At 43.9% G+C, this 1,136,128-nt stretch overlaps 9 protein-coding genes, 3 long non-coding RNA genes, 1 other non-coding gene and 1 pseudogene across 67 annotated transcripts; 7 read left to right on the top strand and 7 right to left on the bottom strand.

The window, feature by feature from the left end:
* Positions 24,616-139,837, top strand: FAM13B (family with sequence similarity 13 member B). 32 transcript variants are annotated; one of them, XM_021084804.1, is made up of 26 exons: positions 24,633-24,748; positions 36,967-37,088; positions 57,425-57,591; positions 59,186-59,377; positions 59,808-60,020; positions 66,744-66,921; positions 67,227-67,368; positions 72,363-72,458; positions 75,158-75,315; positions 89,607-89,648; positions 91,133-91,288; positions 93,537-93,669; positions 115,826-115,890; positions 118,585-118,633; positions 119,335-119,482; positions 122,148-122,213; positions 123,635-123,845; positions 124,480-124,609; positions 125,733-125,814; positions 127,599-127,828; positions 130,308-130,391; positions 130,600-130,695; positions 133,946-134,029; positions 134,124-134,287; positions 135,101-135,202; positions 137,471-139,837. In XM_021084804.1, exons 4-26 carry the CDS (start codon positions 59,221-59,223, stop codon positions 137,592-137,594), a joined length of 2,910 nt encoding a protein of 969 aa, XP_020940463.1. In that variant the 5' UTR covers positions 24,633-24,748; positions 36,967-37,088; positions 57,425-57,591; positions 59,186-59,220; the 3' UTR covers positions 137,595-139,837. The 32 variants fall into 32 exon arrangements, with proteins under 32 accessions (XP_020940462.1, XP_020940477.1, XP_020940485.1 ...); XM_021084803.1 differs by lacking the exon at positions 36,967-37,088 and having other exon boundaries at positions 24,616-24,748; XM_021084802.1 differs by lacking the exons at positions 24,633-24,748; positions 36,967-37,088 and adding an exon at positions 43,661-43,799.
* Positions 141,816-177,773, bottom strand: PKD2L2 (polycystin 2 like 2, transient receptor potential cation channel). Its single transcript, XM_021084834.1, has 14 exons — positions 177,663-177,773; positions 176,916-177,017; positions 173,991-174,124; positions 171,688-171,944; positions 168,568-168,789; positions 165,694-165,922; positions 163,646-163,816; positions 163,188-163,369; positions 150,027-150,147; positions 148,922-149,023; positions 147,714-147,778; positions 147,085-147,139; positions 142,433-142,545; positions 141,816-142,000 (listed from the first exon to the last, which is right to left on the bottom strand). The coding sequence occupies exons 1-14, from the start codon at positions 177,691-177,693 to the stop codon at positions 141,904-141,906; spliced, it is 1,881 nt and encodes a 626-aa protein (XP_020940493.1). The 5' UTR covers positions 177,694-177,773; the 3' UTR covers positions 141,816-141,903.
* Positions 153,422-153,916, bottom strand: LOC100520183 (S-phase kinase-associated protein 1). Its single transcript, XM_013995150.2, is given in 4 exon segments — positions 153,422-153,468; positions 153,471-153,752; positions 153,755-153,856; positions 153,859-153,916. Coding segments are annotated over 4 exon segments (459 nt in total). The 5' UTR covers positions 153,902-153,916; the 3' UTR covers positions 153,422-153,436.
* Positions 177,828-183,760, top strand: LOC110259498. Its single transcript, XR_002341931.1, has 2 exons — positions 177,828-178,054; positions 183,583-183,760. It is a non-coding gene; the product is annotated as an uncharacterized LOC110259498 (long non-coding RNA).
* On the bottom strand, positions 179,230-199,080 carry MYOT (myotilin). Of its 6 annotated transcripts, none has more exons than XM_005661661.3 (10): positions 198,840-199,080; positions 195,374-195,940; positions 189,799-189,973; positions 188,715-188,819; positions 186,048-186,094; positions 185,030-185,162; positions 183,622-183,829; positions 180,742-180,907; positions 180,235-180,368; positions 179,230-179,855 (listed from the first exon to the last, which is right to left on the bottom strand). In XM_005661661.3, exons 2-10 carry the CDS (start codon positions 195,727-195,729, stop codon positions 179,683-179,685), a joined length of 1,497 nt encoding a protein of 498 aa, XP_005661718.1. In that variant the 5' UTR covers positions 195,730-195,940; positions 198,840-199,080; the 3' UTR covers positions 179,230-179,682.
* Positions 204,052-237,915, bottom strand: LOC106509573 (palladin-like). Of its 2 annotated transcripts, XM_021084800.1 has the most exons (9): positions 237,273-237,915; positions 221,982-222,289; positions 211,103-211,176; positions 210,588-210,705; positions 209,836-209,901; positions 208,160-208,301; positions 205,853-205,876; positions 204,692-204,811; positions 204,052-204,595 (listed from the first exon to the last, which is right to left on the bottom strand). In XM_021084800.1, exons 3-9 carry the CDS (start codon positions 211,108-211,110, stop codon positions 204,348-204,350), a joined length of 726 nt encoding a protein of 241 aa, XP_020940459.1. In that variant the 5' UTR covers positions 211,111-211,176; positions 221,982-222,289; positions 237,273-237,915; the 3' UTR covers positions 204,052-204,347. The 2 variants fall into 2 exon arrangements, with proteins under 2 accessions (XP_020940459.1, XP_020940460.1); XM_021084801.1 differs by lacking the exon at positions 221,982-222,289.
* On the top strand, positions 208,246-465,457 carry KLHL3 (kelch like family member 3). Of its 16 annotated transcripts, none has more exons than XM_013995148.2 (15): positions 208,246-208,377; positions 361,411-361,530; positions 379,378-379,484; positions 391,867-391,988; positions 399,539-399,701; positions 410,881-410,990; positions 427,328-427,444; positions 431,131-431,280; positions 443,057-443,174; positions 443,567-443,764; positions 445,230-445,331; positions 449,691-449,819; positions 453,025-453,165; positions 455,727-455,870; positions 461,007-465,457. In XM_013995148.2, the coding sequence occupies exons 2-15, from the start codon at positions 361,493-361,495 to the stop codon at positions 461,033-461,035; spliced, it is 1,668 nt and encodes a 555-aa protein (XP_013850602.1). In that variant the 5' UTR covers positions 208,246-208,377; positions 361,411-361,492; the 3' UTR covers positions 461,036-465,457. The 16 variants fall into 16 exon arrangements, with proteins under 16 accessions (XP_013850602.1, XP_020940453.1, XP_020940454.1 ...); XM_013995146.2 differs by lacking the exon at positions 208,246-208,377 and adding an exon at positions 314,068-314,744; XM_003123968.5 differs by lacking the exon at positions 208,246-208,377 and adding an exon at positions 346,675-347,149.
* On the bottom strand, positions 238,791-239,765 carry LOC110259497 (annotated as a pseudogene).
* LOC100517462 (neuropeptide Y receptor type 6-like) lies at positions 274,468-279,917 on the bottom strand. The gene is given in 2 exon segments (XM_021084799.1): positions 274,468-275,424; positions 275,426-279,917. Coding segments are annotated over 2 exon segments (1,113 nt in total). The 5' UTR covers positions 275,971-279,917; the 3' UTR covers positions 274,468-274,856.
* On the top strand, positions 315,309-318,460 carry HNRNPA0 (heterogeneous nuclear ribonucleoprotein A0). The gene has a single exon (XM_003123970.5). It carries the CDS (start codon positions 315,981-315,983, stop codon positions 316,887-316,889), a length of 909 nt encoding a protein of 302 aa, XP_003124018.1. The 5' UTR covers positions 315,309-315,980; the 3' UTR covers positions 316,890-318,460.
* On the top strand, positions 438,124-438,207 carry MIR874 (microRNA 874). The gene has a single exon (NR_128443.1). It is a non-coding gene; the product is annotated as a microRNA 874 (primary transcript).
* Positions 574,724-1,080,148, top strand: SPOCK1 (SPARC/osteonectin, cwcv and kazal like domains proteoglycan 1). 2 transcript variants are annotated; one of them, XM_005661679.2, is made up of 12 exons: positions 574,924-575,121; positions 575,734-575,919; positions 798,876-798,884; positions 805,351-805,396; positions 919,611-919,725; positions 942,412-942,538; positions 989,926-990,040; positions 1,057,175-1,057,291; positions 1,061,865-1,062,086; positions 1,066,809-1,066,871; positions 1,076,065-1,076,202; positions 1,076,648-1,080,148. In XM_005661679.2, the coding sequence occupies exons 2-12, from the start codon at positions 575,734-575,736 to the stop codon at positions 1,076,836-1,076,838; spliced, it is 1,329 nt and encodes a 442-aa protein (XP_005661736.1). In that variant the 5' UTR covers positions 574,924-575,121; the 3' UTR covers positions 1,076,839-1,080,148. The 2 variants fall into 2 exon arrangements, with proteins under 2 accessions (XP_003354335.2, XP_005661736.1); XM_003354287.4 differs by lacking the exon at positions 798,876-798,884 and having other exon boundaries at positions 574,724-575,121.
* On the top strand, positions 633,539-644,849 carry LOC110259496. Its single transcript, XR_002341930.1, has 2 exons — positions 633,539-641,703; positions 644,397-644,849. It is a non-coding gene; the product is annotated as an uncharacterized LOC110259496 (long non-coding RNA).
* On the bottom strand, positions 1,066,242-1,107,395 carry LOC110259495. Of its 2 annotated transcripts, XR_002341929.1 has the most exons (5): positions 1,106,940-1,107,395; positions 1,105,037-1,105,188; positions 1,068,911-1,069,018; positions 1,067,953-1,068,120; positions 1,066,242-1,066,616 (listed from the first exon to the last, which is right to left on the bottom strand). It is a non-coding gene; the product is annotated as an uncharacterized LOC110259495 (long non-coding RNA). The 2 variants fall into 2 exon arrangements; XR_002341928.1 differs by lacking the exon at positions 1,066,242-1,066,616 and having other exon boundaries at positions 1,066,882-1,068,120; positions 1,106,940-1,107,391.

Genomic DNA, 1,136,128 nt, shown 5'->3' with positions numbered 1-1,136,128 from the left:
AATTCCGATTTGACCCCTAGCTTGGGAACCCCCATATGCCATGGGTGTGCCCCTAAAAAGCAAAAAAAAAAAAACCCCAAAACAAAAAAACCTCCTAGCCTAGGAACTTTCATATGCCATGGGCGAGGCCCTAAAAAAAAAAAAAAAAAAAAAAAAAGCAACAGTGGAGATAGAGTGGGCCTATGATCAGAGAGAACAGTAGTAGCTCTGAACCAGTGGTGTGCTGGTAGATACTCAACAACCAGCTTCAGTGGGACAGGAGCCATGACTGGTAGTTTTTGTTGATTTGTATCGTGTGAATGCTACCACCATGGCCATACAGTATTTTTATCATAGATATAATAGATGTAGCATCAATGGTATAGGTAATAGTAAAACCTAGTAAAATAATTAAGAAGTGATCAATTTTGAGTACTGTGTGTGTGTGTGTGTGTGTGTATTTTTAGGGCTGAACCCACGGCATTTGAAGGTTCCCAGGCTAGGGGTCGAATTGGAGCTGTAGCTACCGGCCTACACCACTGCCACAGCAATGCCAGATCCAAGCTGGGTCTGCGGCCCACATGTACATAGCTCACGGCAATGCCAGGACCTTAACTCACTGAGCAAGACCAGGGATTGAACCTACATCCTCATGGATGCTAGTCAGATTTGTTTCCACTGAGCCATGACAGGAACTCCCTGAATACTTATTTTTAATATAATTTATTTAATCCTAAATTTATTTTATCTATCTATCTATCTATCTATCTTATCTATCTATCTATCTATCTATCTATCTATCTATCTATCTATCTATCTATCTATCTATCTATCTATATTACTATTGCATCTGCTGCATATGTTGAAGACCCTGGGCTAGGGGTCCAATTGAAGCTGAGGCTGCAGGCTTATGCCACAGCCATGGCAACACTGGATCCAAGCCGGATGTACAAGCTACTCTGCAGCTTGTGGCAAGGCCGGCTTTTTATCTTTTTTTTTTTTTTTTATTTTTTCTTTGCCTTTTCTAGGGCCGCTCCCGTGGCATATGGAGGTTTCCATGCTAGGGGTCTAATTGGAGCTGTAGCTGCTGGCCTATGCCGGAACCACAGCAACACAGGATCCGAGCCGCATCTGCAACCAACACCACAGCTCACAGCAATGCTGGATCCTTAGCCCACTGAATAAGGCCAGGGACTGAACCCACAACTTCATGGTTCCTAGTCGGATTCGTTAACCACTGCGTCATGATGGGAACTCAAAGGCCGGCTTTTTAACCCACCGAGCATGGCCAGGGATCAAACCTGCATCCTCATAGAGACTATATTGTTGTTTTTTTTTTTTTTTTTTTTGTCTTTTTGTCTTTTCTAGGGCCACACCCGCGGCATATGCAGTTTCCCAGGCTAGGGGTCCAATCGGAGCTGTAGCTGCCAACCACAGCCACAGCAACTCAGGATCCAAGCCTCAGCTGTGACCTACACCACAGCTCATGGCAACACCAGATCCTTAACCCACTGAACAAGGCCAGGGATCGAACCTGCAACCTCATGGTTCTTAGTCGGATTTGTTAACCACTGAGCCACAATGGGAACTCCATAATTTAATTTTAATGGCCGATGTGTTTAACGACCAGTTTGCAAAATTCCTGAAAATTTAACAGTCAGTTCTCCATGACTGGACAAACTGCCTCCCAGTACACCACTGGAGCTCTGTGTCCTCCCTCTAGAGCACTGGGAGATAAAGTGCAAAAGTTTTCTCTGTAGAATTTAACACAAATAATTGTTTGTTCCAGTTATATGCAAGGATTTAACATTTGCAGAGCCAAGATCTTGCTGCCTGCCCTCAGGGAGATTAGTATCAAGTAAAAAGGAGATAAGGTTTGTATCTAACAATAATGTAGGGCATAAAGTAGTAAGTGGAATGCAATGAACAAATGCATTGTACTTCACTAGAATGATATTCATGGAGCTAGAAAGGAGTAGCACTAGGTAATCCTGAAGGCCCCTTCCACCTCATGTTCTTGGAAAGCTTAGGGAAGCTCCGGGTACAGTAATCAATGGGGAGTAAGCCAGAGTCCCCCACCCCCCACCCCGTGCCCAGCTTCAGGAATTCCAGAGGCCACTTATAAAGCCATAGAATGTCTGAGCTAGAGAGTTCCACTTTTGCAAGGATATAACTAAGGCCCAGAGAGAGAGGACTTACTCAGGGTTACAGAGCCTTCATCCTGTCACCCTGGTTTGCCCAGGGCTGAGGGACTTTCAGTGCTTAAACCAGGACCAGGGGGAGTTTCTGTTGTGGCGCAGCGGAAATGAATCCGACCAGGAACCATGAGGTTGCAGGTTCGATCCCTGGCCTTGCTCAGTGGGTTACAGACCTGGCGTTGCTGTGGCTGTGGCATAGGCCAGCAGCTGTAGCTCCAATTAGACCCCTAGCCTAGGAACCTCCATATGCCACGGGTGTGGCCCTTAAAAGCAAAAACATAAAATAAAATAAAATAGACCAGGTCCACCAGGTTTGGTCACCCTTTGGCCATGATGGTATGCATCCTAAGCTAATGCTTCTTTCCAAATATGCACTCTCACTAACCTCTCCAAATCCTTGGTTCCCCTACATTTCTTTTCCAGACTCCTTTTTCAGGGCTCTGATATTAGAGGGGCTGTTTAGACAGTGGAGCAAGTTTAGAGATGCAGGAGTTGAGTGAGAAGGTGAAGGTGGCTGGAAAATGCCAGAATAGAGAAAGAGATAGGATTTCTGACTTTTAACACTCCTCTGCTAATTAGATAAGAGGGTGGAGATGGGTGTGTGTGGAGAGAACGAGCCCCCATGCATATTCTTCTGAGCCCTGACAGTGAGCAGAGCTCGGGGATTTTCAGTCTGTGGTCTCCACCCCTCCTCCTGGGAAGCTTGCCTCCTGCCCCCACCCCCACCCCCACCCCACCAGTGATCTTGACTCCAAGTCCAAATGCCACAGCTGCTTGAGCTCCTGACCCTCCCACTGGCCCCCTAATTTAGCCTCAATGACTTGCAAAGTTCCCCAACAATATGCCTAGGGAAGGAAGAAGAGAATCCTTCAATTTTCCCTTTTAGATCCAGGGTTTCAAGTATGGAGAAGAAAATAGGCATTCCTCTGTGGAAAATGGGAGCAGCTGGCTGAACACATGGGCCTGTGAGGGTTGGGGTACATTAGAGGAAATAAATCTGCAAGCCCTAACTTGATCTGTTTCATGATTGAAGATGTATTTCCTTATCATTTAGGCTTTGTCAGTCCTAGCCACACAGAGGATCCCTCCAAGGATAGCAGCACATTTCTGCCATCCAACTGAGCTCCCCAGAAAGCAGAAGTCACATCGTCATTAGCCTAGAAAGGTTCGGAGCTTCGGGGGCTCATCCAAGGAGAGATTTCAGTTGGCTAAAAGCCCTTTACGACATTTTTTATTCTCTTACTGTTCAAAACTCCCATCTCTGGACATTGGATAGGACATAGAAGTTCCTAATTAATGTTTTCAGATTGATTGTTGGGCAAGAAAGTATGGAGATAAGTGTGAATTTGTTTTTAGAGAAATATGCATCCATTTCTCCATTTATTCTAAAAGTATTTACCTATTCAGTTCAGGCTAGTATTCAACACTTATGGGTCTAAGACGAGTTATCCTCAGTTGTTTTTATCTTGGAGGAACTCAGAGAGAAGTATAAACAACTGATAATAGAGTAAGATAAAGTACTTTGGAAGGATGGGAGCGGTAGTGAGGACAACCAAGTGGCACAGATGAGGACTTCTGATAGAGACCTGCCATCTGGTGGCAGGGAGTGGTACAACATGCTCTTTGCTGTGATGTGGGATTCAGTACCGCAATGTGAGCTTTTATTGAACACCTGCCTAACGAGTAGCTAGCCCAGTGGTTTGCACTGTGGTTGTGTATACATTAAAGCTTCGGAGATGATGTTGGTCCTTGTATGCTTGTGTATATAAAGCATAATTTAAAAAGCTATCAACTGAACAACAAATATTCGATGCACAGGCATGAAGACACTAAAAAATGTAATTAATGCTCGTTACCAAAAAAGTAAGCAAAATGAAAGTACATAATGTAAAAAATGAGGGTCTCTCCCATTCAACTCCTTGTGAGTAACCATTATCAACAGTTTAGTGTGTATTCTTTTCTCTACATATGCAAATGTTTATATATACATATATAATTTTTAAAATATAACTGTGCTATTATTCCTCATTTTGGTGTTTAAACTTGTATAATCATGGACCCTTTCCTGTGATACTACATATCAATCTACCTTATTTTCTCTTAATTTTTAAGTAAAAAATCAGGCATGCTCATATGAGTTAATAATTCTGTAAGTCTTAAGAAAAACAATCCTCTTCAACTATATCCCTGTTGTCCTCTCAAGAAGCAACAACTTTCAATTCTTTTATCTGATGCTATTATCTCCATATTTGTAAAAAAAATATATTTTATTTATTGATTTTTCAATTTTAGGTATTACTTGCTAAATGGCGACCTTGAGTGATAAGTATTGGCCTCTCTTTTCTCATCGCACTCATCAAATGCAAATTCAATTTTCTCATCTTTCCATCTCCCAATATAATTAAATTGAAATTTTGCTTAGGTCAGTATTCTGTGTTTACATTACTATCATGTATACTATTTAGAGGAGAGTTGTGCAATAAACCAGGCTTAACTTTTCTTTCCCTAAAAGTCTTTTGTTTTTCCTGGAATTAATAATTATCTTGTCATTGTCGTTTGCTTATTAGTCTTCTATGTAGTTATCAGCACTTGAGCCCTAAACTCTGCTCTTATCTAAAATACTTCTCATTTAGCTCTCAGACTTGCACCAATCTGGCCTAGTTACTTCTCTATGTACTGCCTAGCTGTCATCTTAGTGTCTTCTTTTACCATCAGGATGAGGGCTCATTTCGCTTCTCCACTTTGCTGCACATCCTGTTTCTTAAATCTTATATCTTTCTACATCTGTTTACTCCCTCGTATTGGTAGATAACATTTCAGTAGCTTCCTGAGACAGGGTGTATAAAAAGAAAATTTTTTTGAGACCTCATATATCTGAAAATTTTTATTCTATTCTCACATGATTGATATTTTTAAAAAAATTTAATTAATATTTGGGTAGGGTATAGAATTGGAAATTGGAAATGACTTTCCTCTAGAATGTTAAGGTAATTCTTCCAATGTCTTCTGGTTTCCAGTGTTGCTGTTGAGAAATCTTATGCTGTCTTGAATGCTAGTCTTTTTTTTCCATTATCTGTTCTTCCCTCCCACTCTCCTTAGAAACTTCTGAATTTATACTGGAATTTCACAATGATGTGGCTTTGGTGTGGGATGTTTTCATTTCTGGTGTTTAGTAGTCATAGACTCTTTCAATCTGTAAACTTTCTTGTATTATATTTTTGATAATTTCTTTATCTTTGTTTCCTTTTTCTGTAGTTATTTTCATGTGTTTGTTGGGGGGTTGGGAGGGGTTATTGAGCCTTCAAGAATAATCCTCTCCCTTTATCTCTTCTGTTTTCTTGTTGAGATTTCCTCAACTTTGTCTTCCAATTTTTGAATTAAATTATTTTTATTTCTGCATCAAATGTTTAATACCTAAGCATTTCCCCTTATTCTTTGGATATTTATTTTTAAAACCTATGCTCAGTTCTTTCTTCATGATTGCAATATCTTCTTTGTGTGTGTGTGCTTTTTAGGGCCACAGTCGTGGCATATGGAGGTTCCCAGGCTAGGGGTTGAATTGGAGCTACAGCTGCTGGCCTACACCACAGCCACAGCAATGCCAGATCCAAGCCACATCTGTGACCTACACCACAGCTCATGGCAATGTGGGATCCTTAACCCACTGAGTGAGGCCAGGGATCAAACCCGCAACCTCAAGGTTCCTAGTCAGATTTGTTTCTGCTGAGCCATGATGGGAACTCCTCTTTTTTTTTTTTTTTTTAATTTAATGGCCATACCCATGGCATATGGATGGTTCTCAGGCCAGGGATTGAATCCAAGCTTCAGCTGCAACCTATGTCATAGCTATGGCAACATGGTGTCCTATAACCCACTATGCCAGTCCCAGGATCAAACCTGCACCTCTGCAGCAACCTGAGCCACTGCAGTTGGATTCTTAACCCACTGTGCCATGGTAGGAACTCCATGATTGCCATATCTTCTCCTAACTCTTGGATACTACTTTTTAAAAGTTTTCTTTTGTTTCCTGCTTTATTTCTTTTTCAAGTTCTTTTTTTCCCCCTGTAATATTAGAGCCTGCTCTCAAAAGTCTGATGGTGTTAGGGTATTTATTTATTTATTTATTTTTATTTTTATTTTTTTGTCTTTTTGCCATTTCTTGGGCCGCTCCCACGGCATATGGAGGTTCCCAGGCTAGGGGTCGAATCAGAGCTGTAGCTGCTGGCCTATGCCACAGCCAGAGCAATGCGGGATCTGAGCCATGTCTGCAACCTACACCACAGCTCATGGCAATGCCAGATCCTTAACCCACTGAGCAAGGCCAGGGATCAAATCTGCAACCTCATGGTTCCTAGTCAGATTCATTAACCACTGAGCCATGATGGGAACTCCTAGGCTATCCATTTATACTTAACAGTAAGGGAATAAAAAGTGGTAGAAAGCTATTTGTACCTGGATGGGTCTTGTTGAATGGTATACTTAATAGTGATAAGGTAGGCTCCTACCTAGTTCATTGGGGAAACCTAAGCATCAGTATCTTTAAGTCTTTTCTCCAGGGCTTGTCAGTGTTTCTGGAGAGAAGTCTTCAAATCTCTCAGGATTCTGGCAATCACATGGGGAAAAGACTGTGAACTCTCAATATTCAGACTTAGTTAATGGCTTTCTCTTGTGTCTGGTCTCTCTGAACCTAGAATCTGCTTGATTCAGCTGCTGGAGAGAAAATCTCCAGTCTTCTGCCAAGTGGGCAAGGGAATATGGTGTGCTAGTCTGCTTCCTAATCAGACATTAAACCTCCCTACCCCCATGCCTTTGGAGAAACTAGGTACATTCATCCTAGGTCTTTTTAGCATTCTGTGGCAGAAGCTTCTTGGCTTCCCCTATGCAGCACCTGGCTTTTGGTTTTTCAATATTTTTTTCCCCCTCTTTTCTTAAGACTTTTAAATTCAGTTGCTTTCCACTTTTCCAAATTTAGTTTTTTATCTACTTTGGCTCCTCTTTTATTCTCTTTGACTTTGGAATTTTGTGTTTTTTTAAAAAAATCCCTTTACTATTTCATGGGGAAGGGGCAATAAAATGCACGTATTCAGTCTGCGATGTTTAACTAGAAAACACGTATTTGTTTTTTTTTGTTTTGCTTTTTAGGCCCATATATATGGCATATGGAAGTTCCTAGGCTAGGGGTCCAATTGGAGCTGCAGCTGCTATCCTATGCCACATCCAGAGCCATAGCCAGGCAGGGTCCGAGCTGAGTCTGTGGCCTACACCATAGCTCACAGTGATGAGGGATCAAATCTGCATCCTCATGGTTACTAGTCAGGTTTGTTACTGATGAGCCACATTGGGAACTCCCATATGTTATTTTTAAAAATAAAACTTAAATTGGTGAAGTGAAATGCCACGGGGATGGTCGGAATAAGACCAATTTCTGCCGCTGCCTAGCAGGGACCATCTTCCAGCAGGTGACTTCATCTCTCCCTGCCCAACCCAGGAAATAGAACCAAGGAAAAATCAGGACAGGTAATGAAAGAAACATTCTTAAGTACCTGGAACTACTAAAAAATGGAGGAGTAGATTTACTGTGTTAGTATTAACATTACAGTGAACAGTGCTTGTATTTTAATGTTTACGCACTTCTCTTTTTCTTTCACTCTGACCACTGCAGTGACACGGCTTAAATGACCAGTGATCTCCATGTTGCCAAATCCAGGGTTGACATAGATCATCCACGCTCCAGCTTGTAACTTTTGCTTCTTTCCGCTCCCAAGACTCCAGAAATGATTGGCTTTCCTCCCACCTCAGGTCCCTCTGTCTCCGTCTGTTGGTTCCTCTTCATCTCTCTAACCTGTTAGTATTGGAGAGCCGTGAAGCTCCTTCCTCAGATTATCTTCTACCTTTTATCTTTATTTACTCTCCTATGGTGACTATCCCAAACTTGTATCTTTAGTCAGACCTCACCTCCAGACTTCTATATCCAACTGCCCACTGACAACCTCCAGTAAGTCTAACTGGCTGGCTAGTAGGCATTTCAAGTGTGACATGTCCAAACAGAGCTTCCCATTCTTTCCCTCCTCACTCTCAATCTGATCCTGTAACCAGTCTTCCCATCTCGAAACCTGGCAACTCTACCCTTCAGTTGTTAAGGGCAATTATAGACTCCTCTTTCCTACACATCTACTCTGATGGCAAATCTTACCAACACTAACACAGTAGATATTTTACATATTAAATTTGCTTATTCTCTGTCTCCTGCAACAGAATATAAACTCCACAAACACAGAGAATTTTGTTTATTTAATCAATGTTTTATCTCCAGGGCCTAGAATAGTACCAGGTGCTATTGATAGTCAGTAAATATTTGCTGATATTCGGTAAATATTTGTTGAATTTTTTTGTTTGTTTGTTTTTTGGCTTTTTGCCTTTTCTAGGGCCGCTCCCATGGCACATGGAGGTTCCCAGGCTAGGGGTCTAATCGGAGCTGTAGCCACTGGCCTACGCCAGAGCCACAGCAACTCGGGATCCGAGCTGCGTCTGCCACTCACACCACAGCTCACGGCAACGCCGGATCCTTAACCCACTGAGCAAGGCCAGGGATTGAACCCTCAACGTCATGGTTCCTAGTCAGATTCGTTAACCACTGAGCCACGATGGGAACTCCTGTTGAATGAATTTTAAAAGATACACATTCTTACAAATTTTTAAAAGTCAAGTGAGGTAGAACTTACATACAGTAAGCTTTATCTTTCTAAGTATATGGTTTGGAGTTTTGACAAATATCTACAGTCACGTAGTAACCACCTTGACCAGCATACAGAATATTTTCATTATCTCAAGATCTTTTGTGCTCTTTTGTAATTAACCTTTCCTATCACAGCCCCTGGCAACCACCAGTCTGATGTGTGTGTGTGTGTGTGTGTGTGTAATTTTTGAAAAAGACAATTTTCTGAGAGCAGTTTCAGGTTTAAAACAAAACTGAGAGATTTTTCATATACCACTGTCCCCGCACATGTATAACCCCCACCATTATCAACATTACTCACCAGAATGGTACATTTTTACCTACATTGACCCATAATCACTCAAAGTCCATAGATTACCTTAGGGTTCACTTTTGATATTGAACATTGTCTGGGTTTGGACAAATGTATAATGACATGTAGCCACCATCATGAGATCATACAGAATAATTTCGCTGCCTGAAAAATCCTCTGTGCTCCACCTCTTCATCCCTTCCTCCTCCGTGACCCTCCCACCCAACCCTGGCAACCACGAATATTTTCACTGTCTCCATAGTTTTGTCTTTTCCAGAATGTCATATAGTTGGAATCATACGGTATGTAGTCTTTGCAGATTGGTTTCTTTCACTTAGTAAGAGTCTTCCATGTCTTTTTATGGCTTGATAGCTCATTTTTCATTTCTTTCTTTCTTTTTCTTTTCTTTTTTTTTCTTCTAGGGCAGTTCCCGTGGCACATGGAAATTCCCAGGCTAGGGGCGGGATTGGAGCTGCAACTGCCGGCCTACACCACAGCCACAGCAACAGGGGATCCAAGCCTTGTCTGTGACCTACACCACAACTCATGGCAACACCAAATCCTTAACCCACTGAGCAAGGCAAGGGATAGAACCCGCATCCTCATGGATCCTAGTTGGGTTCATTACCACTGAGCCACGAGGGAACTCCAATATCTCATTTCTTTTTAGCACTGAATAATATTCCATTGTGTGAATGTACCACAATTCATTTATCCATTACCTGCTGAGGAACATCTCTGTTGTTTCCAAGTTTTGGCAATTAAGAACGAAGCTCATCAATTATAAGCATCTTTGTCCTGATTTTTGTGAGGATCTAAGTCTTCAGTTTGTAAGAAATAGCCAAACTGTCTTCCAAAATGGAAGGAATGCAGTTTGCATTTCCTTCAGCAACGAATGTGACAGTTCCTGTTTCTCCGCATCTTAACAGTATTTGGTGTTGTCGGTGTTTTGGATTTTGGCCTTTTTAACAGGTGTGTAGTGGTACTGCACTCTTGTTTTAACTTGTAATTCCCTATTGACATACTGATGTGGTACATATTTTCATGTGCTTATTTTCTATCTGTATATCTTCTTTGATGAAGTATCTGTTAAGGTCTTTGGCCTATTTTTTAATTCAGTTTTTGTTTTCTCATTATTAAGAGTTCTTTGTATATATTGGATAACTGTCCTTTATCAAATTTGTCTTTTGCAAATATTTCTACCAATCTGTGGCTTGTCTTCTCATTCCCCTGATATTATGGTTTTTTTAAACCGCAGTTAATAATAATAATAATAATAATGGGATTATTCATTCCATGAATTTTTTTTTCATTCCATGAAATTTTGAGAGAAGTCACCAGTAAAACTCTTTGAACCTGATACCCTTTTTAATTTTGTTTTATTTATTTATTTTTGTCTTTCTGTCTTTTTTTCTAGGGCTACATCCATGGCATGTGGAGGTTCCCAGGCTAGGGGGTCAAGTTGGAGCTGTAGCCACAGGCCTACGCCAGAGCCACAGCAACGCCAGATCCAAGCCTTATCTTCGACCTACACCACAGCTCATGGCAATGCCAGATCCTTAACCCACTGAGCAAGGCCAGGGATCGAACCTGCAACCTCATGGTTCCTAGTCAGATTCATTAATCACTGAGCCACAACGGGAACTCCTGATACCCTTCTTAAAATAGAGCTTTAAAGAGTTCCCATTGTGGCTCAGTGGTTAACAAACCCAACTAGTATCTAGGAGGACACAGGTTCGATCCCTGGTCTTGCTCAGTGGGTTACGGATCTGGTGTTGCTATGAGCTCTATTGTAGGTCACAGTTGTGGCTTGGATCCTGCATTGCTGTGGCTGTGGTGTAGGCCGGCAGCTACATCTCCAATTCAACTCCTAGCGTAGGAATCTCCATACGCCATGGGTACGGCCCTAAAAAGACAAAAGACAAAAAAAAATATAAAATAAAATACATAAAATAGAGCTTTGAGACGTTCCCTAGTGGCCTAGTGGTTAAGGATCTGGCATTGTCACTCCTGTGGCTTATTGTTACTTCTGTGGCTGAGGTTTGATTCCCTGGCCCAGGAACTTCCGCATGTCACGGGTATGGCCAAAAAAACAAAACAGAGCTTGTAGCTTTTTCTACAGTAATTGATCTTTTAAAGGTTTTCTACTTCTACTTTTTGGCTATGCCTACAGCATACAAAAGCTGCTGGGCCAAGAATCAGTCCTGCACCTCAGCAGCGATAACATCAGATCTTTAACTATTAGGCTATCAGGGAACTCCCTACTTCTTCAATTTTGGTAATTTACTTATTTCTTTCTTTTTTTTTTTTTTTTTGTCTTTTGTTGTTGTTGTTGTTGCTATTTCTTGGGCCGCTCCTGCGGCATATGGAGGTTCCCAGGCTAGGGGTCTCATCGGAGCTGTAGCCGCTGGCCTACGCCAGAGCCACAGCAACGCGGGATCCGAGCCGCGTCTGCAACCTACACCACAGCTCACGGCAACGCCGGATCGTTAACCCACTGAGCAAGGGCAGGGACCGAACCCGCAACCTCATGGTTCCTAGTCGGATTCGTTAACCACTGCGCCATGACGGGAACTCCTACTTATTTCTTAAGAATAATTGATTATACCAAGAATAAAATCAAAATACAAATGAAAGGGGTTCCCACTGTGGTACAGCAGGTTATGAATCCAACCTTGTTTCTGAGGAGGTATGGGTTCAATCCCCTGCCTAGTGCAAAGGGTTAAGGATCCAGCATTTCTGTGGCTGTGGCATAGGCCACAGCTGTGGCTTGGATTTAATACCTGGCCTGGGAACTTCCATATGCCACAGGAGCAGCCAAAAAAGAAAAAGAAAAAAATGAAAATTGGAAGAAAAGATTTACAATTCATATTACAGAGAAAGATTAATCTAGCTAATATAGAATAAGCTTAGAAACTGAGAAAAGATCACAACTCAATGGAAAAATTGACCAAAAACATGGATAGATGGCTCATAGGCCCATAAATAAAAAACTACAGTGAGATACCTTTTTTTTTTGTCTTTTTACCTTTTCCTGAGCCGCTCCCGCAGCATATGGAGGTTCCCAGACTAGGGGTCGAATCGGAGCTGTAGCCACCAGCCCGCGCCAGAGCCGCAGCAACTCGGAATCTGAGCTGCGTTTGCGACCTACACCACAGCTCAAGGCAACGCCGGATCCTTAACCCACTGAGCAAGGCCAGGGACCAAACCCGCAACCTCATGGTTCCTAGTCGGATTCATTCGCCACTGCGCCACGACGGGAACTCCATTTTTTTTTTTTTTTTTAGTTATTATATATATTTTTTGAGATACCATTTTTTACCAGACTAGCAAAAATCCAAAAGTTTGATTACATGTTATGTTAGCATAGCTATGGAGCAATAGTAAGATTCACTCCCATGCTGAAGAATATGCAAAATGCCATAACCCCTGAGAAAGAGAATGTGATGATACTGATGAAAGTTATGGATGCATTTACCCTTTGATCCAGAATTCCACTTCTGGGAACCTATCAACACACACAACTTCACAAGTATGAAATGCCATGTATATGAGATAATTCATTGGAGCACCGTTTATGATAGCAAACATATAAACAACCCAGTAACAGGAAATGGGTAAAATAAACAGTCCCTACAATGGTGTTATACTCTGTAGCCCTAGAAACGTAACCAGTAATACTTCCTCTCTTTGTACTGTTTTGGAGAGATCACCAATATATACTGCTATGTGAAGAATGTGTCCCTTTTGTATTAATATAGGGAGTAAGAGTACATATTAATTTTTTCATATCATCATAAAGAAACACAGGAATAATATATAGGAAACTAATAAAACTGGTTTCCTATGGTGTTCCCATTGTGGCTTAGTGGGTTAAGAACCTGACATAGTGTCCGTGAAGATATGGGTTTGATCCCTGGCCTTGCTCAGTGGGTTAAGAATCCAGCGTTGCCGAAAGTGGTGCTCTTTCTACACCTCTGTATTCATCTGTAAAATGGGAACGGTGTTAATGGTACCTCCCTTATAGAGCTGTCATGAGGATAAAGTGATAAAGTATAAAGTGTTCAGACCTCTGCTCGGCTTAAAGTAAGCGCTACATAAGTGTCCCAGGGCAACCTCAGGTCCTTCAGCACAAGGATTTTTGTTTTGTTCACTTATATATCCCTCAGACTGTGTGCTCTGTATGTGCCTAGAACTGTGCCTAGCTTATAACAGGCATTCAATAAATATTTGTTAAATGTCTTGTTAGTAGGTGCTCAATATGAGGTTATTCATGAGATTTTAAATCTCATGGGATTAATCTACCTTAAACTTTTAATTTTTACAAAAGAAAATCGAGGCCCGGATCTACCCAATGTCACATGGTCTTTTCTAGCAATAAAATTACAAACCAAATCTTTGCCATAAGAGAAGCACACTGGACAGAACCTCTGTTTCCTCACTTTGTTTTATATTTTTTACCAGGTGCTCCTGTCCCAGTATTTATCAAAACCTCTTATGTAGAGAAAGTTAGCTTTCATTGGAATGGATGCCATGGTATCTGAAGGCAAAGTGTCCACTGCAGGTGGCAGAATCAGTTCTCTCCCACGGAAAACAAGTGGCTTGCACTGCGAGAATAAGGTAACTATGTTCCTGCTGTGTTCTTGGCTCTTGCCTGCTGTTCTTTCCTGCTCAGAAAGCCTAGGACTCAGTGTGTGTAGTCCAGACTCCCACAGTCACTCTAGAATTGAACACTGCACTGGTTTTGCACTAAGGCAAACCTGATTTCAAATACCATTTCTGCTGCTTACCACCTGCTGTACTACCTGTTACCACCTTTAACCTTGTTGTGCAAGTTATTTCACTACGACAGTCTGAGTTTGCATTTATAAAATGGTTATGCCACCATATTCACATATTCCATTCACAGTGGCGATAAATGTTCAAGAGAATATGGGGACTACGGGAGTTCCCATCGCAGCTCAGCGGAAACGAATCCGTAAGGACTAGTATCCATAAGGACCTGGGTTCGATCCCTGGCCCTACTCAGTGGGTTAAGGATCCAGTGTTGCCGTGAGCTGTGGTGTAGTTTGCAGACGTGGCTCAGATCTGACTTTGCTGTGGCTGTGGCGTAGGCTGGTGGCTGCAGCTCCGATTAGACCCCTAGCCTCCATATGCTGAGAATGCAGCCCTAAAAAGAAAATAATTTTAATTATTTATATATATATATAGTGTGTGTGTGTGTGTGTGTGTGTGTGTGTGTGTGTGTGTGGCCTACTGATTGTTCAACATGATAAATGCAAACAAGACCATCAGCCAAGCACATTGTAGTTGCACACTAGGTTTTCTGGGAAGAAACTCTGAGATGAAAGGCAGCAGGCAGGACATTTATGAGAATGCTCTTGGTGCTAACACCTGCAGAAGGAAGGGGAAGGAAACAGGATTGGGAAGAGGAGTAAGTTGGGCTATGGTGCAGGCCCAGTGGAGACCTCGGCTGACCTCTCATGGCAAATTGTAGAGCTGGGGTGGGTCTTCAGAATTGCTGCAGGTGAGATGAGGAAAGTGGGCCTTCACCCCCTCACCTGAACATGTTGTCAGTTATTTGATACAGGCCGGTCCTGGAAGTTTTCTTTTTCTTTTTTTTTTTTGTATTTTTGCCATTTCTAGGGCCGCTCCTGCAGCATATGGAGGTTCCCAGGCTAGGGGTCGAGCTGAAGCTGGAGATGCTGGTCTATAGGATCCAAGCCATGTCTGCGACCTACACCATAGCTCATGGCAACGCTGGATCCTTAATCCACTGAGTAAGGCCGGGGATCGAACCTGCAACGTCATGGCTCCTAGTCGGATTTGTTAACCACGGAGCCACGACGGGAACTCCCTGGAAGTTTTCTTGAGCCAAGACATTCTCTAAAGAGGGACGACAGCTGAGGGTCATGGCAGCATTCCCAGAAGCTGGGGGAGTGACTCCTACATTCCTGAAGGGGAATCTGGATTGAGTCGCACAGCACCCATCACTCCCAAACTCCAGAACCAGGCGTAAGAAAAAATCCTTGAAAGCTTCCTGATGGGAAACACAGGGCAGCCACGAAGGGACAGGAATAAGAATACATCACGAAGAGCACAAGCACATCAGAAAAGGCAATGGAGAAATGCCTTCAAACATCCCATAGAAATCAATTTCTAACCTAGAATTCAATTCTGAGCCAAACTGTCTGTCAAATTTGAGGTACAATAAAGGCATTTCAGATAGTCAGACATTTGATTTTTCCCATGCAGTATTCCTTAAGAAGGATTTGAATACGGGATTCAGGAAGTAAAGGATCTGCCAAGAAGACGTGAAAGGCAGTCTGAGTAGAAATGCTAAGCTGCGGCCTAGAGCCAACAGGGGGGCCTGGGCTCTGGAGAGAAGCTGTTAATGTGTCTAAACCTCATTTTACTATGGCTGTGTCGACAACTGGTACATTTGTGAAGAAAAATGAATAAATGATTTTTGTAAAATCAAGATAGAGGTCACCTCTAAAAACGGAGAGTGATGGAGTTCCTGTTGTAACTCAGCAGTTTACCCTCACAGTGTCCGTGAGGATTCAGGTTGCATCCTCTGCCTTATCCGTGGGTTCAGGATGTGGCATTGCCGCAAGCTGCAGCATTGCTCCCAGTGTGGCTCAGATCCAGCACTGCTGTAGCTGTGGCGTTAGGCAGGCAGCTGCAGCTCTGATTCGACCCCTATCTAGCCAGGAACTTCCATATGCCACAGGTGTGGCCCTAAAAATAAACTAAATAAATAAGGAGAATAAGGGCTGTGACTAGGGGGAGGAGCCTTTGAGGTGCTGGCGGTGTTTGTGTGTTTTTTTTTTTTTTTTTTTCAGCTGCACCCATGGCATATGGAAATTCCTGGGCCAGGGATCAAATCCAAGCCTCAGCTGCAAACTACGCCACAGCTGCAGCAACGCTGGGTCTTTAACCCACTACAACAGGAACGCCAATGTTTTTTTTGATCTGAGTGATGGTTACATGGGTATTTGCTTTATAATTACTAGCATTACTGCAGACACATATACATATTACTTTATATAAATGCTTTATGTCATTTTCTATGTATATATTTTTAAATAAGTCACTTAAAATTTCTATTAAAAAATAATAAGCATAAAGCCCTCAGCGCAGTGCCTGCCCTGGACATACAGCACTGTCCAATAAGTGTTATGAATATTCTCATCCTCATCATTATCCTGACCTTGCCATCCATTCCTGAAGAAGTATTTTCAGTTTTTGGTTTCTACAAGAGAGAGATGTGAGATGTCTTCCAGAGGAGCATTTAAAAGGGGGGAGGATTAGTACTTGGCAGGAAACCAGTTTATGTTTGCAATGACAAAAAAAATTAAATCCAGAGCTTCCTGTTCTGAAAACATACCACTATCAGAGAGAAAATTAAGATATTTTCTCTTTTCCCTGCTTCTATAGCTGTCAAGCGGGCAGTAGGATGGAAAGTTACCTTCTGCCTTCCCGACAGCAGCTCTGATCCTTTGCTTCCGAGCAAACATGAATCCCAACGTGGAAACTTCTTATGGGGCAGATAATTCTTGGGACACTTTTCCCTTCCTCTTAACACTCATCTAACAGGGAATCAGGCTGATGGAATGGATAGAGCCCTAGCTGGGGAATCGGGGGGCTTGGGCTACTACTTTGCCTTGAAGCAATGTGCGTCTTGGTCAAATCGCTCCCTTTCTTAGGAATGGGTTTTGTCATCTGTAAAACCAGAGTTCGAGAACAAGCTCACCCTTCCAGCTCTTGTAGTGATTCTATCCTGCAAAGGTAGGGAGAGAAATAGCATAGCTAACAGGAGGAGCATGTGGGTGTTGAGTCAGACCTAGGTTTATATAACAGAGCTACCACCTACTAGTTTTATATGTGCTCTAAATTATTTAGTTGTCCTCAGCCTCAACCCCCAGGAGTAGTAACTGCCTTGTAGTAGTAACTGCAGTTCAGAAATGTTGTGAAGATGAGGTGAAATGTTCTATGTCCATGGATCCCAAACTGTGTGCTGAGGTACACTAAGGCTCTGCAGTGAACTCACAGGGGGACCACTATTGGATATTTCAAATTTTTGAGGGAAATACAGTGACATATGTTGGGTATCAGAGATAATTAAGAGTATCAACATTAGATTGTGCTACAGTCTGTGATGCTTTATGTTTTGTCTTCACAAAGCTGGGTTTTCAGTATGATTAAAAGCAGGTTTCCTGTGAAAATCAATTTGGAACATGAAATGAGGGTAGTAGTATCCACTTCGATTAAGAAGTTGAACAGTGTAGGAGTTCCTGCCGTGGCGCAGTGGAAATGAATCCAACTAGGAACCATGAGGTTGTGGGCTCGATCACTGACCTCGCTCAGTGGGTTAAGGATCTGGCGTTGCCATGACCTGTGGTATAGGTCACAGACGAGGCTTGGATCACACGTTGCTATGGCTGTGGCGGAGGCAGCGGCTTGCTCTGATTGGACCCTAGCCTGGCAACTTCCATATGCTGCAGATGCAGCCCTGAAAAGACAAAAAAGACCAAAAAAAAAAAAAAAAAAGTTGAACAGTGTATAATAGGGGCACACATCTCATTAGTAAGTAATTGTGGTTATTTAAGAATAAAATAAAGATATTTCTTTCAAGTTATGTGTATCATTTTTTTCCAAATAGCTATTAAATTGTTAGTATAGAAATTCTTATTTTGATTGAATTATTTAATAAATGGCATCTCTTTTGGCCTAAGGGATTGGTGGAAAACTTACTAAGATATGGTGAGCCCTGAGAAAAAAGTCTGGGGACCTCTGATACATAGAAAAGTATTTGGCATACAATAAATGATAAAAATTATTAAGGACCTATGCATAAGGGAATACTGAGCTTACAGTTATCTCTATATATAGAGATATAACTCTGTATAATTATAAGATATAATTATCTCTTATAGTTTATTTCTGGTAGTGGTGGGAGCCAAAGTTGAATCAAGAGGAGTTTGACACATACTTATAATAACAACACATAGGAAAGGTATGAATAAAGGTCAGCTGAGTGAGTGAAGATGTCAAAGATAAAAGGTTTTCCAATGCACCTGGGGGACTTGAATACTCCCCCAGGTACTTTGTAACATGAATACTCATTTTTTCAGGGTCCTTTTGGGTCCTCCCCTTGGCCTATAACCTACATAATTTATGCTCAAGGATATGCTCAAGTCAAAATCCATTCTCTCCAGAGGATTTTTGTCTTTAGTCCTTTTAAAAACCTGTTTAAACCATTTTAAAAAATAGCTGCAAAAACAAAAAAAAAAAAACCCAAAAAATCAAAAAAACAAAACAAAAACAAAACACACACACACAAAAAAGGAGTTCCCGTCGTGGCGCAGTGGTTCACGAATCCGACTAGGAACCACAAGGTTGCGGGTTCAGTCCCTGGCCTTGCTCAGTGGGTTAAGGATCTGGCGTTGCCGTGAGCTGTGGTGTAGGTTGCAGACGTGGCTCAGATCCCGTGTTGCTGTGGCTCTGGTGTACGCCGGTGGCTACAGCTCCAATTAGACCCCTAGCCTGGGAACCTCCATATGCCGCGGGAGCAGCCCAAGAAATGGCAAAAAGACAAAGAATAAATAAATAAATAAATAAATAAAAATTAAAAATAATAAATAGCTGCTTTATTTATTTATATTTATTTATTTACTTTTTAGGGCTGCACCCGAGGCATATGGAGGTTCCCAGGCTAGGGGTCTAATCAGAGCTGTTGCTGCTGGCCTATGCCAGAGCAGCCACAGCAATGTCAGATCCAAGCCGCATCTGTGACCTACACCACAGCTCAGGGCAACGCTAACATTATCCCTAACCCACTGAGGGAGGCCAGGGATCAAACCCACAACCTCATGTTTCCTAGTTGGATTCCTTTCCACTGTGCTACAATGGGAACTCCCCCCAATAGCTGTTTTAAAACCCTGAGGAAAAAAATAACACACCACAACAAATCTGCCCCCTATATTCTGTTAATTTTAAGTTTAAATCATTTAGAATGGGAGTTCCTGTTGTGGCTCCGTGGATTAAGGATCTGACTAGTATCGATGAAGATGTGGGTTCCATCCCTGGCCTTGCTCAGTGCATTAAAGACCCAGCATTGTCGCAAGTTGTGGCATAGGTTACAGATGCAGCTTAGAGCCTGCATCTCTGTGTCTGTGGTGTAGCTGCAGCTCCAATTCGACCCCAGCCTGGGAATTTCCATATGCTGCAGTTTCAGCCCTAAAAAGAAAACAAAAATTTAGAATAAAAGAGGCTATTATGTTCCCAAATAGCCTCTGCCTATAATATGGGAACAGAAATCCCTTCTCAAATATTCATTTTTTGACATTTGATTGTTGTTGGTTTTTTGGTTTTTTTTTTTTTTTTTTTTTGTCTTTTTAGGGCTGCACCCGTGGCATATGGAAGTTCCCAGGTAAGGGACTGAATAGGAGCTGCAGCTGCCAGTCTATACCACAGCCATGGCAATTCTGGATCCGAGCCTCATCTGCTACCTACACCACAGTTCATAGCAAGGACAGATCCTTAAGCCACTGAGAGAGGCCAGGGATCAAACCTGCGTCCTCATGGATACTAGTTAGATTCGTTTACCGCTGAGCCACAACGGGAATTTATCATTATATGAAATTAGACTTGTTTTCATGCCTTTTTGGCAAATCAGCTCTTAGATGATAACTAACTTCATAGAAACAAGTTTGTCTCAGGAGATCTGCCTTCCTTTCCCTTTATTTACTTATTTATTAGAATATAGTTGATTTACAGTGTTGTGTCAATTTCTGCTATGTGCCTTCTTTTCCCCTTAATCATCAAGTGCAATCTTGTTCTTAAGCACATGTAAAACGAACTTTTGTTCTTGGTTCTATCAAATATGGGTTTTATTTTGTTTTTGATTTTTTTTGTCTTTTTAGAGCCATGCCTGCAACATATAGAAATTCCCAGCCAGGGGTCGAATAGGAGCTGTAGCTGCTGGCCTACACCACAGCCATATCGACATCAGATCCTTAACCCACTGAGCAGGGCCAGGGATCGACCCCAAGTCCTCATGGATACTATGAGGTTTGTTACCACTGAGCCACAATGGGAACTCCTAAATATGGGGTTTTGATAACAGGAAGACAGGTTTACTGAGAGCTTTATTTGTTAAAGGATTTAAGTCACACACTGTAACTTTTGCTGCTGATATTTATTTGCTTTTTTAAAAAACAGGATATCTTTTGGCAGTTTTCACTAAAAATGGAGGCTGTAGCTATGCAGATAACCTTAAAAAGTAAGTTGCAAAACACGTCAGTTTCTTGCCAGTCTGCTCCAAGGTGTTTTGATTTTTATTCTTTTTGGTCTTTGTCCCTGTGACAGTTTCACTGCAGGTTTAGAACAGCATTGATAATTTCCTCTCTTTGCCTCCTCCTCTCTGACTTTCCCTTATCAATCTGTTGCAGATAGCTCCCCTCCCCCCCCCCACCTTTTTTGGTCCCAGAGGCACTGACTGATAATTTGAGAAGATCTAAATCTTCTCAAAACCATTGTATAACTATGTATGCTTATGAAAAATGTTAGAGAAAGAAAGGTCTGTTGTTCCCCATCCACCCCTTTCTTAATTTAAAAATAAGAAGCAATAGAGGGAGTTTCCACTGTGGCGCCAGGGGAAGGGCAGCAGCTCTGGAGTGCTGCAAAGCAGATTCGATCCCCATCCAGCACAGGGGGATAAGGATCTGGCATTGCTGCAGCTCCAGCCTAGGTCGCAGCTGCGGTTCTGATCTGATTCCTGGACTGGGAACTCCTCAGACCATGGGGCAGCCCTAAAAGGAAAAAAAAAAAAGAAGAAGCAATAGGGGAGAAAAGGGTCCCCTGTGAGATGTGTGTTCCTGACAAGGGTTAATTTACTTCTGTGGAAGCTTTGCCAGCAGTAATTTCAGCCAATGGGGGCTTACTCTGATGAGGTAATGCTTTCAACCCACATTTCATTGGTTGCTCTTACTTGGTGTTCTCCCAGAGGCTGAGAAGTGAGGTGGGCTCATTTTAGGAATAATGGGAGCTTTTTTCCATTCAGTCAGCTCCACTAAATCCTTCTGTAGTATGGCTGGTGCAAGGAGTTGCTGAAAACGGCAGTGCTTACAGAAATGCTTAGAGCCACTGGGGAAAATCTCAGGTTCCCTTTCTAAAGCAATTAGATATCCTGCAACTTGAGCCAGCTCTTCCACCTGGAGCTGCAGGGGTGTTTCTAGTCTGGCCTTTTACCCACAGCCCTTTGTCAGTGACTAGATTCTCAGCAATGAGAACATGAGTGAGATGAGGCTGATGCTAGATTATGAGGAGCTGAGAGAAAAGCCAGCCAGTCCTTGGACACATATATCCCATAAAGCCTGTCATGCCCTGACTGCACCAACTGTGGGGCCCAGCAGTGTTTCATTTAATGTTCTTTGGCCTGGGAGCAATAGTGCTATCTCTGAGTCAGGCTGACTGCCTCTGTAGCTCCCCCACAAAACTGAAAGGTGAGATTAGGGGGAACTGGAGCTTCTTTCCAGCCATCTCACTCTGTCCATTGCCTTTTATTCTATCTAGCTCCTTCTGGGAAACTGTGTTGTCTGCATTATAGTAGCTGGTACAGATCTTCTGACAAGGGTTCCCTTCATGGCTGAGTGGCAAACAAATCTGACTAGCATCCATGAGGATGCTGGTTCAATGCCTGGCCTTGCTCAGTGGGTTAAGGATCCGGCGTTGCTGTGAGCTGTGTGTAAGTTGCAGATGTGGCTCTGATCCTGCATTGCTGTGGCATAAGCTAGCCACTACAGCTCCAATTGGACCCCTAGCCTGGGAACCACCATATACTTCCTGGAAAGGAGGGAAGAAGCATCTGATTCCAGGCTGTGTGCAAATAGGGAAACTGAAACTGGAGGATGACATAATTGTGGGTGCAGTAGGGATAATAGGTGAGTGCTGGTGTTCGATAGCTGTGCTAGTCTTTGGGCAAAACGCATGCTCCTTTTCATACACTTAAGAATTAGATAACAAAGAAGCAGGAAGGTATGGCTGAACTTCCTGAAGTTTTTCAGGGCTAAGGGGTTAAGAAGGGGACATTTGTACACATGTATAGCACCCTACAACCACGTGGGGGAAAAATTAGTGGGGAGAACTTCCAAAAGAGAAATGAATCAGAACATATTCTGTGGACTCTGAGAACTGAGGGTGACAGCATTCCAAAGGTAAATGCATTACATGGGGAGCTCTGTGGAGCAGGTGACCAATCTGATTTGAAACATAATTTAGATGTAAGCATTAGTCCTTTGCCCTTCATAGTTGAGCTTCATGGAATGAAGTTCTGGGAAGCAAAGGTAATGAAATTTTATCCCACTTCGTTATGTAATCCTGGGAAAGTGGTTCTTTTTCTATGACCCAGTTTAACAGTCTTGAAATAGGAGTATCATCCTGAATTCAGAAGATTTTGTAAGTGAAAGGGTCACTCTAAGTGTTTAAAAGCGTGGAGATGATATTTAAGATTCTTATAATATTATCTGACACATCCTGAAACTAACTCCACCCAGGTCCTTATGCACAGGATAAAGGTCTTCTTCCCTTCTCGTGCGCCCCTCCTACTCCCCGCAACTATCCAGTCTGTTAGAAGTCTGGCCCTCCCTAGATTAATTACAGAAAACAAAGACCAGGAAGAAAAGGAAGTATAAAAAGTAGGAGGCAAACAACATAAATGTCCATCGACAGAAGAGTGGATCCAGAAGATGTGGTACATATACACAATAGACTATTACTCAGCCATTAAAAGGAATGAAATACCGGCATTTTTAGCAACATGGATGGACTCAGAAATTATCATACTAATTGAAGTCAGCCATGCAACGAGACACCAACATCAAATGCTTTCACTGACATATGCGGAGTTTGAAAAAAGGACAGACTGAACTTCTTTGCAGAACAGTTGCCGACTCACAGACATTGAAAAACTTACGGTCTCCAGAGGAGACTGGGGGGGGATTGCTTGGGTTATGGGATGGAAATCCTGTGAAACTGTATTAGTGATGATCATTACATAACTACAGATGTGATAAATTCCTTTGAGTAATAAAAAGAAAAAAAAAAAAAACTAGGAGGCGTCCAGGTTGAATTTGCAATGATAATGTATTTACAGGATGAATCAGTTAATACAAGCTAAAGTGCTTTGTAATATTCAGTATGTTAACATGATAACGAAAGGAATCACAGCTCTTCCTTGTTAAACTCTCAGTGCCCAGTCCAGGTTTTCTTGGCCACGCCTCTGGCATGGGGAAGTTCTTGGGCCTGGGATCACCTTGAAGAGACACAGCAATGACAACACCAAATCAGACCAGGGATTGAGGCTGGGCCTCAAAAGCACTAGTCATCAGGGAAGTCCCTTTTTCAAAACTTTTATTATTATTGTAAATTTTTAGTGATACAAAAGTATAAAGAATAGTTTATAGAAGAAAAAAGGAAAAAAAAGAATAGTTTAATGCATCTCCATGTACCCAGTTTCAAATTATCATCTCATTATATAGACATTTAATTGATGTTTTTTGAAGGAAGGGATTTTAGAAATATATTAGACTTAATTTACCCCATCCTCCTTTTCTTTAGAAGATTATGTAGCAATATGAACAATATTATCAGAAAATCGTATTTTCTATAGTAGTTCTCATTAGGTTAATCACATTTCAGAAAAAGTAAGTGAAAGTCTTAGGGACACTTTTCATTTTAGGTTACTTGATCAAAAGGGTTATAAAGTAAGCATCCTGAATTTTGTAAAGAGCAGAACCTCAAACTATCTGGTACATTTGCTTGTGATTAATAGTTCATCTAGCCTCAGAGTTTTTTGTTTTTTGTTTTCTTGTTTTTTTTGCTTTTTAGGGCCACACTGTGTGGCATATCGAAGATCCCAAGCTAGGGGTTAAATCAGAGCTGTAGCCACCCGCTTATACCATAGCCACAGCAACACTGGATCCTTAATCCACTGAGTGAGGCCAGGGATTGAACCTGCGTACTTATGGATACTAGTTGGGTTCGTTACCCCTGAGCCATGATGGGAACTCCAATCCATCTAGCCTCAGAGTTTTAAAAAAACATTTTGGAAAAGGAGTTCCTCAGTGGGTTAAAGACCCAACATTGTCACTGGGTCACTGCTGTGGTTTGGGTTCAATCCCTGGCCTGGGTATTTCCACATGCTGTGGATGCAGCCAAAAAAAGAAAGAAGTTTTTAATATGGAAGGTGAAAACCATACCAGTCCCTAGGGCTGACTTGTAGGGCTGTCAGCTCTCTGCTTTGACTCTGATGTGGAATGGAATGAGGCCAAGGTCTCCAAGTTTCTTGGTGTTTCTATTTTATTTATCTTCGACCCTTGTCCTGTGGGTTCTTTATCTTTAAGGACACAGATAACAGGCAGCTGAGTCTGTTTGCCGGAACAGCCTTTTGGCCATTTTCAACTTAGTTTTCTGGGAAGATCAGAAAAAAAGTCCACCCGTGATCCGACTGAGTGGGCATCCTAGACTCTGAGTGTCTGGGTGAGTTGCTTCCCTCTGGGGTTTCTATGTTTCAGTAAAGTGAGGCTTTTTGGTATAGTGATACAGTGGGGAAAGTGCAACCTTTAGAGTAAAAGAGACCAGTAAAAAAGACTAATGTTTGAATTTCCTCTCCATGTTTTTCATATTTCTCATCTGTAAAATGGGTTGTTTCAAGAAAAAAATTATATTTTAAAGTACCTAGTGCCGTGGGTGGCACATAGGCAAGTGCTCAATATATAGTAATTGCTATTATGATCAAAATGAGGAAGTTGCAAGCAGAAAAATAGGCAACGGAAATGGATAGGTAATTCACTCAGTAAGAAATGTAACTGGCCAGGAAGCATGTACTCAATCTCACTTGTACCACTGTTTTCACTCATCAAATTGACAAAAATAAAAATATACATAATACCCATTGTTGGTGAAAGTTTAAGCAAATAGCCTTTTCCTATACTGTTCATAAAGCCTCTTCTGAGGTAGTTTTGGTAGTATCTATCAAACTTTAAATGCATTATTCTTTAAATCAGCAGTTTTGTTTCTAGGTGTCTGTTATGCACAAATATTCATGTGTATACAAACATTCATTGCACTACTGTTTTTAATAGAGAAAACTGCAAACAGCTTAAATTTACTAATATGGACACATTTTCTAAGGAACATTATGTATCAATATTATGTGTAAAAATATACTACAGAACATTATAGTATGATCCTATTTATGTTAAGAAAAATAATAGTATGAATGTGTGCATTTTATAAATGTATAAGGAGAGCTAAGAGGATATACTTCATAAGGTTTACTTTTACGGAGCAGAGTAAGCGTAAGGGGATAAAAAGAAAATTTTATTTTTCCAAATTTTTTGAATTTTCCCAATGACTATATATTATTTCTGTATTTGAAAAAACAGTTTTGAAGTTCCCGTCGTGGCGCAGGGGAAACGAATCCAACTAGGAACCATGAGGTTGCAGGTTCGATCCCTGGCCTCGCTCAGTGGGTTAAGGATCTGGTGTTGCCGTGAGCTGTGGTGTAGGTCACAGACATGGCTCAGATCTGGCATTGCTGTGGCTGTGGCGGAGCGCTGGTGGCTTGGCTCCAATTAGACTCCTAGCCTGGGAACCTCCATATGTCGTGGGTGTGGCCCTAAAATAGCCAACATAAATAAATAAATAAATAAATAAATAAATAAATAAATAAATAAATAAATGAATAAATAAATAAATGGTGGTGGTGGTGGTGGTGTGAATTAGACTATCCTTCAGCCTCTCTGTAAGTACTTGTTTAGATCCAACTGTGCACTTGGGTAGAATCAAGAACTTCTTAGGTCTGGAAGTGTGTGCAGAGCCTGTATTTATAGTTTGGGGCTTGGACTGGGGGACCAGTGGGCCCAAGTGACCCCTTCTGAAGACAGCAGGACCTCATGGGAATGAGGAGAGGTGTTTCAGGAATCCTACACAAGGTGCTCTGTTTAAAGGTCTTGGGCTTCTTTGGAAGTCAAGGCAACCTCAGAGCTGCAGCATCTTGGAATCCAAGACTCCTAGGCCGGCAAAGAACCTTTCAAGTTCATCTGTCTCTCTGCTTCCCTTACAGGTCAGCATATCAGATGTATCAGATATGCCAGATCCCTAATAATGAAATTTCTCTTCAGGGAGCTTTCTTGGATTACAGGGGCCCACCAACTTCTCTGTGGTTGTATATTTAGTTCCTATCCCTGTGTACAATAGAGAAAACAGATAAACCGCCTATTTAAGATTGGAATAGGGACTGAAAGAAGGGGAATTCTATTTTCCTGCTCATCAGTAACTTGCCTGAATTTTGAAAAGAGCTATAGCACTGGAGTTCCCTGGTGGCCTAGTGGATAAGGATCCAGTGTCACTGTTGTGGTTCAGGTTTGATCCCTGATCTAGGAAAAGCATCACTCTGATATCCTTTAGAACTCCCTGATTAGACTGTACACAGAGAAGGAATGGCATTGAAGTACTGGCAAAGTTCTGTGTAGAGTGTGATGATACTCCGTTTCATCGAATGGTTAAATATATTAACATTTAAAAAACTGTAAACATGGAGTTCCCATTGTGGCTCAAATGGAAACAAACCTGACTAGAATCCGTGAGGATGTGGGGTTCGATCCCTGGTTTTGCTCAGTGGGATGACGATCCAGTGTTGCTGTGAGCTGTGGTGTGGGTTGCAGACACTGCTTGGATCTGGCATTGCTGTGGCCATGGTGTAGACTGGCAGCTGTAGCTCCGATTCAACCCATATCCTGGGAACCTCCATGTGCTGCAGGTGTGACTGTTAGAAAAAAAAAAGCAATATTTATATTAAAAAGAGCATATAGTATGTGTGTGTGTGTATATATAATATATATAAAATACATGAATATAAAAACAATTTGAAGAATAATTATAAAAAATAGATCCCATGTACCCTCCACCCAGCTTGAGAAGTACAATATTGTAAATGTTATAAAACCTTAGAAGTCCCACCTTCCCGCTGCTGTGGTACAGATTGAGCACTGCACAAAGTCCTTGCCAAGGGGAGGGAGATTGCCTCCTGGAGGCCGGGGCCTTTTCCTCGGGTACAAATGCTCTGTCTGCTCCTAAGCTGTGGGCCCAGTGGGCTGTTGTTTTTTACTTTATCTGCCCAGAGAATCATCCTTTTTCTCACTTTCAAAGAGGCCACTTACAGGCCTGTGCAGTCCTGTTCCCGGGAGGAGTGGTCCCACCTATATCCTCCATACCCTCTAAGGAACAATTATATAGAATTTTGGATGAATTGTTCTCTTAGTTTTCTTTAGTATTTTACCATATTTGTATGTATTCCTAAATCATTTACCTCTCTTCTTTACCCCTAAAAATGCCATTTGTCATTGTATTAGTTTTTCAGTATTGCTCTAATAAATTGCCATAAAATCTGGCTTAAAACAATACAATTCACATGTGGAGGCAAAGGGTATATGGGAAGTCTCTGTATCTTCCATTCAAATTTGCTGTGAACCTAAAATTGCTCTGGAATATATACATATATGTATTTTTTTCTTCTTAGGGCTACACTTGTGGCATATGGAAATACCCATGCTAGGGGCTGAATTGGAGCCGCAGCTGCTGACCTGTGCTGCAGATTGTGCAACACTGATCCTTAACCCACTGAGCAAGGCCAGGGATCGATAGCACATCCTCGTGGCTACTAGTCAGGTTCTAAACCTGCTGAGTCACAACAGGTACTCTACATTTATTTATTTGTTTAATTCTCTTTTGAGGCTGCCCTGAGGCATATGGAGTTCCTGGGCCAGGAATCAGATCCAAGCCACAGTTGCAACCTACGCTGCAGCTGTGGCAATGCCAGGTCTTTAACCCACTGTCCTGGGTCAGGGATTGAACCTGTGTTCCAGTGTTCCAGAGACACTGCTGATCCTGTTGCATCACAGTGGGAACTCCAGTGTGTATGTTTTTAAAAGGCATTAACTATTAGCATAAGGGAAGCTAGGAACTCTGTTTAGTCTTTGCAGCTTTTTGGTAAATTTAAAATATATTGTGAAATTAGGAGTTCCCGTCGTGGCACAGTGGTTAACGAATCCGACTAGGAACCATGAGGTTGCGGGTTCGATCCCTGCCCTTGCTCAGTGGGTTAACGATCCGGCGTTGCCGTGAGCTGTGGTGTAGGTTGCAGACGCGGCTCGGATCCTGCGTTGCTGTGGCTCTGGTGTAGGCTGGTGGCTACAGCTCCAATTCAACCCCTAGCCTGGGAGCGGCCCAAGAAATAGCAACAACAACAACAACAACAAAAAAAAATAAAATAAAATAAAATAAACTTAAAAAAAAAATAAATAAAATAAAATATATTGTGAAATTAAAAGTTTTCTTAAAAACAAAAATACTCAAAAAACCCAACCACTCTCTTATAGTTCCGTAGGTCAGAAGTCTGACTTGGGTTTTGCAGGCTAAAATCAAGGGCTCTAGGGGAAAATCTAGGCCTTCTAGGGGAGAATTCTTTTCCTTGCATTCCTTAGCTTCTAGAAGCGGCCCACATTCCTTGGCTCACAGTCCCCTTCCCTCTTCAAAGGCACCAACCGCAGGTTGAGTCAGTCCCACATCTAATTGTTCCAACCTCTCGTTTGGGCCTTCCTCTTCCATTTGTAAAGACCTTGTGATTACACTGGGCCCACCCAGACAGTCCCCATTTCTGTGTCAGTTGATCAGCAACTTTAATTCCCCTTTGCCATATAACCTAACATAGTCCTAGGTTCGAGGGAGTAGAGTGTGGATACCCTTGAGACATTGTTATTCTGCCTCCTACAGCCATTGTTTTAATTTTTATTTTTTAAGGTATAAAAATTGTTTTGATTTACAACGTTGTGCCAATTTCTGCTGTATAGCAAATAACCCAGTCATACATATATATACATCCCCTTTCTTATATTATCTTCCATTCATGGTCTATCCCGGAGAGACTGGATCTATTTCCTTGTGCTATACAGCAGGACCTCATTGCTTATCCATTCTGAACGTAATAGTTTGCATTTACTTACCCCAAACTCCCAGTCCACCCCACTCCCTTCCTGTCTCCCCTTTGGCAACCACAAGTTGGTTCTCTCTGTCTGTGAGTCTGTTTCTGTTTTGTTAATAAGTTCATTTGTGCCGTAGTTTAGATTACACATATAATTGATATCATATGGTATTTGTCTTTCTCTTTTTGATTTTATTTCACTTAGTATGAGAATCTCTAATTGCATCCACAGTCATCTTTGTGTACTCCTTTGTCACATGTTTATTATTCTGCCCACCATCTAAAAAACTATTGTTCTTTTTTTTTTTTTTTCTCACAAGTAGCTCATTCCATGTTTGTCTGAGTTGTTTTCTGATCAAATGAAAAGAATACTCTTATTTTGACAAAGTGACAGTGTTTAGACACAAAGTGATATTAGGTATATACTTTGGACATTAAACTCTGGGCATTTATCAATACCTTCAAGTTAAACTTCAGGAGCAAGTAAGGTAATGTAGATACTACCAGTAAAGTTCCCTGTCGTTTCCAACTTTTTCTTTTTTTTCCCTTTCCAACTTTTAAAGTTACAAAATGAACATGTTTTTAGAAAAAGAGCAGAAACCATAAATGTACAGTGTAAAAAGAATTCTAAAGCAAAGTAAAATGAAAAAAAAAAAATTCTAAAGCAAATATCTATGTTCCCAGAACTCAATTTAAGAAACAGTAAGAGGGAGTTCCCGTCGTGGCGCAGTGGTTAACGAATCCGACTAGGAACCACGAGGTTGCGGGTTCGGTCCCTGCCCTTGCTCAGTGGGTTAACGATCCGGCGTTGCCGTGAGCTGTGGTGTAGGTTGCAGACGCGGCTCGGATCCCGAGTTGCTGTGGCTCTGGTGTAGGCCAGTGGCTACAGCTCCGATTCAACCCCTAGCCTGGGAACCTCCATATGCCGCGGGAGCGGCCCAAGAAATAGCAACAACAACAAAAGACAAAAAAAAAAAAAAAAAGAAAAAGAAACAGTAAGAAACAGGACTTTGACCATGCCCATTCCTCAAAGTTCCCCTTGTGGTCCTTGTCTACCTCGTACTTCTCCTCTCCTCTTAGAGATAAACCACTACCCTATTATGGTAATCAGTTGCTTGCCTTTTCTTTGTAGTTTTACCACCGAAATACGTAACTTCAAACAATGTAGTTGAATTTGCCTCCTTTTTTTGTTGTTTGTTTTGTTTGTTTTTGGTTGTGCCTACAGCATATAGAGGTTCCCGGGCCAGGGATTGAATCCCAGTGGCAGCAGCTGCAACCTCTGAGCGGCAGTGGGAACTACCAAGTTTTGTCTCACTTTAAACTACATAAAAGAGCCATACTATATGTTTTTTTTTTTGTATTTTTGCTTACCTTGCATATTATGCAGTTCAGCCATGTTGTTGTCTGTAGGTTTAAGTCTAGTTTACTCATTTTTCATTGCTGTATGTATTGCATTGTATGGTCCATTTTTCCATGGCTGGAATGTTGTGTTGTTTCCATTTTGGGGCTGTCACAATCAAAGTAGCTGTGAACATTTTTGCACCTATGTATAGGTGTATTCTGGCACCTATGTATACATAGTTATCCAGGGTATATACTCAGCAGTAGAAATGCTTAGTCAGAGTTTTTTGGTCCTCATTTAGCGGATAATGCAGAATTATTTTCCTACTATCAGTGAATGACAGATTCTATTGCTCCACATCCTTGCCAACACTTGGTATTGTCAAACATTAATTTCAGCTATTCTAGTGGGCATAATGTGGTGGATGTATAGTCGTATTTCATTTTTGCTTTCCCCTGGTTACTGATATGGTTGGATATTATTGATATATTTATTGGCCATTTGGATTTCCTTACATGTGCAGAATCAGTTAAAAAGGGTTTTTTGGTGCAGTGTTATATTGGATTGTCTGTATTTAAAATTTTTTAGGGAGACAGTTCCCGTTGTGGCTCAGTGGTTAACGAATCTGACTAGGAACCATGAGGTTGAAGGTTTTGATCCCCGGCCTTGCTCAGTGGATTAAGGATCCAGTGTTGCTGTCAGTGCGGCGTAGGTTGCAGATGGTGCTCGGATCCTACGTTGCTGTGCCTCTGGCATAGGCCAGCGGGTACAGCTCCTATTAGACTCCTAGCTTGGGAAACTCCATGTGCTGTGGGAGCGGCCCTAGAAAAGTCAAAAAGACAAAAAAAAAATTTTTTTTAGGGGGTCCCTGGTGGCTCAGTGGGCTAAGGATCTGTTGTTGTCACTGCCATGGCTTGAGTTTCTGCTGTGGTGTGGGTTTGATCCCAGGCCTGGGAACTTACGCTTTCCATGGGTGAAAAAAATGAAATAAATTAAATTTTTTTATTTGATTTGTAGTAGTTCTTTATGTAACATGGATAATACTCCTTTTTGGGTTGAAAGCTTTGTAACTAACTTTTCCAGTTTTTGGCTTGTGCTCTCACCCTTTTTATGGTGTCAAATATAATGTAGTGGAATTTTTTCTTTTCTCTATGGTGAGAGAGTTTGTTTTAAAAAGCATAAAGACAGAGTGCCTGCTGTGGCTCAGCAGTAACGAACCCAACTAGTATCCATGAGGACACAGGTTCAATCCTGGCCTTGCTCAGGGGGTTAAAGGATCCAGCATTGCTGTGAGCTGTGCTGTAGGTCACAGATGTAGCTTGCATCCCACATTGCTGTGGCTGCAGCACAGGCTGGCAGCTGCAGCACCAATTCAACCCCTAGCCTGGGAACTTCTATATTCCACTGGCGTGGTCTAAACTCCCCCCCACCCCAAAGTCATAGAGACATTTTCCTACAGTGATCTTTTTTCTTTTTATAGCTGCACCTGTGGCATATGGAAGTTCCCAGACTGGGCGTTGAATTGCAGCTGCACCTGGGGCCTATGCCACAATTGTGATAAATCTGATCAGCAATACCAGATCCAAACTGCATCTGTGACCTATGCTGTAGCTTATGGCAATGCCAGATCCATAACCTACTGATCAAGGACAGAGGTGAAAAGCATATCCTCACGGAGACAACGTTGGGTCCTTAACCCACTGAGCAACAAAGGAAACTCCTTATCTTTTTTTCTTTTTTTGTCTTTTTAGGACTGCACCTGTGGCATATGGAGGTTCCCAGGCAAGGGATCGAAATAGAGCTGTAGCTGCTGGCCCATGCCACAGCCACAGCAATGCCAGATCTGAGCCACGTCTGTGACCTACACCATAGCTCATGGCAATGTCAGATCCTTAACCCACTGAGTGAGGCCAGGGATTGAACCCGAGTCCTCATGGATACCAGTCAGATTCGTTTCCACTGAGCCACAACAGGAACTCCTATCTTTTTTTTTAGGCTTAAAATATTTTTATTGAGACATACTCATATAGGAAGATGCCCCAAAGATATACACAGCTCGATAATAATTTAGTACGAACACCATGTAACCACTACTCAAATGAAGAAATTGGGAGTTCCCACTGTGGCTCAGTGGATTAAAAACTGGATGTAGTGTCTTTGAGGATGTGGATTGGATCTCTGGCCTTGCTTAGTGGGTTAAGGATCCAGCATTGCCACAGACTGCAGTGTAGGCTGCAGATGTGGCTTGGATCCAGTGTTGCTGTGGCTGTGATGTAGGCTGGCAGCTGCAGGTCTGATTCAACCCCTAGCCCAGGAACTTCCATGTGCCTCAGGTGTGTTCCCCCCCCCCCAAAAAAAAAGACAAAAAGAGATAGAACATTGTTTATAACCGAGACAACTCATTTTTACTTCATCTTCTCAAAAGAACCACTACCATGACTTCATTTTTTTTTCTTTTTTTTTTTTTGGCCAAACATGTGGCGTGCAGAATTACCAGGCTGGGGATTGAATCTGCACCACAACTATAACCAGAACCATAGCAGTGACAACACTGGATCCTCAACCCACTGAGCTACTCCAGAACTCCTACCATGACTTTATGTTAATCACTTTTGGCCCTTTTTATTTTATTTTTTTAAATTTTTTCCCTTTTTGGCCTTTTTAAAAAATAGTCTTTTAACCTCAATATGAATCCCTAAACATGATAGTTTAGTTTTTTTTCTTTTTGGAAAAACACTGTTATATTTAGCTTTAATTTTTAAAAACGTAAGGAGTGAATTTTTATTTAAAAATTTTTTGAAGTATAAAGTACATATAGAAAAGCACATAAATCATAAGACAGTTAGATAAACTGCCCCTATGTGAATATACTCATGCAATCACCTCCTAAGTTAAGACATAGAATATTTCCTCATGACTCCTCTCCCAGTTACTGACTCCTTCCTTCGCCCAAAAGTTTTCCTTCCTCTACCACAATCATAAATTCTAAAACCATAGCTTAGTTTTCTTTGCTTTTAAATTTTATTTAAATGGAATCATTTGGTATGCGTTTGTGCCTGGCTTCTTTTAGTTAAATTATTTTTGTGGGGAGTTCCCATCATGGCTCAGTGGAAAGAATCTGACTAGCATCCATGAGGACACAGGTTCGATCCCTGGCCTGGCTCAGGGGGTAAAGGATCTGGCGTTGCCGTGAGCTGCGGTGTAGGTCGCAGATGTGGCTTGGATCCTGTGTTGCTATGGCTGTGGTGTGGGCCAGCAGCTACAGCTCCAACTTGAGCCCTTGCTTGGGAACCTCCATATGCCACAGGTACGGCCCTAAAAAATACAAAAATAAAATGAAATAAATTATTTTTGTGGGATTCTTCACATTGTTGCTTGTAGCTGTTGTTTGTTCATTTTCATTGTTGTATAGTATTATATGGTATACATATACCAGAATTTATTTAGCACTCGTTATTCTATCATTGACAGCTACTTATTTCCATTTTTTGCCATTATGAACTTTTTTTTTTCTTTTTAGGGCCGCACTAGCGGCGTATGGAGAGTACTAGGCTAGGGGTCCAATTGGAGCTACAGCTGCTGACCTACGCCACACCACAGCAACATCAAATCCGAGCCACATTTCAGATCTGCACTATAGCTCACGGCCACACCAGATCCTTAAGCCACTGAATGAGGCCAGGGATCAAACCTGTAACTAATGGTTCATAGTTGGATTCGTTTCCTCTGCGCCACGATGGGAACTCCATGAACATTTTTGTACCTGTCTTTCAGAGCCTGTGTGCACACATTTTATTGGGTATGAGTGACACTGATAACATCTAGAGTATCTGTATATTGAACTAGTCTGAATATATACATTTATCTGAGTTATATATATATAATATTATGTATTATAAAGGATGAAAATTAAGAGCCAAGTGAAGTTCAAAGGGTGAGGTCCAGGAGGGTCCTGATGAACCCGAATCCTCATGGATACTAGCCAGGTTCGTAACCCGCTGAACCACAAGAGAACTCCCACAAATATACTTGCTTTATGTGTGGTATTCAATAACTAGAATACCTGCAGTCATTGAAGGTAGTATTCTGAAGTTCATTATTTCCTTGTGTTTTCAGTGATATTTTAATATGAGGTCCAATTTCCATAGGAACCCTACCGGTAGGATTTTTAGAGAAGACCCACTTTTGCTTATACAAAGTGCCTGGGGCACCAAAGTGATCACCTTTATAGTTTTCAGCTCAGGGTTTTCTGGGTCACGTGGGTAGTGTGAAATTCTAGCCCCCTCACAGTATACATGCCAATTGTCTAGGAATTGTCAGAGGAAAGTTGTTTTTTCTTTTTCTACTCCCTCCACACGTAAGGTGGAGACTAACAGGGGACCCTTGCCTTTTCCTTCTGTAGGTCAGGTTTTTTCCTTTATCTCTGACTGAAAATGCAGCCCTTCAGTTTTGGGGCAATCTTAGTTTTGGGGAAGTTGCCAATATGATATATGGGCAAGATGACAGGAGCCCAGAGAATAGGAGTGTCTTATTCAACCTAGATGAGGTCACAGAGCCTGCCTAGGACAGTCAGGACACTTTAACTGAACTCAGGCTTATTAAATAATAAATGAGAGTCTGCTATGTGATGGGCATAATTACACTGTGTTCACTACAAGGCAAGAATCATGTTCAGTGGGTATACTGCTGTGTCTCTAGCACTCAGCATAGTACTTGACACATACTGGGTGCCCAATTAATATTTTTAAGTGTATCAGTGAGTAAGAAGTATCAGAGTATTCCAAATGGAGGAAAACAATACATATAAAGCAAATAAGAAGAAACAAATAACAAAACTTTATTAAAAAATAACAAAGTTGGTTGAACTAAGGGATGTTTCTTTTTCCAAGTGTTTTTACAATACTTGTTTTTGGTAAGATAATTATTTAGGATACAGCCAGTGCCACAGTCATAGGGATAAGACACATGCATAATAACTATAACATTTCTTCCCTGTGTAAACAGCTTAGTTTCTTACTATGAAAGTCTAAAATAAGGGTATGAGGCTTCATGCTTCAGAGCTTCTCTGCTGATGAGCTTGGGGATTGGGAAAATACTAAATGCTTCTGCAAAAATTTATACCCTTGTCTTTAGTGGAAAAAAGTAATCAGATGTAAATGTTTGGCAAAAATGTGGTTGTAGTTTGACTGCCATCTGCAAATACTGTACCTGTCAGTTTGCCACAGAAGATGTAGCCTCATGAAAGGAATTTGAGGAGCTTTGCTGGTTAAATGGTATGAGGGTCCCAAAGCATAAGGCCTGTAGGAGAGAGCTAGGGCCTGCAGAATGGGAAGACCTTCCTACCTGGATTTCTGGCTAAAGGGGCAGCAGAAGGCCCATGGTATGTGAAGAATCTTTTTTCTTTGCTTCATATGTATACAGAGAAAGAGAAGAGGAAAAAGATATTCTTTTTAAATTTTTTTTGGCTGCACCCATGGCATGTGAAAGTTCTCAGGCCCGGGGATGAACACTGTGCCACAGCAGTGACAACACCAGATTCTTAACCTGCTGTGCATAAGGGAACTTCTGAAATTTTTTATTTAATTTTTTTTCTTTTTATGGCCGCACCTGCGGCACATGGAAGTTCCCAGGCTGGGGATCGAATTGGAGCTGCAGCTGCCAGCCTACACCACAGCAATAGCAACACCAGATCCAAGCCACTTCTGTGACCTACACAGTAGTTTGTAGCAATGCCGGGTCCTTAACCCACTGAGTGAGGCCAGGGATCGAACCAGCATCCTCATGGACATTGTGTCAGGTTCCTAACCTGCTGAGCCACAACAGGAACTCCCAATTCCTCTTTTTTGTTGTTGTTTGTTTTTAAACAATAAAAGTTCTGATTGTGGGGGGAAAAATCTAGTTGACTACAGGAATTTAATCTGGAAACCAAAACAACTTAGTCTTACAGCTGATAATTTCATTAGCTTATATTATTGTCATACACTGAATTCTGACTTATCAGGCCAAAAATGTGGACTTGGCAAAGATGAGAGTTACTGTCAATTGTTCTAGCTCCCCAAGCTGGATAGCACCAGTGGCTGTGTGAATGAATATAGAAGCTGAAATCAACATCAAGTTAACTTTGGTTCTGTCTGAAAACATTCTATTCCTGAGATATGTAAGATGAAACTTTATCAGGGTGGAAATCATGGTTTTATATATGATATATCTCCTGACCCAGTATCTGGCTCATAATAGTTGCTCAAGAAATACATGTTGGATAAATAAATGCACACAGATTACTTTGGGCTGCTAAGATCAGAACAGTATGTGCTATTATTTTGGATGTTGCGTGGGATTTGTACACCCTGGAACAGTTTCTTCTCTTTGCAGCTAGTAATATTTTTTGTTTATGAAGAACAAGCATTCTTGCACACTGGCAAAATGGTCCTGGGGAAAGTGGCAGACAGATTTCCATTACATTCCTCAGAGGAGCCAGCAATACCACTCTAATGGTGAGTGCTTCTTTATCAGAAGATTTAAATTTTGGGGGGTTTTTAGTACTTTCTTTTTTCCCAGTACAGATGAGTACTTCAAGAAAAAAAAATTAATTAGCCAAGTTTAATTGAATTTTGATAGCATTGTACTTTTTTACTGCTCTGCAGGAATCAGGGTAGTTATAACTTCCTCATCCACATGTGCTGTAGTTTTTCCCACATACAAAACTGCATATATTTTCTCATCCTTATCTACATTTATGTCTAATTCTATAAGTGGGCACTGTAAATATGCTTCTATTAGGGAGGAGCTGTGCTTTTGTATTTATTATAATTCACAAGGTACAAAAGATATTAAAAATTGTATCAGGAGTTTCGGGTTCTTGGTGGTACTTGGTTTCATTTAAAAATAAATAGATAAGTAGTTAGTAACTTCTGCCAAGAAAAATTTCCACACAGGGCCTCATTACTAGCAATAAAAACCCAGATATGGTGGCAAAACATTTCTAGATACTTTTTAGACCTCTGAAGGCAGAGGAGAGTGGAGTGAAGAACTGTGGTATACAGCTTATAAAACTCTTTTATTCCTAGCATCTCATTTCAGTATGATTTTTCCTCTTTTATCAATGGGGACTCCAAGGTACACTTAGGTTAAGTACCTTGACCAGAGTCACATGACACATAAATGACAGGGCTGGAACTCAGATGCAGGTTTTCTTATTCCAAGTCCAGTATTCTTATTCCAAGTCAAACATTCATAAATTATTGCATGTTTGTTGAGTCTACTTTATTTTTTATGTAATAGACTGGTAGTAGTGGGAGGTGTGGTGAACAGATATGTCTTTTTGGCTCTCTCTCTCTCTCTTTTTAAAAAATTTTTTTTACTTTTTGCTTTTTAGGGCCACACCCACGGCATATGGAAGTTCCCACTAAAGGTTGAATAGGAGGTATAGCTGGTAGCCTACACCACAGCCACAGCAACGCCAAATCTGAGCCATGTCTGTGACCTATACATACCTCAGCTCACAACAACGCTGGATCATTAACCCACTGAGTGAGGCCAGGGATCGAACCTGCATCCTCATGGATACTAGTCGGATTCGTTTCCGTTGCACCACCATGAGAACTCCCCATTTGTACTCTCTTTGAATAATGAGGGTATCGGTTGTAAAGCTACAGCAGAGATACAGAGCTACTCCCTAACTCCAAGTCTCATTCCAGATACAATGGTGACCTTGCAGAGGCACACATGCTAAATTCCTTCCTAGTATCTAGGACATGGCCTGGGGTTGCAGCAAATATATGTTCCTTTTATAGTGTTTTGACCCCGACTCGACTTCTGAGAAGTGTAAAACCTCTGCTTAGACGAGCTGGGTAAAGTTTCCCTGGACTGTGAAAGTCATCTTGAAAAGAAGTAACTAAAAAATATCACCTCAAATAACAATTTTCCTGGCAGTCTTCACCTCTAGAAGTCTTAGAAATATGAGTCACTTCTCATCCTGGCCAAAAAAGCTATCTGAAATGCTGTTTTTGACATTATTTATATATTAAATTGTGGCCTCTACATCACCTGGTAAAGCATTTGTATGAAGAATGAAGAAAAAGTGGTGTAATTTTAAGATATCCTCTTAGTGACTGCCAAGTATAGAAATTCTGTTTGTTACAAAATGTTAAATCGGAAGTTATGTTATCAGCCAGATGATTCTTTGTTGTAGGGAGCGCTGTCCTGTGCATTGCAGGATGTTTAGCAGCATTCTTGACCTCTATTTACTGGGTAGCAAAAGTATCTCCCCAGTTCTGACAATCAAAAAATGTCTCCAGACATGTTCATCCCCAGGTCCCCGCGCCTCAGGATGAGGAAGACCTTGTCCCTGGACCTTGGAGGTGGGGGGTTCCCAGTTTTCTGGCTATTGATTTTTGCCCCTTTCCCCCCACCCCTCACCCGCTGGGGCCAAGCAGAAGCTTCCGTGCAAGAGGAGAAACTTTCAGTGAGCACCTCAAATTTGCCATCCTGGCTAGTGGAAGAGTTTGTGGTGGCAGAAGAGTGTGCTCCATGCTCTAATTTCCAGTCTAAAACCACCCCTGAGTGTGGTTCCCCAGGGTATGTGGAGAAAATCATGTGCAGCTCATCTAAGAGGATCGAGTTCAACAGCTGCTGCTCAGCTCTGATGGAACAACACTTATTCTGGAAATTTTGGAAATTCGAAGGGGCTGTTGTAGGTGTAGCCTTGGTCTTTGCTTGCCTTGTCATTGTGCGTCAGTGACAACTGGACAGAAAGGCTCTGGAAAAGGTCCGGCAGCAAACTGAGTCCATATCACTACCTTCTCCCCTTTTTATCAGGGTCTCAGAGACCCTATCCCAGAGAAAGAGAAATGGACTGACTTGTGCCCCTGGTTCTCTGGAACCTTGTGATGGCACCCCCTTTCACCCACCTTCCTCAGCTAAATCATTAAATGAGTAGAATAAAAAGAGTAAAAGAAAAAAAAAGTACCCCCCAGCTGAGAACACGGTTTTAACCAAGGCACAAAGATAACACAGAAAAAAAACAACCTCCTCCACCTTCTCCCAAAAAAACTCAGTAAAGTGAGTTCTGAAATCGACTCTCCCTAAAAATGAGAAAATTTAGACAAAATCACATAGATAACTCTAAATACTCACAACAAGTTATAAAAGGTCAATTGAGAACTATTGAGATAGTGGCTGGTTATGCTGTGATTCTACCACAGATGACTACTTGCCTCTTACCTCAAGCTGAATGAGAGGAACCTTCAGTAAAACTACTCAAAGTACTTGAGATGTGTTTCTTGCAGTTAAAGGGGGCACAGTAGACTTGTGTCTAACTCCTTCCTAAAGAATATAAAGGACAAGAGGCAGGCTGGTAGCTGTTCAGGCAGCAGAGCAGAGGAATGCTGAAGCTGCACTGTATTCCCAAGTTTGTTTGGACAGGATGTGAATGGGAACTCCGTGTTGACCAGGTATGACCACAGAGCTGCCACTAGTCTAATCAGCTGCATCAGAAAAAAAGCTCTCCCTAATCCTGGTGCTTCTATCTGTTGGAAAATAGTCACACTGATTTAGTTTGGTCAAAATACTTTACTGCCACCTGCTGGAAAGCTGTCAAAATAAATATATACAGGAGTTCCCTGGTGGTGCAGCAGGTTAAGGACTCAGCATTGTCGCTGCTGTGGGTGAGAGTTCCGTCCCTGGCCCTGCAACTTCCCCATGCCAATGGTGTGACCAAAATAATATATATATTATATATCATGAGGAGGAGGATGTGAATGGCACTCCCTAGGGTAGGGAGGGCACAACTTTGCATGACATGGGGATGGTCTCATTTAGAGATGGGTCAGTGTGAGAGCTACCTTACATCATACCTGACAGGGTCCTTACTGAGAGGAACAGATTTCAAAAGACAGAAAGTTGGAGGTGGGCTGCTAGATTCCTAAGGACTGAAAGAGAGAGTAAAGAACTGCCAGAATTGAATGCTTTTGCTCCGATAAAGGTTATGACGGGTGAGAAACTACCAAAGAATGAGGATGGTGGTGGTTTCTGAAATAATTGTAAAATCATCCACCGGAAGAAAAAGGGCAGCTTTAAACATCTGCCAGGCCTGGAGTGTGAAACCATCACATAGAAGCAAAAGTTAGAGGCTTGCCTGCTCCCCCTTTCTTTTCCTCTTGCTCCCTCCCTTTGGTTGGCAAGCTGGGGGAGACAAGAAAGAGGCCAGGCATGCTGCCTCCCCAGGACAAGCAGTGAGTCAGCTATCCCAAACCAGTGAGGAGGGGAAAGTTTCAGTCTTTGACTCAAAGACAACAGGACTTGCTATATTCCTAAGAGGCACACAGAACTCCTGGAACCTGTCTGAGTCAGGTATATGACAGATCTACTCCCATGGCACAGGTTTAAAGAGATGGTAAAATAAAAAAATAAAGGTTTTACCCCTGAATCTTGTATGTTGAACACACTGCTTATAGATTATAAAGTATGATCTGAAAAAGATATTTTTTAAAGACATGATCTTGAGTTTTACAGGGAAAAATGGTCTTTGAATCACTTCATTTGTTTAGAGCCTGTACTTTGGGAGCAGGGCACATAAATGCAAGGGAATTCCTATCATCCAGGAACTTACAGTCTTGGGTTTCAAACTCAGAGTAATGTAACTATGACAGACAGTTATGTCAACAAGAGCCTGTGTTGCATAGGCGGGGCAAGTTCAGGAGGGTTTTACTCTTAACGATTTCCTTTCTTATGATTTTTACTTGCTTATGATTAAGCTTTAGAAAGAATCATGTTGCCCCTGTTCTTCAAGCATGGAATCACAGGTAAAGCTTCCATTTAAGATGTTTAAAGAAGGATGCAAAAAAAAAAGAAAAAAAAAAGACAAAAAAAAGACAAAAAAAGGAGTTTCCGTCGTGGCGCAGTGGTTAACGAATCCGACTAGGAACCATGAGGTTGTGGGTTCGATCCCTGCCCTTGCTCAGTAGGTTAACGATCCGGCGTTGCCGTGAGCTGTGGTGTAGATTGCAGACTCGGCTCGGATCCTGCGCTGCTGTGGCTCTGGCGTAGGCCGGCAGCTACAGCTCTGATTCGACCCCTAGCCTGGGAACCTCCATATGCCGCAGAAGCGGCCCAAGAAATGGCAAAAAAAAAAAAAAAAAAAAAAAGAAGGATGCGAGGCTGAATGCATAGGCTGCATCTTAACTGGGCTGCTTTGAAACCAGAGTCTCTCTGGTCCTGTTTGGCAGATTCAGGATTATTCAGGCTCTGAGAAATTAATTTGGATAAAACAATTTTATAATTCAACCCAGTGAACAGAAGTGCATTTATTAACCATGATGTAAATTTATTGAGAAAGACTGTATTACTAGTATAACTAGTACCTGTCATATGCCTTGGACATACGACAGGTAGCTTTTTACTGGGTGTGTAGATTTACTTGAGACCCCTTGAGTGAGGGAAGACCACCTGATGAGTGTGGTATCAGAGCGTGGGTCTTTGTATGTTCTTAAAGGATGTTTAGAATTTAAGTTTACTAGGATATAAATTCATTAATGGCAGGGATCTTATTTGCTGATGTATCCCACAAGACTAGAACAGAGTAAGCATTCAGTAAGTACTTGTTGAGGGAGGGACTGAATCTGAACTAAGTTTTTTTTTTAACTGTTCTGATAACGGATGGGTATTGGTCCTGGTCATTAGAATCAGTAGCCCCTCTCCTAGAAAGCATGGGAGCCCCACAATACATTCTTATTCAGATTGTGCTGGTTCCAGACTCCTGTGGACCCCACCCTTCTTTTATGACAGCATCAACTGAGCATGTGATGCTTAGATTGCAGATGATTTGTTTTACTTTCTGATGGAATTTGGGAGCAATCCCGGCCTCTGTAACAAATTTACAAATCATCTCATAGGGTGACTTTCTTTTTCTTTTTTTTTGTAAATCTTGTCCCAAGTTCTGTGAGGGTTCTTGTCTTACATTTTCTGGGTTTCTGACTTTGGGCTCAGGTAGGGGACAACCTAATTGTGGTGGCTTATATTTTTTACAGACACCCAGAATTCTTTCTGCAGGTGTGGATCTGTCTACCCATCATCAAGGAATCTAAAGGCACAACCTCACATTTTACTCAATGGAAGATTTCAAAGCCCTTAGGAGACTAAGGCAAAAAAGAAATTGGGTGAATATTCATACCTTTGTGAATGTGTGGGAGCTACAAGGTCGGCCTAGGTGGCTTTTCAAATACAGACTCCCTAGGTTCAGAGACCTCCTCATTCTTCCTTTCAACTATCCCTCTGAAATTATGGTTTAGTATAGGAAGGTCCCTGAGAGCATATAGCCAGTTGATTTTCATATTCCCAGATGCTTTCGGTACCAGACGCATCTATGTTTTCTCGGGAATCTAGGTTGCGTCCTTAGGTGAAGAGTGGGGGCAGGCAGGGTCCCCGATCGAACCTCCATCGCTGAGAATGGAACCGTGAGTCAACGCTTTGGTCTGACCTGCCCAAAGGTTTTCATTTCTTAAGAATGTCTCCGCAGTCCCCATCTAGATAAGGGCACCTGGGTTTTTCTGGCCACCTGCAGCAGGCACATTCCCTCCCTAGGAGTGACCTCGGGTTGCCAGAGCTGCCCTTCAGGCCTCGCTCCTACGTCCCCTCCCCACTTTTCCTCTATTTTCTTTCCAATCTCCTCAGACTAAGGACCTCCAGACACTTCCCTCGGGCCCGCGCTTGGCGTCTCGCACCCTAACTCAGGGGTCTAAATTTGGGGTGGCAGAAACACAGCAGCATTAAACGCCACAGACTTGGGAGCTGCAGCAGGGGCAGTGGGAGACCCCATCCCTCGCGGAGCGCTCGCCCCGCCCCGCCCTCGGCCCGCCCCACCCCCTCCCTCTTACGTCACGTCCGGCTCGGCCCCCCGCCCGCCCTCCGCCCTCCGCTCTCCTCCCGCTCGCCGTTAGGGAGGCTCTGCGCCTCAGCCGCTGCCTCCGTCGCCGCTCACATCCCCTCTTCCGCGTCTCTGCCGCCGCCACCGCCGGGGGCATCCAGGGGTCGCTTACCGGGCTGGCCCCGCGCCACAACAGTCGCTTCAGCCTCTCGCCAGTGGCCGCCACAGGAAGAGGCTCGCCGGCTGCGGAACCACTTGGGGCCTCAGTTCTTGCCTTCTTGCGGTTGCCGCGGGTCCTGGAGAAGCGGCAGCGGCCGGGGAACGGGGCGTCGCGGTTCCAACGGTAAGTGAACGGGCGGGTACCCGTATCTGCGCATGCGCTGGTCCCCCTGTAGCCGCGGCCCTCCCCCCTCTGCCGCCCCCCAGCGCTGTGTCCCACCCGCGCTGGACTTGAGGGCTTTGCAGGTCAGGGTGCTGGGTGTCCTGGACATGGTCCTGCAGGGTGACATTCGGTAGACAGGGCCCCCTTTTTCCTTGAGCAAGAGATCTGCCAGGGGGTGTGGCAGTCTTCGATTTTTCTGCCGCTGCAGTGCGCGTGAGCGGGTGTGCCGTCTCACCTCCTTGCTCCTCCAAAGTGGAAGGCACAGCTACCCACGCTTGTTTGCTAGCCTCCCCTGCACGCGGTGCCTGCGCCGCCTCCCTACTCATTTCCTTCATGCTGGGCAGTGAAGTTGATGCAGAAAAAAAAAGTGCGGTTTAATCCGGGCTCAACTGCGCCCCTTTTTAAGATCACGTGAGACCAGTGGTTGCTGACTTCCTTAAATCGCTCAGAGAATATAGCCAAAATTGGGCTGTTGGTGCCCTGGAAACTAGTCTAGAATGCATTCTCCATAGGCCGGACTAGAGAGGATACAGCACTAAGTTGCAGATGGGGCTCCTGGTTTCCGAGATAAGAATAGAAAATTGAATCAGGTGGCACACTTGCCCACTGGGAAGTTGGTAAACTTCAATTAAAAATCAATTACCTAAACCAAAAAAGAAACGTTTTGGAGTTCTCTTGTGGCTCAGCGGGTTAAGGATCCAGCATTGTCACTGCTGTAGCAGCGGGTTGGCTCCCTGGCCCTGGAACTTCCACATACCCCGGGCGTGGCCGGAAAAAAAAATAAATTAAAAATCAAACTGACTTTTAGATGGAGTTCCTGTCGTGGCGCAGCGGAAACGAATCCGACTAGGAACCATGAGGTTGCGAGTTCGATCCCTGGCCTAGCTCAGTGGGTTAAGGACCCGGCGTTGCCTCGAGTTGTGGTGTGGGTCGCAGAGGATGCTCAGATTCCGTGTTGCTGTGGCTGCATCGTAGGCCGGCAGCTGTAGCTCCCATTTGACCCCTAGCCCGGAAACTTCCATATGCCACGGGTGCGGCCCTAAGAAACAAAAAATAAATAAAAAATATATCAAACTGACTTTTAAGAAAGCCATTTTGTTCGGCTTCCCATTATGCCTCTAATCAATGAAAAAAGTACCTAAGCCTGGGCACTTACCTTATTTTAAAGTTGATGGTAATTTAAAAAATGGCAACCGAAACCACAGTAATGCAGACTATGAATATTAGATAACTGAGATGGGCTTACTTTTAAAGGCAGACATTAAAGGATGGTTTTGAATTACTGACTTTGTGGGTTACTGTGAGGCTATGTTTTCAACTTTACTTTTTGTAACCTTTCATGCAGTACTTGTTGGTCTCTCTCAGGTACAGTGCATTTAACAAGCACATACTCCTTAATGGAATTGAATGAACTGGTTTTATCCTTTGGGAACCCCTTCTTTATTCATTTCTGCTGCTTTTAAAATTTGGGCAGTATTTTCAACGATTTAATTGTGTCACCGGTTAGGGATCTCTGGGATACAGATTAAGTCCTTGGAAAGGTGTAGAAAGGTGTCATAAAATTCTTCAGTCGGTGAAGTAAATGTTACATTGAGTGTATGTATTTTTAAAACTGCTTATATAATGTTTTATTTATTAACATGAGTGTATAGAATTCTTTTATTTTCTGTACCTTTTAAAACATTTATTCTAAAAATTAAGAGGCTATTTGAGGAGAAAATATAGGTTCACAAAAAATTTGGTTAGAAAGTACAGAGTCGCTGCATATCTCTTCCCCCCTGCACTGTTTTCCCTGTTATGTTTATCTTATATTAGTGTGAATGGTGTGTTTTTATTAGAATGCCATTGTTTTCAAACAGAAAAAACAATGCATTGTGCCTTCTCAGTTTTTTCCTACCAATAAAATGACAACTACTTTATGAACACTTAGGAATAACCTCAGTCTCTGCATGGCTCCCTTTTGTTATAAACTAACTTTAATGTTGAGGAATATAATGGTATAAATTGTAGCTATACTTTGAAAAGAATTGTAAATACACATAACATAAAATTTACCATTTTAATCATTTTTAAGTGTACAGTTCGGTGGCATTAAGTACATTCACAGTGTTATGCAACTATTGCCACTATCCATTTCCAGAACTTTTTTTTTCTTTTCTTTTTGCTATGTCTTTGGGCCACTCCCGAAGCGTATGGAGGTTCCCAGGCTAGGGGTTGAATCGGAGCTGTAGCCACCGGCCTATGCCAGAGCCACAGCAACACGGGATCCAAGCCGCCTCTGCAACCTACACCACAGCTCACGGCAACGCCAGATCCTTGACCCACTGAGCGAGGCCAGGGATCGAACCCTCGACCTCATGGTTCCTAGTCGGATTCGTTAACCACTGAGCCACGATGGGAACTCCCATTTCCAGAACTTTTTCATCATTCCAGACAAACTCTATAGATAGTCATTCACTATTCTCTCTTCCTTCTAGCCCCTGTTAATCTCTCTTCTTTCTGTCTCCATAATTTACCTATCCTGGGTACCCAAATAGGTAGACTCATTTCCTTTTGTGTTTGACAGTATTTCATTTAACATGTTTTCAAGGTAAATCCATATTGTAGTGTGTATCAGAATTTTCTTCCTTTTTAAGATTGAGTAATATATTCCGCTGTGTGTATATACAACATTATGTTTATCCACAAATCTGTTGGTGCACCTTTGGATTTTTTCCACCTTTTGGCTTTTGTGAATAATACTCATGTGAAAGTTGATGTGCTGGTATGAGTCCCTGCTTTTGATTCTTTCGGGTAGACACTTAAAAGTGAAGTTGCTGGATTATAAGATCATTCTGTGTTTAACTTTTTGAGAAACATCCAAACTGTTTCATGACTGTTTGAGAATTTTACATTACTATCAGCAATGTGCAAGGGTTCCAGTTTCTCTACATCGCTCCAAAAGTTGTTACTTCCTTTTTTTTTTTTTTGGTTTGCTTGATAATAGCCATCTTAATGGGGGTGAACAGGTATCTCATTGTGATTTTGATTTGCATGTCCCTAAGAGTGTTGTGGAACATCTTTTTCGTTTGTGTATCTTTGGAGATATTTCTCTTTAAGCCTTTTGCTCACTGGTTTTTGTTTCTTCTGTTACTTAAAAAAAAAAAAAAAGTTACTTTAAAAAGTTATTTAAAAACCTTAATGGCTTTTTTTTTTTTTTGGTCTTTTCGCCTTTTCAAGGGCTGCTGTCACAGCATATGGAAGTTCCCAGGCTAGGAGTCTAATTAGAGCTGTAGCTTCCGGCCTACGCCAGAGCCACAGCAACTCGGGATCCAAGCTGCTCTGTGACCTACACCACAGCTCACAGCAACGCCGGATCCTTAACCCACTGAGCAAGGCCAGGGATCTAACCCGCAACCTCATGGTTCCCAGTCAGATTCGTTAACCACTGAGCCACAATGGGAACTCCCTTAATGGTTCTTAAAAGGAACGAAATATGGAAGTTTAAAAAACAAAAATAGAAAATTTTTGTTTTACAAATGCAGAGACTTGATTTTATATCTGAAAAAAGTTTCTAATTATTTGACTAAATAATTACTAGTTACACTATATTCACATCTCGGGTATATATTAGTATCAAGAACTTATTTCCATCACCTCAGCATTACAAAGGTGCACACATTTAAGTGAGAACCCTGTCCCCACCAATGAGTGCAATTAATGCTCCTGAACTTTCCTTAGTTTATAAAGTGTCTTGTTAACATGGCTGGTAGAGGAGGGGATTACTGGACGGAGCAGGAAGTGTAGTATATGCACATGAATTTGAGCTCAATCAGTGTTCCCCATGGCCAGTATGTGAGGAGGTTCACTTTGGTGCCTTATGGAGGAGCCAGCTTTGGAAATGGAAATAAAGAAGGATTTTTGACATGGAATTTAATAAAGATAGGTTTAATGTATCAACTCCTAAGCACTGAATAGATATCGGTAGTAATGGTGTTAACAGTAACTCATCAGATTGATTTATTCATTTACTGAATATTTATTTTTCTCCTTCTAAATGTTGGAGATACATGAAGGAGCAAACCCAAGCAGTTATTTGGTGATAGTTGCATAACTGTAAATTACTAGACATCATCGAATTATACACTTGAAAAGAATGAATTTTATGATATGTAAATTATACCTTAATAAAGCTGCTTTTTTAAAAGAACAATACTTTCTTGGGAGAAAGAGACTTTTTTTTTCTTTTTTGGGGCTACAGCCACGGCATATGGAGATTCCCAGGCTAGGGGTTGAATCGGAGCTGTAGCCACCGGCCTACGCCAGAGCCACAGCAACGCAGGATCTGAGCCGCATCTGCAACCTACATCACAGCTCATGGCAACGCCGGATCGTTAACCCACTGAGCAAGGGCAGGGACCGAACCCGCAACCTCATGGTTCCTAGTCAGATTCGTTAACCACTGCGCCACAACGGGAACTCCGATGAGCTAATTTTTTTAAGACCTTACTCATTAGTAGGCTCCAGGTGAACATGTTTTCAGTGGAAAAACTTGAAGGGTAAAAGGTTACTAGAATAAATCAACACTTGTCAAAATTGAGATTATATGCATGCATATAATTGACTAGAATATTCTCTATTATGCATCAATGCTTTCTCAGATATTTTGTGTTACCTTCTAAACTGTAGAGCTTTTTATTTTTTTAAAAAGAGTCAGTCATGGTGTTGTTACTTAATGGGAAGAGCTAAATGAACAGAATCATTTTGACTTAATAGAAAACCATGCTAAAGTAGTACCAGTATGTGGGGGAAAGTAACCTCTTGGGAGTCAGCTTGCTGTAGCATATTACAGGCTTACCCTTTTATCGGGAGACAACATTTAAAGTGTCACCTTTTCTCACACTTTCATGAATAGTGCTTTCTTTTTTTAAACATTCCTCTACCGCTCTTACCTGTTTTTCATGCACTGATATGTGAACCTAGTAGAATTCTGATCTCACTACTGACAAGTATCTCAAAAAGTCATCCTTTGGGGAAGTTTCTTCAGTTATCTCAAAAAGTCATCCTTTGGGGAAGTTTCTTCATCTCTCTTGGAGACTAACTGGACAGGGACCTTCTGGTTTCCTTGGCTTTTTGAATCAGAATTGCGGCTGATTTCCAAGTAAATGTGGGAGTTTTAATGTTTTAATTGTAATGTTCTGGTTCCTTTAGACTTAAGCTGGGTTCATTAGAAAGATTTGCAGTTAGATCCAGCACAGTGTAGCATCACCATTTACAGATTTGAAGTTTAGCTGAGTGATTTGAGGCTCACAAGACATGTAAAAGAGGAAGAGTGCCTTCTTCTAGGTAGGAGAAATAACTTGTGAAGTGCTTATAGATATTCCATAAATGATAGTTGCTTTCCTTTTTTAAATTATAGTGGATTTAGGAGTTCCTGTCGTAGTGCAGTGGTTAATGAATCCAATTAGGAACCATGAGGTTGCGGGTTCGATCCCTGGCCTTGCTCAGTGGGTCAGGGATCCCGTGTTGCCGTGAGCTGTGGTGTAGGTTGCAGATTCGGCTCAGATGCCACGTTGCTGTGGCTCTGGCGTAGGCCGGTGGCTGTGCTTCCAATTAGACCCCTAGCCTGAGAATCTCCATATGCCATGGGAGTGGCCCCAGAAAAGGCAAAAAGACAAAAAAAAAAAAAATTAGTTGATTTATAATATTACTCATTTCAGATATACAGCATAGTAATTCAGTATTTTATAGATTTAAAGTTATTATGAAGGTTATTATAAAATGCTTTCTTTCCCTTTTTGATTTGACTTTCTTTGGTTATTGCTGGAAGTAAATAGGGCAGCCATTTTTGATGTTTTATTTAGTTTTTAATCACTTAAGGGGAAAGGGGATATCCCCTTCCTTTTAATCTTCTTAACTTTGAATAGCCAGTATTGTTTGTTTCTTATTTATACCTTTATTCAACATGTATTTTAAGCATTAAATTATGTTTTAGGGATTGTGTAAGGCCTTTAGTGAAACAAAGATGAAATGACATGGTCCCTGCTGACAAAGATCCTCTCTTTTGAGAGTTATATTTTTGGATTCCATGGGATGATTGCTAAAAAGGTATGAGGTACATTGGGAGTAAAAGACAAGGGCAACTATCTGCCGCAGGAAATCAGGGAAGTTTGACAAAGGAAGTTGGAGGTTTCACAAAGGACTAGGTGAAAAAAATGGGGTTGGTCATGGTGTTGAATTAAGGCTCAAAGCACAGAAAACAAAATATGCACAGCTTGGGAGGTATGGACTGTGAATTTCAACTAGGTAAGTATTGTTGCAGAGGACTGCAGAATTTACCGGTAGATTTTACTGGGATATAGTTTACCGCATATGTCAGAGGTTCTTTAAACTTTGAATGTATTATAGTCACCTGAAGAGCTTATTAAATATACAGAGACCCAAGCCAGGCTCTTGCAGATGCTAGATTGGGTTTGTGGCTGTATATTGAATTTCCATATATTAAACAAACCCTCTCCAACCCCAAATGAAGTTAAGGAACCTATGCTCTAGGTCACTGATCTCAAAAGTGAGTTGATGGCACTTTGAAGGTGCAGGGCCACCTGTTAAAATGTCTGTGGACAAACATAGAGAACAGACTTGTGCTTGCTAAGGGGGAGGAGGGAAGGAGTGGGATGGACAGGGAGTTTGGGGTTAGTAGATGCAAACTATTACATTTAGAATAGATAAGCAATGAGATGCTACTGTATAGCACAGGAAACTATATCCAGTCTCTTGAGACAGACGATGATGAATTATAAGAAAGTGGATGTATGCGTGTGTGTGTGTGTGTGTGTGTGTGTGTGTGTGTGTGTGTGTGTGTGTGTATGTGTATGACTGGGTTACTTGGCTGTTCAGCAGAAATTGGCCCAACATTGTAAATCAACTTTAATAAAAAAATTAAAAAATTTAAAAATGTGGAGTAGGAGCAGTAGTAGTTATGTTGTAGTAGTAAAATTTATGTTTCTACTTTTTAATGTTAAAATGTTATTTTTGTGTATGTTTATTATGTGCAGAATATACTAGTACATTGTTCACTATTCTACTTCAGAAATACATATACATGTATGATTGGTGTGCTCATTATCTTTTTCCTGATCAAAAGATTTGGGACCCAGGGCTCCAGGCTTTGGAAAACAATTGATGAATTTTGTGCAGGGGAATTCAGGTTAGAATTGAGGATATCAGGAGAATAGCTGAGGGGACTTAGTCGCAGGGGATTTTATCTCCCTTTGGCTTTACCACTTTTGGTTTGAAAGCTTGAAATCATGGAGGTTATAAAATAATTGGCTATGGCCATGAAAACCATTTGAGAGTTTCTCAAACTAAGCTAGGCTATTTACTAATAGATATCTCTTGGACCAGGTTTTGCCTGAATACTTTGAGAGAGGGATAAGTGAGCTGTCTCAAGGTGAAATGTTTTATGTTGAGTGGGTCACAATCTATAAAATACATGTGCTGTGTACTATGATTTGGTGATCATAGTTATATAAAATATACTTGATTTCATTGCTCATTGTAGTTTTGTGGAATCACCATGGAGAGAAGTATTGTTCCCTCAAGAAGTATGTTAAAGTGCACACAGATGAAAAAAATCCTCAGGCATAGGGGTAATGATTGTTAAATGCTTCATACTCTTTTTTGGAGGGTTGTTTTGTTTTTGTTTGTTTTACATTCTTTTTTAAAATAATATTTTCCATCATGGTCTGTCCTAGCAGATTGGATATAGTTCCCTGTGCTGTACAGTGGGACCTTATTGTCTATCCATTCTAAATGTAATCATTTGCCTCGGTTTAACCACAGACTCTCAGTCCATCCCATTCCCTTCCCATGTTTTGTTTTTTAAGGCCAAGAAGTTCTTAAACTTTTGAGGGAGTTTCCGTTGTGGCGCAGCAAAAACAAATCTGACTTGTAACTACGAGGTTGTGGGTTCGATCTCTGTTTTTTTGTTGGTTTTTTTTTTTTTGCTTCAGCAATTATTGAAGATTATTGAAGTAGCTAGCTCTTTTAAACTTTTCTAGTTGAATTGTATCTCTCCTTTGTAAAAAGCACTTTAGGCAAAAGTGACTTTATCCTTTCTCTTCATTTTGAAGGTAGAACATTTTATGTGAAACAGATTATTTTGGCAGTTGCCACACTTACCACAGGTTGTCTTATTTATAAAATGATGAAAGTTTATTAGTATATTGCAGATATATTCGTATCGTCATAGCGTTTTGTAAAATTATTTGCTTTGGAAAGATTTTCAGCTAGTGTTTAAAATTTATAATGTCTTGGGAGTTTGCTTTCTGGCTTTCAGTGGTGATGAACCTGACTAGTAACCCTAAGAGTCTGATCCCTGGCCTCACTCAGTGGGTTAAGGATCTGGCGTTCCCGTGAAATGTGGTATAGGTTGCAGATGTGGCTTGGAACTGGTGTTTCTGTGGCTGTGGTGTAAGCTGGCAGCTGTAGCTCTTATTTGACCTCTAGCCTGGGAACTTCCATAGGCCATATGTGTGGCCCTTAAAAGCAAAAAACAATAAAACAACAACAAAAAAACCCCAAATGTATAATGTCTTAAGCACTTAAATTTTTTTTTAAGTTATGCCATATAGAAATTATAGTAATTTCTGAATGTGCTAGATAGCATAGAAGTGCCAGATGAGATTGGTTCTTGAAATGTGATCAAAAGAGATCTTTTCTTTTTGTGGATGGAAAAGTATATTAGAAAAATGTCCTATTTTATAATAAAAATGGTTTACTAATTCCATAGTAAATAAAAATAATACTATGCCTTTATTCATGTGCTTTTTCTCTTTAATTTTTTCTGCTTTATTAAAGAAGTAATATTATATAGTTGCATTCACCAATTAATTTTTTTATTTTTATTTTTTTATTATTATTATTTTTTTGTCTTTTTGCTATTTCTTTGGGCCGCTCCCACAGCATATGGAGGTTCCGAGGCTAGGGGTCAAATCGGAGCTGTAGCCACTGGCCTACGCCAGAGCCACAGCAACAAGGGATCCAGGCCGCATCTGCGACCTACACCACAGCTCACGGCAACGCCAGATCGTTAACCCACTGAGCAAGGCCAGGGACCGAACCCGCAACCTCATGGTTCCTAGTCGGATTTGTTAACCACTGCGCCACAACGTGAACTCCACATTCACCAATTTAAATGTTAAGTGTATAAGTTTTGACAAGTGTATTAAGCCTTTAACCACCATTAGCACAATCATGACATAAAACATTTCTATCACTCCCAGAAATTCTCAGTGCTTTTTAAATTTTCTCATCAGTAAAATGGATATAATGAAAGTATGTACTTCCATTGGATTGTTGTAAGGATTAAATTAGTTAATATGTGTAAAGCCCTCAAGATAGTTCCTTGCATTAGTGATAGCTCAGTTAATGCTCTCTGCTCTTATCTATGGTATTGGTATTATACCCTTTAAAAATTCTCGCTATGTAGTTTTATTAAATACTTAAAAATTAAAGATTCTTTGCAATTGAGAAAGGTGTTTTTGTTACTGTCATATATATGTAACCATATGTGTATGAACGGAGTGCAAAAGTATTTTGAGCATTCGCAGACTTAGGTTGATAGCTAGTATATGAAGGTACACTCTCCTAAATGTACCCATTACCCAGCTTATTGATAATTGGTATTTAATTGCATTATTTTTTATCACTCTTGTCTCATGGTAGAGTATGCAATATCAAATTCAAAGTGATTTTTTTTTTAATTTAATTTTTTTGTTTTTTGTCTTTTTAGGGCCGCACCTGCAGCATATGGAAGTCTAGGGGTCTAATTGGAGCTGCAGCTGCTGGCCTCTGCCACAGCCACAGCAATGCAGGATCCAGGTCACTTCTGTGACCGACACCACGGCTCACGGCAACGTTGGATCCTTAACCCACTGAGTGAGGCCAGGGATCAAACCCGAATCCTCATGGATACTAGTTGGGTTCACTACCACTGAGCCATGATGGGAACTCCAGTGACTTCTTATTTGTTGTCAGTACCATCATGTTAGGCAACTGTCACTGGTATATAAAATGATATTGTTTTTGTTTATAGTAAAATTATGCTTTTAGGAGTTCCTGTTGTGGCTCATCGGCTTAAGAAACTGACTAGTATCCATGAGGATATGGGTTCCATCTCTGGCCTTGCTCAGTGGGTTAAGAATCCAGTGTTGCCGTGAGCTGTGATGTAGGTCGCAGATGCGGTTTGGATCCCACATCGCTGTGGCTGTGGTGTAGGGTGGCATCTGCGGCTCCAATTCAAGCCGTAGCCTGGGAACTTCCATATACCATAGGTTCTGCCCTTAAAAAGCAAAAAATAAATAAAATATAATTATGTTTTCAGAAACGATTACTTTGAAAGTTGGCTCATTGTTTTCTGTTTTGTCAAGTCTTTATTTATTTAATTTTTATTTTTAAATTTGATTTTATTTTTTGTCTTTGTCTTTTTAGGGTCGCACTCTCGTCATATGGAGGTTCCCAGGCTAGGGGTCTAATTGGAGCTTTCACTGCTGGCCTTCGCCAGAGCCATAGCAACTCCAGATCTGAGCTGTGTCTACGACCTACACCACAGCTCACAGAAACGCCAGATCCTTAACCCACTGAGCAAAGCCAGGGGTTGAACCTGCAACCTCATGGTTCCTAGTTGGATTTGTTTCTGCTGTGCCAAGACAAGAATTCTAAGTCTTTTATTTATTAACTGATTTTTTTTTTTTTTTTTTTTTTTGCATTTTTATCGATCCTTTCTGTTAAGATGTTTCATCAGATCTGTTTGGGACATTTTTCTGTGGTACCTGCTTCTCTTTTTCTTACCAATTTTTCTTTCCTTTGAAAACTGGATATTGTAGTTTAGATGTTGTGTTAGTTTTCTAGGACTTGCATGAGAAATTACTACAAATGGGATGACTCTAGAATAATAGAAAAATTTCTCTCACAGATTAGGAGGCCAGAAGTCTAAAATCAAGGTATGGGCAGGACCATGCTCCCTCTGACCCTTGTTAGCTAGGTGAACTGTGGGTAAATTGATGAGCCTCTATGCAATGTCTCATTAAAATAAATGTTAAAGTAATAGTACCATGTCAATGCATGTAAAATGCACAAAAGTGCCTGACATTTAATTACTCATTTAATGTTAGCTGCTGCTGCAGTTTTCTTTCTTTCTTTTTTTTTTTTTTTTTTTTTGTCTTTTTAGGGCTGCAGCCGAGGCATATGGAAGATCCCAGGCTCGGGGTCGAATCAGAGCTGTAGCTCCTGGCCTATGCCACAGCCACAGCAACACCAGGTCTGAGCTGCATATGCGACCTACACTGCAGCTCATGGCAATGCTGGATCCTTAACCCACTGAGCGAGGCCAGGGGTCAAACCCGTATCTTCATGAATACTAGTCGTGTTCTTAGCCTGCTGAGCCACAACAGGAACTCCTGCTGCTGCTGTTGCACCATCATGATGATGCCCCTTTTCAGGAGAAAGACTCATCACCGGAAAGATTTATCCCTTTGTTTTTCTAGTGGTAAGAATGAATTTGTACTGATGAATTAATGGATTCCTACCCAGAGTTGCCTTAGGAAAGATGTGCTTTTCAGATTGTCTAATTAGAGGTTGGGAGCAGTAGAGAACACAGGATGAAATAACTGGCTTTTGGCTTCACTAACAAGTACACTAAACCGGATTTCCTGTCGTGGCTCAGTGGAAACAAATCTGACTAGCATCCATGAGGAAGCAGGTTCGATCTCTGGCCTTGCTCAGTGGGTTAAGGATCTGGCGTTGCTGTGAACTGTGGTGTAGGTTGCAGAGGTGGCTCGGATCCTGCGTAGCTGTGGCTGTGGCATAGGCCAGTGGCTACAGCTCCAATTCAGCTCCTAGCCTGGGAACCTCCATATGCCATGGGTGTGGCCCTAAAAAAAAAAAAAGACAACCCTCCCCCCCACAAAAAAAAACAAGTACACCAAACCTAAAAAGCCATTTTAGTGATGTGTAGAACCTGCCTCTGTCATTCTCATTTCTAATGAGTCTTCATTTATTGTACATCAGGCAGATCCCCCATTGTCATTAGAGTATCAACATGACTTTTAACGTAAGTTCGTTAAACATCTTATCTCTGAAGTTAACCTCTCTAAAGGATCTTCTGTAACTTTGAAGTTGTTCTTCATATGTATAGACTATGTAGTTTAGCAGGCATTTCGAGATGTTTTGAAAGTAATCATCTACTAAATTTGTTGTGGGAAAGTGACTTTCCTTCCCCTTGTTTTTTTTTTTTTTTTTAGTTTTATTTTGGGTTTTTTTGTTTTTATTTTTCCTTCCCCTTGGTTGTTTTTGTTTTTTTTTTTTTTTTTTTTTTTTTTTTGTTGTTGTTGTTGCTATTTCTTGGGCCGCTCCCGCGGCATATGGAGGTTCCCAGGCTAGGGGTTGAATCGGAGCTGTAGCCACCGGCCTACACCAGAGCCACAGCAACTCGGGATCCGAGGCGCGTCTGCAACCCACACCACAGCTCACGGCAGCGCCGGATGGTTAACCCACTGAGCAAGGGCAGGGACCGAACCTGCAACCTCATGTTTCCTAGTCGGATTCGTTAACCACTGCGCCACGACGGGAACACCTCCCCTTGGTTTTTAATGTTCCTCCTTGGAGGTATATATTACTATTAAGACATTTTTTAAAGCCACACTGAATGAAAATACTCTTCTCCTTACTTCACCTCTCTTGAGTAGAGACTTGAAGTTTAATGAGCTTTTTAATGGATTTTTAATAGATTATTAGAGTTTACAGAAGATAAGACCAAATATTAAACACATTGCCAAACAGATTTTTTCCCTCTCTTCTGTTTCACTGCAACCTATTTTGCTGGTCTTTTAACATTATGCAAAGAAGTTGATTTTCTTTCCAACACACACATGTGTTTTCTAAGTGAAGTGTAACACGTGTATAGGTGTTATTTTGTATAAGGAAACCTACCTAGGCTTAGAGACGTGGAGGTTTTCCTGGGTTGCATCTGTAGAATGATGGAGTTGATATTTGAATATTTGCCTTTCTAGTTCTATTAACTGCTCTTTTCCAACATGTGCTATTGCCTCTCCAAAACAGAAAGCTCAGAAAACTGTGTTCTTGCTAACACAATATTTGTTGTATACAAAGAAAAGAGTAAAGTGTGTAAGTGTAGTTCCAGGCTTAAAGTCATTTTTTTCACTCTTGGATCTAAAAATACTTACATGTTTAGTTCAGAGTATATGCAGATGGAATGGGACTGGGTGGGATGTGTTTGGGTGAGCAAATGAAGGGTTTTTTGAGGAAAAATGGATTATTTGAATGGTGTAATGCCTGAAGAGGTGTGCAGTCAGAGATTGTCCTGTGTAATTCCTTTGTTTTTAGTAGAAAGATTCATATCCAGGTTAGCCATCATAATTTGAAACCTTGTATAGAATTTTGCTTCTAACTAGGTCACAGACAAGTTTTTTTTAGGCGAAAGAATGCTTTTTAGTAGAAGCACCTAAATGGACGTCACTGCTTATTCTAGTGTCTTCTCACAGTTGAAGATACAGTGGGAAATTAAAAGAATTGTTTTTTTCTTCTAGATTAACTGCTGAAGTACTGATCGAGTTCTGCGTTTCTTCAATGAGGAACTACAGGCTGATCTTCTGCCATAATCTCAAACAGCCATAAATGACAAAAGAATGCTTGCTCAGTGAGGGTAGCTGGTGCAGAAGCCATTTTTTAAACTTAGGTGTTTAAGTACTCGAAGGTAAGTTTTCACAGTAGTAACTGTCCCATACTTATACATCCACAGAGATTTTGGAATTTATCTCCTGTGGCTGCTATTGGATTGTTAACTTCAGTCTTTGTAGTTACTAGCTGGCATCAGATGTGTTAAGGAATGGATTTTGCTTGGCTGAAACTATTTAAATTTATGCATTTCCTGCCCTGAGTTAATTTTTGTTTCTTTAAGTTGGATGGATTTGTTTCCCAGTCACAGTGTCTCTTGACCCAGTGGGCACGTCTATTTTTTATATATATATATATATATGTGTGTGTGTGTGTGTGTGCGCGCGTGTGCGTGTATTATATTATACATAATATACCTTATTTGTGTAAACTTTAGAATATTGAGTTTTTTTTTTTTTTTTTTTTTTTTTGCTCTATTTCATTTCTTTAGTAGTGTGAAAGGAATCGTTTCCCCTGGGATGATGAAAAAAGTCCAGTTGGTGTCATTTTGTTTATTATCAACTTTTGAAAAAAGCTTTTCTTTAAAAATACTTCTTTCCCCAAAGAAAGTAATAATGATTATTTTAGTAGATAAATTTTTCTTGGGATAACTTATTCTTTGATGCTTCAGAAATTGGAAACATTGTTTTTTTTCTTTTTCTTTTTTTTGTCTTTTTGCCATTTCTTGGGCTGCTCCTGCGGCATATGGAGGTTCCCACGCTAGGGGTTGAATCGGAACCATAGCCTCTGGCCTACACCAGAACCACAGCAACTTGGGATCTGAGCTGGATCTGCAACCTACACCACAGCTCACAGCAACTCCGGATCCCTAACCCACTGAGCAAGGCCAGGGATCGAACCTGCAACTCATGGTTCGTAGTCGTATTCGTTAACCACTGAGCCATGACGGGAACTCCATAAACATTGTTTTTTTCTCATTGCTTCTTTATTGATCACACAAAGTTAAGACAAGTAGTTTATTTTTTTCTGAACTAGACCGACTGTAGGAATTTTTGTTTTGAATAATTATGAAATAGCAGGATTGATTAAAGAACATTTTCATTGAAAGTCGATGTCCAGAACTGAAAATTTTCCTTTGTTTATAAAAACATATTAAGCCTGCTTTGTTATATAGAAATAAGACCTGGTTAACCTTTTTCTTATCAGCCCGTCATTTTTTAAGAAATGATTCTCTCCTGTTTGGGTGATTATGAATTGAGTGGTTAGACGAGCTTCATATAGCAGAGTCCAGAAATGATCAGGTTGGCTTTTTACTTGTGTCATTAATAAGATTGGTCAGTAATGGTCCTATAGGAGCAAAAATTGCCTCTTAATTTATCTTTGGTACATGAATGTCCTCTGCTAAGTTTAATGATTAAGTTTGCCATTGCTTGATAAGTATACAAATGCTAAAGGGAACATTCAGAACTAACTTCACATGGTAGAGAAAATGCTTAGATGATTGTATTGAACTTTATTTGTAGAGCACACTGTGGGCCTGATTACTGGAACATGTTTAATAGATGAGAACACATTCAGGTGTAAAGCCTTTTCCTTTAATGTATATTTAGTCATATTGCCACATGTTAATCATTATAGTCTTTTTTTTTTTTTTTTTTCCTTTCATTTGGCAGAAAAGACAGCTTTGATTTCTGGCTGCAAAAAAGATATGAGGAAGAGCTCCTCCCCTTCCTTGAGTAACTGCAACTCCGTTCTTGCTAACAAAATATTTGGAATTCCACTTGATGAGCTGCAGCAGGGAGGACATCCAGACAATGAGGTTCCGTTCATAGTCCGCCACGTAGTGGACTATATTGAGGAACATGGTATATATTTCCTTACTTTGAGGGCTAGCCTTTGTTTTAATAAACACAATCCCTTTTTGACCTCAGATTTTTTTTTTTTTTTAAGTATTCAACATCCAAAGTATAGTGAGAAAAACAGTAGAAATTCTTTTCAACATTTTAGTGTGTCTTTTACTTAAAGTCATATACTTAGAAATACCCAGCTTAGAGCATATGTTGGTGGGAGGGATGAGAGTATTTTTAGTGGATACTAGAGGGTGGGATAAAATAGAGTATCCCTCAGGACATAGATAGTATATATCTCTAGATGTATAATTTGAGGGTGTTCAGCCCAATCAGGAGAGCCAAGAATGGCTTTCCAAAAGTATGAATATTTTAATTTGATTGGAGAACGAATATATATGGTAGTTGAAGCTGAAGTTTATTTAATTTTTGCCTTGAACTAATGTAGGAGGTCTGGAGCAACAAGGACTTTTTCAAGTCAATGGAAATGCTGAGACAGTGGAGTGGCTTCGGCAGAGATACGACAGTGGAGAAGAGGTGGATTTGGTTAAGGAAGCAGATATTCCCTCAGCTATTAGTCTTCTTAGATTTTTCCTTCAAGAACTTCCTGAACCTGTTATCCCTGGCAGTTTGCATATTCACTTGATACAGCTTTCTCAAGGTAACATAATTTGAATCTTACAAATCAGTCATATACCATTAAATTTCACAGTCTCTTACCTTTTAGAAATCTTGATGTAGAGGCAGTAATTATAGTAATTCTAAGATTGATTTCTTAACTTCCCATTCGGAGACATATGCTCTTTGCAGCTGTATTGTCTAATTCAGGGAATGGCAATGTCTTAGATTCCTCCAGTGCTGTTTACTTCTTATGGTTGGTCTTAGCATGAGGTATAGGGTGATGAGGAGGAGGAGGAAAGGCAGGAGACAAGAACAAGGAGTAGGAGGGGGAAAAAGGAAGGAAAAAAAAAAAATGCGTGTGGCAGAATGTCCCATAATAGCCACTGGTGTTGTTTAGTGGTGATGTTACTATGTTTATCCTTGGTTTGATAGAACATCCTAGCAAAAACCAGAAGACGGGAGTTCCTGCTGTGATGCAATGGGATCAGCAGCATCTCTTCAGCGCCAGGATGTAGGTTCCATCCCCAGCCCTGCACAGTGGGTTGCTGCAGCTGCTGTGTAGGTGGCAACTGCAGCTCGAATCTGATCTTTGGCCTGGGAACTCCGTATGTTGCGTGGCAGCCAAAAAAGAAAAAGAAACAACTGGAAGACAGCATTGATTCTAAGTCTAGAATATACCTGAAGCTTGTTTTTAGACACCTACCTGAAGGAAATAAAATATCAAATTAGACATCAGACTCCAAGCCAAATAAAGAAATTTGATTTGTCTTTTGGTGGTGACTAAAAGTAGGGCTTAGCTGGAATTGACAAGAAAAATAAAGGTGGATGCATTCGGAAAGAAAGATAAATGAACCAAGAAGTGAGGAAATGCTTCTGTTCTTTAAGCCAAATGGTCTTCATGTGTACATGTCACATGTTTTGTCGTATGAGGGAGTTAATGAAGTTGGCATATAGAATAGTTGACCCTTTATGCATACTTTTTCAGTAAATATGTACTGTATTACTATATGATCTCCAGTGGTTGAATCCACACATGCAGAACCAAGGATTTGGAGGGCCGACTGTAAAGTTATAACAAACTTCCAGCAACATGGAGGGTTAGTGCCCCAGCCCCTGCATTGTTCAAGGGACAACTGTATTATACATTTATTGACTTTTTCAGTGATTCGGTGATTTTTTTTCTGGCTTTTCTTTGTATTATGGAATCTCCTCAATTTTTTGAATTGTGGCTTCTACAGAAATTCAGTGATTTTAAGAAATTATAACTACCTCCTTAATCCCTATCACTATCATAGTTGGATATTTTATGTGTTTGTGTGTATCCTTAAGCAGTATATGGTCAGAGAAGGAGGATTTCTTTTCGAGAGTATTTATCCTTCTTTTTCTTAAATTGAACCATGAACCTAAATTAGTGGATGCCTCTTATTTATGTGCCAAGGGTAATGCAGAGATATTTTATGACCCTCTTACATATGTTTTCTTCTTGATAGCTAAATGATAGGGCTCACTTCAAACTTACTGTATTCAGGAATGGTTAGTCAGATTCAGTTTTGATTTTTTTTTTTTTTTTTTTCAATTGTGCCACCTGGATCAAAGAACAGGTTTTAAAGTGAAGTGTCATCAGTGTCACCTTTTTCCAAAGTATAACTTTTTTTCTCCCAGTAAATACTGATTTTTTTGTTGTTTTGAATTTCTGAATCCATTTCGAATTTCTTTTCTTAGAAATAGGAGTTTTTTCAGATGTTTAAATTGAATCACCTAATAAGCATTTTGCACCCATTAAATATATTACGAAACTGATGCATTAGAGTTTTTTGAGCCCTTTTTATGTCTCTCAAGCCATTCTTTTTGCTTTTATAGTGATAGGGTTCCATTTTCCCTGTATTACCTGAATTGTAAACAGGTCTTTTAAAGTCCTAAGAATCAGATAATCTTGATAATCTTTATCTTTGATTGAAAATTTATAAATGAATAAGTAGAATAAGATTTAAATAAAGTCATTGCCTCTCATTGATGATACCAATCAGAAACTTTTTTGTCATGGAATTGTCCTTTTGGTTGATTTAAAAGTATGATAGCAGGAGTTCCCGTCGTGGCGCAGTGGTTAACGAATCCGACTAGGAACCACGAGGTTGCGGGTTCGATCCCTGCCCTTGCTCAGTGGGTTAACGATCCGGCGTTGCCGTGAGCTGTGGTGTAGGTTGCAGACGCGGCTCGGATCCTGCGTTGCTGTGACTCTGGTGTAGGCCGGTGGCTACAGCTCCGATTCAACCCCTAGCCTGGGAACCTCCATATGCCGCGGGAGCGGCCCAAGAAATAGCAACAACAACAACAACAAAAAAGACAAAAAGACAAAAAAAAAAAAAAGTATGATAGCATTATGCACTGTGTTATTTAGGGAATTACAGTATACATCTTACTAATTAATTGTTATGTCAGCATTCACTTGTGAAGGAATTTAAGGCATGTAAAAATGCCTGTGGTCCATTTGCTATGAAAAATCCACCATTCTACAGTCTCCACTTAAGTAACCATTAGCATATGTATGTATGTGTGCACCACACACCCATCTGATACACCCATTTCTTTAATAGCTATGCAGATAGGTGTGGCAGTACTTGAGGTGATATTTACATTTCTGATATAAAAATCTATTTGTTCATCCTTTAGTTATTTTTTTGGGAAGGTGTCTAGGTCTCTGGACAAAATTTCCTCTCCATTTGTTGTAGGTAACTTAATACTTTAATTGACATTCACAAATACATCGAATTAGTGCTTTTAAGATCATGGAGGAAGCATTTCTGCAGTTGCATTTGAGTTAGTGTATTTTAAAAAGTGGTTTTGGAGTTCCCGTTGTGGCTCAGCGGTAATGAACCCAACGAGTATCCATGAGGGCACAGGTTCGATTCCTTGGCCCTGCACAGATCTGCTTTTGCACTGTGCTGTGGTGTAGGTTGCAGACGCAGCTGGGATCTGGCATGGGTCGGCAGCTGCAGCATTGATTCGACCCCTAGACTGGGAGCTTATGTCGTGGGTGCAGCCCTAAAAAAAATGAAAAAACATTAAAAAAAAAATGTGGTTTTCATTTTCTGTGATAGCAGGACGTTGCAGAGTTGCATTTCTGACATCGTGTGACCTTTTATTTAAACCAGGATTTCACAGCCTTGGCACAGTAGATATTTGGGGCTGGGTATTTCTTTAGTATAGGTGACTAAGAACACTTCCGACTCGAACCCAGCCAGAAGCCAGATTGGAACTTGAACCCACATGCCTGGACTTGAACCCAGCCTAAAACCAGATTGGGACTTTTTTTTTTAAGTGATGTTTAATTTTTCCATTGTAGTTGGTTTACCAGGTTGGGACTTTTTAATTGGAATCACTCACCTGGTGTTTGGACTTACTGAGGTTCAGGTTCTTTGTGTCTCAGCACAAAAGTAATTCAGGGAGAAACAAAGTGATAGGCGTGAAGTAGATTTAAGATAGGATGCTTGTGAGAGATACAAGCTGGCAGGCAAAGAAGCTCTGCCTTTAGGATTAGGTGGGCTACGTTTTTATAATCCAAGGAAAGTGGGGAGGGGGAAAAGACTGCCTTCTTTCTAGTTCTTTGAGTAGATGTCAGACTTATATCATTAGCTCTTCCTTTTACCAGGTAAGAGGGTATTTAATCCCATAAAGTCAAACTAGGACTGTCATGGCACTCATTCAAATGAGCAGAAGGGTGGTAACATATGCTAAAATATGTTGAATCATCTCAGGTTTCTGTGTAATGAGGGTCCCTACTTTAGAATGTCATCTTTTCCTTACATTCCTATCCCTGGTCCTAAGGATCATTATCTTGGGAACTCGAATGCAGGCCTCATTTTATCTTTGACTAAATGACCTGGGGCGTATCTCCTGTTTTTATTTATGGTTTTATGGTTAAGCAGCCCTCCTTTGTTCCGCTGATGTTCTGCTGGTTTGAGTGATGATTAACTTAGAGTGGTATCCCCAAAGACCCTAGGTTTCCCTCTCTATCTAGTGGGACTTCTACAACTCCCTGTCATAGGGGCTATCCTTGAGTTTTAGGATATTTAGTAGGATCTCTGACCTCTACCCACTAATACCTCTGGTACCCTCTTTCCCCAAGTTATGACAGCCATTCTTTGCATTGTCAAATGTTTTTATCAACCATTGGTTTAGCCCATGATAGTTTTGTCCAGTGTCTTATAAATTATGTTTTGGTAGGAAACACAGTTCCCAGTTTTGTGAATTTGTTGTAACATTTATGTTACAGTACTTAAAAGAATTGCTAGTCAGAGGAATTTCCTTTGATACATACATATTTTTTCCTGGTCATGATTTAACTAGAAAGTAGGCTTAAAAGGAAAAAAATTGAAACAGGTTTTACACACACACACACACACACACACACGCACACACACAGAAATGCTTTTTTGCCTTATTTGAAGACTTTAGAAGCAGCCTACCAGGTGTAAATATTTTTGAATACTACAAATGTTCACTAACAAAAGTAGAGCAGCATGAACAGTATTTCAAGTAAAAAACAGTATAGCCCACAGTCTTACCTAACTCCATTAAGTCAATTTTTTTTTTTTTTTTCCTTTTTAGGGCTGCACACACAGCATGCGGAGGTTCCCAGGCTAGGGGTCAAATCAGAGCTGTAGCTGGGAGCCTACACCACAGCCACAGCAACACATGGTGTGAACTGCCTCTGTGACCTACACCACAGCTCATGGGAACGCCAGATCCTTAACCCACTGAGTGAGGCCATGGATTGAACCCACAACTTCATGGTTACTGGTTGGATTCATTTCTGCTGTGCCGCAACAGGAACTCCTAAGTCAAATATTTTTGTAATCCAGCTTCTTTTTTCAGTTATTGTGTATTCAGCTTCTTTAATTTTTATTGAACATCTACTGTATACTAGGTGCTGTTCTAGATTCTGGGAATGTAGAAGTGATCAAAACTGTATAAAAATCAGTGCCATCACAGAGCTAAAATTCTGAGAGAGCATAAGGAGAATTAGAGGAGAAATAGATGATAAGCAGGATAAAAGCATGGGTATGTTAGATGATAAATGCTGCATGGCTAGAGAGGATGATATGTAGAGTTTGTCAGTGCTCATGTCATAGTGATAATGTTAAGTGCTTGCATATATTTTTTTGAGGTTGATGGTACGTGGATTTTTTCCTTAATAAAAAAAATAAAACAACAGTAAACCATTTAACTGAGCAATCGAAACTAGTTAGTCACTTAAACTCTTTTAGATTATTACTTTCCGCCGATTATAGTCAAAAGACATTAATCCATAATATTACCATTAATGTTGGTAATATTATGAAATATAGAAGAATTGTTATTGGTTGCATTTTAAACTTAAACTTAGAATTGTATTATTTTGCAGAAGTGGCCAATATCATGATCATAACCTCTTACCAAGAAATTTTTTTTAACCAAGAATTAATTTTTTAAATAATTTTAAGAACTTTATTTCCCTTAGAAAAACAAAGAATGAAATAAAATTGGGTTTTCTTTCTTTCTCTTTTTCATTTATTTTTGCTTTTTTAGGGCTGCACCTGTGGCATATGGAAGTTCCTGAGCTAGAGGTCTAATTAGAGCTGGAGCTGCAGGCCTACGCCACAGCCACAGTAATGTGGGATCTGAGCTATGTCTGCAACCTACACCACAGCTCACTGCAATGCCAAATCCCCAACTTTCTGAGCAGAGCCAGGGATCGAACCCACATCCTCATGGATACTAGTCAGATTTGTTTCCGCTGTGCCACAATGGGAACTCCATGGGTTGATTTTCATTTTGAAGGTATTTCTGAGAAATTACTTCTCTCAAGTGGGGTCCTCACCAATCAGAGACATTGTTACATGCCTAATTTCTGTTAATGAAAACTCACTGATAAAAACACAGGGCCTTACTCCTGGTAGCTGAAAATTTACTTGGTAAATAGAAACCAGTATCAGCTTAGAGGAGAAAAACAAATGAGAAGTGGAATTCCTTTTTGTTCTTTTAAGAATGTTGAAGAGGAAAGACCTTGTGTTCCTTCCTTGTTTTTCTACTCATTTTGATACTATGAGCTGGTTAAATTGCTTCTTGTCTTTGCTTACTGTGGTCGTGGTGGTGATTGGTACTGGGCAGTGCATTTTGACTTCTTTTTTTTTTTTTTCTCTTTTGTCTTTTTAGGGCCGCACCGGCGGATTATGGAGGTTCCCAGGCTAGCAGTCGAATAGGAACTGTAGGTGCTGGCCTGCGCCACAGCCACAGCAATGCGGGATCCGAGTCGAGTCTGTGATCTACACCACAGCTCACAGCTGGATCCTTAACCCACTGAGCAAGGCCAGGGATTGAACCCATATCCTCATGGATACTAGTCGGGTTTGTTAACCACTGAGCCACAATGGCAACTCTGCATTTTGACTTCTTGGAGTTGCACTAATTTGGAAACACAGGTACAGTCATGCAAAAGTCAGTATGATGAGAATTTAAAAAAATAGAGAATCGATGCCAGTGAGTAATAGATGAGGAAAACATCCTCCAACAGTTGAGGGATTGAGTTCCTTTTCCAGCTCTTCCACTTTATAAGTAAAATACAAAGCCCTAAGGCATTTGGCCTCTAATAGAGGAAGTGAGGAGGTTTTGAATTGTTATAGTAAAAGGGTGATGTGGGTGGAGTAATGTGAACCTGGCAGAATATCTGAGGTTTGCTTTTACTTCATTAAAAAAAAAAAAACCCTGTTATTATGTTTTATAGATTATAATAATGAAGATGAATTTGGAAGAAAGTTGAGGTTCCTCTTGCAACAGCTTCCACCTGTTAATTACAGTTTGTTAAAGTTTCTGTGTAGATTTTTAGCCAATGTAGCGTCACATCATGAAGAAATTTGGTCTGCAAACTCTTTGGCTGCTGTCTTTGGTCCAGATGTCTTCCAGTAAGTTTTTTAACAAATTTTTTTTGATTAAAAAATGTTTGAATTTGTGAAATAGAATCATTGTACTTTCTCCCAAGGATCATAGGTTGTCTGATGAACCATTATTTTTTATAGTAGATCTGATTAATCCTCCCAGCATTTCTGTGAACAGAGTACAAATTATGTAGGCTTTACAGATGGGAAAACTGAGGCACAGAATGATTGTATAAATTGCTCAGGTTCATAAAGTGATTCACTGGTCGTCTTTGAACTTTACCTGTGATTGATTTAAGAACTCTCAATTCAGCTTGGACTTTTATTCTTAGTATTTACACAGATGTGGAAGATCTGAAAGAACAAGAAATAGTGAGCAGGATAATGGCTGGACTTCTGGAAAATTACTATGAGTTTTTTGAGAATGAAGAGGAAGATTTTTCATCTAATGATTTGAGTTCCATTACTGAACAGGTGAGGATATTTTAAATATTGGAGGGAATGGGGTTTTTTTGTTTGTTTATTTGGTTTGTTTTGTTTTTCAGCCAAAAGAACCTGTGACATATGGAAGTTCCCAGGCCAGGGATTGAATCCAAGCTGCAGCTATGACCTCTGCCACAGATGCAGCAATATCAGATCTTTAACCTGCTCTGCCACAGCTGGAACTCCTGTTTTGTTTTTATGGCTGCACCCATTGCATATGGAAGTTCCCAGCCCAGGATCGAATCTGAGTCTCCACTGTGGATCATTAACCCACAGTGCTGGGCCAGGGATTGAACCCGCACCTCGGCAGTGAACCAAGCTGCTGCAGTCAGATTACTGCCACAGTGGGAACTCCAGGGACTCCTGTTATTGTTGTTGTTGTTGTTTTGTAAAGAATATGCTCTTGAGGACATGACCCAAACTTAGGTGCAATTTTAAATACTAAACTGGAAGCAGTTCTCTTGCTATATATAATCATAGGTGACATATCCATGTAGTATTTGAATGTGATTTTTTTCTGAACAATTTCTTATTGGATAATATGGAAAAGGAATTGAAACCAGAGTATATGGTAGAACTGTTGTGGCCTTTTATGTGTTTTTCTTCTGTTAACTTAAACATTATTTATTTTGTAAGAATAATGTATTTTTGTTTTTGCAAAGAAACTGCTAGCATAGAGGAATTAGGAAAGGGTGAGAATTAGAAGGTAGAGGGAAAGATTGAATATAAAGTTGACACAAACTTTTAAAAATGTATTTCATTATTAAAGTAGCAAGTCAGTGTAGCAGAGCAGTCTTTGTTATTAATGGGAAGCATCAGGAGAGTAATAATTTAGGTTGCAGATAATGTTTTAACTCTTGTGGCTCTTGAATATTAAACTCCATTTCTCAAGCAACTTCATATATTGTTATTACTGCTATGCTTTGATGGTTGAGACTGTACAAGGATCCTAGTCCATTTCTTTATGAAGTGAGAATATTGATTCTGAGTAATTGTAATTGACTGTAAAGCCACATTAATTCAGAGTTCTCAGGTTTAGAATTTGTGATTTAGGTCTATTCAGAGGTTTTTCTTTTGTGCTTAAGTGAAATGATGTGTCAAGCAAACTTTTATATTAAAATCTACAGTGTTATTTATATTTTGAACATGGGGTGAGGCTGATAGCTTTTTTAAATGACTAATAACTCACCTGGTTAAAAATATATAAGGTAAAATATACAGTAAACTATATATTCCTATTCTTAGTATACCCACCTCTCCCCCTTTTGTTTTTTTCTGTTTTTCCAGAGTTGCTTTATGCAAATGTAAGCACATATTTCCTTTCAGGTTTTTTTTTTCTTTTTTTTTTTGTCTTTTCACGGCCGCACATGCGGCATATAGAAGTTCCCAGGCTAGGGGTCTAATCGGAGCTACAGTTGCTGGCCTGTGCCACAGCCACAGCAATGTGGGAGCCGAGCCGAGTCTTTGACCTACACCACAGCTCATGGCAGTGCCGGATCCTTAACCCACTGGGCATGGCCAGGGATCGAACCCCCGCAACCTCATAGTTCCTAGCCGGATTTGTTTCTGCTGCGCCATGATGGGCGCTCCTAAGTTTTTTTTTTTTTTTTTTTTTTTTTTTGCCACACCCACGGCATATGGAGGTCCAGGCTAGGAGTTGAATCGGAGCTACAGCTGCAAGCCTACACCACAGCCATAGCAACACAGGATCCGAGCCACATCTGTGACCTATACCATAGCTCATGGCAACACTGGATCCTTAACCCCCTAAGGGAGGCCAGGGATCGAATGCCCAACCTCATGGTTCCTAGTCAGATTCGTTAACCACTGCGCCACGACAGAAACTCCCTCCTTTCAGTTTTTTAGATAGGAAAGTAGCATACCATTACACACTGTTGGGCACCTTGTTTTTTTAATCAGTTAACAATATATCTTGAAGATATATTTCTTAACTTTTTATTTTTAAATTTATTTATTTTTTGACCATGACATGCAGTGGTTTGATGTGAGATCTCAGTTCCCAGACCAGGGATCCAACTCAGACCACAGAAGTGAAAGCACTGAGACCTAACCAGTATACCATCAGGGAGCTCTCTTGGAGATCTTTTATTGGAATGTAGAGAACATGTTTATTTTTACATCTATGTAGTTTCCTCTTGTATGGATGTAACATATAATTTATTTGATTCGTGTACTCGTAACCACTTGAATAGATGTTAGTACATCCTGCTTTTCTAAGAGTAGTCCCATTTTATATCTGCTTTATGATATAGTTATTAGTAGCTCCCCTTTTCACTCTCAGATGTATCCAGGTTCAGATGATAAATTATATGGTTATACTACTTATTGGTGGATATTGTATTACTTCCCTTCATTTGTTCTTAAAGTGTAAAGCAACATCTCTTGGAAGATAGTTTATTATACAGATTTTCATTCATTCTTAAAGGTATTGACTCTTAATTATCTGAATTAGGAGTTTTATTTCCTGAGTAGCCCAGGTTTTTTTTTTTTTTTTTGTCTTTTTGCTATTTCTTGGGCCGCTCCTGCGGCATATGGAGATTCCCAGGCTAGGGGTCCAATCATAGCTGTAGCCACCAGCCTACACCAGAGCCACAGCAACGCGGGATCTGAGCCGCATCTGCAACCTACACCACAGCTCACGGCAACGCCAGATCCTTAACCCACTGAGCAAGGGCAGGGACCGAACCCGCAACCTTATGGTTCCTAGTCGGATTCGTTAACCACTGCGCCACGACAGGAACTCCCCAGGTTTTATTTAAAAGGATTTCTATACTGTTGTAAACTTCATAGATAAGTCTTCTTAATATTTGGTGGTTATACCCTCCTTAGTTTTTAATGTTTTATTCATGTAAGCATTTTTATCTTTGACTTTCCTTCCTTCTTTTTCTTCTTTCCTCTTTCCTTCCTTCTTTCTTTTTGAGTATCAGTAACTTTTAAGAAAACAGTAGCAGATGCCAAATCATAACTTAAAATGTATGAACTTAGGATGGAATCAAATATATATGAGGTGAATCGAGTAGATAGAATTCATAGCCTGAATCAGTAATCCATGGAACTTTTGGCATATATATGTTTGGGGTGTGTGTATATATACGTTGTTGCTATTTTGGTCTTTTTAGGGCCATACCTGTGACATATGGAAGTTCCCAGGCTGGGGGTCGAATCGGAGCTGTATCTGTCTGCCTGTGCTGCAGCTATAGCAATGCCAGATCTGAGCTGTGTCTGTGACCTACATCACAGCTTGTGGCAATGCTGGATCTAACCCACTGAGCGAGGGCAGGGATTGAGTCTGCATCTTCATGGATATTAGTTGGGTTTTTAACCCACAGAACCACAGTGGGAATTCTGTATTTTTTGAAAGTTTCCAGCTGTCAAATACAGTTCCTGACTTAAAAAACTTGGTTAAAATAACTGACATATTTGTTCACAATTATTTTTGGTTAAAAGAAAATGATAAGAATAGGACACGTAGGTAGATATGCCTTAAACTTTTAGGCTCCTTTTGCGGGGGGGCTACTTCATGGCATGTGGAAGTTCCTGGGCCAGGGATTGAACCCGTACCACAGTAACTGGAGCCACAGGTGTGACAATGCCAGATTCTTAATCCACTAGGCCACCAGAGAACTCCCTATACTATGTATTTTTTTAAGCACTGGGAAAACTGACTTAAAATATGTTGTGCTTGGAGTTCGTGTCGTGGTTCAGCGGTTAAATGAATCCGACTAGGACCCATGAGGTTGCGGGTTTGATCCCTGGCCTCGCTCAGTGATCAGGGTTAAGGATCTGGCGTTGCCATGAGCTGTGCTGTAGGTCGCAGATGCAGCTCGAATCCCACGTTGCTGTGGCTCTGGCGTAGGCCGGTGGCTACAGCTCCGATTAGACCCCTAGACTAGGAACCTCTGTATGCCGCAGACACAGCCCTAAAAAGACCAAAAAAAAAAAAAAAAAAGTTGTGTTTAACATTAAATAGAATTTAACATTAACAAACACTAGGAAAAAAATGTTGAATTCTGCAGATTTGCTTGTGAATAGAAGGTATTAGCATATTGAACAGAATATGCTTAATAAACAGAGTAGTGCAGTGAGTCCTGAGAGACAGTGATGTATATTAATTATCTTGGCTTGTATTACTAATAACCAGAATCTATTTTCTTATCTGTTTTTATAATATTTTTGAATTCTAACTGGGTTGTTAATAATTTCTGAAAGTCTTTTTAAAAAACAGATTTTATAATTTAATTTGACTTGTGAAGCTGAATTAATAAGGTATTGAATAAAAGTAAAATCTCCTCAAACTTAGCATAATTTGTTTGTATTTTAAAGTTGGCATAATTTAATGCTGCTCATTTGTTATGCATTTATTTAAAGAGGTGGGCAGACCTGGTCTGTCCTGGCAGTGCTTTGAGTTTTCTTCTGATTTGATACTTGAAAGAAACGAAGTTTATTTATCACTCTGTTCTTTTGGAGGTTTATCCCATTAATGCAAGTATTTGGCTATTAAAACCTTTTCAAGGTAGATTTGAAAGCAGATTTTTTGTTTGTTTTTCAGGGCCATATCTGTGGCATATGGAATTTCCCAGGCTAGGGACTGAATCGGAGCTACAGCTGCCAGCCTATGCTGCAACAACACCAGATCTGAGCCACCTCTGCGACCTACACCACAGCTCATGGCAACGCTGGATCCTTAACCCACTGAGCGAGGCCAGGGATCTAACACGCATCCACATGGATCCTGGTCAGCTTTGTTAACTGCTGAGCCACGACGGGAACTCCAAAAGCAGTTTTTTTTTGTTTTTTTTTAATAGTATGAGAGAGATGACTGGAGATGTTGAATAGGGTGTGTTTGAGAAATGACCCGGAGTCAGTGGACAGGTTCTTTGTATGGGATCCTTAAATGAATGCCAATCCAGTAGAGTGGTTTGAAGATGTAGGTGATAATTATGTTTCTTTATACGTTTGAGAAGGCAGGTAGCAGCGTTCTCCACAAACTGGAGTCTGGAGAGCAGGCATTTCACGAGGCTCTAGAGAAGGGAATTACAGCAGTCAAAGAACGAAGAGATGTAAGTATGGATGAGGGTTTTCCACAAGTGGAGTTGAGGCAGCTGCATATATAGGGCAGGTTCAGAATAACGTATAAATAGAATAGTTGATAAGCAGAAGATCAAATTGACAAGAAGAGGATCAAGAAGAATTTTTGAAGATAAGGGTGGGGGTCAAAGATCATTTTTGTTTAAGTTTATAATTTTTACTCTTATCCAAACTAATTTAGTCATTTCTTACTGTAAAAAGTTACACTGGAAGGCCTGGTAGGAGGGGGATGGGTTGGTGGGGAGAAAAACCCATCGGCAACAGACTGTGTTCATGTCATGTCTTAGTTGATGATTACTGATGAAAATACTAGAGAATGTCAACTAATTTACATAAAGCTTATTGAATCAAATATAATTTCAATATAATTGGGTGTAAAGCTTTTGTAGTTACTAAAAGCTATTGATTGTAGTCACAATGTGATTTTAAAATGTATGATATGACATATTAAGATAGCAGTACCTCTGTACCAAAAATCTGAATAAATACTCATCAAAGTTTAAATCTCTTTAGTTTTTTGGTTTTTTTTTAATATTCTACTCTTATTGAGAACAATGTTTTTCCTTGCTTGCATTACCAGGTAGATATTGCTTAAATATATTCTTTTTTTTTGTTTGTTTGTTTTTTGCCTTTTCTAGAGCCGATTCCTGCGGCATATGGAGGTTCCTAGGCTAGGGGTCTAATCGGAGCTGTAGCCACCCGTCTATGCCAGAGCCACAGCAATGCAGGATCTGAGCCATGTCTGTGGCCTACACCACAGCTCACGGCAATGCCAGATCCTTAACCCACTGAGCAAGGCCAGGGATCGAACCTAAGACCTAATGGCTCCTAGCTGAATACTTTAACCAGTGCGCCATGACTGGAACTCCGCTTAAATATTTTCTTGATTTTCATTAACTTATTAAATCTATAAATGGAGAAAGAAGATAATTTTCCATTTGATCCAGTGTTTTTTTTTTTTTTTTGACCTATTGTTTGAAATTTTCACCTTTGTTGTATATAAATCTTACCTTTCAGTAATAGCCACTTAGGCTAGTAATTTTCAGTCTTTTTCATCACTGTTATATATGATAGGAGAGATATGAGGGAAAACATTTATAATCACAACAAATTCAGTAGAATCTGCCGCATATACTTTTCTTTTTTAGGGCCACACCGCACCTATGGCATATGGAAGTTCCTGGGCTAGGGGTTGAATTGAGGCTACAGCTGTTGGCCTATGCCATAGCCACAGCAACATGAGGTCCAAGCTGCGTCTGTGACCTACACCACAGCTCACAGCAGTGCCAGTTCCTTAACCCACTGAGCAAGGCCAGGGATCAAACCCCGTCCTCATGGATACTAGTCGGGTTCTTAGCCCACTGAGCCACAATGGGAACTCCCTGCTACATATACTTTATATATATAAATGGTTCACAAATTGAGATCATTAACTGTTGTTAATATGAATTTATAGGAACTCATCTAATGACCTTGATATACCAGTAGTTGAGAATTCCTGCTTTAGGTATTTTACATAATCTCTTCATTTCTAATAAAAAGTGATGTTAAATGTAGAAGCTATGATAAATGTTATATAGAAATAAGATAATTCCAGTTATAATGATAGCTATTATTTATTACTTATTATATGTCTATACTCCTGAAGAGTTTGCATACATTATTTAATCCTTTCGACTAGCCTTGTGAGGTAAATAGTATAGCGTCTTCATTCTATACATCGGCCTGGAGAAGTTGAGGAAGTTGCCAGAAAAAGTTAATGGCACATGAGAGATATAAACATAGATCTTCCTGCCCCCAAAGCCTGGCTTTTAAGCACTTACTGTTTTATACTTGAAAGCAGGTAACATGTGCTTGTTGATTAGGAGTGTGGTAAAATATCACAGTGTAATTACCTTTCTTCTGGTTGAAGTTTTCACTTGTGAGAGTACTCTAGCAACTATAATTGCCTGTCCATCAGGAAAAGCATTGCTGTTACATGTAGCAGTAAATTTATTCTGGGTATTGCCAGCATATTTGGCTAGAATGGACAAAGGTATATTTTTACTGTTTAGTGTTTTTAATGACAAGCATTAATTTATAAAAAATGTCAAGACCGTTTATGACTAGTTTCTTTTTTGGCATAGCTTAGCAAATATTTCTCATTTGAAAATATTTTGTTCGGAATTCCCATCATAGCTCATTGGGTTCAGAACCCGACTAGGATCCATGAGGATGCAGGTTTGACCCCTGGCCTCGCTCAGTGGGTTAGGGATTTGGCATTGCTGTGAGCTGAGATGTAAGTCACAGATGTGGCTTGGATCTGGTGTTACTGTGGCTGTGGAGTAGGCTGGCAGCTGCAGCTCTCATTAGACCCCTAGCCTGGGAACTTTGATTCATTTCCACTGCACCACAATAGGAACTCCATGCAGGGCTTTTTTATAGTTTGCAGACTTAGTTCTATTCCTAGTGATATACTAATGTAGTCATTACTTCCTGCTTTAAAATGTAATTTTTGGGTTTCAGTTTTACTCTAATGTGGAAAGGTTGGCAGTTCCTTACTTTGTGAGAGAAATTGGTCCTAAGAAATGAAGTGAAAATGAGTTGTATTAAAATTTTTCTTAGAAAATGTTATAATGTCAGGTAACAGTTTCATTAAATTTTAATTCTTAGTTTTCTTCTACTTCTGTAGGTTAATGAACTTTCTGAGGAAGAAGAAGATGAAAAGCTAGAACATATAGAAGAACTTCCAGAAGAGGGTGCAGAAAAATCAGATGACATGCCAGAGGTGGTACAATTAAGGATGACTGAAGATATCCTGGAACCAAATAGTGTTACAGCATCAACAAGGTAGTATTTCAGTTAAAAGGACTTCAGTTTTTGAACATTTTGGTCTAAACGTAAATTCACTTAAGCACTGGAGTTCCTTTGGGTTGAGGATCTGATGTCGTCACTGCAGTGGCCTGGGTTGCTGCTGTGGCTCGGATTTGATCCCTGGACCAGGAACTTATACATTCTGTGGGCGTGGTCAAAAATAAATTCACGTAAGCACTAAATTACACAGATTATAATGGTGTATGAAAGGTTAGTTTGTGTATGAAAAAGAAAAACAGGAAACTTCTAAAGAAACAACCTTTTTAAGGAGTTTTTAGTTATTGGTATTTGTACCTTTCTTTAAAAACATAACCTCTTCCTGGGGTTCTTATTGTGGCTTAGCGGAAATGAGCCCGACTAGTATCCATGAGGATGCAGGTTTAATCCCTGGCCTCGATCAGTGGGCTAAGGATCCAGTGTTGTTGTGAGCTGTGGTGTAGGTCACAGACGTGGCTTGAATCTGGTGTTGCTGTGGCTGTGGCATAGACCAGCAGCCATAGCTCCAGTTCGACCCCTAGCCTGGGAACTTCCATATGCTGCAGGTGCAGCTATAAAAAGCAAAAAAAAAAAAAAAAAAAATTATGCTCTCCACTAAGGTAGCCACTAGCTGCATGTGGCTATTTAAATTTAAACAAAATTTAGCTACATTTCAGGTGCTCAGCAGCCGTATGTGATTAGTGGTTACCATAACCACTAATATAACATATATGTTGTAACATAACATGGTGCAGAGATAGACCAGTTGTACTGTCACAGAAATTAAATTTGTTTAGTATTTGTAGTTATTCAGTTACTACTAGCAAGGTTAAGTATTTTTCAAGTGTGTGCTATTAGTAGTTTCTTCTCTTTGATCATCTGTCTAGTTTTGTAGAGGATTCTCCTTCCCTCTAATACAGTCATTTTTATATGGATTCATTGGAGATTTGATGGTAATCAGGATTCCTCAATTGCCAGTTATAGAAACAGATCCTGGTTAATGGAAATAAAAAAGGTATTTTATTAGAAGAATGCTGGATAGGTCATAGAGTTGGAAGGAAAAGCAGAGAGAACATGGAAACTCTGGAGAATTTAGTAACAGGGTCATGGAAGAACCTCTTTAGGATGTGGTTATTGCAGTGAGATTCCAACTACTTCCTTCCATGCGTCATTCTGCTCAAGATCACACTCCTGTGGGGTAGCATGGGAGAGGCTGGCCTAAATTGGGTCATGTGTCCATTCCCCTGCCCAAGTAGAGCTGGTTGTTGTAATTTATGCCTATATCAAGAACGTTGGATAGAGGAGCCAGTTTGCCACAGAAAAATGGGACTGTTACCAAAAGAAAAGGGTAGACATATCAGGCAGCAAAAATAGGTGTGTTTGTTTCAGAGGTCTTCAGATTTAGTGTTGATATTTGTAAATTTCAGTTAATACCTTAGCATTGTATTTTAGCTTTTTATCCTCAGAAGGCACAGGGCCTAGCATATAGGGAGCTCTTAATAAACAAAATAATTTTAAGAAATTAGTAGATACTGTATTGCATGAAACTAGAGATTGAAATTTTCATAACGTAATGTTTTGTCTTTGAGTTTTTCTCTGAGGTATCTTGAAAACATTTACTAGAAGTATTAGGTAGTCTGCTTTGTATTTCTCTTCAGAAGTAGCAATGGGAAGAAACTTAGAAACTTAAGGGAAATAAACATTAAGTGATAGCTTAGCAGTTCTCAAATATTTTGGTCTCAAACATTATACTCTTAAAAATTTATAGAGGATTCCAGAGATCTTCGTTAATATTGATTTTATGTCTGTCAGCATTTACCGTATTATAAATTAAAATAGCATAAACTGCAGGGAATGTTCTTTGTTGAGTTGTGCTTTGGAAGATGCTTTGTGTTTGTAGATGAAGTAAAGCCATTTATGATCTAACAGTTTTTTTACTGATAAATTCTTCTCCTTTATCAGTTTTAAGTCATCCATTCTCAAACTTTTTGGTCTTATGACCACCTTACTAAATTTGAGGACCCTAAAGAACTTCTGTTACTGGGAGTTATAGCTATTGGTCTTTACTGGGAATTGAAATTGAGGAATTAATTTTTTAAAGTAATGATGAACTCAATACATGTTAATGTAAAAATTTTTAATGAAAAGTAACTGTTTTCTAAAATCTCCAAAAAGTTTCTAGTGAGAGATTTTTTAGTGGCATTGTGTTACATTTCTATAAATCTCTAATGTCTGGCTTAGTAGATAACAGCTCGATTCTCATATTTTCTTCTGCATATAATTTGTTGCCATATGTATTTTGGTTGAAGTATGTGAAGAAGTAGTTGGAAAAATGTGGAGAATTTTTATAGCCTTTTCAGATAATTGTGTATATTCTTTAAGAGTACACCGAAATTTGATAAGTGGTAGTTTCTTAAAAGCTATTTGTAGTGTGGACCCTTAAAGCATATCTCAGTTTTTCATACACTGGTCCATTGGTCTGTTTTGTACTTAGAAAGAATCTTTTAGCTATGCTTGATTTTGTAATATGGTATATTGGTCATTTGGAAAATACCGCCTCAACTGAATTATTCAGAGTTTCCAAATAGTGATGCATTTTTGTTACCTGATATCAAACGTATATGCTTTAATATCACCATTGATGGTATAAAAAATATCTTTAAGTATTGGGATGCTATTAAGCTTATGGTGGAGGATACAGATTTTCCAGAATTCTAATTTTTGCTTGAAAACCCAAATTTTATCAGCACTGTCAGTTGTGGTCATTTTTGAGAAAATGTCTGCTAACCAAAGTTTGTCAGTCTGTCTTTCAAGTAAAAATGAGTTTTCCATGATACAAGTTTAGCTCTCAACTCAAACAAGACAAGCATTATACTAAGCTATGCAGCAGAGTTGCTTTGTGTGTGCTTCCTATTTTGTTACACCAGATTGAAAAAGACGTGTACTCAAGAGCTGAGATAAAATTAATAGTATGTATTACTTCTTTTTTTGTTTTTGTTTTTTGTCTTTTCTAGGGCCGCACCCGAGGCACATGGAGGTTCCCAGGCTAGGGGTCGAATCAGAGCTGCAGCCGCCGGCCTACGCCAGAGCCACAGCAACTTGGGATCCTAGCCTCATCTGCGACCTACACCACAGCTCACAGCAACGCCAGATCCTTAACCCACTGAACAAGGCCAGGGGTCAAACTTGCAACCTCATGGTTCCCAGTTGGGTTCATTAACCACTGAGCCATGACGGGAACTCCATGTATTACTTCTTTGTCCAGAACTGGCTCCTTTAAAGAAAATCACAAGTGGGTAGTGATGAAGAATGCATTGCCCATGTACAGTTGGGTACTGTTTGCCTGGACTTGAGCTGAGACCCCAGGCATTTTTTTTCTACCATTGTTTTGCATCATCCTGCAAATATTATGAAAACAGTTTTGATCTTTTGGTTCACCGACCACCCTTCAAAAACTAGTGGTTTAAATATTTGTGTATGAGTTGTATTGATTGACCTATTTTTGCGCCTGTTATTTCTGTACATTGTTTGCCAATAGCCATATTTCTGTGAGATGTGAGATGAGGTCAGAGTAGAAAATGGTGGAATTTAGGGTCTGGGTAGCCACAGGTGCTCAAAAGCGTGAAGTTTGATTGCTTCTGAGGCTTGGTCTTATCCATGAAGTTCATGAACATCTCAAGCTTGTACCTTGTAGATGAAAAATTATTGCTTTATATTCACACGCTTATCTAGTTCCCATGGTGGCTCATTGGGTTAAGAATCCAACATAGTGTCCCTGAGAAAGTGGGTTTGATCATTGGCCTCACTCAGTGAGCTAAGAATCCGGTATTGCCACAAGCTGTAGCGTAGGTCGAAGATGTGGCTTGAATCAGTGTTGCTGTGGCTGTGGCGTAGGCTGGCAGCTGTAGCTCTGATTTGATCCCTAGCCTGGAAATTTCCATATGCTTTGGGTGCAGCAATGAAAAGAAGAAAAATGAAAAGAAATGTTGGATGGGAAAAAGAATTTATGCTTTGGGTCATAAGATAATTTTATTAAAGTAAAATATTTGTTGAAGTATCAGCATAATAATTATTGACTAGATATCTTCCTCCTTCCCATTGCCCTGAAAATCATGCATCTGATACCCTTAAAACTTGGGTTTTTTATAACCTATTGAGTAACTTTCTAATAGTGAGGAATCTTTCAGTTTACTCTTTTTTAAAAAAAAATTATTTTTATTTTCTTTTTCGGCCACACCCTTGGCATATGGAAGTTCCCAGGCCAGGGATAGAATTTGAGCTGAAGCCATAGCTACATCATTGCCAGATCCTTAACCCACTGCACTGGGCCAGGGGTCAAACTGGAGCCTCCACAGAGATAAACTGGATCATTAACCCGCTGTACCATAGCAAGAACTCTCATCTTCCAGTTTACTTGTCATAGGTGTAGCGTATTCCCAAATTGATGTGAAAAGTAAAGAAATGGATTTTGCTTTTGACTGGAAAAGGGATATGTGATTTTTGGTGTTGTTATATTTATGTGTGTGTGTATTAAAAAATATTTATGTATTTATGTGTTTTTTAAACCACTGTGTGTGTGTGTGTGTGTGTGTCTGTGTATGTATGTTTGTTTGTTTGTTTGTTTGTTTTGGCTGCTCTTGTGGCATGTGGAAGTTCTGGGCCAGGGATTGAACCTGTCCTGCAGCAGCAACCCAAGCCATGCAGTGACAGTGCTGAATCATTAATCTGTGCCACGAAAGGACTCTGAAACCAATTATTCATTTATTTTTGACTTTAAATATATATATATATATGTATATATATATGTTTAAACTTTTATTGTTGATTTACAATGCTGTGGTAATTTCTGCTCTACAACAAAGTGATTCACTTACGCATGAATTTTGGGTAGAGCTCCCTGTGCTTTAGAGCAGGTCCCTGTTGGCCAGTCATTCCATATACCACAGTGTGCATATGCCAGTCCCAAACCCCAAGTCTGTCCCTGCCCCCCTCTCCCACCTGTCCCCTTTGGTAACCATAAGTTTGAAACCACAGGGCTTTTTTTTTGTCTTTTTGTCTTTTAGAGTTGCACTGTGGCATATGGAGGTTCTCAGGCTAGGGGTCTAATCAGAGCTGCAGCTGCCGGCCTACACCATAGCCACAGCAATGCCAGATACAGGCCGCATCTGTAACCTACACCACAGCTCTCAGCAGCACTGGATCCTTAACCCACTGAGCAAGGCCAGGGATTGAACCCGCAACCTCATGGTTCCTAGTCAGATTCCCTTCTGCTGCACCACAACAGGAACTCTCCAGTTTTTGTTGTTGTTGTTGTTGTTGTTCTGTCTTTTTTCTTTTGAGGGGCTGCACCCAAGGCATATGGAGGTTCCTAGGCTAGGGGTCTAATCAGAGCTGTTGCCGCCAGCCTTCACCAGAGTCATAGCAACGCCAGAGCTGAGCTGCATCTGCAACCTATAGCACAGCTCACGGCAACATCAGATCCTTAACACCCTGAGTGAGGCCAGGGATTGAACCCACAACCTCATAGTTCCTAGTCGGATTTGTTTCTGCTGCGCCATTACGGGAACTCCTGATACTACAATTTTTTAAATGGCCATTTTGGTGGGACTCTGGCATGAATTATCCTAATTTTAGATTTGAAAAATTTACTATTAATGCTTTTCTGAAAATGGATAATGAGTAAATAGTAGTACTCTATTTACTATGCATCTGTTTTAGCAATGTTATATTTGTCATAGTTTATATTTTTAAATATGGTAGTGTGATTAATGCAAACAAACAGATTGGCTTTTCTGCTTTACACTGGGTTTAGGATAAACTATTTATGTAAGAGTTCCAGACAGATTCAAAATTTTTTGTCCCCCTTTTACTACCTCCTGCCAAGTTGTACAGTACTTGTGAAAAAGTTTATAGACTGTTGATTGGGTCCCTCTTTATGCTGGATTCTGCTTCCATTTAGACCACTGCTCGGATTGCTCATAAGTTTTCATAAGCCCATTACCATCTTTTATGGTATTCGAAGTTGCTTTACTGGATGTTTTTATTAGGAGATGCCACAGTGTTCAGAATGGCTTGCAGGGCTCTATTGCAAGTAAAGCGATTCTTACCAGATTTAAGTGAAGCAGGGCACCAGTACTTTTATTGAGGTGTTGTTTGTTGTAGTAAATATTTGCATTTGGAAAATTAAAATAGTGGTAGTTCCTTATGATAATTGTATTTGAATTACAGAAAGTTAGTAATTGAAATAAATGATTGCAAGATTGATTTTGTGTTCTCAAGATTGTGTGACTCTAGGCAGATTGAAAAATAGAGTTAACAGCAGAAGGGAGAAAAAAAAAAAGGTCAGGGAATGACTACAGTCTTTAATGTTAACACTTGATTGAAGCCTAAAACACATGTGATCCTCGTGACTTATTGTTTGTCCTTTTAGTCTGGTCTTCCTTGTCTGGTAGTTTAGTGAAAATAACTAGCATTTTTGGATCGTCTTTATGGCTTTAAATTTATCAGCGTTTATGTTTGTGTGTGTTTTTTTAAATTAGAACTCATATCCTTATGGTGCTTATGTTATTTTGCTTCTGCTGCAGGTGCATAACTATATTGATAAATCTTTTTTATAGCCATACTGTGTGTTAGCCCTGGTTTGTACATAAATGCTTTACTGTCTACAGAACTTGGCAAAAGTCTGAAAATAAAGAATAATCAAATTCTTTGAAATCTGAAAACTAAATCAGTCTTTTGTCCTTCAGAAATTCAGAGAACAGTTTTGTTTTTTGTTTTTTTGGGGTTTTTTTTTTTTGGCTTTTTGCCATTTCTTGGGCCGCTCTCGGGGCATATGGAGGGTCCCAGGCTAGGGGTTGAATCAGGGCTGTAGCCACCGGCCTACGCCAGAGCCACAGCAACGCAGGATCCGAGCTGTGTCTGCAACTTTACACCACAGCTCACGGCAACGCCGGATGGTTAACCCACTGAGCAAGGGCAGGGATCAAACCCGCAACCTCATGGTTCCTAGTTGGATTTGTTAACCACTGTGCCACGACGGGAACTCCCAGAGAACAGTTTTATAGTCAATTTTGTAGCCTCAGTCTGACTCAGTAAAGTACAAAATCTGTTAATTTGGTTTGCTTACTGTGGCTATTCGGGGTGGTAAAAAGGCCCTTCCTTATTCAAAGCAGCTGTTTATTTGATTGTCGTAGCCTATTCTTCAGGGCCAAAGAATCTTTACTTTTTTTTTTTTTTTTGTCTTTTTGCTATTTCTTGGGCCGCTCCCACAGCATATGGAGGTTCCCAGGCTAGGGGTCGAATCGGAGCTGTAGCCACCGGCCTACGCCAGAGCCACAGCAACACGGGATCCGAGCCGCGTCTGCAACCTACACCACAGCTCATGGCAATGCCAGATCTTTAACTCACTGAGTGAGGCTAGGGATGGAGTGGAACCCCGTCCTCATGGATACTACTCATGTTCATTACCGCTCAGTCTCCGCAGGAACTCCTATATATACATTTTAAATTTAATTCCTGTAGCATTTAAAAGGGGTAGGAAACAAACATCAGATCTTGCCTACCTATTAAATTTAAGACCATTAGAACTTTTGTTCTGTTTGGCTCCTTTAGATAACTGGAAACTATTGAAATTTAGTCTTTTGGTAGGCCAGATACAGATCTCAACCTGTGTTTCTTAAATTTATTAGTATAAAAATCATCACTGGTGCTTGTTAAAACTAGTAATAACTCTTGGGTCCTACCTCAGAGGTTTGGGGAGGGAGTCAGGAACCTACTTTCCTCAAGCTTTTTTTTTAACTGGGAAATAAATCGTACCTATGGAAATGGACTTAAATGTACAGGTTAGTAAAAAACACATATCCGAATATCCCACATCTAGAAATAAACACTGAAAGCATCCTGGTAGCTATCACAATCCTGATCTCCGCCCTCCTCACTGAAGGACTGTGCTGCGTTTTGTGGCAGTCACTTCCTTATATATTTTTGAGCTTTATGAAGATTAAATCTGTATTATGTGTTTTTGGTCCAGCTTCTTTCACTAAACATTGTATGCAAGATTTGTTCATGTTGTCCCATGTCACTATGGTTTGTTCTCGTGGGTTCATTAAACTGATGAGCCATGATGGGAACTCCATTGTCATTTTAATAAGGTCTGTCTTGTTTTCATATGTGTATTGGCCAGTTCGTTTTGTGAAATACCTTTTCAAGTCTGTTTACTATTTTTTTATTGGGTTATGTTTTTCTTCGTGAAAAAGGAGCCCTTTAAAAGTATATGTTGTGGAGTTCCCATAGTGGCACAGTGGAAATGAATCTGACTAGGAACATTGAGGTTGCGGGTTTGATCCCTGGCCTAACTCAGTGGGTCAGGGATCTGGCGTTGCCCTGAGCTGTGGTGTAAGTAGCAGATGCAGCCCGGATCTGGAGTTGCTGTGGCTGTGGCACAGGCCGGTGGCTACAACTCCGATTAGACCCCTAGCCAAGAACCTCCATATGCCACCAGTGCAGCTGTAAAAAGACAAAAAATAAAAAAATAAAAATATGTGTTGTAAATATATTTTCCCCTTTGTGTTATGCCTTTTCCTCCTCATATTATGTCTTCTAATAAATAATTCCTAACTTTGATCACATTTCCTTTTCTTTTCCCTTTTTGGCTAATGGTTTTTGTGTCCTCTTTAAGAAATCTTTTATGGAGTTCCCATCGTGGCACAGTAGAAACACATCCAACTAGGTTTGGTCCTTGGCCTCACTCAGTGGGTTAAGGATTTGGCATTGCTGTGAGCTGTTGTGGTGTAGGTCGCAGACGTGGCTCAAATCCTGCATTGCTGTGGCTGCGACTTAGGCCAGCAACTGTAGCTCCTATTCAGCCCCTAGCCTGGGAATTTCTATATGCCACAGGTGTGGCCCTAAGAAGCAAAAAATAAAAATAAAAATACAAAAAGAAATCTTTTCTTAAATACACACTCTTTCATTTCACCTTTGTTCTTTAGGCCTTTAATCTACCTGGAATTGATTTTTGCCTGTGGCATGAGATGGGGGGTGTCAGGTTTCCTTTTTCAGTATGGGTACCAAATCTTACAATACTCATTTTTGAAAAGAGTGTTCTTTCCTTGCTTTCCATAGTGACGCCTTTGTTCTAAATCAAGTGTATTTGCATGGGACTGTTTCTGTTCTGTATGTCTGTTTTTGTGCCAGTACTATATACTCTCTTACTTTGGTTTTATGGTATTTGAGGTCTGGCGTAGGGTCTGGATCTACAATAAAATAATAGTCACTTCCACATGCCATAGGCGTGACCAAAATAAATAAATAAATAAAGAGTCCTATGGGAATCAGACTAACCACACCTCAAAAAAAAAAAAAGAAAAGAAAAGAAAGAGGAGTTCCCATTGTGGTTCAGTGGTTAATGAACCCGACTAGTATCCATAAGGATACAGGTCCGATCCCTGGCCTCCCTCAGGGGGTTAAGGATCTGGCATTGCTGTGAGCTGGGGTGTAGGTCATAGACACGGCTCGGATCCCACATTGCTTTGGCTGTGGTGTAGGCGGGCAGCTGTGCCTCCGATTTGACCCCTAGCCTGGAAACCTCCATATGCCACAGATATGGCCCTAAAAAGACAAAAAAATAAAATAAATGGACCTAAATGTTCACACAAGAGTGGGGCTGAAAGACATGTGGAGGGGCCCAGCTGTCACCTGCAGGAGACAGGGCCTGCCAGCAGCACTTGGAGAAGCAGGTCCCCTTGCTTTCATCATCATGGCTCTCACAGCAACACTGAATCCTTAACCCACTGAGTGAGGCCAGGGATCGAACCTGCATCCTTATGGATACTAGTTGGGTTCATTAACCACTGAGCCATAATGGGAACTCCTCTTTGTTTCTTTCTTTCCTTTTTTTTTTTTTTTTTGAGGTGTGGTTAGTCTGATTCCCATAGGACTCTTTATTTTTATATTTATTTATTTTGGTCATGCCTATGACATGTGGAAGTTTCTGGGCCAGCAATTGAACCTGCACTGTAACAGTGGCCTGAGCCACTGCAGTGACAACTTCAGATCTCTAACCCACTGTGCCATAAGGTAACTCGCCATAAGTTAGTTTTCAATGTCTGTTGAGTCTGTTTCTGTTTTGTAAATAAGTTCCTTTGTGTTATTTTTTGATTCCACATACAAGTGGCATCACATCATATTTGTCTTTGTCTGACTTACCTCACTAAGTATGATAATCTCTGCATCCATCCATGTTGCTGCAAATGGCAATATTTCATCCTTTTTTATAGCTAAGTAATAGTCCGTTCCATATATATATACCACAGCTTCTTTATCCATTCATCTGTTGATGGATACTTAGGTTGCTTCCATGTCTTGGCTATAGTAAATAGTGCTGCTATGAATATTGGAGTGCATGTATCTTTTCAAATTAGAGTTTTTGTCTTTTCTGGATATATGCCCAGGAGTGGGATTGGTGGATCATATGGTAACTTTACTTTTATTTTTTTAGGTAATCTTCATACTTTTCTCCATAGTGGCTACACCAGTTTACATGCCCATCAGCAGTATTGGAGGGTTCCCTCTTCTCCACACCCTCCACACATTTATCATTTGTACACCTTTGATGATGGCCATTCTGACCTATGTGAAGCAATTCCCTTGTAGCTGTAATTTGCATTTCTCTAGTAATCAGTGATGATTAGCATCTTTTCATGTGCCTGTTGGCCATCTGTATATTTTCTTTTTTTTTTTTTTTTTTTTTTTTGTCTTTTTGCCTTTTCTAGGGCCGATTCCTGTGGCATATGGAGGTTCCCAGGCTAGGGGTCTAATCAGAGCTGTAGCCACTGGCCTACGCCAGAGCCACAGCAATGCAGGATCCGAGCTGTGTCTGCAACTTACACCACAGCTCATGGCAACGCCAGATCCTTAACCCACTGAGCAAGACCAGGGATTGAACCCGCAACCTCATGGTTCCCAGTCGGAATCGTTAACCACTGAGCCACGATGGGAACTCCATCTATATGTTTTCTATAAAATTATAGAATTTAGGTGGTAGATCTGTGGTTTATGTACAGTTTCAATTTTTCTGCAGTTTTGAAAATTTTTGTAATAAAATATTTGAAAAAATCATGCTTCAAAGAACACGTTATGGTATGGAGTTTTTGGCTTTTTAAAAAATTAGGGTAAAATTTGTTAGATTTGATAGATTTGCACATGTGGAATTTCTGAGTCAAAGACATTCATACTTTTAGGGTTCTTTAACACAGTGCCAAATTGATTTCTGCAAGAGTTTTATTAATTTACCTTCCTGCCAGCAACACATAGTTGTTTCATAGCCTTTGTCATTATAGTGTATTAACATCAGCAAAAATTTACATTAATTTTATATTAATCCTTTAAATTAGCATTTCTTGGTTATGTTGATTACTTTCCTTTTTCAAAAATTTTTGTTTTTTAATTTTTAAACACTTTTATTTTATTTTATTTTGCTTTTTAGGGCTGCACCTGCAGCATGTGTAAGTTTCCAGGCTTTGAATCAGAGCTATAGCTGCTGGCCTATCCCATAGCAACACCAGATCAGAGCTGCACCACAGCTCATGGCAATGCCAAATCCCTGACCCACTGAGCAAGGCCAGGGATTGAATCTGCATCCTCATGGATACTAGTCAGATTCATTTCTGCTGAACCACAGTGGGAACTCCGAAACATTTTTAATACAATTTTTTTTAAATGATTTTTATTTTTTTCCGTTATAGCTGGTTTACAGTGTTCTGTCACTTTCCTACTATACAGCAAGGTGACTCAGTCTCTCTCATACACACACACATATACACACACATTCTTTTTCTCACATTATCCTTTGTCATGTTCCATCATAAGTGATTAGATATAGTTCCCAGTGCTATACAGCGGGATCTCATTGTTTATCCATTCCAAAGGCAGTAGTTTGCCATTTTTAATACTACTTTTAAAAGTTACGATCCATTTACAGTGATTACAAAATACTGGCTATTATTTCCCACGTTGTACAGTACGCCCTGTATCCTGTCTTTTTTTTTTTTTTTTTTTTAGGGCCTCACTTGCAGCATATGGAGGTTCCCAGGCTAGAGGTATAATCTGAGCTACTGCTGCTGGCCTGTGCCACAGCCGCAGCAATGTCCGATCCGAGCCACATCTGCAACCTGCACCACAGCTCACAGCAACACTGGATCCTTAACCCACTGAGAGAGGCCAGGGATCGAATGCGCAGCCTCATGGTTCCTAGTCGGATTCGTTTCCACTGCACCATGGTGGGAACTCACAACCTCTTGGTTCCACTCTGCCCTGATGGGGACTTTTTGTAGCCTGTCTTATACACCCGGTAGTTTGTATTGTACCTTCCATGCCTCCACCTCCTCTAACTGATAACTACTAGTTTGCTCTCCATTTCTGTGAGACTTTTTTTTTTTGTCTTTTAGGGCCACACCAGCAACATGGAGGTTCCCAGGGAGGGGTCGAATTAGAGCTGTAGCTGCCGGCCTATGCTGCAGCCACAGCAATGCAGGATCTGAGCCGAGTCTGCGACCTACACCACAGCTCACGGCAACGCTGGATCCTTAACCTACTGAGTGAGGCCAGGGATCAAACCTGCTTCCTCATGGATGCTAGTCAGGTTTGTTAACCACTGAGCCACGATGGGAACTCCTTTTTTCATTTTTTGTTTTTGTTTTGTTTTTTGTTTTTTTGATTATATTCACTAGTTGGTTGTATTTTTTAGATTCATATATAAGTTGTATCCTAACAGTATATTTACCTGGTAGACCTTTTCCTCATGTTGTTTAGAGTTTGTGTTGGCACATTTTACAGAGTATCTTCATAAAACTAAGTTAATTTTACTATTTAAAAATGACTTTTTATTGAAGAATCACATGCATACAGAAAAGTTCACAAATCATAAGGTCATCCAAGTATCAGAAAATGAACTCAACTTCTCTAACCACTGCTGAGGTCCCTGTTCCTGTCCCTTCTTGAATATTACCAATCTCCCTGCCCCAGGAGTAGCCACTATATGACTTTAGTTATTGTAGATTAGATTTTTCTGTTACTGATTTTTGTTTTCTTCTGAAAAGCAGTTTTATTGAGATGTATTTTTTACATGGTAAAATGCACCCATTTTATAAATGATGAGCATATACACACTTAACAACCAGGGCAGTCAAGATAGAGACTGTTTCCATTACTTCACATGCTTCTTTACAGTAACACCCCCCCCACCCCCGCCTGCCCAGTTTCTGGCCCCAGGCAATTACTGATCTGCATTCTGTCACTATATGAGGAATTTTGCCTTTTGATAGAATTTTATATAAATGGAATCTCATTGAGTAGATACTTGTGTCCAGCTTCTTTTGCTTGTATCATTTTTCTGAGGTTCACGTTATTGTATATATCATTCGTTCATGAATTTTATTTTAAAAAGTGCCAAGTATATCCCATTAGGGCTCTTCCACACTTTGTTTATGCCTTCACCTGTTAAGGCTGATTTCTGGTTTTGGCTCTTAGGAATGAAGCTGCTGTGCTTGCGGAAGTCTTCCTGTGGACCTAAACTTTCATTTCTCTTCGGTCACTTGATAGGTTTTATAAGAAAACTGCCAAACTTTTCCAAAGGGGTTGGAACATTTTATATTTTCCACCAGTATTATGTGAATGTTCTAGTTGCTTCACATCCTGACCCACACTTTGATTTTAAACATTTTATAGTATCCATATCTCATTGTGGGTTTTAAATTGCACTTATGATAACACTGGTAAAACTGAGTCTGTTGTGTATATTTTTATAAGTTTCTATAGATGTTACAGTGCAGAATTGCTAAGGCAAGCCTGTTACCATCACAGTGAATGAAGTGACCTGAATTACAGTACCTGTTTTGCCTTTTCTTTTTGTATCTTGAGACTTATCCTCTGAGTAGTAATACATGCTATTACTTGCAGCAGGGAGTATAGGGCCAGCATGGAGGCCTCCATACTGTCCTAGATGGGTGTTTTTGTTGGGCCAGTAGTTAGTTTTTTCTTCCCTTCAGGCTTAGGCTAGGTCAGTTTCCTCCAAGTGAGCACCAGATAAAGCAGTACACGCTCTCCCTTCACCCTCCCCACAGAGTATGTTTATTTAAGTCTTGTTATGTGGAAAATAATTTCTTTAGAAAATTAGAATCATAAAACTCAGTACATGCTCTTCTGGTTGTTTCAAGGTAAATGTGGCAGTTTTCAGCACATTTTGTAGTCACTTAGTATTATAAAACTTTATAGCTAATTTCTCTTTTTGATTACAGTGCCCCTATATCTCCCATCAACATCTTACCAGCCTCTGAGGAGTAAGTAGTACACTTGTAGAAGAAAATTAAAATTTTTTTGAAAAAACTACTAAACTATAGAGATTAAAATCGTGTCTTTATTGTATTTAGAGGAAGGATTGCGCATAAGGCAGTGAAACTAGTTAGTGTTTTATGTACTCCATTAGTGAACTTTTTATAGATCTTTTTTTTTTTTTTTTTTTTTTTTTTTTTGTCTTTTTGCTATTTCTTGGGCTGCTCCCATGGCATATGGAGGTTCCCAGGCTAGGGGTTGAATCAGAGCTGTAGCCACCGGCCTACGCCAGAGCTACAGCAACACGGGATCTGAGCCGTGTCTGCAACCTACACCACAGCTCACGGCAACGCTGGATCCTTAAACCACTGAGCAAGGCCAGGGATCGAACCCGCAATGTCATGGATTCTAGTTGGATTCGCCAACCACTGCGCCACGACGGGAACTCCAGATGATCTTTTTGATCTGATGAAATTATTGAAAAATATCAATAGAGTTTTGTTTTTGTTTTTGTTTTTTTTTTTGGCTGCACCCACAGCATATAAGAGTTCCCCGGCCAGGGATCAGACCTGCACTACAGCAGTGGACTGAGGTACTACAGTAACAGTGCCAGGTCCTTAAGCCCATGTGTCACAAGGGAACTCTGTCAGTAGAGCTTTTTTTTTTTTGCTTTTTAGGGCTACACCTGCAGCATATGGAAGTTCCCAGGCTAGGGTTCAAATCGGAGCCATATCCACTGGCCTACGCCACAGCCATAGCAACCCTAGAGCTGAACCACGTCCATGACTTATGCTACACCTTGTGGCAATGCCAGATCCTTAACCCACTGAGCAAAGCTAGGGATTGACCCCACATCCTCATGGATACTAGTTGGGTTCTTAATCCCCAATCCGAAATAGGAGCTCCAGTATTTGAAAAGTCTGTTTGTTTGTTTGTTTGTTTATTTACTTTTTGGTCTTTTTAGGACTGTACCTAGGGCATATGGGGTTCCCAGGCTAGGGGTCCAATTGGAGCTGTAGCCACTGGCCCACACCACAGCCACAGCACTGTGGGATCTGAGCCACGTCTGTGACCTCTGCCGTAGCTCACAGCAATGCTGGATCGTTAACCCACTGAACGAGACCAGGGATCGAACCTGTGTCCTCATGGATGCTAGTGGGTTTAGTAACTGCTGAGCCATGACGGGAATTCCTGAAAAGTCTATTTAAATGACTTTAAGAGTGAGGAATGAATTATTGGGACAAGTGATCATTCCTGTCTCAGTAGTAGTAGTAACATGATTGATTTGTGTTTATTTTTGGGCAAATTTCATTTTAAAATTTAAACCAATATCATGTATTCATTTTATATATTTCTTTTTCCACTATAGCCTATTCAATTAAATACCATAATAATTTTTTTTAACTGTTTGTAGGTCTTAAAATTTATGTTTGTGTGGCCAAGTATCCATTTAGGGTGACTGCTTCTCACTAAAGTGTGTTCTGTTTTGTAGCATTTTAGAAAGAACGATTAGAGCAGCTGTGGAACAGCACCTTTTTGATCTGCAGAGCAGCATAGATCATGATCTTAAGAATTTACAACAGCAAAGTCTGGTGTGTAATAATGAAGCAGGAAGTGTTAATTGTGATGGGGAAGGATCTAATAACCAGTAAGAGACTTTTAAAACATTTTACTGTTAATTATTGAGTTATAAAATTGTTTTATCTTTAAAAAACTGTATTTTTATTAAATAATGGGGTCTCATCTTACTTGCAGATTTCTGAAAGTCAGTGTGAAAAGTGACTTTGTATATATTTCTTTTTTTTTTTTTTTTTTTTTTTTTTGGTCTTTTTTCTAGGGTCGCTCCCGAGGCATATGAGATTCTCAGGCTGGGGTCTAATCAGAGCTGTAGCCGCCAGTCTATGCCAGAGCCACAGCAATGAGGGATCCCAGCCGCATCTGCGACCTACACCACAGCTCACGGCAACGCTGGATCCTTAACCCACTGAGCAAGGCCAGAGATTGAACCTGAAACCTCATGTTCCTAGTCGGATTTATTAACCACTGAGCGATGACGGGAACTCCTGTATATACTTCTTAACATTGAAAATCTTGTAAGTCTTCCATTAAGGTAGTGAACGTTAAGTCCGGCTGGTTAAATCTGGTGTTTAGGTTTTTCTCCCTAAACACCAGATGGAGTAACAAGCTTACCTTTAGGGACTGTATTATATAAAAATAACTTTGTCTTTCTCTTTTTTTTTTTAGCCACACCCTCGGCATGTGGACGTTCCCAGGCCAGGGATCAAGCTGGCACCATAGTTGTGGCCTGTGCCGCAGCTGTGGCACTGCTGGATCCTTAACCCACTGTGCCATGAGAGAACTTCTGAAAAATAACATTTAAAAAAATAGACCTGTACTCCATTCTCCAGATGGCCACACCATGAGAGACATCAGTTATGTAGACAGGTACAGGGGCAGCAGACTGGCCTCCATCCAGTGCACCTAGTCATTGGGGAAAATGGTGTTTTACTTACTGTCCCCTCCCGACATGCAGTTGTTTTAGGTTAGCTGTTAATAGTTGAATTTGTATAAGTTAAAAGTTAGGTACTGTGTATTGTGTGATATTTGGCATTACTCTACTTTTCATCTGACTTGTTACCTTTAAATGACAAAAGCTTTATCTCCTTTTGTATTGTATTATCCCTGTGCTTTAGTATGTATATAGGTGCCTTTCTCTTGAGACCACAGTGCAGTGATTTCATAGTTTGTACTTATCATTTTTTGTTTTGGGGACAGATCCGCAGAGTAGCATAAGTCATGATCTTAAGAAAGATGTACCTGAATTTGGAGAATTGATAGGAAAGCAAAAAAAAAAAAAAAAAAGACGATTGGATAGAATTTTGTTGTTTTTTGGCCACGCCCATTATGAGTGGAAGTTCTGGAGCCAGGGATTGAACCTGCACCACAGCAGTGACAATGCCAAATCCTTAATCCATTGAGCCACCAGGGAACTCCAAGAATTAGATTTTTAAAAGGCAGAAAATGTCAAGTGTAATAGACTAGCTATCAGATATGAAATTAAACTGAAAAATTAATGGGTATAAAAACCATTACTTGGATATGTTTATAGAATACCATAGAGTACAACTACAGGTGTCCACATGGCTTGCATGGATGGCATCACCAGCCTGTGCAGCTCTGTGTGATGGCCCTGGCTTGTGTGCTTTGAAGGCACTATTAGAACTGATAGAGGTGGGTCTGTAGGGAGTATTTGGGTTAAATATGAAGGAAGGAAGTGGTATCTAAAAGATGGAAATAGTAGGAAAATGTTTCAAAGGTTATAATATAAGCAGATTCCTTAGAGTTTCCCCTCAGCTAGAGATGCTGAAAAATCTATGCCCATGCTCAGACAATATTATGGAAATAACTCATGTTCTCATTGGGAGTGGTATTGTCTTTGTAAACAAAATCCTGCTGTGTTTTGCGTATTCTGAATTACAAAAGATGAAGGTATCTGCAGAAGCAAGCTATTCCTGTTGTATTTGATAAGGTGTTGGACACCCTGGTGCCTAGTGTTAGGCACTTGTATTTTAATCAGCAGACAGTTCATTACTGATTTAGAGTGTGGGAAATCATTTGGCACATAAATGATTTTTAAAGCCATTTATTTGCTTTTGAAAATTTCCAAAGGGATAATAAACAAGGTAGGTTCCTCACAACATCTCATGGAGAGACAGAAACAAATTTTAATAAATAAACACTTAATAATCTAACTTGGCAAGATAAAATGTGAATCATGAAAGGATATGTTTTCTTCAATAAGGAAAAGTTTTAGATCATTACTGATATTTATTTATTTTTAAGGCATTACATATTCAACATGTGGCCTGATCTGACTTTTTAATCTTTGTTACTAGGATTGGTATTGCTGATGATATTATTAATGCCAGTGAAAGTGACAGAGACTGTTCAGAACCTGTGACTAGCACTAATTTAGACAATGAAGTTATGCAACAAGATTTTGTATTTGAGGATGAAGAAAATAACCAGGTAAGAAGTGTAAAGACCTTAAAAAAATCTGTTAGGTGTACTAGATGTACAGCTCTGATTGCTTGATGTGTTCCATTGATCCCAGAAGCCGTAGTTCACTATCTTTGCTGATATACATTTGTCTTTTTTTGTGTATCTTTTTAGGGCTGCACCCATGGCACATGGAAGTTCCCAGGCTAGGGGTCGAATTGGAGCTGCGGCTGCTTGGCCTACGCCACAGCAACGCCAGATCCATGCCATATCTGCTGCCTACACCACAGTCATGGCAACACTGGATCTTTAACCCACTGAGCAAGACCAGGGATCAAACCTGTGTCCTCAATGATCCTAGTTGGATTTGTTACTACTGAGCCACAGCAGGAACTCTAAAGACATTTTCTTAAAGCACGTTTTCATTCTAAGCCATAAGATAATGTATATATAAGAAGGGATTTAGAGATTTGTATTCTGGCTTTGCCTCTTCATAGCAGCATGACTTTAGCCAAGTTATCTGACTTCATTGAGTTGTTCTTTGTTTTGCTATGTCTAAGTGGGTGGTGATATCTATGTTAGAATTTTTATAAATATTTATTTTGGTTAATTATGTCTACTACCTTGATTGATTTTCTTCACCTGGCTTTCAGGATATCTCACTACTTTGGGTTTTCTTTTTCTTGAACTGGCTGCTGCATCCCTTTGATGATTGTTTTTCATGTTCTGCACCTCTGAAATTTAGTATGGCCCAGGGTACAGTTCTCAGGTCATGAATTTTCATTCACTCCCTTGGTAATCTCATTAAATGTAATGATTTTAAATATTGCTGTATGCTAAGGCTCCCAAATTTATGTCTCTAGTCCAGACCTCTCTCTTGAACTTTAGGTTCCTATACCTAGATGTTCTACTTAACATTTCCACTTGATTATCTTATAAACATCTTGTAAAATTTTCTTATTTTGGCCACACCTGCGCTATGTGGAAATTCTTGGGCTGGAGACTGAACCTGTGCCCCAGTTGTGACCTGTGCCACAGCTATGGCAGCGCCAGATCCTTAACCCACAGCGTCATATGGGACTTCCTCTTTTAAACATATTACAGACATTTTACAGACATCTTAACATAAGCCAGACTGTACTTGTAATCTCTTTGACCCATATGCCCTTCTGTTTTTCTTTAAAATCTCAGTAAACAGCAATTTCTGCTTCTGTGTGCATAGGCCAGAAGCCTTGTGTCATTTTTGATTTCCTTCTCGCTGCACATCTAGTCTGTTACACAGTCCTATTGGTTGTACCTTCAAAATTTATATAGAGTCTTGACCACTTTTTACTGTTTGCATTGGCACTGCACAGGTCCAAGCCAGCATCATTTCACCTAGATTAATATAGCCTCCTAACTGATCTTTTCCTACCTGTGGTCTTCTGAGCAGCAGCCAGAGTGATCTTTCAAAATGAAAATTATATAATGTCAGTTTTAGAAATTTTCAGTGCCCTCTAGGTATAAAAATATATCAATAAGCAGTATGGAAAAACAGACGGATAAAAAATTATGATTGAGATAATTCAGTCTTAAAGTACTGTCTGGGTTGTTGTTTGCATAGATATTCCCGTGGCTTGTTTCCTTTTCTGATCCTGCAGATCCTCCTCAATTGTACCTTCTCAGGCCAAATCTCCTTATTATTCAGTGTGTACCAGCAGGCCCTCCCACTGACCTACCCCCATCCAGCCTCTGAACTGTTGTCCTTCTTCACTGCCTGCCTCTCATTAATAGTTGTACATGGTCACACATGTCTGTTAAGTTGTTAGTTTATTGTTTGTTTCCCATCCTTAGACTGTAGACTTCATGAGGGCTGAGATTTTCATATGTTTCATTTATTGTTATATCCATATTATCTAGGACACATAGTATGTGTTCCTCAAGTATTTGTTCAAGGAAATGGGTGTATCAGTTACTTTAAGAAAATAGGAATTTTTTTAAGACTTCATTTTCAGAGGAGTTTTAGGTTTACAATAAAATTGAGAAGGAAGTGTAGAGAATTTGTACTCACATGTTCATAACCTCCCCCATTATCAATATCACTCCGCAGAATGGTACTTTTTTTTTTTCTTTTTTGTCTGCAGTGGTGGCACATGGAAGTTCCCCAAGCCAGGGACTGAATCTAAGCCATAGCTGTACCCTGTGCCACCGCTGCAGCAGTGCTGTGGCAACACTGTATCCTTAACCCACTGTCCAGGCCGAAAATTGAACTAGCACTGGCAAAGAGACAAGGTGGATCATAAACCCACTGCACCACAGCAGGAACTCTAGAATGGTACTTTTTTTTTTTTTAATGAAGAGTGAACCCATACTGACATACCATAATCACTCAAAGTCTGCTTCACCTTAGGGATCATTCTTGGTGTTGTATGTTTCCTAGATTTAGACAAATATATAATATCCTACAGAGTTGGTTTTTTGTGTGTGTGTGTGTTTTTAGGGCCATACCCTCGATATATTCAAGTTCCCAGGGTGGGGGTCTAATTGGAGCTGCAGCTGCCTGCCTGTGCCACAGCCACAGCAACTCGGTATCTGAGCCACATCTGTGACCTACACCATAGCTCACGGCAGCACCAGATCCTTAACCCACTGAGCAAGGCCAGGAAGCAAACCTCTGTCCTTCATGGATACGGGTCAGGTTCGTTTCCTTGGAGCCACAACAGGAATTCCCATACCGAGTTTTTTAATTGCCCTGAAAATCTTCGGTGCTCTGCCTATTCATTCCCCATCCCACCTCCCAGCAACTGCTGATCTCTGTTGTCTCCATAGGTTTGCCTTTTTCAGAATGTCATAGAGTTGGAATTCCATAGTACATAGCCTTTTCAGATTGGCTTCTTTCATGTGTAATGTGCATTTAAAGTTCCTCTTTTTGTGGCTTGATAGCTTTTTTCTTCACACTGAACAGTATTGTCTGGTACATCCAGACAATACTATTTCTCTTTTTATCCGTTGAGGGGCATCTTGGTTGCTTCAAAGTTTCAGCAGTTGTGGATAATGCTGATATAAACATCTATTTGCAGGTTTCTCTGTAGACATAAATTTTTTAACTACTTTGGATAAATACCAAGGGGTGCGATTGATGAATCATACACACAGTGTGAGTTTTGTAACAAATTGCCAAGTGTCTTCTGAAATGGCTGTACCATTTTGCATTCCCACCAGCAGTGTATTAGTGTTCCTAATGCTTTAGAACCTCACCAACATTTGGTGTTGTCAGTGTTCCAGATTTGAGCCATTTTGATAGATATGTAGTGGTGTCTCATTGTTTTAATTTGCATTCCCTGATGGCATGTGGTGTGGGGGCATTTTTTTTCACATGTTCTTTACCATCTTCTGTGCAAAGAAGTGTATCTTCTTAGATGAGATTATTTTAAGGTCATTGGCCCAGTTTTGGATTTTTTTTTTTTTTTTTTTTTTTTTAATCTTTAGGGCCTCACCTGCAGCATATGGAAGTTCCTGGGCTAGGAGTTCAATTGGGGCTGTAGCTGTCAGCCTATACCACAGCCACAGTAATAGCGGATCCAAGCCATGTCTACAACCTATGCTGCACCTTGTGGCAACACCAGATCCTTAACCCACTGAGGCCAGGAATTGAACCTGTATCCTCACAGACACTATATTGGGTCCTTAACTTCCTGAGCCACAACAGGAACTCCTTGGCCCAATTTTTAACTCCTTGGCCTGGGTTACTTCTTACTGAGTTTTAAGAGTTCTTTGTATATTTTATCTAACAGTCTTTTATCAGGTATGTCTGTCGTAGGTATTTCTTTGCAACCTGTGACTTGTCTTCTAATTCTTTTAATACTGAATTTTGTAGAGGAGAAATTTTTAATTTTAATGAAGTCCAGTTTATCATTATTTCTTTCCTAAATTGTGTTTTATGGTGGTGTATCTATAGAGGTGTCACCATACCCAAGATCATCTAAATTTTCTCTTATGTTATATTCTGAGAGTTTCATAGTTTTACATTTAGTCTGTGATCCATTTTGAATTAATTTTTGTAAAGGGTATAAGATCTCTATTTAGGTTCATTTTTTTGCATGTGGATGTCCATTTGTTCCAGTACCTTTTATTGAAGAGACTGTCTTTGCTCCATTGTGTTGCCTTTACTTTTTGGTCAAAGATCAGTTGGCTGTGTTTATGAGGGTCTGTTTCTGAGCTCTCTGTTCTTTTCCTTTGGTCTATTTTCTCTTCTTTCATCAGTACCACACTGTCTTGAAAAGTCTCAAAGTCAGGTAGCCAATTGACTGTCAGTCCTCCAACTTTATTCTTCTCCTTCAGTATTGTGTTGGCTTTTATACCTCCCCACATAAACTTCAGAAACAATTTGTTGATATCCATAAAGAACTTGCTGGGATTTTTATTGACATTGCATTGAATCTCTCCATTAAGTTGGGAAGAACAGACGTCTTAATAATATTGAGTCATCTATTTGTGAACATGAAATACTTCCCTATTTATTCTTTGATTTATTGCTTCAGAGTTCTCCTCATATAGACCTTATACCCAAATATTTCACTTTTTCAGGTGCTAATATAAATCGTTTTCTGTTATTAGTTTCAAAGTGTACTTGTTTATTATCGGTGTATAGGAAAGCAGTTGACTCTTGTTTATTTACTTTGTATTCTGCAGCTTTGCTATATTTGCTTTTTAGTTTCAAGGAGATTTTTTGTTACTTCTTTCAGATTTTCTGTATTACCTAGACAATCATGTCATAGGTGAACAAAGATTTATGTCTGCCTTCCTAATCTGCTTACGTTTTTTTCCCCTACTCTTGCCTTATTATGGTAACAAGGACTTGTAGTACAGTGTTGAAAAGGCATGGTGAGAGGGGACATCCTTGTTTTGTACCTAAACTTAGTGGGAAGGCTTCAGGTATGATGTTAGCTGTAGAGTTTTTGTATACGGTCTTTATCAATTTGAAAGAGTCCCCTCTGTTCTGGTTTACATAGAGTTTTTTTTTTTTTTTTTTTTTTTTTGTATTTTTTTATCTCTAGAATCTGCAATTTTTAGAGACATTGTTTTTATTTTTTTATTTTTATTTTTTATTTATTTATTTTTTTAACAGAGTTTTTATCATGAGTAGATACTAGATTTTGTATGCTTTTTCTGCATTTCTCAATAAGATCATGTTTTGTTTTGTTTGTTTGTTTGTTTTCATTCTGTTGATGATAGATTACATCCTTTGATTTTCAAATATTGAACCAACCTTGCATACCTGGGATAAATGCTACTTGGTTGTTATATATAATTCTTTTAATACTTTTTTGAGGGTTTGATTGGCTAATATTTTTTGAGGATTTTGCGTCTGTATTTATAAGAGATGTTGATCTGTCATTTTCTTTTCTTAGTTTTGGTAGAGGCATACCTCAGAGATATTGTAGGTTCAGTTTCAGACCACCACAATAAAGCGAGTATCACAATAAAGCAAGTCATGCAAATTTTTTGTTTCCCAGTGCATATAAAATTGATATTTATATTGTACTGTAGTCTGTTGGGTGTCCAGTAGCATTATGTCTAAAAACAATATACTTAATTAAAAATGTTTATTGCTAGAAAATGAAGTCTTCAGTGAGTTGCTGTAATATTTTTGCTGGTAGAGTATCTTGCCTCTTGACGGCTACAGACTGATTAGGGTGGTAGTTGCTGAAGATTGAGGTAGCTGTGGCAATTTCTTAAAATAACACAGCAGTGAAGTTTGCAACCTCAGTTGACTCTTCCTTTCTATAGCATGCAGTAAGGCAACAGAGGTCCTAAATGATACCATAGAACAGTTAGACTTAATTGATGTTTTCAGGATGTAACATCAAAAAAACCCAGAATACGTATTTTTTTCAAGTGCACATGGAACACCCTTTAGGACTAACCATGTATGAGGACACAAGACAAGCTTTTACAAATTTAAGAGGATAGAAATTATTTTAAGAATTTTTTCTGACCACAATGACATGAAACTAGAAATCAACCACAGAAAGAGAAATGAGAAAAAAAAATGATTACATGGAGGCTAAATAATATGCTAGTTAATAAACAGTGGGTATGAGGAAATCAAAGAAGAAATTAAAAAATACCTTGGGACAGGAGTTCCCGTCGTGGCGCAGTGGTTAACGAATCCGACTAGGAACCGTGAGGTTGTGGGTTCGGTCCCTGCGCTTGCTCAGTGGGTTAACGATCTGCAAGCTGTGGTGTAGGTTGCAGACGCGGCTCAGATCCTGCGTTGCTGTGGCTCTGGCGTAGGCCGGTGGCTGCAGCTCCGATTAGACCCCTAGCCTGGGAACCTCCATATGCCGTGGAAGCGGCCCAAAGAAATAGCAAAAAGACAAAAAAAAAAACCAAAAAACCTTGGGACAAACAACATTGAAAATACAGCAGGCATTGCTGTTCCCATGGCTCAGTGGAAATGAATCTGACCAGCATCCATGAGGACACAGGTTCAATCCCTGGTCTTACTCTGTGGGTTAAGGTTATGGTGTTGCTCTGAGCCATGGTGTAGGTTACAGACATGGCTTGGATCCTGTATTGCTGTGGCTATGGCATAGGCCAGCAGCTATAGCTCTGATTTGATCCCTAACCTGGGAACCTCCATATGCCACAGGTGTGGCCCTAAAAAGACAAAAAAAAAAAAAAAAAAAAAAAGTAAACCCCCCCCCCAAAGAAAAGAAAGAAAACACAACAATAACAGGCTGTGGGATGTAGCAAAAGCATTTCTTAGATGGAATTTCTTAGTGATACAGGCCTTCCTCAGAAAGTAAGAGAAATGTCAAATAAAAAACCTAACCTACCATCTAAAAGAATTAGAAAAAAGAAGAACAAACAAAATCTGAAGTCGGCAGAAGGAAGAAAATATCAATCAGGTAGGAAATAAAATAGAGATTACAGGGACTTCCCTTCTTGGTGCAGCAGAAACAAATTCAGCTAGTATCCATGAGGATGTGGGTTTGATCCCTAGCCCTGCTTAGTGGGTCGGGGATCTGGCATTGCCATGAGCTGTGGTGTAGGTAGCATACACGGACAGCTCAGATCCTGTGTTGCTGTGGCTCTGGTGTAGGCTGGCAGCTGTAGCCCCGATTAGACCCCTTGCCTGGGAACCTCGATATGCCTTGGGTGCAGCCCTAAAAAGCAAATAAATAAATAAATAAAAATAGAGATTACAAAAAGATGGGGAAAAAAGTCAACAAAACCAAGAGCTGGTTCTTTGAAAGGGTAAAGAAAATTGACATATCTATGGCTCACCACACCAAGAAGAGAGGACCCAAATAAAGAAGACAAGAAATGAAAGACAATAAATAATAACCAATACCCCAGAAATGCCAAAAAAAAAAAATACCATAGGAGAATACAACAATTATATACCAACAAACGGAACAACTTAGAAGAAATGGACATGTTTCTAGAAACATACAGCCCACCAAAACTGAATCAAGAAAGAAAGAAGTAATTTGAGCAGAATGATCATTAGACGTGAAATAGAATCTGTATTTAACTCTCTGCGGACAAAAGTCAAGGAGCAGATGGTTTCATTGGGGAAATCTACCAAACTTATACCAATTCTCAGATTCTTTCAAAAGATTGAAGAGGAGGGACCAACCCCAAACTCATTCTATGAAGCCACCATTATGCTGATACCAAAGCCAGACAAAGGCAATACCAAAAAAGAAAATTACAGGTCAATGTCTTTGATGAATATAATGTAAAAATTTTCAACGAGGTATTACCAAACTGAATCCAGCAACACATAGAAAAGATCATATATCACAGTCAAGTTGGATTCATTCCAGAGTCACAAAGATGGTTCAGTATACACAAATCCATTCATGTGATAAAGCACATCAGCAAAAGAAAGAATGAAGACCACATAATCATTTCAGTAGATGCAGAGAAAGCATTTGCTATAATTCAACATCCGTTTGTTTTAAAAACTTAACAGAGTGGGTTTAGCGGGAACATACTGCAACATAATAAAAGCTATTTATGATAAACCCACTTTTGAGCTGAAAGGTTTCTTGCTAAAATCTGGGACAAGACAGGAATACCCAGGGGTTGTGTTGTGGCTCAGCAGTAATGAATCTGACTAGTATCCATAAGGACGTTCTTTCAATCCCTGGCCTCACTCAGTGGGTTAAGGACCCGGTGTTGGTGTAAGCTGCAGTGTAGTTCACAGTTGCAGTTTGGATCTGGTGTTGCTGTGGTGTAGGCTGGCAGCTGCAACTCGGATTCAGCCCCTAACCTGAGAACTTCTATATGCTTTGGGTGTGGCCCTAAGGTGGGGTGGGAACAAGGATGCCCACTTTCACCATTTCTATTCAATGTAGTATTGGAAATCTTAGCTGCAGTAATAATAAGAAATAAAAAGTATCCACATTGGAAGAGAGGATGTAAAATTGCCACTATATGCAAGTGACATGATGTTATTTATAGAAAACCCAAAGAACTTCACACTAAAGCCACTAGAACCGAGGAATTCAGCATGGTAGCAGGATACAAGATTAACATATAGAAATCACTTGCATTTCTTTATACTAACAGAATTAACAGAAAAGTAAAGTTAAAAAAAATCCCTTTAAAAATCACATCAAAAAACTGAAATACTTAGGAATAAATCAGGCCAAGGAGGGGAAAGACTTATATGCTCAAAAGTATAAAACATTGATAAGGGAAATTGAAGATGAGTCAAAGGAATGGAAAGATATCCCATGCTTTTTCTCTGGAAGAATTAATATTGTTAAAATGGCCATACTGGAGTTCCCATCGTGGCTCAGTGGTTGACGAACCTGACTAGCATCCATGAGGATGCAGGTTCGATCCCTGGCTTTGCTCAGTAGGTTAAGGATCTGGTGTTGCTGTGAACTGTGGTGTAGGTCGCAGACGAGGCTCAGATTCCATGTTGCTGTGGCTGTGGTGTAGGCTGGTGGCTGTGGTGTAGGTCGGCAGCTGCAGCTTTGATTTGACCCCTAGCTTTGGCATCTCCATGTGCTGCTGGTGTGGCTGTAAAAGAGAGAAAGACCAAAAAAAAAAAAAAAAAAAAAAAAAAAAAGCCATACTGCCCAAAGCAATCTATAGGTTTAATGTGATACCTGTCAGATCACCCAGATTTTCCACAGAACTAGAACAAATAATCTTAAAATTTATGTGGAAGCCTAAAAGACCCAGAATTGCCAAAGCGCATTGAGGAAAAAGAACAAATCTGGGGGCATAACCCTCTTCACCTTCAGATAACAGTACAAAGCTGCAGTAATTAAAACAACGTGATATTGGCCCCAAACAAGACGTACAGATCAATGGGATAGAATAAAGAACCCAGAAATAAACCCAAACTCTTATGGTCTATTAATCTTTGACAAAGGAGACTCAAATACACAGTGGAGAAAAGACAGTCTCTTCAGCAAGTGGGATTTGGAAAGCTGGACGGCCACATATAAATTAATCCATACACAAAAATAAACTCAAAATGGCTTAAAGACCTAAATGTAAGACATGACACCATAAAATTCCTAAAAGAGAACATAGGCAAAACATTTTATGACATAAAGCAATATTTTCTTAGGTCAGTCTCCTAAGACAGTAGAAATAAAAGCAAAAATAAACAAATGGGACCCAGTCAGAGTTTAAGCTTTTTCAGGGGAAAGGACAACACAAGCAAAACAAAAAGATAACCTATGGCCTGGGAGAAAATATTTGCAAACGTTGCAACTAAAAAGGGTTTAATTTCCAAATTATACAAACAGCTTATACAACTCAGATACAACCCAATAAATAATGGGCTGAATAGACATTTCTCCAAAGAATACGTACAGATGTCCGAGAGGTACATGAAAATACGTTCAGTATGGCTAATTATTAGAGAAATGCAGATCAAAACTATAATGTACCACCTTACATCGGTCGGGATGGCTGTCATTTAAAAACTATTAGGAGTTCCCGTTGTGGCGCAGTGGTTAACGAATCCGACTAGGAACCATGAGGTTGCGGGTTCGGTCCCTGCCCTTGCTCAGTGGGTTGAAGATCCGGTGTTGCCGTGAGCTGTGGTGTAGGTTGCAGACGCGGCTCGGATCCTGCGTTGCTGTGGCTCTGGCGTAGGCTGGTGGCTACAGCTCCGATTCGACCCCTAGCCTGGGAACCTCCATATGCCGCAGGAGCGGCCCAAGAAATAGCAACAACAACAACAAAAGACCAAAAAAAAAAAAAAAAAAAAAATCTATTAACAGGAGTTCCCATTGTGGCTTAGTGGGTTAAGAACCCCGAACAGTATCCATAAGGATTTGGGTTCGATCCCTGACCTTGCTCTGTGGGTTAAGGATCTGGCCTTGCAGTGGCTATGGTGTAGGCCAGCAGCTGCAGCTCCAATTCAACACCTAGCCAGGGAACTTCCATATGCCTCAAGTGCAGCCCTAAAAAAAAAAAAAAAAAAATCTGCAAATAACAATGTTGGAGAAGGAATGGAGAAAGGGGTACTCTCCTACACTGTTGGTGGGAATGTAAATTGGTATAGCCACAATGGAAAACAGTATGGAAGTTCCTTAAAAAGCTAAAAATAGTTACCATGTGATCCAGGAATCTTATTCTTAGGCATATATCTGAAGAAAACTAATTTGAAAAGACACATGCAGCCAAGTGTTTGTAGCGCAGTATTTATAATAGCCAAGCCTTGGACACAACCTCAATGTCCATCAACAGACGATTTGATGAAGAAGTGGTTTAGGGATTTTCCTAGTGGCTCAGTGGGTTTAGGATCCAGCATTGTCATTGCTGTGGTGTGGGTTTGATCCCTGGCCTGGGAACTTACACATGCTGCATGGGTGACCAAAAAAAAAGAAAAAAGAAATAGAAGTGGTACATACACAAAATGGAATACTACTCAGCCATAAAAAGAATGAGATTATGCCATTTGCAGCAATATGGATGCAACTATGGATTATCATACTAAGTGAAATGTCAGAGAAAGACAAATAACGTATGATATGACATGTGGAATCTATAATATGGCACAAATGAACCTATCTGTGAAACAGAAACATATAAAGAACAAACTTGTGGTTGCCAAGGGGGCAGGAATGGAGTGGGAGGTTGAGGTTAGCAGGTGTAAGCTATAATACGTGGAGGTGATAACCAACAAGATCCTACTGTATAGAAAAGGGAACTATATTCAGTACCCTGTGATAAACCATCATGAAAAAGAACCTGAAAAAAGTATGTGTAAGTGAATCACTGTGCTGAACATCAGAAACTAATACAGCATCTAAGTCAGCTGTACTTAAAAAAAAAAGTTCCCTTATGGGCTAACAGTTAAAAATTCAGCATTGTCACTGCTGTGGCTTGGGTTTGATCACTGGCCTGGGAACTTTCTCATGCCATAGACATGGCAAAAAAAAAAAAAAAAAAAAAAAAAGTTGTGCATTTTCTCAGTAGAAGGAAATTGCAGAAGAATTTGAACATAGGGAGTGTATAACCACACCTGTATTTTAGGAAATAGGCTGTCAGAGTAGAACTATAGGAAACAGGCTGTAGGGAAGATTGGATATAAGGACAACAACCAACAGGCTTTGCGCACTAGAATTTGGTAAGACCTGATAAACAGTCTGAACTGGAAAGTGAAGGGAGGATAAAGAAAATTCCACAGGTAAAAACGATTTATCTGTAAACTTGGATAAGAAAGAGAGATGCTAAAAAAGTGGGAAAGAGGTCAGTTTTGCATCACTAGGATATCAGAGTGGATATGACTGCATAAATTTGGGTCTTGAGCTTTGCTTTGTCATTTTTGGTTGTGAGTAAATCGAATTGCCATTCCAAGAAGTGATTTAACAAGAGAAGAAAAGGAAATTGAGGTAAGCACAGGGTAGGGGGAGGAGGAATCGATCTTCTAGGTCTTTTGAGTTGAGACTATCCATGGCCGTAGAAGTTGGGATTGTCAAAAAGGGTGGGTTTTGGAGTTCCTTTTGTGGCGCAGCAGGTTAAGGATCTGGCTCTGTCTTTGATGCGACATAGGCTCTATCCCTAGCCTGGCACGGTGACTTAAGGATCCGTCATTGCCGCTCTGAAGTATAGGTCACAGCTGCAACTTGGATTTGATCCCTGGCCTGGACTGTCCACATTCCACAGCCATGGAAGTGGAAAACAAAATGAAACAAAAACAAAAGGAAGGGCCCCATGGTAAATATTTTAGGCTTTGTGGGCCTTATACTCTTGTCATAGCCACTTAACTGCCATGATAGCATGAAAGCAGCCATAGAAAATATATAAACAATATAGGATGGCCATGTTCCAGTAAAACTGAAATTTGAATTACCGATAATTGGTATGTCACAAAATCTTCTCATTTTTTTTCTTACCTCCAATCATTTAAAAGTGTGAAAACTTTCATTAGCTTACTGCCCATAAAAAACTGGCAGTAGATTGGATTTGACTGAAGTTGGGCAATCGCTGGGGTAGAGTATCGTAAGGAGATTAAGATTTAGCTATTAAAAAACAATTTTGAAGATTATTTCTAGGAGGATTTCCTGTCGTAGCTCAGTGGAAACAAGTCGTACTAGCATTCATGAGGTTGCAGGTTCGATGCCTGGCCTTGCTCAGTGGTTTAAGGATCCGCCATTGCCATGAGTGCTGCGGTGTAAGTCGCAGACGCAGCTCACATCTGGTGTTGGTGTGGCTGTGGTCTAGGCTAGTGGCTACAGCTCCAGTTCGACCCTTAGCCTGGAAACCTCCATATGCCACTGGTGCAGCCCTAAAAGAAAAAAAAAATTATTTCTGTGAAATTGACTTTTGAAGTACAGGGAAACCTGATTACATTTTTTTTTTTTTTTTTTTGTCTTTTCGAGGGCTGCACCTGTGGCATATGGAGGTTCCTAGACTAGGGGTTGAATTGGAGCTGTAGCCACCGGCCTATGCCACAGCCACAGCAACATGGGATTCCAGCCGCGTCTGCGACCTACACCACAGCTCACGGCAACGCCGGATCCTTAACCGACTGAGCGAGGCCAGGGATCGAACCCCAACCTCATGGTTCCTAGTCGGATTCGTTAACCACTGAGCCACGATGGGAACTCCTGAAACCTGATTACTTTTAACATTTCAGATAAACTAAAGAGTACTAGATGCTGCAGGTCATACCACAGTTCTCTAGTAATTGTTGATTAGCCAGTGTGAAATTAATCTTAAGGACTTCTAGTGACTAAATGCTTTATATGTTGATGAATGATTTTTGTTGTACATACTTTAAAATATAATTTTTATATACTTGTCTTTTGGAAAGGGATCGTTTCAGATCGTTAAAATTTAAAAGTTTTAAAAGGATATATAAAGTCATCCCTTTCATCACCATCTATCTGTATTAATTAAGTCTATAAAAAACTGTAAAGAAAACAGTCCTATTCTAAAAATCACTGTAGTGAATAGCCTTGTACATAAACTGTTTCACCTTGTGTAAACCGATCTTAGGATAAATTTATAGAAGTAGAATTTGGGGTCATAAGGTATATATACCTTTGTAATTTTATAATATATTGCCAGGTGGCCCTCCATTGAAACAGCTATTTCAGCTAATAGGCGCACCTATTTCACTATTCCCTCACCAGTGGTAGATTCTTTTTTTTTTTTTAACTACCTGGTAAATGAAACTTGTAAATTGTAGTTTTCATTAACATTTCTCTGGAAAGTTGAGAACCATTTCCATTTCCGATTATCTATATCCTTTGTGCGTTTTTCTTTTGGGTTGTTGGGTTTTTATTCTCTTTTTTGTATGTTGATGCTTTTTATTTCTTTTTTTTTTTTTTTTTTTTTTTTTTGTCTTTTTGTTGTTGTTGTTGTTGCTGTTTCTTGGGCTGCTCCTGCGGCATATGGAGGTTCCCAGGCTAGGGGTCGAATTGGAGCTGTAGCCACCGGCCTACGCCAGAGGCACAGCAACGCAGGATCCGAGCCGCGTCTGCAACCTACACCACAGCTCACGGCAACGCCGGATCATTAACCCACTGAGCAAGGGCAGGGACCGAACCCGCAACCTCATGGTTCCTAGTCGGATTCGTTAACCACTGCGCCACGACGGGAACTCCCGCTTTTTATTTCTTAAAAAAATAGTCTCTATTTTTGTAACCGGGTGCAGATATTTATTTCCAGCTTGTTACTTGTCTTTTGACCACTTAAGGTAATTTTTGACAATATTTAAATTTATTAGCTTTTTTCTTTTTTAGATTTTAAGTTTTATGTCATTATTAGAAAGGCCTGAGATTCTGAACTAATTTTCTTCTTCTCTTTAAATACCTCTGTGGTTTAATTTCCCACATTAATTATTTGGTCTGTTTGGAGTTTATCATTGCATAAGGTATGAAGAATGAATTTAACTTTTTTCCTAGATGTTTACCTAGTTTTCCCAGTATATGAATTTTCTGAATTACCTACCTTTTTCCACACTGATGTGAAATGCCACCTGTTTTATAAACTAAATGCTTGCATAAACTTGGGTGTGTTTCTCATTCATTCACCAGCAGTGATGAGAGTTCCTCTTGTTCCACATCCTTGCCAGTGTTTGGCGTCGTCATTCTTTGGAAATTTGGCTTTTCTAACAGGTGTCTAGTGTTATCTCATTGTTTTGATCTGCAGTTCCCTCATGACATACAATGTGGAGCATCTTTTCATATGCTCATTTGTCATCTATGTATCTTTGCTGAGTTCAGGTCTTGCATCCATTTCTTTGGGTTGTTTTCTGTTGAGTTTTAAAAGTTCTTTATGTATTTTAAGTCTTGTGTCAGATATAAAAGATCATATCTTTTGCAAATTAGTTTTTTTTTTTTTTTTGTCTTTTTGTTGTTGTTGTTGTTGTTGTTGCTATCTCTTGGGCCACTTCCGCGGCATATGGAGGTTCCCAGGCTAGGGGTTGAATCGGAGCTGTGGCCACCGGCCTACGCCACAGCCACAGCAACGCGGGATCCGAGCCGCGTCTGCAACCTACACCACAGCTCACGGCAACGCCGGATCGTCGTTAACCCACTGAGCAAGGGCAGGGACCGAACCCGCAACCTCATGGTTCGTAGTCGGATTCGTTAACCACTGCACCACGACGGGAACTCCGCAAATTAGTTTTTTTAATGTGCTAATGAATTCTGTAGAAAATATCTAGAATATTTGTATTGATATGATGAGATCTCTATGTTTTTAAAATAGATACAAGAAGCTTTGTAGTAATTTGCTCTGTTTTGAGGTTGGAAACTGCAGATCAGTAGCCTGATTAGAATTCACATCAGAATACCTGGTCTTATCAATGAATTTCCATAAAATCAATCCATTTCATGATTAGCAGGGCTTCACTGGTCATACCCTGACACATTTGCAATTATTTATGTCTTCTAAACACTGGGAAACTGTTGGAATGTTAAGCTTCCTTTCAGAAGTGGATGCTAGAAGTATTCCTGTAACTCTTTCAGACAACCAGGGAGAAGAGATGGTTGTCATTTTGACTTGTACTGGTATGAGACTCCATCCTTTTATTTTATTTATTTATGTATTTTTGTCTTTTGTCTTTTCGGGCCGCACCTGCTGCACACAGAGGTTCCCCAGGCTAGGGGTCCAATCGGAGCTAGAGCTGCCGGCCACAGCCACACAGCAACGCCAGATCCAAGCCACATCTGCGACCTACACCATAGCTCACAGCAACACTGGATCCTTAACCCACTGAGGAAGGCCAGTGATCAAACCCGCAACCTCATGGTTCCTAGTCGGATTTGTTTCCACTGCGCCACAATGGGAACTCCCATCCTTGTTTTTTTTCCCTCTTAATATCCATTACCACTTTAATTTTTTTTCTTGTGATGAGACTTTTAAGATCTACTCTTAGCAACTTTCAAATATACAGTATTATTAACTATAGTTACCATGACGTATATGATATCTCCACATCTTTATAACTCGAAAGTTTGTACCCTTTGATTACCTTCACCAAAATGGCAAACACCCCAACCTCCACTTCTGGCAAACAGCAGTGTGAGTTTTATTTTTATTTTTTAAAGATTCCATGTATAAGTGAGATCAAATAATATTTGTCTTTCTCTGTGTTATTTCACTTAGTATAATGCCTTTAGGGTCCATCCATGTTGGTTGTAAATGGCAGGATTTTATCATTTTTAAAGGTTGAATAATATTCCAGTGTGTGTGTGTGTGTGTGTGTGTGTGTGTGTATCCTATTCCATTGTGTGTGTATACACACACATGCATTTTCTTTATCCATTTATCTATCGATGGACACTGAGGAAGGCCAGTGATCATTTCCGTATCTTAGCTATCGTAAATAATGCTGCAGTAAACATAGGCGCACACTTACCTTTTCTTTAGATTTTATTTTTTTATACATTTTATTGGACTATAGGTGACTTAACAATGTTGTGTTAGTTTCAGGTGTACAGCAGTGTGAATCAGCCATACATATAAGTGTATATTCCATTGTTTTTCAGATCCTTGCCCCATGTGGGCTGTCACAGAATACTGCATAGATTTCCTTGAACTATATATATAGTCAGTCCTTGTTACCTATCAGTTTTGTGTACAGTAGTGTGTATATGCCAATCCCAGCCTCCCAATTCATCCTTCCCCCATTGTTTCCCCATTGGTAACCATAAGTTGGCCTCTTTCTGTTTTGTAAATAAGATCTTCTGAGTCATTTTAAAAATTAGATTCCACGTATTAGTGATGTCATATGGTATTTGTCTTTCTCTGACTTAACTTAGTATGAGTATGATCGTCTCTGGGTCCGTCCATGTTGCTGCAGATGGCATTATTTCATTCTCTTATGGCTGGATAGTAGTCCACTCTGTGTGTGTGTGTGTGGAACACATCTTCTTTATCCATTCCTCTGTTGATGGATATTTAGGTTGCTTCCATGTCTTAGCTATCACAACTAATGCTGCAGTGAACATTGGGTAGACCTATCTTTTTGAGTTAACAGTTTCTTTTTTTCTTTTCCATCTTTTTAGGGCCGCACCCACAGCATATGGAGGTTCCCAGACTAGGGGTCTAATCGGAGTGGTAGCCGCTGGCCTACGCCACAGCCTCAGTAATGCCAGATCTGAGCTGCGTCTATGACCTGTGCCACAGCTCAGGGCAACACTGGATTCTTAACCCCCAAAGCGAGGCCAAGGGTCAAACCTGTGTCCTCCTGAATTAGTCAGATTTGTTTCTGCTGAGCCACAGTGGGAACTCCCTTGAATTAGTATTTTCTTTTCCTTTACATAAATGCCCAGAAGCGGAATTTCTGATAATCGTGTAGTATTTCTATTTTTAATTTTTTAAGGCACCCCCATGCTGTTTTCCATAGTGGCTGCACCAATTTTCATTCCCAGAAACTGGTATTTCCCTCCCTGGTCACTAGGGTTCCCTTTTCTCCACGTCCTTAACCACTCTTGTTTTGTCTTTATCTCTTTGATGATAAGACATTCTGACAGGAATGAGGTGAGGTAATACCTCATTATGGTTTTGTTTTGCTTTTTCGTGATGCTTAGTGCTCAAACCTTTTCATGTACCGGTTAGTTATCTATACATCTTTTTTTGAAAAATTTCTATTTAAATCCTCTGCTTTATTTTTTATTTTATTTTATGTTATTTTTTTTTTGCTGCACCTGCAGCGTACGGAGTTCCAAGGCCAGGGATTGAACCTATGCCATAGCAGTGACAACGGTGGATCCTCAACCCTCTGAGCCACCATGGAATTCCTCTCTATTTTTTTATCAGATTGTTTTGCTGTTGCGTTTTATGTGTTCTTTATATATTTTGGTTCTTAACCCCTTTTCAGATACATGATTTGCAAATATTGTCTCCCATTCTCTAGGTTGCCTTTTCATTTTATTGATGGTTCCTCTGCTATGGTGACCTCATCAGTTTTGACCACATTAACTCAGTGGAAGAAATTGGTCTAGATTGAAGTATACATAATATTCTTTTATATAACCTTTAAAATTATGAATCACTATGTTGTATCCCTGAAACATAATATGTGTGTAACTTTTACCTTAATAAAAATATAATATAATCTGAATCTTTAGATTCTAAAGTTCTGTAGCTTTATTTCAGCCATCTGGTAGTTGAAATTGTTTTAGTAAGGGTCTTTTATTTTTTTATTTTTATTATTTTTTTGTCTTTTTGAGCCACACCCAAGGCATATGAAAGTTCCCAGGGGTCGAGTTGAAGCTGCAGCTGCCAGCTTATGCCACAACCACAGGATCGAGCTCATGGCAGCACCAGATCCTTAATCCAGTGATCGAGGCCAGGGATTGAACCCACGTCCTCATGGATACTAGTTGGGTTTGTTACCTCTGAGCCATGATGGGAACTCCCTAGTAAGGGTCTTCTAAAAAGTAAATCAAATGTGCAGAATGAAGTGGGGATATTTAACCTATTTAATGTAAGTAGTTAGCATACCTGAGTAAAACTAGGTGAGTGGAGATGGAAAGGTTCAGGCCTACGCCATGTGGAAGCACCTGTTGTGAATGGCTAAGGAGTGGGTGACAGCCACCAAGACACTGGCGTTGTGGTTGTGCTGCAGCTGCTGCTACCACTGTTACTGCCGTTGCCACCATCACCACCATCAGAGCTCGCTGGCTTACCTGACCCGAGAGCAGAGTGCCTTAGACCTCCTTTTTCAGAATCCTAATGTTGGTGGAGAAGGGAGGGGAGAAAGTATGGGCTCTGTGTCATTCGGTATTTTAGAATAAAAATTTTATAGGCTTTTCTCTACCTGTGTACAAAGGATTGAATGTTTTATCTTGAATGAATTTTGAGGAAGTAAAATTTCTTTAACTGATGAAGCATATTTTAGTTTCTAAAGAAAGCATTGTATGTTTCCCTGTCAAATTGAAGTCCAGCCATATTCTAGCCTGACTCTATTAACTTTCATTTTTCTTTGTCCTGGGGAATCATGTAGAGCACAATTCCACCCTGACTCTGAATTTCATCCACCTTAGCCACTGTTGGGTTGTCAGCTTTTACTAATGTCACGTCACTGCATCTTTCTTTTGTGTTGCTTTCAGTTGCCTTTTTGTTTACTACTTTTCAGTATTTGTTTAAGGATTATGTTGCCTAATATGGCTGAAGGGTTTGTGGTTATTAATTATATCAGTCTTCATATTTTGTTTCAATTATTTCATAGTAAAAAGTATTAACTAAAAAGAGTTGGTGATGTAGTAGTACGCTTTTCTTTTTTTAAGTTTATTTTCAAATGATTTTATTTTTTCCATTATAGCTGGTTTACAGTGATCTGTCAATTTTCTCCTGTACAGCAGGGTGACCCAGTCACACATACGTATATACATTATTTTTCTCACATTATCCTCCATCAAGCTCCATCATACGTGACTAGATATAGTTCCCAGTGCTATGTAGCAGGGTCTTTGCTTATCCATTCCAAAGGCAATAGTTTGCATCTGTTAACCCCAGATTCCCAGTCCACCCTACTCCTCTCACCCCCGCAACCACAGCTCTGTTCTCCAAGTCCATGAGTTTCTTTTCTGTGGAAAGGTTCATTTGTGCCGTATATTAGATTCCAGATGTAAGTGATAGCACATGGTATTTGTCTTTCTCTTTCTGACTGACTTCACTTAGTATGAGAGTCTCTAGTTTCATCCATGTGCTGCAAATGGCATTATTTTGTTCTTTTTTATGGTGGAGTAGTATTCCATTGTGTATATATACCACATCTTCTTAATCCATTCATCTGTCGATGGACATTTGGGGTGTTTCCATGTCTTGGCTATTGTGAATAGTGCTGCAGTGAACATGCAGGTGCATGTGCCTTTTTCAAGGAAAGTTTTGTCCGGATATATGCCCAAGAGTGGGATTGCTGGGTCATATGGTAGTTCTATGTATGGTTTTCTAAAGTACCTCCGTATGGTTTTCCATAGTGGTTGTACCAGTTTACATTCCCACCAGCAGTGTAGCAGGGTACCCTTTTCTCCACACCCTCTCCAGCATTTGTTATTTTGGGTTTATTAATGATGGCCATTCTGACTGGTGTGAGGTGGTACCTCATAGTAGTTTTGATTTGCATTTCTCTATAATCAGTGATGTTGAACATTTTTTCATGTGCTTGTTGGCCATCTGTATATCTTCTTTGGAGAAATGGCTATTCAGGTCTTTTGCCCATTTTTCCATTGGGTTGTTGGCTTTTTTGCTGTTGAGTTGTATAAGCTGTTGGTATACTTTAGAGATTAAGCCGTTGTCAGTTGCATATTTGAAACTGTTTTCTCCTATTCTGTAAGCTGGCTATTTTTTTTTTTTTTTTTTTTTCTTTTTGCTATTTCTTTGGGCCGCTCCCGCGGCATATGGAGGTTCCCAGGCTAGGGGTCAAATCGGAGCTGTAGCCACTGGCCTACGCCAGAGCCACAGCAACTCGGGATCCGAGCCACATCTGCAACCTACACCACAGCTCACGGCAACGCCGGATCATTAACCCACTGAGCAAGGGCAGGGACTGAACCCGCAACCTCATGGTTCCTAGTCGGATTCGTTAACCACTGCGCCACGACGGGAACTCCTATTTTTTTTTTTTTTAATGGTTTCCTTTGCTGTGCAAAAGCTTGTCAGTTTGATTAGGTCCCATTGGTTTATTTTTGCTTTTATTTCTGTTGCCTTGGGAGACTGACCTGAGAAAACATTTGTAAGGTTGATGTCAGAGAACGTTTTGCCTGTGTTTGAATTGTTTGATGGTGTCTTATCTTATGTTTAAGTCTTTAAGCCATTTGAGTTTATTTTTGTGCATGGTATGAGGGTGTGTAGTAGTATGCTTTTATAATAGTGCTTTATAGTTTTTCTTACAAGGTATTTCTTTTGATTCTCTTACAATAACTTTAAGATCGGCTAGTAAGTGACTTTTTTATTTTTTTCTTTCATGGGAAGGGAAGAGCTGGAACTTGAATTTGGTTCTTTGAGTAAAACATGAAGGCTCATTTTAAATATTGGGTCTGTGTAATGGTTATTTCATGGGCCCAGAAACCTTCATATTTAAGAATGTAAAGCTGTATTTGAAAGCATAAAGGTTGCTGAAGTCTAATTTCTAGATCAGTGGTTCTCACACTTTGGGTCTCCAGGACCTCTTTATATCTTAAAAATTATTGAGGATCCCCCAAAACTTTTGTTTACATAAGTAAACCATAGATAGATAACACTATTTAGTATATAGAAATTAAAACTGAACAATTAAATTTTTAATTAACTTAAACATAGTGATAAACCCAATGCAAATAAAGTTGCTTTTTTTCTTAATAAAAAGCAGCTATTTTTTAAAAAAGTTATTTTGAGGCATGGCATTGTTAGATATTTACAAATCTTACTATAGTGTCTGTCTTACTTAAAGGAAATCAGCTGGATTCTCATATCTGCTTCTGCTCTCTCTCTGTTGCTATAGGTTCTTTTGTTTCAAGTATATAAAGGCAGTTTAGCCTCATAGAGATACATAATTGGAAAAAAGAAGTATCTTAATAGCTTTTTTCAGATAATTAGAGACTACCTTTCATATTAAACAAAACTGCACAAGTGGTAGCTTCTTAGACTCTAAGAAGATTGAACCTTTTGTTGATTTCAGAGATGATCATCAGAAACATGAAAAAGTTTACGTGTTTGTAGCAATGCACAGGATGTTCATATTAGACTCTAGGTATTTATTTTAGGGAGGAATAGGCCTGCGATGATATCACTAAGCCTATTGGAAAATGGAGGCGCACTCTCATTATTTTGGAGGTTCAGAGTTGTTATTTCAGATATTTGTAAGAAAGGGATCTGGTGAACTACATGACTCCTCTGTTACCTGCTAGGAAGTTACCAACTTGTGTGCTTGTGGCTGAAGAGAAGTAGCAGACCATCATTTTTAGACAAGAGAATTCTGAGGAAGGAAAACAAATGTGATGGTAGTAGCAGTACCTATTGTCTAATAGGGTAGCAGAAATGCAGGGGCCTCGTTTTACACACATGCACACACATACACACACGATCAGGTTTTGAGGAAGATAAATGTTTTCTATAAAAAGAGATAGAGGCCCACACGTACAGACTGTTATATGTAGTGATTAAAGAGGGTCATTTGATTTACTTGTAATCGCATATCCTAATTGGGATCAGAAACGGCCGCTCACGTGTGAGTGATGAGAGCTCCATTAACACAGTGTTGTGTTCTTTTTGTCAGTCTGTAGGTGTACTGTTAGAGCCGTGCAGCGACCATGGGGATAGTGAAGATGGCTGTCTTGAGAGGTAAACATTTTTTTCTTGTTTGTGCTAATTATTCATTTTGAGAATTAGAGCTCTTCACAGATTCTGGGGTTTTTTAGATGAATCCATTATAATGTATATTTTAGGTGATCAATAAAAATCAAAGCATATTAAATGTCCATAAATATTCAGAATGGATGCAGAGGTTCAGGCAGACATTGGTTATAACTTGGAAAACAAAGAAGAAAGAACACAACCTTCTTGTAGATGCTTAAAAACTTTCCATTGATTTGTAGAACAATTTGGGAATTTATTGATATTTTGAATACGTCTTTCACTGAGTTGATTCATAGTCTTAGAACTGTGAATAACTGGCTGCAAGATTGTTAACACATTTGCATTAACAAATTGGAGTTCCTGTTGTGGCGCAGTGGTTAACGAATCCAACTAGGAACCATGAGGTTTCAGGTTCTATCCCTGGCCTTGCTCAGTGGGTTAAGGATCCGGTGTTGCCATGAGCTGTGGTGTAGATTGAAGACACGGCTTGGATCTGGTGTTGCCGTGGCTCTGGCGTAGGCCATCGGGTACAGCTCCAGTTAGACCCCTAGCCTGGGAACCTCCATATGCCACAGGTGCAGCCCTAAAAATCCAAAAACAAAACACCCAAACCAATTAAGTATGGCTGTTTTGTTCCCCTTCCAACTCCTCCTCCATGGGTCCCAGTGCACTGGTCTTCTTGTGCATTGGTGCTTATTTCCATCCTAGGCCAGGAATAATGGAGGGGAATCCCTGAGGCAATGACTATTTCATCCATTTTTAGTCTCCATAGATACTTGATAGAGTCCCTTTGAATAGAAGTTTTCTAGAGTGCTTTAAAGTAGGTTTTGGATGTTGTTACTCTTTTTACGATTCTTTAAGCCATTTCCAAGAAGTGTTACAATTTTCTTAGGAAAGATGATTTTATATTCTAAAAACACATCAGTCATGAAATTGCAGACTAGATTGTATATACTGAGAAATCCCAAACAGCGTTACTAATTTGGTGATAGCCGTTGGCAGTGGTAAACTTGGATTAATGCCATGGTCTATTTTAATTTCGGGTAGGAAACTTGTTCTCTGAGGTTAAGTAAATTCTTTGGAACCATGTCTCTGGAGTGTCCTCATACTTTGAAGGTCCTCAGATTTCCTGCTCAACAGCAGTTCCTTGTGCTTCCTTTCGGGAGGCAGGGATGATCCTCTTCCAGCCCAGAGAATATTGGAGCTGTGGGCTGAAGATGTCAGATGATCAGTATTCACAGGCATCCCCAGAAGGATGACCTCTGGATTTGGTAGACCAATAAGGATCCATTTAGTGAGGACTCAGTCTTTTTGGAGGAAGCAAATTTCCTCTTCAGCTTGTGTATAGGTTAGCAGACTTATTTTTAGATGCAGAGATTTTCTTGGTTAGGTGGATTACATTTTGCTTGTTTAACACATGTTTCTCAGATTTAGGTGATTACATCTTTTAGTCTGTTAGGATAGAATTTAACTCATCCCATCATTTTCACCCACTCCGAGCAAAGGAGGGCCTTTACTTGCCAGGGATGGTATTGTTTCTCCTGTTCAGCAAAAAATAAGCTAATTATGCATATGAGGAGATGACTTGCCATATTTAGATCAAGACTTGTCTTCTGAGTGCACACTCTTATGACAGAGTAAGAGCAGCACCTGTCTGCATCATTGTAAATTGCCACAGTGTCTTTGGGGAGGGGAACTTTGAACTGTTGTCAACAGTCAGCATCTTGATAACCGACTATGATACTAGATGCTCTGTTGATTGGTCAGATAGGTAGAGGTAACTTGTAACGCCTGTTCTAGGCAGGGGTTATTTTTTATGGGGGATAAAGAGATGAATTGGTATTTTATAAAATTTCCTTTTTACATGTTACCATTGTTTTGATGGAGAAACTTAGAAATAGTAACCTTGTTTTGATTCTAATAGAAGACCATCAGATTTGAAATTTAGGACATAGCTATACCTTTAAAAAATCTTTGAAAGGAAAAAACTGTCCTGGAGTAGGAAAGAATAAAGTCATTTGGTTAAAACTAATATTTATTTTATAAAATCTCTTCCAATTTACATTCACTTCTTTTGATTTCTCTTTATTATGGATTATGCTTTCCTTTTAAAATGTTTTTCTTTTTGTTTTTGTTTTTTTTTTTTTGCTATTTCTTGGGCCGCTCCCGCGGCATATGGAGGTTCCCAGGCTAGGGGTCAAATCGGAGCTGTAGTCTCCGGCCTACGCCAGAGCCACAGTAACGCGAGATCCGAGCCGCGTCTGCAACCTACACCACAGCTCATGGCAACGCCGGATCGTTAACCCACTGAGCAGGGCAGGGACCGAACCCGCAACCTCATGGTTCCTAGTCGGATTCGTTAACCACTGCGCCACGACGGGAACTCCTAAAATGTTTTTCTTTTTTGCAACTGGTTGTGTAAGGGGTTAGTAAATGTTACATCATTTTTCTAAACCTGAACTAAACCTGTTGCAAATCTGAACTGATTCTGTGGATCTTTTCAGTAGTGTGTGATTTTCAGATACAGGGCTCCAAAGAATGGACATATGTCCAGTTGTCATTTTCTTCCCTTATATTGTAAATGCTTACTGTATGAAGAAGAGGAGTCTAGGTAAGAAATATGCAATGAAAGTAACCAGTTTATTCTTAAAAGACTAATAACTTTACTTGATTTTTTAGGAAAGAATATTTCCCATTTGACAGTGATAAATTGTCACACTTGATTCTGGTAAGAATTATTTTTCTCTTATGGTTCTTAAAAATTTGCTTAGGTTTAATTTGCCAGTTATTGTATCTGGCTTTTAACTCTTGGGTTGAATAGGTTTAAAGGAGATTTAAATGTAGATATTCTTAGCAAGTGTTTTTTATAGTTAAGCAGCAACTTGATTTGGTTACAAGAAACTTGGTTATGAAAACCATTTCCTTATTTTGGGATTGAAACTTTGTCTTCTAGTATGGCATTTTAAAACTGCAATTTTAGGAGTTCCTGTGTGGGCTCAGCAGGTTAAGGATCTGGCACTGTTACTCTAGGGACTCATATTGTTGCTGTGATATGGGTTTGATCCCTGGCCTGGGAACTTTTTTACATGCCATGGACATGGCCAAAAAAACAAAAAAACCTGTGTATTCGAAGATAGCCTCCTCCACCTATGGCATGCAGGAGTTCCCAGGCAAGGAATGAGTATCCACGCCATAGCAGCAAACTGAGTCATGGCAGTGACTCCAGATCCTTAACCCACTAGGCCACCAGGGAACTCTGAAAAAATAGTGTGCAGGGTGGGAGTGGGACAGTTGACTGTATAGGCATAGTAAAGTCATGGAAATGACGCGAGGGTACATCCTGATTGTCTTTAAGCTGGGTGTGGAGAGCTTCTTGGTTGTGAAATGTATTTTTTTATTTTAAAATGTATTCTTTATTTTAAAATGCAGGATTCTAATAGCAAGATATGTGATTTGAATGCCAACACTGAATCAGAAGTGCCAGGAGGTCAAAGTGTTGGTGTTCAAGGGGAAGCATCATATGTCCAAATTCCACATTTAGATCTGAAGAATGTTTCTGATGGTGATAAATGGGAAGGTAATTTTACCCACACACATTATTTTCCTGATAACGTTATTTGTAACTGAAATTAAACAAAGCAGTCATGAGATTACTGCCCTTTTCTGAGCAACCTTATTCATTTTTATTTGATTTATATAAGAGTGAATGACTATTTCTACTTACATGCACTAATGAAATTATGGAGCAGCTATCTCGTTTGAACTAGAAGTTCTTATCTGATCCATTAGCTTTGAAGATAAATGTTAAAACTGATGAAGAAAATAAAATCAAAGATAGGCTTTTGTTAATCGTTAAACCAGGTGCTATTTCCCAGACTTTGAAAGTCCAGTGTGTTAGGCCTTGGGGAATCTCACCACCTTAAACAGAAGGCTTCCATATACATTTAAAGAAATATTATCGTCAAGGGTTATTTGTAAGCAAATATTGTACCATATCCCTCTGTCTCTCTGGTTATGGTTATGAAAGTATGGGAGCAGACTCCTAAGAAGTTTTACAAAGGAGAGAAATTTGAATTTGAATTAAAAAAGGCAAGCTACATGAGTATATGTATTTGTCAAAATTCAGCAGACATATACTTAAAACTTGTATTTCATTGTATATAAGTTTTTTTTTAATGAAAAGAAGCAAAACAATAAATAATGAACTATAGTGAATGTTTTGCATGCAGAATTGTTTATGGGGAAGTGTACAGATATCTACAATTTGTTTTGAAATCCATGAAAAAATGAGATAGTTCATGGAATGGAGAGGTTGTAAAGCAAGTACAGGAACATGTAAATGGTAGAATCTAGGTGATTGGTATATGGATGTCCACTGTAAAATTCTCTCAACTTTGCTATGTATTTGTAAATTTTTAAGTAAAGTGTTGTGAGTGGGGAGTGGAAGTAAGCAGCAGATGTGGGTCTGGGGGCCTCTGGATCATATACCTTCCTGTGTAAAGGCACAAGGAGATTACTCAGAAATCTTAAAGTTGCATATTTGTTCACTTGGATGAAGACCCCTTGGTTACCTCACATTTGCCAAATTAGTTGATGACATACAAGAGGAAGTGCATTGCCAGTACCAAGGACTCCTCTTGCCACCTCAGATCTGCTCACCTGATCACAGTTAAAAGCCTCACCTAAGTCATTGTGCTAATCTGTTGCTCTCTCTCTACCCCACCCCACCCTACCCCTTTTTGGTCTAGATGTTTGGCATACCCAGTAGCATATTGTGTGTCTTAACTTAGACTAAATCAGGAAGGTGTCTTCCATTTACTTTGTTCTGGGTTATTCAGTTATTCAGGATGTTTGGAATTTATGAAGATGCTCCCTAGAGTTAGGGGGTATGTTAGCATTCTGGTGGCAGTGAAGATCAATTGTCCCTTCTAGTTATTTGTCCTGGCATAGTCACTGAAAAGGAGTGGTGGTCAATAGAGCATCCTTTGAGCTGCAGTAGGAAAGTGGTCTCAGAAAGATGAAGCTGGGATTCTGACAGAGGACTTAACGCTGCTGCTGCTTGGAGGATGCAGATAAGTAACCCTTCACAGTCTTTGGTCTGAGGGTCCTGATCTTAGGTCTTAAGCATAGAAGACCAATTGTTTTCCATTATCTGAGGAGATAGGACATTTCATTCTCTGTCCAGCTTCAGCTTTCTGGAGGCTTCCCCGAAGAGAACCTGCTGCTGGGCTCTCTTTTGTTGCCTTGTCAGAATCCTCTCTATACAGCTTGTGGTAGGTAGGGAAAGGAGGTAGCTCTGGGCTCCTGTTCCCCAATTTTCAGTGCCTGAGATGCCCTGTTAGCTATCTGGTTCAACAGCTGTGACAAGTCCATGTTCACCTGTGGCTCCTGCAGGAATAGGGATCAGTGACTTTCTGAGAACAGTAGACAGCTGAGTGGACTTCTCAGCTGTGACCCCTGCATGTGTTTGGGAGATTGGGTGTTAGCGGACCATGTTGTTCTTCCCAACTTTGCCCACAATACAGAGATTGATTTTCTACTGCTGGGAGTTAGGGTATTCTAAATTGTAGTCTTCCTTAAGAGACCAGATTACGTTAGATCCTGTGTACCCTAGAATCAGAGATATACCCTGTTCGAAGTGACTCTTAATAGAGAAGTAGGGTGACCCTACATAGAGGCCCACCTCAGTTTTCCTAAGTGTGTGGGTTTTGGTTTTTTGTATTGTTCAGAGTATACTGAGCAGAATGCACTTGCCAAGCAGGCAGCACATGTCTGCCACCAGTATGCATCTGTAGCAGCCGTCCAGAAGTCTTGGTTATTTATAGAAGTGACCAGCGTCTTTACTTCACATTCTGTCCTGCTGACTCTTGAATGAAATACAGTAGAATCTTTTCAAAGAGCAAACTAATGGGAATAGTTTTCTATCAAATCATTTATACTGAAAAGCTTCAAAAGTGCCTGATTAAGTTTCCATTTCTTCAGTTTTATGTTTGAGTTTTAATAGAACAGCACTACTTTGATTTTTTTGCCTTGCTTGCTGAAATGGAAATGTATGTTTGTGTTTGTTTTTAAAGTTTGGTTAGTAGTAATTTCTTCGAATAAACTTTCTGAGCAGAATGCCTAACTGGTTTTAGGGAAATGTTTTTGGTATCTTTGGCTTTGTGTTAGTTATGTGTATGGTTTGTTCTGACTGTGCTGTGTGTTCACTTTAGTATTTTTTGCCATTTTTTCCATTTTATTAGCGTCATGCCCTATCACTTTTCCCCTCATTGATTTCAAAACAATGCATCTGCAGAGAGATGGGGAGGGTAAGTATGGTTCACCATAGTTTAGCTTTTTTGCCTTGTTATGGTTCACTTTGTTTGCCTTTTTATTAGCCCTTCTCCTGCTCTCCCCATATATTAGGAAAATTGTTCTGGGCTAAAAATGATACCCAGAAAATACTGTTTTTGTTAGTTCTCTCTTTTCTTAAAACAGGAAATTTCTTGTAAAATGTTCATTACCAGTTACTTATTTGCTGGGAAGCAGGTACAAGGGTTGCTTTGAAAATCACTTTATGCTGGGTTTATTGTGGGATTGCACACTTTTTACCCTATTTTTAGTTATCAGATTGATCTAGGCTTTAAAAACTAATTTATGTTCTCAGTACCCTGGAAAAAATGTAATGCTTTAAATTGCTAATGCGTAGAGTTAAAATACATTTCCAAAGTAGCAGTCCTTAGCTATTGTGAAGAAAAAGAAAAGACACTTAATTTTTGACACTGTCAAGCCATTTTTGCTTCCTGAAATATTTAACTCATTTTTGCTGTTGTTAAAAGCTTATAGCATCAAAATTTTACACTGTACTTTATAAAAGTTAATGTGTAGATGGAAATGTCCCATCTTCCCCCCACCCCTAATCTAGTGATGATTGAAGTTAATTTTGTATTTGGCGTATATTTGTGAATTGTGTGTTTATCTGTTTGTGTTCTGTATGTAATCAAACCTTATTTGTGCAAAAAACATCAAATAGCTCAACATGGCCTCGCTTCATTGGAGAACATGCAAGATAACTCCAATAAAATAAATATGCCTAAGAAGGAGAAGGAGTAACACTATTAAATTTTTGTTTTGGTAAAACTGTTGGGTGTTTAATTATTAAAATATATATCATACACAGGAATCTTGTAACAGAAAATAACCGCCAGGGTTTAATGTTAGAGGTCAGGTACTGTCAGATGAATAAGCTGGTTGTTTGAAAACGCTGGAATTCTTTTGGAGTCCATGAGCTCCGTTTGGTGAGTATTCTGAATAGCATGGGGAGTAGCTTCTACTTCTTAACTTAGCCACTTGACATTAAGGGATACTTTATTCACCTGGCAGCATTTGGCTCGGTCAGATTCCTAACTAAGGACTGTTAAGTGTTTACCGTTTCTAAATGAAGGCTTTGTCCTACTTGAAAAATAATGTTTAATATAATTTTAAAGAGCTTGACAGTGTGCCTTCTTGCATTGTGACTGGGTTCAGAAATGTAAGGTATAAATCCTTATGTGAAATTAGAACTCTGGGCTAAAAAATGAAGCTCAGACAATTTTAAACTATAGGAGGTTCTATGAAGACCTTAGTATCCCATAAATATTATATGAACTACTACATAAGATTTAAAGGACATATAGCTGCTATAGTGTGGCTTTTTTCCCCCATTTGGAACCAGAGACCCATGGTACTATTTGTTGTGTTTGTTTTGCAGAGCCGTTTCCTGCTTTTAAGTCTTGGCAGGAAGACTCTGAGTCTGGAGAAGCTCAGCTCTCTCCACAAGCTGGAAGAATGAATCACCACCCCCTGGAAGAGGACTGTCCTCCAGTGTTGTCACACCGTAGTTTAGATTTTGGGCAAAGCCAGCGTTTCCTACATGATCCAGAAATGTTGGATTCCTCATCTAAAGCACTTTCTTTTGCTAGGTATGTGATTTTTATGTTCTTATGAGAAGTGGATCCTATTAGATACTCAGCTCCTTTGAGAGATTTTAATTCTCCAGACCGACGGTTGACAGCTTTCTTCCCTATTTTATGAGGCATGCTATTGTAATTTTTTTTATGTTGGGTGCCCCTAAGTTCTGAGTTCCTTGAGGTGTTTGAGGTTTGCTCCTCAATAGACACTTCTTCATGGTGTATTTTTTCATTCATGACTGAAATACAGAACTCTGGAAGGGAAGTGGCAAATGGAGCTCACCAATCCCAAATGTTTTCTTGTCAAAACTTTGAATTAAATTGATTCTGAATGTTAAAATCTTTCCTTTGCAGTTTGAACACCAAAAGAGCTGTGAGCTGCTAGGTGTCTTTGTTTCTTTTCTGCCTTTGCCCAAACAACTTTTGAATGATTCCCAGTTGTTTTCATCACTGCTTTATGTTAGCTGATTCTATGGCCTTTACCACTATATTTTAAGTTTCTTTTTAATACTTGTCCTTTAGTGTTAGGGACTTAATTTCACTTTAAAGATAAACTTGTTGGTAATAAGATATCAAGGTAATAAGAAAGATGCTGTTGATAGCTTGAAAATGTAACTAACAGTATTTGCCTCTCATTTTAATTCAGGATTCGAAGATCATCCTTCAGTTCTAAAGATGATAAAAGAGAAGACAGAACACCCTATCAATTAGTCAAGAAACTTCAGAAAAAAATCAGACAATTTGAGGAACAGTTTGAAAGGGAAAGAAATAGCAAGGTAAGTTTGTAGCATTGCCCATTTTTGAGGTATGCAGATCTGTTGGAACTCAGAGGACATTCCTTGGAGAAGGCTAGTCCATCTCTTTCCTGGGAGAGAGAATAAATCGAAGCTGCCGAGAGAAATAGTGATTATGTAGATCCTTAGCCTTCTATTTCCAGACCAGTATTCTTTCCATTGCACAACTGCATCTTTATATCTCCATTGGCAAAACAGCTTGTAGAATTCTTAAAGAAATACTTTACATTGACAAACCACATTAACGCTGTTTCTGCTCCCTCAAAACCTGCAAGTACCCAGAGAAGTGGAGGTGGAGGTATGAGATATTTAATAATTAGGACACATAAAGTGGAAAAAGCCCTGTGCTTGGAGTCAAGAAGACCCATATTCAGATCTGGCTTCTGCCAGTTGCTAGACCCTCCTCGGAGAGCGCTTTACTTAATATCTTGCCCTGTCTGCTTAAAGTAAGATGAAATGAGGATTGAGTGAAATCTCTGCTGTGGGAACTGTGAAGTACTATTTGGGCATAAATTAAAATAACCATTGCTTGACCACAAAGGTTTAAATGATTGTTTCTTTTTTTAGAGTTTTATATGTTAATTTTATCAAAGTGTTAACACATCTCTTAATATTATATTATCTTTATGAATGAACAGTGTCAGTCTCTGAGCAAATTTATAGTCATGGAGTTGTTTTAGATGGGATTATCTGAGAAGCATTCTGAGACAGAGATATCAGTGTCTGTGATTTCTAAGGAAGCATTTAGGGAGAGGAGCAGCTGTAAGGAGTGAGGCCGGCAGGGTTGAGTAGAGGAGAAAGTTAGTCTATGATGCATTTGCATTTGAGGCCTCAGCCTGATTCTACAGCGTCTCAAGCTAGGTTGACCATTTAGGATTGACCTGAATTGAGACGAGGGGGCCAGACTTCTTAAAAATCTCACATCAACCAGTTATAGATGGGGGCTGCTCCAGGGAAGGGGATGTAACCATGGGCCAGGCGGCTCCTTTGGGCAAAGGCAGTTCCCAGAGGGACTTAGTGCAGTCTGCAGCTAAAATCTTGGAACCTAAGAGGGTAGGGATTGATGAATACCTAATCAGTAATTCTGTATTCTTAAATTTTTCAGCCCTCCTACAGTGATATTGCAGCCAATCCAAAGGTATTAAAATGGATGACAGAGCTTACCAAGCTGCGGAAGCAAATTAAAGGTATAAAATGTGCAATTTTTCTAAAAGTTCTCTTACTCTTCTTTGAATTATGGTCAGATTTGCAATACTGTATTATACTCTTCCAAATGTATTTCCTGTGTTTTTATTAGTAGTGGTCTTGAAGAGTACCCTATATTATATATTCATAGGTGATACTGTATTGTGAAACTCGTATGAAATACATTTCAGATATTAGGCAATTGTGGGTCTTGGTAGGTATATGAATTTTTGGTGGGTATTTTATCTAAGACTATCTAATCATAACCATTTATACTACAAAGACTAAATTGTAAGTTGTCTTGAATTAAAAACTAGGTCTTACATTACTGGGTGTCTGCCCAGTACAGCAGCTACTAAGTTACATTTACTTTGTGGGTTTTTAGTAAACATGCTTTTTGATAATTGTTAATACTTTAAAATTTTATTTTAATCTGTACCAAGTATGGTCTTATAATCTAGAGCATCACATTTTGGTTCATTCGAGTTTATTCAACAAAATTTTAGTGTCTTTAAGTACCACGTACTAGAAGACATCTGAGATTGTAGCAGTGAACAACACAGACAGGGTCTCTCTTGTCATTGGTTTTATATTCCTGTGGTTTAAATAAGTTTTCCTACTTCTTCTCCTACCCCTAATTTCCTCCTATAATTCTGTTAAAAATGTCCCCATTTAATGCCAGTTTCCAACCATCAGTGAAAATCATTACCTTGAAAGCATTACTAATGAATATCATTAAATTATTAGCCTTCTAATTTCCCAGTTTTTCCCCCACTCTTACTGTCCTACAGTGCATTACCTGCATAGCAGCCAGAAGTATTTTTTATAAGAACTATGTTACTATCTTTTTCGTAGCTCTTCGGTGAGCTTCCCTTTCCAAATCAAGTCCAAACATCTTACTGTGGCTTTCAAGGCCTTTTATACTCTGCCCTTTTCCCATTTTATCACTTTTCCGCTTTCATTTCTCAGTTTTCTATTCCTCAAGTATGTCATAGTTTAGGGACCTTGCCTTGGCTATTGCCTCAACTGGAAAGAAATGCTCTTCCTTTAAATCTTCTGTGTTAGTTTGGCTCCTTTTTATTCCATGTTCAACTAGTATGTCACCATCTCAGAAAGGCTTCCTTTGTCAATTCCATCCAAATTAGTTGCTTTCCTGAAAAGCACACTTCTTTAACACTGTGACATCATTCTATTTTATCTCCTTCCCCACCCCTTTCTTCTTGCTTTTTAGGGCTGCACCTGCGGCATATGGCAGTTCCCAGGCTCGAGGTTGAATGGGAGCTGCAGCTGCCAGCCTTCAGCACAGTCACAGCAATGCAGGATCCAAGCCACTTCTGTGACCGACACCACAGCTCACGGCAGCGCTGGATCCTTAACCCAGTGAGTGAGGCCAGGGATCAAACCTGCGTCCTCCAGGGTACTAGTTGGGTTTGTAACCCATTGAGCCACAACATGATCTCCCTATTTTATTGTCATTATAGCACTTAGCATTGGGTTGAAATTATTTTGTTTATGAAACTGATTACTTAGTTTGTATTTTTACTTCTTAAATATATGTTCCATATCAGGGACCATAGTTCTGTATACTCATCAGAGCATCTTAGTAGGATTTCTATGAATACTGGTTGAAAGAAAACCCATATAGTTCTTTGGCTTTGTATATAATTGAAATATTTCATGTGACCTTGAAATCCCTGAGCCTGCATGTTGTTGCATCTCTTTTGAACTAGTTGCATTTTACCTAAAATAAATATTACTGATCTATCCTCTTGGTTCTGAACTGTAGATGCAAAACACAAAAGCTCTGATGGAGAATTTGTACCTCAGACACGTCCACGTAGTAATACTCTTCCAAAAAGCTTTGGCTCTTCTCTAGACCATGAAGATGAAGAGAATGAAGATGAAGCCAGGGTTATTCAGAAGGAGAAGAAGCCTTCTAAGGAAGCAACACTTGAACTTATTTTGAAAAGACTGAAGGAAAAACGTGTCGAGAGGTGTCTTCCAGAAGATATCAAAGTAATCTTGAGCTATGTTTTTTTTTGCCCAGGCTAGCTTTTAGAATCCCTGAAATAAAATAATTATGATAGTGGCATAAAGATGTCTAGGTTATCTACTGGCCTGAGTCCACTCTCCAAGTTTGCAGATATAGAAGCATGTTTTTATCTGCACAGTAGAAGTGCCTGAGTCACAATAATAAAACTAAAGCAACTAGATTGTGATCTGTTCATTTATTTTGGAGGTAGTTAACAAGATGAGTGTGTTAAGAGTGTGAAACATACCTAAGTTTGTATCTTAATAGTTCTGTGTGTTGAGTTCTTAGCTTATGCCAGTTCTTAACTGGTTATATTTTGTACATTCTGCCACTGAATCCCTTCAATAGCCATATGATTGAGATTGTGTCCATTAAAGTCCTAAAACAGTGTGGTTATGAGGATTAATTGAATGAGGCCTTTGTTTGGTTTGGTTTAAGAAATATTACTCAGAAAAGCCTGTGCCTGTGGCGTCCTGGCCAAAGCACTTGGCAACCGAGATCATTTATCAGGTGAAATTTTCTGGGAGAGTCCAGAGGTGGATGATCTCAAGTGAGCTTTTGTCCAAGCAATGATGAATCCTGGTGTGCAGTCCTATCTTGACAACAGAGTACATCTCAGGATTTCAGTACTGGAGTTTTTCTCCCTTCAAAGAGAGCTGGATCAGAAACTTTAATCTCTCCTCTCCCCTATTTTTCTTGTTACTGGTTTTATGTTATACCAGCTTCCTCTCCTTCCTGCCCCCTTTCCATAATTGATTTTGATTGGATTAACTATATTCAGATTCATTCTCCATGCTTAAGGTTCAAGCTTGAGTTCATATCACAGTGTTTTACAGTCTATACCCAGCTGTCCCCTGCTGGACTTACATAATCTAAAAATGTTTGTTATAGGAAGATAGTATCCACTGAATTTTTTTTTTTTTACCCTGATTTTCTGTGTGTGTGTGTGTGTGTGTGGTAAGGGCTTTTAATAGAGATAGGGCATTATATCAGATGAAAACAGTGATGTGTACATTCAGCTTCTTAGTTATAATCTCTTCATGTTATAAGCTTCGGAATCAGATGTACAAATCCCAAATCCATCACTAATTGTTTATAGTTATGTTACCTTGGGAAAGTGACTTAATCTCTTTGAGTTTTAACATGCTCGTCTATGAAATGATTTGTTACGAGTATTAAATAACACACTAACTAGAATGACCAGCACAGAACTTGGCATATGATAAGCACATAACAGATACTGTTTTTACATGATTGTGCATATTTCCTCATGACTGTGTATTCTACATTATGACTTAAGACAGAACAAGGGCAGTAGTCACAATTTCAGTTTATCTCTGATTTTCATTCTGATGACAAAACAGGGTAGTTTTAACTGGTCTTGGGAATAAGTAGAGAGTTTATTTGGGTTAAAGTATATTATGTGAAACATTGATTTATTTGGGATGTTAAAAGGTCGTGCTGTAGGAGTTTCCCATTGTAGCTCATTGGTAACCAACCCAACTAGTATCCCTGAGGACACAGGTTGGCTCCCTGGCCTCGCTCTGTGAGCTGTGGTGTAGATCTCCGACATGGCTCAGATCCTGTTTTGCTGTGGCTGTGGCATAGGCCGGCAGCGGTAGCTCCAGTCTGACCCCTAGCCAGGTAACTTCCATATGCTGCAGGTGCGACCCTTAAAAGCAAAAACAAAAACAAAAGCTGTGGTGTAGAACAAAAGGGTTATGGCAAATTAGGGATTTCTGCCTACTACCATTAGCGTAGTGAAAGATGTGAGAGGAGTATCTTATTTTCAGTATATAGAAAGTGCCAGATAAAGGGAAACTGAGTAGAAGTTTAGAGTAGAAGTCGAGTCACAAATTGATGTTGTTGAGCTCTTTTTCAGGATCTTTCCACTGTACTTCTGCCAGGTTTTCTTAATAGTTTAGGAGAAGTACCAGGTTATAAGAACTGTACTCTGTATGCGTGTATTTTGTGTGCATATGCACACATAAAATGATAGTTATAATACTAATAAAAGATTATGTGCAAAATTAAAGTAATAGGCATGTATGTTGCTTATTGTATGCTGAGTAGGCACTGCTGAAATGCTTTTGGAGCGTATTAAGTCATTTAGTCCTCATTAGATCTTTGTCAGAAAGGTAAAGTATCCCTGTTTTAAAGATTAGGATGTTGAACAAAAAGAGGATAAGAAACTTACCCAAGGTCACTAATCTCTAGTATTCATAACTTATTAAGATAAAGTACAAATCAAACCACCAAAGGGGGTTGGTACCTAGTTACTTGAAGACCAGACTGAAAAATGTTGCCTGCAAATCCATAAGCAAAAGATGCATTCTTAACCTAAGCTAGAGTGATAATGGGCTGCCCTTTCAACCTAATTATTTACCTTGTGGGGGTGAAGAGAATGATGCTGCTAATGGGAGGGTTTTGTTTTGTTTTGTTGTGTTTGTTTTTTTATTCTAGAAAATGACAAAAGATCATTTGGTAGAAGAGAAAACTTCTCTCCAGAAAAGTCTTCTTTATTATGAAAGTCAACATGGAAGGCCGGTAATGTCTCTCTTGCTAAAAAGATTTGATTTTCTCTCTTAAAGAACATGAATCACTTTTGCGGCCCACATCTTAGAGCTGTTTCAAAGAGCATTGTTTCCTACATTTGGGAGATTGCCTACTTACTTAAAATAACTTTAAAAATTAGAGGGAAAGTCATATTGCTTCATGCTTTAGAAATTTTAGATGTCCATTTTTCTTGCTTCAGGTGACCAGGGAAGAAAGGCACATTGTTAAACCTCTCTATGATAGATACAGACTTGTAAAACAGATGCTGACAAGAGCTAGCATCACTCCTGTCCTTGTAAGTAAAACATGCGAGTATTTCTCTAGTTCATTTTACCAAGACCTACTCTTTAAAATAAGTTGTTATGGTGGTATATTGGAGAAATACACATCCAAGAGCTGTTTAAGTAAGGTGAGGCTACTGCTTTTAAAAGGATAGAAAATTAGGAGTTCTCTTGTGGCACAGTGGGTTAAGGATCCGGCATTGTCACTGAAGTGGCTTAGGTCACGGCTGTGGCTCAGGTTCAGTCCCTGGCATGGGAACTTCCCACATGCCACAAGTACAACAACAACAACAAAAGGAATAGAAGATTAGTAAGTGCCTACTACTATCTCCCAGGACTTTTATAAGCATTTCTGTCTGTATGATTTAAGTCCTCACAAGTTGTAGCCTCATTTCACAGATGATGAAACTGAGACTCAGGAGTGATGTGCCCAGGGTCACTTACTTGTAGAATTAAAAACTCATGTTTCAGACCCTTGCCTATTTCTTTCCATTTAAACTCATGCCTTTCAGAATACATCAGTTTTGTGATGGCCGTCATGATGATGATCCGTTAATTGCATGATTTTTTTCAAGTTCATCTTTTTAAAAAAAGTCTATTAAAATAATACTTAGGGAGTTCCTGTCATGGCTCAGCGGTAATGACCCCAACTAGTATCTGCAAGGATACAGGTTGATCCCTGGCCTCACTCAGTGGATTAAGGATCTGACGTTGCCGTGATGTGTGGTGTAGTTTACAGATGTGGCTTAGATCCCGCATTGCTATGGCTGTGGCCTAGGTTGGCTGCTACAGCTCTGATTCGACCCCTAGCCTAGGAACTTCCATATGCCATAGGTATATGCATTTTTTGAGAAAAATGAAAACTCTGATATTTAGCTACATGGTAAATGCTATCCCCAAATTAACTGTTAGGTACTGTAGCTCTAGATTGCTCTCAGGCTCATAGAAAAGAGCATGTAGCCCATTCTGCATCATCTCCTAGGAATTGATTCTCTGGAGCTTATGGTTTGCTTACGCTTACAGGCTGCTTTTATGTTGATGGTTTCTTGGATAGTGGTTCCCTTTAGACTTTGACTGTCTGACTACTCATTATTAGAAGGTTTACAATGGCCTTCTATGTGCTTTTTATTTAGCCCTTATATTAACATTAAATATAATCAATTTTCTTTGAACAATGAATCTTTTATTATAGATTATACTCCTTTCATACATAACAGTTTATTTAACACCGATTTGTATCTTCTGACTACAAGGTATTTTTGTATGTCACTGGCATTTTCATAATTTGGTATGGTTTAAGTAGTCTTTGAATTTCTTTTTTTCTTTTTTGGCCGCACCTGCGGCATATGGAAGTTCCTGGGCCGGGGATTGAATTTGAGCCTCACCTGTGACTTATGCCATAGCTGTGGCAATACCAGATCTTAACACACTGCACTGGGCGAGGGATCAAACCCACACTACTGCAGAGACAATGCCAGATCCTTAACTAACTGCACCACAGCAGGAACTCCATCTTTGAGTTTCTTTATGAAAATCAGTTTAGAATTTGGAATTCTAAAACCTTTGGAAGGCTTGTTTTTAAAAACAGTCTGTTGGAAGCATTTCTAGAACCTACAGAATTCTAAATATGACTATCATAAAGAGAATTTAGAGTCTAAAAGTTAATGGGAGTTCCCTTGTGGCACAGCAGGATAAGAATCCACTGTTGTCACTGCAGCGGCTCAAGTCACTAGGGTGGCACAGGTTCAGTCCCTAACCTGAGAACTTCTACATACATCGGATGCAGCCAAAAAAAATAAATAAAAGTTAAGCCAAGACAATAGGAAAGAATAGCTTTTTCCAACAAATGGTGCTAGCAGTTCCTCAAAAGCTTGAGCATACCATATGACCTAGCAGTTTTCCTCCTAGGTGTCATGAACATTGAAAACATATGTTCACACAAAGATTGGTACACAAATGTTCAGACAGCATTAGTCATAATATCCAGAGTATAAAAACAGTCCAGATGTCTAGCCAGCTGATGGATAAACAAAATGAGTTATATCTACACAGCGAAGTATTATTCAGCTATGCAAGGGGATGAGTATGGTACATGCTGCAGCATGGTTAAACCTTAAAAACATTTATGCTAACGGAAAAAAAGCCTGTCACCAAAGACTACATATTGTATGATTCCATTTATATGAAATAACTAGCATAGGCCAGCCCATGGAGACAGAACCTAGCTTGTTGTTTGCCATGGGCTGGAGAGAGAGGGCGCATGGATACAGTAATTGGCGGTGATGGTTGTACAACTTGGCGAATATGCTAAAAGCCACAAATTGAGCACTTTAAAAGAGTGAATTTTACGGTATATGAGTTATATCATAATGAAGCTCTTGTTTTTTAAAAAGGAGTATGAAGGGGTCTGTAGACCAATAAAGTTGAAAGTTATCGTTAAAAAGAAAAATACTCTCAATTATATGTAACACTTTTATCATTTAGAATTTTAAAAACATTTCTTGAATGAGCTCTTTTAGCATTACCTAGGCATAAATTATCATTTGTCAGTCTTAAGCATAAATAACAAGAAAACAAAAATAAATTTAGTAAGGAATTACTAAAAACTTTAAGCATATGGTTAGGGTTTTAAGAATAACTTTTAAGATCTGTTAAACTTTAAAATAGAGAAGTGAGTTTTTTTTTTTTTTCTTTTTATGGCTGCACATGTGGCATATGGAAGTTCCCAGGTAGGGGTATTGAATTGGAGCTGCAGCTGCAGGCCTGTGCCATAGCAATGCTAGATCCGAGGTGCATCTGTGATGTAATGCTGCAGTTTGAGGCAACACTGAATCCTTTTTTTTTTGTCTTTTTGCCATTTCTTGGGCCGCTCATGCAGCATATGGAGGTTCCCAGGCTAGGGGTCGAATTGGAGCTGTAGCCTCCGGCCTACGCCAGAGCCACAGCAACTCGGGGATCCGAGCCGAGTCTGCAACCTACACCATAGCTCATGGCAACACCGGATCCTTAACTCACTGAGCAAGGCCAGGGATCGAACCTGAAACCTTATCGTTTCTAGTCGGATTTGTTAATCACTGAGCCACGACGGGAGCTCCAACACTGAATCCTTAAGCCGCTGAGCCAGGCCAGATTGAACCTGCATCGTCACGGACACTATGCCGTGTTCTTAGCCCGCTGAGCCTCAGCAGAAACTCCATGAAGTGAATCTTCATTGAATACTTTAAATACTTAAAAAGTACCCCATTTGTACGTTTATTGTTACAGGGATCTCCATCCACCAAGCGAAGGGGTCAGATGTTACAGCCCATCATAGAAGGAGAAACTGCACATTTTTTTGAAGAAATCAAGGTACTCATTAAGAGAAATCATTCTCTGATCTCCCTCCTAAAGGAAAAGTTGGAAGTCATGGAATGATTGCTTCTTTGTTTGGATATCTTTTTAGGAAGAAGAAGAAGATGGTGTTAGCCTGTCGTCTGAGTTAACTGATATCTTGAAAACTGCTGTACAGGCACAGTCTTCATTGGAAAACCCAGAATCTGATGTTGAAGAAAATCAAGAAAAACTGGCTCTAGATCTCCGATTATCAAGTACTCGAGCAGCTTCTATGTATGTATGCTGTTTTGTGATTTTAGCCTATTTGCGTAGTAAAATTTATATGCAAAGAAATTTAATATTAAATAATTAACTTGGAGAGAATGAATGCAGTGCTCAAGAAATAAACCCATTTTAAAAAGTGTACTTTACAAATACATGTTCTTTATTGGACATGAGTGTGTTTTAAAAATTTTAAACAACTCTAAAATCTACATTTGCTGTGTAACAAAGTGGCAGAGCCTGCTGAGGATTATCCCATGGTCTGTCAGCTTCTTTACCTGATACGGCCTTTGACTGTAGTTTTTAGTCCTGGCTTCACTTTAAGAGCATGTGGGTAGTTGTTTTTGTTTTTGAAGTACTGCTGCAGGAGTTCCCGTTGTGGCACAGCAGAAACAAATCTAATAAGGAACAGTGAGGTGCAGGCTTGATCCCTGGCCTCGCTCAGTGGGTTAAGGATCCAGCATTGCCAAAAGCTGTGGTGTAGGTTGCAGATGCAGCTCGGATCCCCTCGTTGCTGTGGCTATGGCGTAGGCTGGCGGCTACAGCTCCGATTCGACCCCTAGCCTGGGAACCTCCATATGCCGTGAGTGTTGCCTTAAAAAGCAAAAATAAATAAATAAATAAATAAATAAATGAAATAAAGTACTGCTGCAGACTCCTTTTGGCACTATTCTGGTTTAGTTGATCTGAGGTAGAGCTGAGACACTAGTGTATTCTAAAAGCTCCCCAGCTTACTTTATTTTGCAGACAGGGTTAGAAACACTGTTAAGAACATAATGAATCAAAAATGCCCTTTCAACTGTTTTGTTCCCATTTCAATTTTAGGCCTGAATTACTGGAACAACTATGGAAAGCCAGAGCTGAAAAAAAGAAACTACGTAAAACATTACGGGAATTTGAAGAAGCATTTTATCAACAGAATGGCAGGTGAGTTGAGCAGCACAAAATTGAGTCCTCTTCTTAAACTCACAAGTATGCTCCTTTGTTGGTATAAAGGAATGTGTAAGAATAGAAATAAATTGTGCATATAAAGATGTTAGCTTTGAAAACAGAAGTAAAAATATTCCTTTATACTTTGCAGCTCTGCTGTATTAATGGAAAGAAAAAGAGCTGAAGCAAACGACATCTGATAAAATATTTCAGGGCTGTCCTAGAGAGGATTGGTTGAGGGGCAGTGATTTTATGTTCCTAGATTCGGTATCCTCACCCTCTTGGAAGTGTTCATGAAATGAGATCTCCTTCTAGAAATGGTCCAAACATGAGTAGTATCTTCAACTACTTTGGATTCTTACACTGAGACCATTGCTGCTTAGGCTGCATGTTTTGTCAGGCCAGCCCCCATTGCCAAGGTGTGTATCATCATGGCAGTCATGTGGCTCCTGTAATACAACATGGTGCTTTTGTGTACTTGGGTAACGCACAGTTCACCCAGTGGGGCTTTATTTATTTATTTAATTTATTTTTAGGGCCGCACCCACAGCATATGGAGGTTCCCAGGCTAGGGGTAGAATCAGAGCTGTAGCCGCCAGCCTACACCACAGCCACAGCAACTCGGGATCCGAGCTGCATCTGTGACCTACACCACAGCTCATGGCAACACCTGATCCTTAACCCACTGAATGAGGCCAGGGATCGAACCCTCATCCTCATGGATCCTAGTTGGGTTCGTTAACCACTAAGCCATGAAGGGAACTCCGTGGCTTTTTTAAAATTAAGAAGAATACATTCTAATTCAGATTCTGGCCAGAAATGAGGATTCATTTATCCTAGTCCTCAGAAAAGTTTTTCCATGTAACCAGATGCTCTGACTAAGCCAATAGCTCTACAGCGGTTCCTCCTCTTCAGTTTCGATTCACAGTTTCTGTTACCCTGTGGTTAATTTTGGTCCAAAAATGTTACATGGAAAATTCTAGAAATAATTCATAAAGTTTAAATTGCATACCATTCTGGGTAGCATGATGAAATCTCATGCTGGCCCACCTAGGAAATGAATCATCCTTTTGTCCACTGTATCCTGCCCCTTAGTCAGTTAGTATCTATCTTGTTTATTATATCAGCTGTCACAGTATTTCAGTCTTATGTTCAAGTAACCCTTATTTTTCGTAATAATGGCCCCAGGGTGCAAGAGTAGTGATGGTAGATATTCTGAAGTGAAGCTGTAGAGTTTTTCTTTTGAGTGAAAAGGGGAAAGTTCTTGACTCAGGCAAGGAAAAAAAAATCATACGCTGAGATTGCTAAGTCTATCCATGAACTTGTGAAGAAGGAAAAAGAAATTTGTACTGATTTTGCTGTCATACTTCAAACTGCAAAAGTTAGAGCCACAATGCTATTTAATATGGAAAAGCCATTAAATGTGTACAGTAAGATGTTTTGAGAGAGATCACAGTCACATAACTTTTATTACAGTGCATTGTTAAATCTATTTTATTGTTATTTATTGTTTATCTCTTAATTTATAAATAAAACTTTGGCATGGGTATGTATGTATAGGAAAAAACATAGTATGTATATAGGAGTTGATTTCAGGCATCCACTGGGGATCTTAGAAGGTATCCCCTACGAATAAGGGGGGATTACATATTTAAGAATCTTCTGTGTAGATTGGCATATATGACTTAAAAAATCACAAATGCAGGAATGCATTTTCTAAGTACCTTCTGATTCTTGTTTTTTTGGAAGAAAACTTTGCTTGTAATTAGGATAGTTTAATGCTTTACCTAGTTATTAAACTGAATTGCATTGGCTCATCAATATAAGAGAAAAATGACTTTTTTACTACTGATGTTTTACTTCAGTATCTTAATTCATTGAAGCCATAGTTAAGTCATGTGTAAAATAATAGCATCAGGAGTTCCCTGGTGGTCTAGTGGTTAAGACTCAGTACTTTCACCACTGTGGCCCAAGTTTGATCCCTGTTGTGGGAACTGAGGTCCCACATCAAGCTGCTGCATGCAGTGGCCAAAAAAAAAAATTGCATCAGTTAATCTGTGAATAGAGAAATCTATCAAAAATAGAAGTATTTTAGGACTCCACATCCCATTTCCATTGGGATGAGGGGAGTTCATCCAGTAATCTTTTTTTCTTGCAGAGCAGTTTTTTATTTGATCTTATATTCTGTCTCATATTAGGATGACTTCTGGGACTTTATTTTCCAGATGATCTCTAGATTATTACAGATTTTATTTTCTCTCCTAGGAATGCCCAGAAGGAGGATCGTGTTCCAGTACTTGAGGAGTACAGGGAGTACAAGAAAATTAAAGCCAAGCTTAGGCTTCTTGAAGTTCTTATCAGCAAACAAGATTCTTCAAAATCCATATAAAACATGCTCCTTGAAAACATCATAAAATCAGTTGTATTCCTTGAAGCTGTCATCATGTGTACGTGGCTAGTACTTTCATTCATTTTGTCAGGCACTCAGAGAATCTCATTCTGTCCTTGCTTGTGGTGCCACTAGAGAAGTGATGGGAGGGTGAGTAGGCCCTCTCTAGAGAGGGCCATGTTCCGTATTAACCGCAGACTGTCCTCTCTACCTTTAGCGTAATCCACTTTTCTTCATTGTTTTGTACTACAGATACATCGTGTTAGTAAAAGACTGATATTTTATCTTTTCAACTTCAAGAACTTTGGAGATAGAAGCTTTTTTTTTATTACCAACTTTATTGTTTTGTTTTTCATTACTCAAGAAAAGTGAGAGGAAAATCTTCACATTGAATTCTTCAGTTGCCTTTTTCTTACAGAATGACTGAAAATTTGAAAGAAAAGCCTATAAATGTGCACATATGCAACTATGTTCTCTGTGTTCCTAAAAAACCAAAATCAACTGAAATTTCAAGTCCTGCTGTGGAACATGTTTCTGTTTAATTCCCAAAGTGACACTTTCTCACAGGTAGTATGTTAGCAAAATTTTGCAATTCAGTAGTCACACAGCTCCTGGATGAAGATAACAGTGGGTAGACCAAAAAGTGACCTTGCTTATTAGTGTAGTGAAAACACACACCGCACATCACACAGAACTGAATCATATCACATGCTGCCTTTGGGACTTAAGTTACTGTTTGTTCCCTCAATTACAGTTTATCAGCTGGTGATGATATGATTTGCTTGGATTAGATCCTTTGTTTTTTTCCCCTACCCACCTCCAGATAATGTGAGAAAATAGCCATGTCAGTATGTAGGAACTCTGATGGTGCTCGGATTTGTGTGTTCAATCAAATGGGCTTAAATTGGCAAAAGAATCATTACGCCTGTTCTGTTCTTAACAAGGGCTATACCACTGCATTTTTACATGTACCTTCAGGGGGTTGCATCATTTTTTTCTTTTTTAATTAGCAGAATCCATAAAATATCCTCTAAAGGGACCACCTTTTGCTCAGTCACAGCTGTTGAAAGCAGCTGGCTGCAAGATGTATAGTGGTGTGCCCCTTGTCATATACTCTCAGCATATCTTTTTTTCTTTGGCTTTGCATGGCTTTTCTTCAGGATCTTTCCTGTTGTAGTCTAATTATTTTCATAGAATGGTGACTTTATTCGTGCTAATAACATAATAGTCATTAATAGCATGTTCCAGTCAGGCTTAATCTAAGTATTAATTTTCTTCCTGGGTGCTTTTTTGTACTGATGAGTGTCTCACTTTGTGCCCATGTTTTGCATGCAGTGACTCATGCATGGTTTTCTTAACTAGCTAATGTCCATAATTTGGTCCATACAAAAGTGGACTTTCAACAGCATTCTTTAATAATGTGAGGGAAGCATGAACCTCAGACTTCTGGCACTATTACATGAACTGGCTTGATGATAGCTCATGAAGTAGCTTGATAATAAGTAGCATATCTAATAGTTCACATTTCACCTGTGTGTGCAATGCCTTTTTTGGGGGAGAGGGAGTATTCATTGGTAATGAACATATAGTTGGGGAATAAAGCACTAAATCCAGCCCTTTTTGTGTGGTGTCCTTTTGATACAGCTAAGTTTTTCGTAATGTATACCTGAAAAAGTGAAGTAAAAAACACCAAAATATGTTATGACTTTGATTTAAATTCATTATGCAGTGTACATTTAGTTCATTTCTTTCAGTCTCCAGACAGGAGTATATCTAAACATCTAATTTAATGTGCACTGTATATTGTTTTATATGAATGTTTTATTTTATATACCACATGCAGAAATGTCCATATGCACTATTTAAATGTTTTAAATAATATATTCCTTCTTTATAATGCTAAATCTATATGAGTACCATATTTTTATAAGTCAGTGGCCTGACTGGTTTCATTTTAGAATTAACAGCTGCTTCATGATGTTGGTTATTCTCTATTAATGTTTGGCTGCAAATAGAATAGGTAGAAGTGGCATGGCAGCACCGTGTGACAGTATTGTGTGTCATAGTTCAGCAGTAAGTGGTAGAATCAGGCAGTTTGTGATAGTTTTACTTTGGTACAAGTAAAAACTGTATATCTATATACAAATAATATATAGATATATATGACCACCAGTATAACTGCATTGCTGTGTCTGGCACTTCATTGTATAGACTTTTGTAATAAAAGAACTTTAATGTTCTAAGTCATCGTAAATGGTTTTGTTTTTGTTTCCCACTAGATGTTAAAAAAGAAAAATAGAGACCTCAAGTGTTCCCTTGCCTTAATGTTCTCAGGCTTTGTTTGAATTACCCCAACGAGGGATCTTGTGGGGAGACGACAGGGTTACTAAATTATGGGATTGGCTACAGCTCTGGGGAGTGGTAAGACAGGGAAAGGCTGTGTTGTTGATTCTCTTTGAAAATCTATAAAGAAGATGGAGAGAGAGTAGTTAGCATTTCTCGTTGCAGTGAATTACCCTATTAAGAAAACTTCACATGCAGTCTCTCAGAGAAGAGCTTGGCTTGAGGAAGGTGAGTATATTTAATAATTACTTTATTTGAGTTTTACAGTTCAAGCACTGTTGAGCACCAGTGTGGAAGTCTGTGGTCAAATAATGTCACTTGAGCTGAGAACAAATGGCTCTTCTTGGGGGGCTTATGTAACCTAAAAAATTAGAAGAGTTTCCTTTGAATTTTCACAATGCCAGCCATCCACAACTTCCCAACCATTCAAATAGGGCTTTTGCAGCACCCTCATTTCCACTTTTCAAACTTGATTTCTTACAACCCTGATAACTTCTGCCTTGTTCTTTTATTTTATTTTTAAAGGATATTTTGCTTTTTTTTTTTTTTGGTCTTTTTGCTATTTCTTGGGCCGCCCCATGGCATATGGAGGTTCCCAGGCTAGGGGTCCAATCGGAGCTGTAGCTGCTGGCCTACACCAGAGCCACAGCAACTCGGGATCCGAGCCGTGTCTGCGGCCTACACCACAGCTCATGGCAACGCTGGATCTTTAACCCACTAGGCAAGGCCAGGGATCGAACCCGCAACCTCATGGTTCCTAGTCAGATTCGCTAACCACTGAGCCACGATGGGAGCTCCATATTTCGCTTTTTAAGTAGTTGAGGAAGCAGAGTTCCTGTTGTGGCTCAGCAGCTTAAAAATCCGATTAGTATCCATGGGATGTAGGTTCAGTCCCTCATAGGGTTAAGGATCTGGCTTTGCCGCAGTTGTGGTGTAGGCTGCCACTCCAGTTCAACCCCTAGTCTAAGGACTTCCATATGCTACAGGTGCACCCCTAAAAAGATAAAGAAATTAAGTAGTTGAAGAAGCAGTTTTGGGAAACTTTAGATATATTACTTTAGAAACTGTCTAGATGAATTTCCAGTTCGAAAATACTAGAAAATACTAGTGAAATTTCTAAAGGTGGCTGAGATATTTGTTTTCACTTTGCTTTTCTCTAGGAGACTTCAAATTGGGAAGAACGGAGGTGAGATTATTTTACTTGGAGTCTTATATAAGGGTTTTCTAGGATCCTAAGCATTTGTTAATTTATCTTTGGCCAAAGGAAATTAGAACTTGGTACAGATGAGAACACCCACTGTTCTTATACCTTGTGTAACATTGAGAAAATTGTCTTTACCAACTTACTGAGTTATTAATTAGAGACCTGCCCTAAGAACTAAGCAGTATTATTTTATACTTTCTGTTCACATTCCTAGAATTTAATAATCTAATTATGAAATTCTTTATGTGTACCAGTGTGTGTATACTGGGGAGACATGTTTTAATATGCATGGATTGCACATTTTGTCCCATTTCTGGAATTATTCGATGGTTATCATTGACCCTGATGTCAGTTCGATAATAGCCGATTTTGTGCTTTTAAAGTATACCTGAAATGGGACAAGTTTAGGAAATAATTCAGTACAGAAATAAACTGTTAGAAATGTTCTATGAGGAGTTCCCATGGTGGCTCACTGGGTTAAGAATCCGACTAGTATCCATGAGGATGCGGGTTCAATCCCGGGCCTTGCTCAGTGGGTTAAGGATCCGGCATTGCTGTAAGCTGCAGAGTAGGTCATAGATGTGGCTTAGGCTCGAATCTTGCGTTGCTGTGGTGTAGGCCAGCAGCTGTGGCTCCAATTCAGTCCCCTAGCTTGGGAACTTCCATATGCTACGGGTGCAGCCATAAAAAGCACAAAGAAAGGGAAAAGAAGAAAGAAATGCTCTATTATGATTGTATCAGAGAGTCTCACCTCCACTTGTCTCAATATTGTAGAGCTGAAACCTTTCTCATCACTCGGTTTAATTTTAAACTAACGTAGTGTAATTCTTTCTCCAGCTCCACAGCATATAAGAAGAGGCTAGAGGACAATTGAGAAGGAAGTAGAGAATGAGTCAGTAACATTTTTGTACATAAAGAGACATTAGGTTATTAATGCCTATTGTAAAATACTTTGAGTGGGAAGACAGTATTTTAAGCTCCCAAAACATGCCTAGTATGGCCACTTATGGATCTAACATTCTAAAGCTGTGTGGAGCACAGTATCTGCTAGGCATATCAAGTAGAAGTGGCAGGTCCTATTACTTAGAGATGTAAAGACAAAAGCACTTGGTTTTGCTCTTACCTTAACATTTAAACAAATGGAGTCTTGTGCTTTCGGTGTTATTTTAAAATTGGGTGAAAAATTGAAAAAAGTGACATCTTAATAAGATTCTGGGTTCAGGAAAATTATGGAATGTCCCCCATCCCCATATGATACCCCATAGTGCCCTGGTTAGGAAAAAATGCTTACTCTCGAAATTCTTGTTGAGTGACAGGCTGGTAATCATCTTGAATTTCTGTAGAATAATACTTTTTCTCAAGCCTCTCCTTCCATTTTTTCATCTTCTCTGCACTTTGAATCTCCTATAAAGTTAGAAGGAAAGTATAAGCTGCAACCTTTAAAATCTTTCTCTGTTTCATAGCACACAATCATCACAGGGTTGAGAATCTTTTTTTTTTTTTTCTTTTTCTTTTTTTTTCATAGCTCGCTTACAGCATATAGACGTTCCCAGGCTAGGGGTCTAACCAGAGCTGCAGCTGCAGGCTTACACCAAGGCCACAGCAATGCCAGACTCTAGCCACGTCTGCAACCTGTTCAGCAGTTTATGGCAATGCTGGATCCTTAACCCACTGAGCAATCTCAGGGATTGACCCTTCATCCTCATGGACACTATGTCCAGTTCTTAACCCGCTGAGCCATGGCAGGAACTCCAGGGTTGAGAATCTTAAACTGTACTCTCTAGGGCTGTGATTTTTGAGCCCCACGGGTTCAGTGGGTTAAGGATCTGGCTTTGCCATGAACTGCAGTCGCAGACGCAGCTCTGATCTCGAGTTGCTGCAGCTGTGGTGTAGGCTGGCAGCTGTTGCTTTGATTCAACCCCTAGCCTGGGAGCTTCCATAAGCTGCCCTAAAAAGAAAAATAAAGTTGATCCTAGTCTTATAAAGTGCCCTTCATCTAATTTACAGCTCTTTGTCTAGAATTCTACCTTGAATTAGATAAGCTGTGTCCCTTGATAACTTGTGCTTGCCTGCTGCACCTCTGCTCATCCTCTTTTTTTTTTTTTTTTTTTTTGGGTCTTTTTGCCATTTCTTGGGCTGCTCCCGCGGCATATGGAGGTTCCCAGGCTAGGGGTCCAATCGGAGCTGTTGCTGCCAGCCTACGCCACAGCCACAGCAACTCGGGATCCGAGCCGCATCTGCGACCTACACCACGGCTCACGGCAACGCCGGATCCTTAACCCACTGAGCAAGGCCAGGGATCGAACCCGCAACCTCATGGTTCCTAGTCGGATTCGTTAACCACTGTCCCATGATGGGAACTCCTGCTCATCCTTTTATACTTAACTTTTCTGAACCACTTTGTTTTAGGTGTATGTTTTGGGCTATAGCATAGAATTGGATGTTGCTCTGTGATTCTATCTGAAATTTTTTTTTAAAGTAAATTAAGCTTATTTGTCTTTACTGAAAGGTCAGATGTATCTGGTCACAGTTATATTGTTTTAAGGTATATTTTAAGTCTTTTACCATGTGGTGTATTTTCTGCTTTCTTTCTTGTTTTGATACTGCTTCCTTTAGGAATGTATATATTTTTGTTTTAGTGGTCTCTCTATTCATATGTCTTTTTATATATCCTGGGTTCTCCCTTTCTTGTTTCGGTTCCTTGAACAAGGAACCAAACATGAACAAAAAATTTAGCTTGTAATTTTTTCTTACTCATATCCTTCCCGTGTACCACCCAAGTAATCCTATTACCATTTTTTGTGTAATCTGAGAGATGGAGTGTATTGTAAGACCATTACACCATTATTTTATATATTACTTAGGGAAAAAATGATGCCAGTTAAAATACAGAAGATTGTCAAATATGACACTTTATTTCAGAGATGTTAAAATGTGAAAAAAATGTGTTTTAAAATTAATAAAACAATGTCTCTTATTATTTTGGACTATATACTCTTTTTTTTTTTTTTTGTCTTTTTAGGGCCGCACCCGCACCTGGAGGGTCCCAGGCTAGGAGTCCATTCGGAGCTGTAGCCACCGGCCTACACCACAGCCACAGCAACGCAGGATCTGAGCCAAGTCTGCGACCTATAGCACAGCTCACGGCAACGCCACATCCTTAACCCACTGAGCGAGGCCAGCGATCGAACCTGCGTCCTCATGGATGCTAGTCGGGTTCGTTAATCACTGAGCCACGACAGGAACTCCACTGTACTCTTAAATATGCTAGTTTCTTGTTTTTGGTTATTAACTTTAAATGATAATTCCTCAACTTTATAGGAATTACACATGAGATCGTCCATCTCTCTTCTTCCTTTTTCTAAAATTTCTCAGTCATCTCTTGTTGGTTGAAGATGATCCTCACAGAGAATCATCAGGAATATAGTCGTATTCCCTGCAGTCTTACATGTTCAAGACTGTTAGAGTCTTTATACTCGAAGCACATCTTTGTTGGATATAAAAATTGTTGGCTTACATTTTCTTTCCTTGCGTATATTGTAGGTGTTTTCTTGATTTACGGTGTTGAATATTGTCATACTAACTTAAGTTTCTTTTCCTAGGAAGTAAATCCAAATTTTACTTGGACAAGTCCCATTGTCATTCTAGGTAATTTTTCCCAGGCATTCAGTATATCTTTCAATTACATTGTCTTTTATTTCAGAAATAGTTTATTGAATTTTTTTTGTTTTAACTAATTAATTTATTTTTTGCCCTTTTTTTAAAATTTTTTTATTTTTTTAGGGCCACACCTGCAGCACATGGACGTTCCCAGGCTAGGGGTTGATTCAGAGCTGTAGCTGCTGGCCTGTGACACAGCCACAGCAACACGTGATTCGAGCTGCATCTTTGATCTTCACTGCAGCTCACAGCAACACCAGATCCTTAACCCGCTGAGCAGGGGCAGAACCTGTGTCCTCATGGATACTAGCTGGGTTCGTTACTACTAAGCCACAATGAAAACTCCCTTTTTTTTTTTTTTTTAAAAGAATCTCAAATTTACAGAAAAGTCACAAGAACAATACAGATATTTTCCCCCGAAGTATTTGAAGTTGTCCACATGAATGCCTTATTGTCCCTAAATACTTCCATGTGTATCTCCTGCATATAAGGATAGTCTCCTGTATAAGCACAGTATAATCATCAGAACCAAAAAATTAATATTGATGGATTATTACCATCTAAATCCTAGGTCTTCCATTGAAATTTACCAGTTGTCTTAAAGATGCTGTTTGTAGTAAAAGGATCCATTCCCTGATTGTGCATTGTATTATCTATGTTTTAATCTCCTTTGTTCTGGTGTAGTTCCTCAGCTTTACCTTGACTTTCATGACCTTAACACTTTTGAAGAATATGGACTCCAATTTTGTATTTGTGTTTTGTTGACTGTCTGTCAGTTTCTTTTTGTGTGGTGTTTTGTCTTGTTAGGCATCTTTGGCAGGAATTTTACAGAAGGGATCTTGTGTTCTCTTAGTGTCCTGTCAGGTAGATATGATTTCAACTTGTAAAGTGCTATCTTCCAGATTTCTCCTTATCCTTTTCTTTTTGTAATTACTTTGCATCTTGGGGAGAGTTATGGAAATGTCCTTTTCTTCCTCAGACTTTTATTCATGTATACGTTTAGGTCATTATGGGCTAATGGAATCCTACCTTATTCAATGGGTTTAAATAAATATTCATGGAGTTCCTGTGCGGTGCTGCACAAACGAATCTGACTAGCATCCATGAGGATGCAGGTTCGGGCCCTGGCCTCGCTCAGTGGATTAAGGATCTGGTGTTGCCGTGAGCTGTGGTGTAGGTTTCAGACATGGTCCGGATCCTGCGTTGCTGCGGCTGCGGCATAGGCCAGCAGCTGTGGCTCTGATTGGACCCCTAGCCTAGGAACCTCCATATGTCATGGGTGTGGCCCTACAAAAAAAAGCAAAATTAATTAATATTCATGACAGTGGGGGCCCCATTCAAGCCGACTTTTGTGTCCATTTTACACATCTCCTTCATTCTTTGAGCACCTGTACTTTCCACTCCTGGAATTAATTGTATATCCAAGGAGATCTGGTTCCTGTTTGGAGGAGACTAGTATTTGGACACTTGTGTTATTGCTACGAGGATGTCATTGCTGCTAGCCTTCTCAGTGGGCAGAGCTGGAAGATACATCCTCCCTCCCTCCCTCACACATGCACATGTCAACCTACACTTTTAATCCAGTAACACAAGGCTCACTTGAACCTTCAACCGTTCCATTTTTGCAGCTCCATTACCTGATAATGAGAAACCTCACTCCAATATATGTACTTGTTTGAAGGGTAAAACGTATGTTTAGTCCTTTGTTGAATGTATACGTTACAATTTTGAAATATAAAAAATCATTAAAATGATGTATCACAGTGATGATTACAAGGAAACTATTAAATAATCATCTCAATAGAGTATACTCACTAAACCCTGTGTGCTAAGCCCTCAGTGAGAGTAGAGCTGTAGGAACAGGGTATCTGGCTTAGAGCAGCAGTAAGAGAGAGGGAGCATCTGGAATCCAAACAACTTGTCCTAAGCTAGAAAGGATCTAGATTCTAGGAGAAATTTGGAGATGGCAACTACTGCTATGAAAAAGCAAATCATTCAGTTCTTTTATTGGCCACACATGTGGAAGTTCTTGGGCCAGGGATCCAACCTGAGCCGCAGCAGTGACAGTGACAAGTCCTTAACCATTAGGCCACCAGGGAACTCCTAAATCATTAAATTCTTAATCAGAACTTTTTTTTTTTCTTTTTTCATTTGCAGCCCTTCAGCTGCAAACCTATGCCACAGTCTTAGCAATGCTGGATCCTTAACCTATTGTACCACAGCAGGGACTCCTTAACCAGACATTTTTTGTAAGCATATTTCTAATAAAACTAAAAATCTTACAGTTTCATCAAAGCCTTCTCTTCTGGCTTGTTCAGCCAAATCTTCGCTTTTCTTACTGAGGATATAAAATAAAAATAAAAATCAGAGGCATGTAACAGTAAAAAGGTAAATGACAACCATATCTATATTAAGGATCTGAACTGCATTTTCTTTCTGATAACACTAATTATTCAGAAAATGTCATTAATAGGTTCTCTAGAGTATCATATCTCTAGCTATAAAAAAAGGTTTATATTATGTCCCATTGCCAAAAGTCTGTATTTAGGAAGCATTTTGACAAGGAAGTGATGCAATAAATGGAAGTATGTTCTTAAATATTTTGTGTAAAAATGTTTTCACTTTGATAGTTAAAAACATGCACTTAATGTAGACTAAAATCATTTACTGCCTTTTTAGAGGGACTTTCCTGTCCTGTCCTGCTTTCTGTTAAAGCTTTTTCTGAGCAACATGGCATGCCTTGTATTAATCTTAAGTTAGCTTTGGGTTTCATGATACTGGATGTTTGACAACATATTTAGGATCAGCACACTGAACGATGGTTGTTTCACAGTGAAAACCTTACTCTCATTTAAGTTTCTAATATAGAGTATTAAAATGGTTAGCTAAAAATTGAAGAAAAGTCATCTTACCTTTCCTTACTTTCATCCTTTTGAGCTTTCTTTAGTTTGAGTTTTTCGAGGGCATTGTTGTAACTCTGGGCATAATTTAAAATAGTTTAAAATTTCACCAAAAAAAACATTGTTAATTTTGGATGAAGGTAAAGGAATTAGGGAATGTGTGACTTTCGCTACTGCTACCCTAAAGAGATGTGGAGGCAAATGCTATGATGATGCTTCTTTCACCTTGTCACTACTTAGTTTCTTCTTGCTGATGAAAAAGCAAAAAGGCTTCTCTGGTGGGCCCCACACTTGAACTTGAGAAGAAAATCTTTGAAAAATACTATTAAGATTTATGGCATTGTATTGGGGAAATAAATAAATTTTAAAAAACAAACAAAATTATTGCATTAAAGATGTTAACACTTAAATGCTCATTACAACTCCTAGAGGCGGGTGCTGAGAGGACAGGGAGGACTCTCTCTGTAGAGAGTAGGATGTCAGCAAGAGTGGAGGGGAATGCTCCTGGGGGGTCAGGGAAGGCTAGTGATTACAGATAGGTGAGACTGGGAGACCTGAGTAAAGAATTGGACTTAATTCTACAAGCCCAGGGAGCAGAGGAGTGATATGATCAACACTGGGCTGGCCCAGGAAAGAGGCTGAGACAGTTAAGATGTTACTAAACAGAGGCTGGCTGACAAGTACTAAGGGCCTAGGTAGTATCATTACAAGTCAGTGTCCTTGAGTTCCACAAGTGTGAGCAAAAATCGTAGGTGAACTTTATACACAAGCAACAGGCCATATAAGGGATAAAGGAATAAAAAGTTCATGGCTTCCTGAGCCAGGGGAGACTGAGCAAAATAGTGTTGACGGAAAATGAGGCAGATAAGGAAGGCACATGGACCTCTGCTTCAAATTGTTTGCAGGAATTTATCAGCATCTAAATTGAAAACTTGGAGGTAAGAGAGTTTTATTATAATACCCACCAGTTCTTCTCATTTAGTAAATAGCTTAATAACACTTTGATATATTTTACTCTGAAATAATTTTGGCCACATTTTTAAAGCCAGAGAGCATTTCTCCTGGTAGTGAAATAATACAAATATGAGTAACACTGGACCAAAACAAAAAAGCCCAAACTCTCCGCAACCCCCCAAAACCTACAACCACTTGGGCTTTAAAGCGTTATTCAGACTGCAGGATTGGTCTCAGAATTTTGATTAGGAGAAGAATTGACTTACCTTTTTAATCATTTTACCAAGTTCAAAATCTGGCCTTCTGCCTATTGAGTAGTCAGCTTTTACTTCAGCATAGGTATCATTAATTATTGCCAAGAACATGTTCTGGGGAGAAATATTTAAGTGTTTTAATAAAAATTGAATAAAAATTTTACTTAAATATTAATGACTGACAAGTGCTGGGACTTGTAAAGTTAGATTTAAATTTTAAAAATAAGTCATGCTCAATAATAGAGATATGGCTATGTGGACTATATATAATAGAGTAGAGTAGGAAGTGTGTCATGTGTAGATAGGAGCAAGTGTGTTCATGGTAAATGAAAAAAGCAGAATATAAAATAGGGTACATGAACTAGTTACTCATATATATTAATATCACATCAGAAAAAAACTTCGTGTTCATAAGGGTGCTTTTTCTTTGAGCTATAAAGCTGTTAAAATGCCCAATTTTACTAGGGCTCTTACAACTACTAATGCCCAGATAAACAGAATTGTGGAGAAGGTGGTGTTACCCCCGGCCTGCCTCTCCATATTTCATTGGTCCAGATCTGTTCTTGTGAGGACTCTTGCCCACCACAAGGGGACAATTGCCATGCTTGGCCAAAAAAAACAAAAAAAAAACAAACAGTTTTCATGAAGGGCAGTAGCAGTGCCTTGAGTAGGAAGGCCAAGTAGATTTGTCCTGAGCACATGTGAGAGACCCATCCTGGGGACGCCTACAAATTACAAAGGTGTAAGCTTTCAGCAGCAAGGGCCAAAAGCCTGCAACATGGGCAGAACGTGAATGGCCTAATTCGTACAGACTCTGTGAAGTATCCCAGCTGGAGAGACCTGAGATGTTCAAGTTAGATGTGTAAAAGATTTACCACATTATTGGCTCACATTAAACACCCAGATGGACAGCATCCTCCATTGGACATCTTGAAAACAAACATTGAGACGCTGGGCTAGAGAACCTGAATTACTAGGAATCCATACCATTCTTAATAAATGTATAATGTTCTGACAGCTAAGCAGTGATACTATAATTTCTTCTAAATTAGTAATCATATTTTTTTTTGTTTTGAAAGATGCAAGCAAAAAAGGGAATATATATGGTCATTCTTACCAGCAGGACAAAGAACACGAAAAAGATGAAAGTGATGAAGTAAATGGGTCCCAAGATACGATTGGCTTGTTGAATACCAGCAAAATTAAAATCTCCAAGAATAATTCGAAACTGTGCAAATCTTTTAGGAGGATAAAGAAAAACAGTAGAAAATATTATATCCCTTCATGCATACATGACAACATGGGAGTTACCAGTGTTGTCTAGCTGCATATGGCATATATTCTCTTGCTATAGCGTTTTAGCATAGAATTCTGCAAAACCAAATGTAGGAAATTCCCCTGACGTGAGGTATTCAGTAGCTGAACAGGAAATGATGGGCTTCAATTTGTTTAACCAGTGTGAACCCAGTGTTCAGCTCTAAGATTTGAACCTTCAGATGCTTGCTTTCCAGCTGGTCTTCTTTTGTTTTGTTTTGTTTTTTAGATTTTCTAAATGCCCTTTATTTTTTTAATTACTCAGTGAATTTTATTACATTTATAGTTGTACAACAATCATCACAACCCAATTTTATAGCATTTCCTTACTAAACCCCCAGCCCATTCCCCACGCTCCAACCTGTCTCATTTGGAAACCATAAGTTTTTCAAAGTCTTTGAGTCAGTATCTGTTCTGCAATGAAGTTCATTGTGCCCTTTTTTTAGATTCCACATGAAAGTGATCGCATTTGATGTTGGTGTCTCATTGTATGGCTGACTTCTCTTAGCATGATAATTTCTAGGTCCATCCATATTGCTGCAAATGCTGCTATTTCCTTTTAAAGGGTGAGTAATATTCCATTGTGTATGTGTACCACATCTTCTTTATCTACTACTCTCTCGATGGACATATAGGTTGTTTCCATGTCTTGGCTATTGTATATAGTGCTGCAGTGAACATTGGAGTACATGTGTCTTTTCAAGTCATGGTTTTCTCTGGATAGATGTCCAGGAGTGGGATTGCTGGATCAAATGGTAGTTCTATTTTTAGTTTTCAGAGGAATCGCCCTACTGTTTTCCACAGGGGTTGCATCAATTTACATTCCCACCAAGAGTGTACTAGGGTTCCTTTTTCTCCACACCCTCTCAAGCATTTATTGTTTGTAGACTTTTTGATGATGGCCATTCTGACCAGTATAAGGTGGTACATCACAGTGGTTTTGATTTACATTTCTCTAATAATTAGTGATGTTAAACATCTTTTCATGTGTTTTTGGGCCATCTGTATGTCTTCTTTGGAGAATCATCTGTTCAGATCTTCTGCCCATTTTTTCATGGGTTTGTTTGTTTTTTTGGTATTGAGTGGTAGGAGGTGTTTATAAATGTTGGAGATGAATCCCTTGACAGTCGCTTCATTTGCAAATATGTTCTCCCATTCTGTGTGTTGCCTTTTCGTTTTGTTTAGGGTTTCCTCTGTTGTGCAGAAACTTTTAAGCTTAATTAAGTCACATTTGTTTATTTTTGTTTTTACTGTCATTACTCTAAGAGGTGGATCTGAGAAGACGTTGCTGTCATTTATGTCAGAGAGTGTTTGGCCTGTGTTTCCTCTAGGAGTTTTATAGTGTCCGGTCTTATATCTAGGTCTTGAATCCATTTTGAGTTTATTTTTGTGTATGGTGTTAGGGAGTGTTCTGATTTCATTCTTTTCCGTGTGGCTGTCTGGTTTTCCTAGCACCACTTACTGAACAGGCTGTCTTTTCTCCATTGTATCTTCTTGCCTCCTTTGTCAGAGATTAGTTGACTGTAGGTGCATGGGTTGAATTCTGGGCTTTCTATCTTGTTCCACTGATCTCTGTTTCTGTCTTTGTGCCAGTACCACGTGGTTTTGATGATGGTTGCTTTGTAGTATAGTCTGAAGTCCAGGAGCCTGATTCCTCCAGCTCCGTGTTTCTTTCTCAGGATGCCTGTGGCTATTCTGGGTCTTTTGTGCTTCCAAACAAACTTTAAAATATTTTGTTTGAGTTCTGTGACAAATGTCCTTGGTAATTTGATAGGGATTGCATTGAATCTGTAGTTTGCCTTGGATAGTATAGTCATTTTGATAATACTGATTCTTCCAACCCAACAGCATGGTATAGCTTTGCATCTGTTTGTGTCATCTTTGATTTCTTTCATCAGTGTCTTATCGTTTTCAGAGTACAGGTCTTCTGTCTCTTTAGGTAGGTTTATTCCCAAGTACCATATTCTTCTTGATGTGATGGTAAATGGGATTGTTTCCCTAATTTTTCTCTCTGATCTTTCATTGTTAGTATATAGAAATGCAGTCAATTTCTGTGTATTAATTTTGTATCTTATGACCTTGCCAAATTCATGGACGAGCTGTAATAGTTTTCTGGTAGCATCTTTAGGATTCTCTAGGTATAGTATCGTGTCATCTGCAAATAGTGATAGTTTTCCTTCTTCCTTTCCAATTTGGATTCTTATTTATTTATTTATTTTTTCTTCTCTGATTGCCATGGCTAGGACTTCCAAAACTATGTTGAAGAGTAGTGGATATCCTTGCCTTGTTCCTGGTCTCAGTGGGAATTCCTTCAGCTTTTCACCAATGAGAATGAAGTTTGCTGTGGGTTTGTCATATGGCCTTTATTATGTTGAGGTAGGTTCCCTCTATGCCCAATTTCGAAGGGTTTTTTTTTTTCTTCAGTTTGTTAATGTGGTGTGTCACACTGATTGATTTTTGGATATTGAAGAACCCTTGCATCCCTGGGATAAATCCCACTTGATGATGATGTACAGTCCTTTTAATGTATTGTTAGTTGAGGTTTGCTAGTATTTTGCTGAGGATTTTTGCATCTATGTTCATCAGTGAAATTGGCCTATAAATTAATTTTTTTATGGTATCTTTGTCTGGTTTTGGTATCAGGGTGATGGTGGCCTCATAGAATGAGTTTGGGGGTGTTTCTTTCTCTGCAATTTTTTGGAATAGTTTCAGAAGGCTAGGTGCTAGCTTTTTCCCCAATGTTGGATAGAATTCACTGTGAAGCCGTCTGGTCCTGGACTTTTGTTTGTTGGAAGTTGTTTTTGTTTTTTTTTTATGTTACCTACTTTTTATTAAAAGTATCTTTCATTCATGATGGTTGCTTTCTGGGTTATGTTACACATTTTAATGTTAAAGATTAAATTATTTTTTACATAAAGGTAAGTAGTGTGAATAGTTTACTCAACATGGGATCACTGATTATAGAAAGATGACATACCACATGGGTTACATGCCTTATTTAATCGAAAAAGCTAAAAAACTATCTCCCCCCAAACTACAAACAGTAGTAACGGAATTTCTAGCCACCATATTCAAAGCAGAGAGGACAATATTTCACAATTAATTTGCTGCTGCATTTGTTAACTGTTTTTCTAATATTAACAATTATAAACAGAGAAGTGCAATTAGTATTTGGAACAATCCTTATAGTGTTTCAGCATCAGGCACAAAATTTCACTTTTCCTCATACCACTGGTTCTCTTGGTTACCTGGGCTGCTGCTTCTTCAGTGAAATCATTTTTGATATTGAAGGTCTTGCGTATTTCCTCAGGAGTTTTCCCCTTGATCATGTTAGCAACAGTCTTGCATGTAACATCAAGCAAACCTTTGATGTCTAAGTAGTTTGCTGCTAGGACTAGCTGGAAAAGTGTTCCTTAGTCAACTTGCAGGAATTCTTAATCCCAAACAGGGGTGTCATCCGATCACTTTTCCTTGTTCTCATCATCCTCAGGAGGAGGATCCTTATGGTGGGTGCACCACTGAATGAGATTTTTAATACTGCTGCATTAACATTTGGTAAAGGGACTGGGTCATCATCTCCTTCATCATTTGTTCCCACATCTTCCAGTATGGCCTTGATATTCACAGCCTGGCAATTTCAACATCAACTTCAAATATCTCCCCATCAGAACTCTGCATGGTGTTAGGGCTCAAGCAGATGGCAGGCCAGAGCCTGAGAAGGGCGGTGTCCTCAAGCTTAAAAAGAGAAAGGTGAAGAACAAAGCGACTTCCTTGTTGGAAGTTTTTTAATCACAGTTTCATTACTTGTGATTTGTCATCTTTTCTCTTTCGTCTTGATTCAGTCTTGGAAGATTGTACTTTTTAAGAATTTGTCCATTTCTTCTAGGTTTTCTGTTTTATTGGCATATAGTTGCATAGTCTCTTGTGATCCTTTGTATTTCTGTGATGTCTATTGTAACTTCTCCTTTTTCTTTTCTAATTTTATTGATTTGAGTCCTTTCTCTTTTTTCTTGATAAATCTGGCTAAGGGTTTATCAATTTTGTTAATCTTTTCAAAGACCCAGCTTTTAGTTTCATCGATCTTTTCTATGGTTTTCTTTGTTTCTATTTCATTTATTTCTGCTCTGATCTTTATGATTTCTTTCCTTCTGCTAACTTTAGGTCTTGTCTCTTCTCTCTCTAGCTGCTTTAGATGTAATTAAGTTATTTATTTGAGCCTTTTCTTGTTTCCTGAGATAAGCTTGTATAGCCATAAACTTCCCTCTTAGAACTGCATTTGCTGCAGTTTTTGGAGTCTTGTCTTTTTGTTGTCCTTTGCTTCTAGATATTTTTAATTTCCTCTTTGATTTCTTCAGTGATCCATTAGTTGGTTAGTAGCATGTTGTTTAGTCTCCACGTGTTTGTGTTTTTTGCAGGTTTTTTTCTTGTTGTTTATTTCCAGTCATATAGCTTGTTGTCAGAAAAGATGCTTGATATGATTTCAATTTTCTTAAAGTTACCAAGGCTTGGTTTGTGACCCAGAATATGATCAATCCTAGAGAATGTTCTGTGTGCACTTGAGAAGATTGTGTATTCTGCTGCTTTTGGATGGAATGTCCTATAAATATCTATTATGTCCATCTAGTCTAATGCTTCATTTAGGGCCTGTTTTTCCTTGTTGATTTTTCTGTCTGGATGATCTGACCATTGCCGTAAGTGGGGTGTTAAATTCCCCCACTATTACTGTGTTACTGTCACCTCCTTTTAAGGCTGTTAGCAGTTGCCTTATATATTGAGGTGATGCTATGTTTGGTCATATATTTACAATTGTTGTATCTTCTTCTTGGATTGATCCTTTAATCATTAGGTAATGTCCTTCTTTGTCTCTTATAATATTCTTTATTTTAGGGTCTCTTTTGTCTGATATGAGTATTGCCACTCCAGCTTTCTTTTGATTCCTGTTTGCATGGAGTGTTTTCTTCCATCCTCTCACTTTCAATTTGTATGTGTCCCTAGAAGTGAAGTGGGTCTCTTGAAGACAGCATTTATATGGGTCTTGATTTTGTATTTATTCAGCCAGTTTCTGTCTTTTGGTTGGGGCATTTAGTCCATTAACACTTAAGTTAATTATTGACAATGCATGTTCATATTGCCATTTCGCTGTTTTGGATTTCTTTTTGTTGCTCTTTTTTCTTCCCCTCTTCTCTTATTCTCTCCTCTTGTGGTTTGATGACTATCTTTAGTATTGTATTTGAGTTGATTTTTCTTATTTGTATATGTATCAATTGTATATTTTTGGTTTGCAGTTGCCCTAAAGTTTTGATATAGGATCTATATATGCGAGATTGTTTTAAGTTGTTGGTCTCTTAACTGCAAGTGCATCTCCATTGTCCTGCATTTGTATCCTCCTCATGATTTCTGATTTTGGTAGCATATTTGTGTGTGGATATTTTCCTACCTTTACTGTATATATACCTTTACTGGTGAACCTTGTCATTTGTGGTATTTTTGTTTCTAGCTGTGGCATTTTCTTTTCTGCCTAGAGAAGTTGCTTTAGTATTTGTTGTAAGGCTGGTTCATTGGTACTGTATTCTCTTAGCTTTTACTTGTCTGTAAAGCTTTTGATTTCTCCTTCAAATCTGAATGAGAGCCTTGCTGGGTAAAGTAATTGTGGTTGGAGCTTTTTTCCTTTCATCACGTTAAGTATATCATGCCACTCCCTTCTGGCCTGCAGAGTTTCTGCTGAAAAATCTGCTGATAACCTTATCGGGGTTATTTGTTTCTTTTCCCTAGCTTCTTTCAATATTTTCTCTTTGTTTTTAATTTTGGTCAGTTTGCTTAATATGTATCTCAGAGTGTTCCTCCTTGAGTTTTATATGGTGCTTGTTGTGCTTCCTGGATTTGAGTCGTTGGTTCCTTTCCCATGTTAGGGAAGTTTTTGGCTATTATCTCTTTGAATATTTTTTCTGTCCCTTTCTCTCTCTTTTCTCTTTCTGGCACCCCTATAAAACGGATGTTGGTATGTTTAACGTTGTCCCAGACTTCTCTGAGTCTGTCTTCATTTCTTTTCATTGTTTTTTCTCTTTTCTGTTCTGCATCAGTGGTTTCCACTAGTCTGTCCTCAACCTTGTTTATTCGTTCTTCTGCCTCCTCTATTCTGCTGTTGGTTGCTTCCAATGAATTTTCTATTTCAGTTATTGTATTTTGTATCTCTGCTTGTTTAAATTTTATATCTTGTATTTCTTTGCTCACTGTTTGCTGTAAATTATCTTTAAAAAATTTTTTGGTCTTTTTTGTCTTTTTAGGGCTGCACCCACAGCATATGGAGGTTCCCAGGCTAGGGGTCTAATCAGAGCTACAGCAATGCCAGATCTGAGCTGCATCCGTGACCTACACCACAGCTCATGGCAATGCCAGATCCTTAACCTACTGAGTAAGGCCAGGGATCGAACCCCCAACCTCATGGTTCCTAGTCAGATTTGTTTCCGCTGCACCACGACAGGCACTCCTGTTTGCCATAAATTATCAATCTTTGCCTCCAGTTTACTTCCAGTGTCTTGTATCATCTTCAGCATCATTAATCTAGTTTTTTTCCTGGAGGCTGATAATCTCCAGATCACGTAGCTGTTTTTCTGGAGTTTTTTTCTTACTCCCTTGTCTGAGTTATAATTCTCTCCATTTTCATTTTCATAGGTTTTTGGTGTGGTCTCCTTTTTGCAGGAAATAGAGCTGTAGCCTTACTTCTGATGTCTGCCACCCTTGTGGCTGAATTTGGTAAGGGGGCTTGCTGTAGGCTTCTTTATGGGAGGGACTGGTGCCTCCCCATTGGTGGGTGGGGCTTTCTCTCTGGGTGATATTAGAGGCGGCTGTTTGCCTGGGGCAGGGTGTCTGTAGGCAGCCTGTTTACTGATGGGTGGGCTGGTTCCCACCTGAATTATTGTTTTGCCTGGGGCTTCTCAGCGCTGATGGGTGGGACCAGATTTCCCCAAAATGGCCACCTCTAGAGGAACACACATTGATGAATATTCCCAAGAGCTTTGCCTTCAATGTCCTTCCCCCACAATGAGCTACAGTCACTCTGTTTTCCCAGGAGATCCTTTATGAACTCAGTCAGTTCCAACCCATATTCCTGTGGAGTCTTTGCTTTGCTCTGGGACCCAGTGCACATGAAAGCCTGTGTGTGCCTTTCAAGAATGGGGTCTCCATTTCCCCCAGTTCCTGGAGCTCCTGTGCCCAAGCCCCACTGGCCATCAATGCCAAATGCTCTGAGGACTCTTTTCTCCCAATGCCAGATCTCCAGGTGTGGGGACCTGACATGGGGCTCAGAACTCTCATTCCTGTAGTTGAGTCTCTGTGATATAGTTACTTCCCAGTCTGTGGGCTGCCCACCTGGTGGGTATGGGGTTGCTTATATCATGTAATCACCCCTCCCGTGATGTGACCTCCTCTTTGTCTTCTGGAGTAGGATATTTTTTTGAAAGTTTTTGGTCCATTTGGTTGAAGGTTGCTCAGCATTTGGTTGTAATTTTGTTGTTTTCATGAGAGAAGGTGAGCTCCAGTCCTTCTAGTCAGCCATCTTAATCCCATCTCCTTTCCACCTCGTCTTGACAGTGGCCTCCTCATTCTTGTTAAAATACTTTGACCTTTTCCGATAAATTATTTTCAACTTGTGCATAGACCCAATTTCTAATGTTAATCATACACATAATTTGGCCTCTCTTCTACTAAAATAAGGATGCCAACATTTTGTCACTAAGTATCAAACTAATGCTGCTAAAATGGTCCTTAAACATGATCGTGAGGATTATTTAATTTTCTTCAGTAGTATAAAACTTCGCTTTGATGTGAAATAACATTGAAAATATTGTAAATCTTCATTTTATTAATTTTAAGGATAGGAAATTAAGACGGTAAGGCTTTGAATAAGTGTAGTAGTAGCAGAGGTAGCATTAGGATTTCTTTACTTGAAGTCTTATTTTCTCATTATTAATTTGCAGTGTCATTGCCAGACATACCAGGGTTTTATATACATATACATATGTGTGTGTTGTGTGTGTGTGTTTGTGTAAGTTATTTTAAGGGGAACTTGGTAAGAAACTTTTCATAGTATATAGACAGTTTGCATGATTGGTCAGTCGGTCACAGGAGAGAATGTTTCTTGTTCAGTGTTGCTTTTGCCAGTGACATGAAGGGAGCACAGGGCTGTTTACAATGAAGGAAGAAAATGTATTCAAAGAAATCACTATTTGGAGTCCTAATACTCAGAGCTGTCTGGAATTTCATCTCCAGTACTTGAAACCTGACTAAATCATACTTATAATATTTATCCAGTTTCTAATACTGGCTTATAATGCTCTTCTGCATAAGCTAGAAAGAGAAATGCTAAAATGGAAAGAGACCAAATTTTTTCAACAAATCAAAAATTTTTCCTCTTTGGCATAGGAGAATAAGAAGTTCTGTTTTAATATTTTTAAATATGTCACTTTTTATACTTTCCTGTTCTCTGAAGATATTTTCTCACTTGTGTTTTATTTCTCTAAATATAGTAAGTATTGATTATTTCCATATTTGAAGTATTTGAGACTGTTTCTGTTGTATTTGCTGGTTCTTGCTGGTATATAAGGAGGAAAAACTCATATTTCTTCATATTTCTTCTGGATCAGCAAAAATGCCTTCATGATGGAGGATTTGGGGGAGATGGTGGAGTAAGAAGCACTAGAAATCTGTCTCACCACCTAGACAACAGTGACATTGGCACACAATCTGTTTATGAATCTATTTTGGAACTCTGGAGTCTATTAAAGGCTTGCTACATCCAGAAAAGGATTGGACAATTTGGGTCAATTTGAACTTTTAGTTTGGCAGCAGCTCCTCATCTCCCATCCCCTAACCCATGGCAGGCAGCCCTGCATATATTCCTCGAGCAGCTTGTACATAGTTTGTATGGGACAGGCTGGGCAAGAAGGACCAAATATCAGGGGTCTATGTTCTGATTGCTGATTGCTGCTTCTGATCACAGATGCAGGAATCTCCTTGCATTTGTTGCAAACCCCTTTCCCTCTGGCTGAAGCAATGTCTTTAGTATTTAGAGGCCCAATGCCCTTCTCCCCCCTTCATTTTTCTCTTTTCCCTCTTTTGGGGGCCATATGTTAGGACATTCAAAAAAAACTGCATATATGGAAGAAATTGGAAAGTCACCATCCATGCATGCCCAGAGAAAGGCATGTGCTCAGAAAAGACCTGAGAAAAACCTTAAGTTTATACTGCAGGCTGATCCTTAGCATGGAGACAGTTAACAAAAATAAAAACGACAGCAAATCCAGGGGAAGAAAAAGAATCTAATTTATAAAAGAATTTAATTATCACATTGTTACACTCAAATGTCCAGTTTTCAACAAAAAAGACAAAACATACAAAAAAACAAGGAAGTATGGCCTATTCATAGTAAAGAAGTAAACCAACAAACTACCCTTGAGAAAGGGCAACTGGCACACCTACTAGACAAGGACTTTAAAACAACCATCTTAAAGATGCTCAAAGAACTAAAGGAAGATATGAAGAATGTCAAGAAAACTATGAACAAAATGTAAATATCAATAAAAAGATAGAAAACCTGCAAAGAAACCAAAAAGCAATTGCAGAGCTGAAAAGTACATTAACTAAAATGGAAATTCGTGAGAGAAATTCAAAGGTAGATTTGAACAGGCAGAAGAAAAAAACTTGAACCTGGGGAATTCCCTTTGTGACTCTGTGGTTAATGAACCTGACTAGGATCCATGAGGATGCAGGGTTGATCCCTGGGTTAAGGATCCATCACTGCCGTGAGCTGTGGTGTAGGTCACAGACATGGCTTGGATCTGGTGTTGCCGTGGCTGTGGTGTAGGCTGGTGGCTAAAGCTACAATTAGACACCTAGCCTGGAACTTCCATATGCCACAGGTGCAGCCCTAAAAAGACCACACACACACACACACACACATACACACACACACACACACACACACAAAGAACCTGAAGATATGACAAGCGAAATTATTGAATCTGAGGAGAGAAAAAAGAAAGTTTGAAGAAAAGTGAACAGAGCCTAAGGGACCTGTGGGCACCAGCATGTGGACCAACATACACATAAGCACATGAAAAGATGCTCAGTATTGCTAATGCAAATCAAAACCACAATGAGATATCACCTCATACCCATTAGGGTGGCTACTATCCCAAAAAAGGCCCTCCAACAAATTTTGACAAGGATGTGGAGAAACTAAAAGTCTAATGCACTGTTAGTGGGAATGTAAAATGGAATAGCTACGGTGGAAAACGGTAAGGCAGCTCCTTAGAAATTCAAATTAGAATTGCCATATGATCCAGGATTTCTACTTCTGGGTTGATACCCAAAAGAATTTAAAGCAGGGTCTCATATCTGTACACCCACATTCTCATTGCATTATTCATAATAGCAAAATATGGAAGCAACCCAACTGTCATTGACAGAATAATGGATAAACAAAATGAGGTATATACATACAATGGAATATTATTCAGTCTCAAAAAAGAAGGAAATTCTGACATATTCTACAACACTGGTGAATCTTGAAGACCTAAGTGGAATACATTAGTCATAAAAGGCCAAATACTGTATGATTCTACTAGGTACCTAGAGTAATCAAAATCGTAGAAACAAAAGGAGAATGGTGGTTGCCAGGGGCTGGAGTAAGGAGGGAAATGGAGAGTTCTTGTTTAATTATAGAGTTTCCAGTTTTACAAGGTAAAAAGCTTTCTGGAGATGAATGATGGTGAAGATTGAACATAGGAATCTACATCACTCTACACTTCAAAACAAGATGGCAAAATTTGTGTTACGTGTACTTAAATTTTAAAAGTCTTTTTTGACTTTACAAAAAGCTTTCAGGGCAAAAGTAGCTTTAGATGCTGGGTTTACTTCTCTGGGTTCTTGCTTCCTGATTTTGCCCACTCAATTTTTGTTAGCTCTTTAATGTTTCCTGTATTTCATCCAGCTTTTTGCTTTTATTTAGAGCCACATGTGCAGCATATGGAAGTTCCTGGGCTAGGGGTTGAATCAGAGCTACAGCTTGCGGCCTATGCCACAGCCATGGCAGCATGGGATCGGAGCTGCAGGTCTGCAACCTACGCCACAGCTTATGGCAACACAGGATCCCTGACTCACTGAGAGAGGCCATGAACCTGCATCCTCATGGATACTAGTTGGATTGACTTCTGCTACACCACAACAGGAACTCCCTATTTCATCCAGCTTTTTGAACAGTTGCAAATAGGTTGATCTGAATAACCTAGTATGGTATTATCAAAAGCAGAAGTCTCCTTATCAGTCCATTCCAGTTTTTTGTTTACTTTGTGCCTTATACTTTATTTCCTCTCATTATCCAAGGTAAGACATATTTCCAAGGTTCTGTAAATGACTACATTTATATTTAATGTCCAATACTACTTAGTTTTCTAATTAATATTTATATTAAGATCCTAGGAAAGGACCGAAAATTGGTGAAAGTGCAGACATTTCTCTCTCGGGACAAGGTAAATAGGCTTCTCAAATTATAGGTCATTTTAAGTTGGAGAGGACCTTGGAGAGTGATTCTTTTACAGATAAAGAAATTAAAGTCTGGAAAATTAAAAAGCTAGTGGCAGAACTGGAAAGTAGAATTATATCCTCTTGGTTCCTAGTCTACTCTTCTTTTCACTATTGATTTAGTAAAGGGTTGTTTCAGAAAAATTTTATTAAATTTCAAACAATTAGTATTTATTTACATGTGGATGATGAAAAGAGGGCAATGTGATAAATTTTTTTGACTGAAATTTATCCCAAATTGAGTAAAAGAGCCATGGACAAATGAATTTTGGGAATTCTTCTTGTTTGTAATAGCCTCACCCATGGCATATGGAAGTTCCCTGGCCATGGAAAACCGAGCTGCAGCTGTGACCTTTGCCAGAGCTGTGGCAACAAATTTGGTTTGGGGAATTTTTTTTTTTTTTTGCTTTTTAGGGTCACACCCATGGCATATGGAAGTTCTCAGGCTATGGGTCAAATCGGAGCTGCAACTGCCGATCTATACCACAGCCGCAGAAACAGCAAGGTGGGATCCAAGCCATGTCCATGACCTACACCACAACTCACGGCAACATTGGATACTTAACCCCCTGAGTGAAGCCAGGGATCGATCCCCACCCTCAGAGATACTAGTCGGGTTCCTTACCACTGAGCCACAATGGGAACTCCAAGTTTGGGGAATTCTTAACTAAAGGTAAGAAAGTTATTACAGTTTTTCTCAGAGCCGTATGTTACCGTGCACTGCAAATTTCCAAAAGAATGATGCAAAATTTCCCAATTTTACTTAAATATGAAGCTGTTTTTCCCCAATGTTGGTGTAGACTGCACAGAACACATTTGAGAACTGATATTTTAGCCTACCATAATGTTTTTATACAGACAGAACTTGCTTTACTCAAAAAGGGAAGTAAATTTACTAAAATTTTTCACTTTTAAAGACATCTGAATACTTTTCTAGGAATTCTAGCTAATTAGTTCTATAAGTTGATGGCTTTATGTGCATAAAATTATTTTTAAAACTCAGATTTGTCACATCAGCAAAGGACAGTTAGGTCAATATCAATAAAAGGATTCTAAAACTAGAGCTCTCTAAAAAATACACTTAATTTTTCTTTTGCCCAAAGAATACTACAGAGACATGTTTCTTTTATCATAGGTAAAATTTTCATATCTAGTGAAAAGAGAAAATTATTTTTCTAACTAACAATGGAAAGATGGATAACACCATCCATTTGGGTCTTTCAGTGCCTAACTGTACTTTGAGTGTGACACGTACTTAACCATCAGTGAAAATATCACATCATATTTTAACTTATTAAAGCATATGTTTATACTTATCATAGGCCTTTCCATAATTTTTTGTTAGAAACTGGAAAATATAATTACATTTATAATAAGAGCTTACATGGAATTTTGAAAAGTGGAAAAGTCATCAACCTGTGATCCAAAAACAAGAAATCCCAACTGGGCGTAAGCAAAGAATATTATAAAAAACATGATGGCAAATCCTACTATATCTTTCATACAGCGGGACAGAGTCGATGACAGCTGAGACATTGTCTTGTTAAAGCTTATGAATTTGAATATCTGAAAAAGAACAAAGTTAATTGAAATAGAAGAATATTAAAGATTACAATTGCTTAGCCTAAGTTAATTTCTGAGAAATCTGCTTCAATTTAAAAGAGGTGCTTAACAATAGCCAAGAGTGTTTGACGATTTGCCAGCAATCATTACAAAGTCAAATTGCTTTTAAAATTACTGTATATTTAAGGATATCTTTCTTTTCATAATTTATAGTTTAAGCTATTTTATTATATAATAAAATTTATATCTAACCTGTTATATTTGATAAAATATAAATACCTTTATCCATGCAAAGAAGATGGTTATGGCAATTATATTGTTGTAATAAATGTGCCAGTATGCAAGAAAATAGAAGTCTGAATATTTTTCAGTATTTTTTAACAGCTGTCCAAGCAAGAGAGAAATTTGTATATTACAGTACACGTTGAAGGCAATGGCCACAAAACACAACTAAATGGGAAAATAAGGAAGGTTAAATTAGAGATTATTCCTACCTCTAAATCTCCTATAGCCTATGAAGAAACACATGAAAAGGTTCATTAAAAGCTCAGTAAAAAGGGAGAGATAGACATTGGCTTCTACATAAATGAAAGCTTAATTTTTAAAAAGTTTAAGGCAGCATAGTTATCATAATAGTAAAAAAAAAAAAAAAAAGCAAAGACTTAAAAAAGTAAACTGTTGATTGCCTGGCTATCCTAACCCATTTGCCTTTTTGTGTCTTTGAGTCATAAAACACAACTATATAAAATGATTATATAGTTTTTTTTTTTTTAGGGCTGTACCCACGGCATATGGAGGGTCCCAGGCTAGGGGTCTATTGGAGCTATAGCTGCCAGCCTACGTCACAGCCACAGCAATGCCAGATCCAAGTCACCTTGGTGACCTGCACCACAGCTCACAGCAATGCCAGATTCTTAACCCACTGAGCAAGGCCAGGGATCAAACCCACAACCTCACAGTTTCTAGTTGGATTCATTTCCGCCGCACACGACAGAAACTCCCGATTATATAATTCTGACCAGGCTGTAAGAACTCCTGTTCCATATATAACTACATGATGCCTGAGAGTGTAATGTTTTTCACCATATAATGCTACCAGAATTTTTTTTTTTACAGTTCCAAAAAATTAAACTGTTTTAGAGCTCTTTAACAAATCTTTTTTAGAAGAGGATTTTAGAACCAGATTATCTTAGGTATCAGTTTTATAACTGTCATGAAAATTTTCCTTTGATTTCTCTTCCCTAAAATACTCAGTTAAACATTTAATGCTATGCCCTACGTTAACTATGATTGGATATATTATAGAGGTACACTTTCTGACTATGAGAGACTTACTCGGTTTTGATAAACAAATACATACTTACTGGATTGGCTGTAACTAAGGGCCAATAAAGAAATGACTGATCAGATTGTATAAACCAGAATGTTGTTCACTGTTCCTAAAACCAAGCTCTTATTATGTCCTACCATGCCCACACCTCTAGGTTTATTTTAGTATTTTCCAGTAATAAGAACTGGCAGTCTTTGCAGTTTCTTTCAGGGACTATCTCTGCAATCCTGGTGGCATCTTCTGTGTCCACAAGCTACCCTCTGGCTGCTCAAACCTTACCTCCTGTCTTGCCTTCAATATTCTGCCGAGGCTTGTCTTTTGCCTATTCTTTCAAAAATCAGTGCAAAGAGGACAGCGGGTCTGAGTGACATAGAAGAGTGCTTGCCCTAAAAGAATCATTACTTATGATGCAAGGAAAATACTTCTTTTTGAGTTGGGATAGGGAGACCTACTGTGCCCATTAAATCAAAATACCTTTGGAATCACCTATTCCTCCAGGTTTGTTAGTCCTTCCAAGAACAAAATCAGAAAAAAAAAAAAAAATCTGACTTCTCCCTTTTGGACACCATTAGTATGTACTATGACAGTTTATTTTATGATAGATTTTGTACAGCTTTTAAAATAAGCCCCAGATGAATAGATGATTCTCTTATTTATTTATTTATTTATTTAGTCTTTTGTCCTTCTAGGGCCGCACTCGCGGCATATGAAGGTTCCCAGGCTAGGGGTCTAATCAGAGCCATAGCCGCCAGCCTACACCAGCAACGTGGGATCTGAGCCTCGTCTGCGACCTAAACCGCAGCTCATGGCTCTCACAGCAACACCGGATCCTTAACCCACTGAGCACGGCCAGGGATCGAACCTGCAACCTCATGGTTCCTAGTTGGATTTGTTTCCACTGCGCCACGAAGGGAACTCTGATTCTCCTTTTCACACCTCCCTCATTAGTGGGTTCAGGTGTTAGTCCCTTCAACCATATACGTGAATATATACTTACCACCAAAAGTAGTAATTCTAGCCAATTCCAAATACTTTGGAAATAGGCAGATTTAAATTCTCTCATTTTTTGGATTTCCTGTGTTGTGAAGACAATAAGAAAAATACAAAATGTGATTTCACAGGAAGCAATAAAATAATCATAGTTGCTAACATATCTGAGGAGCTTCACAGAATAAAACTGCCATGAAGTAAGTATTCCTCCAGTTGCAGGGAACTCTGCCACCAATCTGTAAAATGAGATATGTGAAAGTAACTGCATTTCAAGGATTTATATTTTAGTTCCTAACTCAACTGAAATTTCTAATCAGTGATGTTTTATACTTTAATCAGTTATTTTGAACAAAATGTGTTTTCTCAGGGTTATGGGCTCAATTAAAAATTTCTAGTGGTCAACAACAACAAAAAAAGACAAAAAAAAAATTTCTAGTGGATGTACTTCTTTCTTAATGCCCCCACTTTTTTTTTTTTTTTTTTTTTGGTACTCTGAAAGTTCCAAGTGGTCAAAGACTAGTGTAAATGAGAAAGTAAGATGTGATTTTAGCTAGATATTCATTCTCTTCTGTGTTTTGATTGTTCATTCATAACTGGGATACTAGTTTATGCCCAAAAGAGAAGGAAATTGTATTCAAGAACATGCTACACTTTGAGTTCCTGCATCAGGACTCCCCCAGTATGTAATTCTTGAATATTTCAGAGGATGGAAATACACTCTCCCCCTTCAGCTTAACAGAGATACTTCTTGTTTCTGAATGTTAAGATAACATGTTACTAAAGCAGATGTTTTCTGTTTACTTTAGGCACTGGATGTTGGATACAAAGATCTATATGCAAATAGAAGTATAAAGGTTAATTCCAACACTAACTATAAAAAGATTTTGAGGTAGTTCACTGAAATTTTTAGTGTTCTCCTAGAACTGCAGATAATTAAGAATTGGCAATAATTTAAAGAACCATTATCTCAATCACAATGTCACGAAGTGATTATTCCTGCCTAAAGATATTAGCAAATCTTACATATACTGGGTTAAGGTGCTGCCAAAAAAACAAAAACAAGACCAAAACAACTAGTTAACAAATAGAAAATAGGACTTTTTTTTCCAACTTGCATATAGCAGGCATGCAATATTAGATTAAGTGAAGTGAAAGAAACAGTATTTTGATCTCAAGTGTAGGTGAGTAAACAAAAGGTGAAAAAGGGTGTACATTCATTTAGTTTACCATATAGGTGTACAAAAGGAAGATAAGTGGATAAGGTCTTAGTGTACAAACAACTGCTGATTAGATATACTACCAGCTAAGAGTTTCAAAATCTGCTAAAGTTTCTTTAAAAAAAGAACACTTTAAAAGGTAAAACAGAAGAGTTCCTTTGTGGCTCAGGGGGTTGTCAATGCTGTGGTTCGGGTTACTGCAGTGGCATGGGTTCAACTGTGGTTGGGGAACTTTCACATGCTACAGGAGTGGCCAAAAAAGAAAAAAAGTAACACTGAATATTATTATAAAACTTAGAAGCAGAAAATATGGATTTGATCTAGTATTACAAGGAGTTCTTCATATGACTTTAAGCCAGTTATACCAATGTTTCTATTTTTATTTATAATGTAGAAGTGATTTGCATTCTTTACTTTATCCCTACCAGGGCTATTGGGAAGCGTGATTAATGTTGGTAAGAACGTGATTCCCTGAAAGAAAAGAAAGGATAGAATGTCCACTGGCTGCTGAAGGTAATACATTTGTTTTCATTTTTACAAATTTTAAAGGCTGTGGTTACGTTTCGCCATCACTGTTGCACAAAGGCAGAATTCCCTAATCAGAGTAAACTCCAATTCCATATTCCATTCAGAGTGAAAATGTAAGACTCATGAGAGAAAAGTGGCTCACTGAGACTTAGTGGACCCTGTTGTTGCCCTGTCTAGCGGTCATTATCCCATTCCTCCTTTCTAATAGAATCCTAACTATATCAGGCATCCATCTATTCCCAGATCATCTAGAGGAAACCAACTCAATCCCCAGGCAGATTCAATCAGTCTATTTCCCTTGCCAGTGTTTGTCCCTTAACCCAGGCCTCAGCCACATACCATGGGCCAGATTAGGAAGATGACCTATGGTAATCAGATCTATGGAAAGAATTTTTTCTCTTTCATCGGTTCTCTCTCCTCCTTCTCAGGAGAGGATGTCTCATCCTTCTCTTGACTCTAACAGGTTAGCCCAGCCATGTCCTTCTCGCGCAATAGCAGAAGTACAAGAAAGTAAGTACATTTCAAGCTTCTGCTTGTATCATATCTGCTGACATACCACTGACCAAAGCAAGTCACGTGGTTGAGCCCAGTCATAAGATCTGGGGCAGGGCACCCTACCCTGGGTGACAGTGCACTGCAAGTTTACATGGCAAAGGTGTAAAGAGTTGGGGCCTTTTTTGCAAATCACCACAGGCTCTAATCATTTCTAGGGTGCTGGCTACTGCTATATATCGTTTGAAACAAACTGTTTATTTGTGAAACAAAAATTAATAACTTAATAAAGAAGCTCATTCTGAAAGGAAATCAACAGAATTGAATGATCTGATATAAAGGAAGAAATCATTAGGGCTAAATGTTAGAACTGTCCAGCTATAAAATAACAAGAAATAATACTATACATTCTTAAGTAATATAAAACTAACATATTATATGTAATTCTCCAGTTCTGGAATATATCTTGAAATGGTGAAATAATGAATATGACGTTGCTTTTTCTCCTCTCATTATTGGCAGAACTGCATTATATTTATTTTGGAGCTTATCATTTTCATCTCAATACAAACATACACAAACTGGAAACTCTAATGAGGGCTCTTTAAATTCAGTATACTAATAAGATGTTTTGAATCACTCACCTGATAATGCAAAACAGATTTACATTAGCATTGTATAATGAAAAATCAATAAAAATAACTCTAGTGCTTCTTGTGATCCAGCTGTTCAGTCGAAGGTTAATGAACTTGCTTCGGGTTTCAGATTTTGATTTTGATAAAGTGAAAATATATCCCCCATTTCGGTATATACCAACAAATCCCCAGTGCCAAGGGGAGCTCCTATTAGGAGTGGAATACTTCCATCTGTTAGATATAAAAAGAATAAAGAAGAGATGAGAAAGCCTGACTGAGAAGTATCTAAGAATTTAAGCTAAGCTTTGTTTTAAAAGTAGTAGTTTTTTTTTTAAAGCAGTACTAAGTTCATAAGTATTGTAATTTTGAAGCAAGACAATGACTTAAGGATTAAGCTAAAAGGATTAAGATTTAATATATTTCCATTTTTTAGTGCTTATTGTGGGCAACACACTGGACTATATGCTTTGAGAAAAAAATTTTAAATCCATCTCCTGCCTCAGGGAACTTGAAATCTAGAAAATAATGATGGATTTTTTTTCCCTAACATGTTGTCTCTGTTGTTTTATGAAATTTTGAGTCTTTGAGTAGGACAGGAATAGGAAGCGACTTTATTCAGAAATACCTGAGTATGGGAAAAAGGTGCTTCACAGTCTGCCTTCTAAAGTCCATATGCCATTTATAAATCCTGCATAAAAACTGTTACATTGTCTATATTATTATGTAAATACCTTATTTTAATAAAAGTACACAAAGTAAAATCTCTATAAACTAAATTTTATTTCCATTCTACTTTTAACTTAGTTATGGGATAACAAAGATAAAGTCTTGACCCTTCATTTCAGTCCCTATTCAGTCTCCAAAAATAGATCTGAACAGTTATCCAAAGATGCTCTGCTTAAACTTACTTTTCCATTACAAAACTATGCTTGTTTTCAGCATTAAAAAAAAAGTGATATCACTAAGAAAAAATACTCTTGTTTAATGAAAATGCTGTAGTTGTATTTTTGAGTGTTTTCACATGATTATTAAACTAAAACAAAAACATCTGTTAAAACAACCCTCTCCTACTTCCAATTTTTTAAACTTTTTTTATTTTTTTTTGATTTTTATTTACTTATTTATTTTTGGTTTTTAGGGTCGCACCAGCAGCATACAGAGGTTCCCAGGCTAGGGGTTGAATTGGAGCTGCAGCTGCCGGCCTATACCACAGCTAGGATTCGCTAGGATTAGAAGCCACAACAACACCAGATCCAAGCCTGGTCTGCAACCTACACCATAGCTCAGAGCAACACCAGATCCTTAACCCACTGAGCGAGGCCAGGGATCGAACCCACCCATCATGGTTCCTAGTCAGATTCATTTCCGCTGTGCCATGATGGGAACTCCTTAAACTATTTTCAATTAATGAATGTTACATTTTAGAAAGACAAACGCAAATCAATTCTTTTTTTTTTTTGTCTTTTTAGGGCCGCACCCACAGCATATGGAAGTTCCCAGGTTAGGGGTCAAATTGGAGCTGCAGCTGCTGGCCTACACAACAGCCAAAGCAACGTGGGATCTGAACCATGTCTGCAACCTACACCACAGCTCATGGCTCTCACAGCAACACCGGATCCTTAACCCACTGAGCGAGGCCAGGGATTGAACCCAAATCCTCATGGATACTAGCTGGATTTGTTACCACAGAGCCACGATGGGAACTCCCCACAAATTGATTCCTATTTTGGTTGCTAAGAAATGACACATATTGTAATTCCAAATGTATAATTTTTTTTTTTTTGGTCTTTTTAGGGATGTACCCTAAAAAGGAGGGTGGGTGGAGGTTCCCAGGCCAGGGGTCTAATCGGAGCTATAGTTGCTGGCCTACACCACAGCCACAGCAAAGCCAGATCCGAGCCGTGTCTGCAACCTTCACCACAGCTCACAGCAATGCCAGATCCTTGACCCACTGAGAGAGGCCAGGGATCGAACCCACCACCTCATAGTTCCTAGTTGGATTTGTTTCTGCTGTGCCACTATGGGAACTCCCCAAATCTATAATGTTAATTTTGGTATTTAAATTGTTTGTAGTTATCATGAAAATTTGGAATATTAGAATAGAATACCTAACAGATTAGTCTTGAGATCAAATTAAAATGTGTAGTTAAATAACTGACTTTTAGGCCTTTGTAAATATTTGCATTGCTTTGACAAATATCAAATTTTTAAAGACATGCTCTTTGTCTCTGTGATTTTCATTGGATCTTAAAAGCAATGATACCAGCAGTGATACCTTAAGGGGAGGTAGTGTCAGTGGCTTTGGGCTTTTACATTTTCCATATAAAGTATAGACATGAGTCTGTAGTAGCATTAGCCTCAACCACTTTGAGAATGTGGCCATAATATCTTTGGCAGGCATCATCAGATGCAGCGTCTGTGAAGCATAACTGCCCCCTTTAAATACTGGCAACAATAGAAGATATCACTGAAGTATGAGTGAGAAAGCAGCAGACACACTGAAGACACTCCCTATGGATCCTAAGAAGCATTTGGGATGTGTTTGAGAGCATCTTGCTAGAACCAGAAAAGCTGCCTGAGTATTGTTAAAGCAAAAATGGGCGCTTTTCCCTGTGTCCAATATAACTTGGCACTTCATACGCCACAGTCAGAAAACAAACAAACAAAAAAACCACTTTACATCCTTTGGTAAACAAACAAGAAACCAGGTTTAGTCTTCTTTTTCTAAACACTTTTTTTTTTTTTCTTTTTTAGGGCTGCGCTCACGGCCTATGTGAGTTCCCAGGCTAGGGGTTGGACCAGAGCTACAGCTGTCAGCCTACACCACAGCCACAGCAATGCAGTATCTGTGTAGCATCTGTGATCTACACCACAGCTCACAGCAATGCTGGATCCCTGACCCACTGAGCAAGGCCAGGGATTGAACCTGCATCCTCATGGATATTAGATTCATTTCTACTGTGCCACAATGGGAATTCCAACACTGTCTTCCTTTGATACCATTATTGAGTCCCCTCAGCTGTCAGCCCCCTGTGGATATTATTTGGAAAATAGATATATTTTTACAATTATTTGAAGATACAATGGTAAGCTGCTAGAAAAAGTTAAATGTAATTTTACACTACTTACTCAGAGTCAGATTTAAGGCCAAAATCAGACAGATCTTCATTTTTAGAAGTATATTTGTCATAACATTCATTCATCAAGGACTGAAAGGATGAATAGACCTTGCATGTGTTGTTTCGGACTTTCAGTTGACGGACTCTGGGGACTCCTAAAAGTATGTTCTCATAGTAGATGCGACTGGTGTTCTTTAAATCATACAAATCGTTGCTATTGTACCATGAGTCCCAGTACAGACCTTCCAGAAACGGTCCTTCCATAAACTTCATATAGAAAAGGTAGATGTTATTGGAAAAATATTTTCATGTCAACTTATAACAGAATCTACACTCATGCTGTTATCCATAAGAGGGTAAAAGTTAATGATGTTGAGGATGAGTATAAAATTATTAACCAAGTCACCATTAATGGTAATGATGATGTTGAAGATGGTTAACATTTACTGGGTACTTAATATGTACTGCTCTAAGCACAAGTATTAACTCACCCAGTTCCATAACCCTTCTCGGAGAGGTATACTGAAAACTCTCCCCAATACGTGAGCATCAGGACTGGGCATAGCCATAATTCATGAGTTCACCTCAAAATTATGTGTCCCCCTCTTTCCCCTCCAACTCTGGCAGTAGTGACTGCTTCTGGCTCTGTCCCATCTGCTCCTTCTAAGAGATCCCAAGCCCAGGGTTCACTTTTTCTTTCCTGCCTTTGCCTTATTTGCCACTGGCCATGTACATACCTCAAGATGGCACAATGAAAAAGAAGCAGGTGAGCTCTTCTTGTCTTAGGGAAGGTTTCCTATCATTCATTCCTATTTCCCCTGGCCTAAACCAGTTGTTCTAATCGTTTGCCTCACCTCACACTTCTCTCACTCTCAGGAAATGACACTGTCTCCTTGATAAGTTTCAAATTCCTACCATGGCATTCATGATTATACCTCTGTCCAACTGCCAGTTCAGGCTTTCCCACCTCATCTTCTATATGCCTGTAATGCCAAACCTAACTCCATATGATGAAGTACTTGGAGTACATATATTTATTCTTCCTAGAATGTCCTTCTGTTATTCATCCTTTACAAGTCAACTGAATTGTGATCACCTCTGGAAAGCTTTCCCTACCTCTTCCATGTATGTCCTAATGTTCGGGATTTGGGATACCTCAAACTGCTGTTCCCTTAACTGTTCTTTCCTCATAATGTGATCATTTTGTTAAGTGTAACAGAAAAAAATAAGTCTGTTAAAGCTAAAGGAGTGACACTCTTCTGCAGTTAAAAACACGAAAAGTTTGTGTATGTACTCTTTATTATAAAGTGTACATTCACACACAGTTCAGGGATATATACCAAAATCACATTTATTTCAATATATGGGTAATTTAAATAATTTTTTTCTATCTTGCTTTTTAGGGCCACACCTGCAGCTTATGGAAGTTCCCATGTTAGCGGATGAATCGAAGCTGTAGCTGCCAACCTATTGCATAGCCACAGCAATGTGGGATCTGAGCCACATCTGTGACCTATACCACAGCTCATGGCAAAGCTGGATCCTTATCCCACTGAGTGAGGCCAGGGATTGAACCCGCAGCCTATGGATTCTAGTTGGGTTCGTTAACTACTGAGCTACAAAGGGCATTTCCAAGGAATTTTTAATAGTAATTTTCACTATATACAATTTTATTTATTTTTATTTTTTATTATTTTTATTATTATTATTTTTTTTTAGCTTTTTAGGCCTGCACCCAAGGCATATGGAGGTTCCCAGGCTAGGGGTTGAATGGAACTACAGCTGCCAGCCTACACCACAGCAACAGCAATGCGGGATCCGAGCTGTGTCTGTGCCCTACACTACAGTTCATGGCAATGCCGGATCCTTAATCCACTGAGCAAGGCCAGGGATCGAACCCGCAACCTCATGGTTCCTGGTCGGATTCGTTAACCACTGCGCCATGACGGGAACTCCCAATTTTATTTATTTTTTTAAAGTAGTTTATTTTTCCGTCATGTCTGTGGCATGCAGAAGTTCCTGGGTCAGGGACTGAACCCGCACCACTTTAGCAATCCAAGCCACTGTTGGATCCTTAACCTGCTGCACCACAAGATACTTTTTTTAGCTGTATCATTTTTTTTAGTTGAAAGAACTCTATTACACGGAAATCACAGGTTCTCAAAAAACACGAGTTGATTGATTTTAATAGTTAAAGAAATGACATTTATTTTTACTCATTCCTTCAATATGTATCAAGTGCCTACTCTGTGTGCCAAGTGTTATTTATGCAATACCTAAAGTTAGTTCATCCACAGTCACATAATACCTTACCTTCCAAAAGTCAGTTATACTGCGAATAGACCTAAAGTTGGTTCTTTCTTCACCAGGCACAGATGTGTCCAAAAATAGAGATGCCATAACCTTGTTTAAGTAATACATATGTGGGTTTACCATTCCAAAAGTCACTAAGGAGAAAAATTTGTTTAAAAACTCACTGTTAAAAAAAAATAAAAACTCAGTGTTTATCAGGATTAAAAATGAAATTTGTTCCCAATTTTGTTTAGACAATTCAATTTTTTTTTTTTTTTTTTTTTTTTTTTTTTTTTTTTTTTTTTGCTTTTTAGGGCCGCACCTGCAGCATATGGAGGTTCCCAGGTGAGGGGTTGAAATCAGAGCTGTACCTGCCAGTCTACACCACAGCTACAGCAGCGCCAGATCCAAGCCGTGTCTGTGACCTGCACCACAGCTCATGGCAATGCCGTATCCTTAACTAACTGATCGAGGCCAGGGGTTGAATCTGCAACCTCATGGTTCCTAGTCAGATTCGTTTCTGCTGCGCCACAATGGGAACTCCAATTTTATTTTTTCTAATTATAAAACTAATAATAAAAAACTAAAATAGAATGATACAAAACAGGAAGAAATTTCCTGTAGTCCCACTGCTAGAGCATGGCATATATTCTTTAGATTTTTCTACATGCATACAAACTTATAAAGAAAACAACTATTTTTACCAAAATTAGATATTTATTGTTCTGCGAGTTGGATTTTTTCCCCCAATATTGGGAGTAGGCAACATAATATGGTGGGTAGTTAAAGGCTATGAACTTTAAAAATCAAACAGATAATGATTTGAGTCCCGCTGTAGGGATAATACCTCCTACTTCGTAGTTTTGTTATGAGAAGTGAGATAATTCATGTGGAACATTTAAAACTTTGTTTTGGCACATGATAAGACTAAAAAGAACACTGACCAGTATCCTTTCTCACTCTTTCAAATGGAATGGGTGGGTGGGTTTTAGAGCAGGGTAGAGACTAAATATGTCTTTATTTTTTTGCTAGAAGCCCTTTATTTTTAGAAATAAAACATCATTCCATAGCATACATGAGCCTATACTAATGTTCTGTTCTTTAATGTTGCATATTATTTCACTGTATATACCAAAATATTAACAAATTCTGTTGGAGATTTAATTGTACCTTATTATAAAAGTTGTTTTTAAAAATAATCCCTGAATAATGGGATGATGGCTGATTTTAAAAATATTTTTCCATTTTCAAGTGCTCTATAATAATCATTTAAAAACTAATCTATTTTTTTTTAATTTTAATTTTTTGTCATTTTGCCATTTCTTGGGCTGCTCCCGTGGTGTATGGAGGTTCCCAGGCTAGGGGTTGATTGGAGCTGTAGCCACCAGCCTACGCCAGAGCCACAGCAACTCGGGATCCAAGCCACGTTTGCAACCTACACTACAGCTCACGGCAATGCTGGATCCTTAGCCCACTGAGCAAGGCCAGGGTCCGAACCCACAACCTCATGTTTCCTAGTCGGATTCCGTTAACCTTATGCGCCCACTGACGAACTACCAAGCCAGACGTAACTAGCAAGGGTCCGAACCCACAACCTCATGTTTCCTAGTCGGATTCGTTAACCACTGCGCCACGACGGGAACTCCCCTAAAAACTAATCTATCTTAATTAATTAATGTATTTTTTTACTTTTCAGGGCCAAACCCATGGCATATGAAGTCCCCAGGCTAGGGGTTGCACTGGGGCTTCAGCTGCTGTCCTACGCCACAGCAACACGGGATCCGAGCTGCAATTTGCAACCCATACCACAGCTCTTGGCAAAGCCCAATCCTTAACCCACTGAGTAAGGCCAGGAATTGAACTGGCATCCTCATGGATACTAGTTGGGTTCATTATTGCTGAGCCACAATGGGAACTCCAGTCTATCTTAATTTATAACATTGGCTATAGCTATCATTTTAATCAAGATCTAATTCAAGCTCCCCCTTACGTATTATTGATTAATACTGATATGCAATTGGTTAATTGATACACAATGGCCAATAAGTATGCTATAGCAACATGAGATGTTTGGCCATTGAGTTTACATCTACCATATGCTGTCGGCTGTAAAGACAAAAGTATCTTTAATACTGATTAAGTCAATACTATTGACTCATAGATAGGAGGAATGCAAGTTGAGGTGTTTTCCTGATCCTCCCTAAAGATTTGCATGCCTTCTGTAACTCAGAACTAGGATATTTTACAATTAATTTTGCAACAGGCTAGGGAAAAGAACAAAGCAGACACCAAGGCTAACTTCTTTGGCCTCATTTGTAGCTTTTTTTTTTTTTTTTTTTTGGTCTTTTTAGGGCTGCACCTGCAGCACATGGGGGTTCCCAGGCTAGGGGTCGAATTGGAGCTACAGCTGCTGACCTACGCCACAGCCACAGCAACAGAGGATCTGAGCTGCGTCTGTGACCTACACCACAACTCACAGCAATGCCGGATCCTTAACCCACTGAGCAAGGCCTGGGATCAAACCTGAAACCTCATGGTTCCTAGTCGGATTTGTTTCCGCTGTGCCACAACGGGAACTCCCTGCAGTTTGACCTATGAAACTAAAGCTAAGCTAATGTATCTGTACTTCACTAAAAGAAATCAAGACTTGGCAATTCAAGGGAATAATTATATTCAAGATATAACTGCCAACAGAAAGAAATAATTAATTCAATCAGCGTTGACTAAGAAAGCTTTTTATTACATCTGTGACCTAAAGTCTTGCCCCTTAAGAAATGGAAATAGTGTCTATCAAAATGAATTTAACATAATGTCTAAAACGTGTCTCTATTTTTTGAGATGTTTCAGTATCTGAAAGCTTATAGTTTTATAAAATCCCTGTTTTATTTTTCATCTGCACATAAGTTTAGCTCAAACAGCATCTTCATCTATAATCTGTGTACTTACATATACATAAGTTTATTAAAAAAATTAAGTAGAGTAACAACTCCTGAAGTGTGGTTCTAATTTCTACGTCCTTTCTGTACTGCAGCTTAGGTTTCGGAGTTCCTGTGAGATATAAATAAAAAATATTCCTTACTTTATAATGTACGTAAATAACAGGGATGGAAAAACATAGGCACTTTTAGATGTTTACACTATGTGAAGAAAAGCTCCAATGGCTTCTGGTTGTTTGTTCTCACTTTTCTGAGGGAGGCATAATTACTAATACTTTCCCATAGTGATAGCGGCCAGTCATTTTATGACGCTATATAACACGATGTCTGCTCACCACTCTTGTTTTAAATTGAAAAAGCAAACACAACTCCCTCATTTGTCCCTGATCGGTTTCTCCACCCAACACTGCTTCTTGGGACGGGTGGCTCCTGCTGGAGGTGGAACAAAAGGACTCAGCCTGGGGTCCTGCCAAGGCCACGACTCCCTAGATCAACAAAGGTCTTCCAAGGCCAGGCTAGCGAAGGTCATGGCACAGCAAGGGGCGCGATGTCCCCTCAGCGACTCAGTTTTCCTGTCTGTGAAATGGGACCACAGTCCCTCTCCCCTTCTCAAGGGGAGGCTGGGACCGCTAACCGTTCTGGAGGTCCTATCTCTCGCATGAATACATATGAGGCTACATAGTTCCTTGGAATACCTGGAATATTTGTTAATACCGGATCCGCCCTGCCCCACCCGCTCCCCGGGAGTACCCCTCACCGCCTAGGTGCCACCGGGACGCCTCGGCCATGGCGAACTGGACAACAACGCCCGTTCCCCGTCCCAGGCCGGCCGCGTCTGCGCGGTCGTCTCGCGGCTCGCGCGCGCCCCTGGCCCACGCGCCTGCGCGAGCCCCGCAGCTCCGCGACGGACGCCAGCGGCGCCACACGAGGCGCGCGCGCGTGCGCGCCGAGGACCTTCTGGAGGGCTTCTCCTGAGGCCCTCCTGGGCGGTGCGGCGTTTGTCTGCCGCAGAGGAGCGGCGTCTAGGGCAAACATGGCTTTGGGCCTGGGGTCAGTCATAAAAATCGCAGGAACTATAATGGGCTACCCTTTCTTCACTGTCTTTAACATTTGTTGGCTTGTTAGTCTTCACACGCCCCTTCCTGAAAGGTAGGTGTTTTGTCCTCTTTTTAGACCTGAAGAAACGGAGGAGGATGAATTACTTACCAGAGTCCCCTTGGGGCAAGGTCTGCTAGACCCCATCCCGCTGCTGCAACTTGCAGAAACTGATTACTAATCCAGAGCTCTTGCTAGAAATAGCTTCCGCCCCTCTTTACACCCGGTATGGCTAAAGAGGACGTTAAGTTAGGCTTTTTTGTTTGTTTCTTTGTTTTAAAGTTCTTCTGCGGAGCTGATGTGAAAGGGTAGACTCACGTCTGACCCAGAAGCTTTGCAAAGTTGAGAAGGTTTATGAAACAGCTGTAGAAGTGGCCAAATTTAGCTGTAACTTAAGGCATCCACAAACCCGCCAGAATATCCGACGGGAGGGATCCTCATGTTGGTAAAAAGGAATTCAGTGAAAAGCCCCAGGGTAGCCAGCAAAGAGAACCGTCAAGCTGTTTTGAAAGTAAAAAAATAAAGCCACTTCTTATTAGTTCGCTCAAAGAGCTGTTGACCGATGTTGATAAATGCTGTTTTATGTCAGGTAAAAGGGAAAACTAGGCCACACAGCAGCGAGGGTCAGAGGCTACCAATGATAAAGGACTAGGAGAGGGCTAGCAAAAGCCAACAGCTAGTGGAAGAGAGAAGTGAGAAAAAGAAAGGGCTACTGGCCTAGCTTAAGAATAGTTGAGTACAAGGATTTGCCCTTTGCTGTACTTGGATCTCAGAGGCTGACAAAATGATGCTTTCTAAAGTAATAGGTTATCTGAACTAAAATGTAGGAGGAACCCCCCCATAGAGGTTTTCAAATTTACATTAAATAATTAAATAAGTAAGCAGATGATTCTGCAGACTATTCTTAATTGGTTGAGCTCAGTAGACTCAAGATCTTGAATTATGAACCTGTTTGGTTAAAAAAAAAAAAGTCACAATTTCAGGAGAGATTCCATCATGATTTAAGTTATTGTGGTTGTCTTTGAAGTGCAAACCATAAAAAGTCTAGTTCTGTTTCAGGAGAAACTGAACTGTAAATGAGCTTCACCAAGACAAGTTGTTCTAGAATATAATACTGTATTAAGCTCTTTTGGTGCTTGTTATTCACAGGTTTTGCTGAGTTTCAGTTAATATGTAAAAACCAGAAGTTTTATTTTAAAGATCTAGACGTTTGTGAAGAGGAGACAGTGTGTTTTAAATATTTGCAATTTTATTTTCTTTTGACATTAAGCTAAGGAACACTGAGATCATCTATATATACCATGTTAGTATTCCTATCAGAGAAAACGGGTAGAACAGTATTTAGAAAGCAGTGCCAGTAAATCTTATTAAGCATTAGATGTGTTTAAAACATTGATATTAATTTGTAACCTATAGTAGTTAAATGTGTATGACTTAAATGTTAAAATCCCATATTTTTAATATCTTCTACAGTTACAAACCCAATTTTCTGTAGGCTTCACAAACCAGAGGTAAACAAAATGTGCAAGAGTCAAAGGATAAATAATAATATAAATATATATTAGTTGTATTACCTAATAAAAGCCATAATCTGTTAATACAGCTATGGATTTATTTCAGAAATTTAATTGAATATATTACTAATAGTTTGATTGTTGTGTTTTCCGGCGTTGGTAAAATTATTAAAGTTCTTCACTTTCATAGAGTCCAGATTGAGCTGCCAGACGCTGAAACTCTCCTTCAGGGTTAAAAGCTTGTTTCACATCCAAACCTCGCCCGTTAAGTGCTAAATATTTGCTGAAAGTTGGTCGGACACGTAACTGCTTAGGAGCTGGAAGAGTTTGATTTGGACGGGCTGAAATAGATCAAATAAAAGAATTTAGAAAATTTGTTCTAAACAAATGGGTTGCATTAGGTAGTCATTATCAGACAAAAGAAAAAAAGTCAGGAGCTCCCCCTGTGGCCCAACAGATCAGCAGCCCTTTGGGAGTTCTGGGATGCAAGTTTGATCCCCTACGTGGCACAGTGGCTGCAGCTTAGTTCGAGGCTGTGGCTCAGATCTGATCCCTGGCCCAGGAGCTCCAAAAAAAAAAAAAAAAAAAAAGAAGGAAAAAGTAAAAACATATATGGGGAGAGTCCCTCAGATTTTATGCTATGCTGTGATTTACGTTTCTTGATAAATTTTTCTGTTCTTTATAACACTTGCCATAACACTTGATAGTAATGTGACATACCTGTAACATCTAATCTCGTGTTACATGTGATCACTCCAGCTTCATTAACTGCAGACACAGTATACCACCCAGCATCTTTCTTATTTACATCTTTTATTAGTAAAGTAACTCTTCCAGAGTTATCATGATATAAACTGGAAAGAAAAAATTAACAATTGAAAGTAATTAATTTTCTTTTGAAAATTTACTAGTGATATCTCTCACCCACAGTCACACTAATTAAAAAAAACAGGTTTTGCTGTTAGTAAAAAGGTAAATCCTAGCCTGCTTTATCCCTTAAACTTCTGATTAGTGGAATCTGGCTTAATGAGATTTATTATATTTCTATATATATATATTTTTAATTGAAGTATATATAGTTGATTTACAATATCGTGTTAGTTTCATCTATATGTTTTTAAAATTAGACAAATTGAGGTCACAAATGCATGCCATTTATAATGCATTTCAAAGTATGACTGGATTTACCAAGTAAACTATAGTTAAGTCTAGAAACACTTATCCTACCTTATTCGATCAGTGTTGAATTGTACCATTTCATTATTTCTTTTCCAGAAAAGTTTTGGTGGAGGTATAGCTGAGATCTGGCATTCTAGCTTCACTGAATCTCCCTCAAAAACTTTTTTACTCTGTGGTTTGTAGATGAACATTGGTGCTCTTCTATGTTCTTTTGCTACATATTAATGAAAAATTTACGTATTTGATTACAAAAAATATTAAGCCAAAGTATTACGAGATTTGTATGCTGATATAAAAGTTTTAAAAAGTACTAATGACAGTATTGGAAGCTTTCTGTTTTAGCTTTAGTTAAAATAATATGCAATACCATTATATATAGTATACTACTTACAGTACTAAAACAGTAATGTAATAATGCATTGAATTTATAATCATGTTTCATTTAAAGAATTGAAATCATGTTGTCATCATCTCAACTTTAGGGAGGCAGCATGAACGGTGGAAAGAGTACCAACAACTTGGGTTCAAATTTTGTTTCCCCAACAGCCATGCCACACTGGGAAAAATTTACTCAGTTCTCTGGGGCTAAAATGATATCCAAGTAGGAGTTCCCATCATGGCACAGCGGAAACGAATCCGACTGGGAACCATGAGGTTGTGGGTTCGATCCCTGGCCTTGCTCAGCAGGTTAAGGATCTGGCATTGCTGTGAACTGTGGTGTAGGTCACAGATGCGGCTTGGATCTGGTGTTGCTGTGGCTCTGGCGTAGGCCAGCAGCTACAGCTCTGATTAGACCCCTAGCCCGGGAACCTCCAAATGCTGTGGGTATGGCCCTAAAAAGACAAAAGAGGAAACAAACAAACAAAAATGATATCCAAGTAATAGTGACTGCTATGCCCACCATGGCACAAAAATTACTGTGAGGATCAATTATGGTAATGAAGAAGCACTTTGTAAACTATAAAATAATATACAAATGTCAGTAATGCTTTTCCTCAAATATCTGAGGGGAAAGAAGAACTGATAAGATAATATTATAACCCTAGCTTTTTTTTTGTCGTCGTTGTTTTTTAAGAGTTGCACCCACAGTGTACGGAAGTTCCCAGTCTAGGGGTCGAAGTGGAGCTACAGCTACTGGCCTATGCCACAGCCACAGCAGTGTCACATCTGAGCGGCATCTGCGACCTGCTCCACAGCTCACAGCAATGCCTGATCCTTAACCCACTGAGAGAGTCCAGGTATTGGACCTGCGTCCTCCTGGGTACTAGTCAGGTTCATTACCATTGAGCCATGACGGAAACTCCCAACCCTAGCTTTACTGAAGGAGAAATGAAGAAATTGAACAGATGCCTGCCAGAGTCTCTTCCAGTTCTAACATCGTAGTATTTCTGGAATTAATGGCACAGAAAAGATTTGCTCTAAGCTTAATCACTTCAGTTCTGTGTGTGTGTTTTAAATTCTAGGATCACTGTTTTTTCCCTTAGTGTGAGGCCCTTTTTAAAGTGTAGGATAATCTTAAAGATTTTTCATTGATCTGAGTAGAATACAAACCCAGGATTGTCCATCCTTTAACTTGACCAAGCTTTTATATAACAGTGAATTATATAGCAAAATATCTCTTATGTAGTATATCATGGCTTAAGTGTTTATAAATGTGATATATATATATATATATATATTTTTTTTTTATCTTTTTGCCATTTCTTGGGCCGCTACCGTGGCATATGGAGGTTCCCAGGCTAGGGGTTGAATCAGAGCTGTAGCCACTGGCCTACGCCAGAGCCACAGCAACGTGGGATCCGAGCCGCGTCTGCAACCTACACCACAGCTCACGGCAACGCCGGATCATCAACCCACTGAGCAAGGGCAGGGATCGAACCTGCAACCTCATGGTTCCTAGTCGGATTCGTTAACCACTGTGCCATGACAGGAACTCCTAAATGTGATATATTTAAAGCAGTTAAATCGTAATATTTTTAAAACAGGACGTAAGTTTTATTTGTCTTACTAAAGACAAATTTGAGACATGAGTTTTATCACACTTATTTTCTTTCCTTCCCCGCCCCCCACCACTCTTGGTAGGTGTAAGTTCCTGGGCCAGGGATTGAACCTGTGCTGCATTTGCAACCCGCACCACAGCTGTGGCTGTGGTGGATCCTTAATCTGCTGTGCCACAAGGGAACTTCCTATCATACTTGTTTTTTAAAGCGAGTAAGAATGTTTTTGTTGTCATAATTAGAGACTAATTTCCTAGTGGAAGGTACATAGGGAAGTCAGGAAAGTCAAGGAGTTCTCTTGTGGTGCAGCATTAAGGATCTTTCCTAGTGGAAAGTACATAGGGAAGTCAAGGGAGTCAAGGAGTTCTCTTGTGGTGCAGCGTGTTAAGGGTCTGGCATCATCACTGCAGTGGTGTGGGTTTGATCCCTGGCCTGGAAACTTCACATGCTGTGGACACAGCCAAAAGAAAAGTGCATGGTTTAAGGCCAAAAGTTGACGTTTACTCTTCAGTCTTAAACTCTATGTATGTGATTTGGTGAAAATGTGTGTCAGATTGATTATTTTAGGCTGTAGACCAGACAAATGATTAGACTAAAAAATTTTAAGACGCTTTAATCATGTCTACAAATACTCTACATCTAGAAATATATCTAGAATATACTACTTTCTTTGGTCTGTCTGAAATTGTGCCTTTATTTCTCTTCCAGAAAAGCTTTGGTGGTAGATCTGTCATTCCACTTTCACTGGGTTTACCTCAAGAACACCAAGCCCCGGCCACTGTGACTTTTACATAAAAATTGGTGTTCTACTGAGTTGTATGTGTAGACATTAATCCTAACTATAAAGCCCTTGGGAATTTCTTTATTAACACTTTCTTTTTTGACTGTACAGGATTTTCTGGAGTTCCCTAGGATCTCTTTGAAAGCTTACCCAGAACATCCAGCTGCACAGTAAAGGTGGCTTCTCCTGCTCTGTTCTTGGCAACACACGCATAAGCCCCTGCATCTGAAGCTCTGACCACTTCAAAGATGAGTGAGTGAAAACCCTTCTCAGACACTATCATTTTGTGAAGATCATCTGATTGAACTGGTCTTCCATTTAGATACCAAGACACATCAGGAGCTGGCAGTCCACTTACCTAGAAAGGAAAATATAAGACAGAATTTTAAGTTATAGATCACTGCAACCTACTTGTCCATTTATGGATTTTTTTTTTTGGTCGTCTTTTAGGGCCACACCCGAGGTCTATGGAGGTTCCCAGGCTAGGGGTTGAATTGGAGCTGTAGCTGCTGGCCTACACCACAGTCACAGCAGTGTGGGATCTGGGCCATGTCTGCGACCTATACCACAGCTCATGGCAATGCCAGATCCTTAACCCACTGAGCAAGGCTAGGGATGGAACCTGCGTCCTCATGGATACTAGTCAGATTCGTTTCCACTGAGCCACGAGGGGAACTCTTTCAATAATTGTTAACCAAATAGTAACAATTAAAATCCTTGGAATTAATATAGTGTTTTCAGACTATCTCAAACCATATCTAGCTCTTTCATATACAACTTCAGGCTCCTTAAGTTCTCTTTAATTACTATGTTAAGGACATTAATTAATGTTATATTGGTCTCCACAGGGAATATGGAAATCATAAGGCTTTTCTGGTTAATGGCAAGTGCAAATGAAGTCCCAGAGGCACATATATAAGAGACCTGCATATATAATTAATAACCTTTTCAAAACAGAGTGTTCTTGAGCTGTAGTTCTGGCATTTAAGTGCCATTCTGTTAAGTGTTTTTGTATAGGCCTTTACAATTAAATCTACACTGACTTTTCATTCATAAGGAATCTGGAAAAACATTTTATAAGAAAGTTCTCTGAAATGAAGACAATAAAAATGTAGACCTTTCTAATAAATTATTTTAGCCTGAAGAATTCTTCTAGGCTGAGAGTGAGCAGGGTGACTTGAATTTCTTAAAGAGGCATTCTACTTTAGAGATCCTATTGTTACGAAAGGTTCACTTATGTAGAGTATTTATTAGGTGGTTGGCAGTCTTTACTCATTTAATCCTCAAACAGCTTTTTGAGGTAGGGGCATTTGTTATTCCCATTTGACAGGTGAAACAAAAGCATAAAGATGTTAAGTGACTTGTCTGAGGTTACACAACTGGAAAGTGGCAGGGCCAGAATTCTAACCCAGGTAAAATTAGCTCTAGAATTTGTGTTCTTATCCACTGTACATACTACTCGTCAAGCTGTGTAGCAAGCTATAAAGAGAAGGACATTTTTCAAAACTTGGTATCCCATTGTTAATTTTTCTCCAGTATTTTTAAAATTTTCTCTTACTTTGAAGTCCATTCTGCAGAATCTTCCTTCTTCAACTGACATATTTTCTGGCACTTGAATGAAACGAGGCGGATAAAACTTCTCCTGGATTGCATCTTGATCATTCACATCTCCCCTTGAGGATGATCTACTTCTACAAAAATATTTTAATAATCACTATGCAGAAGAGTTGTTATTGCTCTTCCTTTCATGCAGAGAGAGTTTAGCCATCAGTTTGAAACCAGAGTCTATACTCTTTGACCTGTAGTGTAGTAACAATGGAGAGAGGCTGCGGAGTTATGTTTAGCTGTGGCATATTTGATGACTATTGGAAATAGGAGCAATTTAGAAACATCTGGTCCAAATTATACATCTTTGTTTCTTTTTTTCAGTGCCATGAATTGGTGAAGAAACCGGTCAGTTAAAATGCAGAGTACCCCATGGACAATTTTAGTCACATGCAAAGATTATATAATTAGAATTGGGTTTCCATTGCCATGAAAAAGTTGTTTAGCATGAAAATGTGGTCCTGGCTTATTTGACCAAATCATTTAAAAAAATTTCCTCTAAGATAGTTCTGATAATTAACAGATATAAATTTTGATCATCATCTTGGACATTAGAAAATTCACATTTTTTCTCTTGGTTTTAAAGCATTCCTTTTTTTTTTTTAAATAACCACTTTGTTTTATCGAAGTATAGTTAATTTACAGTGCTTTGTTAGCTTCAAGTGTACAACACAGTGATGCAGTTATACATATCTGTTATTTTTTAAATTCTTTTCCAATACAGGTTATTACAAGATACTGAGTAGAGTTCCCTGTGCTATATAGTAGGTCCTTGTTTATTGTAGACATAGTAGTGTGTATATATTTATCCTAACTCCTAATTTATTTTCCCTCCCTCATCCCATCTGGTCACGTTGTTTTTTATGAAACGTATACGGAAAGCTTGAGGGCTTTGTAGATATTACATTTTTAAGCCAAAAACATTTTAGATAGCAAAATACATATTTCTTCAAAATTAAAAAATTTTTTACCTTACTTGTGATGTAGGAACTTGCAGTCGTGCATGTTCTGAATTGTGCTGCTTGAAATTTAAGCAAAATGATAATGTTAACATGATGTTGTTAGCTTGAAATGAAACAGAAATAAGTCATTGAAAGGAACATTTCTCTGGTGGCTGTATTTGTACTGTCATGGATAGTTCTATGTATTTAGCTAATAAGCATTTAAAATATAGTGCACCTTCTTTTTTTTTTTTTTTTTTGTCTTTTGTCTTTTTTGTTGTTGTTGTTGTTGTTGCTATTTCTTGGGCCGCTCCCGAGGCGTATGGAGGTTCCCAGGCTAGGGGTTGAATTGGAGCTGTAGCCACCGGCCTACGCCAGAGCCACAGCAACGCGGGATCCGAGCCGCGTCTGCAACCTGCACCACAGCTCACGGCAACGCCGGATCTTCAACCCACTGAGCAAGGGCAGGGACCGAACCTGCAACCTCATGGTTCCTAGTCGGATTCGTTAACCACTGCGCCACAACGGGAACTCCGCACCTTCTAATACTCTAGCAAGAAATCCCTGGAAATAAGACTGTTCAACAGGTAGGATTTATGAAAATTGGCTAAACTTTGAATTGATGGTTGTTCATTTTTCACATGTCTATTTTATGGCAGAGGATGCTGAGTCCCCCTGGTATATTTGAAATGGGAGCACCTAGGACAGATTGTCCTTTGGTAAAACAGAAATAGTCATGAAGTCACTTGTGTTGGCAGTAGATACAGGGTTTTATGCCCACTGCTCAAAAGTGGCACCAACAGCAGTAAACACATGTTAGACTGGAAAATACTTTTCTTTTTAGCTCATGGCAGAAAATTCTGATGGACACTCTGCAAGCTCTGTATAGAGCTATAAAACAGCCTTTGAAAACAGATTAGTGAATTTTTTAGTAAAAAAGAATAATCCACTTAAGCTCATAATATCCAAATTAAGTTTTTGGCTTTTTCCTGTAGTGGTTTGAATATGTATATATTCATATTAATAGATGTGATATTTCACTTATATGTAGTTTGCTGACGTTTTATATTTTGCAGTGTACCAAAAAATTAAATTTTTCTTTTCTGATTTTGTAATATGTCTTGCTGCTATCTCTTTTTTTTTGGTGCTGTCATCTTCATTTAAAATTTTTAAAAGAATTGAATAATAAGTAGTTCCCATTGTGGCTCAGTGCTTAATGAATCTGACTAGGAGCCATGAGGTTGTGGGTTCGGTCCCTGGCCTTGCTCAGTGGGTTAAGAATCCGGCGTTGCCTTGAGCTGTGGTGTAGGTCACAGTTGAGGCTCGGATCCTGGGTGGCTGTGGCTGTGGCGTAAGCTGGTGGCTACAGCTCTGATTCGACCCCTAGCCTGGGATTCTCCACATACCGAAGGTGCGGCCCTAGAAAAGGCAGAAAGACAAAAAAAAAAAAAAAAAAGAAAAAAAAATGAGTGATAAAAGTTCAGTAGCCAAAAGAGTTTTAAGTTCTGTTTTCAGGTATTAGTTCCTTGCTGTGCTAGACCCTGCCCCAGTCCTTTTCAGTAGGTCTAGTCATATTTAACAGAAACAAAAACCTTATTCTCATCCTTGTATATTTTTATGAAGCCTAGAATTCTTGAATGTTCACTTTCATCCCTTTGGCTCCCAGTTTCTTGTGAACTCTTTAGGAAGGTATGAGAGGTAACTACAGAAGGAAGACTGAAGGAGCAATAGCGGTTCATTCTCCCTCTCCAGCTGTACATTTCTCTTTGAGATTAACTTGTCAAAATGATATTGGTTGGGAACAAGCCAATGAGATATTCACTTTATGTTCTCCATAAAGTTAATCCCTTCTTGGAAAGGTTGCTTTTTTAATCCTGGAGCCATTGCTCATAAGGTTCTTGTTGTTTGTTTTGTTTTGTTTTTAATAAGAAGCATTTTTAAATAATGAGAATATGACAAAGGGATTTGGATGTTTCATTAGTACACAGGTACATTTTAAAACATTGAAATGATAAACTGCTTATGAGAAAAAGGTTATAATTAACTTTGGTTTACAGTTTTAACTTCTGTGAAAGATTTACAACTCATAAATTCTCTGTCCATGAAGACATTATAGAGAGCCTTAGGTCTGACTGACCCCTAAATGTCCAGATGAAATGTGACACCATTAGCCTTCTGGTGTTTTGTTTTTGTTTTTGGCCACATCCTTGGCATGTAGAGGTGCCTGGGCCAGGAGTTGAACCTATGTCACTAGCAGTGACCACACGGATCCTTAACTTGCTGGGCTGCATGGAAAGTCCAGCCTTCTGTTGTTTTGACTTTGTAACATTTCATATGAGGACATTAAACCACGAGAAAAATGAACAGTTTTTATGTATATATTCAGCTTCTAGTGGTCTCTCCTTTTTATATCTTATGGAGTGAGGAAATGATTGACTTTTTTTTTTTTTTTTTTTTTGGCCACACCTACATCATGTGGATGGATGTTCCTAGGCCAGGCTTGAACCCACACCACAGCAGCAACTTGTCACTGCTGCAGTGACAGTGCTGGATCCTTAACCTGCTGTGCCACAAGGGAACTCCGGGAAGTGATTGACTTTTGCTTCAAATGTTATTTATAGGCATTTAAAAAAGCAGACATTTAAAAATCACACAAAAGAAAAGTGCTCCAGTTAGTTAAAGATTATTTTAATTTACCTGTGGTGAATCTTGTGCGGCACTGTCATTTTGAGCTTGAAACACAGCAGCTGCATTCTGTGGTCCTAGCAATCTGCGAGCCATCTTCTCCTCATATGTTAGCCGCTTTAAAGAAGTAAATCGTAAAGGAGATGGTAATGAGATTTAATGTAAGTTGTCCGTATAACATTACTTTAAAACCACAAGCAGGTGTATACGTCTTTGTACAGTTACAGAAGTATAGTATAGTTATGTCTGTTGAATGATAGACGTGTTTTAAAAAAGCATTTTCTGTTTGATCCCATGCATGCCTTAGGTGCAGCCCCCAAAAAAGCTTTTTTTTTTTTTTTTTTTTTTCATTCAGAGCATTTCCCTTTCATTCTAGTGCCACTTTCCTCATCTGTAGTATTCATTTCTGTTTTCTTTTTTCTCCTAGGAAAGGCCAGTATAATCACCTTTAGATAAGTCTCTCCCAAAAAAGGGTAATTCTTTGCCACCCTTCTTGTTTTGTATGTTCCCATTGGGTCTGTCTTTGACTGTAGTACTGTATGTCCTCAGATTCAGAAATAACTTCTATTAAGTGAACACTGAATAATTGATTTACTAATTTCTGGTTAAGAGCAGTACAACTAGTATGTTCAGTGTATTTGGATTAAAGGTTTGTAGTTGTACTGTTTCAAAGATCAGTGACTAATAAAGTGTGCATAGTAGGAATTATAACTATTTTCCATCAGTAACATACATCAACGTACATAAAGAAGTTAAGCTGATAGCATTTCCCGTTAGTTATTTGGTTATCAGACATATTATTATGGGAGGGTGATGCTTAAAATAAATTTTTTAATTCAATCATTCAGACTGATGTTGTTTTCATTTGCTTCATTCTTTTACTACTGAAATCCTAGAGCAGATTTCATTCCGAGAATAGGATCCAAATATTCTCTTTTATCTATTCCTAAGGTATAGATAATCCTATCCTTTTCTGATTATATGGTCATAGATCTGAAATAATTTTCTTTTTTTTTTTTTGCTGGAGTAATTTTCTTATTGAGATTAGGTTTTATAGTTTTATTGGCTTTTTATACAAAATAGACATTTTGCTCACTTGGTTTCCATTATGAAGAAGGCTGTCCTTGCATTTTAACTTTCTCTCCAAATCTTGAATCAGAGCTTCTTTTGATCCTTGTATTTCATGGTCAGGAGTCCTTGGTATGGGCTTAGCATTTAAACTTTGGGATGGCTTAGCATTTACAGGTTGGCCAACTGAGGGTTGCTGATAGCTTTAAAAAGAAAAAAAAAAAGGTTTTTAAAAAAGATCTTTAAAGTAAGACGTGGATACATAAAATAGATTTGGATGGAGTTTCTGTTGTGGCTCAGGGTAAATGAGCCCGACTAGGATCCTTGTGGATCCGGGTTCAATCCCTGGCCTCACTCAGTGGATTAAGGATCCGGCGTTGCCATGAGCTGTGGTATGGGTCATGGATGCGGCTGGGATCTGACGTTGCTGTGGTGGACAGCTGTAGCTCCTATTTGACCCCTAGCCTGGGAACCTCCATATGCCACAGGTGTGGCCTTAAAAAGCAAAAAACCAAAAAAAAAAAAAAAAAAAAAAAAAAAAAAAAAAAGATTTGGCACGATTCTGTTAGTCACCTTTAGGTAGGTTGAATTTACCACTTAGTACTGCTGGTGTTATTAAAATACCACCTGCCATAATAACAGGAAGAATTTTGTAAACATGGTTCCCAGCTTTTTTTTCATCTTGGCAGATGTAAATTAAGTGGCAGGAGGAGCAGTTTGGTTTAGACATGAGGAAGGTGTCTGTCCTGGAACATCTTCCCTAAAGAAGCGAGAGTAAATCTAGTTACTGGAGGCGTGAAAGCTCTCCCAGTCTTCCACTTGAATTTCCCAAGTTTGATTGTGGGTGGAGAGTAAGCAGTGGCGTGGTGGAGCTGACGCATATGGGCTTAAAAGAACTGATTTAAGTATTTAGTATCTTAAGAGATTTAGTATCTCTTCCCAGCGCCATGTGATCTCATGTTGAAAGTCTGAAATTCTTGGTGGTGGGAGGATCTATCTACATTAGGGAACTTGGTAAATACCACAACTCATGGCTTCTTCCTCCAGAGCTGACTGTTAAACATTTACCAGCCTGATCACTGGTATTTAGTGAATATTCTCTTGCTTTGAATGGAGTCTACAGTTTGCATATGTCATCTTTGGCTTTCCTATTAATTTCCAGTTCCTATTAATTTCCTTTTTTAGACAGTCCGAGCAATCACTATATTATAATTTCTACAGTAGTGACAGGTTCTTCAACATTGCTAAAGTGATTTTTTTACACTGTAAACCAGCGATGATGGAAAAAATAAAAATCATTTAAAAAATAAAGTGATTTTTTTTTAGAGAGAGAAAATGATGATTAGAGGAGGAAGGCGAAAAAAACATGAACTGAGAAAAAAAAGGGTTTGAAAAGAAAGCAAACTTGAATGGCAGTTAAAGAGTTTGGTTTAAATCCTTATTTCACATTCCGATCCTGAATTTTCTTCCGAGATGTCGATGTCCTTAGCCCTCCCTCCTGCCCGGGTTCTCCTGCTGACTCTGATAGAGGATAGGGTTGGTATTTGGTGACTCCTGCCTTTGTAGATCTGTTAATTAGCTTACAACCTTTCGCAGAGTTCATTAGATTTCACCTAGTTTCTTTCTTTAGGGCCCTGCAGGTGCCAGCTTCTGTCTATTTCATGTGGGAAAACTGGCCACTGCCCTGAATGACTATTTTGCCATTATCATACTAAACTTTTTCCACCTATCTAGGTAAGACAATGTTGGTCTGTTCTCTGACATGTTCCCGTTTAAAAATTCTCAAGGATCATTAAAGGAACTTGTAAGCTAAGTAGAAATATATTTCCTGTCAGTGGATCCAGAGTTTTAATTTTTGTTGGCTTTGGGAACTTGGTTAATAATCTCTAGATTATAAATATACCAAAGAAAAAAAGATGTTTTTTTTTAACTCACCATTGTGTAATTTATATCTACTAACACAAAGCTTGCAAAATAGTAAGTCAGTACTCTCAGTTGAATGAGTATTTCCCACTGTATTCGGGATGCTCTGAATTAAAAGTTAATTATATACATTTTCCCTCCTTGCATTTCACATCTTGAGGATTGTCTGTATCAGTCTTTAACTAAAGTCTTATTTGTTCAGTTAAGTAAATAACCAAACCAAGGATCTAAATAAATATTGACTTTTTTTTTGTTTCTTTTTGTTTTAAGATTGAATTTTGGCTTTACAGATTCTATCTCTCCCACTGTATGAAGTTAGAATAAATTGTTTTTGTTTGTTTGTTTTTTGAGCTAGCCTACTATCTTCTAAAAAGTCATGTATGTTTGGGGAGTTCCCACTGTGGCACAATGGAATTGGTGGTGTCTCTGTAGCCCCTGGACACAGGTTCAATCCCTGGCCTGGCCCAGTGGGTAAAAGGATCTGTGTTGCAGCAGTGTGGCCTAGCTTGCAACTGCGGCTCAGATCTGATCCTTGGTCTGGGAACTCCATATGCCTTGAGGTGGCCAAAAAAGGAAGGGAAAAAAAAGTCACATATGTTTGGTAGGGTGAATTAGCATTAAATCTTTCATCAGACTCTGATAATGTAATATATTGAGAAATCCTGAAGGACCATCAAAAACAAGCTTGAGAATCACTGATTTATATATGTAACCTCAGTCACTTTATTCACTAAATACTCCTGTTATTACCAGTTTAGATGATGTAAGTGTTAGGACTTAATATCGCTTCATAATTAGAAGCTAATGTATTTGCACAGTGCTTTATAGGGCTTTTTTCCTCCTATTATTCATCACCCAAATCCTTGCTTTTGTTACAAATCAGGAAACTGAATCACCGAGCAGATAAGGTAATGATGAATGTTACAGAGCATGCTTTCTGAAAGGAACAATTTAGAATTAAAGAGTTCCTTTAAATTTCTAGTCTGTGGTTTGATCAACTGAATAAAACATTTTCTTAAGGGCTTCCTACTGTTGAAAGTCTAAATAAAGCTTTCAAACTTCTCTAGGTCAGAATCCAAGGGATTATTTTAGAAGACAGGGCAAACTTAAGCCCATCATAACAATGAGGGACTCGTGTACAAATGTTCAAAGGGCCAGAGCTTTCCACCCTGTGCAGCTGGACACTGAATGGGTATCAAGTGGCTGTGGGAAGATTAAAAGAGTTATCTGTGGTTGCTGAAAATGGAACAGCTAAAGCTGGATCTTTGATCTCTGGTTTGGGGTCCTCCTATGCTTTATTTCTTATCCTCTCCATTTTTGCCTTTCTTCCTCTCTTAGTTCTGTGCACAGAGCCGGGTATAGGGTTGAGGCTCACTAATATTTATTTGATAGCTTTCACTTCTGGGCAGGAGTTTGGAACAGGATTAAAGATTTTACTAAGAGAAATATTGTTGTCAGAAAAGGTTATTTTTTTATTTTTATTTTTATTTTTTTGTCTTTTTAGATCCACACCCGTGGCATGTGGAGGTTCCCAGGCTAGGGGTCTAATTGGAGCTGTTGCTGCTGGCCTACGCCAGAGCCACAGCAATGCTAGACCCGAGCCATGTCTTCGACCTACACCACAGTTCACAGCAATGCTAGATCCTTAACCTGCTGAGCAAGGCCAGGGATCGAACCCCAGCCTCATGGCTCCTAGTCGGATTTGTTTCCACTGTGCCACGACGGGAACTCCAGAAAAGGTTATTTTATATTTAAACATTCTTATATAGGAAATTTGGAAATAATTGAAAGATAAATGGAAAAAGATTAAAATACTAAAGTTATCTGTATTACTAGGAAAAATCTACAATGTGTGATAATGGGATTTTGAAGTGGAGGAGAAAGAGAGGGCTTTTAATTCTTGAAGCCATCTTTTAAACACATTAGGCCAAACCAGTGAGGATGCCATTTTTATAGGACAAAAATTGTTGACTATCAACTGTTTCAAATGGTTCAACATAGTATCTATAGGATTCTTTATTTTTTAAAATTTTTATTTATTCTGTGGGATTCTAACAAATGTTCTTGGCTTTCCTGGTTTTTGTTTTTTAAAAATATTGAAAAGGGAGTTCCTGTTGTGGTTCATTGGAAATGAACCCGACTAGTATCCATGAGCATATGGGTTCGAATCCTGGCCTTGCTCGGTGGGTTAAGGACCAGCATTGTTGTGAACTGCGGTGTGGGTTTGCATACATGACTTGGATCCCATGTTGCTGTGGCTGTGGTATAGGCCAGTGGCTGCAGCTTCAGTTCGACTCCTAGCCTGGAAACTTCCATATGCCTCAAGTACAGCCCTAAAAAACAAATACAAAAACAAACAAACAAAGATTTGAAAAGGTTTCTTTGCAAATTGTATTGCTTATGGTCAGTTCAACTAGGTTTCTAGAGTCACCAACAATATGAATCTCTAGAAAAATTAGTCTAGAGAACACTGAGAGAAATTATGAATTTCAGCAAGTCTGTCCATAAGCCTACAATCAACAAAACATATTCCATCAGACAGTTTTTCATATACCTCTGACTTAATTCTCTGACGTTCTACCCAGCCAAGGAAAAGGAAAACTGATAGCCCAAAGTTTGCATAAGCACAAGGTATTTAGTTCATGTTTTAAAAAAAGCACAACCACGGTGTCATTCTTCATATCAGGTTCTGCTAGGACAGTTTTAGGGCTGTGGAAATAGTACATGCTTGCATAAGGATACAGGTATTTTTCCTTGTATTTAGATCAGTCCAACTAGTTTGAACAAAGTATGGTTGTAATTACCAAAGGAAACCTTAAGGCCATGAGCTTTTATCTCCTCAGGCCTATCTTAACATAGGGAAAATTCATACACTTCAAGTGTCTGCATCTCATATTTTCTTTTTAGCCAAGAGGATATTCAGGATCAGGGAGGAAAATGGATAGGAAGAAAAGACTAAGACTGAGAAGAAACTTAATAGCCTCTGCTTATGTGAGAGGAAATCCTATCTGAAGAAGAGCAGACAGGTGTTCGTCTCAGCTAAGCCCAGAACCAGAGCAATTAAATTTACAGCATGAGGATCTTAACTTAGAGCTGGGGGAATAGTTCACTGTTCTTGGTACGTTAGAAATCTTTTTTTTTTTTTTTTGAAGGTGGAAAAGAATAGGTAAGTAGTTATATAAGATGATACGTGATTGAGGTTCAACTCAACCTGGAGGATGGGTCAGATGACTTTTTTTTTTCCTCTTTTTTGTCTCTTTAGGGCTGCACCCATGGCATATGGAAGTTCCCAGCCTAGGGGTTGAATAGGCGCTGCAGCAACTGCCCTACACCATGGCCACACCAGGGTCCGAGCTGCCTCTGCAACCTACACCATAGCTCATGACAATGCTGGATCCTTAACCTACTGAGTGAGGCCAGGGATTGAACCTGAATCCTCATGGATACTAGTCAGTTTTGGTGCTACTGAGCCACAACAGGAACTTCCTTCCAGATGACTTCTTCTTGCCAGTACCCTGGTTCAAGGTGTTCCAAAAGAAATATGGAATGAGACCCTGAGGTCACATTGACTTTTTAGGTAGTGAAGAACGAAGTACATAACGCATTCCCGTTTCTCTCTCAGAAACGAGCTCACTCTATACACAGTTCTATCCCTATTTATATTTTATAATTTCACTTACTTGGAGTCCATGGTGGAAGGGATTTTACTGCTACTGTAATCAGGCTGTGATGGTAATATGGAGCTGAGGAAGCTGGCTGGGGACTGGTTATAAGTGGCTGTAACCCTTTGGCCTGGGTTGGAGGCAGCAGGCTGCTGGGGAGAAGCAGGAAAAGCAGAGGAGGACATAGTGATGTGAGAGCTCACTGTTGAGGAGGCAGAAAATCTTTGCTCTGTGCACTGGCGGGGCTGGATGATAATGGAAGACTGTTTGGTCTGGCTAGAGTAGCTGGAGGTTTCCGGTCCGGGCGGCTGCAGTCTGGAGCCACATGGGTTTTGGGATTGGATGAAATGTTTTGGACGTTCGTAGTTAAACATGTTTAGCTGGTTTACAGAAGTTGAAGGCAACTTATTATTGTAATGATTTGCTCCTGGAGGGGTGGGGTCCTGAATCTGGGGCTGCAAGCCTGGAATTACAGAAGGTCGCAGTGAATCAGAAGCGACCTTGGTCTGCCCCTCCTTGCTGAGATCCTGGGAATACTGTGCTCCTGGCTGTGATGGAGTGGCCTTCTCGTGAAGAGTACTGTTCCTTCAAAAGAAGAAAATGATTCAGTTACAATATTCGCGTCAAACCCAGCACTGTTTATTTAAGATCTTTAGGGTTTATGTAATTTTTTTTTCTTTTTTGGGGGGGGGGGCTTGTGTGCTTTCAAGGTCAAATCAAGGTGGAACTTTCCTGGCTTCTAGACTTCCCATTCCTTTATCTCTTGTTTTTGCACAGATGACTTTCCTCTTGAGAATAAGAGAAAAAGAATTCATTAGTGTTCGTTTGCCTCTGGATGATTCCTAAAGCATGCCTAGGGACTTCAAGGTGTGGGCACACAAAGTTTGGGTTTGCCAAGTGGTTGTTTCTGAAATGAAATCTGTGATGTTGCTCAGTGTGATAATTTTATGGTTTTATGTTTAGCTTTTGCCAGTGGCTACAGTTTCATTAACCACAGACAGCTAATGATTTAAAATTATTAGCAGTTAAATATGTAACATCTCAGCTTCCATTCAGTCTGGATTCTTCCCATTTCTCATCAAAACCACTAAGCAGCTCTTCTGATATACAGGTTATTCCACACCATGTGATCTGTGATGAATGACATGGTGAATCAAGGGCAGCAGCAATATACTTCTTTTTTAAAGGACATTACTCTCCATATTTGTTCTCTCATCCTTTTACAATTTCACAATATAGAGTGAACATCTATACTTCACCGTTGTCAAATTCAAGTGGATTTTCCTTTACCTTACAAATAACTGCCTCTTTTTTTTCCCTTGGATTCCCAGTTGACCATAGTACAAAACTAGATGATAATTGAGTAATTGTATTTGTGCCTCTCCGTGTGTTTATAGTATATGTGTTACTCACTGCTTTCCAGAGCCCTTTGTTATTTTTTTTGTTGTTTTAGATTGTATTATCTAGTTATTGGTCTTGATGTTCTCTTAATTAGTTTCACTTTAAGTTATTCCTACCTGTTTAATATGTATTTTAGACTAATTTTGAAATCGTTTTAGTTCCTATAGTATTTTTTCTTTTTAAAGTAGAATGTACATGTGGTACATATACACAGTGGAATATTACTCAGCCATTAAAATGAACGAAATGTCGGCATTTTTAGCAACATGGATGAACCTAGAAATTATCATGCTAAGTGAATCAGTCAGTCATATAATGAGACACCAACATCACATGAAAGGACACAATGAACTTCTTTGCAGAACAGATGCTGACTCACAGACTTTGAAAAACTTATGGTTTCCAAAGGAGACAGTTCAAGGTTGGGGGGATGTGCTGGGGTTGTGGGATGGAAATCCTACAATATTCGATTGTGATGATCATTTTACAACTATAAATGTAATAAATTCATTGAGTAATAAAAAAGAAGAAAGAAAGTAGGATGTACAGAAGGAAGTAAGGCAACTATGATGGTAGCCTATACTTTCAGAAGAAAAGGTGGGCGCCACTTCTCTTACTTGGCTCTGCATTGGCATTTCTAACTTCCTTCCTTCCTTCCTTGGATCACTCATTTGCCGCTAAAATCAACCTTAGAAATTATATTTGCCTCTGATTTCTTCTATTAGTATGGTAAATTTGAGCAGAAATGTATATATAGACTTAACACACAAAGACTAGCCCTATAAATTGTTGTAACATTGATTCTATCTTTATTCAAAATATCAGGTAATTTAGTTCAAAATACATTTAGTTTGTTTCATATAGTATAAACCAACACCGAGATAATGATAAATCAAACTTTTACCAAATTGTCCTCATTGAAGCAAAGTGTTAAAAATTTTTAATTTCCTATCTTGAAGGAAGTATCATTTTTAATGAAAAATTTCTAAACCAAACAACTTGATCCTAAGTTTGTACATGTAGTTTAAAGTTAGAAGTTTTAGAGAAGACCGCAAATGTAACTAAAGAGCGAAGAGAAAAGTTCTCTTGAAAAGGGCTCTTCAAAGGTCATCGTGTCTTAGTTTCGAGTTTATGAACACAAGCACATTCAGCGAGAATGCATTTTAGTAATTAACTGTATTATATTAGGCCTTTAAATTATTGGAGAAAAATATCCAGAAGGATACTGTAATTAGATATTTTTTAAAAAAAAGGCTATTCCAAGGCAAGTAGTTTTATAGTTATGGGTTTTATTTCATTGCAGAATTGAAACCCGTATTTGATTTAAAATTCCTTTTTGGGCAGGCACATCATTCAGATTAATTTCAAATAATAAGGAATAAACTGTTTAACAATAGCCAGTAGATATTTTCCAGAAAGTTCCCTATTTTTCTTTCAGTATATCTTTCGAATGTCAGCTATCTTATACATTTTGCTATCGGCCTTCATAGTTAACAATTACTTTTGTTTCTTAAAAATGTGTTCTTTCAAAAGTTTCCTTTTATTCATGTCTCAGCAATTGTTCATAAGTAATTCTGAAAGGCTCTTCATGTTTGTAATTACTGTTTAACAATTCAGTTCTATAATAGATTATATTATATGACAGTGTCATTTTATTCCAGATAATGTTAAATAAATTTCAAGAATTTTATGAATGAAGCACTATTGTCTTCTATTTAGAAAAATCTTAACCTTTTCCTCCTATCTATAATGTAGCACAGACTTGCACAAAAAGCTGAGGATAATTTGAAGCTGTGGAATATTACCACAATTACGGTTAGACCAAGTGTCCCTTTTCACAGAAAAATGATGATTTAAGAATAATGACATACTGCTGTCTTTCCTTCTGCCCTTTCTATAATGCCTTCCAATCTCAGTGGAATTAATAGGTCACATTTTTTTTTCAAATCTTTGTATAAAACCATTATGATCTTGGAGCTTTTGAACTTTTTTATCTGAAGATCACCTTTTACATGCTCTTCTGATTTGGACAAAACACAAAAACAAACCCCCAAACTGAAGGAGAAATAAAGAAGGGACTTACCCGAGTTCCAAGGAGTGCCAGCTGAGTATAACCTACTACTACAGGGAAGGAAGAGGCAGCCCCTTCCCTCACAGACTAATCTAGTGGCTCTGTGCTTAGTATTATAGCACTGCTGACTTTTATCAGCTGCCAAACAGTGACATCTGATGTGCTTGCCTGTCCATCTACCTATGCTGGCATGTCAAAGTAAGAGTCCACGATCTAAACAATATCTCAGATGTCTTCGTGATATTTAAGGAGTGGGATTATGAGCTTCTGCAGGCCTTTTTATTTTAGATGTGAATTTTGACTGTGAGCTTTAGCAGGCTCGTGTAGCAGGGGAAAGCAATGAATTGGGAAATGGAGAACAGTATAAAGAAAACTTGTTTTCTTTTTTGCGGTGGAGGCTTTGATCTTCTCTGTTGAAGAAAGGACTAAAAGGGGGATAGTATTCTAAGACTTATGTTCTAACTACTAAGACCTCTCCAGAAATAAGACCAGTGATGGATGGACTCCAAATTAATTGGTATTGGGTAGTTGTTCATCTGAAGGCCTTTTTTTTTCTCTTGACAAATGGGAGTGGGATTCGAGCAGTTTATTTCAAGAGAGGGAGTGTATCTGGGCAAAGGCAGGAGAGCAGGATGATGATGTCGTGTCACTGGGAGGGTGGGATAGTGGAAAAAATGCAGTTTGTTTTCTTTAGCAAGTTCTCTGAATCTGTATGTCATATGCCTCCTTGATCTTATACTTTTGTTCGAAAAGAGTTCTGAAGCATTTAAGAAACTACCAAATAGGCAGTCTCTTTATAGCTAAGGCTTTGTACTGTTAATTCTTTTTATTTCCCTTACTCCTAAGAACTACACAGTTTCCTTTCTTTTTTTTGCCAAGAAGACTATCTTAGAATTTAGGTTTCAGTTTTTGTGCAGGGAAGTAAATAATTACAGAGAACAAAACCTTCAAATCAACAAGAGGTGGTGCATAGGGGTAGGTGGCATGAAGATCAGGCTAATCAAGTGGAATTGTCCCTATTTAGTGGCCTCAGCTTTGGTATGGTCCTATTGTTTGAAGTGTATCTGTTTATTCCCCTTCCTCATGGGTATTCCAGTCTTGATGGGAATTACTATGTACCTTAGCGTTCAACAAATATATATTTGAGCACCTATGAGCCATTTAAAATTCTTCACAGCTGACCATGTAGGTGTACCTTCCTTTAGTGTTCAGAGAAAGTTTGATAACTGCCACCTGGGCACACAACCATTACTTAGTAGAAAAAGCAGTATTCTTGATGAGTAGGTGTTTGCCTACAAAGTCTTATTTCAGGAATCTCCCAAAATATTTCTCCACATCTGCTCACTGATATTTCAGATTCTATTAATAGGAACAAAACCTTTCAATCTAAATTAGAGAGACTTAAAGTGAAAATACAAGTGACAATAAAACTAACAAGAATAACTGACCCATATAGCATTTACCATAAGGCCCTATGCTGAGTACTTTAGATGTGGTATATATGGCTGATACTTGGCTCTTTCCAAGAACAGCGTTTGATTGAGATATACCCTACCAGCCATGTAGGCAAGATGCCCAAGACAAACTGAAGTCCTCAGTTTTGCCTAGGGAAGATTCTGAATGTTCTATAGTTGAGGGAGAATTTTAGTTTCACTTACTCTTTATAGTGAAGCTTTGCCTCTTCTTTTCCCTAGTCCTTGGTAAGATATAACGTCCATTACGGTGTGATGGCTTCATGGTACACCTAGGCTAAGGCTCTCACTATAAAAAGGGGCTCAAGGGATGGTTTAAGAAAGGTAAGTAAAATCTTTTGTGATACCATTCTCAGAAGTTGAGGGTCTGTATTCAATAATATACTATGAATCTGTTTTTCTATTTTTAAATGTTTGGATGGCTTTTTTGAGTAGTGTTTTGTTTCCTTACAAATATGGCTATTTGGATGGCATAGTTGCTTATTTGAGACAAATCACCCTACAACTGAAAGAATTATTAAGATGTCAGATGGGTGACCCATATTCCAGTTTCCCCCCAAGACAACTTTTTCTATTTCTTTCTTTATGTTATCAGTAAGGGCCTTGGTAAATCATTTTAATGCCTTACAAAATGTTGTTAACTTCCTGCTATCTCAGATGTTTACTACTGAGACATTTCCTGCTGTATATCCAGGGAATTCCTTCTGGTCTCATCATCAGTGGAAGGATGACTGTTTAACTTTCATTCATTCCTTCTTCATATACAGCCTTTATTGTTTTTTAAAATGTAAAGTTTATATGTGATTGTAAATATGGTGCTCTGAGCTGCTTTTGAAATCAGAGATCACATGTGTATGATGAAGATAATTTCTGCTGTGTCAGCTGGAGAATGAAAATGTCATATTGAGGGTGAAAGGACTAAAGAATGAAGATTTTTGCATTCATTCCAGGTTTCTTTTTCCTTTTTTTTTTTTGTCTTTTCTAGGGCCACACCTGTGGCATATGGAGGTTCCCAGACTAGGGGTCCAATCGGAGCTGTAGCCGCCGGACTACGCCACAGCCATAGCAACGCGGGATCCAAGCCGCGTCTGCGACCTACACCATAGCTCACAGCAATGCCGGCGCAAGGCCAGGGATTGAACCCACAACCTCATGGTTCCTAGTTGGATTCATTAATAATGAGCCACAACGGGAACTCCCATTTCAGGTTTCATTTCATCAGTCACTATGATTACTGAAGTTCTGCATAGACATATGGCAAAAGGGAATCCCACTGTAGTACTTGATTGTATCATGTTCTTCTCAAGCAGGAAATAATTATGGACATCCCACTGGACTTGGAGTCAAACAGTAAGAATGATAGCATTAATTTTGTTAATGTTCTACAACTTTCTAGACACATTAATCTTCATATTATCTATTTTGATACCTGAATATGAGTGCCCACTCTTCTACATAAGTGCTGTGTATCCTTAGAAAAGTTAAATTCTGAGCTTTAACTATTAACTGAAGAACAAAGACAGTATCGGTTTTACTAACTTAAATCAGGGTTGCTGAGAGACTCAGATGAAACAAAATCATGCAGTAGACTGTTATGTGGTATAATGTATCCCCTCAACTAGGTTAAGTTTTTTTTCTGAGGGAGGTACTCTTTATTACTTACTTATTTTGCCTTGGAATGTAGCTCATGGTAGATATTCAGTCAGAACTTAATAACTTTTACCCAATAATTTTCTCCACAAATGATTTTATTAATGAAAAAGGTGATAATCTCATCTGAAAGATATTATATTTTATTTATTTATTTATTTTTGTCTTTTTGCCTTTTCTAGGGCTGCTCCCACAGCACATGGAGGTTCCCAGGCTAGTGGTCTAATCAGAGCTTTAGCTGCCGGCCTATGCCAGAGTCACAGCAACGCAGGATTCAAGCCGCGTCTGCAACCTACACCACAGCTCATGGCAATGCTGGATCCTTAACCCACTGAGCGAGGCCAGGGATCGAACCCGCAACCTCATGGTTCCTAGTCAGATTTGTTAACCACTGCGCCATGACGGGAACTCCGAAAGATACTATATTTTAAATTCAAGGTTTTTTTAAGTCCTAAGGGATCACTGATAAACACAGGTACTCATGGAGAAAAATTTCGGATATGAGTATTGGCTGTTTTCATAAGGCAAGTCTAGCACAGAAACTGATAGACAAATAGAATGTGTTTAATAAATTGCAGTCTTATTTATTTTCCCACACACCCATTCTCTTTGATCCCATGAGGAGTCTTTATAGGGGTAGCTACTGCCCAGGCGGCTAGAGATGTCATAAACTAAAGGGATTTTGGGAGATCAACTGAGAAATCACAGTCATAGGTTGTTATTAGAGATACACTGATCCCAATAAAAACAATGCAGTGGGATAATTGCTGCTATTTACTGAATGCCTACTATGTCCTGTATACACATTGTTCTAGGTCTGTTAGTCTGCAAGTCCAAACTCTCTCCCTCTCTGGTCTCATTGCGAGAAACCCTTGGAAAAGTACCAATCTCGAGGTTTTGAATGAATGAGGAACGAGTGCTCAACAACATGAGCAAGTCATCTACAATTTTTGTCATTTTAGAATGAGAATGTCACACAGATGACCTCTGATTCTGTCCATTTCTATCATGATGTATTTCTCTCACTTAATCAACCCAAATAGTACTCAAGAAATCTATTCTTAGGAGAGATTCCGTTATCTTTTTATTTTGTAATTAACAGTCTACATTTAGTTATAGTAGGTAAGTAGTCAAGAATGCTGATTCAGTTTTATTAAGGTATTTGACCTAATAAATTTAACCTAAAGGTAACTTTGGTAAAATATTTAGTGAATTATGTTAGATTATTATTAAAAGGAAGAAATTTTTAATGACTTCTAGGTATCAATTTTTAGATTTAAAAAGATCAGTATTTTGGTTTGAGATTTATGTTTGGGGGCTGGGGGCTGGAGATGGTGGTGTATTGTGTTGTTTTAAGCACAGCCTGGAGAGACCCAGAAGTTAACACACTGAGGGAAGTAAGTCAGAGAAAGATAGATATATGATATATCACTCACGCGTGGAATCTAATAAAAAAATTGTACAGAAGAACTTATTTATAAAACAGAAACTTACCAAAACCAATTTTATGGTTACCAGAGGTGAAACTGTTGAGGGGAGGGAGGAATTGGGGGGGTGGAAATAACATGTACACACTGCTGTATAAAATAGATGATTAACAAGAACCTACTGTATAGCACAGAAAAATCTACTCCATAGTTTGTAATAACCTATATGGGAAAAAAGAATGGATATATTTATATGTATGACTCATTAACTTTGCTGTACACCTGAAACTAATACAACATTGTAAGTTAGCTATACTCCAATAAAATAAAAAAAAATCAGCTAATAGCATGATTAAAAAATAAACATAGCCTGGTTGGCAAATGCACTTACTGAGTTATCTTTCCATTTATACATTTGTCCTCTAAATGCAAGGACAGTTGTGCCTATATTCTAAGACTGTCAATGAAGAAACCTCTATCACAGAATATTTTATGTTAGTTTTTTTTTTAACAGCTGCAGCTGTGGCATATGGAAGTTCCTGGGCTAGGGGTAGAATCGGAGATGCAGCTTCTGGCCTACACCACAGCCATAGCAACTCCAGATCCAAGCCACATGTGCAACCTGCATTGCAGCTTGCAGCAACGCTAAATTCTTAACTCACTGAGCAAGGCCAGGGATCAAACCCACCTCCTCATGGATACTAGTTGGATTTGTTTCTTCTGCGCCAGAATGGGAACTCCCTGGATTATCTTTTTCAGTAAGTCTCTGTAGCAAACCCTTAAATGTGGATATAAGAACATCACTTACTGTTTCTGCCCTAGTGAAATGCATGATAGAGGGTAAAGGAGAAATGACAGAGTGAACCATCTCAGAATGCAGGCTCCCTGAGGACAGGAGCTTAGCCATGTGCTTTGTTCTGTATATAGAACCCAGAACATATTGAATGAGTGAATGTTAGGTCTGTCTGCCCTTACCATTGTGGTTGTAGTTCAGAGGAATTTTCATTGGTGGTACAGAAATCCTTCTTTGGAACCTGGACCTCATGTTCGGTGTGACTGCCTGTTTCAGGAATAGTTGGCATAAGGTTTATTGGGGTGTTGTCTGAATTTTTTTCCTTTATGTAGCTGTCACTGCTCCAGGGAAAGGAGGCCAGTTTTGGAGAAAATTTCCTCATGGGTGACTTTGGAGAACGCTCTGATTTCTCCAGATCTCTTCCTTCTGAAAAATATAATTAGTCACCAGTTGACATAGAAACAAAATTTTCCTCTTGGCTCAGAGATCAGTTTGAGCAGGGTGATTCAGAGGAATGATTACCTGGGGAAACAAAGAGTCGTGCTGTGGAGACTGCAGTCCCAGCCTCATTTTCTGCAATACATTTGAATTGCCCAGAATCTTCAGGAAATGCTTCTGTGATAATCAAGGTGCACACCTCCTCTGGAAAGGGTAGAAATTCAGCTTCGTCAGAGTATTTGGATGCCCACAATGAACAAACAAACAGTGTATCAGGGAGGGGAGGGACTGGAAATTAATGGAGTATTCTTGAGATTTAAAAAATCCCATCTGATTAGATTTTCGTCTTTTGAGTGGGCTCATGAAGATAAATCATAAAAATACAGCTAAAATAATCCCAGCATGGTTCCTATCACCTACTTCTTAGACACATCTCTTTTCTTTTCTTTTCTTTGGACCGAACGTGAAGCACATGGAATTTCCCAGGCAAGTGGTCAAATCAGAACTGCAACTGCTGGCCATAGCCACAGCAAAAGCCAGATCTGAGCCGAGTCTGTGACCTGCCGCACATCTCATAGCAATGCCGGGTCCTTAACCCACAGTGCGTGCCCAGGGATCAAACCCACATCCTCATGGATACTAGTCAGATTTGTTACCACTGAGCCACAACAGGAACTCCAACACATCTGTTTTCTTTACTACAACTGAGTTTCTTGAAAGCAGGAATTACGCTTTATCTCTTGACTTCTAGATTTCTGTAGCTTTAGTGCTTAGCACAAAGATCCTATAGAAAAATTTTCTGAACTGAACTAAAAAATATCATCACCGTGGTAGTTAGATCTAATATTAGTGCACCGATGGTTTCTGCTTAATGGGCATCACAGCTACATCTTGAACAGTTAACAGTTTGGATGTTTAATGTCAGGATACCTTACTGCCTTTGTGTGTTGCTCATGAGGCGTAAACAATATGCCAAATGGAAGATAGGAAGAATGCATGCTTTATGAGGGCAGGGACTTCTCAGTACAAGAACAGAATTTGGCCATAGCCTGTATCTAGTAGATACATGTTGATTGACTGAGTAAACGAACAAATTCATGGATAAATCCTAGTTATCTTGCTTTCTCTGTTGTGTCAATTCAAGAGTTGTCATAGCATAGCCTGAAAACTCCTCCTGAATGCAAGTCTTCTGATGCTAAATTGATTTAATTATTTATTATCAAGATGTTGAAAAATTGTGCTTACCAGGAATGGATGATAAACAAGCTTCTGAAAGATAAAAGAAGAGAGTAGAGAGGAGAATTTAAATTATGACAATTTAGTTGGGAGAAGGGGGCATGTGTATATGAGAAATAATTTGAAGCAAATGCAACATTGGCTAAAATCTTGAGTCACAGACTATAAATTCTGTAGAAACTCAGAAAAGGGAAAAGGTGCATACTGGAATGAACACTTGGCAGGGCACTAGAAAAAATGTATTTAATCCTGTTCTACTGTTAGATTGCTCTGTGATTTTGCGAAAATTAGTTTACTTCTCTGGGCCCTGGCTCGTCATCTCTAAGGTGATATAAGATCAGATATATCTCTTCTGTGAATGTGAACTGTTGCTCCAACACTAACCCTGAGGTGGCCTTTTTCTTCCAAGAAAATCTTTTTACTTAATGTATACATGTAAGGATAACTTGATCCCCTTGCTGTACAGTGGAAGAAAAAAAACAAAAAACAAAAAACAAAAACTTTCTAAAAAATAAAAATAAAAATAAAAAAAAATCTTTTTACTCTCTCTGATTAAAATAAAGTTGAGGAGTTCCCGTCGTGGCGCAGTGGTTAACGAATCCGACTAGGAACCATGAGGTTGCGGGTTTGGTCCCTGCCCTTGCTCAGTGGGTTAACGATCCGGCGTTGCCGTGGACTGTGGTGAAGGTTGCAGACGCGGCTCGGATCCTGCGTTGCTGTGGCTCTGGCGTAGGCCGGCAGCTAAAGCTCCAATTAGACCCCTAGCCTGGGAACCTCCATATGCCACGGGAGCGGCCCAAGAAAAGGCAAAAAGACAAAAAAACAAAAACAAAAACAAAACAAAACAAAAACATAAAGTTGACTATTACACATTATAAAAATACTGTAGTACTACTGTAGAAAATTACACAAAAGATAAATAATAGTTTTCTCTGTGTAGAGAGAATGTAATTTAAAATTTCTTCTATATGTTATAATATTTTTCCTAGATTTATTATGATAAGTTTGTATTTTAGTTTCAGAAAATGCAGTAAATATGTGTAGTTTTTTTTTTTTTTTCTTCGTGCCTATGGCATGTGGAAATTCCTGAGCTGGTAATTGAACCTGTGCCATAGCAGCAACTCAGGCTGCTGTAGTGACAACACAGGATCCTTAACCTGCTGGACCACAAGAGAACTCCAGCAAATTTTACTTTATTTACTTACTTATTTATTTATTTATTAATGGCTGCAACCACGGCATATGGAAGTTCCGGGCCAGGGATTGAATCTGAACTGCAGATGTGTCAGTGCGATCCTTTAACCCACTGTGCTGGGCTGAAGATTGAACCCATGCCTCCGCAGCAACCTGAGCCACTGCTGTTGGATTCTTAACCCACTATGCCACAATGGGAATGCCAATGTTATTTTTAAAAGAAATACCGTTTTGTATAATAGAGATGTTTCTTCCTAAATGTGATGTGCAGGTGTTCAATTTTGAATTAATATTTAAGTGAATATATTTTCTTCACTTAGTACAACAAGTATCTTGAGCTTGAACCTTGTCTGTAGCATTTACTAGCTTTGGGACCTTTGGCGATGTTTAGCATTTCTAATTTCAGTTTTCTTGCTAATAAAATGGGGATGATAACACAGACCTCAAAATATCGATGTGGGATTAAATGAGAAATTGTTTACAAACTCAGTGTTTAACATGAAGTAGATCATTATACTTGTTACCCTCACCTAAATTAATTATTTGGCAGAAAACTTTCACAGCATTTTAGGAGGTTATGCATCAGTTGTCATTTGTTTTACTCTATATTTTTTTAGGGCTGAACCCTTGGCATATGGAGGTTCCCAGGCTAGGGGTCGAATTGGAGCTGTAGCCACTGGCCTACACCACAGCCACAGCAACGCCGAATCCTTAACCCACTGAATCAGGCCAGGGATCGAACCTGCGTCCTAATGGATGCCAGTCAAATTCGTTCTGCTCAGCCACGATGGGAACTCCTGTTTTACTCTTTAAAAAATATATTTATTCTTGTATTTTTCTTATTTGTATTCAAAGAGCTCATTAGAAAGATAATTAAGATTAATCTATGAAAATATACTAGTTTTTTTTTTCACAGCTATTAAAGCTGTTATTTCATCAGAGCAAAACAGCAATTTTTTCTTTTTCAGTTGTTTATGTTGAGGAATCATTTGGATTGTGAAATAATTGTTTAACAGTAGAAATTTCTCACCGTGTAGCAACTCAGCTATTAAATGTTAAAACATGAATTAGATTTCAAGGTCAATCACAATGAAAAGTAAATTGGAAAGTTTATCACTGTACTTTTCCTCAGAATTCGGAAGTCATCTGAGTCTGCTATCTGCTCTTTCTCTCTGTACCAGTGAACTTGAACTGTGGCTGTGGCCTGGACTCGGCATTCAAACACGACAAACTGACCTCTGGTTGTAGAGATGTCTTGAAGATGCTAAAGAACAAACACATAAGTCACAGAATGGAAGAAATTGTTTCACCGTATACAGTGGTTTGGGATGCCAATTGCGGTAAGTGTGCATGCTTTTTCATCATAGTTTTTGACAACTGCCTGTACCATAATCAAAATAAGGAGCTTGCTGGGCATCTTTTGTGCTTTGTAGTGTGGTTTACAGTCAAGTGTAAGTTGTCTGTATCAGTTTCATGGAGTTGTGTTTGATGAGAAAGTTGTTAGTCACTTCTTCAAGAGCCATTTTTTTTCAAAACAGAAGACTAATTAGCTAAAAAATGTTTACTTTGTTGTATTATTTTATTGAGTACCTATGAAATCATATATTTAATCTTTATTATTGGTCTAGCTGCATGGGCAGGCAGTGTTGTAATTTGTTAAGGATCATGACTTAGAGGAATTTGGCCAAAATCACAACTCTGCCAGTAGCTCATCATAGGAATTTGGAAGACTCTTAACCTTTGTGGAACTATGTTCTTTATCTATGAAGTAGGACTAGCAAAAAACTTGCCTTATTTGTAATTTTGAGGCTCATTTCAGAGAAATAACTTGCAAACTTTCTTTAAAGAATGGAGAGTTATATCGATATATAAAAAGTATTTGTTAATGATAGCTAGTATAGTCTCATAATGCGCATAAGAATGAGCAGCATTTCTGGTACATTTACCCCTTAAATCCTAATCTTCCTCCTCTCCTGTTCCTAGTGACAGAGTGCTCTAGAATCTAGAATTACATTTCAGATTATAACTTTGCCCTCAGACCAGAGAGGTGGTGCTGAGGTTGACATAATGACCACCGGCCCAGCCCTTGAGCCTGATACTGCAGGAAATATAGGGAAGGAATGCAGCAGGAGAGGAGACTTGTGGAAATGATAGACACATGTGTCTGATAGCATCTGCTGAAAGTGAGCTTCCTGAATTGATAGTAGTGCCCCTGACTCTTACTGACGTTGTTTCCTCTTTCTCCCTGTCGTGCTTCTTATACCTCGGGCCAGCAGTGGCAGTGGTTCCAGTTCTCAGGTTTGGAAACTGGGGAACAGAAAGCCTAGAGAAGATATCACCCTTAGCTTGGTTTAACCTAGCTGATTGAATCCTGCCGCTTCCAGTGGGTGATAGAGGAGGCTTCTTAGTCCTAATCTCTGACTGTGACCCAAGCAGGAAATAGACACGGCTTTGCTCATTGACTTCTTCAGAAGGATATTTTATGGCCAGTTGAAAGAATCTGGTGAATCTTGAGGTTAGGCAGAGCATAGTCTGTTTGGAGAGGATAGTCTAAGCATTGCCTTCCAGAGCTGGAGAATTGCCACAGAGCAAAAGTCTGAAGAGCATAGGATAAACCTGAGTTGCTTTGTGACATTGAACAACAATTTCATGCTTTCTCGGACACAGTTTTCTCATATATAATAATTATAATCTCTGATGTCCTTTCTAGTTTCTTCTTTCCTTCTTCTTACCTCTTTGATAATCCCTACAGTTTATCTATAAAATCCAAACTCCATCATGCAGTGTGGGTAGGTTACCTTGGTAAACACAGGGGCTACAGCACAAGTGGACCCCGACAGGCTGCTGCTGCAAGGGCTCTGCATCTGGTTTAAGAAATAGAGGAGACACTGTTATCCATATTGTCAAGCCCTTGAAACCTAGATGCTTGGTGGCCAAGGACTAACTGGATCATTTTCAACTGTTACCAACCACACCCTAAGTTTCCTTTATGAAAAGGATGATGCTCCTAATTTAAATGTCCTTGTGGATGTCTGCTCCAGTGCCACACTTTTTTCTCTCTCCTCCAGTGTTCTATCAGCTGAGATAGTGAAATACAACACTGGGTGATTACATTTGAGAAATAAGTATTGGTGATTATTTAGAGACTCTGTATTAAAGGTTTAAAAAACTTCTAAGTTTTACTGATTAGGTTTTTCCTTCCTTCATATGGTTGTTCTTATTGTATCTTTAGGTTTTTTGAAAAAGCATCCCCCCTTTTTTAACTAAAAGGGAATTCATTCCTTGGATAGTTAGAATATTCTATTATGGAACTGAGCTCCTAGATACCAATTGTCCCTTTTGGTTTGGCACCCAGACAAATGGCCAACCCACAGAACTTCCATGGAGTTATTTCTGAGACCCACAGATTTCTTTCTTGTTCTTTCTGAGATCATGTAGCTGGAGGCTCTCCCTGTGTATACTTTTCAAGAAAGTTGCATTGATTCCTTCCTCTCTGGGACTGTGTCCCCATTAGTGGAACCCTTCAGAAATCTTTTAAAATTGAACTTACCCTGTGGGGGTCAATAAGCAATGGTTGAACTAAGGTAGAGTAACTTGATCTGATACTAGAGGTTTCATTAACTGGGGAACTGATGTTTAGAGAAACTCTAGTGGTTTTCTTCTTTATTCTGTGGAGGAAACAAAAAACCAAAGACTATTCAGTTAAAGAAAGATTAGAGGTGGCTTCGATAGAAATGCCTCACTGTATACAATTGAATGTATGACATTTTTTACCTTTAATTCTTATTTCTCTTGATTTGCATGATAATTTAAGTGCTTTTTCTTTCTGAGCAATTATTAGTGGAATGTGACTTGTAATAGTTTTGCTTTAAATTTCCTTTGTCTGAGTCCCATAGTCATTGGGTTATTATTAAACACTTAAATTGTGCAGAAGAAATAACTTATAAAGCACATAATCACTTCACAGTTTGTCTGGGAAACTGATGATTGATTGGTGTATTTTTTTAAAGTAGAACTCCTTCTATAGTCATATGTGACAAGTGCACATTCACATTTTGTACTTACTCTGACATTTCTGTCACATATTCCAAGCATAATCCCAGAGAGAGAAATGTTTTCTTACTTCCTTGGGTACCTACCTACAAGAAAGTAAAAAAAGAAATTCTGTTTAAATTTCATGGGGCTTTAATGAAATTTAGTGAAAATAATTGTATTTATACCAGCAAATTAATTATAGGACAGTCCAGAGCATCTGCATTCTTGACTAAGGATGGAACTACTTTAATAATCTCAGTGTTGTAGAGCTGTGACACTTGCATCTAGAAAAAATACTAAGTCATTTCCCAAAAACATTTCAGAGGACATATATTAGTGTCTGTGAATTTGGGTCAGAATAAGAATTCTGCTGAACATAATTAAACTTAAAAGCTTTTTCACAGCAAAGGAAACCATCAACAAAATGAAAAGACAACCTCCTGAATGGCAGAAAATACTTGGAAATGATATGACCGATAAGGGTTAATATCCAAAATACATAAACAGCTCATACAACTCAACATCAGAAAATAAACCCCCTGGAGTTCCCATTGTGGCTCAGCAGGAACAAATATGGCTAGCTAGTATCTATGAGGATGCAAGTTTGATCCCTGGCCTAACTCAGTGGGTTAAGGATCTGGGATTTCCATGAGCTGTGGTGTGGGTCACAGACATGGCTTAGATCCAGCATTGTTGTGGCTGTTGCATAGGCTGGCAGCTATAGCTCTAATTTGACCCCTGATTCGACCTCTAGCCTGGGAACTTCCATATTCCACAGGTGCAGCCCCGAAAAGACAAAAACAAACAAACAAGAAAACCCACAATAAGATATTGCCTCACGCCTGTCAGAATGGCTGTCATCAAAAAAGAACACAAATAACAAATTTTGGTGAGGCTGTGGAGAAAAGGGAACCCTCATACCCTGTTGGTGGGAATGTAAATTAGTGGAGCCACTAGGGAAAACAATATAGAGATTTCTCAAAAAACCAAAAATAGAACTAACATGTGACCCAGGAATTCTACTGCTGAATGTATATATAGAAAAAATGGGAGTTCCCATTGTGGCTAAGCAGTAGTGAACCCAGCTAGTATCCCTGTGGATGTGGGTTCGATCCCTGGCTTTTCTCAGTAAGTGGGTTAAGGATCTGGCATTGCCATGAGCTATGGTGTAGGTCACAGACACAGCTTGGATCCTGTGTTGCTGTGGCTATGGAGCAGGTCGGTAGCTATAGCTCCATTTCGACCCCTAGCATGGGGACTTCCATATACCGAAGAGTGGCCCTAAAAAGACAAAAAAAAAAAAAAAAAAAAAAAAGGAAAGAAAGGAAAAAAAAATCTCCTACTAATTCAAAAAGATATATGTGCCCCAGTGTTCATAGCAGCATTATTTATAGTTTCAAAGATATGGAAGCAACCTAAGTGTCCATTAGCAGATGAATGAATAAAGGAGATATGGTATAATCACATCAAAAAGAATAAAACACCTAAGAATAAACCTACATAAGGAGACAAAAGACCTGTACTCTGAAAACTAGAAGACACTGATGAAAAATCAAAGATGACACAAACAGATGGAAAGATATACCATACTCTTGGATTGGAAGAATCAATATTGTCAAAATGACTATACTACCCAAGGCAATCTACAGATTGAATGCAATCCCTATTAAATTATCAAGGACATTCTTCACAGAACTAGAAAAAATATTTTAAAATTTGTGTGGAAACACAGAAGACCCCAAATAGCCAAAGCAATATTGAAAAGAAAAAACAGGAGTGAAGGAATGAACTCCCCGACTTCAGACTATACTACAAAGCTGCAGTCATTAAAACAGTATGGTACAGGCACAAAAAATAGAAATAACAAATTGATGAAACAGGATAGAAAGCCCAGAAATAAACCCAGGCACCTATGGGTCAACTGATCTGTGACAAATGAGGCAAGAACATACAGTGGGGGAAACAGTCTCTTCAATAAAGGGTGCTTGGAAAACTGGACACGTACATGTAAAAGGATGAAATTAGAACATTCTCTAACACCAGACATAAAAATAAACTCAAATGGATTAAAGACCTATATGTAAGGCCAGTTGAAACTCCTAGAGAAAAACTTGGGCAGAATGCTCTTTGACATAAATCATAGCAACATCTTGTTTGATCCATCTCCTAGAATAATGATGATAAAGACAAAAATAAATCAGTGAGACCTAATTAAAACTCAGAAGCTTTTGCACAGCAAAGGAAACCATTAAAAAAACTAAAAGACAACCTACAGAATGGGAGAAAATAGGTGCAAATGATGCAGCTGACAAGGGTCTAATATCTAAAATATACAGACAACTCATACAACTCAGTAGCAAAAAAAAAAAAAAAAAAAAAAAAAACCAACCCAGCTGAAAAATGGGCAGAAAACCTAAATAGACATTTCTCCAAAGAAGACTTAAGGATGGCCAGCAGGCACATGAAAAATACTCAATATCACTAATTATTAGAGAATGCAAATTAAAACTACAGTGAGGTACCACCTCACACTGGTCAGAATGGCCATCATTAATAAGTCTACAAATAATAAATGCTGGAGAGGGTGTGGAGAAAAGGGAACCCTCTTGTACTGTTGGTGGGAATGTAAATTGGTACAACCACTAAGGAAAACAGTATCAAGGCCTTTGTAAAACTCAATATAGAACTACCATATGATCCAGCAGTCCCACCTGGGCATACATCTGGCCAAAACGTTCATTCAAAAAGATGCATGTGCTCACTGTTCACAATAGCGCAGATGTGGAAACAATCCAAATGTCATCTACAGATGAATGGATTGCAAAGGTATGGTACCTATATACAATGGAATACTACTCAGCCATAAAGAGGACAAAATAATGCCATTTTCAGCAACATGAATGCAACTAGAGATTCTTATAATAAGTAAATCAGAAAGAGAAAGACAAATACCATATGATATCACCTATATGTGGAATCTAAAATATGGCACAAATGATCCTATCTACAGAACAGAAACAGATCATGGACATGGAGAGCAGACTTGTGTTGCCAAGAGGGAGGGGCGGGAGTGGGACAGATGGAGAGATTGGGGTTGGTAGATACAAACTATTACATTTAGAATGGATATGCAATGGGGACCTACTATACAGCATAGGGAACTTTGTCCAATCTCTTAGGTTAGAACATGATGGAAGATAGTATGAAAAAAAGAATTTATGTATATATATGTGTGTGTGACTGGGTTACTTTGCTGTATAGCAGAAATTGAAGGAATGTTATAGATAAGCTATAATAATAATTTTTAAATAAAGATGTGTATATTCAGTGAAATACTACTCAGCCATGAAAAGGAATGGAATTTTGCCATCTGCAACAACATAGATGGACTTGGAGGGTATTATGCTAAGTGAAAAAAGTCAGAGGAAGATAAATACTGTGTGATAACACATATATGGAATCTAAAAACTCCAGAAAACTAGTGGATATAACAAAAAAGAAGCAGACTCATAGGACAAACTAGTGGTGACCAGTGAGGAGAGGGAAAAGGGGAGGGGCAATATAAGAATAGGGGATTAAGAGGTGCAAAAAATAAGCTACAAGGATATATTGTTCAACACAGGGAATATAGCCAATGTTTTACAATAACTATAAATGAAGTATAACCTTTAAAAATTATGAATCACTATATAGTACTTGTGACTTAAATAATGTTGTCCATCTCCTATAACTCAATTTTAAAAACAAGAAACCCTTTGAAACACATCACTGTATTTATTTGAAGAAAGGAGGATGTCAATGTTCGTATCATCTCTTGAGGTCTTAGTAGAGTTTTTGGAATCAGCAGTAATTGAGCTTCTCTGTTACTGGTTTAGTTTTTCCTCATAGATACTGTGGGTCTTAATATTGGTTATATTTCTATTAGCTATTTGGAACTCTAGCACTAAGTCATGAAAGCCAGTAATTCTATAGTTATCTCCTGAATCTTTAACCTGATATTCCCCCCCTTATCTATGCTAATTTATTTACTCAAACCAACATTTAATAACATGATCCCACAAAGGACTTTTATTTCTGGATAGATGAGGTAGATTGCCCAATGTAGACTAGCCTGAATAACAAAATATTGTACTTTTCCAGCAAGCCATTGGTTTATGAAAATAGAATGAAATTGTAAGTATTGCAAAAATCCAGGGTATGTAATCACTTTATACTACAGTGCTTTAATGAAAATACAGTAGTTTCCACTTAAAAATAAGTATTTGATAGCATCATTAGGACTTGATTTATCCAGTCGCCTTCTAATCTCAATATATAATCCTGTAATACTTGGTGTATTTTTCGTCTTTAAAAACCTCTTTATCACCTTGATAAAATTTTATTTGTAAACATTTCTTTTTGTCTTTTGTCTTTTAGGGCCGCACCTGTGGCATATGGACATTCCCAGGCTAGGGGTCAAATCAGAGATGCAGCTGCTAGCCTACGCCACAGCCACAGCAATGCGGGATCTAAGCCACGTCTGCGACCTACACCACAACTCACAGCGATGCCAGATCCTTAACCCACTGGGCAAGGCCATGGATCGAACCCATATCCTCATGGATACTAGTTGGGTTCGTTAACCACTGAGTCACAACGGGAACTCTGGTAAAATTTTAAACTTAATTTGCTTTAGACTAAAATTTTGGTGCTGTAAAAGATTTACTAGTACTCTTTCATGTTTCATTTCTTAAGCTGGATAATGGCTACTAAGTGTACATTTTATTATGATTTATATTTTACAGATATATTTACTCCTTCCTATGTATATAGTATTTTATAATAAATTTTTAAGATTAAAATATATCTTTCAACTGGAACTGCTTTTTTTTAATATAAAAGGGTTAGTTGGTTTCATTTTCAGAAGATAGAATTTTTCTTTGGTAGTTCAGAAGATAGCCTTAGTTCTCTGAGTGTGCAAGATCTAAAGGAATAACAAACATGTACAGATTACCTTTTTTGTCCAAGACTGGGCAAAAAAAGAGACTATTCCTACAGACTCTCTAAACAGAGTAGAATTAAACCTTGAAGTGTTAGCTGTATTTATTTGACTTGGATCATTTTTCTAATGAATGAAAACTTCACAGACACTCAAACTCTCGAATTGGTGAATACTTCCTGATGTGTCCTATGCCAAGACCTAGGAGCAATACAAAGGAGTTGTGGCGTGATGAAACTACATGAAAAGCTCAGTAGTACAAAAGATGCATTATAATAATAATATGGGTGCCATCTTCGTGATACCATAAGACATCAGAAACATCAATATCATAAGACATTAAATAGTTCCAGTGATATCTCAGCACAACACACAATCTTCCCCACGGCCTGTTGGAAATAAGTGCTACGACTTCAAAGGAGACAGTAGCTTGAATGGTATGGGTAAACCTTCAAGTGAACTTTGAAGAATGTTACAATTGGAAAAGATGAAGTGTGTATGGGTGTGAGTTGGGGATGGGAGTTAGGAGGCCAGTAGTGGTGGGAGATGGATAGAAAAGGAAGTACCATTCATGAAACACTAAATGGTGTGCCAACACTGTGCTTTTCCCTCTATCTCATGTGTGGGGAAAGCATTCCATAACCATTCAGTGGTGTGGAATGCTATAGGATCAGATTGCCTGGATTTGCCGTTTATTAGGTATGTTTCCCTCTAAGCCTCAATACCCAGTTTGTAAAATAGGCACAATAATAGTCTTGTTTCTAGGGTTGTTTCGAGGGTTAAATAAGATAGCTCACAAAAGCGTTTAATTTATATTTGTGCCCCATGTCAATCACTCAATAAATCTTAGGTCCTATTATTATCGTGATGGGTACTATTTTATGTAGATCCAGGTGAAGCTCCACCTTGCCTCAGAGGTTTCCAATCTAGCTGTCTTTTTTTTTTTTTTTTGCTATTTCTTGGGCCGCTCCTGCGGCATATGGAGGTTCCCAGGCTAGGGGCTGAATCGGAGCTGTAGCCACCAGCCTACGCCAGAGCCACAGCAACACAGGATCCGAGCCGCGTCTGCAACCTACACCACAGCTCACGGCAACGCCGGATCGTTAACCCACTGAGCAAGGGCAGGAACCCGCAACCTCATGGTTCCTAGTCGGATTCGTTAACCACTGCGCCACGACGGGAACTCCAATCTAGCTGTCTTTGATTTTTCTTGTGAACTTACACAATTTTGTTTTTATTTACTATCGTGTACTTTCATTTGGAAGCTCCTTAAGATCAGAGGTATTTTCATATGTCGCCCACCCCCAAAGTACCTAGTCTAGTGTTGAACATGTAGTTGGTGTGGAACTGATTGATTTACAGATTATTGCATAAGTAGGTATTATTAATAGTCATTTAAGGAGGTCTGTGTTGGTTTGTGCTACTTCCCTCAACGCTATCCCACAAAAAAAGCAGTTGATATAGAAAGATTTAACCTTGGAAGTAAGTCCTCATACCACGCCACCCATGTTAGGTGAAGTTAACCTGGCACAGAATTGCAGATCAAGAGAAAACATGGGAAATCTTATCTAACATCTTCAGAGAACAAAACTCTTAGGGTCATAGAGGTTATGTATTTGCCTAACGCTGTGCAGTCTGTTGGTAGAAGAATCAGGATTAGAATCCAAATTTCCTGTTTTCTAATGCAATCCACATAGGCCTCTGGGAAGTGGACTTTGTATTACCAGGTAAGTGTAAAATGGTAAATATTAGTCTGAGTAGTTAAGACTCTAGTGATTTTTTTTTTATAAGAATGGAGCATTTTTATGGTTCCAAATTCACTGGTAATGGTACCTTTTTTTTTTTTTATACTTTGTATATTAGCTCCTTGAGGGCAGAGACAGTCTCTTTTGTTTACTCTTATGCCTAGTGCCTAGAATAGTGCCAGGCACAAAAGAGATGCTCAGTAAGTATTTGTTGAATGAATAAATTTGCTTTGTTAGCAGTATTGCATTAAACATTAGTTGGGAATGCTTGTGACTTCTGGAGATTCTAACCTTGAAGTATCAGACCCTGGAAAGAAACCCAATCAACAGCTGGGAATCTTTGGCTGTGGCAGGAAGATAAAAATGAAATGCTTCCCCTCATGGAAAGAGAAGGATTAAGTGAAAGTGTGTATGAAACATTTGGAACTTGGAAGAAACATACCTTGTAAATAAATATAAGGTCAGCTGGTGCAAGAGGCTGGAATTTCCTCTAAGCCCCTTGGCACTTAGCAGAGAAGTTTTGGTGGTAGGTGAGATTTAGGTTTTTGCCTACCTTGGAATTGGCTATGCCCCCAGGCTAATGAGAAAAAAAAAGAAAATTCAAATCTTGGGAAGGTTATATCAACCCCCTAGCATTCCACATGCTTCCTGTTCTAAGCACATAGTCAAACTTAATGGGCAAGGCACCAGGCAGTCCATGCTATCATTTAATCATTGGAGTGAGGAAGCCAGGTAGGACTTCCCATCATTTGTCCTTGATCTTCCAGCCAGTGAGAGGGGACAGTGATAACTAATACAACCACAGAATGTCCTGAATCTTACTTTGGGGTAGGTCACTGGTTAGCATGAATTAAATAGTCTTTGTCTGAAGATGATATAGAAATGGGTAAAAACAGAGAGAGGCCAGATTGAAGAAATCTGAATTTTGTTTCTAGATCTGTCATTAATTAATTGGTTATATGACTTTGGGCAAAGGATCTATTGAGAAATGGGAAGATTTATTTGAGGTCTCATTGCTCTTCTTAAATATTTAAAAAATCTGATCATGCTTTAAAATCTCTGATTTTCGTAATTACCAAAGTAGATTAAACTCCATCAGAGGAGAAGAGAAAGAAAGATGAATGTCAGTACTAAAGCATAAACAGTCAGCACTTGGGATTGTGGCTTAGACTGCCACTCCGGAGTACAGAGATTTGAAAGATGAGCTGTGCTTTAGGAATTACTTAAACTGTTTAAAATGTAATTTATTTATGAAAATAAATATTTCAGAGCACATTCGGGTAAGTGATAAAAATGAGGTCCTCCTGTACAGCGCAGAGAACCATGCCCAATCTCTTGGGGTAGAACATGGTGGAAAGATGGTATGAGAAAAAGAATGTATATTTGTGTACGACTGGGTCACCATGCTATACAGCAGAAATTTGACACAACACTGTAAATCAACTATACGCTAATAAAAAAGATAAATAACAAAAAAAGGTTTTGACAACAAAAAAAACAAACATGAGAATCACTTCTTCTTCCAGAAAAGGAGTAATTTCTTTTCTTCTTCTTCTTCTTCTTTTGCTTTTTAGGGCCCCACCTGTGGCATATGGAAATTCCCAGGCTGGGGGTTGAATCAGAGCTGCAGCTGCCAGCCTATGCCACAGCAGTGCCAGATCCGGGCTGCATCTGCAACCTACACAACAGCTCATGGCAATGCCAGATTCGTAACCCACTGACCAAGGTCAGGGATCAAGCCTACATCCTCATGGATACTAGTTGGGTTTGCTAGTGCTGAGCCAGAGCAGGAACTCCCAGAAAAGAAATAATTTCTAAAAGAATGCTTACTCTTAAAAATTGAGTTCTCTTGCTAAAGCCACCGTAGTCTTTCCATTTGATTCTCATATGTTTTCCTCTAGGGTATAGAAAAAGATATTTTTCAAAAAGAAAAAGAACCCGGGGTTCCCGTCGTGGTGCAGTGGTTAACAAATCTGACTAGGAACCATGAGGTTGCAGGTTTGATCCCTGGCCTTGCTCAGTAGGTTAAGGATCCAGTGTTTCCGTGAGCTGTGGTGTAGGTTGTAGACACGGCTCGGATCCCGCATTGCTGTGGCTCTGTTGCAGGCCGGTGGCTACAGCTCTGATTAGACCCCTAGCCTGGGAATCTCCATATGCCATGGGAGCGGCCCTAGAAAAGGCAAAAAGAAAAAAACAAAAAACAAAAAACAAAAAAAACCCAAACAAAACCCCTTTTGCTTGACTTCTATGAAATAATACCACACACATTAGACAATCAAAATGAAAATGTAGATTTAGAGTGTGGGTGGATCTTGCATGTGACCTGTCCTGAAGTGTTCCCTCTTGATTTTGGGTAGCACTGGGGATGTCCTTGAGAGAAAAAATAGCTAGGGATTTTACTTTGGTGATGAGTTAACCCTGGTAGGCTTCATGGCTCACGTAAATGGTAACCTTTTCTGAGTGTAACCCTAGCTCTTTGTGAAGTGAACAGAATTAGACTCCACCAAACGAAGAGTCCAAGGCCTTGGCAGTCTTACCATGGAAAGATGACAAGATACATAGAGATCACAAACAATGATGAGGCCCTTATAACACTGCCTGAGTAGGATGTCTGCAGTTACACTAGCTTCATGGGTATAGTACAGGTTCAGTGGTCTGAGAAATAGAACCTTAGATAGATTTAAAAGTGAACAGCTAACAAATCTGATTGTAGTTGTATTAGGTGAAAATTGGGGAAAAAGAAGTGAGTAAGGCAGATTAGCAACATAGAATGATTCATGTGTTTCAGAATGCTACCTTATGAAATACTTAGTGAAAACTCAGTAAGCTAAGCTTGGTGTGTTTTTTTTTTAGTGTCACTTAAGTTATTTGATTGGATGGATAAGTTTATTGTGCTCTTTCAGTGTTTTGTTTGCTTGTTTTATGACTTAGTGTGTATTTTAAATTTTATTTACCTCCTATATGATAATAAATGCCATACTAAGTAATTCCCCCCCATACTGCAAAATTTAACATCCTTCCATTAAACATCACACACTTATCATTATGCCCGACACACACCCTAGACGATATAAATTTTCTATTGATATTCAGTGGTAGAGTCCATAAAGGTAATTAATATGAAGTATCCACAAAGCAATAGACATTGTGGAAGACATTTGTTTTTCATTTTATGTTATTCCTAACAGAACAAGAAGAGGGAGAAAAAATAGTTGAGGAAGGAGTACATGAGTTAAGTCAGAAAAGGAGCTGTGAGTTGTGTGAATGTGTGATGATTTCCACCACTTTTTGTACAAGTCCAGGGCTTCTCCACTCTGCGGCCCACTGGTGTCAGTCCCTGCACAAATGAGTCTGACATGTGAACATATTTAAGCTGTTTGAAGAGAAGATGGTATTTGACATAGACTGAGTATTGTTTTGAAAAGTTCTTAAGGACATTTTAGTATGTAAGAAATTCTAAAAATGCACCTTACCATTTCTTCCCAAGTTTGTCTAGACCATCTGCCAGCAACTGTGGTTTTTTATTTTTCCAGATCTCTTGATTGTCTACTATACTGGTTTCATATTTGGCTGTTTCTTTGTCTTTTGTTCTCTCTTGCTTTTTAGAAAAAGAAATCACTTTGTTTTCAGAGCAATTAAAGTGATGTTAGGGGTAAGCTGTTATTTTCTTTCTTTTTTTTTTTGTCTTTTTGCCATTTCTTTGGGCTGCTCCGGCGGCATATGGAGGTTCCCAGGCTAGAGGTCGAATCGGAGCTGTAGCTGCTGGCCTACACCAGAGCCACAGCAACTCGGGATCCGAGCCGCGTCTGCAACCTACATCACAGCTCACGGCAACGCCGGATCGTTAACCCACTGAGCAAGGGCAGGGATCGAACCTGCAACCTCATGGTTCCTAGTCAGATTCATTAACCACTCGCCACGACGGGAACTCCATTATTTTCTAGATGACTAGAAATTTTACTTGGTCACATTTAGTGCTTTGCCTCTTCCCAATGTGTTTTAAAATGTCTTGATTTTACACAGTGCCAAGGAGATTATCTTTATATGTTGGAGTAAAATACTAACGGTCCTGGTTTTCATGGTTTCTCTGGTAGCTAAATCATGTTTTGAAATAAAGCTATTTTAAAGGATAGCTCCTACACTCTAAGTAGCATACAGATTTCTATTTGGGTGTCTTCTGGCTTACCCCATACCACACTTCTTTTCCTGTTGTCAAAGTTCACATTGTTCATGGCCTTTATCAGACTGCTTCTCCATCCAAAGATGTGATGCCCGGTCATGAGTCAGGAATGTCGCTACTTCCTCCCCCTGATGCTCGGATTCTAGTGGGCTTGGAAACAACTGGGACGTATCTTGAAACTCTTACTCGCTGAGGTGCTCTTTTGGGACATATTATCTTTCTACCGTGACTTGATGTTTTAGGTCAGGAATTCAAGAAGCATTGGCTGGGCAGTTCATCTCTGATCCATGTGTTTTCAACTGGGCCAGCTGGGCCTAGAAAGTGCATTTATCCAAGATGGTTTATTACTCAAATGTCTGGTACCTTTATGCTACTTGTTTTCTCTCTCTCTCTCCCACTCCCCTACCCCCCCTGCCCCCCATGTCTCATCCTCCAAGTCCTTTCCACATGGCTTGGGGTTTTCACAGCATGGTGACCTCAGAGTAGTCGGATCTTTTACATGGAGGCTTAGGGCTCTAAGAGCAAGTATTCCAAGAATATCTCCCTCTTTTAATTAATTAATTAATTAATTTTTAAATTTGTGGTTACCCCCATGGCTTATGGAAGTTCCTGGGCCAGGGACTGAATCTGAGCTACAGATGCCACCTATGCCACAGCTGTGGCAATGCCGGATCCTTTAACCCACTCTGCTGGGCTGGAGATCAAACCTTTGCTGTGACCCGAGCTGCTGCAGTTGGATACTTAACCCACTGTGCCATGCAGGAACGCCCTCTCCCCGTTTTAAAGAAAAGCTTCCAACTGACAAGCTTTTGCATGGCAAAGGAAACCATAAAAAAAAAACAAGAAGACAACTTACAGAATGAGAGAAAATAGTTTCAAATGATGCAACTGACAAGGGCTTAATCTCTAAAGTATACCAACAGCTTATACAACTCAACAGCGAAAAAATCCAACAACCCAGTGGAAAAGTGGGCTAAAGACCCGAATAGACATTTATCCAAAGAAGATATACAGATGGCCAACAAGCACATGAAAAAATGCTCAACATCACTGATTATTAGAGAAATGCAAATCAAAACTACCATGAGGTACCACCTCACACCAGTCAGAATGGCCATCATTAATAAGTCCAAAATAACAAATGCTGGAGAGGGTGTGGAGAAAAGGGAACCCTCCTTCATTGTTGATGGGAATGTAAATTGGTACAACCACTATGGAAAACAGTATGGAGGTACTTTAGAAAACTATACATAGAACTACTATATGACCCAACAGTTCCACTCTTGGGCATATGTCTGGACAAAACTTCCCTTGAAAAAGACACATGTACCCACATGTTCATTGCAGCACTAGTCACAATAGCCAAGACATGGAAACAACCTAAATGTCCATCGACAGATGAGATGATTGGATTTGGAAGATGTGGTATATATACACAATGGAATACTACTCAACCATAAAAAGAACAAAGTAATGTCATTTGCAGCAACATGGATGGAACTAGAGACTCTCAGAAAGAGATAGATAGATTCTCAGAAAGAGATAGACAGATACCATATGATATCAGTTACATCTGGAATCTAATATACGGCACATATGAACCTTTCCACAGAAAAGAAAATCATGGACATGGAGAACAGACTTGTGGTTGCCAAGGGGGAAGGGGAGGGTGTGGGATGGACTGGGAATTTGGGGTTAATTGATGCAAACTATTGCCTTTGCAATGGATAAGCGATGAGATCCTGCTCTATAGCAATGGGAACTATATCTAGTCACTTATGATGGAGCATGATAATGTGAGAAAAAAGAATGTATACATGTGTGTGTGAATTGGTCACTTTACTGTATAGTAGAAAATTGACAGAACACTGTAAACCAGTATAATGGAAAAAATAAAGATCATTATAAAAAAGAAAAAAAAATTCCCCTACTTTGTTTTGTAGTGACTTCTTAGACCCTTAATCATGGTGGTACAGCAGCTAGTTTTTAAAAGACCCAGTTTGTAGAATTCTTCTATACAAAAATTTATACCTGAGGGCTCAAATACTATGATAAACAGATATTTGTTTTGTATTATCTGGCAAGCCACTTTTTACTTTGTTTTGTTAGGGAACTTTCAAATTTAGCTAAAGATTGGGTTTAAGATTTTTTTTTTTTCTTTGAGGATAAAATAGTGAAACTGATCCAGCCCTCAGGCAAAGGTGCAGGGGTGGCAGAGACCTAGACTCCAGGAGAGTAATCTCCAAGACTTCTGGTCTCATTCTCCAGCACCCACAGGGGCTGCTGATTAGGGATGTTAGGAGAAAAGTTGCCTAGAGGTGAGAGGCTTACCATCTTGGAAGCAGTCAGCAACTTTCAGTCCAACTTTTGGCAAATTGACAAAGTTTGTATTTTGCAAACTCTCCTCACTCCTTTTGTCTACCTCCCCCTTTATTGCACACACGTTATAGCATTTTCTTCCTTTAGTATAGTTTAGTTATAGTGTCGTAGTGTTACAGTGTTTTCTCCCTCCAGAGTTAGCACACCTTTGGAGTTCCCATCATGGCTTAGCGGAAACGAATCTGACTAGTATCCCTGAGGATCCAGTTTTCATCCCTGGCCTCACTTAGTGGGTTAAGGATCGGCATTTCTGTGGGCTGTGGTATAGGTCGAAGATGCGTCTCGGATCTGGTGTGGCTGTGGCTGTGGCGCAGGCCAGCAGCTGCAGCTCCGATTGGACCCTTAGCCTAGGAGCCTCTATATATGCCGTGGGTGCAGCCCTAAAAAGACAAAAAAAAAAAAAAAAAAAAAAAAAAAAAAAAAAGCACACCTTCAAGGCCACATCAGTACTGACTTATATTATACCAGTCTTCTGATAGACCGGTTCAGACAGACACAGTTTCCCCATGAAGACATTCCAGTCCCTATTTTTCTTTAAACAGGAAGAGCCATTACTTTAACCCAAATGACACCCTCTCCAGTGGTGACACTCTAAAGCAGACAAGCCAGTTGTCAAGTCATCTTGGAGGTGGGACAGATTAGGTTCCTTCGTATGTCTTTGATATCCTGCCAAATTCAGAAGAGACTGATATTTAACTTAAAACATTTATTTGCTTTGATAGTTAACCTAAAATAGAAAGAGGATGTTTGTCCTCTGTGATGCCACTGGCTTAAGTATGTAAGTTTTTATGCTATAAGATCATGTTCAATTTTTAAAAGAGGCTGTTCCATTTCTGTTTGCCCTACACACACACATGCAGCATTATTGCCAGGAGGAATGCTTTGTGCACAAGGACAGCTAAGACCCACATACTGTCGTTAGCTAGGAGTCAGATTACCACCACATGGACAGCAGCATGTGCTAGAGCTGCGTGTAACTAGAAGGGTCCTAGAGAGGAAAATCCGTAGCATTAAGCAGGCTTTGCAAATTAAAAAGCAAAAAATCCTTTATAGCAATCCTCCCTGAGCTTGATTGTTAGTGACTTAAAATGAGGTTAATTACCATCCCTGTGCTAACCACTTTATATGCTTTATCTCATTCATTCCCTACAAGAACCTTAAGATACAGAGATACCACTGTTCTCATTTTACAAATAAGGAAACACAAGCTTAGAGAGGTTATACAAATTGTCCAAAGTCATGTAGCTGGTTAGTGGTAAAGCCAGGAATAAAGTCTACCCAGTCCCTCTCTCAAGCAGAGAGCTTTTAACCTCTACTGTAAGAAATAATGCCTCCTTGACTTCTTGGGAAATAGGAGGAAAGGGGAGCTAGGTTTAATGAAAGGCCTAACCTTTGTCAAAATTAAGCTTGTTATACTAATATGGATGTATTTCTTTTTTTTTCTTTTCTTTTTTGTCTTTTTAGGGTTGCACCCACGGCATATGTAGGTTCCCAGGCTAGGAGTCGAATCAGAGCTGTAGCCGGTGGCCTACACCAGAGCCACAGCAACCCCAGATCCAAGCTGCATCTGCAGCCTACACCACAGCTCAAGGCAAAGCCGGATCCTTAACCCACTGAGCGAGGCCAGGGATCCAACCTGTGTCCTCATGGATGCTCTTCACATTTGTTTCCGTTGAGTAATGATGGGAACTCCGGATGTATTTCTTGATTCTCTTTTCTGTTCTTTGGAACTGTCTTTCTATCCCCCTTCTAAAACCACACTATTTTGCTTACTGTAGCTATATAGCTTTGGATTTAGGAGCGACCTTGTAAGGATATGCACACAGATGTCCATTATTAATCATCTCATATATAGCACTGTGGGTCAGGAACTTAATTCTAGCAGTGGTCTCTGTTCTTGCTTAAGTGTATGAGAAATTAGATGTGGTGTTGAGATCAGTCAAACTGGACAGTGTGTGAAAAGCTGTTCGCAGAGTGTGAGAGAGATGTATGGTAACAGTATTGATTCCCATTTGGGGATATGAAGTAGCTTTGGGTCAAAGCTCCAAAGAGGGATTAAATCAGAGGGAGTGGGAGAGTCAGAACTGCAAGTGTGTTTGGTAAATGAAAATGTTAAAGAGTCTCAAAGGGCAAATTCTGACTGATAGTCCCCCCACTACAGAATATAATGTCATAATATCCCACTTCAGTTCTCTTGAGAAAGTTACCAAAGAATATACATGGGAGGGGAAAAAGCTGATTGGGAAAGGTGGTCAGGATGTCCTTTTCCCCTAACTTCCTTCTTTTAGGACAGTTTAATTAGCTCAGAGTTGCCTTGGCAATGTTGAACTGTGTGAGAGACAGAGAAGCTGAGTACAGAGAAGGAGGGAAGTGTGACAGTGAAAAACTCATGGAGGCAAGGAGCAGTTGAAAGTGCCAGGAGATGGCAGGGTCATGATAGTAGACACACTTGAAGAGCAGGAGCTTTACAAGGAAGCTAGGGTTTAGAGAGAACTGAGAGAGGAAGTCAGGCCTTGCAGCTTTAGTCTTAATCTCAGGGATGTCCCTGGTCAAGATTGGTCTCTACAGCCGCTTTTGGGACAGTGCAAGTGACATGCCCTAGAATCAAAGAATCATTGACTGTTAGAGCCACAGATGACCTTGGAGTCCATTAGGTAAATCTGGACCTCAGTTTTAGTTTAAAGGGGGTAGGAGGACTATCTAGTTGATCTCAGTAGTTTTGATATTCATGCTGGGCTTTAACATCCCTTTCTTTTGCAGTTTCCTTTTCTGTTAAACATTCTGTCCTGGGAGTTCCCATTGTGGCAGAGTGGAAATGAATCCGACTAGTAACCATCAGGTTGTGGGTTCGATCCCTGGCCTTGCTTAGTGAGTTAAGGATACAGTGTTGCTATGAGCTGCTGGTAGGTCACAGACACACCTCAGATCCTGTATTACTTTGGCTGTGGTGTAGGCCAGCAGCTGTAGATTTGGCCCCTAGCCTAGGAACTTCCATATATTGCAGGTGCGGCCCTTAAAAAAAAAAAAAAAAGGAGTTCCCGTCATGGTGCAGTGGAATCAAATCCGAGTAGGAACCATGGGTTGCGGGTTCAACCCTGGCCTCGCTCAGTGGGTTGAGGATCTGGCGTTGCTGTGAGCTGTGGTGTAGGTTATGGGCGAGGCTCAGATCTGGTGTTGCTGTGGCTCTGGTGTAGGCCGGCAGCTGTAGCTCTGATTGGACTAGCTTGGGAATCTCCATATGCCATGGGTGTGGCCCTAAAAAAAAAAAAAAAAAATTCTGTCCATACAGAACCCTCTGTGTGTGTGTCCTCTGTTTGTATGGGTATACTGGCTGTATTGGATTGGGTTTGTCTGATAATAAAGGATGGTGATTCTAGTTACCTTTTTAGCTACAGAACTGAAACCAGACCAGTCAATTCATAGATGTTTAATGAGTGTCTGTTCAGTGTATTCCTTTGTTTCTGAGGGCTGAATAGCATATCTTAGCCATATAATTTGGATAACTGTTTGCTTTCTAGGTGTCTACATGTTCTTTAGGGAAATGAATAATGATGATAGAAGCCCGTCAGGTACCACAGAAAAGCACTTGATAGTTTTATAGTGATTCTCAAAATTTAAGGTGCATATACATCACCTGAAAATCTTGCTAAAAGGCAAATTCTGATGGAATAGGTCTGGATTGGGGCCTGAAATCCTGCTTTTCTCAAAAGCTTCCAGATAAAACCAATGGTGTCGGTCCACAGACTATTTTGACACATAGTATTGCAAAGAGTCTAAACATTGGTGAAAACGTGAGGCACACATAGGAAATTCAAGTAAATCAGTTTGACAGGAAACAGAAAGTTGGAAAGATTGGCTAGGGTTGGATTTCAAAGAGCCTTGAAGGCCAGGGTAAGGTTTTAAATTATTTAATGGATTAAGGAATCATTGCAGGTCTGTACTGGGTATAGAGTGACCTGTAGGATTTAAGGGAGATTTATCTGTCATCATGTATAGAACAGGTGGGTTGAAAGTTTCGTATTAGGTATCAAGTAGCAGAGATGCAACTCCTGGCCGTTAATGCCAGATAAGAAAAGTTGATGAAGGGAGGGAGGGGGAGACTGGCGATAAGAAGCTGCCTGCTTAAAGACTAGCCCTGGTTTGGGGGCTGGGGAGTTGTTTGGGTTACAGATCTCTTTAGTCTGCCCAAATTCCAAGAAATCCCTGCCAATCCTTTGTTTTTTAACATCATGGAGAGTCCATCCTATCTATAGGATCTTCCAGAAGTAAGAGAAGGGAATTAAAATCCCTGCCTCAGCCTATATATGTGAAAGGGTTTTCTCTGTAGTATGTCAAAATGCAGATAGTGTGAGTAGTTATTCCTATATCTAGCCTGAGGCTTGTTGATATCAGATTATATAGCAGCCCCAACAAAATATACTAACATTCTATTATCTAAATTTCTGTTAACACTTAATAAGAGTGTTTTCCCACATCAGAACATGCTTGCCTGCCATTTACTCAGTATTAACCTCCTTGGATTCTTAAACCTGAGGTCGCAGGTCCCTTTATATCATGGGCGATTTAATGTGCTTGGAGTCGTATCATACTTAATATTCTCCTGACATTAGGTTGTATGACATTAAACCTTTTCTCGTCATTGAAATGACACCAAGATATGAAGAAATATGTACTGGAGCGTCAAATCCATTTTCAAAGTAAAAGGAATATATGAAAACAATTCCCTCTCTGTTATCTGTCCTAGTAAGTGGATGGATTTCTCACCATTTCTACCAAACTGAGGAATTACCAATTTTCAGAGAAGTAGAATATAGTAAAATATAGTCAGCGCTAAAACTACTCTTAGTATAATTTAATTCTTTTGATTCATAAGATATTTTTAGGGACTTGATGTTCTATGCAATTAAATCTTCCAGAAAATTGAAACAAACCTATGAGTGCAAAAAGATTTTAAAAAGTAAAAGTAGTAGATGCTTAGGGCAAAAATGCTAAAAATTTAGAGTACAGAAGATATAAAGCAAAAAATAAAAGTTGACCCTTTCCTCCTAAATCAACTAGAGAAAGAACAAACAAAACCCCAAGTTAGTAGAAGGAAAGAAACCGTAAAGATCAGAGCAGAAATAAATTAAATGGAGAGTAAAAAAAAAACAGCAGAAAAAAAATCAATGAAAACAAAAGCTGGTTCTTTGAAAAGAAACGAAATTGATAAACCCTCATCCAGACTCATCAAGAGAAAAAGGGAGAGGGCCCAGATCAATAAAATCAGAAATGAAAAAAGAACTTATAACGGATACCGCAGAAATACAGAAGATTATAAGAGACTACTATAAGCAGCTATACACCAATAAAATGGATAACCTAGAAGAAAGGGACAAATTTTTACAAAGGTACAGAACCAGGAAGAAATAGAAAATATGAACAGACCAATTACCAGTATTGAAATTGAATCAGTAATTTAAAAACGCTCAACAAACAAAATCCAGGACCAAATAGCTTCACAGGTGAATTCTTCAAAATATTTGAAAAGAGTTAACACCCATCCGTTTGAAACTATTCCAGAAAATTGCAGAGGAAGTAACATTTCTGAACTCATTCTATGAGTCCACCATCACCCTGGTACCAAAACCAGAAAAGAATAAAAAAAGAAAATTAAATTACTGATGAACATAGATTTAGAAATCCTCAACAAATACTAGGAAACTGAATCCAGTAATACATTAAAAGGATCATATACCATGATCAAGTGGAATTTATCCCAGGGTTGCAAGGATTTTTAAAATCTGCAAATCAATCAGTGTGATAAACCACATTAACAAACTGAAGAATAAAAACTATATGATCATCTCAGTAGATGCAGAAAAAACTTTTGACAAAATTCAGCACCCATGTGTAATAAAAATTCTCCAGAGAGTGGGCGTAGAGGGAAACTACCTTAACATAATAAAGGCCATATCTGACAAAAACACAGCTAACATCATATCAAATGGTGAGAAGTTGAAAGTATGCCCTCTAAGATCAAGAACAAGGATGTCCACTCTCAATGTTATTCAACATAGTTTTGGAAGTCCTACTCACAGCATTTGTAGAATAAAAGGAAATAAAAGGAATCCAAACTGTAAATCAAGAAGTAAAACTGTTACTGTTTGCAGATTTTATGATACTATACATAGAAAATCCTAAAGGTGCCACCAGAAAACTGCTAGAGCTCATCAATGAATTCATTAAAGTTGCAGGATACAAAATTAATATATAGAAAACTGTTGCATTTCTATACCCTAACAATGAAATACAGAGAAATTAAGAAAACACTTCCATTTATTATCACATCGAAAAGAATAAATTACCTAGGAATAAACCTACATCAGTAGGCAAAAGACCTGTACACTGAAAACCGTAAGACACTGGTGAAATAAATTGAAGACCACACAAACAGATGGTAAGATATATGTGTTTTTGGATTAAAAGAATCAGTGTTTTTAAAATGACCATACTACCCAAGACAATCTACAGATCCATTGCAATCCCTATGAAATTACCAATGGCATTTCTCATAGAACTAAAACAAAAAAATTTTAAAACTTGCATGGAGTTCCCGACGTGGCACAGTGGTTAATGAATCTGACTAGGAACCATGAGGTTGCAGGTTTGATCCCTGACCTTGCTCAGTGGGTTAAGAATCTGGCGTTGCTGTGAGCTGTGCTGTAGGTCACAGATGTGGCTCGGATCCTGCATTGCTGTGGCTCTGGCATAGGCCAGCGGCTACAGCTCTGATTCGACCCCTAGCATGGGAACCTCCATATGCCACGGGAGTGGCCCTAGAAAAGGCAAAAAGACAAAAAAAATTTACATGGAAACACAAAAGATCCTGAATAAAGCAGTCCTGAAAAAGAAGAGTGGAGCTAGAAGAATAATACTTCCTGACCTCAGACCATACTGCAAAGCTACAGTCATCAAAACAATATGGTACTGGCACAGATGCAGACCCATAGATTAATGAAACAGGTTAGAAAGCCCAGCAATAAAACCATGCACGTATAGTAAATTAATTTACCACAAAGGAGGCAAGAATATATAATGGAGAAAAGATAGTCTCTTCAGTAAGTGGTGCTTGGAAAACCAGACAGGTGTATGTATTTTTTTGTGTGTGTGTGTCTTTTTGCCTTTTCTAGGGCTGCACCTGCAGCACATGGAGGTTCCCAGGCTAGGGGTTGAATCGGAGCTGTAGCCGCTGGCCTATGCCAGAGCCACAGCAACTCAGGATCTGAGCCACATCTGTGACCTGCACCACAGCTCACAGCAATGCCAGATCCTTAACCCCACTGAGCAAGGCCAGGGATTGAACCCGCAACATCATGGTTCCTAGTCAGATTCGTTAACCACTGTGCCACGATGGGAACTCCTGGACAGGTGTATGTAAAAGAATGAAATTAGAACATTCTCAAACACTGTACGAAAAAAATAAGCTCAAAAGGAGTCAAAGACCTAAATGTAAGACTGGATACTATAAAACTTCTAAAAGAAAACATAGGCAGAACACTCTTTGGCATAAATCACAGCAATATTTTTTTGACTCTGTCTTCTAGAGTAATGGAAACAAAAACAAAAATAAATGGGACCTAATCAAGCGTAAAAGCTTCTGCACAGCAAAGGAAACCATAAACAAAATGAAAAGACAACCTGTGGAATGGGGGCAAATATTTTCGAAGGGATTAATTTCCAAAATACACAAATACAATATCACAAAAACAAACAATCCAGTAAAAAAATGAGCAAAAGACCTAAATAGACATTTCTTCAAAGAAGACATATAGATGGCCAACACTGGCCATCTCTAGAAAGATGCTCAACACTGCTAATTATTAGAGAAATGCAAATCAAAACTCTGATGTTGTATCACCTCATACTGGTCAGAATGGCCATCATCAAAAAATCTAAAAATAATAAATGCTGGAGAGGGTGTGGAGAAAAAAGAACCATGCTGCACTATTGTTGAGAATAGAAGTTGGTGCAGCCATTATGGAAAACAGTATGACGATTCCTTAGAAGATTAAAAATAGAATTGCCATGTGATCCAGCCGTCCTACTCCTGGGCATGTATCTGAAGAAAACTCTTGAAAAGATATGTGCACCTCAGTGTTAACTTCAGCACTCTATACAATATCCAGGACGTGGAAGCATCCTAAATGTCCATCAACAGATAAATGGATGAAGAAGAGATGGTACCTATATATATACAATGGGTACCATAAAAAAGAATGAAATAATGCCATTTGCACCTTGGGTAGACCTAGTCATTATTATACTAAGTTAAGTCACACAGAGGAAGACAAATATCATATGGTGTCACTTAAAGGTGTAATCTAAAGTAATGATACAATTGAACTTATAGAAAACGAAGAATTATCAAAGGGAAAAGGAGGAGACAGCTAAGTTAGGCATTCAAGATTAACAGATATGTACTACTATACATAAAATAGATTAACAGGGATTTACTGTGTAGCACAGGGAACTATATTCAGTATTTTTAATAACCTATAATGGAAAAGAATCTGAAAATCAACATATATATAAAGTTGAATCACTTTACTCTATACCTGAAACACTGTAAGTCAACTATACTTCCTTTCCAGTCTCTCATTTCTTCTATTAACCTTTTTTTTTTTTTTTTTTTTTTTGTCTTTCGAGGGCTGCACCTGCAGCATATGGAGGTTCTCAGACTAGGGGTTGAATTGGAGCTGTAGCTGCTGGCCTACACTACATCCACAGCAGCTTGGGTTCCGAGCCTTGTCCGCAGCCTACACCACGGCTCCTGGCAACACTGGATCCTTAACCTGCTGAGCAGGGCTAGGGATCGAACCTTCGTCCTCATGGATACTAGTCAGATTTGTTTCTGCTGGGCCACGATGGGAACTCCCCTGTTAACAATTTTTAAATATCCTTTCTGATATATAAATATAGACACATATAGCTATGTATAATAATTCTATTTTATTTTTCATAAATGCAGTCATTCTATTGATAATATTCTAAACCTTCCGTTTTCACTTAATATATCTGGGTCATCATTTGATAACAGAACATAAGAATGTAATTATTTTCTAAATTCCTTCATATAATTTTATATGCTTTATTTATTTATTTTTGGCCTTGCCTGTGGCTTGTGGAAGTTCTCAGGCCAGAAATCAAACCCATGCCACAGTTGTTACCTGTGTTACAGCTGCAGCAATGCCAGATCCTTAACCCACTGTGCCACATAGGAACTTTGTATGGTTTATAATAGTTAATCAGTTCCCTGCTGAAGAATACCTGGGTTGTTAAAATCAGTACTGAGCCAACTTCTTTATAAATACAGTGTTGCATGCTTTTGTAAGTGTACCTCTAGTAGTGGAATTATAGGGGGAAAAAGCATATGCATTTTTTTTTGTCTTTTTAGGGCCACATCTGAAGCATATGGAGGTCCCGCAGCCAGGGATCCAATCAGAGTTGTAGCTGCCAGCCTACCACCAAAGCCACAGCAATGTGGGGTCTGAGCCATGTCTTCGACCTACACCACAGCTCATGCCAACACCGGATCTTAACCCACTGAGCAAGGCCAGGGATCGAATCTGAGTTCTCATGGATGCTAGTCAGATTTGCTTCCGCTGAGCCATGATGGGAACTCTTCATTTTGAAGTTTAATAATTACAGCCAAATTGCCCCTTTCTAAGATGGTGCATTCTCAATAGCTGAGAATGAATTCCTCGTAATCCTCATACTTTGGTCTCATTGTTTTGAAGACCTGCATTTCTTGAATCATGAGTGAGGTTGTACATCTTGTGTTTTTATGGCCACTTTTGCTTTCTGCTCTTATAAAACGTCTTTTGAGAAATATGATCTTCCACGCTGCACAGAGAACATCTGTAGTGTATTTTTACAGCTATACTTTTATGGTCAGACTCCATTCAAGGTGAATATTTAACAAATAACCTTTTAGAATCTTGAGATTATTTTTCTTTCTTTCTTTTTATACAGTATATTGTCATGCTGAATATCAAATATCAAGATGATGACATTTGGTCTTTCTGTTTGATTTAATGAACAGTTGTATCTTACCCAGACTTCATTCTAATTTGAGCCTCATGCAAGTTTGGAAAATTCCTGAAGTGGAAAGGTCCCCTCTGAAAAGGAGTGTGTGTGATAGTTGACTTCACTCCCTGCTCTGTGAAAACAGTACATGCCTTTCTCCCACTTTGGTGAGAAATAACCTTGGGAATAAATTTATACCCATGTACAGTTCTATGACTTTAGGGCTCATGTCCTTTTTTTTTTTCCCCAGTGTACACAGTTTCTTCTGTGCTGTGGCTTCTTAGGAATATCCAAGAAAAACAATGTAATGCTGGTATTTGGTTTGTCACTTGTGGCCCAGGGCATTAGTGGGGCATAGAGCAGAATTCTTGCTGAGGAATATGATCCTCATTTGATTCTAATTTTATCTTTGTGGAGCAGCTTTTAAATATGAGGACAGCTGGTGTTGGATAAATCTGTCCTCACAAGCTGTTTGAGATTGAAATAAAATTAAATATTTGGGGTTAAATCCATATGCAAAAATGTGGAAAGTGCTGTTTAATCTTTTGATGCTTCAGTTTCTGCATCTTGGTGAACAGGCACTCACTATTCATCGTGAACTCCTCCCAACAGTTCATTTTGAAGCTTAAGATAAGTAGAATGTGTGCCCAAGTTTATTCTAACATTTTATAAGAGGTAAAGCACAATTCTTGCTTTTCATCCCATCCTCCACCCTGCCATAAAAACGGTAGGCTATACACACCTGTTTTGTTAGCAACCCTTCTTGCTGTTTTTCTCCCTTGAGTAAAAGGTTGGTACCAATTCACTAGTGAGGCCCACATTGCTTGGGTTGGGGTAATAATCCTTTGTGGCCTCTGAAAGGTTGTAAATGATGGGATCCCAAACTTCTAGTACATTCTCCCCCAGGTGGCTAAATGTCTTGCTAATTGCTAAGGGATAAATAAGGGTGGTGAGCTCAGAGAACAGTCCTGTAGCTGGCTTTTCTTCAGCTGACTGCATTACTAAGGTAGAAATGCACTAAAAATAAATCAGGGCACAAATTCTCCTGCCAGGAGTTGAGTATTGAGATAACTTGTCTCCTTGGCTGGTTTTGACATCATCTATTCTAATGCGCACTGCAAATAGGAGCCAGAATGACAGGACTTGTGTCAGTAAAAGTCTGTAGCCCTTGACTGATATATTTATTGTTATTTCTTGTCTGACTCAGTTAATTAGTCCTTCCAACTCCTCCAGGAAAGAGCTAAATATGTTAAGTTGAGAACTCAAATTTAGGGCCAATCTCAGGGGAAATCACTTGATCTCTTCTGGTTTGAAATAAATCTTTGGTAGGTCTCTTCCATGTCAGTTGGGTTTCACTGTTTCTCCTAAGGGGTCAGAGTCCACCACGTTTGGAAAGTGGACATACTTCTCAGGTATTCAGTTCTAGGACTTAAGATTTCACAGTGATCCGAGTCATCTGACGTAAACGTTCGTATTGCTGAATTTCTGTTTATGTTGTCGCTTCATACGTCCTGAGCAGAGAGCCTTTGCCAGTCATAATTAATCTGTGGATCTCATTTGAACTCAAATAGACGAGAAGTTCTTATAGATCACCACCTTCTTTTTTTTATCCCCACCTTCTTTTAGTTTTATAGAAAGTCGCCTTTAACTGGAATAATACTGTCTCATACTGATTAAGTGCCCGATACTCACAAAATGTTTTCACACATCCGTGACCTTCAGAACAAGTCTTTAGGGAAGGCAGATGTTATTATTTCCTTCTTAACTTCTGGACTTAGAAAAGCCAACAGATTTAGATGTTGGCAACAATTGGTGTTAAGAGCCCTGGGAGCTCTGGAATTTTTTGGTCCACTCACCAGTGTCCTCCAGTCTGACCCAGGGCTTTCTCTCCAAGTCTGGAGGTTTTTTCTGTTTTTATCAAATAATTTAAAATGCATGTTCATTTTAGAAAACTTGGGAAATATGGCAGAGAAGTGAGAGAAAAAAAATCAACCACAGACCCAGTACACAAAAACAAATTCATTGGGTTTCCTTAGGTTTATGACTGAATCTGTGGGCTGGAAGGAGAGATGAAATAGATATTCAATAATACTTATTGTGTGTTTACCTGTTTCCCTGCATTTAGCATATTGTACATTATAGACATTTTAATCTTGCTGGCTCCATGGATCCTTTACTGGTAGGTATTGGCTCTAGACCTTCCAAGCTGAGCTTTAAAAGGTGAGCCAAAGGCCCCTGCTATCTCTCGTAGAGACCAGCTAGTCACTGTTCTCCTTTCATTACTCTCTTTTTTCCCTCCACACAACCTTCTTCCTTTTCTTCTGGCTACATCTGTACAACCTCTTTTCATCTTTCCCTGCTTGTTGTCATTTCCAGTCTTAAAGTCACCAGGAGCACTTTTGCAGCCTTTCTTCAAATTTTGCCCAGTGCAGAGTCAAGGTCCAGGTAACAGTGAAGAAAATGAAAGCTCTGTTCTTTCTCTAGTAGCTCATGCCCCCAACTTGGCACTCAGAAGGAACATCTGACTGAAAGGAGTGCTGGGACATGCAGAGACTTTAGCAGCTCCAGATGTTTGGAGCCAGGAAATGCTAACTTCCAGTATACCTTTGAATCCTCTCCTGCGTTTTTCTTAGTGCTTTAGTAATAGACATTAGCCAAGTGTTTACTGATGATCGTGTAAGTGAGGAGAGGTGGAAAGTCACTGTACTGACTTCCTGTAAATTAAAAGCATCAGGATTGTGTTCTCTGTCCTGAGCCCAAGGAATTAGAAATACTTGATTTTCCTCACCTGTAGCCTCACTATGATATGAGAAAACCCAGCCAACCAGCAGCCTTGGTTTTAAAGATACTCACAGCTTCCACGTTGTCTGCCTGCTTTTCTTCTCCTGTTTTCCCCAGGAAGAGCCCGTCGGGGCTGGGTTGTTTGAAGTAGCTCCCTGCTCTCTGACAAGGAGGGGCATAAATGGGAGTGACAGCTGTGAGCAAAGAGGCTAGGGTATCAACTGGAAGGGCTGGGGAAGGGTCTCTCTATTCCACTCTCTTTGGTGCAGCTCCAACTTTCAATTAACCACACTTGGGGAGTGCGCATCCTCGAAACAGAAGACTGAAAAATATGTGACCCTGCGTTAACCATTAATAGTTATACATTAAATCTAAATGGGAACTGGGGCAGAAGCCAGAGTCTCATGGTGAGCAAAGCATTTTTAGCTGGAATGTAAAGAATTTTGATATTGGCATTTCAAGGAAATTCAAGCTGCCCTTCCTCTCAATCCAGAAGATAGGAGATAGCTCACAGTTGCTTAGGTTAGGATTAAAATTTTACTGATTTTAGAAATGTATATTAATATCACATTGGCTTTGATGGAGGACCTTGGCAGGGTTGTAGATCTTTATGGAGAGGTGTGTGGAACAGCACATTTAAATAATTTTTAAATTTTTAAAAAATTAAATTATAGCTGGGAGTTCCTGTTGTGGCACAGCGGAAGCGAATCCAACTAGAGACCATGAGGTTGTGGGTTCGATCCCTGGCCTCACTCAGTGGGTTAAGGATCTGGCATTGCTGTGAGCTGTGGTGTAGGTCGCAGATGGGGCTCAGATCTGCCATTGCTGTGGCTGGTAGCAACAGCTCTGATTAGACCCCGAGCCTGGGAACCTCCGTGTGCCATGGGTGTGGCCCTCAAAAGACAAAAAGGCAAAAAAAAAAATTACAGTTGATTTAGTATTTGCATATTTCTGCTGTACAGCAGAGTGACTTTGTCATACATATATCTATATCTATATATTTTTTGGTCTTTCTGTCTTTTTAGGGCCGCACCCGTGGCATACGTGAGTTCCTAAGCTTAGAGGTCCAATCAGAACTGTAGCTGCTGGCCTATGCCAGAGCCACAGCAACACAGGATCTGAGCCATGTCTGCGACCTTCACCACAGCTCACGGAAACTCCGGATCCTTTAATCCACTGAGCCAGACCAGCGATTGAACCTGTGTCCTCATGGATGCTGGTCGGGTTTGGTAACTGCTGAGCCATGACGAGAACTCTTACATTTCTTTTAAATATTCTTTTCCATTATGGTCTGTCTTTGGAGATCGGATGTAGTTCCCTGTGCTATATAGTAGGACCTCATTGCTTATCCATTCTTTTTTTTTTTTTTTTTGTCTTTTTAGGGCCATACCTGTGGCATATGGAGGTTCCCAGCTAGGGCTCAAAGTGGAGCTACACCTGCCAGCCTATGCTATAGGCACAGCAACGCAGGATCTGAGCTGAGTTTGTGACCTACACCACAGCTCACGGCAGTGCTGGATCCTAAACCCACTAGGTGAGGCCAGGGATCGAACCTGCATCCTCATGGATGCTAGTCAGATTCATTTCCACTGAGCCACAATGGGAACTCCTGCTTATCCATTCTTAATGTAATAGTTTGCATCCACTAACCCCAAGCTCCTAGTCCATCCCACTCCCAAATCCCCTAGGCAACCATGTCCGTGGGTCTGTTTCTCTTTGGTACATAGGTTCATTCGTGCTGTGTTTTAGTTTCCACATATAAGTAATATCATATGGTATTTGTCTTTCTCTTTCTGAGTTAACTTCACCTAGAATGAGAATCTCAAATTGCTACAATGCAATTAGTATATTAAAGTAGCTGATATGATGAATTTTTGTGGGCCTTCCCAGGCACTGGAGTTTTTCTGTTAATTTGCTGCACTAAGTTATAAAAGATCTCATTAACATTTAGTTTTGATTTTGCAGAGGATTCTAAGAATGCACAATCTTTTCATTGTCTTGCAAGATTTTGATCTTACTCTTGTCTTTGTTCCTTGTTCCTTTCCTACAACTCTTTCATCTTCCAGGTCACACTTATTACCAACCAGGATCATTGGAACATCATCAGCATTGAAGAATCTGTTCTCTTAGATCTTGTAACTCATTAAATGTGGACTGTGTTGTGATGGAATAAACTAGTGCGAAGTCTTGTCCTTTTTTTAATGTATAAATCCCCCATTGCTTTAAATTTTGTTTCTGCAGTATCCAAGATTTCAAGCATGCGCTTTACTGCATCTACTTCAACTTGCTTTCTGTAAGAATCTTCTAATGTAAGATGTCTTTCTTGTGCTAGTTGTACAGTTAGAGGAGATTTTCCATTGCCTCCAAAGCCAAGAACAACTAGCTTGTACTTGTGCATGGTGCAGACTTGTAAAATCTAGTACCTCTTATGCTGTCACCAGGTCCCCACAGCCAGCGTCACCATGCAGTCCTTCTGGGTCACTGCTGCTGGTGCCATGGTGATCCTGCCACTACCACTGCCACCACTGCTCCCGGTACACATCTTCTTAATCCATTCCTCTATCGATGGTCATTTAGGTTGTTTCCATGTCTTGGCTATTGTGAATAGTCCTCCTGTGAACATAGGGGTGTACGTATCTTTTTGAATTATAGTATTACCAGGGTATATTCCCAGGAGGGGCATTGCTGGATCATACAGTAATTATGTTTTTAGTTTTCTGAGAAACCTTTCTACTGTTCTCCATAGTGACTGCACCAATTTACATTCCCACCAGCAGTGAGGCTGGGTTCCCTTTTCTTTACACCCTCTCCAGCATTTGTTATTTGTAGACTTTTTAAAAAAGTTTATTTAATTTTTATTACTCAATGAATTTATTACATTTGTACTTGTACAATGATCATCACAATCCGATTTTATAAGATTTACATCCCACAACCCAAGCACATACCCTCACCCCCCAAACTGTCTCCTTTGGAGACCATGAGTTTTTCAAAGTCTGTGAGTCAGTATCTTCTGCAAAGAAGTTCAGTCTGTCCTTTTTTCAGATTCCACATGTCAGTGAAAGCATTTCATGTTGGTATCTCATTGTATGGCTGACTTCTCTTAGCATGATAATTTCTAGGTCCATCCATGTTGCTAAAAATGCTGGTATTTCATTCCTTTTAATGGCTGAGTAGTATTCCACTGTGTATATGTACCACATCTTCTTGATCCACAAATGTCGATGGACATTTAGGTTGTTTCCATGTCTTGGCTATTGTACATAGGGCTGCAGTGAACACAGGAGTACATGTGTCTTTTCGAGTCATGGTTTTCTCTGGATGGATGCCCAGGCGTGGGATTGCTGGATCAAATGGTAGTTCTATTTTTCATTTTCTGAGGACTCTCCATCCTGTTTTCCACAGTGGTTGCACCAATTTACAATCCCACCAACAGTGTACTAGGGTTTCTTTTTCTCCACACCCTCTCAAGCATTTATTGTTTGTAGACTTTTTGATGATGGCCATTCTGACCAGTATAAGGTGGTACATCACAGTGGTTTTGATTTACATTTCTCTAATAATTAGTGATGTTAGACATTTTTTTTTCATGTATTTTTGGGCCATCTGTATGTCTTCTTTGGAGAATCGTCTGTTCAGATCTTCTGCCCATTTTTTCATGGGTTTGTTTGTTTTTTTGGTATTGAGTGGTAGGAGGTGTTTATAAATGTTGGAGATGAATCCCTTGACAGTCGCTTCATTTGCAAATATGTTCTCCCATTCTGTGTGTTGCCTTTTCATTTTGTTTAGGGTTTCCTCTGTTGTGCAGAAACTTTTAAGCTTCATTAAGTCACATTTGTTTATTTTTGTTTTTACTGTCATTACTCTAAGAGGTGGATCTGAGAAGACGTTGCTGTCATTTATGTCAGAGAGTGTTTGGCCTATGTTTTCCTCTAAGAGTTTTATAGTGTCCGGTCTTATATCTAGGTCTTGAATCCATTTTGAGTTTATTTTTGTGTATGGTATTAGGGAGTGTTCTGATTTCATTCTTTTCCGTGTGGCTGTCTGGTTTTCCTAGCACCACTTACTGAACAGGCTGTCTTTTCTCCATTGTATCTTCTTGCCTCCTTTGTCAGAGATTAGTTGACTGTAGGTGCATGAGTTGAATTCTGGGCTTTCTATCCTGTTCCACTGATCTCTGTTTCTGTCTTTGTGCCAGTACCATGTGGTTTTGATGATGGTTGCTTTGTAGTATGATCTGAAGTCCAGGAGCCTGATTCCTCCAGCTCCATGTTTCTTTCTCAGGATGCCTTTGGCTATTCTGGGTCTTTTGTGCTTCCAAAGAAACTTTAAAATATTTTGTTTGAGTTCTGTGACAAATGTCCTTGGTAATTTGATAGGGATTGCATTGAATCTGTAGTTTGCCTTGGATAGTATAGTCATTTTGATAATACTGATTCTTCCACCCCAATAGCATGGTATAGCTTTGCATCTGTTTGTGTCGTCTTTGATTTCTTTCATCAGTGTCTTATCGTTTTCAGAGTACAGGTCTTCTGTCTCTTTAGGTAGGTTTATTCCTAAGTACCATATTCTTTTTGATGTGATGGTAAATGGGATTGTTTCCCTAATTTTTCTCTCTGATCTTTCATTGTTAGTATATAGAAATGCAGTCAATTTCTGTGTATTAATTTTGTATCTTATGACCTTGCCAAATTCATGGATGAGCTGTAATAGTTTTCTGGTAGAGTCTTTAGGATTCTCTAGGTGTAGTATCGTGTCATCTGCAAAGAGTGATAGTTTTCCTTCTTCCTTTCCAATTTGGATTCCTTTTATCTCTTTTACTTCTCTGATTGCCATGTTGAAGAGTAGTGGCAAGAGTGGATATCCTTGCCTTGTTCCTGATCTCAGTGGGAATTCCTTCAGCTTTTCACCATTGAGAATGAAGTTTGCTGTGGGTTTGTCATATGGCCTTTATTATGTTGAGGTAGGTTCCCTCTATGCCCAATTTCTGAGGGTTTTTATCAGAAATGGGTGTTGGATTTTGTCAAAGTCTTTTTCTGCATCTATTGAGAGGATCATATGGTTTTTATTTTTCAGTTTGTTAATGTGGTGTATCACACTAATTGGTTTGTGTATATTGAAGAACCCTTGCATCCCTGGGATAATTCCCACTTGATCATGATGTACAATCCTTTTAATGTATTATTGGATGCAGTTTGCTGGTATTTTGTTGAGGATTTTTGCGTCAATGTTCATCAGTGAAATTGGCCTGTAGTTTTCTCTTTTTATGGTATCTTTGTCTGGTTTTGGTACCAGGGTGATGGTGGCCTCATAGAATGAGTTTGGGAGTATTCCTTCCTCTGTGATTTTTTGGAATGGTTTCAGAAGAATAGGTGTTAGCTCTTCTCTAAGGGTTTGGTAGAATTCGCCTGTGAAGCCATCTGGTCCTGGACTTTTGTTTGTTGGAAGTTTTTAAATCAGTTTCAGTTTCAGTTCTTGTGATGGGTCCATTCATCTTTTCTATTTCATCTCGGTTTAGTCTTGGAAGATTGTACTTTTCTAAGAATTTGTCCCTTTCTTCTAGGTTTTCGTTTTTATTGGCATATAGCTGCATATAGTAGTCTCTTATGATCCTTTGTATTTCTGTGATGTGCGGTGTTACTTCTCCTTTTTCATTTCTAATCTTATTGATTTGAGTCCTCTCTCTTTTTTTCTTGATAAGTGTGGCTAAGGGTTTATCCATTTTGTTGATCTTTTCATTTCATCGATCTTTTCTATGGTTTTCTTTGTTTCTATTTCATTGATTTCTGCTCTGATCTTTATGATTTCTTTCCTTCTACTAACTTTAGGTCTTGTCTGTTCTTCTCTCTCGAGTGCTTTTGATATAAAGTTAGCTTGTTTATTTGCGCTTTTTCTTGTTTCCTGAAGTGGTCTTGTATTGCCGTAAACTTTCCCCTTGGAATGGCTTTTGCTGCATCCTATAGGTTTGGGAGTGTTGTGTCTTTGTTTTCATTAGCACGTAGGTATTTTTAAATTTCCTCTTTGATTTCTTCAGTGATCCATTGGTTGTTTAGTAGCATGTTGTTTAGTCTCCCCGTGTTTGTGTTTTTTGCAGTTTTTTTCTTGTTGTTGATTTCCAGTTGTATAGCGTTGTGGTTGGAAAAGATGCTTGACGTGATTTCAGTTTTCTTAAAGTTACCGAGGTTGGATTTGTAGCCCAGGATGTGATCAATCTTAGAGAATGTTCCACGTGCACTTGAGAAGAATGTGTATTCTGTTGCTTTTGGATGGAATGTCCTATAAATATCTGTGAAGTCCATCTGGTTCAGTGCATCATTCAGGGCCTTTGTTTCCTTACTGATTTTCTGTGTGGTTGATCTGTCCATTGCTGTCAGTGGGGTGTTAAAGTCCCCCACTATAATTGTGTTGTTGTTGATTTGTCCTTTTAAGGTTGTTAGCAGTTGCCTTAGGTATTATGGTGAACCTGTGTTGGGTGCGTAGATATTTAAAATTGTTATATCTTCTTCTTGGATTGATCCTTTGATCATTATGTGACGACCTTCTTTGTCCCTTAAAATATTCTTCATTTTAAAGTCTATGTTGTCTGATATGAGTATTGCTGCTCCAGCTTTCTTTTGATTCCCATTTGCATGGACTATTTTCTTCTATCCTCTCACTTTCAATTTGTATGTGTCCCTAGAAGTAAGTGGGTCTCTTGAAGATAGCACATATGTGGGTGTTGTTTTTGTATCCATTCAGCCAGTCTGGGTGTTTTGGTTGGGGCGTTTAGTCCATTAACATTTAAGGTAATTATTGATATGTATGTTCTTATTGCTTATTGCCATTTTGTTAATTGTTTTGGATTTTTTTGTTGTTGCACTTTTTTCTTCCCTTCTTCTCTTGTTCTTTCCTCTTCTGGTTTGATGACTATCTTTAGCATTGTATTTGAGTTGATTTTTCTTTTTTTTTGTCTTTTTGCCATTTCTTGGGCCGCTCCCGTGGCATATGGGTGGTTCCCAGGGTAGGGGTCTAATTGGAGCTGTAGCCGCCAGCCTACGCCAGAGCCACAGCAATACGGGATCCGAGCTGCATCTGTGACCTACACCACAGCTTATGGCAATGCCGGATCATTAACCCACTGAGCAAGGACTGGGATTGAACCTGCAACCTCATGGTTCCTAGTTGGATTCGTTAACCACTGCGCCACGACGGGAACTCCCTGATTTTTCTTATTTGTTTGTCAATTATAGATTTTTGGTTTGCACTTGCCCTGAATCTTTGATATAGGAGTGTGTGTGTGTGTGTGTGTGTGTGTGTGTGTGTGTGTGTGTATGATTGTTTTAAGTTGTTGGTCTCTCTCTCTCTCTTTTTTTTTTTTTGTCTTTTTGCTATTTCTTTGGGCCGCTTCCGCGGCATATGGAGGTTCCCAGGCTAAGGATCTAATCGGAGCTGTAGCCGCTGGCCTACGCCAGAGCCACAGCAACACGGGATCCGAGCCACGTCTGCAGCCTACACCATAGCTCACGGCAATGCCGGATCATCAACCCACTGAGCAAGGGAAGGGACCGAACCCACAACCTCATGGTTCCTAGTCGGATTCGTTAACCACTGCACCACAACGGGAACTCCTGTTGGTCTCTTAATTGCAAGTGCATCTCCATTGTCCTGCATTTGTACCCTCCTCTTCTCATGATTCATGATTTTGGTGGCATAATTGTGTGTGGATAATTTTGTATCTTTACTGTATATATACCTTTACTGGCGAGCCTTGTCATTTGCAGTATTTTTGTTTCTGTTTGTGGCCTTTTCTTTTCTGTCTAGAGAAGTTCCTTTAGTATTTGTTGTAAAGCTGGGTTACTGTTGCTGAATTCTCTTAGCTTTTGCTTATCTGTAAAGCTTTTGATTTCTCCTTCAAATCTGAATGAGAGCCTTGCTGGTAAAGTAGTCTTGGTTGGAGCTTTTTTCCTTTCATCACATTAAGTATATCATGCCTCTCCCTTCTGGCCTGCAGAGTATCTGCTGAAAAATCTGCTGATAACCTTATTGGGGTTGCCTTGTATGTTATTTGTTTCTTTTCCCTAGCTGCTTTCAAGATTTTCTCTTTGTCTTTAATTTTGGTCAGTTTGATTAGAGGTGTCTTGGGGTATTCCTCCTTGGATTTATTTTATATGGTGCTTGTTGTGCTTCCTGGATTTGAGTGGGTGGTTCCTTTCCCATGTTAGGAAAGTTTTTGGCTATTATCTCTTCAAATATTTTTTCTGTTCCCTTCTCTCTGTCTTCTCCTTCTAGCACCCCTATAAAAAGGATGTTGGTGTGTTTAACGTTGTCCCAGAGTTCTCTGAGACTCTCTTCATTTGTTTTCAATCTTTTTTCTTTTTTACGTTCTGCATAAATTTTTTACGTTCTGCAGAAATCCATAATTTCCACTAATATGTCCTCCACCTCACTTATTTGTTCTTCTCCCTTCTGTATTCTGCTGTTGGCTGCTTCTAATGAATTTTTTATTTCAGTTATTATTATTTTTCATCTCTTCTTAAGTTTTATATCTTGTATCTCTTTGGTCATTGTTTCCTGTAAGTTATCCATCTTTGCCTCCAGTTTATTTCTAATGTCTTGCATTATCTTTAGCATCAACAGTCTAAAGTCTTTTTCCTGGAGGCTGAGAATCTCCTAATCACTTAGCTGTTTTTTTCTAGGGATTTTTCTTTCACCCTCATCTGAGTTATAGTTCTCTGTCTTTTCATTTTTATAGGGTTTTGGTGTGGTGACCTTTTTACAGATAATAGAGTTGTAGCCTCTCTTTACTTCTGGCGTCTGCCTACCTTGTGGCTGAAGTTGGTATGGGGGCTTACTGTAGGCTTCCTAATGGGAGGGACTGATGCCTGCCCACTCGTAGGTGGAGCTGATTCCTGTCCCTCCAGTGGATGGGCCTTTGTCTCTGGGTGAGATTAGAGGTGGCTGTGTGCCTGGGGGGTGTTTAGGCAGCCTGTTTACTGATGGGCAGGGCTGTGATCCTGCCTGGATTGTTGAATGCCCTGGGGCTTCTCAGTGCTGACTGATGGGTGGGGACCGATTTTCCCAAAATACCCACCTCCAGAGAAAGGCATGCTGCTGAATATTCCCAAGAGCTGTGCTTCCAATGTCCTAGCTTCACAAAAAGCCACATTCACCCCTGTTTTCCCAGGAGGTTCTCCAAGAACTGCAGTCAGGTTTGACCCACATTCCTATTGAGACTTTGCTTTGCCCTGGTACCCAGTGCATGTGAAAGTCTGTGTGTGCCTTTCAAGGATGGGGTCTCTGTTTCCCCAAGTCTGGTGGAGCTCCTGCACACAAGGCCCCCTGGCCTTCAATGCAGATGCTCTGGGGGCTCTTTCTCCCAGTGCCAGATCCCCACACATGAGAGTTTGATGTGGGGCTCAGAACTCTCACTCCTGTGGGTGAGTCTTGTGAACCAGTTAGTTTCCAGTCTGTGGGGCTTCCCACCCAGGAGATATGGGGTTGCTTATATCATGTAATCGCCCCTCCTACTTCTTGATGTGGCCTCCTCTTTGTCTTCTGGAGTAGGATATCTTTTTGGAAGTTTCCGGTCCATTTGGTTGAAGATTGCTAAGCATTTGGTTGTAAATTTTGTTGTTTTTAGGAGAGAAGTTGAGCTCCAGTCCTTCTGTTCTGCCATCTTAATCCTATCTCCTGAAGAGACTGTCTTTTTCCTATTTTATATTCTTGCCTCCTTTGTTAAGTATTAAATTGACCATAGGAGTATGGGTCTATTTCTATTCTGTGGAACAGCACATTTTTTCTTTGAAACATGAGACTTCAGTTTTGCATACTGTTGGTAGATATGCTTTTGATTGCACTGGATTGATCAATACACCTAAAATACAATATAAAGAATTTAGGTCCAGGAGTTCCCATTGTGGCTTAGCAGTAACAAACCCCACCAGCATCCGTGAGGACATGGGTTTAGTCCCTGGCCTTGTTCACTGGGTTAAGGATCAGGCATTGCCAGGATCTGTGGTGTAGGTCACAGATGCGGCTTGGATCCTGCATTGTTGTTGCTGTGGTGTAGGCCAGCAGCTGCAGCAGCTCCAATTCTACTCCTATCCTTGGAACTTCCATATACTGCAGGTGCAGCCCTAAGAACAACAACAAAAAAAACCAAAAAAACAAAAACAAAACCAACAACAACAACAAAAAGAAAAAAAAAAGAAAAAGAAGAAAGAAAATTTAGGTTCAATAAATAAGCTGAAAATTTCTGTGACAAGTTTAGACTTCCACTCTCTGTCATAAATTATATGATTAAGCAATAAACTTTGAGGACCTACTCTGTGCCCAGTTCTGAGCATCAGGAAGATGCTATGGTAGAACCAACAAAAGGAAGAAACATTGGAGTCGCACTACATTTACAGTAAACTAAGTATATCCTGATGCAGTCCTTAGTGGTCCTTAGTGTCCCTGAGTAAGTAATCCCTAAGTGAGTAATACAAGATTACTACATGACAGTGAACCAAGTGCAGTTGATCACAACTCCATATACATGGTATAAACACTTCAAAAGCCGTTCAACTTAGCCAGTATTATTTGAGCAGCTCATGTATGCCACCTTCTTTATTTTGTTTTGTTTCATAGCTCTGGACTACTTCCCTCTGTAGTTTCAGTCAGTTGTTTAAAAATTAAATGATGCTTATTGGTGGTAGCAGAAGCTGGGGGAATTCAGTATAATCCTATTTCCAGTAGTAGTGCAGAAAGGCAAATTGTTTTGGAATGACTCATTAGAAATATGGTCTCCTTCATCAAGGGATGGCATGTCCCATCATAAGAGAAGTAATTTATGTGATGTAATCACGAGTGCTGATGGCTTAAAGGGCTCTTTTAGCTGTAGGAATCTGTGACTCAGCATCTGGCCCCTGGAAGCTCGTTCTTAGGAGGCCGTCAAAGATCAAGGCAAGCTTCAGGTCATCCAAGCCAATGAAAACTTTTTTTAAGTAGACAAGGACCTCAAGTTCAAAGAAGAGAAGCCATTTACCAAAGTAGTGAGTAACCTTGAATGCCAGAAGGATGTCAGGAAAAATTGTGAAATTTGAAAAAAAATTACTGGATATCCTTTAGAATGCTAGGCATTGACTGTTTGTTATGTTCTTCCAAGTTATCTGATTCTGTAGTGATCTGTACTTTTTAATGTCTTTGAACTATTTTAAACTCTATAAAGTTGTAGAAAATTGATGGTAATGCAAATTATTCTTGTTTATAAAAAAGCAAACCAGTTTTGTTTTGTGGAGATACGGTTGCTCACCCCCTCCAAGAAGCTAATTTTGCATCTGTTAAATGAATTTCAGCATTTCTTGCTACCTCTTTAACCAGTTTTTAACATCTTCTGATTCTGTCTTCAGTTAATAAGTTAAAACCTCTGACATGTGTTCATTTTATATTTATTTATATGACAGTCATAGTTTTATCTTACAGAATTATCCTTTAACAGGAAGGAACTAGAATTTTAGTAAGAGTTCCCTGTCCCTTCTTCACTGTGAACAGATGTAAGCCTCATTTACATTAGTTTCTGAGATGGTTAAGCAATCACTTGTAATTTTTTTTTGGTTACGTATTTATGTTTATAGGCCAAGTGGATAATATCTTTTAAAAAAACTTGCTGAGGAGTTCCCATCGTGGCTCAGCAGTTAACGAATGTGAGTAGTATCCATGAGGATGCAGGTTCGATTCCTGGCTTTGCTCAGTGGGTTAAGGATCCAGCATTGCCGTGAGCTGTGGTGTTGGTCACAGATGCGGCTTGGATCTGGCCTTGCTGTGGCTGTGGTGTAAGGTGGCAGCTACAATTCTGATTTGACCCCTAGCCTCAGAACCTCCATAAGCTGCAGGTGTGGCCCTTAAAAAAAAAAAGACAAAAAATAAAAAACACCAAAATCCTCACTGAGATGAATTTCATGTATCATAAAACTAACTTTTTCATTTTTTATAATATTTGTTGTAAAACTAACCATTTTAAAGCAAACAATTCAGTAAGATTTTAGTACATTCTCAGTCTTCTACAACCACACCTCTGTCTAGTGCCAAAACATTTCTGTCACTCCAAATGGGACACCTTATCTATTAAACAGTTTCTCCCTGCTCTTGCTTCCTCATAACCCCCTAGTAGCCACAAATCTGCATTCTGTGTCTATGGATTTATCTATTCTGTTCTCTTTATATAACTGTAATCATGTAATATGTGACCTTTTGTATCTGGATTCTTTCACTTAGCATGATTATTTGGAAATCTATCCATGTTATAGAATATATTTGTAATTATTCTTTTTTTTTTTTTCCTTTTTAGGGCTGCACGCTTGGCATATGGAGATTCCCAGGCTAGGGGTCAGATCGGAGCTATAGCTGCCGGCCTACACCACAGCCACAGCAATGCAGGATCCAAGCCGCATCTGCAACCTACACCAAAGCTCACGGTAATGCCAGATCCTTGACCCACTGAGCAAGGCCAGAAATCAAACCCACAACCTCATGGTTCCTAGTCGGATTCATTTCTGCTGTGCCATCATGGGCCTCCCTGTAATTCATTCTTTTTTTATGGCTATTATTTCATTGGATTATATACCATAACTTCTCTCTCTCTCTTTTTTTTTTTTTTGTCTTTTAAGGGCTGCACCTGTGGCATATGGAAGTTCCCAGGCTAGGGGTTGAATTGGAGCTGTAGCTGCCTGCCTATACCACACCACAGCAACACAGGGTCCAAGCTGTGCCTGTGACGTCGTACACCATAGCTCATGGCAACACGGTATCCTTAACCCACTGAGCAAGGCCAGCGATGGAACCTGTGTCCTCATGGATATCAGCCAGGTTTGTTACTGCTGGGCCACAATGGAAACTCCTGAACTCCTGTCCATGTTTGTTGATGGACATTTGTGCTCTTTCTGCCTTTTGTAAATGGTGTTGCTGTGAACATGCGTGAACATCTACTTGTTTTCACTTCTTCTGGATTTGTGTCAGAGTAGAATTGCAACATCATATGGTGATTCTATATTTAACTTTTTGAAGATCCACCAAATTGTTTTCTGCAGAGACTGTACTATATTTCTACCAACAACGTACAAGTGTTCCAATTTCTTTTCATCCTCAACGACCCTTGTTGTTTTTCATTGAAAAAATTATTGCCACCCTACTGGGTGTGAAGTGGTACCTTGTGATTTTGATTGGCATTTCTCTCATGACTAAAGATGTTTGAGTATCTTTTCCTATTCTTGTTAATCATGTGGAGTTTTGAACAGTAATATCATAGTTGGATTATGCTAGGGAAGCTGGCTATTGAAAAGAAATTATTGATAACTCCCATTGTAATATAAGTAATTATCCCTTAGTTTATGTTTCCTTTTTTTTTTTGCTCTTTATGGCCACCCCTGTTGCGTATGGAAGTTCCCAGGCTAGGGATTGAATTAGAGCTGCAGCTGAGACCTATACCACAGTTCACTGCAATGTGGGATCTTTAACCTACTGAGTGAGGCTAGGGATCGAATCCCTCTCTTCCTGGATACTAGTTTGTAGCCCACTGAGCCACAGTGGGAACTCCTATGTTTCTTAATTGAAGATTTTGTATATTAATTTTATTAAATGATTCTAAAGAGAAAGTTATCTTTTTTGGACAAAACTAGAGAGGGTTTTCTCCACTTTCTGTGTGATGCTCCTTACAAGGTGTTTTCACAGGCCATGCCTGAACCTTCCGTGGTATCAAGCAAGTGCTCTTACAGAACTCAGGAAAATGTCACCATGGTGGTAATATCTGTCCTTGTGTACCACCTTACACCAGTCAGAATGGCCATCATTAATAAATCCACAAATAACAAGTGCTGGAGGGGCTGTGGAGAAAAGGGAACCCTCCTGCACTACTGGTGGGAATGTAAACTGGTACAGCCACTATGGAGAACAGTTTGGAGATACCTTAGAAATCTACACATAGAACTTCCATATGACCCTGCAATCCCACTCTTGGGCATCTATCCGGACAAAGCTCTACTTAAAAGAGACACGTGCACCCGCATGTTCATTGCAGCACTATTCACAATAGCCAGGACATGGAAACAATCCAAATGTCCATCGACAGATGATTGGATTCGGAAGAGGTGGTATATATACACAATGGAATACTACTCAGCCATAAAAAAGGATGACATAATGCCATTTGCAGCAACATGGATGGAACTAGAGAATCTCATCCTGAGTGAAATGAGCCAGAAAGACAAAGACAAATACCATATGATATCACTTATAACTGGAATCTAATATCCAGCACAAATGAACATCTCCTCAGAAAAGAAAATCATGGACTTGGAGAAGAGACTTGTGGTTGCCTGATGGGAGGGGGAGGGAGTGGGAGGGATCGGGAGCTTGGGTTTATCAGACACAACCTAGAATAGATTTACAAGGAGATCCTGCTGAATAGCATTGAGAAGTATGTCTAGATACTTATGTCGCAACAGAAGAAAGGGTGGGGGAAAAAACTGTAACTGCAATGTATACATGTAAGGATAACCTGACCCCCTTGCTGTACAGTGGGAAAATTAAAAAAAAAATATCTGTCCTTGTGAAACACTACTGTGCCAGACATTTTATGCATTAAAGTCTTGCTTGGAGCCATTTCTTTGTAAGATTTATTTCTTGGTTTGCTTTTTAAATGTGAATATGTAGTACATTTTTAATAATGATAACAAATACTAACATTTGAACATTTATTAGGTATCAGACTCTCTATTAGGTGTTTTATATAGATTTTATCCTTTAATCCTAGTAGAATATTAGCTCCAAAGGACAGATTCTTGTTTTTCTTTCCATTGTATCTCTAGCATCTAACAGAGTACCTGCCACAGAGCAGGTGTTCAACAAATGTCATTGAATGAATAACACTTTGAGGGAGTTTCTGTGATTATGTTATTTTGCCAATGGGTAAGCTGAGGCTAAGACATGTAAAGGAGTTTTCCTAAGATCATAGGGATGGGCAGTGGTGGAGTCTTAATTAGAATACAGGCAGCCCACTTCAGAGTCGATACCAAATTGCCTTTTAAGCCATAGTATTTTTTGTTGTTGTTGTTGTTTGTCTTTTTGCCTTTTGAGGGCCCGCACCTGCAGCATATGGAGGTTCCCAGGCTAGGGATCTAATCAGAGCTGTTGCTGTTGGCCCACGCCAGAGCGACAGCAGTGCCAGATCTGAGCACTGTCTGCGACCTACACCACAGCTCACGGCAATGCTGGATGCTTTAACGCACTGATCGAGGCCAGGGATGGAACCCGCAACCTCATGGTTCCTAGCTGGATTCATTTCTGCTGTGCCACGACAAGAACTCCAAGCCATAGTATTAAGAACAGCATTTTCACCTCTTCCTTTAACATTCTACAGGGTGACCAGGTAGTTTTGTCAAGCAAAGAGGAAGCAATAATTCATTTTGGTTCAAGAAAATACTTATTAATGGCCATCTGTGTGTCCATACATTTGTTGCATGTCACGTCGAGAACTAGGAGTTAAGAAAATGAGATTGTATTATGAATTTTGACGCTAGGTTGAACAAATCATATGCTCTTTCTAGACTTTGGATTCCTCATATAAGACGAAAAAGTTGGACTAGATCATGTGGGTATACTCCTTCAGTAAAATAGAGCTTTAAGAAATGGTACCAGTAAGGCCACAGTGAACCTGTTTGCTGAGGACAGGACTGATGGGGAATGTAATGGGTTTATACATCTTAATCTTTAATCTAGCAAAGTGAAAAAAAGAGGAAAGGGCAGGAATTCCCATTGTGGTGCAGTGGTTAATGAACCCGACTAGGAACCATGAGGTTGCGGGTTCCATCCCCGGCCTTGCTCAGTGGGTTAAAGATCCCGTGTTGCCGTGAGCTGTGGTGTAGGTCGCAGACACAGCTCGGATCCCGAGTTGCTGTGGCTCTGGCGTAGGCCGGCGGCTACAGCTCCGATTCAACCCCTAGCCTGGGAACCTCCATGTGCCACAGGAGCAGCCCAAGAAATGGCAAAAAGACAAAAAAAAAAAAAAAAAAAAAAAAAGAGGAAAGGGCAACAGGTGGTAAATATACAATGTCAGTGGTAGAGTGTGTCATCTAAACGAGAAAACAAAGCAACTGTCCAGGTAACAAGGAAGCCTTGGCTTACCCTTAACTTTAAAAAATGAGATTTGTTTTTATCCTGAGCCTTACATTTGAAAAGCATAATAGCCTAAGGTTATTTAGTATGTTTTTTCAATGTTTTTCTTTCCTTTGTGCCCTGTAACTTTGCTCAGAAGTAGTTTGGAGATGAGAGCTGGGAAAACCAAGGGCCTAGTCAAGCGTATGTAGTTGCTAATGATTCTCAACCTTGGCTTTTTTGTTTTTTACTTCAGATGTCTTGTTCTGAAATTTGAAGAAAATGTGATATTACTATTTTTAATGTGAATTTTTAAAAATTCACTTGACTAAAAAATATGTGACACATGAAACTTTTTTCTTTGATTTCTAGAAGAGGATATTGCCTATTAGAACAGATAGTAACAATACTAAAACTTCCAAACACTTTTTAAGGAAAAAGATCTTATAGACAAAACACCATTTTTTAAATTACTCAATGAATTTTATTACATTTATAGTTGTACAGTGATCATCACAACCTGATTTTATAGCATTTCCATCCCAAACCCCGAGCCCACCTGCCAACCTGTTTCATTTGGAAACTGTAAGTTTTTCAAAGTCTGTGAGTCAGTATCTGTTCTGCAATGAAATTCTTTGTGTCCTTTTTTTATATTCCATGTATAAGTGATAGCATTTGATGTTGGTGTCTCACTGTCTGATTGACTTCACTTAGCATGATAATTTCTAGGTCCATCCATGTTGCTGCAAATGCCGCTCTTTCCTTTTAAAGGCTGAGTAATACTCCATTGTGTATGTGTACCGCATCTTCCTTATCCACTCTTCTTTCAATGGACATTTGGAGTTAAAACACCATTTTTAAGGCTCACTTGTTTTATACTTTAAATTGGGTTGTATTACTTATTCTGCAAAGTTTAGCTCGTGAGTGCACTGAACGCTCATCAGATGCATGGTATTCACAAAGCCCTATGCTGGATGCCTAAGAAATCCTAAGATAACCCTTTCCCCTCAATCTTGACGTTATGAAACCTCTGCAGCTAACCACAGCATACAAAATAATGAGTGCTTAAAGCTAAATTGACGGTTTTATAGGAAGTCAGAAAGATACCCCTTTAAGCTACCATGGTTGAGAAAAGCTTCTTGGAAAGGGAGGTTCTGAAGCCGTCTTGAGGGATGTATATATTAAAGTGAGAGAGAGATAAGAGGTGGAGGGAATAGTATAAACTCAGGTTCAGGAGGAGGTATATTCAGGGTGTATTTGGTAGTTTATGGGAGTGGAGGAAATTTTGAAAAGGTGTATAGTGGGAAGTAGCGGGAAACAGGGAAATGAATTGAAAGTTGTGAATGAGTTTGTACACCCTGACAACAATTGTTAGAAAGATTCTTCCAACAGTGGATTCTTTGTGTGCCTATCAATGTTCCTTTTCCATTCCTGCCCCACACCAAATAAAAGAATAAACATTTAATCCTTTCATTCAGCAAATATTTATTGAGTACCTGTTCTATCCGAGGTGCTTCGCTAGGAATACACAGATAAACTAGACATAGTCCTCCCCTCAGGGAGCTCACAGTCTGCTGAAGAAAACCAACTCTTGTTTAGAAAAGGGATACGTACAAAGTGCTCATTATATTTGAAATGGGGCCACCTTGAAAAAGAATGATCTTGGCTGCTTTGGGCTAATCGCCTGAGCTCTGTTTTTAGCCCTTGGGAGCAACCTCAGGATGTGTGGCATACCAGAAGAACAGCTGCATACTATATTCTGAAAATGATGAAAGTGGCGCCTCTGTTTTTCCAGACCCAGAGCAATGACTCTTGCTGAGGAGAGCCAACCTCTTTCTCTCCTGGCTTGTGCTGTTGGGTACACTGATGCAAAGAATTTTAGAGCGGAGGTTTCAGATTTTCCTGCCTTTGTCCTAAATAAAGATATGGAGAAGGAAAGGAAAAGGAAATAATAAACTATACAATTTTTTCATTAAAAATGTATAGAATTCATCTATTGGTATTTTTTAGAAGCAGCAAGAGGTGGTAAGAGTAATGTTAGGTAATGTTTATTGAGTGCTTACTTTGTGCCAAGTGTTATGATGAGGGCTTTTAACATACAGTACCCACTTTAACTTACACAGTAGACCTAAAAACTGGCTACTGTTTTCATCACCTTTTACAGATAAGGAGACTGAGGCTTAAAAAGATTAAATAACTTTCCATGTCACATAGCTCATGAGTGGCTATAATGGAAAGTGTACTGGAATGAGTTTTGTATTTCATATTTTGTAGAGAAAGTTAAAAGCCCAGAGGAAAAAAAAAAAAAAAAAAAGCCCAGAGAGAAGTGATTGGTCTATATAAGTATAGAACAGAATGATGTCAGAGCCAGATTTAGAACTTGCATATCAATATTTTGACTCTTAAAAAAATTTGAGGAGTTCCCATCGTGGCTCAGGGGAAATGAATCTGACTAGCATCCATGAGGCCGCAGGTTTGATCCTTGGCCTTGCTCAGTGAGTTAAGGAATCCAGCGTTGCTGTGAGCTGTGGTGTAGGTCTCAGATGCAGCTCGGATCCTGTGTTGCTGTGGCCGTGGTGTAGGCCAGCAGCTATACCTCCAATTTGACCCCTAGCCTGGGAACCTCCATATGCCACGGGTACAGCCCTAAAAAGACCAGAAAAAAAAAAAGTTGAGATTTTTTTTGTAATAGAAGATTTGGACTTATATATTATCCAGCTTCTTCAGTTACCTAATTGTGACCAGTATTATTTCATCTATACTTCTACTCACCTGCCCTCTACCATATTTATTTGAAGCAAATACTAAACAGAATATTATTTTACCTGTAAATATACCAGAATATTTCTCTAAAGAGATGAGAGTCATTTAGGAGTTCCCCTTGTGGCTCGGTGGTTAATGAATCTGACTAGGAACCATGAGGTTGCGGGTTTAATCCCTGGCCTTGCTCAGTGGGTTAAGGATCCGGCGTTGCCGTGAGCTGTGGTGTAGGTTGCAGACGTGGCTCGGATCCCGTGTTGCTGTGTCTCTGGTGTAGGCTGGCGGCTGGCTACAGCTCCGATTCGACCCCTAGCCTGGGAACCTCCATATGCTGCGGGAGCAGCCCAAGAAATGGCAAAAAGACAAAAAAAAAGACAAAAAGGAAAAAAAAAGAGATGAGTCATTTAAAGAACATAATTATAATACTATTATCTAAATTTAAATAGCTTAGATGAACCAAATTAATAATAATTCCTTAATACCATCAACTCTCTAGTCTGAGTTCACATTTCCAATTGTCTCAAAAGTGTTAGAATTTTTTCTTACAGTTTACTTGAATCAGGATCTATACATTACAATAGATCGATATATCTTTTGATAAGTCTCTTTTAATCTATAGCTTTCCCTTCCCCTTTTAAATTTTCATGTAATTTAAATTGTTGAAAAGACTAGTTGTTTGTCTTGTAGAGTTTCTTTCAATTTTATTTTGTTGAGTGTATCCCTGTAGTTTAAGATGTTCTTCTGTCTTCTGTATTTCCTGTAAATTGGTAGTTGGATCTAGAGGCTTGATTACATTCAGGTTTGATATATACTTTTTTGCAAAACTGCTTTATAAATGACATTGTATCATTAGGAGGCAGACAATGTCTAGTTATATCTTTTTTTTTTGTGATGTTAGGAATAATTGATGCTTAATATCAGGATGCATTAATTTATTGGGAGTTTCAAGGCCTTCCATTTCCAACATTGTTGAGTATCAAAAAGAGAATTTACCCTCTCACCAGCCAGGTAAAGGAGACTATTCAGACACTGAACAACAAGCATACAGGAGTGTGATCTGTAAAGGAAGGGAAATGACATAATGTCTGGCATGCAGTGAAAAATTACTAGACATGAAAGGAAACAAGATAACAACATTGATTGCTATTTAATCTTGTTTTTACTATGCTTTAGGCACAAAGCTAGGTGCTTTGCATACATTATACCAGTTGACTCTTATAAAAACCTTTTAAAATGAGTGTTACTTAATTTCTACTTTATGCATCAGGAAATTGAGGCTTGGGAAAGTTCCAGCCTTGCTCAAGGTTGGCTGATGTGCCAGAGCTGGGATGAGAACCAAGATCTATTGGATTCCAAAGCCTGAACTCTTAATCCTTAAATTACTGAAGAAAATTTATGTTCAGAGCACAGTAGGGTAAGAACAGAGTAGTAGTTGGAAAGTCAGGGAAGGTTTGAAAAGGCCACACTGCAAAGGATTTTATGTGTCCTGTATCTGAAGTCATTCTTTATCCATTTTTTTCTCCAATCCCTTAATCCCTAAGCCAGAAGGAATCTTATTTTTCCCTCTTAACCCCTAAGTACTTAATATTTTTATCTCACATGCATTTATCATTATGTTCTTTCCTTATTTCCCTCTGTTCACTACTAGATAACAAAGTCTTTTTTTAAAATTTCTTTTCAATTAAAATATAGTTGACTTAGAATGTTGTGAAAATTTTGGCTGTACAGCAAAGTGACCCAGGCATACATACATTCTTTTTCTTGTGTTATCTTTTATCATGGTCTATTGTAAGAGACTGCATATAGTTCCCTGTGCTGTACAGTAGGACCTCATCGCTTATCCATTCTAGCTGTAATATTTTGCATCTACTAATCCCAAACCCCCAGTCCATCATACCCCCTCCCTCCCGCCCCTTGGCAACAACAAGTCTGTTCCCCATATCTGTGAGTCTGTTCCTGTTCAATATATAGGTTCATCTGTGCCACGTTATTAGATTCTACATATAAGTGATATTATATGATATTTGTCTTTCTCTTTCTGACCTACTTCCATTTATATGTGAGTCCCTAGTTGCACCTATATGGCTGCAAATGGCATTTTTCGTTCTTTTTTATGGCTGAGTAGTATTCCATTGTGTATATGAACCACATCTTCTTAATCATTTCATCTGTAGATGAACATTTAGGTTGTTTCCATATCTTGGCTACTGTGAACAGTGCTGTCATGAACATAGGAGTGCATGTATCTTTTTGAATTGTAGTTTTGTCCAAATATATGCCCAGGAGTAGGATTGCTGGATCATATGGTAGTTCTATATTTAGTTTTCTAAGGAACCTCCATACTTTTTTCCATAGCGATTGTACCAGTTTACATTCCCACCAACAGTGCTGGAGGGTTCCTTTTTTTCCACACCCTCTCCAGCATTTGTTATTTGTGGACTTATTAATGATGGCCGTTCTGACTGGTGTGACGTGGTACCTCATAGCAGTTTTGATGTGCATTTCTCTAATAATTAGTAATGTTGAGCATCTTTTATGTGCCTGCTTGCAGTCTGTATGTCTTCTTTGGAGAAATGTCTATTTAGGTCTTCTGCCCATTTTTTGATTAGATTGTTTGTTTTTGTTGTTGTTGAATTGTATGAGTTGTATATTTTGGAGATTAGTCCTTGTTGGTTGCATTCTTTGCAACTATTTTCTCCCATTCTGTAGGTTGTCTTTTTTTTTTTTTAAATGGTTTCTTTTGCTGTGTAAAAGCTTGTAAGTTTGTTAGGCCCATTTGTTTTTCTTTTGTTTTTATTTGTGTTGCCTTGGGAGACTGACCTAATAAAATGTATGTATGGTTTATGTCAGAGAATGTTTTGCCTATGTTCTCTTATAGTTTCATGGTTGTCATGTCTTATGTTTAAGTCTTTAAGCCATTTTGAGTTTATTTTTGTGCATGGTCGGAGAGGGTGTTTTCTAGTTTCATTGATTTACATGCAGCTGTCTGTTTCTGTAGCACCACTTGCTGAAGAGACTGTCTTTTCCCCGGTTTGTATTCTTGCCTCCTTTGTTGAAGATTAATTGACTGTAGGTGTGTGGATTTATTCTGGGCTCTCTATTCTGTTCCATTGATCCATATGTCTGTTTTTGTACCAGTATCACACTGTCTTGATTACTGTGGTTTTGTGATATTGTCTGAAGTCTGGGAGAATTATGGCTTCTGCTTTTTTTTTTTCTTTAGGATTGTTTTGGCAATTGTGGGTCTTTTATGGTTCCACATAAATTTTTGGATTGTTCGTTCTAGTTCTGTGAAAAATATCATGGGTAGTTTGATAGGGATCGCATTGAATTTGTAGATTGCTTTGGGTTGTATGGCCATTGTAACAATATTAATTCTTCCAACCCAGGAGCATGGGATATGTTTTCATTTCTTTGAATCCTCTGTAATTTCCTTGATCGACACAACTTAGAATAGATTTACAAGGAGATCCTGCTGAATAGCATTGAGAAGTATGTCTAAATACTCATGTTGCAACAGAAGAAAGGGTGGGGAAAAAACTGTAATTGTAATGTATACATGTAAGGATAACCTGACCCCCTTGCTGTACAGTGGGAAAATAAAAAAAAATATTAAAAAAAATTTTTTTTTGGCTTTTTAGGGCCATACCCATGGCATATGGAAGTTCCCAGACTAGGGGTCAAATCAGAGCTGTAGCTGCCGGCCTACACCACAGCCACAGCAGTGCGGCATCTGAGCCAAGTCTGCGACCTATACCACAGCTCACGGCAGCACTGGATCCCTAACCCACTGAGCGAGGTCAGGGATTGAACCCACATCCTCATGGATACTAGTTGGATTTGTTATTGCTGAGCCATGTCGGGAACTCCATCCTTGTGAACTTGGGATGAATCCCACTTGGCCATGGTGCATGATCGAAGTCTTAATCAAAGGGATTATTACAGCCTTACTCATTTGGTGAATGTACTCTGTTCACTTAGAGAATGAATGAATGAATAAATGAACCTGAAGGAATGCCTTTGGTGGTGGATTTAGGCACTGGGCTTTATAATTTTATGTCAAAGAAGTTATAGTTGCCTTGGAGTAATTGGAAACTCAGATTACTTTTAGGCCATTTCTGTATTCCTGTTGGTACATCATATAAACCCAGCATTGCCCCTCGGGTTCCAGTGAGAATAACAACATCATGAGAGAAGCCAACTGGGCTTCCCACCAAAACTTAGACAATTGTGACTGAGCCGCAAGTATTTGATTTCTAACCCAGGGACAGAGCAGTGCTCGCAGTAGTTCTTGCTGATTTCTCGATGTTATGGCTTCCTTGCCTGGGGTCCACTTGGTGTTCAGCATTTAGCTATGAGTGAGGCTTGAGCCCTAATGGGTAGACTGGGGTTGAGGAGCGGAGGGAGGGAGAGCAGCTCGAGAGGCTAGAGGTGTTGACCAAGAATGTGCAAATCAGGAAGGAAGGCAGGAATCCAGGCTTATTTGGATGTCTTTTTCTTTTTCTTTTTTTGTCTTTTTGCCTTTTCTAGGGCCGCTCCCATGGCATGTGGAGGTTCCCAAGCTAGGGGTCTAATCAGAACTGTAGCCGCCGGCCTAAGCCACAGCCACAGCCACAGCCACAGCCACATGGGATCCGAGCCATGTCTATGACCTACACCACAGCTCACGGCAACGCCGGATCCTTAACCCACTAATCAAGGCCAGGGATTGAACCCGCAACCTCATGGTTCCTAGTCAGATTCATTAACCACTGAGCCATGACGGGAACTCCTGGATGTCCATTTCTATAGACATGCAGCCTGATTGTAGGCTGTGGCTAGTGGTGTCTGCAGAAGCAAAAGAGCTTTCTCTTCCAAAGTCTCTTTCTCTGAAATTCCTAGATCTGCAGCATACCTAACCTGTTTCATCCCCACCCTTACATAGTAGTGAATGAAATGCCTCGTTTAGAGTCAGGAGATGTGTATTCAAGTCCTTCTGCGTATTTATTACTGTACCTGTAGATAAATCACATTGTCTGATGAATGGAGTTTTATCTTCTTCCTGCCACTCCACATAGTTGCTAGGAAAACGAAATGAGATCACAGGGTTGGAAGTCCTTTGTGAGTTATAAACCTCTCTGTAATTTTAAGGGAGGAGGAAGATGTGGTTTCTTGAGATTTTTGACTGGGGGTGCCCAGACAAAGCAAAGCCTTCTTTCTAAGCTTTTCATTGTGCCACAAGGTGGCAGCAGGAGCCTATCTTTGCTGCTGCTTTGCTCTTTCCTGCAAAGGTGAAGAGGAAGATTTATTCCTTTTACTGCCTGCTTTCCTCACTCCACCAAATCCTTCAAGTCCATATTAAATAATTTCTCAGAGGACTCACATTCTTAAATCAGAATCCAAGGGCACTTTCCCCACTGTTGAAGTTAAAACAGCCCATGGCAGACTTCGGTTAATGGTTCCAAATCTGTTCTGGGCTTTTGATTTCAGACAGCTGTTGCACCCCCCACCCCCCACCCCCCGGGATGGCTTGCTATAGACTCCAATTTCAGTTTAATTTTCGTCCTTGAATCAGAGCTCTATTGGACCTGGAAATCCATCTGATCCCTTTCTCATCTTGCAGAAGAGGAAATTGAGGCATGGAGAGCAAAATAAATTGTCCAAGATGAAACAATCAGTTCATTCAAGAGTTATGACTTCAATCTAGGTATCTTCTTGGGTTAAGTTTCTTTGCAAATGTGAGTGTTTTCCAGGTGTTTTGGGAGGCTTAAAGCAGCTTGTTTCTCCAAGTGGTGAGAATTTTGAGGACTTCCTGACGTAGAGGGAAATGGGAGATCCCTTTCTAGCACCTTTTGAAAAATCTTTTGAAGAAGAATTGCCAAAGTCACTTGTTCAGGAATCCCTAAGTGTCTGAAAGACGGATCTTAGAAATTCTCAGGTATACATGTTTGAAGAACTGTAACGCATAATGCCTTGGGAGAGATTATCATTTTAAAGGACACATTTCAGTATATGGTCTTTCCTGTTGGGCTTACCTTCCCAATATTCTTAGAGACATATATTAATATGAGACCATTCTCAGTATCCCATGGCTCATGGCAGAAGAAGGCAAGAATGAGGGAACCCAGCCTTAAACCTATGCAACCTATAAAGGGCATTCTCTGTACACGGAAAGTCCACATAAAGGTGGAAGAGTGGTAGAATAAAAGAATATTAGATTAAGAGTCTAACAGATATTGGTTCAAAACCTATTCCAGTTACTTATCTTTATAGGCAATTTTCACAAGTCTCAGTTTTCTTATCTATAAAGAAGATACAACAGTATATACCTTATTAGCTATGTAACCTTGGGCTAATTATTTAACTTCTGTGTACCTCAATTATATTGTCTGTAAAATGAGGATAATTGTAAAACGAAAAGCTCTACTTCATAGGTTTTATAATGACTAACATTATTACCTAGAACTATATATGACACATAATCAGCAGTTGGAAAGTATTAGCTGTTGTTGTTTTTTGGCTGTGCCTGTGGCATGTGGAAGTTTCTGGGCCAGGGACCAAACCTTCGCCACAGGAGTATCCTGAGCCACTGCACTGACAATGCTGGATACTTAACCCACTGAACCACCAGGGAACTCCTGTTGTTTTTTTTTAATGCTACTATCATGCATGGTTGTTGTGAGGATAAAATGATACAGTGTATGTAAAGGTTTTTAAAGGGAAAATATTTAGTTTTATTTATATGTAATTAATAACCACAGTAGTATAAATAGTATTCACCTAAATGAGCCTGCTTATTTATGATTTAGGTACAACATTCTTATTTTGTCATTTGTTTTATGTTTATTCTTACTGTGTTATTTGAGGATAATTCTTTTTTTTTTTTTTTTTTTTTTTTTTGTCTTTTTAGGGCTGTACCCGCAGCATGTGGAATTTCCTAAGCTAGGGGTCAAATTGGAGCTGTAGCTGTCAGCCTACGCCACAGCCACAGCAATACCAGATCTGAGCCATATCTGCTGCAACCTACACCGCAGTTCACCCTAACACCAGATCCTAAACCCAGTGGGTGAGGCCAGGGATCGAACCCATGTCCTTATGGCTACTAGCTGCGTTTATTACCACTGAGCCACAATGGGAACTCCTGAGGATAATTCTTGACTTTTTGAATTGTAGATTTGTCTTTTTTTGTAATCTGAAGGCAATAATAATCATTAACATTTATTGAGCCCTTACCATGTACTGGACCCCATCCTTTATGTATATTGTCTCAGAAGGATTCAGTAACTTATGTCCACATAGCTAGCAAGTGAGAGAACTGGGATTTGAACCCAGGCAGTCTGATTTCACAGTCAGCTTTCTTGACTTTTACTATTCTGCCTGCCTTAAAAAATGTTTAGTGTAGAATTATTCTATTTCTTAGCGGGAGAATTACTATACCCTAGAGCCAAAAGGTGTTCAAGAATTTGTCATGGGTTTACAATATGTATCAGGTATAATAATGTTCATAACCTTCGACCTAACAGATCTACTTTTAGAAATCTATCCTAAAGAAATAATCCAAAACACAGCCAAAGGTTTATGACAGTGTCATTTCATTGGTCATTTATCATATGGGAAACTTTAAAGCAACCCTAAATATCTAATTGGAGGATGATTAGTAAGATATTTTGTATCTACTTAATGAATTATTATTCAGCTCTTAGTAATTGTAAGCAGTAATGCTGTTTAGAACTTTGTGAGAAAACAGATACTGAATGTGAACTCATGAGAAGGTAAATGAATAATAATTTTTTTTTTCTTTTCTAGGACCGCACCCACGGCATATGGAGGTTCCCAGGCTGGGTCTAATCGGAGCTGCAGCTGCTGGCCTATGCCACAGCCACAGCCACAGCAACTCAGGATCTGAGCTGCGTCTGCGACCTACACCACAGCTCATGGCAACACTGGATCCTTAACCCACTGAGTAAGGCCAGGGATTAAACCCACAACCTTGTGGTTCCTAGTCGGATTCATTTCTGCTGTGCCACGATGGAAACTCCAATAATAAATATTTTCTTTTTCCATCTTATATACTAATTTTTAATTTCCTCATCCTGGAAAGATTAGTAAGACAAAGGGATTCTTAATTCTGTTATATATTAGGATTTGAGGAATTTAGGTGCTTTCTAAAGGTTGAATCTTCTTACCTGGTCAAAATTCTCTGGGTAATTTTTTCTGTACTTACCAAGTAGGTCTGGCCTCATGCTGGACACCCAGATAGAGTCAAGAGATGTAAAGGCCTGAATCTGCAGGTGAAGCGTCCACAATTTTGTGAGGGACATGCTGGCAGCCTGGAAGCAGAGTACTATGTGTAGAATTAGAGAAGGGGTGGCCAACAGGAATAAATGACTTTGTGTACAGAGCTGAGGGGGCCCAAGGACTGGAGGTGCGACATGAGTGAGGGCTGCTGAGAAAAGACTAAAGGGGAGGTGAGTCTTGGATGAGACCTTGAAGGAAATTACACATCAAAACTAGGTGCTTTTCAGACCACAAGAAGATCACCTTGGGCAAAGGCCCAGAGTGATCATATGTGGTGGACAGAATAAATGACTGCCTTAAATGGAGTGGAAGGGCCACCTTGAGAAGATCTAGGGGCTGAGCTTATTAGTTTTCCTTTTCAAAAATACAAGATCATTGAGGCATGCATAGTGGCTGATCATCTTGGTCTGGCTTTCCTACCCAGACTCAAGGATAGTGAATTTTATTTTTTGTTATCTTTTTCTTGACGATTTTTAGGAGTGTGATAGATTTGGGATAGATGCTGTGTCAATAAAGTACAAGTCAGGACAGAAATAAATAAATTAGAAACTATAATCGTGAAGAAGCTGTATGGAAATGTTTTTATAGATTAATAAGTGCTTTTATGAGCACTAAAGTGGGGGTCACCTGAAGCAAATATATATTCATGAGAAGAGTCAGAACTTAAGGACCAGCTGACATACTTATCCCCAGAATTTCAGAAAATGAAAATGGGAGTTCCCATCATGGCGTAGTGGAAACGAATCCAACTAGGAACCATGAGGTTGAGGGTTCAATCCCTGGCCTTGCTCAGTGGGTTAAGGATCCGGCGTTGCCATGAGCTGTGGTGTAGGTCACAGACGCGGCTTGGATCTGATGTTGCTGTGGCTGTGGTGTAGGCTGGCAGCTCCAGCTCCAGTTGAACCCCTAGTGTGGGAACCTCCTTATGCTGAGAGTGTGGCCCTAAAAAGTAAAAAATAAATAAATAAATAAATAAATAAATAAAAGAAAAATGGATGATAATGATAGAAAGATAAAGATTTTTAAAATTATTGAATAGTTGATTTACAATGTTGTAATTTCTGCTGTGCAACAAAGTGATTCAGTTATACATGTACACACATCCATTCTCTTTCAGATTCTTTTCTGATAATCATTTTTATTTAGAAATTGAAGAATGATAATCAGATATTGTAGAGCCCTCCAGGGTCCTTCATAAATGTTGTAGGCTGACCTTTCGAATCAAGATACTAATAACCCTGGGTCCACTGTGGTAGAGACTTCTGATGTCCACCCATATCTGGTTCTCTTCTCCTGGGTGCACTGGAAAATTATATTTCTTCCTCCCCTGCATTTAGGTGGGGACATATGAATAACTCTGGCTAATGGACCTTGAGAGGAATTAATTGGATGTCACTGAGCATTTAATTGCTGGTATCCTCGCCTTAGTAACTGAAAAGGCAGATAGTATAAGTACAAGATGGTGGAACCTTCATGTCTTAGGTCTTGAATGATTATGTGGAGCCAAAGTCGCCACCCAGTCTCTGGCCCTGACCTGAGAAATTTGGCATTATTTTTTTCCTGTGGCATATAGAAGCCTATTCTGACAAATAAATTGGTCCTGCGCATTTTTCTCCTTTTCTTCTCTCCTTTTTTGGGACTTAGAAGAAACTTGTATTCACTTCTAGGGAATGGGGTGAAAAAGTTATAGAGGCGTATTTCAGAGGGAGAGGTGGAGGAGGAGGAAGAAGGGATAAACCAGAGATCTTTACAGGCTGTTCGTCGTCTCTGTGGGTGTTATGCTGTCTGCACAGATTTCCCCAAGTCCATCTGTTGGCCTCTGGGCTGAGACCTTCCTCTGAGAAGGCTGGAGTGGTGGCTGAGCAGAAAACAGATCTGGAAGCTGATCTTTGATCTTTGAAGCTATGAATCCCTCATCAGCTGTAGAGGCTGAAGTTTCCAGTGACTCTGATCCCAGTGGTTCACAGAATTGCTGTGAAGGCTCACTATGGAGGAATAAACCAGCTCAGTGGCTTAAGTTTCTGTGTGAATTTGAGACTCCTCAATCCTTAATCACTAAAGTCAGCTCAGGTGGAGAATAATTATTGTTATAATACAGTTTACCCCCCAAATATTTCTCAAAAGGAGTCGGGGCCAGCCTGCTCAGTTTAGTTCTGCCACTGACTAGCTTTGTGGTAGGCAAGTCACTTTCCGTCTCTGAGTTTCCGTCCTCCTTGTGGTTCCAGCCCTGATGTTCGAAAGTTCTGAGATGAGAGAATATAGAAGAATGTTCCCAATTTAGAGGTTGAGGATTCTAGGGAGAGAGGGAGGAGAGGTAACTCTGATCCATGCTTTACCGTTTGGTTCCTCTTCCTGTCAGAGGCTGTCCTTGTTTCCTCCCCTCCTGCAGAGCATGGTGACAGTGCAATATGTTCATGAAATTGCTTTAAAGCTTCCTCCCTGGAGACTCTAGGTGTCTGGAGAACCCAGTTTCACATGTTTCTGCTTCTGTGCCTGACATAGTTCTTGACACAAAGTGGATACTTAGTAAATGTTTGCTGACTTGAATTGGAGTGAATGCTTTGCCTTAAGATAAATTTTTGGGAGTTCCCATCGTGGTGCAGTGGTTAACAAATCCAACTAGGAACCTTGAGGTTGCGGGTTCGATCCCTGCCCTTGCTCAGTGGGTTAAGGATCCAGCGTTGCCGTGAGCTGTGGTGTAGGTTGCAGATGCGGCTCGGATCCTGAGTTGCTGTGGCTCTGGGGTAGGCCAGCAGCTACAGCTCCAATTAGACCCCTAGCCTGGGAACCTCCATATGCCACGGGAGCGGCCCAAGAAATGGCAAAAAAAAAAAAAAAAAAAAAAGGTAAATTTTTGCTTCCTGTCTTGCTCTTTCTCTCTGTCTCTCCATCCTCCCCACCCACCCACCCAGCCTGCCTGTGCCTGAGCTTTTTCCTCACCTCTCTCTTCTTGCTTAATAAGCCTCACCTGCACTTTCTCCACACCTATCTTTTTTTCTCATCTCTATTTAAATAAACACTTATTTGTCTCAGTAAAAAAAAATAAAGTATTTATAGCTTTATTGAGGTATATTAACCTACAATAAATTGCACGTATTTAAAGTGTGCAATTTGTAAGTTTTGACTTGTAATTTGCCTGTAAAGACACTACCACAATCAAGATAATTAACATATTCATCAGCCTACCCCCCAAGTTTTTTCATGTCCCCATATAGTACCTTCTTTTTACCCTCTATCTTCAAATAACCACAGATTTGCTCTCTCTCTAGTCTAGCTTGCGTTCTCTAGAATTATATGTAAATGGCCTATGGTATGTATTCTTTTAGGGGAGAGAGTATAGCTTCTTTCACTTAGTCTAATCATTTTAAGATTTATCTTTTTGAAGCTTATGTCAGTTGTTAGTTCTTTACTACCAAGGAATACCCATTATATAAGTATACTATGTTTGCTCACTCACCTTATGGTGGACTTTGGATTGTTTTTGATTTTCGGCTGTTAAAGTAAAGCTACTATGAAATTCATGTATAAATCTTTGCATGGACATATGCTTTTATTTCTATTAGACTAACACCTAGAAGTGGAATGGCTGGATCGTATGGTAGTTGGCTGTTTAACTTGAGTAGTTATATCATTTCAGATCCCACCAACAGCTGCTGAAGGTTCAATTCCTTTACATCCTCGTCGAATCTTGCTATGTGTCAGTCTTTGTAATTTTAACCGTTCTAACAGATGTGTAGTAGTTGATATCATGTGGCTTTCACTTAAATTTCCCTAATGAATGAAGAGTGTAAGCATCTTTTTATGTGCTTATTCGCCATACATATATCTTTTTTTTTTTTGGCTGTGCCCATGACATGTGGAAGTTCTCAGGCTAGGGATCAAATCCAAGCCACAGCAGTGACAACACTAGATCCTTAATCTCTAGGCCACCAAGGAACTCCTTGATATATCTTTTTTGGTAAAATGTCTCTTCAGTTTTGGTTTTTTTTTACCCATTGAAAAAATCGTTTTTTTTTTTTTTTTTTTTTTGTTTTCTTCTTACTGAATTTTGAGAGTTCTTTATTTTATTTTGGATAGAAAGTCTTTTCTTTTTCTTTTCCTTTTTTTTTAGGGATGCACCTGAGGCATGTGGAAGCTCCCAGGCTAGGAGTCTAATCGGAGTTGCAGCTGTTGGCCTACACTCCAGCCACACCAACACCAGATCCGAGTCGTGTCTGTGACCTACCCCACAGCTCATGGCAACGCTGGATCCTTAACCCACTGAGCAAGGCTAGGGATTAAATCCACATCCTCATGGATGCTAGTCGGGTTACTGCTGAGCCACAACAGGAACTCCAGAAAGTCTCATATCAGATGTGGGCTTTGCAAATATTTTCTCCCAGTTTGGTTTGTCTTTTCATTTTCTTATCAGTGCCTTTCAACAGTAGGAATTTTAAGTTTTGCAAAATCTAGGTTATTGATTTGTTCCTTTATTATTTTTTATTTTTATTTTTTATTTTTTTGTTTTTCTGCCATTTCTTGGGCCGCTCCCATGGCATATGGAGGTTCCCAGGCTAGGGGTCAAATCGGAGCTGTAGCCTCCGGTCTACACCAGAGCCACAGCAACATCAGATCCAAGCCGAATCTGCAACCTACGCCACAGCTCACGGCCATGCCAGATCCTTAATCCACTGAGCAAGGCCAGGGATCAAACTCTCAACCTCATGGTTCCTAGTCGGATTCATTAACCACTGAGCTACGACGGGAACTCCTGATTTGTTTCTTTAAAGGAACATGTTTTTCCACATTATAGCTAAGAAATCTTTGTCTATCCCAAGTTCTTGATTTTTTTCCCCTAATTTTCTTTCTTTCCTTCTTCTTCTTCTTTTTTTTTTTTTTTTACTTTATCCAGCCAGGAAATCTGTCAACCCACGAGACCCGCATCATGGTCTGACTACAGAATACTGCAGGGAAGGGGGACACGGGTTGTTAGAGGAAGGGCTTGAGATTTTAAACATGTGATTTGGGAAGGTTTCACTGACGTGACATTTGAGAAAAGACTTGAAAGAAGTTAAGGAAGTAAGACATGCAGACAGCTGAGGAAGAGTGAAGGGAGAGAGGAGAACAAGGTACAAGGGCTCTGGAGTTCTTGTCGTGTGTGGTGCAGTGGAAACAAATACAACCAGGAACCATGAGGGTGTAGGTTCGATCCCTGGCCTCAATCAGTGGATTAAGGAGCCGGCGTTGCCATGAGCTGTGGTGTAGGTTGCAGATGTGGCTTGGATCTGGTGTGGCTGTGGCTGTGGCTGTGGCTGGCAGCTGTAGCTCCGATTAGACCCCTAGCCTGGAAACCTTTATATGCCGCAGTGCTCCCAGGCTAGGGGTCGAATTGGAACTGTAGCTGCCGGTCTACATCACAGCCACAGCAACACGGGATCTGAGCCGTGGGGTTCGTTAACCACTGAGCTACGATGGGAACCCCCTACCCTATGTTTTCTTCTATAAGTTCTATAACTTTATATTTTACATTTAGGAGTTCCCATGGCTGTGGCATAAGCTGGTGGCTACAGCTCTTATTCAGCCCCTAGCCTGGGAACCTCCATATGCCGCAGGTGCGGCCTTTAAAAAACTAACTAAATAAATTTTACATTTAGGCCTGTGATTGATTTGACTTTTTATATGGAATGAGATATGAATCACAGTTCTTTTTTTTTTACATGTAAATGTCCATTTGCTAAATCCTAATAATCCTTTGGGTCTTAGTTTTAAAATTGTTTCTTCCAAGAAGATTCTCTCATCTGCTTCCTGTCCTCATCCTCCCAAAGTTAGTTCCTTTTGCAAAATGCCATCATAGTAATGTTTTATTTCCTCTGTTATATCACTGGTCACAATTTACCTTTTTAAGAAAGTATTATGCTTTTCCTTGGCCAGTCCTGCCTTAAATACTCTCTGGGGGCAGTGTAGGGCTGGGACAGGAGGAATGAAAGATGTAGGTCAGGGTCTGTGAACGTTCGTGGTCTAGTTGAGAAGAACAGATTTTATCTACCTAAAATAGAGGGTCGTAGGAAACGGTCAGTTGGAAGATGGATGTGTTCCTGTCACTGGCACCACACATCCATTCTGTTCTCCTGAGGGCCATCCCAGCACTGACAAGGAGTTTTCTGGGGCACAGAAATGGGAGGGGGGCCTGCCTTGCCTGCCTTAGCCCACTGGGATAACTCATCTTCTTCTTTCTCCCATTTATTGCCTGAGCACATTTATTGCATAGATAACTTCCGGGAGGATTTTGGGAATTCTTGGGCTTATTAGTCTTGAAATAATCCCTATTAGCCCCATTTCTGGAATACTTCTTTTTTTCTTCCCCAGTGTATTCTCACTTATGGGTCTAAGGATAAATTGAGTCCTCTTTTGATAGCAGCTCTGCCTTCAGTTTCTCTTAACTTTCCCTTTGGCAGCTTTCAACCTAGCCAGAAGGAAAGCCTTCAAAACCAAGATATTGAATTACCTTTCTGGAATATTGTGAACTCTTTAAAGCCTTAGCTAGATTGTAAACTTAAAGCTATGTCTTATAATTTTTTTCTGTACCTAACACACTGCTAAAGACATAGTGGGGACTTAATATATTTTTCTTGATTTATTATTCTATAAAAAACAAACGTAAAGGAAGAGAGATTGACTTTTTACTGGGTTGTTCCTCCTCAGCACCAGTGGGGAACAGCTTCTTTAAATTGAAGTCTCATGCTTGTTGTCAAGTTATTTATACCATTTTCAGAATGTTATGTTTCCATTTTAGAAAACCATGCACCATACCATACATATTTAAACTACATTTGGGTTTTGTGGGGTTTTTTGTTTTGTTTTGTTTCGGTTTTTTTAAGGCCACACGCACAGCATATGGAGGTTCCCAGGCTAGGGGTTGAATCAGAGCTGCAGCTGCTGGCCTCCACCACAGCCACAGCCATACCAGATCTGAGCCGCATGTGTGACTTATACCACAGCTCATGACAATGCTAGATCCTTAACCCACTGAGTGAGGCCAGGGATACTAGTCAGATTCATTTCTGCTGAGCCACGATGGGAACTCCCATTTGGGTATTCTTTATGTTGGATCATTTATGTTGTTGATTCCCTGTTGGCAGTTGTCTGGAGGATCTTTAGAAATGGTCAGAGAGAAAACTTAGGGGACTCACTGCAGGATGTGTTTGCATTTTCTCCTCAGCTCTGGTTCATTAGGCAGACATGAACACCCCACTAATAGTCATGTTTCCTGGAAACTTTTAAAAGATAAAAGAAATTACTCTCAATACAAAATTATTTGAGGTCAGGAGTCCGAGGAGCAATATTTGGAGCACTGGCTAGAGGGAAATTTGTTTGCCCAGCTTTGTGGAAAACGTCTCCGATAGATTTCTGGTATGGAGAATACAGGTGCATCTGGGGGAGAGGCAAGTGAGAAAATGAGACCTGGTTTAATTCACCCAGTGGTTCAACAGTAGACCAATTGGTGTCCACCATCCACAAATACAGAAGAAGACAATAAAGTGGACTTTCCTGACATTTTTTCTTGTTTCCTTTCAGAAATTCGTTTTACCCCCACTGGGTCCCCACAACACTTCTTTTTTTAAATATTCTCATAATACCTTCCTGAGTAGCTGCTTGTAGACCCATCCCCTCCCGCCTGTCAGAATGTCAAGCCCCTTACGGGTAAGCACCTGCATTACAAACTACCGTCAATTCACAACTTTTTTGAGGTAAAAATAATCAGAAGAAAGGCTATTACTGATAGCTCTGTTGTCAGTGACTTTTGTTTCATTAAAACTCAAGAAAAGTTTAGAAGAAAAGACAGAACAGTTTTATAGGAGAAGGAAATAGTTCTTATCTGGAGCCAGAAAGAACACTATTACATTTAGTAAGAGATTGGAGATCTCTTGTGAGTGCTCAGGCTGGGGCGTATCAGGGATAGAGGAGCCCGTGTGTGCGCGTGTGCGTGTGTGTGTGTGCGTGTGCGTGCGTGCGTGTGTGTGTGTGTGTAGGTGAGGGGAGAGGGTGGTCTCAGATTTGATGAAAGCCCTTTCCTGCTTTCAGTGGCTTTGTCTGAATCTTTTTAGTGATGGAAACTACAATCAGTATAGCTTTACCAAGTAGGTAAAATATCATGTTGGATCTTAATTATAGGATTAACCACTGTCTGTCAGAGGAGATAGAAATGTTATCTAGGGAGAACTGGTTGTTTTCTGGGCTGAGGGGCTGCGGCTGTACCTTTAGGATTCTAAACTGACACCATTTAAAGTTGGCTCTTAGATAAGAACTTCTATTTGCAGCTAATACTGTGAGACTGTTGCATTTAGTTTCATTTGGGTATCCTTCAGTGCTTTTGCTGTTCGTTTTACCCAGAGTGGAATAACAGAGAGACTAGAAATCCTGAAGAGAAGGAAAAGATAGGCGGAGGAAAGGAGAGAGGAGGGAGAGACAGAGACAGAGAGGGGTGGGCAGGAGGGGGAGAAGATTTTTCAGGAGGGGAAAATATGGAGGCCAATGTGAGGGGAAAAAAAAACTATACACACAATAGAAAAAATCACAGGTGTTCAGAGAAGCATTACCTTTTATTCAAAAAGAAGAGAATGCAGTTCTATTTTTAACATGCAGATAAGCACCAGTTTAATAGTATGAGGGAGATATATCTGAGAAAACACTTAAGCCAGTCATGATTTGGTAAAAGTCATTGAGCTCAAGGCTGTTTGAACAGTAGCTTAGTATCCTTTTTGAAGACAATCTAGTTGATTCTCCTATATAAGTGACTGTGTAGGGATGAAGAATATTTTGAAAAGGTTTTAGTCACAAGATATGCAAGAGGTTTTAAAAAATCTGGAGCTAACTGTGAAAGTGTCATTGATGAAGTCTATCAGACCTAGGGATAGAGTCATAATAACCTCTACTTAATATACATAAAGAATTAGAGATAAAAAGTCATTTTGTAATGAAAGCTCTAACTACATTGTCCATTCATACGTTAGTGATCGATTTCTAGCGTAAGTGGAGTGCTAAAGAGTTTGCGGCCAGTTCCAGTGGCATTAATAGCAGTGTTAGTGAGGAAAATGTTCTGTTTGTTTTCATAAACTAGAGAATCTGATTCAGGCATAGAAATTAATTGTAATTACAATGACTTAGTTTAAATGTTAACTTAGAACCATTCCTTCCACTTCCAATCCAGACTCAGTTTGTTAGCTAATTAATAAATTATGATGGTCTTTCTGGCTCTGCTAATTAATTGAATTGTTCCATGGTTGAAAGTTAGAGTTTCCATATCTGAGAGTGGAATTATTTCAATGCTAGGGAGGTCTGGCATTGTTTTCAGTGGCCATGTCATTAGTAATAACTTTTGTGGATATTCCACTGAATAACAGTATCTGGGAACTTTCTTCCCCAGCCTTCAGTGTTCCTTGCCTCTCTTGCTTCCTCGCTGTCATTCTTTTTTTTTTCAGAACTCGATTTATTAAAACATTTTTTATTATAGTTGTTTACAATATTCCATCAATTTCTGTTATACAGAAGAGTGACCCAGTTATACGTATATGTACATTATTTTTCTCATATTATCTTCTATCATGTTCTGTCACAAGTGATTGGATATAGTTCTATGTGCTGTGTATAGCAGGACCTCATTGCTTATCCATTCTAAATATAATAGTTTGAATCTACTAAGCCAAATTCCCAGTCTATCCCACCCCTTCCCCTCCCGCTTGGCAACCACAAGTCTGCTCTCCATGTCTGTGAGTCTGTTTCTGTTTTGCGGATGGGTTCATTTCTGCCATATTTTAGATTCCACATGTGAGTGATATCATATGGTATTTATCTTTCTCTTTCTGATTTACTTCATGTGAGAATCTCTAGTTGAATCCATGCTGCTGAAGATGGCATTGTTTTGTCCTTTTTATGGCTAAGTAGCATTCCATTGGGTGTATGGACCACATCTTCTTAACCCATTCATCTGTCAGTGGACACTTAGGTTGTTTCCATGTCTTGGCTCTTGTGAATAGTGCTACAGTGAACATATATCATTTTGAATTGTAATTTTGTTGAGATCTATGCCCAGGAGTTGGATTGCTAGATCATATGGTAATTCTATGTTTCATTTTCTGAGGAACCTCCATACTGTTTTCCACATAGGGGTTGTACCAACAATGTTACATTCCCACCACCAGTGTAGAAGGATTACCTTTTCCCCACACCTTCTCCAGCATTTGATATTAGTAGGTTTTCTAATGATGACCATTTTGCTCACTGTCATTCTTTGCCACAAATGATGGCAGCTAGGTTGTGTGAGTAATTATTCTCCTAAGAGAAAAGGGTGGTGTGTGTGTGCGCGTGCGCTTTGGGTGGATATATGAGACAGGTAGGTTTGTCCTAAAGCAAAACTAGTTATTATCAAGTCATTCTTATTTTGGTTCTGGCTTCTTTTGCATCTTGCCCTATCCCCAGCCATTACCTCTCCATCTCCCATTCAAGAACGGCTTTAGCATTAAGTGCTAGCAACTGTTATATACTTGTTGATGTATAAGATAATCTTAATGATCCCTTGGATTCATCTGTGTGCATGCTGGAGATGGCAGTATTTTCATATCTTTCCTGAGGCTCAAAGCACCAGCAATAGTGAATAAGCAACACCAGGTCCTTCTGGAAATTTTTGTTGAAAAAGCCATAAAAGAGAGGGTTTATACATGTAGAAACCATAGCAACCAAATGGCAAACTACAAATACTAGGTCATGCTGGCAACTCATCAGGACCTCATGGTACCAGTCAAAGATGACATTGAAGATGTTCAAGGGCAGCCAGCAGGCCCCAAAGGTCACCACAATGGAAATCAACATTTTGTTGACCCTCTTGTTCTCCCTGAGCCGACTCCAACTTTCCCTCTTCTTGTCTACTTTCCCATTTCTCCTATGGAGGCAGATAACAATCTTCAGGTAGCAGATAAGGATGAAGCCCAGAGGAACCCAATACTGGAGCAAAAACAGGGAGGTGGTAAAGAGAAGCTGGTTCATTTTGGAGGCCCATTTCTCTACACAGGCTGCTTGGTGGTCATAGAGGTCAGTGGGAAGAGAGGTTTTGGAAGGGCTTCTCAGTGAGGTGGTAGGACAGGAAGAAAGGAATAGACAACAGAAGGGAAAATAGCCAAATCAGTGTGATACCCCAGTAGGCCTGAGCTGCACTGGGTTTCCAGCCCTGGGGGTTCACAATCAGCTGATATCTCTCAACAGCAATTAATACAAGTGAGAATATGGACACAGAGATGGAGACACTTTGCACATAAGAGGTGAGTTTGCACATGATTTCACCAAATATCCAGTGGTCCATCAGAGTGTAGATGATGGTAAAAGGGAGGCACATGATGCAGACCAAGATGTCAGAGAGGGAGAGGTTGGCGATCAGTATGTTGGTGACATTCTGAGCTTCTCTCTGCTTCTTAAAGATGATAATGAGGAGGGAGAGATTTCCAAAAAAGCCTATAATTAATACCAAACTGTAGGCTATGAGTAGTAGGAGCAAGGCTAGGGATGCAGGTCTACAGGACTCAAAGTAGATAAATGCGGAGCTGTTGCCCTTAACACTGGTTTTATTGGATGCTGGATGGTTTAGGATAAAGTCCATTATGTCAGGGTTGTAAGAAGAGCTTTTCTATGCTTACTCGTATTATTGATGGGTATTTTGGCCATAAGTTGTTAGAAGGAACTTTGTTCTGAGTCTTCCAATGAATAATCACTAGGGTTTAGTCTTCCTCTTTGTCTGCTTGATGGAAATGCTTGAATGACTTGAGTATACTCTTGAGATCCTAAAAAATTAAACAGAACCAGAAAATTAGTGCAAATTCTTAACACGCTGGATAATTCTATAGATGGAACTGTGTCTCTAAGAGGACAGAGAGAGCTATCAGGGGATTGTCTGTATCCTTGCCTTCCTTTAATCTCAGGGTGTTTTATTTGTCCCAACAGTGTAGTCTTTAGAGGTAATGAGGAAAGAAATGTGACAGCATTCTGTATAAGATAGCTCAAATGTATTTTCCATCCTTAAACTTTCTGTGTTTTTGTATATGTGTGCTGTGGAGACCAGAGTACTCTGTTTGGAATTGATTCCACTTGGAGTATTGCTGGTGTCCGTATGACTTTGACATAGGTTAATTGCCCTTCCTGCTTAGTTTTTAAGTCTGTAAAATGGGGTTAAACAATCCTGTTTATGTCTGAGTTGTGAGGATTACATAAGATCATGCAACTGAATTGTTCCTCATGCCCACCAATAGAACACATGTTTGTGTGTAGTATATGTGTGCTGAATAAATTTGTCAGTTCTCTTCCCCAGAACTAGCTTATAGTCCTAAGTCTGGGGGCTAGAATCACAGATCATGCCTCCGCGGGAAGAACATATGCCTTCTCATCTTTTTTCTTCCTTCCACTCTTTGGAGCTGAGGCCAGACTCAGCACAAGTAGTTTCTGGGTACATAGCTCAGATGCTAGAGATAAAGGCAAAGTAGCTAGTGCCTAGTGAGGTATTACCCAGAATTAACTTTAAAAGGCAATCTTTTAATTTCCTTTTCCTTTGGGTCTCTTCTTTTTCTGACTTTTAGAGAGGAAAGGTGGTCCCTGAACCTATGGCTCAGGGTGGTCATATTCAGTGGTGCTATTCATACCAGGGCACCCAGCAGGCATGGTGAACAATTGGTGGTTGTCCAAGTGGTGACAATTCTGGCCCAAAGACGACATGTTGAAAAAAATACCCTTATCTTGGTTTATTCTTTAGAAATTTGAGGAAAACAACATAAATGGCATTGATAAAGGAAGCTAAGCAATAGGAACAAAAGAAAACAAACTTTTGTTTGCCTTTTGAAATTACCCTGGTCTGCTCTCACATTCATTCTGAGTTCAAAGGCTTAGCAGATTTTTATTGGAAAGAAATCACCTTAAGAATACTCAGAGTTTCAACAATAGATACCACAGTGAGAAAGACATGGAAATACCACAGGTGAATAAGAGCTGTTGATACAAGGCAGTATATTTGATAAAGAAGTATCGAAGGAACTAATCTATGGCTCAGATGTGCTATGGTGATAAGTAGAAATAGCAAAATTTCTAAACAGTGGTATTCAAAATGCAGTTTAGGTCTTGGATGATTCAGGGGTTCCCTAGGACTAGAGTTCACAGATATTGGCTGAAAGGAAATGTCAAGACAGATTTAAGCCTTTTATGACATTCAGTGGACTGGAACTGTAAGTGAGAAATAGCTTGTATTGTTTACTGTAGACTTGCCACTAAAGAAGCTTCATTTGGAGGAGGAGGAAAGGGATGAAAAGGAAATAGGCAGTTGCTGTACATACAGATCGATGTGCTAGAAAGACCATGGTACTTCCTGTTAGGAGACATTCCTGCTGTTAACTAGCCTTTAGATCTTGGGCAAGTCATTCCCCTTCTCTGGGCCCCAGTTTCTTCATCTGTACAATGAAATAAAAAAAATGGCCTATTTCACACCTTGTTGAAAGAGTCAATGAAATGATATATTTTAAACATCCTATAAACTTTTAAACACTTTGCAAATTCAAGTGCTCATTATTGTTGCTATCTCATTGAATGTTGTAGTCATTTGTATGGAATTGATCTAACCCCCCTCCTCCAGAGAGGCATGAGTGCTTTCATATCTGCTATACTGTTTATTTTCCAACATCAAGTTTGCTGAAAAGACTGAGGGATTGTTATGTTTCCATTTCATACAAACTCAAGTTACAGAACCATTCAAGAGCTTAGCTAAAACCAGCCAAGTCCCAGCAAAGTCTTGTGCTTCCCAGCTCTTATGTCCACGAAAAAGAAACGCTTCCTACATATCCTGCAGAGTTTGGCCTGAGCAACTGTTTTTTCTTTTTACACATAGGGAATTTATACAGTTTTGCAGATTTCCTAGCAGATTGTTAATAAAATGGTAACAAACATAAGAAACACATGTGTTGCCCATTCTTGTTGATCTGGGTTGTCTGGGTGGAGTGAATGGTATCACCACACTGCCTCAGCAGGTCTGAACTTAGTAGAGACCCCTCTACTCTCCTCCATAATGATTAGTAACAAAGCACAGTTAGTCCCCCAGTGTATAAATTCCTATAAAGACTTGAAGCTCAGAAAGCCAAAAAGTCAGATGGGCCTCATCTGGGAGGACATCAAAGGGGAGTGCTGGAGTTACATTATCCAGTACTCTCCACACAGTTCAGAGAAGATAAATAAGAAAATCCCCGAATGGACTTCAGATGGCAATGTGGGATTTACACTTTACATAATTGGTAACTATTAAGTTAAAATATTTAAATGTTGCTTATCTGGAAGCAAAATAATGCTAAGCCTTGCTTGATTCATAAAAAAATTCTTGGGATACATTTCTGTTTTAGGAAAGGTCATCTTTGGCTTGTTTGATTGAAAATGACCCAAGCATATGAGATCTCAAATTACCAAGTCATATTTCACCCAAAATATGATTAGAATGTGGCAGAAATAAGTAATCAGTTTTTAAAATTTGATTGTGTCTAGATATGCTCACGAGCCACATGCCTTGAACTGGCTCTGTTTATGCCTTTTGATGCAAAACTGTAGCATTATGTTACACATTTTTGGATAGTTTTGTGTTTAAAAGTTTTAAGATAAGCAAAATAAGTGCATTACTCTGCCAGAGTCTCAATATGCATATTTATTTCTGTATCTGAATGTCTTTTTGTTAGTTTGTGTCTTTCTGTCTCTACTTGTACAACTCTTTTTTTGGTGGGGGGGGTGTCAGGGGTAGAGTTTGTATGTGTCTGTGCCTTGGTCTCTCTGTGTTTTCTCCTTATCTCATTGTCTTCCTCTTTTTCCTGCCTCTCTGCCTTATTCTTGTCTCTATTTCACCCTTTCCCTTAATTATCCATAACACAGAAAAACCAAAACTTATTTTAGATTATCTCTTATATTTCATTTGGTGCTATTGTGTTTTCACCTGGAGTAAAATCTATAGGTATTCCAGTATACCCCTCTCATTTGACAGAAGTTGTGGCTTTGCAGTAAATTACTGTCAGAATAGGCACTAGAGCCTTAGTTTCCTGGTTGGAGAGTTCCATGCTCTTTCTTTTTTTGTTGCCACCTCCTTTTTTATATTTCTCAAAGAAATTTCTCTATTTATTGTTCTTTATTTTAAAAGCAGGTGAGTAGAAGATTTTCTATTTCTTTTATGTTAAAAAATTTCTTTTTGTAACTTCACAGAATCTGTAGCCTTGGGTAAGGTGAAGTTTTGCACATACCCCACCCCAGTATTTATGTGAGTGTCCCCGAATAGGGCAGGATTACACGGCAAGAATTCTCTCTCCTTTTCCCAAAGCCTCTAGGAATACAGACTCTATGGCTGTGTTGATGCAAATAACATTTCACACTTGTTTGGGGCTTAATTATTTTAAAGTCCTATCCCATTTATTAATTCATTCAAAAATTTAAGTGCTATGAAAAGATCCTCAGCATTGTTAATTATTAGAGAAATGCAAATTGAAACTGCAATGAAGTATCACCTCACCCTAGTTGGAATAGCAGTCAAATAATAAATGCTGAGAGGGTGTGGAGAAAAGGGAACCCTCCTACTGTTGGTGGGAATGTAAATTGGTACAGCCACTGTGAAAAACAATATGGATATTCCTTAAAAAAACTTAAAAACAGAGCTGCCATATGATCCAGCAGTCCCTCTCCTGGGCATATACCCAGAAAAGACGGAAACTCTAATTTGAAAAGATGCATGTACCCCGGTGTTCATAGCAGCACTATGTACAATAGCCAAGAAATGGAAACAGCCCAAGTGCCCATCAGCAGACGATTGGTTTAAGAAAAAAAAAATGTATATATAGTTCAGCCATGTTAAAGAATAAAATATTGCCATTTGCAGCAAAATGGAAGGACCATAGGATATCATACTAAATGCAGTAAGTCAGAAAAAGACAAATATCATATGATATCACTTATACGTGGAATCTAAAAACTAATACAGATAAATCTATGTGTAAAACAGAAACAGACTCACAGACATAAAAAACAGATTTATGGTTACCAAAGGGGAAAGGAAGTAGGGAGGGATAAATTAGGCGTATGGGAATAACAAATATAAAATACTATACATAAGATAGTAAAGCAACCAGGATTTACTGTATAGCACAGGGCACTGTATTCAATATTTTATAAAGACTTGTGGTTGCCAAGGGGTAGGGGGAAGGGAGTGGGATGGACTGGGAGTTTGGAGTTAGCAGGTGCAAACTATCACATTTAGAATGTATAAACAATAAGGTTCTACTGTCTAGCACAGGAAACTATATCCACTCTCCTGGGATAGACCATGATGGAAAATAATATAAAGAAAAGAACGTATACATATGTATGACTTAGTCACTTTGCTGTACAGCAGAAATTGGCACAACATTGTAAATCAACTATTCTTTAATAAAGATTTTTAAAATATCATGTAATAACCTATATATAACGGAAAATAATCTGAAAAATATGTATGTATAACTGAATCACTCTGTACATCTAAAACTAACACAGTATTGTAAATCAACCATTCCTCAATTTAAAAAATTTTTAAAAAGAATTTAAGTGCTGACAAAGGTAGGCCGTCTTACTTCATCTCGACAGGAGTCCTGTACTGTAATTCTGATTTTACAGATGTGGCAACTAAGATCCAGCGAGTTGCTTATGGTTGCATAGTTTATAGCAGAGCCAAGAATAAGACGTATACTTTCTAAACCATACGCAATTAATATTTCTAGCTTATTTTGGTCATTTCTTAAAATCAGTCAAATTAATAATTTGTGTTCCATGAAAACAGGTAGAACTAGAATCTCTGTAAAGACATCTTAGAGCTTTCCCTTGGAACAAAGTACTGTATTAAGTAACCATAAGAGGCATCAAGAAACAAATGCCCACTCTTTCACAGCCTTATAAAAAGTATAATTGGCCTGGTTATTCTATGTTGTGCAGACTCTATCCTATTCAACTATTGACCCATTCCCCAAATCAGATTTTACATCTATCTGTTGCAGAAGTGTGTGCTGTCTTTTAAGATTTGGGGATAACATTTGATTCATCCATTCTTTTATTACATATTTGATTTTCTTTGCTAGAGATGGTTTATCTGTTTTTCTTTGAATGTGGCAATTGCTTGAGTCCATATAAAGAATCATTGGAAAATATGCACATTTTATTTTCTGGAGCCTGACAGTTACTTTTAAAGTCAAGCCAAATACAGATTGTCTGAATTGGCTTTAATTAATTTTCTTTGCAGGTTAATGACTGAACTTTTCATTATAGGGAATGTTGAGGTTTTTAATTCTTAAAATAGTAACACATTAAATATATCAAGAAAGGAGAGCCAAACTCTGCCAATGAATATGAGAATACCAGGTTTTTAACTTTATTCACATATAAAAAATAATTAAAACTCCATCGTGCCAATATTAGCACTTGTTGATTTCTTTTGATAATTTCTGTACACTGGGGCAAAGTTGTAAGTTGTTTTTTTGATCACATAAGCAAGAAGACATAAGGTATAATTACGCTTGAACATAGAACAGTTCTAATTTTTAATGATCTTCACACATTTAAGAATTGGATTATCTTAACATGAAAAAAATATTGCAAAATGCAATTAAAGATTATTCTTTCTAAACCAGCTATAATGGAAAAAATAAAAATCATTATATATAATAAAAGATTATTTTTTAGTATTTTAGAGATTTGTTACCCAGTTTCTTACCTGTTGGAAATTTCTAGCTCTGTTGCTATTCTTTTCATCTTCTCTATACATTTTCTTTCTTCATTTCCATGATGATTTTTTAAAGTTTATTTTTATGTAAAAAGATGACATGTCAGCCTCCTGTCCAAGTCATAACATCCTCCTTGCACTTCTTGGCTTATTTATCCACCAAAGAGTCTATAGCTTTCATATCAGTGCTGCTCCCAGAGGTGAAATCATTACACAGAGGATCAAGCTTTGGACTCCAGTAGGATCTGAGGGCCACTGAAAAGCCAGAAGGGAGGAGTCATTTAGCAGCAGTGATATTAAATGGAGCTGTTTACAAGATGTGTTCAAAATGTTACTTTAAAAGTCATCTTAGAGATGATAATAAGAGTAAATATTGAAAATCTATGGCATTTTCTGGCGTGTGTGTGTGTGTGTGTGTGTGTGTGCGTATTAGCTTTGCCAAAATCATACGTTTGATTTTAATATTCCTGGAAAATTATTCATAAACATTAGTGGTTATTCTTTTTTTTTTTTTTTGAGGATCAGCCCACTTCAGCATCCACTTTATTTTTTATTTTTTATTTTTTTTTATTATTTTCCCACTGTACAGCAAGGGGGTCAGGTCATCCTTAGATGTATACATTGCAGTTACAGTTTTTTCCCCCACCCTTTCTTCTGTTGCGACATGAGTATCTAGACATAGTTCTCAATGCTATTCAGCAGGATCTCCTTGTATATCTGTTCTAGGTTGTGTCTGATAAGCCCAAGCTCCCGATCCCTCCCACTCCCTCCCCCTCCCATCAGGCAACCACAAGTCTCTTCTCCAAGTCCATGATTTTCTTTTCTGAGGAGATGTTCATTTGTGCTGGATATTAGATTCCAGTTATACGTGATATCATATGGTATTTGTCTTTGTCTTTCTGGCTCATTTCACTCAGGATGAGATTCTCTAGTTCCATCCATGTTGCTGCAAATGGCATTATGTCATCCTTTTTTATGGCTGAGTAGTATTCCATTGTGTATATATACCACTCTTCCGAATCCAATCATCTGTCGATGGACATTTGGATTGTTTCCATGTCCTGGCTATTGTGAATAGGCCTGCAATGAACATGCGGGTGCATGTGTCTCTTTTAAGTAGAGCTTTGTCTGGATAGATGCCCAAGAGTGGGATTGCAGGGTCATATGGAAGTTCTATGTGTAGATTTCTAAGGTATCTCCAAACTGTTCTCCATAGTGGCTGTACCAGTTTACATTCCCACCAGCAGTGCAGGAGGGTTCCCTTTTCTCCACAGCCCCTCCAGCACTTGTTATTTGTGGATTTATTAATGATGGCCATTCTGACTGGTGTGAGGTGGTATCTCATGGTAGTTTTGATTTGCATTTCTCTTATAATCAGCGATGTTGAGCATTTTTTCATGTGTTTGTTGGCCATCTGTATATCTTCTTTGGAGAAATGTCTATTCAGGTCTTTTGCCCATTTTTCCATTGATTGATTGGCTTTTTTGCTGTTGAGTTGTATAAGTTGCTTGTATATTCTAGAGATTAAGCCCTTGTCCGTTGCATCATTTGAAACTATTTTCTCCCATTCTGTAAGTTGTCTTTTTGTTTTCTTTCTGGTTTCCTTTGCTGTGCAAAAGCTTTTCAGTTTGATGAGGTCCCATGGGTTTATTTTTGCTCTAATTTCTATTGCTTTGGGAGACTGACCTGAGAAAATATTCATGATGTTGATGTCAGAGAGTGTTTTGCCTATGTTTTCTTCTAGGAGTTTGATGGTGTCCTGTCGTATATTTAAGTCTTTCAGCCATTTGGAGTTTATTTTTGTGCATGGTGTGAGGGTGTGTTCTAGTTTCATTGCTTTGCATACAGCTGTCCAGGTTTCCCAGCAATGCTTGCTGAATAGACTTTCCTTTTCCCATTTGATGTTCCTGCCTCCCTTGTCAAAGATTAATTGACCATAGGTGTCAGGGTTTATTTCCGGATTCTCTATTCTGTTCCGTTGGTCTGTCTGTCTGTTTTGATACCAGTACCACACTGTTTTGATGACTGTGGCTTTGTAGTATTTCTTGAAATCTGGGAGAGTTATGCCTCCTGCTTGGTTTTTGTTTCTCAGGATTGCTTTGGCGATTCTGGGTCTTTTGTGGTTCCATATAAATGTTTGGATTGTTTGTTCTAGTTCTGTGAACAATGTCATGGGTAATTTGATAGGGATTGCATTGAATCTGTAGATTGCTTTGGGTAACATGGCCATTTTCACAATATTGATTTTTCCAACCCAGGAACATGGAATATCTTTCCATTTCTTTACATCTTCTTTGATTTCTTTGATTAAAGTTTTATAGTTCTCGGCATATAGGTCCTTTACCTCTTTGGTCAGGTGTATTCCGAGGTATTTGATTTTGTGAGGTACAATTTTAAAAGGTATCATTTTTTTGTATTCCTTTTCTAATGTTTCATTGCTGGTATACAGAAATGCAACTGACTTCTGAATGTTAATCTTATATCCTGCCACTTTGCTGAATTTATTAATCAGTTCAAGGAGTTTTGGGGTTGAGTCCTTAGGGTTTTCTAGGTATAGTATCATATCATCTGCATACAGTGACAGTTTGATCTCTTCTCTTCCTATATGGATGCCTTTGATTTCTTTTGTTTGTCTAATTGCTGTGGCTAAGACTTCCAAAACGATGTTGAAGAGCAGTGGTGAGAGTGGGCATCCCTGTCTTGTTCCAGATTTGAGTGAGAAGGCTTTCAGTTTTTCCCCATTGAGGATTATATTTGCTGTGGGTTTCTCATAAATGGCTTTGATTATATTCAGGAATGTTCCCTCTATACCCACTTTGGCGAGGGTCTTGATCATGAATGGATGTTGAACTTTGTCAAATGCTTTTTCTGCATCTATTGAGATGATCATATGATTTTTGACCTTTTTTTTGTTAATGTGGTGTATGATGCTGATTGATTTGCGTATGTTGAACCATCCTTGTGAACCTGGGATGAACCCAACCTGGTCATGGTGTATAATTTTTTTGATATGTTGTTGGATTCGGTTGGCTAAGATTTTGTTGAGAATTTTTGCATCTATATTCATCAATGATATTGGCGATAGTTTTCTTTTTTGGTGGTATCTCTGTCTGGTTTTGGAATGAGGGTGATGGTGGCCTCATAGAATGTCTTTGGGAGTATTCCTTCTTCTTCAACCTTTTGAAAGAGTTTAAGGAGGATGGGCACCAATTCCTCTTTATATGTTTGATAAAATTCACCTGTGAAGCCATCTGGTCCTGGACTTTTATTTGCAGGGAGTGATTTTATGACCTCTTCAATTTCATTTCTAGTGATGGGTCTGTTCAGTTGGTCTGTTTCTGCTTGATTCAGTTTTGGCAAGCTGTAAGATTCTAGAAAATTGTCCATTTCTTCCAGATTGTCAAACTTGTTGCCATACAGTTGTTCATAGTATTCTCTTATGGTTTTTTGAATTTCTGCTGTATCCGTTGTGATTTCTCCTTTTTCATTTATAATTTTGGTGATTTGGGTTCTTTTCTCCTCTTTTTAGTGAGTCTGGCCAGGGGTTTGTCAATTTTGTTCACCTTTTCAAAGAACCAGCTCTTGGTTTTATTAATTTTCTCTATTGTTTTTTGAGTCTCTATTTTATTGATTTCTTCTTTGATCTTTATAATTTCCTTCCTTCTGCTGACTTTAGGACTTTTTTGTTCTTCTTTTTCTAATTCGTTTAGGTGGAGGGTTAAGTTGTCAATTTGGGATCTTTCTTCTTTTTTGAGAAAGGCCTGGATTGCTATAAATTTCACTCTGAGCACTGCTTTCGCAGCATCCCATAGATTTTGAGAGGTTGTGTCTTCATTATCATTTGTTTCAAGGTAGTTTTTAATTTCCTTCTTGATTTCCTCATTGACCCATTGGTTTTTTAGTAGCATGTTGTTTAGTCTCCATGGAGTAGGTTTTTTCTCTTTGCTTTTCCCATGGTTGATTTCTAATTTCATGGCATTGTGGTCAGAGAAGATACTTGAGATAATTTCTACGCTCCTAAATTTATTGAGATTCGCTTTGTGTCCCAATATGTGGTCGATTCTTGAGAATGTTCCATGAGCATTTGAGAAGAATGTGTATTCTGCTTTTTTTGGATGTAGTGTCCTGAAGATATCAATTAAGTCTAACTTTCTATTGTTTCCTTTAGGATCTCTGCATTAGTGGTTATTCTTAGAGAATTTACTATCAGTTAAGAGATGGACTTTATTCCTGATTTTTCTATAATTTATGAGACTAATAAAAATGCTTTTAAAATTGGAATTAACCCCAAGTACCCCGGGAAAGTTGTATTATATAAGATGTTCATCACCTACTTTGAAACTGGCAGCAACTGAGCTGCTTAAATAAAAGTGAAGACTGAAAAGCTCTCTTGTGTATTTGAAAAATTATTGCAAGAGGGGACTCTTCCTTACCGTTACAAAAGACTGAAGAAGTGAGATTTTGATGAAATATAGGAAATATTTCCCTATAGAGGGAATATTCAAAGGCTTTGAGAAACAACACTGTGTAATATAGCAAGTGTGATTGAAGGTATTTCTTACATGGCCTAGTGAATAGACTAGCAAGATTTTGAAATATTTCCTCACTCAAGGATTCATTGGTAGCACCCCAAATTTTAAAACTAAGCCATGCCAATCAATTGTTTCCCCACCAAATACACCAAACTAACCAATAAAACTTAAAATTCCACAGCAGTCAACAACATTGAAATTCTGTATCTGTGGTTTTTTTTTTTTCTGTGATGGTAAATATATATTTTCTGAAAAAGACAGAACTAACATAACAATAAATAATATATACATTTTTCTGTATGATACACATTTTATATAAAAAAGTAGAACAATTTTCTAGTTGAACTGGGCTAAATATTAACTTATTCACATTTAAAAAATTTTTTATTGAAGTCTAGTTGACTTACAATGTTATGTTAATTTTAGGTGTATAGCAAAGTGAATTAGTTATATATATACACAGTTATCCATTCTTTTTCAGATTCTTTTTGCATGTAAGTTGTTACCGAATAATAAGTAGATTTCTCTGTGCTTTACAGTAGGTCCTTATATATGTTAATCCTCAACCTGAAATCGAACTTATGGTTACCAAAGGGGAAATGTGGCGGGAGGGCTAAATTAGGAGCTGTGTATGTGTGCTTTGTAGAACCTTACCAAGTCACTGGCCGGGTAGGGTAGGTGGCACGATGGTGGGAATGTGCTCTGCAGGGTGGAAGCCAATCTCCTCTCTGTAGAAACGTTACGAGCCAATGTGGTCCTAGTAGTTCAGGGCCCACACCTTGTCTTTGCCCAGTCATCTTGTTTTATTTTTTTTTTTTTCCTGTCGTCTTTTACTAGAATCCCTATTACTTTATTTACCTATTTGTACTTGGAAGTATAGAGAGTAGCAAGTTTTGGGGGGCTTATTGAATAACAAATATCCATTCTGTACGTAGAATAGTGGCATTAACTAGCAGTGGCTACAGGGTTAATGGATATTAAAGATCTTCTAGTCATCTATGATGTTGGTGAAGTTTTGAGAGGCAGCTTGAGTGGGATGGAGCTGGCTCTGAACCCAGATTATACCATGATGATACGTAACTGGGTCACTTTGAGCTTCTCTCTGAGCTTCTCCTCTTCTGTAAGGTGAATATTGCCATCTGTCTGGCAGGATTATTTTGATAGTTAATGGTGGAACATAGTAGATATTCAGTAAGTGCCAGTTACTGTTGTTTTTTAGAGTTTGACTTAGTAGAAGGATGTACCCAGGTTAAGAACAGAGTTGTTTTCCTGAATCCCTTCCCAAGGAGAGTCTAGAGTGAGCATGAGATGCTGAGAAATGGTGAAAAAAAATTGTTTTTTAATTTTTAAGGGGATGTTTTGTGTAATCTTGTGCTGTCCTTACTTCTTCTTGTCATCTTCTTCTTTCTCTTACATCTCTTCTTCCTCTTTTTCCTCCTCTTCCTCTTCTTTCTCCTTCACAGCTGCACCTGCAGCATATGGAAGTTCCCACGGAGCTGCAGCTGCCAGCCTACACCACAGCTGCAGCAATGCCAGATCCAAGCCATGTCTGCGACCTATACCACAGCTCATGGCAGTGCTGGAGACTTTAACCCACTGAGCGAGGCTAGGGATTGAACTCGCATCCTCATGGTTATTAGTCAGATTCTTAACCAGCCGAGCCACAACAGGAACTCCTGTGCTGTCTTTATTGATGTTAAAATTTAGCGAGCATCTGGGTTTTGTTTGCCTTAATTAAAATTCACTGTTTTAATTGCAGAAGTTAGTTTATAGACTAACAGCCTTGGACAGCAGGCAGTATAGTTGATAACAGTGTCTGAAGAAAGAACGAAGCCCCTAATTATTTTTCCCATCTCTGTAGAACCCTTGCAGCCTATTATTTTCCTCTCTCACTATAGTATATGCTTTATTTTTAATTATAAAACACATTTTATTGTTTTTAATATACTGTGCCTTGATGAATGTAAACTAAAACATTAGGTGATTCTCTGAGCCCATACTTTTACATATTAGGGAAAATCAAATTGAGGAGCATTTGAAAAGTATAAATAGTGTCTGAACTCAAATTCTGTCATCTGTGTTATAATTGATTGATTGTACCAAAGCTTGGTAAAGAAAGGCTTTCTGGTTTTTTCTCACCCTGCTGAAGTTGTCTTTACCTCTATCTCTGCACTATATCAGAGTGAATTTGGACCAAAATATAAATTAGGGTGTGTAATTTCTTTACCTAAAGCCTTTCATCAGTGTCTAATTGCTATTGTAAGAAAATCTGAATTCTTTACTGTTGCTTACAAAGTCTTATATGATGTAGTTCCTGTTTACCTCTTTGACTTTATATTTCTCTCCTTCCCCACAATATGTCAAGTCTTTAATGGGGGGCAGGGTATCGCCTTATCTCCTTCACTTTATAGGAGGAACTTTGTGAGCTGGTGGGTAGTTTAATTGTTGAATGGCAGCTAAATAATCCTTTTTTTTTTTTTGACAATGTCTACTTTTTTTTTTCTTTTTAGGGCCTCACCCATGGCAAATGGAAGTTCCCAGGCTGGGGCTCAAATCGGAGCTAAAGCTGCTGGCCTATGCACTGATGTAGCCACAGAGACACAAGATTTGAGCTTCATCTGTAACCTACACCACAGCTCATGGAAGTGCCGGATCCTTTAACCCACTGAGCAGGGCCAGGGTTTGAACCCGTATCCTCATGGATACTAGTTGGATTCATTACTGGTGAGCTACAATGGGAACTCCCAACAATGCCTACTTTTATACCTATCTTGTTATAGGATCTCATCTTCTCCTACCTCTCTTTGATGATAGCTGATCAGATTTGGAGAGGGGGGTAAAGGTAGGGGTGGGGTTTGGTAACATAAATCAGGACATATTCCAAAGATAATACTATTTTAGCAATAATCCATTTTATGGCTAGAGCATAATTTAACAGGTTTTCTATTGACGGTCCCCTCATCACAAACACCACATTATAAACAACAACCTTATTCATGGCTAAGTATCAGCTCACATTCATTTCCAGGAATTAGCCTAAGGAAGTAACAATCTGGGATACAGTGATGTTTGAACACGTTGGATATATCCACTTATCCAGACCTAGTCAGTGCCCTATGATGCTATGGCAGACAGATATATCAGAGCATAAAAACCTCCACAAGAACTTTTTATTAGAGTTTCGTTTGGAATTTTGGGGTCTGTCAATTCCAAATATTCGTTTTATTTCTGTCATCCTTGGTTTTTTTCAAAATGTAAGCCTCCCCCCCAACCCCCTGCAGGCAGTATGCCCCTGCTGCACCCTCTTGCCTATTTCATTCAGAGCTTCACCTGATGCATCTCAGAGAATATATTTATTCAATTGATTCTCATTCAAGGATTCCATATTTATGAATTAACCTACTCACTACAATTTATTTGTAATCCCCAAATTAGTACTCACTGTGCTTTCAAGGTCATTTGTAGATAGACATGTTCAGAGTGGTGAAGTTTGGATCATACAAGGAGCATGTTCCCAGTTGAGTTTGAATAAGGCAACTGTTTTCTCTTCTTGTTTTAGCTGTCATACTGTAAACAGATGAGAGCTCACCTTCTCCCATAAATACATCAGAAATACAATCTACATGTGGAATGATTCTCACAGAACATTTACTGAACACTGGCAAGAAAGTCTCCACCTAACAGGGTAGGACAAAAGAAGAAAGAGAAAGGAATCTGGATAGGATCAGCCCCCTTGGGAGGGAACCGTGAAAGAGGAAAGATTTCCACACACTGGGAAGTCCCCTCATGGGTGGAGAGACCAGCAGACACAAAGGGAGAGCTTTGGAGCCTCAGAAAAGCCTGCAGGAACCAATTTATGGAGGGCAAAGCAGAAAAAGACCTGCATAGATGGTTGGTGCTACTGCTCAGCACACTGCAGCCTGAGACACTCAGGCAGGGGCTGGATACCGAAGCTCAGGCTTCAGAGGTCACATATAGGGAAGGACTGGGGTTGGCTGTAAGGAGATACCCTGAGGGGTCTAGGGTGTGGTGCACCACAATTGAAGGAGGACAAGAAGAAGCCTGGGCCAGTCAGAGAGGCAAGGCACCCTCTGGAAGGGTGCGAGAAGGGAGGGGCAGGACCTCTGTAGGAGCTTCTTTCTCTATGCACAGACTATCAGGCAGTAGGGCACTGCTTACATGAGCTCTGGGAGTGGGCTTAAGTTGCTGCTGTTGCCATCTCAAACTCCAGAGGTGGGCCCAGACCATTACCTCTGATGAGGGCATCACAACCAGATGCCAAACACTGTCCCCACCTTCCCAGGAACATGTGTGGGCTGCATACCTGTACACTCTCTATCAAGGGGATAATAGCCAGCATATGCTGAGGAAAGAGATGGCAAGCATCCAAACTAAAAGTGGCCCTCACACAAAAAAATTATACCCACGCAAACTATGCAGGGATGCTCCTGCATTTTAATAATCCTCCAAGACTACAGTAGAGAAGTGTTTCTCCTAAACTCACAGAATGAGAGACATATAAGCAAAATGAAGAAGCAGAGGAACCACTACCAGTTAAAAGAACAAGAGAATTCCTCTGAAGGAACAAACAATAAAACAGCTCTCTTCAGTCTAATAGTTCAAAAAAGAGTTACTGAAAATGCTGAAGGAATTAAGAAAGGCTATAACAGAAATGCAGATTACTGTAAAATGGAACCAGAAACTGTAAGGAGGACCCCCCAAAAATTAGAAAATTCATTTGCCGACACGAAAGCAGAGCTAAGGCATTGAATAGCAGAATGAATAATGCAGAAGAAAGAATAAGTGGACCTGGAAGATAGAATAATGGAAATTATCCAATCAAAACAGAAGACAGAAAACCAAATGAAAAAAAAATGAAAGCAATGTAAGAGACCCATGGAATCATATAAAGTGTACCAATCTGTGCATAATAGGAATTCCAGAAAAAGAAGAAAGAGAAAAGGGGGTTGAAAATGTATTTGATGAGTTCCTGTTATGGTGCAGTGGAGATGAATACGACTAGTAACCATGAGGTTGTGGGTTTGATCCCTGGCCTTGCTCAGTGGGTTAAGGATCTGGCATTTCCATGATCTGTGGTGTACGTTGCAGACGCAGCTCAGGTCCTGCATTGCTGTATCTGTGGCTGTGGCCAGCATCTGTAGCTCTGATTCAACTCCTAGCTTGGGGACAACGATATGCCACGGGTGTGGCCCTAAAAAGCAAAAATGAAAAGAAAAAAGAAAATGTATTTGAAGAAATTACGACTGGCCATTTCCCAAACCTAAAGAAGGACACAGCCAGATACAGGAAGTACAGAGGGTGCCAAACAAGATGAACCCAGAGAGACTCACACTAAGACGTATTATAATAAAAATGGCAAAAGTTAAAGCTAAGTACGTGATTCTGAACAGAGCAAGAGAAGAACAAAGAGTTAATTACAAAGGTACCCCCGTAAGGCTATCAGCTGATTTCTCTATAGAAATGCTGAAGGCAAGAAGGGAATGGCAAAATATAGTCAAAGTCTTAAAAGGGAAAAATCTGCAACCGAGAATACTCTACCCATCACGACTGTCATTTAGAATAGGATGAGAAATAAAGAATTTCTTCAAAGGATTTCCTGTCATGGCTCAGCGGTTAATGAACCTGACTGGCATCCATGAGGACACAGGTTTGATCCCTGGCCTCACCTGGTGGGTTAAGGATCCAGTGTTGCCATGAGCTGTGGTGTGGGTTACACAGAGGGCTTAGATCTTGCATAGCTGTGGCCCTGGTGTAGGCTGGTGGCTGCAGCTCCAATTGGACCCTTAGCCTGGGAACCTCCATTTTCCACAGGTGTGGCCCTAAAAAGAGAGAAAGACAACAACAACAAAAAAACCCAAAATAATTTCTCCAAGTTCCCATCCTGGTGCAGTGGAAATGAATCTGACTAGGAACCATGAGGTTGCGGGTTGGATCCCTGGCCTTGCTCAGTGGGTTAGGGATCCAGCGTTGTTGTGAGCTATGGTGTAGGTTGCAGATGTGGCTTGGATCCTGCATTGTTGTGGCTGTGGTGTAGGCCAGCAGCTGTAACTCTGATTAGACCCCTAGCCTGGGAACCTCCATATGCTGTGGGGTGGCCCTAAAAAGACAAAAAGACCAAAAATAAATAAAGAATTTCTCAGACAATCAAAAACTAAAAGAATACAACAGTACTAAACCTATCCTAAAACAAACATTTTTAAGTTCTCTAAATAGAAAAGAAGCAAGAAGATACAGAAAGGAGGGAATCATAGTTGGAAAGTCAATTACTTAAATCAGTGAGTATGCATATCAAAAAGAGAAAAAAAGCCTATTTGTAAAAGTGATGAAGAAGATTATGAATAGCAAAAGGAAAAACATGGGGATGTAAAAAAGGCTATCAGAATCATAAAATGTGGGGAAAAAGAAGAAAATGTAGATTCTTTTTTGTTTTTTTTTATAGTGTGTTTGAGCCTATATGACTGTCAGTCTAAAGTAAGCAGATATAGGAAGGAGTTAATATACTTGAAAAATGCGGCAACCACAAATCAAAAATATACAATAGTATCACAAAAATAAAAAAGAATAGAGTACAAAAATAAAATAAAAGGAAATAATCAAACCACAGAAAAGAAAGGCACAAAGAAGAAACCCAGAATCAACTGGAAAACAAGGTTTAAAATGGCAATAAATATATGTGTATCAATAACCTTAAATGTCAATTGACTGAATGCTCCAATCAAAAGATATAGAGTGGCAGAATGGATAAGAAAAAAAATCAGAGCCTAAAATATGCTGCCTACAGGAGACCCACCTTACAGGAGACCCACCTTAGGGCAAAGGACACACATAGATTGAAAGTGAGGGGATGGAAAAAGGTATTTTAAGCAAACAGAAATGACAAGAAAGCAAGAGTTGCAATACTCATATCAGACAAAAGAGGCTTATAAAAACAAAGGCCATAAAGAAAGTGAAAAGGACACTCTATAGTGATTAAAAAATCAATACAGTAAGGATTTTATACTCATCAACATATATGTATCTAATATAAGAGCACCCAAATACATAGAACAAATGCTAACAGACATAAAGGGACAAACTGATGGGAATACAAGAAGAGTAGGAGACTAACACCCTACTCACATAAATAGACATATCTTGTAGATTAAAAATCAGTAAGGCTGGAGTTCCCATTGTGGCACAGTGGAAACAAATCTGACTAGTATCTAGGAGGATGCAGGTTTGATCCCTGTCCTTGCCCAGTGGGTTGGGGGTCTGGCATTGCCATGAGCTCTGATATAGGTTGCAGATAAGGCTCAGATCCTGCATTGCTATGGCTGTAGTGTAGGCTGTGTAGTATAGCTCTAGCTAGTGTAGTGTAGCTATAGCTCTTATTTGACCTCTAGCCTGGGAACTTGCATATGCTGCTGGTGTGTGCAGCCCCAAAAAGCCAATCAATCATTCCTTCAACCAATCAATCAGTAAGTGATACAACAGAACAATTAGATGTAATTGATATTTTTAAGATATTACATCAACCCCCATCCCAGAATATATAGTCTTTTCAAGTGCACGTTGAACATTCTCTAGGATTGATCACATACTAGAGCAAGAAACTAACCTCATCAAATTTAAGGGTTATAGAAATGATTTCAAGTATCTTCTCAGACCACAATGGCATGAAACTAGAAATGAGAAAAAGAAATGAGAAAAAAACACAACTACGTGGCACTAAACAACATGCTACTAAAAACTAATGGGTCAACAAGGAAATCAAAAAGGAAATTTAAAAATACCTTATGACAAGTGATAATGAAAACACAGCCATGCAAAATCTGTGGGATTCCACAAAAGTAGTTCTTAGAGGGAAGTTCGTGGTAATACAGACCTTCCTCAAAAAACAAGAAAAATCTGGAGTTCCTGTCGTGGCTCAGTGGTTAACGAATACAACTAGGAACCATGAGGTTGTGGATTCGATCCCTGGCCTTGCTCAGTGGGTTAAGGATCCGGCATTTCCGTGAGCTGTGGTATAGGTCGCAGACACGGCTCAGACCTGGCATTGCTGTGGCTCTGGTGTAGGCCAGCGGCTACAGTTCTGATTAGACCCCTAGCCTGGGAACCTCCATATGCCATGGGAGCAGCCCTAGAAATGGCAAAAAGACAAAAAAAAAAAAAAAACCAAAACCCCCAAAAAACAAACAAACAAACAAAAAAAACAAATCAAATAAACAACCTAACCTACCACCTAAAAGAATTAGAAAAAGAACAAACAAAATCTAAAGTCAGCAGAAGGAAGGAAATGATAACAATCAGAACAAATAAAACAGAGATAAAAAGTAGAAAAAAATCAATAAAAGTTGTTTTTCTAAAAAAAAAAAAGGTAAAGAAAATTGACAAACCTCTGGCCAGGCTCACTAAGAAGAAAATAGAGCCCAGGTAAACAAAATCAGAAATGAAAAAGGAGAAATCTCAACTGAGACTGCAAAAATACAAAAAACCATATGAGAATATTATGAACAGTTATATGTCAACAAATTTGAAAACCTAGAAGAAATGGACAACTTTCTAGAAACGTGTAGCCCAGCAAAACTGAATCAAGAAGAAACAGATAATTTGAACAGAACAATCACTAGAAGCAAAGTACAATCCGTAATTAAAAAAAAAAAATACCCTACAAAAAAAGCCCAGGACAGATGGCTTCACAGGCAAATTCTACCAGACATACGAGAAGAACGTATACTGATCCTTCTTAAACTGTTCCAAGATAGAAGAGGAGGGAAAACTCCCAGAGTCATTCTGTGAAGCTACCATTAATTACCCTGATACCAAAACTATACAAAGATACCACTAAAATAAATAAATAAATAAATGTCAATATCTTTGATGAATACAGACACAGAAATTTTCAACAGAATATCAGCAGACAGAATCCAGCAACACTTTAAAAAAGATCATTCACCATGACCAAGTGAGATTCATCCAAAGTTCACAAGGATAGTTCAACATATGCAAATCAATCAATATAATACACCACAATAACAAAAGTCAAAAACCACATGATAATGTCAATAGCTGCAGAAAATGCATTTGACAAAATTCAACATCCATTTATGATTTAAAAAAAATCTTACCAAATGGGTATAGATGGAACATATCTCAACATAATAAAGCCATTTATGACATACCCACAGCCAATATAAAACTCAGTGGTGAAAAGCTGAGGGCCTTCTTGCTAAAATCTGGAATAAGACAAAGATGCCCACTCTCACATAGTTAAGGAAGTCCTAGCCACAGTAATGAGGCAAGAAGAGAAGAGGTGAAATTATCATTATATGCAGATGACATGCTACTTATATAGAAATCCTAAAGACTCCACCCAAAACTACTAGATCTAATAAAAGAATTCAGCAAAGTAGTAGGATACAAGATAAACAGAAATCTCTTGTATTTCTTTACACTAATAATGAAATATCAGAAAGGAATTAAAAAATAATACCTTTTAAAATTGCACCAAAAAAATAAAATAAGAATAAACCTGACCAAGGAGGTGAAAGACTTTTATGCTGAGAACTATAAAACAGTAATAAAGGAAGTTTAAGAGGATGCAAAGAAATGGAAAGATATCCCATACTCTTGGATTAGAAGAATTAATATTGTTAGTATGGCAGTATTGCTCAAAGCAGTCTACAGATGTAATGTGATCCATATCAAATTTCCCATGGCATTTTTCACAGAACTAGAATAATCCAAAAATGTATATGGAACCATAAAAGACTCAGAATTGTGAAAGCAATACTGAGGGAAAAAAAGCAGGAGACATAACTCTCCCAGATTTCAGGCAATACTACAAAGCTACAGTAATCAAAATAGTGTGGTACTGGTACAAAACCAGACATATGGAATAATGGAACAACATAGAGAGCCCAGAAATAACACACTTCTGATCAATTATTCTTTGACAAAGGCGGCAAGAATATAAAGTGGGAAAAAGACTCTCTTAAGCAGATGGTGCTGGGAAAGTTGGACAGCTGCATGTAAATCAATGAAGTTAGAATACATCCTCAGAGCTTATACAAAAATAAACTTAGAATGGCTTAAAGACTTAAACATAAGACATGACACCATAAACTCCTAGAAGAGAACACAGGCAAAACGTTTCGGACATAAATCATACCAGTCTCCTAAGGCAATAGAAATGAAAACAAAAATAAAAAAATGTGACCTAATCAAACTTAAAAGCTTTTGCACAGCAAAGGAAACCATAAAAAAAACCAAAAAGACAACTTATGGAATGGGAGAAAATAGCTACAAATGAGGCAACCAACAAGGGCTTAATCTCCAAAATATATAAACAACTCATACAACTCAAGAGAAAGACCCACAAATAATAATACAGTAAAAAAAAAAAGAGGCAGAAGATCTAAGTAGACACTTCTCCAATGAAGACATAGAAATGGCAAAAAAACACAGGGAAAGATGCTCAACATTGCTAATTATTAGAGAAATGCAAATCAAAACTACAATGAGGTATCATCTTATACCAGTTAGAATTGTCATCATCAGAAAATCTACAAACGGGAGTTCCTGTTGTGGTGCAACGGAAATGAATCTGACTAGTATCCAGGAGGGTGCAGGTTTGATCCCTGGCCTCGCTCAGTGGCTTGGGGATCTGGTGTTCCTATGAGCTGTGGTATAGGTTGTAGACATGGCTCAGATCCCATGTGAGGCTATGGTGTAGGCCAGCAGCTATAGCTCTGATTGGACCCCTAGCCTGGGAACTTACATATGCCATGGGTGTGGCCCTAAAAAGCCAAAAAAAAAAAAAATCTACAAACAAGAGTTGCTGCTGTGGCACAGTGGGATTGGTGGTGGCTTGAGTGCACTAGGACGCAGGTTCCATCCCAAGCCTGGCACACTGGGTTAATGATCCAACATTGCCACGGCTATGGCTGAGGTTGCAACTGTGGCTTGGATCTTTTCCTTGGCCTGGGAACTCCTTATACCACAGGGCAGCCAATAAAAGTAAAGCAGCTATGAACAATAAATGCTAGAGTGTAAAGAAAAGGGCCCCTCCTACACTGCTGGTGGGAATGTAAGCCAGTGTAACTACTATGGAGAACAGTATGGAGGTTCCTTAAAAAAACTAAATATAGAGCTACCACATGATCCAGCAGTCTCACTCCTGGGCATCTATCTGGAGAAAACCATAATTTGAAAAAATTAATGTACCCCAATTTTCATTGCAGCATCCTCTACAATAACCAAGACACAAAAGCAACCTAAATGTCCATCAACAGAGTATTATATAAGGAAGACATGGTACATACATACAGTGGAATATTAGCCATGAAGAAGAACCTGTTTGGTTCATTAAAAAGTCTACAGATAGCAAATGCTGGAGAGGGTGTGGAGAAAAGGGAATCCTCCCACACTATTGTTGAGAATGTAAGTGAGTGCAACCACTATGGAAAATAGTATAGACATTCATCGGAAAACCGAAACATATGATCCAGTGATCCCAATCCTGGGCATATACCTGGGCGAAACAGTGATTCAGGCGGATACATTCACCCTTATGTACATACCAGTGCTATTCACAATAATTTGGAAACAAATGTCCATCAACAAATAAATAGATAAAGATGTGATACACACACACACACACACACACACACACACGCACACACGCGAATACTATTTAGCCATGAAAAAGAAAGATATAATGCCATTAGCTGCAACATGGATGCAACTGGAGATTGTCATACTGAGTGAAGTAAGTTAGAAAGAGAAAGACAAATACCAAATGATATCACTTATATGTGGAATCTAAAACATGGCACAAATGAACCTATTTACAGAACAGAAACAGACCCAGAGACGTAGAGAGTAGACTTGTGGTTGTCAAGAAGGAGGAAGGTAGGAAGAGTGATGGACTGGGAATTTGGTTGAATGCGTAAACAACAGAGTCCTGCTGTATAACACAGGGAACTATATCCAATCTCCTGGGATAGACCGTGATGGAAACTAGTATTTAAAAAATGTAATATTGGAGTTCCTGTCATGGCTCAGTGATTAACGAACACAGCTAGTATCCATGAGGATGTGGGTTCGAGCCCTGATTTCATTTAGTGGCTTAAGGATCCGGCATTGCCATGAGCTTTGGTGTGGGTTGCAGACGCGGCTTGGATTTCATGTTGCTGTGGCTGTGGCATAGGCTAGTGGCTACAGCTCCGATTGGACCCCTAGCCTGGGAACCTCCATATGCCACTGGTGTGGCCCTAAGAAAAATACAAAAAAAGAAAGTGTGTATACATATGTGTGTGTGTGTGTGTATATATATATGTATATATGTGTGTGTGTGTATATGTGTGTGTGTGTGTATATATATATATATATATATATGGCTGTACAGCAGAAATCAGGACATTGTAAATCAACTATATTTTAATAAAAATGTTTTGTTGATAAAAAATAAATAACAAATCAAACATATTTTTGAGAAAGAATTATACTTCAAAAACCAGCTCAGAGGAGTGCCCGTCGTGACGCAGTGGTTAATGAATCCGACTAGGAACCATGAGGTTGCGGGTTCGATCCCTGCCCTTGCTCAGTGGGTTAAGGATCCGGTGTTGCCATGAGCTGTGGTGTAGATTGCAGACACGGCTCGGATCCCACATGGCTATGGTTCTGGTGTAGACTGTTGGCTACAGCTCTGATTCAACCCCTAGCCTGGGAACCTCCATATGTCGCGGGAGCGGCCCAAGAAATGGCAAAAAAAAAAAAAAAAAAAGACAAAAAAAACACCCCCAAACAAACAAACAAACAAAAAAACCCAGCCCAGATTGAAAGAGTCTGGTACTGTTGGCCCAACATTCTATGGAAGGAAAAATACAAAGAAACCTGCTGTCTCCAAGGAGGCAGTATTTTCCAGTGCCCTTTTTACAGTGACCAAGAATAAATGAAAAAGGATGTTGTGCCAAGGGCAGAACCAGGAGCCATGTGAACAGTAGATTAGGGCGTGGAATAATGGATCATGGAAATCAGGACATATTTAACAAATATTCTCCCCCAAAGTAGGAACCCCTGTAATCATATGCCCAGTGTGATTTTAGAATTGTTTATTCCATCTTTCTTCTTTCCAAACGGAAGTATTTATTGTAATTATCTTGACCCTATTCCACTATTGTATATATATTGGAATGGGGTGGGATAGATGACAGGTATTATTAATTCATAGATATCGAAGTTAAAATGAACCTCATATAGACTAGGCTTGATGTAGAGATGAACGCATATATCACTCAGAGATCGTGGACTTTGTGCTCAGAGCAGTGACTGGCAAGGAGATGAGTATGTTGGTATGTGACAGGGGCCAGGACCTGAATATTTAATGATTGTGTTGTGGTAGACTTTTTATTATTCATGAAATTTGGTGCCCTTCCTTACAAGAGGATTGTACTTGAATGTAAGAAGTGACATCTGTCATTTTCTAGTAGAAGATTTAAGAGCATGTGCTTGGCCATACTTTCTTTCAGTTAATATTTCAGATATGGCTTATCTGTCAGTCTTGGTCCCACTGCAGAGAAGATGTGGGTCAGTACTGCCGCTAACCCACAGTGAACATAGAAAACAAAAAATGTCTTTGAAGTTGTAAGTCATTGTGATTATTGGAGTTTCCTTATTACTGCCACATACCCTTCCATGATACAATGTTAAAAGAGATAAACTATCTGCAGGGAATAGAAAATTGTAAAAAAGAGCAGAAAATGTTTGAAAAAGAACTAAATAGAACTTCCAGAAATGATGAATAAATCATCCAATAAAAACTCATTTGAAGGGTCTGACAGAAGATTGAGCAAAAAGCTAAAGAGAGAATTAATAAACTAGAGAATAGACCAGAAGATATTATCTAGGATGCTTTGAAGAGAGACAAAAAGATTAAAAGTAGGGAAGAGAAATTAAGATGTGTGGTGGATCGAGTCAGAGGATTTATCATTCATTTAGTTGGGGTTTCATAAAGGAAGGAAAGAATGAGGCAGAGGCAATATTTGAAGATGTGATGACTGAAAATATTTTTTAAAAATTTAAGCGTAGTTGATTTACAATGTTGTGCAAATTTCGGCTGTACAGCAAAGTGACCCGTGTCATCCTCATCATGTTCTGTCCCGAGAGATTGGATATAGTTCTCTGTGCTGTAAAGCAGGACTTCATTGCTTGTCCATTCTAAATGGGATAGTTTGCATCTACCAAACCCAAACTCCTAGTCCATCCCACTCTCTCACCTCCCTCTTGGTAACCAAAAACCTATTCTCTATGTCTGTGAGTCTTTTTCTGTCCAGTAAATAGATTTATATGTGCCATATTTTAGATTCCACATGTAAGTGATACCATATGGTATTTGTCTTTCTCTTTCTGACTTCACTTAGTATGAGAATCTCTAGTTGCATCCATTTTGCTGCAAATGGCCTTATGTCATTCTTTTTTATGGCTGAGTAGTATTGCATTGTGTGTATGTACCACATCTTCTTATTCCATTCGTCTGTTGATGGACATTTAGGTTGTTTCTATGTCTTGGCTGTTGTGAATAGTGCTGCAATGAACACATATCTTTTTGAATTGCAGTTTTGTCTGGATAGATGCCCAGGAGTGGGATTGCTGGATCATATGGTAGTTCCATTTTTAGTTTTCTGAGAAAATATTTTAGAATGAATTAAAGAAGCTCAACAATCTCAAGTAGGATAAATAAAAAGAAATCCTCTGAAGACACATCATAGGAATTATGGACAATAGTAGGTAAACACTATTAGCAGCACCAGAGAAAAATAGCGTATTGGTTTTCAAAGGAGCAGCAGTTAGATCAATAGTTGACTTCCTAACTGCAACAGTGGAAACCAGGTGACTGTGGAATGACATCTTACTGTATTAACCTAATTTTAAAAAATTTATTTTTTATTGAGGTAACATTGGTTTAAAACATTACACATTAACATTATAATATAATGTGTGCAGTGTTGTATTTCTACTTCTGTATGCCCTATAGCATCTCACCACAAAAAATCTATTTTTGTCTGTCACCAAAAGTTGATTCCCTTTACCCATTTTGCCCTCTCTCTACCCCCATCTTTCTCCTGTTTCCTGGTAACCACTGCTTTGTTCTCTTTATCTGCCTGTTTATTTTTGTTTGGTTTGATTTGTTCATTTATTTTGTGTGTGTATGTGTGTTTGCTTTTTATATTCCACATGTATGTGAAATCGTGGTATTTGTCTTTCTTTGACTTTAAATTAGCATAATACCCTAAAGGTTCATCCATGTCACAAATAGCAAGATTTTTTATCCTTTTTTTTTTTTTCAAATTGCTGAGTAGTATTCCTGAGTGTGTGTTTATCACATCTTCTTTATCCATGGAATGATTTTTTTTTTTTTTTTTTGCTTTTTAGGGCAGCACTCCCATAGCATATGGAGGTTCCCAGGCAGGGGTCTAATTGGAGCTGTAGCCGCTGGCCTATGTCACAGCCATAGCAACTCAGGATCTCAGCCGCATCTGTGACCTACATGCACCTCACGCAATGTGGAATCCTTAACCCACTGAGCTAGGCCAAGGATCGAACCTGCAACCTCATGGTTCCAAGTCAGATTTGTTTCTGCTGCACCACAACAGGAACTCCTGGAATGATTATCATTATTTTTTCATCATTTATATATAAAAATATATATATTTATCATTTATATATAAAAATATATATTTTCTGCTGCACAGCATGGAATGATTATTTTTGTAGGGCTGACATAAAATAACTGCCAACCTAGAACTTAGACAAAAATATCTTTCAAGTATGATGATAAAAGAAAGACATTTTCCCAGACAAACAAAAGGCAAGATGTTTCATCTTTAGTAGATACTTATTGTAGGAAATTGTAAAACATGCCCTTCAGAGAGAAAGAAAGTGATCCCGAGGGCTGATCTGAGATACAAGCGGAATGAAGAACAAAGAAGGTGGCAAACATATGGATAAATCTCACAAATAATAATTCTGTCAAACAACAATAATAATAATGTCCTGGTAGGGTTAAAAATTAAAATACACAAACAATAACAACAACAATATTGTAATTCAGTGGGGGATGATGCATTTTAAATCATCCTCACATCACCTAAGGAGAGGATAAAGATATTCATCAACTTTCGTTTTGATAAATTAAATATGCATACAGTATTTTCTGGGATAACTGCTAAAAAATAAAAACTGCATTATTTCCAAACCCGTAAATGAAGGAAAAGGGATAATAAAATCTTCATTCTTTATAATGTGAGGATTGTGGAAGCAACAAGGATGACCTGTGGGTTTGCGGCTTTGGCAGCCAGGTGGATGGCAGTGTTCCTAAATGAAACAGGGAACAGGAGGAGGAGAAGGTGTGGAAGGAAGAGGGTGAGTTCGGTGTGGGGCAAGTTAAATTTAAGGTGCTTAAGCGACAGCCAAGTGGGACTGATCAGGAGGCAACCATTAAGTTTCCTCAGGGAGGTCAGGGCCAAGGCAGTAGGTTTTGGCTTTTCCACCTTTTTGTTTCTGGCAGCTTCTTTCTAAGCTCCTGTGATTCTTAGTTCTTTCTGAACTAATGAACTTGGCTAACTTCCCAGGTCATCTTGGCTATATTGTCTTGATAAGACATTTTTAACAGGTTGTCCAAGTATCAGTTGCAGGAAAATTGTGAAATTCATGTCTCTGGGAGCCTTTAAAAGTAAGATGCTTTTGTCTTCTAAGATGTTTGAGTTTCTCCAAGTATAAGAAAAGGTTTTTTTGTTTTGTTTTGCCTTTTTTTTTTTTTTAATATATTTAGGAATTTATTCTTTGTTCTTCTCTGCCATCTGGTGGCATATGAATGGAACATTGCATTTGGAGGGAAAATAAGGAATTGCAGCTATTTTGAAGTATATATTATACTGAGCATACAGAAAATATGCATTATATATAATATATGTTATACTAACATATATAAAGTACTGAAGAGAAGCAGTAAGTGGTTGTGATTACAAATACTGAAACCACCAAAATTACAGCAGTAGTTTGAGGGCACAGAAATTTGTCTGTATTATCTTCTGGCTTCTCTACCTACTCTTGTCTTACTTCCCTGGCCTTGCTTTAGCATTTGGCATTTCCAGCTTCACATGTAATGCTAAGTAAATTGAGTAATCAAAGCTAAAATCTTCAGAGCTCTCATTAACAATGGGTTAAGAACCCAGTGTAGTCTCTCTCTTTTTTTTAGATGGCCACCTCCTTTTTTTATTACTTAATGAATTTTATTACATTTATAGGTGTACCACAATCATCACAAACACATTTTAAGGCATTTCCATCTCAAACCCTCATTGCATCCACCCACCCCCAAACTGTCTCATTTGGAAACCATAAGTTTTTCAAAGTCTGTAAGTCAGTATCTATTCTGCAAAGAAGTTCAGTCTGTCCTTTTTTCAGATTCCACGTCAGTGAAAGCATTTCATGTTGGTGTCTCATTGTGTGGCTGACTTCACTTAGCATGGTAATTTCTAGGTCCATCCATGTTGCTAAAAATGCTGGTATTTCATTCCTTTTAATGGCTGAGTAGTATTCCACTGTGTATATGTACCACATCTTCTTGATCTACTCCTCTGTCGATGGACATTTAGGTTGTTTCCATGTCTTGGCTATTGAAAATAGTGCTGCAATGAACACTGGAGTACATGCGTCTTTGTGAGTCGTGGTTTTCTCTGGATAGATGCCCAGGAGTGGGATTGCTGGATCAAATGGTAGTTCTATTTTTCATTTTCTGAGGACTCTCCATCCTGTTTTCCACAGTGGTTGCACCAATTTACAATCCCACCAACAGTGTACTAGGGTTCCTTTTTCTCCACACCCTCTCCAGCACCTGTTGTTTGTAGACTTTTTGATGATGGCCATTCTGGCCAGTGTAAGGTGGTACCTCATAGTGGTTTTGATTTGCATCTTTCTAATCATGAGTGATGTTGAACATCTTTTCATGTGTTTTTGGACCGTCTGTATGTCTTCTGTGGAGAATTGTCTGTTTGGGTCTTCTGCTCATTTTTTAATGGGGTTGTTTGTTTTTTTGGTATTCAGCTGTAGGATGTGTAAGAACCCGATGTAGTCTCTGAGAGGATGCAGGTTTGATCCCTGGCCTCGCTCAGCGGGGTAAGGATCCAGCATTGCAATAAGCTGAAGTGTAGGTCACAGATGTGGCTCGGATCCAGTGTTGCTGTGGTGGCGTAGGCTGGCAATGCAGCTCTGAGTCAACCCCTAGCCCAGGAACTTCCATATGCCATGGGACAGCCATTAAAAAAAAAAAAGGAAGAAAAAGAAAAGCAAAGCTAAAATTTTCCTTCAGTACTTCTCTTAATTCAACCAGTGTTGGCTTTATGACTTGTATACATGTGTGGCTTCCTTTACTCTCCCAGGGCATCCTCTTCTGCCTCTGTAGCCTTGTGGTCGACAGAATAACAACCCTCCAAAGTGTCCACTTCTCAGACCTACAGATGTGTTACCTTACATGGAAAAAGTACTTTATAGATATGATAAGGTTAAGGATCTTGATATAGGGAGGCTATTTTGGATTATCTGGGTGGGTACATTCTAATCATATGAGCCCCTTTGCTGATTGTAGTCAGAGAGCCAGAGAGAGAGAGAGAGGAAGAGATAAGTACGTAGGTAGGTAGGTAGGTAGGTAGGTAGGTAGATAGATAGATAGATAGATAGATAGATAGATAGATAGATAGATAGGACCATAAAAGAGGGAGCAGGAGAAATTTGAAATGTGAAAAGAAACAGATTCACCATTGTTGGCTTTGAAGGTAGAGGAAGGGGGCCATGAGCCATGGAATGTGAACGGCTTCTGGAAGGAAATAGTTTCTCCTCTAGAACCCCCAGAAAGGGAGTCAGCCCTGCTAATGCTTGAATTTTAGCTAAGTGAAACTGGTGTCAGACTCTGACTTATAGGACTGTGAGATAATAAGCTGTGTTATTTTCAACCATTAGGTTTTAGGCAATTTGTTATGGGAATGATAGAAAACTAGTCGTAGCCTCCACCCCGTGTTTTGATTAGAGATGATCTGGAAGCTCACACTGGGAGGAATGCAGAGCTAGCTTGAATTTGGGCCCGTGACAAACCTAAAGAACTAGAGGTTGGGGGGTAATAAACTAGTTTCTTAGGCAGGTTATGTTGTGACCCTTCAAGTGCTCATTACCTTGTTATTTTCACCCGTCTCTTCCAGGTTATGTTGTGGCTTCCTTTTTCACCTTTTTCCTTTTTCTATTCTTGCCTAAAGGCGAGAGTTCGGAACAAATTAAATTATATTACAAATATGCATTGCATACCTATCATGTGAGGGATAGTTCACAGTCCCTAACTTTGAAATTTTCATCATGTATTGGGGGAAGCAGACAAGTAAACACGTACTGCAGATCTTTCTGATAAAAGATATAGGTAAGCATAGGATGCTGGAGGAGCATGTGAAAGAGACACCTAACCCAGCCAGTGAATTCAGGGGCTGACTAATTATTTAAATTCATTATTACACATCTTAAATGGGAACTCAAAATTTCCAGCAGTCTAGCATTCATTTTCTCACTCTCAGAAACAGGTCTCCGCTCTCTCTGCACGCTTTCTCCATTCTTCGTTAGGGTGAAAGGATGTGTAGATATGTCCACACATTCTTTGGTTATCTTCCTTTCAAGGGATGGAGCTTCATTTCCCTCCCCTTGAGCATGGCCTGGACCTTGTGGCTCATTTCAGACAAACAAATGACTGGGTACATGTGTGTATATCAAGTCATCACACTGTACACTTTATATTACAATTTTATTTGTCAGTTATACCTCAGTGAAGTTGAAAAGAAAGGAAGTGACTGTGTGTGACTTCTGAGAGTAGGTCATAAAAAGCATTGTGGCCTCCCATGCTCTCCCTCTCTCTTGTGTCACTCACTCTCGGGGGAGCTACCTGCATGTCAAAGCGTCTCTGTGGAGGGCCACATGGCAAGGAACTGAGGCCAGCTGCCAGAAGATATGTGAGTGAACTCTCTGGGAAGCAGATCCTCCAGCCCTGGCTGACATCTTGATGACAACTTTTTGTGAGACCCTGAACCAAAGTCATCTAGCTCATTACCTCACAAATTCCTGATTCACAGAAACTACAATAAAAATATTTTGTTTTAAGCTTCCAAGTTTGGGTGATTTGTCATAGGGAACTAATACAGATCTTGGTACTTGAAAGTAGAATTCCTTTGTAACAAAGACCCCAAAATGTGGGAGTGGTCTAGGAACTAAGCAGTAGACAGGAGCTGGAAAGACTTTGAGGAGAGTTTTAGAACAAAACTGAAGAGGCTTGAATAGTTTGTTAGAAAAAGCATTATTCCTTTTCAGAGGACTGGGTGAAGTCTTACGGAGAAGTGAGGAAAATATTAGTGGAAATTGAAGGAAAGGGATCCTGTGTATGTAGAGGCAGGACATTTAGCAGCACTGTCAGCTTCTAATGTGGAAAATAGCAAATGGACGTAAAGAATTTGGTGATTTCGCTAAGGAAATTTCCACGCAGACTGTTGATGATGTTACCTGGGTTCTTCTTGTTGCTTTTAGTAACATGTTGAGCGAGAGGTTAAAGAAAAGAAGGTTAAACACAGATTATCCAGAACTTACTGGTCTTAAAATTGTTTCCAGCATCTCCAAAAAGCAAATGATTCTAAATTTAAGAATTGGCTTCTAGGCAAAGATCAAATCTAGGAAACTGTGAAGAAAACACGATCTCATGAGCTGTTAAATAAGTTTTGGGGAGTAATTTTGTGATACAGCAATATACTTACTATACTTTTTTATCCTTAGCCTAAGGTTGTCACCCTGCCTCAGGCCTTATGGAGAAAACAGAAGTACCTCTCTCATGTTCCTAATGCAGTCTGCGGTCTGCCAACATGTATGCCTTGGCTCTGCCTTTTCCCTGGTAAAGTAAAGGCATGTCATTCTTTTCATTTGTCATCCCCTTTTCAAGGACTTGGATTCCACAACAAACACTTTCTCTCTTTCACTCTCAGTTTCTCCCTCCATATTGATTTATCCTCATCAACAACCTGTTATCTCCCATCTTTAGGGAAAAAGCCCTCCCTTTATTCCATATCCACCTGTTGCATTTCTCTGCAACACTTAACAGCACAACATCTTTGACTCTGCTTCCTCGCTTCTCATTCCCTCTCAGTTCCCCCTGTTTGCCTTCTGATTCCCTCACTCCACTAAACATTTGTTTGTCATGGTTACACATGACTTCGATGCTAACTGGTAGAGTGGTCTCTATTCTAATCTTAGGCGATCTCTCAGTAGTGTTTGCTTTCGATGACTGCTTCCTCATTTTTAAAATCCGCTTTACTGAGGTATAATTTACATACCTTGATATTCACCTATTTAAATTGTATAACTCAGTGTTTTCAGTATAATCCCAGAGCTGTACAGCCATCACCCATCCTAATGTTAGAACAGTTTAGTCGTCTCTGGAAGAAACCCTGCACCTGTTAGCAGTTGTTCCTCATTTTCCCCTTCTTCCCTGTCGCAGCCATTTACTTTTTGTTTCTGAAGATTTGTTTATTCTGGACATGTCATATAAATGGAATCATATAATATGTGGTCTTTTGTATCTGACTGCTTCCACTTTAGCAAAACATTTTCAAGGTTCAGCCATGGTATGCCATGCATTAGTACTGCTTCATTCCTTTTTCTTGCCAAATAATATTCACTTGTAAGAATATGCTACACTTTGTTTATCCATTCATCAGTTGCTAGGTATTTAGATTGCTTCCATTTGGGGGTTCCTTTTTTTTTTAAATGGCTACACCTGTGGCATATGGAATTTCCCAGGCTAGGTTGAATTGGCCTACGCCACAGCCACAGCAACATGGGATCCGAGGTACATCTGTGATACACCTCACCTTGCAGCAACGCTGGATCCTTAACCCACTGGGCAAGGCCAGGGATCAAACCCACATCCTCATGGAGACTATGCTGGGTTCCTAACTGTTGAGCTACAATAGGAACTCTTAGGGTTCTTACGTATAAAGCTGCTCTGAAAATTTTGTTCAAGTGTTTTTTTTTTTTTTTTTTTTTTTTTTTTTGGCTGGCCCGAGGCATAAGGAGTTCCTAGGCCAGGGATCAGATCCCAGCCACAGTTTCGACTTAAGCCACACCTATGGCAATGCTGGATCCTTAACCCACTGGGCTGGGCTGGGGAGTGAACCTATGTCCCAGCACTCCCACCATGCCACTGATCCCATTGCACCACATCGGCAACTCCTGTGTTCCAGTTTCTATGTGGACGTTATGTTTTCATTTCTCTTAGATCTATACCTAGGAGTGAGATTTCTGGGTCATATAGTAACTCTGTGTTTCAACTTTTATTTTTTTATTTTTATTTTTCTCTTTTTAAGGCCACACTTACAGCATAGGTAGTTCCCAGGCTGGGGTCGAATCAGAGCTGTACCTGCCAGCCTATACCACAGCTACAGCAACACCAGATCTGAGCCATGTCTGCAATGCTAGATCCTTTAACCCATTGAGTGAGGCCAGGGATCAAACCCACATCCTCATGGATACCAGTTAGATTCTTCACCCTCTGAGCCACAACAGGAACTCCCAGTTTCATCTTCTAAAGAACCACCAGACTGTTTGTCACAATGGCTGCACCATTTTACATTTCCATCAGCAACATATGGGGGTTCGAGTTTTTCCACATCTTCACCAGCACTTGTTATTGTCTATCTTTCAGATTATAACTATGTGGAATAGATTCAATGTTTGTGTCTTCCTGCACATTCATATATAGAAAGTAATTCCCAATGTAACGGTATTTGGAACCTTTGGGAGATAATTAGGGTTATATAGGTCATGAGGCTGGAGAGCTCATGATGTGACTGGTGCTTTTGTAAGGGGAAGAAGAGATCAGAATGTGTGCTGTCTCTGTCTCTGTCTCTCCTGCTCTCTCAGCCATGTGTGAACACAGGAAAAGACTGCACACAGGAAGCATTCTCTCACCGTAACTCAGCTCTGCTGGCACTCAGATCGCAGACTTTCACCCTCCAGAACTGTGAGAAATCAATTTCTGTTTTTAAGCCACCCAGTAGGTGGTATTCTGTTATGGCACACCTCATTCTTTTTTTTTTTTTTTTTTTTAATTTCCCCTTTTTCGGCTGCACCCATAGCATATGGAAGTTCCCTGCCAGGAATCAAATCCAAGCTGGAGCTGGGACCTCTGCCATAGCTGCAGCAGTGCTTGATCCTTAACTCACTGTGCCAGGCTGGGGATCAAACCAGTGCCTCCACAGATAAGCCAGATCATTAATGCACTGTGCCACAGTGGGAACTCACAGATCTTATTCTGGAAACACTTTCTTATTTGGTTTCCAGGATGTCACACTGTCCGGGTTTTGTCCTATCTCACATGCTACTCTTGCTCAGTCTCATTTGTGTCTTTACCTCATCTTCCTCCTCTTCATTCTCCTTGTCTTCCCCTAAACTTCTAAATGTTGGAGTGCCTAGGACTCTGTCTTGAGATAATTTTGTCTACACACTCTTGCTGTGTCATTTTGTGTCATGACTTTGACTACTATGTGCAGAATGCTTCCATATTTACATCTGTAGCCCTGACCCTGCCCTGATCTTCAGACGGCTCTATACTTTTGCTTACTTAACAACTCTTGGATGTCTGTCTAGTAGGAATTGCAGATAACATGTCCAAAACAACGCATAATTTTCACCCATAGGCCTGCATCCTTTCTAGTCTTCCAAATTTCAGTAAATGGGGTTGCTGTCCATCTGTTCAAGCCAGAAGCCTCTGAGCCATTCTTGATGACTCATGTTCTTTTCCATCCTATATCCTGTCCATCAGTGAGTCTCTCTTGACTCTGCTGTCACCCTGTATTTGACTTCAATTTCTTTTCACTTGTCTCACTGGTGTCCTAGTGCTCAAAATCGTGTCTTCCTTGGATTACTATGGTAGACCCCTAGTAGTTTCCCTGCTTCTGTTCTAGTCTAATTCATATAGCCGCTGGTCATCTTTTAAAATTTTAAGACATCAGGAGCTCCTGTCGTGGCTCAGTGGTTAACGAACCTGACTGGTATCAATGTTTCGGGTTCAATCCCTGGCCTTGCTCAATGGTTGAGGATCCGGTGTTGCTGTGAGCTGTGATGTGGGTCGCAGACCCGGCTTGGATCCTGAGTTGCTGTGGCTCTGGTGTAGGCCAGCGGCTACAGCTTTGATTCGACCCCTAGCCTGGGAACCCCCATATGGTGCGTGTGTGGCCCTAAAAAGACAAAAAGACCAAAAAAAAAAAAAAGATGCAAGAACCTGAGCTTATTCACAACACATCAGAGGAAAGAGTCACAATGGGTGAGAGAGCACAGAAGATTGGGGACAGGAAGGGATGGCAGGTGATTGAGCAGACAAGGCCACAGAGTCTATTCAGACATTAGTGACAGGCCCAGGGCTCTGGAGGACAAGCAATGAAAAATTAAGCGAGTGTGTCAGGGTGAATGTTCTTGCTTCCTTTCTCTTCTCTATTCTCCTTCCTTTTCTCTCTCTTTTCATTGAATTGTAGGCAGGTGAAATATGCCTTATCTTATCACTGGTCTTTCCCAATAGCTTTTCTAAAGTGTTGACTACCATGTATTTCTAGGAACTGTTCTCAGCCCTGTCCAGTGGGGTGGGTCTGAGATGCCAGGCAGTCCTGAATGGGTGGGCTGGCAGGAGGGTTAGAGTGTTGCAATAACATCAGGCACATTTTCTTTCTTTTCTTTTCTTTTTTTTTTTTTTTTTTTTTTTTGTCTTTTTAGGGCCACACCCATGGCATGTGGAGGTTCCCAGGCTAGGGGTCAAATCGAAGCTATAGCTGCCAGCCTACACCACGGCTCACAGCAATGCCAGATCCTTAACCCACTGAGTGAGGCCAGGGATCGAACCTGCATCCTCATGCATACTGGTTGGATTCATTTGTACCTCATGACAAATGGCAGAGTGCCCTTTTGGAAGATACCTTGAGTAAATAAAAATGGAACATGTATTGGTTTGCTAGGACTGCCATAACAAAATAACAAAGAATAGGTAGTTTAAACAACAGAAATTAATTTTATCCCAATTTTGAAGGCTGGAGGTTCAAGATCAAGGTGTTAGCGGGCTTGAGTTGTTCTGATACCTTCTCCTTGGCTTGCAGATGACCACCTTCTTGCTGCCCTTCACATCGTCATTCCTTTGTGCATGTACATATGCCCTTGGTGTCCCTTCTTCTTTGTTTGTTTGTTTGTTTTGGTTGTGCCCACAGAATGCAGAAGTTCCCAGGCCAGGGATCAAAGTCATGCCATAGCAGTGACAATGGGTCCTTAAGCCGCTGAGCCACTAGGGAACTTGCTCTTCCTCTCATAAGGACACTAAAACAGTGCTGGATTACGGCTGTATCCTATGGGCCTCATTTTAAATTAATCACCTCTTTAAAGACCTTATCTTCAATTATAGTTCTATTCACAAGTACTGGGGGCTAAGGCTTCAAAGTATGGATTTGGGGTGGGGGAGGATAGAGACATAATTCAGGCCATAACAGAACTCTAACTACAAAAAAGAAACTCTTGAGTATAATAAAAAGTTGACTTAAAAAAAAAAAAAAAGGCCGAGTTGTTACTGTCTGAAAATATAGCTGGCCAGTTTCCCCTTTCTTCCTCAGCTCATTCTTTTCTTTTCTCTAGTTTTCTTTTTCTAGGTATAATTAGATAGAGTAAAATATGTCCTAACCACCATATTCAATTAGGTTTTTCTAATAAAGCTTGTAGGAGGAATGGAAAGCAAAGGCTGTCTAAATTTCAGTTCTGTTTTTAAACATTTTTGTTTTGGATGGCTGAGATACCTGTAAGCAGGTAAAGCCAAGAAGCATACTCAGGCAGTGATCTAAAAGGTCAAGCAGGAAAAAAAATTTTCTCCCTGAATGATCTGAGGGGTAGGAAGTTGACAGAATCATTTAAGTGTTTATAAAACATTCCTTATTCATGGTCCCTATCTTAACCCATCTAATTTACAAAAAGAATCTAACATCCTACTTACCTTGCATTTATCCCAGCTTTCTAAATGTCTCTCAGATGTGCTTGTGTTGTCTCCTGTCATTGCTACCCTGTTCCTGTATGTAAGCTTGTGCTAGACACATGCGGCTATGAAGTTTTCCTAGTCAATAGCAAGCCAGTACTCAATCCTCAGTAATGGGGTGTGAAGGATTATTATTATTATTTTTTAGGGCCACATCTATGCCATATGGAAGTTCCTAGGCTAGGGGTCAAATCGGAGCTACAGCTGCTGGCCTACACCACAGCCACAGCAGCTCGGGATCTGAGCCATATCTGCTGCCTACATCTCAGCGGGAACTTCTGTCTTAAACCAATATAGGAGAAACTGTTACTTCAGAATTTACAGCTTAGATGGAAAAATAAATTATGGTCTTATTCCTTTTCTTTCAGAAATTCATCTTGTACCGCTTTCACATTTCTTTGGATGGTTCTAGAATAAATTTCTCCAGGGAGTTTCTGTCATGGCTCAGTGGTTAATGAACCCAACTAGTATCCATGAAGATTCAAATTCGATCCCTGGCGTCATTCAGTGGGTTAGGGCTCTGGCATTGCTGTGGCTGTGGCGTAGGTCAGTGGTTACAGCTCCAATTAGACCCCTAGCCTGTGAACTTCCATATGCTGCAGGTGTGGACCCAAAAAAACAATAAAGAAATAAATAAATTTCTCCAGGTCCAGTCTCTCATCTGAGTTATATAGTCTTGGGCATCCCCCAAAATAGTGCCCCATCAATATCCCAGCCACAGCAAAGCCAGATCTGAGCCACATGTGTGACCTGTGTTGCAGCCTGATCCTTAACCCACTAAGCGAGACCAGGGATCAAAGTGGCATCCTCGCAGACAGTATGCTGGGTTCTTAACCCAACTGAGCCACAGTGGGAACTCCGGAATGCTTCTATTTTCCTTTTTTTTTTTTTAATCATCAATCAGTTAGCAAATCCTGACATAATCTGAATTGTGTTTTGTAATGATAGTTTCTTATTATCTTTCTCTTTTATTTTTTTCAGTGACACTTACCAATATCTAACATGCTGTATATAATTCTTATTTACTGTCAGCTTCTCCCCACAAGAATGTAAGCTCCCCGAGGAGAGATTTTTGCCTGTTGTTTACTACAGTATTCCCATCATTCGGTATTTATTGGATAAATTGAGCACTTACTATGTGTCAGGCATTATGCTTTGCATTACATGCAGAATCCCATTTAAATTTTACCATACTGGCTAGGTGTTTTATGTTCTGATTTTGAGATATTAAAACTCAATTTAATTTTTAAAAGGTTAGGTGACTTGGCCAAAGTCACACAACTCAGTGGTTAATAGGTGGTAGAACCAGGCTATAGTTTGCCCTCAGACTTTGCAGCCTATCTATATGCCTTTAATAATATTCATATTCTTTAAATTTCAAGACATTCCCTAATATCAAGACCCTCAGCCTATCTTACTTTTCTATCAGAAACCTGATCCAGTTAAACTGCCCCTGGGAGCATATGTATCTTATAACTTTCCTCCAGATTTTGTTGAGATAAACTCCCTATAGAAATCTTATCCAGCCCTTCACTCTGTGATCCAGTGCAACTTGTACCTCTTTTAACAAATCATTCCTGAATACATCCCTTTCCAGGATACAGTAAGGAATTCCTGTTCTTATTAGCCACATGGTTTGGGGTTCTTGATCATATAATTAGTCTTACACTGTGTCCCACTGCTCGTATCTTGTTGGCACACTAAAGGGTCAATAAATGGGAGCCATTCTAACTTTCTTGCATTCCCATCTGAGCCCTGAAGGCAGTTTTCCAGGGTGCATACTTTTACGCAGTGTGCATGTGTTTCTCCCTCCGCTCCCAGTCCCACTGAAAACGTCTTTAAAATGCTAACGATTCAGTTGGGAAGGAAGCACGCAGAGAAGACGTAAACATTAAGATGATGTGTACACTGGGCTAAAATGAACATGTCCGCTGACGGAGGAGTGCGTGAAGGTAGGCTGAGGGGCGTCGCGGGACGGCCTCACGGAGGGCCTCAGGGTGGCGGGGGTCTCGCGCTGCGCCTCGGTAGGAAAGTCTGAAGTGTTTTCGGCCTGCCGCTGTCCTCGGCCTCGGGCTCGCCTTCCCGCAGGGCCACGTGCCAGTGTTTTAGTCTCATCGCGCCTGGGGCCCCTAGAAACGGTTAATAACCGCCTTCCCCAACTAGGCCTCTCCCCTCCATCTTTGTGCGGACGGGAGGGGCGAGGACGCCAGGTGTAGCGGCCAGGCGAAATCGGGCGGGTAAAACCAGGCCCCCAACCCCAACAGTCAAGTTTTCAAAAAGCCCGCGCGTGCCGCCCCAGGTGGCATCCGTTGGGAACAGCCCCCAGCGCGTCCCCGATCAACCCTCCCGCCCCCCACCCGCCGTGGCAGGTCCAAGGCGGGAGGAGGCGTGGGGGTTGCAAGCAAACTCCGCACACGGGGAGCGCGGGGGCCAGCGCGCATTGGGGAGCGCGCCCATCCGGCGGCTGCCGAAAACGGAAGTGAGTGCGAGCGGGTCGCGGTGATTGGCTGAACCGACACGTCTCTCAAGGGGCTGGCGCGAACGCCACTGCGGAGTTGGGCGAGGGGATACGGCAAGGGGAGGGGGAAAAATCACTGGGAACAGCCGCGGAGCAGGGAACGAATGAATCACGGACGTTCGCGAAGGGCAGCGAGAGTCCGTAGTCAGGGCGCACTGGGGATCCCGAGAGTGAAAGCGGGAGGTAGAGGCGGCGGCGGCAGCAGCACAGGCCGAGGGCTTGAATAGACCGCGGAGGGCGGGGAGTCAGTGATCAAGAGCGGCGCTGCGGTACGGTAGGCGGGACTAATGAGTGCGAGGCGGGGATTGGCGAGCAGCCCTGGGCTGCCGTACGTCGGCGGTGACGCACGCCTCGGGGAGGGTGCGCGCGCGTTCAGCGGCCTCTTTGTGTGGTGCCCAGATAGGGGAGCGGAGGTAGTGGCGGCGGTAGCGGCGGTCTCGGTTGTCTTCCAGTCTCCTCCGCTCGCCCTCTAACCGGCACCTCTCCCCTTCCCTCCCCCTTCCTCTCTTCCTCTTTCCCTTCCCTCCCCTTCTTCCCTTCCCCGTCGGTGGCCGGCGGGGGCGGCTCCAGCAACGGCTGGGCCCAAGCTGTGAAGAGGCCTTAGCCAACGATAACGGCGACGGCGAAACCTCGGAGCTCGCAGGGCGGGGGGAAGGCCCGGGCCGTGGAGATGGAGAATTCCCAGTTGTGTAAGCTGTTCATAGGCGGCCTCAACGTGCAGACGAGTGAGTCGGGCCTGCGCGGCCACTTTGAGGCCTTTGGGACCCTGACAGACTGCGTGGTGGTGGTGAACCCCCAGACCAAGCGCTCCCGTTGCTTCGGCTTCGTGACCTACTCCAATGTGGAGGAGGCCGATGCCGCCATGGCTGCCTCGCCCCATGCCGTGGACGGCAACACGGTGGAGCTGAAGCGGGCGGTGTCCCGGGAGGATTCGGCGCGGCCCGGTGCTCACGCCAAGGTGAAGAAGCTCTTTGTCGGGGGCCTTAAGGGAGACGTGGCCGAGGGCGACCTGATCGAGCACTTCTCGCAGTTTGGCACCGTGGAAAAGGCCGAGATTATTGCCGACAAGCAGTCGGGCAAGAAGCGGGGCTTCGGCTTCGTCTATTTTCAGAATCACGACGCGGCAGATAAGGCCGCGGTGGTGAAGTTCCATCCGATCCAGGGCCATCGCGTGGAGGTGAAAAAGGCTGTCCCCAAGGAGGATATCCACTCCGGTGGGGGCGGAGGCGGCTCGCGGTCCTCGCGGGGCGGCCGTGGCGGCCGGGGTCGCGGCGGCGGTCGTGACCAGAACGGCCTGTCTAAGGGCGGTGGCGGCGGTTACAACAGCTACGGGGGTTACGGCGGCGGCGGCGGCTACAACGCCTACGGAGGCGGCGGCGGCGGCTCGTCCTACGGTGGAAGCGACTACGGTAACGGCTTCGGCGGCTTCGGCAGCTACAGCCAGCACCAGTCCTCCTATGGGCCCATGAAGAGCGGCGGCGGCGGCGGCGGAGGCAGCAGCTGGGGCGGTCGCAGTAACAGTGGACCTTACAGAGGCGGCTATGGCGGTGGGGGTGGCTATGGAGGCAGCTCCTTCTAAAAAATTTTAAACGTGTGGGAGTGGATATGGGGGTAGCTCTTTCAACCACCCAAGTAGGGTCAACTCCTAAGTTCCTTCCCCTCCCAGCACCTTCCTTATTTTGCCCTTGGTGGGGAGCCACTCGTATGGCTGCTTACCCGTGGGGGTGTTGCCCTATTTGCCTGCCACCTCTCGTCTCTCCCTTTGAAGATGGACTTGGCCCCACATACACATTTTTGTGTTACAGTCATTGATGGACTCTATTTTTTTATTATTACTTGGACCTTGGTCGTTTTTATACTAGCAAAATGTCTTGTTTTAATTTGTGTTTTTTTGGGGGGGAGGGAGTGAACTTGCTGATTCTGTAGCAAAACCTGGGCGGGGGTTGGGGGGGTAGTTTACTTTGTTGTAAGGACTTGATACCTGGCTACAGCGTTTTCTATGAAATCTACTTGGATCCCATGCCCGAAATTTGGAAGCATATGTACAAAAATCATTTTTACGTTTTATTTTTAATAAATCATTGTGTTTGACCGTACATGTCTAACATTTTTTTCCTAGGATCCATTCCGTACCGTTTTAAGGGATGTTGAAAATTTTTCGTGTTAATTCTTAATTCTTGATGTGTACTTAGAGAAACTTTTAAAAGGTCCTGTGGGTTTTTTTTCCTTCCTGTTACACTGCTAGTGACGTGTTGAATTTTATCCCTTACAGGCAAAACTTTTGAAGTGGTGGATGTGGCTTTTTAAAATCTTTAAAGTTTCTCTGCATCCATCTCTTGTACTAAGCGATTTGCTTATCATCTTGACATGGTTGGTTACTTCTTTCTATGAGAATTTACTTCAAAGTATGTACTGTGTAGTTCTAAATAGTTTGTGTTAAGCATGTGTTTTCATTCATATAAACTGTTGAGAATTTTCAGATGGCCTAGATTCATCCCTTTTACTGGTTTGTCTGTAATGAATGGTTACAAATAAGGGTTCTATTTTACCCTCAACTAAATGCATTTTTGTATTTTCAGAGCAGGTTTAAATGTTTTTTTTTTTCCTATAGCTGAAATGTCCTCATGGAAATCCTTCCCCCAACCTTTGTAGCACCATCTACTGGCAGAATGGCAGTATATCTGCAAAACAATTTGTTTAAAAACTTGTTTAACAAGGACAGTTGCATCAGATTTAGAAGTTTTGCCATCGAAGATCTGTGCAGACTTTGGTTATGTATTTACTTGTAACTAAGATGGGCTTTCCAGGAATGTAGTTATCAGTCCATATCACAATTGCCCTTTCTACATGAGATTTGAAAATGTAAACTGCTATGCATAGCTTGGGCAGTGGCCCCAAATTGCTATGACAACTAATGAACCAGCTATGTGTACTGGTATCTTACTTAGGTGCAAGTTGTAAAGCAAAACATCTGTGTATTCTGCTTGGTTAACAAATGTATATTTGTAGCCCTTTCATGCAATAGAATTCAAGTTGTTGTTTATAAAAAGCAAAACAAAACAATGATATAGGAGAAAATTGCCTTCCTGGATAGAAATATAGAATAGCAACGTTTATGGATATCGCAAATAAAGAATTCATTTCTTTACATGATCGAGTGAGAGTATGTATAACCTGGTGGGTGTGTTCTAAGTACCTATTATTCTAGTACCTACATTTGATTTAATGTTACGGTAAAATACTTGGAATTTTGCATTGAAAGCCCAAAGCTATATGTATTAAGCTTTCTGAAGGGAGATTATTGAGCTTTAAAAAGTAAAGGAGTATATTGACCCTTTTTCTCTTAGTTCTTGTCACTATATTAAGATTTAATTCTTGCTAATCTCCCCCCCCCACACACACACCCAGTGCTAGGGCTCTCCTTTCAAGAGATAGAGAGGTTTCAAGATTGCTTGATGAGTTAAGGCTAAGCAGTCACTTTGACAAAGGGTAGCTGATGCTTGGTTCATATATTAAGTTCCTCTACTGCAAATGGGATAGATGTTTTTGCACATTGAGTAAGTTAGAGTCAACTCTTGCTCTCAAATGGTTTTACAATTTGCTTAAATTTCTGTTTTTTATTCTTAGTAAAATGCGTCATACTGTTTCTTCATTTGGTTATTTGGTCTAGCTTGTTGGGGGCTCTAAGATACAGAAAATAATATGCTCAAATTTTTTATTATTACTCTGCTTGCCTATTACTCAGTTTTAGAAGAAGGATCTACTTTTCTGGTTCAGTTGCAATAGTCCACCTTTTGGAGGGTTTTCAAAGTTTAATAAGGTTGTCATTTTGTATTTCTAACAGTGACTTCTGAAAAATTACGGAAAAGGATTTCCTTTGAGTTAGAAAAGTGACTTAAGTGTTGTGTTTGGTATGTTGTCACTATATTGTATACACCTTTACAAATTTGTAATCTGGGTTGGTACTTAGTGAAGACAAAAATAGTGGTATTGTGGGGTTGCCTTTATGGCTCAGCGGTTAACGAACCTGACTAGGATCCTTGAGGATTCGGGTTCAATCCCTGGCCTCGCTCAGTGGGTTAGGGATCCGGCGTTGCCGTGAGCTGTGGTGTGGGTCGGAGTCACAGCATTGCTGTGGCTGTGGTGTAGGCCAGCAGCTGTAGCTTTGATTCGACCCCTAGCCTGAGAACTTTCATATGCCACGGGTGCAGCCCTAAAAAGCAAAAAAAAAAAAAAAAAAAATTCCCAAAATTCCTCTAGTCAGTTTTTATGGAAGTGTTTTGGCATGTGGGATGTAATTACTTTTATTTTTGGACTCTTAAGAATTCATAGCGGGAGATGGTACAGAACCTAGTCAGTTGAGTATTGAATACAGTTTTTGTGCTTATGCTTGAATATAATTTGAAAGATGAGCAAAGTAAAAATGAACCTGCTTTTTGTTTTGCAGTTGTGAAGAACTTTTGCATTTACAGTGTTTTAGTATAAATTCAGTGGTAATCATTAGTTGAAAATGGTTTGAAAGATTGATAGTAATTTCAAATCTTAAATAGTGATAATAAATCTGAGTTATATACTGATTGTTTCCTCCTATAACTTAGTGATTTGGAACAGACTTTGTATTTAAATCTTCACAATGAACTTTTTTCTAAGCAAGGTTTAAGTATTGAGAATACCTGAGAATTTGGCATTGACAATTATTTCCCTCAAGGCCAGAAATTGTAGTATCAGTTATTTGATTTGTAGGTTTATTTTTTAAGTGTGCTTAGTTTTCTCTCAAAGTTGAGAATTTTCATTTTAAATTAAACTTTGTGTGTGTCTTTGCTTATTGGAAGTGGGCTTTGGATATTGAATTGATAAGAGCAAAACTGCATCTAGACAATGTGAGGATTTTACCCAAAAAGACCACATTTGCACTTAGAAGAGGGTAAATCTCTTCTGTTTTAACCACCTTACTGAGTCAGTGTTAGTATTTTGGTCACTGAGGAAAATTCTCTTTCCTGATTTATAAGGCTGTATTTTATTTCCTTTAAAACAGGGCAACAAAGATCGCCTCTAAAGCCGAGTAGGATGATGCCTTTTCCTTAGTGTCTTATTGCAGGTTACTTTGCTGTGCCTTTGTCACATGCTTTCTGTTAAAAGTGAACATACATTGTAAATTTTTTTTTCCAGTAAAAAGTCCCTTTCTACTGTGTTAGCTTTTAAAGTATAATTCTGTATATTTGGATTGTACTCCAAGTCACAGAAGATACTAGTAGTATTACTAGGAAACAGAAAACAAATCTTACTGAATCTTCTTGAGACTGGTGTATTTTTAAAAATAACTTTAGTAAAATTAAGCACTTAGGGAACTCCTTATAAATCAAACTGAACAAAGAATGAATAAAAATCCTTCCAACACGAGCTAATTCTCTTCTCAAGGATAATCCTTGTTAATAGGTATATTGTTCAGCTAGATCTTTTTTGTACGTGTCTACGTTAACAAAAATAGGATTATATAATTGGCAGTTTGTATATATCATTGGCATTCTTATATCAGGACAAATAGACCTTATACTTGTAATTCCTTTATAGTGTTGCATAGTGTGATTGTCTCGTAGCTGTTGATGGACATGAGGCTTCTTTCTTCCAGTTCTTGCTGCTATGAATAATGCAGTGATTATTATCATTGCAGATAATGTTTTTGCTTATCAAATGTATACTTAGTTGATGCGATGGCTACCTCAGAGTTAAATGTGCTAGGTAATGAGAACATGGCAGTTCTCTGATATAGTCATTTTTCATTTCTCAGTATGTATTCAGGGACAGGTACGAACTGATTGGCAGCACTTTTAAAGCCTTGTGGTGTATTCAACTAAAACATTTTACTGAAAAACTTGAAAGCTAGATTTTACATTCATAAAGCAGTTAATGGCCTCTGAAGACTATTATATTGTTCCTTCTCTGTTTTCTCCCAGTGCCCAAAGATAACCTCTGTTAAACACTGTGTCTACTTCTAAATAGCTATTTTCAGGGAGATATATTTAATCTTCTTTTTGAGGACAAAAAATGAGTCATTTAATTTATGCACACATATACATGAATAATAACTTAAAAGACACCCTCCTGTATCTGTACATATAACTGTCCCATAACTAAGTTATACTATAGTGTAGATGCACCATTATTAACATGCTTCCTTTGCTTATAATTTAAAACTTTTTGTAGGACTTGCAATGCCATTTGCAACATACCAAAGTGGGTCAGCCCATGTTCACAAGGTACCCATAGTTTTTGATGAGAATTTAAACAATCAGAGTGGGCATTTTAGTCAGATAAATACAGTAGTGATGACTTTGAGGGTCCAAAAAAATGTTAGAGACATTTGTACTAGTTGGACAAGATGGCAGAGGGCATTCTGCAGCTCATGCCAAAATGCAGAGCATAATGTGTTGAATTCCTTTGATTTTCTTCTTAGATTGCTAGACCACAATGACTTTAGAAGCGCATCATCTATTTTTATTTTATTACTTGCATTATTTTATGGCTTGTTAAGAGTTAATAACAAAATCAGATGAGGGGACACGCCTAGTCAGTGATGGGAATACAAATTAGTTGAGATTTAAATAAGAAGTGTGAGTTCCTGTCGTGGCTCAGTGGTTAATCCGACTAGGAACCATGAGGTTGCGGGTTTGATCCCTGGCCTTGCTCAGTGGATTAAGGATCCGGTGTTGCCATCAGCTGTGGTGTAGGTCTGTGCTGTGGTGTAGGTCGCAGACGCGGCTTGGATCCCCTGTTGTGGCTGTGGCGTAGGCTGGCGGCTACAGCTCCGATTAGATCCCCAGCCTGTGAGCCTCCACGTGCCTCGGGTGTGGCCCTAAAAAGACAAAACAAACAAACTGGTTGATTTTAAAATATAATTTTATTAGAAAACAATTTTTGCAGTGATCAAATTAGTTTCTGATGAAAGAGAAACTTAATTTGCAGTAGTTGAAAGCTTATATGTGCCCTAAATATTTTAAAAATAAAGCTAACAGTTGTATAACTTTGGGAAAGGCAGGGTTAGTTTGAAGGATGATAAGCATAAATTATTAGCCTCAAATTTGAGTTTAGCACTGTTCTGGATGTTTAAATTTAGTCTCTTACTAAATATAGTTGTGTGGAGGTATCTTGTTGGAAAATAAGATTCATTGCTCATTTTCAAGAGAGGCAAGCAACTGTTTTGGGGAAATTGGGCTTTGACATTGGAACCTGCTTGTGGGTGAACTTCAAATTCTCTCTCAATGAGAATTTAAGGGCTACCAGATAAAACATTTATCATAAAGAAGGACTTTTTTGAAGGCTGCTTTTAAAAAAGGAATCCCATACTAGGAAGGCTGAAAAGCAGTTTAGTCTTATGTACTGACTTATTCCACCTACTTTTTAAATTTGCACTTGGAGCGGAATGATTTGAATCTTCAGAGAGGAAAAGGATTCAAGAGCATACTTTCTTAGCTCTGTGCTCTTCTTGGGCAGATTTTCTGGGGCTTCTTTGATTCTTTTACCACTTGGTGTGGTTTGCTTAAAAAAAAAAACAAAAAACTGCCTGAAATGAGTTTGTGTCATCATTTTCTCTAAAATTTTCTGTTGTGAACTTGTACCATTTAGACGGTATGCTTATTGCACAGTGTTTACTGTCAGTTTCATCAGGTATTGATTACCTTCTTGTGCAAAATATATCTAGGACCTGGTACACAACAGTGAGACAAACTCAGTTCCTTTCTTCAAGTGACTTGTGTTCTGGTTGGAATTCCATTTCTTTTGAAATCATGCTTCCTTTTCAGCATTGTGACAACATCTCAGGTTGTTCACATCATACAAACAAATTGAATTAATCTTGTTACTTAGCGTATGTTCTCTAAAATTAAAGCTTCACTCCTTCATTGATTACTCGTTATGGATATCATATGCAAGGTACCTTTTTTTCTTTAATGCTTACGTTGCAAGTGTAATTTGCTTCAGAGTAGGCATCTGATGTAGTAATTTGTAGTCCTTAAAAGACATAAATTTTGCTATCAGGTAGACCAGGTTCTGTTTCTGACCCTGTCTCCTTACTCTGTGACCATGAACAAATTGGCCTGAACCTCAGTTTCCTTTTATTTACAAAGGAGAGACAACTAGTGATACTTGTCTCACAGGGTTGTTGAACAAATTCAGGGCTATTATTTCTGGTATGTAGTAATGTTAATATTATGATTTCTGATAAGAGATGTGAATGACTAGCAGAAGGTGTACCTTTATTTCACCCCAGCCTTATCCACAAAATATTTTCACAGTTAATGGGGTAAATGAAATATTCTTGAGATGAGCCTGTGTACAAAACAGAAACAGACTCGCAGACATAGAGAACAGACTTGTGGTTGTCAAGGGGGATGAGGAAGGGAGTGGGATGGACTGGAGTTTGGGGTTAGTAGATTCAAACTATTACATTTAGAATGGCTAAGCAATGAGATCCTACTGTATAGCACAGGAAACTATATCCAATCTCTTGGGACAAATCACGATGGAAGATGATATAAGGGAATGCATATATAGGTATGACTGGGATACTTTGCTGTACAGCAGAAATTGGCACAGCCTTGTAAACCAACTATACTCTAATAATAATAAAAAATAAATCAAGGGTAGTAACAATGCATATGTAGTCCATAGAGCACTCTAAATTTGGCTTTTAACTTAGGGCTTGCTCTTGACTTGCTGCCTGAGCTGGGATGTGGGAACCCCCTCTAAAGCTCTGCTGTTTCAAATTCTAGGAGAGATTTGAACCATGTTAGCTATCTGTAAGTGTTTAAGTATTTGTTGCTATAAGAAAGATAGAATGTGTTGAGGAGAGTGACTTCCAAGTAGTAAGAAAGATCAGCGAAAGCATTGTGGGAAGTTCCCATCATGGCTCAGTGGTAACAAACCTGACTAATATCCATGAAGACACAGGTTCAACCCCTGACCTTGCTCAGTGGGTTAAGGATATGGCACTGCCGTGAGCCGTGGTGTAGGTCGCAGACACAGCTCAGATTTGGTGTTGCTGTGGTTAGGCTGGCAGCTGCAACTCTGACCCTTAGCCTGGGAACTTCCATATGCCACAGTGCAGCCCTAAAAAGAAGAAGAAGGGGGGAAAAAAAAAGGCAAGGGGAGGGAGATAAAACATTTGGCTTAAAAAATCAGCCACGTGGAAAAGAAGCGGTGAGAAATAGGTAATTTCCAATAAAGGAACAAATAGTAGAGACATGGTGCTTACACAGAGAAGTGTGCTAAACATTGTACTGAGTACATTTACAAATGTTCTCATTGGATCCATTCAGTAACCCTCTGCTTCGCAGATGAGGTAGCTGAATCTTATCTCAGGAAGGTTAAGCAACTTTCCCAAGGCCACCTCACCAGTGAAACGATTGAGCTGAGAGTTGAATCCCCCCGCCCCCCCAAAAAATTAAAAATTCTGAATCCAAGTCTGACTGATTCCAGTGGCCATACTTTTTCCATAAAACTTCATTTACAAATGAAGCTTCTAAATACAAGTGGCTAGTTTGTTCTGAGGGTAAAGGAGAGTTGTGGGAAATGGGGAAAGTTGGGACTGTATTACTGAGGTTTTTGAGTATCTTTATCTGTCAGGCAGTGGAAGTCACTAAAGGTTTCGGGGCAACAATAGTGGTAGTGAGACTAACTTAGATTAATCAGTAGCACTTAGTCAAATAGATGGCATTTGAGTGATGTTTTAGGTGCCAAGGCTGCTGAGACCACTGGTGTTAACCAGATAGGAAAATGACAGTGTGAACAAAGAGGTAGCACTGCCAATAGACTGAAAGGAAATTTGTGGGAGTTGTGAAAGTGTAATTGGCAAATGATTGGATGTGGTGGGGGGCAGGGGGGCAATAAGAAAGAGGGAGTAGTTGAATCAGAATTACTGTGTAAGTAGGAGAGTGGTGATGCCACCAGGAGTAGCAAGGGGAGACTTAGAAGAAAGGTTTGAACGTAGTGGGTTGAAGATGTTGCTCAGCACATTGAAGCACTGTGTCTCTTGCAGATAGTTTTACAAAATGTTACTGTGCCAGATGTTCTGTTTTTGCCCTTCCTGATCCACTGTATACTTTCCTGTTCTTTGCTGTGTTCTCGCAAGGTTGATTCTTAAAGAACTACAGACTCTTCTTTGGCTTCATGTTGGGTTTGAACAGTGGGGGAAGTGATAGGAGGTTTGGAGAATGAGAGAAAGGTGAGGTCAAGATATTCCCCCCCGCCCCCCCGAGACTCCCAAGTACACATACTCACAAGTAGGTCATCAGGGACTACAGCTCTGTTCCGGTGGCCCTCCCTTACAGCTCCAAGTCTTCTCTGGCTTCTGGTTCTCCCCTATTGCTACCTTAGGCCCCCTTTTTCTAGCCCCAAGATGGTTCACCAAACCTTGTTGATTTTTCTTAAGTGTGCCCAAACCCTTGTAAGTAGTTGCTTTTATTAAAACTCTTCAGTAACTGTTTGAATGTGCCATCTGTTGTCATCTCTAAAATGAAAAAACCTCTAATCCTTCCACATTCTCTAATGACTTGATCTCCCAGGCACTACCAAGCTTGGAGAAGACCTAGCTATTTGCACCAAGTTATTCTTCCCACCTGTCATGCATTTTCCCCATGTTATTTGAAATTCAGTGTCTCCCAATTTCCTACTATGTCAAGTTAAATTTATGACTCTTTTACTTGATGATTCAGCTGGAAATGAAGCAGTGAACAAGAGACAAAAATCCTTGCCCTCAGTAGAGCTTATATTTTAGTAGGGAGAGAGAGAGAGAGAATGAAGCATAATAAATTGTATGATATGTTAGAAAGTAATGAGTGGTATGGAAAAATTAGGGTAAGGAGCTGGGAGTTTGCAAGGCAAGATGTTTGTGAAGGTAGTTTGAAAAAATGCTTGAAGGAAATGTGGCAGTAAGCAATGTAGGTATTTAGGGAAACCATTCTAGGTAGAGGGTTAAGAGCAAAAGCCCTGAGGCAGGGTGGTGCCTGGACTTTTTGAGGACCAGTGACTTTGTCAGGGTGGTTGGAGTTGAGAGAAGAGGAGCGAAGGAGTAGCCGATCATGTCAGAAAGGGGCCAGATCATGTAGGGCTTTGTAAACTGTTGTAAGGGTTTTGGCTTTTACCACATGCATGATGAACTATTTCAGGGTGTTTTTGTTTTGTTTTTTTCTTTTTTTGGCCTCTTTGTGGCATATGGGTTCCCTAGCTCGGAGTCAGATCTGAGCTGCAGTTGTGACCAACGCCGCAGCTGTGGCAATGCTGGATCCTTTAACCCACTGTGCTGGGCTGGGATTCAAACCTGCATCCTGGTGCTGCACAGACCCTGCTGCACAGGGGGAGCTCCCATTCAGGGTTTTGAGCAGACAGATACCATGATCTGCCTTGAATTTTCAAAGATTCTCTCTGATTTTTTTCTTTCTTAGAACAAAATTCCTATTCCTTTAGTTGGTATAGTTGGTTTCAATGAGGGTTTCTGAGAAAAGCAATCAGAACAACTTGGATTAAGGTATAAAAGACAGTCTTTAATTCTATTATAGGCATGTGCTTTTTTGAGAGAGAAATTATTCTTTTTGGTTGAAATGACTAATTGTGACTTCCTGTCTTTAGAGGGAATGACTTGCAAGGTTGGCCCTTGTCTGGACACTTGGATTTAGGGAGTGTTCCCACTGTTCTCTAATTGAAAGTGTGGTTTACTGTGTCTAGATGGTGTAAGCAGTGTGATTTATGCTAAATCCTTCTGGGGGGTCTGGAGTTTTGATATGTACTAGGCAGTGAGTACCTATAAAACCTTGAGTACTGAGTACTTGGGCATGAATATCACACATGAGTGTATTCTGTGTGACCTCTCATGGTAGAGCGAGCGAGCATAAAGAGGCCTGCACTTGGGGTCCTCCAGACTCTAGCTCTGTCTTTTCCCCAAATGATCCCACTGCGTATCTTCACTACATGGCTGTAATAAACTTTAGCTGTTGAGTACAGCATTTACTGCTGAGTTCTGTGAGTTCTTTTAGCTCATCCCTGAACCTGGCATTGATGTTGGGAACTGCGGAAATTTAAACAAAAATTTAAAAAAAATTTTTGGCCACCCTCGCGCGTGTGAAAGTTCCCAGGCCAGGGTTCAGACCCGCGCCACAGTTGTGACCTGTGCCGCAGCTGCGGCAACGCTGGATCATTAACCTGCTGTGCTACTGGGGAACTTCTAACTTCTTTTTTTAAAAATTTTAATAGTATAACCACATTTAGTGGAAAACATCAGGTTGTGGGTAAAAGGTGCACTTTTGGAAAACCTATCACATACGTCAGCCTGCTCTCTGTCTAGCAGAGAGCTCTTCTGAGCATGTTCTGCTTTGTTAGTTTCTTTCATTTTTCCCCAAATCTCTAGGTCTTTTCATTATTGCAGCTTTTAGCAGTTTTGAGCCGTGGTGTCTCACGCCATCGTGTAAATCTTTTGTAAAGCAAGTTTATAAAAAGGAGTGCCTCCTACAGATCTTTAAAATCATCTCAGTGAAGGCTCTTGTTGATGTAGGTGCCATAAATAATTCCTTAGGGGGATAGGAAGTATAGCTACTAGGAGCTACAGCATGGGATAACAGGTGTAGGTATGTCAGTGGTAAAAGGAACACACTTTGCTTGTAAATTCTGCAATGAAATGTGTATCTACTGATTTAACTACTTTATATTATTACTCCCTTGAGAAGGAAGTTATTCTGTTCCAGTCGTGTAATAAGGTTTTGGTATGGAGAATATGAGACTTGGGTCTCAGCGGGGAAATTGTGGCAAAAACACCCATTTGACATGTCTCTTCTGAATTTCTATTTCTTGCTGACTTCAGAGTCACATCCAGTTCCCTTTGAATCTCTGGATCCATATATCTGTGAGCGTGTAAGCTTTTATTTTCATTTGTTGGAACTATTTGCTTTCCTCCAGTTGAATTTAATCACAATTTTGTATTTTTAAAACCGAAATTGCAGACAGTAACATCTCCATCAGGCTGGAAAAGATGATGAATGAGGAGGGTAAAAATGGATTTATATTTAGTAGGAACCATTAAAGTGTCCATATCTTTATCTTCCTAGGACTCCGGTACTAGGAATTTAACAAATCCACTGAAAGCAATTCAGTAAAAGGAAAACAGTCATTTCGCAAAGATGGTCATTGTAACATCTATGGCAAGAGATTAGAAACTATGAATGTCAGACATTAGGGAAATGTGTGCCAAATTGTGCTCTGAATCTTGAGAATATTAAAAATTCATTGTCCACTAACAGGTGAATAGATAAACAAAATGCATATATACACAGTGAAATATTATTCAGTCATAAAAAGGAATGGAATTCTGATACATGTTACAACATAGATGAACCTGGAAAACATTATGCTAAGTGAAATAAGTCAGCCACAAAAGTACAAGTGTTTTATGATTTCACTTATATGAGTTATTTAGATTAGGCAGATTCACAGAGACAGAAAGTAAAATAGAGGTTACCTGGGGCTTGGAGAAGGAGGGAATGGAAAGTTACCGTTGACTGGGTAGAGTTTCTTTGGGGGTGATGAAAAAGTTCTGGTGATGGATAGTGATGGTGGTTGCCTAACATCGCAAGTGTTCTTAATGCCACTGAATTGTGCACTGAAAAATGGTTAACATGGTTATTCTACCACAATGAAAATTACAAAAATACACAATAATAATATACATTTTGTGTGATATAATATGTAGATGTATTAAAGTAGTGAAATTAAACAATTAAAAATTTCAAATTGTTTTTAAAAATTTTAAATGAAGTCATCAGAAATTGAAGTTACCCAGTTGCAGCTATTTACAATTATGAATACTCTTTTTAAAGCTCCAGGGAATTATTTACTACATTTGCAACTTTATTTCTTTTCCTTGTGTCCTGCCTCCTCCTCCTTCAAACTGGAAGCTGTCTCTTCCACCACTGAGTTTCCATAGTATCTTTTCTTCACTTCTCTTGAGTCTCCTGGTTTTTGTTTGTTTGTTTGTTTTTTTACACTTATTTATATGTGTCCATGTGCAGTTTCCCCAGTCTGTGTAGAAATTTTTTCTTCTGTTTATTTATATTTAGTTTTCAATTTTTCTTTTTCAGCCACACCCATGGCATATGGAAGTTCCTCGGCCAGGGATCAAACAGGTGCCACAGCAGCAGCCCGAGCCATTGCAGTGACAATACTGGATCCTTAACCCACTGAGCCACAAGAGAACTCCCTGAAGTATAAATGATTTACAGTGTTGTGTTACTTTCAAGTGTACTTCAAAGTGATTCCGTTATATGTTTATATTTATTTATATATTCTTTTTCAGATTCTTTTCCATTATGGGTCCTTGTTGGTCCTATTTATATATAGTAGTGTGTTTATTCTTGTAGAATTTATGTGGTAGCTTCCTGATACAGCCATTGTGTAGACAGAATAAGATATTCAGTGAGACTAAATTATAGGCATGTGGTTGTATGAAGGTAGAGTGACCAGAGTGTCTGAGCATACTTTCTCATGGGTTTTACACCACTTTAACCAATTCTCTGTACCTGCTAGATGTGCAGACCTTACCACACCCACATACACATCCTTGTATTCTTGACTTTGGGGCTAGGTCTCATCTATATTTTTTCTTTCATGTATAACAGCCCTTAGCTTTCTTTGTACCCTTGACGGATAGAACTAGAGAGGTGAGATGGGGTGGCAGATAGAGGACCAATGCAGTCAATTTAAAGTTGCAAATGCCTATAAAAAAGTTGTAAGGAATTAATATTCATTCTTGAGTAGGATTTTTCAAGGAAGCAAAATTTTGCCCTCTTCCTAAATCATGGATGTAGTCATTAGATTTTGCTTTTCTTATGAAGTTATGCACATATTTACCAGCAGAGGGCACCCATTGCAGGTTAAAGATTAGAGAGAAGATGGAATTATGAGGGGGACCTCAAAAGACAAACGTTTGCAATGTGCTGGCCTGTGTGAAGCACCCTGCTTATGCTATAGTTGGTCTGGCTTTTCTTTTACTCACCTGGGGTCCAGTGGTTTGCCTCCAGCTTTCCCCAAAACAATTGCTGGCTGGGCCAGCTTGATAAGCTAAGGGACCAGGAGAGCCTGGGGTAAGGACTTTATAATGGTAGGTGGTAGGAGCTTTGGATGCCAGCCTGTGTTAATATCTTTAGGGGTTCAAATGCTGTTGATCCCCATCTTCAGATGTGGTAGAGAGGGCATTAACCAGGCATCTGAGGACATGGTCCTAAGACCCCAACTTAGTGAGTGATCGAGTCAGTTTCTCTCTCTCAGCCTCAGCTGGCTTATCTCTAAAGCGGATGTAGTGCCCGCCAAGCACTGTTGTTAATAGTGGGCTCTGAGATCAGACAGACCTAGGCTCAAACCTCTGGAGCTGTGGTCAAGTTAAGTCTCAGAACCTCAGTTTCCTAACATTTTCTTCTTTTGCATATATCAGTATTATTCTTTTCTTTTCGCCCGCTCCACAGCATATGGAGTTCCTGGGGACAGGGATCAGATACGAGCTGCAGTTGCGACCTAAGCCGCAATGCCAGATCCTTAAGCCCACTGTGTCAGGTCAGGGATTAAACCTGTGTCCATTGCTCCCAAGACACCACCGATCCTGATGTTCCACAGCAGGAACCTCAGCGTTAATTCTTTTTTTTTTTAATTTATTATAGTTGATTTACAATAGTCTGTCAATTTCTGCTACATAGCAATGTGACCTAGTCATTCATATGTATATATAGTTGTGAGCCACAGGGGAAATCCATTATTCATACACACACACACCACACACACACACACATTCTTTTTCTTGTATTATCTTCTGTTCTATCAAAAGTGATTGGATATAGTTCCCTGTGCTATACAGTAGGATCTCATTGCTTATTCATTCTAAATGTAATAGTTTTTATCTACTAACCTCAAACTCCCAGTCCACCCCACTCCCTGTCCCTCACCCTTGGCAACCACAATTCTGCTCTCCATGTCTGTGAGTCTGTTTCTGTTGTGTAGATAGGTTCATCTGTGCCATATTTTATTATTTGATTTCTATAGATAGGTTGATCTATGCCGTATTTTATTATTTGTGAGAGGGGCTGCACCTGCGGCATGTGGAGGTTCCCAGGCTAGGGGTTGAATGGGAGCTACAGCTGCTGGCGTACATCACAGCCAAAGCAACACCAGATCTGAGTCACATCTGCAGCCTACACCATAGCTCATGGCAATGCCAGATCCTTAATCCACTGAGCAAGGCCAGGGATTGAACTGACGTCCTCATGGATACTAGTCAGATTTGTTTCTGCAGAGCCATGATGAGAATTCCCTGTGCCATGTTTTGACATATGAGTGATATAATATGATATTTGTATTTCTCTTCCTGACTTCACTTAGTATGGAAATCTTTAGGTATATCCATGTTGCTGCCAGTGGCATTTTTCATTCTTTTTTATGGCTGAGTAGTAAGTATTCCACTGTGTATATGTATCACATCTTCTTAACCCATTCATCTGTTAATGGACATTCAGGTTGTTTCCATGTCTTGGCTATTGTGAGTAGTGCTGCTATGAACATAAAGTGCATGTATCTTCTTGAACTGCAGTTTTGTCCAGATATATGCCCAGGAGTGGGATTGCTGGATCATATGGTAGTTCTGTATTTAGTTTTCTGAGGAACCTCCATACTGTTTTCCGTAGTGATTGTACCAATTTTCATTCCTACCAACAATGTAGGAGTGTTCCTGTTTCTCCACACCCTCTCCAGCATTTGTTATTCGTAAACTTATTAATGATGCCTGACCAGTGTGAGGTGGCACCTCATTGTGGTTCTGATTTGCATTTCTCTAATAATTAGTATTTTTGAGCATTTTTTCATATGTCTGTTGGCCATCCATATGTTTTCTTTGGAAAAATGTCTCTTTAGGTCTTCTGCCCATTTTTCACTTGGGTTGTTTGTTTTTTTCTGTTGTATGAGTTGTTTGTATATTTTAGAGATTAAGCCCTTGTTGGTTGCATCATTTGCATCTGTTTTATCCCATTCTGTGGGTTGTCTTTCCATTTTTTTTAATGGTTTCCTTTGCTGTGCAAAAGCTTGTAAGTTTGATTAGGTCCCATTGGTTTATTTTTGTTTTCATTTCTATTGCCTTGGGAGACTTAAGAAAACATTTGTATGGTTGTAGTCAGAGAATGTTTTGCCTGTGTTCTCTTCTAGAAGTTTTATGGTGTCTTGTCTTATGTTTAAGTCTTTAAGGCATTTTGAGTTTATTTTTGTGCATAGTGTGTCACATTTATTTGTCTTTTCATTTATTTTCTAGCTGAGCTTATATTATTGGATGACTTTTGAAAAGAAAAAAGGCTTTCTATCTTTTGACCTCCTTCACCCATTGTGCCCCACGCCAACCCCCTACCTCTAGTCACCACCAACCTGTTTTCTGTATCTATGAGATTATTTAATTAAAAAAATTTTAGATTACACATATAGGAGAGATCATACAGTACCTGTCTTTCTCTGTCTGACTCATTGCTCTTAACATAATGCACTGGAGGTCCATCCATGTTGTTGCAGATGGCAACATTTTTATATTTTTTATGGCTATATAATAGTTGTGTGTGTGTGTATATATCATCTTTATCCATTCATCTATTGGTGGATACTTAAGTTGCTTCCATATCTAGGCTATTGTAAATAATGCTTCAGTGATTTTTTTTTTTTTTTTTTTTTTTGCTTTTTAGGGCCACTCCCACAGCATATGGAGGTTCCCAGGCCAGGGGACCAATCGGAGCTACAGCCACTGGCCTCTGTCACAGCCACAGCAACATCAGATCCAAGCCGCTTCTGTGACCTACACCACAGCTCACGGCAACGCTGGATCCTTAACCCACTGAGTGAGACCAGGGATCGAACCCTCAACCTCATGGTTCCTAGTCAGATTCGTTTCTGCTGCGCCACAACAGGAACTCCACATACGTCTTTTTGAGTTAGTGTTTTCCTCAAATATGTACCCAGAAGTGGAATTGCTAGATCATATGGTAGTTCTGTTTTTAATTTTTTGAGGAACCTCCATACTGTTTTCCATAGTGGCTGTACCAGTTTAAATTCCCACAGCGTAGGAATTTTCCCTTTTTTCTACATCCTCTCCAACATTTGTTGTTTCTTATCTTTTTGATATAGCCTTTCTGACAGGTGTGGTTTTGATTGCATTTCCATGATGATCCATGATTTCCATGATGTTGAACATCTTTGATGTGCCTCTTGGACATGTGCATGTGTTCTTTGGAAAAACGTCTATTCATATGTTCTGATCATTTTTAAATCAGATTTTTTTTTTGCCATGAGTTTTATGAGTATATATATATATATATATATATATAATTTTTTTTTTTTTTTTTTTTTTTTTTTGCTATTTCTTGGACCGCTCCCGCAACATATGGAGGTTCCCAGGCTAGGGGTCTAATCAGAGCTGTAGTCTTCGGCCTACGCCAGAGCCACAGCAACGCAGGATCCGAGCCGTGTCTGCAAACTACACCACAGCTCACAGCAACGCTGGATCGTTAACCCACTTAGCAAGGGCAGGGATCAACCCGCAACCTCATGGTTCCTAGTCGGATTCGTTAACCACTGCGCCACGATGGGAACTCTGAGTTTATATATTTTTGCATAATAGTCCCTTATCAGGTGTATGATTTTGCAAATATTTCTCCCATTTTGTAGGTTGCGTTTTCATTTCGTTGATTGTTTCCTTTGCTGTGCAGAAGTTTTGTTGTCGTATTTGTTTATTTTTCTTTTGCTGCTTTTGCTTTTCCCTCAGTATATATTCTTGGTTCCTTGTTATAAATTGATTGGCCATATATGCATGAATTTATTTCTGGGCTCTCTATTCTGTTCCATTGATTTATGTGTCTGTTTTTATGCCAGAATCATACCGTTTTCTTTATTATAGCTTTGTAATATAGTTTGAAACCAAGTGGTGTGATGACTCAACCTTGTTCTTCTTTTCTCAAGATGGCTTTGGATATTTAAGTTTTTTTGTAGTTCCATACAAATTTTAGCATTATTTGTTCTATTTATTTGAAAAGGCACATTGAAATTTTTAAATTAAATTAAATTTTTTTGCTTTTTAGGGCCATACCTGTGGCATATGGAGTTCCCAGGATAGGGTTCAAATTGGAGGTACAGCTGCTGGCCTATGCCACAGCTACAGCAACAACAACATGTGATCAGAGCCATGTCTGTAACCTGTGCCACAGTTCATGGCAACACTGGATCCTTAACCCACTGTGCAAGGCCAGGGATTGAATCTGTGTGCTCATGGATACTAGTCGGGTTTATTACGGCTGAGCCTCAGTGGGAACTACAGCATTGAAATTTTAATGGAGAGTGCATTAAATATGTGGATTACTTTGGGTAGTATGAACATGTTAACAATATAGATTCTTACAACCCATGAGTATGGAATATCTTTCCATTTATCTGTGTTTTCTTCAGTTTCCTTCATTAATGTCTTGCAGTTTTTCAATGTATAGGTCTTTCACCTCCTTAGCTAAATTTATTCCTAGGTATTATGCTTTTTTAATGCACTTTTTTTTTTTAATTACTAAAATGAATTTATCACATCTGTAGTTGTATAATGATCATAACTATCCAATTTCACAGGATTTCCATCCCATAACCCAAGCACATCCCCCCATACCCCAAGCTGTCTCCTCTGGAGACCATAAGTTTTTCAAAGTCTGTGAGTCAGGATCTTCTGCAAAGAAGTTCAGTCTGTCCTTTTTTCAGATTCCACGTCAGTGAAAGCATTTCATGTTGGTGTCTCATTGTATGGCTGACTTCTCTTAGCATGATAATTTCTAGGTCCATCCATGTTGCTAAAAATGCTGGTATTTCATTCCTTTTAATGGCTGAGTAATATTCCACTGTGTATATGTACCACGTCTTCTTGATCCACAAATGTCGATGGACATTTAGGTTGTTTCCATGTCTTGGCTATTGTACATAGTGCTGCAGTGAACACAGGAGTACATGTGTCTTTTCGAGTCTTGGTTTCCTTGGATGGATGCCCAGGAGTGGGATTGCTGGATCAAATGGTAGTTCTATTTTTCATTTTCTGAGGACTCTCATCCTGTTTTCCACAGTGGTTGCACCAATTTACAATCCCACCAACAGTGTACTAGGGTTCCTTTTTCTCCACACCCTCTCCAGCACCTGTTGTTTGTAGACTTTTTGATGATGGCCATTCTGGCCAGTGTAAGGTGGTACCTCATAGTGGTTTTGATTTGTATCTCTCTAATCATGAGTGATGTTGAACATCTTTTCATGTGTTTTTGGGCTATCTGTATGTCTTCTTTGGAGAACTGTCTATTTAGATCTTCTGCCCATTTTTTGATGGGGTTGTTTGCTTTTTTTTGGTATGGAGCTGCAGAAGGTGTTTATAAATTTTGGAGATGAATCCATTGTCAGTTGATTCACTTGCAAGATTTTCTCCCATTCTGTGGGTTGTCTTCATTTTGTTTAGGGTTTCCTTTGCTGTGCAGAAACTTTTAAGTTTGATTAGTGCCCACTTGTTTTTGTTTTTATTGTCATTACTCTAAGAGGTGAATCTGGGAAGATGTTGCTGTCATTTATGTCAGAGAGTGTTTGGCCTATGTTTTCCTCTAAGAGTTTTATAGTGTCCGGTCTTATATCTAGGTCTTGAATCCATTTTGAATTTATTTTTGTGTATGGTATTAGGGAGTGTTCTGATTTCATTCTTTTCCATGTGGCTGTCTGGTTTTCCTAGCACCACTTATTGAACAGGCTGTCTTTTCTCCATTGTATCTTCTTGCCTCCTTTGTCAGAGATTAGTTGACTGTAGGTGCATGGGTTGAATTCTGGGCTTTCTATCCTGTTCCACTGATTTCTGTTTCTGTCTTTGTGCCAGTACCATGTGGTTTTGATGATGGTTGCTTTGTAGTATAGTCTGAAGCCCAGGAGCCTGATTCCTCCAGCTCCATGTTTCTTTCTCAGGATGCCTTTGGCTATTCTGGGTCTTTTGTGCTTCCAAAGAAACTTTAAAATATTTTGTTTGAGTTCTGTGACAAATGTCCTTGGTAATTTGATAGGGATTGCATTGAATCTGTAGATTGCCTTAGGTAGTATGGTCATTTTGATAATATTAACTCTTCCAATCCACAAGCATGGTATATCTTTCCATCTGTTTGTGTCGTCTTTGATTTCTTTCATCAGTGTCTTATAGTTTTCAGAGTACAGGTCTTTTGTCTCTTTAGGTAGGTATACTGCTAGATATTTTATTTTTTTTGATGTGATGGTAAATGGGATTGCTTCCCTAATTTCTCTTTTTGATCTTTCATTGTTAGTGTATAGAAATGCTGTCGATTGCTGAGTATTAATTTTGTATCCTGTGACTTTGCCAAATTCATGGATGAGCTCCAACAGTTTTCTGGTAGCGTCTTTAGGATTCTCTAGGTGTAGTATCGTGTCATCTGCAAATAGGGATAGTTTTACTTCTTCCTTTCCAATTTGGATTCCTTTTATCTCTTTTACTTTTCTGATTGATGTGGCTAGGACTTCCAAAACTATGTTGAGTAGTGGTGAGAGCGGACATCTTTGTCTTGTTCCTGATCTCAGTGGGAATTCCTTCAGCTTTTCACCATTGAGAATGATGTTAGCTGTGGGTTTGTCATATAGCCTTTATGATGTTGAGGTAGGTTCCCTCTATGCCCAATTTCTGAGGTTTTTTTTTTTTTTTTTTTTTTTTTTTTTAATCAGAAATGGGTGTTGGATTTTGTCAAAGGCTTTTTTTGCATCTATTGAGAGGATCATGTGATTTTTATTCTTCAGTTTGTTAATGTGGTGTATCACACTAATTGGTTTGTGTATATTGAAGAAAACTTGCATCCCTGGGATAATTCCCACTTGATCATGATGTACAATCCTTTTAATGTATTGTTGGATGCAGTTTGCTGGTATTTTGTTGAGGATTTTTGCATCAATGTTCATCAGTGAAATTGGCCTGTAATTTTATTTTGTTATGGTATCTTTGTCTGGTTTTGGTACCAGGGTGATGGTGGCCTCATAGAATGAGTTTGGGAGTATTCCTTCCTCTGTGATTTTTTGGAATGGTTTCAGAAGAATAGGTGTTAGCTCTTCTCTAAGGGTTTGGTAGAATTCGCCTGTGAAGCCATCTGGTCCTGGACTTTTGTTTGTTGGAAGTTTTTAATCACAGTTTCAGTTTCAGTTCTTGTGATGGGTCCATTCATCTTTTCTATTTCATCTCGGTTTAGTCTTGGAAGATTGTACTTTTCTAAGAATTTGTCCATTTCTTCTAGGTTTTCGTTTTTATTGGCATATAGCTGCATATAGTAGTCTCTTATGATCCTTTGTATTTCTGTGATGTGCGGTGTTACTTCTCCTTTTTCATTTCTAATCTTATTGATTTGAGTCCTCTCTTTTTTTCTTGATAAGTGTGGCTAAGGGTTTATCCATTTTGTTGATCTTTTCAAGAACCCTCTTTTCATTTCATCGATCTTTTCTATGGTTTTCTTTGTTTCTATTTCATTGATTTCTGCTCTGATCTTTATGATTTCTTTCCTTCTACTAACTTTAGGTCTTGTCTGTTCTTCTCTCTCGAGTGCTTTCGATATAAAGTTAGCTTGTTTATTTGCGCTTTTTCTTGTTTCCTGAGGTGGTCTTGTATTGCTGTAAACTTTCCCCTTGGAATGGCTTTTGCTGCATCCCATAGGTTTGGGAGTGTTGTGTCTTTGTTTTCATTAGCACGTAGGTATTTTTAAATTTCCTCTTTGATTTCTTCAGTGATCCATTGGTTGTTTAGTAGCATGTTGTTTAGTCTCCCCGTGTTTGTGTTTTTTGCAGTTTTTTTCTTGTTGTTGATTTCCAGTTGTATAGCGTTGTGGTTGGAAAAGATGCTTGACGTGATTTCAGTTTTCTTAAAGTTACCGAGGTTGGATTTGTAGCCCAGGATGTGATCAATCTTAGAGAATGTTCCATGTGCACTTGAGAAGAATGTGTATTCTTTTGCTTTTGGATGGAATGTCCTATAAATATCTGTGAAGTCCATCTGGTTCAGTGCATCATTCAGGGCCTGTGTTTCCTTACTGATTTTCTGTGTGGTTGATCTGTCCATTGCTGTCAGTGGGGTGTTAAAGTCCCCCACTATAATTGTGTTGTTGTTGATTTGTCCTTTTAAGGTTGTTAGCAGTTGCCTTATATTATGGTGAACCTGTGTTGGGTGTGTAGATATTTAAAATTGTTATATCTTCTTCTTGGATTGATCCTTTGATCATTATGTGACGACCTTCTTTGTCCCTTAAAATATTCTTCATTTTAAAGTCTATGTTGTCTGATATGAGTATTGCTGCTCCAGCTTTCTTTTGATTCCCATTTGCATGGACTATTTTCTTCTATCCTCTCACTTTCAATTTGTATGTGTCCCTAGAAGTGAAGTGGGTCTCTTGAAGACAGCATATATGTGGGTGTTGTTTTTGTATTCATTCAGCCAGTCTGGGTGTTTTGGTTGGGGCATTAACATTTAAGGTAATTATTGATATGTATGTTCTTATTGCCATTTTGTTAATTGTTTTGGATTTTTTTGTTGTTGCACTTTTTTCTTCCCTTCTTCTCTTGTTCTCTCCTCTTGTGGTTTGATGACTATCTTTTGTGTTGTATTTTGAGTTGATTTTTCTTTGTTTGTGTATCAATTGTAGATTTTTGGTTTACAGTTATTCTGAAGTTTTGATATAATAGTCTATATACATATGAGATTGTTTTAAGCTGTTGGTCTCTTAATTGCATGTGCATCTCCATTGTCCTGCATTTGTACCCACCTCTTCTCATAATTTCTGAGTTTGGTGGCATAATTGTGTGTGGATGATTTCATATCTTTACTGTATATATACTTTACTGATGAGCCTCGTCGTTTGCGGTATTTTTGTTTCTGTTTGTGACCTTTTCTTTTCTGCCTAGCAAAGTTCCTTTAGTATTTGTTGTAAGGCTGGTTCATTGGTACTGTATTCTCTCAGCTTTTGCTTATCTGTAAAGCTTTTGATTTCTCCTTCAAATCTGAATGAGAGCCTTGTTGGGTAAAGTAATTGTGGTTGGAGCTTTTTTTCTTTCATCACATTAAGTATAAAATGCCACTCCCTTCTGGCCTGCAGAGTTTCAGCTGAAAATCTGCTGATAACCTTTTGGGGTTCCCTTGTATGTTATTTGTTTCTTTTCCCTAGCTGCTTTCAAGATTTTCTCTTTGTCTTTAATTTTGGTTAGTTTGATTAAAGGTGTCTTGGGTATTCTCCTTGGATTTATTTTATATGGTGTTGTTGTGCTTCCTGGATTTGAGTGGGTGGTTCCTTTCCCATGTTAGGGAAGTTTTGGCTATTATTTCTTGGAATATTTTTCTGTCCCCTACGCTGTGTCTTCTCCTTCTGGCACCCCTGTAAAACGGATGTTGGTGAGTTTAATGTTGTCCCAGAGTTCTCTGAGACTCTCTTCATTTGTTTTCAATGTTTTTTCTCTTTTCTGTTCCACATTCGTAATTTCATCCTCCACCTCGCTTATTCATTCTTCTGCCTCTGTTAGCTGCTTCTAGTGAATATTTTATTTCAGTTATTTTCTTTTGCATATCTTCTTACTTAAGTTTTATATCTTGTAGCTCTTTGCTTAGTGTTTCCTGTAAGTTATCCATGTTTGCCTGTAGTTTATTTCCAATGTATTGCATCGTCTTCAGCATCAACAGTCTAAAGTCTTTTTCCTGGAGGCCGAGAATCTCTTCATCACTTAGCTGATTTTCTGGGGTTTTTCCTTTCTCCCTCATCTGAGTTATAGTTCTCTGTCTTTTCATTTTTATAGGTTTTTGGTGTGGTGACCTTTTTACAGATAATAGAGTTGTAGCCTCTCTTACTTCTGGCGTTTGCCCCCCTTGTAGCTGAAGTTGGTACAGGGGCTTGCTGTAGGCATCCTGATGGGAGGGGCTGATGCCTGCCCACTCGTAGGTGGAGCTGATTCCTATCTCTTTGGTGGGTGGGGCTTAGTCTCTGGGTGAGATTAGAGGTGGCTGTGTGCCTGAGGGGTCTTTAGGCAGCCTGTTTACTGATGGGCAGGGCTGTGATCCTGCCTGGATTGTTGAATGCCCTGGGGCTTCTCAGTGCTGACTGATGGGTGGAGACCGATTTTCCCAAAATACCCACCTCCAGAGAAAGGCATGCTGCTGAATATGCCCAAGAGCTGTGCTTCCAATGTCCTTGCCTCACAAAAAGCCACATTCACCCTGTTTTCCCAGGAGGTTCTCCAAGAACTGCAGTCAGGTTTGACCCACATTCCTATTGAGACTTTGCTTTGCCCTGGAACCCAGTACATGTGAAAGTCTGTGTGCATCTTTCAAGAATGGGGTCTCCATTTCCCCCAGTCCCTTGAAGCTCCTGTGCACAAGCCCTACTGGCCTTCAATGACAGATGCTCTGGGGCTCTTTCTCCCAGTGCCAGAGCCCCACACGTGAGTTTGATGTGGGGCTCAGAACTCTCACTCCTGTAAGTGAGTCTCTGTGAACCAGTTAGTTTCCAGTCTGTGGGGCTTCCCACCTGGGGAGGTATGGGGTTGTTTATATCATGAAATCGCCCCTCCTACTTCTTGATGTGGCCTCCTCCTTGTTTCCTGGAGTAGGATATCTTTTTTAAGGCTTCTGGTCCATTTGAATGAAGATTGCTCAGGCTTTAGTTGTGAATTTTGTTGTTTTTAGGAGAGAAGTTGAGCTCCAGTCCTTCTATTCCTCCATCTTAATCCCATCCTCCTAATGCATTTGTAAATGTGATAGTTTTCTTTACTTCTCTTTCAGGTACTCTGTTATTAGTGTATAGAAATGCAACAGATTTTTGTGTATTTTGGGGGGGTCTTCTTCGGGTCACACCCGCAGCATGATTCAGTTTTGGCGGGCTCTAAGTCTCTAGAAAGTTGTCCATTTCTTCTAGGTTTTAACAGTTGTTAGCATACAATTGTTCATAGTATTAACCTGTTACCAAAACCAGACGGGGATGCCACAAGAAAAAAATTATGGACCTATATCCCTGATGAACATAGTTGCAAAATATTAACTAAACAAATTCAGCAATACATTAAGAGATCATATACCATGATTATGTGGGATTTATTCCAGGGTTACAAGAATGGTTCAGCATCTGCAAAGCATTCTTATGGAATACCACATTAATAACATGAAGGGTAAAAATCATCTTAATAGAAGCAGAAAAAGCATTTGACAAAATTCAGCATCCATTTATGATAAAAAAAACTCTTAACAAAATACTTCAGCATAGTTAAGACCATATATGCCAAGCCTACAACTAACATACTCAGTGGTGAAAAGCAGGAGACTTTTCCTCTAAGATCAGAAACAAGACAGGGATGTTCACTTTCACCACTTTTTTTTCTTTTAAATTTTCTTTTTTTCTTTTTTTTTTTTTTTTTTTTTGTCTTTTTCTCTTTTTTGCTTTTTAGGGCCGCACCTGCAGCTTGTGGAAGTTCCCAGGCTAGGGGCTGAATCAGAGATACAGCTTCCGGCCTACACCACAACAGTAGCAATGTGGGATCCAAGCCACATCTTTGACCTACATCACAACTCATGGCAATGCTGGATCCTTAACCTGCTGAGTGATGCCAGGGATTGAACCCACATCCTCATGGATACTAGTGGGATTTGTTTGCAGTGCACCACAATGGGAACTCCACTTTAACCACTTTTATTCAATATGGTATTGGAAGTCCTAGCAAAGCAATTCATCAAGAAAAAGAAGTAAAAAGCATCCAAACTTGTGAATGCTTGGAAATAAAACTATCACTATTTGCAGATGACATGGTATTATATATAGAAAACCCTAAAGACTCTTATCAAAAAAAACTATCAAAGCTAATAAACGAATTCAGTAAAGTTGCAAGATACAAAGTCAATATACAAAAATCTGTTGTGTTTTTGTTCACTTCACATTTAAAACAAGGATAAACAGCCTCTTCCCACAGAGTTGTCGTGAGGATTAAATGAGAAGGGTGTGTGTTAAGTCATGAGTGCAGAGTCTGCCCAGAGTAAACAGTCAAAGTGTGGGAGCTGTTATTACTGTTCGGGGGTTATTATCTCACGTCCAAGTTCATGAGGGACATGAAGAATTTTTTTACATATATAATGATTTTTATTTTTTTTCCATTATAGCTGGTTTACAGTGTTCTGTCGATTTTCCACTGTACAGCATGGTGACCCAGTGCTATTCACAGTAGCCAAGACATGGAAACAACCCAAATGTCCATCAACAGACGATTTGATTAGAAAGATGTATATATACACAATGGAATACTACTCAGACATAAAAAAGCACAAGAGAACTTTTTAAAGTGCAGCTCAGATGGCCTGGGTCATCATCCTCTTGAATATACTCAGAGAGCACTGCTTCTTCTGCACAGGAGGAGTCCTGAGGGAAGCCGGCCATTACTGTGGATAAGATGTTGTTCTCTTTACCTTTTGGTGTCTTCAGACCTCATGTTCTTTTTCATTTTCTGCGTGGCTGCCTGTGCTGGGGACACTCTAAGCAGCTAGCTACAGGGAGAGACTACCTATCAAGTGGTCCAGAATCTGAGGGGATGTTTTGGTGATATGGGTGTGGGTGGGCCTTAATTTAGCTTTGGTCTTGCCTGCTCCTTGGTGACCTGTTGGTTATAGTGACCTCTGAATGGCTCAGGAGGGGCCCAAGGCTGTGCTTCCTGACTCAGGATATCCTGGCTGACTTTCTTCTTGACCTCAAAACCAAGGACTCATGGAGCTATGGTTTGGCAGCCCTGGCATCGGCAATGCTGATGGTTACTCAGTGCTTATTAAAGCCCAGCCTCTCTGCTAAGTGCTTGATAGTCTTTCACTCCAAAACCTGACAACCCTGAGAGGTCAGTGCTATTATTAGCTTCTTTTTACAGATGAAGAAGTTGAGACTTCTAAAGTACCTTGCTTAGGGTAATGTTTCTGATAAGCACTTTCAGACCCTGGTCTGCTTGATTCTAATAATCTTAGCTCCTTTCTCTGTGGTCTTTCTGTTTTGCTGTGCATTAGAGTCATCTGTGGAGTTCATTACACTTCCTGCTCCTTGGGCCCTAATTCTATAGGTGTAAGGTAGACCCTGGTACTGTAGTGTTTTCTTTCTTTCCAATTTATTGAGGTGTAATTTACATAAAATTCACCTATTTATGTGTCTAGTTTGATAAAATGTAGTAGTTGTATACAGTTGTGTAAGTAGCATCACAGTCAGGATATGGGACAACTCTATCACCCCCAAAAGTCCTTGTGCCTTTTGATCCCCTACAAATTTTTTTCTTTTTAGGTTCACACCCACGGCACATTGAGGATCCCAGGCTAGGGGTCTAATCGGAGCTGCAGCTGCCGGTTGTGCCACAGAAACACTGGAGTTGAGCCACACCTTCAACCTACACCATAGCTCATGACAATGCTGGATCTTTAAGCCACTGAATGAGGCCAGGGATTGAACTGGCATCCTCATGGATACTAGTCGGGTTCGTTACTACTGAGCCACAGTGGGAGCTCCTTGATGCCTGCAGTTTAACCAGCTGGGCAGACGGTTCTGATGTACCTCTGGGTGTGAGCCCACAGTTTGTGTTATGGTGCCTGCAAATTTGAGAAACCGAAGATCTGGAGAAGGAGGATAAAAGCAAGAAAAGAAGAAAAAGACACTTGGAAGAATGATTGACCTTGCTGTTTCCAGATAAGCTGTGCTATACAGACTTCTTGTGGAGAGAGGGAGTGTGGAGGAGAAAGCCCTTTAGACCAAATGCTAAAAAAAGTTTCTCTTCTAACATGGTTTTTATCTCAGTCCCATTGACCTGGAGGATTCTGAACAAAGTTGGCGTGCATGTCTGGTTAAATTTCTTTGGGATGGAGAGGTGGGGCCGCTAGGTACTACTAGTAAGCAGTGGGAGAAGCTTTGGACATGGGAGGGAGACACTGCTGTTGGAAATTCCAAGGATGGGACCTCTTCCTCCAGGCAGACACTACTTTGGTTCCTTTAACTTTCGGGAAAATTAGCATAGAGCAAACTGATTCAGGCTGTGGCCCAGAGAACATTTGGATAATAAGGTGGAAAATGCGGAGTGTAATTCTGACAAGTGGAGAGGATTAGGATGGCAACTTTGTGCCTAGAGACTTTGATTCTTGGCCCAGCTCCGGCTCTGGTTTTGCTTGATGGCTACTCCCTCCTTTCCTTCCTCCCTCCCTCGCTCCTTCCCTCCCTTTTTTTTAGGGCCGCGCCAGCAGCATATGGAAGTTCCCAGGTTAGGGGTCGAATCAGAGCTACAGCTCTTGGCCTACACCACAGCCACAGCAACACCAGATCCGAGCCGCATCTGGGACCTTATACTGCAGCTCACGGCAATGCCAGATCCCTGACCCACTGAGCGAAGCCAGGGACTGAACCTGAATCCTCATGGATATTAGTTGGATTCATTTCTGCTGCACCACAACAGGAACTCCGGCTTTGCTTTTCTTATTGTCCTTCTCTGAGTAGTCTCTGTTCAGCTTACTTCTCATGGATGGAGTGAGTGGGGAATAAGCTGTGCAGTATGGTTTCAACACACACATTGTAGCGACATTGGTTAGAGCTGCAAAATTAGGTGGCAAAAGAAATTCTGTCAAAATTCCATACAGGCTCTCAGTAGTTATATATTGAAACCTGAACGTGCTCAACCCTTCAGTATTTTCTGACCTTTTAAATTTTTTCTCTGGCTTGTTAGATGTGACACTAACCCCCTTTCCTATCTGAAGCCGTTGTGAATGAGGGTACGAGGTTGCTAGAGACTCATTCTCATGTCCCTCTTATGAGTCACTCCCTCGTCTTCTAGGTGGATGTCCACACTCCGGCATGGATGCTGGGATTCACTTTCCTCATTTGTGATGTTCAGCTTCTAGTTTCACCTCAGGAGGAAATATCTGGAGCAGAGCCACAAGGCTGTTTAGAGTGGATGGGACCGAGAGGGAAAAAGCACGAGGCGTATTTTGTGAAAGGAAGAAGTGGCGATATGGGGCTTTAGGGTGTAAAGAAAACCACTTGGGCCGCTTCTAACTTGAGAAAGGATGCGTTTGAGTCATGGAGGACATTGTGCTGTCGGGGAAGGGGGTGATCTTTGAGAGTAACACACTAGCCAGTTTGAACTCAGGAGGCTGTGTAAAGTTGTGCTCTTAGTTTTTGTTACTTCAGTGTCCAGCCTCCCCTCCCTATGGTCTCAGTGTTTTCTGGCAGTGAAGGAATCTAACAGGTCAAAATTATAACTATAATAGGTTTACTAAGCTCCCTCATACTTTTACATATATCCTGTTATCCTCCCTAAAGCCCCTTCAAAACATTATAGAGTCGGTAAAATTTTTTTCTTAAACAATCTTACAGATTACTCTAATGAGAAGAAAAATGGAACATTTAAGGTATTTTTTGAGTCATGTGATTTTTAGAGCTGAAAGAGACTCTAGAGATTTGTCTGATCTGACCTTATACTATAGTTGAGGGGCTGAGGTCCAGAGTGGAAAAAAGATTTACTAAAAGTCACTCAACCAGCTGGTGGTAGTATGGATCCTGAAACGCACAGATGTGACACAGAGGTTCCAGAATAGAGATGCTTGTGTATCATGTTTTCCAGAAGGATCCAGGAAGCTTCTTAACCCATTTCTGTGGCTAATCAAGCACCAGTGGCTGATTGCCCTGGTTACCTCTGTGCCCTTGACTATGGCTGCGAATACAGACTGGTCTCCAGCATGCCCCAACATTATGTTTCGGCATTAGATTGGTCAGAACTGAGGTTCTGGGTGCCAGAGGTCCTTGGCTGGAGATGGGGATTCAGTGGGAGACTTAGTGGTTGGAGCCATAGCTTAAGTCAGATTGCACCACAGCAGGCTTTAGGAAGATATTTTAGGGGTGCTGCTGTGAAATGTGTGGGCTTCAGTATGGCCTAGGGGAAGTAAACATATGTGGTGTCTATTGTGATGGCTCTACTGAAGTTTAGCCTCTTGTAGTAAAGTAGTGTTTGCTTTGGTTCCCTTTTTCTCATTTCTCTCTGTATTCTTCTTGGTTCTCTCTGGCTCTTTCCCCTTCCTTCTCTCCCCTTAATGGCCTCTCAGAGCTACTGTGATTTTGGGAGAGGGATTTGGAAAATGAGCTGTGACCTACAAGTCGGTTTCCCCAGGTGGATAAACTCCACTGTAAGCCACAGAGGGGCCTCCTCATTCCAGCAATCTGGCCAGGCTGAGAGACTCACAGCCTATGGGGGCAGAGGAAGCGGGTGGGGGCCAGTATTTCTGGGGCTAGTGAGGAACTGTCTGAGTCTTTGCAGTCTGGGCAGTGGAGACAGGAGGCCCTGGGGTGGGCTAGTCTCCTGGGCTGGGGATGCCTGGGCAGATGTGGAAGCAGCTGGAAAGGTGGCTCTGCAGTTGGGTCGCTGGAGCTGCGCTGTTCCTAGGAGACGGAGGAGCAGCAAGCCTGCGGGGGGAGGGGGAGCAAGTGGGTTGCTGCTTTTAGCAGCTGAAAGGACTGCAGGGAGCTCTGGGTAAGACGTTTGCTGCTGCTGCTGCTGCTGCTTCTGCGGTAGAAGCTGCCGCGAGTAAGTCAGAGGAAGGAGGATCGAGAGGGAGGAGGCTTCGTTTGCAGCCATGCTGAATCACTGTTGCTGATCAGATCTCCCGCTGGTTGGCTGGAAGAACTGAGAACAGAGCTAGGATCCTCTGAGGCTTATGCAAAGCTCAGCGGCTACCACCCCGGCTGGGCCTCGCACAATGGAGGGTGAAAGGTATGTATGTATAAGCGTGTGTGTGTGTGTGTGTGTGTTGTGGTGTGTGTGTGTGTGTGTGTGTGTGTGTGTGTGTGTGTGTGTGTACACGCGCTCACGCATGCTCTCAGTGCAGTCACCAGCTTTTGTGTTGTCGTTGGTTAGGCAGGGTCGGAAGACCTGGCTACTGATGGATCCCAGCAGACGGCAGAGTCCGAGCAGGGAAGCCCCTTTCTCCAGAGATCTGGCTTCCGCAGAGGCAGGTCTGGGTTTGCTGGGCAGTGGAGCAGCCTGAAAGAAGGGACTTCCTGGCTCATGTTCGGGAATAGTTTCAGCTTCAGCTGAATCAGGATCGCCTTTCTCATGCTGTTTCAAGGAGGCGTTTCCCTTTCCTGGCCACTTTCCCGGGGTGTTTTTTTTTGGTGGGGGTTTTTTGATGTCATAGCAGGGTTGGCCTGGCATAGAGTGCTTGCATTTTCACTCTGAAATGCTTACATCGTCAACAAGCGTGCTGATGTCTTTCCTAAAAGTGTGTGTGTGTGTGTGTGTGTGTGTGTGTGTGTGTGTACGTACCGGTATATACACACAAGTTCAACTAAGAAGGGGAGAAAGCCATTCAGGTGACATTTGCTCAGAACTTTCCTTTGCATTGAAAAGTTTGTGGGATGGTATGGGAAGTTATAGTCTTTAGAGAAACTCCTGCTCCTTCCATAAAATGAACAGAAGGGAATTTAAGTACTTCTGCTGAGTTTAATCTAACTAGCGAGGGGTTGTTTTCTGGCAGGCACATGCATTTTAATAAATTTCTGAGGATCTGGTTCTTTGATTATGAAGGTGCTCAGTGCTGTGCGGGGGCGGGTCATTCCTCTGCATGCTCAACCGTCTCCTCTTCATTCTGTGGGGCTGTGACTGGTAGAGAGCAAGGCTTGCCATTTTCGTTGAGGTGAGGAGACTGCAGGAGAGGTCAGGCCCTGGCTGTGGACCACTGAGGAAGGAGGGCTGCTGCTCTGAGTTGCCAGGTTGATTCAGATGGTAACCAGGTGCTTGAATGGTAACAGGCTCACCTAACTCAACACTGTCTGGAGAGTACCCCAATAAACTCTTTGGCATGGATTGTCCCAATTCTTGAGGCCCTGAGGCACCATGTTTCTCGTTGTAACTCCCAGGAAGACTGGGGCTTTTCAGGCTGAGTGTGCTGCTGGCACAGCCTTTGCTTGGGTGCTTTACAGCAGGAGCTTAACGCTGGACTCCATGTAGCCTGCCTGGCAGCAGAGCATCCAAAAGCCTGCTTCTTGGGGCACAGGTAGGCAGTGTCCTCACCTTTTCCTGTTGATCTGATGGCTCACAGAGGGCAGGAGGGACGTGAATGGAGGTTTGGAGATTCTAGACGAGGCCTTTTTACTTGCATATTGGGGCTAAGAGGTCCATGTAAAACTAGCAGCAGCAGAATTGTGTTCTTAGTTTTGTGTCCAGAAATATAATGAGTCCTTGGCCTCTGGGAGCTCTCTAGTTCTTCAGCACTGGTGCCTCTCAGCTGGGATGGCTGATGTCTCTGGCATTACAACGCCTAGTTTTTACACACGTTCTTTTGCTTTTCTCCTACCCAGGGCAGAGAAATCCAAACCATGCAGCTTCCAGTGTTAGCCGGGTCACCCAGCTCACTACCTTTTGTTTCTACTCCAGTACCACTTACCCTTCCAGCACTCAAGTCTTCTGAAATCAGGCTCCATTCCCAACGCTCACCCATTCCCCTCCAAAGAGATCTGTGGGTCTCTTTTGTGATCGCCATCCAGCCTGTATTCTACTCCATCCAGCCTCAGATCCTTAGCTTCCAGAGTTCATTTTGCCTGGAATACTTTTTCCTTCCTCTTTTCCAAAAGTTATTCATCTTTCAAGGCTGTTCTAAAATTCCTCTTTGCTTGCAAAGCTAAGCTCCTTAGTCCTGGCAGATGTTCTTCCTAATTCCAGTACCTGTAGTTTGTATCTCATAGTTGGGGACTGAATAATAGGCCCACCCACCAGACAGTTTTATGCTTTTGTTTCGTGAATCTTATGAGTCCCCAAACTTGGAGAGGTCCTCGAGGGCAAGGACAGTATCTTTACCTCTGAATACTGCACATTAACTTCTGTGTGGCTGCACACATAGTAGGTGCTAGATAATTATTTGCTGATGAGCTGATGACTTTTGGGGAAGCTCTGATAACCAAGAAGAAAGTTGGTGAGAGAGGTGATTGAAACCTTTGGCCAATAGGTTCATCCTTGGATATCAGCCGTATTATCTCAGCACGGGTAATTGACCCCATGGAATGCTTTGAGGTAGGGGGCAAAGAGGGGGAAGTAGCCTTGTTTCACAAGTTTTATGGGAAACTAGGGCCAGAGAAGCTGAGTGACTGGCCTGGGATCACATGTCAGACCTCTGGAGACTGGAGGGATCCTGAGTCTGGTGCTTGTTCCACACTTAACCTGCTGAAGCTTAATTGGGGCTGTTTTTAAGCATTAGAATTTTTGAGCCAAGAGATTTCTAATGAACAGTTTTCTTTCTTTGCCATGAGGGTATGAAAATAACTTCTACCTTGAAAGGCTGTTCATTAAAAGCATGAGCTTTAGGGTAGCATAGTCCTTGTAGTGAATCTATTTCATAAACTGTATGACCTTGACTGTGTCACAGTTTTTCAGAGTTAATTTTCCATTTCGGTGTAAAGGGACAAAGCTCATATCTCATAGACTCGTTGTGAAGATCAAAGGCAATGTGGATAAAGCACCTAGTAAGTTTTTTCTGGCACAGGGTTACGTAATCAGTATGTGGTAATTGCTGTTGTTGGTGGTGTTTGTCTGTGGCCCTGTTGTACCCCATGGTTTGTGCTTGGATCCTACTCAAGGCTTATTTTAGGGCCTTCCTATGTTTACATCTGAATTGGATTGTGTGGGACCATTCCCATGAGAAAATGAGCAGGAACTTTCAGATCGTCATCTTGCATCCACCGAAACTGTCTCCTCACAGGAAGATACCACACAAGGCTTGGCACTTCCTCTTGTAGGTTTCACCAGCACCACTTTAATCCTGCCTTTTATAGACACCTTGAGGCTTCTGGAAGCTTTAGTGGCTTGGAACAATGAATGACTCCTTTGTTCAGGTACAAATCTTAAGAAGAACCTGTGCATTTGCCCTCACCTTTGCAGAACCCGCTGCATGTTCCAGCTCTCTACTGGGCTTTCTGATGCCAAGTTTCCTGTCTCCCTCTGTGAAGAATCACTGTGGCTTGATCAGTCAGGTGAAGATGACTTTGCCTTCCATTTTGCACAGGAAAAGAGTTCCTGGCTCCCAGCTGATACAGTGATAAAGTGTGTGTGTGTGTGTGTGTGTGTGTGTGTGTGTGTGTAGAGCAGATAGGTAGTTGCTTTGGCTACTGGAATTTTCACTTCTGGACATCCATCTTGTGGAAGGATCATAGTAAGTCCCCAACTTATATGAGGTACCGAGAAAGGTCAAATTCATAGAAACAGAGAGTAGAATGGTGGTTTCCAGGGCTGTGGAGAGGGAGAAATGGAGAGTTATTGCTTAATGGGCATGGCCTTTCAATTCGGGAACATGAAAAACTTTTGGAAATGGATGGTTGCACAAGAACATAAACATATTTGAAGCCTCTGAACTATGCTCTTGACGATGGTTAAAATAGTACATTTCAAGTTGCATCTGTTTTACCACAGTTTAAAAAATGTCCATGCACAGTCTGGCATATCCACAGGAATTGCGGAGAATCACAACTTTTGGAAGAAGCATCACAAAAAGGGCAAGTTGGTTGTCCATTTTTCTTAAAATCGTGATGGTTTTCTGCATCGGAAGTGACCGGCCCCATGCTCCCAGCGCTGTGCGGGAAATCTGTGTGAGCTGTCCTTAGCGGGAGAATGGCTGGTCCTAATGGAGGAGAGCCTGCTCCTGGACCTCTCGGAGGTAATCTTTTCACCCTTGATCAGGAACAGAGATCTGACTTTCGAAAAAACATGGTGCAGACAGCTGGTGCTCTCCAAACGCCGAGTTCTGCATTGCCCGATGTAACACTGGCAGGACCCCGGGAGGGGCACAGGCCGAGCGCCCTGGTCTTTCTCTCCTCCTGTCAGCCGTCTCCTCACCCCGGAAGACATGGTGGAAATTTCTCTAGACGTTTTTGGGCATCGCTTTTGCCTGAAGCGTGTGTGCATCTCAACCATGATGATTAAAACCAAATTTTCCATTTTGGAAATACTATTTGGTGAAGCAAGGTTTACAACTGCAAGAAAACAAAATCAGTGGAAAGAAACCTCTTCATTTCCCCACACCCAGATTTGGGTTTTTAAGATTTTGCTTCTTGCTAGGTTTTAGATTGTTAAGACATATCCAGAAAAGAGTATTTTGGGGTAAGTTTTCTAAAGCAAGTGTTGCTTTATTTGATGAAATTTGCTGTCATGGAACTGACCTAATTTTTTTTTTCTTTTTTGGATAAACCCTAAAACTAGGTTAGACGGAAAAGGACATTAATGAATGATGTGAAAAATAACTTGAACATATTTTGTTCTTAGATTTTTTTTCCCCTATCAAATAAATTCAGTGGTTGTCAAGTTAGAAATCTGTAACCTTTTATAATTTGAAAGGATTTTTCAGACTCTCAGCCCAATTTCCCAGACTTTTCTTTTTAACTTGTGAAAGTCTATTGTAGCTCCTATCAAAACCACACACATGGAAGAGCCCAGCTCTCCTATTCAAACCAAACAGAAGCTTGGCTTCCGAAATGCCACATAATGAGGGCCAAGTTTTTTCAGTCTTTCTCCTTGTCTAATTCTCTCTGTCTGAACTCAACCGTTTCTCTTAGGTTTTACATTTTTACACAGCCCACATAAGAGATCCCCCCCTGGGTTTTGAAGGAAACAAACAGTCTGTGAATAAGGACTCTTAGAATTGTGATTAGCGGCATACTTGTTCTTAAGCTTTTTTATGAGGGAGCACCTCGGAGGAAGGGCAGCAGCTGCTGGCCAGCTTTGATGAATCATGACCGGCTTGTGTGAAAATTCCAAGTTCAGTTCAATTAACAGTATCAACTCCAATCCACGCTGTGATTTCCCACGATAAGTGGAGTGAAATCGTGCTGAGTCTCAGGTTTCTGGTTTGGCTACACCACGAAGAAGCTGAGAGTGTGCAACCTTGGCCTGGTGGGCTGTGGACCCTATCCCACATCAGTGGACACGGATATCAACAGTGTAGGCCTTGGGGACACACAGGCCTGGGTTTGCCTGTCAGTTCTGTACTTAGTAGTTAACGTGGGGCTTTTGGGCAAGTTTTATCTCAGTGCCCCAGGAGAGGTAGTGCCTCACTGGGTTGTTCTGAAGGTAAAGTGAGATGGTAGAGGTGAAGGAGGCTCTCAGGAAGTGTTAACTGTTATTAACCACCACACAGGAGCTGCAGCCTACCAAGGCGTGTCTTCCATGTGTGCACGTGGCCCACTGCAGGGAATCAGCCTGATCCTGAGTCCCCTGAACCGAGGCGGGACCCCTGAAAGAAGGAGGAGGACCTGGAGCTCAATAGCAGCCTGTGTGGAGGGGGGTGTTTCTTGACAGGACTGCACCGCCACACCCTGAATCCCACTGCCTGGGTATCTTCAAGTGAAAGTTCCCTCATTAATCCAGATGCAGAAATATAAATTGGGTCATTTTGGCTTTGCACGTTAGGATTGAGAAGCATGGGAGATCTGCAGTTTGCCTTGCGCTCTTTCGGTTGAGAAATCCTCTCTTGTCAGTGCCCTGGTGCTGCCCAGACTCAGAGAAGCGGAGTCATGCTGGGAACTGCTCATGAGAACCTGAGGCACAGTAGTTGGAGTGTCATTTTATTTTTATTTTTATTTATTTGTTTGTCTTTTGTCTTTTCAGGGCCGCACCAGTGGCATATGGAGGTTCCCAGGCTAGGGGTTGAATTGGAGCTGCTGCTGCCGGCCTAAGCCACAGCCACAGCAATGCAGGATCCGAGCCACATCTGCGACCTACACCACAGCTCACGGCAACGCTGGATCCTTAACCCACTGAGCAAGGCCAGGGATCCAACATGCAACCTCATGGTTCCTAGTTGGATTCGTTTCTGCTGCACCACGATGGGATCTCTGAGTGTCACTTTATTAATTTGCAGTGAAAAGTATTACTGGCACGATGTTCCTGAGGGCCTGCCACCACTTTCATGCCTCCTTGAAGGAGAACCATGAGAGAGGCCAGCTTGATTAAAAGGCTGCATTGTGAGCGTGGTACCAAGTTAGGCCTTTGAGTATTTATAGGCTTCAAGTTCCACAACAGGCTCTGACCTGAGGCTGAACCAGATGACTGATGATTAAATCATTTTCATTTATAGATAGTGTGGGATGAGTAGGACCAAGGGTCTTCTCTGTCTGATTCTTGTTTTTCTTTCTTTTTCTTTTTTCTATTTCTTTTTTCTTTTTTTTCTTTCTTTTTTTTTTTTTTTTTGCTTTTTAGGGCCGCACTCTCCGCTAGGGGTCCAATTGGAGCTGTAGCTGCCGGCCTACACCACAGCTCACAGCAACGCTGGATCCTTAACCCACTGAGCGAGGCCAGGGATCGAACCTGCAACCTCATGGTTCCTGGTCGGGTTCGTTTCTGCTGTGCAATGATGGGAACTCCGATTCTTATTTTTCAATTTATTCTCCTAAGGGGCACTTTCTTTGCTGAGGGATTTTAATGCCTTTGGCATAGTCTTACTCTGATTCAGAGTTGTGTTACCCTCTTTAGGGGACTTTGCCTCTTTTTATTCTATCTCGTCTGTACCTTGAACACAGTGTGCTCGGGCTCTGTGTGTGTGTGGCCCACACCGCCTGAACTTTATTGCGTCTCTTGAAGACTTTTATCAGGGATGCAGTTCTTAACCGTCAGCAGTGTTTCTCAGGCTCCCCTTTCCTTTCCTCCCCACTCTCTCACACCCTGGATGCTCGGAACTCGTCATTTGGCAGATCTCACAAGCACTTCTGCACAATTGGATGTTCAGAGGTTTTTCTGTCTCCTATTTTGGTAACGAACTTTCTACTGTCCTTTCCTTTCCATTCAATGCCTGGATTTTCCTGAGTGATAGAAAAAGCCTGAGAACTGACACAGTAAGCAGCAACCCTTCCTACTTTCTTTCCTCTTCTCTAGCTGATTCTGGCTCTCTTTGCTTCCTCCCCACGTCTTCCTGATTCTCTGTCACCAGTGCAGGGAACTGGATGGGCTAAGGATCACCCCTGCCCCCAACACACACCTCCTGTGGGGAAGTCGAGAGAGATAAAACCAGAATTATTTTAACGAGGGAAGTGAGAGATGGAATAGTCATTAGTTATATCTCATTCATCCATCCATTCATTCACTCAGGAATCATTTATTGAGCACCCGTCATGTGCCAGAAGCTAAGAATACAGAGGGAAGTAAGACACCATCCTGGTTCTAATGGAGCTCAAAATCTAGGGTAGGCAGTGGTGTGCTGGATGGAGCCAGCACTCACCCACGTGCAAGAGCTGCTTGTTAAATTTTTAGGAATTTGTGAGTCAGTTATTAAGTATAGTCCTTATTAAAAATAAAATTAAGTAACTTACTAATAAATTACATTAAAAACAAATGTAATAAAAACTCAAAACTCATCAATTCCTAGTTATTTTACTGATGTCTATGCCCTTTAGATTATGTCTGTTGTACCTGTGTCGTGGAAATGCTTGCTGGTGATATAATACACATTTCCTCCCAACTCTGAGTGTTCGGTGACATCACGTTAGTGGCTCAGAGTCTGCTGTGGTGGCAGTATTTACACAAAGGAAATTGCGAAGTGTTACAAATCAGGACTCCCTTTTTTGCAACCAACCGTTAAACATTTACCAGCACACACTCTGTGGGGAAGACAGAGAAGTCAGTGGTAATTACAGTGTGATACAAAGGGAAGCACGGAGGAGGGAAGTTAATCCAGGGTCGTGGAGGACCATAGGGAAGACAGATCTTCAGCAAGAGGTCTGCAGGGCTGGTAGGAAGGAGCTAGACATGGGGCAGCAGCTGGGGATAGGACACAAGAGCCTGGAGTATGCAGGCATTTGTATCTAAGCTCTTCAGTAATGAGCACTCTTCAGGACAGTGATGAGATTATGAAGGGCCAGGACAGGTCTCTGAGATTTAGTCTGAATGCAGTTGAGGAACCAGTGAGAGGTTCCCCAGAGAATGTTTCCACGCGCACAGTGACAGTCTGTAAAGGTCATTCTGGAACCTGCAAGGCAGGTAGTGTAGAAATCCAGGTAAGAGATGACGACGCCTGGACTGAGGTCGTGTAGCAGTGGCCATGGGAAGGAGAAGGGGTGGAGAGATACTGGAGGCCCTGGGACGGATAGGACTTGTGGTCATATGTGAGGTGAGAGAGAAGGGTGAGATCCCAGTTTCTGCCTAGGATAGGTGAGTGGGTGGTTGGTTATGCCTCTGGGATAGGCTTTAGGGAGGGTGGGAGAGCATCAGTTGCATGTCAGTTTCCGTGAAAAGTCCAAGTGGTGGAGTTCAGACAGACACTGGGAATCTGGATCTGGACTTTGGAGACAGGAGAGGGTAGGAGAAAAGCTGTGGGAAGTGGTGTGCCATGAAAGAGGGCCTGCTGTTTAGAGTTTACATGTTTTAATTTACAGTTTTTACATAATTAACATTTTATGTGTATTGATTTTTAGTTTAACACTGAAGACCAACCCTTCTTTCATTTTTTTTTTTTAATCATTGGGGTTGAGGGTGCTGGTTGGGGGAGAACATCATACTCTGCTCTACTGTCTATCACATGTAAGGACAAGTGGAGGGTTTTCAGGTCCGATTGATTGATAACAAATATGTAGTGAAGAAACTGGGGTATTGCCCTATGCTGGGCAGCTGTATGAGAGTCCTCAGACGTGTAGCTTTTCCTCACCAGGAATGTCGAATCTAGCATGAAGGGGCTGTGTGGTGAAATAGGTGCTGTGAAAAGGTAACCAAACGCAGGTCAGTGTTCTATGTGCTGGTTGAGTTATAAGCCAGAAGTACTATAGCAGTTAGGGAAGGCAGGGATCACTTAGGACTGAAGTATTCAAAGGGCTTCATAGAAGAGGGATAACTTACCTGGTCCTGGAAGAACAGATATTTAGATTATGGTACAGGGGAAAAGAGGGGAAATCTATTTGCAGTGGATGGTTCATCTGCTCAGGGCATAATAAGTACTTAGTAAATATTTAGATTCAGTCCAGGTCAAGGATGGCTTTGACTTCTGGGCAAGAATCATGACTTTATCACATAGACTGATGCTCTTTCAGCTTTTTCACTACAGAGTCCTTTGAAAGGACATTTTACATAGCCATCCAGTATGGATGACTGTTTTTGTCTAATGCTATAGGAAAGAACAGGGATCCTGACTGGCCTGTACTTTCTTGCCATCTCTGTTGTTGGTGACCCATTTGAATCTTAAATCTGGTTCTACTAGAATGTTACTGAAACTCTGGTCCTCTGAGCACTGATGAAGGCTCCACTGGTCGGCCGCCAGAGCTTCAGCTGTGGGGAGAAGGGCATGTGTAAATTAATGTTGACTTTGGAGACCATTTGGTTGGTTTCATACTGCTTGCCAGATCATGACACTTTGAAGGCCACATCCCCTCAGCTGGGCTGAGTGAGAGTTCTTGGTGTGGCTTTAGTAGAGTGGGCTTGGAGCCAGGGAGGGGGTGCTTAGCTGGAGCATCTTTGTGCCTGGAGAAATCAACTATTTTGTGCTTCACGTAAGAGCATTTATTAATAAACACTTTTCAGCAGAAAACATGTTGTGGCTGTCTGCCTAGAGGTGTGTGTGTGTGTGTGTGTGTGTGTGTGTGTGTGTGTGTGTAAGCGAGTGAACGAGAGAGAGAGTCAACAAGGGGGCAGGAGAGGTAAGTTTTAGCTGGATCTGGGGAGGTTGGACAGAGATTGGGAATATACCTCAGTGTGGTTTGTGTTTTGCAGGTGGGGAGGTGGACGCACCAGTTTTGCCTGGGATCAAGAGCAAAATATATTAGGGATTGGGCTTTGATTGGGTGGGAGTGAGCTATGTGTTGGACACTAACTAGTTAAGATCTAGTGTCGGTGCGGGGAGAAAGGTTTAGGGAGAGAAAGGTGGAATCTGGCAACTCTGCCTGAACCTGTGATTCTAGGCTGGGGTGTGTGTGTGCGGGTACACATGTGTACACTTCACTGCTGCAGGGTGTAAGCTGTAGTGGAAATAGCTTGGGCTGCTTGGGTTTTAAGGGCACTTGAGCTCAGATGCTGTCTCTGCCACGTATTATCTGTGTGATCTTGTGCAAGGTTCTTAATTTCCTTGAGGCCTCAGACCCTCTTTTTCCTTAGCTTCCTGCTCTGTGGAAGGTCAACAAGTTGCCAAAGAAACTTCTACTTTTCAGAAACCAGGGATCCAGAACCTCCTTCAGACTTCTCATTATTTTCCCAGAGGGGCAGAGCAGGGGAAGCAAAGAGACCTTGGGTTCCTTCTCCTATCAAGCCTTGCCACTTCATCAAGGGTGGAAAGGACTTTGGATGGAATGACGCAACCATATATCCTTTTTCTTGCCAGCTCTGTGGTCATCAGCCAGTCACTCTTTGAGGGAGGCTTTCGTGTGAATTGCATTTGTTGAACTTTAATCCTGATAATAGGCAATCTATGTTTGAGGTCTTTTGGTAAACACAACTCTGTATTAACAGAGATGCATCATTATTGGGCCATCCGGAAGGCTGGAAAGTGCAAAGACCAACACAACAAAGAGGAGCAAACCTCCCAGTTAATAGTCACAGTGGAGATTGTTGTCACTGCTTCCAAAATGGCTTTATTTGGTCTACATCTAGTCTCTGCATGGAAAATGCAACTAGTAATGTCCACTGGACTTTTATGAGCTCTAATCTTATCAGTTCCCTGTCAAAACCCTTCAGTGGTTCCCTGATTGATACCAGATTATGTTTTCTCTTTTTTAAGTCTCTCTACAATTTGAAAACAACATTTATAATGAATATTTGTGCCGTGTTTTACAGTTTCTACATTTACTCCAGGAATGCATTTAGAGTTTAGTATTAGAAAATATATGTGTTGTATACAACATTAAAAGCTTTAAGGAAAAAATCCATATGGTCATCTCAATAGATTCACAAAAACATTTGAGAAAATTCAATGTAACTTTTTGATAAAAAATACAATGGAATTTTCTTAATTTGATAAAGGGCATCGACAAAATTCTAAAACAAACATGCACAATGGGGAACACTAGAAACGTATTTTTTAAAATCAGGAAGATGACAAAATATTCATTAGTGACTTTATATTCACAGTTGTGTGGCCATCCTAGCCAGTGCAAAATTTCTGTCAAAAAAGAAATTAGAACCCTAAGAATTGGAAAGGAGAAAAAAGGACTCTTGGCCGTATATGCAGGGAATGTGACTGCTTATGTAGAACACCTAGCTGAATCTTCAGAATCTTTGCTATAATAAAATAGAAACAAAAACTGTTCAGTACTTAAGAATAAATTTACTCAAATATATATAAGATCTTCATACATAAAAATATAAAAGTTTGAATGACATTAAAGAAGATCTAAATAAGTGGAGAGATATTCCATGTTCATGGATTAGAAGACAATAGAAAGATGCCAGTTCTATCCAAATTGCTCTATAAATTCAAAGTAATTTCTATCAGAAGCCTATCAGAGTCCTCATGGAGCTTGGAAGTTACTACTAAAATTTATATGACAGATGAAAAAACTGGAATAGCCAAGACACATCTGAAGCATGGTAATAGGATTGGGGATGTGCCCTACCAGACTTAGACCTTATTATGAAGCTGTAGAAATGGTGTGGTATTGGTAGAGAGTTGGATAACCTGACTAAATGGAGTAAGTAGGAAGTCCAGAAATAGTGCCCTTTATATTTGGAACTTTGATGTATGACTAAAGGTGGCATAACAGGTAAGTGGGAAAAAGAAGTATTCACTAAGTGGAACTTATGGGAGAAATAATATCCATGTTTCATATAGTGACATAAAAATCAATATCAGATAAAACTTAAATATCAAAAGCAAAACTGTTAAACTTTAAGTATAAAGTACAAATTTATATCTGTCTGGCCTGGAGTCGGGAAGGATGCCTAACTACAAAAGAAATTATACTTGTGGGGTTTTTAATATAAAGGTTTTCTATCTTTATTGGGTGCTCCCCCTCCTTGATAACATTCTCTGTTTTGAGATTTTCGTCTTCGATCTTTCTTGTCCTGTGATCAGCTACCTTCTTTGCACCCGGAATGCAAAGAGTCCCAAAGTTCAGGGGTCTGTGGCTTACATTTTCCTGCTGAACTGAAAGTGGAAAGGAAGCCAGAAAAGGTGTCTGCTTTGGTCAGCCAAGCTGTGGTCTGGCACTCTGATTGCACCAGAATGTTCTAATAGTTACAAATCCCAGTGTGAGATTTAGAGGGACTCTCGCATCTCCAGAACTTTCTCTTAACCATAGCAGCTCCTTTCTTGGAGCCAGTTTGCGTGGCTGGGTGATAGCATCAACAGAGGGCCACTAGAGGAAGGTAAAGAAAACCAGCGTCATTGTCTTAGAGTTAGAGTGAACGGTGGGTCCCCTGATCTCCACAAGTGGAGAATGTTCTGTTTTTCTACCAGCAAAGCAGAGTTTAGCCTTGTCCAAAGAGAGGGAGCTCCAAGGTCTCAGACTTGCCCTGGAACTGAATAGTTTTTATCAGTTTGTCCTTTCCTTGCTTATTTTTTGGATTCTTCTTTCTCCCCCCACCATAAAATTGAGACATGTTGCCTAGGAGTAGTTGGGCATCAGGCTGTCATCCCTCTGGAATTTGAGTGTTTTGTCTTCAGTATAGAGGACTTTGAGATTATGGCAGACCTGCTCACAAAGATACTCTTTCTTCTTCGTCATCGTCATCTTCTTCATCTTTGCCTCGTCCCCTCCTCTTCTCTCTCCTCCTCTCTCCTCCTTCCTTCCTTCCTTTTTCTTCCTTTTATTCCTCCTCCTCTTCTTCTTCAAAAATTTACAATCCCTTGTCTTCTGATGGGATTATGGTTTCCCAAGCTTTTACTTTTGTGTCTCCATTCTCCACACTGTAGCCTATGGGATCTTTCTAGAGCACAAATGTGTTCACCTGCTTCGGGCTCCCTCCACCTCTTTGCTTAAAACTCTGATGGCTTCTCTTTGTTTTAGGGTGAAATCTAAACTCCTTAGCTTCGTTTACATGAGACCTGTGCGACTGCTCAGTCTTCTAGCCTCTTTTCTTGATACCCTCCTCCAGTTTGACTAAACTTCCAGGACTTTGAACACCCTTGACTCCTTTTCTCCAGGTCTTTGTTCATATTGTTTCCTCTGCTGGAATACTCTCTTATCTTCCTTTCTCCCTGTTCATTTCTGCTCTTCCTTAAACTTCTCAGCTTGTAGGAAGTTTTTCCTGACAGCACTGGGGTAGTTTCCTGTCCTCTGTGATTCTGTGACTCTGGTCGCATCATTATGCTTAAGATGTGATGTTTAGATGTTTACTTGGCTTTCTCCTTCTCTGAATGCTAAGCTTCGTGAAAGCAAGGTCTGTAATTTGTTTATTATTGTGTTTCCCTTAAATTGTTTTTTTTTTTTTTTTTTTTTTTTTTTTTTTAGTTTAAAATTCTTTTTCATTTTGTGGCCGCACATGGGACATATAGAAGTTCCTGGGCTGGGAGTTGAATTGGAGCTGCAGCCGCAGGCCACAGCCGCAGCCATGGCAATGCCAGATCTGAGCTGCATCTGTGACCTAAACTGCACCTTACGACAACGCTGATCCTTAACCCACTGAGCGAGGCCATCCTCACAAACACTGTGTAGGGCTCTTAACTGGGCCACAGTGGGCGCTCTTCCCTTAAATTGAAATACAGTGCTTGGCATGTAGTAGGCTCCATTGAGTATTTGTTGAATGAACAAACATCCCTGTGAAGTGAGTGGTAACGAGCTTAGTCTTCCCTTACCACCACCCCTCCTCCTTTTAGGGATGGCCCCTTTGTGGGATAAGGACTTCCTGCTCAGTCACACCAGTGCTGGATGGAAGAAGATAAGCTAGGATCTGATGGATGCACTTTGCCCTGAAACAAATTCCTGACCCAGTGATTTCTCTCCCTGGGTCTGCAGTGAAGAGAACAGGCTGACAGCAGTGCCTCATGTGGGTGGGCAAGTGCATGAGCCTGTGGCAGGTAGATGAATGAGTTTACCAACATGTGATCCTCTCTCTCCCCCCCACTCCCTTCCTGTTCACAGCATCAAGCCAAGCTCCCAGCTGCCGATACAGCCTGGGGAAGACGAAAAGAACCATAGGACGATCACTGTCAACCCCGCCCACATGGGGAAGGCGTTCAAGGTTATGAATGAACTGCGGAGGTACTTTTTCTATTTTGCCTGTGTCCTTTTGGAAGGGACTTCCTAGTTGAGCGTCATCAGGTACCAAGAACAGAAGTCAAAACACCACCACCCAGGGAAGTCCCACTCTTCCCCACCCACTCCCAGATGGTCATTTGGCTTTCCCTTTCAAACTCTGATAGAGACAGAATGGCTTCCCCAAATCTCTCCTTTGTCTTTATTTAACATCTGTCATTTAAGTGCTTAATCACCGTGGAAAAATCCTGTATGGTTACAGCAGTTCTGTTCATATACTTGATTTCCAACGAACCAGCTGTGTAAAGGCCAGTAATAGAATGATTGCAACACCTACACACAACTGCAGATTAAAGATTGCGGGTGCTAGGCATTTTCTTTTGGCCTCCCTCTCTCATTCTTTGTTCCGAACTTCGTCTTTGTCAGGACAATTACATGAACAGAACAATACCTAGCTTCTCAGATGCCATTTAACTCTATAAGGAAAAAAGTGAAGTGCAAAAGCACTCATCCTGACTGAGCTAAGTGGTGAGGGCTGCACATGCTATTTGTAAGGCCAATGTGCATGTTAGAGGAGCTTGTTGTAAGAAGGTTCAGGTCCTATAGAATTTTTTTCTATAGGAATGCTGTGCATACAGTCTCTTTTTTACCATAGAGCTCAGAAGCTTCTTTTGCCTATACAATTATTTTTGTCTTTTTTATTGAAATATAGTTGATTTACAATGTTGTGATAGTTTCGGATATGTAGTGTGCATCTGTTAACGTGTGATATAGTAGCACGTATCTATTCATCCCAGATTCCTGATTTGTCCCTCTCCACTCTTTCTCCTTTGGTAACCGTGAGTTTGTTTTCTGTGTCTATGATCATATTTCTCTTTTGTAGATAAGTTCATTTGTATCATTTCAATTTTTGTTTTGTTTTGTTTTTTTAGGGCCGCACGTGTGGCACATGGAAGTTCCTAGGCTAAGGGTTGAATTGGAGCTGAAGCTGCCGGCCTACACCACAGCCACAGCAATGGCAGGATCTGAGCCGCATCTGTGACCTACACTACAGCTCACGGCAACACTGGATCCTTAACCCATTGCTCGAGGCCAAGAGTTGAACCTGTGTCCTCATGGATAGCAGTTGGATTTGTTACTGCTGAGCCACAGCGGGAACACCAGGGGTCAGATTTTTTAAATTAGAGTTGATTTACAATGCGATGCTAATTTATGCTGTACTGTATTATTTGTTTAGATAGTGGAATCTAAAAATATAAGATGTAAGTGATATATGATATTTGTCTTTCTTAGTTCACTTAGTAAGATAATCTCTAGGTTCATTCATGTTGCTACAAATGGCATTATTTCATTCTATTTATGGCTGAGTAAAATCCCATTGTATACATGTACCACATCTTCTTTATCCATTCCTCTGTCAGTGGACATTTAGGTTGTGTCCATGTCATGACTGTTGTAAATAGTGTTGCAGTGGGATGAATGTGTTTTTTCAAATTATGGTTTTCTCTGGGTATATTCTCAGGAGTGAGATTGCTGGATCACGTGGTAGTTCTATTTTTAATTTTTTCAGGAACCTCCATACTGTTCTCCATAATGATTGCACCAGTTTACATCCCCACCAGCAGTGTAGGAGGGTTCCATTTTCTCCACACTCTCTCCAGCTTTTGTTATTTGTAGACTTATTAATGATAGCCATTCTCACCAGTGTGAGGTGGGTACCTCATTGTAGTTCTTATTTGCATTTCTCTAATAATGAGTGATTTTGAGCATCTTTTCCTGTGTCTGTTGTGTCCATGCCATGATTTACCACATATTCCCTCCTATTGTCAGGTGTAACTGTTAATTTCCTCTTTTCTCTCTAGTTCCTGAGCTCCCTGAGGGCAGGGGCAACTTCTTAATCATTTTGATCTGTAGCACCTGCTACTTCATAGGCACTTCGAGTCATTCACCAGAGATGCTCAGGTGGACTGGTTAGGATCTGGGATGGGTGGGTGGCGGTACAAGTTAAAAAATGAAGATAGGTCAATAAAAATGGTCTTTCTTATTGTGTAAATAGTTGTTGTGAAGGAGAAACACAGGAAATTAGGCATCAGAAATGCCTACCAGGCAATAATTATTAGTTTCTTAAAGTGTGTTGTGAAAGCAAGCATACAGACTCTGACTTTGGAGAGCCCTTCTTAAGAGGAAGATGCTTGTGCTAAATTTTGAAGGACAAGAGTTAAGGAGATGAAAAGTGGTGGGGTTAGGGAGACAGGTCTTCCAGGCAGAGAGAATGGCATGAGCAAAAAGCACATATATTTGAAGGTATGTTTGTTGGGTAGGAGATTGAACTGCTTGTAAACAAAAGTTCTTTATCAGTTTCCTCATTTCTCCTTTCTGCAGGGCCTAGTCTTTGGCATTAAAAACCAAGTTAAATTAAATTTGTCTTATGCCTCACTGCTCACTTGTTATTAAGCCTTCTCCCAGATTTCCTAGATGCTCCATCCATAGTTGTCTTAGGCATTGGGCAGTGCTAATGTTCATGCCTAATGTTCTTTTGTCACTCAAGTATTTGTGTTGTGTTCCCTAGACACTATGAAGTTCCTCATTTAGTTCCCTTGAGTATGGCTTGTGTCCTTTGTCTGATATAAGACTGTAAGTCTCCAAATAAGCCACCTAACTTCACACTCAAGGAATTAGAAAAAGATCAAACTAGGCTTAAAGTTAGCAGAAGAAAGGAAATAATAAACATTAGAGCATAGATAAAACGAAATAGACACTAGAAGGACAATAGAAAAATAATCAATGAAACTAAGAGTTGGCTTTTTGAAAAGATCAACACAATTGACAAACCTTTAGCTAGACTAAGATAAGAGAGAGAGGACTCAAAATTTTAAATGAAAGAGGAGACGTTACAGCTGTTATCACAGAAATACAAATGATTATAAGAGGCTGCTATGAACAATTATATGCCAACAAATTGGGTAACCTAGAAGAGATGGATAAATCCTTGCAACATATACACACTACCAGCTGAATCAAGAAGTAGAAAATCTGTGCTGACCAGTAATGGCTAAGGAGATTGAAACAGTTATCAAAAGTCTTTGAACCAGGAAAAGCTTGATAGTTTTTCATGATCAAATGGTTTCACCAGTGAATTCAACCAAATATTCAAAGAAGAATTAATTAATACCAATCCTTCTCAAACTCTTCCAAGAAGTTGAAGAGGAGAGAAAACTCCCAAACTCATTTTAGTTTTGCAGATTAAAAGTTTTTTTTTTAATTACTTTTTTATGGCTGTATCCACAGCATATGGAAGTTCCTGGGCCAGGGATTGAATCTGAGCTGCAGCTTTGACCTCTGTCACAGCTGTGACAATACTGGATCCTTTTTTTTTTTTTTTTGCTTTTTGCTTTTTGCTTTTTAAGTCTGCACCTGTAGCATATGGAAGTTCCCTGGCTAGGTGTCACATCAGGGCTATGGTTGCTGGCCTACACCACAGCCGTAGCAGTGACAGGATCTGAGCCATATCTGTAACCTACACCACAGCTCACAGCAATGCTGGATCCTAACACACTGCGTGAGGCCAGGGATCGAACCTTGAACCTACATTTTCATGGATATTAGTTGGGTCCATTACCACTGAGCAATGATGGGAACTCCCGCTGGATCCTTTTAACCCTCTGTGCTGGGTCAGGGATCGAACCTGTACTTCTGTAGCAACCTGAGCCACTGCAGTTGGGTTCTCTGAGCCACTGCAGTTGGGTTCTTAACCCACTGTGCCACAATGGGAACTCCCTAAACTCATTTTAAGAATGCCAGTATAAAGACAAGATAAGGATACAAAAGCAACCTAAGGACACTACAAGAAAAGAAAATTACAGGCCGATATCCCCCAAGTGATATTGATGCAAAAATTCTCAACAAAATACTAGCAAACAGTTTATGTATGATCTGGTAAAAGGATCATATACCATGATCAAGTGGGATTTATCCATGGGATGCAGGCATGCTTCAGGAAAATCAAATCAACAAATGTGATACACCACATTAATAGAATGAAGGATTAAAAACCATAAGATCCTTTGAATAGGTGCAGAAGAAGTGTTTGACAAAATTAAATATCCTTTCATGATAAAAACTCCCAACAAATTGGGTATAGAAGGATCATACCTCAACATGTTGAAAGCCCTACATGAAAAACCTGCAACTAATATCATACTCAGTGGTGAAAGGCTGAAAACTTTTCCTGTGAGTTCAGGAATAAGACAAGAATGCCCACTTTCACAATCTCTTTTGAACATAGTACTGGAAATTATAGACAGAGCAGTTAGGCAAGAAGGAGAAATAAAAGCCATCCAAATTAGAAAGGAAGAAGTAAAATCATCTCTGTTTGCATTTAACATGATGCTATATATAGAAAACCCTAAAAAACTCCACCAAAAAACTGTTAAAAGTTATGAACAAATTTGGTAAAGTTGTAAGATACAAAATAGCATTACAAAAGGTCAGTTGCATTTCTATATACTAAGAATGAACTAGATGAAAAATAAAGGAAACAATCTCATTTACAATAGTGTCAAAACAATAAGATCCTTAGGAATAAATTTTACCAAGAAGGTGAAAGATCTGAACAGTGAGAGCCATAATACATTGCTGAAAGAGATTGAAGAAGATACAAATAAGTAGAAAGATATCCCATGCTTATGGATCAAAATAATTAATATTGTTAAAATGTCCATACTGCTCAAAGCTATCTGTAGTTTCAATGCAATCCCTGTCAAAATTTCCAATAGTGTTTTTCACAGAAGTAGAAAAAACAATCCTAAAATTTGTATGGAACCACAAAAGACTTCAATAGCCAAAGGAATCTTGTAAAAGAAGAGCAGAGTTGGAGATACCACACTCTCTAACCACAAAGTACAGGTGACTCTTGAACAAGGCAGGTTTGAACTGTGAGGGTCCACGTATCTGTGGATTTTCCCCCCCGCTAACTTCTATAGAACTGTACTGTCTGTGGTTGGTTGAATCCAAGGATGTGGAAATGTGGGTATGGCAGACTGGGTATAAAGTTATACATGGATTTTTGACTGCATGGGGGAAGGGGTTGGCACTCATAACCCTTGTGTTGTTCACGGGTCTACTGTATGTAACAAAACCATGGTAATCAGAACAGTATGGTACAGACACAAAGACCAGTGGAACATACCTGAGAGCCCAGAAACAAACCCACATGTATATGGTCAACTAATATTTGAAGGAAGAACCAAGAATACCTCATGGGGAAAGGATAGTCTTTGGTGTTAGGAACTGGACATTCACATGCAAAAGAATGAAATTGGACTCCTGTCTTACACTATCCATAAAAATTAACTCAAAATGGATTAAAGACTTAAATGTTAAGACCTGAAACTGTAAAACTCCTAAAAGAAAACTGGGAAAAAGCTCCTGTCATTGGTTTTGGCAGTGGCATTTTGGATATGATACCAGAACACAAGGAAGAAAAGCAAAAATAAACACATGGGACTTCATCAAATTAAAAAGCTTCTGCTCAGCAAAGGAAACCATCAATAAAATGAAAAGGCAACTTATAAGAGGGAGAAAATACTGGCAAACCATAAATCTGATAAAAAGTTAATACCCAGAATATTTAAGGAATGCGTACAATTCAATAGAAAAAAATGGTTAAAAAAATGGAAGGACCTGAATAAAGAATACACCCAAAGAGCCAACAGTTTCATGAAAAGGGGCTCAGTGTCAGTAATTGTCAGGGAAATTAAAATCAAAACCACGGACATCACTTCATACCTGTTCAGATGACTATTACAAAAAAAATAAATAAATAAGAGGTAGCAAATGCTGGCGAGGCTGTGGAGAAAAGGGACCCTCATGTGCTATTGATAGGAATGTAAATTGGTGCTGCCACTATGGGAAACAGTATGAAGTTTCCTCAAAAATTAAAAAATTGAACTGCCATGCTATCTAGCAATCCATTTCTGGGTATATACCTGAAGGAAGTGAAATCTTTATCATGAAGAGATATCTGAAACCCCATGTTCACTGCAGCATTATTCACAGTAGCCAGGACATGAACCTAGCCTAAGTGTTGCTCAGTGGATGAATGGATAAAGAAGATGTGGTGTACATACATGATGAAATGTTATTTGGCTGTCAAAAGAAGGAAGTCCTGCCATTTGCAACAACATGGATGAGGCTTAAGGACATTGTATTAAGTGAAATTAGTCAGGGGCTGGGTGTGGTGATAACTGGGGAGATGTTGGTTGAAGGGTACAAACTTCCGTTATAAGATGCCTAAGTTCTGGGGATCTAATAATGTACAGCATGGTGACTAGTCAGCAATACTGTATCGTATACCTGAGAGTTGCTAAGAGAGTAGATTGTAAATGTTCTCACCACAAGAAATAAATGCTAACTATGTGAGATGATAGATGTGTTACCTTACTGTGGCAGTTATTTCACAATACACATCAAATCATCATTTTATATACCTTAAACTTACATGTAAATGTTGTGTGTCAATTATATCTCAGTAAAACTGGGAAAATAAGGCTCCTGGTCTCTCATCAGACCTTACTTTACCTGGTGTAGCCAACTCCAGTAACTGCTTAAAGGCAGAACTCAGGCAGTAAGTGGTAATATATATGCACCCCAAATTCCACCCACCCTCACTTTACCCTCTTAGCATTTTTTTCTTTCTCTTGAATGCCTTAAAAAAACCCCACCCTGTTGTGTCCTTGTTCCTTCTTTCGCAAGTTAACCACATTTTTGCATCTTTCCCCAAAAGCATCAACTTAGATTTAACCTCCTCCTACTGCTTCTCTTTTGTATAAACCAGCATTTGCCAAAGTCTGTTCTGAGGAACATTTCCTCAAGATGCTCTGTGGGGAAAAAAGAACTTGGTACCAAAATGAATTTGAAAAATGCTTTATAAAACTGCTATACTCCCGTCTGAGATTTATAACATATATAGGCGTATTAAAATCTCTGAGAAGTCATACAGTAACTTGTCTAACGAGGGTTTCCCACATATATTTGAACCCTCTTGTCGTTATGCATAGATTATTTTGTGGAGCTTATCTTAGAGAACACTGGTCCTTTGCTGAAATTTAAGTAAATAGTCTTCATTTTAGGGTTTTCCAGAGGAACAGAACCAATAATATTTCTATATGTGAATATAAATCCATTATTATTATGTTATTTATTTGTACATGTTATTGGTTCTGTTTCTCTGAAAACCAGCTATGTAGATATCGATGTATAAGAGAATATTTATTACAGGAATTGGCACACATGGTTGTGGAGGCCAAGAACTCCTATGATCTGCTCTCTGCCAACTGGAAAGCCAGTGGTATTAATTCAGTCCAAATCCGAAGGCCTGAAACACAGGAGCCGCTGGTGTAAATTCTGCAGTCCAAGCCCGAGCATCAGGAGCTCCGATGTCTGAGGGCAGGAGATGGACAGGTGAGCTCAGGGGCAGGAAAGAAGTCACCGTTCCTCCACCTTTTTGTTCTGTTCAAGCCTTCTGGGGACCAGATAATGCTTAGCTACGTGGGTGAAAGAGATTGCTTTTCTTAATCCTACCAGTTCAAAGGTTAATCTCTTCTTGGAGAAACCTTCACAAACACACCTAGTAATGATATTTGACCAGCTTTCTGGGCATCCCTTCACCTGGCTAAGTTGCCACATAAAATAAACCATCACAGTCCTGTTTTTCCTTTTTTGATTTTTTTCAAATGGATCACAATCTGTTTTAAGTTTTGGTTGGGAAGATGTTAGGTAAGGATTAGGCATGGATTTCACTTTCATTTTTCTTTTGACTTTTAAATTTTTCTTTGAATTTTTTGGTAAAAAGAATATATTTATTGTAAAGCATTTAGAAAATACAGGCGAATGAAAAATCGTGTATAGTTTTAATACCCAGTGGTAGCCACTGGTAGCACTTTGGAGAAGATATTTCTTTAAAATATATGTATCTCAACCAGATTTTTATTCTTTTCTTTTCTTTTTTTTTTTAATGGCCACATCCATGACGTCTGACAGTTCCTGGGCCAGGGATTGAATCTGAGCTGTAGCTGCAGCCTATGCTGCAGCTGTAGCAGTGCTGGATCCTTTAATCTACCGTGCTGGGCCGGGGATCGAACCTGTCTCTCTGCAGTGACCTGAGCCACTGCAGTCAGTTCTTAACTCATTGTGCCATGGTGAGAACGCCCAGATTTTTATTCTTTTTTTTTTTTTTAGCGATTTATTTATTTTTAAATGATTTTAATTTTTTCATTATAGCTGGTTTACAGTTTCTGTCAATTTTCTACTGTACAGCAAAGTGACCCAGTCACACATACATATATACATCCTTTTTCTGACATTATCATCCATCATAAGTGACTAGATGTAGTTCTCTGTGCTATACAGCAGGATCTCACTGCTTATCCACTCCAAATGCAAAAGTTTGCGTCTATTAACCCCAGGTTCCCGGTCCATCTTACTTCCCCTCCCTCTCCCTTGGCAACCACAAGTCTGTTCTCCGGTTTATACTGAACAGATTTTTTTTTATGTCACTAACTATTCTACAACATCATTTAAAGTGGGTGAATTATATTCTATTTTGTTTTTTAAAAAAGTTTCATTGTTGGGTGGTGTTCGTGTCCCTCAAACAAATAACACCTACAGTGGTTATGTGTGGAGCAGGATAGCACAGTGGTCACAAGCCTAGACTCTAGAGCCAGGCAGCCTGGTTTCAAACCTTGACTCCGGTGCTGAAGAGCTGTGTGGCCCTGGTCAAGTTAATTAATATACCTAACCTTACTTTTGTCAACCCTAAAATGAGGCTAATAATACTTCCAATCTTGCTGGCTTGTTAAGAGGATTAATAATTGCTTAGAGCAGGAACAGCACCTTTTATTACTATTGTTAAATTTGTGCACATTTGTAATATATACATATATATACATATATATAAAATTAACTATAAAGTTAATTCCTGGAAGTAGAATTGCTATTTTAAACAGCATGCATAATAATAATAATAATAATGATAATGATAATAATAATGGTAGCAGGTACCCTTAGATATTGTCACGAGGGCTTGAAGCATAGAGAACATTCTGTGTTAGCTGGGATGGTGATGATGATGATGTGACAGGAACTTGGCAGTAAATGAGAGAATCAAAATCTTGCCCTCCATCTCACTTGCATTTTAGATTATACATCAAGCTCTAAGGTATTTAAATGTCTAACTTAAAAAACTAGAGAGGAATGGTTGAGGCAAGGAGAGAAAAAGAGCCCGAATAGACACTTTATTGCTTTGGGTGAGTTTAATGGGAACTGAAGACAGGCATATTTTGTTTTGATGAAGGCCCGGATGAAGCGTTTTGCCATCCAGGGGTCAAGCTAATGAAATGTTACATGATATTCCAGGAACCTGGGGTTATTTCTTTCATTATTTTCACATTCCCCTCTCTCAGTTTTAAGCTATTTTAGTTGAAGTATGCATGTTCTTTGCAATTTATGAATCACACAATTCACGTGTTTCCTATTCTTTTGACTCCCAAGGTAGAGAATAGGCTGCTGGCATGGTAACCAACCAAGCTTCCTCCTCCTCTTGTATTTTATCACTCTTCTCTGGTCAGACCAGCAGCTGCTTTGGGGCAGCAGAGCCCTAATGGCTCTTTGTCTCCTGACTTAGCATCCAGTCAGCAGGTGGACATGTGGTCCTTGTTGGAATAGCTCCCTGATCAGCCTGAAAAGGAGACACACATCTTCTCTCGCATTTTTACAGCTCTAACCTTTCATTTCTCCATTGCAAAGAGTTCTCTGCTCTCATCTTTCTTTTTTTTTTAGATTGTTTTATGCTATGGCTTTATTACTAGTAATGAGTCATCTTGGCACGTTGCTTTCTGTTTTTCTTTTCTCTTTAAGTATATCCCTTTTGTAGCCTTTTTTTTTTTTTTTTTTTTACTTCTTGCATTTAGAATAACTTAAGAAATAATGGAAGTTCCCTTTGTGGCTCAGCGGTTAACAAACCTGACTAGGATCCATGAGGATGTGGGTTCAATCCCTGGCCTTACTCAGTGGGTTAAGGATCTGGCATTGTGGTAGGTCTCAGACATAGCTGGGATGTGTTGCTGCAGCTGTGGCATAGAGCGGCAGCTGTAGCTCCCATTCAACTCCTAGCCTGGGAACTTCCATGTGCTGCAGGTATGGTCTTTAAAAAAAATATTGAAGTACAATTGATTTATAATACGTGTTAGTTTCAAGTGTACAGCATATACTGTACACTGATTCAGTTAATTTTTTTGGAAAATTATATTCCATTGAGTACAATTTCCTTGCTGTATAGTAAATCTATATTACTTATCTCTTATGTATAGTAGTTCATATCTTTTAACCCCATACTTCTCATTTGCTCCACCCCTCTTCCCTTTGGTAACCTTAAGTTTGTTTTCTATGTCTGTGAGTCTATTTCTGTTTTGTAAATACATTCGTTGTATTTTTTTTTTAGATTCCACATATAAGTGATATATGATATTTGTCTTTATCTGACTTATTTCACTTGTTATGATAACCTCTAGGTCCAACTATGTTGCTGCAAATGGCAGTTTTTCATTCTTTTTTATCACCAAGTAATATTCCAATGTGTATATGTACACACACGCACACCGCCTCTTCTTAAGCCAATCATCTGGGCACTTGGGTTGCTTCTGTGTCTTGGCAGATGTAAATAGTGCTGCTATGAACATTGGCATGCATGTATCATTTTGAATTAGAATTTTTGTTTTTTTTATGGATATCGATTTTGCTTTTCTTTTTTTGGTAACAGCTTTATCAAGCTATACCATACACTTCACCCATTTAACGTGTATAATTTGGAGTTCCCGTTGTGGTGCAGTGGAAACAAATCCTGCTAGTATCCATGAGGATACAGGTTTGATCCCTGGCCTCGCTCAGTTGGTTAGGAATGTAGTGTTGCTGTGAGCTGTGGTGTAGTTCACAGATGTGGCTTGGATTCCACATTGCTGTGGCTGTGGTGTAGACCAGCAGCTACAGCTCTGATTTGATCCCTAGCCTGGGAACTTCCATATGCCACAGGTGCAGCCCTAAAAAGCAAAAAAAAAAAAAGGGGGGAGGGCTTTACAGTTTATGGCTTTGATTATATTCACAGAGGTGGGCAATCAACAATCAATTTTAAAACATTTTCATCACCCCCCCAAAAAAAATCCTTTGTGCTTTGGTAGTAATCCCTCTGTTCTCCCTACCCACTCACCTGCAGTACGAGATAATCATTAATCTACTTTCTTTCTCCATAGATTTGTCTATTTTGGAATCATGTAATATGTTTTTTGTGACTGACTTTTTTCACTTGGCATAGTATTTTCAAGATTCATTCATGCTGTAGCATGTCTCAGTATTTCATTCCTTTTCATTGCTGAATAATATTTCACTGTATGGATGTACTGATTTGAGGCCATTTGGCTCTTATGAATAATGCTGCTGTGACCATTTGGGTACATTTAAGAACATTTAAGTTCTTGTGTGGATGTATTTCTTATTTCTCTTGGGAGTGGGATTCCTGGGTCAAATAGTAACTCAATTAAATCTTCTGAGGAAGTGTCAGACTGTTTTCCGCAGCAGCTGCACCACTTTACATTTCTCTCAGCAGTGTATGAAGTTTCTAATTTCTCTGTATACTCATTAACATTTGCTATTTTCTGTGTTTTTGTTTATAACCATCCTAGTATGTGTGAGGAGTTATCTCATTGTGATTTTGATTTGCATTTTTCTGATGACTAATGATGTTGAGCATCTTTTCATGTGATTGATGTCCATTTCTATATGTTTTTGGAGAAATGTTTATTAAGATATTTGCCTGATTTTTTTTTTTTTTTGGCTTTTTAGGGCCACACCCACGGTATATGGAGGTTCCCAGGCTAGGGGTCGAATTGGAGCTGCAGCTTCCTGCCACAGCCACAGCAACGCCGGATCCGAGCCATCTCTGCGACCTACACCACAGCTCATGGCAACACCGGATCGTTAACCCACTGAGCAAGGGCAGGGATCGAACCCGCAACCTCATGGTTCCTAGTTGGATTCATTAACCACTGCACCGCGACGGGAACTCTGTCTTTTTTTTTTTTTTTTTTACTTTGCCTGTTTTAAATTGGGGTACATGTCTACTTATATTGAGTTGTAATGTTTGAAGTTCTTCATATATTCTATAAGCCTCTGTCAGATATATGATTTACAAAGCTTTTCTTTCATTATGTAGATTTTCTTCTCACTTTCCTGATGTCCTGATGGTGTCCTTTGAAGCACAAAGTTGATAATCTAATTATCTGTTTTTCCTTTTCTTGTTTGTGCTTTTGGTCCTATCTAACAAACCATTGCCCAATCCAAAAAATCATGAAGATTTACCTCTGTGTTTTCATCTAAGAGTGTTATAGGTTTAGCTGTTACATTTACGTCTTTGATCTGTTTTGAGTTAATTTTTTTATAAGATGTGAGGTAGGGGTCCAACTTGATTCTTTTGCATGTGGAAATCCAATTATCCCTTCACCATTTGGTGAAAAGACTGTTCTTTCCCGGTTAAGTGGTCTTAGCACTCTAGTCAAAAATCAGTAGACGGTGAAGGTGAGAGTTTGTTTTTAGACTCTCAATTCTATTCTATTGATCTATATATAGCGCTCTTTGTGCTAACACTGCATTGTCTTTTGCTTTGTAGTAAGTTTTGAAATTGGGAAACCTAAATCCTTCAACTCTGATTTTTTTTTTTTTCTTGTGAAGAGAACTTTTAAGATTTACTCTCTCAGCGACTTTCAAATACACACACGTTTCAGTACTAACTATAGTTGTCATGTTGTACATTACATACCAATGACATTTTAGATGTTTTTTAATGAAGTATAATTAGCATACAGCATTATGCCAGCATATGTATACTGATGTATACTAGTGTATTAGTAACTAATGTATTAGTATACATATATAGTAATGCGTTAGTAATATATGTATTATATAGTAATATCTTACTATATATATGATGTATATAGTAATATATTACTATATATGATGTATGTATAGTAATATATGTAGATATATTACTATATATAATGTATGTAATATATATATAATGTATAGTAATATATAGAGAGAAATATATTAGTAACCAAGGTATTGGCATATGTATACTAATGTAATGGTTTGGTACTTGTATATATTACAAAATGATCACTACAGTAAGTCTAATTAACAGTCATCACTGTACATGCTGACAGAATTTTCTTTCTGGTGCTGAGAACTTTTAAGATTTTCTTTCTTGGCAACTTCCTGATATATGATACAGTTATTAACTATAGTTGTCATGCTGTACATCGCATCCCCCATGACATTTATTTTATAACTGGAAGTTTATACCTCTTGACTCCCTTCTCACATTTTGCATGCCCCCCTCTCACACCCTCCTACCTCTTTTTATCTGTGAGCCTGATGGTGGTGGTTGTTGTTGTTAATAGATTTTACATGTAAATGAGATAATTTCGTATTTGTCTTTCTCTGTCAGACTTATTTCACTTAGCATAATGCCTTTAAGTTCCATCCATGTTTTTGCAAGTGGCAAGATTTCTTTTTTAATGGCTGAATACTATTCCATTTTTTTTGGAATGGAGTAGTATTCAGCCATTCAACTCTGTTCTTTCACAGGATTGTTTTGGCCATTCTAGGTCCCTCACATTTCCATGTGAATTCTAAGTTTAGCTTGTACTGTCTGCAAAGAAACCAGGTAGGGATTTGATAGAAATTGTGCTGAATCTATAGAACATTTTGCGTTAGTATTGCCATCTTAACAGTATTAATCTTCCAATTCACAAATACTGGAGGTCTTCTCATTTATTTAGGTCTTGTTTAATTTCCTTCAGACTGTGCTTTATAGTTTTAGGGTATAGGTTTTGTACTTAAAAAAAAATTATTCCTGGAGTCCCATAGTGGCACAGTGGTTAACGAATCTGACTAGGAACCATGAGGTTGCAAGTTTGATCCCTAGCTTTGCTCAGTGGGTTAAGGATCCATCGTTGCCATGAGCTGTGGTGTACGTCACATATGTGGCTTGGATCCTGCGTTGCTGTGGCTCTGGTGTAGGCCAGCGGCTACAGCTCTGATTAGACCCCTAGCCTGGGAACCTCCATATGCCACGGGAGCAGCCCTAGAAAAGGCAAAAAGACAAAAAAAAAAAAAAATTATTCCTGGAGTTCCTGTCATGGCGCAGCAGAAATTAATCTGACTAGAAACCATGTGTGTTCTATCCCTGGTCTTGCTCAGTGGGTTAAGGATCTGGCATTGCTGTGAGCTGTGGTGTAGGTTGCATACGGGGCTCGGATCTGGTGTTGCTCTGGCTGTGTGTAGCTGGCAGCTGCAGCTCCAGTTAGACCCCTAGCCTGGAAACGTCCATATGCCACGGATGTGGCCCTTAAAAAAAAACTTCCTAAAGTATTTTATTATTTTTTGATGCTATTGCAAATAGAATTATAAAAATACCATTTTTGGATTGTTCACTGCAAATGTATAGAAATACAATTGATTTTTGTATGCTCATCTTGTATTTTGCAACCTCCTTAAACTTGGTTATTTATTCTAGTAGATTTTTAGTGGATTCCTTAGGATTTTCTATATTCAAGATCATGCCATGTGTGACTAGAAATAGTTTTATATTTTTCTTTCCAATTTGGATGCCTTTTAATTTTCTTGCCTTATTGCCCTGGCTAGCCACTCTAATCTTATCTTACTTATCAGCAGTATTTGATACCAATGATCATTTCTTCCTTCGGCAGTATTTGATACCAATGATCATTTCTTCCTTTTTGTAGCCCTTTCACTTGGCTTCTTGGACATCATGTTCTTTTGGTTTTCCTCCTGTCTCACTAGCTGCTTTCTCATCTTTTTTGTTGATTCTTGCTCTTCCCCTTAACATTTCCCTCCCCTGAACTCAGAGCCTAGTATCTGCTTGCCTATTGGACAGTCCCACTTAGATGTCCAAAAGGCAGCTCAAATTTACTATATCCAAAACTTAATCTCTCATCTTAAATGAAGTATTTTGTGGAAAAAAGAAGAAAAACATTAATATTTATTGAATGTTTACTCTTAGTGCTGTTCATTATCTTGTTTACAACATGTCAGTTCTGTGGTATTCAGGGGACATTAACCCGGGTCAGTTTGATTGCTGGGCCCGAGCTCCTTCCTAATAGCTCTGGGGTATTTCCTACAAATCGCAATGTGTGTGGCCCAGCTTTTGTCTCCTTGAGATTGTCCTCTGGAGTAGTATGTGATCGCTCAGAAAAAAGGATCCTACAGGATCTCTGGCAGATGGAATTAGAAGTACTTGTGAGCCAGGCAGTGTTTCTGCAGCTGCCTCTTCCCTTTCCCCTGCATAGTGGAGACAGGGATGTCTCCCCACTGCCAGGGAAAGCCTACCTTGAGTTTTTAGCAAGTTTCTCTTGGTCACTTCCCCACGTTAGAGTTTCCCTTGAGATACACTTCCTCCCAGTTGGAACTGCTCTCATTTATTTGCTTGACTAGATTCTCCATCTTTATTCTTCATCCTGTCTTGTCTCTTCCCCGTTTGTTCATGAATTATCAGCTCTTTTGGGTGTGTGTAAGAGATCTCACTTTGACATTTGCTTGTTTAGCACCTGGCACTGAAAATATGCTTGGCATTTCTGACCTATCTCTGTCAACACTTTCCTTATTTAAATACCGGTTACCGGAAAAAATTGCTTGCACTTTTAAATAGCAGTGATGACTCCATTTTCTCCCCCACAATCTTTTATAGAGGTGAAAATGTCCAAGATGAGTCTTTTCATGTTAGGAACACATTTTTAAGATAAATTTTATCTGGATTTAAAAAAAGCTTCTTCTCACGTGGCAGCTGCAATCTCATTTATTCCCCCACGATTTATGTCCTAGGGAAGCTAAAAAGATGCAAAAACTGGTGAGGTCAGTTTGTCCATATTCTTACGGCCTGCTAGGGGCAGAGCCAGTTCTGTTCCCAGTTGAGCTGGTTTATTTTGATAAAGTTCATGTATAGGCTGTGCTCTTTACTGCAGGATGAGGTCCCACCCCCAGATTTTGCCTCTTGGTGCGCAGAGCTCTCACCCTTCATACAAGACCTTCCTTGGTTCCTTATTCCATATGCGGAGCATTTCTTGATCACCTTTCCCTGTTGGAGCCAAACTGGCTTCTGTCTTTTGCCATTCTAAGTGTCACCCAGTCGTGAGGCATTATGCTGCCATAGCTGGAGTCGGAACTAGATTCAGGACTAGGGCTTCTGTGGCTTTGGACCACTTCTGAGCTCCATAGATCAGGTGACCCTTCCATCCTTCTCAGGCTTCATGACTCTGTTTCTCTGATAAGGGAAGCTGGACTAATGTCTGACTACTTGGCAGTGGTTTAATGTGCTAAACCAGGAGGGCAAATATGTTGCTTCTTTTCCACCTATTAACCATGGGAGACTCATTTTGTTTATCTCATCACTCTCACATGGAACCCAGTCTTGACCTCAGACTTCTCAACCCAATGTAGTGTGCTCAGTAACCACGACCAGTCGGTCCTGGTTGAAATGTATTTGTCCTCTAGGTCTTCTCTCCCACCTCTAGGGTTTCACACTAAGGAGGGACCAGTGGTGACCAGGATACCAGAGAGGTTAGGAGCATGGTTTCTGGGATTCAGCTGCTTATATTTAAATCCCGTCTCACAGTTCCCTTTCTGTGTGACCTTGGGAAAGTTACTTAACTTCTCTGGGCCTCACTTTGCTTTTTTTTTTTTTTTTTTTGGTAATGTGGGACATAACAATAGTCATACCTCATAGGGTGGTAGAGTGGGCTGAATGAAATAATATGTATTAAAAAAGAGCTTAGAACAGCATGTGGCACGTTATCTTAATAATATTAACTGTTGTATTGATAGTAGCCATGATAAGAACTTGAAAGGCTGATAGAGGAAAAATTCTTGGAATCACAGGGTCTACTGGTACTCTTTCAGTATCCAAAGTAGTCAGATGTTCATTCTGTTTATGAGTGTGGATTGATCCTATTTGAAAAAGTCCTTCATGTAGGCATTCATTTATTTAGTGAAAATTTAGGGCCTGCTGAGTGCCGTGCATGCAGTCAGGTGTCTAGGATATAACAGTAAATAAGCCCTTTCAAAGTCCACAGCGTCATGGGGGCGACAAACAAGTAAAAAGTCATTGTAGTTTCCTTAATCATTGCAATGATTGGAGTTTGTGCAGGGTCTAGGGAGCACTGTGTGTACAAGCACAGTCTTTCTGGTGAGAGTGTTTAACCTGGGTGGGAAGAGAAGAATACTTGAGTCCTCCAGATCTGGCTGGCCTCTTACCAGGGTTTCATGGGCAGTGGATTCCCTGGGGAGTACTGAGTACCTTTTCTCGCTGGTGGTGCCCCTCAGTGGCATGTGCATGCTCTGCGGCATTCGTTCAGTCACTCAGCTCACAGCCCTAAGCTTTTCCACTGCTCCCTGAGCTGCTGTTGCCCTGTCTCCATCCGAGCTGGTGGAGCTGGGGAGCAGAGATGTGAAGACAAATGAAGAAGCCCTGAATTTGCAGCGACCTCATAGTCGGATCACTGCAGAGTTGAGTGCCTTAGAGAAGCATGAATGTGACTTGGAAAGCATTATCAGCGACTTGGAAAAGGCAATGCGTCTGTCCCCACGCCCAACTCAAGATACGGCAAGTCTGTAGGACTCCCGTAGACTACGATCGTGCAGAAAGTGGGTGGGAGAAAAAAATACCTTTGTGTGGCTGGGGGTGAGTGTTGGTGCTGTGACCCATCCTGTCCCCTCACTGGTGTCTTACAGCAAACAGCTGTTGTGTGACGTGATGATTGTGGCAGAAGATGTCGAGATAGAAGCCCACCGTGTGGTCCTGGCAGCCTGCAGCCCCTACTTCTGTGCAATGTTCACAGGTACGGTGAGGATCAAACAACAACCCGTCATTAATGGGCTGCAGTCCCATTGGGAGAACAGTGAGGGTGGTGGCATGACGGGCGGGGGTGGGGGGTGGGGCAGCAGGTAGGAGGGAAGAGAAACCCGTGATGCCCACCCTGAGGAGGAGCCTCTGTGTGCCAGCTGCTGTGCTTTGCACCGTGGAGATGCAAAGAACGGTTCTGGACCCATGGCCTCAGTCAGGCCAGTTGAGCTGCCATACCTATTGCAGCTCCTTCTGAGGAAAAAGGCAGAATCATAGTCCTTGAATTCTCAGACTCTGTTGTGCATCATCATCATCATGTCTGGGAAGCTTGTTAAAAGTGTAGATTTGGGGGTTCATCTCCGGGCTTCTGAGCTTTTGTTTTGCAGATGGGGGACACTGAGGATGAGAGAAGGGAAGGGACTTGCCTGAGGTCACCCAGTGAATGAGTGGAGCTTAGCTTCTGGAAGCCTGGCCAAGGACTGGCTGGCCCAGCTGGCCCACATCTTGTCATTCCTCAGCCATTCCTTCTGAGCAGGGGCCTCAGGTGTCCTCCAACCTTCACAGGAGTGTGGGAGAGATTTGGAAGAAGATTTGGAGCTCGGGTGGGGGGAGTAAGACATAGGAACAGTCCCCATCTGCATTCAGGTGCAGCACCTTTGCCAACTTTCCAGGGAGTCTCTGTTTCCTGGACATGCCAGATAGCCCCGTCCAACGGTTGCGTTGTGTTACTCCGGCCACTGAATTTCCCAAAGCCCAGGGGCTCAGCTTCCTGTCTGTAGTACCTCGCAGCACATCTTCTGAGCCAGGTACAGGCAGTGTTCTATCCATCCTGCTGGCTAAAGGCCAGCTGGTCTGGGTGTGACGCCCGGGCGAGGTCAGGTGTCCCTTCCACACTCAACAACTACCTTATGCTTCTGTGGCCACCATCACCCTGCACTCTCGTCTGTCTCCTGCTTGGCATCTCAGGTACCCACTGTGTCTCGTCCTGCAGCTTACAGTTCAAGTGTAGCCTCCTCCTAACCACCTGAGCCCGAGTTCCCCACCTGGTCTCTTTCTGTTCCATAACTTGACTCTTTTTCCCACAACATTTATCACTGTCTGAAAATCACGTTGATGGGAGATACACACACACACACACACACACACACACACACACGTATGTATTTCCTGAATTTCCTTACTAGAAGATGTCCCATGAAGACAGAGATCTCTTTGGATTTGTTTGTTTGTATATCCTGAGCATAAGAGGAACATATTGTGATGGAACATAATAGGACGGAAATATTTTTTAAATGAACATGATGTCTCCCACCCTTGATTGAGAGTTTTGGGTGCTTGGGTTCATGTATGTCACTGTTGAATCCTTAGTGTGTCCACCCTGCCCCCCAGGGCTTGGGGTTTGGGAGGCAGTGAATAAGTGAAGGTTGAACAAATGATTGTGGGATTGCTAAGAATGGGTGAGTGCAGGCACATTTTTGCTAGATAGGCTCCTACCCTTTGCCTAACAGTCCACAGCTTCTGCTGGCCATGAGTGGTTCCTATTGGCACAGGACTTAGCACTTGGGTTTTGAGAGCTCCTCACATGTGTGCCCCCTTGGCTCATCATGTGAAGGAGCTGGTCTCAACTTGGAGCAGTGCTTCTGTTAAGTGGACCAAGCCACTCTTCCCTCACTTTGAGTTTTGGGCTACAAATTCCACAGTGCAGCCTGGAAAACCAACTCATTTCGCTCCCTAGAAATTTGGAACCACATTCACTTTGGAGTAGTCTCAAACTCTAGCAATAAGTTTTTTAATTTCCTTTTTTCCCTTTTCTTCATCCATTTCTCTTTCTTTTAAAATACTTTATCTTGCCTGCAATAGCTGTTTAGCTGCAACTTCAATAAATAGCTTTGCCAGCCATTCTTTTCTGAATGTTGTTTGGGAAGTCCAGTGTTGAGAAAGAGGTCTGTTTGGAAGTGCAGTGAATTGTACCGGTGGCTCCAATTTTGCTTCTAAACTTGCTTCTGGAGTAGCAAAAGGACCTAAGCAAAAACAAGGTGATTTTTTTTTTTTTTTTTAATGTCCATGCCTGTGGCATATGGAAGTTCCCAGGGGTTGCATAGGAGATGGAGCTGAGGCCTATGCCACAGCCACAGCAACACTGGAGGTGAGCTGCATATGCAACCTATGCCACAGCTTGTGGCAATGCTGAATCCTTAACCCAGTGAGTGAGGCCAGGGATCGAACCTGCATCCTCGGAAGCAATGTTGTGGTCCTTAATTTGCTGAGCCATGGTGGGAACTCCTCCAAACAAGGCGATTTTTAAAAAGGAGAGAAAAGATGCTTCTGAGTCAGGCCTTGGATTCTAGTAATCGGAGGGAGGAGAGAATCAAGAGAAGAAAGCAGTCCACTGTGATGCCGCCCAAGCCTCCACTGAGTCTGGTTTCCATCCATCCTTCTGCCCTTCCATCCACGCATCCAGCCACCCACCCATTTATGCATCTGTACATCCAAACACGATTTACGTATGTTCATTGAAGAAAAAAAATTAGGAAATGTAAGCGAGCAAAAAAAAAAAAAAAAAAATCACGTCTAATGCGGTATTTACTCTTGTGGTACGTTATGCTTTTCTTTAACCACTTATTTCATTACTTCGTCACCATCTGATTTCTCTCCAAAATCATAAGCTTTGTGAGGGTAAAAACTATGCTTTTTAAATTCACTGTTCTGTCCCAACTGCCTGGCATGATCTTCTGCATAGCAGATGCTTAATGAAAATTTGCTTAATTGAATTTGGCAATGTATTGCCAATATCTTTTCATGGCAATGAAATCACCTCTACATCATAATTTTAATGGTATCGTAATATTCCATCATATGTATCCTAATTGAAAATACATTTCCTTATTTTTTGGAAATTATAGTTCTTTGTGATATTTTGTTATTATAAATCATGATAAAATACACATCCTGGCAACTTAGTCTTTTTTATATTGATTAAATTTAAATTACATGTTTTAAATTGGTTAAATTAAATTTAAATTTAATTGATTAAATTTAATTGATTAAAGTGTGTGCACATGCTGCACCTTCACAACTCTCAGAACAGTTGTACCAGTTTATGCTTCCATCAGCCATTTATCAGATATTTGTATTTTCTGAGGCCCTTTGGTTTTGCTTAAACTTTGATGAACAGGTATAAAAAAAGAGTAACATTGCAAAATTGTGTTCTGACTATCATGGTCAGCTTCAGAATGCATAAAATTAGTAATGAAAAGGCCCTGCTGACTCTTTAAGTCCATTTCTATCAGCATGTTTAAGGTGCCAAAGAAAATTCATGTGACTTTCTTCTGCCCTGAGTGATGTGATTAAGATCTTCTAGTCAGGCTTAAAGTGTTTTTATTTTTTTCGTCCTGAGTTCATACTGCCCAAATGTCCTGCGATGGTTCCAGATACCAGCCCCACTCCTCGGTCCTTCCCAGAAGAACTCCTGGGAAAAAATGTATACCTGGGGTCTGAGTGCCTGCAGGAGCGGGTCCACCGGCAGCCAGGCTAAAATCGGGGAGGGCAGTCACCTGAGTTGCTCTTCACTCTTTTAGCAGCGTGTGATTGGAGGGGCAAGGTAGGGCTGGTCCTGTCCTTCTTTTCCCTGTGAGTGTGGAGTTCGTAAGATTCTCCTCAACCCCATCCTCCCCATCTAGCACCTCCATCCCAAAGGGAGATAACTTTCCCAGAATAGTCCAGTTTTTCCCCCTTCTTTTTATCAGTCCCTTTACTATGGGTTCTGTGTATTACAGTATTTGTACTCCATATGGGCCCCTACGGATCATCCACATACTTTAAAAACAATTGCATTTTATGGCATTAAAGGAACTGGGTTCTAAAGAATATGTGGGTTTGACCAGAATGGTCTGAGGTGGTCTTATCTGGACTTGGAGTAGCTCAGCCTTGAACTTCAGATCATCACTGAAGATAACCACTGGTAAGCAATGTTTTACGAATGTTCATAGAGGAGGTTTGGAGTTGTTGATGTGGAGGCCTCTCTGATATGCACTAAACACTGGGGTGATAATGCTGTCTTGCATTGAAAGATGGTGTGGTGTCTTAGAAAGGGTGCTGGAGCCCTGATGACCTTGATGTTGGAGACACAGCAGTGAGTGATGGCTTGAAGTGAGATCTTAATTCTCTGCTCGGGAATTGAACCTGGGAGGCAGCCTGGGTGAAAACCAGGAATCCTAGCCACTAGACCAGCTAGAGGCTAAGAGCAGAATTGCTCTGAATCTTGCCCCCTACTGAAAGCAAGAATCTTTCAAGGAGGCAAAGACTGTAAAACATGTATAATGTTTATTATTAGAAATACAGTACCACATGTGGGAGAGCACAGAGAAGTCGTCTGTTTATCTACAGCAAAAGCAGAGCAGTAATACACACTCCAAAAGATGAATGTGAGTGCGGGCGTCCTCAGTGAGGACTGTCCCGGGGAGGGGGGGACTTAAGTCACTTCTACAGGACAGTTCTTCCAGGTGTTTGTTTTCCTTTGGCCGATTATCTTGTTTTATTTCTCACACCTTACAGAACCCAGGGCCCTCCCTAATATGCCTGCACATATTTTGGTAAAGATGGATTCCAGAGCAAAGGGTTTGGAGATGGTATCAGGACTTATTATGGCCCAGTGTCCCTCCTTTTTAGACCCCCGGGAGTCCTTTTGCACAGGTGTAACTGGGGAGGTCGCCTTGACCCCAGGAGTGATGGAAGTAGTCATCTTATACTCCAGCAGAGCTCCTGCCATTACCTTTCTCCTTGACGTGTCAGAGAACCAAGGCCCAATTTACTCAGCCTAACAAGTCCCAGCTGTTCTCAGTCCAGGGGCCTATCTGCCTCCTACCTCAACCTGACTCTGACACGTGATAGGTTTGTGGTGAATTCATTTAACCTCTGTGATCCTCCTATTTATGAGACGGGAATAATAACAATAAGACAATAATAGCAATAACCAGGAAGCAGATAAGTAAGGGAAACAAGGCATCCAATTCAGAATAGGTACTTAATGAAGTTTACTCTTCTTATGTGTAGAGCGCATCGTAGTTTACAAAGCTGTGTGGTTGTACGGGCTGCCTCCGATACAATGCCAGCTGCCCTCTTGGTGGTTAAGGTTGATATGAAACATCTCTCTGGCTGCATAGGTATTTCCTTCCTGACTTGGCAGGCCATGTCTCTAGCTGAGCAGACAGACCTTGCCAAGTGGAGGAAGGCTGAGATCCTGGGAGGCTGGGTGATGAGTGATATCCATCACTGCTGCTCCGCTGAATCCTGCTGCCATGATTCTCATACACTCATTATCTCCTTTGAATCTCACACAGTCTTGGCTTAGACACAGGGCACAGAATGCCCTTATTTCACGGAACACAGGTCAGCTTTTTGCATTTAGAGGGTGTAGACCTCTCACCTGCAGGAGGTTTGGCTGGAACCCAGGGAGGTGACAGAATCTTTTTCTCCTGTGATGTTGACATGTGACATAGGTCCCAGCTCGACCTGAATGAATTGACAACCCAGATATTAGGACTTGGACAGATGAAGGTTAGGGGTGAGAGAGTTTAATAACCACCTTAACACCCAGGAAGAATTACTGTGCAAAAAATAAGAATATTTTGTCTTCTTTTTACCCAGAATATGAAACTAAATTACAACTGTGGATTCAGTTGAGGACTGAGGGAGAATCCTGTAACATAAGGACTCTTGAATGCACTGCATAGGGGTGGTTGGTGGTCTGTGTGTGGTTCTTCAGGAAGACCTACCAGCCACTCTACCATTCCTTTCTCTCTCTCGCTCTCTTTTGCTTTTTAGGGCCGCTCCTGTGGCATATGGAAGCTCCCAGGCTAGGGGTTGAATCAGAGCTACAGCTGCTGGCCTACACCACAGCCACAGCAATACAGGATCGAAGCCATGTTTGCGAGCTACACCACAGCTCATGGAAACACCTTGACCCACTGAGCGAGGATTGAACCTGCATCCTCATGGATACTAGTCGGATTCGTTTCCACTGAGCCACAACGGGAACTCCTTTCTCGCTGTCAAGGCTTCTTTTTGCTGAGTAGTAGGTTGGGTTTATAGCAAAGATCTGGAAGATGAGCCAGTGACTTCCTAGCCCTCCTGAGCCCCCTGTGATGGTGAAAGGTTTTCCCCCTTGGCTCCTCAGGATGCCCTTCTCCCTCCTGTTTCCCCTGGGGCAGTCTTGCATCTAAAAAGAGCTCTGTGGTGCACATGGTGTGCTTGCTAGGAGGGAGAACTCCGACTTGCTCTCCTGGGCTCTGTTTGGTTCTTGGAGACTTCTAGGTGCAAGCGCCTAAGGTAGAGCCTGAAGATTTAAAGAAGTTCAAGACATAGTCCCTTAGTCTAGGTCGCCGTCATTATTTCACCTGATTTACTGCATCAGCCTTCTTTCTGATTGGTCCACCTGCCTCCTATTTTGTTCCTTCACCCCCAAGCCTTTTTCTATGCTGTAGCTAATAGTGATCTTTCCAAAATAAAAATCAAAGGTATTGCTTACTTGCTTAAAATCTGTCAAGGGCTCCCCATTACCCTCAGAATGAAGGTGAACTTCTCAGCATGGTCCATAAGACCCTCAAGTGGTTCAGGCCCTGCCTGGATCTCTGCCTCAGCTCCCAGTTCCTCCCTTTGCGTGCTGTGCCTCTGCCAGGCTCACCTGGTGATGGGCCCAGAAGAGGTCACGTTCTTCCCAACCTCCGGACCTTTGCATACACTGTTCTCTCTGCCTGAAGTATTCTTCCTTTATACTCACTTCTGTTCTGGACAACCATGACTCCTTCCCCAGAACTCACTTTAGATCAGTGGCTCTTAACCATTATGAATCAGTCTAATGAAAACAATGGATTCTTTACACACACAAAAAGTGCAGTTGTGCTCCTGTGTGCTCATCAGTTTGCATACAATTCATGGTATAGGAATTTCTGCTTAAGAACCTTTTGAGCCAAGCCTCCTTTTCTAGCATTTAACATACGTGTTTTTTTTTTTTTTTTTTCTTTTTAGGGCTGCAGGTGAGGCATATGGAGATTCCCAGGCTAGGGGTTGAGTCAGACCTATAGTTGCCAGTCTACACCACAGCCACAGTGATGCCAGATCTGAGCTATGTCTGTGACCCACACCACGGTTCATGGTAACACTGGATCATTAACCCACTGAGCGGGACCAGGGATTGAACCCACATCCTCATGGATACTAGTTGAGCTTGTTACTGCTGAGCCACAACAGAAACTCCTAACACACGTTGTAATTGTTGGTTAACTTGTCTCTCTACTAGACTGAGCGCTGTGAGGACAGGGAACATGACTTGTTCACTGTTGTGTCTTCCGGGCCTTGCCTGCAGGGACTGTTTGATATGTTTGAGTGAATGAATGAGCAAGTATCTGCCCTTGAATCGATCGTGATCTGTCTGGAGGAAAAGGACATGCATGTTAACAGAGGACGAAAGGTGTGCAGCTGGCGGACATTGTCTTTTCTCTTTCTTCCTTTTTCCCTTTCGGCCCCATCTGTGGCATGTGCAGGTTCCCAGGCCAGGGATTAAACCCAAGGCACTGCAGTGACAGTGCGAGATCCTTAACCCACTGCATCGCAGGAGAACTTCTCTTTTCCCACTGAAGTATAGTTGCTGTACAATATTATGTTAGATGTGCAGTATAGTGATGAGCAATTTTTAAAGTTTATATTCCTTTTAGTTATAAAATATGGGCTATCTTTCCTGTGTGGTATGTATATATCCTTGTAGCTTTTTTTTTTTTGTCTTCTTCCATTTCTTGGGCTGCTCCCGAGACATATGGAGGTTCCCAGGCTAGGGGTCCAATCGGAGTTGAAGCCGCTGGCCCACGCCAGAGCCACAGCAACATGGGATCCAAGCTGCGTCTGCAATGTACACCACAGCTCTCGGCAACACCGGATCCTTAACCTGCTGAGCAAGGCCAAGGATCGAACCTGCAACCTCATGGTTCCTAGTCAGATTTGCTAACCACTGAGCCATGACGGGAACTCCCCTTGTAGCTTATTTTATACCTAATAGTTTGTACCTCTTAATCTCCTACCCCCATATCGCCCCTCCCCCTTCCCTTTCCCCACTGATCGTGATTAGTTCTCTATATCTGTAAGTCAGCTTCTGTTTTTGTTATATTCAGTAGTTTGTTGTGTTTTTTAGATTCCACATATAAGTGATATCATATAGTATTTGTCTTTCTCTGACATTTCACTTAGTAGCATACTATCCTCCACGTCCACTGATGTTACTTGCAAATGGCAAAATTTCATTCTTTTTTATGGCTGAGTAGTAATCCATGGTATGTATGTACATATGTGTGTGTGTATTACATCTTCTTTATCACTTCATATGTTGATTGACACTTTGCTTCTTTATCAGTTCATATGTTGATTGGCACATGTGAACAATGGTGCAGTGACTCTTGGATACATATATCTTTTTTGAATCAGTGTTTTTGATTTTTTTCTTTGGATATACACCTAGGACTGGAATTGCTGGGGCATGTGGTAGTTCTCTTTTTAGTTTTTGTGAGAAACCACTATACCATTTTCCACAGTGGCTGCACCAGTTTCCATTCCCAGTGACAGTGGTGGGAGGGCTACCTTTTTTCCACATTCTTACCAACTTTTATTTGTGTTCTTTTTGATGATAGCCATTCTGACAGGTGTGAGGTGGTACCTCATTGTGGTTTTGACTTGCATTTCACAGATGATTAGTGATATTGAACATTTTTTTCATGTGCCTGTTGCCATCTGCATGTCTTCTCTGAAAACGCAGAGTCTCTTGGGAAGAACCAGCAGAAGAGGGCTGTTGGGTTGACTTTGATGATAGAAGAACTCATAGGGCTTATGTTCTGTTCTCTAGAAATATTTTATCAAAGTAGTAGAGGTGAGTGAAGGAGCAAGAATGACCAAGCCTTTGAGGATTTCTCTCCCTCCAGAATTACCGGAGTCTGTGGACTTAACAAAATGTTAAGAGAAAGCCTCTCTTCTGTTTTTCCTTCCCTGCTCCAATACATATTTTTCAAGTGCTTGTTATATGCCAGCACTTTGTTAGGTGTTGAGGACAAGATCCCATCTCTCTTCTTTCTTGCTTGCTAGGTATTAAGTATACATTTTCCTCAGAATTTGGACATAGGCCCTGTTTGGGAATACTTTCATCAAGGTCATTAGTTGGGGTCAGGTTTAACTATAAGGGGATTTATTAGAAAAAAACTTGAGGTTGGAGTTCCTGCTGTGGCACAACAGGTTAAGGAGACCCAGAGTTGTCTCTGCAGTGGTTCGGGTTGCTGCTGAGGCACGGATTTGAACCCCAGCCTGGTGCAGTGGATTAAGGATCCAGTGTTGGCACCATAGCTATGCCGCGGGTTGTAGCTGTGACTTGGATTTGATCCCTGGCCCAGGAACTTCTGTGTGCTGCAGGCGTGGCCATGGGAAAAAAAAGAAAGAAAGAAAGAAAAAAACACGAGTTCTAGCATTAGACCAAGGTTCAAATTCCAGCCTTACCTGTGCAAATGCCTCTTGAGATGCCAATTCTATAATATATAAAATGAAAGCAATAGCTCCTATCTCCTGGGGTTGTTACAAGGGTTAAATGCGGTAGTATATGTAAACCCTGAGGGCCTGGCACATGGTAGCAGTTGTTATTACCACTTTCTGGGTTTGTTTAAGCTGCTGTCTTAGTTTGGTGCAGTAAGATCTTCGGTTCATAGGGATATTAAATTGGATTTAAAGAGTCCTTATGATTTATATAGGTCTCCAATTTCCTATAAGGGAAATTTCTCAGAAAATAAATGTCTTCAAGGCCCTAGTTTTTTTTTTAAATATTTTATTGAAGTATAGTGGATTTATACTGTTGTGTTAATTTCTGTTGTACAGCAAAATGATTCAGTAATACATATGTATATTCTTTTTCATATTCTTTTCCATTATGATTTATCACAAGATATCGAATATAGTTCTCCGTGCTGTATAGTAGGACCTTGTTGTTTTTCCATTCAATATATAATAGTTGGCCATAGTTTTTTCTTCACATATTTTTTCCCTTGCTTATTAAAGTTTGAAATGCTTAATGTAGATATTAGAAATGTCTGAGTCATGGAAAGAAACAGAAATTCTCCCAAAGTCCCACCATCTGGAAAACTGTGTCTTAATGTTTTCTGGACATTTAGACTGATGTTCATCTTCTCAGAAAATCATATTTCTGCCCACACATACAAATATTTTCATACAATTTCAGGCATTGCCACTTGTTTACTCTCAAGTTACAAAACCCCAGCCTGACTCCCAAGCACCATTTCCACAGAGAGAAAACAGGCTGGACTCTGATTTCACACCCAGTAAGGGCTTCTGGGTCTCTTGGTTCTTGCAATCTGCTCTTTTATTTTCAGTCTTTTTTCTAAGGTCCAAGTTCTTGAACTAACAGTTGGTATGTTTGATGATCTTCCTACAGTATAATTACCAACTAGACCTTTATTAATGAACATCTGAATAGCTGTTTGGAGAGATGAATTTAACTTCTGATTTCCTTGTGTGTCTGCTCTTGTTTGTTTTGGAGTGAATTCGGGAGAGAGATTGCGAGCGCCCGTTTTATGGGTAGAGGAGAAACACACCGTCTTTTCCTGTTTCCTCTTTGCCTCTTCATCCTGTCTTGGGTCTGTTTGTTCTGAGGCCTTTTCACCGGCTCCGACCAGCAGTCAGAGAGAAGAGAGAACCACGGAGAGTCCGTGGTCTACCTGGACTGGCAGCAGTGGGAGCCGGCGGGTTTGGAACAGGTTTCGCCCCACTTCCTCGCCGTTCAGAGTCATTCACATCCAGAACTGTGTCAGGAGGGGAGCTGTGGATGGGCGGCGGAGTCGCGTGCAGGCCTGCAGCTTGGAGGTGGGCGTCTGCAGCCCACAAGCTGTACTGTACTTTGTCTTCTTGGCTCCAGTGCACAGATTCCACAGAGAGAACACACCCGCCCAGGCTTTGTTTTCACGCTCACATAGGACTTCTGAATCCTCGTTTCTTGCTGTCACGTTGCCCTTTATTTCAGTCTACAGAGACACATGTCTTGCCTGTCTTTTCCTCTGAAAGCAGCAGCCCTTGTGAAAGGAGCCTGGCTCTAGACAAAGCTGTGTGCGGCAGAGAGAGGGTAGACCCAAATGAGGGGCCCCAGGGCTGGGCACACATGGGGCCAGGGCTGCGCTGGTTCACAGGCCTTTGTTCTGTCTTTCTTGGATTATTATCAGGACCTCCCATCTGTCCTCTCGGCCTCTGATCCAGCTTCCACCAATGCATCCAAACTTTCATTCAGAAACACCCATCTGTTGATGTCATTCCCCCGTTTAAAACCTTTCAGTGCTGCTACTTTTAGGATAAAGTCCAAACTCATGTGCATGGTTTACTGGGCTGGTCAAGTCCTGGCCCCTGTCTGCCCCTCTCCAGCTTCCTTCCTCTCACTGTCACCCCAGGGGCCAGCCATACTCCCCTCTCACGGTTCCCCAGTTCTATCCTTTTGGCACTTTTCTATCTTTGCACTTATGGTCGGCTTCCAGCTCATCCTTGCTCACCTTTCCTGCCTGTGGAATCCCCAGCGCAAATGTGCCCTCCTGTTGGGATGCCTTCCTGGATTCCCCACACGGGGTTTGTTGTTCTGTATTCTGCATTCTTGGGATTTCGTATAGCGTGGTGACCATAAGTGTGGGCTCTAGAGTCAGACCGCCTGCTTTCAATCCTGGCCCGGCCCCTTCCTGGATGTGCGGCTATAGGCAAAGTGAATTGCCTATGCTCTGGTGCCTCAGTTTCTGCATCAGTAATATGGGGATAATGTTAGTAACCCTCCTAGGGTGTTGATTAAAAGAGGTAACAGTTTAAAGTGCTTTGCACTCTGCTTGGCCGTAGTTAGCCCTCAGTCACTGGTTTTTTGAAAAGTGTTGTTGTTGCACTGGTATAGCACATACCTCTGTGAAACTCTTATCTTCTCATATATTTTTATATGTCCACCCTACTAGACCAAGTGGTCCTTGAGGACAGGTGTGTATCTTGTTCACATCCCTGGCCCCCGCGTACAAATTTGCAGTAACGGTTGGTTGAATGTTTTATTGCACATAGATTTGCCCTCAGAATGGAAATAGGCAACAGATAGAGTGGGGAATGCTTACAACTGGGTTTGGGAGTAATCACAGACCCAGGTTGATGCGACCTTGATGTCAGCTGGTTTAATCTCCTCCACGCCTGATTCCCTTCTGCTGCCTCCTGGAGCACAGACAGTGTTTATTTTGCCAGACAGGGCCAGAGGCCACACGGAAGAAAGTGAAGCACATCCTCGGCACCAAGTTCATGTCCATTTTTTGGTATGTTTTGAACTGTAGGTGACATGTCTGAGAGTAAAGCCAAGAAGATAGAGATCAAGGATGTGGACGGGCAGACGCTGAGTAAGCTGATTGACTACATCTACACGGCTGAGATTGAAGTGACCGAAGAGAATGTCCAGGTAAACTCGGGCCCGGTGCGTAGCTCAGTGAGTCTCTGGGACGCTCAGGGCCCGTCAGGCCCGGCGCGTAGCTCGGCGTGGCTCCGGGACGCTCAGGGCCCACCGTTTTACATCATCGTCTTGTTTAACCCTCACAACTCAGTAGCTCGGCAGGAACTAGCGTTCCAAAGAGACTGGGTGACTGGCCCTGGGTCCTGTGGCTGGAGCCAGTGACCCTCCAACTCTTGCCTGCCTGACCTGGGGACCTGTGTTCTAACCACTAGGCAACAGTCCCTCTGAATGAGCTTGGGCCCCAGAGCAGAAAGTTTGTAAAACTCATGTTAGTTCAGTTCTTGGTGAAGGAAGAACGAGAAGCTGGGGTGACCCCTCTTCTCCCCGGTCATCATCTCATCTCAGGGATTTTGAGTGTTGGCTTGTGAGGCTGTTAAAAGTTCTTGTTTCAGTGTTAGTCAACGAAAGGCCTCTGAGCCTGTGGAGGTGCTTTGGGGCCCGAGTGGGCCTGTGGCTCTGAAATGTGTTGTCTGTGCCTTTTCATCCTTTTGGTGCCCCGCCCTCATCCTGAGCCATCTGGAGGAACCAGCGAGGACACTGCTTCACCCAAAGGTGTGCGTCTTTGCTGTGGGCCTCGAGGCATCAGCGTCATGTAGGAAAGAAGGCTGAGGGTGTGGCCCACACTGGAACCCTAGGAATCATCAGGCCAGAAACAGACACAGGAGATGCTATTCTTGTGATTGAGGATCTTACTATTTAAATTAAAGTGATGGCAATTATATGGAATATGGAAGGGTTTTTTTATTCCTTCATTTAAAAAAAATTTTAACTTTTTTAAGGCCGCATTCGTGGCATGAGAAAGTTCATGGGTTAGGGCTAGGGGTCAGATTGGAGGTGCAGCTGCAAGCACCACAACATTGGATCCGAGCCACATCTGCCACCTACACCACAGCTTGTGGCAGTACTGGATCCTTAACCACCGAACGAGGCCAGGGATCAATCCTCATGGATACTAATTGGGTTCATAACCCATTGAGCCACAGTGGGAACTCCCCTTTATTTTTTTAAGCATGATTCCACCTGTTCATTGTGAGGCAGATACTTCTCTGTGACCAAAGCACCTCTTTCCCTCATCTGGACTCCCATCCCCCTTTCCAGGATTGAGGTATTTTGGGAGGCCGACTTGATAATCCTGTATTCATTCTATTTGGCCCAGATGTTTGAGTGCCTGTTATATGCCAGGCACTTTGTTGGGCACTGTGTTTGTACCCATGACAGGGTGATTCCATTGCCTGCTTTCATGGAGTTTTTGGTCTCATCAGATTAAGCACCAAGTAATGTCTCTGTACAAGTTGTGAAAAGTCTTTTGACGGAAGGGAGCTTGGTCTGCAGTGAGAGAGAGGAGGCTCAGTTTGGATGAAGGAGGGGTCTGGGAAGAGGTCTCTGAGGAGCTAAGATTTGAGCTGAGAACTGCAGGATGGATGGAACTTGGCTTGGTGTGGTGAAGGGCACTGGTAAGGCAGGCGTATCCGGGTGCAGGCAAGCCGAGGGTCTGAGGCAATCTGCCTGTGGGCCTGCAGAGCCTCCACGTAGAGTCTGATTGTGCCTCTGGCCCCTGGACAGATTTTTGAGTGGTCCAGTTTCCATGGTGATCTGGTGTCATCCTCCCCTGCTCTTGGTGAATTGAGGTTTATTTTATACACAGGAAATATCTGGCCATGCCATTTTGTTTCTGATCTTTCCCATCCAGAGTGGAGTGGGCAATGCCATGGTTGCACACTAGGTCTGGCATCAGTATTCAAACAACTGAATGACTGTGGGCCGTGACAGTAAGCACAGAGTAATTTAGTATAAAATATGTATAGGGCATGTATTGAAAAAAATTTTAGGTGAGTGATAGTTATATCAAATCACCATGACATTTAAATTCATTTAGGTACTTTGGAGAGTGATATAAATATTGAGATTTACAAAATGCAAGAAATTACATCCTTTGCAACGTGGATGAAAAATTCTGAATATCGACCTAAAAACGTGCAGAGGGTAATTTGTGAAACGCTTGCATTTTAATATCAGCAACTCATTAATCATATAGCATAGTGGCAGAATAATGGCCTCCAAAGATGTTTGTGTCCTGACCCCTAGAATCTGAATGGGTTAGACGGAATGCCAAGGAGTTAATACTGCAGATGGAATTAATGCAGCTCATCAGTTGAACTTGTGATGGGGAGATTATCTTGGATTATCCCTGTGGGTTCCGTGTCATCACCAGGGTTATTTAAATGGAAGAGGGAGGCAGAATGAAGAGAACTGGAGCAGTGTGCCCTGACAGGAGTTCAGCTTGCTGTTTCTGGCTTTGAAGGTAGGGAGGCCAAGAGCCAAGGAACGCGGGTGCCTCTGGGAGCTCGAAGGGCAAGGAACCATGTTCTCGTTCCGAATCTCCAGGAGGAGCGCAGCCCTGCTGACACCTTGGTGTTAGCCTGCTGGGACCCACCTAGGACTTCTGGCTTCAGATGTAAGAAAATAAATTTGCTTGTCATTTTAAGTCACTAAAACCAATCCAAACAAAAGCCAACACACCCAAAACACTGTATAGGGAAGTTGTAGAATTGTACAATTGGAACCAGCTTTTTCTTACTGTTGTGCATGTGTTTATTTAGTAACTTTTCTCCTGTAAAGTACACAGTGTTTACAAGCTGAGGTAATTAATTAGAAGGTGTTCCGCTGTGGATCCGTTTTGCCTGGCTGGGTGTTTATCTTCGCACTTCGGCCTGACTCAGTGGTGGTTCTCTCTCCAGAGAACGCTTGTCGTGGTCAGCTGGAGTTTCTTTAAATAAATGGTCAGGATCTTGATTTGGGCTCATGCTAATTGATGATTGATGATAATAATAACCAGTTTAATTAGTCACCAGACATTGTGTTCACTGCCTTAAATGTCTGATCTCACTTGAGCCCAACAAGCTTCTAAGGCAGTGCTAGCATTATCTTTATTTCATGTTGATTCAGAGGCCCAGAGAGGTTAAGTAATATGCCTTTAGTCACATGGCTGGTACGTGGAGAAGTCAGAAGTCTAAGTGACACTATACTTCCATAAAAAATGTTTCAAAAGACTCTTAAGTGACACTTCTAGTCACAGTGCTGCTCTGCTGGCTCTCCTGTTCGTCTCTTCACTTCTGTCTCTTTCTCTCTCTCCCCCTTTCTTCTTTCTCTCAATAGGTTTTTATCTAGCACTGTTTCTGCGCCAGGCCTCATGCCTGGTGCTGGCGGAGGCAGACCTTGAGTGGCTGTTGAGAGGCCCTGGGCAGCCTTGCCCTGGCTGGGGCCCTCCCTCTGTGTATGGCCCTGCCCCCTGCAATTCCAGGAGTAGGTGCTTTCTGAGGCAGGACATTTCCTTTTGTTTTTGTTAAAGGAAACAACCTCTGTGACGGGATATCCTCTGCTGTGTTTTCATGTTATCTGGGAGAGGAGAAAAAAAAACCAAAACGGGGCCTGCATGTGAAAAATGGGGGGGAAGCCATTTGCGAGCTAGGGGGGAACCTGTCAACTCTCTGCTGAGAACCGGAATGCTGAGGTGGCAAGAGGCCAGCGGAAAGCTTTGCACCCGGGTCATCTGCTGCTGCTGCAGTGGTTCAGCCAGCTGTTCCGACTCAGGTCTCAGCCTCCTTCCAGGCCCAGGCAGCACAGCCCTGGGGAGTCCTCCGAGCAGTCTTGCTTTAAAGCCAAGGTTCCTAGTCTTGTCACTGCTGCCGCTTGAGGGAGTCGGGCTGCAGGCAGGAAGGAGCAGAAAGATCCTCGCAGCCCTTGCTGTGGGGAGGGAAGCGGAGACCCTGCGGACCTTTTCTCTCATCGCCTCTGGGGATTTGTGTCGGCTCCCTCGTGTGTAGCCCCGGAGCCCTGCTGGACCAGGCCCCCGTTTATCCCGGAGACTCAGCATTTGGGCAGTGACACAGCCTCCAGCCTCCAACCCTCCCCTCAGCATTCTGACTCCTTTTGCTTTTCTTCACGCCTTCCTGTGTGAAGCCAGCAGTGGGAAGAAAAGGGCCTTTGACTCAGAGTGAATCACAGCATAAGATCAAAGAGAGGGAAGGGGCAATTAGAGAAACCACCAGGCTCGCTCATTTTGGGAGGTCCGCTTGGCACCACTTTGGGGGCAGGAATGGACCCACACAGGATGGTGGGGGGTGTGGAGAGATGGAAAGCCTCATAATTTTTGTCTGCTAAGTGGGTTTTGTGAGCCGTAGGGAAGGTGAAGGCTATGTGGGTAGCTCTATCCAGGGAGGTTTTAAAAACTGGAAGTATAACCTAAGCAGTGTGTTCAGGAAGGATTCATTATTTCATCTTTTTTGGCTGGTTGTCATGAGCTTGAAAATTTACGCACCAAACTGTGTGGCTGTCTTTGTGGTGAAGAAGAGGGCCAGGGTGGCGGGGGACTGTTCCTGGCATGAAGGCGTCTTGGCTTGGCTGGGGATGTAGTCTGGGGGCGGGTTGGATTCTCAGCAGTCCCTCCTCTGCGGGGGCAAAGGGCTGCTGGCCGTTCCGACCTCCGACCACCCTGACCCCTGGGCTTGCCACACCCGGGGAGAGTGTGTGCTCAACAGCCTCTGATTACTCGTCTCCACCAGCGCGTCTTGGTGTAACTGGATACAAGTTCCTGGTCCCTCAGGTGAACAAACTCTCCCAGTTTGTCCAGGACTGAGGGCTCTCCTGGGACACAAGACTGAGTGCCAAGACGGGCAGAGTCTCAGCACACCAGGATGGCTTGTCAGCCTGGTTTGAGTCTGGTTGCAGGCAGGAGGGAGAGGAGGAAATCCTAACTCTAGGCTTTGTAGCTGGTGGTCAGGGCCAGGTGTCATGGAGGTCATTTGGGGGTTTGGAACACAACTTTCCACTCCTGGTATGTATTCAGCAGGAATGGTTAATGGTTCTCCACTTAACTAGCAGGCAGAGACTAATCTGGTCCTGGAATCTGCTGGGCTAGGCTGAGCAAGCTCACAGGTTAATTGAGTTTCCCTGTTTATAGCTGCTCTGTTGGGGACAGGGCTTTCTAGTGGGAATAGAGCTCAGGTGGTCATATTTGGAGCTTGGCTGTGTTCACTGTGGTCTCAGACTCTCCAGAGCAGGTGATGTTATCTTTTTCCTCTTCTGGAATGAATCAGTGGTTCAGAAAATACCAAGGACACGGTGGTAATTTACGGCTGTCCTGCTGGGGTCATAGAGTAGTGTGGGGAGAGGGCAGAGGAAGGAGAGAGGAGCATGTTTTCTAGAACCTGGCTACTGTGAGGGCATTTAAGCTTGCAGGTGGGAAGCGCGTCCCTTGTTGAGAGCAGGCGTTTGGCTCAGGAGTTGGGATCCCTGACAGTGGAGGCTCTTGGTGGTGCCTGGTGTGGGCAGAAATGAGGAAGCGTGGCCATCTGTCCCAATGTTTTCACCGAAAATCCCATGTCCTGGGAAACCCCTCCATCCAGAGCAGACTTGGAAGCCGGTAACCCTAGGGTGGGACCAGGCCCTAGAATGGGCACTGGGGCAGTTTTTGGCCTGAGCAGTGGAGGTGAGGAGAGCTAGAGCTGAGGGCAGAGCTGATTGGGGTGTCAGTCAGACTCCAGAATTTAAATCACTCAAAAAAAAAAAAGAAAAGAAAAGAAAAGAAAAAGACTTTTGTCGTGCCCTGAGTCAAGAAATCACACTGTGCAGCCCATGTCTTCCTGGGCAAGCCCGTGTGGATGGGGACAGCTGGAATTTGGCTGGCCCAGACACTGTCCCTGAGAGCAAAGGCCCAGAACCCGGGGTTATCTTGGGGTGAAATGGATGCTGGGGGCTCTGAGCTATGTGGTCTTAAGCCAAACTGTTCTGTTTTGGGATTTTTTTTTTCCAAAATTTCTTTTTGTTAAGTCACTCTCAGACCATCTGCCTGTCCTACAGGATAGGGGGGTGTAGGGGAAGAGGTAGCGGAGCTGAGGAGGATTCTGCCAGCTCCCCTGGTTTGGTTTGGGATCTGAGGGCAAGTCCTAGGGAGCTCAACCAGGGTTGGCTGTCTGAGCACCCATCTGGCCTGTTCAGGCCAGTCTTCCCTGGCTTTTAGGAAAAACACATGCACACACACCTGAGCAGGAGCTATTTCTGTCTTCCAGGGTACACATAAAAACTCATGTGTCTCTTGCTTGACCTTTTAGAGGGAAACTCTGCTCTCCTTTCTCCGGGAATGTACCCCACGTTGCTCTTTACTATTTTTCTGTTGGATGGGAGAGTGGAGTGTGATTGTCTAAGTCCCAATGGATTTGGGGGTGACCCTCTCATTCCAGTAGATGATAAACTCTGTACGATGAGGGGTCTGATTTCTCTTGCTTACCTACCATGAAGCCCTGAGGCTGGCACACAGCTGCTCAGTAATTAAATGGTGAATGAGGCTGTGAGCAATTCAATAAATAGCTTTCTGAGGGGAGACAGTAGCTAAAGGCTGTGGGGCAGTGGTTCTCGAACTTGACTGTACACCAGAAGCACCTGGGAGCTTTAGTGGTATTTCGCTGTCCAGGCTACACCCCATTCCTATTGTGTTAGAATCTTTGGCGGCCAGACCCAGGCATCAGTGTTTTAAAAATTCTCCAGGTGATTCTAATACATAGCCAGGTAGGGGAACCAATCTGTCTTGGCTTGGGCTGCTGTAACAAAATACCACAGAACGGGTGGCTTACACAACAGAAATTTATTTTCTCACAGTGCTGGAAGTCCAAGATCAAGGCGGCTGATTGAGTTTCTGTTGAGGTCTCTCCTACTAGGTTGCAGGAGGCCACCTTCTTCTGTGTCCCTGCATATGGTAGAGAGAGAGAATTCAGGTATCTCTTCCTCTGCTTCTTAGAAGGGCACCGGTGCTATTGGATCGGGGCCCCAACCTTCTGAGGTCACTTAACCTATCTCCAAATACAGTTCAACTCTGGGGTTAGGGCTTCAGTGGATACATTTTGGTGGGGGACACAAACATTCAGCCCATAAGGGTCTTGTTACTCAAGTGTGGTTCATGGACCCACAGTTGTGAGCATCACCTGGTACCCATTAAAAATGGAGGCTCTCGGGCCCCACCTTAGACCTATTGAATCAGAATCTGCATCTTTTTTCCTTTTTTTTTTTTTTTTTCCACCAGACCTGTGGCATATTGAAGTTCCCGAGCCGGGGGTTGAATTGGAGCTGCAGCTACAACCTATGCCACAGTGTGTGGTAATGCTGGATCCTTAACCCACTGAGCTAGGTCAGGGATCAAACCCATGTCCTCACAGAGACAACGTCCTTAACCCACTGAGCCACTATGGGAACTCCAGAATCTCCATTTTAATAAGATTCCCCAGGGGAATTCATACACACGTTAGGCAGTAGGAGGCACTACTGTGGACTGGAGGGAGACAGAGACTCGGTGCTTAGGGTCCATGGAGTGGGGAGTAGTGGTGACTGAGGCTGGGAAGTGGACTTACTTGGCAAGCAGTGGAGTGCCAAGTCAAGATCTTGAGCATGGGTGTGGTCTGATGAGAGCACCAGGATCCTGCAGGTCAGAATGTCACCTTCTCCTCCAGGTGCTGCTCCCAGCAGCCAGCTTGTTGCAGCTCATGGATGTTCGCCAGAACTGCTGTGACTTCCTGCAGTCTCAGTTGCATCCCACCAATTGCCTGGGCATCCGTGCATTTGCAGATGTGCACACCTGTACCGACCTTCTGCAGCAGGCCAACGCTTATGCAGGTAACGGGGGCTTGGGGGGTGGTGGTGCTGGGCTGCTGCACATCTCCAAGTTTGTGCAGTTAACCACCTGGTCTGCCGTGGACTCCACAAAGATTCGAAGTGCCCTCTGCTGTGCAGCAGTTATAATTTAGTCAGGGAGACAAGACACAGGGGGAAAGATCATTAACAGTCAAGAGTTCCCCTCATTGCCAAGTGGAATATGATTAATTGCCAGATGAGTGGTACAGGCGGTAATTTTCACAAGAGAAGAGGAAGGAGCTATCTGAGAAGATTTCGTGGGAGAAGAGTAATTTGAGCTAGGTCTGAAATAAATCTTTCTTGCTGAGGAAGATCTATTTTGATCACAATGTTTCATGAACATGATTTTGAAGTCAAATATGACTGGCAGGTCTATAAGGATAGGCAAGGGTCTCCTGCTCTGCTTTTCGACACCAAATCTTGCTCTTTACAGCCACTCACTGCAATTCTCAAAAGTTAAAATAGAGGTTGTGATTCAGCTCAAAGCAGCTTCGTCTGGTATTGCCCTCTGTTTATCTAAATAAAATGTTTGTACCACTATTTTTTGGATTTACTAGTTTTAGATGTTACCTGCTGACTTCTCACAGAAGAGTAGGAGAGCCTCTCACAGGCGTCCCCGCCTAGACAGACACTCTCCCCCTCCCTTTATTCTTCTTATGTCATCTCCATAGCAGAGCTGAGTTATATATTATACTATATATTATATATTAGTTTTTTTATCAGAAAACTTTTTATTTCAATCAGGAAGACAGTTAATAAATGACTTTTTCACAGTGAGTGTTAGAACCCCTGGCTCTTGTAAAACAGTTGAACAGTCTTCTCAGTACATCTGCCAACTGTGTTTTGTTTTTCGTGGAGACCTTCTTCCCATCAGAGCTTGTCATCTGTTCCCTTAATGGGGTTTTCAGGAGGAATAGTGATGAACGTGAATGTTCAGCCCACCATGTTTAGCTGCAAAGACATCTTCACTGGTATTGACTTGAACTTGAGGACGAAGATCATGAGTGACCTAGAAACAGTTCTGGTCTTATGATCCCGTCCCGGTCGCGTCCTTCCCTTGCTGTAAAGCCTCTCATTCGTCCCTCTGCCCCAACAAACGCTGGCAGAACTGCTGCCTGTTCTGTGTCTCCTGTCCAGCTAATGTCAGGGAGTTAACTGAGGGCCTGCTGGCTGCCCACCTGCCAGCTCTCTGTACTGCGTTCGCCCCTTGATCGTAAGTCAACAAGCATTTCTTCTGTTTTCAGCATCCTTTTAGGCTTTGATCAAGCCCAGGACCCCAGGAGCTCCTTTCTTCCTGAAGTCTGTTTCTGAAGACACACACAGGACCGGTTGTTAGGATGACATCAGCAATGATGATTTTTGTGAAAGACATTCCCCAGTTGCACCAATTCTGAATTCCTCTGACTCTTCCTGGCCCTGAGCTTTGACTCTCCTATTTCTCTGCTGTCCTCCCTGTGCCCCCTTTCCTGGCATTGTTCCCTACTTCCTCTCTGTTCTTAGGGATCCCTCTCTAGTCCAGCCTGTGAAGAGGCCACTTTCTTGAGGGATGTGTGCAGATTTTGCTTCAGCAGGAGCTGAGAGCTTGGCCGAGGCCCACGCCAGTGCGTGGACATCTGCTGGTGCAGTGGCGCAGGGAGAGTGCTTCGATGCCAGGAATTCTCTCTCTCTTCCTGGTCTCCCCTCCCCAGTCCTCTCCTCCTACATGGCGTGTGCACACGTGCATGCACACACAGCAAGTATTGCAACCTTTTGGAGTTGGCTCACACGGTTGTCTGAGGTTTGGGCAGTGTGCTTAACGCCCACCTTTAATCAAGGCTCAAGGTTCATCTGGCCTGGCTTTCCCTAACTTTCAAAATCAACGTTTTCTCCCTTTGCCTGTCCCACTGTCAGATGGTGAGACTCACCTGTGGGAGAGGTCGAAGGATGCAGTTGGGAGCATTCCTGGTCCTCTTGTGGGCACAGTGGTTGGGTTCTGCAGCATTGTGCCAGTGTGTGCTACGTGTGCTTGTGCAGAGTCCTGATGAATTATTTTCAGCTAGCATTTACTGAGCGCTCACCTGAGGTCTCATCGTAGGCTAAGCATTTTATGTCCATTTCATGAGGAAACTAAGGCACATAGAGGTGAAGTAATTTGTTGGCATCAGCTGGTAGAGACAGAGACAGGATTCAAACCCAGACAATGTTTACTTCAGAGCCATGTTTATAACTACTACATTCTGTGGCTTCCAGGCCCAGTTTGGACGTAGGGTGGCCCTGTGAATTAGTAACTGTGGAGTGTTGGTGGCTAGAGCTGGCATTTCCATTGGAAGTGTGAGCCTCAAAGTCTGCGCCATGTAGTTGGCAAATCCCAACAACCAGGCAGTGTAGACAGATGGCCAGCTGTCTCTGCTAGACTCGAGGTGTTCAGTCATCTTGGGGTGGGAAGTGAGACGTGGTTGCCTTCCTTCTCACTGGGAGGCTGCTTCCCAGGAGCAGGTGGAGGCTGCCCCTCCCTACATGTGGGAGCCCTCCTGCTTTCCTTGGCTTGGTCAGCGTGACTGCGTGAGGCCTTCTGCGGAGTCTGTGACAAGCTCCTGCATAGCTTTCTTTGCAGCGCTCAGCTGTGCGCGGCAGGGAAAAATAAACATCATGTTTTTAAGGTGGTGTGGCAATGCAGAGGTTGATAAGACCATGATGAAAAGACATTGGCAGATGCGGTGAGAAGGTTACTCCCCGCACCGTGGGACGTTTCGGGAAGGAAGTAAAAAATGATTATCTGTGTTTACTTGCTCGTACCCACCCACTGCTGTGGGCCTGCTTTGTGTCTTTGGTCTTGCTCCCCTGACTTCGACTGGAACCTGGCTGCTCTGCCTCTTGAGACAGAGCTGCTACCTCATCCATGTTAAGTATGGGGGTGTGGGCGCCCTCTAGAATCACACACTGGGCAGTGTCCACCCCCATGGTCACAGGCTTCCCTGGCCCCATGCTTCGAGTTAGGAGGTGTTCTAGCCCACAGGCTACAAGGAGACTCTCCAGATCAGAGCCAGGGATCACACCCGCCAATGTTTGGGAGCTGAATGACCCTAGGCCTGTTTTCTCCTCTCATGGATGTGGGTACTACATCCTGCCCTGTTGGGAGGATGGCTTAGGGATCGGCAGACAGGGAAGGAGCCTCCTGCAGAAGTAGGTGCCACCCAGGGCCATGCCCTGGGGCCTCCAAGCTAGTCATTTGCAGCAAGGAAGCTTCCGAGCCAGGTCCAGGTGCAGAGATGGGGTTCCTCCGGTCACCACCCCTGCCTCTGCTGCGGACTGCATGCTTCTTAGGGGAGGAGGACCATTTGCCGAGCTTCTGACTTTGGATTCTCTGTCCCCAAATGCGCAGGTGGGTGTGTGCTGCCTCCCCTGCTTCCCCAGTCTCTGGCCAGCTGGCCCCTGCTTCACCTGTCCACAGCCCGTTCTGTTTCTTTTCCTTCTCTAAGAAAAGCTTTCTTTTTCTATTTTTATTATTATTGCTGTTGTTATTGTTATCTTAATACAAAAGTGATTATTTTAGAAAAAGCAGGCAAGCTGAAAGAGCAGGAAAAGCAGCACAGTTCTACCCAGGGGGCGCCACAGGCAGCACCTCGGCATATGGCTTTCCCAGTCTTTCTCATTCCACATGTACGTTTTCCAGCCTAAAAAATCTGAGTGTATTCTGAACACCTTTCTGTGTCAGCAGACATATTTCTATAACATTATTTTAAGACTTTTGAGAATGTATTCAATAGAAAACCAGCTTGTACCCGTGATAAAAATTCAAACAGGACTCAAAGGTATAAAATACAAAGTTGACCTTCTCCCAGGCCCTCTCTCTGAAGGGAGCTAGGGACTCTTTTGGGTAGCCCTTCAGAATATGTGTACATTGCACTTCTTTTTTTTTTTTTTTTTTTTTTTTAACGGTACATAAAATAACTCTTTATTGGCCCTTCACGTTAATCAGAGAGCGGGACTCTCTGCCGAAGAAAATGTTTCCTCTGAGAGTCAAAGGGTTTGGTGTCTCTCAGCTCATATTCTCCCTCTTTTTATTTATTTATTTATTTATTTATTTATATTTTCCCACTGTACAGCAAGGGGATCAGTTATCCTTACATGTATACATTACAATTACATTTTTTCCCCCACCCTTTGTTCTGTTGCAACATAAGTATCTAGACAAAGTTCTCAATGCTAGTCAACGAATAGAGGCATTCTCTAATCATTAGACCTTTTTTTTTTTTTTTTTTTTTTTCTTTAACTACACTTAATGCAAAGTCTTGGTGTTCTTTCCAGACCTGTGTGTATGGCTATTATCTTACTCTATCTGCTGCATCATATGGATGAACTATAATGAATTATAATTTATTTAACCAGTCCTCTGTTGATGACCATTAATATTGTCAGTTTTTTCCTTTGTATAAAATGCTTCAGTGAGAATTATATGTAATATTTTGAAGTATACCTGCTAATATGTAAGAAATAGTAAGATGTACCAGTAGGACACCATCTTAGCAGCATAAAGTAGCTCAAAGAGAGTGTGCATTAAAAATATAGCCAAACTGCTTTGAAAAGAGTAGCTTTTTTTTTTTGGTCTTTTTTTGGTCTTTTTAGGGCCGCACCCACAGCATATGGAGGTTCCCAGGCTAGGAGTCTAATCGGAGCTGTAGCTGCAAGCCTACACCAGAGCCACAGCAACACCGGCTCCAAGCTGCATCTGTGACCTGCACCACAGCCCATGGCAATGCCGGATCCTTAACCCACTGAGCAAGGCCAGGGATCGAACCCTCAACCTCATGGTTCCTAGTTGGATTTGTTTCCGCTGAGCCATGAAGAAAAGTAACTATTTTTAAGTTCGTGGCCTTCTGATAAGTCTTCAGCACCCTGAGGAAGGCACCGAGAGGCTGGCACAGCGGGACCAGGGGGCTCGAGCACCCCATCTCTCCACCCAGCTGACGGTTTTCCTGTTTGGAATGGGCCTCTCTCTTCCTTTCTGTGACAGTCCTTCCTGCTTCCTTTGGGTCCAGTTTCCCCCTCAGGGTTATGCCCCCAGATTTTTGCTGTGATACATGTTGTTCTGGGGTCTGGGAGAGCGAATCCCACAGTGAGAAGCCGACTGCTCAGACCCTTGCCTCCAGCCGACGGTGTCATAGTTCTCCTGGGAAGCTGGTAAAGGGGAAGTGGCCCCGAGGGTTTGACAGCCTGTCTCCTCTGTCTCACTGTTGTTGTTTCCAGGGACTGCTTAATCTTTAACCTCAGAGGCCTTGGGCCCAGGTTTACACGGGTTTTGTGTTTGGTAATTGGATGGCTGTGACTGGGCCATCAGCGGGACTGGTCGGGAGGGATATTAATGGGACCCCATTAATGAAATGGCAATTGAAATTCCTTGGACGTTTTGTTTACAGTCTGCCAAAGCTAAGCTGAAACCCTCCAGCCATGGGATGGAAAAGCCATCGGATTTCACGTGTTTGTGGAGAGAAATGGCCTTTTTTCGATTGATTTATTTGAGACCATGGAATGAAGTAATTAAAGTAAGGGCAGCCAAAACCTTGGACAGAGCATTTTAAAAAACACAAACCTCTGACGCAGTGAGGGTCCTCCTGTGAAATTGCTGCCTCTGGCTCGGCGTCATAAAGCGATGGTGAAGACAATCAAGGCGGCAGTTTCTGCCACCTCCAGACACTTGGGAGGGGCCAGGCCTGAGGCTCAGAGGGAGGTGTCAACCTTCCCAATTTGGAGATGAAGGAACCGAAACTCCAGAGAGGTTTAGTAACGTGCCCAAGCTCCGCCAGTATGTGAGTGGCAGTGCCAAGATGCACAGTGAGGCTGTCTGACTCCAGGATCTGTGCTTTGAGCCCACTGTTAATTGTTGCCTCTCCCCAGGCCAGTACAGCCCCTCTGTCCAGGACACTTGCCTCACTCCTGCACCGTACCCCCACTCCCGATTTTCTGCCTCTACCTTGAAGGTGACAAGTGAAGCATTAGTGCAGATGCAGGTAGTTTTTGTGTTAGTTGTTCTCCTTGTTGGGATCTTAGGAAAGCTCCCTGTTTCTTGCATTCTCTGAAGAACAGGGAGCTTTGTTGTTGAGTCAATAGCATTGATAACCGGGCAGTTTCCATGTAGCCCTTTGCTCTGGTGTGTGATAGAGGGAATGGGGGAGGTGCCACACTTATCCTTCTGGAAAGAGTGCTCATATCCCACCATTCCAGGGAGAGTGGAGGCAGTGATATTTAGAGTCTCTGGGCTGGTGGTCATGACCCTTATAGGAAAAGGTCAAGCCAGGTCCGTGTTAACTTCCTTCTCTAGGGAGCAAGGAAACTGGGCCCTGAAAGCCAAATACTGATTCAAGAAAGCTTACATCTGCCCTTCCAAAATAGGATGATGAAAGAAGGAGAGTTTTTCTGGTTCGTTTGTTTTTTGTTTTTTCATTATAGGGCCGCACTCACAGCATATGGAAGTTCCCAGGCTAGGGTCAAATCAAAGCTACAGCTGCCAGCCTGTGCCACACCCACAGCAGTGTGGGATCCGAGCCACGTCTGCGATCTACACCACAGTTCATGGCAACACCAGATTCCTGACCCTTTGAGCGAAGCCAGAAATCGAACCAGCATCCTCGTGGATACTAGCCAGATTCATTTCTGCTCTGCCACAATGGGAACTCATGGAGAGAGAGATTTAAAGTAGCTCTGTTTTCTTTTTTCACCCTGCTAAAAATGTTTTGTGTGTCCACCTATGTCAACCAGTCTTTCCTGGGGGAATGACCAGTGGTTCCATTCAGAGGCACTCATATACCTGTTTTCTAGGGCCCCTGGCCCTGGAATAACTGGGTTCACTTCATCTCCACAGGTCAAAGAAGGTGGGTTATCACTTGCATTTGTTTTGGGTGTATAGTTTAGATGAACTTGATCAAAGGCTTGGGCTTATTTCATCCCATCAAGAGGGAGGAATGAACTTGGGACTTGCTTGAGAGGCTGCCTGAGCCCTAGGCAGTCCTGAGGAGTGCGCAAAGCAGCACAGTGATTCCAGAGCTCAGTATATGCAGGCATTGTACTGGACACTCAGGATTCATCTGCAAACAGGACAGACTCAAATAAGACAACCTCATGGGCTTACAGCCCCAGCATGAGAAAGAGAAGGACCCCAGGTGCTAAGACAGGTTGATCAGTGCTAGGATAACTTTAATTTCTTGTTAGGAGGCTTTGGCAACACAGATGCCTGGTAGACAGGTGGATTTGGGAAATATCTCCATCTAGGGGTTAGTTTTGAGGTTTGAATCTGGGTCTGATCCAAGGTGTTTAGAACACTACTAACACCAAGACTTTTTTAAAAAAGAAATATCCTTAGGCTCATATTTCCCTTCTTTCTCTGCAGTACCCCTAAGAGGGATTGTTAGGGTGCTCTGATGCCTGTATTGAATATTACCAGAATGGCCTGCTCAGTTCAAGTTTTCATTGTCTTGAGGTGTAAGGTACTCATCATAATGCTTGTTATTATATTCAGACAACCTTAACGTCAAAACCCAGCTGTACCCCTTACTGCTGTGTGATGCTAAACTCAAGACTTCGGCTATCCAAGCCTCCATTTCTCCATCTGTAAAATGGAGATACTGACACTTAGTTGAGCTGGGCTTTTGGATGAAGTAAGTTACATAATATGTGTAAAATGAGTCCAGTGTTTGCTGTTTTTAGGAAGAGCCCTCTACTTTCTCCAGGCTGGCTTCTTTGAAATGATCCAACTATGCGCCCTTCCCTAGGAATGTGCCCCCAGTTTCCTCATCCTTTCAACACTGGGAAGTGACCTGTGTGTTGTTTGGTGGGCCAAAAATTTGTGGTTGTCTGAGGCCCCTCCTCTTCTCCATGATTTCTCATCCAAATGGACAGGAACAGATCCCTTGTTTTTCATTAATCAAGACTCAGATCTTAAACAGTGTTTGTCACTTATAGTAAAGCCTGGTTAATTGGGACTTTTAACCAGATTTCTTAATTAACTGACTCCCCCCCCATTTATACTCTTCCATAAAGGGAAAAAAAGCAAAAGACAAGAAAATTAGAATTTATTTTGGAGCGCCCCCTACCTCATCCCTGCACATTTTTCTTCTCTTCCAACGTGAGCCTTGCCTGCTTTTCCTGCATTTCTGGAAGCTGCACATTTCCCCACACTTAGTGGATGCTCTACAGGTATTTTCTAGATGAATGAAGACACAGCCTAGGCTCCAGCTAGATTGAGCTATTGCTGTTCTCTAGCATGCTCTGAATTTGCTTGCTTCCATGTTTTTATTTAACTTGGAGTGCCTCTCCTGGTCCTGGCCCTGTGGACTTTGGGTTGGAGTTAGAGATGCCTCGTTTTACCCTTTTGTAAGCCAGGGGTCTCCTTGTAGGCATCAACTCTTCTTCTTCATTTTTGAAGAAACACCACGTTTGACACATCATGTGTTAATAATTATCGAGCACTTGGAATGGTCTCAGTAAGCGTGAGTTGTGTATGTTTGCTTACCTGATGCCCCTAACACCTTTATGAGATAGGTGCTATTATTGGCTCCATTAATAGATGAGAAAACTGCAGCCTTATGAAATTTGATAACATGTCACTAGAACGTTTATGGAACTCGATGGAATTTAGGTGGGTCTCTAAGACTTTCGAGGTCCTCAGACTTGCCTATAGGACCTGCAGTCTCAAAGGATGTCTCTGATGCTATGGAAATGCTTCTCTGTTAGAGGGTAGTGCTGCCCACAAAACTGGACCTTGGGAAAGAGGAGCATTCATGGGTAATATTCCTCTTCCATTTCTAAAGAGTTTCCTATAGATCTCAAAATGGCATGATATATATTATCATTTTCAGGTTTCAAAACAACTTGGAGACATAGGTCAAGTATTATGATCCCATTTTATGAATAATGAAGCCAAAGCCTGGAAAGCAGTGACTGTAAGAAGTGGAGCTAGGACTGGAACCCAGGTCTTCTGACTCTTAGCCAAGAGTGGTCACTAAATTCTTCCTGAATACATTAGCATCAAAGCAGAACACCTCCTCCTGTTCTTTTAAGCAAATGTGTTCAAGGTAGAAGCCGATTGTTGAGGCAGTAGCTTCTGGGAGCAGGGTGGGTTCTTTCCAGGAAGTGGCTGGGGAGAGTGCTGATTGAGTACAGAATCTTCCGGGAAGCCCTGTTTCCCAGGAAATTGACTTAGCCAGAGCGTCCTCTTCCTGGTTTTTTCCTACCCTTTTGTGTCGTGAGTGTTGGTGACAGAAAGGGGTCTCTGATCCCCAGACTCTGGGGCTCAGCTGTGTCTCCTCAGACTGAAGGGGAAGAGGTGGAGTTTTTGAGCCCCTTTCTGTGTGTCTTCCTGCTCATCCCTTGGAAACCTCCTGGGTTCCAGGGTGCCAGCCAAGGATGAGAAGCTCCTACCCTATACCTCCCTTGTTTCCGCCTCCCCACCAGAAGCTGCTTCCTTGGAGGGTTTCTGAAGGATTTCAGTGGGAGGTTCCAGATGGGCAGAGAAGCAGCTGACTTCTGAGAAGGGACCTAGATTCCTTCCTGCGATACCCCAGAGTGTGAGAGATGGGGCGGGGTTGGGGGCTGACTGTTGTCTGCCTTGATTTATCTTTGAGAACGTCTGGTTTGTTCACCGCGTCCCCATGGATACACATGTCTGAACTTCCATTTTCTTCCTTTCGAAAACCCAAGCTCATCGACTTTTGGCTTTCTGAGCTCAGAGGAAGAATTTCTTAGAGCTCAGAATTTTCTTTCTTATCTCCTCCTGTTCTTTTCACCCTTTTCCCTCCTCCAGATGTTAGGATTTGGTCAACCAAAGATAAAGGTGGCAAGACCAGGGATGGCTCTACTGGGAGGTTGGCGCTGGCTTGCTGACTCTCCTGCTGAGCTCAGCCATGGCGTGTCCCCAGAGCTCGGACACGGTTCCTCTCTGCTGTGTTTTGGATGTTGCCAACACCTTGGGGGATTTCTTGGATCAGAAGAGCATGTTGGGAGAGTCATTACTTTTCCCAGTCTCCAGGCCAAGAATGGATTCCAAAATTCAAGAAAATTGTTCATTTGCTTGTATTTAAAAATCACTAGGAATGACACTTTAAAAACAACTGTCTAGCATTAAATATTCCCATAGCTGGGGAGGTCTTTTGAGTGTCTAACTTAAAATCCAAGCTTTGACCAAAGGCTTTTATCTAGAGAACCAAAACCAGCTTCTTGTGTTACAATAGTTGCTTCCATTCATGAAGGATGTGGCTTTTGAATTTGTCTTGTATACAAAAATTCCTGAGCCTCAGGATGGGTGAGCTTTTTTCACTCCGTCCTTCCCTCCCTTCCTTTCTTCCTTTCTTCCTTTCTCGCTCTGTTTCTCCCACACACACACACACTCCCTCTCTTTTTTTCTTTTCTTTTTTTCAGTGGCTTTTCACTGCCTCTGTCATAGCAGGATGGTGGCCAGGCGACTGTCAGGGTAGGAATGTCTTTGGCGTTTCACTTGTGTAAACCTCATGCTTGTGGATTTTATCTCATTCTTGTTGTCCCCAAATTCCTCTCCATCTCATAGCCTCCACAGGCCTGGCTGCTGCGGACCGATCCCAGTGGTGGCGGTGCTGGCTGTGTTGCCACCATACCTGGACAGGGGCTTTGTTGAGCTTCTTGTCAACCAGAGACTCATCATCGTGGGCTTGGCTTCGAGCAAGAAAGGATGACCCCTTCCACCAGGCTTCTAATGTTGACTTCCTCCCAGCACCCCCAGAACTTCCAGCCCCACAGCAGTTCTGACCCACTTTTGTTTGGCTGAGCTGCGGGAGGCACCGTCTGCAATTCTGCCAGCCTGTGCCTTGAGGGGAAATGACCTCAATTCAGTCGGCAGCCCTGGTGAGGCGTCTCCGCAACACCACTGTTAACTCATGGAGCATGGAAAGGATACAGCCTTGCATCTCTCTGCTGCCTTTTCATCTGTGTTGATGTTGGGGATGGAGGGTCATGGGGGGGGGGGGGTACCTTTGCTGCTGAATTAAAAGGCTTATTTCTCTCCAGCCGGAATGTCTGTCTTTCTCTCTGTCTCGCACCTCCCCCAAAGCTCCCAGGACTCTGCTCGGAATCCCACAGATCGTCATGACCTTGATTCATGGAAGGGCAGGAGTGTTTTATAACTTTGTTTTCTGAACTTCTGCTTTTTTTGGAACAGAGCAGCACTTTCCAGAGGTGATGCTGGGGGAAGAATTTCTTAGCCTAAGTCTGGACCAGGTGTGCAGCTTGATATCCAGTGACAAGCTGACCGTTTCTTCAGAAGAGAAGGTATGGCGTGGCCCTTCTGTGAAACTGGAGCCCCTCTCCAGGTGGTTCGTGGGAAGGACTTGTGGTTCAATGAGCCTTTTTTTTTCAAATGAACAACAACACAAAAGATACATATTTTTTTGTCCATTAAAAAAACATTGCTTTCTGGTCCATGGCCGCTGCATCGGTTTTATGGACCCTCTAAAGAAGGAATAGCAGTCAAGGTGGTGAGGGGGACAAAGCCGTCCCATTTCTTGAACGTGGGCTGTTTGCCAAGCCCTGTGCTAAGTGCGTGATGACCTGCAGTTCACTTGGCCTTCACCTCCGCCCCGTAAAGCAGGCATCGCTGTTGTCCTCACATTTCAGATGAAGACATGGACTCAGTGGAGTTAATTGGCTTGTCCAAGGTCGCTTAGCTGGTCTGCCTTTCACCTGGTCTTAACTGCTGTCCCACATGGCCTCTCATGAGTATCACTGAGCACTTAAGCCAGAGCAAACCTTTGAGGAATATCTATTCCAACAGGGAATTGGAATTTTTACCACTGAGAAAACTGAGGCCCAGGGCAGGGATAGGAACTGCTGCAGGTCACCCAGTTTTCACTGGGCACGCCAGAGCTAGAATCAGGTCTCTTGTGGCCCCGTGCCCTCACTGACCACACGCCTCTTCCTTGGTGCTGGCAGCCTGACTTCCGCCTCTGCTTTAGCTGACCCGTGCCTGCCGGTCTGTCCTACTTCTCAGCCTCTCCCCTCGCTGACCCTCTGTTAGGCGTATTTTCTATTCCATCTTCACCTGGTTGGATTCCCAAACAGTTCAGGTTCTTCTTCTGCCAGGAGGAATTTCTTTATTCCAGGGGGATGCAGTCTGCTATACTGAAGATTACATAAGCTTTGGTGTTGGCTGCTGGCGTCCAAATCTTATCTCTGCGATTTACAAATCAGTTGAGTGACCCTGGGCAGGATACTCTTGTTCTCCACCTGTTTCCTCATGTGTAAAGAGCGGGCAGTCATAGAACATGTTCCATAGGGTACCGGTGGGCCTCGAATGGCCTAAGGTGTGTAAAATGCCTGGTATAGTACCTGCTTCCTAGGTGCCCAGTCAGTATGGGCTGCATTGATTAGTGACTGTGCATCCGAGGTAACCCCTTTCTCCTCCGTTTCTCCACTTGCCTTGTTCTGCTTTTAGCGTAGTTCTGAGCTAGCCTTAGCTCCTCCACCCACCTGCGAGTTTCCTGATGGGAGAGACCACACCTCGCTCAACTCTGCATCCTCAGAGAGGCTCAGTAAATGTTTCTTGAACTGTCTTAGTCTACTCTTAGCATTCAAGCTTGAGGCCCTTTTCTGAGGGAATATTCAAGGAAAAGCCGCTGAGAAGGATTTTGCATTGGAGTTGAGACTATGTCCAAAGGTTCCTGTCCAGAGAACAGGATGAAAGTCACAAGTCCCAGCCTGTCATCCTACAAAAGTCTGATCAAGAAGAAAAGCAGTTGTTGTTTGGAACCGTGGGTCCCCACAAGGTCCCTGGCGCAAGCCGGACTCCCCTGTAGGCTTAGGGAGGCTCCACGTCCATGGGTCGATGTGAAGCAGCACCTTCAGGGGAAGGGATGCCCTGGCCAGTCCTTGGGCCCCTTCCCGCCCCCAGCCTCAGGAACGGAGAGGCGTTCCTCGCTTCCTGCCAAGCCTGGATACTGTCTTCTCTGGACTGTGCTCCCAAATGGCACAATTTGAAGGACTCTACCAGTCGGTAGATTGGCTGTCTGAATGTTGGGGCAGTTGGCCGGTTTGGGGCCTGCTTGGGCATGTCTTCAAGTATAGTTTGAGAGAATGGAAGCAGGCGTGTAAGCAGCAGCATTTTGATCAACTTGGGGGTGTTGGATTAAGAAGGGGACCCTGCTACTTTGAATTCGTGCTGACCCATCCTGCTCGGAGATCATAATAAGTTTTCTTCAGCGAAGGGCTTATCATGCTTGGCATCCCAGGACTGGGGCGGAGGTGGGTTGTTAGTAGAAGGAGGTGTTGTAATGCCCTAGAAACCACTTGGGTTTTGGACGTGGGCATAATGGGTTCCACTCTGAGCTTGATGCTTACTGGCCGAATGACCTTGAGAACGTCACGGGTTTCTTTAAACTATGATTTCCTTATAGGTCAAATGGAAGTACTAAGAGTACCTCCCTTACAGAGCTGACATGAGGGTTAGAGATAATGGGCAAAAGTATCAAATACAGTGTTTGGCAGGTGCTCAGTAAATGGCAGCTGTCATCGCAGTTATCACAGTTCTTTATTTGAGGTTCTGTTGATGGTGGTGGCATTGATTTTGTCTTTGGTCACACTAAAATAAACCGTGGAGTTAACTGCATCTTTCCAGAAACAAAGCAGCATGGCAATGAAGGAACACACTTAAAAACTGTCTATTGTGGCTTTCACTTGTTCCTTCGCTTCCATGTGAGTTGCTCTTTTTGTCGGATCAGAGTTTGGAGTGTACGTACTTTCCACGTTACTGAAGTGTACCCTATTTGGTTCTCAGAAGTTATGTGTAACTTCAGAGTGATGTGATGCTTTTCAGAAAGTGTGTAACTCATGATCTTGACCCCTTGGTATATTTAAGTTTGCCCATCTAGTTTTGAGGCTTATAAATGAGTAGTGGGGTTTAATCTGCATTTTCTCTTTGGTTAAACCTATAGTTTTATTTCCCCTTAATTGCTCACACTTTGTGGAAGTTACATAGCTGGAAGCTTTTGACAATTAGATGCTTCTCATTTAAACACGAGCCTTGTAGTCTTTGAAGATTCTGTGATCTGTTACAGGAGATTTGATGATTTCTACTTCCTTTGTTTTTTTTTCTTTTCTTTTTTTTTTTCTTTTTAAGACCACACCTGAGGCATATGGAGGTTCCCGGGCTAGGGGTCCAGTTGGAGCTACAGCTGCCAGCCTACGCCACTGCCATGGCAGTGTGGGATCTGAGCCACACTGGCAACCTATACCGCAGCTTTTGACAATGGTGGACCCTTAACTCACTGAACGAGGCCAGGGATTGAACATGAATCCTCTTGGACACTATGTCAGGTTCTTAATTTGCTGAGCCGCAGTGGGAACTCCTTTACTCCCTTTGATTACATTGCATATGATGGGCGTAATCGCTTGCATGTACAGCAACAGCTCTTTCTTGCAATATTGCATGAAAAAATAACAGTGACATTTTTTAGTGTACTTGAAGTAAATCAAGGATCTTTAAGTTAAAAATCAAACTGCATTTAATGTTAACATTTTCAGCAAATTCAATTGTGCTGGCAATCACATAACCTGTAAGCAGCAAAATCTACACTTGAACAGCACTATCAGTTGTATGATGACTGGCTTCTCTGCCTGCAGCCCTCAGGTTTCTTTCAACATGTATTGGAAGGTGCAGGTGGGTTTCAAATCCATCCTAAAACTATGTATTTTAAATAGAGACAATATGTTATCTTACTGTTAATACTGATTTTTTTTGGTCTTTTTTTTTTTTTTTGGCCGGGGGAGCTGCACCTGTGGCATATGGAAATTCCCAGGCTAGGGGTCAATTTGGAGCTGCAGCTGTTAGCCGGTGCCACAGCCACAGCAACACCAGATCCGAGCTGCGTCTTTGACCTACATGGCAGCTCACAGCAACACCTAATCCTTAACCCACTGAGCGAGGCCAGGGATCGAGCCTGCATCCTCATGGATTCTAGTCAGGTTTGTTACTGCTGAGCCACAAAGGGAACTCCTGTTAATGCTGATTTTAAGTGTTTGTGGATGGGTCCAGGTAAGCTTGCTTGTTGGAAGTTTGAAAGTATAGGTTCTGCGGCCAGTATAACTCAATTCGAATCCTGGCTCCATTGCTTTAATAAGCTGAGTGACCTTTGGCAAATTGTTTATTTTCCACCAGAATGTATGCAGTATAGTCAGAGATTTTGACTGTCTTATGGTTAGTGCTAGAGTGGTATCAGGTTCAGACACTAAAAAATATTTGCTGAATGGAAAAATAAAAGAACCTAAGTCTCAGTTTTCTCATCTGTAAAAGAGGGTTATTGATAGTGAAGTGTCTATCTTACAGAGTTCTAAGCATGAAATGAGATGATACATAGGATTATTGCTGCTGTCATTATTATTACTACTACTGGTCATACTATTACTGCTGCTACTACTACTACTACTAGTAACCCTTAACTGGGGCCTTTCTCAAGGGGAAGCTCTTCCCAGAGCCCATATTGGTCTGGATGGTTGGCTTGGCCTGCAGCTCTGTGCCCTGTGGGAGCTGAAGGTGGTAGTGGTCTCTTGGTCCCCGGCACGTCAGCACCCCCACCGCCATCTGGGCCTCTCCTGGGGCTGAGATGTCACTCTTCCTCCAGCAGCCCTTGCTTTTACCCGTTCCTTGTCTCCCCCACTATTGCTCAAGCTCCTCGAAGGCTGTGCGGGTACCTTAGCCATCCTTGTGGCACGTGCAGTCCTGACACAGACCCCGGGAGGCCGTGGGAGGTGCTCGGCAGACTTTCCCGAGGGAGTAGAGACTGGGGCAGGACTCTGTGCTGAGCCAGCTGAGGTTATGGGGATCATGTTAACATTTTTTCCAGAGGACAAGGACACATGTGGGAACTAGAGGTTGGAAGGAGGCGTGGATCTTTGCCATTTTCTCTCCTGCTTTTCCTCATTGTAGTTTTGGTTTTAAAATTCCTGTAATTTGAGAGAGGATAAGTGGATATGGCTGGAGTCACAAAATCACTAGTTCTTTGGGTAGGACCTTCCTCCCCTCTCCCTTCGAGCCCTGCTCGATAGAGAAGCAAGCCCCCCCATCACCTGATTCTCCCTGTGAGCAGCCAGCCTGTTTGTGTGTGCCCTTGGAGACACACAGTTCAGCCCTCACCATGGGCAGCCTCACTGACCCAAGGGCAGGGTCAGCAGCCTTCCAGGATGAACACAGTGTAGGGAGAAGAGCTACGACCCCTGAGGTCTAGTGTGGTTTTGCTAATGAATTGCTGGTTTCTGGACTTTTCTGAATCTTAGCTTTTTTAGCTGCTAAATAATGTTTCTACTTCATGAATTCCATGCCTTCGTATGAAACACTACTGAGGCTTTGCAGAGTGAGAACTAATGGGGAAGTGGCCCGCATTTTAGACATTGGTCAGGAAGAAATTGGTTGAGTCTCTTCAGAAAAATTAGATTAGTGTCAAGTATGTGTTAAAATGAGAACTGAAGTTTAGTTTCTCTCTGCGTGCTGACATGTTTATGTTCTGTTGTCTCCTAAAACTGTGATCAGGAGCCAAATTCTGATCACTTATCTCCTGGAAGGGACTGGACCTTGTCTCCTGGGATCACTGGTGTTGCATGCCATCCTGTCTGAATTCCTGGCTTCTCCCACCAGCACCAGCCGTGGGTGTGGGGTGCAGACAGGAGCTCTGTGGCTGGTGGGCTGGGCTCGAGTGCTTGCAACTGAGGCTTTATTCAGTGTCTAAGCAAGTTCATCCTATGCCTAGGCTGAGCTCTTGGCAGCCCTACCTCACTCTGAGGTCAGCATTAGAGTTGCCAGATTCTCAGCCTGCAAACGATGATGTGGCCTGGGCCCTGCATCAGCGTTGCTTTTTACTGTTCTCCTGAGAGGGCAGCTAGTGAGCACCTGTGAGTGAATATATCGCCACTTTGCAGCCCCGAATCTGTCTCACGGTGACTATTTCATGCATCATTAAAAACAGTGATGTTTTTACTGAAGTAAACTCAGAGACATGAACAAGTAAAAAGTACATGGCTTAGCTTCTTACAAAGCGTAACACCCGCCAGGCCAGCATCCAGATCAAGAAACAGAACTCCAGACCTTCCTTCCAGTACTATCCCCCCTCCGAGAAGCCAAACTACCATTTTGACTTCTCATAATCCGTTCTACCATTTTGTGAATTTTTAAATTTTTTTATGGCTGCACCTGTGGCATATGGAAGTTCTTGGGCCTGGGATCGAACCTGCGCCTCCGCATCAACCTGAGCTGCTGCAGTCAGCTTCTTCCTGCCATAGTGGGAACTCCTGTGAACTTTAGATACATGTAATGCTGGTGCGTGCAGGCTCTTGTGCCCAACTTCTTTTGTCTGGGCTACTGTTTTGCACATCATTTCTAATTTATACAGCTCCCAAGGCCATTTTGCAGAGGAGGAAACTGAGTAGTAGCCGGCTCTGTAATTTGAAGCTGATCATGTCAGCTGCCCAGGCCCCTGCTCTGCATTCGTGCCCTCCCACCCCGACGGGGAGAAGAGGCGAGTGACGCTTAGTCTTTACCGTTCGAGAGCTTGCAGGCTGGCGGCAGACGGACCGAATACATGCACCCAGAGTACGTGGCTGAGAAAAGTAGTTGCCTGTAATCAAAGTTCAAGGAAAGGACCCTGGAGGAGTTTATGCCAGACTGTGGGGGTGGGAAAGGCCTCATCAGAAAGGCACTGTCTGAACGAAAACTTGGAGAATGAGGGTAGGATTTTTGGAAGTCGATTCAGGTTGAAGGAACTGTAGGAATACAGACATGGAAGATTGGAATAACTTACGTACTGAGGGGAAAATAACCTGTGTGATGAGAATCAAGGGTCTCTGTGGGAGGGAGAATTGGAAGATAAGCCTGGAATGGAGTGGGGCGTCTCTGGAGCACGTTAGCAAGTGAGGGCTATTTTCCTGAAGTCAGCATTTACCCAGCTCTGGCTGTAAAACCATGATGTTGTGAGACATGTATGGGTTTTAGGTTAAGAAAAAACCTTCTCAGGTGAGCTGCATTTAGGAGACCATGGAGAAGCAGAGGAAGCAGGCTGAGAAACCGCAGGACTTGTCCGAGCTTTGACGGTAGTGAGCTTTGTGAATCCCTGTGGGGACTTGGGGCTTGCGTGATGTCTTCCTCAGGCTTCTTGGGTCCTGGAACCTCTTGACTGCAGGGAGGCTCCTGCTTCTAGGATTCTGAGGAACACATTACAGAGAATACCTTGGAGGCCAGCTTTCTTTGGTTATCCCAAATCTTCTTTGATTAGTAGGTCTGATGATTTTCCCTCTGCAGTTCTTTTCATTCGTGATCTGTAATTTTTGATCGTGAGACCCTCTTCAGAGGGTGGTATGTCCATGGGAGCCTGGGTTGCCCTGGCTGTGAAAGTGCCCCTCTAGGGCGAGTTTACTGGTTTGGAATAGTTTTTATTTTTTTTTTTTTAATTTTTTTATTTTTTTGTCTTTTTGCCTTTTCTAGGGCCACTTCCTGTGGCATATGGAGGTTCCCAGGCTAGGGGTCGAATCGGAGCTGTTGCTGCCGGCCTACGCCAGAGCCACAGCAACATGGGATCCGAGCTGCATCTGCCACTCACACCACAGCTCACGGCAACGCCGGATCCTTAACCCACTGAGCAAGGCCAGGGATCGAACCCGCAACCTCATGGTTCCTAGTTGGATTCGTTAACCACTGAGCCATGATGGGAACTCCAGTTTTTATATTTTTGTGTTGAGTATCCTTTGATCACCTTGAGAATATCAGTTCAACCCCCATATCTGTAAGTGGCATGAGCCTTGGGTTTTGATTTCTTAAAGATGACATTTTTCCTCCCCAGGCCCTGGGAGACGGTCACAGTTCATGAAGTCCTGATTTTGCAAGAGGGACAACACTGTACGAGGAGCCTGTGGCCTAGACCCTCAACCTCGTGGGACACTGGTCTCCCGGCTTCTTGGCCTTTTGGTTAAGATCAAGTGTGGTGGGACTCTGGTCCTGAATCCTTAAAGCCCATGTCAGAATTCTATGGGCCTGTGAGCCATTTTGGTTTCCGCTTTCATTGTGCTCCAAGATTAGAATCCCTGGTTATTTGAAGCACTCAGACATTTACCTCTTGCTTTTGAGTATGACTCAAATCTATTTTTTGGTAATACGTCAATGTCCACATGTTTGGAGCTATAAGGGAAGATCCTTCTGAGTCAGCTCGGTCTGCCATGTTAGCTGGATGGTGTTCTCCACCCCTGTGTTGTGTTGAGTCACTTCTGCGAGTTGTGCCACTGAAGTAGTCTCTCAGCTGGGGGCTCTTTCCGTCAAACTCTTGTGCTTCAGTCCTTTGCCTTACCCTTGGCGGAATCATGGTGAAAGAAGGCAGAAGTAGAAAGCTGAAGAACAATTTGCCTGGCAGAAGGCAGAAGGAGAAAGCTGAAGAGCAATTTCCCAGCAAGTCAATGTTACGGTTTTAGGTTTGTCGTCATTTTCGTTTACATGAAGTCAGATATCTGGCATTGTGCTGTTGCAGGAAGAGATCCATGTACCCCTCACTCCTGCTTTGATTAATTTATTCATTCTCTCAAGAAATATTTATCGAGTGCTTTCTATGTGGCGATTGTGGGTTAGTCAGGGTTAACAGATGAACACAAGATCCCTGCCCCGTGTGGGTCACTCCCCTACTCTCTGCCTCCCTTTCCCTTTCTGCGAGCGCCTTGAGCTTACGTGGCTTTTGTGGGTCCGAAATGAAGCAACTACAAGGAAGAGCCTTTTAAGAGCCATTTAAAACCTTAAAATGGTGATGATGGTGATGGTATCATCAGAGATGAGGGCAACCAGACGAGGTTTTCTCTAGTCTGGGGACCTTCAGACCAGTGGTGTGCCGGGCAGGGTTTAATGACTGGCTCTCCAAAAGGAGTTTCTAAGAGCCCTGATGTGTTTGCTAATTTCCATGGTGTAAGTATTTCCACCAGGACTGTTTTCAGACTAGCTGGCTATTGCCGCTAACCGCTGAGTTGGGAAGAAGCACAGATGATGATGAGCTCCAGCTCCAGCCACCACATGCTGTGGGTGACGGTGAGGCGGGAGGATGGGTGCTGTAATTCTTGTGAAGGTTTGGTTTGCGAAGTGACGGAAATCTGACAGGACCAGTCTTATGTCTGGAAATGCTGTGTTGTCTTTTTTCTTTCCAAATAATCTGATTGTACTAAATTTTAGAAAATTTTTTGTTGAACTATAGTTGATGTGGGAGTTCCCGCTGTGGCTCAGTGGGTTAAGGACCTGGTGTTGCCGCAGGCTGCAGTGGCTCAGATCCAGTGTTTCGAGGTCGCGTGGCTGTGGCATAGGCCGGCAGCTGCAGCTCCCATTCAACCCCTAGCCCAGGAACTTCTATGTGCTGCAGCTGTGGCCATAAAAAGAAAAGAAATGTAGTTGATGTATAATCTTATGCTTGCTCCAGGCATCAACACAGTGATTCAACATTTAAATACGTTATGCGATGGTCACCATGACGAGACTAGTAACCCTCAGTCCCCAGACAGAGTTATTGCGGTGTTATTGACTGTTCCTCATACAGTATATTTACATCCCCATGACTTACTTACTCTATAACCAGAAGTTTATACCGTGATGTACTTATTCTATAACCAGAAGTTTATACCGTGACTACTTACTCTATAACCAGAAGTTTATACCGTGACGTACTTATTCTATAACCAGAAGTTTATACCGTGACTTACTTATTCTATAACCAGAAGTTTATACCGTGACTTACTTATTCTATAACCAGAAGTTTATACCGTGACGTACTTATTCTATAACCAGAAGTTTATACCGTGACTTATTCTATAACCAGAAGTTTATACCTCTTCATTTCCTTCACCTGTTTCACCCATTGCCTCCCTCTTCCCCTCTGGAAACCATCTGTTTATTCTCTTTATCTGTGTGTCTGTTTTTATTTTGACTTGTTTGTTCATTTGTTTCATTTTTTAAGATTCCACATATTGAGATGACACGGTATTTGTCTTTCTCTGACTCATTTCACTAAGCATAGCACCCTTTAGATCCATTCATGTTCTTTGTTACAAATGGCAAGACTTCACTCTTTCTCTATGGCCGAGTAATATTTCTCTGTGTGTGTGTGTGTTTGTGTGTGTGAGACATTAGAAGTGCTGTCCTCTTCACTCTCTAGGTAGCATGTTTCAGCTGTATTTTTATTTCAATTTTACATGGCAAAATTATCAAAGGTAGTTCATAAGGATTCACTTTCAAGAGAGTTATGGAGAAAATTTCTGATTTTTTTCCAAATTTATCTCTACCAGTTACAAGTGAGATTCCATATGTTGTATGAATTTTTTTCTGTCTTTTGTCTTTTCAGGGCTGCACCTACAGCATATGGAAGTTCCCAGGCTAGGGGTTGAATCAGAGCTACAGCTGCCAGGCTACATCACAGCCACAGCAATGCAGAATCTGAGCTGCATCTGTGACCTACACCTAGCTCACAGCAACACCGGATCCTTAACCCACTGAGCGAGGCCAGGGATTGAACCCTCGTCCTCATGGATCCTAGTTGGGTTCGTTAACCACTGAGCCACAATGGTAACTCCTTGTTGTATGAAATTTAAAGAGAAATTGTTTTTGATTTTTTTCCACATCTGAACTACCCTACTTGAAATGTTCTGAAGGATGCCTGCCTAAAGAGGAGCTGCGCAATGATTATATAATTACTGGAGAAAAAACCACGTATAGTCTTTACTAACATACTCTCACGCCAGCACACATACGAGAAGGAAGATAGCGAAGTTGCTAGTTACTAGAGTATCGTTTAAAGCAACTGACTTTTGGAATCTGAAAATAAAACAAACATAGCAAAACAGAAGTAGACTCACAGATACCGAGAACACACTCGTGGTTACCAGAAGGGAGAGGAGTGGGGAGAGGAGTGAATAGGTGAAGGGGATTAAGAGGCACAAACTTAAAATAAATATAAATAAAATAAGTGTCGGGGGATATAAAATAAATGTTAGGAGGATATGTTGTGCAGCATAGGTAATAGAGTCAATATTTATAACTCGGTATGGAGTATAATCTATACACATAGTGAATCGCTTGTGTTGTGTACCTAAAAGTAATGTAATTTTGTAAGTCAACTGTCCTTCGATAGCAATGAATGCATGGACGAATGAAGGAATGAAGAAAGAAAGCGCCATCCTCTAGATTAAAATTGTGGCGTGGAATTTGCAAATGCTATTGGCTCAGTCTCTGGGAAGGAAAAACGTACTGCGGCGGCGGGGCGGGGGCAGGTGATGTCCTAGGAGGGATGGAGGGGGCAGTTAGGATTCTGGCTATCCCAGCTCAACCGCCTGCCCAGGCTTTTCAGCTAATTGTGCCTCGAGATGCAATATTGCATACTGTCAACCTTGAGATTTTGAAAAGAGAGGTGAGTTCACATCTCAGATCCACTGCTCCTGGCAGAGTGATCTTGGATCAGTTGCTAACCCTCATCCGTCAAATGGGAGTAGTGCCGCCTCCCTCACAGAGGTTTGGCTGGATTAAATGAGATTCATGTATGTAAAGTGCCTAGCACTGTGCCTGTGTTATTGCTGAAGTTAATCCTCCCTCGAATCTTGAGTACAGATCTGTCTGTGCAAGAGCCTAGGTTTTCTTTCCCCTGATGTTCTCAAAAATGGCTTATTTTCCCTCTCTTGTTGTGCTGAGAATTACCCTGAACTGAACTGTTTTCCTTGCCATGTCACCGCCGTAACTATTTTAACCTGATTCCCCCTCTTGATTCTCTGAACACATTTTGAAAGCAGGGTGAGTGCCCCAGGCTCTCCCCCCGGCCGCCTTTCCTCAGTGTGCAGTAGTCTGGCTTGGCTGCCTCTGTAACTAGGGGGTGGCACGGAAGGACTGGGTTCATGTGGTGTTCTCTGGCCCAGGCTCACGCTTATGTTGGAGGTGTGAGCTGAGGACCATGAAATCCGATTTTCTCCCTCTCCTTTCCACATGGCAGCCTGTAGCACTCGAGAAATTGGTTCTGGAACATGAGCAGTGAGGAAATGATACTGTTTTTTTGTCTAAAAGTGAAACCCTAAGTGTGCCTTGCGGGCAGCTGATTATTTCATCATGGGGCCCATGATAAGAATTTTCATCCAAGTACACATCACTCTATCCCATGATCGAAGCCACAGGGTCTCTGCTCAGATTTTATAGACCAGGGGTTGACACAGTTTTCCCTTAAAGGGCCAAATAGTAAATACTGTAGGTTTTGTGGGCCACGGAATCTCAATTCAATTCTTTTTTTTTTTTTTTTGTCTTTTGCTTTTTCTTGGGCCGCTTCCATGGCATATGGAGGTTCCCAGGCTAGGGGTCTAATCGGAGCTGTAGCCACCAGCCTACACCAGAGCCACAGCAACGCAGGATCTGAGCCGCATCTGCAACCTACACCGCAGCTCACGGCAACGCCTGATCATTAACCCACTGAGCAAGGACAGGAAACCCGCAACCCCATAGTTCCTAGTCGGATTCGTTAACCACTGCACCATGATGGGAACTCCCTCAACTCTGCTTTTGTAATACAAAAGGAGTCATAGATGATTTGGCTGTGTTCCAGTAAAATTTTATTTTCAGAAACAGGTGCATGTGGCCTGTAGGCCGAGGTTTGCCAGCTGAATAGCCTCTGAGAGTTCTGGGTAAGAGCCTGAGCACTGGCGATGGCTTTGTGTGGACCCCCGCCCCCGCCCTGCTGATTTCTGGCTCGGGACTGGGACGAGTCACTCTGTAAGGGGCAAGAGTGTCTGCTTTCTGGCTCTCAGGAGCATCCTGGGTGACAGTGTCTCTGGAGATGTGGTGCTGGGCCTGGCATGGGGGAGCCCCAGCTGCTACTGCTGCTACTTGTTGCCCCTTTTTCTTGGCCAGTCCTTTGATGCCGGGGGCCGTTAGGCATGATTTTAGGCACAGAGGCTGCTTGGAAGTTTATTTGCTTATTCTCTAAACATGAAGTCTAAGTGAAAAAAATAGGCGGCCTTCTCTTGCTGCTGAGAAGGTCACCGTTGCTGCTCAGTGCTGTGGCTTTCACAGCTGAGCAGGTAAACAGTGCAGCTGAGCAGAACCCGTTGAACAAGTCAAGCCAAAAATAAAGATAAGGTTAAATATCGACTTCATTAGGCTCAGCCTGCTTTGCAGCTTTTATAACAAAGACGAAGCTGGTCGAGTGGGAAAGGCGTGATTAGTAAATCCCACCTCCTCAAGGCCTTGCAGTTCATTCTTCAGGAAAGCTTTCTCAGCCAGCCAACTGCTCTGTGCCTGGCATTGTGCTTGGTGGCAGGAGGTGCAGACACACAGCTGGTACACTTCTCACCCCGCGAGAGTTATAGTCCAATAAAGGGAGCAGAAGGAAGTGTGGGTAACCACAGTGCAAGGCAGAACAGAGCCGTGGCTGCCCAGCTCGCCGAGCACAGCCGGACTTCTCCAGCATCCTTTGGTCTGTGGCCTGGCTCTGCCATCTCCCACACCCCCAAGATTCCAGCCTTCACTTCCCCAGTCCTGGCCTCCACTCCAGCCTGCTTACATGCTTATTCTGAGCTCATTTGTCCATTCATTTATTAAAACATAATTGAGTGTGTATTGGATACCCGCAAATAAGACCAGGCAACTGTTCTCATGCGTCTGAAGGACTAATTGAAGAAACACACAATTATTCACAAAATAATGCTTTGAGGGTAAGAGCTACAGCTCTATGAAAGTTAATAATTTTAGAAAATGGATTACACAAGGAGGGTTGTCTTTGCGCTTACTTGTATATAGGTTATTTCATACAGAAAAGGGAGCAAACCACACACACATATTGCACCTTCCCTTCTGTCCCATTCATTTCTCCTCTCATCCGTTTGCTCTCTGATGGATTCCTTTCTGATTGAAGTGTGCCCAGCCCGACTTAAGCATATGTTTAGGAAATAGGACCAAAGCATCATTAACAATATCAGTACACACAAAAATATAAGAAAAATTGGAGGCCTTTACCCACCCTGGCAGATAGAGTTTTCATTTCAGCTTGTGAATTTTGAAATTATAAATTTCGTTCTAGGATTTAGCTTTTCCCTTAGGATTTCTTTTGTTCTCTCCTCCACTTTCTATCGTGAAAAATATCAAACCGATAGTGTGTTTGAAGGAATGTGCACTCCTACCCCTTTACCTGGATCCGCCATCCGTTACCAAGGTTTGGCTTCCCTTGCCTTCTCTCTTGTTCTCTCTACGTATTTAATCTTTTATTTTGCTGAGCCATTTGACAGTAAATTGCAGATGTCATGACGCTTCACCCTTAAATATTTGAGCTTGTACCTGCTAAGAACAAGGAAATTCTCTTGTCTAAGCCATAAAATCATTACTGCACCAAAGAAATATAACCCTGATCCAGGAATGTTATCTAATATATAGTCAGCATTTGAGCTTCCTAACAGTCTCAGAAAAGCCTTTTAGGGCTGCTTCTTTTTAATTCATGATTCAAACAAGGATCATGCCTCACATTTAGTTCTCATGTCTCTAAATCCCCTTAATCTAGAATTGTCTCCCAGCCTTTTTTTCTTTTCAGTTTAACTTTTTGGTGTCTTTCCTAATGCTAACAGTTTTAAAGAAGCCAGGACACCTGTGTTGTAGAGTGTTCCAAACATGGACTTGTCTGATTATTTCCTTGCTGTAAGATTCAGATGGAACATTCTAAGAAGAATACTGCATTGGAGATGCTATTTCCCTCTCCCTAAACCACCTTAGGAATGTCATGCGAATTTGTCCTATTTATTGGGGGTGCTAACTTTGACCACTTGTTAGAGGTGGTATCTGTCAGATCTCCCCATTTGAGGCTCCCACCCTCCCCATGTAATTGATAAGTAATCTGCCAGGTGACAGCTGAGAACCAGTGACTGTCTTGTTCCCCAACAGCTGTTTACCCAGTGCTTTCAGCATCTGTGCATGATTTTTCCCGAATCATTTATTACATTGGTGGTTGCGAAATGTTTTTCTAATTCTCTTATTAGCTGGCATTCTCTGTCAAGAGAAGCCCTTCCCACACTTTTGAAAGTATCCTTATGGACTATGGATTCATTTTTTATTCTTTGGGTCGTGATTCATAACTATCCTTTTCTTTAAAAAGATAAAGTTTAACTTAAAACTAAGAATAGTTTAAGTTGAGATATGATCTACACACAGTGAAATGTATAAATGTTAAGTGTAAAATTTGATTAGTTTTGACAAATGTATGTGCCTCTGTAACTCCTGCCCTGTCAAGATACAGAACGTATCTGTTACCAGAAAAAATTTCCTTTGGCCCCTCCCAAGTAACACTGATCTGGTTTCTTCATTATTCTCTTTGATGTTTAAATTGTCCCAAATGTTGGCAATGAAAAAGCTCCATCTAGCTTGCTCTGTATGTGTCCTTCATCTTTGAGCACTTTCTTGCATTCTGCCAGAAGGAAGTGTTTTGCTATTAGTTGTTGTTAGTGTTTTTGTTGGTTTTGTTTTCTTTTGGCCACACGGTCATGCCGAAGTTCCTGGGCCAGGATTGAACCCAAACCACAACAGTAACCCGAGCCACAGATGTGACAATGGCAAGTCCTTAACTGCTAGGCCACCAGGGAGCTGCTGTGATTGCTTTTTAACAGCTGAAAATATCCCATGGTATTGATACAAGTTTAATAATTTCTCCACTAGTGGACTTCAGATCCTTTCTCATCCTGTTATAAAACTGCTGCAGCAGACATCTTGGAACACATTGTCCTGCGTCTCTGTTGTGAATATTTTTGTAGAATAGAACTCTAGAAGTGGTATTTCCAGGTCAGAGAGTATGACCATTTAAATTTTTGATTGATATTGCCAAGTTCTTTCCTCCCCTCTTCAAAAGCCATGTTAGTGAAGTTTCCATGAACAGTGGTGGTTTCCTTGCATCCTTAGCAGCTTTGTATTTTATGTGTCTATGTATATAGTGGTGCAGACTTTGAATTTGAACTTTACCTTGAGTAAGGCGAATATCCAAACTATAGATTCTCCTTTTTGGTTCCAAGCCCCGTTTTGATTTGTATGGAAATGAAATCTCTCCTCAAAGGAGAGGTTCAACCAAAGGAGAAATATTTGCCATTCTCTGTCATTCAGTGTCACATTTGCCATTACAGCCAGCTTTTGCAGAGGATGTCTTTATTGTTTTTCTTCTGCATTCAATAAACTTAGCGAAATAGATAAGGAGATGGTGTGGGGGGGGATGACTTTGCCCCGGGCTTCTGGTCCTCCTGGGCAGTCTTTATGAAATTTGGTTCAGAGTTACTGCTCTGTATTTCTACCCTGGAGTAATAACTGTTGGAATGGATTTTTATTTTGTGATGAACCTCGTTGACTCTGTGTTTGGGGCAGGAGGTTTATCATAGTATACGTGTGTGTGTGTGTGTGAGTGTGTGAGTGTGTGTGAGAGAGAGAGAAGATGAATTCACTCTGATGCCAGCTAGTAAAGAAAGAGTTTGTGTTTTTGTTTTATTTTAAATTTTGGACCTTAGGTTAAAGACCTGTGTTGATGACTTGTAACTTTTTCTTCTTTCAGGTTGAAGAAGTTGTCTGAAAGCTGTTTCTTCACTCAAATTACCTGTGTTGATTTTCCTTACAGGTATTTGAAGCTGTGATTTCATGGATCAATTATGAGAAAGAAACCCGTTTAGAGCACATGGCAAAGCTGATGGAACACGTCCGTCTCCCTCTCTTACCGAGAGATTACCTGGTGCAGGTGAGTGCTGGGTGAAGGACCAAGCACCTCCCTGCTCGCCCGGGGCCTCAAGGAGCAGCATGGGAAACCCGGGTTGTGTGGCGTGGTGAGGAGTTTTATGGGCTTTTTGTATGGCGTGAGGGCCCCAGCCCACCGGGTTAAGTGTGAGGTGTGGTGGTATAGGTTTCAGAGCACAGATTTGAGAATGTGACACAGGTTTAGTCCCTCCTCTCCTCTTCTTAGCTTTGAGTTTTCACCTCTTCAGGCCTCAGTTTCGTCTTCCACAGCAGGGAAATCATAACAGAGCCCAGCAGGGTTGTGGTGGGGACCGAGGGAGTTGTAAGTGTGCGGCTCAGGGGTTCAGCGTGGAGCTGGGCGTCACACGCAGGCCGTCGAAGCCAGCTGCTTTTGTTATAGAGGACCACAGCAAGAAGGGTCCTTTCCACCAGGTTTCTCTGTCCCCTGTTTACCTCATGTTAGGCGACTTGGAGCCCAATTCAGGACTGTTAAAAACCAGCCCCTCCCAGGTGTCTGTCATCTACGTCCTGCCAAACATGGCACCACCTATTTTCTCCTTCCATCCTCATCACAGTCCCACGAGCAGAGGGTAGAACCTCCTTTCTTCACATGTGGGCCTTGAGGCTGATGGAGGTTGGATTTATCTGTGTTACTAGCTAGCAGGTGGCAGAGTTGGGATTCAAATTCAAGTCTGTCTGGCTCCAGAGCACCATCTTCCCTGATATGACTCTGGGTCCATCATATGACTCACTTTGTCCCATAAATGGCATTACATGTTTTCCAAGCAGACAGAGGATGAAACTTAACCAACACCAAGGCAGTAGACCAGCCCTCACCTGTCCTGGAGAAGCCTCTGGGAGAAACGGCAGGTCTGAAGCAAAGGGCAAACCTCAGTCCTCACACCTGGTGCAAATAGCCCCTGTCCCTACAGGATTGTTTGGGGATAGAATGACGTAATCCATGTAAGGCCTGCAACCCAGCGCGGAGTGCTATTAGCGCTGTCTTCACAACCACTGCTCTTGGTAGTAGCGGGAGGCAGGATCTTCAGCACTTGTAAGGTCTCCGCTTGTGACGCTGTTGACCACAGGCCTGGGGGGTCGGTGGAATGTTCTCTGACCCTCAGCCCTCTTCCCAGGAGCTGGACATGGACTCAGGAGCCGTTGCATGGGCCCTACCTTTAATACTGTGGTCGGTACCACCGCCACCTGGTGGCTGCATAGCCTTCCTGTAGAAAAGGCCCTTCAGTGGAGGGACCAAGCCACCTGGACTCCCATTGTTGGAGCCAAGCCTGCCACTGCCCTGCGTGGGGCCTGACCGCAGGTAGAGGTGGATGCCTGGCCTCTAGCACAGTCCTGCTCCTACAGGGAGGCAGGCGGCCTGTGGACTCGGCTGCCGGGGAAAGCTAAATGGGGCCTTAGAGACCCCTACTCGCAACCTCCATCAGGTGCCCACAACTGACCCTTCATGAAGACTTTGGGAAACAGTTCCGGGGTTATCAGGGCAAGGCCCGGTTTAGATCTGGGGGAGGGGCTGCAGGTGACGGGCATGAGAGCTGCTGAGGGGGACATTTTTTTTTTTAAAGGGGTCTTTTCGGAACTTTTCAGAAGATGTTTTATTAACACTTGTTCAACCCTTAAACTTCAAGCTATATAACCCCTGGGTACGGCTGGTGGTGGAGAAGGAGAAATGGAGAGCTTTGGGCGGACTTGACCAACGTTGCTGCCTGGGGGAGGTGGCTTTTTGGTTGTTTTTGGTTTTATAACTAATATTTATTAGACTTCTATTAAATATTTGAAAATACTGTGCCAAATGTATAACATGCTATATATATCTTGTTTAAAAAATGTATTATTGTGATAAAGTATATATAACATAAACCTGGTCATTTTAACTCTTTTAAGTGTACCATTCAGCGGCATTAATTGCGTTCACTGTGCTGTACAACCATCACCATATCCATTCCTAAAACTTGTTCATCGCCCTAAATTGAAGCTCTGTCCCCATGAAGTACTAACTCGGGGGAGCTTTTCATTCAAAGCTCAATGAGTTCTTTGGGAGAAGCAGCTATTTGTGCATTTCTCCTTCCTCCTAAGCTTTTAAAGATCCTCTTCTCCCCTTTTATATTTTTTTTTAACTGGCCCTAAACATTTATGATTTGTTCCAACTTGCCTCAGTTCTCAGTGGGATGGGAAAAAAAACCCCAAACCTAGGAAAAACAGAATGTCTCTGGGGATCGTCTCTGGGGATGGAGGTGCCTAGAGACAGAGGAGGTGCTGTCTCCCTCATTCTTTTCCTGCCAGTGCTGTCCAGCAGGTGAGGGCCCCAGCCGCATTATCATTCCTAGCTCAGGTGGGGACTTAGGAGAGGCTCGGCCTGGCCTGTGCCTGACAGCTTGAGGGCTGACATAATGGAGGTGGGGAGGCCCTGCTCATTTTCTTTTCTTTTTGTCTTTTTGCCTTTTCTTGAGCCGCTCCCGTGGCATAGGGAGATTCCCAGGCTAGGGGCCAGAGCCACAGCAACGCGGGATCCGAGAACCGCGTCTGGACCTACACCACAGCTCATGGCAATGCTGGATCCTTAACCCACGGAGCAAGGCCAGGGATCGAACTCACAACCTCATGGTTCCTAGTCGGATTCGTTAACCACTGCGCCACGATGGGAACTCCAGGCCCTGCTCATTTTCTGACTGGACCTGAGGGCCCCAGGGTTAGAACCTTTGTCTTGTTGATCATTTTCTTCCCAGGAACCAGCAGTGAGCTACCCAAACAGGAGACGTTCAACCCCTGCCAGCTGCGGAAGGCAGCTGACCTTTGCCAGCAGCTCCCAAACACTCCAGTAGGGAAAGCATGAAGTAGCCTCCGAAGACCACCCCCCACGGACAGGCCGCAGAGCAATGTGACCTGTGCCCAAGGGCCGCGATTTGAGAGTCAGAGGGCCAGTGTGCCTCCCCCTTCGCTTTGCTCATGAAATATTTAGGCTTACCCTTGCTGAGCACCTGCTCGAGTCCTTCGCTCTAGAACAGACGTAATGATGCTGTGGTCCCAGCTTAGATGAGTCCAAGCGGAGGTCAGTAGGTGGGACTTTTGTGCAGGACATTCTTTCTGCTCTGCTGCCAGGGCTCCGTTAGAGAGCTCGGCACCGGCCACTTCTCCCTGAGGCTTGTGCTGTGAGAAAACAGATGTGGATTCTCGTTGACGCTCACCTTATTGTACCCAGTTCCTTCAAGTTTGGCCAGTTGGTCTCACGTCTTCCTTTTCCTCTCCCTCTGACCTATCTGACCGTGGCCTTAAACATTATAATATGTTCAAACCACGAGGTGTGTGGGAGGAAGCTTTTGGGACAACCAGTTGTCTTTGTTTTGCAAAATCTCATTTAAGCCTGTAAACAAACAAAACCTGTAATGGGAGACTTTAATATGCCCATTTTACAGATGAGGAAACTGAGAAGCATGGGAGTTAAATGGTAGAGCTGGATTTGTATCCCTGTCGGCTTGATGCCAGAGCTTATTCACTTATTCCAGTGCGCTCTTGAGATGCAGGAGGTGGGCACTAAGCCGTCACTCTGTGGACCCTTGTCTTGGGGTCCAAGACGATGCGGTGTGGGAGCGTGGGAATGAGCAGCCTGGGGAGACGGCTTGGGAAACGGGGCCGAGCTCTGCTCCGGGATCACCTATGGGTTATTACCTCTAGACAGTTGAAGAAGAAGCTTTGATAAAGAATAACAACACCTGTAAGGACTTCCTCATCGAGGCCATGAAATACCATCTGCTCCCTCTGGATCAGAGGCTCTTGATTAAAAACCCAAGGACCAAGCCTAGGACTCCAGTCAGCCTGCCCAAGGTAAGCCCTCGCCCAGGCACAGCCAAGAGCTGGGACTGTGACCTGGGAAATGGCCTTCCACTCCCATTTCCAAGTCTCTCCTGCCCCGGGCTGCCCTGCATCTTGGTTGTATTTACCGCCTAGGACGTGGAGTCTGCTGGTTCCCCCTGAATCTGCTGGTGCCTCTCTCTCTTCCGGGGTCTTCCTTTGCTAAGAGTTTCAAGGTAACCTTCAGTGTCACCAGGGAGGTTTGAGAATAACTCAGAATAACTCTTGACTTAGTGGTGGCCACAGCAGTCCTCTTTCTTGACTGTTCATTGAGTCAGAACAGCCTGGGTCTGGTTTCTCCCCTCACTCCAGAACCGTAAAGCACAGTTAGGGCTGCCAGAGGAGAGAAGCGACCTTAAGGAGCCCAACAGGTAATGAAGGGCGAGAAGGGAGTCGGAAGGAAGAGAACGTGGGAGGGGGTGGCTGGCGGAGGGAAGGGTGAGCGCAGGAGGGGATGCCATGATTTGAGGGTCTGTGCTGGGTGCTGGCTGCTCTGGTTCCCTGCAAGTGCCCCCCTCCCCGGTCCTTGGGTCCCTCTCCTGCAGAATGAAGGATGCTGCACTAGATGACCTCTGAAGGCCTTCCTGACTTGGCATTCGAGTCATCTTTCCAGGATCCTAACATGAAGTCTGGGGGAAGGTTCCCGCCGACCCAGGAGGAAGAGTGGAGGAGGGAGGGAGTCGTGGTGGCTCACAGCACGAGGAGGCAGCACCCGGGCACGTGTAAGGCCCTGGCCTTGTCTTGCTCCTTCCCTTACTGCCTGCCTGCTGCTTTCAGGAAGGGTTTCGAGGGGCTGGAGAAGTATGTTGCTTAAGACCAGATACTTGTATTCTCCAGGGTTTGCTGCTCCTTCTCTCTGCTCTAGTCTGTGACCCCAGATCATGGAGAATATAGTGGTTGTGATGTGAACGAAGGTTACAGATGTCCCAGATAATATAAGCCGCTGACGCTTATTGAGTACTTGTTATGGCCAAGCAGTGAGCTCAAGTATTACATGGAAGGAAGAGGTAGTTACCCTAGTGCTGCAGGGAGGAGACTGAGGCTCAGAGATGAAGGGACGTGCCCAAAGTCAGCACAGTCACTGTGGTGGCACCAGGGTTTGAACTGAGTTTTTCTCCCTCTGCAGACCTGTTCTCTGAACCCTACCATCCTGCATCTAGCTCCACCTCTATGGACCTGAGAGTTGTAGGTACCTCTCGTCCGGTGCCAGCTGGGAGGGGCCACCTTAGTCGGACGGGCCATTTGCCTTATTGCATGTTGGTGTTTTGTTTTGTTAGAATATTGCATCAAGTTGTCTTTATAGTTTTCAAAATGAAAATAACTTAGCTTTCTTTGATTATGGAAATATGTGCTCACTGTAGACTATTTTAAAAGGATACTGCAATGTTGAAATAAGGTAAAAATCACCTGAAATCCCTCCAACAGGGACAGTCACTGCTATCGCTTTGGTGAATTTTCTTCCAGACATTTCTTTGTGCACTTATTCACAAATAGATCAAAATGTACACTTTTAGATAAATGGAATCTTGCTACACAGATTGAAGTCTTTTTTTTTTTTAATCTCCTACTCAGCCAGATGCTACAGACTACTTTCAATGTTATCAGTATGGGTAAAGCCAGCATTTAAATGTAATAGGTGAATGATGTTTAATTATTCTTATGTACCATTATTTATTTCACTGTCCTCTGTTGATGGGCCTTGCAATAAATTCCTTTTTTAAAATATCTGAATATTTCTGTGTCAAATACCCTGTAAAAGATGGCATCTTGTTTTGGTTTGCATTTCTTTAATTGTGAGTAAGATTAATCTTGTTCCATAGTATTATTGGCATTTAAATTTTGGGGGGAGAATTCTCTGTTTATGTCTTTTGCTTGTTTTTCTAATAGACTATGTGTTTTTTTCTAATTGAAGAATAGCTGATTGACAGTGTTGTCTTAGATTCAGGTATACAGCAGAGTGATTAGATATATGTATTTTATATTCTTTTCAGTTGTAGGTTGTTACAAGATACTGAATATAGGTCTCTGTGCTCTATACAGTAGGTCTCTGTTGTTGATCTGTTTGTTATATAGTTGTGTGTATCTGTTAATTCCAAACTCCTCATCTATCCTCCCTTCTCTTTCTCCTTTGGTAGCCCTGTTTGTATTCTAGGTCTGTAAGTCCTTCTCTTTTGTAAATAAGATCATTTGTATTACTTTTTAGATTCCGCATATAAGTGATATCATATGAGATTTGTCTTTCTCTGTCTGACTTACTTTACTCAGCATGATAATCTCTAGCTTGATCCATGTTGCTGGAAATGGCATTGTTTCATTGTTTCTTACGGCCGAGGAACATCCACTGTATACATAGACACATCTTCTTAATCCATCCATTTGCCATGGACATTTAAGTTGCTTCCATGTCTGGGCTATTGTAAATAGTGCTGCTGTGAACATTTGGGTGCATGTATCTTTTTGAATTAGAGTTTTCATCTTTCCTGGATGTATGCCTGGGAGTGGAATCGTATGGTAACTCTATTTTCCGTTTTTAAATGGACCTACATTGGATTTTTTTTTTTTTATTTTGGTTCTTAAGTATCTTTTTAAAGAGTTTAGGCCTATGTATGTAGTTCAGATTTTTTTTTCTTAGTTTACAGTTTGTCCCTAAATTTGTTTATTATAACTTTTTTTAAATCCTGAAGAACAGTAAGTAGTCAAATGGATCTGTCTTTTGCTTTATAGCTTAGAAATGTTTGTCCTACTCTGAGATTGAAAAAAGAAATATTCCATGTTTTCTTCAAGTATTTTTATGTTTTACATTGTGTCTTTGGTGAACTTAGTGTTTATTTTGGCATAAGGAATAAGGGTGGGAATCCAGCTTCATTTGTATTGCAAAGCATGAGCCAGTTACCTCAGAGCTGTTACTAAACAATCTCCCTCTCTCCCATGGATTTGAATATTGCCTTCATTATGACCTAAATTTATACCAGCTTTGTGTCAGAACATTGATTTTAAGGTGCACTGTTGTTTTGTTTGGAGGTGGTTTTTTACAGCCTAGGTTTTCCTCTTTGGAGAGTGAGGTTCTCTATGTGATGTCAGGTTAACGGCGTCTTTTCCTGGGGAGTGTATTCTGGAGCCAAGGAAAAATGGTGCGGAGCTGGAGACCAGTGACCTCTCCTCTTCTAGACGCCACATCTAGCTTTGACCACATACACACACACAAAGACAGTTTGGAAAACCAAAGAGCCAGTTTGTGTCGGAGCCTGGACTGAGCGTGCTGAGACCCTCCCTCCCATACACACACACACCCTGCACCTCTTCCCAGATATGGAGCCTCTTCTGTAGCTGAGAAGCATCTACTCCTTGTTTCCGGAGGCCAGAGTTGTCCCTCTGTCACCTCTACTCCTTAGGAAACATTTTCAGAATGAAAATGTTTAGGTTTCTGGGCACATAGAGTTCTGCAGGCAACTAGAACCATGATATCCTTGGAGGCTGCTGAAGGAATTTTTAAGAATCAGTGTTTCTCTTTGCCTGATTATTCCCCCAGATTTAATCTTTGGATGATTGGAGGTTATGTTGTCCTGCCTGCTTCTCCAGCTCTGTTCCTGTCACCATGGTTTGGGCACTTAAATTAACAAGGGGACCCCTCACTCTCGGTTTGAGAGTGGGGTGTGCTCAGGGAGCGGTCCCTTTGGGGATTGTAGATTGCACATTACCTCATTAAATCGGGACAGTCACTGGCGAGTGCCGGTCATAGCCCTCCCTAACTGAGTTCACTCGGAGAGGTTAAGTGACTTGCCCCATTACACAGCCAGTAGGTGCAGAGCTGGGTTTGAACAGGCTGTGTTCCACTCCATTGTCTGTCCCCTCCCTCCCTCCTTCTTCTTTCTCATCATATTATCTTTTAATTAAAGCCCTGTAGTATCCCATTCATCTCATTAAGAGATGCATTTCTAATACATTCACTTCTTTTTTAAAAAAAAAATTAAAACTATATTTTTAGAGCCATTTTGGCTCACAGCAAAATTGAGGGGAAGGTACAGAGATTTCCCATTTCTATCTTCACACATGCATAGCTTCCCTGATTATCAATATCCCTTTCCTTTAAATTCAGATTTATTGAGGTGTAATAATTTATTCACAGTAAAATTTGTTCTTTTTAGGGATGCAGTTTGATGAGTTGTGGGTGACAAATGCATATAATCATATAAAACACTGTCGTAGTAAAAATGTAGAGTATTTTAACCCCCCTTCAAAGTTCCCTTGAGCTGCTTTGTTGTCAAGCCCCTTCTCCCACCCTCACAGCTACTGATTTGATTTCTGTTCTTACAGTCTTCTCTTTCCTAGAATGTCATGTAAATGTAATCACGCCATTTGTAGCTTTTGGAGCATGCCTTCTTTCTCTTAGTATCATGCTTTTGAGATTCACCCATAGTGTTGCATGTTTCAAGAGTTCGTTCCTTTTTGTTGCTAAGGAATACTCCGTTGTATGGATGTGCTGCAAATTGTTTATCCATTCGCCAGTTGATGGACAATTCAGTGTCCGGTTTTTGGCTATTACAAATAAAGCTGCTTTGAACAGTAACTTACAGATCTTTGCGTGGACAGATATTTTAATTTCTTTTGCATAAATACTTTAAATTCTCTTGGGAGGAGAATTGTTGGGCTGAATGGTAAGTATATGTTTACTTTGTAAGAAATTGCTAAACTGTTTTGCAAGATGACTGTGCCATCATGCATCCCCAGTAACAATGTATGAGAGTTCCAGTGCCTCCACTGCCTCACCTCCACTTGTGTTATATGTTTTTTTAAAACTTTGGCCGTTCTGGTAGGTCTGTGGTAGTGTCTCGCTGTGGTTTTAATATGCATTTCTCTAGCATTTAATGATGTTGGGCATCTTTCCATGTTTATATGCCATTTGTATGTCTTCTTTGGTGAAGTCTTGGTTAAACTCTTTCCTCATCTAAAAAATTGGGTTATTTTCTAATTATTGAGTTGTAAGTATTCTTTATAGGTCTGGTCAACTCATGGTCTGTGCTTCTGACCTTGACCCAGTACTAACCCCACAATGATGATGAATGATGAGAGTAGCAAGTCTCAGTTGCTTAGCATGTACCACACCGGGTGCCGAGCGCTGGGCTGAGTGATTTACATTTATCATCTCGTAGGATTTTCAGAATTGTCATCATCCCCATTTTACGTGTGAGGAGGTTGGATCTTGGGTTATCTAATGTAATTTCTGTATTATAGAGTACCCTAACCTTGCTGGCTTAACCCAACAAACATTTGTTATCTCATAGGTCCTGCGGTCAGGGATCCTGGAGAGGCTTAGCTGGGTGGTCCTGGTCTGGGCCTCTTGTGAAGCTGTAGCTGAACTTGGGACTGCAGTCATCCCCCAGGCTCATTTGGGAGGAGCTGTGACTCTGAGCTCAGTCTCCTGGTTGCTTGTGGGCACCTGTTCCCCACCCTGTGGGCCTCCCTATAAGCTGCTCGGGTGTCTTCATGACATGGCAGCTGGCTTTCCCCAGAGTGAGTGATCTATGGTGAAAGAATGAGCGAGCACGCCGTGACAGAAGTTGTCATCTTTCAACAGCCTTCTCTTAAAGTAGTGTCCCATCACACCTGCTGTATTTTTTTTTGCTAGATGCAAGTCAGCAAGTTTAGCCCACACTCAAGGGAGGAGGTGATGATTAAGTTCCGTGTCTTGAGTGGAGGAGTATCAGAGAATTTGTGATGTGTCCCTAAGCACAGCTAGCAATAGCTGAGCTGGGATTTAAGCCCAGGGTGACTGACTCCAGACCCTGCCCCCACATTTCACAAAAGCATTTCAGCTGAGTACTGGATAGAAAGAAACCTGACTCTGCCCTCTGGGGGTTTTTAAGAAGACCCTCTGAGAAAGTACAATAGAAATCTATGTGTCCAAATAAGTGAGGAAGAGAAGTTAGGAGACAGTGGGGCTGCTTGGAGGAGCCACCACAGAAATTCCCGGGGCCAGCTAGTCTGGTCTTTCGTGAATTGCGTCCAAGTTGGCTTTCTGACAGAGGTGACTTTGAGAAACAAGTGGAGAGAGATGTGCATGTCCTCAGCAATTCTCAGCCGTGAACCTCGTTGCTGGCCAGGCCCCCTCTCTGAACGAAATAGGACTCTGCCTTGAGATAGCTGCTGAGGCTAATAAGGGTGTCTTTCCTGAGCCACACATGCACTAATGATACTGACACATTCAAGCTGGGACAGCGAATAGCATCATCTGGGCTCCCACACATCCATCGCCCAGCACTCTCCCTGTGGCGGGGTTGCCATGGACAACCAGGGGCTGTCTCCCACGTTACTCAGCGCCACAGATGGTAGCAGGGAAAGGAGGTTCCAGGAAGATGCAAATGAACCCTTCGGAGATGTACTGAACCTGGCACTTGTCACTGTCGTATCAATGCAGTTGACATCTCTATTCAACTTTTTAAAATGACACCAAAGATCCATTTGGGCTGGAGGTGGGTGGCTTCCTCCTGAGTTGGGCTGTCATGCTTTCAGAAGACAGTGTTGGAAACAGGGCTGTTGACATGGTGGCTGGGGTGACTTTTCACCTGGGCCAGGCCCAGAGGTGGCCCTTCCCCTCCCCCATTTGGTCCTTTCAATGGACCCAGGCCACACCCTAGAAAAGACCCTGGGGTCTTGTAAAACCCCATCCTTATCCCTGGAATTATGGGTACTCACTCTCCCCATTCACAGATTACATGCGTTCTTTCCTGCTCCTGGTTGGGAATCTGTGTTTTTTTTAGCAACTACCTTAAACAAGTCTTCTGCCTCGACCTCGTCATGCTCCTTCGGATGAATTTTTGGTGTTAGCCCTGCGGCCCCACGCACCAGGGTAAGAGAGACTCTCGCTTCCTGCCCTGGCCCGAGGGACCGACTGGCTGGGCCTGCCTTCTGCCCGGCTCACCGGTCATGGAAGAGAGTTTGGATACACGCTCTGCTCTTGCCTGATGAATGAAGGGTGCAGAGCCCGAGTGGTTCCTCTCACCTGAGTGCAGAGCCTGATGAGTTCCAGTTAGGGTCCTGAAATGCCAGGAGGCATGAAAGCGCTGCGCAGTTCACTTGCTGCTGTTCCCCTGGCTAGTCGGTTACCTAAAAGCTCTCGGACTCAGACTGGTTGTCGTATTGTCAGGGGGGGCCCCATATGGCTTGGCTTTCACAGTCACACTGGTGGAGTCAGACTCATCCTCGTGAAAGAAATAGCATCACATATGTATTTGAAAACTGTCTTGTTATGCTGAGGGTGCAGCTTCCTTCCTAAGGAATCAGGCAGTCTTTCCATGGCCTCGCCAGTGTCCCTGAAGTAAATGGCCATTTGACTTTGCAAAGCGAGAGTCTTTTTCTTGGAAGCTGTCAGTCAGATGGCCGTGCCCCTTACCGTGGCGTCTGGTTCCCCAGTGTTCTCTCACCAGGACGTCTGCAGCCTTCAACCCAGGACGACTGAGCCTTGGAGTCAGGACCCCAGGGTGCCCTGCAGGACTCCGACGTACACTGCTGATCTGGAGTGTGTGATTCACTTAGGTTTGGTCCAGTACATTTGTTAGCCTGGAACCAGGTCTTTGGTTGTGATTCCCCTGACCCCTGGTAGTTCTTACTCAGGGTTACCTTGAAAGATAAATGTTAAAAAGAGTGATCATTCACTAAGCTGACATCTATTGAATTTCTATTAAAGCAATTTCTGTTCAAGACCTTACGCATTTTTAGTGATTTGGCGTCTAGGATGTCGGGGAGAGAAAGAAAGAAATAGGACTCTTGAACTCTTTGAGCCTGAGATTTTCGAGAAATATAAAATTCGGGCTCACAAGAAAGAACGGGGCAAGTCTCTTCTTGCCCCGCCATACTGTGGTTTTCTTCAGTAGCTAGAGGTTTACAGTTTCAGGGATATAAGACATGTAGACATGGGGGAATACTCCTTTTTGTCTTAACTGGTTGCTAAGATTAGGTATCTATGGAAACAAGCATCCATTAGTAGGCAGGATAGGAAATGTATGCTTTTTACGCTGCACGATTACACAGTGATGAGTGTAGCGTAAGATGGCTTTTGCAAGACCTGCCACAGAATTGGATTTCTTTTGCCGCGGAGAGAAGCAGAAAATACGCCTACTCCTCCCCCTGCCGTGAGCCTACCTCCGCACTTTCAGAAACCAGTGGTCCTACCCCCACAAAGACCTCATAATTGCTCTTCCCAGATCATTGTACAAGTTTGTAATTTTAAAAGTCATTTCTCACTGGTGGTTTTATGAACTCAAAGGCAAGTTTATTTTGAAAACCTTGTTCTGAATTATTTTTATCTTTCTACTCGGGTTTTACTTTAACATTAAAAAATGTTACATTTCTATGATATTTGTTTCCGTGTTACCATGACAGTTTTCAGAGATGAGTGCTGGATTTCCTCCAACAAGAATGTACCTCCCAACTCTGGCGGAAGGATGGTTTCTAAATCATGGTTAATTCCCTTGAAGCTTTGCCTTTTTTACTTACAGAAGAAGCCTTGACAGCTTGTGCAAAGAATAAACAGTCTTCTTCTGGTGGTTGAGTCCAAAGATGGAAAAGCTCTCTTTATCTTTTTATCTGTTTTCCCCAAATTCTGTCCCCAGAGTTGAAATATGGCGTCCAGTATGTCTTAACCCAAGAAAGTAACATTCTGGCCTATGTATGTTTGTTTGTCTTTTTTTCCATTTAACTCTGTATTTTTTCATTTAACTCTTTGCATTTGGTATTTACTATTCATTTATTCTTTATTCCAAATAATTATTTGAGTCATCACTTTTGCTTAACCCTAGATAAGCCCTAGGGGTTATCTTGGTGATTGAGGCAGATACATTTTTTTTCTGTGCTGGTAGGGCTCAGTGTCTAGAAGGGGAGGCAAGGTTACCAGACAGTTATGGGACAAAGTGGGTCACTTCTTGCGGGAGAACCCAGGGTGTCTGTGACCTCAGAGAACTCTGCTTTGGAGGTTAGAGAGGTCCTCCTGGAGGAAGTGATGTGTAAACGGAGACCTGAGAGATAAACAGGTCTTAGATTAGAGCGGGGGCATCAGATGGGGGGAGGAGTGTTTCAAGGAGGGGGAACAGAATGTGTGAGGGTGTTGGGTGCCTGAGGTCACTGCAGAAAGAAAGCTGAAAACTGGTTTTATTCCCACTTAGCCCCAAAAATCAGATTTCAAAGAAAATCCCTGCAATAGTTTGACTTCATTTTAACATTAACAACTGAAAACCAGAAGGACAATGCAAGTTCTAGGTATGTTTGTGAACACTGGAAGTCATTTGGCCCTGGAGGAGTGAGCTGGGCCTTGTCTGAAGTTTGCCAAGAAGCTGTGTTCATTTTCACACACCCCCTCCCCCAAACTGTTTATGGATGCCTGTCCAAGTAAAAAATTGCAGATGGGAAGTAATGTAGAATTCAGCATCTCTCTGAAAAGGGCTGCTTGTGGTGCAGAGCAGTGGATCCTGTGAGCAGAGGAAAGTCCAATGCAGAACTTTTATTTCTGGAGGCAACAGCAGCTCAAACCCTGGACTGTGTGTCCTGGGTTCCTTTGGAATATTCCAGAAGGTAGAACTGAATTCTGTGTTTGAACATTGGCCACTTACATTTGGTCTTGGAACTGGAGTTACTGGAGTTACTGTGGAATAACTCTGAGGACTGGCGACCCCTCCCCACAACATGGGCAGCGGATGAGCCTGCGTCTGCAGTCTTGGGGCGTGAATAATTGATCTGGAGTGGTGGTTGTCAGCTCTGTATCTGCCTCCCCATGTGGTGGGTAATACTTACTTGAGGGCACTCTCACAGATTTTGATGATAACTTTTTTCCCCGGAAATACACTCTGGGGAAGGAAGGAGCACTCTGGTCATTTTAACGGCAGAACTGTTTAATGGCTCATCATCAGGAAATCCCTGTGTCTGTGGGTTAGAGCAGTGGTTCTCAAAGAATGACTCTTGGACCAGCAGCACCGCATCAAACCGGAACGTGTTAAAAAGGCACATTCTCACTCCCACCTCAGTCCTACTGAATCAGAAACTCTGGGCAGAGGGCCCAGTGATTTGTGTCTTAACGAGCCCGCAAGGTGATTCTGATGCCGACTAAAGTTTGAGGACCACTGGGGTAATTAAGGCAAGCTACAGGTAATGAGAAGATCCTGGGACTTAAATCGATTGATGCCGGAGACTTCGTTGCTCTCTCTCCACTTAAGAAATGTCTTGGAATGAGTGAGTGAGAGTGATGTGATTATGGGGACAGCCATGAATTTGTACATGTTCATTGAAATATGTAAACCATTATTAACTTTGGGTATTTTAATTTTTATTTATTAATGGCACTCAGAAAAGTCATAGCAGTGGGGAACACCACAGTTCAATACTGAAGTTCTAGTGCTGCAGCCAGATCAGTAGCTTCTGGTTTTCTTGTTTTAATTACTCCCTACACTAAGAAATATGTTTAAATTGCCTTTTTAGGAGACACATACATGTGTGTATAAGCAGAACAAATATTTGATGGAATAACACCCTTACTGTATTTTCTGTGCTGTTCTTGTTAAAAAGCATGCTGGTTGCAACCCATTAAATTGATTTCATGATCTCATGACCCACAAACAAAATGTGACCTGCAGTTGTAAAACGTGGCATGGTGAGCTGTTCTGGCATAGACCTGTCTCTAGAGCAGGAGAGGGCTGGGGCTGCCCTCCTCTCTGTGTCAGGTGCATGTAGCTTTCCCTTGCTCTTCTGCTGCTCTTAGCTGTGTGGTCTTGGGCAGTTTACCTGTGTTATATGAGCCTTATTCTCCGGAACTGTCAGTAATGATACTCTCACCTCACAGAGTTGTGGTGATAAATGACGACATTCTTCGCACAGTGATTGGCAGTGGCAGCTACGACTTTACTTGTGGAAATAGTACTAGAGCACTGTTTTTTTCAGAACTTCATCAGTTATATACATTTTTGTGGCAACCAGCACAAAGTGGTGTCTCAAATTTTTTCCCAAATGGTGACAAATAAGTGCCCTCTATAGTCTATGCATTCAGGAATGTTTTTGAATTAATTTTATCTTAAGAACGCATCCACCTTCTGTATATTCTAAAGTATATTCAGATGTTGATATTCCTATTTTTTGGAATGTTTTGTTTTGATGGCAAATTTAGTCCTCTCCTACCCCGAAACCCTTGAGGATACTGAGATTGCAAAGATGCCCCAAGCACATACCCCCGTAGCACTGAATAGGTGCACTTGGGAAGCGGATAAATTATGCTTGTGTTTCTGTGGGAAGATGATCCTTAGACTTTTCTTTTTCTTTTTTTGCCCCCCCTTTTGTTTTTGTGTTTTCTAGGGCTGCACCTGCGGCATATGGAGGTTCCCAGGCTAGGGGTCTAATCGAGCTGTAGTTGCCGGCCTTCACCACAGCCAGAAGCAACGCGGGATCCGAGCCCATCTGCGACCTACACCACAGCTCATGGCAACGCCAGATCCCTAACCCACTGAGCAAGGCCAGGGATCAAACCTGCAACCTCATGGTTCCTAGTCGGATTCATTAGCCACTGAGCCACGACGGGAACTCCCTTAGACTTTTCTTGAATGTTCATATGTGTTGGTGATTGGGGCAGCATCTTAATGTATGTAGCTCTGTAAACTGGCCTCTTAGATCACCATGGATTCTGGGCATTGAGCATGTGGAAGTAACAGGGGTTGGTTACCCATGAATCTGGATGTTGGAGAGACCCAGCTAATGTCCACTTGTCTTTCTGGAGGTCATGATCGTGGTTGGTGGCCAAGCACCCAAGGCGATCCGCAGTGTGGAGTGCTATGATTTCGAGGAGGACCGGTGGGACCAGATTGCCGAGCTTCCCTCCAGGAGATGCAGAGCAGGTGAGCGTGTGTGCTGGCCGCCTCTGCCATCTTGTCTCTACTGGGTGCTCAAACCACTTGCAGCTCCTTTTTCTGCAAACGCCTGTGCATTCGAGACTCCCTTCCTTTCCCTTCCTCACCTGCATAGTTTCTAGCTGCACCTTCTGGGATCAGTTCCTATGTGCTCAGGCACTTCAAGCAAGCCAAGTATTTGTTTGAATCGAGCAAAATTAGACAAGGAAATGTAGATGGAATCCATGTGAGTCCCATAGTGACTTCCAAACATCTGAAGCTGGAAATCACCTCCTCTGGTCAATTATTTGCATTCCTACCTTCTTCCCCGATTGTCACTCTTCAGCATGAGTCATCAGTCCTCTGAGATGACTTTGATGCCTTGGTTTCCTGTGTCTCAGGTGTAGTGTTCATGGCTGGCCATGTGTACGCCGTGGGCGGGTTTAATGGCTCTCTGCGCGTACGGACCGTGGACGTGTATGATGGGGTGAAGGACCAGTGGACGTCCATCGCCAGCATGCAGGAGCGCCGGAGCACGCTGGGCGCTGCTGTGCTCAACGACCTGCTCTACGCCGTGGGGGGCTTTGATGGCAGTACTGGTAGGTCCTGGACTCAGCCCCGCTTCGTCCCAGCCTGGGATCCGCCTTGCATACAACCTGATTTGTTCAGCCAGTTCCTTGGCCAGCCTTCTGTCCCTCTGTAGCCACTGCCCCAAGAATATACCCATCCTCCCTCCTTTCCCAGCTTGCATGTCAGAGCCAGATCTTTCTACACACAGAGTATGTAACTGCCCATGTGCTGTCATTTCTAGCGGCCCTTTTCTCTTCTCAGTGTCTGGGAACTCATTTACCAGGGGATGAGACTTAGAGCAAGTTCAGCCAGACAGTGTCTCAGGTCTCTGGTCTGAACCCTCTGCTGAGCAGATGGGGGAACTGAGCTTCAGCCGTGGGACGAGACCTGGCTCAGGTCATGCAGTCTTTTTCCATGGCCCTTTCTGCTGTGCCACCAAAGCTTTGCAAGGCTGTTCCATTGCAGACACACCCCCTTGTTCCTGGCTTTTATCTAACTGTGAAGTTCAAATAGGAAACTACTAGTGGGTGTGGACTTGGAGAAGCTGTCTTATCTCTCCTTCTAGGTGGATGGCTTAGGAAACAGTAAGTCTGTTAAACTAAAATGATAGCCTTTGGCCCCCAGTGACATGAAAAACAGCATGTTTTACTTCTCTGAAATTTCACTGATTGGCTTTTCTTTGCCTCTTTCATATAATTCCAGAGTCTACAGCCCCTCTAGAGCAGGACCTGAGACTGTGGAGAACAAAGAGAAGTGGGGGCATTGCTTCTTTGGGCCTGGCTTTTGGCTGCCGGTGGAAAACTTGACTAAACTGTAGCCTAAACGAATGAGAGCTTTTGTTTTACTAATGAAACAAGAAGTCCAGAGGTTGGCAGATGCTGACTTGTCCAGTTGCTCGAGGATATTGGGACCAATTCTTTAAGAGTCTCTTGGCCTTATCCTCATGATCACAAGGTGGCTGCTATAGTTCTAGCCAACACATTTGTGTTCCAGGTAGTAAGAAGCAGGGATGGATGGCACATGTATCAGGAAAGCAAAGGCTGTTGCAGAACCTCTCTTGGACTTCTGCTTAGGTTGCACAGACCTGGTCACCCCCACCCCCGCTGCCCGAGCTCCAAGGGAGTCTGGGAAGGCAGGTTTTTAGCTTTCCAGCCTCTGAAGTAGAGGGAGATAAGAAAATAAAAAAGGGTTGGAATAGGTGTTCAGTGAGGCAACCTCAGGTGTTGATTCCATTCTATTCGTTTAATGATTTACATCCTGGCCCCATCCTCTCACAACCCAGCCTCCAGGTCAGGTCTCGGTGGTCCCCTCAGGCAGACACAGTGTAAATGGGCTTCAGGGAGGTGGCATGGACCACAGAGGGAGTAGAGGTGATGCTGAGTCCTACACCCAGGTTTCCAGCCCCCAGGTCTGCACTCTTCCCCTGTCCTCACCGTTAGCACGGCAGGGGGAGGCCTGGCACTGTAGAAATCTCATGAGTCTCTTGTCTCCCAGGCCTGGCGTCAGTGGAAGCCTACAGCTACAAGACCAACGAGTGGTTCTTCGTGGCCCCAATGAACACGCGACGTAGCAGTGTGGGTGTGGGCGTCGTGGAGGGTAAGGAGCTGCAGTGGGTGGTGCCCGTTCCTGTCTTGGCCCCTGGCCTCTTCCTCCTGTCACTGCTCTGGGTCAGGGACTCATACCCGGATTTAGCAGATGCGGAAAGTTGAGGCTGGGAGAGTGCAGCTCTTGGCTCAAGGCCAGACAGTGGATGAGCTGCGCTGGGGGAGTGAGAGGAGCCCGTCACTTTGGCCACTTGTCTCTGTTGCAGGTTGGGTGATCCAGAGTCAGTACACAGCCCAGGAGTATAATGTTGAGAGGGTGGGAGTTAATTGCTTAATTCTGTCCTCATGCTCACACGTCGAACGCTATTAACAGAGCCCCGAGTGAGCTGATTAGTCGCTTCAGGGCGGGTTGGTGGTGGAGTCCTGCTCTGGGCAGGAAAGGTGTGTGTGGTGAGGCAGCAGGGAGCGGTGAGGTCTGGGGTCTGCTTAGATAGTGCCCTGTAGTTTGTCAGTAGCGTCTGAGTTCCAGAGGGGAAATTGATGCAGCCCACACTAGTAGGGAGCATCGCCACTCCCAGACCCCGGGTCTTCTGACTCAAAACTCAGAACATCAGCAAATGCTAACAGAGTTTCATAAATACATGTGAATTCAACATGTTAGAGCATAGAGTATTATTTGGACTAAAACATACTTTGCAGGACAGCACTGATTCACTCGCTGAAGTGAGAATCGAGCTGGAAATCTGCATTCACACGTACACACAGGCATCCTCTGACTCACGTGCACTCACGAGAGCACAGACATACTTTAGGGAGAGTGTAACGTGCATGAGTTAATAGGAGAAAGATTCTTTAATAGAAAGATGTTTTTTCTCTCACTGCATTTCCAGTCCTTACCAGTTCATGTAGTTTAAATTTTAATGTGGAAGTGTATTGTTCTATACGGAAAGACTCAGCTTAGTGAGTGCAAGGATTTTGTCCTCCTAGCAAGATAAATTGTTTCCTGCAGTCTCATCCTCCTGGTGGAAGAGAAAAATTGATTTGTCTGCTCTAAGTGCTTTGTCTCGCCACCTTCCCATTCCCCCACCTTGTTCCTTAGCCAGGAATATCAGACAATAGAGCAGGGGTTGAAAATAGCATATCCCTGGTCGTAGACTCAAGGAGAACCTCGGGAGGGTATTTTTCAGCTGACATGGGGTCAGAATGGTTGATGGGGGTTAGAGGAGGCACCTTCACGGTACTCATTTGAAATACGCCCCCTGCCAGAGGCTTCTGTGAGCATGTGCTGCGCGTGGCAGAGGTGCTGTCCAGTGGCATGTCCTGTAGACTCGGAAGACAGATTGGGATTTGTTTGTCTTGTCCATCCTGAGTTTGAAGCCCTTTGGGCTGCAGGTCGCCCTGGACAGCAGGGAGTCCAGTGGGCAGCTGTGGTGAGAAAGTCCAGGGAGGATCATAGCGGACCCTGCTTCCCGTGGCCTTGCAGTGAGAGGCCACACCGTCTCCACACCGTCTGCACCGCACCCGCCTCTCAGCTCCTTACCGCGGCTGCAGAGCCTCAGGGACGCTGCGGAACAAAGTGGGAGGACTGAGCTCATCTGCTACCAGCTGCCTAGCAGAATCTCTACTTAGGGAAAGGGAGAGTGAAGTGGGAGATGAGGCGGAAGCCCCCAGCAGAGCGGAGATTGTGTGTTCCGGAGACAGGTCGTCCTCGGGAGCTTCTTGCCTCCGCCACACCCCAGGCCTCTCTCCTCACGGGTGCCGGGCAGCTGGCTGCGCAGGTTGTTAGTCTGGGCCCTGAGAGGGTTGTGAGTTGGGATGTTTCCCTCTGGCTTAGTTGAGGGCAGAATCAGGAGGAGGTAGCCCTTTTTTCCAGAAGGGCCTGTTGAGAGGGGCTGGGGTCGGGGGTGTCGTGCGCATAAATCAAGACCAGGCTCAATGATAGAAGAAGGAAGAATTTTATGTTTGATGTGGCCAAAGTCCTGATGCTTGGACATAGTTCTGAGCCTGAGAATCTCTAACTTAAAATAATTGCAGATTTTCACATACTGCTTGTACTTGTGGTATCTCTCCATTTATGAAAGCACATACTGACAAGCTTGAGGTAGCGTTTGGGGCCTGCTGTCTAGGTTGGCCATGGCTCCAGGCAGTAGGAATGGGCAGGGGGTGCCTGCGGCCCCTCAGCACCCTGGGCGCCTGTGGGAGTGTGCAGTCCCACCGTGTCTCAGCTTCCTCTCCTTTGAAAAGAGGAGATGCTTCTGGTGTGGGTTGTACAGACGACCTGGCTTCCGGCTGAAAGATGCCGTGGATGACAAGTGCCAAGTGGTCCTGACTTTCCTGGGGCTTGTTCTTGAGCCGGAGACCCTGGTGGTTTCATTTAGGAAGCCCCATCCTGGGAAGAGAGCTGAGCCACCCCACAGAGAATGTCTGCTTGGCACCTTGTTCCTTTTGCCTCCCTGATCAGATCAGCAGACCCACTGGTTATCTAACCAGTGAGCTGGCTTGAGAGAAAGAAGCACTGCACACTTCCCGCCACCACCCAGACCCCATCTTCCTGGCTGTCCACACAGAAACCCGGGGCTGTGGCATCCGCTCCGAGCACGGCTGTGGGCACCTTCTTCTCCCTGGCCCCTTGGGAGCTGACTGCAGCTGTAACGCCAATAGCCAGCAAAATCATGTGGGTCTTGACACAGCTCGGGTCTGGCCTGGGTTCCTCCTGAACTCTCCTGCCCTTCCCACTACAGTGGGTCACAGGAAACCTCCCCGGTGATCTGGAGGCCACGCAGGACCCCCCGCCCCCCGCCCCCGAGCCCTTTCCCTCCCTCTGGCTGCACAGAGTGTTGTGGATGGAGAGGCTGTCGCACCCGGGCTGAGGCCTGCCCTTGCGTGAGGCCCCCAGGCACAGGCAAGATGTCCTTTTGACCTCACGGTTGCTCAAGTACAAGTATTTAGAAATGATTCTTGCCCTGAAGCTGGCGGCCAGGTGCCAGGAGGGGAGGCGAGACAGGAGTGAGGCAGGCTGGGGAGGGGTGCAGCTTCCTCCCAAGGCTGGGCGCCAGGGCGGGGGCCAGTGTCGGGGTGGGGAGATTTATTCTTTCAAGAGTCTGGTCTTATATTTTCCTTACGATCATGTTGTCCATATATATGAAAGGAATGTGTGCTCATGCTAAAAGACATATTTATGTTCCGTGCTTTTAATATGTACTTGAAGATATTTAAGTGTGTATTTAAATATGTTTTCCATATATATATTATATATAACATGTATGTAGTACATGCTCATGATTGTACATTTATAGCTTATCTTTTGATATTTTTAATATATTGTGTTTTCGTATATATAAAGTAACATATGCTCAGAATAAAAATAGCTTGTAAAATTGGGATATAATTTACATATGATAAAGAATACACATCTTAAGGAGAGAAAAATCCTTTGATTAAATAATCCTTCTCAGTAGATTTTCATTTGGTGGTGTTTATTTAGTCTGTAGCTAGTATGTAAGATCCTTGTTATAACTCCAGGGTCCTCCTAAGTCTGAGAACCCAGCACACACACACGTGTGCATACACACAGACACAGACACAGACACACACACACACACACACGAGACCCTCCCACCCCCAGCACACGCACACGTGTGCGTACACACAGACACAGACAGACACACACACACATGCACGAGACCCTCCCACTGTATTCTAAGACTGCATGTTAAACCCAAATGTTTGACTCTCTCTCTGGGGAACTCAAATACCAATTTCCTGCCCCTGCCTCAGGCTGAAGTGTTGCTCTTGGGTAACAGCATATGGTATTTTTATTTTAAAAATGAGTGATGGCGCCTGAGGGTTCTTGTGCGTGGCTCAGAGATTGCAAGGGGTCTGCAGGTACTTTCCAGCTACCCCAGCCCAGCTTGTGCCCAGGGCACTCCATTCACATGCTTTGCCTGCCAGAGTTGTGGATGGAGTACAAACCGTGTGAAGACGGTACTTGGGTTCTCATGGGAACTATTTTTCCCTATTTGTTCCGTTTGCCGTTGTGAACCTTTAGCTAGAAGGTCTGCCCGCTTGGCTGTAGCTGGGGCCCTCAAGCTTTCCATCTCTCCCGTGCCTTGTCCTGGAGAGGATCTCTCGTGGTTCACAAGCAGGAATACCCTGAGCCCCAGGGGTGCCAGCCCATAGCTCACACTGGGTGTGAGGGGTGCGTTTTGCGAGAGGTGCAGCACTGGTTGGAGATGCTCAGGGCTTAAGAGGAAGCAGAAGGCAGAGGTGTGAAGGATGCTTACCCTGATGGGCAAGTGAGTTGGTGGTCTTCCTGGAGGGATAGGGTCCCGAACGCTGATGGAGGTGTGGGGGCCCCTCCACGTCTGTGCCAGCTTCCACGGTACCCCCTCAGTCACGTTGTCCATTCCAGGGAAGCTGTATGCCGTCGGCGGTTATGATGGGGCGTCCCGCCAGTGCCTGAGCACCGTGGAGCAGTACAACCCCGCCACCAATGAGTGGACGTACGTGGCGGACATGAGCACTCGCCGCAGTGGCGCAGGTACGGTGGGGGCTCGGGGTGAGGCTGGCTCCGATCCGCTCACAGGGGGTCTAGGGGCCAAGAGCTGAGGGTTCTGCCTTACCTCCCTCCCTCTGCTCTCTGGCGGTCTGTAGCGTCTCTCTCGCACCTCCACCGCCAACCCAGCACACAGGAGGTAACCTTCCCCAGGGATTCCTTTGCTCGGGAGTGTCTGAGCTAATTCCCTCTTTGGTGGTGTGTGCGGCTCTGGACAGCGAAGCTTGCTCTGTGCCACGTGCTGTCCGGACACACACTCGCCAGGCCTCGTTGTCCTTGATCCTCATCACGGCCCTCCAAGGCGGACACGGCGTGACTCCACTCAACAGATGTAGAAAGGGAATCGACCGGGGTTGAGGCAAGGTCCTATCGTGAGTAACTGGCAGGGTCAGGATTGCTACTCAGGTCTGTTTCACTTCAGAGGCAGCTTTTTGGACCCCCAGTTATCAGAGTCTCATTCTTATGAAGTAGTAGGACAAGCCCGGCTGTCCCAGTCTTCCGTGGAAAAGCGAACGCTTGCCTGTCTCTGTCTTGGGGTTGAAAGCCAAGCTATTAGTGTTGGTATTTGGAAACAAGCCTGTGTCTCCCCCTCACCTTTGCTTCCCTGCAGCCCCTCCCCACAGGTGGCCACCTCCGCTTCCTGTGGGCGGTCCAGGAGCTGTGTGGTCCTCGGCGATTTTCCAGGAAGTGGAGCAGCAACCCCTTCTTCCCTGCTTTGTCTGTCCCGTCATCTGGGGGCCCAGAGGAAAGGGCCTGGCAGGGAGGCTGATCTCTGGCTCTCTGTTCCCGGTTCCTGTGGGAGGGGTGACTGATGCCCATCCTGGCTGGCAGGAAGGCCATGTGACTTCTGGGAAGGGAAGCCGCCACAGGGACTTTTCCCCCACTGTGCTATTCCTTTATATATCTCGGTGTGTTTGAGGATTGAGTTGTGATCTCACTTTATACTACCAAACACAAGACCACTTCCCCAGCATTCCTTAAATATTACGCTATTTTAATATTTTTCAGGAACAGCTGTGCACTCACTGGTTAGAAAAGGAAAAGCTCTATGGCTTCATTTAAGAAGCATTTGCTTTTGGAAGGCTATTTTTAGGAAGCTCGTCTTGCTGTCTCTGCTGATCCCAACAGGTTGGCCCTCTTCCTAAACCTGTAGCAAAGGAGTGGAAGTCAGGAGGCCTGGCCCGTGGTTCTGGGTCTGCTCCACGCGCCATGCGGCTCTGGCCTCTGATTCTCGATGTGAAAGAGCAGGTTGCAGTAGGTGTCTCCAGCGCCCCGTTCAGTGCCTACACCCCGGCCCTTCTCCATTCATGGGCTCTTCCTGCCCTTTCGGTTTGTAGTACTGGCAGAGTCTTCTTTGCACTTCCTGGAAGTCCTGTGTGTGACGTGAGGTGTGAGAGCATGTGTTGACAGCCTGAGGAGGCGGGATAGCTCCCCAGCAGGGAAGCAGTGTGCCCTGAGCTGCGTGGCTGCTTCTGGGAAAGCCTCGAGCAGAAAGTGGGGCATCCCGGACAGAGCCGGGAGCACAGACCTGCTGAGAAAGTCCAGGCGAGTCTTGTGGGCAGAGCTGCCTTTGGCGGCTTTTTGCTCTGTCTCTGCCAGGCTGCTCAGGGCTTATTGCTCAGTGGAGGCCACTCGGGCTTCACCTGGGCCGGAGGTCCCGGATGGTGACAGGGGGGCTGCCTGCCTGATGCCTGTGTCCCAGGGAGGCACCGTGACCTCAACTGGGGGGATGGACTCCCTCCCAGAGGTGGGGTCTTTGCTCAGGTCTTTGTCAGCACCCTTGCCTCAGGCTCCCAGGGCAGCCTTTCTTTAGCGCTTCACATCCCTAAGATTTGCGGACACTCACTGTGTACTTGGAAGCCCTTATATTTGCCGTGGTAGGTTGTTTGGTGGCTAAAGACCCAGAGACCCTGGCTTCAGGGGCCCCATGGCTCTGGGTCCAGGGAAGCTCCTTGTGAATGCTTGCAGAGGAGCCTGTGCAGGCCATGGTGCCCCAGTGCCAGGAAGGCTGCCCATTTCCTCGGAGCGTGTGGGCCATGCCAGCAGATGGCTGTGAGGAAAGGAGGCCATCTCTGGGTCCCTGCTGCACGTGGAGGAGGGGACAGTGAGGTGCTTTGGAGCACAGTCAGTTCCCTTTGACCCCAGTTCGTTGGAGAGCCTCTGCTGATACAACACCACCACCTGCTGTTCGTTTGGGGCAACTGCGAGGAACCGTTTGCACGTCCGCTTGATAGCCCGTGGGGTTTTACACGTCTTGCCGTCTTGCGTTCAGACGGTACTTGTTGAGAACCTCTTCTCTACTGTCGGGCACAGGGAACCAGATGTGATAAGGTAGCGTGGTTCTTGTCCCTGTGAGGTGTATGTTCTGGAAGTCGATTCTTGGCTCTGAAGCCGGGCTGCACATCCTGATCACCTGAGGTGCTTTGTCTGACTCCTGACCAGTGTCTCTGGGAATGAGGCCGCGTAAGCGCTTTGCAGCCTTCCCCAGCCAGGTGAGCTGCAGCCTGTGGGTGGAGTCCACTGGAACTCCCCGTCTAGTCCGGCTCCCTCACCATACAAGTCGCCCTGCACGGGAGGGCACCCCTGGCAGACAAGCTAGAGACACAGGTCCAGAACCCAGGTGTCCCAGCCAGCAGGTCAGCTGCTCTTTCCAGGGCACTGGGCCAGCCCTCTGCTTTCTGGATTTTATTTCCTTGACTTGTACTAAAGGATGTTAAAAGGTCATGCTGAAACCTGTGAATGACGCAGTCCTGGCACTTGGCTCAGGCTTGTCACCATCATGAGTGACTTCGTGCCCTCTGCCATCCAGGAGGAGAGCGAGCGGGCGGAAAGGACGGCTTCTGCTTCAGGACCAGCAGGGCGGTCTCCAGCGTAGTGATCTCAGCACTCCGCTGTGTAGTTTCCATTTTAACTCTTTTTATTCCACACACACACACACACACATATCAGTAAATAGAAATGGGCTTACCTTGGCTTTACATCTGGAAGTTTTCAGACTGACGATTTTTATGAGGCAGGCAAGGTGTCACTCTGTTTGTCTTACAGACAAGGACCCCGCGTTCCAGGGAAACAAAACAGAACTCCCCATGTCATCCTGCTAGTGCTGACTGCCCAAGACTGGACACCAGGCCTCCTGGTTTCTGGTCACTGTAGCCAGCCCGAGGCTAGGACACTGTGCTCTGCCTTTCAGGGGTTGGGGTCCTCAGTGGGCAGCTGTATGCCACAGGCGGGCACGATGGGCCCTTGGTGAGGAAGAGTGTCGAGGTTTACGACCCTGGAACAAACACCTGGAAGCAGGTGGCGGATATGAACATGTGCCGGCGCAATGCAGGTAATCTGACTGCTTCCTCCTCCTCTCCCTGGGGGCAGGGGGCTGTGTGGCTTTTCTCCTTGCAAACACTAGCTATGAAAGAGAGGCAGAGGGGAGAGGCTCCCAGGGCCTGGGGCCGAGCTGGTATCCTGAGCAGGGAATGTCCACGTGCTGGGGAGGGGAGAGCTTGGATCCCCCAAGGCTAGCCACAGGGCCCCCTCTCAGATGCAGAGGGCTCCTTCCCTGCCATTGAAGGGGGATGGCTTTCACTGCACATAGATGGGCGCAGAGGCCCCAACCTGATGGCTCTGTCAGATAGCTAAGCGCAGAGCTCTGTGGACAGGGCCAAAGTGACACTTGGTTCTGTCTTTTCTTTGGCTATGGGACCCTCTCAGTTCCCACCTTAAACCGGCCTCCTGCCTTTCGGGGTAGCCGTAAAAAGACGTGTGGTTCGTTCTCCAGCAGGGCTTCCCCTGTTCCCTTCTTTTTATTTCCATCTCTCCTTCCTTTCCTTTCTCTTTTTCCTTCCTGTGGGAATGATTTTTCCTTAGAGTGTTTAGGTTTTTAATTCCTGGAGCCTGACATCCTTATTAAATGATTTTCTTTTACAACTTTGCCCTGTGGGTTTTGTCCTATGTATCTTGGTTTATGACTTCTTACTCTATCGCAGTGTTGGCTTAGCCTCGTTTCCCAGGCTAGAAAGACAGGCAGGTGATTTTCAGGCAGGTGTATTTCCTTATACTCAAATTACTTGTTTGCTAAACCCTTTTGCAGCTGACTTGTTGAAAGTGTAAACAGAAGGGAGTTTATTAATTTGCTCATTATCTAAGCCTGCTGTGATGTAACTTGGCATTTGGCCTTGAAGACTATAGAGCCCGCAAGGTAGCTAGTGTGAGAATTAGGTTTATTTGTAAATGCCTGTACGTATACACACACATTCATATATAGATATTTCTATTTTTTGTAACAAAAATATAATCATACTGTAATACCTTTTTTGTTTGTTTTTCTTTGCTTTTAATAGGGCCACATCTGCGACATATGGAAGTTCCCAGGTTAGGGGTCAAATCAGAGCTGCAGCTGCCGGCCTACATCACAGCCACAACAATGCTGGATCAAAGCTGCGTCTGCGACCTACACTACAGCTCACGGCAACGTCAGATCCTTAACCCACTGAGTGAGGCCAGGGATCGAACCTGCATTCTCATGGATGCTAGTCGGGTTCGTTACTGCTGAGCCACAACAGGAATACAACTCCTGTAATACCATTTTATAACCTGCCTTTTAAATCGCCTGGCAGGCTTTTATGACTGTCTTATTATAACCTTAAATATGTTTACATAATATTATTTTAAATGGCTGTAACATAATTTAAATAACCAAGTCACTATTGTACATTTAGGTCCCTTCCATCTTTTATATAAATGATGTTTTGGTTATTATAAATAGTGTCTTTATAGCTAATTAATGCACACATTTAAAATTATTTCTTTGGAATAAAAGGCCAGCAGTGAAATTTTTGAGTCACAGGGAGCATATGGCTTCTGACACCATCCAGAATGGTGGTGCATTTTATGCTCATCAGTATTTAAGAGTATGTGCCAGTACTTTTGTTTTGTTTTGTTTGTCTTTTGTCTTTTGTCCTCTTTTAGGGCCGCTCCCACAGCATATGGAGGTTCCCAGGCTAGGGGTCTTATTGGAACTGTAGCCGCTGGCCTAGGCCAGAGCCACAGCAACGCAGGATCCGAGCCACGTTTGCGACCTACACCACAGCTCACAGCAACGCTGGATCCTTAACCCACTGAGCGAGGCCAGGGATCGCACCCACAACCTCACGGTTCCTAGTCAGATTTGCTTCCTCCGTGCCATGATGGGAACTCCTACCAGTCCTGTTAATGACTACTTTTTGAGCATTATTAACCTTGAATCTAATTTTGAAAAAAAATTATACAGTATATCAGACTCTAGGCTTTTGAGGTTGTGTTGGGCAGTAATGATGTTCTCCTACTTTTCTCTCCCTGCTGCGTGAGCCCTTGCCCCAAACCAGCTAACTCTGAGATCAGGGTGGGTGGAAAGCCTCGTACCTGGGAACTATGTATGGATTTAGACCCCAGCGGTGTGAAGGGATCACAGACACAACCAGTAGCATCACGCAGTATGGATAAGACAGGGTTTATCAGGGAGCGGCTAACAAGCAGAGTCGAATTAGTGGGCGTGAAATCCCCCAGTCTTCTTCTGTAGCTCAGACTGGGCCTGGGAGGCCTGCATGTGCCCGTGGACACCATTCCAGTGGAATGGGGCCTGTGCCCACAGTGCTCTGCATATTTACAGGGCAGGGGCTGTGTCATGGGGAAAAAGCTCCCCGGTCAGAGACATGACCTTGTAGGAAGGGGGATCCTCGGAGCTCAGCGGTTATTGTCAGTATGTTCATCCACTGAGCAGACTCAGGCCCACAGAGCCGATTGTCTGCTGCGCAGCCATGACGGGGAGGAAGAGCGCCAGGGCACCCCAGGCTTGTCCCTCGTCCTCTCCCTTGGTGCTCCTGCTGTAACACCTCCTGTGGCCTCCTTTTCCATTCCCAGGGGTCTGTGCAGTGAATGGGCTCCTGTATGTGGTTGGAGGGGACGACGGATCCTGTAACTTGGCTTCGGTGGAGTACTACAATCCTGTCACTGACAAGTGGACACTGCTGCCAACCAACATGAGCACAGGGCGGAGCTACGCAGGTCAGTGTCCACCCACCCCCACTCCAATGCCCACGCTGGGGGCTAGGGTGGGGTGGGGCATGTGGGGCGGGGGTAAACCTGCTTATCTTGGGACCGAGTGCCTCCTCCAGGGGTGGCACGTTTGTCACATGTCACCACTCCTTGATTCTCTGCCCACAACATACACCCCAAATTAGCACTTGTTTCCCTAGCAAACCTGAATGTAGCCTCAGAATTAATTGTTTTTAAAAAACAATTTTTATTATGGTTGATTTACAGTGTTGTCAATTTCTGCTCTACAGCAAAGTGACCCAGTTATACATACATACACACACACACACACACACACACACACACACACACATATATATCCCCGTTCTTTTACTCATATTATCTTCCCATATGTTACATCACATGTGATTAGATATAGTTCCCTGTGCTATACAGCAGGACCTCATTGCTTATCCACTCCAAATGCAATAGTTTGCATCTACTAACCCCAAACTCCCAGTCCATCCCACTCCCTCCCCCTCCCACTTGTGAACCACAGGTCTGTTTTCCAAGTCCATGAATTTATTTCTTTTCTGTAGATATGTTCATTTGTGCCATATTTTAGACTCCACATATGGGTGATATCATATGGTATTTGTCTTTCTCTTTCTGACCTGACTTAGTATGAGAATCTCTATTTCCATCTATGGTGCCACAAATGGCGCTATTTTGTTCTTTTTAATGGCTGAGTAGTATTCCATTCTGTATATATACTACATCTTCTTAGTTCAGTCTCCCAAGGAAATAGAAATAAAAACAAAAATAAACCAGTGGGACCCAATCAAACTTACAAGTTTTTGCACAACAAAGAAAATCATAAAAAAAGAAGACAACCTACAGTGGGAGAAAATTGTTGCAAATGATGCAACTGACAAGGGCTTAATCTTCAAAATACATAAACAACTCACACAACTCAACAGCAAAAAAACAACCCAATTGAAAAATGGGCAGGAGACTTAAATAGACATTTCTCCAAAGAAGACATATGGATGACCAACAGGCACATGAAAAAATGCTCAGCATCACTAATTACTAGAGAAATGCAGATCAAAACTACAATGAGGTGCCACCTCACACTGGTCAGACGTCGTTATAAGTCTACAAATAACAAATGCTGGAGAGGGGGTGGAGAAAAGGGAACCCTCCTGCACTGTAGGTGGGAATGTAAGCTGGTACAACCACTATGGAAATCAGTATGGAGGTTCCTCAGAAAAATAAAGAACTACCATATGATCCAGCATCCCATTCCTGGGCATATATCCAGACAAAACTATAACTCAGAAAGATACACGCACCCCTATGTCATTGCAGCATTATTCACAATAGTCAAGACATGGAAACAACCTAGTGCCCACGGATAGATGAATGGATTAAAAAGAAGTGGTGCCTAGATACAGTGGAATATAACTACTCAGAAATCTTCTTAGTGCAGTGTTCCAGGGGCCACTTCCAACTGATCTGAGTTGTCCTAAGAGGTTTAGAATTTCATTGCCCCTCCTGATTTGTTTTGTGCTGGGCTCTTAGGTGGAATAAGATACAGTTCTTGCTTTCCAGAAATTAAACTGGAAGGCTCAGACCTGCCCACAACACCAGGAAATACAAGATGATATACATGCAAGTTCTGAGTGACATGTCCTATACAGGCTTTGGGATGTGACACGTGAGAACTGACAGAGTCAGGGAACATGTCCTGGAGGAGACGGAGCCTGATTAAACGTCGAGGGTGGGTCAAAGTCACACAGCTAGCTGCCCTTTGGGGGTGTCCACTCCTTGTGCCACAAGGCAGTGTGTTAGGGATAGAGCATGTAGACGCTCTCATCTTTTCAACAAGTTGAATGAGGCTGTATCCTCCCATTTTATAGATGGAGTGTTAAGTAATCTGCCCAAAACTGCTTAGCTAAAAAATGTCCATGTCACACGGAGTCCCCTTTGTGCCCCCAGCAGGTTATGGACCTGGTATTGCCTTTGTGAGGAAGTGGGTCTGATCCCTTGCCTGGCTCAATCAGTTGAGGATCTGGTGTTGCTGTAAGCTGTGGTGAAGGTCACAGATGTGGCTTGGATCTGGTGTTGCTGTGGCTGTGGTGTAGGTCTCAACTGTAACTCTGATTATACTCCTAGCCTGGGAACCTTCATATGCCGCAGGTGTGGCCATAGGAAAAAATGCCCAAGTCAGAATTCAGACCCAGGTCTGAGTCCTAAGACCATGCCCCTTGTGCTCCCTTGGCTCAGGGTTTGCGGACAAAGCCTTCTCAGCCAGAGGCTGGAGTGGGGAGTGAGGAATGAGACCGATGTAGAGGCTTATTCCAGGGATGCCTGTGATGTATTTGGCGAGGACCAGAGCTGGTGGCGCTGAGGTCAAGGGTCTCTAGGGAGATGACCAAGCGCAGGTATCTGCGAGGTAGCTCGGCTCCTCGTATCCCCTTCTCCACATACCAGAACGGTTAGAGCTAACATTTGTTTCTTGAGCACAGCCAGTGTGCCAGCCACCGTCCTCTGTATTTTATGATGGTTATCTTGTATAATCACCGTGATTCCGGTGCTGTTCTTATTCCATTTTGCGTTAGAAAGGTCATCTTTCCATTTTGTTTGGATTTCAGTGCTAAGGAAGATTATGCCGTACAAGCTCTAAGGGGTTCATGTTACATTTCGTCAGCCCACGTCTTCAAGTAATAAGCCTATTTTACCTTTTTTTTTTTCTTCATTTGTGATTTTTGTCAACTGGCAAAAGAGAAAAGATTCTAGAGGCATTTTTGGCCCTAGAGCAATTCTGTTCTTATGGTCAATTGTTAAAACCAGTGCTGTTGTTTTCTTCTTGAAGCCAAAGTGGGAAGGGCAGGTATTTTCTAGCATAAGGCAGTGAGGCCAGAAAGTGATCCCCCCTCAGCTCCACGAGCGCCTCACTGAGATGGGGAGGCATAGGTGTGAGTGGCTGGAATCCTGCATAGGTGCTGAATGTTGCGTGTCTGTGTCGTCACCGTTCACCCTGTCCACAAGCAGGTGGGAGGGAGACAAGCCGACGAGCCGTTTGTGTTCAAACCCATTGATTGAGTGAATCGGTTATCTTAGAATCTAAGTAAATGGCCTGAAATGCAAAGCTTTATGGATGGAGTTATTTATTGGAGCATTATTTGCAATAGCAAAAAAAACCCCTCAGAACTACTTAATGTCTGACATGAGGGAAAGAGCTAAATAAACTGGAATATTTATACAGTGGAAATGGTTTTAATATCATGAGAAAATGGAGCAGACTGTTAGTTAAAAAAAAAAAAAAAAAAAAAAAAGACCATACGAGCAGTCCTGGTTCATGGGAGTCAGAGTAGCTCCTGCTTAACAGAAATAGCTACTGGTGTCACATCTGAATTTGAGTCCCAGCTCTGCCACTAGCCATGAGCCTCTGGGCAAGGCATTCGATCGGACAGGACCTCTGTTTTCTCATTTATAAGAGGAGAATAAAATCATATCAAGCCTCTTAGGGCTCTTGTGAGAGTGAAATGTAATAATACTGGAAAGCTCTGAGCCCAGTGCTTTCTTGCCAGAAACTGCTCAGTTGATGATGGTGATTCTTATTACAAGCCAGGAACTCTTCCGGAAAGATGATATGGATTCTCTTTGTATGAAGGAGTTAACGTTCTCTTTCTTGGTGGTGGTCTGCTTTTTTTTTTTTTTTTTTTTTTCAAATTTTCGATGATGAAATGTTTTATGTTCATAATCAAAAGAGAAAGTTTATATACAAAGCAATACAGCATCCTGATTCTGAAACAAAGGCTACCTTGAGAAAGAGGAGCCTGAGGTGCAGGCAAGGTGTTCTCAAGCTCAGGCAGCACACCTGGGCTTGAGGACTCGGGCTCTCCCCGCCTCTAAGCTTTTATGTCTGCGTCTCTGTCTAGGAATTCACGTGAGGTGCGTGTTAGCAGGCTCTCACCGTGGGCACACCTGGGCTTTCGTTTAGCAATGTTCTCTCAGTCTCATCTTCAACCAAAAGATTTGATGGTCATGAGAATATGTTAAAATGAGGCTCGCCGTTACCTCTCACCTGCAAGTTAAGAGTTTGACTCAGCTGCAGATATCAGAAAAACCGACAGGAACTTGCTTATATAAGGAAGGAGCGCTTTTCCCAGGCAGAGAGAAGTCTGGGGCTGTTCTGGTGGCTCAGACTGTCACTGAAGAGTCACGGTTCTCCTGTCCTTTCTGCTCTGCCAGCTTTATGAATAGCGGTTGCTCCCTGGGCCTTGCATAAGCCTTCTTCCAGGAAGGACAAGGGAGAAAGCCAAGCTTGCAGCACTGGCAGACTTGCATTTACAATCATGTCGCCCAGGACTGGGTCAAACAGCACGTCCAGCTGCAAGGTAGTCCGGGAAGCTGAGCTCATACAGCAGAGGGCAGCCAGTAGAAGGGTTGTTGGATGAATCAGCCTACAGTATCTGCCGCACAGCCGCAGCCCATTACAAGCAAGATTTTAGGCTCATAAGTTAGCTGTTGAGGATGGTTCAGCTTGGCTAACACAGTAGCACATACAGACATGTCTGGAGTGTTTAAAAGTCTAGAATTTAGCGTTGGAAGGGGCTTTTGGTTTGATGACATTAAATACCATGGGAACGGAGACTAAAGAGGTGCATGGACTTGCCCGAAGCTGCAGTGCCGCTTGACTGGTAGCAGAGCTAGGGTGGGGATTCAGGTGTTTTTATTGCTGTAAGGTCGGTCCTTGTTCTTCCTGGTTCGTTTCAGTGTCTTCTAAAAGCAGGCATGAATCACTTGTCACTTCTCTTAAGGTGATACTGGTCTAGAGCTGAGGAGCTTCCAGGTGAGTGCTCTGTGGTTCAGCTGAGGGCTGGGCTTGGGGTGGGGGTGGTCATTACAACATGAGATTGTGTGATGAGGTTGGCGAGGCCACCCATCTGTGGTGTCAAGGGACTGTGCTCATGGGCTCAGACATCTTGTGGGGACTTGGCTGCTGGCGACCTACGTCACGGGCTCTTTAGTGTTTGGGTAACACATTGTGCCCATTTCCCTAGGCTGTGGCTTAGGATGTTGTGGACTCATGAATTCTGGGAGACTCAATAACCTTGGAGAAGCTGCGATGGTAACTTTCTCCCCTTTTCATCTTAGGCGTTGCTGTGATTCACAAGCCTTTGTGACCCCAACTCCCACTGCCAGGAGGTGGAGGAAGGGAGGGCTGCTGCCTGTGACTCGGAACAGCGGGACCAGAAGCCTGGATGCCACTGCTGCCGGAGTCTGCAGTGGAGCGAGAGCCACCCTCCTCCAACTTGGCAGAGTTCTCTGGGCAGGAAGACCGTGGCCCGCCTCCTGCTCCCACGAGGTGTTTTGTCCTCTGCCCTGAGCAGTCCTCTGCACCTCTGAGGGTCTTCTGGTATTTCTACAGGGACACCCGAGAACCTGGAACCTGTGCGTGTGTGTGTGTGTGTGTGTGTGTGTGTGTGTGTTTGCGTGCACGCGTGCATATGTGTGTGTGCATGCAGATCGTGACGTTTCACTAAGCCGGGAGTGGTGCTGGTCTGCTCCATTTCTGTACTACTGATCCTTCAGCTTTGCTAAAAATCGAATCACAGAAACTGCTCTTCTGGATTTGCCCCGCGGGGACCTTGAGACTACTAAAGCTGCTGCCTACTGGAAGAGCAGTTGTCAGACTGGGAATGTCTGGGGATGACGGGTAAGGGGACAGTGCTCTGACCAGGCCCGTATACCAGCCTAGACTACTGGCACTGTCCGCAGAAGAATGGGCATTCTCGAAGCTTCCCCATGGTCTCTGTGCGCTAGAACTAGGAACCACAGGTTCCCCGGCTCCTCGGCCGCGGCTCTTCCTTGGGTTCGCCTCTTGGAAGTTCTCCAGTCTCCGGGCTCCTGGTCTTTGACGTCATGGATTCCAGGTTCGGGAGACTTTGTATCTCTTCGGTTGGGAATACTAGCTCTTCAGAGAAGCATTGAGTAGCACACTGGATTAAAAAAAAAAAAAGCCATGAAGAACAAAAATGATGAAACAGAGGGGTAAGGCTTCAGCCTCTGCCTGGAATAGTCCCAGAGAGGATCCTCTACCTAGGTTTTACCAGGATAGGACTGTCCCTGTTCATACCTCTTATCCAGGTGTGATTATTCAGCGCGGCCTCTTTTACTCTCACAGCTATTCTGGTTTGGAGGATAAGTGAAAGGTCACCCCACTTCCAAACTCAAAGATCGGTTTGTCCCTGCCCTGGATGGGGTCCGGCATGCTTCGCATGGACATGGAGGATGTCACAGGCGCGGAGGGGCTGGGGCTGCCCTCGCAGTCTGTGACGAGGGCCCGGTGTGTCTGACATCCTCGTCTTCCTTTCCTTGGGCTCTCCCCCGTCCCAGGGCCTGCGCTGCCCCACAAGGGAGGACATGGTGGTAGGCCCCGGCTGTATGATCTCTCCAGGGCTACCTGCACTTTGAGAGAGGAGCTCGATGAAAGCTTAGCTAATTCATAGGTAAAAATGATTACTGACAGAACTTCAGACACCTGGAGGCGGGTATTTGAGGGCACATGGGGTCATTTGCTTTAAAAAGAAAATAGAAACTTAAAGCTGTGCTTTTCCCAAACCAGCTAGTTGTCTGTGTTGGAACTTCCAGCGTAAGGAGGGGCAGTCTTATGTCTGGAGAAGAGTCTCACACCAGGGGCCGGGGTTTAACCCTCCTGGATGTCAGGGTCCACCTTGAGGGGGCCAAGGGGCTTTATGAACTCTGATGCTGGACTTCGGACACAGTGGGGCTACTTCAAGCAGGGTCAGCAGGAGACTGGCGTTCTCCCCACCTGACCCAGAGTCAGAAACCCAGGCCTCTCCCCGGAGAGCTGGCCGCTTTGTGTATTTACTGTGTATTTATTGTCACGAAACACTCAACTCTTCTGAGGAGAAGCCTTTCCTTCTGATGTTGAGCAGGTGTTATTTCAGCGAGACATTTGGAGGACACCAGCTTTGGTGGACCTGGAAAAGCAGCTGGGAAAGGGATGGCTGTGAGTTGGGCACTCTGCTCTCATCTGGCACAGATGGGACTGGGGCTTCAGGATCGGAAGCTGATGGAATGTGTTTTTGTTCCAGATGTTCTTCCTCCCTCTCACACTGTGTGTGTGTGTGTGTGTCTCGGGATGAAGCTGGGGGTTGGAAGCTGCACCGTGCATCACACAGCTCCTAATTTCAGATGCAAAGTGAAGGCCCCTCTCCTCCCCCAACACCTGGAAGGTGAATTTTCCTGCTCATGTGGGGGAGACTCTTGTTTGTGTGTCACCTTCCCAGAAAGGCTCCCTCTCCAAGAGCTAGCCAGCCTGTTAGCCGCTTTGAGGTTTCCGCTCTGGGCCCCACCTCTCCCGTCTCCATTCCCAGGAAGCACTGCTCTGCTGGCCGTGCTACCGAGGCCATATTCATTTCATCCTCACGTGTCCTTTCTCACGGGGATGAGAACACTGGTACGTTGTAAAAGCCAGTTTGCTCTAGCTGCCCACAGATGCCATGCAAAACCTGCTCTCTCTTTATCACCAGGTACGATTCTCTCTCCACAGTGGGCACAACAGACTTATTTGCAAGTCTGTGCTGGTCATGTGGTAGGTGAGCCGCCCCTCCGCCCCCCATTCTGGTGGCCTCAACTGCTTGTGAATGCAGCTTTGCCAGTGGGGTATCTGAAATCTGGTCACAGCGATGAAATGGAATTGCGGCCCAAGGTTATAAGCAGCTTAGACGCCACTTGGATACTGATTTGGACAACAGAGAAGTCAGACTCTGAATCCCAAAGTTATTTCTCAAAAGTACCCAATGGTACCTCTCCATCTGAAAAGTTGCAGATCATGCAAATGAAAGTGACCTCATTTTCTGCTATGCAATAAGAATACCTAATTCTGTTTCATGACAAACTAGTTGCAATACCCCCTGAGATGCTTTTTGAGCTGTCTTACTTTGATATCTGTTGTGTAATGTTTGTATATTCCTGAGCCAGATCCTTTCGAAGATTGCCTTTTTATAAAACTGAAGCTATAGCTTTCAGGCTAAAATTTTAACGTAGCTACTATTTTTATAAAATAATTTTTCAGGTTATTTGAATTGCTTTTTATTGTCCATGATAATGAAATGTTATGTTCTATGCGTCATTCACTCTCAAACATAGTTCACGCCTGTAGCTCTCTTCCCTCTGTTTCTCACCCTCCTCAGACTCACTTCTCAGTTGCTCCAGGTAAATGAGACTTTTTTGACTTGCAGTCTTCTTTCTTGCACCATATTCAAGGGAGATTACTGAAAAACACAATCACTGGTTTTTCTTGAATCACTTAGGAACTAACTTGAGCACTTGCCATCCATGTCGCCTGCGTCCTTTTTTGGAGTCCCTTTGAGGCAGGGGTGGGGCTGGTGGGCCTGTCTCCTGGCGGTGCTTGTGGCCGGGCTCGGGCTCGGAGCCCACCCCTGCGGCATGGAGAAGCCTCAGGGAGAGGCCTGCCCTCCAGCACCAACTCTGGGAGTCTCCTAGGTCCCGCTGATGCATCTTCATTCTTACCCATCTCTATGTCTTTCTGAAGCTTCTAGCAGCCACGGCTTTTGCTGCTGGATGATGTCTCTCTCAGAAGCATCTTGTCTGTGAACTTTAAAAGAGGGGTCACGTCCTCACCAAGAAAGCGTTAAGCATGTGCTTTGCAGGTGCTTCTTCTATACTTACAGTGTATTTCTTGAGCTATGTCTGCACTCCAGGCCCTATTTTGTGTGTTTATCTGCCCTTTCATCTCATTTTAAAAAGCTGTGTTTTCACGGGGATGGTGCCTCTGAATCGCCTCCATGCTCCCCCTTTGCTCCTTGATGGATCAAGTTGGGAAGCTGAGCACACTCATCATCCAGTTGGCTGGAGGTTTTCTCTTTGCCTGGAGAAGCAAGGCGTTTGGAATGTATTTTTTTTTTTTTTTGGAATGTTTGCACTATTTAGAGTCCTAAGCCCCTCATGTTCAGCTGTGCTATGTGTCTACTGACCAAGCAGGAGAGCGGGCAGCACCTCTGACACTTGGGAGTGTCCGAGGTGGCTTCCGTAGAGGAGAAGCACAACCTCATGGCCCCTCTGTGGCCTTTGTCGTGAGGCTCAGTGACTTGATGTGGCATCGGCCGAGGTAGCAACGCCTGGGACTGTGGCATTTGTAGAAGCAAATTGCCCTCGTGCTATGTTCTTGCCTTTGGTTGTGAGATTTCAAATTATTTCCCCCCCTTTTTTTTCAGTGGCAATAAGGACCCTTGGACTTGTTGTTTAATTTGTATATGATGTGTACAGAGACACTGAATGTGTTTGTGTGTGCGGGTGCCATGTCCATGTGGTGGTCCATAGGCAGGCAGACTCGACCCCGACGCCTCGGACACAGCGTGATGTATGTAAGCCGCGTCCTCGGTCTGCCCTGCTCAGCTCAGATGGCAGGGCTGGCGGAGCATGTGGAACTCTTGTCGCTTGATCCGATATAGTGCCAGCTGAACGGACAGTTCCCCAAGTGTGTTCTTCTAACGGGAATCGTGGTCTAGTTTCCCATACTTCATGTTCCTTTACTTTTAATAAAAGCTGAACTGTGAGAACCTTTCTCAGTGTCTCATTTCTGGAGTCCAGCCTTTTTCTGCTGTGTCGGACATGAAAAGGACAGACTCACTCTGCATGTCATCAGATTAAAAACTTTTTCTCTCCGAGATCTGCTGGACAGGGCCTGGGTCCCTCTGGTCTCCGTTTTTCGGCACCGTGCCAAGGCCGACAGAGCTCTTCCGCGAGGCCCACGAGGCCAGTCCCTCCAGTCGGTGTTCGGTGGTGGGCAGCTGCCTGGTGAGCATGGTGAGGTGGGTGCGGTGGCCTCAGGCACAGAAGGGGGAGGTAGAGATTTGGCTATAGATAAACACTGATTCTTACTTCTTTTTCTTTTTTTCTTTTTATGGCCACACCTGTGGCATATGAAAGTTCCTGGGCTAGGGACTGAGTGGGAGCTGCAGCTGCAGGCTGACACCGCAGCCATAGCAACACTGGATTCGAGCTGCTTCTGCGACCTAAACTGCCACTTGTGGCAACACTGGGTCCTTAACACCTTAAGTGAGGCCAGGGATCGAATTCATATCCTCACAAATGCCATATTGGGTTCTTAACCTGCTGAGCACCACAGAAACTCCTAAACATTGATTTTCAAAAGTGTGTTATAAGGCCTAGAGATTTTCATTGGTATTTTGTGGTATTTTCATTGGTATTTTGTGGTATTTTAGCCACTTAAAATGCAAATATTAATTATTAATTATATTTATTATATTAATTATATTTTGTTGAGTATGTCCATCTATTAAATGTATTAACATAAATATCAAAAGATGAAATAATGATAGCTAACGTTTACTGACAGGCAGTTTTCTGCACGGCATGTGGAAGTTCCCAGGCTAGAGGTTGAATGGCAGCTGCATCTGCACCTACACCACAGCTCTCAGCACCGCCGGTTCCTTAACCCACTGAGCGAAGCCAGGGGTCAAACCTGCATCCTCATGGAAACTGCTGAGCCACAATAGGAACTTCTTAAGTGCTGTGCTTGTATCAACACATTTAGTCCTCACCACGGTCCTCTGAGTTGCTGTTCTTATCTTCATTTTGCAGATGAAGATGTGAGATGCAGCAGAGCGCTTAACACCTTACGTGGGGTCGCAGTGCTGCCGAGTATGGGTCACACTCCTGAGTCTGTCCTTAGCCTCTGTCGCGCCAGCCCTGAGGAGGTGATGGGGGGAGCAGGGCAAGCCGAAAAGCACCAGGGAGAGGGCGGCCCCAAGGATCCCTGGGAAGCGCACACTGGCTCAAAAAAAGGACTGGAGCCCAGGGTTTTAGGCCACTTGGAACAGCAATATCCCGATTCTCTACTGGTGTAAATAATCCTCTTTGTTACTGTGATGGACGTAGCAGTAGCCCTGGTGACTGCAGACATACTGGGACACAGGTGGCCCAGAGGTGGAGCCACTTATCTGAGGATATGGCTGGAGGCCCTGACTCCTGCTCAGGTGTCTGGTGGGAAGAGGCCTTATTGAGGGCTGAGGGGCCTGCAGGGAGCCCCTCCCCGTCTCGGGCTCAGTTCCTCACCTGTACACAATGCTTCTTGTCCTTGGAGCATTTTCTCTACTTGCAGGGCTTTGTTCATGCTCCCATCTGATTGGGGAGGCTCAGAGAGGCCAAGTGACAACGGGAGCCAGGGTCGGAGCCCACGTCTTCCGTGGAAGGAGTTTCGGACAATGATGGTACATGTGTTTTTAAATCTCCTGGGCCACCAGGCAGTGCAGTAAACACGCCCAATAAAGACAGTGCAACGAATCCTGTATAGTTTTACAAGGTCTGGGAAGGTTGGCTTAAGAACTCCTCCTCTCCCTTCCCATTCTCAGTCCCCAGCTGCCTCTGAGAGAGGCCCCACCATCCTTCCCAGGGTTGGGGAGCTTTCATTCCCCCTTTACAGTTTGTTCCACAAACACTGAGCTGTTCATTTAACAGAAATACATTCAGCATCTGCACCGCACATTGTGTAGGTACTTGAGATGCAACCAACGACAAAGCAGAGGGTCCCTGTGGACGTGGAGGCTGGAGTCCCGTAAGGGACACGGTTGGTGCGGTGTGCGGTGCTGTGCTGGTGGGAGAGGGAGAGAAACACATGCCCCCAAATAGAGGGGGACAAGCTCACAGAGACCTGAGGCAAAGGGGTGAAGTCACACAAAGCAGGAGATACAGAGGCTGAGAGAGACGCACAGAGACAGAAACGGGAGAGAGAAGCACCATGAGCGGGACACACTCCCAGATGCACACGCAGCCAGGCGAGATGCCATTCATATGGAAACAGAGAAGCAGAGAGCCAGACGGAGCCACCGTCATTTCTTAAAGTGGCTGAAGACTGGTCTGTGTAGAGCTTCAGATCTGAAGCTTCGGAGGCTGGAGATGCAGGGTCAAATCTGGCTTTGCTCAGGTGGTCGTGTGGCCTTAAGTCAGTCTCTGCCCCTCAATATCAGCACCCTCAACTATGACATTTATGGATGGTAAATTTTGTGAGCTTATGCAGAAGATGACCTGGGAAGGTCCTAAGGCGTTGAAGGCAGCCATCAGAGACACCAGAGAAGCTGGGGCTGGCAGAGCAGCCTCTGGATGCAGAACCCTGGTCAGTGACAGCTCAAAGAACATCCTGACTGTATGTGGGTCACCACCAGCCAGGAGTGTAGACAGAGGAGGACAGACCCGAGAAAGGCAAGCCGCCCGCGCAGGTCTTGTCTGGACTGGGGGTGTACCCGGAGCTCCGTCTCTGAAGGAGGTCCCTGAGGGAAGCAGAGCAGACGGGGCCTGGCTTTACTCCGCAGCCACGTGGCTTCCTCCTATGTGGCTTCCTTCTCTTTGGCTGTGTTGAAGTCCCTTGCCCCCTCCTTTCCTCCGGGTGGGGAGGAGCTTGACTCAGGAGTTTTCCTGCTGCAGGGCCGGGGCATCTTCCTGGCTTCTGCCTCCTGACTCCAGAGGTGTGAGGTTTAGTCAGCACCTGCGTGGCTCGCTTTATTACCAAGGGCTATGGAAGTGGTCTCAGTAGAGTCTCAGAACAGCCCAACGAGGTAGCCAAGGCAGGTGTTCTGTGGGGCATGTGAAACTGCATGGCACCCACACACAGTAGGTAATTTACTAGTGGTAGCGATTACTCTCATCTTTTCTTTATGCAGATGGGGAAACCGAAGCTAGAAACAGGTGAAGCGACTCACTGAAATGCCCAGAGTCAGTAAGTGCTTGGACTTTATTACCCAAGATTGTGTTTGCTTCCATGTGACAGACATGGAGTGTCCACAGTGGCTTTAACCAAAGAAGGACGTTTTTTGCCCAAGTAACCACAAGTCCAGAGGTAGGCATCCCAAGGCTGGCACAGCAGTCCCATGTTGTCACTGGGATCCAAAGTCCTCTCTCTTTCTGCTCTTCCATCCTTAGCGGTTGCAAGATAGAGGCTCCGTGGCTGTTGGCACATTTGCAGAAGGCATGAAAAGAAGGGAGGGGGAGGTTGAAGGAGCAGTGCCTATACCAGGAAAGTTAAACCTTTCCAGAATCCCCTCATAGAATTCCTTGTAGTGCCTCTGGCTGCAAGGGAGTCAGGGGAGGGGAATACTTTGAATTGGGCACATTGCTGCTCCCAACGAATTCTGAGTTCTGCCTGGGAATTAGAAGAGGAGAATGGACATTGGGTAGGTAATTAGCAATGTTGGCCACACTCAAAGCTCCCATTAGCTTCCTGACTCTAAGAGCCAGGTGGCTGCCTCCAGTTGTCAGCCTTCTTGGATCCAAAGTCTGCATCCTTTTGGTCCAGAGTCTAGCATCTATCCCTGTAGTTATTTTGACTGGACCCTGGCCACATGCAGGGCACCTTGTCAGTGAGGGAAATGGATGCTCTCTGGGTGCTTGGTGTCTGCTGAGGGGGTGCAGAGTGGGGCCCCAGGCAGGGCTGGACGGGAAGCCTCCCTCTCCAGCCTCACTCAGCCGTCCTCTTTGCTCTGTTGGCCCGAGGGATGGATGTCCCTCTTTCAGGATGAATGAGACTTTCTAAGCACTGGGGACCTTTAGGAGCCTGTCGCTGAGACTTTAGGGACAGCTCCTCTATCGGCTGTCTGGTGTGTGGATGTCTTCCTGAAGCTCTGATGGAGGAGGCCTGTCAGCTACGCAATCTGTGACCTTATCTCAGGAATGACCCGTGTGTGCAGCCCCATAAATCTTCCTGCGCCGCGACCTGGGAGGTGGCGTGGGTGAGATTTGGTGTCGGCTTCTTGGAGGCGTCCTCCCCGGCTCCCTCATCCTCCTGTTCTCCAGAGCGTCCTCACGTTCAGTGCTGCCCCTGAGCTGTGCTGAGCGGAGGGAGGTCAAGAAACTGATGTGCACGGGGAAGGCTGTCCAGGGCCACCTGGGCCTGTCCTCGCCAAGTCAGGCCCCTGTTCCAGCCCCGGCCAGGCTGAGGGTGGGCCCCACGTATCCGAGCTGGAGAGGCCTGAGCGTCCCCGAGCCTGGTGGGGTGTGTGCCCTGTGGAGAGGGCTGCAGGAGAACCACAGGGTCTAGACGCAAAGTGTGGTTTGATGACATAGCACAAAGGTCCAGAGCTCGGCGCTGAGGTGTGGGTTTAAACCCATGCCCGCGAATTGCTACCGGGGGGACCCTGCTAATAAATCCAGGCCCTCTCAGGGAGAGGTCAAGGACGGACAGGAGAGCACAACCCTGTCATGAGGGAGGTGGAATTCTTGGGAGCCAATAGACCCCTCGGGGACCTTCCTCCGGTTCTGGGCCTCATCTCCACCTCCAAGCTGCAGCCTGGGTCTGAGGAGGGAGGATTTCGGGGGAAAGGTGAGGCTACAGAGGGCATTCCAAATGTATTTTTCGGGCACAGATCCATCATTTTAATGTACCCCGGCCTCCTATTTGAATGATAAATTAAGGAATGGTCTGTCCTGGTGCCTGAGACTTCTGCAGAGCCCTGATAAGGCAGCCCGTAAAACCTTCTCCAGGCAGCCAGAGGAGGCTTTCTGCATGTCTCAGAAAGGGTGGTTTGATTTCTAGCAGCTTCTAGGGCAAACTGTTTTTGCCCGGACCTGGGAACATGCTAGGCACCAGAGTCCTGTGACTGCAGGATGGCTGGCCCTGGGGTTGAGGCCTGAGTGGAGACCGTGGGATGAGTAAGAAAACTACACTCTGCCGTGGTGCTGCCTACACAACACAGGGTGCCTGGGTGGGCTCCAGACTCTGGCGTGGCCTCCACCTATTGGCCCGCAGGATCCTGTGCACCCTGAACCCTGGGCAGGAGCTTTGCTTCCCTTTCCGAGACAGTGCCTAGTCAGTCACTGCATCCCCTGGGCTGCTTCAGTTCTTTGTATGTATTCAACACGTATTCATTCAATGCACGTTTATAGAGCACTTCCTGGATGTCAGACTCAACACCACCTCTACAGATGGGAATAAATGAGAGGGTCCCTTCCCTGTGGGGTTCATGTCAGGTATGCAGACAAGAAAGAAGGACTGCAAGCAGTGTGGTAACTGTAAGGATGGGGTGAGCAGAGGGGCCTGTGGGTGCACAGAGAAGGGTCAGGGAGACATCCTGGTGGAAGTGATGGTGAGCTAGGTTCTGCTTTGAATGGGTGACTGGTGATAGTCCGGTGAAGGGACAGATGGGGCATGGGGGGAGGCAGAAGGAATAGCGAGTGTGGAGCCCAGAGGCCACAGAGTGGTGGTCTTGAGAAAGTACCAGTACTTCAGTATGGCTGGACATAGTGTGTGAGGGGACTGCGCAGGATGAGCCTGGAGAGGCAGGTGGGAACCACAGCGTGTGAGGGGGCTGCACAGGATGAGCCTGGAGAGGCAGGTGGGAACCACAGCGTGTGAGGGGACTGCGCAGGATGAGCCTGGAGAGCAGGTAGGAGCCACGTCGCAAGAGGACCTGACACTGTGGGGCGGGGGTAATTCTTTCCCTTGAGGTCATTGGGAAACATCAGAAGTGCCCAAGGTTAGGTGCTGAGATGTCCACACAGAATGTCATTGGCAAGTGCTCTCACCCCCACAAAGGAGAGAAGAGGCAAAGGGAATGACCTCTAATGCATGTGCAACAGTGGCCTCAGCCAGTCACCTGGGGAGCTCTGGAGCTGGGATGGCCTTTTAGGACTGACCTGAGTCAACACAAGGCAACTGACTACCTTTTGTATCTTTGCAAAAAAAAAAAGAAAGAAAGAAAAGAAGGTAAATTGGACTTCATCAGAATTAAAAACGTTTAATTATGATGCCATCAAGAAAGGGAAGAGACAACCCACTGAATGGATTGCAAATCATATGTCTGATAAGGATCTAGCATCTTGAGTATATAAAGAATTCTTAAAACTCAACGTTAAAAAGATAAATAACCCAGTTAAAAAATGGGCCAAGGATTTGGATGGACAATTCTTCAAAAAGATATTCAAAATGGCCCATAGCACGTGAAAGGACACTCCAGCCCCTTAGCCATCAGGGAATTACAAACCAAAACCATAGTGAGATATCACTTCACGCTGACTAGCATGACTGTAATCAGAAAGACAATAAGATACTGACCCCGCAGTGGAGAAATTGGAACCCTCATACACTGCTGGTGGGAATGTAAGATGGTGCAGCCTCTTTACAAAACAGTCTCAGAAAGTTAAAAACAGAGTCACCATATGACCCAGTGATTCCACTCCAAGAGAAATGAAAACACATGTCTACATGAAAACTTGTACATGAATGTTCATAGCAGCCTTGTTCCTAATGGCCAAAAAGTAGGAGCCTAAACGTCCATTAGCTGATGCATGGTTAAACATCAAAAGGAATGAAGAGATACGCTACGACACGCATGAACCTCAAAAACATCATGCTGTTGAAAGAAGCTACTCATAAGAGGTTGTATATGAGCTGGTTTCTTTTATATGAAATGTCCAAAGTGGGCAATTCCATAGAGACAGAAACTAGATTAGTGGTTGCAAGAGTGGAGAGAGGGGAACGGGCAGTGACTGCTAACGGGCATGAGGCATCTGGAGTATTTCTGAGGGGATGGAATGTTCTGGAATTAAATAGTGATGACGGTTATACAACTTGTGAATATATGACACCCTACTGAATTGTATTTTAAAAGGGTGAGTTTTAGTGGAATGTGAACTCATAAGTCATTGAAAAAGGTCATTTTATGTGCATAGCTCCACCTCCTACTGCCGCAGGTCATAGCACCTTGGGTGAGGCAGCTGCTCTGGGCAGAAGGGAATTTGTGGGGAGGGACTCAGCTGTGAGCCACCAGCTCACTCACTCTGGCTGGGGAATTGCACGCCTCAGGGAAGCGGGGTTGTGCACCAGTGCATCCACCACTAGAGGCTTTAAGGGTCGACGTGGCACAGAGTTTTGCTTTACTGTGTGACCTTCATGACAGCCCTGAGAGGCAGGCATTGTTATCCCCCCTTTTCAGCTGAGTGAACTGAAGCTCAAAGAGGTTAAACCACTTGCAGGGTGTCCAAAACTAGTGGAAATATGAACAAAGTTGTGACCTCACATCTCTGCTGAGGCCGAAAGCCGTGTTCTCTGCTCTGATGCAGTGCTGTCGGTACTCACTCATTCACGCACTTGTGTCTCCTGAAAAGTTACGTGGTGTGAAAGCAGGGGCCAGGTCTGAATGTATCTCAGCACCTAGTAGAGGGCATCAAGTAGGGGCTCAAGTGTGTGTGTTTAGCTGAAGTGAGCAGTCCCCTTCCCAGCTACTTAAAGATGCCTCAGCTAATGTGAAGTGAGGGCAGTTTTCTCCAGGTTATAGGGGAAAAAATGAGTGGCATCAACAGAATTTTTCATTGTTAATCCTTTTTCTTGGATGCAAATTTTTGCTCATACTTTGACGACTCATTTGTACTAAAATCCAGTATCAGAGGGTATCTTATTTATCAAAAAATTATAGGCTCATTTTCATCAGTATTTTGGTTTCCTTTTGGAGGGTCCCATACCTAAACCCATTCCCTTGAAGACACGGGAGAGTTGTGGGTTCAGTTAAGTTGAACTCAGGGCTGATGACGATGAAGTTTGACTGCTGTTTTCCCCAGGCTTCCTAGTGAAGCTGCTTCCTTGAGGCTGATGGAGGATCAGGGACATTGTCCTCGACGTGTGTGCCACCTACACCCGCTGTTTCCAAGGCCCTACGTTGCTGCCTCTTGGATACACCCTGGCTGGGATGGCTGGGTGTCAGGAGATGTATCTGGCTTGCCTTCAGTACGTTTTTCTCCCTATGGGAGAAGGGGTGTGTAGATGGGGGGAGGTTAGCTGGGAGACAGTATGGGTATCTGGAGAGACCGGGTGACTTTGGGTGATTTGCCAGAACCCAGAGAGGACCCATACCTCTCTTTCTGCTTAGTTTACTTTGGAGTCTTATCCTGGAAGCTCAGAGGGTCCTCATGCTGCTAGAGACATAACGCGACTGCCTGTCAAAGTTAACAGCTTGGCAGCTGTTCCTTTCTGAGCGTGAATGTGAATGTCTAAGCCCTTTTTGAAAGGGGAGGGAAGCAAAGGGCAGTGGGGACCTGAGCGGAGGCCAAGAGGGCCAGGAGGGGAAAACCGGGGGCGGACCAGCAGCAGTGAAGGCTGAGGCTCCACGGACAGGCTGTCTAGGTTACATTTCTGGTGCTACTGCCTACAGGCTGTGTGACCTCGGGCACTGTCTCTCTGAGTTTGTTACTGCATCTGAAATGGGAGTAATGACGGTCCTCAAGTCAGGGGGTTATTGGACAGACTAAATGCAGTGATACCTCTATGGTGGGTACAAATGGAAAAACAGACGAACCGAGAAAATGCAGCTTCGCCTTCTCTAAGAGCGCTCTGCTTTTCCTCGCATGTCGCCCACTTGCTGGCTAGTGGGAGGGAAAACCCTTTCATTTTTAGTCCAATCTGGTAAATTTAGTCTTCCTCAGAAATTGTAACGATCCCTTTTGGTCGTTCTCAGCCTCTCATGTTTGTCTGGCTCCCTTTGTTCTTTCCCAGAATGGCATCAAGACTTGGGAGGGATGGATTCTCCTAACAGCAGACAAGGGGCCCTTGTCTGGTCAGGGTTCAGTTTCCAAGAAAGGAGGTAGAGCAGGATGGTTAACGGCTTATCAAATTGCTGGGAGAGGTACAGAAATAGACTCGAGCCTGCTGTGGCTCTCAAAGCTGTGCTGCAGAGCGCGGCTGCTGGAGCAGGGCTGCCTCTGTCCCGGTGGGAATCTGCACAATCAGGCAGCCTTTGCAGCTCCTGGCCAGATGCCACCTTGGCCACATCTACACCAGGAACCCGGGCACCCACCTCTCTCCCCATGTCCTTAGATCCCAACCCCTGTTTTGCTTCACTGCATCACATTAGCAGAACCTAAATCACATCCAGAAACCCTAGCTGCACATGAAGTCTGGGAAGTGTAGTTTTTTGCTTTCCAGCCTCTGTGCTGTAGAAGGGCATAGAATGTCTCTTGAGCCAGCAGCACTCATGATCTGCCACAGTCCTTCCATCTGCTACTCAGCATCTAGACGTACCCTTCTTGTAAATGACCACAGCGATGACTGGGCCGTTTCTAATCTAACCTAATGCAAGTGTCCTCTGCCAAAATTGGCATGTGCTATCCTTTCTCTCCCAGTTTCATCGGTCACTGTAGTTGATATCACTCCTCTTCTAGTTTGGTAATGATTCTGCCTTGATATCACATAACCTGAACCCTAAATATTCAGGTAACAACCACAATACATACCAGAGCCTTTGTAAAGTAGAAAAAAGGAGAGAAAAGGATAATTGGGGTCTCTGTGCTTGTATATATGTATGTAATGAAGTTATGTAACACGCATGTGTGTGTGTGTGTGTGTGTGTATTAGCATATATATATACATCCATTTTTGCTGCATAACAAAGCACTTTGAAACTAAGTGGCTTAGAGAAGTCACTGTTTTAATTCCTCAGCCTTCTGTGGATTGGTCAGGCAGCTCTTCTGGTCTGATGGCTCTGATGAGTCTTTGCTGGGGTTGCTCATGTGCCTGTGGTCAGCTGGCAGGTCAGGTTGTGGCTCGAGGAGCTAGGCGGCCTCACTCAAGTATCTGGTGGCTGCTTGGTTGCTGGGGCAGAAGGGGTGTCACCTCATTTTCCAGCAGGTGCCCTCGGCCTTGTTCATACAGCTGTCTCAGAGCTCCAGGCACAGCAAGAGGTCAGGCTCCAAGCAGTGAACGCTTCTCTCACGTTTGCTAACAGCTTTTTGTCCCATTGGCCAAAGCAAGCCTCAGGGCCAACCCCGACTCAAAGGATGGAGAAATAGACTCCATGTTTTGGAAGGAACCATTTTTGCTGTTTATCACAGTGTATCTCTACACCAAGACAGACTCCATGCAGGCTTCAAAAAAAAAGTCTCAGTAAATTTAATTTTTAAAAATTATTTATTTATTTAATTTTTTATTTTTCATTATTATTATTTTTAATAGTTATTTACCCAATACAGTTTTTTTCTGCTGTACAGCATGATGACCCAGTTACACATACATGTACACATTTTATTTTTGCACACTGTTATGCCCCATCATAAGTGACTAGACATAGTTCCCAGTGCTACACAGCAGGATTTCATTACTAATCCATTCCAATGGCAATAGCTTGTATCTATTAACCCCAAGCTCCTGAACCACCCCCCTCCCTCCCCCTCCCTCTTGGCAACCACAAGTCTATTCTCCAAGTCCATGATTTTCTTTTCTGTGGAAAAGTTCATTTGTGCCTTATATTAGATTCCAGACATAAGTGATATCACATGGCATTTGTATTTCTCTTTCTGACTTAACTTCACTCAGTATGAGAGTCTCTAGTTCCATCCATGTTGCTGCAAATGGCATTGTTTTGTTCTTTTTATGGCTGAGTAGTATTCCATTGTGTATATCTACCACATATTCCTAATCCAACCATCTATCGATGGACATTTGGATGGTTTCCATGTCTTGGCTATTGTGAGTAGAATTGCAGTGAACATGCGGGTGCATGTGTCTTTTTTAAGGAAAGTTTTGTCCGGATATATGCCCAAGAGTGGGATTGCAGGATCATATGGTAGTTCTATGTATAGATTTCTAAGGTACCTCCATACTGATCTCCTTAGTGGTTATACCAGCTTACATTCCCACCAACAGTTCAGGAGGATTCCCTAATAATAAAAAAAAAAATTAAGTTGAACAGAGGAAAAAAAAAGAAACCCATCCTGAATCTGTAGATTGCTTTGTGTAATATAGCCATTTTTCCAATACTGATTTTCCCACCCAGGCACATGGAGTATCTTTCCATTTCTTTACATCTTCTTTAATTTCCTTGATCAACATGTTATAGTTCTTGGCATATAAGTCCTTTACCTCCTTAGTCAGGTGTATTCCCAGGTATTTGATTTTTTGGGGTGCAATTTTAAAAGGTATTGTATTTTTGTATTCCTTTTCTAATATTTCTTTGTTAGTATACAGAAATGCAACCGATTTCTTTTTTCTTTTTTTTTTTTGTCTTTTTTGCTATTTCTTTGGGCTGCTCCCACAGCATATGGAGGTTCCCAGGCTAGGGGTCAAATCAGAGCTGTAGCCACTGGCCTACGCCAGAGCCACAGCAACTCGGGATCCGAGCCGTGTCTGCAACCTACGCCACAGCTCACGGCAATGCCAGATCCTTAACCCACTGAGCAAGGGCAGGGACCGAACCCGCAACCTCATGGTTCCTAGTTGGATTCGTTAACCACTGCGCCACGATGGGAACTCCAGCAACCGATTTCTGAATGTTAATCTTATATCCTGCTACTTTGCTGAATTTGTTGATCAGTTCAAGTAGTTTTTGGGTTGAGTCCTAAGGGTTTTCTATATATAGTATCATGTCATCTGCATACAGTGATAGTTTTACCTCTTCTCTTTCTTTCCTATTTGGATGACTTTTATTTCTTTCGTTTGCCTGTTTGCTGTGGTAGGACTTCCAGTACTATGTTGAATAACAGTGGTGAGAGTGGGCATTCTTGCGTTGTTCCAGATTTTAGTGGGAAGGCTTTCAGCTTTTCTCCATTGAGTATTATATTTGCTGCGGGTTTGTCATAAATGGCTTTTATTATGTAAGGTCTGTACCCACTTTGGTAAGAGTTTTGATCATGAAGGGATATTGGACTTTGTCAAATGCTTTCTCTGCATCTATTGAGATGATCATGTGGCTTTTGACTTTTCTTTTGTTAATGTGGTGTATGACATTGATTGATTTGCATATGTTGAACCATCCTTGGAACCTGGGATGAATCACACCTGGTCGTGGTGTATGATCTTTTTGATATGTTGTTGGATTCTGTTGGCTAAAATTTTGTTGAGAATTTTTGCATCTTTATTCATCAAAGGTATTGGCCTATAGTTTTCCTTTTTGGTGGTATCTCTGTCTGGTTTTGGAATTAGGGTGATGGTGGTATCATAGAATGTCTTTGGGAGTGTTCCTTCTTCTTCAACCTTTTGAAAAAGTTTAAGGAGGATGGGCACCAGATCCGCTTTGTATGTTTGGTAGAATTCACCTGTGAAGCCATCTGGTCCTGGACTTTTATTTGTAGGGAGCGTTTTTATGACATCTTCAATTTCATTTCTAGTGATCAGTCTGTTCAGTGAATCTGTTTCTTCTTGATTCAGTTTTGGTAGGCTGTAAGTCTCTGGAAAGTTGTCCATTTCTTCTAGGTTGTCAAATTTGTTGGCATACAATTGTTCATAGTATTCTCTCATGGTTTTTTGTATTTCTGCAGTATCCATTATGACTTCTCCTTTTTCATTTCTTAGTTTGTTTATCTGGGTTTTTTCTCTCCTCTCCTTGGTGAGTCTAGCCGGAGGTTTGTCAATTTTGTTTACCTTTTCAAAGAACCAGCTCTTGGTTTTATTGATTTCTTCAATTGTTTTTTGAATCTCTATTTTATTGATTTCCTCTTTGATCTTTATGATTTCCTTCCTTATGCTGACTTTAGGTTTTGTTTGTTCTTTTTCTAATTCATTTAGGTGTTGGGTTAAGTTGTCAATTTGAGATTTTTCTTCGTTTTTGTGGAAGGCCTGTATTGCTATGAATTTCCCTCTGAGCACTGCTTTTGTGGCATCCCATAGATTTTGAGTGGATGTGTCTTTATTATCATTTTTCTCAAGGTATTTTTTAATTTCCTTCTTGATTTCCTCATTGACCCATTGGTTTTTTAGTAGCATGTTGTTTAGTCTCCATGTAGTAGGTTTCTTCTCATTTCTTTTCCTGTGGTTGATTTCTAGTTTCATGCCATTGTGGTCAGAGATGATACTTGAAATAATATCTATATTCTTAAATTTGTTGAGGTTAGCTTTACATGCCAGTATGTGATCAATTCTTGAGAATGTTCCATGTGCACTGAAAAGCATGTGTATTCTGATTTTTTTGGATGTAATGTCCTGAAAATGTCAATTAAGTCTAACTTTTCCATTGTGTCCTTTAGGATCTCTTTTGCCTTATTGATTTTCTGTCTAGAGGATCTGTCCATTGTTGTGAGTGGGGTGTTAAAGTCTCCTACTATGATTGTATTCTCATTGATTTCTCCTTTTATGTCTGTTAGTATTTGTTGTAGGTATCTGGGTGCTCCTATATTAGGGGCATACATAAGGATGATTATAATATCCTCTTCTTGAATGGATCCTTTAACCATTAAATAGTGTCCTTCTTTGTCTTTCTTTATGGCCTTTGTTTTTAAGTCTATTTTGTCTGATATGAGTATCGCAACTCCTGCTTTCCTGTCTGGTCCACTGGCATGAAATATCTTTCCCCATCCCTCACTTTCAAAATATATGTGTCCTTTGCTCTAAGGTGAGTTTCTTGTAGGCAGCAGATTGAAGGTTTTTGCTTTTTTATTCAATCTGCCACTCTGTGTCTCTTGATTGGAGCATTTAGTCCATTGACATTTAAGGTGATTATTGATAGATATGTATTTATTGCTATTTTTAACCTCATTTTCCAGTTGATTATATGTTTATCTTTTCTTTTTTGGGTTGGATGGTTTCCATTTATTTTAGGCTTGAGTACTTTTCTTTTCAGTTTTTGTGAATGTAATGTTTGGTTTTGATTTGTGGTTGCCTGTTTTTTAAGCATGTGAAGCCCTTCCTATATCTGCTTGCTTTTGCCTGATAGTCATATAGGCTCAGAGATGTCATTAAAATGAAAAAAAAAAGAATCTGTATTTTCTTACTTTCCTTCCCCACATTGTATGATTTTTGATGTCTTTTTTTTTTTTTTAACATCTTCATGTTTACATCTGTATGCTGGTTTATTTAACTGATTGCTTTCCAATTGTGGTTTCCTCCATCCTAATTCTTCTTTTTCTCTTTTCTCTCCCTCTCTTTTTTAACTAGAGAAGCCCTTGCAGTATTTCTTTTAGAATGGGTTTAGTGTTGCTGTACTCTTTTAGCTTTTGTTTGTTGTTATTTCCCCTTCTAATTTAAATGATATTCTTTCTGGATAGAGTACTCTAGGTTGCAAATTTTTTTTCCTTTCAGCACTTTAAATATATCTTGCCGCTCCCTTCTGGACTGTAGTGTTTCTGTAGAGAAATCAGCTGATAGCCTTATGGGGTTTCCCTTATAATTAATGCTTTTCTTTTCTCTTGCTGCCTTTAGACTCCTCTCTTTAACTTTTGCTATTTTTATTATAATATGTCTTGGTGTGGGCCTGTTTGGGTTCAGCTTGTTTGGGGCCCTCTCTGCTTCGTGTATCTTGATATCACTATGCTTCATATTTGGAAAGTTTTCAGCCATAATTTCTTCAAATATATTTTCAATCCCCTTTTCTTTTTCTTTTCCTTCTGGAATTCCTGTTATGCATAGATTGGCCCACTTTATATTTTCCCATAGGTATCTTATATTGCTTTCATGTTTTTTCATTTGGTTTTCTGTCTGCTGTCCTGATTGGGTGATTTCCATTATTTTATCTTCCACATCACTAATTCGTTCCTCTGCATTATTCATTCTGCTCTTTATTGCCTTAAGCTCAGTTTGTATCTCTACAAATGAATTTTCTAGTTTTTCTTGGACCCTCCTTATATTTTCTAGTTCATTTCTAAAGGGATCTGCATTACTGTTAAGATCGTCTCTTAATTCCTTCAGTATTTTCAATACCTCCCTTTTGAACTCAATGTCTGTCAGACTGCAGACGTCATTGTTTTCTGCTTCAGGTGAATTTTCTTGTTCCTTTAACTGGGAATGGTTTCTGTGCTTCTTCATCTTGCTTGTGTTTTTCTCTTTCTATGAGTTCAGGGAAACCAAACTGTAGTCTTGTAAGGCCACTTCTATGCAAGAATACCCCTTTGTATTTTTTTGGGGAGGGTTACTATTTATTTTTGGTGCAGAAGTTTGAATATTTGCTGTCTCTTTCTTCGTGTAAGCAGGCTGTTGTTCCCAGGATGATCAGTGTGTTTTCAGGGAGAAGGAGGCAATGGGTAGGGCCAGCAGTCAGTGCCTGGTTGTTGGGCTCTCAACAGCAGCAAGAACCTACAGGAAGGCGGCACAGGCTGCTCCTAGTTGCATGGCCCTGGCAAGTGGTGATAAGCTCTAGGCAGATCTTCAAGGTGACCAGAGCATTTGGCAGTAGCAGTAGCAGGGTGCATGAGTTCCCAGGGAAGTGAGAGCAACAACTTGTGTTTGATCACAATGCCCAGCTCTGAGGTGATTGGAACCACAGGTGGTACCTGTTCAGGGACCCCATTGGGAGCAGGCCATGACCATTTCTGGAGTCAGTGATAACTGGTGTGGGTTGCCCCCGCCACCTGTAGGGCATGCATGAAGCAACCCGTCTCACTTAGCCCAGAGATGAGGTGTTGCAAAGGGTGCTCCTAGTTGCAGGATCCTGGGAAGTGACAGAGATCAGGCATGTGGGTACTGCCCGGAATGTTTGGCAGTGGTAGCAGCAGGGTGGGTGTGTTCCTGGGGGTGCGAGAGCACCAACACGTGGTGTTTGGTCACAATGCCCTCCTCTGTGGTGCCTTTAGGTGAATGGGTCTGCAAGTGATTTTTGTTCAGATATCTCCAATGGCAGTTGGCCACTCCCACCTCTGGAATCAGGGATAACTGCAGCGGTTTGCCCCTGCCATGTGCAGACAACGCAAGAAGCACCCTGTCCCACTTAGCCCACGCAGGAGGTGCTGCACCAGTTGCTCCTAGTTGTAGGGTCTTGGGAAGGGACAGTGACCAAGTGTCGGGGTCACCCAGAGCATTTGGCAGTGGCAACTGCAGAGCGGGTGTGTTCCCAGGGGAGTGAGAGCAACAGTGTATGGTGCTTGGTTGCAATGCCCTCTTTTTTTCTTTTTTGTCAACCCCTGAGGTGACTGGAGTCACTGGTGGAGTCCACTCACAGGCTCCCAGTGGTGGCAAGCCACGCCTCCCTCTGGCCTCTGAGATGACCACCCCCGTCTGTCCATGCCACCTGTGGATTGTGCAAGAGGCATCACGGCTCACGTAGCCCCTCATGCCCTTAGCCCACACAGTAAGTGCCTGGCCACTGGTAGCCTGCACAAGAAGCACCTAATCTCCTCTAAAAGAGCAAGAGGCTTCTTGCTGCCCCACGCTCTAAGCCCACGGGCACGTGCACACTCAAGCATAGGGAGTTTCCCATGGCGACCGCCCTTCCTCCTCTCCCCTCCCCAGCAATGGCGCCCTGCCTCTCCTGTGGGTCCGACCTTCTCCCGGGTTCCCTCTGCTGTGCTGTTCCCCTCCTTAGCCCGTGGTGTACTGCTCTGTGCCCCTTGTGCCAGCCCCAGTTCTCTCCTTGGGGCTGACCTCCGGAGCCTGAGTCTCAGTGCCCAGCCCCCGCCCGAGCATCTCAGGCTGTGGTGTCCGGGCCGGTGGTGCAGATGGTCTGTGCGGCTCTCAGTCTGCTTTGCTGTTCTCAGTCCAGCTGCTGAGCTTTTCTCAGCGACTTTGAGGTCCCGCCGACTCAGCCAATCTTTGTCAGTTAGGTGGCTTCCCAGGAGGTGGGTTCCTTTTCTCCTTCACGGCTCCCTCTTGGGAATGCTAGTCCCATCCTGATTCCTTTACTTTGTCTCTTTTTCTTTTGTTCCCCCAGTTATGTTAAGAGTTTCTTGCCCTTTTTGGAGGTTTAAGTTCTTCTGCCAGCGTTCGGTGGATGTTCTGTGCGAGTCGTTTCACATGTAGGTGTGTTTTTTTGATGTGTTTGTGGGAGAAGGTGTGCGACCTCTTACTCCTCCACCATCTTGCTCCGCCTCCTCAGTAAATTCAAAAGGATTAAAATCATACCAAGTGCATTCTCTGACTGGAAATTAATTAAGCTGGAAACCAATGACAATAGGATTTCTAGGGGAAAAAACCCCAAATATGTGGAAATTAAACCAAAGTCCTCGTCAAGCTTGGAGGAGGCTGACAGGGCCTATCTTCCCTTTTATTCACCCCCATTTGGTTTGAATTTTTCCACAGGTATGGCCAGGATTTGAGAAATGTGTCAGCTAACAATGCTTTAGGCTCTTGGGTACTGCCTGTTGCTACATTTGCTATTTCCCCCGAAATTTTCTAAGGACTAATTGATCAAACAGCTATTTGTTAGGATTCTCCAGAGAAGCAGATCCACATGAAACCCTAGAAATTGGCTCCTGTTGGTACGGAGGCTGAGAAGAACCACGGTTGGTGGCCTGCAGGCTGGAGAAGCAGTGTAGCTCAGTCCCGGTCAGTACGTGTGAGTCGGGGTCGGGGGGGCAGGGCAGTGGCGTCTGAGTCCAGGAGTCGGAGAACCAGGGCTGCCGAAGTCCAAGGTCAGGAAAGGATGGCTGACTCAGCTTGAGCAGAGAACAAATTCTCCTTCCTCCTGCTTTTCGTTGTGTTAGGCCCTCAGTGGACTGAACGACACCCTCCCACCCTGGTCAGGGAGGTCTTCTTTTAGAGCCAACCAGTTCGGATGCTCATCTCTTCCAGAGGCCCCCTCACCGACACACCCTTCAATCATGTCTTACCAGCTATCTAGGCCTCCCTTAGTCTGGTCCAGGTAACACATAAAATTAACAATTAGACATGCTTCTCATTATGACCCACTTGTCGGAGTTTGGCTCTTCCACTTCCTCTTGAATGGTGGTGCATTCCACCAAGCACTAAGCTTTGGACCGTCTTCCTCCTGAGTAGTGCCTGTCCTCGGGGGACCCCTCCCTGCTTTAGCAGAGTCTGGTCATTATTATTTACCTCCTAAGTAGCTGGAGAATTAGCACAGAGTCTAGTGATGTCAAAAACAAGAGTCCTAGGTATCCGATTCTGAGCCCAAGGCAGACATCACTAATCAGTTATGATACTGTCTGACTGATCCCTGCAAGACAAGGCACCAGGCAGCCTCTTGCTGATCAGTGAGAGTTGACACCAGAGATGAAGCTGATTTGTCATCTTAGTTTTAAGCTCCTGTCCTGTATTCCTTTGCCTGGGGCAACCCTAATGGATTGTTCCTATGTTCCACGCAGAGGGGCAGGGGCCGAGAGTCATGTCTTAGAAATATGCTATGATTATAAAGTGCATAAAATTGGCTATATAAAATAGTAAAACAAGACATGACTCTTTTCCCTTTCCTGAAACGGTGTAAAATTTGCAATGTTTCTCACATTGGGAGAATTTTTAAAAGTTACCATAGACAGTGTTATGCAGAGTATGCAGAGACCTAACACCCAGCTGCAAAGCACTTTTCCCTCAAAAACTGTTTTCTGCTCTTATTCCTGTATTTTAGAGAAATCCTAGAAGCTTTTCCTTTTGTGTGTAAAAAGAATCTCAAAGATTTAAAAATTCAGCTCTGTCCTAAAACTTAAGGAAATACCTTACTTGCACACCAGAGGCCCCTCTTTGATTTAGAAAAACAAATGGCTTATCAGCTACTGGCTCTTGAATGTCTTTTGTGTGCCAGGCACTCCCCTGAATGATTTGTCTGTATCAGCTCATTTGCTCCTCACAGCAGTCCTGAGAGCCTGGTGTTAGCATCCCCATTTACTGATGATGAAGTAGCTCAGGGTAGTCAAATAACTTGTCCACAATTGCACAGCAAGGAAATGACAGAGTTAGGATTTGAATCCAGGTCTGGCATCAGGCCTTAACTGATACTTTCCCTGGCCCCTCCTTTAGAAGGCGAGGTCCTCTGGGTTTGGGGGCTTCTAGACCCTTCTGCCTTTCCTCTTGCTTTACATCTTCGTTTGCTTGACTTCAATCTAACACTTGTCAGTCTCTTTCTCTCTCCTTCTCTCCCCTCTCCTTCCTTCCTTCCAGCCTCTCTCTTCCCTTCTCTCTTAATCTTGACATGCTTCAAAAGGGACAGTGCTTTTCACCCTGGAGACCCAGCTTAAAATGCAGGCGTCCCAGGGCAGAGAAATGGCCTAAAAGACCTAAGTAAGTGGTGGCATCTGGTCCTTCTGGGGGAGCAGAATTTGAGGACACTCTGTGGGGCAGGAGAGGGATGGGAATGGAGGAGGTGGGGTGGCAAAGTGCCTCTCTCTGTTCTGCTCACAGCCCTCCGGGCTTGACCCAGTCATTGTTCATCCAGTCCCAGGCCCTCCCTGGAGCATCCATTGTGTGGTCAGTGCTGCGCAGGACTCTGGGCACACTGGGGTGACTCAGCCCTGCTCTGGCTGTCACATTCAGAAGAGGGAGAAGGACAGGTGCACAGGAAGCCTGCTGTCCTGAGGATGTGCATGTGGGGTTGGAAGGGCAGGCAGGGCCCGTAGGAGGAAAGAGCCCTTCCTGGCGGCCCGGCGCTGTTGGCACTAGGTCACATTGACCCTTTCGGCCCTGCTCTGCATGTCCTTTCTGTTCTCTGTTTGGCTAGCTGTGAAGGCCAGCTGACCTTCCCTTTGAGCTAAGCGAATCTTTAAACATGAATTAAGTAAAATCCCGATGCTCCTTGCTTCCTGGTGAGAAACTGCCCCATCGCAAACCAGATCCGATGGGCCAGGCAGTCTGTGTCTGAGACGTTCAGTTTAAGACACACCGAACCCTCCTATTGTTTTCTCTTCATAGAAAATTAGTATCAAGTGAATATTTCACTGAGGGCCTGGCTCTGCGTGTCAGTGGATGCTTTGGAGGAGAGGTGGAGTCACTTCTTGGTGCTTTTAAAGTGACTAGTGGAGTTCCTGTCATGGCGCAGTGGTTAACGAACCCAACTAGGAACCATGAGGTTGTGGGTCCGAGCCCTGGCCTCACTCAGTGGGTTAAGGATCTGGCATTACCATGAGCTGTGGTGTAGGTCGCAGATGTGTCTCGGATCCCCTGTTGTTGGATCCCTCTGGTGTAGGACCGCGGCTACAGCTCCGATTAGACCCCTAGCCTGGGAACCGCCATATGCTACAGGAGCGGCCCTAAAAAGACAAAAATAAATAAATAAATAAATAAAGTGACTAGTGTATGTTCCTGTGTTTTAAGTCAAACTTTCTCAAACACACCCTTAATTATACGGAAAGGGAGTTCCCATTGTGGCTCAGCGGGTTACAAACCCAACTAGTATCCATGGGTTCGATCCCTGGCTTCACTCAGTGGGTTAAGGATCTGGTGTGGCTGTGAGCTGTGGTGTAGGTCGAAGATGCAGCTTGGATCCGACGTTGCTGTGGCTGTGGCGTAGGCCAGCAGCCGCAGCTGTGATTCGACCCCTAGCCTGGGAACCTTCATGTGCTGCAGGTGGGACCCTAAAAAGGAGAAAAAAAAAAAAAAGGAAAGATATCACCAACCTGTTTGGTGTGCTCTTCTAAGACAGAAACTGAATTGTGTTTGTGTACATAAAGACATTCTCTGCCCAGTCCTTCCCACTCTAGCCGTTAGAGGGGACTCGTACATGGTTTGCTCAAATCCCTGGTTCCAGCAGAATTCGATCCTGCAGCCAACTCTGCAAGCCACATCTGCTGCCTTGCTCTCAGCCCGCTGGATTCCAATCACATACAGATTTGCCTCTGAACCACTCCATGTACAGACCCCAAAGCACACGGGACAGCTTCAGCCCACTGAACTGGACCCAGCTGGAGGGGACAAAGCCGTGGCTGGTGGTTCTGATTTCCTTGCGGCTAGAACTGGTTTCCAGCTTGGTTCTGACTCCTTGGTGTTGGCCGGGCTTTCTCTTTCTTCCTCCTGTGTGTATTCACTCACTTGACACTTGATATTAGACCTGGTCCTGTGTTGTCCCTCGGACTGGGAAGTGTGGGCGTCTGCTATCCCCCAGCCTCCGCTGCCTCTATAAGCCCTGTGCTGACAGTTCCAGCAGTGTTTTTGCAGAAGCGCTGTCTTGAAATGGCAGGAGAACAGCAGAGTACTCCCGAGGTCTCAGCATAATTTGGTTTTATTACAAGGGTTTTCATTTTGATGGCAACATTATTCTTTTCGTGGAAAAAAATTATCTTCAAATTATTTAATCTCACTCTTTTATCTCTGGGGATACTTTGGGGTATATTGCTGCAGTCTTTACAGATTGCTGGAAAATAGCAGGCCTGTCTATCGTTTTAATCATTCTCACAGGCCCACATTTGGAGAAGAGAAGGAATCTTGTTATCACAGAGACATGTGGTCCCTGAAATAATCTCGAAATATCTGTGCTTTCCGGAGTAGAACCATTCAGGTTCTTTCATCACGCCGAAGAAAAATATAGCCAGCTTGTAAAGAGTTGAAGGTTCTTGTCAAGGAAGGTTCTGAAGGAAATAGATTCAGCTCTCTTTCTTGGGTAGCATATGTTGCTATGAATTGCAGAGCCTGGGCAGAATATTCATTTCAATTAAAGAAATTTTTTTTCTTGGCCTGGAATATAGTAAGCATTAAAAAATTAGTTGTAGTAGTTGCTGCTGACAATAAAGCAGCTGAGTAAGCCAGCTCAGGGAGGCCTGGGGCGGCCCTGGAGCTGGGAGTGGGAGAAGGCCCCGCAGGGGGAGTGCTATGACTCAGCCTAGCTTTGCCAGCACAGGTGGCCCTGGGTCCCCAGTTCCTGGTCCAGAAGGAGCCCATGAGGAAGATACAAGGTGAGGGTGTTGGGTGGACCTGAGACCAAGGTTGCCTGAACCTTACTGGCTTCTCCACCCAGTGTCAGGAGCTGAGCATGGCTGGACCACAGTGGCCTCCCGGAGGGCTGCCTTTGGTGGGATATTGGGCCTTCTGGTTGGGAGGGTATTAGATGTTCTAAGGCACAGCTGCTGGGCACAGTCAGGGGGAATTCTAGGGAGTGGACCAGGCAGCACACAGACATGGCAAGACAGGGACACAGGTGCAGGTGGCTGTTCCAGGCTCAGGTCCTTGGAGTGGCTCTCAGATGCTGGATCATCCTCACAGCCTCACTCATTTGGTTGTGGCATCTCCCTGCATGGCAGCCTTTGCTTTCTCTCTTCCTTTCCCCAGCAGGGTTGAGTGCCACCGCTTGTGTGTCCCTAAGGGACCTTGTACGGGAATTGCAGTCATTTACACCGACGTGATCATCTTTGAAGGCAGAGTCTCGCACAGTATCCAGCCCCGACTGCGGTCTCAGCAAGTGAATGGTGAGCTACTCATTGGCCTGCTTTACACAGAAAGACACAGGGAGGGGGTGAGACGGTGGAGCAGGCACTAGAGCCGGGCCCATTTCTTCTGAGAGCACTGCTCCCTGGCTGTGTCGCCTTGCTAAGTCACTTTGCCTCTCTGAGTCTCCAGGCCCATACCAGTCATGTAAAAAGGGTGACTGCACGTGGCTCCAGTGGTTGGGGTCATGGTCGTGCTGGTCAGGACGTGCTTCGCCCTGATCTCCCTCACCCAGAAAGTCTTCTCGGCAGCGCTAACACGATCAGTGTCTGTCTCGCCAGATGGATGAGTCCTTTCTGGAGGTGGAAGGTGGAATGACATCTGGCGCAGCCTGCTAGATGCCAGGATTTGCCTGCATTGTCCCATCCAGCAGTCACAACCACCCCCGCCCAGTGAGAACTGTTGCTGTCATTCCCATTTTGAAGATGGGGAAACTGAGGCCTCAGAAAGGGGAAGTAACTTTCTTAAGGGGCCCAAGATTAGAATCCCAGGGCCTTCCTCTTGATCACCACGCTCCACTGCCTCTCTGTGCTCGGGAGGAGGGCAGCCAGGCAGTGTCAGGGGAGACCTCCCTGCCAAAGGCCCAGGCAGGTAATGGTGTCTGTCCTGCAGACAGGCTGAGCGGGGCAGGGAGCGCCATCAGCCGCAGCCCTGGATGTGAGGTTCCAAAAAAGGTCCTTTCTGGGAGCTGCTCTCCAACGGCTTCTGACTGCCCAGTGCCCAGGCCTTGGGCTTTCAGCTCTGAGGCTGTCTCTCCTGGTTTCAGCCCAGCAGGCAGCAGGGTCTGGCTGGCTGGTAGAGGGCAGAGCGAGGACAGTCATTCCCGTTCCCACTGCAGAGGAAGACACTGCCAGCCCTTCCTCCGTTCGCCTGGCCCTGGTGACTGATGCAAAACTACTTTGAGGGCTACCCCGGGGTGCCCAGTGGGAGGTTTAACAAAGTGGTTAAAGGTGACTCAGAAGTCACACCGCGGGTTTGAGTCCTACCTAAGTCACTGGGTCTCAGATGCATCAGGTGTAAAGGTGTGATAACCCCATCTGAAATGTGGGTCTGGCCCCCAGTGAATGCTCCGTAAATTGTAGCTACTCTTTTTTTTTTTTTTTTTGCCTTTTCTAGGGCTGCACTTGTGGCATGTGGAGGTTCCCAGGCTAGGGGTCTAATCAGAGCTGTAGCCGCCGGCCCACACCACAGCCACAGCAACACAGGATCCGAGCCACATCTGCAACCTGCACCACAGCTCATGGCAACGCTGGATCCTTAACCCACTGAACAAGGCCAGGGATCAAACCTGCAACCTCATGGTTCCTAGTCGGATTTGTTAACCACTGCGCCACGAAGGGAACTCCAATTGTAGCTACTCTTGTGATGGAAACTCTCGCCCTAGGTTCTGTGTGTGTGGTGGGGGGATTGGAAAGAGAGCCGTTCTGTGAACTCTTAGTGGGGACAGCTTGTCTATGGCTCCAGCTGGTCTGAAAGTGGGGAGCGACCAGACGCCGGCCATTGGCTCTGCCGGGCATGGGGCCTCCCTGGAGGGAGTCAAGCATTTGATAAAGGCACACGTGTCTAGTGATCCTCCCTGAAAAAGCTGAGACGAGATAAAGGATGGCATTTAGAAACAACTGGGCATACCTTTCTAATAGTATCAGGATTTTTCTTCAATTAGAAAGCATTCATTTGAAGTTTGGGCTGGGTGTGGGTTGGGTTTCCCTGACTCTTGATATCTGAAGTTTCTCTGTTTTGTGAGGCATATTGCGGAGGGACTCCTTTCCCCCTCATCTGCTTTTTATCTCTTTTCCTCTCAGGAAGGCCCCCTCCCTTCCTCCCTCCCCCCGAGGGATCCCCGGTTGGGGACTGCCTCTTAGCTCTTCCCGGGGAGGGTCCCACGTGAGAGAGAAAGCAGGTACCCAGACGACACTTGGCTTTCTCCACATGTTGGGGTGGGTGGTGTTTCGAGAGCCTGAGACCCCCACCTCATTGTGCCTGGTCTGCTCTGAGGTCCATGTGGGAGATAACCGGCTCCAGCTCTTTCCAGTCGTGTTTGTTACCCCCATGCCAGTCCCTGCCAAAACTGCCTCAGTGCACAGCTGCCTCAGTGCACACCTCACCCCCTCGGGCTGCCGCCTTTCACTCTCACCTGGATGGAAACATTAGCCTCATAAGGAATCTCCCTGCTTCCAGCTGCCCCAGGCCTCCATCATTCATCCTCTGCACAATAGCCAGCCTGGCTTTTCCAGAATGAGAACCCGCTCTTGTCTCTTGCCAGCTTAGTCATTTTCATGCTGCTTCCCAGTAGTGAAACCCCCTGAAAACAGTCCCCGGATCTTGGTGGGATCAGGCCCCTCCGGCCCCTCCACGCTCATCTGTCCTGACTCAGCTCATCACTGTCTTTTGCACTGGACTTCCTTCAGGGCCTCAGATGCCAGGGCTTTGCATGTGCTCTTCCCTTATCCTGTAATGCTTTTCCCACCTCCACCTTCCCTTGGTTTGACAAACTCCTGTTCACCTTTCATTCTTCTGCATAAATGTCTTCAGTTAGGCTTGCCACAACCCTGTCAAACTGAATCACATTGCTCTATTAAATACTCTCCTAATTCACTTTGCCTTCACACTCGTTAATTCCGTATCTCTTGAAGTTGCTCTGTCCAGGGTCTCCCCCTTGGGCTCTGCCAGGGTGGTCTTGCATAGAAACTGGCACACAGTATGCATTCAGAATTGTTTGTTGAGCGAATGAATGGGACTCTCTCCCCTTTCTCTACATCGGGCTCCCCCTCCCAGTTCCCCACCTAAAACCGTCTCTGGAGATGACTCCCTTGCATTTCTTGACACTTGTGTTTTGCCTGTACAGTGAATGGACATTCAGGAAAAAAGAAGCTCACCTCAACGTAAACTCCAGGGGCCACCCACCCTCTGTCCCCACTCACTCCCAGCCTTTGGTGAGGGCTCTGGCTCGTTTCCCAGGCTCGTGTGCTGGGTCTCCCTTGTTTTTTTTTTTTTTTTTTTTGCTGGGGGGGAGACACCCCATGGCATATGAAGTTTCCTGGGTCAGGGATCAGATCCGAGCCACTGCTGCGACCCAGGCTGCAGCTGTGGCAAAGCCAGATCCTCAACCCATTGTACAAGGTCTGGGTGTCCAACCTGTGTCCTAGCGCTCCCAAGATGCCACGATCCTGTTGTGCCCCAGCGGGAGCTCTCCCTCGTGTTTTGAGCACACTCTGCGTGCATGTGTGATTCTTCCCAGAGCCCAGGCCCCTTCCCTTGAAGGGCTCCCTGTCCTTCTACCATATGCACATCCCCGCTTCTGACAGGTGCTTGGTGAGCACCAGGCTCAGCGCCAGGCCCTGGGGGAAGCCGCTAAGTATGCAGGCTGTCAGGTCAGAAAAACCTAGATTCAGTTCCTAAGTCCTTCACTTCCTAGCGATGTGACTTTAGTCAGCTAACCTCTGATCCTCTGTTTTCTCACCCATTAAATAGGGATATCTGCAGTGCCCACAGCACCGAGTCAGGCAGAGGACTGAATGGGGTGGGCTGTGGAAAGCTCAGGGGACCGAGGGTGGCAAGAGGTAAGGGAGCACAGGTGGCGGGGCTGCTCTGCTATTAATATCAGGAAAGTGAACTTAACCTTGGTTGGGCCAGATGCTTCCATAAATCCCCTCTACAGTGTGGCTTGGTCTCCGGGGCCCTGGTTCTTGCTGTGAGGAGGGGAGGGCTGAGAGAGGTGGGCTTTGGGGAGGCGCACGGAAAGCTGGCGGCTCTGCAGCGGGGCTTTGGGGAAGTTTGTCCAGTCGTGCGTATGGGGCTGCCTGGCTGGGAGCCGCATTTCCATGGGACTCCCTGGGCTAGTGGATCTGGGCTGTGTGCTGAGAGTCATGGGGAGCGTTTACCTGGAGAGGGACAAAAGAAACTTGCACTGGACTTCTTACCTCTCAGAGACACCTCTCCCTGTCTGGCCTAAGAGGGCTTCAGACCATGGGGGCTGCTCCCAGCGCACCAAGGAGAGACCCACTGTGTGGCGGAGACGACTTCTCTACGTTTCTAGGAATCCCAGATCTTAGAGTTGGAAAAGACCTTAGAGATCGTCAAGTTCAATCCTACAGTTTTGTGGAGGAGGAAACTGAAGCCAGTGCCAGTCATTTTGCTTTGCTGTGACCTCATCTGTGACCTGGGGACACCTGCCCATAAAATAGCATCTCCATTGCAGAGCCTCCATTGTGAAGGTGCGGTGTGGGTAGTAGGACCAGCATAGTGCTTGACTGGTAGTAAATGCTCAACAAATTTGATTTCCTTCCTCTGTGCCTGCCACTCCCATGTTCTGTCCGACTTCTCTTACTGAATTCAAGTGACAGGGAATTTTGTGCGGGGATTTTCAGTGTAATGTATGTGCGTGTGTGTGTGTGTGTGTGAGAGAGAGAGAGAGAGAGAGAGAGAGAGAGAGAGAGAGAGAGAGAGAAATGAAGAGCCTTAGTACTGGAGTGACAAAACTTGAATTTGAATCTTCGTCCTATGACTGGCAAACCCCCCCAAACTTGGGCAAGTCACAGAACTTCTTGGGAATGCAGCTTCCTCACCTGTAACCCAGGAATGTCTGCTCACTGACCTTAAAGGGCTGGCACAAAGTTTGTGGAACGAGGTGCACTAAAGAGCTTCAAAATGTACAAATGGCAGGCCCATCCCTTCCCTCTTACCTGCATTGTCCCTTGCATACCCGACAGTGACTTTTTCTGAGAGGAACGGCTCTTAGGGAATGAACAATGGGTTGGGGTATGAGGTAGAGTTGGATCTGGTCCTCTGAGTGAGTCTGAGAGTATGTAAAGGCTGTGAGCGGGTCTCATCGATTCCCACCTGCAGGTTTTCTCCCCCTTTCTTTCTCTTCTCTCTCCACTGATTTGTGCAAAAGCTGGGTCTTCTTTCTGTAGTTTAATTCTGTTAGTGATCTATATAACCAAAAGTAAACAGCCTCTGAGTTGGCAGGAAATAATTCCACACTTATCAGGTAAGAACGTTACAGTCTGCTTCTGATTCATAAGAACCAAGGGTCGAATTCCATTACAGAGGAGACAAGTCTCTGGTTTATTTTTAGGAAAAAGGAGCAATTTAATCTGATACATGTGATGAGATTTTTTTTTTTTTTGGAAAACAGCAGTGGTAATTGTATCTTTCTCATATACAATTAATCACATCCTTTGATATTTTTTCTCTATCGGCTTTCATTCTTTTATCTTCCAGGCATCCTGGGTAAAGTTACCTCTTTTTTCTAACATGTTCATTAATCCTCAAACGTTATTGTGCTTCATTAATCAGGTTAGAAGATTAACAAAAATTGGGATTTTGAGCAGTTAAATTTATAGACAGGTCAGAATCTGAAAATACAGAATTTCACCCTGTTGACGGCTTCATTGCCAGCCTAGATTTTGAGGATGAGTAAACGGAAAGTGAAGGTCAATTTGAGTTTAGTTTTCTTCCTGGATGTTGGAACTCTCAGCCCAGCCCCTGAGGGCATTGGAGGTTTGCATGGTACAATCTTGCTGGCTTCAAAACATATTTGTCCCAAGAAACATGTTTCTGAGAGTCATTATAGGGTCTATAACAAGTTAGGGTTTAGAGTTCAAAAGCAGTTATTTTAAAATCTTTTTTTTTCTTCTCATTGGGTCCCTTAATGTTTAGTTTCTTCATGTGTACGATGGAAATATGACGAGTAATGTTAGTAATAATACTCAGAGTTCTCATGTATTGAGTATTTGCTGTGAGGCCGACACTGTGCTATGCACTTCACATGAACGATCTCATTGTATCCTCACATAAACCCAAAGAGAAAAGGGCCAATTTGTCTACATTCAACGGATGAGAAAAGTGGGGCCCAGAGAAGGTAGTGAGCTTAGTCATGGACACATAGACCATGAGTGGTGACATCCAAGTGACCACAGTGTGATAGAGTAGGCGCTGGACTGGGGTCAGAGCCTTGGATTCCAGCCTTGATGCTCTCCCTCATTCTGTGACCTTAGACATCACCCAGCCTCTGGAGGTGTCAGGATCTTGTTGTTGTTGCTTGTAAATGAGAACATTGTAAACATGGACTGTATTTAAGTCCTTTCTATCCCTGACACTCTGGAATACTGAGAAATTATACCAAGCACAAAAAGGGCCACCAAAGTGGGCAGAATAGAATTATGGACCCTGCAGATCCCTTCAGCTGACCTTGATTTCTTGCTGTGACCCCCCCGTGCTGGTGCCCATGATTACTTTGCAGAGAAGTCCTTACCAGGCTCCACACACTTCTCAGCCAATCTCACACTCCAGGCCCCTTGAATATTGCCCTCAATTTTGCAGTTTCTCCGCATGGGCTGGGAAGCCCAGACGACATGTAAACAACCAAACCAAGAACAATAATTCTGCTTCTTGGTATTGAGGAGTGTATCAATTTTCTGTAATTCCTTGTAGCAGAGCGAGAATACATTAGAGAGTTCAAATGTTTTGAAAACAGGCTATGAAGAATTGTTATCTGCTGATAGAACTGGCAGTCTTTCAACTTCCAGTGGCTGAGAGCCTGGGTGCACTCTACGTGGTGTATGCTGTCGCATGGTATATGCTGTCAGTGCTGGTTTCAGAGAGATATGGGAACGAGAGGAGAGGCACAGGGAGGGGATTGCCTCTTAACCTCCCCAAGAGAAAAATAATTTAGCTGTTGGAGATGTGATGGGACTTTCACAAGAGCTCGAAAGAAGCTATGTAAATTGTGACACATAGGTCTCAGTTTACGTGAAGATATAAAATCAAAGTAAAGAAAATCCATAAAAACTTTGGTACAACATGACTCAGTCATGTCACCTCTACCTCCTTCTGCTCTCATCCAGCCCCAGGAACTTACTGACTTGTATCAGCACCAGCAAATCTTAGCACTGTGTGGAATCCTTGATACATTTCCTACTTTCCTTCAGTAATTTTATAATTCATATTTCAGCTATTGTTGATCATGCCTTCTTGGTAACTACAGTTGTTTGAAAAATAAAACAAAAAGTCTCTTTTTCAATTGGCTGTAAATCTTTCAGTGGTTTCTATTTTTGCAGTTTTCTTTTCTTTCTTTCTTTTTTCATTTCTCCTTCTCTCTTTTCTCCCCTATTTTTTCTCTTGCCACTGCCTCTTCCTTCACATTTTAAAAGAATTCTTGGGAGTTCCCATCATGGCTCAGCAGTAATGAACCCGACCAGTGTCCATGAGGATGAAGGTTCGATCTCTGGCCTCTCTCAGTGGGTTAAAGATCCGCTGTTGCCTTGAGCTGTGATGTAGGTCACAGACATGGCTCGGATCCCACTTTGCTATTGCTCTGCTGTAGGCAAGCAGTTACAGCTCTGCCTCTAGACCGGAAATTTCTGTATGCTGTGTGTGTGGACCTAAAAAGACCAAAAAAAAAAAAAAATCTTGGAAGAGGTTGCTCAGTGATCGCATTGTGCCAGGTTAGGAAAAAAGAAAAGGTTCTTGGCAAGCAGGATCAGAACCATGGACAGCACCACACATGCATACTTCCTCAGACTTATCATCCTTAAAAAAATTAAAAAATTTTTTGACATATAGTTGACTTACAATAGTATATTAGTTTCAAGTGTACAGTATAGAGATTCAGTATTTTTACAGATTATATTTCATTAAAAGTTATTACAAGATAATGGCTGTAACTCCCTGTGCTGTATAATATATCCTCGTTGCTTATCTATTTTATATATAGTAGTTTGTATCTCTTTACATTCTTTTTAATCAACTGCCCTGGGGGGAGTGATAGATTAGGAGTTTGGGATTAACAGATACACACTGCTATATATAAAATAGATAAAACAAAGACATACTGTATAGCATGAGAAGTACATTTAAGATTGTGTAATAACCTATAATGGAAAAGAATCTGAAAAGGAATGTATATATATATATATATTTAGTTATCACTGAATCACTTTGCTGTATACCCAAAACTAACACTACATTGTAAATCAACTATACTTAAATTGAAAAAATGTTAATACAATATGATACTTTAAAAAACTGCATTTAATGATTATCTTGCGGCATGATTGAACTTGTAGGAAATATTTATATAGTCATTTAGAAGCTATAGATTTGAGACTGGAATACTATGTCCTCTGTTGTTCTAGGAAAGAAAATGTTTTATGCCTAGGAGCTTGAAATTTGTGGCAGAAAATTAATTGTTGCTAGCTTGAGCAGCGAGGGAAGATGTGACACGTGGTGAGATTGAAAAAGGAAAAAAAACCCAAAGTTGACCTTGACCACAGGTTATGGGGCTGGAATTGGGAATGTGTTTTCCTTAGTGGGAGTAGTTTGTCTAGGGGTCTTGATGTGGGCCTTTATTCATAGGAGTCATGGGTGGGAAGCTGGTTGGTACACATTTTGTTCTCAGAGGAATAGAGTATCAAATGACATGCAAATTGGCTGCCACTATTTTTCTGTCATTAGCCCATGCAGTTTGCAGAATGTCACAGAGCTAGAAGAGTAATAATCTAAATATCAAAAACATCACCCAGACGTAAGGGAGAATCTGATGGGATATAGAACCTTTTCCCAAGTAACCATGAGTAAGAGAATCCTTCTGTTTTGGCTGAGGGGAAAGGCTGAGATGCTTTGCCACCCAGGGAAACTGGTTGTAGGATGAATGGTAAGGTAGAGAGAGGGAGAGGGATGTTATGGAAACCATGTAGCATTAGAGGTTCAAAAACATTTACATGTTAGTTACTTTACTATTAATTTTTGAATAGTAGGACATGTGAAAGAAGTGATGTTTTGTTGTCATCGTGCAGGATCATTTAATTTTTGGACGTTTGAATTTGTCAGTCAATTTTTTTTGCTTTTTTCCATTTTTAAAAAGTTTTATTGAAGTATAGTTGATCTGCAATGTTGTGATAATTTCCACTGTGCAACAAAATGATTCAGTTATATGTATATACACATATCCATTCTTTTCAGTCTCTTCTTTTATACCTGGGTTTTGTATCATATTTTTTAAAAAACCTTTGACTTTCAGATTATCCAAATTATAAAATTAAAGTTTAAAAAAATATATATTGCCATATACTTTATCAATCATTTTTTATGGTCTTATTTTTACAGATGTCATTGCGAAAATTTTCAGTAGGTCTCTCTTCTTTCTGTCTCCCAGCTCTGTACTTCTCCTGCCCAGAGGCAAGTATTATTACTCTTTTTTTGTGAATCTTTCTAGAGATAGCCTATACATATAAAAGTATATACCTCTTATATTCTCCCCCTCTTTATACACTAGTAATAGCCTGCTCTGCACACTGCATCTTACTTTTCTTCAGTTAATAAAATGTCTTGGAGGTAGTTGTATATCTTGCCTCGTCCTTTAGAGATTTCAAAGATCTTTAGAAAATGTGATTCTATTTGAGCTTTGCATCAGCTCTGTGAAGTAAGTGGGCAGACATTTCTGTGATACAGATGAGGAAACTGAGTTGCCCAGAGGTTCTGCCATTTGACCAGTTTTTATTTTCCCTAACAGTGACAGGGCTAGGATTCACATTCAGGCCCTGGGCTGCCGTGCTCATGCTGTTCTTCCATTACACACAGAAAGTATTCTGGATATTCCCGGAACCTTCCCTGTCACCTGTTCCCACTGATCTTTATTTTACCCAGATTCAGATTGGTAGTAATTTTCTTTCAGCACATTGCACACATATCTTGTCCATCTTCAGGCTTCTCTTGTTGCTGTTGATAAGCTAGCTATCCATCCAGCTCATTCTTCTTTTGTCATTTTTTCCTCTAAGGGTTTTATGGGTTTTCCCCTCTTTATTTTTGGTGCTCTGTGGTATTACTATACCACATTAGGTAATTAAAAAAAAAACTAATCCTTCTTGGATTTGTTTCACTTTTTGACTCTGTGGATTTGTTTCTGTTGTATGTTCTGGAAAATCCTCTCTAAATTTTGTCTCTGACTTCTTTCTCCTATGTTTGGAACTCTGGTTAAACATGTTTTTACTCCATCCTTTTTGTCTCTTTGGTTTTTTTATTTTATTATTTTTTGTTTGTTTGTTTCCCCAATACATTATTTTTTTTCCTGTGTGTCTCTTTGTTTTTGAAACAGCTCTACTGACATAGAGTTCACATACCTTGCGGTTTACCAATTTAAGGTATACAATGCATTGGTTATTGGTATATCCACAAAATTGTGAAACTATCATTGAGTCAGTTGTAGAACTTTTAATCCCCTGAAAAAGGAAGTTCGTGCCTTTTAACTGTCATCTCTCAATCCACCACCCCAGCAGTTGTGGACTGAATGTTTTCCCCTGAAATTTGTATGGTGAAATCTAATTCTCAGAGCAATGGTATTTAGCTAGTATAAATAATGCTGCTATAAACATTCATGTACAAGTTTTGCGTGGTCATGTGTTTTCGTTTCTTTTAGATACACACCTAAGGGTGGGATTGCTGGGTCAAATGGTAACTATGTCTGACTTGTTGAGGGACCTCGAAACAGTTTTCCAAAGTGGCTGTGCCATTTGACATTCCTATTAGCAACTCATGAGAGTCCAGTTTCTCTACATCCTCATTTCTTTTGATCTGACCTTTCAATTATAGCCACTCTACTGGCTTTACAGTGATATCCCGGTGTGGTTTCAGTTTCCACTTCCCTGCTACTAATGGTGTTGAATGTCTTTTAAATATGCTTACTGACCGTTTACGTATATTCCTTGGAGAAATGTCTGTTTAGCTATTTTGACCATTTAAAAATCGAGTTGTTTATCTTTATTATTGAATGTACGTGTTTTTTATATTTTAGATATGATTCCATTAATGGGTATGGTTTGGGAATATTTTCTGCCCTCCTGTGGGCTTCCTTTTATTTTTGGCCACCCCATGGCATATGGAGCACCTGGGCCAGGAATCAGAACTGAGCCGTAGCTGTGAACTAAGCTGTAGCTGCAGCAATACCAGATCCCCAACCCACCGTGCTAGGCTGGGGATCAAACCTCCGCATCACAGTGCTCCCAGGATGCTGCTGATCCCATTGTGCCACAGCAGGAGCTCCATCTTTCTCTTTACTGATAGCGTCTTGTGAAGCAAAAAAGTTTAACATTTTGGTGAAGTCTAATTTATCTGTTTTTCTTTTATTCCTTGGGCTTTGGGTGTCATATCTAAGAATCCATTGCTGAATTCAAGCTCATGAGCGTTTACTTCCATCTTTTCTTCTATGAGTTTTATCATCTTGGCTCTAACATTTGGGTCCTTGATCCGTTTCGAGTTAATTTTTTGTCTGTGATGTGAAGTGATAGCATAAGGGGCTGTTCTTATGCCTTGGCTTATCCGGTTGTCCCAGCACAATTTGTTGGCAAGGCTATTCTTTGCCCCATTGAATGATCTTAGATGCTTATTCAAAATCAGTTGACCATGAGTATGGATTTATTTTCAGACCCTCAGTTCTAATCCATGGATGCATGGATCTATCTTTATGCCAGCACTACAGGGTCTTGATTACTGTAGCTTTGTAGTAAGTTTTGTTAAATGTATTCCTATTTTACTCTTTTTGATAAGTGGAATTGTGTTCTTAATTTCATTTTCAGATTGTTTCTTACTAGCGTATAGAAATATAGCAGATTTTCAAATTAAAAAATACTCTTGTATTCTAAAACTTACTACATTCGTTTATTGTTTCTTACTAGTGTAGAGAAATACAGAAGATGTTTAAATTAAAATATTCTTGTATTCTGAAAACTTACTACATTAATGTACTAGTTCCAGTAGTTTTTTAGTGAACTTTTTAGGATTTTGTACACACAAGATTATGTCATCTGTGAATAGAGAGGGTTTTCCTTCTTCTTTTCCCATCTGGATGTCTTTTATTTAGTTTGTTTTCTTGTCTAATTTCCCTGGCCAAAACATCTGATAAAATGTTAAATAAAAGTGACAGAGTGGACCTACTTCTCTTGTTTCTGAGCTTAGGGGGGAAGCATCCAGTTTTGGTCCCATTAAGTATGACGTTGACTGTGGGGTTTTTTGTAGATGCCCTTTATCATGCTGAGGAAATTCCCTTCTGTCTTTAGTTTAAATTTTTATCATGGAAAGATGGTGGATTTTGTCAAATGCCTTTTCTTCATCTGCTGAGATGATCGCTGTTTTCAAATTCTATTGACATGATATATTACATTCAAAGATTTTCAGATGCTAAGTCTCTTCCTTGCTTCTCTTCCATATTTCCACCTTATTATAGCACTTGTATTTTATTATGGTCCGTGTCTCTGCAGCACAGTATGAGCTTGACGAAGGTGGATACTGCATCTATAATAGATTCTTGACTTTCAGGAGGGAGATATTTGTGGGTCCTGAAATATCTGAATCCCTCTGCAAAATGCCACTTAGGGAAAAGGAGAGAAAAACAAATTGGACAGAGCTGTGTATTCTGAGTAGTCAGGAGGCCCAGTCACTAGAGAATTGTCTTTTTCTTATACACCAATCTTCAGGCAAGTAATTGGAATTTGTGTTTCAGCAAAACAACAAACCGGGGACCTTCAGGATCACTCTTGAATATCTTAAACATTCATCGCTACATTCTCTAGGGCTATAGCCCACTGGTGTTCATCCCTGCAGTATATGGCATACAGGAGGAGGACAAAAAAAGTTTGTTCATTTCACTAGGACTATGTATCCTGTGTAGGCACTGGGTTAGTTGCTGAGGTTATAGGAATGTGTTAAGATAGGGTCCTTACCTTAAGAAGCTCAGAGTCAGTGGAGGGAGAGAATATTAAAATACAAGGAGAGAGAACAAGGCTTCCTGTAGCAAGCAGGGTCTGAGCATTCCTCTCATCACCTTCATTACCATCCATCTTCTGGTCCAGGTCGCCATCAGCTCTCTAGGAATAATTCATGAACATCCTAACTGACCTCTCTGCTTCTACCTTGCTACTGTTGCAATGTGTTCTCAATACACCACCCAGAGTGATCCCTTGAGAGCTTAAGCATGCTTATGTCTCTCTTCCACTCACAGCCCAGACTGACTGCCCATCTTTCCAGAGTTAAAGCCCAAATTGCTGCCATGGTTCAAAGTTCCATCCGACCTGGCCCTTTGCCATCTCTCTGACCTCTTCTCCTACTTTCACTCTTGATTACCCCACCGCCCGCACTCATCTCCTGCTGATCTTCCGATGTATCTGACTCATTCTGCTCCCACTTGGGGGCCTTTGTGTCTGTGATTTCCTCTTCCAGAATGTTCTTCCCGGATGTCATTCCCTCACTCTCTGCAGACCTCTTTTCAAAGCCCTTTGGAGCAACTCCTTCTCTATAGAAACTGGAGGGTTCTTCTTCCTTCCTCCCTCTGCACCTACCTGAACCTGCTTTGTTCATCTCTATAACATTCACTCATGATTTGCTTATTGTCAGTCTTCCTCAAGTAGAATATAAGTTCCATGAAGTCAGAGATGTTTTTGCCCATTTTGTGCATTGTTGCTACTCCCATTTCCTAGCATGCTTCCTGGCACATAGTAGGTACTCATTAAATATTTGCTCACCAAACTAATGTGCTGCCATTCCAAAGGGTGAGTGGGAGTGACTCAGAAAGAAATGAGCTGGGATAGGAGGTAGATAGGGTGTTTGTTGACTTGAATGATTTAATTTCCCTATGTGTGGGCTTTGGGTTTTGGACTAGATGGTTGCTGACACCCATTTTCATCCAGTCCTCTCTGAAATAACACAAAAATATGCCAAGTTTGTAGCCCAGAGGGGATGAAGAGTCTGTGTGAAGGCCACTGATAGCTCTTAGCAATATGAGGGTGGAGGTTGCCTGAAGGTTGGTGGCAACAAAACCCGTTACCTGGCAGTGAAGATGGTTCCTGACATCACAGCTGAATCACGGATGTTACCCTATTTCAGAAGGCACCTGGTCTTCTCATCCTAAGAGCAGTCCCTGCACCAAACCACAAAGCTCAAAGTTCATAAAAGGCACCTCCAGCATAATGTATTATTAATAGGCGTCGTTTATTGAGTGCCTCTTCTGTGCCTTGCTCAGTGCTGGGAGCTTTGTAATGTTCGCTCTTATGATCCTCTGAGGTAGGTGCTGTTGTCATCTCTGTTTTACAGATTAAAAATACAGGTGCTGAAAAAATTTCTAAGTTGCCTAAAGCCATGGGGCTGGTAAGTGGCTAAGCTAGTAAATTCTAATCCCATTCCGATGGTGTCTAAATCCCATGTTCTTGGCCACATTGTATATTCTCCAGACCCGCCAGCTGCAACAAATATTTTACCTCTGAGGGCAAGAACATACACCTTCAATTTCTGTACTTTTCTGCTTTCAGAAATGAGGTTTGGGATGTTTCAGAAGCTGCAGGTGTGTATTTACCCAGCAGCTTTGATAGTACAAGGGCAGAAGGACAGTGCTGGCCTGGCCACTGTTTTAATTGTATTAGTTATGATTTAATATATAACATTGTCAAAACTCAATTAGGGAAGTTGTTAGGAGAGCAAAGGGCAAGGCAGATTAAGAAGGTAATGCTTCTTAGAATAAATATATTCTTGTCTAGGAAATGCGTTTTCTATAACTATTTTTGGGAGTCTGGTTTCCATAAGCTTTATTGAAAGGAGCCTGAAATATGTTGGGGACAGGATTTCCCTCAGGGAAAGGGCAGGAGTTATGTTTTGAAGGGTGATGGTGAGTTTCTGTAATTCTCCTGCAGAGAATTAGGGGGCTGGAGAGAAGGGTGTGAGCTTCAGAAAAAGAAATGTAGACCATGAGTGACCGTAGATTTTTCAGAGGGTTGTAGACATTGTTTGCAGCTCAGATAAAAACAAGATTCTTCTTTTCGGGGACTGGTGGGTTTTTTTATGGGTAGATGGGGAGGGGGCTTCAGCCCACAGAGACTGTTCTTGGGATTAAGGAGCCAAATGTTTTCAAAAGAAGCACTGGTGCAGCTCTGGATTACATCACAGGCAGTGCTGAAACATCTCCGGATTGTGTTAAGGGACAGTGTTGTGACACCCTAGATGACATCGTGGGCAGTGCTGTGAGACCCCTTGGTTTTAATGCACTGTGAGGCACTGTGGAAAGAGCTGTGTGGCGTTTGAGGTTAGAGAACTACTCGTGGGGGCCTAGCAGGTCTCAGGCCTGGTGTAAATCCCTCTACATGTGATGGTATCACTTCATGTGATGGTGCTCAGAGTCTTTTCTGAGGCTGGAGGGGAACCCTGGGAACAGTGAGAAAGCTACAGTTCTGTCTAGTTTTCAAGGATTGCCTCTAAGTCTTTCTTTCTTTCTTTGGCCTCACCCACAGCATATGGAAGTTCCTGGGCCTTGAATTGAACCTGCATCATAGCAGTGATCCAAGCTGCAGCATTGACAACACCAGATCCTTAAACTGCTAAGCCACCACAGAACTCCTAAGCCTCTTTAAGATGAGAAAAGTGTTTTTGCCTGTATTCTCTTCCAGGAGTTTGTTGGTGTCTTGTCTTACATTTAGGTCTTTTAGCCATTATTTCTGGCATCTAATATACAGCACAAAAGAACCTTTCCACGGAAAAGAAAATCATGGACTTGGAGAGTAGACTTGTGGTTGCTCAGGGGAAGGGGGAGAGAGTGGGAGGGATCGGGAGCTTGGGATTAATGGATTGCTTTTGGAAGGATTAACAATGAGATCCTGCCTTGTAACACTGAGAACTATGTCTAGTTACTTATGACAGAGCATGATGGTGGGAGAAAAAATTATGAATACATGTATGTGTAACTGGGTCCCCATGCTGTACAGTGGAAAAAAAATTGTGTTGGGGAAATAACAATAAAAAAAAAGGATGAGAAAAATGCTCAGGATTGTCATGAGGCTAAAGTGAGCTTTTTTAGTCTATTAAGTCAGTTGTTACCAAGTTCAACAGAGCCTGGGGTTGTGAAGAAAGGCATGGTATTTTGGCCTCTGTTTCAGATTCTTCCTCTTCTCCCTTGTGCTGGGGCTGTGCCCAGCCAGTCATGCAAGCAAATTCCAAGGTGAATTGGGCCAGCTTATTAGGCTCATGAGCTGTATCAACAACCTGCTTTGCAGGGTAAATACGTTGTGTGTGTGTGTGTGTGTGTGTGTGTGTGTGTATGTGTGTGTGTGTTTAGAAGGCAGTTGGAGGAAGTCAAGGCCCGTGAGGTTGTGTGAGGCTGTTGCACTGCCTCTACGTGGCATGAGGACCCCATGTCAGGGGGCGTAGGCCGTTTTACTTCTGTGATGCTCACCTTAACATCCTCTCCACCACCCTCCATCCCAGACCTCGCTGTCCACTCTCCAGGTTCATCTTTACATTCTCCTGTATTTGCACTTGAGTTTGGTTCCTCCATTTGGTGTCTTAATTGAGTTCTCCCTTGAATGAGTTTCCTTATCCCATCGGAATTTAACTCTCAAAGAAAGCTCTCTGACATCTCATTCATACTGCTTAATTCTCAGGGCACATTCTGACAAGGGCTTTATGGAGACAGTGTCTCACTCCATGGAAGAACTCCAAAGGCAGTTGCCGCAGTCACTGGGCAGGTCAGTGGTCCAGGTCTGTGGTCTCCTGGCCATGGGAAGAAGATAAGGCTGAGGAGCCATGGGAACAGGAGAGAGAAAAGAGGGAAGTGGGAAGGAAGAATTTTTCACTATGTGGGAGATGGCTGGAGAGAATGCTGTTGTGCAGGAGTGGCTGGGCTCTGTGTATGCATCACAAGCTAATTAGAAGAATAGATTAAGCTGCTTTGGTGTCAAAATAGCTGTGGGGAAAACAACCTTAATAGCAGGTTGCAGATGAAAGAAAATGAAATGGGAAAGAAATGAGAAGCATTTAAAAGAAAACAATCAGGCTGGAGGGAATGGAGAGAGGAGGATAGAGCAGAGCGTTTAAAAAATTAAACAAGTTGGTGCGGGGTGGCATATGCACATCTGATGAGCACCCAGGGGAGAGGGTATGGTCCCAAATTTCCTCAGCCTCAGTGTTTGTCATGTTCAAGGCCCCAAAGTTCCTAGGGGACAGGAGACAGGAGAAAAGACATGGTAAGAAATGTCTGGGGCTCAGCCAAGAGGAGTAGCTTTCGGTGGCCAGGGTGTGCTCTGTCCCTCCTCCATCTCAGCTCTGCCATCCTCTGTGATTCTGTCCCCTGATTTCCTCTTCTCATGCCACACATTGAGATCCTTGGACCTTCGTCTCTCTCAGAGCTTTCATCATCATCCCTTAGTGTATGACTCTCAAAGCTGGGTTTTCAGTCCAGGTGGATCTCCTGAGTTCCCTAGGAGCTACTCACCCCATTCTGTATGATCTCACTGATGTCTCAAGTGCACCCACTCATTTCCCCATGATTCCCATACATGCTTCTTCTTCAACCTTCCCTTCTCAGCAGTGGTACCGCCATGCACCCAGTCACCTGAGCCAGAACACTGGGAATCTTTCTTGACTCTCCTCGCTCCCATCAGTCATGGCATTCTGTTGACTCTTCCTTCTGCATATACCTCAAATCAGCTCAACATTTCTCTTCACCTCACTTCCACTCTCTTGGTCATCACTTACCTGTACAACTGCAGTAGTGCAAAGCATTGTTCTGCTGCATTCTCCCTACTTCCCAATCCATTCCCCACATAGCGGCCTGGGTGCTCCATCCATAGCAAATCTAATCATGTCTCTCTCCTTCCTAAAAGCCTGCAGTGCTCCTTTGCTTTTCTGGTTATTTATTCCTGCATAAAAATACTACTCCAAGATTTAGTAGCTTAAAACAACAGCCATTTTGTTATATCTCATAAATTGTGGGTCAGGAATTCAGGCAAGAATCAGCTGGGCAATTCTTCTGTTCCATGGAGCACCAACAGAGGTCATTTGGTCATATCAGCTGGTAATGGGATAGTCTGAAGTCCAGGATGGCTCAACTCATACTGGTGGGGAGGGCTGAAAGGTGGGGCTTAGAGGACTGTCAGCTGGAGCACCTACATGTGGCACCTCCAGCACAGTGGCCTTAGGGTAGTTACTCTTCTGTGGTGGCCCATGACTCCAGGAGTCAGAGTTCCAGTGAAGAAGGTGGGAGCTGCATGGTGTTTCATGGCTTAACCTCATAAGTCATGTGGCTCAGTCATACATACTCATAAATACATCTTCATAGTAGTGTGTTGGTTGAAGCAGTTACATGCCTGCCAAGTTTCAAGGAGACTGGACTATGACCCTACCTCTCAGGGGGAGGTGTGCAGCCATATCTTTAGAGGATGGCCTCAATATCATGGCATGTGTGGCCCTTCATGGGCTGGCCCCTGCTGGCCTCCTTTCTGCTCACCATTTCATAACTCACTGTATTTTATACTCCAAGGCTCCAGTTGTCCTTAGCAACATCTGACTCCTTGAGTCGCCTGAGCTTCCTCGGACTGTTGGATTCCTCCATCTGTTTAAAGTGGCCTTCTTACCTCTGCTTCACCTCACAAGCTCCTATCTCCCTTGAGGTCTTAGCTTAAGTGTTGCTTCCTGTAGGAAGCCTTCCATGAATCTGTAGTCTAGGTTAGGTGGCCCCCCTTGTGGCCCAGTAAGACTTGTTACACAGTATAGTAATTGAGTGTTTAACAGCCTTCCTCTGTCACTGAACTGAAAGTCATTAGAACATAAGACTATGTCACTTTTGTCTTTTTATCTTCGGGATCTAACATAAGACCTGGCGTGCATTCATTGCTTAAAATATGTGTATGGACCCCCATACTCTGTCTGGGTCTCAGTTTCCTCATTTGTAAATTTGGAAAGTAGTTTTATCCAGTATGCCATTATCTCACACAGTTTCTTCCTCAGCATAGAATTGAAAAGGATCCTAAGGCTACAACAAGACTAAGCAAGGAGGAGGATTGTGATCCATTAGTGATGCCTGCCATGGGCACAGCAGAGGGAAGAGGTGGCTTCTATGCCGTGCAGCTGATATACCTAGATTAGATCACCTCCAACTTTAAATGTCTGTCCATAGCACTATCTATGTCACAGCTACCTAGAATCCTCAACTAAGAGCTAGAAGCTTCCCACGGGGTCAGTCAGTCCAATATTCTCACTGCATAGATGAGGAAACTAAGACTCAGAGGGAACGTGATTCACCTGCAGTCAGAAGCTGAGGCCAGGGTGAGATCTAACACAATGAATGAATTTGCAGTAATGTAAGCAGGGCAGGAATCAAGGTTTAGTATATAAGATAGTAGGTATTAACCCTAGCTCAGTGTTAATTTCCTTTCTTGTCAATTCTGAGGTTTTCTGGGCACAGTCACTTACTAGTGGCATGTTCTTGAAAAATTTTTGACTTTTCTAAACTTCAGTTTCCTTTTCTGTAAAATGTGGGTAATGGCAAGGACTGTCACAAGGAAGATAATCCCGGGAGAGCCCTTTTCAGTTGTTACTGGGACATAGTTAGGCCTCCGATGTAACTATTAGGAATGGGCTAGTAGCATGACTAGTTCTGCTGTTATCACAAGGCCTTTCCCTGGCTTACTCCCTCAAGTTAGCACAGAGGCCTGGGTGAGGTGGGTTGTGAGGCAGGGGGCACAGGTTATCTGAATTCTCAGGGGGAACTTGAGACTTGTTAAGGAGAATTTGAAGAGTCCTGTTTTCCCCAACCAGAAACTGAACCCAGGGAGAAATTGTGGCTTGTGCCTGGGAAGTGTCTCTCGACCACTCTCAGTGCAGACACTTTCAATCAGGATTTCTGAAGCGAGAAAGGGAAGCTCATCTAACAGGCCAGATGCTTCATCAGATCTAAGTAGTTTTGTCTTTGGGGAAGCGGTGGAAGAAATGGTAAAAGTCAATAGAAAACAATTGACTTCAGACAAATTTTACACATACACACAGGCACACACACATTCAGACACATTTTTTTTTTTTTCTCACTTATTTTGGGATAGGATCAGAGTTCCCTAGGGTTTGGGAATGTGTTCCTAAATGTTGAACAGTAATGAATTAAGGCAAGCTGATAATGAAGCTTTAAAAATAAATAATTTGGGGGAAAAAATCAATAGAGGTTGATTATTGCAGAGGCCAGTGCTGCAGTGAAGACCTGGGGAACAGCCAGAATGGTTAGGTGTTGATCTAATTTCTGGAGGGCTAATCCGTGAGGCTCTCCAGGCAACAATGGCAAATGCACTTCTAATCATCTCCATATTAAATTTCGTAGCAAGGACAGGGGCACTTCTCTCTCTTCAGTTTCATAGGAATGTGATTAATGTGTAGATGAAAACAGTTAAAGGACACAGAATTAGATTTGAACTTCAGAGTCTGTTTCAGAGTGAAAATTAAGATGTATTTGTAGGGTTTTCATGGCTAAGTTTCCAGGGACTTTCAATTGTGATTCAACCAAGTCCCTCTCATATGTTTCCTCTCTTCGGTTCTCCTCTCTTGTAGGTTTAAATCTGCCGAGAATGAAGCAAGAGGAAGCGAGAAATAAAGCAGAGGAGCCACGCTGGGGACGGGGGTGGACGAGGCAGTGCTCTGGTGTAATTGCAGTGTGATGGATTTCAGGGTGGTGTCGGCAGGGAAAATGCACCCCTGGGTCGGCGATGATCCCTTTGTGAGCATGGGAATGATTGGGTCCAGCTCCGAATCCTCCTCTTTCTCCTGTCCCTCTCTGTTACCTTCTGACTAAGATGTTTTGCCTTCACAGACTGGGAACTTGCAAAGTTCTGTGGGCATCTGCATCTGGAAAGGTCTTTTCTCTCCAAAGTTTCTCTTCCTCGGTTTAATGATTTTGAGGAACAGTGAAGGGAAATGAAGAGGAGAGCAATGGGGCGCCTCTGGTTTTGCCAGTGAAGGTACCGTAGCTTTCCTGCCTTGCCTCCTGACTGCAGGCTGAGCGTGGAGTTTTATTTATGTATTTTTATAACAGAGATGCTTTTTTTGGAGTGTGCTTACAGATCTGTCTCCTTTAGGGCGGGGCCTTCTTTGAACATGCTCTTACCTTGAGGAAGTAATTGAAGAAACGCAGACCCTTGGTCTGGCTAAATGTTAGAAAACAGTATAATTAAAGGGAGGTACTTAAATGGGAAATTGACCCAGAGCCCAATCTAGCATCATCGTCTAGGCCAGACAGGGCCCAGCTGACGTCAGCAGGAGTCTGGCTGCCTCAGGATTTGGGGACAGAGCTTGCTTGATTAGGATGTTTCCTGGGAAATGGAATTAAGCCTAATGATTTCCAATGGAAGGGACTGCTAATTGGGGAGGCAAGGCTGCTTAATTGGGACACCTGCAGGTAATTAAAGGTTCCCTCCCAGTGGCCTTCTCTGTGCTTATGAGTCTGGGAAGTTAAGACAATGTGGAGAATATAGGCCTTCTCAGACCCTGTGTTGTCTTGTCCTTCTGTCCAAGGTCATTCAACTGGGCCACTTTCTACTCCTTGACAAATGGTGCTTTGAGTGAGGCCGTCTAAGGACCCTCAGGAGCATGAGGGAGTTCAGGTATCTAGAGCTGACCTGCTTCCGGGGTGTCTAGCGAGCTTCGTGGAAGTGGGAGAAAAAGGCAGTGAGGTAACATGGTGATGCCCAGGGGGAGCCCTGTGTTTTGGTCTTGACACCTGGACCCCAGAGACCTCTGTATTGTGTTACTCTGGCTGAATGGGACTTGAGGTTGAAGATGTCACCTTCTGCAGAGATGGGCAGACCCAACCCCAAGTGGGAAGGGGCCCTGATGGAAAATATTCTGGAGTTTATTCAAGAGTGGGATAAACTGGAATTTCTGTTGTGGCTCAGCGAGTTATGAATGCGACTAGCATTCATGAGGATGTGGGTTCGATCCCTGGCCTCACTCAGTGGGTTAAGGATCCAGCATTGCTGTGAGCTGCAGGGTAGGTCAAACATGCGACTTGGATCCTGGTTGCTGTGGCTGTGGTTTAGGCCAGCAGTTGCAGCTCCTATTCGACCCCTAGCCTGGGAACTTCGATATACCACAGGTGTGGCCATTAAAAATGTTAAAAAAGGGGGAAAAAAGGGTTGGATAAACTAATTTCTAGATCCAAGTCTACTGCCAACAGGCACTGGGACTCACCTCTTGAGGCCTCAGTTTTTTCAGATCTAAAATGGGGATGATTCTATCTAATTATGGACAATGTGAAGATCCTTTCATTCTAGGTGCTGGGTAAGGGACTGAAGAAGGGTGGACTTTTAATCTATGTTCTAAGGAACTCAGTCTGGGGGAGGGTAGGCAGGCCCATAAATCAACTCTTGGTATTTCGCGTTACAGGTGAGACTAGACAAAGGAGATCGGTTATGAGAACAAAGAAGGCTTGAGAGGGAGGTAACATTTGAGTATTTTGAAAGAAGAAGTTTTATGAATAGCTAAGGTGGAGGGAGAAAGCATCCAGGCAGAGAGAAGGGCACATGCAAAGGCACAGGTGTGCCAACCCTATGGCACACCCAGGACTGTCACTGGCAGTGCAGTTCTGTTGAGTGAGAGGGCTGGGCTTGGGGCGAAAGAGAAGAGTGGGGGGAATCTGAGACAGTGAAGGTCACAGGAGATGGATTACAGAAGGCCATGTATGTTATTCTAGGGAGCCTGGGCTTTTTCTAACAGGCAGCAGATGGTTGTTGAAGGGTGTTCAGAGTGGGAGTGACTGAGCCACAAGTGAGTTTGGGAAAAGTCGCTCTGATAGCAGTGTGGTCCTGGTGGGGGAGCTGGATAAGAGAGGCCAGGCTGGAGGTGGGGAGATCGCTATGGTAGTCAGAAGACCATGGCAAGTCCCTCAATTCAGGCAAAGCCAGTGGCAAGTGAGAGGAGGGCACAGTTTGAGTTTGTATCACGGTTGCTTTGTTTGCTGGTGGTTATATCTTTAAGCTTTTAAGGACTCTGGAATCGCAGCCCCAGTAGAGCCCTTGTTTTCCTTTCAGCCACAGGCCCCTTGTTCACTCTGCTTTACCTGCTCTAACCCTTTGCTCTGCAGAGAGAGGCTCCTGGGACTTGCCTTTCCAAAGGAGACTTTGGCAAAGCTTGAGGCTCCCCACTCAATGTCCTCAGACAAGAGGATTAAGATAGGACAAAAATTTGGGGCTCCTGGCTTTTCCAGGAGGCTTAGGAAAGAGAGCTCTGGCAATAGACAGGAGGCCCACCCAGCGCTTGAGTTTCAGTAGGTTTGGAAAAAAACACCTGATTGAAAAGCCGCAGAGACGGAAGCACAAAGGTGAGCTGTCATAATTGCAGCTTTCACTGTGGCCGCCATCTCGCCGGAGTTCTCTCCTTTTTTACCCAGCAGTTTGGGGTAATAGGCACCACATCTGCACCTCAATGGATAAGATAGGGGCCCATTTCCATTTTTTTGGAAAAGCTGTTCCCAAGGGCTGGGTTGCCTTAAAGGCTCAGTACTGGCTGTTGATGCCAGTGCAAACTCTTGGGACTAAAACTGTTACCGCCCAGGCCCCATCAAAAGCATCTTCTGTGCTGAAGTTTTTTGAGGTGTTCAGCTGCGATTCTCTATAAAGTGCTTCTTTGAATAGCCCATGTGCAGAGGCGAGTAATGGGGATGAGGTGATCTCGATGGGGGATTTTCTTGCTTTTGCATCTGAAAAGCAGAGACGTCTCTCACCCCCTTAACTCTTACAGCACTGACTGTCCGGACCGCCCCTTAGCACATACAATATTGGAACATGTGTGTGTCCCTGTGAAAAGCATTGCTTGGTACATTTTCAGATTTCTCATCCCAGAATAGATTTCCTTTCCTTTCAACTTGCCTCGTTTCCTTCTGAAGTCCTAAGTTAAAAGAACCCCGTTAGAACGGGAGTCTGAAAGGGCCCTTCCTATTTGGGGAAGCACAGGTTGACCTCCTTTTCTCCCAGCCTCTCGAGGTCAAGGAACCTGTGTTTTCCTTTTTGGCCTTAATGTGCACAAGCAGTGAAGCACCTAGAATCTCTTTAGGACAGTGCTACCCCTACCACGTGCCACTGATTTCACCCATGGTGTGGGAGATTGTCTTACTGCTTTGGCATAGACTTGCTGGAGGAATGAACAAATCTAGTGTATTCTGGGAAAGTGTTTTCCAGGTGGGAAAAGTAAGGACTATGCTATAAAGTTTACGGCCAAAATCTTCCCCGAATGACAGAAAACGCTGTCCTGCCTTAGTAAGTAACTTACCATTGTGCCCAACTAGTCTGGCACAGCCCAGCCTCTGAGGACTTCTTTGACCTCCTCTCACTTTGCTCTCCCCTTTGCTGTATTAACCGCTTGTCACAGTCCTACCCCAGGGCACAGCACAGACTTTTCTGTTCTTTTCCTCCAGAGCCAGCTGATTCTCACTCATCCTGCAGCGGCCCTCCAGAAGTCTAGTCTGACCCTTAATCTAATTAGGTTCCCCCTCTTTACTCCCCATCTACCCCTCGCTTTGACTTCACGGCCCTTGATCAGATTCGTTAGGCCATGTCTACATGCCAGATGACTGACTCAGTCTGCCTGGCCTCTAAACTCCTGAGGGCAAGGATTTTGTCTGCTTTCTTCTGGAGTAAATTCTAGTGTGCACCACAGTGCCTGGAACATGATAGGTGCCGAGCAAATCTCTTTTGAGGAAACGAATGAGGGATATAAATTTTTAGTTCAGCATGGCAGCCAATGTGGACAGATCTGGAAAGCATTAGCCACAGGGCAGATAGTCTAGGTCTGGTCCATCCCAGAAACAACGATAGCTGCACCGCTTCTAGAACTTTCCTACACCTCCTCTGTGGGGGCCCTCAGAGTTGGGCAAAGGAGCTCATGCCAGGCTGTGATGTTTCTGACTCAGTAATAGTCCTGCTTTGGCTTCTCCCACCTGCTTTGAGTCCTGACAATGCCCTTGGTATTCTGTTCCTGCTCCTGCAGGGTCTGATGGGTGAGGAGCCAGGGTGGGGAAGGAGGAGGGCAGAAATTGTTTGGCCAGATTGGAGGCTGGCAGAGTCATTCCTTTAGCAGGATGTCTGTTGATGAAATACCCAAGAGCCAGTTGTGAGAGGATATTAGTCTCAATTAAAGCTGAGTAGGATGTGATTGGATTGGGCTGAGATGTCCGAGTCAGGCCTGGCCCACTTGATAGTTTATTGACGGCAGGCTTCTACACACAGGCTGGCTTTCACATCGGGGCAGAAGGAGAGCCTCTGGCACCTCTGGAAGGAGGCATGTCCGGGTGCCATGAATATTCAGGACATCAGCCCCAGGGGGCTTCACAGATTGTAGGGACCTAATTGCTGCTGATTTCTTGGGAAGATGTGACATTCACAATGGGGAGATTATTAATCATCACAATTATGGGATTATAACCTTGGAAAAAGACTCTTATCATCTTCCTACTGAGGATGTATTGAGAGAGGACTTGGTACGGATTGCTGAGCCAAGGGAGCAAGCTGGCGTGGCAGCTTCCCCGCTCCTGCTGAGGGCCAGTTGGATTTCTTAACAGACAGGAGTATTGGCCAGGCTGGCAGGCTGCTTAGAGCTCCAGCTGTTAAAAATCACGGCCAGGCGTTGTTATCACAGGGAACAATGAACGAGGTCATTAGCATGTGGCAAGCAGGTTGGGCCAACCATGAAACCATTAGCGCAAGCCTGGCTCAGAACTTCCGAGGCCGGGGGAGCCATTAACTCCTGAGTGGTAGGGAAACATTAGCAGTCGTACCCCTGCTTTTATATGGAGCATGTGCCTGAACAGACAGGTGAAGGTCAAAAGTGGTTAGGTAGACGCTCAGAGATAGGCATGTGTTATGAGTGTCTCTGTTCATAGAGAACTGAACAATATAACAAGATCCTTAACAGCCCCTACCATTTAAACGTACTCTTAAATAATATGGTCATGTTTCATGAGCTATTTTGGAAAACATGATTTACTTTTGTCAAGTTAATACAGGCACAGTCATTAAACACTTGCAATGGAAAGTAGCATTCGAAAGTCCCCCCCACCCCATCCCTTTTCCTTTCTGTTCCCCAGAGTTAACTGCTTTCCGCACCTTTAATATCTCTTTGGGAAATTAACTCCATGTTTATAGATAATATGCTAATACTGCCATTTCTTTTTATTTATTTAATAGAGTTGATGTGCAATATTATATGTTACAGGTATAAAACATAGTGACCCACAATTTTTAAAGGGCATACGCCATTTATAGTTATTATAAGACATTGGCCCTACTCCCTGTGTTGTACAGTGTGTCCTTGCAGCTTATTTATGTTACCTTTTCTTTTTTCTTTCATTTATTTATATATATATTTTTTCCTACTGTACAGCATGGTGACCCAGTTACGCATACATGTATATTTCTTTCTTCTCACATTACGTGTTCCAAGACATGGAATCAACCCAAATGTCCACTGATAGATGATTGGATTAGGAAGATGTGGTATGTATACACAATGGAATACTACTCAGCCATAAAAAGAACAAAATAATGCCATTTGCAGCAACATGGATAGAACTAGAGACTCTCATCCTGAGTGAAGTAAGTCAGAAAGAGAAAGACAAATACCCTATGCTATCACTTATATCTGGAATCTAATATATGGCACAAAGGAAACTTTCCACAGAAAAGAAAATCATGGACTTGGAGAACAGACTTGTGGTTGCCAAGGGGGAAGGGGAGGGAGTGGGACGGACTGGGAGCTTGGGGTAAATAAATGCAGAATGTTGCCTTCGGTTGGATTAGCAATGGGATCCTGCTGTGTAGCACTGGAAACTCTGTCTAGTCACTTGTGATGGAACATGTAATGTGAGAAAAAAGCATGAGTTTTACCATTTCTTAGATGAGCCGTTTTGGACAGGACTGAATTCTAACGAGGGTATGGTAAGTTTAGAATCCTCTCCTCCCCTTCCATGCCCCACCTCACTGCCACGTCCCCAATCTTCCAGTCTGATCACAAAGTGTGTTTTGTTTGGATTTGAAATCAATGTTCATGTGATAATGATTATGACTAGTTTATGGAGAAACCAAGGTGCAGTACTATAGTTTTTTTCTTTCGTTGGGAATTTTTATTTTTATTTTCTTAGAGTTAATGTCTTTTTCTCCCCCCTACATTTTACCCACAAAGTCGTCATCTTCTTCTTCTTCCTCCTCCTCCTCTTCTTCTTCTTTGCTGCACCCATGGCATATGCAGTTTCCCAGGCTAGGGGTCGAATCAGAGTGGTCGCTGCTGGCCTACACCACAGCCATAGCAACCCTGGATCCGAGCTTCATCTGCGACCTACACCACAGCTCACAGCAACACCAGATCCTTAACCCACTGAGCAAGTCCAGGGATCAAACCTGCGTCTTCATGGATGCTAGTCAGATTCATTTCCACAGAGTCAAGAAGGGAACTTCCAGAGTTTTCTTTTTATAGAAACTTAATTTCTCTTTCATTAGCAACTTCCACACTCCTATCAAATTTTTTTCCTAAATACACACAGAAATGGTCTATCAATTCTGCGTTGTTGTTTTCCTACCAGAGTCCTCCTTCCTGGAAGCTTCTGTCTTCCTGCTTCTAATTTGGACTGTTGCTTCTCTAGGCCTGTGGTGCTGAGTCAGCCAGAGGGGCTACGGCCTTCCTGCTTTAGATTCCCTGCTTAAGTTTTGAATTCTTTCAAGTCTGAGAATGAATTTATTTACTTTCACATTAGTGATAGTTCAGCTGGTTTTGAAATCTTAGGTTAAAAACATATTTGAAAGCATTGCTCCATCATCTTCTGCATCTCATGTTTAATACTCTCCCTTTCTTTGGTCTTTCTTTCTAGAAAAGAGAAAACTAGGTGAAAACTCTACTTTGGGGGGGGGGTCCAATTCTTTGTCTTTGTTTTCTAAGGCTTCCATTGAATTTTTATTTGGGTCATTTTATTTTCAATTTTGGATTTGAATGTCACTTCCACATTTGGCTGTTGTGAATAATGTTGCTGTGAACGTGGGCTGGCCATCGTTTCTCTCAGTGGGAGTCTGCTAGGCTCCAGCCCGGGAGGAGAATGTCTTGTTTCCAGCTTTCTGGGCATAGAGTGGAGCAAGGGGGGCTACAGACTGTGAGTTAACCTCCGTTTCTTTCTCACGTGCCTGATGTTCTTGAGTTCAGAGCCTGTGTGGATGGATTTCTCCAGAGAGTAAACCTTTGGCAGTTGGGTGGGTGGAGCTAGTCACCTGGCTATTTGTCATTCTGTAGTCTGACTTTCCGCGAGTCGTCCTCTTTTCAGTTTTGTGCCCCACGCTCCCCACCTCCTGCCTTTGATGGCACCTAGAACCTCAGGTCCTGAGCCTTTCTGGGGTTCTGTGTCAGGGTGAAAGAAGAAGGGATTTGTTTGTACATCATGGACATTTCTATTTTGTGGGCACATGGTGGTAGCTTTTTCTGCCCAGCTATGCGAATTACCAAGCCTGCACGCACTTTTTGACTTCCCAAAGGCTGTGGAAAATCTTTATTCCCTGGTATGTCCTTTATCATTTTCTTTCGCCTTAGTAGTTATGCTTTAAAATTACTTTGCTGCTATTTTAGTGGGGTTTTCAGAAGGAGAGGAGATAAATGCAATGGGTTGTATTAAACTGGAAGTCATATATGTACACGTATATATATGTATGTATATATATATATATATATACACACACACATGCACACACATACACACACTATATATGCTTATATATATATATATATATATATATATATATATGTCTGTGTGTGTTTTTGTTCTTTTTCAAAATTGAATACATAGTTGATTGGCATAAGTCCAATGAGCACCACTGGAACTAAAGATGTACTGCTTTGGGTTCACAAAATAATTCTCCTTTTTTTCTAAATTATGTAAAGTCTATATCCTTTTTTTTTCTCGTACTAGGACTTTGGTTTGTTTCTCCCATAATCTAATATGCAAGTATTTGTAAAAATAAGAAACTACAGGAGTTCCCATTGTGACTCAGCAGTAATAAACCTGACTAGTATCCATGAGGAGGTGGGTTCAATCCTTGGCCTCCATCAGTGGGTTAAGGATATGGCATAGCCATGGGCTGTAGTGTAGGCCGGCCGCTGTAGCTCCAATCTGACCCCTGGCCCGGGAACTTCCACATGCCGTGGGTACAGCCCTAAAAAGCCAAAATAAAGTAAAATAAAGTAAAATAAAATAAAATAAATAAAAAAGGAACTACACACAAATGTAGTAAAGCTAACAAAACTGAGCCTGGTTTAGGGAGCAAGGCCACCCAGTAATAGCTTGAAGTGTTTGTCTGTTATTTAGGGGAGTCTGACTTTAGAGTATAAGGACAGTGTATAGATAACAGCAGATAAGGTACAGAAATCATGGACATGGACAATAAGGGACTATTGGTAGATACACTGGTTAAAAAACCTGAGACTGGCACTGTGCTTCTCACCAACTGCCTTTCCTTCCAGGGTGTTACATTATTCCAGCAACTGCCCAGACAGGAGCTCTTTCCATCCTTCAGCTCTCAGCCTGCATAGCTCCCCCACTGGGAGCACTTCCCCTGCCTTCTTCTGCCCTGGGCAGGGCTAATTGCTTCTTACACAGTTGATCCTTGAACTGTGTGGGTCCACTTATATGCAGATTTTTTTTTTTTTGCTTTTTAGGGTCTCACTCACAAATATGGAGGTTCCCAAGCTAGGGGTCCAATCGGAGCTGTAGCTACCAGCTTACACCACAACCACAGCAATGCCAGATTTGAGCCATATCTGTGACCTACACCGCAGCTCAGCTCACGGCAATGCCAGATCCTTAACCCACTGAGCGAGGCTGGGGATTGAACCCACATCCTCATGGCTAATAGTCGGATTTGTTTCTGCTGAGGCACCATAGGAATTACCAGATTTTTTTCCATAGTGCAGATTATGGTACTATGTGATCTGTGATCACCTGAATCCATAGATGCAGAAGCACGAATACAGGGGCACTGGGTATACAGAGGGCGTTTATAAATTAAACATGGATTTCAGATTGTGCAGATCAGTGCACCTAACTCCACATTGTTCAAGGGTCAGCTGTATACTTTGTGTTTTCCTTTCCAAACCTTCTTGTGTAGTTCTCAAGGGCTCTCCTGTGATCTGTAGGGTCTCTTCCGGACTGTAGGGTCCTTAGCAAAGTACTCAGTACCTCCCTAGTAATGAATGACCTAGTCACATTCTCTGGCCACTGGATCAGGCTCAAGGGCTTGCCTTCAGGGGCTCAGCATTCCTGGTGTGGGACTCAGGTCCTGGTGTTGATGCCATCATTGCCTGTCTGTGCTGAGCCGCTTCCCTGCCCTCCCATCCCACCTGCCTTCCTCTGGTGGCAAGGCCAAGTTTGGCAGCATCACAGGAACCAGTGTTCTTCCAGCGCTTCCTCCTCTGCCATTCTTACTATAACATGTGTCCTCTCTTTGCCTCGTCCACTGAGCTGTGAATTCCTTAAGGGACCCTTATTTGATTTATCTCCACCGGGCAACGAGCCCAGTGCCTGAAACATAGTAGGCGCTTAGTCAGTATTTATAGAATGACTTGTAGATAATTCTGCCTGAAAAATTCACAGTGCATGTAATTTGCAAGTGCCTCCATGCTTTAGCCATTTACTAGGAGCAAACAAATGAACACGGAGAAACTTGCAAATCGTAAATTCTTAAGGGCTTCACAGATGGCCTTATTGACCTTGTGAGCATCTTAAAATTGTATGCAAAATCGTGTGTATATTTGGTATATGTGCCTTTTCGTAGCCTCCTCTTTAAAAGGTTAAGAACCACCAAAGAAAGTGAGGCTTGGAGCTATGCACGAATACTTCTGAATATGCACTCTAAGATGAAAAGTGCTCTATCAGTGCAAGGAATTATTATTTTTGTCTGTAGGTGTCTCCCCCTCTCGAGCTGACCATACTTTATGTTGCCGTCCTTTCTTGGAAACACCATAGCTTTTGGGTCTATGGACCCCAAATATCTCTGGATCTATGGTTACTGGAAACTAACCCTGGAATCTTAGAGTCAGAGTCTCTGAGTCAAGTGCACGAGTCTGAAGCTCCAGGTGACTCCAAAACATTTTTAGGTTAATAACTAACTGGATTGGATAGAGCATTTTGTTTCACAAACATGATCATAATTTGTTCTAATTTACTTTTAAATTATAAATGATTATTCAGTAGTTTTGTTTTTCCTCCCTTTTAAAACAGGCTCTTGAAAACGTTGCTTTAATGAAAAATAGAACTTAAAAGCAGCTGTGGTGTTGGTATGCAATGAGTGAAGTATAATTAAGAGTTGCAATTATTCCCAATTAGGTGTGCAGAATGCCACAGTAGGGACCCCGATCCACTTAACCCGGGCAGGGGTGCTTAGGCCTGAGTTAGGGACGAGGCACTGGGTAGGAAGGGGACACCCTGGGATGGGACACCTTGGCATCAATTCTCCGTGTACAGTGGGGTGGAAGAGGCACAATCCCAACCTTCCCAGGCTCTGGGAGGGAAAACTGTCTGCCGAGGGGATGATACCTCTGAATAATGTTTCCCTGAATGTTTCTGAATCTTATCTATTTGGGGACGGACAGACAGTAGGGAAAGACCTCCTCCCCTTATGAAACTATAACTCACCTGAGGGCAAGTCTGGGGCAATAGCCCCTTCCCCTGTTGCCCACAGGGGCTCCGTGACCTTGGGCACTTTCCAGACTGCCAGCCCTCCTTGCTCCCATCATTTTGTGCTGCCTTACCCACAGCCACCTTCCCCACGGCCCCACTAGAAACCACTACTCTCAGAACCTTTTTTTTCACAGTTGAGATGCCCAAGCTTCCATGACCTCATGGCCCCGCTTTTAGCTTATGAATGAACCCAAGCTATGACCCGAGGTCAAGGTCCAAACATAGAGAGTGGGGGGCTGCTGTCTGAATCAGCTGGCCTTTGGGCTGGTCCTCCTGATGGTATTATTCCCCCTTCTCCTGCAGTTGGGTGATACTGGAGCCTGGACGGGGTGGGAGTAGGAGGCATATCTGAGAAACGCCATGCCAGCAGGCCTGCTGGTTGGCAGCACAGGCACCTGTGGCAGAGCCATGGTGAGATGTGGCTGGAAAGGTCCCGTACTACCAGCTCAGAGTGGTGGATTTTGACCCTGGGGTTTTACCTGCAGTAAGGGCTAGTGTGGGCTAACTGGAGGATTCCAAATAAAGACCTGGCCAGAACTGGGCTTCGGAAGATTTGTCTTGCCTGTTTGTGGTGGCAAGGGCAGGGTGGTAGCAGTGAGATGTGTGGAGGGTATCCTGCAGTCCAGGGGAGAGTGGGGATGAACTGGGGGCAGACTGGCCACTGGCAGTGGAACAGTGGGGTCGAGAGGTGGGGTGTGGGGAGCGGCAGTGGAGCAGACCAGGTGCCTAGCAGGATGGTATGGTGTGGGGGGCCTGGGAGAAGCGGGGCATGTGGAGGTTGGGATGTTTTGAATTTAGTTAATTGGAAATATTAAGAGGGAGAGGAGGAGGTGAAATTGGGTGAGAGGACGGAGAGCATGAGTTTGGGCATGAGTTTGGGCTGAGTTCTCTTTTCTGAGAATGTCCATTTGGAAGTGTTCAGTTGGCATTAGGAGTATGGGGCCTGGGATGGGGCCTCCTTGGTGAGAGGGCAGAGTGGGTATCTAAGAGCACTGGGGACCAAGTCCCTGGGGGATGCTGTGTGCACCTAGGACCAGAAAAGAGTGGGCAGGTAACAGCCCTGCTATGTGACCCAGTGGCTTTCTCTGGATCTCCATCCTCAAGGACTGGCAAGGGCCGTGAGTTGAGTCTCTGACTTCCTCTGACTCTTGTCTATCAGGCTATGTCAGGAGGCGGCCATGCTGGTTAGCGGGTGGTCAGGGCCCCACTGTGACCACTTATATCAGAATCTGGTGGGACAGGGGCCCGGGTGTAGGTGTAAATTTAAGGAATACTTTGTGCCTCTAATGTGCAGCCAAGGTTGAAAACAACTGAATTAGCAAAAGAGAAAGAAATAGAGAAGAGAACGGCAATTCCACCAGAAAGAGCTATGTGAGGAGTTCCCATCATGGTGCAGCAGAAACGAATCTGACTAGGAACCATGAGGTTGTGGGTTTGATCCCTGGCCTCGCTCAATGGGTTAAGGATCCAGCGTTGCCGTGAGCTGTGGTGAAGGTCGCAGATCTGATGTTGCTGGGGCTGTGGTGTAGGCTGGCATCTGTAGTTCGGATTGGACCCCTATCCTGGGAACCTCCATATGTCTCAGGTGCAGCCCCCAAAACCAAAAACTAAAAACCAAAAACAAAAAAAAAAAAAAAAAAGAAAAGAAAAAGAAAAAGAAAAAGGAGAAGAGAGCTGTATGTGTGAAATCTCAGGGATAAGGACAAGAGGGAAAAACGACTTGGATGAATTGCAAAATCATTTTTGTAAACTGCGGTTCATGACTTGTTAATGGGTCATGAAATTAATTTAGTGTTTCATGACCAGCTTTAAAAGCAAATGGAATGATTGGGAGTCAAGAACACTGGGGCTTCCATATGATAAGGATCACGGTTTCCCGAAGCCTGTGTCACAAGCTGCACTGGGGCTCTCGAGTTTGTGAGACACGCTGGTTCAAGAGTGGGTGGGGGGAGGGGAGCTGTGAAAGGCGCTTGGGCTCTGTCCCCAGGGCAGTGGGAGCCTTTGAAAACCGTAAACAGAGCAGTGAGGTCCAGGTTGCATTTCAGAGTGATGCCTGGCCCAGGGTCTGGGCGTTGTGCTGCCGGGTGAGGGTACCGTACAGTCAGGCTCCCAGGAGAGGTTGTCAGCAGCCTGCGGAAGGAGCGGAGGGGCTGGGCGGTGGAGGAGGCCCCCAGGGCGACGCTGCCAAGCCTGGACCTCGGCCCTCAAGTCTTCTCCTACCTGCTCCTTCGGGGGCAGGTCCCTGTCTCCAGCCTCGGTGCAGACTGCCCCCACTGGCCCGTCACAGGGGCTGATCCCTGACTCCACCCTCGGTGTTTCCATCTGGGGAGCTCAGCCTCACCTCAGTGATTCAAACGGGAAGAGAGAGGCTTCTGGCATCTTGTTTAGACTGACGCACTGTTTGGGCTTCCAGCTTCCCTAGATTCAGAAGTAGCAGAAGAGTGGTGACCAACACTTTGAGAGAAAATTTCCTTTGAACTAGTATCAGACATAAATGTTGGGCCCCAGAGGGGTGTTCAGAACGTTCTGGGCTGTAAACTAGTCCATTTTATCTCAGTGAAGAATGGGTGCTCTGTGAGCCTCCTCGTCTGGGCAAGGTTTGTGGGGTCTTAGTGGTGCTGGAGGCTGAGGTCAGGGCGAGGAGCAGCCACAGCAAGCCTCCCCCCGCCCCCGTTCCCTCTGGGGTCAGTGAGGGGGGCGTAGACAGAGAGTAACCAGTGGTTCTGCACCTGTGCTCATGTGGATGAGAAATGGGCCACCGTTTAGCCCCTCCTCCTCCCATTCCCCCTCCTCCCACGCCCCCCACTGCCCATTCCCTCTTCCTTCTACACCCCCCATTCCCCCTACTCCCATGCCCCCCCAAGCCCCCATTCCTTCCTCCTCCCTCACCTCCCCAGGGCCCCCTCCACCTAGGATCGGCCACACCGCCTTCCTGCTCTTCCTGCTGGACGCCCTCCTGCCTTAGAGGCCTTTGTGCCAGCTCTTCCCCCTGCTTAGAACAGGCATCTGGATCTTCACAAAGTGTCTTCTCAAATGTCACTCTTCTTGCAGGTGGCCGTCTAGATACATTCTCATCCAACGCTTTTATTTCTCGCTGGCTCTACTTCTCTTTATTTGCACAGACCCCTCCCTGAGATGGCTCACTGGGCAGCTTTGGGTGGCCTTTTCGCCCATGTAGAGAGCAAGCGCCATGAAGATGGACTGGGTCTGTCCATGTCTGCTAGCTCCTGCCCTAGCTCTTGTGCTAGAGGAGTTGCAGGGCGTGTGGCCTGTGGCCATATCTGAAGAATAAATACTTCTTCAGTGGATGAGAGCTGCAGCTGGGCCTCACTGATGGATAGACTCATTCATTCAGGGTTTTTTGTTCTCTGTGAATTTTCTTATTTTTTTTACATGTTATGGGGAAATTTTATGTATATATTTATTGAAGTTAGTTCATTTATAATATGTGTTTCAGATGTATAACGGTGATTCACAATTTTTAAAGGTTACCATTTATAGGTATTATAGTGGTGGTATTTCCTGTGCTGTATAATACGTCCTTGTATCTTATTTATTCAATACATAGTAGTCTGTACCTCTTCTACCCCTATCTTGCCCTCCGCCAATGGTAACCACTAGTTTGTTCTCTATATCTGTGAGTCTATTTCTTTATTGTAGTCACTGGTTTGTTCTGTGTTTTAGATTCCACATATAAGCGATATCATACAGTATTTGTCTCTCTGTTTGGCTTATTTCACTTAGCATAATACCCTCCAAGTCCATCCAGGTTGTTGCACATGGCAAAAAACTTCATTCTTTTTAAAGCTGAGTAACCCTCTTTTGTGTATGTATTCCACATCTTTGTCCATTCACCTGTTGACAGACATGTGGGTTGCTTCCATACCTTGGCAAAATAACGCTGCTATGAACATTGGGGTTCATGTATCTTTTCCCATTAGTGTTTTCATTTTTTCCCCAGATATATACCCAGGAATTGAATTGCTGGGTCATTGGGAAGTGCTGTTTTTAATTTTTTGAGGACCTTTCATGCTATTTTCCACAGAGGCTGCACCAACTTACATTCCCACCACGAGTGCACAAAGTTTCCCTTTTTCCACATCCTTCCCTGTATCTGCTATTTGGGGCCATTCACATGGTATTCACTCAGCCATGTGCCAGGCATGCTTCTTGCTGGTGGGGGTGGTTTGGGAACCTGGGCTCGTGTCTTACAGCCGCTTGGAGCGTGACACGGCATGGTTTGCACCCTGGTGTCTTCAGCTGGAACAAGAACTCACTGCTTAGAAGTACCCTGCCTCCTTGGGGGCTTCCAGGTGGCCTTTAGTGGTTTGTCCTGGGGGACTTTAGGGTCCTACTAAGACCAGGAGGGAAATTCTTTACACATAGGCATTGTGGTTCCATCAGCAAATCTATCCACCAGTTCCAGTCTGGGAAGCGCTCACACCCTATTCTCTGCCCCTAGACCTTATGCTGCACCTTCCTCCCATGCGTTCTCAACCCCTCCCCCCACTGCATTGAGGATGACAACCTGTAGTTCGTTTCTTGTTCCCTCTGTCTGCTCAGTTAGATTTGAAGCCAAAGAGAATCCCCGGTCATAAATTCAGATGGGTAACAGATGTTTCTTTTCTGTAAATCTAAGTCTCCATCCTACCAAGCAGTTAGAAATGTGGCCTTGGTCATTCCTAGGTCCTGCCTCCCCTCTGGGGGGTACCAGGGTGCCAGGTCTCAGGCAGTGCCAGGGGCTGGAAGAGCCCTGGCCATTGGCCACTGAGATGCTCATCCTCCCAGCCACATGGTCCTCAAGGCCTGTGCTTCTGCTATGGCCTTGCCACCCTTGGAGCCCCTGAATCTCATGTCCCGTGTGCCTTCTGTGTAAGGGTGGCCATTCTTGCACCTACCATGGGTATTTACAAAGAGAAGTAGGAGACCCTGTTCTGCCCTGAAGGACTCGTCTACTTAGCTGCGCACAAAGACCCACATGTAAAAAAAAAAAAAAAAAAAAAAAAAAAAAAGTAATAATTCAAGGCAGCTGAGCAAGTGTTGAAAAGACCAATGACTCCTGCAGTTGGAGGAAAGTGAGGGTGGGGAAGGCTGGAGAGATGGTGGAGGGCTTCCTGGAGGAAGCAACGGTGAACCTGAACCTGGAAGGCATGCTGACTTGAGAGTTCACTTTGGGGAGAAATTAATCTCCACCTCCTTACATTGCCCAGCTGGCCAACTCCACAGCCAACATGAGGGGAATTTACTAGAAGAAAGCAGCAACTTGAATTGTTGAACTCTGAAGGACTTGAAAAGCGTGCTTGGCGATTTCTGCATCAGTATTCCCCCTCCGATGCCAGCTGGGGATGGAGATGCTGCTGCCCTGGATGAAATTGTCTCTTTTTCATGCAGTGTGTGGCTTTGAAATGTCTTATGACAAGTTCGCCTGCCACAGGCCTGAGAGGTTCCTTGGCTGTCACCCTTGCTACCCCCCACTCCTGCGACCCCATTCTGCCTCTGCTCCTGCTGCAAAGGGGCCATGTTAGAGTCCCACCCCAGATCAAACGAATCTGGAGCTCACTGAGGCGGCAGGTGCTTTTTATAGCTTTCACTGGGTGTTGATGGGTGCACAGAGCTGACAAAACATCTCTCGAGGCAGTGGCTTCACTGGACACAGCGTTTTGAAAAGGATTCAGTTCCATTTAAGTGATGGCATTTTGAGTATTTTTCACCTCGTATACCCCGGTCTTCCTTTTTATTTTCTCTAGGAAAAGCGCACATGTGAATTAAAATTGCCCGGAAGTCTGGGCATAAATATTAAAACGTTTGGCCGCTGGTTAAAGGAAAGGTATGTCCGCATTTTCTCTTCGTTGCAGAAACTTGCTTTTATTATTTGCTGGGGGTTGTTCTTCCAGATATTGGAAGATGGCTTCTTTCTGCTTCCTCCCTCTTTCTTTAGCTTCGTCTGTGTCCCTTCCCTCTGCCCCACCGCTGAGTCTGGTGGCCTTGGGAACAGCACCATCATCTCCAAAATGGGGAGTCAAGTTCTAGCGCCCACAGGGCCCAGCAGGTAAAGAAATGAGTGTCGTAGGCTAGGGGCTCGGGGCTCGGGGCTCGGTGCTGAGCTGGAGGGGTCTTGCCTGTCCAGAAGGACAGACTTCTCTGCCCGCTGCTGGTGGCCACAGGAATGCAGTCCACAGGTCTCCTGAGTAGATTATAAAATACAGGCAACTGAGAAACAACACCCTGTTTGGACTGAACAGTTTAAACCCCCTGGATTCAGCTCATAGGCTACCTGTCCCCAGCCTTGCCTTCGATGCGTTGGGCTCTCCTGGCCCATGGTGAGCAGGGGCTGCCTCCCTGTTAAGGGAGTTCTCTCTGCTCGCAGGCCTGCTTGGGCCAGCAGCTGTCTCTTGGAGGATGACTGTTAGTGTGACGGAGTGACCTTGTCATCGAGAGGGAAGAGGCTCAGCTGGAGAGGCATAGGACCTGTCCTTTGGTTCATGCTCTGCCACTTTGGGGCTGGGTGACCCTGAGCAAGTCACTTACACCGCGTGAGTCTCAGGGCCTCTCCTCTTTCAAACACGGTAAGTATATCTGAGTTACCTAATGGAGCTCTGGTGGGACAAATCAGATAATAGCTGGTCACGTGATTTGAAAAGGGTAAATGCCGATGGCCATTCTTATGTTGTGTGACCAGCATGTGATAGGAAGGAATTGTGAACTTAAAAAGACAGTGAGCTCCAGGCCCATCCAGGTTCTAGCCTGGTTCTTAGTCCTGATAAAACCCCAAGGGACGTGAGCCTTGGGGCTTTCTGTCCACCTCTATCAGCATGGTTTTTTTCCGAACCCAGCATGGCACGCATGGAGCACAGAAGGAAGGGCGGGGATGGGGCAGGCAGGAGTCAGAGCAGATCCTTCACCCCCCACGTGCTGTCATGGCTCAATGCAGTCCTGAAAAACTGTGGGTTCACCAGATTGTTTAAATAGGACATAGAAAAACAGAAACCTCACCCAGGAGAACCTTTTGCAAACTGGCATCCCAAGGCACACTCTTCTCTCTAGGATACCACAAGGAACGAGAAAAGGATTTCATCCTCAGGTAAACCAGGAAACATGGGATTAAAGTTGCATTCGTTTCTTGCAGGATTGCTCAGAGCTTTACAGAGAACATGTCATGTGTGTTGCGAGGTGAGAGTGCACCACTTCTCAAACCCTTGTTCACTGAGCTCATGGTATCATTTCCTGAAGACTCAGCTTAGGTGATGTGCGCCTAGGTCGGCTGTCGTTTGCTCGTCCTACAGACTTCCCTTGGGTGCCACCCGAGGGCTGGGCACTGGGTCCAAAGTGGTGAGTGAAGGCAGAGCTAATCTCAGCTCTGCCCGCATGCTGTTGACAGTCTAGTGGCCGGAATTGCTCAGGTAAGCACACACTGGATGGAAGGTGACAGCAGGAGAGGAAGGTGGTGCCATGGGGGACCTGCCCGTCGGGGCCACCCAGAGCCAGAGAGGGCTGAGGGAGCTGAAGGATGCGGCGACATTAACCAAGCCCAGAGGCCCCGGGCCAGGGTGTGGCCACTTTCTAGAAATGGGGAGAAGCCAGAGTGGTCAGAGCTCCAAGGGTGAGGGCTTGTGGGGTCTGACGGAGAAGACAGGGAGGTGGGCACTAAAGCTTCCCTTCCGGGCGATGCGGTGCGGTTGCGGCCTGGAACGTTTCCCTGGGAAGGATGTGGCCGCCTGCTGGGAAACCCGTGCTGGGGCTGCCAGCTGATGACGCACACCCAATCAGGTTCTTCTTGCTCCTGTTTGCTCTGGAATCAGGGATTTGTTGACTGTGCCTCCCCGGAGACTCCTGTTCTCCTGAATTTCACGTTACTTGGAGTGTAAAGCAGCAGAGCGTCAGCCAGCAAAGAGCAATGCCCTCCGTGTGTTCAAAATTTACTCAGTAAATATTTATTGAGCCTTATGGGAGACTGGAAGTGGGGGCTGAACAAGGCAGCTGGGACCCTTGATCCCTCCAGGCTCTCCTCAGATGGGGGAGGGGGCGGGGTGGGGTGGGACTGGCAGTAAAACAAGGCTGATGATTCTGAGGGTTGTGGGAGGACCTCACCTTTTCTAGCAGCTTCAGGGAAGGCTCTGGGGGCAATGCCAGCCCGGGTGAGACCTGGAGGAAGATGTGCTAGCAGGGAGGCCAGAGTCAAGAGAATAGGAAAATGGACGAAGTTCTAGGGTGGGGAGACTAGGGCTCAGTCACGTGGCTGGAGCCCAGTTGGGGTGGGGAGGGCTGGCCCGGACACTGAGCTCTCCACTTTTCTTGGCTCTCCTAAAGATGCTTTCCTCGAATTTGTCGGGGGTCCTGAGCTGTCTTGGTCACAGTTATCTCATGCCATTGTATTTTTAATTCTGAGCACTCCAGGTCCCAGACACACCAGACCAGGCTATGTTTCTCAACTGCTGCCTGTATGAGGGCATTGCCACATTTGCAATGTCAGAAGTCGAAGGAAGTGATTGTTGCAAACTTCTGGAGCGTGTCTCCCTCTGAGAAGCCTTTGCCTGGATGCCCTGAGCCTGGCACCAAAGAATTGCTAGAATGGCAATGACAGGGACAGTTTTTTCTCATTGAACGAGAGGGATGGGGGTGGAGGGGATATATGGGCTGCAGTGACCTTTCACAGTAGGCAGAGATATGCCAGTGGTGAAACAATTATCTCAAGTGCCCGCAGGTACCAGCTTCCTGTTGATAACATGTGGTGCTAATTACCTTGAAGAATTCAGGGCAGATGTTGGTACTTGGAATTAATTGGCCAGCAGAAGGGCTGAGCCTGGCTCAGGACCAGAAGCCAAGGTGGGGTGGCTCCCCCTTCTCACGTTCCCCTTTCACGGCTGCAGATGTGGTTCTGCTTCTTCTCCAGACACCGTGCTTTATTGCTGTCTCTTAATCTTTTCCACGAACCAAAAGCATGATTGGCTGACCAGATGTCCCGCTCTCTGTTTATAGCCTTCTAGACCTGCAGGGGAGAAATAGGATGGCCAGTTAATCAAGATATTCTGTGTGGGAAAGGTCAGCGGGGTGGGGCTCTTACTATGTATTTTCCCGGAATGAGAGGTACTGACATTCTGCCTCCTCAGTCCTTTCCGTATTGCCCAGGTTGAACCATGCGGTCAGGAAGTTGCAGCAACGCTGTGGATCCTCCATGGCCATGATTTTAATGAAAAAGAGTGACGGTGACCTTGTTCCTTTTTCCTGTGGGACCACTGTCATCTGGAAACGTGGGCAGGGGCCCTGCTGTGAGCTCCTGGGCTCTGCTCTGTCTTCTTAACGAAACTCACTACACATGTAGGTGCTGCGACAATATTAATTATTCTCTATCCAGGGCCACTCTGTGCCAGGCTCTGTGTGGAGCAGATCACATGCGCCATCTCATTTGGTCCCCACAGCGACCCAGTGGGATTTATTGTGCCCCCTTTGAGAGATGGGGAATCTGAAGCCCAGAAAGATGAACCAATATTTCCATGTGACCCAGCTGGTCAGTGGGATGCCAGGACTTGGACGTGGGGAGTTTAACTCCAGAGCCACCTTTGTTTCAGCCCCTCTCCCACCCAGTCCTGACCATGAGGATGGCGATGGTGCCTGTCTTTGTTCACATCTACGCCTTAGTTCTTGGCGGACTAAGCCAAGCACACAGGGAAGGCTCAGTAAGTGTTTGTTAAGTGCATCAGTGAACTTAACCCCCAGCCTTGCTTGGGGGTGAGAGCAGGAAAGGCAGGTCCAAGGCAGAGGATCAGGGCTGAGTGGATTTGCTGTGTGCTTTGGAAGACGTAGTCCAAGTCCGGAGGGCTGGAGGGCATGGCCGGGGACAGGGCGGTGTCGATTCTGTTGTAGGATCAGATGAAAGCTGCTTTGGTTAATCAAGGGGGCTCCCTTTTTCAGAACTCAGAAATTCCTGCCACTGATGGTAGGGAGAGCTGGGGGCCATTCGGTCTCGTCTCTTGTTTTCCAAAATCTTTAACTTTGAAAACTCTGGTCCATAGAGCTGGCTAACCAAAAATGGAAGAAAAGCCTAGTCACAGTCACTCACTTTTCACAAATCCCTAGAGAATCTTGCCCTCCAGGTAAGTGGGGCATGTACACCTGCATCTGGGTGCGTGAGCATTTCCATTACTGAACTGGGCACGTTGAATCTTCTGCAGGGAGTATTTTTACCACAGAAAGATGTTTACTTCTGAAAAAAAATTAAATTGTATACAGAAAACAGAAAAGCGTGAGGGATAAAGTAAAAATCACCTGAAAACATACCACCCAGAGCTAACTGGTAGGCAGTTTGGTAAACATCCTTCCAACATTGGTGTGTGTTTAGAATATAATTTTACACAGAGTAAAAAACTGTAAATACTGTTTTTCAATCTGATTTTTTTTTCTTCCATTTGATATACTGAAGGGGATCTTTCCCTTTCAGTAAATAGGGTGCTGCGTCATTCTTTTTAATGGCTCTATAGAGCTCTATTGTGTGGCTGCTCCGTGATTAATTTAACCCGTCCCTTATGATGTACATTTATCTACACTCAGACGACACTATAATTATCCGTTTAATCATCCCTCTCTCCCTGTAGGCTGTGAGCTCTTTGAAAACAGGGACTTTTTGGAATCCACAAGCATTCACTAGGTGTCTGATAAATTTTGGCTGGATGGAGGGGAGAGTGAGAGGAGAGGAAGAGGTTTTGTTTTGTCATTGCTGTGGTTTGTTTCAGGCTAAACCTGTGTTCTGAATGACAGCCTATTAACCCGGGGCTGGTGAGGGCATTTTAGCGATTATAAAGCTGGACATTCACTGTTCTTTTGGTGTCATGAGTTTAAATCCTGGTGCCACGAGGAAGTGTTTCTGACACCAATCAGATTAAATTCTGGTCTTGAAGGAAAGAGCTTGGTTTCCTAACCCTGTGGGTTACTTTCCATGCAGTTACAGCCTCTCCTCTGCTCATCTCCTCTAAAGCTGCACCGGCTGTCCAGAGAAGATGCCCCTCACATGTTTAGAGAAACAGGAATTCGCTTTTGGGGGGGGAATTGGGATGTAATGGCTTACCCACTGTTTTGTCTTTCCTTAGAGTTGTGAGCTGGGAGCCTTAGCCTCACTCCAGGGGGATAGAATGTGCTAAAAAATAAAGATTGAAAAAAAAACCCTCAACCATTCAAGACCATTAGCTTAAAGTTAAAATTCTAGATGCCTGCTTCTAGGGAGCGTGAAAGGCAATGTTAAGCTGGGGTTTTTCACTGGGGGTACACCAATGGGGGTGGGTGTGTGGATTCCTTCACTGTATCTGCTAATCCCTTGAAATAGAATGCAGGATTTTGCATTGCATGTATATATGCATATATATACTATATATAAAATGTTACAATTATAAATATACATATGTAATGCATACATATTATATTTCTATTTTTCTGGGTGAGGGGTCCATAGCTCTTGTTAGATTCTCACAGAGTTTGGAGACCTCAGATAGGTTTAGAATCTCTATTTTGGAAGAACAGTAATTTAAATATATGAACCTCATTCTTGTTATCTGTAAAAGTGAGCATTAGCTCCTACCTCACAGAGTTGTGTGAAGATTGGTAAAATAAGATATTCAAAGTGCCTAGCTCACGTGTACAGTAAATAGCCACTATTACTGATGCTTATGAGGTAATAGAGCGTGGATTTTCTCTGCTTACAGGGGACTGTCCACCCCTTATGACAGTCCACTTGCGTTGCAGTGTGTGTGTGTGTGTGTGTGTGTGTGTGTGTGTGTGTGTGTGTAATGGGATATGACCAGAGAGGTGCTTTAACAGCTTTGCTCTCACGAGTGGTGGTCCCACAGGTCTTAGGGGGAGAAAGAGAGAGGAAGGCTGGAAGACCAGTGAGGGGCTGTCTCATTGTCTGGGCATGAGGTTGGCAGAGCTGGGGCTGAGGAAGAGAGAAGCAAGCAGGAAAGACTAATTAGGGTCTGGTGACTGGGAATGGAGTTGAGAGACAGGAATCAAGGCACTCTGAGGGTCTGGTTCCCTCTGGGGAGAATGAAAATTTTGCCAGCAGACATAGAAAGGGGGTGGAGTAGTGAGGTGGTTATGTTTGCAGGAAAGGTTCAGTTTACCCATACTGAATAGGAGCAGGGATGCAGCATATGAGGGGAAATATCTAGCAGGAAATATAGGTCTTGGAACTATTTAGTTCTTTATTTGCATGAGATGCAATTTGTGGAGCTTTTGGATTTTGGCTAAAACAAGGCAGCTGACTTCTGTTGGTGAGGGCACCTGGAGCAAAGTGAGCAGAGGACAAGGGAGGTAGAGAGGATGCTGTGGGGTCTGGTCCCAGCCAAGCCCCTAAATTTGATGATGGGAGGGTTTAGGGATGGAAGCTGAGGTTGCTGTTTTCACAAAGGAGCCCATGAGCCATAGCAGTGCTGGAGGATGCACTGATGTCCACAAGACAGAGTGATGCAGGGTCATGGAGGGGCATTCTCCCATGTGGTTACAAAAGGCAGGTGGCTCTGGGGGCATCAGAAGAGGGCACTTATGGTATAGATGTTGGCATGGATCAGTGAGTTCTGATGGGCGCTGTCAGAAGCAAGAAAGGTGAGGCTCTTTTGTTGTAGGTCAAGGGAGGACATTGATAAGTCAGAGGAGGGATGTGGCGGGTCCTGTACACTGGCAGCAGATGATACATGGACCCTCCTTGGGGACCGTTGGGTGATGGAGGATCTCCAGCAACTGAAGGACTTCTCTAAGTGCCTGGGGCAAGAGTAGGGATCTTTGAGATCTTGAGGTCTATGTGCCTTCATCTCCACCAGCAGGCTGGACAGGCCAGGGCATTTTCAGACAGTGAAAGTAGCCCCGTGAATGCTGAACTCAAGGAAACTCATTTCAAGAGTCTGAGGACTTTGATAACTTTATTGTTTTTTCCTTTTCTGTATCAATGAGTCCTTTGGGAAATGCTCCAAGGGGGACTCTGACCTCAGAGATGTGTCCTGGCAGGAAAAGTCCTTGCTGTGGAGCCTCCCAGTCTCTCTGCCCACTGATGCAGAGCACCTCTTGGGGCTTCATCTTCCTTGGGTGTGTGTGTGTCCCCTGGAACGTGACCCTGTGGGTAGCAGTGTCTGGAAGCCCTTTGTTGACAAGGGCCATTCACTTCCTAGTTCATCATGTGAGACTTGAGTTCTAAAAGTCCTCCTGGGCAGAGATGTCTGGTGAGCTCTGAAATCCTCTGCTTCTGTCTGATGGGGCAGCTGTACATGCAGCCTTGGGGGCTGGATTCTTGGGTCTCCTCTTTCACTCTCTTGAAGCATCCACCTTCAGCTGCTCCCCACCCAGAGGGATAGTCCTCACCTTTCCATTATCTTCAGTAACTGTCCCCAAGGAAGAATTTAGACGTAGGGAGAAGAGGGGAAGACTGGTCCGATGTGGGCAGATTACTTAGCCTTTAGGCCAGAGATGAGCGTGGGGCTACCTGCAGGGCTGGGCTCCTTTTTAATGTTCCCCATCTCTCTCTCTCTCTTTGATTTATGATGTTGTACTACATTCAGGTACAGCAAAATGAATCAGTTCCACTTCTCTTTCTGGCAGCAGTGCACTTGGTGGCTGTGGCTGATGAAGCACCTCCACCCACCCAACCCCTCTCTGGGCGGTTCCTCCTGCTCTCACCCTCCTCACCTTCAAACCGATGCCCACCTCCCCGTGTTGCCGTGGGGCCCTGTGCTTTGAGGGGTGACGGTGACCACATGACCATCTCCTCCTGAACCATCTCTTAGGGTTCCTACATCTTTTTAAAGTCTCTTTATATTGTCAACTGCCACCTCTTGGGGTAGTAGGTTGCCATGCATGTGACCTGATAGTATCAAAGAATTTATTCCTTTCAGGGACAAAACCTTTCTACTTTAACCATTTTTGGATGGGAATCTTTAAAAATTGTAATATAAACTTTTGCCTTTATGATCAGATGGTAAATTTTATGATTGAGAACCATAGGGGAAAGGCAGGGGAAAGATAAATTAAAAATTTGAGATTAATGGATATACATTATCATATATAAAATAGATAAATAACAAGGACATACCATATAACACAAGGAAGTATATTCAATATCCTGTAATAACTTATAATGGAAAGCAATCTGAAAAAGAATACATATATACACATATTATATATGTATATATAACTGAATCACTTTGCTGTATACCTAAAACCTTGTTAATCAACTATACTACAATTTTTTATTACTTATTTATTTATTTTGCCTTTTCTAGGGCCGCTCCCGAGGCATATGGAGGTGCCCAGGCTAGGGGTTGAATCGGAGCTGTAGCCGCTGGCCTACACCACAGCCACAGCAATGCAGGATCCAAGCCGCGTCTGAGACCTACACCACAGCTCACGGCAACGCTGGATCCTCAACCCACTGAGTGAGGCCAGGGATCGAACCTGCAACCTCTTCCTAGTCGGATTCGTTAGCCACTGAGCCACGACGGGACCTCCCACTGCAATTTTTTAAAAAAGGATTTATCCATGTTGTTGTGCATAGAAATAGGAATAGAAAGAGAAATTTCTATTTTATATATGATAATGTGTATCCATTAATCCTATATTTTTAATTTATCCTTCCCCTGCCTTTCCCTTTTACGTATGGAAGTCTACTTTTGTTTTGTAAATTCATATGTATCATTTTTTTAGATTCCACATCTAAGTGATATCATATGATACTTGTCTTTCTGACTTAAGTAATAATTTCTGTGTCCATCTCTGTTGATACAAATGGCATTATTTCATTCTTTTTTATGACTGAGTAATATTCTAGTGTGTGTGTGTGTGTGTGTGTGTGTGTGTGTGTGTGTGTATCACATCTTCTTCATCCATTTATCTGTTAATGGGCATTTAGGTTGCTTCCATGTCTTGGCTATCGTAAATAGTACTGCAGTGAACATTGGGGTGCATGTATCTTTTTGATTTAAGAGTTTTCATCTTTTCTGGATGTCTAAGAGTGGGACTTCTGGATCGTATAGTAACTCTATTTTTTGTATTTTAAGGAACTTCCATACTGTTCTCCATAGTTGCTGTACCAATTTACTTTCCCACCAAGTGTGTAGGAGGGTTTCCTTTTCTCATGGATGAATCTTAAAATTACTATGCTGAGTAAAAGAAGCTAGCCAAAAAAGAGCACATTCTCTGATTCCATTTACATAATTCAAAGAAGTGAAAACTAATTTAGCAGAGACAGAAAGCATTTTAATGGTTGCCTGGGCTTGGGGGGTGGGAAAAGTGGTAGGGAGGGTTTACAGAAGGACACAGGAAACCAGGTGGGTGAGGCATGTGCTTGCTATCTTTTAAAAAATTCAATGAATTTTATTATATTTATCATTATACAAGTGTTATCACAACCTAATTTTAGAACATTTCTATCCCAAACCCTTAGCCCATCCCTCCCCCCAACCTGTCTCCTTTGTAACCATAAGTTTTTCAAAGTCTGTGAGTCAGTGTCTATTCTGCAAATAAATTCATTGTATCCTTTTTTAATATTCCACATATAAGTGATAGCAAATGAGGTTTGCATCTCACTATCTAACTTCACTTAGCATGATAATTTCTAGGTCCATGCATGTTGCTGTAAATGCCATTATTTCATTCCTTTTTATGGCTGAGTAATATTCCATTGTGTATATGTACTATTTCTTCTTTACTCATTCCTCTGTCAATAGACATTTAGGTTGCTTTCAAGTCTTCACTATTGCATATAGTGCTGCAATGAACATTAGGGTACATATATCTTTTTGAGTCATGGTTTTCTGTGGATAGATGCCCAGGAGTGGGAAATGGTAGTTCTATTTTTGTTTTTTTGAGGAATCTCTATGTTGGTTTCCATAGAGGTTTCATCAATTTACATTTATACCAAAGGTGTAAGAGGGTTCCACATACTCTCCAGCATTTATTAGTAGACTTTTTGATGATGGCTGGTGTAAGGTAGTACTGCATAGTAATTTTGATTTGCATTTCCCTAATGAATAGTGAGGTTGAACATCTTTTCATGTTTATTTATTTTTTGTTTGTTTGTTTGTTTTGCCTCTATATGTCTTCTATGGAGAATTGTTTGGTTAGATCTTCTGCCCATTTTTTGATGGGGTTGTTTCTGTTTTTGTTTGTTTCATTGCAAATATTTTCTCCCATTCTGTGAGTTGTCTTTTCATTTTGTTTAGGGTCTCCTTTGCTGTGCAAAAACTTTTGAGTTTAATTAGGTCCCATTTGTTTATTTTTGTTTTCATTGTCATTTCTCTAGGAGGTGAATCTGAGAAGATATTGCTGTGGTTTATGTCAGAGAGTGTTTGGCCTATGTTTTCCTCTAAGAGTTTTATAGTATTTGGTCTTATATTTAGGTCTTTAATTCATTTTGAGTTTATTTTTGTGTATGGTGTTAGGGAGTGTTCTAATTTCATTCTTTTCCATGTAGCTGTCCTATTTCCCAGCACCACTTCTTGAAGGGATTGTCTTTTCTCCATTGTATATACTCACCTCCTTTGTCATAGATTAGTTGACCATAGGTGTGTGCGTTTAGTTCTGTGCTTTCTTTCTGGTTCCACTGACTTATATTTCTGTTTTTGTGCCAGTACAATACTGATTTGATGACTATAGATTTGTAGTATAGTCTGAAGTCTGGGAACCTGATTCCTTCAGCTCCATTTTTCTTTCTCGGGATTTTTTTGGCTATTCTGGGTCTTTTGTGCTTTCAAAGAAACTTTAAAATATTTTTAATCTTAGAGGGAATTTCTTTCTTCTAGTTCTGTGACAAATGCCAAATGCCATTGGTAATTTGATAGGGATTGCATTGAATCTGTAGATTGCCTTGGGTAGTATAATCATTTTGACAATATTGATTCTTTCAGTCCAGGAGTATGGTATACCTTTCCATCTGTTTGTGCCATCTTTGATTTCTTTCATCAGCATCTTATAGTTTTCAGAGTACAGCTGTTTTGTCTCTTTAGGTAGGTTTATTCCTAGGTATTTCATTCTTTTTGATGTGGTAAATGGGATGGGGTCTCTGACTTCTCTTTTTGATCTTTCATTGTTGGTATATAGAAATGCAGTCAATCTCTGTGTATTAATTTTGTATCCTGCAACTTTACCAAATTCATTGATGAGCTCTAACAGTTTTTTGGTAGTGTCTCTAGGATTTTCCATGTGTAGTATCAGTGATAGTTCTACTTCTTCCTTTCCAATTTTAATTCCTTTTATTTCTTGTTTTCCTATGATTGCCATGGGTAGTACTTCCAAAACTATGTTGGGTAGTAGTGGCAAGAGCAGATATCCTGTTTTGTTTCTAATCTTAGAGGGAATTTCTTTCAGATTTTCACTATTGAGAATGATGTTCATTCTGGTTTTGTCATATATGGCCTTTATTATGTTGAAGTAGATTCCCTCTATGCCCACTTTCTGGAGTTTTTTTTTTTTAATAATAAATGGATGTTGGATTTTGTCAAAAGCTTTTTCTGCATCTGTTGAGAGGGTCATATGGTTTTTATTCTTCAGTTCATTAATGTAGTGTATCAAATTGATTGCTTTGTGGAAGTTGAAGAATCCTTGCATCCCTGGGGTAAATCCCACTTGATATTTGCCTGTATTTTCTTTTGTGTGGAATCTTTGTCTCGTTTTTGTATTAGGGTGATGGTGGCCTCATAAAATGAGTTTGGGAATGTTCCTTCCTCTGCAATTTTTTGAAAGAGTTTCAGAAGGATAGGTGTTAACTCTTCTTTAAATGTTTGATAGAATTAGCCTGTGAAGCCATCTGGTCCTGGACTTTTGTTTAGTGGAAGTTTTAAAATCATAGTTTCAGTTTCAGTACTTGTGATTGGTCTGTTCATCCTTTCTATTTCATCTTGGTTTAAACTTGGAAGATTCTAGGAATTTGTCCATTTCTTCTAGGTTGTCCATTTTTTGGCATATAGTTGTTTGTATTAGTCTCTTATGATCCTCTGTATTTCTTTGGTGTCCATTGTAACTTCTTTTTCATTTCTAACTTTACTGATTTGAGTCCTTTCTCTTTTTTTTCTTGATGAGTTTGGCTAAGGGTTTATCAATTTTGTTGATTTTTTCAAAGAACCAGATTTTAGCTTCATTGATCTTTTCTATGGTTTTTTTCATTTCTATTTAATTTATTTCTGCTCTGATCTTTATAAGTTCTTTCCTTCTAATACCTTTGGGTTTTCTCTGTTCTTCTTTCTCTAGTTGCTTTAGGTGTAAAGCTAGGTTGTTTGAGATTTTTCTTGTTTCCTGAGGTAGGCCTGTATTGTTATAAACTTCCCTCTTAGAACTGCTTTTGCTACATTCCATAGGTTTTGGATTGTTGTATCTTTGTTGTCATTTGCTTATAGGTATTTTTAAATTTCCTCTTTGGTTTCTTCAGTGATCCATTGGTTTTTTTAGTACCAGGTTGTTTAGTGTCCACCTGTTGGTGTTTTTTGCATTTTTTTTCTTGTCATTCATTTCTGATCTTATAGTATTGTGGTCAGAAATCATATGCTTGATATGATTTCAATTTTCTTAAATTTACTGAGGCTTGATTTGTGGCCCAGAATGTGATCTATCCTAGAGAATGTTCCATGTGCACTTGAGAAGAATGTGTATTCTTCTGCTTTTGGATGGAATATTCTATAAATATCTATTAAGTCCACCTGTTCTAATGGATCAGGTAAGGCCTGTGTTTCCTTGTTGATTTTCTGTCTGGACGATCTGTCCATTGCTGTAAGCGGACATTAAAGTCCTCCACTATTATTGTGTTATTGTCAATTTCTCCTTTTACGGTTGTTAGCAGTTACCTTATATATTGAGGTGATCCTATGTCAGGAACGTATATATTTACAATTGTTATATCTTCTCCTCAGATTGATCCTTTGCTCATTATGTAAAATCTTTTGTCTCTTATAATATTCTTTATTTTAAGGTCTATTTTGTCTGATATGAGTATTGCTATTCCAGTGTTCTTTTGATTCCCGTTTGCATGGAATATTTTCTTCTATCCTCTCACTTTCTTTGTATGAAATTCTCTAGAATTGAAGTGGGTCTCTTGAAGATGTATCTATATGGGTCTTATTTTGTATCCATTCAGCCAGTCTATGTCTTTTGGTTGGGGCCTTTGGTCTGTTTATGTTTAAGGTAATTACTGATATGTATGTTCTTATTGTCATTTTATTACTTGTTTTGGATTTGTTTTTGTTGGTCTTTTTCCTTCCCTTTTTCTCTTCTCTTGTGATTTGATGACTATCTTTAGTGTTGTGTTTGGATTGCTTTTTCTCATTTGTGTGTGTATCTGTTGTAGATTTTTGGTTTGCAGTTACCATGAAGTTTTGATATAGTAGTGTATATATACACAAGATTATTTTAAGTTGTTGGTTTCTTAATTGCAAATGCATCTCCAATATCCTGCATTCGTACCCTCCTCTTCCCATGATTTCTGGTTTTGTTATCATATTTGTATGTGGATGATTTCCTACCTTTACTTTATGTATACCTTTACTTTATGAGCCTTGTCATTTGTAATATTTTTATGTCTAGTTTTGTCCTTTTCTTTTCTACCTAGAGAAGTTCCTTTAGTATTTGTTGGAAAGCTGGTTTAATGGTGATGAATTCTCTTAGCTTTTGCTTGTTTTTAAAGCTTTTGATTTCTCCTTCAAATCTGAATGAGATCCTTGCTGGGTAGAGTAATCTTGGTTGGAGGTTTTTTCCTTTCATTATGTTAAGTATATGATGCCACTCCCTTCTGGGCTGCAGAGATTCTTTCTCTTCCTTCCTTCCTTCCTTCCTTCCTTCCTTCCTTCCTTCCTTCCTTCCTTCCTTCTTTCTTTCTTTCTTTCTTTCTTTCTTTCTTTCTTTCTTTCTTTCTTTCTTTCTTTCTTTCTTTCTTTCTTTCTTTCTTTTTGTCTTTTTGCCTTTTCTAGGGCTGCTCCCGTGGCATATGGAGGTTCCCAGGCTAGGGGTCTAATTGGAGCTGCAGCTGCCGGCCTATGCCAGATCCAAGCCGCGTCTGTGAACTACACCACAGCTCATGGCAATGCTGGTTCCTAACCCCCTGAGCAAGGCCAGGGGTTGAACCTGCAACCTGATGGTTCCTAGTCAGATTCATTAACCACTGTGCCATGATGGGAACTCCAAGCTGCAGAGTTTCTGCAGAAAATCTGCCGATAACTTTATTGGGGGGGGGGTTCCCTTGTATGTTACTTGTTTCTTTTCCCTAGCTGCTTTCAGGATTTTCTTTTTTGTCTCTAATTTTGGTCAGTTTGATTAATATGTGTCTCGGGGTATTCCTCCTTGGGTTTATTTTAAATGGTACTCATGCTTCCTGGATTTGAGTGATTCCTTTCCCATGTTAGGGAAGTTTTTGGCTATTATCTCTTCAACTATTTTCTCTGGCCCCTTCTCTTTCTCCTTCTGGCATTCCTATAATATGGATGTTGGTTCATTTAGGGTTGTCCCAGAGTTCTCTTAGACTGTCTTCATTTCTTTTCAGTCTTTTTCTCTTTTCTGTTCTGTGTCAGTGATTTCTACCAGTCTGTCTGCCATCTCGCTTATTCATTCTTCTGCCTCCTGTACTCTGCTGTTGGTTGCTTCTAGTGAATTTTTTATTTCAGTTTTAGTATTTTGCATCTCTGCTTGCTTAATCTTTATATCTTGTATTTCTTTGTTCAGTGTTTCTTATAATTTATCAATCTTTGCTTCCAGTTTATTTCCAAGATCTTGAATCATCTTTACTTTCATTAGTCTAAAGTCCTTTTCATGGAGGTTAGTAATCTCCTGATCACTTAGTTGTTTTTCTGGGGATTTTTCTTATTCCTTTATCTGAGTCATAATTCCTTGCCTTTTCATTTTATGTAGATTTTTAATGTGGTCTCCTTTTTGCAGACATAGGGTTGTAACCTCTCTTTCTTCTGATGTCTGCTCCCTGTGATCAAAGTTTGTATGGGGGCTTGCTGCAGGCTTCATGATTGGAAGGACAAGTGCTTTCCCACTGGTAGGTGGAACTGATTCTCAACCCTCTGGTGGGTGGGGTGTTGCCTCTGGGTGTGATTAGAGGCAGCTGTGTGCCTGGCGTGGGGGATCTTTAGACAGCCTGTTTGCTGATGGGTGGGGCTCTGTTCCCACTGGTTTGTTGTTTGGCCTGGGGCTTCTCAGCCCTGATGGGTGGGGCCATATTTTTCCAAAATGGCCATTTCTAGAGGAGTTCACTCTGATAATTACTCCTAAGACTTTTGCCTCCAAAGTCCTTCCCCCTCAACGAGCCACAATCATCTTCTGTTTTCCCAGGAGATCCTCCAAGAACTGCAGGCAGATCTGACCCAGATTCCTATGGAGTCTCTGCTTTGCCCTGGGACCCAGTGCACATGAAAGCCTGTGTTTACCTTTCAAGAGTGGAGTCTCCATTTCCTGCAGTCCCGTGGAGCTCCTGTGCACAAGCCCCTCAATGCCAAATGCTCTGGAGGCTCCTCCTCCCAATGCCAGATCCCCAGGTGTGGGGACCTGACATGGGGCTTGGAACTCTCACTCCCGTGGGGAGCCTCTGTGATGTAGTTACTTTCCAGTCTGTGGACTGCCCACCTGGCAGGTATGGGCTTGCTTATATTGCTTAATTGCCACTTCTACTGTCTTGATGTGGCTTCCTCTTTGTCCTTTGGAGTAGGATATCTTTTTTAATAGTTTCCAGTCTATTTTGTTGGAGGTTGTTCAGCAGTTGGTTGTAATTTTGTGGTTTTCATGAGAGAAGGTAAGCTCTAGTCCTTCTACTCTGCCATCTTAAACTATGTTTGCTATCTTTATTTCAGTGGTGATGTCACAGATATATGTATATGCCAAATTTTATCAACAGTACATTTCACATATTTGAAGTTTATTGCATGTTGATTATACCTTGATAAAGCCCTTTTTTCTTGTTACATATGGCCAGATTTCTTTCTAGAACAGAGTAGTAGTTTATAGTTCAACTAAAATATATGGATGTCTTTCTCACTAGGTTCTTGACATTATTAGATATCATATTTTTTAAGTATCTCTGATCATTTGGATGGGTTAGAAATTCTGTCTAATTGTTTAATGTTGTTCATGTTTGATTGCTGGTGAATTCGAATTTTAAAAAGTGTTGATTGGTCATTTGAACTTCTGTTTGTTTTGTTCATGTCATTTATTACTCTGTGACTCTCAGATTATACAGTGATACACCTTTATATATTAAGGTTATTAAACCTTTTGTTTATGTTTATTTTCCCAGTTCATGATTTTAATTTTTATAGAGAATTTTTGACTCACAGGAATTTTTGAAAGTTCTATGGTTAAATCAATTGAGTGTTTCTTTTATGCTTTCCCACATGCCTAATTTGTAATTTAGGAATCTAAATTACAAATTAGGAATTTATCTCTCCTAAATCTTTTATCTCTGGCAAAGTGGGTAAGCAAGCTTCTTAAATTTTCTTACTAAATATGAGTCACTGATGCTGTGGTGTGGGCCTATGATTTTTCTTCTACATAGTAATACATGTCAGTTTGGTGACAGCTCCTCCAGCCCTTTCAAGGTCACTGCTTTCCAAATTTATTGTGTTTAGGAACCCTTTGTAAGTTAAAGAAACATTGTGGACCACCCCATGAGAGTGATTATACTTTTAGGGTCTGTTGATAGAGAATATACAATGACCAAAACCTACACATTCAGTTACTTTTATTCATTTTATTTATTTTATTTTATTTTTTGTCTTTTTGTCTTTTCTAGGGCCGCACCCATGGCATATGAAGATTCCTAGGCTAGGGGTCCAATTGGAGCTGTAGCCACCGACCTACACCACAGCTCATGGCAATGCTGAATCCTTAACCCACTGAGCAAGGCCAGGGATCGAACCCATAACCTCATGGTTCCTAGTTGGATCCGGTAACCACTGAGCCATGATGGGAACACCCACATTCAGTTACTTTTAACTATGAATCTGCATTTTATCAATCACCACAGCACTGACATACATTTGAGAAATAGCACACCCATGTGTGAAGCATGTATTCTGCCTGCAAGGTTGGTGTGAATGTGGATGCCGGGTCCTTCTGTAATAATGCTAAGGCCTTAGGTTTGGGAACCCCAGTTGGTAATCATGTCTTAGTAGGTGGAACAGCCTCAGGATGCTGGCCTTTGCTGAAGTCTGCCTCTTTCTCTAAACTCTTTAGCTGGGAATCCTGAGTTTGTGGGCTCAGGACTTCTGGGAAGACTGAATTTGGGATCAGTGGGAGCATCCATAGACTTCTAAAACAATTGTGTCTTCAACCCACCTTTTCACCTTTGGAAGAAGTACCTTATGGAGGGGTCATGGGAGCTGGTGACAAAGACATCAATCATAGTCTTCTCAGCCATTTTCTTTCCAAACAGAGCTGTCTTTACCTCGAATAATCAGCTTGCGGCTTTTCCTAGTCTCTTTTTTCATTCCCTCTGAGGGAGTTCAGAGCAAGCCTGTTGCAAGAAGGTGACCATGTGAAGTGCCTAGCACAGGGCCTGGCCCATAGTTCATGCTGGAGGAGTCTTATTTCTTGTCCTTCTCCTCTGTTTGAAGGCAGGTTCCAAGCTCATTTGCAAATGTAGCATTGATCCAACTGCAAATATATTTTGGCTTAGTAATAAGTACACTCAAAAGAAGGGAAAGAATTATTTAAATTATTGAAACACCTTAATCCATAAGCTCACATCAATATTGTTTTGAACTAATAGTTTCATGCACTTCACCTTCTGTGTTCCATCTTAGGGATGGTTAATGTCTCTTGCTTTCACCTGCTTTAAAAATTCAGGCTTTTGAAATTCTCTTTTGTGTTAGACTTGCAAAAGAGTATTGAATTCCTTAGTTCATTTTAAAAAAAAAGCCCTTTATCAAAATGTTAAGTTTAGTTAATTTGCATAAAATATTTCCTCCTGCAATTTACTCTCTATTACTTTTGAAACGCAAATTGCCTCAGCTGCAGTGTGGGGTGGTTGTAATGGCATGTGAGCTGTGAGGGCTCTTGGTTACAGGGATGAACAAGTCTCAGGGTTGGAGCTCAAGGAAATACATTAGAATCTTGCTTGTCTCACTCTCTTGGGTGATCTGAGCTGATCTGGAGAAGAAAAGGAACCCAGGGTTGCCAAGGAAAGGCTCAAAGCATGTAAAAGTGTATGGTTGGGAGCCAGGCGTGGCTGCCCGCTCAGGGGGTGCAGGAGAGGGAGAGGGAGCCTCTGGGCATCTCCAGGAAGAAGCTCAGTAAAGGCAGATTGAACCAGCAGGCACGGCCATGTCCTTCTGCCCTTTCTGCCTCCCCACCAGCCCAGAATCAACTCTGCATTCAGACAGGGGATCAGTAGCCGGTGGAAGACAGCGCTGCAGCACATAAACAAGTTGCAGTGCACCAAGCAGGTTTTCTGGGCCAGAGGCCAAGAAACTTTTCTGGGACATGGACCAGGAGTCCGCGGATGCCCGCTTCCAACCTGGGCCTCCACACTTGCTGTGCAGGGCAATGGAGTGCACACTTGCTGTGCAGGGCAGGCCTTTTGCACTTAGTAACAACCTCCCACTAGGGCAAAGCTGCTCAGCCTGAAAAACACTGAAATTCACATGTAACAGATGGGCAGGTCAGTCTGCAAGTAGACTGGCTCCTCATACTCCCTTTTCTTAGAAAGGGGAAGACTCACAGAAAAGAGGGAGGGCTTCCTTATTGGGGAGGGGTCTTTCCTTTGCACATAAGAAGTGCCTTCTGTGACTCACCCTAGTGAGCATTTCTCTGAATGCTGAGAAAGAGCTAGTGTTAGTAGGAGCAAATGAATGTATGCTGTGAAAGGTGGGGTTCGTGTGCAAGGAGATGGGGTTATATTTAGACCCATGTAATTAAAGATCCATTTATGTCTGAGCATCCTTAAACAGACAAATATAAAATTCATGAATACCAAATTCTATTTGGGTAACTGGCTCGAAGCACACACACTCACACATACATACTCCGAACCTGTCCCTGTCTATTCAAGTGGAAGAAAAAGCCACCATCCCTCTCTCCTCAGGTCTGGTGAGTCTCCGGCCTCACTCCTTAGGGCGACAGTGAAGAGCTCTGTATTTCTGGCTCTTTCTTCTGGCTCTGGTATTGAAAGCCTGGTTCCTTCGCAGTGTGATTCTAGATTAATACTGACAAGGAAGAGACTAACATTTCTTCTGAATTGCTTTTCCTTTGGGACCCAGGGAGATGTGATGTTAGAAACTTAAAAAATAGAAGCCAGTGATTTGTATCTGTGATATAATACAAAATATAACCGGTCTTTGTCCCTGGTTCCCACACGGAGCTCTTAGAACCCTTAGGATTTCCTGAGTGATAGGAATGTCTATTTTTTTTTTTTTTAAACAAGCCCCTTTCAAGCATACCTGAGTTTATTCTAGGGAAGTGATGTTGACGGGCTTTGGGAGGGGGTGGTAGCTAGAGGAACCACTGGTTAGTGAGTTGGAACTTTGACTCCACCCCTGAGGGGATGGAGGTTGTGTTCAGTAACCAATGGCCAATGGTTTAATCAATCGTTCCTACTTAATAACCCTTCCTAGAAACTCCTGAACAACAGCAGAGAGCTTCTGGTCTGGTGGATGGACTGAGGTGCTTTCTGGGAGGGTGGTATGTGTGGAGTGGGCACAGGAGCTCTGTGCCCCTTGTCCTGTACCTCCCCCATTAGCTCTTTCATTTGGCTGTTCTCGAATTGCATCTTTTATAAGAAACCAGTAATAGTAAGTAAAGCACTTTCCTGAGTTCTTTGAGTTGTTCTACTGAATTATTGAATGTGAGGAGAAGGTCCTGGGAATGCCCAGCTCGGAGCCAGCTGGTCAGAAGGACAGATGGTCTGGAACTTGCAACTGGCATCTGAAGTGGGGGCAGTCTTGGGGGGCTGAGCCCTTTCAGCTGTGGGACGTGATGCTAGCCCCATGTGGTTAGTGTCAGAATTGAACTGAATTGTAGGACACCCATGTGGTGCCTGGAGAGGTGGCGAATTGGTGTGAGGACCCCCACCCCCACGTTTGGTGTCAGAAGTGTGATGAGTAAAAATAGCTCAGCACCCAATGAAAACAGATTTGTTTTTCACCTAAAAAGAATTCAACAAGAAAACACCCCACACTTTCCTGATCTCTCAGAAGCCCAGCCAGCCTGGAAACTGGAAGAAGCTTCCATTTGCAGTGACTTAGTAGTAGTGGGAGGAAGAAACACGGAGGGCTGGCTGTCTCTGTCCAATAGCACATCAAAGACAATCAGGTAAAATGGTTGTAGTCGTGTTATTTCCCAAACAGGTGGGCACAGGCACATCTTCGGATTTTGAATGGCTGGGGGTTTTCCAGCAGAGGCTCTTCCCTCCCATCCTTCCTCCTCCGAGTGCCACTGACAGGGGACACGTTGCACACAGTTCTACCCTATCCTGTCTGGCGCCTCTACCCCCTGAAGTGGGAAAAGGCAGCCAGGGATCATCACTCTAGATGCCATTCTGAGCCACAGAAGGGGCTACATGGGAGAGTGGAAGTGCCAGAGACCATGGGGGCAAAGGGCCCTGTCCTCCTAGGTGTTCCTTATCAAGGACTTGGGTGAGTGTAGGGAGGATCAGCTCAGGTGACAGAGGTGGGAGGGTGACCAATGTCTTGAGTGACAGAGGAGTCAGTGAGATCTTGACTGGTTGGAGCCAAAGCCTGGAATCTAATGAAGCAAAATGGAACGGGGCAAAGGCCAGGCCTAAAATACTAAGGGCTCAGACATGGCCTGGGAGGGACTCGGCCTGTGTGGATCTAATTCGGGGTCGTAGCTGACTGTGAGTTCTGATCAACAGTGGGGTGTGGGATGCAGGGAAGCACGGAGTCTGTGGCAGTGTTAGCAGAGGCATGACGGCTGGAGTGAAGGAGCTCATAGGCCATCTCCAGTGCAGCCTGGTCATGCAGGAGCATCCTACTTGGGTCAGGACCCCCACTGACACATCCTACTCGGGTCAGCACCCCTCTGAAGGGTGTTAGGTGGGCTTCCAGTGGAGGAACTGGAGGCCACCCCAGGGAGAAAGGAAGAAATTGGACTTCTGTGACCCAGGGAAGAGAGAGGTTATCTTAGAGTATCTGCAGGACTGACCTGTGAAAGGGGGACTTACCTTGTTCTGGGTAGTCTGATGCAGGGTTTGGCAAACTGAGGCCTGCTGACTGCCTTTGTAAGTAAAGCTTTTTTTTTGGAAACAGCCATGCCCAGTCCTTTCTGTATTGTCTGTGGATACATTTGTGCTCCAGAGCAGAGCTGAATAGTTTCCAAAGAGACCGTATGATCCACAAGCTTGTTTACTATATGGTCCTTTCCAAAAAAACCTGTTCTGACCTCTGGTCTACTGTATGGGAGAAAGGTCTAGTTTGGAGAATTTGATGGTGAACACTTTAAGAAGGCCCTGTATTCTCTTTTCTTTTCTTTCCTTTTCTTTTCAGAGGGCCCTATTTCTATACAATAAAAGGAAGGAAAGTTAAGTTCAAGGTATTAATTGAAGGTTAAGAGTTGAGTTGCCTTCTTGATGAGATGGATTTAGAGGCAATTTAATCATTGGTGGGTGTTTGGACTCAGGTGGCCCTTGATCCCTTTCCAGTTTTGAAGTGTCTGATTTATTGCCTTGAGGCATTACTTAAATTACTTCTGGGTTTGTTTTCTGACATGTTTCAAATATGTCTCACCTCTGCCCTTCCCTACACCAACCCCCTCTCCTTGTGCCCAGGGCCTGTGTCTCAGTGCTCTGTGGCTCCTGCTATGTCTACGGTCACTGGGCCCTGGGCTCTCTCCACATGTGTTTATAATGGGAGTCCTAAGAGGGCTTGCTTTTAGAAGAGTTTGACCTATAAGGCTATCTGAAGGTAGGTGCTTCAAGGGTAGTTTTATAACAAGAATCTAGGGAGGTGATGTGGATTAAAAATTGTAGTCTTTAGAGCCAGATACCCTTGGGAATATTGGCTCTACTATGGTATTAGAAAAGTTTTTCATTCTTCCTTCCCTCCATCTTTCTCTCCTCTTTTCCCTCCCTTCTCTCCTTTCTCTCTCCCTCCCTCCCTTCCTTCTTTCCCTTCTATGGACCGGGCACTATCTAAAGCATGTATGATATATCAGTGAATGAAGGAGTAAAAATTTCTGCCACCTTAGAGCTTATAGTCTTTTGGAGGAGACAGATGATGAATAGTAAACATAAATATGGAAATAATAGCATATGTGAGAAAGTGGCAAGTGCTATGGAAAGAGAAAAGGCAGTACAGGTAAGGGTGTTTGGAAGCTGGGGCTTGAAATCTTAAAAATAATGGTCAGGGTAGGCTTCATTGGGAAAGCGTGATTTAATCAGCATCTAGAAGGTGGTGAAGGCATCACTCAGACCTCTGCAGAGTGCCCAGTGGTGGGTGCATCCTTGCTGTGTGCAAGTGCTGGAGGCCCATGTGGCTGGAGTGGAAGGGCAGGAGGGAGAGCAGCGGGGAGGATGTCAGATGAGGTGGTGGGTGGTGAGCAGAGCCCCCGGGATCCAGCAGATCAGGAGGTACATGGAAACTTCCTTCTTGAGCACAATAGGTCACATCCGACCTTTGATTTAAATGGATCTTCTGGCTGTTGGTTGAGATTAGACTGAAAGGAGATATATTAGTTTCCTGTGTCTGTTGCAACAGATTACCACACATTGGGTGCCTTAAAAGAACAGGAGTGTATTCCATCACAGTTCTGGAGGCCAGAGGTCTGAAAGCAAGGTGTTGGCAGGCTGTACTTCTCTAGGGTTCCAGGGAAATATCTGTTCTTTGACTTTTGTGGCTCCCTTGGCTTGTGGCTGCATAATTCCATGTCTTCACATGGCCTTCTCTCTCTCTTTCTCTCTCTCTCCCTCCCCTCCTCCAGCTCCCTCTGCATTACTCTTTTTTTTTTTTTTATTTTCCCACTGTACAGCAAGGGGGTCAGGTTATCCTTACATGTATACATTACAATTACATTTTTTCCCCCACCCTTTCTTCTGTTGCAACATGAGTATCTAGACATAGTTCTCAATGCATTACTCTTATAAGGACATTTGTCATTGTATTTAGGGCCTACCTAGATAATCCAGCATGATCTCCTCTACAGATCTTAATTACATCTTCAAAGACCCTTTTATCACATGATATCACAGACACAAGTTCTGGGGATTGGACCACAGACAGATCTTTTGTGAGAGGCAGGGATTCCACCCACTACAGGGGGCAAAGGCAGAAGCAGGGAGGCTGGTTAGGATGCTACTGCAGCAGTGCAGGTAGTAGATGACAATGGCTTAGGCCATAGTAGTACCAGGAGAAGTGGTGAAAAGCCAAAAAGTTTTACTGACAGATGGGGTGTGGGTGTGAGACAAAGAGTCGGGATGACTTCAAGTTTTTCCTATGAAAAGTTGAAAGGACAGGATGGCGTTCCACTGGGCTAAGGAAGGCTGGTGGTGAAGAAGTTTGTTTTGTTTTGTTTTTTGTCTTTGGTGATTTTAGGCCTGTGGCATATGGAGGTTCCCAGGCTAGGTGTCGAATCAGAGCTGTACTTGCCAGCCTATGCCATAGCCACAGCAATGTGGGATCCAAGCCATGTTTGTGACCTACACCATGGCTCACAGCAATGCTGAATCCTTATCCCACTGAACAAGGCTGGGTTTGGACCCAAGTCTTCATGGATGCTAGTCGGGTTTATTAACCAGTGAGCCATGACGGGAACTCCAAGAAACATTTTGCTTGTTGGTTTGATTAGCTGCTTTAATATTATCTGGTGGGGGTAGATTCAGATACTTAAGTTGGGAGTGTCTATTGGATGTTTACATGGAGATAGTAAACAGACAATGGTATTTACAAACCTGAGCTGAGGGGAGACATCTGGAGACATGAACTTGGAAGGTGTCAGGGTCTGGAAGGTATATGGAGTTTCTAAATCAAGGAGTAAGGCTCCAACTATGTGGAAAATTGTGTGGGGCCAGTTTGTCTGCGAAGGATGACTTTATAGCCCATGGGATGAGACCCTTAGGTCCTTGGCATTCCTTGGACCAGCAGCATTGCCATCACCTGGGAGCATGTTAGAAATGCAGAATCTCAGACCCCACCCTGAATGAGAACCTGGTTTTACAAGATCCCAGGTGGTTTGAATACACCTTGAAGTCAGACGTACTGGTCTTACCAATATAATTATTGGGGGTTTCTGGCATGAGCTTAATTTAGAATTTCTGGAAACCCTTAGCATGACCGCTGCAGTGAAATAAAGAATCAGGGAATGTTCTATAGGAAAGGGGCAACCTTTTGTTTTAGAGGCTTGTGGGCCCCTTCATCATTGCAGTCTAAAAAGTCCCTAACCCCATGGTCCAGCAAGGTGCATCCGCTCCAAGGGAAAGCAGGTGTGTGGAACATACTTGGTGGGGGAGGGGGAAGTGATCCTGACTCCTTAGTACCAGCCTTTTCATGGCAAAAAGTCCTCGTGCTGGTTGCTCTCTTCCTCTTGTCCCATTTCTGTACTTGCCAACACAACAATGACAACTTTCACAGCCCCTAAGAATCTGTGGGCCCCTCAGGTGAGTAGAGTGTTTCTTAATAGGTAAAAAGTGATTTCTCTAAAAGTCTAAAAATACATATTTTAGAAAGCAAGTTTACCTCTCCCCCCAGTGCACTCATGTGGGTGCCAGAATAATCCATGAATCCTGGTATGTGGACGAGGAAATGACTTATTTTAGGTGCTCTCTTCTGAGAGGCTGGCTTACAGCCTAAGTCAAGACAGAGGTACTGCAGCGATTCATGTTAACCTGTGATTTAAGAAATCCACTTTGCAATATTTGATTTATGGGGATTGTTAATAGGTATGTCTTGCTTTATGTAAGAGACCCATTTCAGAAGATTTCTCCTTAACTATAACTTTGAGAAATTGTCTCATTTCTTCCTTTAACCTCTGTGATCATCACAGAGACACTTTGCCTGCATTTCTGAGGAAAGCACAAGCAGAACTCATCTTAACTGCTATCTGTTAGATCAATAAAGAACAAGCAAAATAAAAGTCTTAAATTGTACTCTCTCTTACTTTTTCTCCAGTACTCTTCCTTTCTTTATGTAGATAAGAGCTTCTGGCCTATGTCATTTTCCATCTCTTTGAAGAACTTTTTTTTAACATTTTTTGCAAGGCAAGTCTAATAATAGTAAATTCTATTAATTTTTATTTGTTTGAGAAAGTTTTTCCTTCACTTTTGAAGGATAATGTTGTAGGGTATAGAATTCCAAGTTGGTGAGTTTTTTTTCTTTCCTCTCAACACTAAATATTTCACCCATTCTCTTCTTGTGTAAATGGTTTTTGAGGAAAAGTCAGATTTAATTCTTATCTTTGTTCTTCTGTAGGTAAGGTGAGGATTTTTTCCTCTGGATTCTTTCAGGATTTTTTTTTCTTTATCTTTTATTTTTTTTTCAGTTTGAATATGATATACATAGATGTGGTTTGGGGAGCATTTTATTCCACTTGGTTGTCTCCGAGTTTTCTGGATTTGTGGCTTGTCAACTGACATTAACATTGCTTCACATAGGACTTTTTTTCCTTTCTCTCTTGGTTTTCCCTTTGGCAATACCTGTTGCACAGGAAGGTATAGCATACCTTTTGTATAAGGTAAGGTATAGCATACCTTTTGTATAAGGTAAGGTATAGCATACCTTTTGTATAAGGTAAGGTATAGCATACCTTTGTATAAGGTAAGGTATAGCTATACCTTTTGCAATGGCCCTAAAGTTCTTGGATATTCTGTTCCTTTTTTGTTCAGTCTTTTTTCTTTCAATTTTTTTTTCAGTTTTAGAAGATTCTACAGGCATATCCTCAATCTCAAAGATTCTTTCCTAAGCCTTATCCAGTTTAGTAGCCCATGAAAGGAACTCTTTATTTCCATTACAGTGTTTTCGATCTTTAACATTTCTTTTTTATTTTTATTTTTTGCCTTTGTAGGGCCTCACCTGCAGCATATGGAGGTTCCCAGGCTAGGGGTCAAATCAGAGCTGTAGCCGCTGGCCTGCACTGCAGTCACAGCAATGCCAGATCTAAGTTGCGTCTGTGACCTACACCACAGCTCATGGCAACGGTGGATCCTTAACGCACTGCACGAGGCCAGGGATCAAATGTGCTTCCTCATGGATACCAGTTAGATTCATTTATGTTGAACTACGAAGGGAACTCCTTGATTCTTTCTTAAAATTTCTACCTTTCTGTTTGTATTACCCATCTATTCTTGCATGTTGTTTATTTTTTCCAGTAAAGGCCTTAGCATATTATTCATAGTTTAAAAAAACAGTCTTGGCCTGATAATTTCAACATTCTTGCTGTATATGACTTTGGTTCTAATGCTTGTTCAATTTCTTCCAACTGTGCTTTGTTTGCGTTTTAGTATACCTTGCCATTCTTTCCTGATAGCCAGACATGACGTGCTGGTGAAAGGAACTGTGCTAAATAGGCCGTTAGTGGTATGGTGGTGAGTATAGGGGAAGAGACATATGCTATAGTCCTATAATTAGGTCCCAGTCTTTTAGTGAACCTATCTCCCTGAGCTGTGAACTTCATGATGTTCCTTAGAATTTTTTCCCCTTCTGTGAGAAAGGATGGTTAGAGGGGCCCCATTGTATATTTCCCTTCTTCCACATGGAAAGCTGAAGCAGGTTGGAGTTGGGTGTTTCCCTCTCCCGGTCAGTTGGGCTCTGATAAAACTCTGGTAGGTTAGGCTCGGGTAAGATAATTTCTCGTGGGGGCAGGCCTTGTTAGAACAGAGTGCTCTGTGTATTTCACGATGGCTCTTTTCTCCATCTCCCTGCTCAAGGCCTGAGGGCGTGTCTCTTCTATCCTCATTGTGAGCTTAGGTTGGGGGGAAACCTGTGAATGCGAGGACCTCCCTGTGACTTGGCCCTGCCAGAGTTTTCACTCTCAGACTTGAACCTTCAGTAATTCATCATTTATACCTCTGCTGTCCTTATCCCTGTGTCCTGCAGAGGTTTCTGCTTGTGAGTTTCTCCTCCAGTACCTTGTAATTTTCTGTATCTGCCTGACGCACGTCTCCCCAGTTTGGGGGGCAGTGGTTCACCCTACGACATCACTTCTCTGACAGATCTAGAAAGAGTTGTTGATGTTTCAGGTTAGCTTTTTACTTGCTGTTAGGATGAGGGTGAAAACTCCAGACTCCTTACGTGCCCAACCAGAGACTGAAAGTCACAGGAGGGCCTCACAGTATTAAAATGAGTACAGTTCTGGGCAAACCAGGGTGGTTGGTCATTCTACCTGGGACTGAAGAGACCTGAGGTCTTGTCTTGGCTCTGGCGAGTCCTCTTGGGAATGGCCTTCAATGCCTCGAAGCCCCTGTTTCCTTTTGTGTGAGATGAGAGTAGACCTCGGGCTTATTTTCAGTCCATAGGATCTGCTTTTCTTTATAGTGTGTATTTTTAAGGCAAGGTATTTCTGGGCCTAAATTAATCAAGTCTCCTCCTGGGAGATGAATCCTAAATTCTCCTGTTAAACATCCTTTTTTTTTGAACTTGGAATAATCTTGGCTTGGAAGATACAGTGACCCCTTTGCTCTCAGAGAGAGGCTTCCCTGCTGCTTTGACCCATCATGATGTTTGTCACACAGTGGGGGTTTTTCCCCCTTTGACACTATCCTATTTGAAAACAGAACAATCCTTGCTAAGAATGGTCTTAGGATCTCCTGTCCCTTTTGGTTGAATGCGACTTAAAGGAGCCAAAGTAGAAGCAGGAGTGAGGTGAGAGGATGATGTGACGATCTGGTCCAGCCTGTGAGCTGGAGACACAAGTCTTGCAGGGGGGCCTCCGGTTTCTTTCCCGGTACCTTTCAGGCTCTGCTTCTCCACTTCTTCCATGGTCCCTGATTTGCTCGGCAACATAATCAGAAACATTAAGCACATCATTATCTTCCAAAGTCCACAGCAGAGAAAGAGCTAAGGCAATTTTTATGAAAACTGTAATGTGTCCACTTGAACACAAACCCTAATTTCCTGACGTCTAGCTCTAGTTTGAAGAATTGCCTGATTTATTTTAAAATTGAATTTTGCTGTCAGAAAAGCTGCCAATACTCACTGCCAGCGTTGTTATTTTTCTTTACGTGTTTTAGTCTTAGCTCTTGAGTATAAAAAGCTCTCTTCCTCCTTCTCTTCCAAGAGTTGAGTTTCAACTGCATGACCAGATTATACAATTCTGCATGGGTTTAAGGCTTCGCAGGGAAGTGGAAGATGCTGTTGGCTCATGGTCTCTTTTGCAAAGAACAGATTTTCGAGTGGCACAGAGACATAGTGAGAGGTGAAACAATTCTAAAACGTAGAAAAGGCCTTGCAAGCTGTCCTGCTCCAACTCTGCGTCCCCTGGCAGGACGGTCTTCAAGCCACTCCAAGTAGAAAAGGGGACATCACAGTGTCCTTTGGGAAACATTGCATTCCCAAGAGGGTCTTGTATAAGGTCTTTAATTTCAAACCAGCTCCGTCAATGACCATGGAGGACAACAATGTGTAACAGACACAGTTTCAAGTACTTGAAATGTGGTAGTGAGCAGGACCATAAATAAATAAAATCAGGGATACGCTCTGTCAAGAGAATGAAACAGGGCCATGTGGTGAAGAGGCCTGGGGTTGACCGACCTGGGAGGGAAGAGACAAGGAAGGGCGGGGCTACGTAAGTGGTGATGTTTCTGAGGAGACCTGGAGGAGGGTCATTACCTTCTATCCTACGGACAACTGGGAACTGGCTACGCTGTCTCAACTGGGTGAGCACAGTGCAGTGTAGTTAGTAACTGATTGCCACACCCAGGTAAGGGTGCGTGTGTTGTCTTCTTAAAGGAAACTCTGTGAGGCGCTGTTATTCCCATTTTGCACACAAACACTGAGATTTGGAGGCCCCAAGTGCCTGAGGGGTCCTATACAGTCCCTTATTCCTTTGCATGTTGAACACTGAGATGCCTTATCCTTTGCTGACTACTTTCCTTTGCCCAAAGTCACACAGTCCAAGGAACTGGATCTTTCATGCCTGGTGCTGTTTGACCTTGGGTCAGTCACCTTTGGGACCAGTTTGCCCATTTATAGATGGACAGGATGCCCTTAGGGGACCTCACAGACTTTAGGTATTTTGAACTTGAAATTCATCCTTACATGGTGCCCCTTCCACCTAATCAGATCATGTCACTCCTCGCTCATAAGCCTCCTGAGATTTCTCCTGCTTCATAAAATTCCAGGGCATTACCATGGCCCTCAGAGTCCTTTGGGATCTTGCCTGTCCCTCTGAACTCACCTGTCAGCATCTCCATCCTCCTGTAGCCACACAGCATTCTTGCTATTCTTGGAACCCATGGGTGGATCCTTTCTCAGAGCCTTCAACCTCATGTTTCTTTCCCTTGGAGCATCCCCCGCCCCACTTCCCCACCTAACCTGAATCTCTCTCTGCTCCAAGTTCACCTTCTCAAAAAGGCCCTTCTGGATGACCCCATTCCAACAGTTAAGCGAGTGCCCTCCCCGTAACTCCCCCCCCACCCCACCTTGTTCTACATTTTCTTCATGTATCTCCATCCTCATGTTTGTCTTTCTTCTACCTCCCCCAGAATGTAAGCCCCATGAGATTTATAACCTCGTCTGTTTTGTTATTTCAGTACCCTGGAACACTAAAAAGTGCCAGGTATATATAGGCCTTCTCATCAGTTGTTCTTGAGTACATGTTCATATCTGTGTTCTCATTAGTAGTGACAAATGCTTAAAAGAGAAGGCTCTGGAGTGAAATTTCCCCAGTTTCTTAAATGAGTTCTGGAAGTTCCCATCGTAGCTCAGTGGTTAACAAATCTGACTAGCATCCATGAGGATGCAGGTTCGATCTCTGGCCTTGCTCAGTGCGTTAAAGATTCAGCATTGCCGTGAGCTTCAGTGTAGGTCACGGATGCGGCTGGGATCTGGCATTGCTGTGGCTGTGGCGTAGGCCGGCAATTACAGCTCCGACTTGACGCTTAGCCTGGGAACCTACATATGCCACAAGTGCAGCCCTAGAAACCAAAAAAAAAAAAAAAAAAAAAAAGTGCAGTGAGTTCCAGTTTCATTACTTTGGGCATTTTACTTTATCTGAGCCTCAGTTTCCTCATCTGAAAAATGGGGAGGAATAATAATATCCACTTCATAGAGTTAGAGTTGAGATTTCAGTGAGATAATCCATATAATGTGCTAATCACTATGAGCAAAAAAAAATCATTTTATGTCATTGATATTGTTATTCTTTTGGGTCTTGCATTTTCTTTTTGCTTGGTCTTGTTTGATGTACAACATCGAATACTATTTTTTAGGGCTAGGTGACCTGGCCTCATGATCTGTGACACTTGGCTTAGCTGTTTCCTAGGTGGATGATTTCAGATTTGTTTCTTCTTTATAGTTTGTGATTTGCCCCTTGGTACACATTGCAAATGTGTGCTTGTAGTTCATCACTGTTAATATAAACTTTTTGGAGAAAGGCGTGGAGGTGGTTGTCTGGTCCTTTCTCCATTTGGTGGCCCCAGCTCTCCCAGCCCACCTCCAGTGACACCAGCTCAACACACACACTTCTGCTTCTGGCTTTTCTGGTCAGACTGAAAGTTGGTTAAGAGAAAGACAGAGAGGGAAAAGGGAGGGGCTTTGCGGTTAGACAGACTTGGGTTAGACTAGGGGTGCTGCCATTTCCTGGCTATGGGATCTCAGTTGGGTTATTTAACCTCTTTGAACTTTACTTTTTTTTTTTTTTTTTTTTTTTTTTAAACCAAAGGAGACTAAAATGACCCACCTCAAAGGGACACTGAGAATATTGAAGATAGAGTTAGAAGCGGGTCTAGTGCAGTGTCTCATTCATAGTAGGTACGTAGAATGTGTTTGCTACCTGCGTTGTTCTTCTCTGCTGGCAGATGGTCTCTGCCCTGGAGGAGGCTGTCTAACAAGGGAAGGTGGGTAAATGCTTGAAGGTGTTCAGCTTGAATAAGACCACTGGGACCCAGTCTTAGGTAATGAAAGTTTGTTGAGTTTCTTGGTACCCTGGAAGATTGGTTTCCTCCCTGCAACTTCCTTTTCTGGAGGACGATGTGACTTGATGAAAGCCATGTTGGTGGAGAAAGCTCCCTCTCCCGTGTCATATAACCCTTCCTTTCATGGCCTGTGCCTTTGGGTATCTTGCCCAAGGCTGCTCAGCTGGTTTTTGGCTGCCCTGAATACACAGGCCTGGCAACTTGCGGTCTGGCTGCCTCTCCTGTTAGAATCAACCTCCAAGTTTAACCCTAGAATGACCATGCAAGTCCTTGTCTTTCCCCATCCAACGCTGCCCCCTTCTTTGTCCTATCTATTTGACTGCTTAGGTAAAATTCAAAGTCCGAGTTACAGAGGTTTCAAATGTGTGGCACTGGGGGAAGGGGGCAGGCAGGACCCTTGATTGCTCTTGGGAGAGGGGAAATTTGTCATGTTGTTGAGGTATGAGGTGAGAGGGAAGCCAGGAAAGTGAGAGAGAGGATAATTAAAACAATTAGAAAGATAAGGATTATTTATAATGGTATAATAGAGTGGGTAAATGAGAGACAGATCTGGGTGCTGAGATTGCAAATAAAAGATTTTGGGGGGCCTGGAAATCATTATTTTTAATTACTTACTCTATTAGTGGGTATTAGAAACCCAACTATAGCTGGCTTAAGAAAGGAAGGAAGGAAGAAAGACAGAGAAAGAAATAAAAAAAGAAAAAAGGACCGTATTGACAGAGGTACCTGGTTGGTCACCATTTCTCTTGGCTCTGCCCTCCCCCCTCCGTTGGCCTCATTGAGCATCTCTTCCCAGATACACCAAGATGGGCACCCCTGACTCTGGGCCTAGCTCCTGTCATCTTAGTATCATCCCAGAAAGGAGTCTTTCTCTTTCCTAACAGTTCCAACAAAGCCCTAGAGGGGAGCCTTGCTGGTGAGGCTGGGGTCCTATGCCCATGTCTGGTACTAGGGTATGGCACCTGCCATCCTGAATCAGATAGGCTAAGAGAAGGGAGGAGATGGTTCCTCAAAGGAAAATCAGGATGTATTTAGGAGAAGAAAGAGAAAAGATTATCTGGCAGCAAAAGCCATAGGCTTCTGCTCTATTGATTATGTGTTTATTCAACTGAGCATTTTCCTCTGTGCAAATGAAAGGGTGCCCCATGAATGGCTTGTGTCAGTGACAACACCCAACCTTCATAAGAATATAATTATAATGCAGTGTGTTTTGTAATTTTTCTACAACCTTTGTACACAGCACAAATAGGGGAATTGTACATGACTATTGAATTTGAGTTCAATAAAGGATTTGTACCACCTGAATTACACCTCTACACACAAGACAGGATACATTAACTTAATTACCGCTGGATTCAATAACATAGGCCACTGCCCTGGGAATTTATCTTGTGTTGCACCCAGAGAGAAAAACTGGGCATCATTTCTAAAGGCAGTCAATTTCCAATTATCCATGCTAATGGAAGAACACAGCATGCAGAGGCTCTACGTACAGTTGCTGTTTGGTTCGGGGAATGAACATAATTTTTTATTTTTATACCTGAGTTATTCATTTTGCTGTGGCTTAGGTAACACTAAAAAGAATTTGTATTATCTGGGCCTACACTTCCTTTGTCTTTCCTTGGTTTATAAAATGTGAAATATATATATATATATTTGACTAAAAGAGTAACTTTTTCATTTCGAACTAATTTGAGCTAATTTCTTACAACATCAGTACAGGAGTGCCCATATGTCCCACCCCCAGTTCGCATTATTGGTAACCTCACATCAAACCAGAGCACAAAACCAGGAAAGGAACATTGGTACAATGCTATGAACATAAACTATAGACTTTATTTAAATTGTACCGGTTTTCCACTGATGCCCTCTTTCTGTTCCAGAATCCCACATGTATTTGTGGTTTCTCTTTAGTCATCTTTAGCTCTTGACAGTTCTTCAGTTTTCAAAACTTTTTTATGGTCTTAACACTTGTGGAAAGTAATGATCATTTGCTTGAGGAATGTCTCCAGTTTGGTTTGTTTGTTTGTTATTTTCTCATGTTTGGAGTGAGGTTATGCATTTTGGGGGCAAGGATACAAATATAAGTTAGTTACAACCTTCCTGCGCACCAAACTGAGAGGTTCAAATGTCAAATGTCTTATTACTGATGTTGACTTTCATCACTTGGTTGAGGTGGTTTCTGCAAGGTTTCTACACTCTAAAGCTACCATCTTCCTTTTTCTTTCTTTCTTTTAATTTTTTTTTGTCTTCTTTGTCATTTTAGGGCCACACCTGTGGCACATGTAGGTTCCCAGGCTAGGGGTCCAATTGGAGCTGTAGCTGCCGGCCTACACCACAGCCACAGCAGCACGGGATCCAAGCCGCGTCTGTGACCTACACCACAGGTCATGGCATCGCCAGATCCTTAACCCACCGAGAGAGGCCAGGGATCGAACCTGCAACCTCATGGTTCCTAGTTGGATTCATTTCCGCTGTGCCACGACCGAAACTCCCCATCTTCCTTTTTCACTTAACATCTCGTGGAAGGTATTTTGAAACTACTCAGGTCCTGTTTCTCTTCAAACTTTCACCACTAATTTAACTGTAGATTGGGAGATCTTGTCTGCAACAGTTTTTATTCAGTTGGATGGTCTTCTATTTCTCCCTTGTTTCTACCTTTATTAATCGGAATCTACTGCAGGAAGAACTGTCCTCCCTCCCTCTCTCTCCATTTTTCTTTCTTCATCCATTCATATCAGTGTGGACTCATGGATATTTGTTTTATTCTGTGGGTTAAATCAAATATGGTCATTATTGATTTTTTCCCCCAAATTTCCCAGCTTTGGCCATTAGGACCCCCTTTAGGTTGGACTCTGTCCTTTGGACAAGCCTGCATCTTTTTGAGCACTGTCTTACTTTCTTGCACTATGAGATGTTCCAAACTCATGCTCTGTTCTCCTCACTCTGGCCCTACTCTCAGCCACTTCTTCCTGAGCCCTAGCTTCTTGTATTGGTGAATAATGTTTAGAAACCAAGACTTGGGTGCCAGGCCTGCTCATTGTTGCTGGATGTGATTGTCCCCCCACCCCCCGCAGAGGGGGGCGAGGAAATAGATGTGTGAGTCCCAACGTGTACACAGACATACATTTATATTACTTGCACAGTGGGCTGATGCATGGAGTGGCCCTGGTGGCAAAGACGAAGGCTATTCATAGTCCCAGCAACATGGGTTTTCTTTCCCTAAGGTTGATTCAGCTACTGCCATAGCTGATGGTTTGACCTGCCAGAAACAGAAATCATCGCTGCATCCTTTTCACATCAGACTTCTTCCAACTCAGGATGGGTAACATTTCACTCTGACTGGCACTGACACATATTCCAGCTTCAGATTCACCTTTCCCGCCTGCAGTGTGTCCACCAGCATCGCTAGAACACAGAAAGATCAGAGTTACTGTACTGGCACGGATACCAGGTAACATTGGCTTGGACCAGGAACCCATGTTATGGCAAAGGAGGCATGGTAGTGAGCACATGACCATGGGATCCTCCACTTGTTCTATTATAGACTTCAGTATCTGGAAGCTGCTTACCTGACTGAGGAGGATTGCAATGGCCTCTTGAAGGTGTGTCTGGGGTATCAATTTAGAGATGTTGTGCCTAAGGATGGGGCACATCCTTTAGGCTGAGTATACATCTTGAACCAATGGTCATTATGTGGTGCTGTGTCCCCAATAAACAGATGACATGGGTCTGAGAATCAAGGGATGAAAGAAGGACCATTTCTGACTCTTTCTCTGGCCCATCTGGACATTTTGCACTTCAGTCTTTCCATCTGCATGGGTCCCAGAAGGGAGACACTTCCACCAGGGAGGGTACAGAGCAGGCATTCCATCCAACTGAAGCTACGGCTATTGTCTCATCTCCTTGGGTTCATCATCTCATGTAAGAAGACCAGAGGCACAGGAAGGGCAAGTCTCCCTAAAAGGGCAAGTCTCCTCATCATGTCTGCTACTGAGTGACGGGGGTGAGAAGAAATAAGTTTTGCATCATGTGACCCTCTGCAGCCCCTTGGTGCTTCCGTGGTCCATCTTAACTAACTGGGCATGCACACCAGCCTCAGCCTGGTAAAGACATGGTGATCAGGGGCTCAGACTCCTCAAGGATATAAGGAATGGGATTGTTCCCCCAGGCAACTCACCCAGGCTAGCAGAAGTGTTCGCCATGGAGAGGGCATGGACAGACATCAAACATGGCTTCAAGAGCCAGTGCAGCAGCAACTAAGATACACCCCCTTACCTTATTTCCCAGAATCCTGAAGCAGCTCTGGGTGGATGGGGTGACCTTCACATGAAGAGACTGTGGATATGGATGGTGCCACTTCTAGGGAGACTTGCCCTTTGCCAAGATTCCTGGGGAGATTATGTCCCTCGCAGGTAGCAGCCAATGCCATGGGAAAGCAAAAGATCAACCCCACAGGGGGATACAAGTCTGTTCCAGAGCTCCCTGAGGGACCAGGTGGAAGCTTGTTTCCAGCAGGGACCACACCTATGCTTGGCTTCCCTCCCCTGCAGCCTGCTTTCACCCCTGCTCCCTTCTTCCCACAGCATGCTTTCAATAAACCACATTTTCAAGAATCCTTATCTCAGGCTCTGACTCTAGAGAACCACCTCAGATGGTACTGATGGGTTATGTTTATTCCCTTCATGTTTTGTGTTCCTGGCTGTTAGTTACCCCCCAAAGCATGACTTTTAATGACTACATGATATTCTATTATATAAATATAGTTTACTAGTCCTGTTTCTAGACATTGAGATTTTATCCATCTTTTCACTATTATAAATAATGCTGAGAAGAACAGCATTGTTGCTAAATATTTGTAAACATTCCTAATTATCATATTAGGTTATATTCTTCTGGGTAAACTTGTGAAGTCAAAGGTCACCAACACTTTTTGACTCTAAATGTAACTGGTGTGGACTCAGCCCCCAGGAGGATTGTGCCAGTTTATGAGCCCACAGGCGGTGGAGGAGGGTGACTTTTCCCCATGTCTGCCAAGTAGAGAATAATGATTTTTTAAAAATGTGCAAATTTGATAGATGACATGATTTTAATGTACTTTATTTTGGTTATGAGGCAGCTGACTAGTATATTGCCTGACGTTTGTATTTCCTGGTGAATTGCCTGTTCAAGGGCTTTGCCTATTTTCCCATTGCTGTAGTCAATCCCTTGCTGATTTGTTTGAGTCTCTTTTAATTGGTTCAAAGTATATGGAGCTTGCAGTTGTTAACTAGAGGGCACCTCACACCTCCTCAGCGTGGAATGCTGGGGTAGAGGTGCTGTGGGGAAGAGAAACGGGGTCCTAGGAACAGCCAGGAAAATACGGCATGAACTTCTCAACTTTCCGCCACCTTCACTAGACCTGAGGACTTAGAAGAATGGACAGAAGAGCAGCCAATTAGCTGTAGCCAGTCCAATAGCTATTGGCCAATCCTCATGGATGAGGAAAGAGACTCCACTTCTTCTCACGACTATTCATTTCACAATGATTGAGAACTTAGGATGTGGCAGATGTGGTGCAAACACTGTATGTGGATGATGCTATCTTCTCGAAGCCCTGATGGCTATGTGCCGTTATTACCTCTATCCTACAAATAAGGAAACCGAAGCTCACGGAGAGTGAAAACGTTACAGACAGCGCACAGGCATTAAGTCATGGAGCTGAGGTCCGAAGCCCAGTCTCTCTAACTTCAAAATGTAGATTCTTCACGAAGGTTGTACTGTTTATGGTACACATCCACGTTGAGATCTCTTTGGAAGAAGGAAAAAACCCGACGCACTATTCTCCCCTAACACAGCCTCTGATGGTCCTTTGTGTGTCTTCTTTCACCCCTCCCTCCCTTCTTGCTGAAATAATTCTGTACATCCAATTCTGTAACTTGACTCTTTCCACTCTTCATTTCTCCATATTGCTTCACGGCTTGTATAGCCATCATTTTAATGATGTGCATATATTCCTTTGTTGGGCAGATGCTAACTTCTTGAATTTAGTGTTCTCCTACTGCAAATCTTGGGAGACCTTCTGGGGCCCCCCGCTGTCTCTTCTCCAGTTCTTCTTGACTTGATAACTCCCTTTTCACTTCATGCCTTGAATGAAATGATACAAATTTGCCTTGCAAATTGCCTAAGGATGTCTTTCATAGTTGCAGGCATCTGTAAATTATACACGACTATGTGTATAGCCAGGCACATTCTCCCTAACACTTTGACTTTAAAAAATAGCTAGTAGAGAGGAATGTAGTGTAGCGATTAACATTTTTTTTCTCTAAGTTTCTCAGTCTGTAAAGGGGTGACTAACTTGCTTATGTGAGCCTGATATGTGAGACTTTAATAGGACATCACTGGGTAAGTTGTAAAGCATCCTGGAGGAACAGCAGTGACCCAGCTGTATCATATTTACAGTGCTTCTCCTGTGCAGACACTGGGCACTGGGAGTTTTACATACCTCGTCATCCTCCCACAGCCCTCTAAAGAAAGGACTGCCATTATTATCCCGTTCTACAGGCAAGCGAATGAGTCCAGAGGGGTTAATTGACTAGTCTGAGAGTCTATAGCTAGTCAGAGGTTGAGCTGGTGTTTGAACCAAGATCCCTAGAGCCCCAGTGCTCTGGGCACTTTGCACAGTGGTGGAGATTTGGGTGTTCTTACTGAGCCATCCAGGCCTCTAAGACTGTCTTGCCTTTAAATGGTTCCATCTCAGAATCTTCCATTCTTGGGGGCTTAAGCTGGTTCAGTTTTGTGTGTAGGACTTGGTGACCCATCTGTATTCCATTTTGGAAGTGTGGTAGGAAATATTTACAGGAAGTTTGATTTTGTTTTGTTTTGTTTTCCTTTTGGTAGGGCTGTACCTGCAGCATATGGAGGTTCCCAGGCTAGGGGTCAGATCAGAGCTACAGCTGCCAGCCTGTGCCACAGCCACAGCAACATCAGATCCGAGCTGTGTCTGCAACCTATACCACAGCTCATGGTGGCAACGCTGGATGGATCCTTAACCTACTGAGTGAGGCCAGGGATCGTACCTGCAACCTCATGGTTCCTAGTCGGATTCGTTTCTGCTGCTCCACAATGGGAACTCCAGAAGTTTGACTTTGGTTCTAGCTAGTTTGCTGGGTGGTTTGAGAAATCCATTTGAATTGGTTCATGCTCAATAAGGCCATTAATTCTCGGGCTTCTTTGAGAGCTAGGTGAATTGGTCTGGCTCATGGTGTTGCATTTCCAAGCCTCACCTGGCTCCATGCAGCTTCTCCAGCTCCAATTTTGCTCTCTTCTTTTCCATCCAGTTGGAGAGCTTCCTCCAAAAGAAACTCCATTTTGCTCTCAGTCTTGGGATCTTTGCTGAGTTGGGGCCTCTTTCAGGAGCCTTGCTCTCTGGAGTTTCAACCAAGCTCTGTGGACCCCGCATTCCCCAGCCTCCATCTCACTAAGATATGTGCACCTGCATCATCCCCAAACAGAAACCCTTCTACAGACAGAGACCTGCTGTCTACCCTGAGAGGGAAGGAGGCCCCCGTCAGCCTATTTTGAATTTTTGTAGTGTTGTCGAGGTTCATGCCAACATGGGGTTGCAAGTCTCTTCTTCTGTTTTTCTTGTTTTATTATTTTAATTTTTTCCCACTGTACAGCATGGGAACAAAGTTACTCTTACATGTATACATTTCTTCACCCCACCCTTTGTTCTGTTGCAATATAGGTATCTAGACATAGTTCTAGATGCTACTCAGCAGGATCTCCTTGTAAATCCATTCCAAGTTGTATCCAATAACCCCAAGCTCCCGATCCCTCCCACTTCCTCCCTCTCCCCCCAGGCAGCCACAAGTCTATTCTCCAAGTGCATGATTTTCTTTTCATTTGTGCTGTATATTAGATTCCAGTTGTAAGTGATATCATATGGTATTTGTCTTTGTCTTTCTGACTCATTTCACTCAGTATGAGAGTCTCTAGTTCCATCCATGTTGCTGCAAATGGCATTATGTCATCCTTTTTTTATGGCTGAGTAGTATTCCATTGTGTATATATACCACATCTTCCGAATCCAGTCATCTGTCGATGGACATTTGGGTTGTTTCCATGTCCTGGCTGTTGTGAATAGAGCTGCAATGAACATGCGAGTGTATGTGTCTCTTTTAAGTAGAGTTTTGTCCGGATAGATGCCCAAGAGTGGGATTGCGGGGTCATGTGGAAGTTCTACATATAGATTTCTAAGGTATCTCCAAACTGTCCTCCATAGTGGCTGTACCAGTTGATATTCCCACCAACAGTGCTGGAGAGTTCCCTTTTCTCCACAGCCCCTCCAGCATTTGTGGACTTATTAATGATGCCCATTCTGACTGGTGTGAGGTGGTACCTCATGGTAGTTTTGATTTGCATTTCTCTTATAATCAGTGATGTTCAGCATTTTTTCATGTGCTTGTTGGCCATCTGTATATCTTCCTTGGAGAACTGTCTATTCAGGTCTTTTGCCCATTTTTCCTTTGGATTCTTAGCTTTTTTGCTGTTGAGTTGTATCAGTTGCTTGTATATTCTAGAGATTAAGCCCTTGTGTGTTGCATCATTTGAAACTATTTTCTCCCATTCTGTAAGTTGTCTTTTTGTTTTCTTTTTGGTTTCCTTTGCTGTGCAAAAGCTTGTCAGTTTGATGAGGTCCCATGGGTTTATTTTTGCTCTAATTTCTATTGCTTTAGGAGACTGACCTGAGAAAATATTCATGAAGTTGATGTCAGAGAGTGTTTTGCCTATGTTCTCTTCTAGGAGTTTGATGGTGTCTTGTCTTATATTTAAGTCTTTCAGCCATTTGGAGTTTATTTTTGTGCATGGTGTGAGGGTGTGTTCTAGTTTCATTGCTTTGCATGCAGCTGTCCAGGTTTCCCAGCAATGCTTGCTGAATAGACTTTCTTTTTCCCATTTTATGTTCTTGCCTCCCTTGTCAAAGATTAATTGAGCATAGGTGTCAGGGTTTATTTCTGGGTTCTCTATTTTGTTCCATTGGTCTGTCTGTCTGTTTTGATACCAGTACCACACTGTTTTGGTGACTGTGGCTTTGTAATATTTCTTTAAGTCTGGGAGAATAATGCCCCCTGCTTGGTTTTTGTTTCTCAGGATTGCTTTGGCAATCCTGGGTCTTCTGTGGTTCCATATAAATTTTTGGATTATTTGTTCTAGTTCTGTGAAAAATGTCATGGGTAATTTGATAGGGATTGCATTGAATCTGTAGATTGCTTTGGGTAACATGGCCATTTTTACAATATTGATTTTCCCAATCCATGAACATGGAATATCTTTCCATTTCTTTACATCTTATTTGATTTCTTTGATTAAAATTTTATAGTTCTCGGCATATGTCTTTTACCTCCTTGGTCAGGTGTATTCTGAGGTATTTGATTTTTTGAGGTGCAATTTTAAAAGGTATTGTATTTTTGTATTCATTTTCTAACATTTCATTGCTGGTATACGGAAATGCGGCTGACTTCTGAATGTTAATCTTATATCCTGCTACTTTGCTGAATTTATTAATCAGTTCAAGTAGTTTTGGGGTTGAGTCCTTAGGGTTTTCTATGTATAGTATCATGTCATCTGCATACAGTGACAGTTTTATCTCTTCTTATTTGGATGCCTTTTATTTCTTTTGTTTGTCTAATTGCTGTGGCTAGGACTTCTAAAACTATGTTGAATAGCAGTGGTGAGAGTGGGCATTCTTGTGTTGTTCCAGATTTGAGTGAGAAGGCTTTCAGCTTTTCTCCATTGAGTATTATATTTGCTGTAGGTTATGTTATAAAGTCATAAATGGCTTTGATTATGTTAAGAAATGTTCCCTCTATACCCACTTTGGCAAGAGTTTTGATCATGAATGGATGTTGGACTTTGTCAAATGCTTTCTCTGCATCTATTGAGATGATCATATGGTTTTTGACTTTTCTTTTGTTAATGTGGTGTATGACGTTGATTGACTTGCGTATGTTGAACCATATTTGTGAACCTGGGATGAACGCTACCTGGTCATAGTGTTTGATCTTTTTTATGTGTTGTTGGATTTAGTTGGCTAAGATTTTGTTGTGAATTTTTGCGTCTGTGTTCATCAAGGATATTGGCTGATAGTTTTCTTTTTTGGTGCTATCTTTGTCTGGTTTTGGAATGAGGGTGATGGTGGCATCATAGAATGTCTTTGGGAGTGTTCCTTCTTCTTCAACCTTTTGAAAAAGTTTAAGGAGGATGGGCACCAGATCCTCTTTGTATGTTTGGTAGAATTCACCTGAGAAGCCATCTGGTCCTGGACTTTGGTTTGTAGGGAGTGTTTTTGTGACATCTTCAATTTCATTTCTAGTGATTGGTCTGTTCAGTCGATCTGTTTCTTCTTGATTCAGTTTTGGCAGGCTGTAAGTCTCTGGAAAGTTGTCCATTTCTTCTAGGTTGTCAAATTCGTTGGCATACAATTGTTCATAGTATTCTCTCATGGTTTTTTGTATTTCTGCAGTATCTGTTGTGATTTCTCCTTTTTCATTTCTAATTTTGTGTATTTGAGTTCTTTCTAGTGAGTCTAGCCAGGGGTTTGTCAATTTTGTTTACCTTTTCAAAGAACCAGCTCTTGGTTTTATTAATTTTCTCTATTGTTTTTTGAATCTCTATTTTATTGATTTCCTCTTTGATCTTTATAATTTCCTTCCTTCTGCTGACTTTAGGTCTTTTTGGTTCTTCTTTTTCTAATTCATTTAGGTGGAGTGTTAAGTTGTCAATTTGAGATCTTTCTTCTTTTTTGAGAAAGGCCTGTATTGCTATGAATTTCCCTCTGAGCACTGCTTTTGCGGCCTCCCATAGATTTTGAGAGGTTGTGTCTTTATTATCGTTTGTCTCAAGGTATTTTTTAATTTCTTTCTTGATTTCCTCATTGACCCATTGGTATTTTAGTAACATGTTGTTTAGTCTCCATGTAGTAGGTTGTTTCTCATTTCTTTTCCTGTGGTTGATTTCTAATTTTATACCACTGTGGTCAGAGAAGATATTTGAGATCATTTCTATGCTCCTAAATTTGTTGAGGTTAGCTTTGTGTCCCAATATGTGGTTGATTCTTGAGAATGTTCCATTACACTTGAGAAGAATGTGTATTCTGATTTTTTTGGGTGTAGTGTCCTGAAGATGTCAATTAAGTCTAACTTTTCTATTGTTTCCTTTAGGATCTCTGTTGCTTTATTGGTTTTCTGTCTAGAGGATCTGTCCATTGTTGTGAGTGGGGTGTTAAAGTCTCCTACTGTGATTGTATTCCCATCAATTTCTCCCTTTGTGTCTGTTAATATTTGTTGTATGTATCTGAGTGCTCCTGTATTTGGGGCATATATGTTCATGATAGTAATATCCTCTGCAAGTCTCTTCTTGAAATGAACATAAAAATGAGAATGGGGAAAGGAAAAGGAGCTTTGATGACTTTTCTAGGAGAGGAAAAGAAAACTGTCTTCAAGTTTCTATGGGCTTGTTATTCAGACATCAGACAGCATTTCTCTTCCCATTTTCCATCACAGAGCCTAGTGTAAGGGGAAGAGAGTGAAGCTGCCAGCATGGAGGTATAGACATGGACTCAGGAGCCAGGATGCCTGGGTTAAGATCCCTCTTCATCTCAAGCAAGTCATTTGACTTCTCCCGACCTCAGAGTTCTTAACCATCAAGAGGAAGAACTGTGGCATTTGGTTTGCAGGGTTGGGTGAGGAAGTTTTAATTTAACAGACAGTCACATGCATGGCAGTTATTATGTGTAAAGAACTGTTCTAAGCACATCACAAATGGAAATGTGTTTAATCCTCTTGATACCACTGCGAGGTGGGCATTACACTGTTTTATTGATTCTAAGATGCATGCTGTGTTCACTTCTCTGGGTTGTGGGTGTATCTGGCAGCTCAGGGTCTCACTGACTCCAAGGATGGTGTTAGCCATTGGAGAACTGGGAGAACAATCTTGGCAGAAGGACGTTCTAGCTTTTTGGGAACTGGCAGGAGCACAGAAGGGTCAAAGATGAACTCTCTCTGGTGGGACCAGGCACTCTTGCCTCCAGAGTTGCAAACAGGTGCTGAGGTCTTCCCTGGTAGAGGGGGCTCCATGAAGGCAGAGGCTGCATCCGTCTCACCCCCCACTGTGTCCTCAGCAGCATCTATCCTGGCACAGAGAGCCTGCTCCTTAGCTGATTGTCGAATGAATAAATGAGGATTCTGAGCAACCCAGGCCCTTCCTTCCAATGCCCAGTACCAGTTCCTGGAAGTCTCTCTCCCATGATTCCTGGCCGCCTCATTAGACTTTACCTGGAGGACCACAGAGGTGGGTCAAGGCACTTCTTCACCTTGTTTTACCAGGCATCTTATTAGAAGCCGCTGCACCTCAGTATTCCTGGGTGAGGACCAAACCAGGAATGTGGGCCCTGGCAGTCAGTAATACTATTCTGTGCTCTATGATGATGAGGTTCCATCATCATCATGGACCCTGTGTCATATTAAGCATCTCGGTACCATGTTCAGTGAGTCATGGTTGTCAGTGCCTTTTGAAGCATATCTGATTACACTGATAAATAATTAGTAGGATTTTCCATTTAGATCTTGCCAACCAGGCCATTCATTCCATGTGAACAGACACTAAACTTCATGACAACAACATACACTGTGTATAAGTGAATTGGTTACAGCCCATTTGTGTCCAAGGGTGACTTTCCACCTGTGAGGACAACACCAAAGGCAGCCAAGGAGAGGGCAGCTGTGGGTTGAGTGCCCTGGTGGGGCAGAGTGGGACCTTTGATGTCATGTAGTGGCCAGTTTAAGTTCTGGCTCTTCCGTGTACTCACTGATGGATCCTGAATGAGTGAAAACACAACTCCGGGACTTAGTGTCTCTGTCTGTGAAATGGGCTTATCTTGGTTCCTACTAAAGAGGGTTGTCGTGAGGATTACATCAGATAACACCTTGCACCGTGGTCTCAAGCAGGTCCTAGGTGCTCCGTGCACAGCAGCAAATGTCACCTGTGGTATTACCCTCATGACTTTTCTCTCTGTGATCAGGACTTTGAACCCTTCAGCTCTGTGCCTGGGTAGTTACTTGGCCAGTAGGTTTTCCTAACAGTTTTACGTGTGAGGTATTCACTTGCTTGGAATCCATTTCTCCCAAGCAAGGTTGCCCGTATACCATGGGTCTGCATCAGGGGGAGAAAGCAGGAAGGTACGTGTATTACCTGTGTGGGGGTGGGGATGGTTATGAGGGATGCAGGGAGATGGAGTGAGCCTGGCTCTGCTGATAGCATCTAATCAATAGGGAAATGGACGTGTTCATAAAAGTTACAGGCCTTGCGGGGTGAGCTGTTTTCAGTGGTGCCAAGAGATGCATCTATTTCACTGTTCCTCTTCCTGGGGCCAGCCTATGTTCCACCATCACCCTCAAGCCAGTAAACAGCCTGTGAAAGGAAAAGTCACATCATCCCCCACTGTCACCACCTTTCATCTACGGAGTGTTTGGGGGCTAAGGTAGCCACATAACCCTGGGAGTTTCTTTGCTTCTAAGAAGAAAAGGAAATCAATGTGTAGGGCCATGGGCACTCATAGAGTCACTCAGTATTTATTGTGTACCTACCCTGTACCAGATGCTTCAAAAAAATTTTTTTTAATGACCACACCCACGTTATATGGAAGTTTTCAGGCCAGGGGTTGAATCCAAGCTGCAGCTGCAACCTATGCTGCAACTGTGGCCATACTGGATCCTTTAACCCACTGTGCCAGCTGGGGATCAAACCCACACCTCCGCAGGGACCTGCGCTGCTGCAATTGGATTCTTAACCCTCTGCACCATAGCGAAAAGTCTCAGATGCTTTTTTAAGCACTGTGGGTTCAGCAGCAAATAAGACAGACACATACCTGGACCCTTCCCTTGTACCCTGGTCTGGTGGGAGATGGATATTATTCAGCTGTGACCAGTGCCATGAGGTTGTCGGGGGGAGGGGAGCCTTATCTGAAGACTTGGAGTGAAGCTGTGATCTGAAGGGTGAGTGGGGGCTGAGCAGGAGGTGGCAGGCAGAGAGGAGAGCATCCAAGCTGTAGGGAGCGCCCTACAAGAGGCCCTTATGTGGAGGGCAGGGTGCAGGTGATCAGTGATGGAGGGGGAAGGACATGTGGGATGGAGGGGGCTGGAAGCTCCAGGGCTTAGCAGGTGCACAGGTAGTCACGGCAGGGTGCCTGATCTTCACCCTGAGAGCATGCGCAGGTCATTGATGAGAGAGAAGTGATCCTGCTTACAGTGAGAGAGGACCAGTCTGAAGCCTGTATGGAGAATGAATCCCACCCTGCCAGCCAAGAGGCAGAGACTTTGTGAGGAGCCCTGTGAGTACTGGTGAGAGGTGGTGGGAGAGTGGAGTCTAACAGTCCAGCAGTGGAGAAGAGTGGGTGCAACTGGAAATATTACAAAGGTAGACTTGACAGATGTGCAGTTTCACTCAAAGCAATGGCTGAGAAGGAGGATGGAATGACACCAGCATTGGGCTGGTGGTTGTCATTTTCCCAAGGCCGGGACATGGGAAGGGGAGGGAACCCAACCATTCAGTATGGGACACAATGAGTTCAAAACGCCAGTGCGACAGCTGCCAAATGGAGAAGCCATGTGGCAGGTAGGTATATGAGTTTGCAGGGTGATGACAATATAAGTGTTACAGGCACTTCTTTTATCAGATGGAGCCCAATGGATGATTCTCATTCTAGCCAGCAGAGCATCAGGAAGTGGGGGGCTACGACTAGAACTTTCTACCACTAGATCCATCGCTCTCTCCTTCTGTGACCTTCGGCAATTCATCTAAGCTTCCTGTGCGTGGCTGTCCCCAGCATAAAATGGTGATAGTTATGTCTGCTTCAGACTACCCTGTGGCACATGCTGGAAGATCCATTAAACTGAAAATAAAACATGTGGGGCTTTTTGGAAATAAGAACTATGTTAAAACAAGGAGTTATTATAGTTGTGAGGAAGCCAATGACAAGCAGAAATACAGCCCCAAGGCTCAGTATTGATTTTGGTCCCGGGTGCTTCCCATGACTGAATAAATCTGGCATTCCTTTCCTCAAGTGCCGGCTCAGCTGATGGCAGGTCTGCAGCTTCTCGCTCTTTGCCCCTGCTTCAAGGTGACGTCCTTTCCTGGCTCAGGCTCAGGCCAGATCGAGCACCCCCACCTGCCCCGGCTGCCCTGGCTGCCCTTCCCACCCTAGCTGGTGGTTACAGCAAGATTCCAGTGGTGAAGTTGGAGCCTGGCCAAGAGCAGATGCCCTCTGATTAAACTGGGGACAGGGACTGCCGGAAAAGCAGAGCTTGGATCTGCAGAACAAGGGGTTTAAGGGCAACCGAAGGAAACGTCTCCAGACAGTTTTCAAACTTGAGGGTGAATTAAGGGTTGTGTATTTTGTTTCAACCATTCATTCACCTATTGGATAAATATTTATTGAGTGGCTCCTGGATGTCAGGCTGTGAGTTAAGCCTGGGGATACAGGAGTGAAAAAGACAATGTTTTTGTCTTCCTGGAAGTAATACGCAAATTGGAAGAGAGAGACAAAGGGACAAAATACCTTTATGGGAACAGCCAAGGGCGAGGATGGAGAGTAGTGAGATGGCTGGGGTGGGGAAGGCCTATTTCAGATGGGGGTAGTCAGGGAAGGCTTCAAAAAGGGGGTGCCGTTTGAGCTGAGAGCTGACGGCCAAGAAGGGGAACTGAACTTTGAAGAGCAGGGAGAGGGCGGTTCAGGTGGAGGGTGTGGCCAGTGCGGGGACTCAGGTGAGAACATGCTTGGCCTGCCTGCAAAGCCGTGAATAGGAGTGTGGCTAGCATCCAGGGAGTCCGGGGCGGGGGGGGCAGATGGTGCAGAGCTTTATCCATCATAGGAAGGAGTCTGCATTTTTGTTTTGGTGTCTCAGCGAGCCAATGAAGAGTCTTATATGAAGGGGTAATTTCTGTTATAAAAAGATTGCTCTGACCCTTGAGGGGAACAAGGGAGAGCAAAGAGTCAAGGAAACTAGCTGGGAAGCCACTGTAGTTTTCCAGGTGGGAGCGGCTGGCCAGGAGGACCTGATGATGCCCACGGAGGGGGAATGAGGAGGATAGACTGGGGGGGGGGGGTCTAGAAACGGAGGGCATCAGCTTGCTGACAGCAGGGAGGGGCCCGGGAGCGGGTGGGATTGAAGCTGACCCGTTGGTTTCCGGTTTGAGCAGCCTCCATGTCGGTATTATTTACTGTGATATGAAGGACTCAGGGAACAGGTTTGTAGAGGAAAATCTAGACTAATGATTCACCCTGGTGATGTTTGGCCCACACAAGGGACATCTGGCGGAGGTGTTGAATATGAAGCTGGACATACAACTGCAAGTTACTGATACTTCCGAGCTGGAAATGCAACTGGTGCATCTCAGCACAGGTCAGGATGTGACCAACCAGGGACAGGGTGTAGACTGAAAGGGCAGAGGACCTTGGGTTGAGCCCCAAGAACCCCTGGCACATATGTGGGAGTGCCCAGCGGGGAGGAGGAAAGCCTGGAGGGATGGTGGCCCCCGAGCCTGAAGGAACTTCCCAGAAGTGAAGTAGGGGGGGACCGGGGCTTCCCCTACTTCACTCGGAGGAGGTTGCTCATGGTGACATGTCATGTCCATTAGTCAGTGAGAACGAGAGGCAGATGCCAGCGGAAAAACTGAAGTGGAGCGAGGAGGTAGAAATGACACCTGGGGACAACTCTCTGCGTACGTTTTGCCATCAAACTAGGCGCAGAAATGGGGCAGCAGCTGCTTATGTGGGTTTCTTTGAAAGGAAGTAACGAAATGTACTCTCCATTATCTCTAAATCTCTCTCCTGCTCCAGTATCCCCAGGACATGATACTGAAAGACTTAAAATAGTCCCGTGATAAAATGAACCGCGGGTGACATGCAGTCCCCAGTAAAATAGTTGTGACTCGGCTCCTTTTCTCCCTTCCAAGAAAGCTTCTAGGAATGTAAATCAGTCAGAATAATGTCGGGATAGGCATCTGCTACTTTTTAGGAAAAATTTGTACTCCAACTTCCCAACTTCCACGCATTAAGCTACATGCAACCAAATTATTTGCAGCACCGCTTACAGCTGACCGCATCACACATTCAGGGCATGTGGGCTGAGAAGCATCGTTTCAGACCATGGGTGGGTGGCATTCATCCGTTCATTCATCGGGTATTTTCTGAGGATTTGCTGCACGCCAGGAGCTTGGTTCGTGGCACTGAGGGCAGTGGTGAACAAGCCAGACTTGGCCTCAGGCCTCACCGAACTCCAGGTAGGGACACAGGCCTGGAGTAAGTGATTGCATGTGCAGTGTGCTTACAGCTGAGAAGCACTGTGTTCTCAAGGGGTTACCAGCAGCCTGGCCTGATCCACAGGTTCAGCAAATCTATCTAAAGTTCAGGGTGAATAAGCCAAGGGTGAATCAGCAGGCCAGGTGTGAACACCGGGTGCTGGAGGGAGCCCATCTCCACTGAGGGCCATACCAAGGCCAGCCTTGGGGAAGGAGGAGAGGCAGCTGGAGAGGTGGGCAGGGCCAGATGGGCAGGGCCTGGAGCCCAGCCATGAGTTTGGTCTTTATCAGGAAAGCAGCACGAAGACATCTGTGTGTGTTTTGGGGGCGGTGGGTGGGTGAGTATGTCAGATCTTTTCTAAAAGAGCACTCATATGTCTGGGGAATGGGTGGTGGCTGTACAAGAGAAAGGCAGCAGGTGAGTGTCCCCTGCACCCAGAAGGGACTGCACTAACCCCTTCTGGCCATTTTAATGAGATGTGCCTGAAGATCTGGAAAGCCCAGGGCGTTTGGGGCAAGGCCAGCCTCCTGCCTCTATGTCCTGTCCCTGAAGCCTGGCCTGGTGTTTCCCTCTTTCTCTTCCCTCCCTCTAGGAAAACCCAACAGCCTCGTGCTGAGGCCAGTGCTCAAGGGGTAGAGACAGCAGCAGAAACGAGCTTCTGGGCATGAGAACACCAGGGGTTGCCCCTGGGGTCAGTGGGGCAATACAAGACTGTCGCAATGATAGAAATGGAGCAGAAGGGCTGTCCCCAGAGACCGACAGCGGTTGTATGGAAGTGCAGAGACGCGGGAAGGTGTCTGACCGGGTAGAGCATGGGCAGTGCAGAATTCACTCAGCTCGCCTAAGGAAGGCTGATTCAGCCAGTCTGGCCAGGCGCCAGGAATCCCCACTTTTAAAAAGACCTCCCCTCCCCGCATTGAGGTGATTCTGACTTAAGTGGCTCAACAACCTTGCTTTTGAGAATGACTCAACTTGGCCTCTTCCTGGCCTTAGATCTTTCGTCCCCTCAGCTGTCTGTCTCTCACCAACTTGGTCTGAAAGCTTGTTTCAGCCCTGCCTTTAGAGGCGGGTGACCACATCCTGGGCAGCTGGACCGGAGGCGGCGGGGCTGCCGCCGCCAGGGGTCGCCAGAGGCCTCGGCTCGTGCGCTCGGGCTCCTCCGCCCGCGGACGCCGCGCCCGAGCGAGCCAGCGAGCGAGCGAGCGGAGCCAGAGCGCTGCGGGCTCACAAAGCGGCCGGACGCGCGGCGGCGGGAGGCAGAAGCGCAAGGGAGCGAGCCCGCGGATCAGCCTTCTCGGCGACCGCGCCACAGGAGCTCGAGCAACTCGGTCGCGGGCACCCGGGCCGGGCCCCAAGGTACGTGCCCCGCCGAACCCCGCGCCCCAACTTGGCGTAGTTGGGACGTCCCCGCGGCCGCCGTGGGGCTGGCGGGGTCAGGGCCTGGGGCTGTCTCCGCGCGACCCTCTCATCCGCCCAGGCGGCAGGGCTGGCCAGGGGAGACCCCCCCCATCCGCGGGCTTGCCCCCACCCCCCATTCCGCCGGAGCTTGGACTGCTCCTCGGAGCCCCGTTCCCCTCCTCCCTCCCCCGGAGCTCTGGGCGCCGTTTCTGGGAGTGCGGCTTGGCTTCGAGGACTCCCCCGTTTTTGAGGAGGGGTGCCGAAGCTCCTGTCAGAGAGTGGCAGTCAGTGGGGCACCCGGAGAATAGGTGACAGGGATTCTCTATAGTTTGATAGCAGCCCCTAATTTGTGACGCAGCCTCTTCATTTGTAACTGAGTCCCCCGTTGGGAGAGGGGTCCCTCGATCCGTAGATCCGCCCCAGGTGTGCTAGGGTTGACCCTGTCCCCGCTGGGAGATCCCCCGCCCAGACAGCGGGGGGGCCGGTGGTGGAGGCCCCCGGCCCCCGGCGGGGGTCTCGCCGCCGCCCTGCCCTCCTGGCTCACTGCCCCCGCGTGCCCCTGCCCCGCAGATGCCAGCGATCGCGGTGCTCGCGGCGGCCGCCGCGGCGTGGTGCTTCCTGCAGGTCGAGAGCCGGCACCTGGACGCGCTCGCCGGGGGCGCGGGCCCCAACAACGGCAATTTCCTAGACAATGACCAGTGGCTGAGCACAGTCTCCCAGTACGACCGGGACAAGTACTGGAACCGCTTTCGAGATGTGAGTACCGCCGCGGCCGGGCCCTGCGCGGGGGCGGGGGACCTTCTCGGAGGTGGGGGGCCGGGAGGGGGGGCGACTTCCCAGGCAGCTTGTCGATCCCGTTTTCCTGGGCATCGTCTTGCCTGAGAGGAACTTTGAAGAGAACTTCGAAGGCTTGATGCGCTTCGCCTGTTACCTGTGGTCCAGGTGTAGGACTGGGCCAGGTGACGGCGCTGAGTGTGGTGTAAACAGCGAGCAGCTGCGGAGGGAGAGGCTCCTTAAGCTTGTGGGTTCTCCTAACGCTGATGGTTGACTGTGCCAAGCCCCCTGGAGAACCTCCTTGGCAGCTGATGCCGACCATCTCTAGGGTGTTCCAGGAGGATGCCTGCTGCAGAGGTTAGGTTTGCGGGGAGCCCACCTCATTGCATAGGGAGCAAGGTGTCCCAGGAGGTTGGGAGAGTCATGGCCGTGGGCCTGATTAAATGTGAGGTGGGAGCATGGTCGTTGTGACCCCTGTCCTCTTTAGGGGAAGAGAAAGGGAGGGGACAGCTGGTGGAGCTGGTCCGCTGCTTTGAGCCGGAGCCTGGGTGGCAGATAATTGCTCTGCCCAGGGAGCCTGGGAGCTGTGGGAGGGGAGGAAGTTATTCCTGGGCGCCCAGAGGCAATCTGCCTGTTTCTGCCCCAGGCTTGCTGCTGCTCCCCAGGTACGCCCCAGAGGATGCTGGACGAGAGGCACCTGGCACCTTCTTTCCAGCAGATGGCATCCCTTTGTGCTGTGGGCGCTGCTGCCAGCTCTCCACACGGTGGCCCCAGGTGGCTGGGGTCCTGTGCTTCCAGGGAGCCAGAAACAAACTTGGATGATACTGGACATTAGGAATTCCTGCCCTTGGGAGAAACCGGTAGCCCAGAGCCCTGGTCTTATCCTGGGGCTCTTTGTGGTGTGTGTGTGTGTGTGTGTGTGTGTGTGTGTGTGTGTGTGTGTGTGTGTGTGAATCACTTCCTTCGCTGGTATGCCCAGCCCTTCAGACAGAGTATCTGAGGAATGCAATGGATTCAGATGTTTTCTAGAAATTTCTAAAGAGCACCTGTCCAGGTCCCATTCCAGAGAAGCATAGGCCTTGAGTAGAGGCTCACTCTTCCTTTTCCCCCTCCCTCTAGGTAGTGGTGGTCTTCTCTTCGCAAGGGGCTTTCATATACTTTCAGCGAACCGCCACCGTTATGTGGGGCGTCGCTCTTGGAGCTCGTACTCCCTGTACCCCGCCTCCCCGCCATGAAATCTCTGCCACACATCCCCCTGTACCTGACCTGTTAACTGTCATCAGTCAGTCCCTTTTCTGCTCAGCTCTGAGGAGCCTGGCACTGACTCCCTTTGCCATGCTGCCCAAAAGATGCCCCAGGAAGCTCCCCTTCCTGGACCCACATGGGGTAGAATTGATCTTGCTTTTTTCTTTCTTTTGCCATCATGTTTTAGGTAGAGTTGAGCAACAAGGCAGATGCCTAACTGGGCTAGAGCTGGGAGAATTGGGCCGGGCGTGGGGAAGGTACCTTTGCACATGCCTTGGTTCGAGTGGCAGCGTCAGATGGAAAGAGTGTGCTTATTGGTCTTCGGTTATGGAAAGGTTTATTCTCCTTTGTGCCTGTTCATAGTATTCTAGTCTTGGTGTATCATAAACATGATTTTATTCTTATTTCCCCCTCAGCTTTGAATTTTGAAAGATTCCATTGCTCTTCACTTCTTGTCTTTCTTGCACATGGTGATATTTTCAATTCCTGGACTGAAAATCCTGACCGATCCCCGTGAAGCTCCCACCTGGGGTGCTGGTTAAATTGTAGTGTCCAGCTTCACCCCGACCCTGAGTTTCTTATTCCACAGTTCGGGGAAGCGGGCTGGGAATCCATATTTCACATGAACATTCTGGGTACTCCTATCGATGATTAAGAAATGCTGCCTTGTAAAATGTCTAAAGCTTAACAAGAGAAAAGCTTCTTTGTTCAAATGCACTGCTTTTTTGTTTCTGGAAGGATTTTAAGTTTTAAACTAATAGTTTTAGCACATACATTCCTTTAAAATGATAATTTAATCCAGCCTAGCATGAAAAACACCTAAAGATTTTGTTAAAATCCTGAATACCTTTAATCATCAACCATGTTACAGGCTTCCTGGAGTCTCTGATGCTCACCATGGGTCAGACATAATTTGATGCCATTAACTGCTTTAATGTGTTGTGAACCTCAAACTAGATGCTCTTTGAGGCCAAGTCGGAGTGTCTTCATTAGGGTCTTTTACTTGGAATAACCGTAAAGCCTTGGGCCTTTGGGACCAGGGACTAGAAGATTGACTTCCTGTGGAAACCAGCAAATCCTTTAGTGGCCAGTGACAAAGTCCCAGCTAATGGTGGCATTGCTCAGCCAGCCTGCTTATTTTCACAGCCAGGCCTTGCTCGAGGTTCACCAAGCTCAGCCTCTGTGCTGTTGTTGCAGTTCCATGGAAGCCAGTGATAACTTTGAAAGGCTCTGCCCTGAGATTATTGTTACAGTGCTTGTCAGTTTTTGAAAATCATCTTGCTTTCTTGCCTTTCCCCTGACTAGTCTCTTTTTGCACTTGGTGGAGAGTGAGTTAGAAATGATGTTTGAACTTGAGATACTGAAAACTAAGGGCTCGTTTTAAAGAGTTAATGATGGCCATTAGTGGTTGTTGCGGGGCTAACTTTGAAGTGGAAATGATGGCGGCCAGCGCCCTGTGCTCCCCTGCTCGTTGAGTGTTCTGTGATGTTGCCAGAGAAGACCTGACAGCCTCTGCTTCGTGCTTTGAAGCCTTCCTATGGCTCCAGATACACAATCACCATCTCCTTCTTTCCAGAAGTAAAACTTTTACAACTACTCCATGGCTGGTTGCCTGGAGCCATGGCGTCAGGAGAGAGAACAACATACAGATATTTGCTCCTAAATACCAGTGGTCTGTTAGTTTGGTCATTATTTGTTTTTAAAGACCAGCAGTTGGTATGTTTTGAGCCAAATGGAGACCCAAGACTTTTGCACAAATACAGCATTAAGAGGAAGAAGATGAAAAAGACAGATGTTTGCATTATGTTGTACAATAAATTTCCCACCTCCAGCTGCTCCCACTGGCATGCTTTTAACTCCATGTGGTTTGGGGTTGAGGGGTCAACAACAGCCATTCTCCTGCTTTTTTTCTGATTCTAATTTGGCTTTCCATAATCATTACTGTGAGCAAAGCTTCCTCTTCCCATTGCTACATTCGTTTATACCTTCATTCATCACTACAAATATATATATATATATATATATATATATATATATATATATATATATTTGTCTTTTTGGGGCCACACCCGTGGCCTGTGGAGGTTCCCAGGCTAGGGGTCTAATTGGAGCTGTTGCTGCTGGCCTATGCCAGAGCCATAGCAACACCAGATCCAAGATGAGTCTCTGACGTACACCACAGCTCATGGCAATGCTGGATCCTTAACCCACTGAGCAAGGCCAGGGATTGAACCTGCAACCTCATGGTTCCTAGTCGGATTCATTTCCTCTGTGCCACGATGGAAATTCCTCATTACTGCAAATATTTGACTGTCTATGACATGCTAGGCAGTGGGCTGCAAGGGTGAGAAAGATAAATAAACACTGTCTTCTCTCAGGTCACCTCTGCTGTATTGGATGAAGTCCCTTAAGTTAGGTGTCAATATTTCTTAATCTGTGTTCTTCTTTAAAAAGTAAGTTTTTTGTTTTTTGTTTTTTTTTGTTTTTTTCCTTGTAAAGGTAATCTGTACTGGTTGAAATTAAAAAAGAAAACATTGCAGAAATTGATACCTAACATTTATCCAGCACTTAGTGTGCTGGTCATTGTTTATTCTCTCACTGAATATTCATAACAAGCCTAGGAGGGAGGTACTGTTATTATTATTTACTGGGAAGTGAAGACTCTTGCCCCTAGGGCTGGACTGGGCTGGGGAGGAGCTGGACTGGCCCCAGGCGCTCCGACTCTTGCTCTGCACTGCAGCCCCTCAAGAGTGGGTGGGTTTTGGCCTTGAGTCTCCCCTGGTGTCACACTGTGAAGTTTTGCTGCGTCCTGTCTGAGGGTGACCAGGGGAGAGCCCTAGGTTGAGCCAAAGTGGTGTGAGAAGCCAGGTGGCCACAGCTTATTGTAGGGGGTCACATCAGGGCTTATCTTCTGCTAATAACGAGCTTCTGATTAGATTAATATCATTGCTTACACTAAACATGACATTTTCTTTCTTTTGCACTCATGAAACTAGCCCTGACATTTAACTCGGGGATAATTACCTTGAGCAGGCCCGAAGACTCAGAAGGGTTGCCTTGGCTGGCATTTATCTTACTCCAGAGTGACCTGAGTTTGTAATTCTAATGAACCACAAGGACCAGCCCGCATGTGTGTTGCTTCTCGTGCACACTCTGTGGGATATGGTGGTCCCTGTAGCAGAACTGGTGTGGCAGTGAGCATCTCATCTGCTCATTTGATCTTAGTGTCTCCGCTATAATGAGTTTCAAGGGCAAGTGAGGCTTATTGATAGAATAGTGGCTGGCTCAGTCTGTGGGCTTGGTGACAAGGGAGGTGGTATGGCTTAGTGGATCAGTCATTAATCTGTCACCGCAGAAACCTGGCTTGTAATAGAGAGTAGCAGAAAATCATTTTGATTAAACAGGTTCAAGGAGAATTAAATGAGTTTGTGATCCTGACTTTCTTTAATGAACCCACTACCTTAAATCCCTTGTAGTAGATGACCACTGATAGAAATAATTATTTCACAGGAACTTTATCATAAAGGGACAGTTTAAAAGTTGATGGGCCTTGAGGCCATTCTTATATTTTCTGCCCTACTCTTCAGTTTGCCCTGGCAGAGAGAACCTAGTTTTTGCTTGGCAAGGGTGGCAGAGCTTTTGCCCTAGCTGACCCTCCCAGGCTGAGTTCCCTTGCACCTCCTGGTCCACCCAGCCCTCCCCAGTGTGGTTCCCCCGAACTAGATTGCTAGCAGGATGAGGACTCCTGTATGCTGATGGGATTATTTTCAAAAGCAAGTGGTCCCATATGGATCATGATACCTTTATTCCTCCCCTGGGAGAGTGGGGCATGAACCTTACCTCAGCTGTTTTATCTTCTTTTTTTCTCCTTTTGTGGCCACACCTGTGACATATAGAAGTTCCCAGGCTAGGAGTCGAATTGGAGTTGCAGCTGCCGGCCTCCACCACAGCCACAGCAATGCAGGATCCGAGCCCCACATCGTTGGCCTAGGTCACAGCGTGCGGCAACACTGGATCCTTAACCCACTGGTCCAGAGGCCAGGATCAAACCCAAATCCTCAGGGACATGATGTCAGGTTCTTAGCCTGCTGAGCCACAGCGGGAACTCCAACTCTTTCATCTTGATTGGGGAGAAACAGTAATGTTAGTAATTAATTATTTTATAATAAATCATTTCTTACACATTTACTTGCTGTATATATTTCAAACCAAACACACTCAGGATCTGCCCTCGAACCCGTTCAGGATGCCTCATTTTACCTTTCTTCTGGGGAGGTGACTGTTGCTGTTCTTTAGGAAATTGCTCAGACCCAACGTGGTACCTGTTCTCATCTCCCCAGGTAAGATAATTACAGACAGAAGAAATTTCCTGTAAGAGATTAAGTAATTTCCCCAAGGTTACGAGATTTTTTTTTTTTTTCTTGGCCAGATTTTTTTCCAGTATAGTTGTAAGATGCACCATTTTTGTACACTACTGAAAAAAAAGGCAGTGCCCAGGAGGAAGAGTTTGATAGACCCTGGGGTAAAGCCAAGATCCCAAAGGACTACCCCTCAGCCAGGATCCCAGAGGACTGCCCCTCAGGGTAGAGGTAAACAAGAAGTGAAGTCACTGTGCAGAAAGGGCCTGTAGCAAGGCGGCTTGTGTGTCTCCACCTTGGCACTGGTGGATGAAGGGGAAATGTAGGCTCTGAGCAGTCTGGCCGATTTCTGGCCTGAATGCACACTGCCACACCCCCAACCCCAAACCTTAGGCCGTTTGTCCTTAACGCATCTCTGACTTCTCCTTTGTCAATCACATCGTATTGGTGAGGACTCTGGATTGCAAGTGGCTAAGAATCTGGTCCAAGCTGGCTGAAATGGAACAGAAAACCGATGCAACTTGTGTAACTGAAAATTCCACGGACGAGCTATGGATTCAGATAAGGCTGGGCCTGTGGGACCCGGTCGCATCACAGGGTGTGTGTGTGTGTGTGTGTGTGTGTGTGTGTGTGTGTGTGTGTGTGTGTGTGTGTGTGTCGTTTTCTTTGCCCTTCTTCATGGCCTACCCCATCTTTGGCCTTTATTTCCTCCATGCTGGTTGTGTTCTCAGGCTGATGAGTTCCATGCGGTGGCTCATGGCAACTGCACATTGACATCATCCTGCAGTTTTTATGTCTTAATATTGTCACAAAAGTCCAAGAATTGAGACTTGTCTTATTTACCTGTGTTAAGCACCCATCCCGCAATCAATCCCTTTGGCCAAGTTGGTAGAATATGCTGATTGCTCAGGCCTGGGTATGTGCCCAGCCAGGGGGCAGGGCCTGAGAAGTGGGCATGGAATGGTAGTGAGGACTGCACTGGATAACACGATTAAGGAGGGTCGAAGGGTAGTCTCTTAAGGGGAGATGGATGCCTTGTGGGCAAACGTCACAGGAGTCTGCCACCCAGGGTTGGCATGAAGAGTGAATTGGCTAATTCAAGTGAAGCTTTTAGCAAAGTGTCTGGCTTACTACACAACAAGTGGGGGCTAATTATTTTCATTGACAACTCCTGTTGTGTGTATTATTCTTCCGCTTATAGTTGTATATATTTGTATTTCGGATTCTTGAATGGTTGGGTTCTTCCTGAAGAAAGAGCATAAGTCTTATCATGCTTGGCACACGGTAGGTGGTCTGTTAGCCTTTTGTTGATTTGAATTGTTACCTAAGCACATCTCTTGATGCATCTCTGGGAAAGGAAAGCCTGTATGATTACCAGCATATGTGCTTTTATAGGTGGAAATTGGGTAGGTGGAAATTCTAGGTTACACACATATCGAAAAACATTTAAAAATTTTTTATTAGCCTATAGTTGACTGAGAATATTGTGTTTGTTTCAGCTGTTCATCAAAGTGAATCAGTTAAACATAGATTCCTTCCTTTTCAGATTGTTTTCCCATGTAGGTTATTACACAATATTGAGTAGATTTCCCTGTACTATATAGTAAGTAGGTCCTTGTTACTTGCCTGTTTTGTGTATAGTAGTATGTTTACATTAATCCCCACCTCCCAACTCATCCTCCCAGCCATCCCACATTTTCCCTTTGGTAACCATGAGTTTGGTTTCGAAATCTTTGAGTCTGTTTCTGTTTTGTGACTAAGTTTTTTTGTATGATTTTAAAATTAGATTCAACATATTAGTGTTCTCTTAAGATATTTGTCTGTCTGACTTCACGTAGTGTGATAATTTCTAGGTCTATTCATGTTGTTGCAAATAGAATTATTTTGTTCTTTTTTATGGCTGAGTAGTATTCCACTGTATGTATGTACTAGTTCTTCTTTATCCGTTCCTCTGTCGATGGACATTTAGGTTGCTTCTGTGTCTTGGCTATTGCAAATAGTGCTGCCGTGAACACTGAGGTGCATGTATCTTTTCGAATTATGGTTGTCTCCAGATAAATGCCCAGGAGTGGGATTGCTGGATCATATATGGTAGTTCTATATTTAGTTTTTTAAGGAACCTCCTTCCTGTTCTCCATAGTGGTTGTAACGATTTACATTCCCACCAACAGTGTAGGAGGATTCCCTTTTCTCTACACCCTCTTCAGCATTTATTGCTTGTAGACTTTTGAATGATGGCCATCCCAACTGCTGTGAGGTGATAACTCATTGTAGGAAAAACTGGTTTTAATCTAAGCCCTGTCTCTAAGCCAGGACCTTACAGCGTTATAATCCCTGTGAGGCTCAACCGAAGTACAGAGATCTTTGTCCCTAGACCTTTACCATTGAGCCCAGCACTGCTAAGTGAACGTTTGAATGAATTTGAGTAAATGAATGAATGAATGTGTGAATTCTACCAGACCAGGACTCGGCACACCTCCCAGGTGAGGAGAAGGCATTCTTTTCAGATGGTGGCTGGCCCCACTGAGTCGTGCTGGCTTTGGACGTGTGTCTCTCATTCTGTTAGTAATGGATAGTGGTTATGGTTACCAACAGATGAGCATGCTATTGAGAGGCAGAGGGACTAACCCCCCCTTACATGTTGGGGACAATCCCTGAGCAGGTAAAACGTTCTTTGAGGCTGAGTCAGATTTTGGTGAAGAGGCGCCTCTTAACTTGAGCTCACCTTCCAGTCTTGTAAGGATAAACTTGGGTCTTGACTGCAGGGTCGGTTTCTTCATCTGTAAAACTAGAGTGATTGTTGCAACGTTGTGGGGTTTTCAGGAGCATGGAGTGAGCTCCTGGCACGAAAATAGATACGTGTGATCTTTCAGGGAGTGGTGTACCTCAATTATGACATAATTTCTGAGGCTCCCCTGTGAGCCTGAGTGAGTTTCTGGCAAACAGCTGTGGATGTTGCTTTCTGGCTCATGTCTTAAATCAAGGTTGGGGAAAATTGTTGCATTTCCCTTGAGCCTATCTTCATCCCTTGCTGGTCTGTAAGGTTGTCTGAGGCTCCATACAGTACATTCCTTTATGTTTCTGGTTGCAGCTTCTGGCACAGAAGACCTACCCATCATATTTCCAGTTTTCACTGGACCTCTTCTGAAACTGGAAACTCTCACAGTGTATCTGAGAGGGGGTTGAGGCCAGTGGCACCTGAAATCCTAATCCATGAAGGACTTCCTAGGGGCCCTATTATGCTAAGTAAGACCTGTTTGGTGTCACTTTCCATGTTAAGCTCTGATTCACTTGCGTCTAGCCCATCTCAAAAGGTGAAAACCCATCTTGTCCGGCAGCGTGGTCCCAGGCTGGCTTTGGGAGCATGAGGTTCTGCATCACTGTCCTTAGGGAAGCTCCTGCAGGGTCCAGCAAATGCTTGTTGGCTTTCAGGAGTCCCAGAGCTCCAGGTTTGGCTCTGGAACGAATGGAAAAATGCTAGAAGCATTGGCTAGGCCTTTTTTCCTTTTTCTCCGCACATCCGGCCCTTCAGTTCCAGACTGTTACAGGCCATCAGAGGACCTGTAGTTCACCACAGCCAAAGCAGGGTGGCCATGGTTTAAAACCCAAACAATCATGAAGTTAAAACAGGGCATGGCACTTTGTTGGTGCAAGAGAGTTCTGCACCTGCCAGCTATGTGCCAGGCCTTGGCTGGGTGCTGGGTAGAGAGGATAAATGTGGCTCCTACTCTCTTGAAGTTTACTATCTAGTGTGACAGGTCACTAGTCATAGAATAATTGTTTAGGTACAGTTGAGAAAAGTGCTCCAAGGTACAGACGCTCTGGGAATATGTACTGGAGAGGGGCAGGGGCTCATTCCTTTCTCTGGTCAGGAAAGGTTTCCCTAGGAAGGACACTGGAGCTGAGACTTGGCAGATGACAGGTGAGCTGGCTGAGGACAGGAGGCTTTTGTGGGAAGAGCAGGCAGCCAGTGGGAAGACCAGGGCTGAAGATCTGGAAATGGGCAAGACCTGGAAGTGTTTGCTCTGGGAGTGATTCCAAGCAAGCACCTTCCTAGTTAAACAGGCTGCTTTGCACATTTTCAATGTAACACCCTTGCAGGGGAGGTAGGGGAATGGGTCTCCTATGAAAAATGACATGCACGAGGGGCCAAACCCTTGAAGAATGGTCTTTTCACCTTGCCCCACTTTGTGGCTGGGTGCTTTCTTCCACAGCTGTCTTGCTGTGCCTCCCACTTTAAAAAACACTTCCTGCTCCTCTGGTGTCTGCAGCCCATGAGCTTCTCCTTCCTTCTGCGGTCAAGTGTCCTGGGCTTTAGAGCACCTACAGTTCCCACTGGGCTTTAGAAATTAGGCACCTGGGAGTTCCCATTGTGGTGCAGTGGAAATGAATCTGAGTAGTATCCATGAGGATGGATGCAGGTTCGATCTCTGGCCCTGCTCGGTGGGTTAAGGATGCCGTGTTGCCGTGAGCTGTGGTGTAAGTCGCAGATGCAGCTCGGATCTGGCGTGGCGGGGGTGTAGGCCAGCAGCTACAGCTGCTATTCAACCCCCAGCCTGGGAGCCGCCACGTGCCACAGGTGTGGCCCTAAAAAAGCCAAAAATAAGTAAGTAAATAAATAAATAAATAGAAAAGAGACTGATGGCTTGCCTGCAGAATCTGAAACAAAAAGATACAAATGAACTTACTGACACAACAGAGGGAGACCCACAGGCATAGAAAACAGTTACGGTTACCAAAGGGAAAAGGGGGCGGAGGAGATAAATTGGGAGGTTGGGATGAACATATACAAATACGATATGTATGTTAGGTAGGCAACGAGGACCTGCTACACAGCACTCAATGTTTTACAATCTATAAGGGAAAGTAATCGGAAAAAGAATATATATATATATATATATATATATATATATATATATAAAACTGAATCCCTGTGCTGTACACCTGAAACTAACATGACATGTAAATCAACTATACTTCAATTAAAAAAAGGGAAATCTGGAAAAAAAATGAGACTAGAATATACGGGCTGCTCCTTGCCCCCCTCTCCGTTCTCCTCCCCTGCTGCCATATCTGAGAACCCACTGGGAGCCAGACTTCGAAGCTAAAGGTGGAAACCAAGCTTGCCAGACACAAGGACCACAGTTCAGGAGGACACATGGACTTGTGAGCAGTTCCTGCTGATGTGTCTGGGTGCTGAATAGTGCGAGGCCTCGTAGCCCCTGGGTCTGAGTCTTCCCGTGTCCTTGTGACGATGGGAACGCACCTTGTGTTAAGAAGATGATGGTTCTTTCGGGGCAGGAGGAAAGTGCGTTCATAGACTAGTGATGTGACTTACTGAGGATTCTCTTGGAAGGATAACACTCATGTCCAGGTTAATGTTGATGGGCTTGTTTTTCTTAAGATTCTGTGCAAATGTGTCTCTCAGGAGACCCTCTGCCAGGATCCCTTAGGACGAATTTTTCTTTGGCACAGTGGAGAAGGAAGGACGTATCCTACAAATATTTGTAATAATTTGCAGACTCTTCCTGTGTGATCTGAGACACCATCAATATTCCCCAGCATAATTACGTGGTGGGTGAGCAGGAATTGATGCCGAGTCCATCAGCGCCTGTGATGGGAGCAGGGAAGCAGAACTCACTGCAGGTGATCTAGGCAATCTCTGCACAGATAGAGCGTGGAGGAAAGCAAGAGAGAGCAAAAGGCCCCACTTTTCTATTTTTGCCCCATCCTTCCTGTCCCACCGTGTAAATGGAATCAGTCTAACTCAGTTGTAAGAAAAGCTGGGCCAAGCTGCCGATGACCTTTCAGAGCCAAGACAAAAGGGAAGATGCCCACAGCAAAGTTCTACAAAAGCGGTTCTCAGGCTTACCTTTTTATAATCTTGAAAAATCACTGGCTGGGCTTGTTTAAAATTCATATCTCAGCCTCCCAGTCCAGAGAAGAGCCTTGACGAGGTCAAGGGTGGCGCCTAGGAACCTGCATTTTAAATAAGGAGTTCTGCATAAGAATCCCAGTGATTCTGATGACGGCAGTGCTCAGGCTGTATTTTCAGACAAACCCTGGAGAATTATTATTCATCCCAAATAGCCAGTGCCATTAGCTCTGATGAATAATATACTTTTAGACACAATGAGCATTTTATTTTGAAGATGTGAAGTAAATGATGACTGCCATAATTCCCCCAAGGACCACTGGGCTAGCAGTGACGTGAACAGAAAGAAAGGACGTGCTTTCCAGTGTGTGTGTGTGTGTGTGTGCGTGCGTGCGTGCATGCGCGTGCATGGTTTCAGCAGTAGCCATTGTCAGGAGATGTTCCTGAAGTGGAGTAGCTGGTGACTCTCAGCAGCTTCTAGGGCCTCAGGGCTGCTTATGCACATGAGCTCGGTGGAATTGATGTGGAACCTTCTCCATGACAAAGTCCCAGGTGGTCGTCTCTGCAAATCTTCCTTTCTCCGGAAGGGCCTGATCACAGCCACGTCTGGTTTGATTTTGCATCTTCTCTGGCAGAACCGATCATGTGGTGTGCACCGACAAACTGCAGGACATTGACTCTGACATTGGCTTTAGTCTATGGAGAAGTGGGTATTGAAGATGGTGGATGTAACAGACTTGTTTACCCTCATAGGAGATGTGCCCTTGAGCACAGAGATGCAGACACCGTTGTCTCTCAGTATCAGTGCGGGATTGGTTCCAGGACCCCCTGTGGGTACCTGACCCCATGGATGCTCATGTTTCTTATAGAAAATGGCCAAGTACAGGCATCCCTCTGCATCCACGGCTTCTGCATCCACAGATGGAGGGGGAACCATCACTTGGAAACACAGAGAAGGTCTGAGGGTTCGGGGCTACACAGTGGTACTACTTGCACTTCCCTTCTTGGCGCAGTGAATCTTCGTGCTTGGTTGGCCAGATAATTTTGGAAAGATCAGAGAGCAATAGAAGCAAAGACTTGTCAAAGTTTAGAAAATTTGTGCGGATCAACAAAAGACACGGTGGTGTTCTTGTTGCCCACTGAACAAACTCTCAAACTTTGCTTTGCTCCATGTTGCTAAATTTCCTCTAATTAATGGCACCCAAAATGAAAATTATTGCCAAGAGGAAGAAAATAGGTGAGTATATTGAACGGACCTGTGCAGTTATTTGGAGTGTTTCAGCAGCTCCATTTTTCAGGGATAGTTGGGAAGTTTCCAGGTAGTTTCTATGCTTGGTGGATGTGCTGATTCCTCGGTGGCTTTGGTGGGCTTGGTTGGTGTCTGGTACTTTGATCAGGCCAAAGCCTGGCTTCCCACCTGAGCCAGCCAGCCTTGGACCTGGACCTGGTCTGCAACCTTTGACCAGCTGTCTTGAATGAGATGAAGAGAGTGAAAATGTGAGCCATGGTAAAGATAAAATAGTGCTGTCTTTACGGATGTTAGATAAATGAGGTGATTTTTAAAAATATGATGAGCTTGGTGGTTAAAAAATTCTTTCTACCTCAGAAAGACCTTTGCATGTGTTTTAAAAAATACTGTCTTTTCTTCCTTTCCATGGGCATCCAGGACCTAGATCCTACCTTTCTGGTAACTGGCCCCTCATGCACAGATTTAGTAGTTTTTTGTTTGTTTGTTTTGTTTTTTGCTTTTGTTTTTTGTCTTTTGTGGGCTGCACCCATGGCACATGGAGGTTCCCAGGCTAGGGGTCTAATCAGAGCTGTAGCCGCCAGCCTACGTCAGAGTCGTCACAGCAACGCCAGATCTGAGAGTCTGTGACCTACACCACAGCTTATGGCAATGCCGGATCCCTAAGCCACTGAGCAAGGCCAGGGATTGAACCTGAAACCTCATGGTTCCTAGTTGGATTTATTTCTGCTGTGCCATGATGGGAACTCCCAGTTTTGTTTGTTCATGTATTTGTCCATCCCACAGATGCTCATTGGCCAGGCTCCTAGGTATCAGGGACTGTGCTTGGCAGTTAGAATGCAGCAGGGAACAGAGTAACCTTGATTCCTCTGGAGGCTTCTCATCTGAGACCAAGTGAAGAAAAAGGGGTGCTCGATAGTCCGGGAAATGGGTTGGGGGTTCCTCTGCAAGGGGAAAGGCCTGGTGTGCAAAGGGACAAGAGCAGTCCTGGCCAGCTGGACACCCAGTGGCCTTAAGACCGGGACTGTATCTCTGGGAGGAAGTCACATAAACCTTCATCCCTGCATCTGTCTGGTGGTCAAGCCACTTGAGCTTAATTAAGCTCGTCCTGATACACGTGCGTGGCCCCTGCCACTTTGCCTGAGTCTAGGACCCAGACACTGACTACAAAAGGGTGCAGGTCTGGGCAGTCACCTTGGAGCACTGAGATGAGGCAGGACTTGATGGATGAACACTGAGGTGCTGTGTGTTGAGCCTCGTCAGGGCCCCAGGTCAAGGCCTGTAGCTACTGCAGGCAGAATCCACAAGTGTCCTCAGCAGCCTGCAAAGGGAGGGAGCATGTTTCACTGGAGTGGGAGATGTGCCGAACAAGGGTACCAGTCACACATGTGGCCCTGAGATGCTTTTATGCAGCAGCCAGGTGGGGGCAGAAGGAATTTGACCAGCATCTGAGAAGCCCACCCTGTGCCCCTTGAACTCCCTGCCTGTTCACCTCCCTAGAAGAGCTCTCCTGGCTTCCAACACTGTAGGTTGGCTTTGCCTGTTTTTATACTTTTATAAATGGAATCATAAGGATGAATTTTTTGTGTGTGTCTGGTTTCTTTTGCTCTGCATCAGACTGGTAGTGAATTGCTGTGTGTGGCTGTAGTTTGTCCATTCTCATTGCTGTGTAAATACTCCACAATTGACCTATTCTTTTGTGAAGGGACCCCTGGGTAGTTTCTGGGTTAGGACTATGACATAATGGCACTTTATCGGGCATGTCTTTTGGTGAATCTACATGTGCGTTTTTTTTGAGTGCGTACCCAGCTGTGGAATTCATTGCCCATAAGCTTGGTGAATGTTCAGCTTTCAGAGATGAATGGTTGTGCTAATTACTCCCGCCATCTAGTGTATGAAAGCTCATTAGGAGCAACATTTTAGTTTTACTTACTGAGACGTTTTTTAGAAAGTCTGCCATCTAACGCAAAACCCAAGTGAACTGAAATGTACTGAGCATCTATTCCATATCAGGTAGTTACCTACCCTTATGGGGCCTGTGTTCTAGTCAAGGAAGAAAAACAATACACAGATGAAGATACAACAGTTGGTTGTGAGTAAAGGACAAAAATAAACCAGGGTAATGTGACTGCGAAAAAACAGCCTCTTCAATAAAGTGTTGGAAAAACTCAGTGTTGACATGCCAAAGAGTGAAACTGGAGCCCTGTCTTAACACCACTCACAAAAATTAACTCAAAATGGATTGAGGATTTGAACGTATTAAGACTTGGAACGGTAGAACTCCTAGAAGAAAACATAGGGGAAAATCTCCTTGACATTGGTCTTGGTAGTGATTTTTTTGAATATGACACCTAAAACATAACAAAATTGCAAAAGTGAACACGTGGGACTACCTCAAAGTAAGAAGCTTCTATATAGAAAAATAAAGTGGAAAGACCACCTACAGTTGGGGAGAAAAATGTCTGTAAACAACTTATCTGATAAGGGGTTAATATCCAAAATATGTAAGGAACTCATACAACTTGATAGCAAAATAAAGACCTGAAGAGACAGTTCTCCAAAGAAGATGCAGGGATGGCCAACAGGTACGTGAAAGGAGGCTCCCCATCGCTAATCACCAGGGACGTGTCAATCAGACCCGCAGCGAGCTATCTCAGGGCTACCTCACACCCGTTAGAGTGACTGTCATCCAAAAGGCAAGTGAGAGTAAGTGTTGGCAAGGATGCAGGAAGTGGGAACCCTGGTGCAGTGTCTGTGGGAGTGTAAGTTGGTGCAGCCCCTCTGGGAAACATGAAGTATGCAGGTTCTTCAAAAAATTAAGCACGGAACCACCACGTGATGCAGCGCTCCCACTTCTGAGTGTATATCTGAAGGCATGAAATGATTATCTTCAAGAGACAAAACTGCACGCCTGTGTTCACTGCAGCATTATTTGCAAAAGCCGAGACGTGGAGACAACCAAGTGCCCATAGACGGATGGCTGAAGAAAAGAAGGTGTTGATGTACACAGTGGAATTACTGTGGTCGTCATCTCACAAGATGCACTTGAACCAAATCACCGCTTTTAAACTTTCACGATGCCCCTTTGTAATACTGGGGGGAACCAGGGGAGAGGGAATATGGCGAGGTGAATTCCTGCTCTAGCTCGCGGTCGACTGTTGTTCTTTTGACTTTGAGTTGTTTTTCTCCCAATTTAAAGAAATAGACAATTTGGAGAGAGAATTTGTAAGATACAGAAGAAGAGACATAATTTACTTCCCTTCCATATGGAGTCACTGTTAACATTTTCTGTGAAGTCCATTTGCTTCCTGAATGCTCCTTAATGTCAGAGTTTTTATTTTCGTGGTTGACATCATGCTGTTAATGTGATGTGTCCTTCTCTGTTTCTTTTTTTTCATTTAATGACACAGCATTAGCAGTACAGCACGATGCTGTTCGTTGTCAATGACATTTGAACAGTATATATTAGCCCAGCGAATGTAGGTACTACCAAATACCAAACGAAAATATCTGACAGTAAACCATGGGTTGTTTCCATTTTTTTCCTTAGTCTCAATAATCACATGATGAACGTTTTGGGCATATGAGCCTTTCGTCAGTTAGAGTTATTTCCTTACAGCATAGTCCCCCAAGTAGAAATATGGGAAGTCCTCGCATATGCATTTTAAAGGCCACTGACGAATGTGACGATGTTGGATCGATTCTCCCCACCCCCCCGAATTAGAGAAGGTACCTTTATTGCACCCTTGCCGGCATTGGCTGTGGGTGATGTTTTTGATGAAGAATATGATGGAAGCTTGGCACGCCAGGATGTGTGCAAGGAGTGAGTCCATACGGGTGAGATGATGTGTGCAGGAGTCCTGAGGGGGGGGGGAGTGTTTCTCTGGTCCCTCCCGAGGTTGTCCGGGAACCAGGTGCGAGGGGTCAGCGCTCACCCAGAGCTGGGGAGCAGGAGCAGTCGCCCCTTCTCGCCATGGCGCCCGCCTGCTTGGCAGGGCCTGCTCTCTGAAGAGCCCTTTGAACCGGTCGTGGAGGTACTAACGAATCCCAGCCTCGTTCGTAATTAGGAGCAGGAGCAGATGCTCCAAACTGAATTTCAAGTGCAGTTGCTGCCGACGGATCCCCTGCTGTTGGTACATCGAGATGCCTGAATGCCCTTGTGGTGGAGGAGGGTGAAAGGAGATCATTAAAAACTGAGTCCATCCCCAGCACGGTGGTAAAGTGGTTTCTCCTGTGGAATACAGACAAGGCCTGGGCCTGCATCTCCGTCTTCATTTGTGTTCAAGGCATCTGCTTGATTTTCAGTACCCCGTATTTCCTCCCACCGCAGGCCTGTCAGGTGCACTCACCTCAGAGGGGGCAGGTTGGGGGGGGTTCGGTTTCCCCGGCTGCTGTCTCAGCAGCTTGCGGGCGAGGGAGACACGACTTCTCGGCTTCGGTCTGCTCCTGGGGAGCTGTCTGCACACCCAGAGCAGTAGTTCTCAACGAGGGAGGAGCTCGCCCCGATGGGACATTTGGCAGTTTCTGGGGACGTTTTTTGATTGTTACAACCGGGGGTACTGGGGGCAGAGTGCTGCTGGCACCTAGTCAGCAGAGGCCAGGGTTGATGCTAACCGGCCCCCACCCTGTGTCAGTAATTCCAAGGTTGAGAAGTGCTGGCCTGAATAGATGGCTGCTCCTTCTGTGATGGTCTTTTTTTTTTTTTTTTTTTAACTTTTTTTCTTTTTTGCCCTGCCCGCCTCCCACACACAGCGTGTGGAGTTCCCTGGCCAGGGATCAGATCCGACCCATAGCTGTGACCTAAGCAGCAGTGGTGGCAATGCTGGATCCTCAGCCCACTGTGCTGGGCCTGGGGTTGAACCTGCGTCCCCATGCTCTCAAGATGCTGCCGCCGAACCCGTTGTGTCATAGCGGGAACTCTGTGACGATGGTCTTTTAACACGAGGTGCAGTCCAGTGGATAAGGCTGAGGGGCATGTGGAGAGCCATTTTCCCCATCGTCCATTTAAGGCATCCTTGTGCCAGGTGCTGACCAAGGCTCGGCGACTCGGCTGTGAATGTCGCAGGCAGTATTCTCTGCCCCAGTGGTGCTACGTTCCAGGGTGCGAGATCCTCAGGTATGTGACTGTACCAGTGCTGAGAGAAGGGCGGATGAATCCAACACATACACTGTGTTTTATATCTTGAGGAAATTTGATGCGTTATTGCAGCCAATCAGGACTCGTAAAGACCATGCGATTTTTATTACATTGGCCAAGATGAATGGCCACAGGGAGTTTTTGTGTGAGATGTTGCGTATTTACCTGCGAGTCGTGGTAAATTGCCTGCACTGTGAATCAAAGAGACTGTTTGATTGTGTTTCCCTGAGGAGCAGGAACATGCAGCATAAAAATATTTCTGTTCCACCCAAGAAGTGACAGTCTCCAGATGAATGAGCTGGTGACTCGCCCCGGAATCTCATGGCGCCGCACATCTTGGGTAGTAGCCGTTCTTTGCAGCACCGTGATCCCCGCTGACAACTCACTTCTCGGTCCTCGGCTGCACAGCCCTTGGTAACAACCTGCTCCTCTGAATTCTGGAGTGGTGACAGCTCGCGCCGCCCAGCTCCGCACCGGAGACGTCTTCCTCCCCCCGTGGGTGTGGCTGCATCTGGTGGAGCTGGATCTGGACTGTGAGCTGCTGTGTTCCGGGAGCTGCTGCTGATTGCTGGCCCGAGAGGCATTTTCTCTTTGCTTGTGTAACCGTAGCACTTTGGAACCGGAAAGGGGACACGGCCCATCAGAAAAGGAGGCCGCTGCTCAGCTTCCCAGAGGCTCGCTGATCAAGGCCTTCCTTCTGGTTGGAGTCATCCGCACCTCTGCACAGGGCCACACGGTAGTGGAGATGGGGTGGTGTGCCTCACCTATTGGGATGTTTCCATAGCTGCTTCCCGTGGATGTGAAGGCTTACATCCTGCCCCGATGACAGGGTGTACCACATGCCCTCACCGCCTGGCGCGTCCGCCCTGTCCCCTCTCCCCATCAAAGCATGCCCTTCCTTTTCTCATTGATTCTACATCCCTCCTCAAGGCCCACTAGATGCTTCCCCCCTACATCCCCCGCGAGCTGGTAACTCTGCCTGGTCTGGTCTCGCTCCTGGAAGGCTGGGCATCTTCAGCCTTGGTAGGAGTGTGGAGAAAAGGTTTTCTTTTCCATCTGGTCTGCAAGCCCCTTTTCTCCTTGGAAGATTAACTTCCCGCCAGCGTAACTCACGTGCGACGCTGAGCTAAAAGTGGATCATTCTCCTTTCTAGCCTTGAGTCAACGACAAAAGGGTCACTGAGTTCTTGGGTGTACTTTTGGGGGCAAGGAGCACAGAGAAGAAAACCCTTGTTGCCGCCCCTCTGCTCCCCTTTCCTCGACTGTGGAGGACCCGTTCTACCGTGGTGTTTGCACAGCTCGGGAGCGGATGTGGCTGAGCTCTTACTGGTTGTCTAATGTGGAACCTTGATTAATCCATGCTCACTTTTTAGATACTTTCCTTTAGTCATAGTTTTTACATCTCCCACTGTCTCCACCCGCCTCCCCACGGTACAGACTTACCACTTATGTGCGATGTTTTCACGGCACACGAAATGGACCCACCGAGTGGCTGAGCCTCTGCGGGGGTAGCAGAGATGCTGGTGCACAGGCAAGAAGCACAGCTGGTGTTGCACTGATAGGGGAGCAGGTCAGAATCACTTTCGTCTCATTATTTTGGTCGAGTAAATTTTTGAGCTTGAGAGAGACAAGATCAACCTAATTATTGAATACTCCCTGTGCTAGGCCTGGTGCCAGGCTCAGGAATGTGTGAATTCAACACTAAGTCTGGGCCCTAAGGAGCCACTGCTCTCCTTGGATAAACAGAAAATGAGGCAGCCGTAACACAGGTGAGGTGAGCGAATGCAGGGACTCACAGGATGCTGTGAGAACCCCAGCGAGAATAACCCCACTCCATAGGGGAGGTCGGGGAGGCTTGTGGACAGAAGGATGCTTGTTCCAAAGAATGCTGACCCTTGTGGGGAAGATAAGAGAAAGAGCAAGGAGAAGGCTGTGTGAGCAGAGAGGTTCCTGCAGCGTACGTTACCCCAATAAATCCCGGAACCCCACGCAGTCAAGGTTTTGTTTAAAATTCCATCCCCATGGAGTTCTCGTCATGGCTGTGGTTAATAAGCCCAACTAGTATACATGAGGATGCTGGCTCAATCCCTGGCCTTGCTCAGTGGTTTAAGGATCCGGGCAGCTGTGGTGTAGGTCGCAGACACAGCTTGGATCCCGCATTGCTGTGGCGTATGTAGGCTGGTGGCTACAGCTCTGATTGGACCCCTAGCCCGGGAACCTCCATATGGGCCAGGTGTGGCCCTAAAAAAGACAAAAAAAAAAAAAATCCATCGTCGGATGCACAGTCCAGCAGCCAGAGGGATTCAGAAAGAATTTCAGTTTTTCTTTCTGTCTTTCAAAGTTTCTCAGAGATGATCCAGTTCATAACCCACACCCACATTCTCAAAAGCTCTGCATTCTTTTGCTCTCTGTTACTGAGGAGTCCTTTCTGTGAGAGCCCCTAAAACCCGTCTTCCTTTCTCCTTCTTCTCCCAGTAGCTTGTTGCATAGCTTCGTCTCTCCTGGATGAAAACGTGGGTTGGTGAAGATGTGCTAGTAAATCTCTTCCCTGTATATTAGCCTGATGTCCACATGCTGGCTGTTCAGTCTGCACCCCCCTCAATAGCAGTAGCTGGGCTCTAAGCCACCTTTCTCGGACACCTTATTTCCAGATACTCTAATCTTCTCTCTCTCCCTGTGGAGTGTGCCTTCTTTGTGCAGAGGAAAACAGCTGTATCTCAAAAAGAAGCAGGATGGCCTCGTAATAGGATTAGTATTGTGGCTGGTAGGGCCAATTAGAGCTGATTGTCTTGGGGCCGTATCGATTGTCTTCGTGGGTGATTCAGTCGTGTGTGTGTGTGTGTGTGTGTGTGTGTGTGTGTGTGTGTGTGTGTGTTAGGGAAATGTGAACAGCTGCAGCTTTCAGAGTCTAGTTGTAAACACATGTGCCTGTTTACTAAACACGTATGGGCAACTGGCTTATTGAGGAGCTTCAGTTTAAGAAACAAACATGTGACAATTTTGTTTATTTTTAATTGCCGCCTTCCCTTAATAACATCTTGGGCACATTCCATAGTTTTCCATCATTTTTAGCTTTAAAACTAAGACCAGTTACGTTTAAAATTTTTTGGAGTTTTCTCTTTCCCTTCGCTTGCTTCGTCTAGACTTGTGGCCTGAGGACCTGGTGTGGTGATGAATGTGTAATTGATCATTTAATCCTTTCCCTCCTGGGGTTGGCATCAAGGTGGGTTCTTTGGAGGGCCAGCCAAGGAAGCTGCCAGCTACATAACTCCTTGATGGGGTGTGTGTGTTTTTTTGTTTGTTTGTTTTTTGGGTGCCCTGCAGCATATGGAATTCCCTGGCCAGGGATCAGATCCTAGCCAAAGTTTCGACCTATGCTGCAGCTGTGGCAATGCCGGATCCTTAACCCACTGTGCTGGAATGGGGATTGAACTCACGTCCCTGTGCTCCAGACACCGCTGATCCCATGGCACTACAGCAGGAGCTCTGATGGTATGGTATGGTTTGACTCCAGATCAGTCACTTCCTTCATATCCCCCTTTTATCAGTCAGGATAGGCTAGGTGATGCTGTGGGAACAAATAGCTCCCCAAATCATTTTGTGACTTAAAACAAGGGCTTTTTTTCTGCCTTGTACCGCACAGCTCTCCCGCATTGGCAGGGCTCTGATGTGTGTTGTCCACAGGGCGGCAGGCTGATGAAGACTCCACCTCCACAAGTTCATAGTCACTGTGGCAGGAGGAGGAGGGTGCTGCCGGGCTTTGCATTCGTGACTCTGTGTCTCTTCTTAAATGAGGCACACTTTGGCATAAAGGTGAGTCACATGGCCAGACTGCACAGCAGTGGGGCAGTTAAGGGCAATCCTCCCATGTCCCTGGCACGAGGGGAAGTCACCTCTTTGGTCAGTGACATGAATAGCATCCCAGGAGCCTCCTCTCCCACATGTCTGTCCCATCGCCTTACGCTAATGAGGTCCTGTCACCTGGTAGGTGGTCTCCACGGAGGAATGAGCACGGGCTGGCTCCAGCTGAGCTGCCTTCTTTGTGCTTTTGTTCCCTGAGCGCTCATCTCCTTGTTCTACCAAATAATGGGGACAGATGCCTCCCCAGTGCGGCCTGTTCTCTGTTTGGCCAGTCCTCTTGAATTCTCTTTCCCCTGTTCAGTTAGTCACAGGACAGATGAAAAAGGCCATTGCTTGAGAAGATTGCCACCTGGGGAGACAAATCTTCCCCTGCGGCCGGTGCCCCAGTTTTGAAGCCGTTCTCTTATAATACTCCCTTACATTGCACTTGAAAGGGGACCTGGTCAGCACGGCATGTTCTCAAGGGCTGATACCCACCCTCCCCGACTCTGGTCATCTTCTCGGACAGACTGGGGAGTGGGTGAGGGCCAGAGGGGGTAATGTGGGATCGGTTCTGCCTCCTCCAGGAAGCCCTCTTGGTAAGAAGCATTCCTCAACAACTGGGAGCTTGTTGCCTGACACTTCTTTTTTCATTTTTGTTTTAGCAATGTGTGGGAATTTGGTGCTCACCCTTGGTCTTAGTCCTATTTGGAGAGCAGCAGAAGTCCCACTCACACAACGCACTGCTGGTCTAGGGGCCTGACCCTCTGCTTGGCAAGATACTAGTTTATTGATGAATACGAAGTCTTTCTAGTACATATACGAACAAATTTGAACACCCTGTAGACTTGCAGCCTCGCTTAGGTCGGTTAACACTGAAACCTTTGCTGAATGCAGTTGTCTTTTTCTGTTCAGATTAACTAGGGGCATGAGAGTTTGCATAATTTCTTAAAGGAAACCTTTTATTGGATCATTTAGTTTATGTTCCATTTAAAGTAAAACCGGTGATTATTTCATATCTGATATCCCTGATAAATGTGGGATTGGAGTGTGGTTACTCTTTTAACCCTAAAAACTTCTTTCCTTTTGAGATACCTCTGCCAGTCTTATGTCCTGAAGTTTCTAAGTGCAGTCACGGGTGTTTGGGGCTCAAGTCCTCATGTTTGGTTTCTGATCTGTGTTGGTGAATGGCTCTAGCTCTCCAGTCTTGGCTCTCACAATAGCGAACATTTATTGATGCTTAGTATGTGCCAGGTGCTTTTCTAAAGCAGCGTCCTCTTCCTGTGCATGTGAACATCCACACAGAAACTAAACTGCTCTGCCACGGGCTTTGCATATAGCTTGTTTCATCTTCATAGCTCTGCTAGGGCTCCCTGAGGACCTCGAGGCTCAGGATGGTTAAGTCACTTGCCGAACAGAAGAGCTAACGAAGAGAAGGGGGACTTCACATCTGGGTGGACTTTCAGCCTCCCTTCTCGAGTATGCTGTGCTGCGGAGGGAAGTAAGCCTCGTTCTATTAACTGGCTCGGCAGCCAGCAAGTTGTCAGAGACTGGGACTTTTTCAGCCTCATTACATGAAGCCAAGCGTCCCTCTTTCCAGAGTCACAGGGATATGCTGATGTGTGGGGGCTGCTTCTGTCAGCTTATTACAGGGGTCCTTAGCTTCAGGTGCTGTCTGAGCTGACATGTGAAGCTAAGCAGGCGGCGTGTGCTTGAAATGAGGCTGCGTTCACCCCTCCAGCGTGATCATCCCTGGGGATTGGTGGGAAGTGTTGTCACGGTCCAGTGCATGCTGACCTGCTCCTGTGCAGAGCTGCTTTTAGGGGTTGTTGGCAGGCTGACAGGTTTGCTTTGATATCCTAGCTGGTGGGCTAGCCCCCTCCCTTCCCCCTTCTGCAAGTTATACTGAGAAATGTTGCTGAAGTGAGATGCCTGAGTTGGCAGTCCCCAAACTCCAAGTGATCTGCAAGTCTCTTGCCAGTCTTGAAGTCGAGGGGAAAAGGTCTCTGGATTTTACCTGTGCAGAAGCTTCCCGCACAGGGGCTCTCTAGTCCTATTTACTAAAATAAAGTCACTTAAAAAATGGCAGTTATCAAATCTCATTTTTTTGAGAAAATAAAAAACAGAAAAAGTATCTGTAATCCCATCACCCTCGGATAGCTATATTGCTTTATGCATTTATTATTCCTACAGATAAATAATTTTAAAGGAAACGATGTAATGCATATGCTCTTTTCTTTCTTTTTCTTTTGTCTTTTTGGGGCCACACCCACAGCATATGGAAGTTGAGCTGCAACTGCCGGCCTACACCACAGCTCATCACAACGCTGGATCCTTAACCCACTGAGCGAGGCCAGGGATCAAATCCACATCCTTATGGATACTGGTTGGGTTTGTTAACCACTGAGTCACAAAGGGAACTCCCAAGGCTGTTGTTTTGTTTTTTGGTACGCTTGGGCTTTTTCGGTCTATCTCTATTATGACCATATGTGATGAATATTTTTGGTTAAATCTTTGTTCATTCTTAGAATTATTTCTTTTTTCTTTTTTTTCTTTTTATTTTCCCACTGTACAGCAAGGGGATCAAGTTATCCTTACATGTATACATTACAATTACATTTTTTTCCCCACCGTTTCTTCTGTTGCAACATGAGTATCTAGACAAAGTTCTCAATGCTATTCAGCAGGATCTCCTTGTACATCTATTCTAAGTTGTGTCTGATAAGCCTAAGCTCCCGATCCCTCCCCTCCCTCCCCCTCCCATCAGGCAGCCACAAGTCTTTTCTCCAAGTCCATGATTTTCTTTTCTGAGAATTATTTCTTTACAATAAGTTTTAGAAAAAGGGTGGCTGAATTGGCAGGGAGCAAGATTATGCAGGCACGGTAGACTTTGGCTTGCTGTGTTGCACTGCACACCTGCTCTCCTGCTCTGCTGAGAAGATCATCTGAGGACCATGTTTTCCAAACCAAGGACACATTGATGCCTCTCCCTGAAGGTCCCTAAGTCCTTTCATGGACCCACTCCTTCTACTTTCTAGGTCTTTTCTTTTTTCTTTTCTTTCCTTCCTTCCCTTTCCTTCTTCCTTCCTTCCTTCCTTCCTTCCTTCCTTCTTTCTTTCTTTTTTGGCTTTTTGCCTTTTTCTAGGACCGCTCCCGCAGCATATGGAGGTTCCCAGACTAGGTGTTTAATTGGAACTGTAGCTGCTGGCCTATGCCACAGCCACAGCCACGCCAGTCTGGGCCACATCTGCGACCGACACCACAGCTCATGGCAACGCCGGATCCTTAACCCATTGAGCAAGGCCAGGGATTGAATCCGCAACCTCTTGGTTCCTAGTTGGATTTGTTAACCACTGAGCTACGACGGGAGCTCCAGTCTTTTCTTTTTTCTAAAAAGCAATGTTCACTGTTTTTTTTAGTAGATAATATCTATTCAACATTCCAAATACTTTAAAAAGTGCATGGTGAATACACTTACCACTCTGTTCTGATCTCTGCTCCTTTTTGCTTCCTGCTGCAGGTAACCACTGTTACTAATTTCTTGTATATCCTTTTGGAAATGACATGTGCATATGCAAGCAAATAAAACAGTATTTTCCCCCTCAACTCCACTTTTTAAACAAAGGTAGAATTCTTTATACACTGTTATATATGTTGCCTTTCTAATGTAAAATATTTTGAATAGATTGCTAAAAATATTAGAACATAGGAGTTCCCTGGTGTCTGAGAGGGTTAAAGATCCAGTGTTGTCACTGCTGTGGCTCTGGTCACTGCTGTGGCATGGGTTTAATCCCTGGCCCAGGAACTTCTGCATGCTTTGGGCGATGCCAAAAAAGTATTGGAACATAGAGAACCTCTTCATTCTTGATGTTAAGACACTTTATCTTACATGTTTTCTAAGAACTCCACATTTTAAAATAATTATCACCCTCAAGAAATTGACCTTTAATGCAGTAACATTATCTGGCCTATATTAAAATTTCAAAAATACCATGTATAGCTTTTTTTTTTCTTCCCATTTTAGAAGCTAGACAGAATTGAATATTGGCTTTGGTGGTTGTGGCATATTTTGCCTAGAAAAGAGGAGTTCCTCTACCTTTCTGGGGGGCAGGGAGTCTTTCAGGACCTTGAAGTATTTGATGTTAAGGCTAATTGTTCTGTTGAATGTTTCACAATTTCTGCTTATCTGATTACTTCTTCCTGATTAGATTCAGATTAAACATTTTGGGATAACATTTAGGAATGCGTAAATTAAACACTTAGGAATGCTTAGTTGGATAATTTGGTCAGGGCAGTGTCTGCCCGATCCCATGGTACCCTGTGCCCTTTGTATTTAATCCACCATCTCTGGGGGGGAATTTTGAGTCCATATGAATATTCTGTTCTTAAAAATCTCCCACCCAGTAGTTTTAGCATCCATTGATGGTCCTTGTCTGCATTTTTTTCCAATCAAAGAAGTGTTACTTTTTAGTAACACTATGGATACATGGATTTTAAAAAATGGAGTGGTTACCATTCAGTGTGTTGTCATCATTATTCCTCCTGATGCTCAATTGGCTTCAAGTTTGACTCTGGGAACACACTCAAGCTTGTCTTTATGTCCTTTGGGGCACTCTCTTGCTTTCCGGCATAGTAAGATGTAGTAGGTATGATGTTTCTCCTGCCCCAGTCCTGCAATCAGACATTTATTCAGAATCGTGGTTCCTTCTAATGAGATCTGGGTGCTGGTTGTGCCTGTCACTACTGCAACTTGTCACTACTTTTAGGCTCTTTATGTGCATGGAGGTAGGAGTTACACAAATTATGCACTTACACGGTTATTTTCAGTGTAAATCTAACACCGCATGTGTTGATGCCATAAATCTGTTTTTCCTATGGTGAAAGCCCTGGTTCTTAATAATATCAATAAATTACTCCTGTGTTTTATTCTCCTGTGTACTCAAAAGAGTTGAAGAATTATAATACCTATGTTCCTATTTACAACAAACCTGCTAATTAAACTTCAAGATCTGTTTGAAGTTCATTTTGTCCTTCTGATGAGGGTTTATAGTCAGAGTAGTGTGTTCACAATTGCTTGAATACTTCTTTCTAAGTAATGTTGTTACCATTTTAATGAACATTTAGGTTTGTTTATTGTTGTTAGTATTCAGTTTTACTTGTTTTTATTTGTTTATTTTTTTGAGGTATAGTTGACTTACAATGTTGTGTTACTTTCTGCTATGCATCAAAGTGATCCTTTTATATTTTATTTTTCCATTATATGTATATAATTTTTATATTATTTTCCATTGTGGTTTATCACAGGATATTGAATATAGCCCCCTGTGCTATACAGTAGGACTCTGTTGTTTATCCATTGTATGTATAATAGTTTGCATCTGCTCATCCCAAACTCCTGGTCCATCCCTCTCTGCACCCCTCCCCCTAGCCATGACTCTATTCTCCATGCCTCTGAATTTGTTTCTATTGCATTGGTAGGTTCATTTGTGTGATATTTTAGATTCCACATATAAGTGATATCATATGATGTTATTTGATAAGTGATATCATATGATGAATTTGTTATTTGTAGACTTGTTAATGATGGCCATTTTGACCAGTGTGAGGTGGTGCCTCATTAGAGCTTTGATTTGTGTATCTCTAGTAATTAGTAATGTTGGACATCTTTTCATATGCCTGTTGGCCATCTGTATGTCTCGTTTGAAGAAGTATCTATTTAGGTCTTCTCCCCATTTTTTGACTGCACTGTTTTTTTTTTTTGTTGTTGAGTGCCACGAGCTATTTGTATATTTTAAAAATTAAGCCCTTGTTGGTAGCATCATTTGCAATTATTTTTCCCATTCCATATATTGTCTTCACATTTTGTGGTTTCCTTTACTGTGCAAAAGCTTGTAAATTTGATTACATCGTATTTGTTTATTTTTGTTTTTATTTCTATTACCTTGGGAGATTGAGCTAAGAAAACATTGGTATGATTTATGTCAGAGAATATGATCTTTCCTAGGAGTGTTATGGTATGTCTTATGTTTAAGTCTTTAAGCCATTTTGAGTTTTGTGTGTGTGTGTGTAGTGTGAGGGTGTGTTCTAACTTCATGGATTTACATACAATTGTCTAGTTTTCCCAGAACCACTTGCTGAGAGACTGTCTTTTTCCCATTTGTATATTCTTGCCTCCTTTGTCAAAGATGAATTGATGTTAGGTGTGGGGGTTTATATCTGGGCTCTCTATTCTGTCCCATTGACTCCTATGTCTGTTTTTGTGCCATACCACATTGTTTTGATTCTTATAGGTCTGTAATATTATCTAAAATCTGGGAGGGTTATCCTTCTTGCTTTTTTTCTTTTTCCTCAGGATTTCTTTGCAATTCTGGGTCTTTCATGGGTTCATATAAGTGTTTTGGGATGATTTGTTCTAGTTCTTGGAAATAATGTCCTGGGTAATTTGATAGGGATCAATTACATCTGTAGATTGCTTTGGGTAGTATGGCCATTTAAACAGTATGATTCTTCCAATCTAAGAGCATGGAATATCTTTCCATTTATTTGAATGCTCTTAAATTGCTTTATTAATATTTTATAGTTCACAGCATATAAGTCTTTCACCTCCTTGGTCAGATTTACTCAATTTTATTTTATTTTTGGTATGACTTTAATAGTATTGTTTTTTACATTCCCTTTCTGATACTTCATTGTTAGTGTAAGAAATGCAACTGATTTTTGAATGTTAATCTTGTATCCTGCTACTTTGCTGAATTTGTTTATCAGATGAGTAGTTTTTGTGTGAAATTCTTAGGGTTTTCTATCCTGTCTTCTGCATATAATGACAATTTTACCTCTTTCCTTCCAATTTGAATATGTTTTATTTCTTGTCTGATTGCTGTGGCTAGGACTTCCAGTACTATATAAATAAAAGTGGTGAGAGTGGGCATCCTTGTCTTGTTGCAGATTTTAGTGAGAAGGCTTTCACCTTTTCACTGTTGCATATTAAATTGCTGTGGGTTTGTCATCAATAGCTTTTATTATTTTGAGATATGTTCCCTAAATATCCATTTTGGTAAGAGTTTTTACCATGAACGGATATTAAATTTTGTCAAATGATTTTTCTACATAGTTTGAGATGATCATGTGGTTTTTGTCTTTTCTTTTGTTAATGTGGTGTATCACATTGATTGATTTACTTGTGTTGAACTGTCTTTGTCAACAGAAAAGAAAATCATGGGCTTGGAGAATAGACTTGTGGTTGCTGAGGGGGAGGGAGTGGGTGGATGGGGTGCTTGGGGTTAATAGATGCAGGCTATTGCTATTGGAATGGATTAGCAATGAGATCCTGCTGTGTAGCACTGGGAACTATGTCTGGTCACTTACAATGGAGCATGATAATGTGAGAAAAAAGAATGTATATATGTCACCATGTATAATGTAAAACTGGGTCACCATGCTTTACAGTAGAAAATTGACAGAACACTGTAAACCAGCTATAATGGAAAAAAATCATTATATAATTTTTTTATTATTATGGTTGATTTACAATTTTCTGTCAATTTCTGCTGTATAGAAAAGTGACTCAGCTAACACACACACATACACATTCTTTTACTCATATTATCTTCCAACATGTTCCATCACATGTGATTGGATATAGTTTTTTGTGCTATACAGCAGGACCTCATTGCTTATCTCCTGCAAATGCAATACAAACCTCAGACTCCCAGTCCACACCACTCCCTCCCCTCCTCTTTGGCAACCACATATCTATTTTCTATGTCTGTGAGTCTGTTTCTGTTCTGTAGATAAGTTCACTTGTGCCATATATTAAATTCCAGATGTAAGTGATATCATATGGTATCTGTCTTTCTCTTTCTGACTTACTTCACTCACTATGAGAATCTCTGGTTGGATCCATGTTGCTGCAAATAGCATTATTTTGTTCCTTTTTATGGCTGAATAGTATTCCATTGTGTATATGTACTACAATTCTTAATCCATTCATCTGTCGACGGACATTTAGATTGTTTCCATGTCTTGGCTGTTGTGAATAGTGTTGTAATGATAGATGGGTTTCTTGTAAGCAGCATATTGCAGGCTCTTGTTTTTTAATCCAGGCTGCCACTCTGTGTCTTTTGTTTGGAGCATTGAGTCCTTTGACATTTAAGGTAGTTATTGATAGATATGTATTTATTTCCACTTTAAACCTCATTTTTTCAATTGATTCTGTATTTCTTCTTTGTAGTATTCAACTTTTGACTTTGCTTTTTTCGATCATTTTAAAATTCATTTATGGAAAATATGAAATATTTACATGTTCAAAATCAAAAGCATATATGAAGAGCTATTTAGAAATTTAACCCCTTTTTCTGTGCCTTCCTCTGTTATACCTACCTGCTATAGCTTCCCATTTACATTAGCTTTTAGATTATTTCAGTTTATTTCTATGCGTACACGTGTATGTTTTTATTTCCTCTTTTTTCATGTATGTGGGTATATGAGTATATATTATATGCACTTCTGCACCTTGCTTTTCCACTTAACAATATATCCTAGAAAAAGTCCATAGCAGTTGATCAAGCTCTTTCTCATTCTTGAATATGGCTGAGAATTTTTCTACTGTGTGGATTTATAGTAGTTTATTCAGCCAGTCTTCTCTGGAAGGGCATTTTGGTTTCAGTGTTTTCTGGCATATTAACAAAGGCAAGTGAATAACTATGTACATCTGTTGTTTCATATTTGAGAGTTGTATCTTGGGGACAGATTCCTAGAAGTGGGATTGCTAGGTCAGAGTGGAAGCACATGCAGTTTTGTTAGGTGTTGCTAAATCCCCCTCCATGGGGTGAGATCATTTTGCACTCCTACCAGCAACATACCACAGTGCAGGTTTCCCCACAGCCTCGCTAACAGAAAATGTGATAAAGCTTTTGAATTTTTGCAAATGTGATGGCTGAGAAATGGTGTCCTAATGTAGTTTTATTTTTCATTCCTCATAACAAATGAAGTAGAACATCTTGTCGTGTATTTTGCATGTCTTTTGTTGTTGACTGTTGATGAATTTTGCCCATTTTTCTCTTGGGTCCTAATTATTTCTTTTAAAGTTGCATAGTATTCCATTGTCTGGATATCATACGTTAGTTTCCTGTTGATGGAAATTGGATTCATTCCTGTATTTTGCATTAAAAACAATGCTGCAGTGAATGATTTATGAAAACCTCATATCGCTCATATGCAGCTGTATCTGTAGGTTAAATTTCACAAGTGGATTTGTTCGGTCAAAGGGTATATGCAATAATAATGTTAATAAGTGTTGCCAAATTAGGCTCCCCTCCCATGGGTCGCCCCAATTAACACTCTCTTCAGCCATATGTGTGAGTGCTGGTTTCTTCCTAGACTGGGTTATGGCTTTTGTATTTTTGTCTTGATAGGTGAAACAGGAAATCTTAGTGAAGTGTTAATTTGCATTGGGCATTTTTCATATATTTCAGATATTTGTATCTCTTTTTTCTGCATTTTCCTGGAAGATCTTCCTTCTTCCTGGATGTGGGCCCTAGGGACCTCAAAGGGAAGATAGTGACCAGAATACCTCCTATCTGGTCAAAGATTCTGCCTCTGGAGAACTGCAGCCCCAGACCAAACGGTTCCTGAAGTGTCCCCATTGCGAAGGTCTGCTCTGAGCATGCACGTGGTCTGCTGGTATATCCTTGCATGAATTCATGGCAGTGAGTCCCTGGTGAGCTGCTCTCCAGCTGAGTTCTTTGGTGGAGAGAGGGCCTACCTCAGGACTGCAGCTTGCAACACGTGGAACATTTTTATCACCCCTCTCTCTGTTCACCTAGTCAGTGGCTTGCTTCCTGTCTTCTGCAGAGTCTACCTGGGCTAAATCACTCTGCCCTGTTATTTTCCATGCCCTCAGGGCCTGTGGACCTGTGATTACCTCGGTGCTGATTGCCAGGCTGCAGAGTTCCCTGGTCACCTTCTTCTCAGCCTCTCATTCCCTGCTGCGAGTGGAGAGAGTGCCGAGGCCCCTCCTGCTCCTTTGCTTTCCTGCTGCGGTTCTGCCCTCCTGCTTGGCTGTATTTGTGCTGGGTCTCATCTACTGAGGGCTAGTCCCCAGCTGGCCCCCAGGAGCCATTGTGTTAGGCTGGGGAGTAAGGGCACTGCTTCTGAGGTTCCACAGGATCTCCGAATAGCTACCACAACCATCTTTGTTAGCTGTGCTGTGGGAGTGAAAGCCATGCTGGTGGATCTTGACTCTGGAAAATAGAAATAGCAACAGAAATAGCAACCACTATTGATTGTGAATTTCCTATGTGTGGGTCCCTTGATGTCTATTTCCATTTAACCTTTGCAGCAGTGGAACAAGGTAGGTGCTATGGTCACCTGCATTTTTATAGATGAGGAAGCTCTTAAATGACAATAGGAAAGCACACAAGCCCTTCGACTTTGGAGAGTATTATCATCTGTGAGGAGGGCAGTGAAGTCTGCCAATCTAATTATGCAAAAAATAATTTTCATTTCTTGAGCATATGTCATCTGAAGAGAGCAGCCCTGATCGTCCCCTGTGGCCATGGGGACCTTAGCACAGGGAGAGTTGAGCAGTGCTAAGTCGTACGAGGCAGGCTGTGGTTAGGGGGGATGGGGGTTAGTAACCTTGGCCAGTGTTCAGTGGGCATTTACTCTGTGCATTTGTCATCTAGTCTCACGACTTTATGGAAAAGGAATCATTTTCACCCCAGTTTATGTAGAGGAGACTAAGGCTCAGGACACTGACTGAATTTCCCAGGGACAGTTGTTAATCACATGAGAGCTGTGGTTCAGACCTGGGTGACCTGTCTCCAGACACCCACGCTCCTGGCTGGCCTGCTGCATCACCTCCCACTGGGGCTTGGGGAGTTCCCCCAGACCTCTGGGTGGCCGCCTCCAGGTGGACCCTCCCTTGGGGTACTGGGGGGAGGGAATGCAGGGTCTGTCATTGCTCATTGTCGGAGATGTCCCTTCTGGCTCTGGCAAGCCTGTAGCAGGTGATGCAGAGACCGTGCTCTTGGGCAGCATGAACCACCGTACTGTAGTGGGTTTGGGCAGAGCCGGCCCCTGTCAGGCCCTGCTGGGGTCGTAGGGGCAGCATGCCCAGCAGCCACCCCTTTAGAAACCTTTTTCCCGTATGCCTGTGGCTTCTCCTCCCTCTCTTTGGGTTTGGCCTTCTTGATGCCCCTCACACAGCAGGGGGATGCCTCACTTCCCATGTCGTCCCTACGGATGAGGCAAACAACTCAGCTCTTATCTCAGGAGGGCCAGTGCTGGGCTGGCTGAGCTCTTTTCATAATACCTTGTATTTTTCTTTACTTTTTTCTTGGTCAGTCACCAAAACTGGGAAATCCTCAGTGCTGCAGGGAGATAGCCAGTCTTTGCCCCGTGGAAGGCATTGTTGAATCGAGGATGTGCCTACAAGTCCTTCCACAAAGAAATGGGCCAAGAGTCATAAAAGGGAACTCTGGAGGTGTCATAAGGCAGTGCTAGGGTAAGTGCCAGGAACAGCTTGCAGGCCATCTGTGCTCTGAGTGGAGCAGGAAGAGGGCAGTGTGGTCTGGAATCCTGCTAAAGGAGGTGGGTCTTTGAGAGCAGGTAGCACCTTGCGATGAAGTCTCATACGGGGGCTGGGATATCCTAGATCCCAAAAGGTTTTCATGACCAGCTTCAGGGTCGCTCGGACTGGAGTACGAAGGTTGTGCTGCCCTGAAAGCCCACCCCAGCAGCGCAGTCCCTTGTGGAGCAGGACTGGGTGGTGTCCACTGCTGACACCAGAACACAGCTTGTTGTGCAAGAGTGGCCAGAGGCAGGGTCGCATTTCCTATGCAGCTGTTTGTCCTCATCAGCAGCCCGTCATGATGACCCAGGCCCATAAGAAGACATTTCTGAGCCATGTTTACTTTGGAGAATGCATAGGCAGTGTACGGCACAGTCTCTGCAAAGTACACGGCTCAGGACCTTGATCCCATGAGACAAAAGATTCCCTGGAGAAATACATCATGTCTGCTCCTTAGATGCTCACAATACACATTTTTTTTTTTGGTCTTTTTTATGGCTGTACCCATGGCATGTGGAAGTTCCCAGGCCAGGGGTCCAATTGAAGCTACAGCTGCCAGCCTACACCATAGCCACAGCAATGTGGGATCCAAGCCGCATCTGTGACCTACACCAAAGCTCACAGCAACGCCGGGTCCTTAACCCACTGAGCGAGGCCAGGGATCGAACCTGCAACCTCATGGATGCTAGTTGGGTTTGTTACTGCTGAGCCATGGTGGGAACTCCCCACATTAATTTTTTAAAGGCTCTGAGAAGTCCTGTAGTAAAGAATCCTATTGAATTTTACAACCCGTTGTTTCTAAAACCTACTGACCATTACACCTCCCAACATTTTTAGGGGATAAATAATAAGTAGCAAAACCAGTGTTGAAAAACCAGGAAGACTGCTGCTCATTCCATTTCATTAAATGCAATCAATTTCTCCATAAAGCGCGTGTGTGTAAAAACTTTGGAATGGATAAGCAACAAGGTCCTACTATATAGCACAGGGAACTGTATGCAGTATGCTGTAATAAACCATAATGGAAAAGAATATGAAAAAGAATGTGTGTATAGTGATGTGTGTATGTCACTTTGTACAGCTGAAAGTAACGTGACACTGTAAATCAGCTATACTTCAATGAAATTAAAAAAATACTTGGGAAATGCTGAGATAGTATATTTCCGAAATATTTATATTTCCGAAATATATTTCCGAAATATTTCCGTGTTAAAAGCACTTAGCTGTTAAAAGCTCTTCAAGCTGTAACTCTCAACTCACCGAAGCCTGAGTAACCAAGTGTCCTTCCTGGCAGGTTCTGGGAAGTTGAAGTTTGATGGCATGTTTGTTTTTCATCTTGAGTTAAAAAGTTAAGTTCCTTGAGGGCAGCAATGGAGCCTTAACCCCCTTTGTGCCCACCCTGCAGCCTGCCCAGCACTGACCATGTAGTAGCTACTCAATAATTACTTGCTAATTGCTTGATTGAAGATGTTTGCTAAAGGCCAAAAAGTTAATTAATTGAGGCTCAAATCCAGTTCTTTCAACTTCTAGCCAGAGGCTTGTTTTGCCAGCCAGCAAACTTTAAATTTAGTCCCGCTGTTTCCCAAAGCTGCATTAGAAGCTTACTGCGCCCTCTCATTAAGTGCTTTTCTCCTGGCCCATCATTCTTGGCTCCCTTTTGCCACCTACCTTACTCTGGCTGTGTGGTGACGTGTGTGACGGGACAGCCTGATGGAAGTTTTTTTTTTTTTTTTTTTTTTTTTAATGGGCAGGCTTTCTTCTTCAGCTTTATCCCACTCCACCTTCTTGCCCCCCAAAAGCACGCAGCTTCGATCTGTCTGCTTTGTTCTGCCTGTGAGTTTTACCTTGGGAATGCCATCCTGGTGTTGGGTGTGAGGGAAGTGGGGCTGCAGGCGTGCCATTCCTAGAGCTGGCTTGGAGTTGACACTCAGTTTTCGAGCAGAACAGACGTGTAACCTATTTCTACACCTTACCTGCCTAGTTATGTGTGGATTGACTACTGACAGTGTACTGGGAGTTTTCACGGCCTCCATAGGATGGATGGCGCTTTGTCAATAGGTTGCAGGGTAGGCTCTTTATCATAAGTATCTCAGCTCAGGTTAACATGCGTATTATCAGGATCTACAGATTTCTCTTCCTATAGAAATGTATCGGACTTCAGATGTATTGAGATGTGTCCTTTTGTGCTTGGTTGACGCTATGACCCTGCAGCCTGCTGGTAAGCAAGAGCGGACATTGAGCAGAATTTGAGTGCCTGAAGGAAAGTTCTTTATTTAAACCCCCACTGGGCTGCATCTGTTTCTGAGTCTGTTCTCTAACCTTGGGAATCAACAGAAAAGCATCTTTATTTTGAATGTTTCAGTCTTCCTCGGCCGTGGATCAGCACTCCCACATTCTCTTTAACTCCAAGAGTCATTTAACAGCAATATTTATGGAGAAATTGATTGCATTTAATGAAATGGAATGAGCAGCAGTCTTCCTGGTTCTAAGTACGTGCTTTTGGCCAACAGTAAGTCATCAGAATGAGGTCTCGTTTTGGTTAGGGGTGTGTGTTCTTCACGGACGCCTGTCTTCATGGACAAAATGATTAACATAACCCTAAGCATTCAAGACACTGGAGGTTTGAAGGTCAGGAAAATTGAGACCAAAGTGGGTTTTATGAATTGTTTCTGTGGTAGTTGGTGGGTATCACCCAAATAACAGAGAACCAGTCTATCCAAGTGGCATTTCATGAATTTAATTTAGTTGCGAACAGAGAGGCCAGTTCGTAATGCCAATACTGCTTGGACCCCGTCCTGCCCCCACCCCTCCATTTATTGAGCCTCCCCTGTTCAAGGTATGCCCACCTCACAGCCTTTCTATTGTCGTTCCCCTGTGTCCAGGCCTCTTTTCCTGGTCCTGCCCTTTGACCTCATCCTTTGGGTCTCAGACTGCCCCCTTCCTCAGGGAAACCTTTGATGAATCAGAGTGGATCATGTTCTTCCTGCAATTTTACATGATTTTTTTTTTTCTTCGTGGCACGTGCCGCACTTTTACTCAATAGTCATTTGTCTTATTTATTTAATGTCTGTTTCTCCTGCTACCCTGCGAGCGAAGGCACGTCTCTGTTCTTTAATAGATTCTCAGGGCCTTTGTGCAGAGCCTGGCACAAAGTAGGTACTCGTATTTGTTGAACCATGAAAAGAAAGAGTTGGAAGCCCGTGGTGGAGATGTTGGCCTCTCAGGTTGTAGGTGGCAGAGTCTGAGATGGCCCTCAGTGACCCCCCCCCCCCCGCCTCCTGGTGTTCAAGCCTTCATGTGAGCCCCTCCTCTTGATGGCGGGCTAGTGACTCACTTCTAAAAGATGATGGCAAACATGGAGGATGTCACTTCTGAAACTAGGTTACAGAGAGAATGTGGCTTCTGTGTTATGTGCCCTCTCTTTGCTCAGCTTGCTTGCACTGCTGGAAGCCAGATACCATGTTGCAAGCTGCCCAGTGAGAGGCCTAGGCCACCTAGCAAGGTACTGAGGGGGCTTCTGGTTGCCAGGCAACTAAGGCCCTCAGCCTCTAGGCCTGGGAGGACCTGGATGCTGCCAGCAACCATGTGTGTGAACTTTGAGGCCCATCCTCCCTCCGTTGAGCCTTCAGATGAGACCCTGGCCAGTGACTTGACTACAGCCTGTGAGATGCCTGGAGGCAGAGACACTGAGCTCAACTGTGCTGAGAGACCTGACTCACAGAGATGGAGATAATACATGCTTGGTGTTTTAACCACTAAGTTTTGGGGGTAATTTGTTTTACAGTCATAGATCATGAAGACACAGATTTTGCTCTATGTGGTCATTAGATAATATTGACGATGATAATGGTAAGTTGGTACCTGGCAGGTTTTGTGCTGTACATGCACACTCTTATCTATTCTTCACATGAGGAGTTCCCGTCATGGTGCAGTGGTTAACGAATCCGACTAGGAACCATGAGGTTGCGGGTTCGGTCCCTGTCCTTGCTCAGTGGGTTAAGGATCCGGCGTTGCCGTGAGCTGTGGTGTAGGTTGCAGACGCAGCTCGGATCCAGTGTTGCTGTGGCTCTGGCGTAGGCTGGTGGCTACAGCTCTGATTCGACCCCTAGCCTGGGAACCTCCATATGCCGCGGGAGCGGCCCAAGAAATAGCAAAAAAAAAAAAAAAAAACAAAAAACAAAAAACAAAAAACAAAAACCCTATTCTTCACATGAGCTCTCTGATGTAGGCTCTATTATTACCTCCAATTTACAGATGAGAAAAGCGAGACACACAGGTTGAATGACTTGTCCGGTGGTACCATGATCTGGGAACCTGGGATAAGGGTAGAATAGAACCTCAGTGCCCCTTCTCCACCTAAAGACCAGGGCTCCCAACTCCCTGGGCTTCCAGGACTCAGGGCATTGGTGGGAAGTTGCCAGTTTTCAGGGTAAGGATTCAGACAGTGCCCCAGCCTGGACCCTGTTTCTTTAAGAAGCTGGAACAACCCCCTTTAGGAGCAATCCAGCTGTCGCTTGATTTAGGCCTGGCCTCCTAATGCCCTGTGAATTAGCATGCTTAGTGTGGAAGCCCACTCCTCCTGTGTCCAAGAATAAAGTCCAATCAGGAAAATAAAAGATGGTGGCTTTTGGAATAAAATGAACAGCATCCACCATGATTACAGCTTGTTTTTCAACTTCTGCAAGATGAAATTAAATTGAGTAATTGTTTGCACATTTAACCACATGACTCTGATCTGTCTGCCGCAGATTGTGGCATTGTGAATATTTAAACCAGTAATAAAGCCCTTTAAGCTTATGTTCCTTTTTATCCTCTTTATCTATAGACCTAAAAATGCAGCAGAACAGAACAGAAGATGCTTCGGGAAAAAAGGCTAATGCGGTGTAAGATCACTGTGGACTTAGGTCATGCTGTTCCAAGGCCTTGTGCTGGGAATGAATTTTGTGTGCAGAATGATTCTGAGCCCCGGATTCTGGAATATGCATTTTTCCAGAGAAATGGTTGTCCGTTTTCTTGTCGCCTGTTGTGCTTCTGTATCTCCTCTGTCAGAATCGATTTTTGCACACCTCTTGAGTACTGTGGCATTGCATCGTAATTGCTCATGCAGATGGATTCCCTTTGGGTGATGGACGGATAACCAGGCATGTATAGATTGCAAATAAGTGTTGGGTAAAAATGTATATTGAATGTGTAACTGTTTGAACTGTTGCTTCAGATAAGACCTCCTATTCTGGGAGTGTACCTGCGCATCTGATAGCTGAACCCTCAGACAGTTCAACAGACCTTTTCTAGATAAACAAGAATGAAGTTGGGCTCTAATGAAAAGATCAGTTTACAGTTGGTCGGGAGTGTATGCTTGTACATTGGTCTGCATGTAGTTAGGCAAAGGAGTTTGGATGGAACTCAGATTTTATATTCCAAGGTTCTGCTTGGCCTGTAATGTTCAGCTGTCATGATTTGAATTTATTTTCAGCTGTCATGATTTTGGCAGCCTTTTGACCCTGGAGTTGTTTTCTAATCTAGCCGAGATCACAAGTGAGTGAAATGAATATTTGATTTGGTATTCTCTTCAAGTATCTAAATTTGGAGAAATGGGTTCCTTATATTGGTACCTTATATTTTCCTCATGGAAGTATTTTATGAATGTCACCAAAATAGATGGTCTAGGCGCTAACCAGTTGCTTCTTCCCACTCAGTCAGGATCTTGGATTCTAGTGTCACCTGGTATTGCCCTCTTTTCCTTTGATTTATGCAGCACTGCTCCCCCATGGTTCTCTGATGTGGCCTCTGTTGTCTCTGGCCCTTTGGTCTGGGTCCAGTTCTTCCTCTCAACCTTTCAATGTTTTTTTTTTTTTTCATCAAACGGATTTATTTTATTTTTATTGAGTGTAGTTGATTTACATGGTTGTGTCAATTTCTGTTGCATAGTGACCCAGTCACACGTATGTATTCGTTCTTTTTTTCATACCATCTTCCATCATCTTCTACCCCAAGATGCTGGACATAGTTCTGTGTGCTATACAGCAGAACCCCGTTGCTTATCCATTCCAGATGTAATAGTTTGCATTTACCAACTCCAAACTCCCAGTCCACCCACTCCCTCCCTCCTCCCCACTGGCAACCACAAATCTTCTCTCCTTGGCCATGATTTCTTTCTGTTTTGTAGATGGGATCAATTGTGCCATAGTTTATATTCCACCTGTAAGTGATATCATATGCTATTTGTCATTTTCTTTCCGACTTAATTCGCTCATTATGAGAATCTCTAGTCGCATCCATGTTTCTGTCCATTGACACATGAATGGATTAAGAAGATGTGGTACATATGTACAATGGAATACTACTCAGCCACAAAAAAGGACAAAATAATGCCATTTGCATCAGTCTTTGAATATTGATGGCTACCCAGGGCTCTACACTCAGGTCTCTTCTCACTTGATCAATCTCTGCTGGATCATTTCATTCACTAGGGGAGTTTTCACAATTGCACATGGGCTTGCACTCCGAATAGCTGTCTCCAGCCCAGGTTGGAGGTTCAGAACACTACTAGTCCAGGTGCCTAGGGATGTCTCCATTTGAGTGGCTGCTCTTCTACAGCAGTTCATCTTCAGCGTGTGCAAAACTGAGCTCGCCTTCCTCCTACTCATTGTGAGTAGCATTGCCATCTGTCCAGTCACCCAGGTCTGGAGGCTGGCATTATCTCTGGACCCCCTCCCCCACATCCCCAAGCTTGAGCACTTGACCTCCTATGCTCTCCAATAATTTTTTTTTTGTCCCTGGCTTCCTCTGAGTCTTAATTTAGCACTACCCTCCTGCCCCCTATCCCACCCCTGTTTCTTGTTACTCCTTATTTAAGTCAGCTTGCTTCTAGCTCCTTATGTCTGAAACCCAAATGTGGTCTTGTAGTATCCTTGCCTAAAACATCTCAGTGGCTCTCCACTGTCTGCTAGATCAAGTCCAGATTCTTAGTGTGAGCCAAGATGCCGCTCTGTGGTTTGGTTCCTGCTCACCCCTTCATTCTTTGTCATTCTCGGTCATTCCCTTAGTTGCCCCAGCTACGAGCCACTCCAGGCCATGTGTAGGTAGTTTGCCACACTTGCCGGGGCACCTTGGGCACACTCTTCCTTTAAGCCAGTGGTTCTCAGCTGGACTTGGTCTTTCCTTCCAGCAAACATTCGGCAATGTCTGAAGACGTTTTTAGTTGTCACAACAGAGAGTTGGTGGGGAGAGGGTTGCTACTGGCGTTGGAGGCCAAGGGTACTACTAAATTTCCTGCAGTGCACAGGACAGCTATGTAACAAAGAATGAACTGGCCCCAAGTGCCAGTAGTGCTGAGGTTGAGAAACACTGCCATACTGCTTGGTGACTTCTTTTACTTTGTCCCAAGTCAAGCACAGTCCACTCCTGCAGCCTCTGACGAGCTCTGTGACCTTGGGCAAGTGACCTGACTTCTCTTTGTCTCAGTTTCCTCATACATAAAATGCACATAATAATAATTCGACCTCATGTGTACGTTGTGAGGATTAAATGAGTAAAGAGTATGTTAGGATTGTGTCTAGAATGTAGTAGTTGCTCAGTAAATGTTAGCTGGGCTATTATCATTATTGTTTGATCTATTCTTTAGGTTTTTTTTTTTACCCACTCAATTAGACTTGGTCACTCCTTCCTTAGGTCACACCTAGACTGGAAGCACCATGAGGAAGTGATCTGTTGATTTTTTTCATCTACAGCTCAGAGACAAGGCACCTGATAAACGTTTGCTGAATGAATGATTCCATTTGCAGAAATTTTTATATTAGAAATGCAGAGTTCTCCTCGGATACAAATCAAAAAGTGCTGGCACTGTTAAGCAGGGGTTTAATAAATATTAGATATTGCCATTAATATTTAATTGTTAATATAATTTATAGTTATGTGTTATTAGATAAAATATTCTTCTCTCGTAATAGAATTCTTGGTTTCAAACCCTCGAAATGTTTTGATGTCACCACTTCATTACCACTGAATTTTCCCCATGAGGCCTGCGGCTGGGGACACAGTTCATAGTGGACCATGAGTCCCCCTGGGATCTTGGCTGGAGGAGGCCCAGACCTGAGGGCCTCACCTGCGTGTCCTTAACTCCTTTCCTCAAGATGAAGACCCAGGTTTTTCTCTCTCACATGGCAGACGTCCACTGGGTGCTGGCCAGCCCCTGTCCCCTGTTGTGACGGGAGTACTGGGATAGGGATTCTGAGTTGGCTGCTGCACTGTCTGAATGCTGGACTCTAGAAGGACGGGGTGGAGATTCAGAGCTTAGAGTTTTCCTGCGCTGTGGAGGGCACGTCACAGGAGATCATCGATTTGGCATTAGAGGGCCCTCCGAGACTTCTGTCATGGACAAGACTTCAAGCTGGTGCACCTTTATCTTCTGCTTCCCTACCTCGCACATCCCTTCTCACCCTGAACATGCCCACTTATTCTTGATGGTTTAGTCCCGTGTCCAGTTATTGGTTCAGCCAGTTTTTGGGTATGTCTGCTTTGTGTTAGACACTGTTCCAGGCCCTGGTGAAGCAGTAGCGAACAGAGCACGGCAAGTTCCTGGCTTTGTATGGCTAATACGCAGGTGGAGGAATTAGGCGTCAAACAAGTGGACACATTAGATCATTTCAGAGAGTGGTGACTGCTGTGAAGCCAGAGCAACAGGGTCATGTGACAGAGGTGAGAGGGGGTGTCCTTTCAGATGGGCGTTCAGGAAGGCCCCTCTGAGAAGGAGGCAGGGCATCCAGCTGGGGAAGTGTGGGGGCATCGACTTTACCCCACAAGCGCAAAGACCTTGAAGCTGGAATGAGCTTGATGTTCTCAGGGGAGCCTTTTCTCTCTCTCCTAGTGAGCTTTCCATTGGGTATTTGACTCCTAATCTGCTTTGTTCATCTCTCTGCATTATTACTGAGACAGTGGCATTTAACATGCGTCCCTGTTTCTTGCCGGTCCTCCTCCTTTGTGGATTCTTTGCACCTTTCAAGATCATGGTGCTGAACAAAAGCACTTAGAGGCAGCAGCTAACCTTTCTCAAGCCCTGCATGACGGCGCTAGGTACTGTCTGCAGTGCTTGGCAGGCATTTTCTCCCTTCAAGGTCCCCGCAGGTCCTTGAGGTCGGTGCTGGTATGAACCTCACTCCTCAGAGGAAACCAAGGCACAGGCTGAGAACTTGCCTCGAGTTGAACAGCTGGGAGGTGGCTGAGCCGGGGTTCTGAGGAGGGCAGTCTGACCATGGAGCTGCCCTCTGACCGGCACATCATCCACTTTCCACGGCCGTGGCTCGCAGGAATCGGTCTGACCCAAGGAGGCTTTGTCACCTCAGTGTGCGCGTTGGAGCCTTCTCTGCATCTAGTCACAGGGTCCCCTGCCACCTGACAGCCTGGAGGTGAGGGGCTCTGGCTGCTGGGCTGGACCGCTGCCTCTGGGCCTTTGTGTGTTGTGCTTGTCGGGGAGAAAGGAGTGTGCTGCAGACAGCGGGAGGAAGTTAGGAAACAGCAAATTCCAGCAGTGGAAAATGGGAGCAAATCAACACATCTGTGAGGCCTCCAGGCGGCCCAGGGGCCTTCAGGCCCTCTCTTGGGAGGTGGTATAGCCCGGACGGTGGATTAATCCCATCAGTGGGCAGAGGGTCTTGCCCCTTGTTCTGCCTCCTGCCTGGGACCCAGGCAAGGCCCCTGTCTGCCTGAGCCTCTGTTTCTTCATCTATAACATGCTGAGGCTGCTCACAGTGGCCTCGTGGGGAGTTGAAGAATCACGAGCAGTGACGGGGTGGCAAGTGCTCTGTGAGTGTCACATGCTGCAGAAATGGTAGCGGTTTTTCATGATTCAATCCTGGGTTTGCTGGAAGATATTTCAGAATCATCTGAAGGGTCCATTTATTGTCTCCACCTCATTAGTCCCAGTAAGAGAGACTTGGCTGCATTTTGCTGTTTCCAGGTTGGGATAAAATTTTCTTAAAAGGCAGCTCTGCTCTTCATAAAGCCTCATTAAGGCCCAGACACAGGCACAGAGCAGAGCGCAGGTCCGGGAACCCGCCGGGACTGCGGCCCGAGCCTTCCGGACCCTGTCGTTTCAGTCCCGGTGGAATGCCAGCGGCTTATGTGTGCCTGCCAGCCCTTAACCCCACAGTGAGGGGCGTGTTATTCCCGACAGTGACAGCGTTTCAAGAGGCTGCCCCCAATGTGGCTTCGTTAATGAGGACGTTTCTGGAAGTTTCTTTTTTTTCCCGCACTATGTGTTCAGCATGTTCCTCATCACGTCCCCCCATTGATGGGAGCACATCGCGCACCCAGCTGCCAACGTTGTGGATGCCGATGGTTTAAAAGAAACGAGGAACTCGAGAGCCCTAGAGACTATACGATGCCTGCACGTCACACACGCTCTCAGACGGATCTTCTACCCAGGGAGGAGACGTGTCCTGGACATGGATTGATGAATGCATGATTCCCTTATTTGACAAATATTTACTGAGCACTAATATGTGCCATGGCTTTTATAGACACTGGGAGACAGACGTGAACAGGCCCGAGAAGGTCGCTGCTCGTCCGGGGTTTCAGCTCTAATAGGAATGCAGACAGCCAATGACACATTTAGCTAAGTAAGGATTTCTGGTAGAGCTATGTGCCGTGCCGAAGTCAGCACCGAGGATGCGTGTGCCACCCTCCGCTTGGCTCAAACGTTAAATAAGAGCAGTCAGGGAGGTCTTACCAAAGCAATGAAAGTCGGGTGGCAGCAGCGCGGTTACATCTGGGGAAAGGCTGGCGTTCCTGCCATGGCTCAGGGGTAATGAACCCAGTTAGGATCCATGAGGATGCAGGTGGATCCCTGGTCTCGCTCAGGGTGTTAAGGATCTGGCGTTGTTGCGAGCTGTGATGTAAGTTGCAGGTGCAGCTCTGATTCAACCCCTAGCCTGGGAAATGCAGGTGCGGCCCTTAAAAAAAAAAAGGGCACCCCCCCCAAAAAAAAACAGTCTGGGGAAAGGCATTCTAGGTAGAGGGAGCAGCAGGTGCCGAGACCCAGAGGTGGAAGTGAACTTGGCCTGTTTGAGGAACAGGAGGTGGTATGTCTGGAGGATGTTGTGTGAACAGCAGTATGGAGAATAGGGAGGCAGGAAGGGTTCTGTAGATCATGCAGGCCCTTTAGCCAGAATGAGGGACTGGATTTTGCTTGATATTAGAAGTCATCTTCTCCTCTTCAAGTTCAGGTGTAGCAGGTAGAATCCCACCGAGTGAACTGGCCTGGAGAGGCTTTGTGCCCCTGCATTACCCACTGGTCTGCCAGTCCCCATGGTCCTCCCTGTGTGCACAGGATGCGCCTGGGGCCTGGCCTTAGTCTGCTGGCCAAGTGGACAGACTGGCCTTGTCTCCATCAGGGTTGGGGCACATGGGGAGGGGCAGGGAGCAGTAGCTGAGATCTACTGCTAGCCTCTTCTGTGTCCTTTAAGTGTCGGAGACTGACCAGTCCTTGCCCTGTTCCTTGACCTGAAAGATTGCTGTGGGGACCTCACATCCTAGGGTCTTGTTCCTGTGCCAGAAAGACGGTTAAGCTGATGGGGCGGAAGGTTCAGAAGGATCATGGTCGGTAGCCTCCTCAGCCCTGCAGACCGGGAGCCCGGCGTCCAGGACCTCTCTCTGGCGCCTCCCTCCCCGCCCATGTTGTGGGCTGCTCCATGTTAATTTTCCATGTGCTGTTCTATATGCCTGCTTGGACGCTTCCACAGACCGTCTGCTCTTGATGAATTAGATCCGCACTCCTCGCCTGGCCTTTAAGGCCCTTTATGATTTTGTCCTATTTACTGTCCCATCTCCTCTCCTACACAGATTTGTCTCCACCCAGACTTCTTTACCTGTATTCTCTCAATTCTACTTGGACTTTCCGGCCTCCTGCATTTGTGCACACCAGGCCCCTCTCCTAACACACCTTCTGTCGTCCTAACACCTTGAATGTCTAGTTCCATCTCGGCCCCTCTAGGAAGCCTTTCCTGATTGCCTTAGTTAATGAAGATCTTACGTACATCTCTGAACAGCTCAAGTGCTTCAAGTTTTCATTTGTAATATCCCACGAGGTAGTTACTGTTGTGTGTGTTTCTCCCCCCATATGCCGTCGGCTCCTGAAGGAAGCAGGTGCTTATTGACGATGATGATGATGTTAACAGCCTCGGGGACGGTTAACATCTGTGAACAGACGGGAGACCGCGCGCAGCTCCTTCAGGTCAGGCTGGGAGTCTGTTCCAGATGAAACAGTCCAGAAAGGGGGAACAGCATTGTTTAAATTTCCAGGCGGCCTCCGTCAGCTTTATAGACGGTTTCCAAAAGCAGTCCTTGCTGAAATACCTCCTCAGAACGCCGTGGCGAGGAAAGACGGATTATCTCCCCAGAGCCTGGAATTCGCGTCTGTCCCTCATGGAGTGCAGGGACAGCTGGCTCTTGGAGCCGGCATGATGGAAAACCTGAGGGAAAATCTCCCTCAAGGCCTGGAATCAAAGGTGCCCTTTTTATCTGCAGAGGGAGGTCGGTTCTAGAGCTGGTTGAGCCTGGTCACAGGGACGTCTTGTTGCTTCCGACATGGATTTGATAGATATTCTTGTCTCAGACCTCAGGGAGCTTCCGCTGCCCTTGAATGGAGTAGTGAGTCTTGTTTCGAGGGGACTACCTGACTTATCCATCCACACCCACTCATCTTGTTCACCCTTCCTGTTCACCATGCAGTCACCAGCACGCTCATTTGATACAGGGCGTTGAACCTGGGCTGCCCTTTCCTGGAGCTGCTCACCCATGCTTCGTTGTGTTTGCAGCTTCAGGAGGGATGGCAGGATGTGGCCAGGATTTGAGGAGCACGTGCTCTTCCCTCCCTGTGTGCGTCCTGTCCTCTGTGCGTAAACACCATTTCAGATGGGCACAGCCGAGTTGGTGGTCACCTGTTAGGGGCTGAGAAAATGGTAAAACCATCCAAATCAACTTCCTTTAATATTCATTTTGGCGTTAAGTGTTTCTTAGTATTAGAAATAAGTATTTTGTATTAGCCGGGGCTTCTAATCCACGTGCATTCATTTGGTAATCATGTGTTTCTCTGGGACCCACAGATCATATGTGTTTTTGCCAAGGGACAATGAGATACGCTCAAGACTATTAGATGTTTTCTTGTCTTTACTGATAAAAGCTAAAAAACAAGAGGCGGAACTCTTACCCAGGAGAAATTTAGATGGAGGAAAATGAGATAATTGAATAACAGAAACGTTTTCCAAATTTCATAGCTCGTGAATTCTTGCTATAAAAACTTGACTGAAGGCCAGGATGCACTGACGTTTTCATGCAGAATGACTCGTCTTGCAAAGTTAAGACTTCTAGGGCCCAAAGATGTTGCCCCAGGCAATATTCAGTATTTCTCTTTTTTTAAATTATTTTTCTCATTACAAAAGTAATAAGTGTTCACTGTAGAAAATTTAGCACATGGAGGTGACTCTTTGTTTTTCTTGGAGACTGTTCCAAGCTGGTCAAGAGGAGCTGACCTCGGGGCCATTTTTGAGATGAGGACCGATGCTTGTGGCTTCTCAGGAATGCCTTGCTGGCTCCGCGCCTGTGTCTTAAAACTCACAGTAAAGAGTGTCTGTCGACGCAGATCGTTTGCCAGGTTCAGCCCACCCCTGTCGTCTTCCCTCTGAAATGGGCTGCTCTGACCTGTCACGGTGAATCCAGCCTCATCCCCAGGGAGGAGTCACTGGAATGACAGGGCTCAGTCCTCAAGAAACAGTCTCCATGGAAAAGACTTCTCACCATGGCTCTAAGCACTTGCCTGTGTTTGCTGGCAGTGCCCTCCCTGCCTGCCACTGTTTTCTTTCTTTTCAGAAAATAAACGGAGCTGTTCACCCCTGAGCAGGAGTGAGTCATGTCTGTGGATTTTCTCATTTCGTGTCCTTTGGGTTAGTCCCCCCCACCCCACCCCATGCGGCTCCCACTTTGTTTCAAACCGAGGGAGATTTATCTTGTTGGAGGAACAAATTTCTCCTTTTGTTTCTCTGAGATAATTAGGCACGCCAGCACACTTTTGTTGAAATAAAAGGCACAAAAGGACGTGGTAATTCTGTCCTCGGGGGCCCAGGTGCCTTTGGATGTTTCCATCCCCTGCACCTTTCACAGTATTAAGCACAGACGAGATACTCAAACATGGCTAGTGGAATTACTGAGTTAAACACCCGTGGTTGCATTACTGAATTAAGTTAGTTGATACTCAGATATGGCTACTTGAATTACTGAATTAAACATCTATTTTGGTTTATTTCCTTGATAGAGGACTGTCACGCTGCCTCACTCCCGGGACATTTTTCACATGCCTTGTCCTGCCCGGGTGGCCAAGCATAGTGGCCTTGTCTAGAGGCCAGAGTCAATCTAGGGTATGAGATTCGAATGGCTTCTTGATTCCTGGCAGGGTTCCAGTAATCTCTCTGTGTGTGTCATTGGGTTGGACTATTTGGGAGCTGCTCATCTTCTGCCCCTGTCCCACCCTGACATGACCCACTTGTCTCCTTCAGTCTAGGAACATTGTATTCTGCTCCAGCTCACCCTGCACGGATGGACTTTATCTAAATTCCAATCCATGCCAGCACCACTTCCACTTCATATCATTCTGCTCCAACCCATTCATGTCTATTTTCTCTTTGATCCTCCTCTGAAAAATTCATAAGGACCTCTGCAGGTGTCTGCTTATGTGTGGGATTCTGCTCAGAGTCAGCCATATGTGAAACGCCTCCCCAATAGTGAAGCCTCATCTTATCTACGGATTCCCCCATTGCATGAGTTGTTCTCAAATTTCAATTTTCTCTTGCCTGGCTATCAGGCTAAACCAAAAAGCTCTAGACCATTAAGTTGAATGAGTAGTAGAGGACACTAGTAACTCAAGTGCTTGCAGGCTTATTTCACATTTATTGGATAGTCTTTTGAAACAAAGGTTAATATACCCACTAGCAGATGTACAGTAGTTGGCAGTGTGTTAACAATGGATTTCTTTTGTAGGTGACAAGCGCTCCTATATGGAAGTAGAGTATTTGATATAATTGTCATAGCCCTGTAGACGAAATAAAATTTATGTTGATTTCTCGTTAGCTTTAGGTGGTCATTGTTGTTGGGCTCCACCATGACATGAATGAGAGACTTCTGTTGTATTTCCTGTAGCTCCCCTTTTACTGGTTATGGGTTCTGGCCCCATTATTCATTGTTTTTTCTCCTTGAGGACAAGAATAGTCTCTTTTTGTATACATTCCCCTTGGTGATAATTAGGCTGGGATAAGTCTGTTCAACGAGTGTTGGTTGGTTGAATAAATATATCAGAAGTCTTAAGCTGGCAGGTCAGCACACCTTTGGGTGGCTGGATATGAAGGTACCTTTGGGAATCAGGGGTTCCTGAGATTCTTGGCATTTGATACGGTTGGAGAGTCAGAGGGAAGGCATGAGGGGCACACTGCTTCTCACTTTACCAAAAGGGGGGGAAGAAATTATTCTGTGAGTAAATACTGAGATATGAAAGTATCTACATAAATTGTGATGCATGAGTTACTGGTTACGTTAATGCTGTAGTACATTAAAACATAGTTTTCCCTCCTGTCAGAATGAGCCCTTTGAGCACTGGATTGGGCAGGAATCACCAGGAGAAGCCGCTGAGTACCGGGGAGCAGCGCAAAGGACTATGGACAGCTGCAGAGGTTTCTCTCGCTCATCCTAGGGCCCCTCATGTGACCAGGACGGCACATTAAATTAGACTGGGAAAATGAATTAGTCTCTGAGTTCTAAGCCATGAAGCAAGTTGGGAGCTTCCAGGAAGGAATGATACCATTTTAAGAGTAGATCCTTCAAATATCTCTAATTTCTGGGGCTGCAGGTGTTAGAGCCTAGGAACAACCTGTTGCTGTGGACCACATCAGCCCACATGCCCATGGAACGTGGTTTTCGCTGTTCCAGGCCATCTCAGGGTTGGGCTCTTGGCCACTGTCTCTTTAGCATTGTCTTTAGTTGGGCTCCACAATGCAGCTCTTCCTCTCATATACCCTATTAGACCAGCATGGCCCTGTCTCCTAGGAGACGTGCTCAGATTCTGAGAGCACCTACCTTGGTTTGATTCAGGCAGCCTGGCGTCTACAGGGCTGCCCTGGAAACCAAGCCATATGTAAGGAAGGGTCCTTTCTCCTTGATCAGTTACTGTGGGACTCTGGGCAAGTCCCTTCACCTATTTTGGCCTCACATCCCTCTCAGTTGGAGAAAACAACTTCTTTTTCATCCTTAAAATAAGGTGGTATCTATCAGTAAACCCAGAGAAAAGGTGCTTGGAAGATGATTGTGAAGAAGTGTTGTCATGATGAAAAATAGGTTTGTTCTCCTGTGTAAGGTGCAAAACCTGATGTGAATGCCTCGAAACTTGGCTTCATTTCTGCATCATTTCTAGCTGGATAAACTCATCATCCAAAGGTTCGAGAATTCCATACGAATCTGGAGAACCTCTTTAAGACAATGGAGGTCTGGTTGTGGGATGCATTTAATTTAGAAGGAAGAGATTGTTTTCTCGTATATTATTTTCTCTGGGTGAAAAAAAAAGAAACAGATTTATGCTTTATCTTCAAGTGCTCCAAATTATGTGTGACAGCTTTTCAAAAAGCTGATATCTGAAGGCAAAAAACCACAGTCTTTGCATATATATGATTTGACAGCACTCTTGGCCTGGGATTGTAGAAGAGCTGTCACATATTGCTGTAATTCAGTAGTTGTGATTAATTGTTCAAGGGTCTTCATTGTACTTTGCCAAAACAAAATTAAGGGAAAATAGCATTCTCATCATGCAAATCATGTAACTTTCATGTTTATTAATTCTTCCATCGTGGAATCAATATCCACTCGAAAATGCACGTGCTAATCACTGTGAACCCTTCTCAGACGTTGCTGGGAGAAAGCATTTTGAATGTCTCTAGGGGATTCACTTCATTGTCCCAGCAACTTAGATGTCTTTTTGTACCTCCCCACCCATGACAAGCTTTTGAGGTGTTCCGTGGATTTACGGGAATGCGACATTTGCCTCAGAGTCCATTGGCCGTATGAAAGAGATTTTAAATGCTCTATCATGTGATTATTGCTGAACCACATCTGAGAAGCAGCTTAGTGACCCTCTGAATATGTTTCCCCACTCCCCTAAGTATTTTGGAGGTTCCTTGTAGTTGAATCCACTTTGGTGATTTCAGCTTTGGCATTCCTGTCTCTGGCCGAGTTTTCCTCAACACCCATCCAAGGGCCAGGTTTGGTGGTTTGTCAGATTAGCCAGCCTCAAATTTTATAGACCGGACCACCCTAACAGGGATGAATATGATCCTTCACTATTCTTAGCTACTCGATCCTTGAATATAGTGGGCTTAGTTAGGGATTTTGTTTTCTCTTGCATTTTTGTTCCTGATTCCAAATAATATTGCTTGTGACAGTCTTAAGAAGCATAATATTTACCATTAGGAAACATGGTGGATGTTTGTATTAATCCATGCACAAACAGCTAAATTTATCTGGAGTAGTGAAAACCAGGAATCATGTTGGAATTCTAAGACGTTGATTTTTCATTTAGTTTCTCACTCCCTTCCCCCATGTCCTCTCCCAACAAAATAGGACAAAATAAAGCACATAGTGACGTCATTATCCCTTCTCAGTCTACTCCCAGATCACATCCCTGTTGCGATAATAGAAATCTGTGGTGCATAGGTAATATTTATTTCTCAGAGCTCTGCCCTGAACTGTCCATGGTGCTGATAGGCTTACAAGAAAATTCTTCTTAAGTGAGAACAGTCTCAGATGGAATCAAACCTTTTGTGCTTTGAACTTAGAGCGTTAGGTTCGCATGGCTGCATTTTTGCCATGCGGAAATAAGCAGAGAATTGAGGATCATTATTTTCCTGGTTTGTGCTACACTATTTTTTCTTTTTTCTTTCAGTACATTGATAATATGGTTTTAAGTTCCCTTGGTCTTAGATATTGGGAGAGTTTCTCACTTCTGGACTGTTGCTGGTAGATACAGCTCATGCTTTCATTTTTTCCTTTCTTGCAGCTACCCCAGAGGATCACAGAGAGCATACAGGGAATTGACAATTATTTTTAATGAGAGGTGTATGTGAAGCGGTGTCTCATTCTGAATTCCCTGCGCTGCTTTTTAGTGGGATCAGGGGGTTTGGGATGTGCTTCTGGTGCTGTTTGCATTGACAGTGAATTCCATAGTCATTTTCCAGCAGGGCCAAATGGGCTCTGGTTTTGAGTTTTATTTCAGAATCCTGCCTTCCTCTCCTAAGCAAACCAACTAGTTGTGACACTTGAGGAGAACACCGCCATCTAAGATTTGTCTTTGAATGAAAGTGAAGAGCCCTGCATTGTGGAAAAGGAGTTAAAAAATTAAATAACCTCCAACTTCTCTTTTCCTACAAGTCAGATTCATAGACTTGAGGGCATCCAGGACTCATAGGCTACTGGTCTCCTAGAAGAATCTCAGGAAACAAGGTGAGGTTGCCTTTTTCACCTACGTAGCTGTGCTACTTTGAAAATAACACCAATCAAAAGTGAGATTCAAGTGTATGTATTTTTTATAGTTGACTCATACAGTCAGCAGTGCAATAGAAAAAACAAACATAGGATAAATAGTTGCTCACGTCCTAAGGATGCTATGTAAGCAAAGAGTGAAGCTCTGTGTTTACATCTGAAATGCTAGTCATGACAACATAAACACCATTGTCAGAACTACTCCTGGGAAGGTTTTTCCCACTATCATTTATCATACGAGTGTTGGATGGGGCATATTACCCATGCACATTACAATCTGAATTATTAGGATTTCTCCCAGATGCATCCAGAGTGAAAAAAGGAAGCATTCTTCCAAGACTATTGTTGTAAACCTTGACTCAGATCCCCTTTGATCATGTTCCCGAGTGGCAGTAGGCAATAGCCAACTCAAACGGAAGAAAAGATAATTAAATCACGTGAGGGTCAATAAACCCCACCCTCTCAGAATGACAGCTTCATAAGAACTGGGCACAGCGCTCTATTTTTCTTTCTTTTAACTCTATGTAACAATAAAATAGCAGAACTGATAGAAAAATAAACTTCCTTGGCAAACGCTTGTCTCATCAGAATACTGTTGTTGTGATGTGAGAAACAGCCCTTAGTGGTGAGATTATGTACTGCAAATAGGCATCATTAGACCTTGGTTTACATTACAAACCCCCTTTTGAGGTTCTCTATTAGCTGGTGAGCTAAGACAAGCCAGTTATTATAGTGCCTGAAATTATCCTAATCTGTCGGATTAGAAAACATACATGCATAGCTACTTAGCTAAAAAGTTCACTGAAGGAAACTCCTCTAAATGGGTGAAGCAAATCAGTGGATTCTGCTGGCAGCCTTTCGTACAAACCAGAATTAATGTTCTGCAATAGGATTAAGATTTTGAACGGAGGCATAAAATGTATGGGCAGTGCCAAACACAGCCTGAATGGGCTAAATCTATTTCTTTATTTCTACATAGATCAAGGGAGAGAGGTTTACCAAGATGATGCTTGTTAAATATTCAAATGAGAAGTAGATTTCATTGGGTATTGGAGAGAAAATGCATGAGCTGGATTAGTAAAGATCTTTCATATTACTTTGAGGTACCTTTCAAGAGTCTGTTTATGCTTAATGTAATTGCTGTTTTTTTTCTTTTATTGTCATGAAAAACAAAGGAGGAAAGGAGATGACAGATGTCCTGCAAAACTGAGTACCGTGTAAAAAAGTTCCATGATAGCCTTGAGTTCACCCCTGCTAAGGCTGAAACATGAGCTTGGGGCAACACTGAGAATGTGTGTTGTGAGAAGTCACTTTTAAAAAATGCTGCATGGTTCTGGAGTATGTGGAGTAAGCATAGATGGAGTGGTTCTGAGCACAGGAAGCATACAATATAGTAAGGACAGGACGCACATCAGAAAGAGGGTGCTGTTCGATGGTAGAATGGGGATCAAGGAGGGAGAGGGGAGCTTGCCCCTACCCTGTGGCTTTCCTAAAATATTGAAGAGTTCTGAGCAGGGTGGGTCTGTCTCTAGTCTGGGCCAGGGGTAGGGTTGTCGGTGGCCTCAGAACAATAGAGCTGCTGCCTGTGAGGGGTGGTAGGCAGGAGGGGGCTGTGACTCTGGGGAGATCCACGTGGTATGGCCAGATAGGGTTGAGTGAGAGAAGAGCTGGGAGGAGGGGAGAAGAGTTGGGAGAGCATTTTAATAATCCAAGTGAGCATAGAAGATAGACAAGTAACAAGGACCTGCTGTAGAGCACAAGGAAATCGACTCAGTATTCTGTAATAATCTACATGGGAAAAAAGAATGGACATATGTGTATGTATAACTGGTTTACTTTGCTGTACATCTGAAATCAAGACGGTGTTGTAAGTGAACTATACTCTGAAACAATGAAAAATAAATAAATTTTAAAAATCGAGGTGAGAGAGAAAGCAGCAGAGCAGCCACATTGGGGATGGAGAGGAAGCTGTAGATGCAAGGTTGGAAAAGAACTGATGGCGCCTGGCAGCTTTTAGTGTGGTGGGGGAGGGTGGGGTGGAGAGGGTATGTGATTTCCAGCTCGGGTAATGGGGAAGAGAGTGGTGCCATTATCAGGAATAGGATTGTAGGTTTGGAGCGAAGGTATATATTGTGGAAATGGGACTCAAGGCTGTTTCCGTAGTTTGTTGGACCCAGTGCAAAATTCAAACGCCACACCTCTTTTTCAAAAATAAAGAATTCGAGGTGGCAGGAGCAGAGGATGGCCCTTCTGAGCACGGGCTTTCTGTGAATATGTAGGGGGTTCACCCATGAGGTTGGCTCTGCTTGAACCAGAGGTGCTGAATTGCACATGCACCCCACACCCTTCCTGGGCACCTGCCTGCATGCCTGGTAATGTGCAGTAAAGGAGCAGAGCAGGACTGCGTGCACCCCTGCAGGATGCAGCGGGGCTGGAACCACAGCTGAGAGGAATCACAGCCCTCTCTGAGTGCAGCTGAACCCGTTGTATCCCAGTCATTGGTGATAAGCTCATTATCAGATCTGATTAATTCCTTGGAACAGGTGGGGACCCACAAGCCCTCTGATTCTTGTCTCAGTTGAAATTTGAAAGAGAACTGTGGTGGCTGAAGAACTTTTAGAAGGTTCCCCATCTTTTCGCCCTTCCTCCCTACCAGCGTCTCACTCTCCCACTTGTATTGCTTGACGATTCTCTGGGCATTTTTGTTCTGAGGGAAGAAGATTTCAGAAATTACTAATTGTATTAAATTCTTTAATTCAAAGATAAACTCAGCACAGTTCATATCTTTTCCAATTATTGCATTTTGGAGAATTTGAGCAGTGGTGACTTTGCCATCTTTTTCTCTTAAAAAGATGTCATTTTTCTAGGTTCCTGCTGAACAGAGACTAGACTTATCAGAATTTTCTTGGTCACATAATTTTGAAAATTGTAGAGAAATCTTTACACACTAACCTTTTTTTCTGGATGTCTGCCATGGCTGTGTCAGACACAGTCTTCTGGAGAGTGTTTATGAATACTCTCTAATTTCTTGGTAGGGGCGTAATTACCATATTTTACAGATAAAACAGGTTTGGAGAGGCAAGACACTCTGCAACCTCACAGCTCCCAGATCCATCTCTCTCTGTGATGCTGGTCAAGAAAACACGGGCTGCTCAAGATTTTTTAAAAAAAATGTTTTGGCAGAATTAATGTTAAACCTGTGCTGAGGCAGTTCCCATCATGGCTCAGTGGTTAGTGAACCCGACTAGCATCCATGAGGTTGAGGGTTGGATCCCTGGCCTCGCTCAGTGGGTTAAGGATCCGGTGTTGCCGTGAGCTGTGGTGTAGATCGCAGATGCGGCTCAGATCCTGCATTGCTGTGGCTGTGGTGTAGGCTGGCGGCTACAGCTCCGTTGGACTCCTAGCCTGGGAACCTCCATATGCCACGGCCCTAAAAAGACACACACATAAAAACCTGTTTTCTGAGGGAACTGACTGGCTTTTGGATGCAAGAATAGAGAGAGGAGAGGGGAGGCTGAGAATGTCCTGGGGTGAAAATTGTGGCCAGGTTGCATCGCCTCCGACAAAGTGGCTCAGGAGGCCTGTGGTCTTCTGGAGGTCATGCCTTTCTCTTTTTGTGTCACTGGGCAGAAGTGTTTGGCCCTTGGGTCAATTGAAGAGGAATCATCTTCCGGTTTGTGGATGGGGACCAGCCAGCAGGCTGGAGGGAGCCAGGGCAGCTGGTCCTCCAGACACCCTGGGGGTCCAAACCAGGTTTCTTGGCTGTCCCAGTGCCTGGGAGCAGCGCGCAGGGGAGGGTGAGCCCCGGGAGGTGTGGAGGAGAGGTCGCACCTGAATAGAAAGGGTTATCTCACCTTCCTTGGAGTCCAGCTGACAACTCAGTTCTTAGGCTGAATTCCTGCTGCATGTTAGACCTTCATCCCCAGGGCGCAGCTTTCCCAGAATAGGAGCCCTGCTGGAGCTGGAGGAGCACCGGGAGGGGGTGGAAAGCAGAGCACCTGCCAAATGCCGGATGTGTTTGTACAGAGCGACTGCTACATCTAAGAACGTCAGAACAACGGAGAACCTGATTGTTTTGGAATCTGAAATCCATCATTGAATTAATTCTAAATTAGTGGTTCACTTTGACTGATAGCGAAAATAGGTCATTAAATGTACTGCTGTTTGAAAACTTCAAGTGCAAGGATTTCTCACTAGGAAGGTTTAAAAACATGTCTGATTTTTTTCACTCACACGTTAACTCCACAGTATTTGGATTCAGTATGGGGATGGCGCCTGGTGGAAAGGGGTCTCCCCTGGCCAGGTGTTGAGGGGCTCAGGTGGCCTCTGCAGGGGTTTGGGGATCACAGGCTGCATTTCACAGTGGAGGCCTCTGTCCTGTTTTCCTCATCCCAGGGGACCTGAAGAAACCGCCAGGTTCCAGTCAAATAATGTTTGGATGCTGCCTTTTGCTCTCAGAGTGAGTGCCCCTCCCTCGTGCCAGCACGAGGTCAGGCATGGTTCTTACTCTGATGCCAGTGAGCTCATGTTTGGTTTTCCAGCACTAGTGCTTAAAGTCTGCTTGATGTGAGTGACTGAAGGTGACCATTAGGGAAAAACAGGCGTTAGGCACCTGGCTTTTGAGAGTAGCCAGAGCATCTCATGTACCTGGGGTTTTTTAGTGTTTCCAGCTGGCCTTACAGAGGTGGGTTAAGTTTACTAGAGAATTATTTGCAGGCCTAGGTGGAGTCCCTTTCGTTCCTCTTACAGGTAAGAGTGACAGGCCCACAAATGCCTGGCCAGGTGGATAAGGATGGTGGAGGCATTTCCCACCCCTGGACCTCAGATCCCTGGCTGGGATGGTGTCTGTGGAGGGGGTCGTGTTGATTTTGAGTCTCTAACTCCTTATGTATGGCAAGCTTTTCTTAGATTATTTGTATATATTAAGGATGCTATCGATGTAAGATAATACCAGTGAAGTTTAAACATCTCTGAATTACTAAATAGCTTTTGTCACCGGGTCTTTTGTAAATTTTTTTTTTTTTTGACTTTTTAGGGCCTCACCTGAGGCATATGGAAGTTCCCAGGCTAGGGGTCACCAGAGCTGTGGCTGCCGGCCTGCTCCACAGCAACACAGGATCTGAGCCGCATCTGTGATCTATACCATAGCTCATGGCAATGCCAGATCCTTAACCCACTGAGTGAGGCCAGGGATTGAACTTGCATCCTCATGGATACTAGTCAGATTCATTAACCACTGAGCCATGACGGGAACTCCAAAGTTTTCTTTCTTTCTTTCTTTTTTTTTTTTTTTTTGAGTGGGGATGTTTAAAGTAGTCTCCTTGTACAAGTGAAAAAATTAAGAAATAAAGGGACAACTGGTTTAGGGAAAAGCTATCACCCTGACGAGGGGTGGTGACAGAAAGCACTGTGACATTCCTCCTTGGCTGAGGAAGGCTTCGATCAGCTCCTTCCTTCTCCTTCTTCACCTTAGCCAAGAAGGAGCGATGATTTATGTCAGGCAACAATAAAAAGATTGTACTGACTTTTGGGGTCCAAACAGGCATTTTGACTTATGAAAATCTACCTTCAAGAATCACTGCCACATTCTGGAGTTCCTGTTGTGGCTCAGAGGGGAACGAATCTGATTAGCATCCATGAGGATGATGGTTTGATCCCTGGCCCCGCCCAGTGGGTTAAGGATCCGACATTGTGGTGAGCTGTGGTGTAGGTCGCAGATGTGGCTTGGATCTGGCATTGCTGTGACTGTGGCGTAGGCTGGCGGCTACAGCTCCGTTGGACACCTAGCCTGGGAACCTCTGTATGCCTTGGATGAGGCCCTAAAAAAAAAAGATCAAAAAAAAAAAAGTATCATTGCCGCAGTCATAGAGCCAGGGTGCAATCAAGCATGACTCACAATGGCTAAGAGGTGAAAGGTACCAAGAGTTGTCCATGGATGGATGAAAGGATAAACACACGTGGTGCAGATGCACAGGGAGTAGTACCCGGCTTGAAAAAGGAAGGAAACGCTGACACACGCTGCAGCCTGGATGAACCCTGAGGATGTTATGCGAAGTGAAATAAGCCACTCACAAAGAAAGAGAAGTCCTAGAAGATCCCACTTAGATGAGGTACTTAGAGCCGTCAAACTCACGCAAATGACCATTGGTGTGAAAGTCAAATGAGTTGCCAGGACCTGAGGTGGAGGGAGACATGGGCCGTGGTCGTTTACAGGTGCAGGTTTCGGTTTTGCACGATGAAAAAGTCCTGGAGATGTGTTGCATAATGTGAATGTGTGTAATTCCAGTAAATGGTACATTTAAACATGTGAAAATGGTGAAATTTTGTGTTAGGTGTTTTTTACCACGGTTAAACAAAAGTAATCATTTTTGCCCTGTTTCTAAGCCATGCTGATGGGTGCCTGTCTCTTTTCTCTTCCCTGATGTTGGCACATCCCCAGTTTCCTCTTACTGTGCATCTCACATACCTTTCTCTTGTGGGAATTCCTCAGGTTACACTTATTTTGGGATCAACCGTCTATGACACCCACCCCATGGAAACCAAAGGGAACACGCCTTCCCCCTCGGGGCCCCCTGTGATGGTTTCTGCTCCTCATCACTGGACACTGCCTATGGTCTGTTTCTTCCTGGCCCGGCCGCTCTCCAGAGATGCAAATGCTGGGTTGTTTTCTGCAGCTGCATTGATTAGCTGTATCAGTGGGCTTGGTTTAATTGCAGTGACTCCACCGTTAACAAATTTATACAAGGTGCAGTAAGAAAAATGTCTTTGGGAACTTCCATTTCCCCAAAAGAGAAAATGTAACATTTCCCTGCATCATTTGAATTTTTTACTGCTAATAAATGCCTGGCACTGCTTTTTGGTGTGATATTTAAGTCCAAAGGGATATTGTGGAGCCTATGTGTACATGATTTAATGTAGAACATAGAATTTTACTGTTGGAAGGGATTTCTGAGGGGTTTTATTTCAACCTCCTCATTTTATAGAGGAGGAATTTGGGGTTTTTACTAGGGAAGTGGTCATGGCAGAGCCAGGACTGGGCCGAGGTCCCAATTTGTATTCTGGGCTCCTTCTATTCCTTGATGCACCCTCCTAGGACTTATTAAAGTGTACTTGGTGCCAGGTAGCCAAACACCATTTCAGACCATGATATATCTATTAGCTTGAAGTGACTGTGTGCTGAATTTGTCAGCAGTGAGAAGTGACTTCTCACTGTCTTCGAAGTCCTCTGTGGGTGGCCCTCCCTTCACTCAAAAGATGTTCCTTTGATGTCATGTGCAAAAGTCAGCTTTTGAACTGAGGATTCCAGGGAGCTGAGTATTTGAGGACTGTTGGATGGATGCAGTCCAAAGACGGAAAACGTCTTCCACACCATGAAAAAAAAAATCACCCTTTAATTGACCTCCCATGGGAAGGCTTGTTTGCATTCACCTTGGACACCCTACCTTTACTCACCCCATCATATATGATACCCTTTAGAAACCTTGTCAATACTTCCTACGTGGATGTAAGCATCCTGAAGTCCTGCTGCAGCTTCTAGCTCCTAGCTCCTGTCCAGCACTCAGGAGGGGCCCTTTCAGTCTGGTTGTACTGAATTTAAGTAGACCATTCACAGGAAAAGTATGGTCAAAAATAAAAGGCAGCTTCCTTAAGCATTGGGCACAGTGTTTGGTAACCAGATAGAATTAGCCCCACGAAGCTTCACAAGTGAGATGAGCTGTGGTCTTGGTTTTGAAGGATAGGCAGAAAACTCATGCAGGCAACTCTAGTAGAGGAAAAACAGCCTGCTTAGGAAGAAGGAAGTACAGAGAGGAGAGGGAAAAGCAAACTGTCCAGGATGGAGGTGGGCAGTGAGCTTCCTTTGCATTGTTGACCTAACTCAATGTGATTCCTGCCACTCCCTCTGACTCCCTGTCATGTGTAGTGGTGGGTTCCTCAGTGGCCACTCTGTCTTGAAGCACCCTCCTGATAACCTACAGCTGATGGAGCCGAGGATGGCCCCCTGATCCAGGCTGGGGCAATCAGTCTCTTTCCTGAGAATTTGTACTAGGAACTGGGAGAGGATCTTGAGTCTCTGGCTCTGTCATTTGAGCTTGGGTCCTGTGAGATGGACATCTGGTACCTGCCCCAGAGGCTGTAGAAAGGAAGAAGGGTGGTTAGCAGAGGGAGAGGAGAGAGATGAGGCTAAACTGGATGTTATTCCAGCTTCCGGGACCCAGCCCTGTCCCAGGGCCAGTTGCAGCCCTGCCTGCATGTCCCCTTCAGCATCTCTCTGATTGCAGTATGGATTCTCCTTTTCTACTTAGATCACTTCTGAGATGGAGTGAGACTGGTTCTGTTCTTTGTACCTGGAAAAGTGTTAAGGAATAGAAGGAGCTTCAGGGAGGAGAATTAGCATTCTGGTTGCATCTCACAGGCCTGTTGGGGAGGTCTGAGTTTGATCTCCCTGGCAGCCAGGCTTAGTGGCTTGGTCCTAGTGTGCTTAGTGGCTTGGTCCTAGTGTGCCTGAGTCACTCTGTCATGTCTGCTGTGATGTGGCACTCCTGTGCCATCTGGACTTAGGACCAAGAGTGGAGATCCTTGGCTGGATGCTCATATATTCATTTGAACCTTGCATATCTCCACCGTGTTCTGTACTAGATGCTGCTGTTAGACATGGCTAGAGTCCAGCAGGGGGGACTATAACAGTGCCCCCCGCCCCCCACCAGTCCATTCTTCTAAGGAAGAATTTACGTAGACTTAAAGATGGATATTCAGTAATATCTTCTTCCTCCTTGTAGGTTGTGGGGTTCACACAAGATGTTAAACATCAGAGCAAGAGGGTGAGCTTTCAAGTTGGGGAGGTGATTCAGGAGGCAGTGGAGAGGACAGCAGGGTAGGAGCAGGATTAGTGGTGATGGACAGCATCAGCCATGGTAACGGCATCGGAAGAGAGAACATTAATGGTACCAGCAAGAAGGTACAGACCACAGGACTCTCTGAATCTATGGCTGCCTCATAAGGGGACTGCTAAGGTTAACTGAGTAAGAGCAGGTTTGGTGGGTATATTGAAGCTGTATTTCAGATAGGTGGCTTAGGGGCCCAGGGCAAGCAAGATAAAGACATCAAGGATGGAGCCAGGGCCAGAGACCGCTGCTTGGGAATCATTAGGCTCTGGGTGATCTTTGAAGCCATCAGCCTGGATGTGGCTTTCCAGGGAGAGTGTTGGAGAGGAAGTCAAGACTAAGGCTTGGGGATGCCAGTGTTTAAGGGAAGCCAAGAAAAGATGGGTCCACAAAGGACATTGAGAAGGTCTAGCAGGAGAGGTAGGAGGGAACCTGTTATCCTGAATTGTTATTATTCATTGAAGGTTTAGTATGATAGAGGCACTGTGCTTGGGGTTTCATGTATTGTACTCTTTAAATCTGCAACAACCTTGCAGGTGGGTATTGGTCATGGTTGATGGGCTCAGAGTTTAAGTAACATGCCCAAGTTTAAGGTCTGCAGCCAGCATGGCAGACCTGCCTCTTTTCAAAGAACACGTTCTTCTCCACCCCATGGGAAAGGTGGTTGCAGCAGAGATGGGGGCACCAGAGTCCAGAAAACCCACCTTCTTTCACTTGACCTGAGCAACTTGAGCAGATGTCAAGTTCAGGGAACTTGACCATTGCAGGTACAAGTCTGGGGGTGGGTGGGCACTGACCTCCTTTCTCTGCTGGCCTCGCTGAGCAGGCCATGAAATGGAGACCTGGACAAAGAGGCTATTTAAAATGGAATATGGAAAACAGTGCCAGCGAAGTAATTGCATCATGAATTGTGGCCAGAAAAGGAGCCTAGCAACAAACTCAGTTTCTGTTGGGCACAAGACACAGAGAACTTACTGTACCCAGTTCTGTCTTTTTCCTTCTTGTTGGCGTCTTTATTTTTCTTTCTTGAGTACACTGGTGGACCAGCTTTATCTAAGGTCCTGGGGTTGGCGTGGTCCTTCTGAGCCTTGAAGTGTTTGGGGAGGTCCCTCAGGTGGTATGGATGTGGGCATATCCCCTGTCTAACATTGGCTGAGCACTTGTGTGCAAGAGAATGTACCTGAGTGTTGTCCACATATTACCTTATTTACCTGTTGGCCCCCAACCCTGTGAGTTAGGTAATATAATTATCTTTTTCTTTTCTTTTTTTTCTTTTCCTGGTGGGGAAACTGTGCTGGGGAAGGTTAAGACCTTGTCCATGATCCCATGGCTAATGGTGGTGAATTAGGGCTTGAACTTGGCCCGCTGACCTTCCACAGTTATTCTCTGCATCTTCCCTCCTTTGTCAGGGGCTGGTATCTTGTCCAGTCCGAGTCTCCTTGGCCTGCGTCTGGTTTTCTTGGCTCTCAGCTGTGATTGTCGTGGAAGACCCTGCAGGGCTAGCAAAGCTTGTTGGAGAGGGAGCTGGCTGAGTGACCTGGAAGAGGTAGAACAGCTTGTTCAGAGGTCTTCCTTTGAGAGGTCGACACCAGGGGAGCTGCTGAAGGCCCAGGAGTGGGTCATGTCACCACAAAGCTTTGTTCCTGTGCTTCTCTGGCGTTCAGACGAAGCTGTTGCTTAGACTCTGGAAATTGTCATGTGACTGAACATCCCGTGGCCTCTGGGGGCAGTCATGGGGGCCCCCTCCTTCCTGTGGGGAGGAGCTGTGCACGGCAGGCTTGGTTGTGAACAGCTGACTGCTCACTGCTCACCCCCCGCCGGGCCCTGGATGGAACATCCTAGTGAAAGCCAGTGTCTTAATACTTAGCAACATTGCCTTTGTTTAAGCCTCTTGCTTAGGGATTTTCTTGTGTCACCAGGGTGGTTCTGTGCTCCCTTGCTAATGAATTATCCAGGAGTCAATGGCCCGTGCACAGTGGATTGGTTTGTCATCCATGCGGCATAAGACACAGCTGTCAGCCTTGTGTGACTGGAACCCGAGGTCAGGGCCTCTGAGGTGATGACGAAGCTGCCCCATTAGCCGCGTTCCCGTTCCCTCCCTGTGCATGGGGAGCCAGCACGTGCGCTTGGCTTGCCACTCATCTGTGGTGCGCAGTGGTTCAGGCCTGGAAGGCGGCTAAGACTTCTGATGGGATTTATCTCCCTGAGCAGCGTGATTTGATAAACGCTGGCATCACAGACTTGGGGAGTGAAAAGAACCTTGGTTCAATCCCTTTATCTTGCATCTGTGAAAACAGAGGCTGGAGAAAGGAGGTTGGTTCCGTGGCTGGGTCTCTGGGCTGGAAGCGGAGGCAGACCCTCTGCCTGGTGCCCCCAATTTCTCTGGGATACTGCTGCAGATACTTCAGTGGCAGATGCCTCGAGGGCTGATCCTGTGGCCTGAGAAAACGGGGAGGAAGATGATAACGAGATGGGAGAAACCTCACCACTCTTCCGTCGGGCGGGTTTCTTCTCAGATGCTCTGATGTTGAACATTTGATTTAGCCTCACTCGTTGCCATCCAGAATCACAGCCACAGTCGTGAGGAAGGCTCAGCCACTTTCTGCCCAGTGAACGAGGATCAGCTGTCATGTTAGAAAACTCCCTTGCTCTTCAGGTTATTAAAGAACTATTAGTGCCCTCCGACAGGCATGTAAGAAATGAAGCCTCCGGAGGCTTGCATAGCAGTAATAAGTGCCTCGTTTGCACCCAAGGATTCGCTTGCTCACTCAGCAGGATCTGGGTCAATAGACATCATTTTCATAAGACATTTATCTTTCTTTTTCATATTAGTTAGACTATTTTTTTTTTTCCTGGCATTTGCTTTGGAGCAATAGGCTTTTGGGAAAAAATAAAACAGGCCGATTAGAAGAATAAAGCTTGAATTGAATTTGGGTACAAGAGAATAAAATGTAACTTCCAATGCTCTGGACCACTTCCATTTATGTCAGTCCTTTGCCATAATGAGGTTTAGATTTAAAATTCAATTCCAGTTTCTGTAAGGTGATTGCTCACAAGGAAGGGTGCAGATAGTATTAACAATGGTACTTGGGGAGATTGGCGAGGGTGTGTAAGGAGGAGCCTGAAGAGCAGGTGGCAGGGGTTGACCCCTGATCCAGTCAGCCAATGGCACACACCAAGAGTGCCCAGGTACCCGTTCATTCCTGTTGGTCTTGGTTTTGCTTTTTGATGAGCATCCTTCCAAACGCTCAGTGTACACACTCTGACTTTCAGTTACATTCTCGGGCCATGCATGGCCTGAATTATATTTCCCCCAGAATTCGGATGCTGAAGCCCTAACCCTCATGGTGACAGTGCTTGGAGACAGGGCTTTTAGATGGTAATTAAAGTTGAAGGGTGAGGGTCCTAGTGTGATAGATTTCTTTGTCCATCTGCCACATGTGTGCACAGTGAGAAGGGCGTCATTGACAAGCCAGAAGGAGAGTCTCGCCAGAGCTCACCCATGCTGGCACCCTGGTCTCGGACTTGTGGCCTCCAGAACGGCAAGAACATTAATTTGTGTTGTCGAAGCCCCCAGGCTATTGTATTTTGTCATCACGACACAAGCTGACCCGTGGCCTCCCTCCCTGCTTTCCTTCCTTTGTTCTTATTTCATGTCAGCAGTTTCAGTTGAGGTCTATGAAATTTGTTGGTTTATAAGGGAATCATTAGGCAGCTTTGGATGCATTTTGCCCTGGAACTAGTGTTCTGGGTATGACTGGGTTGCCACGTGGCCCTGAAACATCTGTGTAAGCCATCAGCTACCTAAGTAGCCCGTTCAGGGATGTCCCGTGATATTTAGACACCATTAAAGGAGAAAGTGGATAATACATTCACATCGTTCAAAAAAGTCTAAATAGAGAGTTTCGTTTTCATCTTGCCCACCATCCATCCATTTCCACTGTTGCCTCCCCAGGAAACATGTTTATTCGTTCGAATATACACATGTACATAAATTTAACTTCCCAAGACTTTAAAAAATTTTTTCCAGATGGTCTTTTATGGTACCACGCTACTTATATTTCATAGTTGCAATATCTTTTCTTATCCCTCTGAGGATATTAATCAAAATTATTTTTGCTTTCTCCCCTCCCTGTAGAGTCTTTTTGCTTCCCAGTTTCTCACTTCATTTCCCCCTCTGTTTTGATCTTTGTCTTTCATGTTCACAGCTTTCCTCCAGTGTCTGATAATATGCAGTTGTTGGTTCATCTGTAAGAAGGACTTTGAAGCTGCCTGTAGGCTTTGGTGTGTGGGTAGGGCATGTTGACGCCAAGTCTCCCTGTAGGGTGATGTGGCTGGGTTGTCTGTTTAAAAATCAGTCTTGGTTGAGTAGTTGCATTGTCTGCATATGGACCACATCTTCTTCATCCCTTCTTACATCAGTGGTGGCTTAGATTGTTCCCATATCTTGGCTGTGGTAAATAATGACAATAGTACAACAATAATACGAAGAACATAGGGGTGCATGTGTCTTATTGACTTGGTTTTCCATTCTTTAGGTAAATACCTAGGATTGGAATAGCTGGATCCCATGATCGTTTGGTTCTTTTTTTGAGGAGTTGCCATACTGTTTTCCTTAGTACCTGGTGTTTGGTGGTGGTGCATGTGCATGGGAGCCAAGCGTATCCAGAAGTCGACCTGTCATGTTATATGCATAAAATGTATACAGCTTTGTAAACCCGAGTTAACTCAAGAAAAGAGAATCAGTGTTGATATCTTCTGGGCTTTCCTCTTTGGTTGCTCAGATTCTTCAGAGCAACTACCATCTCCTGCCTGGAGAGTGAAGGGCAGACTGTTGGTGTTATGGAGAGCCAGTGGGGATGAGAAGGCTGGGGTGTGTATCTGTGTGATTATCTCAGAATCCTCCTTTGTTTGCCTAATTCTCTATTTAACCCTCTATTTTATATGAGTTACCCTCGCCTGCAACCAGTGCTGCGGTCTTTCGATGAAGAGACCCTCTAATATGGGCTGTCCTGTGATGCATCTCCCAGGTCGGTTTGCCACAGGTGAGAATGTGCAGTGCTCGGAGTTCCCGTCGTGGCACAGTGGAAGCAAATCTGAATAGGAACCATGAGGTTGCGGGTTCAATCCCTGGCCTTGCTCATTGGATTAGGGATCTGGCATTGCTGTGAGCTGTGGTGTAATTCACAGATGTGGCTCGGGTCCTGTGTGACTGTGGCTGTGGCTGGTAGCTGTAGCTCCACTTGGACCCCTAGCCTGGGAATCTCCATATGCTGCAGGTGCGGCCCTAAAAAGCAAAAGAAAAAAAAATGTTCAATGTTCAGCTCTGCAGAGGGGCAGAGGGCAGCTGGGGTCTGATTGCTTCTTGATCAGAATTTCTCTGAACCTTTCTTACTTTAGATCCTTATCCCATGTCTCAGGAGAAACCTAATAGAATGAACACCTCAACCTTTGGGGCTTGCAGTGTTCATGGGTGGGCTCTTACCTTTCCCTGCTGCTAGTTGGCAAGTCAGTTTATCAGCTCTCCTGGAGACTTGAATGAGTGAGGAAGCCCAAGACAAGAGAAGGAAGTAACTTGTATGTTGTTACATAACTAGTTAGTGCAGAACTAGTGTAGAAACTAGGTATTTTGACTCCTTGTCTAGTACTGAAACCACCCAGTGCACCTGCCTAAACTGTAATGCACATGCATGTGTACACACACACACACACACAATCTCTCAGTCTCTCACGTACACTCTCCCTCCTCTCTGTTGTACGTTGACTCTCCCACCAATCCTGAAAGGTTGCTTGTTTATCTTGATTTTACTTATTTACTATTTATTTATTTTTGTCTTTTTAGCACAGCACCCATGGCGTATGGAGGTTCCTAGGCTAGGGGTCAAACCAGAGCTGTAGCCGCTGGCCTACACCACAGCTACAGCAACGCCCGATCCGAGCCATGTCTGTGACCTACACCACAGTTCATGGTAATGCTGGATCCTTAACCCACTGAGCAAGGCTAGGGATCGAACCTGCCTCCTCATGGATACTAGTCAGATTTGTTTCCACTGAGCTGCAATGGGAACTCCATATCTTGACTTTGGAATAAAGGAAACAGACACTTGAAGACGTATGATTAGCTTGTGACCTTAGGGCTCTTTGGGGGTAGAGCCAGGCTCAGGCTGAAGACATGACCTCTTAGGTCACGTGCTAGGCCTTGGCTGAAAGACCAGACTCTCTGTATGCCTTCCTCACTTTTTCAATGGCTTTGACAACTAGCCTTGACTTGGGAAACCTAAGCAATGGCTCTTTTCCCTGTAACAGGTGTGATTGGTTGATTTTTTACTACTGCCTCTGTAAAGTGACAGCATGACCTTCAACTCATTTTGGCTAAGAAAAGACACTCCCTCCCAGGGCGGCCCTGAGCTCCCAGAGGCCAGCCGCTTGTGTTTCTTCTCAGGCTTATTTAGACGTAGCTCCCGGGGGCTACTTGCCTCTAGTGTTCCCGCCCTCCTATATCTGTGCCCTGCAGTCTTGCTTCTCTCAGGTGCTCAGGGTGTTATTCTGGAGCATCCTCTCCCTTAGCCCCACATCAAATCCATCAGCAAGTCCCGTCCTCCTGTCTTGAAGTGTCTTTCACTGACCCCAGATGTCCGTGAATCCATCTCCTGCTCTTTCTCCCCATCACTGCTATGGGGAGGCCACTGCCATTTGTCTCCTGTTGTGACCAGGGCAGCAGCCTCCCAATGGCTGGTCTCCACCCTTCTTCCCTGTTTCCTGCCCGCCTTCTCTTCCCTTTAAAAAAGCCTGTAATGTCTGACACATGCTACAACTTGGATAAACCTGGAAGACATTTTGCTAAGTGAGGTAAATCAGTCACAGAATGACAAACACCGCAGGCTTCCACTTAGATGAGGCACCTCGGGTGGTCCAGCTCATAGAAACATAAAGTAGGATGCTGGTTGCCAGGGGCGAGGAGGGGAGGGGTTGTTGTTTTTTGGGTACAGTTTCAGTTTTGCAGGATGAAATGGTTCTAGGGATTGGTTGGCGGAACAGTGTGAGGGTATGTCACGCTGCAGAACTGTACATGAAAATAGTTAAGATGATAAATTTTATGTGTGTGCTTTACCACAATTTAAAATAAGTCAGAATGCCCACAGGCTTTCTTTTTGGGGTGATAGTTGCACAACTCTGTGTATTGCAAACCATAAAGTCACACGCTTTAAATGGGTCAGTCGTATGGCATGCGGATGATACCTCAAGACAATTCTCTTTTATTTCAAACCTCCTTTTTATGATGCCCATCAGGGCCAACGCCATCCTGACTTAGTTCCAAAGGCCAATGTCCTTCAGCTCAAAACTGAAGTTTCCCAGAAGGACCTTGCTTGCCTGTGCCCACCCCTGGAATAGGGTGGAAGGTTGGGAGTCCTGGGAAGAGTGTACCCAGGGTGGGGGGTGGTGTACACGGGGTAGGGGAGAATGTACCTTGCAGGGATAGTGTCCGGGGTGGGGGGAGATTATACCTGAGGGGCAGAGTGTACCCTGCGGGGGGAGAGTGTATGGGGTGGGCGGGGAGAGTACCCTGGGGGAGAGTGTACTGGGAGGAGAGCGTAGGGGGTGGGAGTGTACAGGGAGCCTGGATTGTGTGGGGTTGAGGGGAGTCTACCCTCGGGGGAGAGTGAACCACGCCACACTGAGCCAGCAGAGGTAGTGGTGTGAGTATTTTAAGATGAGCTATTTTTTTTTTTTTTGCAAGTGTGAAGTGGATATTGATCATGAGAGAACCATCATGCATCTGCGATGTGGTTTGACCAACCCAGTTCTTTTTCATCACTAGGCTTTTGGACCCATTTGTCACTCATTCGCCATTCATCCTTCTGTTCATTTGCTCTGTCAGGGCCTGGAGAGAGAAGCGTATCCTTCATGATGTGGTGTTGAGATTTAGGCATATTATTTCAGACGTTCCTTGCTTGGTGTAGTTTCCTTGTGAGTAAAAATAAAGAAAGATGTATAGGAATAACAGAACGAGAAGTGTTGTAGAATGCATATGAAGAAAATGACAAAAATGTATCAACTGACAAAAAAGAAATAAAGGGGGATGAGGGCTGCCAGTTTCTTCCAGTGTGATCAAGATGTCAGTTCTTTCCAAGCCATGTATCATTTCACCCCCGTACAATAAACGTCTCAGCTGCGGTTTTCTTTCTTTCTTATGTTTTTGAAATGTTGAATTATTTTCAAAATCTTACAGAACCAGCCAGCTGGAATTGCCAAGAGAACTCTGAAAATGATGTATAATCAGAGGAGATTTGCATTTCCAGATATAAAATGCACTCAAACTATGCTAATTAAGACCATGTGGTTATTAGTGTAGGAACACACTGTTCAATGGAACAGAATAGTCTAGACGCAGAGCCTAACATGAGAGAGGGTTTACTGCATGATGAAGAGAAAGGAGGAATTGTTTCATAAATTCTGGAAATTCCCATCATGGCTCAGTGGAAATGAATCTCATGAGGATGCAGGTTCGATCCCTAGCCTCGCTCTGTGGGATAAGGATCCAGCGTTGCTGTGAGCTGTGGTGTAGGTCACAGACTCACCTCGGCATGGCTGTGGCTGTGGTGTAGGCTGGCAGCTACAGCTCCGATTTGACCCTTAGCCTGGGAACCTCCATATGCCACAGGTATGGCCCTAAAAAGATCAAAAATTCTGAATTAACTACCTGGAAAAATAGGATCATAGCTTTTCCTCACACAACATGCCTAAATAAATTGTGGTGGGATCAAAGAGTTAAACAGAAAAAATTAACATGATAAAAAATAAAAAAAAACAAAAACGAGTTGACGCTGATGTTAGGGAAGTCAAATGAAAGAAAATTTCAAAGGAGGAAAATGATTACCTAAAATTAACATTTTTAGAAGGCTCAAACTTCCCCAAGAAAACAAAATGCCAATAAAAAATTCTTGGAAAGACATACTCAACAAAAGATTAATTTTGTTACTGTATAAATAAATTAGAACAACACTGGAACCCTACTAGGAAAATCGTCGAAGGCTTTAACCACACAGTTGATAGAAAAGGAAAGCAAATAACTAATAAATGTGAAAAAATGCAACCTTTTAAACATCCCTCCCTGTGCTTAAAGAAATACACATACCATACATATACATTTATATGATGGTCAAAAAGTGCTCATCAAGAAAATCATCCCTTGCTGTACAGTGGGAAAATAATAATAAAAAAAAAAGAAAAAAAAAGAAAATCATGTTTTCAAAGACTCTTTAAGGTCGCGGTGAATAACTGTAGTATTAATTGAAAACAGGACAAAACAGTTTATCAAAATTTGTAAAACAGAGTAACAGAAAAAACTGGCAAAGCCTTGACTGAAAGTTTCATAATGATGTTGCAAAGGAGAGAAAAGATAGTTCTCAGTTTGGGCTTTTCATGGCACCAGGGGTAGAAATGTAGATGGGTGTAACCTTTGGTGAAAAAGTCACGTGGCTGTGCTTACTAGGAGCCTTAAAAAGTTAGCGTTGTCCCTGGAGTTTGTTTCTGAGAGTCTCCCCTAAGGAATGAATCAGGGATGCATATGTAGGTCTGTGTAAGCGGGTGTGAATCAGTTTACTGACAAAAGCTTAAAACTTGAGTACGGACTATAAATGCAGAAATAGGGGATTGTTTAAAATTACATTAAATGTGCTTGATGTAATGAATGATAAAACGGGATATAAGACAGTAAATACAACACGTTTACAGGTGGTTGGCGGCGTTGTTGGCAATGTAAATTTTCTTTTTGGTACCTTTATGAGTTTTCTCAGTTTTTTTCTTTGAGCGCTTTAAATCTGAATCTTGTCCTCCTGAGGTCCTTAGTATTTAAACGAGCAATTCATTGAGATTGCAGGAATTACAGAACTTCTTGAGGCTATCACTCTTTGCCTGTTAACATTCTTAAGCCATTGAAGAAGGAAATCTTTTTTTTCCAACTACTTGGTGATTTGCACCTACTTGCTTGAGGCCTGAGATGGTTTGGGATGTAAGAGCTGAAAGGTAAGTTTCCATTTATCCTGGCGATCTATCAAAGATCGTTGGAACAGGGGATGTGTTTTAGAGTTGAAGTAAACTCTGTTGTGAAAGGCTGAAGATCATTATAGAAATGTCTCTTCCCCCCTCCTCAAATGACGGTCGCGGAAGAAAGATCATTACTCACTGCCTCTTTGGAGGCTGTTCACGAACTGCTCTTAAAAAACCAGCACATGGTTCAGCAACTTTGCCATTTCTTCAGCTGGCCAGTTTCGGTGGATCTATGTAATTAGATTTCCACACGGCATCTGTAGCCCCAGTAAATTCAAATAATTAAGCTTCATGATTTCTTGTGTGTTATAAATGTCACTAAAATTGCTGTTGCAGAACAGATCATTTCTTTGGTAATTGCAATTTCTGTCATGAATTGTTTCATCACTTACAGTGATTAGAACTTTGAAATAATTTCTTAAAATTGGACTCAACTGAATAATTTTTTTTGTTGTTTTTGCATCAGATCTTCTTAGCCACTTTTCTTCTTTTCTCTCTCAGTTATTTGTGCCATTTTACTTGCCTTCATATGGAGAAGGGCATAGGCTGATGCTCTCAAGGAGCCAGCTGCCCAGATTTGGAGTTGAGCGGGGAGAAAGGTGGGCCAGTGTTCCTTTAGAAGGGGATCCCTGCTCTCTCGGGCAGGGTCCACGCTGTCTGGGAGCAATCATACGAACAGCTTTTGGGGGCTCGGGCTGGCCTGAGGTATTGGCCTTGGGAAGCGATTGTTGTGGCTTCCTCATTCTTTTTGAAAGTCTCCCAGGTACCCCTGCAGGAGGTATCTTGGCAGCTGGGTGGGGCCTGCCCACTCTGAGAACCAAGGCTAATCATTTGGCGGATTTCTCCGGATGCTGCATTGCACTGAATTGAACTGACGAGTTTTGAGGACCCTAGTGTGCTTAGAATGGTTTTTAGGTGCTGTGGGTATAAACACACATCTTTATCTCAGGCCTCCTCCTTTTGAAATAAAGATAGGACTCTCTTGCCTGGTGCTTGGGGCTTCCTCTGCTCTTATCTCTCCTGTTCATCCTAAAGCATGCTTCCCTTCAACCACCTCTGCTCACGTTGCTGTTACTGCTAACTGGATGGAAACCACTTCTGTTTCAGGAATAAACATTCTTCCAGTCCAGCTCCAGTGCCATCTCTTCTTTGGAACTAATCTCAAACTCCAAAGCCAGGAGCAGTGGCTCTGACCTCTGGAGAGGCAGCATTGTTTCCACCTGCTCTGGGGCAGGGGTGATATTCTCCCTGGTGGAGTGGCTGTTTAAGGCTCTTTTTGACTGCCTTAGGGCAGGAAAGCATTTGATTCACCTCCGGTTCCCTACAGAGGCAAGTAGCTGTGTTTACTTGTTGCATGAATGAAATTTTTTTTTTTAGATCTTTTGGCCTGTGGCTGGACTTCACCCAGAATGGTGGTCAGCCAGTGGTGTGGTCTGACAAACTATGAATTCATTAAGATACTTTTTGCATTTAATTTCTAAAGTGAATTCGTACTTTTTATTGAAAAATTGTAAAATATATATATATATATATAAAACCTAAAATTACCATTTTAACCATTTTTAAGTGTGCGGTTTAGTCGCATTGAGTGTAATCACAGAGGAACCAACATCCTCATCCATTTCCAGAACTTTTCCCTTCTTACCCCATGGAGACACTTCCCTTCCCCCACTAGCTCCTAACAGCCTCCACTGTACTTGGTGTCTATGAATTTGTCTACTCTAAGCACCTCATATGAGTAGAGTCTAATAGTCTTTATCCTTTAGTGACTGGCATATTTCGCTTGGCCTAAAGAACTTCGAGGTTCATCTATCTTGTAGTCTGTGTCAGAACTGCCTTCCTTTTTCAGGCTGAGTAATATTCCATTTTGTTTATCCATTCATCTGTTGGTGGACCCTTGGGCTTCTTCTACCTTTGGCTGTTAGACATAATGGTACCGTGAGCATGAGCGTTCAAATGCCTTTGTGAGTTCCTGCTTTCACTTCTTTTCAGTATATGTGCAGAAGTGGAACTGTGGGATTCTCAAGGTTATTTTATGTTTAATTTTTTGCGGAACCACCATACTCTTTTCCATCGTGGCTGCACCCTTCTATATTCTCGCCAGCAGTTACAGTGTTTCCATGTCACAAAAGATGGAACCTAAAGTCTTAGAAATAAAGTAACTTGTCCAGACTCTTGTAGCTCATGAGAAACTGAGCTGGAACTTAAACCCAAGTGTGTCTACTTCAAAGGCATTTGCTCAGTCTTACCCTGACCTCTGTATTCTAGGACTCTGGGTAGCTGCAGGTAACAGAAAACCTCTGTTAAAATGGTTTAAGCAACGAGGGCTTGTTTTTTCTTTTTGTTTTTTCTAGGGCCGCACCTGCGGCATATGGAGGTTCCCAGGCTGGGGGTCTACTCAGAGCTGTAGCCGCCAGCCTACACCACAGCTCACAGCAATGCCAGATCCTTAACCTACTGAGCGAGGCCAGGGATCCAACCTGCAACCTCATGGTTCCTAGTCGGATTTGTTAACCACGGGAACTCCGAGGGCTTTTTTCTAACTTCATAATTAGTGTGCAGGGATGGAGCTGCTGCCATTATCCTAGTGGCTCAACAGTAACCACAAGGATGCCTCTGATTCTCTGGGTGTTTCCCTTCTGACTTGCCTCTTGCCGCCTCTTTGCAAGTTGGCTGTTGCAGCTCCGAGCATCACATTGCTGTGTGGTGAAGATAGCAAAGAGGATTACGGCCAGCGTAGCTGAGACTGTCTGTTCTTAAGATTAGAGCAGACGTTTTCCTCAAAGCCCTGGAAGAGATGCCTACACATGTTGCAGTGGCTGGAAATGGGTTGTGTGCTGACTGCTCAACGAAAAGGAATCTGGTACGTGTCTGACCACTCAACCTCTGTCTGAGAGGCAGCAGGGAGACGGGAATTTGTAATGGCCTTTGGACAGCCACTCACTAGTCTACCACACTACATTTTGAGAGGAATCTATTGATTTGTTCCTCCCTCCTTAGAATTCTTTCGCCAAAATGAGGGTAATTACGGTCCTCTGCCTGATTCTAACTGGAAACAAATTTTGTGCCAGATTGTTCTCAGACAACGGAGGGCAGAACAATAGTAATAAAAAGACTGGGAAAGATGGATAAAGGTTTAAGTGCAACCGCTTAGTAGATTGTTAAATACTAGGTAAATGTGGTTCACTAGACCGTGAGCTTCCTGGAGCAGAGGCTGTGTCTCATCATTGCTGAATCCCCAGGGCCTAGCATGGGGCCCGAAACATCATGGGCGATAAAATAGGTGATTCTAGAATTGGCTGAAACATCATTTTAATATGCCAGTGGTGAAAAAGCTTCCAGGACACCGACTTTCCTGTTCGAAGCTGGGACTGTTTGGGCATTGACTGAGTATCAGCTGAGGTGATGGATGGTCCTGTTTGCCCATGTGGAAATCGGGCCTTTGCTATATTCAGTAACAATGCTGTGAGTACATTGAAATCAAAATTTAAATTCCTCATAAATACATGGCTGGCAGAAATCAGTTAGCTGGCAGTGCCGTCTTTTTAAGATGGATCACCTGCCTCTGTGTGCCCACTGTTGAACACACATCTGTGTGGTGAGATTGGTGTCCTGTGTTGATCATCCACACCGAACACGATTTGCTGGCTGCCTTGGGGGAACAGTGACTGCTGGTTAGGAAATGCTTTGCTATGTTCCTAAGGACTTGGCTGTTCTGGTCTGATCAAGATGATGCCTGGGGATTGAAGAACACACTTGACAGGTTGTCGTGGGAGCAGGTGCCTCTCTAGGGAGCTGATAGGTGTGGAATCCTCTGCCAATCACAGCATGCACATCACTTGGTTTAATTCCTGCCACAGCCTTGTCAGGTTCAAGTGGCGGATCCAGGATTTGAATCTAGATCGTGAGTCTATGTCATGTAAGTTTTCTTCTTTCCTTTGGGTCGTGAGTGGATTGATCTCTTGGTGCAAGAGTGGCTTAGGTGTCAGAATGGGCGAAGGGTTGAATGGTAGATTAAGAATCCAGGGTTTTAGCAGCAGTGCTGACAAAGACAGCAAAGATAGAAAAGCTGCATCCCTTCTCTGGGCCTCAGTTTCCCCCTCTCTTACCTGGGGCTGCTGAATTGACTAAGCCCCGTCAGACTTAGAGAGGGTCTATTATGTGTGTGGGTGCCAGGCACCGAGGGTAGAGCAGAGAACAAGTGGAACTTCGCTGCCTTAATGGGGCTTAGATTCTAACCGAGGAGAGGGCGATGAAGGAATTACCCCAGCAAGTATTTAATTGCAAATGGGATCAGTGCTGCAGAGAAGTACAACATAATGGTATGATATGTACTGCACATACATGTAGTTATTTCCGTTACATTATATAATCTATTTGCATACATTACATTGTATTCAAAGCACAATATAATGCCTATTATATGTAACGAGAGAACTGGTGTCATGATGTGGGGGAGGGTGGGCTGGGAAAGGTGTGGATGAAGCAGGGGAAGGATATTTAGGAGTGAAGGGAGCAAAGAGAATGGAGGGGAGGCAGTGGTCACCCCGGTATTCCCAGAGACCGCAACCCGAGAAGGTTAGAATCCAGCGACATTTCAGAAACTAAAAGGAAACCAACCTTGTGGTAGGGAACACAACGAGTGAGTAGGAGACAAGCAGGAAGAGCCCTGGAAAGGTAGGCAGGGACCCATCATTACGGCCTTGTAAATACCATATGGAGAATTTTGCTAGTTATCCGAGGAACATGGGGAAAAAACACTCAAGGTTTTAAGTAGACAATGCCATAGTCAGAGTTCACTTTGTGAGCGCCCCCTGTTGCGGGGTGGAAAAGCGGTTGGAGAGGAGCATGTCTAGCCGGGGAGCCCATGGGACAGAGGGCGTCTCGTTAGTCCACGTGAGAGACCTGCTATGGGCCTGGTTGTGGTGGCAGCGGTGGGGACGGGAGGTTGAAGGCCTTGAGAGTCAGTCAGGAGGTAGGATGGCCAGGGTTTGCCGTTCTTCTCCGCGGTGGGGAAATGAGGGAGACAGAGGTATTTGAACACCTCCCACGGTTCCCGTTGGACATCTGACCTTGGGGGTGGGCTTGGGGCTGGGGAGGAGAGCCAGAAGCGGCTCAGAGCGCTGGCAGCAGGCCACCGGAGGGAAGGGCAGATCCCTCCGCCTCCCGCTCAGTGACTAGACAGAGTGTCGCGCTATTTCAGGGAAAGGTGCGAATGAAGGGGGAGGGTGCAGATAGAGTGAAGGCATCTTAGATCCAGGATTCCCAGCAAACCGTAGGTAAACGCAGGGGAGCTGAGGAGGTTGAATGGACAGGCAGCCTGGGACCGGCTTCCACAGGGCCGTCTGTCCTGCATGGCCGGGACGGCCTCCTAACTGCACGCCCCACTTTTCCATTTTCCGCCTAGGACTGTCCCGTGAAACATGTGATGGTATCTTAGAAACTGACGCTGAACACATCTGAAGGTTCTTCACTATCCACAGGGCCACCTGGACTTCTCAGCCTCTTCCCTCCCTCTGCTGTCTCCGCCTTGTCTCTCACCGTTTGTAAGCTGGATTCAGTCCAGCGTGTAGAGATGAGTGCCTGGTGGTGGTCCCAGGGGCAGCTTGTGGTAGGCCACAGCCTGTCCATAGAGAGCCCTGAAGAAGACAGAGATGGCAGACCTCTGGGTTTTCCCCCATTGTAGGTACAGGTAAGGGGAGGTTCCTCCTGGCACTGCCCTGACTGAGAACATGGAACCTGAACTTTAGCCAGGGTGAGACGCTTTGCCAAGAAGGCAGAGTAGTGCCTTTGAGGGGGGGTTGAAGTTGTTTCTGGGTTTTGCTGTGATGGGTACTGGTAAGGCCACAGTTCTGAGCGCCCTTGTCCTGGGGGGTATCTTATTTCACAGGGGAGTCCAAGACTGCCTTGCTCGGGAGGGACTCCGTGAGAAACCATGGGAGGCAATGGAGAGCTTGGCCCTCACCTGAATCCTTGGCTTCACCCTGACCCTGGCACTGCTGATTTGATTCTTCCAGAGTATAAAACTCAGCCTTGCTCTCACAGAGGCCTTGGCATGTGAGCACAGTCCCACACTGCTTTGGGGCCCAAGCATTGAAGTATCAACCAGTGTTGGGGGGAAGGGCCCTCTCTCCGCTCCAGCAGTGAACACGGTGTTTGGGTAAAGATCGTGCTGGCTATAGTCAGAGAGAAATCCCTGAATCAAGGTGGGTTAAGAAAGGCTCTGCTTCCCAGAATCATTCAGGGACCCAGGCTATGGGGGAGTCTACTGTCCCTAACATATATCTATCAGCAAATGGGAAAAGAGACAGAATGGAGAGTACACACCCCTTCTTTAAAAAAGCAGCCTGGGAGATCCTGCTGTGGTACAACAGAAACAAATTCCACTAGTGTCCATGAGGATGCAGGTTTGATCCCTGGCCTCACTCAGTGGGTCAGGGATCCAGCGTTGCCATGAGGTGCGGTGTAGGTCACAGACGCTTGGATCTGGCATTGCTGTGGCATAGGCCAGCAGCTGCAGCTCCAATTTGACCCCTAGCCTGGGAACCTCCATATGCCACAGGTACGGCCTTAAAAAGAAAAAAGAAAAAAAAAAAAGGAAAAAAAAAAAAACATTTAGACTGGTGGGAACACTCTTGACTACTTTTTACTCCATTAGTGAGGATGGGTCACATGGTCCTACCTAGAGGCGAAAAGGGCTGGGAAATGAACTCCAGGGCTTGACAGCTGCTGCGCAGCAGTAACTCTAATCTGTAGAAGAGAAACATGAATCTGGGTGGACCGCTAGCTCTTTGTGCCACCCATGGCAGTGCTACAGCACATCTGGCTTGGCCTTGTAAGTCCTTTTATACTGTCTCATTTCTAGAGAGGTCAGTGCTCTTGGGGTTGCTCGGGTAGAACACTGCAATGCAGAGGAGCCAGGCACAGCAGGACTGTGTGTAACCTTGTGTGTTTTATTCCCAGAGATTCTTAGAAATAACTGGATGAGACTTCTCGAAGCCAGAGGTCTTCCGTCTTAACAGGACAGGCTGGGGAAAGGCACATATGTTGATGGAGTCTGAGGAAACTCACATGTAATGAGCATGGTCCAGTGTTTTGCTAGGGGAAACTGTCCAAATTCTTTAAGGAGTACTATCCCTGAAATGGACAAGAATAATTCATCAGGCTGCCATTGTTACAAAATGAAAAATCCTTTGAAAACATGCTGTTGCCTTGGCAGTCATTCTGTACTCACGAGGCAGACTTCTGATGGGTGCTTTGGTCTCCTGGGAAGCCCCATTCAACATGAAGGGGCCTCCTTGGACGAATGGCTGGCTTTTGGTCATAGATATTCCTGTTGCATATGAATACGTAAGTAGGCATTCTGAGCTCTAAATTGGTTTTATGTTTGTTCAAGAGGATTGAGTTAGTTCTTAAGCTCATTTCCACTGCACAAAGTTCGCTTTGGGTCACTCTCAGAAGCTCAGCCAGAAAGAGTCCTTATTTCTTTTGCAGATGTCAGCTGCTGACCAGGGAGTCTACCATGTCTGAGTAAGAGTTTGTGTCAGGCTGTGCATCCAGATTGGGTGTCCAGAATGCTCCTACTTCCCTTGCATTTGAGAGTGAATAGTCAATAATCTAGTACTGAATGGATCACATTTGATATACAAAAAGGTTATGACATGGTATATAGAAATTAAAAACCATAATAAAACAACAGTGGTAATAAGCAGGTAACATTTATTGACCACTCACTATTGGTCAGGCAGTTAAACTACATGGTACTTTGTAAACTAGGTACTAGTGGCATTTCTGTTTTCTGAATGGAGGAACCATGGTAGTTCCAAGGTGGTAATGCAGATTTGTGGTCAAGCCAGGGTTGGCGTCCTGGCTGTTGGATCTGGCACCTGACTCTACCTGGGTGCTGAATGAGTTGGTGGGAAATTAGGGACGTGCCAGTTCCTGACTTTTCTGCTCTTCATCCCTTGAATGACTTTGATCATACTTGTTCTTCCCGACAGACTTTTTTTTTTTTTGACAATATAGAAGAGGGGCACTACCCGGAAAGGATTTGAGGGTTTTAGAGTTGAACCTGAAGCAGCTATTGCAGGTAGGAAATGTCTTTTAAAAACTTAACCAATTATGTGAACAGCAGTTTCTATTCCATGATATAGCATGACTGTTTTTCCGTCAAAACATTTTCTCTGTTCCAAATTTCTGTAAAATTGATGCTCCAGAAAAGATGCACCATGTTATTTGTGGTTCGTTCTCTCCCTGGCAAAATGTGGGGCACTCACTGCTCAGGATAAGCACCTCCTAGCTGGAGTACCTTCGATGTGTGGTTGGCTAAGCTAGAGGCAATAGGTGTGTTATTAGCCTTGAGGAACGGGGCTGTGAACACGGCTGCCTGGGCTGGCCTCAGTACTCTTCAGGGCTGCGTCAAATTGTGATTCTTCACCATCATCACAGCTGCTGTTCACTTCAGCAAATGCAGACCACATTTCTTTTTTTGGAGGTGAATTTGGCAACAAAATCCAAGGTCATTGTCTTTTGCAGGGCAGGTTGGGAAGGATGTTGGCACGGTGGCCCAGATGGGAAGATACCCGTGTGAGCAGAAGATGTTATGCAGTGGGACGTATTTGTATGGAATATTTCTGCTGTCTCTAGCATCAGTCTTTTGCCATACCAATGGCTTTATGGGACTCTGGAAAATAAACAGCCAGGACAGATCAATAAGTACATTAGTAATAAATGTGTCTCCACTAGGTAAGGCCATCCATTGTGCTAAGTCCAATCTTAAGTGTTAGTTTAAAATATTAGTCTTGTGAAAGCATTCTAGAAATAGTCGATAGAAATGAGGAGTAGCCCAGCATGTTTATATCTATAAATGTGATCTTTCATACTTAGGAATATAGATAGACTCTTGGGTAAACTTTTAGTATAAAACATACATATTGATAACAGTGAAGACTAATTTTTAAAAATCAATTTTATTGAGGACAAACTTGTCTCCAATACAATGCACCCATTTTAAGTGTTCAGTTTCAGTTTTAACAAATGTATGCACCCCTGTAAATACCACTCCAATTAAGATTTAGAGCATTTCCAACACCGTCAATTTCCTCTGGCCCCTTTGTCGTCAGTCCCCTTGCTCCAGTAGAACTGATCTACTTACTGTCACTGTAGATAGGTCTGCTGTGTAAATGAAATCATATAGTATAGTCTCTTATGTCTGGCTTCGTTCTCTTAGCATAATTTTTTAAAGATTTTTTTTCATGTTATTGTGTATGTCAGTAATTCATTATTTTTTTATTGATCACTATTATTCCATTGTATAGCTGTAACAGAATTTGTTGATCCATTCACCTGTTGATAGACATTTGAGTTATATCCAGCTTAGGACTATTATGAATAAGGTTGCCATGAACATTGATGTGCAAAGTTGTTTTGGACATATCTTTGAATTTGAGGGAATAAAGACACAAAAGAGGAATTGCTGAGCCATATTTATAGATCAGTGGAACCGAATAGGGAGTCTAGAAACAAAGCTTCCACATATACAGTCAGTTGTTTTTTTAAAAACAAAAGTGCCAAGGTAATTCACTAGAAAAACAGCGACATTTCAACAAACAGTGCTGGAACAACCAGATAAACTGTACAGAAAAAAAAAAACCATATCTCATACCACATAAAAAATAAACTTTAAATGCATCGCACACTTAAACATAAAAATAAAATGTAAAACTATAAAACTTCTAGAAGAAACAGAGGAAAGAGTCTTTATTACCTTGAGATAGGCAAAGATTTTTTAGATAGGATACAAAGAACATTTATCATATAAGAAAAAATAGATGGGGCCTTGTCACCATTAAAAACTATTGTTCTTTGTAAGATAAAACAAGTCACAGGCTGGAAAAATGTCTGTACATTGCTTTTGTGTGTATCACAGAAGATAATATGCATACAGACTTCACAAAGGGTGTGCACAGATGCCAATGAGGATGTGCAAAGGTATACATCGATAAAGATACCCATTGCTTTAAAGATGTTGTTCCTTTGTCTTCTTGTTGGCATTGTTTCCATCAAGAAATTTAGTTGTTCTTTTCCTTTCCCCCTGTTCCTCTGTAGGTAAACCATTAGTCATCAGGGAGATGCAAACTAAAGCCGTAATAATACACTTTCACATTCATTATACTTGGTAACATGCAAAAGACTGACAATACCCAGTGCCGGTGAGGAGGTTTTAACTCCTGGAATGCTCGTGGGTTGCTGCCAAGAGTGGTAAAACCACTTTCATATTGTTACTGATAGCCTTCTGATTTTTTCCAGTGAGTTGTTGCTTCCATCACTTAGGTTTTATTATATTTCTCCCAATTTTGTGGCTCTTTGGTGGGAGTAGTATGTTTTTCTCAAGTCCTGACTGTTGTTGTCTTTGAGCAGGTTTGTATAAAATTATTATTTTTGCTCATTGGCTTTACTCAAAGCATTGTCAAAGAAAGCAGTACTCTGCAGGCAGGAGTTAAAAAATTAAAACATGTTTGACAAGATATTATAAAGAAAATAGTTCATATACATGACCATGTTGATTCTGATGGCTCATGTAGTTTCCATATCCCGAGCTCTTTGTATCTTTGTAGAGATCCATATTTCCATTTGCTGTAGAGTTCCTTCTGCCTGAAGTATTTAACATTTCTTTAAAGTTCAGGTCTGCTGATGAGGAATTCTCTCATCTTTTGTCTGTCTAAAAAAGTCGTTCTTTCAACTTCATTTTTGAAAGTCGTTTTTTTGCTGGATATAGAATTCTAGGTTGACAGGTTTTTTTCTTTCAGTATCTTTAAAAATATTGCTCCTTTGTCTTTTTGTTTGCACTGTTTTTTGTTAAGAGTTTTATTCTTTTCCTTGGCTTTTGCTTCTCTCTTTGTAGCATATCCGTTTTCCTCTTGGCTGTATTAAAGATTTTCTTTTTACTACTGGTTTTGTGCAATTGATGATGACATGTATTCATATTGTTTTCTTCATGTTTCTTGTGCTTGAGCTTTATTGAAATTCTTGGATCTGTGGGTCTATAGTATTTATATGCTAAGATTTCTATAAGCTAACAAGATGACCTGAGATTTTAGAATGTTTAGGGATATAGGATTTCTCAGGGTTGCCAAAGTAACAATTAAATGTGCTAGTTAATGAATTTTCATTCAGTTAAATTAGAAGGGCAGTGAGTGGATGTGGTTCAGTAAGTTTTTCTTTTCTTAAGAAGCAAGGTGGGCTTGCTTCCAGACTCTGGGGTTAAGAAAATAAATTTCTTATTAATGGATGAAATTAAAAGAAACTTAAATTTTGATTCATTTGGGCAATTGATTAGTTAGAGATTTCCCATTCATGGCTTTCTGGCTCAATGATCTTGGGATAGAACTGCTGGGAGATAATGAATGGCTTTTCTAGACCCAGGAATGATTGCCTTTTTTGCCCCATGATGGGGATCCAGATGGTTTCTACTCTTTTTTTTTTTTTTTGCAGTGAAAGGAAAAGGTAGGACATAGTTGCTTCCTTGATCCTGTCCTAGAGCACCTTTCCCACTACCTTTGGTGCAGGTCACTCCATCCTGGGTCTCTCGAGTTCACAGTTTTCCCCTCTGTTGGTCTGCAAACTCATAGCTTGGATTTCTTCTTTTTCTCTCACAAATTCCATTTCAAAAGTCAGCGCAGGGGGTTGCCAGTAGCACTGACTGAACTCAGACGTATCTCTGTGCATGTAATAGGAAAGGATTGCCTCTTAGGACAGGCATCATAAGACATTTGGGACCTTGTTTATCTGTCTTGCCTTTTCCCCTAATCCAGCGATTGTTCATAAATACCTATTTATGTATTTATCTTGTAATACTTTTTTCCTTATCTACTTGAAATTTAACCTCCCCCAAATGGCTCATATCCTCAAATTAGGGCTTAAAAATGTCACCTTGTATCTTCTCTTGTGGTTTACATGTAACTGTGCTACTTCCTAAGTCTGAAAGCTTCTCTGGCCCTAATTGAATGTTTATTTGTGGATTCAGGACAAATTCAGAATCAAGGAGGTCTTTTGGTCAAGCAGTCATTGACCAGCAAAGCCGTAGCACACGGGATATGAGATGTATATACCCTTCCATTAGTAAGAGGGGGAGAAATACTGGAGATCAGCTGTGACTCCTTTTAGAACCAGAATATGTGGCATTTGGAGTTCGGGACCTTAGGGGTTAAAATATGAAGTCTTGGAAATTATTTGCAAACATCTCCCAGGAACACAGAGAACTTATTGCAGGAATTACTGAAAATGTAAATCTCTGTTGTTTTCTTTTTCCAGTGATGTAATTGATAGCTAGACACAGTCGCATCCCAATTTAATAAAAATTTCCAGCAGTAAATCATGACCAGAAGGGTATTTTTGATGTTTTGCCACCAGCGAGAGCATGTCTTCCATTTAATATAGGGAAATGTAAACAGAGCAAGCATTCCCATTCCTTCAGGTTTTAAAATCATTAATAAAGATGTCTTTACCCTCAAAGGCAAGGGTAGTGAGCAGTCACATTTTCATTTTTCTACTGAATTTACCCAGCACATAAATTAGCAAATGCATTTTCCCCCTGCAGCACACTTTGACATTTTCCTGCAGATGGCTTGGCAGAAGGGAGCGTGAGGAAGGTGGTCAGGGACAAAGGACAGGCCTGTTTGGTCACTTTCTTCTACTTCCCAGAGACACTGGCCTGCTTGCCCCTCTCACCCAGCTGGGGGGGCTTGTTGGGAGGAGAAGGGCCTGATATTGCAGATGCTGCTGTGAAGGACAGAGGAGGGGCAGGCAGGAAGTCAGTTCTGCCTGACCCCTTAGACTGAATATTTTCCTCTGCTCTCTTAAATTTGTTCATACAAGTAGGAGTTGGACAAGCATTTTCTATGTTTTCTTTCCATTTGGAGTCATTTCTCAGAGTTCGTCCACAGGTGATCTTTTCTTGAAGCATTTGTTGGGAACAGGCCGTTTGACCAGCGCAGTGCTCATATTTTGCTTTCAGGTGACGTGGAAGCAGGATTTAGGGAGAACAGGTGGGTGGAGAGGAGATGATCTCTTTAAAAACCAAGTGAGTGCACAGATGCGTAAATACAGCTTCTCGTCATCCACACACCTGTGGGAGCCTGATGATTGGCACACGGGTTGTTTATGGGAACAGGTAGGGCTCCTGTATGAGTTGTTTGGTATTTCAGGATTCTGAGGGGTAAAAGTTTGTTCAGGTAATTGGGCCTGAACATTTGTCTAGAGGCAGGAGATTTTCCTAGAGGACTGCAATCTGCGTTTGGCACAGCTCCCCCCAAAGGTCATGGTTTCAGAGGAGCCAAGAGTGTAGCTGAGGTCTTGGTTGTTAGGGCTGGGAATTGTGCCTGGGTGGGGTGAACTCATTCTGGGAGCTAGAAATGAGTAGATGTGGCAAAGAAGAACCTTTGGGAAGGCAGGACAAGATCAGCTGGCACTAACCCAGGTATGTGAATATCCAACCACTCACTTTTTTTTTTTTTTGGCCACCCCGCAGCACGTGGAGTTCTTGTGGCAATGCCTGATCCTTAACCCACTGCACTCAGTCCAGGATGGAACCTGTGTCCTGGACTTCCAAGACGCTGCTGATCCCCTTGCACCACAGTGGGAACGCCTAACCACTTACTCTTAATTATCAACTTAGTGAAAATGTTCAGTAGCTAAGTCACTTTTGAAATGAGGGATATTAGTAAAATTGTGGATTATGGTGGTGTGTATGTGTTTGTTTTTTGCTTGCATGTGTGTTTCTATAAGCAAAAGAGAACCAGTGTTTGTATGTTCATTTTAATTTTTTTTTATTTATTTATTTTTATTTTCCCACTGTACAGCAAGGGGGTCAGGTTATCCTTAGATGTATACACTGCAGTTACAGTTTTTTCTCCCACCCTTTCTTCTGTTGCGACATGAGTATCTAGACATAGTTCTCATTGCTATTCAGCAGGATCTCCTTGTAAATCTATTCTAGGTTGTGTCTGATAAGCCCAATTTTAATTTTTTTGAGCGTTCACATTTAGAATAAGGAATAATCCTGGCAGGAGTTTCTGTTGTGGCTTAGCAGGTTAAGAATCCAGCATACTCTCAATGAGGATTTGGGTTTGATCCCTGGCCTTGATCAGTGGGTTAAGGATCAGGTGTTGCTGCAAGCTGTGGCATAGGTTGCAGATGCAGCTCAGATCTGGCATTGCTGTGGCTGTGGTGTAGGCTGGCAGCTGCAGCTCTGATTCAAACCCTAGCCTGGGAACTTCCATATGCCACAGGTATGGCTATAAAAAGAAGAAAAAAAATATAAAAGAATAATCCTGGGAGGGAAAAAACCTCAAGATAGACTAAGAGTGCTTGCACTGGTCCTTGGGATGCAGTAAAATTCTGTATTCAGCACATCGTTTGAGGGAAACATTTTGAACTAATGTTCTCAATTTGAAAATGATGTGGTAATTGACACCTGTCCCACAAAGGATTAAACGAGAGGACGCCTACAGATGCTTGGTACAGCACCCAAAAAAGTGAAGTCTTAAAGTATTAGAAAAATAGGATCTGTTCAGAAATACCCTTCTTCAGTTAATGCTCAGTGCTGGCCAGCTTTCTGTACTAGAACATGCAGATCCAATCAGGTGATCAAAGCGGGCTTGGACTCCCATTTATTTTCCAAAGTTTCTGCTGAAACTATATAGGTCCCCTGCATTAGTCTCCTCTCACAGCATGGCAGAGACCATTCTTGCAAGTGTATCTTGGTGTCCTTGCCACACTCCTATTTGGGGTGAAGAGACAACACACACACACCTTGTCTTGGGTCGCAGGTCCCAGCGGAGACGCCACAGACAATCTCAGGTTTCCTCTGATGTGGGAAACAGGGGCGAGGTCTGTCCTCTTTCTGTGCTTTGAGTGGTGGTGTCTCAGTGTCAGCATCTCTTCCTGTGGGTCTGGAAGTGATGCTTTCCAAGCAGAAACCCTAGACATCCCCCGTGTTGCTCCCTGAAATACTGTCGTTCTCTAATCCCTTCAGGTCAGGGTGGCGTATTTTGTTTGGGGAACATCGCTCGGCTGTCTCCGCTGTCTCCCCTGAGCCACCTTCTCCAGGTTGGTCCCCAGTGGAGTGGAAGTCTAGGCAAATGTCTCCCTCTGGCTCCGCTTCTTCTATAGGCTGCCATATGTCCCGCTTGGAGCAAGGCTCCCCAGGGGATGACAGCTTCATTCCACACCAGCCCCTCCTCAGTGTGGTCCTGGGCAGAATGGGCTTCAGGGTGCATGCAGGTGCTCCAATGAGTACGCAGTTTCATCTGAACTGAGTGGGACGCTGTGGTCCTGGAAAGTGACTGTGGGGTGAGAGGGCATTGGGCTCTCACACTCCATCTGCACGGCAGGGGCTTATTCCCCTCAGTGGGCTTGGAGGGGACTGTCCATTTTGGGGGTGACCTGGCGTCTGAGGGCTCTGCCTCACAGAAGCCTCCAGGGTTTCTGGTTCCACCTTCCTCTTCTTTCTTGGCAGCTGCATCAGCCACTCAGATCTCCTCTTTCTTGTGGAGATGAGGGCTGGAGAGAGCAGTGGTAACTCTCACTCATCATTTCTTTGCCTTTTTTAGGGCTAAATAGGTATTTTCCCTCGAGGAGCCCAGAGCCATGGGAGGAAGGGAGGCTTGGGCGCTCCGGCGATGGTGGTCGCTTGCTGCATTTGTTTGACCTGTTGCAGTTGGTGCTGCTCTCATTTGGTGCCTGGAGCCGTGGTAAGGCCACCAGGGCCTGCTTGTGGTTACTCCCATTTTACAGATGCTAAAGCAAGGCCCATGAGGGGAGACGAGTCAACCCACGGCACGCGGCTGCCCAGCGGGGTTTGTGGAAGCCAGTGTCCTTGCTCCTCATGCTGGGTTCATTTCTGAATGTGGTACTGGTTTCCCAGAGGATTGTCTTAAAATGTCCATCTCACGGTCCCTATTCTTCTTGAAATCCTTCAGGCTCCTTGTTGCCTTGGGAGCAGGCCCAAGCCTCCCTCTCTGTCCCTGTCACTGTCCCTTTCCCCTTCTCATGGGCTTGCCCAGCCTTGTGAATGTGCTCAGCCTGGCCCCCTGCCCCAGACATGCTCATCTCTCTGTGGATGCCCATGGCCCATCCTTCAGGCCCCGGCTCAGAAGCCCCTTGGTCTGGGAAGCCTTGGCTGAATCCGGATCTGGGTTAAATGGCTCTTCCAGCTGCTCACAGAGCTCCCTGTTTTCATCATGTGGTGCGGGTGTCATGTCCCCAGCTGGACTTTGAGGGAGGGACAGCACTGTCCTGTTCTCCCCTGGGTCCTCATAGCACCCAGCTCCATGCCCGGCCTCTAAGAAGGAGCCTGGTCAAGACCTTCCTGCTGGAATCGGTGCTGCTGCTGGCCCCAGGAGCAGGGAAAATTTGTGACTTGACTCTGGGTTTTATCCAAAGCAAGATGCTAGAAAACATTCTTCCCTGGGCTCCCTGAACAGGTGTGCTCACCTGGGCATGCGATCCTTCCCAGGAAGGTAGCATTCTTGCCTCTCTCGCCACGTGCATCCTGCTCCCTCCCTCTCCAGCTGGCGTGCTCCTCCACCCCAGCCTCTGAGGAGAGAAGACCATCCTCCTTTGTGCTGCGGGTGAGTCTGTGCCCTGTGTGGGGCCCCTTAGCTCAGGCCTGGCACTCGCCTCTCCTGATGCGAACGCAGGCTCAGGGCCGGAGGCAGCAGAGGCGGTGCCCACCTTGCTTGCTGGTCCTTCGTGATGTGCCCTAGGCTGTGTAGAGCTCAGTCTCTAAAGCTTGTTGGCCCCATTAAAAAGCAGAGATGTTTTCGTGGCCAATTATCCAGTGGGCACAAAACGGCACTTGTCTGGAATAATGAAACTAATAACAGAGCCCGACAGCGATGATCTGAGCAGCCACCGAGACGGTTATCAAAAGGCAGCCTTCCCCCTGCCTCCCACAGCCAGCCTGCCCGTAACATCTTAAAAAGGCCCGGTTGTCATGATAAACCTACATGGCCATCAATTTCCAAAGGCTGGTTCCCCTTAACATCTTGATCAGTTCTTAAAATTAATTATCATCAGGAACAAGTGAAATGATACCTTGGAAAGATCTTTTTAAACACAGGCGTGGCGCTGGAGTTCCCAGATAAGGGGAAATATATCAGCTGGAAGATATTGCAATAAACCAGCCCAGCACCTTGATCAAGTGCCTGTGAACTCAGAATATCAGGAGCATGATAATAAGGGTATGAAATAGGAAGACGTGGAAAGGTAATAAGGTCTTGGTGGGATGGTTTGAGGTGTGGGGGCTCCAAGGGAGGTGGTGAAGTTTCCGGGGAGCGAGGAGGCAGCAGTGGACCATCCAGATGTGATTCGGCTTAGTGGCCCTTCCTCCAGTTCCTCGGTCTTTAGCCCTGGCCCGGAATGTACGAGGTGCCTGGTAAATGCTGAACTCAGCTAAACTGCATTACCCTTCAGCCATAAGCTCCCTAACGACCAGACGGCTCTTTGGCTCAGCACTTCCTTGGGAGCCTAGAGCTGAGTCGATGTTGAACCATTGAGTGAATGGGGTACTTGCGTGTGTATCCTTCTAACCTGATAGAAGAATGGAAACATCAGAAAAGCAGACAGCATTACCGTCACCAACGCGATCATGGCTCACTCCGTGGCTGGTCTTCCACCGCCGCGCTGTGTCTCCCGCCCAGGCAGTTGCTTCCTGTGCCTGGGCGCTGGATGACATCATCTCGCCCTCCCAGCCCCCTAGGAGGTGGGAACTCTCCCGCCATTTTACAGAAAGGGAAACAGAGGCTCACACCATGGACATGGCTGATTTGGGATCCAGGACTAGCTGTGCTGGGAACCACTTGGCCAGCCAGCCTCCTCCCGGTGTCCTCTGGCCTTCAGTTCATTCCCAGAGTGGTTTGGGAGCCTCACGCCTGTGTATTCAGTGCAGCCGCCCTGTCCCCTGGGTGCCGCTGGTGGCTCTAGATTTCCCCGAGCCGTGGCTTTTGTTCAGCGCTTCTAAGGCTCTGAAGCACATCCATCATCCCCTTCCTAGGATGTGAACGCAACCGCTCGGTGCATCAACAGCACCAGCTCCTCCTAGCCTTCGGTTGGAAGACAAACAGCCTCTGGAGGGTTGGGGCGCGGCATGTATGGCATTTCCGTGATGGGGTTGGGGTGAGTTTTCATGACACTTTGGGTCTGGAGGTGGCCTGGGTCTCCTCAGACTTGGAAGTTCCTGCTCCAAGTCTGGTGGTTCATGTTCTAAGGTATGTGTTTGGGGAAGGGGTTGGGAAGCAGATGAGACTGACCTTGATGGAACATAAGTTGTGTATTGGGCACAGTGCTTGGCCCTTTCCATCCACTCACCCTCCTACCTACCCGCTTACCTGCCCATCCACCCACGGAGGAAAGTGGAATTATCCTCCCATGTTACAGTTGTGGACACTGAGGCTCAGAGAGGCCAAGAAGCCTGGCTAAGGCCACACAGCTAGTAGGTGGTAAGATGGAATATCCCCCAGTCTTTTTCATGCCAGGATTCACGTTCTTTCCCTGATGTCTTGTTCTTCATTCCAGGGGGGTCAGCCCTTGGTGGACTTACCTGGTGTCCTTTACCACAACTGGAAACTAGAGAATGCATGAGCTGCAGGTGACCTTAAAAGGCATGCAGTCTGAAAAACAAAGTAATTGTGGCCCAGAGAGTCTTTTCTTTCTGGGTTGGCCACAGCTTGGAGCTCTAGGCCTTTCCCTCCTTCCTTCTCTTACTTTTTTCAAGGGTAGGTTGGAGTCAAAGACAAGCTCATTACCCTTGAGGCGGGCAAGGAGTGATGTGTTTCAAGGTCAAGAGCACTGCATTCCAGAGGTGGCGCTTAGAAAGTGATGACGGTCACAGCAAGGAGTGTGGCCTCTCTTCTCTCGTCTGGGACATCAGTGGACTTGGGATATGGTTGAGCCATCTGAGAAGCCCAGACATCTGTCCATGTGTCTCTGTCTGTCTGCGTCCTCTCCTCATCCCCACTCTCTTCCATCTGGTAGCCCCATGTTGTCATGGTGGAGAGAGGGGAGACCAAGCCGCTCTGCCTGCTGTAACACGTCCTGAAAGCTGGGGACCCAGCAGTGAGTGACACAGACAGGTTGTCCTCATGGCTCTTAGAGTCTAGGAGGGCATAATAAACCAGAAAATGGATGAATCTTATGCTTCCAAGAGGTGATAAGGAAATAAATCAGGATGAAGTGGACTAACCTTCCAGGGAGATGAAGCAGTGTTTGCGAAGGCTCCGGGCTGATGGGAGCTGGGCCCCTTGAAGGGGGTGGCAGGGAGGCCTGTGTGTTTGGAGCGAGTGAGGGGAGAGAGGTGGGCAAAGGGGAGAGAGCTCAGACTCTACAGAACCTGACAGCAGGGCGTTGGATGTCATCTGATGCCCGGGGGACAGTGCCGATGGGTTTTAAGCTAGGGAGTCTCATATATCCTCATCATCTCTGCTGCTGTTGGCTCTAGAAGTGCTAGGGGTACAACGGATAGTTTTCTTGCAGAAAAGGACTTGAGATCCATTTTTGTGTTAGGGAGAGAATGGAGTTCTTTGTGCTAGCCTGGGTAGTGTGAGTTCCCAGTGTGGCCTAGCCTGGGTTACTGGTATTTTCTGTTGGAGTTTGGACTCAAGAAAGCAGTGCCTTTTTGGCCATATATTTTCCCCGGGGACCTTGAAGAGGAGGGTAAGGTGGGCTTGGACAGGACTTGGGTGTCCCTGGGTCACTGTCCAATGGGACCACCACATGGTTCCCTAACACAATCATCCCTTGTCCTTGTCAGCTGCATCCCCTGGTACGTGGCTGCAAGAACCCCGGAGCCTGGGGCCCAGGTGGGGGTAATTTTTACTGTAACTTCTTGCCCTCTGGGTTAAGCCTGTCACTGCTGCCGTTTCTCTGGCTGCTGTCTCTTCCTAAATTTCTCCCCAATTGCGAAATTGAGTTGAAAGTATGAAAACACAGAACACTGTCACCTTTCCCTGGAGAAAAGATCGTTTGCTCTAAAGAGCTGGCCTAAAATGACAGCCATGGAGTTGAAGTAAAGATCATATCATCTCTTTTTCCAGACCATGAAATTATGTCCGATGCCAGTACATGTTTCACTGATAGAATTAAGCTTTTAATGCTCCCTGAGTTTCTTTTCTTTTTTGTCTTTTTAGGGCCGCACCTGCGGCATATGGCAGTCCTCAGGCTAGGGGCTGAATCGGATCTGTAGCTGCCAGCCTGTGCTACAGCCCCAGCAATGCCAGATCCGAGCCACATCTGGGACCTGCACCACAGCTCATGGCAATGCTGGATCCTTAACCCACTGAGCGAGGCCAGGGATCAAACCTGTGTCCTCGTGGATGCTGGTCAGATTTGTTTCCGCTGAGCCACGACGGGAACTCCTCCCTAAGTTTATTTCAAACATGTGTTAGCAGCATCCAGGGTTGCTGGTAATGTTTCATGAGGTTAAGGGTGAGACCTCAGTGGGAGACTCAGTTCTGCCACTCTTGGTCTTAGGCAAATTAATTTTTCCCAGAAGCTTCAGTTTCCTAAATGTAAAATTGATTTAACGGCAGAAGCTAGTGGTAGCTAGTACTTAGGTTAGTGGCGCACTTACTTGAAATGATTCATTTCACCCTGGTGGCAGTCAGGTATGGAGAATGCTGTGATTATTTCCATTTTACAGGCGTGGACACTGAGGCACAGCTCAGCCTTGGCCCAAAAGTCATAAGGCTGGAAGGGTAAGGGCTGGGATAGGAAGCCAGAGCCTGAGGTCTCAGCCCCTAACTAAACCTCTTCGTGGCTCCTCCCTAGGTGGAAACCGCGAGCGCCGCCCTGTCCCCAGCGCCCCATGAGTTGTCTGTGCTCTTCCAACATCTGCTTCCAGTTCTGAAGAGCTGTCCTCCTGGAAGCCTTCTAAGTAGAAGGGTAGAGGCCTTGCATCCGAATGGGCTTCTAGCTGGTGGCGACAGTGTCTTGGCACCTAGTGCTCAAAACGGACTGTGTGCTCAGCCGGCAGCTATTGAGATAGTGACTCAGAAGTGCTGTCAGGAAACTGGCGCTCTGCCGTGACCACCACCCCCCCGCCCCGCCAAATCAGCTGCCTTGGGGACAATGGAGGCCACTTCCCCTGACCTGGCTGCTCCTGGTGGAGTCCTCACTCATGGACACGCTCCTCAGCCCCAGAATTAGTACCTTCCCACACGTGTCCTTAGCACCTGCGGCATTTGGCACAGGCATGGAGCACCAGGGCTGATGCCACTTCTGCCCTGGGAAGAGGCTTTTTGTGTCAGGATGCCTGGACTGTGGGTTCCTGTTGGTGCGTGGCTCCTCCAGTGGGCGGGGGTGGGGGCTGCATTTTCTAATTTTCCTCCTGGATGGGAATGCGGACGCCCCCTCGGGGAGGGACTCAGGAGCCTGGAGAGCAGCAGTGTGCGGGGCACTGAAGGGGTGATGGAGGGGGGCCACGGCCCAGCCTCACAGGCCTCTGTTTTGTCTCTTGTCTCATGTCGGGGGGCCCAGTTGGTGAACAGAGTAGAGCTGGGGCTCGGCTCTGGCAGGACACCGGCCGGGTGTGTGTGCACAGCCACTGGGTCCTCACCTCCTTTTCTAACCCCGAGTAAAGATGTGCCCTCTCAAAGCAGGAATTTCAGTGTATTTGGCAAAACTGGAGCAGGAATTAGCTCCGTCTCTTCCTTTGCTCTGCAACGTGGGTCTTAACATGAGACTTCTTCCTCTCCGTTGTCTCGGTCCTTCTCCCTGGATTGCTGGGGGGAGATCTGGAACATTGGAGACCCCCAGGTGGGGGAAACAGGAGGGGCCTCTTTGGCCTTCCAGGGATCAGGGCAGCTCCTTGGCTGGTTCCTGCCAAGGGGGATGGAACCAGGGCAGGGCGTGGCACTTGTTCCTGTGCTGTCCCTAAGAAGACCCTCATTTCTGCCTGGAGGACAGGACATGGGAGGAACAGTTGCCCTCTTGCCTTCTGCCTCCCACCCCGGGCCCTGCTCCCACAAAGCACACCTCCAGCTTCTCTCCCCTTTCAGAGATGTAGTAACGTGAGGTTCAGCTGACTTACGGGACTAAAACAAGCTCGTTAGGTGAGTTGTCACTAATTATACGAACTGATGAGGGCATTTCCCTGTTCCTTGGCTGGGAGGCTTGCAGAATCGTTTCGGGTTGATTTGCCTTCGGGACCTAAACAGGGATGGCTGTAGACAGTGGTTTCCTTCCTCTCAGTATAACGTGTGCGCTCTGCATCCGGCTCTCTGCAACACACGTGTTTTAGGTGAGGTTTCTGACAACACTGTTCAGCATCACACATGACAGAGGCTCCCTGCCTCTTTGATCAGGTTGTGCTGTCTTTATTTTCCTAATTATTACATATTCATTTATTAAGAGCATGGCCTGGAAGGACTTGAACGTGCTCCTTTTGTCAGCACTTGCTGCACATACAGCCACGTCCAACCTGACTGATGGGTCTTCTTAAAGATGAAAACTGTATGCACCTGGAAACACGCCTTGTGGAGAAGGCTGATGCAGTATAACTTGGGAGGTCCTTGGGCCAGTTGCTCAATGATGACTTAAACTGTTGGCTTCGGTACATCAGAGGTGACAAACCCATGGGTTAAATCCAGTTCAGGGACAAGTTTTGTTTGGACAATATATTCAAAAAGGTTTTGCATCGGTGAGTTCCCATCGTGGCTCAGCAGAAAGGAATCTGACTAGCATCCAAGAGGACACAGGTTTGATCCCGGGCCTTGCTCAGTGGGTTACAGATCGGGCATTTCTGTGAGCTGTGGTGTATAGGTCACAGACATGGCTCAGATCCCATGTTGCTGTGGCTGTGGCATAGACTAGCAGCTGTAGCTCTGACTTAACCTCTAGTCTGGGAACCTCAGTATGCCCCAGGTATGGCCCTAAAGACCAAAAAAAAATTTTTTTTCGCATCAGTTAAAATTAAAAAATTAGAAGATGTCGTTCAAAAGCCCATCTATCTGGGTTTCCTATTTCTCTTGTAAATCCTCAGACATGGCCACATGGGCCCATGGCCCATTAAGGAGACGGATGGCTGGTGTGATGTGATGGCTGCCCTTTCCAATGGGGTGGGCACATCTTCTCTGTCAGCTTGCCTCCATTTACACCTCATCTACTCCGTCGAATTAATCAGTTTGGCCTCATCTGGCACTGAGTTTGTGACTCTACAGGCAGACCATTGAGTAGATAAACATGCCCAGTGCTTTAGTGCCCCTCGGCTCTGTTGCACCTGTCCAGGCTGGAGCTGACACCTTGCCTCTGGATGCGTGCAGACACCTTCCCCCAGTTCTGCCTGCTTCTTCTGCCTTTGCATCCTCACTGCTGCCCAGGCTGTGCTCAGCACAGGAGTCGGACTGGTCCTCTTAAAACGCATTAGACCACTTGACTCCTCTGCTAAAACCTCGCGAGGCTTTCCTCATTCCTCTGAGGAAAAGCTAGGGCAGGGCGCTCACTGTCCTGCATTCCCCTCATGAGCGCCTGCTGTTGCCCTCCAAGCTGGTCTCCTTCTCTCTCCCCCACTCATTCTGTTCCAGCCCTACTGGCATCCTTGCTGCTCCTTGAGCATGCCAGACCTCAGGGCCTTGGCTCAGTCTCCCTGGAAGCTCTTCTCTTAGATACCTGCTTGGCTAATTTCCCCACTTCCTGCAGGTCTTGGCTCAAATCTCACCTGATCAGCGAGACCTCCCTTCGCCATCTTATTTATCATTGCAAGCCTCCCTTCCCCGCCTTCTCTATGTTTTCGCTGCTTACCTGGCTCTACGTTCTCCTTCTTCTGTAGTATTTATTCCCTCGAACACACTGGATGTTTTCTCTAACACATTTATTGCTTGCCTCCTCTCTCTGCTGGAACGTGAACCTCACAGTGACGAGCATCTTTGTTTTGCTCGCTGTTTCATCCCAACCACCAGAACAATGCCTGGCTCCCAGGAGACAGTCTTCCGTGCCTGTCATTGGACATGGTGGAGATCATAGTGTTTTACGAGAGCCCCAAGGTGCTGGAAACTTCCATTGGTGGAAACGGGAAGATGTGTTTTTTTCATCTGGGTGGACATTGCCCAGAAGGTGAGCTCACCAGAGAAAGTGGCAGCGTGGGTACCATCCAGCCTGAGACGGGAGGGCCGGGTTTCCAGGCCTTCCCTGGATCTTTTTTCTACGTGGTCTTCTTGCTCCTCTGTCTCTTCCCCTGTACCTGGGGATGAAGGGGGCAGCGTCTTTGTCAAACAGCAGAGGGCAAACAGGGAAGCAGGAAAGGGCAAGGGACAGGGGTAGTGGCTCCAGCTCCCAGTCGATCCAACTGTGTGCCCGTTCGCACATGTCTGGGCTTCAGCGTCACCGTCGATGAAATGAGCCTCTTGCTTTAGCTCCTCTCTGTGGACCTCACAGCTCCTTATTGCTGTGGATCAATGCCTCCGACAAGGTCTTGGTCCATGTGGATCGTGTTTCCCACTTTGAGGGAGAACCAACAAGTGAAATCGCTTGTGCCTCTCCCCTCATTGTGACATTTCAGAAGGGTTTCCTATATCTGGATCAACACTGTTAAAAACACACCTTTCCTTATGTTTCGTATTTCCCTTAGAAACGCCTCTCGGGGTCACTTGCTTTTCCCTTCCACGTGGGGAAAGACGTCTTGGTTCCGCAGGGCCGCCTTCCTCGGCCTGGCCTCAGTGTCCCTCTCTCGGACACGCCGAGTTCTGATGGCTGCTGCTTTTGGGAGCCCAGGGCTCACACCGTGGAGTCTAGTAGAGTTGTGTGGATTTCCACCTCCATTCCGACTTTCTTAGAAAAAATGAACTAGCCACATATGAGAGAATATGGGCCAGCCATCGCCTCGGCCAAGCGGCGTAAAACACACCTCATCCCCGCTCCAGATGGCTGTCAATAAAAAGTGGCATTTAAAAACGCTGACTAAATTCAAACCTGTGAAATGCTTTCTCCCATAATTTAAGTTCATTCTGGGAGAGATGGGCAAGTCTGTTTTGTAATAATGCCTATGAGCAGATTAATCTCACAGGAACCAGAATATCTGCAGTGGCTGTACGTTTTCCTAAAAGCTTTTCCAAGAGAAACCTAACAGCTTCTACTGAAACAAATGAAAACCCCCTCTGACTCAGGGGAACTGAAATAAATGGGCCTATTTTCTTGCAGACACGACAGTGTGGCACTTGTAACCTGTCTTCCCTGGCTTTTCCGTGCCAGCCTCAAGGTGAAATCTTCATGAACAGATGGGGCTCCTCGGAGCTCCTGGGGAGGGAGGCAGAAAGGCTTCTGGGATTACACGAATAAATGTGCTTTTGCAAAGTGCCCCCTTCTTCCCCAGGGAAACCTGAGGCTCGAATCTTAAGATCTCAGATGGAATGGAAGACTTTCTTGAGGGAAGGCCTTTAGCTTTCTCCCCAAAGAAAGTGATGATGGGCCTGCAGGATGGGGGTGGGGGTGGTGTGAGCTGCTGTGTGGAGAGTTTGGGCATGCGTGTGTGCATACACACAGGCTCCCACAGGTGGGTTTTTCCTGGTACTAGCTGCGCGACAAAAGCCTCTTTTTCCCATCTTTTTTTTTTTTGGCGCAGGGGGCGGGGGGGGGTTGTCTTTTTAGTGCCACACCCGCAGCACATGGAGGTTCCCAGGCTAGGGGTTGAATCAGAGCTGTGGCTGCCCATCTACACCACAGCCACAGTGACGTCAGATCCAAGCCATTTCTGCAACCTACACCACAGCTGACGACAATGCCGGACCTTTACCCACTGAGCGAGGCTGGGGATAGAACCTGCATCCTCGTGGATGCTAGTCAGATTCGTTTCCGCTGTGCCACGACAGGAGCTCCTTTTTTCCCAACTTTAAGACAAACATGTTAATAGTACCTACCTCATAGGGTCATCCTGGTGACTGAATAGGATGGTGGAGGTAGAGCCAGCACAGGGCTAACACTTGAGAAATTTTGATTTTACTAGTTGTTGTTTGTCCAGCTTTCCCCCTGCCACTTAGATTAGACTGTTTCTTATCCTTGTTAGAACAATGAAAAAATACCCAGTCCCTTAGCACAGCCTGCTTCTCCAGCTGTCATATTTCTATGAGTGAGACTTGGTACTCACCTTCCCTGCTGCAAGATCTGCTGACCCATCAGGGGTGGTCCCTCATTGCCAGCCCCTGTGCTGGGTGTGGTGCAAGGATGCCCTGCAGCCTCTGTTGGAAGACAGGTCCCCTCCTCTCTCCGCCCCACACCCACCCATCTGACTCTGTTGCAAAGGCAGGACATGAGGGGATGGGTTGGGGAGGGGTTTCTAGCAGGTGCTCTGCTGGTTAAGTCTGTTAAGACTGTGGCAGGACCTCCCTCTGGGCAGCAAGGACACCCCTGATTAATTTGGACCTGGACTTTCTCCCCTTTGATCCACCCTTTCCTCCCTCTTTGCCGGGTGTTCTTGGTATCCTCTGTGTCTGTGCTTGCTCCTTGGCTGAGAGTTAAGTCTCCTGAGGGGTCCTCTGAAGTTGGGAGGGCTGTGCCAAGGGCCTGTAAGGACCCTGTGCTGGCCCCACGCTGCTCGCCCCACATGCCTTCTGTAAAACCCTAAAGCCCAGTTACAGCAAAAGCTCTCCTTCATGATCCCTCCAAGGAGGCGTAATAGGTTGTAACTCCAAGGACCCCCTTGCTAGGAAATGCAACGCACCTTAGAGATTGGCTGTTCTGGCTGGATAAGGTGGACAAGGCAGGGCCAGGCATCTCTTGGGCATTGGCAGGGGTCAGGACTCTGCAGACTTCAGTGGTCTCCTTGTCCGCTTAGAAATGTTCTCATGCAGAGCTGGCCTGAGCCCCTTGTCAGTGGAAGCTCCAGGGATAAAGAATCTTTCTCCGAGTCACGGGCACATGTTGTGGGGGCCAGCAGCCTGGCTGGGGTTACAGTAGGCTCCTGGGGCACAGTCTCTGCCTGTGGGGACAGTCGACAAGGATCAGCCCATTGGGGCTGCGTGCAGAACACTCTTTTTTTCCACCCTGTGGCCTGGTGATCACTCTGCTGGCTAGAGGCTGCCAGTCCATGACCACAGCCTTAGGCACACAGCTGCCAACAGAGAGGCCAGAAGACCACGGTCATGTTAAAGTCTCTGTACGGAAACCTGGCCATTGCAGATGAGCTGGGTTTATTTGTATTTCAGAGGATGAGACTTGCTTTAGGACAGACAGTTCTGAGAGATTGAAAAGTAATTCTGTTGATTTTCAGAGAGGATTGGCTTCAGAGAAAGTGATTTCAGAGAAGTTAAACTCTCCGAGAGTTAGCACGTCTTGTGATGTCTTTATTAAAAAACAATTTCAAAGATAAAGGATAGTTTTAAAGTAAAATGTGAAAAAGGTTGCATTTTAACCGGAGCTTTGCTCTGCTGTTGGTGGGGGCTTCTTGAGCCAGGGTAATGGCATGGTCTCCAGTGCAGACCTCAGCTAGTCGGCCTCTGCAAAGAATCCTTCTTCAGTGATGGAGACACAGTCTCCAGTTGTGCTTTGTTTTATTTTTTTATTGGTTGAAGAGGCATCATAGCCCAGCAGTGGAGAACCTGCCCTCTGGATACTCCCGGGTAGGTTTGCTAGAATTCAACGAGCTGTTGCTTGCCGCACGCAATGCCTGACCCTCAGCTGCTCCTCGTTATCATGGTCACATGATACAGTCTTTCCTTGACATTCCCACCCCTGTCCTGTTTCAGACATTTTCTGGCACCGCTTTCAGCATTCAACATGGGCTACTGTGCCTCAGGAAAAAAATAGAACTTGGAAACCTAAAGAGCCTACAGAGATGTTGATGACAGGTGCACACCTTCCAGGAGGCAGGCACCCTCTCCCTGCCTTCCTGGATGTATGTCATTGGTACAGAGCTGGCCTTCCCCCGCCCTCCTTTGACGAAAACCTCTGGCCGTCTAGGGTCTCTCCAGCTGCCTGCAGTGTCAGAGTGTTGGGAAGTCCACATGATTTGTCCTGCGCTGTACCCACTAGCTTGGTCTCCCTGTCTGAGCTCCGGGCTCCAGGTTACCACAGGTTGGTACACTTGGAATCTGTCATCAGGCATTTTTCACGCTGCTTGTCCATTTTGAGGAGTAAACAGGTGCGATGGTATTAGATTTTATCGATCACTGAACTCACAAGAAATTATGGAAAGATTATCCATAAAATCACAATAAAACCCTGTTGATCTGCCAGATTTCCAAATTAGAGAATCAATTAGGTTTTTTGAGTATTTGTTTAGCTGTGGTCTCCGGGTGACTCCTGCTTTATTTACTCTCATAATTTCCCCCAAGATTTGTTTCTGTCTTCCTGAGAGAAAGACGTGTTGTGTGTATCCTTTCAGAAGCTGCTTGAAGGGATAGGGGCATAGAGATAATTTATTTAAGCAAATATTTCAGATTTGTTACTGTATTTTCGTGAGCCACATAAGTTAATGATCCAAGGCCAGAGACATTGCTTAATGCCAGATACAATCACACTAGGTTCTGCTTTTCCTGGGGGAGCTGGGAATGGATGGCAATTCAGGTTTCTCTGGCTTATCCCCCCGGGGCTACAGGGACCTGCCTCGTGCCACTTTATCTTGGACTGAACACTTGGTCTCCAGGCACCAATTATTTCAAAGGTGTGGGTTATTGTCGTGGCGCCACCTTGTCGCAACCCATCAGCTAACGAGACTGCCTCACTGAGATTTGCACATGCCCAGAAAATGCAGGCAGGCCTCATCCAGAGTCTCTTCAGGTAACAGAATGGGCCCATGTGTGGGTGACAGAGGCCGCCGCCTGTATTGTGACAGCGGATGGGGAGAGGGTGTCCTGGGCAGGCTCCCCCACTTACTGAAGATCGACCCTCCCACTGCCCTCTCACTAGTCCATCTTCCGGAGGTCCCATTGTGGCTCAGCAGAAACAAATCTGACTAATATCCACGAGGACACAGGTTCGATCTCTGGTCCCGCTCAGTGGGTTAAGGATCCGGTGTCGATGTGAGCTGTGGTGAAGGTTGCAGATGGGGCTCGCTTCCATTGTGGCTTTGGCTGTGGTGTAAGCTGGAAGCTGCAGCTCTGATTCGACTCCTAGCCTGGGAGCCTCCATATGCCATGGGCACAGCCCTACAAAGAAAAAAAAAGTACTTCATCTTCCTCTGAGGAGTCTCTTTTCTTTTGGAAATTCTCATTAGACACTCACTTGCAAACTATTTACTGAGATTTTACTATGTGCCAGGTGTGGTTCTAGCCTCTGTGGGCAGGAGGGTGAGGGTGTCCAAAGGTGCTTCCTGGAGGAGGTGACGTCTGAGATGTGTAAGAGAGCCAGGTGGAGGGATTCATGCTGATTAGCTCCGTCGGACCCCTTGCAGTTGTGAGTAGTAGGCACTGAAGTTATGCAATGATGTTATTTCCACCTGATGGAGGAGGAACTGAGTGTCAGTAACTTGCCAGAGGTAAAGAACTGGTACCGGAACTTGGGAGTCTCTCTCCAGAGCTCACATGTTCAGTCATTATAACTTGATGGTGACAGGCAGATCCGCAGTTTGACTTGGTGTTGGGAAGGGAAAGAAGGAGCATTTGTGATGAGTGAGAGGACCACGACTAAACCTCACCTCCTTCGGGGGTGGCTCTGTGAGCGGAGGGCAGCCTGGCATATAGAGAAAAAGTGGCGTGATCCCCTTCCTTAAGGAGCTTCTGCTCTAGTTAGAGAGAGAAGGCAGAGAGAGCTCTAGGTGATGGAAATAGGTAATTCCTGGCGTCAGCGTGTGTGCCAGGTTGGGGCATGTCCTCAAATGTGAAGGGATGGGTGTTGCTCCCTCAACGCTTGGATCAGCCCTTGCAGCGTAGGATGGCAGTGCTATTGCAGGCCATGCAGTGGTCATGGAGCTCCCGGCAGGATGTCCCTGGAATAGCTTGGGCTCTGACCTGGCAACCTGGAAGGAGCACGGAGCAGGATTTTGAGCTTCTGGACTGAGACTCTGGACACCTCAGTTCTGCTCCTGCCTCTGTTGCTCACTTTACTAGGTGACTTTGAGCAACTTGCTCATCTCTTAGCCTGTTTTCTTCTTCTGTCCAATGAAAGTAGTCCTTACCTTAAGGCCTGTGGATGTTGATGGATGTGATGGTTTGAAAAGCTTAAAGTATAAAAGTGTAAGGCCCTTTGCAGACTACATTCTTTTTTTTAAGTGAGGTGCAGTTGATTTTCAGTGTTGTGTCTCAGCTGTAGCAGAATGATTCGGTATGTATATAGTTATATGTGTATAGGGCATATATATATATGTTATTACAAGATGTGAGAATACATTCTCTTTTTAAATTAAAAGTGGTCGATTTACAATGTCCTGCCAATTTCTGCTCTACAGCAAAGCGACCTAGTCATATATATATATATATTCTTTTCCTTATATTATCTACCATCATGGTCTGTCCCAAGAGAGTGGATATAGTTCCCTGTGCTATACAGGAGGACTTTGTTGTTTATCCATTTTAAATGTCATAGTTTGCATCTGCTAACCCCAGATTCCCAGTCCATCCTACTCCCCCTTCTTGGCAACCGCAAGTCTGTTCTCTATGTCTGTGGGACTGTTTCTGTGCTGTAGATAGATTCATTTGTGTCATAACTGAGGTTCCACGTATAAGTGATATCATATGGTGTTTGTCTTTCCGACTTACTTCACTTAGTATGAGAATCTCTAGTTGCTGTGAATGGCATATTTCATTCTTTTTCATGGCCAGTAGTATTCCATGTGTACCACTTCTTCTGAATACATTCATTTGTTGATGGAATTTAGGTTGTGTCCATGTCTTGGCTGATGTGAATAGTTTGCTGTGAACATAGGGGCTCAGGTGTCTTTTTGAATTATAATTTTGTAGAGATAGATACCTATGAGTGAGATTGTTGGCTCAGATGGTAGTTCTGTATTTAGTTTTCTGAGGAACCGCTATACTGTTTTCCATAGTGGTTGTACCAGTTCACCTTCCAACCGACAGTGTAGGAAGGTTCCCTTTTCTCCACACCCTCTTCCGTATTTGTTATTTATGGACTTACTAATGATGGCCATTCTGACCAGTGTGGGGTAGTACCTCATTGTTGTTTTGATTTTCATTTCTCTAATAATTAGTGATGTTGAGCATCTTTTCAGGGGCCTACTGGCCATCCATATGGCTTCTTTGGAGAAATGTCTATTTAGATCTTCTGCCCATTTTTCAATTAAGTTGTTAGTTTTTTTGTTGTTGAGTTGTGTGAGTTGTTAGTATATTTTGGAGATTAGGCCCTTGTTGGTTGCATCATTTGCAGCTATTTTCTTTCATTCCACAGGTTGTCTTTTCTTTTTTTAATGGTTTCCTTTGCTGTGCAAAAGCTTGTCAGTTTGATTAGGTCCCATTGGTTTGTTTTTTATTTCTGTTGTCTTGGGAGATTGACCTAAGAAAACATTCACCTGGTATTATGTCATAGAATTTTGTTTTTTTATATTGTGAACATCTTTAATGCTGTTACATATTTTTCTATAAAACATCTTGACTACATGCATGGAATTCCATTAGGTAAATGTATCATGATATATGTATTTATTTATAACTCGGTTTTATTACATTTATAGTTGTACAACAATCATCACAAGAGAATATTTTGCTTATGTTCTCTTCTAGGAGTTTTAAGTTGTCTGGTCTTATGTTTAAACCTTTAAGCCATTTTGAGTTTATTTTTGTGCATGTGTGAGGGTATGTTCTATTTTATTGATTCGCATGCAGCTGAAGGGCCTGTCTCTTCCTGATTTTATATTCCTGTTGCGTCCTTGTTGAAGATTAATTACTTATAGGTGTCTGGGTGTATTTCTGGGCTCCCTATGCTATTCCATTGGTCTGTATGTCTGTTTTTGTCCAGTACCACACACTGTTGATTACTGTAGCTTTCTGATAATTGTCTAAAAGTCCAGGAGTTAGGCCTCCTGCCTTTCTTCTTTTTTTTTTTTTTTTTTTTTTAAGAGTACATTCTTTTTTCTTTTTGTCTTTTTATCTTTTTAGGGCCACACCAGTGGCATATGGAGGTTCCCAGACTAGGGGTCTAATCGGAGCTGTAGCCACTGGCCTACACCACAGCCACGCCAGATTTGAGCCTCATCTGGCACCTGCAGCACAGGTCACGGCAATGCCAGATCCTTAACCCACTGAGCAAGGCCAGGGATCAAACCTGCAACCTCATGGTTCCTAGTCGATTTGTTTCTGCTGCACCACATCAGGAAGTCATAAAGAGTACAGTCTTTTTTTTTTTTTTGTCATTTTTTAATAGTTATTTCCACAATACAAATTTTTTTTCTGTTGTACAGCATGGTGACCCAGTTACACATACATGTGCACATTCTATTTTGCACATGATAATGTACATTCTTAATCTTAATAATACTTTCTCATTCTGCAGGGTGGAAGGGGACAGCTCACCATAGAGACACCCTCTATTGTGCGGCAGTGCATTGGTCCAGCCACATTTTGAGGCCACGTGCCCACTTCATACTCTTGGAGTTAATAAGTGTGTTACTTTGGATGATGGCTTAATATCTCTGTTTCTGAGTATCAAATGAGGGAACTGAGTCTACCTTGCAGGCTCATTATGAAAATTAAATGAGGTGATGCTTGAAAGGCTCCTAAAGCAGAGTTAGGTGCTCAGAGAGTACGAGCGGCCCTCCCTGCCCTGAGCCCTCCTCCCTCATCACAGCCTGTATCGTGTGCTCCCAGGCAGCTGCAGGTTCAGTGGGCTGGAGCTCCCGTTTCACGCCTAGTCCATTGTCTCTCAGGATTGTGGGTACCACTGCCTTCATTTCTGCCACCTTCCAAATACCTGAATTGACTTAAAAATATTTTTCTTTAGATCAGTTCTCCTTTCCCTCTAACTTAGCCTTATGTAATAATACATGTGAAACCACAAGCTTAATACATATAAGAAATTATTTAGATAAAAAAATCTTGGGTACGCCCTAAAATCCTCAGTGGTGTGTGTATCACGGTAGAAAAACGGTGTGCAAACTGAATTTGTTTATGATGATCTCACACCTGTTGAAAGGGTTCTGTTACTTCTCATGGAGAAATATTCAGAGTATTTTGGAGGTTGGTTGGTAGAGGGAACACTTTATCTGAGGGAGTTTAAGGAATAGACCTGACTTCCTTGCAGGAGGGAGCCCCAAATCCAGTTTGGCATTTGGGTCCTGAGCTTTGAAATCGCTGTCTTGCTCCGCATAGTGGAACCCCAAAGTCTCATCCTATGTAGTCCTTGACAAAGCTGCAAAAAAACTGAGGTGTATTACAGGCTGCAAAGACATGTCTTAAGGAGATGTTCAGAGCTCTGAAATGGCACCACTGATATGAAATCATAGCCTTCACGTGGTGTTGGGGGTTTGCGATCCTCGAGTAAACTAAGTGAATGACCTCTGGCTGACAGCCCCCCTCCAGGCTTTTCTCAGGGTACAAGTGCACCCACCAGGGTAGAATCCCACCAGTCTAGCAGCATGCTTTGGACCTGCCCGCTTGGCCTAGCTCCTCACTTCCCAAGATTTCAGCCCCAAGGCTTGGCAGGGGCTCATCTGGTGTTTCGGTCGAGCTGCAGTGCACAAATGTTATTTCTGCCCCATCAGCCACTTCACCTCACCATAGTCCTGCCTTCTTTTTTGCAGTGCACATACAGTATAGCGGCTGCATGCAGCTTGACCATGGATGGGTGATGGTGGTCAATTTTTTTTTTTATTTTTTTGCTTTTTAGGGCTGCGCCTGAGGCATATGGACGTTCCCAGGCTAGAGCTACAGATGCCGGCCTGCTCCACAGCCACAGCAACACGGGATCCGCGCCACCAGCCTATGCCATAGACATAGCATCATGGGATCCATGCCGTATCTGTGACCTACACCACTGCTCACAGCAGTGCTGGATCCCTAACCCACCGAGTGAGTCCAGGGATTGAACCTGCATCTTCATGCATACTAGTCGATTCCTTCCACTGAGCCACAATGGGAACTCTAAGTTGTTGTCATTATTGAATGTCAGCATTGGGAAGGTGTCACCAGGCATTGAGTGCCAGACCTGGTGTTGGTGGGATGTGCGTAGATGACAGGCCCGGATGAAACGCTTTGCTTCCTGACAGAGACCTGCTCATCCCAGACCCACGAAAATGCATCCTGTTTGTCAGGCCTGCACTTTCCTTCTCTTCTGAAGAGAAATGTGGTTTTAATTTCAGAGATCAGACGGGCTGACTTGTGTTCATATGGCTGATAAATCATTTCAAAGAAAATTACTTTGGCATGCCTGACATGTGTATGGATGGCTGATGAATTAAAGGAATGGATCCAGATCACGTCAGAAGTATTTTACCATTACAAAAAATTGTGGTCTGTGGAAAACAAAATCCAATAAAGCTGTAAAGCTGTCTGACCATCCTTCTGAGCTATAGAAATGCAGCATTCAGGGACCATGTCTTGGGCATAAATATGCCACATGGTGACATGTTTGTAAGAAAGAGAAGACCCCAGGATACAAAGGAGGAGATCTGGGCTCTGGGCCCAGCTCTGCCCACTGGCCACCATTCACCACTGGGCAGAAGTAGTTGCATCTTACTGGACCTCAATTTTGCTGGTTTGTGGCTCCAGTTGAATTTCTGATAAACGTTTTTGCCCTCTCCCTGAAAACATGGCCACACCAAAAAAGTAGTATTGTGCACAGTGCCAGGGACTGGTGGACCTTTTGAAGCCCAGCCCAGACCCGGAGATCCCTACAAACTCTTCCTGCACTAAGACACCATGTGAAGCCATTGGGGTTGGTGCCACTCTTCCCAGTGGAGGAGACAAGGAGACCTGGCCCTCAGGGGTGACGTCCTTGGTTTTCCCGGACTCAGTTGTCTGCTCAGTGCTGGGAATATTTATTGAGCGCCTTTTTATTGAAGCAGGAGGCTGGATGAGGGGGTGCCCAGAAGGATAAGATGTATCCCCTGTCTCCTGGGGGGGGGGCGTTCATGTGGTCACAAGCATGGTTGTGGGTGAAGGTCACGAGGGTGCTGGCACCAACACTGGGAGAGTCAGGATTTGAGGTCCAATTCCAGCCTTGTGATGAGTTCTGACTCTGTCCCTCGTGATCGTAGATAATCCACTGTGCCTCAGTTTCTTCGTTAAGTAAAATAGGGTCAATAATCCTAGAGCCTTCTGCCTCTCAGAATTATTGGGAGAATCTGATATGCTCATGGATTAATTTAAAAAAAATTGGTTTGTTTCACTGCTCTGGAACTGTGGTGTTTAAAGGGGTTATATTAAGCAGATCCTTTTATTAATTAAGAGTGTTGCAATATGCCTGTGGAAACACAATCTTTGCCAATAAAAAATGCAAGTAAAAATGCCAGAATGAATGACGGCAGACACTGAGCATTGGGAGAAGGAAGACATCACCTCACAGTCGACTGAGGAGGAGGCCTCTGCTCTGGATCCAGGGTCTTCACCTTGAAGGATTTTACCTGAACCCTTTAGCCCTTTATTATAAAAATCGTCATGTTAATTGAAGAAAAATAGAGAATACGTCTTGTTAAAAACCAACCAATAGGCATTCCCTGGTGGTCCAGCAGTTGGGGATCTGGCGTTGTCACTACAATGACTTCGGTCGCTGCTGTGGCACAGGTTCAGTCCCTGGCCCAGGAACTTCCACATGCCACGGGCATGCTCCCCCTCCAAAAAAAACAAAAACAAAAACAAAAAACAAAAAAAAAGACATGTACCATCTATTCTTTAAGCAATTGGAGGTGACCGCTTTTGATCATTTGCAGTAAAATCTCTAGACTTTTGGATGCAGGCGCATAATGGAAACTCACTCATGTATTCACTGAACAGTTTCTACTTAGAGTGTGCTCGTGTTCCCGGAGTTATGCACTTAAGTCTATAATGGTAGACATAGTGGATGTGGCTCCTCCAGGGTGTAGTCCTTGAGACTAGGAGACAGTTACATAAACATAAAGTTGCAACGGGGTCACTTTCTGTGAACATAAGCGCAGGCTTGCCCACTCTCTTTCCCTCTCCCCTTCCCCTCTCAGCTGCATCTATGCTCTCTGTTACTGTTTCGCTGTCACTTTCCCTCCTATAATGTGCTGTGATTTTCTTCTCCCTGTTTAATGTAAGTATCGGTTATCAGGTTGTTGCCTATCCAACAGCCCCAGAGCGTCGCTGGCAGACCGCAGTAACCACTGATGTCTGGAGGTAGCTGGCCTTGGCTCATCTCGGCTGGTCTTGCTTGCTGTGGGTCCTTTGGCTGTCGCTGGTTTAGGATGGCCTCGCTGGGACAACTCCACGTCTCATCTCCCAGCAGCTAGCTCAGGCCTGGTCTCAGGGAACGAGCAGAAACTGACATGCTCACGTGCTGTGTAACGCCTCTACTGTGACGAGTCGGCTAACGAGTCACATGGTTGGGCCCAGGGGCAGAGTGTGAGGGAAATCAGGGTAAGATGATGATAGGGTCAAAGCTGTGCTGCAGGGAGGACAGAGGAATTGAAGTCTTTCATGCAGTTTGTCTACTGCAGTCTGCATCCTCATGACCCTTCTTATGTTGCTTCACAGGATTCTATTGTGCGGCTTTAGATGGGAGGGATTTTATTTTATTTTTTAAATGTATATTTTTTATTGAAATATAGTTGATTTACAATGTTGTACCAGTTTCTGCTGTATAGCGAAGCGACCCAGTCATGTGTATACATACATTCTTTTTTAAAAATAATCTTTTCAGGAGTTCCTGTCAAGGGTCAGTGGAAATGAATCTGACTAGTATCCATGAGGATGCAGGTTTGATCCCTGGCCTCGCTCAGTAAGTTAAGGATTCTGTGTTGGCATGAGCTGTGGTTTAGGTCACAGATGCAACTCAGTTTTGGCATTTCTGTGGCTGTGGTATAGGCCGGCAGCCGTAGCTCCAATTCAGCCCCTAGCCTGGGAATTCCATGTGCCTTGGGTGCGGCTCTGAAAAGACCAAAATTTTTTTCCATCGTGGTCTATCCTAGCAGATTAGCTGTAGTTCCCTGTGCTATAGAGTAGGACGTTATTGTCTGTCCATTCTAAATGTAATAGTTTGCATCTACCAACCCCAAACTCCCAGTCCATCCTGCTCCCTTTCTCCTTCCCCCTGGCAACCACAAGTCTGTTCTCTCTGTCTGTGAGTCTGTTTCCGTTCTATAGATAGGTTCATTTGTGCCATAGTTGAGATTTTTCATATAGGTGAAGGTGGTATCCTATGGTATTTGTCTTTGTCTTTCTGTCTTATTTCACTTAGTATAAGACTCTCTAGTTGTATCCATGCTGCTGCAAATGGCATTATTTCTTTCTTTTTAATGGCTGAGTAGTACTCCATCATATATATGTACCACATCTTCTTAATCCATTCCTTTTTTGATGGACATTGACTTGTTTCCATGTCTTGGCTATTGTACATAGTGCTGCAATGAACATAGGGTGAACATATGTTTTTGAATGATGATTTTATCTAGATATATGCCCAAGAGTGGGATTGCTAGATCATATGGTACTCGTATATTTCGTTTTCTCAGGACCCTCTGTACTGTTTTCCGTAGTGGTTGTACCAACATCCACTCCAGATGGGAGAGATTTTAAACAGGATGTTTTTTGGGAAAGGCGTGGAGGCAGCACTGGGTTTGTGGGGGCTGGTCTGTCCTGTGCCAGGAACAGGGGCTTGAGGGCTTCATGTGTGGGAGAGGCTGTTGGTCTTTATCCTGTCATTAATTGGGGATGATGCCATAAAAGGAGGACTTCAGATGGTAAATCCGAAAGTGGCGTTTGGCATGCACTTGGGTGGATAGGTGATGGAGAAAGGGAGATGAGTCATTATGTATCTGAACAATCCCAGGAGGGGCCCAGAGGTAGAAGAAGTGGAAAGAAGAGGTGGACCGAGACAATTCAGTTACTAATTGCAGTTTTCCTCAGTTGAACTCTTACTCTGTGCTGCATGCTTGGTGTTATCGTCTGTGACCCTTAGAACAGTCCTTTGTACTAAGTACTGCCATTGTCCTCCTTTTACAGCCTAGGAGACTGAGGCCAAGCAGCGAGGCAGCTGGTCTGCCCAAGGCCCCACAACTACTTAGTGGCAGGGCCAGGGTGTGACCCTGTGCAGTCTATCTCCAGAGCTGCATCCTTTGCTAGGGGTCACTCCTGGTCGCACAGGATCCTCCTGAGGGAGATTTGCTAAGACTTGGTTACAGTTTATGGAGAAGAGGTGAGTTGTGGAGATAATGGCATATTCTCCACGGATGCCGGAACACTTGATGGAGGCATGGTGTGGGCTGGGTTTTTTGAAGTTGCTGAGGTTGGGGTGAAGATGGATGTCTGCGGGCGGTGAGTGGAAGCCGTAGTGAAGCAGCGGCCCTGTGAGGCCTGGACGAGGAAAGGGAAACGTCAAAGGCTGTGGAGCCTGGAGAAGAGAACGCAGAGCCAGTGAAGGAGCGATGTGACTGGCAGGTGGAAAGTAGCTGGAATTGGGTTGTTCCATCCAGACAACGGAGGAGAGTTTGGAGATGGAGGGCTGGTCCGTGGGTCTGTGGTCGTGAGTGAGACAGGCCATTGGAGGAAGAAGAATGAGAAGAGGGGCAGAATTTGGTGATGTGGAGGTCACTGTGGGCATTGGGGACCTTCAGGGAAGCTGTGGAAGTGGAAGGCAGTTGGGACTGCTGCCCAGATGGGACAGCTGAGAAGGACAGATAGGTGTGTTCCCTTGAGAAGCTGTGTTGAGGGCCTTGGGCAGCCAAGCCAGGACCACTGTGGGTATATCACAGAGTTGGGGGATCAGGGGGAAATGGCTGGGGATGATTGAGGATGCCTGAGAAAGGGGAGCTAATCAAGGGTGCAGTCCCCAGGATTAGCTCTAGAGGTGAGGAGGTTGGGTGGGGCTGGGAGGAAAGGTCAGCCCCACCCAGATGCAGTGGCGTCATTGCCAGATCTTCGCTTGGGTTTATCACAGTTGCTGCTTCCCACACAGCATCCAGCAGATCTTGAGAAAGAAACCTGTGCACGTTCCCCTTGTCCTCAGGGTGAAGTGTTCCCTCCCTGAGGTGGCCTGTGTACTGGTTGCCTTTCATGCTGGGGTTTCTTCTGGCCCCCCCAGCCCCATCCAGCTGCACCTTCCCACAGTACTGCCCCCACACTGTTCTTTGTACCTGGAGTGCTCCTCCCACCCCCACCGCCCCCTCCCACCACTCTGTCCTTCCCAGCTCCAGGCTCTGGTTCACAGATGACCACTGCTGGCTTCTCTCCTGCATCGCTCCTCTGGAGAGCGCCGTGGTCTCTGCTGCATCCCCAGCCCTCAGCACTGTGCCGGGCATGCAGAACGGCTCAGTGCAGCTTCTCTGAAGGAAATCAAGCCGGTGGTGGGGATACACCCTAAGCCCTTGCTGCCTCTAGAGGCTGAGAACATCTCTGGTGGTGGGTGCTAACGACTGTGTGTTTTTCCAGCCTGACCCACTGCCCTCTGCCCTGTGATCCCCCTTTTTTCTTTTTCCTTTTTAAAAATGGAAACTGAGCAGGCAGAGCAGACCTCACAAGGACCTTTTTCCTTTAGACAAATAGCTGGTATTCCTATTAAAATGGTAATTTCCTTTGTTTAAAAAGGCAGATGTGGTCAAATTAAGCTAATCTAATTTGCAATTTTTCATTAAAAATATATATGAGTTTGGCCGGGAGGCTCTTTGGGTCCCAGGGGTCATTGCGTTAGCAGCCACGGGAACAAATGTCCTTTATTCGCTCATAGACAGATCCAGCTTCCGGCAAGCATCCTTTCCTCACGGTGACTTGTCTGTGACCTTGTTTCAGATCACGGGGGGTTTCTGTCTGCCAGCTGTCTTCTGTTTTGCCCTTTTTATTAAATCGAAAATCCCTAAGTACCCCCAGGTTGCAGAGTCCCTTGCAGAGAGAAGAGGAAGAGGGGTTCCTTTAACAAATAGGGAACCTGGCACAGAGACATGGGGCTTTACACAAGAGCAGGAAGAATGAAAAATCCTGCATGAAGCCAGGAGGCTACCAGGGTGCAAGGACTCATTTTCATGGATCTAGGTGCCCAGGACCCTGGAGGGTGGCATAGGACAGGGGCGGTTTATCCCTGCATGGTGAGTGGCCTGTGACTTTCTCACACCCCAGAATTTGTGGGGTTCCCTTCTCGCCTAGGGGTCCCCCCGCCCCAGAATACCATTAGGCATGCCTGAAACCTACATGCCCCCTCCAAGTCCTCATGAGAGTTCGTGTGCTCCTGGTAGTCAGGACAGCCCGGCTGAGTGGCGTGGAGACTGTGGTGTCGTCATCAACCCCGACAATGATGTGGCTCTTCTCCCACACAGCAGCCCGGGGAAGCTCGAGTCCAGTCTGCTCCCTAGCCGCTGTTTCAGCCTCTCAGAGACCTGGCTTCCAGCTCTGGCTCTGCCTCTTGTAGCTCTGTGGCTCCAGGTCTGTGAGGTGGGGATGCTGCTGTGCTAAGGCCTGGCCTTGAGGGCACCGTGCAAGCTAGGCACACAGCTGGGGCTAAAAATGCCAGCTTTGGGATGGCTTGTCACGTGTTGGGACCATGCTTGTTGAATCCCTCCTGCTTCTGTTTCACCTTGGCCCTGGTGAATCCTGATGAAGATGTGTCCAGCAATTCCCCGCACTGTCAGTAGCATCAGCGCACAGACATTTGGGGTCCAAGAGACGAGAGGGCTAGAAACTCCAGAGGGGCCGACAGCATGCAGGCACAGTGTTCTTGGAAGTCTAGAAAGCTCTTGGCTCTTCTCACCGTCCTCTTTGACTCTAGGGCATGGGAGAAATGAGTGGTGTTTCCATCCTGGTTTAAGGAGGCTGATATGCCTGGAGCAACACGTTTTGTTTGGATTATATCATCTGTAAGCCTGTGATAAAAACCGTCTCCCAGCCAGGGTACGGCCGTGTGTTCTATGTGCTTTATTTGTGCATCTCACATCCTGTCTTGATGGGTCTTGGGGATGAGCCTGGGGTATTTCACTGTACTTGGCCTATTTTCTTGCCTCCCTACATCATGCCAGTTTGTGCAAAGCAGGGTATAGCGTGACAAGTGAGTGGTCTGAGGCAAATTCTCTGCTCCGCAGCCCTTTGCTTGTCAGTGTCACAGCTGTGAGCATTGGCAAGTCTTCCAGATAGATTTTCTGTTCCTCTTAAACATTTATCTAAAATTAATTTTGACTGTTTCGATGAGGTTTTCACGCACTCAGAGGGTTTTGCAGAGCGGAATCTGTGGCCCTGGCAGCAGAGCTGAAAAGCGCAAACCCAGTGGGATGTGGGAGTGCCCCACCTAGACGGAAACTGGGTCCACATCCGTGTGGAAGGTCGGAGTAGCCCTCGTGCCATCAGGCGGACCCAGGCAGGGAGCCCTTGAGCTTGGAGCCTTAAATGCCATCACAGTGTGCAGGCTTTAAGGGCAGGGGATGGCATGGGTTAGCATAGCGTTTGGCTGCACTTAAAAAAAAAATAGTTTTTAGGCATGTAATGTTGTGACCTTGCTTTTTGTCTCCAGTGCTTTGTGAATTCAGCAGCAGCTCTCTCCATGCCTCTGGCCCCTGGAGATCACATCAGAGAACACAGTCAGAGCCTAGCTCAACGTTTGCAAAGGACGTCAGTGTTCAGTGGGTTTCTTTGTATTCCACGGGTGTGTATAATTTGTGTGCCTTCCATTAGCATCCAGCTCAGTGCTTGTACCCAGGAGAGGAAACTCCCATTCGCTGGGTTGTGGGCCCCCCAAGAGGTTGCGCCTGCTTTGCTTGCTGGTACAGCCCTACTGCCCAGCAGTGGCCTGGCGCACAGTGGGAACTCCATAAACACCTGTTGGATGTGTGTGAATGCTCTTCTGATTTGTTGGTTGGATTTTATATTATAAATATTTCTTCTGCGCCCTGGACAAATAGTTTTGGTTTCACTGTTTCTGTTTTTCTCCTGGGTTTTAAGTGTACTTTTTATTTATTCCGGGTGGACCAGGGAGGACATAGTTCCTCAGCCTGACAGCCTGACAAGGAGTCAGCAACCTGGATTCTCTTCTCCTGTTTTCTGCTGTCCCTTCCCCTCTGGGTGAATGCTGAGTCTTATCATTTGTGTATCCTTGGAAGCAGGGGCTCGACAGCGGTTTTTATAAATGAAGTCATTCTGGAACTCGGCCACGCTCACCTGTGTGCACATTGTCTGTGCAGTTGTCATGTCACAGCGTTGAGTTGCAAGAGAATCCGAATGGTCCAGAAGGCCTAAAACACTTGCTCCCTGGCCCTTTCTAGAAACCATTTGCTGATCCCTGCTCATAAGCAACCGAGAAGTGCTGGGCACGTGGTAGGTTCTTCCCTGGCAGAACCTGTATTCAGTGGATGCCTGAAGGATGGATGAAGGACCCAACTAATCAGCATGTGGGGGGCTTTCTTTCCTAGGGCCATGGAGCAGGCGAGGTGGTGGGCTCTGTGCTGGCCCTGCCTGTGACGTCTGCATGCGGGTGTAGATGGGCTTAATGTGAGCTGCTACCGTGATTGGTGAGGAGGAGTGGCTGGTAGCCTTCACTTATTTAATGATCAGATATTTAGTGACTGAATTCAGCTACTGAGCATATACCGTTTGCTGGTCTCTCTGGGCTGTATAACATTCCTAACATTCAAGCACAGCTGTAATACTCCTGTTCCTCAGATGATGGCGATTGATTCCAGACTTTGATACACGTGTCCAAGGTCATATCACTGGAAGGTGGCGTAGCCAGGGTGGGAGCCCGTGATCTTGCTGCTGAGATGCTGTTTTCCTGAGCTCTTAGGGGTGCTTAGGAAATGAATATCATCAGGCATGGTCCCTGCACTTAAGGAGGTTGTCATCTCGAGGCGGAGTCTCAATTGTCTTGAATTCTTTTTTGAATGAGGTAATCAGGAGGGCTTCCTGGAAGAAGAGACGGAGAGGATGACTGAGAATGGTAACTTGTAATGTTGAATGTTTACCATGCGCCTGATCTCTTGCAAAACACGTTAGAGACATCATCTCTTGTAATCTAAGCAATGCTGGGTGACGGGCACTGTGGGATTGGATTATGTTTCCCCAAGGCCTAACTTTTACTAGCAGTGAAGGTGACCTTATTTGGAGCTAGGGTCTTTGAAGATGCCATTAATCTTAATTTCTTGAGATGAGGTCATTCGAAATCCAATGACGGGAGTCCACATAAAGGAAGGAATGACGGGGTTGATGAGATGCAGAGGGGAAGGTCACATGAAGACAGAGGTAGAGGTGGAAGTCTTGTAGCCGCAAGCCAAGAATGATAGGAGTGACCAGAAATTGGGGAGCAAGGAAGGCTTCCTTCTCCCCTGGAGACTTCAGAGGAAGCATGGCCCTGACAGCCCCTTGAGTCTGGGACTTTGGACCTCCAGAAAGATGGGACTGTATTTAAGCCGCCAAGGCTGTAGTAACTTGTGATAGCAGCTGCAGGAAGCAAATACAGGCACAGTTATCATCCTGCAGAGTTGGGGAGTTAGTTGCCCAGGGCTGCCCAGCTGGCAAATGCTAGAGCTTGGACTCAAACCCTGGTTAGTCGGCTTCAGCTGCTGGGCAGGGTTTGGGCTCCAGAGGAGGCAGAACCTAGTTAGCAGACCATTGTTGTGGGCAGAGGCCCGCTGGTCGGCTCTGCTCGCAGTTCCACGTGAGCATTTGTGGTTAGTTCTCCGGGGCCTCCCAGCCCCAAAGAGAAGGCCCCTCTCTGCCACCTGCCCCCAACCCCTGGTCCCCAGGTGAGCTCTCCAGGCCATATGTCCCTACTGTGCTGACAGCCTGGGCTGCAGCTCTTGTGCTTGGAACAGAGCCCCGGTGGCTTGTGGCAGCTGGGGACGCAGAGGGCAGCCTTGGAAAATGTGGCCTCCATCCCGATGGGCTCTCCAAGGCACAGGTCACAGAAATGGCAGGAGAGTGAGGCTCTGTGCTGTTCTGGGAGATGGGGAGGATGGCGTGTGCCTTTTGTGGCCCTCAAAAGAACAGTGACCTTGGTTTTGTGATGAGGTGGGAACCAGTGGCTGGGTTTTAGTGGGTGCCTGATGGTTGAAAATTGCTACTGATTGAGTGCTCCTTGGAGAGAAAGGAGGTGGAATAGACCCCAAAGCCTGAAGGGTTGATGGCATTTCCTGAGAGGGGGCTGGTGGCAGCTGGTCTCTCCAGCCTGTCGCAGGTGCCTGCTGCAGCCGAGGATGGGCACAGCAATGCCTGGGGGCCCAGCCTTGGAGGCTTCCTGTTTACCTGTGGCTCAGACTCCCCCAGTCATATCAGGCCATTTCCATCTCTCATCCTGGAGCCTGTGTGCTGCCCTCGTCCTTTTGTCCCCTGGCCAGAGGGAAGGAGGCCGTCCTGATTGGCTGGCCATGTGCAGACAGCTTGTACCCTCGGGTGTGAGGAGCGTGCTGGGGGACCTGCCACAGGCCCCCTCATGCCGCAGGCCTTCCTTGGGGAAGAGGAGTCGGTAAAACTAAGCTGCTGGTGTTGATGCAAGAATGAATCCGTCAGGTCAGCTGTGGAAGCCAGGCTGGCTGGATGGGAGGAAGACAGTTGGGGCTGCCATTTGTGGAGCCCTGTGGGCCAGGCACTGTGCTGAGATGTTTTAAATTTTTGCAAGTGTTTACATAACTTACACTTGATAGAAGAAGCTCCTTGAGAAGGTCTCATATCCCCATTTGCTGGTCGGAAAAGGAGCCTTGACGGCTTAAGTGACTGACTCGAGGACTCACAGTAAGTGGCAGTGCTGGGATTTGAACCAGTCAGGGTCTTTCTGCCTCCAAAGGCTGGGTTCTTCACTGTTCTTCTGGAGCCTGAGGTGCAGGCTGGGAGGGGCGGGCTCGGTGCCTGGTCTCCGTGGAGCCAGTGGAAGAGGGCTAGGAAGGCAAGAGCATCTTAACCTGCTCCACAGTTTTTACCAGTCTTGGCTCAGCAGCTGATCCAACTTCCGAGGCCCCGTCTTGTCACCTGCTTCCATTTTAAGGTAAACTTGTATAAGCTGCCTCCTCCCCCTCGGCAGGGCTACCCACGCTCCCGCAGTCCCCTCCCCGGTCTCTCTTGCTAAGTCACCCACTCAGAAGTTTCTTTCTGAAGCTCCTGCTTAGGTATTAGATGCACACAGACCCTTTCATTACCTGTTAGGAAGATGCACCCAGGTGACCCTACCACTAACGGGATTGTGTCTATTCATCTTCTGTTGAGTGGCATCCCTCTCTGGTTGGGGTGTTGTCTAACCTCTCTGCACGTCCCCCCCGCCACTTCCATCCTCTCTGCCCACGGCGAGTCCTTCTGGTGGAAGGTGGCTCTCTTACCCGCCAGATGGAGCGTGATTCACGCACGTGACACTCACCGCCAAGCTGTCGGTCTGGTGAGTTTATTTGGTGTGGGTCTCAGGGAGTTGTTATATGAAGATCTGAGAGGAAAAAGAGGAGGGTGATGAATGCCGGCAACGTTCTTCCCTGACATTCGAAGTCTTGCTCACTAAGTGTTAAAGCGGCAATATTTAGTCTGATGATTCAGTCTGTGCAGGGGAATTGGTTTTAGTGCCCTTACCGTTGGGGCTCATGAATTGATCCTCCACCAAGGTCTGAATTACCTGAGAGATGAGCTTATTTGGATTCTGGAAAGAGAAGAGAGTTTTCAACCCCACTCACCCCACAGCCTCTGGCGGTCAAGCCCTGGCTGGCCACTTGCGTGGTGGCACTGCCGCACGTGTCTTGGCATGTCGAAAGAAAATTTCACATTCAAATCAGACACTGGCTTAATGTATGATTTAAAGCTGTTAAACTAGCAATGAGTCAAAAGCTTAAAACCATTGGCTTGGGTGATTTCGAAGCAGCACTGGAACCACCAGTGGGCCGTGGCTGCTGCTCAGCAGTATGCGGGGTTTGCTTGGGAAGCAACAGAAGTATTTAGAGACCTTGTCACTTGAGCAGTGTCTTTTGGAACAGGAAACCCTGCTTTTTTGTTAGTTTAAGCCACGGGATGGCACAGAAACACATTCACAGGTTTTTTTTTTTTTTTTTTCCCCTTTGCTGTAAAGATAAATCTGTGTATGTTTGATCTCTCTTGTGTGTGAAGGATATTAAAATAGATTCATAATGATGAAAACTCGTTTCACATGGTGAGTCTGTCTTGGTTGTGATGGAAAGCCAGAACGGGATTTTATACTCCTGGCTGCAAAACAGGATCTGGACACCAGCCGTCCAGAGGTGGGGGAGGGCTGGCAAGTGCTCCCTGTCTGCTGGTCCCCGTGCACTGCCGTGCAGGAGCACCCCCAGGCCTGGAGGCAAGTCTCCAGGTTCCACAGTGTGGGGAGGGTGTTCTGGGCTCTTGCAGGGCCCTGTGGGATCGCAGGGTGCACCCCACAGCTAGTGGGGGAGGGGAAAGCCTTAGGAAACAGCCTCAGTTATGCAAAAGCCAAATCTTTCCAACAGTGGAGCCTGCCGAGAACTGGGAGGTGGTTCAGGGAACAGCAGCAGCCTCATGGCTTGAGCTCTCTGGGCACCTCTGAGGGTACCAGGCTGCCTTTCCACCCCTCTGCTGCCTCTGTGTTCTCTCCTCCGGGCTGGAGGGGTCTCGTTCCAACTCCTCAGGAGGGAACTGAGTTATTCCTAATGCTCAGGGCTGCGGGTTGGCCCTTGGAGGACAGCGTTTGCTGCAGGCCCTGTACCCCGGTCTGGCCTGCCGAGGCCTGGGAGAAAGACTGCGTGGCCGCAGACATACTGACCTGCGGTCCTGGAACCCCGTCTGGCCACCGTGCTCCTTAAGTGGTCCTCTGCCTGGAGCTGTTGGCAGCATCTTAGTCTCCGCCCCCCACTCCCTGGGAAGACTGACTCATTTGCATGAAAGGGCTTTTGGGTTCATTCCTGTTTCCAGCTCAGAAACTGAAGCCGTCCTTGCCTGAGACAAATTGATGCTGTTCAGCTCAACCTTCAAGATTGGCTTTGCTCGTCAGCTGGCTCGTCTCCATCTTAGGGAGCTGGGGCGACTGTGCCTGTCCCAGCTGAACTGCCACTGCCACCTCGCTCTCCCCTCCCCCATACCGGTTCTCTCCCCTCTTCCTCCAGCCCCAGAGCCCAAGCACTTGCCCTTGCCTGTCCCCTCTGGGTATCCCTCAGGCTGCAGTACCCATGCAGACAGGCTCTAGGAGAGGGAGGGGGAGGAGGCACTTGTGCTGCTTCTTCCAGCTCTGTCCCCTGATCCTCATTTGCTTAGTCTTGCCTGATTTGGTTCAGACCAGGCTAATTCCTCTTTGGGACAAGGACTTACCTGTTCATTTGTTGACTCTGGAATCTGCCCAGTGTCAAGAATGTCCAGTGTCAAGAATGTCTCCTGAATGTATTAGAAGAGAATCCAGAATTCTGCCACAGCTGGTGGTCACGCAGGAGCATAAGACATAGCCTCCCCGCTTCCCACGATGGATCTGTCAGCTTAGTTAATTGCTGATGTCTTGCCTTGTTCCCCAAACTTAATTTATTATTCTGCGGGTAATACATGTTCCTTGTAGAAAATTAAAAAAAAAAAAAGTAATAGGAACAAATTGTTCCTTGATGCTTGGAGAGCCAGACATCACACATTAGAATTTTTTTCCTAAAGTTAAATCCACTTTAGGTACAACTCTCTGAGATAGACTAGGGGCCTGGTATCCGGCATTTCTCCACGTTTCTTAACTGGGGAGAGACTGAGACGGGAGGGCGGTGGGCCCTGGGGCCCTAGCGCTCAACATACCACAGGACCTGGGCCTCAAAGTGCCTTCCACACAGGGCCCTGTGGGCCAGAGCAGTCAAGCTCCCCACTTGGAGGCCTCTGCTTGGGCATCCCTGCCCAGTACTGCCTCTCTGTGAGGCCATGCCCTGATTCAGTGTTCAAGCCCAGACCTCTTGCCACGTGGAGATGCTCGTACAGGTAGTTGTCCTCTTTGGAGCAAGATGCTCCAAATGCGGAAACGGGAGGAGGGCTTGTCCTCTGCCTCTCCGCTCCTCCCCTCGCATTCTGAAACCCCCAAAGAGCAAGGTTTACTTTCCTGAGGGGCGAGGAGAACCCAGATTTTCAGATGTTCCAGCTGTCTCTTCTTCATGGCTTAGGGAAGTGTGAGGTGCCATGTTGGTGAGAATATTGCAGCAGAAACGAACACGTGAACAAAAAGACACCAGTGCAGTTTTTTTAGTGATGTGCCCTTTTCTGTACAAGCACATCCACAGAAGAAGGCGCAAGTCACCCTTGATTCTGTCACCAAGGCTGCACAGCTGTTAGCGGTTTGTCGTCAACGTGGTCTTTTTCTAGCACATGGACAAAAGTGCACCAGCAAGGTTGGCGACAGAGATGCGGTATACAGCAGCATCTGAAAAAGAAGAATCTGATAGGAAAGGAAAACAAGGGCGTGAAAATAAAGGGAATTCAGGACCTACTTTTCCCATGAGGCGTATTTGCTTCCCGCCGTGCCAGAAGGGGTGTCTGAAAAAGCCTCTCTTCTCCAAGGAGCTTGGAAGGGAAACCTGTTTGTATGGTGGGTCTCATTTCCTTTTGAAAATCCCCCTCCCTCCCTCTGAATCCCAAGGGCCTCTACTGGCTGCGGACCCTGTAATTGCTGAACCGCAATTCAAATCAAGAGTGTGATTGTGATCAACCCAGCAGCTCTCATTACTCCTTGGCCTCTCGCATCAAAACCACAGCAAAGGCAAGCTCAGGCGCCCGTGAGTCTTTGGTAAGCAGGGGGGAGCAGGACGGGGAGACGAGGCTTTTCACTGGGCGGGTCCCCAGCTCTTAGGCTGAGCCCAGCTTGTTCCCAGAGCTGGAGATAATGAGAGGCAAGGGTGCCCGGGGTGGTCTGCTGGGTGCGAAAGCCTGGTGGTGGCTGGTCTCCTTTTGTCCTGAAAGCCCCTTTTGCTTTGTGCACTTGCTTTCTGAGATGGCCAGCGACAGTTCTGTTGCATTCAGCGCTCTTCAGCTTGCTTTTGAGTGTCTTGTGTCATCTTCTGAAAAGGCCCGATGCTGATGCTCCTGGATGCAGAGAACGGAAGGTCCTTGCAGGCCCCTTTGAAGTGGCGGGTGTGGGCTTTGTTCTCTGCAGACCGGCCTTTGTAGAATCAAACTGTGGGTCTCCCCAGCAGGGAGGGCCGGGGGTCACAGGGGCTCATGATTAACCTATGCCACCTGGAGCATGAGGCTCCTATTGGCTAATGCCACTGCTGAGTGTTTGATTGTTGTGGCTGGATTTTTATTTGTTTGTTTTTTTTTGTTTTGTTTTGTTTTTTTAAATCCTTATTTTTACTTTAACAACCGAGATAGGCAGTTGCCTTCTTTCTGAAAGGAGGTCTGGGTTCATTCTTACCTAAAGGCAGGATCTTGGATTAAATAACTTACTGAGATTTTCTTTGATTTTTATTTTAGATTGTTACTGAGGTATCATACAGAAAGGTACACAGATCTTAAGTAGACAGTCCAGTAAATGTTTATATCTAATAATCCTCTGCAGGGTAGTCTAGATTAAGATATAAGAACATTTGCAACACCCACAAAGGCTCTGTCATGCCTTCCCAGCCCGTGCTCCCTTACCAAGGGTAACCGCCATTCTGACCTCTATCACCATTGATTAGTTTTCCCTGTTTTTGAACTTGACGTAAAATGGATTCATCCAGTATGTATTCTTCTGTGTCTATCTTATTTCACTCATCAGGTCTGTGAGGTGAATTACCATGTTATATCGAGAAGTAGTTCTTTTTCATTGCTGTGTTTTGTTCCCTAATATGGACCTGTTATCCCAATTTGTCTGTTATACTGTGGATGGGTATTTGGCTTGTCAACTTTTTTTTTTTTTTGGAATCTAGGGCAGATGAGCTATTCTTTGATATTGGCCATCACTTATCCTAATGATTTTTTTTTTCCTAAAACAAATTAGCAGTGGAACTTTCTTTTATTTCCACGTAAATTCCGTATGGAATGCATCCCTAGGCACTAGATTGAATGTGACTGCTACAGTTTGGTGGCTTTGGGCCTGGCCTCTGTGCCTTCCCTTACCCCTGGGGTGGCCTCAGTTGAGGAGGTTTAGCAGATTGTTGGAGGTTCCAGCCTCCGGAGTTGGACCGCCTGCCTGGTTTCTCCTTGCTGTGCATCCTTGGACAAATGACTTCATCTCAGTTTCCTTATTAACAAAACGGAGATTGGAAAAAGAGTACTGACATAGGGTTATTGAAAACATTAAGATGATGCAAAGCAAGCACCACACACAGCATTGACACTGAGCAGGTGCTTAGTAAGCGGAGTGCTGAGAGGCGCTGCCATCCTTGTAGGCGTCCTCATTTCGATCTTGCAGGGTCCCAGTACTCCCTGGGGCACCACTGCAAAGCCGTGGATTCTCACTGATGGCAGGATCGCAGCCCTTGCTATCCCTTCAGCCCCATGAAGATGCAGCGTGCCACAGCGCCTTGGAGTGGCTCTGGGGTGCTTCTCGTTGCCACTGTGTGAGCTCCTCGAGGGCGGTGCATAACTCCTCGTGGAGCCTGGCAGAAAGCTGGCCCTCCGCTGGGTAGTGGAGACATAGCTTCAAGAGCCCTGTCCCAGAGCCACCTTTCACTGTGTGCCAGGGCTGGATGGGCCTGTTGCATTTGCTCAGTGAAGGCTGTCTGGGGCTCCATCCTTGTGGCAGGATGTCCTTGTGGGCACGAAGCCAGAAAGATGTTGGGATGAGGGGCATGGAGCCCTGTCAGGCTTTTATCCGACTCTGACTTCCAGCCAAATTGGACTTTTGGAGCCAGGCCCAGGTGTAGCTGAAAGAATTAGATACAAGTGTTATTACTATTCCTAATAACAATAGCTAACACTTATTTATTGCATGCAGGCTACATTAGGTGTGTTGTTCCAGTGAATTCTCATAACAGCCCCGTGAGGGAGGCACTGTTGTTGGATTTGTTGCTACTTGTTGATCTGCCCACAAGGCACCTCTTCCTTCCATGAGGATTAAGTTCCATGAGAGAGGGATTTTTTTTTTTTAATTTGCTTTACTATCATGTCCCCAGAAACTAGAATAATCCAGGCTCAGTAAATACGTGTTAAATGAATGAATGAGTCCCTTTATGACAGAAGAAGAAATTGAAGCTCAGAGAAGTTAACGAACTCAACCAAGGTCACGCTGTGAGTTAGAGCTGAGCTCCTGCTGGTAGCTGTTGTCTCTGCAGGAGTTGGAGCCCCCCGCTCCCCGGTGTCTCCCCGACCAAAGGACAGAGGCCCAGGCATGGAGTGGGACAGAGAGAGGCTACCCTGAGCTCAGGGTTGTCAGAGCTCTGTGGTAATGAACCCAGTGGCTTCAGGGAAGACAGGCCACCCCACCCTGCTGGAGTCCATCAGGTCCCTCCCTTGTGGGTTGAGGCCTTGGCCCACCCACATGGCCTGGCAGGAAAGGAGGTTGGTGGTTGGCCTCAGGCGCTGGGCAGACCATTCTACAGGGATGGATGCTGACAGGAGCAGGGGGGAGCAAGAGGTGAAACCCACCCTTGTCAGATAGGAACATTGGCTCGGGCGTGTGCTTAGTGTAGGTGGTAGGACAAAGCAGTTCACACTTGGGGGTCTTCACCCTCTTTCTCTTTGGCTCCGAGTATCCCCAGCTGCTGTGTCCGGGCTGGAAAGGCTGGGCATGTCAGGCTCACGGAGGCCTTTCAAGCCGTCTTGGTTATTGAATGCGGTTTTCCTCACAGCACAATTGGCAGCAAGTCATTAGCATGTTGCCATTATGCCTTATGTTACAGCTGCCAAGAGTTTCTGGCCTGAATAATGTCCATGTCTGTGAGGAGACGTGGCCAAACTCTCTGAGCTAAGACTCAGGTCTTGAGGGACTGCTCACCTCCAGGTCCCCTTACCTGCCATGAATCGCTTCTGGCCCCATCGCCAATGAAATGTGCATTTATGGGTTCTCAGTGAAGGGTGCATGACCTCCTCTGGGACCTCATGTTGTTCCGGCTAAGTGCTGTCCTTTTCTGGTATTTTACTTTCGAATTCTACCGCATCGTAACTCATCTCAACCATACTCTCTGGGACATTCTGATGCAGAATTGGACTTTTTTTGGTGACATTTTTGAAACTACCCTCTGCCATCACTTGGGTGTGACTTAAAAAGTGTGTGTCTCCATTTTTCTCTGTTTCTCACCCTGGGGTCATTTTAGCAGGTTTTAGAGAGGCTGCCTTGTCAGGATCTTTTCTTAAAGGTGAAGTTGCAGGTGTCGCCTGGCGTTTTGCCCTCTGCTGCAGGAAGAGATTTGCACCCAGTCCTGGGATGAAGGATGAAGCCCCTCTGTCCTGGCGCAAGTGGTGGGCTGCAGAATGTGGGGTCGAATGGATTCAGCAAACAGGGGGCAGGAGAGCATCTGAGCTAAGAGCTTGGCTCTGGATGGACTTCCTGGGTCCTTATGAGACATGCTCTGACCTGGGGCCTGGGACCCTTGGCTGCAGGGACTGTAGTGCTTGCACCTGGACAGACATCTTCTCCAGCAACAAAATACAAAGAAACTATAAAGACTAAAAATAAGTGCATGCACATGCAGTCAGGGCAAGAAGAAGATAAAAAAAATAAATAAAAAATAAAAAAAAAGCAAACCCAAAAAAACCAACTGCCACTTGCAAAGAAGAGCTGAGAGCCAAACCAGGTACTACACATGCCCCCCGCGCACAAAACGCTGCCAAGGGGATGGGCAGACCACCTAAGCCACCCATCTGGCCTGACCTCTGGACCTGCCCCTCCCGTCGTCTCATCTCATGTAAGGAGCAAGCTCACCCCCCACCCTCAGTGAGTGAGCAGAGCAAGGGAATCTGTTGCCATTTTCACTCCCCTTTCCTGTAACAGGGGCCCCATAAAGCCTTGCCTGAATTCTCCTGTCTGGCCTCTCACCAATTTCGATTGATTAAGGAGGCCAAGAACTCTGGATGGTAACACATGTGGGGCCCTGGCCAAGTTTCTTTATGTCATTTGCTCCTTTTCTAGACCCATGTGGTCCACTGGGGCAACCACCAGCCCCGTGTGTCTCTTGAGCCCTTGAAGTGAGATGTGCTGTGAGTGGAACACATACCAGATTTCAAAGCCTTAGCTTGAAAAAAAAAAGAAAGGTAAAATAGATCAGTAATATTTTCAAATACAGATGACATGTTGAAACAATATTTTGGATACATTAGATTAGATGAATACTGACCTTAATTCCGCCTGGTTCTTTTTCTTTTTTTTTTTTTAAAGGATGGCACCTGCGGCACATGGAGGGTCCCAGGCTAGGGGTCAAATTGGAGCTGTAGCTGTACTTCTTGGGAGGATTAAAGAGGCGAATAGGTGTGTTTAGTTTGGTACCTGGCATATAGTGAGCATCTGGGGAATCTTCGCAGCTGTCACAATCACCATGGCCATCATGTTGGCGTCAAGGGTGGAAATCTAGGCAGAGAAAATGTGGAGACATACGGATTAGGGTCCAAGGCGAACTCACCCCTTCCCTCCAAAGAGGCTATATATGACTTGGGGGTTCCCTAGTATTAGAATCCTGCTCCCCTTGGCTTCCCATGTTAATGGCAAGTTGTTTGTATCATTCCTGGTGAACCCTGTTACTTTAAAGGGATGGCCTCTCACTGCCAACTGCTCTCTCAAGCCCACTGAGGCTTCCTTTTGGATCCAGCTACTTGGACGACTGTATTGGAGTGAAAAACCCCATTTCTTTAAAACCAGTTATAATAGCTACCCTTATGAGGTTCTCACCGCATGCCTATAGCCCTGTGCTAAGGGCTCTTCATAGTACAGGCCTCCCCAGTTTGCACTGGACAAAGCAGGGGTGAGGACAAGACTGTGTCGAGGTTTCCCAGCCAGCAATGAGGGAGCCGGGCCTCAAATCCAGGTCTGTCTGATTGGAAGTTCCTACACTCTATTCTGCCTCATTAGCACTCAAAGCAAGTCTCGCTTAATCAGGAGACCCACGTCCGCTGCAGCTTGGGTGTTTCAGGATGTCGGTGAAATTGGAGAGGTCATACATCTGAGGGCACAGGAAGCCCAGAAAATGTCTGAGCATCCCCAGGCCATGGCTGAGCTGGGCTCTGGAGCCAGAGTGACGTGCAGGGTGGCCGGGGATGGCTTGTGGCCAGGTGCAATGACCAGCAGTCAGAGCAGCACAGCCTGGTCCTGGGCTGTCCTTCCTCCCAGCCAGGTAAGTAGAAATCCTGTGATCCTTCCGTAGATGTCAAGTCCATGTGCCAGACAGTCTCTCCTGAGAGCCAGGAGAGAAAAACGCAGCCCCACACCCTTGACAAATGCATTGACTTCTCCAGTGCTGCCTGTGGGAGGCATTTGATATGACGTTTCCAAGGCCACAGCGTTTTCCCGGAGAAATTGCACTACAGCGAAAACTCTAGTGACCGCACGTGTCAGGAAGGGACCTTATCTTCCATTGAGGCCTGCTGTAAATTTGCTGATGCCTTTACCACGTTAGCGTAGTGCCAGGAGAGAGAGATGTCATGAATCTGGGTGTTTCTGTTGCTGCGGGACATGGAGCGGCACGTTCTTTAATGAGTGAGTGTCACTGATTGGAGCAGCTGCCTTTCAGGGACCTGTTCCTCTTGCATAAAAGATTTCTGTTTAGTGTCCCGGTTATTTGCTCTTTGACCCTCTTTCAGGCAAAATATGCAAGGCTCATTCCTCACCTCTTGACATCCAGTGCCTGTTGGAGCCTTATTAGCATTTGTTCTCATTGATGTTCCTTGCATTTTAAATCGGGCAGGGATGTGATTAAGAGGTGGAAAATGGCCGGACTTGGTCCGCGTGTGACTGTCGGATTGTGGCAGGATGACCAGCTCAGCATTTAATCACCCCTCGTGTGTGTGCCGTTTCCTTTCATACCCCTGGAGGGAAAACGTTCAATTGCAAGTCACGCTCTGGCTGGGCGGGAGACGGGGAGGCCAGGAGAAGACGCCGAATCTGTTGGTTTGGTGTGTGTGGAGAGGGAGAGGCAGGGAGATAAGGGGCCTAGGAGGCCAGTTCCACCTGCCGTTCACCCGAGGGACCGCGTCCGTGCTGGTCACCACCAGAACAAGCAAGTCCCAGGGCACTGCCATGGTTGAGGCCTGAGGCTGGTCTGAGTGGTAACTCTGTGGGGTCCCAGTTAGTCCTCACGAGAGACAAGTGCCCTTCTAGGAAGAGGCACCAGAGTGCTCGCTTCTCTCCCACCGCCCTGTGTGGACACAGTGAGAAGGCAGCTGTCTGCAAGCCAGGATGGGCATCCTCCCTGGGGAGCTGAGTGATGTGGTCCCTTGATTTTGGATTTGTAGCTCCCAGGACTGTGAGATAGAAATCCCTGTGGATCAAGCCACCTCTTCTGTGGAGGTTTGTGGCAGCAGCCTGAGTCGCCCAGGACAGTGGTCCCAGTTCCTTTATCACTTTGAGGGGCTCACCCAAATTGCTTCGTCTGTGCCCCCAGGTGGGTCCGGCTCGTGACCTGCCTTCTGGTCTCCCTGGCTCCTCTTCCCCTCTGGGAAGTGCCTGAGGGTGGTGCCCTGGAGAGAGTGTTTTTAATGTGTGTATTCTCCTTGAGAGAATTCTCATGCTTCTGTCAGTTACTTCTGGGTCCCTCTTAGCGCCTTTTCAGAGTAGCCACCCAGAAGACACCAGCGGAGTGAATGCATAACTGAGTGTGATGGCCTGGGATGGAAGCCAGCAAGGGAAAGAAACGGATGGAGGGAGCCATGAGTAGCTCACCTTGATTCACTGATGTCATGGGCACTACTCGCCATGAACAAGGGTCCCCACAGAAGTCGCCCCCTCTGCATCTGGCCTCTCCAGAGACACCCAGTGTGGGGAAGCATTGCCTGGCCCTCTGGAACAGCCCTGAGCAGTTTCATGTTGTCCGGTCCCAGCTCCGCCTCCTCGTCAGCTCAGCTGACACCACTCGCCAGTGCCCAGATCTCTGCTTCCACCTGAGCACCTGGGCTGCATGGGGAAGAAGGGGTTAAAGCCTGCAAGTACGAGTCTGAGTCCGTTGTACAGAGCAGCATCTAGGTCATTCCTCCACACAGAAGAAATGAAATACAGCCGGCCCAGCTGCCTCTTGCCTCAAGAACCCTGCTGCTCTGTGCAGAAGACCACCAGGCGGGCACCAGGCCGACTTAATAAGATACAGCAAGATTAATAAGGGAGCAGAGCACGCAGCCCTGTGCACAGGAGAAGCAGAAGCAGCAGGGACAGAGCACGAAGCATGGGGGCATGGGGATGGGGAGAGGGAGGCACCAGGGGTGAGGGCAGCAGCCCCAGACATGGCCAGCCCGGGAGACTTCCTGGAAGGAAGGGTAGCCTAGGGCAGAGGTCCAAAACCTGGGTCTGGCCTGAGATTCTCGTAGTGCCAGGGTGGCCTGAGGTGGTGTGCAGAGTGCTCTGTGTCCCCTCGCATGCGTGCTGCTTCCCGCCTGGCCGGCTTTGTGTGGGTGGCACAGGACCTTTGCATGTGCTGTTCCTCATCCTCCCTCCTGCCACCTGGGGAGCTCCCACTCTTCCTCCAGGTCTCCTTTCTTGGGGAAGGCTTCCCAAATCCCAGACTAGTTCTGGGATGCCCATTGTTCACTCTCTGGGGCCCCAGGGGAGGGTCCATGCTCCCTCCTTTGCAGCACTTTGCACAGTTGTAACATTACCTTAAATTGTACACCCCCCCCGCCGCAACGCTGCTTTAGCTTGTCTAGTTTATTCTCCCACTTTACCAGGTAAACTGGAATTCTCATCTTGTTTGTTAGTATTTTGCATCCGGAAACCATTCTTCTGGCCCCCAACATCATCTTCTGGTTCCAAAACCCATCATTAGCTAAGCACAATTTTTGAGGGAAGTTTGGTTTGATTATTTTGGGCTACTGCGTGTGTCTTCTGGGGTCAGATGTTCATCCCAATTCAAACAGTGTTTTGAGGAGAGGATCACGTGATGGAGAAACTGTCCTTTGGGGGTGGTTGGGTGGGTTAAGCAGGGCAGGGAAGCCTAGATGGGCAGGGTAGCCTGATAGTCCTGTGTAGTTTTCTAACCAGAGGTGGGGGGTTGCCCCTTTTGTCTGCAGTTTGGTTTTAGCCATTTTGCCTGCTGCCAAAGCAATAGCTTCTCTGTGTCGTGATCTAGACTTTGAGGGGAGCAATACATTCTTTATCTTTTGTTGTCTTTGCTGCTTTTATTTGCTTTTTTGCTGTTGTTGAGGTGTAGTTGATTTCCAATGTTGTGTTTCTTTCTAGTGTATAGCAAGTTACTCAGTTATGTATATATATTCAGGTTATTTTTCATTACGGGTTATTACAAGATACTGAATATCGTTCTCTGTGCTATAAGTAGGATCTTGTTGTTTATTGTTTTATTTGTAGAAGTTTGTATCTTTTAATCCCAAGCTCCTAATTTATATCTCTTCCCTCTCTTTCCCCTTTGGTAACCATGAGTTTGTTTTCTATGTCTATGAGTCTGTTTATATTTTGTATATGGAATCATTTGTATTGTACTTTTGATTCCATATGTGACTAATATCGTATGATATTTGTTTTTCTCTGCCTGACTTATTTCACTTAGTGTGATATTCATTTAGTCCATGTTGCAGTGGCATTATTTCCTCCTTTTTTATGGCTGATTAATATTCCCTCACTTGTGTGTAATACACACACCACACACATACATATCCACATCTTCTTAAGCCAGTTGTTTGCTGATGGACACCTGCTTTGTTTCCATGTCTTGGCTATTGTAAATAGCACTGCTGTAAACATTGGGATGAATGCTTTTCATATTAGAGTGTTTTTCTTTTTTTGTATATATGCCCAGAGAGGGATTGCTGGACTGTATGTAAGCTCTATTTTTAGTTTTTAAGGACTTCTGTACTGTTTTCCAGGGTGGCCACTTCATTTTCCATTCACACCAGCAGTGTAGGCGAGTCCCCTTTCTCCACATCCTCTCCAGCATTTATTACTTGTATACTTTTTGATGTTGGCCATCGTGACTGGTTGGAGGTGATACATCTTTGCAGTTTGGTTTGCATTTCTCTAATAATGAATGATGTTGAGCATCTGTTTATGTGCCTGTTGACCATCTGTGTGTCTTTTTGGGAGAAATGTCTATTTAGGTCTTCTGCCCATTTATTTTTTTTTTGGGGGGGGAGCTTTCCCACAGCATGTAAAAGTTCCTGGGCTAGCAGTCAAATTGGAGCTGCAACTGCCACCTATGCCATGGCCACAGCAATTGAGGATCCCAGCCCCATCTCTGACCTACACCATAGCTCACGGCAACACCAGATTGTTAACCCACTGAGTGAGCCCAGGGATCAAATTCACATTCTCTTGGATAATAGTTGGTTTCTTAACCCACTGTGCCACAGGGAACGAACTACCTGCTCATTTTTTGTTTGTGGTTTTCTTTTCATACTGAGTTGTATGAACTGTTTACATATGTTGGATATTAACCCCTTGTTGGTCACCTCACTTGCAAATATTTTTGCCCATCCTGTAGGTTATCTTTTCACTTTGTTGATGGTTTCCCTTGCTGTGCAAACACTTTTGAGTTTGATTAGGTAGCGTTTGTTTAGTTTTGCTGTTATTTCTTTTGCCTTGGGACACTGATCTAAGAAAATGTTGCTGTGATTTATGTCTGAGAATGTTTTGCTATGTTCTCATCTAGAGTTTATGGTGTCATGCTTTATATTAGGTCTTTAAACCATTTTTATGAGTTTATTTTTGTATATGGTGTGAGGGAATATTCTAATTCCATAGATTTATGTGTAGCTGTCCAGCTTTCCCAATACCACCTGTTGAAGAGACTGGCCTTTCTCTAGTGTATATTCTCGCCTCCATTGTCATAGTTTAATTGCCCATATGTGTGCAATTTATTTCTGGGCTTTCTATTCTGTTCCATTGAGTTATGGCTCTGTTTTTGTGCCAGTTCTAGATTGTTATGATTACTGTAGCTTTGTATTATTGTCTGAAATCAGGGTGGGTCATATCTCTCTCTACCTTTGTTTGTTCTTTTTTCTCAAGATTGCTTTGGCCATTCTGGATCTTCTGTGGTTCCTTATAAATTTAAGTGTTCTGTTTTCCTGTTCTGTGGAAATTGCCATGGGTATTTTGGCGGGGATTATATTAAATCTACAGATCACTTTGGGTCATATGGCCATTTTAACAATATTAATTCTTCCAATCCCAGAGCATGGGATATCTTGCAGTTTTTAAAAATCATCTTCAGTTTCCTGTATCTATTTTTTTTTAGAGTTTTCAGTGTATAAACTTTCACCTCCTTGATTAAGTGTATTCCTAGGTATTTTATATTTTGGATATGATTTTAAGTGGTATTTTAAAACTTTATTTTTCTGATATTTCATTGTTAGTGTAAAGAAATGCAATAGATTTCTCAATATTAATCTTGCATCCTGCTACCTTGTTGAATTCACTTATTCTAATAGATTTGTGTGAAATCTTTAAGTTTCTTTATATAGAGTGTCATGTTATCTGCAAATAGTGAGTTTTATCTCTTCCCTTCCCATTTTGGATAGCTTTTATTTCTATTTCTTGTCTGATTGCTGTGGCTTGGACTTCCAATGCTCTGTTGAAGAGAAGTGGTGGGGATGGGCCTCCTTGTCTTGTTCCGGATGTTAGTGGAAGGCTTTCCACTTTTGACCACTGAATATTATGTTGGTTGTGTATTTGTCAGAAGTGGCTTTTATTATCCTGAGATGTGTTCCCACTACACTCACGTGGGTGAGAGTTCTTGGTCGTGCATAGATGTTGAATTTTATCAGATGCTTTTTGTGCTTTATCTTACTATTCCAAGAGCTCAGCAGCGTTTCTGAGAGGGAGTTGATGCCTAACAAATATTGGTTCAAACAGTATGAAAGAGAGGAGAAGATGTGTAGAGATATTTCCAAACTTTTTGTGCTGAAAAACTTGGTTGGGATGTGTGATTTACCTGGGCAGCCTGAAGGGCTATGGGGAGATAAAGATGGGTAGTGAGAGGAGTATAAAGTGGGAGAGTAACGGTGATGGTAGATCCCATGTGTCGGCACTTCTGATGTTCTTCTCACTGGGTGCTCACATTTGATGTTCTTGGGTAGTCTCTAGTGGAATTATTTTTATGTTTTCCAATAAGCTATAAACTTACTAAGCAGAAGTATCTCCTGTGTGTTTCATCTGAAGCCATGGTCTAGAGATGACCAGAGACTTGACTTATTTAAGCCTCACCTTTATTTTCTTCCTTGCACAGTGCCTCAGTGCTGCTTCCCACTGACTGTTGATCACAGTGGGGGGTGTTATGGTTCATGGGTGTTGGAGGCTTAAGGGGGTGTCCAGGAGAAGCCAGGCTCCTCCTCTGCATCATACATTTTTCACCAACTATTGCTGTTGGTGATTGTCAGCTGTTTGCTTTGGGAAGCCAGAGAGGGGAACCTTGGCCAGGGAAGGTAGGGAGGGAGACAAACCACGCGGTTCAGGCAGACTCCCTTCCCTGTACCCAGGTTTGATGTAAAATTAGTGCCATCCAAGTCATTTCACTTCATTGACTTTCAAACATATCGAATACATGAACAAACAAAACACCACCATTCGAGGCACAGAATCACTGCCACTGGAGTCCTTTGTCACAGCTTGTGCTGTCTCCCCCCTCCCTTTTCCTTCCCCTCCCCTCCCCTCTCCCCTTTCTGACCCCCTTTCTCTTGTGTCACGGGCTCAGCAATGTAAGCAGTCTAAAGTCTACTGTTTAAAAATTACAACCATCGTTGTTTTCTGTTGTCTTCATTTACTTGGTCTGATGGTGCCACTTGGTCCACATGCAGCTAGAGCATCTATCTCCTTTTCTTTTGGTGCCACTTGGTCCACATGCAGCTAGAGCATCTATCTCCTTTTCATTCACCTTCACTTAGAGCCATGCTCTTGCCACTCTGCTTCCCTCCCGACCTTCACCCTGGAGGCCTGTGATGAGCTCCCTGAATTAACTGTTTCTCATTAAACTCTTGCTCAGTTGTGAGGTCTCAGCCTTACTCAACAGCTTGCCTGCTCATTCAAAGGAGCCGAACTATTTTTTGTTGTTGTTGTTCAATTTTTTAGGGCTGCACCTGTGGCCCATGGAAGTTCCTAGGCTAAGGGTCAAATTGGAGCTGCAGCTGCCAGCCTATACCACAGCTACAGCAACACCAGATTCAAGCCTCATCTGCAACCTATGCCACAGCTTGTGGCAATGCTAGATCCTTAACCCACTGAACGAGGCCTGGGATCAAACCACATCCTCATGGATGCTGGTCGGGCCGTGAACATGCTGAACCACGACAAGAACTCCAGGAGCCAAAATATTTTGACCAGCAGTTGACTGGTGGTAAATGGTGATAATTCTTCACCCAAAGCATCCTGTGTGCTGAGGTCAGGGTGGGGCAGGACTCTAGCTCTGACCTTTAGGCAAGTTGGGAGTAAGGATTTAGGGCTGGGTATTGGGGTTGAATAGGCCTCTGCTCTCAGTTAGACTCTGCCACTCTTTGGTGCAGTGACCATGGGCTAGTTGTTGTTATCGCTGCTGTTATTTTCTCGTCTGTGAAATGGAGATGAAAATGCCTCTCTCACAGGTCATCCTGAGGATTAATGGCAATCTATGCTATACTATTTAACACAGCACCTGGTAGTGACTGTTCAGTAAATGGTAGTAGCTATTTTGTGGTATTAGGATCTAGTTCATAGTTTCATGAGAGGCTGTTCCAAATTTTCCACTTTGAAAACATCACATTGTTCTGTTGCCCACATGACATTCTGGACCTTATTGAGGCTGAAAAATACTGTCTTGTCCTTGGAGCACTTGGAGAGTATTCTTGGAGAGAATTCAGTAAAATTCTTGACTGAAGTACAAACAAACCGTCTGTTTGCCTGCCCACTTAAGTTCTATGCAGAGCACTCCTCTGGGGACCCTGGCCCCTGTCCCTCCTCCTGTGGCATCTCCTGGGAGTCCACGCCTTTGCTGCTCCTTTTGGAAGAGTTTATGAAGATTCCCTTTTCCCCGATGCTGCCAGAAGCTTTGGGACTGTGCTTTTGTGTGCCGTGGTGTGTAAGTGGCGCTCCAGAATATTTAATAAGGTCAACTGTAGTGCATGTTTGAAAACTGTATAAGTTGAGTTAGGAAAACAGCTTTGATTGCATGAGTAATATTTAAAGTGCCTGTTAAAAATGCAGTAACTTTTCTGTCAATAATAGAAAACCTTCTGAGCTCTGGAGAGATTTTTTTTTTAAAGCAAGATCCAGTGGCTCTTGCCTGTCTTGGTAAAAGTTTCCATTAAACGGATGATTCATGTTACGAGAGTGGAATGATTAACATGAATTATGGGGAAATTATTCTAAGACTTGAATGTCTGATTTATGAATGCATTAGGAGGCAGATTGCTTCACAGTTGCTTTCTTAAAGGAACATTGGAGCTTAATAAACCCCCAGAAAGGAGATTTTCCCCAATATTGGTGTTTCCTTTAAGGGGCCATCTCTGGGTCCCTTATTTAAAGAAGGGAAACTTGTTTGCAGGGGAGAGAGGCTACCCAGTTCTGTCCAGTCCAGAGACGTCTTTAGAATTCCTCCCAAAGCTGCCTTGATTGCTAAGTTTGAGGTGAGAGATACCCCTTGAAGGGTGAACCTTTGGGTCCCAGGCCTGTGTGGTGGCCTGGGAAGAGGTCGGGCTGAATTCAGACTGGTCAGAGTCTCTCGTGTTGATGGAGGAAAAGGCGGAGGTTCTTCTCCTGCTTGCGAGTCACCACACTCCCCGCAGAAGGGTTTGAGCAGAGACCCCTGGCTGAGAACTGTGACTGCGGGAGGAGAGGGGGACAGCTGGTGAGAGCTGGGGATCAGCAGATGCAGCCTACAAGCTCCCCTGAGTGTCTGCAGGCGACACTCAGAAGCGGGACCCATCATGACACCTCTTGGAAGGAGGCCTTGCCCTCATTTTACAGATGAGGAGACTTCAAGCCACGCATACAGTGGCAGGTGATGGAGCCATGCATTGACCCCAGCTTTGCCCAGATCTGGCCTTAATCCCTGCCTGCCAGTCCCAGCGGCATAGGTTCGGGGAACAGGGGGAGGAGAGGCAGGACCAGATCTTAGCCTCTTCATCCTCAGCACGTAGGTGCTCGTCGAGTGAGTGCATTGGCCCTGTTGTGTGTTTACTTGGTACCACCAGGGCTCTGGGACCTTTGTGTAAAAGCTCTCCATGTTCCGCAGCCTTTTGTGTTTTCACTCCTCACCCAAGTGCTTTATAAAAATGACTCTGCTCTTCTCCAGCTTTGTGCCAGTCTTCGTTCAGGTCCCTTGCATAGCAGTGACAGAGAAACCAAAGTGACAGTAGCACCTAGAAATGAGATACATATGGTTCAGTGTGGAAACTGCAGGACAGGGCCGTGCTGTCATCTGACAAGAATGGTGGGCCATTTGTCATCCTCCTTTTCAAGAAGTAAACGTGGGTGGTAGATGGTGTGGCCATGTGGGCCTGTGGCTGATGCTTGTGCTAAACACAAGGAAGATGAGATTTGGGCCTCCTGTCCGGGGAATATGTGTGGGTGGTAGTTTGTGCATTTGGTCATTCATGAGATCCTGTTGGACACCTACTATGTGTCAGGCTGTGTGGGAGGTACTTGGGTTCAGTAGTGGAGAAGTCGGGCAGAGTTCATGCCATCCTGGAACCCGTTGTCCTGGTGGGGAAACAAAGCACAGACGAATAATCACCCACTGTCCCAGGCGAAGGCAAATGCTACGAAGGAAAGCCCGGGGTCCCAGGAGGAGAGTGAGGGGAGGGTGGAGGGTTGACCTGGACTCTTGTCAAGGGTGGTGCCCAGGAAGACTTTCCTGAGCTAGTGACTGTTGAGCTGAAAGTCACAGGTTGAGCAGGTGTTAGCTGAGTAAAGAGAAGGGGGGAGAACATTCCAGAGAGTGGGAGCATCAGGGTCTTAGACTAGAAGGGAGCCCACCGTGGCTGGTGTACCGTGGACAAGGGGGGGAAGTAGGGCAGGATGAGCAAAGGCCCACCTGATGGCTTGGGTGTTGGCTCGAGGTGAGGTGGAGAGCCTCTGGACTCCCGTGGACCTGGATTTGCCACCTGCTAGCTGTGTGACTTTGGACTGATGACACAACCTTTCTGAGCTACAGCCCCCTCTTGAAATTGTGGATGCAAACCCTCTCAGGTTTGTCAGAGAGATACAGTCACAGAATTTATGTTTAGCCCTGGCATGCTGCACGTGCAGGAAGTGTCACTTTTCTTGCCCACTCCCATGCCTCTAGCTTTGGGGTGGATGCAGCAGCCATAGTGTGCAGATGGTGCTTCAACACTAGGGAAAAATTGCTTGCAAATCTTCAAGTTTAACCCCTGTCCTTATCCAAATAGGCAGCTTCCCAGAAAGGCCTGAGGGAGGGGAGCAGGGGGAGGGCCAGACTAGGGGTTGTGTCCCCTGCTTACTGGAGGTCAGGAAGGTCAGGGTTCATTCTCCAATGGGAAGCAGGAGGTGGGCGGCTCAGGGAAATAAATGTGCGGCAGAGGCTGGAGGCAGGGCCAGGGTCCTGGAACCTCAGCTGCTGGTGCTGAGCTGGACAAACAAGCCATGCTGTGTCCTCATTGCTCACTTTGATTGCCATCCACACTCGCCTGCGACGGAGAAGGGCCTCCCAGGCACACTCAGAGGGTGGATTTATGCATTTCCAGGCTGGTCCCGAGCTCTGCAGGACAGCTGTGCCCTGCTTCCAGTCTTAGTCCCGTTTTCCTGCTGGCTTAGTGTATTTCAGAAAGTCTCCATTTTCATTTCTCTTTCTGTGCTTTAGTTTGTCCCTTCCATGATCATGGTATTGTGATGTGACAAGGACAAGATAAACATAGTCCCTGCCCCCGCCCCAACCCCGTGTTGTCTCCAAACAGCGCCAAGGCAGGAAGGATTCCTAACCTTGGCTTCCAGAGGAGGTAGCTGAGGCTTAGACCTTTTGCTCAAGGTCATGGTGAGCTGGGATTCCCAGCCAGGACCATGTGATGCTCTTACCCTTGGGGTGAAATTGTGGCCCCGTACAGTGATTTTCCAGTAGGGCTTCTTCCACTTTATCTTTGTGTCTTGGCTTCTGCACCTAAGACTTACAGATGCATAAACTAGTATTTAATAAAAGCTCCAGGTCGGCTCACCCCCAGCAATATCCTTAGTGGAGAGTGTGAAACTCTTGTATAAAGGAATTGGTACACTTGATGTGTGTCTGTGCTGTGGGTGTTTGTGTTCCTGACACCTGTTTGATTCTGTTGGGACCAACTTGTAGTGGGAAGTGGGTGCCAGGTACCTGTGGGGCAGACCCCTATCTTGAGTTTGGAACTTTGGAAGGCACAGTGTGAATCTTACTCATTCCCGGGTCCTGGTACTGAGCATGCTGCTGGCACGAGGATGTGCTCAGTGTGAATGCATGGTAAAGAGTAGTCTCTTTGGAGTCATGCTGATAGGGGCTGCAGTCAAGCCCTGCCACTTTCTGAGAACATGGCTTGGGCAAGTGACTTATTTCTCAGAGTTTGTTTCCCTGTCTGAGGATTATGGGAATGAAATCAGAGCTTCACCCCTGCCCACGTGAAGTCATAGGTTGGCGAACGATGGCCCTTGGGCCAGATCTAGTTGGCTGTTGGGTTTGGGGTATAGAGTTTTATTTGAACACAGTGATGCTCAGTCTTTTATGTATCATCTGTGGTTGCTTTTGCACTACAACAGCACGGCTGAGTACTTATGGTGAGACTCTGTGACCCACTGAGCCGAAAATATTTTCTCTCTGGCCCTTTACCTTAGAAGTCGGCCACCCTTTGTGTTAAGCTCTTAGCACTTGGTTGCTGCAGTTGCTACAATAATCGTCATTACATACAATTTCAGGCGCTTCTACCCCATAAAGAAGTTGCCTTTAGAGCAAAGACTTTCATTTGTTCTTTGGTGCTTTGGGAGGAGCTCTTCAGTTGCTGGGTTAGCAACACATGTGCGATTCCCTTTCTCTTGGTCTTTGCGGCTTTCAAGATTTGGGTCAGGCTCCTTCCCCATCTCTTTCTCCTGGCCTGGTGATCCCTCCTAGTTTGTAGTCTGTCCTCAGAGATGGCCCTTCCTCCACCCTCGCCTTTGATTTACTCTCCTTTCTAAATGGCTGGAGCCGAAAGAATGCTTGACAGGGAGGCCCTTTGAGAACAGAGGAAGAGTGTGTGTACCGATCCTTCGTCCTTCTGGGAAACCGGGAGATGTGAGCACGTCCTTCTGGGAAACCGGGAGATGTGAGCACCTGAACTCTGGGCACCTGACTCTACCAGAGTCTCGGCGTCTCCGCCCCAAGTCTCTCTGCCCTGATTTCAGAGGAGAAAAATCTCCTAAAATAGGAGGCGTTTGGTTTTTTTTTTTTTTTTTCCTCCTCAGTAATTTCCTTTTTAAAAATGTAATCTTATTTGGGATCATAAATGTAATACATGCAATTTATGGAAACATGCGAAATGGGGAAAACTGCAACCATCCATCCTAATCTTACCACCCAGAGATAACCACTATTAGCATTTTTAGCGTATTTCCTTCCAGATCCCTAATCATATGTAAATGTTTACATAATGGAAATTGCTTTGTTTATATAATTTTATTTCCTGCATTTTTACTTATTATGTCATAACCATTTCCTCCAGCATTGAATGTTTTTCAGAAACATGGTTTTCAGCTATGAACGTACACATAAATCCACTCTCCGCCCATCCGTCCATCTCAGGGGTGTTTTTCTTCGTCCCTTTTACATTCCAAACCTGTGCTCGATGCCAGGGATGCAGTGGTGCGCACAGCTAGAGCTTATCCCTCTCCTTACAGGTTTCACAGGCTAGTAGGAAGGAGGCAGAAATAAGCCATCTTTATAAGAGTGTCTTAATCAGCTTGGGCTGTGGTAACAAAATACCAGTGCCTGGGTGGGTTAAACAACACACAGTGATGTCTCACTGTTCTGGAGGCTAGAAGTCCAAGATAAAGGTGCCGTAAAGGTTGGGATCTGCTGCCGACTCTTATTCCTGGCTCCCCTATGGCTGCGTTCCGGCTGTGTCCTAAAGTGGAAGAGTGAAGAAGCTCTGATGTCTCCTCCTCTTCTCAAAAGGGCACTAATCTCCTCATGGGGCCCCACCCTGAGGACTTGCCCTAAACCTAAAGACTTCATCTTTGAACACCATCCCTGGGGGTCAGAGCTTCAACCTATGAATCTAAGGAACACAAGCATGCAGCCCATGACTAACATCATAGGATAGTGCTTTAATATGGGAAAATAAAGGGTCTACAGGAACATGTGTAGAAGGACTCATCATTGAACCTGGCGTATAGAGAGGCTTTCCACAGGAAGTGAAGCCAAGTTATCCCTTTGGAGGAAGCTTGAAGAATCCCGATCTACAAACTCTCTTGGGAATGGTAGATAGTCTCTGAGAAATGTGCACTTAACTGGAATGGAAGGAAAGGAAATTAGTAGTTACTTTTAGTGGTGGACCCCCCCCAGATTGCTGTACTGTGTTATTATCAAGACTGTCTTCCCAGCAGGAGGCACTTTAGAAATAAAGAGAGGCACTGCCGAGGTAAAAGCAGGCAGACTCATTTGGAGATGTTGACCTTATTCCTGAAATAGGAGGCAGTGCTCCGAAGAGCACCCCGTCCCTAGACTTAAGAGCATGTGCCAGGAAGGGTAATTTTTGGAGAGGCTCTTGTGTTGTGAAAATTCAGAAGCACTAAGGAGAAATCCTGGCTCCAGTCTGCTTCCTGGTGACTCTGGGGATGCTTCAAACCCATGTGGTCCCTGCGACCACAGCTTTGCCGTGGAAGAGGCTGCTGCATGCCTTGTAAAAGGCAAAGTGATACCCGACATTTTTAGCCACAGCAAAACTCGGACCCAGTGCTGTTCCAAAGTTCTAAGCACCTGCATGCCGCACGCCACTGTCTTCTGCCTTTTGTCTTCCTTCTTGAGTGTGTGTGTGTGTTTACATGTTTCCCCCGGGGAGCAGCAGGGTGAAGGATGGCTGTTGTGACAGACCCATGGCAGATGGAATCTTGCACATTTGCGTTTGACAGCTGAGCTCGGCCCAGAGTGGTGCATCTGCAACGAGGGAATAGTGGCACCAGTTGCTTTTCTTCTTAAATCCTCACTGAGTGATTGACAGGGAGGCTGGTCCTCTTTGTTCCTTGGACATCAGGGGATGGACTGGGCTAGGGAGTGCCTGGTGGGTATTTAATCAGCAGTGCATTTGTTACCACGAGGATCTCTGAAGTCATTGCCGGGTGAACCTGTGGGTCATGACCACCTCCCAGCAGTGGACAGGGCAGCCCCACGGGGTGTCAGTGATACGGGAAAAGTGCAGCATGGTGTTAAGTTCTCCGCAGAGTGGAGAAATCCACTTCAGGAAATGTTTCAGTCTGTGCATTTCTTCTTGGCTTTTGATCTTTGTCCTCGTTGAGGAGTGATATAAAAATGCTGGCTGCATTTACTCCTTAGTATGGGAGGCAGTGCTTTATTTAAAAAAATAAAAATGTCTTTTCATTAACAAAGGCCTGCGAGCAAGGCGGAAACTACCAAAATTTGCATGGCCTCACCTACTTCTGTGCAATGTGGAAGTTATCACTGCCCTGTAGGTTTGCCGATAGATTAAATTAGAGCATCCCAGTCCTGCTCTGTGGCAGGTACTTGGTAAATGGAGGCTATTATTTTTATTGATATAGCTAATTTTCACTCAGGGTTCAAAGGGCTTCCTTGCGTACTCTCTTAATTGACTTTTCCCCATGCTTTGGATAATCCTTATTTGGGGTTTTAATGGGAGATGGAGCTGTACTTGAAAATGCACGGCCCGTGCCTTGCTTACCTTCCTGGGGTGGCTGCTGTCCTGAGGATGAAAAGTCAGAAATATTTTAAAACCGAATGTGAGTGTCATCCAAATAAAGTTTTAGGTCCATTCCTAGGTTGATTTTCTCAGATACAGTAACAGGACTGTAACACGACCCAAGTTTTATTTTTTAAGAGGGTCCTGTGCCCCAGTTTGACGGGAAATTCTTACCTCATATTGACATGACGCTCAAAGGATTGCTCCTAGTGTAGGCCTTATATCCCACTGGCTCCCTAGTGGGCTCAATTTATTGTGGCTTCCTTTGAGGCTAACTGGCTGTGATCGACAATTTTTAGCCTGCATCTCAGAAATGGTACTCAGAAGCTGTCCTCTGTTCTCCTGTACTCCAGGCTTCGTGATGAGTTCATACTTTCAGTCTCATCTGAAAGTGCCTATTAAATTGGAGTTGAGGGTATCTAGATTCTCGATGTGATCGTTTAAGTCTTGAAATGTTGTCCAGGAGGCATAGAAAAACCCTTCAAAGTTGGGAGTGTTTAATCTGGTTGAACACAGTCTCAGAAAAGGTTTAGCCAAAGAATAGCAAACGGTGATATAAACAGTTGATCAAAAACCAACAGAGAATTCCCTTAAATACACCACCCCTGGAGCACTCACGTTTGGAAGAAACAGATGAAGAACTGTTGGATGGATGCAATTTCTTACCTTGGTTGGTGGAAAGTTATGGCTGTCAGGGGAGGTATTATTGGGGGAGAGAGAAATCTTTGTCTGTCTGTCTATCTATCTATTGAATTTGTTGCCTGAAAGTGGATGGAGCCAAATGTGGTAAAGAGATGAAGGGCTGGCTGAAGACCCATATCCCGGGTCAGCACGTGTCCCTTTCTGTCTGGTGGGCGTTGGCGTTGGCAGAGCCTCCCCTGGACACAGCGCCTTGTTCTGGGCATGGTTGGAAGGTATGAGGGAAGTTCAAGAGATATTTTGCTTCATGAAGGAGTCTTATTTGATCATGGCCTGTGATGTCTCTCATGGACACACAGCAGGCAGCCGCAAAGCCCCTTTACCCTACCCTCCATACTAAACAGGCCTAATTGAGTCACTTGTTATTCTCGCTTACATAGAAACCCATCCGAATTTGTAGTAACCAGTAGAGTCTTCAGAAAGAAACAGGGCTCCAGTGTTCCTTGTTGAAGCCTCTGTTCCTTCTTTCACATTTGTGTCTCAGGATGAGGTGTGTTTGGCAGTGATCTCTTAGTTGCCAGAAAGATGGATGAAATTTGAATGGAATGGTACCTTAGAATTTACTCTGATGAAGGGTGGGTTATTAACAGAGGGTGAGAAGAGGGGGCTGCCAGGGTTCCAATTATTTTGTTGGGAAAGGATGAGAAAAATTCCATTTCCTTCCACCTTCACAAAGATTCTGTGATCATCATTAGTCACAGATGAAATGGAAACACACTAACTCTTTATAAAGGCAAGAGCAGATGCCTTGCCTGCCCTAGCAGCATACTGGAGGCTGCATCTTGCTCTTAAAGTGTTCGTGCTAGCCCGCTTGCAGTTCCACCTGAGTGCCTGCAGTTACCTGATTAGGGCCTTTGCACATGTTGGTCCTTCTTCCGAGAATGCCTTTTCTCCTTGTTTGCCTGGCAAACTCCTACTCATCCCTCAAGACCCAGCTTGGGCATGTCTTTCTTCTCTGACCCTTTCCCCTTACCAGCAGAGCTGATCAGAGAAACTTGTGCTTCCCCACTGACGTTGGACATCTGTTTGTTACATATAGTTCTCATCTCCTCATACTGTACCTAGAAAAAAATAGACCTCAGCTCTAATTGTGTGTTGCAGTGTTTTGTTTGCATAAGCACCTATCCTCTGGTCTGTGGACTTCCTAACACCAGAGGATGTGTTCTGTTCATCCTTGGGACTTAGCAGATAGCACTGCACCTAGATCATGGGTGTGTTCAATCATTCAGTTATGGCCTAAGAGCAGGTTGGCCTAGTGTGGGATGGCAAGCTTGATGAATGGCGCCCTCGCTGAGTTCCCTTGTAACCTCTTACCCCCTTTTAGGGGCGCTTTCATTGTGAATATTGAGCTGTGGGTGAGTGAAAATCAGTTCTTTGTATTGACTTGAAAGGAAGAGAGGAAATGTCTCTGCTAATGACCAGGTCAGCAGTAGGTGATGCTTCCCTTTGTGTTCTTGGAGATGAGACAGGCCCTGTGATAAATGTGCCCTGTGGCTGTCCTGAAGGTGGGGCACAGCAGGGATTTGAGGGGGGGGTAGCCGCCCTCAGGATGGTCAGCACACACTCTCCAGTGGCTCTAAGTGGAGGGGAAGGGAATCCATCTGCTCGGGTTCCTGGCAGAGAAAATGACAGCAGCAGCAGCGACCAAAGTGAGTACTCTTTGCTTAGTGATGTGCTGCTGGGCAAATGCCCGCTTCCCTTTTAAATGTCCCCCCAAGTTCCCTAAATGTCCAGATGGCAATTTGTGGGTGAATAATTTATAACAAGGTATCTTATGCATTATGCAGTGAGATTTAAATTATGAATTGACCTCGCTTGGCAGTGTACCTTAGCTAATAGGAGGACTCGGTGGTGATGGGTTGGAAGGGCCAGATCAGGCCTGAGTTACTATTGGTGAGATGGAAAGTGGATGCCTGGCCTCTTCCAGCTGCAGCAACGCGTTGGAGCAGGTGCTGCAAAGGCCGGAGGTTGGCATGCTGAGGCCCAGAGGAGCTTCTCTGAGGGTGAGCATGGGGCTCGCCTGGCCAGGCACCTCGGCCATGGTCCCTGCAGCAGCAGACATAGCTGCTTCCCAGGGGAGGCTGGCGGGATGGGGGGGAAAAGGGCTGCCTCTTCCCTGGGGGAGCTTGCTGCTCCACAGGTGCATTTCAGATGAGCGAGCTCCCAGCACCCGGCTCAGATGGCACGGTTGTGTGTTGTAGATGCTCCCTGACTTAGGTGTACGGGACCCCACCTGAGGGTTGGGGTGTGATCTGGACCAAGGGAAGCAGAGGGGAGGAGCATGGAGGGCACTGGGGGCACAGCCCAGAGCACTCACTTCATGGTACCTCGAACCAATTGGATCTTTTTTTTTATCTAAAAAATTTTTTTAAATGCTGATTTTTATTTCTTCCGTTATAGCTGATTTACAGTGTTCTGTCAATTTTCTACTGCACAGCAAGGTGACCCAGTCACTTGTACACATATACATTCTTTTTTCTCACATTATCATGCTTCATCATAAGTGACTAGACATAGTACCCAGTGCTATACAGCAGGATCCCATTGCTTATCCATTCCAGAGGCAATAGTTTGCATCTAGTAACCCCAAATTCCCAGTCCCTCTCGGTCCCTCTCGCTCCTTCTTGGCAACCACAATTAGATCTTGAACGCAGACCAGGAGGGGAAGGTGTGGCAGGAACGTGACGACGATGGTGGTGCGTCTCCAGGATATCAGTGCAGATGCTTCTGGTGTCTCACCCCTCGCCCTGCCCTGGCCCTTCACCGGTGCCTCCTGACAGCTCTCGGGGAGGTTACTGCACTGTTGTCCCATTTTGTGGGGATGGGAACCAAGGCACAGAGCAAGTCCCAGACCCAAGGTGACCACAGTTCATGATCAGAGCTGGGCCTGGAGAGGAGATCACCGAATTAATGAAACATCACTCACTGCCTCCTGGGGCCCGGATTGCCCCCGCACCCCCAGATGCTGGGGTGCAGGGGGACCAGGCAGACAGGTCTCTCTGCTCAGGCGGAATCCCTTCTAGTGGTGGACACCCAAAATAAAGCCATCAGCAGGCAGGTACCCGCTGTCTGTGGCAGCTGCCAGGGCCCTGGCTCTAAACATTATGCTGTACTGATTGATTAGATGGTATGTTCAGCAAATATTGATCAAAAGCCCATGGTGTGTAAAACTCTCGTGCCTCCAGAGGTGTGTGCAGGTGCTGAGGGCTAAGTCTTACCTTGCGGGAGCTCCAGGCTGGGGCGGTGGGGAGAAGCGGAGCACACGGTTATGGGAGGAGAGGTTTGCTTCTGGGAAGCCCCTGGGGAGTGTGGAGAGGACGTGGAGGGCAGGGCTGTGTGGCCAGCGTGCCAGGAAGGCTGGTTGGAGTGAAGTGTGTACGTGGAGGAGGCCGGACAGGCCAGGGTCAGGGGTGTGTGCCCTGTATGGCGCCAGGTGAACGTCAGCCATTGGACTTCCCAAGACGGTGGGTTGGAGGCACATCTGGGGATGAGCCTGGGGATGGCATTGGGAGGTGGAGAACGGCGAAGTCAGGGGGTCTGGTTTCAGAGCCCCTGAAGATCAGAATGTGGGTGCAGAGGGCGGAAGTTGAGAAAAAAGGTCTGGAGCTTCCGGGGTGCAGCTTCCAGGAGGCTTTTTAAGGAACCTGGGTGACTTGGGGGATCTTTGGAGGGGACGTCGAGGGCGCCTTTAACACAGGTTGAGAGGCCCAGCTGATCATGCGGCTTGGGAGGGAAGGGGGGTGTTCTGCTTCGCCACATGGTATTGGAGAGACGGGCACACGTCTACCCAGCGAGGATGTGGACCAGGAATAAAGACCGGGAAGGAGACGGGCCTGCAGGGAGAAAGGTGAGCAGAGAACTGAGGGGGATCGTCCCTTCTGGGGCGCCCATCCAGGAAGGGGTTTCACGTCGAGAGGTTGTGCCCACTGAGTATGCTGCATTCTGGGCCCTTACATCCCTGTGCGGCCACCGTGCCTGCTGGTGGGGGCATCGCATGGGTCCCAGGAGGGCTCAGGCAGCTCTACAGAGTTCTACGGACCGGCAGTCTGTCTGTTACAGGGCCGCCTTAGCCAACCTGGCCCTGAGACTTTGTCTATGATGTGGAGAAGTCACCCAGCCCCTGAGGCACCGGGTGGTGGTGTGGGGCCAGCAGAAGGCTTGTGACCAGGCTGCTCTCTGGCTTATTGGGCAGGAGCCCGTGGCTCCACTTCTCATCCTGTGTCGCTTTCGGGAAAGCATCCCCCCCCCCCAAATCCTGTGATGTTATTCTCTGTGGGTCTTTGTTCTTTGACTTGACCAGGATGGTGCTGGCACTTGATAAATCCAGAACTACAACACTGTTGGTCATGTAAATGCCCAAAGACAGCCTTCAAGGGGGCTTTGTACTTTTTTTTGGTGAGGGTTGGGGGGGTGAATACAGAAGTTAACACAGACAAGAGTATGGAGAGAGGTCCAACCCCCACGTGAAAACCCACCCACTGCACATTCCCATAGCTTTATTTTGATCCAGAAAAGTACTTGAATAGCATTTGCAAGAGATGCCGAGTTGTCTTTGGCTGTAGCCTATCGGTGTCTGTCAGTATGTGGTCTGGCTGCTTTTGGGGGCCATTTCTGACTTGATGGTCTCCCCTGACCCCCATTTTTCCTTGCTGAGCTCCTGCTAGCTGTGCTGTGCTGGGCACTCTTCTCCCAGCTCTGGGACAGATGTGGTCTGGTCTTGCCAGGGGTTTTCCTTTAGTGGAAGCCACAGTCACCTACATAAAAAGATGAATCACAAATTGATGAAAATATGTAGAAAATTCTTTCCAAATCATGTGGCCTAGAATGGCACTTGCCCAGCCATCCTGACATTATAACCACCTTGAGGTAAGACACAGGGCGTCTTGTTTGTGTTTCTCTTCCGCAGTATTGGACTGTATTAGGGGTTCATTAAATATTTATTGTTGTGATTAACAGAGATGTCTCTTTAGATGGAATTTAGTTCTCTGCCTTGAAGAAGAAAATCTAATCTATTAAAATATTTACTAGTGCAGTAATAACAATAATTGTAGCTGCCATTCGACGGGGCTTTACAGTGCATCAGCTCTCATTCTAGAGATTTCGCCTACCTTTTCACAAGCCTTCTCAACAGTCTGGCAAGGCTGGATTTTTTTTTTTTTTTTTGTCTTTTTGCTATTTCTTGGGCCGCCCCTGCAGCATATGGAGGTTCCCAGGCTAGGGGTCGAATCGGAGCCATAGCCACTGGCCTACGCCAGAGCCACAGCAACGCGGGATCCGAGCCGCGTCTGCAACCTACACCACAGCTCACGGCAACGCCGGATCGTTAACCCACTGAGCAAGGGCAGGGACCGAACCCGCAACCTCATGGTTCCTAGTTGGATTCGTTAACCACTGCGCCACGAAGGGAACTCCCCAAGGCTGGTTTTAACTCATGCAGAAAAGAGAAGGCACAGAGAAGTTGAGAGACTTGGCTCAGGTCCCACAGCCAGTAATTGCAGAGAGGGTCCCAGCATTGTTCTGATTCTAGCACCTGAGCCCTTTGTGTCTTTGCACATGGCCTTGCTGGTGAGTGGCCTTCAGCTCTTCCAGAGCCTCAAATAAGGAAACGTTTCACACAGCATCTCTGCTGTACCTTCCCAGCAAGGATGACGAGAGGCTGAATTATGACTAATGTTTCTCTGGAGCTGTCCCATAATTTGGTCTTGATGGGCCCTACTTACATCAAGGTTTTGTAGATAGTCTAATCTATGTGACAAAACTGTGGGTCCTTGAAGGATGCTAAAAGATGCTGCTGTAAAGGGTGCTGACCTTTGGCTCAGTGGGGGAGGTTTGATTTCCACAGGATTGCGCCACTATATGTGAAGTGACCCTCTTTGATGTGGTCACCCTGGGAAACTGTCAGGGCTGTGCATTCACACCACTGGATGGCAGGCCCTTTTTGCAAAGAGGGTGGCTGGTGGTGACACACAACTGGGAGGGCCTGGAGGGCAAGATGCAGGAGTTTCTTCCTCTCCGGGAAGGAGGATGGATCATTCCCAAGCTGGATTCCGGCCCAGCCTGTGTTCTCTTGTTTGGAGGAGGTGGACAGTTTGACACAAATGAAGTGACCATGGCAGTGAGAGTATCTCTTGTAGAAGGTGCTTTCCACCATCCAGCCTTTTGTCGCAACTGCCTAGTGAGAAGCTGCACTGTGTTTCCATGAGATCAGTGGGGAGGCTGAGAGCTGAGTGCCCTGCCCCAGCACACAGTGGTCAGTGACAGCATCAGCCACCCAGCTGAGCTCTTTTTGCTGTTGGCTGCTCTGCTGGGAGGAGAGATGCCATCACCAACAGTCCACCTTTTCTGGCTGTCCTGTTTCCATCCCAGCATCCTTCTTCTTTCCTTTTTTTCTTTTTTTTTGCTTATTATTTTTTTATTAAAGTATGGTTTATTCACAATATTGTGCCAATTTCTGCTGTACAGTGAAGTGACCCAGTTGTACATATGCATACATTTTTTTAAAAAAAATGTTATTTTCCATCATAGTCCATCCAAGAGATTGACTGTAGTCCCCTGTGCTATAAAGTAGGACCTTATTGTCTGCCATTTTATTTATTTTAATTTTTTTTTGTCTTTTAGGGCTCCACCTGAGGCATATGGAAGTTCCCAGGCTAGGGGTCATATCGGAGCTGTGGCTGCTGGCCTACGCCACAGCCACAGCCATGCCAGATCTGAGCTGCGTCTGCAACCTACATCACAGCTCATGGCAATACCAGATCCTTAACCCACTGAGAGATGCCAGGGATCAAACCTGAGTCTTCATGGATGCTAGTCAGGTTTGTTACCCCTGAGCCAAAACGGGAACTCGTATCTTGGCTATTGTGAATAGTGCTATAGTGCACATAGGGGTGCATGTATCTTTTTGAATTATAGTTTTGTTCAGGAGTGGGATTGATGGATCATATGGTAGTTTTAGATTTGTTTTTCTGAGAACCTCCATGCTGTTCTCCATAGTGTTGTACCAATTTACTTTCCCACCAACAATCTGGGAGGTTCCCTTCTCTCCACACCCTCTCCAGCAATTTGTTATTTGTAGACTCACTAATGGCCATTCTGACCAGTCTGAGGTGGTACCTCACTGTAGTTTTAATTTGCATTTCTCTAATAATTACCCACGTTGAAAGCTTTTCATGTGTCTACTGGCCATCCATATATCGTCTTTGGAGAAATGTCAATTTCGATCTTCTGTCCATTTTTCTATTGAGTTGTTTTTTTGTTGTTGTTAAGTTGTATGAATTGTTTGTATATTTTGGAGGTTAAACCCCTGTTGGCTGTGTCATTCATTTACAGCTATTTTGTCCCATTCCATAGGTTGTCTTTTTTTTTTTTTTTTTTTTTTTTAATGGTTTCCTTTGCTGTTCAAAAGCTTGTAAGTTTGGGTTCCATTTGTTTTTGTTTTTATTTCCGTTGCCTTGGGAAACTGAGCTAAGAAAATATTTGTATGGTTTATTTCAGAATGTTTTGCCTGTGTTCTCTTCTAGGAGTTTTATGGTGGTGTGTCTTATGTTTAAGTCTCTAAGCCATTTTGAGTAGATTTTTGGGCATGGAGTGAGGCTGTCTTCTATTTTTATTGATTGACATGCAGCTCTCCAGTTTTCCATGCACCATTTGCTGAAGACACTTGCATCCTGCTTCTTTGATGCTCTTGTCCTCATCCAGATTCTTCTATCTCTGAGGTCACTTCAAGTGCAGTGGGCTATTGTTATTCCTGTTTTCTGGAACAGATATGATCACTTGTTGAACCTGCTGCTGAGTCTGGTTGGGAATTGTGACCATCTGCACTCACCTAGGTCTGATGGAATCAGCTGTCTTGACCTTGAATGAAATACGTTCTTCATGTGGAACTCAGGGGAAGCATGCCTGTGGATAAAATAGTAACTTGCATGCCAACCAGATGTCATGAAAAATGATCAAACCTAATGCTTTTAGTATAGTGGCACTTTCATGCTGACTTTGATACCAAATTTTATATTGTTTTGCTTTCCATTTTAAAAAAAATTTGACATTTGATAATGTGAAATGATGTTAAATACATTTAAACATAAAACATGTAACTACATTTTCTCAATCAATAGCACTATAAACCAGTATGTTTAAGTAACTTGAATGTTATGAATAACAATTATGCCTGAATAAATTTCTTACCTCTCATGCTCTTTGCACTTAATAGCAATGCTATTCTCATTCTCAAACAGTAAGAAGCATTTCTTTTTAGGGAGAGTATTCCATTCTGTAGTTAACTGGGACTGTGCAGATTTTATTAAAGTTTTTTTTTTTTTGGCTTAACCACTTTTTAAAGCTTTATTATTTTTGAATTTGAACAGGCCTTTTCCCTAACTCCCTTTATGCCTAACCCATCCTTCACATAAGATAATGATGGTTTATAAAAATAGCTACCAATATGCCTCTGGGGAGAGGGGAATGGATGTGTATATTGCTTTTCATAATAAGCCTTGTAGAACTGATTAAGTCATAGCAACTATCTAAGGGCTGATTAATGTCTGCCAGGCTCTGTACTAAGAGTCTTTACCTGGTTATCTCACTTAATTCTCTCTCTCTCTCTCTCTTTTTTATTGTGGTAAGAACGCTTAACATGATATCTCCCCTCTTAACAAATGTTTAAGTGTACATTATTATTATTATTATTATTTTTACTTTAAATGACACTTTTTCCCTTTTTTTGGTGCAAGACCCACAGTTTCATTTTGCAGCCGAAGGTTGCCTCCGCTGGGGCCAGGAAGATAAAGAAGCACAAATCAGACTGAGCCTGCCCTGGAGTCCAGCCATCAACCCTGCCCATCCTCCCACCCAGGGGCCAGACCTGGGAGGGAACAATACTGGACCTGCCATACCAGTTCCTTCCCCAGTTGGAGACCACCTAGGGGCCCAGGGTGGTGCCGTGTGGTGTAGCAGCATCTCACAGCAGAGCTCTGCATGTCCTCCTGCCCACAGACCTAAGAGAGAACAGGTGGTGGTTGTGACAGGCTGCAGGTTTGGGGTAGTTAGGCAGTAATAGATACCTAGGATTCCTTCATGGGACTAATGTTTCTTCCCTTCAGGCCTTTTTCTCCCTGGGCCTCTGCAAGGTTGCCTGCCTGATCTTCTCCCGCCGCTCAGACTGCTCTGTAGGCCCCTCCTCCTCATCTGCCGTGGAAGTGCCGATGTGCCGAGGTTCCCCCACTCAGCATCCCTCCTCTCCGAAGCACTGTAAATGCTCTTAGGGCAATCTCATTCTCATTCACACTGTGGCTTGAGCCACACCGCCCTCCCCAAGAACCTGACCTTTAAATGTCCGCTTCACTTGGAACCATTCATGAACATACATCTCTCAATGCTATATCTCTCGCTCACATGTTCCTCCTATCTCAGGCCTTGTGTGTGCACAGATAGCTCACCCTCACCATGACCCAGGCTCACCCTCTTCCCCAGCTTCCACGTTAGAGGGTGAATTGTGTCCCTCCAAAAAGATACATGGACGTTGTAACCCAAATGGGGCTGTATGTGGAAGTAGGGTCTTAGTAGAGGTTAGAGTCAAGTTAAAATGGGCTCGCTAGCCCTTAATCCAATGTGACTGAGGTCCTTATGAAAAGAGTAAATTTGGATGCTGAGATAGATGTGCACGGGGAAAGACGATGTGATATGATGGAGACATAGAACACCATGTGAAGATGAAGGCGGAGTCTGGGGCGGTGGGTCTGCAGGTCAAGGACTGCCAGAGATGGCCAGCAAACTGCAGGGGAGTCTAGGAGAGAGGCCTGCAATGGATTCTCCCTCACAGCCCTCTGAAGGGACCAAGCCTGCCAGTGATCCCGTCTTGGACATCCAGCCTCCAGAACGTGAGGCGGTGACTCTCTGTCGCTGAAGCCACCTAGTTTGTGGTGAGTTGTCACAGCAGCCCCAGGAAACCAGTCCACCCCCTACAGCATCCATGCTGCCAACTGCTTCCTCCTGTGGGCCTGGTCTCAGTGAATGGCCCTCATCACCCCACTCAATCAAGCCAGAAACCTGAAATCACAGCCCCAGGAACCAGGGCAGCTGGAAGTTAGGCTCTCAATAATATTGACGCTTTAAGTAGATGTCCTCAAATATTGCAGGTCTTTTGGCAATTATAGATCTTACCCGAGGATGTGCAGAATTGGAATTAAAAAGAGATACAAGCCCCAAACGCCCTTTATAGCCATCCTGTCCCTCTGTACTTCAGGTTTCCTGCAAGAAATGATTGATTTCTTCTTTCCGCCATGAGGCTGGCATACACTGAGCCACTATGTAAATAAGTACTCAGCAGCATGCCTACCTTTCTATTCTTCAGAGAAATATTGATTTTTGACTTGGGAGTTACCTAAAAGTTTTCTTTTCACCATTCCATTCTTCACTGTGTACAACCTGAACCTGTGTGTTGAGTTCTATAATGTGATCTTTGTAAGGCTTCTTGCAAGTTGGGCTGAGTTCTTTGAAAGGCATAGGGCGAGCAGGGCAGCTTTGAGCTGTATTGATCTGCTGCCCGTTACTGAAGCAGTTGCAAATGCTTATCTCCGTTATTCCCATTCAGTGATAGTGAAATCATTGGTCTGTAGAATTGAGAGTCTGGTTTCCAAAGAGATGTTGTGCTACTTTTCTCCGGACGGTGATTTAAACAAGTCCTTGTGATCCATCCTTTCAAGCATCCGAATTACCCTTGGCAGCAGAGGAGCAACATAATTGTTGCAATTTCATTTCATATTGAAACTACTTCAATGTATTTCCTATCCTTGGTCTATGCAAATTTTTTTTTTTTTTTGGCAAAGAAATTATAGTTGTGTGTGGAAGCCCTAAGCAGGGCACAAAGACATCAAAGTCGGCCATAATCATAAAAAGCACATGCAAATCTTTCACATTAATAATTCACACTTAAGCACAGGAGCTGTGGACCCCTGTCTGGGATTGCAGCAAGTAGCAATTTGTTTAGCTTTGGTAAAGGGCACGAAATCACCAAGTTCAGATGTTCTATTTTGGTCTTGCACTTGCTCTGTGGATTGGGTTCAGGCAGACAACTCGCTTTGTAAATGGACACTTATATATTCGTCAGGAAGTTCTGATCCGTAAGGGACAGTATTAATTTTGTAGTCTTTGTCAGCATTGCTACCCCCTGTGGCCTTAATGAAACTGTTACCTGAACCCCAGATTCATGAGTATGTCTTCATCCCTTCCACCTTCCTCATTTATTCATGCTGTCAGAATGTACTGAGTGCCAGCATGTGCTTGTTTTGGGCCTGGTGCTTGGGATGTGTGGTGAACAAGATGAGCATGGCCCTTCGTGGTCCATTGTAGACGAGCCGTGGACCGCCCCCCCCTCACCTGGGAGCTGGTTAGAGCATCCCGGGGCCCACTCCAGACCTACCGAATCCATTTAACAAGATCTGCAGGTGATTCCTATTCCTTGTAGAAGAGGAATTACACATTCAATGAGTTTCACAATTTGGTGTGAAACTCTCAGCTGCAGGGCGATCTGAGAGGGCAGAGCAGGAGATGCTCATGCTAGAATGGGAGGGGCTCGGGGAAGGCTTCAGAAGAGACCCGTGCAGCTGACATCTCAGGATAGCGAGGCAGCAACCAGGCAGAAATTGGGTGAGTGTGTGAGCTAGGAGGCCCCAGGTCATCACGTGTGGTTCAGCTCTGAGGGAAGATATTGCAGCCTGCTAGAGGAGCTTAGTGCAGGAGGCTGGGAGAAAGGGAGGCAGTGACCTTTTTGGAGGGCTTCAAACAGGGGTGATCTTGCCCCAGAAAGTTACAAGGAGCCATTGAGACACTTAAGAGGGGTGGGATTTTGAAATACGACAGACTTTCATAGAAGGCTTTATCTGCATTGTGGGAGAAATTTGGTGCAGGGGAGAGAGGAGCGCTGTGCAGGCATCAGATGATGGGCTTGACCAAGGTAAGATAGTTCTGGAAGGTAAGTGGGGGTCTGTGAGATGTGGCCCCGGGGGGCAGAACTGGAAGGCCTGGGTAACCTCTTCTGACTCACCTCCTGCCAACAGGTGCCATGGGGGTTTGGGGTTTTTCTCTCATCTCCCCTTGCCCAGGTCATCAGCTTCTTGAAGCCAAGGCCCTGTCTCACACATTTCTTCAGTTTTCCTTAACGATGCTTAGCACAGAGCTTGGCACTGCATGGAGTCCTCTTCTTGAGCCAGGACCCCCTTTTCCTAAGAACTCACCCTTCAGTTGAGAAAGGTGATTTCAGAGGACTGGCCGTAAAAGGCTGTGTTTGCCTGTCTGTTCCTCTTGAAGTTGAATGGCAAATTCCAGTTTGCATGGCCCTTTCCAGTTTAGACAGTATTTTCCTCACCACCAGCTCATTTGCATTCCTCCTGCCAGCCCTCCCTGCAGCTTTCTAAAAGGTTGTGCTTTCACAGCTCAGTGTTAATCAAGGGCTGATTATCTCAGTCTTTCTCTCCTCCCTGTTCTGACTTCCTTCCTTTTGACTCGGGAGATGCAGCTGGAAGCAAGTTGGGGTTAAGCCATGCGGAGTTGAGTCAAATAAATTGTATCCATGTGAATTAGTCATTCAGGAGAGAAGGCGGGCGGGAGAGGAGGCTGAGTGAGGAGGGCGAACAGACAACCTGCTCAGTTTGTGGTTCAGGAGACCACAGCCTTCCTGGGCTTTGCATTCTTTGGGGTCTCTTCTGCTATTCCCTGGAGAGGAAACCCAAGGGAAATTAGTGCAGGGGAAGGGGAAGTTGAGGCCGTACTGAAATTGCCTCTCACCCATTGAATGAAGAAAGGGACTTTGGGTGGAACAGACCTGAGTTTAAATCCTGGCTCTGCCACTCACTAGCTCCACGGTCTTGGGCAGCTACTTAGTCTGTTTCCTCCTGATGAAACGATGGTGGGACCACCTTGCACACAGGTGTGTGAGGTCTAGTCGGGGAAGAGATGAATGATAAGCAGTGTGGCCCCAGTGCTGGTGGAGTGCCTGCCTCAGTCTGATACGTTTGTGTCTGTCTAGTCCACCCCACCTCTTGTTAGAGATGATGCTTCCATCAGCCGAGGAGGGCGTCAGGCCGTAAGCAGTCTTCTCAGAGAATGCAAGGGTTCTCCACCTTAAGGTGCAGAAAAATCATCCAGGAGTTTGTTACAATGGACAGTCTAGCCCCAGGAAGGTCAGATGGATCTGGAATGGTGCCCATTTGGTTCCCATGGGGACCACACTGTGGGGGAGTGGAGTGTCCCCTGGCCTCGGTGTTTGCTCAGAGGGGTTTCCAGCCCTGCTCCAGAGCTGCTGCAAGGGATTCTTCAGAGGGAGGTCCTGTATTTTGATCAAGGCCCAGGTGGTTCTCAAGATAAGGCCAGTTTACCTAACACTGGACCGTGGGATCCAGGTAATGCCTGTTTCTGGGGGGTGGGGTCAAGGTGGAGGTTATTTTGTGCAAGAGGTTCAGTCAGCTGGGGACATTTTTCTTCTTTTTAATCTTATGGCTGCATCCACAGCACATGGAAGTTCCTGTTCTATGGATTGAATCTGAGTTGTGGCAACATCGGATCTCCTAACCCACTGCACTGGGGATCGAATCCATGCCTCTGAAGTGACCCAAGCTGCTACAGCTGGATTCTTAACCCACCGTGCCATGATGGGAACTCCCACAGGCACATACTTTAAGGCAGCAAGTTTCAGCCCATAAATGGGAAGAGCCCCTTGGAGGAGAAGCTCCGTCATCTTCCCTGAAGTGCCGTCAGCTGGGACTCTGGGTGGGCCCAGCCTGGCAACGTCACAAACCAGCATGTCTGTTGAAATGAGGCTGTCGGACTGGATGACTTTAGTCCTTCCATTTCTGTAGTCATTTTACTCTAAAAGATTCAGTGTAAGTTAACTTAGGCAGGGGTGAATATTTGCTAGCAGGGTGCCCTGCTTTGCATTCCTTTAAGTGCTACCCTATGTTATGTGGGTTTATCAGTTTCTGTATTTAGTCCATATTACTCCTTGACTCTGGTTTTAAAATAGAGAGCATATGTGGTTCCAAGAAGATTCTGCTGAAGAACTTGCTGTGAAGTGTTTGTTATACAAGCTAAAAACACTGTCCCCTGGTGGCAGCTCTTGGAATTGCAAGCCCATGCTTTTGAGGCCATAGCCAAAACTACTTGGGGAAAGGGGTAAGGTTTTTGTTTTTAAAAGCAGATTCCCACCAGACCACCTGAAACAGAGTCTCTAAGGGAAACCTGTGTTCAGAGGAAACCCTTCATGAAACTTTATGCCCAGTGTGGTTTGAAGACCTATCCCTCTACATCAGGCTTTCTTAACCTTGGCACCGTTGACTTTTTGGACTGGAAAATTCTGTGTTGTGCGAGGCTGTCCTGTGTGGTTAGGGTGTTTAGCAGCATCCCTGGCCTCTCCTCACTAAATGTCATTAGCCCTGCCCCCCCCCCCGTTTGGCAGAATCTGGAGACAGTTTTGATTGTCACAATGTCCCTGGGGGTCAGAATCGTTCCTGCTTAAGCACCACTGCTCTGAATGTGCCCTGAACATCCAGCCCAGTGCAGAGACAGCACATGTCACAGGGTCACTAAGAGCTAAGTTGTGTCAACTGTCTTTACAGGAGGTTATTAATGCAAATGTGAGATGACTTCTGACTTGCAGTAGAATAAACATGCTGGCTGGCCTTTGCTTTGATTTTAAATAGTCGTAGAGGAGAGTGGTGAAGGATGGATTGGCCTTAATGACTGGGCACCCTTGGACGGGGCCATCTGGTTATGCATGCGGAGGCCAGCTATGCAGTTCCCCAGGGGTGTATGTATATTGGCTTCCCAGCGCTGGTGCGCTGGTGCACAGAACACTTGGAGGAAGCCATGGGGAAAGTGAAACTTTATTTCTCTTAGAATCTCTCTAAAGTAATTCAGGGCTATCAGCTTTTCTGGTTGTGAGAGAGGGCTGTTGACTGTATGAAATATCCTTCTGGATAGCAAACACATACTCCAAGAGCATTACAGATGGGATTCCGCAGGCCAGAGAATGCACTGGCCACCTGCGAGGACCACAGTCTGGTTAAATGAATATTGCTAAGCCTTTTCTGGGAGGCAGAGCTGAACACTCCGACATATGCCTGTTACGTCCAGAGGTGGTCACCGGGACCTCACACTGCCATCGAGTCACCCAAGGAGGGCACCTTAGGGCTCGCAGTGGCACTGGCCTGTTTTCTCACATGGGGCAGAGAGTCTCGTTAGCAGCCTGGCACCTGGAGACGGGTCACAGGAGGAGTACTTGACAGGGTCGAAGGGATGGACATCTGTTGTCTAAAAGTAGAGGGTTGGGAGCAACCCTCGAGGAGAGCTGTGTGTGGATGCTTCGGGGTCGAGGTGGGATTTTGCCCAACAGGGCTGTGAGCCTGGCGCCTCCCGGGTGGCTGGGATGGGGAGTTGGAGTTGGGGCAGCTGAGTGGGTTGGAAGCAACCAAGTGCTTTGAGTCTCTTCCCCTGCCCTCTGAGTGACCCCTAGAGAAGCCCCTTCCCTTGTTGGATGGCAGCGTTGAACTTGACATGTCCAAGCCATTTAAACCCCCACCTTGTATGGCTCTTGTGCTGTCTGCCTCTCTTCTGCTCTGGGTGAGCCTGGACCGGAGGGTCCTGCACAGGCAGGGGAGGGAATGCTGGGTAATTTCTGATCTCCATCTCCTCTGCCCTACCCCCAAGCTCCCCCTCCCCTCCCAAAGGTCTGCACATGCTCCTAATCTTTGCCTCGACGTGGACCTGGAGGTTTGACTTGGACCAGGTGTGGCAAGCCTGGTGACAGGTGCTCCTGCAGCGTCTTCCATCTGTGGGGGTGGATAAGCTCTGAGATGTACCTGGCCTTGACTGAAGCTGCTTCCCCTCAAAGAAACCCACCTGCTCTCGGATGTCTAAAAACCTGCTTTGGGTGGGTGGTTCTTTTCACTGCACATCGAATGGAGGAGAAATCATCTGTCTAGTGTTATCATCACATTCTGGCATGAATGGAGTTCAGCTTATTTCCTGAGATGAGATGGTGCTGGGAGAGGAGGGTCTGGATATTACACACCCCAGAGGGTCGGGTGGGCACAGGGAGTGGAACAGCAAAGCCGGGAGGAACAGTCAGGGCCCAGGACGGGGAGGCCAGAGCTGATGAAGGAAGCTTCGGCTGCCCAGGGTGGCCCAGGGGCGAGGTTTTCCGACTCCTTCTTCAGCCACAGGTCACAGGCTGTGAAGAGATGAGCGCCTTCCATTTCAACTTGCTCTTCTCTTCCGGCCTGAAAGTCTAGCTAGGTTTTTTGTTTGTTTGTTTGTTTGTTTGTTTTAATCTTAACTAATCCATGAAGATCCTCGTTCCCTCCCAGGAGCCTACGGCCTTCTTACTCTGTGACACTCGAGTTTCTCATCCCGCCAGGTGCCCTTCATTGTAAATCCACCTCGTTTGGTCCTGAATGGATGGGAAGGAGGTCCCAGAAAGGCCTCTTGGGATTGCAGTTGTCCCCACCTTCATGGGTACATAGTGATGGGCTGGGCCACTAAACAATTTTTTTTTCTCTTTTCACTTGTTCACAGTGATGATTTTTTTTTTTATTTTTATTTCCCCCAACACACTTTTTTTTTTTTCCCCCACTGTACAGCATGGGAACCCAGTTAGACCTCAATCAATATTACAAAGCCACAGTCATCAAGACAGTGTGGTACTGGTACCAAAATAGACATACAGAATAGAGAATACAGAAATAAACCCTGACACCTATGGTCAATTAATCTTTGACAAAGGAGGCAAAACATAAAATGGGAAAAAGACAGTCTATTCAGCAAGCATTGCTGGGAAACCTGGACAGCTGCATGCAAATCCGTGAAACTAGAACACACCCTCACACCATGTACGAACATAAACCCAAAAGGGCTTAAAGACTTAAATAGAAGACAAGACACCATCAAACTTCTGGGAGAGAACATAGGCAAAACATTCTCTGACATCACGGTGATAATTTTGATGGGCTGATCTGAAAGAAGTACCCAAGATAAGATACTTCTTAGTAACAAAAGGAATAATTATGTTATTTCAGATTTTTTATTCAGTTTTATTTTCTTAAAAGAAATTCTTGTGCTGAAGGAAATGTAGGTGTGAGTGTTGGTGTCTCGAAGAGGTGGCAGAGACAGGTGGGCAGGTATGAGGCAATGCTGGATTTTCTTGCCACGATGAGTCTACCTCAGCTGCCATCCTTGATGGCAGTGTTTTCACAACGTGCTTTCTGAGGAACGCTGGTCCATCAAAATGTTCCTTGGACGAGAGTCTGTCTGATCACCTATGTTTTTGTAAACCTTTGCCCACCTTGTAGGGCTGGCCGGGCACTGTGTGCCCACATGCACAGCCCTGATGCCCTGTCACCAAGCACATCCCCGAGGGAAGTGGGGAGACATCCTGTGGTAAAGAAACGGGTGCGCTGGCTTCAAAACCAGTCCTTCTCTACTAATGTGGCCACAAAAGCTTTTTGTTTTCTTCCCTTGACAACTTACTAGAAGGAACAGGTTTTTTTGAAGTGTTGCTGCGTGAAATGGTTTTCTTGTGGGACTGGCTGTTCCCCGCATCACTGTGAACACGCAGGTTTTACAAACCCATCGGTGCCACTGATGGGGAATGGAGGGCCCTGGGCAGTGTTGGCTGAGCTCCCTGGGGGAGGGCGAGGACTGTGCCCGGCACATGGAAGGGTTACGAGTGGAGGGCCTACCGCGGTGCCTGGCACATAGATTTCAGTGGAAATTCTCGGAAGAAATGAACACAAGAAGGTTTGTTTGTGATAAAAATTGGATAGTCCGGTGAAAGACTTACGGTTGACATGGATACCCCCTGGGCGAGGAGGCACAGCCTCCCCGTTTAGAGAGTTGACTCATTTGATTATTTTTTGAAGTATTTTTCAGACCTGAGATGCGATGTTTGCATCCCTACGCCATCTTCCTTGACAGCACCCTAATTTCCCCTGTGCAGTGAGGCACCTGTTTACTTGCTAGGGCATCTTGATGCTTAAGGAGGGTCAAGGCTCCAGAAACAGCTTTTGTTTCTTAGCAACCTTAAAATACAGCTACATTTATGACATGCCTGCCAGGCACCCCAAGCAGATGCACCATTAGGGGGTAGAACTTGCTTCTAGTCTCCGAGACCCTACCTTGAGCGTGAAGCTGCTCCCCAGGGTGTGCAGAATGGGTGTTAAAGTTGACTTGAGTGTTGGTGTCTTGAGGTGGCGGCGGAGACAGGTGAGCAGGGATGAGGCGAAGCTGGGATTCCTGCCATGACGGCTCTACCTCAGCTGCCATCCTTGACGGCAGTGTTTTCACAAAGTGTTTTCTGACGACTGCTGGTCCATCAGAATGTTCCATGGACGAGTTCCACAGACAAGACCGCAGCCCGGATGCCACAGCGAATGCCCAAGTAGAGACGGGAGCATCGCAAATACAGACTGGCACGCTGACTGTCAGGCTTGTGGGGCACCAGAGCGGCCAGGCTTGCAGTCCTGGGGAGGCCTGATATCGGACCCGGATATAAGTCCTTGCCTCCAGGACCGGGGCACGTCGCTCGCCCACTCTGACCTCTCTCGTCTGCGAGTCAGGACTCGCTCCCTACCCAGCCTGAAAGCCTTGCCTCCTTTCATCCTCTCAGCCGCTTGCCAGAGGAGGATTATTAGCCTTGTTTTACAGACGCGGAGCCTGCGGCCCAGAGAGGTGAAATGATGTGGTTCAGGGCCCAGTCGGGAAGGAGCCGAGTCAGGAATCCAGCGCGGGTGGTGGGGAGCTCCAGAGCGTGGCACTAACCACTCCCCTGGATGGACGGCCCACCCAGAGGGAGCCTTGGGCAGGGGCCATAGGGCCAGGAGTTCAGGTGGCCTTGGGGTCAGGATGACGACACACTGCACCTGTGCCGTGGGGGAGGGTGCCCCATCCCAAATGCCCCAAGTTCCTTTTCTTGTAACCATCCAGGATCAAGATTTTCAGTGATGGCAGCTACTGGGCCTAAGCCCGTTAAGGGTCCGCCTTCTCGTCTGTGTGTTAACCAAGTGTAGTTGGTTTTTATTTCTTCTTTTATTATTATTTTTATTTTTAATTTTTTGTTTTTTTTAGGGTCACACCTGTGGCATATGTAGGTTCCCAGGCTAGGGGTCGAATTGGAGCTGTAGCCTTGGGCCTACACCACAGCCACAACAATGTCAGATCTGAGGCTCGTCTGTGACCTACACCACAGCTCATGGCAATGCCAGATCCTTAACCCACCGAGCGAGGCCAGGGATCGAACCTGCATCCTCGTGGATACTACTCAGATTGGTTTCCACTGAGCCATGACAGGAATTCCGTTTTTTTTCTTTTCTTTTAACACAGTCAGTAAAGTGGGATTTATGAAGTGTGTCTGCATTGCACTGCAGAGGATATGGCCCTTTTAAGTGTCCTGCTACTTTCCACCTGCAGGACTGGGTGATAAGAAGTCAAGAGCTATTCTTTGCTTTGTCTGTCAAACCCAAGCTGGACCCACCAGCAGACCTGGGGATTGCGGTTAGAGGGTGGTGCCCCCAGGTTAGGAGCACACATCCTGGGGCTTTCAGATTTGCCATGTCAGGTCCAGCTGCTTCCTCAGCCTGTCTTTGCTACAGGCCACTGTGAATCCAGGCTCATCAGCGTATCTGGGCCTTTGCTCGCTTCCTCATCTAAGCAGCCCCGCATCACCATGTACTAGGTCTTGCCCAGTGTTAGGAGATGCAACTCTGACTTCAAATGGATGGAAAAAGAAAAAAAAAGTTAAGACAAAACCAAGAATTTAGGAGGTAGTCCTGGCTTGAGGTTTAGCTTGATTGCAGGCTCATTGACTTCAATGGATCCTGGTTTTCCACCTTGCGACTCAGAGCACTGTTCTCTTCTGTGCATTGCGTCTGTTCTCAGGCACACCGTGTCCTACGGGGTGAGTTGGCAGCGGCGGCTTTAGGCTCCTAGCCTTGCAACTAACACTTACCATCCTGGCAAACACCTCATTGCCTTTCATTTGCTTGATTATATTATATGCCTATCCCCGTGGCCAGAAAAATGCAGTGCATGGATGGGCTTAGGTGTGGCTCACATACTCTACCCTTAGCTGGAGTGGAGTCTGGCCCAAAGCCAAGAACTAAGTGTAGGGAAGAGCTGGTTCTCCAAGGGCACTCAGAGAAGGAGAAGTGGATGCTAGTGGCCATGGGGTAAAATCCATTCCCTGCCCTTGCTGTTCTGCTGGGTCTCTTGGTCCCTGTTCACTGGACATACATAGGGTTGTGTGTGTGCTTGTGACTCTATTCCAAAAGTGGTTATGTGGTTGTACCCTGGCCGTCTGCATGTACTCATACGACAGCTCACAATAGAACAGTTGTGATTGTCCCAGCTGCCATTTGCAGAGTCCCTTCCATGTGATAGATACTGTTGGACACTCTGATGGGCATTCTCTGACTTAATTTTGAAATTGCAGTCCATGACTTTTCTGGTGGCTCAGTGAGCTAAGGATCCAGCATTGTTACCCCTGTGGCACAGGTTCAGTCCCTGGCCTGGAATTTCTGTATACTGCAAAATCACAATCTAAAAGAGTATTACTAGCCCCCATTTACCAACGGATAGACAAACTCTGGGTCATGAGATAACTTGCAAAGTCACATGGTTACTTTGGACAGTTAGTGGAAAGGTTACAGTGAGAAGTTATTCTGGTCTAGTGGCCAGTCCTCTTTCTACTGAATTACTCTCTCCTGACATACCTGTTGGAAGGATAATGGTATTTATGAGTGCTTCTGGCTAAACAAAAAGAAACTGGCAAGTGTCTTCATTCAGGAAGGCCAGGGTTCCATGCAGTTATCAATTGCATTAGCTGTGTGTGCATGTGTATGTACACTAGTGTACACCGGTGTGTCAGTGTGCCATTGTAGAGTGGAAGAGTTGACTCCTTGGTCTTTGTGTGAACTGAGAGGTGTTCCCTGCCTTCAGCTGGATGGTGTCCAAAGCTGGTGCCACGTCTCTTCTCCTGGAACTTGGGCTGTGAGGTGCCTGTGGTCACAGTCAACAGAGGTGGAGGATGCTTGAGAGTCTGAGACTGCATAGGTCTCAGTATACTTAGGATTTTCACGGTACGAGATGCTGAAAGTGAAGATGCTCCATAATCTTCTAGGCAAGTAGGAATCCCTAGAAGGTAGAGTGACAGAAGCAAAGTACACGTGTGTTGCAAGAACTGTGGTGGAAACGAGCTCTGTTCCACCGGTGGTTTAGCTGTGGTGTGATCTGACCTGCAGATGACACAACTGCAGGATGACTTGCTTAGCTTGGTACTCAAGGCTTTCTCTCTTGCAGTCAAAATCTGTCGCTCTGCAAGCATAGTTGAATTTCCCCTGGCTGTTAGCTGCTCCGTGGAAAGACCCTGTCTTGGGAAAAGGGATTTCCCTCTTGGGATATGGAACTTCTGGAGCCTGGGCCTGGACTGGATTTTTGCACAGAGCAGATGCTTACTGAATATTTAGGCATCTGTTAGTTAATTCGAGGGTGCTAGTTGAGCCTGTACTAGGCTACAGATGCTGTTCTAGGTGCGGGAGGTATGTGGTGAGCAAGGCAGGTGCAGTCCCTGGGCCCTGCCCTTGGGGAGTCTCATTCTGATCCATTGAGTGAGTCCATCATTCTGGAACTGCCACTGGCTTCCAGGCTGGACACCTGCCCCAGGAACCCTTCCTCGAGCAGCTTGTACTTGAAGCTCTCTCAGTCTTTGGTCCTGGGGGCAAAACCATTCTTTGCTCTGACTGTCCCTTTGTTAATGACTCCAAGCAGAAAGCTGAGGGAAGTAGTTCCTATTTTAAGAGTGGAATGTATTTTCTACATTTTTTAGTCTAAGGCTACTTTGGATGTGAGTCACAGAAACTCAGTAGCTTCAACCAAAATGAGTAAAGGAGAAGTTCATACAACCTGAGAGCTGACCTCTCAAGGGCTGTCGACGGGACCTAGCAAATCTTGGGAGGCCCTGAAGACCACTCTCACTTTCTCACATCTATGTTCTCTGCTTTGCCCTGTTGTCTCCTGAGCCTGGCTTTACCCACTTCACTAGATGCAGTGGTGGGGGCATGGCTGCCCCAGAGCTCTGCACTCCATAATCATAGTTCAGGGACCAGTGGAGAGAATAGTATGGCCAATTCTGGTTCCGATATCAGGAGAGAAGCGAGTCAGAGTTTTGCCTGCAGCCCCAGCAGCTGTGGTCTGAGAGGGATATTGGGTTCTGTCGTGCAAACCAGGCTGCAGGGCCCATTGGTGTGATATGTGAGAGGCGGTTCTTGGAAAAATGCTGGCAGGCTGAGGACTCTACCCTCACGGTTCCCTACTGGGCCAGGTCAGGGAAACATGCTGTTTGCCTCCGTCTGGAACACTTCTTCAAACCTGCCAGCAGCAGGGGTGGCCCCACCTGACCTTTGTCCCATCTTAACACCTGTGATGAAGAGCTCCTGTGTTAGCATTGGACAAAGTATTTACTGTTTTAGAAAATTCTATAGTGGCTGTACCAGTTTACATTCCCACCAGCAGTGCAGGAGGGTTCCCTTTTCTCCACACCCCTCCAGCACTTGTTATTTGTGGATTTATTAATGATGGCCATTCTGACTGGTGTGAGGTGGTATCTCATGGTAGTTTTGATTTGCATTTCTCTTATAACCGGCGATGTTGAGCATTTTTTCATGTGTTTATTGGCCATCTGTATATCTTCTTTGGAGAAATGTCTATTCAGGTCTTTTGCCCATTTTTCCATTGATTGATTTTTTTTTTTGCTGTTGGCTTGTATAAGTTGCTTATATATTCTAGAGATTAAGCCCTTGTCAGTTGCATCATTTGAAACTATTTTCTCCCATTCTGTAAGTTGTCTTTTTGTTTTCTTTTTGGTTTCCTTTGCTGTGCAAAAGCCAGTGTAAACTGGTACAGCCACTATGGAGAACAGTTTGGAGATACCTTAGAAATCTATACATAGAACTTCCATATGACCCTGCAATCCCACTCTTGGGCATCTATCCAGACAAAACTCTTCTTAAAAGAGACACATGCACCTGCATGTTCATTGCAGCACTATTCACAATAGCCAGGACATGGAAACAATCCAAATGTCCATCGACAGAGGATTGGATTCGGAAGAGGTGGTATATATACACAATGGAATACGACTCAGCCATAAAAAAGGATGACATAATGCCATTTGCAGCAACATAGATGGAACTAGAGAATCTCATCCTGAGTGAAATGAGCCAGAAAGACAAAGACAAATACCATATGATATCACTTATAACTGGAATCTAATATCCAGCACAAATGAACATCTCCTCAGAAAAGAAAATCATGGACTTGGAGAAGAGACTTGTGGCTGCCTGATGGGAGGGGGAGGGAGTGGGAGGGATCGGGAGCTTGGGCTTATCAGACACAACTTAGAATAGATGTACAAGGAGATCCTGCTGAATAGCATTGAGAACTATGTCTAGATACTCATGTTGCAACAGAAGAAAGGGTGGGGGAAAAACTGTAATTGTAATGTATACATGTAAGGATAACCTGACCCCCTTGCTGTACAGTGGGAAAATTAAAAAAAAAAAAAAAAGAAAATTCTGTATCAGCAAAATACCTAGAGATCCAGTATGTGATATTAATTCTGAAGGATAGGAAATCATTCACTGGGAGGAGTAAATCCTCTGTTACAGTAACACTGTGTATTCCAAGGAAATAAAGATCCCTTCTCATGGGGGAGATAAGCGTTTATACAAATAGGCTGTGTTCTCGCTTGGGGATGAGCACCTCAGGGCTCAGGCTGGCTCATGTCATTCCAGCCCCTCTCGTCCTTATTTAATTGAATTGAACACATTGAAATTTGTTCCAGTGTATTAACAGGGAGCTGGTGAATGTGTGTGCAATATGTGACTTAATTAATGTTTGCTTTCCCTGTGCTGACCCCCTTCTGGGAACACACACTGTGGACCCGCAGAGGTGAAGAGAGAGGCCTTAACTCCTTCAAGCCCCTGAGTTTTAGCAACAGCCAGGGAATGAAAGAATGTGCTCAACTGATGGGGCCCAAAGTGGTATCTTCTCAGACATTGCTGTGAACTCTTCCAGTCATGTACATAGAGCCACGGACTTCATACATGCCGTTTGAATAAATTCGTTTCTTTATTATGAGAGTATTACATGTTCATGATCAAAATTTGAAACATACAGAAAGTATAAAGAAGAAAATGAAAATCTAATAATATATTCTAATTATATAGAAAATAATCACTATAAACATTTTGGTTTCTCTTCATTGAAATATAGTTGATTTATATTAGTTTCAGGTGTACAGCATGGTGATTCAATATTTTTATAGATTATACTCCATTTAAAGTTATTAAAAACAGGAGTTTCCATCATGGCGTAGCAGAAACAAATCTGACTAGGAACCACGAGGTTGCGGGTTCGATCCCTGGCCTTACTCAGTAGGTTAAGGATCCGGCGTGAGCTGTGGTGTGGATTGCAGATGTGGCTCTGATCTGGCATTGCTGTGGGTGTGCTGTAGGCCGGCAGCAACAGCTCAGATTAGACCCCTAGCCTGGGAACCTCCATGTGCTGCAGGTGCAGCCCTAGAAAATACAAAAAAAAAAAAAGTTATTAAAAGCAATGGTTGTTTTTCCTTGTGCTGTACAAATATCCCTGTTGCTTATTTGTTTGATACAAGTAGTTTGTATCTCTTAAACTGGAATCTCTGTCTTGCCCTCTGCTCTTCCCTCTCCCACTGGTATCCACTAGTTTGTTTTCCATGTTGGTGAGTCTGTTTCTGTTTTGCTGTATCATTTGTTTTACTTTTTATATTCCATGTACAAGTGATAACAATACTTTGTATGTTTGATAAAGTAACATAATGTGTCTTCCTTCACTACATCCATCCACATTGTTGCAAATGTCAGGATTTCATTCTCTTTCATGGCTGAGTAATATTCTGTCATGTGTGCCTGTGTACACACACACACACACACACACCCCACATCTTCTTTATCCATTCATCTGTTAATGGACACTTGGGTTGCTTCCATGTCTCTGCTATTATAAATAATACCGCTATACACATCGGGGTGCATGTATTTTTTTGAATCTTTCTTTCTCTTATGCCCTTGTGTGTGCTAATATGTGTTTTTAGTTAATTATCATCTGATTTAGTAGCCGGTGTTCTGTTTTGTGGTTGTTTTTTATTTATCATGCTTTCCCTATCTTTGCTCAGTGAGGGAACTTCTAATGGTTTTACTGCGGTATAATCTAATAACGTTCGCCCATTGTAAAGTGTGTGAACTTTAGTAAAGGTTTAGAGTTGGGCGTCCGTAACCACAATCCAGTTTGAGAGCATTTCCATCACCCTCCCCAGTCCTCCAAGTTCGCACTTCCAGTCCCGATCTCTCTGTCTCTTTAAATGTGTCTTTTGGGAACATGCCACATCAAGGGACTCTGAGCACATGCAGTTTTTCTTTTCTTTCTTTTCTTTCTTTTTTTTTTTTTTGCGTCTGGCTGCTTTCCCTGTGCATGATGATGGCACCCCCATCACTAGGGAGGGCCCCTTGGGCGGAACCCTGGAGTGCCAGTGGAGTGCACAGCCGTGTTTGGGTTCGTGGCCAGTGCATGCTCAGTGTTGTGGGCAGTTCTCTCTCTCTCCAGAGAAAGGCAGGGCAGCACACGTGTCTTTCTTCAGGATTGGGTTGGATTCTTGCCTCAGTGCCAAGAGGGCAGCGATTACAAATGTTAACATGATGGTGCAGAGAAAATGAAGTGTCTGTGTCAGCGTCCCATTGGCCTCACCAGGGGACCTCGTCTTCAGGCCAGGGTCACTGCTGCATTCTGAACCAAAGACTGTGTTACAGCTATTGATTTTCTCCATGAAGGTTATCTTTGAAACCAGAAGGGCCAGAAAAGCATCGTCTGCTTTGGAGAGAGCGTGGGGCGACAGGGCAAGAGGCCCGGGGACCTGGTTCCATGACAGAATCGTCCCAGGCACCGGTAATTGAAGCTTTTTTGCTCTCTCTTCACTCATTGGAGAGACCACCTCAAGCCGTTTCATTTCTTATGTGGAGCTTAAAGGCCTCTCCCCAAATCTAGCTGGAATGTTTACAGCCTGTCTGCCTTCAGACAAACAGCAACGATGTTTCTCTTGGCAGGAGCCTTGTTGTGACATTCCAAAGAGAGAGGCTTTTTAGAAGTCACCTATTCTATTTATCTCAGCAGAAAAGAGAGGTGTTGGGCTGTTCATACACCTCATCGTCTTGAGTCCTAGTTATGTATCTACATTGTTTTGAGGCAAGTCTGTCTTACAGAATCCATGTACGCTTGTAAAGAGAGTCAGTTTTGCATAACTCACACTGTGAGAGCCATGTAGACATGGGGGGATGGGTGTTGGGGGGCGGGGAGAAGAAGGGTCCCCTTGGCAAAGACCCCTGGAGAGTGAGGCTCTGCTGGGCTCTCATGGGCCCTTTTAAAACTCCCCAGTCGGGGTAGAAACTACCCATTGTGCTTCACTTTAATAGTGATGCTTAGGGATGTGATGTTTGTATATTCGCCCACTCCTGATTGCTTTCTTTTAAAAAATTAAATAGTAGAGGCCATTGAGATGTGTCTCCCAACAAAACAGATGTCCCTCCTTAGAAAATACAGCATTTACATGTGGTAGTCACAGAGCTCTTTGTACATGTATAGATGCAACAGACACGTGCCTGCCTTCCCCCCAAAAGCAGGTCCTTGGCTTTGACCGGATTATGGTCCCTATTTGTTTGTTTCCAGGAACTTGGGCTCCTGGCATACCACATGTCTCTGCCAAATACCAGTGCTTGAGCACTTGAATTCTGAAGGATCTCTTACTCTCTCGGCCTGCAAATAAGATTTTCTCACGTAGGCCTTGAGATCCTGTGCGTTTCCTCTGTCAGAGCATCCTCAGGCCTGGACTTAGCAGGAAGGCCAGAGAGGATGCCTGTGGAGGAAACTTGGTGACTGCCCTTGCTGGTGGCCATCCCTGTGAGATCCTGCAAGGGGCCTTGGGGACCAGGGGCAGGCTCTGCTGGCCCAGAGTCTGCTGGAGCCTTCTGTGACCCCCTCAGCTCTCTTCCCTCTCTCCTAAACTGTTTTCTGTCTTTCTGGAATACTGCGTGTACCATGTCCCTCCTCCATCCCAAAGTCCTTTCCCTGTAGAATCCAAACCTAGGTGTTGAACCTGACATTCAAGGCACCCCATTGTTAGCCAGAACATGTATTTTCCAGCCCTTTTTTTCCCCCAGCTGGGTGCCATCAGGCCCTTTGGCCTGGTGGGCTTCCATTTAGCTGGGTGATGATGTTACTGTCTGTGAGAATCACCTGGGGGTGGGATGCACAGTACAGACCCCAGAGCTTAAGCCAGCAGGTCAGGGGGTGAAGCCCCGGGACCTGTGCTCTTAACCAGTGCTGCCTCTGGTGATCCTTCCTGCAGTGGGTAGGGCCACATTGGAGCTGTGCCGGCTCTTGATGTGTTGAAGTCTGTGCCACTTTTAAGGCCTGGCTGAAGTCCTGTTTCCCTGGGAAACTTCGCTCGCACCCACTTGCAGTCTCTCACCCCTGTTTCTCATGCTCACTCTGCGCTGAGCATCTTCTGCTTTGGACCACGATTTAAATGCTTGCCTCTCTGTCTAAGAAAACCACCTCATGTTAGCATGGCACTCTGTAGTTTGAGAACACTGTTGTGCAGGTGGCTTGGTTCCTATAAAACAGGGAGCTTGGTTTTCTGCACAGGTCTTGGTGCTACCACCCCTCCTACTGGGCAGCCCGTAGCAGCTGAGAAGACCCCTGGACTTGGCCGGCCATTTGCCGAGATTTATCGAGATAAGCAGTGCCATTCTTTTGGATATGCAGCAAGTCTTGACTGAGGCTGGTTTTGTGCTGGGCACTCTCCCGGGTGTAGATGGCAGGTAAAGCCAAGTCCTCAGTGGGAGAGCCTCAGTAAAAAAGGACTAATTGTGGGATTTAGTTGAGGAACCAGACAGAGGTTGAGATGGCCAATACCCAGTTGGAGGGACTCTCACAGGAGGGGACGTGTCAGGCCAGGCCTAGAGGACAGAGGGACTATGCCGTGGAGAGAGGTGAAGAGTGTGGCAGACGCAGCTGGCAGGGGCAAGAGTGTCTGATGAGGTTGGAGGAGGAGCCAGGGCCGTGGGCCTAGGGGAGGCTAGGGAGGGCGCTTGCAGGCTGTGCCCAGGAGTTTGCATCACTAGCAACTGGGGGATGTGACCTTTAATGCAGGGGTGTGGTGTGAGCTTTGTAGATCTCCAGTAGAAACTGCAGAGCACTCTACTGTCAAGGGAAAGGAACTGAGGGAGGAGAACCAGGGGGAGCCAGGGCTTTTAGGTCTGAGTTGGTGTGGCTGGGACAGTTTTCCTGGAGAAACTCATCCCTCCATGGCTGCCCATCAAGGCCTGGCTGTAGGACTGCATGCCCTGGGACTGAGCTGGACCCCCTCGGCCACACCTTGGCCATCCTCCATCTCAGGAGACTGGAAGGCACCCTTAGGATCCCTTTATGCTGCTAGCTCATCTCCTAGACGACAAGGCTGACTCAACGGAGGGGAAGCAGCTGGTCTGGATCCTGCAGCCCCAGCCTTGCTACTCACATGGCTGTTGTCAGAGGAATCAGCAGTTCCCTTAGCCTCGGAGACAAAGCAATGCGAAGGTGATCTCACAGCTAAGGGAGGAGCGAGCCTCTTTTGAACATCTTGGGGGTCCTAGGAGTTGCCCAGGAAAACCAGAGCTTGGCCCTTAGACAGATGAGGAGTTTGAATCCTAGTTCCACCACCATTTGCTGATTATATGGCTTTGGACAAGTCATTTAACCTCTCTGGCCCTCCTCTGTAAACAAGTGTGCTCATAGCCACCTTGCAGAGATTTGGGGAGGATTAAGCGGTGTAATGTGTATAGCACTTATTACAGTATCTGACTCAGGTGCTCAGTAGGTGGAACAAGGTGCCAATATGAATGGCTGAGTAATGCTTGGCATGTGGCTCCCTGAGATGAAAGCTGTCATTATCAGGATGAATACTGGGCTGGGCGAGTGTCTGCAGAGACTCATAGAACACTTTCGTGGCAAATGGAAGGGCTTGGCAGAGCCCATGAGTGGACCATGAGCTCTCTTTGGCCTCCCCTCTCCAGCTTGTTGTCTCCAAGGCCTGCGTAGTACTTGCTCAACATGTATTTGCTGAAGTGTTACATGGATGGAGGTTTTTACAATCAAGAAGTTAGAACAGGCTACATAACCAAGTACCGGTCCTGCATTTCCATCCACTGTAAACTTTCTGCTTCTAGCTTTCCATGTGATTTTTCACAGTGCAGCTGATGACAGATTTAGAGCAGATTCTAGTCTTGAGATCTGAGAGATAGGTGGCTTTAAAATAAATGCCGATGTATTTTAAAAGTGAGTTCTACTGGCTTTATCCCAATCTAACTACAGAGGTAGCATCAGTTTCTATTTTGGTTGAAGCAGGTGGGGGGAGCTGAGACATGTCAGGAGGAGGGTAGGCCCGCAGCCCTCATCATCAGAGTTGCTCACTATTGGGAATTACAGTTACAATTTCCATGACCACCATGTCTGGGGACCTCTGATTCAGGCAGCCAAAGGTACTGAGCAGAGAGGGAAGGCAGGGACATGCAGGCACATAAATATTAAGAATTGGGCCCACAGGGCATCTCTTAATGTCTGTGCTTTGGGCCACTCGCCGTGATGAAAGAGCTAATTTTCAGAAGCAGTGGCCTGGCGGGAGGCCTGGCAGGGCAGAGGTGGGGCCCCAGGTCTGCTTTCCATGTGGCGTGCAATTATGGCTGGTCTGACTGCAGCCTGATGACAGATGGATCCCCACGGATGCTAGTTGGAGCGCCAGTGGAAGAAAGAGACAGGAACCATGAAGAAGGTTCTGACCCAACCATGGTTTGTCCTTCTACCTCTTGTCCAGACCCTTCTGTAGTCAGGAACACGAGGAGACCTGTGGCTGATATGCTGGGTGAGCCCCAGAGAGGGGGTCTCATGCATGCGCTGTTCCGTAGTCTTTGTCAGAGGAGCTGATGAAACACCGGTAATGTGGGAAGGCCCCGAGAGGGGCTCAAAGGCACAGCGCTCTCCTGCAGCCCTCAGCCTCCTCTGGACCACCTTCCTTAAATCACTTCCCTTTTTATTTTCAAAGCAGCATTTCTTCAGGCTGGACATTTATTTAAGGTTTAGCTTTAAAAACTGGGCTTTGGATGGGTACTGTCTAAACAACCCGTAAGAAAGATCCTCTTTTAACAAAGGCTTTTGTTGTTCTTCGGTGGTGCTTGGTGTCTGCGTTGGTCAAGATTCTCCAGGGAAGCCGGACCGGGAGGATAGAGATAGTTATATCCAGGCCACATGCAGTAATAGGTGAACTGACTCCAGCCTGAAGACAGCTTAATTCTCACTGAGCCTCGTTTGAGAGCCAGGGGAATAAAGATGAATTAAAGCATAAAAATAACATAGGCATTGGCTTACGCAATCATGGAGGCTGAGAAGTCCCAAGATCTGCAGGTGGCCAGCTGGAGCCCCAGGAGAGCAGATGGTGAAGTTCAGGTCTGAGTCAGACACCTGAGAAACCAGGAGAACTGGTACTGCAAGTTCCAGTCCAAAAGCTGGCGGACTTGAGATCCAAGGAGAATCAATTTTTCCATTTAGTCCTAGGGCAAGAAAAGACCCATGGCCCAGCTTAATGAAGCAGAAGAAATTGACTCAGCCTTTTGTTCTGCTCAGATCTTCTGCTGATGAGATGAAGCCCACCCACATGAGGGAGGAGGGCAGTCTGCTTTACTCAGTCTTTTGATTTGAACGGTCATTTCATCCAGCAACACCTCACAGACATACCCAGAATAATGTCTGGCCGAATATCTGGGTACTGCATGGCCCAGTCAGGTTGACATGTAAGATGAAAGTTCGGCGTGGGGGGAGGCTGTCAGTTTAGGGGTCATTTATGATGTCATATACCATTCCAATTCCCGAAAGACGTTTCGATAGCAAAACTATTGTTCATGTAGTCTAATAGAGACCAGAGCTGTGGTTGCCAAGAGGGAGGGGAACGAGTGGGAGGGACTGGGAGTTTAAGGTTAGTAGATGCAAACTATTACATTCCAAATGGCTAAGGGAGTTCCCATCGTGGCACAGCAGTAACAAACCTGAGTAGGATCCATGATGTTTGTATCAGGGGTTGATCCTTGACCTCGCTCAGTGGGTTAAGGATCCGGCATTGCTGTGAGTTGTGGTATAGGTCACAGACATGGCTTGGATCCCGTGTTGCTGTGGCTGAGGTGTAAGCCGGCAGCTATAGCCCTGATTTGACCCCTAGCCTGGGAACCTCCATATGCCATGGGTGTGGCCCTTAAAAAAAATAAAAAAGAAAAGGATGAATAAGCAATGAGGCTCTACTCTCTAACACAGGGAACTATATCCAATCTCCGAGGATAGACCATAATGAAAAATAATGTGAAAAAAAAAAAAGAATGCATATGGATGACTGAGTACCTTTGCTCTAGAGCAAAAATGGGCACAACACTAAGTCAACTATACTTGAATTAAAAAAAAAAATCCCATGGTCTGCAGAGAGGATGTGATTTAGAGGTGGTGGTGAGGAGGCTTGGGCTGGTGTGTAGTTCTACCATGAACTAACCGTGCAATCCTGGCAAGTGTCCTGGCCTGTCTCAGCTTCAGTTGTCTCCGCTGGAAAGTGCACAGGTAGGAGCATCCACCCCTTAGTGTTGCTGTGAGGAGTAAACAAACAAGACACAGAAGCACTTAGCATGGCACCTGGGCCTGCGACATGCTGCGAGTTGTTACAGCTGTCCTCTGCATTGGGGTGGGGTGGGGGTGATGACTAGGGTCCGTGTTTAGGAGGTGCACGCTGTGTGCCTGGTACTGTGTCAAATGCTTTCTCAGTGAGTTCGCCCCTGGACCTGGGTTCAGATCTTAGTATCCAGGCTTTTCTCTTCCCTGCAGACCACGTGGATTTTTTTTTTTTCTCTTCTCTGGAATGTTTCTTTTGGTCATTTAAACAAGAAAAGATTTATTTCTTTGGGGAGGAGAGGAGAAGTCCTTTGGAGGCCTTGGCCATTGGTCACTGTTCCCGGGCCTGTTGTCGTACTGTTATCCCTCACTCCAGAGTACAGAGGAGAACGGGGGCCTTGGAGGCACGGACCCTGCTGGGGACACAGTCTAGGGGTCGAGGTCCCTGGCCCAGGGACTCCAGCATGTTTTCCATCCAGCTGGGTAGGATCGACAGATTGTGAAAAAATCTCAAGGTTGGCCCCCAGTGGGGTTCCTGGCCCAGGGTCAATGGTCAATCCAATCATGTTTTACAGTTGGTTTCCCAGTTACCAGGAAAGAGTAGTTCAGTTATCAATGGGATGCTAGGCAGCACAGTAGGCTATGACGCATGCGTGGGCAGTGGGCGTTTAAGTCTGAGGTGTGAGTTTAAGGATCTCTGCAGGAGTAAGACATTCATCTTCCTTTTTCTTGCTAAGACATTTTCCTCCTGTTTCTTTAGCTTGAGAATCCGGATTATTTCCCAAGTTAGGAAGACTGACTCTGGAAAAGGGAGGTGGGCACACCTTCCCAGCAGTTCTTCAAGCTGGCTGACACTGTGTAGGTGGCAGGACTTAGCTACTCTGAGATGTTCGTTCATTTTCATACTAGCAACTCTGATGTATTTTTGTCATTCCCTGCCTTACATGTGACAGCTTTGAGGCACAAACTGCTGTTTTGCTTTGACCAAGGTCACACAGCTTGTTTTTAAAATGAAGGGTCATGTTTAAAGAATGTACTGACCTATTGGGTTAAGAAGCCCCAAGGTACCACAGAGAGAGTCGGGAAAGCCTCGGCATCTTCCTCTGTATTTGCTTCCTCTTTTTCCAGGATGTTAAGAACCAACTTCTCTACCGTTGGTATCTTAATTTTCCTGATGGCAAAATGAATATAGTTGTGCTGGCTTTTGCCAGCATCATGGGGATACTTAGGACTTCATTATATTATATTTAAGGTTTTTAAATTTATTCCTGGAGGTTAAGATTATGAAAATAAACATATTTTTGTATCAGGAAAAATATGATTATTAAAAACTGCTAGTTACATGCTTTGGCTAACATCAGTCTACATTGTTGGGGTACACCGGACAATAATAACTGTGCCTGTCACTTCACTAAGGACTTACTATGGGACAGGCAGCATGTTAGGTGATTAACTCACAGAATCTTTAAAACCACCCTGTTTCTGGAGTTCTCTTGTGGCGTGGCAGCTCAGGGATCCGGCGTTGTCCCTCAGAGGCAGTGGTTCGGTAAACCACCCCGTTCCCATTTTACTGTTGGAAAGCGGTGGATCTGTGGCAGGGAATCAGTCCGGCTCATGATGTTATGCCCGTAACCATAGCACTCCATCCCTCGAAGAACACTTGGGCTTTTTGAAAGGTTCTATTTAAGTCCATGATGAATGCGAATGATTATTTTTCAGAATTTAAGTGAAGTGTATTCAGAGTGAGACTCTTTTAGACAATGTCTCATCGCAAATAATGAGGTTTAATGCAATATGTATTAAAATGTACCCCATTTGAGGGCATCTCAAGAGAAATTACTTGGTTGATTTCTGTAATAGGCGTCAACACAGTGGAATGATAGATGATGGGAGTTCAGGTAATATCTGGATTAAAATTCTGAGCAGTCAGAGAGCATCTTTCTGAAAAAGGTTGAATCGCCCAGTAAGCTCCAAATTATATTCCCACCTTTTTAAAGCATATGTGTTGGCAGGTTTAACAAGATCTTGGCACATTCTAATTTGAGATTTATTACAAGATGTGTGCATGTTTAATAGGGGCTTAATTATTCATATCCACATCTTCCTGACAGTAACTTACTTCAGCTGTAGATAAATTCCTGGTGCATTGGGAAATAGTGGCTTCTACTGTTGAAAAAAGTCCAGTGAGAGGAAAATTAAATGCATATGCAAGAAATTACCCAGGTCTGTCAGCTCCACTCAGGCAGGAGCGTTGAGTGAATCAGTCCCCATGTCCCTTGTGTGGCATTGTCTAGAGGCCTCTTGCATATCCCAGGACTGAGAGGCCCGGTATCATGGAAGGAATCCTGGCTCTGGAGTCAGGCTTACAGGAGGTCAATTCCAGTTATGTCCTAAGGGTTGTCTGCCCTTGGGCTGATTGCCAAAGTCTCTAGGCCTCAGCTCTTTGCGTGCAAGAAAGAGTACCTGTGCTTCTCTGGAATGGTTGATGTGAGGATGAATGAAACAGCTATCAAGTAATGAGCTTGGTGTGGGGAGCACCAGATGAAGGCTGCCTTCCTTTCATGTCTTTTCTTCTCATCACCCACTCCTTTGGGTGCAACAGGCCAAAGCTCTTAACAAAAACACAGTGGTCATTGTTTTCTGTAGAAAATAAATGTGGATAAATGAGATGCTCATGAAAATGTAGGGAGAGAGGCCCTCCTGGACGCTGCTGTTGAGTGTGCCTTGGTGCAGCCCTTTGAGAGGTCACCTAGTTGAGACCTCTCAAAAGAAAAGGCCTCAGGGCCTTGGCACTTGCTGTTTCCTTTGTCTGCAGAGCTTTATGCAGGCTTGTCTGCCTAGCTGGCTCATTCTTTATTTCAGGCCTTGGCTCCGGAATGACTTTCTCAGAGAGGCTGGCATGTAAACTAGCACCACTCATCACTCTATGGATTATTTGTCCCTCCTTGTTTTCTCCATAGCTCTTAACTCTCCATGATATTGTTACATGGATAATGTGTGAATTGGGGAGGGGGCCTGTCTCCATACCACTCACAGTGGCGAATTCCAAGAAGGCTGAGTCTTTGACTTGTTCTGGGCCATGTACCCAGCACCAAGAACAGTGATGTGTCTGGCGCAGACTGGGTGCTTGGTAAATAATGGTTGAATAATAAGTTACTGCCTTGAGGTTCTGTTTGGGCAGATGTTCCATAAACCTGGGCTGTTAGCACTAGAGAACCACCTACATGGTATTGGAGTAAAGACAGAGCTGCTCTGAAAGAAATGTCTGAATGAGAGGTCTGGCTCCCCTGCCAAAGAGTGGGTGGGGGACTCTGTCTTGGTCTCAAGGAACAAAGGACAGTGAACCCAGTGGCCAGAAACAGTGTGGCTTGTCAGTGACAGAAGGGTGAAATTGCCCTGTCTTGAAAAGGGGCATCATGCAGGGCTTAGGTGTTTTCAGTATCAATGAAATGTATTGAGAGATATTACCCTAACTGATTGGTTAATAGTATTTTTGATCAAGAAATTTTATTTATATTATCTTAAATTACACAATTAAGTCACTGCTATTTTTTTACTTTTTTTTTTGTCTTTTTAGGGCCACACCCATGGCATATGGAGGTTCCCAGGCTAGGGGTCGAATTGGAGCTGTAGTTGCTGGCCTACACCATAACCGCAGCAATGTGGGATATGAGCCTTGTCTGTGACCTACACCACAGCTCACGGGAAGGCCGGATTGAACCCATGTCTTCGTGCACCCTCGTTGAGTTTGTTACTGCTGAGCCACGACAGGAACTCCAAGTCACTGCCATGTTTCTTTGAAAAGGTTCTAATGCTCCTCACAAGATCTCTTGACTGTCTCTCATCAGTCGTTGACACCTTCTTCCTCCAGCCCCCAGAACAGTGGCTCTGTAATTGGTTCGCCATCTCTATTTCCAGACCTACTTTTGTGTGTTGACATACATGTATAGCAAACTCAAGGTCTGCAGGTGGATTGGTCAACCTTTAGCTCCCTGGATGAGTGTTTACCCCCATTCTTCGTTTGGGATCAAGCCATCAAACTTTCTATATGGCTTAGTGGTGGTGATGCTTTCATCCCTTTGGAAGCTAAATTTAGGTTGGAGAAACCTGCTTGTGAGACGGTTTAGGGTTCAGGTTCTTAGATGTTCACCTTGGCCAGGAAGTACTGTTTTTGTTTTTTTGTTGTACAAAAAACAGAACTCAAAACCTACCTTATACAGATGTTCAGTGTACAATACAGGATTATGACTAAGCACAATGCTGTAGAGCAGGTTTCTAGAACTTCTCCGTCTTGCAAGAACATTGAACCTCATCTCTCATTTGTCCCTTTCCCAACCCCTGGAAACCATCCTAATTCATGTTTCTAAGGTTTGACTACTTTAGATAAACTCCTAAGTGGAATAATACAGTATTGGTCCTTCCGTGGCTTGCCTATTTCACTTGGCATAGAGATGGTCATGTGCTTTTTATCCTTCATTCTGTCAGTCGCATCTATTGCTTTTCATTTGTTGAATCATTCTTGCATCTGAGGGATAAATCTCACTTGGTGTAGGATCCTTTTATTGTGCTATTATATTTAGGTTGCTAGTATTTTGTTTAGGATTTTTGCATCTATATTCATCAGTTATCTTGTCCTATAGTTTTATTTTCTGGTATTGTCTTTATGTGGCCTTGGTATCAAGGTAATGCTGGCCTTATAAAATAAGTTTGGACGTGTTTCCATTCAATATTTTGAAAGTGTTTGAGAAGGGTTGGTGTTAATTCTTCTTTAAATGTTCAGAATTCTCCAGTTAAACTGTCTGGTCTGGGCTTTTCTTTTGTGGAAGTTTTTTGATTACGGATTCAATCTTTCTAATCATTATAGGTCTGTTAATTTTTAAAAAATTTCTTCATGATTCAGTCTTGCAGGGTTGTGTGTTTCTAGGACTTTTTCTGTTTCATCAAAATTATCCAATTTGTTGGCTGGTAACTGTTTATACTACTCTCTTATAACTTTTTATTTCTATAAATTTATTGCTGGTGCCCCCACTAATGGACATTACTTCTGATTTTAGTAACTGAGTCTTTTTTTCCTTTTTTTTTTTTTTAGTTTGTCAAGTGTGTTGATTTTTTTAAAGCCAACTCTTATTTTCATTGATTTTTTTCCCCCAATTGTTTTCCTCTTCTCTATTTTATTTCTGCTCTAATATTTATTTCCTTCCTTCAGGTAACTTTGAGCTTAGTTTTATTGTTGTTGTTGTTCTTTGTGGTATAATGTTAGGTTGTTTATTTGAGCACTTTCTTCTAAATGTAGGCATTTACTTCTGTAAGCTTTGCTGTTATTGCTTTTGCTGAATCCTATATTTTGGCATGTACTTTTTGAGTCTCAAGGTATTTTTCGATTTCCTTTTTGATTTCTTTGACCCATTGTTTGTTGTGTTGTTTAGTTTCCACATATTTTTTCTTATTTTCCACGTTTCTTTCTGCTTTTGGCTTCTTGTTTAACTCCAGTGTGATCAAAAAAAGATACTTGATATTATTTCAAACTTCTTAAAGTTGTCAACTTGCTTTATGACTGAACATGTGATCTATCCTTGAGAATATTCTGTGTATTCTTGAGAAGAATGCATATTCTGTTGTCATGGGGTAGGATGGTTTATATATGTCTGTTAGGTTCATTTGATCTGTAGTGTTTAGTTCTTCCATTTCCTTATTTATCTTCATTCTGGATGGTTTATCTATTATCGAAAGTGGTTTGTTGAAAGTGATTGAGATTTCTTCCTATTACCATATTTCCCCTTCAATTCTATCAGTGTTTGCTTCATATGTTTGATTGCTCTGGTGTTGGATGCATAAACAGACATCCCTCAGCACCATAAACTCCTGCATGTTCTAAAACCAAGGGATGCTCAAATCCCTTCTATGAAATGGCATAGTATGATGAATAGTCTGCCATTTGTATCTGCAGATTCAACCAACTGTGGGTAGAAATTTCAACCCATGGGTGGATTGGTTGAATCTATGGATGCAAACACAGAGGGCCAGCTGTATATTTATTGAAAAAAAAAATTCATGTATAAACGGTCTTGCGTGGTTCAAATCCACATTGTTCAAAGGTCAATTTAGTTGTTATATCTTCCTGGTGAATTGACTTTTTTATCACTATATAATGTACTTCTTTGTATCTATGGTGGTATTCATCTTGATGTCTATTTTATGTAAGTATGATCATCCCTGCTCTTTTGGTTGCCGTGTATGTAGAATATCTTTATTTTTCCTTTTGCCTTCAGCCTGTGTGTGTCTTAAATCTTAAGGGAGTCTCTTTTAGATAGCATATTGTTGGATTAAAACACTCTATTTAGAGATTCTTTTTTCATCAGTGAGTTTAGTCCATTTACACTTAAGGCAGTTGTTCATAGAGGAGGGCTTAATACTGCCATTGAAAAAATTGTTTTATTTCTTTTTTGTAGCCTTTTGTCCCTAATTTCCTCTCTTGCCGTATCTTGTTTTTGTTTGTTTGTTTTGTATTGATATGCTTTGATTCCTTTCTCAGATACTCTCTTGTGATTATCATGGGACTCAAAACATAATTATAACAATCTATTATGAGTTGATATATTTAATCATATACAAAAACTACTCTTTTACTTCCCCCATGCACTTCATATATTGTTGATATTACAAATCAAATCTTTTTATATTACACATCCATTAACTTACTTTCATAATTGTTTTTGTTCTTTTCTAACTCCTATACCAGAATTAAAGATTGTTTATGCATCACCATTATAGTATTATAGTATTCTGCATTTGTGTATATATTTACTCCTGCTAGTGAACTTTATTACTTGTTAATGCTTTCATGTTGCTGTAAGGCATCCTTAAATTTCAACTTGAAGGATTCCCTATAGCATTTTATTGTAACATAGGTCTAGTGGTGATAAATTCTCTCAGCTCTTGTTTGTCTCAGAAAGTCTTTATTTTTCCCTTATTTTTGAAGGACAGTTTTGCTTGACATAGTATTCTTGATTGGCAGTTTTGTTCTTTAAGCTTTTGAAGTATATCATCTAACTGCCTTCTGGCCTGCAAAGTTTCTACTGAGAAATTCACTGATGAGCTCATGGGAATTCCTTTGTACATCATGAGTCACTTTTCTCTTGACCCTTTCAAACTTATTTCTTTGACTATTGACAGTTTAATTATAATGAGTCTCATTGTGGACTCCTTTGGATTCATCTTTCTGGAATCTATTGGACTTCTTGAATTTGGATATCCAGTCTTTCCTAATTGCGTAGTTTGCAACTACAGTTTCTTCATGTAAGCTTTCTTCTTCTTTTCTGGGAATCCTGCAATGTCTCTATTGACCTTCATATTGTTCCATATCTCCTCTAGGCTTTCTTCACTCTTTCTCATTATGTTCTTTTTCCATTTGGTCCTAACTGGTAATTTCTCTCTTTATGTTCTTGGATCTTTTTTTTTTTGCTTGATAAAGTCTGGTATTGAATCCTTCTAGTGAATTTTTCAATTTGTGTCCTTCAGCTCCAGAATTTTGACTTGTTTTTTTAAAAAATACTCTATCACTTTGTTGATATTCTCTTTTTGTTCATGCATCATTTTCTGAGCATGTTGAGCATCTTTATGATCACTATATAGAGTTCTTTGTTAGGTAATTCATATGCCTCTGTTATTTTGACAGTTGGTTTCTGGAGATTTATTTTGTTCCTTGATTGGGCCATGTTTCCTTGTTTTTTCCTGTGCCTTTTAACTTTGTGTTGGTATGTGCACATTTGAAAAAAAAAGTCATTTCTCTCAGTCTTTACAGATTTGTGTCATTCAGGGAGAAACCTTAATCAGTCAAGCTAGAGATTTGAGGAGCCTCTCAAACCTTTTCTGGGAATGTGCAGTCTTTGGGCTTGTGCATGTGATCTCCTGGTTAGAGAGGTTTACCAGTTTCTTTTTCAGGAATTTGTTATCTCTTGATCCCTCTGGTGTCTCTATGTGGCACTGCAGGTTCTCTTGCACTGATGCAAGCCACTGAGCTCTCTTTTCTCTTACAGTCCCCAGTTACCCAAAGTATGGCATTTCTGTCAGTGCTCTGAGTCATGTGAACCAGAAGCTGGTTCCTCTGGCAGCCCTTCAAAAAGCTAGAGGGTTTGATGCATGTTTCACTATTTTTTTCTTCTTCCAAGGGAGGAGCCACAAGCTGGTCACTTTCTTCCAGTTTTAGGGAGATGTGTCTGTTCTGCTTGCAGTCTTACAAATTCTCTGGTGTTGCCACAGGTTGCTGAACTCTTTTGTTTTCTGCTGCCTCCAGGCATCCAAGTATGCTGTTCTGCATCAGTGTTCTGAGTCAGGTGAGACAGAAACCATTCCCTTGGGCAGCCCCTGAAAAGCCTGGCATTGATGCATGTTCTACTGTTTTCTCTCCCTTCCAAGGGAAAAAACTATGAGCTGGGCTTTCCCTCCCAATCACGAGCAGTGTCAAGATGAGGGAGGGCTGACATGGTTGCAATGAAATGACTTTTATTACCTTTTTCAATGCATTTGTTTTTGACTTTGAGCTTGCCTGGGGTACTACAACTTTCTGATTGATTTATGGAGTTCTTATAGAGGCTTTTTGGACCATGTATTGTTCTTAAGTTGGATTTTCTGTCGGAGAATGAAGTCTGGGGCTTCCTGTTTTGCCATCTTGTTGATGTCACTTGAACAGAAAGTATTGTTTCATAGCATTTCCTGAAATCGTAAGCCAGCATTACTTTAGTGGTGTCCTGGTTAGTTTTATAATTGATGCCTTCCAAGAAACCATTTTGCAAGCATTAAAAAGACTTTCTCTTCAAGGGATGTCAATCTGTTACTTTTAATGAGCAATAAACATATTGGGAAAAAGTGTTGGATGAAAGGAAGGAGTGACAAATGGCTTTAAATTAATAGGTATTTCATCCAACATTAGCCACAGAGTGTTGCTTACAAATCAATTAAAGGCCAAAGGAGAGCTGAATCATTGAACTCTCTCTCTCTGGGTTTTTACTTACGGAGATTTTCCTCCGCATGGAGTTTCTCTGGGAATCCATGAGTTCTCTCGGGAGAAGTGGCTTTGCATTCAGCTGGGTAGTTCTCATGATGCCTTTAACAGGCTCCCTAACCTTTGTGATATATAGCCCTGGGATTTGTCTGTGTCCACCTCCTCTTTTCTCTGAGGCAGAGATTCAACAAACTTGAACTGCTGAGGTGGTGAGAGTGATTTATTACATTTCTTAGCTTACAACTGCATCAGTTGGCAAATTTTAGGGGTGAAAATGTGACTTGTATGCCCTTGGTAAAACGGTGTTCTCAGAACCTCCTCTGGGGCTGAGCAAGTGTGTAAATGAATGAAGTTTTATTTCCTGCAGAGAAGCAGGTGAATCGGTCCACAAATCCACACTATTCAGCAACTCTGCCCTCGGTGGCGTATTTAGGGGTTAGGAAGAAATTTTACCTGGACCAGGTGAAATGTCCCAAATGGGCAGGCTTGGTGCTTTCCCCTGGGTGTTCTGGATTTGAGAGTCCTAGCTTTCCCTACTTCTAACAGAGGGAAAATTCAACAGGCAACACGTTTCATCTTTTATTTCCCTTTTCATCAGGGGGTGGCTTTCTTAGAGACATCCTGAATCCTTTTCTTTTCCCACCTAAGATTGACTTGGCCACCTGAACAATTATCTGATTCATGGCTCAGCAGAAACCTAGTTATAGGGAGAATCACCTTGAGCCCTCTTGCCTCTTCTCAAGGCACTGAGAGTGGTTCCTAGGAGAGAAAGCTGAGCAGGCAAAGCCCCTCATCACAGTTAGGTGGTCCTTCTGTGTTGCTGCCTGGAAATAGGAATTCTGCTTGCACTGTAGACAATAGAGCCATATTTTTTTATGAAGACAGCTTTTTCTTTCTTCTTGGTAGTCGACAGCTAGCAATTTCAATGAGCTAGGTTTATGGATGGCTGCAGAAATCCTTCTCATTCAAACCCAGTATCTATCCATCAGGCACGGAGCAGCACTTTACTGTGGAGGCAGCAGGGGGACAGCTCATCAGAATCGCCCCAGTGGAATGTTATGATAGAAAAAAAGAGGAATAGATTACATATTTATGTGCTCTTTGAAAATGCAGTGGGACAGGAAGATTGCTTGTAACGTCTGCAGTTAAATTAAGTGACTATTAACCTTCACTGGTTGCACATGTCTAGTGAATACGTTTGTGCCTGTGTGTGTTGTGTGGCTTGAAAAATTAATGAGACTTTTCAAGTAATCAAATTAAAAGTATTTGTTACCCTAAGTTCTGGTAAGCTCTGAAAACAATACTGAGTACAACTCACAGAAACAAAGTGTCTGCCAAGAGAAAGAAGAAAATAAATTATGGAGGGGGAGGGGGTGGCAGAAATTATAGCCATGCAGCTCTTGGAAGCTGGCTTCATCTGATGGAGTAAAAGAAGAGAAAATATGCCTCATGTAAGTTGGTTTCATTTGCGGATTATGGTTGATGAATTGCCTCTTTGGTCATAAATGTATCACGCTCTGGTGGAAGGAGGCGGCCTTTGCAGTCATGTTTTATTTCTGTGGGTGTCAGCCCGCTGACGTGTCAGGTTGGTTTGTCAGACATGCTGAAGGACGTGCCTGCTGAGCGGAATGTTCTCTTGATGAGGGTTCAGAGATGCTCTTCTAACAGGGACATTTTGAATCCAGTGTACATTCACTCACACTGTTAAGCTTTTAATTTTTTAAACATTCTCACCTGACTCTCATAAAACCACCCTCCATTTTTTGGAACTCATGCATTCCCCATGGCCTGAAGGCCACACTCTCCTTAGCATCCTGCCCTGCACCCAACTGGCAGCAGTGTAGGTCAGGGACCAATCCTTGGAGCCCCTGAAGGTCGGAGACATTGAGTTCTCTGTGCCCTCATTCTATGGCCAAGAGATGGGAGGGATGAGAAAAGAAGGGGTCATAGCAGTTTTCCCCAGGGGCCAGCAATAGAGGCCCTTCTGCTTCGGTTTTAACATTTTTTTTTTTTTTACAAAGCCTTTGGATTTATCTAGCTATAGTGGGAGCTGGGGAGGGAGGAAAGGTCTGTCTGTATTAGATAGGTGACCAGGAACAGTCAGTAGGATATCAGCATTCAACCCTGCTAGCAGAATGGCCTGCTGGGGAGGGAGCAGGTGCGTAGTACCCAGAGCCCTTGGGATACAGGTGGGCTGCTTCTTCCCAACTCAGCGACCACTCAGAGCCCCATAAATGTAGAAAAAAGCATAATCCTCAGAAGAATGGGAAGTGTTACCCGTCTTCTCCGACAAGGCACTGTGGGGGCTCTGGCTCTCTAATGAATCTCCGGCAAAGGCAGGTAGATTTGCTCCCTTGTGGGCACACAGCAGGCCCATGCCGAGCACAGAAACCATGTTATTCTAATTGTGAAATGAGAATAATGACATGTTGTGAGTTAGGCTAATTCATCTGCAGAGTTCTGGTTTCCTGCAATTTAAGACTCTGTCCTGGGCATGAATGAAATATTCAGAGGGCAGAGGAACTAGAGATAGAACCTGCAGGGAAAAACAGTCGTTAGAATGAGGCTGGACGTGTACAGTTCTGATTCCAGGGATTTGAAAACGGAGGCAGCTGCTCGTGCCCCTGTGGCCATGGCCAGGTTGTTAGGGCTCAGCCATGACTGTGGGCCTGCGGGCTCCCTGGCCCTTAGCTCTTCAGGGCTCAAGCCTCACTGAGTTTTTGGAATTGTAATACCAAGTATCAGGAGTGTGTTCTCATGACACAGCTGAGAGAAAGGACAGCTCCAGGTTCCTTTTTCTCTATGAAAAAGAGAGGGATTTTTTGTTTTGTTTTTGTTTTTGCATTTTTTCTTTGCTTTTTAGGGCCGCATCTGTGGCATATGGAGGTTCCCAGGCTAGGGGTCCAATTGGAGCTACAGCTGCTGACCTACACCACAGCCACAGCAACGCAGGGTCTGAGCCATGTCTGTGACCTACATCACAGCTCACAGCAATGCCAGAGCCTTAAACCACTGAGTGAGGCCAGGGATCAAACCTGCAACCTCGTGGTTCCTAGTCAGATTCGTTTCTGCTGCGCCACGACGGGAACTCCAAGAGGTTGCTCTTTTGAGAAGAAGAAGAAGAGCTCAAGCTGGCTGAGCCTTCAAAGACTACAGCCTTGCGAGTTCTGAGTGTGCTCTGCATTCCAGCTACCTTAATAGCACCTGGGGGCTTATTAGAAATATGGACCGATTCTCGGCCTCCACTCCAGCCCTATGGAATCAAAATCTGCATTTTAACCAGCTCTGAGGTGATGCAACTCTTCAAGGGCATAGTTCAGCTCCAGGCTTTGCTCTTCTCAGAGTTGCTTGTAGTCATTGATAAACTCTTACAGAGGAGAATGGGGGGCTGATGGAGTTGGCAGGACTAAGCAGACAGAGGAGCGTTCTGAGTTTAGAGAAGCTGCAGGATTTCTCAGGTAGTGGGGTTTGTGCCTAACAGCATCTTTCCCCAGTGTTTCCAAAGACAACTCACTTTCGCTGAGTGTTGAGACCGATCCATTGCATGTGGGTGGACAGACAGCCCTGGATGCTTCTGACTGCACTTAAGCCAATTAAACATGTGAAACTGGCTGGGGTCCTCCTGCGAGCCTCGTTGATGGAGCGCCTGCTTGGTGCTGAACTCAGGAGGAAATGGGGTTTGGGAAGGAATGAGGGGAGACATGGTTCATGCACTCTAAAAACAGTAACTATGATAGGTCTATATGTCTTTATAAATGAAGTCAGGCTATAAATCAATAGTCCGGAAACAATGGACATGTGACAAATATTAATACTCTCTTTACAAGAAAACAGAATGTGCTCTTTGTACCTTGTATGTGGGATTTCTAATTCATTTTCTAAATCCCCAAAGCAGCTTTGATTATCTCCGTTGCACAGGTGAGGAAGGTGAGGCTCAGAAAGGTTGTGAGGGGCAGAGCTGTGATTCAAGAAGGGGTTCGTCAGATGGCAAGTCCAGATTTCTTTCTAGGGTAACATGTCATTTTTTAATCAAGCCCGGAGAACCTGGTGAGAGTGTTGGCAAGGCTAGATTTTCTGTTCTTGGAATTCTTACCCGGGAAGTTTGGATTATCCTGATATTATATGAGGGGATAATATTTCCTTGTCCTTTATTCACCAGTGAGCGGTGATGGGACTGGGCACCTTGCAGAGTGAGATAAGGCACATGGGGATGGGGGGGGGCGCGAGGTGGGTGCTGCTTGTCTGCAGAGGCTGCTGGGAGCAAGGCGGTCCTTCCTGATGGCAGGCTTAGCAAGCACCGGGCAGGAAATGCTGAGGGGTAGGGCTCAGAGCCTGAGGCTAGACTGAATTGAGAAGATGCAGGGACCAGGAGCTCCCTCTGAGAGGGAGGCTGGTTCTCTGCAGGTGGGGACTGGTGGGAGTGGGGGTGGGGGGCAGGGTCCATCTGGGAGGACAGGCAGCAGCTGCCTATCTCCCAGGGAGGAGCTTCTGTAAATTCTACTGCTGCGTTCTTCCATGGGGAGCACTTGCCAGTGGGGAGGGGGGATCTTCATTTTCCCCCTGGGATGTGAAGCCACTGAGTCCTGCAGTGAATGACTCAAGGTAGCCAGGAAAACTGTTCGTTTTTCCCTCCTGCATGAACACAGCCCTTCTGTCCAAGGAACCCTGAGAAAACTGTGGGGGCCGCCAGTAGGGCAGGGTGGGCTCCTGGCCAAGGGGTAGGTTGCACCTTGGAGCAACTTGAACTCTTCTTTCCCAGAGCATCTGTGTCTGTGTGCTGTTGCAGTGTGTTCTGGGAGCTTAGAGGAACAGGGTCAAGTTCATTGTGAGGGGCTGGAAGGGAGGCGGGAGCCTGGGATCCTCCTTGCAAAGCAGTTTGTGTTGCTCCCGTTGGCTGGCTGGCCCAGGTGCCCAGACTGCTCTCTCATGATTGTGGAGCCGCCACTTATAGCAGGTGTAGAACCTTCTGCGGCAAGATGCCAGGCTGGGCTCTGCCCTTTGTCTCTTCTACTTCATCCTCCTGGCAAAGCCTGCCTCTTTGGTGTGGCCGTACCTCATTCCTGCTTCAAGCAATATGATTGGGCTGCAGTGGGCTGAGTTAACTAGTTTAGTAGGGCCTAGTTTATGTATCAGTCCTTTAATTTCTCAAAAGTATACTTTATAGTAAAACCCAAATATTTCCCCTGGGTTCTGAACTGTGGGGATTTTAGGTGCTTTGGGAATGGATGGTAAAGACACCTCTGCCCTCTGTGACCCCACATAGTTGAGCCATGACCCTGCTGGACCAGTCTTGCTCTCACCAAGGATGCTGCAGGGCAGGCAGAACTGCGGGTCCTCTGGATGTGGGTACTTCGATTCGGTTGATGATGGAAACATGGGCCCCGAAGTCACCACTGTCTGTGTAGCTCCAGTTATTCAGACCTACTTATAAGTGGGCATTTCTCTTCCAGGGGTATTTGCTCCTCAGAGAAGTCCTCCTACCACAAATGAACCTCTTGCCAGTGGGATATTTACCAGATGGGGATGGTGAAAGACAAAAGGGTAGGAGTTTGGAGCCGAGAAAGTGTTATTCTCAGATCCTCAGGACTTAAGCCCATGAGGCTCCTGTGCTTCTTCCTGAGCACTGCTCCCTGGCTGCTTCTGGAAGAGCACAGATTCCCAGCCTGAATGGTCCTTGGCTCCTGGTGGCTGTGGGCTCCTGTGCAGGTGCTTCTTGGCATAGCCTGCTCTATTGCATGGTTTCTGAATTAGGATCAAAAAAAGGAAGAAAAGCAAAAACTAATCCTGTGCCTCCCTCACTGGAGCGCTGCTGAAGGGCCTGGAGCACGGGCTGAGGTGCCTTTGCGCGTCCTCCTCAAACCCTCCTGGAGAGGAGTGCTGCCCCACGTGAGCAGCGCCGCAGCGCAGAGACTGCAGGGGCTGCGCTCCTCTGAGGTCAGGAGCCAAAGCAGCGCAGGACCTGGTCTGAACCCCAGTCTCTGCAACCTGCGCTGTTCCTGTTCTTGCCCCCTCACAACCCTGATGGGAGGCTGCCCTGAGCCTGGCGTTGGGGACCTTTTCTGCACAGTCTTGCTTCTGGAGACAGAAGGGAGCTGAGTCTGAATATAGAGCCACATCCTGGGGGTTTCTGGGCAGTTTTTGCAATGAGATGTGTCTTGGGTCCCTTTGAAAAAGAAGTCCCCTAAAGAAATGGCCTATTGGAGTTCCCGTCGTGGTGCAGTGGTTAACGAATCCGACTAGGAACCATGAGGTTGCGGGTTTGATCCCTGGCCTTGCTCAGTGGGTTAAGGATCCGGCATTGCCGTGAGCTGTGGTGTAGATTGCAGACACGGCTTGTATCCCATGTGGCTGTGGCTCTGGTGTAGGCTGTTGGCTACAGCTCTGATTAGACCCCTAGCCTGGGAACCTCCATATGCTTCAGGAGCGGCCCTAGAAAAGGCAAAAAGACCACAACAACAACAACAAAAGAAATGGCGTATTACTGCAGCCACGTGGCATATGGTGAAAGGGTCTTCATGTTTTCAACTACCTGAGCCCTCGCTTCCTCTGGCTGGGGTATAGAAACGGAAGAGTAACTTTTGTCGGACAGTAACACCTAATTAATTCAGACGAGCTAAGTCAGGACACAGGCATACACTGCGATCCCAGACAGCCACTCAAATGATGCCAAAGAGTATTTAATGACATGGGGAAATGTTCACGCTTTCTTAAGTGTAAAAAAGAAGGTTGCAAAAGAGTGGGTGCTGAAGTCTATTTTCTTGTAATGCAAAAAAAAAAAAAAAAAATATAGAAAAAGACTGACAAGGCAGGCCTCACATGTGAACAGTGGCACTTCCTGGAGTTCACTTTGCTGGTCATGGGTATTTTTTCTTATTTCTATATCTTGGTTATTTTTAATACACATGGAATGTTTCTCAAATAACAGGAAAGAGCAATAGAAGTATGTGTGTGTATAAAGATTAGACTTGAGACAGGAGGAAGGCAGTTGATACTTGGAACTGATTTTAAAGTATGTTGGACACATGACTTAGGCTTCCAGATGGAGAAACTGAGATTTAGCAGAGTGGCAGTAACCTTATCTTCCACTGAAAGGCTTGCTGGGATTATTGAATGAGAATGTCTTTGTAAAGAAACTGAAACATTGGTATTAAAAAAAAAAAAAGGCTTTGCAGGTGCTTTTAATACACTGGCAGAACTGAAAGCCAACTGCTAGCAAGGAGCTCACCCTCCTGCCCACCCCAACCCCCCAAAAAAATTTAAGGTGATGCCTAATATGTCCTAAGTGCATAGAAGATGTCCAGCCATCATTTTCTGAAAAATCAGGGTTCGACATCTGATTACAAGAAAACCACGACATTCTGAAGCAAATGGTGGAAGGAAATGACTTTGAATTTGTCCCTTTGGATTAGCTGTGTGTTAAACCAACACCAGAGGCTCTATCTTGTGGCCTGAGAGATTAGTCCCCACTTTGAAACATGTGCTTTTTAAGATGAAAACAACATAGATTTCTCGACTGGCCTGTAGGAGGTTTGTTCTCGAGTGAGCCGCAGGTTCCCTGAGGCCTGTCTTCTCGCAAGGCGTGCCTGTGTTTGGGAAGAGAGTGAGCCTTCTGTTACCTGCTAATAAGCACCAAATTGATTTTAATGCTGTGTCTTTCTTGCATCTGAGGGAGGCAGCTTTTTTTCCTCATGTTCAGAGTCACAGCCTCTCACTTCCTGGGTTGCTTTGGCAAGGCTTCATGGACATTACTCAGTTGAAAATAGCCGGTCATGTTTGCTAAATTATTAATTCATTAATAAGCCCATTCAACGCTTGCTGCTTTGTAGTGATTCATGGTGGAGGCTCCTCCTCCGCTGGAACTGTCAGTCCCAGGCACAGATTCCCACCGCTGTGCAGGGACACAGGGCAGGGCTGGGGAAAATGCTGCTGAACTGCTGGATGGCAGAGCTGTACAGTGGATATTTGTGCAAATTCTCCTTTCATCACAGAAAGAAAGCTCCGCCGAGGCCGGCTCTTCAAAATGTGTGTTGCTGTTTTGATGATTAATGATTCCAGGGTGTTGCTCCACCCTATTTTCTTCAAAACAATTATTTCAACTATAATCTCCCTGGGGAATTGCTTCTTATGGTTAATAAATCAGTCGGCAATATAAAATTCTTCCACGAGGATGACACTTGTGGTTCCACCTGGGCGCCGTGATGCTGTGGTGTTGATAATTGCTGCGAGGTTGGCTTGCTTTTTTCCTGTATTGAAAAAAGAGTTAGTGTCATCTATTTAAGTGAAGTGGATGGGGGGGTAGCATCTGTAGAGCCGCCCCCTGACAGGAGCTGTGTGAACCACTCGATAGGCATTTTCTCCATGAGTCTTTATGAGAGTCCTTTCATCTCCTTGGCATAGAAGTGGCCAGAGAGGTTCAGTCACTTGCCTGAGGCACACAGCTAGTGAGTGGTACAACCTGAATTGGAACCAGAGGGGCCCTATCCAACGTCTATGCGCTTTCTAGGCTTTTGTGCCTTGGGGTCATTGCGCAGAGATCCTGGATGACAAGATGAATGACATCTGTGTGTACAAAGGGACGTGGAACAACAATTGTTGACGGAATGCCTGCAGTTTGCCAGCCCCGCTAGTGAAGGCTGGACCTCCGAGTGGTAGGGCAGCCCCACTATCTGAATCCCCACTACATGGCAGGCTTAATAGTAATACCGTAGACTTCACCTCATTTTTTTTAATTTAATTTTTGTGATAGTCCTATGTGATAACTGCCTATAGTCTGAACTCCCCGCTCAGTGAAGAATAACAACTTGCTTGAGAACGTCGATTTGAAGTTGCAGAACCAGGATTTGAACTTGCTCTTGAGATTCCTGTAAACACATAATGGCGGTCAGTGGGAGTCATGCCATAACATGCTCAACTCAGGACAGAGAATAGGTGTACTTAGCCAGTGTTTAGGTGGTGCCTTCTGCTTGTGCCAAGAAGAAAGGGAGCAGGCACACTTGGGAGAAATGATAGTATCTGCTGGGGGAGGCACGGAAGGCTTCTGGAAGAGGAGCTGTTTGATTTGGTTCCTGGGAGGCAGCTTAAGTTGTTGGTGGGGAAGTGGCTGGTGAGGACAAAATCCTTAAGACCCATCAGGGGCGACCAGGAGAGGCCTATGGAGGGGGTGTGTGTTAACTGTTACCTTGGGCAGCATTCTGGTGACTCTCTGCCATGCTTTTTCATCGCCCACACCGTCTTCCTCTGGGCTCCCTACTTCCCTGCCAGGAACAAGGTTGGAAAGCCGCCCCTGTTAGGAGTCTGAGTTATGCCCAGGAGACAGGCAGACAGCAGTGGAAGAGGGATCATTCATTTTTTCTTAAAGATCAATCCTGTTAGGTGATACTTTTCCCCAAAATAGAATCACCGGATTTTATACTCTTATAGTAATAAAAAGTAATTCCTACATATCACAAAAGATATGAAACTCTTGAGATAAGTATAAAGAAGCAAAAAAAAAAAAATCTATAATCTCACCACCTGGAGATAACCATGGTCAAAATTCCATGTATATTTAGGTTTTTTAAGTGCCTTTTTTTTTTTTCAGTGCTGAAATGAATACGCCTCTCTTGTCTGTCTTTTCCTAAGTATGATACTGTTTGACAGTCCTCGTATTCTCTTAGCCATGGCCCTCGTTGTCTTTATATGTCTGTCGATGTAGGTACGTATCATTGTCTCTCACGGCTGCTGAGTGCCCCACTGAGTGCAAAAATTCTTCTTAAGCTAGGGTAGCGGTTAGGGTCTGGTTGACGAAACAGAAACCACGTTGGGCATTTTCAAAAGGAAAAAGTTGAATGCAGAGTGTTGATCACATGGGAAGTGGAAGAGGTGAGAGGAGCAGGAAAGTATTCCAGTCTTGGACTGGGGGGCAGATCGGAAAAGGGGTCATGCCAGAGATCGGGAGCCGGGACCGCAGTGAGGGTGGTCCTGCCTGGACTGGGACCACGGGGACAGCTGTCCACAGGAGTTGGGCCGTGCAGGAGACACAGTTACTGCTGAGAGGCCTCTGGAAGCAGGGGCGGTGGGGTGAAAGCACCCTTTCTGCTCCTGTCCCCTGCCCTCCCGGTGGTCAAACAAGCTTTGCCGCAGCCACAGGTGAAAGGCATCCAGAAATGTCTTTGCTTCTGATCCAGAGCAGAGGAAGATCAAGGAATTGTCCTGAGATCAAACAGACAGATGACTGGCACAGGTGGGAATTGGGTATCTTCGTCCAAAGGCTTTTTGCATGTCTTAAAACACTTGGTAGAATCAAGTGCTAGCTTTTTAGCCCTGTGGCATGCCCCGCACGAGCACAAGTCCAGTTTGGAGTACAGAGAACTCTAGGCCTTACCCTGCTTTGTAGCCAAGTTCAGCAGGGGCATCATAAGAATTGCTAACAGCTGCTGTTTGTTGAGCATTTACTAACCACCAGGCACTGTGCTCAGCACTTGATGTATGTTATCTTAATCCTCATGGCTCATGGACCAGCATCCCATTGCTTCGTAACACTGATCTCATTCTGTTGTAGTATAAATGCCGACCTTGTTGGGTGCAGAATGTGCTCCTGGGGATGGAAGTGCTCACTGAATCAGCGCTTGGCAAGGTCTCAGTACAGGGGCCTCCAACGCTGCGTTCTAGGCTTCTGACGCCCGCAGTCACCCTCCAGCTCAGACTCCCTGAGCTCATGCCAGGCGTCCCTTTGCACCCTGTTGCTGACAGTTCTGGGCTAGTTTACCCAGATGGCAGTGGTTTTTATGGTGTCCTCCCCGAGTCACCAAGGTGGTCACCAACCCCAAGGGGTATGCTTCTCTTTGCTCCCTATGTCCTGGGAGTTTACAGATGAAAACTTAGTGTTTTATCATCACGTGCCAGATGCTTCATTCGCTACCTTCCTTTTGCCGACCGTTATGGGTGTAACCCACAGTGAGTGCAGGTGGTCGACCAGAACCCCCACTCTGTGGTGGGAAAAGAGGCACAGCGGAGGAAGCACACTGCAGAGCAGCATGAGTTCACAACCTGGGGTGAAGTGTGCTGGCTGAGAGCCTGGCTGGCTGGTGAGCCCTGCCTGTGCTCCCTGCCTGGGAGCATGAGGAGCTCTTGGAGAAACATAGCTGCGTATTGAAACTCTGCTAATGGAGCTTATGTGTGTGTATGTTTGCGGTTGGTGGAAAAAGATTTCAAAGGCAGGGGTTATAAGTGGCTGGGATCTGGCATTACACTCCAGTCTGTGTGGCTCATGACCACAAGGACCATGTCTTTATGTCTGTTTTTGCTTGATTTTATCTCTGCTCCTGGCGCAGTATTTGAAAAGGCAACAAATACATACTTGGGACCGGCTATGTAAACTGCCATGCGAACCAGGAAAATTCAGGCACAAAGTGATTGGATAAACATCTGCCAAGTGATAGAGTTGGATAAGTGAGTCTTGACCCCTGAGCGGTCCTGCCCGAGGATTGGTGTGTGTCCAGTGCCTTCTGAGACCACTCGATTTTTCAGAGAGTAAACTGAGCGATCCACAGCGGTGCAAGCTTGTGTGGTTCCAGGTTTCAAGGGGTTTGACGTTTATATAGGGGCCCCTCCTTATGAGAAACAACACAGAACTGTATATACTTATATATGAATATAATTTATAATTACATAATATAAATATATAGTTACATGAGTTATACATATATAAATTTAGGAGTCAAATTATTTGTTTAGGCTGAGAAAATAGATCAGCACAAATTTACAAATTCAATAAAGCTGACACTGATGACAAATATGACCCAGTCCAGAAAGTAACAGATTTATTTTGTAAGTTAACTGCCTGACACACTTCTATAATACATTTTCCCCTGTATGTTTTTTTTTTTTTTTTTTTTTTTTTTTGCTGCATGCCCTTTGGTTATCTCTTTATGTGACATTAATTTTATAATATTTTCTACAGAGAGATTATAAAGGTAATTCAATCTTCCTCTAGCATGGCTGGTGAAATTTGCTTTTTATTTTTGATCCTTGCAGACACAAAGCACACAGCTTCTCCCACAGATCTACTCTGCCCGCTGTTTAAAATGCTCTACCCCTGAAGCAAAGGGGTCATAATTAATTTGATGTTATGTGACACCCCTCCTTGAGAAAGAAAGGGAAGAAGCTTGAGCATTTGTAATTGTGTGACCTGCATTATCCAGGACCCCTTCTTGGGAGAGAACTTCCTTTTTTAAATTATTTATTTATTTTTTTGGTAGAACTTCCTTTTTTTTCTTTCTTTTTTTTTCTTTTTTTTTTTTTTTAATACGAAATCCTTAAGCCTAGGCTACTGGGGAACTCCCAAGAACTTCCATTATGAATAGGCCTTAACAAGCACTGTTTCACATGTCCGATTTCATACTGGAGGATTGTTCCATGGCCTGGATTCCGTCTCCATAAGTTTCAGACCTTGTTTCTTTTCCACCCACATACTTGCGGGGCTGGTCCTGTAGGACACATTGCTATCTTGAGGTGACTTCTGACCCTGTTCTTGGGTGTCACCATGACAGCAGGTGAGTGAAGTCATTGCTGAAAGCATCTCCATACCACGATGACTAGCGCAATTCTGCTTCTGCATGGAAGGGCTTGCAAACTACATCATCCATCCCACTGAATCCTCCCTGCAGTTATCTCCACCTGCTTCCTCTGGGCTGGATTCTGGTGCTAGGGAACAGGTGGAGTGTGATGGAGGGTGTCTGGAAGGAGCCAGAGGTCTTAACTAACTATGGTTACAAACTCTTACTTTTATTTGTTTCTGTGTTTTGGCTATGGTGAAGAGTGCTTCAGTGAAAATAGGGGTGCATGTATCTTTCTGAGTTACAGTTTTGTAATCAACAGATGCATGGATTAAGAAGATATGGTACATAAAGACAATGGAATACTACTCAGCCACGAACAAGAACAAAATAGTCATTTACAGCAACATGGATGCACCTAGTGCTTCTCTTACTGAGTGAAGTAAGTCAGAAAGAGAAAGAAAAATACCGTATGGTATTGCTTATATATGGTATCTAAAATATGGCAGAAATGAACATATCTACAAAACAGAAATAGATCCACAGACATAGAGAATAGACCTGTGGTTGCCACAGGGGAGGGGGGAGGAAGTGGGAACGGACTGGGAGTTTGGGATTGGTAGATGCAAACTATTACATTTAGAATGGATAAGCAATGAGGTCCTACTTCATAGCCCAGAGAACTATAAACACTCTCCTGGGATAGACCATGGAGGAAAATATTAAAAAAAAAAATCTATACATATGTATGACTGAGTCATTTTGCTGTACAGCAGAAGTTGATACAACACTGTAAATCAATTCTACTCTAGTAAAAATCAAATACAATTTTTAAAAAAGATCTGCACATTTTATGCAAACACGTATCCATGGAACTCATTACTAGACCTGTCTCGAGGTCTAGGAAGAAGTGTGTGTCAGGAGGTGTCTGAGGCTTGTCACCTTCATGACATGCCTGTCTTGAGCCAGGGAAACTCGGGTCTCTTGGGTTCCCTTGGCTGTAGAAGTTTCCACGGATGAACTTGATTTGAGCTGGGATGAAGGCGATGGGCCTGGGAGCAGCTTAATGGGAGGAGCCATGATTTACAGCAAAGATCAGAATTAAGTGGTCAGGAAGCAGTGCAGTGAGGTGGAGAGCAAAGGATGGGGCCGGCCCACCTGGAACCTGCGTGATGCTGGTCAGAGTCACTGGAACCTCAGATCTTCTGTGACCAGCTTCTGTACTAGGAGCTCCTTCAGCCCCATCTCAGTGACCCTCCCTGTTGAAATGTAGCTTCCAGAAAGCGGTGCCCAAGTCGCAACCCCTGCAACCCCTGATATCTACGAGTGTGACTGTTTTAGAACAGCAGATGTAATCAAGTTAAGGTGAGGTCACTAGAGTGGACCTTGGTCCACTGTGACTGGTGTTCTCATGTGAGGGAGAAGCAGTGTGATGACAGAAGCAGAGCTTCAAGTGCTATACCTGGAAGCACAAGAAGGCCAGGGACTGCTGGCAGCCCCCAGGAGAGGCAAGGAGGGAGCCCCTGCAGGTGACTGCTGTGCAGGCCTGCCAGCATCCTGATTTTGGATCTCTGCTGTTTCTTTTTAGTGCGGTACCTGCGGCATACTTCGCAAGCTACAGGTTGAATGGGAGCTTTAGCTACTGGCCTGCACCACGGCCACAGCAACGCTAGATTTGAGCCACAGCTTGGGGCAACGCCAGATTCTTAACCCACTGAGCGAGGTCAGGGATCGAACCCACATCCTCATGGATACTAGCCAGATTCTTAACACCCTGAACCATACCGGAACACCCATCTTTCTGTGGTTTGAAGCCTCTTAGTTTGTGGTGCTGGGTTACAGCAGCCCTGGGAAGCCAGTGCACCCCTCACCAACCATCTGGTGAGAGAAAATCTCAGCCCCCACCCACAGAGGAGAAGAGGCACAGAAAGGTGAAGTCACTGCAGGGCACAGAGCCGGCGTGGCAGTGCCTGGCCAGCCCTTTACCTTCTGTCCTGGGAGAGGCTCTCCTGGTGGTATGTGGGCAGTCTGTGACCACGTGCCTAGAGGAGTGGATGGATTTTGCTCTTTGTTGCACCAGGGCAACCTGCCCCCTCACCTGGCTGGATGGGAGCTGCTCCCTTGTCAGCCCTGCTGGTTCCCAGTGGCACAGACCCCACCACAGTGACTTTGGGGAAGAGTCACATTCCTGCCACTAGAGAAATTCAATTCCTGGGGTTTCCATTGTGGTGCAGCAGAAATGCATCCAATTAGCATCCATGAGGATGCGGGTTCATGATCCCTGTTCTCACTGAGTGGGTCGTGGATCCAGTGTTGCTGTGAGCTGTGGTGTGGGTCAAAGATGTGGCTCGGATTCTGTGTTGCTGTGGCTGGGGTGTAGGCCAGCAGATATAGCTCTCAATTGACCCCTAGTCTGGAAACTTCGATTTGCCATGGGTGTGGCCCTAAAAAACAAAACAAAACAAACAAAAAATGGGTTCTTGGAGTTTCTATTGTGGCTCAGTGGGTTGAGAACCTGACATAGTGTCCATGAGGATGTGGGTTCAATGCCTGGCCTTTCTCAGTGGATAAATGATCTGGCGTTGCTGTAAGCTGTGGTGCAGCTCAGATGCAGCTCAGATGCAGCTCAGATCCCACGTTGTTGTGGCTGTGGCATAGGCTGGCACCTGAAGCTCCAGTTTGACCCCTAGCCTGGGAACTTCCATATGCTATAGGTATACCATAAAAAGAAAAAAAAGTACAGAAAATTCAATTCCTGTGCCTTGCACACTCTGCAATTTCTGCTCACTACCCCTCTCCCCGCACCCAGCCCTACACAGCTACACTTACATCTCACTGGACACACTTAAAACTGCTAAGCTTGGCAAATCATGTGTCTGCCTTTTGAGAGTCTCTGGAAGGTTGTGGAGGCCAGAGAGCTTGGGGAAGCCTGGGAGGAGAGGCAGCTGCAGGGGGGCTTGGGGATGGCTGGCGGTTAACAAGGGCTTATTGGCAAATGTGCTGCATTCCAGGGCCTGTGGGAGGGGCAGAGAGAAACAGAAGCCTTGTGCCTTTCCTGCTTTCAGGATTGCGTGTGCATTCAAGCCTTAGACCATCAGAATCTCATTTCTCATGGATAAAAATATTTCAGTGATTTTTTCATTAGCAGCAATTCTGTCTTTCCTGCTTTTGGTAGATAAAGGCTTTTTTTTAGTGTTTTAGCTTTCACCTATTTATTTTTGCTCTGTTTGAAATTTCTGTTTTCTGATTCAGTATTTTCAACCACCTGTGTTTAGTGAGCACCCACCTCATACCTGCCCTGTATAGCTGGTCGAGGCTCTGAAAATAAGGTACTGAATATGACTGCAACTGTCCTAGCCATACAGCCCCCATTTTTATGTATCAGGTTGGGGTGGCAGGATGGGAAACAAATGCGCTATTGAGTTCCTTAATCTTGAGTCATGAACTCCTAATGAACATGCGAACTGACGGGCACTTGAGAGTCTGTACCAACCCCCCATAATTATTTGTGGTGCCCGTGTGTGGATATGTGCTTTTGTTCTTGGGACAGAATTTAACATTTAAATAGATGTTCAATGGTATCTACAGCAGATTTAAAGGAAGCCTGGGGTTAATCCTTTTGTAAAGTGAAGGATCTGTATGTAAGACACATACAGTTCCAGAATTTATTCATTCAAAACCAATTTAAATTGTGACTTGATTTTTGTCTTTGCGTTGTATTCTGATTCTAAAGATCCACATAGGAGGGCTAGCCTGAATTCCTGTTAGTCTGTTTATAGGTCCTGCCATATTATTCAGCAGTACGTTCAGGCCATTTATGAGATGCCTCTTCAAGAGCCAATTCAGTTTTATAACGCTTGGAAGCACATTGTTTTAGAAACATCACGACCCCCGGCATTACGGGCCACCCAGAGGGTGCTTGTGGATGTCAGTCACCACGCTCACAGCCCTTGCCATCCTCTCGGCGTTTAAATTATTCACCTGTGACTCTGAAACAGAACTGCTTATGGAAAATTTGTGGCTCTGGACTTGTCATCCCATAGACTTGAAACCACACTGATTTTCTTTATTCTCTAGACGCTCTCCATTATGTACAGGAGATTAGGTAAGGTGTAGAATTATCTCGCCAGCGTAAGTTTAGTGTGCCGTCTGTGCCTCGAGTACTTGTTGAAAATGAGAACATGCTTAAAACAATAATGATGAAAGGTTTACTAGCATATTGACTGGTAGAGTTCCTAAGGGTCTCAGCCAGATTTCATCCCCAGGAAAAAGGAGAGGACGAGATAGGGCTTTTAGTATCTGCTGTTGTTCTGGAATAGATCGGGGGTGGGGGGGCTGATGGTGAAAGGGGAAGGGAGGTTGACATGGGCCTGTCCTGTTTCTGAAGAAGCTCTGGTGTTGATGGAGTCTCTTAGTGCCTAGAGTCTTGCCCAGTATTCCCCTTGTGGCTGCCCCCAGGCACACATAGTAGGACCGTCATGGATGCTGTTCGTTGGTAGATGGGTTGAGCAATTGCTAACAGATCAGGGATAGCCATGGGCAGCTTTAGGAATCTGCTCCTTGAGCAGGGGTCCAACAGCAGATACTGAGAATGTGAATAAACAGAGCCATTGTCTTTGTTGGAGAAAGAGTGAATTCCACTGTGCAGGCCCTGGACATCCCAGGTGGGGATTGCAAGACAGTAAGAATCCAGAGGAGGCAAGGATAAAGATACCAAGGGGTCAGTTAGGGGACTAGAAGTGTCCCAGGAATATATCTGTATTTCTTTCCTGTTTGGGTAAGGATGAACCTTTTCTTCTATCAAGACCTCGGAGTCTTAGACGAGACTCCTAAAGAAGTGTCTTCTCTCTGAGGAGCAAATCCATTGACTTATTTAGGTGTGCCAGAAGAAACCAGAAGAGAATTGACCTTTGAAAGAAGAGAACTGCACTTGGTGAGATTTTTATGTGGCTTTTTGTTCGAGGGTAGCCTCTAGTCACTGCAGTGTGGGTGGTTAGAAGTCAGGGTGGGAGCTGGAGGACAGGGTTCAGAGCTGCCAGAACAGCTGGAAAGTGAGGGGAGATATTTCATAAAGGAGGGAACCACAGAAAGGGGGAGCACAAATATCATCACAAACTTTGCCCAAATCATTGGCTGACTCCCGAGCTCACATGAGTGGGGAACACTCCAGGGTTCCCAGCAAAAAGCAGCAGGTGAAAGGCTGAAGAAACGAAGTTTTAGCTGCTACTCATCCAGGGGAAACTGAATTCGGAGTTTGAATCTAGCTAAATTAACTGCCTGCTAGACTACAAAAATAAGTATTCAAAAAATGAATTGAGAACCTTTCCAATGTATGGTATTCAATATCACTATACAATAAAAATTACTAGAGGAAACAGGAATGTATAAGCTGTGGCTGAGAGACAAGGCAATTAAAGCTGACTCTAAGATGATCCAGATACTGGAATTAGGACACAAACACTTTGAAACAATCATTATAGATATATTCAAAGACTTTAAAGAAAAGGTCTTAATGAATAAACAGATTGAATAATCTAAGCAGAGAAATGAAAATTATTTTTAAAATGAAAATTCTAGCATTGCAAAGTGTAGTATCTAAATAAAAAGTTTATTAGATAAGGCTAAGAGCAGACTGAAAATGGCAGAAGAAGGAGGCACTGAACCTAAAGTTAGATCAACAAAAAATTATCCAACCTGAAAAAAAGAAAAAAGATAGGAAAAAAATGAACAGAATATTTAATTTACTGTTCCCAGTGGGACCGTGTAAAATCTAATATATATGTAACTGGGATCTCAGCAGGAGAGAGGAGAGAGAAAGACAAAGAAAATAGTTGAAGAAATAATGGCCTAAAATTTCCTAAATGGCAGGGGAAAAGTCAACTTACAGATTAGAACAATATCAGTAAACCCAAAGCAGGACAAATATAAAGAAAGTTGCCTTTAAGCACATTGGAGTCAAAGTGTTAGAAACCAAAGAAAGACAAATCTTGAAAGCAGCCACATTGGGGAAAAAAGACACATACATATAGTGAGAATGATAGTAAAAAAACTCAATAAAGAATGGAGATTTAAAATTGTAAAAGAGCACTAAAAATCTATCATCTTCTTGAATCTGTATCTGACAAAAATATCCATCAAAAATGCAAGTGAAATATTTTCAGAGAAGGAAAGCAGAAAATTTGTTACCAGCATAACTTCACTGCAGGATATGCTAAAGAACGTTGTTCAAGCTGAAGGAAAGTGGCACTAGACCACAATAGAGATCTATAGGAGTGAATGAATTATATATACATTATATAAAGAATCATATATATTAGGACTGTTTATATACTTTTCTTGTCTGTATAGAAAATCTCTTGATAGCTACTAAAAACAAAGTACACCACAATATTGAGTTTATAATGTATATAGATGATATGTAGAAAATATATATACATATAGTCATATATGTGAACATCAACAATAGCTCATAGGAACAGAGTAGGGGAGTGTGATGCCTGAGTCCAGCCGTATCAAATATTACATTAAATGTAAAAAGAATCATCTAAAAGGCAGAGATTGTCAGACTAGATAAATAAATGATGTCTAAAAGGCGCTGACTTTAAATATAGAAGGATGGGTAGGTTGAAACTTAAAGTATGGAAAAAAGTATACATGAAAAAAGTAAGCTTAGGAAAACTGGAGGGACAGTATCAGAAGAAGTAGACATCAAGACAAGGAATATTTTCTGAGATAAGCAGGGATCTTTCTTAGTAATAAAAGGGTCAATTCACCCAAGAGACCTAGCAGTCGTGAATGTGTATGTGCCTAACAACAAGGCTTCAACACACTTAAACAAAAACATGCAAAGAAAGAGACAGTTCTTCATTGTAGCCAGCATCGTGACATTCCTTTCTCTGTAATTGGTGGAATAACAAGACAAAAAATCAGAATGCAGAAGATCCGATAAACACTCTCAGCCATCTTGACCTAAGAGATTGGTGTACGACACTCCACCGACCCGATGGGTGGTGCTTCAGGGACAGGTGGAATGTTCACCGAGGAAGACCATCCCGGGTCATCAAATGAGACTCAAATGTCAGAGGATTGAAATTTCAGATTTCTCTGACCACGGTGGAACTGAATTAGCAATCAATCAGCAAGATTCCCAATAAAGGAAGTTAAATCATGCTGGGAGTACAGTCCCCCCAGAAACCCTGGGAAGACCCCAGTCTGGTGTCCGTAATAAGACCCCCTGTACTCAGGGTTGGGTACAGTTATCCCACCGCAGTGAGAAGGCAAGGCAGTGACATTCAGCAAGTCCTCGCTGTACACCTGGCACTGTGTTGAAAAGTACTTTAGACACACCAATTCATGTCATCCACACACAGCTATCCCTGTTGGAGAGCGGAGACTTAAATGACTTGCCCATGGTTTCGTAGTGACTAGGCGAGAGAGCTGAGGTTGCGGCCAGGTCTGTATGAGTCCAGAGGCCCTTCTCAGGACCACATTAGAGTATGATCTTTCATTGTATTTGTATGGCTGCATTTCACTTCCGATGAGATTTTTGGAACTGTGGTTTTTTTCTGATGAAAATTTGTCCATTGTCTGCCCATACCACTTAAAATTGTACTTTTCCCATTTCTTGTAATTATTCTTTTTTTATTAAAATAAAGTAGCACAGAATTCATTCTTTTGTACCTCAATTGAAGACACTTGCTGACTTCCCTCGATGTAGGTGTGATAACCAGACACACGTGTACACACATTTGTATGTATGTTTCTATGTTATGCACCCACACACATTTGTATGTATATGTGTATGTATGGTATATATATCATACAAGTAATATACACAGATTATGTGCATGTATCATCTCTTCTGTCTTTGTTGAAGTTCTCTCAAGCTAAAATTCTATGAGCGCATGTATTAGGGCTCGTTGGGGTCAGCTCTGCCACTCGCCCTTTGGCTGGAGGACTTGGGCAGCTTGCTGTGGAGGTAGTGCTCTCGTGTCTGTGTGCTTCATCAAATTCCAGGTCCCCAGTCCCTGCCGTATGAGCTCACGTCAAGATTCTACATGGTGCCGAGTGCACCTTTTAGCCTGTCTCCCTGGGATGATGAATTGTCCTAGCTGAGTGTCAGGACCAGCCCTTCCAAAGGAGAGCCCTCAACTGGGATTTATCTGTGCTTGTCACAGATGAGTGCTATTTACTTATGAGGCCTGCATTAGTGTCAGGCCAGTGGGGAAGCTTTTCCATCTACCGATTCACGGGGCTGCACTTGTCAAACATACATGGTCTTCCTAGGCAGAGCCCAGGCACAGTTTCGCAGCCTGGATGCTGCCGTAGTTCATATTCAGGCAGCCATGCCGTACCTTGCAGCTGCCCACCACCGCTTCTCTATTGTCCGGACCCACTGCCTTGGTCAGAAGTCTCAGAACTAGCTTGTGTTCCAGCTCCACCCACACGGCTGTCTACCTGCGTGACTTGGGACGTGTGAGAAGTCGTATTGGTTTTCCATGCTTTAGTTTCCTTACCATCTTAACAGAAATACACAAATACAACCCACCTTCTGGAGTGGTTGATGAGATTCAGTAAGGTGATACATGAGGGGAAGCTCTTTGTAAAACGCAAAGATACACCATATGCCTTTATTGTTTTATATGTGATGGGTAGTTTATATCTACTCCACTGATACTTGACGATAATAATCAGAGTAGTAATCAGAGATCTCGTGCAACAGTACTTTTTTTTTCAGTAAAAAAGGCATTATCTAAGCATGCTTGGTTAGTTAGGTTGAGTGTACCCCCACCTTCCTAATGCCAGCATTATAAACGTGTTTATGGTTGGCTTTTATTGGGGGAAACCCAGGTAGCTATATTCAGCAATTATAGGCCCCTTTAATTCTTAGCCTCTGATGCAGTTGTAAAATTGTCAGAAAGGATAATGGAGTTACATTTTTTGAATGAAAGTTGAGTATGATTCAGTGGTTGGCTCCTGTGATTGAGCTCCTTGGATCCAGCACCTTGATGAAAGAGAGGCATGATCTTTTCCGTTTCCAGGGAATATTAGTTCTGTGCCATTGTTAGTGGAGCTTGGAGCATGTAGGGTCAGGTGTAAGATAAGACTTCATGGAGGTGGTGACATTGGGGCAGCACAGTGACCACTGAGTAGGATTATGTGAAGAAAATTTATTGATTGAATTATTTATTGATCTATGACTGCAAGGGACATGGCTGTTGATTGTGGAGAAATACAGAATCATGTGATGAATGGAAAATAATACCTATGTGGCAGCCATACAAGTAAACTCCTGTCATAAAAGTTTGTGTTTATTCAGAGTATTTCCTGAGGGCCTCTTACAGGCCAGGAGCATAGACAGAATTACTATCCCCATTACAGCTTATACTCTGATGGGAGCAGGGGAAGACAGATGATAAATCCGTGATGAACACTACAGAGAAAAATAAAGTGAGAGAGTTGATGTCAAGTGTAGTGGTTTGTGGGGATGGAAAAAGGAATTAAAGATAATAGCGAAGGAAATACTCACTTAGGAGGGACAGTTGAGCATAGCTCTCAGGAAAGAGAGAGTAAGCTGTGTGGCTCTCTGCAGACAGACGATTTCAGGAGAGCAAACAGCTAGTGCAAAGGTCCTGGGGCAGGAGAGTGCCTGCTATGTTTCAGTGGCAGTGTGGCTGGAGCAGAGAGCCAGAGAGGAGCAGGAGCAGTGAGGGCCAAATCCTGCTGGGTATGGTTGGCTCCTGAACCTTTTCCTTTCCTCTGTGTGATGCTGTTTGTTTACTCATAGAATCTTGCATGGGAATTCCAATTGATGGGTGAAAAATAATGGAAAAATCCCAGGCATTTTGGATAAAGGAGATGACAGTTCCTTGAACTTTTCCTTTGTCTTTTAAGTAGAGCTCATATGTGTGGAGGCAGCACGTTGTAACAGAAGCATCACTGCGTTGAAACTGCATGACTTGGGTTCAGATCTTGTCTCTCTTTATCCAGCCCTGTGACTTCAGGAGCGTCATCGAGCCTCTTTGAGCCTCAGTGTCTTCATTTATAAAACTTGCCCGATAGAGTTTTTGAGAATAGTAGGTACTCAGATCATGCTGTTTTTGTGTATATTGAAGAAATTGCTGACAGTTTGTTTAAGATAGAAAGGGGTAAGTTTCAACCTAATTTACTTCCAGTTTTTTTCTTTCTTTTTAAAAAAATTATAGTTCATTTAAAGCGTTGTGCCAGTGTCTGCTGTACAGTATAGTGACCCAGTCATATATATATATATATGTGTGTGTGTGTGTGTATATTCTTTTCTCATACTATCTTCCTTCATGGTCTATCCCAAGAGATGATATAATTCCCTGTGCTGTACAGTAGAGACTCATTGCTTATCCATTCTAACTGTAGTAGTTTGCAGCTACCAACCCCAAACTCCCAGTCCATGCCACTCCCTCCCTCTTGGCAACTCCAAGTCTGCTCTCCATGTCTGTGGGTCTGTTTCTGTTTTGTTCATTTCTGCCATATTTTAGATTACACATGTAAGTTGATATCATATGGTATTTGTTTTTCTGACTGACCTCACTTAGTATAATCTCTAGTTGCATCCATGTCGCTGCAAATGCTATTTTATTTGTTCTTTCTTATGGCTGCTGTTTTCTCAAGAGTTGCATAGTTCAGTAAATAAGCCAATAGACACATGTGGCCATTCAAGTTAAAATTAATTGAAATAAAGTTAAGCATTCAGTTCCTCATGCCTATGGCTTACATTTCAAGGGCTCGTTACCCACATGTGGCTGCTATATGAGCCATGCAGAGTACGAAATATCCCATCATCCCCGGAAGGTCTACCGGACGATGCTGCTCTGGAGTGAGCAGACCCCCTGCTCCTTCTCCGCTCTGGTCCATGCGTTTGGTGAGAGTGATAATACTTTGCTTTGTGGGGGCATTTCCAAATGCTGTGTCTAGAACTCCACGATCATGGTCGCTGGGGAGAGGAAGTAGGTTGGGATTTCTAAGCCCCGTGACAGATTTCCTGAATCAGAATTTCTGAGGGCAAGACCCAGGGATCTGCCTCTTAATCATGTCCTCTGTGACTCCAGTGCAGGCTAAAGTATGTGATTTGGGGCTCTAAAGGGCACTGTCAGAATTAATTAAGGCGTGTTGCACATCCTAAGATGCTCTGATGGCTCGAGCTACAGCATTGCAGAATATTGTTACTAATTGCAAATTGCTTTGGTGAATCGGTTCCCTTCCTCCTGGTCCACTTGAGATGAGACTAATTTGTTGGGCTCTGTTAACTCCCTGCAGATAGCATTTCATGTGTTCTCATAAAAGCTGCCTACATCTTATTTATACTTTCAAATATTCCTGAAATAAATAGTACTCGGTGTTGGGTTATGAGGTTTATTAAAAAAAAAAAGCCCCAATACCCAGTGGCCTGTGGTATACATTGAAAACAATCCCACAAACCAACCACAGAGTTGAATTACACCACAGTGGCCACAATTTTCTTTCAGGAACATGCCAGATGGGCAGTGGCCACAGGGGATTACTAGACCAAGAAGATAAACAAGATTAAAATGGAATTATTTCTCATTCCAAATCAGGATTTTCCACTGTGTTTGCAGCAACGACTCTGGGGGAAATAGCGCCTGCAAAGAGTGTACCGTCATGGTGCCTGTTGTGTGTTTGTGCAGTGATAAATCAGTGGATTTATGGATTTAATTTCCTCTTGTTGCTAACCCCTTTCCTATCTGAGGATAGGAATTTAAAAGGTAAGGTGTGTATCTACAGGTAGTAAAATACCATTTTGATCATTCTCTCTGGCTGAGTCTTGTATGGAATTAAAATCGCAAAAAAGAAAAAAAAATCCTCTTAAGAATGGGTTGATTCATTATGCTGTAGAGGTTCATGTGTAGGAGAGAAGCCTGGTTATGAATTCAGTTCTGTCACAGAAGAGCTTAGTTCTGACAGTTTGCTCTGCAAGAGGATGGGTGACCCAGCTGTTGCAAATCACATCTTCATCCATGCTAGCTGCCTTTTGGTCTGGCTCCCTTTCAATTTTTTTTTTTTTTTTTTTTTTTTTTTTTTGTAAAACCACACCCATGAGTGGAGACAGCTGAGAGTTTTCTTATGAAGACTTTGCTGCCTTCCTTTCTTGGAAGCTGAGTAAGTGGGGGATTCAGCTTGTGGTGCTTCCCTTGAAACCTTCCTTGGAGGTTATTTAGACTATTTGACTTCACCCCATCCAGTTTGCCACCACTTGTTGAAAAATGTCCATATCCTACATCATATCTTATTCAGAGACCTCTGCTCTGTTAGGACCCTTAGGGTTGCAAGCAAATGAATCCTGATGAGCTAGCTTAAGTACTGAGCCAAGTTGTGGTCTGCCTAATTTGAAATTCCAGATGTGGACTTCAGGCAGGGCTGCATCCAGGACCTGATCTCACTCTCTCCTCATTTCCCTGCTGCAGCAGCTTTGACACGTTGGCTTTGTTCTTCAATATGCTCTTCCCATGTGGCTGGAAAGATGTTCTCTGGCAGTTCCAAGATAACTTTTCCTAATGAAGAATGCTCTCTTTCCAGCATCCATATGCAATCCTGAGGAGGACTCTTACTAACCTGTGGGATCATATACCCATTCCTGGGGGAATCCCTGAGGTATGGCAAAGAGGGAGAAGTCGTGGTGGCAACTCCAGGAGGGGTATCTGCAGACCTCCCTCCAGCCTTTGTTATCACCTCAGCCCATCCCTCTCCCAGCTCCATTCTTGCCAGCCCTTTTCAGCTCTGGCCTGGATCTATGAAGTAGCCACACAGGCGTGAATTTCTCCTCCCATATGCTACTTCAGTGGGGTGGCCTCCTGCAGTTGCCATGGAGACACCATAATGCCAGGGCCTCTTCTGACTTGTAGGACCTGGGAGGCTTTGGAACTTTGGGGTTGGGAGTGTTGGATTCAGATCCTACTTATACCCATCACTGGCTGTGTGAAGTTTTCTCTACTTCATTTTCCTCATCTCCAAAGTGGGGATAATAATACTAGCCACTTATTAGGGGTGTGGTGAAAATTAAATCAGATTTGGCATGAAGAGGTCACTTAGCCCACTGCCTGGCTGAGCAGATGCTCCATGAATAGTGGCTCTTCTCCTCCTGGCCTCTGTCATCTCTCTCCCCATCCTTTTCATGAATGCCTTTGTCAAGACAGATGCTTGGATGTCCTGTTCTTCCTCAGATTGTTAGTTAGTTTAGGGAGGTGGCATGGCACGTGGATAAGTGTGTGGGTTCTGGAGCAAGAACACCTGGCCTGGATGCATGCTCTGGCTCTTGCTTGCTGTGTGACCTTGGAGTGGCCGTTCAACTCCTCTGTGCTTAGTTACCTCATTTGAAAAATGAAGCAGAGACTCAGGAGGGTTGCACGAATTAATATACTTTAAGTGTTTAAAACTACCAGCACCGAGTAAGGGATGAATACATTTATTATTATCTGTGCTGGTGTGAGGTTTCCCACATGCTTGTCTGGCTCCCGGGCATGTCAGTGTTGAGATGAGGATGGCGCCTCTCCCTCGCAGTGACTGCAGTGTGTGCCCATCCAGCAGGTCACCTGGTGTCCAAAGAGCACACCTGCCATGTGAGCGTTCCCTGGAAAGGCCTGTCTCTGGCTCAGAGTACACCTGACCATTGAGCAATGGCGGGCTTGGGGTACCGACCCTCCACAGTCAGAAATCCACATATAACTCAGTCTGTAGATGCAGTTTCTCTGTATCCCTGTATCTGCAGTTCTGCATCCATGGATTCAACTAACCCTTGACTGTGTAGTACTGTACTACATATTTATTGAAAACAGTATGTGTGTAAATGGACCCACATGGTTCAAATTCGGGTTTTTCAAGAGTCAGCTGTGTTTATCTCCAACTAAGCGGTGACCTAGCTAGATCACATAAATACACCAGAAGAGACTATTGTTGTTTCACTTATTTCTTAAACTTTTGTATTGGAGTACAATATGCATATGTACGAGGTTCACAGGATAAATAGACTTATTACCATGAGAGCTGTTTGTGTGACTAACCCCTAGATCAAGAAACAGGTGCGACTGGCACCCCAGAGGCCCCACTCATCCTCTCTCATCTTATTCCCCTCCTGGCTTCTTTCTGCTCCCTTCTTCCCAGAGGTTACCATCAGTCTAGCTTTTGAGTGTATGCTCTGAACTTGAGGTAAATGACATCCTACAGTTTATAATCCCTGTCTGGCCTTTTCCCCCTTCTTCTTATGCAGTGGTGTCATTAGGCTGTAATGTGTAGTGGCAGTTGTTCACTAATTTTCATTGCCATGTAGTATTCTGTTGGGTGAACAGACCACAGTTGATCCATGTTGCTTTTGGTGAATATTTGAGTTGTTTTAAGGGAAGGTTATTTTGAGTGCTGGGGACATTCATATCCATCTTTTTCCCTATCTGTATCATTTCTTTTGGTATATCCTAGGGGTGAGGTTGCTGGGTCACAGGGTCCATGTAAATATCTTCAGCTCAGGCTGTCCAGTGGTTTTCTGAAGTGGCTGTTCCACTGCGGTGTGGCAGTCCTGCCAGCGGTGCAGGAGTGTCCCAGTTGTTCTACATCTTTCCTTATTCTTGATGCCGTCAGCAACCAGTCTTTTAGCCCTTATGGTGTATTTTGGCCAAGGGGTATCCTGTTATGGCTATATCACCACATTATAGGATATATTACCCCTGGGATAATATATCCTCTTATCCACTTACGGTGAAGCGCCTGTTCACATCTCTTGCCCTTTACTTTGAATTGGGTTGTCTGTCTTTTTGTTGATTTATGTAAGCTCTTTATATATTCTGGATGCAAGCCATTTGTTGGTTTTAAATGATGCAAATATCTTCTCTGGCTCTGTGGCTTTTTTTCCCCCACTCTCCTTATGGTGTTTTTTGATGAGAAAGATGCTTTATGGGTTTGTGTCTTTGCATACCATTTCCCTTACCTAGTTTAAAAAAGCATCTAGGAAAATGTGGTTTCCTGCTCTGGTTCAGCCGGTTGTAAAGCTCTCTGCGGGTTGATTCTGGCTTCTACCAGCACGGAGATGTGTGGGTTTTTCCTCCTGAATTGCTTTCTCTTCATGATAAAGCGGAACTACTTTCCCTCACCTTTGCCTCTGGCTTACATGTTAGGGCTTTTATTTCTCTCCTTCTTTTTTAAAAGACTCTAAGTCACTGACTCTTTAGACCTGTTTTCAGTCCATGGAGCCAGAGAATGCTGTTTTTCAAATAAGAGCAGGAGGCCAATCAAGTGTTCCTTTTAAACATTCCCCACTAAAATCCTAACATGGTAGACCAGCTTTGAGAAGAAGAATAATTAAGGGTTAAAGTGCGCGTAAATGAGAATCATATACTAAACAATAACTCTGTTGCTAATAGCTATTCTCTCTGAGGATTCATCATTCCTTTTATTCAGCATTTGACATGGATTCGCTCACTTGGACTTTGTAAACCCATTAATAACCTTATTTTATAGATGGGGAAAAGCGTGGGTCAGTACTTTTCCAAGGTCATGCAGTCAAGAAATGTGGGAGCCAGGACACAGAGTGGGCTCCATTGGACTCCAAAGCTCAGTGCTCTGCTGTGCTGCCCTGCTGGGAAAGAGGCATCCCTTTTCTTTGCAATTTGGATCAAGCCAATCAAACCACATTTCCAGCCTCCTGCTATGAATAGCTCAGTACTGATGGAAAATTGGTAGCATCTCCTTCTCCAATTTTCCATCTCAGAAATAAATCAGTGACGCTCACTGTCTCCTTAGTGCCTTTTAAAGTCGTTTTATTTCTCCTCTTGCCAGAAGTTCTTGCATCTCATTCCCTGGGTGCAATCAGGAGAACCTGGACATTTTGAGTAAAATATTTTAGACTTCAATGCTTAGCAACAAGCTGGTCTAGAATTATGTATCAGTGTGAGTCCAGCTTTCCCTTTTAAAGGTAACCTGATGTCCACACTTGGCGGCAAATGACTGCCTGGTCTCAGGACCCTAGGAAAAAAGCGTATGACCCTAGGAGACGCCAGTGATGGGAACCTCTGACTGCTTCCAGGTCCTCTCCCTACTGGCCCACTCGACTGAATTCTTACAGCCCTGGTAGTGGGAGTTGGCCCTGGTTGGGGAGATAGACCCTTTGTAGGGGAAGCTCGGAGTAGGATTCAGGATGTTGTGCTGGCCCTCTCTATTGTGGTCAGCTTATTGTCAAGACGGGGACAAAGTCAGAGTTGGGTATGTCCAGAGGTTCCCCTGTCTCTTTGATTCTTGGCTTATGGCTGTGAAGAAGTAACAGCTGCCATTATGTGTTTTTTCAGAATGTCACAGCACGGTGCTTGGAGTAGCACGAGTTCCCACTGTTGAGTGAGACATTATGTCTGCATTGTCAGGGTGCGTGCTTGGAAGGGGGAAGGGGACCCTGAAGCTGGGGGCTGGGCCTGGCTCCCTCTTGCTGGGTGAAGCACCTTCCGTGCTCTGGGGACAGCGACGGGTTGAAGTTCGGTCCCTCTGCAGCTGTTGTAGCTCGGCGACTTGTCATCAGAGGCGACTCTTGCCGCTGTCCCTTGCTTCTTCATCAGAGGGTCTTGTCTTGTGGTGCTTCTGCTTGACTATTGATTACCTCTTGCAGAGGGACTCCCCTTCACGTTTAACTTGAAAATAGTATTTTCTCAATTTTATGGCTTGTGGCTTCCATCCGCCCATCACTCCTTTCTCCATGTAGGTACCGCCTCAAGCATAAACAGCTGTTTGCTGGGTAATTTTCCACATCGCCTTTTGAACACTGAGCAGTAGGGGAGGGCTCTGGGAACGACTGCCCCCGCCTGAACCAGCCATCCACAGACACAGCTCCACTGGCGGCATAAAGATAGGCTGTTTAGGGCGTTCAGAGCTCAGTAATTGCAGAGAGCAATTTGCTTTCTCTCCTCACGGGTGTCTGTCTGGAGACAGCCGCAGAAACTTCTAGGGACAGCTGAGACAAATCTTGGCACTGGAGATGAAAAAGGAAAGAAAATGAAGTTTCTTTCACTGGTGAACTAATTCCCAGCAATTTAACTGAGTTTTTACACACTGACATCCCAGGAAGACACTTACGAGTAGATAGATATTTTCTTTCCATTTGGGTGGGTAGGGTGTGGGGGAAAGGACGTCTCATGGGTCCTTAAGGACTCCTGCCCAGCCCTGTGCCTCTGGGGAGGTGTCACCATGTGCCGAGGCAGGAACAGGTCTGCGTGTGTGGGGACCTGCTGCAGCCTTTGGCTCAGCTTGCCTCCTGCAAGTTAAGACCAGGTTTCTGAGCCCAGGAGGCAGAGCATGAGGCAGGTACACACGGGCCGTCCTCTGCCAGGGAACTCTGGGCGGAAACGGTTTCCGCTATGACAGCTGTGCCCTTGTGGGTCCCTGTCGTGTGTGAGTGACAGGGGAGCGTGATGATGGCCTGGGAGGCAGCGGTCAGGAGAACCACAGCAGAGGAGCCTGCAGGAATGCCCCAAGAGCGGCCACACTGGGTCGCAGCCATTTTGCTTGGTGATGGAGAGGCTGTTTTTGTTAAGGATGCCCCCGGTCCCATATTAACCTCGTGATGCTGGGGCGGTTTTGCAGCTCCTCCTGGCTTCTTTTAGTCAACTCTCAGGTCATGATCACTAAGAGAGGCAATAAATGTCTGTTGAACTGAATAGAATTTGTGTAAATCTTCCTTTAAAATACCTATTTTCCACCGTTATCACCTTTTGGAGTAATGAGGTCCATTAGTTCACACTTTGTGTGAAACAGTGGCCTGTCTTTCCCTTGACTGCAAAACTCCATCTGAAGACCCGAGGCAGGAGGGTGAGCTTGGTTTTCTTTGGCAGCTGAGGCTCAGTGCCCAGGATCCTATCCCTGGCTTCCCCCACCCTCCTCGTGTTCTATGAGCCTGTGCACTTGGGCTCTATTCTATCTCCCTTCACTGCTCCAGGCTGCAGATCCTTCAGCCTTTTGGTGAGGCTGTTCTTCCTGTGTCCTGCTCCCTGAAAGGAGCAGGGCTCCTGCAGCCACCACGGTGCCTTTATAATAGGAGGAATCCCCGCTGGGTGGGTATAGCCCTGCTCCAGAGTGTGGTTGATGCCATCACTGCAAGGGCTTTTCAGCCTCCACTCCTTTCATGACCAGACATTTTGTGCAGTGAGCGACCTATACAACCATCCGTGCTGGCTCCATGGACTCTCATGGGTAAAGTTCATCATGACCAAGGCCCGATACACAGTTGATGCTCAACAAATATGAATTCTTTTGTTAGACCTTCTTACCTATAATACCAATTCAGTCTTTGCTGAAAAGAGAGTTGCCAAGTGAGAGGGTTTTTGAGGCCATGAGGTGTGTGGAAAGTGCATGACCTTTGAAAAGCAGTGAGCGTAGGCTTGGCTCCTGCCTTGTGTTGTACTCAGATGCCTCAGCCAGGTGTATGAGCTCCAGCAGGTTTCCTGACGTCTCAGAACCTGATTCCCTTTGTCTTTAAAAATGGGACCACAAAAAGGATCACCCATATGGGGTGGAGAGTATTAAGACAAGTAGTCTGTTTAGAACAGGAGTGGACAAACTCTGTCCACCAGCCAAGTCCAGCTCAGGTCCCTAGTTTAGAGTTCCTGGGACAATTTTAAAGGGGGACAGGGAGAAAAATGTATGCTAGAGTCTGTATGTAACCCACAAAGCTAGAAAGATGTACTCTGGCCCTTCAAAGCAAAAGTCTGCCAACTCCTAATTGGCCAGGCTCAGCGTAGTGGCTCTCTGTGTGGTGTTTTCGCCTCTTCCACCTCTTAGGAATCTTTCCCCAGGGTTGTCTCCATCTGAGCATTTGGTACAAGAGGCTTTCATCGCCAAGGTCAACCACAAAGGCCAAGGAAAGGAAGAACTGTTGAAAGCAAACATCCAGAGCAGTTCTCTGTGTTAGGTCTTTTTCCCATCTTCAGGTATAAAACTCACTGAGGACCGTGTGTGCTTAAAGTTACCACAGGTGTGAGTAGCTTTGGATAATTTCTAATAAATAATCGTGTTTAAGCAGAGTGCCACTGGAACATTTTTCTGACAGTCTTTAAACTGGTTATTTATTTTCTTGGAGAAATATAACCCAAAATGGCTTGGTAATGAAGTGCCGCTGCTATTACAGGACCTGTTCACATTATGGTGAGAAAGATTTACACTCCCAGGTAGATTCCAGCAGTGAAAGATTTAAGAATAGCGTGGCAGAGAGGCGCTGTTCCTGAGCACAGAGGATCTGGGGAGCTGTGGTTGAGACGTGTTCATCATTTATTCAGCAGTTTCTTCAGTTCTGTCACTCAGGCCTAATTGTGTGGCCGAACGCGAGGACCGGCAGGAAGGCCAGCACTGACTCAAATCACATTTGCACCTGGTTTTTGGACAGGTGGGCCCCAGGTTTGTGAAGGTGTGTGTGCTTCCTCAAATGAGCAGCAAGAAGCCACCTGTGGCCTGTGAGGCTCTTGGCCGAGTCTGAGCTCAGCTGCTGGGGGAAGAGGCACATTAGTCTGGGGCGATTCTGGGGTCAGACTGCAGGCTCGTGCCATTAGCCTGCCCCTCTCACGTAGGATGGGAACTGGCTACCCCTGGAACTTGTTCAGTGCTCTGCATCTTATGGGCAAGGACCCTGTTTCACCCTCTGTCCTCAACTCAGACTCCATCCCAGCAACCACGCAGACGTCTAGTGTAATAGCTTGTTCTCCGTCCCCACCCCCGTCCCCCTCCTCCAGGGTGTCTCCTCGGATTTCAGTTTTTCGCTCCTCCCTTTCCACGCTCTGGCTTCACTCATGTCTTAGCCCTAGAGGCTCAGCTCTGCTGGGCTTTGTCAAGGGTGGGCCTTGCCTTTCAGAAGACTAAACTACGAGTTGTGAAAAGAATCATGATTTCTCCACGTACCAGCTCTGATTCAACTAGTAGCTGTTTGAGTCTTCGTAGGTTGATCAGGTCTGAGTCAAGTCCAGCAGAGTCCCTCCTTTGGGAGCTGATGGTCTAGAACTTGGTGGGTTACCCAGCCAACGTGGGGTGCTTGGCCGTCGTGATGCGTGACAAGAGCCCAGGGGTGTTTGGTTCAACAGAGCTGGAGTTGAATCCCTGCTAGCCTGCTTCCTCCTGTGTGACCTGGAGCAAGTTTCTTAACCTCTCTGAGCCGTAGTTGCCTCAGCTGTAAAACGTAGAGGATCCCTCCATCCTTATGAAGTCATGGTGATGACTGAGGAGGATATTGAACGTGCAGTGCTGAGTGCAGTGCTTGGCTGGCAGTATGTGTTTGATAGACAATCATTGCTTCCCGTTGTAGGTTGAACACAGGCTCATGCTGCTGTTTCTTGATCTTCCTTTAGAAAATAGCGGGGTCCCAGCACCTCCCCGGGACCTGGGTTCTTGCCCCACTGCCCACTGGGTCTCTAGGAGGGAATCTTCTCGATTGGCTACTCTGGCTTTCCTGGTCTCTGTGTCTTTTCCCTTTAAGACCACTTGCTGGCTCTCTTCATGCCCGGTCCACTGCCCACTGGTTGTTAATCCTCCTCACTTCTGTCTTTACCTGGACCCTGGCTGATAGGTAGGCTTTACATTGAGGGGCTAGACAAAGGCCCTCCCCTCAAATGCTCCTCATCGTTCTGCTGGCAGCCACCCTGGTAGGCGTTTGTCACCTGGAGATGGGATCACTTATTGAGTGTGCTTGGAGCTGTCCCCGTCCGCTTCACCACGCTCTGAAGGAAGGTCCGGGAGCAAGTTTCGATGAGCAAGAATAGGGATAAACCCACGAGGGAGGAAGACGCAGGAAGGGCAGAGTCTCCGATCACCTTGGTGCATTCAGAGCTGCCCGTGTATAGGGAGCTCTATCTGAGGAAAGGCAGCAGACAGAGCTGCTGGTGGTGCCCCTGATGGCAGGTGAAGAAGTGCCCCTTCTGTCCTTCCCCAGGGTGTTCCACCCTGTGCCCCTGCAGAGGCCCCATCTTGAGAGCATGCCTTCAGTTGGATTCTGAAGTGGCTTTTCTCTAAGTTATGCATTTATCCAGAGCATCGACTGTTGAAGGACCTAATACATCCCCAGTTAGTGCTTGGCACTCTCGAGAGTGGCTCCGGGCAAGTGCAAGAGGCTGAGATTTCACAGCCCCTCCTTGGTAAGGAGGTCGATTTAGTCCAACGTTGCCAGTTTCTCCTTTGGTGTGTAGCCTGGCACTCGGCCCGGCAGAGTTGAAAGCAGGCTATCATGGCATCTGAGGAGGCTCCGTCCCTACCTGGCAGGGGCTGGGAGGATTAGCCTAGGGAGTTTTTCTCACCCAAACTATTTTAGGAGCCCCCGAGCACGGAGGAGGGGACATCTAATGGACGATGTGGAATCCAGCAGCTCTCCCCCTCCCCGCCCCCCCCACCCCCCGCAAACACGTCCGTTTGTACCATCACCTCCTTCCTGCTGAGTCTGTTCCCACTGATAGCAGGAGTGCGGGTCCTATCAGGAGCTAATGTAGATGCTCGTGGTCAGGATGCGGGCAGATGCTTGGATGGGCCGCAGTGGCAGCCGACAGATAATGAGAAATCCATCACGCACACGCGCTCGGTTGCAGCTCTGGATCACACGCGTTAAGCTGTGAGTAATGTGATTACTTAAGTGGCATTTTATTTACACTTTTGCACGGAGTAGTGGCTGCTGCTTTTCCAAAGCAGCCATTACCCAGATTTGATTTCTTAAAAATCTCGGCAGAGTCAGGATGGCGGCATCACAAATACACTAATCCAGGGGAAGCTAGCAATCTGCTTTTAAAACTCTGTTATCAGCTTATGGCAGAGGCTGTACTGAGGTTCATTTAGAAAGTGCATTGGCCGTGTCTGGATATTTGGTGCTGGGCACTTTGCACATATGTCCCAAGTGCTTCTCACAGCAAACCTCGCTAGGATGGGCACCGTTGCCCTCATTCTACAGATGAAGAAACCAAAGCCGGCAAAGGCTGGAATGTTTGCTCAGAATCACTTAGGCAATGGCAGTGGAGACCTCAAGAGAAGTTACCAGTTATGAAGCTGCCATAGGCTTTTATGTTTTTTCATGTTTCAGAACCATTGATTTCAGCTCCAAGCTGGGTTAAGAGCTGAGTTTTGTGAAAAGAGAGGTGTGGGAAACAGACATACGAGGCTTTGATGGGCAACACCCTAATAACCCCTGCCGTGTCATTCCCACATCATTCCAGCAGGCAGTCCTGACAAGGTGTCTCTGGTTCTAGCTGTGATTTGTGTATCCTGCTGGTAAGTCAGAGGAGATATCTGAGCCTCGGACGCCTTATTAAATCGAGCCACAATTTGGGTTTGTCGCACGAGCTGTCCCCACCTTGTGAGTGAATGTATGATTTCTGCTCTGAACCTTGGGTCCCTCTCTGCCTGTTTCTGGCAGGGACTGTGGGCTGTGTGTGTGCTGTGTGAGGGCCACCCTGCTTATTCCAGACCTTTCATTCCTTCGCAGGGTGCCAGCACAAAAGGTAAATGCATGCTGACCCTATGTGCCAGCCCGGATAGATAGGCTAATTTTAAGTGTTTGTGATTCTGTTCAGCTGCCTGGAAAGTTCTCTAGTCATTGCTCTAGGTCATGGCCCAAGAGGTTCTTCCTTCTTCCTTCCCATGTCTAGGCCTGGTATAGTTCCCAGGCTGATATGTTGTCACACATGGATCTCAGCTGCAGATTTTAGTGCCGTGTGAATTCATGTAAAAATTTTACCTCTCTGGCGAAAGTTGCCCTCCCATAATGTTAGGGTAATGCTGTCTTCATTTTCCTCATCCCATAGAACTTTGAATGAATGAATGAATGGATAAATGGATGAATGAATAGACAACACACAGATACATGAAATAATCATATCATTTTTTTATTGCAAAATAATAAAGTAGAAGAAGGAGAACACTCATGTTCCCCCAGTCATTGAAGACTGGTGTTGCCATGTTGATTTTTCTCTAGTCCTTTTTGTATTGTTGCTTCCTTCTTATGATGGGTCGTGGGCACGCTTGAAGGATAGATACTTAGAAAGTATGACCATGCAACTGATTGAAAGATCTATTTTAAGGAGCAGGACCTAGCGCCATCTTCAGGCACGTTGGGGGCTATAGCCGTCCCTTTCTTCGTAGGCCTCTGAGGATGTGGGTTCTGGGCATGGGGTGGGTGGGGTTATGAGGTGCATGATGTACTCACCATTACATCTTGGGTCCTCTTAATAGCATCTTGGTTTCTCTCTTCCTATATTTTTATATGTGACCTTCTAGGAGTCCCCAGCTCTCACAAGAAGGTAATTTAGCTAAAGAATTTGCTCTTGGAAAGTTTTTTTTTTCCAGGAAATTCTCCCTCAGTTGCTCTGGGCATCATGTGAAAAAAACTCAGCTGGACTCTTTCTTTAATGTTTGTAAGTTATTTAATAGGAAAGGGATTTTAAAGATCTAGGACATAGCTACTGTTTGTTCATGTTAGGCTCTTAAAACTCAGAAGCCAAAATAAAAATCACAGAAAAAGCTGCTTATTGCTTTGCTCCTCCTTGGATTCTTCCAGTACATTCTGATCCTTGCTGGTCTAAAAATTGCTCCCACTTTTTTTGTTTGTTTTTGTTTTTGCTTTTGCTTTTTTCAGGGCTGCATCTGTGGCATATGGAAATTCCCAGGCTAGGGGTCGAATCAGAGCTGCAGCTGCCAGCCTACAGCACAGCCACAGCACAGCACCGGATCTGAGCTGAGTCTGTGACCTACACCACAGTTCACAGCAACACCAGATCCTTTAACCCACCAAACGAGGCCAGGGATCAAACCTGCATCCTCATGGATACTGGTTGTGTTTATTACCGCTGAGCCACAATGGGAGCTCTGCTTTTTTCTCTTTAAAAAGACCACCTGGCCAGGTCCTGTTATGTATCATCTACTGACATTTCTGGCTCCTCTCCCCCAGCCCAACTGCCGGCGGGTGAGGGCTGCATGTTCCTCGTGTCTGTTTCATGGCCCAGTGGCACACATGGAGCAAGTTGCACTCAGCCTCCCCACAGTCAGCCAGCCTGGCACGCTCCAGAAATGCCCACTACCCCCAGGTCAGCCCTCCCAGGGCTTCAGTGCCTAAGATCAGGTGTGGGTGCCCTGGGGGCCTGGGCACCAACATCCTGCAGCTTCAGCCTGGCTCCATCTCTGTGGGGTCCCCAGGCCCTCAATGAACACAGTTGGATTATGGAAATGCCCTGGAGGGCACGAGAGCAGCCAGGTGTCCATGGGACAGACCAGGGCCAGGGGCCCAGACTGCAGAGCCTGAATGGCTTTCAGGGGATGCATACACACAGGACAGGCTTCTGGTATCTTCCTTGGATGTTCTGTCTTGTCACGTGACATAAGTCCATTATCTCATGGTCATGGCTGTCAGGTAGGCAAGTTCCCAAGTGTGGACCCTGCCTGAGGTGCTGTGTGTGCTTTCTCCAAGCCCCCTGAGTCCGTTAGGCCTCTAGTTGGCACTGCTGGGCTCAGAGACTGCGTGAGCTCCACTCAGTTGCATAAATGCTTGTGGGGTAAGGGAAAATTAGCTGTCTCTGCAATCCAGCATTCATCTGGCCCAGCAGCCCTTGGGAGCATGGGTCCTGGGGGGTCATTAAGTCAGTGTAACAGCCCTCATTACAGCAGTGGCTGCACTTCAGACAGGGCACCCCCCTCTCTGTGGAGGCTTTGCCCGTGATCGCAGAGGGGAGCTGTGGCTTGGGAGCTTGGGTCTGTTTGGCAGGCTTGTCTCCTCCAGTGACCTCTTATCCTGAGGGAGACGTCATCTCAGAAGTTGTGGGTTTCAAACAAACCCTCTGAGCTTCTGACTGTGCCATCACTGCTTTGAAGTGGACAGAAGGCCTTGACCAGATTCCCTGGGGCTTCCGCGAGGAGCATCTGCTGTGTACATGGTCCAAGGACCAGTGCCTCAGGGAGGTGGCCAGGGACACAGTGAGGGGTTTTTATTGCTGTCTTTCCCCCAGATGTTCCTTTCAAGAGAATAGGGTGGACAGCAGGGCTGGGAGGGAGTGCAGCAGGCCTTACTGTGCAGCTAATGAAAGTTTCATGCAGAGTCTGTGGCTGTGGCTTCCCAGCGAGCTGGCCAGTGCTCAAGCTACCAGGTCGTCTCTGCAGAGCCTTGATGTTGGTGTTGGATGCTCCCCTTTGAAGGCGGGCCTAGAGAGAGTGGTGGCAGACAGGGGTGATGGCAGTACTCAGTCCAGAGCCCACCACGTGTCCTTGGGTGGGGGGGGCGCGCGCTCCTGAGCTTACTGTCAGCAGGACTGAAGGTGACAGGTGTGATTCTCAAGCCCAGGGCGCCCTCTGGGGTTGGGGGTGGGGGGATCACCTTGTCTGGGGATCCCGCCTGCTTCCCCAGAGCCGGGTTCTGGACAGGTGCACTTGCTGTCCATTCTCACAAAGACCCAGGAGGAAGGTGTTTGCATCCCCTTTGCACAGATGATGCACTTGCAGCTCTGATGCACTGAGGGTCAGAGCCGTGGGAGAGACCCTCTTGGGGGAGGTGGATGGGGTGCTCTGGTCTGCGTGCCCTTCTCCCATCCCTTGGTACCTCCTGTGAGCCTCGGGTTCCCTTCCAGATTTTCCCGTCTTCGCATAGCTCATGGCTCCTCCCTTCACAGGGTGGCAGTGCATGGAGTGATTAGAGCACATGATATTCAATCTCGGGCACCACAGAGTTCAAATCCTTCTGCTTCCTGCCAGCGGTGTGACCTTGTGTAGTAACCTGATCTCCCGAAGCTCCCTTTGTCCAGCTCTGTCATAGGGGTGCCCATCGTGCCTCCCTCAGATGGTCGTTACATGAATTCAGTGAGCTGAAACACAGTTGCCTTGGTGCCGTGGCTGGCACATTGTGAGCATTCCAAAAATGGTGGCTGCTTTTATTCCTCTATGATTAACATTCATGTGACTATTACTCTGCTCTTTTTCATTGGGTTTCAGCTTTTGCATTTGAACTTCAACTGGATGCGGGTCCCGAATCCTGCTTCAGGTTTCCGCCCGCTGTGTTGAGCCAAGTCCTGAAGTCGGTTTGTGCCTTGGGGTGACTCAGGGCATTAGCAGATGTGGGGCGAGGATGTCGGGCAGAGGTCACCTGTCCTCCTTGGTCGATCCCTTCAAGGTCCCCATGCTGGTGCCAGGTTTCAGTGACTGCCCTAGCTGAAGTCACTCTAAGCGAGTTGCCTGCTTTACTTTTCTTGGAAACCTTGAGGTCACAGAGCCTGCAGTACTGAGTCAAGGGGAATTAATGCGGGAGTTGCAGTCCAAGATAACCAGCATCAAAAAAGCCTCAGAGGCTGAATTGTTCCTTCTTCATGGAAGATGCTCACTGAGTACCTGTTGCAAAACAGGCACCATGCGCCCCTGACTGTGGGGACTGCTGGCTGTGTGGTGGAGTGGCAGGAGAGTGGCCGGAAACTGCAGAGAGGTTATGTCAGTGCTCTGTTGGGGGAGACACAGGGGGCTCTCAACCCCACAAGAGACATGTCTTCAGTGCGGAGGGCTCGGGCGTGGGGAGGGTGGCCCACAGGGAACATCGTATCATCTGAACTGGGCTGTTTTAGAACAGTAAATGTTCATCAGAGAAGAGCGAGGGAGGGGTTTTAGGCCTGGAAGAGGCAGCATGTGCAGAATTTCAGAGCTCGGAGTGAGCACGGCTGTTGTAGGACCAAGAAACCATTCATGAGAGGTGGAAGGAAGCACGTGAGTGGGGTGTGGCCTCCGGGGCACTAGAGGACACAGCAGGGGTGCTGCCTTGCAGGGTCCTGTAAGCTGATGGTGAGCCTGGCCTGGGAGCTGTGAGGAGCAACCTGAGTATTTGATACCTGGGAATGACGAGACCGGAAGGTCACCTTGGTGCAACATGGAGAACAGCCTGAGCAGGGTGGGGGGACCAGTCACCTGAGGAGAAGCTGGGGGGCTCCCCGGACTGAGGCAGAGGCTGTGTGGGTGTAGAGAAGTGGGAGGCGTGAGAGATGCAGGACTGGGAAGGAGGGGGCCTGGTCGTTGCCACAGTGACAGAGGGACCAGTCCAGCCTGAGACCTGAGTCCTTGCCTGGGCAGCAGGGCACACAGAGATACTGCTTGCCGAGCTGGGGAGGCCTCCAGGCCTGACGTGATGGTGACTTTAACTCTGGAAAGCTCTGGAAGCTGGGGGAACGGAGACCTCTGATGGGCCGCACCAGGTTTGCTGTTTGTGATAGGCCTCACTGACCAGGAGGTTGCCTCTCAATCACTGTGATTGAACCAGTGTGTAGCTTCCTTTAGCCAATGGGGGCTACCCATTAGAATCCTCTGAGGAGCTTCGAAGAGCCCCATTGCAGAGACCCTAACCCAGACCACCGCCTGGGTGGGACCAGGCATCAGTGCCTGGAAAGGTCCACAGTGACCCCAGTGGTCAGTCAATGGTGAGAACCACTGCTTCTTTCCTAGTCCCTGTGGTTGGCGTGTCCCACGCAGGATGGGTGGGGAGGAAAGGGCGCGGTGACAGTTCACACGTGAAGTTTCATACTCCAAAAGGCAGTATGATGTTGATGGAGGCCTAGGACTGGCCTTCTGAGAATGACGGTGGCGCCTAATTAATTTGGAGTCTGTGACACTCGGGCAAGACTGGGCTTTAGGCCAGTATGACTTACATTTTCTGTAGAGTAAAGGTTGACATGCTCCAAGGTGGCAAGGGCCTTACTTGGTACATTCATGAGGTGGCCCCTTTCAGGGTTCCTTCATCTGTTTGCTACATCGAAATCAAAGATCATGCCAAAATTTTACCTGTTCAGAGCAGGTCCAGTCCACTTAATAGGATGTAGTGAGCCATCATTGAAACTTGAATTTATTTAGAATTAAATGATGTGTAATCGCTAATAATGGTTCAAAACTCCTCACTGGTGGCACAGAACAGCTCTGTGGTGTAAGTTTTACCTTTTTTTAGTAGACAGGGTCACTAAATCTTAGAGAATGGGAGCCTGACCTTTAAACAGAGACATGCCTGCAGCGCACGTTTGCACATTTCATTGCATTTTTTTCTAAGCCATTCTTCATGCCTAAGACTCACACAATTGCTTGCATTTGAAATATTTTATAATTATTGTTCTCAAGTGCAATCGGTCCGCTTCATTTGGGCCTGTTCAATAAAATTCAAATGCACACGAAGTCACATTATTGAAATTTTAAACGTATTGTTTCTATAAAACCTGTTTTTCTTAATGTTCCTGGGACAGGGACACAAAAGTGTACATTTTTAATGTACGGAGTCATTCTGTGTGCCTGCTAATACCCCACTCACTTGGCTACATTGTTGTAAATCCTTGGGATCCATTCTCAAGTAGGTGCAGGGACCTCGTTTTGTGGATCAGGGAACCTGAGAAGGAGGGGATTGTGCAGGGCCACCTGGCTGGCAGGATTTGAACCCTCTCTGCTTCAGAGCCTGACTTCATCATACTGTCTCCTCTGCCTTGCTTCCATGGTCCTGCCTGCTTCTCTGCCATCTGGCCATTCAGAAGCCAGCTCCTGGCTAGCTCAGGGGTTCTGATAATTTTGCTCATGAGGTCCAGGGTGTGGGTGGTTTTGAGTCTGGGGGGACACCCTCTGTCTCAGTCAGAGTACACATGCAGCATCTTAGGTCTGTTTGTGTTCCCAGGAGAAAAAGCCAGATGAAGGGTATACTTTCTGGAAGGGATCTCAGCCTCAGTTTTTTTCTTTGAGAAAAGCCCCAGTCAGGGGTCACTTCTCCCAGCTCCAGCTTGGATGGACAGATAGGGACAGGTCCCGAGGAAGGAGGAGCTCCTTGTGGTGACTCTAACCCCTCAGTGACCTGGAGGGGCCATGACAGTCTTAGCCATTTTCCACCCCAAGACCCCAAGGTGTCGGGCCCCTTCAAGCTGTCGTGGAGCTGCAAGGCCAAAGACTTTGTGGGCACACATGTAGGAGGTCTGTTATGCTTGCTCTCTGAGGTCATCTCGGGATGTTCATCGAATTTCACCCTTTGGACCGATGTCATAGGAAGTTTGAAATTCTCTAAGATAATGATCATGAGTGTATATTTGGATTTAACCAAGGTTTTGCTAGCTGTTCCATAGTTCTTTCCCATAAAAAGAGAATGATGGTCGGTGACTTAAGGGAAAATATCTGCCTTTGACCTTTCTAATGTTATGATAATTTGAAATTGTGATGCAATTATCGAAACTGTTGACATTCCTTCCTGTTGTTTGATGTGATTCTTTTATTTTTTTTCCCCTCATTTATAATGCTTTCGTACTCAGGAAGTTGAGGTAGGTCTTTGACTTTTCAACTGTGTGTAGACATAGCATCACAATAGTTGCCAAATACAATGTAAATTTCACTCTAAATCCTAAATCTCAGTGGTAAATATTTGTTTTAGTTCAGTGAACCAGCACCACACACATTTATTTTTCATGGGTATATCCAGGGGATGCAATTTATCAAATGCATATAAACAGTCCATTTGCTGCTTTATCTTTTCTCATTAGTTACAGTACAAGTATGATTGTCAGTTATTATCTGTGTTTTACTGGTGGGTTATTTATTGAAAGAGCAGAGTGACTGACATTGTTATTTTCTAAATCATTTTGTCGGCGGCCTGCAGGACTTTATGCCAAACGTCAGACCAATTTATCAAAGAATCGCTCTATTCAGGAAGAAAGTGATTTAGAGTGTATAAGCATACACCCACCTGTCCTTATGCACACACCAGGAACCGTTATGGGCATTTCATAGGGATACAGAGATGTTAAAGCTGAAACATTTTACTTAAGTGATAGACAATTTGGCCAGGAGTTACTGTGTTACTGTTCAGTGATGCTCTGGGGGAATGTGCAGGTGAGTAAGGCCCATCCCTGCTTCCAAGTAGCCTGGGCCCAGATATATGGGTGTGGTATGTACACATGACAATGTATTAATGGTCCAGCTCCCAGACTCTGGTATACAGGGTTCTCATGAATGAGATCTATGGAGGAATCAGGGACTGGGGTTCAAGTCACTTCTCAGGCTGGGATGGTTGGTTGATAGCTTCATTCAGAAGGATTCTCGGAGTTCCCGTCGTGGCGCAGTGGTTAACGAATCCGACTAGGAACCATGAGGTTGCGGGTTCGGTCCCTGCCCTTGCTCAGTGGGTTAATGATCCGGCGTTGCCGTGAGCTGTGGTGTAGGTCGCAGACGCGGCTTGGATCCCTCGTTGCTGTGGCTCTGGCGTAGGCTGGTGGCTACAGCTCCGATTCGACCCCTAGCCTGGGAACCTCCATATGCCGCGGGAGCGGCCCTAGAAATAGCAAAAAAAAAAAAAAAAAAAAGGATTCTCACCTGGGCTCTTCACCAGGGATGGGCAGGACAGACCTGACAAAGACAGCACATTGCTGGCCCAGAGATGGAATGTTTTGTATTTCCCAATAGTGTGGTTCATAATGTGATATGTAGGGGTTTCCGTTGCACACAAATTAAGATTACAGGCAAATTTCACGTTATACAGCTGATGCACTTACACAACATCATCTGGACATCTCACATTTCCCATGACTTCTATTACCATTGTAATGACACCTTTCCCACCTTGCCGGCCAGCCCTCCTTCTTATTCTCCCCAGTCAAATAGTGTGAGAAATAACTCATTTGCACTGAATCCTTTTGAGGGCAGTTTGCCTGTCCCTTAATCGATCTCTTGGTAAAGATTTGGAGTTGCATACAGTGGGATTAACCTCCATCTAGGATCTATCAGTGGGACATTAGCCCCCTGGCCTTGCAGGGCAGTGCCTCTCCGTTTTGTATTTATTTGCAAGGGGTCTTCAGAGGACCCCAAAGAGGCTGCCTGCCCTCGCTTCACCTTATTTCCTTCTGTACGCCTCTCCAGTGCACACTCCTGGTCAAGACAAATGAGGCTCCCATTTATTTTCTAGGCTGGTAACTTGTATAATCTCAGGCAATCTTCAGATGAAACTGCAGTGTTGAAGCAGCTTAGCTAACATATGTATGAAGGAGAAGTGCCCTGTTCCATGAGTGCTGAGTGTCTTTGATCTGTAGTATCCAAAGCCTAAGGTGTGTAATAAAGTACGTTATCATCTTCATAAGTGCAGGTGAAGCAGCTGGATGTCAAAAGGGGTCCCCATTTGATTGTGCCACCCCATCTCTTCCCAGAGCTGCCTGACATACTTTGGAAGTGAAAGAAGCACCTCGGGAAAGGAAACCCCCAAGGGGAAGAGTTGAGCTAAATTACATCCGGCATTTGGGGCTGTGGGACAGGGGAAGAAAAATTCAGGTTCCCGCTCAAAATTGGCTCTAACATCCATGATGAAGAGGCTTCATCACAAAATTATAGCAGAAATGGTTTGGCACCATTTCATGGTAGGGAGACTTAAAACTTTTCTTGGAGGTTGCATTGTAGGGCAGAATGTTCTTTGGTATATATGTTTATATGTTCATATCTATTTTATTAACATGTACTGATAAATATATCCTTACTAATATCTATTATATATAACAATATACAGTATGGTATAAATGTATATATTTTAAACAAATTTCCCTTTCCATGAATGCATATCAAAATAGGATATCTCTAGGGAGTTGCCAGTGTGGCTTGGTGGTAATGAAGCTGACTGGTATCCATGAGGACGCAGGTTCGATCCCTGGCCTCGCTCAGTGGGTTAAGGCTCCGGCATTGCCGTGAGCTGTGGTGTAGGTTGCAGATGTGGGCTTGGATCCTGGATGGCTGTGGCTGTGGTATAGGCCAGCAGCTGCTGTTCTGATTCAACCCATAGCCTGGGAACTTCCATATGCCATGGGTGCAACCCTAAAAAAAAAAAAAAAAAAAAAAAAAAAAAAATATCTCTAAAGCAGTTGAGAACCCGGACTTAAATCCCTTTTCACCAGTCAGCTGGGTGCCAGTAGTTTCACAGGATCCCATATTATGTTAGTGGGATACTTATTTAGTGGGATGAATGTGATTTTATCTGTACTGATCACCTGTGGAGGATTGAAAACAATTATTGGGGTCTGATCATTTCCGTGATTCCTCCTCCACCTCCAGCATCACGGGCTTCTTCCTCCTTCTGGAAGTAATAGTTGGTCACTTTCTTACTGTGAGCTGTATGTTGACTTTCGAGGTTTATTTTCACTGTGACTTTATGGTCCCCTGGGATGTTTCTGTGACTTTTTTGGACCTAAGTCAATAGACTTAAATTTGAGGCTCTGTTTAAATCGATAGTTCCTTCCAGATTTTAACAGTCCCTGGAGAGTTGGGTAATTTTCATTTCCAAAATGGTGGAGTGAAATGGAATCAGCCCTTCCTCGTATGGTCAGGATGTAGGTGACTGTTCTCTGCCCGTCCCGCAGAGGCCTCACATAATTATCCCGAGCAGTGCAGCCCGTGACGTGGACATGTGCGTGAACACTGCCATCCTTCGGTCTGCGGCCAGCAGAACGTACAGCTAGGAGTTACTGGATTGTATCAGTGACTCTGGTTAGGTATGCAGCTTTCTCTTTAGGTGTATGTTTTACAGTTAACTGTTGCTGAGGTCCTTGAAACTCATTTTTAAAAGCTTCATCAGTTAAGAGGCTGACTCAAACAGATTCGCCTCTTCTGGCAAGTGGGATCCAGTACATCCACCATGCCTTCCACCAAAGTCTGAATTTCAACAGGCCACACCTTTATTGGGCCATCAGGAGATCAGAGGTGAGGGCTCTTCGAGTCCTGCCCTTCTCTGGTCTCTGGGCCAGGCTCTGGGCTCCCTGTAGCAGGAATGCACTTGGACCTGGAGCAGCACTGGGTGGTGTAGGGGCAGGTGCACAGCTTCCCATGGCGGGATTTGTAACTATGAGCAAACGGAGAGAACTGTCAACAGCAGAGGATATCCTGGCTCATCTTAGGATAATGTAGAATGTACGCTATATTGTAAACATATAGCTGGAAAAGAAGATAAAGGAATAGCTCGATTGGTGCCTCTGGGTCTTAGGCCCTGGAGAAACGACCAGCTGGCCGTCCTTTGCCCCTGATTGTACTGACGGTTAAGTGGGGCACCGGGATAAGGCGAAGGTCTAGAAGGGCATTCTTTTATCTTTGCTTTTTCCACACAGTTTGGAGGCTATCTCATCAGACATTCCCCCAGAGGCAGAGTGCGTTGATGGGCACAGCCCCAGCCGCTTGGACCGGCCTGTGTGCAGGCCCGTCATGATGATGGCTGGGACAGTGGGGAAAGCTGGTCCACGAGCTCTGGGCTCTCATCCTTGGAGATGGCTGTAGCAGTGCTGGCCAAGCAGACCCCCCCCCACCCACCCCAGTGCTCACTGACCATTCCCCAAGGGGGCTCTGGTGCTTGAGAGCATTCTCTAGGTGCTTATGATCCTGGCCCCTCTAAGGGGTTTTTCTCTCAGCTGTAGGCAGAGCAGTCACACCCAAGGTTTTCTCAGCGGCTGGTTCACTGGCTTCTGCTTTAGCCAGCTGCTTTCCTTGGGCAGAGCAAAAGCCATCCCTACCAGGAATCACTTTCCTTCTCCGCTTGGCCTTGCAGGGCAAGAGGCTGTTTGAAGGACTCATTTTGCATAATGAGCTTTGACTGAAGGTGTGTGTTCACATTTGGGCAGCAATTAAGCAGTATTATTACATGTGCAATGAGTTTTAAATATTCTAATGCAGGTCTCTGCTGGGAGAGGCCTTATATTTAAAACTATGATTTTTTTTCCCGCCAAGAAATATGTAAAAATGGCAATTAGAGTTAGCCTGGAAGAGTGACAGGGCCCAGAAGAATGCTTCACATTCCATTCAGGTTATAGCATATGTTGAAATCATTAGGGAAGGTTCCGTTCTGGAGAATGGCACCAACCTCCCTTGGACATCACAGAGAATGTGCCATGTGAGATAAAAGTAAAGGCACTTTGCAGGGGCTCTAGCCCTTCCCTGTCGGACACGCATCCTAAACTTCCAGGGACTTCCACATGTTGAAACAGCACATTCAACTAGAAAATATTTCGCAGGACTTCAGATTGCCATTGGAGTCTGCCAGTCTCTGAATGTCCAGAGGGCACTGGTGAGCCACAGGTGGAAGGATGGACATGGCGTTAGTTTTTGCCCAGCAGTGAGGATGAGTTTATCTTGGGTTATCTCGTCTCTTGCCCTTGCAAACAACAGACTGTTTTAGTAACTTGCTTGTGTTTAGGGATAAGAGTGTATTTGCCATCAGTCCGAGAAGTCAAGTGCTACGTTTCCCACTGATTATCCAGCCTTAGCTTAGAACCATTTACTTGGGCCGCCGAATTTCAAAGCACATAATTCAAAAGATTAGGATTGTATTTAAAATGATAAACAGAGAGAGAGGTGGCAGAGGGATTCTTTTAAACTGTCTCCGAGCTACTTGGTGTCATAGGTTGCAGAGACTTCCTCATCAATGGGTGAGAAGGCCAGTTATGCCATCAAATGAAAGCCAGAGCAAAGCAGGCCGATTCCTTGGAGTTAAAAATGATTTTATGCTGAATCCCCAGGATCCAGAGGAACCTGTTCATGTTTATTCATGCCCTGGAAAATGGAAGCACCACCCAAGAAGCAATGTTCTGATTTTACTCTAAATCCAGTTTCCTAAAAATCTATTTAAGGGCTTAGGTGAACTCAACGAGAATCTAATAAAGCCAGGTAATTGAATGACACAGAGGCCAGTAAAATTCACAGGAGATGGTGTCGGAGATAAAGGGCTGCAGGAGACAGCATGGACCACGGGTGGAACTAATTGGGCCCTTTGATGTGAATGAGCTTTTCTAGAAGAGAAATCAGGCCTCGATTTTGGACAGCTTTCTGAAACTGCAGCATGCAGCGCACCAGGCAAAACCACAGAGAGCAGATAATTTGAGTACGTTCAGGAGAAAATGAACTGAAGGGGGGGCACATGCACTAAAAGCGGTGGGGGGTGATGTCCACGGGCTGGGCCGCTTCCCCGTGCAGATGTGCTTGGCGGCAGTTGGGGTGGGTGAGCGCTGACAGGGAGGAGAAAGAGTGGACGGTGGCAGTTTGGAAGGAAAGGGTTATAAGGAGTGGGGAAGAGGTTAACTTGACTATGAAGGAGTGAGTGATCTAGACCCTGGCAAGTTCAAAGTAATGAAACGTTTAGTTTCAGAGCATAAATGAAGGCAAGCTGCATGCAAGAAAGACATGGGTATAAGTCGACCAGATTGGCCAGCCTTTGCCTTTTTAAATCTTTCCCCACCCGGAACAGACGGCATGACGCAAAATACGTGCCTGTATTAATTCCACATTTGAATGGTCCTCTGTCTTCACATTTTGTGAGGGTTAGAAAACTGAAACTGTGCACCGCAAGTTACACGTCTTCGTCTAGAAGAAATGTTGGCAGTTGAATTATCAGTGGTTACAAACACAGAGGCTTAATCCGAGGCGAGACCAGCAAGACATCACCCGCGGTATAATTGATAGCAAATACATCTTGCACTTAGGTGTCTCAGTGTATCTGTCAAACTGGGAAGAGCAGTGCTGTTTGCATATTAGGCTGAAATGCGTTAACTCATCCTAGTTAATCCATACAGTTTAAAAGACAAGGATTTGAAAAGTAAATTGGTATTTTTGATTGCACGGGAATGCCTTAGATTTCTAAGCCGTTAGTGTTTTCCTTTATGTTTTGGGAGGGCGGGCAGCGGGTGGGGGGCAGGTTTTTATGCATTTATGTGAGAAGCTTCCTGAAATCTGACCTTGGTTTTCTGTGTGTGTGTTTTTTTTCTCTTTATATAGGATGATTATTTCAGAAACTGGAATCCCAACAAGCCTTTTGACCAAGGTAAAGGATGCGTTATTTCTTGCTGTATATTCCACGGGAGATGCTGCCTCGTAATTCCTTCCTTGCATGCTGAGTTAGGTTACTCATTCCACAAAGGCCAGCTAGCTGTCTTATTCTGCTGACTTCTGGGGACTGAATTGACTGGGATGATAGAAATTATTTTATCCAACTGGTTATTTGTCTGAGATTGTCTAAGGCAGATTTAAAGCATCGTTTGATTTTAATTGACCACTATCATCATTGGTTGGGTGTGCTACAAACCAGACATGTAACGAAACAAAGGAATAAAATGGTGGGTTGTTGGGCTGAAACCTGTGCTTTCACTCATGGAACAGACTGTGCCTGGAGATGCTGTCTGGTTCACGTGAGCCACAAAAGGGGAACTTGCCTTCTGGAAACAGTCTAATCCAGGAGGCTTTCAAGGGCACTAACCTTTTATTTGTGAAATAACTTGTTCATGGTTTCTACACAGAAGCTTGTTTCAGAGGCGGTTCGCCGACCCCTTGGGTCTTGGCTTGGTTCTCAGAGGGCTGTCCCCACCCACACCAGCAAGCACAGACAGTCTCTTGATGGCCATTGTCCATCACCAGCAGTGTCCTCCTGCAAGTTGTTTAAGACGCAGCGTGGACCTGCTATGAATGATGACCATCCCTGTTCCACTTGTTCCCCCTGTGGCTGCTGCTGGCACAGGTTCTGCTGCTGAAATGATGGTAGATTGTACTTCAAGTATGTACATGCAATTAATGCTGAGACTCAGAGGGGCAGCGTTACCTGCCAAGTCTCTAAGGTTCACACTTCTGAGAATCAGCTTCCGTTCTGTAGCTGCAGGGTTTGATGTGATCATGTGATCATGATGTGGTCTTGACACAAAGAAGCCAAGGGAAGCTTTGACGTGTAACACAATAAAAGGTGTCCTTTCTGCCCTCACCTTTGGCACTTTGATGGGTCACTCCATATGGACTCTAGTTTTCTTGTAAGCAAAATTGGCATCCAAATTTCCACATAGACATTTAGCGTATGTCCTCAAGCAGGGCACCATTTGAATCATTCTTGCATGCATGCATGCATGCATTCATAGGCATTCATTGAACTAGCATGGTGTGCACACGTGCCAAGCTTGGTCCTGGGAATGAAGCAGAAAAATCTATGGTGCCCTCCCAGAAGGAGCTAAGAGTGGGAAATAGCTCAGTCAGCTGTTGAAGTGGGATGGGTTACTGGCTGTGATGCAGGCCTGCTCAGGTGAGTCTATAGGTGGGAGGCTCAGTGGGCATGTGTGGGTGTGTTTGCAGGGGGCAGGTTCCAGGTAGGCTTTTTAGGAGGACCGTCTGGCTGTACGTCGCTTAGGGGCCTCCACGGTCTACACTTCAACAACTTTTCTTTTAAGGGTCGTGCTCGTGGCACATGGAGGTTCCCTGGCTGGGGTCAAATCAGAGCTGTAGCCACTGGCCGACACCACAGCCACAGCAACACCAGATCAGAGCCATGACTCCGACCTACACCAAAGCTCACAGCACCACCAGATCCTTAACCCACTGCGTGAGGCCAGGGATCGAACCTGCGCCCTCATGGATCCTAGTCAGATTCGTTTCCACTGTGCCACAGTGGGAACTCCAAATTCAGCAACTGCAATGACTGAATCATCCCAAAAGCGTGGTAAAGCACACGAAGGTCTTTGTAATTTAAACAGTTTCCATCAAAACTGGTCAACATTTCTAAAAATTTCTCTTAAAAGGCTGTACCTTCCCCTTGGAAGAACATTTAGAGGTAGAGTACCGCGTCTGCTGCATGTCCCTGAGAAAGGACCCTTTCTGCAAACATCCCTCCTTTGTGGCGCCACCTCAAGCATTGCCTAAATAACTGCCGGATACACTCTTCCCCAAGGCCTGCAAACTAAGACTTTACCGAGGAAGACATTTCTATTTTCACTCAAGCACGTTGGGAAGGGGTATACACAGCGGTAGGCATCATTTTGTCCCTTGATACATGTCAGTGATACATATGACATAAATGACAGCTTCCTTTGAACATGGTATTTAAATCTACTTAACTAAAATGTCCAAACAGTGGTTTTTCTCCCCAAAGAATGTTGCTAACTCTACACAGCAGCGTCCCGCCCCTGCTCCCTCTTTTTCTAGCTCTGCAGGCATTGAAAACCGAATCTGTGAGAGAAATCCTCCCAGAAAAACCTCATGACTTTGTGGAGTATAACTGAGGACCTGAGCTGAGAAGCCCCACTTTGTACCTCAGGTGTAGCTGCTGTGGGCTATTTATATCCCCAAGCAGGGGGAGAGCAAGCAGGGCTGAGAATAGGCTTCACTTAAAATATCTGCCCCAGCAGATGTCATGAATTACCTTGTGTGCTGCTCAATAAAAATGGGAGGTTACTGTATCAGCGCGGACATGGCTCGGTGAAATATAAACCACAGGCAGGGAAGAGGTAGAGTGTTTCATCTTCTGGGAAATAGGATTGCAGAGCTCCAGTGGAGACTGGCAGCTGCAGAGAGAAGCATCCCCCCAGCCCCCCACTAAGCTAGAAAAGCATCATGTGTGGTTGAGGTGGTTTTGTGGTTGGGGAAGGCTTTCTGTTTATAGGAGTGGAGTTTGTTGGAAAGTATTTCAGAGCACCTGAAGACAGGTATGTCCTGGGATGGAGCTGGAAGAGGCTTCATGACAGAGGCGGGTGTGGACTGGGCTTGCAACGTAGGAGGAGAAAAGCAGAAGGAAGGGCGGTACTTGAGGGATTCTTCTGGAGTGTAGCCCGCAAGGTGGATTTGAGGCAGGTTGTGAAGGGCCTTTCATAACAACCTGTGAAGTTTAAACGTCTTTTCCTTGGCCGTGGGGGCCATGAAAAGCTTGTGAGCAGAGGCGTGAGGGTGGTACTTTGGAGGAAGTAGAATGATGACGCACCCTCAGTGACGAGGAACCCAAGACACACCTACTGAGTAAAGCCCCTCCTGCAGGACTCTTAGGTCACGTGTCCATTGATCATCCATTGCCTTGGAGCTCCGGGCTTTGGTCGCAGACGGTGAGATTAGCCACTCAAGAGGTAGCTTGACCTCTGAAATGCACATATAGCGCCCGATTGTCCTAAGTATTAGTGTGAATAGTGAGGGCACACATAATATTCAAGAGGTAGTTACTTCCCTGTGATCACTCTCTCCGCCGGTGGTTATTACTGAACTTTGAACACCAGGAATTCAAAGAGCAAGTGCTTAAGTAGGTGATGACTCCAAGGTAGTTAGAAGCGAAGTGCCTCCCCTGGAGGTCTCCTTCCGCAAGGCCGACGGTGTCTTTAACGTGGTATCTTTAAGCAGATCATGAAAGCTTCTGTCCGTGGAGTATGACAGCTAGCACCTGCAGGCCTTTCTGAGACATCTTTCCAAGATGTGGGCAAAGTAGTAAATCCTTTCAGATTGTAACGACTTAATGGCAAACCTCCTCACAGAAAGGACAGGCAGGAGTTCAGAACTGGAGGCCACAGATAATGACTCAGGACTTTCTATGTGAAGTCCGCAAGGCAGACGCCCTGCCGGAAGCTGGGCAGGCTGCACAGCTGGAAAAGGTGGCAGCACATGCAAATGGCTTCCTTTCTTGCATAGGCAGCAATTGGAGGCCCTTGGGTGGCCTCTGTAGGAGGCTGACTGAGCCTCTAGGACTCTGGAGTGCTTCTAGCGTTTTGGGTGGCCTCTGCCACTTTGCCCTTTCAGCCCCTTCCCTGCATTGGCTCCTGGCAAACCGGGAGCACAGAGTGGGTGTTGAGTGGACTTGGGGTTTATGCTTCTGAGAGTGGCATCTGGTCCTGCAGGATGCTTCCCTGAGAAAACATTCCCTGTGCAGATAAGTTCTGGACACACATGCACTCTGTGCATCTCTTGGCAATTCACAGTGCTGGTTAGCAATTTAAAAGCTCTGGGATGATGTTTAGGAAAGAAGCCCATTTACTTTAACATGTGCTAAATCTGCCTGTGACCACATGTTTTTGTTATTTTTTGCATCCCACACTCATCACATACCCAGAAAAAGCAGTGTATTCTGTGGATGCACTTGGTAAGTGAAGTGTGGGACCCTGGGGTTTGCAGTCAGAACCTCCACGTGTGGAACTTGCCTCTGCCAGTTACTAGCTGTGTGATTGGAGGCAAGTTGCTTAATGTCTCTGATCCTAGGCCTTCCCATTTGGAATTGGCAATAATAAAGCATTGAGCAGCTTAAATGAGATAATGTGCCTGGCAAGTAGTAAGGGCTCTAGAAGTGTTGTTTAAGCCAGTGGTTGATCTTCTTCATTCCTCCCTGTGCAGGTTTATCTGCCTCTCCCTGTTGCGTCTCTTGCTTCCCATGCAGGTTTCCTTCCTTTCTTCTTGTGTTCCCACGGGGGGGGGGGGGGGCTTCGCAGGTGTAACGCTCTGAAGCTCCCAGGCTAAATGAGAGCTGGCCTGCCTTGCCCTGGCTGGGTCACTGCAGTGTCACACCACAGATCTTCACTATTGCGGCTGAAGAGGTTCAAGCTCTTCGCGTGTCTCTTCATTCGTTCCTTCTATAAACAGTTTCCAAATGCTGATGTTTAATGCCCCCCCCGCCCCCAAATAACAGACCACACTAAAGAAGGTCTCCCTCGGGGCCTTGGCATCATCTGTCATGAGTCATCCGTTCAGGCTCTTACACGGGCACGGAATGTGTGTAAATGCAGGGCAGGGGGGGGGGGACAGGACAGAGCAGGAACAAGTGCTGGTGGGGGCGGGGAAGCAAAGAGGGGGTTGGTCTGAAAAACTGGGAAATCCACATGCTGACAAGACTTCACACAAGTGCCGTGGGTCTGTCCAGTTTCGTCGAGGTGACAGTTACGGCTGCCGCTTGGCCTCAGTCTGTGTCGGTGGCCTGCGCCCCGGCACCCACCAAGCCCAGCTGATGGCCGTCCCTCCCCCGTGATGCTGAAGGTGTGGCCGCCAAGATCCTCTTTTCCCTTGGAGTCCGTGGCTCAGGAGGAAGGTTTATCCACAGGACCTGGAGGGGAAAAAAAAGAGAGATGACTGATGGAACCACAGCCCCGTGGGACAAAAATAAAAGGTGTTGCTTTGGGGATTCACAAAGGGAGAGCTTGAACAAGGAGCAGAGCAAAATCTTACAAGCGGCTTCAAAGCGTCTAGACCAGTCCCCTTTGAAAAAGAAAATTGAAGCTTATTCTCAATGCTTCTGCCGCATAAAAGGTTTTTGTTGCTGTTGTTGCCTCGTGGGGTCGGGAAGGTAATTTATGTATATAACCAATACATTTCTCTCATGTAAAATTCTGATTGCCTGAAGATGTCCTAAAGTGATGGAACACAGATTAATCCAGGTTCTGAACTGTAGCCACAGTCTGCTCAGGAAACAACCCACTGGTATACCGAGTAGGATGTTCCACTTGATAAGGCAAACCGTTTTAGGAAAAGTGGCCGAAGGGGATTTATGCCGGAACTTTTCTTGAGACGAGTGGGTTCCTTTAATGTGGAATAAATGAATGTTTTAGGTAAAGTGTATAGGTGTTGGTTGAAAGGCTAATTTTTTTTTTTTTTTCCTTCTGGAGTGAATACTAATCATTTTTTTTCTCCAGAGGAGCCTGGCTGTGACTAAATCTCAAATGATGCTGGTGATCTTCCGAGCAAAATATGAACTTGTAGAAATTGATCTCCAGATAAAAATAAAGCTCTAAAAGGCGAAGGCCCCTTTCCCTCGTGCTGTTTTCTTGAATAGAATAAAAGAAGCAAACCTTGCTCTTTGACTTCCAGTCTATTATACCAAGATCCTGACAAGCTCAAATCCTGACCAAAGCCCTGAACTGTTTGCAGGCAAAAATTCTAAAACTCAAAAGGAGAGAGCGCTTGCCTCGTTCCAGCTGTGTTTCTGGAGCCAGAGCCCCATGGACTGTCACAGCAGCATGTTTTGTCCAAGTTTTAAAAGGCACTCGGGGGAGGCAAGATTGTGTATTTCTAAATTGTGTATTTGTTCTCTAGAAGGAGAATTTGTTTCTCCTGTAGATTAATCTGAATTTTTGCATGATAGGCTTAACAGAATCTTCAGTCACCATAGCTTTCCTCTCGATGTGGCATTTAACCTCACCCCCAAAAGAGCCTCTGATGTGCATTCATAGAACCTTGAAAACTTTTCAGTGTTTGAGGATCTGTTCGTCCTATCTGATCCCTTGGGCGAGTGAGTCTCAGAGGCAGCTGGCCTGGTTTGTGGGAAGCCTCTTAGTCATGTGCTTCGGGTTCCCTCATGTTTGGTCTGATTGGTTTCTCCCTCTCACCTCTGCCTTTCCATGTCCTCTAAGGACCATTCTCTCCCTTCACAGCATCAGCTCCTCGTCCTCAAATTAAGTCATTCCTGCCCCAGACATTCACTGTCCGCTTCAGCCACAGCAGTCTCTCACCTCCTGCCATCTCTCCTTCTGTTTCTTGATTATGACAAGAAAATGGCTACTATTAAAAAATAAATTAGAGTGCTTATTTTTAAGTTTTCCACGTCAATTCTGCCCGAGAAGCAGCAGAAAACTCATGATTCAAATATTGGTTTGCTCCTGCTTGAACTCAGCCTATCTGCTTTGAAGTTTGATCAGCTTGAAAGTTTTGTCTTTCATCTATGGCTGTCTTTGCCTGTTTGCTTATTTTAAGGAAATAACACATCAGAGCCAAGAGTAAAGTCCCACAGCCCCCCCACCCGTCCTCTTTCCCATTTTCTTTTCCCTTAAGCTGAGCGTGTCAAGAAGCTTTTCTCTCCATGTCCTCACCCTTGTATGTCATATGTGCATGTCTGCGAACACTGTTATGTGTTGTACAGTAGAAATGAGAATTTTCTAGCGTCATCACTGCACCAAAAATTGTTTGGGAGGGTTTTTGTTTGGGCAGTTGTTGATATAGTTAGTTTCTTCACGTGAGGAGGTTCCACGCTACTGACGCCCTCCGGTTTATCCACTTACTCCCCCATTGGTGGACACCTGTGTCGTGTCATTGGTGTTGCTGTTGGGGTGGCTTTCTCTTAGCCGTTCTTACACATGCTGGCTGATTATTCCATCCAGCCCTTGGCCTGGACACTGTCATATCCCAGGAGGGAGGCTGAGCCAGGACAGGACTCTGCCGCTACTAAAATCGTGCACCTTCAAGGGAGTTCCCTTTGTGGGTCAGTGGGTTAAGAACCCAACTAGTATCCATGAGGATGAGGGTTTGATCCCTGGCCTTGCTCATTGCTCTGGGCTGTGGGCTGCGGCATAGGTTGCAGATGTGTCTCAAATCCCATGCTGCCATGGCTGTGGTGTAGCCACAGCACTCTAGCCTTGGAATTTCCATGTGCAGCCCCAAGGGAAAAAAAAAAAGTGCAACGTCAGACAAATCATGTAGCCTCTCTTGACTTTTGTTTCCCTTTGTCTGCAATAAAAGGGGTAGACTACGTCGTCTCTGAAGTCCTTTCTGTCTGATAGCTAAGCTCTCATGGTTTCAGGCAGCATAGAATCTGTATATGTTTTCCTCATAAAGGAACAACAAAAGAAAAACTGGAAGTCTGATGCTCTTATTTCAAGGGTTACAGTTTAATCAATGAGGTATGAATATAACTTCAGTAAAACCAATGGAATTAAATGGGCCTTTTAACTATCAGGGATGGGGAGGGAGGCTCGGAATCAAAAGCAAAAAAGGCCAAAGTTGGAGGTACTTTGTCTTCTCACACAGTCCTGTGGGCGAGATGAGTGGAGGAAAGCACTAGTGTTTGAAAGACTCAAGTTCAAATCTTGGCTTTCCCATGAACTTGCTGCATCCATTTGAGCCGTCTGCCTTGTTGAGGTTAATGATCAGCATCTTGCAGGCATGCGTGAAGACTGTGTGAGTTCATGTTTGCAAAGAGCCAGGGAGCTGGCATGTGGCATGCTCAGCCCAGTCTTGCCAGGACCATGCGTGGCTCCATCTCCTCACTGGCCATGGAGGTGAAGGTTCCAGCTTCCTCTGGCTCCTGTCAAGGCTCCCAGCATCCTGTGCCTTTAGAACCAAGGGGCCAAAGCCATTCTGGGTTGTGTTCCACCTTTGGATGGAATCATAGCGAATCATGAAGGCTAGTAAAATTTGCCTTGCAATTATGGGGCACAGTGACTTTCTATTACTGTGTTTAAGAGGTTGTTTCGGCACAAACAAATCCATTTAAAAGATGTGTTTATTGCGTTTCCTCAAACTCATAAAACGTAGGGTTAGTTTTATAAAAAGGAAAAAAAAAAGCAAAAAAAAACCTTTCTCGCTTTTCCACCTACTAGAACAACAGCCCCTGAATTAATTATATTGTATTTGTTGAGTCCTAATGAAATATCCTTGGTTTGGGGAAATTCTCAATAGGGGAAAAATGTCGGCTGAATTTTAAAATTGATCGATAATGCTGTTTCAATTTTCCTTTTCGCAGACTGTAGAGTGGATTCGAGCATTTTCTCAATAGGGACGTGGCTGCTTGGAGCACCCCTGCCAGAATCCCCTCTGTCCCATAGCTCCTCTGCCTGAGAGGGAGAGTGTTCTTTTGTTAAGGTCTTCCGTTATGTTACATAGCGATTCATTGCTGGAGGCCGATCAAATGTTTGTTCTGCCCTGATAACTGTATGATGAATGGCAGTGTGACATATTGAGCAGGCACTGGGCTGTGCATTCTCAAAGACAGTTGGGCTCCAGATCTTCCCTCCCATAGCTGTGTGTACCTAGGCAAACGCTTCACTTCTCTGGGCCTTAATTGCCCTATCTGTAAAAGAGAAAGAAGGGTATTTTTCACACCTATGACATGAGGGCTCTATAAGACTCCTGCTGCAGAGCCTGAGGTGGTCTTATTATCATGAACAGATAAAGGCAGTAATGCTTTGGTAAGAGGTGGAGGACTGGATCCTTAGTTTGAAAGAATCTGAGGGGTTTGGATGTGTCTGCTTCTCCCTTTTAGGGCGTGAGCTCATTGATTAGTGAATTGTTGCTAACTGATCCGCTGAGCTGGTTCCATGCGGGAACATGATGAGGAATGTGACAGAAGCTTTCCTGGGGCTACTTATAGTCTCTGTTGCCCAGAGAGAGACAGATGGTCAAGTGAAATAAAATAAGCCAGGGTGTGTACTGGGGGGGGGGAACGGCACGACACAGGGACTTAGGGGAGGGAGGGGCCTGTCCTCAGGCCTTCCTGGAAGCGGGTGAGGGAGGGAAAGGGTCCTGCAGGAAGTAGCCAGCCTCTTCTCTAAGGATGGGGAGTAGGGAGGTGAGCTGGGAGAGGTGTGTCCTGATGGGTGAGCCTTCAGTTGCTCCAGAGTGAAGTTTGGTAGGATGTTTTGAAAATATGTGTGTACTTTATTAAGAGAGCGGAAGAAAATGTAAGTCATGACATCAGCAGACTGTTGCCTTCTATCCCCATCTGTCTGTCATGGTCCTTCTGATGTTGAGACACCCCTGGAGCTGGGACTGCAAACAGTGAGGTGCATCTGGTGTAGGGACCTAGGGAGGGAGGCTGGGTCTGGGACAGGCTCCACTTCCAAAGAGTGACCGTGACCAGCTCTCACTGAAGGCAGTCATGAGGGACTGGACCCAGCATCATCAGGACTTCTCATTTCTGAAGAGGATCAGGAAGTGAAGGAGTCTGTGTTTGTGTGTGTGTGTGTGTGAACCCACTTTTCTTCAGTGTTCACAAATAAATCCATTACTAAAAAAGGCAAATCCATAAGAGGGTAAATGAGTCCTTGGGCCATCTGAGGTTGCCCTAGAGGAAAGCCAAGGTCCTCGTTGTCAGACCTTATCTTTCGCCTGTCATGTGTGTGCCCTGGAGGCTAAGGAGCCCTTGGGGTCCCTCTGGCCTGCAGCAGCCGGTGGCCCAAGGGTAGAGGCAGCAGAGCAGCAACACGTGGCCTGGGTGGAGTCATTGCTGCTGCTACACTTAGACACCAGGAGTCGTGGAACCACATGGGATGAGCAGAGAGCCTGGACGCCAAACCCTGCGGAGTGCTGGGTGATTACTGCTGTGGCTCTGCGGCTTCCAGCACCACTCTCAGAGGGATTGTTTTATTCTCCAGCAGACGGAAACATACCCCTGCCCCATCACAGGCCCTCAAGCACTCACACTATTCATGAGAAATAAGGTATCATGTAGACCCACGCTGTGTCCCAAAGAGCCAACGCAGGACCCCTTTGATGTCTGAGTGATGATTGTTAAGGGCCAGGTTGCCTTGCTGTGGGCCAGGGCGGGGTGTGGGCCGGGGGGCGGGGTGCAGCAGCATCCTGGCCCGAGGAGCCCTCAGCAAGGAGACAAGTGTGCCATACAGCAATTGGCACTGTGCTGCTCCTGCTCTTCGTTGGCCAGAAAATATTGGCAGACAGGGATCGGAAAGGTGGAAGATGTCAGACGCACTGAATGCCAAGAGGAGAGGACTCCGTTAGGTGGAAGATTATCCTTCTGAGCCACTGTGACTCTCACCCTGAATTAGCCCTGGATTTGTGCCACCCATGAGCCCTTGCCTCTCCTCTGGCCCCCATCTTTCTCTCCAGCTTCAAAATGTGCAGCTAAATGCACTTGAATTCTCCTGCTGTCTTCACTTCGGGTCTGGAAATGCTCAGATGCCCTGCAGCACCTTACTTGAAATGTCACTCAGCTGTCCTCAGATTTGTAACCAAATGATGGTAACCTGACATTTTGGTGGTTTTCTTTTTTTTTTTATATGTAATGTATTTTTCTGTCTCATTCACAAAAAGATAACGTTCAAGAGTATGCTATCCGATACTAAATGAATAGATGACAGTATATGGATATAAGGAAAAATATGTGAATTAAATAAAGCTGCAGCAAGGGTGGTCCTCCAGACATGGGCGTGATAGATTTCTGCTCATTTCTAGAGCTCTCCCTGGGCTTCGTGATGACCAAAGGAAGGAGGCACACAAGCCTGTGTACCCAGGAGGTGAAAAGAAGGCAGTCTTTGATGAGAAATAGAAGGTGGTTCTGGTACTGAGACCAGAGTTGCTTTCCTCCAGTGAGTTCTCCAAAAGGGAGCTGTGGAGGTCTTGTTGTGGCTCAGCAGGTGAACAACTTGACACTGAGTCTGTGAACCTGCTGGTTTGATCCCTGGCCTTGCTCAGTGGGTAAAGGATCGGGCATTGCCAAGAGCTGTGGCATAGGCTTCAGCTGCAGCTCGGATTCGACCCCTGCGCCGGGATCTCCACATGCCACAGGTGTGGCCGTAGAAAGAAAGAAGGGGGTGGGGGGGTTGTGGAGCACGTTCTGACAGTGTCTGATGGTAAATACCAGTCCGTTTTTACAGTTGCTTCCTCCGAGGCCTCTTGGTGTGTGCCACGGCTTAGTGCCAAAGCACAGTTGTGGAAGGGAACTCAGCGAGAAGCCAGACTAACACAGTACACCGTCTTCTAAATGTCCTGCTTGAAAGAAGCATAAAACTGACCGCATCAGGGAGAAAGGATGGCCTGTCTCTGTTGGGGATACTCTGATTGTTTTGGTTCTGGTAACTGATTAGCATTGGGAACAGAGAGTTCTGGGCTCTTCCTGGCAGAAATGAAGGGTTCAAATGCTCTGTGCTGCCAATTAGCGGAAGCAAATGGATCTGTCTCCTTCATCAGCCAAGTGGTGGGTCGCGCCAGCATCCTCAGTCAGACGTGCAGAGTCCAGCACAGAAGTGTGACACCTGCATGCCATCACCTTCCTGTGCACCAAGCCCGTAGGTGAGTTCGGACCCCCCAGCAACGGATGATTGTAAACATTAGCATGCTGCCCTGTATGTCACTGGACCCCCCTACTCCCCCCCCGGGGGGGGTCACAAAGGTGTCATGTGGAAGTTTTATAACATGATTGGGGCTGCACACAGATAAGAAGAGCTTCCTTTGCACATGCATATATTGACACCCCTGTTTCTTAAAGGTGCAGATGCTGATGTGCTCAATAAAATTCATGTTTTATTTAAAGGTATTACCAAATTCCTATTAGACTTAGTTGTTAGGAGATTCTCTGCCATCAACAGGACTATTAGCATGATAGCTGCCTTTAGTGGGTGAAGGGGAGGATGCCATTTACAGGTATTTTTTTGACAGGTTGAAAGGCGTCCTCATGGTAGGATTTGGGCACAGTGCCACAGCACATAGATGTAGGAGTTTTGTTCTGGAATATTTTTAAGCACGTGTTATGAAGCACTCATTAAGAACTCAATGGAAACTCTGAGAATGCCTAATTTTCAGCCTCGTCTTTTCGCAGCCATACTGCTAAGATAAATTATTTGAAAAAATTAAAAAAAAATGTTCCCTCTGGAAAAAAATACAACTTGAAGGTGTGAGCCCTATAAGTGTTGGCAGGCATATGCTAATAATTATGATTTTCACTTTTAGCAAGGTCAATTCTTTCCGTGATTAGGCTGGGAGAGAAATTCACAGTTTGTGAGGGCAAAATTACACTGTCAGATCAGGAGTGAACATTCGTCATTCTCTCATCAGAGCAAGGCATGGATTTCTTCATCCAGAAAGGGTTTCAAGTGCTTTCTGTATAGTTTTGAAAGCAGAGGTGCAGTGATAAACCAGGGATACAGGCCAGCTGCCATGCAAACCAGCACAGTGCATGGATGCTTGAACGCTGGATGTAATAGCTGGACTTGGATATTTGTTGGGTTGCCCAAGGAGAGGGAGTCGAGGACTCTGGCTCCACAGCTCAGCCCTGACAGTGGTGGGTAAGAGTGGCAACGTGAAGGACTTTGGCGGAGTTCTGCCTTTTTCCAGACCAAGCTGTGTGGGGATGGGACAGGCTACATCTGGGGGCAGGGAGTAAGTCACCATTGCTGGAATGTGCACACCCAAGACTGGAGAGTCACAGGTTGGTTTCCTGTTGAGGGAATCATTACTGGGGATCCTTAGCATTGCCATTGCTCCTGACTTTGCATTGAGGTAGTTCTCTGATAAGGCAGGTCTGTTGAGAAGTGATCATTTATTTTATAGTAGAACTATCCTCTTTAGGATTTCCTCAACCAACCTGCCTAATTGGTACCTCTGAGGGAGATTGTTTACTGAAGTTATGTCTGCAGCTGTGCATAGATTCCTAATCAGTAAATGGGGTTGATCAGAGGCCACTGAAGCCTCACTCATTGCAACTCGGGGGGATTGAGAAATTAAAATGGCTGGATTGCTGGTGTGTCCAGTAAAGGAAATTAATGTATCTGATTAGCTTAAGCCTTCGGTTCCATGCATTTGAATAAATTCTAGTGTCTTTGGCAAGAATGGCGAGGGTATAAATGGCCCTGGTGCCATGTTTTATTTTGCCAGAGCTGCAAAGAGAGAAAGAACCATTTTTGTCTTAGACTCAGATGGTCAAGTAAAGGGGAGTGAATAAAGTGGGTCAGGGGAGCCACTGAGGGGCCGAAGGAATAGATGAGGCTGGTCTCTGCCCTCAAGGAAAGCCCAGTCCCTGCAGTGTGCTGTTGTCCAGACTCAAAGGCTAGAGCCACATCCAAGGATCGCCTACCACAGCCCCAAAGGGCATGCTTTTACAAATGCCTGTCATCTGACTGAGCTTGTGTTGTTGGAGAATCTGAAGAGCAGGCAGGATTAAATGTAGTTTTGTTAGCATATCAAATAATGACTCTGGAGCTGTTGAGAATCTCATGCTATCTCAGACACCAAAGAAGAGATCCTGCAACTCTCAGATAAAGAGGGATTACTATGTGTTTGGGATGTCTGTGCCTAGTGTTTGCATTTGAGCTGATCTGCCCTGGAGGAGAAAGGGGAGGGACCCATCCCTGCCTCCAAGGCCACTTTTGGTGAAGCCCCAGATCAACACGGTGAGGTATCCCTGAGAAATGATAATGCCTGGTTAATCATGCTGTAGGAGCCTTTCTATAGAATATCCCCAGCTCTTGCAGAGTTCATAACTCTGTGGTTTACATTTTCTTCTTTGTATGTTTTCCATTTTTCTTAGATCCTTGCTTTCTTCTGTGAATCGGATTCTTTATATGTGTGTGTGTGTGTGTGTGTGTGTGTGTGTCTTTTTAGGGCCACACCCATGGCACATGGAAGTTCCCAGGTTAGGGGTCGAATCGGAGCTGTAGCTGCCGGTCTGCACCACAGCCACAGCAAAGCGGGTTCCAAGCCATGTCTGTGACCTAGACCACAGCTCATGGCAATGCCAGATACTTAACCTGCTGAGCGAGGCCAGGAATTGAACCTGCATCCTCATGGATGCTAGTCAGGTTTGTTAACTGCTGAACCACAAAGGGAACTCTGATTTTTTTGGTTTGTTTTGTTTGTTTGTTTTTTCTTTAAATGTACAAAATGGAAAATTGGGTGGTATATTATTTCAGATACCATGGAGGAAGTTAGGAAAATTGTAAGAAGGTAAATTCTAGTTATTTTATCTCTTGGCTATTTGTTTCTTTAAGAGTTGACTGTAATGTTATCTTTAGCAAATAGCTTGCATGAGGGCCCTTGCACACTCTGTGGCCTCTGCTGAGTGTATTTCTGGTCCCCTTCACGTCGCCTGTCCAGCTTGTCCCTGAGGTCTGAGTTTATGCCACTTACTCAAGCAAACCTCCTCTCACTGACCACAGATAAGATTAGATCACTCTCCCAATAATCTGTGCTTTGCACTGTCACACAGTTGTAGGTGAATCCCTTTTCAGAATTACTGTTTGTATCTCTGGTAAACTGGGATCTGATCTTACTGAGAACAGGCTGATGTCCGTTTTGTGTGCCTCTGTGTCTGCATTGCTCAGTGTAGGATTGGGCACAAAGTAAGCACTGAATTCATACTTGTTGGGGAAAAAAATAATAATTACCATTTACTGAGCACCTATTGTATGCCAGTACTGTCTATTCCTCTTTTAAAAATGTCTGAACACCTCATCTTCATTAATACTGAGAACTCTATAAAGAAAACAGGGTCACTCGCATTTGCAACTGGGAAACTGTGTTCAGATCTTGAGAGAAGAATACTTAGCAGCTTTTAAAAGGGCTCAGAAAATTCATACACAGTCATCTGGAAAAAATATCCATGATGTAAGTATGCAAAAGCAAAACTGGACCTAATATGATTTTACCTATGTAACATGAAGTGTTTATCTATGTATGTAACAGATGGATGTCAAATATCATTACCAAATTGTAACTGTTTATCTCTGAGGAATGGCCTGGGAGGGGCATGAGGAATTTCACTTTCTACTTTGTAATAATACTTTGTAATATGTAACAACATATTTCGCATGTTGACATTTAAATTTTTTTCTGTGGGCCTCTCTCTTTTTTTGTGGGGGGAGTGGGGTGCTCTGTCTACAGCATGTGGAAGTTCCAGGCCAGAGATCAAACCCAAACCACAGCAGTGACAATGCCAGATCCTTAAACTGCTTGGCCGCCTGGGAACTCCTTGAACCTCTCTGTTTAAATAAAAAGTAAGAGGAAGTAGAGGCCTTACCCAAGGGTATGTAGGTGGTGTGGCTGAGTAGAGATGGGAACCTCAGCCCATCTAACCCTGCAGCCTGGGTTTGTTCCCGATGTCTTAGATGTGTCTAGAGCAGTAGTTTCGGTGCCCCCCAGGAGACAGCTGGCCATGTCTGTAGACATTTTTGGCTTTTACTCAGGGGGTCGAGGGTGCTACTGGCATCTCTGGGTTGAGACCGAGCGTGTTGCTAATGCCCTACCCTGCATAGGATACCTCCCTCCCCTCCAGTTATCTAGCTTTGCAGCTCGTAGTGCTGAGGCTGAGGAACCTTGTTCTAGAATGGCAGCCAGTCTTGTTCTGACTCTGGTGAGCTTGGTGCCAAGCTAGGCCCCACAGGAGCATCAGCCATGGGGGCATGGGATGCCCAGCACTCGCCTTGTGAGCCCTGGACACAGAAGGTAATTTCAGTGCCTAGTGGAAACAGCATCAGCCTTATCCTCAACCAAAGCTTCTCAGAGAGAGACAGACAGCTGCTGATTGGGCTTTTAGAGAGGTGACCACTAGGAGAGAGCGAGAACCTGAGGGAAAACTGAGAGTTCTTTTGGGGGGTGACGACCCCTCATCATCTCCTTTAATGATTCACAAAGTTACCTATTGTGTGACATCAGGCATTATGCAGGTGTCCCAAAGCCAATCAGGAGTGCTGTTCTACTGGTGCCTACATGACTACTTGGTCTCTGGTCAGTCCTCTTTTTTTTTTTTTCGTAGCTCCACCAGGGCATATGGAAGTTCTCAGGCCAGGGATTGAATCTGAGCTGCAGCTGTGGCAATACTGGGTCCATTAACCCACTGTGCCTTTCTGGGGATCAAACCTGCACCTCCAAAGCAACCTGAGCTACTGCAGTTGGATTCTTTTTTTTTTTTTTTTTTGCTTTTTAGGGCCACACCCACAGCATATGAAGGTTCCCAGGCTAGGGGTCAAATTGGAGCTACAGCTGTTCTCTGGGTTGGTCTTGAGTGTAGCCCCTGGCTGGGCCATAGTTTTATACCCCTGGAGTCAGGTTTCAAATCCAAGTGTGTCCCTACAACCAGAGTTTAATCTTTACACTATGCTGTATATAATAGTGAATAGCTGATGGTCAACTTATTTACTTAAAAAAAACAAAAATTTCTGTACTAAAAGTGCTATTGGCCTTAATCATGAAATTTGTCAAGTTTCTCAGTGGATGGTCTAATTTTAACTCCCTCTGAACTTATTTCTTCTTATGTTATTGTTAATTATAATTCGGGGGTGCATTTTGACTTTTGGACCAATAGCTTGAAACTGTCAAGTTATAAAAGGTGAAACAAATATGAACAAGATATGACCTCAATTCAAGAGTGTATAAAATGAGAAGTAAAATTCTTTTATTCCCTTGTTCCCTTTTATTATGTAATTCTTTTTACCATACATAACCACTGCTAACAGCTTCTTGGGCATCCTTCTAGAAGTTGACTGTGTGACTACAACAATGTGTGTGTGCATATTCATTTCTGTCTGCGTGCTTTCTTTTTCATGGATTATATCTTGGAGAGCTCTCCTTATCAAGTCCTCCATCAATATATTATTTTTAGTGAGTGCATAATATTCTACTGTGTATGTACTTATGAAATACTGCCACTTATTTAACTATGTTCCCATTTTTGGATTTGAGTCATTTCTAGTTTTTTTAGTTCTTACCGAAAACGGTTCATTGAACATTGCTGAAGTCAATCCATCATGCTTCTGTAAGTATTTCTGTAGGATAAATTCCTCGAAGAGAAGTCACTGCATCAAAGGAGATGTGCTTTTTTGATAGATTAGTTGAAGTTTTTTTCTTACATGAAATTTCAAGCAAATTCTTTACCAGAGCCAAGAAGGGCTATAAAGAACAGCATTGCTAGTGGGAAATTGACTCCCTCCTGCCTCCTATAATACTTCCAGTTGTCTGTTTTTTGTCTGGTGAGAAAAATAGGTCATATTTCATCTTCAAAAAGTTGGTGGAGAATTAGGACATGGTGACACTGAGGTTTTGGGCTCTGGATCTCATCATGATCTTTGGCTTCTATTTAAAGAATAATCACCTTTTCTTTACGAACCTAAGAAATGTGTTCTGGATGAATTCTCTGATGAAGCCACAGTGGTCTCTGCAAAGTGAATTTTTCTTGAAGCCTGAGGGAGGCTTGTTAAATTTTTTACATCAATTAACCCTAGTAATTTTGAGCATTGCCTCTGTGCCAGCTTCTGTACTGAGCCCTTTATATGAGTTATCTACTTGAATGTCCATAGTGACCCTAGAAGGCTGGAACTCTTATCACCTATGTTCAGATGAGGAAACTGAAGTTCAGGGAGACCCAGGGCCATAGAGTAAGTAAGTAGTCGGGTCAGGCTTTGAACCTAGTATTGACTCCACAGTCTGATCCTTGACCACCAGACATACTTTTTTTTTTTTTTAACTTTAGTTGTCTCAAAATTGTGTAAGTATCCTGTGTTCCATGGTAGAAATTGATCAGTCAGTAATTGGGGGAGTTGGGGAAGGCATAGAAGCAGATGCTGCTTCTGCCTTTGGATTCAAAGTTCATGATAAGAACAGACTTTTTTTCCTAGACTGTGAATTCCAAGGACAGGCTGGCGTGTCATTTATACTTGTGACCATGGCATGGAAGGGTGCTCAGCAAATGTTGAATGAATGAAGCAAATCTATATAAAGGAATTAGAGAACATTTTAAGGCTTTATATGATTAGGGGCTAAGTAGCACAGTATATGGAATAAGGTGTTACAAGTTTTTAAGGGTAAAAAAGGCTGGGAAAACTTACACTTGTCTACATTTCCTCACCCATGAGCGAAACCAAATAATAGTGAATTTTATTTCTAAAACTTTGCTTGGTAGCTAACTTGTAGCCTCTAAGTTATGAGTAGAATAGGTAAGGGTTAATACAAGGCTTTTTTTCTAGTAAAGAAACATTCCGTGTGTGTGTGTGTGTGTGTGTGTGTGTGTGTGTGTGTCTGGTGAACATCTGTAATGATGACTGGTTGTGTAGCTGCGATCCGGAAAAGGTATACCTGTTGTGTTTTCCTCACTCTGGATTGTTACAGATAAATAAGCAGCAGGGTTACTATAAAGAAAATATACATTTTCATTAATTCCACAGCCACAGGGTGGTGTGGGTCCTAACCAAAGCAGAATTCTGCTAATGCAGATGGGTTTGGCCCTGAATTGCGCGAGGACTTTGAGACCACCAGCGGCTCCTCCATTCTCAGTGGGACACCTGAGCTTGTTCCATCCCAGGCCCTGGGAAGGCACCTGCCTTCACCTCCCATTGCCCTGCCCCACCCTTTCCATACTTTGCCACCTGGCTCTGTGTCAGTGCCTCAGCCACTTTCCCCCTTCCCTCCAAGGTCTCTTCTTTGACCTGGTTCATGCCTCTTCACCCTTCAGATAGTTCTCCAGATTCTTCATTGAGTCAAGTCCAGCCTCAGTGTCCTCCACACTGAGGGGTGGTGGCCATCCACCTTTAATCACTAGCATGCTTGTTAAAATGCAGATCTGGGACTCCATCCACAGAGGTTAGTAGGTCTGCAGGGACCCACCTTGAGAACCAATGTAGCAGGAGCTCCAGACAACTGAAAGCAGCTGCTAGAAGCTCACTCCTACCTTTAGCTTCTGCTCCCTGACTTCTTGCTTCTGTTCCCCCCTCCCCAAATCCAGCACAACCAAAGGCTGGGCAAGGCTGCTTGGACGAGTTCAGGCAGGATGTGTGTGATGGAGTAAGATCTAGGGTGCTGAGTGAGTGTGGTCATTCATGCAGACTCTTAAATTGAAGATCCCTTCCCATCACACTGTCCTAACCTGAATCAGGCCAGGGCCATCCATCAGATTTAGAGAGACAAACAAAAGTGAACAACAAACTTGCAGGTAAGAGAAGCAGTGAAATGTGGAGGTGGCAGAGGGCGGGTCTTGAAGCTGTGGAAAGCTGGAAGAACTGAGGCTGTTTAATTTAGGAAAAACCACCGTGGAGGATGGAAGTGGAATAGGATATGTTCTATTTGATTCTGAGAGGTAGAACTAGTTACCAGTAGTGTGACTTTTGAGGTCACCTTTAGCTCAATATAAGGAAAATGTTATGTCGTAATGGTGAGTAATAGGCGCTAAGTAATGACTGGTGACCGGGTATCTCTGATATTTGCGGCATCATGGTAAATAGTTACTAGTATCCTACTTTATAGGTGTTGGAACTGGGTGCTCAGAGGTAACTGAAAAGGTTGCCAAGCTCATGTGGTGATTTAATGGGCAGTGAGAATTCAGATATTGATCAGATGCCCTGTGCTGTGTCCTCTTGATAATTTGGATTGTCTGTGATGATGTCGGGTGCTTGCGGAGGGCTGAGTCTCATCCCTGACTTGTGGCAGGAGAACGAGGCTGACTGCTAAGGAAGCCAGAGAGAAACCTTTCCTAAAGCAGTTCCTTGGGCTGTTAATGGGGATTAATAATTGTATGTGTTTGTATATTGGGGTGACATCGATTTAAACAAAGTTAATTAGGTGCCTTACCACTCAACTCTCAGAGCCTTGGATACGCTAATGCCCATGGTAGTTCTCCAAAGATGGTGTTATGGACAGTGATTACCAAGCTTAGTTGATCCTGGATTCCCTTCTGGAAGAATATCCTAGGGCGGTTAGGGTTTCTTAGCATTCCTGAGAAGACTGGACAAACAGACAAAAACCCAACAACAACAAATGCAGCTGTGAGAGAGTTCATGCTTCACAGGTTTCATGGTTGGGCCATCTGACCACAGATCCTTTGAGGCTGCTGATGTCACTGCAATTCTGAGTTCTTAACCAGCCACGTGGCTGTGCAAAGCATGAGCCCTCTGTGCCTGGGCAATCTCCTTCCTTCCTTCTTTCCTTTCTTCCTTCCTTCTCTCTTCTTTCTTTCTTCCTTTCTTTCTTTTTCTTTTTTTCCAGAACTTTTGTTTTTCTTATTCCCACAAGTTCTTGAGGCTAGTGTTGCCCTCAACTTTGCTTTCATTTTTAAGGACTGACTTTGAATGTGAACTTAATTCCCTCCCCTGCTTATGTCCTTAACTATTGATTCGAACTAAGAATTGGTATAATAATCATTTGAAGTATAATTATTTCTTAGAAATGTTATATGAGTCCTGGGAATGGCCTTGTAAAACTCCAGAAAGTAATGGAAAGATTCGTACGACCATTTGTTTTTTCCATTTCTGAAACCAATTATTTTTCTAAAATTGCTTTTCAGGTTGGCTGTTAAGTTGAAAAGATCATTGATTTTTTTTTTTTAATACTAGCATCAAGGAGAATCTTAATGAAACATGATGTGTTTACAATTAATTGTGTTAGCGCTTACCTGGCAGCATAATACCAATAATGTTTATTTTCTATTTCTGCTGGGACAAATGGTCTTGTTCACTAATATTCTTCTCAACTCTGTGAGGTTGGAAGGAGAGAGAGAATATCTTTTTATTTAAATCCTTAGACGATTATCCTGTATTACTCTAATACTTGGTAGTAGGGTTTAAAATCATACCTTTAAATTTTCTCTTCATTTTTATGAACCGTTTTTTTCCTGATAGATGTAGGTGAACTTTGTCCTGGATATTGGTAAGTTAGCACATTAGTGTTTAAAAACGTATCGAAGGTCTCTGCTGCAGATAATCAGACTTTTTCTCTCTCTAGGTGGTTTGATCTTTAGTTCCCATATTGGAGGACACCAGGCCAAGGTGACAGGTGCTGGCACTGCAGAGCAACTTGTGGCACCAAGGCTGCCAGAGGCCAGCAGTCACATACAGCCTTGCCCAGCAGAGTCATTTGTGGTCATAAATGCCGGTCTGGTAGCCCCGATTCCTCTCATCTGGGTGTGAGCACCTTCCTTTGAGGGTGGCCTAAAACCTCAGTGACCAGGGTCAGGTGGGATTCTGTCTTCTGGCAGGCACTCAGAAATTGAGACCCACACACTTGAGGTTCTCCAGACGTCTCCTGATGCTCAGGACATGTTGAACCTTGGGGGGGTTCATTTTCCATGAACCCCTGAGCCACAAGTAGTCTGTTGAAGTCCCTTGCTTTGGTGTTTGCATACCTGTATCGAATGCCATATAGTTTCTTTATAGCCAACATGTTATTTTTATGTGCCTTACTTTATTACACATGAAATGAAACCATCTCTGACATTTTTTATATGCACTGAATTTTTATTAGAGTTCTATCTTTCATCAATAATAACATAAGCTGCAACACCCTTTGCTCGAATATTTACTGAGATTGCTGACACTGTTTGCAAAGAGGGCTGTTGCCACCTTATTAGAAATGGTTTCATCCTCATTGCTTTTATCTCGTTAGATAATCCTTTAATCCCTGTTCATTGCCCATAGATTCTGACTCTCTCTGCCAGTGCTGGGAATGCTTGCGCTCGGAACTGTGTGGTGGGTGAGGCTGGCCCACTATTTGTCAGTTTCAAGTCATTACAGAATCATTAGTTCTGGTGACTGCAGTGATTAGCACTGGAGGTCTTATACCTGAGGCCAGCCGTGTTCATTCATAATAAGGGATTTAGCAGATATTTATGCAAGCAGAAAATTGAATCAGCAGCGCCATCAGTGCATTAAATTATGGCATTTTCCTGCAGAATTCCTGCACAAAGTGTGATAGCAGATTTGGACAAAACCATGTTTTTAGGCATATTAGCTGAGGGTCCTTGGTAACACGGGGAAAGACAAAGTTTTCTCTGTGGATAACTTGTCCACTATCTCAGATTCCAAACCAGTTTGTTCTGGCAAGTACCCATCTATGGATGTGGCAGTCCATGTTTAGATATCAACCATTTTTCTATCAATTTTGGAAAAACACTCTTTTTCCTTTTTTTTTTCCCTGGCTGCCCCAGGCCAGATCCTAGCCATAGTGCGACCTATGCTGCAAATGTGGCAATGCCAGGTCCTTAACCCACTATGCTTCTGGGCTGGGGATTGAACCTGCCTCTCCAGGGCTCCCAAGATTTTGCCGATTCCGTTGAGCCACAATGGGAGCTCCAGAAAATCACCCTCTCAATAATGTCTTTGGTCCTAGGAAAGTTAGATTGAAAATGCAAGAAAATAGAAGGTCTCTAGTGCTGCGTGTAAAATAGGAAACACTAGCCTGCTCTTGACATTTGGGTGAGTTTTACTGTAATTTTGAGAGAGAGAAAATAATTCCTGAGTATGTGGTATCCTAGGATCTCCTTGTGCTCTTCCCTTGATGGTGGTTGTGATGAAAAAGGGAGTAGGGAGCTCAAGAGAGAGCCAAAGCAGACCTCAGAGGCTCAGTTATAGGTTGGGTGAGGTGCTTCTCAGAGCATATCTGGATAACAGTGTCTAAAAAGCCATCCTCCCAAAGACGATTGCATTCATGTTTATTTCCTTTGTTCTTTAAATACAATTTTCAACTAGAAGATACATTCGCATGGTTCAGAAATAAATAGTAAAGAATACAGCAAAAAGTCTCCTCGTGCCCAATTTTCTCACCCAATAACCATTGTTATTGGGTTCTGTGTATCTTCCTGGAGATACACCACTTAAGCATTTGTTAGTTTGTGTGCACATGCATATTCTTTTTCTTAAAAAAAATTAAGGAATGCTAGAAGCAGTGTTCTGCACCTGCTTTTTACAAGTATGTATATGTCTCAGAGAGCTTGTACATCGGTACATAGACCTCGTTGTGGCCCTTCTTCTTCTTATACTGTGTGGTAGTCCAGTGTACAAATTACCATGATTTATTTAATCAGTCCCCTGTTGATGGGCGTTCGAATCGTTTCCAGTATTTTACTATCATAAGCAGTGCTGGAATGAATAACCCTGTATCTGTGTCAGGTCACATATCAAGGGCAAGGTTTTCAGTATGCTGAACCCTCAGAAGAGAAATCAGTGGATCAGAAGACCAATGCATGTATAATTTTGATGACTATTGCCAAAGTGTTCCTCTTCCATCCTAAAATGGAAAGTATTTGAGAGTAACTGTTTCCAAACAGCCTTGGATAGATAGGTCTATTCAAGTCCTTTGCCCATTTTTTCCTGGTAAATCCTTGGTTTTCCATTCCTTGTTAAGTGCTGGAGAAATTAGCCCTTTGCCTCTAATTTGAATGCAAATAGGAGGTTTGTCTTCTGCCTTAAAGTATGTTGCCAGGTAAAAGCTTCCTTTTTATGTGTGTACATTTATTGCCTCAACTCTCATGGCATCTGGATTTTTAGCTGTTGGGTCAAACGGCCTTTTCCACTCCACGGTTCATGAGGAATTTTCTTATTTTTTTCCCTGCCATCATGTTTTTACACATTTGGCATTTATTTTGGTGTATCCTGTAAGCTAGAGAAGCAACTTTTTCCTTCAGGTGCTGTGCGTCTGTCCTTCCATCGCTGATTGAATACATGTATTTTTCCCCACTGACCTGAGACGCCCACCTTTACTGTATACTGAGTTGATGTTTGGGTTGACTTGTGGACTTTGTGTTCAGATCTGTTTGTCTTTACAGTCCTCTTTCAGTACCAGCTCCACGCTGTTTCGACATTACAGCTTTACAGTGTATTAGACTCTCTGATGATGGGCTGTCCTTCATTTCCTCTTCTTTTTCAGTCATGTATGTTTCTTCGTTTCTTGATAGTCTTATGTATTTATTTTTTTCAAAATATACTTAAAGATAAACTTGTGTAATTCCCAAGGTTGAAAACAGTGTTTCCATTCGGAGAGCCTTATATTCATAAATTACCCTTAAGAAAAAATGCCCATCTCTGTGTTTGTCTTCTTCCTGCCCAGGAAAATTGTGTACCTTCTTGTTTGCACAAGTTTTCCTTTGTGTCCTTTGGAAGAAGTTTAAGGTTTTCTTTTGTAGGTTTACACATGATTTATTTAGCGAGTTTCTTAATATTTCATGTGTGCTCTATTAGAAGGAGTATTTTCTTGGAGTCGATCTCCTAATGGGTAGAGGTTTGTATACACGGATGCCATGGATATCTTCAGTTAAATTTTTTTATCTTGATGATTTGGTAAATTGTCTGATAGTTTTTAGTTGGTCTTCTGGGGCTTTTGAAGAATATATGTAACCTGTCTTTAAGTAGTCTTCGTTGTATTGGCTCTTTTCTTTGGGCCTCCCCGCCTTTCCTGCCATTTGATGTGAAATAAAAGTAGCCATGGTGAGCACCCTTGTTTTGGTCCTGTCTTGGCCCTGGTTCTTACTGGCTTGAATGGTGGCGTTGCCTTGTTAAGTATGATCCCAGCTTTGGGGTTGAGATAAATATATTTTATCATGTCAAAGAAGTATACTTTTATTCTTGTTTGATTGAATGGTGGTGGTTGTTGTGAAGAATGGTTGTTGAATTTTGCCCAAAATTTATTCACTGTCAGATGGTTACATGGCTTGACTCTTTTTTTTTATTATTATTTTCTATTTTATTTTATTAATTTTTTTTCATGGCTTGACTCTTGAATGCTATTAATATGATGAACTGGTTTGATGGATTGACTAATATGGAGAAATCTTTGTTTGTGTGAATTTGATCTCCTCATGATGTAATATTCTTTTTTTGTGTGCTTCTTGATACTATGTGTTAATTTTTTTTTTTTTTTGTCTTTTTGGCATTTCTAGGGCCACTTCTGTGGCATATGGAGGTTCCCAGGCTAGGGGTCTAATCAGAGCTATAGCCGCCGGCCTACACAGGAGCCACAGCAACACGGGATCTGAGCTGCATCTGCAACCTACACCACAGCTCACAGCAACGCCAGATCCTTAACCCACTGAGCAAGACCAGGGATGGAACCCTCAACCTCATGGTTCCTAGTCGGATTCGTTAACCACTGAGCCACGACAGAACTCCACTGTGTGTTAATTTTTTTGCATTGATATTCATAAATGAGATTTATCTTCAATTTTCTTTCGGGCATTATAGTTGTGAGGTTATGTACTTACTTTATTTAAAAACTTATTTTCGTCCTCACTTTGTGTTAACTGCATTTCAGAATTGTATCCCTGCTTGAGAGAGGATATGTGAGATAAACTAGGAGTTTGGGGTTAATATGTGCTCGCTACTATATATAAAATAGGTAAACAACAAGGGTCTAGGGCATAGCATGGGAAAGTATATTCAGTATCTTATAATGACTTACAGTGGAGGAGAGTCTGGAGGAGAATGTGTGTGTATGTGTGTGTGTGTAACTGGATCATACACACATACACTTGAAACTGGCTCTACCTTGAAAATTAACTATACTTCAATAAAAAACTAAAGCCTTACTTTTTGTGTGAAGGATGGTTTTCTAAATAAGTTTGTACTATGAACAAGGTTTTAGGGAACATGTTTAGCTTAAAGGAACAAGTAGTTTCAAGGACTGCTTACAAGTGTGTTCATGTATGTGGGTGCAAATTTTAACCATGAATAGAGGTAAGCGTTATCTCTTTGGGGAGGCAATACAGAAAATAATTTATTAGCATTTTATTAGTAGTAATAAGAACTCTGAAACTCAGTCATTAATTAGTTCATTAGTATGTTGTAGGTAGGTTTTACATGTATTAGCTCATTTTAATCTTTGGAAATTCTTAAAAGAGGAATTTCTTTTAACTTAGAGAAGAGGAACCTGACTTTGAAAAGGGAGCATGACCTGGCCAAGGTCACACAGCCAGTAAGGGATGGAATCACACATTAAACCTAGATCTCTTTGACCTTGTATACATACGATCAGCCTCCATGATGAATTCTTTTTGAAACAAATTTGAATTGTTACAGGTAATTAGAAGAAAACCATTTCCTTAAGCAGTGGCTTCAAAGTGTGCCCTCCAGACTGGCAGTATCTGTGTAACCTGGAAACGTGTTAGATATGAAAATTCTCGAGCCCACACCCCCAGAGCTGAAGGAAAAACTCAGGGATGAGGCCCAGTAACCTGTGTTTTAATAAGGCCTCCAGGTGATGCTAATCTATGTAGAGACACTCTAGCTTGAAACCCACTACCTTCAAAAGTGCACTCTAGAGTTCCCATCATGGCTCAGTGGCTAACAAACCCGACTAGCATCCATGAGGACTCCCTGGCTTTGCTCAGTGGGTTAAGGATCTGGCATTGCCATGGGCTGTGGTGTGGGTCACATACATGGCTCGGATCCCACATTGCTGTGGCTGTGGTGTAGGCAGGCGGCTACGGGTCCAATTCGACCCCTAGGCTGGGAACCTCTGTATGCGGTGGGTGTGGTCCTAAAAAAGACAAAAAAAAAAAAAAAAAAAAAAGCGCAGTCCGTTACCTCCTTGGTCAGGTGTATTCCCAGGTATTTGATTTTTTTGGGGTGCAATTTAAAAGATACCGTATTTTTGTATTCCTTTTCTAATATTTCATTGTTAGTATACAGAAATGTGACTAATTTCTGAATGTTAACCTTATATCCTGCTACTTTGCTGAATTTGTTGATCAGTTCAAGTGGTTTTTGGGTTGAGTCCTTAGGGATTTTTATATATAGTATCATGTCATCTGCATATAGTGACAGCTTTACCTCTTCTCTTCCTATTTAGATGTGTTTTATTTATTTTGTTTGTCTGATTGCTGTGACTAGGACTTCCAGTACTGTGTTGAATAACAGTGGTGAGAGTGGGCATCCTTGTCTTGTTCCAGATTGTACTGGGAAGGCTTTCAGCTTTTCCCCATTGAGTATTACATTTGCTGTGGGTTTGTCGTAAGTGGCACTTATTATGTTCCCTCTATACCCACTTTGGTAAGAGTTTTGATCATGAAGGGATGTTGGACTTTGTCAAATGCTTTCTCTGCATCTATTGAGATGGTCATGTGGGTTTTGACTTTTCTTTTGTTAATGTGGTGTATGACGTTGATTGATTTGCGTATGTTGAACCATCCTTGTAAACCTGGGATGAACCCTACCTGGTCATGGTGTTTGATCTTTTTTATATGTTGTTGGATTCGGTTGGCTAAAATTTTGTTGAAAACTTTTGCGCTATATTCATCAAAGACATTGGCCTATAGTTTTCTTTTTTGGTGGTATCTTTGTCTGGTTTTGGAATTGGGGTGATGGTGGCATCATAGAATGTCTTCGGGAGTGTTCCTTCTTCTTCAACCCTTTGAAAAAGTTTAAGGAGGATGGGCACCAGATCCTCTTTGTATGTTTGGTAGAATTTGCCTGTGAAGCCATCTGGTCCTGGACTTTGGTTTGTAGGGAGCGTTTTTACGACCTCTTCAATTTCATTTCCAGTGATCAGTCTGTTCAGTTGGTCTGTTTCTTCTTGATTCAGTTTTGGCAGGCTGTAAGTCTCTAGAAAGTTGTCCATTTCTTCTAGGTTTTCAAATTTGTTAGCATACAATTGTTCATAGATCCTGTTGTGTAGCACTGGGAACTATGTCTGGTGACTTATGATAGAACATGATAGTGTGAGAAAAAAGATTGTATACATGGATGTGTAACTTGGTCACCATGCTGTACAGTAGAAAATTGACAGAACACTGTAAACCAGCTATAATGGAAACAAATAAAAATCATTGTATAAAAAAATTAAAAAATGAACATCTATAATAAATACCTATACATATATTTAAAAAGTGCAGTCTGCTCTTCCTTTCTGCCCTCTGAATTTTTGGAGTTGTTAACTTGTTGACTCTATGACTAGGGCAAATATTCTTTATTTTCTCCATTTACTCTTCAGAAAAAAGGGCTAATCATTTGTTTAACACCTGATGGCTTGCTCACAAAAGGGAGTATTTGCTGAGCCTAGTTCCCTAAGAAACTTGTGAAAATTAAACATTCTGGTGAAATGTCAATAGAGCATCATTTCCAAACAGCCTCAGTCCAGGCAGAGGCCTTAAGCAAACTAATTAGACTTCATTTCAGGAGTGTGTGCAATGGGAAGGTTTGTATGTTTTCTCCATGTGGCCCCTATGCAGGATGTCCTTTGTGGGGACTAACTTGATGTAGGCAGTGGCTATGAGGGCAGGGACCCAGCAGCCTTAGCTGTCTGCCCCCAAGAGGCGCCTGGAGCCTTTGTTCTGGCTCCCTGAATGAGTGAATGCAGGAGAAAGGTGAAATGATGGCACTGTGCCCATTGACCTCATCTCCACACAAGGCCAGCAAACTGAGGAAATAGTGCTAATTCACTTAACCTAAAGGCTCACGCCAATTAATGATTTCCACGCAGTTGCCGGTGGCTTGCCCTTCCCTTCCGGGTGCGGAATTCATTTCATTGGCATCACTGATTTATACGAGGCAGACTGCTTGCAAGCTAATTGGGGAAAGTCATTACAGAGGGCAGCGTGGCTGTGAGCTGGAGCAGTGCTTAAGTGATTTTCAATAACGTGTCTCTCGTTGCTTCGTTGGTTGTCAACCCCAGAGACATTAGATCGTGTGGTGTCAGCTTGGGGCTATGAGGATGCTGTGGGTTTACCAGCAACCAAATACGATTGGTGGAAACTAGCTTTTAATTACATTTAGGTATCTTGTCCAGTTCAAAGAGTTAGCAGACTGACATGTTTTTGTGCTTAGTAGGTGTTTTCCTGGTTGATGTGCATAAGTGCATATATATGAGCCTGTGTATATGTGTGGTGTGTGTGAGAAAGAGAGAGGATGGGTAAGGATTGGTGTGCTAAAGGAACTGATTCCCAGGCACTGCAAGTCATGTGCCTCTATGCGAACCGAATCTAAATAAACCACACACCTCCACCATCCAGGTCAGAAATCACCAAACCCTCAACCCATTTTTCATCTGATGTGAGGCCTGAGGACTGGAGACTGGGGTTGGCAGGACTCAAGGAAGCTCAGGGAAGCCCGTACCTACATAAATCTCTGTATAAGCTGCATCTAATGATTGTGAGGGCTGTGGCAGGTGTATAAATGGAGGCTTATGTTACTTTATGTCTAAATGATTAAGTTATAATGGAATCAAGCAAACACACTCTCAAAGTATAACATATATTCTGTCCTCCTACCCTGACAAAAGAACCTGCATCACGAAGGACCTGGATGTGGCCGTGTGCAGCCCCTTTTCACCCCACCCTCAGCTTCCTCCTCCTCCTCCACGAAGGGCCTCGTGTGCCTGCTTGCAGACACCCAGGCTCCTTGTCCTCACTGTGGACTTGCCTGCCAGCTCTGTGGGCCTTGTGGACCTGGGGGGCCCGCACTGGCAGCTTAGGCCCCCTGGGAAGGGTGCACCTGGAGAAAAGACCCTAGACGTTGGCTCACAGCCACTTTCGCAGGAAATTCTTGTTCCAGGGAAGAAGGGCGTGGGCTGGAAGGGGGAGCAGGAGCTCCGGATAGGCACAGCTTAGAAGGCGTGAGCAAGGGCAGGTGGGGGCCCAGGAAGGCCTCCCTCTGCCTGGGCTGACTGGGTCTAAGTGAAATTGTGAAATGTTAGTAGGATTTCATTGATCCAGGACTTCATTTGAGGGGAAGGCCTTAAACACTGGCGTGTGTATCCCGGCCGACACCCCCGCAGATGTTCACGTCCCGTGATCCTCCGCAGAACCACCTGTGTGAGCCTCACGTGGTCCTCACATGTTCTCCCGTTACACATGCACTTACACTTTGACACACTTCTAGCAGACATGTGCCCACTGCTCTTACTTACTCAGACACACTCAGCAGCTGTCACCTGTCTGCTGTACTGTGCTGTACACACCCGCCTCATAAACCTTCACTCAGTCACGGGTATATATCAGCCTCACACATGTGTGCACACCCACAACTATTTCACTTGTCCACAAATGTCTCCACACCTAGGCCTCTCTCTACCAATAGTCACTTATCTCTAACACGTAGCCCCACTAGTTCATCTGGCCTGTTTCTGTTGTCAGCAGTTGTCATTGTTGATGCCATCAAGGACAGGTTGAAACTCGCAGCTAAAGTAAGGCTTCAGGATTTTAGGAGCAATTTTTTTTTTTTTTAAATTTTAGTGGAGTATAGTTGACTTATAATGCATTAATTTCAGGTGTACAACCAAATGAACCAGTTTTAAATATATCCATTCTTTTTTCCCATATAGGTTATTACAAAATATTGAGTAGGTTGCCTTATGCTATATATAGTAGGCTTTTGTTATTTATTTTATACACTCATATGTATATGTTTTTCCTGTCCTCCTAATTCCTCTGTCCCTGTGATAACCATGAGATTGGTTTTGAAACCTGTGAGTTTGTTTCTAGTTTTATAAATAAGTTCTTTTGTATCATATTTTATTAAATTCCACATATAAGTGGCATTTATTTTATTAAACTCCAGGTATAAGTGCTATTATATGGCATCTGTCTTTCTCTGTCTGACTTCACTCAGTATGATAATCTCTAGGTCCATCTGTGATGCTGCAAATGGCATTGTTTTGATATTTTTTTGGTGACTGGGTAATATTCCACCATATGTATGTGTGTGTGTATGTTTATATGTACCACATCTTCTTTGTCCATTTCTCTGTTGACGGACACTTAGGTTGCTTCCATGTCTTGGCTCTTGTAAATAGTGCTGTAGTGAATATAGGGGTGCATCTATCTTTTCAAATTATGATTTTCTCCAGATATGTACCCAGAAGTGAGGTTTCTGGGTCGTTAGGAACAGTTATTTTCTTGAGCTTCTACGGATGACTCATTAGCAAACAATGACAGTGGAACATTTTGCATTTACTGATGGCCTAAAATAGTCTGCACACAACGCCGCCCCCCCAGACTCTGCCGTGTTTCTGTAGGTGATGCAGTCCTGCTGAAATTTGTCACGTGTCACCCAGGGATGCAGGGCGTTTGGCCCTGGATCCTTGTCTGGATGTTTTAGGAGCAGCATTCAGGATTCCTTAGAGCATCTCATAGCCTTTCTCACTTGACACAGAGAAACTCGTGCAGGGAAGACTGAGTGACCCTGGGTCTTGCTGTGCCCTCAGCTCCCACTTAGGCAAAGACAAAGCTCCAAAAATCTCATCTCTGGGTCATGGCCTCAAAGGCAGATGCACACAGCTCATTCTTTCTGGTCACTTCCATAGCAGCACCATCTCTGTGATGAAGCAGTCTGTGCTTAATGGAGCACTTCCTGGTCGGCAGTAGTTGGGCCAGAGCCCTTATTGTCTCGTCTGCCTTAAAGTGAAAGATGTTGAACTGTGTGATGGGACATTTTTGTTGGAAATATGCTTGGTATTCAGTAGTAGGATTATATTTCATTTGACTTCACTTTGTAAAAATGAACTTTTATGTTGGAAGGCTTTCAGATTTACAGAAAGGCAAACCTGAAGTGTGTTTGCAAAGATACACAGAGAGCTCGTGTATATCCACCACCCAGTTTCACCCATTGTCCATTTGTCAAAACTAAGAAACTGGCATTGGTTCATGACTGTTAGCTTAACTCCAGACTTTGATCACTTGGTAGAAGCCGCACTTCCCAGGCTTCTCTGTAAAGCTATTTTTCCCCTTTTCCCATGCTCTCCTTTGGCAGCCATTCACTGCATCTAGTCCACCTTCCACATAGGAGAGCAGGAGTTTGTTATTTTTTTGTGACTGAGTAATATTCCAATGTGTATGTGTGTCTATCGCATCTTCTTTGTCCATTTCTCTGTTGATGGACACTTAGGTTGCTTCCTTGTCTTGGCTCTTGTAAATAGTGCTGCAGTGAATATAGGGGTACATGTATGTTTTCAAATTATGCTCCCAGAAGAAGCAGTATCTATACGGATTACCTGGACTTGTGCTAAAAGATGACACTCCCTGTCACTTAAAAAAATAGGAAGATACTTGGTGCAGCTTCTGGTCTGGACAAAATGGTTTAGATGTGTTTGTCCCTGCTGCTTCCTACTAAGAGTGGCGCTAAACCCTGAAAACAGCCCAAGAGGGAACCAGAGAACTCTGAAAGGTGGTGACGGGAAGGTGGCCTGGTTTGGGACCCAGGACTGGAGAAACAGCGCACCCCCAGAGCATCTGAAGTCCTCCTTCCCAAACCCAACAGAAGTCAGGTGGCACTTCCTGACCTACAACTTAGCACCACAAGGTTGCCCAGGTAGGCTCACCCATCCCTTCATACAAGAGCCCGCTCAACAGCACTCAGTGAACCCAGCTCCAGCAGTGCGGCCACAGAAAGTGTTGCTCTTCCCTGCTGGTGCTGAGGACCCTTGCTGTCCTCAGCAGAGTACCAGAGTAGTGGGGGTGGGGGACCACCAGAGAAGGAGGCCCTTACACAACCAGTGGCCCAGCTTGGACGGCTTCCTTGTTGTCCAGAGCTTGATACTCTCCTTCCCTACCCAGAGACACATGGGAGATGCCCTCTACTATAAGCACTCAGTTAGGGACATCTCTTCATCCCCACAAGCCCAGGACTCTCCTTCCCAACCAAGAGACCCAGTTGGCTTGGACTGGGAAGTCCCTTTCTTCGAGGAGTGAGGCAAGGGGGTCTGTTTTCACCACTGTTATTAGCTGTAGTACTGCAGGTTCTAGCCGTTGCAATAAGATGGGAAAAAGAAAAGGCATTGAAAGGGAAGAAATGAAACTGTGCCTATTTGTAGATGACCTGGAGTTCTATGTAGAACATACCAAGGAAAACCTTTTTAAAAAGCCTCCTGTGAGTTCCCATTGTGGCTCAGTGGTAACAAACCCGACTAGTATCCATGAGGACACAGGTTCGATCCCTGACCTCATTCAGTGGGTTAAGGATCTGGTGTTGCCATGAGCTGTGGTGTAGCTCACAGACGCGGCTTGGATCCTGCCTTGCTGTGGCTGTGGTGTAGGCTGGCAGCTGCAGCTCTTATTCAACTCAATATTGAGTAGACCTCCCTGTGCTGTAGAGCAGGTCCTGATTAGCTGTCTATTTTATATAGAGTAGTGTCTGTCTCTTTTTGTTGGGTATCTCAGACTCTGGTCCTTTCTTTGGCTCTCACTGATTCCCCTTACTTGCAGTGAGTGGGTGGGCTAACCTGGCCTTTCCAAGGAGAATCCCCCAGTCCTTGGAGGTGAAGGTCTTTCTCCACTGAACTAGGTCTATCTTCAGGGATGCTGTTGGTTTGAGGCCAGGCTCTCACGTACCGTTTCAGAAGCAAGTTGCTCACAAGAGGACACCAAACGGCCTACATGCCCTTAGCAGCTCTGAGCTGATAGGAGCTGGAAACTCAAGGGGTGCCAGTGAATGCTTGTGTGTAAAGAAGGATGTGCGGGGGGAGCTTAGGGTCCCGAGTATCTAATCCTGTGGCCAGCCTCTTTGGTTATAAGAAGCTTCTCCCTTGCTTCTTTCTCAGGAGTAGAGTGCTAGGGAGTCTTGGATTGCTTTTCTTCAGAGGCCAAAGGCTATCCTCCATGCCTACCACTCTGCAGCAGCAACAAGGCTTCTCTCAGCCTCATACCCCTCTCCTCTGAGCTCCCTGTCCTGGACCTCTGTTGTTTGTCTGCCCAGAAGAGTGGCCGTCTCATCTGCCTTTCTAGGAGATGTGTCTTTTCTCCTCTGTAACCTCTGACTCAGACAAGAGTGTCATCTTCCCATGGAATCTCTGTGCCCTGATGACCCAAGGGGCCTGAGCGTTTCCATGCTTCCCTGACCTAGTGGTGAAGCAGCCCCTGGTATCAGTCACCTCCAAGACCAGCCACCCTTTGAGCTGGCTGTTTACATAAGCTAGTAGAGTCGTGTTCCTTGGCTTAGCTCGTTCATGTTGAGTTTTCTTTCCATACAGTCAAACGTCCTGGCTCATATACCCCACCAATTTTTTTTTTTTTTTTTTTTGGCCATTCCTGTGGCACGTGGGGCCAGGGATTGAACCCTTATCATAGCAGTGACTGGAGCCATAGCAGTTGGCAACACCAGATCCTTAACCTGCTGAGCCACCAGGGAACTCCATACTCTCCCCACGACTGATAATCATTATTTTCTTTCTCTCTTCTCCCCTACATTTTCCTGTTCTTAGCTATAGAAAGAGAGGCCAAAATAAGTACCACATTTTCTTTTTTTCTTTTTTCTTTTTCTTTATTTTTCTGTCTTTTTAGGGAAGCATCCATGGCATGTGGAGGTTCCCAGGCTAGGGATCAAATAGAAGCTGTAACTGCTGGCCTACACCACAGCGACGTCAACACCAGATCCAAGTTGTGTCTGTAACCTACACTACAGTTCACAACAATGTTGGATCCTTAATCTACTAAGTGAGGCCAGGGATCGAACCTATGTCCTTATGGATACTAGTCAGATTCATTTCTGCTGAGCCACAATGGGAACTCCCTTATTTTGCTCTTGAAGTTTCCTGCCATGTCCCAGACAAGATCAGTTGATCATTCCCTTTTTGTGTCTAGCAAGGACCCAGTGCTTCTGCAGGAGCGGCTCAGGTTTCATCAAGAACTCCCCACAATCAGGCGTTCCTGTTGTGGCTCAGCAGGTTAAGAGCCTGACTAGTATCCATGAGGATGTAGGTTCTCTCCCCGGCCTTGCTTAGTGGGCTAAGAATCTGGTGTTGCCGCAAGCCGTGGCATGGATTGTAGATGTGGCTCCAATGTGGTGTTGCTGTGGTGTAAGCCTCGCCTGCAGCTCCGATTCAACCCCTAGCCTGGGAACTTCCACATGCTACGGGTATGGCCATTAAGGAAAAAAAAAAAAAAAAAAGAACACCCCCCCCTTCTCCTGATCCCAATTAGAGCTAAAAGGGCCTGGAGCAGTGCAGCCCAGGCTGCTCCCAGTGCCTTTATTTCAGTGTGTGAGGCCATCACATTGCTGAAGATGCTGATGTTATTACCCAGTCCTAACGAGTCCATGGATAGAGACCGATGAATATTCTTACAGGTATATTTAGATTGTTCCTAAATTCGGACATAGCTCGGAGGTAAATCCATTATCTGAGCAAGAACTGCTATGTAGTAATTAAACGGAAAATAGTATATTTGTTTGTGCTTTCTGCCCCTTGGCAAAACATATTTAAAATATTCATGGAGGTGATTTTTTTAAAAATCTTGGCGCTTTGATGTTGTAATTCCACTTGTGGAACGTGCAAGCAGTATTCTGCAGATGACTGGTGTTTCTGTCACGCGTTGTGTGGGGTCTTGCTGCCATGGTGTGTACAGTCTGAGTCCTGCTCCAAAGGCCTGGGAGTCCTCGTTCAGAATGGCTCACTTTTCACATGGACAAAGAGAGGTTCTGAAAGAGGCAGGGAGGTGCTCAGAGTTATCCATTCATTCATTCATCTGTTGGTTTGTTCCTTCATTGGTAGATAACTTGCTGAGCACATGTTACACAGCTTTGCCATGTTCTGGAGACAGCATGGCCAGCAAATGTCTCTTGGATTCACCTGGCTTATAATCTGGATGCAGATAATTATCAGAAACATGAATTCTATGGTGGGGATGTGTAAGTCAGTGCTGTAGCAAAATACCATAGACCGGGGGGCTTAAACAGTAGACATTTATTTCTCGTAGTTCTGGAGGCTTGCGGTCCAAGATCTGGATATTGGCCACTTTGGTTTCTGGCTCATAGGTGGCTGCCTTCTTGCCCTGTCCTCACACGGTAGACACAGGGCTCTGGTGTCTTTTTCTTAGAGGGCACAGATCCCTCATGATCTTGTCTAACCCTAATTATCTCCCAAGGGCCTCATCTCCACACACCATCATATTGGGAATTAGGACTTAGTTTTTTTGGGGGGGGTGCAGGGAGGATGCAGTTCGGTCCATAGAAGGGACTATTGATGCTTGGAGTAGTGATATTGAAACTAATGTAAGAAGGGAGGGGCGGGCAGTCTGTGCGCAGGCCCAGAGGAAGGGGAGTCCTGAGCCCTTGGGGCAGTGCCTAGAGCACAGGGGACTGGCACGGAAGACATGGGTGCTGTAGGAGTCGATGAGAGGCGACCAGGTGGGCTCACCCTGAGGGAGGTGGTGAGGCACGGTGGACAGGGGATGGCCCTTGATCGCTGTCCCTTTCTTAGCCTTAAAGCCCCTGCCTGTGCATGTGGCACTTTCTGGCCCAGCATCACTTACTGAGGATAAATGTGGATGCCTCTGCAGCACGACACTTCAGCCCTCGGGGCGAGAAGATCAAGCCACAGTGTATGTGGTAAACAGATTAATTTGGTCAATAGTTTAATTCTGGCAGCAGCCGAATGACATTATAAAGAATGCAGTGGCATTTCTCCTGGAAATGTCTGCCATCATTTTCCTCTTGACATGAAGAAAATAAAAGCTTCCTAACTCCAGAAAGAATTAGCATGAAATATGCCCATCAGTCTCCCTGTGAAGAGGCATTATGCCGAGGCATTGTGTGAACACGGAGGAGGAGGCGGCGATCACGGAACGGAATGGTGTACAGCCCGCTCATAGTCTTGTGGCCAGAAGCCCCCCTCTCTTTGGGGCCTAGTCGTGGTCTTTATGTCTCTGTTGAGCTGTGGCCTTGGGTCAGCCCTGCGGCGCAAGATGCAGGAGCATGACGAGGCTGCCTCCATTCTTGATGCTCAGGTGGGGGGAGCATTTCTTGGTTTTGCCAAGGGCTGGACTCCCATTGCTTCTGAGCTTTCCAAAGGCAGCTTTTGTTTGCACGTTTCCCCTTCTCAGGCCTCAGCTTGTCACCTGTGTCTCCTTCCTTTAGCACAGTGACTGTCAGAATATGGTTCTTGGACTGACGCAGCAGACATGCAAGTTCTTGAATCCCTCCTGAGACATACTGTATCAGCATCTCTGAGGATGAGGGCCAGACACCTGTGTTTTAAGAAGCTTTCTAGGTGATGCTGATCCACGCTGAGGCTGGAAACCCCTGCTTCAGCAAGTGTGTGTGCTGGGGTGCTCCGCGCCTTAGCCTACAAGCGTGTAGAAGGTCAAAGTTTGGGATGGATATGGGTGCATGTGTCTGAACCACTTAGGAAAGGTTCTGTGCAGGGAAGTGCCTGTAGGGGACTCAGGGGTAGGGGCTGAGTGAAGACAGAAGGATCTATTGGTTCCTAACAGTGATGATGCCTGTTGAGCATGGAGTGTGCCAGTCACTCTGCCAAGTATTGTGCATGCTCTTTCCTATCTCATGTGATTTTCAGCTACCCTCTCTGAGGTAGCTACTTTTACTGTCCCCAGTTTATGATGAACTAGTGTGGTGCATGGCATATAACTAACTCGCCGAAGATGGCCCCACTAGAAAGTGGCAGAGAGGGAGCCAAGTCCCGGGCAGTGCTGTGCCCGAAGCCTGTGCTCTTGGTGCTGCAGCCTGGCTTCCCTCAAGCTGCTCAGGCACCGGTACCTCTGGGGATGGCCGCTTTCAGCACTGCCCGGTTGGCAGCCCTTGGGCAGGCATGTGGGCATGTTCTGATGCAGAAGCTTGTGAAGGAATTGAGCATGGAGGGCTTTCATGCTTTGTGGGGAGACTGGCAATTAGCCTCCCCTCTACAAGTGAGTAGCTTTAGAAGCACAACCAACCAAGAAAAGGAAGTGAACCAGGCCACATATGAATGAGTGCCTGTTAAATCGGGCTGGGCCCACTCCCTGTGCCCTGTGATTGACACCCTTAAAATAGAAGCTGAACTGGGTGAGGGGGATGTTTGGTTGTTTCCCTGGTGTTTGGAACGGCCTTCTAGAGGGACATATGGAAGTTCTCAGGCTGGGGGTCAAATCAGAGCTGTAGCTGCCAGCCTATGCCACAGCCACAGCAACACCAGATCTGAGCTGTGTCTGTGACCGACATCGCAGCTTGTGCCAATGCTGGATCCTTAACCCACTGAGCGAGACCAGGGATCGGACTTGAATCCTCATGGATGCTAGTCAAGTGCTTAACCCACAACAGTAACTCCAATAGCATTTCATTTTATTCAAGGGGAGGAAAAAGAAAAAAAAAAAAAAAAAAAAGCCTGTGCTGAAATCAAGAAATTGTCATGAAGGCAGGTGTGTGAGGTTCTGTTTTATCAGGCTTAGCAGAGACAGTTTCTGAATCTCAGCCTGCCGCTACCAGGGTCATTGGTGATGCTTTTTCAAGTTTCTCACTGTCTCTGAGAAACTTCCTCTGTCTCTGTAGCAAGGTGGGTGCTGTGGGACTCAGATATAAACTAGCCTCCTGATTTATACCAGCTTCCTTTCCCAGCTAAGATTCTTTAAGGATCTCTATTTGACTCTTTCCCCGTTATAGAGCATGATTTTGCCATTTGCTGCTTGAAAGCATGTCGCACATTCCAGGGAAGACTCTCGCCAAGTGCAGTGAAGTCACAGGTTCCCATATATCCTGCCTACATCGTAAGCAGTCCCTTGTCCACTGTCTCACTCAGATTTGTATGAGGACGTCCAGCCGTGAACTGCTTTTCCCCGTGATCTCTTTCCCATTCAGCTTGCAGCCAACGTCCAATAAAATATTAAGCGGAGAGCTTTTCTTGTTAATTTCCCCATGGAAAAGATGTGGCAAAGCTACAGGGAGGCTGAACGTAGCCTACAAACAGTGCTGAGCCTTGCTGTTCTTCCTTTTAGATCATAAGCTGCTCCCTTGGAGAATCACTTTGCCCAGCGTCTGTAAAGATGCTGCCAGCGTTAAGGGAAATTGGGAACTTGGTGTTATTAGTTAGGAGAAAACTTCCTCTGGAGTCAGCTTCATCAAGTGACTCTCGAAACTTCTCTTAGTCTCCAGTAGGGGCTGCACTATGGTGGTCCCCACTTTCTCAGGTTCAGGTGTTGTGTAACCCTCGCTGTGATGCGTTATGTTAGCTCATTTTGTATCATTGTTCAGATGTGCCCTGGCAGACAGACACTCTGAGCCCTGGCAGCACCTGACAGCCGAGAGTTCATGTTCTTGGCAAGATCATCACCTTTTCTGGTGCAGCCTTACGTGTTCCAACAATTCTTTAAACTTTCAGTGCTTTTTTTTCTCATTATGTCATAAACGCGTGTGATAAAATGAGACTGACGGTGTTGATGCCTGCGTCTCATAAATGTGACAGTAACACGGGGAATCGTTAGACGTGCCCCAAATGGCAAATCAGTGGTCTCAGCTGGGTGGACATTGGAATTAAGGTAGTCAACTGGGTGTTCAACCGTGAGGAAATGGGAATAGTATTGGTCTTGGATAAATTGCTGAAAATATGTCATCAAAGATTGTGTTTAAAAATGGTGTCATGAGAAATTTCATGCTATTTTTTAATACCCAGGAAGAGACTTCAACTCTGTCTTAACGTGTAAATCTCTTGTTTGACCTTCACACTTTTGACCTTTTTTCTATGTATTATGTATAGAAATACCAAATGTATTGTATCATGGAGCTGGCCTGAGTTCTAGGAACTATCCTTTTAATTTGTCATTAGATTTTCTTTTTTTCCTTTTTAAGGCTGTTTCCGCAGCGTATCGAAGTTCCTGGGCTAGGGGTCGAATCAGTGCTGCAGCTGCCAGCCTGCTCCACAGCCACAGCCACAGTCACACCAGATCCAAGCTGTCTCTGCAACCTACACCACAGCTTGTGGTAATGCTGGATCCTTTAACCCACTGAGCAAGGTCAGGAATTGAACCCACATCCTCATGGATACTAGTCAGATTCTTAACCTCCTGAGACACAGCAGGAACTTGTGTCATTAGAGTTTACTTTTTCTCACATTGAAATCACATTAGCAGCCACACCTGGAGAATAATTGAGGAATTAAACAATAAAAATGGTAGTTTCCTCCCATTTTCCTCTTCCCCCCAGCCAGTCTTTACTTCTGTTCCCTGTTTCATTTTTCTCCATAGCACTTACCCATAATAAACCGTAGAACATTTTATTTATTGTTGATCATCTGTAGGCTACCAATAGAATATTAGCTCCATGAGGGTAAGAATTTCTGTGTATTCATTACTCTAGACCAGTATTTCTCACCCCCCCCCCCATTATCACTCCCCTATGGAGACTTCTCAGAGTTTTGTTGTTTTTTTTTAAATTTTTTGTCTTTTTGTTTTTTCTAGGGCCACACCCATGGCATATGGAGGTTCCCAGGCTAGGGGTCTAATTGAAGCTGTAGCTGCTGGCTTACACCAGAGCCACAGCAACATGGGATCCAAGCCGCGTCTGCGACTTACACCACAGCTCACGGCAACGCCGGACCCTTAACCCACTGAGCAGGGCCAGGGATCGAACCTGCAACCTCATGGTTCTTAGTTGGATTCATTAACCACTGAGCCACAACAGGAACTCCAGGTTTTTTGTTTTTTTTTTTTAATTGAAGTATAGTTGATTTACAGTGTTGTATTTATTTCTGCTATACAGCAAAGTGATTCAGTTATACATATACATATGTGTGTGTGTGTGTGTGTGTGTGTGTGTGTATGTATACACACACATTGTTTTTAATATTTTTTTCCATTATGGTCTTTCACAGGATTTTGAATATAGTTCCCTGCGCTATGCAGTAGGATCTTATTATCCATTCTATATGTAGGAATTGGCATTGCTAACCTCAAACTCCCACCCCATCCTTCCCCAAACCCCCCCTCCTTAGCAACCACAGGTCTGTTCTCTATGTTTTCAGAGTTTTTGTTTTGCTAATTGCCCCCTCCATGAACTTTTACCACACATACACCTTGTATCTGTTTATGTACTTTATGTGTATCTGTGCTTTATTCATAAAAAGAGTAAAAATGGTGCCCCCTTTGAGGCTGGACATTCTAGACCTCATGCCAACAGGATGCCTGGAGCATGGCAGGTGCTCAGTAGCAGTTTACATGTGTCTCTTCTTAAAATTTCATTTCTTTACCAGTAGAGGCCAAACAAGTTCTGGCTAACCACTCGATCGGTAAATGAAGGGATCCTTCCCAGAGTGTCAAGGACTCATTCTTCTTAAAAGAGTCTGTGATCAACCGGTAGAGGGAATGCTTTGGTCAGCCGTCTTATTGAAACCTGTAGACAGTGATCCTTGATGAATGACACATAAACAAAGAGCCAACACACATATTTACTAACTGCTCTAAGTGGCTGCTAGCCTTTGTTCCTACTCAAGCTATGGTTGTGAAACTGATCTGTTTGATGACAACTGCCGCCCCCACCCCCCACTGCAGTGGTGGCCTTCCCCAAACAGGTTTACTGTGGAATGGGGGTGGAGACCCACCAGAGGTGCTTCAGAAGTCTCCTTGCTCTGCCCTGGACTTAGCCAGGCACCTTGCATGTTTCCAGATCACTCGACAATCTGCCACTTCTCTGTCCTCCTTCCTGGGGGCCTATGTATATGGCCTGATAAAAGCCAAAGATTTCTTTTGCATTCAGTAAAATATGAAAACTTGAAGCTTCATGCTGTCCTGTGAGTATTTAGAACAGTAGGAGAAGCAAGACAGTTGGTGTGTATCCTGTAAGATGCCAGAGCCCGGGAAGACCCTCTCAGACTAGAGTCTGACCAAGCCTCTTCCACCACAGACTCAGTGCCTGGAGCCCATTCATCAGGAGATTCTGCTTCCCTTGAGATGCCTTAGGAGAAATAACTGGTTATGTGCATTCCCAGAAAGGGACGTGTTTGTTTATCATTTTAGGTAGCCTTGTTCCTCCATAGCAATATTTCAAATGCTAATTTCCTTAGGAGAGAAGACCAACATTCTCACTTACTTTTATACCGACACTTATAGAAAAATATGAATATTCATGTCAAGAAAATGAATTTAATTACAGGCTAAGCAAGCGTCATAATGAATGGTTCTGATAGTCTGACCCTCATGGTTATAATAATAAAGTTAAATTTCTAAAATTGGAAGCTGTTGCCAATGTAGGCTTTGACTGAAAGAGAAAAGACTTTGGATTTTTTGTTTGCTTTGTTGGGGCAGATTCCTCTAAATGAGACCTGAATGTGTCGTATAATACTGTCTTGTGAGAATTCCCATTTTAATGGGGTTGGAAATGTTGTTACGTCTTCTGGGGCTTTGTCAAAGCCAGATGTACCTGTTAAGTTTCTGCTACTGGCCTGGACTTGATAACATGAAGCATGTCCTCTTCTTAGTAAATACAGGCGATTGGTCATTTTCCTTAGGATGGCTGTAGTTACAAAGATGTGTTATTGGAAGGTGTTGAAATCAGACACTTAAAACCAAAATTTCCGAGGCAGTAGGCTATTGGGAGGACACTTACAGTGAATCCTTCTTATAAGTAAATGCCTCTCCTTATATATGTTTATACATATACTTGAAACTTATGTATGGGTGTTTCTCATACTTTTATAAGCAGACATACTTGTCTAAGCAGATGTGTCTTTCTTGGCTGAGTTTCTGTGGTCCTGGTTTTACTGTAGGGGGATGTTGATTTAAGGGCGTCATTTTAAAAAGGAATAATTGCACAAATGCTTTGAAAACATAAGATATTAAGCCAAGCATCTTAAAGATAAAGGTGGGAGACTGTTTCACTTAAATTTCATTTTGATGTTACATGTTTCTACTCTGGCATGTCTTAGAGGGCTGAGGATTCAGCATGAAGGGCAGGAACGTTCACTGACCCATTCGCTCACGCACTTACTCATTCACGCATTTTACTGGGCCATTTGCTAAGTGCCCCTGTGTGCTGGTCCCTCTGCGAGGTGATGGGGAGCCAGAGGTGCATCTGACGCAGCCCTGGCCTTCGGTGTCCTCACAGCAGAGTGGAGACTGTCATGGGGTCCAGTAACGACCTCGGAGGCAGTGGAGGTCGCAGTAAGGAGACAAGGTCTGGGTATCAGCCCCATGTGACCTTGGCCAAATGACGTCTTTCCACTGTGGCTTAGTTTGTTCATCCTTAAAGTGGGGTTAAATGTAGGACCCAAGCCTACAGGATTCCTTGAGGATTCAGTGGTCTATTCCATGCCAGGTACCGTGCCTGGCACCTGGTAATGCCCAGAAGATGATGATCCCTTCAGTAGATGGGCACACGGGTGCTGTAGAGACAGACTCACAACCTATCCAGGGAGGTGCCACCGGGCAGGGCAGTTCAAGCGACAGTCACGTGTGTGTGTGTGTGTGCCCATTATAAAAGATGAGAAGGCATATTCTTTTTCCACAGCACTTCCCAGTATAGCGCTTCGGGGGACACGGGGTGTACTCAGCATGGGGTGTATGGGACCAGATGAGGAAGCTGTTGGATTTTCTTTGTCGCTGTCTTTGTATAGCTGTCTTTGTACCCTCTCCTTTTTCCTCCTACCCCCAACTGCTCTGTCCAGAAACACCAGGCTCTGGCGTCAGAGGATGCAGGTGACCCAGAAGAGGAGGGCCTGGAGTTCACTCTTTCAGGCTCTGCTGCGGAGGCAGACAGAAGCCTGGGTCTCTTGCCCCAGGTGGAGGCTCTAGAGAATGGCAGTCTTGCTGGCTGGTTTTGTTGGTTTGTTTCCAGTGACCTCTTCAGGACCTCCTCACTTTTTGGAGGGAATGCAACTCTAAGAGACAGGACTATAACGTCATCACATCACTCCCGGAGAAAGTACCTGCAGCCAACTAGGCTGGCAGCTCATTCAGGGCTGAGACCCCAGCTTCCTAAGCACTTAACACAGGCCCCTGTGCTTGGCAGACGTTTGTGGACTGAATGAATGAGCCTCGGATCACGATGCGAGAGAGGACGTGAAGCAGAGGCCCTGTGCCAGCTCGTCTTTCTCCACATCTGTGTGTTTTGCTGCTAATAAGGTATACTTTCTCATGGAATTTGACCTGGGATTTTGGTTTGGCAGTATTTTGAGCTCCTATTCATTTGGCGAAGAAAAGGCATGATTCTTAATTGGTGTAATTTTACCTTCGTGAATTCAGAAATGCGATTCGGGGTATAATGAGTTCCCCTTTTAGAAAGAAACTTATTTGCAGAAATGCCAATTCCTGGCTCATTAGGTCTGTTCTGGCTCTGGAGATAGATGACTGTCCCTGGGGCGGGCTCTGTCAAGTTTCGGGACATTTTGGCATTTTCCGGTCCCTCCTGGCCCCAGTCAGTTCTCCCTTTCACAAGAAAGAGTTAATATTTAATGAAAGGCTCTCTGAGGCTTTGACTGACAGACTCCTGCTTGCTTATCACTCTGCAAATAATTTTGGAGGAGTGATTAGCATCATATTTCCGTTCACACAAAGGACACAGGGTATCCTTGTGGCTCTGGAAATACGTGACTGTATCCTTTTGTGTAAACAGGCTAGTGGACAGATGGATGGCATTTCCTGAGTGCAAGTTTGTCAGGACTCATTTAGTGGGAGGGATACCAGGTGAGCTTCCAGGGAAGAAAGCTTTATATCAAAAAGGCTTCCTCTGAAGTTACTGCCTAAGATCCCCTTACCCAGGGACTGCACAGAGGAGTGCCCAGAGGGAAACCTGAACTTTCTGACTGCCCCTTGGAGCCTATCTGGGCACTGCTTTTTTCCTTGTTAATTGTCTTTCCTCCTTCTGTGCCTGCCTCTGCCTGGGTGCCCAGCAGCTGGTGACCTGTTCCTGACTCTTGGTGGTGCTGTCTGGGCTTCCCTCCTTTTCTGACGAGTTGTCTGATGGGAAGCAACTCCTCCTGGGCAGGTCGGGGACCACCTGTTCCATATGCCTCAGGGGCAGGGCATGAGTCCATCTGGTTCCCGAGGACTCCATTCTGGGTGCTTGCCTCTGCCCTGCCCTGGGCGTGGGATGGACAGCTCCCGCTTTTCATGCAGCGGAGTCCCAAACTTGCCAATTTTCCCTGCAAAGCTCAAAGAAAATCTAGTCTCTCCAGAGGGAACTAAAGAAGTAGCATTGTGCTTTCATGTAATCCATGAGGTTTTTTTTTTTTTTGTTTTGTTTTTTTTTTGGTGATTTCTCAGTTCAAATATTTGTTAGCCTGAAAAAAAAAAGATACATTTCTCAGCTGGATAAATGATGTGTTTCAATCAGAAATTAAGCACAAATGCTGTGCTGCAGTGGGCCATGAGTTGGAGAACTCCTGATATCTGAGCAGCACATGTAGGGGCTAGGTTTGGGACATTCTCCTTGTGGAACCTGATGACACAGTCATCGTAGGTGTCCCTTTCCTACTGTTCATCTCTAGTCTGTGAGGAGAGGTCCTGTCCTTTGCCCGGGAATGTCTCCCCCTCAGCCTGCTCGACTGGGAGTCAAGAGATGGAGATGCTGCTTCTCGCTCTCATGGACAAGCTGTGTTGAGGCAAAGCTCATCCTCCCACAGGATCCCAGTTTCTCCAGCAAAGATGAAGACCAAGGATGGGGTTTCGTCTTGAACGCTGATCCCTTAGAAATGACTCTGTGGTCAAAGTCAGTTGGGGGAACATCTGTGACTGACGAGCCACGTCTGCCACAGGGAAGGCAGGGGTGAGGGGTAGCATCCCTAAGCCAGGTGGTGCCGGAGCCCCTCCTGATTCTGATGTTCTCTACCTGGAGAGAAACGTGGGAGGGGTGGGATTGTACAGGTGAGATAGTGCAGTGGAGGGGATGAGCACGCAGTGGGCACCGTCCAGCCCGATTTCTGTCCCAGCCACCACTTAACGGCTAGGATACCTTGCACAGGAGCATGCCGTAGTCCTTGCCTCCTAGGAATGTGATGAGGGCACTTGTAAATCCTTTGTGGAGTAGGCAGTCAATAAAAATGTTTTTACTCATGTAAGGAGTAGGGTCAGTACTTTCTTCAGTAACAGTGACTGATGGGGGGGGGGGCTGTCCTTGTTTCTAAACCTCAGTGGATTTGCCTTCATCAGGGGTGTGGGTGATGACTTCAGAGCAGTCACAGGTGTCACGGTCAAGCCTGGAAGAGAAATCCCGCCTTTACAATCATGGAATATGTGAGCCGCTAGGGATCCCAGAGGCCCTGCTTTACAGGTGGGACCATAAACCTGAGGCTGGGGTGGGGGAGGGACTTGTCCAAGGTCACCAGGTGAGATGGAGGCGAAGTGGGCCCTGTCAGTGACCTCTCTGTCTGCTTTCGGCTGCCTGGCTGTGTGGCTCCTGCAGGGAGAGGAGGCTTGGCTCGGCGTGCCAGGTGTCACTCAGGGCCCCTAGGACTGGCTCTGGGGAGCTATTAAAAGGGAAGCAAAATGCTGCTTTGTAGTCATTGGAAGCATATTTATTTATTCATTATGTTTGAGAAAAGACTCCAGCACAGGAAAGAAATGCTTCAATCAACTGTGTTTTATTTTCTCTGGGTTTACCTGACTGAGTCTTCGCGGGTTCCCCAGGCACCCCTGTCTTTTCTCTGTTCGAATCTTGACTCTACTGTTCCTTCTGCAGAATGAGACCTTCAGAGTCTCTCCCTCTAACCCACCTCCCACCGTCTGGACTCCTCCTTGCTGCCCTTAAGTCCCCAGACTCTGGCCTGATGGCTATTTAAAAAAACACACAGCTGACCACTTAGTGCCTCGGCTTAAAACTTGGCTACCCTGCTGAATAGCATTGAGAACTATGTCTAGATACTCATGTTGTAACAGAAGAAAGGGTCGGGAAAAACTGTAATTGTAATGTATACATGTAAGGATAACCTGACCCCCTTGCTGTACAGTGGGGGAAAAAAAAAAAAAAAACTTGGCTCCCCTCCCAACCCAGCCTCATCCCACACAGCCTCCGCCCCCAACCCAGCCTCACCCAGCTGCATCCTCCAGGCTGTAGCCTCTGCCTGTGCCTTTCTCTCCCCTTTGTGCCTTCTCCCTACTCCTTTCCTTGTGATGTCCTATTTAACCTGAAAGAAAGCGAGTGTCACCCCTTTTAAACCTTCGCCACTGATGACATCACAAACCACCCCCAACCTGGACCCCTCCAGGCAAAATCGGGGCAGGGGAGGTTTGCTCCCTTTTACTATCTCCTCTCAGTTCATCCATGTTTATCTTACTAATATGTTGCAAAATCTTTAGTGGAAATAACACTATGTTATACAATTATTTATCCACTCTTGCTATTATTGTGGCTTTCCTGGAGCAAATATATAATAAACATGTGACTGTCGACCTGACTGAACCAGAGTAGTTAATACTCAGCTATGTACAAATATCTCACCTGATTATCTGGAGATTCTTGCATCCTAGTGCCAGTTAGGATCTCCACTTGAGAACTGATAAGGACAAAGAGCATAATAAATTGTCTACAAAGCATAGGTAGTAAGCCACTGAGTAAGGATTTGAATGCAGGTTATGAGATTTCAGATCCACTCCTCACGCTGTGCTGATTGAAGGTCACAGGTGGCGATCGTTCTTTGTCCACGCTGGTCTTCACCTACCAAAGGTATCACCCAGTCTCACCTGTCTGATTGCTTTCTGTCGTTCAGGGTTCCCTCTTGTTCCCCATCTCCTGCCATGGCCTGGATTGCCCTGCCATCGCCAGTCATTTGATGGGGCGTTTTGTAAGAGGGGCTTTCTTCATTGTATGCTGCAGTGTCTACCTGCAAGAGAGGGACCATCTTTGGGATGTGAACCTGGATTGATGTATAGCTCTACCACTTTTTGACCATGGGCCAGCTATTGACCTCTTTATTTATTTATTCTTTGGTCTTCAAAAAAAAAATGTTATAGTTGACTTACAGTGTTGTGTCAGTTTCTGTTGTACAGCAAAGTGACCCATTCGTACCTATATATACATTCTTTTACTCATAATATTTTCCATCATGCTCCATCACAAGTGACTGGATATAGTTCCCTGTGCTATGCAGCAGACTCTCGTTGCTTACCCATTCTAAATGCAATAGTTTGCATCTACTAACCCCAAACTCCCAGTCCTTCCCACTCTCCCCCTTCCCCCCTTGGCAACTACAAGTCTGTTTTCCATGTCCATAAGTTTGTTTCTGTCTGTCCATACGTTCATTTGCGCCATGTTTTAGATTCCAGATATGTGATGTCATACAGTAGTTGTCTTTCTTTTTTTTTGACTTATTTCACTTAGTATGAGAGTCTCTAGTTTCCATCCATGTTGCTGCAAATAGCATTATTTTGTCCTTTTTATGGCTGAGTAGTATTCCATTGTGTATGTGTACCACATCTTAATCCATTCACCTGTCATTGGACATTTAGGTTGTTTACATATCTTGACTATTGTGAATAGCGCTGCAGTGAACATAGGGGTGCATGTATCTTTTTTTTCTTTCTTTTTTTTTTTTTTTTTTTTTTAGGGCTGCACCCTTGGCACATGGAGGTTCCCAGTCTAGGGGTCAAATCGGAGCTGTAGCTGATGGCCTATGCCACGGCCATATCAATGCCAGATCCAAGTTGCATCTGTGACCTATACCACAGCTCACAGCAATGCCGGATCCTTAACCCACTGAGCGAGGCCAGGGATCAAACCTGTATCCTCATGTGTACTAGTTAGATTCTTTTCCACTGAGCCAAGATGGAAACTCCGCATGTATATTTTTGAATGAGAGCTACTGATCTCTTTAAATCTCAGTTGCTTTATCTCTAGAAGGGGGAGATATGTGTTCCCAGGCAATTAACAAGTCTGGGGAAGCCCTCATGCATCAGGTCAGAAATGCAGAGTCACTCTGAAGATACTTCATGCTTTCCAGATCTGAAAAATGTGATTTAGTCCAGAGCCTTACAGAACTTTCCCACACAGCGCACAGATGCCCCATGTAGGGGAACATGAGCTGTATTGCTAGGAGGTTTGGTGGTATGGCCTGGAGCAGTCTTCCATAAACCTTAAATTCCTCTGAAGTCTTAGGTTTTATCTTGAAAAAAATTTTGTAGACATAATGGAGTTCCCTGTGTGGTGTCGTGGGTTAAGACCCTGATGCAGTGGCTCAGGTTGCTGCTACAGATGTGTGGGTTAGATCCCCCACCCCCGGCACAGTGGGTTAAAGAATCTGGTGTTGCTACAACTACAACATAGGTCACAGCTACAGCTCAGATTCAGTCCCTGGCCTGGGAACTTCCATAGGCCATGGGTGCAGCCATTAAGAAAAAAAATCATACATATTTTGAATTACATTCCTAAATGTCTGTGTTTATTTTGGCATGAAAATGTGTAAAATTGCCACCCACTAACATTTATATTCCAGGAAAATGTTCCCATCATAGCTCCTGTAGCTTTTCATTGCACTCTAGATATGGTGGTGCTCCAGCCTTCTCTCTTGTTCCAAGAGCTTAGTTGACATGTGTCTTCTCTAGGGACCTGGGGAGGGGGTGGTCTCAACCTCAGGGGACCTTCAGGGCATGATTCTCCTTTTGCTGGCTCAAAGACCGCCCCCTGGTGGAGAGTGAATTCACCCAGGATTTGAGAGTGCTGAGAAAACAGTTACCTCTGTGCTCTGGTGGAAACCAGAATTTTGACATTACTTAGAAGGAATATACCTGTTTTCTAAGGGGTTTGCTTCCTCTTAGATCCTAGATGAGAAAGCCTACACAAAGCTTGGTTTTGGCACATAGTAAATGTCCAAACGTTTCTCCCGTTGAAATTACACACCCTGCCACCTAGCCACACCTGTTCATATTTATTCTTCACTGGGCAAGGGTTTATCTATCATTTGCCCATATCATAGTGCTTGTTAATGTTTAGTACATGGTATTGGTTTAGTCTGCACCTGATTAAGGAGCAAATATTTATTTTTCCCTCAGAATGAAAATAGTGAAATTTTTTATAATTGGGGCAGAACTTACTAATTAAAACATATATTTGCATAGGAATGAAATATTTCTACAACAAAATAATTGTGACTTAATGTGCTTTGAATTCTTCCTCCCATCATCTCCCATTGAGTTATTAACTTCCTTCAAAGTGAGCACAAGGGCAGATTCCTCCTCAGGCCCCAGGAATCTCTCTCCCTGTACCCACCCCCCCAACCCTGTTAACTCTGATAATTTGTGTCCTGAATGTGACACTTGGTGTGTGAGGCATTGTTTATTTTATTAAGCTTTGTCTTACTCTTGATCCTCATTGGTTTGAGGGTGTAGACCACAGCTCTCAAGAAGTGCTTATTCAGTCACGGAATATTGGGTTGCTGTTGTCGAGAGTGATTGTAGCGTGCCAAAAGTGTGTTCGGGGAAGTTGTGGTGCACTCGGTTAACACAATCTCTTCTTTCTGGATGAAAAGTGAACCCAGTGCCCCTGAGAAGGTGCATTCGTCCTGTAGAAGTGACGTCACTTTCCGGTGTCTGAATGGTTCTGATTGCCCTTAAGCTTGCCAGCTCCAGTCACATCATGCAGGCTAAGTTTATTGGTGGTTCTGGGTCCTTAACTGGCATAAAACAGGACTTGAGGAATGCAGTTAGACAATTAAAAGATGAAAGCTCTAACGTGGAACCCTGGACCAACCTTCCTTCCACCCCAGCTCTTCCTGCCCGCCGTGCCTGGGGGTTGCCTTGTCTAGAAGGGGAAAGCTCTGGAACTTGCAGTGATGACTTATTGGGAAAAGGCTTTCTTTCTCTCCACTTCACTCCTGGTCCTAGGTTAGGTGCCCAACCTGTGTTATAAATGTGTCTTATATTTTCTGTTCACTCCTGTACTGCCCTGAGTTAATAAACAGGGTTGCTGGGAGGCGGTAAAAGACAGAATTGCACGAGTCTTGAACAAAACCAGTTATTTGAAAGCATTTCAGAAACAAGTGCACATGGTTCAGTCTTCATTCCCCAAAGACGGAGATGGGATATTGCTTTGAGTCACCTACCGAGTTGAATACTTTACTCAGTTCTAGCTTGAGAAGGAAGGAGAAGGCAAGGGAGCGCTCTGTTCTTTTGATCATTCCATTTTCAGGGTGTCTTTGAGATGAACTCATATAAAACGTGGCCCAGTTTCCTGTGCTTCTTAGATGATGGGGGGAGGGTGGTATGTATGAGCCCTTGAGTATGTGTGAAAAAAGAAGGGGAGCTGACAGAGCACAGTATGAAATTGGAAGTCACTTAACTGATATCATATAATTGACGTCTCCCACCACTTTGCGTCATTGTCCTCTGTGCAACAGGGTGAAAATGTCAACCTAAAATTCCATAGAATGGGAAATGCATGAGAAGGATCATCTGTCTTGGATCATATGTTTGGTCCCAAGCTTTTTCAGTTCCTGGCTGTGTAACAAAAAATCAATATCAGATCTAGTTGTGTTGGCAAATACACAGGCTCCGAAAGGCTGCAGAGGAATACTGAAAGCTCTAAGAGTGCTTGAGTTTTACGCCCAAGACCATAAAATATGGACTTATTACATTTAGTTTTTGTTAGAGTTCATATTTCTATGCTTTCCTTCTGGTTTTATGTTTCTGTACAAAGTATATCATGTGGATCTTTTTAAACTTGAACCCAGTAACCATGTGCTAATTGACCATATGAATCGATTTTCCACCTTCTAACGTGACATCACTTTCTTTTCCAGGCTGGAGGGTTGGGTTTTGTTTTGTGTCTGATTGTGCTAGACTCCCAGGGAGCCAGAAGAGAAGCACAGCGCAGTCCAACAACACGTGGTTGGTCTGATTCATTCAAGCCCCGTGTCCCCGAGCCTTCTCATCTGTCACACAAACCACTCTTATAGTTCTTGGCTCAACAGATTATTATGAAAATAGTTTTCACATTTGCTGCCAGGGGTAACGTTGCCTGCTTGCAACTTTGGGAAGGATATTTACAGTGTTTGTATCAGCTTGACTCATATCAGAGCAAAATCAAGGTACCTCCAGATCTACTTAGGCTTAGAGACAATTCATTTATAGCGCGAGGGTCGTGCAGTGCTGGCCTCGATGTGGCCTGGTTCATGAGGGCTTTTGCAGCCTTAATACTTTCGAATTACCTAATGGAAAATATATTTTGGAAATAGGAAGTAGTAAACACTCTGAGAGAAAGTCTTACTGTGGTGTGGGATTTGATACTGAAAGGGAGAAAGTGTTGCTGCCACATTCAGGAGACTACACATAGAGGGTTTGTTTGTTTTTAATCTGGCCCATCAGGTGGAAGGAGGAAATAACACTTAGGAGTGTGCTCTTTGAATTCTCAAAACAACCTCGTGAAAGAAGAATTATTACCCCAGGTTTATGAATAGGAAACGGAGGTGGGAGGTGTCAGGGAACTTGTGGATGGGTGGATGATCATGCCATCAGGAAGGGCTGAGACAAGACCTGACACTTGGGCAGCGCTGTCTTTCCTCTCTGTTCCTTCTGCTCCACAGGTGGAGTTCTGTGTGGTTTTACATCAGATGTAGAAAAGGTGTTTTGGACGGTGTTTCAGGAGGCAGAGTAGAGTTGGGAAACCTCATTCTCTTGCATCTCTGGGCGAGTGGTCTGGGCAGTTTTTTTTAACCTCTCTTGCGTTTCACTTCCTCATCTATAAAAAGGGGGGTGGTATCCTCAGGTTCACAGGGTGGTCCTCATTAATGATCAATACCAGGATCAGACAACATTTTTAATGTGGGCGTGCCCCCAGATCCCCCCTGCTCTGCCAGCCACAGAGAGAATCCTAGAAGTGCCAGCTCCATTTTTTTTCTCTCCTCCTTTCCTGTGAACAGGGAAGAAGAAAGGTCTTTTTGATTGGGAGAGAGGCTAAGCTGGTGAAGATAACTAGGGCCGAAGCAAAAAAGGCATGGAGATTGGGAGAGGATGAGGGCCTTGGGCACAAGTGGATGGCAAGGCTGGCTCCTCACAGGGTGGCAGGGAGTGAATGGGGGTGGATGCTGTCTGGATCTTGGGGGTTGGGGACTCTTGGACTTCCAGCCTTTCCAGATGCTTCTCAGAGATACTAAAAGATGAAATTCATTTTTTTTTAAGTTAAATGAAATAAGCTGTGCTCTGATATTAAGCCATGTAGGATTTTGGCTTTGTCAGGGTAATAATTTAAAATAACAAATCGTGATAGTTAATCACAGAAAGCACAATCGGTATGCAGGGAGCGTGGGCTGAGCAGACCCATGTTGAGCCCTTCACACACCCCATCTCATTGAATCCTCGCACAGCCCCAGGAAGCATCTAGAACATGGCCCAGCACATCTCATGTGCTCAGAGAATGCTCATTCCTGGCTTCTTTCCTTTGGTCCTAAGTCACAAGGCCGGGTAGCCACTGCCTTGCTCATGCTGCCAGCTGTCCTTAACTCGGCCCCTGGTGGTGCCCCACTTACCATCTCACGCTGGGTGCATGGGAGCCCAGGTGACCTGCTGTAGTCTGGAGATAAAGCCAGGACAGACCAGGCCCAGACCTCAATGAAGCCCTGTAACTGAAGCTGAGATGTCTTTCCTGATAGTTTAAAAACAAAGTTGGATTGAGAAGATCGTGAAGAAAATACATGTGCATCTATAAATCATTTTTGCTCCATCCCTCACCCAGAATAATAAATCATGAGAGTGCTGGTGTTTTGGTTGCAGCTTACAATCGGCCCCATTGGGAAGGCAGTCTGCGGGCAACCCTGCTCCAGGCCTGCAGCTGCCCTTGTGGGGAGCACAGGGTGTCAGGATCCGAGTAGGAGGATAGCTGTGCTGGCCTGACGCTTCGCGACCCTGAGCTGGATACCAGAGAACCTGGACAAAAGGAGATTTCTGCGACCTGAGGCTGGAGCCAAGAAAATTGTGTCACTTGGGACGAAGGACTATACTTTTAAAAAATATATCTGTACAATGACAGCTGGCCATTCTCTCCTGTCCCAGAGAGGCTGGTGAGGCTGGGGTTCAGCACATCGTCGTCTGGCTGGGTTCGTGTCTGGGTGTCCATCCTTGCTTGGCCTTCTGTTCCTTCGGCAAGTTCCGTAATTTCTGGTTCTCAGCTTCCTCACTTGGGAAATGGGGTTAATGGCCCTATCTTTATGGGGCGTTGGAGAGTTAATCAAACAACCCAAGTATGTTGCACGAGACGTTGTCAGGCACCTCGTTAAGGCTTAGTAACTGCCAGTTATGATGATATTTACGTGAAAGTTTTCCTGTCTCTATTCATTGTGCTGGTTGTAACAGATGAAAAGTGACTCCTATTTGTAGGATTCTATTAGCATTTCCTAAATACATCTGTTAACTTGTATCTCCTAGCAGCCCCAGAAAGCAGTTGGGTAACACAGGGAAGGAAGCAGAGCCCCAGAAGAGCAAGTCACTTGTCTCACATGGCTGGCAGGTTAAGAACAAGGCTAGGGATTCAGCGATTCAGCAGCGTGGCTGCCCCAGCTTCTCCCACACTTCCGTGAGCTTCTCTAAAACAGTCTCCCCTGGTCTGGCTTCTTCACCTAGGGACTTGTACCTACCTCTCGGTGTGTTTGGCAGAGCCTGGCAGTTGGGTTGCCCTCGTGGGAGACTTGCAAGGGGGCTGAGTGCAGGGCTGTCAGGGAGCCTGATGCACTTTGGTGCACAGCCTGCAAGGGCTTGACCAGAGTTCACAGTGACTCTGGGGCTTTGTGTTTGAGAAATTGGGAACCCCTTCCCTGAACCCACTCTCTAGTATGTGGACGTAGGCATTCCTTTCTGCTTCTTGGATTCCGGCCCAGTTCGCCAGCCTTAACAAGAGGTTTTGAACACCACTGGTGATTCTTCTAGAGAAATTGGAAAGGAAGATCCATTTTTTTTTTTTTTTTTTTTTTTTTTGGTCTTTTTCTTAGGGCTGCACCCATGGCATATGGAAGTTCCTAGGCCAGGGGTCGAATCAGAGCTGCAGCTGCTGGCCTACACCACAGCCATAGTCATGCTGATCTGAGCTGCTCTGTGACCTACACCACAGCTCACGGCAACACCGGATCCTTAACCCACTGAGCGAGGTTAGGGATCGAACCTGCATCCTGGTGGATACTAGTCGGGTTCATTACTGCTGAGCCATGGCGGGAACTCTGGAAAGGGTGATACATAATGAACTTGCCTTTCAAGTTCTTGTGTTGCAGGACAGTGTTAAGGTTTTGAGTGTGTCTTCTGGTCTCTCTGCCCAGGTGCTCATCATGGCTTTTCCACTCGTAGAATGTTGGACCTTGGGCATAATGTGTTGACCTCTCTTGGCGTCTGTCCACCCAGTGGTGGCAGCGATGGTACTTTGCTCCTAGGGCTCTGGTGAAGAGGACTCAGGGAGTTAACTTGTGTAGACTGCTTAGAACCGTGCTAAGTGCATGGAAGTGCTCTGTGAAGCTTAGTTAGTTGTTGGTTTTTCTCTCACTTAACTGCTGCTCTTTCTGGAGACTGACCTGGGCCAGCCTGGCACAGAGGTGGGCCTCTGTCTGTGTTTGCCAGGCAGTGAGAACTGTTCTTCTTTGCCTTCACCAGAGGCTGGACTTGACTGTGCATCCTCTCTGAAACCGAAGCCAGGAAGCCACATCCCTGGGTCTGAAGATACTGGGATGCTTGTGTCACAGCCACAGCCAGTCAACTTCTGGATCCTACGTGTGGGGTCCTGCCTTCTCCTTTCCCATCCCCCCCCCCGAAGGATTTACCACTGCCCAGGGCGGAGCTTTTTCATGTCACAGAGTTCTAGAGGGGAAAGCCACCTGCCAGGGTACGTGGTCCATGCAGTCATGAACTGCAGACTGGTTCCTGCTTGAAGACTTTCAGGGATGGGAACCTCACTGCTCAGGGCAGGCAGCTCTTTTGAGAAAAGGATAACCTTCCTTTCACTTAGATGTGTCAGCTGCCTCAGCACTTCCGTCACAGGGGTTTTCTCTTTACCCTAAAACCATGTAGAATAAAGTCTAAATCTTACTTGACCCCATGACAACACCAGAATTTTTTTTTTTATCAAGTTACTATGTTTTGCCACATACCATGGTAAGCACAGACATCATGGCAGTAAATGAAAGACAGGCCCCAGATGTTCTTGCAAAGCCTCCAGTCTAGAGAAGAGATACAGGTAAAAAAGCCAAGGTGGCTGTCAGAGGGAGAAGACTTTGTAAAGAAATGTTCTAGGTACTGCTGCAGGGAATAAATCATCTTCTCGGGAGTTGCTGGGGTTCTCACTTCTTGGGAGGAGATGTTTCAGCCGCATCCCGATGAGGAGGAGGGAGCCAGCTGAGCCAAGGGCAAGGGGGTCCGCTGTCCCTCAAGGGAAACCACCTGTTCATGGCCCTGGGCTGGCAGCAAGTGGACGTGTTCCAGGAGCAGAGGTGGAGCCCTGGAGCACACTGGGTGAGGGGCTGTGGTGGGGTACGAGATTGCGGGGGCCTCTCTGGGATTTGGGCTTGACCTCTAAGGTGATGGGCGTCCATTCAAGGGTTTTAAGCACACGAGTCTGGCTGTTGGATGGAGGCTGGGTCTGGTGGGACTTGGGGCTGAGATGGGAAGTCGGGGACTAGGTGCAAGGCTAGTTTCACTGTTGCAGGTGAGGAGATGGCTGATAGCTGGGGTAGGGGGAGAGTGGAGAGGCGTGGAGAACGAGGTGTGTGATTTACAGCGGAACCTAAGGGACCGTGTGATGTGAACAAAGGGAATCAGAGAAGGGAGCCGAGAGTAAGGCTGACTCATAGATTTCTACCTCGAATGTGCGGTTCGGGGTGGCGCTATTTATTGATGAGTCCTGGAACCCAGTCAGTATGTTTGCTTTTTGTCAGCAGGTTGCCTTGCTTCCCATCAGAGCTGAGCTGCTTCTGGCTAGGTAGCGCTTTCTCCCAGACATGGCCTTGGGGCACACACAGCTCTCCAGGTCTTGTTTGATCAAGTGGACAAAAATCTCTCTCTGCTCTTTTGTTGTGCTACTGGCCGGCCATCACTAATACTACTAAGAGCAAAGGGGAAATTGCCATTAGCTTTGGATGTTTATCATGCCAGTGCTAAGGACTCTGTAGGCAGGGTATTACTCGGTGCTTGATAGCAAGAGTGAGGGGTGATGGTTTCCATTTCACAGAGGCACAAGCCAAGGCTGGAGCTGATTTAATGAACCAGCCCATGGCAGCCAGACAAATAAATAGCAGAGATTGACGTCCAGATCCGTCAGAACCAAGAACCTAAACTCTTAGCCACTGGCCGGAGGAATTCCTCACGTTGCCAGTAAGCCATCTTTGGCAAGAAGTCTACTTCCCCCCTCCTCTTGGAAGTGGCGGTGCATCATTAACCCCCATCGTTTAAGCGGGATTTGCTGTGATGTCCCTCTCATCAGCCTGATTAATTTATGAAGGAGCGGCGGTTGTGCAAGGGTGACGTTGCTCCTGATCTAAGGAGTTTCTTGTTGACACATGCGACGTTAGAAAGTACCCTGTAAATCAAAAAGTTGTAAACTGGGGAGAGTAAATAATTTTTGTTGATGACTTGGTGAGAGACTTTAAATTCATTTAAGCTGCATCATATGCAAAATTCGTAAGGATTAGAGAGACAGAATGATTTTCTCATTTAGCTAAAAGCTTGCATTACCCCTCAGGTAAACATGGTAATGCCATCCTAAGGAAAAAGGTAAATAGCAGTAATGATAAGGAATTCATACCCTGAACGTCAGTAATTGGAAGCAGCTCTTGGGACTTCCCTAGGGAGGTAAGGAGAAGCTGCTTAGGCCTGGAACCCCTGTGTGGCCGTTTTTGCTGAGAAACCATAGTCTCCTGCCTGGAGCCGTGCCACCTTGCTTTGGGGAAATGACCTCATCCCACGTGCATCCCTCTGGCACCCCATCAAAGGTACCAGATCAGGCGCCACTTCCCCTCCATCATGACGCTCCGAAGTCCCTGTGTCGGGTGGGATCACCAGCCCATTCTTTGACTCTGAGTGGCCAAGCCCAGAAAAGTGTTCAAAGTTTATCAGCTGTGCCCACGGTGTCAGTTACCAAATTTAGGGCATTAAAAGACAGAGTATCATCTGTTAGTTATTTGTTAACCCAAGGTAATCATTAGCCCAAATGAAGTTTCATTAAGGGTAATGTACTCATTAGGCATAAAATGGCTTGAAAAAGCTTAACTATCATCATTTCTTAGAATAACTCCAACCTTGGCTAAGAGGGTTGACTTTCACCCTGGTGCAACAAGCAATCAGCATCTAATTAGCTGAGCACTTTCATTTGTTGATTAGCGCGCATCCAGGACGTGAATATGGATGACGCGCTTCAAGGAGCACGTTCAGATCAGCCGCCCGCTTTGCTGAAACGACTTGTCCAGCGAGTTTCAAAGGCTCACCATGAATATGGATGTTGGTGATTATTTATAGAGTAACTCTTCTTTTCCCATCCTTAGCCTTTCCAAAGTTATTTTTGAGTTTACTGTGACCTGATTTTTAATTCCAGGAAAAGAATGCTTTGCTGTTCTTTTCCTTTTCAGAATCTGAGCTCCTCAGACGAAGGAGCCATCTCAGCCTGTGAACATCTAACTCATTTACAAATGGAGGAGCTGACTTGCGAGCTCAAATAAAGCCCCTAAGTGCTGTTCAGCGCAGTCCTTTTTGCTCATTGCTGCTCCTGGAGGCGTTTATACATGCTGGAAGCACCAAGCAATTGATATGTCACGTGCATTTGTGTGTGCAGATGCTTGCATACATCTATATCAGCATGTGGAGAGCCAGGTCTCAAGGAGAGCTGCATACCAGCTTGTCCTGAATTTTAGTCTGGCTTCTCTGGTTTGTCCTATTGCATGATGCCTTCTGGTTTTCCCTTGTGTTTCCAGTAAAGGAAGGACATTGATATGTGTGTGTATTTATATATAAACCCTTACATGTGTATATTTATATATGTATATGGAGACATTTATATGTGTGTGCATGTACTGCATATACACCGTATAACATATATGGTAGCAGTATATACACTTGACAAGTGTTTGGTCCAAGTTTTGACCTCGTGGACAATCCCCCTCTGCTACTGCTTTTATTTATCGTTGCACTTTCTCCTTCTCATCATTCTGTTGCTCACTGTTCCCATGTTGGGCTTGGAAGTCCTGAGGGTTTGCTGCAGCGACAAGAGACGGGACTGCCGCTGGAGACTGAGTCGTGAGATGGGGATCGGGAGGATTTGGGAATGACTGCATCCGAGGATGCAGAGCCATGTTCTGTTCACACGGTTGGCAGGACATCGTCCTTGCAGCTTCGAGCATCCCTCTGCGGTGAAGGGTTCACCCTCACTCCCCTGGGAAGCTGCTGGCAGGGGGCCGAGGCATGGGCGCCACATCTGGGCCCCAGCTGGGGTGGAAGTCGTGTGGTTCACCTCGCAGTTTCCACCTCCTTGTAAGTCACGTGGGTTTTCTCGTTTTATAGTCCCCTCCGTGGAAGGGAACTGGCTATGTGTGTAATAGAGTCTTTAGAGCTGAGGGTTAGTTGACGTTATGAAAATGATGAAGCGAGTGAGACAGAACATACCATTCACTGTAGTCTGTCCACATTGGGATTAAGCAGCCTTTCTCACCGGGGTTCAGAATTCCCTTTCCTTTTCCTTTTTCTAGGGGAGACCTTATATGGCCTTAGCTTGAGCAAGTGAAGTGTGTCGATGAGGTCTTTGCAAATGCGAGCAGTGCAATTGGCACCGGGGCCTGGATGACATCCCAGATGTGGCATCTCTGGGACTCAGCTAATAAGGTTCTGTTTATATTAGCAGGGAGAACATTAAAATTCTCCTCTAAACAGCTTGGTATGTTACAGTGGCTTTGTTTCTGAGGCCGATCCGGAATGGAGCACAGTATTAATTTAGAAACAGCGAGGTAGAGCGGTCTTCCTCCCCCCGCAGAATTAAGTGATGAGAATGGGCATTTATGAAAGTGACTGAATGCTCTTTGGGGGATGCTTATTAAAATCCTAACATCGTTCCCGAGTTTTGTAGCAGCTTCATTATCAGCTGTAATCGTATTAGGGCTGTTTTGTTTCATAATCACCATTCCATTCCTGGAGCCCCTACCCGGGCATCGTGTTTCTCTGTTGGTCCAGGCCTTCTGGTCTCCTTTGTCCTGATGAATTAAAGCCTCTCCTTGTCTGTCAATTGATCCTTCACCCACTCTCTCACTGAGTGCTGGCCATTGTCCTGCTGATGCCTTCTTTCCTTCCTGGGCCAACTCAAGAGGACTATTGCCCTAAGTCTACATGGTTCCTTTCATTTTTTTATTTTATTTTATTTTTTTGCCTAAGGAAACTACATTCTAAAGCTGTCAGTGGAAAACTTGCCAGCTGCATTGGGAAGCAGAGCGGGCTTGCTAAATAGATTGCATTTCTGTTCAGAGTGTCCCCAGCTCCAACCCTCAATTCATATTCACACTGTTATGAGCAGAAACCTCCTTATAGAATCAGTTCTGGGCCACGTGCCAACCCAGGGAAGCTTTCTGACTATTCTAAGCCTCCACTTCCTTGTCTGTAAAGAGGGATTCATTAGTCCATCCATCTCTGCATTCATTCATTCACTGAGTAGTTAAGTCCCTGCTCTGTGCCAAACACTGTTCTGTTTTTCACTGTCCTACTCTACCTGTGCCAGTAACAGACCAACGTTCCTGCCTTCGTGGAGCTTAGATTCTGGTGAAGGAGGCAGTCACCAGTTAATCTGAATAGGTAAAATCTAGAGTCTGTTAGTACAGGTACCATGGAGGAAAAGATAAGGCAGGGAAAGGAGGTATAAAGTGGAGAACCGATACTTTCTTTTTTGGGGCGGGGGTGAGTGTCGATTTGGATGGGGCTAGGGAAGACCTCGCTGAGAAGTAACAATGAGCCAAGACCAGAAGAAGAGAAGAGTCAGATGAAAGGAGCTCTGGGGAGATGGAGCCACAGGTACAAAGGCCCAAAGGAGTGGGTGAGCCTGGCTTGTCTGAGGAAGCACAGCAGCCTCTGGGGAGAGTGAACAGAGGGGAGAGTATTAGGAAATGAGAACCAGGAGGTGATAGGCAGGTGCACATAGGAAGACTCTGGCTTTACTCTGAAGAGGGTCAAAGGGCACGAGGGGGAACCACTTAGGAGACTTGTTCTGACATAGGCTGGGGTGATGGTGGCTGGGAACAGGGTGGTGGAAGCGAGAGCGGTAAATGCAGTTGGTTTCTGGCTGTATTTTGGTGGACTTGCTGATGGACTGCACATGGGGGAAGGTTGTGGGAGGAGCTGGTTTGCCTGGGGAAGGTCAGGGGTTCATGTCGGGCCATGTCAGAGGTCCAGCCGTGGACTGTTGCTTACATGGGTGTGAATGTCAGGAAGGGGCCCAAGTTGGAGAGGTGGACGTTGGGTGCAACCAAGGACGTTGGCCTTTAAACCTTGAGGCTGGCTGAGGTCGCCCTGAGAGGGGCTGTAGGCAGCAAAGCAGGTCTGATGACTGAGACTGATGATTTAGATCCCCAACATTCAGAAGCTGGGAAAGTGAGGAGGAAGTGCCAGAAGAGGCTGAGAGGAAATTTCTGGAGAGAGAAGGGAGAGCCAGGAGTGCGTGGGGAAGGGGCGAGGGAGAAATCAGCGAGGTTAAATATGGCTGATGGAGCAAGAAATACAAGGACTTAGGAGTGACCGGGCTTTGGCGGTGGCCACAACTAGCTGAGAGCCACCCCTGACATTGTCAGCTTTTTACTCAACACATGAGCTCTGTGGTGACTCAGGAAGTCCAGCAAGTTCTTTCCTGACAGTCTGAACGGGCTTCAAAGAAATGGTTATTTATGTTCTGTATCTTTCTGACTTAAAAAAGTTGCAATGATGGCCATGATGATGATGACGGCGACCATATACACAGAACAAAACAAACCATGGTTTGGGAGAGAGCCCGTGAGGTGCTGGGCCTGAATGGTGGTAGTGACACCAAGGCATGTGTCGGGCTGACCCTTGCTCTTCTGCAGCATTCCTGTTAATGCCCAGGCTGGTTCTATGACGGGTAGCTGTTGTCTGAAGGAAGGCAGCAAGACTTAGGTCCTCTGAGTCATAACGTGACAAGATCCACTGACTCAGGCTCTGAGGTAGATGGGTTTTTCCGTGTGAATGGCGTTAAAATCAATGGACAAAACTCTGGACTCGGAGTTTCCGTCATGGCTCAGCGGTAACAAGTCCGACCAGCATCCATGAGGACGCAGGTTTGATCCCTGGCCTTGCTCAGTGGGCTAAAGGATCCGGCATTGCTGTGAGCTGTGGTGAGGGTCACAGATGGGGCTCGGATCTGACATTGCTGTGGCTGTGGTGTAGGCCGGCAGCTACAGCTCTGATTGGACCCCTAGCCTGGGAACCTCCATATGCCACAGGTGCAGCCCTAAAAAATACAAACTGTGGACTAGAACCCACAAGTCAGAAATAAGCCCTCATCGTCATTAGAAGGTCTTTGGCACATGGTTACCTCAGCAGCACAAAAAGGAATACTTTATAGATGGTGCTGGGAGATTTTGCAGAATACTTGAAGATGGGTCGTTCTCTCCTATCCACTGGCACGTTTAATCAGATTAAGTATTTATTCAGAAGAGTTATGTATAAAAAAATGGGAAGAGATAAAAGCCGAGTCAGTGTTGAATATGCATCTAACCCAAGCATGCTAGGTCTTAAAAGTAAAATCAGAGGGTTGGGCCACACTAAAAATGTTATGTGTGTCAAAAACAAAACTTCACTAAACATCACTTATAACTGGAATCTAATATCCAGCACAAATGAACATCTCCTCAGAAAAGAAAATCATGGACTTGGAGAAGAGACTTGTGGCTGCCTGATGGGAGGGGGAGGGAGTGGGAGGGATCGGGAGCTTGGGCTTATCAGACACAACCTAGAATAGATTTACAAGGAGATCCTGCTGAGTAGCATTGAGAACTTTGTCTAGATACTCACGTTGCAACAGAACAAAGGGTGGGGGAAAAACTGTAACTGCAATGTATACATGTAAGGATAACCTGACCCCCTTGCTGTACAGTGGGAAAAAAAAAAAAAAAAACACAAAGCAAATTAGGAAAAATTTTGCCACAAGTCAGTCAAAGAGATGATCACGTTAATATGTAAAAAGCACTTAGAAATTGATACAGATCCCAAAACTACAAAATGGACAAACTCACAAATACAAAATTTGAGAGAAGGAATAGACACCAATGTATATAAGATGAAAAATGTGTTCCACTTCATTGGCATTCAAAGAAATGGAAAATAAAAAAGATACCCTCTTTCTTCTATTGTTAGTCAGTAGTTTTAGAAAAGGCAGCGCTTACTCCCTTCTCACCTTTTGACACCTTTTTATCCAGCTCCTCAATACATAAGTACTGTGTGAGGCACTGTGTAAGTTCTAGAAAGCAATTCATCATATATTGAGAGTTTTCAAAAATTTTTTTTTCTCTGTTAAACAGTAATTCATCCTTCAAGAGTCTCCCCTAAAGGAATAATTTGAAATGAGGACAAAGACATATGTAGAAATGACATTTATTGCAGCATTATTTGTAGAACCAACATTTGGTAAAAAGTTATGATGGGTTAATTTGGTTGCTCCCAAATGATGGAATGTTACAGAACCTTTCACACCATGTTCTTAATAATTAGGACATAAGGAAAGTGAAACTATCAGAGTGCCACCAAGTTTATACTGTATGACCCACATTTCGTAAAATTAAAATACTGATGTGATTATTGGAAAAAACATTAAAATGTTCAAATGGTTATTTATAGATGATGACCTTTCAAATTACTTCATTTCCCTTTTTTTGGTATCTTTCTGACTTAAAAAAGCCTCCATAATAGCCATGATGACGATGATTGAAATAATGCCTATGGAGTCCTCCCTGGGTCAGATGTTATCTCAGGAACTTTATGGATTATCTCATGTAATTGCGACAATGAGGCTATCAACCGGGGAGTACTGTCAACTCCAATTTTATGGATTTTGACTTCCAGGAAGTTAAGTAGCTTGCCCAAGGCTGAACAGCTGTTAGGAACTGATGCGAGACTTGAATCCGTTTAACAGGCCCTCATTTCCTGCGTGTTGCCTCTCCCTGAAAATGGGTTACTGTCATCACCAGAGAAGAAGAATCTTAATTTTTTTTTTTTTTAAAGAATACAATGTGTTCCCAAATTTTATTTTTAAGCGTGTCTATTTTTGTAGGGAAGTAGTATCAGGATTTTCCTCTTGGAGTGGGAATTAGAATTTGAGTATCTGCTCTATGCCAAGCATGCCATATGCATGATCTTATTTAATCCCCAGAATGGCCTTGGAGTGTAGAAATTATGATTCTTATCCTGACTCTGTTCGTGAGAAAACTGACATGTCTGTGGTCACATGGCTTGTGCATAGCAGAGCTGGAATTAGAAGTCATTCTGCTTTTGCTCTAAGCAGGTATCCTCCAGCCTCACCCTACAGAGTATCATGGTCTTTCTGGGAGTGTTGGCTGAGGGACATTTTTTCAGTGGAGCAAGATCAGGCAGGCATCAGCAGCTTGCTCAGGACAGTCTTTCTTGCTGGTGCCCGGGGTCCCCGGAACTCTAGTATATACAGGTGCCAGAGTAGGTTTTGGTTTTGTGATTGGAGAGATTCATGCTTAAGTGGGTCCCCGGAGCTTTGCAGAATCAGAGTGGTCCAAAGGGCCCAAGATCCTGATGGTGTTGTCACGATTAAGTCATGGTCCTCTGAAGTGTTTCTTGCCCCAAACATTCTCTTTAGGTCACCAAGCAGCCTGAGTCAGACACATCACCTGTGTCCTCCAGCTTCTCTGGGGGGCTGTGTAATTTTCACAGCTGGTTGTCAGTTTTCATGAAGCAAGTTGTGGGTCATCTTATAAACTAGACAGCTTTTGCAAACCCTGGAGGCCAAGATTCTTTAACTCAACAAATATCTGCCAAACTCATGGTGCACGTGGGATACCCTGAAGAGTATTGGCCACACAAAGATGACAATGTCAGGCATGGCTCTTGGTGTCCTGGAGCTTATGGTTCAGGGAGGAGACATAGTAATCAAATCATCACATACGTCATTATAGTGTTTAACCCGTGATAAGTGCCTGTTAGGCACACACTGTTCCAAAAGACTTTCAAAGGAAGATTGGACTTAGAGGTGATTCAGGAAGGCTTCTCTGTGATGTTGCATTGGGGCTGAGACTTGAAGGAGCTGAATAAATAAAGCAGAGAGGAAAGGCATTGCAGCCAGAGGCAACAGCATGTTTAAATGCTCTCTCAGGAAAAGTAGTGGGGTAGGTAGGAAGGCTTGAAAGAAGGCCAGAGCTCAGAGAGCAAAGGGAAGGGGCAGGAGATGAGGAGCAGGGACTGGTTGGGTGCAAACCCCACAGGGCCATGCGGACACCTTAAGGAGTGTTGTCATTAGCCTAGCAGCAGTGGGAGCCCACTAAAGGGTTTTCAGGTAGGTGTGGAGAGTTGGGTGACAGATCTGCATTTTGAAAAGTGTCCCTGCTGGTCGCCGGGTAGAGGATGGGTTGGCTGGGGAGGGCTAGTATTTGGGGTCTGCAGTGGGAGATTGTCGTCATGGACCAGCCTTAGGTTGCACTAGGAGGGAATGCCCACAGGGAGAGGGACTCTGTGTGTGGGAAGGAGCAGGAGGGACTGAGGCCAAGGTTGGGGACATGATGGGTAGTAAAGGAGAGGTTCTGAAGCTCTCCTGTTTCTTAGGATCCTTTATAGCACTTAGCGTTGTTCAGGGCACACAGTAAATGTTAATTCCATTGACTCAGGGGCACTTTTATGGCCTAAAAGTGTAATTCTCTTTTTTTCAGTAATTTTGCCTACTTCTCCAGGGTGGGGCATCTTAGTTACCTTACGTGCCAACCCCCACTTCAGGTGCCAGTCTCAGGTCTTTATTGTCTGTCATCTGGGCTTCGGACCAACTAGCTATAGATTGGAGGTTCCAACCACCCTCGACTTGGGTTTAGTTAATTTGCTAGAGCAGCTCACAGAACTAAGAGCAATATTTTTCCTACTAGATGGCAGATTTATTATAAAAGAGTATAACTCAGGAAGAGCCAGATGGAAGTGGTGCATAGGGCAAGTGTGGGGAGAGGGGAGGTAGCTTCCATGTTTTCTCCAAGGACGAAACTTGTTCTGCATCTCCCTGTGTTTACCAACCTGAGGCCTCTCCAAACCCCATCCCTTTGGGTTTTTACGGAGGCTTCCTTACATAGGCATGATTCATTAAAGCATTGACTGTAAGTGGTTGAGTTATCTGTGGCCTCTGTCCTGGTTCAGTCTCTGTGCTGGGAACTGCAGCATGCTGGATGCATGGCCAGAAAAAGAATTCGTGCAAATTGCTAATTGCCTAGGTCAAGGAAGGTTGGCAGGGTGGTACCTGTGGAGCCCACCTTCCTGGGAATCCACACCACTGAGTGGGCAGAGAATCATTATAGTGGGAAAGCTGTACAATTGAAACTCGGGCAGGCGCGGGGGGGGGGAATAGTGAAAACCTGTGCACAGGTGGTGGGTATGGTTTCAATGAAGGGAACTGAAAGGAGAGGCCAGATGAGTGTATTCAGTTCAGCTTATTTTGAGAGGGTCATTTTACATTGTTAGAGTGAGAAATAAAAGAAGCGATGGATGACCCCTTTGCTGCGTGGTAAATTTAATCACAGACCTCTGGCCAGGCTGTTCTGTCTTCCTCCTTCACATGTTGGACATGGAGGGAGTCAGGGAGGGGCTGCCTTCAGCATTTTGTTGTCACTGTGATTAAACCTGTCATCCCTGACCAGACAGGGCTGGGGCCCCTCGTGCTGTCGTACAGTGTGGGCATCCTTTACAGAAGGCTCTGACCAGAAATGGGACTCTAGCTGCTGGCCCAGGAGTTCAGAGGGGATCTTTCTGCTGAGTCCTTGTTTTCCCCTGGGCCTGAGACGAGTGGTCAGCAGGGGTGAGAGCTGCGGGAAATCAAGTGGGGCACGTTGTCAGGAGCAGGTATCTGGGGGAAGGGGAGGCTGTCAGAGAAAAGACAGGAACCAGGAGGGAGCAGGAGGAAGAGTTGGCTCTGCTCCCTGAAATCCTGGCGGAGGGCATCCAGAGGCCTCTCTGCCCAGTGCAGAGACCAGTACCCTTGCTCATGCCTCCATTCTCATCTCTGCACCTGCCACCCCACTCTCTATTCCAACAAGACTGAGTCACTGCATTCTGCTGACAGGCCACATGTTCTCTTATTCGCGGGCCTTTGCACATGCTGTTCCTTCTGCACGAAACACTCTTTCACTCCCTCTGTCTGGCAAATGCTCTCTGGTCCTTCATGTCTCAGCTTCCCTTGGGAAGCCTTCCAGGCTTTGAAGGGGGTTCCCCTGCACACCCTGTGTCTTCCTGGGCTGTTGCGCTTCCCACACAGGTCTCTGTTGCCTGCTCACTTGTCTGTGTGTCCCCTGCCTCTGTGAACCCCTTGAGCTCTGGGCTCTATGCCCGGCATAGTCAGTACTTAGCCCCTTATTTAATGGATGTGAATGACCAAGGCTTTGATGAGGCTTCCCTCCCTTTGGTGCTGAAAGAAGGGTGGTTGACTCTAAAGCGTGTGAGAAGAGAACAGTGCTGTGGCCACATCTTTTTCCATCTGTGGGTGGTACTGTGCAGAGTGGCTGGCCCAGGGCTCTATCCCTGCTTCTAGGAACATTCAGCCTGAAATGGGCACTTTGGTGGATCAGACGCATGAAAACCAAGACCTGGGGCTGCTTGTGGATTAAATGAGCAATTGAACACTTTCCCATTCAGCCTAACAGAGTGGGATGTGCATTTGTTGGGAGAGTAGAGAAGGAAGCTTTGCAGGGGGCCTCAGAGCTGCCCATGAGAAAGGAGAGCAGACCTGAGCCATCTCGGGGCTGGGGTAGCCTGGTGGGTTACCTGTGAGATTGTCATGTCACCTTCTGCCCATTCTCATTTCCACATTATTAAATCTGCCTTTTCTAACATAACCTTAAAGGGGAAATAAATCACCAGCACCCTGTACCCACAGCCCCACCATGTTATTACCGCTAATGTAACTTCTCAGGGGCATCCAGGCACTGTTCATATTTCATAGTCCTTGGCACCCCCAAAGCTATATTGAGCTATCAAGTATTCATGGACACCATCCAGACCTCCCATTTTTCTCTGCTGGTTGTACCCAAAGGTTTGAGGGCAGAATTAAGCACTGGCTGCTTTACTACTGGGGGCCTCTGCTCTGTTCTTCCCGTCCCTTTCTTAATTGGATTATTTCATCAAAGGCAGACAGCAGACATGGCATATAAAAGAATTCTCCTGATGTTCTATGTGACAGCCCATTATAGGTCTGGGGGGATGTCTGTGTCTCACTTCATTTGCTAGGGGAAGTGCGGGGGGTGGCTGGTTCTGGACCCGTCACTGGGTTGACCAGATGTTTCTCCTCCATTGCTTTCTGCCTACTTCAGTGTTTCCATCTCTCTGTTAGTCTAGTCCGAAACTGGGGAGTTTGCATTGTGGATCAGCAGATTGAGAACCTGACTAGTATCCGTGAGGACGAAGGTTCGCTTTCTGGCCTCGCTCAGTGGGTTAAGGGTCCTGCATTGCCGTGAGCTGTGCTGTAGGTTGCAGGTGCAGCTCAGATCTGGCATTGCTGTGGCTGTGGCATGGGCTGCAGATGCAGCCACCGCTCTGATTCCACCCCTAGCCTGGGAACCTCCATATGCTGCAGGTACAGTCTTCAAAAAAGAAAGAAAGAAAGAAAGAAAGAAAGAAAGAAAGAAAGAAAGAAAAGAAACTGGACATCTGAATGCCTCCTCCCCATCCATCAACCTCCACCTGCCTTAAATATCCCACCAATACCCAAAGTCCGTCGAGTTGTCTCCAAGACATAAGCCGAGTCTGTCCACTTTACGTTACCTCTCCTGTCTCCCCCCACCCCCATCTCGACTATCCCAGTAACCTCCTGGTTGGTCTCTCTGCTTCCTGTCTCGCCTCCTCCATATCCTTTCATCAGAGTGATACTTTCCTCTTTATAACTAATGTATCTAACAATGTATGTCTCTGCCTACCAGCTTTAACACAGCTCAGCCCGGGTCGTTTACTTAAAGAGGAAAAAAGTCATAGATTTGTTAGTAAAGACCCCACTATGCCCTTCCCAGGCTTCATTTCCTTCTTACCCCCCAAGACATAACTACAATCCCAAATTTCTCATTGTACCTTTTTCATTGTATGTGTATGTTTTTACTCCATATGTGTCCACAGGTCAACATATGTACTGTTGTTTTTGCATGTTCTCAACCTCACTTTGGGGTATGCTACTGTGCTTTTCCGTCTCAACATTTTTTTGAAGTTTATCCATGTTGATTCACGTACGTCTGTTGATTCATTCACTTGAGCTTCTGGGTGGTAGCCTATTGTGTACACAGTTTATTTGTCCAACCTCCTGTGGATGGATAGCGACTCATCTTTTCAAAGTATGACTCAGATTATATTTCGTCCTTGCTTAAACCCCTCCGTGCCCTGAGAGGCGGCTGTTCCAGACCACATGCCCTCACTTGGCTCCACCCACGCTGGTGACTGCACAGCCCAACACAGGCAGACGCCAAGAGGGGAGGCCTTGGGCATCCTCTAACTTAGGTTAGTTCCAGACTTCTCTTTATTCTCATCTGGCAGTGGCTGCTCTTGGTGGATGAATGACAGATCCCACTGGACTCGCTTGCTCTGGGCTTCAGGTTAGGGAGCTCTGTTTCTCCTCTTCTGATGAGCTTCCATGTATGCCAGGCTCTCCTACAAGACTCAGCCCCCCTCAGTCCCTCCACACAGGATGTAGCCCTGGGAAGGAGCCTCTCTGAGCTTGTTTTATATACTGTTGTCCTTCCGACCGCCCCTTTCCTATATCCCTTCTACAAGGACAGACAATGAGTTTCTTACAATGCAGACGTTGGGAATTTTCTGGAGCCACACACCTCAGCGTTAAGACTGGTGGACTTTAGGGGCTGCTTTCCTCAATTGCTGTCCTACCGCCCCGTGGTTTACAATGACCTTGTAGGCAGGGAAACCCAGTCAGTGGTATGAGGGGCTTGTAGAAAGCCCGTTTTCCATGTTGAAAAAGCAGCCCGAGCCCATTCCACCTTGGAGGCCACTGATACTCTGCAGAGTCTGGGAGGGTATGAATGACCTGCTGATGCTACAGGTCAGGTCCTACATTCCTTGAAAAGGATATTTATGATTTATGCAAAGGTTTTTGAACCATCAGATGAAACCTAGTATGTTTTAAACAAAGGCTCCTACGTCTCAAATCCAAATACCTCGAACTTCTCGGCGTGGCTCCCAAACATGTGCCGTGCCTGTGGTTCACTGTCACAGAGTCTCCATCACAGAGCAGGCCTCCCGTGGATGCTGTGGTTTGCTTAGCGAGGATTACAGAACAAAGGGATGGAGGGCAAGGAGGGTATCATTAACTGAGGGCTTACTATGGGCTTTTACGTCACTTGGTAACTTAGTTCTTCTCACAACCCATTTGTGGGATGGTTAATATTTCTCATTTACAGAAGCAGGCGTGCTCAGAGAGGTTAAATAACGTGCTCAGATCACATAGCTGGGAAGAGTTGGAGTCTTTCTTCTCTGCCAGGTCCTGGCCCTCTGCAGCCTCTAAGTGGGAAGATAAAACAGAGGAACTAAGAGAGAAGAGGATTAAAAATGCCCTAGAACATGCTCTCCTTAGATGCAAAGTGAGGATACAGACAGGAAGTCCTTTCAAAGCTCCCTTCTTGTCCGGGGCAGGCTTGGTTCTTCTGACTCTGCAGCAGGTGGACCCCCACAATGAGTTCTTGATTTCCTCAGGAAATGTGTATGCGGCTGTATTGGGCCCCAGAGGCTGCAGGAAGCCCTGCCCAGCTCTGTGCAGGATCCCCTGGAGGATGAGGGACGAAGACCACAAAACAGTGGGGCTCTGGAGGCCTGAGGAGGAAGCAGTTGGTCATTCTTCCCTGGGCTGTAACATGTGACCTGAAGGATGGTGGACATCATCAAAATAGTGTTTCAGGCATGGGCTAGCAATGTAAGAAAGGTCCAAAGGTCTTGGGAGCAGAGCACCGTCAGAAAAATGGTGGTCAGGTATGGCTGGAACAAGGAGCAAGCTGGGGACAGGTGTGAGATGGGACAGGCTGGGGCCATGTTATGAGGACCTAAGGCACCATAATGAGAGTATCTGAAAGGCCATAAGCTCCCTCTTTTCTTCTGTACTGATCACCTGAACCAGGATGTTGGGATGGTGCTGGCCATATAGGATTTTACTTCCTCCCCTCAGATGACAGCTAAGTGAAAGGGCCATTATTATGAGATAGCCTTGTGTCTGTTCTACTGTATAGAAGGCTCATGGTCCGAAGACTCCTGTTCTTGGGCCATGATTGTTTTCACTAATATCGTCCAACTAATTACTTGGGATACCTCATGATGGGTCACTGTCTCCTGTGTGTGATGACACCACCACGGTAGCTCTGTTGAGGGCCTCCACAGTGGGGTCCCTGACAGTTGTTGATGGAAAGTGACGGTCTTGTTTCCAGATGCCCACAGAACTCCATACAGATGCTTCTTTGTAACATATTTAAATTCAATGTTTTTTTAATGTCTTGTCTAGAATTTACAGCCACCAGGAACATGTCCAGAGAGAGAGTATTTTTGTTTGTTCCCAGTGCCCAGTACACAGTGGGTGCTCAATGCATGCATGGGGTGTAGATAGATAAGGATGGCAGTCTGGAAGGTGAGTCAGAGAGAGATGAAGCTTGGACCAGCAAGATCTCATTAAGGAGGTGGTTGTAGATCAGATGGGAAACTCCGACGGGTTGGTGGGGAGGGGGACAGTTACGAGGGGTGCTGGGGGGTAGAGACAAGGGTGAGTTTGGATGTAGGGGGAGAGAAAAAAGAAGGCATTAGAAGCGATGAAGTCCCTCAAGTTACAGGATGACTAGACAGGAGCCAGGAAAGAAGAGACGGTTTGGGAAGCAGTGTGAGGCCTGGGTCCCTGTCACAATGCCTGTGGATTGTCCTTGGGACAAGGACCAGCAGGCCTCTAGACAGATGGTTCTGGGACCCAGTGGAGAGGCTTGCCCTGGAGAAACGCTTGGGAGCCATCAGCATGAAGGAGGAATTTGAGGCCGTGGAGCAGGGTGGAGGGTTGCTGTGCCCTTTCAGGGAGAGCAGATTGGGTGAGAGAGAGATGAGAACCCAAAGGAACAGCATCATGGGCGGGATAAAAAGCAGAATACTCACAGGAGACTGAGGGGAGCCAGCAAGGCTGGGAGTTGACCGGGATGGCGAGAGCCAGAGTGTCATGGAAACCACAGGGAGAGACACACGCAGGAAGGGAGTTGAGAACCGAGCCCGGTGAGGATGCTGATGTGGCCTTTGGAGTCAGGGGCCTGGACATCCTTGGTCCCCTGTAAAAGCAGGGTTGGTGGAGTGAAATGATGCAGAAGGAAGGGTGGGTGGTGTCCCGGGCCCGGGAAACAGCAGGCCTGGACCAGAAGCAGATGAAAACTCAGCTCACTGCCTCATCGTTCCCCAAGCTGGACCCCTAGGGATTCTGAGATAATGAATGTGGAGAATGCTTGCCTCACGGGCTGGGGGGTCTTGGTGGCTCCACACATTGGGCTCTGGTTTAAGCCTGACCAGCTGATGAGCCTGAGTGAGGTTTCCAACAATAGCCTCTGTCCTCTTCCATTGCCTCGTGGGGCTAGAGGGAAGTTACCAGCGCTCGCTGGTGGAGGTGGTCCAGGGCTTAGAAGGTGTTTTCCTGGGTTGAGGTTGAGTCCTTCCAGGACAGTGTTGGTGACCACAGGTGTAATCCAAACACCTGGAGCTGGAGCAAAAGCCGCCACAGCTACCATGCGGCCATTCCCACCGAGAGGAGCCCGGGGTGGGGTGGTGGCCAATGGAAGCCTTCTGCCTGGCTCACCGGCCACTGTCTGGTCATCGAGGCTACTGCTCCACAGACCCCTTCAAGAAGACAGGTGGGAAAAGGAAGCGGGAGGGAGGCAGTGGACAGCAGGGCAGGCGTGTGGCCAGAGTTGATGCGTGAAAGCTGCGGTGACCAGCCCCTCCAGCTGCCCCTCCCAGCAGGGGGAGGCGGCCTGCCTGTGAGGATAGACTTGTTGGCTCCCCAGTAATCACCTTTGTTCTGTGGTGCAGATAAATTTGGTCTCAGAGGGAATTTGCTTCCACACGCTGTCATCCCCACTTCGGCCCCTTAAGAAGACTTCATTTCTCATGACTTATCAGGATGGAGCACTGTATTTTGTTACTGCCTGTCTTGTAGCAATCCCACATTCATTTTGTTTTCAATTACCGGGCTGTACCTTGAAAGGCCTTATCTAGCAGAGACACAGCTTGCATCTCCCCTGTGCAGGATTGCTCGGAGATCCTGCAGGAGCCTCCCGAGATGCCAGCCTGGCTTGCATCTCTTTTCTGTCCCCTCAGCGAGGTGGCCTCCCCTGGGCACCCCAGCACCACTGCGGTCCGTCATCTCCCCACACAGCAAGCCCCACTGTGTCCGCTTCCTTCCTCGCTGAAGATTTGATCTTTATTTCTTTTATTAAGACTTAGGAGGGAGTTCCTGCTGCGGCACAGTGAGTTAAGAATCCACCTGCAGCAGCTCCAGTCCCTGCGGAGGCACTGGTTCCATCCCCAGCCTGGCACAGTGTGTTAAAGGACCTGGCGTTGCTGCAGCTGTAGCGTAGGTCACAGCTGTGGCTCGGATTCAGTCCCTGGCCTGGGAATGTCTATATGCCAATGTGTAGGAAAAAACAAAACAAAACAAACCAACAGAAAACTTAGGAGCCTCAGAGGGCCCTGGGTTGAAAGGCAATTGCTGCGAAACTCTCAGGTATTAAAGTCATACGAGGGTAGCTAATTTGTTGGCTTCTATTTCCTGAATTAAAAAGAGAAGCTCAACAAATTAAAATAATTGCTATAACTCCTTCAGTGCTGGAGGCAGTGCCATCTGCTCAAGGAATTTCAGAGTCCTGCCCTGGCTCAGAACCCATAGCTTCCTTCCCAGGGGCAGCTGGACAGTGGCGGGGGGGGGGGGGGCTGCTAGTGGCTGTCGCCTGATGGCAGGGGCTCAGAGAAGGTGACCTTAGCGCTGGAGCAGGTCAGTTTGAAATGGATGGAGTGGAACCTGTGTGGTTATGCCTCCAAAGCACAGATCAGGAGGTACCAATATCCTCAGCCACCCAGGACCCCAGAAAGGCCCTTTTGCCTCTGTTCTGTGTGGCCTCACTGTTTCTTCGTTCTTCTCTCTCTCCCAGTGAAGACTTTCCGTCTCCTCCGTGCCCTGCCTTGATGTCCCCCTCCCTACCCCCCTTCCTGTGTTTATCTTTTATTCCTCCACTCGGTGCCAGCTCCTCTGCTAGGTCGGGGGTGAGGTCGTGGTCCTCAAGAAGAACAGAAAACAGAATAATTGCAAGCATCGTAAAGTTGACGGAGTGAACAGGCAGGTTCCAGTGAGGGAGACGAAAGAGACAGGGGGGTCCAGGGAGCCTCTCTGAGACAGAGCCATTGAAGATGAGGCCCGGGGCTGAGAGGGCACCCAGGTGTGAGGCTGTCCTGAGGGTGACGGCTCTGAGACGGAGCAGCAATCCCAAGGCCTCCAAGCAGGACAGATGCTGGAATCCTGTGGAAACTGAAAGCTGCCATGAGGGTGAGATGGGGAGGGAGAGGCGAGGGTGCTCCAGGAGGTGGAGCGACGCGGGCGCCAAGGCGCCTCCTTCTTCGTTCTCTCTGAGAAGTCCTCGTGTTGTCCTTGTCCTCGTGTTGTTGGTCTTCTGTGCTCACACCCCAAGCTCGGCGCTGGCTTTTGAGTGGCTGCCCTGATGATCTCTGCCCTGGGCTGTGAACACCAAGAGGCCTCTTGTTGATTCCATCAGTGTTTGGACGTGGGTGCTGATTTTATCTGAGACCCTGTGAGCTCCAGCCTTGAGAGTTCCTCACTTTGTCCCCAGATGACAGGAGTGGGGGCCATGGTGGGTGGCGGATGTCAGGAGATGATGGGACATCCTGGGAGCAAGGAAAAGGGCACATGTCTGTGTCAGCAGTAACTCGTGTTGGGTCAGGAGAGAGAAGGGTTCTGTGCAGCTGGGCGCTGGGTCAGTCAGGGAGAAGCACTGAGCTGGCCCTGCACCAGGCTGGCGCCTACCTCAGCAGCTGCCTTTGACTCTGGGTATCTGAGTCCCATCTACTCAGGAGCTTATTCTGCCAGCCTCTTAAATGCAGCTGTGTGCCCTTGGGAGCAAGTGCGACTCCAAATGCTCACTGGAGATTGCCTACGTTGCATAGCAATTAAAGAAAGCAAAGCTGTGTTTTAAAACCCCCATAAAGCTTGCTGAAGTCCTGGGGAACCATCCTTCTGTGGTGGTCGCTGGGCTAAGTCCCAAGGCCACACCACCACCATCTGATGGTGACAGTGATGCTCATAATGGCAGGTAAGCACTCGGTAAGTGGCAGGTGTCAGCCCATTGCATTACATGGATCCTCTCTTCCGAGTGCACAGGAGTCATAGCTCGGTGTTAGAAGCAAGAAAACCTCCAGCACAAGGAGGCAGGAATCACCTGCCCAGAGATACCTCACAGGGAAACAGGGGAGCTGGAATTTCCGTCCAGGCAATCTGAACCTTTATGCCTTCCTGCTTGCCAGTGAGGACAGGGGTTCAGAGAGGCTTAGGGATTTGCCCTTGTCTACACAGGCAGCAAGAGCCGGAGGCTGGACATAAACGCGAGTCTTTTCACTGAGAGTCCAAGGCCCGTCCTGCCTTCCCTGACTCTCTCACGTCCCCTCAGTGTTCTCATGGTCTCTGTGTCCCAGAGCAATGGCCCCAGGACCCCATCCCTGGGCCAGGCTGCCCAGGAGTCACCTGGAGAACTTAACAGTGCAGAACCTTGGGCCCTGCCTCCTAGATTCTGATTGCAGGGGGCAAGGTCTGGGAATCTGTGTTTGGTTGTGCAGTTGGGTTCAGATCACGGACTCGGAAACCTACTCCGTGAATAATGGTTTGCAGGCCAACATGTCTTCTGTGTCGCTTTTCCTGATCTTCACCGGGGCGGGATTGACCAGTGCTCCAGGAATGTCCCCAAGTAGGTGCTATGTCACCGGGTGCTTACTCATCTTTTTGTCCATGGTCTCTGCCACACAGTAAGCCCTTTGGAGAGGCTCGTGGGATTCAGGGATATCTGAAAGGCATGTATTTATACGTGATGGCATGTCATGTGTCTACATCGAGAGTTACCTGTTCTTTCCTGGTTGAGACTATGGGGTTCTCATGCCGCTGGTACCAAGAACGCAAGCACTGGTACTTTGCCCCTCACAACCACAGCAGGGCTTGTTTCTGAAGTGGGGGGAAGGGCTCCCCACTAGCCCTTTGCATTCCTTCACCGAGTCTCCCTGAAAATGGACGACGTGGGCTGGAAGGTGGTTGGTGAGAGGCCAGTGTGTGTGGGTCTGGGGAGGAGGGTGCCTAGGGTGCAAGAGCCTAGCCGGAGGTCACTGTGGAACCATCAGCTCTGGCACTCTTGACTGAGCCCCTGCAGCAGCCAGTGTCCCTGCGCTGGCCAGAGCGGTGGGTTGGGCCACCTCTTCCCTCAGAGACTTGACCGTCTGGTGGGAAAGACAGACCAAGACAGAGAGATGTTGATGCAGAGGTTAAGTACAAGCAAGGAAGTCATTCACCAAGGGCTCCCCCTCCAGACTGGAGTGTGGGGTGCGTCCAGGCTCTGTGCGTGACCTCCTGCAAGTTAACCCCTCTGGTCTCTGTCACTGTAATGCAGAAACTGTAGTGATACTGTGTATACACACAGGAAGCACTGCCAGGCAATTGCTGAGTGCCTGAGAGCCGAGCCACTGTTCAGGAAAACTTTCCAGAGGAAGAGATGGCTGAACTGTGGTTTGAAGAACACGTAAATTTTACCCAGAAGAGGGGCAGCTAGCTGCTGGTAGAGAGAACCCAGAATCATCAAGCCAGGGCATAAAGAGGTGTGTGTTCATAAGGGGAGCCACAGGTTGTCCATTTATTAAGGGGCACAGAGTTTTAGGGGGTGGCAAGGACTGGAAGGGTGCGCCTGAGAGAGCATTTTAAACTTTGTTTCAGAATTGATGCTGTCTTCTGAAAGATACTAGGCACAGGAGGGACACAGTTGAGCCTTACTAATGGTCCATCTACAGCAAGGGACTCTGAACTCTCTAACCGTGTGCTGATCGAGCTATGGGTCTTTTCCCACGAAGCCGCTGCTGCAGAATTATTTGCAGACTGTGGTCCTCGCCTCCCTGGTAGCCAACCGTGGCGGTGGCGGTCCGGCAGACGAGTGCCTTGGAGCCTGGAGCACTGGGGACGTGTCAGCTTCGTGAGCAGGTCTGGTCTACCATGTCTTGCCATCTCTCAGAGGATGGAAGGGGATCAGCACACAAATCCCAATCAGATTTCCCAGGCAGGCATCTGCCCAGCCAGATTTAGATTATCATACATTATCCTCAGCTCAGAGAACTTGTGATCATGGCAAGATTAGCTCACACTTTGCATTTGCCCAGGGAGTTTACACAGCAGCGAGCCTGTTTGTCAGCTAATGCTCCTAAGTTTCTAGCCTCCGTGGGGACCACACTTGCAGCTCTGTTTAATGCTTTATTCAAATGCAGCAAAAAGAGAGACACAAAGCTGATGGCAAGTTGGAGGCTTTGAGGGTTGGGAGGTTCGCCTTGCGGCCCCTCTGTGTCTTGCCCCAGACTGTGTCTCTCATTCTCTCAATCCAGCTCAGGAGGTTCCTTGCGAAGGCTGGCATTTGAGAGAAGTCCATGTGGTGAGCAGAACCACGGTCCCTGCAGGCCCCTGTCGGTGAGTCCTTCTGGTTCACCCCAGGCCCCATGGCTGGTGGCGTGAAGGACCCTAAAGCAGATCCCCCAGTGTCACTGTCCTCCCCAGACACTCACAGTGGGGCTTGCACCAACCGTGGAATAAGTCCAAACTCATTAGCTCTGGGCCTGCCGTTCTTCCGTTCTCGTTCCGGACTGGACTGCCCGCCCCCGCATCCAGACGGGGACATTCCGCTCCGCATCTTCCGTCTCCTCTCTTCCCACGCTCACTCATGCCGCTGCCTCGTCCCACAAGGGAACTCCTGCCTGATGGACACCACGCTTGCTTCTCAGAGGCCAGCGTAAGACTCTTTCCTCCCCCAAGCTTTCCCTTTCTACCAGGGGCGCCCGTGTTTCCCCTTGGCATTTGCGGCCCGTCTTAGAAGCGTTTGTGAGGCTGGCAGTCTAACATGGCAGGAAGGTCCTTGAACGTACCAGCCTCAGGTCACTTTCCGCCCCTCCGCTTCCCCGTGCCCAGCCTGAGACCTCATCTGTATTTAGGGTTGGCTCCTGTTCCAAGCCAAACCTCCGCCCGCCACCTGCTCCATCACGTGTTATTTCAGCTTTTCGTTTTGAGGATGAGCGTAGGGAGCAGCTCGTTCATGGCCTTTTTGTGTCTTTCCATTCCCCCACCGCCTGAACTCTGGGGGTTTCTATTTTGAGACTGTGCTCGTCAGAGTGTGGGATGGCGGAAGGCTGAGGACGGGAATGAGGTCTCTTCGCAGCTCTGACCTGAATATTCTGGAGCCACTGCCTCCCCTGGTTTTCTTTCTTTCAGTCAAGCGTCAGAGGGGATGCAGGTCTTGGTCACAGCTGGAGGTGGCCATGGGGTGGCCAAGGGTGTGATGCCAGACATTGGTGACTGGGAGCAGTGACCGCCACCTCTCCCCTGAGAATCCTACAGCAGGGTCTCCGGGAAATGAAACCCACTGGCTTCAGCCCTAGGAAGCTGGGGATTTCTTTGCGTTTGATAGTCTCTCCAGTAAAATGAGGATCCTAATGAACAACCGAGAGTCATGGAAAAATAAGGTGCAGTCATGCAGGCAAGGGGCTGAGGGCTTTAGGGAGTCGACTCTCTCTTCCTCCTCTCCTCCCTCCGCCCCCTTCTTCACTCTGCTCAGGGAGGCTTACAAACATTATTATGCAAAAGGAAGTGTAAATGAGCATCTTTCTTTCTTGTGGTTTTTTTTTTTTTTTCTTTTCTTTTTAGGGCTGCACCCAAGGCATTTGGAGTTTCCCAGGCTAGTCCCCAAATTGGAGCCATAGCCTCCAGCCTATGCCAGAACCACAGCAAAGCCAGATCCGAGCCACGTCTGCAACCTACACCACAGCTCACAGGAACGCCTGATCCTTAACCCACTGAGTGGGATCAGGGATTGAACCCACGTCTTCAATGGATACTAACTGGGTTTGTTACCTCTGAGCCACGATGGAACTCCTTTTCTGTTTTTGGGGGGTTTTTAGTTTAGTTTTGTTTCTTGCTTCGCAAAGGGTGAGCTGCTCACCTCTGTTAGGGCTCATGAGTCCTGGGCGCCCCTCACCTCTGTTAGGGCTCATGAGTCCTGGGCGCCCCGTGTTCTGGGCTGGCTGTGTGGGAGGGTGCAGGCGGGGTAAAGCTGGGGCTCTCATTGCTGTGGCTTTCCAGTGCCCCCACCTCAGCCACTTGGTGTCCCCGGGAACCTTGGCAGGTGACTTCACCTTTCTGAGTCTCAGTTTGTTCACTGTAGGATTGTGGTGCTGATTGTCACTTCGTGGAGTTGTTCTCGGCAGGAAAGGAGAAGGCTGCTGTCAAGCTCTGGAATCTGGGGAGGGCGCGGTCTCCATTAGTGAGGGGACTTAGAGGGAGGCGGAGCCTCAGGGAGTGCCTGGCCCCAGCGGGGGGGTCGGGGGCCTCCTTAGGTTGAATCCTCACGAAAGCCCTATGCAATAGAAAGAGCCAGTCCTCTCAATCCATCCTTCTCCATAAAGTCAGGGGCCCGCCACACATGTCACCACCGGCAAGTGGCTGAGGTCAGGCTTGGAACGGTCCTGCTGCTTCCCCCACTTGCTGTCCTCAATCTGGGGACATTTCTGCTGGGGAGAGAGCAGGGCAGACAGTCTGTTAGTGTCTGTGAGACTTAGGCTGCTATAAACCTGGTTGGGAAATAGGTGTCCTGAGAAGGTAGCCCCCCTTAGAGACAGGAGTGGTTGGTTCTTAGGGCTTCAGGACCCCCAATAAAGCAGGGTGGGGACAGGATGCCCCCTGCAGGTCTGCCAGCCCTGGGAGCCTATAATCACTGTGTGACGACTTCATATGTGAGCCGACTAATTGGTGGCATTAAGCCCTGTTAAGGCTGGGCCTTTTCTCCGACAGAATCAGAACTTTGATCAGACTCTCAGGAACTCAGAGCCAGGACCTTTATTTTTAGATCAAGTGGGGAAAATGGGTCAGATATCTTGCTTTTTCACTGGATATGGGTAGAAAATGGGTCCCTTTAATTCTTTTTAACCCATTATGCGTGTTGGTCTCCGCAGACTTGGGGTGGGGTCGACCTTTTCTGCAGACTTTCAGTCTTGTAATCAAACTCTGTTTTTCATATTGGAGGAAAAAAAATCACAGCAGAGTTTACATAACCTGAATGGCCTTAAAACTGCTCCATAGCCAGTCATTTGTTAGTGTGGAAACAGAAGGCACCATCTACTACCCAGCAGGTCTTCATGTTTCTGGACACCTGCTCTTGTGGGCCAGGAGGGAGGTGCTGGTCCCTGGGGATGGAGAGGGGCCTGGAGCCCTTTCTTAAGGTTACGCCGAGCTCCTGCCACATTCCAGGCACTTTTCTAGGCTCAGGGATGCACAACAGAAAAGATGACTGCTCTGGTGGGCATGTATTCTACTGGGAGATAAAGGAATAGCAAAGAGCGCTAAATGCTGCAGAGAAAGTCGGGAAATAGTGGTGGCAGCTCTTTTAGGAAGGGCGATCTAAGAGGGTCCTTAGGAGACACGCAGTGCAAGTGACAAGGGGGAGGCCTCATGCGGTGACCTGGGGAGGAGTGTTCCAGGCTTAGTGAAAGTTGAGGCTCGAGCCAGCTGGCAGAGGGTCAGAAGGAAGGTGAGCCAGCTATTACGGCTGGCCCAGAGGGTGAGGGGGCTGGGGATGAGGGCAGAAAAGTGGGCAGGTTCCACATCACGTAGGATCTTGTGGGCCATGGGGGAGGCTTTCTAAGTCCCTGCTCAAGATTTCAAGCAGAATTCAAGCTTGAAATTCACAACTGTGCAGGGGGAACTCTGGATGCCACATAGAGGGGAGACAACAGGGCCCAGGGGAGGAGGGGGAGTCCATGGGAGAGGGGGAGGCTGCTACAGGAATTCAGAGAGGTGAGGAGGGTGGGGAGTAGAGGCAGGCCATCTGCAGGTGTGGTTAACAGCAGGGCTAATGTGATTGACAGGTGGGGTGGACCTAGGGATCAAGGGGCCCCCTAAGGTCTGGCTTCTGGGCCAAGTGGTGGTGCTCTTGTCGTGCTGTTGTGTTCTGCCTGGCAGCACCTTTGGCTTATGGAAGCTCTTAGGCCAGGAATCATATTCGGGCTGCAGCTGCGACAGATCCTTAAGCCACTGCACCAGGCTAGAGATCGAAGCTGCTCCTCCACAGCAACCTGAGCCACCTCAGAGACAATGCTGGATCCTTAACCCGCTGCGCCGCAGTGGGAACTCCACAGTGCTCTTGTGGACTGAGAGAGAAAAGACCGGATGAACACATTTTGCAAAATCAAGAATGCTTTTGAACCTGTCGGCGTCCTGTGGACGAGTGGAGGGGTCAGAGGGGCAGTTAATGTCGCAGACAGGCACTCGGGAGAAGGCAGGCCTGGAGCCACAGAGCTGCGGCCCAGTCTCCTCTCTCAAGCCCGGGGAGCCTTCTTGTCCTCTCTCGCTGAGGCGGCACTAAAATGTGGCTCAGGTGTCCCCTCCAGCTCCTCTTGTGACACTTGCTGTCATTCCAGAATCGATTCCTGCGTTTACTGGGGCTGGGAATCCAGAAGCAGAGACATTGTCGGTGTCAGACCCGCGCCGAGGCGGGTTCATGGTTGGCTCGGTCTGGACAAATGAGACTGTTTATTTCTATCCCCTTCCCACCCTGTGGGCTCTTGCAGAGCAGGGTGAGCTGCCTGGGCTGGTACTGGACTCTGTCATCCCCCCCACTTCAGCAGAGAGGGACTTTGGGCTTCTGCATTTGATTCTTGCTCTGCTGTTGAGTGATGAACAGGGTCAGTCCCTTGGCCTCCCTGCCTCAGTCCCCTGAACTGAAAGATGTGCGTGTGGTGCTGTCCTCTGGAAGTGGCAGGGCCAGCTGGCAGTCAGGTGCCTGGTGTATGACAGACATCATGGGCGTGGCCAGCTCAATGGTCTCGCTGTCCAGCCTCTAACAGGTGGTGCCCACAGCCCTGCTTCTGTGACTGAGAATTAGATGGGCTGAGAAGATCTTTCACCTGTTCCACCTCGTGTGTGTGTGTGTGTGCCCGTGTGTTAAGCACAGTGGTTCGAGAGGCAAACACCAGTACTCGTGTTCCGTTGGAGAAGTAATGGTCAATAATCGAGCAAATAGATGAGCTGATTTCTGGGCGGTTTTGTGAAAAGCTGCTGGGTGGATGGGAGGGCTTTCGGAGGATGTGTTCTGGCCTGCGAACTGGGCAGTGGGACGGGCTGACTGTCCTGAGGGCTGGGGGTGAAACGGCCTCCGAGACGCATCTCTCCAAAGCTGCCGCCCTTTCTCTCCTCTGAGGGAGGAGAGGTGGTTTCTGGAAGGCAGACACGGAGCAGGTGCCGTGCCCTCCCACCCGTGGAGGTCCTTCCATTTCCCGGGCCTGAAGGCCACAGCTTCTCTTCCCTGAAGTGGCTCCCTTGAGACCAGAGGCTCTCCTCCCTCTGCCCCCACCCCCGGCCCCCAATTGCAGACCTCTGTCCGCCCCCCGCCTCCTTTCTCTCACTGGCTAACACCAAAAGACATTTCTTTAAAAAAAACTCTTCAAGTGAATGCTGGGGGCTCCCCTTCCGCTTATCTTGGAGTCTGACAGCATTTTGGTGGAAGATTTTTTTTTAAATGAGGGTTCGTGTGAAAGGGAGTTTTAAACTTTGTTATCTTCTAAGCGCTCCGTTTCTGAGCCCCTCCTTCCCAGACCCGGATGTCTCCCCTCCTCGGCCTCCTTAGGCCTCTTTTTCCTTACCTGTTCTTCTCTCCCCTTTGTCACTCCTTCTCGAGTCCTGCCCCTGCCCATCACACGTTGCTCCCTGCTTCTCTCTTAGCCTCGCTCTGGTCCAAGCTGGATGCCCTGAGCTCCTTAACGCAGCTGCCACCAGGGCTGTTTTCCCAGCAAAGGGACCTCTGGACTCCCTTCCACCCCAGATCCCTTTGAAGATGCCTTTGATAACATGGGATGGCCCCTGGCATACCTCCGCTCTGCCCACCCCCCACTACCCCACCTCCGCTACCAGCAGTGCCCTTTAGGAGGAGGTCATGAGAAGGGGGCACGGAACCCTTAGAGGATTTTGTTGCCATTGTATCCACTCTTGTTGCGTGTGATTAACCATATGCAGTTTATTAGCATCATTTTTCTTTTTTTATCCACACCAGCGTTCAGCTTGTCCTGCTCCTGTGACTGATTGGTATGGTTGAGAACGTCATTCGGGGTTATTGCCTTTTCTGATGAAGGAGTAATCTTTCCGAGGACTTAACAGGTCAAGGGTTCTTATTGTTAATTTTATTTATTAATGAAACATATATATATACACATACATACATATATACACACACACATACATATACACACACACACGTGTTTATATATGTATGTACACATACACACAAAAAAATACACAATGAAAGGAGTTCCCATTGTGGCTCAGTGTGACAAGCCTGACTCGTGTCCATGAGGTTGTGGGTTCAATCCTGGCCCTGCTCAGTGGGCTGAGGATTCTGCGTGGCTGTGGCTTAGGCTGGTAGCTTCATCTCTAATTCAACCCCTAGCCTGGGAACTTCCATATGCTGCAGGTGTGGCCCTTAAAATAAAAAAAAAAAGAAAGAAAAACACACACAGTGAAGGGGTTTCCACTGTGGCTCTGTGGGTTAAGGACCTGATCTGGTCTCCATGAGGATACAGGTTCAATTTCTAGCCTTGCTTAGCGAGTTAAGGAACTAGCCTTGCTATGGCTGTGGTGTAAGCCAGCAGCTGCAACTCCAATTTCACCCTTAGCCTGGGAATTTCCACATAACACAATAAAAAGAAAAAACAAAACAAAACCAAAAAAACGCAATGAATTTTGAGGGAGATTTTTATAATCACGGGAAGCCTGTCAGGATTCCGAGTCTTTCAGTCAGACTCTGAAGTTCCTTTTACCAGAGTCTAAACGGCTGTGGAGACAGACAGGGATCTTCCCGGCTCCTAGGCCGGGTGCTAAGTCGCGTTACGGTGGGTGTCCACAGTCAAGGCAGGTGCAGGGCGCCTTCCTCAGGCAGTTCTGAGACCTAAAGAGAGCCCTTGCTCGGAGCCTGTTCACGGTGACCTTGATGGCAAACGCCTAAAAGAATTGAGGACAAACTGGCCATTTGCGAGATTAAGGAACAGGCTCTTTGTCCCTTGAAGATAAGTAAAACACCTTGTGGGATTTGCGGCGTGATTTTCATTGGAGGAGCTTAGAAAGCAAGATGGGTTGGTGATTACAATGGTTGTTGCCTTAGATTAATTCAATCATTAGGAAGACTGGGTAAAAGTGTAACGCGGTTGGCAGTCCCTGGGGTCCGACGCAGGTCCAGAAGCCTCTTCTTACAGCATTGGAATTCATGTCAGTGTAGTTAAAAATAGTTGGGGGCAGTGCAAGCCTTCTGCCTTTACTGTTCTTGCAAACACCCTTTAGTTTTATTGTGACTTTTGAATAAATATGTGTTGTTTCTAAAGGAATCACTGCTTATTGCTTATAAACAGGGGTGGGTGGGTGTGGGTGTGTGTGTGTGTTGAGGTATGTCCACATACACAGTTCTAACTCATGCTCATCCAAGTACATGGTCATAGAGGGATTGGTGGGGCGGGAGGGGGTGATGGTTTAGGGGCTTTTTTGAGCACCTTCTATATGCCCAGTAGTCTGTGAAGCACGTTGTATGGCTTGCCCGCCTTATTACTTGACAACTCCACGAGATAGCTATAATTATTTTTCCACTTCAAAGATAAAGAAATTGAGGTCACGAAAAGTTAAGTAACTTGTCCAAGGTCAAGTAAATGGTAAAGCTGGGATTAGAACCTGGAGCCTAAGCTCTTAATCACTGTATTATATTGACTGACAGTAACCCTTAATACAACAATTCTATAGTCCCTGGTAGTGGAGAGACCAAACCATAACATGCAGTTTGCTCTCTCCTACTGTACTTTTTCCATGGCACAGCTCTGCCCCAGACAGCTTTCATGGGGATTATAGAGACCGAACATTTGCAAATGTAAGGAGGCTGACTTTAATTTACTTGTAAAGCACATACAGTTTTATCATGATTTTGCTCAAAAGTCTCAGACTCCCCTTCCCGCCACACCCCCGCCCCCACCCCAAGCCAACCTACCAGTGCTTTTATTGTCACCTCTGATCACTTGGGTTTTTTTTTTTTTTTGGTCTCTTTTTAGGGCCAAACCCATGGCATGTGGAGGTTCCAAGGGTAGGGATCAAATCAGAGCTGTAGCCACTGGCCTACACCACAACCACAGCAACGCAGGATCTGAGCTGAGTCTGCAACCTATGCCACAGTTCACGGCAACACCAGATCCCACTGAGTGAGGCCAGGGATTGAACCTGCGTCTTCATGGATGCTAGGCAGATTTGTTTCTGCTGAGCCATGGTGGGAACTCCTCGGATCACTTGCTTTCCCTCTCCCTATTCCTACGTGTTCAGACTACCCATTTTCCAGAGACCACCTCCAACCTCCCCACGTCTGATGCTCCCATCTCTGTAAGACTTCTTCATGCCTGCTTCAGGTGTGCATTTCTCTCTCACCATAACTCTCATTCCCTTAGTAGTCTGTCTGTTTTTCTCTCTTGGACACCCAGCAGTTTTCTTTTTTCATTTCATTAGCTCTTTGAGGGCAGGGACGAACTGAATTGTAGACATCTGAAGAATGAGTAGGAACTAGAACTGCATGGTGTGTATGTGTGTGTGTTGGGAAAAGGGGGAGCCTGTGGTGTTAGAGACACAGCATGTGTAAGAAGGTCATGGCCTTGACCCTGGCAAGATATTGTTCCTGGTGATGCCCTCTCCATGGACACATGGTGCCCCTTCTTCTTCATCCCTCTCTTTGGACATGTGCTGCACCCCCTTTTCTGGCTGTATCTGTCATTCATTGGAGAATGGACACCAGGGCTGGTGAAGGGCCAGGACTTGAGTGATGCAAAGCTCGGATGCTCTTTCTTCCCTGCCTCATACCGACTCCAAGCTGCTTGGACGTGCTGCTGAACCAGCTTAGGCACATGCTCCCTTTGGGAGCGGAAGCTGGCACCCTTCTTGTGCATGAACCTTTGACCTCTGCCCGCTTTATACAGGTAGCTGAATCAGACCTAAGAGGAGGGATAAGACCGGGTACCAGGGCGTGAGGCCATGTGTCAGGACCACTGACTGCAAAGGACAGCCAGGACACGGTTCAAAGGAGAGCAGCCCATCTGATTGTGGAGTCGGAAATTAGGGCATGTATGAAAAATAATTAGGAATTGTAGCCTCAGGAAAAGAAGCCTGCAGGGAGATCTGGTAATTGTCTTCAAGCATATGAAAGCCAATTATGCCACCGGGTCGGGTCAGCCTGTCTCTTCGTCATGGAGAGGAGAGCTGTAGGTTTGATCTCAGAGAGGAAAGGTTTCCGCTATGTATGGGATTGTTCCCTGCTCGCCTGAGCTGTTGCAGAACTGCTCACTTGGAAGTTGGAGAAGGTGGCCCCTTTCTAGAGGAAAACTTGGGCAGAAACTGAGCTGGCTTAGGGATAGCTCAGCTGCCTTTCAGCCTCCAGCACTTTGTCATTGGATTTGACTGAGAAGTACTGCCATAGGTGCCTGTGAGTAATCAGTCAGTGGCATAACTTGGTGGTGAGGTTAGACCCAGAAGCTCTTAGCTCTGCCTTCTACCGGCTGTGTGAATTTGGGTTAGTTACCTACCTTCTCTGGGCCTCTCTCCCCTTTGCTATAAAATGGTAATAATAGTACACATTTTGTGGCATTGTCGTGTGAAGTAAATGGTGGCATAGAAACACAGAATGTACCAACTACCTAACACATTGATGGTTCTAGATGTGGGGTAGCTGAAGATTCACAAGGAACATACAACCATTACCCTGAATGAGTTGGTACCTTTGTGTGGGAGATGTGATAAATGCAGCACTGTGTGTTTGATGGGCAGCGCCAGACTAGAATTTCTCAGATCCTTAAGCTCTGACCCCATAACCAATTTGAAATGAAACAGAAAACAATGCTCAATTGCAAAATAAATGCCAGGAAGACCAACACAGTTCTGATGTTTACCATGATTCCAGTCCACAGCTTGGTAGTGGTGAGTTGTTTTTATAAAATCTGTCTTATAAAAATAGTTTTGGTACCCAAAGCACATGCTCAGTCTGCTGGTTGGGTAATCTAGCCTGGTGATGAAATGGAGTAGCCATTGGATTTCAGCTTCCATCTCTTGCTCAGCAAACGGTTCTTGGTTGGGCAGCGTTTTGGTTGCAAGAAACAAATGCCTACTCTCTTGGCTTAAGGAAGCTTCAGAGACAGGTGATGTATGAGACGCGTGGCAGGAGCTCCAAGGACAGAGCCAGGAGTGGGCTTGAACAGTGGGCATCACCTGAGGGCTCTGCTGAAGGCCACACACTGGAAACCATTAAGTCCAAGTGCTCTAACCTTGGCTATGGTGCTGAAGACTCCAAAAGAAAACTGGAGCGGAGCTTGGACCCCATGCCTGTCTGCAGCTACACCAGGCCTCAGGATAGAGAAGGATCTGGTCCCTTCACCATAGGGTGAAAGGCAAGCTTCACACAAATACTATGCACAGATGGGAGCCTGGTGCCGGAAGGAAGAAAGTTAAATATTGGATGGAAAAAAGGCAGATAGCCACACGCCGTGTGCATGTCCAGGGTCCTGTGTACCACCGGCTTAGCGGGTGTTCACTCTCCATTGTTTGTCTGTGTTCTCTCATCTTGTCTCCACAGGGAGCCTGTAGATTCCACGGGGACAGGGACCCCATATCCCCAGTGTGGCCCTCAGTGAGTGTCTGGTGATCGAGTGTGTCACTGTGTATTAGATTCTGGAGTTCGTGCGCCTCGGGTGGCGGAAACACACAGCAGCGGGGTGTCCCTGGAGTCAAAAATGTGTATCAGACCCTGGGAACATGTAGTAAAGTCTAGAAACAGCCCTTTGGCCTCAAAAAATGCGCAAATACATCTTTATGATTGCTGAATTCCTGCATCCTGTGCTGTAGGCCTGGGTCTCTGGTGAGGAGGTGGAAAAATAAACTCATCCCCTCAATTGCTTTATTAAATAATGCACAGATGACAGGGCATGAAATATTGATGCCGAGAGAGCTCGCCCTCCTGCAGGGGAGAGGGGCCGCTGGATAATTGGTTTTTCTACATGGCAGCTAAGGAAATACTGTTCTCACCGTATCCGTCCCTATGTGTTCATGCAGGGCTCGGCCAGGTGCGTCTTGTTCTCCAAAGCCTCCTTACCCTGCCTCACTGAGGCAGCAAAATGAATGGAGAGGCACGGCCAAGTAGCGATGTTGCCATATACATCAGCCTGCAGGATCAGACGCTTCCCATGGATTCCGTTTGAGGACCATCTTTTTACAAATCAGTGGGGAATTATTTTGTTTTGTTTCGCTTTTTAATCCATCTGGAAAATTGAGATATGTTGGCATGGCAGGCTGGGGCCGTATTACCTGGTGCTGAGGCTTTCTGTATTTGAGAGGCTCCTCTATGGAAGAGAAGTATGAAAACCCACAATTCAAAGGCCAGATGCTCGGACAACCCACCGGCTGGGAGGGCAGGCTGTCCGTGGTGAGGTCATCCATGACGTGCGTGCGTGGTGCAGCCTGCAGGTGCTCTGTGCTCTGACTAGAGTTTTAAGTCGCAGTAATCTTGATAATTGGAGCCACCCAGATACCATATGTTTATTAGAAAGGTATGATTGGAGTTCCCATTGTGGCTCAGCAGTTAATGAGGCTGACTAGTATCCATGAGGACGCGAGTTTGAATCCTGGCCTCGCTCAGTGGGTTAAAGGATCTGGTTTGCTGTGAGCTTCAGTGTAGTTGGCAGATGCGGCTCAGATCCCGAGTGGCTATGGCTGTGGTGTAGGCTGGAGGCAACACCTCCGATTTGACCCCTAGCCGAGGAACCTCCATGTGCCTCCGGTGTGGCCCTAAAAAGACAAAAAATTAAAAAAAAAAAAAAGTATGATGGTTGGTGTGTTGCCCTCTTAGACATGAATGGCAGTTCAAACTACAGCATGAGTCTCTCTTTTTGGGAATCATTATCTGTTAGCAGGCCAAGGAACTCTATGCCTGCTGTGTGCCCACATGGGCTTTCCTCCCCCCACCTTTTTTTTTTTTTTTTTTTTTTTTTGCTTTTTTGTCATGTGTACAGTTTTACGCCCGTTATTTTGATCCACCAATAAGTGGAAGCTGTCTTGATATACATGCAGATAGCTCTCAGTTGCTTAAAACCTATGAGCACATTTGCTTCTATTTGGCCAGCCTTTAGAGAGCACCAGTCATGAGCTAGATTCTGTGTCCAATAGTGTCATATGTGGGGTTTCAAGATCCCTGCTTCTCAGCAAAACTCACAGTGAAGTTCAGCGAATGTTTATGGAGTCCCCGTGGTGCACAAGGCACAGCGAGGTCAGCGAGCATGCAGAGATGCTCGAGATTCATTCTCCACCCCAGAGGAGCTCATGACTGGGCAGAAAGATACACAGAATTCATAAATCTGTGACCGCATGGCTTCCTAGGCACACCAGAGGATGCTGTCCAGGGACAGTAATTAACTCAGAGGCGGGCCTGTCTACGTGGAGCACAGAGCGTGGGCGCTCAGCTGGGTGATGCCAGGCGACGGTGCCCACGGGGTCTCAGATCCATCGGGCTGTTTGCTCCCTCAAGATCCCGGCTCACCTGGTCCTATTTGAGCTCCATTGGAGGTTCCCCCCTTTCACTCCATCCCTGGATCCCTGAAACACGTGTGTTCACGTCCTTGCCATGGTGACGGCCTCCTGTCTGGTTCACTGTGCACAGGGCAGTGTTGGAGCCCAGGGGCCAGTGGAAAGAACTCTGCCACCACCCGTGAGAGGGACCAAATCCCTCGGACCAAAATCTCCCTGGACTTCAGTTTCCGTGTATTGAATGTGGTAATAGTCACAGCATCTGTGATAGCTCAGGCCAGCATAATAAAGTACTGGAGAACGGGGTGTTCAACCACAGAAACTTCTTTTCTCACAGGACTGGAGGCTGGAAGTCAGAGATAAGGGTGCCAGCCGGGCTGGGGTCTGGTGAGACCCTCTTCCAGGGTCGGAGAGGTAGCCCCTCTCACCCCATCCTTACCTGGCCTCTTCCCCATGTGCACTTGGAGAGAAGGTGGGCAGGCAAGCTCTGTTTCTTCTTGTGGGGGCACTGATCCCATCACGAGCCCCTCACTTTCATGAGCCCATCGAGCTCCTAAAGGCTCCATCTCCATGTACTGTCACACTGGGTGTTAAGGTGTCAATATATGAATTTTGGGGGAAATAACGGCAGCACCTACTTCATCTGGTTGCTCTTCAGTACTCTTTGCTGGGTGCCTAGTCCAGTGCCTGGCATGTAGGAAGTATTCTGTAAATGCTAACTTCTCTTAAAAGGTTGCATGGGTGCATCTCTTTTCCACTAAGCTTCTCAAGGCCAAGACCGTTTTATTGATGGCTGCCTCTCTTAAGTGCTTGGTGTAATGGCACCACCTGTGAAAGGACAGCAAGAACTTCAAAAGACAGATTTGGATCTTGGCCTGGCCATGCCCTAGCTGTGTGTTTTAGGGCAGTGGCTGAACCTCTCTGAGCTTCAGGTTTTTTTCTGATCACTGAGATGGGAGAACTTTTATTTCGCAGACTTCGGGGGAGGCTTAAATGAGACAATCTGTGTGTCTTCACCTGTATTTTCTTTCTTTTTTTTTTTTTTTCTCTTTTTCTTTATGATTGTGTCCATGACCTGCAGAAGTTCCTGGGTCAGGGATTGAACCCAAGCCACAGCAGCAACCCAAGCCACAGTGGCAATAACCCCAGACCCTTAACCTCCTGAGCCACAAGGGAACTCCTGCACCTGTATTTTCTGATATACAGCAGGTGTCTTCTCAGTGCTGGCAGAATGAGAGTCTTACTTATTTATTCATGAGGTGTTCCTAGAGCTGGCAGTTGGTCAGCTTGTCCTCTTAACTCCTGTGTTGCTCTGACTCTATTGCTCTTAGAGACCCAACGGGTGTGAGCCTGGGCACATGGCCATTTGATGAGATTCTCGAGAGGGATTAAAACGTATATAAAGATAAACTTAATTTGGTAGAGCAGTAATGAGTTAGAGCCAATATTCACATAGAAAAATGGGTTATTCTGAGTGTTCTTGGTCCCATTAACAAAATTTAATCTAGTGGTGAAAATTTATGGCGCAGCAAGCAATCTGTCTTGCCTGATGATGCTCAAAAGTGCAAATGAATACTCCGTATCACCTCCCTGCTTTTCAGAGTTTAACAGCGTGTGAACATTTACATTTCAAACAAGGTGGTCCTCACGCCAGGGCGTCCTTTTATGGTCTGTGTGAAATACATGAGTTTGAAATATATGATCTGCTGACAACTTAAATTTTCGGAGAGACCGCATGGAACATTAAGAAATACAATGTTTATCAGCAAAGGTAGTTGTTTGCTTGGCATAAGGCCTTATGGATAAACTGTAGGAATGCTGTGTGGACCCCATGGGAGAGACAGGAAGGTTGAGAGTCCACACAGGTGTGGAGTGGCCGCCTTGCTGATTGTAGGTCTGAGGCTGAAAGTTGAGGAAGTCTTGACCCGAAGCCAAGGCCAAAGATAAATAGGTAAGTCTGGTACTTTAATATTCCCTTCAGGGCTCAAGGACCCATTAAAAGCAAACTCCCTAAGTACCTTTAAAAGGGATGCTTTAGGATGATGCAACGTTTTGTTTCAACCTCTAAAACTTTCATAGATCACTAACTATTACCTTGCCTCGCAATCACCTAGTAACACATTACTAGGTAACGCAGTTGTAATGGTTATAACAATGGCCAGCGTTTCCTGGACAAATGTAAGACAAATACACATGCAGGATTCTTGGCTCTGCATTTTTATACACCATCCATCTTATTAAATCCTTGTAACAATCTTGTGATGTTAGCATCAGTACCCCAATTGATGGGATGCAGGAACGGGGGTCAATGATGTAAAATGACTAGTCCGAGGTCACACAGCTACAGGAACTCACACCCCTGTCTGTCTGCCTCCATGATAGGCCTTTGTGCCTTTTCTTGGTGGCCATGTCTGCCACTCTTGCATGTGTTCTCAGAAAGTCTATAATGTGACAGCAAGGACTTTGTCTTTCCCATCTTCTGCTGTGTTTCTAGCACCTAAACCAGAGCCTGGCATGTAGTAGGTGCTAAATCCATATTTTGTCTTGACTAAACCCTTTGCCTTCCAGTCTCTAGATTGTGCATCTGGTTCCTTCCTGGGTCAGAAGGTCTCTTCGTAATTCCCATCTCTCTTAATGAATTTCAAAACCAGTGGTCAATTTGCAGCTATAGTTCCTTCTCTCTTTCCCTGGGGATCAGCATGACAAATAGATGGAAGAGCGGGCAGGAGATATGAGACCAGGGTTCTAGTTTCAGCTCTGTAGCCACCTTGCTTCAGAACCTTGGCCAAATTAACCTCCCCTCTCTGGACTTCAGTTCCTCAGTAGTATTATTTGGAAATTGGTTTATTAATTAACTTCTGAAGGACCTTCCAGTGCCGACATGGGGCAATTATGTTCTCTGAAGGTTCTTCAAGGACAAACCCCACTCTGCTGCTCCCTCTTTTTTATGCCTCCAGTTCTTCCAGGCTCACTTCCTTCTCATCCCCCACATAGAACTGAATCCAGACCCAAAGACTGTTTTAAACAGTTGCTCTTGCCAACACACTTTGCATTGTCTAAGCTTGGGTACCTCGGTCTCGGTCTCAGAACTATTGACATTTGGGGCCGGATAATTCTTTGTTGTGAGGGGCTGTCCTCTTGATTGTAGAATGCTAAGCACCATGCCTGACCTCTACCCACTAAAATGCCAGTGGCATCCTCCCCCCTTCCCCATACACCAGTTGTGATGACACATTGTCTCCAGACATTGCTAAATGTCTCTTGGGGGTCGGGGAGGGGAGAGCAGCTGAAAATAATCCCTGATGTCAGCACAAATTCTTCCCCAGCTTTATTTCAGATGGTGTAGTAAGGAGACAGATGATTTTCTCAAGAGAATAGAGCAAATGAGAAGAGTGTATTGATCAGAGGCTGCTTTTCCCCTAGGGACAGAGAGAAAGAAGAGAAAAAGAAAACCACTTTCTTACCCACTTAAAAGTAGAAATATAAAGCTAGCCCAAATATTGTGCTGGGGCCCTGGATGTACACTGAGAGAATTCCACGTCCAACCTAGGTCATGGCGACTCTTGGGTCTTACCCAGACCGTGACAGCTCTTGGATCTTATTCTCATATCATGACAATTGGACAGCAGTGGCCCTAAATACTTGATGAAAATGATTGTTTTTTCAACTCTTCCATCTTGCTCACAGCTTTGATGTAAGCACCTGCGGATGGTTTTTGAATACCAAAACCGTTTGGCCAGAACATTTTCAGTGGCGTCAAAATATTATAAACAACATGTACAACTTGATGGCAATGTTTTGTCAGCAGACCTGTAAAACTGGCTGCTCTGAGGGAAGTCAAAACTGTTGGTCAGGCAGGAGCTTACAGTTTGGTAGGTGATGTAAGGCAAAAGCCAGTGGATGTTTAAACCATAATTAAATGTGTAGATGAGAGCAGTAATGATTTACAGCATAAGCAGGAATTGCCCTTGGAGCCTGAAGAGTTACAAGTGTGAACCGACCTGGAAGGAAAGGAGGTCAGGCTTACCTGGGGAGAGAGGGGAGAGGTCTGACCGAACACAGGATGCCCTGAAGGGCTTCGTCTTGAGCATCTGGGGTTTGATTGTGATCCTAATTAGCTCTGTCTGGAGACCTGTGAGGCTGACCTCGACAGTCAACTTGAATTCATTCTGGCGGCTTTGACCATTCAAAACAGAGGTGATCCCATTTTAAAAGGCATGTCTTTTCTTGCCTCACCGGCTTCTTGAGGTTGATACCCTTGGAGGTATCGTCCCAACTCAAAATGTTCCATTCTCGAAGAATATTATATATACATCAAAAACAGGGAAGCTGTCCCATGGTGGGGGTGGGGGGCTCCTGGTAGCCATGCTTGGTTTCTGAGACCAGATCCCTCTCCCCAGGCCATAGTCGACCGGCTCACGGTGGACCTCTGATTTCAGCTGGACCCGATTCAGGGCTGGGATTTTGGATATGAGACTAAGAGGCATGTGACTGGAACTGAGTCTGGGTGTCGGCTCAGCTACCTCTCCCCTGTGACACTGAGAAGCCATGGGAGAAGTGGGTGGCTTGCTGTCTTTGAGTGAATGAGATCCTGGGTGTGCAGGTCACGGTGTCATCACAGGGCCACCCTGTGCAGGATGGGGTTTGCCTGGGCATCCTCTGACAGCCCAGGCTTTCCCCTCTCCATGGTCTCTCCCTCATCCCACATCCCCCGGGACTCCCGCCCTTCTGTGGCACAATCCGCCCTTTCCCTGCTGATCCTCATGGCAGAGCTCTGCAGAAATCTTACTACCCATGTTCCGGAGACAGGGAGCGGCTTCTGAGAGCGGTGATGCTGAGGAAGCTGTGCTCACCGTAGTCGCTGTACACCTTCCCAGCAGTAATGGTTCCGTGTATGGACTTTGTAGGTATGGCTGCGTTTCTACTAACAAGGACTGTTCCTCACCCTGAGATGGTGGTTTCTAACCACATACCCCGCGACATTCTCTAGAGACCATGAATTTGTATTGCTGAGGAGTTGTCTGGATGGTAGCCACACAGCCTGGCTCGGTCCCATAGGAAGGATATCCTGAACTCACAGATGCTGCGGGAGGCTGGGGTGGAAAACCTTGGCTTAGAAATGAAAAGGAGTCAGAGTGCGCCAGAGGGCCAGGTAGTGAGAACCACAGGCTAACGATGCCTCCAACCCTCTCTGCTCTTGGGCTCCCTCCACTCACCTTGGCAAGTCGTAGGAAGATCATTGGGATTGAATGGAGCAGGGTGGGGAGAGGGAGGGTCAGCTGGCACCCTGTCACTGCTGTCTTTTTAGTAGGAAGTAGGCATCTGGAGTCGCTCCCCCACGTAGTCCATGCACAGTGGGGGAGGTGATTCTGTGCAAAGAAACAGGGTGCTGTTAGGAAAAGAGGCCTCAGGGACTTAAGGTAAACATCCATTCTGGGTCCCTTGCTTCAAAAATGCCTGTAAAATTGGGGGTACAGGTTTTAGACCCCCTGAAGCCTGTCTGCAGACCCCTGGTTAACAACGTTTCAACCAAAGGATTTTGTTTCTTCAGGGCATTTCAGATATTAGTGCCCAGGGAATGGGATTTCTGTGGGCTGTGATGTTGAGAGGCTGTTAACTGCAGACCATGCGAATAGGAGAAACCTATGCAGAGAAGGACACTATGAAGAAGCCACTTGGGGATGCACTGAGGGACAAAGGGATGGTGAAAGCCGTGCCCCAAGGAAAATATCAGGGCATGATGCCCCTTTGTTGTTCCCCTGCCAGAGGGTCACCTCTGGGATCTGACAGCACTTAGGGCGATATTCAGCCCAGTGCAGACTCTAAAATAAATAAATAAACAAACAAACAGAGTAAAGCCTGTTAGGAGAAGAGAATTCTCCAGGGCAGAGGCTTGCTAAATTAATTACACAGATGCAAAAATTCAAAGGAAAAAAAATTAGTCTCTTAAAGTTTTAAAAAAAAAAAAGTTATCATGTTGTTTTGCCAAACACTGAAGTTCTTTTAAACTCAAGGAAGCTAACCCTTCAGGAGCGTTTCATCCCAGTTGTCTCAGGAGTCTTTGCTGAGAGAAGGGAGTATAGAATTTGCCTGGTGCTGGTGTTTATTTTATGAAGAAAGGTGTGTTCTTATGAAGCTGTGGGTGCTACAAGTGCCAGTGCCTCCGGGACAAGCAGGCAATTCCTGTAGGAGAGAAGGAGAACGGAGAGGATCAGGGTGGACTGGAGCATAAAGGGAAAACAGAAGGAGACGAGGGCGAGGAGGCAGCCACGTGGGAATGCAAGCCCAAGAGCGGCCAGCTCTTTGGATGCAAAAATAACCCAGAAATGTATCCTGGGTTCCTATATGATATTCTCTAATTTATTACTGCTAACCACATATGCAAAAACTTTAAAAGCACTATCTGGGCTGGCCCCACCTGTGGGATGCTCAAGCCTGGGCTGCTCTCTGGAGCTCTGGAGCAGGAGGTCTCTGGATCCACTTCTGTCTGAATTCTTGCCCTGTTCCTTCTGGCTCTGGATGCTTGAGCAAGTTCAGTGTGCTTTCTTTACCAGGTCTTCTGTTACCTTAGCTGTAAAACTAGCATGATGGTACCACCCGCCTCATAGAGTTGCTGTAAGGATTCTGAGGTCAGATGTGGCAGGTACTGGTGGCACTCACGGGCCTGGCAGTACCACAGGCATGGGGAGAAGCTCCCTCTTGTTTGGCACCTGGAATGATGCCTGGCACATAGTAGGACCCAGGGAGGGTCTGTGCTTTAGCAGCAGATGGATTATTAAGTGGGAAACTCCTTTAGAGTAAACCATGTTCTCCTCTTGGCTTCCCCTTTGAAGTCAAAGGGAGGGATGGCTGAGAAGATACATTCTCATGAGGAATTATCCCCTAAGAGATGAGTATGAAAGCATTTGGTGAAGGCAGGGTGGCTTGAGGTGGTCCTTCGGACGTGGGAAGCCTTTTGTAGCAGATGCCAGCAGGGCATATCAGACCATGTCCAACATGTCACTTCATTTTTGCAGCAAGACTTGGTGGTTGTCCTGCTACAGCATGTCCCTGGAATTCTCAGGATGCAAACGCATCTCTCCTGCTTCCCCGTGAAGGTCCTCCTGAGGTCCCTTATTCTGTGGTTCTGGGAATTTCTGCCACATCTGAGGAAGCTTTGTCAAATTCCATCTTGTTAATATCTTTGCCTGACACAGGAGTGAATTCAGTCTGAAATGTTTTCACCTTGTGATTTCGAAGTAAGTTAAAAAATCACAAACTCATGGACTTGGAGAACAGACTTGTGGTTGCCGAGGGGGAGGGAGTGGCATGGACTGAGAGTTTGGGTTAGTATATGCGAACTATCGCATTTAGAGTGGATAGGCAATGAGATCCTGCTGTATAGCACAGGGAACTAGATCTAGTCATTTGTGATAAAACATGTTGGAGGATGATGGGAGAGAAAGAATGTGTGTATATATACATATATATGTATATATATATGACTGGGTCACTTTGCTGTACAGCAGAAATTGACAGAATATTATAAATCAACTGTAATATAAAAAGTAAAAATCTTTTTTAAAAAATCAGTGAGCTGCTTCATCAGCCTGAGTGATTTGGGCTTGGCTTCCGTTGAGAGTCACTTGTTAGGAGGCAGTGAGATGGCCCAGTGGGGCTGCCTTTGTGACAGGGACTTTGAATTAGCATTGAGGCCCTTGGCCCTTTGATTGGACAGGGCCCACAAAGAGGCCAGACGGAGTTTTTGTTTGTCAGAGGAAGAAACACACCAGGGAGATTTGTTGCTCATTTAAAAAACGATTGGGCATGAAATGGATACTGTTTGGATTACAGAGAAACACATATTCTCATTAGCTTTTGCAGGATCACAAAAGGCCTGATGGCTGAGGTAGCCCCAGCCAGTGGGATCTGGTGCCAAAAAATCTCTGTTACACATTTTCGTAGGGTAGCAGTGTTCAGGATAAAGGGAGTCTCTTTCGTTTCATCATCTGCCTTCTCCTTTCACTCTGATCCATATGTGTAAGGAGTACCAGATAGATATGCGTTTCCACCTTGACCTCACTGTGTAGAGGGGGGAAACCATCCAGTCACCTTTCCTGCGTCCACTGCCTGGGTGGTGATGGATGCCAAGTTGAGCCAGCATGTTTCTGATGTAGGAGGTGGTGAGGGCAATCGCAGCTGGGGGTTGCTGTGGAGAGTGAGACCAGACTGGCATTACAGGTGGATCATTGGAGGTCTCCTGGGAAGTAGAGAATAGAGGCCAGATGATTTCAGGGCTGTACTTTGGTTTAAAGATTACCCAATAAAGATACCTGGGAAAGAAAATGGGTCCAATCTGGTCTGGTGCCACTGTAAGGAATGGAGGAGGAATCCTGTGGGAAGGAGTTGAAACCAACTTGTATTGAGTACTTGCTAAGAGTAATGAGAAGCGTTTGATAGGTTATCTCATGCAGTCCTCCTAAGCATCATGTAAGAGAGATGGTACCCCTCCTCCTGACAGCTCAGAGAGGCTGCATTATGCTCAGGGTCACAGAGCACCCAGGGAGCTGAGTTCACCTGTAAAATGGGATCTTTCTGGAGCCTAGAGTTCATGCCCTCTTGGACTTTCCATATCAGCCCCAACACACGGATTGGTGATTTGTTTGTATGAGCAAAGGTGTCTCTAGGAAGCCTGAGATTTGGGTTCACTGCAACCTGTTTACCTTGAGTGTTGACAGCCTGAACAACAGCCAGTCAAGAGCTTTATACGGAAGCACAGTCCCTGGCCTGTTATGGCATGGTGGGCACAAAGGTGATTTCAGGTCTGGAGCAAGGCCACCTGTGGCTGCTGATGCACTTCAGTTAGACCTCAACCTGTCGATCAGATGTCTGGAGACTCATTGGTCCAAGAAAACACATCTGCAAATTGATCTTTTAGTGGCAATTTCTGGTCCTACCCTACCTTGTGTGTCCTTGGAAAAGTCCAAATCTGTCAAGACCTGGCTCTTGATCCAACACTCCAGGGTTGATTCCCATCCTGGGGTCCTTTCAATCCCTCTCTAGAATGTTCCTCAACTGATCTTTGAAAGAAGACCTTCCCTTTTGTCACATCATGGCTTAAATGTCACCTCCTCAGAGAGGTCTTCCCTGACTACTTAATCTATTGCGCCTACTCATGAGTTCTCTTTTGCCTCACTCTTTTAAAATGAGCTGCTAAGCTTTTATTACTATCTAACAGCCCTCCCTCCGTCATTCCTCCCTTCTCGTTCTTGTTATTCCTCTATGAGAATGCCAGTTCCTTAAGAGCAAGAACTTATTCTGTCTTACCCATCTCCCAAAGCCCAGTGCTTATAATAGTACTTGGCATGTAAAATGAGTTTCATAAATGTTTGCAGAATTGATGGGCTAAAGTCTTTCCTGTATTAAATACAAACGTGTTTGTCTAAAGGCAGATGCTCCAGGGACCCCTCTAGCTCTGCATCTTTGTGACCTAGAAATAAAAGATCCATCCAAAGATACTCCCAGCACAGACAGTTTATTCAGCATTAACTGAGCATATCCCTGGGAGCAGACACATGTCAGGGGACTTGGGGTTCAGAAATGATGAGCCAGACTTGGTCCCTGGCCTCACAGATCAGGACAAAGTAGTGATTAAGCCCATGGGCTGGGGGCCGTTCACACATTCATTCAACAGCAGTTATTAAACCCCATGATTTTCCAGACTCTGCAGGTGAGGGTCATGCAGGAGGGAGGGAGAAAGATTCTCTCTGTGGTCTCCTGGGGCTTCTGCTGGCTTTTTCGACAGACTTAGAATCACATTCCAGCTTTTTCACGTATTAGTTGCATGACCTTCAGCAAGTTTTGACTTTTTCTCCTCCATCAGGTGGGGGCAATATTGGTCTCATAAGGTAATTGTAAGAATGGGGTGGTTCTTTGTACTGGACGTTGCAGTCTAGGCTCTAGAGATGTGAAAGCATACCAAATGCTTGAGGGCTTATGAGTTGTCTACCATAACTGAGGAGAGGGTAAATATTGGAAGAAGAGGAGAGAATAGGCCAGGAATGGGAATTAATTTTGGAAGGAAAGTTTGGGGCCAGATTGTGGAAAACAGAGCCATGAAGCTCTTTCTTAAAAATGAAATTAAAAAATTGAGACTCCATAACTTTAACAAAAATGAGAACATCAATTCCCCCCGTTCAGTGAAAACAAAACACCTTTGCAGCCGTTAGAGTATCTAAAGATGATTATCTTCCTGCTCTGTCTTACCTGCTGGGTACCCAGTATTTATTGCTAAAGAATGAAAATGAAAGATTTTACTCTTTGTGTTTATTCCACATTTGTCTTAAGAAACCTCATAGGTACTTGCCCATAATTTATTATTGCATCTGTCTTCCACGTGCAGTTTATAACTGATTTATGTTTTATATTAGTATTATCAGCTGTAGCTTAGAGTAATGTACATGAGCGAATTGGCCATTGAGTGGCACGCTGGTGAAGAGACAGGCAGGCAAGAGCAAGTTGTGGGGAAGGTTGGAACTGTGAATTGCTCAGCTTATTTAGATGCACATAGAAAATTCTACTTTGCGATGCTTGAACAGTTTGGGACACAAAAACCAGGGGAACAATAAGAATACACAAGATTTAAATGATATAGCACTTAGTAAAACCTACGGTGGGAGATGCAGCCATTCTTCTCAGCTTGAAGTGGTTTCTAATAGCTTAGAAGGTGCCCTCAAGAAACCTCAGCTCCAATCAGCACTAACTTTGTCATGATTGCTTCAATGTTATCAGTTAAGGAATGGAATTTAATAACCTTGGGAACCATCCCAAGAAAGCAGAAATGAATCTACCCTAATTGGAGAAAGAAAGGACTTAGAAATGAATAGTCTCCGATTACTCATTTATAAATCTAGAGCTAAGAGTTTCTGAAAACAGTGGGAGGGGTGAAAGTAATAACAGCTTTAATTTTTGGTAGTCATACCTGGAGAGCCACAAATGTTGTGTAGCTCATTTGTAAACCTCACCCAATGCTTAGCACACAGAAGGCTCCCCAAAGAGCTCTGGATTCTGCAGGATCAGTTGTCTAAAACACCTTGGGGTCTTTTACCAGTGGGACTGCCATAGAGCCCTGGAACAGATGGTTTGGGGCATCTGTTCCAGGGGACATGGGATGCATTTTTTTATTAACCAGCTTTAACTGGAGATGCTTTCTGGCCTTTGCAAGAATGAACAATTTTCTTATGAAGGTTCTTTATATGTACTTTTACTGCTATTGATTTTCCATCTTAGCTATCAATACCCTGGAGAGCTCTCGGCTTCATTTTAGGACCCTTTAAACTTTGTAAACACTTTGACAGCTTCTCAAACTTTCCTACCAAAACTCCCATAAGGGCAAACAAGAGCAAATGCCTACTCTGAGGTTTAGGAAGCAGAACCCACTGTGAGTCCATACATTTTTGAAGCCTGACAGGGCAGAAAGCAGCCAGCCAGACATCTTCTGGCTGAGGATCAGAAAGCACCAACTTTGTCTACCCAACGTGCCTTGCTGAACCTCACTGCCAGTTTATCCCCAGCAGATCGTGTGTTATCCATTCCCTGGACTCAGGCCTTTGGCTGCTGGGATCAAGAGTGTTTGCGAAATTCTTTCTCCTTAATTATTCATTCTCTTTTTTTTTTCCCCTAGTCTTTTACAATGGTACTTGAATCAAGGCCCTTAACACTCCAACTCCATGACTCTCCAGTAGAGACTTTTCAAAGTGCAAAGACCTTCCCTCAAAAAAGAAAAAAAAAATAATATGAAGACCATGCAGGTTGTGCTCTTAGTGAACATAATTTAGGGGAAGGAATGATTTTCATTCCTCATTTCCAGACCCTGCAACTCCACAACAAGACAAAGCAGAGAACGGCTCTACTAGAGATAAACAAATGCCTTAGTGGTCATATGTTGGCTTTAGCAGTGGTTAGATCTGGTTAACCAACAGACGTGTGTTGGGTAAAGTGGGTCCTGAGCTTGATGTTCAAAACGAAATTTTAATGTTTCTTCCTGTGGTGATGAGTCTTACATTTGAGATTGGAAAGGCTCAACAGCATCACAGCTCCTGGATCTTGAAAGCCTGGTCCTCTGCCCTTAGTGTTCGTGCCCTCTCTCTTTTTGAAGATCTTGTAGGAGAGGCAAGGATGATAACTGAACACACACAAGAGGCCAAGGCCCTGTGCAGCACCATCTTTCATGCATTATCTCATCAGATCCTCACAACACTCCAGAGAGCGAGATCTGTTGATCTGCAACTGAACCCTAAAGCAGTGAGTGACTGACCCACCAAGGTCACATCAGCAGGAAGTAGCCAGCTGTGCCTCTCCTCTCAAACCCACACCTCTCTGGTCCAAACTCTAAGGCACTCTTCTAGGCACACTAATTTTCTTTTGGAAATGAGTGGAGTGTCTGAATTTCCCCATTCTTACATGGACAACTATTATGGCTGTGGAATAATGGGAGAACCGTGCTCATTAGCACCGAAGGAGTTAGTTCTCTGGGAAAAGCTCCGTGTTTTATAGGAATTTTAATTGCAGTAAAGCAAAGCACATGTGCAAAAGATAGACTTTATGAGCTATAGAGCTCTTTTAAGTATACCTTTTTCCTGGATATATTTGATATTTATTGCACTTCTTATACCATCTTATTTTCCTAGGTTGTGGAACTGGTCTTAGGTATTTTAAGTAATTCTGTATCCTTTGTTCCTAAATGTCCTTTGAATAATTTCTGCTCATTACAATGAAATAGAACCCTAGTGCTTTTATTATTGTAACATATTAATATGTTCTGGCCATTTTGATGGGTGTGAAGGTTAAAACTTCTTGTGCCTGCTGTCTTGTCCCTCTTTTGAGAGTTGTGACCATTCTCAGGTCCTATTGTTCTTCATGCCTGGTCCTTTCACATGTCACCACCAGGCATTATGCATTTCCCCAAACAGTGATATGTACCATATAGACACTCTACAAATCCACTTACAGAAGGAACTGTGACACTCCCCTGGCCCATGTTCTTTCTTACGACAGAGAGAGAGAGGAGAAAAGAGAGAGAGATAGAGTTAGTGTTAGTTAAGTTGACTGAGCATCAGCAATGCCTTGGAAAGAAACTTCGACTTGGTGTTTATTATAAAAATTATATACGTTTATTTACATATCCAAGCATTTGGCTTTGACCTCTGCTGGTCCAGGGTTTTCTTCACAGTATGAAGTTCTCTTGGGGATCATAGGTAACATGATTCTTGGGGAAGGTGGACAGAGGGGTTTCATATGCCCCGCTGCTTGGCCCTGTAGTCATCACTTTCATCCCCATCGTAAATTATTTTTCTGAGTGGTTTAGTGGCTCCGAGCATCATCTTTGGTGTAAGACTCACCTCGTTTGAAATCCAGGCTCACCAATGCTGTGAACACAGACCTGATACTTAACCTCTCTGCCAGTTTCCCCATTCGTAAATTCGTAAGAAACTGATCTCTATGTCAGTTACCTCAGTGGTGAATTGGAATAACAGCACCTTATTCTGCAGGTTGGTAGATGTCCCTGTGGCTGTTGCTGGACCTTCTGATGGGATGGTGTGTTATGTAATCAAATGCTCCCTGCTTCCCTTTTTCTGTCTTCGTTCTTCTCCTCTCCTCTCTTTTTTCTTCCTCTCCTTCCATCCCACTCCTAGAGGGAAATCAGTTTCTTGGTGAACATGCAGAGTGAAGATGCTTGTCTTTACCAGTCCGGAGCAGCTGCGGAAAGGGGGGCAAGATGTGGGATGAGAGCTTCGAGAAGAGGACATTGTCTTGCTGGGCTAATAACATTTTGTGGTCTGTGATTTTATGGAACATATTTCCACTGCTGCTCTCGTAGACCCCTCTTTACATGTCCTTTTCTAATGATCGGGACATGTAAATTAGCCATGTTGGACTTAGCGGTGGTTGCTCGTAATGTCTGGTTTTGCACATGAGAAAGGAATTAAAGCTTTTCCCGGCCACTGCCAATAGCTCCAGCCAGACTCCAGGGCATCCTTTACCTCAGAGGCAAAAGTGCCATAATCTTACAGGGCTGGACACTTGCTCTTGCCCCTGGCTGTGGAACTCCTGGTGGTCATGACTGGTCATTTTGTCCCTGCTGTAGAGATCCTCCAAGAAGCAGAAGGAGACTCAGCCTTCTCTGAGAGATGTTTCTAGGCTACTCAGTGACGCAGCAGTGGTGGCGGCCTGCAGGGGAAGGGAGTCTGAATTGATTCACCACTTATTGCAAAGATAGCCCCAGGAGATAGAGGATGCCCAGGAGAAACAGAGGGCTCTGTTGTGTGTGAGTGAGAGGAGGCTGGAACTGGTGCTTCTTTTCCAGGGAAGCAGGACAGGAAAATGGAAAGACCTCTCCTTTAGAAGTAGGCAGACCTGGTTTTGAGCACTGGCTTCACCCCTTATTAGCCTTGTGGGGTCAGGAACATACTTTGCCATTTCACATCCATTTTCTCAGCTTTATCTTTCTTGTTCACTTAATGTACCGTAAAGATCTACCTATGTTAATACAAATAATCTAGTTCTTCCTTTATAACAGGTGAACAATATTTCCTAAATGGATGTTGTGTAATCATTTCCCTGTGGATGGGGTTACAGACTTATGTTGAAGCCTTAATCCTCACTGTTGGCTGTATTTGGAGATGGAGCCATAAGAGAGGAATAAAGGTTAAGTGAGGTCATAAGGGTGGGGCCCTGATCTGATAGGATAGGTGTCATTATGAGAAGAGGCATCCGAGAGCTTGCTCACTCAGAGTCCACCAAGAGAATCCCATGTGAGGACACGGTGAGAAGGTGGATGTCTGCAAGCCAGGAAGTGAGCTCTCACCTGAAACAGACCTTCTTGGCAGCCTTCCAGCCTCTGGAACTGTGAGAGAATAAGTTTCTGTTATTAAAGCCGCTCCATCTCTGGTATTTTGTTACAGCAGCCTGAGCAGATGGATATAGATAAACATTCCAGTTGTTTACAGTTTCCCTTAGCAAATGTGTTGAGATATACATTTTTGCCTAACACATTCACCTGCTGGGTCATAGGACATTTCTCTTTTCCCTTCTTTCCATTTATTGTGAAAATTTTCATATATATCCAAAAAGTTTGAGGGAATGATGTCATCAACTCCCCCACACCTGTCTCCCTATGTTTAATGGTTGTCATCATTTAAGGGTGTGGTTGAAAAACCACCCCCCAAAAAGGCTCTTCATAGTTTATACCATCTGCTGCAAACACATGCACACTAATATAAGAGAGAGGATGCTGTATGTATGTATGTATGTATGTATGTATTTGCTTTTTAGGTCCAAACCTGCAGATGGAAATTCCCAGGTTAGGGGTCAAATTGGAGCTGCAGCTGCCAGCCTATGCCACAACCACAGCAACGCAGGATCCGAGCCGTGTCTGCAAACTACCACAGCTTGCAGCAATGCCGGATACCCAAAGCCACTGAGCGAGGCCAGGGATCGAACCCTCATCCTCACAGATACTAGTTGGATTTGTATCCGTTGCACCACAGTGGAAACTCTAGGATGCTTTTAGTTTTAATGCAAAAAGAAGCGAGTCTTCAAACCTTAAATTTGAAGAGGAAAGAAAAGGTCTCTTTCCAGGAGAGTATTTCTGGTCAGAGGCATCTTTTTATACTTTTCCCCTTTGTCCTTGTTTGCCCTCTGTCCCCTCCCACTCCCATCCCCCAGTACTTGGACACACCTGTTCCGCCTTCCTTATCATTCACATGTCTGTCGTATTTGGTTACACAGCCAATACCCGCCTTTGATTGACCTCAGAGAACATGGCCAACCCCTTGATTTGAAAGCTGAGGACAGTGACAGAGGCTTTCCAAGCTGCCATTCTTTTCTGGTTCCAGCAAAATCGTATGGGTGGAATCTTCTGTTTTGTATTCTGGGAGGCTCTGTCGTCAGCTAGTAAACAAGCCACTCTGGGGAGGGGGGAAGGCAAGATGCAGGCACACGTTACCATGGGGACAGACAAGCTGTAATAAATGTTTGAGATCTTGACTTGACGAGGTTTTAGCAGCTTGGAGTAATTTCTTTGTCAATCATCCATTAAGTCACTCCTAATGAATCACGGGGAGTGTCTTTGCTCTTCAGAGGAACCTGACATGAGCATGATGCAGGCAGAGAGCAATCATTAAAGGGACAAGGAGACGACAAACAGTCATTAGTTTGTCAACTTTTTGCAAATTGAGTGGCCTTTTGTCAGAGCAAGTGACCACAAGTTCACATGGTGGTTTTAGATTAAAATTTTGCTTCTTGGTCTCACCAGGTAGCCTTGTTGCCTCCCCGAATCCTGTGCAGCTTCATGTCCCCAAGGAAGGGGATCACAGGGTTTCCTTAAAGAAGGAAAGGGGGCCCTAAGAATTGACCTGTGGGACTTCCACCTTGACCCCTCCTCTCATTTGGACGATGAGAGTGTGCAGGGTCTCTGTTCCTACTAAGGGACCACTTCCCATGTAAACTGTTTACAGAGTTTTCTCTTCCTAATCCTCTCCACCACCTTCCGCATGGGAAGGCACGCCATGTTGTCGTTACCGTGGAACTGGGCGGCTGTGGCCCCCCCAGAGTCCACACTGGTTTTAAGGCTCCCCATGATGACGCGGCCACCCTCTCTAGGCTTGCCTTACACCACCACCCTACTCTAAGGCTGCCCTCCTCCAAAACTGCCATGACTTCTCTTACATATGGGAAGATGGTCTTCATTCTGTTACCTGGGTTAAACTAACCCACCTTTCCCACAGACAGCAGTTTGTCCAGGAAGTCTCAGGTGGCCCACAGAAAGGCTGGACTGGGGTACCTCCCCTGTCTCCCATAGCAGAGAGAACTTGCCCTCGGATCACTCGTGTCCACTACTGAGCAGCGAGCTTCCAGAGGGTAGGAGTGACATCTTGTTCACTCTCAAAGTGCCAGCCTCCAGCCTGAAAAACTGGACTTGCACAGAAGAGATGCTCTGCAAATGTTAATGGAATAAACCCAAGCATCATCACACCCGCAGGTGATGCTTGGGGACCTGCATCAGGAACGTCCTCGCATCTCAGCCTCTCTGAGATGGATGGTAGCCTGCTCTGCTGTTCCAGTTCTAATAACCATTTGCCACTGAGCTTATAGGATGTGCCCAAGGACAGCAAAAAGGCTTGCTTCAGATGTTTAAAATCGATGTAGCTAATTAAAAATTAACTCATACTGAAAAACAAGTTCAGAAACAATTACGATAATTAAAATCTCCCTACCTTAATTGAGACAAGCGGTGAGCTTAAAAAATAAAATTAATTAAAGAGAAAAGAACTTGCAAGAAGGTTGTAATTAACTGGGTCTTGAATACAGTGTTTTCCAGCTTGACAAATTTAAGTTCATTCTTTTTTGTATTCTTTGAGAAAGGTTTTTGTAAAAACTACTGGAAAAATTAATTGGACATGTGTCATATGCTAGTTGACACTTGATTGGTTTTTGTGTGTGGGCAGGAAAGACGAAATGAACCTCCCAAGGGGATCTGCTTTCTTGTTTGAGTCCATGTGAGTCGTGCAGGTGTTTTGGTAGAAGAGGTGGTGGGGACACTGGGGTTTAGTTTAGCATCTTCTGGTGAGTGCCACGTCCTGTCAGCAAGCACACGCTGGGAAAGAGAGGGACTTGCAGCACAGTCTCCAGAAGCCATCAGCACCTGGACGAAGAAGCTTCCACTCCTGGTCAGGGTTGTCACTAACCCTCAGCCTTCTCTCCCTACCTCCTCACCTGCTCAATTTCCTCGTACCTTTGAAAGGGCCTCTCAAACACCACTTATTATTCTGATCTCTTATCGTCCCCCTTGGGAAGTGGAGCTTGGCAGCCCTGCCCAGGGCTGGTGCATGTGCCATTCAGGAATGGCACCGAGAGCCTCAGGGCTGCTGGGGAAAGCATATTTGTTTTTTTTGTTTGTTTGTTTATTTATTTATTTATTTATTTTATTTTCCCACTGTACAGCAAGGGGGTCAGGTTATCCTTACATGTATACATTACAATTACATTTTTCCCCCAGCCTTTCTTCTGTTGCAACATGAGTATCTAGACAAAGTTCTCAGAAAGCATATTTGGGAGGCGGCGTTTACGTGAAAGTGACACACTCCTTTACCGTCCTTATCCCCTTTCCATCCTACTACTGCTGTTTTTTTCAAAAACAAGATGCATCCTGGTGATTAAAGTAACAGCTTGATTTGCTACTGTTTTGTTGTTCTGTGAAGTTCATTTGCTCTAAATAACTCCCATACGTGTTTGAAGTGTTCCAACCCTGGTAATTAATTTTTAGCAGACTTTTGAGTCCTACGTGCAGATTGTTAACGTAAGCATGTGTATGGAGTTAAATAGGTGATGCTTTTTATTTATTAGTATTTCTGGTTGGAATTTTGGTTTGGTTTATTTTTTGTTTGTTGCCTGTTTGTATTATAATTATTAGTTTCAAGAATTGGGAGAGAGTACTCTATAGTATTAGCCTAATGATAGGGTGACAGATGGCAAGGTTGCAGAAAGGCAGTTGACAGCTGTGGATCCATGACAACTTTGATTCTGCATTCTGAGGGGTTAGGCAGAAGGTGTATTGTCCATGGTGGGCACCCCACCTTCTGCGGAGCCCTGGGGCCATGTGGGGTATCTTCGGGGCATCATGGTTGGTCCAGCCTTGGCAGTACCAGGACACTGAGCTACCCCTTGCTCCTAAAGCCTCATCCTGCCCCGAAGTCCTCTCAAGAACATGGTGTACCTGGGCTCTCTCCTGGGTGTAAGGTGGGGACACCCCATCAATGTCTAAAGGAGACTCTAGGTGATTATTATGCTGCTGGTGCAACGTGGGGAGGGGTTTGGGTTCTGAAATCAGCCAACCAGGTGTCACATACCGTCCGCCCCTCTCATCTTCTTTGTACAGTGGGCACACACATAGCAGCCATCACCGTGGGTGTTTGTGAGAATTAAGAATGATAATCCAATTAGAGGGCTTAGTTCACTGCCTGCATGTCAAAAGCACTCGGTATGTGTGAGCTATTGTTCTGGTTATTAAGAAGGCTTATTATTCACTCTGGAAACAAAATCCAACACACAAAAATTAACACCTACGAGGTACTTAACATGTCCAGGTCTGTTCTTTGCACTCATAAAGATAAATTCATTTCATTCTCATGACAGCCAGAAGCAGCAGTAGGGATTGGCATTTCCCCCTTTCACAGAAGAGAGTAGCGAGGGATAGAGGGTTAGGGAGCAGTGGAGCCAGCATTCCCCTGACTGAACACTGTGCTATTCCTGCCGAGCTTAGCTGACTCTTTCCTTAAGATTGTGCTGCCCACTGAGGCCTCTGGATCCCAGTGTGATGTTGTGTGTCTGTACAGTTGGCTCCAGAAGCAAAAGGAAGCTCAACTTTGGCAACAAAGCTTGTCATATAGTCCTGCAGACCTTGACACCCATTACCCTAGACCAGCCTGGCATTTGTCATCCTGGAGATCCACTCCAGCGAAAATCCTAAGGGTTCTACAGCACTTGAAACCAATCAGGGAAATGCCTCAATTGTCTGGGGCCATTAGGGGCCTGGTCCTCAAGCTTCTTGAAATCCCTAAGTGTCTTACTTCATCCTGTGGTGACTAGAAGCAGAAAAGGGAGAAGAGCCAGCACAGTCATCCTCAGTGGTCATCTGGTTGTCATTGAGTTTTAGCTCAGTGTTGTGTGAGTCTTGGAAAGCAAGTCACAGCTGGCTTGCTGGACTGCCACCCTGGGGTTGGGGCCCGAGGGCAATGTATGAGGAAAAGACTCCTGGCCGAGATGCAGCAGCCTCCTGGCTTCTCATGAGGACGTCCCCAGGGAGCTAGAGAGTTCCACGTGGGTGAAGAATTTCCTGTGGCAAGTTTCTGGGAGGCCCAGACTCCAAGGGCTCTGAGCAGCAGTCACAGCTCCCTGCCACTCCCTTCCCAGACATGAATCCCTCAGCTTAAGAGCTGGGAATGAGCACCCTGTCCCTGGGGCTCTATTCAGCCTCCCGCCTACCAGCCTGTTTCTGGCTGCTAAGCACCAGGCATCCTACCGGTCACCAGGATCTGCCAGGTGACTCCCCAGGGGACCAAGACCTGAGTCTCCTTCTTCACCTGACTAGCCTGAGAATATAGCCTGGCTTCAGTTTGCAGAGGCTAAAGCTGTTGTGGGGGTGGGAGCTGCCTTAAGTGGTTTAAGCACCAAAAAGAAATATCTCTGGGTAGAGTGTTTTCAGGTCCCTTGAAGAATTCTAAGAAGCTAGCCTAAAGAACATGGCATTGAGATTCTGGGCCTGAGAGGAATTCTGGCTTCCTCCAGGTGCAGGGGGATGGTGATCCCTGAGAAGCTCAGGGGTTGAGGCAGTGATGGCATTTCTTATAGCAATTTTTGTTTTGTCTGGCCACCCTGTAGCATATGAGAGTTCCCAGACCAGGGATCAGATCTGAGCCACAGCCACAGCAACACTAGATCTTTAACCCACTGTGTTGGGCTGAGGATTGAACGTGCATCCTGGTGCTGCAGACACTGCTGATCCCATTGTGCCACAGCAGGAGCTCTTCTTATAGCAGTTTTGCTGTCCCTGCTTGGGATACCAGTTTGTTTAACCCCGAGTTTGTTCAGAGGGACCTGGGAAACATCACCTGCCCTGGCAGCCAAGAGCAGTTATGAAAGATTTACCACTGTATGTTCTTTTCTCCTTTGTCATAGATTAGTTGACCGTAAGTGCTTGGGTTTATTTCTGGGTTTTCTAGCCTGTTCTGTTGACCTATGTCTATTTTTGTGCCAGTACCATATTGTTTTGATGACTGTAGCTTTGTAGTATTTGCTAAAGTCTGGAAGCTTGATTACTCCATTTTCGTTTTTCTTTTTCGATACTGCTTTGGCTATTCAGGGTCTCTATGTTTCCATACACATTTTAAAATATTCTGCTCTCATTCTGTGAAGAATGTCTGGTAATTTGATAGGGATTGCATTGACTCTGTAGATTGCCTTGGGTAGTGTAGTCATTTTGACAATATTGATTCTACTAATCCAATAACATGGTATATCTTTCCATCTGTTTCTGTCGTCTTTGATTTCTTTCATCAATGTTTTATAGTTTTCAGAGTATAGGTCTTATGTCTCTTTAGGTAGGCTTGTTCCTAAGTATTTTATTCTTTCTGATGCATTGTAAATGGGATGGTTTCTCTGATTTCTCTTTCTGGTCTTTCATTATTAGTATATAGAATTGAATTTCTGTGTATTAATTTTGTAGCCTGTAACTTTGCCAAATTCATTGATGAACTCTAACAGTTTTCTGCTACTGTCTTTAGGGTTTTCTAGGTATAGTATCATGTCACCTGCAAACAGTGATAGTTTTACCTCTTCTTTCCTATTTGGATTCCTTTTATTTATTTTTCTTCTCTGATTGCTGTGGCTAGGATTTCCAAAACTATGTCAAATAATAGTGGTGAAAGTGGACATCCTTGTCTTGTTCCTGATCTTAGTGGAAATGTTTTCAATTTTTTACCATGTTATCTGTAGATTTTTCATATTTGGTTTTTATTATGTTGAGGTAGGTTCCCTCTATGCCCACTCTCTGGAGAGTTTTTATCTGAAACAGGTGTTGAATTTTGTCAGAAGCCTTTTCTGCATATATTGAGATGATCATATGTTTTTTATTCCTCAGTTTGTTGATGTGGTGTATCACATTGATAGATTTGCAGATATTGAAGAATCCTTATATCCCTGGGATATATCCCATGTGATCATGGTATATAATCCTTTTTAATATATGTTTGTATTCAGTTTGCTAGTATTTTGCTGAGGATTTTTCATTTTGTTCATCAGTGATATTATGTGGAGTTTTTGTCTGGTTTTCATATCAGGGTGACGGTGGCCTCATATAATGATCTTGGGATTGGTTCTTCCTCTGCAGTTTTTTTTTTTTAGAAGAGTTTTGGAAGAATAGGTGTTAACTATTCTCTGAATGTTTGATAGAATTCACCTATGTAGCCATCAGGTCCTGGACTTCAGTAAATGGTGCTAGGAAAACTGGAAAGATACATGTAAAAGAATGAAAGTAGAACACTGTCTAGCACCATATGCAAAAATAAACTCAAAATGGATTAAAGACCTAAATATAAGGCCAGATACTGTTAAACTCCTAGAGGAAAAAACATGCAGGATGCTCTTTGATAAAAATCATAGCAACATCTTGTTTGATCCACCTCCTAGAATAATGACAATAAAGACACAAACCATTGGGACCTAATTAAACTCAGAAGCTTTTGCCTAGAAAATGAAACCATTCAAGAAACGAACAGAGAACCCACAGAATGGGAAAGAGAATCTTTGCCAGTGATGCAACAGACAAGGGCCTACACTCCAAAATATGCAAATAACTCATGCAATTCAACAACAAAAAACCAAACAACCCAATTGAAAATGGGCAGAAAACCTAAATAGACATTTCTCGAAGGAAGACATAAGGATGGCAAACAGGCATATGAAAAAAATGCTCAACATCACTAATTATTAGAGAAATGCAAATCACAACTACAATGAGGTATCTCCTCACACCAGTCAGAATGGCCATCCTTAACAAGTCAACAAATAACAAATGCTGGAGAAGGTGTGGGGAAAAAGCTACCCTCCTTCACTGTTGGTGAGAATGTAAATTGGTATAACCACTATGGAAAACAGTATGGAGATACCTCTGAAAACTAAATATAGAACTACTGTATGATCCAACTGCGTAATATAGAACTACTGTATTATCTACTGCTTGAGATATATACAGACAAAGCTTTCACTGAAAAAAAATACATGCACCCCTATGTTGGTTTCATCACTATACACAATAACCAAGACATGGAAACAACTTAAATGTCCATTGACAGATGAGTGGATTAAGAAAATGTGTTGCATATACACAATGTAATATTACTCAACCATAAAAAGAACAAAATAACACCATTTTGCAGCAACATGGATAGAACTAGAAATTCTCACACTAAGTGAAGTAAGCCAGAAAGAAAAAGACAAATACCATATAATATCACTTATTTGTGGAATCTAAAATATGGAACAGATGATTCTATCTAAAAAAAGAAACAGATCATGGCCAAGGAGAGCAGACTTAGGGTTCCCGGGGTGGGGGGTGGGCAGGGAAGGGGAGGGAGTGGGGTGGATGGGCATTTTGGGGTTTTTTTTTTGGATTCAAACTGTTGTTTTGGAATGGATGGGCAATGGGGCCCTACTGGACAGCATAGGGAAATGTGTGTGATTGGGTCACTTTGATGTACCGCAGAACTTGAGGAAGCATTGTAAATCAACTGTAGTTTGATAATTAAAAAAAAAAAGAAAGATTTACCACCCAATAGGTTTAGTCCCTGGAGAAGTGAAATGGCACAGTCGCTTTTGTTTTGCAGGGAATTCCCTGTGGCCTCTTCTCTGCCCTGAGGAGCCTGTCCCCTTCAGCCTGCTGAGCATTGATGAGCTAGGGGCCCACTGCTTAGCCTGTTTTAGGAAAAGTTGTAGTGTAGGAGCTGCTGGCTTTGGAAATGCTTCCTCCAGTGACTTGGTTGAATCAACTTCCCTCCCCCTGCCATTCTTCCCACCCACAAGGCACACTTGCAGTCAGATGGAATATCTTAGGATCACCCAGACACGGCTCCCTACCTTGGAGTATGCTGGCTGCCCTGCCTAGATTGCCTTTTCTATCTGTGCTTTTTAAAATCCTGCCCTTCCCTCAAGAGCCAGTTCACATATTAATGCTTCATTAATCCTTGCCCCAGAAATTGATCTCCCTTTTTCTCTCAAGCTCTGTTTTCATTTTATATGCCCGGCATGGCCCTTATCTAATTCTCCTTTGCACAATAAATATTTATGTGTCAGCTCCCCCCCGCCCCCAGCCCCTGCCCAACTCTCCTGTAAGTTTGTATGGCTCCAAACTGTCTTGTGCATCCTCAAGTTCTTCACAAAACTTAAAATAGTCTTATTTATGCTCCCAGTCCATCTTCATGGAACCACAGCCAAAGCACACCATCCTCTAAGACTTGGTACATTATAGGAACTGAGTAAAATTGGGCACCAAGTCATAAAAAGCAATAGCAGACAAATAAGCGAAGAGAGAAATGTAGCTTTGGGTCCTCAGAACACATAAGATTCTAAAGGATTTTTAAAGTAATTCCTGGCCAAGATGAAGATACTGAAACTCCCCAAAGCACAAAAGAGTCATGTCCTGATGTTGAAGAAAAGCATGTGCACTAGACACGGAGCTGCCCCTGGCTTGGGTTTTCATTCCAGTCCCCGCCAGCCTGAGGAAACAGCAGAGTGCAAACACATGGTCGGTTTATATCCCGCTCATGTCCTTGAGTACAAATAGAAATTCAATTTCCCTCTGGGTCCTAACCCCTTCTCTGCTTGTTCTGTTTGCCTCAGCCCTGGACCCATCCAAAGACCCCTGCCTGAAGGTGAAGTGCAGCCCTCACAAGGTGTGCGTGACCCAGGACTACCAGACCGCCCTGTGCGTCAGCCGCAAGCACCTGCTCCCCAGGTAAGCCGCAGGTTGCCAGGTGCTCTCTAGCCCGTGGATCTGGGGACCCTGATCCCTGATGGGGGGATTTGGAGACATGGGGGACCAGGTATTGGTATCTGTATCTTGGTACATCTATGGTATGTGGGGTGTGAACTCTTGTGGGTGTGTGAATCTCCTTTCTCAAACACAGATTTGCAAAACATGTTAATAGCTTAATTTCCTTTGAATCAACTCAATTGGACTCCGAGCCCTTGCCTGAGCAGATGAACAGAAAATCCCTTCCTGGTCATGCTGAGGGCCCTTCCTCTTCATGGAACGACCCCAGGGTCCAGGAAGTTCCTTGCTGAGAAAACAGGGGCCGTACCTGTTCTCCATCTCACCATGATTATACTTTGAGGCCCTTGAGGTCAGGGGTCATCTGCTTCCGTGGTCCATGGGACATGGGCCCCCTTGGCCAGGCTGGAAGTCCTGATTTGGGGTCTTCTCAGGACCGCTACACGGTCATTCTTTCTGAGAATGTGTTTTGTTATTTTCTCAGGGAGAAGCACCTGATACCCTCTTCTTCAGCCCAGGGGGATGTTTCTCCTTCCTCTGCAGGGTGGTTAAAGCCTTTGTCTCTTGCCCCCCAGCCATCCCCAGTATCCAGTGGGTTTAGGCTTCTACAAATGACCAAAGAGCCTTTGAACTCAGGCTACTTCTACCTTCAGTCCTGCTGAAATACTTGAAGCAAGAAAACAGACACACACACACACACACACACACACACACACACACACACACACACACACACACAAAGTGGGGTTGGGTAGGTTGGGGTGTGAGAAAAGTGATTCCGGTGCCATTTCTGCCCCTCTCCCTGTAGCCTGTCCAGTGAAGAGGTGGCACGATGGGCACTGGAGTTATGCATGGTTGGGTCACACACACTTGGATTCGGCAACCTCCTCTGCCACTCACCTGTACTACACCATAGCCTTGGGCAAAGAAAGCAACCTTCCTGGAACTCGATTCCCACTGAAATCTGCCTCCCTATGACATTTGCCCTTTAGTCCCTGTTTCCCCCTGGGAAGCAGGCAGAATGGGTCCTGCCCCACCTCTTAGATCTTGAGTCTGAGCAGTTCTTGGCCCTTTGGCTTCTCCTCTTGGGACACGCTTTCATTTTCTTCAGTCTAAGTGGTTTCCTCGGAACATGTGTGGGGAGCTCCCATCCTCTGACACTGGCTACACAGAGAATCAGTGCTCCGGGGCTGGTGTGAGAGCACAGAGCAGAGGCCCCATGCCCCTGGTCCCTGCAAACCTGGCACTTGCAGCAACACACCTAAGCTCCGTGGTCTCTTAAAAATAGGTATGCTTTGTCTCCATAAGCCTGGGACTTGCATTATAAGTGCTTTGCCCTTCCCCCAGTCTGCAGGTGCTCCCTGGGTGTAAAGATAGATGATACCCCTGAACCCTGGCCTGTGCCCCGCGTTGTGCTCAGAACCTTCATGCTTGAATCCCTCCAACCATTTTGTCAAGTTGGTACTTACTTTTGTCTTCATTTTCAAAAGGAGAGTGTTGAGGCAGAGAGGCAGTGGTCTTTTGCTCATGTATCTGGTAAGTGGCAGCCATGATTCAGACCCAGGACTGTCCAGCTCAAAACTTAGGTTTTTCATCAGTACCGCATGTTGGCCTCGTCATTCGATGTGTTTCATGTATTCATTCATTCCTTGTCCTTTAACTAAAAGGTATTGAGTACCTACTATGTGCCAGGCCCGTGTGAGACACTGAGGCTACAGAGGTAAACAAGAGACCTCACTCCTGCCTTCAAGGAAAATTGGGTCCATTGCCGAGTGGGTTGTGAAAAACAGGGTTGGATTTTGTTATTAAAAAATCCTTTTAGGACCTCTGAGAAAACTCTCCTAGATTCTCCTGCCATGCACGATTTCTTCCTTCTCTGAAGGAAGAAAGATGTGGCCTCTTTTGCTGCAAATACCAGATACCCTCTAGGATGTTGCTCTGCATCATTCAGCCGTCTGCTTTTGTGTGTGTGGGTCTGTGTGTAACACTGACAGCCCATTGCTTGGTTCCTCCTAGAAAAGTCTTTTCTGTAAGTGCCAGACACGAGATTTCCAGTTATAAGCTCCAATCTCTTTGAGACGGAGACAGCAGCCTCATTGGTATTCAGGCATACCCAGGTGTAAATGGTGTTTTTCTGGGCACACCAGGTTTCTGTGTCAGAAGCACCACCACTTTTTTGCTTGTGTCGAGAGATGTTGGAAGATGCTTCATCTTCTGCATCTCCATGGGGGCCACAAAAATACAGCGGCTCAGAGCACAGATGGGGAAGGAGCCCATTCAAGGCTCCATCCAGGTGGGCTACTGCTTAGCTGTGTGACCTTGGCACGTTCTTTGACCTTGTTGCATCTGGGCTTCCTCGGTGGCAAATTGGGTTTAATGCAAATGCTTGCCTCATCCCTCTTTCCTCTTTGTGGGGATCATCTTCTAGTAATTCTTTTATTTTTTCAGTGTTTTATGGGTTTATTTTTGTTTTTTAGGGCCGCACCCTCAGCGTATGGAAGTTCCTAGGCTAGGGGTCAAATCGGAGCAGCTGCTGGCCACAGGCACAGCCACAGCCACAGCAACACCAGATCCAAGCCATGTCTGTAACCTACACCACTGTTCACAGCAACGCAGGATTTTTAACCCACTGAGTGAGGCCAGGGACCAAACCCAAGTCCTCATGGATACTAGCCGTGTTGGTTTCCGCTGAGCCACGATGGGAACTCCCAGTAATTCCTGCAGAGGGGGTTTATGGGTGGTAAATTTTACTAATCCTTGTGTAGGGTATTTTGTGTGCATTTTAGGGGGACAGGTCAAGAGGGTACAGGTGTGTAAGGTACCTAGACTAGGGTCACATGATGACCAGCTTACAATCACACAAATAGTTATGGGGAGATTATTATTATTGTCTCACTCATTCTGGAAGGTCAGCCAGAAAACCCCCAGTTGGGGCACTCTGGAGAAAAAAAAAGTAGCTCACTCCAGGGGCCTCGACCCCTGCCTTGTTCTGGCCTTTGGAGTTCCTGCCCAAGGGAAACTGAGGTGTGGCAGGAGGGTCAGTGTCAATTCTGCTGCCTCCTTTGTGATTCAGGGCAGGTAAGGACTTGCACGATGGCTTCATGGCGGATGCTGGGTAACCTTTGTTCATTGGAAAAACAGCCCAAAGAGGAGGCTTGGACTGAGGGGCGTGCCCACTTCCTCATCAGGAGCTGCAAGGTGGCCTGCACTGGGGAGGCTCTGAAGTGGTACTCATTGCGGGTGTGGGTCCAGCCTCCCCCAACACCCTCTTGGGGCCTGAATTCCTCAGCCCCTATGAGCCCCTTGCAGCATCTTCTGAGGATCTTGAACACCCTCCCAGATAAAACATCCATCCCTTCCACATTCTGCTTCAGGGGTCCCCTCTGACCAGGGAGGCCGTGTTGACAACTCTATTTATTCACCCATCAGGGGAGTGATCTTTCTGTGAAACATCGGCTGGCAATCCCATCAGCCAGTCTGGCCTCTGCAGCAGCTCAAGAGGCATATCCTGCCTGCCAGACCATCAGGAACAGGGAGAGGCCGCCACTGCCCGGTCTTGGGCTGATTGGGAGGCAGCCGGACTCGGGTGCTGTCTCTGCACGCGGATTGAGACAGGACAGTGAGCGCCTCCGAGAGAGATTTTCATTAGCTTCCTTTGCCCTCGGAGATAGAATGAGTGGAGAAGCTGTTTGATGCGTGCATCTGTGACTGTGCAGTGTCAGGGCGGATGGACAAGCAATTTCAGTGGGGGGGCCACGTGAATTACCTCCCCCCTCCTCCCCACCCCAAGGCTGAATGCTTCTCCTTTATTAGAATGGTATATTGCAGTTTGTATTTGGTTTCATTGAGAGGCTCAGCCCAACTCACATTCCCTTTGAAGGATTTTCTTAGGAAATTCTGTGTTTCATCTCTTTGTGCTGTTGAGCAACACAGAGTGGGGTTGGAAGAGGGTAAATTCTTGGCAGTGGGTTCATCTTTTAGGGACTGTGGGGGAAGCATCTATACACTTAAGAGCAGTGTGAATGCCGCCTGGAGTCACAAAGTCTTCTCTTAAATGACTTTTTTGTAATTCTCTAACTTGATTTTGATATCGCAGTAGTTGATACTTGTTACAAAAAGCCCTGAAGGGATGGACAAGAAACAGGAACTATGCAATGGTCATATAATCTAAAAACAGTGATTAAAATATCCCAGCACGCTGCTTTCCATGCTTTCCTCTAGTTGTAGGTCTCATCTGTTGGTTTGTATTTGTCAAAATTTGATTATTGGAGTTCCCGTTGTGGCTCAGGGGAAACAAATCCGACTAGCATCCATGAGGATGCAGGTTTGATTGCTGGCCTCTCTCAGTGGGTTAAGGATCTGTTGTTGCCGTGAGCCGTGGTGTAGGTTGCAGATGCAGCTTGGATCTGGTGTTGCTGTGGCTGTGACATAGGCCAGCAGCTACAGCTTCAATTCGAGCCCTAGCCTGGGAGCCTCTGTATGCCGAGGGTGCAGCCCTAAAAAAAAAGGCAAAAAAAAAATTGATTTTCAAGTGATACCTGTCCTGTATATTAAAATTTGTACTGGACTCTCTTCAATGGATATTTATAAATGAATATTTTGTGATACTACAATTAGGTGTAAATCTTAATGATTGTGTAACAGCTATTAAAAAGTAACTTGAAATGGATCACAGACCTAAATATAAGAGCTAAGATGATAAAACTTTAGAAGAAAGTAAGAAATAGCAACCTTGAATTTAGCAAAGATGTCTTAAATAGGACACACAAAAAACTCTGAACTATAAAAGCCAAAAAATAAAAATAAATAAGGAAAAACCAACAAATTGGATTTCATCAGCAGTAAAAACTTTGATCTTCAAAAGACAGGCTAGTAAAAGGACAAGCCACACTGGGAGAAAATATTTGCAAAACATATGTCTGACAAAAGATTCGTTTCTAAAATATGTAACGATAGCATATGTCCATAGAAAGACTCATCCACAAATGTTCATAGCCGCTGTATTTGGAATAGCTAAAAGCTGGAAACACCCCAGATGTCCATCAACAGGGGCACAGATAAACCAGTTGTGGTGTATTCATTGCAGTGGCTTTACTACTCAGGAATAGAAGAAGAATAAGCTATCGATACGTGCAACAGTGTGGGCAAATCTCATAATAATTATGCTGAGTGAGTGAAGACAGTGTGTACTGTGTGATTTTCAGTACATGAAGTCGTGGTGGCTGTCAGCTGACGGATGGCCACAGAAAGCCGATCATTGTTTTAGGACGCCGGTCACTGGGGTGCCTGAGCACTCTAACTCTTGAAAAAGCAAAAGGGACCTTGGAGAAGCAGTCAAGTCAAACTCTGGTCTTAGATGCCAAAGATCCTATTGGCAAATGGGTTGGTTTGGGGCAGGAGAGGTTTTACTACTGCATCGTGTTACTCTTCCTGACTTAAGTTTTAAAAACACCCTCTCAGACCTTCGTAAAGAAAATACTCTCTTCGGGTGTGACTGATGGAAAAATTGGACAGAAGGTCATACAACCTGCAGAGGGATCTGCTCTCAGGAATTCGCCGCCAGTGGGACGGCTCGTTCGGATTTATGGTGCTGGGTGGGCGCGAGACGGGGAGAGCTGCTCCCTGCAGAGCGCTGAGCATTGATTTTACCTCCCTGTGGCCATTGATTTTCATTTGGAGAATGGAAAATTGAAGCATTTGTTTTAAGTCTCGCAGACAAGCCGCATTCTCAAAGTCTGCTCGTGCGTTGTGGATGGGAGGGAAGGGTGTCAGGGTGGGAGCCTCAGTGTCTGACTGTCCCTTTAGAAGCCTCTGGGAGCAGTGGGAACTAAGCTGTTTTTAAAGAAGAAGCTAGTCTTCCCCATGGGCTAGGCCCCTCTAACGTAATGGCCCTTTATCTCCACTTCTTAATTATCTGGAATAACAACGAATTCTCTGCACCAGCAAAGAATTCAGATCCGGTCGAGGCTGGCAGTGCAGTAGACCAATCTGAGAGCTCGCTGTCTTTTATGTGAACTTGAAAAAAAGAATCAAAGTGTCTGAGGTCAGAGAGAAGTACATCACAGAATGTGCCTCAAATACCAAACTCTCAGAGGATATTTGAAAGGATGACGGTTATTTCATCTCAGTTTTGTTTTACAACAAAGCACTGCCTCCCGCTACAGGGGCTTTGAGCGGGTTGATTACACACACACACACACACACACACACACACACGCACGCACGCACACGCGCGCGCAAACACACGTCCGTCTCAGTTTGGGAGACACAGTGCCACGTGGAAGGTGGGTAATTCCTAGCTGTCCGCATGGCTTTCTGGTGCTTCACAACTCAAGGCATTGTTTCCCATTCCCCAACAAAGTGTGATCAGGTCCACATCCTTTCCTGTGGTTTCATATTTAGGTGGCTCAGCTCCTTTCTCCAGGGGGCCTCTGACCTGCCCAGCATCCTGTTCTAAGCTGGAGGGATCTGCATTTGCCACATTCTCCGGGCAGGGTACTGAGGTGGGCTTGGTGCTCTTCCTAGGCTCTGTGTGGAATTCGTGCAGCTGGGTTCTGAGTTTGGGCCCACTTCTGCGTTGGTCCCCTCTCTGAACAGGGGAACCATCACGGTGGCCTAGGGTTGTGCAAATCCCCACCCCTGGACCCTGAGGAGAACCGTGGAGGGGAGCTTGGCTCCCGAGCTGCCCTTCCGAACCACCTCCTGTGTTAGGCCCACATAGCAGAAGGGACCTTGCCAATTGCTCACAGCAGCCTGTAGGTCCGTGTTATGATCCCCATTTACAGATGGCACTGTTGAGTTTCCACGAATAACTCCCTTGGCACAGGGCGGAAGGGGCGGGTTTGGAACCGGAATGGAGGGGTGCTGTACAGCTTCCTCTGCGGTGGTGCTGTGGCGCTGAGCTCTCTCTGGCTACTGTGCCTTCGCCCGTGGTGCTCCAGTCCACCAGCTAATCTGTTCCTGGGCCTGCTCCAAGAGTGCCTGCCACACGCAGGCCTGGGCCCTTCACTCCTCACTCTTACCCTCTACAAAGTAGTGGGTGGGGGCCCAGTATGAACCCCATTTTCTCCTTTCTGTGCTCAAAGCAATCGTTCTGGATTCACTTTTCCCCTTTGTGGTTTTTCTCAAAGCAGTCATTCAAACCACACGTCCCTTGATCATAGCTCTTTAATAACTTTCACCCGCAGCCATTTTTTCGTTTGTTTTTTAAAGAACAGAATTACCATATATGCCTTTGCTCGTAAGGACTCAGCTGCTGCTGGGGCTTCGCTGAGCAAGACTTCATTCCACACGCAGGCCACTGACCTTCCCTCTGCCTCTGTTTTCCTCTCTGAAGCTGAGGGTATTGATTAGATGGGCTTGAGGACAAGAGCAGCGGAGAGAAGAAAACAATTCATAATGAAGATGTGGATAATTGTGTGGAAATTTTAGTCCCTTGGAGGAGGGGAGAAGGGTGAGAGGCAGGTCTTACATCAGAAGCAGGCCAGCTTCATAAATACATTAAAAAGACATCAAAATCCCAACTGCTAGCACAGTGTCCCAGACCCTTATCTGGCCCTGCCTTGACTACTGGTACCAAAGCAGTGCTTCTCCATCTGAAGACGAGTCAGGGAGGAACGGCTTACCTGGCAAGGCCTCCCAGTCCATCTCATGGCCTGGACGGGCAGTTTCTGGGTGAGGCTCTCAAGGACCAGAGTCTCTGCCCTTCTAGAATCTTCTCCAACAACCTCTGCCAAGCTGCCATCTCTGCTTCCCAGGCTGTCCTTCCAAAGTGGGCAGTTCAGCCTCTGATGGACCCAAAGCACTGGATGGATCCTGTTTTTTTTTTTTTTTAAGCCCAGTTCTATCTGGAGGAGATGGAGAATGTTTTGTAATAGAATTCTTGAAATGTCAAAATGTGCATGGGCCCAGATGCAACGCTGCTGTAGAACTAATGAGCCCAGCGTCCGTGGAGCTGAGAGTGGCTCTTGACAGGGCTGGGGACTGAGCGCTCTCTCCTTTCCCCCCCGGCTCTCTTAGAAAGATAGAAGTGCACTGCCCTGCTCTCTGATGCTGCCTCAGTTCACGGGGCTGCGGCTGCCGTGTTTCCTGGTGCCCTTGCAGAGGGGTGCATTGCATGCATCAGATTGGAGTGGATTCAAAAGAGGCGGTTGAGGTGGGCGTGCTGGTTTGATTTCCACCTGGGCTCAGGGCTGGCTGGGTGGTACATGGGTGTGAATCATCGAATTAGCACGGCCACCCCTAAACGTGAGGAAGCAAAAAGCATACTCCCAGCAACTCACTGAAGGTGTTCAGGCACCCGCGCTGTTGTGGGGCACTTCCCAGAATCCAGGGAGAGCGTATCCCAGGGTCTCTGGACACATCTTCTCCAGCACTGGTCAGATTGATTTTCCCACTCTCACTTCCTTTGGTTTTAATTTCCTTAAACCTCTCTTCTTCGCCTTTGTTATTAATAAATCTGCTGTGGCCTCCTTGCGACTCTGCTAAAACTCATCAAGATCCCAACTCACAGGTTTTCAGTTTAGACATTTTATATGAGATTAATTCAACCAGTGGACCGTGAAAGGCATTCTTTGTGGATATCAGGCACCAGAGTAGGGCCCATCTGGGGCACCGACCAGGAGGGTTCTGGGGCCAGAAAAATGGACTTGGGATGATTTAGATGGGCGTCCGGAGCTATCTTTAGATGTTCTTTTGTTTTAAATAGAATGTTCTGAAGCTAATGTCCTGTCTTTAATGTTCCTCACGGAGCCAGCAGGCAGACGGCAAGGCCTTCCGTGCACAGAGGGACAGGAGAGATGAAAGTTAATTAGTTTGGGGACCTTGGTACCTTTCCAAGGCACTCTCTTAAGTGAAGCTTTTCATGGGTACACACTGAAATGAATGCAGCTCTCTTACTGAGCCACGAGAGGCCCCTCTTGCAGCCTCTGTGTCCATGATCCTGCTGCAGCTGGGGTGCCGGAGTATCCCGCTTCTGCTCTGCCTGATAGGAGGGAGGAGGCCCTGGCCTAAACCACCATGGCAACGAGCGTTCCCCAGTGGAGAGTCAGAGTGGAGGGGTGCCCCTCCAACCTGGAACTAGGGACCTTCTCTTGGCAGGTACCAGAGAGAAGAAGGGCTTTTGAGGCTCGAGCCCCTGCTGTCATCACTTCGGCAGGACCGGTTCTCAGAAAGGGGCCCCATGCACCAGTGATGGTGGGTGAAGGTCACTAATTCAGATTCCATGCAGTTGGAGCCTGTGCTGATTTCTTTAACAAGCACTTAGGGTGCCTTCCCCTTTCCAGACACGGCTGTGTGTTTGGAATTCTGGGGTGCATGGGCACAGTCTACCCTCGTGAAAGCGAAAGTCTTTTGGTGTAAAGTCTTTGATACAAAGAAAGCAGCAGAGACATCATGACAGACATTAAGTGGGCTAAGAGCAGGGTGCTGCAAGAGAAAGTCCCTTTAGGTGGGTTGAAGGGGATGGAAGGTACCAACCGGAAAGATGGTGCAGAGTGGGGAGAAGTGTTCTTGGAGGGGGAGCAGCCTTGGCACAGGCCCTGGCACAGGGAAAGGGACTCGGTGTCCTGAAGGGAGTGAGAGGGGAGAGGCTTGAGCTGCAGGAAGGCAGTGGGGAGGGGGACAGGCTGCGTGGGGCTGGAGAGGGAAGCAGGGCCCGATCCTGCTGCGTCTTGAATGTCACCGACAGGATGGGCTCTCCAGCCAGGAGTGAAAGGAAGTTTTGTGCGGCTTTAAGCCAGAGGGTGACGTGATAGTGTGGCTGGGGATGGACCACATTTTCTTGAATTCTTATTCTTAAAGCCAGATTGTGTGCTGTGTGAAGGGAGCTGCAGGACTCCTGGTGTGGGGGTGTGGGGGAGTGTGTGAGTGTGTGCACTTGCACTATGGGACGGTGCCTGAGCCCTCCTCATGGAGCTTGTAGCCTAGAGAAGTGGTGAAGGACACAGGCGCGAACAACCTAGGCTGGAACATGAAACATTCCATGAACCAAAGCGAAAGCTCTAAGGAGGGAGCGGCCACGTCCAGCTGCCCTTGGGGCTGGGGCATGGGCAGAAGGCAGAGACGGGACAGCGTGGACCAGCGGCGTTTATTAGCATTCCTAGGAGTTGGCGAGAGCATGAGGACGGTGGCTCAGACACCTGGTGACTTGTTCAGTATTGCACAGCCTTTACGTGGCAGAGACGGGAGATCACGTCCAGACTGCCCAAGGCCCGTCTTCTGTGTAAGAGCCACTCAGCCCTTGGGACACTTCCTGCATGGAATCTGCATTTCCTTATGAAGGAATGGCTTTAAAATGCTACTAGAACAGCACAGGTATTCAGTGCGTCTCTCATCTGAGCCACTAGCTACTCAGGGAACCATCAGGTGAGCTGACGATCCTTTGCTGGCCTCACCTAAGGTCCCATCTGGAAAGGTCCTGCTGTTTTTCATGTTCTGGCTGGTGGCAGTTGTCATGGTTCGTGAGTTCCCTACCAGTGGGGTACATCCCCCTACCTTGCTCATGCTCATTCCACTTATTTGGAACACCTTGTTCCCTCTAGAGTATGACCCCTGACCTTGACACCTGCAGGTGTTCACCACCTACTTCATGGTGAATGAATCCATTAAGTCAAGCAAGGACCTGGAGATGCAGGGCCAGGCTGATGGACTTTGTTAGGAGCTCCGATAGGTCAGCCCCTTGCACAGGGATGCTCTGATGAAGGGTTAAGGCTTTTTATACCATGAAGGCAAGTCTGTATCCCACTGCCCTTCCTACCCCCACTTAACACATTCCTAGACACCTGGAAAATACTGAGAAAGTGACAGAGAGACTGGAGGTGGTGTGCATGTCTCTGCTGTAGGGAAGTGGCCCTGTTCCTAGGAAGGCCCCTGACCTGGACTCTACGCCCTGCCCTTCTCCGGCTGGCCGGCTCCCTCGGGGCCTCCCCTCTTTGCCCACCTCTCTCTGCATTACATGACTAGGTCAGCTGTCCTTTGGGCCACAGACTTGGCCTTGGTGGTGATAAGGTGTCACCCATCTCGTTGATCCCTTGGGTTTCTCAGAGCTGGGGGTCTGTGTTTGTCAGAGGGCTGCAGAGCGGCCTTCAGATCTGCCTTCAGGAGGGAAGAGGGGAAAGGGCATGTGCCAGGCACACACTCTGCCAGCTTGTCTTCCCACTGTCCCCTGAGGCCCCGTGCCTCATCCAGGAAACCCACAAGCTCCAGCATCTCTTTTCTCTGAGGCCCGGCTCCTCTGCTCCTTGGCCCTCGGGACTGGCCCTTCCCGCCGTCCAGAGTAAGACAGAAGGGGGCTGCCCACGGGGCCCGCTCAGCTTGGAGGAAGCCTGGGAGGGCAGTGCGCAGCATTCTCATGGGTTCATCCTTTCTGTCCTGGGGAGGAGCCTGGTCTAGAGGGGCTGTGTGATGAGCTACCCACCTTCCCCCGCTGGGAAGGGGCTCAGCCCCCAGCTGCTGCTGACTCGCATGTGTGAGCCCACAGTTTACTTGCAAACCATTGGGACATGCTGCCCATCTCCTCACTCTAACTACAGCAGTTTCTCCATGTGCCAGGTTTTCCCGCTCTGTGTTATGGGGTGAATTTGGCTTGCTGCTCTTATTGGCTCTGTTGCTGACTCATGGACCTTTGATGGTGAGTCTAAATGCTTTGCCACAGAACCGAACTTGGCAGATACCTGCAGAGGGGAGGGTTCAGATAATGGAGTGATGTTCCCTGCTGGGCGCACGTGGGTACAGCAGTTCTGGCCGATATTTTGGCCTCATTGGCCCCGTGATTCCATTTTGGAGAAACTGTCTTATGGAAGCCAAGAGAGATACGTGTGGAAATTTATATTGAAGGATGCTCGGCGCACCTGACTGCATAGGATATTCAGGAAAGGGAAGCAGCCTCCTCATTGTCCCTCATAGAAGAATGTTTCCACGCGTCAGAGTGTGCCTCTGAAGGACCCCTTCCTCTAGGTGACCTCTGCTTGAACTCTTGCAGGATTGGGAGCCTCCCTCCCCAGCCTTCTGGGATGGACCCTCTGTTCTTGACAGCTCTCACTCACCATGTGAGCTAACTTCCTTATACCAAGTCAGAAGGTTTTCCGTTGGTCACTTCTGCACATCGGTCCAGGCTCTAGTCTGGAATCGCATTAGGACACAGGGTTATTGTTCCCCGGGGCCAACACATTTTTGGAGCACCTTGTCTGTGCATAGGAGCGAGCCACTGGGTATCTAAATAGCATGGCCACAGTGACCAGGGCAGCATGAACAAGGGACTGGGAGCACGGGACAGAGGTGTTCAGGGGAAGGGGAGGGGCTGTCTGAGACATCTTCCGAGAGGAGTGGCATTGGAGCTGCCCTTAAGAAAGGATGGAAGGAGCCTGGCAGGAGAAGGTAAGGGTTGGAGAAAACACGAGACCTAGGGAGCTAAGCTTCGTTCTTGGCCCTCCACCCAGAAAGTTGCCTATGAGTGCAGGCCACAGAGGGCTACAGGGAGCCGATCGGGGGCTTCATCTCCTCTTCCTCCACCCTTGACTATGAAGAAAGCTTTCAGAGCAGGTGAGAGTGAGGGTGCAGCTGTAGTCTTACCTGCTGTGCTTCCAGTGAGTGGTGCCATGCTGACGGTTTGTGATTGCTGGTGTTCACCCGGATCTCCTGGGATCATGTTTCTGTCAGCTTCTAGCCTGTCTCTGGGCCTGTCCTCAAAAGGTCAGCGTCCCCGATGCCATCTACCCGCCCCAGCTTCACTTTGCTCGAAGATCATATGCAGCCCTCCCAGAATGGCGTTGCCTTGCTGCAAGTGACTAGAAAACAGATGCAAGTATTTTTTTTCTCTCATACACACGTCCCATAATAACTAATTGCCCCTCCCCTAGGAAGGCAAGCATGTATTTTTCTAAGATGATCGCAGCAGAGCCAGAGTGGGATTGCATGCGTCTGCACTCACCCCCGTGTGCACATCTGAGCTACAAGCTCTTCGCTGGAAGCCACATTAGCAAAGCCCTCTGTACCTTTGCCCCCTGCAAAGAGGCAGGGTTATGAACACTCAGAGAGGGAAGCAAATGAAATTCTCAACCCTGGGCTTACTTGCTTCTCATTTGATTCTTTTTCCAATTAGCGTGTCCATTGCTAAAGATTTCCTCTAAGGTCTCAGGGCGAGAAAAGGACCTCTCTTTCTTGGGCCAGCAAACAAAGATCAGCAAACAAGAAATCACATGGGGGGCCAAAGGTCGGTGGGTAACAGTAACAGTGTTTCTTCTGCCCCCTTTTAGGAAGAAATGGATTTTTGTAACAGGGCACCATGACCCATTATCCTAAGGGAATAAAGAAAGCTCAACTGTTCACTTGCATTCCCCTAATAGCTGCTGTTACAGCACTGGCTTGACACTTTTCATTAACAAAGCAGAATTTTAGTTGGGGCCTGTTAGTGTGTGTGTGTGTGTGTGTGTGTGTGTGTGTGTGTGTATGTTTGTGAATGAGAGAGCGAGCGAGCACAGTCACGCATGCAAAATGGTTTTGCATGCAAGCCCTAGAGGCCAAGCTCTTCATCCATTTGAAATCTGAATGAAATCCCACCGTTTCTGCCTCCCTGAGCCCTTTGGAGCCACTGGCCATGCCCTTTCGTTTCCTTAATGGAAGGTGACAGCAGGCACAGAGTCTCTGACCACTTAGTGGAATTTACATAATCACATCAGCCTGCTAATCTTCATGATCTGGTTGGGAAACACGGAGGGCATGTGAGTTTAGTGGAGAAGTAGGTTTGCCCGGGATCCCTGGACGTATCTATCTGGTTTTAAACATAAGGAAACTTGATTCAAGTAATGTCTAGACATGTGAGGAACACTGGCAATCTGGTTTGTCATCTCCCAAGTCCTTTTCCTTCTTGTCTCGTAACCATTGACCTCACAGAGTGCCTCTGACGCTCTTAAGTGTAGAAAGGCATGAGAGTGGGGATGAGGTGTCAAGAAATTAACAGCAAACTTCTTGCCACAAAAAAACTTTCCTGGATAGGTTAGCAGTCTCAGAGACTCTTTACTGTCTCCAGATGTAAGAATAAAAATAGTTAAAGTAGCACCTACCCTGAATAAACGCAGCCACTCAATTAAATACCATTATGCTTCCTAATAGTTGTTCCAAGCAACAGTTTATAAGGAGAATATTTAATACAGAGCTAGCATTATCTCTGAATTCTTTGCCCGATTTCTGACGCTTAGGAGGTATGTAATAAATGTTGATTGAAAAAGTAGAGTGTCTCCAGGATCCTAACCAGTTTTAGAGCAGTGCTACCTTCGGTTTTGATAGCTTTGCTTCAACAGGCCCTTGAAATGTAGCAACATGGAAACTTAGTTCAGAGAGGCCTGACCTCTTGGTCTTTCTTGAAACCTTTAAGGACACATCAGGGGGCTTTATCAGTTCACACTCTCTTTTTTTCTGGCCTTCTTCCTGCTCCTGGGGGCGTTTTCTTTTGTTTCAACCACCTGAGCTTTTTCAAACACTCCTGGAGAAATGGTGGGTTGGCAGACAGGGGTAGGCTTGGCAGCGAGTATTTCTTTACAAATTCTGAAAATGCATTCCTGTTTTAGGTTTTGAACAGATTCAGCCAGCAAGACATGGTTGTAAGAGAGTCAAATAATAGGCGTATATGGTCATAAAATGGAAGTTCCCTGTCTCACACTCTCAGTTCTGCCTCGCTGAGGGTGTGCTCCCTGTGGCGACTGGTCTCGTAATCATTTTCAGCTCTCTTACAAAGGCATGTACAGTGTTTTTGAAAACTCTCCTCTGCCTATTAAATCTTGTCGTCTTTGAAGATTAGAGGCTTCCCCAGCCCCCTCGGCCATTTCACAGCACAGGTGGAAGGTAGGTCTTGGAGGCTCACAATGAAATGAATCTCAGTCCACAAGGTGACAGTCAGGTACATCCAGAGAGATGGTCCTGCTTTGGGCATGGCGTAGCTACCCGGCACGTATGTTTTGGGTGGCCCTGATCCTCCTCTAAAAACCTTATAAATACGCCCTTTTCCTCTGGATTTGCCGGTGTTTTGGAAGCTGGTTTGGTGGTGGTTTGGATGCAGGCCTGGGAACTGAGGGCTCTGTGCTAATTCTTGGGCATGCTTGTCTCTTCTGGTGCATTTAAGCCCTGCCCTGGGACATGTCAAAACCCTCAGCATCCTTACCTGGGCCAAGCCAGGTGGAGTGGAGCCACACAAGGGCGCTGGCTTTCCAGGTAGTGACATGCCAGCTGGAATCAGTGGCTCAGTAGATGCCCAGCCTAATGACTGGAGCCCACCTTGCGAGTCTGGGCCCTTCTCACCCCCGAGGTCTGCTTTGCTCATGAAATCTTCCTGACTCGTCCCCAGCCCATCTTCCCATGTTCCACCATAACTTTTCTCCTTCTTGGAGCTGTTGGGTGGCCTTAATGTGACAGTTTATGTAAAAGGCTAAAAGCAATGCCTGGAACATTGTGAGAGCTCAGAGCACAGTACTTCTTGTCGGTGGTAGTAATAGCAGTAGTATCAGCAGAATCGTTAAGTCCTCAATAAATGCTTAGCCGCCATTATCATTATTACACATGTGCCCTTTTAAATTGTAAGCTTCTGTAAACAGCAGGTGTTTCTCCCGTGTGAGTGCCCAGTAGTGCTTAGGACCCTGCAAGGTGCACCCTAGTTTCTCCATGGAGACTGGGTGACTCCCTGCAGTTCTCTAGTAGACATCAGTTTATTCGGAAACTTGGACTCCCTTTGGACAGGCTCCTGTGCCTGGAACCTTCTTCACTGGGAAAACAAAGGAGGCACCTGAGCCCACGGATCCCAGAATGGAGACGCACTCATGTGGAGCCCGTCTCTCTCACCAGAGCAGCTTTTGTGAATGACACAGGTCATTAGAATAATGACTCGAAGAACCCCAACAATGGAGGAATCACAGCGTCATTTTACATGACGGATCGTTTCAGCGGTTAACGTGGTTTTCCTATCAATCAATAACCATAATTTTGTCTCTGGCTCAAAATAGCCTGCCTTGTCCCCTATCTTGCTTCTTTGTTTCAGAAGCAATTAGTTCTGATTTTGCAAACAAATTCGGTTTTGCTGTTCAAGGGGCAGTTTGATATTAACGTGAAAGTAGAATGCAGTCATGTCGGCTGCCAGCACACAAACCCTGATTCCTGGAAAGGGGTGGTTCCTGAGTGGGTTGTCCATGCCTCTGAGCTGACAGGTCAGCCTTAGAGATTTGTCTGGAGAAGAAAGACAAGACAGAGAAGAAGGTCCTAGGACTGGGACTGGGGCTGGTAAGGTAAGTCTGGTTTTAGCTTCTACACAGTGGGGTATTACCAGCATCTACCGCCAGGGGGCGTCATTGTGGATGAGGAATCCACAAGCTGTGTTCAGGGCCTTTAGACTGGCATGGAGGTATCACATAAAACCACTGCAGTGCTGCAGCTGCTGTTTGTGATCTGGAATTGCTTTCCTCTTTCACCAGCTGTTCATATACGGGGTAAAACAGTTCTATCTAAAGGTATGCAAACATCTTAGAATGTACAGTGTATGGAATAAAATAAAGGGCCTTCTTCAAAAACTAGAGAAAAACTGAACAGTTCTGTATACATTCTTTGCAGTCCCCACCCCTTCTGCGTCGTTCAGATATTTTTGATACACATCATTGAATTGCAGCCTGTTGGGCTGATACCAGGAAGCTTATACCTATGTATAGACTTATTGCTGAAAAAATTATTCTAGAAGTCTTTGTTCTGACACTGCGTGCACTTTTTTTTTTTTTCTTGTGGGCCTTGATTATGGCCCTCCACCCCTCAATCAAGTGAAATACTGGATCCCAACTCATGTCATCAAAGACTCCCTCACTGTCGGCTGGGGAAGTGGCAGGATTTGGGACTTGCCTTGATGGCTGAGGGGCAGGGGCCAGTGGAAAATTAGAGCAGGAAAGGCTGAGGTGTGGATGTTTCCAGGAACTACGCTAGGAAAGGGCAGCCATGACCTGGTCTTTGTGGCAGGTACCTGATGTCATCTTAAAAAGGGTGTGTTTGCCATCCACTCTGCTGCCAATGGTTAGTTGCGCTTATAAATACAATGAATATTAATAAATGTATCTTATAGAAATCCTCAGAGTGCTGTTCCCAAAAGTTTTAGAACAGTAAGTCTTTCAATTGAGCCTATCACCATGTGCAGTGCTGTTCACCTGCTGGAAGACTCAGATGTTGTGTTATTTGCACACTGCCCAGCAATGCTTGCTGATGGTTCCTGGTATCTGAACTTGTACTTTAAGCTACATTTCTTTATAAATACTACTAATCTTAATAATTCTTATTTGTTTAAGAAATCCACAAAGTCAACACAGAAAAACAATAGGAGTTCTCGAGAGTTCTGGAGAATTCTGACTTCATTCCCGAATTTGAATGTTATCATCTGCTGGGAATTTGGAACCTGTGCCTCAGAGGTCCTCCCCACCCCGCCGCCTTGGAAGCCACCTCACTTGGAGAGGAGATGCCCCCAGAGGCACAGGAGAGTCTCCCTTCTCTGTTGTCTTTATAAATTCTTGCTAATATTTTTTTTGGTCTGAATTAGGATTTCTTAGTCTCTTGCATTTTTGCTGCTTAAACAACATGCTATTTTTGTCTTCTAGTTAATGCTAGTAATTTCCAGAAAAAAAGGAAAAGGTTCTAAAGGCCCAGATTAATAAATACACTTATTTCACTGAACGCATCCATGCGTCAAGGGTCGACCATGTTTCTAAACACCAGGAGCACAAAAATGATGAAGATCCAGTCAGTACCCTTGAAAGGTACACAGGACATTGAGAAAGACAGACACAAAATGAACTGCTTTGTGCTGTGGTGACTATCACAGTTGGGTGTGAACAAGGTGTAATGCTGGAAAATACTGTCATGGTTAATGGGGTAGGGCTCCCGGGGGGAAGGGGAACTTCATGGAAGGCAGTTGATTTGAAGCTTGGACAAGAGGCAGACGTGTGTTCTGTTGGTAGAAAGCATTTACCAAGTCCCATAGGCTTGAGTTTGCACGGCAGGTGTGAGGTGCTGGCCTGGGATAGAACCATTAAGACTGTGTGATATGGAGAGGGGATGAGGGCAGGGAAGGGAGGTGTCCAACATGGGCCCCAAGGCTTTTAGCTTGGTGTACCCCATGTCCTACCTGAATCACTTGGTGGCATCTTAACATTTGGTCCAGTGGAACAAACATGGTTGCTTGGAGACTAACCAGGGGGCATGACCAGAGGTGATCCCGTGACCATAATGGGCTGGGTGTGCAGCCTACCTGCCTGCGGAAGGGCCCCAGGGGACTGCTTGGGGGAGGGGATTTTTGAGCTGGGCCTTAGAGAAAGCCTCATGAGGCAGAGAGGAGTAGGGGGTGGAGGGGGGAAATGTGAGTGGGAATAAAGGTGTTTCAGATCTGGGAAAAACCCACATGATCACACAGAGGCACACAACCCCTTCATGGGCTCGCGGAGGTAGCAGAGGGTGGCTGGAGCAAAAATATTTGGTGTTGACGGTCAGTGTGTGTGTGTGTGTGTGTGCATGCATGGGTATGTGCAAGGGGTATTTATATGCATGCATGTGTGTGCATGCATGCATGGGTGTGTGCATGGGGTGTTTATATGCATGCATAGGTGTGCGCATGTGTGTGTATGCATGTGTGGTATATATGTACTTGCATAGGCATATGTGTGCATGGGTTTGTGTGGGGTGGGGAGGTTGGAGAGGGGAGCAGACAGACATTGCCGGGTGGAGGTAGGCTTAGTCAGTTTAACAGCAAAACTAGGAGTTGAGACGATGGCCTGGGAGGTGGGGAGAAGATGGAGGTTTTAAGCATGGGAGTCACACCACCAGATTTGTACTGAAGAATCGTCATCTTGCTTCAAAAACATACATGCTGGGAATTTTGGTATATAAACAAAAAAAGATGGAGAACTGAGCAAAAGAGAGTAGGCGGAGCTGGTGATCTGCTGATTGCCCGCCTCCTTCCCATCTCGGGGGTTGGGATTTTCTGTGAGGCGGGTAGGAGGTGTGGCTGCCCCCAGCACCAGCCAGGCTGGGGTAGAGGGAGGGCTCTGTGACCAAAAGAAAGGCTGGCAGGACCTGCCTCCCAGACTAAATTGCTTGTGTCGCCCCAGTTGATGAATGTCTGTGACACTGGGAATAGCGTTCCCATCAAGACACCTTCATCGGATTTCACTCTTCATTGACTCAAGAAGTGAAATATCTTAGAGTCAGAAAGCTCAGTCCCTTGCCTCCACTGGGTTGCTGATTTTTTACGGTTTGCACTGAATTGTGGGGATTGAAATGCACACACAGTAACCGGGGAACGTATGCTTCCTGGGGCTCCCATCCTCTTGTACATGACTTTGCATAATTTGTCCTCTGAGGGGAGACTACAGGTGTGGATGTCATCTCCACTAGGGTCCTAGGAACACCTGGGTTTGCCTGAGTTTAACAGCTAATGCCTGTCTCGTTAGAACTGGGGAAATTCAGAATGGCTTGGCCTTTATACCTCTGGTCCCCAAGGGCATCCGGGAGAGGTCACACGTGGTCCCTCCTGGGCAGAATCCATGACTACTGGGCATTGGGCAGGTGTAGAGTCAGGGACAGAAAGTCTGGGGGGGTGGTATTTCTAAAACTGAGCCCTGATAGTGAAAATTGAGACGCCGGTGTAGAGGATGTGCAGACAGTCCCAGAGCAGTGCAGTCATTTCCAGGATTGCTCCGATCTAACAAGTACAGATGAGATAACGTTGCCATATTTCTTTGTGACGCTGGGCACTCAACTTCCCCTATGTGTCTCTAGTTCCTCGTCTATAAAATAAAGTTCTTCAACTAGATTCCTCTTAAGGTATTTTCTGGCTCTGATAGTCTGTGATTTTGTGATTCATGGCTGCATAGCTGCTGTGGTGGCCAGCACAGGGATCCACCCACTCACCCAGAAAGGATAAGCTGAGCATCTGTGATGCACCAGACCCACTGGAAGCATTGGCCAGCCTCACCTCTTGTGCCTCCCCTTCATGCACTTGATTGAATGGTGCAGTTCAGGTCCAGAGACAGGGTTGACCTGTCCTTAACTGGGGATTAATGGGCAGTTCCATCGTTTCCTCAAAGCCGATGCCTCGGTGTTCACATCTCCCTCATCTGCCTCTGGCTCAGCTGCTTTGGGCTGCCTTCCTCCGGGGCATCCTTGGTCTCGGCTATGGCTGCACCAGCAGAGCCGCCCGCTGTTTAGACTTTATGGCCCCTTTCTGGGAACGCAGAATAAAAATTGCTTCAGCTGTGGGCATGCATACTGGGGACTGACCCAAGAGAGGGGCTGCCAGACGCCGGAACCGCTGCCTGTATTTGCTGATTCATTATTGGTGTCAGGCCATCTGCTGTGTGAATGATGATAAATGCAGGGTGTTCTTCTGAAGGAATCATGTACTCTAAGATGAACCCTGTGCCAACAGCCTGTTTGTCCGCTGCGTGGAGTCCCCTCCCTACCATTCAGAACAAACCTTGAAAGAATTGATGTGTTTGATTAAGGCTTACAGGAGACCTCAGGTCCATGAGATATTCTAGATGGAGAGGCAGGGACAAGGTGAGTAGCTGCGGGGTCAGAGAGAGGAGCCCCAGGCACCAATGTGGAGGTGCCGCAGACGCTGTGCGGGCTGGTGACCTAGGTAGGACAGGAGTGGGTTGAAGGACAGAGGGTCATCCCTGGACACTCAGCCACTGTGTGGATGTCCCCACGGGCCTAGCCCCCAGCCGTCCTCATCACTTTGGCCAAGACTCTTCCCCAGCTTGGCTTTAGTTGCCCTCCCTCCCTAGTAAAATGAGTCACCTGGACCAGGTGAGCCCAGAGTGCCCTCCAAGGACTCCCCTTCCCGCCTCACTGGTCAGACAGGCTCAGCCCTTCCACTCGTCCAGCCTGGGGTCCCCCATGGTTCCAGGTATTGTCCTGGGTACCTGGTTGTCCTCCTGGTGTCAGCATCAAAGGTAGCTCCCCAAGCATACCTTACTCTTACTGGCTCCTGCAAATTGCTGAGGCAGTTTTGAGGTAGGATAAGAACCAGGTTGGCAGAGTGCCTGCTGTGGTGCAGTGGGATCAGTGGCATCCCTGCAGCTCCAGGACGCAGGTGTGATCCCCGGCCCAGTGCAGTGGGTTAAAGGATTTGGTGTTGCAGCAGCTGTAGGGTAGTTGCACCTGCAGCTTGTATCTGATCCCTGGACCAGGAATTCCATGTGCTGCGGGACAGCTCAAAAAGGAAGGGAAAAAAAAAAAGAAACAAATTGAGGGGTGCTGTTCTTTGCTGAGTTTCTTTCATTTGGAAGAGGGCGGCTTATGTCAGATGCCAACCCCGAATTCCCAAGGAGCTGGAGATCGATTCCACACCTGGCAGAAAACATTGCCTCCTTGTGGCCCGTGAGTTCTGGGGAGTTCAGTGCCCTTTCAAACCTAGGGAATTAGAGTTCGGCCACATTTGGATGGCAGCAGGGGATTTCATCCCCTGTACCCCCATCTGTTGGGGGAAAAAGGAATGGTAACAGCACCTACCATTTTCATCACATCCCATTTTCCAGGCGTTATATTGTCATTTACATACATCCCCTCCTGTTATTCCTTGGACCATCCACAAGAAGGAGATTCTACCTCCCTCCCAGCCCGTTTTACAGGTAAAGAAACTTGAGGCTTAGAGGTGAAATATCCTGCTGAGATCACCTCGTAGGTGGCAGAGCTGAGGTTTGAACTTGGGTTTTCTGCCTCCAGAGGCTGAATGTTAAGGACTGCACGGGACTGCCAGAGCCAAGCACTTCAAGGGCGTAATACTCGCCTGATGGGCAGGCCATTCCCACTCACTTGTCCCCCACCCAAGAGGTGCCCCAGAGCCGTGAGAGTCACTCCCGCTCCCAGTGGTTTGCTGCTTCCGCAGCGTCAACAAAGAAAGGGCGGCAGCCACTGCAGGCCTTTATTTCGCTGGTTTATGACATGGGGCCGGGGTTCCTTCTGTGGACCTAAACCATCCTAATAGCACCATTTGTCATTATGACAAAGGTTAGGATGGAGGAAACTGGAACTGGAATGGAGGAGTAGAATTCTGATGATTTTAGCAGTGGAAAGTGACATCACCTCCAAGCTGTTATCAAATGGCAAATTGAAAACTGGACTGAAATTGCTTTAAAACCTATCCAGAGATGGTTTTCCACAACTGTGATAAAGTCATTTGGTTGTGTTTGGAGATGCGTTTCTATCTAACCTGCTCCCAGAATTGCCTGGAAGCCCTCCCCCCCTCTCGGAGGCTGCCCATCAACCCCAGAGGGGGAGCCTCAGGCTCTGTGGTGCTCTCTGGGGGGCCAGGAGACTGGGGGAGTTACCCTCACATTGTCTTTCTAATGTCTTGTGAATGTCTTTGTATGTCAGTGAATAATGAATAATGTTTTATGACATTTTTAACCTGCATCTGGTGGTTTGAACCTAGGCTTTTGGAACAGAGTCTCCCGCCTGTCCTTGAGTTGCAGCAGATGGGGGTGGGGGGCAGACCAGGGGACCTCAGGTGCACCTGACTGTCTAGTCTGACCAGCCCTCATTTATTGGCCTTTATCAAGGTGACCTGGAGGAAAGACCCACGGGAATCCAGGAATCGGAGCTTCCGTTACCTTATGCCTCTCTTTTCATCCTCAGGCAAAAGAAGGGGAACGTGGCCCACAAACACTGGGTTGGACCTTCGAATTTGGTCAAGTGCAAGCCCTGTCCCGCGATACAGTCCGCCATGGTCTGCGGCTCTGATGGCCACACCTATACATCCAAGGTCAGTCTTCTTTGTTGTCTCTTTTGTCATCAGAAATTACTCTGTGTCTGCTTGTTCTGACAAGGCTCTCTGGGCCCAAATGGGGGCCTGTGAATCTCCGTGGCCTCTGGGCCCTGCCCTTGAGAAGCTACCACATGAATAGATTCTTTGGCCAAAGAGATAAGATGAAAATGTCACCTCCTATGTAACTAGAATGGCCAAGGGCTAAGGGGAAGGGTGATACAGAGAGTGGGTGTGAGCCTGAAGTGAATCTAGGCAAGCTTCCTGGAGGAGGTGAGGTAGCAAGCTGCTCCAAAGGTGTCATTCAGTTCAGCTGATAGAGAGCAAAGATGTGGGGGGGCTCGGGATGCCTGCCTTAGGGCCAGCCTGGTGAATGATGTCAGCAGCACTGACTGTGGATCTTGAATGCATCCAGCACAACTCCAGGCCCCCAGGCCTAGAGGGCCTGCTGATCCTTTGTCTGGGTTCTCTGAGGATGTCAGCGCTTATAGTCTAATGATGGTGGTGTTGGGGGGGGGGGGATGTGTTGTTACCATGGTGACAGGTCATTTTAACAAACCAAATGGTTTCAGTTTCGTAGGAAAGTGGATTAGGGTTAAGGGAGCCTGTTTATTCCTAGTGGAGCCATCATCTGGAGCATTTCATCTGGACTCTAATAAAAGGAATTACAGGCAGGGAGGCAGCATCATCAGGGGGGAGGAGGGGGTGATCATTTGTTCTTGGCGCTCCCAGCGGGCTCCTTGGGCTCAGGGTGTCCGTTTGTGTTTGGGGTTGGGGACATTTCACTGGGATGATGAATGGAAGAAAAAGAAACCAAAGAATTGACAAGGGTTTGCTTATTTGTTCTCTTATTTAACAAACGTCAATCAGCGGCCCCTTAGGCATGAAGAGTTGTGCCTGTGTGTCTCTGACTCTCCTGCGCCCTCTCCCAGAGCTGCACTGCCTTTATCTCTGCTTGTTTTCTGTATAAGGTGCATTTGCAGGATGAGGTCTGGGGCTGATGAGAGGTGCAGCCGGTGACTCCCTGGTCACTTGTGGCCTCAGTACCTTTGGGCTTAGGCCTTTACATGGATCCTGCCTCTGTCCCTCCCCCACGGCACACATGGCTGACAGCTTCTGTTCCCTGGGATCCCTCCCCATTCTGACCTTTGCCCCCAGGACATTGCACAGGCCTGGGGGACCCCTCCCTGCCTGCTCTCCTCAGAGGCTTATTCGGGTATTGCAAGGCTGTGCCAGGCCTTCCTACTGATTCTGTGTTGTAAGTCCCATATTTTTATTCACTGAAAGTCCATGTTTATCCTCTCTGGCCTTTCACATTTTTCTAACCAGAAGGAATATCCGTAACAAAACAGAAAGCCAGAAGGGATGGCTAGCTTGTTCCCAGACCCATGGAATCTGCTTTATGATCTCAGTGTCATAATCACTGCTCGATGGCGCCTTTGTTCTTTCAACAGGGGTTCCCAAAGCCCTCCTCATGCATCAGGCTCTGGGCTGAGTGCTGGGGAATCTCACAATATAGTAGGATAAAAAGGTGGCGCTTCTTCATAGTCAGGGTTGGTCATCCTTACCTCCCCAGCTTCAGACCTGCCCTGTGACGTGTAGCTTCTCTGCCCAGGGTCACAGCCAGTACATCTGGCTCAGTAGCCCAGCCCAGCTTGGCTGAGTGCGCCCACCTTTCCCCTCCCCTGCTCTCCTGACCCCGATGGAACCGCAGTTTGGGGTCCTTTTTGGCCGCTTGCCACTGACACCCCAAGGACATCAGGAATCACGCATTTATAGTGACACTGATGAATCATTTCTGTCCCCCACCCCTGGAAGGCAGATCAGGGCATCACTGTCTTCTCCCTAAAGCCCAGCTTCTAGGTGTGTGAAGACTCTCCTGGAGATTCTGCTAAAATGCAGATTCTGCTAGAGCAGGTCTGATGCGGGGTCTGAGATTCTGCATTTCTAACACGTTCCCAGGTTTTGTCCACGCTGCTGGTCCACGGACCATATACTTGGAATAGTGAGGACTGGTCTTTACAGGCACCTCCTGATAGGTATCTTTACCTCCAGTCCACCCTTCCTGGCCCCCCGGATCCATTTCCACATGACAGGAGAGGTCGGGATAGTTCTGTAATAAGTCTGTGTGTCTCCCCCACTTACAGTGCACGGATAACTGCCCTTTTGTGGCTGCAGCTAAGCTCAGCCCCTTCATGGCCACCAGCATAGCCCTCCAGCATCTGTCTCTATTTTGTCACCCGCTGGGGACAGAGCCTTCATTTGTTTGTCCAGCAACCATCTCTCAGACACTTGCCATTGCCGCAGGCACTGAGCCAAGCGTGGAGGGGCAGGGGCCACCCAGAGCGACACTGTTTTTGCTCACTCAGAGGTTACACTCTGGTAGGAGAGACAGAAATAACTGACGAGGAGTTCCCTTCATGGCTCAGTGGTTAAGGAACCCGACTAGGATCCACGAGGATCGCTCAGTGGGTTAAAGATCTGGTGTTGCCGTGAGTTGGGGGCATAGGTTGCAGACATGGCTCGGATCCTGCATTGCTGTGGCTGCGGTGTAGGCTGGCAGCTGCAGCTCCAATTCAACCCCCAGCCTGGGAACTTCCATATGCCACAGGCATGGCCCACAAAAGCAAGAAAAGAAAAGAAAAGAAAAATAACCGAAGAAATGAACACGTAACTTCCTATTTTGGAAGTGGCTGCGAAGGAAACACATGTGAGGCTGAGAGAGCGGCTTGCTTTATAAGGGACGGTGAAAGAAGAAGAAACCTGTCTAAGGGGGTGCCTTTTAAACTGTGACTTTGGAGGGAGGGGTAGAATATTCTAGATAGAGAAAACAGCATGGGCCAGGGCTCTAAGGCTGGTTCTTCTTAGTCTGATGAACGAAGAGGATGCCCTGCTAGGGGCTCTGACAGTGAGAGGAGGGCACAGGAGGTGAGGGCAGGAGGGAGGAGGTGAGGGTTCAATAGGAGACATTCAGCTAAAGCCTAGAAGGTGTGCAGATGGTTGAGCATCGCCAGGCTTGTGGGGCACTTGAACTGTAAGTATCTTTTAGCCCACAAATGCCTTCGAGTTGTGTGATCCTAGAGGCAGGAACCGTGCTGTCTACCTTCTCCAGGCACTGGACACAGAATGGGTGCTCAGTAAAAGGGGCCCCCTATGATTCCAGCTGCCAAGCAAGGGCGAGACCCTTCTCTGTGCCACCTTTCCGGGCTTTGAGTGAATGGGTTGCAGAGAGCTTAGTGGTTGAGAGAAATAAGCCATCCCGCCCCTGGGCCAAGTTGCTTAGCTCATGAACCCCCAGCCCGAGGCCCCTGGCAGTGACTCCTTGCTGTGAAGAGCCAGTTTATGTTGCTCACTTCTTCCCTCCAGCTCTGGAGGGAACTGTCTGATCCTGGAGTCTGCCGTTGGCGAGGAGCCCTGAAATGTCAGTGAGTGATCAGGGCTGTTCGGGCAAGTGGCACATTGCACATCAAACTCCAACAGTAACCTGCCCGTGTGTTCACAGAGGGAGCTTAAAATGCCAGCTCCCCGTGACCCCTGGGCTGCAAGGAGCCGTCGTAACCTGTCAGACGCGCCTTGAAATGCTGTCAGCTGCTCGGGGAATGTCTCTGCAGATGTTTGCAGGTCAGGTCCCCCCTGCGGTTCGGGCAGGAAAGTTGGCTTTTTGTGTTAGAGCAAGTTGCCTGCTCTCAGGTTGCAATAACTAGCTTGTTTAAGAGGCAGGATCAGGATTCAGAAGACTCCTTTGCAGTGATGCTTCAAAAGCGGAATGACTTCCAGGTACAGAGCCCCAAAGCTGGCCCCAGGCCAGCCTGCTGTTGCTTTAGTGCCCTTGAGTTCCTGCATCTGCCTCAGTCCTGAGTTTCCCACACCAGCTCAGCTGTCTATTCTTGGAGCAAAAGAAGAACCCTAAAGCCTTCTTACGAGAAATTGAAGTATGCTTTTCCCCATCTTCCAGATGGGCTAGACTGAGGCCCAAAGCGTCAGGGCAGTGGTGGAGTTTGCCACTCACAGTCTCCTGCCTGGCTGCCTCTTGTCACCCACATTTAATGAAGTGGAACCAAAGGGGAGGGGCTGGGGGAGGGGCAGCAGTGCAGTGGAAAGTGGTGTGGGTGTTGGGTTTGGCATTAGTCTCTACGTTTCTATCTCACCTTTTAGAAAAGTGGCGTTCTCTTTTCTCGTAAGAAGCGAATCGGGAGACTCATGTGCAAGACTCTGAAGCCAAGGCCAGTTGTAAACGCCGATGGTGTTCAGTGAAGCTTCCTTCCGGCGGTTATTTCAGACTGACCGAGTTTCCTACTGGAGGGCTTTAGTTGTTGCCCCTAAATACATGGCCACTGGTTTACTGAGATTCTGGACCACATTTTTCTCTCCGAGACAAAGCTGTCCCAGCACCTCCGGTGGATGGGCAGTTAATAGAGTGAACGAGCTAACTCTTAGTGAACAAATGACTTCCCATCCCCTGGAGTTACAGCCTTTTTGGGGTCATTGGAGGTCAAGAAACAAAGGACAGGTGAGCCTGGAATGCTTGTATAACTGGAAGTGATTTGATGTCGTAAATCAACTTGACAAAAATTAGTTTCGGCGAAAATGTATTGCAGCCCAGTCTTGTCATCATCAAGGAAATTGGCAATAGATCCTCATCTTCCTCCAGGTGAAGCGTGGCCCTTGCACAGGCGGATGTGGAACTGGCAGGAGCGGGTGGGGGGAGCATGGTTATCAGCTCTGAGCCTGAAGCCCGAGGTTTGTCTTCTGGTTCCATCAAACTGGCTTGCTTTCTGCTTCTGGGCCCTGAGTGTTCAGAGGCTCCTAGACCCGGGTGGGGGCAGCCGGGGGCATACATTTAGGAGTCTTTGTCTGAAGCAGGGCTCTGGCCTGGCACCGGGGACACCCCTCCGAGCTCTGTGACTCCCTCAGGGTCAAAGATAAAATCCACAAGAACACAGAGTCTGAGATGGAGGGATGTAGGCTGCTACATGGCAATAAATGACTCTTTCTTCAGACTCTATAAAGCATCACCCACAAAAGAGAAGGAACAGAAAACCGCCTCTGGGATTAGACAAGTGGAGGCCAGCACTGCAGCTGGATGGAGAGTGTGGTGGACACCCAGCCCCTCAACCTGGCTTCTAGCCAGTGAGACTCTTTGTTTAACCAGCCCCGATGGCACATTCTCCTGGCTGGAAAAACTGAAGTAGTGTAGACATTAAGGAAGTGTTTAGTGAGTTCTTTCTTGCTCCATGTCACACATTGTGCGAAGTTCTGGGGATATGGCAAAAGGCAAAAGACAAAGAAAGCCCCAGCTTTCAGGGAACTCACAAGGAAGGTAGACAAATTAAAATGCAATCTTTTTTCATTAAAATAGATGTTCAGATAAGGGATCTTTGGGTTGCCATGAGGCACAGAACGGGGTCGCCTCTACCAGTTTGGAGGTAGGAGCGGGCTTCTTAAAGGAAGCCGTGGTTCAGTTGAGATCTTAAGGCTGGAAGGACTCTCCCAGAGTAAGAATGGGGGTGGACAGTATGGGCATCTCGCTCCTTCAGAGGGAAGGGAAGGGGGGCTGAAGCGATGAAAGAAAACGTGGCTCCATGAAGGAGCGGGTGACAGTGTCACTGCGGCCGGGGTGCATGTGGATTTGGGACAGGCGGTTATCAGAAATGAGACGAGGAAGGTATCAGGGGCCACTTTCCAAGGCCTTGAAGGGCAAATGAAAGGACTTGACCCTAAGAGCACTGGGGCTCTTACAAAGGGCTTGTATTTTTGCCTCAGCTTACACTGGCTGCAGGCTGGGAGTGGCGGGGGTAGGACTGGAGGCCAGGGTGACTGAGAGGAGGCAGCTGGCGGGAGCGAGGCCTGGATTTGCGCAGTGATTGCAGAGATGGATAGAAAACAGTGGGAAGAGGCGTTTGCAAAGTCCTAGCTGGCCTTGGTGATTGTTTCCGTTTCAAATACAGAAAGTCCTTTCGGCATGGAGCTCAGCAGAAGGACGTCTTTACCCTCTGGATCCCGATGGGACCTGCAGTGGCTCTTGGCAGCAGCTCTCTGGCCTCCGCCTAAACCAGAGGGACCTGAGGTCTGGGAGTGCCTTTCCTCTCTCTGCTGTTAGCCCTGTATCGAAAGAGGAAAGCCTCTGGGGTTCTGACTGCCAGCTTCTAATTTTGCCTTTGAGAAGGGGAGCATCCCCACTGCTCATCGAACCCAGCCAGCCTAGGCTTCCGGTGCGCAGTCTCAGCTTTTCTGCCTCCTGGAGGGGAGAGCTATGTGGGAAAACTGAGCAGATCTGGTGTGATGCTGGGGTTCTGAAAGCTCAGAAGGGTGCAGAATGGAGGTCCCACTGCTCAAGGTTCTGGCCCTGTGGGACCTCTTTTAATAGGATTTCCTTGACGTCTCTCCACCTGCACCCACCTGAGCAGAGGTCAGGGCTGGGACTGCACCTGTCCGGCCAGAAGTCACAGGTGCATGCATGGCCTGACCTCTGAGGGGAGGGCTCTAGGCGTGCAGCGAGACTCTGCTCTCTGCGTCAGCCTGGCCGTTGGGAATGAGAAAACCAGCAGGCAGACACCAGTCTGCTCTCACCCTCCCCCCAACAACGTTTACTTCCTTAACTGCTGTGAAACAATTAGCAAATGGCTCATTTCTGTCTAGATGCAGAAGAGAGATGCAGAGTTAAGACGCGCTGTGAGGAAGATGATTCTCTATTCTGAGTGTGCACACATGAGGGAGGGGGAGAGAGGGCTTGCCTTACAGGGCTGGCATTTCTTTCAACATATTGTTGCTGCAGATTATCTTATTTTCAGAGTCGTCTTAATAGTTTCCAGCAATTGCTACCATGTAAAGGTCATGTTTGAAGTTCTTGGCAAATGGAGTCTCTCTTGGCCGACATTTCCTACCAACAGGCTGTTTGGAGGGTTAGCGCCCATCCGGGGCATGGATTTGTTAAAACTTTTAAAGATAGCTTCCGAGTTCCCTGGAGGCCTAGCAGATAAGAATTTGGCATTGTCAGTGCTGTGGCTTCTGCATACCTCAGATGTGGCCTCCCCCACCACAAAAAAAAGGGGGGGAGTTTGCAGTGTGGCTGAGCAGGTTAAGAACCTGACTAGTATTGATGAGGATGTGGGTTGGATCCCTGGGCTCCCTCAGTGGGTTAAGGATCCAGTGTTGCCACAAGCTGCGGCGTAAGTCCTACGTTTCTATGGCTGTGGTGTAGGCTGGCAGCTGTAGCTCCAATTTGACCCCCAGTCTGGGAACTTCCATAAGCTGTAGGCACTGACCTCATAAAAAAGAAAGAAAGAAAAAAATCTAGTTTCAAGCTCTGCACGTCTTGTCGGTGTCTCCCAGACTTTCATGGCCCTGCATCTCCAATAGGCACAGGTAGTTTTTATGTGCGGCTCCTCATTTTTGCTTTTTGGCCAGGTTGAGGCTGTCAGGGGTGTTTGTAGATCGAGACCTCCCTGCCTCCGTAGAACCTGCTGGGTGAGAGTTGTCTTGACTTACAGATGTCTCAGTGGGGAGAGCCTCGCTTCTAAGCAGAAGCAAAGAGGACTGGACACTGAAGATGGAAGGCCTCTCTTTGCACATTTTATGCATCAGGAAATGGGCACAGTGGCCATGGTAATGGCACCAAGAACAAGAGGAGCAGCCATCTGGGCAGCCCTGTGGAGGGATGAGAAGCAGTAAATACCCCACATCCACCCCTGCGTGCGAAGAGGGTTGAGGTGTGTGTGTGTAGACCACACGGACACCGACAGTCTGAGGAGGGCGTCGGGTGAGAGATCGCACTATTTCGATTTTCTATTGCTTAGAAAAAGCTAACAGAGGAGGTGTTCTGACTTTGGAGACAGACTCAGTGGCATGTAACCAACTCTAAACAATTTTGTACATCAAAGAGTTTGAGGTGTGGGGACAAATGTCCCTTGGCAGCTGCCCTAACTTTGCCTTTCCCATCAGGCTGCATTCCGTTTCATCGTCTTTCTCCAGTCATCGGATAATGAGAAGCTAGTAGTCATAGTATGAAAAGCCCTAACAATCCGTTTAAAGAGAGTGCTCACCAGCCTTTGGTGAGCAACCCCTTTTTCTCTTTCATGGGGCTTTTGGAAGTAATAAGTATAAAGAATAATTAAAATATATTTATTGGGTATTCGTTAGGATATAAGTTCAGACTGCTATAGCAGAAATCCAAACAGAGCAGAGGCTTAAGCGGGATCAAGTTTCATTTCTCTCTCATGGAAATGTCCTGAAGATAAGCAGCCCCGGGGCCAACAGGCTACCTTCCAGACCGACAGCCACCAGCGATGTTTCCCTTGTTCTGTCATCCTCAGCAACCGGAATTGTTGACTTCTGTATCTGGGTCCCGTGGGGAGGCTCTACCGCAGCCAGTAGGAAGGAGGAAAGGGAGGAGACACACCCCGGAAGTCACTAGGGTCCCTTCTGCTCAGGGTCCTGCTAGCTGCAACTTAATCACAAGGCTACCCCATGCTGAAAGGGAGGCTGGGAAATAGGGGTTGTATTCTGGGCAGCTCTGTATCCAGCTGGAATTTGAGAGTTATGTTGCTAACTGGAAGGGCAGAGTGGATATTGGAGGACTCGAGCAGCCTCCACCATAGTAATATTTTAAATAATAGTGCCAATGACAATAACAACACACCAACAGTCCCTAATTGTTGATGTGTTAAATACGATGATGTTATGCTAAATGCCGTAGTATTATTTTATTTCCTCTGTTATTCCATCTAATCTTCACCGTAAGCCCAGAAGGTTGGGACTATTCGTAGTCTCAAAGGTGAGAAAACTGAAGCTGGAAAACTTTGTCCAGGGTCCACACAGCTCTTAGTAGCAGAGTAGATATTTGAACCCTGGGCTGTCTGATTCTCGAGTGACAAGTCTTCGCTTCTCCAAGTGAAATGCCATCTGAAAAGTAATATAAAATACCAGCTGTAGCCTCAGGATGCTTTTGATTTCAAGTGACAGAAACATAACTCAAACTTAGCTTCATCAAAAAAAATGAAGATTTCCTGGCACACGAGGCTAGACTGTATACTGGGGTAGGCAGACCTCAGAGAAAGCGGGGGACATTCAGTGTTGACAACGCTCTGCTTCCTTCTCTCTCATCTTTGTCGGTCTCTGCTTGGCGTCATTCTGCCAAGAGGCTTCCTCTCCTTGGCAGGAAGTATGGATGTTGACAGCCTTAGCTACATTTGCTTCTAGCCTAGAAACTGCAAAGAAATTCACCAATGTCTGTGTTTCAATCTCAGGGAAGGATTCCAACCAGCTGTTCTTGGATCAGGTGTCCATCCTTTAATCAACCACATGTGCCCCTCTTTACCCACCTGTTCCTATGATTAAGGGTAGTATTTTTTACCAGAAGAAGAGAGGGAAAAAAAAATTTATTAGACTGGATAAAAATTTTAAAGTAGTGGACTACATAATTACCTTCTAAAGCATCATTAAATGTTTGTGTCATTAAGGGCTTCAGTGGGAGTTCCCTGGCGACCTAGCAGTTGACTTGGTGTTGTCACTGCTGTGACGCAAGTTCAGTCCCTGGGCCTGGGAACTTCCGCATGCCTTGGGCGTGGCCAACCAAAAAAGCCTTAAGTTAAATGACACTCGCTTGAGCCTGTAAGGACATATGAAGACATAAATAAAGTATTCCTAGGAAGGATAGGCAAAAGGGGGAATATAAGACAGGCCTATACCCATCGTGTAACTTATCTAGTTAGAGAGAGAGTTCATCTGAAATAAAGTAGATTTAGCATCATTTTAATTCAGAAATCTTTTAAACCATTTGGCCTAATGTTGTAATACTTCCTTCTAATCATGAGGCACATCTGTCCTTGGTTCTATTAAACATTTATTTCTTTTTGGAGCGTGCCAAGCTAACACAGTCTCTTTGGCTCCCGAGGATAAACTTTTAGGCAAAATGGTTACTGTGACATTTTCAGAATAGCACAGATGTTCAAACACCGTCCATGGTGAAAATGCATCCACAGACTTTGCACGGTCTACTTTAACATGCAGATTAGTTACGAAGTTACAGCTGAAGGAAGCAATTCAACTAATTATTTTACCACTTATTTCTATGTTGTATATGCAAACATGTGTTTAACCAAGATTTGCCGAATAGGTTTTCATTTCTTCTCCTCAGATGCTCTGAGTAGAATGCCATGTAGTTAGAGTTTTTGTTAAAAAACACGTTAGGAAGAATAACCTTCTTGTTACTGGTTCTCTTGAATGCACAATTAAACCATTTGATAAAGCAATTAATTACCTGGACGCGGTTATGCTCACCCTCACCTCATCGGGAGATGAAATTAAGGATTAGGAAAAATTGCAAAGCACATGAGAGCTCTGCCAAGCAGTCCTTTAGGAGAGAGAAGGGTCCCTGGCCAGAATGAATATGCACAGTGCTATATACATCGAATTAAATCATTACCAACAACTTTAATTAAGTTCAGTTTCATGGTGTTTTTGTTTTTCTTTAAAAAATAAACAAACAAAATATTCCCTGTTGGCATACTACTCTAGTGAGTACTGTCAAAGACTTAATGATGTTTTTCAAAAGAACATTTCAGTACTAGATACGGGTAATGCTCATAGAAGCTGATTTCACTTTCAGCGCCTTGGGGGGACCTGTATGTTACGTCAGGCAATGAGGGACTCTTAGCCGGGTTAGAATTTAGCATGAATTGATGCCATATCTGCCTGTTGAGAGATATGACTTTAATGATGCTCTCCTTTTCAACCAAAGCAACTTATTGGCTTTTTGCTTTCTAAAAACAAATGAAACATTTTTTTTTATCTTTATACACTACCATGCATTATACAGAATTGCCTCATCTTTCAGCCGAGGTGGCCTTCCTGACATGCTGGGGTTCTGTTCAGTGAAATGCTCAGAACAGCAGACCCTCAGTGGCAGGGAAGCCCCTGTGTCCCCAAGAGCACTTTTTCCCAAGTTCTTTCCAAAGGCACTGAGGACTGCTTTGGAATGCCAACCTCCCAAAGGCAGGCTGTGCAGTAGTGGCCACACAAGAGACCAGGCGCTGTGGGAAGCCAGGGACCCTGACCAGAGATGGATCAAGATAGAGCTCCTTATGAGAGTTTGCTTCCTCCTCTCCTAGTAGAGAGACCCAAAGATGACATTGGTTATAAGTGGGGGGTGGGTCTCCCCACAGAGGGTCCTGAACAAGACCTGCTGCATCTCTCATGTCTTGCACTATTACCTGCTAGAAGCTCTCCAGATCAGCCACCTGGCCCATGGTCATAGCACACCACTGCACAACCCAGTGCACCCAACAAAGGAAGGTACAGATGGAGTAGAGAGGATGCATTGGTTTTTGTTTGTTTGTTTTTGCATTTTAGCACATGTAATGGGATAGAAATGACTGAGCCCACCATACCCTCATCCTCCTCTGGCAAAAATGAAGTACCCTTATACCTGGGATTTCAACTCTAATGCTCAGCCTAAGCACCATTTCCTCAGTGGAGCATCTTTGAGCCCTTTGTGCTAAGGTAGTCATGTCTTTCCTCTGAGCTATAATAGCACCGTGTATATAGCTCTGCTGGAACATGTGTTATACCCCACTGGAACTGCCTGCAGAATACTGTGTATATCCAGCCATATGATGGGCTAGAGATCCTCAAAACTCTGTGATGGAAAACTCCTGGATACAATAGTAGCCTTTTTAAATAGATGAGCTTGTAAGATGTAAGGGAAACCCCTGGTTAGGGGGTAAGGAGAGAGAAAATCAGAGTGGATATTGACCACTTCCCTAGGTGGAGTGGGAAAGTGAAGGGCAGCTGATCTAACCAAGAGGTTTTTGGGGGTAACAGCTGCATGTGGAATGGAGATAATGCCTTAAATTTTTATAAGTTGGGAAATTGAAGCTGAGACCATACACATAAATCCAAAACTTTTAGCATGTTCATCCTGAGTTAAAGAGTGGGTTTGATTGTTTTTAAAAAATTAAATATGCCCATTAATAAAGTGAGACAGTAATAGTTATTACCTCCAGCCTGGGTTCTGATTAGAAAGAGAAAAAAGATGACCTACAAGGCTTTTAAACGCAGAACCTGCATTTGTTCAAATAGGGCAAGGATGGTACACAGAACATTTGATGACTGATACATGACACAGACCTAAACTATCAGAACAGGCAGTTGCTATTAAGGTGCCTGGTGGTATACCATGTGAATGGCAGCCCAAGTATGTGGTTTCTATTGATCCTTTTTGTCAGGTATAGGAAACCCAAAGTTGGTAAATTGATGTAAAGCGGTCCTAGATATGGAATGCCCAAGAGCTCGTAGAAGAAGTATGTGCAAATCCTTTCTGGAGGGCAGAAACATAAACTTAGGATTCCCTCAAAACCCTACCAAACATCACTCATAATTTCTTAAAAAAATAGAAGGAAATAAGCCACCGTGAGCAATAGGCAGTACAGATAATAAGTAGCGCAATTAGACCTCCAAGAACTTTAGAGATGGATTTCTCAGGTACAGAATGTAAAATCAGTTCATGTGTTCAAAATGTTTAAAAGGTAATTAAAAATTTCAGTATTGGGGAAATTAAAAAAAAAAAAAAAAACTTTCAGCAACAAAGAGTTCCTCGGTGGTTTAAGGATCTGGCGTTGTCACTGCTGTGGCCCAGGTTGTTGCTATGGTGTAAGTTCAGTCTCTGGTCCCAGAACTCCTGTATGCAGTGGGTGTGGCCCCCTCAAAACTTCAGCAGTGGATGATATACTTTCAAAAAATACCTAATCAGTTTGACCCTTCTAGAAGTGAGAAATACCATCCTTAAAAGTATATTTTAATTCTTTAATCATTACTTATTTATTACAATTTTTCAAATATTTAGATTTTATTTCACAGTAAATATAAAGCAGTTAACCTTGTGTATTTAGTAGACTTTTTCCAGTGTAATTTAAAAACCTATCTGAAGTCACAAAAATTAATTTTCTCTTATTTTGACATGGTAATTAAATACTTACCTAGGTTATATACCATACAAAATTATTATAATATTGACTGAATACCCTGTGCTGTACATTGTATATCCCTATGACTTGTTAATTTTAACCCTGAGAATTTTACCTTTTAATCCCTCATCTGTTTCACTTATCTCCTTCTGACAACCCCCAGTTTGTTCTCTGTGTCTGTGAGTTTGTTTTTATTTCATTATATTGTTCAGTTGTTTTGTAGATTCCATATATAAGTGAAAACATAAAGGATTTGTCTTTCTCTGTCTGTCTTATTTCACAAAGCATAATATTCTCCAGGTTCATTCAAAATGTTGCAAATGACAATATTCATTCTTTTTCATGGCTGAGTAGTATTCCTGTGTGTGTCTGTATGTGTGTCACATCTTCTTTATCCCTTCATCTCTCAGTGGACACTTAGATTGATTCCATATCTTTGGATAAATACCCAGGAGTGGAATTGCTGGATTGCTGGCTTGTGTGGTAGTTCTATCTCTAATTTTTTGAGAAACCTCCATACTGTTTTCCATAATAGCTTCATCAGTTTACATTCCCACCAATACTGCATGATGGTTCACTTTTCTCTACATCCTCACCAACAATTGTTATTTGTTGTCTTTCTGATAGTAGCCATTCTGACAGGTGTGAAGTACAGTCTCATTGTGGTTTTGATACATTTCAGACATAACATTTGCAAATATCTTCTCTCATTTAGTAGGTTGTCTTTTGTTGATGGTTTCCTTTGCCATGCAAAAGCTTCCCCCCCCCCACAATGTGGTCCTATTTGTTTATTTTTGCCTTTATTCCATTTTTCCTGAGGAGACACATATTAAAAAAACACTGCTAAAACCAATGCTAAAGAATATACCACCTGTTTTCTTCTAAGAGTTTTATGGTTTTGGGTCTTAATCTATTTTGGGTTGATTTTTATATATGGTATGAGAAAATGGTCTGATTTCACTCTTTTACATGTAGCTGCCTACTTTTCTCAGCACTACTTATTGAAGTGACTGGTTTTTCCCCACTGTGTATTCTTGCCTCCTTTGTCACAGATTAATTGACCATAAGTGCATGAGTTTATTTCTGGGATCTCTATTCTGTGCCTTTGATCTATGTGTCTATTTTGTGCCAACACCATATTGCTTTTGATTACTACAGCTTTGTAATATAGTTTTCAACTGTAGAGTATGATACCACCAGCTTTGTTCTTCATTCTGAAGAAGAATATTTGGGGTCTTTTGTGGTTCTCTACAGATTTTAGGATTATTCTGTGAGAAATGCCATTGGTATTTAATAGAAATTGCTTTGGATAGTATGGACATTTTAACCTGATTAATTCTCCCATTCTATAAACATGGAATGTATTTCCTTTTACTTGTGTTGTCTTCAGTTTGTTTCATCAGCATCTTACAGTTTTCCAAGTATAGGTCTTTCACTCCTTGGTTAAATTTATTCCTAGGTTTTTTAAAAATTCTTTTTGATGCAATTGTAAATGGGATTGATTTCTTGATTTCTTGTTCTGATATTTCATTTTTAGTACATAGACATGCAACAGATTTCTGTATATTTACTGAATTCATTTATTCTAATAGTTTTTTAATGTAATCTTTGGGGATATATATGTATATGCTCAGACAACATGATATGTGTGTATACATATATATATGTATATATATGTGTGTGTATATATATATATGTATATATATATACATAATAGTGTCATCTCGTCTGCACAGAGTGACAGGTTTACATTTAACTTCCAATTTGGATACTTTTTACTTTTTTTTTCTTGCTGATTGCTGTGGCAAGGACTACTAAAACAATATTAAACATGAGTGGCAAGAGAAGGCATCTTTGTCTTGTTCCTGCTCTTAGAGGAAAAGCTTCCAGTTTTTCGCTGCTGAGTATGTTGTTAGCTGTGGGTTTGTCATAAATGGCCTTTATTATGTTGAGGTATGTTTCCTCTCTACCACCTTGTTGAGACTTTTTGTCATGAATAGATGTTGAATTTTGACAAAAGTTTTTCTGCATCTTTTGAAGTGATCATGGGATTTTTATCCTTTGCTTTCTTAATTTGGTATATCATTTTAATTGATTCGTGGATATTTAACCATTCTTGCATCCCTGGAATACATCCTACTTAATCATGATCTATGTTCCTTTTAATGTATCATTGAATTCAATTTGCTAATATATTTTGAGGGTTTTTGCTCTTAGGTTCATCAGGAATATTGTTCTAAATTTTATTTTCTTATCATGTCTTTGCCTGGTTTTGGAATATAGGTAATGCTGGCCTTGTAGAATGAGTTTGGATGTGTTCCCTCTTCTTCAATTGCTTGAAATAGTTTGAGAAGGATAGATATTAACTCTTCTTTAAATATTTGGTCAAATTAATCTATAAATCTGTCTGGACCTCAACTTTTGTTGATGGGAATATTTTGACTACTTATTCACTTCTTTACTAGTAATTGCTCCGTTTATATTTTCTATTTCATCTTGATTAAGTCTTGGAGGATTGTGTATTTCTAGGAATTTATCCATTTCTCCTGAGTTTGTTGTTCATTGGCATATAGTTGTTCATTGGATCCCCTTATGATTGTTCGTGTTTCTTTGTATCAATGCTCTTTCATCTCTACTTTTATTTATTTGGGGCCTTTTTTCCCTGGATGATCTGGCTTAAGGTTTATCAATTTTTCTTATCTTTAAAAGTACATTTTTGTGATGAAAACATATATGTAAACTCTTTCACTATGGGAAAGAAACCAGGATTTCAGCTCCTTGTAAACTTTGCAATTAGAAAGTAATTAAAGGCATACTTTTTCTGTGCAAATCATATTTCAGGGTATTCCTGAAGCTCTGTTCAATAAAGGAAGGTTATTTACAGGAGTAGAGCTAATAAATGCAGAAGTAATAATGGGATTAGAAAAATCACCATCTTCCAGCCCCTGATGGTGAAGCTGATGTGGGCAGCAGTCAAGGTTGGGTGAAACCATTAGACAAAGGTTGAAAATGAACATCAGGCCATTACTACCTGAGTCACTGATGAGTCATAGAATCACCCAAGTGGGCAGCGGGCGGTGATTGTCCTCTGGCGTCATGGTGTAGGAAGCACACAGCAATATGTGTGTTTCATAGGCGTGTGAAATATTTTGTCCCAAAAGAGCTGAACCTAAACCTAGTCAGGCCTACAGTGCTGACTTCCATTAATGGAATGTACAGGATTTGAGAAAAGGTTTAAAGGAGGCCACACAGAAGCAAACAGATAAATTCAGAATGTAAGGAATTTTGAGGGCCAGAAAATGGCCCCAGTTTCTGCATGAAAAAAAGTGGAGTGGGAGACAGTTACCAAAGGATTTGTGAGCACTGGCTGAACCCTAAGTAAAACAAGCCCACTAAAATTTTAAAAGAAAAAAGATATTTGGGGGATGTTCAGGGAAATTGACTATGGACTGGGAATCAGATGTGTTGATAGTGTTGTGGTTGAGTAGGGAAAACACACATTTTAAAAGAGATAATTAAGATACGTATATATGCATACACACATTATGAAGAACATAGAGGATTTTCTTTAAGATAATTTAGATTAAGATCAAGCAAATATGGCAAAGTTTTGAATATTATTGAGCTGAGGTTTTTGTTAGCTGAAAAATGTACGATGTAAGAGTTGTGAGTCAAGCTTTACTTGAGGCCAAATGAGGACTGTATCCCAGGAGACAGCCTCTCAGAAAGCTCTGAGGGGAGTTCCCATTGTGGCTCAGTGGGTTAAGATCCCAACTAGTATCCACAAGGATGTGGGTTCAATCCCTGGCCTTGTTCACTGGGTTAAGGATCTGGCATTGCCATAAACGGTGTGTAGGTCCCAGATATGACTCTGATCCTGCATTGATGTGACTGTGGTGTAGGCTGGCGGCTGCAGCTATGATTTAACCCATAGCCTGGGAACTTGCATATACTGCAGGTGCAGCCCTAAACAAGAAGAAAGCAAGCAAGCAAGCAAGCTCCGAGGAACCACTCCAGACAGGTGGGGGAAGGTCAGTACCTATGTGATTTTCATGAAGGGGGATATACGCATTCAAGACACATTTTGGCAGAAGGTTGCTGCTAGTCATGAGGAGCAGATGTCTCCTTTAATGATTTTAGTGCTTTTCTAGATATGAGAAGATGCAAGAAATTGGGCTCATAAAACCTTCTAAAAATACCTAACTGCTTGAAGTCCTGTTCTGCCAGTTTTTCCCAGAGCACAGGGTGCTTCATTCCTGATCAGTGCTCTGACTTCCGTTCAGGGTGTGCTGAAGGTCAGGGACTGCACTGGCTGGTGACTTCATTCGTATAGAACCGGATGGCAAGTGAGAGTTTATAGTTGGCATTATGGAGATTCATTGTACTAATTTCTCTACTTTGGCATATATTGAAAAAATTTTCTAAATAAAAATAAGGACACTCTTTGAGGGAAGAAACTATCTCCTGCTAATCTTATTATCTCCAGTGTTGGATGTCAAAAGCAAACATTAGTGGGAGAAAGGAAGCTATATTTGCAGGATGGCTTTAGTAAAAACAAAAGCAATACACTTGTAAAAGCATAAAAATACATACTTCATACACTTAAATATAAAACGTGAAACGCTATACTTCTAGGAAAAAATAGAAATACCTTTGTAACCTTGTATTAGGCAAATATTTCTTAGATAAAAAAACCAAAAGCATGAAGCATAAAGTTTAAAAAAAATATGCCTTTGAAGGTCATTGTGAAAGAATGGAAAATAAAGCCATGGCTTACAGTCAACATATTTGAAAATTATATATCTGATACAGGACTTGTGTTCAGACATATACATAGGACTTTCTAAATTTGATAAGTAAAGAAACAGTCCAGTGAAACAGGGCAAAAGATTTGAGCAGGCATTTTACCAAAGAAGATATATAGGTGGTAGATAAGCAGATTAAAAAATGAATAACATTATTTATCATTGAGGAGTGAATGAAATGAATTACAAGCACAATGAGATACCACTACACCAGGATATCTAAAATTAAAAAGACTGGCCCTATAAAGTGTTGGCCAGGATGGGGAGGAACTGTGTCTCATGCACTGCTGCTAGGAATGTAAAATAGTCCACCTGCTTTGGAAAATAGTTTGAAGTTTTATTTAAAAACAAAAACACGAGATACCACCTCACACCAGTCAGAATGGCCATCATTCATAAGTCCACAAATAGCAAATGCTGGAGGGGGTGTGGAGAAAAGGGAACCCTCCTGCACTGTTGGAAATGTAAGCTGGTACAACCACTATGAAGAACAGTATGGAGGTACCTTAGAAAACTATACATAGGAGTTCCCGTCGTGGCGCAGTGGTTAACAGATCCGACTAAGGAACCATGAGGTTGCTGGTTCGGTCCCTGGCCTTGCTCAGTGGGTTAAGGATCTGGCGTTGCGGTGAGCTGTGGTGTAGGTCTCAAAGATGGCTCAGATCCTGAGTTGCTCTGACTCTGGTGGAGGCTAGCGACTACGGCTCCAATTAGACCCCTAGCCTGGGGACCTCTATATGCTGCGGGAGCAGCCCTAGAAAAGGCAAAAAAACAACAACAACAAAAAAGAAAACTATATGTAAAACTACCATATGACCCAGCAATCCCACTCTTGGGCATATATCCAGACAAAACTTTCTTTGAAAAAGACACATGTACCCACATGTTCACTGCAGCACTATTCACAGTAGCCAAGACATGGAAACATCCCAAATGTCCATCGACAGATGATTGGATTAGGAAGATGTGGTGTATATACACAAAGGAATACTGCTGAGCCATAAAAAATAACAAAATGATGCCATTTGCAGCAACATGGATGGTACTAGAGACTCTTATACTGAGTGAAGTAAGTCAGAGACAAATACCATATGCTATCACTTATATCTGGAATCTAACATATGGCACAAATGAACATTCCCACAAAAAGGAAAATCATGGACCTGGAGAATAGACTTGTGGTTGCCAAGGGGAAGGGGGAGCGAGTGGGATGGATGGGAGCTTGGGGTTAGTAGATGGAGAGTATTGCCTTTGGAATGGATTAGCAATGAGATCTTGCTGTGTAGCACTGGGAACTATGGTCACTTATGATGGAGCATGATGATATGAGAAAAAAGAATGTATACATGTATGTGTAACTGGGTCACCATGCTGTACAGTGGAAAATTGACAGAATACTGTAAACCAGCTATAATGGGAAAAAAAATAATTATATAAAAATTAAAAATTAAAAAGAAAAAGAAAAATAGTGGAGTTCCCGCTGTGGTTCAGCATGTTATGAACCCGACTAGTATCCAGGAGGATTCAGGTTTGATCTCTGGCCTCACTCTGGGTTAAGGATCTGGTGTAGGCTCAGGTTCAAGTTTGGCTTGGTAGCTCTGAGGCCTTAAACACATCTTGAAGCCTCTTGGTGCCTCGTTCTCTTGTCTGCTAAACAGGGATGATGACGCCTACCTTCAGGAGTTTGTGAGAAGGTTACATGAGTTATCTTGTCTGCCATGGCTAGAACAGCCTCTGGCATGGAGACAAGCCATCCATAAATCTTCATTGCTCCCTCCCCACGGAAGTCTGAGGGACCTCTTCTAGAAAGGCAGTCCTTCCTGTGGCCCTAGGGGCCAGCTTTTACAGCACACTTTCCTTTGTCTTCCTGAGGTTTGTCCTGCCTCTTTTCCCCAAGGAGGTGGCCTTGCTGCCTACTTGGAACTGCAGAGGTGATGGTGGGGATGGTGGTGGCCGAAGGCGACTTTGTTAAGGGCCTGCTCTGTCGCAGGTGCCGGCCAGCTGGAGGGTCCTCTTCCTCACTACCAATCCCATGGCAGCACCTACTGTGGCCGATGCCGCAGCTGTTGGTAGGAAGTGGCGCTGAGATCCCTTTCCTTTTGTTCCGCCCGCTTGCAGTGCACCTGCAGCCCAGCAGGTTCGGGTGTGGCTGAGTTTCTGTTGGTGAAATCAGGGTGGGCCTGAGTTCAGAGTGGTCTTAAGGAGATGGTGAGGAGGCGGCCGGAAGTGGGTGACGACGTGCACAGCATGGCAGGGGGGCATGTTTTCTGCATGCTCACTCCTTTGCCTGACTCACCCTGACATCACCTCGTCCTCACTCCACTGTGCTTTCATTCATTGATTCCTTCAGCCATCCAGTGCTTTCTGAGCCCTTTTTTGTGCTCGGCATGGGTGCATGTTGCTAAGGCAGGTGGGCTGAGCTGGCTGTACTTTCAAAGCTGGAGTAGTTTTGCCAGGATTTCTGAGCCAGGGTTTATGAATCTCTGAGACAGGACCCTGTTGGAGGTCTAAGTGACCGGCAGCCTTGATGGGTGGCCCGACCATTCCTTTGCTGGAAGGGATGGGGAAATGGGGCCCCAGCCACGTCTTCCAGGTGTGCATGGGGAGTCAGTACCAGGGCTCAGGCCAGCGCCTGCCTGGAAAGCTCCCTTCTTAAAGGAATTAAGCCCAGGCAGCCCTTCTGCCGGCAAGGCTGGAGGCCAGAATCTGCTCTAGAACCCCTCTCTGGAGATGAGCTTCAGGTCTCCTGTGCTGGACATCACGCCCCAGCCCCCCATGTGCACTGCTGATCACACACACCAGTGTCTGTACCCCAGTGAGTATCTACCCCATGTCACCTGCTCTGCTACATGCATCAGATGTGGTCTTCCTGAGGTCTCATACCCATCCCATGAGATGGACCCTACTGTGAAACCCCTTCCTGAGATAATGATATAGGGCAGACTCAGCTATGATCACTCTTGGGGTCAGTCCCTCAGCAACTAAATGAAGAGCCAGGCTTCCCCACGACATCACCCTGACAACTCGCCATGTCCAGACATATAATTTCCACACTGCTAAAGTCAGTCTAACGCAACTGCCCAGTTCTGACTAATCTAGGAGGGGTTGGATTCAGTTAATATTGGCAAGAAAATTGGATTTTAATCGTACATATTTTTAAGGAATTTCTTTCTCTAACTTTCAAGAAGTACTGTGGCTGCAGTCTGAAGGTCTATTAATCCTGCCTTGGCAAATACTTACTGATAATGGCTTGGGCTGGCTCATCAGTTTCTTCACTGCACCCGCACTGCTCTGAGGATTTGTTTCCAGTATCACAAGCTGCCCGTTTTCCTGAGTATTTGCAATGTTCTTTCTGCAATTGTGTCTGCATTCATTCCTCCCCTTCGGTGGGCCCTCTCCTTCCCAAACTGGTGATCGGCGACCCTGGGCCCAGCCCAGAATGGCCCTCTGCAGGGTTGTGAACAGGTGCTGGGTGTGTATGTGTGTGGGGGCGGGATGGGGGATGGGTCCCCGTCGACCACAGCTGACCCCATTGGCACTGCCCCTGGGTGGTGCCGTCCCAAGTACCTCCCTCAGAAGTGGTCATCATGGAAACGTATTTCTGTGTTTGTTTTTGTCCGTGCAGCTATCATTATTTTGGTACAGCCACGTAGGAAAAAGAGCAGTGGCCACCCATGGGAGATGAGCCCAGTGAGCAGAGCAGAGCAGGCCATGGTGCCCTCAGGGAGGTCCCTGTCCCCACCACCCCATCGTTGTGTCACATGAAGCGCTTCTGTCGCACGCCCTCCGTGCTAACAGCACCGAGAGTCTAATCTCCTCGGTGACGCCCCTTCCCCTCCCCTCCTCCCACCCACCCACCCAGATTTCTCTGTACTGTTGGGAGCTGGTACTGTGGGGAGCGGGGGGAGGGTTCCTTGGGCTCTTTAGTTTCCACAGCTCACAGGTTTTCTTGATTGTGTGTTTTGTAGACCACATTTTCATTCCTGTAGCCGTCATTTTTCTTGACCTGCTATTTCAGTTACTCAAAACAGTATTACTGTATAGCTCTGGAATCTCTTGGGCTTTTTCCTTTATAAAGTTTCCATCTACCTGGGAAGAATCATAGCTAACGATGAGGATGCATCACCCCGGTTGACTCTACCCAGCCTCTGGCCGGTGGGTGAGCCCAGCTCTCAGGAACTGCCAATCAGCACCCCTGTGGCAGCGGCCTCCCTGAGCCCAGGGACGACACCGGATCATGCTGGTGAATATGGAGCTGCTGAGGACTCCGCAGGCACTGCTGAGTCCAACACCCTACCTGAAAGAGGCAGGAGAGGGGGTGGGTGTGACCAACACCGCATGCATCTGTCTATCCTTTCATCCAGCTGTCTGTCTCTTCTTCATTCTGCAGGAATGGATTGGGTGGTTGTTCCTTTCCAGGCTCTGGAGAAGTACAGATGTGTTAGGCGAGTTCCCTGCCCTCATGGGATCCCCAGTTCTGAAAGGGGGGTGGATCCGTCATGTTAAGTGGCCTGAGAGAGGTGGACATGTACAGAGCACCAAGTGAACGTGCAGAGGGGTATCTGACCTCACCTGGGTAGACAGCCCGTGCGGGGGCCAGGGGTGGGGGTGACGCCAGAGGAGGTGGTGGCTGAGCTGCCTCAGGGAAGCATGAGGGTGCCTGGCAGAGGGAGCAGCACGGGCAGGAGCAGGGTATGGGGACGAGCCCAGGGGGCTCCATCTTCCCTTCCCTTACCTGGGCGAACTCCGTGCCTCCCACTGCTGCTGTCAGCCCCTAAGGCACTCCCTCAAGAATGCCCCCCTCTGTCCCCTGGCTTGCCAGGGCCCCTCATTAAAAGTCTTAGCAAACCCCATACCTTTCATTCTTGGAATTCTCTGCAGGCAGCCTCTAATTTTGTGTTTGTAAGATTATTTCCACAGCATCTCTCTCCCTCAGAAATGATGAGCAGCTTGGAGGAGGAACCCTGCTTGTTTTGGGGCTGGCTGCTCGCCCAGGTCTGGCACAGAGAAATGACACTTAGGTATCAGAAGGCACATGGTCGAGGACAGGGTGGACATGAGGCCCAAGAGGTGAGCAGGGCCAGGTCATGAAGGTCTCTGTGTGGCCCTCTGAGGCACTTTTCAGAAAAATAATGGAAACGTGAGTTTATCATATCTGCATGGACTGACATGATTAAGTGTTTGGGGGACTCTTGTTTTGTTTTGGTGGATGGAGTAACTTGGAGAGCCAATGTAATAAAGACTGTCTAAGGACAAATGAACTCCCCTGTGCAAAGAGCTTTCTGTTCTGGAGGACGGGTTAATGAACTTCAGTTCTTCACTCCCCATCTATGGACCCATGGCACCAGGCTAGGTCACCCCTGGAAGTGACAGTTGAACCATCATGGCCCCACCTGGAGGCGCTCTCCATTGAGAAGGCAGGGCTGACAACAGTGTGCACACCTGGACTGCTGAGATGGGCGGAGGATCAGAGAGCCTGGAGCCAAGGAGAGCCCACAGTGAAATTAAATGTGGCATCCACAGAACTGTTATTTGTGTTGTCCTTACTCAGAGTAGAGGCTGCCGGTGGGCACATCTCTCAGTGGAAAAGTGCCTGGGTCTTTTCCAAGTGCAGCCCAGGGCATTTAGCTGCCTGGTATTGACGCTTTGTTTGGAAGGGCTGGTTTCTCAGCTTCAGTTATGGCAGAGGTTTTATCGTTCCTGTTTAGCGTCACCCTTGGGAGTCTCTTCTGGTCCTGGCTGGGCTCTGCTTTGCTAGAGCCACTACTTTATTTTCCTGGCAGCCCCCTGCAGTTTCTAGAAGCTAGTAGCTCTGTAGATGTTGGTGGGAGGAGAGGATGCAGGAGAGAAGAGATGGCCCTGGGAAAGATGGAGAAGACTTAGAGGCTGCCGAGTTTGAAGGCACGGTCCCCAAACTCATTTGCTAGGTATATCCTTGCACCTGATTTGGCTGTCTGCACTGCGCTGCTTCCTTTGTGCTCTGCTCCCCTGTGCCCATCAGTCCCTGAACACAGAGAGGGCTGGAAAGGGAACCTGTGGCCCAGGTTTCATGGTTCTCGCATTACCTTTTTTCCCCCGGTCTTGGCTCATTTCTGTGGCTGTATGAGCACCTGGGGAGTTGGGGGAGGGAGAGCGGCTGGGAAGTGGAATTGAGCTGGTGAGGACCACGAGAAAGAGAAGCTGCTTCCTGCTTACAGGTGCCTGCATCTTCGGAGGAGTGTGTTGCATCTTGTCCAGGCCCCTTGCTTAAAAGCCCAGGGGGACAAAGGGATTTTCCTTTTACAGAATCTCCCTTTTCTTCTCCATGACCCTTCTCCTCTCCCAGCCTGGGGACTGTGGTGCATTTGAGAGGTGCTTCATGCTTTTAAGATGAAACTATGCAGCCACTGAACTGGACTGATTCTGCGCTTTGATTAACTTCTGCCAGCAAAAGGGCTTGCTGAGTTCTGGTGCCTGTGCTTGGGGTGCTGTGGGGGGAGGGGAGGTGGGGTTGGAAACAGGTCGAATGTGGTGCCTGTTCGCAGAGAGTTGGCAGTCTTAGCTGCTACTTACTTATACCAGCTGTGGGGTAAATGGCACTGAAGTGGAAGTTCAAGTGTTCCAGATGCCTGCCCTGCTTGGATGGGTTCAGCCTGCCTGTGGCCAGAGGCAGAGCCCGGGGCGAAATATCCTCTTGAAAACCAGGACCAGAGAGGCCCTCTGGGGTGAGGAATACAAGGATTCTTCTTTCTTCCCTTGTGTCATGACTGCTGGAGGTGTTTGCTGGCTAATTACTTCTATGTGAGAAGTTTGGAAATTACCCAGCAATTTTGTTGACAAAGGGATGAACTTCAAATACCTGTTTTGCATAAAATGGTTTTGTTCTTGTAACAAGCACAACCCTTTCTCATGGAAATAGAACCTTCAAACTAGGAGCGCGCGTCTCCTATGGATTGGCAGGTTTTGTTAAAGAAAGTAGTGCTTCCATTTCTGCTGTTCTAAATAGTGGACCTGCTCCACGTTGGTTCCATGATTCCATTTTTCCGTGGGTTCCCAACTAATTCAGTGAGCAAAAAAAAGGTCTAGCAACCAGGTTTTAGACTGTGTGCTTAGACCCCAGCTGATCGTTTGGGAAGTGGAGAAACCCAGCCTGCTGGTGGCGTCTGTCACATTCCTGGCTCACCTCTGGGATGTACTTGCCTTTCGTCTCTTCCTTCCAGTTCAAACCACCAAGCTCTTTTTCTTACAGTTCCAAAGCCCTCTAACCCAGGGCTTCACACAGTGTGTTTAGAAACAAGTATATTATTTAATTTTATTTATTTATTTTTTGTCTTTCTGCCTTTTCTGGGGCCACTCCCGTGGCATATGGAGGTTCCCAGGCTAGGAGTCGAATTGGAGCTGTAGCCACCGGCCTATGCTAGAGCCATAGCAACGCGGGATCCAAGCCACATCTGCAACCTACACCACAGCTCACGGCAATGCTGGATCCTTAACCCACTGAGCAAGGCCAGGGATCGAGCCTGCAGCCTCATGGTTCTTAGTTGGATTCGTTAACCACTGAGCCATGACGGGAGCTCCTAGAAACAAGTATTTTAAAGCTTACTTTTAATTTCTGGGCTTATCGTGTTGCTGAAAACAGGTGTAGGTTTGGATGTGTTTGTCTCAGTATGAGATGATGGATCTGGTGTAACTTTGAGGTTGAGTGGACATCTGAGTTTAGTGGAGAATACTTCCTTTTCGAAGCTTCATCTGCTTTCCATGGTTTCTTAAAGTCAGGCCCTGATTTTCTTGGCGTCTCAAGTCACAAGCAGGTCTGGCTGGGCACGGTCACTGGGGAAAGCTGAGAGGCAGCAGCACAGCTCTCCACCTCCCGGGTAGGAAGGAGACCTTGTTGGTGTCCCATGGCCCTCAGTGGCACCAAGACCCTTGGCCGTCACGTTGTGGCAGGTGTGGGAGAAAGAGGACAGTGGCCACATCCTGTGAATTAGCATGTCGGCCACTAGGATTAATGGATTCACCATAAGATCTGAGCTGTCCCTACAGTTTTATGTCTGGAAGGCTAAAAGCTAGAATCAACTATTTGCTTTTCCTGCCAATCAGAGAATTAGAAGATGCTGCTGAGACAGGATGGCTTTGGAGGTTTCTGGTTGTGTGTTCCTGCAGCTTGATTCAGAAGCCGTGTCAAAGGCTTGGATGCTCCTGGGTAGGGCCGTGGGAGGGGTGGGAGTGCAGTGGCTCTTAGGGGACACGCCCTTCCCTCCTCTCCCTGTGCCACATGGCTGGGCTACCTCCCTGTTTCTGTCCTCCCCAGTTCTCTTGTGCATCCTCCTGGCCACGGTCATAGTGCTCTTCCTGATCTTCCATCCTGGCACACGGACTGTGCTTCTCCTCTCCTTGAGCAAATTCAGTAGCCACTTCTCACTCCCCACAAGAAGACCAGACTCCAATTTGAATTCTAAACCTCTCTCCTAATCTCTGTCTTTGCTCCTGGTCTCCTGTGTGCCTTGTTCTTTCCAAATTTGCAATACTTTGCACCAAGTTGCAAGGCCACCCAGAAGACCTCTCCCCACTAGGGTTTTCCCTCCCTCAAACCCCACAAAGCTCAAGGTCACTTGCCATGGTCCACCAGTAATGGCGGCCAGTCTGGTATAACATGCTGGTCGATCCATTTGTTAAGCTACTTGGAAACTCTTAGAGAGCAGAGATCATGACCTTGCCACTTCTTCGTGTGTTTCTCAATGTACAGTCTCTACCAAAGCAAAAGTGATTGGCCTGACGTGCTAAGGCTATCCAGGAGGGTCGTGTTGATGGTGGGTAAGAGAAGAGGCAGGAAGATTAACAAACTTTCTCTAAGAGGTTGATCAGCTTGTCACCCTGATGCTGTTATTTTTATCTTGCTTTATGAATCCCTTGGACCAAACTGATCAAGTGATTTATAGCCGAAAGTAGAAACAGGCCCATCTGGGAGACAGATGTTACTCATCTTTCAAATCCATGAGAGATTGCTGAGGAAATGAAAAACATACAGCCAACTCACACTGATAAAAACCAGTGGGGTTAGGAAGTTAAATTTTCCTAATGAATATGCAGGAGACAGGGATGTGGCTTCAGATTCACAACCCTGCTCAGGGCCTTCCTTCCCTTGGAGGCTCTGTAAGCGTGGAAGATGTGGAGAAGAATCCACATCCATCTTGGGGTAGGATGTTCTGTTGGCTCATGAGGACTCTGTTTGCTCATGAAGGCTCAGTGGTTTTGAGTTGGAGGGAAGCTTAGAACCCAGCCAGTCCAGCCTCATCTCGTCGGCACTCCCACCCCAGGACAATGCTTACAGATCTGGAAACTGACACCGGGAAGTCAAGTTATTGCCCAAGCAGAGACTTGAACCTACGTCACCTGACTTCCACCCAAGAGCTCTTCCTGGGAGGGTAGTGATGCTTCCAGACACCAGGAAGCATGAAGAAAACACATAGTATCAGCAGCCCCAGCAGAAACCCTGGTTGGGAGGTTCCAGTTAAACAGCAACCCCTGTGTTTCTGCTGGTTCACACCTTTTTTTCTGTCTTCTTTTCTGCCTGCTTCGTGACCTCCTTTTGGAGACTTCTCAGTGTTCTCCCTCTTGTGTCATGTGGGGAGCCCTCTATGGGCCCCTAGAAAGATCTAGCTGATAGCGTGCTTCTGTATCCAGCCCCTGTCGTGGCCACAGTCCCATGCTGTGCCGTGCACTGGGAGATGCTGCTGGCCTGTGCTTCACAGTGCTGCATTCTTCAGCTCCCCCTGTCATGCAGGCCTAAGGCCTAGCTCTTGAACTTGAGCACATGGATAACAGTATCCGTAATGATGATGACGGTAAAGACAGCACCTGCTTATCGAACGGGGCAGTATTTATTCCTAGACCTTACCGCTATTATCTCACTTAGGACATAGTCCAAAAATGTCACTGGTGCTCTCCCCATTTTCTGGAGGAGATACGGAAGCTCTAAGAAATGAGGTGACATGTCTAAGTTCATGTGTCCAGGACTCGCCCACACCTAATCGGGGCCTCTTGGAAAGAGCTAGGCTCTGAGGGGTGGAGCCCTCTAGTCCTCAGCCCTTTCAGATGCATCCTGCCAATGTGGCTGTTGCCTTCAGGAGGGAGGTCCCTCAGTGCCCCGCCTGGCCTCTGGTCCTGCTGCAGTCAATCAGTTGGGAGGGAAAGAAAAACAGGCTTCACTGCTGTCCTCATTGTTCTCTTTAGGATACTTTTCCTGAGGTATCCTTATTATATTGACTTAATTCATTTCAGCAAATATCTACAAGGACTTCCCCAGCAGCTGGGGAAATGACAGCTTGTTACATAATAAGAGCATTTGATTAGGGCTCAGAAAATATTAGTCAAGGCTCAGCTTGGTATTCTCCTGGTAACCTTGGACAGTCACGCGATTTGTCTGAGTCTCACTTTCTTCATCTGTCAAAGCTAATGATGCAAGAGACGCTCCGAGTGGCTTTGCTCAGTTTCTGCACTTAGCGGGGGCTCACAGGGGGATGGTGATGCCTTGACATCTTATAATCTTTAGGGTGGCTTATTTTGTCCCCTGTGAAGATGTTGTGGTTGGACAGAGTGCAGGTTTGGGGGAGAGACGGCTTCCTTCCAGTAGCAGAGAGAAGAGCCAGGGATCAGGTAGAAATTCTTTGGGTCCTTAGTGGGGCTGGTTGTCACCCACTGTCAGGGAACAGGTTGACCTAGGGAGTAGGGCAGGAAGATGAAGGGGCCTTCTTGGTTTAGGAGAGGGATGGGGGACTGGATGGAGAGTCCTATGCTAAACAGTTGATGGGCATTTTTGCCTCGTTTACCTTAAATTTAACTGCCCTTGAAGTGGGTATTATTATTGCCTCCAGTCTACAGATGGGAGAACCAGGCTTAAGTAGAAGGCACCCAAACTAGGATTAGGCTGAGGTCTGTCTGACTGTGAAGCCCCTGTCCCCAGTCCTGAATGGCACTGCCTCGGGGAACAGGAAGGGCGGGGTTTAGGTGAGTGAAACCCTGGTGAGATATAATTTTCCACCCCTGAGACTGGCAAATATTTTAAGAGCCAAGCATGCTTACCTGGGATGTTTAAGGGTCACCCGAGCTCCTGGGTGCAAAGCTCTACATTTAGTGGTTATCGTCCTCATGGTTGTGTCATTGTCACCATCTTGGGGCGTCCACGTAGGGATGGGTGGGCAGGAGTGGAGTGAGCCATTTCTTCTGTATGGGTATGCTCCTGCTTTATCTTCCTCTCTCCCTGTGAGAAGTCAGGCTCTTCCTCCCCATTGCAGGGAGCCGGGGTGCTCTGAGCGTTTGCCAGGATACCAGTCTCTCTCTAAGCCCACCCCCTCCCAGCCCTCTCTGTCGTAGCCTCCTCCATCCCTGGGAAAGCTGGGAGAGGACGCCCAGCCGGCCAGCAGCCTTGTACCCATTACAGATGGTGAGTGGGATCTTTTCGCTGTAGCGGAGCTTCTGTTTGGGGAAATGTCACTCTCCTTCTCTTGCATGTCACATGCCTCAGAGCTGTGGTTTGTCATGGCCCTAAATTTAAATCTTGGTTTTTCCTTTCTAGGAATGTCTGGGTCTTTCCAGACAGCTACCATTTAGGTCCACTTCCACTCCTTCGTCCTCTGCCCTGTGTGGGGCGGGGATGGGGGCGGGGGAGGGGTCAAGTAGGGACAATTCTGGCTGGTCTCAGTGGTGCCACTTATGGAACCCTCCAATTGGTGACCTCCTCTCAAGATGTGTCACCCTGGGTGCCAAGGGTCCCTTCTGTTAGAATCACATATTTGGTTGTCTCCTAGATACAAGGAACTTATTTTTTTTAAGCAAGTTTTATTGCTCTGTCCTGATTATAAGTGTAATAAACGTAGAATCTGTGGGTGATTGTGGAAAATTATGTACTCTAAGTCCCCTGCCTTCTATAGATGGTGGGTTCTTAAAAGGGCCCTTTGCTTCCTTAGCGGGATTTGAATATGAGGTGCCAGAGGAGAAATATCTGGAGCCAGTGATGGGGAGCTGGGCTGGGGAGCTGAGTCAGAGCCTGCCTGGGTCAGAGGCAGCTGAAGAGGGACTTATGGAGGGGCCTGGAGGATCTAATAGAAGTTTTCTGTTGCTTTAGGTTTAATAGGTTTCCCCTCTGTGGCCCTACCGAATCGTGAGCAGAACATTCGTTTTCACGAGTGCCTCTTACAGAGGCCTTGGTGTGGGGGGAGTTGGAGTGATGAGTCCCTCTGTACTGGTCCCTTCCCCATGTCCCCCCTGCCCCCCCCACCACACTGCTTCTGCTTGCATTGTTTTCATCCCTCATGTATTTTCTGTATCCCCGCAGCATCTGGGCAGGAGAGCAATGCTCTTGGGGGGTCCCAGGGGAGCTCACAGGCTGTCAGGGAAAGGGAATGGTCACCTGCCGAGGCTCCGGGTTGAACAGGAGTGATGGGCTGTGTGCTGCCCCCCTTCAGTCCCCAGGCCTCTCTGTGGCTTCAAGGCGCACCTGTTTGCTCTGTGCCATTGTTAGCAAGTAGAAGGGGGCAAAGCCATCAGGTGAGGGTGGGATGTATGGCATTTTTGTGGATGACGAGTGCAGTGACTCAGCCACCCTGGGCGCAGTCTCACAAGTGGAAGGCAGGCCCCGTAACAGCTGCCTCATCAGCATGGGGCAGCAGGGGCAGGGGTGTTGGCGTAGGGGCTGAGCCCTGACCATAGCCCTGGCTGATCCTCACACCACAAGGAGGCAGTGCCACTGTCACCCCCACTCTATAGCTGCAGAAACTGAGCCTCGGAGGGTTAAGTGATGGAGTGAGCGAGGGGGAGCTGGGATTTGAGTCCCACTGTGTCTACCTCCAAATTCTTTCCTCTCCATGATGCTGCCTCACTCCTGACCTCAGTAGGATTCTTACTGTGTCATTTAGTCCCTCCTGTCACACTGGAGGCATGGATAGAGGCCTACCAGCTTCCACAGGTATCCCATGTAGCCATCGGTTCCAAGCGCCTATGAGCCTGAGCACTGCATACACGTCACTTCCTATTGATTTTTTTCTAGTATCTGACTTCCTTCTCTAGAATGTTAACTTGGAGAGAAGGCAGTTGTGCCTGTTTTGTTTCCTGCTGTATCCCTGGCACCTCAAACCCTGCCTGGCACACTGGAGATGCTCAGCAAACTTGAGGTGAAGGCGTGGATTACAGCAGCCCATGGAGACCCGCATTAACCCTTCTCCCATTTTACATAATAGGAGAGTGGGGGGGGGTCATTAATTTCCCCATAGCTCGGAAGTCTAGAGCCAAAAGGAGTAGAACCTGGGGTGGTTCATCCCAGAACTTCTGCGTCAACCACTCAGCTCTTCGGGGAAGTCAACAGCGCAGTTCCTGAGGATTTGAGTGGTTGAAGCATGGGCGTCCTGTGAGCCTCACAAGTGGTGTCGTCCTAAAGCAGCAGAGGGAAGGAGATAATTGATGAGCTTAATTATCTGTGGCAGTGACAATGATGAGGGGGTGCCACAACGGGAGCACTCTGTATCACTTTGCAGCACACCATTCCTTGAGATGGGAGGGAGCCCGCACAGGGCAGCACATGCCTCAAGATGGGAGCTGTCTCATTTCATTCGCAGGGGTCTCCCCTACCCCCCGGAGCTTGCTGTTACAGTATTAGAAGAATTGCTCTGCTGTAAGGAAACACGAATTATACTTGTTGGAGAGCTGCTAGCTTCCTGGAGATCACAGTTGGCCTTTGTTAGTGAATTTTGGCCTGATTAACGCAGGTTCTGGATTGACATCAAAATATGCCACTGGAAACTTGGTCAGGGTGGGAGGAGACTATTTTGAACTCTCTAACTTTGAAATCAGGGAGAGGAAAGGCTTGTGTGAAGCTGGAGCTGAGGACTGAATGTGTGATGAGCTCCTGGATCTTTGAAGCTGTAACGCTTTGCTCAGACCCCTATAGGCGGAGGGCCAGCCTGAACTCTGGGGCCTTCCTGGCCCCGTTCCATGCCCGAGGACACAGTGTGGGGGGCAGTCTAAGGCTGATGGATGCTCAAAAGCTGTACAAACTGCTTCTCTCACGTCCCAGCCCCTCAGCACCGGGTTAACTCTCATGCATCCTCATCTGAACTCACCGTCCCCTGCACTCGTCATGAGAGCTTCCGTGGCTTCTTGTCTCCGACTGGCTGCCCGCTATGGCTGGGTCCCCACTCCTGCCCCTCCGGTCTTTTACCAGGTCAGTTGCTCACCTCTTCATTTTACCCTCATCACTGTCCCTTACCTGGTTGGGTCCTGGCATCTCATCACAGGGCTTTTTGCAGGCTCTGGGTGTGTCTCTGCTCCCTTCGTCCCCAGGGCTGATCTTCTGGTTTCAGATCTACCTCCCTGTACATCTCAAGAAGTGCGCCAGGTACCTCCATGGCAACATCACATGCCTATACCTCACCTGCCTTGAAGGCTTGCCCCTGACAAGTCATGGCTGTCTCAGGACCACTGGGGCTGTAGTTACAGCCTCAAGAATAAAAGTACAAAAGGAGAGGGGGTCTCTGGGAATAACAGGACCTAGACATTTCTGCCTCTGGGATGGGCAGGGAAACTACCAACCCGAGCTCACCTCACAGGGCAGGGTGGGCTCAAAGGTCAGCCTCATGGGGCACCGGGTGCAGATGGCTCCCCCTTTCTCAGGTTTTAGAGGAATAAGATGAGACTCACTGGGGAACATGGCAGACTTTGTCCAGCCCTCCCCAGTTTCAGAGAATGAACTCTTACAAGGGCATTTTATTACTTAAATGTATTTGTCACAGAGGTGATGCCAAGCAAAGAAAATCCTCTTTGAGTTTTATGGCTTTTTCGTTCGGCACTCCAGGGTCTTTCATCTCTAAGCAGTAAAATCGGGTAGTAATTCAAAGTTTAAGTTTCTGTGTCATTTTGAAAATATCACCTTAATCCTGTTGCGTGTGGTCAACGTCTGCTTTGGCATTTTTGGCCACGTTTATCTATGGCTTTCTTTTGTTGGCTCTTATGAATGTATGCAGGCTTTTTTTCAGAAAGGTGTTGGGGGTTTAGTTTCCAGAGCAAGTAAGTGGGGAGGGGGAAGGGGAGGAAAAAAATTGTTCTGAAGAGCAGATGCAAAAGGAGGCTGCATGGCTGGTGATGGTTATCTTATGTGAGGCTGCGGTGAGATGTTAATGGCTGTTTTTGACCTTGGCACGTGTTAGCTTTGGGAGGGAATTGGTGGATGTGCTTAGCTGGCACCTGTTTTCTCATTCATCAGCGTCAGGGGCTTCTGGGGATGCAACCTGGATGCTTTATCCATCTGGAAATCTGCTGCTTCTCTTTCTCCATCTGTATTTCTTCTCCCTTGTCTGCGGAGTCTCTGTATCGGAGTGAAGCGAGGGGTTTTTATGACAAGGCCCTCCGAGAGGTCATCACATCAGAAACCAAGACCCAGGAGCCTGTCTGTACAGGTATCAGTGATGACAAAGAAATGCAGACAACGTGAAGAAGGTGCCTTGGGACTACCCTTCAGAGATGCTCTGGACGAGAGGTGGTGCGTCCTCCTGCTGAGGTGGCCAGAACAGGAAGGAGGCTTCACCATCATCCTGAGCTCCTACCAAGCCTGCCTTCTCAGAAGTTCAAAACCACAAGACAATGAGTTTGACACCATCGAAGTGACCTTTGCTGGTCCACTTCGCAGAGGTTGTGGAGTGATGCACACTTCTTCTCAGTCTGACTTTGCTTCCCATTAGTGACGTGGTCCTCTCAGCCTTTTGGTGGCTGTGAATTCCTCTCTCTGCTGTCGCCACTTAGAATGTCTGTGGTTCTTCTTCACTCATTTCCTGAGACACTCATTCTTTCTTTGGTGATAGGCCTGGCAGGGTTTAGGAGGGTATTCTTTTCTGTGGCATTCATTTATTCTTTCATTGAGCTATGAATATGGGTCCCTACTATGCTGGGCACGCCTCAGGTGTCTGAGATGCAACAGGGAGAGAGAAGTCCAAGATGCCTGCCCTCATGGAGCCCATGGCCCATTGAGATCATGACAGGAGCCTGACAGAGACGCTGGAGAGGGACACAGCCTCTCTGCCTTTCCAGGTGCAGAACGGTATAACCCTGAGGCTTGCTGCCCTGGTATGCTCCACAGAGCATGCCTCCCACGTGGGCGATAACCCTAACCCCAACCCTAACCCTAACCCTAACCCTAACCCCAACTCCAACCCTAACCCCAACCCTTTATAAGAGAGGGCCTCTTGCAGGCCCCCTGGGTAGGCTGACAAGATGGACCCTTGTCAGTACAGCCCTGCACTTGGTAAATATCTGGCCGTGAGACCATGCAATTAACGTCTTGGGAACACAGGCCTTAGAGTCAGATAGCCCGGGTTTGAATTCTGGCTCCGCCACTTAGAGCTGGCTTTCCCTGGGCACTCAGTGTTTCTGAGCCCGTGTAAGGTGTCTGTTAGAATAGCTCTTCCCTTGTAGATGCTGGAGTGCAAATACGAGAAAACAGTGTAGGTACAATTTTCACACAATGCCTGGTTCCAGTGAACATTATACATATTATGAAGACTTTATAATCAATTTCTGCCAGGGCCATGGAGGATACAGCTATACTTAGGTTCATAGCCTGACTCTTAAGGACACACAGGTGGATTCCACAAAAGCCCTAAAGTCCAGCAGCTAAATTACCAGTGAGAAGTCCACCCCAGGGGACAGAGGCCACCAGAGGAGCAGGCCTGGGGCGTGGAGGTTGAAAATGCACCTGGAGCAGGGGGTTCTGCTGCAGCAAGAGTGGTTGGGTGTGGTAGAGGGTGGCAGCCTGAGTTGGGAGGCTGGGATGGGGAAAGAGAAAAGCCGTCAGGTGAGAGGACCCTCCTGGTGAAGCAAGGCCTGGGGAGCGGGGTGGAGCACGGATGTCGAAGAAATGAGGCATTGCTATTGGAGAAGCAAAACTAGAACCAGAGGTGATGGGCCTCAGAACTGAGGACTTGAGTTTAATCTAGCCACGTGGGGAATATGTCAGCACATGGGGATCTTTGGTCCGACTCCCTGGCCAGCAGGGAGAGTCACAGTGGGCAGGAGAGGGGCCATCCAAGCTCTGCAGCTGGCAGACTCTGAGAGCCCGGATGTCATTCACGGGGCCAAGGCCCATCAACACCTGGAGTTGTGCAGGGAGAGATGGTATCATTTGGGCAGCTGGACTGGACTCAACCCCCGGTCTATGGGATTGCTCAGTAGGCAGCGAGACGGGAGGGACCAGTATCCATCTGTTCACCGGCCTGAGCATCTCTTTGTCTTCAGGTATATTTAGTACCTGCTGTTTCCTAGATGCTGTGCTCGGCACTGGGGCTAAACATGTACATTAAAACATCCAGTGTGTGGAGCTCATGAGAGAGACCGGCCAGAAAGCAGTCGTGGTAAAACACGGCAGGTGTTGGGGTTGAGGTGGGCACAGGAGCCTTTGGAGCCAGCAGCACAGGCTCCATGGGGGGCCACAGGCAGAGCAGGGTGTTGAGGAGGAGAGGCCAAGCTGGAGCATCCACTGTCAACTTGGGGGATCTGTACTCTGGAGCGGAGTGGGCGGGGCCTCTTCTGCTGGGGGCAAATCTTCATTTTTACCTAAGGATGACGGGGAACCGGGGATGCATGTAGGCTGGAGTGGAGCATCTCAAATAGACTTGAATTGGATGAAACTCACTCATGTGTGGAGAAGCTCTTGGAGGCAGGAGGAGCAAAGGCAGGGCTGAGAGGGCCTGAGGATGGAAGAAGATGTAGAATCTGCCAGTACAAGGGACCCCCGAGTCGTCTGTTCTGCTCTCCTGACAGCTGCAGGAGGGGGGCTCTTTTTGTTTAGGGATAAGGAAAGGGAGACTTGAGCAGGTGATGCTCATTGCCCTGATCCTCACCTCCTGTAAGCGGCTGAGCCCCTGAAGGTCAGACTCCCTTCTGGGTTTGCAATGATAGAGGCAGGCAGAGCCGGAAGGGTGGGGGGAAGGGCAGCTGAGCGAGGTGGCTTAGGGCGGGGCAGGGACTCCGGGAAGCAGGGACAACCAGAGAGACGGGCATCCCAAGGGCATTTCTAGCAGTGGAAACATTTTCTTTTAAGCAGGTGCCAGCACCTCGGAACACACTCTTTCTTTCTCCTGGACCCGCCCAAGCCCACACACTCAGCCAGGCAGGAGCACAAGACCCAGCTCCCCACACCTCCTGGAGTCTTCTGCTGCTTCCTTCTCTGGCCTCGCCCCCATCCTCTTCCTCGTATTTCTCCTCACTTGGCTTCCTGCCTCTCCTCCTGCCATTCCTCCTCTCCCCCTGTCTTTTCTTCCTCTCTCCTTTCATCCTTAGTTGTGTTCTCTTTGCTGACCTGTGTCTCGCCTCCTCTGCAAAATGAGAGTGGTGGTCCCTTACCAATTAGAGTGACTAGGAAGATGGTTGGCTAATTCATGCGGTAAGCCCACTCTCAAGGAGTAGGACTCATATCTGGCCCTGGGGGATGTGAGGCCAGCAGCATGCAGTTCTTGCTCTCAAGGAACTTCCTGCCAGGTGGGAATCTAGTTCTGAGGCCCTGGCTGGGACACTCTGAACTGCCAGCCCCTGAATGACCGGGCAGAGCCGTGGATGCTGCTGGACAATGAGTCTGTCAGCCCAGAATAGCTACAGCCCTGGCACTTCCATCAGCTTCTGGACACAAAGGAAGGGCGCCCCCAGGATCCTCTCCAGATCTGCCGGCCAACCAGCCTGACCTCCGTACGTTCTCTTAGCGAATTTCAGCCGTTGAAAGTGACTTTGAACAGCATCACTCTCAGCAGAGCAGCCAGGGTTCCATGTGGCATGATTTCGGGAGAAGCAGCCAGCGGCTCACCTCCCCGCTAGAGCTCAGCATCATGGCAGCCTCCCTTCTCCATCTCCCCAACTCTGGCTCACTCCTCCTCTTGTCCTCTGCCTCTTCATCCGGCTCCCCCTGGATGCCAGGCAAGGCTTGGCGAGCCCCCTGCCGTGGGAGCAGTTTGTGTGTCCCCACAAACAACAGCAGACTAGGGGGAGAGGTTGAATGATCTGGATTCAAATGAAATCTGCCATTGATAGCCTTGTAACCTCACGGCTGTCCTTTGCTTTCTCCAGGGTTCCGTCTTTTCACCTGTAAAACCAGCACTAGCTCTCACCTAGTGTTAGGTGTGGTGCATCCTAGAAATAAATAAGCATGTATGAGGTCCTGGCTGTAAGCCGGGGCTGAGACGAGGTGGGCAGCAGGCGAGGAAATTACTAAACAGAATGGTCTCAGACAAGCTGCCCATCTTCTTCCAGCCTCAGTTTCCCCATATGCAACACAAACATGTATCTTTGCAAGATCTAAAATGCTGCAGTTCAGGATGTCTGTGCCAAGCCTTCCCACTACAGTGGTGCCTCCTTACGTCTGTAAAGAGAATTTGTGTGTCAGGAAAACCTAAGTCTAACAAACCCTTGTTGAAGGCCTGCTCATCTCACTTCCAGGCCAGGTGGTACCAACAGGGTCCTGGCTGCCCGCCCCCCTGAGCTCGCCCTCTAGTGGGCAGGTGAAGGAACAACAGTCAGGGGAGCAAATTGTGGTTTCTGCAAAGAATTCTGGTCCCACTGGACAAAGCAAGTTATATTTACTTTTCCCTAGAGATTGATGTAACAATTATGAATGTATGGAAGAGTTTCAAGAATATTGGAATGAATACCCGTGTACACCTCAACTAAGGTTTGACAGTTATTAAAATTTTGCAGCATTCTCATGTACCTTTGCAAGATCTAAAATGCTAAAATGATGCATTCTCTCCCCCCGCCCCGCCTCTCTTTATACCCCTGTGCAGTTTTTCCCTGGACCATTTAGAAGTAATTTGTAGACAGTGTGACGTCTCCCTCCTAAGAAAAAAGAACAGGCATTCTCCTGTATGGCCACCTTAATAGGTATTATTACACCTTCGAGAACAATAATTCAGGGTTTCTTAATATGTAATCCACATTGCAATCACAACATTTCCCCCAGAATGCCTTTTATAGCTCTGGGTAATTATTATTCAAGAACCGATCAAGCCTCACTCATTACACTTGTTTCCTCTTTTAAATTTCTTCTAGAACAATGCCCCACTCACTCCGGGGTTTTTTTGTTTGTTTGTTTTATTTTTTGAGCTGTTAAGGCAGTTGTCATATAAATGTCCTCAGGTCTGGATTGGGTTTGTAATGAACAGATTCAGGTTAAGCCTTCTTTTTTTTGGCACCGATACCTCAAAGGCGCTGTCATTACTTCTTTTTGAGGCACATTAGGAGGTCTGTGCCAGGTGGTGCCACCCCTGGTGGCACTAAATTGGCTCCTTGGCCCCTTTGTTAAGGGGTGACTGCCAAGTGTTTATTGACAATGCACATTTTCCTCTTTTAATTAGGTATTCTGTGGGTTGACACTTGGAGCCTGTGTGAATGTCCTGTTCCCCAGGAACTTTCACCCAGTATTTTTAGAAAACATTGAACAATTCCTTCTTGACTTGGTTGTTACATAGAGGGTTGCAAAACGACACTTTTCTAAATCTGTCTTTCCTTCTAAATGCATTTAGCTGGCATTCTTCTGTTCTAAAGAAGAGCTTTTCTTTTTCACATTTTAGGCGACTTAGCTTTCAAGTGCTGCCTTCTTTGGAACTCTCAATTGAGAAAAGAAAAGTGTGGGGAGTTCCCCTTGTGGTGCAGCGGAAATGAATCCGACTAGTGAGGATGTCTGGTCCATCCCTGACCTTTCTCAGCAGGTCTGGAATCCAGTGTTGCCCTGAGCTGTGGTGTAGGCTGCAGACCATATGCGGTTTGGATCCACCAGTGCTGGGAATGTGACTGGCAGTTGTAGCTCTGATTCAACCCTTACTTAGCCTGGGAACTTGCATATGATGCAGGTGCGGCCCTAAAAAGCAAAAATACAAATTAAAAAAAAAAAGAAAAGTGTGTATGGGAGAGAGAGAAAGTAAGGGGGAGAGAGTGTGTATGTTTGTGTGTGTGTGTGTGACAGAGAGAGAGACAGAGGCAGGACGGGATGTAAAGGCTGAGCCTGGGCACACAGACCTTCTGCAGAGGCCCGCCAGCAGCCCAGCTGCGTTGCTCCCTTCCCCCTCTCTCCAGCCTCACTGCCTTCCTGTCTGTGTCTCAAGAGCAGTCAGCACCTTCCACCTCAGGGCCTTTGCACTTCCCTCTGCCTGGAGCCCCCTTCCCCCCATAGCTTCCTGGCTCACTTTGCTCTGTTCCTTGCCCAGATGTCATCTTGCTGGAAGACTTTGCGGTCACCTGGGTGATGTGCCATGCCTTCCTTGCTACTCCCTGTCTTGTCCTCTCCGTGATGCTCCTTCACCGCCCTCATCAGTACCTGGCCCATAAACTTCAGGAGAGCAGGACCTTTGTTCCATTGGTTCAGAACCTCCAACAGGGCCCGGACCGCAGTAGGCACACAGTAAATACTTGCGGCATTCGGGAAGGGACCCACATGCGTGCACGTTTGAAACTTCTGAACAAGAGCCCCAAGCCCCCTCCCTTGTGTCTCCTCACTCTTCCCATCAGATGATCCCAGGACATTGCAGCCCTGGGCAGAAAGGTCAGTGGTTCCTTGTCCCCAGAGAACGTGTGCCATCAACGGCTGCTCGCCTGCCCCCCACCCCCGCCCCCACCATTAGAAAGCCGGCAGATGCATGAGATTTTCTACATCCCCCTTCTTTGAGATGATTTTGGGGGAATAAAAACAAATCAGAATTCGTCAACTGTGAACCAAATTGTCAACTGCGAACTGTCAACAGTCTGGTTTAAAAATAGATGATAGGTTGATGAAATACAGCCAAGAAAGCGATTTAAATGAAATGTTAAAAATAACACCCAAAGCATGTGAGGCAACAGGAAGAGTGAGGTGCGGTGGTGGAGGAGGGGGTACCCCGTGGAAGCCTCGGGAGCAGTGAGCCAGAGCGAGGTTATTAGCTTCGCTTTACAAATCGCAGAGGAGAGAGGGTTACTGGCCATTTGTGCCCAGACATGCGCTCATTCCGACATGAGTTGGCGGGTTAGGCAAAGCGGGAAGGGAAGTTTGGTTGGGAAATCTGCTAGCACATTTATTTTTAAGTAGGTCAGCAGTTTGAATATGCCTGCCCCTTTGTGGAATTTCTGGCTCTTCTTCCGGCTTCTCTGTTTCTGTGCTGATTGGGGCAGGCATATGTGTTCCAGCAGGTCGAGAGGTATAGAAGCTTCCACGGTTAGTATTTATTTTTATGCTTGCTTTGTGTGAAGATGGGTTCCAGAACTGTGTTTGAACTCCTCACTTATTTCCCACTTCTTCAGCTCTCTTCCTTTCAGTAGTTATGGCTAATTATTTATTTAAGTGTTTTATCCCAAAAGCAATATAGAGGCTTGAATTTTTCATATTTCTTCTTTTCTGGCCGTGAGCCTCAGCTGACACATTGGCCGTGTTCTTTATTCCCAGTGACCCCATGTCCCGAGGCTGCCATTCTGTGTTACTTTCTTTTTAGGAGAATTGAGCCATCTTGGCGCAAAGATCTGTGCTTTATGAGCCTAAGACAGGGTAATCCGTCCTTTAAGGATGATCACTTCTAAAAATCCAGGAGTTTTCTTCTGGTGCCTCAAGCTAAGGATCTGACATTTTCGCTGTGGCAGCTCTGTCTTCAGTCCCTGCCCTGAGACGTTCCATAAGCCAGAGATGCACCCCCCCCCAAAAAAAAAGTGTTAAAAATCTAGGTGGAAGCCCATTTGCCAGGGCTGCGGTAAACAGTACCATGAACTGGGTGGCTCTAACAGCAGAAGTTTCTCGTCTCACAGCCCCTGAGTTCGAAGTCTGAAATGAAGATGTGGGCAAGGTGGGTTCCTTCTGCGGCTGCAGGGGAGGAGCTCTCTCTGGCTTCTTCCAGCCTCTGTCGGTCTCAGGCATTTCCTGTGGGTGGCCTTCTTGCCCCATAGCCCTTCCCACCATCCTCCCTCTGAGTGTCCGTCTCTGTGACCGAATTTCCCTTTCTCATGAGCATGCCATCACATTGAATCAGGGCTTACTCTATTGAGTTCATCTTAACTTGATTATCTCGGTCAAGACCCTATTTCTTTTTGTTTTAATTTTAAAATGATTTTTATATTTTCCATTATAGTTGGTTTACAGTGTTCTGTCAATTTTCTACTCTACAGAAAAGTGACCCAGTCTTTCTCTCTCTCTCACACACACACATGCACGCACATGCACACATACATTCTTTTTTCTTACATTATCCTCCATCATGTTCCATCGCAAGTGACCAGATACAGTTCCTTGTGCTATACGGCAGAATCTCATTGCTTATCCACTCCAAATGCAATAGTTTGCATCTACTAACCCCAAGCTCTCAGTCCATCCCACTCCCTCCCCCTTGGCAACCACAAGTCTGTTCTCCAAGTCTGTGAGTTTCTTTTCTATGGAAAGGTTCATTTGGGGCTTATATGAGATTCCAGATATAAGTGATGTCATATGGTATTTTTCTTACTCTTTCTGACTTACTCCACTTAGGATGAGAGTCTCTAGTTCCATCCATGTTGCTGCAAATGTATAGAAGGATCTCATTGCTTATCCATTCCAAAGGCAATAGTCTGCATCTATTAACCCCAAGCTCCCAATCCCTCCCACTCCCTCCCCCTCCCATCAGGCAGCCACAAGTCTTTTCTCCAAGTCCATGATTTTCTTTTCTGTGGAGATGTTCATTTGTGCTGGATATTAGATTCCAGTTATAGGTGATATCATATGGTATTTGTCTTTATCTTTCTGACTCATTTCACTCAGTATGAGAGTCTCTCGTTCCATCCACGTTGCTGCAAATGGCATTGTTCTTTTTTTACGGCTGAGTAGTATTCCATTGTGTGTATATGTACCACATCTTCTTCATCCATTCATCTGTTGATGGACATTTAGGTTGTTTCCATGCCTTGGCTATTGTGAATAGTGCTGCAGTGAACATAGGGGTGGCATGTGTCTTTTTCAAGGAGAGTTTTTTCCAGATATAAGCCCAAGAGTGAGATTTCTGGGTCACATGGAAGACCCTATTTCTAAATAAACGATATTCTGAGACTCAAGGGGTTAGGACTCCAACTTGAGGGATATAATTCCACCCAGAGCGCAAAAGTGTAAAGCTTTTCCTCCCAGAGGTGAGCGGGGCCAGAATAGCAATGACTACTCTCTTCTTAGACCAGGGCTGGAAGGGATCTCCCCAGCTGGCCATGGTGACCATGACTGTCACGTGGCACCTCTACATTTATTATGTCTCTTTCCCTTTGTAATGGACGAGCTCCAGGGAGTGCCTCTGCCTTTGACTTTTTGCAAGCTTTGAGCAAATGGAGTGGCCCCTCCAAAACCCTCAAGTCTTCTTCTTTTATCCCCCCAACCCCACTGTTTTCCTAAAATGAGGAGTCGCAGGTGTCCCCTTACCCTTTCCTGAGAATGTCATTTTGCAGTTTTTATTTATTTTGAATAATATTCAGCTTGTTTTTAGCCTTTTTATTATTTTTTAGTTTTAGCTGAAGTATAGGTTGATTTGCAATATTAAAGTTTCTGCTGTACAACAAAGTGAGTCACCGTTTTTAAAGGCTATACTCCGTTGACAGATGTGATGAAATTATATAATATTATAATACTACAAAATATTATATTCCCTGTGCGATGCAGTATTTCCTTGTAGCTTACTTATTTTATACATGGTAGTTTGTACCGTTTAATCCACTATCCCTATTTTGCCCCTTTCCTCCCCCCTCTCCCCACTGGTAACTACTAGTTTGTTCTCTATGTCTGTGAGGTTTTTTTTTTTTTCTTTCATTTTTTCAAGTTTTGTGAAAGTATGGTTGGTCTACAAGCTTGTGATCATCTCTGCTGTACAGCAGAGTGAGTCAGTTTTGCATATGCACACACATCAATTCCTTTTCAGATTCTTTTCCCATATGGATTGTCACAGAATATAGGGTAGAGTTCCCCGCGCGAGAGTCCACCTCCAGGCTGGGGACTCTATGAGGCAGGCTCGCAATCTCTTTAACTTGAAGCTCTGCACACCCTGTTCTGACACAGGACAACAGCCCAGGCAGGACGGGGGGAGGCGGGCTGCCTGGATGCTCAGGACCTGCGTGGCACACGTGCAGGAAGCAGACACATGCTTTCTGCGAATGTCTTTTCTGCCACGGAATCTCCATCCATGATTTTGTCAGTTCCCCCACCCCATGCTTTGAGAACACTGTGAGGGCGAAGGTGTGGGAATTCTGAAGCCTTGCCTCTGCCCGGTGTGCTGGGGGACTCTTATTTCTCCCTCCTCCCATTTCCCTGGGAAGATCCTTCCACTCCCTTGCTCCCTGCTCCCCGCACCCCTTTCCTAGGAAAGCTGCATATGTCCTGATGGGTGGGAGCCTGGCGTCCCTTGATCAGGAATTCACAGCTAGGAGCAGAATCCCTGCCTTGGCCAGGTTACGTAGGTGTCTCTTTTTCCCCTGGCTCTCGTTCTCTTGGCAGGTCTGTAGGACACCTGCTTTGTGTTTCAAGAATCTCTTTGTACACTGACCAGGGCACACTTCTGCCAGGTCCACCCAGATCTGTGCATTGTCTCCACCTGTGACTGGCAGTAAATGGACCAGAGCTTTCCTGGGCCTCCGTCCCCTGCAGGTCGGAAGAGGAACTGGAGGCCTTACTTTGGTGTGCAGGTCCCGGGCATGCTGTACAGCCCAGTCTCAGGGGAAGCCCTGATGGGTAAAGTTGGCACAGGGATCTCTTTTGGCATCTTTGTTCTTCCCTAGCAAGGACATGGGGAAGAGGGGGAGGAGTAGGAGGCTGTTGGGGAACCCCACGGATGGGACTGGGAGATGAGCTGTAGGAAGGAATGTGTGTGAGATGCCTGTGCCCAGATGCGATCCAGGGCTTACCGAACCGGAGGGTGCCCCACACTCATGCTGGCTCATTCCTCTAAGGAAGCTTCCTCTGGGCAGTGGTGATCGCTGGGCCGTCACCTCCATAGACACCTATAAACTCTGTTTTATATTTTATCATCAAATACTTGACACATAAACACAGATGCATTATTTACACATTGCCAAGCCTACTAACAAAGCAGAAGCCTCAGAATCCACCACCTGACTCTTGAAATCAACCACTCCTGGTTTCACGAGGCCTCTGTGGGCTCCTGTCTCCCACGACCCCCCTCCCTCCTCCCTGGAGGTAACCCCTCTTGCAATGGTATTTGTCCACCCCTCCCCCACTTGTTGAAGTAGCTCTTATTCCCACATAGGTGTGTATCTCTACATAGCACAATTTGAGCTTTATAAAAAATGAAATTATGGTCTTTGGGCGTCATTTAAATGCCACATATTATTCTGGAAGATAAAAGGCAGATCTGTGCCCTTGAAACATGTGTTTCCTCCACTGCAGATAAATATTGTTTTCTCTGGTGGCATCTTTCTGGAGTTGGGGAAGAGGCCCGGCTGCCTGCACAGACCGAGCCATCAGCTGTGACGGAGAGGGGCTGCGGCCAGCCACAGGGGCCGAGTTGCTAGAATTACCGTGCACGGGGAGTTCCCATGGTGGCGCAGCGGTAACAAACCCAACTAGTATCCATGAGGATACGGGTTTGATCCCTGGCCTTGCTCAGTGGGTTAAGGATCCGACATCGCTGTGGCTGTGGTGTAGGCCAGCAGTTACAGATCCAATTCAACCTCTAGTGTGGGAACTTCCATAAGTCATGGGTGGGGCCCTAAAAAGACCAAAAAAAAAAAAAAAAAAAAAAAAAAAAAAAAAAAAACCATGTGCAGGAGTTCCTAGGCGAGGAGAGGCGTCCCTGGGGGACAGTGGTTCTGGGCATCTGGGGAGCATATGGAGTGGGTGGGGAGGTAGCAAGGCAGAGCGCTAAATGTGGAGCTGAAAGAGGACCAGGGAGCAATATGGGTCCAGGTTGGGTCGTGAGACGCATCAGGAATGCTGAGCTCTGACACCTGCACTCCTCATGCAGGCAGATGGGTGGCTCCTGGTGGCTGGGGACAGAGGTTTAGAGCTGCACAGTGACCATGCCCCTTTCCTCCTGCCTTTATCCTTCAGCAGCTATTTACTGCACACCTGCTCTGTGCGGGGGTATGTGAGTATCATATCATGCCGAGGGAAGGGAGGGGCTAAGACTCTGGCCTGCTGTTAAGTGCTTGAGGGTCTTGTTGACCATCACCTCTTGGTAAATTATGCTGTGGTAGCAAGTGATCCCCACCCAGGGGTGGCATATGGCAGCCAGCCTTCCTCTCTTGTTCATGCTGCATGCGAGCCGTGGGTTAGCTGCGGCTCTGTTCCCTGTCCTCTGCCCTCTGGGTCCCAGGCAGAAGGAATGGCCCTTGTGGGGCACGTGCCCTTTTGGTAACAGGGAAGAGACCAAGAGGTGAAACCAAGCACTGGGTCTTCAGACGTCCACCCAGACCTGGCTTGGGTCCCTCCTGCTCACAATCCGCTGGCCCAGGCAAGTCCCGTGGCCAGGTTTGCTGTCACCACAGAGGGGACATCACCTTGCACACAGGCCGCTGAGCAAAGTGTAGACCCTTCTTTCGGGGAGGCCAGAGAATATTTGGGAAGAGGATTACCCTCTGCCCCAGATAGAAGCAGGCAGTTGCAGACACAGCATGACAAGGCTTTAGAGCAAGGAAATGCACTCATTTTGATTTTGTAAAATACATGTACATGTAAAATATATTTCCCCCCAAATGAGCTTTAGGGATTTTGTTGAAAAATAATAGAAGAATCACTAGCCTGAGCCTGAGGATGGTTGCAGGGAGCCAGCTCAGGGGAGGAGGGAGGGGTGGGCTGGCTGCAGTGGTCTTCACTCTAGCCCTGGGTGCGTGCTCAAAGGCTATTGAAAAGAAGCTTCTTACATGGGCGACACACCTGCCAGTGCTCTTCCTGGCTTATCTTCCAGCCATTTGGACTGTCTGCAGGCACATACATCCCACCTGCCCTCATGGTCACGTCCCTGTGGCTTTATAAGGTTACACACTCTTTGCTTCCTCTCTCCAGTCCATCAGCATTTGCAGCCTGGGCCGTGGCCTCTTTCAGATGGTCCCCACCAGACGCAGCACTAGAAGCCCAGGAATGTGCCCCAAAGGGGGTTTTGCATTAAGAGGAAGCCAATCCTGGCAGGCTCGTCTGTTGTTCTCTCTCTCTGTAAGGGTAGTGGGCGACTGCCTGGGTGACAGTGGGAGTAACGCAGGAGTGACACCAATGCGTTAGGTTGAAAGCCCTTTCTCCCTCTGTTTGCGAGAAATCCGTGTGGGAACTGAATAGCCCGTCCTCTCCCAAGGAGCCAGTATTCGACTGCGCTCATGTGTTGCTTAGCAAATGCTGGGGGCCTTTTTCAGAGGTGTGCATTTGTGTTTTCCAAGGGCAAGGAGCGTATCTCCTCTCTTCTTCCTTTTAAAAGATTCCCCATGGCCCCTGATAAGAGCTGCACGCACCGTGGGTGCTCCAATCTCCCCTTCCTTTGAACCTCCACCACACAGCAACGTGGTTCTGGGCCCGTGGGCCTTTGTGGAAGACTGATTACGGCCAGGCCTTGATCTCGAGAATTTTGCAGGTGAAAAGGGAGGGAACGCTCAGACAACCCAGGCCCAGGCCAGTAGCACAGTCGCATAATCAGCCCCCCGTGGAGGACAGTGCAGTCTGTGCTCTGGGGCTCTCCCACGTGACAGAAACGGTCCTGGGGGACGTCTGGGCTTAGCCCTGCAGTCAAACAGACAGGGCTGGGAGTCCTGGGCTATGAGTGTCACAGTCTTCCACGAGTCAGCCCCTACGTCTCTGTTTTGGTTTTGGTTTTTGGTTTTCATAATGTAGGAGTAATAAAATGCTGTTAATCGTCGTGGTCTTTTACATCAATAAACAACATCCTTCGTTATTCCTTGTGTTCTCAATCAGTTGAGACTTGAGTGAGGACCTGGGGGAGAGTGGCCCGCATGCTACCTTGGTTGCAGAAGAAGGGGTTGGCAAGAGGAGGTATAGCTTTGAGGCATCTAGTTGTGAAGGCTAGAATTGGGTGGACGTTTCCACCTGGCCCCCGGCTAGTGAGACAACCACAGGCATTCTCTGGGGGAAAGACTGTGTACAGCTCTGGTTTGGGACGGCGGAAGCCAAGGCATTCATGCCTCATCTGGGCTCCCGGGGAAGGCACTGGGCCCTGCAGGCACCACCCATCCTACTAAACGGATGGTCACTCTTCTCCCCAGGAAGAGTGGGAGCAGCTGAGAGGATCCAGGAGGGCTCCAGGGGCAGAGCTTCCTAGCAGGAGTAAGGGAAGGTGGCGGAGCAGCCTCCTGCTGTGATGTGGGGGGACCTCGTGGACCCTGTGGGACCCTGTGGATGTTAATTTCATACTAATACTCGCATAAACAGTTATGGCTGAGTTTACCATTAATTAAAGTACGTCTACCCAGGATGTGTTTTTAGATGCTATCCTGTGCATGTTTATGGAAAACATAAAAGGCCGTTTCTTATTCTGAGTCTGTTATTCGGGCTGTTTACGGGGTAGATTCCTCTGTTCTCTGTCTTTGCTTTTGTGAGCCTAACCATGGGTAGCGGGGCCCAGGCCGTGTCCTGAGGAAGCCAAGGAGGCATCTGCTGGGCAGTATTTTTAAGGCTTGTTCTGTCTGTCTCTTGCAGTGCAAGTTGGAGTTCCATGCTTGTTCCACTGGCAAGAGTCTCACCACCCTCTGTGATGGGCCCTGTCCGTGTCTCCCGGAACCCGAGCCGCCAAAACACAAGGCAGAAAAGAATGGTGAGTGGGGACCACAGGAGATGCCCTGCAGGAGGGCTGGATGGAGGTGGAGGGCTGCCTGCCGTGGTCAAGTTCCGCCCCAGATGCCAGGACCCTGGCCTTGAACAGAGCCATTCTGGCCTAGGTGGGGGGATGGGTGCACTTGGCAAATGCTCCAGTCATTTAGGCATTCCAAACTGAACTGCCTTCAGCCTCCATTAAACAGAAAAAGAAGAGCTGAGCTTCTTGGAGGCTAATTCTGTTAGACCAAGATAGGCACTAGGTTCTTTTGGAGGTCAGATTCCCCATGGTGTGGGAAGGGGACAGGGTTGCAGGATTAAGGCCAGGCCTGCCCTGGGGTGTATCTTGGTCTTCCTCGAACTCTAATCTCAAAATCCTTTGAATTTCTCAAGGCCAGATTTCAGGACAGAGTCTGCAGGGATGTCATAGTGTGGAGAGTTGCCACCTGCCACCCCGCCCCACGAAAGCATTTCTCCAGTAACATATTTAGCTTGGCACGCGGGGCAGAGCCAGGGGCTACAACTTCCCTTCCATGGCTTGGAGAGTTGGGGGAGCGGGGGAGAGATTGGGCTTTTCTGGGTATTTTCGTGATGGAGGAAGTAGTAGTGTCCCCCTGGTCTCAGCCCTTTTTTGAGCCTTCATCGTGAGACCCAAGATAGACCTCTACCTTGGCCTTCTGTGGAGCTGGGTTTCTCAGCTTAGCTGGCTGTTCCATGCAACAGATTGGACATCCATGTGTGTGTGTGTGTGTGTGTGTGTTTGCACACATGCACACGTGTGTCTTCTGCAGCCTGCCACTATTTGTGTGTGTGTGTTTAGCCACTTGCCTCTTCCTAAGCTGTCCTGTCTTTTCCAGGGCACATGAATGGAGATTTTCAAGTCTAAATTTGTTCAAGGTGCTGGTGGGAACATTGTGTTAAAAGACTCTGGGAGATTTAACCGGGATCTGGAAGGATATTGTAAACTGTAAAGCACTGCGGTCGCAAATAATCTCCGCAGATTACTCTTACTTTGGTCACCAAAAAGCCGATCTCATTGCATTTTGGCCTGATCATTTATGTATCTGCAGTAAGAAATGTTAAATTATACAAGCCTCTTGCAGTTTGGTCAGAATGCCTGAAGCCCTGCGGTGCTAAGTAACTACAAAGTCCAAAAAATTAGCGTCTGTCTGGAGGTATCTTAAGAATCTTCTTAGGAGAAGCATCCATGTATATTCTTTATTGTCTGTATTTACTCTTCTGTTCTGAGGCAAGGAAACCAATCCAAGACAGTCACTTCTGCTGTTTTGTCTGTAGTATCTTTAAATGGGGTGAACGCATCTCTCCTCAAGGGCCCCCAAATCTGCTAAGGTCTCCTGACTTGCTAAGCTAAGGTAATAGACCAGTTTTCTAGGAGGGCTTTGTGGTTTTCCAAAGTACAACCCTTTTCCCTCACAGCGGGCTTGTCACATTTGATTAAATGAGATTTGCTCTCAAATATGACTCTCCAGGTATGGCCTTGGCTGTACCATCTATTTGTTCAGTTACTTACAAGTGAAAATTAAAACAAATTCTTATTGAACCCAGGGGTTCCCGTCGTGGCTCAGCAGTAACAAACCTGACTAGTATCCACGAGGATGCGGGTTCGATCCCTGGCTTCTTTCAGTGGGTTGGGGATCCGGTGTTGCCATGAGCTGTGGGGTAGGTCACAGACGTGGCTCGGATCTGGCATGGATTGTGGCTGTGGCATAAGCCAGTGGCTATAGCTCTGATTAGACCCCTAGCCTGGGAAACTCCATATGCCATAGGTGTGGCCCTAAAAAGCCAAAAAAAAAAAATCTTATTGAACCTATGTGTATATTACATTGCCATTAAAAGCAAAAAGACTCAGAAGAAAGTGTTCCAGAATTTTGAGAGGTGAATGAGAAGGGGATTACCACTCAAAAGTGTTTCACATCCAAATGTTTGTAAAAGCCTAGACTGCTGAGTTAATAGAGATGTAGATGAGGAAGAAAGCAAAATGACTTCATGATATGCCTGTCAGAAATGAGAACAGTCAATATAATACCAGCAATATTCTAAAATCGGTGATCAAAAAGCATGCTGCCTTCATTAGTTCCTGTAGTCTGTTTAATTATTTTTTTGTTCCATTGGCTCTTGGGTCAACCATTGGCTTTTATGAAGTCATAAAACAGTCCTGGAACACCACACACGGCCTCTAATATCATCTGGCAATTGTCTAAGAAATATCACCTTGCAAGCCTGCAACAGGGCATCCGTTACTTGATGTTGCCATCAAACTCAGTTCAGTTGTTTCACAAGGTTCTGAGACTGTTCTTGGTTGAAGACGCAGTTGCTGCTGTGACTTGAAAGATTTTATATAAATGTGAGGAGGAGCAGGAACTACCTGTTGATGATAAGACTGAATGGCTGTAGTTAATTTATTACATATCCAACAATATCTAAGGAAGGAGAGTATCATCTCCTGTCAGGGTAGGATGTTTAACTGTTTAATGTGGATTTGATGAGCATTTCCCTGGAGAATAAGGACGTATTTGGGCAAGGAAGAGGGCACTCATAGATCCCTAGGGTCATTATGTGATGAAATTTTTAAATTAGTAACATTTTACCTGGAACTTCCCTCATGGCTCAGTGGGTTAAGGATCCAGCATTCTCACTGCTGTGGCTCTGGTTACAGCTGTGGCTCAGGTTCAATCCCCAGCCCGGGAACTTCTGCATGCCACAAGTGCGACCAAAAAAGCAAACATTTTACCTTGACAGAATCAATCAAAGGAAGGCTGACTTTTTCTTGTAATTTGACAGTTCTTGCGATGCAAGAAGGCTGTGGAGCTGTAACCCTTTCCTGGCCTGACTCTGCCAGAAAGTGTGGGCAGAGCGGGCATGTTCCATTCTGGCGGTGGAGGAAAGAGTGGCACAGATCCTTCCAGCAGGGCATGCTAAAGAGGAAATAACAGCTTCCCTCCAGCTGAGCTATTTGGAACAGTAGAAAAATAGTCTACAATGATTTCCTCTTCTCAAAGGGTGATTTCAACCTGAGGGCTAGATTCGGGGAAAAAAGTCCTGGGTTGACAGACGGTTGTCTAATTCCATTCCTTATCATGCGTGGAGTTGGGGTAATGTGCTTAAAGGGGAACAGGAGGTGGTGCAAAGAGCTGGGATCAAGAACTCTTCCTCACAGTGATGTCTCAGTGGAAAAATCCTGAAAGACTCCTGCTGCAGAGGCTCCTGGCAAAATAGAGATTTATCGTTGCATCCAGGAAGGAACGTTTTTCTTTAATGCCTATTGTGTTACAGGGTGAAGGCCTTGGGCTTGCAAACTTGAAATTTGAAAGCAGGTCATGTTAACATTTCTGTACGAATTCAGTTTCACTTGCTTATTGTTCAGCACTACGTTAGGGTCAGAAATTAAACATGTCAAGGAACATTTTATTTTTGGGGCCTTGTTGCTGGGCCTCTAAATGTCTTGATCTAAAAAAATAATAATAATAAAAAATAAAAGTTGGAAATTAAGTTGGCAACTGCATCCAAGAAGAAAAGTGTATGTATCAGGATTCTGGAAATAACTACTGACTTTGGCTTTGAACTTGGGTTCCTCTTCTATGAGTTCAGCTCTGGGAAAGTAGACATAGGTTCCCCTGATCATTCTGAAGTCTCCTTGGTAGACTTCAGAATGGGAAAAGCTGATGGTGAAAAGAGAGAGAAGGGTAAACTGAGACAGAGGGTAGCCAGGATCACAGCTGGTGTCCAGGGAAGGGGGCGATAGAGGGTTTTCTGGAAATGAATGGCTTTGGCAGTTCACTCAAATGGCATTCTTCTCCTGCCCTTATGTTTTATTTATAAATTAATACCCATTCTTATATAAAATCCAAATATTATGGCAAAAATGTCTCATTCCCAGTTCTATGAGCTTTCTGTTGCCTATGCTTCCAATTATTTTTATATATCTATGCTAATGTACTTTTGAAATTGTACTCATCCAAAATCAGGATCATAGTCCATGTAATGTTTTTTTCACTTGGCTGCACCTATGACATGCAGAAGTTCCAGGCCAGAGATTGAACCTATGCCACTGCAGTAACCAGAGCCGCTTCAGTGACAACACCAGGTCCTTAACCACTGAGCCGCCAGGGAACTCTGCTATGTAATGTTTTGTGCCCTGCCTTTTTTGTGTTTTATAGGCATGTTTGTATGGAGGGTCACTCATCTGTCTCTCTCTCTTCCCCCCACTCCTTCCACTTGACCACCTCTCTCTTGCCTGCCAGTTCTGTTCCCTGAATCCAGACTTAAATATGTAATGACCGCCCAGCGTTTCTCTTGGGATGCCCAGAGTCATATCAGAATTTTCCAAATGAAACTCCTAATCTACCCCCAAATCTCTGCCTTCCTCCTGCAGTATCTGCATCTTAGTAGTGGCCGCTCCGTATTTTGATCTGCTGAAGTTAAAAAAAAAAAAAATCTTCCTCTCACAAGTCACACAAAATTATCGTATTATGTCTTTCGAATAGCTTTTCAGATATATCCAAATGTTTCACTGTAGTTGATTTACAGGGTCGTGTTAGTTTCTGGTGTACAGCAAAGTGATTCAGTTACACAAATGTATATTGTTTTTCACATTCCTTTCCATTATCGTTTATCACAAGATATTGAATATAGTTCCCTGTGCTATACGGTAAGTTCTCGTAATGTATCTATTTATGTATAATAGTTTGTATCTGTGAATCCCAAATTCCTAATTTATCCTACCCTCTCCCTTTCCCCTTTGGAACGATAAATTTGTATTGTATGTCTCTGAGTGAGTCAGAGTTTGTTTCGTAAATAAGTTTATTTGTTTCATATTTCACATCCACATATAAGTAATATCATATGATTTTTGTCTTTGACTCACTTCACTGTGGTCATCTCTAGGTCCATCCATGGAGCTGCAAATGGCATGATTTTGTTCTTTTTTACAGCTGAGTGGTTTTCCATTGTATACATGTACCACATCTTTATACATAAATTTGTTGGTGGACATGTAGGTTGTTTCCATGTCTTAGCTTTTGTGAGGAGTGCTGCAGGGAACATGAGGGTGCATGCATCTTTTCAAATCATGGTTCTCATTTTTTCCAGCTATATGCACAGAAGGGAAATTGCACAATCATATGGTAGTTCTATTTTTAATTTTTTGAGGAAGCTCCCTGCTGTTTTCCATGGTGGCTGCACCACTTTACATTCCCACCAGCGCTGTAGGAGGGTTTCCTTTTCTCCACAACCTCTCTAGCATTTGTGATTTGTAGGAATTGTAATGATGCCCACGCTGACCAGTATGAAATGAACCTCACTGGAGTTTTTATTTGCATTTCTCTAATAATTAGCAGTGTTGAGCATCTTTTCATGTGCTATGGGCTGCCGCATCTCCTCTTGAACCACTGCTTCCTCAGCTCCAGGTACACAGACCCCCGTGAACCCCTCAAATGTGCCCTCACATCCTGCCTCAGCCTGGGCCATCTTCCCAGGCACCTACATGGCTCCCTCCGCTGCCACCTTTCAATGGCTGCACACGTGACCTTCTCAGGAACCATCCCCAGCACTTCTGATCTCTCTTTCCTCCTTTATTTTTCTCTATACCATTTATCACTTTCTAATACATTAGATGTAATTTCCTTACCTGTTCTTTTATGGTCTGACTTGCCCAACTAGAATGGAAGTACGTGAGGGCTTTTTGTCTGAATTTGCAGCAATAGTTTGTTTGAGTCTACCCCATTCTTTTTAAAGCATTGTCCATGACATAGATACACCATAGATTATAATGTTCAAAAGGAGAAAAAGATTCATGGTGACAAGAGATCATCTGTAGGAGGTACTTAATTAATATGCATATAAGTCCTTGATGTGTATGTTTAATTCTTCTAACAACCAAATGATGTCTTTGGTGTTGCTGGTGAGAACATTTGGGATTGGGAGCTTTTCAGTACCTCGCCTGAGGCCGCACAGCTATCAATGAAGGAGGAGGGGTTTGAAGTCTTTCCTAGATGAGCGCTCTTACCCTCATGTTATACTGTGTTTGTAACCTGAACTGAATGTCCATTGAGAGGGCAGGCTTCCTTTGGAAAACAGAGACAGGCAAAAACAACCCACACTCGTCCCTTCCGCATTTTAACCTACATTTCCCCATGCTTTCAGTGCTCAGAGGATGCTCTCCTTCACCGAGCCCGTGGCCCTTCCCCCTCTGATGGAATTTATCCAAGGTCAGAGCATCCCTCTCCCACCCATTTTCTCTTCTTTCTTTCTGGAAGCCCCCTTAGTTCTCTGAAGTTTACCGAAAGCCTGGCCTGGGCTCATTCCACACCACCGTACCACACTTTCCTGAGAGCCACAAGTTTCCCACCTTAGAGATAAAAATTCATTTGTAATCTGTCCTGAAGCCATGTTCTTCCGTTGCCCTGCTCTGAATTGCTGTGAGGAGAAAAGACAGCCTTACAATACGAAATAAATTGAAATGATAATGAAAGAGAGCAAGCAGCTGCCCACCCCCGCCCCCCAACCCCAGCAAGCCAACTGCTTAGTAAACTCTTAGTAGCCTCTTCCTTCCCAGAGCCAAGTGTTACAGTGGGAGCCCAGGCCTTGGCGGAGGGGTGAGCGGCTCAGGCTAGCAGGTGTAGTGAGAATTAAATGAGCTCAATTGTAACAATCAATGTCGTTAGGGCCCCCAGATACAGCTGTTGTATCCTCATCTTGATGACGATCCTGTTTAGCAACTCAAAGTGGCAATCAGAGATAAAGGAGGCTGGATGTCCCTTGGATTACCTAACATCAGGACTATATCAGGATGCCAGCGAAAACTCAGCATAAGCGCTTGTATAGATATATCGAAATAGACATTAAGATGGCTCGAGAGTGTAGCCACAACAAAAACAGCGAGTCAGCTCTCTTCAGACTGAGGGCAACGACAGAGAAGAGAGGTCTGAGACGGTTCCAGTCACGGCGGTGTCCTGAGGCTGAAACGGGGTGTTCCTCTCCTAGGGTCAGGGCTGACTTGCCCAACTAAAGAAGGAGCTTTATGGCCAGCGACAGTAGATCTTACACAGCAGAGGTTCTGCTTGGGATTCTCATTATTTCAAGACCTACAGTGAGCTCAAAAAAGAAATTGTTTCAGAACAATTTAGGGGAAGTTCTGAGAGGTGGAGGCGCCAGGACATTGAGGCTGCAGAGATGATGAGGATAGTGGTGGGTCCATAGAATGTAACAGCTCCTGCTTTCAGATTTCCTGGTGGTGCAGCTCATGCTGGGGACAGGTCCTTCATATTTGGTGTAAGGAACCTGCAGCTTCCATGCTATTTATCTGCCTGGGAATCTCAGGAAGGCAGCCTAGAAAGTGTCTATTTATTTTGGCATCCTTGGCCTGGCTATGCTTTGTCCAAGCTTGTCTGAGGCTAACGCCCAAGTAAGTCCTGGGCATCCCATCCTAGCAGGGGAAGTGAGTGTCCCCAGCTTCTAAAATCACCTGGGCAGGGGACCACGGAGGTGATGAAACCAGATTTAGAAGCTGAATGTCAGAGACCAGAAAATTAGTGCTGACAAGGGGTTTGATCAGAATTGTGATTATAGGGCCAAGTAATACTCAAAAAAAAAAAAAAAAAAAAAAAAAAAAAGACCTTCAAAAAATTACTTGATGCCAAGTTGTTTTTTTTTAAAGCCCCCTTTATGGGGACTGCTAGCTCTATACAACTAATACCCTGAACGGTATTACTGAGGCTGAAAAGGTCCAGATCCCTTGTCTGTACTTCCTTCCAGCTCTTGGAACTTAGGAGACTCTCCTACACCAGGCGAATCCTGGGAGGTGTTCACAGCTTCAGGACAGTAGCTTGAGAGAATAGAATCATGTCCCCTTACTCCTTTGGCCTGGTCTGCTTCTGGATCCCAGTCTGTGCCTCAGTTCCCTCAGGGCCACCCCAGGCTCCAGGACCTGGCATCTGCACTTCTCCCACACCCCCTCCCATACCCCTCCTCCCACACCCCCTCCCATACCCCTCCTCCCCAGGTGTTGAAGGGTGGCTCTAGTGGGGCCCATTCGCCTGCCGGGCTCCTGTCGGTGATTCTGACCTGCCCGTCTGTCCTCTCCACCTGGATCTTCTGTCTCGGCTTTCCTTAGACTGTCTGCTGCTGTGAGCACCAGCCCAGCCCATGCGTGGGCCAGTACATGGTATGGATTGGCTGTCTTCAGTTATTTGTGGAATTAATTAACTGAGGAAATGTATGGGCTCTTAGGGTTTTCAGGTACTTTTGTGTACTGAAGCTTGTGGCTATTGCCCCCCTTGAAATGGTAGGGGAAGAACCAATTAGGTTGAAGATGCAGGCTCAGTGATGCTGAGACACCCGTCTCTGGCCTTCCTTGCATCAGTCATTCTGGGGCATGACCTCAGGCTGGAATGAAAGTGTGTGTGTGTTTCTGGTCCTCTGATTTGGGGCAGGTGGCATCATCCAACCTCAGCTCAGATGGTTCTTCTGTCTGCCTGTATCCCACCTCCCTGACTCAGGAGTAGGGCTCCCCGTGTCTCAGGAAGCATGTGTGTTTTTCCTTGATAATAGACGTGTAGTGTCCTTTGGAATAGAACATTCCGTTCAGTTCACGAATGGACTCTCATGAGAACAAAGAGAACAATTCTAGGCAAAGGAGGGAGTATCTGGAGATGGCAAGAGTGTGTTCTCATTTGAGGGGAGAGCTTCCAGTACAAGAACCATACCTATTTCTATGGTGAGATACCTGCATTAAATACTGATTACCCTGTGCCCAGTAGGAAACTTGCTTCTACAGGAAAAAGGTAGTGAACTAAAATAATGGTGATCTCTGACTTCATGTATCTTGCTTCTAAAGGCCTCCAAGCCCTATTTAAGATGAAAATTTAAAGCTTAAGGCAATACTCTAACAGCTGTTTATTTGTTTTCTAAAACTGAGGGCAGTGATCGAGTCTGGAGGTAGACAATAGCATGTCTCCACCCACCCAGCATCAATCCCTCCATCCATCTGTCCATTCATCATCCATCCAGCCAGCACTTATTACATGCCTATCCTGTGCCCAGGCCCTGTACTGTCTCTCCCTACATGAGACAATAAGAAATCAACCCCAGACACATCAGTAATGTGTTATTTGAATGTCTGCACAGGAAGCGCACTTCCGTCCCAGTGTTACAATCACATAGGGCTGGGCTGCTCTCCATGTCCTTATGGAGTTGGGTTTATAAGTCTGGGACTGAAAGGCTTTTTATGGTTTTCTGAGTGCTTTGTTAGAATTTTGACCTTCTCTTGTAGTCTCAGTGGTCAGAAGAGCTAGTCCTCATCTCACATGATGAGACAAGGAAACTACCCTAATTATGGTCTATCCACTGAATTACCATCGTCTTAAAAGCAAGGGTTCCATCTAATTAATTTGTCTTTGTATCCCTAGCACAGTGTCTGTTGCATGAGTGGTGACAACAAAGATTAAATATAAACTTGTAGCATATCTGTTACATATCATTCAGAGCAGTATTTAAGTAAATAGATATCCAGGTTGAATTTCTCCTTCCTGTCTTTTATGAGTTTCTCTTGTTTCTGTATATGATGGAGACTCCTTCTCACCTTGCTCTGAGACTTCTGATTCATGTTGGCATTAAGTGTCTGCATTGCTTTTCCCGGTCTCCCTCTGTGATAACCATCCTGCATACTTGGCCCTTTGAGGTCCTGGTACCTGGTGTGTTACCTCCTTGTCTGTGAGCAGCAGTTATCAGAGAGGTTATGGTTCTGGTCGCTTCCCTGTTGCCCACAGAAGGGTGCTCTCCATCTGACCTCCCATGTATACCCTCAAGTTTTGATGCAAACACATTTATATGTCTCCTAATCCATCATTTGTCTTCAGATACATATGATGGAACTTGCCAAGAGGCCAGTATTGTATGCTAGCAAACACGTGGGCTCTGGGGTCAGACAGCAGTGAAGTCCAGCCCCCAAACTCCCTAGCTGTGTGGCTTTGGGCAAGCTGCTTCTCTGAGTGTTAGTTTCCACATCTGTAAAAACAAAGGACATGAGACCTGTCTTGAGAGGTTATTGTAAGAATGCAATGAACTCAATGAGATAATTATGAAAGCTGGTGGTTCTGAAGGATGCTTGGTGAAGGAATAGTTGTCCTTTTCTTTAAGTAATGCAAACACACACAGGTGAATGACCTAGTCTGTTTTTTATGCAGTCTAGTGACATCCTGCCTTCTGAAAGAACTGAGTTCTAGAATCAGTCTTGCCAACACACAGCAGGTACTGTTAGTCATTGATCCCATACCCATACCCATTCAATTCTGGTTTTCTTTGAGGAAGACTATGCCCAACTAATTCTTATTTTTTCCCAGTCTCTCTTCCATCTGGGGCTGTGACTTGAGTCAGTCCTGGCCAATGATATGCAAGTAACATCTTCTAGAGATTTCTGAGAAAGCTTGTGCTTTCATGAAAATCAGGGAAAGGCACAGCCAGCCGGTGGTGTCCTTCCTCCCTATAGAGTTTGTGGAGCTGTAGCAACCCTTTTGTAACCACAAAGCGACTAGCCTGACGATTCAAGTCCACCCATAAGGATGACTGGGCAGAAGCATGTAAAGACCCTGCATCCCTGCTGAATCAAAGTCGTGACTGCCTCTTTCCTAACTTCTGTCTCAAGGGAAACTTCCAAGGGCTTAGGAAGCTTTCTGTTATTTGCATCTAAACGCATTTTCTAATTGACACAGAGCACTGTCCTTTTAAAGATCATTTGCTTAGAGACGGCAATACTGGTGTGAGGCCAGGAGTCCCCAAGAAGTCAGGGCCAATGGCATCTTGGTATCTAGGAAAAGGAGGAGACCTGAGCTGGTCTCAGAAGCATCACTCAGAATGTCAGGAGCATGTTGTTCACAAAACTAGGCACAGCGGCTTAGACTGGCCTGTGGCAAAGCTTCTGACCTGTGAGTACAGTGTATTTGTGTCTCATGTTTCTGCATCCTTTGCAAAGGGACAAGGGAGCAGAAGGGATGTTCCATGGTGCAAAAGAGCGAGGCCTGTTGGATTAGAACACAGTGTACTGCAGGTGAGTGAAAGGAACTGTGTACCTAGAGAAGACAGGTGCGTGGTAAAAGGCTGTAGACACATGCAGATGTTTAAGTGGCATTGAAAAACAAAACCAAACAACAGAAGTTTTACATGTTTGTTACAGAACATTTGAAAAATTCTAAAAAATATGAAGAAGAAAGTTTTAAAATTACCTGTGGTTTCCCAGTCTAAGTATATTCACATACTGCTTTAAAATCGTTCTATCCACATTCATCAATTATTCTTTTAAAACTTGATTTTTAATGGCTGTCTGCTATCTGATTTTATAAATTCACTGTGATTTTTATAATTCTCTATTGAGAAGTTAGCTTCTCTCCAATTTTTCATCACTATAAACACTGCTTTTATGAACATCAGTGGGTGTTAATTTAATACACATCTTAGTTATTTTTTTGCATACAATCCTTGTAGCAGAATGTCTGAGTTAAAGGGTATGTGAAGTGTAACTCTTTTGTTACATACTGGCAGAATTTCTTCCAGAAAATGTATAGCATAAGCAGTGTGTGAGATTTGCCTATTCAGAGGACACTTAGCAACTTTGGGTACCATGATTTTTTAAAGAACATTTCTATCCTGCTAGTTTTAAAAAGCTATTTTTATTAGTTAGAATTTGGCTCAGCAATATATAATCAATACTCTGATGCTCAAATAACAGTGGTTTAAGCAAAAGAAGGCTTATTTCAAAGTTCCCATTGAGGCACAGCAGAAACGAATCCCACTAGGAACCATGAGGTTGCAGGTTCAATCCCTGGCCTTGCTCAGTGGGTTAACAGTCCAGCATTGCCATGAGCTGTGGTGTACGTTGGAGATGCAGCTCGGATCTGGTGTTGCTGTGGCTGTGGGGTAGGCAGGCAGCTGTATCTCTGATTAGACCCCTAGCCTAGGAACTCCATATGCCTTGGGTGTGGCCCTAAAAAAAAGCAAAAAAAAAAATTTTTTTTTATTTCATTTTTATACAAAAGAAGTCAAATGGTAGAAAGTCCAGTGCTGGTATGGAGCAGCTCAGTCATCAGGAACCTTTCCACTTCATTGCTCTGATGACCTTGGCATGCAACTTCATGGTCCAGCTTCTCTGCTAAAGCTCCAGCCATTGCATCATAGGCCAGTCAGTAGGTAAGGGGGAAGAGCAAAGAAGGGCACACTACTTGCTTTAAGCAGCCCCTGTGAATTTGGGTATAATTCACCTTGCATCTCAATGGCCAACTCAGTCTGAATTTCTTAAGAGTCTGGTCATGTAGCCTACCCAGTTGCTGGGAAATGTAGAGTTTTAAACTGGAAAGCAACAAGGTAGCTAAAACACAGAGTTCTTATTACTAAAGAAAAGCAGAAGAATGGCTCTGGGGAGAAAATTACCTGGCTCTGTCAAAGTATGATTTTTTCACTTTGACACGGCAGGTTTAACTTTTTTTTTTTTTCCGTGTGTGTGTGTGTGTGTTGTTTGTAATTTGTTATGAATTGCCTCATACACTTTTATGGTATTGGTCTTTTTAAAATAATTTATAAGGAAATTCTTTGACATATTAAGACTCTGAATCCATCATATATATTTCACATTTTTTCCTTGCCTTTAATAGTATTTTCTGATAGACTAAGATTTTTGATGTTTTTATCCAGTTAGGTCCATCATTCTTTTGGAGTTTCTAGCTTTGATGTATGTTTGGAAATTTCCCCTACTCTGAGGCCAGATAAAAATTTCACCTGTGTTTTCATTTCATTCTTTCACAGCTGGCATTTCTCATATTTGATATATTAGGCCCGTGGCATTCAAACGGGAAGAAATCGTTTATATTGTGAGGCAGTACTTACAGCTTCCACCAGGCGCTAGTCACTCTTCCTCTGTATAATACATGCTATTTTCTATTCTCCGCTAGTATACTTCATACGTGAGAAAGTTACAATCATCACCCACTTAGGCGTTGTGACCAGTAGTTGAGGAAATACCATTTTAATCGATCGCAATACTTATTCTGGGGTACGTGATGAGAAATGAAACTATAACAGATTTTTTTTTCTTTTTAAAATAGCCCATTTTCTTAATGGTTTTTACTGTGTAATTCATCTTTTCATCTAACAACGAGCTATGTTCTTTTTCAAATTTTTCATGGCTGTTCTTGCCTATTCTCCCAGATGATATTAAAAATCATTTTGAAAACTTGCAGGAGATGAGATGTAGATTGGATTTACAAAGTAATTTGAGACGAATTGATAACTTTACACTCAAGTTGTTCCATCTGGAAGCATGGCGCACGTCTTCTGTTTTCTCAGGAAATGTCTGCGGTTGTGTTTCACAGGGACTTGTGTATTTCTCATTACACCAACGACTCGAGTTGATGTTTGTGATTGCTTTTTGTGAATGAAGTCTGGTTTTTATATTTGTTAAACTTATTTCTTTCAAACCAGAAATCTTGATTCTGATAGACATTTCTGTGTGTGTGTGTGTGTGTGATGTTGTGTTTTCCTACCATTTTGGGTCTTCAGCAGACGTCTACCTCATCTGCAGATAATGGGCATTTGATCTTCCTCTCCAACGTCAATGTTAAAAAGTACCTGCCATGTCTGGATTACGCACTATCGCTAAACTCTGTGTCATGTGTATGTTTCCATTTAATCATCTGGAAGGCCAGGGATGGGAGGTACTCTTATCTTCCTCTATGTCAAGCTGAAGAAACAGGCCTTTGTTAATTCAGTTTTGCTCCAAGTCACACATCTAGCTAATGGCAGAGCCAGGATTTGAACCCAGATAGGTCAGACTTCTAGGCCTGACTCTATTGCCTGCATATATGTTACTCTTCTGTGTATCAGTGCTTTGGATAAAACTTCCAGAGTGGAGTAAGTGAAATGTTTGTTTACGAAGATGCTCGGGGCGATTTTAAGTTCTGCTGGAGCACAGAAGTCAGTCCAGTCGTGAAGGTCTTGGCACCGCTTGTGCCTCTCTGCGTGCTCTCCTCCTGCATCGCCTGCAGAGGTCCCTCTCCTTGCTTCCTTGGCCTGCTCAGTCCTTGGTCTTTCTTCATGCTTAGCGCCCTGTGTGCTCCTTTTTCCCAAAGTCCTTAATGCAATGTTCTTTTTTTTTTTTTTTTAACACGAGCTTTTTAATTTAGAAATGTTTCAGATTTATGGAAATACTGCAGAGATAGTACAGAGTTCCCTTGTACCCCGCAGCCAGATAGTACATAGTTCCCTTGAACCCCGCAGCCAGGTTCCCCTTACATTTTACACTGGCGCGGTGCCTTTGTTACATTTAATGAGCCAGGATTGATACATTATAATCAATTAAAGTCCACATTGTATTCACATTTCCTTAGTTTTTACCTCATTTCCTATCTCTGCCTCAGGATGCTGTGTTACATTTAGTTGTTATATCTGCTTAGACTTCTTCCAGCTGTATCAGTTTCTCAGTTCCTTCTTATTTTTGATGACTCGGAGACTTGGCAGGTGCACAGGTCAGTGTTTTCTAGAATGTCCCTCAATTGGGATTTGTTAGATGGTTCTCTCCTGATTAGACTCGGATGATGGGTTTTTAGAAGGAGGACCACAGAGATAAGTGCCATATTTATCTCATCGTATCACAGGTATGTACCAGCGTGACTCCCTGCTGTGGATGTGAACCTTGATCCTGGGTGAGGGGGTGATGGTCTCCACCGTAACGTTACCCTTTTCCCCTCTTTTCATGCTGTGTTCTTGGAGTAGAGGTCACTATGCACAAGCCACACTTAAGGAGTACGGAGTTAAAGCTCTGTCTCCTTGAGGATGGAGTGTCTGCATAAACTGTTTGGAAGTCTTCTGCCCTGAAGATGTGTTTCTTCTTCCTGATTTAATTATTTGCGTAGCCATTCATTCAGTCAGTCAGTCAAGTATGTATTTATGAGTCCTTAGACAATTATTTTGGACTTGAGGTTATCATCTAATACTATTAGATTAATCCAATGCAAAGACTTTGTTGTTCACGTTGTGCCAGCTTTGGGTATTGGAAGCTCTTTCCCTTTGATACGCTTTCATTATAGTTGATTTATATATATACATATAAATTTTTATTTTGATTTTTATATATATATATATATATATATATATAATTTTTATTTTTTTCCATTATAGCTGGTTTACAGTGTTATGTCAATTTTCTACTGTACAGCATGGTGACCCAGTTACACATACATGTATACATTCTTTTTTCTCACATGCGACATGGATGGAACTAGTGAGTCTCATACTAAGTGAAGTAAGTCAGAAAAAGGAAGACAAATACCCATGATATCGTTTATATCTGGAATCTAATATACAGCACAAATGAATCTTTCTGCAGAAAAGAAAATCATGGACTTGGAGAATAGACTTGTGGTTGCCAAGGGGGAGGGGAGAGAGAGATGGATGGGGAACTTGGGGTTAGTAGATGCAGACTATTGCCTTTGGAATGGATTAGCAATGAGATCCTGCTGTGTAGCATTATAGTTGATGTGATTTACTTCCTTTTGAATACTTCTTTTTCTCTTGCACTCCAAGATGATCCAGACTCATCTTGAAGATTCCTTACCCCAGCCATAGAATCAGCCATTTCTTCAAGTTGCCCCAGTTAGTTTTCTTTGGAGAATGGCATTCGAACCCAAGATCGGGTTTCTTGGTTTCTTGGGTTTCTAAGTGTGCTCATTACTACTGTAGTGTCACTTCTTTATGTCCTTGGCTGATAGAGCAAGGAAATGTAGTGTGTGTACTAACACATGCACTTATAAATTCCTCTATATGCATCCATCTCCATCTGTATTAAGCTAAATATGGGTTCATACTGAAGTTGCCAACTCTAGTCCATCACCACATGGAACATTATAGATAGGCAAAGGAGGAGGCTATAATCTCCCACTCCAACAGTGAAAAACCTAGCTCCCAGCATCCTCCATGCATTACCTTAATTCTCCAGTTATGGTATGCAGGTCCATATAGTGGTATCAAGTTGCTGGTCCTTTCTTCTGTGGGAAATGACTTGATCAACTGGAGCACGATGCTTGTGTGTAGTCCTTTGGCCTTAGTCTTAAAGACTGTGCTCATTTCCAAAGCTACCCAGGTCAGCATCTTGTCATACAGTTACATTGTTTGGTCACATTCTGCTTCACATCTTGGGAGCTCCCAAATTCCTAAATAATTATTTCAATTTGCATGCATTAAGCTTCACTATTTGTGCTATAATGTCCTGTGGCTTTTGACAAATTCACAGTCATGAAGCCACTCATCCAATGCCGTAAAGAAGAGTTTCATCACTCTAAAAAAATTCCCTGTGCTTCCTTTTCAACCACTTCCCCATGCCCACTTCAGATCCCTGGAACCACCTACCCATTTACTGTCTCTCCAGTTTTGCCTTTTTTAGAATGTCATGTAAATGCAACCATATAGTATACACAGGATTTTTTCACTTAGCAGTCTTCATTTAAGCTTCATCCATGGTTTTTGGTAATTTTATATTTCATTCCTTTTTAGTTGATGAATAGTATTACACTGTATGGATGTTTCATATTTTGTTTATCCATTCATCTATTAAAGGATGTCTTGGTTGCTTCCAGTTGGTGCAGTTATGAAATTTGAGTCCAGCTTTTTGTGTTGACATAAATTTTTCAAATCAGCTGGGTAAATACCTAGGAATGCCATTGCTGGATCCTAAGATGTTTAGCTTTTAAAAATTGCCAAACTGTCTTCCAAAGCGGGTATACCATTCTATTCCTACAGTGGCAGTAAGTTTGTGTCACTTCACATCTTTACCATCAATTGGCAAATTTGTCCCCTCCCTCCCCCAACATTCTAATAGGTGTGTGGTAGTCTGCCATTGTTGTTTTAATTTGCATTTCCTTAATGACACCTCATGTTGAGAATCTTTTCATATGGTTATTTTCCATCTTACTAGGTGAGGTGACCTGTTCAGATCTTCCTATATTTTTAAATTAGGTTGTTTGTTTTCCTGTTGTTCAGTTTTAAGATTATTTCCACTTTGGAAATATCCTGTGTCAGACATGCATTTACACATCTTTTCTCCCTGGCTATGGCTTGGGTTTTACTCCTGTGAACAGTGTCATTTACAGAGTATTTTATTTTAACCAAGTCCAACTCAACTATTTCTTTCATGAATCATGCTTTTGATGTTATATCTAAAAACTTATCACCAAATCTAAAGTCACATAGATTTTCTCCCATATTTTCCTGTAGAAGTTTTATAGTTTTCCAGTGTACATTTAGGCTCATCGTTCATTTTGAGTTTATTTCTGTTTATTGTATAAGGTCTCTGTGTAGGCTCATTTCTTTTGCATTCAGACTTCTAATTCTTCCAGCGCCATTTACAGAAAAGATCATCCATTTTCCATTGAATGGAATCCATTGACTTCACTCCTTTTCCAGAAATCAATCGACTGCATTTGTGTGTTTACATCTTGGCCTTCTATAGCACTGATCAGTTTTTTCTTTTCTAGTTCCTTTTTTAAAAACTACTTCCACACTATTATTGTAGCCTTGTAAGTCTTGAAATCTGGTGGTCTAAGCACTCCTACTTGATTTTTCTTCTTCTTTTTATATTTTGTCATGTAAGCTATTTTTTGAAAAGGAAATATGTTTGTTTCTCAGCCTTTGTGCCTGAAACATGTACTTTGAGTAATTCAGTGCTGGCCAAGCACATAGGAGGCCCTTGTTTACCTCTTGCTAATTTCCTGGAAGTACAATGGGAGGGACAGCACCCTGGGCCAGTGGATGAGTCCAGCAGATGGTCAGGCACGGCCATATCAGTGGGCTTTTGTGTCTCAGCATCTCTCATGGGGTGATAAACACTCATGGTTCCCCAAAGAAAACTGATGCCTAGTAAAGATCATTAACATGAAGAGATGAGAAGAGGTTTGTGAAATGATGGTTCTTAGCCAAAAAACAGAGCTTGGAGATCAACTGGCGATCAGAATTGAGTGAGAATGAGACCACTGGCCACACCCAACAGAACAAGAAAAGCAGTTGGTGAAATGGTTTCCAGTAAGGCCGCAGCCAGTGTAAAGACGTGTGGGGGTCATGTTTATGCTCCTGTGTTGCCTGGCAGTTTGGGCATTGGTGAACATTTCGGTAGGTCTTCATCCTTTATGTATTTTGTGGATCTGTCTTTGCAGACTGTTCCCCCCACCTGCCTGCCTTTGCTCCCAGATATGCTGCAAGACTGTCTCCAGCACTTTTCTCCTCTCTGTAAGGCAGATACATATTTTGTGATGAATTTTTCAGCCAAAATGCAGTGCTGGGGCGAGGAGACATATGCCCAGTGTAGATTGGCAGCAGATGGAGCTCATCAGGATGCATTAGAACAGTTGTCCAAGCCCTCATGAAGTGCTAGCCTGCTGTTAACACCGTCCTTCCCGCCTCTTTAGATTGCGGGGCGGGCCCACTTCAGCGGGAAGCCAATCAGAACTGAGGGTCCTTTTGCTCCAGGCTCAGAGCCCAGTCTCTGCTGGCAACAGCACACAACAGACACTTGGGCAGCTGCTGGACAGAGCCAGAGCCAGAGCGGGGAGACAAGTGCACAAGGAACCACAGAAGGCTGAGTGCAAGCCTAGCTGTGTGTGACTGCTCCCCATAACCTTCAGGGAAACTCTCCTGGAAGGCAGCCTTGGCAGACCCAAGCCCACAGCTGGGTTCTTTGCTTTACAAACCTTCTGAACAATGACTGGGTTACTTGTTCAGGGCATTTGGTTTAATTGTAACCCGAGGAAGCCTGACATGGGAGGAAGCGGTTGTTCAGGTGGCTAACCAGCCACCTACACACCTGTGAATATGCAGCATTGTCCTGGGTGCCTGGGAGGCAGGAGCCAGAGTTCCCTTTGAGTGGCTGCTCTGTTCTTTTCCTGCAGGGCCTGCCCAGTGTGATGGCTCAGTGGTAGCTCCCAGCTGCAGAGGATGGATAGCTTAAATCCTACTCAGGGCCCTGATCCCAGGACCATGCCTCCCTTGGGTCATGGTCAACAGGCCTGTGCCTGCTCAATCTGTGGGCCCTGCTCACAGGCTGAGGGGGCTCGGTGCAAGTGTGCCTGGGTTTGTGGGGGGAGTCAGAAGGATGGGAGATGAGGATTTGTATTCTGAATGTCCACCTTCCAGCTCGGGTGTTCTGCAGGGCAGTATGCAGGGTGGAATACATTGTGGAGAAGTGCTAACTGGAATTCAAGCACCCAGCACACCGTCGGCATGGACCTGGGCACTGAAGTCCTCCAACACCAAGATTCACAATTTCTTCTACTTGCGCATGTCTTGGGTCTTCCCCCCCCACCCCCCGTCTGCCCAGGGCTCCTGGTGTGAGCACCATGTCCTGTTGTAAAAGCCATGGCATAGCAGGCAGAAAACCAGAGTGGAAAATCCTGCTTCTAGATTGAGACAGATCTGTGCTCAGTTCAGAGACCTGCTCTTTGGAGGTCTTTTGGCCAACAGTTTAGCCAGTTTGAATTCCTGTCTTCATTGGAGGGATATGGATAATGCTATCTCCTCAAGGAGCGGTTTTGAGGTTTAAATGGAATAGTCAAGGTGCAACACTTGGAAGGGGCCTGGGATGCAGCCTCCGGTAGATGCCATCATTATCACCACCAGCCTCATCATCACCATCATCACTTCCATGAGGGCTGAATGGGAAGGTCCATCATCGAACAGCAGCCTTTCTATTCCCTGTCATCAGCACCTTACATTCATTCAAAATGATAAAACCCTTCCTGATTCCTGCTGCATGCAGGAGTACAGACAGGCACACACACACAGCTTCAGTTTCTGCTCTCATAGAGCATACACCTTCTAAGGGTGAAAATTCATCCGTTTATTTCATTTCCATAGTAAGTATAAAGATCAGTGCATTTGTGGTTATTCATGCGCTTGGAAAACCAAAGTAATAATATTCGTCTGTTTACAAACAGCCCTGACCCAGGAGGTCTTTCCTAGGATCCTCTCACTGTCAGTGCGCCTCCCCAAAATATCCTTGTCATGAAAAGGGGGGAACACGAGAGAGAGAAGCACATCAGAGCCACTGCAAAGCCCCTCACCATCCTTCTGTTTTGGCACTAGGACGATATTTTCTTGACCCTTTTCTGCCTTCTTCCATCTCCACCTCCTGAGTCCCCCTGGTTCGATCCCTCCCTCCTTCACTGCTAAACCACACAGGCAGTTGGCACTCAAAAGACTTCTTCTGGAGAAGGAGAGATGCAGACCGTGTCCATTGTAATTGTCACCTATGCCTGGGGCCTGCTTCTGGGTGTTGTCACCTGCCTGCTCCTTTCCTGCCAGGTCCAGGCCTCCTACATGCAGGGAAGTGCCATGGGGGCCTCAGAAGTGCAGACTCCCCTGAGACAGAGTAAAATGACACCCTGTGAAACCATTCACGAGTCCCGAGTTTGGTGACCAGAAGTGTGGATTCAGAATAGCTGCTTCGGAGTTCCCATTGTGGCTCAGCGGTAATGAACCTGACTTGTATCCATGAGGACACCAGTTTGATCCCTGGCCTCACTCAGTGGGTTAAAGGATCTGGTGTTGGCGTGAGCTCTGGTGTAGGTTGCTGAGGCAACCTAGCCTGGGAACTTCCATATGCCATGGGTGCGGCCCTAAAATGATAAAAGAAAAAAAAAAATAGCTGCTTCAGCTGCTTCACACCCTCTGAGTCAGAAGGAGAGAGAGAACTAATTCAGTGGCTTTTCTTCAAACCACCCTGAGGGCTTCTGTGCAAATTTCCCTGTGATACCAGGCCTGTTGGAGGATGGCACCACCCCCAGGTGAGAGCACGCATCTCAGCTGGTCCCTAAGCATTTTTCTCTGCTGTGACAAATCTGATGGTGCCTTTCCCAAGCCCCCAGTCATGTGATCATTAAATTATGCAAATGCAGCCACTGGCAGCACTCCACCAGTGATCGAGGCCAGCACCTCTGGGTCACCTATCCCTGCTCAGCTGTGCCTTGTCCTCAATACAAGGGGTTTAGGTCCCTGGGTTTCTGAAACTTCACTTCTGCATTTATTATTTCCAATGCATATTTATATGTCAGGAAACTTGTTTAAGGTGGGGACTTCTGTGAATTTAGGGGCAGAAACATCTGTAAACAAGGCCAAAAGCATATGCAGGATATTTTGCAACCCCATTGGCTTAGTTGGAGGGGACAGTGAATGGTTATATTTTTTAATATTAAGCCACTGGAGATTATCTGTTGCAGTAGCTACTATTACATTAACTCATCCAGAAATTCAACGAATGCGGATTGGGCACCTGCTATGAGACAGGCATTGTATGAAGTGCTGGGACCCTTCCTTAGCTCAGGACTGCTGTAACAAAGTACTAGACTGGGTGGCTTAACAGATATTTATTTCTCATCCCACTGGAGGCAAGAAGTCCAGGATCCCAGTGCTAGCAGAGTCTGTCCTTGGCGAGGGCCTTCTTCCTGGCTTGCAGGCTGCCACCTTCTCCCCGTGTCCTCCCCTCATGGTGGAGAGAGATGGAGTCTCCTTTCCCTAGAAGGGCACTAATCCTCATCATGGGGACCCCACCCTCATGACCTCATCTAAACTTCATGACCTCCCCAAAGCACTGCCTCCAACCATCACACTGGGGATAGAGCTTCAACATACGAAGTTTAGGAGGACACAGGCATTTAGCTCGTAACAACCTGGCAATAGAGAATAGGAAGGAAGGCTTGCCATCAGAGAGCTGATATTCTAGAGTGGCACCATCTAGCCAGTATGATGTACAGCTGCTCACCTATGCAGGTTGGCTCCTGCAAGACAGGGCCTCAATTTTTATGTGCTTTCATATTTCTGCCACCCATTCCCATGGAGTTCCATGTTTAGCATCTAGTCTGGGTTTGAAAGTGTTGTCCAGGATGGCTTGACATTGATCCTGGCTCCTGAAGAGGTGTGGCCTCCTGTCTTTCTTCCTAAATAGGAGAGAAAGATGCCTTGCAAGCAAGTAACTGTCTGCAATCAGCTTTATTTTCCATTGTCTCCTAGAAAAGGGAATTAAGCCTCTAATTGCTACTATCGGAGCCAGAGCACCTGCTGGTTCTAGCGGCTGCCTCCATTAGCCTGGTGCCTCTCTCCCGGGGCTGTGAGGCTGGTAATCTGAAAGGGAAATGACTTCTGCTTGGGGGCTGGAGGGGACTCATTGTTGCTAACTGCTCACCGTGTCTATCACTGTCTCACCTCTGCTTTTGAGGAGAGAAATCAATAGCATTTTAAATGTCTTGCTAAGTAAGTGTTTATGAAGCAGATTCCCTGGGGGCTTAGCTTGGGGCTCAGGAAAGCCGGAAGGCCTGAAGCAGCAGAAGCTGCTGAGGTTCAAGGGCCTAATTTCCACCCTGTTCTTGTTCTTGCCTGGCTGGGAGTGGTCTGAGCTCTCTGAGGTGCAACATGAATCAGTCCACCAGGAAAGTCAGAGGGAAAGGCATATTCATTCATTCACCACAGTACATATCCTGAGCCCTGTGCATGCCACCCCTGCCCTCCAAAAAAACTCTCCGTTGGAGGGGGACAGACAGCTGGGTTGTGATAGTTGTGTCCTCTGTGTCCTGATTTGAAGGAGACAGAGAAGCCAAGGAAGCAGAGAGGAGGCTCCTGGGGGGCAGGGGAAGGAGGGAGGGGATGGTCGGGGTGTGAGGGAGGACGGCTTGGGATTTTCTGCCCCTGACTCCTCCTTCCCCCATTTCTCCAGAGCTCCTAAGTGTGTGGCAAAAGACACTGGTCAGGACATAGCAAGCCAAGAAACCTGGGACTGCATGATCAGGCCTTGCCCTTGTTACTTGATAGATGGGTTGATAGGAAATGAAGTGATGTGAACCAGAGCAGGGCCCCGTAATACAGGTCCCTTCCCCTCAGGAAAAAGAACAGACTATTCCTCAGTCTCTGTGCCCAAGTGTGGCTTGGCCCACAGCTGCTGCTGGGACATGTGATTTCTGCCTAAGCCTGGCTTTCTCTCCCCTCCCCACCCCACGCCAGGTGCTTTCTCATAGGGCCCTCCTTTTTGCTAGGCTCTGTGTTCCTATCCTTAGAGGGGCTTCATGGGGAGGCTCCACATCTGTCTGGTTCCCCAATTAATTCCCAGCATGGAGCAGCCTCTGACACACACAGAGCATCTGACAGAAAGAAAATGCAGCCCTGCTCCCCACCTTGGTGACTGGCCTTTCCTCTCTGTTCCTTACCACCTTGTAGGGCTCAGCCAAGAGAAAAGGTGCATTGGGTGATGACCCAGGCACTGTGGGTGAGGCTTGGCCACAGACATGTGGTCCACCCATATCCCAGCTTGTGTTAGGTGTGGTCCCAGTGTTTCAAACTTGCATTTGGCTGCTTGCCCCTAAAAAGTCCATAATCACGAGGCCCATGTCAACAGAAAGGAAAGTGCTTTAATCAGAAAAGCCAGTAATCCGAGAAGGTGGACTCATGTCCCAAGAGCAACTCTGAAGAGTCTGCCCAGGCAGGACAGTTTTAAAAAGGAAAAGAAGGAAAGCATCTCATGGATTCACCGAGGCAGGAGGTTGGGTTCTGCATCCTTCTCCATGTGTGCAGAGTGACTGACTCTTTCTTCACATGTGATCTTCCCTGGATGATCTGCCTGCAGGATGGCTAAGGGGGCTGTTGAGGGTAGGGAGCTAGTCATTCTTTAAGTACTTCATTCTTCTTTTTCTACTTCTTTTAATCTAGGTTTGACAAGGCTTGGTGTGCATTCGGGAGAGCACAAGTCAGGCGTTAGGTTAAATTGTCTAGTGATCTCATTCCTATAATTAGGTTCTTTTAACATTAGAGGGGAAAGGAAATAGGCAAACAGGAAGGGACCAAAGAGCTTCTTTGACCCACAAGGCTTGGTTGAGATTCATTCATGTAGCAAGGGAGGGCAAGGGCACACAATGATCTCAGGACCATGCTTCTATCCCATCAAGTCACAGATGCTGGGCTCCCCACCCCAAGGGTGTGGTAGGTGAGACAGGCTCACCTGGGAGGGCAGTGGGCAGAGGCTCCCGGGAGCAGAGGCCCTGGATGAGTGTTCTCTCTGGTCCTGGCTTTTCATCTTCCCTTCCCACTACATTCACTCTGCTCCAGTTTTGCCATCCTTCTTCCCATCTACCCATTCCTTCTAGAAATTCAAGCCATGTTGCAGAGAAGTATCTGTAACTGGGCCTTAATAACAGGAGTCTCTGCTTGGGAGTGGCTTCCTGGATGGTGTGAAGGTCCCATGTTTTACCCAGAGCACCTCTGATTCAGACCGAGAGCGTCCTAGCTGGGGGAGCCGGTCAGCAGGCAGCCAACTCTGGTCCTGATGCACCGAGGCTGCTGGGCTGCTCACTTTTTCCCTCCCTTACAGTGGGCAGAGGGAAGGGAAAAAAAAGAAGTTGTAGCACAGACACCTGCTAAAATAACACTAAGTTGGCCTGATTTAAAGGCAGGTGCTAACATGTATAGTTCTCTGCACACCAAACCCAGGGTCTGAGATGCTGCTCATCATCTGACTTGTGGAGGAGGAGGAAGGACCTAGGTAGTGGGCAGCTGCCTGCAGGTGCTTCTGCCCTTTCCCACAGCCAGCAGGGCTGTGAGGTCCTGCACCCACCTGGGCCCCTCTGGACCGTCTGCACTTACCCTTTTGTGCTGCCTGATTTCCCTCAAGCTTTGTCAGATGGAAAAGACACCTGCCCGTCATCTGTGCACATGGTCCATGAAAGCCCTGCCCTGGTGCCAGATCTGCAGTGCCCTTTCTCAACTACCAATCCGTCATCACCCTGGGGTTCCTCCAGGGGCTGCATACTTCTTTCACTGCAGCCATACAGTTCACTATGAAGTCCTGAGTTTCATCCCTAGTTCTGTTACATCCAAGCTTTGTTCCTGGATGAGTCTTTTAACCTCTCTGAGCCAGCCTCAGAGGGAGGTGTCAACTAGCTGCTAGAGGGCAGGGCAGCTTCATGCATCTGAGGGGCTCTGGGACAGCTACCAAGGTGAGTCCCCAGAGTGAAGGAAGGATGGATGCAACCTGCAGGAGTAGCAGTGAGGGAAAGGCACCTTCCTTTCCTTTTCAGCCAGCCCAGCCCAGCCCAGCCTGAGCTTTACCTTCCCTGTCCCTTCCCCAGGTGGACTCCTTCTGAGGTGGCTGCCCTAAAGTTGTAAGAGCTGAGCTCTTTAATTCTCAGCCCTTGGATGCCCATCCATTCCTCCTTCTCAGGAACAGGAAGAGACTTCTTCATCCCTTATAAACCTCCATCGTCATCTTTTCCTTTGCTCCCTCCATCTCTGCTTGTTCTTCTGTCCTTTGTACCTATCAGGGTCCCCCTGGACTTGGACAGCTCATAACCCTCCAGCTTCTTGGTTCATTGTATAGAATATACTCACCCTATCCCTTTTCTCACCACCCACCCCTTTTGTTTTGGTTTGGTTTTTTGCTGTTTAAGGCTGCACAGGTGGCACATTCAAGTTCCCAAGCTAGGGGATGAATCAGAGCTGTAGCTACCGGCAATGCTGGATCTGAGCCACATCTGGGACCTACACCACAGCTCACAGCAATGCCCAATCATAACCCACTGAGTGAGGCCAGGGATCGAACCCACATCCTCATGGATACCAGTTGGCTTCATTACTGCTGAGTCACAACTGGAATTCCCACCCACCCCTTTCGAGTCCTTCATTTGGTCCTTAGGCCCACGGCAGCCATCCTGATGCTGCATCCTGGCTTCTTCTCATCTTCCTCCTCTGTTGCTTCTCTGCAGAATCTGGGGATAGTGACGACCGTCTTCCTTCTAAAAACTCTCCTCCCTTCTCCTTAGTGAAGTGCTGGGCTTCCCCACGAATTGTGCTCATCTCTGCTTCCTTGGTCTTCTCACCCGTACTGTCTTTTCCACACTTGGCTGGCTCACAGCTTCTATCCATTATGACATCTTTTACTTTACCCACTGACCTCACCTCGGTCCTCCCCTCCCATATCCTGAATCACCGCACAGGCTCACTGGGTGCCCTGCCTCTTATTTTCTCTTTTCCACCCTCCTGTACCCCCACTTCCAGATCATTCTTTCCAAACCACTCCCTGGGGAACATCTGTCCCTCTTGGTATACTCAAGCGTAGAAGCTTACTTTTCCTTGAACTTGGTTTCACTCTTTCTTATCTTGTTCCCAAGCCTGGGAATATTCTCTCCCCATCTCCATGCATGAAGCTGCCCCAGGCTAGAGGATTTCTCCTCTGAGATAGAACTTTCCTAGGGGTGAGGGAGGGAAGTCTTTCTCACTTGTCTTCACAGGTGGCCAAAAAAAACCCTATTTATTGGCTCTCACTGTGTATCAGGCCATCCAGAAATGCTTGGTGTATTTGAGGAGATGGACAGATGCAGAGAAAGCTAGAAAAATTATTTCTTCTCTGTAGAAGAGATGGTCTGTCTTGATGTATTCTCAAGCCCTCTTTGACGGCTCACCCACAAACTAGGCCTATACCCTCTACAGTTGTTAGTTGTTTTTGCCACTCTCATCTTCACGACCCTCTTAATTCCCAATCATCTGATTACGATGAAAAGAGTCTTTATAGAATAAAGCGAGGCTTTGAAAACTTAATCCCATGGTTAGTATCTATCCTTTAAAAATTCACTAACTCCAGATAGTTCCATAGCGGAGGCTCTGAGTGTTTTGTGTTTATTAAAAGGAATGCTTTAAAATGGCATCACTTTGAAATGAGACCCAAAAACATGGCCTCTCTCGTGATAATCATGTCATGCATAATTTACAATGCAGAATGGGCTTTCATGATTCTGGGGAAAACGCTTACAAAACAAAACTCTTCATTACTGTACATGTTGTAATTTTTTAAAAAAATTATTTGGGAAGGATTAGCATTAAAAACATGTAGTAGCTGCTGGGTTCTCCCATTGGGGAATATTTACATCCAGGCTTATGGCATAATTGCATTTGCCATTTTCAAAGGCAGTTGGGTCATGTGAACTCTGAGATGCTCACCAGGAGATCTGATGAATTCTAGAAACTGGTACCAGTTATGGGTACATCCAGCTAGAGTGTAAAGGAGAGAATTCTGAGAAGTGAGAGAGCTCAGTGAGAGGCCCGGCTCTGTGTGTAGTTAGTAGAAAGTATGGACAAATTGTTTCATCTCTTTCTCAATCAAGGTTACTGGGAGGAATAAACAGAGAGTGAGGAGATGGGGTGAGGGCCCACGTGAGTTTCAGAGGTTACTCTCAGTTTGATTTGTGAGCCATACTATTTTCAAAATAAAATTGGAAAGAGTAGTTATATGTTATTGAACATGGAGAAGAAAATACAGGTAAAAATAGAAAATGTGGATTTTTGTTAGCCAAATGTGAATGATTTTTTCTTTTTTAGGTAATGCTTTTGAAACCTGCTTTCTTTCTTTTTTTTCCACTTTGAGATATACAGCAAACATGTCCCAAATCAACTTTTTGAGAAATTGGTTTCTGATGACTGCATGGCATTCTATTATATGAAGTATTTAACCAGTCCGTTTGTTTAAATTGTTTGCTCCTTCTTTTTTTTTTTTTTAAGCTATTTGAAATAAACATCTTTATACATAAGTTTTGGTACACATCCTTGATAGGATAAATGGTTATAATAAAAATACGAAGTCAAAGATGCAGATAATTGTAGGTCTTTTTATCCATACTGCTAACCTTGGCTGCCAAAAAATGCTGTACCAACGTAAACCTTGTCATCCTGGCCATTTGTCTGCAGCCTTTCTGGTCCTGAGCATTGCTGTAAAAGACACAAACCAGTTTATTTATTTATTTTTTTAATGTGGCCTATTTGCTGGACGCCCCCAAAATTGATTCTTATTTTAGTCTGTATTTCTTTGATCACTAGAGAAGTTGAACACTTTTTCTTTTTTATCTGGCCATCTGTAGTTCTTCTTGTGTGAACCGCTGTTTGTGTCCTTTGTACTTAGAGGCCGTGTTAAACATCTTTGTTCCTGCCCTGAATTGCTGAGGCATGGTCACTAATGGTTCATTACGCTATATTGAATCGTCTTGGATCAGATCTTTAAACCGGTCCTTTGTCCAACAGTAAATGCTGGTGGAATCATAATGTGGTTGTTGGATGGCCACAGGGCCAAGAGCTCACCGCTGCTCCCCCTGGAATAGGATTGCATTACCGCCTCGCTTCCTCCACTCACCCATCACTCTGCCCGTATCCTTGGCTGAGTGGGCCAGGCTGTGCTTTTAGGTTTTTAGTTCCTGCTCTCGAGAACATTCGTCTAAAGCAGAGGAGTTTACAACAGTGGGTGTTAATTCACGAAAGGAAACCCTTCAGAACACACATTCATCTTAAGAGGATGCATTTGACACCTTAGAAAATGCTCATGTTTTCATGAACGGGCAGAAGGTTCTTAACTCACCTTATTTTGGAGGGTGTGTTCCCCTTCTCTTCTGAAGCACGTCCTCTGAGAGGCAAATTTGAGGACCAAACAGGTCAAATTCAGTTTGCAGAAAACAAAAAACAAACCTCCTCTAGCACTTTTTTTATAGACGCTAATAAATGTGGTGTCTTCATGGTCTCCACCTCACCTCTAAGTAGGATCTCTGACAGCTCTGCCAAACCAAGGTTGAAAGTCATCGCTGGGGTCAGATGTGCAAGGACACTGGAGCCGGGTGGACATTGGAGCCAGGTGGACACGGAGCCTCATCACAGCTCTGGGGTTCATAACTCATCTCTTCTGGGTCTCCTTTTCTTGGCATATAAAATTAGGGACTAAACCTTATCTCACCAGTGCTGTTTTCAGGATCAGTCAAGATGATATTTTAAAGTATCTGGTGCAGAACAGATACTAAACAATAGCCGTTATCATTAATAGCAGTAAAGTCACTTAAGTTTGCTGTTGAGATAGCCATGGTTATGGCCGAGGATTGTGTAAATTGGCCTTTACTTCAACACCTTTGGATCTGGACCTGTATGGACCTTAGTTTCGCAAATCTGAAGGTAGGTTTCATTTTTTTCATGGAAAGTAGCTCAGTCTCTCTGGTAGAAGCTCACATTCACCACATTCCCAAGAGCCCGTTGTATAAACCCCTAAACAAGACAGGATGTCACGTCCGGCCCCTGTCAGGTGGGACTGGGTTATTCATACCACATCCCGCCCTTCACTCCCGCCAGGAGGGCTCTGTGAGAGCCAGATTATAAGTAGTGCCTGTGAGGTGGGCAGGGAAGTGGAGCAAGGGGACTTAGATGATGACGGTAAGAAGCCAGCTTTCCCAGCCACACTCCAGCCGGGATACCCCAGTGACCTGTTCTTTAGAGGATTAGTCTTACAGGACCATCCATGTACTGTGGGTCCTTTGGGGAGAGTTTCCATGGACACTGCCCATTTTTGCTTCACAAACTCTGATTTTCTTCTTGGGTCGACATTGACATTGACCATTTCCGATTGACACGTGGCCTGTCTGGCTGTGTCACTGTCTTAGAACCAGTTATTAATTGCCGCTCAGTCTTTCTAGAGTTGAGTCTCTGTCAGACATTTTGCCCTTTTTTTTTTTTTTTTAGGGCCACACCCAAGGCATATGGAGGTTCCCAGGCTAGGGGTCTAATCGGAGCTGAAGCCGCCGGCCTACACCACAGCTCACAGCAATGCTGGATCCTTAACCCACTGAGCAAGGCCAGGGATCAAACCCGCCACCTCATGGTTGCTACTTGGATTCGTTTCCGCTGCACCATGACGGGAGCTCTCTTTGTAAGAGATTTTGTGTGTATTCACTTGGGCATCAATTCTGTCACTCACCTCTCTGAGGTCAGTTTCATTTTTGGGGGGCCCTAGAGTGGGTGGGTAGGTAAGAGACATACACCTCACTGTCCACCCTGCCCCCCGTCCCATCTACACACACCTCACTGTCCACTCCGCCCCCCTGCCTGTCTACACACACCTCACTGTCCACTCCACCCCCTATCCTGTCTACACACACCTCACTGTCCACCCTGCCCCCGTCCCGTCTACACACACCTCACTGTCCACTCCACCCCCTGTCCCGTCTACACACACCTCACTGTCCACTCCACCCCCTGTCCTGTCTACACACACCTAACTGTCCACTCCACCCCCTGTCCTGTCTACACACACCTCACTGTCCACTCCACCCCTGTCCCATCTACACACACCTCACACTCCACTCCACCCCCTGTCCCATCTACACACACCTCACACTCCACTCCACCCCCCTGCCCGTCTACACACACCTCACTGTCCACTCCACCCCTGTCCCGTCTACACACACCTCACTGTCCACTCCACCCCATCTCGTCTACACACACCTCACACTCCACTCCACCCCTGTCCCATCTACACACACCTCACACTCCACTCCACCCCCCTGCCCGTCTACACACACCTCACTGTCCACTCCACCCCTGTCCCGTCTACACACACCTCACTGTCCACTCCACCCCTGTCCCATCTACAAACTTCCTCCCTGGAGGAGTGGCCTGGGTATGAAACCCACCCCCAGGGATGACATCCTCCCATAACACATATAGTATTTCTTGGTGTCCCCCGAAAGCTGGGAGAGGCCTCGAGGACTGCTGCTGCTCAAAGGTGCCCTGACTGTGTGGGAACACGCTAACAGCCACCAGCCCCGTGCTGCCTTACTGGCTGTGCAGACATTCTCTGCTTAGGTCCCGTTTTCTGTCATGTGGAGTCAGCAAGTGCTAGTGTATGAATTACATTTCCTCTGGGACAGAGCATTTTGCGCAGAGTCTGACCAAGGTTATTTTGATCCTCTGTTTCACATGGCCTGAGAACATGTATCCTCTCGCTGTAATTGCCACTCACTCGGCCCTTCACCTCTGTTTCTGGAAGGCAGCCTGCCTCCCTCAGAGGAGACAGATGCTCAGGTCTAACGTGGAGACAGGTCTCTTCTGACAGCCGGACACTGCTGTGTCAGAGCCATTCTGACTTAAAGAGAGGAGCAAAGGAGGTGTGGATACCTCGAGGCAGAAACTTCCCCCTCCCCCTCCGCCCTGGCACTTCTGGGGCACATGGGGCAGTTGGCTTCCTCCAGTCTGAAGGAGGCAGGATTCGGGGGATGATTAGGTTACTCTGACCATAGAATTTCACAGATGCCACTTTCCCAACGCCCACCCCATCATCCCTTCTGCCATTCTCATCAACTTCTTGCCCAGCAGGCTTTTCATGGCGGGGGCCAGCCATGAGGTTTCCTTGAGGTCGAGCTTCCTGCTGGATCATGTGCAAAGGAGAATGAGGGGCTTGTAGGGGTGGTGGGTGCTGGGGCCAGAGGGGAGACCACAGCCAGACTGCTAATGAGCTGATCTGGCAGTAACAGGGTTGAGGCAAGAAGTATCCTCATGCCTGGACAGACCTACTCTGTTAATACCCTTTCACGACTTCCTCCAGGTAGACAAGACCTGTCCAATATGATAGCTACTAGCCACATAAGACTATTAAAATGAAATTAAATGCAGTAAAACCAGAAGTTCAATCACTTGGTCACATTAACCCGCTTGAAGTGATGTGTTTGTTTAGTGGTTACCGTCTTGGATGCTGTGATAGAGAACGTTTCCATCACTTACCCAAAGTTCCATTAGCATCACTCTAGGGAATGATCACTGGTTCTATGAAAGAATCCACCTTGGGGGTCCCTTAACATTAGAACATTGTGCTAAGCACCAGACGTATATAAAACCAGCCTTAGAGCTTTGGATGACTATGTTATTTGTGTAAACTGGGGCCTCTTTGTCTCTGAAGGCATCTTTCTGTGACACTCCACACACACATTGCCATTAATAATAGAATCAAATTCAAGAGATAACAAGAGCTCAAGGAGAAAGCCTCCAGATTGCGAAGTAGGGTGGTCCCAGAACCCTTGGCCTCTCATCAGGAATTCTTGCCACGGTCACCCTAAGGTGTACAGGGTCCTTGCCCTCCAGGTATCTTGACTTGAGTTCCAGATTTAGTCACCTGGGTTTGGAGTTCTTTATAAAATGTAACAATTATAAAAATAAGTAAGTTTAATTTTTGTAAAGATTTTACTTATTCAGTAGGTATTTATTGAATACCCACTGTATACCAGGCAGAGTCCAAGACTCTGCAGCACTTAGCACAGAACACGGCACATAGCAGACATTCAGTAAATATTCTGTCAGATGGATGAATAAATGATTCACCCTAAAACAGTCCACTGAGCCATTCAGACTGCTGTTTCTCTTTGCCTCCCATTAATCTTGTGGTAGTGATAGGTCCAGCTACTCAGACTGGCAGCTGAGAGGTAGTCGTCCTGTTTGAGGTCTGGTGGGATTCTCAGGCCCATGGAAATTGGTTTTCAAGTTCCATGTTTTAATATGGTTGTAACAGTCACGGTTCCCCAGAGAAATAGAGTCAGTAGGATATATTGTGTGAATATGCGTGTGTGAATGTGGGTGAATACATACACACACTCACACACGTATATACACCCACATATATGTGTGTATATGTGGGTGTGTATACATCTATGGAGAGAGAGAGAGATGGATTTTAAGGAATTGGCCCATGTGACTGCAGAAGCTGGTGAGTCCAGATCTGCAGGCAGACTGGCAGGCTGGAGACTCGGCAAGAGTTGATACTGTGGTTCAAGTCCAACGACGGTTGGCCAGCCGAGTTCCTCTTTTTCAGAGGTCAGTCTTTGTTCTTGTCAGGACTTCAACTAATAGGATGAGGCTCACCCACATTATGGAATATAACCTGCTTTAATTCAAGTCTACTGATTTAGGAATTCCTATCGTGGCTCAGCGGTAACAAATCCAGCTAGCATCCATTGAGGACATAGGTTCCATCCCTGGCCTCACTCAGTGGGTTAAGGATCCGGCGTTTCCATGAGCTCTGATGTACGTTGAAGATGCAGCTCAGATCTGGTGTTGCTGTGGCTGAGGTGTAGGCTGGCAGCTACAGCTCCGATTTAACCACTAGCCTGGGGACTTACATATGCCACTGGTGTGGCCTTAAAAAGACAGAAATAAAAAATAAAAAAGTCTACTGATTTAAATGTTAATTCATCTAGATATCTTCACAGGAACATCTCGTATAGTATTTGACCAAACACTAGATGCCATGGACTAGATGAGCTGACACATAAAATTAACCATCTCAGTAGTCTTCTCTTCCCACCATTTGGTGGAGGTGGCCTGGTCCATTCCCCACTGAGCACGGATATTCTTCCTTATGTGGCTCTGTGCCCAGGCTAGTCCTGCTCCCTCTGATGTCCTGCATGGAGGCCTGAGGCATATAGAAACACACCTCTTGCAGGTATGTGTCTCTGCGTGTCTGCTATTTAGCAATTGTTTGCCATTCATCAAGTCAGCTTCCTCACTGTTTATTATAGATTGTTCCTTGAGCCCAGTTTCCATTGGCCATGTAGTCCTGAATAAGAGTACCATTTCCCAGCTACTTTCAACCATTTCTTCTCCCTCCTGAAGCTAGAAGGAATCTCATGATAGAGTGGAACTATCACAGGTTTGGAGTCAGACAGATGTGGATCACAACCTTGGTTCTATTGCTGGCCAGCTCTAGCCTCTCAGAACCTCAGTTTCCTCATCTGTGAAATGAGAGAATAGTTGTTTCGTGGTACCCTTTGTAGCACTTTTTAATGAAGTTAGGGAATTCCCTCTTGATCTGCTTGTTTTTGTTGAATTTGAGGACAGGAACTCTGCAGTGTGAAAACAGAACAGTCGTGAGAACATAACAGATGCTCATGAAATATTTGTTGATTATATCTGGAATGAATGAGCTGAGAGTGGGTGATAGAGGTAGGGGTATTAGAATATAGCAAATACTATAAGTGTCGGTTTCTTTCCCTCTATTATTGGGCTTGTTGTTAGGTCCTGCTTCTAGGCTTTCTCTTATCTGTGCTGCCTTCAGTCTTACATCACCTGCATAGCAGAGATAATTGACACATCATGACATCATTGGCTATTCAACCTTTTTCTTGTGTCTGCCTGGCTTTCTGGTTCTACTTTTCCTACATGCCAGGTAGGAATTGCTCTATACTAAAATAGGAAATTAGTTTTCATGATTGAGGTGTCCAAAAGGTAGAGTAACAGTGGAGTGGACAGCAATAACCAGGGCATTTTTTCACATGATCTGCATTAATACCTTAAGCATGTCTATGGGTCGAAGGTTAGTGCTGTTTTTATTCCAAGGACTTGGTGAGATTTCATTAATCACAGTGAAGTTCCAGGATCCCAGCTTTAAATCAGTGTTGTATTTAACAAGAAATGAGCAGTCAATTGTAACTTTTTTCAGTAAACTGATGCAATTTAATGCTTATAGAATTTATCTGTCTGGCAGATCAGCAACTGAACATAATTTTAATTACACCTGTCACCCTCGGCCGCATTCCTTCATTCTAGGCTAACCTTATCAGAGTAGCAGTAGCTGTGCTGCTGGATTTTGCTGCTCAAAAGCCAACGTTTGCTTTCCTATCATTTAGGGAGCTTCCTGGTCCTTGAATTTCAGAGAGAAGCCACCTTATAAATATCAAGAGTCTTAATAGGAAATACAAGCTGTTAGGTTGCGTGTCTAATGAAATCTTCTGTAGAATTCCTAAAATAGCCAAAAACGCCAGTGGTAAAGTTAGCAGAATACAATATTAACACTTGCTCATTAGATCCAATTCCACCATGTAGTCTGCTGTGGTAATGTAGAATTTTACTACCTTTATCTGTGCTGTGCTATGGAAGCATTTCGTGCTATCAATACTCAGTGTATTTGGGAAGAGCCATCTTTCAAAAGAGCAAAATTAGTCATGCTCTCCTTGGTTTCTGTGAGAGCAGACAGGGTGAAGGGACAGGGGATGAACATCACTTAGGAGGACAAAGACCTGGCATTTTTTTTTTTCCTGTATCATAATTAGGGTGTTGAACCTGCCTGCGCCCTGCATTGCAGATGAAAGGATGCCTTTCTCATTGTGCCTTTTCTCCATCAGGGGCACCCTTTGCTTTTCCTTTTCTAAACTCTTCTAGGCACAGCCTGGCATGTGAGTCACACTTTTCATGTCCGTTATTTTGGGGCACGCGTTGTCTGTTGCAGATTTTAGAAGGACAGAGCACATCCTGCCCTCAAATCTGCTCTTAGTGGCTCTTGAGCAGTGGCTCCTGGAGTTTCCTTTCAAGATGGCATGGCAGGGGCACAAGTAACGCTGATCGGAGCCCAGTCCCTGCTCTCTGGTGGTGGCTGTTTGGGTGTGAAGCCAATTCTGTTATTGTTACTGAGTTCTGCTCTTTGCACTACCAAAATAAGCCACTCCCCTCCAAGGAAGTGATCCAGCCCTCTCAATGCTTGCGAAGAACTTGCTGTGTACCAGGCAAGGGTCTAAGCATGCTATCTGTGAATTCACTTAATTTAATCTTCATACAGTAGATTATAGTATTCATTGCATTCTTCTAATGAAGAAGTTGAGGCATAGAGAATATGTGAATTGTCCAAGATCAGGAAATTCGTCAGAGGCGGAGTGAGGATTCAAACTCAGGCAACCAGGTTCCAGAGATGGTGCTTTTCAGCACGTCGCTGTGCTGCTCCCTTATTTGCTAGGCTTCCCTGTTCAGAAACCATGACCAATCTTCTGGAATGGGAGAAGAAGAGACAATTTGGAGATAAAAATGGAACCAATTAATCCCTCCTATGAGAGCTGCAGACACCGTAAGTGCATCCCCACATGACTGGCAGTAGGTAAGTCTGTCCATGGCTCATATACTGATGGAAGAGGGCTGGCAAAGAATGGGAACCAAATTTTGGCCCTAACAATAATAATATCAGTATCTTTAGTTAGCTTTTATCATTTCCTCTGGATACTGTATGGTATGGTGATACCGTACCCCTTGCTTGAAAAACTTTGAGATACAAGTTGATATTAGTCCCCAGTTTCTCATTTAGGGAAATTGAAACTCACAGTGGTTAACTAATAAGCACATAGTTAGGCAAAGCTGCATTTTATGCCCTGGGTTTCTGGTGCCCGCTTGGTATTCTATATTGTCTTTCCTCCACTTGCTATAAGGGAACTCAACGTCATAGTCTATTTCAGTTATCTATGACTATGTAACAGACCATCCCAATTTTGGTGGCATAAAATAACACATCTCTTACTGTTACTACTGCTGTGGTTCCTGGGCTTGACTCGGCTCAGCTGGGGGATTTGCACATGGGGGCTCTCATGTGCTTATAGTTAGTTGGTTAGATGGTGGCTAGGACTGGAGTCCTATTGAAAGTGTTCTTATATATTTGGCATTGATCCTGGCTGTCAGCCTCAGCTGGGACACCCACATGTGGTCTCTCTTGGACTTCTCTTTTACATCTCTTGGGCTTCCTCAGAGCTTTGCAGCTTGATCCCAAGAGCATGTGCAAGAGAGGGAGAGAGAGGGGGGCAGAGAGGGGCAGAGAGAGAGGTGGGCAGGGGGTGGGGAGTGGGGAGACGTAAACTCTATCGCCTTTTCTGACCTACACTCAGAAATCTCAGAGCATCAGTCCTCCAAAAGGTGAACTCAAAACTCCAAGTGCATGGAGAAGGACCTTCCTGTGTGAGGTGTGTCAAGATTATAAAGAAGATTATAAAAGTGTGTCATATTACAGAGAGGAACACATTTTGGCCATGTTTGGAAAATTCAGTCCGCCTCAGAGATTTTTCTAAGTTTTTTCTTTTCTTTCTAGAGCTCAAACTTCTGCATCAAGCAAGCATTTCTATCCACATAGATATTTTTCTCTAAACTCATCATTGGTATCAGCTGTTTTCTCAGTGAGATGTTTTCGGTATTAAAAGAATTCAAATATGCATCTCAAGCAGTACAAATCAACTGAAAACATTTTCTTCTCCATCCCAAGCAAAGCATAACTAATTTAGACTAATTCAAGAATGGTGAATATAACCAGAAGAATTTGTAATATAACCACATTCTATTTTGGAATTTTCCAGTTCCCTTATGGTTTACCTTATTGTTGTGAATAGAATTAGCCCTGACCCACCTTAAAAAATAAACATTTTAAACTAGTATACTTACTACTTTTCATTTTTAGAATTATTTTATTTACCTTAAACTAGATAATTATTTTTATATATGAGACACATAAAAGGAAAAAATGGTAAAATACAGAGTCCACCAGTGTATCTGTCAGCAACAGTAAGAAATAAATCACTGCCATTAACTTTGAAGTTACCTCCCGTCACCCCCTTCCCTCCCCACTTTAAGGTAACTGATACCCTGACTTTTGTGTTTATGGCTACATTACATTTTTTTTCAGTTTGGCACATATTTGCATCTCTCTCTTTTTTTTTTAAATTTTTTATTGTTTCCCCAATACATTTTTTTGTTCTGCTGTACAGCATGGTGACCCACTTACACATACATGTATACATTCTTTTTTTTCACATCATCGTGCTCCATCATAAGTGACTAGACATAGTTCCCAGTGCTACACAGCAGGATCTCATTGCTAATCCATTCCAAAGGCAATAGCTTATATCTATTAACTCCAAGCTCCCAATCCACCCCACTCCCTCCCCCGCCTTGAAACCATAAGTCTGTTCTCCAAGACCATGATCTTCTTTTCTGTGGAAAGGTTCATTTGTGCCTTATATTAGATTCCAGGTATAAGTGATACCATACGGTATTTGTCTTTCTCTTTCTGACTTACTTCATTCAATAAGAGACTCTCTAGTTCCATCCATATTGCTGCAAATGGCATTATTTTGTTTTTTATGGCTGAGTAGTATTCCATTTCGTATATATACACCATGTCTTCCTAATCCAGTCATCTGTCTATGAACATTTGGATTGTTTCCATGTCTTGGCTGTTGTGAATAGTGCTGCAATGAACATGCAGGTGCATATGTCTTTTTTAAGGAGAGTTTTGTCTGGATATATGCCCAAGAGTGGGGTTGCTGGGTCATATGGTAGTTCTATGTATAGTATTCTGATGTATCTCCATACGGTTCTTCATAGTGGTTGTACCAGCTTACATTCCCACCAACATTGCAGCAGGGCTCCCTTTTATCCATATCCCCTCCAGCAATTGTTATTTGTGGACTTATTAATGATGGCCATTCTGACTGGTGTGAGGTGGGTATCTCATGGTAGTTTTGATTTGCATTTCTCTATAATCAGGGATGTTGAGCATGTTTTCATGAGCTTGTTGGCCATCTGTATATCTTCCTTGGAGAAATGTCTCTTGAGGTCTTTTGCCCATTTTTCCATTGGGTTGTTAACTTTTTTTGCTGTTGAGTTGTATTATAAGTTGCTTGTATATTCTAGAGATTAAGCTCTTGTCACTTGCATCATTTGAAACTATTTTCTCCCATTGTGTAAGTTGTCTTTTGTTTTCTTTTTGGTTTTCTTTGCTGTGCAAAACTTGTCAGTTTGATTAGGTCCCTTTGGTTTATTTTTGCTTTTATTTCTGTTGCTTTGGGAGACTTACCTGAGAAAATATTCATAAGGTTGATGTCAGAGAATGTTTTGCCTATGTTTTCTTCCAGGAGTTTGATGGTGTCTTGTCTTAGATTTAAATGTTTAAGCCATTTTGAGTTTATTTTTGTGCATGGTGTGATGGTGTGTTCTAGTTTCATTTATTTGCATGCAGCTGTCCAGGTTTCCCAGCAATTCTTGCTGGAAAGACTGTCTTTTCCCATTTTATGTTCTTGCCTCCCTTGTCAAGGATTAATTGACTACAGGTTTCTGGATTTAGCTCTGGGTTCTCTATTCTTTTCCATTGGTCTGTATGTCTGTTTTGGTACCAGTCCCACACTGTCTTGATGACTGTGGCTTTGTAATAGTGCCTGAAGTCTGGGACAGTTATGCCTCCTGCTTGGTTTTTGTTCCTCAGAATTGCTTTGGAAATTCTGGGTCTTTTGTGGTTCCATATAAATTGTTGGATTGTTTGTTCTAGTTCTATGAAAAATGTCATGGGTAATTTGATAAGGGATTGTGTTGAATCTATAGATTGCTATGGGTAGTATGGCCATTTTTACAATATTAATTTTTCCACCCCAGGGGCATGGAATAACTTTCCATTTCTATACATCTTCTTTAATTTCCTTGATTAATGTTTTACAGTTCTCAGCATATAAGTCTTTTACCTCCTTGATCAGGTTTATTCCCAGGTATTTGGTTTTTTGAGGTGCAATTTTAAAAGGTATTGTATTTTTGTATTCCTTTTCTAATATTTCGTTGCTAGTATACAGAAATGCAACTGGTTTCTGAATGTTAATCTTATGTCCTGCTGCTTTGCTGAATTTATTGATCAGTTCAAGTAGTTTTTGGGTTGAGTCCTTAGGGATTTTTATATATAGTATTATGTCATCTGCATATAGTGACAGCTTTACCTCTTCTCTTCCTCTTTAGATGCCTTTTATTTATTTTGTTTGTCTGATTGCTGTGACTAGGACTTCCAGTACTGTGTTGAATAACAGTGGTAAGAGTGGGCATCCTTGTCTTGTTCCAGATTGTACCGGGAAGGCTTTCAGCTTTTCCCCATTGAGTATTATATTTGCTGTGGGTTTGTCATAAATGGCTTTGATTATGTTATGTTCCCTCTATACCCACTTTGGTAAGAGTTTTGATAATGAATACATGTTGGACTTTGTCAAATGCTTTCTCTGCTTCTATTGAGATGATCATGTGGTTTTTTACTTTTCTATTGTTAATGTGGTGTATGACATTGATTGATTTGCATATGTTGAACCATCCTTGTGCACCTAGGATGAATCCCACCTGGTCCTGGTGATGCTCTTTTTTATATATTGTTGGATTTGATTGGCTAAAATTTTGTTGAGATTTTTTGCGTCTATATTCATCAAAGATATTGGCCTCTAGTTTTCTCTTTTGGTGGTATCTTTGGTTTTGGAATTAGGGTGATGGTGGTATCATAGAATGTCTTTGAGGGTGTTCCTTCTTAAACCTTTTGAAAAAGTTTAAGGAGGATGGGTATAAGTTTCTCTTTGTATGTTTGGTAGAATTTGCCTGTGAAGCCATCTGGTCCTGGACTTTTATTTGTAGGGAGTGTTTTTATGACATGTTCAATTTCATTTATAGTGATCAGTCTGTTCAGTTGATCTATTTCTTCTTGGTTCAGTTTTGGCAGGCTGTAAGTCTCTAGAAAGTTCCATTTCTTCTAGGTTGTCAAATTTGTTAGCATATATATTTGCATCTCTTAGTGATATTTAATTTCTCTTCCTCCAGAACATGTTTGCAGTCAGAATCATATTATATTCTTTGATGAAATGCTATGGTCTCAAGATTTATCTATAGTGTTGCATGTAGCTAGATTTTGTGTGTTTTTTGTTGTTGTTTGTTTGTTTGTTTTTTCTTTTTCTTTTTAGGGCCACACCCTTGGCATATGGCAGGTCCCAGGCTAGGGGTATAATTAGAGCTGTAGCTGTTGGCCTATGCCACAGAAGCAGCAATGACAGATCTGAGCCATGTCTGTGACCCATACCACAGCTTACAGCAGCGCTGGATCCTTAACCTGCTGAGCAAGGCCAGGGATCGTACCTGCAACCTCATGGTTCCTCGTTGGATTTGTTTCCACTGTGCCATGACGGGAACTCCGCATGTAGCTAGATTTTAATCACACTCACAGTTACATGATATTCAGCGTTGGAAACAGTAACAATCTGCTATTTGATGGACATGTCATTTTCCCATTTTTTTCTGTCATAAAACAGTGCTGATCCTAACATTCTTAGGCATGTCTCCAGGTATACATGTACAGGCATTTCCCAGAATATATACCTTGGAATGTAATTGCAGAGGTATAACACACGCTTGCTTTCAACATTATTAGAAAAATGCCAAATTGTGTTCCACAGTGACGGTTCTATTTATATCTGTACCATCATCATATGTGGGTTTTTCTTTCATGCATTTGTCTCTCTGATGCGTATGAAGTGGTCTCTCATTGCGGTTATCTTTTCTTATATTCATTGTTCATTCTAGTTTTCTTATTAAGGTCCTGTTCAAGTCTTTTGTTGATTTTTGTATTGAGGTGTCTTTTCTTACTTTTTTGTAGGCATACTATTTTTCTTTTCTGGACATTCATCTTTTTTCAGTTCTGTGCTCCATATATCCTCTTCCCAGTTTGTGGGCTGCTTCTTTTAACTTTCTTTGTGGAGTCTTTAATACACACAAATTGTTAATACTGCCAATTTTTAAAGAAATGTTTCCTGTTGTTTGCACTTTTGTGTCTTAACCTAAAAAATCCCTCCATACATTGAGATTGTAAATATATTCTCTTAGAATGTCTCCTGAGTGCTTTATACTGTTTTCTTTGATACTTAAATATTCAATACACCCAGATTTTCCTTTTGTATTATTAAGTCCATGCATGTTTAGCAAGACTGCTTTCCTGGCGATGTGAAGTTCTTATCATTCTGCCTTGATTATTTATTTTTAGTAATCCCTCTGCTTTGAATTTTGACAATTTAAGAATTCTGGTATCAGAACTCCAGCAACTCTGATACTATCACTGCCTTGGGTCCCTGAGTTAGTATGAGCCTAGGATCTCTTTTTTTATCCTTTTGCCTTCAAGCTTTGTCTTTTAATCTTAGTTGTCTATTAACAGCAAATAGCTGGGTTTTATTTTTCACTTTATATTATAGTCTTTATCTTAACTGAAGAAGTCAGTGCACTCATGTTCATGATGATTTCATTCTCCTTAATATTTTCTGCTTTTTATTTTGCCCTTTCCATGATTTTCTCACTCCTTTGTGTCTTCTTTTGGATTATTTTTTTTTCCCTAATTTTTAAAATTTGGTCCATTAGTCTTGAAGCAAGTCACTCTCTTTCTATTCTGTTAGTGATTAATCCAGACATTTTGACATCATACTTTTTTTTTTATTGGCATCTAAAGCTGGTCAGCATCTTGGCTCCCCTCCCAGACAATACTGGGAAGAATCTTAGGATACTTCTATTCTAACTGCTATGCCATTGTTGGTATGTGTTTGAGTTCTACATTCTTTGTACCTCCAGGGTGTTATCATTGTATTATACAGTTAATCATTATTTGGCTTGACCCATGTATTTGCCTTTTTCTTTGTCCATCATTCCCATTGCGCTTGGCAAGTTCTGCCTCGGGTCACTTTCCTTCTGTCTACAGCATATCCTTTGGAAATTCATGGGATGAGGGTCTGTGGGTGGCACATTATCTTGGGTTTTGTTTGTTTCACAATGTTTTCCTGTTATTCCGAGAATGACCTAGATAAATAGCAATTATTGAAGCTATAGAAAACATGGGGTCACAACGATGATTCACAGCCTTGTTTGTGACAGACAAAAAAACTGGTGGAAAACCTACAGGCCCAACAGAACAAAAGGTTTATCATACAAATACCTCCATATGACATACTATACAATCATACATTCTCATGTTTTCAAGGATAGTGTGACGGCATAGGTTCATGCTCAAACATAACACTAGGTGAAAAAAAAAAGCAACCTTCCAAACTGCATGCACCATATAGCACACACAGTCACATAAATACCCTAAAAAGAAACTGAGGAAAATACAGCCAAAAGTTAGGATTCTTTCTCAGATGTTGAAGTGCTAGGTGATTCTGCTTTCACTGCTATACTTTTCAGTATTATAAATACTTTCTGCAAAACAATGAGTACAGATCTTCCTTGACTTATGATGGGGATACATACTCATAAACCCGTCATAAGTGGAACATCTGGAATGCTGAAAATGCATTTAATTCACCTAACCTACCAAACATCATAGCTTCGCCTAGCCTACCTTCATTGTGCTCAGAACACTTATATTAGTTTATAGTGGGGCAACATCATCTGACACACTTTATAATAAAGTGTTGGATATCTCATGCATTTAATTTTTTAACCTAAAAACAACATCATTTATTAAACCTTCTCTGACAGGCCCTGTTCTTATACACATCTGTTGAACAAGTTCTGTAGTCAGTGCCACTTTAGAGGGGAAACCGAGGTCTATTTCTCTTGCGTAAAATCCCCATTGTCACCTAACTGGTAATGTGACAAACAAGATTTGCCCCTAGATGGTTTGGCACCAGAGCCCAGACTTAACCGCTTAATAACATGCAGTCTTCCAACATGCTCTTCCATGGATGTAATGCACACAAACATTGACAAGTTTAGCCTGAACTTTTCTGAACATTCTCATTTTATGGGACTCATAATATCAAATGGCTCTCTGAAAGTCCCAACTTTATTTTGGAAGTACTTCTCTAATGACAAGGGTCATCTATAGTAGCATAAAATACTTACATTTGGGAGTTTCCATCGTGGCTCAGTGGTTGACGAATCCAACTGGGAACCATGAGGTTGTGGGTTCGATCCCTGGCCTTGCTCAGTGGGTTAAGGACCCGGCATTGCCGTGAGTTGTGGTGTAGGCTGGTGGCTACAGCTCCGATTGGACCCCTAGCCTGGGAACCTCCATATGTCATGGGAGTGGCCCTAGAAATGGGGAAAAGATGAAAAAAAAAAAAAACAACTTACATTGTTCTATCACTTTTATTCTCCTATCAATATTTTTCCATGGTATAATTCAATTATTTTTCAACCTGAACTAAGTTGGGATATCATGTAATTTATTGAATACTATACGTATAGTGAAAAGCACAGTGGTTGTATGGATGCAGAATGGTTGTGAGTGTGTGGGTTGCTTACCTTCATCATCACGTAACTGAGAGCCGCATCTTGGGGCCCCTGCTCAGCACCATGAGAGGGTTTCGTACCACAGATCACTTTCCCTGGAGAAGATCAAAACTCAAAATTTGAAATACAGTTTCTACTGAATGTATATTGCTTTCACATATCGTAAAGTTGAAAAATCCTGTCAGACCATTCTAAGTTAAGGACTGTCTAGACAGGATTTATAATTAGGAACCAGGTATTTATTGTAAGAATTACCCATAATCAAAATGATTTTTAGGAAGGTTGGATCATTTAGACTCACATTCCACCCTAGCAGTGTATGAACAGCAGTTATATTTTTATTGTTTGCCAATTTTATAGGTATATGCTAGTGTTTCATTATTATTTCCATTTATAATTTTTTATTAGTATTGAAGTAGACTGCTTTTTGTGTGTGTGTTTATTGGCCACTAGAATTTCTTCTTTGACTGGAGCATTTGTTCATAACCCTTTGTCGATTTTCCAGTTACATCTTAATGGTTTTCCTATTGATTTGAAAGAATTCTTTATATATTAAGAATATTGACTTTGCCTTTTTTACAGTGTTTTCAACTTGTCTTTAAATATAATTTATAATAACTTGGTTGTTTTCAATATTTCATTTTTAAATATGATTCAGGTATACATTTTGAAAAAAATGAGAGAGATAATTATCAATAAGGGGAAATAGACCTTCAAAAAAGATTCTAACAAAAGGGAACCCCGGCACACTATTTATGGGAACATAAATTGGTGCAGCTACTGTGGAAAACAGTATAAAGTTTTCTCCAAAAACTAAAAATAGAACTACCATCTGATCTAGGAATTCCACTCCTGGGTATATATCTGAAAAAACCAAAAACACTAATTCAAAAAGATAAATGCACCCTAATATTCATAGCAGCATTATTTACAATTGCCAAGATAGACAAACCACCTACATGTCCGTCAGTGTATGAATGGATAAAAAAAGATATACAGTGGAAAAGAATGTATACATGTATGGGTAACTGGGTCACCATGCTGTACAGTAGAAAATTGACAGAACACTGCAAACCAGCTATAACGGAAAAAAATAATTATACGAAAAAAAAAAGATATACCGTGGAATGCTACTCAGCCATAAAAGAGTAAGATTTTGCCATTTTTAACAATGTGGATGGTAGAGGGTATTGTGCTAAGTGAAATAAGTCAGAGAAAATATGGTATGGTATCACTTATATGTGGACTCTAAGATCTACCACAGACTAGTGAATATAACTAAAAAGAAGCAGACTCACAGGTACAGAGAAGAAGCCAGTGGTTACTAGTGGGGAGAGGGCAGTGTAGAGAGGGGATGAAGAGGTACAGTCTATTAGGTATAAGATAATCCACAGGGATTGAGTGTACAATACAGGTAATACAGCCAATATTTTATAGTAACTATAAATGGGATCTAACCTTTAAAAATTGTGAATCACTATATTAGTGTATGTGAAACCTATGTAATATTGTACCTCAACTTTATTTCAATAAAAATTTATATAAAAAGATTCTAATACAGGTTTGGATATCAAGGAGAGAAAAATTAAAATACATCTCTGAAAGAACTTGCAGAAAAATGAAGGAGAGAAGGCAGAGCATTCCCTTAGAGTTTTTAGCTGACAGAAGGGTGGGGGTGACTTGTCTCATCATTCGTCCCTTTCCAGGTGTACAGATCCACACATTATATTTCTATATTTAATAGGCTATCATTATACCCTTCAAAGAGGTGTGATTATTCATGATCCCTATAAGGTACACCAAGGAGTCGATTAAGTGAGCGAAAAATGCAACCAGAAGCCAACTGCCAGGTAAAGGTTTCTAGGGCTTAGAGTGAGAATTCACTTGATACTGACTATCCTGAGGTTTGGACCCGTATCCATTTCTTCCTCTCTGTCATCTGAGCAGCCATCACTGTCAGTCATGAAAACTACAAAGTAACTCCCTTTTCTCTTCCAGGCCAGGGCTTCTTAACCTTGTTGCTATTGACGTTTGGGGTCAGATGATTCTTTGTTGGGGGAGCACCCTGTGCCTTTTAGAATGTTAGCAGCCTCTCTGGCCTTTGTCCACTAGGTGGTAGCACTACTGTTGCAGCTGTGACAGCCAAAACGTCTCCAGATTTTACCAAATGTCCTTGGAGGGTAAAATTGGCCCGGATGAGAACCATTGTTCCAGCCTGAAGCTGACACATGGCAGTGAAAGCTAGAGGTTTCCTTCTAGGTTGTAAGTTGAATTGTAATTTGTAGAGGTTTTAGGCTGAACTTGTTTTGATGCCAATTTGATAGGGCTGTGGATGGCTATCCATAAGTCTCTCATCCACAATGTGGGGCTATGGCGAATCTTTTATGAACATAAACCTTGTGTGTGTGTGTGTGTGTGTGTGTGTGTGTGTGTGTGTGTGTGTGTGTGTGTGTGTGTGTGTGTGTGTTTGTCTGTGTGTGTTTGCGCACACATGTTTGCTTGCTTGCTTTCTAGGGCTGCACCCGCAGCGTATGGAAGTTCCCAGGCTAGGGGTCAAATTGGAATTACAGGTGCCAGCCCAAGCCACAGCTACAGCAACTCAGGATCTGAGCCATATCGGCAACTTACACCACAGCTCATGGCAGTGATGGATCCTTAACCCACTGAGTGAGGCCAGGGATTGAACCCGCATCCTCATGGATACTAGTTGGGCTTGTTACTGCCGAGCCACAACAGGAACTTCTTAAACCTTTCATTTTATACTCAATTTTATGAACACTTTTGTTATTTCTTTTGTTGCTTTGATATATGCAAAGTCCTCTTTTATTTATCATCTAATAATTGGTGCTGTTAATTATTTTTACCTTAAGCCTTTAATCCACATGAAACTTACATTGATGTGTATGGGGAGGTGAAGCTTTAACTTTTTGCCATGTTTTTCTTTTAAAATAACAAATGTAATGATGTCATTGGTTGAATAATTCCATTATGATGTTCCTTAAGACAAGGAATTAATATATTCTGTTTTCACAAAGTCATGTATTCCATTTCTTGGTTCTGTCTAAAGATGCTTACAATATTATCATGCATTTTTTTAATTATTAGAGAAGAGAAGCTCCTTACACATTATTTGTTTATTCGCATACATAACTAGGTATTGAGAATAACATCATGTGAAAATTTGACCATAGTTTTTTGGCGTGAGTTTTTTAAAAAATCATTGAAACGGTGCTCTTGGAATTTGACTCAGAAAAGAAACAAGAATGGTGGCCTCAGCCTCCCTCAACTGGTCACCAGTAGCAACTGTATATTAAGCTTCTCCCACATCAAGGTACCACCATCAGAGAGACAGGAATATAATGCTGTCTAGAAGTGCTGAGGGCTTGCAGTCTGACATCTCCTGCAGCCCACGTTCTCTCTGCATCACCCCCACCCTGGGAGAGATGAGCCGCCTTTCATGTGAATGGCAGGCAGCCTCAAGAATGCCCATCGTGCGCGGACTCTGGCAGAGCCCCTGGCTGTGAGGCTTGTCCTTTGCTCCGTCCTTCTTTCTTCCAGTCAGTGATGGCAACTAGGAGAACAGGGGAGGGAAGCTGTCTTCCACAGCATAATTTATGGCCTGATGGACTTGCCTAGGTCGGCAAGAAGAGCCCCCCCGCCACCTCACCAGCACCCCAAATGTTAAGCACACATATGGGGCCATGCTGGGCTGGTATTTTGGGGTCCTTTGTTCTTTTAAAATATCGTGGGCAGTTTGGGTTCCAGGCCACATTGGGTTCCTGAGCTAGCTGTCCTTGACTGCCTAGTTGGTTTCTTTCCGGAAGTCTAGAAACTATGTGAGAACTAGGTAACTCCTGCTACAGCTGGTAGAAGCTAGTAGGTATTAAATTGCTTTAAGTTTTCCAAAGCCTTATAATCTGGGTTGCACTTTTTGGTATTAACCTGTTTTCCCCTGACTCCTAAGTCTGCTTATTTGGGAAATGCACTTGAATTTGAGCTTGCAAATGTATTAGCTATTTGACTCCCACTCGCAACATAAATGAGTCTGAGAGTGAGTGAGGTAGGAAGACAGCGTCTGTACAGCACTCACCATGTGTGGTGCTGAGGCTTGTGGCTCTGCACGACCTTCCTTTACTCTTCAGGACAGAGCAGGAGGCAGAGACACTGTTTGGCCAGTGTCCACATCAGTGCGGTCTCAGAGCTCATGGAAGGAAGAGCGTAGCGGGTCCTCAGTGATGCTTATGTCGGTTGAGGTCCCAAGACAGGAACACACAGGGCTGGTGAGTGGTGTGCTTGTGCAAAGCAGAGTGGCCCAGGTGCAGAGCAGCACCTGCCTCCTGAGGCCACAGCCTCACCTGCCCAGCCTCTCCCCCTTCCAGCAGCAACGGTGACCTGCCAGACTCTAGCAATTTCAGAGTATCCTTGAGACTCCACATCTTGGGCCCAGGACTGGATGCTCTGCCCCTTCCCTCCACTCCCCCAGACCCAGAAGGATTCCCTTCAGGGTTTGTGTCGCCAGCCTCAGCACCATGGCCTCTGGTGCCATGGCCCTCTAGGTGTCCTGATTGGGTGGCATGAAGAAAGAGTCCCGCTGAGTGTTTCCTTCTTCCTCCAGAGGCAGGGACCACACACCTCGCCCAGAATAACTGGCAGCTAGTGGGGGTGTGATTGGACAGGTGGGATGGGACTCTGTGCCTCTGTGGTCTGTTACACTCAGGTGTGTGCACACAGCTAAGTACACCCCCTGGCAAGGGGCTGACAGCATCAGAAGCAGGATCCCTTAGGGCCCCTACATTTCTTGCCAGCTGGCCTGCGGGCTCCATGGGCCTTCTGCTTGGGAGAGGAGACGCTTGGGATGGCAGAGGGTCCTGATGTGAACACAAGTGTTATCCACTCTAATCCCTGCTCTGCTCCTTCCAAAGCACACCGATTTCTCTTTCCCAAGGTCAGTGTGATAACCAGGCCCCAGACTCTTCTCCACAGCTACCTAAGCTGCCCCTTGGCGGAAGTGGAAAAATGATGCTTTCAGCATTGACTTTTACCCCAAAAGACTTTCGGATCAGCCCCAGCCTGATTTCCCAGAACCAGACCATCCATCTTGGGGAAGTCACCTCGAAACAGTCTGGCCTTTGCCTCTTCTCCCTGCCAAACTGTCCTGGCCAGATCCTCGTTGTATCCAGAATAATTCCTGGCAGAGAAAAGGGTGGTTTCTGTTGGAGTCAGCGGGGGCTCTCATATCATTTCCCAGGATTTAAAAAGGGAAACAAACTAAATAAAAGAGGATGTGTGCTGATCCTCTCAGGAATTTGTTCCTATCAGGATTTTTATATCCCTTGAGATAGAAAATTGGATTAATGAGTCTTAGCTATGTACATACTTCATTCTGGGTGATAATAAGCTCAAGTGTATTGACACAGCAAGTTCCTTTTCCAAGAGAGCTGAGAGACCTAGGAGGGGCCCTCTTCTCCCCCTCTGTCTTGGGCACTTATAATGGGGGCACTGTAGGCTTAACTAGCTGGTATATTATGTCCCAGGCCACATATCCCATAAGACCCCAAATATTGATGCCCTGAGACCCTGACCCATGACGGCAAGGACATATATGTGAATCTGAGTGTCTTTAGGCTATACCACCACTGGGGACTAAGTGACCAAGGAACAAGGATTCAACAAGGAAGCCACATGATCAGAGCATCCCTCCCACCCCACTGCACAGTGTGCCACTGGCTCTGGCCACCACTGTCTCAGCCACAGTGGGATCCCCTCTGAGGAGGTGCAGCTCTACTAATATGGCTCTAAACAAGCTCTCCAGTCAGAGATAGCACTCGGGGATAACGTGAGTGTTCAAAAAAGCATCGCATGTGTCACAAAATACTTTGACTTGAGTGAGATGTCTACAGGTCCATGGTTCCCATATCTAAAAGGAATAAGAATGTTCCTTTTTTATACTTAAATTCTGAAAGGATGGAGGATTCTAGAGGAAGAAGTTCATTAGTGACACAGGTATTAGAGTAAGGGAATTCTGGGGAGGGAGAGATGGATTTGGACATTACCTACTTTCTTAGAGGTAAGTAATTAATGATCATAGGCAAACATTTTCCAAACTGGGTTCCTCAGAGCTGTTAGATATTAATTATGTCCTGCACGCGCGCGCGCGCGCGCACACACACACACACACACACACACACACACACACACAGAGTGCTTCGTGGCCATAAAAACTGGGGAACCTCCAGGCTACATTTACATCAACTCTCTTTAACATGAGACCCTGCACTGCAAGTGACTAAGATAAATAGAATGTTTGCCAAGTGAATTTCTCCATGAGATTCTTCCCTGGAAATATCCATGCGCTCCACACTCTGGGCAGTGCAGCGCTGGTCTCCAGCAAGCTTTTCTGCCTTAGAGGACTGCTTTTATCTTATCTGAAGCCTAAAAGAAATGTGTAAAAAAATTGCAAAACAATGGAGATTGGTTCATTGTAGATAATTAGAAAACATCAACAGGCAAAGGGAAGGAAAGCCATAGTGAAGCTTCCCCCCTTAATACGCCCATTTTCAGCCTTTTATTGTATAGTTTCCCATCTCTGACCCTTTGCTTCTGTCTGTCTTTCTCAGTCCATGTGTCCATACCACCCATTTCATGGTATAAAACTCAGACTGATCCACTGATACTTTTGTATTCTGCTTTTTTTTCACTTACTATAAATATTTTAATGTCATAATATCCTTCTGTGCCATGCTTTTTAATGGCTTCTCAGTTTTCTAGCATATTTGTGAACCTTTATTTATTTATTTATTTATATTTTGTCTTTTTTTTTTTTTTTTTAAGGGCCGCACCTGCAGCATATGGAGGTTCCAAGACTAGGGGTCCAATCAGAGCTACAGCTGCAGGCTTACACCACAGTCATAGCAACTCGGGATCTGAGCCGCATCTGTGACCTACACCACAACTCATGGCAACACCAGATCCTTTAGCCCACTAAGCCACTAAGCGAGGCCAGGGATCGAACCTGCATCCTCACGGATACTAGTCAGGTTCATTAACCGCTGAGTCATGATGGGAACTTCCGAACCATAATTTAATCCTTATTTTTGGACACCTGTTTCTAGGTTTTGTGTGTGTGTGTGTGTGTGTATGTGTGTGTATGATAACCCTTGTAGTTGTTTGTAAGAATACAAGTAAATTTTTGTAGCCATCTGTGTGTGCTTAAGTCTCACAGTAAATCTGTTAGGGGGTCATAATTTTCAGCACGCGTTCTGAAGACAGAGCTCTAATTAGAACCGACTCTTGGGCCATCAACATCATGTCCCTAATTATGAAATTAACTCCTTTGCAGCCGTCTACCTAAGAGTACAGGGCCAGAGTCAGACAGCCTTGGTGCAAACACTGACCCTGCAGCTTAAGATGTTGCTTAAGATGTTAAGATGTTCTCCACAGCTATAAAATGGTAATGAAAATAGTGCCTTCCTCAAAGAGCTTCTGTAAGGATTTACAAGTCTATCTCCTGGAAATGAGGGTGTGTGTGTGTGTGTGTGTGTTTGGGAAGAAGTTGGGGGGAGGGGAGGTCTTGGGAACCAGAGACCAGCATGACTTCTGCAGGCCTAGGATGCTCCTTTCTGGCTCCTCCTCCCTTTCCGGCAATGAATGGGGGAGCCTCTTTTCAAATGGTACAAATGCAGCACAGAGCTGGACAGACCTGGCTGTGGCTGTGACCTGAATATGACTACTGGCTCTCCCTTTGTTAAATGCTTGATCTGAGACATGCAGTGTCACTTCCTTCTGGGTCACAGGCCTGGAAATGGATATTAATGATGCTCCCTGGCTCGTAGAGAGTAGGACGGTGATTCAGTGAGATCCTGTTTGTGTGTATAGCACCTGTCATATCATAAGCCCTCAGTGGCAGCCAGAAAAGAAGTCACTTAACCTCCCTAACCTCTCTAACCTATTTCTATCATAAGAGAGAAATAACAGTAATGATTTCAGTGAGTTATCACCAGGATTAAATGAAGGCTAAGTGCTAGCGTGGTTCTTGGCAATAGTAGGTATTTAATATACGATGGCTCTTGGGACCTATTATTACTGCTGGTGTTAATACTGAGGAAAGTGATGCAGCCAAGCTGCACCGGTGCTCCTGTCTCTTATGGTCAATGGTGGACCATTTAGTGGGTCCTGTGGAGGCAGTGCCTGTGGACACATGCAGCACCTCCACTTTGGTCTCTAGGTTGGACACCCTCAAGTTTAGGCACTCGGACCTGCCTTGCCCAGGAGTTCTGAAGTCCACGATGGTCGTGCATAAGGTTGCCCTTTGTGGAGGGATACTCACAATTAAATATTCAGTACAGTCAACTACTGATGTAGAAGGGACTTGGCAGTGGGGCTTGGTGGAGAATAGGAAAGGTTATCGATTTCAGGGATCCTTTCACTATGGCCATGCTTTTTGAGCTGCAGGGAGACCTAGAATTCTCTCTCTAGGCCCAAGGAGAAAAACATAATGCTGGGAAATTGTGTGATGTGTGAGGAGCCACAGTGGAATGGAGTTTGAAATGTACGACCTCATCATGCCATGAATTCAATCTCAAGGCACGTTAGGGGCTATAATTCTTTGAAGTCCTTAGAGGTCCCCTTAACACCACTTAAAATTGGACCTGTTCAAATCCTGCTTATGCCCACCCCCTGCCTCCCAGCATAAATCATTATTTCCTATTTGTAGCTGAGCTCAACCGTTCTTACAAACCAATAAGTCGGTATTCCTTTCAGAATAGCTTTATTGCAATAAACCTTCTTTGGAAGGTACCTTTGTTTTCTTCAATGCTCTGAAGTGTGAAGTCTACATAATTTGCTAAATGTATCATGTTTACATATGCATAAGCCAGTTACCTCCAAATCACCATCTCCCGCCTGCACTCTTGGCCGAATGCTTAAAGAAAATGCAGCTTAATATCCTGTAAGCAGTGTTCCATAGTTTCCAAATAAGCTTGAGGAGACACAGATAAACTAAATTACTTAGTGGTAACTAGCCAGACAGGAATGAGAAGCCAGTGCCGAAACAAGCCAGGTGTGTGGAGTCCTTCTAGCATCCCTCTGTCACAGGATGCAAAGAAACAGGAAAATGAGACCCCAGGGACCCCTGGCTGCTGCCAGGCTGGCTGAGGTGTTAGCAGGGTGTGTCAGTGCCAGTCTGTAAGCCCATGAACCTGACTTCAGCCTGTGTAACCCCAAACTCAGAGTTGCCAGACTTTCTGGTAATTCCTTTCCTTGGGCAGGGGGAATCAGGGTGACATCTGCAGCAGGAGAATCAGGCCATCCTTCCGGTAAGTACCATCAGTGTGGATAGAGTGAAGGGCATGGACTAGGATCATTTAGTCCAGGGTTCAAATGCCAACTTTGGCTTTGACATGTGTGTGCTGGGGAGAGGCAGTGAGAATGGGCAAGGCCCTACCCTTGATATTCCCAAATGCAAAGTGGAGGTCGTAGGATCGCCACCCTGCCCCCCAACCCCAGGCTGCCTGGGGCTTCACTAAGACTGTGCATCTTTGTATAGAGTCAGTATCATAACACCAGGGAACCATGGATCTCTCCCTGCCTCTTCCCCCACCCAAGTCCGGTCTGCTTTTTGCTGGAAATTATTTGCCTTGGTGGTGCCTGTCACTCTCCCCTTATCCTCAAATGCACGCATGGGCATGTTCTTACCTGACCTCTTCTTGGTACTTTTATACTGATGGGAACAGTTTTCATTTAGCTGAGAACATTCAGAGTACTTCCTGTGTGTTTACTGCAAACACACAGCAATGCCTACCTTTGGCCAGACACTGCTGAAAACTGGGGGTAAGTACAGCCGTGACCCTGGTAGAATCCTTGCTGCCCTGGCCCAGAATCCAGAAGGAACAACAGGTTTTGACATAGCAGAGACAGGAGGAATTCTAATTCTAGGGTGCTAGGGATACCCCATGAGCAGGGAAGCTGAAACCTCTTGGGTGGGTTGGAGAGAGGAGTTCACAGATGAACATGTATTTGACCTGAGCCTTAGTTTTCCAGCAAAGAGCATTCTGCGAGAAAGGTCTTTGCCATTAAAATGCCACCAACTGAGTGAAGGGAGAATGTTGTCCTTTTACAAATAAGGAGAAAGGAGACTGGGGGCCAGGCAGGGGCCATGTCTTAATCATCCCTGTGTCCCGCGGAGTGTCTGACTCAGGGAGAGCCAGAATTGAATTCAGACCTGCCCAAGGTCACAAGGCAGGATGGAGAACAGCACACAGATCATGGTGATTAAAGAAATCTGCATTTAGGGCTTATTGTTTTCCCTTTGGGCTAAAAAGACAAATGTTAGCAGGTGGCATGAGAACAGAAGGAGGGGTGCAAACTCTGCTGAGTTACAGAGCTCGCACGTGAAGTCCTGCCCCTGGAGCTTTTTGCCACCTCAGAGCTACTGGCCTGCCTCACATTTGTCCATTCATTCACCTGTGTGGCTTCCAACTGGAGTTCAGTGCTGAGGACGCAGCCAAGTGAGGGAGATGGAGGGAGTGTACATTTTAGTCGGGGAGACAGACCAGAAGATAGATCTTAATTTTTTGAAGAGCTGTACCTGCACATCCCATCTAGAAAGCATTAAAAGGAATACAGGATTTCTTTCTCCCAGTGCTGCCCACCTCAGTGGGAGGGAAGAGCTTCCCTGCCCCCAAACGGAGGCCATTGATACTATTTTTCTATGTATTTTTGAAGAGGTTCTTAATGTATGCAGGAGTAAATACAAATACATTTTCTTATTCCCCTGCCTTTAACTGAGATAGAGGCACATGACATTCTGTTCTGCACCTTGCTTTTTAAATTTCATATATTTTAAGAGATCCTGGTGTATCAAGTTTCTTTTCTTGAGTATCTTATATATACTGCTCTACTGGTTTCTGGTTTTGGATATTGCTGTTCTGAAATCCGAAGGCAGCCTTATTTCTTTTTTTTTGTTTGTTTTTTTTTCCTGGCTTGGAAAGTTACTTGGCTTTCTTTTTCTGCTATTGAATCACCGTGTCTTCATTTTTACAATCCAGTAACTTCATTAGGATAGGTCTTGGTACCAACTATTCTAGGTTGATTTTCCCTGGCTAATTCTTCTTTGCTTTCAGGAATGGTTTAATAAATTGTACACAAATGTCCATATTGTCTCTGTTTGTTTCTTCAGAGGCACATGATTCGCTCTGCCTCCTCTCTCATTTGCTCTCTAATCCTTTCTAAGTCCTTATTTACTTTTCATGTTGTTCACTCTTCTCATTTCTGACATCCTTCTCTCTCAGTGGGTTTCCCCACAGTGGCCTCCCTTCTGTGTCTTCCAATTTGGCTTCATTCTTTGATGCTTTTGGTTTTTCTTTCTACTCCTTCCCTGGGACTTACATGCTCACCTACCATCTCCTCTATTGTTCCTCTTCTCTGGGTCCTCATACACCATTTTATTGTCTTTCTTCATAAAAGGGATTGTTTTACTTTAATTCATGGGATTCTATGCGGTCTACTTTTTCACCTGTTCCATCTTTCTGCTGAGTGTTCTGTGGTAAGGTTTGCTTTGCTGCTCTTTTCCATAAATTATTATATAAATAACATTTATGTATTTAATAAGTATATATATTTATCATAGTTCATATATATATATATAAAATATCAACATGACAACATCTTTCAAAAAATAGTACTGGAATAAGTTAGATTTGAATGGCCTACCTCTTCAAAAGGCAGGCCTGCGGATGGAAGGAGGGGAAACTGTCTCTTTTTGCAGGCCTCCCAATGCCAAGGCACTCTGCTTCAGTGAGTCGCCAGTGACAGGCAGCTTCCTGCAAAAATGGCTGCTCCTTGTTTCTTTTCTGTTTCCATGAAACAAATCGGGCCTGAGAAGGTTTCTCTCAGCAGCTGTCTCCATTTCTCCTGCTTGATCAAAGTTGCACTTTGCAGTGCCTCTTGCTCACAGCAAGAAAAATGCTGACCTTCTGCCCCTAGGCCACTGCTTTTTTCCTGCTTTCTTACTGGTTTTTCTACCTGGGCAGCTTCTGCTTGATCTGTGCCCTGTCCTTTCTTCAGATCCCTTAGTTCTTGCTGAACAGGACATGTTGGTCTGTCATTTCAGGAGGAGTCCCTCACCTATGAGAAACACATTTTTGATGTTTTTATTGGCCCTTCTGGGTATTCTTTTTCCATCGCTGTGGCTTCTGCTATATTGTTCAAAGCTAGGGACTGTATCTCTTTTCTAGTTTTACTGAAAATGGAATTTATGATACTTTTCTGCTGGTATTGTTGGTTATATATGATATTTAGGAGGGGAAAGAGAAATTGCTGGCTATATCGTGCTGCCTTGGTAGATAGCAGATCTCTAAAGAGGCAATTCTGTTCACATATACAAGTGTTTCTAGAAAGAGAAATAGAAATAGCTACTATTTTATCTTTGTGCCAGTCACAAGGTCCTCTGTGAGCCTAGAGGAGGTCCCTTGGGGCTTGGACCCCATATTCTCATCATGTCAAGTCACTCTAACCATTCGTGCCCTAAGGCCTCGGGGGTAGGGTGGAGACCATTTAGAGTGGTGCAGCCTGAAGGGTGGAAAGAGCAGTGAGTCAAACACTGAACGTGACAGGACTTGGACTAGCTCAAGACACCCTTTATGGTTTCAGGAGGCAGTTCTTCCTTAGACCTTGCTTGATTTATCCTGATCCTCTATCAGTCTGTCCACCAGAAGCAAGAGAGTGGGGATGCCAGGGGGCATCTGTTCTGGGCATCTCCAGGATAAGTCTGTCCTGGCCTCAGTTCCCAATGGGAGTTTTCAGTTCCAGCTTCGCCCTCTGCTCTCTTAGCTGGACTCCAGGACACTGGAGGTACTGCCGGACCTTTGGTCACAAGAAGGAGTGTGCTACCATCCTTCCAGTCAGTCCACATGCCCATGTCACCACCCACTCTAGGCTGGGGGGGGTGGGCAGTGGGGTGGGGAGGAGATGTGGGGAGGAACTGAGAGGAGCCCGTGGTTCTCTGTGCTTGGGCTAAATCCACTCTCGGTGCCCACCTAACCTGCAAATATAAGTGTACCAATGTCCCCTCTCACCTCCAAATTAAAGAGCCCATCTCAGCTTCCATATGCAACCCAAGCCAGCAGGATCAGCTCGCCATCCCAAGCTTGGCAGTTTTGGTCGTCCACCCATCATTTGTGGCTTCCTGTCCTATGAAACAACAAATTTAATCTCATGTTTAAGGATTAAAAACATGCATGCATGAATTGGTACTTTAGGTACTGAAAACTCAAAAACAAATTATGTTTGTTAATGCCCAGATTTGAGTGCTGAATTTGAACAGATTAAATTGGACACACATTGCTAGTTAGGAATGGAGATTCATCTTGTATGGCCCTAAAAATATGTTTTCGGTCACTAAAACTTCTTGCAGATAGAGGCTCGTTTGTCAGTCCTGCAGTAGTATTTGCTGGCCATAAAATGGTCCTTGGAATGCATGTAAGCATTGAGAGAATGTGTAATACAGTGAAATATCTTCGAGCAGATATACAGGAGATTTTCTAGATACACACATATTTATGTATGTTTGATTTTTATATATGTTTATGACTTAGAATTAGAGCTAATTATGCTAAAGTTAGTGTGTTTAATTCGAGCAGAGCTAATTCAAATATAAATCAGCTGTAAAAAAAAAAATCACCCAGTCCCTTCATTACGGCTTACTTCCTCATTATTTCCAAGACTAGCCTGGAATGTCTTTTCCTTTTCAAAATCCTCCACGCACCGGAGCCTCAGCTCAAGTCCCGCTTCCTCCTGGAAGCATTTTCTGACTGTCCCCAGCCCTCTGAGCTCCTACATTAACAGAGCACAGAGGGACTTGCCGGTGTTGAGTCTGCCCTCTGCAGTGGGATGACCTTCTGGGACTGACCATCCCCAACCTTTTGATCACCTGTAGCTCTCAGACGTCCAGGTGGAGGTTGTATCTCTCATCTTGTCCTGAAGTACCTGCCGTTGCTGATTTTAGGTGAGAACAGGAATTAACATTTCTCCAGTTTTGTCTTGATTCATTGAGAACCTAGGAAGTCTGGTTGCCCATGAACTGCCAGTTATGTTAATTTCTGCAGTATTGCTCATCTCTTCTAGGTTCCCACGTAGGTAAATGCTTACCCACCGCCTAGGAAACACAATTAATGCCAGAGTTGGCATTTTTAACCCCAATTTTACATATTCAATATTTTGTCTTACTCTGGATTGTGGAAAATCTGTGGATTTTGTCAGAAGCTTTAAGAGCTTATTTCATCGAACTAACCTCCCTGCTCTAGATTATTCAGGGCGGAAAATATAAGTGCGAACTCCACGAATACGCATTTACAAATGTTGTGCAAGATCTAAGTGTAGTTTTTTCCACATGAAGGATTATCATTAGAATCAAGAGAAACATTAAAGTCTTCTCAAATCAGGTCACTAAGAATAGTCTTAATGGGTTTAATAGGGAAACTTATCCATCTTTTCTTGTAGGTTGTACCATTAATTTTCAACTCCTCTTCCTCCCAGTTTAATGTCAGTATTTTAAGGTCTTTCAAAGATAGCTTTCTAAGAAGGACTTTATCAGCAAGCTCCTGAACAATGGGACCCTGATTCCTTTGCTCATGCATGTTTTTACATAAAATGATGCAATCTCTAAGGATAAGAGAACATGCATATATAATGATGTTTTAGGCACTGAAGACTAAAAACTGGAATTACATATAATAACACAATTTAATTTGAGCAGGCGCAACTTGGCTCAAATCTCTGTTAGATGATCTCCAATTAGAAATGGGGATTCATCTTGTATATGCTTTAAAAATCCCCTTGGGAAGCCCTGACTGTGTTTTCTGTCATAACAGTTGCGGTGGCTGGGAGTGTATTTCTTAGCCTCCCAAGGGGAGGTGCTCCCCGCCCCTGAGGTTCCTCAAAAGGGAAGGCGGCTGGCCGTGGCTGCCTGCTGGGTTTTAAAAGCTAAATTTTCACAGTCAATCCTTACCACAAGCCCATGAGCTTGAGACTGTTATCATCCCCATTGTACAGGTGAAAGACCAGAGGCTTGGATAAGAGCAATGACTTAGGTGAAAAACAATCACTTGTATACTGGGAGCTGGCGTTCAAGCCCAGGGCTGTCAGACCCAGAGGCCACAACTCTTAACTGCAGTGCCAGACTCCTGCGTATTCAGGGTCGGGGTGTGAGGGTCTGACCCCACATTCCAGCACGTGCTCTGCAACTTGGGGAGGAGGCGCTCCTTTGCTGTGTGTGCGCAGACCAAGTGAACGCCAAACCGGGAATGCTTGGGTTGAATGTCACTTTTGCTCTTGATCATCTGTAGGACATTGGAGGTGTCACCTAACCTTCTCTGAGAAACAACAGAGGAGAACCCGATCTCGCTAGCTGGCTTTGGGGGTCACTGCATGTGAACATGCCACACACATGATCTGGATTCCTGTACTTTTCTGCTTGGTGGATCTGCGCACACAGATCATTTCAGGGCACGTGCTGGACACTGCAGACGATTCCCATGCGTTCCTCCCGTGAGGCTGTGAGCTCGTTCTGTCCTCACCTCCACCCTGCAGAGGAGGAAAGTGACAATTGGAAAAGTCACCTGTCCAGTCTCAGCTGGAGTGGCCAAGCTGGCATCTGAGCTCAGCTCTTTCCCCAGAGCCTGGTTTCTCTCTCGTCTCCCCAGGATTCTTTTGAAGCAGAATGGCTGCTTACTGCTCCTAAAACCATGCTAGGCAGAATCGGCCCTCACCTAGTTGAGTGCCAGCTTAGCCATACCCACGTTCCCACTGAAGCTAGAGCCTTGCCCCCCTCTCTGTCTTTTGAGCCCCTGTGGAGTGCAGCACCCCCTTCTCAGTGTTCCTGCACATGTACCCCCAGCACTGGGGCACATGCTGTGTGCTAGATACTCCACAGCACGAGGGGCCCGGCTGGTTGGGATGAGGCAGCTTGGTGTGCCTGGAGGCTCCCGGCAGCAGGAGGATGCCAGGGTAGAAGGAAGAGGCTGGATCCTGGGCGAGGCAGTTCAGGAAGGCTTCCTTGTATCTTCTCCATTCCAAGTTCTGCCCAGCACTTAATTCTGCTCTGAAGACGTCTCAGCTGGACCTTTTACAGGAGATGCTAATTGCAAACACTCTGAGTGCATCGATCCAGTGCTGCTCTGATTAAGTCATTATGCACAACAGCACCTAGGAGGACTGAAGGAGATTACTTTGAACGGGCCAGCACCCAGTCTCCATTTCTGAGAGGCCTTCCAGCCTGCTCCAGGGAGAGCTCCGGTCTGGTCCAATTCTTTAATTACCTTCGGAGGCACTGAAGTTTAAGTGACATTGTGATTGTTTTCATAGTTGCTTCTGCCTGAGCTAAGCTTTGGTGAGGCTAAGGTCGGGAGGGAGAGGGTCTGTGTGACAGGTGGCGGGATGGTATTCTCATTTGGCACTTTAGCTGCAAGATTTCATGAGTTACAAGAATGTAGCAGTAATTGGTTCCCTGGCAGAGGTTTACAGATCTCCTACAACGCCTACGTGTCAGATTTGCCATTTTCAGACATCCCCAATTGGGTGTTCAAATGTAGCTTCAGTGAGGATTTATAACACACAGACCCTGTGCTTGGCATGCTCGTTAGATATTCACACTATAGCTCTGAATACAGAGTGTCTATAGTCTGTCCCCACCTCTATTTTTTCTATCTCCTACGATTTTTTTTTCTTCGTAAACCTGTACCCTCGGTATATGTAAGTTCCTGGGCTAGCGGTTGAATCGGAGCTGCAGCTGCTGGCCTATGCCACAACCACAGCCACACTAGATCCGAGCCCCATCTGCAACCTGTGCCACAGCTTGCGGCAACACTGGATCCTTAACCCACTGAGCGAGACTAGGCATCGAATCTACATCCTTATAGCGACAATTTTGGGTCCTTAACCTGCTGAGCCACAACGGGAACTCCTCTCCTACATATTTTTATATCTCAGGTCATTTCCTTACCTTTCCCTTCTCTAATCCTTGAGGAGGGCTTTATAGACTGTCATTCAGCCCCCAGAGCCAGCAATAAGCTGAGGACAGCTTGCAATACCAGCTATCACCCTGGGGAGCACCTTTCAAAGCAGCACAGGTTTCCTAGCTCCTGTCTCTTCCCTTCCCACACCAACACCTATTCTGAGCCTTCCTCACTAGTCCTTGGCTTTGTGTGATGGAAGAGTGAGGGGCTGGGGAAGCTGGGGTGATGGGTGATGGAGGCGGGCAGAGCCAGGCTATTTTGACCCTCGTTCAGTGAAGAAGCAATCCCTTCTTCCCCACTTCCCTGGGCTGTCTCACTTCTCCATAGGCAAAAACTTCTAGATCAGAGAGACCCCTCCTCTCTCATGACCCCACTAGCACAGCAGTGACTTCATCACCACTTCTTGCCATAGGATGTTGGCCAGTGTGCCCTTCTCTGTCCCATCAGCTGGGTTGCTCAGGAGGCACTCCTGGCTTTGTCTGGACACGGTATGCATTCAAAGTCAGTTTAGCTTACTACTCCTTAACGTTCCAAGCCTGGTGGAGGGGGGAGTGCCCAGGTAGAAAAAGCAATCACATTTTCTTCCCAGGGCTATACACCTTCCACGGAGGCTGCATGTACCTAATTTACACGTGTTTATTGTGTTCTGTTCATCTTTTCCAAACAGACAGGGAAGGTCCACCAGGAGAGCACCAAATTCTCGGGGCCCTTCTCTGCCTGAGTGCTGTGCTCTCCTGGGGGAGGGAGCTGCCGCTTGTGCATCTGGAGTAATACACTGTGTCTATACTTTTCCCTAATGAAGCCCCAGTGGCTGTACAAATGATGCATGCATCTGGGAACATAACAGGAAGGCAGCAGGCTGGATGCAGTCCTTCCAAAGGACCACTCTTCCCACACCCAAGCTGATGAAGGCATGACATGCTCCCTCCACCTTCTGATACTCAGCCCACTGTCTTACCTATATCTCCGGCAGAGCTTCCTTTACCTTTGAGGGCCTGATGTTTCAATTTTCTTCAACCCAGTATTGGTTAATGGACCACGTCTACTAATTGCTTCAGTTAGTACCGGCTACCTACAACCCAATCAATCCAAAAGTGGGTCCAGTACCCAGGGGCCAGCACAACAAGATAATGGCCAAGATCCAATCTTTCTCTGCCCCTGGGTAGCTGTTTGACTTGGGGAGTTTGTAACCAGTGTGTCAGTGTCTGTTTTCTTTCAGTACATATATTTTGAATGACTATGTATCCATCTTTATGGTGAGTGCTGAGAATGTAGGCGTGGGGAAGCCAGACCAGCTCCTCCCATCACAGAGCTTTCCCACCAGGATGAAGGCAGAGGTATATTGCAGCCTGGGTCTCATGGACTTGTACTGACCTACCTACAAAATAAGCAAAGGAGAGATGTCATTCTTCATATCATAGGCATCTCCTCAGGCTTTAAAAAAAAGCATAATAATAAAATTCTGACATATTACTGCAGACAATTGGGATATGGGAAGGGAACATCAATTTATCGAGTCCCTGCTGGACGCCAGTAGCTGTGAGCTATGTTTTTCTGATATTATTTCATCCCATTCCATGCAATGATGCTATGAGCTAAGCTTTATTACGCCATTTTGCAGATGGGTAAATTGAAGTTTGAAAAAGGCAAAAAGAGGGCTATTAGACTCAGTTAATAAGGATGCACTGAGAGCATTCTTCAAGCCAGGAGCAGAGCACATAAGGTGCTGTGTTTTACCTTGCTGTGATCTAGCAGGGCAGATGGACACTGAGCCAGAAGTTACAGGTGTGGTGAGTGGCATCTCAGGATCAAGATGCTGGAAGCATGTAAAAGGGACAAAGAGAAATACCTTTAAAGCAGAGATCTCATGGTGAAACGGGCATTAGCCCGAGAAAGAGAAGAGGTGTGCCCCCCAGGGAGCAGTGTGTGGAAAGGACAGTAAGGGCAGATGGAGAAGGTCCTGGAGGAGAGAACAGAGGCAGAGGCCAACACCACGGGTCGCACAGGCCACCTTAAGGAGTTAGGGCTTGCCTGCCCCGAAGTTGGGAGCCTCTGGAGTAACCGAGTGGGAAAGCGACTTGATCAAATCTCCATTTTAGAAAGGTCACTTTGGCTGCTGGATGGCAAAGGGAATGTGCGGAGCAAGCCTGGGAGAGCGATGGGAGCCTATTACTGTTTTCCCAGTGGGAGGTCATGGTGGCGCCATGGGCTGGCAGTGGAGACAGCAGGAAGCAGGGACCTTTGTGTGGGGGTCCGGGATGGTCAATCCTGGATGTTTGCCCTGAGGATACAAGTGCCTGGCCGGGCCATTCTCTGACCACAGGGAGTCAGTGGATCTCAGGGGTGTGGCCAACACATCAGCCACTTGAGATCATGGAGGAAAGATGAGTACCTCAGGAACAAGGGAGCAGACAAGACTGAGGAGTGGGATGCTGGGCAGGGATGCCTGGGAGGTTAAGAGCAATTACGAGTGAGCCGAAGCCAGAGGTGGGGGCAGGAGAGAAGAGAATGGAGAGGGCGAGGGAGGCAGGACCCTGGCTGCGCTCACCACTCAGAAAGGTGAGGCAGCGAAGGGGGGGTAGGTCCTGGCCTTCCTGAGTGAGCCAGCCCCTCTCCCAAGACTGCACCATCATTCCCTCCCCCAATCTGATGCCAGTGGGCATGAGGACCTTGCTTCTCTCAGCAGGAGTCATAGACCATCAGACACCCCTCTAGAAAATCACGGGGATGTGTCCACCTTGGAGCAGAGTGTGGGATGGCGGGTGGCTGCAGTTTCATGGTTTTCTCCACACAGAAATTTCCCCCAGGAAGGAGCCCAGGGTGGGAGGTACCCTTTGGGTCCCCTATTTTGGAGCGCGTTAGTCCTCCTTTCCTACCTTTATGGGGGCTGTAATGGGCACCTTAAAAGGCAAGCCTCTGTCTCCCATTGCCAGCCTCTTAGAGCTAGAATACCAAATCTGAGCAGATACTTCTCTGCAGGCTGTGGTCTTTGATTAGTTTTTCCCTGCGGGACATATCTGGCTCCAGGCAGACGGTGCCTGACTTCTTCCTCATAGGGACCATTCTGTTGAGGCCACTGTGCGTGAACAGGGCCCAGTAATTGAGTGCCTCCTATCTCCGTTTTGGCTTTCTAATCTCTCTCTGCCCAGGCCAGTGGCATCCTGCTTGCGGACTTCTCCCAGAGCCACAGATTTGCTCCTTCAAGACTCATAGTCCCGATTCCATCAGCCATCCAAAGCCTGCACACTTGGGGAAATCGGTGGGAAATTCAGCCGTCTTCTAAAGATACAGATTACCTGCACAGCTGTCAGGGCTTAGTTAAACATGACTGACTAATTTATCCTGCAGTGTGAGATGGGGATTCATTTCCTTTGCAAGTTGACTTGGCAATTTTCTCTGCTCCAGGAACGCTTAGAATAGATGGTGTGCATGGTAATCAGGAAGAAATAGATGCTATTAATTTGCCATTTTCAAACGGGAGATTGACTATAGAGCCCGCATCCCATTGTCCCCAGAAAAACAGACCATGTCCTTTCCTGTTTAGAGCTGTGCACTGTCTGAAAAGTCAGAAAAGGGGGCCTCCTATTCCCCAGAGGCTCTGAGCTGCGACCGATAAATGTGTTAGCCGAGGGATGCTCCTGAGGTCCGGTCCTGGTACCCAGCAGGGCTGGGCATCACCACCATCAGCCCCAGGTCCTCTTCCTCCTCCTCTTTGTGTGCGTGGCTGAGTAGGAGATGCCGGTCCCCAGCTTGAGCGGGCTCCTGATCTCCTTCCTCAGCTCATCTCAAAGAGTGAAGGGGACGACCAGAGGCAGGCTTCGCTGTCAGGATATCATGATGAACCTTCAGATACGAGCAATCGCAGGGGGACAGCTACCTTCCTCTAGCACTCCCCATGCAGCATTCTGCCATGATGGAACTATTCCGTACCTGTGCTCTCCCGCATGGAGTCACTCACTAGGCAGTGTGACTGCCGAGCACTTGGATGGGGTAGATGCAACCTAAGGAAGTACATTTTCACTTTTTAAAAAAATGGTCTGAATCTGAGCCGCAGCTGCAACCTATGCCATGGCTTCAGCAATTCTGGATCCTTAACTCATTGCGCCACAGCAGGAACTCCCTAAATTTTAAACTTTTGTTTCACTTTAATTCATTTACATGAAAATAGCCACCTATGGCTAATGGTGACCCTATTGGAAAGCACAGGTATCTACATTCTCCCGTTTCCTATGTGGCCAAGCCAGTTTCGTTGCAGTGCATTTATCTTACTGGTTTTCTGAATGCTGTGACATTTGCTCTAAACTTACCTATGAATCTTCAATTTAAGAAGCAAAATAATAGTAGTGGTAAGAAAATGAGCCGACACATGCTGAATAATTACTTCACTAAGCACTCTCTATCCTTTGTCTAACTGATAATATTTAGGGTTTAGAGATGGGTAAGCAGAGGTGCTGAAAGAATAAGTGGCTTAAGTTTGAGTCACCTGGCCGGTCAGTGGTAGAGCTTGGATTCACTCCACGCTTTTACACCCCACTGCCTGTCAAGACAGTCCTCAGGGCCATGTCCTGGCTCATGTTTTCTGAGGTTTTTTTGGCCACACCTGCAGCATGTGGAAGTTGCAGGGCCAGGGATCCAACCTGAGCCACCAGAGAAACCTGAGCCATAGCAGTGACAATGCCAAATCCTTAACCCGCTGAGCCACCATGGAATACCCTGGCTGGAATTATAAAATATAGTCCTGTCCTGGTTGTTGAAAGCCAAATATTGTCTTGAAGTATAAGCAGTGGCCACACACTCCATGCTTTATAGAGTTTGGGCCTGGCTCCAGGCTCAGCAAAGATGGACTTTCCCGGAAACAGACATGGACTATGAAAATGAGGAGAGAATCTGTATAATACCACTTTCTCCTGGAGAGGACTCATCCCTTTGCCAGGCAGATGGGGCTGATCACCTCTGTTGAGTGAGCCTGTGCTGACTGATGCTGGGATCAGAGTTTGAGTAGGACCCTCTGCTCATTCGCGCGTGCCCCCAGGCCTTCCAGTGGAGACCCTGCATTTGCTGGGGTCTCTCTGCACTGATAGATTCTGGCCTTAATCCATGTCTTGTCAGTGCCATAAAACACGCAGAACTTGGCTATGCATTGTCATGGTGTTTTGCTTGGCTTTGCAGCTTAACTCCTGCAGCATTAGAATTTAGCAACAGTGACAATCATGAGGCGCACTTCTTTATTGCTTTTTATTTATTTGGACGTTGGCTTCTCAGGTTTCTGATTTCTTTTCCTCCAGACATGAACAACCACTAAATGCAGTGCTAGTCTCTCTGCCTTTGGTCATCGCCCAAGGCCTGGACCCTTTGTCCAGAGTCTCAGGATCCAGAATTAGGCTAAAATCAGGCAGCCAGAGAAAGTCATCTGCCTTCTCTGTAGCATCATCTGTCATTGGTGATTTCTCCCCCACCCTGATGTTTGCTATGAGACTGTTAAACACCCCACCCACCCATCTGGATTTGTTTCTTGTTCTCAGAAGGAGTATTCCTTGGCCTTAATTACTCTGTCATACCCTAAGAGATGAACTGGATACTTAAAGATGGGCCGCAAATAGAAAGGAATCTTCCAGGAGTTCCCTTTGTGGCTCCACAGTTAACGAACCCAACTAGGATCCATGAGGATGCGGGGTCGATCCCTGGCCTCACTCAGTGGGTTGAGGATCCGCCATTACCATGAGCTGAGGTGTAGGTCACAGACATGGCTCGGATCTGCGTTGCTGTAGCTGTGCTGTAGGCTGGCGGCCACAGCTCCCATTGGACCCCTAGCCTGGGAACCTCCATATGCCTTGGGTGTGGTCCTAAAAAGCTAAAAAAGAAAGGATTCTTCCAGGGAGAAGGTATCCATCTGTCCATAGGCGGAAGTCAAGTGAGTCTGTTCAAAAGCCAGCAAAATAAGCCAACATCCACAAGCCCAAATGTGGGTGAAAGCATACCTGAGAGTCCCCATGACTGGGATCTTCTGGTGCCCCAGGCAGCCTTTCCCAGGAGCATTAGCCATTCTTGAGTGTTAATCTCTTGGCATGAGTTCAGTGGAAAATATGATCTCTGGCAGACCGCACTAGCGAGTATGATCAGGTTGGCCAAAGGGACCCGTGGCGGTCTCTGGGAGGCTGGTGCATGACTGTGAGGCTATCCCAGCTTTCACAGCTCCAAGGAGTCCAAGTTCAGTTGTGCACAGGGCTGCTTGCCCTGAGAGCCCCAGCCCTTGCTTTGTCACACTCTCCCTGTGCTCGCAGCATCCTTGGGGCGTTTCCACGGTGGGGAAGCAGCTGAATCTTGGTTGGAGAGGAAGGTCTGTTTGGAGCTTGGCTTTGTTGATGGTACCGCATGTTGAGGGCAGATAAGCTCACAAGAGGCGAGAGCCCACAGATTCACTGTGTCTTCCATCTGCTTTTCTCCAGCCTGCACGGACAAGGAGTTGAGGAACCTCGCTTCCCGGCTCAAAGACTGGTTCGGGGCGCTTCATGAGGATGCCAACAGAGTCATCAAGCCCACCAGCTCCGACGCAGCCCAAGGCAGTAAGACTGCATTACTCTTTACAACTTATTTCATTTTAACACCACCTTTCCTCAGTTACTAGATGTTGTTGACTGACCACCCCTAGACACTGTTATTAAAAGAATACCAAGTTAAATATACACTGACTTGAAATATGCCCCAATTTTGGAACTATGAAAATATGGGGAGGGAAATGCCTTAGAATCAAGAAAATACAGCCTGTATTTTTTAAAGTCTGATTACAGAATTATCATGTGTTCGGGGCAGATCTTTTTGAAAATACATTTAAGTATATATGAAGATATAAAAATAACCAACTACTGTGTATAAAATAGATAAGCAACAATATACTATAGAACACAGGGATTTATAGCCATTATCTTGTAACAACCTATAATGGAGTATAATCTGCCAAAATACGCTGCTGTGCACCTGAAACACAATATTGCAAATTAACTATACTTCAGTTAAAAAAATATATATAGAACCACACCATTTTGACAACTGTAAGTACGTCATGGCATGTACTTGAATTTTTTTCCTTGCCGCATAGAAAATATATATATATGTCTCTGTGGATATGTATGCATACATGCACACTTTGCAAACCGTTTTATGGTGTTCCTTTATCATGGCTATGAGTATCTGTCTATTGCTGGGAGTATTCTGCTTTGTAATAGCTACACAGAATCTCAGTTTATAGATACAGTATCCTTTATATAACTAGACATGTTTTGGGGAGCTTTAAAGTACTTCCTAAGGTTCTGCTATTAAAAGCAATACTGTAGCAAACATCTTTGATCATTTATCTTGATGAACATTGGTCAGATTGCATTTTGCTGTCTGTAGACCTTCTCCCAGACAAGTGTCCCCTCCTGCCATCCATGAATTGGCAGAGATGATACTCAGAGCCTCTTGATAAGCTGGAGAGAAAACTAGAGTGGGTCTGCATGTTTGCACCTTGATGGACCCTCTCACTGCCTTTAACTCAAAGGCCATTAGGGGAGAGCTTCTGGACACTGTGGCTGGGTGGCCAGCATCTTATTCAACCATACAGTTGTTCAGAGACATAGAGCTTTGCCACAGCCTTTTCTGTGAAACAGTTTTTATATTGATTTGTCAAAATATAAAAAACATATGTTGTTTAAAGCCGAGAGTATCTTACCCCATTCCTGATCCCACACTTGTGTGGGCGGGATGCCTGAATGTAATGCTCTTGGATTGAATTAAGTAGATAAGAAGTGACACTGATAACTGACAGGACCCAGAGTTGAACCAGCATCTGGTGTGCGGCCCAAATGAGAACAATCTTTTTAATGTCTGGGTCATTCTTTGCTGTTCATAGCCAGCTGGAGATACTGGTAGAAAATACTGACCCAGGGGACAGTTCTGTCACCAGTTTGGATTTTTTACTTTTAGGGAAAGAGAGATTCTGGGAAGCTAATGCTAAGTGTCCAAAGAGTGGGTCCTGGTGGTTGGACCTGTGGGCAGGAGGGGGTGGTAAGATTGCTTCTTTCCATTACTGCCAGTGGCTTCCTTGGGAGTTCATGGATACTGAATTCACAGACAGTCTTCCCAAGCTCTTCCCCAGGATCATCCGGGAGTCGCTGAGCCCAGGGCCTTCTGGACAGCCTTTCAGTGAAGCGTAGATCAATGTGAAAGAGCAGCTCCTCGCAGCCTCGGGTCCCAGGAGGCTCCTTCTGCTGACAGCCGGGGAGCCTGCAAAAGACCCGCTCTTGGTCACAAGCAAATTGAGTCCCCAAAGACACTTTTAGGTTTGATGTCCTGAAGCACTTGAAGTGAAAGGATATAAAAAGAATGACACTTGGTTTTAGCCCCACAAGGCACAGGAGGGAAAGACATTTTTATCAGTCCAGGAGTTCTGAAGGAGCAACTGTGGAGCCCTAGAGGTTTCATGACCTTGGGCCAACTAGGAGGACTGCTCTGTTCCCTCTCCACCCATCTGGGTATCAGATGCAGGTGTCTCTTTTCTAGAACCTTCCAAACAGGTGTGGGTGGGCTTGACCTGAGGCTGCTTCCCAGCCAGCACGGCATTTCTTTTTGGTGGTCAGTCAGCAGTATTAAATCCTCCCTTTCCCATGTATTAAAATGTATTAAAATGTAATATCCTATGGCATTAATATCCTATGGCATTAAATGTAATATCCTATGGCACTGATGCCTATTACATAAAATATTCTGCACAAAAGTGCAGCGCCATTTAGTGTCAGAGTAAATGATTTTCCTTTATTCAGCTGCCCCCGAGGATATCATCATCAAAGATGGTTTGTCACGACCTTCAGTCAAAGAGGAGCCCATTATGTCCTATCATCTCTTTTCTTGAAAAAGAGGGTCTTTTCCAAGAGGTACTTTAAGATGTCAAAATGAATACATTTTCTTTCCTTTTTTTTTTTTTTTTTTCTCTTTTTAGGGCAGCACCCACGGCATATGGAAGTTCCCAGACTAGGGGTCAAATGGGAGCTGAAGCTTCAGGCCTCCACCACAGCCACAGCCACAGCCACAGCAATACTGGATCCAAGCTGTGTTTGTGACCTACACCACAGCTCATGGCACTGCTGGATCCTTAACCCACTGAGCAAGGTCAGAGATCAAACCCTTGTCCTCATGGATAGGCAGGTTTGTTTCTGCTGCTCCACAATGGGAACTCCAGGAATATGTTTTCAAATGCAAAGATTTTTATGTTTGAAGGGGTAAACCTTGCAGTTGCTAGAAAACCTCTCTCGACAAATTCTTCTGTTGGGCACTTAGTGTGTGCCTGTGCTGGCTCAGATGATTAGAAGGGAATGAGGCAGTCTTTGTCCTCAAGGAGAGTCTAATTTACAGGCTCTGATAATGAGGAGAAGCACAGTCTTCTTTAAGGGCTCAGAGCTGAGGTGCGACATTTAGTTGACTGGCTGCCGGACAGTGAAGACCCTCTTGTAAAAATTCTGCTTTAAAGGGTAGGCACGCTTTGCCCTGCCTTGTATCCTGCCAACTAAATGGGGGTTTCTGATGAACAGGCTGTAGGTAAGAACCCCTGGAGGGTCCATGGACCCCATCAGGATCCTCATTTAGTCACTCTATCACCCCTGCATGGCTCGTCCCTAAACTTGGCACCCAAGCCAACTGAATGTCCTTCAGGCAGGAGCGTCATGTCTCCTTCGAGGCAGAGGCACTCCTGGGAGAGGAAGGATTGACAATGTAGCCCCAAGGTTAGACCACCTGGGCTTGCATCCCAGCCTCACAATTTTTTTTTTTTTGTCTTTTTTTGCTATTTCTTGGGCCGCTCCTGTGGCATATGGAGGTTCCCAGGCTAGGGGTCGAATTGGAGCTGTAGCCACAGGCCTATGCCAGAGCCACAGCAACGCGGGATCCGAGCCGCGTCTGCAACCTACACCACAGCTCCCGGCAACGCCGGATCGTTAACCCACTGAGCAAGGGCAGGGACCGAACCCGCAACCTCATGGTTCCTAGTCGGATTCGTTAACCACTGCGCCATGACGGGAACTCCCCAGCCTCACAATTTTATGACCTTGGGCAAATAACTTAAAACCTTGAGCTTTCTGGTTTTTTAAATCTGTAAAGTAGAGAGGATAAAGCATCATTTTATAGGACTATTATAAGGACTCAGTGAGATAATTAAGTATAAAATGCTTAGAAGGGTAACACAGAGGTGTACTTTCATCATCCTTTTCTCAGGAAAATAAAACCAGACCTAGAAATCCAGATTCTAGAATACTTTGAAATTGCCTGGTGCTTTGGATCCTGAAAGAAAGATGAGTTTCCTATGTGGAACCTGCCTTCTCTGGGGTTTGTCTACAGTAGTCTTCAATAATCCCAAGTGTTCAGCCAAGTATTATTATTCGAGTGCATACAGTTTCCATTGTAGAAACAAATAATTCTTTCAAAAAACCACCCCCCTTCTTCCCCGCCGGGAAATAAGACAGAAATTATTTTCTGAGTCAATTTGGATTCCATGTCATGTATCTCTTGAGGGGACTGCAGAAAAGAAGGATGGGGAATAGAGGCAGGTACCTGGCTTGTTTTCCCATTAATGTTCAGACTGCTCGGGTTGAACAGTCCTGTGGGATGTAGTCAGTGCTTTGGGACTGTGCCACCTCGGTTCATTTCATCACCATCCTCTTTACAGCCGTTTCTTCTGTTTGGGTTTTTCAAAAAAAATTTTTTTTTCTTCTAAATTGAAAAGCATGCTTTATAATATTATGAATTAGTCCTCCTATCCTGTTTATATGCTTCTTTTCAGGCATCCCCTGTTTCAAGCAAGTTGGGTAAAGGAGAAACCCCTGTTTACATCACAGATAAATTAACATTGCAGATCTGTTTCCCTTAGTACACACTTCCTGCAAATGCTCCTTTCTGTTTTGGTGCACTTGAAAACGTTTCATTGAAAAGCCAACCACCACCACTACATATTCTGATAGACTGTGGCTGGGATTGTGGCCTGTGGAGGGGAAAGGCATTGGGGAGGGGAGGATGTGGGCCCTGGGCCTCTGTTAGGGGCAGAAAGCTGGGGAGTGAGCAGACCAGGAGAGATGGCTTGGTGGCAGCTGAGACGTGCCCTTCCCTTGGCAGGGTTTGACACCAGCATCCTGCCCATCTGCAAGGACTCCTTGGGCTGGATGTTCAACAAGTTGGACATGAACTACGACCTCCTGCTTGACCACTCAGAGATCAACGCCATCTACCTGGATAAGTACGAGCCCTGTATCAAGCCTCTCTTCAATTCGTGTGACTCCTTTAAGGATGGCAAGCTCTCCAACAATGAGTGGTGCTACTGCTTCCAGAAACCTGGAGGTAAGGCAAGAGGGAGGTGGAGCCCAGAGGCTGGGCCACTGTGGCAGGCAGGGAGGGGCCATTTATCACCCCTGGGGAGGCAGGCAAATGGACACAGCCAGAGGATAAAGCATCCTTCCATCTAATGGGTGGCCCAAAGGCTCTTTTCCCCTAATCCATCCCCACTGAGAGCGCAGCATGATACAGAAAACCTGTGAGCTTGATCAAGGAGTCTCTTATTCCAGTCCTCCTCTTGGGAAAGTCTCTTCACCCTTGCACCTCAGCTTTTTCATCTGTAAAACGGGTATAGAAACCTTTGCTCCCTAACTCTCAAGGTCATTATAAGATTTCTTAACGTCTTTGGTTTCTGTACATTTTCTTCAGATAAGGTTCTTGTGTATTTTTGTCTTTATACTAAGACGTTAGAATTGTTCTAGTTATGTGTATTACAAGTTTTTTTTTTTCCCAATTTTGACTTGGTGCATTTTCACTAGGGAGAAATTTGAAGACAGTAAAATTCTCCATCTTTTATTTTAGGGCTTCTTAGAAGCCATAATACAGTTTATGTTAAGCTTAAAAAGGTATTTCCCACTGTGAAGGAGGAAAGCAATTCTCTTTTGTTTCTTTCAGTGTCTTTTTTGAGTTTTTGTCTACTCATCGAAATCTTTCATGACTTTGGTTTTGTTGTTGCTATGCAGTCAAGTAGGGTCCCCGCCTCTACCCCTGGAGATGGCTGTCTCCTTGTTTTGGGTTGTTGATTGACCAACCCATCTTTCTCTCATTAATTTGAAATGCTTCTTTATCACAGATAAAACTCCTATATGCTCTGTGCATATCTATCTACTCCTGGGTACTCTCCCTATTAATTAATGGACATGTTTTATTATTTAGCGGACCACTCTCTCCTGCCATTAATCTTTTTTAGGAATTTTCCTGAATATTCTTATGTGTTTGTTACATATCCTGTATGTGTGAACTTTTTGAATTTTAGAGTCTGTTCATACATTTAAAAAAAAAAAAAAACAACAGTAACTAACTTACTGTTGTTTTTTTTTTTAGAGTCAGGCAAAATTAGATTAATCTAGAGAGAGTTGATAGCCATGTAATATTGAATCCTTTTATCCTAGAACAGGCTCTGTCTCTGAACCAGTGGAGCTGCGCGTTTTGTTCGCACAGATACTCTTCCCTTGTGTTTATTGTTGTTACCAGTGTAAACGAAATCCATTTTTTCCCATTATGTTTTCTCACTAGTGGTTGTTTCAATATTAAATTTGTTCCTGGCCACCGTACTAAATTCTCATTTTACTTGTGAGAGTTATTCTGGTTGGTTTCCTTGAATTTTTCAGGTGTGCAGTTATATTACCTGCAAATACTAATAATTTTTTTCTCTTTTCAATTTTTATACCTCATTTCTTTCTCTTTTCTAATCACATCGGCTAGGCCTTCCAAATCGATGGTAGATATTAGCCAAGTTTTTGTTTGTTTTTTACTTCAATAGAAATGATTGTAGTGGTTCAGCATTAAGCTGAATGATAGCTTTGGCTTGAGCTCATACAAAATCATGTGGCTTAAGCCCTAGGGTTCAGGTGAGGGCTGAGTGAAGTGAAGCCTCAGTGCTAATGCTTCACCTGGAGGTGTAATGCCAAGGCCCCCAAGGAGGAGGTTACCTCCTTGAGCAGGAGATGGAGTTGGTCCCCTGGCCACGATGTCTCTGGAAAGGCTGCCCTTTCAGCAGCTGCTGGAGGAAGCCGGGAGCCCCACCTGAGGCATGGAATGGCATCCCGGAGGGGTCGAGCTTTTATTACAGTTGTTTCTCATTTTTGTATATTTCTCTCATTTTCTTACATTGGTTTCTTTCTCTCCCTCCTCCCTTCATGTTAGGTTGTGTCAACTAAAAAAATATGCACAACCTAAAAGTTGATGCTGATGACCTAAACCTGGGAGGGAGGCAGCATCTCAAGTAACCTTGAGAAAACTGGTCCAAGGAGGTGAGGGGGGGAGCTAGGATATAAAGGAGTTTTACAACAAAGGGCAGGTAGTGAGAACAAAAGATTACTGCTAGTAACAGACAACTAGGTATCTCAAGGTAAGGAATTTAGTGCTTTTCTATGTATGGGTAGGTGCAAAGGTCTGGACTCACTGAAACCATTCCTTTAAATGCACCACCCCTACCTGGGGCTCTTATCCTGTGTTTTCACATCCTGAGTGGCTGCAGTCTGATGGCTGCTAGATGGCAGGTATTCTTTGTTTCCTTTCTGGAGGTGGCTGCAAGGGCTGATGACTGTGCCATCTTGGGTTTACCGATAGGGAAGGCAGTATTTTATTTCTCGCTCTCCCTCCCTGACCCAGAATCAGTTTGGGGCGTTCTATTTTACCTCCACCTTTCTTATTTCTTGTAATTTTAATGTATGTCCTTGAGGCTGAAATTTTTCTCCAAAGCACTCCTTTAACTACAGACCATAGGTATTGATCGCTTGTTGTTTTTATTATGGTTCATTTGTAGATATCCTATAATTAAGGCTCAAGGTAGCTTTTTAGCCCAATACAATTTTTAAAGAGCAGTTTTAAACTTTTCCTGTTGACTGGTTTCGATATTATCCTTTACATGTATTGCCAAGTTTTAGAATTGATGTCAGAAAGTCTCAGGTGAATTAGATTCCTTGAATTAGTCCCTGAATGTTTGAAAACATTTCCTCTATGCAAAAGCAAAGATGTTAAGTATAAACGCCCCTAGAATCATAGTTTGCTTTCTTGATATCGTTAACATTACTGTCCTAGCACTAGATGCAGCTACTGAAAAAGTGAACCCACGCTAATCTTCTCCCCTTTTAGGGGTGATGGCACCATTTTTGCCTGGAGGCCAAAAGGATTCTTTACCTTCAAGGATATGAATTTCTTAGGACATGTCTCAGTTTTGCTCAGTCATTATCACTTTTTCCGGAGACACGTTGTGTTCCTTTGAGCCCTAGAATTACAACGTTCTTATCCCGTGTTTTAGTCTCTTCTCAAGGGCATCAGTGCCGTGGATGTTTCCCATCAGTTTCTTGCTTCACATACAGCCTTCTTTTTTTAAATGACGTAATTTTCCTCTTAATATCATTTATATCCTTGAGCTTTTGCATATCTCCATTAAACTACTCTTAAAGAGTCTCGCTCTCTCTCTCTCTTTTTTTCTTTTTCATTCAAACCCTTGTTTTCTTAGAGAAATCTTAGGGATTTTTTTCATCAGGAGTGTTTTCCTGTTCTTGCCTCTGTTTTTCTTGCAGCATTTTTCGTAGGTCTCCGTCTTGATTCACTTCCCCTTATCTTTCAGTAAGTAGAGTTTTTTAAATTACTATTGGACGATTTGAGAAAGGGGGCTTGACCACTCGGAACTTTCTTCCTCGTAAGCTGATACAGCGTGTACCTGAATGACTGTGAGGTTTCTTCTCTTCAAGAGCAGTCTTCTCATTTCCTACAGTTTCTTCTCAGTGTTTCTGCACAGCGGCAAAGCTGACCTTTCCCACTTGTACCGACCTCCTATAGTAGTTGTAAAGATTAAATTAAGACAAAATTCTAGAACATTGTGTGGGATAGCCTAAGAAGTCAATGGGTGTTCCGTAGCTGTCATAGTAAATGCTGCCTTTAATCATCAAAGAAGGAATTTGATCATTGTGGTGGTGGTTGTTTTAAGCTGGTGTGTCTTTCTCCTTTCTCTGAAATCATCTTATACCCAGAAGTCCACAAAATGCATTTGATAGCCAGTGTCTCTCAAGGAACGAGCAGCAGGGTCAGATGGATGTAAATAGGTGTTCAGGCACTTTCTGCAGGCCCCGCACTGGTACACACAGAGGTAGTAGTACAAGTGCCCCAAGAATCAGAATGTCCTGGTCTGTACTGGAGGACCAGAGGCAAATCCTACTTCCCAGAGCCACAGCATCTGCCAAGGCAGGTCATGGTGAAACTGGACTAGTGAGGTCGCCTTTCATTTAGCTTGGAGTAGAAGTCCAAAGGGTACCACACACTTTCGTGTGCCCTACGGAGCCCTGCGGCTCCCACTCGATCAACCCTTCACTTGAGAATTGACAGTTTCAAGCTTGTTCCTGACAACATGTTACCTTATAACTGAGGACTTGGAGGCTGAGAGGGATCAGGAGAAGGGCCTCAAGTACTCGGCTCGGAGGTGGCCGAGCCAGAGCCACGGTCTCATTCTTCTCTACTCCCTGTCTCTCTTCCGTATCTTCATGGTTCTCTCTTGAGGCCTCTGTTTTACTTTCCTGGGGGAGTAAGCCATGATATCATAAGTAGCCATTCCAGTCCTCTATTAAGCCTGCAGCAAGACCTGAGGCACAAGAAGTATTTGTCCCAATCTGTGGATTCAGTGCATGTACCTACTAGTGAGCTTTCATCCTGGCTTCCAACTCATAGAAATCTTAGCTGTGAAGAGATGTTTTTTCTTAGTGGAAATCAACAATGAAATAACTTACTAGATGCTTGGTATTTGCTTGAATTGCTGGTGGGAAGAAAGATCCCGATACGATGCAAGTAGCCCCCAAATACTCTTCCGAGTACCTAGTGACAAAAGATTGTTTTTTAATTAGGAACACTAATGGCCTGAATTTGTTTTGCTGCATAGTAACAGCATATGCAGTAATCCCGCTCCCAGGTGTGTCATTGTCTACGGTGAACATCAAGAGTGAAGCCGATCATTAGAGATTATATCCCTTACCATCTGGAAACTGACTTTCATAAATTATTTTTTAGGTCTCCCTTGCCAGAATGAAATGAACAGGATTCAGAAGTTGAGCAAAGGAAAAAGCCTGTTGGGTAAGTACCATTTCTTGCCACTTATTTAAAAAACTAATTAAACCATCCACGTCTCTTGTAGTATTGAGCACAGCAATGGTTATTCAATTAGGGACCAGTGTTTTGTGAAAGAAATGCCTCATTTTACCTGAGGCAGGGCTCCTCCAGGAAGCTGGTAGTATGTCATTGTCAACAGAGAATCAGTTAGCTGCAGGCACCATCGGCCAGAGGAGAGGGCAAAAGGTCAGCCCAGGACCAGAGGGCAGCTCACCAGGGCTGAAATCAAGCACCATTTCTACTGCTCACTTGTCCTTGATCTTGAGCTCCAATGGACCTTGGCTTTTTCTTCTTTCAAGTATGGCCATTAAATGGAACTCTCAAGTGTTCCTTCCAAAATTATGAGGGCTTAAGTTACATAATTTCTTAAATTCCCCAGATCAAGCCATCCATTAAAGCAGGAAGATGAGCTGAATCCCTTTTAAATTTATCAGACAGGGTCCAAGGACTTGAGTGAACTTAAACACATTTCTATTCCATGTGCGTGAGCCCTGGACCCTCTCTCTACGTTTCTGCTCTTTGTCCAAATGTTGAGGTGGAAGCAGGTGGGCGATGTGAGTGTGTTTTTTCCTGACACGCCAATCTGGGGCCGAGGTAAAGGTCACAGATGCTGGCTGTGGCAGGTTCCTATAGCCCCGTACCTTCCTTTCTGCAGCACTCAGACCAGGCTGTTGCTGAGACATCAGGGACACCTCATCTGTTTGCCCAAATAAAGAGCCTGCATTGCTTCCCTTGCTTTTTAAAAAGAGAGCTGACAGCTGCAACACAATAATTCAGAATTATTCTTAAGCATTCAGAAGCAGGTGCCTTGCCTAAACAGCCTGCTGTTTCAGGCATTTATCTATTTATTTACTTGAAGGGAAATGGAAAGTGTCTTTTTGCAGACTGTGAAATGGAGATGGTCCGTGAACTCTAGCTGTTTCTCGTCATCTAATTTTTGGGTCACCTCAAAGTGCATCCTGTTTTGTTCCTTCTACTTGTGAAAATTATTTCACCCGCTTGCCTTAGACTTTCCACTATTTGATAACACCCTTTTTCAACTCACAAAAAATTCCATAGTTGTGACTTGGACCTCTCTGGGTGTAGGTTCTTCAGGGTGAAGACAAAAAGCATCTTTCTGGATCTCTCTTCCGTCAGGCTTTCCAGTGCCAGGACTTGTGCGTTATGATCTGAATCTTCCACAGGGGAGGTTGTTTGGGTTTGAGTGAAGTGCCTTAGAGAACCAGTAGAGTGCTATTTTTAAAAACTGACTTTTGTTGATTTCTATCGTAAGATAAGGATATCCTACTGCTTCATTAATAGTGAGATACTTGTAAGGTATGGGGTCCAAGATAAAAGGTCTCACCATCTGTTTCCCCAGCTCACAGGAGTGAAGGGCCTACCTTTGTCCTTCCAAGAATCCCACCCAGTTTAAAGCTCACTTTCACACATCTCCCCACATAGGGAGATAATTCTGGCTGCCTCATAAAAATACCATTTATCTGCTTACAAGTTATTTTTCGCATGGGGAAATCTCCTAATAAATGTGTATTCAGGGGCATTCATATTCAAAAATAAAACAAGCAGTAACAAATTATAATCAGTTATAATTACTACCTACTTAGGAAAAATGGTAATTCTATTACATTATAAATATAGAGCACACCTGCTTCTTACTAACCTTGGGGCTCAACCCAGTATGCTTTTTTTTTTTTTTTTTTTTTTTTTTTTTGGTCTATTAAGTGCTCTTGTTTTCCAGTCGGAGCTCAAGGAGAAGGATCAGCATTTCCTCAGCTTTCTGCTTATTCTCAAAAAACTCTGAATTTTGGTAATTGAATTTTGGTAATTGAAAGCATCTATCTTTGCCCCCCTTCCTCCTGTTCACTGAAGACTCTAGGTACTGTGCACTGACTAAACTCCTAAATTAAAGTCTCGGCCCTGCTTCTCAAGGTGGCATCAGCCGACTTACCTGTCTCTTAGGAGTGGTTTCTGGGGGCAACTTCCTATCCCTGATCTCATCTTACCTCTGAGAGCCACATCATCTTGAAATAGCCTGGTGAGCAGTGTTTGAGTAGTTGCTCCAATCGACTGGATTTGGGGTTACCGGCTCTCCTGCCACTCTTCTTTCTATTCTGTGAAATAAAAGGTAACCTTAAAACACAGTCACTCTAACAAAATCGTAAAGCCAGAGGGGTAATAGAAACCTCCGTCTTCACCAGGCTAATGTAGCTAAAGTTGAGGTCACGCCGAGGAGAGTTCTGCCATAGTAGATGAACACTCAATCGTCAAACACGCACACACCCGAAGAAACACAGAAACGACTGCTGAGTGAGAATCAGATTGGTATCGCTGATTCCAAACGAGAAAAAGTTTCTCATCAAGGTGCTCATAGGAAATCCCTTTAAATTTATCTGAGAGATAACCCAGGTGTGACGACAGATATTCTCAAACCACAGATTCAGTAAGTTTACTCATCCCAGACTTAACTGAAGTCTCATTAAAGGTTTTAATATGCAGAAGACATCTCCAGAAGGAATTATTGAGACATAATTGTGGAAAGAAAAATAAGGCAGGCTGCTTAAATGTAAATAAATTTAAACTATAAAAATGTTTGCTAGTAAGGTAGAATTAAAATTTCAGACCATTGGGGTCATTGAGAAAAATGTGTCAAGTTTCTGGTTTATTCAGGAATAAAAGAAAAAAAGATTAGATATTATTAGGAAAATATGCTTCTCTATGCATCTTTTAATAATGTAAAGAGAATAGTTTTTAGACTGATGGAAAAAAACATGTAATAAAGAAAACTTGCTCATTTCACAAAAAGCAAGAAAAGGCAAAATAGGAAAAAACAGTCATATCTATAATCACAATAAATGTAAACGGGCCAAACTCATTTATTATGAGATAGACTATTAAGATCTGACAAAAGCAAACACTTTGTTTTGAATTCTAAAGAGAGGTAATGCCATCCTGCTAAAGTGTTTATTACGTCATCAATTGGCATAACCATAACTTTAAAACAAAATGTGAGAGAATTGCGAGGTGGAACTGTCATACCTACAACCTAATCAGAAACTTCAATACACCTCTTCTTAAAACTTACAGTTCAAATAGACAAATAAAATAATTAAGTAGCATTTATATATATGTATGTGACACAGGTGTGTATGTATACATATACATGTATGTGACACACACAACATGTGTGCCATGGATTATGCCACTCAGCACATCTAAAAAATGAATAATCATATTCATTTGCTACAACACAAGTAGAAATCAAAAATGAAGTTACTCAAACCATATACATCTGGGTTTTTTTAAAATAGTTAAATATGCAAATAAAAATACAAAACATTTGGACATGAATGAGAATGAAAGCATTGTGTGTCACAAACAGAGAAATGACTAAAATGAAATTTAGAGGAACAGTCATAGCTTCCAGTGCATTTCCAGGGGGTGGGAAACCTAAAATTTCAATTCAAAAAGTTATCTTTACAATTAAGACTAAAGCAAAAGGAAACGGACAAGCCTTTGACAAAATGGAAGGTACAAATAAATACTGTCATAAATTTAAATGTGGGATGTAATCTCAAAATACAGGAGAATACTATAAACTTGTGGCTCTCAGATGTCACTGTGTATCAGAAACACTTGGATAATTTATTAAAGCAGTTTTCTGGATCCTACCCTCAAAGTTTTTAATTCAGTAAGGGCTGAGGTGGGCTTAAGAGTTTCCTTTCTAAAGATGTTTCCAGCTGATGTGTAGCTGCTGGTCCTGGGCCCAGACTTTGAAAACTATTGCTTTAAACCAACTTGTAGCAATTAAGAAAATCTAGTGGAAAAGGATACTATGAGTTGCCACATTTGGGTCATGAAAAAAACAAGACCCAACTAGATTTTAAAAAACATGAATTTAGATCAAAATACTGTTCTCACCCCCTAAAATAGGCACCAGGCTCAAAATGTTTTTATGGGCGAATCCCTCATGGAAGGGATCATTCTCATTTCATACAAAATGTTTCGAGTATTGACAGAGAAAAATACTTGAATCACTTTATGAATTAGTTGATTTGATTCAGAAATTGAAACAAAACCTTATTTCTTAGTAACATAGATACAAATGGATCAGCAAGTTGAATCCAATATATCATGACCAAGTAGTGTTTATTCTAGTAAAGATTTTTTTTAATGTATCACTCATTAAAAGGATTTTTAAAATCATATGACTCTCTCAAGTGTTAAAAAAAAAGTTACTGAATCAGGAAGAATAGAAAATCTGAACAAACCAATTACTAGCAGACCGAAGCAAAAATCAAAGGAAAGACCAAGAGTAGATGGTTTCACTGGTATTTTACCAAACATTTAAAGAATAATTAACACCAGTCCTTCTTAGACGCTTCCAAAAGATTTCTGAGCTCATTTTATAAGGCAGCATTCCCTTGGTACTAAAGCCAGAAAAGACACAGCAAGAAAAGAATACTACAGGCCAATATCCCAGCTGAATATAGATGCAAAATTTTTCAATAAAATAATAGTAAACTAAATTTAGCATCACATGAAAAGGGTCATTCACCTTTCAAGTAAGATTTGTCCCTGGGATGCAAGGCTGGTTCCACATACACACAACTCAGTCAACTGATTCATCACATTCATGGAATGAAACAAAAATATTATATGATCATTTCAATAGGTACAATAAATCCATTTGACAAAATTCAGCATCTGTTTATGATTAAAAAAACTCTCAACAAATTAAGTATTGAAGGAATATACCTCAATATAGAAAAGGCTCTATATGAGAAGTCCACAGCTAGCATCATAATCAACAATGAAAGGTTTAAAGCTTTTCCTCTAAGATCAGGAAAAAGACAAAGGTATCCACTTTCACAACCCCTCTTCAAGATAGTACTGGAAGTCCTAACCAGAGCCGTCAGGCAAGAAAAAAATAAGTCATAGAAGCGGTAAAAGATTTTTAAACCAAAAACATTTCTAAATGTCAAAATAAGACATTGATGAAAGGAATCCCATGTTCGTGGATTAGAAGAATTAATGTTAAAATGTCCATACCACCCAAAGCTGTCTATAGATTCAGAGAAATTCCTATCAAGACCCCAGTAGCATTTTTTTTTTTTGGCAGAAGTAGAAAACACAGTCCTAAAATTTATATGGAACCACAAAGACCCCAAATATCCAACAAAGAAAGAAAGAAAAACAACACCTTTTGGATTTCCAGCTCTATTGTAACCAGTGTTGTACTGGCCAATAAATCAACAGAGAGTAATAAAACAGAATTGAGAACCCAGAAGTAACCCACAGACATACAGTCAGCTAATACATTCAAGAGATAATCTTTTCAATAAATGGTACTAGGATAATTGGATATTCACATGCAGAAGAATGAAATTAGACCCCTGTCTTGCACCACTCATAAAAATTAACTCAAAAGGGATCAAAGACCTAAAGGCAAGAATGGAAACCATAAAACTCCTAGAAAAAATATAGGAAAAAAGTACTTGACACAAACATTAGCAATGATTTTTTTTTGCATATTATACCTAAATCACATGCAACAAAATCAAAAATAAGTGGCATGACATCGAACTTAAAAGCTTCTGCACAGCAAAACACACTATCAGCAAAATTAAAAGATGGTCTATGGAATGGGAAGGAATATTTATAAACCATTTATCAGATAATGGGCTAATATCAATATATATAAAGATTCATACAACTCTATAGCAAAAAAAAAACAAAAAAAACCAAAAACCCACAAAACAATAAAAAATTCCACAACTATTTCCATTTGGCAAATGGACAAAGAAACTGAACAGACATTTTTTCCAAAGAAGATATTCAGATGGCCGACAGGTACATGACAGTGTGCTCAGCATCACTCATCAGGGAAATGCAAATCAAAACCACAATGAAATACAAGTTTCTGCCTGTTAAAAGAGCTGTCATAAAAAAGACCAAAAAGACCAAAGGTAACAAATACTGGCAAGGATGTGCAAAAAAAGAAAGTGTTGTACACTGTTGGTGGGCTTATATGTTGGTACAGCCACTATGGGAAAACAGTATGGGGGTTCCTCAAAAAATTAAAACTAGAACTATCACATGATCCAGCAGTTCCACTTCTGGGAATATATCTGAAGGATGTGAAAACACTATGTCAAAGCGATTATCTGCACACCTCTGTTCATAGAAGCATTATTTACAATAATATCCAAGGTATGGAAACAACCTAAGTGTTCACTGATGGATGAATGTACGGAGACATTGTTACATGTGTGTTTGTGTAACGGAGTATCATTCAGCTTGTAAAAAAAGAAGGAAATCCTGACAATCGCAATAGCGTGGATGGACTCTAAGGGCATTACGCTAAGTGAAATATGTCAAAGACAAATACCGTATGATCCCTTGTATATGTAATAGAAAAACACACTCACAGAAAAAGAGATGAGACTGGCAGTAAACATAGGCAGGGGGTGGGCAGAGGGAGAACTACATGAAGGTAAATCAAAGATACAAACTTCCAGTTACAAGATAAAGAAGTTGCGGGGATATAACGTACCACGTGATGACTAGTTACCACTGCGGTATGGTACGTGTGAACGTTGTTAAGGGAGGAAGTCCTAAGAGATTTTCATCACGAGGAAAAAACATTTCTTATTTTTCTATATGACATGAAGGTAAGCCAAATTTATGGTAATCACATCACAACAAGTCAAACCATTGTGCCATTCACCTTAAAACTTCTATGGTGCCTTGTATCAATTATATTTCCATGAAAATGAGAAAAAACTTCGGAAATGAAAGAGTTCTTAATAAGAATAGTACCACGGATTGGAAGAGTTAATATTATCAAAATGACTGTACTACCCAAGGCAATCTACAGATTCAATGCAATCCCTATCAAATTACCAAGGACATTTGTTACAGAACTCAAACAAACTATTTTAAAGTTTGTTTGGAAGCACAAAAGACCCAGAATAGCCAAAGACATCCTGAAAAAGAAAAATGGAGCTGGAAGAATCAGGCTCCCAGACTTCAGACTATACTACAAAGCAACAGTTGTCAAAACTGCATGGCACTGGCACAAAGACAGAAATATAGATCAGGGGAACAGACTAGAAAGCCCAGAATTAAACCCACGCACCTACACCCAACTAATCTTTTACAAAAGAGGCAAGAATATACAATGGAGAAAGGACAGCTTGTTCAATAAGTGGTGCTGGGAAAACTGGACAGCCACATGGAAAAGAATGAAATTAGAACACTCCCCAACACCATACACAAAAATAAACTCCAAATGGATTAAAGACCTAGATATAAGACCAGACACTATCAAACTCCTAGAGGAAAACATAGGCTAAACACTCTCTGACATAAACGACAGCAACATCTTCTCAGATCCACCTATCAGAGTATTGACAATAAAAAGAAACATAAACAAACGGGACCTAATCAAACTGAAAAGTTTCTGCACAGCAAAGGAAACTCTAAAAAACACAAAAAGACAACCCACAGAATGGGAGAAAATCTTTGCAAGTGAATTGACTGACAAGGGATTAATCTCCAAAACTTATAGACAACTTCTGCAGCTCCATACCAAAAAAACAAACAAGCCTATCAAAAAATGAGCAGAAGATCTAAACAGACAGTTCTCCAAAGAAGACATACAGATGGCCAAGAAACACATGAAAAGATGTTCAACGTCACTCATTATTAGAGAGATGCAAATCACAACCACTCTGAGGTACTACCTTACACCAGCCAGAATGGCCATCATCAAAAAGTCTACAAACAATAAGTGCTGGAGAGGGTGTGGAGAAAAAGGAACACTAGTACACTGTTGGTGGGACTGTAAATTGCTGGAAAGCAGTATGGAGATTCCTCAGAAAACTAAACACAGAAATACCATTTGATCCAGCAATCCCAATCCTGGGCATCTATCCAGAGAAAACCACGACTCCCAAAGACACATGCACTCCAATGTTCACTGCAGCACTATTTACAACAGCCAAGACATGGAAACAACCTAAATGTCCATCGACAGAGGAGTGGATCCAGAAGATGTGGTACATATACACAATGGAATATTACTCAGCCATTAAAAAGAACAAAATACCGGCATTTTTTGCAACATGGATGGACCTAGAAATGATCATGCTAAGTGAAAGTCAGCCATACAATGAGACATCAACATCAAATGCTTTCACTGACATGTGGAATCTGAAAAAAGGACAGATGGAACTTCTTTGCAGAACAGATGCTGACTCCCAGACATTGAAAAACTTATGGTCTCCAGAGGAGACAGTTTGGGGGGTGGGGGGATGTGCCTGGGCTGTGGGATGGAAATTCTGTGAAATCAGATTGTTATGATCATTATACAACTACAGATGTGATAAATTCATTTGAGTAATAAAAAAAAATGGGGGAAAAAAAAAACAAAAAACATTGTACCAAGTGAAAGAAGGCAGACACAGCAGACCATATGAAGTATGATTCCATTTATACAAACTACCCAGAATTTGGAAATCTGTAGATGCATACAAATGTATATTTGATTGCCTAGAGTGGGGAAGGGAGGGTTTGGGGATAAATGGGAGTGATTGCTAGTGGTTTCTTTGGGGGTATGTGGTTTCTTTTGGGGATGATGGAAGTACCTAACATTGCTTGTAGTGATGGTTGCACAACTCTGTGAACACGAAATAGCTATTGTTCTGTATACTTTTAATAGGTGACTATGTCTAAGTTACATATGCAGACTATATCTCAATTATATATCTATATTATATATATATTCCTTTTATGTATGTATGTGTATGGACACACCCCCCCCATGAAAGAAAGGTTCAGAAAGGAGTCAGCACAAACTTTTTCTACCTAAATTCCAAAATAAATTCTGCATGGTGTTCCCTTCCTGAAAATAAATAAATAAATAAATAAGAGTAGTACCACGGGAAAAACAAGAACGCACCAAAAAAGGAATCCTGTCTACTGCTGGCAAGTCCAAAGGGCCTGTAATCTGACCTGTGTAATGAGCAAGGCTGCCACTCCTCCCCGCTAGCTCTGCAGCAAATACCCTGTCTGATGGGTGAGCCCTCTCTGTCTTAGCATTAACTCTGAGATCTGTGCACTTCTCTGATTCACACTGGACTCTTTGTTCCCCCAGGGGCGTTCATACCTCGGTGTAATGAGGAGGGCTATTACAAAGCCACTCAGTGCCACGGCAGCACAGGGCAGTGCTGGTGTGTGGACAAGTACGGAAACGAGCTCGCTGGCTCCAGGAAACAGGGCGCTGTGAGCTGTGGTGAGTAAGGCCTTCTGCATCAGCCCCAAAGGACCTCTAGGGACTTGTGATACTCACTGTATAAGGGTCTGGGCACAAGACTTTCCAGAGGTCACTGTGGTCCACAGGGGGTGAGTTTACAATGGAGACACAGTAACCCTGAGATCAAACCAGAAGTGGCACAGCTAGTTTTTCTAGTGGCAGCAACTCACCATGACCACTTTTTGACAGTCAGGAACTGCTGCAGGCCAAGAATGTCTCCCAAGAAGGTAGAAACACCTCAAGAATTCCTATCAGAACAAAGCCTGTGGTCCATGCTGGGTAGACCACACACCCCCCCGCACCCCAGGCCGGGATGCTCCCATGTTTAGAATGGAAACGGCACAGCTTCGCCCGACAGTGAAGGAGGTCACAAGGCAGCAGCAGAAGCTAACCTCAGTTCTTTTCTTCCTTCTTCCTGTTTCAGAAGAGGAGCAGGAAACTTCAGGGGATTTTGGCAGCGGCGGCTCTGTCGTCCTCCTGGATGACCTGGAGGATGAACGGGAGCTGGGCCCCAAGGACAAGCGGGGGAAGGCAAGGGTGCACATCCGGGCAGTTACGGAGGATGATGAGGACGAGGACGACGACAAGGAGGATGAGGTTGGGTACATATGGTAGTCCCCACAGGGAAGAGGACCCGAGGCTTGCACACAATGGCAAGTCACTTCCCGTTCCTGCATTTGTATCTAAGACGCCACAGCACACGGCCTCGTCTCCACTGTTGCCCTCTCTACCCAACCTGAGGTTTGGAAGACAACTCCTTGTCCCCAGAGCATTCTGACTCTGCATACGGTGTGTGGGAAGAAGAACGTTATGTTTTGGTTGTTTAGACAGGGGAATGGCTGGCTGAATTAGAGCCTCCTTCCTGCCCAGGAGGTTATTTTGGTTTTGCTTTTGTTTTGTTTTTTTTTTGTTTTGTTTTTTTGCAACATGCATGTGATTTATGCGGGATTCTGACAGTGCAGGGAGCCCCCCACCCTCTCAATGTCAAAGACCCTTTCAGTCACCCACACCGGTGGATATTACAGCATGGTTCCCGGCCTTACCGTGTCTAAGTGCTTTTCTTGTGTCCTATAGATGTTGTGGAAGACACACCGCACTGTACCTTTTTCCCCCTGCGCCCCCACCACCCCTGGTGTTTATTATTATTCCCAATTAGGTTTTCACATCACTCGATCTGGCTTCCTACCAACAACAGCCTTAATTCAGTCACAACTCCCTTTGGGGACTTGATTTTTCTTTACTTAAAAAAAAAAAAAAAAACGGTGTCTGGATGCCTCTCTCTGTACGTACATAAACACATAAGTACATACAGAAGAGACTGTACACACCTCTCAGAAGAAAGGTTTGGGTATCTATTAAAAACTCATTTGAAAATCAAGTACACATTTGTCAGCTTGCCCAGACCTGGACCACGATTTCTGGAATAGGAAATGTGTACGGAAATGCTGCTCTTTTTGCACTAACGGTTGGCACTTGTAGCCTGCAGGCTGAGGAGGCTGCTTCTCTCTGCAGCAGCAGAGTCACGAGAAGCCGCTTTGATTTGGATAAGCCTCTGTCTGCCTCAGTCGCTTTCCTCGCAGAAGCCCTGCGACTCCCACGTGGGCAGCTTCACAAGCCACTGCTCTCATTTCAGCTCAAACCCCCCTCGGGCTGCAGCAGTTCTGCTGGCTGCAGCCTCCTCCCTCCCCTACCTACTCAAGGGCTTTTTCCAAGGCATGGACACACACCCCCTGCTCTCTGAGAAGACAGCCCCACGCTGTTCCTTAGCAGAAGGAAATTCAGAATCCTTAACTCAGTGTTTGTGTTTCGCCCCTATTACCCTCAAACCACGATAAGCGTACAAAAGCTGGGTAGATGTTTCACTCACTCCTCACGTGCAAGAGACTCTCAGATGGAGGCCTAGGAAGCACCTCACGATAGCACATGGGAAGCTGAGGCTGGATTTTTACGAGCCAGTCCTGCCCTCTCCCTTCCCCCACGCAAGTGTCGGAGCACAGAGGAAGAGTGGCCTTCACCTCTGGCGTTTCTCTTCCCTAAGTCAACTCACAGTTAAAGTCTGGCTCCAAAGTTGGTAGGTCCTCAGCTCTATCGTCTTGAGGATTTTTCTCCCTATCAAGCCGGCCTGCATATACGTACCAAAGAGTAGTCTTCAAAGTGGCCCCACTGCGGTCAGTACAGGGCTTTAAGCCCCTGCCCCACCCGGTTTCCACCTACTGGGTGACCTCATCGGCCACCCGGCGAGGCTCTCTGGGCCACATGTGTTTTTCTTCCCTTGCCGCGCTCCAGCCACTCCACAAGGAGATAAAAACTCAGGCAAAAAATGTATTCAGCCAAACCGTGATTGTAGTGGCAGCTGACCAACCCCACCCCAAACTGACCATTTGTTTGTACTTTACCAGCCCACCTCAAGCTAGTATTTCCCATCTTTGCATTGGTCAGGCCCCCTAGCATTATCCCTGGAGTTGGCTCACATGGGAATGAACTTGATGTATCCGGCTCATTTGGCCTGAGAGACATGAGTACAGCCAAGGCCCTCAGCAGGGGGTGACTGACCAGAGGCAAGCTCTGTATTGGGATCTCAACTCCATCACCTCTTTTCAGTGGAACAAAACTGAGATAATTGAGAAAACAGGTGCTTAATTGCAGCTCAATTACAATCGAGTATAATAAAAGAACCAAGACATATTAAAAAAAAAAAAATCTCAGTTTAGACCATCAAAGAAAACCATTGTTACTGTCTCCTCTGAGCTTGGAAAAACACTTAAGAGAACAAATTAAAATCGACAAATTGATTTCATTTAGAGAAACTTCCAGGAACAGAGTGAACCACTGGTTTTAATTTGCCTAATTATCTTATGACGAGTGTCAAATTAAGATGACACTTACAGATCCTTAGCATTAACTTAATGATGGAGAAGAGGGCTCTGTAGTCACTTCCCAGTAAGGTAATGAGATGCTCATTTTCAGAGAGTCCGAGACGCTATTCTGGTTCATTAAAATATTAACTAAAAAGCTCTCTTAAGACTGGAACCCAAAAGCAATGGAGCAACATTAATGCCACTTCTCATGCCTCACTTTGGCAAGGCAGCATTTGATTCTTTTAAAGGTACTTTTTTGACGATTCGATGTTCTAGTTACTTTAGCCTTAGAAGAAGAATTTTTGTTTTTCCTCCCTTTTTTTTTTTTTTTTTGGTAGGAGTTCTTTAGCTAGTGACTAAGTAGACACAAAAATCTTGATGAAAAAAAAGTACCGTGATCATTTCCTTGAAGACAGGTGTGGCGCTGAAACTTCCCGACTCATTTTTGGGACCCCTTTAGTCAATAGGTTTATTCTTATTCCATAGATGATTCTTTGACTTTATACCATTTCTTCAGCATCCAAGTTAAACTAAGAACTGCCTTCCACAATCAGTTGTCTGCTAGTGTTCTTCTGGTCTCCATGAACACCTTGATACTGAATTTGATGTGCTCTATCAGTTCCTCCTCCTTTACGCCCTTTTTCCCAGGCCCAGCAATGAGTGACCACGTGTCTGTCCAGGTCTGCCCCTCTGCTCTGCCCAGGATGCCATTTACCGTTTTGGGTTGTTGCATTTTGTTTCTCCTTGGCCGCACTGTGCAGTACCATCCAAGAGCCCTTTCTACAGTGGGTGGTTTTGGTCTTTTTATACCTTTTTCTCAAAGTCGCTGACGTTTGTCCCTGTTCAGTGTGTAGCGTTGTAATGAGCCCACCAAATCCTACGTGTCAGTTTGTTGTCCCTCCTGTAGATGAAATAGTGGAGTAGAAAAACCTAGTAACTTCTGAATGCTTTCCCACGTAGACTTCTCTGGAATGTGAACACGCCTCTTTGGTTAATAGTAAATGCTTAAGTGTAGTCCTGAGTAGGTGCATTTCTGTCTGTCTCAATAAATTTTAATTTGTCTGCAATATCCGGATGTTTGTATTTTGTTTGCCTGCATGTACAGGTAACCAGGCCATGTCCACACGTGGCCTCTGGAGAACAGTATGGGCAGGTCAAGGGGATCACCAGGGCAGGGCCCTCTGTGAAGGCTTCTGTGCATGGTAGGGAGGTGGATCTGCTGGTGACCCAGCCTGTCCGGACCCCTCTCAGCACACCCAGGCACATCCATGCCCTGTGCCCACTTAGCTTGGAACCTTCTCATCAACCTCTCTTTCTGCTGCCTTCTCCTTTCTCAGGATCCTGCTCTGCTACTTAGTCCTTATCCATCAGATTTCACTACTGTCATCCTGTTTACAACCTTCAGGTTTTTCAGGTCTTCTTATTCTTTCCCTTCTCGTTATTCTCCAATTATCCTGGGGGTGGGGGTGGGGGGGTCTCCCTTACAGGGACTCTATGAGTTCTCCTCAGTTCATAGATTAACACACCAGATGCTCGTCAAACATCAGAAAACACCCAAATTGAAACAGGAATTAGTTCCCTTCTACCTTTATCCACGTGTAGGCCAGTGTATCCATGACTTAATTATACCCCAAGTGAGTAATTTCACCACCAACCGAGGCAGAAACTAGCTTATGAATAATTCCATTCCTTTACCCCATGGACTGGATTTTACAGACAATTTACAGTTTGACAGTTGAAGGAAAGAATGCTTCATAAATTCACCCAATAATTCATGTCAGGAGAACAATGGCCAATATGAAGCCTCAGGGGTAGGCACCAGGTATGTTAAGGAGTGGCTGGCATTTCTGGACAGTCCCCAAATTCCTTTTAAATCAACAGATATACAGTCAAACCCCACATGTATCCCAAAACCATCCCTTAATGAAAGCTGACTTGGTCTGTTAAAGGCCAGGACCAAAGGAATATTAGTTAGTGTGCGTTAAAAAGGTCCCGGTACCTCTCAGAATTCCTGGTCAGTTGTAAGATTTGATGTGACAAACTGGTTCAAGGAGAGAGGAATACGTTAAAATGTATTCATTCAATAAGCCTTTACAGACACATTTGTAGTTTTGTAGATTTACAGATTGATATATGTTAGCTAGATGAATGCCTCTATGGGTAGCCACCACATTCAGGGCTGGGGATATAAAACTAAGTGAGACCCGGGCCTGCTCAGTAAAGTTATCTTCCAGGGAAATACAGACAAATAACTGTTTCAATACAGGCTGATGGCTATCATAGCTGATTCAGCGACAACTGCAGCCTTATTAGAGCTCACCGTCCTTGGTTTCTTATATCCATCATTCTCTGGTTTTCATCCTGCCTCTCTGGTCATTCCTTTTAGGTCACCCGTATATCCTTTTGTTCAGTCAGTTCTGTTAATACTGGTGATCCTCAGACCCCTGGCCTATTTCTCCTTAACTTTACATGCTTTCTCTGGACAGTCTTACCTACATCAATGGTTTCAACCAACTCCACCACTCAGAGAAGCCCCAATCTACGTTTCAAGTACAGGCTCACACTCACTCCATTCTGAAAAAAAATCACCTGACATTTAGATAATTCTACTCAGAGTTTCCATTCACACAACAAGTTCACACCTTAAAAACCAAAAAGAGAGAATACAATACACAGTGAATACACCTATGACAAGAGGAATCAGCAAGGCTTAAAAAAAAAAAAAGGAATTCCTAGCATACATGAGCCAGGAAGGAAGAGACTGATCAATTTCTTTCCATCAAAATTAATAACACACTGTGAACAAATTTAAAAGATAAATAAGAGACTAAAGGTATTGATGATATAAAACAGATGAAGGATTAGTATATATGTTTTTAAACTAAAAATCCCTAAGAAAAATACAGTTCAACAGACTAACGGGGAAAGATAAAAGCAAGTGAACCACAGGAAGCACACAGATGGTGAAGAAACCATGCCCAACCTCAATCGTGATCAGAGAAACATAAAGCAATGATCTCTCAGTTTCACTCAGGAAAAAAATTATGATCATGTCAAGTGTGGATGAGAGTGTAGCATAAGGAACATTCTTGGACATGGTACAGTCATAAACGCCATGTGGAGGGCAGTTTGGTAATAGCATATAAATAAAATATTTTTATATATATAATATATATATTATATAGTGGACCCAGTAATTCCACTTCTCAGTAATTACTTGTAGAGGAAAAAAAAATCACTAATTTTACAAAGATATATGTAAAAATATATGTATATCCATTGCAGCATCATTTGGGTGATTCTATTGCTCTGGAATACTATGCAGTAGTCAAAAGTAATGAAGTAACTTCAGAAGCAGTGACTTAGCAAAACTTCTAAAACATCAGTTTTATGAAGAAAAAAATCAAGTGATAAAGAGTATTAAATATGTAAGTTAGATACCTAGAAGTTAGATACCATTGATTTTTTCTAAGTATGGAAACACACAAAACAAAGCCTGAAAGGATAAACACCAAGCTGATAGCAGTGATGACCTCTCTCAGAGAAAAGGACTGGGATTTGGTCTGATCAGCCACATCTCCATGTTTCACTTTCATTTCTTATCACAAAAGCAATAAACCATAATGTCTTGTGTGATTTAAAAATAGACACAAACCAAGCTTGAATAATGAAGAAATAGAAAATCTGAATGCACCTATAACTAGTAAGGAGATTGAATCAGTAATCAAAAAATCTCCCAATAAAGAAAATCCCTGAACTAGAGAGCTGCACTTAAGAATTCTACCAATCATTTAAGGAATAATTAATACCACTTCTTGTCAAACACTTCTCAAAAAATTGAAGATGAGGAACACTCTCTAACTCATTCTATTTGACCAGCATTATCCTGATACCAAAGCCAAGAAACTACAAGAAAATAAAATTATAGACCAAAACACCTTACGACTATCCATGCAAGAATCCTCAACAGAAAATTAGCAAACCATATTCAGAAACATATTAAAAAGTCTATAAATGAGGACCAAACAATTTTCCCCTTGAATGTAAAATGATTCAACATACAAAAATCAATCAGGGTCATATACTACATTAACATAATGAAGGGTAAAAAATGATTATCTCATGCATTTGACAAAAGTTAACACCTTTTCATGAAAAAATTCAATAAATTAGGGATGCTAGGAAACTACCTGAACATAACAAAGTCCATAGGTGAAAATCCGATAGCTAACATACTCAATGGTAAAAGACTGAAAAACTTTTCCTCTATGCTCACCAACAAGATGAGGAAGTCTGCTTTCACCACTCCTACTCAACATGATATATAGGAAGTACTAGCCAGAGCAATTAGGTAAGAAAAATTAACTAGAGCATCCAAATAAAAGAAGAAGTAAAATTATTTCTGTTCTCAGATGACAATGATCTTTTATGTAGAAAACACTAAAGATCCCACAAAAAATTTAGAGCTAATCAACAAATTCAACACAATTGTAGGATACAAAATCAACCCACAAAAGTCAGCTGTGCTTCTGTATACTAACAATGAACAATCTGAAATAGAATTAAGACAATTTCATTTGCAATAGCCTCAAAGAGTATAAACACTTAGGAATAAACTTAATTGAGGAGGGAAAATAACTGGAAACTACAAAACATTGCTGAAAGAAATTAATGAAGACATAAATAAATGGAAAGACATCGGGTCTTCATAGACTGGAAGACTCAATATTAAGACATCACTACTTGCCAAGTAATCTACAGATTTCACCAATCCTTATCAACATCCCAATGATGATTATTGAAGGAACAGAAAATTCCATCCCCAAATTTATATGAAATCTCAAGAGACCCTGGATAACCAAAACAATCATGAAAAAGAACAAAGTTGCAAGATTTACACTTCCTGATTTCAAATCTTACCACAAAGCTATGGTAATCAAAATTATCAGGTAGTGCTATAAAGGTAGACATGCAGATTAATGGAATAGAAGAGAGCGCCCAGAAATAAACCCTTGCATATATGGTCAAATGCCTTTTAATATGAATGCCAGTACCACTGAATGAATAAAGGACAATATTTTCAACAACTGGTGCTGGGAAAACTTGGTATCCATATGCAAAAAAATTAAGTTAATCCCTTTTATTATACCATACACAAAAATTAACTTCTGAAAAATGTGAATGTTTTAAATCCTTCTAAAGTGTATATCTAAAAATGGCTAAGAGAGTAATTTATGTATATTTTACCACAGTAAAAAAGGGGAAAAAAATCAAGAGATGTCCTTCTATCCTGCTCTTACATATTCTTCAGGGCCCAATACACGGCCACCATTTTCTGTCTGTTGGATGAGTATGGAATACAAGGAAAGAGTAATGGGAACCAAAAAAAGACTGACCAGGTAACTCTGCCTGGAAAGGGTTTTTAATAGACCTCATAGAAAGGATGACATTTGATCAATACCCTCACACAGGTTGACTTTTTCCATCAATTCACATAGGTTGAATTTTTTTTTAAATAGCTTTATTGAGGTATAATTTACTTAGTATAAATTTATCCATTTTAAGTGTGACATTTATTAAATTTATAGAGGTGTCAACCACATCACATCTAACTTTATGACATTAAAAAGAAACTTCATGCCCAGCTGTAGTTCTTTGTCTTTGCCATCCTGAGCCTTAGGCAATCACCAAACTACTTTCTGCCTCTGCAGAGCTGCCTTTTCTGAACATTTCATATAAATGCAATCCTATAAAGTGTGGGCTTGGCATAAGATGACTGATGACAAATGCACCATGTCACTGAGGTCTATTATTCACAAGTTTGAAGATTACACACTCAAATAGCCAACCTCATGCCAAACAATTATTTACAAGTCTTTTTAACAGTGGGTCTCGAGACTACACAGCTAATAACATTCTCCAGAGTCAGAGAACCATCCTCTTTTCCTGAGGTTCCCATTGTTTTTAACCATTCCTAGTTTTACTATTTACTTTTTCTTTTTTAAAGTCTTAGAGACCAACAGATTAAGCAGAAGATTTTCTTCCCATTTATTTTTCACAAATTTGAACTCTAGTCATTCGAGTTGAAGGTTCATTTTTAAAAACAGTAGCACTAATCACATTCTGGCAAGAGAAACAGTGAGACTAACTCAAATCTAGGACTTAGTTCTTATGAAAATTGTGGCCAGCTCTTAAAATAATGACCTGGTTCTATGCTGTTCCTGTATCTTGGGATCCGGGACTTCAGGCAGCCTTTATTACCTTCTGGCCCCTGTGCTTATTGTCAAACATTAATGAAGATATTATGTAAGTCAACTCAGTGGCTCCACTCATCCCCTCCCCCCTTGAATAGAACACTTACTGGAACCATCTTTGCAAGTGAAGAAAAACAGCTATGTAGGAAGACGCTGCTAGAGAATGTTGTATCTCAAATGGAGGCAGTTCAGCCTCTGCCCCTATAGCTTGCCACGGGAGAACTGGTGTGAGAGTGAGTCAGAATGAGAAGGAAACGTTAACAACCATCCCTAGAAGCCCAGGCTACCTGTAAGCTGCTGATCTGTAACTACATTATCTCAGAAGAGTCTCAGAACTGTTTGCAGGGAGATACGATTGCTCTTCCTCTTTTACAAAGAGGTTCAGCAACTTGTCTGTAGTCAGGGAGCTAGTAAACGGCAGAGGGGGGATCTGAAGCCAGGATGGGTTTTCTCCAAAGGCCATGTTCTTCACTATTAAATTAAGCTGTGGGGCTGTGTGCCCTGACTTACACATGAAATATAGACAGGTAAGTAAAATATAACCAAACATGTATACACACAAAAGAGACAGCTTGGACCTTGGGAAGAGATCTGGCAACACATCAATTCGCACCATTTATCACCTACCATATACTTTGCATTGTCTGATGAGGAAATCAGACCTTGTCCTCAAAGAATCCCAGAGGTCTCTGACAGAGCAGAGGACAGACAGAGGCAGCCTGGGCTCAGTGTTGAGTGAGGTGGCTAGTCTGAGGACAGGCCATTGTGAATTAAGAATCTCACTGGCTCCCTGTAATTCTTTAGGCCAGCCCCATCCCTTTCAGAGCTTCAGCTTTCTGTCCTGTGAAATGAATGGGCTGGGTGTCCTGGTCTCTGAGCGCCTAAGGGGTCTGTACTCACTGCAGCCTGTAGTCTTTTCTTCCCATGTTCACACAATTTCCACATATCAAACCCCGACCAGAGGCCTTCTGCTGATTCCCACAGCTTCAAGGACAGCAAAGTCTCACGTATTTCTTGGACAGCTGGCTATATCATGTGGCATAGCTTTCCCTTACAAATGGTGTAGATTAAGATGAATTTTGCTTGGTATTGCTTTTCACTTCCATCACATGCCGCCCTCCCCTCTCTCGCTTGATCTCTGCCTCCCTGCAGTTTCTCCAAGTCTGATCTCAACTTCACCGCACTCGGAGCCTCGTTCACCACTAACTGCCATATTTCACTTGCGGCTGAGTGGAGAATTCATTCCATTTCACTGTTCGGTCTCAATAGTGCAAACATATATTCAGGGCTGACATACTTTCATTATGGAAAAGCCAAGCTCTCTAACAGATGCTGCCCATAGGGATTAATGAGGGGACTGGTTATTTATTCTGCCACTTGACATTTTGTGCAGAATAATTCCTAAGTCATTTTCTCCTTTAACAAATAGTTCACCAACAAAGGATCTTGGCACTTTGGATGATCACCAAGCCAGGATTTAGGAGCTGGCTCATGTCAACTCATAGCAATGAAGCCATATTCCAGAATCACATTGACTGTAATGATACTACTTAATGTTACAGCCAGCTGGCCATCTATCCCTGACACCAGACAGTCCCTCCTCACCTGAAACCAAATGCACCAGTCACGCCAAGGGGAAGTCCTCTAGAGACACCCTGAAGTCTTCCTACCCAGTGTAGAACCCCTGGCTTCTGTATGGGTTTAAACACCTCTGTTAACATAAAAATCCTCTAGGCCATTTTTGGTGAAAGTCCATACTTTCCTTTTGCTCCATCAATAATAAACAAACTCCACAACTTCTCTTCAATGTACCAACACTCTGGGCCCTGACTTCCTCTTCCACGGACATCCTTTCCTTCAACCTGCCTTACCTGCATCTTTCAGTGGTGTCGTCTGTTTCTGGAATATTCATCTCTTCCCATCTTTGTGCTTGACTGAGGCAGGTGCCGCATCGCTGACGTCTTTCAGATGGCAGTCTACTGAGCTGCCATAGTTTACCTCAACCATCAGAAAGGGCTGCTTCTCTATTGCTACAAAAACACAGGCCTGGGCTCCTGGCTGGTACATGCTTGAGGACCATTTTCTGAACCAAATACACTGCAAGTTCCTAATAGCAAATATCAAGTCTATTTTTTTTTCTTTTTATAGCTGCACCTGCAACATATGAAAATTCCCAGGTCTGGGGTTGAATTGGAGCTGCAGCTGCAGGCCTACATCACAGCCATAGCAATACTGGATCCAAGCCACATCTGCAACCTATGCCATAGCTTCTGGCAACTTTGGATCCTTAACCCGCTGAGCAAGGCCAGGGATCAACCCACATCCTTACAGACATTATGTCAGGTTCTTAACCTGCTGAGCCACAATGAAAAATCCGTCAAGTCTATTTTTATGCAGCTTGCACAGAACACAGCATAAAACATGTTGTTCAGTAAAAACTCATCTTGGAAGAACAAAGAAATGATAATAAACCCGGGCCCATCAGAGACTGGAACATCTGGTAAGAGTCCAAGGCTCAGAGAAATCTCTGTGAAAGATTCATCTGACAAATACTTACTGTGCTCCTATTTCATACTGTATTAGTTGATGGATTCTTTTTGTCCACCCTGGATCTGTGATACTCAGAGCAGAAAGAATGCACAGATTCTGGGGTCCCCTCTGCAGGTACTACAGTTGCTAGATCTAGAAACCCCCAGACAGTGCTGCCTCTGCGCTATGGCTTCTGATCTGAAGCCTTCTTATTTGTGGTTCCCTAACTTTTCTGACCTGAGATAGAAGAGACAAGGGTGATATGACCCCGAAAGGCCACCCCACTACAAGGTGGCTGCCAGGTTATCTGAGGCCAGCACACTTTGGGGAAGACATAGCTCTTTTAGACAAAACCCCTACAGGCCACTAAGGGCATTTGAACCTGCCTACTGCTCCACTTCCCAAGCCTATGAGCAAGTGAATTCTCCAAACTGTCCACTGAGTGCTGGGGCCAGCATGGTCACTAAGTCCAGGATGCTCTAGGAAGAGTATGGATAGTGATAAGAGGGGTAAAAATAAATAATTCAAGTGATTGATCCCAGTGTTTGGTAATCAGGCTGACAAGTTTCTCAGAGAAAACACTCCCAGTACAGTATTTCCCAAAATACCAAATAAGATTCATTTACTTTCCTGACAGCTCAGTCATCAAGCTATCTTTGATCATTTATTAATCAACATGTTAATTCCTTAATTGGCAGGAAAAACAAAACAGCAAAACCGCACAGGGTTAACTGAGAGTAGGGCTCGCTTTTGCTAACCTTTGGGTGATCTCCAGCTGTGTTTTATACTCCACAGATACAGGAGGTAGGAGACAACTCAGCAGGATGGGGTTAAGTTCAGAAAGCCCAAGGAAGCGAAGGCCTTCAAAGGGCAATGACTTCAGTGGATGAATTTGTTTTAAAAAAATTTAAGAAATTAGGGGAGGGAGCTACATATGCAAGTCTTGGCCTTGACTCACTTTAGAGCAGAATGACAAAAAAAGGACGGAAAACATTGCCATGAGAACATCTAACACAATCTAAATTCACATAGGTTTGAAAGGAGAATTCGTATTACCCATGCGGCCCCAAACACCAAAATGTAAATCAAATTTAATATAGCCCTAGCAGAAGCAAATACAAACTGTCTTTGGGAGGATAGTGGAGTAAACGACTGCAAATATAATAAAGGTACCAGAGATAGACAAAAGATGGGGGAATACGAATTCCCGTCATGTCTCAACAGAAGCAAATCTGACTAGGAACAATGAGGTTGTAGGATCGATCCCTGGCCTTGCTCAGTGGGCTAAGGATCTGGCATTTCTGTGAGCTATGGTGAAGGTCACAGATGTGGCTTGGACCTGGCATTGCTGGGGCTGAGGCATAGGCCTGTGGCTACAGCTCCAATTAGACCCCCTAGCCCGGGAACCTCCATCTGCTGCAAGTGCAGCCCTAAATAGAAAAAAAAAAGATAGGGAAATAGATACAAACAAGGACTGTAAAGTGAAAGGGTCCAATATAAGTCTGATTGAAGTTCTAGAAGAATAGACAAAGGGGTAAAAGCAATATTAAAGAGGTAATGGGTTACAGTTTTCTGGGATTAATGGAAGCCACAAATCCTTAGATTTAGGAAGCCCAAGGAGTCTTAAATCAAAGTAAGTTTTTAAAAATTCCTATATTCATCATAATCTACAGAACACCAAAAACAAAGAAAAAAATCTTAAAAGCAGCCAGAAATAAAACATTACCTCTCCCCGTCAAAGGAATAACATTCTATCAATGGCCCTCAAACATTAGTCTGCATCAAAATCCCCTGGAAGACTTTTTAAAACATATATTCCTCAGCTCCAGCCACAGAGTTTAGATTCAGTAGGTCAGGAATAGTTTGAAAAAAAGCATCTCTAACAAGCTTTGAGGGAATATAAATGAGCAGTATTGCTGCTCACCTAGGGGTAGCCCTTTGAAAACCGTTAAATTAGATGGATGAATGCATTAGAAGGAGCAATACTGTCAGACAAAAGAAAATGGAGTATCTATAAGCACCAAGAGAAAAATCATAATCAACCTAGAATTGATACCCAGGAAAATTATCCTTCAAGAGCAAATACAAAATAAAGATATTGTTGGAAACAAATAAAAACTGACAGTTTATTGCCAACTGACTTTCACTGAAACAACCTCTAAAATATGTGCTTTTGAAAGAAAAATTATCCCAGAAGGAAGGTCTGAGGTGGATGAAAAAGTACAGAAGTACAGAAAATGGTAAACATGTGGGTGAATTTAAACCAATATTAACAGTACCAAGTAAAAACAGTACTCTCTAATCTGTAGGGCTACAAAAGTTAATTTAGAATTCATATCATAGAATACAAAAGCATACTAGACAAGACTGGAATGACAGATTTAAAACATTTTAAGGTCCTCATTTAAGGAGAAAGATTACATTTTTATTAAATTTAGACTTATATAGGAGCTCCCTCCATGGTACAGTGGATTAAGAATCCACCTGCAGCAGCTTGGGTTGCTAAAGAGGTGTAGCTTTCAATCCCCAGCCTGGTGCAGTGGGTTAAAGGATCTGGCATTGCTGCAACTGTGGCGTGGTTCACAATTGTGGCTTGGATTCAAACCCTGGCCTAGGAATGTCCATATGCTGTGAGAGTGGCCATAAATTTTTTTTTAATCTAGACCTATAAATTATATATAAATTTAAAATGTCATTGTCTTCACTATAAGAATAGTAATAAAATATATACTAACAAAGTAAGTGGAAGGCAAGTATGGAATGAAGTAAAAGGAAAAAAATAGAATCAAAGGGAATTTACAAAAAGAAAAAAATAGTAGAAAAAATACAAACCTATCAATAATCATAGTCAGGATACATGGACTAAACTGTCCAGTTAAAATATAGACTGAGTGACTCGATAAAAATTAAGATTCAGGCACCTGCTACATATAGCTAAAACATGGGGATTTTATTTTATTTTTTTTTAATTTTCCCACTGTACAGCAAGGGGATCAAGTTATCCTTACATGTATACATTACAATTACATTTTTTTCCCCACCACAAATAACAAGTGCTGGAGGGGGTGTGGAGAAAAGGGAACCCTCCTGCACTGTTGGTGGGAATGTAAACTGGTACAGCCACTATGGAGAACAGTTTGGAGATACCTTCGAAATCTATACATAGAACTTCCATATGACCCCGCAATCCCACTCTTGGGCATATATCCAGACAAAACTCTACTTAAAAGAGACACATGCATCCGCATGTTCATTGCAGCACTATTCACAATAGCCAGGACATGGAAACAACCCAAATGTCCATCGCAGATGATTGGATTCGGAAGAGGTGGTATATATACACAATGGAATACTACTCAGCCATAAAAAATGACATAATGCCATTTGCAGCAACATGGATGGAACTAGAGAATCTCATCCTGAGTGAAATGAGCCAGAAAGACAAAGACAAATACCATATAATATCACTTATAACTGGAATCTAATATCCAGCACAAATGAACATCTCCTCAGAAAAGAAAATCATGGACTTGGAGAAAAGACTTGTGGCTGCCTGATGGGAGGGGGAGGGAGTGGGAGGGATCGGGAGCTTGGGCTTATCAGACACAACCTAGAATAGATTTACAAGGAGATCCTGCTGAGTAGCATTGAGAACTTTGTCTAGATACTCATGTTGCAACAGAACATGGGGATTTTAAAAAGTTGAAAGTGATAGAAAAAAGTTGTATCAAGCCAATACAAACCAAAATTTTACTATAACTTCATTACTTTCAGACCAAATACACTTTACAAAAATGAAATAACTGAAATTTACAGGACAACATATAATATATCAATTCATTCACTCCAACATTTTTTTAAAGTCTGCTATGTGTTAAGCACCATTTTAGGCACTAGGGATATAGCAGTAAACAAAACAGAAAAACTCACAAGAAGTGAATTTAAAATTCTAGGTCTGAATATACCTAATAACATAACATACTTTGCAACCTGAAAAAGCAAAAATTTGGGAGTTCCCATCATGGCTCAGTGGTTAACGAAACTGACTAGCATCCATGAGGATGTGGGTTCAATCCCTGGCCTCACTCAGTGGGTTAAGGATATGGTGTTGCCATGAGCTGTGATGTAGATCGCAGACGCAGCTCAGATCCTGTGTTGCTGTGGCTGTGGCATAGGCCACCGCTAGAGCTCCGATTTGACCCCTAGCCTGGGAACCTCCATATGCCACCAGTGTGGCCCTAAAAGGCAAAAAAAAAAAAAAAAAAAGACAAACAAAAAACCCTAAAAAAGCAAAAATTCAATGAACTACAAGATAAAATTGACAAATTCACCATAATAATAGAATATTTTTAAAAACACACCTCTCTGATAAATCGAACAGGGAAAAAAGAGTAAGGCTATAAAAGAACTGTACACCATGATTAACAGCTGGTGTAAGAGACAGGTATAGAACTAAATTCTACGTGAGAAAACACATACACATGCCAGGCCATAAAAGAGAGCTCAATAAATTTCAAGGAATAAATATCAGACAGACCTCATTCTCTGAGGTCAAAGTTAGAAATCAATAAAAAGAAAATAGAAAAAAATCCATATGTTTAGAATTTAGTAATAACTAATAAAATAGAGAAAAAAGATGTAACAGAAAAGATAAAATTTTGACTTGCATATCTCTAATAATTAGTGATGTTAAGCATTTTTTTTCATGAGCTTGTTGGCCATCCATATACTTCTTTGGAGAACTGTCTGTGTAGGTCTTCTGCCCATTTTTCAATTTTTTTTTGAGTTTTATCAGTGTTTGTATATTTTGGAGATAGACCCTTGTTTGTTGTACCATTTGCAAAGATTTTCTCTGATTCTTGGAGTTCCTATCATGGCTCAGCGGTAACAAACCCAACAGGTATCCATGAGGACGTGGGTTCAATCCCTGGCCTCACTCATTGGGTTAAAGATCCAGCATTGCCAGGAGCTGTGGTGTAGGTCAAAGATGGGTCTTGGGACCTACACTGCTGTGGCTATGGCATAGGCCAGCACCTGCAGTTCCGACTGGACCCTTAGCCTGGGAACTTCCATATGCTGCAGGCACAGCTCTAAAAAAAAAAAAAAAAAAAAAAAAAAAAAAAAAAAAAAGCAACTCAGATCCTACTACAAAACAGAAACATCATGGCCAAGGAGAGCAGACCTGTGGTTTGGGTGGAGGGGGCAGAGAGGGAGTGGGATGGATGGGCAGTTGGGGTTTTGGGATGCAAACTGTTATATTTGGAATGGGTGGGCAGTGGAGCCCTCTGTACAGCACAGGGAACTGTGTGCAACTGGGGCACTTTGCCGTACAACAGAAATCAAAGAAACACTGTAAATCAACTATACTTTCATAAAAAAGACAAGATTAAATTGAATAAAGATCAATTAATAGCGACTTAAGAAATATAAATTTGACAAACTATCTAGTAAGAACACAAAAAGAAGGAAAAATACAATACATACGATTAGGAATGAAAATGGAACATCACCACTAATGGAGCAAAGATTTAAAAGCAATAAAAAATAATTATAAACTTTATGCCAGGTCATTCTAGAACCTATAAGAAATGGAAGACTACTTGTAAAAAATATATAAACTACAATAGTGGACTCAAAACTTTAAAACGATTAAAAAACTAAATATTAATTTAAAAAAATAACAATTTCATTTGCACATACCCAGGATCAGATGATTTAACACAAGCATTCTGTGAAACACACTAGGCAATTTTTGTTGTTGTTGTTGTTTCTTTGCTTTTCTTAGAGCTACACCCAAGGGGAGTTGCTAGGCTAGGGGTTGAATCAGAGCTACAGTTGCTGGCTTTTACCACAGGTCATGGCAACGCTGGATCCTTAACCCACTAAGCAAGGCCAAGGATCGAACCTGCATCTTCATGGGTACTAGTGGATTCGCTTCCACTGTGCCAAAATGGGAATCCCCAGGCAAATTTTTCAAGACTGGAAAAGAAGTTTGCTTTCCAAATCCTTTTATCAACTTAGCAAAATCTTGAGACCAAACCCAGGGGAGGATATTACAAAAAAAAAAAAAAAAAAAAAAAACACAAAAAAACCTGCAGAACAATTTTACTCATAAAGTAGATACAAAACTCATTTTTTTAAATGGTAGCAAACCAAATAAAGCAACATAAGAAATAATATAATACCAAGTATTAAAAGTCAGATTTACCCTAAGTAAACAGAGGCACAGTCAAGTCAGGTTTACCCAGGAATGCAAATTGATTTAATATTAGAAACTGTTAATCCATCTCACCATACTAATTAATTAGAGATGAAAACTCCTATGATCTTATCAATAGATCAATAGATAAAAATTAAATATCAATCATTTAATATCCAGGTTGTATAGTATATTAGAAAATGATAAATCCAGAAAAAGCTCAAGTAGGATAAAGTACTGGGGGTAATTTGAAAAGAGAATGCTTTAGCAACCTAAATGCATTTCCATATACCAGCAGACTCACAAAAGATATAATAAAGACAGACATCATTTACAATAGCAACCAAAGAGATATTTCCTATATAAAAGTAAATAAAATACATGCAAACTTTTCTGGAGCACATTAGTAAACTCTATTAAAAGACATTCACAGAGAATTTAATACATGGAGTGACTCCATAAACACAGGTTGAAAAACTGTAATCATAAAAATGCCTTTCTCCTTAGATTGTTCTATGGCTTTAATTTCAATCCTTCCAAATTTATGAAATTTGATAAACCATTTCAAAATATTTATATGGAAGAGCAAAGGTGGGGGGAGAATGGATAAACACTCCTGGGAAAAAAAGAACCAGGCTGGGGGCAGACGTACTCAACTAGAAAGCAAAATTAAGTATTAAATTACAGTAAAACTGTATCGAAGGTGGTGTATAATTAGCACAGTGATTGATAACAGAACAGAGAGCCTTCAGCAGAGCGTATGTAAACGGACACTGGACATAAGACAAAACAGCCACTGCAAATGATTGGGACTGGAGTATGGAATACTAGGAAGGGTATAACAATAATTCGGTAACTTTTTGGACAAAAGAGAATTTGTATCCCACCTCACACTATGCTTTAAAATAAATCCAAGTGGATAAAATAGAGAAGATAAGCCTATAAAACTTGTAGAAAACAACATAGGAAAACATACATGAGGACACCAACTATAAAATAGTGATACATTTGATATTAAAATTAATAGTCTTATGGCTAAAAAAGGTTTCAGAAAGGCCATGCAAAACCCAGCCACAAAGATGAGATGTTTCTTGTGTTTATGTCCGACAAAATTTTCGTATCCTGGCTGTAAGAACCACTAGGCAGCGGACAAGCAACCAACGAGAAACCAGGATGAGGGAGATGGACAGGGTATCCTGGGGAGGAAGACTAGATGGTGGTCAACATAAGACAGTTGTTCAGGGACTTGTGAATTAATCCTATGAGAGCGTCTATACTTCCTCCAGATAGAGGAAATGAAAATACTAGACATTATCAAGTGTCGCTGAGGACAAGGAGTCAAGAGTGCTCATACACACTGATACATTAGCACGTGTACTTTAGGAAGCAATTTGGCATTATCTAGAAAAGGTGAAGACGTATAGATGCCACGGCCCAGGAAACCCACCCTTGGATGCATACCTGACAGGTGCTCTTGTGTGTCTACACTAAAAGGACATACAAAAATGTTCATACATGGGGACATAGAATGGTACAGCCACTCTGGAAAATAGTTTGGCACCTTCCTACAAAACTCAACATGTGCTTACCATACAACTCAGCTATCACACCCTTGGGTGTTTATCCCAGAGAAATAAAAACCATGTTCACACAAGAATCAATACACAAAAGTGCATAGCAGGTTTATGAACGAGCTCCCCTCCTAGAAACAACCCCAGTGTCCTTCACAGTGCATGGCTAAACCGTGGTACCACTACCCTATGGCATGGTGGTAGTACCGCTGCATTACACTCAGTTCAAAAGGAAGAAACGTGGGGCATGCTACAACTTGGGTGGACCTCAGGGGAAATATGATGGCCTGAAAAAAGAAAGCCATCTCAAAAGGTTACATGCTTTGCGATTCCATTTAAATTGCAGGTCTGAAATGACAAAATTATGGGGATGGAAAAAAATTGGTCCCCAGGGATCAGAGAAGGAGAAAGGGAGGGAAGCAGCTATGGCCCTAAAAGGGTAGCATAAAAGAGTATTATAATGGAACTTCTCTGTATCTTGACCATGTAGTGAAATTCCATGGAACTAAACACACACACGCACACACGCACACACACACACACACACACGTGAGTGCATGAGAACTGGCCAAGTCTGAATAAAGTAAATGGACTGTGTTAATTTCAGTTTCCTAGCTGTGATATTGTACTATAATCATGCGCGATGTTACCACTGTGAGAAGATGGAAGCAGGGCACAGAGATCTCTTTGTATGCATGTGAATGTACAATAATCTCAAACATTTTTTCAAATGTTCACATAAGAACTGTTTTTAATAGAGAAAAACATCTTGTATAAAAATCTAGACGTCATTTTGGTAGGAGAATGAATTAATAAGTCATGATACATTTAGGCACCAGAAAATTATATAACAGGAAAATGAAAATTTTACAGCCTCACATATCAATAGAGGTAAAGCTCCAAAACATTTTAATTGTGGGAAAAAGAAATCTGCAGAAGAATTAATAAAATATGGCTTTGTATATGATTCATAAATAGGTAAAACTCAAGAAGATATTTTGATTAAGAATGCATCCCAATGTGATAAAATTATGAAGAGAAGAAAATGATACATACCATATTCAGGTATGGTAGAAGGTGGGACACAGAAAACAGACTTAGAGGCTGGGGATTGATAGGCTTTGATGTTTGTGTACCTCCTATCCAGTCTGTCTTGCTTTACACTTCATGCTTATGGTACATCTTCTGTGTATATATACGATATAGAATTAAAATAGGATAAATAGCTTATTGGGATAGAAATCTGCTAGGGGGAAAAAGAGGTCATATGAAAGACTATGGAAGCTATAAAACTATGATGTTAGTGCAATTAAGTTCCAATTCCAAAGTCCTCTAGAGGAAGGCACTAATAACAAAGCAACAAACAATTTAGATTACATTTACAACAGGGCTAGACAGTGTGCACATGCACACACATACACACACGTACACCAAACACATGCTCTAATTCGGCATGAGAACTCTGCTTATAATATAATTAGCAAAACAAAAATACCCACTTGCAGACAATAGGGAGATGCCTGTAATACGGAAAACTATGCATGGTGGTTCTGTGCATATGCTCTGCAGTCAGACTACGTAGGTGTGGCTCCTGCTGCCACCATCCTCTAGTTGAGAACCCTTGGGCAAGAAGTCTCACGTGTGAAATAGGCTGATAGAGCAGCGCTCAAATGGTTTGATCTTATGACCCTTTAAACCCTTAAAATTATTAAGGACCTCAAAGATCTATTGTCTATGTGGGTCATAATATCAATATTTTCAGTTTATTAATTTATTAAATAATGTTAAATCTATTTTATGTTCATATCAATAATATATTTAATGAAAAAATATATCCTGAAGCAAAAATAGTTGATGAGAGCAGCACTGTTTCACATGTATGCAAACTTCCTTTTTAATGTATTTTATTATAGTTGATTTAAAGGTTGTGCCAATTTCTGCTATACAGCATAGTAACCCAGTATACATATATACACATTGTTTCTCATACTTTCTTCCATCAGGTTTTATCTCAAGAGATTGAATGCAGCTCCCTGTGCTGTACAAAAGGACCTCATTGCTTATCTATCTAATGCAAACCTCTTTAACGTCTGACTTAGAAAACAGCTGAATGCTCACAGTTGCGTCAACATTAATGTTGCAATATGTTGTTTTGGTTCAAGTATATGAAGAGAATCCAGCTTCACACAAATATGAAGTTCATTTTCCTGTGAAATCCTAGCAAACTCTCAAGGACCACACCTTAACAACCACTAGATTAAAAGATTTCCAGTTCTAAGACTACAAATTAAACACATGTAGCAATCTTTTCTTTCCTACACCAAACCATGTTACAGAAAATGTATTAAAAAGTCATGGCTGTGCTTAAAAAACTAGGCATGTGTGCATGAGGGAACAGGGTGGGATTCACTGAAGGAGCATTCAAGCATAAAAGAAAAAATCATGCCCTGACATGGCTGAAGTCAAAACCTGAAGGTGGCCTGAGAGAATTAACTTGGTTGCTGGATAAGTTGAGGCACACTCAGCAGATAAAACCTTGTGTATCATGTCCACGGTCCTCAGGGATCAGGAAGCAGCAAAGAGCAGTATCTGTCTGCTGGTGGGAGCTAAGATCAAAGAGCCTGTAAGCACTTTTGGTGCCAGGAGAAATTAGGTGCTCAGCTGAGAATGCCAACAGCTCTACCCAGCCACCAATCCACTCTTGCCCATTCTCACCACACAGTTCATTCACAACAGTGCTACCTGGGAAGGTCCCTCGCATACAGACAATGGAGAACTGAACAGGAAATTTCAATCACTGAGATAAACACAATCAAAGAGCATCCAATATTGGAAGGAATTCAAGAAAATCATCTAATACTGAAAGAGGCAACACACTCAATCGATGGTAGAATTTATAGCTGAGGACAAACCATAAAGCTCTTAGAAGAGGACTCTTTTTTTTTAAGATAATTACACTCAGAGAGAAACTTTAAAACAAAACACATTGTTCATTAACTTATTCAAGTGAAAAATATAAATGATGGAGGGAAATTATCAATAGATGGATTAAAAAGCCAAATAAAGAGAAACACCCAGTGAGCTGGAAGACTGAGTTATTGAATATTTTTTCAGAATGCAGCCAAAGGGATAAGATGAAAATGAGGAAAGTTAAGTTTAAAAAATGTGAAAAGACAGATCCAGAAATCAAAAAGGTTCTCAGGGAAATTCTGGAGAAGGTGGGAACTGATAAAGGCGAGACAGCAATGAGGAAAGAAAGAAGAGCCAAGTACTAAGGGTGAACACCAATAGTCCTCAGTGTGGGAGAGACCCACTGAGTGCTGAGCAAGATCATATCAAGGAGACGTGGAACACTCTAAAATCTGCTAGGGGAGTTCCCGTCGTGGCGCAGTGGTTAACGAATCCGACTAGGAACCATGAGGTTGCGGGTTCGGTCCCTGCCCTTGCTCAGTGGGTTAACGATCCGGCGTTGCCGGGAGCTGTGGTGTAGATTGCAGACGCGGCTCGGATCCCGTGTTGCTGTGGCTCTGGCGTAGGCCGGTGGCTACAGCTCCGATTGGACCCCTAGCCTGGGAACCTCCATATGCCGCGGGAGCGGCCCAAGAAATAGCAAAAAAAAAAAGACAAAAAAAAAATAAAAAATAAAATAAAATAAAATCTGCTAGGAAACTCAGACAGAATACCTCCACACGAATAAGCCCCAGACTGAGCCGAGAGAAGGGGCTGATGATATATAAACAGAACTCTTGCCCATGAGCTGCAGCAACCAGTCCAGGAAGCCAAGCCATGATCTCTAAGGGCCACCCCAGGAAGGCAGGCAGCTTTCTGCAAGTAAGACGTATAGGGAGCCAAGCAGTGACGACTTCTATAATAATCATCCCCAAATGACCAGAACTTTATTAACAGCCGTTTCCAACTTAGGGCCAACCAGAGGAAGCAAAATATGTACCCCTAACCAACACATAGGATGTCATGCTTCTAATCAGCCCATCTATAGGTTCCAGCTGGGGACAAAAAAGCCTTCTCCTTTTTCTGCTAGAAAGGTTTCCCACTCCACTGTCTGCCTCTGAGTTTCTGCCAAAGCACAAGCGATGGTGGCTCCCTCCCTCACTACAGCAAGCTCTGAATAAATAGCATCTGCTTGTCCTCACCTGGCTTGTCCTTATGCATTTCCACAGTCATAATGGGAGACCCCTGAGCCCTGCCTGCACTGTGCACTCATGGACCCCTTTGTGCCTTGCTGCTTGTCCAGGCTACAACCACAATGCTAGGTCTGAACTCTGCTCTCTTTGTGTTGAGTTTCTTGGCTGTTTATTCTCTATTTGTACACAGGCTTTGTGACTGGTTTACATTTTGGTATCCTTGGTTGAATTAGATCATTCCTTTCCATCCCTGCTTTGCTTTGGTTTGTGTTGCTGTTTTGTGCTGTGGTGTCTAACAGTGGTAGTCCTAAGAGGGAAACACACAGGGCAGAATGCAGGCAAAGGCCTTAGAAGTCTGCTGTTTGAGCTGGTCTCAGAGACTGTTCAGTTCTTACCACTGAATAAACTTTGCTGGGTTTCCCTTCTGTTTTGTATCCTAAGAGGTTGGCTTTGGTCTAAACAGAGTGTTCTCTTTGGTTTTCCACCTGCCATGGGCACCGACTGTTGGTCTGCATTAGGAGGCTACCAGCTCTCTGGTGAGGGCCGAAAACACAGGGAGTCCAATCATCACATTCCTGCCAACCATCCCCAACTCCCCTGGGGCCGTCCACGTCTAAATCCTCTCCACTACCTAGGAAAACTCCTGATTCTTTTATGTACCTTGATTAAAATCCTCATTCTTGTGTCTAACTTTCTAAATAGCATAACCTTACAAAGGATGACTTAGGCCTCCAGTAGCCTCTCCTGGGAACGTGTGATTTGAACAAAACTGTTCATTTGAGAAGAGACTTCAAAAAGAAAGGGAGTAAGATGTCACAACCCCCGTGACCAGCATTTTTGATTGGTATTAAATTATGAATAAGCAATCACTTCACTCACAGATTCTCTGGCCAACGCTAAGGAAATTTTGACAAACCTGCAAAAACAAAAGAGAATGTCTCCCCTAATAATTCCTCCTCTCTTTATCCTCTGGTTTTCCTCTATGCCCAGCCCTCCCTCTTCCTCCCTGTCCTTCCGCTCACTCCCCTTCTATATGTCCTCCCTCTCCCCATTTCAAGATACCCTACCTCTCCCCAGCCACTTACCTAAAACCTTGCAATGCCAATTGCCTATGAGGATCCATCCCTCCCATGAGCCAGTTGTACAGGCAACTGTAGAACTTAAGCCTTGAACCTGAGCTAAGAGCTATAATTAACGATGTCTCTAAATCCAAACAAGATCATGAATACGCACAGAAGAACTGAAACTTCTTTGGATACACAGAATAGGACCTGAGATTACCTGACCTAGATCAGCTTGTACACAGGCTGGTCACAACTGCAGATACTGAATCCTGGATAACAAAAGATGACTGGATTGATCTGAAAAGGGACCTATAGGTCCCTTTTCCACAATAAACCTGAGAGTTTGAAAAACAAAAAACAAAAACAAACAAACAAACAAACAAATAAAACCAAGGCCAGAAAAGTAATCCATCTTCTAAAAAGCCATACCTGAACCATTCCCCTCTCCAAAGTTGACTAAATCATAATTCCAGTATGCAAACAAGGCAAAACTACAGGAAAATTTTCAGGTTAGCTAGAAAATAACTTCTGACCACACCTGCGAGTGTAAAAAGAGGCTGATGTAGCAGCAGCCCTTCCATCCCATTTTGACGATGGAGTTAAACATGAAATTGGAGATCTAATTCAAAAACAGAAATCAGAGTGGAAACAGCCACTTGAGCTAAACTCCAACACCCAGCAGAGGACTTTGATAGGGCTTTAGAACAAAAATGAAACTAGACTCAAATTAGCCTTGGCCCTGCAAATCCAACACCTACGTGGCCCACAACCCAACCAGCCACCTACTGACAGGATGCTTATAGACACTGTTTACAGAAGAACATAGAGTAAAGATTATCCCAACAAATGAAAGAAAACCAAGACAAAGAAAAACCCCACATTTAGGATCAGTGGGCGGCGGGGAGTGGGGAGTCTTTTATGTTTTTCATTTATTAAAGCACAACTGATTTACAGTGCTGTGCCAATTGCTGCTACACAGCAAAGTGACCCAATCATACATATAGATATGAATATATTCTTTTTCTCATACTATCTGCCATCATGTTCTATATCCAAGAGATTGGATATAATTCTCTGTGCTGTACAGCAGGACCTCATTGCTTATCCATTTGAAATGTAATAGTTTGCATCTATTAACCCCAAATTCCCTTCTTATCCATGGCGTTCATGTGGTGAAGGCCCTGGGACATGGGTGTGTCACAGCAGGAGCATACCTTCACTTGCGACCCTGCAGGCTACTATCTAGGGCATACACTCAAAGAAGGGGCTAGTGTCAGCTCAAGGCCACTGCAGGCCACTTCATGTCACAAAGTAGATGCTGAGGCAGCAATATTATGCAATAGTTTTGCTGAATATTAGACACATATCCTTAAACAAGGAGAATTAACTGTACATATGAAGTCCTTCTCACCACCTCCTGGTGTCACCCATATACAAAGATATATGGGTGCTACTCTTTTTGCACTAAGCCCTGCCACCTCTGCTCAACCTCTTCCTCAAAGCAAACATAACACAAAAGTGGCACTATTTCAAATAAGCTACAGATTCCCCGTATCTCTAAGGCCTTAACTGATAGAATTTTCTTCCTGCTCTGTGACAGCACCTCTTCAAATTTAATGAGAGACTCCCTTTGCCAATGAAATTGTCACATCAAAGGTACACCGGGGGGTGAGGGGGGCATTTCTTGAGGTTCTAGATGACTCATCTATTCACAATTAAGTTGTGTCTGCCCCTGGATATAACCTTAGCTTTCTCCATTATATTTAATGCATGCTACAAATAAGGATCTTGACATTGTACCTGGCACTCTATGAATTAAAAATCTTGCATACATAGGCAACAATAATTGAAACAGAATCTCTAAAAGTTCCAATAGACACTATCACACCAACATCTAACCTTCCCCAATACTCCTTGAAGCCAGAAGCAAAGAAGAGGGATCAAATCTATTTGGAAGCCTTATATGGCAAGGTCTTCTCATTCCCTATCCCACTCCTGGTAACACTTCCATCCTGCCAGTAAAGAAACCTAGTGGATGGCAATATCCATTTGTTCAGGATCTCCAGCCCATGAGCAAAAAACGATTATCCCTTACTTCCCTATAGCACCCAACCCCAAAACAATCCTGTCAATTCCTCCTGAAGCTACTTGCTTCACTGTAGTGGATCTTTGCTTTGCCTATTTTCAGGATGCCTCTAGGCCAGGGCAGTCAATACCACTCTCTTCCTTCATGTGGGGAGGACAACAGTATATCTGGACAGTCATGCCCTAGGGGCTCATCGAAGCCCCCTCCTCTATCTCCCAGGTCCTCAGTCAAGACTTAAAAGATCTAAATCCCCCTTGTGATTCAGTTCTGATACAATATATCAATGACCTACTGTATTCAGACAACAATAAAACCCATGAAAATGATGCCATTTACTTTCTCCCAGCCTTAGCAGCAAAGGGACATAAAGTTTCAAAAGATGAATTTAAGTTTGACCAAACAGTTTATTAGTTAATGCATGATCTATTTAAGATGCAAAATCCTTCTCTCCTGATGAACTGAAGGCTCTTCAAACATATCTTACAATTGAGAGGGGTTTTTTTTTTTTTTTTTTTTTTGTTTTGTATTTTTGTCTTTTTGCCTTTTCTAGGGCTGCTCCTGCAGCATATGAAGGTTTCCCAGGCTAGGGGTCTAATTGGAGCTGTAACCACCGGCCTACGCCAGAGCCACAGCAACGTGGGATCTAAGCCACATCTGCAACCTACACCACAGGTCACGCAATGCCAGATCCTTAGCCCACTGAGCAAGGCCAGGGACTAAACCCGCAACCTCATGTTCCTAGTCGGATTCGTTAACCACTGCACCACAACAGGAACTCCGAAGGGTTTCTAGGTTTCACTGGATTTTTCAGACGACAGGTGCCGAATTTTTCTGAGATAGCAACACCTCTTTTATGAATTGACAAAGTCTCGTGAAAAGGCTCTGCTCTGAGAACTCAAACATGAACCGGTGTCCACAACCTGAGGAGGCTCTTCAACAGCCTCCCTCCCCAGGCATCCCTAACCACCAAAAGCTGTTTCATCCATTTGTGTGTGAGTGATATGAACAAGCCCTTGGGGTTTTAACTCAACTCCATGGGACTGCTTAGCATAACCTTATCTGTGACTCAGAAGCAAAGATGTGACTCAGGGCAACAGCTGCCACTTCAAAACTTGTTGATGTTTCTGCTGAACCGTTCTAGGCTCCCCACTTGACCTGTGGGTCCACATGCAGTACAGACATTATGACCAACTGAGAACCCACAGCACTTTGCAGCCCCTGATTAACCTCTTGGGAAATTCTATTCCTCTCTCCTTCTCACGTTACCATGCACCACTGCAACAGCCAAATCCTGCCCCACAAGAAAGGGAGCCTCAACGTGGTTGTACCTCAGTTTGGAAACCCTCTGTACTTTGCTTAGGTTTAGTAGAGACTCCTACTGAGAACCTCAGCCTAATGTTATGCATTGATGGATCAGACCTCAAAAATGAAATGAAGGATATGCTGCCACAAATCTAAGCTCTGACGTAGAATATGGTCCTCTACCGGGGGTAAATCCAGCCCAGAAGGAAGAACTCACTGTGCTCCCTAAAGCTTGTCAACTACCCAAAGAGCAGAGACAAACATACACACCAAGAGGAGGGATGCCTTTGGAGTAGGATGACTTTGGGATGCTTTAGAAACAATGGGGGGTCACTCACTTCTGCTGGAACCCCATCAAAAATGGATAGCAAGTGAAGGAACTTTTAGGTGCACCCCTGCTTTCTAGAGAGTTAGCTATTACAAGGGCTGAGCCCACATAAAAATAGACAAAAGCTAAAGCAACTGCTTTAAGGTCATTACGCCAAACAAGTAATTTAACCAGGATTAAGAGCCCATCTAAACCCCAAAGGATACATCTCTAAAGGGAATCAAAAAGGCCATTATAAAATATCAACACAATAAGGATCAACAACAGGAGATGTGCTTTTATAAGGAGAACATCTGAAACAAAGTGACATAGGAAGATGGACAATAAAGGAATGAAAACACATGCAAGCAATAACAAGAAAGTTGACTGATAATACATGATGAGGTAGAACCAAAGACCAAAAGAACAAATAGAGTATTTTATATTGACTGAAAAAAACACCAACAACTACAAACCTATTTCAGTCATAAGTAGTCTCACCTTGTTTTTTGAGTGTGTTTTTCAGTGTCTGCTCCTTGCTTGGTATTGGGTCTTCCCTTTGCCTGGCTTCTAGAGAAAATCTCTCTCTTCCAGAAAACGTGTTTCTCCCATGTGTATTCTGGTGCTCTTTTTCCTTGACATTTGATAGTGTGCTGGTGAGAGATGCAGAGACAGAGGTATTCTTTAACCCTCCACTGAGACTCAGCCATGGGCCAACTGTGCACCTGGGGCTGGAGGAGTGGCCTCACAGTGGTCTTGCCCCTCCTCCAGACCTCGGGCTGGGTTTTATACTGTGCCTGCCCTGCCCCCAAGAGTAGAGCTTTTTCTCTTTTCCCCACACCCAGCTGCAAAGGATTGCCTCCAGTCCCATCTTCCCCAGCAAGATTAAGGCATTTGTTTTACAGAGGAGATAGGGTCTCAGTGGAGTTTCAGCAGGGCTGCCATCCACCTCCCCAGCCAGCATTGAGCTGAATGCCTGGTGCACTTCCTGAGAGAAATACATCAGTAAGAATTTGCAAACCTCCCTTATGTCTGGGATTCACACTCTTAATATAGCCCACCCCCAGCCCTTGGAATTATTTTCAAATTTCTGCCTGAATCTCCTGTGGACTTCTGTGGTAGCTGGTAGTCTGCCCCAGGGAAGTAGTTGCAGACTATTACACACCTGCAGACACTTGTCTTCCCAGTGACAACACTGAATTTTAATCTCAGCCCTCTGGCTCCCTGAGCCAGTGACAGTTGAGAAACCCCCATACCATCCTTTGTTCTGGGAAATGGCTTATGGAAAAGAACCACCCTTCCCCATGGGATGCAGATAAGATTTGATGTTTACTTTCTGTCCTGACTAGTATAAGGCTCAAGATGACTCTTGTGTTTATCAGGGGTGGGCCCAAACACAGACTTTTTTCCCCTTCTGCCTAAATCTACTGACAAAACCTTCCTCTTCCACCCTAGGTCAACTTCCTGTTCTTTATTGCAAGAATGAATAGCTAAATCTAGACTGTTTGTCCCCCTGGAACCAGCCAAACACAGAAATAAACATTTCCAGTTCAGCTCAGACTACCCAAGACTGCCCAACAGTCCCACCTGTAAATCCCCTACAACAACCCCTCTACTGCTCCCTATAAAGGTCTAACACAAAGCCACCACTGAGACGCCCTGATCTTCAAATCTGGGTACTGACACTATTGCAGTCATCTGAATAAAATCAACTTCTTAATGGGATGGTGCTTTATGTTCTTCACACCAGATTTCAGCTTAGTTATCTGCCCTCTGACATCAGTTCTCCAAAAGGTCAAGTAAAGACACATATTTGGGAGTTCCCGTCATGGCGCAGTGGTTAACAAATCCGACTAGGAACCATGAGGTTGCGGGTCGATCCCTGCCCTTGCTCAGTTGGTTGACGATCCAGTGTTGCCGTGAGCTGTGGTGTAGGTCGCAGATGCAGCTCGGATCCCACGTTGCTGTGGCTCTGGCATAGGTTGGCAGCTACAGCTCCGATTAGACCCCTAGCCTGGGAACCTCCATATGCCACGGGAGAGGCCCAAGAAATGGCAAAAAGACAAAAAAAAAAAAAAAGACACATATTTGCATTTATCCAGGTTTTTCCAGCTGTAAGTGTGAGAATAGGGCTCTTTCCAGCTCTCTAGATCTCAAGCAAAACAACAAGGCTTGGTTTTCATTTACCACTTCCAGGTGACCAATCAGGCTTTTTGGAAAACTTCCATTAAGAACTAATGGGTTTTAAACAATAAATTCACAAAAACTAAAAAGAAGACGAGCATAAAATAAAAGGAAATTATCCAACCAAAAAAAAAAAAAAGAAAGGAACAAAGGAGAAACATAGAATCAACTGGAAAACAAGGTTTAAAATGGCAATACATACATATTTATTGGTAATTACCTTAAATATCAATGGACTGAATGGACTGATTGCTCCAATCAAAAGACATGGAGGGGCAGGCTGGGAAAAGAAAAGAAAGAGGGAGTTACAATACTGATATCAGCCAAAATAGACTATAAACAAAGGCCGTAAAGAAAAAGAAGGACACTATTTAATGATAAAAGGATCCATTCAAGAGGAGGATATTAGACTCATCAGTATAAATACCCTGAATATGGGAACACCCAAATACATAAGACAAATACTAACAGAAATAAAAGGAGAAACTGATGGGAATACAATAATAGTAGGAGATTTTTAACACCTCACTCACATCAATGGACAGAACTCTAGACAGAAAATCAGGCAACAGAGACCTAAATGACACAACTGAACAGTTAGACTTTACAGATATTTTCAGGACATTACATCCAAAAAAAAATTAAAAAAAAAAACCCAGATATATGTTCTTTTCAAGTGCACAAGGAACATTCTCAAGGACTGACCATGTACTGGGGCACAAAACTAACCTCAACAAATTTAAGAGTATATAAATTATTTCAAGCAACTTCTCTGACCACGATGGCATGAGACTAGACATGAACTATAGAAAAAGAAATGAGAAAAAACTGACTACCTGGAGACTAAACAATATGCTATTAAAAATAACAATGGGTCAACATGGGAATCAGAATGAAAATTAAAAAATACCTTGAGACAGCTGATAATGAAAACACAACAATTTAAAATCCAAGGGATGCTGCAAAGGCAGCTTTCCTTAAAAAATAAGAAAAATCTCAAATCAACAACTTAGCCTACCACCTAAAACAACTAGCACAAGAAGAACAAACAAAACCTAAAGTCAGCAAAAGAAAGAAAATCATAAAGATCAGCAGAAGAGAGGAAATCAATAAAATAGAGATTCAAAAAACAATAGAAAAAAAATCAATAAAACCAAGAGATGGTTCTTTGAAAGGCTAAAAAAAATGACAAATCTCTGTCCAGACTCACCAAGAAGAAGAAAGAACTCAAAAAAGCAAAATAAGAAGTGAAAAAGGAGAAATATCAACAGACACCACAAAAACACACACACAAAAAGAATACTATGAATAATTACATGCCAAAAATTTGAAAACTAGAAGAAAAGGACAACTTTCTAGAGACAAACAGTCCACACAAACTGAATCAAGAAGAAATAGATCAACTGAACAGACCTATCACTAGAAATGAAACTGAATATGTAATAGAAAGACTTCCCACAAAAAAAAGTCCAGGATGAGATGGCTTCACAGGCGAATTCTACCAAACATAAAAAGATGAACTTATACACATCCTCCTTAAACTTTTCCAAAAGGCTTTAGAAGAAGGAATAATCTCCCCAAAATTCTATGAAACCACCACTCTAACACCAAAACTATACAAAGACACTACCAAAAAAGAAAATTATAAGCCAACATCTTTGAAAAATATAAACACAAAAATTCTCAACAAAATTTTAGCTAATAGAATCCAACAGCACATAAAAAAGATCATACACCATGACCAAGTGGGATTCATCCCAAGTTTACAAAGACAGTTCAATATATGCAAATGAAACAATATCATACACCACATTAACAAAAAAAAAAAGTCAGAAACAACATGATCATTTCAAGAGATGCAGAAAAAGCATTTGAAAAATCCAACATCCATTCGTGATAAAAAACTCTTACCAAAGTGGGCATGGGAACACATCTTAACATAATAAAAGCCATTTATGACAAACCCACAGCCAATATAATATTCAACAGAGAAAAGCAGAAAGACTTTCTGCTAAAATCTGGAACAAGACAAGGATGCCCACTCTCACCACTTTTATTTAACATAGTATTGGAAGTCCTAGCCACAGCAATCAGACAAACAAAAGAGACAAAAGGTATCCAAATTGAAAGAGAAAAGGTAAAACTGTCACTCTATGCAGATGACATGATACTATATATAGAAAACCCTAAGGATTCTACCCCAAAACTACTCCAACTGATCAAGGAATTTAGAAAAGTAGCAGGATACAAGAATAACATTCAGAAATTGGTTGCACTTCTGTATACCAATAATGAAATATTAGAAAAGGAATACAAAAATAACTTTTAAATTCACATGCCCAAAAATTAAATACCTAGGAATAACCTGACCGAAGAGTTGAAAGACTTACATGCTGAGACCTATAAAATATTAATCAAGGAAATTAAAGAAGACTCAAAGAAATGGAATTCCATGCTCCTGGATTGGAAGAATTAATTTTTTTTGTCTTTTTGTCTTTTCAGGGCCACACCCACAGCATATGGAGGTTCCCAGGCTAGGGGTCGAATCAGAGCTGTAGCTGCTGGCCTATGCCACAACCACAGTGACAAGGGATCCAAGTCCCATCTGTGACCTACACCACAGCCCACAGCAATGCTGGATCCTCAACCTACTTAGCAAGGCCAGGGAGTGAACCTGCATCCTAATGGATACTATTCAGGTTCGTTAACCACTGAGCCACAATGGCAACTCTGGAAGAATTGATACTGTTAAAATGGCCATACTACCCAAAGCAATCTAGAGATTTAATGCAATTAAATTGCCCATGAAATTTTCCACAGAACTAGAAAAACAATCCAAAAATTTATATGGAACCATAAAAGACCCAGATTTGCCAAAGCAATCCTAAGGAATAAAAACCAAGCCAGAGGCACAACTCCCAGGCTTCAGACAATATTATGAAGCTACAATAATCAAGATAGTGTGGTACTGGTACCAAAACAGACATACAGATCAATGGAACAGAATAGAGAACCCAGAGATAAACTCAGACACCTATGGTCAATTAATCTTTGAAAAAGGAGGCAAGAAAGAAAAGTCTCTTCAGCAAGTGGTGCTGGGAAAACTGGACAGCTGCATGTAAATCAATGAAACTAGAACACACCCTCACACCATGCACAAAAATAAACTCAAAATGTCTTAAACACTTAAACATAAGACAAGACTCCATAAAACTCCCAGAAGAGAACATAGGCAAAACATTCTCTGATATCAACTGTAAAAATATTTTCTTAGGTCAGTCTCCCAAGGCAATAGAAATAAAAACAAAAATAAACCAATGGGATACAATCCAACTTACAAAATTTGGCACAGCTAAGGAAACCAAGAAAAAAAAGACAACCTACAGAATGGGAAAAAAATAGCAGCAATAATGCAACCAACAAGGGCTTAATCTCTAAAATATACAAACAACTCATACAACTCCAAAGCAAAAAAACCAAACAATCCAACTGAACAATGTGCAGAAAATCTAGGCAGACATTTCTCCAAAGAAGACACATGAATGGCCAAAACAGGCACATGAAAAAATGTTCAACATCACTTATTATTAGAGAAATGCAAATCAAAACTACAATGAGGTACCATCTCACATCGGTCCCAATGGTCATCATTAGTAAGTCTACAAATACCAAATCCTGAAGAGAAGAAATAGATACCTGGAGATGGGATTAAGATGGCGGAACAGAAAGACTGGAGCTCAACTTCTCTCATGAACACAGCAAAATTACAACCAAATGCTGAACAACCTTCAACCAAATGGACTAGAAACTTTCAAAAAGATATCCTGCTCTAGAAGACAAAGAGGAGGCTCCATCAAAAGATAGGAAGGGAGATTTTGTGATATAAATAACCCTATACCTCCTGGGTGGGAAGCCCACAGACCGGAAAGTAACATTATCACAGGGACTCACCTATAGGAGTCAGAGTTCTGAGCACCATGTCAAGTCCCCACACCTGGGGATCTGGCATTGGGAGGAAGAGCCCCCAAAGCATCTGGCACTGAAGGCCAGTGGAGCTTGTGCACAGGAGCTCCACAGGACTGGGAGAAATGGAGAGCCCATTCTTGAAAGGTGCACACAGACTTTCATGTGCACTGGGTCCCAGGACAAAAAAGAGGCTCCACAGGAATCTGGGTCAGACCTGACTGCAGTTCTTGGAGGATCTCCTAGGAAAAGAGGGGGTGACTGTTACTCATTGTCAGGGAAGGACATTTGAGGCAGAACTCTTGGGAATATTCATCAGTGTGCCTTTCTCTGGAGGTGGACATTTTGGAAAAATCTGGGGCCACACATCAGCACTGAGAAGCCCCAAGCCAAACAATAATCCAGGTGGGATCAAAGCCCTGCCCATCTGTAAATAGGCTGCCTAAAGACTTCCCATGCACACAGCCACCTCTAATCTCACCCAGAGACAAAGCCCCACCCACCAGAGGGATAGGAATCAGCCTCACTTACCAGTGGGCAGGCACCAGTGCCTCCCATTGGTAAGCCTACAGCAAGCCCCCATACCAGCTTCAGCCACAAGGGGGGAGCCGACATCAGAAGTAAGACTACAACTGTATTGTCTGCAAAAAGGTCAACACACCAAAAAACCTATAAAAATGAAAAGGCAGAGAACCATAACTCAGATAAGGGAGAAAGGAAAAAACCCCCCAAAACAGCTAAGTTATTTGAAGATTAACAGCCTCCAGGAAAAAGACTTTAGACTGATGATGCTGAAGATGATGCAAGACATTGGAAATAAACGGGAGGCAAAGATTGATAATTTACAGCAAACACTAAGAAAAGAAATACAAGGTTTAAAACTTAAGCAAGCAGAGATGCAAAATACAATAACTGAAATAAAAAAAAAATTCATTAGAAGCAACCAACAGCAGAAGAAAGGAGGCAGAAGAAGGAATAAGCAAGGTGGAGGACTAACTAGTGGAAATCGCTGATGCAGAACAAAAAAGACAAAAAAGATTGAAAAGAAATGAAGAGAGTCTCAGAGAACTCTGGGACAACGTTAAACATGCTAACATCTGTGTTATAGGGGTGCAGAAGGAGGAGAGAGAGAGAAAGGGAAAGAAAAAATATTCAAAGTGATAATAGCCAAAAATTTCCCTAACATGGTAAAGGAACCACCCACTCAAATCCAGGAGGCACAATGAGTACCATATAAATTAAACCCAAAGAGGAACACCCTGAGATACATATTAATCAAACTGACTAAAACTAAAGACAAAAAGAATTTATGGAAAGCAGCTAGGGGAAAGAAACAAAGAGCATACAAGGGAACCCCAATAAGGTTATTGCAGATTTTTCAGCAGAAATGCTGCAGGCCAGAAGGGAGTGGCACAATATACTTGGTGTTATGAAAGGAAAAAATCCTCCAACCGAGATTACTTTACCCAGCAAGGCTCTCATTCAGATTTGAAGGAGAAATCAAAAGCTTTACAGATAAGCAAAAGTTAGGAGAATTCAGCACCACTAAACCAGATTTACAACAAATACTAAAGGAACTTCTCTAGGCAGAAAAGAAAAGGCCACAAGCAAGAACAAAAATACTACAAATGATAAAGCTCACCTATAAAGGCATATATACAGTAAGGATATGAAATCATCCATGCACAATTATGCTACCAAAATCAGAAATTGTGAGACGAGGAGGGTACAAATGCAGGACACTGGCGATACACTTGCAATTAAGGGACCAACAACTTAAAACAATCTCATATATATAGAGAGAGAGACTCCTACATTAAAACTTCAGGGCAACTGAAAACCAAAAATCTACAATTGGTACACAAACACATAAGAAAAATCAACTCAAATATGACACTAAAGAGAGTCATCAAACCACAAGAGGAGAGAACAAGAGAAGAAGAGAAGAAAAATGACCAACAAAACCAAATCCAAAACAGTTAATAAAATGGCAGTAAGAACATACATATTAATAACTACCTTAAAAGCAAATGGACTATATGCCTCAAACAAAAGACAAAGACTGGCTGAATAGATACAAAAACAAGATCCATATATATTCTGTCTTCAAGAGATCCATTTCACTTCTAGGGACACATACAAATTGAAAGTGAGAGGATAGAAGAACATATTCCATGCAAATGGGAATCAAAAGAAAGCTGGAGGAGCAATACTCATGTCAGACAAAATAGACTTTAAAATGAAGAATATTTTAAGAGACAAGGATGGACATTACATAATGACCAAAGATCAATCCAAGAGGAAGTTATAAAAATTTTAAATATATATGCACCTAACATAGGATCACTACAATATATAAAGCAACTGCTAACAACCTTAAAAGGAGAAATTGACAATAACACAATTTTTAACACCTCACTTACAGCAATGGACAGATCAACCAGACAGAAAATCAATAAGCAAACACAGGCCCTGAATGAAGCATTAGACCAGATGGACTTAATAGATATTTATAGGACATTCCATCCAAAAGCAACAGAATACACATTCTTCCCAAGTGCACACAGAAAATTCTCTAAGATTGATCACATTCTGGGCCACAAATCAAGTTTCACTAAATTTAAGAAAATTGAAATCATATCAAGCATCTTTTCTGACCACAACAGTATAAGACCAGCAAGAAAGACAAGAAAGAAAGAAAGAAAGAAAGAAAGAAAGACAGACAGACAGACAGACAGACAGACAAGAAAGAAAGAAAGACCAGAAAGACATGAAGAAAAAAACTGCAAAAAACACCAACACGTGGACACTAAACATGCTACTAAACAATCAATGGATCACTGAAGAAACCAAAGAGGAAATTTAAAAATACCTATAAGCAAATAACAACAAAGATACAACAATCCAAAATCTATGGGATGTAGCAAAAGCAGTTCTAAGAGGGAAATTTACAGCAATACAAGCCTACCTCAGGAAATAAGAAAAAGCTCAAATAAACAACCTAACTTTACATCTAAAGCAGGTAGAGAGCAGACAAGACCTAACGTTAGCAGAATCAAAGAAATCATAAAGATCAGAGCAGAAATAAATGAAACAGAAATGAAGAAAACCGTAGAAAAGACCAATGAAACGAAAAGCTGGTCCTTTGAAAAGATCAACAAAATTGATAAACCCCTAGCCCGACTTACCAAGAAAGAGAGAGAGGACTCATATCAATAAAATAAGAAATGAAAAAGAAGTTACAATGAACATCACAGAAATACAAAGGATTGTAAGAGACCACTACATGCAACTCTATGCCAATAAAATGGAAAACCTAGAAGAAATGTACATATTCGTAGAAAAGTACAATCTTCCAAGACTAAACTAAGAAGAAATAGAAAAGATTAATGGACCAATCACAACTACTGAAACTGAAACTGTAATGAAAAAACTTCCAATAAACAAAGTCCAGGACCAGATGGCTTCACAGGAGAATTCTGTCAAACATTTAGAGAAGAGCTAACACCTATCCTCTGAAACTATTCCAAATTGCAGAGGAAGGAACACTCCTAAACTCATTCTATGAGGCCACCATCACCCTGATACCAAAACCAGACAAAGATACCACAAAAAAAAGAAAATTACAGGCCAATTTCACTGATGAACATAGATGCAAAAAATCCACAACTAAATACTAGCAAACCAAATCCAACAATACATTAAAAGGATTGTACATCATGATCGAGTGGGATTTATCCCAGGGATGCAAGTATTCTTCAATATCTGAAAATCAATCAGTATGATACACCACATTAACAACCTGAAGAATAAAAACCATATGATGCTCTAAATAGACGCAGAAAAGTGGCACAGCAAAGGAAACCCTAAACAAAATGAAGACAACCCACAGAAAGGGAGAACATATTCACAAATGAAGCAAGTGACAAGGGATTCATCCAAAATTTATAAACACCTTCTGCAGCTCAATACCAAAAAAATGAACAACCCCACCAAAAAATATGACAGTTCTCCAAAGAGGATATACAGATGGCTAAAAAACACATGAAAAGATGTTCAACCTCACTAATTATTATATAAATGCACATCAAAACCACTATGATGTACCACCTTACACCAGCCAGAGTGGCCATCATCAAAAAGTCTACAAACAATAAGTGCTGGAGAGGGTGTGGAGAAAAGGGAACCCTCTTACACTGTTGGTGGGAATGTAAATTGGTGCAATCACTTTTGAAAACAGTATGGAGATTCCTCAGAAAACTAAAAATAGAATTACCATTTGATCCAGAAATCCCACTCCTAGGCATTTATCCAGAGAAAACCATGACTTGAAAAGATACGCGTACTCCAATGTTCATTGCAGCACTATATACAATAGCTAAGACATGGAAACAACTTAAATGCCCAATGACAGAGGAGTGGATAATGAAGATGTGGTACATATACGCAATGGAATATTACTCAGCCATTAAAAGGAAAGAAATAAAAGCATTTGCAGCAACATGGATGGACCTAGAAATTATCATGCTAAGTGAAGTCAGTCAATGAGACACCAACATCCTATGCTTTCACTGACATGTGGAATCTAAAAACAAGACACATTGAACTTCTTGGCAAAACAGATACTACTGACTCACAAACTTTGAAAAACTTATGGTTTTCAAATGAGACAGGTTGTGGGGTAGGGGGATGCACTGAGGATTTGGGATGGAAATGCTATAAAATTTGATTGTGATGATTGCTGTACAACTATAAATGTAATAAAATTCACTGAGTAATAAAAAAAATAGCTACCTGACCCTAGGTAATGAGCCAAAACAATAAGTAGTCTTCCTGAGGGATCTAGACTCTGGGCTCTCAAAGGCACTGCAGAATGGATCAGGCTTTAACCTGAAAGTGGCATGTTAACCAAAGATATGTTTTAGAAAATATTTATTACCAAATGAGAGATAAGGGCATAATAATAGCTGACATTAGGCATCTGCAGTGCATCAGGCACTATTCTAAATGATTTGCATGTAAAGATTTACTTAATCCTTATAGGTAGGTATTGTTCATTATGCCCACCTTACAGGTGAGAAAAATGAGGCCAGATGTTGAGTAACTTGCTTAAATCCACACAGTGCCTAAGCAGTAGAATCAAAATTTGACCACAGGCTCTCAAAGAAGTCTAGAATCTAAACTCTTAACTCGGCAGCCAGGTAAGGAAACATTAGACCATAGATAGAGCTATGTATAGGAAGTGGATCTTAATGCTTCAGGTTTTCTGAGATAAAAATACTTGCTGATTAAAAGTCAAGAAAAGGAGGAGTTCCCATCATGGTCAGCAGAAACGAATCTGACTAATATCCATGAAGATGTGGGTTCGATTCCCGGTACTGCTCAGTGGGTTAAGGATCCAGTATTGCCATGAGCTGTGCTGTAGGACATGGCTTGGATCCTGCGTTGCTGTGGCTGTGGCCAGCGGCTATAGCTCCAATTCAACCCCAGCCTGGGAACCTACATATGCCTCCAGTGTGGCCCTAAGGGGGGGAAAAAAAAAAAAGGTCAAGAATAGGGATATGCTTATTTTATATAATTGCAAATTATTTGCTTTATTCAACCAAAATGCAAGAATAAAAAACCTTCCTATCAAATATATCTTCAGACATGGGAAAGATGAGTAAATGCCTTGTCCCCAATTACAGTAAAGTTTAAGAAATTGTGTAAAAATTTTCTCTAAAAGTCTAGATAAATGGTAACACAACCTAACATGCAAGGCTTACTGTGAATTTATCCCATTTGGCAAATGTCTTCATCTGAAGCAAATTCATTGGTTTTTAGAAGAGTTTTCAGAGAAAGACAATATTAAATCTTATTGCACTTTATATTTGCCTCAATAGTTCTATACATGAGTCGACGTAATTGATTTATACCATGACTATTTTGCTTGCTTGTTTCTAAGTTACACAATAGAATAATATGCATCTATAATAATCACCTTGATGAATAGTTTTTAATAAGAGATATAAAGTCTTATGCCAAAGTTTTAGGTGAAAATGACACAAATTTTATATTTAGTATGAATATATGGCTGGAAATAAATGTTCATAGGAAATAGGCTAGTAGAAAAAGTTAACGTTAATAAAATGATTGTCTTTGGTAGCACAAAAAAAAAAATGCTGGAGAGGGTATGGAGAAAAGGGAACCCTCCTATACTGCTGGGAATGTCATTTGGTACAACCACTATGGAAAACAGTATGGAAGTACCTCAAAAACTAAATATAGAACTACTATATCACCCAGAAATCCCACTCCTGGGCATATATCTGGACAAAACTTTCATTCAAAAAAATACATACACCTGTATGTTCATTGCGGCACTAGTCACAATAGCTAAGACATGGAAATTACCTAAATGTCCATCTAAAGATAAATGGATTAAGAAGATGTGGTACATATATACAATGTGATACTAATCAGCCATAAAAAATTACAAAATAATGCCACTTGCAGCAACATGGATGGAACTAGAGATTCATACTAAGCGAATTAAGTCAGAAAGAGAAAGACGAATACCACATGATATCACTTATATGTGGAGTCTAATATATGGCACAAATGAACCTTTCCACAGAAAAGAAACAAACTCATGGACTTGGAGAACAGACTTGTGGTTGCCAAGGCGGAGGAGGGAGTGGGATGGAGTGGGAATCTGGGGTTAACAGATGCAAACTATTGCCTTTGGAGTAGATAGCAATGAGGTCCTACTCTATAGCACTGGCAACTATATCTAGTCACTTATGATGGAGCATGATGCAGCATAATGTGAGAAAAAGAATGCATAAATGTATTCTGACTGGGTCACTTTGCTATATAGTAGAAAATTGAGAGAACACTGTAAACCAACTATAATGGAAAAATAAAAACCATTTTAAAAAGATTAATAAAGATCAGTTGTACAAAAAATGTTGAATGAGAACATGCCTTAAGCAGACATGTTCTAGGCACTGGAGATAGAGTTGGTGGAGGAAAAAAAAGACAAAATCATTTGCCGATATTAGATATATATTCTAGTGTAGGAAGGTAAATGATAAGTAAAATAAATAGTAAATATAATAAATGTTATGGAGAAAACTGAGGCAAGGAAAGGGGCTTTTTGGAAGTGCTACTGTTATTTGTCACAATACTAAAATTATTATATTTATGTGACACATCCAAGTACAGTCATCCTTCAGTACCCTCAGGGGGTTGGTTTCAGAACCACCTTGGATACCAAAATTTGTGGTTGCTCAAAACTTCCTTATAGTATTTGCATACTAACCTATACATATTACTTATAATACCTAATACAATGTAAATGCTATGTAAATAGTTGTAAATACAATGTAAATAGTTATCTGCATAGAGCACATTCAAGCTTTGCTTTTTGGAAAGTTTCTGGGTTGTTTTTTGAAAAACTTTTTGATCTGCAGTTGGTTGAATCTGTGGATGGGGAACCCATGGATACAGAGGGTTGACTCTAGGAAGGCAAATGCAACTTCTGAATGCAAAAGTCTATTTTCAATGTCATATCAAACCTCCTTACTTAAATAAGTTATATACAGATCATTTTGTAAAGTCTACATGTCATCCTCCTCCTCAAACCCATCCATTGGGTAAAGATACCATTGTGGATTGAGTTTGCTTGAAGAAAGGGACACCCTCATACTGTGAGGTCTGGAAAGGAGGGACGTGTGCTCCATAGGTCCTCCCTCTTGTTCTGCAAAGACACGAGGCACAGGGATATGGTGATCACTCTCTGAACAGGTGAGGGTACAGCTTCATAAAATTCTATTATGTTCCCTCCTTTCTAATAAAGGTGAAGCGGCCAATAGACAGAGCCATCCTTTTAAGAGGTAATAATCCCTCAGCTCTGCCTCCTCATCCCCAATGATGGATCCTTAGAGACCCTCCAGCTCCCCTTGAAAACATTCTGAAGGAGCTATAGCACCTCCATTCAAGGACGTTTTTATTTTAATGTCTATTGACATATCATCAAAGAACCAAATAAAAACATTTTATTTGGGGATGCTTTCTTAAGGCAGCAACTATTTGTGGAAAGCATTTAAGTGCCAGGAATGAATGACAGCCCTGACCACATTTCCAATGCATCTGCATAAGAAATAGGAACATTGCTGCCTGAATGCTATAAAGTATTTTTATTGTGCTCTAAATTCTGTTGGTGTATAGTAAACCAGGCACTAGAGACAAATTTCTGAGATTGCGTATATATCAATATAATAGACAGTCCAATCTATTTCTAGTGTAATCGTTGTGTATATCTTAAAGATACATGTTTATTAAAAATGAGACTTATTCTATTATGAACAGCAAAAGCTGCTGCCCAGTAGTATAGCATCAACTTTTGTGGAGGATAATGCATAGTGGGCATTGTAGATTAGTGTCTTCAGCCCATTATTTTGGAAACCAGGTCACCCTAAAAATCCCCAAAGTGTTGGCTATTTGATTATTGAATCTCTTTCTAAAACCTCCTTGGGTACCCACCCTTTAAAAAATGACAGGAACCTATGGGACCTGCAATAGTGAAGTTAATCTTCCACCTGCCCTACTTGCCTGGCAAAACACATCTCATACACTGGGAAACGAGAATCCACAGGTGATGTTCTCATCTCTGAAATGTGTGAAGAGTACCTGTGTTTCCATCACTTACTCCTCTGTCCTCTAGACGATGCAATTCTCAGTTTGAGCTGCAGCTCACTCATCTCTTCATCCCCAGAGCCAAGTTCCCAAGCCTACCATATGGTCCCAGGGATCAAGAAGTAAACTGAGTAAATTAGCATAGGGCTAATTTATCAGTCTATACCCTTATTAAACTTCTTTTATACAAATCCTACCATTTCCAAAGCATTTTCTGCTTCATTTAGACTGGCACCTTCCTCTTTCTGCCGAAACCGTGGTTTTTTCCTGCATCAAAGCTTTGGCTCATGTCTTGGGCCCCAGTAGAATGTCCTTTCCTTCCAAACTCCAGGAAGTTTGCTCAGAGAGCATTTTTCTTACAAAGGTGGCGAGAAGCTGGAATCCGGCAAAACATGTAAACATATCTAATAGATGCTTGTCACAGTAAACTTGAGTTTCCTTCTCACTGTCACAGATCCTAAAGACCCCCTGAACTTCTGAGGGCTGCATCTGGGCCACATAAGTTAGCTCTTGAATAATTCTATTTCGTATTGCTCAGGAATTGTCTCTTCTAGGTCTGCCTGGGCTTCCCAACTAGGCCCTCAGAGGATGGTGCTTTACTCCCTCACAGTCCTCAGGGCATCTAGAACACAGTAAGCTCTCTTGCAGGAACTCAAACACAGCTGGCCAGCTGGCTACCTCTTCTGGACTCCTTCCTCTCCCTTTCCTTTATATTTTTTTTTGGGGGGGGCACTATTTGTCCTAGCCTATCACCTTGCTTGCTCTGCAATCTTGTCCATTTGGGCCACAGAAACGTGGACCAAGGGTGGAATGTTCACTCAAGCTGGGTCAGTCAGGTCCCTCTCTCCTAGGGTTAAATGAAACGAAAACCTTCCAGAAGTGTCTGGACAGCTAAGACAAGAACCGTGACTCTGTGGGGTGGCCATCTTCCACCTGCAGACAAGGCAAAACGACTGTCCCATAGAAAGTAAAGAGGATGAGGCAGCCAAGCAGCAAAGAGCAGAGAATAAGAGATGGAGGGCATCCCATGCAGTTTCTAGGTCCTTGGTCTTCCAGTTCTCTTCCAAAGGCCCAGACACTTTTCTGCTCTTGGATTGTGTGAAAGACTTTGCTTCTTTCATTAAATCCCTCCCCACCTGCTACCCAAGCTAGCTTGCCACTAGAAGATTCTTATTTTCTCTTCTTTTGCTTCTCCCTCCTCCAAGACATCAAGGAGCAATCTGGGGAGCTCTGAGGGCATGAGTCGCTGAGATTTTTCTGTTCCTTTGTCTAATGGATCCAGATCTGGGGTAAGGGCGAGTAGAACTCGATGGGCCTGGCCATTGGGAATCAGCTTTGTCTCTGCATGACACCTCCTCTTGGCCAGCAGTGGCTCTTCTCATCGTTGGCTCTTGAGAGCATCACGATGTGGGTAGAGAACTGTGCCAAGAACAATGGCTTCAAAGCCAGACACACCTAAAATATACTACTTATAGGGGGTATGGCATGGGGGCTCCTATGTTGTGTTTCTCCTAAGGCAGTGGGTAGTGGATACAGACGTGAGGATTAAACGGGCTAGACTTGGGTTGTGGTGCCTGCCCAAGAATGGACACACAGTGTGCTTGCTGTGTCTTCATGTGACAAGAGTAAAGGAGAGGAGGAAGGAGGCAGAAAGGGGATATGATTCACAGACAGCAATAGCGTCTGTGGCCCCGAAATGCAGGGAAAGGTACACGAGCCCTTGGGGCCCAGAAGCCAGTTCAAAGGACCCAAGTAACACGCATTCTTCCCTGAGTGAGCCAAGTGTCAAAAGCAGGAAAAAATAATTAGATGGGCTAAGGAAGGAATTGAATGTAGGTGTATGTGAGAGAAAGAGTGCTCTTCACATTCTTATAAGATTAGCAACCCTATTGGGTTAGGACCCCACCCTTAGAGTCTTTTAACCTTAATTATCTCCTAAAAGCAATGTCACTGAATGTAGCCACACTGGGGGTTAGGGCCTCCACACATGAATTTTGGGGCGACACAACTCTGTAACACTGGGGTTTGGGAGACTGGGCAGGGAAAAAAAACAAGTGGATGCACCTCTCTTCTTCGCTACAAGTTATAAATAAACATTGGAAAGGAGATAGATGCAAATTTCAGAAAGAGCAAGATATCATCGCTGTCCCAGGAGGGAACAGACTGCTACATTTCAAATCATTAAAGATTCAACCACATGCACAGAATAAATGTATCTCATTTAGGTCTGGAAGTTTTCTGCCTTTATTCTTATTTAATTAGAGCATTTGCTATGTAAAGACCTCTTATTTTTGTGAGAAGCATCATCAGCAAATTTAACTCTAGAAGAAAAAGTAATTAATTTCAGAAATGGAGGTTGTCAGTTATATGCTGGCATAAACCATGTCACTACTAGACAGCCACGTGCCTTTGGGTGTTTATTTCTGTGGCTTCTTTTAAAGTATCAGGCTGAGCACACTGCTCAGATTGGGCAGAAATGGTGCTTCTACTGATTTGAAGCCTTACAGATATTGATGTAACTTCAACTAACCTGGTAGAGATGGCCAACTTGCACCCCCTCTATTCATACACACACACACACTTTTTTTCTTTTGCCAGTTTTGAATATTTTCTTATTTTAAGCATCGTATTTGGAAGTTAAAATTTCAGACAAACCAACCACAGCAGCAAGTAGTAAAGAAAACCCATATTCTGAATATTGACCACAAAAGAGGGTTTTTCTGCTTGTAAGAGAAGAGAATTCAGTCTTTCTCTTTGGACCCAAGTGATAGGATAAATGATATTAGCAGATTTCTTTGTGTCAATATACCTTTGGAGTTTGTTCCTTTTCAAATGCTGCAGGATTTAATCTGCTAGCTTTTTTTTTTTTTTTTTTTAAACCTGCTGCACCTGAGGTATATGGTAGTTCCAGGGCCAGGGGTCAAATCAGAGCTGCAGCTGCAGGCATACATCACAGCCACAGCAACCTGGGATCCAAGCCACATCTGTGACATGTCGCAGTTTGTGGCTATGCCTGATCCTTAACCTGATGAGAGATGCCGGGGATTGAACCCACATCCTCACCAACACTATGTCAGGTTCTTAATTTACTTAGTCACAGTTGAAACTCTCTAATTTGCTAGCATTTTATTTAAGGATTTTGTTTCTCATCTGCTCACCTGCTGGTTGAGTGTATGTTCCAAATTTGTCATTTTGGGTTGGATTAGAGCATCATAGTTAGGCTAGCTTTGTAAAATGTTATCACAAAATTTGAAAAGCATCACAGGGGATAAACACGGCATTTGACCAAGTCTCTTTTTATACCTTGTTGGGATGGGCACAGGAATAAGCCAGCGGACACATGTAGCCAGCCAACTATATTTGCTCATTTGCTTCTCTAACTTCTTCATCCATGTAACCCTTCTCCTTCACTTCCTCTCTGAGCATCCTGCTCATGTCCCTGCAAGGCTCAGCACACTTTATAGCTATACATCAACTGGTTGGCTTACTTGTTTTACTGTCTCTCACTGAACTTTAAGCTCTATGAGGGCAAGACTATGCCCACATTCATCACTCAAATATTATCCTGTATCTAGCACACTGCCAAGCAGAGCAGGGGCTTGAGAAATATTTATCAAAAGAATTATGGATGTTAGGCAAGTTTCAATTTGACCCAAGTTAAGTTCTATTACTGAGCCAGAAGATGGAGAGTTCATAATATTAATAACTACTATTAATTGCCATTTACTGAGTATTGATTCTACATTATCCAGACGATGTACTGTAACCATATACAATCCACCACATACAAAAGCCATTCTATACTCATCAGTTAATACATGCTCTCTCACGTGATCTTTTCAAAAATCCTATAAATTAGTCTCAGTAATAGTCAATTATTTTCTTAGTCACCCGATTAGTAAGCTAGGATTTGAACCCAAGGCTTTTGGGCTTCAAAGGGTGAATTATTTTTTTTTTTTTTTTTTTTGTCTTTCTAGGGCCTCACCCATGGCATATGGAAGTTCCCAGGCTAGAGGGTGAATCAGAGCTGCAGCTGCCAACCACAGCCACAGCAATGCCAGATCCAAGCTGAGTTTGCAACTTACACTACCACGCATGGCAATGCCGGATCCTTAACCCACTGAGCAAGGCCAGGGATCAAACCCGCATCCTCATGCATACCAGTCAGGTTCGTTACCACTGAGCCACAATGGGAGCTCCTAAAAGGCTGAATTCTTTACAGCTATGAGAAACTCTTCCTACCTAAAACATATTGCAGCAGAGAGAATGCTGGCTCAATAGTTATCACCAACGTGACACCCTATCTTGGTTTATTTATTCCAAATGTGAGGTTCTTGGGCCAATGTTCTATTAACATTTAGAAGGATTTTCACTATATATAATGAAACTATTGTTGCATGTGGAATAAATGTGATTGTTTAAATGCCTAAGGAATGTTGTTTAAAATGCAGCATTCATCACAAGAAAACAGTCCTCTTCCACTTTCTTTGTTCATGATAATGTGTCCAGAGAAGGAGAGAGAGAGGGGTGGGGTCTTCCTCCCTCCAGCCCATCAGCTCTAGGGAGGGAGTCTGGCAGGTAGCAGACCCAAGGCTACAGCACTGTGTTCCCAGCCTTGACAGGAGCTCAGAGGAGACGGGCTGGAGGACTTGAGTGTCTCAATATGATGCTGACTAGAGACCCACTCCTGCATTTCTCCCTCCTAAGCCTGCCCTCCCAGACTTTGTGTTTCAAAGATTAGTTTGGGTCAGTTCAAGAAAGAAGCAATTCTGCGGCAGAAATATTAATGATTTTCTCTTCTTTGGGGTTGGAAAGGAGTGGGGGCCAGAAAATGAGTACAGTCGACACAGGGAGGCAGATGGTAAGGAGTTGATTCTGCAATAAATGTTTATCGAACAACTTATAGATGCTTGAATCCAGGCATACCATCAGGGATGAAACTCAATGAAGTGACAGTATCCAAAAACTATAATTTTGATAAGCACACTTGTATGCACTGAGATGGAAAGCTCACGGGTGCTCTGAAGAGGTAAGTTACTACAATTGGTCTGAGGATAGGTCGCTCTGGGGTGGTGACATTGACAGTAAATTCTGAAAGAAGGGTATTAAGTGGCCAGTCACAGGGTTTGGAACAATACTAGGCAGAAATAAACTTGTGACCAAATTTTCTGAGGGAAGCAGACATATGGCTAAAATAAAAAACAGATGGGGCTGGCATTGCTAGAACTGGAAGTGAAAACAGGGTGAATGGCCAGGAGGCAGAGGCAGAGCCTTCTAGATTCTATTAAATACTGTGACTCCAGAGCAGCAGACAGCTAATGAAAGGGTTTGGACAATGGAGTCACAGAACCAGACCTGCTACATACTTCAATCTGACTTCAGCCAGAAGAATCAACTGGAAGAGGTGGGGAGTGAGGGGTGGGGCTTGAGACCAGCTGGCTTTTCACTGTAGAGAGAGACCTGGTGACTGGTGGTGACAGTAGAGATGGAGAGAAAAGGGAAGAGGTGCATTTTATCCCGGAGATGGAACTGTGAGGTCCTGAAGGCTGACTGGATACAGGAGGGGAGAGATACAGAGGTAGAAAAGGTAATGTCCAGCATTTTGAGCTGAACACCCCAATCAGGCGGCTGGAGATGCCACTGTTGAGATGGGGACACTGTGGAAAGGAAAACGTGCAGGGCTGAATTAAAATATCATTTTGACTGTGTTTCAGCTGACAAGCTTGTGGCATCATGCGGATCACTGGATGCATTTATCTGGAGCTTAGAAGTAAGGTTGGGGCTGGAAAGTTGAATTCAATTTCATGTGATAAATACTGAACACTTATTCAGAGCCAGGCATCGTGCTAGGACCCTGTCTTCCCAGAGAATCAGACTCAAGCATAAGAGCCTATGCTGAAAATGCCAAGTGAGATACACATGTACAATGAAAAGGGCCGTAAAACTCAGTGACAGGGACAGGAGAGAGAAGGACTTGCCAGTGAAAAACGCCTGCTCTATCAGCAAACAAAGGATGCTGCAGCCATCAACCCATCATATTACAGCCATCCGAAAGGTGATCCTGAGGGAACTCGGGATACAAAGAGGATGCCTGCTATCTAGCAGTCACCTGCTGCACACTGAGGAGAGTGGGGTGGGAAAGCACAGGATGCTGGCCCCCTGTGGCCAAGGTGCATATCAAAGGAATGATTTCAGAAAGCCCAGATTCTTGTGTCTTCTCATATATAGAAAAGTGCTGAATTCCTTCACCGGAGATGTCTGGCTTAATTGACAGTATCGTTTGATGTTCCAACTACCTGATTTTTGTTGGTAAAACTCCTTTATATCCTGGACCCTCCCTTCCCTATTTGGAGGAGCCCTTAGAGCTAACTGAGAGGTTGCATCCTGGGCTTACATTGTTCGTATCATCCGCTGAATGAAACAATTCTCAACCCTTAGGTCGTGCATTTTTTTTTTTCAGTCAAGATGGGAAAGGAATCCACAGAAAAGGTCTGTGCAAGGGGTAAGAATCTGTCCAAGCCTCAATGGTAGAGGACGACTGTAATTGGCAAAGAAGTAGAAGAAGGCATTTCAGGCAGAAAAAGAATTGTGAACTGCAGCATCCTGTAATCACAGGGTGTTATGGTGAGGCTGGGGTCGCTGCTGTGATATAGGTTTGATCCCTAGCCCAGGAACTTCTACATGCCACCAGGGAAGCAATCCATCAATCAATCAATCAATCAAACCCTGGTCTGAGGTACACAGGGAAGACAGGAAGTAAGGCTGGAAAAACATGTTAGAGCCAGACTGCCCGAGACCTTCAAGTGAAATCAAGGAGTTTGGATTTTATGACATCCAGTGATTTCCAATTCTTGTAGCATGGTAGAAGTTCCATGGGGTGATTATAAAGATTCATATCTCCAAGCTCCATCCATTGAAATTCTGACTCTATCATATTAGGAATGATACTAGAGAGCCCTGGAGGTTCTCAGAGAGCCATCTGGAGACTGTCACGGGGGTACCACTGATGTCCATAATGGAAGCCCAAAGTCCATGCCTGCTCCAGGTACCTCGTGTAAGTGGAACCTTACAGTATTTGTCTTTTCTTGTCTGACTTATTTCACTTCGAGTAGTCTCAAGCTTCATGCATGTGGTAGCATGCAGGCTGAATAATATTCCATTGTGTGGATATACCACATATTGATTGTACCTTTTGGCTATTGTGAATATTGCTGTTATGAACATGGGTGAACTTAGAGGGAATTTTAAAAAATCTCAGTGTCTAGTTCCCACTTAGACTATCCAGACCCAAATCTCTGGGATAGGATCAAGGCATCAGTATTTTTATTTTTTATTTTTAATTTTTGGCTGTTTGGGGTGGACCCATGGCATACAGAGACTCCCAGACTAGGGGTCAAATGGGAGCAACAGCTGCCAGCCTACACCACAGCCACAGCAATGCCAGATCCCAGCCATGTCTGCAACCTACACCACAGCTGACGGCAACACACCATCCTGAACCCACTGAGGGAGGCAAGAATCGAACCCGCACCCTCATGGTTCCTAGTCAGATTCATTTCCGCTATGCCACAATGGGAACTCCAAGCTATCAATACTTTTAAAAGCTCTCCAGGTAATTCTAATGTGCATCCAAGGTTGAGAAGCACCGTTTAAAATAAAAGGAGGCTGTTTATAGCAGAAGCAGAGAGAAGAAAAATAGCATTTGCTTCACCGTGTCTCTTCTCCCCTCTCTTCCAGCCTAGGCCTTCTTCCTGTCACCTTCCTACCACCACCCCAGCCACTCCAGAATAGAAAAAAAAGAAAAAAAATAGCCTGAGGTAAGCCCTGGATGAGGTACATGGCAGTGTGTGGGCTGGCAGTTTTTAAATCCCTTTGTCCCTCAAGTAAAGAGTATGTCAGGCATTTGAAAAGTGCATTTTCACAGCCATTTTCAAGTATTTATTTGCCTGGATGATTCTGAATGGGAACAGCCTTAACCTGGTCCTTGGTCTCCAGGACATCTGTGACCCAAGACTGTGATACTCAGTTGGTGGTGGTGCAGGTTCCATGGGGATGGCACCTGGCTTCCATAAAGCCTCCAGCAGGTGTGCTGAGGCTTCAAGAGAGGATGAAAAAATGAGAAGGCCAGACTGAAAAGTAGAAGTAGCTTTTACAAGTGCTACCTTGGGTACCTTCTGATGGGATTCTTACTGTGACTACTGGGATGGGGGCAGATGCCTACAGGCATTAGTTAGATTAAAGCAGCCTGGAAGGATGTGCAAACAGATTTGGAACAGAGAGGGGCAAGCATAGCTCCCTAGACAGACAGCAGCACCGGATGGGGCTCCGTGAATCCAATTTAAGGTGGTAGCCACTGTAAATCCTCTACCCTTTCAGACTAATAGTTCTGTTTGGGGAGGACTAGCCTTTCCTACATTTTTTTTTTTTCAGGGCTGCACCTGCGGCACATGGAAGTTCCCAGGCTAGAGGTCGAATCAGAGCTGCAGCTGCCGGCCCCACAGCCACAGCAACTCAGGATCTGAGGCGTGTCTGCGACCTATACCTCAGTTCATGGCAATGCCAAATCCTTAACCCATTGAGCAAGGCCAGGGAATGAGCCTGTAACCTCATGGGCATTAGTCAGATTGGTTTCCACGAGCCACGGTGGAAATCCTCTAGAAGTCAACTAGTCTTCCATTATTGTGTCCTCACATGATTATGGTGTGTTAATCCCTCATATATAACCCAGAAAATAACATATTTTCCCAACTTCTTTTTGTTGTTGTTAATATCGTTACACAGCCCAATGCCCCAACTCCCATCTTTATATAAAAGGTGAGAGAGAAAACAGATCAATATTTATAATTTGCTATAAACACAGTGGCTTCTATAAAGACACCAGCAGGAAAGGGTAAAGTGCAGAGAGGGAGAAACTGCCCGAGAATAAACTTGCTGCATCTCAAAATCCTACAGGGAAAAGCAATGAACCATAGCTACATTAACAAAAAATATATCCTTCCAAACCAGGCGCAGGGTAAGGAGATGGTGAGGCTGGGGAAAAGGGCATAAATCCAGTGGGAGTAGAACAGCATACAAATGACCCAATTCAAACTCTCTGTTAGAGACAACAGCCTCCATGGTGCAGGGAACTGGCTGATCCAGGGTCCTAGAGGCCTCCAGGAAGGGTTCAAGCCCCTGCTCTTACTTACCAGATCTTGGAAAGGTTACCCACTGTCAACCTGAGTTTCCTCACCTGTAAAGGGAAATACACAGCCTAACATTCAAGGGCTCGTGAAGCTAAATGAGACAGTCCATGTGAAGCTGGCACTGAGGGGTTGCTGGCTTCCAATGCCTTTCAGAGGCGGCAGAGGGCTCCTTCTCCGGAGCCAAGTGTGTGCTGTTTATTGATCTTGGTAAGCGGAGGAAATCCAGCTGGGGGGTTTTCTTTCTATTTCCATTTTCTAGCATTTTAAAGATATGTAACCTCAGTCTGAAGAGAAATGCAAGTTCAACCAACCTGAAATAGCATTTTCCACCCATCGGATTGGCTAACATCCTAAAGTTTGGGAACACGCCCTGATGTAAAACTATCAAGAATCAGGTACTCTCAAACTGCTGACTGCAACAGAAACTGCACGAGGAGGGTGACTGGCAGTACATCCTAATTATAAATGCACAAACCCTTGGCCCTGTGCCATGTTAGCCATAACAAGATTTTGTTCTAACATCAAAAGATGAGAAATAACCCAAATATCCAGCAATAAGGGGCATTTAATTAAATTCTCTTATATCCATTTCATGGACTGCTTGGTAGCGTAGTAAAGGCAATTCTTTTGGTGTTGATAGGAAAGTTCTCCAAGATCAATGTCAAGTTAAAGAAAAAGCAAGGTGCAAATGAGTATCTGTAATAGGCTACATTTTGTATACCAGAAGGTGGTAAACACAAATATTTATTCACATCTGGCTTACACAACTATACAGAAACTCTGGAAGACACATGAGAAACTAACAAAGGACATGCCTAAAAGGGCAGCTAATCACTAGCCTGGTGGGGGACAGGCTCAGGAAAGAGATGTCTCACTACCTATTTATTTAAACCTCTTTGTATCCTTTTAAGGTTTCAAATCATGTGAAACCATATTACCTATCAAAAAAATTAATCAAGTAATACTTAAAAAAACTCAACTTTCTGGAAGCTACCTTTATACTTTGTGGTCAGTCTCAGAGGCTTGACGCTACTAGCCCTGTCAGGGTTAACATGGCCTACTCTCTTATTAAATATTTATTTAAAATAAATATTTAAATTTATTAAAATATTTATTAAAAATATTTTTCATGGAGTTGCTTCTTTGCTTTCCAATCTTTATTGACTTTGAGAGAACCAAAAACAGGCAGTGCTCTCCCTGATGGGGGCAGAACTCACCTGATGAGGACAGACCACTGTGCCGCACAAACCTAGTTTCTGGCCCTACTTCTGCCTCTAATGGCTTGACCTTGACTTTGGTTCGACAACTTGTTTCCTTTTCCTGGGTTACAGTTTACCATTCAGTGAACTCAGGTTGCTCTAGAATTTGTTCCTTTTGGATATTGAGTGTTGAGACAAATATCAAATGGCAACTGCCCTTTTCACTTTGTCCCTCATTTCCTGTGATTTCTTCACCACATCTTTCCTTTTTCAAACATTTTTTAAGTATCTGCTATGTGCTTGCGATGGTGGGTGCTAGGTGCTTTTTTAGGAATACAAAAATGAAAGACAACTTGCTATCAACGGGTCTGTGGTTTGGGGAAAGGGAAGGCAAAAAAGCAGTTATAAATACAAAGGGAAAGTTCTCCCATGAACTAAATCCTAGCAAAACAGCTCCCAGAAATACAGAATGCCACTATGACCCAAAGGCACATGGAGGGTCCTGGATGACTACAGTCTGTGTAAGTAATAAATCCAACGCCTATTTCCCTTGCAACCCACATATTCCTGCGGCCTTAAAGCTTGAACATCTTTGCTTTCTTTTCCCTACTCGTGGGCTTCTTTCGTGGCCAACTTTATTCTTTCCTTTTGCTTCTACTGCCCTCACTCTTTGAGACCTTCGTTTCTTGCCTGGGTTGATCCTGAAACCTCAGTACTGGTCTTTTACCAAGCCCATTTCCTCTTTATCTTGTCTATCATATATCCATTTGCCAGGCAAATATCCTAAAATATTTCATCCCAGTAGTCTTCTCAACAATCAATCTCTGAATATGAAAATAGGAAATGAGCAAAACGAATGGTGAGCCCTTGCTACTCAGCATTTGGATAATGAGCTCTCTACTGTGTTTTACTGCCACGGATCTTCTCTGTAGTAAGAAATGATGAATGGTGGCCCCCTAAGGCATTCCAAGATCCTGAGTGCCTATTTAACATCAAAGAAAAATGCTTGTTTGATTCTAATTTAGCGATATGCATTTTACTGTATCCTAGTTGTACTATATAAGCAGTAACTCTTTATCAATCAGTGAATTTGAAGAAATAGAAACCCAAGTTCCCTAAGTTTGAAAGCTGAGTTTACACTACATAATTAATAATTTCGTCCCACAATTTTCCAGATTATGGATTTGTATATTTTGTCAGTGGCGTCACCAAATTCATTCTGATGTTTAAAATCAGAAGCGATTTATCATTGTTACCTTGTATGCAATTTCCATCCAGTTGTTAACCACCTCCTCAAAAAGAAAAAAACAAACAAACCCTCAACAACAGATGAATAACAGCTACAAATAATCATCAATAACAAATCTACATAGACTAGAATAAATATCATTATAATTACCTGTTCGGGAAAAAATGTAAAACAATTGAGCAAATTGCTTAGCAGATTATACAATGGCTGTTTGGGAACTTGAAATGCGTCTCAACAGAAGTGCAAATATTTATCTTTTCTATTTCTCAGTGTCATATGCAGTCAGTAAACATTTCCCTCTAACGTGCAGCTACCTGCAGTATCACTCACTGGAATTTAATTCATTAGCAAATCCTTTCCCTCTGTCTCGGGATGATACACTTCCAACCTGACTGCTGGGGTCCAAAAGGGATCAAAGGTATATCTTCCTTTGATACTTGAACAGTGCCCAACTTACCTCAGTGTCCTGCTGGGCACTGAACACTTTTATTCAACATGAAGAAAAAAGGGATATTTTAACCAGAAGCTCAGGGAATTAGAATCTGGAAAGCAAGGAGGACCATGGCTCTACTCACATTGATCAGAATTTCCCTTGGTGTAAAAAATGCCAATGCAAAGCCATACCTGAGGAAATGACACTCCATTCAAATGTCAAAGTTATAAATTATTAATTCATAATTCCCTGTGTTAATCCCTTTATCCCCATCTTTAAGGTCAGAATCTTGCTAATCATCCCTTGGTCTTTCAAAACCAGCAAATTTTTTTAGGGCCACACTCACAGCACATGGAAGTTCCCAGGCTAGTGGCTGAATGAGAGTGGCAGCTGCTGGCCTACACCACAGCCACGGCAATGCCAGATCTGAGCCACATCTGCAATCTATGCTGCAGCTTGTATTGCAGCAGCGCCGGATCCTTAACCCAGTGAACTTGGTCAGTGATGGAACCTGCATCTGCATGGATACTAGTCAGGTTCCTAACCCACTGATCCACAACAGGAACTCCATGATTCTGACACTGAATCATGTTCAGTGGGCCCTCTGCTTCCCAGTAGATCCACTCTGACCCTGTTGGGACCCAGGCTGCCTGGGTTATTTTACTTCCAACCCATCCCTCATAAACCCAGCTAGACCTGGACTATGGAGACATAGGTATTCTTGCAATTATTCCCTAATGTACTCAATTTCTTCTTTTATAGTCCCATTCAACAGGACCATGCACCCAGCAAAGAGCCAATCCATGTTCTCTCACTGCTAAAGCATTCTGCCTCCTTTCGAACGTTGTTCTGGATGTCTCTGGTCGTATTTATAATTTTCTACAAGCGTATCAAAATAGAGGGAACTCACCCGCTCCCCCACTTCCTTGAGTCATGCATGCCCAGGTCTGAGTTTAACCAGGTGATTTAGGGATGTAATACGTTCATGCTGAGAAAATAACTGCTGATTCAGTTTAGAGGGCCATTGAGCAGGGCTAGTGTTATTGCCCAAACCCTAGCGTCAACTGTTTCCACATCCCCCAAATACTGTGCTCCAGCCAGATGGAATGTATTTATTTCTGCAGCAGGGCCAGGATCTCTCTTATTTCCAAGTCTTTGCAAATGCTGTTCCCCCTGCTTAAACATCCTCCCCTCTGCTGTCGTCTTGCAAACTCCCACTCATCCTCTGTGAGTCTGCAGCCTGGTTATTCACTTTGTCCAAGAAGCCTCTTCTAAGCATCTTCTAAACCAAGTCCCATGGTGTTTATCACACAGAGCGACTGCTTATTTGTTTTCCCTACTAGACCTTCATACTGTGCCTGTATTGCTCACCACTCTGTGCCCAGAGCTCAGTATGACACCTTATCTATAACAAGCCACAAACCAAAGAACTGAGAGGAAAATGGATGAGGGACTAGGCAATGAATGAAGGAACCAATGCACCACACCACCATGAGATTATAATGTAGCCCACAGCAATCTCAATACCACATCTATTAGCATTATTAGACAAAGACGTATAGAAAAGGTTGTTGAGGAGTTCCGTCGTGGCGCAGTGGTTAACGAATCCGACTAGGAACCATGAGGTTGCGGGTTCGGTCCCTGCCCTTGCTCAGTGGGCTAACGATCCGGCGTTGCCGTGAGCTGTGGTGTAGGTTGCAGACGCGGCTCGGATCCCGCGTTGCTGTGGCTCTGGCGTAGGCTGGTGGCTACAGCTCTGATTCAACCCCTAGCCTGGGAACCTCCATATGCCGCGGGAGCGGCCCAAAAAATAGCAACAACAACAACAAAAAGACAAAAGACAAAAAAAAAAAAAAGAAAAGGTTGTTGAATAAGAAGTTAGCTATAAAAATGCAAGAGTGTTAGAACCCCAGTTATAAACATCATATTTCTTAGAGAAGAGAGAAAATGCACCAACGGGAAGACGTTTCCCAAAATGTTAATTAACACAGGGATAGAGAAATTGGGGAGATTTTTTTTTTTTTTACTTTCTTCTTTAGACATTTCCACAATGCCTGACTATCTCAGATGAGAGTCAGATTTGTAATAAAACCTCCTAAGCAACACTCCTAATTTTGGAAAGACAAACAAATGCTAACATTTATGTTTTGTTCTGCTGAGGCCTTCAGGATGGATGTGGAGCTACTTGAAATCAGGAGCCATGAGAATAGCAGTGTAATCAGAGTACAGAAATAAAAAGAATTTCCCTTCTTCCCTTCTAGATTCTTTCAGTGGTCTAATAATTAAATTTATATAAGAGATTAGCAGGAGAAAAACAAATTTAATTTCATTCATACTGTCTCCCCAGAGATATGAGACCCGGGAGCGCATCAGGCAGTTGAGATTTAGATGCCATCCTGAACTAAGGCCTGTGATAGGGACCTGGGGCGTCAAAGGGGAGGGGGTGTAACTTATAGGACAGTAAGAATAATACATGCTTGGTAATTAGCAATTCGCTCTGCTGTGCAGAGGAATTTTGGATTAAGCAAGTTATCTCTGCTAAGAGCTCCTTTCTGGTACAGACCCCCAGTCTAAATTCTTCTATGCAGTTAAGGGAGAAGTTAAAGTTCTTCCCTAGTCGTCTGGGTCTTCATGACCTGCAGTTCAAAATAAACCACATGCCCAAGTGGCATATTTGGCGGTGGCAGTCTCTGATTCCCTTTAAGAACTTGTGGGGTGTATAGGAAGTAGCAGTTACATGGAGGGTCTGGAAAGAAATGAAGTCTCCACATACCTAACACACTCTTTTTAATTAAGAGTTTCATCTCTATAGGAGGTTTCTGCTGATTTCTAATTAAAAACATGAAGAAACCAAAATGAAGATATCTATGTGTTTCCCGTGGCTTGGTTTCCTTTTTATTGTCTGAAACATATTAAGTGATTGCAGAGGTGATACCTCAATAGCTCTCATTTATGCTTTCAGCGATTTTCCCTCCTCCTCCCCATCTCCTACCACTCTCAAAGTAAAATGCAGATAATCCTGTCTGTACTCTAGCATTAGAACTGATGTTTAAGAATCTGTGTGACTTCCACACTATGCGTGACTTACGATGGAATCCTCTTATTGCTAATGCAGAAGCTAATAAACACTAAATATCCTCAAATTATAGAAATTTACCTTTGTGTGTACTAGCAAGAGCAAAAAGAAAAGAAAAAGCAAACAACCTAATTCTGCTTTAATAGGGAATAACTAAATAAGATTTGGAGCTTACCCTGTGCTGGACAATGAAATAGAAGTTCAAAAAAAGGGAGTTGGAATGCTCTTACCAACATGGGGAAATATCTAAGACGTACTATTGAAAAGCAAACTGCAGCATGAAACACAGTGATGATTCTATTTATAAAACATTCACACAAAAACACACTATTCTATCTCTTTTACAGGGACATATGTATTTAAGAACAAAGGAAATTCTGGAAGGACACAAAAAGCGAAAAAACTGTTCCTTTTTAGTAGGACAACAGAATCTTGGAGGAGGACAGGGACTGAGATCAAATTGGACTTGTTATTTAAGTTGTTTAAATTTTTTAAGGAGAATGTAATTACATATTTTTATAGCCAAAGATTAATTTATAAAATTAGATAGCATTTGTTCAGTGCCTGAGTATTGCCTGACACAAAGTACCCACTCAGAAAATGGTAGCTTCATTTATTATTTTAAAAACTAAGCAAGCAATGCTGATTTAATTAACCATAAATGTGCATATAAAAAATGCCCAAAATTAGTTTATGTTTATCAGAGGTGTGTGTCAGCAGAGACATGTCTTTCGACCATTTATGTGCTTTTAAATCCGGTTAGAAAAGTGGAAAAATGAAACAGAGAGTAAAAGATTAGGTAGTGATGCTATCAGTGAGCAAACGGCCTCAGAGCTTCTCAAAGAACACATTTCTATTCCAGCCTCAGCAAAGTCACATTTCACCTTTGCATCCCTCTTAATGGGCAATCGAGACTGAAAGCGTTTTTTAAATATTCCATTCACTCCCCAGAGGAGCCAATATGACATTTCCATGGGAAAGAAACTTACACCGTATTACCTCTGAGAAGTATATAAGCTCATGACTGTACAATTTGATAATTGAGAAATCCAATTGGCTCTCTCTGAGGTGGGGAAAATGGATTTGAGAAGAGATGGAATTTGGGCAATGACTTTCAGGCAGTCGGTCAATAGCTCTAAGAGGCCAGATTGATTGCAGGCAGGAGTGAGCCGAGGAGGAGAGGGGCTAGGAGTGGATGGGAGAAACCAGGCTTCTGGTTGGTTGCCTCTTGCTGCTCTGCTATAAGGGCCTGGAGGAAACTGTCTGATTCAGCTTCTTTCTCGCTGAGCCCCTGCATCCAAATACGGGCCATTTCGTCTCCTCCAGGTTAATGTTCTCTAGCCCTTGAGTGCTTTCACCCCGAAGCAATGCATGGGATAAGCTATGCAGTGGTAGCTCTAGCCATTTGTTATGAATAATGATCCTGCAATGTGAACATTTCTTTTTTCTTTCTTTTCTTAAATAAGTTGAAATTCCTGGTTAATTTTTTTAACAATGGCCATCTTGCTCATTCGCTTTCTTTAATGGAGGATAAAGATCCACTATCTGTCTTACTTATACTACAGCAATGATTGAGACCCTCTGATTCAGAGAATGGGTCAAAGTTCTCTCTCCTGACCTGACTT

This window comes from Sus scrofa, chromosome 2 (assembly GCF_000003025.6).
Source record: "Sus scrofa isolate TJ Tabasco breed Duroc chromosome 2, Sscrofa11.1, whole genome shotgun sequence".
NCBI classification, from domain to species: Eukaryota; Metazoa; Chordata; class Mammalia; order Artiodactyla; family Suidae; genus Sus; species Sus scrofa.
Note: the sequence above shows the minus strand (reverse complement) of the source record. Positions and strands in the feature narration are given on the sequence as shown.

Coding starts and splice junctions, on each gene's coding strand:
- FAM13B (XM_021084803.1), top strand. CDS start 59,221: ATGAGGAAGAGCTCCTCCCCTTCCTTGAGTAACTGCAACTCCGTTCTT. Junction 118,634..119,334: donor AATTGTCACACTTGATTCTG/GTAAGAATTATT, acceptor TTTAAAATGCAG/GATTCTAATAGCAAGATATG. Junction 130,696..133,945: donor CTAGCATCACTCCTGTCCTT/GTAAGTAAAACA, acceptor TTATTGTTACAG/GGATCTCCATCCACCAAGCG.
- PKD2L2 (XM_021084834.1), bottom strand. CDS start 177,693: ATGGCCGAGGCGTCCCGGTGGCACCTAGGCG. Junction 171,945..173,990: donor GTATAACTGACTTTTGGAAG/GTAAGGTATTAT, acceptor TTCTATATGAAG/TTTATGGAAGGACCGTTTCT. Junction 150,148..163,187: donor TCCACTTTTCAAAATTCCAT/GTAAGCTCTTAT, acceptor TCCTCCTAAAAG/ATTTGCACAGTTTCGAATTA.
- MYOT (XM_013995135.2), bottom strand. CDS start 195,729: ATGTTTAACTACGAACGTCCAAAACATTTCATCCAATCCCAAAACCCA. Junction 188,820..189,798: donor TTCTTCATAATGGAAACCAA/GTGAGCAAAATG, acceptor ACTTCTTTAAAG/CGGCTAACATATGAGGAGAA. Junction 183,830..185,029: donor TCTGCAGAATGGACTTCAAA/GTAAGAGAAAAT, acceptor TTTCCTTTCTAG/GTAAGTGGACTGCCAGCTCC.
- LOC106509573 (XM_021084800.1), bottom strand. Junction 205,877..208,159: donor CTTCCGAATTCTGAGGAAAA/GTACAGTGATAA, acceptor TTTATCTTTCAG/AAGCTTGTTTATCATCCATT. Junction 204,812..205,852: donor TTGTTTATCATCCATTCCTG/GTAAGCACAATT, acceptor TACCCTTTCCAG/AGGAGGTGTGCACCTTGATT.
- HNRNPA0 (XM_003123970.5), top strand. CDS start 315,981: ATGGAGAATTCCCAGTTGTGTAAGCTGTTCATAGGCGGCCTCAACGTG.
- KLHL3 (XM_021084789.1), top strand. CDS start 355,626: ATGTCAGTTTCCGTGAAAAGTCCAAGTGGTGGAGTTCAGACAGACACT. Junction 399,702..410,880: donor GCAGGCCAACGCTTATGCAG/GTAACGGGGGCT, acceptor TTTTTGGAACAG/AGCAGCACTTTCCAGAGGTG. Junction 410,991..427,327: donor CCGTTTCTTCAGAAGAGAAG/GTATGGCGTGGC, acceptor TTTTCCTTACAG/GTATTTGAAGCTGTGATTTC.
- SPOCK1 (XM_005661679.2), top strand. CDS start 575,734: ATGCCAGCGATCGCGGTGCTCGCGGCGGCCGCCGCGGCGTGGTGCTTC. Junction 805,397..919,610: donor CAACAAGCCTTTTGACCAAG/GTAAAGGATGCG, acceptor TGTTTGCCTCAG/CCCTGGACCCATCCAAAGAC. Junction 919,726..942,411: donor CGCAAGCACCTGCTCCCCAG/GTAAGCCGCAGG, acceptor TTTCATCCTCAG/GCAAAAGAAGGGGAACGTGG.